Source organism: Myotis nattereri (assembly GCF_964212035.1).
Source record: "Myotis nattereri genome assembly, chromosome: 4".
In the NCBI taxonomy this organism is placed as follows: domain Eukaryota; kingdom Metazoa; phylum Chordata; class Mammalia; order Chiroptera; family Vespertilionidae; genus Myotis; species Myotis nattereri.
In genome coordinates, this window is record NC_138079.1 from 17,712,708 (window position 1) to 18,866,140 (window position 1,153,433).

The 1,153,433-nt window shown below is 36.8% G+C and overlaps 2 protein-coding genes and 2 pseudogenes across 5 annotated transcripts; 2 read left to right on the forward strand and 2 right to left on the reverse strand.

Annotated features, from left to right (window-relative positions):
• Window positions 1-61,589: 61,589 nt before the first annotated feature.
• LOC308518370 (F-box only protein 31-like) lies at window positions 61,590-63,127 on the reverse strand (the record flags this gene model as incomplete). The annotated part of the gene is made up of 1 exon (XM_081090081.1): window positions 61,590-63,127. The coding sequence occupies one exon, from the start codon at window positions 63,125-63,127 to the stop codon at window positions 61,661-61,663; it is 1,467 nt and encodes a 488-aa protein (XP_080946207.1). The 3' UTR covers window positions 61,590-61,660.
• A 329,995-nt stretch (window positions 63,128-393,122) lies between these two features.
• On the forward strand, window positions 393,123-393,911 carry LOC308518110 (RWD domain-containing protein 1-like; annotated as a pseudogene). Its single transcript has one exon. The product of its transcript is annotated as an RWD domain-containing protein 1-like (transcript).
• A 10,886-nt stretch (window positions 393,912-404,797) lies between these two features.
• Window positions 404,798-406,002, forward strand: LOC308518111 (large ribosomal subunit protein eL21-like; annotated as a pseudogene). Its single transcript has 2 exons — window positions 404,798-404,847; window positions 405,461-406,002. The product of its transcript is annotated as a large ribosomal subunit protein eL21-like (transcript).
• A 28,414-nt stretch (window positions 406,003-434,416) lies between these two features.
• CDH18 (cadherin 18) lies at window positions 434,417-952,217 on the reverse strand. Of its 2 annotated transcripts, none has more exons than XM_081089750.1 (12): window positions 779,731-779,892; window positions 654,648-655,131; window positions 613,252-613,546; window positions 596,844-596,963; window positions 520,296-520,463; window positions 506,873-507,060; window positions 496,453-496,706; window positions 480,786-480,922; window positions 469,168-469,289; window positions 461,843-461,960; window positions 448,311-448,562; window positions 434,417-435,634 (listed from the first exon to the last, which is right to left on the reverse strand). In XM_081089750.1, the coding sequence occupies exons 2-12, from the start codon at window positions 654,873-654,875 to the stop codon at window positions 435,144-435,146; spliced, it is 2,373 nt and encodes a 790-aa protein (XP_080945876.1). In that variant the 5' UTR covers window positions 654,876-655,131; window positions 779,731-779,892; the 3' UTR covers window positions 434,417-435,143. The 2 variants fall into 2 exon arrangements, with proteins under 2 accessions (XP_080945876.1, XP_080945877.1); XM_081089751.1 differs by lacking the exon at window positions 779,731-779,892 and adding an exon at window positions 952,192-952,217 and having other exon boundaries at window positions 434,726-435,634; window positions 448,311-448,453.
• Between the last annotated feature and the right edge of the window lie 201,216 nt (window positions 952,218-1,153,433).

Here is a 1,153,433-nt window from a genome sequence, read left to right on the forward strand (position 1 = left end):
CCTTTGTTGCTCAAAGTCATTTTAGCCTCATTGCTTGCTATTGGGGTCCAGTAGCTCTCATCCTTTCCAGTTGCCAGGCCTTTGAATAGTGAGTCTCTATTTCATTTGATCACTGTTTAAAGACTGGCTAGTTCTTATCCACGCTCATTCCTTTTTCATATTAGCTGGCTGAAGACAAACAACACACATTATTCTGGTTTCTTCCAGTCATACTTATTTAAATGGCTTCTTATCATCTATACAATTGAAATCATGTTTATTAATTCAAGATATTAACTGGTCTTAATCATTGGGATTAATTTAATAGGATTTTGTAAAATGATTTTAGTCACACAAAATCTACTGTATGTCTTTCTGTTTCATTCATTAAACTCAAACAAACATAACTATCTTAATTAAAACTTAAGACCCAAAAAGTGTAAATAAATAATTTTAATATAGTCATTTTCAGTGACTATAAACTGCTAATTATGTGATGAAGTTTTGAGAGAGAATATTCCATTTAAAAAATAAAATTTTATCCCTAAGTGAATACAATGAAGACATCTATAAAATGCTAAATGAATATTCACCACTGTTGAATTTTGGAGTGCAAACATTAGATATAATAATTAGTTATTAGATATAATGATAGTATATCTGGGATCAGGAAAAAAGGGGGAACAGAAATATTGGTGAGCCTAGAAATATCTGCCACAAAAATCAGTGTCAAGCTATGACACTAAAATTTTCTAATTTTGTTGTTTGCAAAATTTCTACCTCATTTTCCCTGACACTCAGTCCTAAGACTGTCCAGTGTGACATCTTTAAATAACATGCCAGTCATTTGCTTAAATCTTTAAATTGCTCCTCATTTCACACAGAATGAAAACCAAAGAAGTTGTCAAACTTAACAAGGCTAAACCCCATTCCTTCTCTGGCCAAATACCCACGAATCTCCTGGTCACCCACCCTGTTATAACCACATCTAACAAATGTGCTTATTCACCTCATGGCCAATACACTACTGTAAGACAAAACTTGTAACTGCTATTACTCAACCCCCATCATGCTCCTCCCCCTTTTCTTTCCCCTTCCCAATGCTCTTTTCTAATATATTCAAACTAGAGTCTGTGGGATCAGGCCAAAACCAGCTCTCCGATATCACCTGAGGGGTCCCGGATTGCGAGAGGGCACAGGCCAGGCCGAGGAACCCCACTGGTGCACAATCAGGGCCGGGGAGAGACGTGGGAGGTTGGCCAGGCGGAGAGGTACCAAGAGAAGGATCCAGGGCTCAGTCTCAATGGGCCTGACCCCAGCAGCAAGCTAACCTACCTGTGGGAGTGTCTGCCCCCAGGTGGTCATTGAACGCCATAGTGACTGATCCACCAGTTGACTATCTGCCCCTGGTGGTCAGTGCACATCATAGCCGCAGCCGCCACACCAGAGGGACTGGTCGACCAGTCAACTGTCTTCCCCCTGGTGGTCAGTGCACATCATAGCAGTTAGGTGGCTTTAGCATATCATTAGCATATTAAGCTTTGTTTGGTTGAATGACTGACCAGTCGAGCGAACACTTAGCATATTAGGCTTTTATTATATAGGATGACTCAGAGCTCAGGCCCTTCTAAATCTCTGACTTGCCTTTCCTCTCTTTCTTGCTTGTGGTGCTGCATTTGCGATGTTTCTGCAGCACACACAGCTTCTCTAGCTCTTGACTTTGAGGTTTGCCGTAGTGGCTACAACCTGGACAGCAGCTGCTCCTAATGCCCCTCTGGTGATTTTGAAGCAGAGTGAAACCAACCTTTGAATAGCCTTCTCTGGTACCACGGAGGGTAAATTTCCAGCAGGTTCTGCTGTCATGAACCACGACCACATCTCTGCCTGAATGTAAGCCTAGGGCACCTCTTCCTTGGGACTAGAATCGGTGCCTCTTCTATCCACTATCCCTATAATGTGAGAGTTTTCTTTACTTTTTACTACCAATCTCTTGTTATGCCAATCCTCTGTTACAGTTAATAGCTCTCTCAGAATTCTGTGTGGTTTCTGCCTTCTTATTGGAAGCAATAATAAATGCTGAATAGATGTTTATTTAATTAACAAATTGATTTCTTGCTTCCATTGTATTTTAAAGGATGTTGTTAGTTTTTAGTACTCTGCTAAAAGCAAAATAATTTAGTTTTATAAAGAAATTGAATAGAGTAAGCTTTTATGTCATTGTTATTGAAAACACATATTTTAAGTAGATGGTTTGAATTCTATTGTGCACACTTCTCATTCCATGTTTTTCTCTAATTAGGAAATACATAACTTTAAAATTCTGAGACTGAAGAGTATTCCAAGCATGCAAGAAGACATCAATTTGCTACTAAGACCAATACATTTTAGGACTATAAAATATTTATAAATTTTCAGGAAGAGTATTCTGGCTACAACTTTATTAATTTTATCCATCCTCACATTATTTGTCGTATCTACCAAAGATTTTATGATTACATTAATGAATGCACCAGGATTTATTATTTCTTTTCTTGTATAATTAATATCAGATCAATTCATATTTACCATGCATACCTACATTATCCCTATAGGTGTACCAGGGTCTCATATAATTAAGTGTGTACTTTAATATTTATGTTATTATTAAACTACTAGAGGCCTGGTACACGAAATTTGTGCATGGGGGAGTGGGATGTCCCTCAGCCCAGCCTGCACCCTCTCCAATCTGGGAACCCTTGAGGGATGTCCAACGGGCAGTTGGGCATCCCTCTCACAATCCAGGGCTGCTGACTCACAACCACTCGCTTGCCTGCTTGCCTGATTGCCCCTAACTGCTTCTGCCTGCCAGCCTATCACCCCCTAACCACTCCCCTGCCAGCCTGATTGACACCTAACTGCTCCCCTGCCAGTCTGATCAACCCCTAACCACACTCCTGCCAGCCTGATCGATGCCTAACTGCTCCCCTGCCAGCCCGATTGCCCCTAACTGCCCTCCCCTGCTTATCTGGTCACTCCTAACTGTCCTCCCCTGCAGGAGTGGTCATCCCCAACTGCCCTCCCCTGCTGGCTCGGTAACCCCTAACTGCCCTCTTTTGCCAGCCTGGTCGTCCCTAACTGGCCTGGTTGCCCCCAACTGCCTTCCCTTGCATGCCTGATTGCCCTTAACTGCCCTACCCTGCTGGCCTGGTCACCCCCAACTGTCCTCCCCTGAAGGCCTGGTTGCCCCAAACTGCCCTCACTTGCAGGCCTGGTCCCTTCCAACTGCCCTCCCCTGCTGGCCTGATTGCCCACAACTGCCCTCTTCTGCTGGCCATCTTGTGGTGGCCATCTTTGACCACATGGGGGAGGCCATCTTGTGTGTTGGAGTGATGGTCAATTTGCATATTACCTCTTTATTAGATAGTATTCTTCCATATCTATTTTAATTGAGTCCATAATAACCCACCTTACCATAATGAAGAAAATGTAAAATTATGATTCTGTACATATAAACACAACTTTGAATATGCTTAACATTTGTAAATGCAAACATTGTAAGAAATTATTTATAATCTGGTTAATATAGAAATTCTGTGCTGTATAATTTTGAGATATGTGTTTGCATAAGATGTTTCTCACATTGACAATTTTGTGAGGTAACATTTTTAAAAAATATATATTTTATTGGTTTTTTACAGAGAGGAAGGGAGAGGGATAGAGAGTTAGAAGCATCGATGAGAGAGAAACATTGATCAGCTGTCTCCTGCACATCTCCTACTGGGGATGTGCCCGCAACCCAGGTACATGCCCTTCACCAGAATCGAACCTGGGACCTTTCGGTCCACAGGCTGACACTCTATCCACTGAGCCAAACCAGTTAAGGCTGAGTTAACATTTTTTAAAAATATTTTTTATTGATTTCAGAGAGGAAGGGAGAGGGAGAGAGAAATAGAAACATCAATGATGAGAGAGAATCATTGATTAGCTGCCTCCTGCACACCCCACACTGGGGACCAAGCCCAAAACTCGAGCATGTGCCCTTGACTGGCATCGAACCCAAAATTCTCCAGTCCGCAGGCTGACACTCTGTCTACTGAGCCAAACTAGGGCTATGAGTTAACATTTTGTAGACTTTCAGGTATCTTGGAAGCTCTTTTTATTTATGTCTAGTGCAGTTTGACACCATGTGTGCCATGGTTCCATTTCTTGGAAAGGTTGACAATGTAAAAATTGTTGAAACCAAGAAATAGTGTATTTTGCTGTTACATTTTTTTCATGATTGACTTCCAGTGGCTCCTGGGATCAAGAGGCTGTGAAGGAGATCCTCATGAGAGGGGAGCTTACTCCCTTGACCCTGCAATACTGTGCGGAAATCAGCAAATATCTCTAGCTTACTCTTGAGCTTGCCATTCATGGAACAGATTGCTAGGAGAACTCTAGAGGCTTTGAGAACTAAATACTCTGTAAGTCAAGTTTGAAAAAACAATGTCCCTCAGAACAGTCTGGCCTATGTCCAGACTTTGGACAGCCCAAAAGGTAAGAATAGTCTTTTAAATTTTAAAGGGCTGTAAAACAAGTAAGCAAGCAATGAGAAACAAAGCAGAATATGTAATAGAGACCATATGTGGTCCACAAAACCTAACATGTTATTTATCCTTTATCAAGAAAAGTTGCTGATCCCTGGAACTGTCCAAATCCCAGGGAATCTCTCAATGGCACATGCACTGAGTGGCAAGAACAGCATAGCAAAGGCTATGGAAACCAAACTGATTCAGACACATTAGAGCTCAGACACATTAATTCAATTAACTTAACCAGGTTAATTGTGTGCAAAGATAGACAGACATATTTCAACATACATATTTTAAAATTACTTTAAAGGAATCAAGTGTCTCCAAAATAATATTGAAAATGTCCAAAGGCCAAGTCAAAGTTACTTGGCATAATAAAAACTGCAAAAGGTGACCAATAAACAGTGGCAAGCCCAAGTTGAGCTTTTTAACTATGTATTGTAACCTTGCTCCACATATGAAAATGCTTAAAGAGAAAGATATAATTCTTATCAGAGAAATAGAAACTATATATAAAAACAAAAAAATAAGTAGAAATGTTAGAACTGAAATACACAATACCAAAACTGAAAATTCACCATGAAGGCTTACTAGCAGCAGAATGTAGAAGATAGATGAAGGTGCCAAAGAACTTGATGGTATATCAACAGAACTTGTCCAATTAGAAGAACAGAGGAAAAAATATAAAAGAAAAAATAGAGCCTTAGAGGTTTGGGGGACAGTATCAAAAAAATCTAACATTTGCTACTTTGGTGTCCTTGAAGGAAAGCAGTAATGAGATTGGTTCAGAATAATAAAGAAGAAATAATGGTGAAAATTCCTCAAATTTGGTTAAAAAATCATGAACATATAGATTAAAGTTCAGCAAACTTTGGAAAGCATACCTCTTACCCAGGTACCTCATGATCAAAGACCTCAAATCAAAGATAAAAATATATGTAATTCTGAGTGCAGACAGCAAAAAAGGACACTTGGCTTAAGCAGGAGGATGGGGGGATAACAATTCAAATCACTGTGACTTTCTTCTGGAAAACATGGAATCTAGAGGACATTGGAAAGACATTGACATTTCTTGGGAGGAAGGGAGGGGGGACAAACTTTCCACCCAGAATTCTAAATCCTGTGCCAATATCCTTAAAGAATGAATAATAAATAAAGACATTTTCAAATGAAGGAAAATGAAAAGATTTGTGAACAATCTCACTCTAAAAAAGTTAGCCCTAGCTGGTTTGGCTCAGTGGATAGAGCATCGGCCTGTGGACTGAAGGGTCCCAGGTTTGATTCCAGTCAAGGGCACATGCCCGGGTTGCGTGCTCGATCCCTAGTAGGGGGTGTGCAGGAGGCAGCCGATCAATGATTCTCTCTTATCATAGATGTATCTATCTCTTTTCCCTTCCTCTCTGAAATCAATAAAAATATATTTAAAAAAAATAAAAAAAAATGTTAAAGAAAATTCTTTACACTTAAGAAAAATGATTATAGAGGCAATGTTTTTTTTTTGAATAATTTTTATTTATTTCAGAGAAGAAAGGAGAGAGAGAGATACAGAAACATCAATGATGAGAGTGAATCATCGATCAGCTGCCTCTCACACTCCCACCACTGTTGACCTAGCCAGCAAGGTAGCCCAGGCATGTGTCCTGACCAGGAATTGAACCATGACCACCTGGTTCATAGGTTGACACTCAACCACTGAGCCATGCCGGCGAGGCAAAGAGGCAGTCTTTAAACTGTAAGATGACAGTAAATGAAAAAGGTTAACATTTTGGTAAATGTGACTATTTTCTTATCTTGTTATTTTAAAAAATCATGAATGTTACAAGCAAAATTTATAAATCTTTCTAGTAGGTATTTCAATGTATATAGAGGTAATATATTTATAACAACCATAACATAAAGTGAGGGAGAAAAAGCCACTTATGTGGCTTTAAAAATAATCATTTTACTAGAACTGTTAAATGCTAACTTTAATTAGCATTTTAAATGATAGCTATGCCTTTAGTAATTGCTAGAGCCATCAATTAAAAAATAAAAACAGATACAGACAACACATCATTTTACACACAATCCATACACAACACAATAAAAATCTCAACAGAATTCATTTGTAGATTTTGAGAAGCTGTTTCTAAAATTTATATGGACATACAAAGGGAATACAATAAAAAATAATTTTGAAAGGGAAAAAAATACCTGTTATATACTGACTTAAAGCTACACTAATACTACAATTATCAAGTCATAGATAAATACAATAGAATAGAGAGTCTCAAAAGACAGTAAAAATATATAGTCAGTCTATTTTTGGCAAAGGTAAAAAGAAAATTCACCCAATGAGAAAGCATTCCTTTCAAAAAACAGTCTGGTATATACATGCATCTTCACCCTCAAAAGATGAAACTTTATATAGCAACCAGTTAAAAGTGAATCCTAGAGCAACATGTAGAATGTAAAAATGTAAAATTTTTAGGAGAAAACATTGATGAAAAATCTTGTAAAAATTTTTAGGCAAAGTTTTCTTAGGTATGATACCCAAAGCATGACCCAATAAAGAACATATGGGTAAATTGTGCTTCATCAGAATTAAAACTTTTGCCCTGCAAAAGACAATGCTAACAAAATGAAAAGGCAAATGCTGTATCCAAATATGAAAAGAACACTATAAAAATCAACCATTAGAATTAAATAACCTCATAAATATTGATCAAAAAATGTGAACACATATTACATCAAAGAAAATATACCGGTAACAAATAAGCACATAAAAATGTGATTAACACCATCCTATATAATAAAAGCCCAGCGACCATAACGACCAGAGTGACCACTCGCCCAGTTGCTATGAGATGCATTAACCACCTCTCAGTCCCTCCCCCAGTCCTGCAGGTTCTGATAGCTGGATGGTGAACGGGACACTGGGGTGGGTGGTGTGGTGGGGCAGGTCTCGGGACTGGAGAACAGGTGGAAGGCAGACCTCTTGGTCCCTCCCCCTGGCCCGCAGGCTCCAATCTATAGGTGGTGGCGGTGGGGCGGGACTGGAGACTGGTGAACAGGCAGAAGATGGCCCTGATCACAGGCTAGGCCTAGGGATCCTACCCACGCACGATTTCATGCACTGGGCCTCTAGTTAATAATAAAAGAAATACTAATAAAAACCACAATTAAATGCCACTATGAAACTATTGCACCAGCTAAATTATTTTTAAATATGATAATAGTAAGTACTGGCAAGGATATAGGGAAACTGAAGTCTCATATTTTTGTGTGGGAATGTAAAATACCTCCCAGACTTTGATAAAAGCTTTGGTAATTAATCATGGAGTTAGATACACCCTTATCACTTATCATATGAACACTTTATTCTATTCATAGGCAGGTGCCAAAAGAATTAAAACTTATGTTCACACAAAACCTGAATGAATTGTAACAACTTTATTCTCAGTCATCAAAAACTAAAAATAATCTTGTGGATGGATAAATAATGTGTGATACAGTTATCACATGTGTGATACAGTTATCACTGAGATCCTGCCTCATAATGAGAAGGACAATATGAATAGGCACAATAGCATCAAGAGACAGATCTCATATGCAAGTGTCCTAGGTAAAGCACATTAGATGCCAAAGGTTTCATAACACATAATTCCATTCATATGACAACCTGGAAAAGGGACAGCTGCAAGGGACTGAACAAACCAGTTGCTAACAGAAATAAAAGCTGGGTTTAGGAGTTGACTCTAAAGGGTCAGCAAGACAAATTTTAGAGGGCATGGAAACATTTGTATCTTGACTCTAGTGGCATTTATACAACCATTCATATTTTTCATAACTTATTGAACCAGTCATCAAAAGTGAACATTTTTCTCTACACTTAAATTTTACATTTTAAAGAATAAGGACAATAGTCATATCCTCACCACAAACCCAACCTGATCGTGCATATTCCATCATCCCCATTTCAGCAGTGAAAAAAGGGAAGCTGTCTCTCATTTGTGGCATTCATCCTTCCACTCCACGTCTGTTTCTCTGAATTAATTTAGCTTGTTTATTTTTAGAATAAACTTGTATTGATTTAGAAGTCTGTCCTCTTCTACCACAAAATACCATTTTCTACAGAAAAGTTCGAAAACAAACAAAACAAGAATTAGAAAAAAAAAGAAGTCTGCCAATTCTAACGTATATATGGAGAGAAAAGTTACAGAAGAGCAAAAGGAGTGACCAGGAATAATAGAGGTATTACTGTTCCTATTAGGGGAAGGGGGGGCCATTTTCAGCTTACAGCAGCCAATTTCAGGAACACGTGCCAATTTGGGTGGCAACACAGAACACATTGGTGGCAGTCAGGAAAATGGGAACCCTACTAATTCATAGATTCCTAGATGACATTGGTTGATTGCTATAGTAAAACGGTTGACTGAATGATGTGCCATTCTGTCAGAATATACCAGATCTAAAGATTGCAATAAAAATTCAACCATTAGAGTAATCATTTCTTGGGATGCCTTTCCTTTTAACCTGTCATTCACAAACTTTATTTGGTAGGGATAGCGTGAGCAAAGTGAAAGGCCGCTCACCATCCAGTCTTCTTGTACATTTTAGTCTCACTCTAAATACACGTATGACACACACATGCTTGTTCAAAAGGAAAAGAAACAACATTGAATTGATATCTCATATGACAAATATAATTCCCTCTTTGGGGATCAAACGAAGCACTTTTAGTGATGTAATTAGCTGAGTGGTATTTCCTCATTTTGTTTTGCTTTCTCCTGACTTGAACTGGAATCTCAAGAAAAAATCCTAACTACTAGCTGCAACCAGCAGAGGGCAGCAGAGGCTTCCTCAGCCTGAGCTGAAAGGAAGGGTTTCTAAGAAATAACCAGTCTTCTGGGAAGGTCAGAGAAGCAAGTAAAAAACCCCATGGAGAGCAGGGACATTGGCATCAGAAGGGGTGGAAGGCACTGAGGCAAGGGTACTTTGACATATGCAAGCACAAGCTAATTGTCACCGAGGGGGCTGGTTCAGTGCCATAAAGGACTTGATGGATTTATTCATTTGCTCCTCACCCAGTAATGTGTTGAGCACCTTCCGCTCTGGCTTCTGTTTCCTCATTCACTAAGTGGCCATAGTGCTAATAACGGCCTCATAAATCATATGAAAACTGCTTAGGGCTATTTGTGAAATATCGCTCCAGGCTTTTTTTAAACTCTAATATCTCTTAAGAAATAAGATATGCCTTTTTAATAGCAGCATTTTAGGAAAACAATTGGTACCAGTATAATAAAACAACTGCTTCTACAAATGCGCATACTGGCTGTAAATAGCATTCTGATTTCATACATCTAATATGTAAAAGAATGTTTGATAGAATTGGAGAAATGTTCTGGGGTTTCAACAGAACTAGAGATAGATCTGGGAGATTAAGTAAAGGGGGGGGGTCAGTGCTCAAGCATGTGGAGGTGGTGGGCATATCATCAAGATGGGGGGGCTAAGAGTGCCTTCTTGTGTGTTTCACCTGAGACTTGGAAGATGAATTATATAAAGTTAAGAGTTTAAGAGACAGGTGTAGGATAGAAGGTCATGCTGGGTAATGAAGAATTCTCAGACAAAGAAAACTACATATGCAAAAACTCTGATACAGGCAAACATGTGGCACACTCAAAAACAGAAAGCAATTCATTGGGGCTGCACTCAGTAGACAAGGTGATGGAGAGAGATTTATGGAATTGTTACCGGGAAACCCCGGTTGGTCTCGGGCTGCCTGTCGCTGTTTCCAATAATGAAGGCAGGGTTGAATCATACAAGGCATTTATTGAGAAGACTATCCAACCAAGAAGACAGGGCGCTTACAAGCATGCAAATCCTGTCTTCCAGCAAGGGGCAGGGGACAGGATTATGAAGTGGAATGGAATGGAAATGCAGCTACGTGCAGGCCTCGGGGTCCCCAGAAGTCAGCTATTGTCCTTAATCATCAGGCGATGAGATGATGCTGATAAGAAGATGTTTTGACTCCCAGTGGGTCGTCCTGACCATGCTTATCCGTTCTGCTTGCTGGAGTCACAGCTGAGTCACCTCCTCAATTGTTTCGCACAGGCCTTGAAAAGGAAAGTTAAGACACACTCAACGCCCCAATCACATAAGTATGTGTGTTCTAAGATTTAAAATAATATGATTATTTTTCAGATTAATTCAAGTGCTCTATCTATCAGATTATAGGTCCCCCTATCAGAATAAGACCAGAGAAATACATTCAGAAAGGCACATGCATGACCTGTAGGCCTTATTAAATACTTTGTTTATTATCATGTCATTTGAAAACTTGTAGAAAGAATTCAGTAGAGAAAAGAGGAAAATTAAACAACACAAAATTAGAGTAGCAGTGTGGGAAAGAAGAAAAAGCAAAGACTTGGGAGCCACCTCGATGGTCTGTGAATCTTGCTCTACTACTTAAACACCCTAAGGTCTGGGCCAACTGATGAATTGGATTTCTTCAATGCTAACATTTAACAAACTAGGTAGCCAAGAGAAGTCAGGATTCACACGCAGAGTACAGCCATGCAGTCACAAACACCAGGGCAATGTATCCGACAGCAATAGTGCTGTGGCTGCTTCACCTCAAGTGCAGTCCTTACCCACATAACTCTAAAGGGGCAGCTGCCACAGACCAGACTCAAGTGAGACTACCACTTACTAATAAAAGTGCAGTGATCCGCCGCCCCCCCCCCCCCCCCCGCCGCCCATCAAGACATAGCAATTATGGCTGAAAAAAAAATCACCATGGAATAACTTTGGTGTTAAACTTTTTATGAGCTGCGAGAATATAAAATACAGAGTAGGGGGCCTTGGATAAGTTTCTCTTTGAAAATAAGATTTAGTATGTTGTAAGACCCTTTATATTGATGTTAATATAAAATCAAGACAATGAGCAGGTCTGTAATAATGATAGAAGAAAAATGGAGAAGTGAGAACATAAACCCTACTTACCTACAGATTTTAATAACACCTTAGAAGATGTACTAACTAGAGCAGTGGTTCTCAACCTTCTGGCCCTTTAAATACAGTTCCTCATGTTGTGACCCAACCATAAAATTATTTTTGTTGCTACTTCATAACTGTAATGTTGCTACTGTTATGAATCATAATGTAAATATCTGATATACAGGATGGTCTTAGGCAACCAGTGTGAAAGGGTCATTTGACTGCCAAAGGGGTCGCAACCCACAGGTTGAGAACTGTTGAACTAGAGAGTCATGTATAAACAATTTCCACTGCCACCTGATAAAACCAACAACTAACTAGAAATTCACACATGCACACACAAGAATACAATTATTTGCACAATTTCAAATATGCCATGGCAGAATTTTACTACCATAATTATATTACTATACCATAAATATAAAATTCACCATAAGTCAATTATCACATTTACTGTATTGAAAAATAAAGTTCCTCTAATTGAAGTAAATAGCAAAATACAGTTTTATATTGAGTATTACAAGAGACAAAAAAGTTCAGAATAAAGAGATGAAGACATCTGTCAATTGCAATCCAAATACATTGTGTGTGTGTGCGCGAGTGTGTGCACATGTAGAAAGAGTAACAATGGTGGCTGTAGTTGCTATTAAAGTGTGGAAGTGGCAATAGTAGCAGCAGCAATTGGAAGGCACCATTAACAATGGTTAAATAGGAGAGAGAATCTAGAGATGGAAGGCACAGTTTAAATTGCTGCTTTAAATTTACCCACACCACATCGGCAACTGATAACATGTGATTAGGAACACATGTACTCAAGGCCATGTCCAAACAAAAGAAATGTCTGCTTGCCACTATGCGGCCCGTCTTCAGGCTCTTAACATGTTTTACTTTCTTGCTTGAACCCTGGGGGAAATAGCATAAGGCCCCTTATAAGCAGAAATGTCTGACCCCAAGTTCTCAGTCATGAGCCGACTTTAAGGTTACCCAACAATTAGAGTTTGGCCTACAGAAGGAGAGAAAAGGGCTAACTGATTTTCTGTATTTCCACAGGACATGCAACTGTCTTAACTCTTGTTTTCAATTATTATTTTATGGGATAAATACGCAGTTATGCTTCCAAAACAAAGGTACAAAATGGTGTGTGTCTTTTTTCACATGCTGTGTGGATGAAAGCGAACTGACATAGTTGCCAGATTATCAGGCACATTCAGCTGTGTAGCCTTCCCTGCGTTCAATAGGAACAGACACGTTGTTAATGATTTCTTGTTAAATAAATGTCACTCTCCTTGCTGTGACATTTTATTCATTCTTTAATTAGATAATACATGTAGCGACCGAGAGGGACAATTATTCCTCTATTAATTTGAATTAGTTTCATGCTAAAAGAGCTATCTAAAATCTCATGTTAGTGTGCCCTTTTCCAAGGTATGTAATAAAATTAATTACTCTTTTGGAAATGCAAGTAATATTTAGACTATACAGGAGTACTTCTGCTGTATCTTTTTTTTGTAAACATAAAAATTTAAATTTGTTTAAATATATAGGTAAATCATTCTGTGTATTGTTTGAAGTAATTAAAATATTCCCTGCCCTTAAGAAAGTGTGTGAAGGTTCATTAATTATTAGAGGCTTCATAGAGTGCATTTGCAATTAAAATCTTGCTTGGATATTGATGTATATGACATACACTTCATAATTATATGATGTTCTCAATTTCTGTGAGGATGTGTGGTAAATCTCACTGAGTGGAAAGTGTACACATATGTGCTATGAATGGTATGACTGAAATGAATATTTAAGTCGAACGCCTGTGGCTTATGAAAACCATGCTTCATTGCATTCCTCTTGTCTCTTAAAAGAGGTGAAGCATGATTAAATGGCTCCAGTTGATTCAAAAAATAGTATACAATGTTGTTTCCAAGATTTACTGTTTTAAATAGCATTGGACTCATGGTACTTGTCATATTCTCCCCTGGTTACTGCTAAGATACCAAAGGGAGGGGTATTAAACAGAAATTCACCACCTAATAACTAACAGTGACAGTTCATATCTCACAATTCCAGGACTTCCTCACACTATAAATCGTATGAAAGTGAAAAAGTACATTGATGACCTGTGAGTGACGATAGCTCCAATGAGCAGACAGACAAAATGTGAAGACTAATAAAGCCACTTTGAATTTGGGAAACATAGTTTCCGTACTGAGACGCAGTGCAGTGACATTTAGCTCTTTTCATGGTAGCCACCTCTTCTCGCTGCCTGAACACTCGGGTGTTGGAAGGGGAGGAACCGGTCGGTTCAGGAAAGCCTTGTGAGTTGTGCGGCAGCGCGTCTGAGAAAGGGAAGCGATCAACACCCAGTGCTCAGAGCAGCACCAAGAACAAGCTGGACATGTTCTCTTGGCATCTCTGGGTCTCAAAATGATCTCACTTTATTTGAAAAATATAAAGATATTAAAGTAAACAGGAGACTTTTGAGAACATACTGTTGAACAAATAAAAGGAGCATCTATTTAAAGATCCGGGAGAAAGAGGAAGTGAGAAAGGGTGCTGGAAGCAGCAATGGCTTAGCCACTTGGAGTTGTGTTGATAAGAAGCCTACATAGAAAAACAAATAAGATAAATCACAGAACTGACAGGAAGCTGGTCAGTGGTCACCTGGGACCGGGAAACGGATGCAGGCGCAGAAGGGAAGGAATATATCCTAGGGGCCTGGGGAAGCTTTTGGAGAAGATGGCTGGATCTATTACTCAATACTTTGTGCTGATTGATCTGCAACTGTACACGTTCACCAAAATTTATTACGTTGTGCACATTAAATAGGTACATATTGCAAGCCAATCATTCCACAGCGAGGAGGAGGAGAAGTAGAAAAAACAAATACATAAAGCAAGTATCCCTTGAGAAATTCAGATGAGAATCTGTTCTGAGGGGAGAGGTAGGTTTCTAGCAGAGCAAGACCCTGAAGGGGGTCTCCAGGGCAGAGAGAGGCCATTCTGAAGGGGATGTTGATGGAAAGAGTTCAGGAATTTGGCACTCAGTGTACCTGTGCTCTTTTCCCTCCTAGTGTTTATTATGAAATGAAAACATCACAAATGGCAAGATGATAGATTCAGGAAGGAACACATTTTTATTATCCATTTTACATATGCAATGAAAAATACTTATTAATTGATATTGGGGCATGGTGACATCTCTGATGGCTGAGCATGATTGCAAAGAAAAACATCATAGAGATGTAAAATTTCTCTAATGGAAACATTTATATTAATTGGGAATTGAAGTCAAATAGTTATCTATATATATAAAAGCCATTCGACTGGTAGCTATGATATGCACTCACTATCAGGGGGCAGATCCTCAATGCACAGGCATGGAAACATGGTACAGACTGATGAATCTCAGAGGAAAGGGAGATGGGGGAGAGTGACAAGAGAATAACCAAAGATCTTATATGCATTCTAGAGGCTCAGTGCACAGATTCATGCACCGGTGGGCTCCCTCAGCCTGGCCTGTAGGGATTGGGCTGAAACTGGCAGTCTGACATCCCCTGAGGGGTCCCAGATTGAGAGAGGGCGTACGCCAGGCCAAGGGACCACCGGTGTACGAATCCATGCACCGGGCCTCTAGTCTCAATATAATTGATTAATCTTTATAGTAGTGCTTATCCATATACATTTTTTAGAGGACAGTAAAGTTCCCAATGAAACAGATATTCAGTGTTTGAAGTTGATCAATTTGCAATTTTGATTTTAAAGTAAATGAAAATTTCATAATTGAAAACTACACAGTTTTTACTCAAAATACAAACTAATGTTCAACAGGAAGAAATCTGATGAGTTCAAGTCCAGAGGTCCAGGGGGATTTATTTCATGTAATGAATATATTACAGGCAGTTTTATTTTCTTTCAATGGCTTTATGGGAGATATTTCATTTTTCATGTCTCTCCATGTCAGGTATTCAGAAAGTCTTTAAATGAATATGTAATGATTTCTGATTAATATTTTAAAGTGCTAAATATTTTAACAATTCTGACAGAGCTATAAAACAACTTCTAATTAGGTTAACATATAAAAGAAGAGGGAAAGGAGGTAGACGAAGGAAAATCATACTCACCCAATTGTAGGTGTATAAATTTAATTTACAGTCATAAATTACTATGATAACATTACAATACACACTGAAAAATAACAGTCACTGGTAGACTATTACCAAAGAAACAGTGTGCAATCAATGTTATCCTGTTTCTGGTAATTAGATAGAAACGCTCAAGGGTTTTATTGGCATAGTAACAAATGCCACACAGTGTTCAATAAAAAAATATTTTCTGTGAATTTATCATTAAATTAAATACCTGTAAAATGTAGAATAGACAATAACCAAAGTTATTTTTATTTAAATTACAGCTTAATTAGGATTTACTAACAATGACTACTTCTCAGTACTGTTATGTACCCATGGGATTTGAGCTGTTAGGTAAAGTGCAATGACAAACAAAATAATATTTCTTGCACCATGAATCAGTGTAGCATAGTGGTTAAGATCACCAGCATTGAGCCGACTTCCAATATTCTAATTCTACTTCGGTGCATTCCAAGTTTGAAACAGGGACAAATTAACATTTTCTGTGCCTTCATTTCTTATAAATAATAATATAATAATAGTACTCACTTGATGGACCTGTTGGGAAGATGAAATGATGAGTTACATAAAAGAAAAAATTTAAATGAATGCTAAGCTCACATAAATGTTAACTACTTTTGTTGCAGTGGGGCTACCCCTCTGGGTTTTGGGCCAGATGAGGTGAATAGAGCAGCAGAGGGCTTGGGAAATGATGAACGACCTCCAAAGTCTTCCAGGGTGGGAAATAAACTGGAAAGTGAGCCGAGATGGACGGAATCTTGATCCTCTTCGTGTGAGGGCAGTGCGGCCACCAAGTCTGTCTACAATGGCTCAGTAGCAGCCAGTGATTTTATTCACATGATTCATGTAAGGGTTTAGTTTGTAGAAAATGAAATAATTAATTCACATGAATCCTTAAATAATGAATACTCTTGTTTCTCATAGGGAATGTTAAAAATTAAGCAAAGTTTTATTAACTCAGAGAATTATTAGTAGTATTAGTAGGAGTCTTAATTTATTTTACAGTGTTTTTGTGTCAGCTACATTTATAAATAAAGCATGAACAAATGTTCATCTTAGTTTAGCATGATAATTTAAACTGCGTTATGTAAATGTTTCCCTCAGAGGAGCAAATGTACTAAAATGCAAATTATAGACAGTTATAAAGCTGATTCGTGTGTTTTGGTTCTTCATTAGTTTGCTACATTTTCAGTAAACAACTGTATTGAAATAAATTTCAAATTATTACTGGTGATTTATGCATAATATGAAAAATATATTCTTAGAATAACTTTATTATTGTATAATTACTTCTTATATTTGTTGATGATTTATTTCTTTGCAAAAGTAAAAAAAAAAAAAAAAAAAACACAAAATAAAAAAAACAAACCCAGAAGATTTTTTCTAAGTATTAAAAGAACTAATAAAAACAGATTTTTCACTTAGAGATATAATTTTCATAATTTCAACACTACTAAAACAGTGATGTTCAGTGTAAAATATAATGTAAGCCATATATATATATAATATTGATAGTTTAATATCCACTCCAAAAGAAGGTAAACCAATTAACAATACAACATGCAGATGATGTGTTGTGGAATTGTGCACCTGAAACCTGTATACTTTTGTTTCCCAGTGTCAGCTGAATAAATTCAATAAAAAGGAAAAAACAAAACAAATAAAAGGCTTCTCCATACCCCCCAAACTCCCCCCAAAACAAAACAAAACAAAACACACCAAATAAATTTTAGTAATATAGTATATTAAATTCAGCATATCCAAAATGTTACCCCTTCAAGATGAAGTGTATGTTAAAATTATCAGTCTTAAGGACCAGGTAGAGTAAGTGAAGTGTCCTGAGTTGTTGTGTAGTAAGTAGTAGAAACATAATGAAAAAAAACAGTATGAATGCTGGTCCAGTGCCCTTACAAGTACATGTTCAAACTACTATTTCATTAATAACAATTCACTCACTCTCTGTTTTCCCCGATTGTTTGTCGTGTAATCATTTTGTCTCCTTAATGTGATTTTTAAGCTGCCTTGCAGATCATCCTGACATCTACCCCAGTGCTTAAACTTGGTAGCTGCTCAAAAACAATCCTTTCCTGGACCTCCAGAACTTCTGTGTATTTAAACCAAACATCTATAATCAATATATAGATTATTTAAATGTGTTTTGGTTGTATTTTTCTCTCATTTTAAAATTTTTTTTATTATCTTAAGTTTTACATATGTCTCCTTTTCCCCCACTTTACCTCCCCCCCTCGCCCAACCATTCCCACCCCAGGCAAGCCCCCACCACCCCAGTGCCTGTGTCCATTGGTTCTGCTAATATGCATGCATACAAGCCCTTTGGTTGCTCTTTAACCCCCCCCCCCCCCTCATTTCCCCTGCCATTTGTCTCTGGATCTATTTTTGTTCATCAAATTATGTTGATCATTATATCCCACATATGAGGGAGATCATGTGATATTTATCTTTCTCCGACTGGCTTATTTCGCTTAGCATAATGCTCTCCAGTTCCATCCATGCTGTTGCAATGGGTAAAAGTTCCTTCCTTTTTATAGTGGTGTGGTATCCATTGTGTAGATGTACCATAGTTTTTTAATCCACTCACCTGCTGATGGCCACTTAGGTTGTTTCCAAATCTTAGCTATTGTAAATTGTGCTGCTATGAACATAGGGGTGCATATATCCTTTCTGATTGGTGTTTCTGGTTTCTTGGGATATAATCCTAGAAGTATTACTGGGTCAAATGAGGACATATGAAGAGACATATGAAAACATATTCAAAGTCACTAATTATCCAAGAGATACAAATAAAAACAACAATGTGCTACCATCTCACACCTGTCAGAATGGCTATCATCAACAAGTCAACAAACAACAAGTGCTGGAGAGGATGTGGAGAAAAAGGAACCTCCTGCACTGCTGATGGGAATGCAGACTGATGCAGCCACTGTGGAGAACAGTATGGAGTTTCCTCAAAAAGTTAAAAGTAGAACTCCAATTTGACCCAGTAAAATGATATTTAATTGATTTTTAGAGAGAGAAGAAGGGAGAGGGAGAGAGAAACACATATGTGAAAGTGAGACATCCATCTGCTGCCTCCTGCATTCCCCCTACTGGGGATCTAGCCTGAAACCCCAGGATAGGCCCTAACCAGGAAATTCAAGGAGCGACCTTTTGCTGTAGGGGACCATGACCAACCAACTGAGCAACACTGGCCAGGGCTTAATCTAATATTTCTGAGCAAATATTTGTGGACTACTAACTGTTACTACTAAGATACTGTGACTTGGCATTCTTATGAATATACAATTGAGTGAGACATCTGTGGTCTACTAAAAGAAATTATTGTAATATAATAGAGAAAAATGTAAGAATTTAGCACGTTCATAAGTATATTACCTGAAAATTACAAGATTAAAGAGATTCTGTGAAAGTAAGGTTATCAGATTTAACATAAAAATAAAATCATCCAGTTAAATTTGAATTTCAGCTACAGAAAAAGTAATATTTTAAGTATAAGTATGTCCCATGCAATAGTGGAATAGCCTATCTAATAAAAGACAAAAAGGGTAATTAACCGTACCTCTGCTACGCTTCCCATTGGCTAATCAGGTCGATATGCAAATTAACTCACAACAAAGATGGCGGCCGGCAGCCATGCAGCTGAAGCAAGCAGGAGGCTTGCTTGCTCCAGTGATGGAGGAAGCCAAGGTTCCCCGCCTGCTGCCGCCCGGCTCTGAGCCTGAAAGCACCAATGTTTCATTATAGAAGCTAAACAAACCTCACATACCTGCTTTCAGCCTGCCGCGGCCTCAGAGCTGGGAGCACTAGTGATGGCAACAGTGTTTCAATTATAGAAGGTAAAATAAATCTCAGAATAAAAAGAAAGAAAGAAAGAAAAAAAAGGAGAGCCTGGGAGCTTCAGTCGCCAGCCAGCCTGAAAACGGCCCTCAGCCCCTCACCCAGACTGACCAGGCACCCCAGTGCGGACCCCCACCCTAAAAGGGGTGTGGCCAGCCTGAAAACAGCCATCAGCCCCTCACCCAGGCTGGCCAGGCACCCCAGTGGGACCCCCAACCAAATCCTGGACACCCTTCAGGGCAAACCTGCTGGCCCCCACCCGTCCACCAGGCCTCTACCCTATATAGTAAAAGGGTAATATGCAAACTGACCCTAAAAGCAGAAAGACTGGGAATGACTGGTCACTATGACACACACTGACCACCAGGGGGCAGACGCTCAATGCAGGAGCTGCCTTCTGGTAGTCAGTGCGCTCCCACACGGGGGAGCTCTGCTCAGCCACAAGCCAGGCTGATTGCTGCCAGTACAGCGGTGGTGGTGGGAGCCTCTCCTGCCTCCTCAGCAGCGCCAAGGATGTCTGATTGCAGCTTAGGCCTGCTCCCCGCTGGCAAGTGGACATCCCCCGAAGGCTGCCGGGCTGCCAGAGGGATGTCTGATTGCCATCTTAGGCCCAATCCCTTGGGGAGCGGGCCTAAGCCAGCAGGTGGTCATCCCCTGAGGGGTCCCAGACTGTGAGAGGGCACAGGCTGGGCTGAAGGACCCCCCACCCCCGAGTGCACAAATTTTTGTGCACCGGGCCTCTAGTACTCATATAAAAACTTTGTTGATCTAAAACTCAAATTCAACTGAATATATTATATTTGGTCTAGCAAACTTATGTGAAAGACACAGTTCTTTACAACAATAAAAACCACCCACTCAACTTTCAGCTCACTCCCTACTTTAATTTTCTACATTCTAGTTTTAATTCTTGATTTCTTGTTATTTTTATTCACATCATGTCAGAGAGGCTGCATAAGAGCAAGAAATGTTGATACTGATTTCTCTCTTGGTTGGAACATCATCTACTATATAATAAGCCTTCAAAGTATTTGTAGGAAAATGAATCAGTGTTGAATACATGAGTGAATTTCATGGCATATGCCTGTTAAAAGGTGAGAGACAGATGAGTACTGGTATGGAGTTGAGAATAAATAAATTCCTCATATGGAATGAGTAAAATTGAAGATAAATGACTGGAATACGGGAAAAACAAGGAAGAGTAAGGTAATGTGAGGGTATGGAGAATTTTGACCAACAGAATCATTTTGATTAGGATGAATGTGAAAGCATGCTCTTTTTTTTTTTTTTTTTTTTTTTTTTTTTTTTTTTTTGTCCTTACCACTGTTAGTGCTGATCTGAAGCAGTCTGCTAAACCCTGCAGGCTGGGAAATGGGAGAAAGTATTTGTGAAGGGAATTGGCTCATATTCCTGAGCAGTAATTCTGACAGCATCCTGCAGCTGATTAGGATAGATTCTTTAAATATGGAGGTATCTTCACATATCCCCACGGACAATTTAAGGGGCCAGATTAACAGGGGATTTAAAAAATGAGGAAAACTATTCTTCCATCTAGTAAGTTAATGTCACAATTTCTTTGTTATATAATGTTTTAAAATACATTGCATATTTCTAATTATAAACTACTATTATCTATCTTTTATGAAGTTTTGATCCTCTGAGAGGAGGCGAAAGAGTGGTAGACTTATCATCTGGTAAGCCATGAACTGTTCTAAACCTGCTGTCAGTACTTTTTTTTTTTTTTTTAATTCTGGGGTCTTTTTTATTTTAGAGGGATTTATGTGCATATTTGAATAATTTGTTAGATTTGAAATATTCATGAACTTTTGTAAGTGATCCAAGATTGAACTTTCACCTATAGTTAAGCCTTGATAGGAGAAAGGCAGATCCCCTTCTACCTGAGATAACAGAATGAATAGAGATAAAGGGAAGACCTGGGAATGACTCGTTCATTAAGATGTAGAAAGAGTTTTGGAGAAAGGAAATGAGCTTTTTGACGGAGTTGACAGGGAAGCTGGAATTTTGTTAAAGTCACAGTGTCTACAGGACATTGTAGGCTCAAACATAGTTTAGATGATAATTAAGTGATAAGCAAAGATGCCTGTGCCTTCAAAGTGAGGGCGTTAACTGCACTATGACTTTATGTATCACTTTGTCCATGATATGGAGATGTTCCAAGAAACATAAATATGAAAGACATATTGTTTTGAATCAGTTTAGAAAATACGTAGCTTGACTGAATATGGATAATTATTTTTTATAACCATACAGATCACAGAGAGAGAAACCGGAAAAATGCAAGTTTGTGGTTTAGGTCAGTGTCAGAGGAGCTCAAAGAATGTTACAATTGACTGTCTACCCCTGTGCCTGATAAGAATCAGGAAATTATGAAGGAAAGCAATCATGATGACCAAGTTATTAGATACCAACTCTAAATCTCCACTTTTATAAATTACTGTTAGTGTAAATTGATATGTACTTCCTGAAGGTTAGAATTGGCAATGTCTTAATGCTTAAAAAACATATCTACCTTTTGATGGAGCAACTCCATTTTAATGGAATAAACTCTTTATTTCAGTCTTCTATTAGAAATGTGAAAAATAGATTTATGAAATAATTTTATATATAAAGAATTGCTGATATTGTTTTTTGATCATTAAGATTATAGAATTAATACAAATTAAATTTCTCTCCATGTAAATTTGTGGATATATATATATATATATATATATATAATAGTAAAAAAGTAAAAATTAATGCAAGTGAATGCAAAATAAATGCAAGTGAAAATTAATAGAAAGGAAAGATAATAAAAGCCACTTTTTTAATTTAATTAATGAAAGAGAACAATATCTTGAATAAGGATGCCCAATACATTTATATTATCCCTTATTTCAAAAATATTTTTAAGAGACAGTAGATTGGTTCAATGCCAAGTATGATTTCCAATTTCAATGATTCTGAAGTATTATAAAAAGATCTTAAAGGCATCTATGAATCCAATTAGGACCATAATCCTGTAGATTTATATTACTTTTTCTCATTTTTTAATATTGTCTTGAAGATACCTAATTTAGTAGTTATTTTATTGACTACCTTTATAAATATTTACACAGCATTAAATTAATTTTTAGAAACAAAATTTAATTAGAATATGTATTGGCAATAAAATGTGTAATTTACATACACAGGTTGGGGAACAAACACAATTGATTCTTGGTAAGCACATAACTCATAAGAGAGAAAAAACATAGGTGTGCCAGAGGGAAAATCACTCATAGAGGAGCCCATTGTGTGCTCGAGAAGACATAGAGAGAATCAGTTAATCTGAGATTTGGTTAATTAAAGTAGGTAAGAAATTTTTCCACTGAAATTGCTGTTAATCAAAAATTACCATTAGCTTCTTTTGCCTCTGAAGATAAGAAGCAATATCATATAATTGAGGAAAAGACTTTCTATGCTGGTTAACTTTGTTACCTTGCTAAAGAGGCAAGATTACTAATACTAAGAAGCAAAATATTATAGTTGGCATTTGTTATGAGTAAAAGTTGTCCTTGCTTTTTTGAAAAATAATAGTAATAGGTATTTACAAACAAATTTCATTTGTTTTCCTTTCAAAGTTTCTCAAGATGGGATAATCATAAACTTTAAGATATTTCTTATACAGGTTTATTTATAAAAATATAGCATGAAAAAACTAAGAGGATTAAAATGAAAGAAATGTGCATCAATCTCTGTTCAACTACAGGAAAATTACTTAACCTTTTTGAACTTCTGTGAAAAATGGATAGCAAAAACTATTACATAGAGTGATCATTAAGATTAAGCATGGTATTATATGTAATAAATGGTTACAGTAATATGAGTTAAAAGACACTCAAAATGAGGAACGTATTATTGATTTTTGAGACTTCAACTATAAAATATATGCATGATAGAACTGAGAAGTAATGTTAAGTCACCTTAAAGAGATTAAATGTCTCAGGTCAGCAAAATCTTATTGTAATATGATTTAATATATTGAGAAAGCCAAGGTTTTAATATATCTACTGTGTGTATGTAATGTTTCTCACATTGCAGTAATAGATTAACCTTTTTAAAAACTCAAAATAAGCAAAATGAGTCACAGTTATTGAGCATTCATTTAAGTATTATTAAAACTATTTATACCTAGATTTAATGTAAACCAAATCTAGCTCATATAAAATAATACCCCCACGCAGCAAAAGCAATCAAACAAGCAAAATGAGAAAAAGTATCTGTGTGCAAATGATCTTTAAACAAAGCTACATTTGGTCCATGAAAGTTGGCATAGACTAGTCTCTCTCTCTCCATGCTCGTCTCTTCTATATATAAGTATTAGAGGCCTGGTGCACAAAATTCGTGCAAGGCTAGGGTCCCGAGGCCTGGCCAGCAATCAGGGCCAATCTGTGGGGTGGCTGGTGGGGCAATTGGGGGGCCCCCACTGGCACCCGACTTGGCTGGCCTGGGGTCTGCAAGCTGGGGACAGCTCCTGCATTGAGCATCTGCCCCTTGGTGGTCAGTGCACATCATAGCAACTGGTCGTTCTGCCATTCAGTCAATTATTTATTGTACTAGAGGCACGGTGCACAAAAATTTGTGCACTCGGGAAGGGAGGGTGTCCCTCAGCCTAGCCTGTGCCCTCTGGCAGTCTGGGACCCCGCGGGGCATGACCACCTGCTGGCTTAGGCCAGTTCCCAAGGGATTGGGCCTAAGATGGCAATCAGACATCCCTCTGGCAGCCCGGCAGCCCTCGGGGGAAGTCCACTTGCCAGGGAAGAGCAGGCCTAAGCTGCAGTCAGACATCCTTAGCACTGCTGAGGAGGCAGGAGAGGTCCCACCACCACCGCTGTACTGGCAGCCATCAGCCTGGCTTGTGAATGAGCAGAGCTCCCCAATGTGGGAGCGCACTGACCACCAGAGGGCAGCTCCTGCATTGAGCATCTACCCCCGGTGGTCAGTGTGTGTCATAGTGACCAGTCATTCCCAGTCTTTCTGCTGTTAGGGTCAGTTTGCATATTACCCTTTTACTATATAGGATAGAGGCCTGGTGCATGGGTGGGGGCTGGCTGGTTTGCCCTGAAGGATGTCCCGGATTAGGGTGGAAGTCCCACTGGGGTGCCTGGCCAGCCTGGATGAGGGACTGATGGCTGTTTTCAGGCTGCCCACACCCCCTTTAGGGTGGGGGTCCCCACTAGGGTGCCTGGCCAGCCTTGGTGAGGAGCTGAGGGCCATTTTCAGGCTGTCCGGTGACTGAAGCTCCCAGCCTCTCCTTTCTTTCTTTCTTTCTTTTTTTTTATTCTGGGATTTATTTACCTTCTATAATTGAAACTTCATTGCTGTCACTGGAGCTGAGAGCTGGCTCCAGCTCTGAGGCCACGGCCTGCTGAAAGCAGGTATCTGGGGTTTGTTTAGCTTCTATAATTGAAACTTCGTTGCTTTCGGAGCTTAGAGCCCGGCCACAGCAAGTGGGGAACCTTGGCTTCCTCCATCACTGGAGCAAGCAAGCCTCCTGCTTGCTTCAGCTGCATGGCTCTTGGCAGCCATCTTGGTTGGCGGTTAATTTGCATATCACCCTGATTAGCCAATGGGAAGCATAGCAAAGGTATGGTCAATTACCCTTTTTGTCTTTTATTAGATAGGATAGGACTAGAGGCCCAGTGCATGAAATTTGTGCACTGGTCGCGTCCCTAGCGGCTCCCAGCTGCCAGCTGGTTACTCCCTCCCTTCCTCCTGCCAGCCCTGCCCCTGGTTGAACACCTAGACAACTCCTAATTGAGGGGACAATTTGCATACTACATTTGTACTATATAGGATAATACCTGTAAATAATGCAAAAAGCAACTAAATGAGAACTCTGAAAAAATGGAAAGATGCTAGCAACTTGATTAGGGACCCAAAGACTGAAGGAATAACATGTTGGAAAAGCATTTTAAAAATTGTTTCTACATTCTGAAGGTTAGTATGAAAAATTGGAGAAAAAGACACAGGCCTGGCATTTCTGCCACCCAACCTAGCAACAGAATATGGCCCTGATAGACTCTTTTGTCTGCTGGACTGAGCAGTTGTCCTGACGACAATACCAGGCATGTCTGGCAGAATGAGCACGGACTGCTTAGACACTGCTGACAATAAATAGCCAAGAGAAGTGCTCTTCTCCATCACACCCCAGGCTCCCGTCTTATGCCCAGTGACAACCAGGGCACTGGCAAGTGTTATCCAACCTCCACAAGTGCTCAGCTCATAAAGAGCTCTTTGTCCCCTACAGGCAGAGGGGTATTCTGCCACAATGACACCTGGTAGGAAAGCACTTTCACTTTTGAGGTTGGAGACTCTTACCCCCCGTATAGGCAACAGTTAATGTAGTTTGGAGAAACTTCTTCCACCATCAAGCAGCATGAACAAGAATCAACTGCAGGAGATAAACCAACCAGAACACAATTATGCCATGAAGACTCTGAAACTAGTCATTGTCACAACAGCTCACAAAAGTAGGCCTGACCCGCATGATAAAAGTTGACGGAACGAATGTCTGCTAAAATTAAAAACTAATAATAATAAAATAAATAGGACCCAAACCTCTCAAATACCAACTAAAATGTCTGGAATATAATTAAAACCACTAATTCTGCCAAAAACTAGGGGGATCAGAATCTCAATTTAAATACTTTCAACAATAAAGAATTTTTAAAAATTAAAAAGAAAACAATAAAAAAGAAAAGATAATCAACTGCTGCCAACATTGGGATGAACCAGATGTTGACATTATCTGATCAGGTTGTTAAAGCAGCTATCATAAAAATAGTTCAAACATAAGTTATAAATTCTCTTGAAAAAATAAAGAAAATAATACACAAAAGCACCTAGGAAATCCAGGAAAGAAATAAAGGTGATAAAAATTATAGAACTGGGAACTGCAATAACAGAAATGTTTTAAAAAATAAAAATAAATAGAGCCTCATGAACCCGTGGGACAATAAAGAGAGCTAACATTTGTTCCAATGGAGTTCCACAGATACCTTGGACTTCCCGGCCTCCATAACAGTGAAAAATAAATGTTTGTTGTTTAAGCCACCTAGCCTATGGTAGGTAATTTGTTGTAGACAAATATCCAGAGCAACCATTGAAAAAATTCTACCAAGAGATTCATTCAAAAACACTAGAAAATAAATCAGGGAGTCCTAAAAAATATTTATATAACACAGAGGAAAGCAAGAAAAGAGAAACAGAGAAATAGAAGCAGCAAACACATGGTCAATAGCAATAATTAAACCCTCATAGCAATGATTACCTTAAGTGTAAATGGTGTAAACATACTACGTAAAGAACAGAGATGGCAGAATGGATTTATAAAATATATAACCAGAGGCATGAAAACATGGAACAGACTGAGGAATCTCAGAGGGAAGGCAGGTGGGGATGGGACAGGAAGAGATTAATCAAATAATTTATATGCATGGATGCATTGCCCATGGACACAGACGATAGAGTGGTGAAGGACCGGGGCAGGGCAGGAACCAGCTGAAGGGGGACAACAGGGGAAAAAGTGGGGGGACATCTGTAATATTCTCAACAATAAAGATAATAATAATAAAAAAAAACAAGAACATAGATGATATAAAAAACTTACTTTAAATTTAGTAATATGCATAGTCTGAAAGTAAGAATTAATTTACCCAAAAGTAACAGTATATTAATATCAAATAAAATTATAAAGCCAATAAAATAAATAAAAAAATTTCAAATAAATAGATGGTATTATCTAGCAATACTAATTTGCTTTTAGTGCAGCATGCTTTAAATCAAGTGTGGTATATAAATCAGGTGTTTCAAAAATTTATTTTATTTTACAGAAGGAATATCATTCCAAATGTCTATAGCAGCAATTTTCAACCTGTGTGCTATGGAAGGCACACTGGTGTGCAGCAAGAATTTTTAAAACATGTAACACCTGACTATTTAGTCAGGGGCACTGACCTCTTCTTCCTGAGATTGTCAAATAAAATAATGGCAACAGCCAACACAACAAGAACCATCTGAATTAGTTTATGTGTGCCATGAGGTGAAAAAAGGTTGAAACTTGCTGATCTATAGGATAAATCAATGAAGCCATCTAAAGATAACTGAAGACACTTAACCATATAAATGAAGCAACCAAATCTCAGTTCCAGCACATTATTTCCAAGTGGTAACAAGGGACCAGTGTTGCCAAATAGATTACATTTGTCAAGGCACACCAGAAGTTTAGATTTTTTTCCTTGAAATTCCTTACATTTATATGTATACAATTATTGCTCATTGGTTAATCCTGTGAGAGTAAAACTAGACAGATTTATAAGCTACATATCTGCCATTTCTGCTGGACTTAACCTAGTGTTAATTAGTCTTTAAACTGTTCATCCTTCATTGTAAATAATGTTTGCTGTATTGAATAAGTTCACCTTTATTTCTCATTATCTACAAGAAATTAAAATAATAGTACATGGTATGAATACAAAGGAAGTTGCAAATGTTTATTTAAAAGCTTTTAGGTCATAGTCTAGGCTTGAAAAGGACTGTATATGTTTTGGTGATAAGTGAGTTTAGGTGATTAGATTAGCATCAAAATTAGAATGCAAATGTAAATACATCCATAGAGAACTGACATATTTGAGAAATGTATCCCTTTGTGGCTCTCGGTGAAAGTTTACTCTGAAATATTTAGGTACTTAGGCAACAAATTTGTCAGTCGGAAATTTTGGCATGAATGCTGAGTAATAGAAACACAAAAGAGGAAAGTGTGATTTAAAAAAAGATGATTGTAGAAATTCAGTGAATCAGTCTCCTTTTCAGGTTATGTTTATATAAATCTAAATGTTTTATTTTAATTCCATGCTAACAACTGAGCACCTGGTGGGGGTTTGGACCCCTGAGGGAGTTTCCTGAGGGAGTAAGAATGCATGACTTACACCCATCCTGATGTGTGCACTGTGTGAGTTATCACTGTAAAACTCTATGGAAAATAATATATATATATATATATATATATATATATATATATATATATATATGTAAAAGGCTAATATATTAAGTGTCCGACCATCCGACCAGTTTCTATGATGCACACTGACCACCACGGGTAGATGCTCAACACAGGAGCTTCTGTGATGTGCACTGGCACCATGGACCACTCAGCTTTCCCCAAGTGGGACACAGGCCCCCACCACCACCTTGGAGTGACAGCCCACCAAATATCAGCCAGCAATGCCAAGACCCCATGGCGCAAAATGCAGCCCACAGCCCAGCCCAGCCCAGAAGCAGTCACTATGGGTGCCAGGTAATGACATGACATAGCAAAGCCCTGCTTCCTTTCTCTAGCAACTAGCCTCCTTGCAGTTTCTTCATCCCAGGAACATGACTTACTTTATAGCCAGGTGCAAACATTTTACATTTTAATCAAATGTCTGTGAAGTATTTTCCCATGTCTCATCTCATTTGATCCTCACAGAAGTCCTGGAGCAGGTAGATAGGAGACTTGGTAGAATCCTATTTTCTTTTCATTAGCCAGAAAATGGAGATTTAAAAAGTTTAGAAACTGGACCCAATTGAAAAGAAATAAGATTTGGTGGACCTTGAAAATGACTTCAGGTTTTCTCACTGCACAGAATATTTTATCCTTTGTTCTTCCTGCATGATCTACAATAATAATCTGCTTCGTGTTGACATTTACTGCTGTTTTGCTGACAATTACCTGAAAGAGAAGTTTTACTGGGCTGGAAAAAGTTTAGCTAAATCAGAAAGCAGGTCTAATTAAGCAAGTTTATTTTATATATATAAAAGGCTAAGTTGATTCCTGCATGCTCGATACATATAAAGCTCTCACTCGTGCCAATTGCATGCTTGTGTTTCAATCTGTCATTGTAGATTGTGACTTTTTTTGACACTTCTATTATAAAGAAAGGACGAATAGCGATATTAAAATATTTCTTCTAATTAATTTCCTTTCAGTGTGCACAAATCCGTGCACTGGGCCTCTACTTCATTATAAAACTTTATGTTTATTTCAAGTGTCTACCTGTTCCATAAAAATATGCCAGCCCCAACTACAATAATCCTAGCAATTTTACTTTTTTTTACTTCTAATAACCATTATAGTATAGTTTGAAAGTAAAAAATGTAAATTAATACAAAGAATTACTCAATAGAATATTATTGAGTGAAAGAATGAATGAATAAAATACTCTGGGCTTTAACTTCACATTATTTAGTATATCTGAAATTTTCTCTACCTCATTATCATGATGTTACTATTCTCGTGAGAACCACCATCATATTGTTATTGGAGGACTGCACAGTGGGATTTCTCCAATGCTAGTGGGAGTGGAGTTCTTATGTTATCTTGAGAAAAAGAATTTTCTAAGACTTGCACGGTAGAATGAGATGTGATAGAAAGGTTTATTCAAGTGTAATTATATCCCTTGGTTCCCATTTCCCTTAAACTAGTCCTGGAAAATATGCAGCTGGGGCTTCAGTAGAGCTAGAAGCCAAGTCAATGTCCAAAGTTTCCATTCCATAGGGGAATTGAGTCTGGTCTAGCATCAGACTAGTCCCACTCTACCAGTCCATTGTGTGGGCAGTCAATGTGGCCATGAGCCATTTGGGCCAGTGCAGAGCATGAGAGCACACCCCCACAAGAGTCCCAAGAGAGCAAGAGAGCCAAAAGCACTGTGTTTAGGGGTTAAGTGTTTCAGATTCCACACCCTTGTAGTGGCCACGCCTATTCTGGCTAATGACTCATTCCCCAGTGTGCTTGACAAGCAAGCTCTTTCCCAAGTCACCCAAACCTTACTGGGCATGTGTCCATTGTCCAATCCCTTCTCCCATCAATTTGCAGAGAACACACCTAAAGAATGTTAAACTGTAACTTCCTGGCATGAATGGCATGCCAATATTATCTGGCTTTCCCTTTACTCCTTTTTTACTCCTTTCCTGTTATTAATTAATAGCCAGTTTATTACAGCAGTATCAATATCTGTTTATTTACTCAAGAAGTTAAATTGTCTTTTTTGACTGAAAGTAAGGCTCTAAATCCCATTACATTTGAATAGCTATTCCAGTAAACATAATTATATGGAGACTAGTTAAATTGGGTACAAAACAACTCAGAAGCAAATTATAGTACTAAAAGGATTCTTCCCATTACTATTAATATATAATCATTATTCCAATCTTCTTTCAAGTTGAGTGAGTCTCCTGGGGTTAGTGAGAGAAATGTACATATTTGTCTTTTATGTTAATCTCTGGAGGTAAACTCTACAAAGGCTATTAGAAAATGAAAAAAATCTCCTGATTAATTGTTTCTGATGTGGAACAATTAGTAGAAACCAATCATTTGCATTTTAATAACATTGTAACCATCTGTTAAATGAATGCATTAATCTTGATTAGCTTGGTTTCAGACACTTGCAGTTGGGTTTACTGATGTGTACACTGATAAGGATATTTTAAAAGTCATGTACAGCTTTAATTTCCACCGTGAAAAGTAACTGAAGAGAATAATGCAAGCTTAACTAATGTGCTGATGGAGCATAGAAAAGAAAAACAGAAAATGCTATTGAAGAAACAAGATATTTGGATATAAACCAGCTAATTCAAACTAGAAGAGACAATAATTTAATATTTTATATTCTATGTCACATAAACATTAATGTAAACCACTCCATGATATTTGGCCAACTACTAATGACACAATAGTGTTTGTTTTTTTACCCAATATGAACTATACCCAATATAAACTATACACTGTAGCCAAAATATTGCCCATAAGCCATAGGAGAAGAAAAGTAAATGTGTTCCATTAATAGAGAAGTATGTACTCTATGAGATCATTAAAATGAAGATTAAAGGGGCCATTTATAAGGTCCCAACATACAGATTTCAGTCCTTTCAAATGGTTACTTGGTGGTTTTTCTCTTTTAACAACAATCTTCATTTTCTTTCTGCCAATCTAGTAAGATGGGCTACTAGTGGCCTCTGAATCATACTTAGTCACTAGAGATATGCAGGCTTATAATTGTGTGTAATTTCTCTCTTAAAAATTTTAAAAAAAATCTAGGTTTCCAAACAATAACAACAAAACCACCCCATAATATATAATACTGAACATATCAAATAATCTCAAAAAAGGAATAAAGGTAAGGACTCATAATTAATCTCCTTATTTCTAGTGAAAATCTTACTCAAGATCTTAGCTGTTCTATTAAGAAAAAATCGCTGAAACCCGTTTGGCTCAGTGGATAGAGCATCGGCCTGCGGACTGAAGGGTCCCAGGTTCGATTCCGGTCAAGGTCATGTACCTGGGTTGCGGGCACATCCCCAGTGGGAGATGTGCGGGAGGCAGCGGATCAATGTTTCTCTCTCATCGATGTTTCTAGCTCTCTCTCTCCCTTCCTCTCTGTAAAAAAATCAATAAAATATATTTAAAAAAAGAAAAAGAAAAAATGTAGTGTGCTTAAAGGTTACAATCAAAGAGGTACAGTACTCTCTGTTTATAGATGGCATTATCATTTATGTAGAAAATTTAAGAATTCTACCAAAAAAGCACTACAACTAACAACTGATATTGTCAATGCCATTGGTTATCAGATTAAATTCTGACTACAAACAGTTCCGCCCTTATGCACTCAAAGTAATTTTTAGAAAGGCACCAATGCTATGGAGAAAAAAAAAAAAAAAAGGATTTTCAAGTGGTACTCAAACAATATGGCTATCCACATTTAAAGAAAAATGAATCTTGGCCTTTTCCTGACATTATACACAAAAAAATTATTTCCAGTGGTGCGTAGACATGAATAGTAAAGCTAAAAACCATAAAGATGTTAGATGCAAATATAGGAGAATATCTTTGGTATTTGGGAGCCAGCAAGTAATTTTTAGACAAGAAACAAAGTCAATAGCTTTAAGTTAAAAATTAAAAATTTAACTTTATCAACGTTAAGTTTAACGTTTATTCGTTAAACTGTAATGTTAAAAAAGAAAAACAAATCATGAAGTAACATATTAGGTGAAGATTTTAAACAAAGAATTTGACAAAGACTGCTATTTTGGTTTATCAAGAACTTTATAATTCAATACCTCTCTACCTCATTCTGACCAGAAATAGTTCCGCTCTTTTTTGTTATTTGTTTATTTCCTTGATGTTGGCATTTTTACTTCTCTATATTTTTTAGCATTTTTAAAAAAGATTTTCCCTGACTTTACTATTTCCTTCAGCCTATGGACTGTTTGCTGAATTGACTTTCTAAATGACTATTTGTTTTCTTAAGTCATTTCATTTTGCTATTTGTTCTCTTTTACTTTTTCTTCTTAAAAATTTTTGACTATCACAATCACCAACAAAAATTATATTTGTACTAGGGGCCCAGTGCATGAATTTGTGCACCAGTGGGTTCCCTCAGCCTGGCCTGTGGGATCAGGCCAAAACTGTCTCTCTGACATCCTCCAAGGGGTCCCGGATTGTAACAAGGCAAAGGCTAGGCCAAGGGACCCCACTGGGGCATAATTGAGGCCAGAGAGAGATGTGGGACTTTGGCCAGCCGAAAAGGGACTGTGGGAGGGCCCTGGGTGTGTCTAGCCTGTCTCGCTCAGTCTCAATCAGCCGGACCCCAGGAGCAAGCTAACCTATGGTCGGAGCATCTTCCCCCTGGTGGTCAGTGTACATCAGAGCGACTGGTCAACCAGTCAACTGTCTGCCCCCTGGTGGTCAGTGAACATCATAAGGAGATGTTGAGCAGCCTTAGCATATCATTAGCATATTGTGCTTTGATTGGTTGAACAGCCGACTGGATGACCGGACACTTAGCATACTATGCTTTTATTATATAGAATTTATTATTTGTACATGAACACATATGTGTGTTTTTATGAGATATTTTTATATCAGTTTGTTATTCTAGCACACACATACACATAATTTATTATTTCTATCTTTAGTTACCAATATCCTCCCTTGAATTGCTGGTTATGGTGTCCAATTTTATTTCTTTACCTTTATTCCATGATTTCTAATTTATGTCACAGATAACTTCTCTTTGTAATAAAAGGTATACTTCAAGGTATTTGAATAATGTATACTTTCAATTGTCTGAAAATCTGTTTTTCCTCACTGTATGCTTAAATTTTTCTGGTAATGTATACTGAAGACTATGCTAAGTCCCAGGTTCTACCTTATGTCCATTTTATTCACTATAAGGAGGTGCATGGAGATGATGTAGCTTAGGAGAGAACTCCTCATGCACACTGGTTGCATATAGAATACTCCCTTTACTAACTATTGACCATGTTTCCCATACTCTAGTGAGAAAGAAGAGGTGTCCTATCAAATTTATGTATATGATAGTACCATCTAAATGTATACACACTCTGTAATATTTCATCTAGAATTATATAGCATTCTGTTTGTTCCTTGATCCTGTTGAAGAGACATCACCATAACCATAGAGAGAAAAATAGTAATTTTTTTTGTCTATTGTGCAAATGTTGGAGTTACTTGGTATTTGTAAAACATTAGCATTTGAGATCATTACCTAATTGATAAATATAAAGCAGGTAGCAGATGTTGAGTGCAAATTATTGTTTGAGAATATTTTTTTTTCTTTTAAGAAAAAAATCATTTGCCCTAGGTTAAGGTTAGACATTGTCTATATATATATATCAGATGTAACTTGGAACCAATCAAAGAAACCAGAGTGGAAGAGGTTTGGTTTACTAAAATAGTAATTCTAAGTATGATAGAGTAGATTAGTTATTAAGCAATTAACCATCAAGTGAGAAGGGTACTTAGAAAATAACACCCTCTCCTCCTATTTATATATATAAAAGCCCAGCAACCAGAATGGTAGAACGACCAGAACAACCAGAACGACCAGTGGCTTTGACGGGCACTGTGGCAGTCAATTGGCCTGATCTGGGCCCCGATTGCCCTTCTAGTCCCCAGATGGCCTGGCCCCTGACCGGCCCCCAACACCATGATCAGGGGTAGGGCCAGCTGGCCAACCTCTCGTAGCTCCTCTGCCCCACCAGCCAGGCCTATGGGCCCCCATCAGGGTGGGCCGGCCAGACCCCACCTGTGCACAACTTCGTGCACCAGGCCTCTAGTTTACTTATTACAGACTGGAGAAGAGGGGCTAGTGTGCTGAACAAGCTTCTGATCCAATGAAGGGAACCTGGGAGGGCATCATAAAAAGCTCTGCATCAGATTCATACATGGATGCTAAGGTGCTAAAGATGCAGCAACCTTGTTAGAAAGTCAATCTTAGAAATAAACCCACTAAAGGTAGCATAGAATAAAAATCTGGAAAATCCCTTCGGAAAGACTTCTTGTTTAAAAGAATTCATCAGCTTTATGTTTGCTAGAAGGCAAATCCTTCATGGACAATAAGTGCCTATTCTACAAAAAGTGGTCCTTTTGAAATAGAGGTGGTCAATGAGCCACCTGGGCTATGGTGACACCTATTTTGTTTTAAAATGCTAAGAAATAACTGCCTTTTCAATTTTTGTAACTACTTATAAGAAGCATTTAACTTGGTAAATTTAGTTATAACATATAGTTTTTCTATAAAAATAATGAAAATGTATATACATAACCATTGTCTCAATCAAGAGAGTGGACATTTCTTTAAACCCCTAATTTTCCTCATGCTTCCTTATGACCCCTCCTTCCTGTTTCTCCCTTAAACACCATTAATCTGTTTTCTGTCATCATAGATTCATTTGAGTTTCTAAAATTTTATGTAAATGTAGTTAAAAAGTATGCTCTATTTTTTTGTTGGGTTTCTTTCACTCAACATAATTATAATAACATTTATCCATCTTGCAGTGTGCCTCAATAGACAATTTATTTTTATTGCTATGTCATATTCCATTGTATGGGCATGACACAATTTGTTCACGCATTCTTATGTTGATTGACATTTGCATTATTCCCACTTTTTGTCTATTGCAAATGAAGCTATTATGAATATTCATGTAACACTCTTTGTATGGATATATACAAAAATCTCCCAAGGCAATAAGCTGGGGCAATTTTAGGGCCCACCATGTTTTCTTGTCTCCTCTCAGGGATTTTTGTACTTCATTTCTTCATCTAGATCGTGAAAGAACATTCATATATCTTGTTGTTTTATCAAATGGGAGAATAAATGTGCTCTTTTCTATCTGATTTTTAAAAAATAAAGTCCCCAAAAGTATTTCTTGTTTTCAAATGATTTCTATTTAAGGAGGCAATTGGCAGGGACACTAGTGATTTTCACTGAGATTCTCCTATTGGCTTTTGTCATAAATGCTGATAGCATCATATCCTTCTACACATATCACAGTTATAATAGAATCTGCCAGGTTATATGGCTCAAAAGGCAGTGTGCTTGTACTTCAGCCTGGACCCGCTATCCCTCCTGTCTCACTAAAAGCTGACAGCCTTCTTTGTCACTTAGTAATTGGGTTGGAGCAATATTTCTAGGTATGTGACAAGTTGCTGCCACTACCTGAAGAGACCTATCAATAATTTTCCGCCCTAGTCAGTTTGGTTCAGTGGATAGAATGTTGGCTTGCAGACTGAAAAGTCCCAGGTTTGATTTTGGTCAAGGGCACATGCCTGGGTTTCGGTCTCAATCCCCAGTGGGAGGCATGGAGGAGGCAGCCAATCAATGATTCGCTCTCATCATTGATGTTTCTATCTCTCTCTCTATCCCTTTCCCTTCCTCTCTGAAATCAATACAAATATATTTTAAAAAATAATTTTCCTTTCTTCTTAGTGGAGGAAAATTTAAGACACAATAATTTGGCTTTTATTTGAAGGAAAATTTTCAACATTCCCAAAATGGTGACCTCTCTAAAACTTCATTGATCTTATTCTGAATTTTCTTAGGGTTTATCTTCCAATATTTGGAGCACATATATGTCACCAATATATTTATTATACATAATTATTGATAATTTTGTTCAAATAATACACTAAGATCAAAGTGGACCTCTATATTATTTTGTGGAACAAACATGTAGTTCAGTTCACTTTGAACTAAATGTCTACACAGCTGTTAGAGTTAATATATTTCTGAGGCTTACTTGAGTTTGTACTGTATCCTGTAATCTTCCAGATCCATTTGGTTAAAAGAGGCTGAAAGCATGAATTAAATGGATATGCAGTGGGATACACCATAACTGAATCATGTGGGTCTTTGAGGTTAGTAATATACAGAGTCATTTTACATGGTACCTCCCTCACTGCATTAGCTCTTTATTCACAGGCCAAGAAAATTACATGGTAGTTCTGACAACTGTAAAGGGTGCCCATTCCAATTCCATAGAGGAAAATGGCCACTCATGGTTCTGTGGACCCACTGGACTCCCCATAAGGCCAGACATGGTTCTCAATTTGTTATTAGTGCAACATGTCACCCCTTTGGAGTGGGCAGAATAAAGACGCCCTAAAGATGTGCATGGACTAATCACTGGAACCTGTAAATATCTTATGCTACAGGGTAATAAGGAATTAATGTCAGATGAAATTAAGGTTGCTCATAAACTGACCTGGAGATGGGGCAATTATCCTGGGTTAGCTGGGTAAGCCCAGTGTAGCTGCATGTACCTTTAAAGTAAAAGAGAAGCAGAGGGACAGAGTCAGAAAAGGAGATGCGACAGTGAAATGAAAACAAGGTCAGATAATTATTATGTGTGAATTCAGCCATGGGCTGCAGGCTTTGAAGATGGAAGAAGAGGGTCATGGTCCAGGGAATGTGCGGGGCCTCTAGAAGATGAACGGGCCAAGAAATGGATTCTCTCCTAAAGCCTTCAGAAAGGACACAGCCTTGGTAATAACCTTGATGTCAGCACAGTGAGACTGATTTCATACTCCTGACCTATAGAACTGTAAGATAATCCATTTGTTTTGCGTTAAGCCACCAAGATTTTAATAATTTGTTACAGGAGCCACAGGATGTTAATATATCTCTTCATTGGGAGATCATGCTATTTCATTTCCTGTGTAGTAATGTCAACTTAAGTCCTCTATTCACAGTCCTTAAAAATGTCTGAGCATTTACCGTTGCCCAGTTCACTCTTCTTGTAAAGGCAGTATTTCTCTTTTGGAAAGAATCAGTTGGATGATTACCATATTCATTTGCTATGTCATTGCAGCATCCTTTCTCCTGAGCATTTGGACACTCCTTCAGTCACTGGGTTCTAAATCTGAAAGTTGCCTCGAAGAAAACAATTTGGACAAGTTATTGGGATTGCTTTTAATTGGCTCAGCTGCATTCCACCTTCTGACCCTCCATCCTGATTTCTTCCTGTAGATGGAGCACTGCTTTTGTTGAAAACACATCATTCTTGTCCTAGAGTAGCTCTGTGTTTTTTTAAACCATCCTCAAAACTCTTGGCAGGTCAGGCACTCCTGGATGTCAATCAGATGCTGCTACTCATTAAAATAATTCTGCTCATCTTACTTCTGATGAGTAATCACCACTTCCTGACCGCTATGATTTCAGACCTCTATTTTCTCATTGCTATCAGGCAATCCGAGTCAGCAAGTGCATCTCATCAGTCAGCCCTTACAGAGCAGAGCCACTAACGAGCTTGTCGGTGACACTGGTGCCCCTCTCAGTTGTGTTTTACTAATTATTATGGTAGATGCGTTGTCCTCCGGGCCCTACCACCAAACATAGTTAACTGATGGCTTTCCTGGTCTTATACAGTGTCCGCTTTCTTTTGAACACTTTTTCTGCACTCCACCATAGGGGTTGTGACATTTCTCTTTCACTTAATGTGGGTCATCATTTCTTTCAAGCGTTCCTGAGATTTTGTCATAATATTAAGTTCTGTATCACAGGGAAGTACTTTCATCCTGTTAAACTCTCTTTTACATCCAACTTTATATTTTATTGTCTCCCTTGTTCTGGCCAACTCAGAATCCAGTCCCATGCATACTCTGTTAGATGCTGCTTGTCAATATTGACTAGGTCTTCTGGCATCTCATGGCATAGTTATTTTCTCCTCAGCTGGTCCAGGATTTCTAAAGCAGGGTTCTGTTGCAATTTAACCTTAGTTAGTCTGGTGGTCAGCAGGAGAGGTGAAGGCAAGGGGGACACATTATCTTGAAATGCAGTCGTTTCAGCATTATCTTCCAGCAAAAGGGGAGCCATTCACTTTAATAAGGTGTGAACCACATTTCTTTATAAGGAGTGAACCCTGGAGACCCAGAGGGTACAGGAAGTACGGGGATTCAATAATTTCAAATGCACAACCTAGTTGTTGCTAACCCAAATTTCAGAATCTCACTTCACATTAGAATCCTAAGATTTTCATAGTTAACCTACTTGTTCTGATAATCTAACCTTCTCAGCTCTGGTAACTCTATTTTTTTGCCCTGGACCTGATCCTCATTTTTGTTTGTTTGTTTGCTTGTTTGTATTTATGAGCTGCGAAGAAAGCCCTATGTTTTTCAAATTTTGCTTTCAGATTTTGATTAATTCCCCCCTAACCATCCATTGCTTTCCACTGTTTTTCTTTAATGCCTCCACAGCTCCTACTAGAGTCATCTGATTCTTTAGTCTTTGCAAATAACACTGTTAACAATTGCTCAAACACCTGAGGTATCACACCCATTAGGTATTCTATTTTCACTTCAATCAATGGAATTTACCAGTAGTGAAAGTTTTAATAGTTGCCCCACTACAACATAATTGGAGCTATCATAGTGTTCTGCCTTCAACTGGAGATGAGATCTTCACTTCCAGTGGGCTTGCAAGTGCTCTAGTTCCACAGACACATGTTATGGTCCTCTTCCTAGGACCACACTTGGATCTATCTCTTAGGTATGGTTCCCTGGAAAACAGATTCTGAGGTAGAGACTTGCATGTAGTCCTGTTAGTTCAATGCTATCTGAACTAAGAAAGAGGAGTTTTAAGACACAAAATAAGTCAAAAGAATTTTGACTGATGCAATTAAAACAGAATCTCCAGCTGCTAACATGTGGAGCTCTGAGCTATATCTCAGAGACCTCCAAATGAAGTCGCTGTGGTGGTCCTTCATATCCCTATATCAAGCAGTCATTGGAGGAGCTCTCTTGGGGAAGTTTTGTAACCTTGGGTGAGGGAGCTCCCTAGGGTATGGAGATAATAGCAACAATCTAGCCTGTGGTGTCAGCAGTCAACAACTCCGACAGTCATGCCATGAGTATTTCTGTCTTGGGAGGAGAGAGCTGGAATTTGCCTATAGCACCCACTATAGATATAAATAGCACTCTTCCCTTATTTAGTTTCTGATAGTGATGATTGATATGCTATGCTATTTTATGTCTGTTAAATTGGTTTGAGAAATTTAAATCCACTATTAAAGAACCGCTGCAGTTTTGCCTCAGTCTACATTCTTATCATTCAGTAATTTTCTTAAAATAAGCATTATTCTCCAGCTGAATTGAGCTACATCCAATTTTCCCATCACTGTCTCCATACTTCTATTTCTACTGGAGTTATTTCTCTGGAGTAATCTTATTTTTAAAATTTATATATGTTTAAGACATCTAACTGTAGTTTACAGCTGACGCGCTAGCAATGGATCTTATTTCTGAACAATAGAAACTTGAATTATTAAGCCACTGAGGTGATCAATTATGAAGAGTAAAATAAACCAAACAAGCACAATATTTTTGAAACAAAAAAATATTGACATAATTAATTGTGAGATGCAGTCTTTCAGTGACAATTTCTATCAGGAAGAAAGATAATAGATTAAACTATGCAGAATACACTTGAGTAGCTAGTTTGTTTTCTAAGCTGTGTAAATGATAGTGGTAGCAAGGGTTTGGGATGTTAGGATATTTAATTAAATTTGCAAGAGATCATTAGTCATCCTCAATGGTATAGTGAAGATAATGTAAACTCTACTGGATATTTTAACAGAATAAATTTTATATAGGGATTCGTAATGCCAGAACTGGAGAGATGGAAAATACACAAAGAAAACTCTGAGGTGCCCCACCAGCATGGCTCAGTGGTTGAACATTGACCTGTGAATCAGAAGGTCATGGCTCCATTCAAAATCAGGGCACATGCCCAGGTTGTAGGCTCCACCCCTAGTAGGGGGCATACAAGAGGCAGCCAATCAATGATTCTCTCTCATCACTGATGTTTTAACCACTTATGAGCTAGAGAGTTCACTGGGGACATTTGGCAGTGAGAGGGCAGCCTCAGGTCCTTGATCCCAGCTTCTCTCTCTCTCTCCCTCTCCCTTACTCTCTAAAATAATATATATACATGCATAAGTATATAAAGAAAACACTGAGGTAAACTAGAAATAACTATACAGAGCAGCTTCTATCCTCAGGACTGAGGAAACAAAGGGCAGGTTTGGGTATTATCAAAATCTAGAGGTTCAGCAGAGGTTACCCATGGAAGTTAGAGTCTGACCTCACAGAGAGCAGAAAAACAGACTTGCTGCTAGTACCTCTTGTCGGACACGATGAGGCTAGTTTGGGGAGTACTGCTGTGGTGAAGCACTGCTGAGGTATGACAGGAACACCAGGCGTACACTCAGTCAGAAGTCATTTCTGCTCCTCCTGCCTTCCAGGGTCCCTCTGTGCCACCTCTTAGCACAGAGGAGCCAAGAGTCTGCTGGAAAGAGCTGAAATTTGCAAAGTCGCAGCCCTAGTACCATAAAGCAAGGTATAAAGCGATAGGCTTAGAGCAGACAGAAAGTAGCTCCTCATCAGTCCAGTGTTTACATGAGGTGTGCCAGATCCGATGACGTGTGCACTATGTCTCTGTCATATTCAAGGCTTTGTTCCCATGAACGTCACCATTCATTTGGGACGTTACTGAATTGTGAGCCCCCTGAGTACACTGAACTTATATCTTCTTGTAGGGCTTGTTCTCTTACAACCACTTCAGGCCAGGCTTTTCCAGTAACTTTAAGGGTACATCACTTGGCTTTATTGTTACTTTTGCTATAAAATAAAGTATGGCTTCATGATTCCTAAGAGGTTAACTTCTTTTAGTGTCTGTAGTTTCTTTTCAATGTCTTCAGTGCACTCGTTGTATTCCTGACTGTTCCACTCTACTTACAACTAATTTGTAAAAACACTTTTTGAGAATTTGGGCATGTATTGCTTAAAAGTGACAGACATTAATGCCTGTTATATATTATTCTTAAATCTAGCAAAATATGAGTTTTATGAATACATATATCACCTATCCTATTAAAAACATATTTTGTCCAAGGAGAAACATTTCAAATAGAGTATATATTTATGGAGAAAATAATTTCTCCCAAACATTTTTGAACTTCTCATCATAGAATGTAGAAATCCTTAAAAGCCATGTATTCTACAGAACTCGCATTTATCAATAAAAAAGTTCACAATCATGTACAACAATCAAATTCATTTCATAAAATATGCAATATATTGAGGTCTGAAAAGGAGTAATCTCATTCAGAAATATTTCTTAAATTAAACATTGTAAAACAATGGTCCTCCTAGAGAGATCCTGAGAATTTTCTGTATTAACTTGCTAGCATTTTCCCTCAAATCTCTAGTACAAGTTCTGAAGGCTTAATGGATCTGTGCAATTTTAATTTTATATATATGAAATTATAGTAAATTCAAATTGCCTTTGCAACAGAGAAACCTTTTGTTTTGGAAATCGCCAGTCTTTAAGAATTAAAAAGACAAAATTGAAAGTTCAGAACAGACATGTGGATGCATAGGAAAAAAGCTGATCAATGTGAAGACCTAAATTGGTGACCTGGAAAAATCAAATGGAAAATATCTCAAAATTCGAAGCAAAATCACACAGACTTGGAAATCATAGAGGGGAAAAAAAAAAAAAGAATCCAGAGGTCCATTAGGTAGGGCCACCACTCATGCAATCCCATGGGAGTTATTCATGTAGCATACAATCCCCAGACATGTCATGTGGTGAGCCCAGAACCAGGAAAATGCTCATGGGAATAATAGTTCAAAGAATAAAAAGAACAGAGCAACTGAGGAGGTGAGATTATAAGAAAAGAAATAAGAGTAGAAAATTACCCTGCATTAAAGAATCAGCAAATTGAAAAGGCCCTTGGAGTTGCAGGAAGCTTGGTAAGAAAGTACACATCTAGACATATCTTGCTGCAGCTGCAGAATGCCAAGGACACAGGGAAAATGTTACAAGTTCCTAGGCAGAACAATAAAAATAATATGTGCTTTGCAGAAATTGGAGAGCTGACCCTCACCTTGCTGGACAGGTTAGTGGCCAGGGACTATTTTGGATAATAACATTTTTGGACTGCAGAAAGCTGACCAAAAGCACTTACCGCCTGGGTCAGGGACAAAATGACAGCTGGCCAGCCGAGGCACCGACCTCTGATGTCTCATTTTGGGCTGTTAGAATGAAGGTCAGCGCTGCATTGAGAGACGAACTAGAGTAGGGCTGCTTTTTCACTAAGCCACAGCTGAAGTCCGGTTATTACTTTTTAAAGCATTGTTTTCATATATGAATCTCTCATTTCTCTGAGGGTGCAAAGCAATTGAGTCAGAATAAAATAAATATGCATTTTTACTTAAGCATGTTAGTGAAATAAAATTTGTAACTGTTTTATGATCAACATTAACAAAACTTCTGAGTCTATCTTGTGATCACAAAAGTCTGCCCCATCTCAGACATTCTTCTTATGGGGAAGTTTGGGCAAGTAGTCTATATAAAACAGGTGTTCTCTGCAAAGGAAAGGGGCGTTCAGAAGTCAGGTGGTTTGGTACCTGTGCTTCATTTGAGAGAGCATGAGATACCCAGATAACTTGGGAAGTTTTAGAACAGATAAGACGCAGGCAGATTGAGCAGGATATTTTCCCAGTTACTTTATGTTCACTCCATGAAGTTGAATTTTATCTATCTGTTCAATAAATTAAATTTTAGTCATTCTCTTTTTAAAAATATATTTTTCTTGAGTTCAGAGAAGAAGGGAGAGGGAGAAAGACATAGAAACATCAATGAGAGAGAATCATTGATTGGCTGCCTCCTGCATGCCCCACACTGGGGATCGAGCCCTCAACCCGGGCATGTGCCCTGACCCGGAATCAAACCATAACCTGGTTCACAGGTCACCACTCAATCACTGAGCCATGATGGCTGGGCAGTCACTATCTTTTGATAAGTACATAAATTGTTTTGAAATTTTCCTGGATTAATAGTACTGATCAATTTTGTTTTTTAAATGCTATGACACCAGTCCACCAATGGTTGAAAGACTCCCTTCTGATATTTATTTTTGGCAATGCAAAGTTTATTTGCTTGGGACATTTTCAAAAACAAAAAATAATGTCTAGTGTCAGTTTTACTAATTTTACTTAAGATATACATATTTGCTTTCACATGTTTTTCGACTACAAGAGATTGTGATTAGCAATTTCCCCGCATTATATCTCTGAATTCAGAGAGAATTCTGGAGAACCAGGCAAATTAGGGTTCTTAAAACACTTTAGTTGAGCAGTTAGAAGGCACAGTGAAAAAAATATGCAAAAACAATAAATCTTATTAATATTCAAATACACCAAATAAAAGTATAATGCAATATTATTTTTATTTAATAGAATACCAAATACTGTGTTTTTGTGTGTGTGCTTTTTTAATGGATTTTATTGATTTTTTACAGAGAGGAAGGGAGAGGGATAGAGAGTTAGAAACATCGATGAGCTGCCTCCTGCACAACCCCTACTGGGGATGTGCCCACAACCAAGGTACATGCCCTTTATTGGAATCAAACCTGGGACCCTTCAGTCTGCAGGCCAATGCTCTATCCACTGAGCCAAACCGGTTGGGGCCCAAATACTGTTTTTAATAGTAATATTGGGCTTTGGCTATCATTTGGAAAAGTGGATGGTTCTATGTTGCAATTTGTGGTATAATTCAGCATAACATTTTGAGAGTTATCTAGTAAAATATTTGCAATATTTGAACAGTGCCAACTTCTTACTGAGATGTTCCAATGTTATAAATTAATCCTAGGTAATCCATCAATAAAATGAACACTGGATTAAAAATATATTTTTTAGGGAAGTTTGATATTTAACACCTCCAAAAGGGAACCAGACACCCTCAACTAGGCTCAGATAACCCAGTCCTGTGCCCAATGAAAACAATTACAACCTTCACCCTCTTCACCAGCACTCCCATGCCAGGCTATCACTGAGCTCCTACAACTAGAGACTGAGCTCACTGTGCCTTAACTGCACCATAAATCCAAACCCTGGCCCTAGACCTAACCCTAGTCTAGTCCTAACTCTAGCCCTACACTTAACACTAACCCTAGCCCTAGACTTAACCCTAACCTCAACTTTAGTCCTAGCGCTAACCCTAACACCAGACCTAACCCAAGCACCAGACCTAGCTTTAAACCTAACTCTAACTCTAACCCTAGCTGTAGCCCTATCCCTAACTTTCTACCTAACACTAACCTTAGCCCTAGCCTTAACCCTAACCCTAACCCTAACCCTAAACCTAAACCTAAACCTAAACCTAACCCTAGCATTAGCCCTTACCCTCTCCATCTGCTCCAGCCTTCCAGAGCACCCTTGTTTTCAATGACTCCTTGTGACCTGCTCCTTATCTACCTCAGAACCACATGGGTAGGTGTTTAAAATGTACTTGCAAGGTCACCACACCCGATCTTCTAGAGGTCAGTATGAAGCCAATCCACCAAATGGGGACCAGATCCCTCAGTCGAGGCTCAGCTAAACCCAGTCCTTCACCCCCTCAAAATAGTTACAGCCTTTACCCACTTCACCAGATGGCTCCATGCAAGGCCATCTCTGAGGTCCTTTGCCAAGAGGCTGATCTCTGTATACCTTAAACATGCTCCTTATCCTAAAGCTAACACTAGCCCTAACCCTAGCCCTAACCCTAACCCTATACCCAACCCTAACCCCAATCCTAGACATAGCCCTAACCCTAACTCTAAACCTAACACTTGTCCTAACCCTAACCCTAACCATAACCCTAAACCTACTCTGACAACTAACCCTAGCCCTAAGCCTATCCCTAGCCTAAACCCTACCATAGCCGTAACCCTTGCCCTAAACCCAACTCTAACCTTGACTCTAGCCCTGCCCTAGCCCTAGTCCTAATCCTAACCCTAACCCTAACCCTAACCCTAACCCTAACCCTAACAGTAATTCTAACCCTAGCCCTAAACCTAATCCTAACCCTTACTCTAGCCCTAGCCCTAGCCCTCACCCTAAGCCTACTCCTAGCCCTAACCCTAAACATAATCCTGACCCTAACTCTATCCCTAACCCTAACACTAGCCCTAAACCCAACCCTAACCCTTACCATGTTTTTCTGAATTATTAAAATTATCAAATGTTAATACATCTTTTCCTGCCTTATTGAAGGATTGCAAATAAAAATTATATACCTTTAAGGTGTGCAATGTTCATATATATTGTAGAATGATTATCACAGTCAAACTAATAAACACATCCATCACCTAAGATACTTGCTGTATGGTGTGTGTGTGTGTGTGTGTGTGTGTGTGTGTGTGGTGAGGACACTTAATATCTATTTAATTTCAAGTATACAATGCAGCATTATTGACTATGGTCACCTTACTGTATGGTATATTAGATCTCCAGGACATACCCACCTTATCACTAAAAGTGTTTTCCCTGGTTAACACCTCCCCATTTTCCGCACAACCTCAGCTTGTGGTGACCACCACTCTACTCTCTTTTTCCATGAGTTGGACTTTTTTTAGATTTAACATATAAGTGATACCATGCAGTATTTGTCTTTCTCTGTGTGGCTTATTTTACTTAGCATAATGCCCTATACTGTTTTAGTATACTAAAACAAAGGACTATTAGCCCAAATTGCAGGCTATCTTTCTTTTTCATGGCTTCATAACTACATATATATAGCATATATGTATATTATATATGTATCTATAATAATAATCTGTAGCAATAAAAGGGTAATATGCTAATTGACCAGACATCCTTCCAGATGTCATTCTGGACATCCTTCCAGACAAATCCTGAGCTGGAGGGAAACCCCGATCCCGGGTGCCAGAAGGAAGCCGGTGCTGGCAGCAGGGGAAGGAAGGCCTACTCTTTCATGAATTTTGTGCATCGGGCCTCTAGTATATATGTAATTTTCTTTAGCCATTTATGTTAACAAACATCTAATTCATGTCTATTTTAAATTTATACCTAAAACTCAATGCAAAATTTAAATTTTAAGTGACATTTAGCTATGTAGAATAATGTGCCCAGTTTCATGGCATAATCAATTTAGACATTTTTCCCCCCACTGGGATTATCAGAGGAAGGGCTTAATTGAATTACTCTTTTACTGTGCTTAATGCTATTTTTAACGTATACTTTTTATATGTCAGGAATTTTGAGATGCCTATTCAGAGCAATAAAGAAAGTAAGAAACAGATACACTGCTTGAGGCAGATGGTGCAATGTTAGTAGATGACACATAAAACAGACCCAACCAACAAGTTTCTCTCCTATTAACCTTCAAGGGTAGGTCAATTTCATTTAAATTTATGGAGTTTATCAAGAACATTTAAATTTATGGATAAGAGGAAAACATAGTGACAGGGAATGTTGTGGCTTTGAATGAATTTGTTTCCAGACTCAGTGAATTATGAGCCAAAACAAACAAAGCAAAAATATAAAAAAATAAATAAAAATAAAAAATACAATCATTATTTAAAATATTTTGTCAATAATCTGGGATAAATCACTACAAATCCTTGGAAATGAAGTCATGCCTCAGTCACATGAACTTGTTATGCTCTGAAGCTAGTTCTAATACAACCAGAGGCCCGATGAATGAAATTCGTGCAAGGGGCTTGGCCCCTGCTGCCACAGCAGCTGCCTCAGCCCCCGCCTGCCATGGCAGCCACCTCTGCCTCAGGCCTCACGGCCCCAGCTTCATCCAGAAGGTCATCTGGAAGGACATCTGGTCTAATTAGCATATTACACTTTTATTATATAGGATGACAGGTAGCATAATGTTGTAGTTGGAAGTACTATTCAAATGTACTTTTTATTCTTCCATAATTAACAAGATATCTAAATTTGATCAAAATATCATTTGTGATTTTCAATATTATTGTCTGTAAATGTAAAATTGAATTTGATTTTTTCTTAACATTAATGTGATGGGAAAATTAAATAATTCAACATAACCCAAAATAGAATAGAATAAATAGAATAGAATAAATAGAATAGTATAAAATATGATTTTTTGGATTTGAACCTGATTTAATTCTCCCTCAATGACTTACTAAATAAATTGGTCCTTGATTGAGCTGCTTAATCTTATTAGAGATTTCATTCATTCATTCACTTTTAATCTACTCACAGAGGTGTGGAAATTAAGAAAATAACCAAAGTAGAGCACATAACTAAGTATCTGGGATGGTCATCTTATAATAGATAGATAAGAGCATAAAAATTTATCTCTGCTTTGCTTCATCCATTCTAATATTTAAGCATTTTATCACTGAGTTAACATAGAAGCATATCTAATACAGTTCATGAATACACATCTAGAAAGAATAGCTAAAATATTGGTTGTCAGAATCAAAATATAATTATTGGTAATGCAAGAGGATGGTCTCCACTAATTAGATTTAAAATGGGAAAATAATGTAAGCTCTGGCTTTATGTTCAAAGACTCAATTGCACAAAGCCCGGTCGTGGGAATCCTGATTTAACAGTAAATCCTGATGAAAATATCTACTGGAATTAATTGCCTGCTTGCTCGATATTAACTGCGTCTTATGGAAAGCAGTACATAGTTGTTAAAAATCAAGAATAAAGTTGCTTAATTAATACAACTGTAATATTGAATTATAGGGATGCTACAGTCCACTATTAATCAGAGCTCACCTGGAGCATTCAGTGTTAACATTGGCTTTTTATAGTGAATTATAGACCTGGTGAAGGTAATCATTTAAAACTCTAGCCTACAGTCTGTTTTCAGGCTTTCATCCAGTCGGAGAACACTCATCCTAATCCACTATCTCCAAAAACTGGCACTCAGATTTTCTTTATATTTTCTGTTGAGCCGATTTTTCAGATGTTTTACACAATTCTAAATCTAGCACCTCTGAGTTCAAAACCATGCTAGTCTCACCTCTAGCATTTGCCCTGGCTAAGCCCAATGCTCCCTCCTTCATTCATCCCTGAAAGCTGGGGTAAGATATTGAGGGAAAGCCACTATTGGGAGTGTGGGACACTATAAGATTGACATTTGCAAAATAGCTATGTTAAAAAATGGAGTGTTCTATGTTGTCAAGTAGACACCTCTGTGAAGTTATTCAAACAGAGGTTATGTGACTTTCAGCAACCTTGGTATGATGTTGATTGGGTCACTTTTGAGGTATTTTTCAATTGAAAAAACATTCATCAAGATCATAGCCAATACATGTAAGTAGATAAATTTAAGAACATTCATTATGAATGGGTAATGGTTTAAAGATAACTTATAAAATTTTAACTGATAATGAAATTCAAGTAGCATTTATTGAGCCCATGTTATTTAAAAATATTCCATAAACATTTGTTGAGAACAATTTATGTCAGACACTTGAGATGCACTAGTGAGAAAAATGAACAAAAATATCTGCCCTCATAAAATTTTACATTGTAGTGGGAGAAGAGAAAAAAGAAAATAAATATAATGAACATGTAAATTATATATCAGGTTAAAAGAGATCAGGCTATGAAGTAAACAAACATAATGTGAGAGAGCTCATAAGTGCTGGAGTCAGGGTGGGATGAGAGGAAAAAACACACTGTGCTGAGTTTTAACATGCTTAAATTTAACGAGATTTTTGACTTTCTAATAAAATAATCCATTACGACTGAAAGATCACAGATAAAAGATTTCAAATAACCAGCAGGTTTTATCTTTAAAAGGGCAGGATCTATATATAAATTAATAAGCACCAGGTAAAAAATAGTTTTATGTTTTTTTTAAGTTGTCACTTTATTATTAACTTCAAAAAGATTGCTATCTTGGGAAGACATGCAGGAAAGAAGCTGAATATGGTATGCATATGGTATCCTACATATTCCAATTTGAAACCTATTTTACACTGTCATATAAGTACCATGTGGCTAAGGGATATGGGACTGGAGCGAAGCCTATTTCAGATGTTTCTGGAGTACTCTTTAAGATTGGTTCATATTATACCCTAGAATACAAACAAAACAAAAATTATCATCTCCAGAGCCCAACTTCTTGAACTATATTTGAAATTTTTTTTCTAGGTCTTTGGAATAGGATTGTCCTAGGAGAGCATGAAAGAAAGAAAGAAAGAAAGAAAGAAAGAAAGAAAGAAAGAAAGAAAGAAAGGAAGGAAGGAAGGAAGGAAGGAAGGAAGGAAGGAAGGAAGGAAGGAAGGAAGGAAGGAAGGAAGGAAGGAAGAAAGAGAGAAGGGAGGGAGGGAGGGAGGGAAGGAGGAAGGAAGGGAGAAAGGAAGGAAGGAAGGAAGAAAGAAATGCTGTGCTAGATAGATCCTAATGTCCACTAAGGATTTGCTTGACATTTTATATACATGAATTTAAATGCAGTTAGAATAGATACCACCTTGCTATACGTCTCTATACACAATTGTTTAACATTAGCTAAGTAGAATTTTTCTATTGCATGTTTAAAACATGCAAATTATTAAGTTATATATTAAATCATAGACATTTTAAATGTTATAAACTGGCACATTTCTGTTTCAGCAATAAATAATTGAAAAGTGTACTGTCCCTATGTTTGAAGACCTCAACCAGGGGGGTGCTTTGCAATATAAAATAATGTAGAGTATTATTGTGGGAATATAATTAAAAACAAAATCTGCCAACACAGAAAACCTCACCACAAAGGTAGAAGAAAAAAAATAGCTTTATTATTGAGTAAAGTTAAAACCAGGGTGTAATAGGAAATTACAGGCAGTTCACTAAAAAGATGACAAAATTAGAAAGAAATCTCACTCTTTTATGTGGCCAAGTTGATACACCAATAGAAAAATAAAATAGTTTGTCTGCAGTAATCTCTACCACACAAGATATAACAAGGGGAACTTGAACATGGGAAAAATTAGATGAAATGTAGAGTAAAATTAGTGTAAAAAATAGGTACCACTAGGTGTTGGCAAGAGTAACAAAATGCCTTAGGCTTCTTACTAAAAAATACAAAAGAGATATACATTTAAAATGTATTAATTTTCTTTAAAAAGGGAAGCTAATATATTTATTTAATATATTTTATTGATTTTTTTTACAGAGAGGAAGGGAGAGAGAGAGAGAGTTAGAAACACCGATGAGAGAGAAACATCGATCAGCTGCCTTTTGCACACCCCTTACTGGGGATGTGCCCACAACTGGAATCGAACCTGGGACCCTTGAGTCTGCAGGCTGACGCTCTATCCACTGAGCCAAACCGGCTAGGGCGCTAATATATTTTTTTATATTCCTGAGATTTAAATGAATTTTCTCACATATGACTTTAAAATAGAAAATTCTTTTTGGTTAAAGGAAATGTTATTGCTTCTATTACCAATAAGCTATTTCTTCCTTAAAATATTCTCCTTTGGAGTTAATAAAGAATGCCAAAGCACAAAATTATTCCCTGATGAGTCAGAATAATGTAAGTTTTATGTATTATAGTTTTTTCAGTCAGTCTTAAAATCAAGTAAGAAATCATATATATATGCACAATATCTATGTGTGTGTATGTGTATTCGTTTAGGTGTGTGTGTTTGTGTTTGTGCATGCACGATATGCATATTCTTGTTTGATCACCGAGATATTGATGGAAACCAGTAACAATAATGAATTAAATTCCTTAGGAATTAGCACACCAAGTTCATATAAGTAGTTCTTCAATGAGATTTTTTTATTCCTATATATGTAGAGAAGAGGATAAAACATTTACTTTATATGGAACAATGCAAAAAAATTGATTCCGTTCCATATTGCTTTGTTTAATAAACAGAAAAAATAATCTATATGCACAATCATTAGTTCCACAAATGTGGAACTCATACCATTTGACCAAAATAACCTTCATGCAGGTCATTAGGAAATTTGTATTCTATTAGTTCAACAGGCCTGTGAGGCTGCTCAGAGGTTTAAGTTGTTGTTCAGGATAATTCCAAGCTTGTTAACATTTTATTATCAAAAATGCCCCAACTAGTTGAGTTATACAGGAAGATTCTTTAGTTCAAACTTTTTTTCTCAAGTACATTTTGTAATTATTTTAAAAATCTGATTTTTTGAGTTATACTTTGAAGTTTTATATTCTTTAATTTGAGTTAATTTAATGTAAGTTAGAGTTCTACCTCTTGCTATTTTGCCATTTCATCTTTGACTTTCAGAGCACCATTATAAAAAGAGAATCTGTCAACAGTATGCATTTTTATCAAGACTCTAGTTTGAGGAAAGCTATAGTAAAATACATATTTTTAAAGACTGAATTAATTTATGATGTTAAGATGGATGCACTATGCAAATATGCTTATGACTTTTTGAAAATGTGCCTAATATAAATGGAACGGAAACAATACAAATGCCTACATAAGGTAGCAAGAAATGTGGAGAAAAAACTCTGAGGGTCTTTTAAGAAAAAAGATGTGCTCTTCTACTCAGAATGTTCCCGAGGTAATTCTATTTAGGTTTATTTTTAGAATGATGACTCTAGAATTCCATTTAGGAGGACTCACATTCAAATGCAGAAAAGAAGCCTAAAGCGAAGGTATACGTGACTCACTGACATAAATAGATTGTAGAATAGTTAGGTGAATCATGCATAATGATCTTGAGTGTATAAAAAGGGCTAGTTGAGCCAAAACCGGTTTGGCTCAGTGGATGGAGCGTCGGCCTGCGGACTGAAGGGTCCCAGGTTCGATTCCGGTCAAGGGCATGTGCCTGGGTTGCGGGCACATCCCCAGTGGGGGATGTGCAGGAGGCAGCTGATCGATGTTTCTCTCTCATCGATGTTTCTGACTCTCTATCTCTCTCCTTTCCTCTCTGTGAAAAATCAATAAAATATATTTAAAAAAAAAAGGGCTAGTTGAAAAAACTAAAGTACATAAAGATAAAACGTCTAGCTGTAACCGGTTTGGCTCAGTGGATAGAGCGATGGCCTGTGGACTGAAGGGTCCCAGGTTCGATTCTGGTCAAGGGCATGTACCTTGGCTGCAGGCACATCCCCCAGTGGCGGGTGTGCAAGAGGCAGCTGATCGATGTTTCTCGCTCATTGATGTTTCTAGCTCTCAATCCCTCTCCCTACCTCTCTGTAAAAAAATCAATAAAATATATTTTAAAAAAAGATAAAACGTCTATATCCAGATTACATATGTCTATCTATACTAAGTAGGTTAAAATGCATTGAAATGAAGGAAGAATTAATGGTAGTACTTTTGAAAAAGAAAGAGCAAATTATACAATGTTTTCCAGGAAGAAAAACAGCAGATACAGCCAGCAATTTGTAAATTTAACATATATACACACAAATAAACCATTTATAGAAATATTTAAAAGATTAAGGTTTGTTCTAAGAATCTCATGCTTGGGTTCTCTTAAGATATTTAAACAATCCCCTATTTTTCAGCTTTAAATCCTGTAATATTACTTTTATTCAACACTGAAAATTGAAATGGTTAATTTATAATTCAATACTATCTCAAATAGAGTCTTTTTTTAATGTTCAATATAGTCTTCATTCTATTATGCTCTCTGTGCAGGAAAAATGTTCACAACACATTGTATTTGAGTCCTAGTCATTATTTCTTGAAAATGAGCGCTACCTTTCACAAAATAGCATCATTTATTTCATTCACATAAGCATTTTATTAACCAAAAGTGTTTAATAATAAAAATTAAGTCTTTTGAGGGCTCCATTGATCTTATGATGCCCATTGATTTTCATGAACAATTCATAAACTTCCACTGACGAACTGGCAATGTCACAATTTATCCAGACTCTGCTGCTCTTTGATTACCTATCCAAGGAATAGTTATGTCAGTTCTAACAATAAATAGAAGATAATTTTCAAGGAATTCAGGAATGTCTTAAAACACCTTTGTTATTTTTATCATAACAACTTCTCAATCATGTTTCATGAAAATGATAGTGAAATGTGAATATCTTGTAATATCTGGAATATAAATGAACATCATACATTTTGAAAGATATGATGCTTCAAATTTAAGGAATGAAGAACTCTGGAAAGAGATTAAAATGATCTTGGCCTTGGGTAGCTCACTAATTCTACACAGATCTAGTCTCTCATATGGCCTTCAAGAACATATTTGAAATCTCCTAGCTTAAGATCTTCCAATTTTTTTGGAATAATATGTCATGGGAAAAACATTAGTCCTGTATTCTCAAAACTGCTATCCAATATGTCCCCAAACTGACTAGTATCAAAAAATGAAAGGTAAAATTTATATGCATTAAGTTGTATCATCTGTTTAGCTCATTCAGTGGAAAAGGAAATAGGCAGGAGGAAGTAACATATTTAAAAAACAATTTACAACAGTACATTTTTCCCCTCATCATCTCATTATCCAATGTTAGATCCAAGTTCATCATAGTACTAATGCATAAATTACTGCCTATATACACAGATAACTCAAATATTTGAATATCATAATTTCTTATATGCTTTGTGAGAACACGCATATTTTTAGAAATTATATAATATAATGGCTATAGAAAAAATTCAATTAATATTTAGAACATTTTAGTGTTAAGCCCAGATTTCAGGATCCCCAAAAGACCACCAGGGAGTGCCGAGTCCGATGCAAAAGCAGAGAGTCTTTATTCAAGCTAGCTTGAGCTCCCCCCACACTCGCTGACGCAGCGGCTGGGGCAGAGAGAGGGCTAGCTCTGTGGGAAGAGGGGTTTTATAGGGGGGTTGGAGTAAGGGGAGGAGAGAGGACTGTGGGCCCTGCTGATTGGCCAGGTGCAAGTCGGGGTCTTGTTATACAGGATGTGGTTGTGTCTATGGCGCGCACTTCCCTTGATCATCATTGGTTAGTTTAAAGAGCAGAGGCTTGGGCTTCCAGGAAGAAGCTCCTTGCCGAGCACATGGCTAATGGCTGCTGCCTAAATATGGAGGATCCGGGTTAAGATGGAGGGCATAGCCCTCGCCCTCTCATTTAATAGCCTTTAAATATGTACAAAATAATCACATGGTATGAAATATTTGTTCATAATTAGTTTTAAAGTATAGATCTGAATTAACCATTTTTCTCTAAATCTCAGATTTATCTATACAATTTAATGCTCATCAGAAAATATGTGATTAATATTTGCAAAATCACCACATATTACAGCTTATAAAAATAAAATATATCTATTTGACTTGTGTTCCTATAAAGAAAAAGCTCCTTTGCTTTCTCCATCACTTAAACCTCCTTGAACATCTCACAAAGATTATTAAATACGTTGGTCAAAAGGTCTCCTGTTTTCACCTAATACACTATTTCCTATCTGGAAACCAGAGTAACCTTATTGAATTAGAAATCAAAACACATCCCATTCTGCTAAAATCCTTTCAGTGACTTCCATTTTAAATGTATTAGATAAATCCTTCAAAAGAAAAAGACAACTCAGCAATAATTAGTGACTTGAAAAGCTTTATATACCCTATGGAAATTTAGTCATGGTTTAGAATAATGTTTTCTTAAAGAAAACTCTAGGTCCACAGACCTTCACTTATTAATTCTACTAAACATTTGAGGAAGAAAAAGTGTATATCCTCTCATACTCTTCTAGAAAATGAAATGGGAAAAACTACTACTCAATTCACTTTTTAAAAATAATTCTTTATTGCTTAAAGTATTACATGAGTCTCCTTTTCCCCCCATTGACCTCTCCCCTGCCACCCCCTCCCTCAAGCACAAGCCCTTACTCTCCGACCCTCTCCCCCGCCCCCTCCACTGTCTGTGTCCATTGGTTTTGCTCATATGCATGCATACAAGTCCTTTGGTTGATCTCTTACCCTCTCACTCTCTGCCTTCCCTCATATGTTGGACTGTCTGTTCAATGCTTCTATGACTCTGGTTCTATTTTTGTTCATCAGTTTATGTTGTTCATTTTATTCCACAAGTGAGTGAGATATGTGATATTTATCTTTCTCTGAATGGCTAATTTAACTTAGCATAATGCTCTCTAGTTCCATCCATGCTGTTGCAAATGGTAAGAATTCCTTCTTTTTTACAGCAGCATAGAATTCCATTCTGTAGATGTACCACAGTTTTCTAATCCACTCATCTGCTGATGGGCACTTAGGCTTTTTCCAAATCTTAGCTATGGTGAATTATGCTGCTATGAACATAGGGGTGCATACATCCTTTGTGATTGGTGTTTCTGTTTTCTTGGGATACAAAATGGAAGAATATACCATGTTCATGGATTGGTAGAATCAACATCATTAAAATGTCCATACTACCAAAAGCAATCTATAGATTCAATGCAATACCCATTAAAATACTAATGGCATATTTCAAAGACCTAGAACAAACTCTCCAAAAATTCATCTGGAGTAAAAAATGACCCCGATAGCTGCAGCAATATTGAGAAAGAAGAACAATGTTGGAGGAATCACAATACCAGCTATCAAGCTATATTACAAAGCCACTGTTCTCAAAACTGCCTGGTACTGGCACAAGAACAAAAACATAGACCAATGGAACAGAACAGAGAACCCAGAGATCTACCAAAGCCATTATGCTCAATTAATATTTGACAAAGGAGGAAAGAGCATACAATGGAGTTGAGAGTCTCTTCAATAAATGGTGTTGGGAAAATTGGACAGATACTTGCAAAAAAATTAAACTAGAACACCAATTTACACCATACACAAAAATAAATCAAAATAAATAAATGACTTAAACGTAAGACAGTAAACCATAAAGATCTTAGAAGACTCCATAGGCAGCAAAATACCAGACATATGTCGTAGCAATATCTTTACTGATACAGCTCCTAGGGCAATGGAAACTAAGGGTAAAATAAACAAATGGGACTACATCAAAATAAAAACTTCTGCACAGCAAAAGAAACCCTCAACAAAACAATAAGAAAGCCCACTGCATGGGAGAACATATTTGCCAATGTTATCTCCAATAAGGGTTTAATCTCCAACATTTACAGGGGACTCATACAACTTAAAAAAAGGAAGATAAATGATCCAATCAAAAATGGGCAAAGGACCTAAATAGGCACTTTTTGAAAGAGGACATACAGAAGGCCAAGAGATGTGAAAACATGCTCAAAGTCACTAATCATCTGAGAGATGCAAATCAAAAGAACAGTGAGGTACCATCTCACACCTGTCAATTCACTTTTTAAAGGCCAGCATAACCCTATGCTAAATACACACAAAGGCTTTGTGAGGAAGAGAAGGAGGAGAAGGAGAGGGGAGGAGGAGAGAAAGAAAGAGGAAGGAGAAGGGAAGAAAAAAACAACTACAGACCAAATTCTTACATGCATATAAATAGCAATGTTTTCAATAAAATGTTAGCAATTTGAATTTAGCATTATATTAAAAAAAGCAATCTTGACAAAATCCCAGCAGGTTTTATTTTGTAAACTAGTGGCCCGTTGTATGAAGATCCATGCAATAGGCCTTCCTGCCCCTTGCTACCGGCACTGGTTTTCCTCCGGCACCTGGGACCCAGGCCTTTGGTCTGGCTGCAGCAGCGAGGCTTGGCTTCTCTACTCCAGCTGCTCCTAGCCCCTACTTTTTTTTTTTTTTTCCAGCTCCTCCAGTGGAGCCCAGGGCGGGCTGGAAGCCTGGGTCCCCCACCGTCAACCCAGGCCCCCAGCCACTCCTTGAGCAGAGTATAGGGCCGGCGGGAAGCTTGGCTTCCTCCGTCGCTGGGAGCAACCCAAGCCTCCTGCTCGCTCCCGCTCTGTGGCCACCACCATCTTCAGTTGTCTTCAGTCTTCGCTCCATGCCTGCATATGCAAATTAACTGACATTTTTGTTGAGTTAATTTGCATAGTTGCTCTGATTAGCTGGTGGGTGTAGCAGAGTGGAGGAGTGATGGAGTGATGGTTAATTTGCATGTTTCTCTTTTATTAGTGTAAATGGACAAGCTGATTCTAAAATTTACTTGGAAAAGTAAAGGACGTTTTTATGATAGCCAAAACTACTTTGAAAACAATGAAGTTGACAGACTCACACAATCTGATATCAAGACTTACACACATATATAATCAATTAATTTCAGCAAATGTGCCAATGTAATTAATGGAAAAATAACAGGCTAGAACAACATAACATCCATATGTTAAAATAATAAACATTGACTCTTTTGTCACATTGCATATGGTTTCAAAGTAGATCATAAATATTATATAACAAAACCTTTAAAATTGGAAAAAGAAACATGAAATAATTATTATTCTCTCTCCTCTCTCTCTCTCTCTCTCTCTCTCTCTCTCTCTCTCTCTCTTTCTCTCTCTGGATGTACATACATCCAAATATACATGCATATATAATATATACATATAAATATAATTTTCATGCAAACATGCATACTTTTAAAATGATTACCACGATCTGGTTAATTAACATGGGAATGTTAAAAATTTACTGTCATAGCAAATTTCAAATATAGTATCATTAACTATAGTAAGCATGCTGTACTGTAAGATTCCTAGAGCTTATTCACTTTATAACTGACAGCTTGTATCCTTTTATCAGCATTTCCCATCTCTCCACAAACCCACTATTCTACTGTATGTTCCTATGAGAATGCAGAGAATTTTTTTTATTTTTTGTTACATTCCTACTTCTAACTCCTATTTAATTGACTCTATTGGTAAAACATATTCTAGTGAACTTAATTGGGAATATAACTTAAACATAATTCTTCAGAGTGAGAATAATGAATGTGAGAGGTGGTGGTTGCATCTGTTCTGCACATATGGTTTGCTTTAGTCTGAGCGATGTCCTGAAATTAATCCTTTAATTGACCACAACATTTGCCACTCCCCATTTTGTTGCAGAAGACTGATTCAATTATTTATCCTGGAAACATTTGACTTTATTTCTCTGGTTAAGAGTGAGAAAATGTACCTGAAAATATTACAAGGAGAAATTTTAGTATGCAAGAGCATTATCCTTAATCCACTCAGATTAATTCCATAGACTTTTGAATTTATTCAAGGGAAGAAAATATAACATCTATAGAGTTCTTCAAAAGTTACTTGTGTCTTTTAAGTGAATACACAGACATACTCTTCTTTACTTCCATTGTCTTTATTGAAGCTCAGTTTCCCTTTGGTAATAATTCCAGACAGTAGTTATACTTTTCTTTGTTCATTCAGAGGCATGAGGAACCAAAGTGGCCAAGCAACAGTCATAACTTCCTATTCATTGGCGTCATTGCTTTAACTCCTAGAGGAAGCAAAAAGTTTACTAGTGGAGCACTAGAGTAGCAGTGGGTGGTGCCACTTATACAGATAAGGTAATTATAGTATACTGTCCATATAGTTCATTCTCAGGGATACCATGCTCAATTAGCAAATGCTATAGGTCTCTTCAGGTTTGACTATCCTGATGATTGCTTTGGCTCCACTGTCCACTATGGTAACCACATCCACTAAGTCTTTGCTAATTAAGGGACACTACATGGGCCATGCAACCCTGGGTTTCCATTATCTCCACTGTATTTAAAGGTCTAGTTTAATGGTAGAATTTTTCCTGTAATATCCAACTCTTTAAGAATGCAGATGTTCCCTCAAAAATGTACTTGTCAAAGTCACGGTGAAATTGTGTTGTATACTCTGTAACTTCCCAGGATTAGTGAGAAGATCTTACATGGAAAATGCTCTAGCAATCTAATTTACCTAAGCCTTTGGATAGCTTTCTTTATACAATACCAAGGCAGTTTTTGGCCTTTCAGCTTCATTTAAAGATAGACTGCTTTGTGTCAATGTTTTTGCCAACCAATTAAACATCCAGAATCTCTGCTTATGGGACCAATCAATAATTGTGGCCTGACTCAACTTTATATTCCTATCATCATAGTCCCACACCCTTAGTAACCATTTATCCAGATTTTTTTCTGCATATGGTGGAAAAACTAAATAGTTTTTATGATACGCATCAACCTCTGCATAAATTACCCTTTTTTGTTGTTAATCCTCACCTGAGGATATTTTTCCATTGATTTTTAGAGAGAGTGGAAAGGAGGGGGAGAGACACAGAGAAAGAAACATCAATGTGAGAGGGACACACTGATTAGTTGCCTCCCGCACACACCCGGACTGGGGCCCAGGGATTGAGCCTGCAACCAAGCTACATGCCCTTGACCCGAATCAAACCTGGGATCCTTCAGTCCAAGGGCTGACAGTCTATCCACTGAGCCAAACTGGCTAGGGCTAAATTACCCTTTGCATCTTATTCACTCTTTTAGGACTGACATTCTTTCAGCCTATTTATGGGACTAGAAGCAAAGAAGAGTAGTGGGATATGGCCTGAAGAGAATCAGCAGTGCCTCGAAAGGAAAATGCTTCGGGGGAAGCCATCACATATGTTTTAGACAAAGATGGGCTAACTCTGCAGGTAGGGGAGGAAGGACTGCTTCTATTCATGAGCAGACCCATCAGAATGTAAAGGCTCCATGTCTCCAACTTCATTAGTATCTGAAGCAACATCCTGACTTTAACAGAACACACTCAGTATAGCTGGGAATTCAATTCCTGTTATGATTCAGTCACTCATAGGATAAGACTGATTTTATTTTGTTTGTTTTTAAAAGAAACCAGCCCCTCTAGCTTTCAGGGCAGTAATAGAAGCGTTAGGTGATTTATCCATAGCTTGCACCAAAAATTTAAAGCCTGGAGATCATTATTTTTTTCTCCACATTCTGCAGCACAGTTAGGACAATCAGCCAATACCATTCTATTTCTTAATTTGGCTAAAATGCTCTTAGGTAGAAAATTCAGACACAGAACCTACACAGGACCTAGAGACAGAACTTCGCTGGAGAGAACATGGCAAAAGATCGTGGACAGAAACTGGAGACAGAACCTAGAGACAGAACCTAGAGAGAGAACAGGGCAAAAGATCCTGGACAGAAACTGGCAACAGAACCTAGAGACAGAACCTAGCGAGAGAACCTGGCTGAAGAACCTAGAGACAGAACCTGGCTACAGAACCTGGATAGAACATGGCAAGAGAACCTGACTAGAACCTGGTGACTGAACCTGGCTGGAGAACCTGGAGAACCTGGCTGGAGAACCTAGCAAGAGAACATGGACACAGAACCTGGCTGGAGATCCTACCCAGAACTTTGCTGGAGATCCTGAACAGAACTTGGCTGGAGATCCAGACCAGAACTTGGCTGGAGATCCTGGCTAGAGATCCTGGCTAGGCTGCTGATCAACTGAACACTGTCTCCGTGTCATTCCCTCTTTGCTGACTCCGTCCACACCTTTGGAGACCCCTGGACCTGCTGGGGTTGGACCCCAGGATCTGGCGCCCGAACAGGGACCCCTAGACTCAGGGACTCCTTTGTGGTGACTGTCAAGGTCATGTTGACCTGAGGGCAGAGATGTGGTTCTAGCTTGAATGCCACCTCTAATCATTTAGTAGAAGCTCCCTGGAGGCACTAGCCAGGGTTGGAGTATGCAGATAAAAGTAGTGATGTCTGCCTTGAGCACTGGAATGAAGAGTGGAAAGAAGGGAAGAAGGGATGGAGGGGGAGAAAGAAAGGGAGAGAAACATCGATGTGAGAGAGATCCATTGACTGGTTGCCTCCAGAACATGCCTGATGGGGGCTGGGAGTGAACCCACAACCCAGATATGTGCCCTTGACCAGGAATTTGATCCTTCAACCCTTAGGTTCGCAGGCTGGCACTCCAACCATTGATTCATACTGGCCAGGGCACAGAACAGAGATAAATCAACAGTAGTTTATTTATATAATAAGTTAATTATACTTCAATCCAGCTGTTTGAAAAGATTTTGTTTTAATTGTATAAGCAATGGGGAACCACTTAAGATTTATAAATGAAGAAAAACTATTGAAAAAATTGCCAGTAAAGAATTATTAAAAAACAAAAACGAAAAAGAATTATTCAGATTAAAATATAAAACTAGACTGAATGTCCTTGAGCATCTCCAGGAAGGCCTGTGGGGATGGCGCCTCCACATTCTGGAAGGTGTCCTGGACTCTGTCGTACCAGAAGAAGTATTTCTCCTCCAGCCAGATGAACCCGAAGTGGTCCTCATCGAACAGGATGAAGACTCCGGGGCAGCAGTGCCTGGGGTAGGCGAAGGACTCAATGTCCACGCCGTAGAAACACATCCTGCAGGTTCGGGGGTAGTTCTGGTCACTTGAGCGCACGCCCACAGGCAGAACAAACGGGACAGGCTGCTCCTCCGAAGCTGAAGCTGCAGCCCCGGACTCCCCGACGCTGGGCTGGGCAGGGCTCTGCCAGCCATGGCCCTGGCTTTCCTCGGTCCCGTCTTCTTGCTGCTGCTGCTCCCGGGTCACCTGCTCGTCAATCTCCCGGACCACGCGGGAGAGCTCCTCGAAGCTGCGGAAGATCTCGCCGTCTCGCAGCTGGATGCGGCGCAGGAGGTGGATCTCGAGCGCCTTCGAGCCGATCCCCATGAGCCTCGTGACCCTGGCGTACTTCCCGTGGAAGCTGAGCATGACGGTCGTGGGGCCGAAGGCGTTGTATTTGACGTAGAAGAGGCCTGGCCGGATGAGGTCATCGGGGTGGCGCGGCGGGAGGTAGAGGCGGCGGTAGGTCAGGCAGTCATACCGCTGTCCGTCCTCCCGCCCCCGCCCCCGCTCTCCCCTACGCCGCGTTGGTGAATCCGTTCGGTGGTCGGTCCTCTTGCACTGGATGGTGAGCCTGTCCCCCTGGATCTGCATGTGGCCGCTGTGGGGCCTGCAGAGGAGGCCTTCCAGGCACTCCACCGCGGCCGATGTCCCCTCCGTCAGGCGAATTCGGAACGAGGGCTCGAAACGTATTGGGCCGCGCACATGGGGGTTAAGGGGAGGCCTGTACCTGCCGCCAGTGATGCCTAAGCCGTCCACCGCGACGTTCAGCAGTGTGCTACAGCTGTAATTCAGCTGCCACAACCCCAAAGTGTGTCTGTATGGGAACAGCCTCGCATAGAATTCCCGGTAAGACATACCCATCATCTCCGGGTTCTGCAGGTTTTCACGAAGGCCGAACTCCTCGCGGCAGCGCCGTCGCCAGATGCTGTCGGTGTGCAGGATGCGGTGGAATGTGGTGCAGGCCTGGGCCAGGCTGCGCAGATCGGGGCCGGGGAGCGAGGCGAAGATCGCCACCAGGATCTCCACCGGCAGGTCCTGCAGCGAGCAGTGCGGGGGCGGCGGGGGCGGGGGCGGCGCGGGGCTCGCGAGTCCTCCCCTCCCCGCACAGCACCGCGCTGCCTCGTCCACCTCGACCTGCTTTTCTGCCGGGGACGGCTTGCTGTGGGCCGCTGCCGTCTCAGCGGGGCGCTGGCGCTTCTGAGGACACCGATGTCCCTGCGAAGAGCCCACGCCGCAGAGGCCAGCGCACTCCTCCATGCCCCCACGTGTAACCGCCACTACAGCCGGGGCTTTAAACTGGCTCAATCCGCCCTAGAGTCCAGCCACGCCCCCAGGGCCTAGCCACGCCCCCAGGGCCTAGCCACGCCCCCTCAGAGAGGCGCCAACTGTAGGACTTCTTTTTTGGCCAACTATGCTGAGAACCATTTATTTAGATGCTGTCCTTTGATCCCCCCCCTTTTTTTATTGTTTTATTGCTTAAAGTATTACAAAGAGTAAAAAAAAAAATGCAGAATCTCACATTTTATAAGAATTTGGTTAGAAGTATCCACTGAAAATATTTTATGTATCTCTGTTGCCACATCATGACACGGGCTACCAGTGCCCTCTTTACCAGTGGCATTAGAAACTGTAGTATCTATAAATCTAACCAATTTTTTTTCCCAAAAATTACCTAGAAAACCTGAACCAAGTCAGGAAACTCATATTTAAGATTCTATTTCTATAGAATCCCTTCTGGTGCTCAAATCTATTTCAGTCAGGGTTCAACCTGAGGAGAAGAATCAGAAAGAGACATATATTCAGGGGTTTGTTGCAAGGAATTTGCTTACACAGCTGTGACGGCTGGGTAGGCAATCCCGGGTCCCTAAAGCACACCATCAGGGAGCTCCCCGGTTTCTGCTGAGGTTTCTGTCCATAGATTAAAAGTGTTTTTTTTCTTCTTCTCAGTGAAGTGTCAGCTCTGTTCTTGAGGACTTTCACTTGATGAAATCAGACCCCACCCAGATTGCCTGGGGTACTATTCTTAAAATCACCTGCTAATAAACTTTAATAAAATATGCAAAATGTCTTTACAGCAACACTTAATAGTATTTAAATGGATAACTGGAGACTAGAGCTTAGCAAAGTTAATGAATGAAAAGACCAGCAGCATGGCCTGCATGGGTCAGTGTTTGAACATCGACTTATGAACCAGGAGGTCTCAGTTCAATTCCAGTCGGGGGACATGCCCGGGTTGAGGGCTCGATCCCTAGTGTGGGCCATGTGGAAAGCAGCCAATTGATGATTCTCTCATCATTGATGTTTCTGTCTCTCTCTCCCTCTCCCTTCCTCCCTGAAATCAATACTATATATACACTGAGTGGCCAGATTATTATGACTATCTGACATTTGTAGGCAAATTAGCTATAATTTCATGCTAGAGGGCCAGATCATTATAAATAGGGAAGCAGGTTGTTTACCACGACAGTAGAAGTGATTTTTTTCTGGAGATATGGGTAAACAACGCAATTTAACAGCCTTTGAACGTCAGATGTATTTGAATGTGAGTGGCCAGATTATTATGACCACCCCATCAGTACTTTGTTGGGCCACCTTTTGCCTTCAATACTGTGGTGATTCTTCTTGGCATTGACTTCACGAGATGTTGAAAGGTGATGCGAGGAATCTGACATCATGCCTGATGAATAGCACTGTCCAGTTTTGTGAAATCTGATGGTTGTGGAACCAGCTGCCTGATGGCTCTTTTAACTTCGTCTCACAAATGCTCAATTGGATTGTGATCTGGTGATCGTGGGGGCCATCTAAGCAAGGTAAAGTCTCCCTCATGTTCTTGAAACAACTTTTGCACAATACGAGCACCGTGGCATGGCGCATTGTCTTGTTGGAAGAAGCCATCTCCATTGGGATATGTCATCAACATGATAGGATGAACCTGATCAGCAACGATACTTAGGTATGTTGTGCTATTTAGACGTTGTTCCACACGAATTAAAGGGCCCAAATCATGTCAGGAAAACATGCCCCAAAACATAACACTGCCCCCACCAGCTTGAACTCATTCATGCATGTGGGGTACATGCTTTCATGCTGTTTCCGCCAAATTCTCAGTCTGCCATCTGCATGATGTAACTAGAAACATGATTCATCAGACCACATGACTTTTTTCCAATGTTCGACTGTCCAATCCTTGTGTTCCTGTGTGAATTGGAGACATTTTACCTTGGTAACTGCAGACAGCAAAGGTGTTCGAACAGGCCTTTGGCTTCCATATCCCATACGATGCAGTGTACGGCTAATTTGCCTATAAACTTTAGGTGATCATAATAATCTGGCCACTCAGTGTATATTAGAGTCCCAGTGCATGAAATTCGTGCAAGAATAGGCCTTCCTTCCCCAGCTGCAGGCACCAGCTTCCCTCTGGCACCCAGGACCCGGAAGGATGCCCAGTCTAATCAGCGTATTTTGCTTTTATTATTATCCTATATAAAAAGGAGGTAATATGCAAATTGACCATCATTCCAACACACAAAATGGCCGCCCCCATGTGGACACAAGATGGTCAGCAGGGGAGGGCAGTTGGGGGGAACCAGGCAAGAAGGGGAGGGCAGGTGGGAGGGACCAGGTCTACTAGGGAGGGCAGTTGAGGGGACCAGGCCTGCAGGGGAGAATATTTGGGGGTGACTAGACCTGCAGGGGAGGAAAGTTGAGGGCGACCAGGCCTGCAGGGGAGGGCAGCTGTGGGTGACTGGGTCAGCAGGTGAGGGCAGTTGGGGGTGATTGGACTGGCAGGAGATGGCAGTTAGGGACAATTGGGCCTGCAGGGCAGCAGTTAGGTGTCGATCAGGCTGGCAGGGGAGTGGTTAGGGGTGATCAGGCAGGCAGGCAGGCAGGCAAGTGGTTAGGAGCCAGCAGTCCTTGATTGTGACAGGGCAGTCAGACATCCCTCGAGGGGTCCCAGATTGGAGAGGCTGAAGGCTGGGCTGAGGGACACCCCCCGCTCCCATACACGAATTTCATGCACTGGGCCTCTAATATATATATGAAGCCTGTTGCATGGAGATTCGCGCAATAGGCCTTCCTTCCCCTGGCTGCCGGCACCAGTTTTCCTCTGGCACCCGGGACCCAGGCCTTTGGTCCCGCCGCAGCGGCCACAGCAAAGCTTGGCTTCTCCGCCAAGCCTCTTCAGTCTTCAGTCTTCAGTCTTCAGTCTTCAGTCTTCAGTTTTCAGTCTTCGCTCCGTGCCTGTGTATGCAAATTAACCTCCATCTTTGTTGGGTCAATTTGCATAGTCACGCTGATTGGCTGGAGGGCATAGCAGAGTGGCACCAATTTGCATGTTTCTCTTTTATTAGTATATATATATATGTAAAACCATCACAGTTACCAGTTATTATGGGCCCCATAGGGTTGTTATGAGAATAAATTATCTCTGCATATAAGAAAACCTATTTAACTCTGTCTAGCACATAGAAAATGCCACAAAACATGTTAACTATTATTTTGGCAATTTTGTGTTGGATGTCTACATCTTGAAGCAAAATGTCCCTAAGTCTTTGTCATAACTAGTGAGGAAACAGAAAACCTCTCACTGGCTGTAAAATGATTTGGAGTTTGGTTCCACCATGTGTTTATCATTCTGACAACTCTGAGCATGATGATTGGTCTAGCCTGTACATGTATTGTTTCTTATGTTAAGGGAAGCAGGAATGCTGCCAAATAAAGATGAGAAAGAGTTAGGCAATGGCCATAGTTTTCAACTTTCCGACTGAACAACCAACACACACATATATACACATATCCCTTAAACACACCTTTTAATACACTTGAATACAATTCTAAACTTTTCCCTATCTGATACTGAGCTAGCATTCCACATACAACTCAAGAACACTCACAAAAAGAAGTCCCTAAGTCAAGTCCAGCTCTTTCATTCACATGCAAGTCCAGGTGCCTACATTCTCTGCAATTCTTTTTAGTCAGGGCTAGATTTTTTTCTACATCACCATGAAATGGATTATATGATACATTTCACTGCCTTTTATACAGCCAATACTTAATAACAGATGGAAAGTTGGGGCACACTAAAAACAGCATTTGACTAGTAGCATCCATAGGTAAGGAATGTGCCTCTGTGAATGCCATTCTTCTATTTATCAAAAGGCAAATGTCTTCAAAGGGGTTAAACAGGTTCCTGCTTTCTTTCCTTTAGTGTGATTGTCCGTCTGGTTAGGGGATGCCTAACCAGCAGAGGAATGGATCCAAGGCCCGCTGTTTTATTGCCCTTCTCCTCAGCCCCAATGGCCCTCTCGGGTGAGCATAAAGCAAGAAAGAAGGGGAATGTTTTCATTTGGCAGAATTTGGCGCAGTTTAGGAAAGATCTTTCATTCATTCTATTCCATTCCCTTGAGGAGTACGTGCTTCAGTTTCTATTATATCTGGCCTGGAGGAGAGTGGGAGCTGGATGATGATAGTTATGTGATACTTTTACTTCTAGTCTTTTCTGGATGGCTGATTTTTTGTCCAGCCGCAGCAGCCACAGCAAAGCTTGGCTCCTCTGCCTAGCCTCTTCAGTCTTCAGTCTTCAGTTTTCTTATATCAGCTCCTTATATCAGCTCAGGGAACATTGTTATATTAGAGCTGGCAAACTTTGACTCTCCTGTTTTGACTGAGTGGTTAAAGGCACTGGGATTTTTATTACTGTTGAGGAACTCCAAGGTATTTTTCTAGCAATTCAGGAACCTTAAAATATTTAGTTGACTGAATGCCAACTTTAATCTGGTCAAGGGCATCTACCTGGGTTGCAGGCTCAATCCCCAGGCAATCAATTAATGTGTCTTTCTCACATCAATGCTTCTCTCTCTGTCTTTCCCCCTCCCTTCAACTCTCTAAGAATCAATGGAAATATATCCTCAGGTGAGGATTAACAAATAAAATGTGTTAAAAAAATAAAATAATTACAGGTGTCCAAGCAATGCAGAGGCCAGAAAATCTCTAAAGTCAACAACTTCAAATAAGATCCTACCCAGGATTTGTAGATGCTGATGTTGATAACTGGCAAGTCTCTTCCATTCCTCCTGAGCTCAGCATATCACAGAGAAATGACCAGCCTTAACAATGCTATAGATCTGCTTTGCTGTGTCTTCTTTCTTTCTAGACAATCCACATTTTACGTTTACTTGTTTCAAACTTGCAGCACTTTTTACTCAAACAGAAAGAAGTGAGCAATCTCCTTTTTTTTTTTTTTTATTTACCAAGTCAACTAAAGAGACAGAGCCCATACAATGTCAGAGTAGCCAGATATCATAGAGGTATTTTAATAGCTGTTACTGCCTCTGGACTTGGATTATTACCATCTGCATTTGTTTTTCAGGGCTGCCAAACAAAATACCACAAACTGTGGCTTAAACAATAGAAACAATGCCTCCCAGGTCTGGAGGCTAGAAGTCTGGAATCCAGGTGTCAGCAGGGTTTATTTCTCTTCAGGGCTACGATGAAGGATCTGTTCCAGGCCTCTCTCCGGGGCTTGTGGATGGCCTTTTTCTCCCTGTGTCTCCTTACATCATCTCTCTTCTATGTGTGTCTATGTCCAAATTTCCCCTTCTTATACTGCATTAGGGGCCACTCAAATAAACTCAGATTATGCTAAAAAAACAACTTAATAATACATTTGAAATGACCATATTTCCACAGAAGCTCATATTATAAAATTGTGGGGAGTTAAGACTTCAATATAACAATTTTTGGAAAGACACAGTTGATCCCATAACAGCCTCTCAGCTTGTGAGAGTGGTGCCCTATTTCCTGTCCCCTTGAGTCAGCCAATTCCCCATTTATGGTCTAACATGGCCAAGACTTCCTCTTCCTGCTTGTATTACACAAGTTTCTGATGGACAGAAACTTTATACACTAATTTAAGGAATGTTGAGATTTGTATTTATTTCTGCTGTTGAATTATGGAGAGGATGAATCTGACTTTGAGGGTCATAAAAGTTGAATATTGTCAAGACTTTCTCTTTCTTGTGTGTGTGTTTCTTTCTGCCTGTTGGCTGGATTCTCCCAGCCCAGCTGCTCAAGCAGGAATGACTCTTTAGCTACAGATATTCTAGGCTCATGTCCATGGAGCCTCAGGCGTCCAAGAAATGAAGCAGGCATTTCACTGCCAAGTTCTGTAAAATAAATCTAAGGAAGGATTTTTGTTTTCCTTGCTTTACTGATATCTCTGGACCAATCGCTGATTAAAGATGGGTGGATTTTATAATTATTTACCTGTTTACACCTAGTGCCAAACATGGGCTTTCTACCAGACCACATATTTTTGAATACCACTTATTTCTCTAAATTTGTTCTAATACCTCTCATACTAATTAACAAACAATATTATAGAAATTTTGATAATGCTGTTCAAAGTGCTCAAGAGACCAGATTTGGAGCGTGCTTTGCTGATTGAGTTGCTTCAAAAACTAACCATTCTCCTCTACATAGTGCCATGAGATTGGGGTCTTTAATTAGGGGTAAGGTGGTTGGAAATAAAAACATACACAGACTTTTATTCTGCTAACACATTTTTCATTACAACATCTTAAAAAAAGGATGTTTAATCTCTTATATCAGAACTTTTACTCAATGAAAAAGTGCAAAGCAGATGATATTTATAAGATGCTTAAGTTCCTTTTAGCAATTATTTTGTCATTTACCTTGCTCCTAATCACCTTCTTTTGTGCTATGTTTTGTATTTTGTCTTTTACGTTTCAGAATATGCTCCTCAAAGCCCACCATTGTGTGTGTGTGTCTCTGTGTGTATGTGGAAGTTTGATTGTATGTTTCTTTAATTCTAAAAGAAAACCCTACAAAACTGTGGTTGAATTACTCTTTCCTTTCTCTCATTGCACAATTGATAGGAAACAAAATTCTCTTTAAGGGTATGTGTTATGAACTTGAGAAAACTTAATTATTTAACATTCATTGGAATCTCATTAATTATTAATATCTTCAAAAATTGGCAGAAGGTAAGGGAGTGATATAGATTAATTTCACTGTTAGGTTATATGTTCCCATAATAGTCTTTTTAGACTAAATTTTGAAAAATAAATACAATGAGTTGGAAAGGTAGAGTAAAATTCAAAAAAAACATTTATTTCTAGACTCACTAAAATCTTACTCTTTCTTTAAAGAAACTACAAAAAATACCTTACATGAAAGGCAATTCCAATACAGTCTTAATAGCATACCAGCTAATAGTTGAACTGGATCAGCAGACAGAGGTCACAGATACCAAAGTGCTCTGTGTTGAGAGTATGAATTCAAAAGCAGTAGTTACTGAGCTTGCTAGATATTTTTCTCTCTTTCATTCATGGGCTTTCTACCAGACCACAATTTTGAATACCACTTATTTCTCTAAATTTGTTCTAAGACCTCTCATACTAATTAACAAACACTATGATGGAAATTTTGGTAATGCTGTTCAAAGTGATTAAGAGACCAGGCTTGGAGCATGCTTTGCTGGTTGAGTTGCTTCAAAAACTAACCATTCTCTACTACATTGTTGATTAGAATCCATTTATGCACACTTGCATAAATCTGTTCACACTGAAGGATGTCAACAATAAGTTCTTACACAGACAATATAACACTATGTTAGATGAATGAATTATGCAAACATATATTTCCAGCTCAAGGTCAAGGCATCCTGGGTGAGATTCTGAGAGATTAAGAAATTAAAACTGTATTAATATTTACTCTGGATTAGTTAAAAGGAGTAACAACAACAACTCTGCTAGAAACTAGCTTTCTACATAATTTTTTATTTTCATTCCGTCCTTTTCAGGTACCAATATGGCTAGGCTTGACAGCTTTTTGTTTCAATAACCCAGTGGGTCAAGAATGTCAATTGCTGCTTTAATGAGGCCTGCTATTGGAAAATTTGGTGGAAAATTCCACAGTCTTAAAATGGTTTGGTTTGGAGTGGTTACACTTTTTTTTTTTTTTAAGAAAGAAGGTCACATGTGTTTAGAAAGGCTAAGTCATTCTGAGATTTTTAAATGTCTTGCTTGATTCCTGAGCTGCCATGTTTGTTTGCGGTACTAGAAACCACAGGATTGGGGGACTTCTTTCAGGTTCTCCTCCTCTTATCCATGCCCACTGATCCACTCTCACAGGACTGAGAACTGATCCTGCACCCTTCTCCAGACTTCCCTCATGCACTAACTCTACAGAAATCCATCTAGTTTCTGCAACATAGTGATGTCTTTTCCCACATGCATATCATTTTGGTAATTTCAGTTGCTAACTAAGACAAGAAAATAGGAATTGTCCATTTGGTCTCACTACATCACGTTTCTTAGAAGTCTTCTTAATAATCCTTTCATTGTTGTTTCTGACTTTCTAGTTTTGTTCAGAATATAATATTTTCTCAGGCTCAGGATACATCTTATAAGTGTGGAGCTTATGTATGTCCTTAGATATTCATAATATATATGTTAGGATTGTTTTATTTGGAAAACTGTGACTGGATATAAAATATTATTAGGTATTAACAATATTAGCTTTTCCATTAGAGAAAGAATATGGTACTTTTTCTAGAGAAAGTGTTTCAGTTGCATATTTTAAGTAATTAGTTCCATAGACATTAATTTTTTTTCATGTCAGAATATAGATGGATGGGTATTTTATTTATTTATTTATTTATTTATTTATTTATTTGGATGGGTATTTTAAATACAGATAAGATCAGAGACAAAGAGGTCTGGGTTAAAACCATGTGCATAAATGGGGGAAAGTAGAAAGTGTAAATATATATGTATCATATATAATGATACATGGATTTCCACCAGAAGTCCTCCATCCAATGGAAAGGCATTGAATAACCAACTAGACAAAAATGACTGTCAGTCAATGTCTTCCTGCTTTTGTCTTCACCATTCCAGAGTGGTATGATAGGCACATGAATGCAATGGCCACAGTTGTAGTCTGGCTACTATACATGGGTCCAAGAGCATGGACTCCAAATGTCAAGGTCAATCCAGCTATCATCTATCTCCAATCTGTCAGCAATAGAAATCAGCTAAGAGCTACCATTTGGACACTATTTCCAAAAAGTGCCCAACTAGCCCTCCTGGGGTTCTTCTCCCCTTGGAGGTCCATTACATTGTTCCTATAAGAGTAAGACAATTATTATGAATATGGTTTACCTTTTCTGTTCATAGATCATCAGCCAGCACCAGCATTCAAGGTACTGAAGTGCTTAACTGAAAAATATAAAATACCACACAAAATAATATCCTACTTAAGAACACGCTTTATTGCAAAGGATATACAAGTGTGGGCCCATGGCAATGTGACCCATTGGTTTTATCTCATAATGCTCCGATCAGATGCAGCTGGCTTGACAGAACATTGGAATGGCTTAAAGGCACAACTGAGGCACAAGCATGGAGCCAAACGTTTGTGAAAACAGGGGTGCCACTTTCTAGGATTCAGTGTAAGCACTAAATCAGAGACCTAAGTGTGGAACTGTGTTCCTAAGAGGAAGGACACAGGAGACTGGTAACGAATGGTCGTTGGTAGCAGGAGTGGCCTTACTTATTGTCATTCACATGTCAGGGCTAGAGGCCCTGGTCCTTATGGCTTGTGCATGCTTCCCAGAGGACATAGCAAGAGTTAAAAGAAATGACAAGCTAGTGTTGCCAATTGGGCACTCTGCACCCCGTGTGTTCAGGGATCTAGGGAAGTGGAGGAGCACCTTCTTGGTGGGATAATTGATCCTGATCACCTGAAGGAGGTAGAGCTAGTGTTATTCATTCAGGGCAGGAGGAAAATGTGGGACTCAGGTTATTCCCTGGTAGGCTTCTTGTTACTCAATTACTCAGTTGCAACTATGAGTGGAAAAGTATAGCAAAAATAGCCTGAGAAAGGTATGTTTATCAGAGGCTAAACTCCTCAGGAAAGAGAGTTTGGATCTCATCACCAAGGAAGCTAGTGGCACAGTTAAGGAGATAGTTAAGGTCAACAAATTTAGAATGGATAGTGTCAAGGCAGGTAAAGAGCACCAGTTGCGAGAACAAGAAAACTGTGGAAGTTGAGGCTGAATTTATGCTATTAATCTCACTCTTGTACATTTTATTAAAAGAAAAAAAAGAAGCCTGCTAGAATTCTGCAGGAATGGCTCCTTCAACACATTTGTAGAAGTAGGTCCAGATGGTCCAGGAGTAAAACTCTGGCAACCATGAGATGATGTACCATTTAGGTCTTCATCAAAGTTGTGCAGATAGCTGACAGCCCCAACCTCAGTGTCTTAAGGATCTTCCTTTACTTTTGAAAAGGAACCACACTTTTTTTGATAGCCTGAGCCAATAAATGGAAATGATAAGTATACTACAGATTGGCTATTTCTGTCCAATGCCTGACTCATCTGGCAGGAAATCTTTGTCTGGAGTGTTCCACTGAAATGACTTTGTCAGATCGAGATTGAAGTCTGTTAGTATAGCTGCCCAATCTTTCTTGCTTAATCCTTTCTCATGTGTCAGATATGAACCTGGGTTTGATGATTTCCTTGTCTGATTCTTCTTCCTCCTCCTTTTATCTCTCACTGATGTTATCTTCTAATAAATTGTGTGGACTCCATTTCAGTGTCTGCTTCCTAGAAGATCCAGTTGACACATACTTCCACCAAACTCATAATGTACAGCAAATAAAGATCACAATCCATGACAACAAATTATTAAAGCATTAATACATCTTTCCCATTATAATCCTTTCCTATCAAGAAGTGAGAAGAGTAAAAGAAGTACATATATCAAAATAAATCTCCCAAAATACAGTTCTGAGTTATACTCTAAGTAATGTCAAGAAACACATGAAAGAACATTTTCTACTTGGATAAACATTGAACAAAATGGAATTTAATTGCTATCTTCCACTATTTTACAAACCATCAAAGCCATTCTTGGTCTTAATGAAACATGAAAAAAATAATAGCCAAACACTCAATTATTTGTATGTGAAAATCCTGACCTCCAATGTAAACGTGTTTGCAAATGGGGCCTTTGGAAGGTAAGTAAGGTTAGATAAGGCCACAAGGTCGGTGCTTGGTTTGATTGGATTAGTGCCCTTCTAAAAAGAGATACCAGAGAGCCTGACAAACCCCCAAGCAAACAAGAAGAGGTTGTGTGATCATAAAGATGGCTGCTGCCTTCAAGGCAAGAGAAGAGGACTCAGAATAAAACCTATATTGCCAGTACCTTGATGTTGACTTCCCAGCCTTTAGAACTCTGAGAAGTTCTGTTCTTTCATCTACCCAGTCTATGGTATTTTGTTAAAGCGACCCAAGCAGGCCAGTACACTTTATTATAATTACAAACATATTGTAAGCTTTCTCTGGTAATCAGGGCTACGTTCTCACAAATCATATGAATTATAATTCTCCAATTTACACCACCTCTCCTGTTTGTTTTCCTCTCTTTCTGTCACACAGTATGAAACATGAATGCATCATACACAGAAAAGAATGTATTCTATGATTGCAAGGGTATTGAGAGAATAGAAGTAGAATGAAAGATAGAAGGGAGCTCTTGTATGAATGTGTGTCAGAATACTATTTCTGAAATGAGTAATCTAAACACATTTTAGAGACAGAGATATAAGAGAGTAATTGAGAGAGTTACTCTGTCATTAACCTTTATTCCTGCCCAACTTCTATCTCAAGTAACACTAAGTTATGAGTAAGTATCTTTCAAATAAATATCATGGCTTTAATACTTTAAAGTCAAACTGATTCATCTTTGCTCAGAGTGCACAAACTTTCCCAGAAAAATAATTTTTAAAATGGGACTTTTAGTAAGAAGATAAATGAAAATCTGCAAACTTCCTATTCTGAGTAGAAATATTTCACTCTTTTTACTTTCCTCTATTTTTAGAAACTGGACATAATCTATAATGGAAGAATGTTTTGCACCGAAAACTTATTCAAATGAGGTAAAACAAAGTTATGGGAAGAAAATCAAGATAGTAAACACATTCTTTCTTTATATCCAACTTGCCCTCCTGCTATGACATGACGTTTTTGAATCTATAATGATTTAAAATAAAAAAATATATTTACGTGCAAAAACAATGCTATGGAAAATGCTGGAAGGAGAAGGCTTTCTTAGCTGCCTTAAATATAGTGGCATTTACTTTGGCAACAATCTACAATATAGCTCTATTTCTGTGCTCTTATGACAGCAAAATCTTTAAAGGAGTCATTATTAAATGCATATATAGAGATTTGCATTTTCTCCTAGGGATGAGTGAAAACCAGTGTCCTGATTAGCATAAACACAGGCTTTCTGAGGAAGCGCTATCAGAAACTATAATATTGTAGAACAACACTAGTCTTACCTAAGAGGAATGAGGACGGTGTATTTCCAAGAGAACTAGTTGTGCTCAGATATGAAGTGAAATGGTTTATAGTAAAGAAGGCCTGTTGATTTCCCAGCTGAAAGCCGTTTAACTTTTTGGCAAATTACTGTAGAAACAAACCAAGAGAGGACAGCAATCTAAGTAGAACCGGACTTATACCATGCTCAGGTGGCTCAGTCATTCCATCCCTGTTTTGAAGACTACCCTCCAATATATTAAATATGAAAGTTAATCTGATTTGAAAATTGTTGTTTTTTTTCAGACTGAAAGACAACTTGGCAAGGTACATGAAATAGAATGGGTAAACTTTCTGTTAGAACTTCCTGAAATGATACTGGCAGAGAAGAAAGGGAAAATAAGACCAACGGAACAAAAACGTTTATTTTAATTTTTAAATATTACCAATAAGAAAATTTGGATAAAAGCTATTTTCTATAATTTCTTCTAGTGCAAATTATGTAACCGGAAGCATCCTACTCATTATAAATATAGATTTTGTTATGTGGACTTATGATACTAGTGCCACGTTTATATATTAGTAGAAAAGGAGGCATAAAAAATAGACCTTTCTCTGTCAATTAGCTTTTGACAGGTGCTGAATTAGGGTTTTGAATACTTTTAATCAAATATAGTATAGTCTTCTGTTAACTATATACAAATAAGACATAAATGCATTAGATAACAAGCTCTATAAAATACTTATTCTTTGAGATTGATCCTTTTGTTTCAATGTTTTCTATATTAAAACAAGTTTCTGAATGTTGGTGATAAAACAGAGAACTCAACAAAGTCTGCTCTTGTGGAATTTACAGTATAGTGAGGAGGGTTGCTAAATTTAAGAGAAAATAAGTGATAAATATATAATAGCCCACATAACTATCACAATGGAGAATGGGACAGCAGTCAGAGCAGTCTCCCTGAGGTGGCAGATGTAATGTTCCAGGGAAACAAACAAACATATACACATACACATACCAACAGAATCTCCCGCTGTGAAAAATATTTGGAAACTGCTAGATTAAACAACACTAAATTGGTTTCTTTACTATAGGATCTCATAACTATTGGTATTCTAACATATGTTATAACTCCCAATACGAAGGGAGGCCTGGCTTATGGCACTTATTTCATCATGAGCAGTTGAATTCCCTGAGCATTTTACAAGGCTCTTAAGAAAGGCAACTTTTCTTAGGAGGAGCAGCTGCCTCATGGCCCTCAGGTGGTAATTACTTTCTCATGCAAAGCAATGGCGGTGAATGAACTTCTCATGCAGAGGACAACAAGAGCTGATCACAAAATGCAAGTGAAATTAGTCGGGACTGATTTTAGGGAACAGGGTGTATGGTAGAAAGCAATTAAAACAGGAAAAAGAGAAAACCAGATTTACTAACCTTGGTCTCATAGCACTGGATAAGAGGCTAAACTAATTAATGCATGTTATATGGGGAGTGGGGCAAATTCAACAACAATAGAAAATAAAGAAAACTCCCAACTTGTTAGGCCATTTGTACCAGGAGTTCTAGATTGATAAAAATCATATCGTTATATCACTTCTTCCCCTTTTGTGTGCAGAACTAACTGAGAGATGAGTCACAGATGTCAGAATGTTACAGAGAAAATGCCGACTGGACTGCCTCCTGAAGGCTGGATCGCAGTGTACTGTCACAACAGGCAGACGCGACAGGCTCCCCGTTACTTTGTCCAGAATCAGTACACTCACCCGCTGTCGACGTACGAATGTCCAAACCCGTAGAGAATTTTTTTACAAGAGTTCATTTGAGCCAAACTCACAACATATGCCAAGGAGCAAGACCTCCAATGCTCTGGAAAAATAATAGTTTTGTAGCTTCTATAAGAAAGATCGCATGAGGGTGAAAGCAAGGCTAGGATTGTATTACAGGGTAGTTAACAAGATTATGTACTTTCTTAAGAGTCGTTATGCCTTTCAGGGGTATTCTTTCTGACATCTCAAAGATGTGGTAAGCTAGATGAGCAAGAGCAATAGACAGGGCTTAAAAGACTTTCACTAAAAAAGCTGTAGGCCTGGGGCATGACTACTCACTAGGTCCTGCCCAGTTAGGAATCCATGATCAGATTAGCCTGTGAGGTTGCTTTCCATAGACCACTTTTTTTCTTCCACACCAATCATAGAAAAAGCTGGGGACATATAGACCTCATCTCAAGGAGCAAATACTGCCTATGAAATGGCAGCACACAGCTGAGAACAGAAAAAAAAAAAATCAGGACAAAACAACAAAACACTTTCTCTGCTGGCAGCAAGATTTAAAGGAGCTCCAGAAGCAGCAGGCTGAGCTTGCTTTTGTTCTTTCTCTTGAAATCATTGATGAGATAAAGTGACTTTTCCTCCTTTTGTGATTGTGAGTGAGCAAAGCAGAGACAAGTCAAGAAGAGCCAGAATGCCCCTCCCTACCGGTCACTTCTCAATTGATCACTGCCAGGTACAAACACTTCCCACCAGGCAGTCCACTCAGCAAATCCCTGCCCTGGCAGAGGCAGGCACTCAAAGGGCAAGAGGGCTCTTTGGTAGTATCTCCTCCCAACTCCCCCATCAGAGAGTTCAAAGACACGGAAGGGAGAAGATATCTACTGCCCTGGGGAGTGAAAGTTCCCCGTTCCTATGGTTACTTGGGCAGGCAGTGGGGGAGAAGGATTTGTGTTTAGCCTTAGAAATCGGGTATTGAGCAGAATAAAAAGGCTTTTCATAAAGCTGGCTTGTAACATAGATGGACAGAAAGCTAAAAGTTATGAAATATTTCAGAGAGTTTCTTCAAAATATAAACTTTCAAAAAATGTTAAAATTCAACTCATGTTTATATAGACTAAATATGTGCCCAGAATGTATCTAACTTATAAATAAGAGAATCAGGAGGATTAAGCTACATCCAAGAGCATGCGAAGGCTAGAGATTTATATGGTGCCTTGTGTTATAATCTGCACTGCATCCCCTCAAAATTCATAGGTTGAAGTCCTAACTCCTTAAGTCTCAGAATGTCACCTTATTTGGAAATGAGGTCCTTGCTAAGGTTGTTAAAATGGGCCCTGATCCAATATCATTGGTGTCTTTCTGTGAAGAAGAATTTTGGACACAGAAATAGACGTGCTTAAAGGACGATGATATAAAGATCCAGGGAAAAGTCACCCATCCCAGACCAAGGAGAGAGTCCTGAAACAGAACTTCTGCTCATGTGTACTCTAAGAACCAAGGTCAGAAGTGTTAGATACAATTCTTAATCACCTCAAAGATATTTGGCCTATTTTGTAGACCAAAAGGTATAGCCATGTGATTAAAAAAAAATCAGGAGAATTATTTTCCTCTAGATTTTATTTACTTATTCATTTTATTGAATTTATTGGGGTTCCATTGGTTAATAAAATTATATAGGTTTAAGTGGTACAATGCTATAATACATTATCTGTATACTATATTGATATACTTTCAAGGTTAACCAATTGTTAACCATAAGAATAAGCATCATAAGCGTCTTTAGATGCAAGCGATGGGCCTTTTTAAATTAAATTCAAAATATCATGGCACTTAACTGGTTAAAACACTTAGTCTTGCTTTAGTTCTATTTTTAACCCCTCACAACACACCCAAAGCAAAGTTGGTTCAGGGAATATAGCATATGTGATTGTAGATAGAACTCTCAGAAGACTGCATCATTGGGTCAATATTAGACTTAGACAAAATTAATTGCACATCTATCTTCCTCACATGGGAAGATAACGGGCCTGATGAATTTTAGTCATGAGGTTTCTATATCCACAGAGTTCCTCTGCTTAGGATTTTAGTAGGTCTCTGCCAGCAATATGTACTTCAGAAACTAAGCTAGAGAAAAGCAGATTTTTCCCATCTGTGTAAGGAAGCGATACTCCTTAACATGACTATTTGTCTCAAAATATAAAAGTTTTATAGCAGATTGTGGAGTCTTGACATGACCTTTTCCAGTGTTACAGTCAGATATCTGATATACAAGGTATACGAAGTGTTTTCTAAAGAAGAGTGAGTGGGGAGCAAGCCAAGAGTGCATGAGGAGCAGGGACATGCATGGGTAGCAACTGAGTAGCTAAGAGATACAATCTTAAGACTTAGCCCTTAAGCTTCTCCTTAGCCCTGTAGTAGAGCACAACAGTCAAGTTTGGCCATAGCTCCCGCGCCAGAGCCCGCGATGCAAACACTGCCATGACGTGACCCACCAACAGGCAAACAACTGAGGCTCAGTCAGCATGTTGTAGCAGTTGAACATGCTTTCAGATGTCTATCAAGGTTTTATTAATTTTTTTTAAATCTTCACCTTAGGATATGTGTACCGATTTTAAAGAGATAGAGGAAGAGACACAGAGAGAAACATCAATGTGAGAGAGAAATATCGAGCAGGTGCCCTCCTCATGCGAATCAAACCTGCAAACTTGGTTGTACGGATGACAATCCAACCAACTGAGCCACTCGGCCAGGGCAAGGCACCAATATTTTTAAAGGAATTTAAAGTTTGTCAAACTTGTTAATTTGTAAACACACACACACACACACACACACACAGTAGTTGTGCTCAAATATAAGAATGTATGTAGAAAAAAAACATGTTTTATTTTAAGTCTCACTATTTTTACCTGTAAAGATGATTATAAATCTATTTTGTAAGCACTGAGTTATGAATCCAGGTGTCTATCTATTTCTCCTAACAACCCCTCTTTAAAATGTATGCAAATTTTGTAGGCATTGCTATCAAATTCTATGGTTTAAAATTTATAAAAAAACCACCTAGAGAGAGCTTTAAGTTACTGATGGCCAAGCTGTACCACAGAAAAATAAATTTAGAATCTTAGATGGTAATATACAGATATCAGTTATGTTTAAAACCCAAGTAGTCTAATATATTAGCAAATTTGAGAGAATTTGCTACTGAGAAATGCCTATATTGTGTATGCATTTTGGACATTGTGGCCTGCATACTAACTAAAAATATGACTAAAAGCGCTTTAATTTTTCTTTTCTCAATGTATTGATTTTTGTTAGACATAATATTGTTTCCACATTGCTAAAGTCCCTAAATATATGCTATACTCTGCAGAACTAATACAAATAGATGCTAAGGGCTTTCAGTGATTCTTAGTCTTGGCTGCAGTATAGAATTCTCTAGGGAGGTTTTAAAAACTCAGATACCCAGGTGACTCTGATGCATGGAAAGATGGAAAACCCTTTCTTAGAGCTGGATGAAGGCTCAACACTTGTGCTTTGTCATCATTTTAACCATTCAAAAGAAACAATCTTTTTTATCACTTCATTGACTGAATTTAATCTCCAAGCAAATTTTTTTGCAAAGAAAAATCAATGATTGTATAGTTATCAATTGCACAACACTGAATGTTGCATTGTACAATATTTAGCCACTTTTTTTTAACACTGAATAAGTTTTAGGTGTACAACGTGTTGTTTTGATACCCTTATATACTACAATATGATTATCACCATAGCATTACTTAACATCTCCATTATGTCCCATAATTCTGATTTCATTTTTGTGTTGAGGACATTTTAGATCTAGTTTCTCAGCAACTTTAAGTATATAATACAGGTTTTTTTATGTATAATCACTATGCTGTGAATTAAATTCCCGGAATTTATTCATCTTTTAGCTCCATGTTTGCACATTTTGAGCAACATCTCCCCAGTTCCCACTACCCCGTGCACCCCGTAACCACCATACTCTCTGGTTTTACAAGTTTGTCTTTTTTAGATTCCACATATAAGTAATATTGTACAGTATTTGTCTTTCTCTGACTTATCTCACTTTGCATAATGCCCTCATGAGAGGTTACTATTTCCTCAACAGGGTTCTAAAGGTCTACATCTTGGAAAGGGTTCTATACTTGAGATGCCGACTCCAGACTTGTATCACCTCTGGGCTTTGCCCTATAATTGATTACATATTTCTCAAAGTGTGCTTTCTGGGCCAGCAGGAATTTGTCAAACATGCACATTTTCATGTCCCATTCTGATATGTTAGGGGAGGAGGCCCACCAATCCGTAATTTAGCAAGCTCTTCAGTAAGTATGCTAAAGTTTGAGAACCACTCCCGTGGTCAGCAAACCGCGGCTCGCGAGCCACATGCGGCTCTTTGGCCCCTTGAGTGTGGCTCTTCCACAAAATACCACGTGTGGGCGGGAACATACAGTGCGGTTGAAACTTCGTGGCCCATGCGCAGAAGTCGGTATTTTGTGGAAGAGCCGGTATTTTGTGGAAGAGTCACACTGAAGGGGCCAAAGAGCCGCATGTGGCTCGCGAGCCATGGTTTGCTGAGCCACAGTTTGCCAACCACTGGTCTAGACCATATTGCCCAAATATCCTGTGGTCTCAATAATTTTTAAGAGTTTATTAATGTTCATTAGTTTTGCATATTTAATCTTCTTTGAGATATACAGGTAAATAATGTATTAAATTAATTTAAATAGATTCTATGTAAGTAATCACATTCTATGGTAATTGGTATTTTTCTTTACGGATCAACATTCCATATAAACAGCCAAATGCTTTTTAATACTTCTAATTATAAAGAAAAATAGTGCTCGATAGTAACTTTTGTATATTCTTATCCACTGGCCTTGCAAAAGTTAAGAGACTAGGCAAAAATAATAATGAGAATGAATAGTTAGTGCTAAATAAAGGATGAAAGCCTACATTTCATAATTGCCATTATACTTATGAATTCTTTAAGAACAATAGCATTCACAGCCTCCAAAATAAGTATGGCTGAAAATAGTTGGCTCTAGGAAGGCTTTTTTTTTTTTTTTTCTATCTCTTGCTTTCAGCTCTATTCATAGAAATGGGAGCTGTGCCTCGCCAATAATGATGTTTAAGTATTTGTTAAATGAAAAATGAATAAGTGAAGCAATAAGCACAATTCAAGAGGCACTTATGTAAAATAAAAGTACACATATGAAATCTGTACTGTCCAGTTCTTCTTTCACTCCCCCAAAGGACATTTATTTCATTTTGTCATTTGAATGAAAGGCTTCTTAGAAGATGAAAGAAGAAACTCAGTACTAGTGAGTGACACAGAGTTGGGCACTAGTCTCTAAAATGTGCGCCCGAGCCCGGCCGGAGTGGCTCACTGGTTGAGCATCGCCCTATGGGATGAACCAGGAGGTCAGGGTTTGATTCTTGGTCAGGGCACATGCCCAGGTTGCGGGCTTGATCCCCAACTGGGGACGTGCAGGAAGCAGCAGATCAATGATTCTCTCTCATCATTGATGTTGCCGTCTCTCTCTCCCTCTCCTTTCCTCTCTGCAATCAATAAAAATCTATTACAAATAAAATGCGCACACAGTCCTAGGTCACCTGATGAAAAGCATAATCAGCCTTACTTACTGACCGTTACACCCTGCCAGGCATTCAGTAACTTACAGATAAAGGGACATGACTGTTTTTGTATCTTTCTGAAGGACACATGTCACTACCTGAATTGGAAGTAATCAGAAGGCTGGTTGGCAACCTACATTTTGAGGCTACAAAAGAACATTTTTCTGGACTTCAAAGTCCCTTTTCATTCCCTCTGGTTAACTCCATCAGAAAAATGCATGTTCCCCAGAGCAACTGACTTCCCTCACATTAACCCTGGCCTCTCTTTGTTCTTTTCTTATATAATCGAATGCTTGTGTATTACACAGTTATGAGTCTGAAAGGATTTCTGTGAAGTGGAAATTCTCTTAAGTGGATGAAAATGCTAAATTTTATTCATTTGCTAAATCAATAGAATTGATAATACAAACAAGATTATTGCACATTAATTGTAACCCTCTGGATACTTACAAAACATACGACACTTTGAGTTGTAAATGATGTTTTGCCCACTTGCCTCCCATGACTGCCCCCTTCCAACAAAAAAAAAACTGAACTAGTCATAGATTGATAGCCCAATTATTGCTGAAATTTTAAAGAAAATTTTCAAGAAACCTGAAAACCCCTGGATTAGAGTAGAGAGGATGCTTGTCAGATAGTGTTGGCAATGCTTTGATATTGAAGTTTAATTGCAACTTAGAAAAATAACTTCCTTGAATTTTAGGGGACTCATTGAAATTATTCCTCCTTCAATATAGACTCCTTTGAAACTATTGTCATTTTCTTCCCTGGTTAAAGAGAAAATAGGTTAAGCCATTATTTTCCTCCTCCATACACCAAGATAGAAATATCACCTGCACTGCCCTGAGAATGTATTTATGGTGAAAAAATTTAGATCACAGGCAAAAAAGGTGCTTCTAGCTTTAAAAAATTCTCATGGAATCATTTTCACTTCCCTATTTGAGGAAATTACTGCTTGACATTTTTTTCCAGGACAATTCAGGCTGAGATTTAAAATTATACTTTAAGTCTTAAACAGAAGGTACATGATACTGACTGGTTTAAAAAAAAAACCAAACCAAACAAAAATGGATTCACATGCTCTGATTTTGGAAAATGACTTGAATATGTGACCTTTACAGCAGAAGATTCTCAGTGCTGCACAAACAGGGAGCCTTTGAGTATATTCCCAAAGCTTTGCCCTTTATTAAATTTCATTTTCCATAATTTAATACATGAAATGGAAGGAATTCCAGTAAGTGTATAAAACCAAGGTTTCTGTAGAAATAAAATCCTGAGTCTTATTGTGGCCACACATATAATAATTCATACGACTGACCACAGGTCTTAGTTTGCTCATTTTTAAAATGAGGTCTAGGGACACTCGTTCAGATATTGGGGAGGGGGTGGGTCTAGCAAGACGGTATCTCATCGTCAAATCCACCAACATGATGCTTGGCTAGCCCTGGCCTCTAACAGCTCCGCATTTCAGATGCTCTCGCATTTAAATATATAGTTAAAATAAATTAAAATGGAATATTAATTTGAAATTAAATAGAATAGTTTGGAAATCTAATCGAGCTAAATGCATGCAGTGCACTTAGCATGCCGTATGTTCAAACTAAACTATCATTGATACATTACTAAAATATTCAAAGAATCAAGTTATAGTTGGCAGGGTTATTTCATTCACAAGTAATTTAAATCCAACCAAGAGTACTTTAACAAGCAATAATGCATACCATTTTTTAATTTATAGGTTTGGTGAATAAGATGGGATTTTAGGAGCTCAAATCATGTCACCAGGGTTCTTCTACGCTCTCCACCTCTAAGCTGGACCTTCCGCTTTGTGGGTTTTGTTCTCTGTAGGGCTGTCTCTGTCTTACAGCGAGCTTTCTGATGGTTCAGGCTTACATAGTTCTTGGAGTCTGGAGCACAGGCTTCCCCCACAGCTACAGCAAAATGCTAAGGGCTTTGGTTGGTCTACCTTGAGTCACATCCCAAACCTAAACCATCGCGGTGGTCAGGATTCAGCTGTCCCCTGATTTGCTATGTTGGGCCAAGTGCTTCATTTTGTTTCAGGAGAATATGAGGTCAGTCTATTTACTCAACAGGCTAGAATTTCTGTTACAAAAATGGGATAGTTAAGAATGTAGGGAAGAGAAAAAATCTTCCTTCTTTCTTTCTTTTAAATTAAATTTATTGGGGTGACATTGATTAATAACATGTAAGTTTCAAGTGTATAATTCTAAGTGTAGAATTCTATAATTCTGTATATTGTGTTGTGTGTTTATCACCCAAAGTCAAATATCTCTCTCTTCCTCTCTCTTTCTTTCCTTCATCTATCTATTATCTATCTATCTATCTATCTATCTATCTATCTATCTATCTATTATCTATCTATCTATCTATCTATCTATCATCTATCTATCTATCATCTATCATTTCCCTCTGTCAATCTAGCAATCACAGTCTTCTATCCCAGTTGTTCTCAATCATTTTAAAAGTATAAAAAAGGGTACTGAGAACAAAATTGATGCTAGATTGTTAGCTAGATACTATAACATATTGAAACAGAACATTTTAAAACACAGAAAATATTAAACTACATATTCCAATACCTGCCAGAGTGATCATGTCAACACATGTAATGTAAGCCCAACTGCTAATATGAGTCCAAAGATCAGCACCTGAAATGAGTTTTGACCCCAGAGTTCCTAACAGTGTTGAGAGGACTTTCAGGGATCTTCAGGCCACACTTTAGAGCTCCTACTCTACCCTGTCATCTTACCTCAAATGAGAAACCCACAAGAAGTCTGTTTCTCCCTTCTTTTCATACACACAGGTACTGCTCTAGAGCTCCCCCCCTCGACTGTAGCCAGTCATCGCAATGCTAATTGTTACACTGCCCCCAGGAAGGTCTTTCTAGTACTCAATCCTTAAAGCAATAAACTTGTTTAGCATACTTAAAAACTTTCTGTTTTTGCCTTTAAAGGGAGAAAAATCTACTATACGACACAGAGATTCTTCATGATCCGGACCTTACCTGCTCTTTCATCTCTTCTTCGTCGTATTGCACACTTGAACGACAGAAGAGCATACTTTCAAGATCCTTTGCTTGGGACAATGCTCTGGCATCTCCTGGAATTCATTCCACCATCCCTCAACTGTGAAGATTACCCTAACAAAACTTGCCAGTGTTTGGTGTTCTATTTGCTTCCCAGAGATAGTTTTAATCACAGTTTCTGTATGCACCTTGATACATTATTCAACATGGATTCAAACTTCTAATTAAGCTTGAAAACCACTAGGGAGAAGTGAACTCAAAAGGTACTTGTCTTAAAAGATTGCACTAGAGCTCAGCAAATGACTATTCAATTTGTAGAGTGAGATCATTAATTAAGCATGAAATCCTTGGATGGCTATTTGGAGAATCGGGATGGCAACTGTAGAATAGCACCTGTAAGTTCAATTCAGTATAGATTTGTATTTCTTTTCTTTTCCCATTAGGAGAAATAATTCTATTTTTATATCTGTGTCACAATACTTTAATTACTAAATTTTAGTGTAAGTTTTTATGATTATTTGAGTCTGCACACACAAAAATTTGATGAGCTCCTAACTTGAGTATATGATGAAAAATTTCATCTATGTGTAAAAATTTACATCATGTCTCATATAGCCAAAGTGCTTTGTAATAAATTATATGACAGTGTCTTAAATTGTACATAATTGGATATATTTTTAGAAATATGTATTTGAAAGTTTTCCTTGTAAAATCAATGCCTGTGAGAAAGCAAAAACGAGACTTAATTTATAAATAGCTATAAAATAATTTATTTATATATGTATAGTATTTATATAATATTTATATATAGTATTTATATATAGTATTTATATAATAAATATAGTATTTATATAATAAATAAATAATTTATTTATATATGTATAGTATTTAGCATAGTGCTTCAAACATAAGTAGTGTATGTATTAGCTATTATTATCATTAAACTAAATATTGGAGTGATTTTAAGATTCCTAATTATTTGAAAAAAATAATAAAATATACTATATTTTACTTTAAATTTGATGCAATATTATCAATCTCAATTCAAACTACTACTAAGTTGAGATAATACGTAACATAGCTAATAAGGCATACAAAGATTAAAAGGCACATATCAAAAAATGTATTAGTTAGGGTCATTTAAAGAGATTTTTAAAGCCTCTACTTCAGAATTTGAAATTCTATAGAATAAAAAATAATTTTCTTGAAGGGGTCCTGGTAGTTCCTATAATCTGCACAAATTGTGTGTTCAGGGATACTTATTGAGAAAATGGGAGATTATGCCTTGGAAGGAAAAGATACCTTTTCTTCTACAGGGCCTACGAACGCCATGCCTGGTGTTGGCAGATGGTGTGGTCATAACAGCAGAACTGAGGATCCCTAAGATATTGTTAACAAACCCGAAGAGTCTGAAATGTTTCCCTACGTGCAAACTAGCATGCTAGCCTGACACAGTTTTATGGATGCTCACAGGAGACACGAGACTTCTGGGTCAGACATAAAAGACCATACCACTCATAGCGACAGCAGCAGCCGTAATATCAGTGTGATCTTCACAGTTCACAGAGCCTCAGTTCCTGGAAAGTCAGGTGAGAGGACTATGGGGCAGCCTCATGCACAGTGGGCTACTTGGGAACAGGTACTTTTATAGTGGGCAGTGACGTGCAGATCCATTGCACAAGGAGACACTCTATATTCCAAAGCTATTGACTCTACAAATATCAGTGAATAGAGAGGCTGGGGGAAAAGGTGGTCAGTGTCTCTGCTTGCAAGTCATACCTGAGACACCCGTGAGGAACTGCTTAACAAATGACAGCTGATAATATCCACATTAGCAATATTAAATGTCACATTGTAGACCATAATACCTTACAATTATATTTAACCCAGAATTCAAATATTCTGACAAAAACTAAAAGCTAGTGTGAAAGCAGAATAAAGGAATTGCATGATGTCATTGCACAGAATATCATGTAAGAGTAATATGCTATGTAGTTACTTAAGAAATTGCATGATAATATGCTCCATCAAAACTAGATGTTAAACAAAAGAAGGCATAGAATCCAGAAAACAATGTGGATAACTCAGCAAAAAGTCAAAGTTAGGACCATGAGCACAGCCATGCAGCAGCCCAGATCTGAGAAAGGTATGTGTATTCTCTTCAGAAGGAATAAAAAAAATAGAGAAAAGAATTGCAAAAGAGCACTGACTATGATAAAATCATGTGAAAACCTTAGAGTATTTCAAGAAGGAAAAATGCCGGCATTAACTGAATTCTATAAAAAATTCAGTTATCCCACAGCCAGCATGACTCAGTGGTTGAATGTTGACTTATGAATCAGGAGGGTACAGTTCAATTCCCGGTCAGGGCACATTCCTGGCTTGAGGGCTCGATCTCCAGTAAGGGGCATTGCAGGAGGCAGCTGATCAATGATTCTATCTCATCATTGATGTTTCTATCTCTCTCTCCCTCTCCCTTCCTCTCTGAAATCAATAAAAATATATTAAAAAGAAAAGGATGAAGTTATGGAAAAAGAAAATATTATAACATGCGTTTGGATTAAAGAATGTTCATACAATCATAATTATATGATCATACAATCATAATTATAATGTTCAGAGTTGATTATTTAGCTAAATAATTACATATTTAGCTAAATATGTAATGTAAATTGTCCATGTAAATGTAAACATGGACAAGAATGTGGACACGAATGTGTATTGGTATACAAACATACATGTGTATACATGACAGTGCCAGTTTTCAATTTTGCAAGTTGAAATTGGCATTTTTTTCAATGCTATGTATTTTCTTCAGAAAAGGAACTCATTTCTTGCAATGTTTTATATGATTTACTTATGTTTTGATTTTCTATCTTCTGCCAAATTTGTTTCAGGTGAATCTGATACATGTTGTTTTGTCTGTATCACTAATAGAAAATATAAACATTAATTGTTGTCATGAAGAAGTCATCCTTAATGGAACATAATATTTGAATAGCAAGACAAGGGCAACACCAAAGAAGAAAAAGGGAAAATAATGTTATTACTTGGGAATTAAAATTTCTGTTATTTTGAAACAGAAAAAAGTTGTGAGACACTAATGACTGGTTAAAAACATCTTAGGCTTCAGCATAGGTATTCTTGAAAGGTCTTCTTCCTGTAGGGGCAATGTTTCATTACGCTGAAAGAATACAAGGTAATAATAAACCCTCCTAAGATGTGATGGCACAGACATTCATTAATGAGCTGGGGAAAATTCTGCTTATGACAGTGCTCAGGACGGTGATCATAAATGAATGTCATCAAGTGACACCTAATTAGTGTGATTAACCAACTTCAGTACTACTCACCAGAGAATTCATTGAATCAATACACTTTCTATTCTACATGGGAAATATGTTACATTTGAGATCAATGCCTTGAATTTAAAGCACCTGTTAATCAAGCTCTTTTCTTGTTTTTCACTCTCATATATCCTAGTGGTCTGTTATCAGGCAGCATGTCTGTTAGATAAGCATGGATGACCTTGAAATAATGAGGTGCACTGTGAAGAATTTGATAGGACTCTTCATAGTAAATTTGATGAAACTGAGTATCAGAAATTCTAGTACAGGATTTGAAACTCAAGCCTTATCTACTTTTCCTTAGAAAGTCTTAAACAAATTAAATGAATTTGATGATCTAGGTAATTTGTAAGAGTGAATGCAAATGCTATATCTCTAGAAAAATTTCTGTGTGGAAGAAGTCCACATGACAAATAAGATAATATCAATTGTATATAAAGACAGGATAAATAGTCATTAATAGGGACACGAACATTTTGAATCACATTATATAGTTCTATGTTAGCATTTACAGAAGCAATTTTGCATTATAGATTGGGATAATTTATATGAATCGCATTTCATAAAATTTCATGATAATATTCTGAATATTATAGAGATATACAGTCATATGTTTTTCTGGAGCTTATCTTAAGTACAATATCAAACATTTATGCATCCAAATTTTAGATACTTATGTACCTAAATTTTTTAAAAAAAATAAATCTCTTAATCTCACGATCCTCACACAACAAACATATTTCTCCTGAAAAGTTACTACATTACTTATCTAACAAAGAAGTGTGATTTTTAAAAATAATTGAAGAATTAAAATAAAATCTGTAAATATTAGCACAAGTTGAGTCTAGATAAAGGGAAAGAGAGAAATCACTCACTGCCAAGGCTTACTTTCGTCATCTAGAAAATCAGAATCTAAGTCCTTTCTTCAGAGTTATTGTGAGAATCAGTTCAGGCATGGACACACTATTTTTTGTGAACTATAATACATTTCTTTGTCCTGTGAGATTTAAAAAATAAATTTTAATGTCGGTACTATACTGAGCTAATGTTGGGTATGAAGCTAAATTGCATGTAGTTTCTACTCTTGGTGTAATTCTTATTTGTTTTCTCAACTTAAATTTTATTTTTTTCCAGGCTTTATTTAGATTATAGAAGATTGAGACTTTGTTCTCTCAAATTTTGAAAATATTTTCCCCCAGAGAGACAGCATATCTGAATGGAGAGAGCCAGAGAATTAGAGTAAAGCAGTGAATTGACAACTTGCTTGCTGTATACAACATAACACTAACTTCCTCAATGCATACATTGGAGATAATAATGCCTACACCTAAAATTTCCTTTTATATATTGGAAATATCAACAATTAAATATATAATTCATTAAATGTCTATAAATCATAGATCATTTATAAAATGTATTCACTTAAAATATAATTAGGAAATCAAATGGGAATAAGAGCTAAAGTTATTCTTCTTAAGAAACTAGATGCTACTATTTTATTCCAGTGTGAGGTAACCTGAAATAAAAATCAAATTGGTCCATTCATTTAGTAGACTTCATACCACCCATTTAAACACAAATTTCAAATTACTTTAAGGATCATGTTATGATCACCGTACCTATTTAATATAGTTCACTAAATTTGTCCTCAACATTTGTCTGGGTCAATTCTCCTTGTAAGATAAACTTCAAGATATAGTTCCCCTAACAACTAGAAAATCTGGCTGAGGCATGTGTACCAGACTAAGCACTGAGAGTTCATGCTCAGGACTGTTTATTGAGTTAATAGCAACCAGCATTGGATTCAGGCGAAACAGGAGAATGAATATTTGTCATGTTTGTCTGAAGGCCTAGGTATAAAACTATTACTTCTCAGGTTTGAGGTTTTCCTCAAACATTCAGCCTAGTCCCTGATGTCTATACAGGTGCCAAGTGCTTAATTATTTAGATATAGATGCTATACCTATAGTGTTGTAGACACTATGGTGTCTTGTTCTGAAATCTTTTTTTTTTTTTAACTAAATGACCTTTATTACTTATACACTCAGGATGCCTATGGTATGTGATGAGTTTGATTGTCATCTGAAGCCAACATCATGGACCACTAATTCTACTTAGAAAAGAGTGGGCATTTGTAGTGCTCTCCTTGGTATGGGGTTTTATTTTTCACACTTTTCAATATTGTAAGAAAAAATTCTTGACTCCTAAAACATATAGAAATAATGACTATTTTGCATTATCTAAGTCTAGACTGATAAAATTCTTCAAATACATGACCTTAAAAAGTGTCATTTGTTCTTCCTTCCAGGGTCTGTATAGTTCCTGGTCTCCTTGTCAACATGGTACAGTTCCTTATTTATAGAGTACTCCCCCCACTCTCCCAATTTTCATCTCTAGTCAATTCATCTGAAGTAATTCTTTAAGATTGCTAAAGTCTTGCTTCATTTTGGAAGGCTTCGACTATTCATTGCATTATATTATTTTACAATTATATTTAGCTATCTACTTTAATAACTGCATTTTCTTTAAAGTATCAATTTCTACTTACCCACATCTTAAAGAACACTGCTTAACCCCATGTGGGTATTTGGAAACCTTGATGAACTGGACTGTCACCCTGGTACATATATACAGTTCAGCACTTTCTCATTGATGTGGCCAAGACACATTTCAAGGTCAACAGTACACAGAATAGAGGTCATTTGGACCATGGTGACTTTTCATTCAACATTCCTGTCTTCAATGTGTGTAGACTTGAGTAGGGAGAAGTATTTCTGAGGTAATTTGAAGACACAGGATTGAATCAGAAGTTGTATTGTTAAAATTTTTACCATCATTTCATTATCATTATATAGCAACAGAGTCTGTGTAAATAGGTCACTTAAGGTTTAGAGTCTCATTAAAATCTATCATACTGGGAGGAAAAATCGTTGATTTGCTTTATGTTTTAAATATAACTTTTGAGTTTTGCAAATACTTTTTTCTACAGAAAAAAGGTATAACTCTGATAATTATGCTGCTTTTCACAAATTATCAGAAATGTAAAATGTATTTATTGACATTAACAAGTTATTTTTTGGCATCATTATTTGCTAATGAGCTACTTTTGGAATGTTTGCAAGCTTATGTAACAGGATGACATTTTATTCTGTGAATAAGGTCAGCTCTGTTACTTAATCTATGAGAGAGAAAAAAAAAGTTTTCTCTTTGAAAGGTGAAGCTATTAAATACATTTGACCTAAAGATTGTTTTAATATTAAGAAATGGCACCTTAAAGTCATGTAGTGCTCTAACCTGTGAGGTGGAGTCTCAGCAATTATCAGGCGATGTCAGGAGGGAGATTGAGGTTGGGGATCACCTACGTTAAAGGTTATGTTCAAGTTAATTTTTGAATGGCACAGTGAGCATTAGGGAGAGGCATCCAGATACATAAGTGGAAATGTAAAGGCTGCACTGTCTTCCTTGTGGTCCCCCTGCCTTCATCATACATGCCATTACAGATATCTGGGTTGCTATGAGCAAGGGATCTAACAAACAATCACACACTATTTTCAGTTGTTTCAAGATGCCAAAAAAGAGGATTTTGGTCTTTAGGAAATGAGCAGGCTGCCCTAGTTGGTTTGGCTCATTGGATAGAGCATTGGCCTGTGGACCAAAGGGTCCCGGGTTTGATTCCAGTCAAGGGCACATGCCGAGGGTTGCAGGCTCGATCCTCAGTAGGGGGCATGCAGGGGGCAGCCAATCAATGATTCGCTCTCATCATTGATGTTTCTATCTCTCTCTCCCTCTCTGAAATCAATAAAAATATATTTAAGAAAAGAAATGAGCAGGCTTGGGAGTGTTTGAATAAATCTCTGAAATACAAGTTGTATTTTTATTTTTTACTAATGTTAACCTTGTGGCTGTAGAAAAAAATTGAAATGCAATAATGCATTTAAAAAGAAGCCATCTCAGTGAAAAGGAAATTTGAGAGTCCTGGATTATGAAGGCAGGCAGTCCTTTCTGCCAAATGCATTAGTGTTATTATAATCAATTGCAGATTGATTAAGCTGATAATTACGACACTATATTAGTGGTATCATAATCACTATAATACAATTTAGTATGTGAAAGGAAGTACCTTATTTTTAACTAGTGATTCTAGAAAAGGATTGTGGAGTAAGGATATTATGTAAGCATTGTCCGATAAGATAAGCAGTATTTTGAGGGAAGTGTGGAGTGCTGTGTTTTATCTCTCAGCAATTGGAAGATCCCAGTTGTAGTCTTTCTTGACTCCCTTACATGCTCTGAAACTAGTGAGCACTCAGGGAAAGTAAAATTTATCCCCACATATTTTTGATTTCTTTATCAAGTCAACACCTATTTACTGCATGTTTTTTTACATGTTTTCTGTACGTCAATAATATATTAGCCCAGCTGGCATGGCTCAGTGGTTGAGCATTGGCCTATGAACCAGGAGGTCATGGTTCAGTTCCTGGTTAGGGTACCTGCCCAGGTTCCCGGGTTGATCCCCAGTGTGGGGTGTGCAGGAGGCAGCTGATCAATGATTCTCTCTCATCATTGATGTTTCTCTTTCTCTCTCCCTCTCCTTTCCTCTCTGAAATCAATAAAAATATATAGAAAAAGAAAAAATGATATATTAGACGGACAAATGTCAAGATCTCTCTATATAAAAAACTAATATGCAAAGTTTCCCCTTGGGAGTTCGACGGGAGACTAGGAGTTTGATCACTCACTATGATGTGCACTGACCATCAGGGGGCGGCACAGACTGAAGGAAGGCCCCAGCCAGCAGTTGGAAGGCCCCAATCAGCCCTGATCACCAGCCAGGCATAGGGACCTTACCTGTGCATGACTTTCATGCACCGGGCCTCTAGTATAATATAATAGACAAAAGGAGATATAGCCTCTCTGCAAGTGCGATTAATTACCTCAGACCAGCTTCCATTCTCTTTTCAGTGACATGTATGGATTAGAACCTGGTTAGGGTGACATGAGATGCAAGCCTAGAGAGAGAGAACAATAGGAAGAAACCAGGAGGGGGAGTTGGTGGGGATACAGCCTGCTTAAGCATACATGGAACATTGCTAGGAGAAATACTGGATTTAGGGACATGGACTGTCAAACTTCAGACTTCCCAAGCTCAGTCATTTAATCCTTTGTTCATGTAGCCTTGATTCTCATTCCAGGGATAAATAACATTGCTGTGTGTATAATCTTTTTGATGTATTGTATTTGGTTTGCTAGTATCTTATTGAGGAATTTTGCATCTGTTTTCATCAGAGATTTTGGCCTATACTTGTGATGTCTTTGTCTGGTTTTAGTAACAAGGTGATGCTGGCCTCATAGAATGAGTTTAGAAGCATTCCTTCTTTTTGCAAGAGTTCAAGATCATCTTAAAACTGTTAAAGCTTTTTTGGTGACCTAACATGAACTATCTTGGAGAATATTCTATGTGAGCTTGAGAATGTTGCTAATTTCAATGTAGTAAGAATAACATTGCACTTACTCATATAGTTTCAGAAGCTGTTCTAATATTTTGCTTTTATGCAAAATCTTATTTTAATTCTTATCACAATGTCATATGGTAGGTGCTGTTCATTAACCTTTTTAAAGATAGTGCTACATTTTACAGTGATTTTATGAACTTTATTTTTTAGAGATGTTTTAAGTTTACAGCAACATTAAGAGGAGAGAACAGAGCTTTCTCATATGCCCACTGCTCCAACACATGCGCAGCCTCCGCCATTATCAACATTCCCCACTAGAGAGGCACATTTGTTAAAATTGTTGAATCTACATTGACACATCAGTATCACCCGAGGTTCACAGTTTACATTAGGGTTCAGTCTTGGTGCTCACCTTCCACAGGTTTGGACAAAGGTAAAACGACATGTATCCATAATTATAGTATTGTACAAAGTATTTTCACTGCTCTAAAAAATTCTCTGAGTTCCACCTATTCGTAACCCACCAACCCCTGGAAAATTTATTTACTGTTTACAATTTACAGATGGTTATGCTGAGACCCAGAGCTGTTAAACAACCATCTTAGGTGACATTGTTAGTAGAAGGCAGAACAATACTCACATCCAAACTGACTTTGGAATCCACTGAAACTGTTACATGTGCGTGTCAGTGACGGCATAGAAATGAACCGCAGATTATATAGCTCAACAGGGAAACTGCTTAACAATGTGGCAATTACTATCAACATTTTAAGTATCTTCTCACTATGTTTTAATTTTGTATTGTATCTATATATATAAAAAAGGCTAAGCGACCATCTGACCATCCAACCGCGGTAGTTATGATGCACACTGACCACCAGGGGGCAGATGCTCAATGCAGGAGCTGCCTTGCTGCAGTGACTTGGCGATGGTGGTTTTCTGGTGATGCACCCTGGAACCAGAGAGGAGGAAGCCCGATTCTTTGCGGGGCCATGAGATTCCACCAGGCCGTGGGACCCCACCTGCCAGAGGGACCCTGCTCACTTCACAGATGCCCTTCAAGCCATGGCGCTGCCCCAGGTGTGGCTGGCTCCAGAGTATGTCTGGCCTTTCTCACCCAGTCCCGCCCTGCTGGCCACCTTCTAATTAATTTCCTTTCAATGTGGACGAATCCGTGCACCGGGTCACTAGTTTCAATATAAAATTGGTCTATACAATTCTTAACGATAACACAAATAGCCTAAGTTTTGTTAGGCACGCATGAGATATAAATGGCCTCTAAAAGGTGAAAGAGAGAGAGAGAGAGAGAGAGAGAGAGAGAGAGAGAGAGAGAGAGAGAAGGAAATGGGAAATGAGGGAGAATTTTAAAATTTTAAAGAAGCTTCTCATTTATTACAGAATGAAAGACAAATATGGGTTCACTGTTGTATAACGAACAACCCATAGGTTTCTTCTCTGCAACACTGTGACTGGTTTTGCAAAATATATCTTTGATCATATTATCTCAGATTTATTTCAAAATTGCTATACATAGAATAGAGATCCTGAGCCATAAGCTTGTAATAAGTGCATTGGTTTGGAGTGAATTCTATATTGTTTAAAGTCAATGACATTTTTTAAATGGAAATATTTTGGGTAGTTTAAGGATCAACAGATCACCAAGCTTATTATATTTAGTATTACTATCACCTCTTAGCTGGTATGCTAAAATTTCTTCCATTGCATACAATGGAATGAGGTGTTCAGACCACTTATGGTATTTAAGCTAAATAAATAGCGTGTTTATTAATGATGATATTTTTAAATGTTGTTCCTCTAATTTCAACAATATGGAGTGAAAATTTTTTGTTCATTTCAGTAATAGTTTTTAATAATATTTCTCTTATACTCACAATATTTTGAGAGAAAAACTGAAATATTCATGTACAGATAAATGAAAAGGTATATTTTTAATAAGTTAATTGATTAACAACTTGACTCATTCATAAACCCCAAATATTTGCAGCAAATATCAATTAGTGTGTTTTTTAATTGCCTGCTATATTTCAATACCATAAATTAGAGATCATGTGAATCTCTTTGACAATCACCAATGTTTTAAAAGTGTTATTATTACCAATACAAATTCTGAAACTTTTATCTACCTTATAGTAAATATTACTGTATATTAAAACTATTTTATTCTTTAAACATAGGAGCTAAGTGGTGTCACATTTACAAGCTCATTTACTCATTATGTTTTTTTTTTTTTTAAATATATTTTATTGAGTTTTTACAGAGAGGAAGGGAGAGAGATAGAGAGTTAGAAACATCGATGAGAGAGAAACATCGACCAGCTGCCTCCTGCACACTCCCCACCGGGGATGCGCCCGCAACCAAGGTACATGCCCTTGACCAGAATCGAACCTGGGACCCTTCAGTCCGCAGGCCGACGCTCTATCCACTGAGCCAAACCGGTTTCGGCTACTCATTATGTTAATATGGTCATTTTAACAAGAGTTGTATACTCATTCTAAGTAAATATATATTTTCTCACTATATGATCAAAAGCATTCTCAGTGATAATCTAGTTACATATGCTTACTTGTCACTTTAGTTGTACTGGTTACAGATTTATCTCTTTAAAATCAGCTTGCTGGACTAATTAATACCTACTACCTTTCAAATCCTGAAACTTTTCTGCTGAAGACAAGGTGATGATTGTTCTTCTTTATGTGTGAATTTTGCATTGTTTGGTGATAAATATTGTCTCTTAGTGGAGAGCTACAGATTCAAAGGGAGGAAAACAACAGATGGATATAAAATGAGCACATGACAATCAAGAAAATGATTACCTTTGAGGATAAGGGGAATCTGACACATCCTTTCTCTTATTTATCTTTCTACTACAAAGCTTAGCATAATGACACACATATAATGGGAGTTCAGTAGCTGGTGGTTGAGTGAAGAAATATGCTACTTAAAATAATGACTAACTAATGCACTTGCTGAGATAATTTTTATATTCTCAATATTCATCCTAAAATAGTGTTGTTCCTTAGTTTTTTCAATATATATATATATATATATATATATATATATATATATATATATTAGAAAGAGAGGAAGGGAGAGATAGAAAGACATGTGCATGTGAGAAAGAAACATTGATAGGTTGCCTCCCTTATGCACCCCAACAGGGGATTGAACCCCACAACCTTTTTGATTTATAGGATGATATTCCAACCAACTGAGCCACCTGGTATTCCATGGGGCTATTTTTAATTTTTAATCAAATTAGTAAGTGCACATATTATAAACATTAAATGGTATTAAAATTTATAAAAAATAATTTTATCTTATCAAGCCAAAATCGGTTTGGCTCAGGGGATAGAGCATCGGCCTGCGGACTGAGGGGCCCCAGGTTCGATTCTGGTCAAGGGCATGTACCTGGGTTGCGGGCACATCCCCAGTGGGGGATGTGCAGGAGGCGGCTGATCGATGTTTCTCTCTCATCGATGTTTCTGACTCTCTATCTCTCTCCCTCTCTGTAAAAAATCAATAAAATATATTAAAAAAAAAGATATCTGTCTTTTTCATTAAAAAAAAATAAATAATTTTATCTTAACTGAGAATATTTTAATGCCCAGTGCTGTTTCTCTGAAGCAATCACTCCCATATATTTTTTCATTTTCCTCTGGTATTTACGCCATTTTTCTAAATGTATGATTTAGAACCATTTCATAAGTTATCAATTTGGAGCATTATCAATTGACTTACTGTGATAATAAATATTTTACTCTTTAATAAGCTCCCTCTATTTCCTCCTTTTATTGGAATAGTATTATAAGCTGTTTTTTTTTTTATTAAGTCAGCACACAATGACACCATTATTGTGAATATGTAAATATTGTTTACTGCTAGTCCAGAAAGTTTTCTTTCTTTCTTCTTTTTTTTTTTTTTAACCATCACATGAGGGTATACTTATTGATTTTTTTTTAGAGAGAGGGTAAGAGAGAGAGAAACATTGATGTGAGAGAGAACATTGATTGGTTGCCTTCTATACATGACCCTACCAGGGATCAACCCTCAACTAGGTATGTGCCCTGGAATGGAACCCTCAACCTTTAGGTATATGGCCAATGCTCCAACCAACTGAGCCATACCAGCCAGGGCCAGCAAGTTTTCTTTTTTATGCAATTTAAAAAAACTTTTCCTGGAGTTTATAATATCCTTTTCCACCAGTTTCTTTATTATGATTCTAATTTTAAATTTATTAAATCTTCCAATGATATAGAAACACCAAGATGGTTTTTAAGAGCTCAAGAAGCCTGGGTATGAAATTAGTACCATTTATTTTCATGAAGATCTAGTCTCTCCCTAGGCCTGTGCTATAAGGGCACATAAGGACTTGCCATTACTTCTATTTCTGAAGGTTTCTATTTTCTATTTCCAAAATCTCATATCTTCTTTTGTTGTTCCTTCCTTCCAAGACCTTCCTTAAAAAGAAAGGGAGGTACAAGTGAAAGTGCCTTATTTTCAAAATCAGTATTAGATGGATAGCTTCCCATATACTTTGGGAAGCTTATGGTGAACATGCTCCATCTCAAGATACTTGTGAACGCTGGTTTCAATGCTTTATAAGTGATGATTTTGATGTGAAAAACAAAGAACATCCAGGTCAACCAAAAAAGTTTGAAGACTAACAATGACAAGCATTATTGGATGAAGATGTCTGCCAAACTCAACAACAACTTGCAGAAAGGTTAAACGTTACTCAGCAAACAATTTCTGATTGTTTAAAAGCAATGGGAAAGATTTTAAAGGAAGGAAAATGGTGCAACATCAACTGAATGAAAGACAAATGGAAAACCGAAAAGTCATCAGTAAAATGTTGCTTCAACGGCACGAAAGAAAGTCTTTTTTGCATCGAATTGTGAATGACGATGAAAAGTGGATTTATTTTTGAGAATCCCAAACACAAAATCATGGATTGATCCAAGTCAACCATCAACATCGACAGCAAGGTCAAATGGCTTCAGAAAGAAGGCAATGCTCTGCATTTGGTGGGATCAGGAAGGTGTGGTGTCTATGAGCTTCCAAAACCAGGTGAAACTGTTAATACTGATTGCTACTGACAACAAATAATCAATTTGAACCACACTTTGATCGTAAAATGACCAGAATGTTCCAGAAGACACGGCAAAGTAATTTTGCTTCATGATAACGCACCATCACACACTTCAAAACCAGTTAAAGACACGTTAAAAGATCTTGCCTGGGAAGATGAACCCACCTGCCATATTCACCAGACCTTGCTCCTTCAGATTACCACGTGTTCCAATGGATGGCACACACACTTTCTGAGCAGTATTTCAAAACATAATGAAGAAGTGGAAAATTGGATCTCTGAATGGTTTGCCTCAAAACAAGGAAAGTTCTATTGGGACAGTCTCCACAAATTACCTGAAAGATGGGGAAAATGTGTAGCTAGCGATGGACATTACTTTGAATAAAAAAGCACTTTTGATGTTTCTCTTGAAAAAAAAAAAAAAAAAAAAGGCCTGGTACACGGATTCGTGCGAGCGGGGGTGGTTCCTCGACCTGGCTGATGATTGGGGCCGTTCGGGGCCATGAGAGGTTGGCTGGTCCAGGGGAGAGACCATGGGAGGTTGGCTGTGGGAGCACACTGACCACCAGGGGGCACTCCTGCATTGATAAGCTGCCCCCTGGTGGTCAGTGTGCATCATAGCAGCCAGTCAACTGTCATTCAGTTGTTCAGTCGCTTAGGCTTTTATATATATAGATATATTGGAAATCTGCTTACTTAGGAAGTTTGAAGGTCCTGAGCCCAAAATGAAATTACAACCCTTATCGAATACCCTGGTTTCCCTCTGGTGAGACCTCCAAGAGAGAATGCAGCTAACCAATGCCTAGAATCTAAACTCTTGGAAGCCCTGTTAATATATTTATAATGTTTTAAACTTCTAAGTATGTGGCAATTTTGTTCAGCAGCAATAGAATACAGATACATGACTATAGATAGCTTTAATTCTATATCAATGCTTCCTATGTAAAGTATTCTTAAAAATAACTAATTATCCCGATCTAAATTATTTATGTAGTCAAAAATATATGTTTTTCACAAATAATAAGCTTTCTTAATACCCAGATTGCAGATAACACCTTTAAATAAATATAAAATATCTGCCAACTCATTAATTGTAGAAGTTAAAAGCCCTTGCTCTCTATGACACTATTGCCTCTGATTTGCAAGCACAATCTGCCAGTTTCCCAACCCATCAGTAGCATTGAAACATTTACCTTTCATGTAAAAGTGCCTGATGGCAAATATAGAACTAAAAACTCTGTGCATTGTATTCCCCTGAAAGTTATACTTTATGGTATGCATACACTTATGTACACCTACACATTAATATACACTCTCTGAATATAGTTTGTATAAATACAAATTCTTTGAGGCTTTATTCTCTGGCCTGACTTTTAACTAAACACCACCCACTATGAAAGTTATAACAGTGTGATAGAAAGCTAACATTCTATTGAAGTAAAAAGCACTGAAATTGACCACTTTCAGAGCTTCCTTGTTGCATTATAAGACTGGAAATGTTTTTTGGAAATTTGAATTTTCCCCCCTTTACATGTAGCTACATGTAATAGTAACTACAACTTTCTTGAAGAAAAAAAAGAAAAAGAAAATACTGAATTTGAATGCATGTGATGATAACAGCTATTTGTTTTGTTGTGTTTTTGTTTTTTGTTTTTTTTGGTGGGGGGAGGAGTTAAAGTATTTTGGCAAGGGAGAAATAATAAATTCTTAAGGCAAACAATGAAAGAGGAAACTAATAAAAATTGTTAAGACCAGGGAAATAAAGAAGAGAAAGGAGATAGGCAAAATGTTAGGGTAATTTTAAACATTTATCTAAACATATGTGGTTTTAGAAAATATTTATTTAATATTTACCAAAATGCTATCACATCTGAAAAAGAAAGACCTGTAATGGTTACTTTTTTTACTGTTGTTCTTTATTAATTGCATCCTGGTACTACATGTACTTTTCCAGTTATCCTGAACACAGAGTATCTGTAGAATTCAATAGTGAATGGTGAGATGTTGCAATGTGCTTTTATATATGTATAACTTTTTTATTCTAATTTATCATGAAAAAGTTTAGACATACAGAAAATTTGAAAGAATTATACAATACAGCCCAATTTCCTGTTCACCTGTTGTTAATATATTTCTTTATTTGCCCTTCCCTTGATGCACACATACATATATATGGAAGTTTTATTCTCTAATTGATTCACAGTTAAGTTTCAATCATCATGACCCCTTACTTCCAAATACTTCGGTGTTCAATTCCAATGGCATTATGCTTCATTACCACAACACCATTACTATAACTCAAGTATGGTTGATATGGTAATATTTTTCAATTTATAATCCATAATAAAATTATCCTAATGGTCCTCAAAATGTACTTCATAGATTGTTTAAAGAATCAAGAATCATATATTGCAGTGGGGTTTTCATGTTTCTTTAATCAGAGCAATTTCCTCCCCTTGTTTTGTTTTAGATCATTGACACATTTGAATAATCTGGACTAATTGTTTACTAGCATCTTCCACTACTGGGATTTGTTTAATGGCTTCCACTTGATTTGATAACACTTCAACTTTTTTTAGTCGAGAATACAATAGAGCTTGTGTTGTTTAATTTGTATTGCATAATTACATGGGTAAACATTGCCGTTTTCCCCAACTGAATCACTTGGTTTGGATGGTTTCCATGAACACTCTCCATTCCATTAAAAAAGTGTCTCTTTACTTTGACAAATAAGCAGTGATAGCTGGTATGAAAGCTCCAGACCTCCAGACCTCTAGCCTCTTTCCAAGCAGCCTTTCACCAATTATTTTAGCGTGAATTGAGGATCCTTGTCAGAGTCAATTATGTCATTGAGAATTCATAATCATTATTGTTATCCTATCTTTTCCCCTACATTTGAGAATCATTCTGCTGTAAAAGATATTTTTTACATGCATTCTCTCTTCCTTACTCTCTGCCTTTCCCTCTCTCATTCTCTCTCCTTCTTTCTTAACCATTTTAGAAAGTCCATTAATGTAATTCACCATATTAATTGATATAAAAAACAAGTAACATGAATATTCCTGAAGCTGGTGAAAATACCTTCTAACAAAATTCAATACCTATTACCTAATAAGATGAGAATGAATACTTCCTCAAAATAAAAACAAATAAAGTAGAAGGAACTTATAATATTGCACTTAAGAGGTCTGGCTTTCAAGTCAGGAGGCTCTGAATCTGCTCCAGTTCCAAAATTACTTGTTCTGTGATCTTTCTCAGTAAAACCTCTGTGCCTCAATTATTTCATCAGTGAGATGAGTTCATAAATCTTTAGAGTTTGTCCTAGTACAATGTATAGAGATAATATTCAATAAATATTAGCTAATACCATTACTATTATAGCTACTAGAGGCCCAGTGCGTGAAATTCATGCACTCTGGGGGGTGGTCCCTCAGCCCAGCTTGCATCCTCTCAGTCCAGGAGCCCTCGGGGGATGTCTGGAAGTGGGCCTCAGCCAGCAGTCAGACATCCTTAGTGCTGCAGCAGCGGTGGGAGAGGTTCCTACCATCACCACTGTGCTCACCAGCCATGAGCCCAGCTTCTGGCTGAGCAGTGCTCCCCCAGTGGGAGGATGCTGACCACCAGGGGGTAGCTCCTGTGTTGAGCATCTGCACCCTGGTGATCAGTGCACATCATGGCGACCGGTCGATTTGCATATTATCCTTTTATTATATAGGATTATTATAATTACTATTATTGTTTCTTCAGGTATTATCTCAAAACAAGGATGATTAAGAGTGATTAATTAAATTAGGTATATTTTTATCAAAACTATTTGAACCAAAGACAATGAAATTTTTTATGATGCATCAAGAGTTTTTAAACTCCCTCCCCCCGAACCTCCTTGAACACTAAAGACCTGGCTTTTCTTTGAAAACCAGAAATTGGGAAGACACTAGCCAAACCTGAGTGCTGGAGCTGCTGCAGCTGAGGTCAGAGGCCCACTGCCAGGATGCAGCCTGGAGACCTGAGCCTACTCCTCCCGCTCCCCTGGAATGGTAAAGTGGGGAAACAAAGACTGCAGGGGGCTCAGGAGGAGAAATTGATGCCATGGTGGTGCTATGTGGAACACACATGTAATTATGGAGGTAAGTGTTCTAGAAGCTATGAGAATCCTCTACCTCATGACAAAAATTGAGGTGGTGCAAGAGGATTGCTGTTGGGATGGGGACAATTTCTATATTTTTCCTTTTTGATGACTCATTCAGACAAGGAGACTCCCTCCCTCTCTTCCTTCCTTCCTTCCTTCCTTCCTTCCTTCCTTCCTTCCTTCCTTCCTTCCTTCCTTCCTCCCTCTTTCTCTCACTCCTTCTCTCCCTCCCTCTCAACCTTCCTCTCTCTCTCTCTCTCTCTCTCTCTCTCTCTCTCTCTCTCTCTCTCTTTCTTTCCTCACCCGAGGATATTTTCCCATTGATTTTTAGAGAGAGTGGAAAGAAGGGGGAGAGAGAGAAAGAAACATCAATGTGAGAGAGACATATGATTGTTTGCCTCTGGCTCCCACCCCTACTGAAAATGCATCATTCACACACACACACAAAATGCTTGTAGGGATGTATTACAAGACTGGCAAATGACCATGTTATGAGGTATTATATAACCTAATGACCTTTATTAGAATAGAATTTTATCTGTAATTTATTGAAGGGTCACTTGCTACCTGGGTGAGCAATTTCAGTCCTTCAAATTGTGTACTTCATTCTAAATCTATGCCTATTTAGTTGAGGGCAGAGCAATTCTTGTTGAAGTCCAAAAATAACACCCAGCTGAATGCACATGATCTGGATGAACTATATGTGGTATAACTGGCAGAGATTTAGAAGAATCAATTGCTCTGATGTTACCACTCAGTAAATGGACCCAAGCTGATGGTCTAAATTGAAAGTAATAGTTGAAATGTTCTACAATGGCTCTGCTCCAGAGCATGTCTGGCAACTTGACTGGATAAGGCACTTGACAATTACAGCTCAAAACTCAGTTAATACCTTCCTGGAGTATCTACACACTTTATATAACACATTTTCACACCATAAATGAATTGAGTCACACTTTGTATAGCAAATTGTGGCATTGTTATTGGTATATTGTCAAAAATGCCATAATGATAGGAAAAAATGCTTCTTGCTAAAACAACTGCACTAATTTCAGCCTAGTATAAAAGTAACCACTTCCATTTCAAATTTCATGTTTTTACTGCAAATTGTTGTATGTGTTCATCATTTTAATGGGAGTTGACTTACATCAACAAATGAGGAAACAGTAAGAAAACTTTTTAGAATAGTTTTATTTTATATATAGTTACTAATACAGTATGTTTAGTGTAACCATGTTTCTATTTAACTTATTTAATAAGATAGAAGTGAAATGACCTGTGATTTATCTTTATTAAGCATTTCTCTTTCGATTTACATGTGAATTTAGTCATATTGAATTGCTCATAGAGTTGTTTTTTCTTATATCAATCATATTATGGGGACTATTTTTAGTATGGCTTATATGAATGATACATAACTAATTCCCCAAATTTAACAAAATAAAGTGCTTTTTTCACTTTAGTGTTCTGAAAGATGTATTTTACAAACAGTGTGCATATATAAGTGATTGCTTGTTTGCACACATCTATAATTAAGTTGACTATAAAATTCATTAATAGTATTTTAGAATTAAGAAATCATAATACGCCGAAACCGGTTTGGCTCAGTGGATAGAGCGTCGGCCTGCGGACTCAAGGGTCCCAGGTTCGATTCTGGTCAAGGGCATGTACCTGGGTTGCGGGCACATCCCCAGTGGGAGATGTGCAGGAGGCGGCTGATCGATGTTTCTCTCTCATCGATGTTTCTAACTCTCTATCCCTCTCCCTTCCTCTCTGTAAAAAATCAATAAAATATATTTAAAAAAAAAAAAGAAATCATAATACATTGAACTGAGTATAAAAAAAATCCATGTGACAGGTATAATATTTTTCTTGTTTTTTGCTGTATAGCAAGTGCTTCTTCCATGTCCAGTATGTCAAAAGCATCCAATAGACATTTATTTATTTATTTAAAATATATTTTATTGATTTCTTACAGAGAGAAAGGGAGAGGGATAGAGAGTTAGAAACATCGATAAGTGAGAAACATCGATCAGCTGCCTCCTGCACACCCCCTAACTGGGGATGTGCCCGCAACCAAGGTCCATGCCCTTGACCGGAATCAAAACTGGGACCCTTCATTCTACAGGCCGACGCTCTATCTACTGAGCCAAACTGGTTAGGGTCCAATAGATATTTATTGAGTGCAGAATAATGATGAAGAAAATATTTTTTCTAGCATTTTAAAGACAAAAAAAAAGTCTATTCAGAAATTCCAGAGGGCAAGATTACCCTGATTTAGTTAAGTAAAATCTTTAGTTACCTAATGTGTGGCAGATTCTTTGCTTGGATGAGAGGCTGCAAAGATGACTATAACAAGTCACTGAACTAAGGTGTCTTTAATTTAATGGTCAAGAGAAGTATTTATAAAAATAATGATGAAAATATTTCAGTAGATTTATAATATTCTAGCTGCTATTGCCAAACATTCCTAGAAGAAGATGATATTAAAATTCTCTTTCAACTTATTTCCAGTTTTATCATTCCTTTAAATATCTGAATTAGCTTTTCGAAATGTATGCAACAATTTTTCCAACACCATTTATTGAATAAAATGGATGAAGACCCATTGTATGTTCTTGCTTCCTTCATCAAATATCAATGACTATAAAGGCATTGGATTATTTCTGGGCTCTTTATTCTGTCTCATTGACTATATGTCTGTTTTTATAGCAGTACTGTGCTGTTTTTATTACTATAGTCTTGTATTATGGTTTGATATCAGGTAACATGATACTTACAACTTTGTTCTTTTTTCTCAAGATTGCAGAGGCTACTCGGTAATGTTTTCTTATGAGTCAAATCCTTTTTTAGGAGTCAGTCTTCCAGACAAAAAAACTACATTTTGTAATATCTGATGACTCAAAATGCTTGTAATAAAGTAAACTGTGACCAAATTAGAGAGTTAAATATATTGCAATATTTATAGTAAGGGTATATCATGATGTTTAGCTTTAGCATTCAATAACTTATCCTTTGAATTTAAGATGTTTGTGATTTCCTGGTCAAAGTGATATAAATAATAAATGTACATTTTTCATAACATATTGTCTAACACCTATTTGGATTCACATTAATCAATATTAACCATGCAATATATATTTTATTTGAATTAAAGCCATATTAAGTTATATATTTTGAGAAATATAGGTTTAAATAATAAAAATTTTTATGAATTAGAACTCCCCAAAGTAGCAGAGATGATTTGACAGCAGCAAATGAAGCAGATTATGAAGGTGAATGTGGCTCATCTAAGATGAAGTAAAATGATTCAGCTGTTTGTCACAGAGCAGTTGCTAGACAGGCAACTGGAGTACTTTCCCCAGGCTAGTACTTAATAAGAGTTGTGCAAATGAATTGATTCAATTTGTGTTCTGCATGCAACTGCAAAGTGTGTAGGCAGAAGCTATAAAACATCAACATTAATGAGAAGCCCCAAAAGCTATATTCTCAGTAAGAATAGGCATAATACAAGTTTTCCTTTTAGCATCATGAAGTAGAAAGAAGTTCTTTATCCCCAGGGAACAGGCATTGTGGAACTTTATACATATAATCTTTATATTTAAAGTTCCACAATGCATACACACACACACACACACACACACACGTATATATGTATAAATATATAAAGGTTCTTAATTATAAACAAATAACTGTTTAATAAAAATGTAGAAATACATTCACATATTGTTATGAGTTTTAAAAAATACCATCTGACCTCACTAAAACTGTTTGGACACTATTGCAGAAATAAAACTATATACTGCATGATCAAAGTTGGGCCCCACTGAGGCAGTAGAGGTTTCTAAGTTAATAGTGAAAATCAACTGGATTAATATCAGAGAATATTGTCCAGTTTCTGAAGCATTTCCTTTAAGCATGGTGTATTCCAAGATTTATCAAAGTGGATTTGAAAGAAACAGGCCATACTAGCTTTTAACAGAGGAGAGAGAGAGAGAGAGAGAGAGAGAGAGAGAGAGAGAGAGAGAGAGAGAGAGAGAATCAGATAAGTTTGAGAAATCACAAATTCAACTAATTCAACATTTCTCCCTTCCTCCTGTATTTCTCACTACCTGAAATATAAAAGCAGCTCTTTGTATTAGCGAAGAGGAATTGGAGTTTGCAGAACTGTTATAATTGTGGTTCTCGGAACATTGCTGTGATTCATGTTCTGAAGACCTTGGTTTGGGAAATGATAGGGTGGGGGGTGTGAGTACTAGTTAAAACCAATGAAGTTCATATGATATAAAATATGGGGTGGGGAAAATTACTTACTATTTCCAGATAATAGTTTTGTCATCTGTCAGAATGTTGAGACCAGAGATGATGACTTCATGCTCTGTAACCTTGGTCTTTATATAACATTATTACTATGACAATGCCTACTGATAATAAAGTGTTTACACATAATATATAACTTGTAAGTCAACGTGAGATACTAATTCCAGAGCAGTTAGTAGATTGATCATTTATTTTAGCAAAAAAAAATTGTGTTGTTTTGAATATTACCTTTTCCTTCCAAATTTCATTTTTAAACATATTCTACATGATGTGAATTATCATTTCCCAAGTGACTAGATCATTCAAGGAAAGGGAACAATCAAAGATAGCTTTGCTTCAGGCTATTTGCAGTTGATGTCCCTTGAATTTAAACCACAAAGACATTTCAAAGAGAAAACATTTTCATCTCATCTGTAACCCAGGAGACAGGAAATCCTGGCGTCCTGAGAAACACCTTTCAGTTATGTCAACTTGGCAACTTGCATCTGCTTTTGAAATAAGCAAACAGACAAAAAATTTTAATATAACAGTCTCTGAATCATGTTTCCTTAAACATTTTACCTTCAATACTGCATAAATGAAACACCCAACACTTAAAACAGTGACTAAAGACATCACCATTAGCTTCTCACAATCATGTTGGCAAGGTGAAAACAAAATGCATTTGGCTTCTGGATCTAAGACTCTTGCTCAAATCCTCAATTATGTAAGTTAAAAACCATTCTGAGAATGCTCTCTATTCCCATTGATTCACATCTACCTTCCACTCTGAATATCAGAAAAAATACAGCAAGATCAGTAAGTTCATGGCAAAGAAGTTAACTAAAAACTACTGCTAATACTTAAAGCAAGAACTCACATATTTACCAAGTCACACTTCCCATTCTCATTGGCATGTATCCTATCTAATAAAAGATTAATATGCAAATTAACCATCACTCCATGATAAAGATGGCAGCGCCCATAGCAGCAGGGGTGGGGGGGGGGATGTTGGTGGTGTTGCCCTGGTGACTCAAGCCCAGCGTCCTACACCCCGGCTGCGTGGAGGGAGGGGCCTCTCGCCAGAGACAAGGGCGTTGGATGCTGGCATCATTCAGGCCAGGCTGAGGGACCCCCGCCCCCCATGCACAAATTTTGTGCACTGGGCTTCTAGTGTCTGTATTAAAAGGCATTTATAAAATTAACGTACTTTTAAAAAAATATATCTATTTTGAAGTCTCTTCCAATAAATTTTCTGGTAATCATTCTGTTCTTATGTAACCTAAAGCATATTGTACTCATTCTATCACTTTCATTGTTTAAAAAAATTGGAATAATTACCATATGCCTTTGGAATACTTAAAGAAAAGGAAAAAAAAGAGTACAGAAATAGGATAAGACTTGGCACTCACCTTCAAGGAAGTAACATCCTGGTGGGGATGGGAAAATTCAAATATAAGTAAAATAAGTCTATCGAGGAACTCATTTCTGAGGAATTAGCTAAGGGTTTATGTAGGCAAAATTATTTTTGGTAGAACCTAAAAGATTATTATTATTTTGTTGGGAAGACAATACTGAATTAAATTTGTTATGTGTGTGGAAGAGATCTTACAAACTGTGAGAGATACAAAAGCACAGAGATACAAATCAGCATATTTTTAAGGTGGAAGTAAAAATTTAGAGCTGAATTAGGAGATAAAGTACCTAACATGTGGAACTATTTGTGGAGCATGGGCACTTTGCTATCAGAGACAACACTCAGTATCACAGAGACCTAATATGCTTACCAATCTGGGGAAATCTGGGGACCAGGTTTCCATAGCCCCTTCAGATAAGGTCTGTGGGTCACCCTGAGCTCCTTGATTGGGTGCCAGGCACCAGAAATAAACAAATCTTCTGAAGAAAAGGAGGAGTTTACATCTATTGCTTAGCAAGAGATGATAAGAAGGCACGGCTTTCAGACATGTTTAGGAGTAGATAAACACTAAGAGAGATTTCTGATGCAGAAGTGGAGGCTAGTAACATATTGGAGGCCTAACTTCCAGGAGTAAGGCAGTTGTTTGGCTTGAAGATGATGTGATGATCAGTGAACAGTATCCACTATCGTTCAGGTCAGAGCATGGCCAGGTAAAGCATGTGGCATGGGCCCAATGGGACCAGAACAAGAGAAACCTGTAAAGTGGTGTTATACGTATTTATTTTAAAATATTGATAATTACTTTCAACAAGAATAGCCACTTATTAAAACCTTATTAAATGTGCTAAGTAGAACTGGGATTCAAAATCACATCAAACATTGAAGTACAAGTTCTTTAAACACTGACCACTGGTTAGTGCTACATTTATTCAAATATTGCTCTTTACTTACCTACCAAGGCCATAAGTTGGTAAATGATGTTGATATACTAATTTTCAAATGCTTTTCAAGTATTATGAAATAAATTATTGTATTTAAACTTTACCAACTAAAAAACATAGGTAATTATTACTTTTATCTACAATAACATCATCCTTTTTAAAGTATTACTATCAGGCTGAGGAAGAGGCTTACTTCTAAAAAGCAGGCCTCAGCATATAAGTAATGCCAAACACAGGATTATTTGTCAAATGTACCTTAGTTCTTCTAAATGTGAACATGTGTTTCATACATATATTTTAATCAGAATTTAAGCTATGTAGCTTTTAAAAACTTTCTCTGGGTTAGCCAGCAGGAAAACAAAGCAAAGTATATGCCATATTTTCTTTCCAGTAACCATGGTTATTCAATCACTGCCCAGTCTTTGTTTTAGTGTCAAGATTGTCTTATTGTTTATAATAACAATAGTTATTAAAAAATTTAGTACTTATCAATCTAATAGTCTGACCACTAAACTGTGTAAGCAGCTACACCTGCTAAGTTACCAGAATTTTTTTCAATGCTAATCTTTAAAATTCATATTCAAATACTAAGTACACTTTATCCCTATTAAAATATGTTCATTTCAAATAATTTCATTTGGATACACAAAAAGTCATTACATACAATGTGGGGGTGTAATCGAAAAACACACACACAATACAGTCAAGTAAGAAATATAATCATTTACACATATTAAGCAGTTGATATGTTAATGGCAGTTTTCAAACTATTTATATGTATTAATTCATTTAATCTTTACAGAAATTATTAGAGCAAGTAAATAGACCCAGTTGTTCTGGTTCTGCACATGATGATCTTAACTATTATGCAATCATTCCAAATATTATCATTTCACTAGCAAATGACAAATGTGTTTCTTTGAAGAAGTTACAACATAACTATGCCCTTGGGTTCCTCATCTGTCATATGTATATGATTACTGTATATATGACATTGAATAAGGAAGAGATGAGTTAATAAATGGAATGTCTTAGTATTTGTAAACCAAGAATGTAAAAGGGACATACATGTTGAGGAGAAAAAGAAAGGGAAAAAGAAGAAAAGAGCCTTTTCTTTTCAGGCCCATCTTTATATATATAAAAGCCTAAGTGACTGTTATGGTGTAACAGCCAGAACAACCAGTTGCTATGACGCCCACTGAGCTGGCAGGCAGATGAGCAGTTAGGGGTGAGCAGGAAGGCAGGCGAGTGGTTAGGGATGAGCGGTTCCAGATTGTAAGAGGAATGTCTGACTGCTGGATGTCTGACTGCAGGGATTGGGTCCAAACCAGCAGTCGGACATCCCCTAAGGGGTCCCAGATTATGAGAGGGCACAGGCTGGGCTGAAGGATCCCCTCCTCCCCCCATTACATGAATTTTGTGCACCTGGTCTCTAGTCCTATATAATAAAAGCCTAATATGCTAAGTGTCCAGTCGTCCAATCATCCATTCAACCAATTTGAAGCATAATATGCTAATAATATGCTAAGGCCACTCAACCACTTGCTATGACGTGCACTGACCACCAGGGGGCAGATGCTCTGACTGGTGGGTTAACTTGCTGCTGGGGTCTGGCCGATCAGGACTGAGTGAGATGGGACAGATACGCCCTGGAGACCTACTGCAGTCGCTCCCCAGCTGGCCAACCTCCCATGTCCCTCCCCAGCCCAGATCGTGCACCAGTGGGGTCCCTTGGCCTGGCCTGCATCCTCTCACAATCTGAGACCCCTTGGGGGAAGTTGGAGAACCGGTTTCAGCCTGATCCCGTAGGCCAGGCCGAGGGACCCCACTGATGCATGAATTAATGCACCAGGCCTCTAGTTAAATAGAAAATATTTTTAAAATTTAACTTATACATACATATATTTGTAAGGTAGGAAGGTAGGTGTGTACACTGAAAATTAAGTGTCCCTAATTGGAAATGTTAGGAATGGTAGATTGTTTTCCTTATTCAGAGAATTGCAATATATATTTATTAAAATATGTTTTTATTTATTTCAGAGAGGAAGGGAGAGGGAGAGAGAGATAGAAATATCAATGATGACAGTGAATCATTGATCAGCTGCCTCCTGCATGCCCCCTACTGGGTATCAAGCCCACAATCCAGGCATATCCCCTTGACCAGAATCAAATCTGGGACCATTAAGTCTACAGGACATTGCTCTATTCACTGAACAAACCCGGCTAAGGCATGAAATATACTTTAATTACTTACTTAAGAACACTGTCAAGAAACCATTTTTAGTTATTATAATGGAAATAACAAAAGAGAAATAATCACTCAACTCTCACAAGCAGTTTTAAAACTATTTCATTTGATTATCAGTATGTAAATATGTGCTTTAAAAGGGTACATCTCTGATTAACAGTACAAAGGAAAAGCTTGATAATTAACAAAAATACTCCATCAACATTTTTTTCTTGCTCTCTCTCTCTCTCTCTCTCTCTCTCTCTCTCTCTCTCTCTCTTTTTGCAGGTCAGACTTTTGCAAGTGCTGGAAAATTAGTGTTTACTCAAGAATTAATGCCACTGTCAATCTTGCTTCTTTAACTAGAAAAGGCAAATCTGATTTACATTAACCTGAACATCTTAATAACTAATTAAAATCTCAGCCTTCTGGCAAAGTTCTAAGACATTTATTCTATTTAACTTAGCAACAAAATATTGTTAGTCACTTTCTTCTGAGAACGGCGGCTCTAATTTATTGGCACTATTAGGACCTTTTATATCTGCAACCTAATCAGCCTTAACAAAAGATTTTGTACTTGGCATGGTTCAAATATTTTGCTCAATGACCTATTGAGAGATATAGCTTTCCATTCATTGCTTTTCTGCCCCAATTTACTGCAGTGATTTTGAATTTGCACATATTTGTCCAGTTCATATGTTTTCAATTGAAAAGTATAAAAGAGAATTCATATGTATTTTAATACAAATCCCCCATAATTGCTTTCCTATGTTAGACTATAAACTAGGTTAAAGGTGAATATTATTTCTAAATTTAAATGGATTAACAGATATATGAACTGGAGTTGCATCATACTGTTATATATTATTCTCGTTATACACATGAACTGAGCCGATGACTGACAGCATGAAGGATTTATAAAGGACATAGGTCAGGTGTGCAATGTAATTTCTTAAACTATGATTGGAAAACCTGTCAATAGAAAGACTGAAATTCTGTCAACCAAATTCAATTTCTACTGGATTTGGGAAATTTCTAATGCCTGTGATAATATTAAAGTTTTTAAATTATCACTCATTGTGTTTAATGCATTATTTTTCACACCTCTCCCCAGATTTGCAAAGTTAATAGAACTTTCTTAAGAAAGTAGTAAGTATCCAGAAAGTACACAAGCAATTGGTATCCTCCCGCTTTAGTTAATCTACTTTTCCATGTAATTATTTCTAAGTCACAAAAATCAAAAGAAAAGACAGTTTCAACAAAAAGGACATATGGAAATTCATATTAAATGCTGCTGAGAAAACCAGGATTACTATGACTAATTTTTTATATTATGCTCTTAGAAATCAAGTTTTGAATTCTTGGGTAGTTAATGTGAACAATATGGTTGAGATTTGTGATCAATCATGACAACAAACAATATATAGCATTGTACCTTGGAGTCAGAAACACCAGAAAGTAATAAACCAAGATAAAGAATTTAGAGAATAATAGATTGAAAGACAGGGATATTTTTTCTAGGATTGTAATTGTTTTGAACTCAGAACTTTTCTAATATAAAGGTTTGATATTATATAGCAATACAAGGTTTTGCAAAAGTAAGGTTTATAGTTGTTAGTATATGAAACTCAGTTTATTCTTATAGTATTATTTATCAATTATTATATTATCTTCCATAGAAATAGCTGTAAACCTATATTTGCCACAACCTGTATATATCCACATCTAAACTGAGTTTTAATCAAAGTGAACATGTAATAATATGTATTGCTGCATCAAATAATATAACTATATTTTCTTTAATTAAAAATATTACTTTAGTTTTTTTCTAGAGTTGATATTTGCCTCATATTTTATTTGATTTAATGTACTAAGACATACAGTCAATCTTTCCATCCCTTGTATACATGTATACAACCCTCTAAAAAATCAGTGGTTCTCAATCTTCTTAATGCCGTGACCTTTTAATACAGTTCTTCGTGTTGTGGTGACCCCCAATTTCATTGTTACAAATTGAACATAATTAAAGCATAATGATTAATCACAAAAACGATATGTAATTATATATATGTTTTCCGATGGTCTTAGGCCCCTGTGAAAGGGTCGTTCAACCCCCAAAGGGGTCTCGACCCACAGGTTGAGAACCGCTGCTCTAAATCCTATCTTCTTACATGCCCAAGCAGAATTTGTATCTTTTTCAAAGAGGCAGCCTTTTGAGAGCCTTCCCTTACCTTAATCTAATCAGAACTCTACTCCAGTGACTTTTGATAAATTTGATAATCCTGAGTTGTACACTGCCCCTCTCCTTTGCCTTTTTTTCTCACTTATTCCTTTAAGTTGTTGGAGTATTTGTTTGAATAATTTCATCAGAAAAGAAATACGTACACAAAAAATATTTTAGATATTCCAAGCTGATGCTATCAAAGCTATCAACTGGATAACCAGTTGATTCAGGAGCTTTGTTGATGGTGTTCCAAAAAAAGAACAGCCTTTCTTTGGGTAAGTGTACCTTTGTATGTTAATCATGTTATTGTAGTTCTATTCCTGGACCTTCTGATTTATCCCATTGATCTATTTATGTCTTTACTTTAAAATTTCACATTGTCTGTAGAATGTCTTAAAACATATATTTGTAAGCCTTTCTTGTGTGTACTTCCTTTAAAAGATTGTTTTGTTATTATGGGTCCTGTTCCCACATACATTTTAGAATTGGCTTGTCAATTTATATAAGAACAATCCTGCTGGAATTATGATTGGAATAGCGCTGAGGATAGGTCAAGTTGGGGAGCTCCAAAAAAAAAAAAAAAAAAAAATTCCCAGGCTAAAACTTAATCCAGGAATGCTTAAGATTAATTGTGGTGGATTTCAGAACTTCTATGGAAATATTATGAATATGTTTGCATTTTTCCCTTTTTGAGCTAGAATTTCTGTAGAAGTTAGGTTAGCAACTCCTTTCATTGGAGGTTGGGTGTAAGTGGGGCAGATAATTTTTTTAAAAGCTCACAGACCTAAAATTGGAGAAGAATGCATTCAAGAAAGTTCCCCAGAGTATCCTCATCCAATCTAACCCCAATGATTCATGTCTCTCCCGCTTGCAAGATAGTTTCCCCTTATCCATGGGAATATAGTTCAGATTCCCAGTGGATGCCTGAAACCATGATATGGATAGTACCAAACCCTACATATACAATATTTTGTTCTATACATACATACTGGTGATAAAGTTAATTTATAATTATCTATCTATACTAATAAAAGGATAATACGCTAATTAGACTGGACATCTTCCTGACGACCTTCCAGACATGCTTCTGGACAAAGCCATGGTGGCAGGGCTGAGGCAGAGGCAGTTAGGGGTGATCAGGCCGGCAGGGGAGAGCAGTTAGGAGGATCAGACCAGCAGGGGAGAGCAGTTAGGGGGATCAGGCTGGCACGGGTTGATGCTCAACCACTGAGCCACTGCAGCTGGGCTTCATTCAACATTATTTAATCAAAAGCGTTAATTCTTTAGAAAGGTAGATCTAGGTCCATGGTCAGCAAACTGCGGCTCGCGAGCCATATGCGGCTTTTGGCCCCTTGAGTGTGGCTCTTCCTAAGCCTTAGGAGTGCCCTAATTAAGTTAATAACAATGGACCTACCTATATAGTTTAAGTTTAAAAAATTTGGCTCTCAAAAGAAATTTCAGTGGTTGTCCTGTTAATATTTGGCTCTGTTGACTCATGAGTTTGCCGGCCACTGGCCTAGGTTACAAGACCGCTGGAAGGGCTTGGCTTTACCTTCATTGAGTCAGTCTCTCCATCAGTATATTTGAAAATAAATATTGAAATAATTGTTTATACTTTTTGAATGTATGCATGTTTTTGCTATCTTATGACAATATGTTTTGGCCAAATTTTTAATGCAGATTATACTCTGTGTTCTCTATGATGTCTTTAAACTATTAAAATGGCATTTTCTTACTGATGTCAAAATGTGGAATGGAAATAAATAGTTTAAGTAAATCCAATTAAAGCCCTTTTTAGGAATATACTATGAGACTAGAGTGAAGGGTTTCATAATAGTTATACTCATTGTTATTCTCGTATAGTCAAAGTTTTTCTCTATCTCATTTCACATAAAAAAATCACAATTTGTTTTTAATGTTTGTTGCAATGAAATGCTTACAACTTTTGAATTAATGCATAAATTAAAAGAATAATGCCTATGTACTTAAGAAAACAGTATGGTTCATAGTATATTTATACAATTGGTATTGGAGAGCAAACACATATGAATGAACAATATAAAGATATATTAACATATTGGGACAACTTTAATTTTTATTTTAAATAATTAAACTTACTGGTTATCAAATAAAAATGCAAATTAAAAGTTACCTTTGAAATTGAGAAGCTCTTCTTTCCAATATTAAATTTATATTGAGAAAACTGACCTTGTATATTTTAATGAAACAATATTGGATTTTTAAATATTCATTCTGAAGAAACTGAAAAGAAGAAACTTATTTGGCTATTAACTTGCCTGAGGATAAATTCTTGATTTTCCTCTTATTATTTTAAAAATAATCTATTTTGTATTTATCTTTAGAGTTCCAAAAACAATTTCAAAATTAAGTTTATGTTTTTCTGCTCCAGGCTTGTGAAAAGCAATGAAAACACTGGCTGTTTTATGAAGAAGAGATTTAAGAGTTAGGAAGCTGCAGGCCAGTTAAAACACTTCATTTAAATATTTAGAAAATTCTCAGTTGAAATAGCTCTAATACTACATGAAGTTCTTTTTTGAACTTACCAGTTTGGAATGAAAAAGTGGGAAAAAATCACAAGGGAAATAACTTTAATGGAAAAAAGGTACCTTCCTCCAAAGGTTTAGAAAAGCTTCTACAACTCACTCCCCAGGCTTTCTTAGGGCAAATTTCCTCCAAAATGAAAAGAAGATTCAAGTCCTTCTTATAGTATTACACAGGGGACAAAACTCTAATCTAAAAAATTCAGACCCCAAAGTGAACCTTATACGTAGAATTTTCCATTTTAACACATAAAGCTATATATGGTCTTAATTTGGCTTGCCTAACTATTGCTTATATTGTGCTTTTTCCCTCATCCGTACCCTATGACTCAGTCATACCTAATGCATTTTGGTCTCAGTATATTACCTATTATGTCATAAAAAATGAAGAGCTACATTGTTTCCATGTTTTCCCTATAAAATTCCAAAATTTTAATTTGGGTTGTAAGGATATAGAATGCCTATAAGTTTCTTAAAATTACATATATAAATTTTGAATATATTCATATAAATGTTCTTCTCAAGAAAGTTTTCTCAAGCTTTTTTAAATTGCTAAAGTGGTCCAAATACAGAAAATGATCACTCCCTTTTAGTTGTTCATTCAGTTCTAATTTCTGTACAATGTGGATTAAGCACTTTTTAGATTAGTAAAAATATATTTTTTTCTTTACCATGTTCCTCCCAGAGTTAGTATATCACGTGATACATGAAAATGTTTAAGAATTTGGTGAAGGTTTGAATAAACCAAAAACCCGTGAAGTGACATTACAAATTTGGAGGCTGAAACAAATAGGGGTTCACTCAATTGCTCAGGGTCACTTAGCCGGTATGTGCCAGTTGAGAGACACAAAGGCCAGAAGTGTGTCTGATAGTATCTTCAAGTAGAAGTGAGGAGGTCAAATATATGGAAGAAGATTTGACTTGGGAGGCGGGCACACAATGCAATATACAGATAATGTATGGTATAACTGTACCCTCGAAATGTATATAATCTTAACCAATAGCATCCCAATAAATTTAACAAAAACATGTTCCTAAAGTTTCAAGGACACATTTCAACTACTCCAAAGGATGATAAATTATTCTATTTTAAAAATCTATAACCTTCTCAAAAAAAAGTTCCAAACTTAGTAAAAGCCATACTTACGATTTCAAGGTGTCTATTGTGTTGCTTCTGTAAAGAAATATTCTCTGACACCTACCTCTTCAGCTGCCTGTTAGCTCTTTCTCACAGTGCACATCATTATATATTGTAATTTGCAGTGATGTGCTGGCAACTCACCTCTGCAAAGACTTAGCTTCCTATGCATAAATACTCCTTCCCAGGCTGATTTTACAGCTACCTAAATGATGTCATGGGACACAGAATTCAGAAAAAAGAATGAACATGATTGCTTCGCTCCTGCTGATAGTAGCTGGCCACAGCACGTAAGTGTGGGCCTCATCATGTCCACCAAGAAACTGGCATGGCTTTATTCTTCTGTGGGTTAGTACTTTATTTAGTACAAAGCAGATATTCCTTACTTGGGTGAGAATATAAAGCAGGTAAATCTGATACACGTTTATCAGAGTTCAAGCAAGAACAAATAGGAAGGCATGTAAGAATACTTAGTCTTTAAAGATGGGGATTGTGTGGGTGGGTAGGCTTAATTCTAAAGTCATCCCAGGGTTCAAAACTCCTGGCTATTCAATCAAATACAACTCCAGGTACTGCTGTGAAGGGATTTTAAAGAAGAAAAGAGGGGATTAGTGTTCCTAATCAGCTGACATTAAAAAAAGGAGATTATCTTGGATTATCCAGATAGACCCAAAGAAATCACGGGGGCCTGTAAGAGCAGAAAAGGAAATAAGAATCGGTCAGAAAGATAAAAAGTATCAGAAGGAATTGACCAGCCATGGATGGTCTTGAATAGCAGGGGAATGCAGGTGACCTCCAGAAGTGAAGCATGGCCTCCTTCCAAAGGCCAGCAAGGAAATGGGACCTCAGTTCTACCTCCTGAAACTAAACTCTGCTAACTGCCCCAAGGAGCCTAAAGCGAATTCTACCCCAGAGGCCCCAGCAGAACCAGCATGACTGACCCCAGACTTCTGACCCGCAAAACTGTGGGCGGGTAAGTAAGCATTGCTGTAAGCCTCCAAATGCGTGGTAACTGACTGCAGCAGTAATGGAAAAGGAATCCGGCGGGTATGGAGACATACGGCTTAGTGCAATGCCTTTGAAAGTAGTTTAGAGACATGAAGGAGAAGCTTAAGGAGCACACACCTGGGGTTTGTTAGGGTGGCAATCCAGGGCTGCAGTAGCAGGAGGAGCAGCACCACAGAAAAAGAGATTTCCCTCTCCCTGGGGGTAGCAGCCAGAGCCATTCACAGGCAAGGTGAAGGTAGGTGTGTGGCTCCTAAAAAAAAGTCTTTCGCTTCTGCCAACTTCACCTCGCATATTGTACCTCCTCAGCAAGTAATTTTATTCTTCAGAAAAAAAATATTTAAAATCTGAGTTCAGGTTTCATTTGCAAATCTACTTGCCTTCCTACCAGGTCTGTTTAAGGGAATGACTGTTAAGATTTGTACTGAATCCGTTGTTCATAGACCGTAGATAAATAAGTATATCATAAATATACATGGGCACAATCAGTAAGCTTGAAGATGATTATCTTAAAATGTGGGATGGGAAAGTGTTTATCTTCTGGTCTGATGTTTAAAATATATGCTTAATTCAATTTTTCAATGACAAATAGGAGTCTTGTGTTTTGATACAGGTAACTATAGGTAAGAATTGCTTATGTAAGGACACAAACATTTTCAACTGTTAAAAGATGAGGGGAATAGCTTATATTCCTTAAAATGTCTTACCTACATGGTACCTGCAATTACATTGCGGTGAATAAAACTTTTGCATTTCAGTTAGGATTGTTAAAATGTAATTATAACCAGGAGATTGCACACTAAGTTATAGACCCATCTTTTTTTCAAAAAGCAAATTCATGAAGGGGATTGGAGATAGACCATCATAGAAGCAGAATACTAGACATTTCTATTAAGTAATGTTCTACCATCTTGGAACGTTTATTCATAAATATATTTTGAATAATCAATTAACAAGTTGTTGTTAATAGGATTTCTGCACATGCTGGCTACTGAGAAAAAAAAAGTATTAAAAAAGAAGTATTAGATTTAGTCTCTATTCTCAAAATGTTGCAGTTTAATTAAAGAGGGATGACTAATGCACAGGAGATAATTAGCAAATAATGAAAAACAGCATGAATTTATGTGATAAATGTGGAACCAACTTTTAGCTTTAGTATTCAGTTCCGCTCTTTCTTCATCTGAAGCACTAGTATAAATCTCCTCTGAAGACAACAAAACAAACTGAAAAAACACCAAGTGACCGAAAGGGAGTGTGTGTGTGTAATTATAACAATGATAAGTAAAATGGGCCCTGATCATCAGTTCTTCTTACTGTGTTTAAGAAACAAAATATCTTTCATTAGAACTGACTTCACAGTAATTACTATTTTTCTTCTCTGTACCATCTCATTCTGATTGTTCATACGGAATTTTAGGCTTCTGTTTATATAACATTTTATTCTCTCTGAGAAAAGAGAGGTTTCATTACTGAAAAGAAAATGTGTAATCATTAGGTTCTCAAAATAAAGACTGTTCAACCTTGTTCCTGTATTTTCAACCAATTAATCCGTTTCCACTCGCAGAGAGAAGGTTTCATCATTCACGTATTAGTAGAGCAGGTAGAATTATAATGTGACTCTGGAAAGAAACCCACACTTATGTTTCAGATTTGAGGAAATATAAAGCAGGTTCTGATGCTTATTTTGATGAATCGAAGATCTCTCGAGAATCTTTCTTATTTTAATTTTTGGTTCATAAAATCCTGAATGGCTAATAGGTAACATCACCTTCATTTTGATATAACAGGGATAAAAACATCTATAACTATATTGAAGAATTCTAAAAATATGACTCATAACTGCCACCCCCACTTCCTGGTTTTTCTCCCATCCAGCTTCTTTTTGATTTACACAAAGACTATACCCATCAAAAGGCACTTATCCCTATTTTGGTTTGATTACCCCCCTGTTCCCAGTTCACCATGAAATCCGTGGGTTGTAAGTTGGTCTCTCATTTAGTATTCTCTCTATAGAGAACATTCTTACCAGCAAAAGTACATATTCAGTCCTGTTGAAATACGTTTCTTATTAAAATGCCCCCAATTAACTTTCTGGCACACAAGTTATTCTATCATGAATTGGATTTATGCAAAATATTACTGCCAAGATTATTCAACCTTGAAAACTGGAGTAATTATATTTTTTTTATTTTGTAAATGTTAGAAGTATTTGAATGTAATAAATTAAAAATTTAATTTTCCTTTTGACAGATGGAAAGATGACTTTCTTTTAATGGCACCCCATTTCCTTGAAGTCACATTTTAAACAAAAGTTGAACTTTTGTTTCATTCCCTAAATCTGCACCTCCTTAAATCTTTATTTCACAAATATTAGCACAGTTTTGCTTAGACACTTAAGGTAGACTTAAGGTCAACTTGATTCTTTTATTTTTAAATTTAAACCAATATATTAGTGAATTCTCTCAATTATAACTTCATAATTTAGCATTAATTTGCCCATCTACATTCATCTGTAGTGCCATGTATTAATTCAGGACATAAACATCTCTTCACTGAAGATTGTAGCTTCTGTTTTTGCACATACCCACTTGAATTCTTTTTTTTTTTCTTTATTGTTTAAAGTATTACATATGTCTCCTTTTTCTCCCATTGACCTCTCCTGGCCGTTCCCACCCCCCACTTGCATTCTTTATATGGTTCTAAAATGTTATCTTAAAATATAAAAGCTAAAATGGAACACTCCCAGGTAAATATTGCCAATGGTATCCAATGGGAGTTAGACTAAAACCCATCCTTCTCAGTGTATCCTACAAGAATGCCTGCCTAACTTTCTAAATACATCTTCTCCTTGCTAATTTATATCAGTTCCACAAGAAATTTCATGTCTTAAATTGCCAAATATTCTTCTATCTCAAAGTCTTTGTAATATTCCATCTGCCTGGAACACATTTTCCTACAATATTTATCTCTGTAGTTCAAATAAATAAAATGTAATTTGTGCTTTCATATGGCTTACAACTAGCAGACATCAGAAATATCCAATAATTAAATGAAATAATAAAGTTAGAGGAGTACAAAGTTATAGAAATTCAGTGTTACATATGCTATACAATATGGAAAAGATATCTTAAATCACAATTTTACTAGTAGAAATAGTTCATGTATTTTGAGAATAGTATGTTAAAGTCTGTGCTGAGGATTAGATCTTTTCCTCCAATATACATATCTGAGTAGTTAATTCCAGTCCTGGGAAGCTGGTTAAAAGACCCAGATGCAAATGTGTTATCCTATCTAATAAAAGAGAAACATGGTAATTAGTCATACCTCCGCTACCCTTCCCATTGGCTAATCAGGGAAATATGCAAATTAACTGCCAGCCAAGATGGCAGCCAGCAGACAGGCAGCTTGAAGCTAACATGAGGCTTGCTTGCTTCAGTCACGGAGGACCCCAATGTTCCCCACCTGCTGCAGCCGGCCTCTGAGCTTGCAGTTTGAAACATTGTTACAAATATAGAAGCTAAGCAAAACCCCAGAAACTTGCTTTCAGCCAGCCATGATCTCAGAGCTGGAGTTGAAACAGTGTTTTGATTATAGAACCCAAACAAACCAGTTACCTGCTTTAAGCAGCGGAGGCCTAAGAGCTGGAGCCAAGCCTCAGAGCTAAAGCTGGCCCAGAATAAAAAAAAAAGAAAGAAAAAAAGGAGCTGTTGGGAGCTTCAGTCACCCGCCAGCCTGAAAACAGCCCTCAGCCCCTCACCCAGGCTGGCCAGGCACCCCAGTGGGAACCCCCACCCTGAATGGGGTGCGGACAGCCTAAAAACAGCCATCAGCCCCTCACCCAGGCTGGCCAGGCACCCAAGCGGGACCCCCACCCTGATCCAGGACACCCTTCAGGACAAACCAGCCGGCCCCCACCCGTGCACCAGGCCTCTATCATATATAGTAAAAGGGTAATATGCCTCCCAGCACCGGGATCAGCAGAGCCGCGAAGCCTCCCGGCACCGGGATCAGCATGATAGGGGGCAGCGCCCAAACCCCCTGATCGCCCTGCAGCTCTGTGTGTGACAGGGGCGGGGCCACAACCTCCCTATCTGCCCTGCTCTGTTCGTGACAGGGGAAGACGCCCCAACCCCCTGATCAGCCCTGCTCTGTGCCTGATAGGGGGGAGCTCCCCAAACCCCTGATAGCCCTGCAGCTCTGTGTGTGACAGGATGCGGTGCCCCAACCCCCTGATGGGCCCTGCTCTGTGCGTGACAGGGGACAGCGCCCCAACCCCCTGATTGGCCCTGCTCTGTGCATGACAGGGGGTGGCGCCGCAACCTCCCCATAGACCCTGCCTTGAGTGTGACAGGGGCGGTGCCCCAACCCCCCAATCGGCCCTACCCTGAGCGTGACTGAGGGTGGCATTGCAACCTCCCGATCCACCCTGCTCTGTGCATGACAGGGGGCGGAGCCCCAACTCCCCAATCAGCCCTGCTCTGAGCCAGACCAGGGGCTGCACCAAGCGATTGGTCCTTACCTCTGCCACCCGGGAGCAGGCCTAAGCCAGCAGGTCGTTATCTCCCGAGGGGTCCCAGACTGCGAGAGGGCACAGGCCAGGCTGAGGGACCTCCCCTCCCCCCTGAGTGCACAAATTTTTCTGCACTGGGCCTCTAGTCTATCTAATAATAGAGAAATATGCAAATTGTCCAGGATACTGTCACAGTCATGACCAATCAGCAGGCTGCGTGAGCAGCATGCCCCAGTAAGGCTGCTGAGGCTTTCATCTGTCCAGTTCTACACCAAAGAGGACAGGGTTCAAGGAGGAAGGGCTCCAGTTTCGTTTTCTCAGCACCCAGCTAGGAGGCCTCCCTGGGGCGGCTCTCCCCTGTGCAGGACGAGTGTTCCGGCCCAGGAGTCCCAAGGGGAGGTGGAGCAAAATGCTTTTCCTCCAGGATCCTGTTCTCCCTGGGAGTCCGGAGGGCGCTCTCCCTGGGAACCTGGAAATCCGCCTCCCGGGGTGACTGTGCAGCAGCTGGGCCGGGCAAGCCGTGGAAAGGTCGACATACCCATGCAGATCTGTACACTGGCGGAGGCCACTCAGCTGCCATAGTTGAAGTCGTCCTCGATGGAGGAGCAGGGGTAGCAGGGATTGGAGTCGGCTAGGTCGGCATGGAACCCCCGCTGCCCGCCGAATGATGTAGAGCACTTGGACCTCACAGTCCTCGGTCACTTCCTGAGCAGCAGTCAGCCCTGACCCGGGATCAAACCTGAAACCCAAGTTGGTGCCCTGACAGAATGGAACCCAAACCTTTGTTGTAGCAGAGGGCTCTGGCCCACAGCAGGGGCCAGGGCGCCCAGAGGGATTTTGTTGAGGACCCTGACAGGCAGCCCACAGCGCAGTGGGTTAAAACCTCCTCCTGATACAGCAAGGTTACAGGTCGGATCCTTGGTCAGGGCACAGACAAGAAGCAATCAAAGAGTGCGTAATAAGTGGAACAACATACTGGTGTTTCTCTTGCTCCCTTCCTCTCTCTAAAATAATCAATTAATTAAAATAAAAAATAAACCCTCTGGCTTGCAGAGTTGCTAAAACTGTTAGAAAGCGAAGTCCCATCCCTTCCTGTTCATTCAACAAATACTTCATATACTCCTTCAATAATCACACTGGGGATGGGTGTTTGTTTTGGTTAATCCTCACCTGAGGTCATTTTTCCGTTGATTTTTTTTTTTGAGTGGAAGGGAGGGAGAAAGACAGAAACTAATGTGAGAGACATCAGTTGGTTGCCTCTTGCCGAATCCCTGATCAGGGCCCCGGATTGAGCCTCCAACTCATGTATGTGCCCTTGATCAGAATCCAACCCGGTACCCTTCAATCTGCCTACAGAAGCACTATCCACTGAACGAAACCAGCATTTTTTTTTTCTTTTTAAGTCCTCCTCTAAGGATATGGTGTTTTTTTATTGATTCTAGAGAGAGAGGAAGGTAGAGGGAAAGAGAGAGAGAAACATCAATCAGTTGCCCAAGCAATCTGACAGAGATGGAACCCATAACCTGTATATGTGCCCTCACCTGGAATTGAACCCATGACCCTTTGGTACATGGGAGGGCACTCTAACTACTGATCCACACCGACCAGGGCCTGGAGATACATTTAACAATTTTTTTTTCAGATCTGCCCTGGCCAGGTAGCTCAATTGGTTGGAGTCTCCTGTACACCAAAGGATTCCCTGTTGGGTTCCAGGTTAGGGCACATACTTAGGTTTAGGTTAGATCCTGGTGGGTCAGCAGGTTCAGAGGCAACCAAACGGTATTTCTCTGTTACATGGACGTTTCTCTCTCTAAAAATCAATTTTAAAAACATCCTCAGGTGAAAATTTTATATATATATATATATATATATATATATATATATATATATATATATATTCTAAAACATTTTCAGATCTAAAATTTTATTTGGTTCTTTTTTAAATTTTATTTTTCATTTACAGTTCAAATTCAATATCCTATCCTATATAATAAAACCCTAATATGCAAATTGAATGAACAGTGGAATGACTGGTCACTAACTGACCACCAGGGGCAGACACTCAATGCAGGAGTTGCCCCCTGGTGGTCAGTGTGCTCCCACAGCGGGAGTGCTGCTCAGACAGAAGCCGGGGTCGCAGCTGGCGAGTGCAGTGGCAGTGGCAGGAGCCTCTGCGGCAGCATTAAGGAGCAGCGATCTGAGCGGTAGGGAGCAGCAAGCAGGCGGGCTGTAAGGAGTGAGGGGTACTGGATGTGAGAGGGATGTCTGCCTAAGCCGGCAGGTGGACATCCCCTGAGGGGTCCCGGACTGTGAGAGGGCACAGGCTGGGCTGAGGAACCCCCCTCCAGCCCCCTCTCCCCTTTGCCCCTTGTGTGAATTTCATGCACCTGGCCTCTGGTGTAGTAATGTAATTAGGAATAACTCTGTCCTACTTAAGGAAATTGGAAAATGTGGAGAGATGACAATATGAGCTAAGCAGAACTCTGTAGAGGTAATTTTGAAATTAATATAATATTTAGAAGGACCCAATATAAAAATTAATGTATTGTCACAAAGTGTGATCCAGAAGTAGTTGACTATGTTGGAGATATTCAAGACACTTGGAAATGAGCTCAGTAGCTTGTTAGTGTTCTTGGCTTTTTAAAAGGGAACAACAAGTGTTATATTTCTGGTCAACTAAAATGGAAGAAGGTAGAAAAAAGCTAAGTTATACCATGATAAATTAGAAAAAATTACTTTGATTTGCATTTCCTTGATGATTAACATATTAAATACCAGATATTAGATATTTTCTCCTAGTATTCTAAATATTTTCTTCTTTTTAAAAAATTATCTTTATTGTTTCAAGTATTACAGATGTCTCCTTTTTTCCCATTGACCCCCCCCTCCTTCCTACTCCTGTCCCCTCCCTAGGCCTTCACCCCACTATTGTCTGTGTCCATGGGTTATGCATATATGCATGTAAGTTCTTTCGTTGTCTTCTACTTCATGGGTATGATGAAATGGCTTATAGAAATACAGTCTTTTAAAGAAAATTTTAGAGTGTTTTTAGTTTTTTAATAAAATTATAAGGAATGTGCAGAGATTTTCCATATACCCCCTACTACTGGCCAGTATCTACTGCATCATCAGAAATATATGTTTGTTTGTTTTTTAAAACCAAGGATGAACCTGCATTGACACACAAAAATCACCCAAACTCCATAGTTTACCCAAAAGTTCAATTTGGTTCCATTTATCTGGTTAATACAGATGTATAGTGAGGTATATCAATCATTGTAATATCTTTCATAATATTTTCACTACCCTAAAAATCCTCTGTGCTCTGCCTACTCACTTCCCATTTTGAGTTAGATTTTGTGGAGGGTCTAAGGTCTGTGTTTAGACTCATTCGTTTTGCATGTTCCAGTTGATCAGCACTCTGTTGAAGAAACTATCTTTGTCCCATTTCATTGCCTTTGCTCTTTTGTCAACAATAAATAGACTGTATTCATGGAAGTCTATTCCTGGGCTCTTATGGGTTCCATTGATTCACTTGTTTATTCCTTTGCTAGTACTACATTGTCTTGATTACTGAAGATATATAGTCACTCTTAAACCTCATTTATGTTTATTTTCTTTTATCACTTTCTTTTTTATTGATTTCAGAGAGAAAGGGAGAGGGAGAGAAAGATAGAAACATCAGTGATAATAGAGAATCATTGATTGGCTGCCTCCTACAAGCCATCTACTGGGGAGCCCGCAACCCAGGCATGTGCCCTTGATTGGAATCAACTCTTCACTCCACAGGCCAACGCTCTATCCACTGAGCCAAACCGGCTAGGGCTATCACTTTCTATTGAAGAAAACAAAAAATAGGGTACTGATTTCTACAAATCCATGGAAATTTATACACAGCAGAGTATGTGTCCCCCCAAAATGTATATACACTTTGAATAATTATTCATTCTAATGGATTAAATCTGAAAAGAAAGAAATATCAATTGAAATATCAGAAAAAAATGTGTTACAATTTTGGGGACAACCTGTATATCTGCAAATACACATTAAATGCCTTCAGATCCAATAAAGTCTCACTGGAATATTCATTCACATATAATTCTTTACATCAGAAAAGCCATACAAAATGTATTGGAAAATAACCCACAAGGGCTCCAGCTTCATTATTAATAACTATAGTTACAGCACATGCTCTGGCTGTGCATAAATTTCCATGAATTTGTGGAAATCAGTACCCTATTTTTTGTTTTCTTCAATAGAAAGTGATAAAAGGAAATAAACATAAATGGATTATTTGTCATAAACTCATCAATTCAAATGCATGTGTGAGGTAGCATTCTCAAGTTCAGATATTTACAGATATGTAGGAGAATCACTCTGTAAAAAATCAGAATATGATATGTGGTGTCTTGAGATATCTCTTACAAAATGTTTAGGGATCTTAAAATGCTTTTGTAATAATTTCAAGTAGAATCTACATTGAATGTATGCTTTCTGCCATGAGGTACTAATTCTAAAAATAGTTTTGATAAATTCAAAGGGAACAGGGGAAGTGTATGTGCAAGATAAAGACTGTGAAGTTATTAATATTTACAGGAGGCACTCTATCACTTTGGCCGAGCTAAAGCAATGCCATATTTTGTTGTTGTAATATAAATGTTCCATGAAATAGAGCTATATCACTGTGAGCCAGGATGTTCTAGCTGACTTCAACAGTCATTGACCTCTATGCTTAAAAACTTCTTCCTCCCTGATCATCACACATTTTATCTGAAGGTAATCTAGAATCAGCTATCCAAACTAAAACAATAAATAATAGATAAATAAATGCCATGTAAGAGAGGAGCTTAGTGAAATGAAATTAAAATCAAAGCACAAAATTACTGTTCATAAGATATTCAAAACTAATGCAGAATGAGTATCAAGGCTGTGGTCATACATCTTCTGTTTGTCTTCTTTGACTCAATGCATTTTCATATGCATTTGCCTGTAATACATTTATATTGCTTGCAAATGCATAATATTTGGATTAGTCCTTTAGATTACTACTAGTAAAATATCTTATTCTATTTCATCTAGTTATTTCTATAAAGGGTTATTTAATGCTCATAAAGAATATTAAGACCAGTTGAGAAACTGCCATTGAGATGACAAATAAAATAGTCATTTATATATATTTTTATAAAATTACTAGTGGCCTAGTACATGAAATTCGTGCATGGGGAGTGGGGTCTTCCTCAGCCCGGCCTGCACCCTCTCTAATCTGGGAACCCTCAGGGGATGTCCAATTGCTGGTTTAGGCCTGATCCAGCCTGCTTGCCCCCAACTGCTCCCCCTGCTGGCCTGCTCACCCCAACTGCTCCCCCTGCTGGCCTGCTCACCCCAACTGCTCCTCCTGCTGACCTGCTCACCCCTAACTGCCACCCCTTCCAGCCTGATTGCCCCCAACTGCCCCCCACTGCTGGCCTGCTCGCCCCCAACTGCCCTCCCCTCCTGGCCTGATCACCCCTAACGACCTCTGCCTTGGCCCCGTCACCATGGCTTTGCCCGGAAGGATGTCTGGAAGGTCTCCTGGAAGGTCTCCTGGTCTAATTAGCATATTACCCTTTTATTAGTATAGATGTAACACTTGCTTTGATACGTATTTGTGATATATAATCTTCCACCCTGTTCTATGCCTCCTTCCAACATCCAAAATTTTACTGCCAATAACATCTAAGTCAGCATTAGTATATTGCAAATGAAGTCTTTTTTTGTTTTAAAGTTTAATTTTATAACTTAAAAGCCAATTCATGCCTCCAAATTATAATGTGACACATTAAACAGGAATGTAAGCAGATGATAGAGTGCAGTAATTTTTTATTTTCTTGTTATTATTTTGTTTTTAAATTTTAGATGCTTATGAAAGATTTTGATTGATTTTGGTAGTCACCACAGTTATAAAACTATATTACATTTTAAAAACATGAAAAAGATTCTCCAAATGTAGTTCCTTAGTGGAAAATGCTTACAAATATTTCAGAAAATATACTCTGAACAGCATAATACACATCCTCAGATGTATGAAGATAAGTTGAACATACAAGATGACTCATAAAAGTGGAATAAACTCCTGGATTATGAGGGAGACCCTGGTTCACAGTCTTAGAAAAGAGAGTGAGGTTCAAGACCCTGAGCTTGTGTCACCCAATGCCCTAAGGATCCAGAGCCACAGCACCTCAAAATATTAGAATAAAGACTGGTCCTGAAGCAGTGCCGCGTCTTTTGTTAGAGCCAGAATGTTTGTGTCCTGAAATTCATGTGTTGAAGCCCTCCCCCCAGTGTGGCTGTACTTGGAGATGGGGCCTGTAAGGAAGTAATGAAGATTGAGATAGTAAGGGTGGAGCCCTGGCCTGGTAGGAGTAATGTTCTTATATAAAGAGATACTCCAAATCCTGCCTTCTCTTAGTGCACCACAGAGGAAAGGCCTTGGGAGCACACAGCTGTAAGAGCCATTGGCAAGCCAGGAAGGGAGCTCTTAGAAGAACTGACTCAGCAGGCACTTTGATCTGGGAATTCTGGCCTCAGGACTGTGAGTAAATACATTTCTGTTGATTAAGACACTAGTCTATGATATTTTGTACAGTAGCGCTGGCAGACTAATATATCTTCCAAGAGAATTTCAGACTAGGGAGGGAACTGAAAGCCAGATAAAATAGGGAGTGATAAAGAATGTTCCCTGGCTGGCGTGGCTCAGTGGTTGAGTGTAGACCTATGAACAAGGAGGTCACAGTTCTCTTCCTGATCAGGGCTTATTCACAGGTTGTGGGCTTGATCCCCAGTGTGGGGCATGCAGGAGGCAGCTGATCAATGATTATCTCTCATCATTGATGTTTTGATCTGTCTATCCCTCTCCCTTCCTCTCTGAGATCAATGACTATATAGATAGTGTATTCATGTGCATGGGAAATCACAGGCATAGAGAAAGCAGTAAGGTGGAGTTAACACAACAGAAATTTATCATGTCAACTGCAAAAGGATAAGGGGAAGGAGAGGTAACTGGAACCTGGAAGGAACAGTTTATGTAGAAAGGGCTGCACTGAGAGAAACAGTGACTTTCCGCCCAGGGATACTACCAGGCCACATTGACCTTGCAGAGGGAGCAAGGTCAATAATCAGCTCAATCTGCTCCCCTCTGGACTCCTTGTGAGAGCTTTGCATTTACCAGCCCAAGCAGGTATCAGAAGCAGGGCCGCCCATTCATGTCGTTCTCCGTATGTTAGCTTCCAAAAGGAGGTGATGTGTGACTGAAAAGAAAATATTTATAAAGAACAATCCTTAGAAGCTAAATTATGACCAATCAGATAGTAAAAGAACTTAGAGATGTTTTTACTCTCCAGAGGTGTATGTTGGCCTTCAAGGGGCTATGAAAGGGATATAAGTAATAAGAAAAATGACATACATCTCATTATTACAGATACATAATGGTGAAACGTAAATGTAATAGTTTTATATTTAAGGGGAAATTAAAAATGTTTGTACACTTAAAGTTTTCTCTTTAATAAAACAATGAAGTCCAAATTAATGGCTGTTACTTTGTTGGGAGTTAATTTTCTTCCCTTTACATTTGAAGGTAACATCTTGTAACCTAAATTACTCAGTGGAAAAGTAAATTGATGGCATGAAATTAATTTCCACCTTTTTTTTTTTAAATCTACATGGATATAAATCAATGCAACTTGGGGGAGGTTGAAAAATGACTGTATTAACAAAACTTCATGTTAAATAGACAAATAAACATCCTCAAAAATCAAATCACTGTTGCATATTTACCCATCATTAGCCATAATCTACTTCATATGATGATGATAAATGAACCAAGAAACTGGATCCCTGAACAATACCTATTTAATTATAACAAACTACCAAAGACCCAAAGACTCTCCTACCCTGAAATTGGTATTTAGCCCAATGGGGACATAGTTGCTGTCTCCTCTCACATCTCAGTTTTCCTCTATTATCAGGAGTCCTTTTCCCATAATCTCACAGCTTCATTCCCATGTTAATTCTGATCCTTTCATGAATGCTGTTGATGTTGATACACAATGATAAACTCCTCAAGATAAACTCAATTAACTTTGATATTTAGATAGATAGATAAATAGATAGATAGACCATAAGAAAATGATTAATATATGTGAGTATTTTTTTTCATACAAAACTAGCCATTTGCCTATTTTGAAGGTGTTATAAAGGCATTAAATGTGCATCCTTCAGACTTCTAAATTGTAGCTATAAGATTGAGCTTTAACATTTTCATGTTTATTTCTATGACCAACAAGGCTAGGTTCCTGAAAAAGAAGTACCCTTTGCTTTGTGCCTTTCGTAAGTACAGGTTATACTAGTTTGTAGTTATGAGACCTGACTACATGGAGTGCCTTAAATTGCATTTACAGTTTTTCATGGTCACACTTTTTCACCCTTTCTGTCTGTGGGCACAAAATATTTCACCAACAAGAAACTCTTTATTCTCCTGCCTTCTGATTTTGTTGAATGTGTTGATTAACTTTCTGGCCTGTTTTTGAGATCTTGTCCCACCTCCCTGAAGCAATCTTTTCTCTGGATGTTGATTATATTGTCATTATTGCCATACATTGTTTCACCAACTCTGTCTTTAAGAAGGATCCTTCTTTTTCTATACTTTATCAAGAATTCATCACTATCCCTTAATCATATGTTAGGTAAAACAAATAAACAAACACAAAAGATAAAGGACATTTATTCTCTTTTTATACCTGAATTTAGAGGAAGCTTCTCTCTATGAGATTTTTCTAAGACATCTCTGTATATTATAATTAAAGATGCAGCTCAATATTTTTTTTACAGCTGATTTAAAAATATTTTAAAATAAGCCGAAATAACTAAGGTAAAAAGGGAACTTCAAAAACAAGATTTATCCAGGAAAATAAATTCAAAAAACAAATGATAAACTTACGTCAGAGACAAAATTCTAATAGCCCTAGGGCAGATGCTCTATCCACTGAGCCAAACCAGCTAGGGCTCTCACTGAAAATGTTATAACTCATTGTTATATACAATTCAAGTAAATAATGATTACTTCCCTATTATAAGTTGACTAAGACAAAGATTACTACATACAAACAATATGTATTTTTGTTTGCTTGTTGTAAGTGTGGATAATATCTTTACTATTTCATATTTATTTAAATATAGTAATTTATATGACACTATTCTTTATAAAGCTTTCTACCTTCAATTTTTAGTTCTTCAAAGAAAATTTTCTGTGAACAGATCATTAGGAAATAACAAGTCTTGGTCAGATAAAGAGGAAATGTGTGAGGCAGCCTAAGAACGATTGACTTATATTTGGGGATTAAGAAAACTATGTATGAAGAGACCACAATAGAAGAAAGCATACTTATCAAAGGCAGAACAATTGATCTTGCTACAGAGAAACTTTGGCAAACTTTGGAAACTTTGGCTTTTACATTCATTATGCATCTAATTAATACTGTGCATGGATTTGTTTAAATTAGTCTACCGGGGAGTTGGATCTCATATGGAAAATAATAAAGCCAAGTAGAGATTCTGACACCAGGTCAGTAAGCAGGTAATCAAATAGGCATTAAGCCATTAATTTTCTTTTAGACTTGGAAATAAATGAGCATAGATAAAAAGCAAATAGAATTTAATTAAACAACAATATTAAATGAACTTGTATAATTTGATTGTTTGCCAAAAAAGTTGCTTTTTTTTGCTTCCAAAATTATAAAAGTATCTTAGTATTTTTTGTAGGACTTAATACCATTACAAATGTCAGTAAAATATTACAAATTAGCCCTAGCCAGTTTGGTTCAGTGTATAGAGCATCAGCCTGTGGACTCAAGGGTCCCGAGTTCGATTCCGTTCAAGGTACATGCCTGGGTTATGGGCTCAGTCCCCAATAGCGGGCGTGCAGGAGGCAGCCAATCAATGATTCCCACACATCATTGATGTTTCTATTTCTCTCTTCTTCTCCCTTCCTCTCTAAAATTAATAAAAATATTACAAATTACATATTCAAAAAGGGTGAAAAATTCAATTTTCTAATGAATGAGTATTTTTATAATGTTTTATAGTAACATTCATATACATTTACATACTTCAATTTGTTTTATAAGTTGATTAGCTTAAATTGAGGAAGAAGCGCAGCCAGCATGGCTTAGTGGTTGAGCATTGATCTATGATCCAGGAGGTCATGGTTTGATTTCTGGTCAGGGTACATGCCTGTGTTGTGGGCTCAACCCCCAGTAGGTGGGTGTGCAGGAGGCAGCTGATTAATAATTCACTCTCATCATTGATATTTTTTTTTCTCTCTCTCTCCCTCTCCCTTCCTCTCTGAAATCAATATAAATATTTTTTAAAATAAAATAAAAGAAATTGAGGAAGCAGTACACCCAGCAGGACTGCCTGGGTTCAAATGTCATTGCATATCATCTTGATTACATAATTTCAATTATTTTACTTGGTTCATTTCCTAATTGGTAAAATGAAGGTTGTGAGATAATTTATGTAATTAATATAGGGAAATCCCATGAAGAATATAAGTTACAGAGCATGTTTTAAATGTGTTGTTTGTATCATCATTATCATCATCACCATCATTTCATTCAGTAAATCAGACTGAACTATTATCTAAGCTAACCATTCTTTAAATGGGAATGAAAGTATTAATTAATATTCTCCTGTTTTTTAGATAGGATCTTGTGTAGATTGGAAATAATAGCTAAATAGTAACAATGTAAAAATGAGAGATAAAATTGTCATTTATTCTAGTTAGCATAAATTTGAAAACTATATGTAAAATTTTTAATTTGCTAAAAAGTCAATATATCTTTATATTAATGACATGAGTTTGATATTGAAGTTTGAGACAAATTCATTTAAACAATGTAGGCATGACTTAGTGGGAAATTTTATATCATGGATCTTCAACTAGAATGCCTCAAGGACATATCAGATACAAGTTAGTGAATCCAAAATATCAGTTGTCATCAATCATGGATTGACAGAGTTCTTGGGAGTTGGCAGATTCGTCAGTAAGCTGGATATTCATACTGACTCCTGGCTCTAAACTTTTATGTTCTGAGGTAAAAACGCACCTCCGTGATTCTGTGTGTGTTTGTGTATGTGTGCCTTGCACTTGCATTTATTTTGTTTAATATTGGTCTTTGGCGTTAAGTTCGGTATACTGTTAGCTATTCCTGGAACAGATGTGCAGAAAAAAAGAAAACTATTTTCTCCATGACTTAATAGAACTAGGGATAAAATTTTCAAAATAGTTTACTCAGTCCTTAGAGATGAAAGTGAAGAGGCTGCAAAATTGCTAAATGCATCTCAGAAACAAACATACAACTATGGCAAAAGTAGCAAAACCTATGGAGAGTTAGTTGTTCTCCTTTTACTTTATTATTTCTAAAACACTTTTAAAAAATACTTTTACTAATGCTACAAAACAAAGCCAGTATAAACTGTTTCTCTTAACTAATGGAATGAACTAGAATTCAAAATAAGTATAGTTGGTTTATTATTTTCATTTGAGAGTACTGCATTATGGGCATGATCCAAAAAATTGGAAAGCCATTTTTCAAAGAGGAACATGTTGGATGTATTTTGTTTCCCTGGAAAAGAATAAGGATTCTTCCATGGTAAATGAAACCTTTTATACCCAGTTTAACCTAGTTCCTTCTTCCACAAGATTTGAATTATTAGGTATAATCACATGACCAAAAGACTGAACAGGGTCCATGTGCCTCTTCTGACATGAGAATAAAGATGAAAGGTATCCTGCCCCAGTTGCTCTTCCCCTTGAACAGGGCGGGACTGGATCCCAGTGTGGCAGTGAATCAGCTTTGACCTGGCTGGTGAGTGGCAGGTCTTCATCTCCTCCTTGAGGAGCCATTGTTGCCATAGTAAGTCTGCTTTGCAGAGGTTTTCACTTAACTATGTAACCAACCTTCCTGCAGAGTTTCAGAATTCCCCAAATATCTTGAGGGGGGAAATTTTCACTTTGTGTATTTGAGTTGTATCCAGAGCTTATTGGTGCCATTAATAAATTACCCTTAGCTTTTCTAGATGTTCCAAGGGTAAGCTGGGAAATGATACAAAATACTATTTAGTATTTGAAATACATCTCTTTTTTTGAGTTACACATTCAATTACTTTGCCCAATTTCATGAAATGGTGTGTTTTCTTATGACTTGGGAAATTGTGTATAAATATTAATATTTTTATAGTATATACATTATGCCTATTTTATCCTTATATGCCACTTTTTCTTAAATCTTGTTAATTTTGCTTTTTATCTTATAAAAGTTTACATTTTAATTTAATCCAAATAGCAATTAATTTCTTGCCTTTGTTTTTCATGTCTAGTTTAAAATGATAATTTCTATCCCAATTTTAAAAGCATATCTCTTAAATTCCCTTTTATTACCTTTTTCAATTATATGTTAGTTGTATATCTTTATTAATGCATTTGGAGGAGAAGAAAATGTGCCTCACAGAATCCAGGTATGTGCTCTGAATTCCATCACCATGTTTTCATGGAGACCAGGCTTTCCACTGGCTGTTTGTAGCCAATGATGGCATGTACAGAAGCTTGTCTAAGGAATTGGAATAGAGCCTTAATTTAGTGCCTCTCTAAGACTTGTAAGGGCTCTTGCTCTGAAATATTAAGATAGCTGGAAGGCAAAGTCCCCTTTGGTTATCATTATAAATATTGCTTTAGTTATTTTTTCATATGTCCTTAACAATAAGCTATTCAGGAAATATATTCCAAGTTTCATGAACAATCTACTATGGCTCCAGTTATAATTATGTTGAATTTAAGGATTCATTCCATTTCTCCAAAAGTATATTCTCTTATCTTTTGCTATGTTCTGTAGTCAAGTGGCACATTTTTCTCAGTATTGGTCACACACACTTCTTTTTACTTGCAGTCACATGTTTTAAGGATTCTTGAAATTTGAGTTTAGCCAGTGGATGTCAATAATTACAGCTGCTATTCATCAACGCAAATTCTGTAAGGAAGGAGAAAATATAACTTTATGAATATAGGCATGGAATAAAGCAAATCTCTTTTTATGTAGTTGAATATGGTTTAAAAGTAATAAAGTGTCTGATAAATGCATAATACCAATAGCATTTTTTATGGGTTAAGATAAAACACCTTATTGGTTTCTAAGATAAAAAATTCTCTCCAAGTACCATCTGATTCTCAACTGCCTACTATTTGAACTCCAGAATGGAGGGTAAGGCTTTAGAGTGCTGTATCTTCTTGGCATAATATTTACAAAGACTAACTAGACATATGAAGCCTAGCCCTGCCTGCTTCCTTTTGGGAACAAATCTGTTCACCAGGGGAATCAGTTTCATTGTCTCCATCACATCTACTGGCTCACCTGGTTAGACCTGTCTTTCATCTGGGGAAGCTCGTCTGTGACGCCCAGAATTATGACTGAATTGGTAAATCTCAATCTGGGATTCGGACAGAAATTCCATTTGCACATCATACAGGTTATGTCCTCCAACCTCCACTCCATCATAATAACATGGATATTTCACCTTGCGTCATTATGTGTGTTTGGGATGGGATGGGAATAATTAGGTAGGAAGCATTCTGCACAAAATTTAAATATGAACTCTAAAGTACACATTATTCTAGCCAGGGAACAAAATCCATCTCAAAATATTTTGTCCTTAGGGATAATTTAGAGTCTGTGTCCCAAGCAGGTAGAGGGAAAGAAAAAAACCAAAGGGGAAAACCCTAGATTTACTACTCTAAGGTACCCACATAATCTCCTTCATGCACCCTCTTTTTAGACAGTACAGCTGTCGCACAAGAACCTCTCTGGCACCTATGCAGGTGAGCTCTGGGGTTCCCATTTTACAGTAGAGAAATGGTTATGAGTGAATTTGGGGAAATCAATCTAAAGTACCTGTCACAAAGTTCTTAGAGAAATTTAGTGAAAGAGTAAATTCACGTGGGTGGGCCCTCTGAATATTTAGAGTAGTGACTTAAAAGAAAGTTTTGCTTTCTCTAACCTAGTTTTAATAGTGTCTTCTTTTTTTCCCCCTGAAAATTTCAAATATGAAACCTTGCCGGGGTCCAACCCCAACAGGTCCAGGGGTCCCCAAAGGTGTGGACGGAGTCGGCGAAGAAGGAATGACACGGAGACAGCGTTCAGTTGATCAGCAGCCTAGCCAGGTTCCTCTAGCCAGGATCTCCTGCCAAGTTCTGGTCAGGATCTCCAGAGAGGTTCTTCTTAGGATCTCCAGCCAGATTCTGTGTCCATTTCTCTTGCTAGGTTCTCCAGCCAGGTTCTGTCCAGGTTCTAGGCAGGTTCTCTTGCCATGTTCTATCCAGGTTCTGTAGCCAGGTTCTGTCTCTAGGATCTTCAGCCAGGTTCTCTCGCTAGATTCTGTCTCTAGGTTCTGTGGCCAGTTTCTGTCCAGGATCTTTTGCCATGTTCTCTCCAGCGAAGTTCTTCTGTCTCTAGGTTCTGTGTAGGTTCTGTCTTCTAAGTTCTGTCTTCTAAGTTCTGTGTTCTTACATCTGTATTTATACCAGTTGATTCCAATCTTATCAATCTCTATTCCAAAGGTTAAGGCGTTTCTTATCTCCATTCCAGGGAGTAAAGATTATGTAGCTTAAGCATGATTGTTCGTAGTTAAAGTGATTAATTACCCGCCTGGCACTTAGTTAAGAGGTTTTATTCCCTCCCTAACTTCAGGGGAAAATCCCTACCTGGGGAAACAACCTTTCTCAAAGACCGTGGTTAAAACACATAGTGCCAAGAAGGTGAGCAAACATATTAAGAACAGTATGCCATATATGCCAGGTCCCTTGAAACAGCAAGCATGGACTGGCTCCCGGCAAATTCCCCCTTTTTTATTTTTTAAATGATAGCGCATGCAAATCAGTGGCCACCTCTCAGATTGGGCCGTTTAAAACTCGGAAGAAGACTGGCAAGCAATGACAGTGAGCATAACTATAAACATAGTGAATGGAGTGCACAAGGAGCCCCACTCCTGAAGAAGGTTGCCGGCCTCTTCAGTCAAGGGATTACAGCTGTCCTCAAGTTGTTGGTTTGATTGTCTTTGTTGGTCTGGCTAGCGGGCGGCATCACTGACGATGGACTTCCCGAAGCGTCAGCGAATTGAAGGGCTGCATCAAAGGGTCCATCAGGGCCGTGGTTGATGGTGGTGTCGATGTCCGAGGAGGAGTAAGCTGTGCCCTCTGGGTCAGCTGATATAGAAGATGGGGGGTAGTAGAGAGAAAAAGAAGAGAAAGCAAAAGAACTATAAGGCATGGAAGTGTTTAGAAAAAAGAGGGAGAAGAAAGGGAAGAAGGCAGCATCCTTACACAGCCCTTTCCTTCAGCTGACCCTTTCCCCATGGTCCAAGGTAGAAATGGGAAACAAATCCTGTTGCAGTGAGAGGGCAGCTGCTGTCAGCCAGTCTCTGTCTTTACCTGGGTCACGATCTGAGCTGGGCTTGGGAAGCGGGAAGCAGCCATGGGGACAGGAGACCTACCTCAGAAGGGGCGAGTGTTCAAGCCCCTGAACCATTCGGGGGGTGAGGATCTGTGCCCCACCTCTGTTGAACCCCAAGTTCTCTCCTACTGGCCCCTGACTGTGCCTGTCTTAGGTTGCCCCACCCTGTGGGGTCTTACCCGTCTTTGACTACCAGCCATCGCTGGGCCAAGTAGGGTGATGTGAGGTTCAGTTCTGTCTCCTTGGTAGCCTATGTCCCTCTGGCCTCCATGCCCAGCAACTGCCTTGGGATCCCCTTGCCTGCTGTTGGGGCCCCGGCATTGATCACATATCTTGGGGAACCCAGGTTTCTTCTCCAGGGAGGGCCCAGCTCACGCTATTGGGTGAGAGACAGATCCATGGTACCAGCCATCATGAGGCTTCAACCTCAGCATGAACAGAGAGCTCAGGCAATAGCTATGGGCAATTGGATTGTAAGAAGAGTGTCCCTCTTGGCACAAGGGTAAGAGGGGCCAATACAGGACAAAGGAGAGTCCCGGAACAGGGCTTTCTCAGCCCAGGATGTCAGGCTCTTGGCACAAGACAACTCCATGTATGGGGCATATACCAAGCATCCCTAGTCACGGCATAAAAGGGAGGTGCCGGGGACCCCTGGACCTGTTGGGGTTGGACCCCGGCAAAACCTGGTATTGTGAGAATGAAAAAACAAAACAAAACACACACCACACATCTAATGTAAAAACAGGCTGAATGCTTCCAGCACCTAGGGTAGAAATCAGGTCATTAACAGGGAAAAGAACCTGATTTTAGGGAATTCATAGAAGTAATATTCTGCAATGTGTTCTGCAATATATAAGACATTGTGAAATTCTCTGAGAAGGTGTAAAAATTTAAAATCCGGATTTAAATTCTAACACATGCAAATTTAGACCTTTGCAAATGAGATTATTAGATTAGTGTTAAAAATTATAAAATTTCTATTTAACACTATAAATCCTATTAAGATAAAGGTTTGGAGCAATACCTGTTATTTGTTGTTACCTCTGAGAACAACATGCTTAAAATACAAGGTTGGCTTGCGGGCATGTGTTACAGGAACTTGTGAAGGAGGTGGTTTGATACTCTTTGTTACTATCATATATTGCTTTTTTCTCTTCTTTTTTGATATGTATATTTTTATTCTTTAAAGTAGTACATATAGTATTACATATGTTTCCTTTTTCCCCCATTGACCTCTCCCTGGCCACCCCCCACTCTCCCTCAGCACATGCCCTCTCCCCCTAGTGTCTGTGTCCATTGGATATGCTTAAATGCATGCATACAAGTCTTTTAGTTGATCTCTTACCCGTGGCCTCACCTGGCTTCCCTTTGAAGTTTGACAGTCTGTTTGATGTTTCTCTGTCTCTGGATCTATTTTTGATCATCAGTTTATGTTGTTCATTATATTCCACAAATGAGTGAGATCATGTGATATTTATCTTTCTCTGACTGGCTTATTTCACTTAGCTTAATGCTCTCCAAGTCCATCCATGCTGTTGCAAATGGTAAGGGTTCTTTCTTTTTACAGCAGCATAGTATTCCATGGTGTAGATGTACTATGGTTTTTTAATCCACTCATCTGCTGATGGGCACTTAGGCTGTTTCCAAATCTTAGCCATAGTAAATTGTGCTGCTATGAACATATAAGGCTTTTATTATGTTGAGGTATGATCCTTCTATTCCCACTTTGCTGAAAGTTTTTATCAATAAAGGGTGTTGGATTTTATCAAGTGCTTTTCTGCATCAATTGATATGAGTATGTGTTTTTTTAATATATTTTATTGATTTTTTTTTACAGAGCGGGAGAGGGATAGAGAGTTAGAAACATCGATGAGAGGGAAACATCGATCAGCTGCCTCCTGCACAGCCCCCACTGTGGATGTGCCTGCAATCAAGACACATGCCCTTGACTGGAATCAAACCTGGGACCTTTCAGTCCGCAGGCCAACGCTTTATCCACTGAGCCAAACTGGTCAGGGCTGATTATGTGATTTTTACCTCTCACTTTGTTTATGTCTACCATTTGTCAGTTTCCCAACAGTCTTAGTGCCAACACTGTCCTATTCTTTTTTTTTTTAATATATTTTATTGATTTTTTACAGAGAGAGGAAGGGAGAGAGATAGAGAGTTAGAAACATCAATGAGAGAGAAACATCGATCAGCCGCCTCCTGCACATCTCCTACTGGGGATGTGCCCGCAACCCAGGTACATGCCCTTAACCGGAATCGAACTCGGGACCCTTCAGTCCACAGGCTGACGCTCTATCCACTGAGCCAAACCGGTTTCGGCAACACTGTCCTATTCTTGAAAATAAATGCTAAAACTAATTTGCACTGGGTTAACAATTAGCAGTTGGGATGACCTTGACAGCAAATAAAACTGGACTCAAACTTGCTTGTAATACAAAGATGAGTACTATGTGATGAATTAGGATGCCTGGATATGAGGCAGACTCCAAACATCTTTGGGTTCAATCTCTTATTTATTGTTTCTTCCTGTGGTCTTCCAAATTGTAGCTTTAAAACATAACAAATAACTTTTTTTCTCCCAATTCTTTACAGATTTTGTATTCAGACCAAATCATATACAAAGAAGGAAGAGGGTTGTTTTTTTTAAATTCTTGGATATGTTTTATAGGACAAGATCAAGGACATATTTCCTAGAAAACACACACACACACACACACACACACACACAGAAGGCTTTTCCGTATATCTCATCTCATTAGTCATAATCAGTCACCCGTGCTTTCACATTCAACAAATTATAATAAAAATGAGAGTTTCATGATGGTCTTAGACTAGTCAGGGGTGGACAACAGAATAAAATCGGCATGTATTGGAAAGAATAAGACAGTCAATTGCTATTGAGTTGGCAGCCATGAGGCAGGTATATAACAGAATAGAAAACTTGTGTTTCTTTTTAAAGGACAGCAAAATAGTTGTGCAAATTAATAAAGGTCTGAATTTTTCTATTAATTAGAAATAGACATAGGAGTCAATTTTGGATAGATTTTATAGAATAATTTATATTACACTATGAAGGAAATCTTATATCTTTAAGTAAAGTATTTCTTTTTATGTAAAATATGAATTGCTACTTTATTAAATGCAAACACAGTAGACAATTATATTTAAATAAATAAAGTTCGCATTTTTAATGATCCTTCTAAACAATTCATTGTGCTTAAAAAAGAAAATATTGACATGGATTAACATAGATTGTGTGGATTATCTACATCTTATATGCTAGACTTATTGTATTTTTGATAACTTATGAAAGTGTTTTGTTCTAATTTTTGTATACTATGGACTTTTGTTCAGTAAATCAATTGTTAGATACTACTAGAAAAATGGTTCCTATGTGGATTTGTTTGTTTGTTAATAGTATTAACTACTCAGAGTATGACAGTGACTATTCCATAACAAGAACTAAAATATTATTTCAGGAATGTGTGAATGAACAATACCATTTACTGACAACTTCCTATATGTTGAAAACTAAATTATCATTTAATACTACAACATTGCAGGATTGAAATTATTGTCCCCATTTGACACCCGAGAGAAAACAATAGTAGCTGACAGCCCCCCCCCCCTTTTTTTTTTCTGGAATGGTTCTATTTGGGTTGACAACTGGCATTTAAAGAAAAAAGCTTATGTTTTCATCAGTGACATCGTCAGTGAAATGATTATTGGAAAAAAATGCTTGAAAGAATGGTTATTTGCCGTTAAACAGAGTTTTGCTCAGCAGCGAGATATGTTTCTTAATTAGTCCTCACAATGGCGATATATTCCATAGCTTGAGTAAGGAAAAGTGTCATAACTTTTTATATTAACATGATAAGTCTTTTAATATGACTAATAATATATGAAGCCTGTGAATATGACCGAAGCAATGACTTCACTTCAACCATCACAGAATTTAAACCAGTCTAAGCTATCCTTCTGATACATAGTTAATTTTTTTACACTACCTAATAAAACTAGGGCATGTCTTACATATTTTATATAAAAGTTTATAGTACTGCATGCTGTATACTATTTTAGTTGCAATCTGAAGTGAAATGCACTGGAAACAACTTTTCTTTTTTTCTCAAAGTTGCCTGTGATCTATAAAAGGCAAGAAATCTCATTTGAATTAAGTAAGAAGATTACTTATTACTCATGCATACAAAAAATTTTTAAGGATTCAGCTGTGCCTGTGATAGATGGATAGACCGCTGGGAAACCATTTGAGATTTCTCTGATTAGCTAGACAGGTCCCAATTCTTGTTAGCGAGCGCTGCCTTATTCTGTTACAGAGCGGAGGAAGCCGTCTTCTTCAGTTTCACCCTGGCGCTGCCTGTTTTAACTCAGCCGGTATCATTTTCAACAAGCAAACCAGGAAGGACTTTGCAGACAGATGGCGGAGCTGCCTGTGCGTTCTCATTTACATGCAACCTTCGCTCCTGACTGTACTTGAGGGCCATATACAGGGGTTTTGCATTCCCCTTGGGTTGGTTTTAAGTGCGAGGCAGACAAGTCAAATCTAACTTGTTCCAGATTTTCCTAATGTGATTTAATTTAATGGAACTCTACAAAGTGTTTCTCAAAAAATTGTCTTAAACTAAAATCTTGGCCGAGTGCAAAAAATTGAGACCAACCTAGCTTGTGAGGAGAGTGCCCCAGGACACTTACTCATGTAGAAGATGAAGAATAGCCTATGCAATCGATAAACTACACTGGAAATATAAACAAACCCTCTCCTTGAATGGCCTGAGCCTAATGTTGGTCTATAAGGTGCCTGTTAATACTATTTAATCATAAACGCACTTAGTCAAATTATGTATTTTCTGTTGTTTGATGACCTGAGACAAGGAGTAGGGACAAATGTACAAACATTCTAACTCTTGCTTTTAACTTTACATATGCTTTTAATAATATACCAAATACATAACAAACCAAATTTGTTCAGGTTTTTTGTTTGTTACAATAAGCAGTAATTTATTTGTAAGCCATCAGGATATGTAATAACTCGTAAGAACAATCAATAAGTATAAATTATATTGCATTTAAAATAAAGTTTGTGAGTGCGGAAGAGGGCAGGGATATATATGAGATGGATAGGAAGTACTATACTCATTTAAAAGGTGCAGTCACTCTTCATTATTCGTCAAAAGTAGCCATGCAGAACATTACTTTATTTTTTTAATTGAGTAAACCAGCACACACACACACCCTTCAATCAGCCAGATGCTAATTATGAAATATCAATTTCCCAATTTGTGATCACTGCTACAGAACAATCCTCTCCCTTCTATTAATTGTTCAATAATTTTTCAATGCTCACACTTACCTCCTACAAAAAGAATGAGCTATTCGGATGACAAATGCCCCAATGCACCTGGGTTTTTGGCTCTTGCTTCTATTCTACAAATAAAAAGGGACACCATATATTAATATACATAGTAAAATCGTATTTTCGAAATATGTTTTAATAAACACTGCCAAAAATGCCAAGAACCTGTTATGAACTTTATATACATGGTGGGACAAAAATAGGTTTACAGTTATTTATGTGGGAAATAATTCAATAATTAATAAATACAACTGTCATTCTAATTTTGCCCCACCCTGCATTTCTTTTTACTCAGGTGACAATTATATCTCTTTTATACCCATATTGCAATATTGTCTCCATTATAGTGTTGAGAAAAATCAGGCATGTAAAAGGTAAGTGAAGTGTTCAAAATCCCTACAATGTTCTGTATTGGTTTACTTTTGCTGCCCTAAAATTTTTTCTACAATTTTAGCAGTTTAAAACAACATCCATTTATTCATTCATATTCTTTTTTCTTTTAGTTTAAAATTTTTTTTAAAAGATTTATTTATACCAAAACAATTCAACATGATTATATGAGCAATACTGACAGGTTCATTTAAAATATACATGCACAACATATATTACACATATATTATTCATAATATTTGATTTGGTTTATATAGGAAGAAGCAACTATTCCTATATCCAAAAGCTATTTTGCTTTTTAGAGAATTGAAAACAAAAATGATTCTTTCATGATGGCCACTTAATAAGTAAATTTAGCAAAGATCTGGTATGTTTGATGAGTATTTACTTTGTACAATTATGTTCCCCGTCGTAATGCATTCCCTAGTAAACATTTATTTTAGAAGAGTTTTAGGCCTACAAATCTAAAGAAAAACTGCAAAGATGGTAAAAATGTGAACTTTTGAACCATCATCCATTTTTTCTTAGAATGCAGAAACGATATGGTATGATGATAGACCCGGAAGACATCAATATGCCACTGTGAACCAAAAATGAATTGGACTGTTTTGTTTTGTGATTTGAAGTCTCACAAATAAAATCCTTTGGTTTCCTTTAATCTGTCTGTAGAGGATATAGACTGTGTTGTGATGTGTAGCTCATTCTAAATTTAGATACCCACTGGCAAGTTGTTTGCTCTAATTAAGACCAAACGAATACAAATCTCTTACACACAAGCCTTTGATGGTGGGAAATGTACTTTAATGTTTCTAAAGCTGCCTCAGCAGTTAAAATGCCTCTCATTCTTATAACTATGCTATCCATAGCCACCTAAACTGATTGTCAAAGGATCCTGGCACACCAAAATCATTTCACACTTGTGTTCTGTTTTTGTTGTTGTTTGTTTTTTTGTGTGTGTGTTTTTTTTAATAGTTGGGAATCTTGGGACCTTTAATCCCAAACATTCCACTGTCTTCTAAATAATTGTCAGAAGAAATTATGCAAAAACATTTTTGACTAAAAATGTAAGTTTAATTATCATGAATTATTCAAAAAAACCCTCTTAATTAGAAATGCACTTAATTTGACAATTTATTTTGAAGATAAATATTCAACTATTTGCCTTTGACTTAGCAACTTTACTTCTAAGTGATCAAGTCAATGGAAAACTTATGTTGACATAAAATCTTACATATGTTTATAGCTTTCTAATCATCATCACAAACACCTGAAAACTCAAAAGATTTATTTCTACTCATGAATGGATAAACTGTGATACACTCATTCAATGGAATAGCAATTCCTAAGAAGCCATTATATTAAGCACAAATAAAAGGAAAAATTATTAAAGTCCAATGGCATAGCACAGGGTTTCCAAAGAGTCAGCGTATAAGTCCAGTGCTGGAGTGGAATGGGATCACACCACCAGGAATTAAAGCTAGTCTCTAGTATAGGATGGCTTCTCTCTTACCCGGAAATGGCAGGAATACGGAAGGAAGTTGGAATGCTGCAGAGGAGACAGGAGTCATAAAACAATGTGGGAAGCTTCTCAAGTAATGAAGCAAGCAGTAGCAATGTCTTCAAATTATGGAAAAGTGACAGGAATTCCTATATCTAAAATTAGTTGCTGCTGGGACTCTGGTAATTGCATAAATTAATTGTGTACAATTTTAATGGAAGTCATCCATCTGTAGTTAACGGACAGCTGCTGTTACATATGTGCAGTGTTTAGTAAGTTGTCAGCATTTAAGCTTTAGGAGATTCCAATTAAGACCCTATGCGGGATTGTAGGCTTCTGCTGCCCCCTCCAGGCCCACTCAGGCCCCCCTGTGCTTCAAAGTCCTAATGGTCGGGTCACTTATTCATTCACTGACACCCTCAAAGAGTTTGGATCCAGATCATCACTTTTTCTAAAAGAATAAAACAGTAGCACTTACCCAAAAGGGAGTTTTGCTATTTATTATGTATTAGAGAAAATTTGAACTTTAAACAATAAAGTGACATGGGACAGAGGTCCAATGTACTAGGTCTGTTGATATCAGAGTCCATGAGCTCATTGCTACTTTTCCACAAACGTTCCCTACTATTATCCATATATGGCCTATTACTCGTGAATTCCTTGTTGTATTGTTAGTTGCATATGTATTGTCATTGTACTTTCTTCCCACCTAAAGTGGCTACATTAGAAAGTATAGCTCAGCTATTGTTTTCATTGAATGTCAAAATATAATAGTTTGTCTACCTGAGTAATGTTTAGCAATATGCACTGTTACTGCTTGCTATACATATAAATAGAAGTTCTTTCCATTTAACTATTCTTTAACACCAAAGTTCATAAGCAAGCACATAGTACTTGCTTTTCTTTATAGCTTAGGAAAAAGTAGTGAGTGCATATTTTTTCCTAAGTCACATTGTTGCATATCTTCATTTAAATTCTCGTTTGACTGCATAGTTTATTTTTAAAAATGCAGTTGTGGCTAGAATCCACTAACTTTTTAGAATTTTGCTTCAAAAAGGATTAGGAATGGGATTAAAAGAATTGCAACCAAATTGGAAGCCCAAATCATGTACTGTGGAAAACACCACAAGGAGAAGCATGTTAGACCACTTAATCCTAAGCATGAGTGTAGAAATGCATGCATGTATAAATGAAAACAACTGTGAGTCACAATTCCTAGGAATTATCCTAGATAATAAAAGCCTAAGTGTCTGGTCATCTAGCCGGCCCTTCAACCGATCAAAGCATAATATGCTAATAATATGCTAAGGCCACTCAACTGCTCGCTATGACGTGCACTGACCACCAGGAAGCAGACGTTCCAACCAGTCCGGCCGATCAGGACTGAGAGAGATGGGCCGGACATACCCTGGAGCCCTCCCATGGTCCCGCCCTGGCTGGCCAACTTCCTATGTCCTTCCCTGGCCCCAATAGTGCACCAGTGGGGTCCCTCGGCCTGGCCTGCACCTTCTCGCAATCCGGGTCCTTTTGGGGGATGTTGGAGAGCCGGTTTAGGCCCAATGGCAGAATGACTGGTTGCTGTGATGCGCACTAAACACCAGGGGGCAGACGCTCAATGCAGGACCCTGGTGGTCAGTGCACTCCCACAGGGGGGAGCACACTCAGCCAGAAGCCAGGCTGATGGGCCCCCCTCCCCCGCCCCCAAGTGCACGAATTTCATGCACCGGGCCTCTAGTAGATTAATAAATGTGTGAGATAATCTAGCATGTCCTCTGGATACCAGGAGCCTACCGGTGTATAATTATAGTTGCATAGTATGTAGATTGCATAGTATATTCAACAACATTTGAAAATGAGATATAAACTGTGCCATAAAATGGAATTACATACCTGGTTAATCATAAATAGTTCTGGATAATACTCATACATACTTACCCTCTTGTATTTTCTCTGTACAATTTAGAACAGGGATTTTCAACTTTTTATTTTTTAATCTCATGGCACACATAAACTAATTACTAAAATTCTGCAGCACACCAAAAAACATATTTTGCCAATTGGACACAAAATAGGTATAGTTTTAATTGATTCACAAAATAATAATAATAGTAATTACTTATCTCTTTTGCTCCAAAGTAACTTTTAAAAAATATCAGGTGCCTATATTGCATAAAAGGATTTCTGGTGCCAAGATTAACCCTCAGATGCAATCTTACTATGCAACTTGACCAAGAAGAGGCAACTCCATTATATGACCTATATATTTTAGTTCAAGACAGGGCTTTCACACTGGATGGCTATTGTTGTATTGGCTGTTGCCATTTTTTAATTTGCTAATCTAAGGGAAAAGATGTCAGTGCCCCTGACTAAATAGTCAGGTATTGCATGTTTTTAAAATTCTTGCTGCACACCAGTGTGTTGTGCCACACGGGTTGAAAAACAATTGATTTAGAATAACACAAAATAACAGAACTATTCTTAAATTTATCCTGAATAATGGCAAATTTAATTATTTAATAATAGGCACATGTTATTTCCATAGTTTTTTGACATCCTATCTATGTTAAAAGTCATTGTGATGATGTTTTACAAAATCCTCTAATCCTATATACTAAAAGCTTAATATGCTAAGTGTCCAGTCATCCAGTCATCCATTCAACCAATCAAAGCGTAATATGCTAAGTCCACTCAATTGCTTGCTATGATGTGCACTGTCCACCAGGGGGCAGACAGTCTACCAGTCAACCAGTCGCTATGATGTGCACTGACCACCAGGTGGCAGATGCTCTGACTGGTAAGTTAGCTTGCTGCTGGGGTCTGGCTGATCGAGACTGAGCAAGATGGGCCAGACAAGCCATGGAGCCCTCCTGTGGTCCCTCCTCAGCTGGCTAACCTCCTGCATCCCACCCCGGACCCGATCATGGGTGGGTGGGTAGGAGGTAATCAAAGAACATCCTATAGAATAAAAGGCTAATATGCAAATCGACCAAATGGCAGATTGACCGGTTGCTATGATGTGTACTGACTGCCAGGTGGCAGATGCTCAATGCATGATCTGCCCCCTGGTGGTCAGTGTGCTTGCTCAGGGGGAGAGCTGCTCAGCTGGAAGCCCAGCTCATGACTGGAGAGAACAGCCACAATGGCAGGAGCTTCTCCCACCTCCGCAGCAATGCCAAGGATGTCCGACTGATGGCTTAGGCCCGCTCCCCATGGAACATCCCCAGAGGGCTCCCGGACTGCAAGAGGGACTGAGGGACCCCACCCCCGCAAGTGCACAAATTTTGTGCACTGAGCCTCTAGTTTAATATAATCCTAATTATGTGAAAATATTTTTAAATATACATAGAAAAGCACTCTGCAAGGGAATACACTATCTTACTAGTAATAGTTATATTTGTCACAATATATTATCATATTGTGTGCCCTTACTTTTTTTTGCCCTTACATTTTTTATGTTTTTAGGTCTTCTAACTCATCTGCATTAAAATTCTATTACTTTTGAAGTAGGAAAAAAGAAGGAATTATAACATTCTCAATATTTTATAAATAATGCTAGCCAATACCAATACTTCAGCCATTTATATACAATGTTAATAATTTATAAAGCTACTCCTGGGTATGAACTTGCCATGTAGCTAAATTAATGTGATTTTGATAATAAATGAAAGTACCTTTTTTTTGTTTTCTCAACAAACCTACATTTTAAAGCAGTGCCCTACAAGGTTAAAACTTTCTCCAATTTGTCAGCCATGTGTTGGGAAATACTAACACTTGGCAGTTATAGAATTTTTAACAATTCAACCAGGCAGCTGGAGGTCATTCCGGACAGATGGTAATACCATACTGTATATATTTGATATCTTTCAAAAAATAGGCATGATTTTATAATTTACACATGTGAAAACCTATCCTTGAGTTTATTAAGTCCCTTTACCTTCTGCTTTCATTGCTACTTAAAGACATTACATGATATGCAAATGTTTTAGTCCACCAATGTGTTTTACTTCAGAAATATCTACATTATGAGGAAGCTCAAATATTCACAGAATCAGAATATCTTCATAAAATTACTTCAGAACCTAAAGAATATTACATGGAGCCAGCTGGCATAGCTCAGTGGTTGAGCATCGACCTGGAACCAGGCGGTCACTTTTTGATTCCCAGTCAGGGCACATGCCTGGGTTGTAGGCTCAATCCCTAGTGTGGGGCATGCAGGAGGCAACCAATCAATGATTCTCATCATTCATGTTTTTATCTCTCTCTCCCTCTCCTTTCCTCTCTGAAATCAATAAAAATATATTTAAAAAATATTATATGTCACCAAGTAAGACTCACTTTTAATGTAGGTGAATGTTGAATACTATATACTGTCTCCTGAAAATATTTCTTCCTATATGGTAGAGTTTTATGAAAACACCAGTGTTTTCAAAGTTTGTATTTCACATTTTAAAATACATAGTTATTGGCATAAGATAAATATTCTTGGATTTAAAGTCATATTTTCTAAGATTCAATTCTGGCTCTTCAAATTAACTTCTTAGGACTGAATCTCTCTCATCTTAAGGAAAACTGAGTTATGAAAGTAAAGTTTCACTAATGAGAGGATCAAATTATTTATTAAAAGTAGTATGGCATGAAATTTTTATTCACATTCATTGATAATTGTTTACAGGAAGGTATATGAGATGTGTGTATGACTTTTGAAGTACATGCATGTGTGTGTGTGTGTGTGTGTGTGTGTGTGTGTGTGTGTGTTCTAAGGTTCATACATCTATTTTACCTGTCCAGATTTTACATGGCACATTTGAGCTTGCTTTAATATCATGTAAATAATTTAAATTATGTGTAAATATGTGTGTGCACATGTATTATGTTAAATATACATTGCACAATATTTTAAAACAATGAAAATGAATTTATAATATTATTTGGACTAATAACGATAGCAAACTTTTAATCAGCAAATCAATTAAAATGTTTGTTTTCACATTTTTTCATGAAAGCTATCTGGGTTTTTAACTGTCCAACCTAAATTTTATTTAATTCGACCTTTAATGTTTTCCCTTGAGGAATTTTGCATAGGGTATTTTTGGCGTTCTTTCATTTGTTCTAGCTTTCATATAATCCAACAACCAGACAGTTATGCACCACATACTAACTACATTCACTGAATTCAGCATTGGGACCAATGTAATGTCAGATTGTACAATTGCAGTGATTTAAAGATCGTGACCATCTCAGAACCTACTTTTAGGCATGAATGGCGTCTCTTTCAATCAATATCTATTTTCTTAACAAACTGCAATGGATGGATGGTTTCTCTTAACATGCTCCTAATTTTACAATGTCAGGGTCATATCTGGTTTCTTAGATATGAGAGTAATATAGTCACACAAGGCTCAGAAGGGCAACATGCTTGGGGTTTAAGTTTCTACAGTCATTTTCATTAAATTATTAGTAGTTACATATTTGAATTTGTACTTTTCCTCTTTTATTAAAATTGAATTTGTACTTTCTAAATGGTGTTACCTGAGACAATGGGGTATGTTCCAGTGACGTAGAGCTTTAACAAAACCATTGTCATGCCGCTCTGTTAGCGCTTCATCTACTTGGACAGGCTGTCCATCTAATCCCTCTCTCCTTAGTGAACTGATCCTGCCTATCTTCCTCGTCCTTGCCCTGTACCCCACCCCCACCCCCCAGCGACCTCTGCTATCTTCTACTCTCAGTGTGTGGGAAAGACCTGAATTAGGTGGTTGGAATATTCATGAAGATTGTCCAGCCACAGTGGGTTGCTGAAGAGGGTCTGTGAATAAAGGAGATGATTGTGCTCATCTGTTCATCCATTGGTGTCTTCTGTGTTAAACAGATAATTTTTATGGAAAATTAATTCATTTTTTGTCTCTTATAATTTATTTTTCATTAATTTTATTAATGATTGCCCTTGTGGTTTCAATTAACACCTTAACAAAAAGCAATTAAGTTTGAATTTATGACTACTTAATCTCTACAGAATGCAAAGATTTTGCTCCAGTAGAATGGGACCTTTCACTCCTCCCTCCATTGTAATAAAAATTTATTTAAATTACATTTCATAGATAAGAAGTCCATCAACAAGATTTATTATTATGCTTTATGCAATTGTTTTTAAGTCAGATTTACAAGTAAAGATCCAGGTATACTTACTTTATATTGACCATTTATGATATTCCTTAATTTGGGAATAAACTAATATTGAGTGTTCTTTCATTTCATTATGAACAATTTCCTTTAGTATTTCTCATAGGGAAGATCTGAAAACAACAAGTGGTCCCAGTGTTTTTTTTTTTTTCTTGCAATGCTTATTTTATACTTTGTTTTGAAAAATATTTTAATTTATCAATTAAATTAAATTCTTTGTTGACAGCTTTTTAAAATAAATTTAATTTAGTCCTCTGAATATGACATCCTATGCTTTCTGGCCATTATGGTTTCTGGTAAGATACCAGCTACTAATCATACTGAAGGTCCCTTGTACATGATGGATGAGTCTCCTTTTCCTATTGCTTTTAAGATTTTCTCATTGTCTTTATTTTTGGCAGTTTGACTATATAACAAGCCTAGGTGTGAAGTTCTTTGAGCTTTTCCTAATTTTAGGTAATTGAGCTTCATATATATATATATATATATATATATATATATATATGTTATTGTTTTTCATTAAATACGGAAAACTTTAGCCATGAATTAAAAAAGAGTTCTTCATGACTTTTTCTCTTCTTTACTATAGAGATTCCCTGTATGTGTACATTGATCTACTTGGTAATGTGCCATGAGTATCAAAGGCTTCCTTTACTTTTCTTTGAGTTCCTCAGACTAGATGATTTCAATCAAAATGTCTTCAAGTTTGGCCCTAGTGAGTTTTGCTGGGTTTGATACCCTTCAAAGCCCGGGTTATGGACTCGATCCCTAGTAGAGGGTGTGCAGGAGGCAGCCAATCAATAATTCTCTCTCATCACTGATATTTCTATCTCTCTCTCCCTCTGTCATACTCTCTGAAATCAATAAAAATATATTTTTTAAAATGTCTTCAAGTTTGTGAATTACCATTTTTTTTTTTTTTGGTTAGTTCAAATTGGTAGTTGAGACTATATATTGAATTTTCCATTTGTTATTGTGTTTTTGAACTCCAAAATATCTATTTGGTTATTTTTATACGTTTGGATCTTTACTGATATTCCTCATTTGGTGAAACATTTTTCTCATTCTTTGGATCTGATTTTGTTTACTTATTTGAACATATTTATAATTGCTGTTTTAATGTCCTCACAGAATTATTTCATAATCTTGGCTTCCTCAGGGATAATTTCTACTGATTGCTATTTTTTTCCCTGAGTATGGATCATATTTTTCTGTCTATTCATGTTTTTCTCTCTCTCTGATGGAAAAACAAGTCTTATAAATAATATACTATGGGAACTAGGGAATAAATTCCTCCCTAATGTTGGTTGTTTTGATATTTTTTGTTTAGTGATTTTATCAAATGAATTCTCTAAAATCTGTAATTTTGACATTTATGGACCCTGTCTATGTTCAGCTTACAGTTCTATAGTGGATTGAACAGAGATTTCCTTAAATGCTTTGAACTCAGCCTTTTCAAAGGCACTCTATATATTTATTGAGTCAGGCCTTAATGCTCTGGAGTTTGCACTTTTCTCTTAACCTTCTTGTTCACAAACAGCCTCAAAGCCACATACAATCTTCTAAAGTCTTTCCTGCTCAATTGATTGCACTCATGCATGTGTCTGGCCTTTCCAATTTCCATCAATGTGTTGGAACTTTACATGCCCACCCATAGCTATCTCATTCCCTACATTATCTTTTAAAAAAATTTATGTCTATCCTGTTTTATTTTGTATCACCACCTGTAACAGGTTGATGAATTTCCTGCCATTGTTTTCAACCACTGCCTTTGGAACAGGGCTCTTCCACGGAATATGCTCTAAATGTAAGGAAATGAAGACAAGCCAGCCCTCCCTGTAAATGGTGCTTTTCCAGGGAACCATCACAGGTCAAATATCAAAGCCCTTGAGGATGAGAATTTTAGGGAGCTTTAACTTCCTGCTCTACTGCCTCCAGTGGTTGCTAGGCTACTGTTTTACACAGCTACCCTGATTTTAAGGCTGCTGTTTTCAAGGGTACTGTGGAGCTGGGGAGAGAGGAATGGGATAGGATAAATTAAAACACTACACATCTCACTCCTAAATTCTCACTCATTTTAAAAATGCATGCTCATTTTTTTTTATTTTACAAGATTTTGGTTAATTTTTATAATTCTGAAAAAGTTGATTTTGACAAATTTTGCCAATAATATCCTTGCTTTGAGGGATGAATGTATTTTCAGAAGTCCGTATACTGCCACTACAGAATTGCCTCTGGACTTATTTTTCCCTAATACTGACAGGGGATTTTGTTCACTTTGGGAACATGACTTCATGCCATCCAACTTAAATATTCCTCTTCTTCCAAGACTGAGCTCATTTTTTCTCATTTTTTCCTGAAAATTGAAAAAAATATAGATAATACTCTAAATTGGTTTGCATGTTGGTTTGCATTTTTTACCATTGAACCAAAGCTGTTACTGGAAAACCACAAAATTTGATTGATGTGAATGGAACGTATGAATTTCTGTATCAGGTAATTCAGAGATGGGCAAGCCATACCAGATTCTGGTGACTGGAGACTGTACTGAAAAGAAAATGAAGAGGGAAATAGAATAAAATAAGAGATTTCCATTATATTGTATTTCTTGTCAAATCACATACATAGGGTTTTCAATCTATATAAAAAAAACTGTGATAAGTTTAATTACACCCCTAAAAGAATATTCTTTTATTTTTTGTTTATTTTTATTTTTAAACACTTTAAATAACAGTTGACTGCCAAAATTATTTTATATTAAGTTCATATGTACAACATAGTGGTTAGACATTGATATAATTTTTGAAGTAATCCCTCCAATAAGTCTTTTACCCACCTGGCATTATTCAGTCATTCAATATTATTGACTATCTAACAATTTGTACTTGTTAATCCCTTCATACTGTATACCTGTGACTATGACTCTACCTGGAAATGCTATCATTGCAGAGATAATCAAGGTAAGAGGATTAATTTGGGGTGAGCCCTCATCCAATAACTGGTGTCCTTAAAGGGGACAATAGGCATTAAAGACACAGAGACACATTGACAGAGAGAGGAAACATCTGAAGAATGTAATAGAGATTGAGGTAACATGTCTACAAGCCAAAGAATGCCAGGGATTGCTGGCAACTGCCAGAAGCTAGCAAGAGGTAAGAAATGATCCTCTCCTAAAGCCCTTGAAAAGAGAGAGGATTCTGCCCACACCTTGATTTCCTATTTCTAGCCTCTAGTATTATGAGACAATATATTTTTCTTATTTTAAGTTAGCTTGTGGTAGTTTGTTATGGCAGCCCTAGGAAACTAGTACAAAATCCACAATTGTTGCACCTAAAGCAAGTCTTTCTCATAAACTCCCTGAAGGAAGAAAAGAACAATCATGTGCATTCCTGACACTCAGCTCTAAATGCAGGCTGATTTCTTTCCTCCATTATCAAGGATGCTGCTGCCATTGGTATTGCACCTGACAAGCCCTAAATGAAAACTAAACTGCCCCAAGGTATAGACAATATGTAATGGAGAAATAAAAATGTGGATAATAAAATTTTAAAATTTCGTAAGTAGAAAGAAAAAAATGATCACACAACATAAAATAACACAAATACAGAAGATACGTTACAGTGTGTCTTTCCTTAGAAGGGCAATCTGATTACCTTGGTTCTGGGATTTTAGATTCCAAACCATGATTTCAGTTGGAATTTTGACCTCCTTTTATTCTCTTCTGTAGCAACATTTTATAGAGGTCTACTAAGTGATGCCTGTTTTTAACATCATTTACTTTTAGTTAAACATGTCCTTATTGTTGCAGGCCTGTGACCAGAAGATCATGTTAAGGGTTGACCAAGCACAGCCTATTTTTTGCCCTCCTTTATGGTTCTCTGGCTCCGGAACTGTTTTAAAGCTCTGGGTAGCTACTGGTTGGTTTGATTTCTGTGAATCCCATCAGGTTCTATCACCTCACTGTTAAAGAAAAATGTTCTTAAATTTATAGTGCATAGGAATTCATGGTGAGTGACTCCAGGCCTGCTAGAATTTTACATGATTTATCACAGGCACTTTTGAACCAGAATAATATAAAATCTGTAATTAAACACGTAGCAAATAAGTCCTCATGCTTCCATTAAACTATACCTTAATTTCACAGCTTTACTTTTTGACGAAGAGCAGCTAGACATACTAGGCAGTGATAATGAGAAGAACTAATCTACACTCATGTTTTAGACCTTTCTCTAGGATGATTTAATACTTTTACCAGGCTAGTAAAGCAAAGCAAAGGTTTGTGAGTAAGGGCTAGGCACACACAATTTTTTATTTTTCTGCCTTGTCCATAGTATTCTACTTATTTCCTGCTGTGTTTCACAGCTCTGGCCTTTCCATTTGTGAAGTGTAAAACATTGCTTAGGCGATAAATATATGGTACAGCAGGGGGAAAAACAAAGTTTGAGAATTAAAAATAAAATTAAACCTGTAAATTCAAGTGAAACTCTCCAAAAAAGGGGGAAAAACAAACAAACAAAAAAAACATGAGGAAAGGGGAGGGGAAGTTTTGGAGGAGAAAAGAAAAATCTCCCTACCTCTCTTCCCTCTCTCTAAAACTAATAACAACAATAAATGTTATCAAGATTATGGTGAGAATCAGATAAAGTAGAACTAAGTATCAGGTCAAAACTGTACTGCAAATATTCTACTTCCTGTTGCTATGGCAATGGGATGTTTTCCTCATGGTAACAGCATTTTAAGAAAAAGCCATATGCCAAAAAGTAAATGTTCACAGGGATGGAGGTGGGAGGATCAAAGTGGTATTTTTAGCTCTACATGAGTGATAACAGGGAGAAACATTTAGAAGGAATTTTGTCCCTGAGAAAATTATAAAGAAAAAAGGATTTTCCATATATGTATCTACTATAGTATATAAATATTTATCATGCTATTATATACCAACTAGAGGCCTGATGCACAAAATTCGTGCAAGAATAGGCCTTCCTTCCCCTGGCTGCCAGACCAGCTTCCCTCTGGCACCCGGGACCTGGGCTTCTCTCCGGCCACAGGCAGGCACCGAAGATCCAGGCTTCCCTCACAGCCCCAGCTTCGTCTGGAAGGTCGTCCAGAAGGACATTGGAAGGACGTCTTGTCTAATTAGCATATTATGCTTTTATATTATTGATATCGATGTTAAATTTCGTCTATATTCGAGAGGTGCCAGGGCTAACCAGCGGACCCTGAGCAACGGATGAATGATTACTCCGACACACGTTTCTGTGAAAGAGAGGGCTAAGTGACTGCCTGGCTAAAGAAACCAAACAGCCCCCTTCAGGTGCCTCCTTAGGCTTTTATTGTAGCAACAGCTTGAACTAAAATTAACTTCCAGATACTATCAGCAGAGTAAGTATCCTTGAGAAGACACATGCATCTGCAGTGTCCTTTAAGTCAGGACGTTTAAGACTAAACATAAAGATTCCAGTAAAACACCCTGGGGCTCAGACTTACTTAGAAAAGTCAAGGCAGGGGCTGCTGCCTTCAGCCAGCTCCCCCTAGAGGCCCCCACCTTTAGGAGATTCTTCCTTTCAAACTTCCCAACCAAGTCCCATGCTTCCCCACGTCCAGGGGAAAGAGAGATGTCCTTTTGCATCTCTTGCTGGCTCCAGTGAGATTCAACGTTCATCATAATTCATGTGACTATATGTAAGTGCTGGGTTTTGTTTGTTATTTTTGCTTTGTCCACTCGTTTGTCTTGTGCTTGGAAAGAATCCCTAGAAATGAGGTAAAGAAAATGTGTCTGCTCATGCTGTGATGTGCCGCTGATTCCCTGTGCTTCCCATCACCCAGGGCATCATCTGCGAACTTTCTAAATAATAACAATCTGGGAAACTTAACTAGGACCTTCCCGGTCACCGAAGAACTTGTTAATTAGGACTTGCCACACACACTCAGGTGATCCTCCAGATGGGATCTCAGAATTGATATATTTAATGAGCCACCGAGATTCAACATGACATTTTTCTTCAAGGAAATGTACAAAATCTTATGCAACACAGAATCACAAGGACATGTTTTTGTCTATACTTTCTACCTCAGTTACAAAATAATTCTTGTTATAGATACTTCCATTTTTAATCAGTAAGAAAGCAGTCAGTTTTCATAAGAAGTGATTATTATTAGTGTGCATTTAAGAAAACTTTGGGGAAAACTCATTGATCGCACCATATTTGCATTCTTCCCTCACTCCCTCTCCCTCTCTTTCATCAGAACTACAAATATATAATTAAATATTTTTTAATAAAATAATCCCATAAATAATAACTTAAAATAATTTAGAATTTAATGGGTGATTTTCAAAATGAAGCATATGCACAATCTATAGCGGAAACAGCTATTTGAAATGTTAACTTTAATTTTGAATAGTATTTCTTTTTGCTTTTCCTCATAGTTACAAAAAGACACAAAGTTTTTCTGAAAGTATAAATGTAGCATAATAAAATTTTAGAAGTTTAGTTCCATTTCAGACACTCATGACTGGGGAAGTCACATTAACGCATTGTGTCATGCTTCAAACATTCTTTTTTATTTTGTTATTATGTAAATTGAGACAGTGATGTCTGACCTCTCTCCTTCATTGGGTTTTAGTGAGGATAAATGAGAGTATGTCTGGAATACATTTTGTAAACCATGAGAAAAACCATATAGCCATAAACAGTTTTTATGATCTGACAAAATAAAGCACACAATGAATCAGAAAGCACAAATTTTGCCCCGAAACTTAACTCAGAGCAACATTAAAGAGATTGTGAGTCTCATGTAATGGCCTTGGATAACGTTCTCAGTATTATCCTTAAATTTAGTTCTTAAATTGACACAAATATACTGTTAAAAAATGAATGACTCTTGTATGGATTCGATAATGGCCGAGGAAACAAAGTTAAACTGAAACCCAGTGAAGACCTTTCTTTTGGAGAATGAGATTATTTGTGCAGGTGCTTTTCCATCAGATGATCTAAAACAGAGATTTAATGCCTGCGGATGCTAAGAGAATGGGGAGCTGATCTGTCCTTTAGACAGTCATTCTCAGATATTAGATAGAATCATCAGGCCTTTGGCAGCTGCTCAATTACAGTCAATAATTGGGCTTATATAACACTTGAACATCACCGCACATCCTCACGAGTTCTGCCTCTGTGATTAAATTCCCTAACGATCTGCTGGCAGCAACAGTTAACATGTCAGATGGTTCTTCACACGTGTTTACTGGCTAGAATATACGTACTTGCAAAATAGCTCAGTGCTATACTGAGGATATGGCATTGAGCCTTTTGATTTTTATGTCTATAAAAATATTTTCCACAAAGCATAAATTAGCTCCTTAATTAATAGCCTGAGACAAAAGGTCTATTGCTGTGACAGTCTGGTTATTAACAAAATAATAATATCTACCACCTTCTTAAGAGGAACAACTTGAGTTAATGGATTATGACAGAAGTAATATTGTTTACAAAATAATTAGGTAATAAAATAGATTAATTATTGGACTGTCATGCCATCAACTGTTCTGTGATATGAAAGGCTGCAGCTTATTGTCTTCTCATCTGAAATACACATTTCATGTAGAATCATAAATTATATCTTCTTAGGCAGAACGTCTGAAATGTTTGTATGAGAACAACACAGCACAAAATTAGCTCAACAGCTGCAAACATATCTGGGTCCTTTCACATGGAATATCTCTATTATTTTAATTAACCAATTTATCTCTAGAAAACAATTTGTAAACTGTCAATTGCACAGTTATAGATAGACAACAAAATGATATTTACAGTAGTGTAAATATGTCACTAATTTAAATGTAAAATGATAAAATGGTTAAATTTATTTATTGAAATATAAGAACATGAAACACTTTAAAAATTATTATGAAGAGAATACATTAACAATGTATTTTTAACTTCTAAAGGGCCTTTCAGATAAAGCATATTTAGTATGAGACAAATACCAAAAGAAAAAAAAAATACCAGTAGTTATCTTTATATTAAGTGTTTTACATTCTTCTATATAATTCTCTATCTCTCAGCTTTACCAATTAACATGTTACCTTTAAAATCAAAGTTAGAAAATATTACTTTGAAATATTTTTTTAAAATTTAATATCTTTAAATGCTCAAACAGTTTCTATATATATTTTAAACCACTAAAAATATGTGTAAGCTTACTGATGCAATTTTACTATTTTAGATATTTTCTTAAAATATAATTGAATACTTCCCTTTGTTCAGAATTTTTTAAGAAAAATCTTTCAATGTTAATTTCTTCCTTATTAGTTCTCAGATGTACATATTATGCCTATTGGAGAAGTGCATAATATTTGTTACTGTTTGGGAGCATATATTGCATCTTTTTGGACAGCACCCAAACTTACAAAATATTAACTCCAGTTTTCTAGAGGCGATTTTCTATGCCTTAAAAGCTACTGCTTCTCTATGATGTAGTACACAATAAGTTCAATGGATCCCATGAGCATTTTCCCATTGAATTAGTCATTTCCCTCTAAAAGATATTCTGTGAACAGAAAAATGTATCAAATACTATCATTGGTTATAATAGAAAAGGTTGATATAAGATACTCATATATGGTTTGTGGTAGAGGGATGAGAGACAGAAACAACAGATCCAAAACCAGAAAAACAAAACATCTATGGTAGTAGTCAAATTCAAGGGCACTGCAATGACTGCTAATTAGGCCAAATATGAGTTAAACAATGAAGACCAGAGCTTATATGCAAGCCTCAAGAAAGCTGCTCCCCCCAAAACATACCAAAAGCAATGGTTTGATTTAGGCTGCTCAGATAAATATATGGCAAGTGCAATTACTGTAGGCTGTGCTAAAGTAATTTAGCACTATATATTAAAATTATAGATACAGATATGATTTGCTTAACAAATACAGTTTTGAAAACACCCTCAAAGTACATGTAGTATAAAATCTATAGATCCAAACATGGATGCTACAGCATTGCTTGGAATTATCAGTAATTTGGAACAAACAATAAATTTATTTTTTTGTTTGCAGAATTCTATGAGCTATACAGTAGCTGCTGACATTGATTCTTATCTATGGACTTTGAGAAAAATTATCCCAAGTAAAATAAGCCAGACAAGACTGATACTACATGGTATCACTTAAATGTGGAAACAAATATCTATATCTATAGCTACATCTAATCCATAGGTAAAAGGATATAAGCTTCCAGTTATTAGATGAATACGGTCTATGGGTCTAAGGTATAATATGGTGACTACAGTTAATAACACTGTATTTTGTAAGGTAAATATGTGATGTGATGGATGTGTTAATTCAATGGGAGGAGACTTTTATAGTTTTATAATCTTGCATACTTTAACTGTCTTACAATTTTATTTGTCAGTTATAAATCAAGAGCTAAAAACAGTCTCCCCTGATTTTCTGTACCAGGTTTATGGATGCTTGATCCTGGCCATAGTTTCCAGGGTTCTATTTCTTCTTTAATTTATGTTTCCCCCTTTCACTCCTTTGTCACCTGACAAATCGGGAAAGCATGGAACTGAAATTATCACTCTTGATTGTCTTGAACATGAACCTGAAACTCTAGGGCTCTATTTATGTAAAATGGAAGTTGCTGCTTTGTGACACAGCAAACTGGGAAACATTTGCCCCTTGTAAACATGCCCTATGAATCATTAATGTCATGGGGGAGATCTCCTGCTAAGAAAATAAATGATCTGCTTTCTGCTGAGTGGGAAGCCCTGACACTGGTCCAGGCAAGGTGAGAAAATCAGGCATCAAATAAGATCATTTGAAAATAGGAGCCTGTTGAGAATTTCCAGGAAGAAGATTTATTTTGCTTTATTTTTTCAGTACTTTCAAAAGGTCAATGTCAGGAGTGCTACCAAAATGTGCAAACATTAACAAGTATTGCTTCAGTCCAACACCTAATTTGAGGAAACTTGAAGATCAAAGAAGCATTTTTAAAATTTATTGTTTCAACCTAACCAATAATACAACACCCTCAAATTTTACTGAAAATGAACTAGATAGAATACCATATTAATTAAAGACATCATGATGATATATGAAACACTTTGGGAAAACTCTCTTGGTATGTGATGAAACCAGCCCAATCAGTCTCTGTCCAACATTTTGCTGCTACCCCACAACATTTTACCAGTAACTCCAAAGATTTTACTGGTACTCCAAACCCTCTATGTGCACTTTAAAATCCATGTGCTCTAAATATTCTAAAGGACATGGTTATAATGTAAACTGCTTTTCTACTTCTATATACCATTTTAAAATTTAGATTTCCTTTTATTTTATGGATATTTGGAGAAAATGCATCAAAATTATTTATCCTTTAATGAATTATTTTTTGCCAATTCTTACAACCCTTTAAATATGGTGCCGAAACCGGTTTGGCTCAGTGGATAGAGCGTCAGCCTGCGGACTGAAAGGTCCCGGGTTCGATTCCGGTCAGGGGCATGTACCTGGGTTGCGGGCATATCCCCGGTAGGAGATGTGCAGGAGGCGGCTGATCGATGTTTCTCTCTCATCGATGTTTCTAACTCTCTATCTCTCTTCCTTCTTCTCTGTAAAAAATCAATAAAATATATTTTAAAAAAATAAAAAATAAATAAATATGGAACTTTTGCATATATAACTCAAAATGTTTTTTATAATTTCAGGTTTCTATTAATTTATTCTGATTTCTGTTTAATCCATGAGACATACATTTGCTGTTTAGTTTCTACATGCCTAACCATTTTTCAGTATTTTAAATCAAGTTTTAATGTCTGAATTTTAAATCGATAGACATTTACCTCTTCTTTTTTTTTCTAATTTCTTTTCATTTTGGAATTTTCATGCTAGGGACACATTTAGTTCTTGATTCAACTGGCTGAGACTTGGTTTGATTTCTCACTTTCATTTCAGAAAAATTAAATAACTTCTGCTCAGAAGAGGAAGAAAGGAAGAAAGAGGAAGAAAGAGGGATAGAGAGATTGAAACATCAATGATTAGAGAGAATCATGGATCAGTTGCTTCCTGCACGCCCTCTACTAGGGAATCGAGCCCACAAACCTAGGCAGGTTCCCTGACCAGGAATCAAACCCTGACCTCCTGATTGTCTTGGTTCATAGGTCAATGCTCAACCACTGGGCCATGGCACCAGGGCGACTTCTACTATATATATATATATATATATATATATATATATATATATATATATATATAGTCATATTACTAAAAATTTCTAAAAATACATTACTTTAAGGAAAAAAATGTCAAATTTCTGTTGGTGAATATTTACTACGACTGTCTCTGTATGAGAACATACATCAGATAGCCTCACCATGGTTTAAAAATCTGGAACCTTAACCGGGAGAAGTTGATAAATGCATAACCTGAAAGTAATATTTTTAGAGCAAATAAGAGATGAAAAAAATTTAGAAAGAAAAAAATACAAATAAAATAGCTGTGTGTCGAATCATTATATATCAAGTCAGCCAATGTTAAACTTTCTTAGATGATGAAAATGAGACCCAAGGCATAAAAATGAATAACACATGTTTACATATACTTCATATATAGACATATAATTACACGTGACAACTGTAATTTCTGTAATTGTGTGCCTGGGTGGCTAGACTTCCATAAATTCAGTAAGTAGACAGTGAGCCCCAGTGGATCTAGCTTATACCTCAGTAAATTGCAGGCCACATGAGCTTCACATTGACCCCCAAGTTCTACGGGAGTGACACAGAGGGGCTCAGATGAGTGCTGCATATACAGAGGTTTGTGTTACAGTTGAGGAATGCTGACCTTAGGAAACCTCAGGTTTATAGAGGGTCTGCTAGCAAGTCTGCCTATGTTCTTCTCCAGAAAGACATTACTCTGGACTGTAAGCAGGTCTCCTTTGGGGAGAGGATAGAGACTTTAGTATCCGGGAATGCTTCTGAGGAGGGAAGTCAGAAAAGAAATCTGCTCTCAGTGGAGGGGGGAATGCACTCTCTCTGACTCCCAAGGCTATTTGCTATGCAACCTTTCTCTGAAAGATAACCTGAGGTAGTCAAGACACCAAGAGAATTGCTTCCCAACAAAATATAATGAGCAGCTTTCTGAGTTGAAAATTGTTAATTCTGAATGTTAGATACAAGTTTTATACTGCATTGTTTTTGCAGTGTTCTGGGTTATATACACTAATAAAAGACAAACATGCAAATTGACCGTACCTTTGCTATGCCTTAAGCCACACCCACCAGTCAATCAGAGCAAATATATGCAAATTAACCCAACCAAGATGGCAGCCGGCAGCCACGGAGCTGAAGCAAGCCGGAGGCGTGGTTGCTCCAGTGATGGAGAAAGCCAAGCTTCCTGGCCAGCTCTAAGCTCCACTGAAGGTAACAAAGTTTCAATTATAGAAGCTAAATAAACCCCAGATACCTGCTTTCAGCCAGCCGTGGCCACGAAGCTGGAGCGAGGAGGAGACAGCTCTGAGCTCCATGAAGGAAACAAAGTTTCAATTATAGAAGGTAAATAAATCCCAGAATAAAAAGAAAAAGAAAAAAAGGAGAGGCTGGGAGCTTCCGTTGCCGGGGGCTTGGCCAGCCTGAAAACAGCCGTCAGCCCCTTGCCCAGACTGGCCAGGAACTCCAGTGGGGACCTCCCACCCTAAAGGGGGTGTGACCAGTCTGAAAACAGCCATCAGCCCCTCACCCAGGCTGGCCAGGCACCCTAGCAGGACCCCCACCTTCCTCCGGAACACCCTTCAGGGCAAACCAGCTGGCCCCCACCCGTGCACCAGGCCTCTATCCTATATAATAAAAGGGTAATATGAAAACTGACCCTAACAGCAGAAAGACTGGGAATGACTGGTCACTATGACAAACACTCACCACCAGGGGCAGACGCTCAATGCAGGAGCTGCCCCTTGGTGATCAGTGCGCTCCCACAGGGGGAGCTCTGCTCAGCCACAAGCCAGGCTGACGGCTGCCAGTACAGCGGTGTTGGTAGGAGCCTCTCCCACCTCCTCAGCAGCGCTAAGGATGTCCAACTGCAGTTTAGGCCTGCTCCCTGCTGGCAAGTGGACATCCCCCGAGGGCTGCCGGGCTGCCAGAGTGATGTCTGACTGCCAGCTTAGCTCCAATTCCCCAGGGAGCGGGCCTTAACCAGCAGGTGGTCATCCCCCAAGGGGTCCCAGACTGCAAGAGGGCACAAGCCAGACTGAGGGACCCCTCTCCCCCCAAGTGCACAACTTTTTGTGCTCCAGGCCTCTAGTTTTTAAATAAAAAGTAAAGCCATATATTCAGTAGGTAGAGTAATTGTGAGGTTAATAAATCATTGACAATTATTTGTTTTGGAGCAAAAGGTTTGCCTTGATTTCCAATGGAACATGGTACTTAATCTTGTCTTCAACTCAAGCTGATTGCTGAGGGTCAACTAGAGATTAACCAAACCTCAGGATTATTGGAGAAATCTAGGTAAACAGCTAATGAGCTTTAACTTGGTCTGTGTTTGTCCTGCAAAGCGTGATGTTGAATCAGTTCAGCTTTGATTTAAAGGTATTTAGCAGCTATGGTTCTCTCAGAAGAGAAATCACACAGCAGGATTTTATAGAGCAAAGTGGTTTCACAGGAACTGGAAACCAGAAGAGCCGACAGGGAAAGCTGAGCTCAGCCAGAGACAATAATGGATGCAAACAGAGGTGGCTGGAGACAGAGGTGGGAAAGGCAGAGGAAGGCAGGAATCCTACCTGGAGCACCTTGTGTGGCTCTGGAGGAGACATATACCGGTTGGCTGTTGTTGGTGCTGACAGTGAAGGGTGATGAGGCTCATAGAGGAACTGGCAAAGGCAGCAGGAGCTGGAGCCAACTCTTTTTTGAACCAATGCTGAGTTGCGAGGAGAAAGTTAAAGAGAAACAAATAAGAAATAAAATGAACAGGAGGCAGTTTTTTCTTCACTCTTCTCTCCAGTGTCTCCAATCGGCATTGGCATGGGAGTAAAGACTGAGAAGTACAGTTTCAGAGTCAGAGTACCAGCATCTCAGAGCAGAGTACACAGGATGGATTAGAAGCTGAAAGACAGTGGGCAACTGACTAGCAAAATTACTAACTACACAGTAATTTCAAGGGATTTTAATCCATTATTTTATGTGGAATATCTACAGAGGCTTCTAGGTTTCTTTCTGAAAGCTAATTAACTTCAAAGTCATGTTGCCAAATATTTTTTTTCTAATGGGAATAGTCATATAAATTAATGTTTTCTCAGAAATGATCTTTTTTCAGAATTTGTTATTAGTGTAGAATTCATACTTTTTAATGGAGTAACGATTTCATTCCATTTCTTTAAATTGGAAACATCTAATATCAGTGTTACAATCTTTGAAATAGGTGCTTTGACATTTCTGTATCCATTCCCCCTATGTTGTCAGTAAAATACATAGCTTTTCTCATTTCACCATCTACTTTATGTTAAGTATGAGCTGTGGAATGAATAAATAAGGTAGTCTTAAATGAAAAATTTCCTCTTGTGTAGTCTGCTCTTAACATTTTGTTTCAGTGTACATGTGATTAATGTTGTTGATATTTTAACATCTAGCAAGAAGCATGGTCTTATAAATGTCTTTTAGTCATGAAAAGAAAAAAAAGAAAAGAAAAAGAAAGAACGCCTTACATCCCCTTATCCTGAATCTATCATCATTGTTCAGTGTTCATTTGTATAATGCAAGGCATTCTTAATGTTCAGGGACACTTGGAAACTTTCAATATATCTGCTTAAAAATATACATATTTTTTAAAAAATATATTTTTTATTGATTTCAGAGAGGAAGAGAAGGGAGAGAGAAATAGAAACATCAATGATGAGAGAGAATCATTGATTGGCTGCCTCCTGCATGACCCCAACTGGGGGACCAAACCCGCAATGTAGGCATATGCCCTTGACTGGTATTAAACCCGGGACCCTTCAGTCCCCAGGCTGCAGCTATATCCACTGAGCCAAACTTTCTATGGCTTAAAAGATATTTTTAACAAACATTTAAAGGAATGTTTTCAATTTTGGATGGTGTATTTGATTCATTGGCAAAAACCAACATGTAAAATGAACATACACATGTGAAAGTCAAACTAATTTTTCTCTGAAGCTTTTGTTACAAAGTTTGTGAAGACTCGGGTAACATTCTACACTTTGAAAATTTTCTGCAAAGCAAAGTGCTAATAATTTTTTGTCTGCAGTTCTAAACTTGTGTCAATCATTTTCATTGATGTTACTTGTAAGATAATCTCTTTGTTGAGCAAAGTGGTGGAGGAAAGAAAATATATTAACCTGAAATATTCTCATTATACTTAGACTAGAGGCCTGGTGTACAAATTCGTGCACCAGTGGGGTCCCTCAGCCTGGCCTGTGGAATCGGGCCGAAACTGGCTCTATGACATCCCCAGAGGGTTTCTGGATTGTGAGAGGGCACAGGACAGGCCGAGGGACCCCACCCAGGCACAATCAGGGCTGGGGAGGGATGCAGGAGGTTGGCCAGCTGGGGAGGGACCACAGGAGGGCACCAAGGCATGTCTGGTCCGATCTACCTGACCCCAGCAGCAAGCTAACCTACTGGTTGGAGTGTCTTCCCCCTGGTGGTCAGTGCATGTCATAGCAACTGGTCAACTGGTTGACGGTTTGCCCCCTGGTGATCAGTGCATATCATAGGGAGTGGTTGATTGACCTTAGCATATTATTAGCATATTATGCTTTGAATGGTTGAACAGATAACTGGACACTTAGCATATTAGACTTCTACTATTTAGGATAATTATATTGCATTGAATTCCATGAGTATTTACTGTGCATTAAAGAAAACCTATACTTTGTTGTTCTTTCTCAACTAAAGGACTGGATATAACAGGTATCCTGCTTTCCCTATCCTGGTGCTTAATACATGTGTTCTAATTTTACTTTCTTGTGTAATGCTCAGCAGATAGATGCTTCAAGAGAAATATATATTCAGCTTAACTTTGAATTAACGTAGAGGCTTAACGCAATATTAACATGAAGCAGCCAAAAATATGTATTTTTTATTAACTACAAAGTAATAAAATGGTTTATTTGGAGATTCAGCTATACTTGGGCACTTTTGATGTTACAAGAAAATACAAGTTTGCTATGCTATTATATTATTTAAATAAGAACAAAGCAATCTTTGAAATTATTTTACTCTTGTTTAAAAATAAAATTTTGTTATGCACATTTACATAGCTGTCCCTTTTAAGGAATTAGTTGTAATTATTATAGACTGATTTTTAAAAATTTTATACAACTAAGTAAACGCAACTATTATTTTTGGTAATGTCTCCAATCCTTTGTAAAGAAAAACACTTCATCTTTATAAAAGTTAGATAAAACAGCATATTGTGGCCCAGCCGGTTTGGCTCAATGGTTAAGCATTGACCCAGGCACCAAGAGGTCACCAGTTCAATTCTAGGGTGACTAGGGATTGATCCAGTAGGTGGTGTGCCAGAGGCAGCTGATCAATGTTTCTCTCATAGATGTTTCTATCTCTCCTTCTCCCTGCCTCTCTCACTCTATAAAAAAATAAATAAATAAAATCTGTAAAAACATATTTAAAAAACAAAAACAACCACATATTCTGCTGAGCATGTTATTTCCTGTTCCTCTTTGAGCTCTTGTAATGAGAATCTTTAGCTTAGTAAATAGATACATTTTTATCCAAGTATGAGGCAAACTACTTATTTTGTATATCTGTGGCACAGTCTTCTTGCTATCAACAAAGCGTTCATATGCAAAAATGGGCATTTTTACATAGTTGCAAATAAAAGTAATTTGTAAAGAAAGCAGGCTATTTTGTAACACATGAGACAGCAGCAGCTAGCTTTTGTATCTATATTTTGTTCAAGTGATTTAGAAGATGAACTGGAGTCCTGGAGCATGAAATTCATGCGTGGGTATGGTCCCTAGGCCTGGCCTGCAATCATGGCCAACTTCTCCAGCTGCCTGCAGCTGGCACCACCCCCTGCTGCCACCCACCCCCAGTTCCCCATTCGCCATCGGGTGATCAGTGCCTAATGGCCTGGAGAAGGGACCGAGAGGTTGGTTGTTCCCTCCTGCTCACTGGCCCCGCCCCTGCCGCAGGTGGCCATCAAGTGATCAGAGTCTGCTGGCTGGGGAAAGGGACCAACAGGTGGTCAATGTGCCGCATAGTGACTGGTCCAGCGGTCGTTCTGCCCTTAGGGTCAATTTGCATATTACCCTTTTATTATATAGGATAGTTTAGATGCTGAAGATAGTCAGTAACTTCATGATCTCACTCTATCCACATTTGTTTCACTGTTTTCTTATACTTCTTTGACTTTATTTTTTCATCCTCTTCTTCCTTTCCTGTTTGTCTCATTACATATCACATATTTATTTGTTTATCATTGAGATGGCAACAAAAATACATATTTTATTAACTACAATGCAACAAAATGGTTTATTTGAATCAAGTAAAGCTGAAGAATCACTTATCTATTTTAACCAGTATCATCTGTCTTCGCATTTCTGCATGTGTGAGCCATTAAGCATAAAGGTACAAAGGAACTACAAAGTAATAAAAAAGAGAATGCTTTGGATGTGGTGTATATGTTTATGGCATACATCACTGTGATGTTTTCAAAGATGTATACTTATCTCCAAACTTACTATGTAGAGCTTTCCCTATGTCCATCACATCTCAACAAATTTCTTAAGTAAAGAAGTATAGAGCTAAACACATCATAGATGAATTGTTTGAAAACAAAGAGAGAACCCTGAAAGCAGAAACAGAAAAAGGACTTATTGTGAATAGATTTTTATCTCAATGAATATGTTATCAAAATAAGAATGAATTGTACAAGATAATTTAAAAATAGAAAATGCCAAAAAAGAGAATTACATGTAAGAATTACAAATGTAAGTGACAGTTTTAAGTTGCTCAGAATGCTGCTTTCTATGGGTAGATTGATCAAAAATGAAAGAAACAATACTCAATTTAACTTACAATGAATAATTCTGAATTTACCTCAGTTTACTTTGTGAAGATATTTACTCACTTCCTCTTGAGTGATATTTTACTTAATTAGGGTCTTTCATTAGTTATTTGCAGACTACTCAGAAGGAGAAAAAAATAAATGAAAAAACAAGTAACTTACATATTTAGAAATACATGGAAAAATGTATTTCTTTTAGAAAAATTTTCTACTGGGCTAAATATAGAATAATGCATTGAGATTTAAGGATTTTTCCTATCACCTTACAGTATGCTATTTTTCTTGGTAAAAAGGTTTGGAATGGGCTATAATATTGTAAGCAGCAAGAAACATTCTTTGAAAAATACCTGAGAGCTTTTCAACATGGAAATGGAGACTAAACATAATATTTAGAAAATAGTTGCTTGCTTCCAAATGGAACCAAAGTACATCTATCTTTTAAAGACATACTGCATTTGGAAGCTCCCACATTTTAGTTTGAAAAAATCCCCTTTTACAACTATATATTCTAGTAGCCTTGAGGCACAAAAATGAGAGACTATTCTACAGATTGAATAAATAACCAATTCTTAAGCCATTTTTGACAATTCAGTGGACATTCACAATGAAAACTGCACCTTAAATCGTTTTTTAGGACAAGTTCATTTCTATGAAAAATAGAAAGCCGTTATACTTTTGTTCAGTGTTCTTATTGTGAACAATAAAATCTTAAGAATGGAGGCTGCAATAATATACTAGAAGTTAAAGACTGGGACTCAAGATTAGAATTTAATATTATACCACAATGACTCTAAAAACCCATGGAATTAGAGTAAAATGATAAATATATGAAATATATATATATATATATATACACACACATATATATATATATATATATATATATATATATATATATATATATATAATATCAGAGTCTCTGTAGCAAAGAGAGTTGGCAATTAAGCCCTCTTGTTTCCAGAAGAGTAAATTGAGTTGAAATCTCATCTTTGTTTGTAGACTAGAAAAGTTATTACTTCTACCAATTGTTGATTTTTCACCTTCAGAAGATTATGTTCAAAGCACTCTACTGTGAACTTTTGTCCCTCTACACATTTAAGAATATGTAGAGGGGCATATTCTAAAAGAAAGAAGTTTTAGGACCAGCGAAACCTGCTGTGATCGCTCTTAGACAAAGAATGATGGCATAGTAGGGAAAAGTGCCAAAGGAAATACAAATTTCTCCTTAATCACAATATTTCGGCTTAAGCTACTGTTCTTGAGCCAATTCATAATTAAAGAGTCTCCTGAAAGTCACGAGCATAAATTATAGAACCGTTTATTCAGGTAACATTTTTATGGTGCTTATCTAAAAACATGTTGAAATTTTATTTATTTATTAGCATTGTTTTACTCTAATATTTGTAAAAATTCTAATTTGGAATGCAGTTCTTATTATAACTGTCACTGGTAGGAAGGTATTAATAGAAAATAAGAGATCAAGGTTTAAATTCTTAGCTAGTCTCCATGTGAATTATGTTCTCATGATTATGACAAATGGGACAAGCCAGAAAGAGGCCACAGATTTGCTAATGATCAAAATTCATTTTCATCATTGATGTATGGGATCTTTCTAAATAAGGAAATGAAAGCATGTAGGTCTATGTTCCGGATTGCTGGGGTCCTGCCCCAGCGGGTCCAGGGGTCCCCAAAGGTGTGGACGGAGTCAGCAAAGAAGGAATGACACGGAGACAGCGTTCAGTTGATCAGCAGCCTAGCCAGGATCTCTAGCCAAGTTCTGGTCAGGATCTCCAGCGAAGTTCTGGTTACGATCTCCAGCCAGGTACTGTGTCCATGTTCTCTTGCTAGGTTCTCCAGGTTCTCCAGCCAGGTTCAGTCACCAGGTTCTAGTCAGGTTCTCTTGCCAATTTCTGTAGTCAGGTTCAGTCCAGGATCTTTTGCCATGTTCTCTCGCTAGGTTCTGTCTCTAGGTTCTGTTGCCAGTTTCTGCCCAGGATCTTTTGCCATGTTCTCTCCAGCGAAGTTCTTCTGTCTCTAGGTTCTGTGTAGGTTCTGTCTTCTAAGTTCTGTCTTGTTACATCTGTATTTATACCAGTTGATTCCAATCCTATCAATCTCTATTCCAAAGGTTAGGGTGTTTCTTATCTCCATTCCAAGGAGTAAAGATTATGTAGCTTAAGCATGATTGTTCATAGTTAAAGTGATTAATTACCCACCTGGCACTTAGTTAAGAGGTTTTATTCCCTCCCTAACTTCAGGGGAAAATCCCTACCTGGGGAAACAATCTTTCTCAGAGAGGAGACCTTGGTTAAAACACATAGTGCCAAGAAGGTGAGCAAACATATTAAGAACAGTATGCCATATATGCCAGGTCCCTTGAAACAGCAAGGATGGACCGGCTCCCGGCACTGGATGATAGCATTTGAGTCTTGGTAAAGGCCTAAGATGGGGGTGGGGGGGGCGTGGGGGCAGGCTTCAAGAGGTCAGTGGAGTGAAATAGGGGACATATGTAACACTTTCAACAATAGAGATTTAAAAAAAGAACTTGGTAGGCAACCTGTGAGCTATTTACAACACTAATGTTACCTCAGTGTAAAAAACAAGTTTTGCATTTGATTGATAGCTTGCAAATGTCCAAATGTTTTACATTAATATTTCATCATTAAGCAAAAACAAAAATTCTTTACAAACAAAATAATATGCTTCAACATTTAAATTATTCATAAAGAAGGAAAAACAATAGCCCATGATTAGCACATTTTTTTTTTTACTTTGAAAACTAAAGAGCTTGTTTTTCAAGCAAAAAAAATTTCTTGTATGTGTTACAGTTTTATTATATATATTTTAAGTGCATTAATTTGTAAGTTATATAATTATAGGTCTGCTAGAAAACACCTATTATTTAGTTGTTATAATTTTATATAATTATTTTTATATAATTTATAGACACAATTATTTAATTTATTATTTTAATCAATTTATTATTAGTTGCAAACTGTTTCCTGTCACATATGTTGGAGGTAATATCCTTTCCTAGAAAGAGTTTATTTTACTCCTTCCCCTTGTTCATGTCAAAAATAAGTAATGAAACTTAGTATTTTTTTTAATATATATATTGTTATTTTAGAGAGAGAAAGGAGGGGGAGGGAGAGAGAGATAGAAACATTGATGGGAGAGAAATATCAACGTGGATCAGCTGCCTCCTGCACACCCCCTGACTGGGGATCAAGCCCAAATGAATCCCAGGCATGTGCCCTGATCAATAATTGAACCAGTGACCTCTAGGTGAAAGGATCGATGCTCAATCACTGAGCCACACTGGCTGGGTAATCTTTCTTTTCCTACCTCCCTCTCTCCCTCCTTCTCTTCCTTTTTTCCTTCCTTCCTTCTTTCCTTCCTTCCTTCCTTCCTTCCTTCCTTCCTTCCTTCCTTCCTTCCTTCCTTCCTTCCCCTCCCTTCCTCTCTCTCTCTCTCTCTCTCTCTCTCTCTCTCTCTCTCTCTCTCCTCTTCCTTCCTTCTTTCCTGAGAATGACAGGGGGTGGATAAAAAGTCAAAAAAGTGGCCGAACCGGTTTGGCTCAGTGGATAGAGCGTCGGCCTGCGGACTAAAGGGTCCCGGGTTTGATTCCGGTCAAGGGCATGTACCTGGGTTGCGGGCACATCCCCAGTAGGAGATGTGCAGGAGGCAGCTGATCGATGTCTCTCTCATCGATGTTTCTAACTCTCTATCTCTCTCCCTTCCTCTCTGTGAAAAATCAATAAAATATATTTAAAAAAAAAAAAAAGTCAAAAAAGTGAAACACAATTAAGTACAAGAGATATGTTGTGCAAGTCTGTGTCTGTTAAAGGGGGAAATGACTCTAAACCAAACAAAACTCCTCATCACTATGTTTTCAAATAATTCCATTTAAAGTCAGTGCATTAGCAAATAAAAAAGGGAATTGCTAAGGACATCAATTAAGCACTAGAGAATATTATAGTTAAAGATAAAATAAGCTATGTGTTGTAGTAAATGTGTATTACTGCTAGCAACATAACTCTACACTACTTTTTAAAAAGTTAATTTATAAGCACAGTCCATTCATACAGAAAAATAATAGACCCTAAAGGTTTCTTCTTTGCTATTCAACTGAATTCACCATAAAATAATAGCCGATATTAAGCCTTAAAAATGCTAATAAGCCTGGACTAGAACATGAACCTCTGACTAGCATGAATCACAGCTATATGAAGCCTGATATTTGCACTAAAAAAAACACAATACTGGTGCAGAATCAACCAAACATGTTCTAGCATATGCTGCATATTTTGAGTAAGCTTGTGTTTTTGTAGAAAACTATATGCCTCTTATTACATTTTTATAATAATTTTATTTATATACATATTGAAAGCCTAATTTTATTTTATGTCAAAGGTATTTTCACATGCCAAAAGAGAATATTAGTGTTGCTACATAATCGATTTTTAGTAAATTATCATGGCAATAAAGTTATATGCGTAGAAGTGTGACATTAAATAGACTCGTAGTTGAGGCTCTACCTAGATTGCATTTCAAAACTATCTTCCTTTTATTTTGGCATGAATAGGATATATTCTGTTTTCACACTTTTATTTTTTGTTAGCATACTTCTGGCTATAATCTGAATTTTATTTGCATTTTTATGTTTTGGAAAAGACATAACACTGGAAAAAAGTAACATGACATATTGGATACTCATGTATTCCAAAGATTCAAAAGTAATAATAGCACACTTTTAAGATTTGAATGTAACTACTCAGCTAAGTTAAAAACTGTTTGCCTTAAAACAATCTAAACTACAGTGGATTGAAGGCATTTTAAAATATCACATTTAATGTTTATAATTTATTCTATTACCTGCAAACTCACAATTATTGTGCAATGGGATGCACATTTTTTCAAAATGATTTTTAGCAGCTATAGCATTTATAAAATATTTATGCTGAAAACCAGGCTACTAACATATGTGGTAAATTAGGACTTTGAATAGCACTAAAAATCAGTACATGTAAAAATAGTAAAAGGTCTTTGTATAATTAATGATAACAGCTCTCACACTAATTTAATTATAATGAATCTATTTTACATATTTGTGATGTCATATAATCTCCAGCCTTTCAAATTCTGGTAAAGAAATCTTACCTATTATGGATGGATGGATCAGAACAAAATATCTCATATTTCATGAATCTTCAAGTTAGGTGAAATAAAGAAAAAGTTTAAAAATATCAATTATGTTGTGGAAATACAGAGTTAAGTAGACCTAGACAGGTGTCCAAAATTATCCAAGATTTCTTAGTTACTTGATTTTACTAATGTTTATTTAAAATCTCTTAGAGGGATTTGCATGCATTGTGTTCCAAAATAATTTGATAATGTAGACAGTTATAGTTTGATACCTTTAAGAGAAGAGATGCATTGAATGCATCACTTTTGTAACCATTTAAATGTTCACAGAAGAAACTATCAATATTGAGACCTGCTGGCCTGAATTTCATGAAATCATTTATTTATATATTTATTTATCTTGCTCTTATAGTTTAAAGATAATGCTATACAACTCAGGCCTTTTCAAGAAAACAATCTCAATTTTCACTCTAAATGCTAAACAATTCATTTCATTTCTAAGGTCGAAGACACTGTTTGGCCTTTACCATCCTCTTTGAAAGTTTTTTCTTCAATGACACACAGTATGGTTAGTCCTAAGTAATTGAGCTACCTAACAATAAGAGTTTTTGTTAAGACTACTAAAACTACTGCTTTTTAAAAGGAAAATATGTTACCTAACTTCAGCAACTCCATTTTGGTGGCTTTTCAATCATTTGGTCAATTTCTAAAAAGTTTCCTTCAATTTCTAGCCCAACAATAATGTATTACACATCCATTAGCATAATTAACTCATACCAAAATCATAAGTGAAACACTTTTCATTGAGGGTTTACTTTACTGTTTATTATTTTTTATTACTAGTGAGTATTTTTGTATTTTCTTTCTTCTTTGTCTGTTATTTGTATGTGGGTGTCTTCTGCCCACACTTTTTATTACAGTACATGTCTTTTCTTATTGATTTGAAAGAGTTTATGTATTATTATTCTTTTTAATCTTACATTGTGAGCTGGTTTTATTTAGCTTCTGGTTACAATTCAAAGATTATGTTATATTTGTTTTAATAAATCCAGTGTTATTCCAAAACAGTAACTTCAAATAGAGTCTGGGTATTTTCTTTTGTTGTTTGAGTGGCAAATAATAATTTTGATAAGTCACTGAAATAAAGCTGTTGCTTAATATGTGATTTTAGAATATTAGATATTAGTATGAAATATATCAATAAAAGGTGACAACATATAGATATATTTCTTTAATTAATCATGTCTTTTTTTCTGATTCTGTATCCTGGGTGTTTTTGCTACTTTCAGTCAATAGCTAGATTTATTGAGTAAAATTTAGGGATTATTATGTACTTTTATATAGAGAGAAGGGAGAACTTTTAAGTCGAATCATGAGCTTACCGGTATGCAGAGATATGGTGTTAACCTAAGGCCTTAATTTCCCTCTGCTGTACTCCCATATACTAGGTGGTATTCATGAAAAAAAATTATATAGTTACTGGAATGATCAAATTTTCTTCATAGTCTAGAAAAGCTGTGACTTCTACCTGTTATAGATGAATTAACCTTGTAAATGATTTGTATATTACCTTTTACTCATAAAAACATTCTTTTTAGTATAATAACTTTGACGTAATTCCAATATATGCTAAAATGTTATAAAATTATAATGAGTTTAATAGGGAATGTGGTAAGCTTATAGCTTGTGGAGTGACTTCATCAGATTTATTCCTTAGATAGATAGATTCCTATGATTATATAGTGAATAATGGATTAGACATAGCTTGCCTAAGGACCAAAAACAATCCTCAAGAAGAAGCTAGTAAAACCATCTCTAACAAAATATCTGAGGGTTGTCTATACTACAACTAAGGAGAAAGAGAAACAGATTTAAATGGTATCAAAGAATAGGAAATTAACTTTTTGGGGGGCGGATTTGAGGGGATGAGTTAAAGAGAATAATCAAAGATCACTACCAGCTTCTACCAAGAGTAAATAGAATAAGAGCCAAAACAAAGGCAACAGCAGTTATGGCAGACAAAGATACATTGTGCACAAGCTCATTTAAATACCTTTGAAATGTGAAAGTAGAAAAAGCAGAAGGCTGTTTTGATTCTGGAACTCAAAAAAGAGATCTGACTGGTTGAAATAAATGAAGTAGAATCTAAGAGAAATGATAAAAACCAAGGGAGAATTTGTAAGGTGAAAGAATTTGTAAGGAAAGCTATGGGGTGATTAATGGTGCATACCAATTTATAATGAAGGCTCTGGTCCATTGACTATTTTTAGTATCAAAGTGGTCCATTGTGATCTCAGAGGCATTGTTTTTATTGAGGTGTGAAAGCCAGATTTCCATGGTTTTAAAATCAAATGTCAGATCAGAAAGTAAGGCAAATGAGTGCACAAAATTCATACTAAATTTTCAACAAGGTACAATATCCATAAATTTCCATGTCCTAATTGTAAGAATAGGAAAGTAGACAAATTTGTATTAATGTTTATGGATTTTTATTATGCTTATTTGACTGAAAAAGAAGGCTGTGGTAGAATTGCAAGGAAGATTCTTTTCTTGTTTTATCTTTATTTTAGTTAATCTTCATCTGAGGATCTTTTTCCATTGATTCTTAGAGAGAGTGGAAGGGAGAGGTAGAGACAGGGAGAGAGAAACATCAATGTGAGAGAGACACATTGATTGGTTGCTTCCACATGTGCTCCCCAAGCAGGGCTGGGCATCAAGCCTATAATTAGGGCACATATGAATCAAACGGTGAACCCTTCAGTCCACAGGCCAATGCTGTAACCACTGAGCAAACCAGCTAGGGCTCTTTCTTATTTTTTTAAATAAGTATTTTATTTTTATAAAGAAGAATTTTGAATACTTAAAATTCTGAATTTAAATCTTGAATTTTAAGTGCATATTTTACTAAACTAAGACCATAAACCATTGATGTTTCTGCCACAATTTCGTATGAATACTCTAGTAAATACCTCTTAAAAAAACAAAACAGGGAAGATTCTTTTGAGGAACAGCTCTTTATTTCCTACTAGAGGCCCAGTGCACGAATTCATGCACGGGTGGGGTCTCACGGGGGGTTTGGGGGGACGGGACACGATCAGCCCTCTGGGCGAGTGGTGGGACTCCCCTGCCTGCTCAGGATCCGGATTGTTTCCACTGACGTTCATGCCAGTTGTCGGGAGCACCTGGCAGCCGCTTTTATATCCTTTCTTCCTTATGGAGAGTCTAGGGAGGGGAAGCAGCTGTGGTGCCTGAGGCCAACTTTCAGGAGGCCACCGGCGCTGTAGGGATCATGCCTGCGGCGCTGGTCCGTCAGTGCCTGGCCCATTCTCCAGAGACTGAACTTGCAGGACCACTGAGGGAGTGAGTGGCTGCCACAGGGCTAGTGGGCTGCCAGGACAGGTCTATCAGCTGAGTGGCACTCCTGCTGTAGGAGTACACTGACCACTGGGGGGCAGCTCCTCCATTGAGCAGCTGCCCCTGGTGCTCAGTGAGCGTCATAGCAACTGGTCGACTGGTCGTTTCGGTCATTCAGTTATAACAGTTGCTTGGGTTTTTATATACGTAGACTAGAGGCCCAGTGCATGAATTCATGCACAGGTGAGGCCTAACTGGCCCGCCCACCCCATGGGGCCGATTGGGCCAGATAGGCTGGGGAGGGACCATGGGCGACTGGCAGGCCAGCCCTGCCCCCTGGTCGAACTCCTGGTCGAACTCCTGGTGGAGGGGATAATTTGCATATTAGACTTTTATTATATAGGATTATTTTCTAATAGAGACCAAATATATAACACTGGGGTTTCAAATGATCACAAGCTCAGATTGTCCATTATAAACTAGAGGGCTATCTAGCCCACTTAGCCATAGTTTGACCTGTGCACCAGTACTCGTTCGCAGTAAAAGTGATGTATGAGCTTGATCTTCAGTACTATGTCCTTAAACGCAAGTCAGGTACCTGAGCAAGTGGCACTTAACTATGACTCATTGCTTCCTCTTCCATCCATCTACTTTTGGCCTTGTTAGAATTCTTAGGACCAGAAGAAGAAAGCCAGCATGCCTGGTATGTAAATAACTTGTCATATACTTTGGCACCACCTATATGTGGAAAGATGATAACATTACAACCTCACTCAGTGTTGTCTCTGGTGGAAATTGTTGAAAGAAAATTCTCCCAAATGGACAATACTTTGAGTAGTGTATCTGGTTGTTTAATTTTTTTGTGAAAGAAGGATGATAGAGCTGCATCTCTGTACCTATTTGTTATCAGAATTTGGGATGAAATAAGATTGGAATCCTCCGATATCAGGGCAGGAGATATATGGATGACCTATATGCATGGGCTGAATATGATGATATTTGTATAACCTGAAACTTCACAAAGTTAATCACTTAAGATACCATACTTCTAATTAGTCTGCCTCCAGCTTCACCATCCCAGCCATCAAACATCAAAGCCTTCCAGTCTCTTGACTGGTTTTGAATATCTGCAAAACACAGTGATGATGGCTGACACCATTGCCATAGAAGTTCTGAGTGAATAGCCTCTACTTGTTTTCATTTGGATTGTCTTTGTTTTCTTGGAGGCTGCACCGAGACACGATATGCACTGCCTCTCACCATGAACCCCAGACTGTTACCTGATGCTTTACCCATAGAGGTGCCTCATGGATCACCGCTAATGGCTTGATAAGTTTGTGCTCGTAGCAAAATTGGAGAGCAAGGGACATGCTTAAGTAATACTTCTGAGATATTACCTAACGCCAATGAATTAAAGATATCCATAATGGTTTGTGTCAACAGATCCTTATCAAGTAGGGAATGTAAGAATAACAACAGATTATGGGAATTTAAGATAAAAACTTAATGTTAAAGGCTTATAGGTGTTAACCAATGGATCAGGGCTTAAATAAGGGGTGAAAAACGATCTGAAAAGAGATTTAAGAGTCAACACTGTACCAGCTTGCAACTAAAGACATGGAAGTAGATAAAGTCATTCAGATAATATCAGCCTGGAAATGTGTAGATGTAAAAGCAGCATAGGTCTGAGAGATAACTTGAAGATCAACCTATACAACATAGATGGTTGGAGAAGATTTTGTTAAGTAAAAGGAGAAAGAATATCCACAGAAGAAAGCAGAGTAAGAATAGTGTCACCAAAGTCATGGATTAAACAACTTTGAGAGGATGAAAAGGTTAAACTCTGCCAAATGCCACAGAAAGGATTAAGTAAGATAACAATTTAGCAGGAGAATTCACTGATAATGCTAGTGAGCTCAGACTCATTGGAGACACAGGAATGAATGGTGAATTATAATTACCCTAATTACTAGAAGGTTGTCTATACCACAACTAAGCAGAAGCAGAAATGGCAACTCATTCCAAAAAGAGACAGGACAAAACTTTAAACAGACTGTAGACCACAAAAATATAATTTTTAATAATTAACTTCTGACATACCAATAAAATGGTATGTTACACAATTTCAAAAACTCATGCTGTACTAGAATATGTACTCATATGGGTTATGTTAAAATATATTAATAAGGAAAAAACAAATGAATAACAATAGATATGAACTATTTTCAACTGCAAAAGACAAAAAAAAAAGAATCTCTGTAATTGTATTTACCAAAAAATGTTATTAAGCAATATTCTCCCTATGATGAAAAATTCTTTTTAGCCCTGGCCAGTGTGGCTCAATTTATTGGGCATTGTCCTGTGTACCCAGAGGTCATTGGTTAGATTCCTGTTCAGGACACATGACTGGGGTGAGGGCTTGATCCCCAGTAGGGGGTGTGCAGGAGGCAGAAGATAGATATTTTTCTCTCTCATTAATGTTTCTCTTCCTCTCCTCTTCTCTCTCTCAAATCAGTAAAAACATATTAAAAAGTTTTTTTTATATTTTATATAATGAATTTTGCTTATTTTCAGAACTATTTTATGATGAACATGTGCTAATTTATAAAATGGTAATAAAACAAAAAAACAACAACACATGGGACATTTAATTAGGGGGGTAATTATAATATTCTGCTGTTTTTAATAGATAATATAGTGCTATTGAAGTAACTTACATAATGTTTCATTTTGAAATTTTATGACAGCTGTGCATACCACCTCAAACAGGATACAGATATATGCATTATCTGGGAAATTTCCTTCTCCTGCTATCTAGTATAATCCCCCATCCAACCAGATATAACCACTCTCTTATTCCTAATCCATAGATTAATTTTGTACTTTTTTTACTTCATATAAATGGAAGAACAGATTATATATTATTTTGTGTCTGTTTTCTTTAATTCAAGAAAATGTTTTTGAGATTCACCCATGATGTTATGTGGAAATGTAGTTCATTTCTTTGTATTGGGGAGCAATATTTCATTGTATGAAATCCACTCACATATTGAAGGACATCTGGTTGGTTTTCAATGTTTGGCTAACATGAGCTGGGCAGCTATGAATATTATTATACAATTATTTTATACAAGACAATTTTCAAAGTTTATGCACAACTTTATACTCCAATCAGAAATGTCCTACTATGTACCATTTTTATTCAACAATTATTTCCTCATTCATGTAGGTCTTCTTTAAGTTGTACCTAAGTATTGTTTTATAGTTTTAGACTTCTTGCTCACTTTACAGTAGATTTATTCCTAGGTATTGGTTGTTTTTGATATTTTAAAATATTGTGTGCATACATAAATTACATATACAAGTTCTAGGTATATAATTCATATATTACCTATGGATTATAAATGTAACTAATAGATATAATGTATGTTACAATCATTGATATAATATTTATGTGTGCACATTATATATATAGTGTAATGTATATGAAATTATTTTATATTATACACAATGGTTTACTAACAGTTATACTTATACCTACAATGAACAACATAAAAAGTAACATCTAGGAGAAGAATAAGTGAACAGAAAACAACAGCAATAGAGTTGTCTACAGGAAGCAAGAAACTATATCAGCCAAGGAGAGGCCCTAGAGTAGACCAAATGCTTACATATCTCTGTCAAACGGAATGCATGAGTATTTAGCTGTTTATTTTTAAGTTCCTGCTGTGTGTAAGATATTTCAAAAAAAATCTGTATTAACCTGCAACATGAACTTTGGTCTGTAGCCATGTCTGATAAACGCGATCTGACATCTAGGACTTCATTCTGGCAGGATTTGATTTATAGCAACTGTCTTTTCTACTTGATGAGCATCCATTTTTCCCAGACCAAACTTCTTAGCAGATACCAGTGTCAGCAAAATTTTCCACCCATTGTTTTCTAGCTCACAGTTTTTCCTCTCCTTATTGTTAAAATACGAAATAAAACTAACAAGTTGTGAACATTTATAGACAATTATAAAGAAAAAATTTCCTTTTCTCCACTTTTTACATATAGCATTCTCAATGATCTCTGCAATAGAGATTCTATATTTGTTTCATGTTGTCTGTAACTTTTTATTTCTCGGTGATAATTATACATATGTGTGTGTGTGTGTGTGTGTGTGTATTATAACTTATTTTCATTGTTTATTTATTCTCAGATATATCCCAGTAGCTGTTATAACCAGAAAAATAATGTTGCAATAGTAATAGACACACTCCCCACACAAACACACAAGTATACCCATACACATACACTACATTCAATTACCTTTTACCCATCAGAATATTTTACATTAGGATAAGGGAAATAAGTCCACAAAGAAAATTTGTGTGCATTTAATTTTTAAAAATGGTATTTAAATTTTTTAAAGTGAGGGGTGTTTTGAGTACTAAGTACTGAAAATTCTAGGTATGAGTTTCTGAAAACTTTATTTTTTATGTGGTTACATTATAAATATCTTCAGAGAATCTAGTGCTATTCATTAAAAAAGAAATTATGCTACAAAAATAGGTGTGGAAAATATTTCTTCATCAGTGAAATATATATATATATATAATAGTAGACTTTTTAAAAATATCATATCATGTTTGGGACAAATGTCAAATGTCTCAGAAATGTTTTTTAAAATGTTATAATGGCCCTAACTGGTTTTGCTCAGTGGATAGAGCATTGGCCTGCGGACTGAAAGGTCCCAGGTTCGATTCCGGTCAAGGGCATGTACCTTGGTTGCGGGCACATCTCCAGTAGGAGGTGTGCAGGAGGCAGCTGATCAATGTTTCTCTATCATAGATGTTTCTAACTCTCTATCCCTCTCCCTTTCTCTCTGTAAAAAATCAATAAAATATACTTTAAAAAGTAAAATAAAATGTTAGAATGTGTAGACAAAAATAGGACTATTGCTCATTTTTTTGCTTTCCCATCCCACAACCTCTCACCATAGTGAATATTTCCTTACCTCATATTTCTTTTACATTTATTTGCAATTTATCTTTTAACGTTTTCTGCAACCCCCCCCCCACAATTCATTAATACATAAACAACAACCAGATTTCATCAGATTTCAGCTGATGCAAAATATGTTCATCATAACCATTTCTATTCAAATCTTTTGATATAAGCTCCTTAACTCAGCTTTTCTTTTTCTCTCATCAGTATTTATTTGACACATCTTATATTATGGAAGGGATTTAATTGAGTGTCTAATGCAGGGGTGGGCAAACTTTGACTTGAGGGCCACAATGGGTTCTTAAACTGGACTGGAGGGCCGGAACAAAAGCATGGATGGAGTGTTTGTGTGAACTAATATAAATTCAAAGTGAACATCATTACATAAAAGGGTATGGTCTTTTTTTTTAGTTTTATTCATTTCAAACGGGCCGGATCCGGCCCGTGGGCCGTAGTTTGCCCACGGCTGGTAATGTTTTAAGGCTAAGTTTATGCCCATTTCTGGCCAATTTGGTTTCTGCCACATGAAAAGTTATAAATCAGCCTTATTAAATATTTTTCTCACCTGGTTTTCATTGAATTATATTTATAAACCTAAAGACCTCCCCCCCTTTTTTTACAGTATGTAGTGATGGCATTAGAAAGATTTCTAAGAGTAGGACAAGTTAATTTTATGTTATTTCCCTTCTACTTTTGTAGATGTCAACAGAGCTATTCAAAATACCAATCAGTTTCCTTTTATTTGATATTCTATGCTTATTGACTTAGCAAATTCTCCAAGATATAGCTGTTACCTCCACATCCATTGGTCAGATTCATTCTTTTAGTTGCTTCAAGATTTTTACTCTTCATTCAAAAGATACATAGAGAGCTTCACAGGGGAAAAAATAATTCTTGCCATTTCCTCCCTATTATCTCCCTTTTTAAAAATTAAAATCTGCCTTATGCACTGTGATGCATAGTTCTAAATTACAATTCTGTTGCTAACAAATGTCAATACAAGAGGCTGAATTGCTCAGATAGAGTATACAAATCATAGATGTTACCCAACCCCAAATTTTCTTAATGATATAAAAGATAGTGCAACATGCAAAACACAGGCAAAATACTGTTTTCTTTGAGAAGTGTGAAACCTGTGAGAACTACCAAATTCATCTCTTTTCTTCTGCATCAGGATACATCTTAGTTTTAGGGTAACAGTGATGTATATGGGACATTGTTCACAAAGGGGACCTTCTCATTTTGGGAACATCTATGTTTTACATCCCTTAAATCACCCCGGTTAGCCAACCATACCATGTAAATTCATAAATGTTATGTTTATTTATAACCTGAAGATATCAGATATATTCTGATAAAGTAATTATGTAGATTGAGAAATCCCATTATCAAATACCAGTAGTGTATTTGCTAGGAGATCTGATCTAAATCATTAAAATATTTACCTGAAGGCCTTTGATAGGTTTTTTTTTCCCTCCTGGTTTCCCCATCAGGGAGAGAATAGCCTAGTTCTTGGTCTGTCTCTCATTCATCATATGCCAAATAGGAACTTAAGCTTCATAGAAGGTATATTATATACTCATTAGGACATGAACTCTGTAGTCATATGCTCTGGATTTGAATCCTGACTCTGACACTGACTTCTTATACAAATTTTGGCAATTTCTTTAATGCCTTAGATTTTAGTTCCCTCATCAGTCTGTTGAGGATATTAACCCTACATAATTCTTAAGGTCAATGTGAATATTAACTGAGTCAATGCAAATACAGTCCTTAGGAGATATATGATTCATTTTAACTACTCAATAAATGTTAGCTCTCATTAGCTGTTAAATCCTGGTGACCTTGGCCACCTTGTGCTTCAGTTTAAATAACTGCACACAATTCTTGTGCCCTCTCCATTTCTAAGACATTCATTTGTTCTCAATCTTTTATCTTGGTAACTATTATAGTATGTTTCTGCTTTATTCTCCATTTCTATTTTTTCTGAGAGCTGTAGGTATAGTCTTAAATTTATATCCTTTTGGAACCAACTAAATTCCTTTAATGACATCACCAAACAAAACCTTAAGCTAAAATTGAAGCAGCAGGTTTAATTTAATCATTGGATAAAGTTATTCTAAGCTACTAGTAGAGATTTTATGCATTCCTTAACAATAGATTTGTATTTCTCCTTGTATTGCTAAGGAGAGATAGCAAGCTGTTCAGTTTTACATTTAGAAGCTAGACTCCTTTCAACTTACATAATTATTTTGGAAGATTGCCAATCTATATTGCAGATAGGCACTAAATTAATTCATTTGGGTCTTGATTCAGCTGTGTTTGCTCAGGCAAAAATTTGGCCTGAAGTTCCATTGACTCTGAGGTCAATAAAATCTTTGCATATATAAATCCTGATGAGTCAGGTCTTGAATAAGTATCTTGCAATTTCTCTCAATGTAAATCCTTTGTTGAATAGCCAAATGGTATTTTATGAAAGGTTTCAATTGACTTTTTGTAGACAGAAATAATCTATTGAACAGAACTCTTGAAATTAAATAAAAGATAAATATAATATCTTTTCAAAACACTTTTTTTTCAATTACTAACTTATAAAAATAGGTAAACTTAGTTAAGAACACTTTAGATGTGCATGCTGCCACTAACAATATTTATATTTTAAACACCTTAAGTGTATAATGTAATAAGGAATCACTATTAGTATCTGTGTTGAATAAAAGGTAGTAAATTGGTTCATTTACTTTTTGTCTTTAAAAAATAACATGCAATACTATTGACTTATGATGTGCTATAAAATTCGTGATAGGTATATTGTTCCTTTACAAACATAGAAAAATAAGAAAGATGAGACACGGTGTTTTCTAATGAGGATAATTGGAGTCTTTTCCAGTCTTCTTCATGGCACCAAGAATTAAGCCCTATCTATAAGGTCAGTGCTATCAATATACTCAAATTCATTCAGACTCAGAGAATATACTCAAAGTTATCTGATGTACAAAATTAGAATATTAAGTAGTGAACCTGAAATAAGTAAAAATATTCCTGCCTACTAGCTAGGAAAGTAAGTAAAGAGTAATTGTATCGCCCTAACCGGTTTGGCTCAGTGGATAGAGCGTCGGCCTGCGGACTCAAGGGTCCCAGGTTCGATTCTGATCAAGGGCATGTACCTTGGTTGCGGGCACATCCCCAGTAGGGAGTGTGCAGGAGGCAGCTGATCGATGTTTCTCTCGCATCAATGTTTCTAACTCTCTATCCCTCTTCCTTCCTCTCTGTAAGAAGTCAATAAAATATATTTAAAATAATTTTTTTTTTAAAAGAGTAATTGTATCTTGAAAAATCATACTAACAATGAGAAACTTTTATGGGTAAAAGGAGATGAGTAGTGTTGAGAAATTCAGTGAGCCCTTTGAATTTTTGAGATATATCTTAAACATTTTACCAATCACTCATCTATCAATCAGGAAACAGGAGGGAATTGACGTTGCACTAAAATATCATCTGACGAGGAATTAACTAACAGAATCTTTACAAAGGGGTGGGTGCTGGGTAGTTCTGGTTTTAGCTAGTCTCACTCATTCTTCTGCATTTACTTGCTGGGACTCAGCAGGTGGTCGGCCAGTATAGGATGCCTCAGCAGGACTCTGCTCTGCTCCAGGCGTCCTCTCATTCCCTAGTAGGCAAGCCTAAGCATGCTCCATGTGTTTAGACAAGGCTACCAGGCTCACGGCAGAAGCATGTAAGGTCTCTTGAGAACTGAACTCAGAACTGGCCCGTTGTCACTTCAATTTATTTTGCACAAAGCATTAAAAAAATTCATCACCACAGAGACACTTCATTGAAGCTGCAGTGAATCAAGATATTTTTCAGTCTTAACAATTAACAGATTATCAAGGAGTAACAGATAACTGAGAAAACCCTGGGGGGAGGGGACAGAAAAAAGAAGGAATAAGTTAATATGATTAGAAATTATTGCAATTAAAAGGAAGTAATAGACATAGTGACATAAGAAAAAAACTCAGATTAAAAATACAGTTGTCAAAGACAGACAATATGAAAAAAATAAAACGGTTTTGCAGCTTATAGTGGGTAAATTTCCCAAAACATAGGATCAAATGACAAAGATTAAAAGTGCTGGAAAACTATGAGAGGCATAGATAATCCATCAATGTTGACATTTCAACACTGTATGAAATGTATTTTAGAAAGAGAAAAACATGAGACTTGAAGAGAAGAAACTCACTGCAGAAATTCTACTGTATTTTATAGAATTATATTTTTTTTCAGGTGAAAAGGGCTGTGATTGCCTAGCAGAGTGAGTTATAAAGATACTTTCTCAAAATTCTGTAATTACAAGGATAAATAATAGATTTTAGAAACTTTCAGTAATAAGCCATGATAAGAGCAAGCAAACAAATAAAGGCCATCTTGAAAACAATGAGAATTAGACTGTTAGACTTGGTAACATGCTTCACAATTAATGAATATCTGTGCTCTCTCTTGTTAGCTATTTGGGGTTCGCAGTTTTGGATTGTTTGACCGCTCTTTTCAAAATGGTTCACACTGTTTCTAAAACAATATTTGCCATTAGTAAATATTTCATAAAAATATGTTATGTTTGAAATGGACTTTGAAGTAGGCATGCAGTTGAGGTGCAAAAATAATTTTAAACAGTATGTATTAAAGGTTGTGCTTTTTAAAATGAGGGCACCTCTAATTCCCATCCTTCATGCTCTTTCATATAATAATGTTACTATGCCTTTACTAAGTGTTGGAATCTATCTTTCCACTGTGTTGAAACTGTGCAGGCTCTGAGAGTGCTTTGACCAATGGAATACAGGACAATGTCAGGTCCAGACATAGTCCTTAACTAATCTGGAGTTTCTGCATTCTACCTCTAAAAACCCAGGAACCACACAGTGATAGCCCATACCCTTTACAAGGCTATATGTGGCTTCTGCAATCGAAAGCCTCCAGTAAGCTCACTGAAAGAACCAGCCATGTGAATGAGCCACCTTGAAAATTGCTGTGATGGTGCCATACAAATAATCTAAACAATCTGGCAATGACTTTGGCACCAAGCAATTAGCAGAAGCAAGAATGACCCCAAGGAGAATGATAGAAGCGAAAAGGACACTGAGATGGGAGGCTGGAGAGATGGTAATGTGCGTCTGTGGTGGCAGAAATGGCATCAAAACTATTTCCTGCAATAACACGGAAAAAATGAACTTTATAAGCTTGTGAATTGATCTAAAGAGATTGATTAGGCCAACTGGTTTGTTGTAACAGTACCTCAAAAGATGCAGGTAGCGATAAACTAAATATAGAAACTTTCAATAGTTCCGTATATTTTAGAGGACATATAAGAGGACTAGTAGAGTCTTTCTCTTCACCTACATGTCTCTAAGGTAAAACATGTTCTCAGGTAAAAAACTTAAATCCAGGGCCTGTGAATAAAATGGCCTCAGAGTAACTTTAAGGTCAAGTGTGCAGCTGTGAAATCCTTGGCTAAGCATATAAGGTAATTCTTTGTAACTCTTTACTAGACAAATTTTCATTTAAGAATTGTTAAGTTAATGCATGCTTCCTGTGCATTATCTGATAGATAAAGTGGCTTTTAAATAATCTTGAAGGCATGCATAATGTACACATCAGAATTTACAAAGTGGTTTCTAGAAATCTTTAGAAGCACCATGGTTCACAGCCCAATGTAGAAAGGGACCATGTTATAAAGATTGGCAGGGGGAGAGAGGATGACATTCTGTTTAATGGATTCAACTACCAGAAGATCCATAGGAAATCCATGGTTTGTAAGAAAATTGTGCTAACAGAAGCACCGTAGTATGGAATGAAAAATACAAAGGGTGGTCAAAATCGAAAGCAAACTTGGGATGCTCAGCATTCTGCAAGTAAGAAGAGGGCTAAGAAAGATACTCTGTGACAAATATAGGCCATTTCTTAATGAAAGCCAGAGCGATTCAGAGTGCAGAATAAGAACTCAAAGAACAAAATCTAGAACCATGAAGAAAACTCACACAGAGCAGGACTGGGTCCTAATCAAGAGTTTAGCAATATACGCTGAGCTAGATTTCAGAATTTCTATGGAAGGTTGACTACCATGTTTCTTTCATTCCTCCTCTTTTTTTAAAATTTATTTTTATTTTTTGTTAATCCTCACTCAGGAATATACAGTGGAAGGGAGATGGGGGTGTGGGGGTGGGGAGAGAGAGAGAGAGAGAGAGAGAGAGAGAGAGAGAGAGAGAGAGAGAGAGAGAGAGAGAGAGAGAGAGAGAGAGAGAGAGAGAGAGAGAGAGAGAGAGAGAGAGAGAGAGAGAGAGAGAGAGAGAGAGAGAGAGAGAGAGAGAGAGAGAGAGAGAGAGAGAGAGAGAGAGAGAGAGAGAGAGAGAGAGAGAGAGAGAGAGAGAGAGAGAGAGAGAGAGAGAGAGAGAGAGAGAGAGAGAGGAGAGAAAGAGAGAGAGAGAGAGAGACCAATATGAGAAAGACACATAGTGCGGTTGCCTCCTGCACTCACCTGACTGGGGTGGGGAACAAACCTACAACCCAGGTACTTGTCCTTGACAAGGAATTGAACCAGTGACCCTTGGTGCACAGGCCAACACTCTAACCGCTGAGAGGGCCATTTCTCCTTTTTTTTTTAAAAAGAGAGCCTTTCCCTGTGCTACCATAATGCTGCAGGTGCAGAGGACAGCTTTATTGCTTGTCCCTTTTGTTCACAAATCTTTAGATTGGAAGGAACTGCATTTGAGTGAAGCGCTACTCTTAACAAGATCTGATTTAAATTTCAAGATTCTGGAATTTGAGTTGATGCCATCATAAGCCTCTTAATCTGTTTGAGCTGGTATAATAAAATCATAGATGGATGGCTTATAAACAACAAATATTTAACTTGCTCAGCGTTTTGGAGGCTGGGAAGCCTAGCAAATTTGGTGTCTGCTAATGTTTTCTCCCAGTCTGTGACTTATCTTTTCATTCTGTGGACAGTATCTTTTTTAGAGCAAGTTTCGTTAATTTTAATGAAGTCCAGCTCCTCAGTTCCTACTTTATAGATATTGCTTTGGTGTTGTATCTAACAAAAGACAGTACTATATTCAATGTCATTTAGATTTTCGCCTATGTTATCTTCTAGGGATTTTATTTATGATTATTTTGGGTTGATTTTATGGAAGGTGTAAAATCTCTATCTAGATTTGTTTTCATTTGTACAGTGATGTTCAGTTGTTCCAGAACCATTTGTTGAATCGACTATCTTTTCTCCACTGCAATGCCTTTGCTCCTTTGTCAAAGGCCTAATTCTGCGCTCTCTGGTCGGTTCCAATGATCTATCTGACTATTCTTTCACCGGTGCTACATTTTCTTGACTACTGTAGCTGCATAGCAAATCTTGTAGTCGAGTAGTGTTAGCCCTCTGACCAGTTTTCTCCTTCAATATCTTGTTGGCTACTCTGGATTTTTGCTTGAGAAAAATTAATAATCAGTTTATCAATATCCACAGAATAACTTGCTGGGATTTTGACTGGAATTGAATTGGATCTGTAGATCAAATTGAGAAGAACTGACATCTTGACAAATTTATTTTTAAGGATGAAACTTAGAATAATTTCAACTTCCCCTGCCTCCCATTCGAACCTAAAATGTAGCCATGCACACCTATATGCTATTTTGAGAAGGATTTACCGTTTTTTAGTTTAACTATTCAAAATCTCCGCTGTCTTGTAGTCTATCCCAAAACTCTCTTGCTTCTAAAGTAAACTTTGTCATTGTATTAACACACAAGGTATTACATTCACGTTACTTTTCTATCAAGGTAACTATGATATTATTTTAGGTATTGACAAGTACTTTATACATTGTTCAGTTCTTTATGCATTTTAAATGGTATGTAGAATACAGGAACATTTACTTCTGAAAATGTTTAAAAACCATATGTGAAATATCCTGTGTCCTGAATCTGTAGATATTTTTCTGTAATCACTTTCTGTTTGTTTGTTTTATGCACTGCATCCTGTATTTGGAGTCCCAGACATATTTAGACGAACAAGTGGATCACAGTAAGAAATTAGCTCATGCTCGGCTCCCCAGGCATACCCGGTATCAACAGGGTGAGCAGAAGAGGTTGCCTGTGTCCAGATCTAGCTGTGTCTCCTCCAGGTAACTTGCTTCCTCCCAGGCTCTGCTGCTCCGCTCACTGCAAACAGTGCTGTCCAGAAGCCCGCCTCTCACCAACAAGCACTTTGCAGAACCATGAAACCTTACTTGTATGTGAGTGCCCTACACTCTCCAGTGGTGCTTCCAGTTTCCTACAAAACAGAAATCTACTAATGTTTTGGGGTTTCAGTAAAAGACCCTGTGGTGTTGTTATCAAATATTATGTCCAAAGCCAGTTGCTTTGCTTTTGTACCCAAAGTTTGCTATTTATTTATTAGGGGACCTTGGAAAGCTTACTATATATTTTTGTGTCTTAGTTTCCCCATCTGTAAAATGGGGTATAAATGCATTAATAAATGTAGATCACTTAATACAATCTCTGACAGCTAACAGTCAGTATAAGCATTTATTATTACTTTTATTATTAATAATAATATAATTTCTCTGGTTGAGCCAACCCGACACATAATTTACTGAATAACAAAAGGACATGCCAGGGGAAGTAAGCATACAAAATGATCTTTCATAGGAAAATTATATGAAATGGAAACTCTCCCACTTGCTCAGTTTTCATAAAAAAGTCAATATATATAAAACTCTATGATAATCTTGGATCAATAATTCTATTTATTTCATTCTAACAATATATATATATATATATATATATATATATATATATTAGAAATATTCACAACAGTAATTATAAAATAAGACCTTTTCAAACAATAGAGAAATAGTTAAACTAATTATTGCATATCTATAAGTTGATATATTAGTCCACATTTAGAAATTTTATGTTAAATATATAAAAACAAAATTATAATGTTTAAGGTATAAATTACAATAATTTCAAATTATATGTACCTTTAAATCCCATTAAATATTAATAAATGTGGATAGGTATGTAAAGAAAAAAGTGGTGAAAGTTTTTTCAGAAAACCTCTTTTTCATGAGGAAGCTTCTCATTCACAACACATTTAATGACTTTTCCATGTTCTTCAAAAAAGATGGAACTAAGACATCATGATTGCTGCTCATTATTGTTTTTGGAAAGTCTCAGCAACATCCAAGTGTACCTTTCTCTAATACATGAATTTGTAATTATTGTAATAAATTGAGCATGGCATGCTTTCATTGTTCTTTGAGAAATCACTATATAAAAATTGTGCCAGCCCTGGCCATTATGGCTCAGTATGTTAAGTGTCATCCAGAGCACCAAAAGTCACCAGTTCAATTCCCTGTGTGTACACATAGCCAGGTTGCAGGTTCGATCCCCGTTTGGGGTGTTTATGGGAGGCAACTGATCAATGCTTCTCTCACATCAATGTTTCCTCTCTCTTTCCCTTCCTACCTTTCAAAAATCAATAAAGAAAAAGAAAACTGCGCCAACTTGCTGTTGAATGCTGATTCTAAATAACACAGAAGGCCCTACCATTTAATCTTCTGCAAATGGGTAAGGGGGTTTTGATTGATTCTGGTCACTGTCAATCTCTTTTCCTTTAGAGAGGTTGTCAGGCCATTGGGATACATACAAATCTGGTGATTAATGAGTGGTTACCAGCAAATGCTTTGTATTTACCCCATAACTGTTGAGAGAGAGGTCTACTTCTGATTAGAGGAAAAATAAAACAATTTCAAAAAGATGATAGAAATCATAGGCAAAGGCCTGAAACCACTGAGGCACTGTCCTAATGTAATGATAGGGTATTCCGTATAAGAATAATTAGTAGAATAACCATAAATGTTCTCAGTGTATATTGAAATTTCTAACTCAGCCTTTAACTTATTTTTTTTAACTTTACTTTTATTGCTGACACAACCTTTATTTTAAATTAACCAAAATTAGTCCTATCCTAGAGAAGGCAGGTAAAAACAGTTTGAAATAGTTTAGTTTAATAAGTTAGATTTCAGTGATTTGATTGTCATCATCTTTATTTCCTACTCTACAAGGTCCTTCTTTATTTTTTCTACCAGTGATTAGTGCTTAATCACTACAAATTGGTGAATCAAATGAAAAATTATGTGCATCAGTTGCAGAAGTTTGAGGTTTGTTCTTGACTCTGTCATTAAAATGACCAGCACTCTCTCCTGAATTCTCACCATGTACTTGTAGAGATTTTAGCTTCCAAATTCCAGCATGCCACAAATATTTCCTATCTTTACGGTTTCTAACCATCTTTAATAATAAAAGGGCAATATGCTAATTTGACCAGATGCCCTTCCAGATGTCATTCCAGATGAAGCCAGGGCTGGAGCAAAGCTGCCTGGGTCCCGGTGCCGGAGGGAAGTCAGTGCCAGCAGCCGGTGGGAGGAAGGCCTACTCTTGCATGAATTTTCATGCACTGGGCCTCTAGTTTATAATATAAGAAGCTTTTCAGCATATTTTCCTGACTGCCTTAAATGCAAATCTTCAGACACCGAGGGACAGTTGCCCGCTGTTCTTGATAGAAGGCCGTGGGCTAGGACAAGTATTCACTTCTGTTCTTTGGCAGGGACAGGACTACACTTTTTCATGAGTCCAAACACAAGTACATCATCCTTATTTTCATTCCCTGTATCTCCATTCACTTTTTTATTTAGTGTATATTTTTCTGAGAACTGGATAATAAATTACCTTTCTACTACGTCAGTGTTAAGAAAGATAGTTTTCCATTGCAATTTTCTAGTTGTGTAGTGAATGTAGAAAAGTCCTCATCACAGCACATTATTACACAGTTACTATTGCAAACTAGAGAAAGATCATAAAAAAAATATATAATTTGGCAATGAACTCAAATGCTGCCAAAACCTGGCTAAATACATTTCACCAAGGTTTAAAATATTATGCCTAAAAATACCAGGCAATTAAAAAAAATAAACTGTACAAACTAGAAAGTACTTTAACCATAGAAAGCAAAAATATTTAGAAAATAAGGTCAGAAAAAATATAAAGGGCACATATTTTAACTGGCAACATGCAGTTAGATCAGGTAGGTGTCTCACATTCGGCTGTAGTTAGTATTTGGAATGTAATCAGAAGTTGATAACAAATAGTTTATGTTGGCAATTTGTGTCCAATACTAGGAAATTAAAGACAGGATAAATACAGGATGTTAGAGATGTGACAAATGGTTTTCTCTATCAAAATATTACTGGCTTGATGAAGGTTGTATAAAAGGAATAAAATAATTTACATAGTGTTAGATTTCTGATTAGATATATTTCTTTTCCAGGATTAACTTTCACACATATCACATTATAGAGGGAAAAACAGGTATGGTCTATGAATATTAAATTAAAGTAAAATATAACTAATAACCAGTGAATTTATATTAATTGCTGAATAATTACCTAAACACAAGACCTAAAAGATTTTTATAGACATAGTTTTATATATATTTATAAGACAGGTACTTTGTATACTATCTATAGCACCTTTTTTTTAAGTGTTATAATACTTTTAACTGTCTCTAGTGATTTATTGTGATCATATCAAAGTGAAATATAACTTTTCAAAATGGGAGGCTTAAAAAATAATCAAGAACTATCCACTTTTTTTGAGAAAGCATTTGTTTCTGTAATGCCTTCTTCACCACACAATTATTATTCAGCAACAGAGGACTCCTACAGAATAGCAATTCTCCTATATGACCTTGCAATGTTCAAGCTCATTAGCCTTTAAAATACAGACATTTTCTGTTTTAAAACAGAAATACTTAGCTGAAGTGTCTGATTTCCAATAGAATACCCAAACACAAACTAATTGACATTTTTTAACCTCAGAAATTGTTAAATTTACTGAACTACTTAAACAAAAGTGCAATGTTTAGAATCAATATATTAGGAGGATGTGTATTTCTTTCAACTCTTCATGTCAGGTAGACTGTAGACCTTAAGCCATTATGTAATTACTGGAGGCCCGATGCACAAAATTCCAGCAAAGGGCTTGGCCCTCGCAGCCCCGGCTGCCTCGGCTTTGTCAGAAAGGCAGTCTGGAGTTTGGAAGATCATTCTGCTGTTCGGTCTAATTAGCATATTAGCTCTTTATTATATAGGATGTTTCTTATATCTAGGTGTGTGCATGCATATGTGTGTGAGTGTTGTGTATATATGTGTATGTACATATGCCTAAGGATGGACTTCCCTAGAGCTGGTACTGGGACAGTAATTTTAACGTTAGTAATTTATTTGGGATGCAATCCCAGAGGCATTAGTAAGGTAGAGTGGGAGAGAGGGCGATGAGGAAAATGAGTCAATGGGAGAGATTTTATTGAGTAAGTGACCCCTGAAGGCATCTTGGGCTACACCGTGCTGGGGACCTCTGGGAGATGGTTCAGAGCATGCCCCACAGTCACTCAGTTCTATTGTAGGTGGAAGGCTGCTTCTAGAGCATTAACTTCCCAGCACTTAACATGCCCTTCAAGCAGCCCAGAGGAAAGAACCTTGGGTAGAGGCCCACATGTTTGCAGTAAGAAAACATAGCAGCAAAGCATACGCAGGTCCTCGAGGCAGGACTTTCATAGCATATGGTGGAATATACACTTGTTTAATTATGTAAGCTGATTTTATTTACTTATTATTTTTTCTAGAAAAATGAATCACTTTAAAATGTATAAGAAAATATTCTATTTCTCCTTTTATGTATTCCAAAAGTATATCTATTCATTGTCGTTGGGTGTAGTTTTTTTTTTTTTTTTTTTTTTTTTGAGATAGTGATTTCACTTTCTTCAGATAAATGCCTAAAGTGGAATTGCTGGATCATATGGCAGTTCTAATTTTAACTTTCTAATGGACTCAATATTGTTTTCTATAGTGACTGCACCAATTTATATTCCCACTGACAGTGCACAAGGGTTTTATTTTCTCTACATCCTCACCAATACTTGTTATATCTTCTGTTGTTTTGTTTTCAATAATAGCCATTCTATAAGGTATGAGGTGATGTTCTATTGTGTTTTTTTATTTACATTTCCCTGCTGAGTAGTCATGCTGAGCACCTTTTCATGCGCTTGTTGGTGATTTGCATGTCTTCTTTAGAAAAATGTCTATTTGGTTCCTCTGCCCATTTATTTATTGGATGAGTTTTTCAATAGCTTTTTATGAGATTAACTTGGTTTAGTTGGTAACAGTGGTAGCCTTATATTCAAATATTCAACTACCTATTCACAAAACACCACCTATTCACTGAAATTCTATTAAAAGAAAGTCATAAATGCAACATTTCAAGCATATGTACTTTCATTGCAACTGAAACATTATAATCAAATTAGTCTGTTTATAATTAAAGTCCTACACGCTTCAATTAGTTTAGTAGGTTGTTTGTTGACCAAGAAACAAATATTTCATTACAAAAAGACAGAAAAATAATGGCCCAGATCATTAAAACTGGATTTTCCTGGGAATATTACCCACACAAGTACTTGAATGTGTTTAATGTATTGTCATTTTATGACCACGAATATCTTTTCAATAATATTCCTTAATATATTATTGATGAATAAATATACTATTAAAATATTTCATAATAATTTTATGGTCCATAAGTTATTATTTTATTTTTCACTAGAAAATTGCATATATCTTATGAATATTTCAAAGGGAATTGTCTAAGCAAGTGACATTCTTTAATTCAAACCAGAAAGCTTCCTCATTTTGCCAACAACTAACTAAACTAAAGTTTTAATACATAGAAAGGCATCTTGAGATTATTTCTTCCTTTTAGAATTATTGCAAAATGATATTTAAAGGTAAATAATTTTTGTCTAAATAATTGGATTTTGATACTAATTTTGGTTTTATTATACTATAAGTTATATATTTTTTTAATTAAATCTTTATTGTTCAGATTATTACAATTGTTCCTTTTTCCCCCCATAGCTCTCCTCCACCCAGTTTCCACCCGCCCCTGCCCTTATCCCTCCCACTGTCCTCATCCATAAGTGTACGATTTTTGACCAGTCTTTTCCTGCACCCCCACACCCCTTTCCCCCCAAGAATTGTCAGTCCACTCCCTTTCCAAGCCCCTGGTTCTATTATAATCACCAGTTTACTCTGTTCATCAGATTTTTTATTCACTTGAAATTTAGATTCACTTGTTGATAGTCATGTATTTGCTGTTCATAATTTTTATCTTTACCTTTTTCTTCTTCCTCCTCTTATAGAATACCTTTCAGCATTTCATATAATGCTGGTTTGGTAGTGATGAACTCCTTTAGCTTTTCCTTATCTGTGAAGTTCTTTATCTGACCTTCAATTCTGAATGATAGCTTTTCTGGGTAAAGTAATCTTGGTTGTAGGTACTTGCTATTCATCACTTTAAATATTTCTTGCCACTCTCTTCTGGCCTGCATAGTTTCTGTTGAGAAATCAGCTGACAGTTGTATGGGTACTCCCTTGTAGGTAACTGACTTTTTTTCTCTTGCTGCTTTTAAGATTCTCTCTTTGTCTTTTGCTCTTGGCATTTTAATTATGATGTGTCTTGGTGTGGTCCTCTTTGGATTCCTTTTATTTGGGGTTCTCTGTGCTTCCTGGACTTGTAAGTCTCTTTCTTTCACCAGGTAGGGGAAGTTTTCTCTCATTATTTCTTCAAATAGGTTTTCTCTCTTCTTCTGGGGCCTCTATAATTCGGATGTCAGTACGCTTGAAGTTGTCCCAAAGGCTCCTTACACCATCTTCATATTTTTGGATTCTTTTTTCTTTTTGCTTTTCTGGTTGGGTATTTTTTGTTTCGTCGTATTTCAAATCTTTGACTTGATTCTTAGGATCCTCTTGTATGCTGTTGGATCTCTGTATATTATTCTTTATTTCAGTCAGTGTATGCTTAATTTCTAGTTGGTCTTTTTTCATATCCTCCAGGGTCTCACTAAATTTATTGGCAGTTTCCATAAAATTCTTGAAAAACCTTATAATCATGGTTTTGAACTATATATCCAGTCATTTGCTTTCCTCCATTTCTGTCATTTGTGACCTGTTTCTTTGTCTCCACATTTTTTATGCTTCCCTGTGTTGACAGAGTGGCTTTCTGTGCTAGGTGACCTATAGGGCCCAGTGGCTCAGCCTCCCCAATTACCTGAGGTAGACACTCCTGGTGCATCCCTTTGTGGGCTTTGTGCACAGTCTTGTTGTAGTTAAGCGTTGATTGTTGTAGGTATCACTGGGAGGAATTGACCTCCAGGCCAATTGGCTGTGAGAATCAGCTGTATCTACAGTGGGAGAACTTCTGTGCTGGAGACACCCTTCTGGGGCAAGACTTGCTTCAGTGGGGCTTTGGTGCTCCCTGAGACTGCCCCCTGAGTGTGTCCCTTATGGATCTGAGGAGTTGTAATCTGGATGGTCCCACTCTGACCACTGGGTACACTGGCTCTTGGAGCTAAGCAGGTGCTAATTTAGTCTCTTCCTGAGGCTACCCAGCAGGAGCTATGAAGAGATCTGCAGAATCCCCTTCCTTTTTGGGGGTTTGGAGGTGCCCAGATGAGGCCCAGCTGTGAAGCAATACAAGCTGCTGTGGGTCCTTGGGCCTTCTCTTGGAAGTTCTGGGTCTCTCTGGCCCAGCTGCAATTTGTTAGGTAATTTTCAGATTGCAAAGGGCCAGGACATTCATATGCAAAAGCCTCTGCAGCAGCCTGGGTGGGGCAGGTCTCAGGGAATCAACAGGGTGGAGCAAGCAGCTGTGGCTGCTTCTCAGTCCTGACCAAAGGGGCCCCGTGTCTCAGTGTCCTGGTAATCACTGCAATCACCTCTGAGGGAAAACCGCCCTCAAGTTCTGAGGTCTGCCTGCTGCCAGACAGTCCAGTTTCTCCCTGTATGAGTCCTGGGTCCCCAGAGACTTCCCAGAACTGGAGTTCAGAGCAGTTGGGAGCTTGTGACTCCTTCCCGATTCAAAAAGACAGCTGCGTCCTCAGGTGCCATCCCCTGTCCACACGCTAGAGCCTCCATACCTCTGCACTTTACTTCCGCATCCCCTCTGAGTCTCAGTTGCTCTTTCCTTCTAGTTGTAGAATTTCCACTCAGCCAGCCTTCCTGTAGTTCTGGATGATGTCTGTTTTGTCTTTTTGTTGTATTTTTGAAGTTGTTGTGGGAGGCAGCAATTTCCCGTGTTTACCTATGCCGCCATCTTGGTTTCTCCTATAAGTTATATATTTTATATTTTGAGGATTTACTTATTTCAGAGTAATAATGAGACTTTTAAAAGAGGCAGAACTTTTATTTTTTATAATAAATTTTGACCTTCTACAATAGGAAGAATTATAAAAAAATCATATTAAACTTGTTATCAAATCTGTAGATTGAATAATTATGTTAAGATTAATGTGTTGGCACAGATGGAAAATAGTTTAAGGTGGATGTTAAAGTGCTAGATATAATTTAGAACACTTCATTTGTCAACTATTTAAATTATCCTATCATAATTTTATTTTAATTTGCAGCAATTGTTATAAATTGTATTTTCAATACATAGTGATATAATCCAAGATCATTACATAATTGGCAACGTTTTTGTATATAGAATACAAATCCTTTGTATTTTGATGGTCACATTAATATATATCAATGACAAACTTTATTTTTAAATGTATGTTTCAAATACACTGAAAATATTTCTGATTCAAAGATTCCATTTGATGTATCCTTCTACCCCACATAGATTATGTTTATAATTTTCAATTTCTTTAATACTACTTTTCTAGTCCTTTTGTGGCCCTAGAAGTACCTTTCAAATTGTGGTCTCTAGAATGATGCAGAATTGTTTTAAAGGCAAGTTGAGGAGCCGAAACCGGTTTGGCTCAGTAGATAGAGCGTTGGCCTGCGGACTGAAAGGTCCCAGGTTTGATTCCGGTCAAGGGCATGTACCTGGGTTGTGGGCATATCCCCAGTAGGAGATGTGCAGGAGGCAGCTGATCGATGTTTCTCTCTCATTGATGTTTCTAACTCTCTATCTCTCTCCCTTCCTCTCTGTAAAAAATCAATAAAATATATTAAAAAAAATAAATAAAGGCAAGTTGAGGAGACAGAAGAGAAAGACCTTCCTTACCAATGGAGTGGAGTGTGTGGTTTGGTTTATCTTTTGAAGGTATGGCCATTCCCCAACCTCTAACTTGATGTACTCCATCTAAAAAAATACCCAAATAAACAAATTAAAATATGTGTATGAATATGTACCTGTAGATACATACAGATATGTATGTGTCTATACCTATATAAATAGTTATGAATATATGTAATTTTTTATTAATAGGAAAATTCATATTGTAATATTTTAGTGACTAGGTAGTCCACATTTCATTCCCCAGAGAAGCTCCATTAATTTCTAATATTTTATCAATAAAGAGATGAGTAACCTGGGATTCAGATGCTATAGTCAATCTATTGTTAACAAATTTTATTATTTTGTGACCAAAAGAGTGTGTAATAGTATATGTATAATTTATCTGTTTGCTGTTCACAAGCTATAATTCCATTGATATTCATCCTAATAAGCATTTTTCCACCCTACATTACAGTTCACAATATAATGACCTGAATAAACCTCTGTCCTATAGCACGACACTTCATAGTGATGAATGTATCAAAATCTGGTGACCAGGTCTTTTTGTATATGCATTACCAAAGTGCCAAGAGCTGATTCATACCCTGTACATAATTGGTTTCATCCAAGTGTAAAGTAAAAAAAAGCTACAGCCAGACAAATATCATAGTAGTTGGGTGATGATCAACATGTTGTCTGATAAAAGAGTTTTGCCAACAGCTCATACTGCTTTTTCTCAGTGCCTGAGATTTGTCATAACATTTGCCACAATTTTTTATAAGCTTTAGAGCAAGTGTAATATATTTTTTTCCTAAACTAAGGGGTGCAACTTTCCATTATGCCTCAGTATTTATCATCTCTTCTTTGCATTTAGAAATAAAATTCAACAATTTAAAATTTGCAAATGTTCTTTTATGCTTATTCTGTATGACACTACAATTTTTTTCTTAGAGAACAGCAAGCAATGCTGTTCTGAAAAAGGACATGAAATTTTCGTGCCTTCCTCTCACTATTTATATGGTTGCCAAGAAAATGTGCTCAGAAGTGGAGCAAATGAATCTCCAGATCAATTAAGGTTTTTTATCCATATTTTCATAATTAGGTCTATGCTCACATTTTTGAGGGGACTTTGCAAATTTCTGAAGCCATAAACTTCTTTATTTCAGCAGATCCCAAAGTTCTGTTTGACCATTTTATTTTTATGGTCTTATTTTCTGTTACAGATTCCCCATCAGTGATTTTATACCATAGTGAAATGTTTCCAAACCCTGGTCAACCTTGGTGAGTCAGAATTATAATGTATATAATAGTAATAAAAAAAACAACTCTAACAAATATAAACATTTGTGCAAATTATACTAGTCTAAGTTTAATTAAACAGTATAGTTATTTTAGAACATGAGCAACCTTTCAGGATATAATATAATCATTATAAGATTTCTGTGAAGATTATTTGTTTTATTGAAAATGGTTGAAATTTAGATAAAAATGTAATAATTACAAGTCCCTTTTATACCATACCATGGGGCATTAAATGCCACTAGCAGTTCACGGACAACATTTTGAGTTCATACAGAGTACAGCCTGATTTCAGCATTGAATGAAAAGTCTATGATTAGTCTACCATGCAATGGAAGTAGGAAGTAGAAAGTGGTTAGACATTTTACAACCAAAAGGGACTCACTTTTTTTAGAAATTGAGGTCTATATGTAGAAGGGGATATTAACATTCCGTTTATATGTTTCTTTTCATCATACTCACCAGTGAGTTTGTGTCCTTTAGACACAATTGGAAATAATAATGACAGGGCTGACCAGCAGACCCTGAGCGATGGATGAATGATTACTCTGACACAAAGTTTGCTGTGAAACAGAGGGCTAAGGGACTGCCTGGCTAAAGGAACCATACAGCCTCGATTGCCTGCCTTGTTAGGCTTTTATTGTAGCAGCAGTTTGAGATTAAGTTCATCTTTTAGATACAATCAGTAGGGTAAGTAATATTGGGAGGACACATGTGTTTGTAGTGTCCTTTAAGCAAGGACACCCAAAGATTAAGAATAAGGATTCCAGTAAACATCCGGGGGTCTGCACGTGTGCAGACTTGTTTAGAAAGGTCAAGAAATAATTAGGGGTGCCGCCTTTGTCACTCCCCTTTGATAAACAGGGTGTGCGGCCTTCCACACACTTCCCTTTTCTCAGAATGTCTTCCTTACAAACTTTCCAACCAAGTCTCATGTGCTCCCCAACATAATGACAGTTCTGGCAGGAGACAAAGGAAATCAAAATAACTGTTTACCCAATATAACCTGGTGGGCACATAGATGATCTATGTTTACGTTGCTGCTGCAATATGTATTGTAACAAAAATAGCTAACCAGAAACTCTGAGATTGTCATTAAAAGGATTGTTTAGCCAGACTGTAAATGTATATCTGAAATGACTAACCTGAGCCATCAGTTAGCTACATAAAGTGTAAGTTTCTAGTATTCCAAAGAAATTAAACGTGTATATTCAAAAAATTAGCTTCAAAACCTGTTTTCTCTCATTAGTGAATTACCGCCTACCCAGTTTGAGATTGATGTGATCATTATCAAACGTTAAAAGATTAGAAATCCCCAACAAGCAAATCTAAAAATTATATTTCAGTGATGTCTTTCATTTTATATATATATATATATATATATCACAAAACTAAAAATTGTTTTCAGTGATATCTTTTGTAAAATATTAAATATTACCAAATATTTTGCATATCCTATTTAGATAAAGAATCCAAATGTTTTCCTTTCCTTTTTATTTTGAAGTGTGTAAAGTACAATATTAGAAAAGGCCATGTATTTTTTTCATGGGCAATTGGGCAAATGTTAATGAAGTTTAAACTATATTAAAATTATTTTGGATAAATGATATACAAATATTGGACATACTTTTCCTAAAACAACATTGTAAAAATAGTATGCCTGCTCCTACACATGCATACATGCACAAAACCCACAGAAGAATTGTGAAATTATATGTTTTCTTAAAAGTATATTTTTATTTATTTCAGATAAAGAGGAAGAGGGAGAGAGAGATAGAAACATCAATGATGAGAGAGAATCATTAATCGGCTGCTTCTTGTACACCCCACACTGGGAATCAAGCTCACAACCTGAGCATGTGCCCTCATTGGGAATTGATATGTGACCTCCTGGTTCATAGGTTGATGCTTACCCACAGAGCCATGTGTGCTTTTAATGGCCTTTTGTGATGGCTTAGCATCTGTTCAGCTACATAGGAGATATTATTAGTTACACACAAACAATCATTTTTTTCTTTTATTTTAAATATATTTTATTGATTTTTACAGAGAGGAAGGGAGAGGGATAGAGAGTCAGAAACATCGATGAGAGAGAAACATCAATCAGTTGCTCCTGCACACCCCCTATTGGGGATGTGCCCGCAACCAAGGTACATGCCCTTGAGGAATCAAACCTGGGGCTCTTCAGTCCACAGGCCAAAGCTCTATCCACTGAGCCAAACCAGTCAGGGCCATTTTTTTCTTTGATTATTGTATTTCTCCCGTGAGTAATTAAATAAAAAGTGCAGGGTGGGACAAAAGTAGGTTTACAGTTATTCATATGGAAAATAATACAATACTTCATAAAAAATAATATAAGAATAAACACTGTGTCTTGTTTACTCACAACTGCATGCCTACTTTTGCCCCACCCTGTGTATAATTAGAAACAATAGAGAGGCCAGTTCAATTATTGAATACTTATTTTTATCCTTCTAATGGCAGTAGTTTATGGTGATTGAAGGGTAAAAACTGGCAATATTTTCTGATTATCATTCCAAAATCAAAATCATTCCAATGGTGTTGAGAACTGAAGAACATAAATGCTTATAATTGTGATTTTTACATATGGCTGTTGACTTTTAATCGTTTCAAGTGAAAAGAGCATATGTCAATTTATTAAATATTCTTGATGGTGTCTAACAAGAGATTCCAGGCAGTTCTCTAGATTGTGAGCAAGAAATTATTTTCCATTTTCACTGTGCCACCTCATATGATTGAAACAGCACCACACAGACTAAATTTATTGTAATTAGATTTATGTATTCCAGTCTATGCCCAAAGATGAGTTCATCTGTTTTTGGTAATGTCTTCTAACTTCCATGTAAATATTAATGAATAAGTAAAAATAAAATGTTTTACAATGAAGTTATTTTTATAAAATTGAGTGTGCATTCCATAGCATTAGACCATTTTGTAATTAAAACACATCCGAAAACGCCACTTACCATGTGTAACAGCTAATGAATAAAATTAGTGATATTTGAGATGGTATTTAGATTTGTAGCAAGACTTTTTAACCCTGTGCTCAAAGATATAATCAGGCCCCTCTCCAAGCTTCTGGTAGCCATAGTCATTCCTTGATTGTAGATGGCCATCTTAACCCTTGCTCTTCACATGAAATTCTCTTTGTGTGTGGATGTCTGCCTATCTATACGTAAATTTCCCCTTTTTATAAGGACACCTGTCATATTACACTAGGGCCCAACCTAATGACCTTATCCTTTTTTTTCCAAATTAAGATCACATTCACAGGTACTGAGGGTTAGGGTTTACAATATATATATATATTAGGAGGACACAACTCAGTTTATAATACTCAGGAGTCATACATATGTGTGGCATGCACAAATCTTCAGCTAAAGACCTGAATGGTATCAGATTTGCTAGAGGAATTAGAAAGACAGCAGCAGGGCTCTGATGGTGTTGAGAGTGGAAGGATGAGTGAACTGAACAGTTATTGCTGGGAAGCAGGTGACACAATCTAAGCACAATGATGAAAACTGACAAAATTTTTTGCAAGTTCCAATTTATTGGTGTTGTAAGTGGAACCTCTGGAAAAAGCAGATACTGGCCAGGGAATGTGAATTCTTGAAACTAGCAAATATAAGCTGCCTTTGAGGATAGACTTCTGCCTTGAAGAAATATTGTTAGGCATATAATCTAAATTAGGCGGGACAGAGACAATGGGGGAAAGAAGAGAGATATAGCAGATAAGAAGTGTGAGAGTAAATCAGAGCAGCCAAAACAGCAGAAAGTGCTAAGATAGATTTTTTAGCACTTCTTAAAAACAATTGAAAAGGGAACTCGCAGTCCCTGAAGCCAGGAAAGCAATTCTATTCTCCAGCCTGTGCTGAAAGTGCAAAGCAATTCATAACACCTAAACACAAGAAACAGAAAAGGTTGCATGCGCATCCTATATAAAGTTATTGTAAGAAAAAATAAAGACCGAGATGCCGAAGATCCCTGCAAACAAAGAGGGATGATGACACAAATATGCTCACAAAGCAACACCACAACCTGTCAAAACCCAAAATGACCAGGACTTAGATCTCAGGTGGGCAGCAAAAGAACGTGCAAATACAAACTTTCTGAAATGAATGCTCTAAAAACACAGAGAGAAGGGACCACAGTGGATTCTGTGAGAGCCGATGAGAGGGAGGTCAGGGACCTTGGGAGAGGAAGAAGCCTGGTTCAGGCTTACTCGGGCTGAGGGAAATGTCAAAGCCCTCCAGGTCAAACCTAATATTGGGTGGACGCTGGCTGCCATTTCTTACTGAGGGGGAAAGAAGGGGCTGTCCGCCTGGGCTTCCTGACCCTGAGTCTAGAAGAACTGAACCTCCTATCCTTCTGGTCACTTTCTCCGCTGGAAGACCGTCTCCACACCCTCAGGACTGTCACTCCAACAGCTCTGCAGACTGTGAAGGCACAGTCAGGCCCCCTGATGCTCCCTCTCACAGAATGTGGAGTCTGGGCCTTAAACCACTTCCAACTGAGTGGAAGGGGCTCAGGCATCACAACTCTGAAGGGAGATAGAAGAGATAGTCACACCTTGGCCAAGACCCTCCTTTACATCTGTGTCTCCACCCCCTTGGGCTATCTGCATGCACACTACCCCACCCCAGAAATTTCCCCCGGACTTCTGCCCTGGTCTACTCCACACACTTCTTTAGCTTAAGGATTCTCTCTCAGGCTTTCTAACTACACCACACATTCACATCTGGGGCTTCAGCCATTTCAGTGGGTACTATGGCAGGGCTGCTCACAGGGCCTGCTCACTTTCCACACATACACCAGGCTGTCCTTACCTTTCCCTGCTCACAGAACTGCTTGTAGACATTCACACAGCCCATCTTTAGGATCGTCAACCATGTGTATTGCAACAGCACCGGGTCAAGGCAGGTAGATGGATGAATGGAAGGAGGGAGGGAGAGATCACAGAGCATAGATAATTTATATATATAAAAACCCAGCAACCATTAGGGCAGAATGACTAGAACAACCGGAACGACCAGTGGCTATGACATGCACTGTAGCAGCCAACCAGCCTGCTCTGGGCCGGATCGCCACCAACACCCCAATCAGGGTGGGGCCAGCCAGTCAACCCCCTTGGCTGGCAGAAATTTGGGGTTGGGGACCTTGGAGGTGCTCGGCCTTGGGCAGCTGCACAGGCAAAGCTCTCCTTTGGCTGAAGTGGACCCGGGATCAGGGCACTGGAGTGGGGGATGGGGTAAGGAAGCTTTCCTGGTATCCACAGTAGCCCCTGCAGGCCGTGCACAGCACCCCGGCATCTGTCCCTGGTTGGGGCAGTGGCAGGAATAGGGGCCGCAGGGAGCAGGGGGCTGCGACACACAGGAGTTTGCCCGTGGGATAAATTGACTTTGGATATAAGGCAATGGCAAATAAGGCATTTCAAATTGATGAAGACTGATGGCAATGGACATACTTTACTTTATAATCGTATTTGAGGTACATAGATAAAACAGGCACAGAATTAATGTGCCTAAGATTTAAAAATATCTTATATATTTGATTTTTATAGCCATTTTTAAGGTTTTCTGTGATCTGATGTGCTCAATAATTATTGTACTTCTTGAGAACAACAAACAGAACTCTCATAACAAGTAGACTTGAAAAATGTATTTTCCTAATCAACCAGTTTATCCCAGATGGTCAATTATTGTTCCTCTAGTTTGTTTGGTAATGGAGACTAATGTGTACTTTGTGTTTTCATTATTGGGTTTTTTTCACTGTTGTCCTTGATAAAGTATGTGTAGGAAAGTATTTTAAGTCATTATAGCATTAATCTGGATCTATATTATATTTTAAATATAAATGTTACTAATTTTATATGATAGTTTGATAGTGAACTTTAAGGGTTAATGACAGTGAAGAATATAACCAAATATAATTCATTCTCAGAGTAATATAAAAAATACCATTAAGTCACGATTAAAAAACATCCTTGTTCATTTGATTTGAAAAAAAAAATGATGATAAAACCTTAGGGGAAACTAGACTGCCTCCATTGCGAGCAGTTCTATGGAAACAAATTTGAAATATATACACTTTGTTCTCCTGGGCTTTGGATAACTCAACTGAATATTTCAGAAGCCACAATTGTGTTAAGAAGGGAACCTAATGCATGGTAGAAGCCAGACTAATCAGGAAAACAATGCTACAGCATATGTTGTTTTCACTGTGGAAAAATCCAAATGGGACATTCTGATGACTGAGGCTGAAATTAATTTTATAGGCATTAACATTGGTGGGTGTTTCACACATGCAAGTACAGAACATTTCCCTTGATGGTAAAACAAAATGTGGGCATCAGGAGGGACATAAAAGAAACTCATGGCTCCTTACAACCAATTGAGTTTTACATAAGCATTGTTTTGATTATTATATAGTTTTCCCTCTACCAACACATGATTGCTAAAATAATATCAGATATTTTTAAACAAATGGATACTCTTTTGATATTGTTCAGCAATTTCTTTAACTTCAAGAAGCATTAGTATACTGATACATATTTGCTTTTCATTCTTCCCATTTTTGTTCTGTTTTGCAAAAGCAAAATATGTACCTATGGTAAAAATTATTCCAGCTCTGGCTGAATGGCTCTGTTGGTTGGAACATCTTCTTGTACACCAAAAGGCTGTGGGTTCAATTCCTAGTCTGGGCACACCTAGGTTGTGGGTTCAATTGCCAGTCAGTGCACTTACAAGAGGCAAACAATTCCTTCTTACTCAAGTTTGAGGACCCTTAGTTAGTTTGACATTCCCACACAAAAGTAGTGGTTTTAAGATACTGATTTTATTACCAATATATTACTACTCATGTATTTATGAGCTTTTATTTATTTGTTGGTTCCACATGTTTATAACCATACTCAGAGTTCTTTCCTTGGCATCATTACTAAAATTGATTTCTTTGCATATTGCTTTTTCAAAGCCTCATATTCTTATATTAATGGGAGCTTTATTGGAGGCCTGAAAAAGTAAGATAGGATGGAAAGGTAGCAGCTTTAGTCTGAAACTTGGGCAGTTTATATTTGAGAATTCTGAATAGACTTGTTCAGAGGATTTTTTTCAGAATCTTATCTCAGACTTTTGGGATCTACAAGACTTTTGGTTTTTCAAACCTTTAATTTTCAAGCTTTGATATTCTTTCTACTTCATTTCAATGCTCATGAGTAAGACAATAATTTTTTAGTTTTGTTGTCTTGCACAAGTATTTTTGCTATAATGCAACATAAAATATATTCCTAAAAATATTTTCCAAATTTAGATGAAAGATGAATGAACTTTGACAGAAAAGGCAGTTCAATCAAACTCTAAATGCAGGAATAATGATAATTTTGAAAATCCTTAGAAAACAACATCAATTTAAAGAAATAGAAAATGCAAACAGAGACATATATTAACTTTGGTAAATATAGAAGTTATTTTTTCGTCTTTTGGTAAATGTAGCCTGATGGAAATGCTACAAGTAAATATTGAGTAAGGTGATTGTGACAAATATACAAAGATCTCCTATACTCTCTGACTAGCACTTTTAATATAGACCATGGGGCCAAACTCAGTGAGGAGGAAGAAAGTAGGCTGAAGGGGGAAGATGAACAATTTTGCATTTCTGCTGTGTTCAGCATTGTTAATATACTGCACAGTCAGTGGCTACCACAAGGTGGTTTGAAATATTAACATGCTAGAAAATCAAAAATTATTACTCAATATGTTGTCTATGTGTATTGGCATCATTCCCTTATTCATCATTTATGTATGACTTTGCATAAGAGAAACACATGTATTAACAGATCAGGATGCAAACACATTGGAATCTAGTAAGTAACTATCAGCACTCTATTAACTTTGAGATTTCAATGTTTCCCATAGCTATAGGCACCATGAAAGCTAGATCTGTCTTCTGCATTATTACTAGAAACAGTTTTAGCAAATGCACGAGGTTATTCATCTCCAAGCCTTTGATCAATATTTCTTTGCCACTTGCTGTGAGAAGTGGTGAACACTTCTGGTGACATTGTCTATATTAGGAAGGATGGTACCTGCAATTGTAACACACTCCAAACTTTCAGTGGCTTAATACATATAATTTTATTTCTTATGCTCTTGCAAGTTCAAAAGAGAAGTTTTGGGCCAATTTGAGGGCAAATTATTTCTCCTTTTCAAATTCATGTAGGAACCCATATGCAGGTTGCAATGCCATGGTTGTACATGACTTTCAAAGTCAATTGGAATTTATATTCAGCTCCGAGAAGGACAAAACAGAAAAGGCAGTTATTGTTAATCACTTTAGCCTTGAAGTGAGTCATTCTTTTTTTTTTTATTGATTAAGGTATTACATATATCTCCTTTTCCCCCTATTGCCCCCCTCCCGAGCTCATGCCCTCAACCCCCTGGTTTCTGTGTCCATTGGTTATGCTTATATGCATGCATACAAGCCCTTTGGTTGATCTGGACTCTTTACCCCCACCATCCCCTGCCTTCACTCTGAGGTTTGATGGTCTGATCGATGCTTCTCTGTCTCTGGATATATTTTTTTCATCAGTTTATGTTGTTCATTATATTCCACAAATGACTGAGATCATGTGATATTTATCTTTCTCTGACTGGCTTATTTTGCTTAGCATAATGCTCTCCAGGTCTGTCCATGCTGTTGCGAATAGTAGGAGTTCCTTCTTTTTTAAAGCAGCATTGTATTCCATTGTGTAGATGTAACACAGTTTTCTAATCCACTCATCTGCTGATGAGCACTCAGGCTGCTTCCAATTCTTAGCTATTGTAAATTGTGCTGCTATGAACGTAGGGGTGCCTATGTCCTTTCTGATTGGTGTTTCTGATTTCTTGGGATATATTCCTACAAGTGGGATTACTGGGTAAAATGGGAGTTCCATTTTTAGCTTTTTAAAAAATATATATACTTTATTGACTTTTTTACAGAGAGGAAAGGAGAGGGATAGAGAGTTAGAAACATCGATGAGAGAGAAACATCGATCAGCTGCCTTATGCACACTCCCTACTAGGGATGTGCCCGCAACTAAGGTACATGCCCTTGACTGGAATCAAACCTGGGACCCCTCAGTCTGCAGGCCGACGCTCTATCCACTGAGGCAAACCGGTTAGGGCCCATTTTTAGCTTTTTGAGGAAACTCCATACTGTTCTCCACAGTGGCTGCACCAGTCTGCATTCCCACCAGCAGTGCAGGAGGGTTCCTTTATCTCCACATCCTCGCCAGCACTTGTCCTTTGTTGAATACCCACATTACATTGGCAAGAACTAGTCATATGTCTCCATCTGCATTCAAATAGGGCTACGAAGTGTAGATTCTTGGAGCACATTTATATACTGTGGAATGGGGGAATTTTTTTTTTTTTTAACAAAATCCTTTAAGACTTTCATGGTCATGCTTGAGGATTATCATGCATTAAGGCAAACTACAATAGCTAAGAACATAGACTGTGAAAGCAGACTGCTTTGATTGCAATCCTCACTGTACTACTTTCAAGTTCACTCATTCTTCAACATTACCATAAAGAAAAATTTCCAGCCCTAACTGGTTCAGTGGATAGAGCATCGGCCTGCAGACTGAAGGGTCCCAGGTTCGATTCCAGTCAAGGGCATGTACCTTGGTTGCGGACACATCCCCAGTAGGGGGTGTGCAGGAGCAGTTGATCGATGTTTCTCTCTCATCAATGTTTCTAACTCTCTATCCTTCTCCCTTACTCTCAGTAAAAAATCAAATATATATATATATATATATATATATATATATATATCCTATTTAATAAAAGAGAAACATGGTAATTGGCATACGACCGCTACCCTTCCCATTGGCTAATCAGGGAGATATGCAAATTAACTGCCAGCGAAGATGGTGGCCGGCAGCCAGGCAGCTTGAAACTAACATGAGGCTTGCTTGCTTCAGTGACGGAGGACTCCAACGTTCCCCGCCTGCCGCTGCAGGCCTCTGAGCTGCAATTCTAAGCAACTATGTAACAGATATAGAAGCTAAACAAAACCCCAGAAACCTGCTTTAGTCCGCTGCCGGGAGCCGGTCCATGCTTGCTGTTTCAAGGGACCTGGCATATATGGCATACTGTTCTTAATATGTTTGCTCACCTTCTAGGCACTATGTGTTTTAACCAAGGTCTCTGAGAAAGGTTGTTTCCCCAGGTAGGGATTTTCCCCTGAAGATAGGGAGGGAATAAAACCTCTTAACTAAGTGCCAGGTGGGTAATTAATCACTTTAACTACGAACAATCATGCTTAAGCTACATAATCCTTACTCCCTGGAATGGAGATAAGAAACGCCCTAACCTTTGAAATAGAGATTGATAGGATTGGAATCAACTGGTATAAATACAGATGTAAGAAGACAGAACTTAGGAGAGAGAGAGAGAGAGAGAGAGAGAGAGAGAGAGAGAGAGAGAGAGAGAGAGAGAGAGAGAATGGAGAGAAGACAGAACCTACACACAGAACTTAGAAGACAGAACCTACACAGAGCCTTCTTAGAGACAGAAGAACTTCGCTGGAGAGAACATGGCAAAAGATCCTGGACTGAACCTGACTACAGAAATTGGCAAGAGAACCTGACTAGAACCTGGTGACTGAACCTGGCTGGAGAACCTGGGCAGAACCTGGCTGGAGAACCTAGCGAGGGAACATGGCTACAGAACCTGGCTGGAGAACCTGGAGAACCTAGCAAGAGAACATGGACACAGAACCTGGCTGGAGAACCTAGCGAGGGAACATGGCTACAGAACCTGACTGGAGAACCTGGAGAACCTAGCGAGGGAACATGGCTACAGAACCTGGCTGGAGAACCTGGAGAACCTAGCTAGGGAACATGGACACAGAACCTGGCTGGAGATCCTAACCAGAACTTCGCTGGAGATCCAGAGCAGAACCTCTCTGGAGATCCAGACCAGAACTTGGCTGGAGATCCTGGTTAGAGATCCTGGCTAGGCTATTGATCAACTGAACTCCGTCCCCATGTCATTCCTTCTTCGCCGACTCCGTCCACACCTTTGGGGACCCCTGGACCCGCTGGGGTTGGACCCCGGCAGTCCGCCGAGCTTCAGCCAGGCTTAAGCCAGCAGGATCACAACATTGTAAGCAAAGGCCAGAAACCTACTTTCAGCAGTGGAGGCCTAAGAGCTAGAGCCAAGCCTCAAAGCTAAAGCTGGCCCAGAATAAAAAAAGAAAAAAAGAAAAAATGGTGCAGTTGGGAGCTTCAGTCACCCCCAGCCTGAAAACAGCCCTCAGCCCCTCACCCAGACTGGCCAGGCACCCCAGTGTGGACCCCCACCCTGAAGGGTGTGTGACCAGCTGCAAACAGCCATGATCCCCTCACCCAGGCTGGCCAGGCACCCCAGTGGGGACCCCTACCCTGATCCAGGACACCCATCAGGGCAAACCAGCCGGCACCCACCTGTGCACCAGGTCTCTACCCTATATAGTAAAAGGGTAATATGCCTCCCAGCACTGGGATCAGCGGAGCTGAGAGGCCTCTTGGCACCGGGATCAGCGTGACAGGGGGCAGCGCCCCAAACCCCCTGATCACCCTGTGGCTCTGTGTGTGACAGGGGGCGGGGCCACAACCTCCCCATCCATCCTGCTCTATTCGTGACAGGGGAAGACTCCCCAACCCCCTGATCAGCCCTGCTCTGTGCCTGATAGTGGGGAGCTCCCTAAACCCCTGATAGCCCTGCGGCTCTGTTACAGTGTGCGGCGCCCCAACCCCCTGATCAGCCCTGTTCTGTGTGTGACAGAGTGTGGCCCCCCAACCCCCCCCCCCCCCAACGGGCCCTGCTCTGTGTGTGACAGGGTAGAGACATAGCCTCCCCATCGGCCCTGCCCTGAGTGTGAGAGTGGCCGCGCCCCAACCCCCTGATCGGCCCTGCTCTGTGGGTGATAGAGGGCGGCGCCCCAACCCCCTGGTGGGGCCTGCTCTGTGCATGACAGGGGGCAGCGCCCCAACCCCCTGATTGGCCCTGCTCTGTGCGTGACAGGGTACAGAGCCCCAACCCCCTTGATGGGCCCTGCTCTGTGCGTGACAGGGAGTGGCACCGCAACCTCCCCATTGACCCTGCCTTGAGTGTGACAGGGGACGGTGCTCCAACCCCCCAATCGGCCCTACCCTGAGTGTGACTGAGGGTGGCATCACAACCTCCAGATCGCCCTGCTCTGTGCATGACAGGGGGCGGCGCCCCAACTCCCCAATCGGCCCTGCTCTGAGCCCGACCAGGGGCTGCACCTAGGGATTGGGCCTGCTCTCTGCCACTCGGGAGCAGGCCTAAGCCAGCAGGTCGTTATCTCCCGAGGGGTCCCAGACTGCGAGAGGGCACAGGCCGGGCTGAGGGACCCCCTTCCCCCCCCACCGAGTGCACAAATTTTTGTGCATCGGGCCTCTAGTAAGTATATAAAGAAAGAAAGATTTCTTTTGCACTTTGGGGTAATGGACTGGTAATGGTTTGCTGTTGATAACCAGTAGAAGTTGAAAATGTACCAGAGTTTTGTTGGTATGCTGGAGATTCATGAAGAATAAATGCTTGTTCCCAGGTCATCAGCAGTAGTTGAATTGATGCTTTGGGTGGCCACCATTGCCAATTACCTTTTCATGATTAGAGAAAGCTGGATGCACAGGTAATCTACTCTTGTTGAATTTCTAAAAAATATTTTCACTTGATTTCAATTTGTTTTCCCTCAAAAGGCATCTATTAACAAATTATATCTTTTTCTTTAAAATTATGGTCACAGAGGATATAATTCACATGCAGTAAAATTAATATTTTTTAAAATATGTAATTTTGACAAATATATAAAGTTGTGTAAATGCCACCATAATCAACATAAAGAATATTTGAATCACCACAAGGTTGTTTGTATTACTTTTTATTGTTTCCTTCTTCCACACCTACCCTGAAACCACTAACCTGATAACTCTTCTTATAGTTTTGCCTTTCTTTATGTCACATAAATGGAATCAGACAGTATCTAAATTAAATTATATTTGCATTCCCATTCTCTTCTGGACTTCCATTTTCTGAGTGGATTTGCATTTCATTCATTTAGAATGCATTGTTTTTTAAATTATATTTGCATTTCAATTTTCTTTTGGACTTTTGCATTCTTAGTGGATTTAGAATTCTCTGATTTAATTTTATTGAAAAATATATATTGTGTGTATGTAAACTTATACATATATGTGTATATAGATAATAATGAATACATATATATATATATATATATATATATATATATTGAAAAAATTGACATATTACAAGTGTTTTTATATTGTTGTGGTGATATTTGCTTTTTTCATGAGTAATTTATCTATGTATCTATCTATCTATCTTTCTATCTATCTATCATCTATCTATCATCTACCTATACAGAGACAGCATATGTAAGGTGATGAAAATACTGACATTTTCCAAATGGTTTCATATTGCTGTGGTGATGTTTGCCTTTTGTGATTGGTAGTGGATCACTTTGCACATGATCTAATTGTTTTAGCAATCAATGACTAACATATTTGAAGGGGAGATCTTAGTGCAACAAGTGTGATATTTTTATATCTTTCTTACTCATTATAAAAAAGGCAAAATAAAACTAAGCAATCTCCTCTACCCCCAATAGAGAAACTCTTCACAGTGATTTTCTATTTCACTATAAGCATTCTCCCCATGGTTTTTTCCCCCCTCTCTTTGATCAACAATGGCACTTGCTTATCTCATAACCAATCATTTGCCAGTTATTAAATACTAGAGGCCCAATGCAGGAAAATTCATGCACTGGAGGGGGGGTCCCTTAGCCCAGCCTTCCCTCTCTCACAGTTCGTGAGCCCTCAGGGGTGGGAGGTGACCCAGCCATCAAAGGCAAGCGACACCCCCATCACACCTCTGCTTCTGCCACTGTGGGCAGTGCAAGTCTCAGCCAGCCTGGTTACCTGAGCCCAGACAGCCCTGGGCGGCTAGGCAGCTGCCATCCGAGGCTTGCCTGTGCCTTGGTCCGGCCCTGGGCATCTCGGGGACTAAGGGCGGGTCTGGCCATACCGCGTGTCTGCCACCCTTAGCAAGGCTGAAAGGATTGGGGGACTCCGGCAGGGCTGAGGGGACTGGGCGCTGCCATCTTGTGGCTATGGGAGCCACCAGCTTTGTGACCATGTGATGGTCAATTTGCATATTCCATCTTTATTCAATAAGATTTGTTTGCCCATTGTATTTTTTAAGAAATAAAAAAAATCTAGATTTCAAAAGAAAGGCATTCATCAGTTCTCTACAGACAACAATTCACTTGTTCTTTCAGACTATGGGCATGTAATAAAACTGCATTTTTTTGAATCTGTCCTTTCCTGCTTAATGAACTTGCTTAGCAAATCAATGAGAAAAAATTAAATTATATATCAGTGTTCAAATTACAAAGTGCCATTTCCTCTGCTGCTGTTTTATCTCTCCCTGTCTACTGAAAGTTTCTAGACTGGTTAATTCTACTAATCCTCCCGTGCTCCAAATTCAGCCCTTGCCCACCTCTTAGTTTTATCTTTTAAAAACACAGTTCTAATCCTATTATTGCCCTGCAAAAATTTTCCTCATGGTTTCTGACCACTGACCTAACTAAACACAGATTCCTTTTTCTACCACTTAAAATCTTCTGTAAGGCTAGAGATCCAGTGCATGAAATGTGTGCAAGAGTAGGCCCTTCTTCCCCCAGCTGCCGGCACTGGCTTCCCTCTGGCCCCCGGGACCAGGGCTTCCCTTGCAGCCCCGGCTTCGTCGGAAAGGACATCCAGTCTAATTGGCATATTATGCTTTTATTATTATAGATGGTTCCAGAAAACAATTTATCTTTCCATTACATCCCTAAATACCCTTATGCTCTCATTATATTGCATTTTGTACTATTTTTGAAACAAGCCCAAATTAAGGTTTCCCTCACTTGGAAGGTCCTGGAACACTTGTAGTGCAAAGTAAATATTACTTCCTTTCATTTAACCAGGGAGAGAAGTAGCAATACCCTATTATGGCCTTAGTAATCCTCAAACCTGAGGTCTATTGGAATCAAATGTGAAGATTTAAATGATGGGAATCATTAGGCTCCATTCCAGTGAATTAAATTAGAGTTTCTGATGATGTGCCAGGCTATAGCATTTTCCATATTGATCAAGGAATTCTAACATACACCCAGGGTCAAAACCCACTTTCTTCAATAGAAAAAGCACATGAAGATCTGTGTAATGTAACTTACCTGTCCTCATTAGTCTCAGGTTTGCTTTTGTTGATTTTTCTGCCTCTCTAGAATTTAAAAACGACTTATCCAAAGCAAATTATCCACTTTGAAGAAAAATAGCACAAAGCCTGGTATATTTAAAGAATGAATTATATATTTGGTGGATAAATAGCAAAGGACTATCATTTAACTTACAGGAAGGTATTGGCATGTAGTACAAGCTAATAGAATAGATAATAAGAGGATGAATAAGAGATAGAGGAAATAAAAATTATTTAAATGTGCATTCTAATATTGCACACACACAATGTAAGGTAAAATCAAAATTATTAAATGATTAATTACTTGCTTTAACTGGTGAGGACAATGCAATTTGCGAGTTTAAACACATTGTTGGTTTTTTTGTCGGTTTGGTTTGGTTTTGTATCAGAAAGATTTATTGGAAAATTCGCGCCCTGAGGGTATAGCCTGTGATGCGGGTACTGCCACTCACTGAAACGGAGTAAAGAGAAGACGCTAGTTTCCAAAGTGGTCCTTCTGCAAAACGTATGAAGAGCGGCTTCTGTGTGCCTTGTGCTCTGCCTTCCTGTCCTCAGACATTCCAAGGCATCCCCCCAAGTGGCTATGTGCTTTTCAGATCTTGCAACTAATAAACGCCAGAGGGGTATTCGAATTAAAGTCTTTCCTATTGCAAAGCCTATGGGTCATGATGCTCAAACAAGCCACTCATTAACCTCACGTGTATTAGAAATTATTTCCTGGTTTTACATACTCTACTGCCCTGTTTCTATCAGTAGGTGCAATTTTATGGAGAAAAAGCAATTTTACTCCGCCACTGTCGACTTTATAGTCTTAATGAAATGATGTGTTTGGAGTGTGGATTTAAAAGTCTGAGTTCATAAAAGCAAAGCAGAAGACATAAATTTTTAATATTTCAGAAAATACAGCATTTTATATTTTCTGAAAATATTACATTTTATGTTTCAGGAAGTATAGTATGTTATATTTCAGAACATATAACAGGGAAATAAAAGCAACTGTAAAATCATTGACAGGTTGATATTTAGTTTCAAGGAGATATTACTGCAGAATTTATAAATTCAAATTATACACAAACTGGACGAAATGGAATCTCAATGTGAATAAGTGCAGTGGGTGGTAATTATTTTGCCTGTATAAGCACCCTATCTGCTTTAATCTACCTGATGAATACTTGGATTTGGGTATATCTCTTTATTGTGCTTATATAACCAGGTCCTTAAATATCCTTACTTCACAATAAACAGGATAGGAACATTGTAAGTTCATATTACCAGAGTTTGGAAAAGATTCTGAAGCGATTTTGCCCAGTATGTTGTAGCTTTTAGCTTCTGATGCATGAGAATAGGATGCTAAGTAATTTGCAGGATAACAGGTAGCCTCAAATCTGAAATATCTTCTGTTGACAGTAGTAAATATACAGGCTTGTTTGGAGGAGTAATTATATACTGAAGTGTCTAGCAAAATAACTGGAAAATAGTAAGCACTCCATACATGAAAGTCATTTGGAATATTTAAAATTGCATCCATTATATGATATTTTAACACTTTTAAGGTATTAATTTTGTCATATAATGTACACATTATATAGCATCAATGGGAAGCTGAAAATTGTATTAAGACACCTGAATGTGACTGGTCAATGTAAAGAAGACATCAGAATAAGGCAAAATTTGCATTGATTCATGTGTTATTTTCCCAATTCACTAATGTTTACACATGAAATATATCAAGTGGGTGTAGAGTTCATTAAACAACTAAGTGCAACAAGCAGTAGCAGAATCTGATCATTATCTCTCCATCAACCTTGTTTTCCTTCTGTTGTGCCACATTGGTCTTTGAGCTTTGTCTTAGAAGTAGTTAGGTCATGAGGTATTCCTATGGTATATGATGCATCATATGGCCAAAGTTACATTCTGCCTGCACCTGGATTGCATCCTACTTCAAATATACAGACATTCGTGTCACCTGATGAAAGGGTCTGGGACCATTTCTAAGTGTAGTATATACTGTCTCCAAACTGCAGAAGCTGATATGTCTGTGCTTATTTTTTTGGTAAGGAGTTTAACAACTGGTACTTTATCTTAGAGGAGATGTTCTAGTGTGCCAAGAATGTTGGAATGCTAAAATGTTCACCAATAATTCAAGTCTTTGAACTTGTTCCAATTTGAGGCAAGGATGTCCAGAATGTTCTTTCCAATTCACAGTATATTATTGGCTAAGGCCTGAGGGGGTGAAGATTATAATTCCCAGGAAACTCTGGACAGTGTGGTTTGTATTGCCCAAGGGAAATCCTTCAGAAAAGTGTGCAAGTTTTATCCATAAAAGTCTGCTGTCTGCTGCAGCATTAAAATAAATATTTAGGATAATCTAAAATTATTTTTCTTCCCAATTAAGCTTATTAGAAATTCATAAATTTTATACATAATTTTCTATACTTAATGTTCATGTTCATGATTTTTAGCGCGCGCGCACACACACACACACACACACACACACACACACACACTAAGGAAATCTTCCAATTTTTCTTTTTGTGAATAAGCTGTCTTTCCCACAATTTGACTTTGCAATTAGTACCTAAGAGTAAGAACTGGTCTTATAGGTCTAGAGAAAATGAGATATTAGGGGCAGGCAAAATGATGTTATGTGAATTCTCCTTGCATGTTAGCTGCCGTGGGTGTGATGAGTTCAGCATTCTAAAGCAATGCAGAAATGTCTGCATCAAATGGTTAGAAGCATAAATGCCCAGAACTGCTTTGGCTGGCAAAATACAATCAGTGGGGTTCCTAGGTTTGAATCCAATGAATCTTCTGACCTCTTTACAAGGGTTAAGTCTCATCTTGACTGATAACTGACTTAACTTCCATGTAGTAAATTCAATGAGACTGGGAATTAAACTGACCTAATATGGAGGCCCAAAGGAGCAAATCCTTAATGTAAAATTTGGCTGTATGAGCACTATTTCTGAAAGAAGTAAGATTCTTTCAGGAGAGAGTGTCTTTGCCTTTGACTTTGTTTTGAGCTGGGAATTCAGGACTTGTCTTTCAATTTTCCTAAACTTCTCTGTACTTTTGTAAACACCCGGCTTAATTCTTTAGTTTTTGAATTATGTATGCCCTTGATAATATTCCTTATCAGTTGCTATCTAATTTCCCAAAGCCTTGCCTTCATTTTGCACATCTTTCAAAATGACAAATGTGATAGTTTAACTGCTTCACTCGGCTTGAGATAGGTCCACAATGTCCTCTTCTGTGATTAAAACACAGGTTTTATTGCCACGACAGTCAAGCAGGTCTAATAACCAATTATCCATTCCCCTTTTCTGTGAAAACCTTTTACCTGCAGTTTCTTGGTACTAAGGTATTTATCAGTCTCGGTTCTTTACTGAAAACAATATAATTTACTCTATGAAAGATAAACAAAAAGTATTTATTGAAAAATGTCTGTATTTACTGAATGTCTGGGTTGTCCTAAAAGTCAAAATGGTGCACTAGAGAGTTAAAAAAAATACACGTCCCAAATTACACTCTGAGATTTCTGCTGGTGACACATGTCTGTTTTCAGGGGGCATGAACATTCAAACTCCATTACTGATGCTGGACTCTGGGCCCTGACACTAATATTGCTGTTACTGCCGAATCTGAAAGCTGAATATCCCTGCTGCTACTCCATCAGGAGAGAATCTCTATGTGGGCTAATTTGTTGGGTTCACTAACTTCTGAATTATCCTAATTTGATTAGCATAGTTATGCAATAGACTGGAAAAAGTAAATGATAGGTCCCAGTCTTGCCAAATATGTGCTTATAACTTGAAATTTCCCAAAATATGGGGAAGGGATTCCAAAACACTCATTGACCAAATAGGATGTCAAGTGGTCAATATGTTGAAAAGTATAATCGGCATTTGGAAGTATTTAAAAGATGAATCTATCAAATGAAATTCTCATAAGTGGCATGAAAGAGCGGATAAGGAAAAAGGAATAGTTTGCAAGAAGAGACAAAATGAAAGTAAGTCAGCAAAAATATTGAGGTGTAAGCATATAGTTAATGTGAGGCAGGTTGGAGGAAAGTCCTGAGAGCAAAGGACCAAACTGGATAAGCAAGCAGTGGCCTCATCAGGCAAGGCTTTTTGAGCCTTGTGAAGGCATAGATTCCAAGCAGTGGCCACTATCGAGAACTATGACATGTCTAAGATAATACCCTGCTTTCAAATTGTCAAGTTTTCATGGATGCTAATAGGAAACACGGGATTTCTGGAACAGGCATAAAGGTCTGTTTAATGATCACAGCAATGATAGTAGTTAGAGTTATGATGACTTCTGTGCTCATTTCCTAAGATTGAATCCACACTGAACTGTGTGAGGAAGCCCTAATGACACCTGCCCATGTAGTGAACTACAAGAGAGAAATGAATTTAGGGGCCAAAATGTTTTCTATTGTGTGGTAAGCTAGCCTGCTTTTGTTGTGGAGGAAGAATTATCTTTATTTTACTAGGTTGACCCTGCCTGCCCTTTGGTCCAAAAGGAAAAATCTCTGCCTACTAAGGATATTCAATATACAGATATTTGTTAAAATAGTGCAAAGCAAAAGGCAATCCATGTGTATACTTGAATGACATAAATGGGAGATCCAGGGAGAATCATTAAATATTTCCAGAATGCTCTCCTTAGTCTTCTCAGACCAGTACTTTTGTAGCTCCTCTGGGTTCTTCTGAGCCAGCTCCTCAGACTGGGCCCAGATGTCCACCATGATCTTGCTGAGATCCTGAGATTTGGGGCATCAGATTCCATGGTCAAACCAGAGTGGGCAATCTGGTTTTGTAGGAGTCCAATAAAAACTTCAGAGATCAATGAACAGTTAAAAAATATATTTTTTGAGCATCAAGATACTCAATCAATAAATCTTCTTCTCTTTCTTCATATTTTTCTAAATTAACTGTAGAGTATAAAGAATAATTTGAGGATATCTTTCTTTAGAAATATAATGGGGATTCTAGATAACAAATGTAAAGAGAGCAGATGGGAGAGTTGTATATTGGGTCAAGAAAGGAAGTACACTACCATATAGAAATGAGAATATGAATAAAATTAACCTAATATTTCATTTATGATCGTGTATATGTAATTTCATAAAATAATATTTCTTTATCACATATACGCTATCTATCTATATATAAAAGCTTAAGCGACCATTCCACCACTTGACTGGCCGACTGATCAACCAGTAGCTATGACGCGCACTGATCACCAGGGGCAGATACTCAATGCAGGAGCTGCCCCCTGGTGGTCAGTATGCTCCCACAGCGTGAGTGCCACTCAGCTGACCAAGAGGTGCCAGATGCAGGGTTCACGGCTGGCCACCACAATCTGGAGACCACAGGGGAGCAGCAACGAGCCTACCAAGCAGTGGTAGCAGGCGCAGCGGGGCCAGGATGAGCAGGAGCAGCAGGCGGCATTGGACTGCCAGTTTTGGCCTGATCCCTGCAGGTCATGTCAAGGGTCCCCACTGGTGCACAAATTTGTGCACCAGGCCTCTAGTATACAGATATTAGTAGGTACTAATACTACAAAATGTAAAAACAGTTTTTATCAGGCTGAAAAGTAATCAATACACACACATTGACACATACATAGCACAGAAACTGTAAGTGCAAACAACACTGTTTTTATATATGTGTGTATATGTATATGTATTTTTGCAATTCTATTTATTAGGTGAAAGTTGATTCTAAATGAGAAGTTAAATTTAGCTACTATTGAGTTAAATATGGTACAAAGAAAATTTCACTGTGAATGCAGTTTTCAAGCAAATCATGTATACTCCTCAATTATCCAACTCTTCTCTCCTAGACATAGCGAATATTTCTAAGAAGATATTATGAAACCCAAATGGTAGACATTCAATGAACTTTTTTTCTGTATAATAATACTTTGGTGGGATAATTGCAATGGTAAATTGCTACCAAGTTTATTTACTTGATGGACCAAGAAATATAGATAAAGGAAATGTGTGTTATTCAGAACTTTGAATTGAGCCAGGGTTTCAAATCTAGTCCTTTCTTTTCTAGTCCCCTCTGTGGTCACAGCCTGAAGCTCTGGCTACCCCTGCTTCTGTCAGATTTATCTCTACTAGTCTCTTCACTTTCTATATTTTTATATTATTCATGTTCCCCTCTCTCTTGGATTTCTCTAAAGATGTTATCTTTTGTGTTAAAAAATGTAAGTCTTTTTCAGGCCACACAGGCAAGCTGAAAATATAATAGTCACATGTATGTGCATAAATCCAGGTATTCCATCCTTCTCAAAAGTTTGGAGGGTCAAAAGTGCATTAAGAAACACCCCTCAAAAAGGTTTTCTTGTTGTTGTTTCTACTTCTCCCTTATTGTTTAATTTACTAATGAAGGATACATCATACTAGAATAGCAATTTTCAACCTTTTTCATCTCATGGCACACATAAACTGATTACTAAAATTCTACTGCACACCAAAAAGTATACATTTTTTGCCACTCTGACTAACAAAGTAGCTGTAATTTTTTTATTGATTTCAGAGAGGAAGGTAGAGGGAGAAAGTGATAGAAACATCAGTGATGAGAGAGAACCATTGATTGTCTACTTCCTGCACCCCCCTTGGGGATTGAGCCTAAAACCGGGGCATGTGCCCTGACCAGGAATTGAACCATGACTCTTGGTTCATAGCTCAATGCTCAACCACTGAGCCATACTGGCCAGGCAAAATAGGTGCTATTTTGATTCACTGAATATTTAAAAAAATTTTGCAGCACACCAGTGTGCCTGCCATGGTACATGGGTTGAAAATTGTTGTACTAGAACTATGAATGCTACAAAATACTAACCCTTGTGTAAATCCAGGGTAATAAAATTATATTTAAACTAGAGGTTGGGTGCACAGATTCATGCACATTGGAAGGAAATTAATTAGAAGATGGCCAGTGGGGTGGGACTGGGCGGGACTGGGCGGGACCAGCCAGACACACCCTGGAGCCAACCTCCCACGGTCCCTCCCTGGCCGGTTGCACCTGGGTTGGTGCCAGGGCTCAAAGGGCGTCTGGAGAGTGAGCGGGGGTCCCTCCGGCAGGTGGGGTCCCTCCTCCTGGTCTGTGGAGTTTGGGCCAATATTGGCACTGTGGGGTCCCGGAGTGCGAGAGGGCCCTCTGCAAAGTTGCTGTTGCTTGGCAGCTCCTGCGTTGAGCATCTGCCCCCTAGTGGTCATTGTGCGTTATAGCTACCAGCCAGTTGGCTGGTCACTTAGGCTTTTATATATATAGACATTTCCTATTTTCTAATATGACATCAGAATTCATGCAGATATTTTTAAAAATAAACTTATTGAGTAACATTTATTCATAAAATTATATGTTTGATGTGTATAATATGTCATTTGTATATTGCATTGTATGTCACCACACAAAGTCCAGTTTCCTTCCATGACCATATATTTGACCCCTTTCCCTCTCTTCCTCTTCCCATTCTCTTCCCCTGTGGTAACCATATACCATTGCCTGTGTCTATGAGTATCTTTTATTTGCTTTTTGTTGCTTTTTAAAAATTTCCCACATATGAGTGAAATCATATGGTTCTTGAACTTTTCTGTCTGACTTATTAAATTAGCATGGTATTCTGAAGATCCATCTGATGTTTCAAATGGTAATATTTTACCCTTTATTATGGCTGAGAATTATTGCATTGTATATATGTATCACAATGTATTTATCCAATCATCGGTTGAAGGACAGTTAGGTTATTTCTATGCCCTGGCTATTGTAAGTAATGCTGAAATGAACATAGGGATACATCTATCTTTATAAATAAGTGTTCTTCAAATTTTCGGCATAGATACCCAGAAGAGGGATTGCTAGGTCTTATGGTAGCTTTATTCTTAATTTATTTAGGAACCTCCATACTGTGTTGGAGAGGATGTGGAGAAAAGGGAACACTCTTATACTGCTAGTGGAGTATAAATTTGTGCAGACTCTATGGAGTACAGTATGGAGGTTCCTCATATAAATATTTAAAACCTTCCTTTAAATTCTTTTGCTTATTATGTGTCCACTAATAGTAAGTAGAATACTTTATTCATAATACATGTAAGTTTCTAAATGGAAGCTGTGTTCTCATTAAATAGCACATTGTCCTTAATTTTATTTTGACAATATAAATTCATTATATTTAAATTTATTTGAATCTTATTTCTATTTGCTTGGTGACATACCATGATACCACTTGCATAATTTAGTTTACTTTTAGAAATAATGTGATATTTTGCAAATATTGTATTTAAAAAAAACACTCATTTGTTTTATATGTTTGGTTTAGCACCAAAAATAAGAACTTCAAAAATTAATATCCTCAATGGTAATCCTATATAATAAAAGGCTAATATGCAAATTGTCCCTTTGGGAGTTCGACTGACCAGGAGTTCTACCGCTCACTATGACAGGCGCTGACCACCAGGGAGTGGCGTAAAACAAAGGAAGGCCCTGGCCAACAGCCAGAAGGCCCCAATAGGCCCTGATCATTGGCCAGGCCTCGGGACCCTACCCATTGACAAATTTCATGCACCGGGCCTCTAGTATTTGAATAAGATGAAATATAGAGGATCTTACAATTAATGTTTTAAGGCAGAAAATATGAAAAAGTTGTAAATGTTAATTAGCGTTCCAGAAAGTTTTATTTAAAATATTCAAAGATTAAAATGTATAAGCCCAGGGTGCATATTTTTAATTTAGATATTTCTTTTTGATAGTAACAAGAAGAAGTAAATGTTTTGTTCAACACACCACCTTCAGCTATTCTAGTATTTTCAAACTGTAAGTTCACTGGAATTGTGTTTTGCTGATGCCTTTTACCTGGGCAGGAAGGAACATCTGAGTGAACTTGATCCCTTAAGCGATGGGCTGACACACAAAGTTAGCTGTTAGGTTCCAGAATTTAATTGGACGTGACTCTGCTTGTCTGAGTTGCTTCTTTTTCCTAAAGCTTGCCTCCCCCACCTTTCTTTTCACCTCATTTTTGTATTAAAACTGGCATACACTTAAGTTACCTCAGAAACAATACATCCAATCAGAGGCCTTATTTATTTCTCTTAAATGTACATATTTTGCTTTTTACATCAAGCCTTAGGCAAAATGGTGATACTATATTTTTCTTTTTCATTCCCAACCTGGTATCTGCAGCCCAGTCCCTCTTATTATAGTCTAGCTATCTATCAGTCTTGGAAGCTTGTCACTCCTTAGATGTTAGTTCATATTAAAGTCTTCAGACTTGTAGAAAATTAGTCAGATTGAATGGAACACTAGAGATACACAAAATTCTAAAGATCCAAAGAAAGAAATCCCTAATGGTATATAATCAGAGACAATGACAAATAGTAGCACTACTTAGCGTGAGCCCTCTTATTTGGGACTAATAATCAGCAATGTAACAAAAAGTTATTTACAATGAAATAGAAAATTAAAATAATATGCAGATACTTTAAGCATTTTATTTAAGCTTTAAACTGATAAATGTACATTAATTCAGTCATAATTTGACATGGAGTCAAAGCCTTTTTTTCTGGATAATATTGTAAAAATTAAATTAAATAATTGAAATAAAAAGTGCAACAGACATGAACAAGTGTGAGAATAACACAACTGACTCTTGGTAAGCACATAACTGAATTGGTGAAAGCAAACGTATGCAGACTGCCACAGAAAGTAGGCTACCAGCCATGTGTCCATTGTACCATGGGCATCTGAATATTTTTATTTCTTTTATTTTAATTTTACTAAGAACAGTTAAGGTGAGATATACCCTCTTAAATTTTAAGTGCACAATATAATATTGTTAACTATAAGCACAGTGTTGTATAACAGAAATCTAGTATTAGTCATCTTGCATAACAGAAACTTTATACCTATTGAACAGAAATTGCTATTCCTCACCGCTCCCCAGACCCTGGCAAGCATCATTTTACTCTCTGGACCTGTGACTTTTACTATTGTACATATTTTACATAAATGAAATCATGAATATTTGTCCTTCGTGACTGACTTACTCCACTTAGCACAATGTCTTTCAGGTTCATCCATATTTTCACATAGGGAGGGTTTCTTTTTTTCCCCTTTAAGGCTGAATAATATTACATGGTATGTATATACCTCATTTTCTTTTTCCATCCATCCACTGACCAGCGCTTAAGTTGTTTCTGCATTTGGTTGTTGTGAATAATGCTGCAATGGAAATAAGAATCTTGAAGTACCTGTACTCCCATATGAGTGTTTTTCAAAGAGAGAATGAAAGACAATTAATCCCAATTGGTTAAGAGCTTAAAAAGTAAACCAAATTCTTTACAATGCAGTATTTAGTGCCACTGTGACAATTTTTCAAATTATTATAATAGTCTGCTCTACACAGCACTGTCATGCATGTTACTTCTGTAGCTTTAAAATAAATTAAGTAAACAGCAGGAACTACACTTTGAGAGGTTAATAAAAGACCAACTTTTGATTTAAGAATGAGTTATTCAGTTTTAATTAATACCCAACAACACTATATAAAATGTGAGAGATATAAGTAGTTTAATCAACACTATTTGGTTTACATAACTGTATTTTAGTGCTGCCCGGCCGCCTTGCTGATGTACCCAGTTCCTATCACCTTCCCCTGCTCACACGTGCTGTGACTACATGGTCTCTAGGCTATTGTTTACACAACAAAGACACCTTTCCTCTTATTTTTCTCGTAGCTAGATTGCCCACGGCACCCACTCACTATATGACTCCATTTTCACTGTGCATTTGGTCCTTGTTCTAGTGTCTTAACCCTGTAATGTACCTTCTTACTGTTTTATACATAAAGATAGCCGATACCACCTAGCATTTTGCAGGGTGTAGGTGCCTTCCCTTTATTGTTTCTTACTGCTAGACATTGAGCTCCATTACAGCAGTGGAGCTGACTTTCTAGTGTTGTGAACAAAACTCGACATACAATACACCATCAATAAATGTTACTTGAAAGAGTGATGGCCGACTAGTTTTCCTACTGTAGCCATGATTCTGAATGAATTTTTAATTGAGTATGCCAATCTGATTTCTTTGAAATGTTATATTTATATTTTCATCTTTATAACATTAAAAATAGAGAATGTGTATATAAGAGCAACCGTTCGACCAGTCGACTGTTCAACTGTTTGACCAGTCGCTATGATGCGCACTGACCACTAGGGGGCTGATGCTCAATGCAAGAGCTGCCCCCTGGTGGTCAGTGCACTCCCACAGTGGGAGAGCTGCTCATCTGATCAATGGGCGCCAGATGCCCGGCTCACGGCTGGCGAGCGCAGCTGCAGCAGCATGAGCCTCTCCTGCTTCCATGGCAGCACTACAGGTGTGGCGGGGCCAGGATGAGCAGGAGCAGTGAGGTGCCCACCCGGGTTTCGGCTCCTCCCCGGCTGCCTGCCGCATCGCACGCTACTAATTCCCCCTAGGGGGTCCTGATTGCGAGAGGGCACAGGCCAGGCTGAAGGATGCACTGGGCCTCTAGTAATGATTATAATGATTATTATTCAAGTTTAAAATGATTATAGAAAGAGTTAATAAAGATGATCTGTTGCATTAAGTGTTTCAATAGCTAAGTATGTGAAAGTGGAGATAAAGTTCAGGACTGTTCCGTGAACTGCATACATTTCATAGAAAGGGAACAATAAGAAGGGACAACTATAGATTCAAATTATATTTCTCATGATGACTTTAGAAGTCTTCATTTAAAATTATTGTTTTCCTATTGGAACTCAGCTCATCAAAGGTAAAAAGGCACCACATGAGGACACAATTCAGGTTTCTGGTACTTGAGTGACTTTCTAGGGAGCTACATGTTAGTATCCCCAAAGACTTCAACAGTGTTAAAGTATAAGCAGTTGGCTCTATCCCCACTAAACGAATAAGGAGAGTCCATAGATAATTACGCTCTTTAGCCTTTAGAGGAAGCATTTTCCCCACCAGGGGACCCTATTACAGTGCCTATCTAAACATTTGGCAAACTTAAATGAGGTTGCCTGTAATTAGAAGTTTTGAACATAGTTTAAGCAACCAGAAAGCAACTGCTAAATTTAGGATGCTTTCTCCTTCAGGTGCTGTGGAGTCACAGGTATCTAAATATCAAGAGTGAAATTTTGCACAATAAGGTTCTGCTGGTAATTTCTGGTTTCTGGGCTTTGGACTAAGACATTTTGCAGGTGCTAAATGGTGCACACGCACAGTTAGAAGCCATTCTAGATCATGACTGACAACTGGTGCACACAGACTATCTCAACAAAGGCCACACCCCTGTACAACGTGTCATGTATATCCTGCAATGGAATCAATTTTTTCCAAGTTGTGAAAAGACCCAGAAAATTCTATTGTGAAGTGGAAATAGATATTCTTTTAAAAAATATATATTTTTATTGATTTCAGAGAGGGATGGGAGAGAGAGAGAGATGGAAACATCAATGATGAGAGAGAATTATTGACTGGCTGCCTCCTGCAGGCCCCATACTGAGGATCCAGCCCATAACCTTTGCATGTGCCCTGACCAAGAATCGAACTGTGACCTCCTGGTTTACAGGTGATCACTCAACCACTGAACTATGCTGGCCAGGTGGAAATAGGAATTCTAATCAGTGAAAGCACTGTCCTTAAGACTTTAACTAACTTCACCTACACCACTGGCTCAATTTTGTCCCACTTATGTGATTTGTTGTCTAGTAATGATGCCATAGATTACTTATGGCATAGGCATCCTCCAAAATGACAATAATTGTAGGGAGCTTATGCTGCTGGAACTCAGGGTCATAGGTTGAAGAATCCAGGTATTGTTTTTATAGAGAGACAAATTTATCTTAAATTGACTGAAATTTATCTTTACATAGGTTCATGGACTGTTGCTAAGAGCTTAATTTTATAGGAAGTGTTTTGTATTGACAATACTAGAATATTAAAGATGCAATATGGGAAAACCTCCTATGGAAAAAAATACAGTAACTTTATTACACATTCAACCTTGATATATAATCTTCAATTAAAAAGAGCCACACGGAGGAAATTATCTGGAGTTAAATAGATAAGCAAGCATGCTTTACCATCATTTTTTTCTCTAGTGTGGTGGATACATACTTGAATCCACCTTGAAAATGAAAAGCTCAGAAGAGAATGGGGCTCAAATATGTGTTTTATAGATTTGTCCAAGTGCAAGGGCCACGAGAACTGAATTTCCATCCTGCACCGCCTCACAAGTTTTTGGTGTACAGCTCACTTACTGAAGATTTTGAGTTATGGGAGTGTGGTTATAGTACACTTCTAGAAATTCATTGGCCATTTTCTACAACCAGATAGTGCTTCCTGCCTATTTAGCATTGTAATGTTCAAAATTGCTGTAGTTTTTGCTGTTGTTGTTTTGTTTTATTTTTTTATCTTTTTTTTGGTTGATTTTCTCTTGATCATCCTCTCTCTCTAGGTTCTCTTCCTATATGTATAGACGTTATCAGTGGGAATCACTTCATTTTTATTTAATGTATTGTGTTTTTTGTTTTGTTTTTCCAAATAAAGAAGCAGTTACATCCTCAGGATAATTATTTAAAATTTGTTTACAATACTCTTCTCTTGAAATTTATATTCCAGAAAACAAATAGAAAATTACAGGTATGGAGAGTCATAATAGTAAATTGTTGATTCACAAAGAAGCTGAACAATCCTCTTTTAAATCTATGTCAAAGATCTTGACTACAAGTTCTGACTTAAACAACAAATTGGTGGGTTGTTTTAAGAATACAGAAATAGCTCACATTTCCTATTAGTAAAATTATTTTTAATGAAGTTGCTTAATATGGGCAGATTCCTTAAAATGGTAGACAGTTACTTAGAGGTTTATGAATGCTTAGCTATTCTGTGAGTGCAAGGGAAAATGCCAGACTTTTCATCAGTGACCTGATTAGATAGGTCCTAAAATGCTCGCAATTATGTTTAGAAAACATCAGCATGTTTTCTTTTGTGACAAATGTTGTCAATATGCATTTTCTGCGTATTGACAACATTGTGAGTTCCCAGAATGGTAGTAGTAAATAAGAAAGCTTCTTTTAAAGTTGAATTTCATTGGATTGTGGTTTTCCAGGTTTACGGTAAATTAAGAACAAGGATCTGAGAAAAAGATATGTGCCTCATAGTTTCTTTATAAGTGTCTTTAAAACTATATGAGAAGTTGATTTTACTCATTTGTTATTTCATTCTTTTATCCTCCCTTTCTTATCCTTTATCCTTATATCTAGAGGGGCAGTTAGATAATACAAGGAAAGTTATTGTTAGTAAAGGAAAAGAGACAGGCATTTTAGTACTAAGCTCTGGGACACAAATACTCATAATCATTGAGATAACTGAGCTGAAAATATACATTTTTATTTATTTAAAATTCTAGTTTATGTTTCTTTTTGTCACTCATCCTGTAAATTCATTTAAAAACAGTTAAGGACAAAATATGTCAGTTTACACAACCAGTTTAAGAATAATTTAATCCATCAAGAACATTTAATCAAGGTGGCATTTTTTTAACATTATGTGAAATGTATCAGAAATAAAACACCGTGCCCCAAATCTTTTTTTTTTATGAATTAATAAACCCAGACAAAATCAGTTTGCTTTGTTACAGGTCTTGTGAAAATTGCTATTACCCTAGCAGAATAAACACATTTAAAGTAATAACCCTTCATCAAATGAAATATTTTTGCTTGAGAAGCATAGTTAGCATTCTAACTGCCTGTTTGTTTTGCTACAGTAAAGACTTTTTTGTTACTGCCAAATATCGACCGGGAGAAAACATCTGAGAGCAGAGTTAACTATGGAAATTTGATTGACCGTGGTCATGGAAATGCTGCAGCCTGATAACAGAATGTACGCTGCTTTGTGGCCCTGACTAATGACGCAGCCCGCTCTCTCCATTATCAACAGCTGCAGTCAGACAGGTCAGGCTCCCAGCTCTGGGACCACTGGCCGCCAGAGTTTCAGGGGTCTGTTTGCCATTGGTAAGGTGCATTGATTTGCAGACTGGCCTTGGCCTTGCTTTGTCTTTCTACGTCTTGTTAATACTTTGTCTCAATCTTGGACAAACTAGCATGCTTAATTCTGCACTTACTGTGGCTTTCCCTGTTATTTGCTGTAGTCTAGGTGAACTTTTGACTTTTCAAAATCTTCTTTAAGCAGTTTGCCCCCAACCCAAGGCCAAAGCCACAAATGCATCTCATGCAGCGTCGCTGTTGCCAGAACCCCCATGTCAGGTGGCGCTTTGTTCCTGGGCCTCTCTTCCTTTCTGAACTTCTCCTATGTTTACATCTGGTGACTGTTTGCCTGATTTCACACTTCAAAGAGTCTTTATTTGGGCTGTTTTAATTGCACATTTTTTTGTTTGTTTTTAACGTTGGATAACGATGATTCAGATCTTTCTCTTCATACTGGCCAAAACCAATCTTGACTCATTTTCCACACTCAATCCAGACAGGCTCCCGTGGATCTAGCTTGTCCTTCAGGCAATGTCCTGGGCCAGGAGACATTGCCTGAAATAATCCGGAGAGTTCTCATCATGATCCCAGCCCCCACTTACCTGTGCAACTGAATGGGGTGCTTATCTCCAGCTGATGAACTCTGACTCCTGCTTCTCAGAGACCCAGTCCCTGATAATAGGCTTATAGAGATCCTACTGGTTTTTAGAATTTATTTATTGAAATGAAATTTACATACTATGCAATTCATCCATTTAAGGTGTAAATTCAGTAGTTTTTTTTTATATATCCATAGAGTTGTATAATCATTACCAAAATCTTTTTTAAAACATTTTCATCACTATCCCCACCACAAAATGGCCTCATCCCATTATATGTCACTCCCAAATTTCTCCCAACCCCACCACACAGCCAACCACTAATCTACTTGCTGTTTCTACAAATTTGTTTATTTTACAACTTTCATATAAATGGAACTTTACAATACATGCGAAGTCATCACTAGCTTCTTTAGTATGTTTTCTAGATTCATCTATGCTGTAGTATGTGTCATACTTTCTTTCTTTGTACTGTGGAATAACATTCCATTGCATAGCTGTACAACATTTTATTTATCCATTCATCAGTCCATGGGCATTTTGATTGTTTCCATTTTTATCTATTTTGAACAATGCTGCCATGAATCTTTGTGTACAGTTTTTGTGTGGACATGGGTTTCTATTTCTCATGGGTCGTATGGTAACTGTTCAAGCTTTGGGAAACTGATAAGCGGCTCCTCCATTTTATATTCCCATCAGCAGGGCATGAGGGTTCAAATTTCCCACATCCTTACCAACACTTATGATCTGTCTCTTTTATTATAACTAATCTAATGAGTGTGCAGTGAGAACTCATGTGTTTGTCTAATGACTAATGATGTTGAGAAATTTTTCGGTGCATGTTGGCTACTTGTATATATTATTTGGAGACATGGCTATTCAAATTCCTTGTCTATTTTTAAATGGAATTATTTTTATTATTAAATTGTGTTCTTGTGTATTCTAGATATGTCTCTTATCACACACATGATTGCATATATATTTTTTCACATTCTTTGAGTTGTCTCTTCACTTTGTTATGGTATTTTTAAGGTACAAAAGTTGAAATTTTGGTTAAATAAAATTGTCATTTTTTTTCCTTTTTCTTGTTCTGTTGGTGCTCATATTGGCTCTTGATGAAGATTGATGAGTTTCATTCAGCTCTTCCTTGCCTCAATATTAACCTCCAATAAAAATGATCCTAAAACAGTTGCAATAAATAAAAGTCTAAGTTCAGTGCTCAGTGTCTCATTTTCATGTTTTGTTGTTTTTTTTTTCTCTGGGGTAGTGGTGGTAGGGGGAAGTCTATAATCTTGCACATTTTTGTTTGGGAGCATTAGCTTTACTTGAAATATAGAGCCAAATTTAAAATTAGTTAAAACAGGGTTAATAATGCAAGACATCTGTGAATTATTTCTATGCTTTTTATACCAGAGGTAAACAATTATGTTCTCTATCAAGCATCATGCACACCATGGCAGCCTAATCTCCTTCGTGCCACTGTTGGATCATTTTGTGGTATTTTTGATTTCTTCCCACAATATTTTTACTTGTTAGTATAGTCTAGTTTCTTATTTTTAAGGGACACAGCAGGTACTGTCTTTCTAACCTTGCTTTATAAAAAAGATCAATACTCTGGCCCCTCTTCTCCATTATGGCTTACTTTGCTTTGAGTTGCTCAATCTGCATCATTAGATATGGGTCATTGAAAGATCAGAAAATGAGGAATCCACTGCTCTCAGGAACCAACCATCATCAACAGAAATTTGAGGGCATGTGCACTAAATTGTGGGAAGCTGAACTTTTTCTGCACTTTTTCCAGTGGCTATTTTTTTTCCACGTTCATATTTTTGAAAGAGTAGGAATGCTCCATATAATATTTGTAAAATACTTATACAAAATACATTTCACTGACAGACTTCTAACACCTCCATTTCATACTGAACTCTAACACTGGCTTTTAGAATAATTATTCTTTGGCCTAATTAGGGGTGCTTCTTCCTCAAAATTGAAGCAATAAAACATTTTATAATTTATATTTCTAGCGGCTTTCTCCTCACCCCAAATCCAATGGTTATAGTGCTAATGGGCACTGTTAATGGACACCCTAGCTATAGAGAACAGTTATTATTAGAGATGGTATAATTTTGTCCATTTCTTCTATTTATAATTATATGACCAAATCACTATAGAGGCCCAGTGCACGAAATTTGTGCACGGGGGGGGGGGGGAAGGAGGAGGGTCCCTCAGCTCGACCTGCACCCTCTCCAATGCGGAAGCCCTCAGGTGATGTACTACTGATGGCTTAGGCCTGCTTCCCATGGTTCTCTGCTGTCTGTGGGGCCCGCTTGGCTGCTCCAGGGTTGCTGCCAGTGTTGGCCAAGCAGGCCCTGCTGTGCGCTGTCTGTGGGGCTGCTTGGCTGCTCCCAGGTTGCCATAGGCAATGGCTAAGCAGGCCCTTCTCTCAGCTGCGCCCCCCCCCCCCCCCCCCTGGACTGGAGGACTGGGCACCACTATCGTGTGGCTATGGGCGCCGCCATCTTTTTTGTCAGAGTGATGGTTAATTTGCATATTACTCTTTTATTAGATAGGATATATTTTTTTGTTGTGTTCTCTATGTCTTAATCCAAGTCCCACTGAATTTACTACTTTGTGTAATGAAACATTTCCCACCACCTGCTACAATGTGAGCCTTGAATAAATGTTTAGTTTATGTGGGGGGTTATGAGCAAAGCATTTTTTTCCATAGTGCATAAGTCTCAGTTATTGCTTAATATGGGAGTATGAGAGTTCTCTATGTGAGAACTCACCTTGCTTGAAATACATAGTTTAGAATCATGCTAGTGCACATTTGGATCCATAGCCTATGACAGAAGTGACATGAGCTAGGAAAAATTATTTTATCTAAAATATGAAATTAGATTTCTACCTCACACTCTATATACAAATAGGTGCCATCTGGAGTATGACTTAAATCTTAAAAAATTAAAATGTATACTTATTTCTAAAAAATATGTTCAGATTTTTTTATAATCTTGGAAAAGGACAGAACACAAATAGTTATTAAGTATAAATAAAATTATGAGTAAAATTTGCCTGTTTAAATTTGAAATGTTGGTTATCAAACCATAGTTTAAAGTAAATGAAAGAAAAGCTATCATGTGGGAGAATATATTTATTATACAAAAAAAACAACAAAAATGTATAAGACATAAAGAACTAAATTTTCATAAAAACCTAAAACTGAATTAGGAGATTTTCAAGTCTGATTGTTCTTAGGCTCTGAAGAAGCTGGGGATTAGGATTAGAGTTGTCAGATTTTGAAAATAAAAATATTCAATTAAATGTATATTTCATATAAATGGTTACTATGTTTTTTGCATAAGTATTTTACAAATATTATATGGAGCATCCCTACTCTTTTAAAAAAAAATCTTTGATTTCCCAGCTGGCGTGGCTCAGTGAGTGGTTGAGCACCGATCTATGAACCAAGAGGTCATGGTTTGATTCCTCGTCAGGGCATATGTCTGGGTTGCAGGCTCAATTCCTAGTGTGGGGTGTGCAGAAGGAAGCTGATCAATGATTCTCTATCATTATTGATGTTTCCATCGCTCTGCCTCTCCCTTCCTCTCTGAAATCAATAAAATGTACTTTTTTTAAATCATTGATTATCTGAAATTTGAATTTAACTGGGTGTCCTGTGCTATAACTGGAAATTTTACTTTCCAGATTTATATTGAGAATAGACAGCCCACCCAAAGGGGAATCTCTTCTCATTGCCCAGGAAAACTGACACATTGCTTGATGAAATGTGCTTTATTGTTGAGTGTACTGCTATGTAAAGTTATAATTACATAAAAATATATATTATTCATCAAAATATATCACCATGGGTGGCTATCTGAATGGCCTTGAGAAGGTTAATAAACTCTTACAGAAATCTCAATATTCCCACTTCTTAAATGAAAGGATTATATTATGTTATTATAAGAGCTCACCTATCTTTAAAAGTGTGATTTTATGAAGCTCCACTCTTGCTGATTGAAATTAAACCTGGGGACGAATAGAGTACACCATATATGATTACTAACCTACAGAGCGATATAACAGTTTCATTTCACATCTCTTGGCTCCCCATTTTAAAGCAGTGCCCTATGAATTCGAGCCGGAACTATATTAATGCTTTTGTGGTAGCCCTTTTTCATTAAAATGGTGACATATTAAAATTTATTTTAGATTAGATTCTTGTCATATAAAATACCAAATCCAAGAAGTAACATAAAATAGGATAGCTGAATTATTCCTGGTGCTGAGTTAAAGCATTCTGCATTCTAATAAAATGGGAAAGAATGACAAGTGACCTGTCAGAGAATAGACCTCCTTTTAGAGTTTGCAAATGAAGCAGAAGAATATGAGAATGTACCTCATCAGCAAGGTAGCGACCACTTTGCTATTATCATTGCTCTTCGTATTTCAGTTGGAATTTCAAAACAATAAATAGAATTAAATTCAACTGACTAAAGGTACAATCTTCAAATGCATATTTTCTAGACCATACTTCATTCCAGTGTTTTATTTGTATTCAGGCAGATTAAAATGGAAATGATGTGAGGCAAAAAATTCATCATTTACTTCAGTTTCAGTGACTCAGCCATTTATCCTGAAACTCACCTGCAGTGCCACTTCCTTATTGTTCTTTCCCTTTAATTCTACACAGTTCTTCTTTGTTGTAGCATGGAGAAATGGACTGGACCATTCCAGCTGGCTTCTAGGCGACTTTTATTTTTGCCAAAGGAGTCATATACGAATGTACAGTACATGCATGGTTGCGGGTATCAAGAAAAACAGCTCTGTTTTTTTTTTTTTCCTAATCAGTTTTAAACACAAAACAATATAAGACACCTTAAATGAAAGGGTCTAAATTAAATTTATGATAAACCTGTATTGTATCCATGAGAAAGGAGTATATATTGAGTCAGGGAAGGCACTATAATTAAGTTAAATTTTTTAACTTTTTATACAGTATTTAAAGTGTTGTAAAAGCAGCCAGGAAATATAAAATGCCTTAAACTAAAACATGGAACAATTTTGGTAACTTACATAAAGTTTGTTTAAGGCAATTAGATAATTAGTACCACTAATTTTTAAAATGCTTAAATTATTAACTTTTCCTCTCCAGATATTGTGATAAAATCACAATTAAGAGGTTATTAAAGAATAGCAAACAGATAAAACTATATCGATTGTCTCAAAAGCTTATGTTTCATAATATTCTACTTATTTTATATGTGCATTTAAATATATTTTAGCATTAAATGAATATAGCTATACACCCGTCACTTAGCCATTGTTTATATTAATTATTCTCTTGTTTTATATATTAATACACACATATATATGTAAAAAGTATACATAGAAAGCTATAGCCCTTTTTGCCAGCTTTTCTTGCTTTATTTCATTTCTATGTTCTCCAGGGCCAAGAAACAGAATTATTGTTTTTAAATGTGCAATCATTTATGTATACTTATGAAACATATACTAGTATAGTATTTATACATGAGAGTTTACATTTCTGTTAGTGTTATTACCCATATACTTATTTTTTCTGTAGTATTCAATATTATGTGCTTGAGTTATACCCATGTTAATGTAGATACAGATACATTGATAATAGATAGATGATAGATAGATAGATAGATAGATAGATAGATAGATGATAGATAGAATAGATAGATAGATAGGGATGTAGACATATGTGTAGACGTATGGAAACATGTTTTCTTTAATGTGCCCAGGTTTATGGGATATATTTAAGATACATATTAAATTCATTCATTGCCTTCTCAATTTACAGTTGTATTAATTCTGATAATTTGTCTATAAGACAATTATTTCCTGGTACAGACATACTTGTATAATCCGTGGGTCATGGGGAGGGACCATAAGGCAGTGATTAAGGACATGAGCTTTTGATCACAGTGAGAGTTCTCTAAATCCTTGTTTATAAATATAAATGCAAAAATCTGAAGCAGATAAAAAATTGACACATCTTAATTGTTAGATATATCAGAAATGTAAGTTTTCATCACTAATAGAATATCTTTCAGTGCATATTAATATGAGATAAAATATTATCTTCCATAAATAAAAGTGAAATTCAATAACCATTCATGATAATAACGCTTAAGCTTAAAATAGGATACAAAATTAAAATTGTTACATTTATCCCAACCACCATGGCTCAGTGGTTGAGCATCCACATATGAACCAGGAGGTCACAGTTCAATTCCTGGTCAGAGCAGCTGCCTGGGCTCTATCCCTGTGGGAGCGGGGGAGGTGCAGGAGGCAGCCAATCAATGGTGTTTCTATCTCTTTCTCCTTCTCCCTCTCCCTTTCTCTCTGAAATCAATAAAAATATATATTTTACAAATTTTATATTTACCAGAACTTATATCAAAAATAAATTATGAAGGTGAAATGTTAAAAGGATGTTCTTTAAATTGGAAAACATGTCAGGACAGTCTGCTCTCATTACTTCAGTACAATATTATAATGGAAATACATGCCAATGCAAAAATTAGTAAGTAAATACATAAAAGAAAAACTATTGGAAAGGAAGAAATTAAACTTCATCATTTGGAAATGATTTGATTGACAATTATCTATATGGCAAACCTAATAAGAGAGATTTTAGAGTTAACAAATAAATATTTAAAAATTAACAAAAAATACTTATCAAAGGTAAATAAGATTAATATATAACATCCCATTGCATTTTTTTAATCTATCTACCAACAGATAGAAAACAGAGTCACTAAGACTACATCTAACAAAAGTTCAGTCCTTTATGTCATAAAAGTATAAAACTTTAGTGAGAAGCATGCAAGAATACAACTTACGGAATGCATTCCATGTTCTTGGACAGGAAAACTCAAGTCGTCTTTAATAATCCTCTAATGACATATAATTACCACCCGATGACGATAAGGAGAGTGTATTCTATTCAAATATCCCACTCTCAGCTGTCAGGGACACGTAATGATGAGGCCCTTCCAAGTGTCTGAGTTTGCAAGAGAACAAAAGTGAATAGCTACAATTTACACTAATGAAAGATATGTAGACAGTCTTTTTATCTAAGAGCCCATCAGCTCCCATTAAATATAGACATTAGCTTTTTTTGTTTTTAATAGACAGTAACATTATAGATATATATATATGTATGTGTATAGTTATTATCTTTCTATATTGAGAAAAATTTGAAAAGCAGCTTCATAGGCTTCTAGTTGAAAAAGTAAAATATTTTAAAATTAACATAACAATGATGTACTCTGAATATATTCATCAAGTTCAATTACCTTGAGATTCATCTTTTTTGTCTGCATTTCACCACCATCATAACATATTTCTGAACATCACTATTTTAAGTTATTAATTACACTTAAACATGATACATTTGACAAGGATGAGCCACCTTTGTCTGAGTTAATTATTTTTCCTCAGTGTTTACTTCTTTGATATCAGATTAATGGTGAGTCCTAGCCATGACAGTACCGACTGAATGCATCCTTATTCATTCACTCAGAAAATGACACTAGATTGAGCTCTGGAAACATTAAGGTAATGTGGGAATTTGTTATTTGTTTTCAGTTTCTGGTCTGACTAAATACAGTGTTTTTGTTAGTTTGTTTTAAGTGACATCTATAAATCAAGTCACCCGATTAATTCATTTATTTCCGTAGATATTAGAGGCCATGTCTTGTAACATTGCTGCACAGTTTACTCTCCCTCCTGACGTTAGCACCCCAGATTCATGTATAAACTGCCATTTAGAACAAACACAAAAATTAGAAATGTGTGAAAAAAGCTAGTAGGTATTGTACATTTTATTTATTTTTATTTTTTTAATATATTTTATTGATTTTTTACGGAGAGAAAGGGAAAGGGATAAAGAGTTAGAAACATCGATGAGAGAGAAACATTGATCAGCTGCCTCCTGCACAACCCCCACTGGGGATGTGCCCACAACCAAGGTACATGCCCTTGACTGGAATCGAACCTGGAACCCTTCAGTCTGCAGTCCAATGGTCTATCCACTGAGCCAAACTGGTCAGGGTGGTATTGTACATTTTAGACTTAGAACAATTGACTAAAATGTGAGTAGACAAATCAATTTCATATTCTCATACTGGGTGACACTGTCTAAAGAGGTGGCATCAGGATGACTACCAGACCGCTCATGAATTTTAGGATTGTCAAAAGGAGACTCCATAAATGAATCCAACACCAATCAGACCAATATGTCAAAAATAAATACACTGACAGGAAAGCAGAGGAACAGATCATAGAAACAGAAGCAGTTCAAGGGCCAAATATTGATGCTGAACATTAATGATGGGAAGAACAAGAAAACAAAGGCAAGATTGCACAGTGGTTCCTGGAATGCTATGATACACAGCCTGAAGGAGGTGGATGTCCTAGCCACGTGATGTGCTGCCGTTGCTCACATTTCCTCTAGTGACCAGGAAGCCATCCTGGAAAGAACTGCATAGCTGGCAATCAGGGGGGCCAACCCAAAGCCAGGCTGTGAAGCACAGAGAACCAAGAGTTGGCTTTATTTGCACATCTTATGTCTGTTAAATTAAACAACATTTCTCCTGTCTCTAAGTCTTCATTTTCAGTCTTTTAGCACTTTGACAACTCCTTCTGGATGTGGTCCTGATCTGTAACTCTTCTGTAGAATCATCAGTATAGAAACTATCTGGAAGGTTATTTGATCCAATCTGCTATGTCAAGGTGTCCATCCGGCCTCCTCAAGTGCTTAGGCATTCAGGGTTAGCTCTGGGGGAAGAAGGAAAGGAAAAAAGCTTAGGCTGTGCTATTAGTCAAAACTAGGCTCTGTGTGTGAATTTTATCAGTCTCAGCCTTGCAACTCTAGGAAAATAATAATTTCCAGATGTATTTTCTTTATCTGTAAAGTGGTACATCGGTTACACTTTGTAGTAGTTACAGAGGTTTAAATGAGACAATGATGATTTCCTCTTCATTATTTCTTAGGATTTTTATGGTAAAGTAAAATATTATTCAATTAGCTTTTACCATTTATTTTATGTTTCTCCTTCAAGGAAATGTAGAATGGAAAGGTACACAAATAAATTCTTCTTGAAGAAAGCTGCCTGGTCTTCCCTAGGTTAAACTCCACTCTGATTTGTTAAGCTGAAATTTTCATACTACAGGATGATTAACTGTTTATAAGATTGTTTTGAATGGCTCATGGACATGAAACTAAGTATCACTTTAATGATTGGGTTAATTTCTGTTTATTACCTACTACTATGTTAACCAGTGATTTAGAATACTTTTTCTTTGCAAAAGCATCTAATATATTTCATATATGTAGGTATGGAAATAATCATCAATAGGGCACCCTCGTAACAAATTTTGGAAGCATTGCTTATACAATGTTTTCTGACCACTAGCCTAGTCTATCTCTTACCAAAAACCAATTTTCTCATAATCAACAGAGGTGTTGTTTCAAACGCGCACACACCTATATAATAATCTACTCTGATGTGAAAGATTTTAAAATTACCAAGAATCACACCTAGGATTTATTTCCTTCCCAAAGGAGCTGAAGCAGAAGAAAAATAGACCTAACATGGTACCAGTAATATGTGGTTTTAGCAGCTAGAAAAAAGGAAAAATAAATGTGAAGAAAAAAATTGTAGCACTGTGCCAGCCAAGGGAAGAAAAAGTTCAAGTCCCAGGACATGGCCCCTTTTAACGTGTTTTTTTCTTGACTTCACTACTGCAGGAATATATTCTTTCTCTATCTATCCCACACATCCATCAAATGTAATTCCTTTTCTGAATTGAAAGTCTGACAGTAGTTTTCCCAGCAATAGAGCAAGATCCTAAGTAATATTATTTTTATTTTTATATTTTATTGTTTTCAGAGAGGAAGGAAGGGACAGAGAGAGATAGAAACATAAGTGATGATAGAGAATCATTGATTGGCTGTCTTCTTCACACTGGGGATCAAGCCTGCAACCTGGGCATGTGCCCTGACTGGAAATCAATCTGTGACCTCCTGGTTCCCTGGATCATAGGTCTCCTAGTTCATAGGTTGACACTCAACCACTGAACCAGACTGGCGGGGCAGTAATATTATTTTTATATGTAATTTTATAATTAATAGAGGATAACACAGTTTTCATAACTGATTTAATGTATTAGTTTGTTGATATGGCATTTAATTTTTCACTAGTTCTTTAAAAGGAAGAGCTGTGGGTTTCAACACAATATTCTGTATCCACCATTAATTGCAGGTCTTACATCTTTTTCTTCATAGTCTCCGTTCAAGTTCATTTGGAGTGAGATGTCTCAAAACCTATGCTGATTCCCTCAGGTCCATAAAATCTTATTTGTATCCTCATATTTTGGAAACAGCGTTCTTCCATTTTTCATGTTTGGTTGTCATTGTTATATTTTTTTTAGAAAAAATTATGGTTAGTATATTTCTTTTTTGTTTGTTTGTTTTTTTCTGTTTGGTTTGCTAAATATTAGGGGGTGGTATATGCTGTGCGAATTGATCCCAGAACTGAGTGTTCTCTCATTTTGAAATGAGTTTTCAGAGCAAATTCGGCAGTGACAAGGCTAAATTGTTTCTGAAGACTTGTATTGGTTTAAAACGCACCAACATGTTTTACAACTTTGAATCTATGACAACCTTGATAAAAAATAAATAAACTAGACCACCATAGAAAACCTGCATTCATTTTCTAAATGTAGCTATCACTCCAGATATGCTTTATTCTCTTGAGCATGCTTCATGTGTTTTCATCCTTGTGAAAGCTTGTCAGACATGTAATTTATTCACATATTCTATCCCCAATTGATGGGCTTTCACGTGCTGTTAAATTTGGCCATCAAGTTAAATCCAATGTGGAACTTATTCTGCCAGCTATCAACTTGTCAATCTATATTTTGTGAAATAAATTGAATTAAGAGGACGGTTTACAAGCTTAATTTAAATATTAAAAATTACATTTCAAAATACCTCCAAATTTTATTCTTAATAAGATATAATCTAATTTTAGCTTTCTTTTTTTGCTATTATCAGAAGAAAAATATTAATAAAGCAAGGATGTTTCAAAAATATGAGAAAGATAATGTGTTGCCATTGTTTCCATTTGTGTGGCTGATATTCATCTACCAAATAGAATTTTATTAAAATAGTCTCCAGCCCTGGTGGTTTGAGCATTGCCCTGTACACCCAAAGGTTGCAGTTTTGAATCCTGGTCAGGGTGTGTATGGAAGGCAACCAATCGATGTTTTCTCTTTCTCTCATATTGAAGATTCTTTCTCTCTCTCCTTCCCCACCTCCTCTCTCTAAAATCAGAAAGCATAGCCTCAGGTGAGCATTAAAAAGAAAATAGTCTCCAAATAAAAACATGACATTATGCTTTTACTTATTCACAAGTTTCTCATATTTGGCCACAATTTGACTTTATTAGTGAGTAGATATAAATTATAAGATGGCATTTGTGTGTTCATTTTCAGTTATCAGTTTCTAGATATTAACATTTTATGTCCATTTATAAGTATAAATCAGAAATATCTCAAGTAAAGGTAGGTTTTGTGTTCTTTTCCTCAAAATTCTTCCAGTTTTATTACCATATCATCCCGTACATAGACTCTTCTCAGCATGTTATCTCAGGTAGGAGTAACAATCAGTGTCAATTTAGAATGCATGGCTTTCCTGGTTATCTTGTTTAATCCAAAAATAAAATGGACTTAACCTGGATTGGTTGAATATTAACATAATTTATTTATTGGAAAAGTAATTCAAAATATGAACCATCATACAAGCAAGTAAGGCATTCTACATCAGGGCATTTCAAGAGTATAAATTCATTAGCAAAATATTAGTAATCATCATAGAATGTTATATATTTGAACAGGATCTAATCCACTGGTGAGCAATGCTTCTATTTGAGTATACACATGGAATGAAAGGCATACGATTTCTTCCATTACTTATTGGTAAGATATTTTGTTTATTTATCCTTCTTTATTGTGTTTGGGTTTTTCTGTCTGAAAGACATTGTTGAAAAAAGGATGCAAATGGGTAGAACTAGGTGGAGCCCATTAATTTTTTAAAAAGTTATGCAAATGTTTAAGTATAAATAGGTGCCAGGAAATAAAGACCTCTAAAAGTGTGTGTGTGTGTGTGTGTGTGTGTGTGTGTGTGTGTGTGTGTGTGTGTGATGGGGCGGGAAGAAGGGGTGGGGGGCAGGGGGAGGGGGTGGGGGGGGTGGCGCGTCTAAGAAACCTCTGCAAATATATTGGACCAAGGCCTAAGATCATTCCAAGCATGAGTCCCTGGAAATAACCACATTCAATTAATTAACCCAAGAAAGACAGAGCTCAAAGCCAAGTAAACCTGTGAATCACTGACTCTTTTGAGGAAAAGCATTAACAGATATAAACTCAATGTCAGGAAGTATGGATGTAGTACAGCTTATTTTATGTTCATTGGTGTTCCCACAACTCCGATCTGAAAGATGAGCTCCAAAGATTAAATGTGTAAGGTATGGACAAAAATGTACTGACAACATAATTGAAGATAAATTTTAAAATATTGACTGATAAAGTAACCAATACATTTGCAGCTATAAAAGAAAGAAAACTAATTAATGTTGTGAGCACGAAAGATATTTTTACACACAAAACAGCATCCTATATGAATGCATGAATTTAATTTGTACATAATATATTCCTATTTGGGCTGGGGAAAATGACAAGCTGATTCTGAAGATATTACGGAAACACAAATAAACTAAAAATAATGAGGGGAAGTAATAACAGTTATAACAAAGAGAAGAAGGAGAATAAGTAGGAGAAGAATGAGAATAAGTAGAAGAAGAATACCATGAGGATAATGCCCTGGTATAAAATGTTCATCATATGCAGGCTCTTGGAGAGAAATAAGAAAAATCAACATTTGAGATAATTACAGAAAGAGATTTATACCTCTTCATTTTTTAAAGTCTTAGCACCATCACTCTTCTATTTGATTATGTATTTTTACATAATCCCCAATGATACTTGCTAACTGATAAGTTCCTTAAGTACCAGATCCATATTCAACCAGTTTTTTTTGTTTTATGTGACATATATTCTTATTACTATTATGTTTCATGGATGAATATATACATACATATGTATAGTATAAATATATATGCATGGATATATATATATATTAATATATATACATATATATGTAAAAAGAATAAACATTTTTCTGATAATGTATTCATTTTATAAATATGGATTTTTATAGTGATGTAAGAAAAATAACAAAGTGCTTTTCCTTGTGAATTTGTGTGAATATCTAATCTAATTTATTAATCATTGTATCTCATGATAACAAGTTGATACATATATGCATATATTTTAATTTGGAAAATATGCCCACTTGCACAATGCACATTAAGAAAATATGTATTAGTTAATCATTTAGAAACTGCACATATTACAGATCAATACATATTCATCAAAACTGGTTTATAATGACAAGTCAGTGAATACTAAATTGTTTCAGGGGAAAATATGTTTCAACCACCACTCTATAGCATAGTTCTTGCCAGTTTGGATTGTTTTGGCTGCTTATGTCTCAATATATTCAGTATGGTCTTTGCCCTTAAATGGTGCATTTATCTGTCCCTGGAGTAATAGTTCAAGACAATCTTTTTCATAAATGGGTTAGCAAAATTTCCCAATGCTATAATGTTATATAAGAAATAAGACAAATGTAGCTGTGATGTCGGATGCTCTGGACAGGAATTAAGATCAAAGTCACCTCCAAAGAATGTTCAGGCTGTGCAAGAGCTGACTAAGTACTTTTTGAAATTCTGATGTATTTTTATCTCTATAGTGATCTTGGCATAGCCATAAATCTATCACTACTATTCCGTGACCTGTCCTAAAAATGAAATATTGCTTTGTATTATATAAAATATCAATTTCACATTTGAATGTCCAAGTGAAGCAGGAAAGGAGTCATACATTGTTTACTGAAATTGAAATTCTAGGGTAATGGTTTTACTGTTTTCTTATTTTATCAGCTTCATTTCTTGTAGGTTATCTGTGTATATGGAAACCTACAAAATTATACCAGTACTAGAGGCTCAGTACATGAAATGCATGCACTCATCAGGGAGGGGTCCCTCAGCCTGGTCTGCGCCCTCTTGCAGTCCAGGAGCCCTTGGGGGATGTCCGACTGCCACGAAGGCGGGATAGGTTTCTGCCACCTCAACTGCACTCGCCAGCTGTAAGCCAGGCTCAGGGCTTTTGGCTGAGCTGCACTCCTCCTGTGGGAGTGCACTGACCACCAGGCGGCAGCTCCTGTGTTGAGCGTCTCCCCCCTGGTGGTCAGTGCACATCATAGCAACTGGTTGTTCTGCCGTTTGGTCAATTTGCATATTAGCCTTCTATTATATAGGATGTCATATGTACAGATACTATAGCAGATTGATAAAGAGAATAGAGATAAACCAACTGACTCTACTTATCCTAAACAAACGATAACACTTATATGATCCTTGACATTGAAAGTTGAAAGTTATATCTGATGTTAACTTTGTAATCTCTAGGTCATACATGTGTATATTTATTCAAATAAAACCCATATAACTGGCTATACTGGACTATCATTTAACTAAGTTTTCTTCATGAAAGTTTATATTCATTATTTATTTCTAAAAACCTATTATATTGTCATAACACTTTTTCTTTTCTTTTTTTAATATATTTTATTGATTTTTTACAGAGTTAGAAACATCAATGAGAGAGAAACATTAATCAGCTGCCTCCTGCACACTCCTCACTGGGGATGTGCCTGCAACCAAGTTACATGCCCTTGACTGGAATCGAACCTGGGACCCTTGAGTCCACAGGCCGATGCTCTATCTACCGAGCCAAACTGGTTAGGGCTTGACAGCTTTTTATGCAAATACATTTACAGTATGGTGTTAATCCTTAATAATTGTGAATAATTACTTGTCTTAGCCATTTTAGTGAATAAGTTTTATTTAAATAATGTGTACAATGAACTCTGTTTCCTTATAGCAATGTCACTGATTATAGTTTTTTGTGTGTGTATGTGTGTGTGTGTGTGTATTTGTGTGTTTAGTCATTCCCTGCACCCTTGGAAAGGACTATAATTTTTGGAATAAAAAAATAATACCATATAATTTGCAACAACAACAAAAAAACCACCAAAAAACATGCACTATCAATTTTTATAATGAAAATATAAGATATTGTGAATACTGACATTCATCTCAGCCTTAATTGGGTCCAGTTCAGAAGTTCCTTTATCTCTTCTCTTCACACAATCCACGCTGTCAGGCCAACACCAGTTATAATTGTAATGACAAATAAGATATCCATTTTTGGAGTAATTAACAACAATTAGAATAGAAAACCAATTACCCTGAAGAAAATGTAATAGAACAGTATTTTAAATTTTATTAAACCACTAGAGGCCCAGTGCATAACATCCCTAGTGGCTGCCGGCTGATCCTCCCTTCTCCGGCTTCCGGCTGCTGGCTGGCCGGGGTCTTCCTTTGTTCCGTGCCACCCCCTGGTGGTCAGCGCATTCATAGCGAGTGATCGAACTCCTGGTTGGTCAAACTCCCAAGGGGACACTTTGCATAGTAGGCTTTTATATATAGATTTCTCTTTTCCTACTATCAGGACTGTCAGAGACAGACAGAGCACTGAACAGCACTGCTGCCCTGAGTCCATATATTCTTCTGAATTCTTTCCGACTATGCCAGAGTAGGTTCCTTCTCAAGCCATACTAGCTACACTAACTTTGGGAACTTAGTCCAACTTCCTCCTTTTTCTTCTGCTCACTAGTTACAGGTGTCGGGCTCAAGCCCCTCTACCTGGGGCTGGACATCCTAGGATGGCAGGTCTTAGATGAAGAAGCCATGAGAAGTTGTGGGTATATAAGAATGAGTCTTTATTGCAGCAGTGGCCATATAGCCATCAGATAAAACAGTCCTTCACAGCAATCCCCTATAGGCAGCCACACACTGGCTGGTAAATACATATCTTTCCCACAGAGTAGTAGCAGTACCTGTATCCACAGTTATTATATGAGCAACTGCACACTGCCCCCTAGACTCACTGCCTCACAGAGTAGTAGCACCTGCGCTCTCTCTTAATGCTACAGCCTCAGTAGCCTCCCCGGCCTCTCTGGCTCAGCAGCTTCTCCTGTCTTCCCCAGTCCAGCACACCGGTTGGTTAACATGGCAGCTCTATCTGAGCTCTCTATGAGCTCTTAACCGTACATTGTAGCAGTACCAGCTCTCAGCTCTGTCTGAGCTCTCTACTTTGTCCCCCCTCTCTCTCACTTCTCCAACATACTCTAGCTGGACAGTACCACGTATTATACTCCTTAGACAAAGAAGGTCTCGTGCCAACAATGACATCAATCATTTGGCTACAGAAGGGCAGAGCACACCTTCAGATCACTGTGGCCTTGCAGCTATGTTCAGAGTGGCCTTAGACATTCCGACATATTGTCAACAAGGCTTCCACATTCTATTTAGCCTGGACTATCTGGCGCTGGCGTGGTTCCCACAAGGACAAAAAAGGTAATTCTTTTCATCTCAATAGTTGAAACTGAGTTTCTTTGAATTTGAAAGCTTGACACTTGCTGAGAAACACTATGTGTTGGGGACATAAAATAGGGAGGGAGGGGCTCCACATCTGTTTTAGCAAGCCATCCAGGGAACAGGGATTCACAATAACGATAGAAAACCACTTCTTCATGACATCATTTTAGGTTAGGCTTTCTACAAAGGAGCTAACATAGTGTAGACTGTAGACCATGGACCCTAAGAGTCGACATCAACGCAGAGCTACTTAGCAGTGCAAATTCTCAGGTCTCCTTTCAGACCTGCTGAATCGGAATCTCTGGGAGTGGGGCCCAGTGACCTGTGTTTAACAATCTTTGGGTTATTTTCATTCTCTAAAACTATACCCTGGCATAAGGGTCCTGGTGCAAGTATTATTTAAAGGAAGTTCCACCTGCGGAAATTAATCAGGGAGTATGGAAAACAGAGGAAGAGGAAGATATGGGCAAGAGTATAGTCTCAGGTGAAGTCTCAGCCTTAGCTTGGTCCTGGAGAGACCTGGAGAAGGAATTACTGTTTATTGTTAGTCTCGCTAGGCTGTCTTGCAAGGTGTAGCGCTCCACCCCTGCCCACTCATTCTCAACTCTTGGGAATCTTAGTGAAGCAACTCCAGTAGCCCAGGACAGCCCTCTAAAAGGATGCAGAATCAAACTGCTGAAAGCAAAGCTCCCCAAACTGGAGGCATGATTGTGAAGAACTGGTGGTAGAAATCCAAGGAGACTATGGTGCAAAGATAGATGTGCTTGACTTGGACATATAGAGCTTTGATTCAAATCCTCAGCATGCCTTATTGCATGCTTTTAGTATTGAATAAATTGTGTAAGTATATGAGCCTGACCTCCAGTTTTACTCATGTAAATAGGTTAAGCATAGCTAGTAATTTTTAAAACTTAAATAAGATAATTCATAGGCAAGTACTAGGATAGACTCATGCATTGTACGTATGTATGAAATAGTAGAAGTGAAATAGTTAAAATAATTTTGTTCCCTTTATAGGTATCTAAAGGATTTATATCTATTAATTCAACATAAGAACAGCACTGTGAAGTAAGTTGGCAATACTTTTTCAAATATCACAGAGCCTAATCTAGCCCATTTTTAATTGAAAACAATCTGTAATGATCAATTATGTGAATCTCCATATATTTATTTATATTAATAATGTATTTTATTATTTTTCTATGGTCAACTAGTAATCTTTCTAATATGATTAAAGGCAGTTGTGGGGTATATAGATATATTCTACTCAAAATTTGCATTTTAGGGGAAACCATTATGAATAACAGCTCGACATTACAGTTTGTTTTCTTCTTGATCTTCATAGAGTATTTTTTGTTGTTATCCACATGAGAGAACATAGTGAGATATGAGTAATAAAGTCAATGTTTCATGAAAATAAATGCATTTTAGTGCCATCAAAGATAATTCTACTCCTTTGAGTATGCAAGAAAAATTGCATGTCTTGAAATGACTGTTATGTAGTTACAATTCTATAGTTTTCACAGAAAGATGTTTTCTCTTACTCATAGATTATAAAAATGCATTGTGTTTTTAGATTTGCTGGAAATCATAACATTTTATGATACATGAAATAACATGTCAGTTTTGAAGTTGTTTGATGGCTTTAAACACATTATATTATGATAGAAGTCTTTAAAAATAAAGCAAGAGAAAAGAAAAATCACCAAGAAAAATCTAGTCATAATCTTTCTCTCTTCTTCTGCAAAATGAAAATCTTAACATAGCCTATTTAATCAAAGTTAATGTATAACTTTTCTCAATATAACACAGTAAAAAATAATCCATACACCTTATGCAAATAAGGTACTGTCAATAATAATCAATATGTTGTTTTTTATCAAATATCCATATAAGATTCAACATACTACTAATAATACTATTAACAATAAGTTAAAAGAAGCAAGATTATTTTTTCATTTAGTCTAAAATATGTTATACATTGATTCATTTCTAAGTGTAATTGACCAATACCACATTACAACTAGATTTTTGAAATAGTAGGCAAGAGTGGTTTTTAAATAAAATATTCACATATGTATATAGGCATCTGTGGTGTCATTATCAATTTTATGCTTCTAAGGATCCATTACAAACATCAATTTAGGATTTGTATACACATTAATGTGGCCACTTTCGAAAATTGTTCTTTCTTGATATTGTAATAAACAGCGTTAAGTAGAGCAATATTTTAAGTCTAGAGATGAACTGGTGGATGCTGAATCTGTCCCATACATTATTTAGCACTTATCACAGTGCATAAAGTCAGCATGCCGAAAGCAAAGGAATAGAACTTGAAATTGTCCTTTTAAAAGCGTAGATATAAGGACACATAAATAAATTGTGTTATTTTTTAGTACACACATATATATCCTGTTATTCATTGATACCAATGTTTTAAGTTCAGGTCTTCAAAGTCAGGATGACATAGATTTTATACCAAAGAAGTCTAGTACAAGATAAATGACTAATGCAAGGTCTCATTGATTTTTTTAATTTAAATTCTTTATTGTTTAAAGTGTTACATCTGTCTCCATTTCCCCCCATTGACTCTCCCCAGCCACTCCCACCCCACAGCATGTACCCTCATCCCCCTACTGTCTGTGTCCATTGGTTTTGCTTATATGTATGCATCCAAGTCCTTAGGTTGATCTCTTATACACCCCTCCCACCTTTCCCTGCCTTCCTTCTGAGGTTTGACAGTCTGTTCAATGCTTCTATGTCTCTGGATCTGTTTTTGTTCATTATATTCCACAAATGAACAAGATCATGTCATATTTATTTTTCTCTGATTGGCTTATTTCTCTTTAGCATAATGCTCTCTAGGTCCATCCATGCTGTAGCAAATAGTAAGAGTTTTTTCTTTTTTATAGCAGCATAGTATTCCATTGTATAGATGCACCACTGTTCTTTAATCTACTCATCTGCTGATGGGCACTTAGGCTGTTTCCAAATCCTAGCTATTGTAAATTGTGCTTCTATGAACATAGAGGTGAATTAGTCTTTCTGATTGGTGTTTCTGATTTCTTGGGATATATTCCTAGAAGTGGGATCACTGAGTCAAATGGGAGTTCCATTTTTATTTTTTTGAGGAAACTCCATACTGTTCTCCACAGTGGCTGCACCAGTCTGCCTTTCCACCAACAGTGCACAAGGGTTCCTTTTTCTCCACATCCTCTCCAGCACTTGTTGTTTGTTGATTTGTTGATGATAGCCATTCTGACAGGTGTGAGATGGAACCTCATTGTCATTTTGATTTGCATCTCTTGGATGATTAGTGACTTTGAACATATTTTCATGTGTCTCTTGGTCTTCTGTATGTCCTCTTTCAAAAAGCATCTATTTAGGTCCTTTGCCCATTTTTTGATTGGGTTGTTTATCTTCCTTTTGTTAAGTTGTATGAGTTCCCTATAAATTTTGGAGATTAACCTGATTTTCTTACACATTGCTTTGTTTTTATTTGTTGTGCTAATTTTATTTGTGAATTTTATAAAGACTGTGTTATTTTACTTTGATAGTTCTTGTGATTTAAAAAAATCATAAAAATCAAAATTTTATGTACCTAATCTTGTGCCAAGTCAAATTATATTTTGGGGATTTTTATTATTATGCATAAATTATTATTTATAAGATAATATTTTTTAAACTACTGGTCCTCATCTTTTATTAAGAGATCTGTCTTTCCTTAATAGATTCTATTTTTGAGGCCATATTTCAACAAAATTTCCCTTTAATTTGAGCAGTACTGAAAGTGTAATATGTTGGTTTACCTCTGACTTTATTACAGTTGAAAAGTCACTTCTGATTTGTGATTATTTATAAAAAACCAGATATCATTGCTGACATTATGAATTTTAATATCAAGGTAATTATATGATTTAAATTTACCATAGTGAGGATTGGCAAGAGGACTATAGTCATCTTGATGCTATAGGACTTGATCTGGCCAATAGAATATGATCATAAGTGATGTATGCTACTTTCCATCCTAGATTCTCCTGTAAAACACTTGGTTCAGTCTGAGTTATTTTTATTTTTTATTTTATTTTATTTTTTTAGGGATATTGTTATTTCCTATAACTAACCCATGCTGATGAATGAGCTGGTAGATGTTTGGGCTGTGTGCCTGCATTTTGTGTGACCTCTGGAGCTAGATTCAGTTGGGTACAGTTTTCTGCACTTAACTAATGTTTCTCTTGTGTGTCTTGCAGATGAAATTGCACATGAGCAAACATGAAATTTACATTATGTTCAATTTTGCCCTAAGGTATCAATTACTCTAAAAAAACCCCACATGTTTTCAAAACAAGCATTATAGCAGAAGTGTCAGTCTGAGCTGTTAAATTGGTCAGCTGAATACAGAATCTAGTATAAAATTTTGAGTAAACCCTTGAGCTACCATTTGGAAAAGACCCGGTTTCCTTAATTGCCATATGGATGACTACTCATTAAACACCATCAGGCACAAGAACAAAAACTAAACCTTAATTCATTTTATTTTTAAAATATATTTTTATTGATTCCAGAGAGGAAAGGAGAGAGAGAGAGAGAGAGAGAGAGAGAGAGAGAGAGAGAGAGAGAGAAACATTAATGATGAGATAGAATCATTGATCACTGCCTCCTGCACTCCCCACACCAGGCATTGAGCCTGCAAACTGGTTGATAAGTTGATGCACAACCACTGAGTTATGTCAGCTGGGCTAAATCTTAATTTCTTAAACTTCTAACATTTTGGTGGTGTTTTTTGGTGGGGGCAGGATCAAAGAAGGTGAAGAGATTAGACTAAGAACATATATGCATAACCCATGGACACAGACAACAGTGTGGTGATGGCCAGAGGGAGCCGAGTGGAGGGTTGGGTGGAGGTGATATAAGGGGGGATGAGAGACATCTGTAATAGTGTCAACAATAAAAAAGAACATCTCCTTTCTACAGGGCAAACTAATGCTGATTTTATAATGTAAAATAAGATATATTGAATAAATTAGCTTTTAAAATATAATCAAATCCTGAAATAATTATTAAACCAGACTTGTAGTTATTTTAGTGATTTTTAAAAGTTTAAAGTAATTTCTATTATAACATTTTTGTGTATCTGCTCTTTTAATTGATCTCTTTGGAATTGCACTTATATTATTTTATATGAACTGTGCAGGCACAGCTATCATTAGCTAAATGGGGCTGTTGCTCTCACTTTGCATAGTTACATATTTTTTAGTGAGAAAAGTTAGTCATGTATTTTGCAGGAGCTTGAGGAGCTATTGCCCAGTTTTTACACATCTTTCTTTGACTTGAAGATGAATAAACGGCCTTTATTCTCATGAACATTTTATAAGATGAACAGCTATGAGTACATTATTTAGTTACTTTTTCCTGCCCTGTTATACACAATATGAATATTATATTTCCTAATGGATTTCAGGCCTACTTTTCTGTTAGGGTATGCATGGAACTAAGTCCCCAAACTATTCTACAGTAAAAATTAACATGATACTTTTTCTCAAAATACTATAGAAATCTATCCAAGACATTCTCTACACATGAGGAATCCAAGATGCAGAGAGATTGAGGGATACATTTGCTCCAGACCAGACTGCCATGGTCATGTTTATACCAGAGCTCAGTGATCCTGCCTTGGGAATTTCCCCACTCTACTCTACCGTCTAAAGATAACTAAATAATTTTCACCTAAGAAAAACATGTAGTAATTTTCTTAGAAAGAGAAAACCAAACAGAAAACATGAGCATTGTTATGTAGTGTGACTTGTAGAATGTACTAATATATGTGATAATGTTAATGATGATAACATTGTCATTACACAGACCATTTTATAGAGAGGTTGTAAATATATAAAAGTTTTGAAGAGACCAAGCATAGTTCCATTTAAATTCCAAAGAGAATGTATATTATTCTATGGCAAGAAATATTTAAAATAAATTAAATGTTATTATTTTAAGAGTATTTACAAAGATCAAATTCTATGAATCAACAGATGTTTTCCAATGATTTATAATTTATTAAAGATGACGTTCTTTGCCTCTTAGTCAATTCTTGCAGCCATCTTACATAGTGTTTACTGTTAATACTATTTCATAGAAGAATAAACGAAGATTCCTGGGAAGCATTGTGAATTACGTTAACTTGTCAGGGAAATTGAACAAGAACTTCATCAGCTTGAAACTGCAAAAACAGTATGAAACAAATTCATGGCAAAAATTCACCATGAGGAAAATAATTCTTTGCAAGCCACTGAAATTTAGGGATCCATGAAGCCTGATCGCGGCTAGTTTATTAGCTTATGCTAACAGGGACACTGGTTAATATATTAATTATTTATTTTCATGTTGATTTTATTCTATTCTCACTCTGATTTTCTCTCTCTCTCTCTCTCTCTCTCTCTCTCTCAGTATATTTACTTTTATAATCTATACACTCCATATTAGAATGTTTTATAATAATATAAATTATCATATATGTGATAAAATAAAACTAATGATATTGGATATGTAACTATTAAAACATAAACATATTTATGATATATATGTACATACATATACACACAAACACTCATTTTTGTTCTGAAAATGTGGAATAGTAAGATTTAATGGTAGGTCTAATAATTGCTCTAATTTTCATGTAATGACATCTGCAATATTAGCGAAATATTTGTCTTTCTTGTTGATGACAGAGCCACGGGTTCTGTTAATATTACTAAAGACTTTTTCTAGGTTTTTTTTGAAACAAAAATGCTACTTCTCATGTAGAGGTCAGTAAAATTAAGAAAATGCATTTTTTGCATCCACAGTTGACGGAACCTTCTGTGCTGTCCATAGACAACCAAGCGGACCTATGGGCTGCAAATAAAGAACCCGCGTGACAATGGAGATTAGACTAACAAGGAAAATACAGTGTAGAGGCGCTCATCATAACCCTGAAGTCATTTCTTAAGCAGGACATCAAAAGCACTGGGTTTGACTTATTTTTATTTATAAATATGTATAAAATAAACACATGTCCATTATGTAAAACCATTCTTACAATAATGCTAAAAAGAATAATGAATATCTTTAAAAGCTCTCTTAAAACTGTCATTAAAATAATTTCTTCAGAGCTTTTGAAACATTGCTAAATTAAGAGGATAACCTAAGTTTCACATTTAAAATACTAAAAAAGTAAAGAAAATAGGAAATAAACACGACAGTAACTTTAAAACAATGGGCTTATGTTTCTGAGATAGATTCAGTGCTGAGTTACTGTCTGTCTCACAGCAGCACATTCCTCATCAACTCAGGAAAGCCCTGGCCCTGCCATAGACCCATCACTTCTAATATGTCAAGAATATTGAACTGAATCTCTATTCAGCTTGGAAGCATTCAGGTACACACGTGTGTCACAGTAAGTGATGTGCAGGCCATTCTTTCATAGCACTCTCTTCTACTATGTGTACTGAGCCAACAATTAAATTGAACTCATCTTTACCTTCATATAAATGTGAAACTACAAAGCTTACGTTTACAACACATTGAAGTGGATCAGCCTTTGATGAACTCCCTGAATAAAACGGTGAGCGAGTACATACAGTACCTAGGAAAGAGTACACTTTTGTATAGAAGATTCTGGTGAAATGACTATCTGCTAGGGGTCTGTCCAAATTCAAAATGTGTGCTGTACTCTGGTTCTTCAAAAGTAAGGTTCCAGCACTCCTGACTGAGTTTAATGAACTACATGGTAGTTTAAAAGAAAGGGCCAGCACATACTTGTTAAGATAATTTTAGACTATGAGGATTCAGCACCAGTTACAGTTTAAACCTCTTTTCTTTATGATGCTGGTCTCTGGAAATCCCTTTCTGCAAGTAGTAAGCATGGGCTAAGTTTTTGCTCTCATTGGAGCAGACACAGGAAAGACATCAATAGTGCTAATGCATCTTGCACTAGAACACTTTGGGGAAATAGTCATGCTTGCCACCTGTCCATTTTTTAAATGTGTACTCGTGAGATTGCTGTTTGGCTATATGGGAGTTATTAGGGCTATTTGTAGTATGTTTGTGTTCATAAAGAAGAATGCTACAGCTACATTTTCCTAGAGTTAACATCAAGCAATCAATCCTGAGTATAGTGCAGGCAGCATGTCCGGCACACACAACCTGCACAGTAGGCCTGTGTTACCATTGTATAGTGTACCTGCTGGAAGACTAAAACATAATTTAAGTTCACTGAGAAATCTACCACTGTCTGATTTCCCTTTATTCTTGGGATGGAGCTAAAACAGTTGATTCACAGAGTTTTATTATTTTTTTGGTCAGTCCTAATCTCAATAAGTCAAATATGTGTTCAGGCATTACAAGTAATAGTTATGTGTGTAAAGTAAATAAAATATGCCTTCAGAAACACAACTCTTTAAATAGTGCACCTGGACTGTCATGTTAAATATTTATCCTTAAAGGGTTTGAGATGTACATCTTTTATTTCATATTTTTCATGTGATATGCCATGTGCAGAATTAAGTGCCAAAGTAACACTGGCCCCACAGTCTTATTTAACCAGGGGTCCTAACCACTAACATTGTGACTTTGGTTCCAGACCTTTTCGATCCTGAGTAATGAGGTTCTATAAAGCCAACGGACAAAGACGCATTACATGTGTTGGGCTGATACCACCATCCAGTTGTTTTATTTGCAATTTGAGCCATTTAAAGACCAATAAACATCCAAAAAAAAAAAAAAGAGCCCCAGCCAGTGTGGCAAAATTGGTTAGAGTTTTATCCTGTACACTAGGGGGTAGAGGCTTTGATTCCAGTCAGGGTACGTGCAAGAAGCAGCTGGTCAATGTTTCTCTCTCACATCAATGTTTCTCTGTCTATACCTCTTTCTCCAAGCTTGTCCTCGGGTGAGGATTTAAAAGAAAATAAAACTAAGCATTAAGATAAAATTGTTAGAAATAAAACCACTAAATAAATCTAAATGGAAAATGAGATTAAATAAAATATCTAAATTTATTTGAAAATGTAGAACTGAACAAAACAAGATCTTGATTTCAAATATATGTAAATATACATCCTATATAATAAAGAGGTAATATTCAAATTGACCATCACACCCTTGCACAAGATGGCCACCCCCATTTGGTCACAAGATGGCTGCCACAAGATGGCCGGCAGGAAAGGGCAGTTTGGGGTGATCAGGCCAGCAGGGGAGGGCAGTTGGGGGCAATCGGGCCAGCAGGGGAGCAGTTAGGTGTTGATCAGGCTGGCAGGGGAGTGGTTAGGGGCAATCAGGCAGGCAGGCAGGTGAGAGGTTAGGAGCCAGTGGTCCCTGATTGCGAGATGGATGTCCCACAGGGATTAGGCCTAAACCAGCAGTCAGACATCCTCCAAAGTGTCCCAGATTGGAGAAGGTGAAGGCTGGGCTGAGGGATACCTCCCCCCAGTTCACAAATTTTGTGCACCAGGCCTCTAGTACATATATCTATATCTATATCTATATCTATATCTATATCTATATCTATATCTATATCTATATCTATATCTATATCTATCTATATCTATATCTATATCTATATCTATATCTATATCTATATCTATATATTTATAGCTATATCTATATTTATATCTATAGCTAGATAGATAGATATCAAAATAAAAAAGCTCTTGTAGTATAAATTTTAAATTATTTTAAAAATAATAATATGAATAGAGCTGCAACAGTAGATACAAAAGAAGTGAAAGTAATGATAAGGAAATACCTTTCTCAACCAACCACCTGGAAAAAAAATTCGACCACCTCTACAAGTTGGCTAAAATTTGAGAAAAAAAAAGGTAATCTTATCTAATAAAAGAGAAACATGGTAATTAGCGTAGGACTGCTACCCTTCCCATTGGCTAATCAGGGCAATATGCAAATTAACTGCCAGCCAAGATGGCAGCCGCCAGCTTAAAGCAAACATGAGGCTTGCTTGCTTCAGTGACGGAGGACTCCAACGTTCCCTACCTGCAGCTGCAGGCTTCTGAGCTGCAACTCTAAGCAACTATGTTACAAATATAGAAGCTAAACAAAAGCCCAGAAACTTGCTTTAGTCGGCAGGGCTTGAGCCAGCAGAATCGCAACATTGTTTCAAATACAAAGGTAAGCAAAGGCCAGAAACCTGCTTTCAGCAGCGGAGGCCTAAGAGCTGGAGCCAAGCCTCCAAGCTAAAGCTGGCCCAGAATTAAAAAAAGAAGAAGAAAAGGAGCGGTTGGGAGCTTCAGTCACCCACCAGCTTGAAAACAGCCCTCAGCCCCTCACCCAGACTGGCCAGGCACCCCAGTGTGGACTCCCACCCTGAAGGGTGTGTGACCAGCTGCAAACAGCCATCATCCCCTCACCCAGGCTGGCCAGGCACCCCAGTGGGGAACCCCAACCTGAAAGGTGTGTGACCAGCTGCAAACAGCCATCATCCCCTCACCCAGGCTGGCCAGGCACCCCAGTGGGGACCCCCACCGTGATCCAGGACACCCTTTAGAGCAAACCAGCCGGCCTCCACCCATGCACCAGGCCTCTATCCTATATAGTAAAAGGGTAATATGCCGTGCAGCTCCAGGATCAGAGGAGCCGTGAGGCCTCCTGGCAGCGGGATCAGCATGGCAGGGGGCAGCGCCCAAACTCCCTGATCACCCTGCGGCTCTATGTGTGACAACCTCCGTATCCACCCTGCTCTGTTCATGACAGGGGAAGGTGCCCCAACCCCTGATCAGCCTTGCTCTGTGCCTGATATGGGGGAGCTCCCCAAACTCCTGATTGCCCTGCGGCTCTGTGTGTAACAGGCTGCGGTGCCCCATCCCCCTGATAGGCCCTGCTCTGTGTGTGAAGGGTGCGGCGCCCCAACCCCCCCCACCCCCATGGGCCCTGCTCTGTGTGTGACGGGGGGGGGGGTAGAGCCATAACCTCCCCATTGGCCCTGCCCTGAGTGTGACAGGGTGCAGCGCCCCAACCCCCTGATCCACCCTGCTCTGTATGTGACAGGGGTGGTGCCCTACCCCCTGATCGACCCTGCTCTGTGTGTGACAGGGTATGGAGCCCCAACCCCCTGATGGACCTGCTCTATGAGTGACAGGGGGGAGCTCCCCAACCCCCTGATTGGCCCTGCTCTGTGCGTGACAGGGGGTGGCGCCGCAACCTGCCCATCGACCCTGCCTTGAGTGTGACAGGGGAGGTGCCCTAACCCCCCAATTGGCCCTACCCTGAGCGTGACTGAGGGTGGCATCACAATGTCCCGATCTACCCTGCTCTGTGCATGACAGGGGCGACGCCCCAACTCCCCAATCGGCCTGCTCTGGGCCCGACCAGGGGCTGCACCTAGGGATTGGGCCTGCCCTCTGCCACCCAGGAGCAGGCCTAAGCCAGCAGGTCGTTATCTCCCGAGGGGTCCCAGACTGCGAGAAGGCACAGGCCGGTCTGAGGGATCCCCCCCTTCCCCCGAGTGCACAAATTTTTGTGCACCGGGCCTCTAGTTTTATATAATAAAAGGCTAATATGCAAATTGACAGAACAGCAGAATGACTGGTCACTATGACTTGCATTGACCACCAGGGGGCAGACACTCAATGCAGGAGCTGCCCCCTGGTGGTCAGTGCAATCCCATATTGGGAGCGCTGCTCAGCCAGAAGCCGGGCTTATGGCTGGGGAGTGCAGCGGCGGTAGCAGAAACCTCTCCTGCCTCTGCGGCAGCACTAAGGATGTCTGACTACCATTTGTGGGACATGCCCAAGGGCTCCCAGACTGTGAGAAGGCACAGGCCGGGCTGAGGCCCCTGAGTGCATGAATTTCATGCACCGGGCCTCTAGTTTAATAATAAGAATTGTTGTTCAAGATCACTGCATAGATACAGGTAATTGGTATTCTATACTGCCAAAAAGGTACCAGCCTGAGTTCCTTAATGTCTGCTATGGAGGGTTCCACACCTACAGTAAAAAAAAGGGTTATTTTCTAACTTGCAAAGGAGTGATTAGCGATCTAGCTTCCCCCTAGAAGAGTTACAAAGTTGGAATAAGTTAATTGCTGTAGAATAAAGGTAAAATAACATTGAAGGATAAGCAGGTAGGGCAGTAACAGCCAAAATTCTAATAGATTTTGAAACTTAGAAATCTTGAAAATGCTATGCTATCTGCACAATTTAAACCTTAGAAAATCATAAATGTATACTACATACAATCAATTTTAACTGCTGATATGTTGAAATCTTATCAGTTTAATAATAGAAATATAATAAATTGAAAATGTAAATGCAACAATTTTCAAAAACATTTCAGAACACAGTAAACGAAGCTATGATAAAAGTAGCTGTGCATGAATTCATCAGAAATTTGGGTAAAAGCATGTTCATAGATTTCTGTACCTCTCTAGGTTAGGGATCAGAAACTCCTTTCTTTTGAAAGAACTAGATGGTAAATAATTTTGTCTTTGTGGGTCATCTGGTCTTTTGCAACTACTTGCTTTGCATGAAAACATCCACAGAAGATGAACAGCAAACAAGTGAGCAGGGTTGTATTCTAATATAGACTATTTGAAAAAGGAGACAGTGAGTTAGGTAAGAGTTCTCTGCATAGTTTTCTGAACTCTGGCTGAAATCATCTATACAAGGCTGTAGGAGAATATGGTGCTGACAGCAAAAGAACTAGAATCCACAAAATGTATTGAATTAGCAAAAGTCACTCAAGAATATTGTTGGTTTCTTTTATATTTAATTCTATTAATTCTCAATAACATTTCAAGATTTATATTATAAGATGGAAAAGCATTCCATTCCATTTTACAAAGATCCTTAGCTCATCAAATGCAGAAACTTACACAGGACACAGAGCTGTACTAGTAAATGATAGGAAGTCTGTATATGATATTAGATTGAGTCCACTATAGAGGGTTAATAATGCCACTGTTAAAATCATTGTTAAAACCATTGTTCAGCCCACCTGGCCTGGATTAGTGGTTCAGTGTGGACCTATGAAACCAGGAGGTCATGGTGGTTGAGGCACATGCCCAGGTTGCAGGCTCGATCCCCATTTAGGGGCGTGTGGGAGGCAGCCGGTTGATCGCTGATTCTCTCATCATTGGTGTTTCTATCTCTCTCACTCCTTTCCTCTCTGAAATCAATGGAGGTATATTTGAAAACAAACAAGCAAACATTGTTCACGATACTAGTTTATGCAGGTCAATTTCAAAAGTGAAAAGGAAATACCTGCATTTCAAAATATGTATCATTATTTAAACCCAAATATTTATTAAAGCAAAACTGTTCATCTTAGAATATTCACTTGATAAGATTATTTGAGAGAAAGAAGTTCATTTTTCCAGCCAAGATGTAAAAAATAATTTTTATGTTTGTTAAACTCCTTTAGGATTTGAGCACTTAAGAAGCATCAAATATTAGACTACCATTGACATAATCTGGAGTTTACACAGCTTTTCTTTCTGTAGAAATATATTTATAAATGCATATGAAATAATTAAATTTATTCATGATTATTTTAAAATGAAGCAATATTCAATAAATTAAGGATAAATAGTCTCTTTATTTGCTCCATAATGAAACTTTAGTCAATGCCCATGGAACAATGTTGATTGTTCTTGAGTTAGAATTCCCTTGTAGTTGTAATATGTTATTAAATATTTATAAACTTTTAAAATATTAATTGCTATTGCTTACCTTGCTTTAGGCTAGCATAATTAAGATCTACATTTTATTTCTACTTAAAATATATGTCCTAAACATTATTTGATGATGCTCATTTAGCCTATGTGTTTTAAAACTGTGCCATGTATAACTTAATTAAATAGCAGTTCAAGAAGTCAGTAGTTTTTTTATGAAAAAGGGCAGCCTGCACAATATGATTTACAAGATGTGCATGGTAAGGCAAAGAAGAGGTCAGAGCACTGGGTGCCTTAGGCCTGTGGATACTTGTAATGCTGAAAATAAAATAACTTTGTTTTAAATTGGTCTTAAAGCTTCTCTATTTGAACAACTCAAGTGACTAGTAATTTTTTAAAGGTTTTCTAAATATGCATTCAGGCTATACTAGTAAATATCTAGCAAAATAAAACCATTTCCTTATGATGTCATCTTCAGACAGATCTCATTATTACAAAATTTTCCTCATTTTGAGCTGCCTTTATCTTCTAGAAAAATTTTAACTTGTTGTCATGTTTATCAATTAAAACATTTACTACGTATGTTATATGCTTACTAATTTCCCCTAAATCTTGGGGAAAATCTTGGTTTCTTATTGTTAATTTGCAGGTTCTTTAGCTGCTCCCCATGTAGCATATAAATTTCCCTTAGAAAACTGTAGGTTTTCCTTTTTACTTTTTATTTCTTTTATTTTTAAAATTTATTGATTGATTTTTACAGAGAGAAAAAGGGAGAGAGAAACATTGATTTGTTGTTCCACTTTTTTATGAATTCATTGGTTGATTCTTCTATGTGCCCTGACTGGGGAGCTACCCAGCTACCTTGCCAGGGTCTATAGTTGTTATTTTTGTTTGTTTTTTCTTTTAAATAAACTGTTTAATTTGAATAACCCCTACTCATTTGACTGCATTAAATAGTGCCAAAGCAATACAAATGACTTCTCATCTCCCTCCAAAATTTACAAAAACTGATCACCTTTTCAACTTATAAAGTTTTTCTACCATTTCTTAATATATATATATTATCATTACTTTATACACACACACACACACATACACACATATATATACATATATATACTAATAAAAGGGTAATATGCTAATTAGACGAGATAGACCAACATCTTCTGGACATCCTTTTGGACGTCCTTCCTGGACAAAGCCACAGTGGCTGCGAGGGCCGTGGGCCGGCGTTGTGGGAGAGGTGGTGGCGCAGGCCGGTCCAGCACCACAGCCCCTTCCACACAGGCAGCCACAGAGGCAGTGGATGAAGGGACTGCATGGTCCTGGTCCTAGTGCTGCCCCTTCCGCACAGGCAGCCACAGAGGCAGTAGCATGGGCCCTGTCCTGGCACCACATCTTCACAAAGGCTGGAGGGGGTGCGACCTGCTGTGACTCAACCTCCCACAGCCCTTCCCTGAGCCAGCCTGGCCTCAGATTGCCCCTCACCCACAAGTGGGAGGTGGGGGCCAGTGCTAAGAAGCGAGGGCCAAGGGCCGGCTGCTGCAGCGGGTGATGGGGGCAGCATCTTCCCCTGATCCCCCTGGTCATCTCCTGCAGAGGAGGCCAGAGAGAGCAGCAGCGGCGGGGTGATGGGGGTGGTGCCTTCACCTGGTCACCTCCCTTAGAGGGAGGCCAGACTGCGGCTTAGGCCTGCTCCCTGTTAGTAGGACATCCCCTGAGGGCTCCCGGACTGTGAGAGGGGCAGGGCATCTCCTGAGGGCTCCTGGACTGTGAGAGGGGGCTGAGGGACACCCCCCCAGTGCACAAATTTTTATATTTTTATATATATATAAATTTCTCAATACTTAGTGATATGCTTTAGTGCATTTCTCTTATTAAATCTTGCTTTTAAATTTCAGTTTACTAACTTATCTTTGCACATCTTTGAGAGTTTCTAGTTGTACAACTTTGTATAAGCCACTTTCCTACTCACAGACACAGCTAGAGCATAATGATAGCCTAATAACTTCTCATTTTTAGCATGTCTAGCATTATAAGCAGTGAGCCTGGAGTGAACCAGTGGGATGCTGACTTTTCATAAGAGACTCTTTTTCAGAAGTAAAATATATGAGAAATTGTTTAGAAAGCACTGATGGGCCAATGTCTGCCTATGTGGGGAATTCTACTTTACTTTGGAAATTCTAAAATGAAAGAATAGAGCAAAATGATGGTATAAGAATTTCTGGCACCCATTGCTTCCTAGAAACATCAATTTAAGCAATCATCCATGCATGGAAACAGCTTCACAAGATCTAAGGATTCCAGGTGAGAGATGACAGTACCTGGGTGATGCACATGAATAAGAAAAGATGCTTTAAGGAGGGTAGGAAAGATAGATTCAAATTATTCCCATAATTCCAACCAGGATGAAGCAGCCAAGTACAGAAAGACACCCTCCCTGTGGGAGAAGGAAAGTGAAGGGAACATCCTACTTCATTAGCACCAGGCCTTTGCCCCCAGCCTAGCTGGCTCTTGGAGGGCTCCCATGAGCCCAGGACCCCAGCACACCCAGGTGCCTGCCACCTCCCCCAGTTCCAGGAAGCTCTTGTGACACTAGGCTTCTGGTTGACTCCAAGAAAGCCAGATCTGGTGGTACCTGGTACATTCCAGCACTGGCAAGGCTCCAGCTGATTCCTGTAACCCCGGACTCGTAGCTGATGACAAAGTGAAGATCATCGGCCTTGGGGACAGCGCTGTGGGCAAGTCCAAACTCATGGAGAGATTTCTCATGGATGGATTTCAGCCCCAGCTGCTTTTCACATATGCCCTGACCCAGTACAAGCACACAGACACAGTGGATGGCAAGATTATGCTTGTGAACTTTTAGGATGCCGCAGGTCAGAAGCAGTTCCAGAGCCTGCATGCCTCCTACTGCCACAAGACCCACACCTGCATCATGGTGTTTGATGTGCAGAGGAAAGTCACCTAGAAGAACCTGGGCTCCTGGTATAGAGAGCTTGGGGAGGTCGGGCCATAGATCCCATGTGTCGTGGTGGCCAGTGAAATAGATGCCGATAAAAAGGTGACCCAAAAAAGTTTCAATGCAAACCCAGGCATCCAGCTAGGCCAGCACAAGGCTGACAACCTCAGAACCAGGCTTTCCAACCACCCCATCAGAAGGCTGGCTCCCACAGGCCCAGGCCCCCAGCACACTACAACACCAGGGCGGTCCCTGTGGCCCCAGATTTCTAGGGCTCCTCAAGGTCATACTCAATGCTCTGGTTAACCCCTGAGTCTCCAGGTTATAGTCAGCTCACATAGACTCCCCGCAGTGGGAGCCGCTCTATGGCCCCAGCTTCTAGGTGGTCTCATGAAACGGGGTTTCAGCCCATGCTAGTTATGGATCAATCCACACAGACCCCAAAAGGAGGCCCACCCAGGTTATGTACTTAATAACTTTTACTATGGATGTGATTTACTATGAATTTGTATTAATGGTAATATTTTATATATGTAGAAAACTAAATATTGATTGCTATTCAAAGGAAAGAAGAAAACTAGCAATATTTGGTTTTTCGCTTCAGTTTCTTTTAAAAAAAATCTTTGTATTTAATCCATATAATTAAAATATTTTATTTAGTATTATGGTTAAGTTTCACACCTTGACTTTAATTCCTAAAACCACAGATTCCTCAAAACTCAGAATAAGTTTCAAAGTAGTTGTAGTAAATTTCATGTTTGCATAAGATATAGCCCCAAAAGATATGTCCATGTTTTTATTCCTGGAGGCTATGAATGTGATCATATTTAGATAAAAGCCTTTTTGCAGATATAATTAAATTGAGGACCTTGAGATGAGTTCATCCTGCATTATCCGGGTGGGTGCTATTTTTTAAATACATTTTTATTGATTTCAGGGAGGACAGGAGAGGGAGAGGGAGATGGAAACATCAATGATAAGAGAGAATCATTGAACTGCTGCCTCCTTCATGCCCCACACTGAAGATCGAGCCCACAACCCGGGTATGTGCCCTCACCAAGCACATAACTGTGACCACGCTCAACCACTCAGCAATGCCAACCAAGGCCAGGTGAGTGCTATTTTTAATGGCAAATAGCCTCATGGTAGACAGAAAAGGAAAATGCATACACATGGAGGAAGATGGAGGCAGAAACTTGGCATCTACAACCAAGGAATGAGGAACCTCTGGATGCTGGGAGAGGCAAGGAAGATTTCTCTTCAAGCTTTTGGAGGAGACATGGTCCTTCTAAGTAGATTTCAAACCACTGGTCTCTATAACTTTCATAGAAAACTTTTCTCTTGTTTCATTTTCTGCAAATTTTTACACCATCCCAAGGACACCAATTCCATAATGGAAAGAGAACATTATTCATTCTGTGTCTTTTATATCTTGTCCTTGATTAAAAATTACCTCATATTTTTACTTATAGTAATGGTGGATTAGGTAATGGAAAAGAACAAATCTTCTGAGAACAACTTGAAAAGCACAGATGAATTATGGACCAAGATCCCTTCAGAGAAGGAATTAAAAAGAAATTAGCCTAATATTCTGGGTGGTTTCTCAGGGAGCAAGGGCAGATTAGAGGAGGAAGTAGCTGAGAGATTAAATGGATGACTAGAGATTTGAGGGTGTCATATCTAGGGACACAAACTGTGGAGCTCGGATACTGCTGTATAAGTGGATTCCTAGTAAATATCATATATTTTCAAATTGAGGTTCTAAACAGTATCCTTCAGGATAAGGATAATTGCAAATAGTAAAGCCTTCACAGGGACTAAAACCAAGATTCAAAACATCTCAATTGCTACAATTACTAGTAGATTGAAGTCACCAGGGATTTCAAACGTCTCTTCTACACTAATAAAAGAGAAAAATGGCTCTACCGTTTTCATTGGCTAATCAGGGCTATATGCAAATTAACTGCCAACTAAGATTGGCAGTTAACTGCCAACAAGATGGCAGTTAATTTGCATATGTAGGCACAATGCAGGGAGGCGAAAGGGAAAGCAGGAAGAAGCCCCCTGCCACTGACAGTGATCAGAAACCCAGGGGGGAGCTAAGAGCTGGGGGGCAGGGCAAAGGCGGCCCTGGGGCCGCCTTTGCCCTGCCCCCCAGCCATGATCAGAGAATCAGGCGCCTTTGCTGCCCTGGCCAGTGATAGCAGGAAGTAGGGGTGGAGCCAGCGATGGGAGCTGGGCAGGGTCGAAGCTGGCAGTCGCGGGAGCTAGGGGTTCCTTGCCTGGGCCTAAAGTGGAGCCCACGATCGCGGGGCCGCTGCAGCTGCGGGTCCCCGCTGCCCGGGCCGGACGCCCAGGCCAGAGGCGTTAGGACTGGGCAGGGGCGGAGCCTGCAATCGCGGGAGCTGGGGGGGCGGAGCCAGGGATTGGGGGGATATGATGGTCTCCTTGCCCAGGCCTGAAGCCTGGGTCAGAGGCATCAGGCTTGGGCGGGGGGTGGAGCAAGCGATCAGAGGGAGTTGGAGGGTCCCCTGCCCAGGCATGATTCCTGGGCCAGAGGCCTCAGGCCTGGGCGGGGGTCAGAGCCAGTGATTGGGGGGAGATGGGGGTCCCCTGTCCAAGCCTGACACCTCTGGCGGAGGCGTCAGGCCTGGGCAAGGGGCTGATCAGGCGATCGGAGGGTGATGGGGGTCTAAGCCTCTGGCCGAGACATCAGGCCTGGGCAAGGGGCAGAGCCAGCAATCGGAGTGGTCTGGGGGTCCCCTGCCCAGGCCTGACACCTGGGCCAGAGGCATCAGGCCTGGGCAGGGGGCAGAACCAGTGATGGGGGAGAATGAGGGTCCCCTGCTCAGGCCTGACGCCTCTGTCAGAGGCGTCAGGCCTGGGCAAGGGGCCGATCCTGCGATTGGAGTGTGATGGGGGTCAATGCCTGAGGGCTCCCAGTATGTGAGAGGGGGCAGGCTGGGCTGAGGGACACTCCCCCCCCCCCCACACACACACACACACACACAGTGCACGAATTTCGTGCACCAGGCCCCTAGTATATCCTATAAGAAGCAATCTTAAATGTTTTCTAGAGAAAGATAGCATGCTCCCAGCCTCTGAATTTTTCTTTTATTTTTAAATGTAATCATTAAACAGTCAAATATAATCAGGAATATGAAAACACCACATAATAGAACAGAAAAACAAAAGGAAGAGTAAGGGCATTTCTTCTCATCTATTTTTTTCTCTTTAATTTATACACTTTGGAATCAATCTGACATAAAAAATATTCATAAATAATTTAATAATATATTTAAAGTGTATCTTAATTATTTGTAAATATAACTCATGAACATAAATTTAAAAAGTTAAAGAAGTTACATGCCTCTAAGAAAAAAAACAATCTTCTATACCTTCTAGGCCTGCTACTTAAAACAGCTTTAAACATTTTTTTGGCTTTCTAATATCAATATCTTTTCTTATACACTTTTAAACTTACTAATATTGATTATTTATTGATTAATTCCAGGATTTTAAGGAATAATCTATTGATTATTAGTATGATTAAAGATGTACACATGAAATCTATATGATATTATTAACCAAGATCACCTCAGTAAATTTAATAAAAATTAATTAAATATTTAGATCTGAAAGTTCCTCGATAAACAAACATATGCTTTTATCTCACCTTTTCTGTATGAGTTATTTTATCAATTTACTTAATATAGTAGGTATCATTACCAAAAAACAGAAAACAACAGGGCAAAGCACTATTCTAAGCATGTTATTTCTATGAAGGCACTTAATGATAAAGGAACTATTAATGTACATGTAAAGAAACAAAAGTGCAGATAATAAGGCTATGGTCACACAGCCTGTAGAGGCAACATTGACATTCAATTCCAAGCCATCTAGTTTCATTGCTTGTGATATTCTCCCTCCATGTAAACATTTGTTCACTGCTGAGTCAAGTGTTATTAACTCTGTTACTAACTTACCTTCCTCTTCTACTCTTTTATTTGGCTAAAATTAATAGTTGCCTTGTATTTTCCATTTTGTTACTTATCTGGATGCCCATTTCTATATTAATTTTCACATTGTGCCTTAATAGATTCATTCAAAATTAACTGAACATGATTTTTGTTTTCTTGCAAGCTTCTTTATCCGAACTCTTGACTCTCTGATTGAATGCAAATTTAACTTCACAGTATTTTTCATATTACTCTGCTGGCTAAATTTCTTTATCCTCTTAACATTTTCACCTCTTCTTTTGTAGATTCATCATTTTGTGGGCACACATCCTTCTATGCCCTTTCAAACTAAAAATACTATCCAGGATTATGAACTATTAATTTGCTTTATACATATGACTTTGTGGGATTTGTTTTACAGATCTCTTATGTATATTTTCATATGTGCCATACCTCTGTTCCTTGATTATTTTTATTTCCTGCTTTTATTTATTGAAAACATATATGCATAATATATATAGCTAATGTTCTTCACCAAATATCTAGCAATGAACATAATTGCCTACAAAAAAAGTAGATTTGAAATGTTATCTAGATGTTTTTCTGCTGAAAGTTTAAGAATTAAGGTGTCAGAAGAAAGTAGAAGATACTTTATTGTGTGCTTTTCTTTTATTTGGATTTCTACACATCTATTGATTTGTCATTTGTTTTGTGACAAAGGCATCATGGAATCAAAGAGAAATGAGGAATTACTTAATTCACTTCAGGTGCTTTGTAAGAGACATTAAGCCAATGGTGAAATGGAGCCATGTGAAGGTCAGAACAAACATTCTTCAATTTGATCACCTATTAATACTTATAGTGCTGGAAGAAACCATCAAATAAAGATATAAAAATTCTTGAAAATGCCATCTGGTTCAGATGAAATTGAACTGATATATACTCTCAAATGATACATGGACTCCTCTTCAAAGGTATTTATGAGAGAGTTGTGAAATGTCATTATTTGCACACAAAGTGTTGTGCAGTCTTTCAAGTATTCAACTTTTCCAATGACTCCACATCTTGGGTGGCAGTATTTGATGTTTTACAGTTTTCTAACTCATTTATTAGTTGATTGAGTATATCTATCTACATATAAAACTATTCTTTGGCTTACTTTTATCTTAATTTCACACTATTCAGTCAGTGATAGTCTAGGGGAACAGCATTTGTGAAATAGGTCTTCTTGGAACTTTATAAAATGACTAGTAGCCCATCGCATGATATTGTGCGCTGCTTCTGCGGGACCTGGCGGGAACCGCAGTGCACCTCCGGGAATCCATGTGGCTTCTGCAGGAGGTGGAAGCGAGCTGCAGCACCCACAGGAGCCGGAAGAGAGCTAGGCCACTTCCACGGGAGGCAGGAGGGACCTGCATTCATTCCACTGGAGGCAGGAGGGAGCCACGCTGCTTCCACGGTATCCAGAAGGAACCCGTGGAAATTCTGCAGGAGGCAGAGGGACCCGTGCTGCTCCTGTGGGAGGCAGACCTGCTGTCTCATCTTCAGGCCTGCATTTGGCCGCGGAAGCTGCAAGCAGGCCCCCCGTTACTGTCCGTGTCCACTCCAGCTCTGGGGGGCCAGCCCGAGCTAGGCGCAGCAATGAAGCAAGCATTCCACCTGGCAGCTCACACTGCCCTCTCTCAGTGGCCACCCCTCCCCCACCCAGGACTGGGGGACTCTGGCGGGGCTGAGAGGACTGGGCGCTGCCATCTTGTGGCTATGGGCACCTCCATCTTTGTGACAGAGAGATGGTTAATTTGCATATTGCTCTTTTATTAGATAGGATATGTGGTCAGTATAGACATTGATTTTGACCAATTAGTTTTTTATAAAATATAAAGTATGAAATGTATTGAATGTCATTAAGTCAGTTTTCATGGAAGATTCATCTTTCCCTCAATAATCTATAAAAATAATATTTTAATGTCTTCCTTGGTCAAAGGGCTTTATAAATATTATGTTATTTAATCTTCACAACCCCTGAAAATATGTATTATTGCCACCATTAAAAAAAAATAAAAACAGTGACATTCAGAAAGGATAAGTCCTTTACCAAAATCAAACACTTGGAAAATCAGGGAGGGAAAATTTTAATAACTGTCTCTCTAAATCTAACACTGTTTTTACAAATCTACATCATGATAACAATATGTGTTTTGTATGTCTTAACAGATTTTATTTTTAGTATTTAACACAATACAGTGACAGTCTTACTAAACACACACAAATTGAATGTCTGTATTAAAAAGCAAACTTTATGAGATCTGACGTGATTAACAATTTTCAGTACTTACTATAAGTCAATTATTGTTATTTAATCCTTATTATATTTAATTTCTATATCAACACTTAAAAGTTAGACTTCATTATATCTCATTTTACATTGGAATGAAGGGAACGCTGGAAATTTTTTAGAAGTTTAATATATTAAATGTTCAATATGTTTTATATAGTGCTAAGATACAGGGATGTACATGCTTGAAAAAATGGGACAACTAGTAACAGCATTATTTTTTAATGAATTCTCTCTTACTAATTTGACTCTAGCTTCACAGTTCTCTCTTTCTCTCTCTCTCTCTCTCTCTCTCTCTCTCTCTCTCTCTCTCTCTTAAGACCTCAGAACTTTTGTGTCTCTGATATTTTGAATTTCCTCCTCTGCTTCCTGAAATATTTACCTTAAGAGTCTTCAGATATCTAGCTCCATTTTACCTGTCAGGTCTTACTTGAAATGCTCACCTAGACAGACAATCCTTCCTTCACTCTTGTATCCAACCTTTGCCTCCCCCACTGTTTTTAATATTATATTTAATGTTCATGTGCTTTCACAAACTTAGCACAATTTAAAGTCATTTTATTTGGTTAGAAAACATTTTATCCTGTGATGAAAAAAATTATTCTGACACTTTCTTAAAATAGATTGAAAAATTTTGTTCAAGACCATTATGTGAGACTCTTATAAGAAGAAATCAAATACATTCTCTCTGTCTGAAGAAACTAACTAGGGAGAACAAAAAAACAAAACACAAAACTCCCGCCTGTGGAGGAATCAAAAGTTGGGATAACCTCAAGGAACTGATAGCATCCCTGGCTCTCTTTAGATATGAAGCAACCAAGGTCTCCAGTTCTACAAATGCAATAACTAAATTCTGTCAATAACCTGAATGATCTTGGACGGAGGTCTTAAGCTTCAGATGAGGATTAACAGCCAAGCTGGTGTGTTGTTTTAGTCTTGTAATATCTAAGTAGTAAGATAAAGAATGCACTGAAGCTGTCCCCAGACTTATAATCTATTGAAACTGTAAAAAAATAAATGGGTGCTTTAAAATATATATATTGATTTTAGAGAGAGAGGAAGGGAGAGGGATAGAGAGATAGAAACATTGAGAAACATTGATCTGCCACCTCCTGCACACCCCTCACTGGGGATGGAGCCAGCAACCGGGCATGTGACCTGCCTAGGAATTAAACCAGTGATTTCTTGGTTGATGGGTAGATGATCAACTACTGAGCATCACTGGCTTGCCTAATGGTTTCCTCTAAGTAATTGAAAATGCCTTATGCAGCAATAGTAAACTATTACAAACACAAAACCATCACATTTATTTTCTTCTATCATTATAATTGAAATGATTTTGATAATTTTTATAGAATTCAATGCAAAGCTAAATCTTTGTTTTCACATTGTAAACCTTGTTTCTTTGCATCAATATATTTGTAATTCTTTCTGTTCATTTCCATTCAATTTCTTTGCAATATACAGTGAATTTGACAGATGCACAATCATCATTTTTTTTGTAGATAAAAATGGATAGGAGTATTCAGACAGAAAATTAAAGATGTTTTTACATCTACCACACAATTTATTTATAGGAAGATATGCTGTGCCAGCCACTGCAAGCTTCTCATCATCAGATTGACATACTTTGGATAACTAGTGTGAGGTCTGGATTGCATGCGGCATTTCTTATAGATGTTTAGTGTGAGTCGGATTCTCATATTCAAGGTCATGAGGGAATGCATCATGTGGTCATTTGATAAAGAGCATTTCAAGCAAAGGGCACATTAAAGGCAGGTATCCATCTTCTGACTAGTGAGTCAGGTAGAGACTGGTGGGAGATAACAGGAAGCAGATTCCATAGGCTTTTACAGGCCACAGAAAGCTCACAGGCATTTTACTAAGTCCAAGTGGAAGTCATGAAATGGTTTTCATGGCAGAAATGAAGGCAGAGTTCACAGGCACAGATGTAGCTCCTTGAATGGATGGGACAATGGGAGACTGTAGAAGTTCTTCCCTAATGGTTCAGTTTACTCACTGAAATAAAATAAAGAGAATTTCTGGATTTGAGTTTGGAGAGGAAAGTGTTGATACTTGGAGGGAAGGTAATAGACTAACTGTAGTAGTGATGGCTTAAAGATAAATTATTGTTCAAATGATACCAGTTCCTGTGGTTGTGTTTTTCACCAGGTAGGCCCCACTGTATTAAGGAAAGGTCCTGAGAGATAAACTTACCTAAGATTGAGCTTTTGCTGGATGATGACACTGAAATGAGCATGAAACAAATGCACTGGAAGTTTACACACTTTTTAAAAATATATTTTCATTGATTTCAGAGAGGAAGGGAGAGATAGAAACATCAATGATGAGAGAGAATTATTGATTGGTTGTGAGCCCAAAACCTGGGGATGTGCCCTTGGCTGGAATAGAACCTGGGACCCTTCAGTCTGCAGGCTGATGCTCTATCCACTGAGCAAAACCGTCTAGGGCCATTTTATAATTTAAAAAAAAGTGACATTGAAATTAGGCTGGTTAATCATCATGTGAGATAGGCAATTGACACCTGATAGAGGAGGGGATTCTTGACCAGTTCCACAATCTTACATAGTGTGCATTAAGAAGAAAGGCTTTCTTGAAGGTTCATGCAAGTCAGGAGTCAGGCCATAGACTCTCATTACAATCAGAAAGACATGAGCCAGGGTCAGGCTGTGCTGATGGATATACAGCATGTGTGTGCATCCTAGAAAAGAGAACCCAGACTCTGGTTCCTTTCTCTTCTAAATGTTCAAAAGGATAGTGACTTAGGATGAACAAATATACTAATGAGGTAAGTTAAATATTACTTCATGCCCTGCTTCTGGGAACCCAGGAGCCTGTTGGGAGTTGGATTTAGGTGCATGCGATGGAGAGAATTATTCGTCAGGTAATAATTTGTGGGTAACCCCTTTTGCTGGGAGAACTGAAATACTCCCTGGGAGCTTACTGTCTAAGTAGCCAGATAAATTTCCAGTCATATTTGTGAGGTCATGCTTGCCCCAGTACACTAAATAGTGAGGTGAGACCATGACATATAAAAAAGATATGAACTAAAAGGTCAACACAGTTCAATGAGAATCCATTAGGAACAAAATCTGTGCTTCACATTTAACCATTCCGTCTAAGATTGTTCCAAAGACATTTAATATAAACAGAACATACATAATTATAAGTAAACTGATCCTTTAATGCCCTAATAAGTAATATAAGCACTAAAGCTATTCATTATTTAGATAAATATGAATAAAAAGTTATCAATGCACATGAAAAAAACTGGCAATATTGTCAATGAAAACAATGTATCATTTTACTCAAAGAAAACTTACTGAGAATGAAAATATGAAAACATGTCTGGTGGAACACAGAAGAAAATAGGATTAGCAGTATTTAAAAACCAAGGGTAAATGAGAACATAAATGGAATTAAATTTTCAAAGGCTACTGTAATTTTACAGTAAATGAAATGCTAAACTATAAAGCAGGAGATTTGCACGAAAAAATCCTTTTCATTGATCTATTCCACTTTAATTTCAGGAAGAACCTTTTTGATCCTTTCTTATACTCCTCTCTTTAAAATATTTAACTGTGCCCTGGGATGTGAAGCTGATGTTCCAGAGGAGTAAGAATGAAGCACCCTCTGTAAAAGAAATAGCAAAGCACACTTGTGTTTGCTCTCTTGGGTTAGGACTTTCTTCCCCTCCCTCTTTTGTTCTGTTCTTCCTCTCAACCTTCCAACTTTACCTTTAAAATATTCTACTAAGTCTTGCCCTTATTTTTCTAGGTATGCAGACATATCATGTGTTTCCTTTTTGGTTGCGGCAGTTAATTGGCGACTGAATGGTAAGGTAACCTTTTATATTCAATAAAACTACCGAAGAAAGTAACTTCAATTACATCAGTTTAAGGATAACTGATTTAACAAAGTAAGTATAGTTATTTGAATTGTAAAAAAAAATGTGCAAGAAAAAGAAAAGACCAGAAAAAAGATATAAGTAATTGATTCAGTAAAGATCATAATTTATTTGGAATTCTGTAGGCTTTTACTTTTGTGTACTCTATAGTCAAACATCTAAAGAAATAAATTGGACAATGGCTTTATAAAATGGACTAGAGGCCCAGTGCACAAAAATTTGTGCATTCGGGGGGGGGGGGTCCCTCAGCCCGGCCTGTGCCCTCTCGCAGTCTGGGACCCCTCAGGGGATGACCACCTGCTGGCTTAGGCCCGCTCCCCAGGGGATTGGGCCTAACATGGCAATCAGACATCCCTCTGGCAGCCTGGCAGCCCTCGGGGCATGTCCACTTGCCAGCGGGGAGCAGGCCTAAACTGCAGTCGGCCATCCTTAGCGCTGCTGAGGAGGCAGGAGAGGCTCCCACTACCACCGCTGTACTGGCAGCCATCAGCCTGGCTTGTGGCTGAGCAGAGCTCCCCCATGTGAGAGCGCCCTGACCACCAGAGGGCAGCTCCTGCATTGAGCTCTGCCCCCTGGTGGTCAGTGTGTGTCATAGTGACCAGTCATTCCCAGTCCTTCTGCTGTTAGGGTCAGTTTGCATATTACCCTTTTACTATATAGGATAGTGGCCTGGTGCACAGGTGGGGGCCAGCTGGTTTGTCCTGAAGGGTGTCCCGGATAAGGGTGGGGGTCCCGCTTGGGTGCCTGGCCAGCCTGGATGAGGGGATGATGGCTGTTTGCAGCTGGTCACACCCCCTTCAGTGTATAGTTCCCCACTGGGGTGCCTGGCCAGTCTGGGTGAGGGGGCTAAGTGCCATTTTCAGGCTGGTGGGTGACTAAAGTTCCCAACCTCTCCTTTTTTTCTATTTTTTTTTTTATTCTGGGATTTATTTACCTTCTATGGCTGTCACTGGAGATGAGAGCTGGCTTTAGCTCTGAGGCTCAGCTCCAGCTCTGAGACCTCGGCTGCTGAAAGCAGGTATATGGGCTTTGTTTAGCTTCTATAATTGAAACACTGTTGCAACTCCAGCTCTGAGGCCCGACTGGCTGAAAGCAGGTTTCTGGGGTTTGTTTAGCTTCTATAATTGCAACATATTTGCTTAGACTGCAGCTCAGAGGCTGGCAGTGGCAGGCGGGGAACCTTGGCTTCCTCCATCACTGGAGCAAGCAAGCCTCTTGTTTGCTTCAGCTGCCTGGCTTCCGGCCGCCATCTTGCTTGACAGTTAATTTGCATATCACCCTGATTAGCCAATGGGAATCGTGTCAGAGGTATGGTTAATTACCATATTTGTCTATTATTAGATAGGATAATATCATCTGTTTCATGGAAAGTGCTTTTTATTTTTAAACTCAGTGATAGCCATGTAATATAATCTATATATATATATACCTAATAAATTGACTCTTATGTCATGTGATTAAAAATGAAATCACCATCATTAGTTCTGTAAAGATGAGAAATAATATATACTGATTTATTTAAATATTTTTCTACATAATAATAACATAGGATTCAGATATGTCTCACATCAATATATCCAAATGTCTACCTATTTAACTTGTTGTTACACTCTTCTGACTTTTTCCCTGTTCAGTAAGTAATATCCTTATCTTTTCATAAAGTAGGATATTATTCTTAATTTTCTCTTTCCCTCACATGCCACATCTGATAAAAAAAAAATGCTGATAAATTTTTCTCAGAATATGTCCAAACCCAATGCAATTCACTTAGTCTCCATTGCCCCAGCATACTCCAAGTCACCCACTCAATTAATCTGCACAGGTAAAATCTTCTCATTTTCCATCCTAATCATATACAATTTACTCTCTATTTATTCTCTATTTTTAACATGTATGAACTTTTAAAATTGATTAGTCACTCAATCTATATTTTTCTGAAGATATTTTGATTGTTCATCTAAAAACCAAAGTCCTTAAGATGGGTACTACTTGTTCTTTCTTCTGCTTAACTCTCCAGGATGACCCTAGTTATTCTTTGCACAGCTCCCAATACCTGGTTAAAGGTTGACAGTACCACAAAAATGTGAGAGACTACAACATTAATGCAAATTGTTGACCTGGAGTTACAGTCAGCATCTCTAAATGCCCAAATCAATACACTCATTTTTAAATTTTTGCTCTTTCTTTCAAAGATGAAGTAATGTTGACTGACAGTTTCTTACACACCATGCCGTCAGGAACAAACAAAAATAAAACAGGAGACCATTTGTCAAAGAAGATATACACATGGTCAAAAATATATTAAATTATTCTCAATCATCTTAAACAGTAAAATTCAAGTTGATTTATAGAGAAAGCTCCTAAAGTGAAAACACTGGAAAAATTCTTAAAAAGCAGTTGGAATGTGCTGTTGGGAAGACAGTGAAGGATTAGAAGTATCCCTCATTGCTGAGCAGATTATATATTAATCGCAGTTTTGAAAAACAATTGACTAGTATTTCTTAAATATTAAATGTGTCTTTTTAATGCTCAGTAACTTCCCTTAGAAATATTTATTTTATATAGACTAGAGCATGAGATCTATAGTGTAAATATAGTCAATGCAACATTTTTTACAATAGCTAATCTGTGCAAAAATCTCATGTGTTATTCAGAAGAGGAATGATTACATAAATCTTATCATAGCCACACAATTGAATGTTAGGCAGCCATTGGAATAAAACAAGGCAATTTATGTCTATTAAACTAAAAAGATCTATGATGAATTTGGGGAGAGATAAGGCAAAGTAGCAACAATATAAATAATGAAATCAACATTTTGGCAAAAAGAATACATAGAACTTCTTGTGAAATGTGATTCATATTTTGCACAGAAGCTATTCCTTTACAAAGGAATGTGTGACTTGATAGATAAATAAGCATGGGAGTGAGTCAGGGAGAGTGGCTATTAACAGCAGGTGGCAATTTACTCTGCACAGTACATTGGAAAGGTTGCTATATTTTCTTTCTTTTAGCATTTTTGATCTATATTCTTATAAAAAATATTGGAAAGATAACAGATGACAATATCCCAAGAACTTAAAATTTTTGATTTTCAGTGAGAAGGAATGAGTATAGACCCTGTCCAGAACACATTTCTTACCCAAAGAGCCCATCTTCAAACACAATTAGTAAAAGGAAAATATTGTAACTGCAGTCTCGAGGCTCACTAACTTCTCCTCTTAGTGTTTGTGCAGGTCTGAAGTGCCCAGATAGGTCTTGTCCCCAATGTCTGGGCCATGGTTAGAATGTCTAGAATGCAGAGTTCATTTACAGTCTACAGGTGGCACATGAACTTAGGTAAGTGTGGTACTATAGCATGATGTTCTCCACAAAATCTCTGCTAAGAACCCTTAATGACAAATGGAGACTAATTTGCATCCTTTTGAACTTTGGCTGAACTTAGTGACTTGATTGAATATGAGACAACACTTGTATAGTGTCTCACGGAATATTTGTATCCATATTTTGTCATAGTAAATAGATGATTATCTGGGAAGTTCTTAGAAATCTTGAAACTAACCAACTAAGGTTTTAATCTAATTTTCTTCTCCTGACATTTTTCCTAACAATATTGTTAATAACTAAACTAGAGGCCCGGTGCATGAAATTCATGCATGGAAAGGGTCCTCTCAGCCCAGCCTGCACCCTCTCCTAGGACTGGGCCTAAACCAGCAGTTGGACATCTTTCTCACAATCCGGGACTACTGGCTCCTAACTGCTCACCTGTCTGCCTTCCTGTTCATCCCCAACTGCACCCCTGCTGACCTGGTCGCCCCAAGCAGCTTGCTGTTCAGTCATTTGGTCATCCCTTACTAACACCCCTGCCGGCCTGGTCGCCCCATGCAGCCTGCTGTTTGGTTGTTACTGTTACTGTGATGGCATCTCAGACAATTTGCATATTCCTCTATTATTATTATTATTATTATTATTATTATTATTATTATAAATATTCCAATCTATCTGTCCCTTTAAAAATTATCCTGTGAAAACTTTCTAAATTCAGAGTTCTGTCTCATTTGTGAAATTCTAGACCGCTCTAACAAAATAACAGCACTAATTACCTTATCCCTTGGTGTAATTTCCCTTCAGATTCTGTCATTGATGAACTAATCCTCTGCTTTACTTTCCCACTTTCCCAAATCACAGATTGATTTCTACTAAATAAATTAAGTCTGTACTCTTAGGAGTGAGTATTACAGTAATAGTGGTATCGCTTACACTTGAAGGCCACATGTTAACAGATTACATTGTTTTGTAAATCCTGATGGTATTTCTTAACATATTTTATTTGATGACAATATCATTCTGGAATTATGAAGGGAGATTTGGAGGAGAAAATGACCAAGCATGTTATGTCTGAGTCCAAATACCAGATCCGCAATGGAAGTCAAGGAATAATCTGCTGGCCAATGAACAATGGGATTTGTTTGAACAAACCATGTATGAACTCTGACAATTTTTCCATCTCAACCAAACTGCAAACCTTTCAACCCTAAATAACATAGCATGAACCCTCATTCTCCTGCTCTCTGCGAATTTCTTTATTAGTGTGTGTTTCCTTGCATGACAATGAACTAAAGACATGAATTTTTCTATTAATTTACATAAAAATTTATTCATGTTTAGTTTCTGTGGTTATTTATGCACAACCACATAAACATATTTCAAAGGTAGTACTAACAGGATTTTTTTTTAATGAAATTCTATGTGGAATGGGAGGAGGTGCAATAAGAACTAAAGGTGAGACCAAACTGCTTAAAACAAAAGCATATGATACTAATTTTAAAAATATATTTCAAGAGGACAGCTAACACATAAGGATTTAGGAATATAATTTAACCAAAAACAGATATAACTCTAACAAATTAAGTACACTTCAAACAAATGAATATAAATCCTTATTGACCAATTGAGTCCACTGATAGTGCAAACAATACTGTGTTCCTATGTATGAATTCATCACTTTATTCCCATCTATTCACAGTTTTCCATGTGGAATAATAAAGTAGCTGAAGTTGTAGGCTTAGGAAGAGCCTTTGGCTTATAACAGAGCAAATAAGTCACTATTGGAGCTGGGGTGGGGGAAAGTCAAGTATAACTCAGATTTTTTTACATAGATATTGGGCATAATATTATTAACTGGGACTTATTCAAGATATAATTTTTAAAAATGCAAAAACAAACAAATAAATAAACCTTGTAGGCAGCTTAATTCCTGGCACTGTTGAGCATCTATATAATCGATGACATTAAAACTAATACAGCTACCAGCATCTATAACATTAAAACTAATATGACTTTTAGGCCTTCTTAGTTTTAGAGGTAACGTGTTTCTCTTTACAAAATTTACTTAAGTCCAATCATGCTGCTAATTGCAAGTAACTCTGCTACAAATGGATCCAGATCTGTCCAAATTTCTGTACTGAGAGGAGTTAGAAACTTAGAAAGACAGGGCAAGGGGTGAAAGGAAGGAGGAAATATGGATGTGACCTTTGGAGCCAGCTACAACCGTTACAGGATTCCAGGGCAGGAGGAATAAGGAAACTGAGACAGGAAAGTTAAAACAAGGCCAAACAGTGTGGGCGATTTGCAGCCAGCTTGAAACTAACAAACCAGTCATCTGCCCCAAGGACACCGGAACAAATGGTTAAAAAACAAAACCAAACAAAACCCAAAAAAATAAATAAATAAACAAAAACAAAAACCTCCCTGATGAAAGAATACAGAAAGGGAGGGGAGGGGGAAAGGAGAAAAGGGCTCTTGTGCTCCCGAAGCAGAGAAGCCAGTAGTCTCGAGGCTTGGCAAGATAAAGTTGCCAGGTGCTTTTCATGAATCCTGGGAAAGCCACAACAAAGTAAAAAGGGACCTTGAGCATGAATCTGTACCAAAATAGTCAGCAGAGGAATTTTGAAGCCTATGGACAGGAGGGTGTATGATGCCTCGGACCCCACCCAGTCTGCTCCTTGGATTGGCTGGGGCCCATCTGTACTTCAGAAGCCAGATGTATAGGTTTGCTTGCTTTGCTTTTGTTTTTTCAGTAAAGACGTATGCTTTCTTTGCTTTCACAAATTGGCTTTTCACAACCCAGTCAGGGTCTCTCCTATAAATTCATTTATATGAGGAGATACGGATGGACGTTGGGGACAGCCCAATCCCACTGGCTCAGGGGGCTGTCCTGTCCCGTAACACCTAGTGGTGTCCAGGAGAGGTGCCGGTAACAAAACCACAGAAATGCTGGTCTTGCAGAAAAGCAGAATGCCACAAGAATGCTTATCTTACACATGCAAAAAGTTGTAAGAGATAGGGGAGGGAGAGGGAAAGAGGAGAGGGAGCACCAGGTGGATTTTAAAATTGTTGCTGGACAAAGGAGATAGAGGAAACCAATCAGAAAGTGACCCAGGGTAGATAAAGAACAGGCTTTGGGTAAATATAAAACCCCTAGACCAGTGAGCCTGAGTGTCAACCCATTATTGGAACCCTGCCCCATGCAGGAAGCTTGTATCCGCTTTTAATAAGTTTCCACGCTTTTGCTTAAATCTTCTGGTCTGCCATTTTTATTCTTCAATTTCGTGAGAAACGATCCCAGAAGAACATCAGCTCACGGTTCAGATATCAATACCACAGACACTCTCATTAATGTTCCCAGAGACTTCTTCACTGTACAAGTTTTAGGAACTTCCTCTCATGCCTTCAGAAGTTTTCTGACCATCCATGATGGCAACAAGTTGCTCAAGACTTCTATTCAAAAACACTACCCTCCTTAGTCTCAGGTTGCATGGCTTAAGAGTGACAGTTGTTCTCATATTGTACTCTCCTGGAATAGAGGCTCTCCCAGGCCTTAAAACCTGAAACCTCTATACTCAACTTTCCTTTATGCTTTGGGATATGAACTGAGTGCCACGCAAGCTAACATAGCCATCAGTGCCTCCTTGCTAAAATGTAAATTATGACAGCAGCGTGGAGCCACCCTGGGCACTTGACATATTCCACTTCCAATATCTTTCCTGGTCTCACTTCTGAGGAGATGCCATGGTGTTGGAGGAGGTTCCTCCTCTCCTAGACCCCTTTGTCATCCTTTGTAATCAACTGAATGAATAGCAACTGAAATTTTAATACTTAATGAACAGCAGTACCACAATTACATGTGATGGTGAAACAGGAATTTTTGGGGTAAAATAGGACAGGTTTATGAAACATTAGAAATTTTGGAAATTAGGGGGACCATGGAGGAAGCACAGGGCTGCAGAGCAGCAGGAGGTATATTTCCATAGAATGGGGGAGCTGAAAAGCTGCAACAGGTACATCTCCATAGAATGAGGGAGCTGGGAACAGCAAAAGGTCTAAATTTACAAAATAAAGAGAAGGAAGCCCTTCATCCAGAAGAAGAAGAAAGCCCAAAGGGAATAGGAAAACAATAAGGAAGGAGGGGGGAGAACTTCACATGTCCCATGTGAGGTTCAACCTGTGAGCCCAGGAGTTACTATAGTAACCAGTCTAAGGGAATAGTGACCAATCAGAGGGGATATCAAGGCACCAGGATCTGTAGCCTTTATAAGCCACAGGGAAAGGGAACTCAGTGGGACCCTTTTCCCCCTCCCCATGTGGGAGTCCATTCTATGTGGCTCTTTCCCTCTCCCCATGTGGGAGTCTGTATTTATTCCTCAATAAATCTCCACCTTTGCTATACCACTTTCTGTCCGTGGATTCATTCTTTGATTCCGGGGGACAAAGAATCCGGGTTCCAGTCCAAAAATTCCGTTTCAATGGAGCCTGCTAAACAACTGCTGATTTCATCCCTTAACCAGATATGTCCCTGATAAGTGATAAGAAACACTGGTCAGCACAATTCCACCAAAGTCAGGCAGTCATCTTAGTACCAGATGCTCTGGCAAAAAAATAAAATAAAAAATCAGACTTGCAAATTTCTACACACTCTTAAAACCTTTCATGTGGTCTGGCTATGTCATTATCATTAATGCCTTATCCAAGGTTCCTACTTCTGGCTAAAGATTCTGGGATCTGCTTCCTTTACAGATAATAGAAATAAAAGTCCAGACCACACAAGTCTCTATATATACTATTCACACTATACAAGTCCTTATCAAGATATTACACATCCCTTTTGGAGTTCTAGACATTTTGATAGCTACCAAGTCACTCATTTAACTTATTATACCAGAGGCTGGGCTTTTAAATAAGACGTTCAATGGAAATTTACCTCCCTTACCACATTGCTGTAGCTTCAGGCTATAGGCTTCATAGAGCTCCATAATGGCTTAATTAAACAAATTCAGTCAATTAAATGGAACATGGCACATTTAAATCTTCAGTCAAACATCAGGGGTTGATTTTATAAATTGTCTGACTCTTTTTTTTGAGGTTGGACTATTTACAGTTTTTAAGATCCGTCACAGGTCTTCCCTTCTGCCCCTGAGCAGCTGATAAGCAAACCTGGGGGCTTCTTTTGGTTCTTTTGGAAAGTTTCACCCACAGAAGCCATGGCCCATATGAGGGAACCCTTACTCCATCCCCACCCCATACAAAACATAACATCCTAAGCCAGGCTCTCAAGCTATTTTCAGACTGCTTGGGGGCCTTCCCTGCTCTCCCAGAAAGCTCCATCATGTGAGCAGTAAATCTTTTCTTATCCTGTTAATGTGTGTGTGGCATCATTAGTCTTGGAACCTGAACCAAATAATGGGGTGAGGGGGTGATTGCCTCTGCAGGATGACCAATTAACTTCTGCAGGGTGACCAATAGTCTCCTAATATCATATGCGAAGGAAGGAAATCTTTAAGGTTATGGTCCATTTCTGGTTCCAATTCTAAACTTCTATGGACCATGTGAGAATGGGAGCTTACATCATGCTCTAAAAATCCACATACAACCCTCTAAAGCAGTGATGGCGAACCTTTTGAGCTCGGCGTGTCAGCATTTTGAAAAACCCTAACTTAACTCTGGTGCCGTGTCACATATAGAAATTTTTTGATATTTGCAACCATAGTAAAAAAAAGACTTATATTTTTGACATTTATTTTATATATTTAAATGCCATTTAACAAAGAAAAATCAACCAAAAAAACGAGTTTGCGTGTCACCGCTGACATGCGTGTCATAGGTTCGCCATCACTGCTCTAAAGTAAGGTAGGAGATAGTATTCTAACTTTAGGAATTAAGGCTGATTTGCCCAGATCTAATGGTAGTATGTGGTAGGTCCAGGTTTAATATCAAGTTCTTCTAAATACAACTGAAGTATACTTTTGAGGGGGCTACCCTGTATAGATTTACTTATGCAGAGAATTGAGCTGAAATATTTGTGGGAATCTACGTAAAGAAAGTTATAATGATCCCTCAGCCTCTCCCACAATACCACAGTGCCCAAAAAAGTGTGAAGTACAAATACAGAAGCAGGGTAAAATTAAAGCAACAAAAGCATTTTAGAATGTGCAGGGATAATTTTGTTTTTAAGGGAAATCAGGATTAATTCTATGACTTAAATGATGCAAAATAAAAATTTTAAAGGGCTTTGCTAGCAATAGTGAAGTTTTCCACTGAGCAGTTAGAAACTATGATGCATTGATCAAAATTATGCATTCATTTATCCAGATGAGAGATAAACATCAATTGGCTGCCTTCTGTACATCCTCTACTGGGGATCAAGCCCACAACCAGTTTGAGGTTCTTGCAAAATGGGTCCTGCTATGAAGACACAGATAGCAGCAGAGCCTAGAAAACCAAAACAATTATTTGTCACCATGACATCATGCCATGAATTCTCACATAAACAATACTTAAGTCAGGATTCCAATTACTTGCGAAGAGATAAATTTACCATCTTGATAAGCTATGCTTTTGCAGATTTTCTTTTAATCAGACAAAGCAGATTTTGTAGAGAAGAAATATTTTATGTCTTTACTGTACACAATCTTGTTTACAATTTCATCTGCAATATACTAATTCTTTATTTCATTTTATTGCACTCTATAAATAAGGCCTTAAATATTTAAGTGCAACAATAGCTAGAAATGTAGTTAATATTCACCATATGGGTGCCAACTCATTCCTCTTCTTGTCAGCATTGGATTAAACACCAAAGTAATGTATTATTTATAGCCTGAGGGAAAATCTTGTATGTACTGCTGTACTTTTAGCAATGTTTCTATTAACCAACTAGGTTCTCTGTGGGATGATATTGCATACAAATGCAACACCATCACACCTCCCCTGACACCACCTTTTAAAATAAATTGAGACCATATGAAAGAAAGAAAACAAATATGTTCTAGGGAAAACTTTACAGTTTTTTCAAGAGCCTAGGGATTGATTTCACTGTGTCTAGCATTAATTCAGAGATCATTCAATAAAAAGCTTTTTGTTTCTAGGAATTTTCAGTTATATAGAGTTAATTTACAGTAAATCCTTTTAACTCATTATTACTAAGACTAGTAAATGCACAATATATGATTTATATTAACCCTCCAAGTTAGTACGAGAAGTATATGATTTGTGGGTTAATAAAAGCATACCCACTGATGTTCAATGTCTTTGCATACTTCCAGAAATAATTACAAGCATAGGAACCAAATAGTGCCTTATAATTTCTAGGGACCTAAGGACCCATCACCATGAACAGCTTCCAGGAAACCCTGTGAACAATGAAGGATTCTGCATCACATTGCTAAGCAGCTGTCAGAAGTGCTCCTGGTGACTGGAGAGCCATCAGCAAATTCGCAAAGCTCCTTCTAGTTTTTCTTCTGCTCTTCAGTTCTGTACTCTTTATGACCTGGACTTCCTATTTTTGTCCCTAATTTCTCCTCTCTACATTCCATTCCTCCGCCCCTCCCCCCCAGGCTACTCTATGAACATTTCCAGTCTAGCATGCCACACCAAGTTTATTTCTATCCATACCACTACTGGTTTGATCAAATTCACTTTTCTATAAATGTGCTGTATTACTACCGTAATTATACAAAGCTGTATTGGGTATCTATCTACTCCCAGGTGCTAAATACTCTGCCTGGTGCAAATCTACAAACAAAGAATCAGACAAATCACACAGTTTAAGAGCTGATCAATGTTATTAAACAAATAACTGAACAAATGTTCTTGCTTATTTGCTGTTTTCATACATTCATAATGGAGATGTCAGGCCCCTATGCACAGAAATAAAGGAGTTAGGTTATTTTATTGAATTAATTCACCCAAATGAAATTTTGTCAAACTAAATAAATCTTTGATGAAATAGGCAGTGTCTTTAAAATTTAATATTTTTGTTCAGTTATCCACTTACATATTTATTAAGTTCACCATGGTCAACACTGTAGTTCCTTTACGAACACTTACTAATGAGGAAACTGCTTTGTATTCTATAATAAAAATGCTAACGGTGTGAGTTTGTTTTACTTTCATAGGCATGTTACTTTAAAATTTTATTTATCCAAAGCAATGGTTTCTCAATAAATATATTTTGCTTTAAAACTTCCCAAAGTGTTTTTTCCCAGTACAGATACCCAATACAATCCTGACAAAAATGAAAAAAACACATCTATTTCTGATAGACATTTCAAATAATGATTATTTTTTCTGTTAAATAATATCTGGTCCACTATCACTAAATTATAACTTACAATTATTTTCTAGTTTGGTTGAGAAGATGATGACATTGCATGAAATTTCCCTCACGTGGTCTCCTTTATCACATACTAATTTGTTAGATTTGGGTTCACTCTAGGTATATTCTCTGCTTATGAATCCATGGCAACAATACTAGTTGAAAGTATAATGAAACCAGAAACACTAATATAAAAGAGTTATAATAAAATTCAAAAGTATTCTGAATTTGGAATATAAAGTTGCTGAAGTATTTGTTTTCATGTGCTTTTTAGGTGTTAAGAGCACAGTGTGTTCTATAGACAGCCTTGAATATACAGCATTTTCTTCTGATGAGTGAAATAAAACTACTTGTTTTTCCAGGAGTCTTCCAGTTAACTAAAAATAAGATTTGATGTATTCAGTCCTACAAGGAATATTTATTTGTGTACCCACTAGCACTAGAAACTGTTCTAGGTTTAGGGGAATATACCTGTGAATGAAACAGGGAAAACATCTACTTGCCTGCAACATTTATTTCTAGGATGGAAAAAGGACATAAAATATTTAATCTAAATATTATGTAATCCACTTAGTGGCAGGTGCTATGAGAACATGACACAGAAAAAGGGAGATAGATAGTATCTGGGGGAAGGTTTTCAATTTTTAAATAGAATTTTCAGGCAAAATCTTATAAGCAAAGAAGTAGGAGGTGAGACACCCAGTGGGTATGGGATGAGAATACAGTAAAATTAGATTGAATCAGGATCTGCATCTGTCATGCTTATTCATAGATTTATACAATTCAGCACAGATCCTGAAATATGTTACACACATATTCAAAAATATTTACTGAATTACAAATTAAAGAATGCATGAAAGATGAAAGAAGCAAAATGTCAATAGCACATTTAATATAAACTTATATACCTAAAATACATTTTAATTAAATTTTTGGGATAGCAATCTATAATAATAAAAGCGTAATATGCAAATTAGACCAGACAGCCAAATGACCTTTCGAATGAAGTTGGAGCTGTGAGGACCAAGGCCAGCTGCTGCAGCTGCAAGGCCCAAGCCCGATGCATGAAATTCATGCATCGGGCCTCTAGTTGTTTATAAGACTATATAGGCTTCAAGTGCACATTTCTATGATACATCATCTGTATATTGCATTGTGTGCCCACCACCCAAGTCAAATCTTCTGTCACCATATATACCCATTTACACTTCACTACATTTTAATCTAATATATACCTAATATAATTTAAAACCTTTAATATATAGTATATAACTTATACCACACGTACCTAATATACATTTAATAAACCTAAAATACATTTTCACCATCCAAGTTTCTTGTTTGCAAGCCACAGAAATCAACTGAGTATTTTGTCTCATGACACCTGCATGGATTATATAATCCATGTCTGCTTAAAATACCTAGAGTAGTTTGCTTTTTCTTACAGGACACTGACTGGTATACTGGTACTGAAAGGCCAATCAATGCATAGGGGTGTCCACATAAGCCTTGGGGATAAATGGGGATTGAAGGAGACTTGACTTGGGGTGGTGGACACAATACTGATGAGGTATTATAGAACTGAACACATGAAACCTATATACTTTTATTAACCAATTTCACCCCCAATAAATTCAATAAAAAAGAAAATATTTTTGTAATAAAGAATAGGTTATTATTGTTATTACCAAAGAGGATATGGAATTTATCCAAAAACATAGGCATCAGTGCTGTAAATACTCCATCACAGATTAGCACAAACTGTGGACTTCATACAGCATAGCGATTTTACCCACACAAATTTAGTGGAACTGGACCCAGTTGGTTATAAGGGCCAAGTGACCAAGTTCTCTGACTTGCACCTTGTGCCATTTAAATAATTGTTTTCTATTCTGGAATTCATTCAAAGCCTTAAGTAGGTCAGACCTTTACAACCAAACATTGCAGACATTCCCCTTGAATTCAATGAGATTCTTGAATAATTGTTTCTATCTTCTTAAAAATAAATTATTCTTTTAAATTTTCACCCAAGGATATTTTTCCATTGATTTTTAGAGAGAGTGAAAGGGAGGAGGAGAGACAGAGAGAGACAGAGAGGGACAGAGAGAGAGAGAGAGATACATGGATTGGTTGCCTCCTGCATGCACTAGGGCCAAAATGGAGCCTGAGGTACAAGCCCTTGACTGGAATTGAACCTGGGACCCTTCAGTCTGTGGGGTGACGCTTTATCCACTGAGCCAAAACTGCCAGGGCTGTTTCTCCTTTTTTGTAGTAGGGTAGTCAGAGTAAAAAATGTAGAACTGTGGTTTTTACCTTGATTGGGCAATCAATGTAGTCTCCAATTTGTAGCAGGCTGAAGAATTTTCTTGGGGTGTATCTCCATGATCTGTCATGTATGTGCCCAACCACGGCAGCTGAAATGCTTCATAGTTTTTGTCTGTCAGGGCCCATAAACAAGATGTCATTTACGAAGGGGAGTCTGTGATATCCTGGTAAGGCAAGCAATATCTCTCCCTATTAACACATGGAGGGTGATATAAACTCACAGGGCAAATGAGTGCTGTGACCTATGTTTGATTGCTTTCCGTGTTCTCTGTTTATTGGTGTAGAGAAAACACTTGCCAAAACAAGTAGCACATCGAGTATCAGAAACCACGTTTAGTTGTTTCAGTAACGAGATAACAAGAAATTTTCTAATACGAGGTAGTTGCAAGGTTTGAGATCTCAACTTCAGTTGGGAATTGAACATTTTGCTTTGCTTTCTTAATTGTCCATCGGTATCACACCCACCAGTGTTTGACATGTCCATGTGCCATAGGTGTGGCATAGTCATGATTACACTGATTCAATAAGACTTGCCTTTTATCAGAACGTTATTTCAGTTGACATTTATTAAATGCTTAAAAACTGCCTGCCAGATTTTTCAAAATTAGCTGAATTTTCAGTATTTGCTTTCTGCATCAACCCTAGCTCTTCTAGTACAAATCCTAAACTGGTCACAAGTCTTGCTTCCAGGTGATTATAATGAAACTCTAGTGAACTTAATCATAAGTGAAATTTATTGATAGAGAATTTGATTGCTCCAAATATGGAAATGATTGTGAAAAAGTGCCAATTAGCCACCCCAGAACACTGCTGTTGTCCAACTTGACCCTCCCTACCTGCTTCCCTGGGAAAGCTATGTCTGGACCTGTTCCACTCTCCTGCTGGGTTTCATTTCACTTGGACATTCATACGAGGCCACTAGGCTCCCCACTCCGTTAATTCTGATATCAAAAAATATCCAAATGTCATAGAGCTTTTGCTTTATTTACTCAAGATTCAAAGTCTTCAGGGGTGGGAGGGAGGGAGATGTGACTGGTGAACTGAGATTTCATGCTGCCAAAGGGAAGCAGAAGGGATTACCTACTTTTCCACCTTCCACAGCAGATGGCTTTGCTGGCTTCGCCCTATCTTGAGATTTCCCCAAATCAAAGGAGTTGCCAAAATGTTCATTGAACTTTCTAAATCAAATGTGAAAAATATATGAGGTAACAAAATCCAGGTAGAAAAGACTATTAGCAAGAGCTCAAATCTTGAGAGCCAATGTTATCATTTTAATGTATTTTATGATTTTATTTTCTTTAGTTTTTATATGACAGTTATTCAAGTTTACTCTTTTTAATGGCATGGGCCCACACATTTAAAAACTTTTTGAACAAAAGTTATATTTTTCTTGAAATTTGAGAAATGTGTAGTTTATATAAATATGGCCTTAAAAATAACCAAGTAGCCCTGATTGGTTTGGCTTAGAGGATAGAGCGTCGGCCTGCGGACTGAAGGATCCCAGGTTCAAATCCGATCAAGGGCATATACCTTGGTTGCGGGCACATCCCCAGTAGGAGGTGTGCAGGAGGCAGCTGATCGATGTTTCTCTCATTGATGTTTCTAACTCTCTATGCCTCTCCCTCTCTGTAAAAAATCAATAAGATATATTTTTTAAAAAACCCACAAAAAATGAAAAAATAACTAAGTGGAAGAAAACCTAGATTATTGCCTATAGTATCCAATAAGGCCTTTGTGTAACCAATACTGTATATCTGATAACAGACAATGCCAACAGCAAAATGAGCTAATGACAATATTTAATATAAACTGAGTTCTTATATATGCAGTACAGGCAGTGTCTCATACATTATGCCTATAGTCCTCTCTAGACCTCCACAAGGAGTGATGTTGCAATTTTTACTTTCTTATTATGTTTCAAAAAGCAAAAAACTAAACATTAATGATAAATATTTTAGCACAAAGGAAATTATTTTATATCTCTTAAGTGTTGTGATAAGATCTGCATATCCAGTTGAAAAAAAAAACGTTTACCATGTTTGCCTTTAATTTCTCTAATTTTGCTCAACATAATAAAATTCATCTGAAACACAGGAATAATTTTGCAAAAGATTAAAAAAAAACTATGTATGTCTGGTGTTTGGAGCATTCTCCATACACAAAATTATCATAATAATCAGAGGAACATTAAAACCTAAATATTGTTTTTTATAATGGCATTCTTAAAAATGTTTTGAATGATGAGATAAAAATCAAACTTGTTTCTCATAAATATATCAATCATAATATTAGTACAGCCATCAAGTTAGCTTAACAGAATTTTTTAAATATATTTTATTGATTTTTTACAGAGAGGGAGGGAGAGGGGTAGAGAGTTAGAAACATTGATGAGAGAGAAACATCGATCAGCTTCCTCCTGCACACTCCCTACTGGGATGTGCCTGCAACCAAGGTACATGCCCTTGACCAGAATTGAACCTGGGACCCTTGAGTCTGCAGGCTGACGCTCTATCCACTGAGCCAAACCAGTTAGGGCAGTTTAACAGAATTTTGATTCAACATGAACACGATACTTTACAAAATGACCAAAATCAACTAAAAATTCAAATAACTCTTAGAACAGACATCTAGAAAAAAGAAAAGAATGATGGTTTATAAATATGCATGAGCAAAAGATTAGTTATCTAGACATTCATCAAAATATTTCTTGAGTGCTTATTTTCTGTGAGACACTAATATGTGTACTGGAGTTGAGGAGCTAAAATTCAGGCAGAGATAATCTCTGACCTCAGAGAGTTTATAATGTTTGGCAGAGAAAATAAAAGACTTGAGTAAACAAAGTTATAAAAAAAAATTTCACCATGTTATAAATACCAGGACATAAATTAAAACTGGATAGAGCAAGGAAAGCAATGTAAGAAAATATGTGATGAGAAGTAGCCAGCCATGAGAAGATTTAGGCATAAGGGATTGCATTCTAGGAAATGGAAATGAGGTGACTTACAGGTGTGAACTTTCTTCTCATACTAAGCATAGAAAGATGACCAGTATGGCTGGATGTCATGAATGAGGGAGAACACTAGAAGACATCAATTGTTATGATGTTATCACATTTTGCTTACCTTACATACCCCCCAAGAATCTGGAAATGATTACCTATTGGATGGAAATTTCAAATACTTTCATCTGCATGTTGACAAAGAATATCTAATTAATATCTACACTAATAAAAGGGTAATATTCTAATTAGGGGGGACATCTTCCGGACATCCATCTGGACAAAGCCACCGTGGCTGTGAGGCTTGGGGCTCAGGCCTCGCAAGCCACTGCAACTGTCAGTGGCAGCAGCAGCGGGGTGATGGGGGCAGTGCCTTCCCCAATCAGCCCAGTCACTCCCTGCAGAGGACATCACCTGAGAGCTCTCGGAGTGTGAGAGGAGGCAGGCGGTACTGAGGGACCCCCTAGTACACAAATTTTCATGCACTGGGCCTCTAGTGATAAAATAATAAACATTTCTCAAGCTTCAAAGTACATGATAATTGAACATTCTACAATACTGAAATCTCTGAGCAAACACAATGGCCCTTAGTATCAAGGTGTTCCTTGAAGTTTTTGCCTAGACCAGTGGTCGGCAAACTGCGGCTCAGCAAACCGTGGCTCGCAAGCCACATGCAGCTCTTTGGCCCCTTGAGTGTGGCTCTTCCACAAAATACCGACTTCTGCGCATGGGCCACGTAGTTTCAATCGCACTGTACGTGCGCGCCCGCAAGTGGTATTTTGTGGAAGAGCCACACTCAAAGGGCCAAAGAGCCGCATGTGGCTCTTGAGCCATGATTTGATGACCATGGGCCTAGACAAATATTGAGAACAATCCTCTTTAACTAGATCAAGCCATAGATCCTTTATAAAATGGCCTCTCTGTCTTCATTGTGGGAAATGGAGTATTTATTCCAACTATGCCCTCTCTTATTCTCCCTCCTATATCACATCTATGTGAGAAATAAATTTCAGTTTAAGGAGATGAGAAAAGGAAAGATGTTTATCCCATCTGCACACTGTGCTAAGGAATGCAAATGTCTTTTAATTCAGGAAAGTTATTTCACTCGAAAATTCCTCACACAATAGAAAATATATTTTATTGAAATCTTCTACTCAGTAATATGTGTGCTCTTTCTACTTTTTTAAAATAATATTTTAAACATGGCAGAAATATAAAAGCTAATTATACAAAAAGAAAAGAATTTGATCCTTTTAAAGGCACAGGTAACTATGAAAAGAAAAACAAAGCTTTTAAAGGTCAGGAAGACAGCCATCTGCTTAACACCCTGGCCATCTGTGAAAGATAATTCAAGGCCAGTTAAAAGCTCAGAAGGCCCCAACTACCACCAACGAGGTGTCATTTATGTTAGTCTGTACCTGAACTTAAGGTATAAGGCACAGACTGCATGAATATTAATATCACTCATTTCTATGTTTAAATCAATTTAAATTTGACTTGTTAATTATAGATAGTACCCAGTTTCTCATAATTAAATTACTATAGAGACCTTAAAGTTAACTGGAAAAAGTACATTATATTTGCACATTCATTATGATTGGAAAACAATGTTCTACTCTCTCATATTTTTTTTTATGAAACTGGATGTTTACAAGAGTATACATTCTAGTTTCATGTAGTACTATATTTAAATTTTTATTTTTAAAAATGTACAAGATATATTAAAAATCTTTTAAAAGGAAAATTGAGTCAATTAACCAGCCAAATAATAAAGTAAATCCCTCCCCCCCCCAAATTATTCCCTCTTAGTATAGTTTCCCTGGAAAAATTAAAATAACTATATAAGAGGGTATGGGGGGATAAATGGTGATGAAGGAGACTTGACTTGGGGTAGTGAACACATTATACGATATACAGAAGGTATATTTCTTTCATTTTAAAAAGCAACTTTAGGCATTATCTTATTTCAATGAGTAAAAGTACAGTTTACTGGTGAAATGTTTGTCATACGTATTTCATGAAGTAGAGCATATATATTTGTGTAATGTGTACACACACATACACATACAAATTTGTATATCTACACATACACACATACATTTATAATATGGAAAATGAGAAATAAAGCAATGTCTTTGTAAGGAAAGGTATTAAGAAAATAAAGCTATTGTCCTTGGAGTATGAAGAAGTAGTGAAGTTGCTATTTGCGAGAAAGTTTATGTTAAGTAGAAAAATGAGATGCATCTGTGAATGCACAGGCCTATATTTATTTATATTTTTGCATTATTCCAAAAGCTTTATGAGTTTGATGAAAAAATATAGTATAGGCATACTGTGAATTATGACATCTAAGATCTTTGGAAAAAAATAAATAAGAGCTGACAAAGCATGTTTATGACCTAGAAAAGACACTGCCACAGGTGATTAAGACTTGCAAGTAAGACCAGCTCCTGCCTGTAATTTGAAACTTGCTTGAGCATCAGATACCTTTTATGTGTGTAGAATAACCAGGGAAGTAATTGGGTCTACTTATAGCAAAAGCAAGGTCAGCATTTTGAGAGTATTTTTTTTCCCCTTTCCCTAACTGATGTACATTTTGTCTCTACTCAGCTGAGACAAATGCAAAAGAAGCAAGGGTTTGACTCAGCATTTGTGCTCAGATTCATTAGTGCTATGTACTGAAGAGGGGCGGGGGGGGGGGGATCCAAACCCTTTTCCCTCTACTCTCTACTTAAATATGCAAATGATGTAACCCCAAAACATTTCCAAAATATGTTAAAGTAAACCAAAAAGATGTGGCATTTATTAAGTTAAATGCTTCCTGACACTGATGCAGTGCTTTATATAACAAGATGTTTTATTTCTCTTACTATGCAGGTAATATTTGGGGGAATTTTGGATTACCGAGGGAGCATTTTAGAAAATACTACGCCTGGATGTGCCCTCTGAGATTAGTTTTTAATTGGCCTGTTATAGAGACTGGCATTGAAATTTCCAGGAGCTGCCAATGCATTTACAATGGGTAGCCAAGGATGAGAACCGCTGTTTTAACATATCGCCCCAGTGCTCTGATTTAATTTTGGAAGTTATTAATTTCCTTAAGCCACTAGGGCATTTGAGTCAGCTGCAGATTACCTAAACCCACAGGCCTAATCTCTGATAATGAATAAGTAAAAGATTATTTGCTTTTGGATTTTGAATTTGAGCTTCCTATTCAAACAGACACACTAAAGAGCCCTGGGTAAAAGCAATCATAGGATCGATTTAACTTCCATTCTTGATATAGCCCTACTGTCAGCAGTTTAAAACCCAATTTGGTGACAAAGAGAGATAGGAAACTATGGATCATCTATAGAAGTGTTATTGGGCAAGCCTGAGTTAGCATACTTAGTACCTGTTGGGTGCCACTTTCCTCCCCAATTATGGGTAAAAGGAAACTAGGGGAGAAGAATCACAATTTTACCCCCTATGCAGAGGTACAATTCCTCTCTCTATTTCCCCTATATACCTCAGTCTGAGAACTGGCTCCAAAGAAAGTCTTTCAAAGAACCTCAAATTCTGGGAATTATACAAGTCAAAATAGTATCCATAGCATGCACTGAGAGACGGCTAAAATGACCATGGTTTTTACTTTTAAAAGATGAGAAAGGCTTAGAAAACAAAGATGAGAATATCTTTCTCTAAACATAACGCAAATGATTACAATGGTTAACATTTAAAAATATTTCTATTTGTATTAACAAACAAATACAATGCAGAGAACACACACATCTACATGTAAGGAGCTGTTTCTCCCTTCCTCCCCGGCCAGTGTTTCACTGTGGACAGCCAGTCATAACAATATGACAGTACTCTGGCCACCATGTGCTCAGAATTTCCTCTGTGGGTTGATAGCGAGCGGTGAGGCATGTGTTAGCAGGCTATTGCTTTATTCCAGACATTGCTAATTCTGAGGTCCCCTCTTGCCTATTTTTCAAGTTTCTTTACTAGGTAATAAGGTCTCTCTCTCTCTCTCTCTTTTTTTTTTTTTAAGAAAAATTACCTTTATTGTTGAAAGTATTACAGATGCCCCCCCTTTTTTAGCCCATTGATCCCCTCTGGTAGGCACTCCCCCAGGCCTTCACCTCCCTATTGTTTGTGTCAATGGGTTATGCATATATGCATATAAATTCTTTGGTTAATCTCTGACCACTACCTACTCCCTGTGTTCCCTCTGAGATTGGTCACTCTGCTCCATGCTTCTATGACTCTGGATCTATTTTGTTCATCAGTTTATTTTTGTTCATTAAATTCCACATATGAATGAGATCATGTAATACTTGTCTTTCTCTGATGGCCTATTTCACTTAGCATAATACTCTCCATGTCCCTCCATGCTGTCCCAAAGGGTAAGAGATTCTTCTTGTTACAGCCACATAGTATTTCACTGTGCATATGTACCACAGCCTTTTTATACACTCATCTACTGATGGACACTTGCATTTCCAGATCTTAGCTATTGTAAATAGCACTGCTGTGAACATAGGGGTATAAATATTCTTTCTGATTGGTGTTTTTGGATTCTTAAGATATATTCCTAGTAGTGGGGTCACTGGGTCAAATGGCAGCTCCATTTTAAATATTTTTGGGAAACTCCATACTATTTTCCATAGTGGCACCAGAAGTGTATTAGGGTTCCCTTTTCTACACATCCTCCCCAGCACTTGTCATTTGTTGATTTGTTGATGGTAGCCATTCTGGCAGGTGTGAGGTGATACCTCATTGTCATGTTAGTCATTCTCCTATGCCAATTATATAGCTGGGATTTTATTTGCAGCCCATAGGTTCCTGATCACTATAGTATTATAAATGCATCATGACATTTAATACTGTATTTGTAAGAATGATATAGAATATAAGAAAGAAGATCATGGCTTTGTCACTTAACTAGCTGTAATCCTTTTAAGCAAGACATTTAATTATTTCCAAATCTCTCAAATAGGAACTATATCAGCACTTACCTCGTGGTGTTATTATGAGAGTTGATGGAATTCTGCACATAATGCATAAGGATTGCAATAAAAAGATATAAAAACATTAGTAATTTTATTATTCACAGATCTAGTAGTTCAGTAATATATTCTTGATTTCACACATGAGGAAACAAGCTCAGAGATGTTAAAATAGCACCTGATATTATAATAATGTAAACGTGTTTAGAAATTGAGAACTTACTTGGCGAGTACAAGTCCTAAGTCTGTACTTTTTGGTTTGCTTGTTTATAATGTGAAGTAAAGTGTGAATGCAGATACACAGACATAACCACATATAAAGTACAAATTATATGTACAGTCATTTACCCAGATAAGTATACACCAACAACTCCTCAAGGTAGCATGAACACACCCATACAACCTCTTCCTATAGACAGAATGTTTCTAGGACCCCAAAATAGTCCTTATGTAGCTCCTGTAACAAAAACTCCCTTGGCATAAACTCCATTCCTGAGTCATTCTTGTTGTTGAACTTTACATATAAAATGGAAATCATAGAGTATTTATTGTTGTTTATCAAAACATTTTACAAGATATAAAAATAAATATGGTATTTTTCTGACCCATATAATGGTTCTTTACATTTTATAATTTTAAAATTGAAATATGTCTTAGAATGGATTGTTTGCCAAAATTTAAGTTATAAACTTACTTCACTGTTTCTTAATAATAAATAAAACAATGGCACAGCTTAAAATCAGTTGTGAAGGCAACTTGGGCTAGCAGCCTGAGTCCTTGCCCCCTCAACCTGCATTCTGATGCATATGCTAATCTATAATTAAGCCCAAACCTCCTTCCAGCTTGTGCCCTAGCCTTGCAAAACCTGTTTCCCTGAATGCTTATTTTACAGGGGCCATAAACCATGCACAGCCACCACAGGGGGTTTGACTGCTGGAGCCAGCCGGGCCATTGGTCATAATCTCACTTCCCCCTTACAACCATCATAGGGGCTGCAAAGCCTGGGAAGAAGAAGACACAGAACTTGGTACCCTTTATAAGAGAGAGCACCGCTTCATTCAACACTCAGCTTTGGGAACCTATTCCCCTGAGCCATTCAGCACAGGTGCTCCTGCAATAAAGTGCATTTTCTGAATCCTCTGAGTGCCTGGTTGTATGTCTTCCCAACGCCTGGAAATTTTACTGTAACACAGTGGCAACCTAGTTTTGATGAAATGTAATGCATGCATGAAATGTGCTTTATAGATAGTAAATACATGCATGAATATACATGTATACATACACATATACTTACATATGTTTGAGTCTTTATGGTATACATTTAACTGAAAGGATTCACACACATTGATAACAGACAACAGAGGCATCTTCTTCTGAATTTATCAGAAGTCCTATTTTACAAGTGTGCTAACATGATTAGGGTCAGATTTTTGGTGGAGTGATAGCATTTGTTTTTACTCCAGGAAATGTTTTCACAAGAGTTATGCACATACAGAACATTGGGCAACATTTTGATTTTGAGCAAGAAGGAAAGGCTCATCTTTCTATTACTGTAAATTTTTTTCATGTACAGAGAGATGCCCATTAAATATTTGAGCCCAAATATAGTTTTTTGAGGTGGGAGGGTAATGTAATAACAAAAAAAAAACAAACACATAGAAAAGAAGACTAAATAGTGAATAATAAACATTTAAAGAACAGGAAGAGTTAGCCAATGAGAAGAGCTAGTTGTAGTGTTTGAAGGAGAAGAAAGCTGTGTAATTCAAAAACAAAAGAAGAAAGAGGAGATTCTAATGAGGAATGTTAGTGACATGTTACATTTAACTGAAATTATTCTTAAATGATCTCTTCAATGAAAAATCCAATATAAATAATCAATATTTTTTTTTAAATTAGGCACATGTCTATGATAGACTTCTACAAGTTATTTCTTTAAGAAAACAGAACCAATGTGCAGAATATGTAAAATCTATGCTAATAGCACTGACTCTTGAACACTGTAGTTTTCTGGAACTAAAATTGACAGGTTGAAAAAGAAACATCAGCTTCAAGTTTCTCAAATATGTCATTTACTGTAGGGAGTAAAAGTAACCCCCAAATGCTTTAGACAAAAATCTTTAATACAGTAAAAGTTTAAATATGTCATTTATCTATTAGGCTGTCATACAACACTCCCACACACAATGAAATGTCTGCTATTTGACAGCTGGAGATGTGTGGGAAGATCGTTGCACTGTGAAGGCTAAAATAAATGCTCAAATATATTGCAGAGAGGGCATTTTAAGTTAGAGTAAGTAATATGGAATTCATGTAAACAAACTACACATCTGACATTGTTTAGGAAGAACAATAATAGTATAGTCACTCTTAAGCAGTTTATTTGTTAGTGAAAGAAAAAACTAAGTCAGGATTAGAAAATAGCAACACAGTAGAAATTAATACAAATTAATATGTCCATAGCTAAAATTAAAATAAAAAAATACGATTTATTATTGGCAGAAGGATTATTTGATTTAGAAGCAAACAATTTAATTTGATATACATAAATATATATATATTGATTTTATTCATAATAAAACACAAATTGTTTTCCCTGTGAATCATGTGTAATTCATTTCTAGCACAATTTTACAAGACGGTCTTACTGAGAAAGTAAGAATGCTGATTATAGAGAGATTTAACCATTTCAAATTGTAGCCTCTTTGTTCAAAGTAGCAGTGAAAACCAATAGTGACACCATCATCTCAGTAACACCATTGAGAAGCGACACTTACTTAAGTTTGTAGTGACATGTGTCCACTACTAGGTATTTCCTATCCAGACTTGATAAATCCTGCCACAATTTTCAAGGAAAATTCTGTTATTGTCATTGAACATATTGTAAAACTGAAACTCAAAATATTTAAATGATCTTCCCAAGGTCTCATAGTTGTAAAAAAGATGATTATGGAGTTTTGAGCCAGATATATCTCATGCATAGCCTACTGCCTTTCCACTTAAAATACTTATTTTTTTCTGTTTAATGCATGTGTAAAGTGGTACAGATTTTGAACTGAAAATTTGTTTTAGGCCTAGCCATGAAATAATTTAGCCTTAAATATTTTGCCAATTTTCTTCAGGCCCGAGTTTGGGTTTTTTTGCTTAAAAAATAACAAAGTTGATATAAGTTTCCCTCACTTGAATTTATCTTACCCTTTGCTATAAGCCCTACATTTGACAAAATTTGCATTCTTTCAGTCAATAATTGTTTGCAATATCATGTGTGCTTTTTTTATTGTTGTAGGTATTAAGATTTGTAGTTGAAAAGAAGATCAAAAGCATGGAATTTTGGAGTCATTTTATTATTAACTAGAGGTCTGGTGCACGAAATTCATGGGGGGGGGGGTGTCTCTCAGCCCTGCCTGCACCTTCTGCAATTTGGGACCCCTACACCTTTTTCTTATCGATCTAACCTGTTCACATTTTAAAAAATTAACTGAAATACCACCTACTCTAGGAAATCCTCTTGGAAAAAATCTCTTTACAATCTGTATTAAGTATTTTCATAGTATGCCATTCTTTTTCTTTAGCAGCAACATAGAATGGATGCAATCTGCTTCTCATTCTTGCGTCTGAATTTTTTCTTGTTGCTCTTGTAATAGCGAAACTTATGCAATTTACACTTGCCCTTCAAGGGCTTATATTTGATTCTGTTTCTAGTTGGCTCCCTGCTTTTTTTTTAAGCAATAAATTTGGGTTGTGATAGTAAGTCTCACTTGTAATCAAGCCTGCAGGTCTCCCTATCTGAATATTTCTATAATACCTATCACTTTAGCATACCAGAGATTGTGTTCATTTGTAGAAAATAACAATAAATGTCACCTGATCATTTGATCTTCTAGTAATATTTTATAGCAAGATGTATTATTCTAGTAATTTAACTGTTACAAAACTGAGGCGTACAGAAATAAATCACATTGAACTATAAAGAATGACTCAAATATCAAAGCATAGTACACTTAGGGCCTCCCTTGTCCCGTGCCTCAAATATCATAGCATAGTACACTGTTCACATGGAACTCAGCCTCCTTTAAAATAGGAAGGGATCCCACACTCATGAAGCACATATTTCCACACATACTTTTTTTATTTAATTCACAGCACATACTCTTTGTACTAATTATTGGAAAATCACCCTAGTACTTGCCTCTCTTCCACTCGGTATTGTTCCCTTACATTCTGATGTCATTACTGCGCTTTTATCATCTACTCGCTCTAATAAGATTGTAAATTTTTTTTTAACGGGCAGATATCATAACTTGAGCTTGGTGCCTAGATAAATACTCAAATGCCATCCAGTCAAAATGACTGTGATGAGAGAGCCCCACCGTTGCTGAAGACCTCTGATTTTTATTTAAAGGGCATCACTTGTTCTGCACATTTACAGAGGGGTGGGTAGGGGCTGAGGGAATTTGGGGAAACACAGACAGAATTATCCTCCTGCAAGATTTTGCTAAGCTGGCACCCGGGACTGCCAGGTGGCTTCTTCGTGGGACCACCGGGCATTTGTCCAGTTAAAAGCTGGACACACAGAAATAACAAAGGCACTGGTCTCCTACTGTGAATGCATGGGGATCAAACCCCAGCCTGCAGGAACTCACCCCCGCAGTCAGGACTGGGCCAATGGGTGGACCTAGGCTGGTACTCCTAACTCTGGGGAGAAGGAGACTTCCCGTGGCTGCAGGGTAGGGGCCCTAGACTCCGTGCCACGCACTTGAACAGGTCCATAGTGCAGCCTGGTCGGGGGAGCAGCTTCTTCACCTGGGACCATGGTTGGTTTGTCCTCTTCACCCCAGGACTGCCAGACGGCTTGGCTTGGCCTGGCCCCAACAGCCCAGCGCCGTGGCCACAGGGGTGCTGGGGGCTGGCCCCCCTGTGGATATGTGTCTCCACTCCAGCCCCACTTCCTGTTGTTCTCTCCGGTTCTGGGGCTGGGCGCGGGCGGCCCTGTCTCTTGTTCTCTCAGGCTCCAGGCCTGCACCTGGCCCCTCCTCCTGAGCTGGTCATGACTGTTATGGAGTCCCGGCCTAATTTGCATATTGCCTCTCTCTCTCTCTCTCTCTCTCTCTCTCTCTCTCTCTATATATATATATATATATATATATATATATATATAGATGGTATGAAATAATTACATTATATAATATATTCATTGTATATGCATACACACATGTATGATATGCACATATAACATTTACCATATATGTGAGCTAAAATAAAATCAGGCTGTGAAATAGATTATGACTGAGTGGAATATTTAAAAATATATTAAGATGGCTTCTGTGAGGTGGTATTTGAATAGACTAATTAAATCAGGTGATGCCCTGCAAAAGAACTGGGGAATGTCCTCAAAGACCAGGGAACTGTTATGCCCAGATTTCAAGATCCCCAACAGACCACGCGAGGGAGCCAGCCGAGTCCGATGCAAAAGCAAAGAGTCCTTTATTTAAAACTCGAGTCTGGCTCCCCTACCCTCCTTACTGACACAGCAGCAGGTGGCAGAGAGAGACCTAGCCCAATGGGAAGAGGAGTTTTGTAGGGGGGTGGAGTAAGGGCAGAAGAGGGAACTGTGGGCCCCGCTGACTGGCCAGGCGCAAGTCGGTGTCTCATTACACAGGATGTGGTCATATTGATGGTGTGCACTTCCCTTGATTATCATTGGTTAGTCCAGAGAAATCCTGGGTGTGGCTAGCAGAGGCTTGGGCTTCCAGAAAGAAGCCTTGCTGAGCACATGGCTCTGCCCAAAAATGGAGGACCCAGGGTAAGATGGAGGGTGTAGTCCTTGCCCTTTCAGGAACAACAAATGGAAATACCCTAAGTCAAGAGCTAGCTCCTCCTTTTGAGGATTAGCATGAAAAGCTGCTTGGACGGATTGGCATGAACATCTGGAAGAGTATCCACTTCTCATCTGCTGCAATCACCTATGACTGTACCAATATTTTGTTTCATTTTGAAATTTTAAAAACCTCCTCCAGGTCTTCCTGCTTCCACTAGTGTTCTAATTCAATCAGCCCTCTATGGCCTACAATACATATTTGGTTAACAATCAAATCTATTTCATAATTCAGAAAATTCCAATGGATCATAATCATATTCAGAATAAAATAAAGACTGCTTAAATTGATCTAAAACCCTCTCCATATCTACCTCTTATAGGGTTTGCTGATGAGTAGGTAATAAAGTGTAAGAAAAAGATGAGTTATGGAAGGCTCCAGATTTTGACCTAGGTAGGAAAATGATGAGCTCATCAATTGAGATGTTGAGATCAAGAGAAATGACTTAGAGAAGAGTTTTAGGTATATAAGATAATATGTTGGACCAATTATGTAAGAATGGCTAGTTATAATTCAAGTGTATAAGAGTAATGATGAAGAGAAAGACAGTAAATCATGAAAAAAATATTTTATGAAATGGAAGAATTCCCTAGGAAGATCATAGATTATCTCTCAACAATAAGAGATAGTATGAATATCATCTAAAATATAGTCTTAAAGATAGTGATATTTTTAAAGATGAATCATGCTTGAGAGGAAGCAATGCATTGTAAGGAATTTACATATGTCAACTTCAGGCACATGGAGTATGAAAATACATATATTCAGTTCACACATACACACGGAGGTCACACTTTTAGGGAATAACTAGATTTCAATTAAATTAAAAGTTGAAAGGAGATTTATAAAAGAAATGGATATCAGTATAAGAATTTAACTTATAACAAACAATATTTTATGAACTGGAGAAGAGTATGGAGATGGAGGATGGTGTTAGACTGGGTCAAACGAAGATATAAAAGCTCTACAACGGTGGTTCTCAACCTGTGGGTCGCCAACCTGTGGGTCGTGACCCCTTTGGGGGTCGAACGACCCTTTCACAGGGGTCACCTAAGACCATCAGAAAACACATATATAATTACATATTGTTTTTGTGATTAACCACTATGCTTTAATTATGTTCAATTTGTAACAATGAAAATATATCCTGCATATCAGATATTTACAGTAAGTTTCATAACAGCAGCAAAATTACAGTTGTGAAGTAGCAACGAAAATAATTTTATGGTTGGGGGTCACCACAACAGGAGGAACTGTATGAAAGGGCCGCGGCGTGAGGAAGGTTGAGAACCACTGCTCTATAAAGAAGGGAGACTTGGAAATCTGGTGAGAACTGTAGTAAATGAGCATAACTGTCTTCGTGGGCTGAGCGCTCAGGAACATATTACAGGATGTAGATTACTTAGGGAGTTGTGTGGGTGTGAGGAGGGTGGATAAGTGGGGGCACTCGGGAAGCATATGAAGACTTAAATGCATGTCTAAACATTGTTTTTTGTTTTCACTTTTCTCTATTTCCCTTTCATGATAGAAAATGTGGATAGCTTCGCTTCAATTATCTCTCAAGTACCAATGATATATGGGCTTTTAAGACAAATTAACTAGAAAATGTTGGAGATGAGAATTAAAATCGAGTCCAACATGGCATTAGAGTTATAAATAGAATGAATTTATCTTTCAGCATAAATTGAATGCTACATTTCTGTGCTTCTTTCTTTTATGTATTTTTGGTTACTATAGAAACTTCCTCCATGGCACTATATATCTATTTTAGTCTTGTCAAGCCTTTGCTAAGGTAAAACTTATCAACAACTGAAAGAGAGTCGATGGGAAAATTTTAGAGTTACAAAGAAAGTCTTATTGAAGCAGGTACTCTGTGGCCCTGTTTTCAGGTTATCCTATGCAACTGCTATTTGGAAGCAAACTGAGCACTCAAGGTTTCCATATGTGAAATGAGTTTGGTGGCATTCTTTCCTTTCTCTGGATTGTTCATAACATGAAATTTTAAAAAGTTAGTGTCATCTAGTCACTGACTTTGCACAACAAAACTCAGCATATGTATTTGGAGTCAGATAACGAAGCACATTAGAGTCTGATATAGCTTAACAGTGACAGTGGAGCCTGCCAGAATCAGATCTCTTTGACTTGACGACAGTGGGGACACACCCTTTATTCAATCTCTTTTTGCCACAATTTATTCAATAATAAAATGTGGAGAGCTGTAATACTCACCTCACAGGCTTAGTGTGACAGTTAACAAATACTAAAACTTCATGATGAATAATAAGTACTCATTAACTTCTAACAGTTAAATAAAATATTTGCTGTTTATTATATTTGTTCATTAAATATTGGTTATTATTGAAAATATTAAGGCACTTAATATTTTAATAAATAAAAGCACTGTGATGACAGGTAGATGGGTTTTTTCGAAAATATATTATATTTTTAAACCAGTTTTTCAAATTTTCAATGGGGTAAAAATAATCCCATTTTAAGAATATAGGACAGCACACAAAAAGCTGGAGGAAACCAAAAATACATGTCATTGAATCATGTTCTGAATGAAGAGATGAGGAGTGTGCAGCAGACCACTTATTTTAAAAATGTCAAATGACACTAAATTGAATATTCTTGGAAATACCTGGGAAGACATATCACCGTTAAGAAACATCTAGAAATTAGTGGTGAGCTGTCAAAGGCAGAAGGGAATTCTGAAGAAACCATTTTTAAAGTAATGCTTTCTGATAGAAAGTAACATAAAGAAAATAAAAGGAAGAAAAAATAGCTGCCAAGAGCTTATAAATAACCACAAAATGATAGTGAAACTTCAAGTAGAGATATTAGACTAAGGCAAGGTGATTCATCCACATTTCTCAGGATTTTTCAAAAGTAATAGGCTACAGATTGAACACCAAATTTATAGCTGTCCTGTTACTTAACAAGCCTTCATGACACTTGATCATTTTACAGTCTAGGCTTGGGGAATAGATAAGAATGGGAAGGTTCATGTGACAACAAATACTACTAACAACCATATAACTCACTGGCTGGTATGTTGCAAGTTAGATATGTCCATATGGGAAATGCTTTTACTGCCAGGGTGGATCTTTGATTTCTTTGTTTGGGCCTTCTACAGCCATTTGCCACAGGCTCACCTTTATTGCACTTCCCTTTATTGAGTTTTGCAGATATTGTGCTTTTTAAAAATTGAAGGTTTGTGGCAAGTATCCACTAAGAATGTGGACTGTCAACTACCACCATTAATGACTGAAGAAGTGCATTATCATAAAGTATAAATGCTACATTACAAATTAGAAAGCAGAGACATTTCATAGAGACAAAGCACTGCTGCTTCAGATAAGCCTGGTAAATGCATATTCATGTAAGCGCATATTTGACTATTCTCTTTAATAACAGGGAAGAACTCAAAAAGAAGGCAGAGGTAGAGCCAGACAGGGATGGTGGGGAAAAGCAATGCCCAGAGCATGACTGGAATAGAATTAATTGTTCCAAAGAAGCTAAGATTAAGAACTCCACGACTACATGAATGTAAATGAGTACATAAGTACATATTTTATGATAAAATAACAGCTCAATTTGAACTGTAGAAAGAATAATTTAAATAGGACCATAAAACAATTAGATTTCCTCAGCTATTTAAAAGTGCTCTCTGAGTCACCAGGCAATTCTTGGAGGTAATTCTTAGAGGACAGAGCTTATGCTTGATAGAGCATCTTTTATTCATGAAAGAGTTGGCAAAGCTAATATTCCAGTTTCAGAAAAATGGAGACCAAAGATAGTCTACCAAAGTAGGTGAGTAGATGGAGCCACCTACTCAGTAATTCATTGGTCCCATTTAGTTCATTGATTCTTTTTTCCCACAGTAGAGAGAGGGAAACATAGAATTGAGGCCAAAATACCTTCTTTTTAATATCAAAAGCAAACTATACATAAAGTGGGTAATGCATATTAAATGACACATTTCTATGGCTTTTAGTTTTACGACTACTTTTCTTTTGCTCTATTTGACCTTACATCTCATAGTCATAGCATTGCCTTGACTAGCAAATGGTCCTTTTTTTTTATTGCTATTATCATGGAAGCTATCCCATATGCTTTCTAATGAATGAACATGAAAAAACAGTAAAACTAATCATTTAAATTAGTTTCAGGGATACTGGTCTTGGCATAGAATAGACTTCATGAATCTTTTGCAGCTATTTAAACTCACAATGTACCAGCTTTTGTAGATTTAACTCTCAACCTATATTTTCTTGACCTTGAGCACTTATTAACATTTTATTGTTCTGGAATAGTCCTTACTCCATAATAGTCATGCTCTTTTACAATCTATTATAATAATAGATTACAGTTATTTAATAGGACAATACGTTAAAATCCTCTTATTTTTAAAAATCCTTTCAGCAAAATGTGAATAGTTGTAACAAGGTAAAAGAAATGACCTAGTCACATTTGCTTAAACATTAGCCTATCTCAACAAAAGGGATACCTGACTCAGCAAAATCTATCACCAAGTTTAAAGACTCTCCTCTCCAGCCCACAAATAACTATCTTCTATCTTCAGGCTGATAATGGGAATTAGTGTCTCTATTTCCACACTGAAACCTTTTTCTCCCATCTCTAGCCTAATGGTTAAAGCACCGATGTAACACAAGTATTAAATTTTCATTATTTTAAATATAAAATGTGTCTCAAAACAAACACCAAAACCTCATAACTATACTTAGCTCTTTTATATTATACTGGAGGCCTAGTGCACAAATTCGTGCATGGGTGAGGTCCAGCCAGCTGAGGGGAGGGCATGAGGGAAGTAGGCTGACAACTCCCGCCCCCATCAGGCTGGTTGGCCTGCCACAGTGCACATCATAGTGACCAGTGATTCTGGTCGCTTGATATAGATATACTAGAGGCCTGGTGCCTGAAATTCGTGCACTGGGGGGTGGGGTTCTCTCAGCCCAGCCTGCCCCTCAGTCCGGGAGCCCTCAGTGGATGTCCTACTGACGGCCACAGTCTGGCAGCAGAAGTTCGAAGCAGGCGTCGTGTGTGTGTGTGTGTGTGTGTGTGTGTGTGTGTGTGTGTCTGCTGGGTCCTGCCCCCAGCCACACCATGGAGGCTTGGAGCAGGCGCCCCCTCTGTTGATCTCTCAGGCTCCTGGCCTCCACTGCGTGTTGTACTCTCCCTTGAGCTGTGGTCAGGGTGGGGTGCTGCCTGCAGGCTGCACTTTCCTGATCACTGTGGCGACCCAGGAGCAGGCCTTGCTGGGTGCTGCCTACAGGCCGCCCTCTCTTGCTCACCGATCGCCATGGGGTCCCGGCTGGGGGCAGAGCTTAGGTGGCGTGATATCGCCACCTAAACCCCGCTGCCCAGGGCTTCACACAGGCCCCGGATGGAGGCTCGCACTGTCCCGCCCTGCCTGCAGTATGCAAATTAGCCGCCATCTTTGTTGGCGGCTAAATTGCATATCTTGCTGATTAGCCAATGGGAAGTGTAGCGAAGGTATGGTCAATTACCATCTTTGTCTATTATTAGATAAGATATATATATGTGTGTGTGTGTGTGTATCTATATATATATATATATATATATATATATAGAGAGAGAGAGAGAGAGAGAGAGAGAGAGAGAGAGAGAGATGTATATATAGATACTGCCACTAATATTGAATTTCAATAGTCCCTATGAAATGAGCATAAATCTTAGAAGTCAGATAAAATTCTGGCTTCATGGTTTGGTTTCAGGAGAGTAAAATGAAGTAGATTTGAAACCATCTCTGGAGAAAACAGAGCAATAACGCTGTTAATCATGTTTGTGGCAAGCAGAAATGCAAAGCCTCTAAAATTATTGGAAGACTTACATCTAAATGAGCATAAAGATGGGATAGAGGTGCATAAAATATTTCAGGGGCTTTTTGCTACGATGTTCATTAGAGTTCCAGCTTAATGCATGCTTTATTGCCCAGAAATTCATTTCATTTGCATTTTAACTGAGTTTTAGTCAAGTTAATCCTTCTTTCCTTGCTAAGAAACTATTCAGCAACTACAGGAAAATACTGAAAGAAAGACATTGAAAGAGCCTACTTATACTAAAACTAAAGAAAAGAGGTACCTATACCAAGTTTACTATATCACATTATTTTAACATAACAAGTGTCTTCTTTATTAGAGTGTAAGGTGTATTAGATGACAAGCAATTTTATTCATTTATGTTAAAGATTTAAAATCAAGGGAGAATTAGTAAAACTCAACATCTCATTTTGACAGGAGGGACTATCATAACTATAACAATCACACTGTTATAGGCACCTCTCACAGACATCAAAGAGGCGTTACCAGACAGCAAAGAGGCGTTACCAGAAAGGACAGTCCCCGGAGCCAGTGGGAGAGGGCAGTCCCCGACCAATGAATTTATAGGAGAGACCCTGGCTGCGTTGTGAAAAGCCAATTTGTGAAAGCAATGAAAGCATGCATCTCTATTGAAAAAAAGCAAAAGCAAGCGAACCTGTACATCTAGTTTATGAAGCACAGAAGGGCTCTCGGCTAATCTGAAGAGACATTGGGTGGAGGTCTGAGGTGTTATATACCCTCCTGTCCATAGGCTTCAAAATTCCTCCGCTGACTATTTGGATACAGATTCATGCTCAAGGTCCCTTTTTTACTTTGTTGTGGCTTTCCTGAGGTTCACGAACAGCACCTGGCAACTTTATCTTGCCAAGCTTGCAACTGCTGGCTTCTCTGCTTTGGTGGTTAAATGGCCCTTTTATTCTTTTCCCCTTTCCCCCTCCCTTTCTGTTTCTTCTCATTAGGGAAGTTTTTTAACCATTTGCTGGTGTCCGTGGCTGGGGAAGATAATGCTTTTTAATTACAAGCTGGCTGCAAATGACCCACACTGTTTGGCCTTGTTTTAACTTCCCTGTCTCAGTTTCCCTATTCCTCCTGCCCTGGAATCCTGTAACAACACTTAGAAACGTGCAGTTAATTTCCACAAGGAACTCCAAAGTGTAATAACATGCATCATAAAGAGATGAATAGATAGGTAGATAGATTTAAAAAAACATTCAAAATGTAATCTATTTGAAGTTCATGGTAATATAGTCTCAGGCTGTTTTCAATCAGAATTTTAGAACAATTATCTTAATAATGCACTTTACTGACAAAGACAATTACGGATATTTTACATGGAACTCAATCCTATATCATAAAAACAGCAAAGGTAAATTAATGTTTTTTTTTAATTAATTCTATCATTAATCAATGAACAACTAGTTCATCCTTTCATAATTCAATTTGAGGTAGTTGTTTTAGGCAAATTGATGTTTCCACCAACTTCTCAGTATGAATACAGCTAGAATTATTGTGTTTTACCTAATGACAAGGAAGATGCTTAAAATAAATTAGGTCATAAAGGTCATATAACTCTTAGAGGATTAGTTTTTGTTTTGTTTGTTTTCTTTTAAACTTTTCTCTAGATTTAATCAGCAGGAGTGAAGATAGATGAAAAACATGACTTCTGTTTAACTTCGGATAATTATTCAAAGTCATTCCACCCAGTTTTCTAAAGACAACATGAAGCACCAAACTACCTTTATTGATGAATATTGAAATGATTGACAGCTCAAAATCTTTTCTTAAAAGTGTAGTAATTAATAGCAGCAAAACTTCCAAACAGACTACCTTTTGTCAACAAATATCATAAGAAGTCATCCCAAACCTGAAATGATAGTTTAAGATTAGGTAAGTAATCTGGAGTGAGCAAGTCACTTATCTCTCAGATCTTAGAGAGAAAATAAACTTTCAGATTTCCTTGAGAAATAGCACAAACTTCAAAAAAAATGTGTTTAAAAAAACTTAGAGATGGTTTTCAACAGATATGGGATGGTTATTCTCAAACTACTATGTTTTATCTTACAAGTATATGTGTTAAATATTTTTAAATAAATAATGAAGAAACTTTCCTTTTGTCTGAAGACTTTATTTGTCCCCATTTTTTGGCTTTTTTTTTTTTAATTCTTACCTTTCTTTCAATCTTTGGGATTTACTAAAATGTCTGTTTGCCTGAAGGTGCTAGTTTACTGAGGTGCTATTATGAGTTTGTTTTTTAATTAACTATTACAGGGAAAGAAAAAAGATATATTATTGACCTTGCAGTCATGAGGATTTAGGAAATAAGTATATTTTTACAATTAAGAAAAAAGCATTCTCTCTCCATTGGGTCTAGGTATTAATGAACCGAATGCTTACATTTTCAAAATACAACTTAAATTGTTCTTGTATTTGCACAAGTGTTTAAATAAGCAATTTCAACCTTTTCATCTCATGGCACACATAAAATAATTAGTAAAATTCTGCAGCAAACAAAAAATATATTGTATTTTTTGTCCATTTGACAAAAAAAATAGGTATAGTTTGATTTGTTCATACCAGATGGGTATTGTTGTGTTGGCTGTCATTTTTCAATTTGACATCTAAGGTAAAATAGCTCACTCCCCTTACTAAAAAGTCAGATATTGTATGTTTTAAAAATTCTTGCTGCACATCCATTGAAAATCTCTGATTTATAAGGTTAACAATTTATATGAAATTTGCACCCATATTTTATTCTCAAATTGCTTGGCCCTTTATCCCATTGTCTCACAAATTTCAATAAAATAAATATGTTTTGGCTAATATTATCCTTACATATTTTCGAATACGGAAAATGTAAGGTAAGCATAGATCTTACGAGATTAGAGACAGTGACAGAGACAAATATTAGAAGCAAGAAAGAACAAAACATGTAAGAATGTGCTGGATCATGTGGAATATAATTATTCCAGCTCCAAAATTTACTTAGCAAAATATAATTATAATGGAACATATTTCATTTAAAATTTCACTCAATTAGAAGAATCGCTTACAATATTGATGAAACAAGGGCACCATTCAATGTATTATGGCATGTTTTAGTAGCAAAATTTTACACATCACATTAAAAAACTTTCCTTGGAAATAGAAATAGCTCTAAATTAATATTTAATAATCATTGAAAAGTAAAGGCATTAGTCAGTTTTCAAATCCTAAAAAAAAATAAACTTAAAATGTTATAAACTATAATTAAATTGCAATAAATTTTTGTGTTTTGAACTATTTAAATTTATTTATTTTTATTATTTTATTTTTATTGATTTCTGAGAGGAAGGGAGAGGAAGAGAGAGATAGAAACATCAATGATGAGAGAGAATCATTGATTGGCTGCTTCCTGCACACCTCCTATTGAGGATGGAGCCTGCAACCCTGTCATGTGCCTTTGACCAGAATGGAACCCAGAACCCTTCAGTGCTCAGGCTGGTGATCTATCCACTGAATCAAACTGCCTAGGCCTAAATACATTTAACCTTAACATTATAGTCATGAACTAAAGAAAAAAATAATTACACATTATATAATTTCCCCCCCTCCCAAGAATCGTATGGAATTAAAAAACCCATGTAGATTCTTGATATTAGATACTATAAAGGTATTCAATTTAAGAAGAATGAAAGTTATATGTCCCTTGATGGGATAAATATGTGCTAAATCTTTTCTATTTTATGTCTAGAGAGTGATGCTAACCAGGAAAAAAGAAATTTAGCTCAGGCATTTGCATATCTGTCCTCACAGAGTCCATAGTGAATGCATGACACTGAGTGCTGTGGAGTTGCTGATTTTTTGCAGCCTATTTTAGAGGTGGTGTGAGGAGACCAAAATATACTTCAGAGAGAAATTAGAGTTGCTTTCTACAAGTTCTCAATTTTGTCCATCACTGACTCTTTATTACATGCCTAATTCTTCCCCAGCTCTGTGCATCACATTGGTGGGAAGAAAACAGTGTAGAAATATGGGTTCTGTAGAAATCAAACAGAAGATGACTTGCCATCTAGATAGTATTTTGTACAATCATATGTAATCTTATGATTTTCTTGTAAAGGTAAATTAATTTCTCTAAACATGGTAACTAATAATTCAATGAATATTTCAATCAGGCAATAGTCCAGTCCCTAACAGGATTGTCTAAGAAGTGTTTTATGATACAAAATAAAATGTAAAAACATGATAGCAGAAGTAACAATCAATATCATATTACCAACAAAACCTCGCTTAGAAAACCATTTCAAATATCTCTCCAGAGGTGCTGCGGTATTTCTGGTCCACAGTTTTCTTACACCTGCGTGACTCACATTTCCCAGCCCCCTTCTAGTTAATGGGGCACTTGCCCAGTACTCACAATGGGCTGTAGCTAAAGACCTGTGCCAATTTTAGGATGAAGCATTTAAGAAAAAGTGTGAGAACCCCATGTTCTCTCTCAGGAGTCTGTGGTGTCCACGAGTCCATATTTTGATATGGAGGAGCAATACAGTAGAAGCACCTGAATTACTGAGGCACCACATGGAAGACAGATATCCAAAAAGTTATGGAACATAAGACTGTATCTGGCATGAGCAAGAAATACACCTCTGTTGAATGAAGCCGTTGATATTTGCTTTTGCGATATAACCTGGTCTATGTTGACTAATCAGATAGGTCGATGCCAGGAGATTTATTTTAGTCTTACAATTTGTTTTGCACACCCTTTGTCCCTCAATTTGTTGAGGTTTAATATATTGCAACAAGCATTAATCTTGTTACTGAATGTATATTGCATGCAGCATAGCCATCACAAAGGACAATGTGTATGATGGAACATCCAGAACAAATTATGGTCATGACACCCACTTGTTTTCTGGTCTGTGGCCACTCCAGTACTTACTGAGCTATAATATATTCCACAACCTTGAATGGAATATCCTCCTCTATTCTTATATTTATTGGGCTTGTTTCAGATCATTAATCATCAAAGTTTCTATAATAGCAGCAGACTAATAGGGTGATTTTAGTGATCCATAGTACAGAAACGCCATGGAATGTTCAATAGATAAACTATCTAAAGCATCTGTCTGTTATGGGTTCTGTATCTATCAATCTCCTCTCGTGTTATTCGCTCAGCTTGAAATATTGTCATCCATTACTTGTAGAATATCTGCTTTCATAGTACGGAGCATTTCTATTCCAGGGACTCATTGTTCAGTCTCTAAAGCACGGGGCCCTGATTTTTAGCTATTAGTGTAAAAACACACAAATCCAACTTGACAGTAACAAGTATGCCTCTGGTGAGGCTATTTTCTCTCTGAAAAAATCAATGTGTGATAAAGAATTTAGACAGTGACTAAATTGTGGAAATATTTGGTGGTGAGAGCATTTCCCGATTTTCTGTGTAAAATATACAGAGATTCTATGGAAGCAGAACTAGCATTGAACAAATATGCCTTTTTATAGGAAAGCTAAGAACTTGGCCTGGACCCTTACTGTTATGGTTTTACTTATTTAAGAGTGAGTGTGGTGAGGGAGAGAGAGGAGAGAGACTGATTTTAGATTTTTAGAAAAGTATTTCCTGTCATCTTTTTGTCCTCAGTTATGGTAAAAACAAAACAAAAACAGTGAGAAAAAGATGGGCCCTGTTACTTGATAGATAATGTGACCCCTTAACCACACAAATAAGTAAATGTTCCTTGCCCATCTTGCATGAAAATACTGGCCCTTTGTTTCAAAACAGAAATTTTGTACAATTAAGATAAATTCAATGTTTTCTCATTCTCCCCAGAGGAAGCAGAACAAAGAAGTGACTGTCATAATTCTGTGGGCTTGCTGTCACCTCAGTAGCGTAACCCAATGGAGAGGAAAAGTCCATTAAAACAGGCCACTATGGGGCTAATGGCACTAATCCATTATTAATCCAATCTGTATTTTGGGGGTCCAATGAACACAAGACAACCAATTGTTTTTGGACAGGGCAAAAGAACCTTTCTAAATAGGGAGTATTGGAAGGGGTTCACCTTTGCTTCTCCAGCCCTTGCAGGGGATTTAAGCTATCATGGTTCTCAGGTCTTAGGACTTGAACTGAATCACATCAGGGGCTTTCCTGGGTCTCCAGGAGCAGCAGCTCACGGGATTTTCTACACCTGTAATTGCATGAGCCAATTCCTCTTAGTAAATCTCCTTTTATATTTTTTTGGTTCTGTTTCTCTAGGGAAACCTAATTCAGGTAGTAAGAAGAATGGACTAGAGAAATTGGAACCTACATACATTGCAGGTAGAAAGGTAAATTAGTGCAGCTACTTTGGAAAATTTTTTGACAATTTAAAAAGAAAGTTGACATGTATTCTAGCAATTCCACTCTTAAACATTCACCCAAGAGACAAGTTCTATGTCCACACAAGAACATGTTTTATAAATGTCTACAGTAACATTATTTCTAATAGCTAAAATACGTAAAACCACCCAAATATCCATTAACTGTTAAACAAAATGTGTATATCTTTCCATTGGAATATAATTTGGCAATAGAATGAGCGCAGTATGGATAACGCTACAGTAAGGATTAACATTATGCTAAGGCATTGATTTTCAACCAATGTGCTACGAGAATTTTTGAAAACTTGCAATACCAGACTATTTAGTCAGGGATAGTGACCTCTTTTCCCTTAGATTTCCAAACAAAAAAAATGAAAACAGCCAGCATAACAATAGCTGTCTGGTGTGAATGCCCTGTTTGAACCCTAAATATATCCTATATAATAAAAGGCCAGCGACAATAATGGCATAATGACCAGAACGACCAATCGACCAGTAGCTATGAGGTACATTGACCACCTCTCGGTCCCTCCCCCAAGCCCGCAGGTTCCAATCACTGGATGGCCAATGGGGAACTATGGGGGAACTGGGGTGGGCGGCGGTGGGGCAGGACTGGGGACTGGCCAGCAGGCAGAAGATAGCCCTGATCACAAGCTAGGCCTAGGGACCCTACCTGTGCACAATTTTGTGCACTGGGCCTCTAGTAGGTTATATAATGAAGTTGCATCTTCCTGGTTACGTCCAAAATATGGTTGTATTTGATTGGTTAATTCTTGGTATCAGAAATCCTTATATACAAGTACAGACAGCTGATTTTTTTTAAAGTCACTTTGGAGCAAAAGGAGTAGGTAATTACTATTACTATTATTATTATTTATACTAATACTATCATAATAAATCAATCAAAATTGTACCTAGTTTTTGTCAGATTGGCAAAAATATATTTTTGGTGTGCTGCAGAATTTTAGTAATTAGTTTTTGTGTACCATAAGGTGAAAAAGATTGAAAATCACTGTGCTAATTGAAAGAAGCTAGTCACAAAAGATGACATTGCATGATTATATATTTGAAATATTCAAGAGAAGAAAATATATCTGGAAGAAAGTAAATCAGTGACTCCATGTGGCTGGTGAAGGCTAAGGTGCTGGGGAGACAGGCAGCAGGGGATGTATTGGAAAAGTTTTGCTAAATTATGGTGGTGGTTGCATCAATGGTAAATAGACATAAAATCAGTGAATTGCACACCTCAGCAGGTGAATTTTATCACGTGTTTGTATCAATGATGATGTTGAAAACAAGCAATTGTAACTATTTCCCTTTGAATAAAAATCCAACTGAACTAATGAATACCATGAAACCAATAAACACTAACACACTGTCACGTTCTCCATTTCTCCAAGAGTTCCTAAGATTAAACCTTCTGCAGAAATTGAGTCTGACTCTTCAAGTGGGATGTGCTTCACAGAATCATCTCTTAGTGTATCTTTTACCACTAATGAGAGGGGGGATAAGCAAACCCCAACAGTAACTGTTAAGTACTATACTCAAAGAAATAATCGTCACACCCTGTCAACCATCTTTTTTCCACATTGTTGCAGCATATGAAATGTTAAAAACTTGCTAAGTTCCCTTGAGAATCCTCTGTTCAAAAATGGTTCAAGCCCTAGCTGGTTTGGCTCAGTGGATAGAGTGTAGGCCTTTAGACTGTAGCGTCCAGGGTTTGATTTTGGTTAAAGGGCATGTACCTCCCTGCAGGCTACTCCCCAGCCTGGGGCCTGGTCTGGGCACGTAGAGCAGGCAACCAATCAATGCATTTATCTCACATGGATATTTCTGTCTTCCCCTCTCTCTTTCACTCTCTCTAAAAATCAATGGAAAAATATCCTCTGGTGAGGATTAAAAAAAAAAAAAAAAGGTTCTAGCCTTTTGTGTAATGTGATTGTTGGAGACGAATCTGTCTGGAGGGAGGGAATGCATCCATGACTGCATGTCCTACTGCTAACTGTACCTTCTCAAAGACACAATATAAAACATCCCCTGCCTCCACTGGAAAACAGGTAATTACAAGAAAAATACTCTGCGGCACTCTCCACACACAAAAAAAGTTGGGATAGATTCAAAGGTACATCATAGCAAAAGGTGCTATTTTAAGAAAAAAAACAAAAAACTACAAAATTATGCAAATAACTATATAGTTAAAATGAGAGAAGAAAACACATTAAGATTTTAAAAGACTCACAAATTCAAGAGCTAGGAAAAATAGCATATATTTATTAACTGCCAGACATGCTTTTATATTTTTCTGTAATATTTTTGGCTTCATATATTGTGATCATCCTCTAATATTTAAAAGTTTTATATTTTTTAAAGGAATGAGGAAAATGTTTCAATATTTCCCATAGTATATGTGATCTATTTTTATTATTGTTATTACTAGTTGGTTAAAAACTATTTTAAGATCTCATGAATGAGTTTTACATATTGTCATATGACTTTTAGAATTATTGTTAGATTTTGAGTTATTTCTATCAAATATATTTGATACATGACCTATAAAATTTCATGGTGCTTCACTGTTTCTTTTTCAGTGACTATCTTAAGTACCATTTATTAAGGTTGTTGTCTTTAATATGTTTATGGAAATGACATTTTATTAGTTTTGTCTTACCTCCATTGATACTGGTGTTTTATGTCAAATGACAGTACATTTAAATTTTTGGTATATGTTATTATTGTTATTTCTTTTATATAAAAAGAAATCCACAAAATCCAATCTAATTCATTAATTACTTTTGAAATGAATATCTTCTTAATGAATTGCTATATTTAATATCACCTACATTTTGTTACAATTTCATTTCTGATGCCAAAATATTTTCTATTTATGATACCACATTCCACTTATTCTTTAATCTAGTTTTTTTCTCAACTTTTCAATAAATAAATGTTAATCCAACAAAAGGAATACCTCCCATAAGTGTTCCATTCAGGTATCTGTTATTTCTCATGTGTTTATTAAAGCATTCCAACATGTCTTTTAGAATTGCAGTTGAATGATATATTTGAGCCATATCAACTTTTTAAATAAACTTCAGCATATTGTGTTTGGGTTTCACTTTTCAGGTTTTAAAAATATGTTTAGAATGCTTAAAATGGTTTTATTCTTATATTACAAAACCAGAGCAGCTTTGTAGTTGGCTGATGATCTCACTACACTTTAAAAAATCAAATTGGCAACTAAATGAACTTGAGATAAAAATACATAAAAAATTACAAGGTACCAAGAAAAGCCAACAAATTTAGATACTGAGAAGGCAACTTTTCCTCTGATTAGAATAAAAGAATGCATAGTATAGCACATTTTAGACAAATCCTTGGTTTCACACCATTATATTAGTCAAAAGTTCAGGCCATAGAAATATTTCTGGAAGATATCAGGAAAGTTGGCAATAACTTTAAAATATATGAAAATTACTCTAAATATAAATGTTAACAGGCTAAGTTATAACTAACTTGGTGCCAAATCACCTTCTAATAGCTGGATTCCCAATCTAACTGTAGCCATCCAAATTTATCCACCAGAGGGGGACTGTGTAGAATGAAGGCCAAAGGTTAAAGAGGCAGGAATCTTAAACAAGTGTGGTTAAACCCTTTACTCTTGTATATTTTATACTAATGTGTTCAGGTGAACGCATTACCTTCTGAGTAAATCAGCTTCAGGGAATGAAAGGTCAAGAGTAATAACATAAAAAAAGGGACAAATCTTATAAGCAAGAAATTGAAATGAAAGTGGTCAGATATGAATATATTTAGATAGTATTTTGACCAGAGATTAATAGTATTAGAGTAATGCTTGAATAAGATGCTTTGAATTCTGAAAAAAATTATTGCAGTCTTTAATCAAAAAGAATTCCACATTAGCTGAAATCCAGAGGAGACTGCATCTGACTGTAGCAGCCAAAAGTATGTGTATTAGAATTCTATTGTTGCTCTGTATTAGTTTTCTAAAGCTTCATAACAAGTTGATTAAAAAAAAGAAGAAAAAAAAAACTTAGTGAGCCCTAACCGGTTTGGCTCAGTGGACAGAGTGTCAGCCAGCAGACAGAAGGGTCCCAGGTTCCATTCTGGTCAAGGCATGTACCTGGCCCTGGCTCCGGTTGGGGCGCATGCAGGAGACAACCAAGCGATGTGTTTTTTTCACATTGATATTTTCTCTCTGTTTTTCCCCCTCTCTTCCACTCTCTCTAAAAATCAATGGAGAAGTATCCTCGGGTGAGGATTAAAAATGGAAAAAATGAAAAAACAAAAAGTGACCTAAAACAATACACATACATCACCACACAACATACTAGATAGATATACAGTTCCAAGTATGCAAAACAGAGTTTATTTTTGTATTACTACTTGTCAATTTTTGTATTATTTTCCATATGAACAACTGTGAACCTACTTTTGCCCCACTCTGTATGTGGGTAAGAATTCCAGGCATGGCCGAGCTGTCCCTCCCCCCACCTCCTTCCTCAGGGTCACACAGTTGCAGCAAAGTTGCCTGCTAAGCTGCATTCTTATCTTCAGGTTCAACTGGGAAATAATCTGTTTCCAAGTTCACTGATGTTGACAAAATTCCCTGTGCCTCTGAGAAGGTGGTCTCAGCATCTACTACAGCGGTTCTCAACCTGTGGGTCGCGACCCCTTTGGGGGTCGAACGACCCTTTCACAGGGGTCGCCTAAGACCATCGGAAAACACATATATAATTACATGTTGTTTTTGTGATTAATCATTATGCTTTAATTATGTTCAATTTGTAACAATGAAATTGGGGGTCACCACAACATGAGGCACTGTATTAAAGGGTCGCGGCATTAGGAAGGTTGAGAACCACTGATCTACTAGTAAAGATTGACTACAGTCATTACTAGCATGGAGAGTTACTTCTTCAAAGCCAGCAAGAGATCCTTCCTGTGTCTATTCTGCTAACATAGAGCCGTGTGCAGTGTAAGACTTCACCATGAACATGATAACCCATCACTTTGCCATATTCTGCTGTTAGAAGCATCACGGTTTCCACCCACACTTAAGAGAATTATATAGTGTGTACCACCCGGGGAAGAAAATTCTAGGGGGCATCTTAGAGCTCTCCCGACTACAATATGGACATTATTGATTCATAATAATTGTGTGATATTCTTTTATGAACTAATAATAAGCACTATGCATCTAGCCAGTGATGTCAGCAAAAAGTCTGAATAAGTTTGAGGGGAGAAAAAGCAATTTTGTGGAACATTAGATATTTGTTAGTGAAAACAGACAATCTTTATGAGCAGAGTATGGTACCTCATATTTTCTCATTTTACTTTTCACTTTAGTGGAGAAAAACATTTTTATTGATTGATTCCTCTTTTATAAGACAGCAATAAGAATGAAGTGTTCTTCTGAACAACTTGACCAAGGCAAGTTGATATCTGAAAAAAAAATAAAATTCTTCCATAAAGAAAGAAAACCTGCGAATAATATTAAGTGCAAGGATCTGCAAATACTAGTCATTTTCCTTAAATAAACAAAAATTTAATCAGAGTCTAGAGTTTATATAAGAGATGCGAAGGTTCTTGTGGAAACAAAGCAGATGGAACAGCTAATTCTGCTCCTACATGTCCTGGCAGTTTGCAAAAGGAGGTGAAATTTAGACTGAACTGTTAGAAGTAGATAAATAGGGAAGAGGGCGTGGGAAGTGCCACAGAAAAAGGAATCAGCATGTGCGAAGGCTGGGGTAGATGGAAAGGAAATGTCTCCCTTGAAGTATATTGAAGAGTTAATCATGGCTGGTGGAATCAGAGAGAAGTAATAGATTTAATCGTCAAGCTTGATTTGGGGCCATTTAGAAAAAAGCATCCATTTTCTGCTACAGTGTAGAACTTTATCCTTTAGGCAATGGAACTTGTTTTAAGTAGTGTCTTGATAATATATTTGTACTAAAAGACAATTAATTAGCATGAGAGATATCATAAAGAGGATGAATGTGTGGATTGGGAGAAAATAAAACATAGTAGGTATTTATAATTTTGTGTAGAGAGAGTTGATTAACTAAAAGAAAATTGGTTGCCATTTCCTAATATCTGAGGAATTCCTGAATGATGTTAGAGACGTACTGGATAATGCAAATGACTGGAAAAAAACACACACCAAAAACAGACTCTGAAGTTATAACCAGAAAGATAGAAAGGAATAATGGGGGGAAAAAATTTTTCTTGCATGCAAGGAATACAGAATCTAATGAATATATAGTTGATCTCAGCCACGTCTAATAAATGAATATTGTAATTTACATTAGTTAACATTTAAAAATTTCAGGCAAGTTTCCATGAATTTCTGTGTTGCATCTACATTGATGACCAGAAATAATATACACGTCAAGAATTCAGGTCACAGCCTGGCCAGTGTGCTCAGTGGTGGAGGCTCCACCTATGAACCAGGAGGTCACAGTTTGATTCCAGTCAGGGCACATGCCCAGGTTGTGGGTTTGATCCCCCATGAGGGGCGTGCAGGAGGCAGCCGATCAATGATTCTCTCTCATCATTGATGTTTCTCTCTCTCTCTCCCTCTCTATTCCTCTCTGAAATCAATAAAATATATTTTTTAAAAAGAATTCAATAGAATTCAGAGAATGTAGGATTAAATAAAAGTCAATAGCAGTTTGGATGAAGAAGGACAATAACAAGGCATCAGATTCAGTTGAAATATAACCTGCCTGTGTGGAGTGAGATGAAAAGATTGAGGATGACCCTTATGTTTGTAGCTTGAGCAAATCAGAGGTGGGGGTGTCATTAACAGAGATAGCATATAAAAGAGGACACGCAAATGTAGCAGCACCTACTGCTGATATTCAGGAAAAAGAATCTGGAACATTTGAATCAAGAGAGGAGTCTTGATTGAAAATTGTTTGGAGAATGAGATTCAGAATTATAGTTTAAAACAAATAAGTTATATTAACAAGTTATTTTTTCTGATTTAAACTTAAAAATGTCCTTTGCCAGTATAAAAGCATTTTTAACTTGTAAAATACTTTATATTTTTTATTTCTTTATTGGGTTAAATCAGGATAAAAGTGGGAGTGATTGTATCAAAATGAATGAGAATACTGAACCGTCTATGAAAACTCAGTTTAGATCTTGAAGTGAATATACATAGATGTGTTTGTGCTGTTGTATCTCTGGGAAGATATGTGTGCCTACTAAAAAACCTAAATGTCACAGAGAGGGTATCAATATGTTTCTTATCATGATTCGGTGAAGAGACATTTAGTGACTTGCAAATGAACCAATGAGCCTGCCACAGTTTCAAAAATGCTGGCAGAAGATTCAGGATTCCTGGGTCAGAGAAAAAGGACCGTTCTCCATGTACCTCTAATCCACAGACTCGGTGAAAGGGGCCCTAGATCGATCCTGCAAGGGTTGTGATTTGCATGAGAGCTGAGTAACCCTAAACTTAGGAAATACTACACTTTTATAAAAAAGATGACAGCAAATCCTACCAAACTTTGCCGAGAGGGTAGACATTATCTTTATTAAACTTTAAAACACCTGTCTTCTGCCTTGGACAAAGCCACTATCTCTATCTTATAAAGCTATTTGTTAAATAAACATCCAAACATCCATCAAAATGCAGTCAATCAAAATGGCTCACAGTGTCTCTGGTCACATGATGTGCCAAAATGAAAGAAGTCCATAGAGAATTCTCTCCCCAAATAGATTATTGTTCTCTTATTTTCAGTTTAAACATGAAGCATACATAATTATGCACATAAATACATAATATAATAATTTAATTTTCTAAAAAGCATGAGGATTTGTTGAAAAGCAATAACAGTATAACTTCTGTATTTAAAAACAACCATAGACTATTGGACTTTTCACATTAAATTAATATGCTTAGCTTCATTACCATAAAAATGTAATTTTGGAAAACTACCTGTACTACCTGTATCTAAAGTCACTATTATTTTTGTGTCCCTTATCAGTAGAATAGCTTTAAAATTCAATGGAATTTTTGTTGCACATGGTGGGGTCATGAGTTGGTAGTATGTTGACTCTGAATATTTGATTTAAAATATTCTGAGGGAAATAAGATTGCTAAAAATAACAAAATAGATCATAATTTATGGGCAATTATACCTAACTAGCCACATAAACTAATTGAACTATTGATTAGTGAGTAAATATATCATTTTATTATAGTTTGTTTTAATATACCTGTGTAAAATGTGATTGAGCAAAAAGAAAATTAATGAAGATCCTGGAGACTATTTATGTGATTCTATGTCTTTTAAAATTAGTGCAATCATATAACTTGTCATCTAAACCAAATCACCTTGAGAACATGAAAGGATGCCATTAATTATTATACCATGATAACAGATATACATCTAAGTTCTATTAGACAGTTTGTAAAGCCAATTTATTTATAATCCCCAAATTATATCACCAAATTATAAAACCAAGTTAGACTTGGTTTTTACTAAAAAGAATCCCACACAGACATTTTTCTATCAATGGGTATCTAGTTCTTATTAGAAAAACTGAAAATAACATTTTAAAGGAGATGTCCCATCTTCAATATATATAGGAGGATTACGCAGAGTCAACAGTTTCTTATTTCTTCCTACCCAAGATCAATTCTGTTTTAAAACTCATTGAATAAATCCCAAAGTTCTATATGCATTATTCATTTTTCTGTGCCAAGCACTGTGCTGTGAACTTCTCAACAATTATTTTATTTAATTCTCACTCCATGGTCTCAGAGTTTCTATTATTCTCATAACTTTATAGGGTAGAAACTAAACTTAAGGGGATGAAGTGATATGTGCCAAGTCCGATGGTCCATAAGGGGGGATGCCAGTCAGTTTGATTCTACAATCAATGTCTTTAACTACGTACTGTTTGTGATGTATATATTGTCTTAGTATCATCAGGTCAATGTTGCTACTCAGCCATGTATTTGATTGGATATGGATAGTCACCAAGGAAAAGAACTAACAATTTTAGTGTGCAATAGCTAGATGGTGGGCCAATAGTTAGCTATTCAAACTTGTTCATTTTACACAAAAGAGATAGTGACAAAGATGACCTCAACCATGGATATTGACGAGCCAAAATGAGTTGGAATATGTTGTTTGATTCCTTTACTTTAAACTACACAGAGTTTCCCTGGATTCTGAAATACGAATCTTATTACTTAGGTTTACCAGCTGAACATATTTTCATAGTAAATGTAGAAAATTTAGCCAGTGATGAATGGTTAAATTCTACCATTGGGAAAGATAAAAGTGAAATCCTCTTGAAATCACCCATCAGCTTCCTGGCCTCCTCTTATGCTGATTTATACTTTTACCTGCTAGAAGAGATTATAAAATGAAGATGCGAAATTACAAAACTGACTCAGCTAAAGGAAAATTGTATATATATATATATATATATATATATATATATATATATATATACTGATATATCCATACTCATTAGGTAAATGTCTAGAGAGGTAGTCTTTCATTCAGCTTTCACACACTTGAGAAGAAATTGCAATAGGCTAATGGTCTATGATAAGAATACTGACATAGTTACCGATAGAAAAAAATCATAAGGACATCCTACCAGGGGGATGAGGGGTAAGTGAAACATTATTTTTCTTTTACTTTTTTAAATCCTCACCCAAAGATATTTTTCCATTGATTTTTAGACAGAGTGGAAGAGAGAGGGAAAGACAAGGAGAAATATCGATGTAAGAGAATCACATTGATTGGTTGCCTCCTGTATGTTCCCCAACCAGGGCCCAGGCCAGGGAGGAACCCGCATGGAGGTACATGCCCTTAACTGGAACTGAACCCTGGTCCCTTCAGTCTTCAGGATGCTGCTCTATCTACTGAGCAAAATTGGGGTGAAATTCTTTTTCTTTATGGTCTCAAATTAAGGTCTGTTCTAATTAAGTCTATTCAAAACACATGCTGCTCCATTGGGTCATAATAAGGTCAGATATCTAATTTGAACATGCAGAATGCTCAATTTCGTCAGGCTAAGAGAGTGATAAAAGAAAAGATAGACGCTGCCTCTCCTGCAAAAGGTAAATGATACTCTCAGCTACAAATCTGGGCGTCTTTGTAGAAATCAAGATTGAATCCTAAAATTAAAGTATTATGATTCTGGTAAAAAGAGACACAAAAGAGACTTAAAATAACTAACTCTAACCAAAAAGCAAGTAAATCCACTGGGACCTATCTCACTTCTGAGTACAAACACATCTGCACTAGAGTAGAATCAGAATAAACATAATTATGGTATAGCTAGCTTGTACTCAGTCTTATCAAAGACACTTCTGTTACTATTATCCATTGAACCAGACACACACTTTTCACATTTTGTAATAGTACCAGGTATATAGAAATATAGCATTTAAAAATGATTTAATCTTGCCTATTATTTTTGTAAAATGTCTCATTTGAGACCAGAATGGAGTTTGCACATATAAAACTGATGTTAACATAGTCTCCACAGTGAAGGCGATTGTGGCCTTGTATGGAAAAATAGCTGAGCAATTATAATTTTGCTTATTAAGTTCTGTAATAATGGTTTGGATGGAGTTGAGGGAACAGATGTGGAGGGTTTCCCATGATATATAACGTTTCATCTGGGTTTGAAGGTGGCATTTGGTTATCCATATACAATTGGGGTAACTACATTTTATTGAAAGGCTCTAATCTATGTAAGATATGAATGCATGATACTAGAATGCAAACTTTATATAACATACTATGGTTCCCTTATTTACTGACATATCTCAAGAGTAGGAAATTGCCTGGCATGATATAGGCATTTGATTAATATTTATTGAGTGATTAATAGAATGTGGTGAATTTGTTTAACTGTAATTAAATTGAAGTTGCTGAATAAGAGATATCCTGGGTAAAGCTGTTTCTGCTGTGTTTGGGCAGCAGTACAATAATAGGAGGCAGAAAGCAATGGTGTGTAGAAAGGGCCGGTAAATGTCCAGGATTGTGTTTTGTTAGGACCACTGCTCCTGAATCGGCAAGTGAACTTGGCTGTGCAGAATAGAGGTGAAAAGTTAAATACAAAGGAAATAAGAAAAAACATCCTTTGCTCAATGATGCCTCAAATCTGGGTACTTTTCAGGGTCCTTAATCCCCAAGGAAGTTGTTCAAGTCCAGAGGAATCTTTTAGGAAGCCATGCCACTTCCATAATTCTAATCATGCTATTTTCTCTGCCTTATCTTTGTTTGGGTTAGGGTGGGAAATGGAGCTGTAGGGCTCATTATTTAAATAAGTATGTTCTAATTAAAGCAATGGTCAAATGTGCCATAGTGAGATATTAGAACAGTCTTCTTAAATTGATGGAGGGCCATAGAATTAGTTTAGGCAGAGGACTGGTATGTTCAATTTTATAAACTACAGAGTGAAGGAGAAATGGAGGGGAAGCTACATAGAAGAAATAGAAGCACATTCGTGCATTCATTAGCTCATTCTTGAAAAAAGCTGCAATGAGCACTGATCATCTGTGACCATCTGTGCTAGCCATAGGGATACAGGGGAGAAGAAGGCATACTCAATCTCTGCCCTTGTGAGGCTTGTCATCTAGAAGGTCAGAGAAAGACTGAACCAGTGAGATTGTTTGATGAATGCTTAAGAACAACCAGAAATAGGCCAGCTGGCATGGCTCAGTAGTTGCGTGTTGACCAAGGAACCAGAAGGTCACATCCCCAGTATGGGGTATGCAGGAGGCAGCTGATCAACGATTCTCTCTCATTATTGATGTTTTGATCTCTATCTCTTCTCTGAAATCAATAAAAACATATTTAAAATAAGAACAACCAGAAATAAAGAATACAATTAGAGTTTGACATAACAACCTAAAGACTTACCTGAAGATATGAAGTAAGTGCACAGTGATATATAAATTCCAGTAGAATTTAACCTAGTGGCAGAATAAATAGAATAGTGTCCCAGGCAAAGGAAGCCCCTGCCATCATCAAGACTGTAGATGGGAAATGCTACAAACAACAACAATAAAAACACACACACAACAACTACAAGGTAATAAGTATACATTGTTTGAAGCTAATAAGTTTGTGGTGTTTTTGTTATGGGAGCAATAGAAAACTAATATATTCTGTTTATTTTTATGAACAACATGGTATGCTTATGATATGCTAAATGTTAGAGGTAGGAAAAATATTGATTAAAATACAAATTGGACACACAGTCACTCCTATCTTGCTGATACTATGTGTGACAATAAAAAACACATGATAATGCAAAACTTTCTGAGAACAATTCACATTTAATATTATTTTATAACATAATGCTGTTTGTTTAAAAGTTTTAGAGGACACACAAAACTACAGTCTTCATAATGAGGTAGCACAGTCATTTCCGGTGTATAGTTTATCAAGTCTGAAAACTCTCACTGCAATAAAATGGTGCAGTCAATTCCATTTCCTGGCAATAATAAGTTTATGTTTTACCCCCAGGGTCTTGGGTAAACTCACCCAAGTGTAGATTGAAATGAACTTCAGGTCCTTAGATTCTTAAACCTATGATACAAAACTCATTTTTTATATATAATATGTTGGCCTGTTTTCTTTTTCCCCCCATTTTCTGTACTTTATATAATTTATATCATACTTGTTCAAAATAGAAAATACTGGTTACTTTTTATTAGGAAAATAAATCATTGCTGAGAAGAACTTGGTGTGCAGAATATTTAGCTCATTTTAGTCCATGTCTGGAATTATACTGTGACACTGAACTGTGAGAAGACAGATTAGTTGAAGTTGGTCTTCATCGCAACATTAATAGGACAAGAAATGGCACCAAATGTTAATATTTAAGACTTCAGTGTGTTTCCACTGCAGGCTATGATGTCAACATGATTTAGTTTTCACTTTATTTTTAAAACCTCTAAGAACTTCACAACATTTAAAAAGAGGCTTTGTTGCTTGTTTGTGGAAACAATGGACCTATTGTTTCTATTTTTTATAAATTCTATTTTCAATATTTCTCTGTTTGGACTTATACTTTGAATGATTCATTCTTTCTAGGCAGAAGGAAAAAAAGAGCTATCAAAACAATCCTGTCTTCTTCTTCAGTTAATTTGTATAAATCAAGACATGAGAACCTAATTTATTTAGAAGGTTAAATATGATCTGCCTGACTCACTAACACAAAGTCAAATAAAATTCTGGCTTTCTACAGTAGGCATAGTCATTTTCTTTTTACTTCTTCCATAATTTTTCTAACACTACCAAACATAGCATTATTGGATCTTTTGTTTGGAGGTGGTTTATGAATAATTTAGGGACCTGTTATGTTTTCTGAAGTTATAATGAAGATTTTAGGATATGACTTCTCTCTCAAATAATTTGTCATCAGAATAAAATGAAAAGAGAAATTATAAAATACATTTATAATTTTAGATGAAATATTGTCACAGATTTTAAGTTATATTTTATTAGAAAGAAGGACCTATTGTAGCCAAGAATTTATCATGGTTTTTAAATCCAGGCCAAGAAAATTAAATAAAGTACAAGCAGGAAACCATTGGATTTTTTTCAGCAGTTTCTATCTTGAACTATCCCTAAATTGATGCTCTGGTAATACCCAAGCAAACCTTTACTGAAGCTCTTATCAGATGCCATTGAAAGGTGACTCCAGATGCCTATCTTTCCCTTGTGGCTTCTCTGTCACATTGCATTTCCCCCCTTTGGGTCCCTGGTATTTAGTAGTAAACTAACTTTCTATTATGTTCTCAATATACATTTTTGCAAAGCCTATACTAGCCCGGGCTAATGATTAGGATGGAATCTGAACCACAGATTTAATGGCATCTTGGGGTTGCTTTGTGAGCCTAGAGGTTATGAGCACGTTGATGTACAATCACAGACAGACAGACACACACACACACACACACACACACACACACACACACACACACATAGATTGGTCCCTTCATGGCTTCATTGTCTGGGATTTATGTATCTCCTTAGGTCAAGTGCTAATTGGGAATTGTGTAATTCTGATCACTGTCAATCCTCAGAGGGAAGGTAGGGGAGGGTGGGGGTAAGAAGGAGGACCAGGAAGAGATTAACCAAAGAATTTATATGCATATATGTATAACCCATGGGCACAGACAACAGTGTGGTCAAGGCCTGGGGCAGGGCAAGAACTGGGTGAAGATGGGCAATGGGAGGGAAAAAGGCAATACATCTGTAATACTCTTAATAATAAAGATGCATTTAAAAAATAGGCCCATGTATGCAGATTGACTTATTAGTAACAATAGAAAATCAGAAGGAGTAAGAACATCTTAAACTAAGATAAGAGATAAGGAGGATAAAGGGATAAATACCAATAATACTGTGCCTAGGTAGCAATCCTTCATATTGTTTTCCTTTAAACAAATTCTGGAACATAGACATGTCAGTTTCTTTAATCATATATAACTGATTTATAAAATATACATAGATGCTTTCAATATGAATTGATGAGAAAGAAATATGCCAAACTTTCAATTATCTGTAATATCAAGTAGGTGCAGATTATTCAAGTTCCCACAAAAAAAAGAAAAGAACGTTCAAACTCTTCACATGTAACAGGCCCTCTTTTAAGCTGGGGATAATTATATGTCCTTCCTCATACATTGATAACTTGCAATGGAGAGAATTAGGGTCTATTTTACCAGAATCTCTCTTCATAAAATAGAGATGATATTCTTATAAATTGCCATTTGTGAAGTCTCACCATATTCCTGCCTTGGGCATTGTTTCAACCACAGTGTGTGACCAAAATTTACAATTGTTGAATTGGAAACAAACAGTGCTTTCCGTTCAGTGAAAGTAAGTTCCAGTTTTAATGCCTTGGGTACTATTTTTCCAAATTTTGGCTTTTGGGCATTAACTGATTTTCTTGGATGATAAGTCTATGTTTTGAAAGCAAGTGTGTAATTTTCAAATCCAGGAAAGGCAAACTGTCTTTTTGGTTATATGATTTACAATTTTACTGTATTTAGAGAATTTCTATAAAAGGGAAGCAATAAGGGAGATGATTTAAGGGGATTAATAATTTTCAAATGCCAGAGGCCAAATTATAATCAAGTTTTTATACGTTTAGTTAATTAACACTTGGAAACAGGTGTAATTTATATGGAACTTAGAACACTTTTAATAGGTTAGACATGTGTAATTGCCTCTACTACCTATAATCTCCTTGATGCATAATTTGCCTGGAGGAGAATGAAGATAAATGATATGAAAAGCATTCTAATTCCAAAAATCTTGCTACATGTTTATACCAACGTTCAAGTCTCTTGAAGAGCGCTCCAACCTGTTACTTCATTTTTTAAGAACCTTGTAACTATTTACCAATAAGATGAAGTAAACTTGGTATAATTGATGTCAACACTGCATCAACTAGCAGTAATCTACTTGTTATTTATAGAAACCATGACAGAGATAAAAATAAATTGCCTTTTAGAAAAGTTTAATGAGGCCCTATTATGTTCAATAAACTGCGGAAGAAATATAAAGCTCAATTGTTGCTCTTAAAAAGTGTGCATGTAGTTGGTAACATGAGGTTTGTTTAACAGTATATAAAAAGTGCATGAAATCAATGAGATATTGTCTAGAAAACAGGTGAGCATAAAGAAATATTAACTCCTTTGTTACTTTCTGGGAGAGTTATATACTTGTAGTGTTTGTTTTGATCTCCAATTTTGATGTCACAGATGTAAGTCAATATATTATCTAATTTAGAGGTTAACCAGAGATGGTATGGTAACTGGAATAAATTCTAGAAGCCACATTAAAAAAAAAAAGAAAAATAAAGAACTAATATATTCAATGCCCCTTCTTTCGCACTTCAATGAGTGAAATTCCCTTCATATTCTGTCATTTTTCTAATTCTTCTTTCTCTTTGTTATTTTAATATGAACCAAGAAAGATTTTAAGAAATATCTAACCTGTTTCTATCTTTCTTCATTGACCTTATAAACCATGTTGTTTTAAACCCTCTTTAAAGAATAATTTTATTCCAGTTAAAACTTCTACACTTTCTAGTCTTCATCTTGAAATTATTGGAGCTGGACCCCACTTTTTATCTCCCCTCACAACTTTTTTTCCCCATTTTTAACAAGCAGTACAATATTGAACTGATCTGCTTTTGGACTCTTGCTTCTTCACTTCCCAAAATATTTCTACCCACTCATTCCGTCTTCTCCAGGATTAGATAGAATCTGGTGCCACACTATATTATGGCAATAAAAACCTGACCAAATGTACAACCATGTTTTCAGTTAGTTACCTTGTGTCGGAGAACAACAAAAGAAACAGACAATAGAACAAAAAGAGGATTCAGGCAGAGATCACACTGTTAGCTCCTTTCTATATGTAGACTTCCACCACAAACCATGACTTTTGTTTAAAATGTTAAAACTGTAATCTTTATATCTCAAGAATTTAGCATGGCCTGATTATCATTTGGCGCTAACCGCAGGAATAGCAGGAAGAATTTTAGGGTGAAATCACAATATAAAGTCACCAGGGTTCTCTGTCTGAAGTTCTGTTTCTCCAAATTTTTTTCCCTTTTGAATGGAGCTGCTATGGCTTGTCTCTCAGCCAGACCTGGAGTCAGCCCAGGAGGTTCTGACGTCTTCTGCAAGGATCAGAAACTGAGCCAGGCTGGCTTCTCTGCTCCCTGCTTTTGCCATTAATATTTTCTGTACAATTCTTGGTAAAGAAACTGATGTTATGTTTTTGTTTTATTTGTTTGTTTGTTTGTTTGTTTTTTGGCTAGAACTAGGTAATATAGATGTTTTGCTTTCCAAGAGTGAAGTACCACTCCTTACTCAATTTGCGTTCTGCTTTTAGGACCTGCTCTGTAAAAGAGGTTTTTCACAAAAATGGACATTTTTGTAAAATTGGTTTTTCCCTATTATTAGTATGTTACATGTGACACAAGTAGAGAACCAATATAAACACATTTTTATTTACTAAAGTCCATACTTCATTCATATTTTGTTTCTTTTGGCCTAATGTTCTTTTTCTCTCCCAGGATCTCATCCAGGATCCTACAGCACATGGGGTCATCATGTCCTCTTAGGCTCATCTTGGTTGTGATTGTTTCTCAGACTAACTTGTTTTTTTGATGATGTTGAGAATTTTGAGAAGTACCACTCAGTTATTGTATAGAATACCCCTCAAGTGGGATTTGTTTGATGTTCTTTTCATGATTACACTATGATTATGACATTTTGGAGAGGAAGACCACAATGGAAAAATGCTATTCTCATATCCTAAGTGTGTATTATCAACATGAATTGTCACTGCTTATATTCACATTATCACCTTTCTGAGGTCATGTTGTCATGTTTCTCCCCTGTAGAGTTATGTCTTTTTTCCCCATAATGTACTTTTCTAAAGTCACTCACCATGTACAGCCCACACTTCAAAAGAGGAGGATCATGGTGCATTTCTCTGAGGAAGATGTGTCTATATGAATGGATAGGAATTTCCTGCATGAGTACTTTATTCTCCTCTGTTATTTGTTTACTTATTCAACCATTTTTAATAATATGGACTTTGGGAATTTATTTTATATTTTGGGGTTAATCCAATATGATTTTCTCAATTATAATGTTCAATTTACTCATTTTTGGCCCTAGGGAACTCTCTCAGTTGGTACTTGTATCTCTCTGACATATCCCATCAGTGTATGTGTGCGTGTGTCTGTGTGTTTGTGTGTGTGTTCATATGCTTTCTTATTTATTGTCATTACAAGATATTCTAGACTCATCTTGTGTATTTCCTGCCCTGGTCTTAGAGAATCAGTTTTATTTTTCAAGAAGCGCTAATTCCTTTAATTGAAGAATGGTAGTACAAACCAAAACTTGGGCATGAGGCGTGCTTATTGTTACTGAGAACAGCATTCATTTTTTTTTAAGTTTGATTATATTATTGAGACTAATAAAATAATTATGTGGTGGTCTTAGAATAATATAGTCAGATATCTTCTTTGAATAAAATAGCTATTTTTTATGAGTGCATACTTGGTGATGATGTGTAATGTGACTGATTTTTAATATTTTACTTTCCATAGTAACTAGACAATGAGATATCTTTCTTGACCTCTCTTTTTTAGTTTTAAATAACAAAACACTAACAGCCTAAAAGACAATTGTTGTTGTTTTCGTTATTATACCCCAATGCACACTCTATGCTCCGACATATATTAATGAGACCAAAATATTCAGCACTTGTGCCATTATTGAAAATATATATTTTATAATTATGTATATACATATATATGTTTATATTTATATTCATAAAAATACACACATACATACACATGCACATACTATCACTTTAAACTTTAAATTTCCACAAAAGTTTCAATAATCTAATAAGAGAGATCAACCAAAGGACTTGTATGCATGGATATAGGTCTAACCAATGGACACAGACAATATGGGGGTGAGGGCATGCGTAGAGGGGTGGGGAGCAATGAGACAAAAAGGACACATATGTAATACCTTAATCAATAAAGAAAAACACATTATAAAAAAAGACTATTCCTTGTTATACAATAGACCATAACAAAATGCTATTTACTTGTTACCAGTATTTTTTCCCTATTTTTCAGCTGATAGTGCAGGATATTCTAGGACAGAAAGTTCATCTTGACATTTTCCAAGAAAAGCACTCAATAAGATGTTGTAATTTTAATAAAGAGTAGGCAAACTGTATCAGAGAATATTGAATCAAAAATGTTACTAAAACGTAAAACATCTCAGGTTAAAAATAAAATGCATATGAAAATATACAAATGTGCAATCATATATTAATATTTCAAATCTAATTCTATCAATATCACTGACTACTTAATATAACATTGTTATTACACATTTTTAAATTAAGAGATACAAAATTAAAAAAAAACACTTTAATAATAATAATATGCCTATAATTTAGAGTATTTTGTCTGAAGAATAGCAAAATTGAGAGTGTATATACACTTCAGAGTATCTTTGGGTCAGTTCAAGTGTCCTACTCAGGATGCTGAGTGAGCTACCCACTGTATGTGAGACTTAAAGGAGACAGGCTAGTAACCATGAAAGCATAGTATCTGATTACCAACCCATCACCGTAGTCTTAATGGAAAGGACATGATCAATGTGTAGTGGTAATTCCTCTGTAGACAGTGACTTGACTAAGAAAATGGGAGAAAGTGAATTGCTGACATATTCATTTTCTAGAAATGCCATAAAAAAGTAAAGAGTAGCTTAAACAATAAAATTTTACTGACACACTTTTGGAAGCTACAAGTCAAAGATTAAGGTTTCAGCAAGGGTGGTTTCTTCTGAGTGCTGAATCACATGCCTCTCCTAGCTTCTCGCGATGTGCTGCTAATCTTTGGCATTGTTTGACTTACCAATGCATTTCTCCCATTTCTGCCTTTATGTTCACATGAGGCCTGGTGCATAAAATGTGTGCAGGGTAGGGTCCCTAGGCCTGGCCTCCCAGCCTCCCTGCCTCCTCCTTACCTCGCTCCCTCAGCACCCCACCGCTGCCGCTGGTCGCCCGCCATGTTCGGCACTGCCCCCTGGTGGTCAGCACATGTCATAGTGAGCAATGGAACGCTTGCTCTCCCAGTCGAACTCCTGAGTGGAAAATTTGCATATTAGCTTTTTATATATAAAGATGACATTGTCTCAGTATGGGATTCTGTATGAGCATCTGTGTCTAAAATTCCTTTTTTTTTTCAAGAACACTCTTCATATTGGATTAGGGGCCCATGCTATTCCAGTATGACCTTATCTTAAATGACTACATTGGCACTGATCCTATTTCCAAACAAGGTCACATTCTGTCACTAGAGGTTAGGACTCTAACATTTGAATTCAGAGATACACAGTTCAAACTGTAACAGATGGTTAATCCCAAAATTAGATATCCCTTTAGTATTTCTGAGTTCCTAATACAGTCATCCCAATAACCTGTTTTTATAACATGATGGGTTAAACAAATTAGTGGAATATTAAAACTGCTTGGCAACATAAATTGATTCTTTCTTTAAATAAATGAGAATTTGTCTTCTTAGTTCATTACCTTAACTCTGGCACTTTTATTTCTGTGTTGTTATTTTTAACAACTTAGATTGCTAATTAAGTTAGGGATATTCATATGAACACAATGTTAATAGACTAATATATTTTCTGTAGCCAGGTAAGATTTTAGTGTTCAGTTTATATCTAAAGAATTTTTGAGCTAAGAAATAGGATTTTTTCCATTTCATTAGCCATCTGTAAATAGCCCTTGTCTTTAATAAAGGTCATTTTAACTTTTACTTAGTTTTAATTTCAATATTTCCCTCCACATAACCAAAGCATCAACTAGTCTAATATCTTGTATATACAAAAAAGCTCTATCTAGAAGTTGTAATATATATTGAAAGTCTAACATAGGATGCCTTAGAATATTGCAAAAGCTCTCACAAGTGATTCTATTTTTTAAAAGAAAAAGACTGGGTTTGTTGTATTAAAAATAATTAATTTTTCTAGCATTATGATTTTTCTAAATTTATTAACTATTCTGTGTTTATTTCAAAATGAATCTCAGCTGCTTTGTGATAATGTGTAATACTTATTAATGTCAAGTTAATTAAATTTTGAGCAATGTAAAAATTTTGAAAAAAGAAATTTTAATGAAAGCTGAACTTTATTCCTTTGGTCTAGGGAGGGAACTAGCCGGTGGTCATCACACAAGAAAAAAAAAATTAAAAAGGAAAGTAAACAAGGAAGATGTTTCAATGGTCCATTGATAAGGTGAATGCAATCATATATTATTCATGAATCAAATGTTGAACTCTGATATTCCAACTTAAAATAGAAAATTTTATTAGACAAATATTCACGCCAACTGTGTAAAGAAACTAATCTTGGTAAAAAAAAAATTCAGAAACAAATTTGATCTTTGGACCTTCAATGTTATCTTCAAAAATATCTTTAGATTTGACAATGTTGACATTATAGAACTATTCATTCGCCAAGTCCAACTATGTATTAACCATCAAGTTTGTAGTATATGAGAAACACTGCTTGAGAGCTGATTCCCAGGAAGAACAGATCAACAAAGGTCCTTATTTAAAGAAGCTAACATCACTTAGCAGCACAAATAGAAGAGTCAATTGGGAAGCAAAGTTTTACTCAAGAAATGCAGCAGAAAGCACGTGGGAGGGGTCATATTTTAGCCTGGAGGAACTGGAGAAAACTTCCCAAAATAAACCCTTTCACAACCCGGGTGTGTTATCCTTAATGGTAAAAACACGCCATCATCTCTTACCCCAACACAATCTCATGCAAATAAAATGCTCCTTTAAATAAATGGGAATTGAAGAGACTTCTCAACTTTTGTCTGGTCTTCAAACCTGCTTTTGACCAGCAACTTGTATGCATCCACTCTTTCATTCTTTCCAAATTGATAATTTATTGTAGTTGTCTTTTAACTGCTCTAACCATTCTCTGCTGTGTGAGTGTGTGTGTGTGTGTGTGTGTGTGTGTGTGTGTGTGTGTGAAACAAACCATAGCTTATTCTCCCAGTTTACAGATATTGGATCAAGTAAAACTGCATCCTGACTTGATGCAGATCTGGAGGTCCTAAACTTTAAGTCTGATAGAATAATTGGATGAGCCGATTGGAATCTTTCAGCGGAGGCAGGTTTAATCGCTTTAAGTGAAAACAAATATTTTTGACCAGCGGAGTGGCTGTGGTAGAAAGTACAAATTGTTCCTGGTTTTTGTTTGTTTGTTTGTTTTGTTTTGTTTTGTTTTTTTATTTATCTCCTCATCCTCATCATGCTTTTCTGAAGGCTGAGTATATTTTGTCAAACTTCAATGCACTGTGTGATTTAGTTCTGTTTCATTCTGTTCCTGCACTGGACCATGAGAACAGCACATCCCAGATGCAGGCAGTTCTTTTGGCCTGAGTTCAAGAATAATAACTCCTTAGAGAAAAGCAGAACGCAGGAAAACCATCACTTATCTTCAATCTAAAAAAAAAAAGAAAGAAAACCCACACTAGTTGTGTTGTTATAACAATAATTTTAAGGTGGTACTTCAACAAAAGGAGATTAAAACAGATAAATCATCCACATAGTCATTCAAGCACAAATACAAGATGATATGTTATTTAGGTAGAAAGGAAGTCACTTTACAAAGTCTAAGGAAATGAATATTAGTGACCAAGAGATCATAAAATCTGGTCAAACATGAGTACTTGAATTTTGGAATATAACCAGATGTCATAAATAAAGGGAAAAAGTGAGCTTTGTGTTTTGAAAGAGGCTAAAGTACACATGGAAACTCAGTGTGACTTTGGGCTGTGGGAGAGCAGACAGCCTCTCCTCCTGAGATCACAATAGGTAACGCACGGTTCCCAGGTAAGAGCCGCGGTTTCTGTGGCTTCTTTACAACTCCCTCTTTATATCAGCTGTTAGGGTTAAATGCAGAACAGCAATTACACTTCCAAGAGCAAGTGTCTGATTCCGGGACTTGAGGTCTCCTTAAAAATCTACCATTCCATCTAACCACAGACTGTATCGTGATTATTTTTAAATAAAAATAACATCATGAGAAAACAATATCTTATGAATTCTGAAAGTATCATTATTTTGTGTGATGTTCTCTTACCTGTGACTATTGCTATACTGGTTCTCGGTTAATCACTGTCTATGCATCAACCTTTCACTGCTCACAGAATTAACTCTTAAGCTACCAGTACTCCTATCCCATCCCCTCACCAACCCAGTGATGTATCTGAAACATTAAAATGAACCCACATGCTCAGTCTGAAAAGAGAGGAGGAAATGTCTTTCTTTTGCCTTGGTTTTCCACTACCTTCAACACATTGAGTTTTCAGTTTCACAGAAAAAAAAAGTTGAAAAATAATTTAAATGTTTGGGTTTGATTTTTATGTTATAGCCCATTCTATATTAAAATGTATATCCCTATAAATTTTGATTACCCTCAGCCAAAGGGTAATCATAACGAGAGTCAACATTTTGCCACAGAATCCCTTTTCTTGAAAAGTCAGATACTATTATGGGATCAGCTTTCTGTGTAGATGCTGTTGAAAGTAAACTTTCTTATGAAGTTCTTTGGTTATGACAACCTGGGAGACCTATATACCATGTTTTTCAGCCATTAGTAATCCTGGTGTGACAATAATTATCTATAAAGTACATTTTAAATAAAAAAAAAGATGAACAGTTGGAGTTATAAACTGAAAGAAGTGGTTGTGTGGGGGATAAATAGTAGAAGGAATGTCCATGAACACAAATCATTTGGTTGTATAGAAATAAAAATAAGGGAGACATTAGCTTGACTCTGTTAATATCATTTTTGGAGGGAAAACTCTCTTTCTTGGTTAGAAACCTACAAGACCAGAGTGACACAGTGCACTCAGTGTGCAAATAATGTAGCTGGCAAGCTGAGCTAGTGTCCGTGAAACTGAGCTTTCCTCCACAGCTGACATTTAGAACTAGCTGTAGCCAAAAACAATGACCTCAGGAGGTGAAGTATGTCAGAGACGCTTCCAGAGATGATGTTAAGATGTCTCCAGTTAAAACTGAAAAGCTCTAGTCTTTAAGAGGCCTAATAAGTTGTGATTATGCATGTATCCATAAACTTTAGTGAACAAAACCAGCTTACCATAGGATAATGAGTAAAACAATAATAAAGAGTAAAAACTTGCTAAAGAAATGTGGTTGGATACAAATTCCTTTAGCATGTAACAACAAATAACATTTTTTGGTAACCTATTATATTTCTTTGAATTTTATTAGTTTATTTTAATATTTACTCAAAGGAAGCAAAAGCCTACTTAGTAACTACCTTATTGTATATTAAAGTGAAATAGCAAACACATATATTAATAGAAATATTTAAATAAAATATAAAGCTTTTAAACTTGTATATATTTTAAGTTAGTTATAAGTTTTTATTTCTATTGCTTTTGCTTTAATAAATATTTGTAAGGATAGATCAATGAAATATTAAACCTGGAATATTTTAGTATAAACATATCTAAGCAAATGACTTACTGTTACATTAATTTTCAAGAATTTTGTTAAAATATAAAACAATTTTACTACTTAGTATATTAAGCCCCTTTAATCTTTAAGAGATATATATATAATTAAACAACTTTATTGAGATATAATTTACATAATATGAAATTCACCTGTTTTAAGTATATAATTCTTTTTTTTTGTATATTTACAGAGTAGCACAACCACTAACACAATCTAATTTAGAACATTTCCATCATGCCAAAAATAAATCTCATGGTCATTATCAGTCAACTCCTTCTCTCCTCACAAACTCCCAATCCCTGGCAACCATGGCTTTATATTCTGTCTCTACAGATTTGTCAATTTTATATGAGTAATGTTCAAAAGCTTTATGTAAGTAAAATAACACAGTATGTATTCTTGTATGACTGGCTCCTTTCACATGGCAAAATGCAGCATGTATCTGTTACTCCATTTCTTACTAGTGTTAAATAATATTCTCTTGTATGTCTATATCACATTTAATTTGTGCATTTATCAGTTCACGGATATTTGGGTTGTTTTGATTTCTTGACAATTATAATAATTCATTTGTGTACAAGTTTTACATAGACACATGTTTTTATGTTTCTTGAGTAAATATCTATGAGTGGAATGTCTGACTCATATCTAATACAGAAATTTATTTTAATGAGTGAATTTTCTTTCTGTAAAAGTTGCAGAAAAAAGAAACCATTACCCCCTAAAATATGTAGAATTATTTTTTCCAAGAAACTTTATAGAACATTTCAATCATTCATAGCAATCATGACCTATATTTGAAATTAAAATAATAAAATCAATTTAGAAAAATATGAGTTTCAAATCTAAGATGGTGGCTTTTTCCAAACACACATTTTTGTCAAAATTACATTTGTACTTTCTGCAGGTTCTTTGAAAACCTAAATGACAAAAATGATCATGTAAGGTAGTAATTTTGTAATTTTTTGACTGAGTAGCTCTGGTTCTGTTGGCACCCAACCATGAGGAGAATTATTTATAAATAGCCACATTACATGCTATACCAAAGTTCTGCATTGCGACCAACTCTAAAAGTATTGCAAATGTGTTGTGACAAAAATTTTACATTCTTGATCAATTTTTAACAAACTCAATTTAAAGGTTAAGTTTTTTCTAATAATCTCAATCTCACTATATTACATACTACTATATTTTTGCACATTAATACTGATTTCTTGAAGAATCTCTTGAAGTGATTATATATATATATATATATATATATATATATATATATATATATATATCTGTGTGTGTGTGTGTGTGTGTGTGTGTATGTGTGTATGTGTACCAGGAGTACCTAATGATATTTTTCAGTACTTATAAATGTAAAGCAGAATCAAGCCAGTATCATGAAAATATACATACAGATGTTAGGAAGGGCACTTGAAGAATCCCATTCTTCATTAAATCATCAAAATAGTACTATCTATCACAAAAACAATGACTGTTTATCTTCAAACTCTTCAAGACATATACATTAACTATCTATGATCTTTACTCAATAAATTAATTTAATATTTTTAAAAACCACAGCAAAGTTTTAAATATATTATTTATAAAGTAAATTTTATTTAGTCCCTTAAAAAATTGCCTAGAGAGTACTAAAAACTTTCCCAAATGCTTCCTGCCTTCTTCTTCTCACTCATAGTTTATTCACCTTTGCTGCCTGTGTTCTCTCTCTTCTAAATATTTACCTACTTCAAGTCTCTTTGCTTCAACATTCAATGTCATGTTTGAACACGTCTACCAACATTTATGATTTATCCTAGAATCTAAAGCAGCAACATTTCAATGACTTCAAATAGAAATTTTCACAGAAATAGGTGTAATATTATGTGAACATAAATTGTGTAACATATGTCATGTAGATGGTTCATAATGTTGTTTGTTTTACATTTCTGAGAGTTGTGCATGAATCATTTCCATTTGTTTCAAGGTTTTCAATTAATCAATGTTTTTTACCTTTGGCTTCAAATGCCATTAGAAAATTTTAATGTGGAATAGATTAATGATTATTACAGATCTTAGGCTATTTTTTACTCTTATCATGTTTTTCCCCTTCTTTGTTATTTTTCTTAATATGAACACCTCCCCACAAAAAAGAACACAAATAAAAACTAAACTCTAGAAAAGATGATTTAAGCTTAGATACTTGAGAACAGGATGTGAGAATAAATGGATGCCATAAAATTATTTGCTGAATATGTATTATATATTTTTTAAAAAGGCTCATAAAATTTCCAAAGGGACTTGTGACCCAACCCTCTGATTCTACTTTAAAGAAATGCCAGAAACGGCTCTGGTTATTTATTCACTCATTTATATACTTAATTATTTATAGGGTAAATACTCCAACTGTGTTTAAACATCTTCAGATCATAAAGTAGTGTACTACAAAATTCTTAAATATTTTTAAGAAAAGAAATGAAGGCTTCCGCTTTAGTGAATACTAAATTATTCCAACTTGCTTTTTCTCCTTTGTTCTCTGTTGGAATCTGGCAGTTCTACTAGACTGTCATAGAGACTGCACCAATTAAATCTTCTTTTATTGTAGAACAAAGGTTCCAAGTGTGGGGTTCATTCCACATGGGGCAGGATTAAGAGATGACAGTTATAATTTCATTCTGGTTAGGTCAAAAGGCTTCAAAGCTATCAGTTTAAAATATTCATAAAATATAATACAATGTATGCATGTTTTCAATTTAATTGAGTTTCACTTAGTCATGGAACACTGTGGCAATCTCCCACTGCCACATATGGCACCACGGGCTATAGTTTGACAAGTCAATATTCATTCCATGATTACAATCTGAGGGGTTTTATTTGTATACATAGCAATAATTATTGTTTTCTTTTTATTACAATACTGAGAGTGGCTGATTAAAAACAGCGGGGAAAATATCTTTCTGCACTACTGTCTTATTTCCAGACAACAAGCACTCTGAGAGCCTATTTACACAACCACATTCTCTGAATAGATTCCTGTTAGCCTTAAATATACACAGAACATTTCTAAAAACCTACAGTGTTTGCCTTTCACTACTCAACTTTCTAAATCAGAGAAAAGTCAATAATTAATTTTGGACAATACCAGATTCACTTCAAATAGGCTCTTTGTATGATGAGCCTTCACAAATGATTGATTTCCATTCTCAAACAAAAATAATAGCAACTGCTTTGAAATAAATTATTCTTAACTTAAATAACTTCATGAAATTCAATTTGGTGATTAGGATTGGTAAAATAATTGAATTGACTTTACAATTTTCTGGTTATTTCAGTCTTAACCACTGAATCGGGTCCCATCTATACTGACACAATCAATTTGTGACAAGTGGCTATTACTCTAGCTAAAGAACAATGCTGTGTCTTTTAGTAAGGGTTGCCTTTACCATTCTACAAAAGTTTTAGTGAAGCAGTAATAGGTTAGGGTACTTGTTTATATGATAGAAATTTAAAATAAAATAAATTTGAATATCATTGATTTTGACAGTAATTAAGAAAGCATTGTTGCCTTGGCTGGGAAGCTCAGTTGGTTAGAGTTTCATCCCTATAAGTCAAGGTCATGAATTCAATCCCCAGTCAGGGCATATACAAGAATGAATCAATGAATGCATAAATAGGTCTCTCTCTCTCTCTCTCTCTCTCTCTCTCTCTCTCTCTCTCTCTCTCCTCTCTCTCTCTCTCTCTCCCCCCAATAAATAAAAATGGAAGAAGAAAGAAGAAAGAAAGAAAGAAAGAAAGAAAGAAAGAAAGAAAGAAAGAAAGAAAGAAAGAAAGGAAGGAAGGAAGGAAGGAAGGAAGGAAGGAAGGAAGGAAGGAAGGAAGGAAGAAAGGAAGGAAGGAAGGAAGGAAGGAAGGAAGGAAGAAAGAAAGGAAGAAAGGAAGGAAGAAAGAAAGAAAGGAAGAAAGGAAGAAAGAATTACTTGGAAAGCATTCTACAATACCCTCCCTTTCCATCTCTCTCTTTCCCACAGATTTTATCATTCTCCCACGTATATTGTAATATTGTATATTAATTTTTTAGACATTCATTGGCTTGTATATGCCCTACATTTATCCTCATTATTAATAGTACTCTGGTAAGTTATGAGAGAGACTCTCATTCAATTTGTGAATGGGTAATTCCTGGTTTCCATCTCACTGTGGCATGAGGAGGGACTAATAGGTGTGTTGGTAGAGAGGTGTAAAACCTTCTTCTACATACTCCCTGGGAATAGTTTGAGTCACAGGCTGTGATGTATATTAACTAACTTTCACCAATAACCTCCTTCACCACCCCCACTATCACCACCAACATGCACATACATGCAACATCTTTTGAGAACTACTCTTCCAGGGTTGAGGACACCCACAATATTTTAGTTTTCACTGATAATGTTAATTTCTCTCATTGATTAATTTCTCAAAACAGTTAAAGCTATTTATATGTTCAGTCTTTAGCAGCTTCAGGTTCTTAGAATACATATTATTGATGCTGACAATTAAATGTTGTTTTGAAATTTTACATATATGTTCTCTCTTTTTCCATTTGTATCTACTTTTTTTTCAATTTTATTTTTACTCTTTAAATTTTGTTTTATTGCTTAAAGTATTTCAAAGAGTATTACATATGTCTCCTTTCCCCCCCCTTGACCTTCCCCCAGCCTCCCCTACCCCCCAGTGTCTTGTGTCCATTGGTTATGCTTATATGCATGCATACAAGTCCTTTGGCTGATCCCTTATTCCCCCCTAACCGCCCCGCCCCCCCGACCCTCCCCGGCCTTCCCGCTGTAGTTTGACAGTCTGTTTGATGCTGCTTTGCCTCTGTATCTATTTTTGTTCATCAGTTTATAATGGTCTTTATTATCCATAAATGAGTGAGATCATGTAGTATTTTTCTTTCATTGACTGGCTTATTTCACTTAGCATAATGCTCTCCAGTTCCATCCATGTTGTTGCAAATGGTAAGAGATCCTTTTTTATGGGAGCATAGTATTCCATTGTGTAGATGTACCACAGTTTTCTAATCCTTTCATCCACTGATGGGCACTTAGGCTGTTTCCAAATTTTAGCTATGGTGAATTGTGCTGCTATGAACATAGGGATGCTTATATCTTTTCTGATTGGTGTTTCTGTTTTCTTGGGATATATTCCTAGAAGTGGGATCACTGGGTCAAATGGGAGTTCCATTTTTAACTTTTTGAGGAAACTCCATACTGACTTCTACAGTGGCTGCACCAGTCTGCATTCCCACCAGCAGTGAAGAAGGGTTCCTTTTTCTCTGCATCCTCTCCAGCACTTGTCATTTCTTGATTTGTTGATGATAGCCATTCTGACAGGTGTGAGATGGTAGCTCATTGTTCTTTTGATTTGCATCTCTTGGTGCATTCTTATTCTCATACTCCAAAGTGCCTCTGAAATCTGAAAGCAGTCCCTACTTTTATACTTAGTTTTCTTACCTTCTCAAAGACTCTGCTTTTTGCTGTCAGCTACTAAATCAAGTTCTTCCTTCCTAATATATCTTGCCTACTTCCCAGCCAAAAATATAGATTCATTCTAGGACATTATCATTAAAATAAAACAAGAATAACAAGAATAAATATAATTCTCTCTCTTGACACTGACATGATTTCTATCTTCTATCTCATTTCCTTAGTTCCCTTTCTTCATTGGCCTACTTTTTTTGAGTATTGCCACCAACATTCTTTCAACTTCTGAATCTGCCATTTACTTATCTGTTCACCACTGGCTGGATTCATATATATATTCATATATCAAAATATACCATATATATTTTTTCAGTATCGTATTGGTCAAATCAATTGGCAAATTCTCTCACCTCATTTTATTAAATGTTTCAACAGAAATTGATATAGTCAGCCACTCACTTTTGTAACATTCTCTCATGCATTTCTGAACACAGTGTGTTTCAGTTTTCTATTTGCATGTGTAGTTCATTTTCCTTTACCACACCCTTTTCTTCATTTCTACATCTAATTCCAAGATCACACCTGTGATCATTGTTTTCATCTATTACACTCTTTCCTTAGGTTGAAATAAGCATTATTTTGCTTTAATCAATATGCTATGGAGATGTTTATCAATTTTACCTCTTTTGCTAGACGTTTCCTCTGGGTTTCAGTCTCTTATCTAAATCACCTCTTTATAGCTCCGTGTGGATGTTTCTAATGCATTGTAAACATCATATAAGCAGAAATCCTGACTTCTCTCCCCAAATCTCCCCCTCCTTGAACCAACCATATATCAGTAAACTGTGCCAGAATTTATCCAATGATTTAAGCAAGAAAAATTAGAGCCATTTTGCAACCCTTTTTCTATTTGTTGGGGGAAAGCCCCAAACGTCTAAATTCAGGATTGATTTCGAAGAACTAAAATGTAGCCTTATGCAAACTCATAAGAGTTTTAATAGGAGATACTTACATACCTGGGAAAAGCAGCTATTCCCAGTGGTGGGCAGCCAGGAATAAATCCACACACTCCCAGGACAGTATTCCTCTTTGATGGGGGGTTAATATTAAAACCATATGGTGGGTAGTTACATAGACTACTAGAGAGAACAGTGCATTGCTAAGTTAACAGATAACATCAAGCAATTATCCACATGTTGTACATTCATTAACCTCCTTCCTGGGGGCTTGATGTTTACATCACTTCGTGGTAGTCACCAGCCTGAGGGTACAAAAAGTTAAGCACAGAGGTTAATATTTCCCAGAAACCTTTGCTGCTGGAGCCATACTGCATCTTTAAGTGAGTTATCCTAGACTCTTTCAGTCATTACATTGAGTCAATACTTCTGTATCTATACTAATAAAAAGGTAATATGCTAATTAGATCTGGTAACCTGACATCTTCTGGATGTATACTTCCTTCCAGACAAAGCCACGGTGGTCAGGGCCAAGGGAGAGGTGGTTAGGGGCTATCAGGCTGGCAGGGGAGCAGTTAGGCGGTGATCAAGCTGGTAGGCAGGCAAGTGGTTAGGAGCCAGCAGTCCTGGATTGTGAGAGGGATCCCGGATTGGAGAGGGTGCAGGCCGGGCTGAGGGACCTCCCACTCCATGTACAAATTTAATGTACTAGGCCTCTAGTTTAAAAATAATCCTATCTGATAAAAGACAAAAAGGGTAATTAACTGTACCTCCCATTGGCTTCCCATTGGCTTCCCATTGGCTAATCAGCGACATACGCAAATTAACTGCCAACCAAGATGGCAGCCGTCAGCCACACAGCTGAAGCGAGCAGGAGGCTTGCTTGCTCCAGTGATGGAGGAAGCCAAGGTTCCCCACCTGCCACGGCCTGCTCTAAGCTCCGAAAGCAACAAATTTTCAATTATAGAAGCTAAACAAACCCCAGATACCTGCTTTCAGCCAGCTGTGGCCTCAGAGCTGGGAGAGCCAGTGACGGCAACAAAGTTTCAATTATAGAAGGTAAATAAATCCCAGAATAAAAAAAGAAGAAATAAAAAAAGGAGAAGCTGGGAGCTTCAGTTGCTGGCCAGCCTGAAAACGGCCATCAGCCCCTCACCCAGACTGGCCAGGCACCCCAGTGGGTACCCCCATCCTGAAGGGGGTGTGACCAGCTGCAAACAGCCATCAGCCCCTCACCCAGGCTGGCCAGGCACCCAAGCAGGACCCCCACCCTGATCCGGGACACCCTTCAGGGCAAACCAGCCGGCCCCCACCCATGCACCAGGCCTCTATCCTATATAGTAAAAGGGTAATATACAAACTGACCCTAACAGCAGAAAGACTGGGAATAACTGGTCACTATGACACACACTGACTACCAGGGGGCAGATGCTCAATGCAGGAGCTGCCCTCTGGTGGTCAGTGCGCTCCCACAGGGGGAGCTCTGCTCAGCCACAAGCCAGGCTGATGGCTGCCAGTATAGCAGTGGTGTATGGGAGCCTCTCCTGCCTCCTCAGCAGCGCTAAGGATGTCTGACCGCAGCTTAGGTCTGCTCCCCACTGGCAAGTGGACATGCCCTGAGGGCTGCCAGGCTGCCAGAGGGATGTCTGATTGCCAGCTTAGGCCCAATCCCCCGGGGAGCAGGCCTAAGCCAGCAAGTGGTCATCCCCCGAGGGGTCACAGACTGCGAGAGGGCACAGGCCGAGCTGAGCGATGCCCCCCCCCTCGCCCCCCCGCCACGAGTGCACAAATTTTTGTGCACCAGCCCTCTAGTTATCTATAAAGTTTGTTCATTTTTTTCTGATATCCTTTATCATCATCCTGGTCATAGGGGTTCTTGCAATAGCCTTCTAACTCAGAACTCAATGCGTGTCTTGATTCTTCCAATCCATTCTCCACAGTGTAGCCAGAATAATGCTTTTACATTAAGAATCAGATAATATCATTTTCAACTTAAATGCTTTCCTATTGCATTTAGAAGAAAATGTGAACTTCACCTTAGGCTAGTAAGACCTGCTTAATCTTGTCTCATTTACCACCTGGATCCCACCTCAATAGCAGTCTCTCCAATTCTGTTACAGTCTAGTCAGTCTTAAGTTAAAACCACATATTAAATTTTTCCTAATTATTTTACATTTTTCTCTGCCTGGTACAATCTTCTCCTATTCTTTGTTTAGTGTGACTATGCTTCCTGTCTTTTTTCTTTCTGGATATGATACCAATCTAATTATTAAGAGTATTTTCTTTTCCCTCAGAAAAAGCTTAGTTTGGACAAATTCCATAGTAAACCTGTTTTTGCAAAGCAAATTACTTTTATTTTTTAAATCTCAAAATAAATGTCACTTCATCAGAAACCTTGCCTAACAACCTTTTGCAAATCCCCCCTAAGTCTTATCACTTATCTTGCTTTTCTAAGCAGAGGCTTTCATTACCACATATTTTGTTAGGTTTATGTCTGATGGAAAGGTCCAGAAGTATTTTATACACTGGTAGGAAATATACGTATTGCTTTTTTGTTACGTATCATTTTCAGTTTAGGCTTTCAAAAAGAATGCTTTGAATACAGTCAACATTTATCCACTCATGCCCTTAAAACGAAGTAATCATAAGCAAAATAAATTGGTGAAGGTATCCCTAAACCTTTCTTAAATTCACAGTTCATCTTTTCCAACTCATATTTGATTTACAGTCAATTTTATTTATTTATGTTTTCCATGCAATATCACTTTTTATGCTATTACATGGCAATAGCAAAAGGCATGCAGATAAATGCCGAGAAAGGAAAAGACATATTTTCTGCAATGTTGCTTTACCATTGTTTCCTGAATTTTAAACTGAACCACTGCAACACATTTTGCAAGTCTTGGGGTTGGCACTTTTTTAATTTCAGTAGAAGTTATCAATAACGCTCTTACTCCTTCTTTAAATAATCCTGAACTATTTTGTGTACAATGGGTGGGGGTAGCTTTCTGGAATCACCACCAGCAGTAACAACTAGACATGTTTTCACCTGAGTTTATTCTTTACTTGTACACATCTGAGTCAACACCAAATAGGTAGGGCTGCCTCAGCACTTTTACTTTCTATGAGATTTAGCTAGCTTGTCCTCAAACATTTCTCTCTTCCCCTGAGCCCTGCAGACATCTCTTCTCCTCATTGGGAAGGTGAAGGAACATTTATGTTAATTAATTAATTGAACAGGTTTATGCATTAATTAGATTTACTGCTATGGTTGTGATTTCCTTTCTCCTAAGAGCTCTAAGACAATTTGTCAAATAGGATATTTGACTCCACTGATAATAATGACATGTGAACAGCCCACTGAATGTGCCCATAGGCAGACAATGGCAATAACATCTGCTTCTACTACCAAAAGGGCCCCCTGGATCACCACAGCAGAAGAAAGGTACTATTAGTTAGACAATAAATGCTAGCTCAAGATATTAAAATGCAAAATATGTTCAATTTAGGATTCGGAAAATAAAAGATATCTTGTGTTGACATTCCTCATTGTCCAACTCTCTCTCTGGACTGAAAGCTACATGAGGCTGTGTCCGCTTTGTTCATCACTTGAACCACAGGCCTCTAAGGCAGTGCCTGCTGCACAGTAACTGTGCCATACACATGTGCTAAGTGAAGGTGTTAATGAAGCCACAGAGTGGAAAACTCTATAAGTCCTTGCTGTAGTTTGTGTAATGAACTTACCAAAGGCACTAATTAAAATGAAACCATTTCCATCATAGAACTTCTGATTTTCTTAGATAAAATTTAATTTTTAGTGATAAGGTTTTAATGCGAAAATCAAGTAGTTTCAGTTCTCTCTCACATTCTTCCTCTATGTATTTTATTATTAAATATTGCCAAATAGTCAAATATTTTATATAATAGCGTGATATGCATATATATCGCTAACACATACATTTATACATAAATATTTATGTATATATAAATTATAGATATAAAACTCATTTCCATGTTTGCCTTAAAATATACTAAAGTATTTAGATGTATAGCTAAATAGGTTTAAAGATAAATACATATGTAATTTTATCAATCTTTACCACATGGCTTTCAATAAAAATATGGAAGTTTCATGGCTCCCGTTTAATGTTATAAAAATATTTTTACCTTATCAAACTTCTGTAGAGACACCTCTAAATTCTGCTCTTTAACATAACTGTCTTTGTAAACTGGAACAATCTAGTCATATATAAGGGAATCAAAAACAGTACGGAGATATTTTTTTCCCAGAGAAGTTTTTTGAATGATCTGTAATTTCAATACAGTGCCTTCCATGTGAAATTCTAATGCGTGTAGGCTTTGTTTGAAAAATTGGCAATTATAATTTTACAGCTGGGGAGGACTGGTGAAGGCTCGCACAGGATGTGTTTTGTTGTGTGCTTAGTGATGTATCTTCTCTCACCTCACAGAAGAGAAGCGTCAGGGTTTTACCCTGACAATGTCACAGCTGTTTCACATCCCTTTCCTTCCCAGCTTTTATAGCCTGCGCAGCTGTCAGCAGCAATGGCTTTTTCTTTGTTAGACAAGGGAAAGTCTAAACTTATAATTAGACCCCAGTTATGGAAATCTAACTAGTTAATCATGGCTTTCATCACAGCTTTTTCAATTCCAAAGGGATCTGAATGTAGCCAAGAATGGTAGAGAAGACCAAACAAAGTGTACTTGAATTATCTTACAATTTCCTTTCTACTTCACAGGAAAATGTGCATCTTTGCCATATGGCCCATAATTAGCATAGAAACTAATATTTTATATAATTAAATTATCTGAATTGTTTACATTGCCTGTAAAATCTTTGTTCGAACTTAACCCCCATTTTTAGTTAAATTACTTATATACATCACTGAGATATATATATATAAGCAAAATAGTAGTAACATTTTTAACCATATAACATCAGAACATTGTCATATTAAAGTATATAATCATTACTACACAAACGATAAAAATAGTAGCTTGTAAGTTAAATTATGATTTAATATGATGGCTTATTCTAAGAAAAATCTTTAAGTTCGATTATTTAAAGTTAATTAAGCCTATTCTAACGTATAGTTTTTCACTTCTTTTCTTTAGTGAAATGTTTGTGGAATTTTCATTTGGGTGGCATGACCTTGTACCAGTTGTATCTCACTCATTGCAAAAACTTCATTCATGAATGAAGTCTTATGTGTTTTTCTTTCTGTTAGCATGTCTATTTGAAGGTGCCAACATATGCATAAGTAAATATAAATAAATACATATCAAACAATATAAAGATAGATTGGGAGTATTTGGTTAAAATATGATTACTAAATCCTGTAAAATATACTCAAATTGATTTTTAAATCATTCTCCAATTAAAAATAAATTAGCTTGGCTGGTGTGGCTCAGTGGTTGAACATCAACTCATGAAATAGGAGGTCACTGTTTGATTCCTGGTCAGGGCACATGCCCTGGTTGCAGTCAGATTTATTTTTTAATCTGGCAGCAACAGGATTCCAAGCAAACTTCTGATGGCATTTGAGGATATAGAGAAACACAGGTGTGATACTCTCAAGCCCTTTGAGTTCCTAACCTCATAGAAACTTCATCTCTTTAATATGACATTTTCTACTTTCTTTCCTTTTGATTCAAACTTGCTGAGTCCAGCACTGCCTTCCTACTTCCATGCACGTCCACTCCCTTAATCCCTCAGGATAATTATATTCTGGTCAGCACCAAAGAGTTTAGGTACAAAGTCTCAGGTCTGTTGATCGTGGAAACATAATTTTAGTCAAACTAAAGATAATAACTAATACTCAGTTGTGTGTTTGCTCCAGACCCAAAGAAGCAGATCAACTCCACTAACCACAGCCTTTAAAATATATCTATATCTATATCTATATCTATATCTATATCTATATCTATATCTATATCTATATCTATCGACATAGATATACATATACATATATACATATATATGTGTATGTGTGTATATAAAATATATATATATTTTATATATATATATATATATATATATATATATATATATATATATATAATTTCAGAGAGGAAAAGAGAGGGAGAGAGAGATAGAAACATCAATGATGAGGAAGAATCATTGATTGGCTGCCTTCTGCATGCCCCCAACTGGGGATCTAGCCCACAACGCAGGGCATGCACCCTAAACAGGAATTGAACCATGACCTCCTGGTTCATAGGTTGACGCTCAACCACTGAGCTACACGGGCTGGGCAACCAGTCTTTTGAAACCAGACAGCAATGCCATGGTTGAGATTAGGACCAGATACAATGATCAATTACTCCCTACTCTAGTGTGGACCAATCAATAGAAACCACAACCCTACCTCCCTTAGTCACCATGATTAATGATTTTCCTCTTATATAAATCAACTCTTAGAAGCCATCATGAGCCAGGTCTTAGAGAAATAGTTCACCTCTGGATCTGGGTTAGATGCCATTTTCTAAAATAAACCTTGACCTTTTTTGCTGCAAACTCCTGTTCGTGTTTTATTGGGCAGGCAAATGAACCCCTTTTAGTTTGTAACAGGTTCATGGTCTTTTTCACCATTTCCCAGCACCACTTGGTTTTGAACTCTACTCTCTGCCTTGAACTCCTGATCTAATTGGTTTTCTAGTCAGTTCCATGTTGGGATCTGCTGCTAGTTCAGGTTATAATTTTTGTTAATTGGTGGAAACCCCAAGTTCTTGATTAGATCCCAGGAAGCACATGGTAACTTGCATATTAGTGGCAGTTCTCCACCTATGTGGAGCCCACGATCTGCAATTCCCTTTTGTTGAAGTCAGCTGGTTTAATCTTTTCCGCAGTCCAGGGTCCCATGGTGAGAACTGTTGTTGATGGGCACAGGGCCTTCTCTGGAACAGGACGCAGCAACATCTCTTGGTTCTTGCTGATACAGTAAAGTGCACATACTTGTCTATCTTGTATAAATAAAGGCTACTGCTATTGGGAATCTCAGAAGCAACCACAAAATTGGTGGTGACAGTCAAGCTTTAAGAGCTGTTACGGCTCTTGCCACCTAACTAAGTTGGTCACAGAAATATTTAAATTGACACTAAGTCACCTGAAAACCTGAAGAAAATTTCTGAGGTTCACTGTGAATATTGCACAGTCACCAAACTAGTGGCAGTTTTAAATGGCAGGGGATTTGGTCAAATTACGTGAAGGCAAAAGCCTACTTATATATAGAGCTACAGTCTAAAAGATGAACTTCTATAGGGAGGCTTCTTTATTCATTTGTTCATTTGTTTCTTCCCTGAGTGCGCCTGCCCACTGAACCTGACTATGGTAATTGCAGACAAAGGCTTTCATTAATTAATTTGTTTGCATGTTTGGGAAAATATTTGAATGCTACCAAATAATTCAAAGGACAATTTTATGAGAAGAAAATAGGTGGCAAGGCAATGAAAGGAACCACGGAGATGGTATATATATATATATATATATATATATATATATATATATATATATATATATTTAATTAATATCACCTGGTAGGGCTATTATTCAAACACTATAAATAATAGGAGGAGGAGTTGATAGTTAAATGACGTCTAACAACTCCTCAAATTGTCACCAGGTGATTGAGGTGTGTGTGCGTGTGTGCGTGTGTGTGTGTGTGTGTGTGTGTGTGGAGAGAGAGAGAGAGAGAGAGAGAGAGAGAGAGAGAGAGAGAGAGAGAAAGAGAGAAAGAAAGGGAAAAAAATTTAAGCATCACTTTTGGATCAATGTAGCATGAATTGTGGATATTACACTTGGGATTGCTGGCAATTCATAATGGGTTAATTGCTGAAAATCAATCACCATTCTTTTTCAGTGCTCTATAGAGTGGCTGAGTGCTTCAGCTAATCTGGTCTGGTCTGGTCCCAGCGAGGCTAGCCATTATTTTTGGATAGTGGGTTTGCTGGGAGCTGACAGTTCATGCTTATTTTTGGCTGATGACTCATCTCTTCTTGTGTCTCTAATATCTTTCAGCTGGCTGGTCTGGGCTGACTTTCAAAGTGAAGGCAGAGGGGTAAAGTAGAGAATGAAAGTGCGCAATGACTCTTGAGACCTAATCTCAGAATGGGCACAGAGTAACTTCTACCATATGTTCTTGCTCAAAGCAGGTGAATTCCAGCTGTTGAGAAATTAATACCCTTTCTCATGAGAGAAACTGAAAAATTGTATTTAAAAGGCAAGGAAATAATAGGATTATTTTCAATGAAATACAACCTGGATTAGGAATTTTATCTATTGTTATTATTAACTGAGCTGATACAGAAAGTGCTATGGCGTGTTTGGCTCTTCCTGTTGATGCTTCAAGATGGTTTCACTCCACATGCGTTAACAGAAACACAGTGGTGGAATTACTAATGTCAAAGAAATAATCAAATGCTCTATGTACATCAGGGCTTTTTAAATTTATTTTTTGTTTGTTTGATGTTAAGTACTTGCCAGCATAGTATTGGGTTCATTCGTTATTAAAAACCTAAAATATGTATATGGCATAGAATTTGGGAGATGAAGACAAAAATTGAACATACATATTATTAGACATATATTGAGAGAGAAAGAAACTGTAGGTTTGTAGTAGGAAGGAAGTTGAAGAAGAAATGGTAAAACTGAGGCCTCCAGATAGTGCAGTGATTTAAAACACTGAAAATAATAGTGTTCAGTGACTATTAGCGGTTATTACAAGATAAAGATGAGCACAGATCAGAATTGGCTAGTCTTTGGGCAAAAATTGAAGAAAATAGTTTCCAAAATTGAAAGGCTTTATGAGACTAAAATCATTGCTTGTCTCAATCCATTAAAGAGTATGAGATAAGATTGAATATTTTTTTTAGGGTCAAAGATCCAGTAAAACTTCCCAATCTGAAGAATTGGCTTAGCTCTGCAGCTCCCACAAGTTATCATGAGTGAAGTCAAAGCACTTTTTCATAACATCCAATAGTTTCTTCTTTCTTTTCTGGCATTATTTTTCCCCCTTTGACTTAACTATAGTTATTTGACACTGCTTTAAGCAAAGTGATCATTTATCACTTCTGAGCCTTTGGACTAATAATCTTTCTCTTTAGAATGTTGCCCTTTCAAGCCCTAACATGCTAAAACATCATTATTCTGAGGTCGTCACTATTTGTCTTCTCCAAACTTTTTTTTCTGGTCATCCATGAATGGTTTAGATAACTTTATATCATTATATTATACTTGAGGCCTGATGCACGGAATTTGTGCAAGAGGCTCTGCTGGGCAGACGCGGATGCCTCAGCTCTCACAATCCAGGCTGCCTTTGCCTTCGCTTCATCCAGAAGGTCGTCCAGACTGTGGTTCTGCTGTTCAGTCTAATTAGCATGTTAGCTCTTTATTATATAGGATTGTATATTTATGTTGATAATTTCTCCCACCAGCTCCAAAGTTCTATAAAGGCTGGACCTAAGCCCAATTTATTGATAACGAAAGTGCAGAATATACAGTATGTTGGATATTCAGAAAATATCTGCTGACTTAAATAATTAAAGATTCGTGTGGTAGGTGTCAGACATAAGCAGATCAAGGAGGACGGGCCAGGTGCAGAAGGTCACCAGGGTGGAAAGTCCTAGCTGCCTAGTGATGAACAATTATAGGGTAGAAGCCCGCCCCCAGGGCGACTCTTCCTCCCCTAGCACATCTCTGGTCATGCGATTTGGGCTCCCTAACCTTTCCTCCCTACAGATAACATCTAGGCCTAGATTGTATTTCAGTTCCAGGCCCAGAAAAGCAATAAAACCAGACCAGAAACCCCAGGGTTGCTCTCAGGACCAGCTGCATTGAATAATGACCCCTTGCTCAGATGCTGACCAATCAGCCAACAGAGAACACAACCCTGAATGGACACCTGGAAAGCTGCTGGACATTCTATGAAGGCCTTGCCTTGAGACCTCCCCTAAAATGTCTATCCTTAAAATCATTAGGATGAGGTCCCAGGGCACTATCCCTTTCCCGAGACTGCCCATGCCTTTCCCTTCTCCTTCCCCCTCTCCTTCCTGTACCCTGCACCCAGATGTGTTACCATTAGCTTCCTCACTCCCAAGCTCCAAGAACCCTTCCTTAACCTCTATAACTTGTTTTCTAAGCCCATTTCTTCTAGGAGTTACTTTTTCTACCTTTGTGGTTTTATAAATAAATGCAATCTTATAGTTTAGGTCTTGGCTCTGAATTCTTTCCTAGCCAGAACTCAAGTACCAAAGTGGCTGAACCCAAGTCCAGTGCGACCCACCAGTCCCACCCCCCACCAGTCCAACACCCAGTGTCCTCCGTCACCTGTTTTCAAATATGTTATTAGTATTTTATAAGTATTAAAAAACATACTACTACTATTAGTTGTATTCTACCATTATTCGATAATAAGAAGGGAAAAAAGAAATACCAAAAAGTAATAGTAATAATAGCAGTTGATTACAAGGAGATTGAGATTTCAGAAATGTAAAAAAAAACCACAATAAACTTGTTTTAGAACTAGGTATTATTAATGTCATATTGATTGCCCCTAACCAAAGAGAATGAGTTTATTCAACAAATATAGAATCTAATTTTATACACTATCTTTTCAAATAAAAGCAGTTCACATTATTAGAAACCATAAATACTTATAGCAACATTGATATGAAATTCTTCAAATCAGAAGCATATCAAATATAGAGGTGTGCTATATCTGTAATCATGTACACATATGTATACAAAAACAGCTAATGTATATTACACACATTCAAATAATCTAAAGTAAATGTTCACATTTCAGTGCCACTTTAACAATGAGCAGCTTGAATGTTTAAAATCATATATAAGGCACTGCTTAAATTTGAATAGAGAACAATTAACACGTCTTTTAAATTGGCATTATCAGGTCTTAGTATATATTTTTTCCTAAGTGAAGGAATGTCTTTCACTGTGTTATCATAATTGAGGTGAGCAGAGAAGAAATGTTTTGCAGAAATGCAAGTTCCCAATGAGTAGTAGTAATTGAGCAGCCGCTGGGAACCTTCCAGAGCAGATAACAATCTGATTCCAAAACGTTAAGCAATGTTTGCTGTGATTTTCACAAAAAATCCTTGCAATTCCCAGCTGCTACTTTTTATTTAATTGTATAATTTGTTTCATTATGAGGTTTTGTTTCATTTTCCACAAAATTCTAAAAGCAGTGCTCTGAGGTCCCAGCCTGAGTGCAATCCCATTAGCTTTCAGGCTTTCCTTCGCCACACAGATTTCAAGTCAGGGAAAGAAAAACTGCTTGCATAGTGGGATAGCAATTCCAAATGATTCTGAGAAAATTATTAAAATTTGACATATTCCAAGGACAAAAAATTTCAGGGTAGAATACTGGCATTATTTTGTTCATTTATAAGAGTTACTTGAAAAGAATAAGTGGTTAATTTTGAAATATTTTTTACAAAGGGACCTTAAAGTACAAAGATTTTATTTTTGAGCATTTTAACATTAATTTTTGAGCAATATTTTATTTTTGATCATTACATGTATGTTTGTTATAGTATTGAATATGTATCTCCTTTTCTGGTATCTATTTCAAGTAATTCTAATACACACAGAGACAAAAATGTGCAAACAGACAAACAGGTTCATAGACCCAAATGACATACAAACACAGGTATATGTACATCTACAAATACACAATATATAAAAAATAATGCTCTTAATAATGTAGAGATGTGAATTTTACTTCTAAAAGTAACCATGAATGTTACAAATAGTCTAAAAGCCACAGATGTATAGAAAAAAAATATACTCAGGGAAACATTTATTAATATACTTAAATTTTCATGTTTTTAATATTTTCCAGATATAAATTTTGTGATATAAGTTACTTTCTTCAAATTTCTTATTTATTTAAGTATCTTTGAGTAAAAGCTATTAGCAATTTCTATATATTTTAATCTCAAGTGTAAATGTATTAGTAGCACTTTGTTAAATTAACTATAGGTATTAGAGTATGACATGATCTTTTTAACAAAGATGGTGTTAAAATGTTAAGGAGACAGGTCATACTGGCTAGTTTCCAATATTTCTAGAGTTGTGATTGCATAATATACTAGAGGCCCGATGCATGAAATTCAAACACGGAGTCGGGGGAGGGATTGCCTCAGCCTGGCCTGTGCCCTCTTACAGTCTGGGAACCCTTGATCCTTACCGGCTGCCTGCTCGCTGCTCCTTACCACTCTGCTCACTGCTCCTTAGCACTGCCGCGGAGTCAGGAGAGGCTCCCACCACCACCACTGTGCTTGCCATCTGTGAGCCCAGCTTCTGGCTGAGCGGCACTCGGCCTGTGGCAGTGCATCGACCATCAGGGGGCAGCTCCTGTGTTGAGCATCTGCCCTCTGGTGGTCAGTGTGAATCACAATGACCTGTTGTTCTGGTCATTCTGCTGTTTAGGCTTTTATTATATAGACTAGTGGCCCAGTGCACGAAATTCCTTCACAGGGGGGCGGTTCCCTCAGCCCAGCCTGCACCCTCTCCAATCTGGGACCACTCGGGGAATGTCCGACTGCCACAGGGATCGGGCCTAAACCGGCAGTCGGACATCCCTCTCGCAATCTGGGACCACTGGCTCCTAACCACTCACCTGCCTGCCTGATCACCCTTAAATCTCTGCCTGCCTGCCTAATCACCCCTAACTGCCTCTGCCTGCCTGATCGCCCCCAACTGCCCTCCCCTGCCAGCCTGATCTCACCCTTAACTGCCCTCCCCTGCCAGCCTGATCCTGCCCCCTACCGCCCCCCCCGCCCCTCAGGCCTGATATCGCCCCCAATTGCCCTCTCTGCCTCGGCCCCCACCACAGGGCTTTGTCCAGAAGGAAGTCAGATGTTCGACTACTTAACCTTTTATTAGTATAGATAGATTATAAAGTATAGGATTGCTTATATGGGGTGGGGGGATCCTTTTTTAGCAGGAGGAGATGCTCTTGGCAGACAAAAATACATAATCCCTATATCTGGACTGATAGCCAGCCGTAAGCACTATACTGCCAAACCAGTCATTAAAAAAATCGAACCACTTTCTTACACCTTACACCAAACAGCTGTTGCCCTTAAAACCCCTCCTCAGCCTGCACCTTAGGTTCTGTCTTCCCAGTTCACCCAGATTAGGTTCTGATTGGTCGGTTTCTATGCCAGTCAACATCTCTGGGCCTATCTCCAGGCCTGATCAGAGAGGTGGGGCTGATCAGCAGCCCCTGCGGAAGCCCAGAGAGAAACAGAAGTGTGGCTGCTGGCGAAGCCTTGATAGAAAGAGAGAGGCAAAGGCTGCCACGGAGGCTGTGGATCAGACCCTGCCTCTCTCTTTGGGCCTTTCTCCAGGCCTGATCCTCAGCCCCTTGGCAGTCAGTGCTGGGTCACCATGCCCGCAGCAGCAGCAGTCAGTGCTGGGTCGCCACGACAACCCAACACTGACTGCAGAACTGACTTCTGGTTGGTCCAGCCTTCAGTTGTTATGGAGCCTGGGTTTTTATATACTAGGATGGAACTGTGTTTTTAGGTAAAATTGCTCTATCTGTAAAGCAACCCTTCAGTCTAGGGTAGAGAGGTTTAACACAGGACAGAATACTATGTCAAATTCTATGTGCTGCCTTGCCTACCATGCTGCCTAAAGTCATTGGTGTCTGTTTATTGTTTATTCATTTTTTATTTTTTTTAAAATTTATTTCAAAGGAAGGAGGAGGGAGAAAGAGATAGAAACATCAATGATGAGAGAGAATCATTGATTGGCTACTTCCTTCATGCCTCCCACCCGGGATCAAGTCTGCAACCTGGGCATGTGCAGACTTGGGCCCTGGGAATCTAACCTTGACCTCCTGGTTCATAGGTTGACAAGGAGCCACTGAGCCACACAGGCCAGGCCAGTTTCCTGTTTGAATTGGAATAGAGCAATGCATTATCAAGCAAGGAGGAATTCTTTATTGAATCTTAATTGATATTCTTAAGACCTCTGATTAAGTTTTAGCAAAGAGTGAGACTATGTGAAAATATGCATAGTTTAAGGATGTAGAGGAGATAAGAAATACCCAATAGCAATGAATATTGATTAGAATGCAGAGCGTGCAAAAGCCTACTTAAGATAAACAACTGAAAATAGAAAATTCAAAATAGATAACATGACTGCATTTTTGATGATCAAGGTTGCTTACAGAATAGTTTTTATTCAAGTCTATTTTTTCAAATAGATTAATAAAGCAGGGTTGTGATAAACTCAACAAATCTCACAATCTATATCTATGTATATGGAAATATTTTCACATTAGGCTTGAATAATCAAGAAAAGTGTAAATAAATATAGATGATTGGGAGCAACATTTCAATATTTAATACATAAAGAATTCAAACAAATATATATTCTATTTATCAAAACACATTTTTAATATTTAGTAAGATTATATGGAATATTTTACTGTATTGCATATGAATTTTTAAATATCTTTCCTGCAACCTGGAAAGAAATGTCTTAATTTAAAATAGTCAAGTTCAACTGACAATCTACCAATTTATGTTACTGTGCAAATCCCTATAGGATGTATTAAGCTTGTTATTTTTCATACAAAATCGCATCTTTATTTTATTCGAATAAAAGAAAATTTTATTAAAAGGAAACTCAACAAAAGTCTAACACAATGGAGATTGTAAAAAGTTATTATGGTCTGGATTCTCAAGGTATTCTCTCAGGACACTTGCCCGGAACAACCCGCTGATAAACCAAAACAATGTAAATTATGTGGTCATTTGTCTAAAGCTTTCCAGAAAGATGTATGCAAATGAAGTCAGGAACTTATTTATTAGAATCAGAAAAACTGATACTGAAGAGTGATACCTGATGTAGATAACCCAATGCTGGGCCAAAATTAAAAAAAAAAAGAAAGAAAAAAAAAAAGAAAAAGATATTTGATTGGGCCCTCAGAACAGCAGTTTCCTTCTCATAATACTCCACCCAAGGGAAGCAACATTTTGCCTAGCAACAGAATGGATCAGAGAAAAGAGAATTACTTTTCTTCCCTTCTTTAATACCAACCCACAGATCCCAACAAAAAAGAAAGTTTGAACTCTGTATCTGACCCTTTCCCTCACTTTTTCTCTTTTAGAAGAGCTTATTAATCCTTATTATCCAAGGAACACAGGTAATTGTAAGAGTTACTAATTTAGCAACATTATAGGTGAAACTCTTCCTTGTAAAGTGAGAACAGAGAAATAATGTCTATATTTCTTCTTTGGGGTTATTGCCTTACTGAATAGCAGTAACCATTGTGGAAATTCTCATAAGAGAGTCTTATTTTCAGTCATCTAAAGTTGTCTATAGAAATAGAAATGATGTACAGAATGGACCAAGTGCAGAACAATATGGAAAACATTTAGTTTTCTTTAATCACTCCCTTATAATATGCCATGTGCCTTACTCATTCTCTGCCTTTGAACATATCTAGGGCAGATTCTGAATTGTGTGGTCATTTTCACATTTTTTAGCTATCTAAATTAATCTATCTAACCTATCTAAAAATTTTACTTCACATCCAGTTAAAAATAGCTACCAACTCTCTAAACTCAAGGACCAGATGGGGAATTTTGTAAATAGTAAATAGAATTGTGATAGATTTTATGTATATGTATAAAGATAGAGTCTTTAAATATGGAGCCATATATATACATATGAAGGCTCCATTATGCCTTAATAATCTGCCCAAAATTATTTACACAAAGTCAATAGGCTTTCAAAAAATATTGTAAGGGAATATCATTTATCAACAAAATGATATTTGATATACTGCAGATTAGCATCTATGATGTTGCTATTCTATAATACTGTAGAAAGGGCATTGATATATATATATATATATATATATATATATATATATATATATATATATATATGTCTTAAAATCTGAGCTTTGGTTTTACCATTTAAAAAACGGAACATTTGGACATTTTTTTTGTAATTTTGAAAATTCCTTAAAAGGAATTGCTTTTTAATTAATCTCTTATTATGGCCTTCACTTTGATGTCTATTTTGTCAGATATAAGTATTGCTACCCCAGATTATTTTTCATTTCCAGTTGCCTGAAACAGTAGTGAAAGCCTGAGGCAGGGTGTGAGTGTGGGCTAGAAGGGGTCAATGGGGAAAAAAAGGGGGACATTTGTAATACTTTCAACAATAAGGATAAATTTAAAAAGAAAAAAAAACAGAAAAGGAATTGCTTTTTAAATGATACATATTTATTTCTATTAGACTGCATTTAAATAATCAGTTTTCTACCATCTGCTGAATTTATTTTTTATATTACTATATTTCAAAATGTTGCCTGTATTTAACAGGCAGTTGAGAACACCGCCCTTTGTTTTTAATATATTTTTATTGATTTCAGAGAGGGAGGAAGGAAAAAGGAGAGAGAGATAGAAACATCAATGATAAAAGAGTATCATTAATCAGCTGCTTCCTACATGCCCCCCCATGGGGACTGAGCCTGCAACACCTGCATGTGCCCTGAACTAGAATGGAATCATGACCTCCTGGTTTATAAGTCAATACTCAACCATTGAGCCAGGCTGGCTGGCCACTGTGTTTAGTTTCAATAATCTCTGATTATTATTTTACTTTTTTTCCCCCTGAGTTTGAGTTAAAGCGACTAATGAAATGACAAAATAATCAAATGTTTTCAACCCCAAGAATTTCTTGAAATGTCTTCCCACAATCAGTAATCCCCAGGTTTCTGTCCTGTTCAGAGTGATATTGACTGAGCCCCTCCCACGACCTGACTCCACCTTCTGACTCCCAGAAATGCAATATTAGAGATGCAGGTTTATTTTCCTCCAAAGGTGTTCCTGACAATGAATGTCAACTTAATTGAAAATGCTAATGCAGTCACTTACTTTAAACTGGGAAATAAAGTAACTGACAATGATCACCCTTTAGCTAATATTTAACATCTAGTGACAAATTTGAGGGGAATCAATGTAAGCATGGGGCAGGAGGTTTTGCCTGAATTCCAATGAGGGTTTTATTTCAATTTTTCAGATCTTTGCATCAGCACAAGGCTCATAGTGTACTGATCTAGGAGTAAGAGTTTTATCATATGAGAAACGTTCTCTGTATGTATTAAAAAATGAACCTACCAGTTACTTCTGGTAATACATAACCAAAATAAATGAAGTCTATTGCCATTTTCAACTCAGCACACCATTAATTTAAAACAGAAAGTGAACAATAAATGTCTATTATCAAGATGAAACTAGAGAATAAGAATCATTATTCTTGGTTGATAGTTTTTGCTTTTCTATTTTTAATTTAATGAGATCTAAAATATGAACTCACCTTTAGAATAGGTGAGATAAAAATGGATTTGCCTAACCAAGTCATGACAAATAGGAAAATGACACGCATTCCTGATCATTTTAAAATTCAAACTACATAGAATGTACTGTAATTTAAAAATGTAGGATAATGGGTTTTATATTATAGCTACTGCAACTAAAATGAAAGACAAAATACATCTAGTGGTTGCATATCCTTACTGAACTTGAACATTAGTTTCTAATTAACAGGATGCAATAGACAAGTTTTAAGTCAAAATTTGAACACTTTGTGTGCAGTAATACAGCGCATTTGCGAACTTCTGATAGGCAGGATTAGAAATAAGGCTGAGGTCAATGAAGCTGCAGTTGATGTCATTCTCTCCTTAAATATTATCTCTGCTATGTATCTAAAGTATTCCCACAACTCTAGCAGGTGGGGTACCCTAAGGGGTGTGATACGCCATCTGTGGAGATTGTTCCGTGTGCCGTTAGATTCCTCGTTCAATAATAACTCCTGTTCAGGCAAAGAAAGTAATTCACTTCTCACTTCAAAAACCCCTATTTCCACCCTTGCATACACTGCTCTCCATAAGTAAGTACATTAATAATTGAGGAAGAAAAAATATAAGAAGGCATATAAAGGCCTAAGACATTTAATCCTCATGACCGTATACAAAAGCATACAACACAGTCTCTGCCAGTTTGAGGCATACAATTGAAATATTTCTCAGGGATTTATTTCATGATTAAATATCAAATCTTTACTTGGTTGTCAATATCTTAATAAACATTCTTTAAAATCATTATTTTAAAGAAAACATTACACCCCACATTTATCATGGTAGGAAATTTCCTCTGAGTACTATCAACTTTGTTATCAATAAAAAGGGTTTACTTTTGCTAAATTTTATCTTACATTCCCCTTCCAAAAATCTCTATTCTTGAATAGAGAGTTTTGAAAACAGTCACCTTAAAAAGTTACGAAGTGTAAGTTCTTAGGTACAAATTTGGTAAATCTTTGTCTGGACGAAGGAGATCAAGACAACTGGGTGCATGTAATTCATCTCCCAGTGCTTTTATTACATTTTTTGAGAATAACATAAAGCACATTTCCACATAGGAGATTACTGACATCCAGAAGAGGGAGTCAGTACCATGGTAAGAGGTCTAGACTAGAGGCATTTTTCATATAAAAAGTTAGCACCAACTGACAATACCAAAGAAAGTAACTGGGAAATAAGCACTACATAACTACATATTAAGTGTGATAGCACTACAAAAACGTCACCTGCAGTTGTTGAGGGGTCGGAGGTGATGGCTGGATGGGGAGGTGTGGAGGGATTGAGCCAAAAAGAAAAAGAAAAATAGAAAGAACTCATGGACACAGAAAATAGTGTGGTGATATCAAGGGGAGAGTAAGTAGAGGAGGATGTAAGGGGTAAATTATGATGGACGGATACCTGAGTTGGAGTGATAAACACACAATACAAAGTACAGATGATGTATTATAGAATGTGCACCTGAAACATATAATTATGTATATATAATCCTATATAATAAAAGGCCAGTGACCATAACTGTGTCACGAACAGAACGACCGATCGACCAGTCGCTATGAGGTGCATTGACCACCTCTCAGTCCCTTCCCCTAGCCTGGAGGCTCTGATTCCTGGATGGCAAATAGGAAACCACAGGGAACCGGGATGGGCGGGACTGGGGACTGCCGAGTGGGTGGAACAGTCAATCTCTTGGTCCCTCCCCCAGCCCGCAGGCTCCGATAGATCACCAGATGACAAATAGGGACCTGGGGTGGGTGCTGATGGTGGGGTGGGACTGGAGACTGGCGAATGGGCAGAAGATGGCCCTGATAGCCCGCTAGGCCTGGGGACCCTACCCATGCACGATTTCGTGTGCTAGGCCTCTAGTCTATAATAATAAAAGTGTAATATGCTAATTAGACTGGACATCTTTCCAGATGCCCTTCTGGATGAACTTCTGGATGAAGCCAGGGCTGCCAGGGAAGCCCAGGTCCCAGATGCCTGCCAGTGGCTGGAGGGAAGCCTGGGTCCTGGGTGCCTTCTGGTGGCCAGAGGGTAGCCCAGGTCCCAGGTGCCAGAGGGAAGCCGGTGCCGGCAGCCGGGGGAAGGAAGGCCTACTCTGTATGAATTTTGTGCATCGGGCCTCTAGTATATATATAAAACAACACATAATTTTGTCAACGAGTGTCACCCCAATAAAATTCAAAAAAAAGAAAAAGAATGTCACCTGGCTTCATGGGCACACTGACTCTGACTCCTAACCTCACCTGGGGTGTCTCTGGCTTTAGTGCTCTCGTCCTTCCAACAGGCAGTGGCAGCAGCCTTTTTCTCAAAAGACTACTGGACCCACATTCAAGAACAGCAAAAAGTGCCAGGGAATTACATTCCAGAATGTGGCCCTTAAGTCGTCACTGACCGGTGCCACTGTGTGATCCCCTGCTCCCCTGTCTTGAGGAGGAACAGCTGAGTCTTAATTCATGCTTCAAAAGGGTCAAGTTTATGGTCATCTGGCCTGACTTTTCCCCTCCTCCTGCTTCTCCTGCCCTTTCCTAGTTTCTCTTGGAAGCACATTTTTAATACAACACTTGCACACAAATTGTTATCTTACATACTGCTTCCCATAAGCTCAAACAAAGACATTGTAAATGTATATTGAACTGACATAAATAGTATTCCCCCCCCCCCACTAAATAAACTTTACACTTTCTCATTGCACAGATTAAAGATTTAAATTCATCACTCTTGCCTATGATTCTTAGTTGATCTGGCCATAGCTTTCATTTCCCCTTCACCTTTTGCCTTTCCCTCTCCCTGTTAATACATTTTGGCAGTACTGGTATTTTATGGGAGAGTTAGACACATAAAACCCTTTCTAAACCCAAAGCTTGTGAATATGTTATTTTCTATGCCTCTAGAATCCACACATCTAATAACATCTAATCTTCAGTACTATTGCATTATTGGTCCCAATTGTTGTCTTTCTCCCTGTAACAATATTATTCATTTCCATTCTTGTCATGCCTCCTGCAAGGTAGACTATATTTCTACACCCATATTAGTGTTTACCATGTTATTTGTCTTATCTAGTGATTTGATGCACTCCTTTCCCATGAGGAAACTTTAAATGGGTTTGAATAATATGGTTCGAGTTCTTGTTCCTATCTTCTGTCATGAGAAAAGGTCTAATCCCTCAGCCTGGTGACAGAATCAAAAAGCATGTGCACACATCCTAAGTGCAGCAAAGCCCAACAGAGCCTTTCAAAGTCTTAAGAGTCACCAGCAAAAGCTAAATGAGAAACCCATTTTCATTTCATTGTGGCTCTTACCCAGAATTATAATTATTTATTCATTTCTACATTGCTTGTTTTAAATGCACTAGCCTACATTTTTAATGAAGACATGGGCTGCTCTTATTATGATCCAAAGGCTAGAACAGTTAGGAAGCAGATGTGCAAAAATATGTGTTTAAGTAATGTATATTGAAAGAATTCTCTTTTTCACAATGATGGCTCTTATATATAAATATGTATTATTAATATATACCACTCAAGTGGAAGTAAGCAGTGCATTAAAACAACTTCAATGTTAGTCTTGCATTTTTTTTTTCCAATTTGGATGTTTAAACCTTATCCCCATATACAGAGTTCAAGACTTTAATGGCAGTGGCCATGTCTTATAATCTAACTAGAAGCCCGTTGCACGGAGATTCGTGCAATAGGCCTTCCTTCCCCTGGCTGCCAGCACTGGTTTCCTCTGGCACCCGGGACCCAGACCTTTGGTCCGGCTGCAGCAGAGAAGCCAAGCCTCTTCAGTCTTCAGTCTTCAGTCTTCAGTCTACACTCCGGCCAGAGCCTTCAGTCTTCGCTCCACACCTGCGTATGAAAATTAACTGCCATCTTTGTTGGATTAGTTTCATAGTCACTCTGATTGGCTGGTGGGCATAGCAGAGTGACACCAATTTGCATGTTTCTCTTTTATTAGTGTAGATATTATTTGTATTCCCACACCCAGAGAACATTTTAACAATTAAAAAATTTCTTTATGATTTTTACTCTGAAAATAAAGTTGCCTCATCTCTCTGATCCTCTATACTTGAAAATGTTTTTACAGAATTTCTTTTGTTTTTTCTAGTTGTCACCCTTAGAATTTCCACTGGTATGAAAGTGATGCATCTCACTGAAGTGATTATCAACTGACATGAAGAAATATTACATCTATTTGCTGAAGTACTTTCTTCATTGCTTCAGTTGCTTCTTTGTTTTTTATCATTCAGTGCTACTCTGAGTCTTTTGGGCTTCCAATCATTTCATTATGGAATTCAGAATACTTCTTTCACCAGGATTTTAGCCCATATAGAGAAACAAGCTGATAGAATAATGTCTGGTTATGCTTTTCTCTATATCAAACAATCATTTATGGACCATGCTATGTCAGCATTACAGGCCAAACAAACTTTCCCCCCGAATATATATTTCAGCTAGGGGAGGATATATAATTTTTTAATTAGACTCTGTTAAGTAGCCTCAAGTTTCTCAAGTTAAATGGTCTTGTTCTTAGATAAGGACAGATATATATGATCTGAATGGTAAAATATCCCACCATCTCTGAAATTTGTAATATTATTTTAAGATAAGAAAACCAAGGATTACAGGTTTTAAGCCATTTCTAAAATTATGCAATATATATATATAGCACAGTGTTATATATACATATATAAAATAAAATTTTTAAGCTACTAAATTTGGAAATTTATTTATTATTATAGCATAACTCAGACAATCAAGCTAACAGAACATTTTTGGAACATCAGGATAAATGTGTGGTCATCAAAATAAATAAATATATAAAATTTATGATTCAAATTAGAGTTATATATGAAATTCAATAATCTCTTTATAAGTCCACTTTGCAGTACAATTCACATTCTTTACTATAGGTAAATATTTGTGGAAATCATTATACTAACTATTTTAGTAGTGGGGAAAGAAAAGCTTACCATTTTAATTAAATAGAATAATTTTAAACATTTTCTGAAGTAATTTATCTTGGATAGACTATATTTCTTTCTACTAAAATGCTACTCGATGTTCCTCTGCTAGAGAAATTTATTCCTAACAAGTTGATCATGTGTTTTGAGTTAGTCAATGAAATACATATGGCTGTAAAATATACCAGTTCCAGGTAGCAGCATTGTGAGCCACTCACCAGGTGGATCGTGAGTGCTCTGTGATCATGGAAACCTGTGTTTAGATTGAGTCCTATTACCCTTGACTCTTAATGATTTCAAAAAGCTGAGTACCTGGTTGGTCTGTGAGAAGCATGCAGAATATGTGCCATTAAACTTGTCTTAAGCTACTAAATTTGGATATTCCTTTATTATTATTTTAGTACTAGAGGCCCAAGGCACCAAATTCATGCAAAGGGCTCAGGCCTCGCAGCCCCAGCTTTGTCTGGATGGTTATTCTGCTGGTCAGTATAATTAGCATATTAGCACTTCATTATATAGGATAACTCAGCCAATCAAGCTAACAGAGAACATTTTTGAAAAATTGAGATAAACGTGTAAAATCTGTGGTCTTTAGAATAAATTCTCTAAATCTCAATGACTATATCGTAAAGCTGGGTGTGTTAACGGGCTTTCGCCCATATTGCAGAGTTCTTTTTTAAGCATGATATCATATGCTGCAGTTGTTGGCATATAAAACATTAAAAATTAATTTACTATTTAAATTATTTACTAGTAGATTAAATATAACCAAGTATGCTATTGTAATGTCTACTGTTTCAAACACGTGTGTGTCAAACTTTAGAAAATGGGTATGAATCTCATGAATAGTAACAATAGATTTAAAAGTATATTGATTTATAAAATAACCAAGTCACATATGCTTCTTTATACATTCTGAATGCATTTCTGTAAATGTATTTTCTAACTTGTAGTTTGTAAACTTGAAAAAATTCTACATCCATATATTGGTCAAATACATAATTATACTTTGCCTTAAACACATATATACAAACATATTTGAGATAAAATTTATCCCAAAATATAAAATGCTTCAACTTAGACTCAAAATGTCTATTCACATGAGAATGTTATAAAATTTGGATACATAAATTAGTTTTAAGGCTTTAATAACTTATTTTTAATGAAGAACATATTAATACCATTCAAAAAAAATAAAAAAGTGTTTTTTTCTAAATCTCCAACGTGTTCTATAAAATATTTGTACCTTCTGTTTGTAAAATACATCAAGATGTTTTCTACATAAAAAAGTAATCATGTTTGCCAGACTTTATGTTTTTAAATTTTCCCAATTGAGGTTAGTCAATAGAGAAATAATGAGTTATGTATTTACAGATAACTCATATTGATAAAATCTATGTTGCTATTTAATAGTCTTCAATGAAAATTGCTGCAACAGAAGATACTAGAAATTGTATCGCCTATGGTGCCCCTGATCATTAACCCGTGGATATTAGAAACAAATCAACATGATAGACGTGGACTTTTTGACAGGCGGCTAGAGAATTCTGAAGATACAAACATCATTATTAAGTTATGCTTCAATATGAGCATAGAACTAAATATTAACGAGCCTTTTGTGAATAAGAGATTAATTTACTGTCAAATATGTGTTTCATTTGTAGGAAAAAGGCATATTTATAGAAATAAAAACCTGCACCATTAAATTAAATTTGTATTGAACATAGCAGTATTAACTTCAGAGGAGTCTGGAGTCATTTTGTTAGTACTTGTGAGATGAGCTGTTTGCTAGTTTCCATCTTGGTCTGTATGTTTCCCAGAAAGCATTGTCTCTGATAAGCACATAAGACTTCTGAGTTTGCTCTTTGAGGCTAATGCAATTCCTTATGTCAGTTCCTGCTGCCTGTAATGTTGGATTATGCTTTTTTAATCTTTTCATAACAAAGTATGAAAATTTGATGAAAGATCGTATCCTTTCCCCAGGTGAATGGACATACGTACACACACTTGTACAGGTATTTTCACCAGTTCAGCAAAACGCATGAAGTTCATGCATGTATGATTACATGATCCTGGATTTAGGGGTTTCAGCTGGTCTTGAAACCTGTTTAGGTACATGGCTAATTGTTGGTCTGAGCGTAACCCCCAGGCCCAGGGTGCTTGGGATGGCCCTTGGCTTTCACCTGTACCATTGAGGTTCAGAATAAAATGAGCTGAATAAAATACGCCATTAGTAACTGTCAGTTTTTACCTGGTTTTCAGAATTTTTCCCTTGGACACTCCTGACTGAGGAGATGCACTTTCACTGGCAGGTATGGTCTTGGCATATGTGCCCAGAGAGGCCACGTGAAAAACATGGCACATGAAGAAATCTAGAATGGAGGGGTGAGTTCCCTGCGCCGAAGTGGCCTGCAACTGCTTCAATCTCTTCTCTTTTTTACAGGAGGAGGAACCAGTCAGGTGAAGGGCCTGGGAAACTATTCTTGACATGTTGTGGGACATCCCATAACAACTCTTTTTCTCTGAGTTGCTTTGTCACCTTTATCTTCTCTCAAGCTAACTAAACTGGTGTGTGAAACATACATCCTCAATGAACTTTCCGTCAATTCTAAACGTCGGTCCACTGATATGGAGTTAATGGTCTTATAGAAACTTTTAAATACAGGAAGGCATGCTCTCTCCAATATGTCCCTTTTGAAGCTCCATAGACATATTTTTAAATTCTTAAAAACATTTAAGACCATGGTAATAGTATTTTTGATACATTTTTTGTTTCTATTGCTCACATGCTTAAAATTATGCTGCAGTATTGTTTTAGGAACATATCTACTAGTTCCCAGACCTACATTCCATGCAAAGGAAAACTGTTCAGTTCAGAAATAGGCTGCAATATTAAAAAGTGGCAGAATTGGTTGAAGGCCTGGATTAATCTTGTTCTCTTTTTTTCTTTCTTTTTAGATATCTGAACTACAAATAAAGGGAGCATTTCCTGGCAGAGAGGGATAGAATAGAGCGATCTTGATAGCACAAAAGGCCAGAGCTGCCATTACGCATTTGGCAAGCTCTGGTTGGGAAGAAGCACAGACTATGACTACCCAGAGGATAAGTAAAGGGAGGACAATTAAATGGGAGTGCAGGGAGAAATTGCAATTTGAGTAGAAAAATTTTGAAACTCATAAAAGTGAAAAGGTAAGAAAAAAGGGGAATAAAAGAACAAGAAGAACAAGAAAAATGCTCATCTGTTTTCTAGAGAATCCTACTTCTCAGTAGGCTTTCCAGTTTCCTTCTATAGATGCCCTTATCATAAAACATCTTTCCTTAACACTTCCTAATTCTATCTGTTTCTTGAAAAAAAAATGATAACAACAAAATAATAAAACAAAAGCTTACTAGAAGAAAAAGTCATCTTATGAAATATTTTGTGCTTTATGTTGTCTTGCTTAGAAATAATTTTAATAAGGCATCATTTATTAAGTTGTTTCTTAAAAAACTATAAATGCAAGAATGGTTAAAACTATGCTAATAGCTACAACTTTTTTATTTTTGACTTAGTAAAGAAACATCTTTAAAAAATTTTTTTTTTGCTTTAAATTGAATCATTTGCTTCATTTCATATGTAAAATTATAGAACTGGTTATACTTAATTATATTTATTTCTTTACATGCAATACTATAATTATTTGGTTATTTTTTATCCTTGTATATGGAGCGTACGTTGCTCACAAATGGGATGGTATCATTTATTTTGGTATGTGCAGACCTAGCACAGGGCTTAGCAAATACAAGGTGCTTCTTTAATATTTATTGAATGAATGAATGGCTTCTATTTGTAAATTCAGAACCACATTTTTATACACTCTTTAGGGAATTATTTTCAAAATATAACTTTTTTACCCAAATGGGAAAAAAAATAGTTTACTATCCACAGCAACATGGGTGTGAAGAAAAGAAATAAAGAAAACAGGTACCAGGAAAATATTTTTATTATCCACCCATGAGGGAACATTGGCACTCTCCTTACATTTCTTTCTCTACAAGGGAATATATATTTATTTTCCTTGTCTTCCTCCTTGTAGTTCAACAAACAGTGGAGTTTGTGTACGTCATTTCTTAGTTGGAGGCCTTTTGAATCAATGCATTATCAATATTTTCATAAATAAAGAATCACTCTAGTTTGACTACTAGATATGTATATCTTAAGAAGAAATCTAAATAACTCAACCCTTCTTTTAATTTTTTTAAATTTATCCTGTTGTTGAAAGTATTACAGATGTCCCATTTTTGCCCCCATTGGCCCTCTCTACAAGTTGCTCCTGCTCCATTTAAGTATTGGGATATATAATATGAAAACATGTTTGTTTGTTTTTCAATTACTAAATAGAGGAAATTGTAAACAAGCATTGAAGAGGGAGGACTTTTCATAAAGCAATAAGAAATTCACTTTTTATTCTTGAATTTGTATAATTCCCGTTTCTTCCACTGTGTTGTTAGGTGATCTTTTTAGGTTCTAAAGACATGAAAATCACTTGACATTTGAGTGATGCATAAACCCTTTTCTCCTTTAAGGAAAAAAATAAGTGCTCCTTTTTGCAACATATAAACAACTAACTCCGATTTTGTATATTGTTGAAATATTTGATAATTTGTCATCTGATGTTGATTTGTGACTATAAGGGAACATTGAAGCTTGGTCCTTTTAGACATACAGTATAATATTTTTTAAATGTACTCATATTTAATTCATTGAACACTATTTTAATCATTTAGAACCAATGAAATGTGCATTAAAACTAGGTTTCTATGTAATATAAATTATTTCAAATTAGATATGAAATTATAAGATCCAGAGGTGAGCCAAAAATCTGCAGTCACTAAGTCTGGCATTAAGGTACATTTTGGAAAATGAGTATTTGAATAGTATTCTTTTTCATTTTTATAAAAACAATAGTCAACATTTTTACTTTTACTTAAATTCCCAAGTACATATTTCAAATATACTTTCTGACATCCTCCACTTCTTCAGAAATGTTTACTGTCTATGATTTCTAGAGTCAAGCATGCAAGCAGCAAAATCTGCACTTTTTATTCTGTAAACTTTTTACAACTTTGTTGTTTTTTAGAAGGTTTAGTATGCTAGGTATGAGATGTACATAAATAAATATTCACAATGATATTGAGTGTGTTCTAAATTAGAGGTAAATATCCTGTGGAAACATACAATAAAAAGCAATAAAGTAACAGTAATAATGTCACAGAAAACCACAGGAGGAAAAACATAGAAGGTAGAATTGTGCATTGTTACAAGAAATTGCAAGAAAAATAAGTTTCATGAGGGTGCCCTGCAAAGGGAGGAGCAAGGAGGAATAAGTACCACAATATTAGGAATGTCTGTAAATTATATTATATTAAATAAATGTTATGTTTTTAAATTATTTATGTCAACATATTATAAAGATTAAATCAAATAGCATAAAATATTTCTTTTGTTTTAGATTGGGTTGGCCCAGAAGCAGATCTTGAGACAAAGATTCAAATGCAAGTAGTATATTTGGAGGTTATCCCAAGAAACTCAGATTAAAGGTAGAGGATTGGTGAAGGGAAAGTGAAAAGGGAGGTATAAACAGCCAAAAACACTGTGTTATCAAGGAAATTACTACTGTGATAACTATGGCTTAATCCTGCCAGAAAACAATGACAGAAATTTTATAATAAGTGCCATGAAGTTTGCCCAATCAATAGGTAAGGAAAGTAGGATATTTTTCCATTAATATTAGATTGAAGGATGCTCATGAAAAATGTCATTGTCCGGCATTCCTGACTTCTATGCCATTTTTAAAACAGATTTCTGCCAACAAAGAAAACCTTCAGGCAAAGAAATGCAAATGTTAGCATTTGAAAGTCAGTGCAATGAAATGCTATGGAACAATAGCTGGCCTATGAACAAAGCTGGCTACATGCACCTTTTATTGGATAAACATTTATAGGTATTTCCTACCAAAAAAAACCCTATTTTAAAAATGGGAAAAAACTGCAGATAAAAATAATATAGCAAAACATATATATATTTTTCAAATAGCTAGAACAAGTATTCATAAAGTCTTATGGAACCACAAAAGATTGAATAACTACAGCAATCTTGAGAAAGAAGAACAAATTTGGAGGTTTCACACTTCCTAATATCAAATTATACTACAAGGTTATAGTAATCAAAATAGCATGGTACTTGCATAGATCAATGGAGTAGAATAGAATGTCCAGAAATATAACAAAGGAAGAAAGAACATACATGGGATAAAAGATAATCTATTCAATAAATGGTATTGGGAAAATTGGACAGATACATGCGATGTAGCCCAACCACTTTCTTACACCAAATACAAGAGTAAACTCAAAATGTATTAAATACTTAAATGTAAGATTTGAAACTATAAAACTCTTAGAACAAAATATAGACAGTAAAATCTCTGACATTTCTTTTAGCAACATTTTTTTCTGATATATCTCCTCAAGCAAGGGAAAAGCATAAACCAATAGGACTATATCAAGCTTAAACACTTTTTTACAGCAAAGAAAACCATCAACAAGATGAAAAGCAAACCTATTGAATGGGAGAAAATATTTGCCAATGATACCTCTGATAAGGCGTTAATATTCAAAATTTATAAAAAACTCATATGACTAAACACCAAAACACACACACACACACACACACACACACACACACACACACACACCAAACAATCCAATTAAAAATTGGCAGAAAACCTGAATAAAAACTTCTCTGAAGAGGACATACAGATGGCCAAAATGTGTTCAATGTCAGTAATCATCAGAGAAATGCAAGTTAAAATCACTAGGATATATTATCTTACAACTGTCAGAATGGCTAACATCAATAAATCAACAAATAACAAGTGTAGGTGAGAATGTGGAGAAAAGGGAACCTTTGTGCAGTGTTGGTGAGAATGCAGATTGGTGTAGCCACTGTGGGAAAAAGAATAAAGTTTCCTCAAAAAGTTAAAAATGGAACTGCCTTTGACCCAGCAATTCCACTTTTGTATATATCTGAAGGGACCAAAAAAACATTTATTCAACACCATATATGTACCCCCACGTTCATTGCAGTAATATTTACAATAGCCAACATATGGAAACAACCTAAGTGCCATCAATAGGTGAGTAGATGTGGTACATTTACACAATGGCATATTACTCAGACATCCTAATAATAAGTATTTAGCTGTCCAGTTGTGCATTCAATCCATCAAAGCATAATATTCTAATGATATGCTAAGGCCACTCAACTGCTCGCTATGATGTGCACTGACCACCAAGGGGCAGACGCTCTGACCAGTATGTTAGCCTGGTGCTGGGGTCTAGCTGATTGGGACTGAGCGAGATGGGCTGGACATGCCCTGGAGCCCTCCTGTGGTCCGTTCCCAGCTAGCCAACCTCCTGTGTCCCTCCCCGGCCCTGATCATGCACCTGTTGGGTCCCTCGGCCTGGCCTGCGCCCTCTCACAATATGAGACCCCTCAGAGGATGTTGGAGATCTGGTTTCAGCCTAAACCTACAGGCCAGGCTGAGTGACCCCACTGGTGCACGAATTTGTGCACCAGGCCTCTAGTAAAAACATAAAAGCTAACCATTTGTGATAACTTGGATAGACCTAGAGGGCATCAGGCAAAATAAAATAAGCCAGACAGAGAAAGACAAATACTGTATGCATTCACTTATATGTGGAATCTAAAAAACAAAATAAATGAGGAGACAAAACAGAAAACAGACAGAGATACAGAGAACAAACTGAGGGTTTTCAGATGAGTGGGTTGTGTGGGGCAGCTGGATGAAAAAGGTGAGGGGATTAAGAAGTACAAATTGGTAGTTACAGAATAGTCATAGGGAGGTAAAATACATATAGGGAATCCTATATAACAAAAGGCTAATATGCAAATCGACCAAACAGTGGAAGGACAAGTCACTATGACAAGCACTGACCACCAAGGGGCAGACACTCAACACAGGAGCTTCCCTCTGGTGGTCAGTGTGCTCATACAGGGGGAGCACCACTCAGCCAGAAGCCCTGAGCCAGGCTTACAGCTGGTGAGCGCAGCAGCGATGGCAGGAGCCTCTCCCACCTCCAAGGCAGGGCTAAGGATGTCTGACTAATGGCTAAGCTGTCAGTTGGACATCCCCTGAGGACTCCTGGACTGTGAGAGGGCGCAGGCCGGGCTGAGGGACCCCTCCCCCAAGTGCACGAATTTTGTGTACCGGGCCTCTAGTATAGTCAATAATATTGTAATGATCATATATGGTGCCAGATTGTATGATAATTATCAGGGGGATCACTTTGTAAATTATATAATTGTCTCACCACAAAATAATATTGAATGTCGAAAAAGAGTACATTCTGAGGTCATGGTTGGATTCCTGATCAGGGCCTATGTCTGGGTTGCAGGCTCAGACCCCAGTGAGTGGCATTCAAGAGGCAGTCAATCAATGATTCTCTCTCAAAATTGATGTTTCTGTCTCTTTCTCCCTCTCATTTCCTCTCTGAAATCAATACAAAAATATATTTTTTAAAAAGAGTACATTTTGTGGCCATTCAATAAAATTTTGTTGTACATGGGGAAAAAAAAATCTTTAAGTTGAGGTTTTTTTTTGTTTGTTTTTTACCATAACTATTTATTTAAAGACATTTTGGTAGACTTTGTTATCTATTAAAATATGTCTAATTTGTATAATAACACTGAAATTTTACTTGTATTGATCTTCTGTTCACAGATGGCAAAAATTAATTATAGTGATTGTGTCTATGATTCTGTCATGGTATTGGGAGTTAGAATACTAAACTTCTGGCTTTTCATTGGCATGGAAAAATAATTAATACCACATATATTATAAATTATGTGTATTGCATGAAGAAAAGCAAGTAGCTCATGAAAGTCTTCTACCATGGGAACTGGGAGAAGAAGTTGTGGGATTAAGAATGAGAGAATTAAATCTTGGGCTTTTGTTACCTCTTCTGTTTTCCCATTACTCATATACACAGTGAAGAAAAAAAATAAGTTTCTTTTTAAATTACCCACTTAAAAAATGGTTAAATTGAAACATGGGGATATTCATACAAATCTTATTTTGTTCTTCAGGGCAAACTATGGTAAATTATGAACATTATATTTTATTCCCTTGTATCCAGAACCATTATAATGTTATGGTACAGATCCTCAATTCAAGAGTTGCACCCTTTAAGCCTGCATGTGACTTGTTTTGATCAAGCAGAGGTTTGGAAAGCACTGTATATTGGTCATTCTCTTTTCTCGCTCTGGGAAACTGTTGCTGACATGTGACAATCTCTGAGCTACCCTGGTGGAACATGAAAGACACATAGCTTAGTTGTACCTGTCACCTCAGCCACCAACCAGACAATCTCTGGAAGCAGAATTGCTTCATTAACCATCAGCTGGACACAAACACATGAGTAAACCTAGCTTACCCACAAACTGATTCTGGACCTTTTTGCCAACACAGGACATAATGGGCAAAATACTTAGTTGGTGTTTAGAACAACTAGATCTTCTGAAGGTTTGTTATGTGGCAAATACTTACTGTAACAGTCTGTTATGGGTTGAGTTGTGTCCCCACAAAATTCATATGTTGAAGTGCTAACCACTTGGACCTTAAAATATGACCTTACTTTGAAATAAGGTTGTTGCAGATGTCACAATTTAAGATGAGGTCATAGTAGTGGAGGCTGGGTCCCCAATTCAGTATGACTGCTATTCATACAAAAAGGAAAAAAAAAATGACTTGTAAACGGAGAGAATCCCATCCCATGTGAAAATGAAGGCAGGGAGCAAACTGATGCTTCTACAAGCCAAGGAGCACAAAAGGTTGCTAGCAAACCACCAGAAGCCAGGGGAGGGTGATGGGATTGGTTATTTGTCACAGCTCTTGGAAGGAAACAAACCTATCAACACTTTGTTCCCAGACTTCTAGCCTCAAATGAATCTGTATTATTTAAGCTAGCAATTTGTGGAACTTTATTAATGCAGTTCTAGCAAACTAATATACAACTCAACTAATTTTTTAACTTGAAATCTTTGTAGGTTCTATTTCCTCTGCCTGGAGATGAATTTTCTCACTTTCTCTTTCATTTAAATTCTAGCTATAGTGTTGACTCATTGATTACATAATTGCAAGATATCCTTTCTCCAGTCACCCTCTATCAACTAGTTTTATTTTGTCCATTACACTTATCTCTCTCTGCGGACACTTAAAATCTTTGTTTATTGATTTCTAAATCTTCTCTACTAAAAAAATAAGCTCCATGGAAATAGAACCCTTTATTATTTTATCGCTTTATCCACAAGGCTTAGCATATACCAGGTCCTTAAATATTAATTAGATAAAATAATACATAAATAAGCCAGATAATATTTTTTAAAAATATATTTTTATTTATTTCAGAGAGGAAGGGAGAGGGAGAGGTAGAAACATTGAAAATGTAAAAGAATCACTAATGCACACTCCCCACTGGATTGAGCCCACAACCCTGACATGTACCCTGACTGGAATCTGACTGTGACCTCCAGGTTCATAGATCGACACTCAACCACTGAGCCATGCCAGCCAGGCTAGCCAAAGAGCATTTAAATAGGTTATATCATAATTAAAATGTTAACGTATATAAGATATTTTCCTTCAAACAAACTGCTAAATAACTGCCATTTACATGAAGTATGATTGTTTACTTAGAAATCCATGGTGCGGGGGGAGGGGGGAGGGAGAGGAGAGAGAGAGAGAGAGAGAGAGAGAGAGAGAGAGAGAGAGAGAGAGAGAACTGATGTGAAAGAGAAGCATTTATCAATTAGGTGCTCTGACTGGAGATAAAACCCACAATCTAGGTCTGTGTCCTGACCAAAAATCAAACTGGCAAACCTCTGGTGCACGAATCAATGTTCCAACCAACTGAGCCCCTCAGCTAGAGCCTGAAAGAAATATTGTGATTGAAACCAGAAATTAAACATACGGGCTATATTATTTTTTTAGTACTCTCTAAAATGAAGTTCTCTTACCATATGCTGACACGAAGGCACTAAAGGTTAAGTGTAATATTCAACATCATGTAACTAGAGTATCACTCTAACTCCGGTGGTATGAATCCAGAAGACATTTATTTCCAAAGCTCTGTTACCTTCCTGTGGCATAAAATTAAGTTGGTTTTGCAGGACTAAACCTTATAGATATAGTCTCCATGTTTATGTTTGAAAAATACTGGTTAACAGAGCCTAGAAAACACATAATAACAATGGAAAGGGTTATTCATCTCTACTTTGATAATATTTTTTTTCAAAACCTGGTTAAGCATGCAAAGGCAAATAAGAATCATCTTCCAGTTTTTCTACTTTCAAAATATTCTGAGTGTTTCTTTATTTCAGCCACCAGGCTAAAAGTCAGAGGACAAGGATGAACAAATATACACAGGCTCAGGAGAATGAAAGATACTAGTAAAGTAATTTTTAAATTGAATTATAAATGTGGTCAGTACTGTATAAAATATGAGGCAACATAATGAATCAGCTAGCTTGGATGAATTCTAGGAGATACTGTAATAGGGAATACTCAATCTTGACACATTTGGGGTGAAAATACTAAATATGAATTTATAGACTGTCTATTAGAAAGAAGAATAAAAATGACATTGATTAATAGTGTCCCTGGGACTTTGTTAATAATGTAGGAATTTTAGGACACATCCAGCTTCGTTAGCATGAAATGCAGAGAATATACATGGAGGGCAAGAGATGATAAAACCTGTCTTGTCATGTTAAGTTCAGAAACGTATTGCCACCCACCAGTTATAGCTTGAAAGAGACTATGAATAATAAACTACTTTTCTGAAACTGAAGAAAGGAATGATGAAAGGCTAAAGGTCAGGGCATCATGAATAAACATGTGGATGGAGTTTCTCTTGAGTAAGGTCAGCACCATGAATTTTTTAAAAGAGGTTTAAGCCATGAGTTATCAATAGAAAAGAATGTTATTATTAGTTCACAGGGGGTATTGTGTTTGTTGTCTTAAATTGGGGCCCTGTAAAAAAAAAGTGTTAGAAGTGATGTAGCAGCAACAACAAAAAAGCAACATAGATGTAAGCCCACTTATAAAGGGAATACAGTAAGCCAATTTGAATAGGAAAGTGAGAATATGAAATAGTTCTTGATGATTTTCTTTTCAATGAAAATACTTCTGGAAAGGAAAATTATTGGTATTAACACAGTGGTGTGATGGTGTCACAGACAGGAAAGAGAAAATGCAATGAGAAAGAAGGGAGCTATATAATTTCAGCACAGTCATTATCTTTAGTTAGAAATTTGCAGAGGTGGGTTTTAAGGAAAAGGAAATTGGCCATGAAAGAATGGTGTAAATGATTGAATGTCTAAACAAATCTTTCCCAAAGAAATCTCACAGATTTCAAAGGAACAAATATTATCTTAAACAGAGAATGATTTCATTAAAAAAATTTTTTACCAAATATTATATTCTCTTGCTTCTTTCTTCTTGTTCTTTATTTCCAAAGTCTGTTACCTTCCTGTGGCATAAAATTAAGTTGGTTTTGCATATGTTCTCTTTTTCACACCACACCCATACACCCCAACATCCTCACACCCACAGATACACACAAATTCAAAATTCAAATGTAATTTTTCATAATACAGTTGATTCTTGAACCACACAGAAGTTAGGGGAATCCTCCTCTCTGTAGTCAAAAATCCAATATAACTTAAGTTGGCCCTCCACTGATAGATTCCCAGTAATGGAGCCCCCCCACCCCTTCTTTTGTAAGGTGAGTTTGAATTGTACAGGTGAAATGACTTGCCTGGGTCAATTCAACTGCTGTCATCTGAAAAATAAAAATAAATCTGTATCTAAGTGAACCATCTAGTTCAGGGGTGGGCAACACCTTGTATGCGTGCCAAACATGGCACACCAGTAACTTTTGCTGGCACGTGAAACCCTCTCTTATAATCTTCCATTTATAATTTTTATTCTTAATATAGACTTTTTTATTTTTCAGATTGATTCAGTGTAGGTGCATCTTAGATAAATAAATAATTTTACATAACAAGTTATCTTAAAGACCATAGACATGGATTGACGAGAGATGGGAAGAGCAATTTCTATGCCTCTGCCTTAACTCCCCCTGCCTTCCCAGATCCTACCAGTGTTTTGGTTTCATCCACATACGCTTGTGAATCTTTGTTCTCAGTGATGAATTTTGTTAAGTCTCATAATAGGAGTAGCCTGACGGATGAAAGTAGTAGCTCGTGCATATCCAAGGTCACTAAATATAAACCTGATGTAAAATCTCTGTCATCAGTGATGCAGCAGCAAAAGTCCCACTGATAATATCAAACGGAGTCATAAAGTTTTCTGTTGGACTATCATTGTACATGTATACATTAAAAAATTAATGTATTTTTCATCATCATATACTGTGTTTTTGCCGCTCGAATGAATTTTATTATTTCTTCAAGGTTCTTCACATATGTACACCTTAAGAGATATCAAGTAGGCATAACATGTTCTCAAAAAATTAGGGTTGGCATGCAGAAGAATTTTGAGTCAGAGATTTTGCTGGTTTTGGCACGCACTCACAAAAAGGTTGCCCACCCTTGATCTAGTTCAAAGCCATGTTATCAAAGAGTCAGCTGTAATCTAATATTTCCTCAGCATCATCTTTCCTTAAGGAGCATTTTAAAAGACATATTTCATGTGTTTTTAAGTCATCATTATTTTAACATCTGTATTTTTAATAATATAAAACAGTATGGATAAATGCATATTTTCACTAAATGATAATATTTGACTAATTTAAAGTTATCTTAAATTATGGTAGGCAGAATAACAATATGGTAGGCAGAATCACAATCACAGCCCCACATGCCCATGTCCTAATCCCCAGACCTATGACCATTTCTGGTTGCAAGATGAAGGGGTAGTAGATCACCTGATTTCAAAATAGGAAGATTAGGTGGTCTGGGATTTGGGATGTGCAAAGTAATGTCAAGAAGGTGGATGGGAAGGGTATGTTGGAATCCTTCCCAAAGCTACCGTCCCTCATCTGCCATAGGCATCGGCAGAGCTGCCGGGCCAGAACTGACCGGGGGACTGGAGCAGCAGGAGCTGGGCTTCCAGATGCAGAGAGCTGGCCTCAAAGAGAGTGAGCTGGCCTTGTGCAGAGTTGGGGGAGGTGGGCAGTGACAGCGCTATAGGCTACTGGTGCTGCCAGAGGATGGAATTGTTGCCTTTGGGGTAGGATGCCAGGAGGTGAGGATAGCGAGGGTGGCTAAAGGTTATTTTTATCCATGTAAGAGTAGGCTATACAGTAATGCACTTTTAAAAGAAGCCCCTGCCACAGAAGAGGCAGCTGATGCTCCTCATGTGGGGACTATATGGCTCTCGGGAAGGGTGAAGAGCTGGGAACTGGTTGATTCAGGACTGCTCTGTTCAAGTGGATAGAGAGCAAAAGCCCAGGAAGTGAAAAGAGAAACTCAAAGCAACAAGGCTGGTGCGGGGAGAGAACTGGCTAAGGGAGCCTGAGGGAGTGGTGAAAACAGGAAGCCTGGGCCTCCCCAGAACACAGAACTCAGACCTGGATCTTGGAGGCAGGGTCAGGAGCCTGGTCTCCTGCTGCCCCTGTTTCTGGGTTGCAGAAAATTGATTCACTGTGTCTGTGCCTAGACTTTCTCTGCTGTCCATTCCTCTCCATCTGATCCCATAGTCGTTTAGGTTCAAATAACCTGGATTCAAATCCTGCATCTACCACTTCGTAACCTTAACACCTTTGACAAATTAGTGAATCTCTTATTTTAAATGGGGTGTTGATAATACCTACCTAAGAATTTGGAGAAGTTAATCGGTTAAATTATACACAGGGGTCAGGGTTGCATGGGCAGAGTTCATATTAACTGTTAATACTCAGTTTTGACACACTGTCGCTCCCCTCCCTCACAGCAGCTCACTCAGCCCAGGTGTATCTTGTAGGTGAAGCAACTAGAAAGAAGAGCCGAAGGCTTTGCAGGCCTTGCCTCGCCTGGGGACCTGAGGGCGTGTTGGACCCTCCTGATGAAGAGTTTAGGTTCAGTTTCTTTTAGACTCTCCACCCACCTTGGTACTATGCTCCCCATCCCCCATCCCTCCCAGGTGATGCAGAGCCCTTCTAGGAATGCCCTGTCAGGCAGATGTGGGTTGGTCTGTCCCTGGCTGGTCAGTGACTCAGGTGCCAAGGCCACAGGGCATATATGAGACCAGCTTATGGGGTACTAACTGTCATACAAGCACAAGACCCCATTTGTAGGTTTTCAGATGAAATGTCCCTCCTGCCAGAAGTGGAGGGTTCGTTTTAAAAAGCTTCTAAATAAACTGAAGTGAGTGTTCAGCATGTTGGAGAAAGAATTTTTGGTCAGTCAGTAGTTAAAAAGGATTCGTGGGGAAGCTACACAATCATAGGTTCATAGGTTGTTGCTCACATTCGAAAGGATGCCCTGTTCTTTGTGTCGTTTTTTGTTGTTGTTGTTTTTTGTCACATTATCCTAATAAAACCCTATTTTTTATTAGAAAAATAAAATAGGGAGCTTATCATGGGTTATTCTGCTGGGCCTAATATAATTACAACAGTTTTTAATAGTGTAGAGGAGGCAGAAGTATTAGCGTAGGATAAGATGTAATGACAGACATAGAGGCTAGTGTGATGTCAGGAAAGCAGGTCTCCACCCTCCCTGTTGACTTTGGAGCTGGAAGAAGATGGCCGTTAGACCTGGGCTGGAGGCCAGCTATAAAAGCTTGAAAAGGCAAGGAGAGGGCTTCCCTCCAAGAAACTCCAGAAAGAAGAAAGCCCTGCTGACATCTGGATTTAGCCAGTGAGATTTATAACCTACAGAACAGTAAGATGCCAATGAGTTGGTGCTCATTTACTATAGCAGCGACCTTGTTCTGAGTTTCTTATTATATCCACAATTGAGGATAAGCAAAAGGTAGACCAAGACATATTTAGTATTTTAGTCATTTATTTAAAATGGTAAAAAGTCTGTCATGATCTTTGTTATCCAAATATATAAACTTTAATGACTAATTAGATAATCTGCCTGCAATTCTTTGCAATCATTATAATTTTAGATATAAAGCTCCATGCATGTAATGTATGTAATGCTTGGAGTGCCGACTCAGGGGTGCCAAAGGCTCATGGTGAAAACATAAAACAAAACATACAAATGGATAAAACTTAAAATTCACACTGTGCCTGAAACCCAATAGTCTCATGCAAAAGTTAACCTCAGTCATTATGAGGGTGTGTTTATTTATATCTCAATTTTATGTAAATATCTTGGAGATTTGAGTTAGATTAGCTGTTATAGTTGATATGACCATTGTTCAGAGGCCCAGGGACAAAGTCTAGATTCAAGATGCATTCATGCTGTCTATAGTCATGTTACCATTTCTGCTCTTGAGAGTTTGTTATATACCTTTTCCACTTATTTATTTTATCATTTTATTACATTTGACTTATGATCCTATAAATCTTATCATGCATATATCTTGTATATCCTTTGTATTGAAAATAGAGCACTAAACTACACTATTTTTTCAAAGTTTTTGTGTGGACTTTCATTGAAAATTAAAAGTTACTACCAAACAGCTTCAGCTATGTGCTTTAGTTTCTTTCTGAGAATTGGAGGTGGGTGGGGAGTTGGTGAAAATAACTCAAATGAATATCCAAACAAGTACTCTACCAGAGTGAAATCCATATCACAATAAGGAAATCAAATCCTTTTAGTAATACAAGTATACCTTGGTAAATAGCTGATATTTGTTAGGAATAATAAAATTTCCTCAGCCTTTCAGAGATCAGAGTTGTTAAAAATAAAGACATGATAGGAATGATTTATGCTATAGTGTTTGCCTACTACATGTGAAACTTTATGAGCTAAAATAAACCTTAAAGTTTGTTTTTCTGTTACAAGAACATCATGACGCTTTTTGATCAGATAAGGCTACAAAAAAATCAATTCTATTACGTATGAAAACATGTGAATGGGCCATAGATTTCAGAGATAAATTCTTATCATGAAATAATTTATCATTGTAAGCAATCTCTACCAGGACCCCAAATGATTCCTGTCCTGGACTCCTGTCCTAATGTATTATTCATCCCTTGAATATGGGCTGGACTTCTTTGACTAGCTTTTAAAGACTAGAACACTACAGAAATGATGGAATGCCATTTCTGAAATCAGATTAAAACAAAAAAAGTCTGTGGCTTTATCATTGGAAACTCTTATTTATATGGAAAATGGGAAGAGAAAGTGGGCAAGAGGGACTATTCAAAGGCGTAAATGGTGGATAATTTTCTAGATTTGTAAACAGAGATGAAAAATACACTCATATCTAGACACATTTAAAGATATATAATTTGTGGGAAGATAAATAGAATATTTACTTTTTAAAAATATTTTTTTTACTGATTTCAGAGAGAAAGGGAGAGGGAGAAAGAGATAGAAACATCAATGATGAGAGAGGATCATTGATTGGCTGCCTCCTGCATGCTCCACATTGGGTATCAAGCACACAAACTGGGCGTATGTCCTAACTGGGAATCAAACTATGACCTCCTGGATCATAGGTCAATTCTCAACCACTGAGCCATGCCGGCTGGACTAGAATGTTTACTTTTGGGGGACAAAAAAGGAAATTGGATCAACTTAAAAAAAGGGGGGAAGATAAAAAACAAAATTGGTAAATGCAAAATTAAAAGATAAAAAAATAATTATATCAATCAACACAACAAATGCAATGTAATTTACTTTATATACATTATACATCAGCCGTGGGCAAACTACGGCCCTTGGGCCAGATCTGGCCCGTTCAGCTGTTCTATCCGGCCCGCAGAGCCGAAAGAGCGGAGGGTTCTCTTGCTCTCCCCTCCGCTCCTTCACCAGCAGCAGTGTTAACATGTATTAGTTCACACAAACACTCCATCCATGCTTTTGTTCCGGCCCTCCAGTCCAGTTTAAGAACCCATTGTGGCCCTCGAGTCAAAAAGTTTGCCCACCCCTGCATTAGATGAATGTGTGTTTGTGTGTGTGTCTTTACTTTGTCCATTATAGATAGAGAAGCTCATATCAAAATGACATCATTCTACTGAATAATTCTCTTGGACTTTAAAATCATAGTTGAGTATCTTAAAAAAAAAAAGATAGTAATTCAAAATATTTTATATACTAGCAAATCTTAAGCTTAAAACAACAGAGATAGAGCACTACAAATTTAGAAAAATAAAGAGATAAATAAAACTGTGAAATATATATGCAAAATTCTACATAGAATAATAGTCGGTTTTACAGAACTGTTTAAAAGAATTATAACCCATATTGAAATATTTTACTTATATTGAGAATGTGTTTATCATACAGCTAATAAAAATTTCCAACAACAAAATGAATGCTGAAGCATATTAAATAAAATCCACAGCTATAAACAACAAACAAGTGAATTAATAACAAACTAATAATAATAGAAGCCACTTCCTTAATCTGGGAAAATTTAATTGCCACAAACTAACAGCAAATACTCCTCATGTAGTGAAATGCTGGCAGAATTACTTCTGAAATTGAGAACAAATGAACTTGCTCACTGTCGTGACTTTTAGTTTCTTTTATTAAGTTTACCTAATGTAAGGAGCATTATATAAAAGTAGGATCCATGAAAAGTTTTGTATAAGAAACTAGTTTTCATATATATCAGAAAACACAGTTAGAAGACATAATGGACAAAAATATTTCCTTAAAAGCAGCAACTGAAAACAATAACTACCTTAACATATCTAGATGTAATCAAAATAAGAAATGTTAGGAATTCTTATGAAGGCAACTAGGGTTCCTCAGTATAAGAATAATCATGGTGTGTGTGTGTGTGTGTGTGTGTGTGTGTGTGTGTGTGTGTAAGTCAGAGCGAGAGAACAATAACAAATGAGGATGAGATAGAAAATGAAAGAGTGTCCAAGAAAGAAGCAGATTGTAGGGAAAAATATATGTAAACGAGGAAAAGTGAAACAGAAAGAGAAAATGAAAGAAAGAGGGAGAGTGGGAAAAGAGGGAGTAGGCAGTCTTAAAGAGAAAATCACAGGAAGTTCACCATTGGACGTATTGTGATAAACGATGTATGGTATGATACAAGAAGAGTTGTGCACTTTATCCTCAAAAAGATAATTTGCAAATTGTGTAATAAGTGTACATCAATTTTGCAATTCAACAATTAAAAATAAGTTTTAAAATAGAAAACAATTTGCAAATTTTGTCAAATGCTTAGAAGAATCATTATGTAGTCAAAAAATGGAGTGGCTTGAAAACCTGAGTTACAAGATTTACATTAGCACGTACATGACAGGAAATGAGAAGATTGTAGGAATTTATAAGATGCAGTGTTTACTTAGCTAAACATTCCCAGATAAGCTTGCAAACCCTCTTTACATAATTAATGTACAGGAGGAGGCAGAGGTGGAAATGACTTTGCCCAGGTGGGCGTTACCACCCAAAGCTGAAGACATTATTAGGCATAAACACATCCACACAGCTTCTCATTTGGAGCATCAGTTTGGGTTAATTTGTTCTGTGACTGTGCTGTAGAGAAATGACAGTCTTCAAATAGAGATTAGATGCACTGTAATAAGTTCTTTACTGTAATTTAATACTTTCTAGGAGAATTTTGATTTCCCATTTGGTTCATCTGCAGGTTCTGTTTATCATGTTGTATGCAAATTTTTGGTAGACAAGTAATTGCTACCCCTGCTGAATGAACTTCCAAGGAGATATTTACAGGAATATTTATAAGTACATAAATGCTATAAAGGAGAGGGCATCCTCTCTTCTCTGCAACTTCTCACAAAATGATCTCACATTGAAATACATATTAATAGTCCTACAGGTACATTTCAGGAAGAATTCCAAAGTTAAAAAATATATGAAACTGAGGTTACTATTGGACAGAAGTATTCAATACTGAATTTAAAATAGGAGGAATATTATCAGCTGTGTTATATTTCAAAACATTTGCTGTCCATGAATAACCTCTAAATGAGAAAGCCCTGGGTGGGGGGATCTTGGCTTTGTCTCCATCACACCTCCTCTTTTATATCCACTTGTGAAATTTATTTAGCCTGTGCTGTACATTCTTTAAAGTAGTCATGTTGATCCTAGTGAGTTGATGTAGCTGTCTGCCTTCATAAAAAATTAATGCTTTACAAAATACCCATAACAACTTTTGACAGAGCAAGAAAATAAACTTAGACAATAATGACCACTGAATGAGCTTTAAAAATACATAGGAAAAAAATGAAAAAGATGAAGGGATGATGACCAGTAGGAGTCATTTTAGAAATGTTATACTTGAAATACCCATAGGAAATTGCATGTGGAAACATGGAGACAAGAGAGGTCTGTGCCTCAGTAGAGAAATGGGCTTGGAGTTCAGGACTTAAAGTCAACACATATTTGTTATTATTTTTTACTTTATTGATTAGGTTCAAAATAAGGGAACGCAACATATTGTGGGCTTATTATAAGAAATGATTAAAATGTTTTACATTTGGAAAATTAAAGCAACTTCTAATTAAACATCTACTGAAAATGGGCCCATTGTATACTATAAAGGGATTGTTCCTTTAAAAATGCAAGACCTAAGGAAGAGAAAATTACTATCAACATTCTCTATTCTGGTATTTTTCCTATAATTTAGAAAATCATCCTTCAATTTATTAAGGAGAAACAGCATTTTTAAAAATAATATCTGTGCTCTGCGTTTTAAAATACTGGGTTCTGCATTCTTTGAAATGCTGCTCTTCTGCAATTATCTACACTCAAAATGAATTATACCCTCTTTTTAATTTCTGTTCCCTTAGAAAACTGTTATGGGGAGAGGGAGAGAAAAGTCCTAGGAGTACTGAGCGTCAAAGAAGCTTAATAAGGAAGCATAGAGGGTGGGGAGAAATAGAACTAAGATGGGAGAATAGGCAAAATTTCCCCACTGCTCTTTGCCTTGCTTGGACAAATCTTGCTAATTTGTCCTGTGACTAAACAACTGACAATGCATTTGACATGGAACCCAGGTGTTTTACCACATATATTCTTTTTTTTAAAAAAAAAACATTATTTTTTAATTCATATTTATTGTTGAAAGTATTACAGTTGTCCCCCCTTTTTCCCCCATTGCCTCTCTGTAGCCACTATTAAAAGTGATGAAGAGAAATTTGTAAACCTCCCCTTAGGAAAATTTTTCTAGATATTTATTACACTTTGAGAACTGAAAATAATGACAATATCAATAAATTGTAGCATATAAGTGAAAATAAGCCTATAGTTGGTCTTATGTGGATACTAAAATGCAAAACTAACTCTATGATTGATACATATAGACAGTTGACAGAAAGTGAACTTACTCAAGTCTAATTTGGTCCACCATTGAAAAAATTCAGTATAGGTCCCAAGTGTACAGCTCTATGATGCATCATCTATACACTTGAAATCTAAATAATATATTTAACCAATGTCACCTCAATAAATTTAATTAAAAATTAGTAATTAGCAAAATGATATTCTACATATAGAGAAGTAAATGCAATATAGATGATAGAACCACAGGTTACAGCATTCTCCTGTGTATTTGTGTGTGAGTGTCTGTGTGCAGTTAACTTCTCTTAGAATGGAAGCAATAACATGGTTTAACTGCATGGTCCCTTAACTTTTGGGCATTGCATGAAAGTGTTCCCTAAAGGGACCAGGTTGTTGACTTGGAAGTCAACCTTCTAATATTTCCTTCCCTATAACCATTTTGGTTATTATTAAATTGTAGCTCTGATCTTCAATAATTTTTAGTAAATGAAGGGAAAAACAAATTTTCCATCATTAGGCAAAAAATAAAAGCAATTCAGAAAATCATATTTTAGGAATTACTGTTGCAAAAAAGGAATTATTATTGAAAGAGGATAGTAGACTTGTGAAAACCCTTTGATTTGTCCCTATCTCTTGGTGTCCTGATTTCAATCCCAATATAATCATAAGTACTCAAGTATGTTCTGTTCCAGAAAAAAAAAGTAGGCACTCCAAAGTCTGAGAGATATTGTAATAGAGATTGAAAGCGGGAAGAACTATTGATGATTTCTGAGTAAGCACTGGAAATGAAAAAGCAACACAAAGTAGAGAAAGGCAAAACTAAGCCAAAATCTTTGATTTAATGAGTGAAAGTTTGATGAGAGTGGAAAAATATTGAAATGGATGTTTTATAGTTGTTTTTGAGTCTTTCCAATAAATTAGATAATGCTTAAAAATTATGTTGGCCCCTATTCCAGGAATTTTGCAAAATTAACCAAATATTCTTTTAAAAGACAAAAGATATTGCATATATTGATTTTAGTAGCCACTTGAAAAAAATCTTTGTTTCTCTTTATGGAGAGAATAGATAAAAAAAAAATATGTGTTGACTGATTATGAAGCTAGGAAGAACTACACATAGGTGTATCCCTGGGGATGGACTGCAGCGTGCTGCCTGGTGTCTGTGAGCTCCATGGGCAGCAGCGAGAGCCCTGATTGATTGATGACAGATTATAGAGAGGTGCAGCGCATCCAGCTGGAGGCTCTGGAGTCTACCTACCCCAACTCCTTTATAGCATCATCAGAAAATGCTCTCAGCGTCACCATTATTGTGCCATCTGAGGCTGGAGAAAATGATGAAATTATCCAGATGATCATCAACTTTACATACAGTGAAAAAAAAAAAACCTAAAGGAAGCCCGTCTTTATGAAATATTATCCCAGGGAAATCTAGAAGATAATACTGTCTCAGGCATTTTAAAATTGTTAGCATTGCAGGCAGAAGAAAACTTTGGTATGGTGATGATCTTTATTTCAGTGACAGCTGTGCAAAAAACATTAGATGAGTTGATCAAATAAAACCTAGAAGAGGAGGGAAAGCAACAAAAGGAAAAAGAAGCAGAAGCTGAAAGCAATTACTTCATGGCCCTACTGTTACAATTGAGAATTTCTTATGTTGGAAACCCAAGTTTGATGCAGAACTCTTGGAAATTAAGAAGAAAGGAATGAAAGAAGAAAAAGCAGGAAAAAAAAACATTAAGTGGGAAATAGTTATTTGAAACATTATAATCTTGGCATATCTGATATCTAGTTCTTGGAGGATGCTGGAAACAATGTGGGGATAGCTGAGTCTGTGTTCCAGGAAATACATGAACTGGAGCTGGAGGACTGTGAGGATGACCCAGACTACAGTCCTACTGACCCAGAAATGCCCTTGACCAACAATGGACTATCCCCATCTAAAGAGAGGTGTGACTGCCACAGCATCTGTGACTATGCTGAAAGGGAGTAGGTTTCTCTCTCTCTCTCTCTCTCTCTCTCTCTCTCTCTCTCTCTCTCTCTCTCTCCTAAAAAACAAATAATAACTTTCAGGAGGATATTCTCCTGATAGTTTTAGTCCTTAGACTTAATAAACTGACCTTAAAGTTAAAAAAGATTAAAGAAGAAATGTTAGTGGGATAGGTATGTACACAAGGGAAAGAGGAATTTAGAAGAGAAGAAACTCAGAAATAATAAAATATATAATATTTGACTGTACAAAGTTTTATACTTTTTAATTTAAAATTATACCATTACACAGCTTCAAAACAATGCTATTAACATGTTTACAGAGATAAAATTTTGCTATTTATACTGTCCAAACACCTGCTACTTATTAAGAAAAAGATCCAGTGTTATAAAAAAGAAAATTGGCAAAAGATATCCCAAGAGAATCTTCAAGCTGCCAATAGACTGAAGGAAAGATGCTGAGTCTTAGAGATTGTCAAGGAAATTGAACAAATATAATAATGAACTTGACATCTTATGATTAGGATGAATAAATAACACCAAGTGCTTGCAGAAATATAAAGAATGTGCTGTTCTCATACATTGCTATTAGAAATGGGTATTGGTAGTTTTTTCAAAACAATCTGATAATAAAAATTAAAATTAGAATATACATCCTTCAGTCAAAAATTGTACTTTATACAAGAACTAGAGGCCCGATGCATGAAATTCATACAAGAGTGGGTCTTCCTTCCCCCGGCTGCCGGCATTGGCTTCCCTCTGGCACCCGGGAACCGGGCTTCCCTCGCAGCACCAGCTTCGTCTGAAAAGTTGTCCAGAAGGATGTTTGGTCTAATTAGCATACTATGCTTTTATTATTATAGATATTTAGAGATTAAAGCATCAGTATATAAAATTATACAGTGATTACTTTGGCATCTTTTATAGAAAGCTGGGAACTTCTGGAATATCCATCAATAGGAATGGGTAAGTAAAAAATAGTACATTTTAATGGGGACTATTATTCAGCTATTAAACATTAATATATAGTTTATACATGCATGTGTAATATATGTATATATTTACCAAAAGGCTTGGAAGCATTTTTATGATATTTTATTAAGTGAGAAATAAAATGTAAGAGAAGATCATACAGAATTATATCATGCTTACTCCAAAATCTTCATATACATAGAAAGAGAAGTGTTGACATTATTTACTAAAAATGTAATGGCTTGAGTGGAGGGGAGTGTAGAGTATCATAGATAAGGAAGGGGAAAAGGGACTATAGAGTCATGAGTTATCACATTATTATGAAGTCTAAATAAATATTATATATGCAATAATTTTATTAACATATTGTAAATATATAGAAAAGAATTGTGTATGCGATAAAGACTAAAAATTAGAACTGCAATGGAAGAAGAGGAAAACAGAACCAGCGACAGAAGGTGTTATGCCACTGTGTCATGGGCTGAATTATGTGTGCCATGCCCCCAATTCATATGTTGAAGCTCTAACCCCTAATCATTTCAGAGTATAATGTATTTGGTCATAAGGCCATTAAGAGGTAAAATAAGTTAAAATGGGATCATTAGGGTGGGCCCCAATCCAATAGGTTGATATCCTTATAAGAGGAGAGATGAGAATGCAGGAAGGGAGATATTAGGCACACGGAGACAGGCAGGTGCAGACACAGCAAGAAGGCAGCCATACATCCATGAGGAGAGAGGCCGCCAAGGAAACCATACTTGCCAACACCTTGATCTTGGGCTTTAGCCTTCTGTTTGAGAGCAAATTATTTTTGATATTTCAGTCAGCCAGTCTGTGGTATTTTTTTAAAAAACATATTTTTATTGATTTCAGAGAGGAAGGAAGAGAAAGCAAGAGATAGAAACATCAATGATGGTAGAGAATCATTGACCTGCTGCCTCCTGAATGCCTCACCCTGGGGATCAAGCCCACAACATGGTATGTGCCTTGACCAGGAATTGAACTGTGACCTCCTGGTTCACAGGTTGACACTCAATCACTGAGCCACACTGGCCAGGTTCATGTTTAGGTCAACCAGACTGTGGTATTTTGTAACATCAGCCCTTGCAAGCTAATACATAATGGCTTTGAAGGTAGAGACAGGTGCCGTGAACCAAGGAATAAAAGGAATATAACTTGGCATGCTGGAAAAAGAGAAGGGATACCCAAACCTGGCCAAAACCTTGATTTCTGCTAGGTGATACTACAGAACTGTGAGAGAATAAGTCTCTGCTCTCTTAAGTCAGCATGTTTGTGGTGATTGGTTACAGCAGCCACTGAAAAAGAACGCAGGTAATTCATTAGAAATAGGTTTGACTCAGAGACACAAATTGGCCTGAAACAATGCTTTCCCATGTAAGATAGCCCAAAATTCCAGTATCAATACTGTCAATAGAACATCTTATCATTAGCTTCTATTCATATAATTATTCATTTTATCACTCATAGAAAATACTAAATTTCATAGACATATTTTTCTGTTTTCAATCACATTTCACTAAATGGAATTACAGAGAAAAATGAAAAAAAAATTCATTGAATATGGGTATAGTTTTAAAATATTTTTATAGAGGTCTTAGAGGCTAAAAGAGAAACTTTGGAAACATCTTATTGAAATCATTAGCATCGTGCCTTTTAAAATGACTCACATCTACTCACTTTCTTTAATGAAACAAAATATTAGCCTTGCTCTGAGTATCTTTTATTTATTTATTTATTTTGTTAATCCTCGCCTGAAGATATTTTTCCATTGATTTTTAGAGAGAGTGGAAGGGAAGGGGAGAGGCAAAGAGAATGAGACATCGATGTAAGAGAAACACACCAATTCATTGCCTCCTACACAGGCTCCATCCAGAGATAGAGCCTGCAACCCAGGTACATGCTCTAAACTGAAATTGAACCTGGCCCACACTCAGTACGTAGGCCCACACTTTGAGCAAAACAGGCTAGGGATGAGTATCTTGCTTTTAGTTTAAGATAATGGTTTTGTGAAGTTGCTATTTATTTTATGTGTTATATCATAAAAACATCAAAATAAATAAGCTATGATTTTCACATCTTTCTCTTCCCTTTGTGGTCTCTGTCTATCTGTTGCTGTTCTCTCTTTATACACACACACAACATATAAACACAGACATAAATACAGTACTCACACATAAATTGATAGAGATCAGTTCCTATATTTGGTCAAATAAAAGGGACTTATAGGAGAACCATCTCCATCTTGGTCACTATATGACAAAAATGTATTACCTAGGGCATAGAACAGGAAAAAAAGAAGAAGAAGTTAGGAAGAAGCAAAGGATAGAAATAAGGGAGACATAATTAGAGGTAGGAAGAACATGTTTGAATTCAACAAACTAGAACTGAAAAAAAGCAGGATTGAAAGAAGACAGGTTGAGTGTGTTCAGCAGGACTTTATTTGACACACACTTATGTACTCTTTCAAGGTACTTCACTACTTTCTTCAAGGTTATTCAACTGTAGTTAGATCCAAATTACACAGCCTGTTAAATGACTTTAAAGCCTCAAGACTTATGTTTCTGGGAACTTGCTATAGTGTGGCAAATTGGATTTTACAAATAATTTAATCCTTTTTTATTCAGTCACATTCAAACAAGTTTTGAATCTAGTGAAATTAGAGAAAAGTCACCCTATCAAATTTTACCCTCAAGTTCAAGTACTCAATGCAAAGAAAAACAAATAAAAATGAAGGCCAAATATTAAAAATCCTGCACAATTTCTGGATTCAGTAATCATCATGATTCATTTTTTAAACTTACAAATAAAACTGTTAATATCTTCAGCTTCTGGGTAGCATACATAATATACTTGAATAAGTAAATGAGAATATAAAGTAATGTACATTGAATAAAAATGCACTTGAAGAAATATATATATATATATATATATATATATATATATATATATATATACTAGAGGCCTCGTGAATGAAATTCATACAGCCTGCACCCTCTCCAATCTCAGACCCCTCGGGGGGTGTCTGACTGCCAGACATCTCTCTCACCATCCGGAACTGCTGGCTCCCAACCGCTCGCCTGCCTGCCTGATTGCCCCTAACTGCTTCTGCCTGCCAGCCTTATCACCCCCTATCTGCTCCCCTGCTGGCCCGATAACCCCCAACTTCCCTCCCCTGCCAGCTTGGTCATTCCCAACTGCCCTCCCCTGCTGGCCTAATCTTGCCCCCAACTGCCCGCCTCTGCCAGCCAATTGGGTTCTGATTGGTCAGTTTCTATGCCAATCAGTCTCAAAAGCTCCACCTCTTAGGCAGCCATTTGCTCCTCACAATTCACCCAGATTTGGTTCTGATTGGTCGGTTTCTATGCCAGTCAGCATCTCTGGGCCTATCAACAGGGCCTGATCAGAAAGGTGGGGCTGATCAGCAGCTTCAGTGGAGACCTGGAGAGAAATGGAGGGACAGCTGCTGGCCAGACCCAGAGAGAAAGAGAGAGGAAAGTGCTGATCAACAGTTGACACAGAGGCTACAGATCAGACCTTGCTTCTCTCTTCAGGCCTCTCTCCAGGCCTGATTCTCAGGCCCTTCAGCAGTCAGTGCTGGGTCACTGTGCCTGCAGCCATAGCAGCCATAGCAGTCAGCGCTGGGTCATCACAGCAACCCAGCGCTGACTGCAGGACTGACTTTTGGTTAGTGAGTCTCCCATGGTGACGGACCAAGGGTTTTTATATATTAGGATAATACTAAACACCTAACAATTTAAAGAAACCAAATGTATTTTTGCGTTGGTGTTTTTTTTTTTTAATATCATAAAAATATTTTAGAAATTCAAGAAGAAATAATTCTTCAGTATATATGATATCCTCTTGAACTAAAATTAATACATGAGCAAAGACTTACACACTTTATGTACTCAAGTACAGACTGCAATCACTATGTAAAAGCAATTGCCATGATCATACAAAATAGCTATATACAAAAGAATATTGACTTTTATAACAACATAATGGGAATTTCAAGAGTAACATGGGATATCAAAAGCAACATTGTATTTTTTTGTAGAAGTAATTTCTGATTCTCATTAATTAAAGTATATTACAAATTTCAACATTTAATTTATGTCATACATTCTGTGCTTCTAAGTTACTTTGTAATTTCTCTAACTAAATGAAATATGTATTTAAAAATTCTAATGTTATAAAATAAAATAATCAAGTGTAAGCCTAAAAATTTATATCTTAACCTTTTAATTCAAATTTGTATTCATCAGAGAACAAAAATGATGATTTACTAATTTTTACTGAGGATAGCCTGCTATTCATATTGCTATTCAACATGTTTTTCATTTAAAATTATAGTTACATAGGTTGCTTCCTTATTCCTTTTTAGAAATGCCAAATGTCAGTGTTACAAGTCTTCCTTGTCTTAATGCTTTGTGGTTTGCATCCACATGGCTAATATGAAATTTGTTATTTCTTCTTTTATATCAACAGCTTTTCATATAATTTTGCCTATACTGCATATATTTTGTCATGCTTTCATTTTTAATTATTTTAAAATTCAGTGTGATTTAGGTATATCCCCTTTAGAGGACAAAAATTACAAATTTGTCATTCTGAACTGAAATTTAACAGGTTAAGTTAAATGCACTTAAATGTATTGATATGGCAATATATTTGACCCTAGCTCCCTTTAAACTTTTATGCTATGTTTTCTATTTTTACAGGTTTTTTTTTTTAACTTTTCTTTGTGACATGTTTCTAGTGGTTAACTTTGTAATTACATATTTATATCATACTTTCATCTATTTGGATTAAGTGCTTTATATTAGTTCCCTAATGTGAGCAGGGAAAAAAAGTTTCAACATTTTAAAAAGCATGATGACTGAAAGCAATACAGGTTGCCTAAGTACATGGAGGTGATAGATATGCCTTTTAAAAATTATTGGGATTGCCGAAACCGGTTTGGCTCAGTGGATAGAGCGTCAGCCTGCGGACTGAAAGGTCCCAGGTTCGATTCCGGTCAAGGGCATGTACCTGGGTTGCGGGCATATCCCCAGTTGGAGATGTGCAGGAGGCAGCTGATCGATGTTTCTCCCTCATCGATGTTTCTAACTCTCTATCTCTCTCTCCCTTCCTCTCTGTAAAAAATCAATAAAATATATAAAAAAAAATTATTGTGATCATAATTTCATTTGCAATATTATGTCAAAAGTTAATTTTTAAGTTTTAAATATGTATAGTTTGTTGTATGTCATTTATGCCTCAATAATGATGTGTTTTAAATGAACACTTACATAAAGACCTTCTCAGATAAAACAAAGTTTAGAAAGTCAAGAGTATTCATTATCAGGAGACCAACACTACAGTACAAAAATATTACAGATAATTCTTCTGAAAGAAAGTGATACCAGATGGACATATGAGCTATGCTAAAAAGTCAGTAGTCCTAAGAATGGTTTTTAGAGGTGAATAAACATAGGATACATAGTTTCTTATTTTAAGTCTATAAAAATAATTGACTGTCTAAACTTAAAAACTAGTAATGAATTGTGAGGCATATAACATATGTAGAAACAAACATAAGAGTGCAAATATGCAAAAGAAGGAAATGGAAGTTCGCAAGTAAACTCAAACTAAATGTGGATGTTATGTAATACGAAGTTATACTGTGATGAGTAAGGGAGATCACAATCCACAAAAAACAAAAACATTGAGTATGAATAGAGTAGAACAAAAATAAATAATAAGGATGGCAAGAAATTAAAAAAAAATGAGCAGTAATAACAAATAAAGAAGCATGTCAAATGCTGCAAAATTAATTAATATGTGGAATAAAAGTTGGCATTAAGATTTAGCAATGAGGAAGTTATTGGTAACTTAGGGTAGACTTATTTCACACAGTGGTGGAGAAGATTTTCAACTGGAGTGATCTGAGGAATTAATGTGTGGTGAGTACATGACACCTTTTCAAGAAACTTCACATTAATAAAATGGAGACTGGCAATCCATAGTGAAATGCATTAGAATAAACTAAAGTTTAATTATTTTTTTATGTTTGAAAATATTGAATGCTGGGGTCCAACCCCAGCAGGTCCAGGGGTCCCCAAAGGTGTGGACGGACTCGGCGAAGAAGGAATGACACGGAGACAGCGTTCAGTTGATCAGCAGCCTAGCCAGGATCTCTAGCCAGGATCTCCAGCCAAGTTCTGGTCTGGATCTCCAGCCAAGTTCTGGTTAGGATCTCCAGCCAGGTTCTGTGTCCATGTTCCCTCGCTAGGTTCTCCAGCCAGGTTCACCCTCTCACAATCCGGGACTGCTGGCTCCCAACCGATCACCTACCTGCCTGCCTGATTGCCCCTAACCACTCCCCTGCCAGCCTGATCACCCCCTAACCACTTTTCTGCCAGCCTGATCGACGCCTAACTGCTCTCTTACTGGCCTGATTGGCCCCAACTGCCCTCCCCTGAAGGCCTGGTCACCCCCAACTGCCCTCCCCTGCTTGCCTGGTCACCCCCAACTGCCCTCCCCTGGTGGCCATCTTGTGTCCACATGGGGACAGCCATCTTTGACCACATGGGGGAGGCCATCTTGTGTGTTGGAGTGATGGTCAATTGCATATTACTCTTTTATTAGATAGGATTGGGGTGACAGTGACATAGGTAGATTTTAAAATAATAAATAATGTAAGATACAATTTGAAACTCAATTTTTCCAGTCTCAACATTTTGCTTAATTTATAAATATAAAAGCCTAAGTGACCTTTGTGACCCATTGCTATGATGCGCACTGACCACCAGGAGCAGATGCTCAATGTAGGAGCTGCCTCCTGGTAGTCAGTGCACTCCCACAGCCAACCTCTCCTGGCCAGCTCCGATCATCCCAGATCGGCCCTGATTGCCAGCCAGGCCGAGGAACCCAACCCGTGCACGAATTTGTGCACCAGAACTCTAGTTTGTTATAATTCTTTGGCATGGCACATAGTTTACAGATGAATCCATTAATTAAAAATGAAGCTTTCACTAGAAAAAAGAGCAAACAAGCTTAACACTAAACTTAAGCAATGGACAGTCTTCTACGGCAACCAATGCTATCTCTCTGTTGTATACTGCATACTGTAAGTAATAATTAAGGGAAGAGATTGAACTCTCAGCTCTACTAATTATTATTTTTGTTATAAATAAATTACTTAAAATTCTTTTTTTGGTTAATCCTCACTTGAAGATATTTTTCCATTGATTTTTAGAGAGTGTGCAAGGGAGGACGAGTGACAGAGTGAAAGAGAAACATCAATGTGAGAGAGGCATATTGATTCATTGCCTCCCGCACGTGCCTGACCAGGGCCTGGGATTGAGCCTGCAACCGAGGTTCATGCCATGAATCAAACCGGATCCATCAGTCCCAGGGCGGGCCGATGCTCTATCCACTGATACAAACCAGTCATAGCAAATTTCTTCTTTTTTAAAAAAAACACACAAAATAAATCAAAATCCTCTGTGCATCCCTAACGTTCCATTTAAAGTAAATGTGCACCATTTCAGAAATTCATTTACTGCTTAAATACCACACTCTAATACCCACTTTTTTGAATTGATTAGAGCTATTTAAATTGCCTACTGATTGCCAGGTCAGTGAATTTCCTTAATGTTTATCCTGGGACTCCTGCCTCAGCTTTTGTTCTGTCTAGCAATATCATTAATGGATGTCATGACAAGATTCCTGGCACAGAGTGAGACAATGAGGAGTGCTGCAAACACTCAGATGGTTCTAGCAATTCAAAAATCAACAAATTATTCCCAAGTACCTGTTCCTTGAATTTGGCAGTACAGAACATCTGACTTATCACAAGAGTATATCATTTTAGATGTCGTATTTAAAGCAAGTTTTCTCAGAAACAAGTTTCCTTCTAGATATTCCTATTTTAATAAAAGGAAAAAAGAGTCCCCTTCACTTATAAACTGTTTTATAATCTTTTAGTCTAATTTTAGGTAATTTAACTATTTAATTATATAGAATTTAATCTATGCAGGAGACAAAACCTGTATTTAACTAACTGTACAATAAAGATATCACTTAAACTAACAACCTTTCTATGAACTAAATCATAAAATGGTAATATTCAACTATTAATGTTATTATAATTAAATATAAAAAGTCTTAATAAAAATTTGAAACTATTAGAATATTTGTACTTGTTGTCAATAGCAACATTATTAATAATGCAGTAATATTATACTTACTAAGGTGCATGTAGAATAAATAAAGCATGTCTCTAAAGCAAAATATAGGAATTCAACCAGCCAGCTAAAGGATATCAGAGCTAACCAATTAACAGCAGGTAATAAATCCAACAAAAACCTTGATATATATTAAGGTAGCTTATAATGAACATAGTGTTCAAGGAGGTGTTAGATTTTATGGTACAAGGTTGTCAGAATGAGGGACCAAAGTGAAGGTGAGAACAGCTGCAAAACAGAATATGAAGAACTGCCTTCCTGTGATAAATTTTACATTTTCCCATTTCTCTGAAAAGAGAGGTGAACTTAATGACGAAAGTGGGGCATAAGTGGGCTTTATCTGTGTGGGGATAGAAAAATATGTAGATAGATACTCAAGAAAATACTCATGTTTACAAAACATATTATCTTAATATTAAAAATAGATATTTGATTACTAATTGCTAATTTTTGTTTCTATTGAATAATATCATAGGATGATAGTACAGGAAATCCTTAATAAGAAAAGTTTGGCCTGGCCAATGTGGCTCAGTGGTTGAGTATTACCCTATGAACCAAGAGGTCATGGTTCAATTCTGGGTCAGGGCACATGCCCCAGTTGTGGGGCATCAGGAGGCAGCCAGTCAATGATTCTCTCTCATCACTGTGTTTCTATCTCCCTCTCCCTCTCCCTTCCTCTCTGAAATAAATTTTTTTTAAAAAAAGAAAGAAATGTTTGCATGCATCACTTTGAATGAACACTAACAATGTGGTAAGGTCATGGTCCCCTTGAGGAAGAACTCATGAATACTAATTCCCTTGTTTATAATATTGTTTTTAATAAAATATAGATTCTACTGAGAGATAAATATTTCTGAGTACTTTGTGATTAAAAAATTAAAAGTCTACTCTGATAAAATGACTCTAGGATGGCTACCACTAATCCCCACCTCCTGATAGCATAGCCTTGTCTACTCTCTTCCTCTTCCTTGAGTGTGGCCAGGACTAATGACTCACTTTGAACCATGGCACAAATGATGCCATGCCATTCTTGAGATTAAGCTATAAAAAATTCTATGGTTTTCATCTTGGTTTACCTTTCTCATTCTCTCCTGCCTTGTTTACCCTGGTAAAAGTCAACTGTCTTATTATAGAATAGCTAGATGCCATGTCATAAAACAGCCCTGTGCTGATGATATACAGGTAATAAGAGATTGAAGCCAGCGAACAATCACAATTTTCCCCACTTGAGCTTTTAGATATGTCCACAGCCCCTGCCAACAGCATCATTATAAAACCATAGGAGACCTTCACCCAGAAGGAACTGACTGACACCTGGATTTCTGACAGTCAGAAACTGTGAGAAAATGTTTGCTGCATTAGCTGTCAAATTGTGAGATATTTTTAATGTACCAATCGATACCTAATACAACCATTAATTAAAACAGAGATTTTAAATATATATACATATAGTTTTCATTTATTTCAGAGAGGACAGGAGAGGGAGAGAGACAGAAACACCAGTGATGGAAGATTATCATTGATTGGCTCCTCCTGCACTCCTCCTCACCAGGATTGAAATATGACTTCTTGGTTCATAGGTCGATTCTCAAGCACTGAGCCAGACTGGCTGGGTTAAAACAGAGATATTGTTGATGTATCGATCCACTGTTGCAAAGGGGAAACTATGCTGGTTGTGCTTCTTGGTGTTCTTAGTGTTCACTTTCTAGCCCTCTGGTAAGTAGCAAGTAGTGACTATGAGAACTATGCTGCACTGATCTGACATAATTTATTACTAGAGCCTCAGTGCATGAATTCATGCATGGGTGGGGTCCAGCCGATCCGCCCTGATCAGGGCCGATCAGGCCTGGCCGGCCAGGGGGAGAGGCTATGGGAGGTGGGCTGACCGGCCCTGCCCCCTGGTTGAATTCCCCGTTGAATTCCTCGTAGAACTGCTGGTCAAGAGGAAAATTTGCATATTAGCCTTTTATTATATAGGATAGCACCAGGAGCTGTGTGAGATAAAAGTGATGATGCAGAGATGAGCAGGAGTCAACTTTTAACAGAGAGGTGGGAGAATTATGCCACCAGAGGATATAAGGCAGACCTCACTCTTACAAATCCACTCTTCTTTAGGCTTATAGTCTTAAATAATATTACCCACCAAAATTGAAAACTCACTGTTAAAAAATTTTTCACTCCTTCATAAGTTTAATTTTCTTTTGGTGACTTAAATAAAATTGACTGAAATGTGACTATGTCATTGTAATCTTAGTGTCATTCAAAGATACCAATCCCAGTGAAAACAGTGAATTAATTTAACCTTGTGGCCTAAACTGCCATACTTCAGTGATTCACCATTGACTCACCAAAACGACCCACATAAGGGTAAGAGGAGAGGAACCCAGCTGTATGTTATCTAGGACTTTTAGAAAACATGGAGTTATTCATTTGGCCACATAGATGTGAACCCACAAGAAAGGTGATATTGTAAACATCAAGGGAATGGGCACTGTTCAAAATAAAATTGCCCTCAAATGTTCCCATGGAAAAACTGGAAGAGTCTGCAATGTCACCCAGCATGCAGTTGGCATTGCTATAAACAAACATGTGAAGGGCAAGATTCTTGCCTAAAGAATTAATGTTCAAATGGAGTGTATTGGCACTCTAAGTGCCAAGATAGCTTGCTGAAATTTGTGCAGGAAATGATCAGCAAAAGAAGGAAGCCAAAGAGAAAGTTGCCTGGGCTCAAATGAAGTGCCAGCCTGCTCCACCCAGAGAAGCACATTTGTGAGAACCAATGGAAACAAGCCTGAGTTGCTGGAACCCATTCCCTATGAATTCATGGCAATCTATATGTATAAAACCCTAAGTGACCAGTCAACTATTTGACTGGTTGACTGTTTGATCGGTGCCTATGACATTCACTGACCACCAGGGCGCAGACGCTCAATGCAGGAGCTGCTCTCTGGTAGTCAGTGTGCTCCTACAGTGGGAGAGCTGCTTAGTGAGCTTACAGAGCACTGGTGGTGGCAGGCGCAGTGGGGCCAAGATGAGTGTGAGCACCGCAGTGCCTGGCCCTGGCTGGGGCTCCTCCCTGGCCGACTGCTACTTCGCACACTACTACATCCCTCAGGGGATGTCAGACTGCCGGTTTCAGCCCAATCCCTGCAGTCAGACATCTCCCAAGGGATCCTGGATTGGGAGAGGGTGCAGGCCAGGCTGAGGGACCTCACCAGTGCATAAATTTATGCACCAGGCCTTTAGTATGGGGATAAAAAAATTTAAAGTGTTCTGTACTGTTGAAACCATTTTTCATAACTGAAATAAATGTTTAAAGAAAACTTTTTTAAAAGTAAATTAATTGAATAATCTGATGTTAATATACTCCTCTGACCAATGACTAATTTTACTTCATATTATATCCATTGAAATAAAAAAAACAGTAAGAGAGAGGGAATTTTAGAAATCTACAGGTTAACTGTCACAGAATCACAGAATATCGGTGCTGGACAGGAATTTTCACATGCCCCTGCTGGCAAGAAATAGTCATGAGATGTCGGGGAGCAATACTTTAGCATATACTCTGCTGATGATAATCTGTAAGAAAGTAATCCATTCCATCATTATAATGATAAGCTTTTTCTCTCCATTTGAATAGTCTTCATAGTTTTTAGTTGGAAACTCCTTTTGTATAACTTCCTTATTTTCCTCTAGTGTAATTCACATTAAGCCTACTCCTGGCTTCAAATACGTTATTTATTTATTTATTTATTTATTTATTTTTAATTTTATTTTTTAGTTACAGTTTATATTCAATATCATTTTGTATTAGTTTCAGGTGTGCAATACTGGTAGATAATCATACATTTTACGAAGTGTTTTCCCCTCATATTTCAAGTACCCAGCAGGCATCATACATAGTTATTACAATATTGTTGACTATCTTTCCAATGTTTAGCTATTTTCCTTTGACAATTTAGTAACTTCCAATCAGTACTTCTTAATCCCTTCATCTTTTTCACCCAGCCCACCAACGCCCTTCCAGCTGGTTTGTTTTCTGTATCGATGAGTCTGTTTTTATTTTGTTCTTTAGGTTCCATATATGAATGCTATCATATAGTTAACACTTGTTCTGAATACTTCTTCTTCAAGTAAAGTTGAAATACTAGGCACTGAGAGAAATATTTTTCCCTGAGTTGGAGATTTACCAAAGATTATCATTTTCTTTTCTCAGCACATGATGCTCTCAATGATGGTGTGTAAGTTTCAATTAGATATACTGTGTTTCTCAACACATTGTTGGCTCATATTGTTCCTGTCAAGTAAATGACCCAGGTCTGCCTTACATAAATCACTATTGAGATAGCTTATGGTGTTCTTGAGCATGGCAGTTTGTTTTAAAAAATTAACATATACACCTAATAAATAACACTGTCATAAATACACATAAAAATTGATGTTATCTGAAATTTGAAATTGTGTCAATATGTATTTAGTTAAGCCCAGGATACATCTCTCAAAGTCTTCAACCATCAATATTGTTCTTCAAATTATCGTTTAAAATTTTGGGTGATATATACGCAATGTGCATTTCAGAGAATCTTAATTCAAAATGAATTATTTTTTCTCATAATTTAAGTCTACAATATGTTCAAGTTTGAATTTGTTCTTAATCTAGTTTACTTTTCCATTTAAGGCCTTGGATTTATATCCTGCAAGCATATCAGAGATTCATTTTTAGGTAACTTTTATTGAATCTCTTTCTTCATATGGAAACAAAACTAGAAGTTAGGCAGAATGAAAATAGAGTCACCAGCATGTAGTCTTGAAATAAAAATTATAAAGTTCTAAAAGCATATTAAAAGAAGGAAGCCAGCTTGAGAATCAGTGGGATTACTATATAAAGAGGGTGTAAATGAAGTTCTTTTAGATAAAAGGGAAATTGCAAAGAGACTAAGTAGATTTTTCTCAATTGCTTTGCCTGAGGAAAATGTCAAGGAAATTTCTACAGTTGGGTCTTCCTTGAAATGGGCAATTAGCAATATTATACTGACTAGTGATATGCTTTTGTCAGTGATTTATATTTTAAAATGGATTAATATTTTATGTACTATGTATGTCCAAATGATCCTATGAAACCATCAACTCCTTTGTGAAAATGTGTAATTCATATTATCTGGTACTTGCTATCATATTTTACAAATAGAAGACATTCATTTAGATTATTTTTGCCCACCTCTTGGAGGGGAAATATCATAGAAGATGTGGTTTTATTTCGAGATAAAAATATAGTCTAGGAGAAATGGTAAATGTCATTTTATTTAGAAATTACAAAATGCCATCCTCTGTCATGAATCATGTGATTTTCTCTCTCTCATTTAATTCATGTGAGGTTATCAAGTTGTTAAACACAAATATTAAAATCTAAGTTCTCAAAATATTCCATTATAGGAACTGCATGAATGTTTATGCTTTCCAGATAAAAATGCGTATATGATTTGCAATAAAAATAATGAATGTTATTAGTAGGCAGAAATGTGTAGTAAATACTCATGTGGAGAGACAGTCCTCAATGGATCTCTTACATTTCTGATAATCTTGTGAAGCATTGACAGTTTGTGTCTCAGGTTATTTCAAGGATGTCTGTGTAGCAAATAGCCTTGGAACATAGAGTATCCCATTCTGGGGTAGAAAGCACATTTTGTTTTCAGATCAGGTTCATAAAAATAATGCCATTCTCCAGGGAAGTGTTGGGCAGGTTTGCTGAGAGCTCCTTCCTGGGTATAGCTTTCAATCGGGGTACTCTCCATTGCCTCAAGAGAATTGGGGACAGGGCAAGGGGAACTGATATAAACAGGAAATTCATGCTGCTCTCTCAGAATAACAACATTCTTAGGCTCTGACCCAGGGGTTGTGTGCTTTCTATCAGAATCTTTGAAAATGGGAAGCTACCTTGTTAGCTTGCAAATAGGTTAGAGCTTCAAACCTTTCATAGTTTTTGACAACCCCTCTAGTTAAGACCTGTGCAGTATAACATTTCCTTTTGTCTCCAAACTATACTTTCTGAACCACATTCTATTGCAGTAAGAACATGGGTTCAGTTTTCTATTTTTCACCATAATATCAAGAGTGCTCTATTCATCACCAAATGGTTGCATTTACTGAGATGTCAAGCTTTTCATCTTTCTGAAACATGTCATTTTGTTATACTGAAAGCTGTAAAGTGCTATAAAGCTGGAAAGTAGTGTTATATAAATTATCTAATTTAATCTCCCCAAACATGAGAAATATTATTGCAAGCAAGTTTCTGATAAGAAAACAATGAGACTCAACAACATAGCCAGGGATATACAGTTAATGAATGCTAATGTCTGCCTGGCCAGCATGGCAGTGTTTGAGCATTGACCTATGGACCAGGAGGTCATGGTTCAATTCCTGGTCAGGGTATATGCCTAGGTTGCGGACTCAATCCCCACTGTGGTGTGTGCAGGAGGCAGCAGATCAATGATTCTCATCATTGCTGTTTCTCTCTCTCTCTCCTTCTCCCTCTTTGAAATCAATAAAAATACTAAAAAAAAAAAAAAGAATGGTAACTTTTGACACTATGCCTTGGCTTTCCTGCATATCACCCTTCTGTTTTTTGTGTTGTTTGTTTTTTTTAACTGTAAGGAGAGAGAAACTGAATTTGGTTCTTTGAAATGATTAATAATATTTTTAAAACCTCAAGACAAGTTAAAAAATAAAGTACAGCTGAAATACATAATGTTGGGAACATAAAATAGGACTAGAAATTGAATAGATATTAAGTAGAAGTACCTCTTGAGAGTAAATTAAAAAGAGATAAAAGGATAAATTCCAGGAATGTATATATGTCAAAAACTTCCTCAATAGACATATGTAATCTGAAGTTCCTTACCAATACTCACAATATTAAAAGCAATTTAAATAAGTCAGTGAAAATCCATATACTCAATTTTATGAAATGATCAAGAAAAAGATAATTCTAGTCCTAAAAAATATATATTCTATTATATATAAAAGAGAAGAAAAAACTTGGCAGCTCACCTTTTGGTGCTAGTATAATCTTTACCTCATATTCTCTAGGAGATGATTGCTAATGACTAGTAACCATATTCAAGGTAAAAGTTAAGGGGACGTGGGAATTGAAAAGATGCTTCAAATTGCATGTATCCTCTTTGATCACAAATTGAAAGGTTTCCCACAGACTCCAATGCACATTTCTCCTGAGGACTCAATGGTCAGCATGAAATTAAAATAATGTCAGGGACTGTATCCAATTCAGTTTGGAAATATATATATTTTAAAGATCCTCCTCTACATGCTTCCAGGTAGGAGAAGACTGTGTAAGGAGTCTGGACTCACAAAATGTTGCCACAAATTAAATGATTTCATTTCTCCTCTTTCTGTGTCTTAATATGAGTACCATAGTAGAAATTCCAGGCATAGAAGTGTAAGGGCAATTGGTGTTTGGTTTTTAAACAAATATTTAAATCAAAGTTTTTGCCTCACAGCCAAAATTTTGGGCCTAACACTAATATGAGTATTAGCAGTGGGATTCACACCTGTTACTGGTTGCTGTCTTATAGCATTCAAGTCCCTCTGTGGGTGAATACTTTATTAGTCTAATGGAACTAAAAAAAAAGAATTATCTCTCCTATCCACTTATAAACCATTCATGCATATCTTCCTACATTCACTGATGACTTCTGATATCCCATCTTGGGATATGTCCTATTTTTTTTTATTATTATACACAGGCCAAAGTAGCTGGGTTTTTATGCTTATGCTATAGGCTTCCTATTTGTCTCTAAAATGATCTTTTAAGACTTCCTGTTAAAACTTGTCATTACCTAGGGAGCTTTCCATGTCCTTTCATTTACATTATTCATGCAATTTACCTTAATCTCCCTATATTTTGTATTTTAAGAATAGAGTTAAAATAAAACTTTTGCTATTCACATCTGGTAATTTCATTCATTTTTAAAGATGCATTTTCTTTAAGAACTGAGATTTCACTTGGTCCACCTATATATTTACAGAAATTTGTATTTTTCCATAGAGTAGCTAATCTTTCTTGCTCCCATAACTCATTTTAAAGACCTTACTCTATGCTGAAAACTCGCTTAGATTTGCTTTGGCCTGGACTATGACTAGTAATATTCATACTAATATGAAGAGCTCTTATATGTTGAAAAGCCAGATCTTAAGACACCAAGGATTGCATATAGCCCCTAAAACTCACAAAAAAGCCTATAAGTAAATTATTTGCCTCCATTTTCTATATAAGAAAACTGAGCTTCCAAGAAGTGAAATAATATGACCAAGTTAAATTACTTCTAAATACAAATGATAATTGTATTCAGATATGCCTGACTTTCAATCTTATGCTTACTTACAACAATCCCCACTAACTTCTTTAGTCTTATCTTCATCCATAAACCATGAACAATTAAATATATCTTGTGTTATCATTTTTTGTATATGTAAAGATTCTACAGTCTTGTCAATTATTTTTCAGATATGTTTGAGTATTTTTCATACAAATATTTATTTACATACTATTGGCCTACACAAATTTAAAATTCTTTTCAAATTAATATGGAAACCAGATCGTCTGATAATTTTCATTGACAGTAAACTACTTGATCTGGACAGTTGTTGAAAGCATTAGGAAACTACTCAAAATCAGATAAAATACATGTCTAATATTCTCATTACTCTACTAGTTTAATTGAGAAGCAGATGAGATTTAAGCATGTCTATCCACCCCTGACCTTTTTAATTTTTTTATTATGACCTAAAATACAATTAAAATAATATTACCCTCAGTATTTATTGTGTGTTTTCTTTCTGTCTCAAGGAACAGGCATTCAGTACTAAAAATTCAGCATAGATTCCTTATAGACATTTATTTAAAATAAAATTATGAATTGAAATAATCAGAAATGGTCCCTTAACAAATCAGAAAATTATATAACAAGTATAATAAGGGATTGGTTTTATTCCCTATAGATGCATTCCTGAGTTTTGTGCTATCATCACTCACCCTAATTTCAAGATTTTTTTCTAGCCCACAATTGCAGATCAAATTAGTACTCTTATTACTCCTTTTCTATTATAATAGTGCAACTGTAGACTCTGAATATGTGAATTGCTTTTCCATTTTTAGCTTAGCAATTGTGCCAAAGTGGGGTGCATTCATATTTTTCTTTCTGAATGTGGTAACAGCAGTGATTTAACATGTACCTCTTGATGATTTGCCAGACTAAGTCCAATCACTATTATACCTTCTGAAAAGACAGATGAATAAAAAGTTTGCCTAAAGTCATCTTCTAAAAGATTAAAAGAAGGTACTTTGCAGAAATTTTCCTTCCATTGTGGCTTTCATTTCTCAATATTTCTTTCTGCTTCATGGATCAATGACGGATATAGAGAAACAAAAGCTTGAAAATAGGATTCTGGTATTCTCTTTAATTTGGGAATTTAGAGGCTCGATACAATATATATTTTTTTCAGATCTGACCCATAATATTTGCTTAGAATATCTTTTGGATCTGCTGATAATTACTCCCTTGGTCCTCTTCTGTAATATGGTTGAATAGCAGTCTACTCAAGGAGAAGTAATAGCTACACCCTTCAACTCTCATAAGAGAATTCAATCATTCATGCAAGAAATACTTATTGAGTGCCAACCATATGCCAAACATACCATTTAGGTTGCTGGATTATATCAGTGAATAAAAAGATAAAAATATTTGTCCTTGAAGCATATCAGTAGTGTTGCCGAAAGTTAAAACAATATACTGCGTCTGCAATTACTGTGCAACACAGAACACTCATCTCCAGGTATTTCTTAAAGAATATATCCTCAAAAAGACTTCAAAACATTTTTATCAGAAGCATGATAGAGAGAAATAATGTTTGTATTTGTTTGCTAGGATGTTGTAACAAATCGGGTGGCTTACATAACAGAAATGTATTGTCTCATAGTTTTGAAGACTACCAGTACAAGATCAAGGTGTCAGCAGGGTTGGTTTCTTGGCTGGCAGAAATATCACCACATTTGCCTTTATCATCGCATGCTGTTCTCCCTCAGATTGTCTACTCTCCATGTGTATCTGTCTCTGGGACAAAATTTTCCCTTTGGGGGATAAGGGTCGCATTGGTTTACCTCCCACCAAAGTATCACTTTAACTTGACTAATTATATAAGCAATGACCTATTTTATTTCTATAATAATAAAAGAGTAATATGCTAATTAGACCAGACAGCCAACCTACATTTTGGACATCATTCCGGACAATTCCGGGGCAGCAGGGGCCAAGGCAGAGGTGGTTGGGGCAATCAGGCGGACAGGCAGGCAAGCAGTTATGGGAGATCAGGCAGGCAGGCAAGTGATTAGGTGTAATCAGGCAGGCAGGCAGGTGAGTGGTTAGGAGCCAGCAGTCCTGGATTGAGAGAGGGATATCTGACTCCTGGCAGTCAGACAGGCAGTCAGACATCCCCTGAGGGGTCCCAAATTGTGAGAGGGTGCAGGCCAGGCTGAGGGACATCCCCTCCCCATGTATAAATTTTGTGCACCAGGCCTCTAGTCAATATAATAAAAGCCTAAGCAACCATTACAGCAGAACGACCAGAAAGACCAGTCACTATGATGCGCACTGACCACCACGGGGCAGATGATCAATGCAGGAGTTGCCCCCTCATGGTCAGTTTACTCCCACAGGGGGAGTGCTGCTCACCCAGAAGCTGGGCTCATGACTGGCAAGCACAGCGGCGGTGGCAGGAGCCTCTCCCACCTCTGTGGCAGCACTAAGGAGCAGTGGGCCAATCAGTAAGGAGCCAGCGGGCAGTAGGTAAAGAGTGAGGGATCCCAGACTGCGAGAGGGATGTCCATCTGTTGGCTTAGGCCCGATCACCAAGTGTTTCTTTACTCCGTTCAGCCTGCAGGGATTGGGCCTAAGCTGGCAGTTGGACATCCCCCGAGGAGTCCCAGACTGTGAGAGGGCACACACCGGGCTGAGGGCCCCCCGCACCAGTGCACACATTTTGTGCACCAGGCCTCTAGTTTTAAAATAAATTCACATTCTGACATACTCAGGATTAGGATTTCAAAATATGAATTAATTTTTATACATGGCATCAAACTGTAGTTTAGTTTTATTCTTTTGCATGTGTCTTTCCAATTTCAGCACTACTTATTGAAGAGGCTTTCTTTTCTCCATTGTATGTTTTTGGCTCCTTAGTAAAAAATTATTTGCCCCAATACATATGGTTTTATTTATGGGCTCTCAGTTCTGTTCGATTGGTCTGTATGTCTGTTTTTCTGCAAATACTATGCTGTTTTGATTATCATTGCTTTGTTGTATAATTTGAAATAAGGTAATATAATATCTCCAGCTTTGTTCTTTTTTCTGAGGATTGTTTTGCCAATTCGGGGTCTTTTGTGGTTCTATGCAAATCTCTGACTTTTTGTTATATTTCTTTTAAATATGTCATTGGAATTTTGATGGGGATATAAAACTGAAATTCATAGACACAGACAACAGTATGGTGGGTACCAGAGGGAAGTGCGTGTAGGGGTATAGTAAGGGTAAAGAGGGTCAAATATATGGTGATTTGATTTTGTGTAGTGGGCACACAATACAATATACAGATCATATATCATGGAAATGTATACTTGAAATTTCATTAACCAATGCCATGCTAATAAATTTAATTAAAACAATAAAAGTCAGTCTAAGAAAATACTGCAACTAAAGGAAAATGGTGATGTGTGATATAATATCAAGTAAAATGTAAAATGCTGCTTGAGACAACTCATTTAAAATATGAGAAGACTGTGGGACTATGCCTTTGGCTTGAAGAATCACTTAAGGAAAAATGTGGTGATAAAAAACAAAACAAAACAAAAAAACAACAAAAAAGCTGTTCTTTGCTTCTGTGGTTCTTTCTTCAAGGAAGGCTCACAGTTCAAAACTGAAGCAAAGTTGGTTTTATCACAGGTAAAGTCAAGGAGCATGTCACAGGCACTTAGATGCAGTCCCCTGTTCTCACCATTTTTTTTTTCCAGTTAAAGTCTTTTATAGATGACACGGATCTGAGGCGAGGAGGCTGGGGAACACTATATCAAAAGGCTTCAAAAATCAACACATTTTCTCTTAAAACTCCAAATCTTCCCCACTGCAGATGCAACCTCAGAAGACTACAATAAACTATATGAATAAGAATGAATAAAACATAATTTTTATGTAGGCATGCTGCTATTTCTATTTATTAATAACTACTAGTATAAACATAAAACCATTCATATTGATATTCTCAGAGGGAAGGTAGAAGTGGGTGGGTAGGTACAAAGAGATCCCTCAAAGAACTTGTATGCATATATGCATAACTCAAGGACACAGACAATAGGGTGGTGAAGGCCTGGGCTAGAGGGGGAAGGTGGAAGATGGCTAGAAGGGGTCAATGGGGAAGAAAAGGGACACATATGCAGTACTTTCAACAATAAAAATTAAAAAAATATATATATAATATATATAACTAATTAAACACCAAATTCAAGTGGTATTATAGTTTGACAAATGATTTTTTAACATGGATAAAGATTGAAATTGTGAATTGTGGAGTGCAAGTTGTTAGTTGAAAATTTGCAGGAGGGAGTGCTGATGTCTAAGCAGGAAGTTAAGTTTTTATTTTTAATTTTTAAGTCAGATCATACTCATCTAATAAATGCATTGTTTCCTACCAAAGAAGCAATTCCATTATTCCACAATTTAGGAATACTGAAAAAAATTTGGAGAGTGAGGGGAAGGAGTTTAAGAGGAGAGCTACAGAAAAAAGGAATTTTCACACAAAAGAGGAAACTTGCATTCAACAGAGACGAGTTTCTTAAATGCCAGTGTGATGTGTGCTGTAGAAAGTGTTAATAACAATTCACTGCTTGAGCAAGTAGGGATTACAAATTTTCTCTGACTGAGATCTAAAACCATGACATTAAATGGACAAACTTAACAGAAGTTGATTGAGACCGCATAAAATGACTAAAAAACAACAACAAAAAAATACATATAAAGCCAGTACATATTGCTTTTAAAATGATGTTTGCTAAATCTCTGGATAGAAGGTTTGGCAGTTAAAATTAAAACTACATTATATATAACTGATATGTACTTACTGTGTGTGTGTGTGTGTGTGTGTGTGTGTGTGTGTTAATCTCTCATTTTTATTCTTATTTTATGATATAATTTCACTAGTTATTTTTTCTTCATTATAAAGCTATTTATCTGTTCTACAAATAGTTATTGAGCACTTATTATCTATTTGGAAGCCAGAACCATGCTAAGTTCTGTAGCAAATAGACCCTATGTCATCGGTCATCATTTTTGTTAAGTTTCTAATGCAAAGAATGGGAAAAGAACCTGAACAGTTTCCTTGTGAAGATGTTGCTTCAAAACATCTTATTTCTGTCATGGAGGGTAATATATTTATAGTACCAGAAAAATCTAATTTTTAAAGGTAAAAGGAAGACTTTCTCTCAATTTAGATACTCAAGAATTTAACTAAATTCCAGAAGCATGCACGGTAAAATCCATGAGCGACTTCTTAATACATTTTAAATTCCTAAATAAATGCTTGGCAATGGATGCTGCGTAGTCATTTTAACAACAAATGACTCTAATGCCTTTGACTGTTGTCTCGATGCTGAAATGCCAAATAGAAGCAAAATATTGCCAGAAGCATAATGGGAGAAAAACACTGCCTTCTTAACTAGCTCTGTGGTTGTAAAATGAGGAAAAACATATTATTTTCTAACATGCAATTTGCCATTTTTTTTCTCACTTTGTGCAGCAAGAAAAGTAGCTGGGTTTAAGAATGCTTGGTTCCTTTCGCCTATACTGTGCAGGAGATTTACTAAGACACAGTACTACTTATTAGAATAGAGGAGAAATTAAAAACAAGGTATTGCTGTCTAAGCCAAAATCAGTTAAGCTATGGTTAAACAAGGATACCAAACTCAAAAGAGATAAAACAGAGGAACCATAGTGTTAGAAAAGAAAGACCAGAAATAAAAGGAAAGCTTAATGGAATCAAATTATGGGTAGTAGGTGGTATGGGAGTGGGGAAGAGATGGTGAATAAAACGTAGATACATTTTATTTATTAGAGACTAGGTGTAGCATGGCCAACTCTTGGATCCTGCACTTTTATTGATTTCATACTTTTCTATGTGGCTTTCTGCATATCAGCTACAACAGTTCAAGTTGTGAAAATGATTGACCACTAATGGATATATTTTCAAATGGGTCTATTAAAAGAGAAGCTATTTTTACCCCAAAATAGCATCCAACTAAAACATCTAGTAAAAGTAATTGATCATGGACCAGCCACAATCATTTCTGCTTAAAACATAGTAATTTGATATACTCATAAGTGAGAGTGTGGTTAATGGATATGTCTGAAATGCATCATGTGATCACCTTGGAAATATTTCTGTCATCTAAGAACTACAAATCCTAATTGATTTGTTCACTTTGGAATGACAAAACCATACCGTACCTTTTGCTTTTAAATTAAGCTTCTATAATCCCTCTCTCACATGCTTTTTTCTTACTAGATCAATGAAATAAAAGTAATTCTGAAGCAAATGCACCCTACAGACCATCTCTAAGGAATTCCAAATAGGTCCATTGGAAAATGTAGTTAAAATTCAATAGGTTGTTGGTAGAACAATTGATTTGGAATTCAACATTTTAAATATGAACTATTTATGATTCTGATTAGAATTTTTTTCACATAATAGTTCCTCCATTTGAATAAGATCATTTTCAAGGTACTATAAAACTGACTGAGCATTATTTTGAAAGTCTTGAACATGTATTTTCTCTCCCTTTAAATTTGGTTGTGCCATTTTAAGTTTTACACTTGATATTCTGCAAAATGAAATTAGAACATCTTTAACCATCTGGTAATTTTGTGGATAATTTAGCCTATAACAACATGTGGCAGTTTATTTCAAAGTAGTTCACATTAAATTCTGACCTTTAAGTATTGGGACTCCATTTTTTAAATATAAAAGTGTTGTAATTACATATTTCTAGTTGTCCTAAGGCTTTAACTATAATTGAGGTAACTACTCAATAAAAAATATAATTTAGGCTCTTTATTATTGTGGAACTGCTGTTGCCTACATGTGGTAGGTCAAATGGTTAACCAATTGATGAACCAGGGGGTATCTGTGAGGAATACACACAGATGGTTTTTCACAGATTTTATTCAATTTATATTTGCTTTTTCACTGGAAAAGACCTTGCAGCCTTTATAAACTTTTATAGCCCCTTGGTAATTCTGATACAGTGTGGGCCCTCAGAATATATCCAGAAAGCTAATGAGGTCATTTATAATGGGTAGACAGCAAATTTTCCATGATATATTTACTTACATCTACTGTAAAGACATTTAAAAATAATGATAAAGGAAAAAAGAAAAAAAGAAACAAACGTGCAATATTAAATGAGAAATTTCAGGAGAATGTTATTTTTCTTTAATTAATATAGAGGGAAAGATTCAAGGAAATGATCGTTTCAGCTTGAATTGCTCTAGCAGTCGAGCACAGGGAAGAGCAGAACATAAAGAATGACTTCAAACAAGGTTGCAATAATTACTCAAGTGTTGCTGGGAATAGGAGAAGTCCATGCAGGAGCATGAACATAGACTTGATTTCAGAGTCATACTACATATACTTAGTAGTTAAGATAGCTATGCAAAATGTAAGGTATTAATACATTTTACTATTTTTTTAATTGATATCAGAGAGAAAGGGAGATGGAGAGTGAAATAGAAACATCAATGATGAGAGAGAATCATTGATAGACAGCCTCCTGCATGCCCACACTGGGGATTGAACCCTCAACCAAGGAATATGCCCTGACCAGGAATTAAATGAAACATGACCTCCTAGCTCATAGGTCAGTGCTTAACCCCTGAGCCATGCCAGCCAGGCTATACTTTTACTGTTAATAAGATAATGGAAAGCAGTGTTTAATGGGGAGAGGGAGGCAGTCATTTAAATGTATAACTATCATATTCTCTCATTTTTAGCTTAGAAATTCTAAATAATAAAAGCCTAATATGCAAATTGACCAAACGGCGGAACAACCGGTTGCTATGACACGTACTGACCACACTCAACACAGGAGCTGCCCCAGCTTGCAGGCCCCAGGCCAGCCAAGATGGGTGACAGCGGGGGCTCCCCCGGTCACTCCGCTGGTCGCCCTGCAGAGGAAGGTGATGGGGGCAGTGGTGTGTGTGTGTGTGGGGGGGGGGGGGGCTGGTGAGAGGGTGGTGCCAGGCCAGCCAAGGCGGGTGCCAGTGAGGGTCTCCCAATTGCCCCACTGGTTGCCCCACAGATTGGCCCTAATTGCCGGCCAGGCCTAGTGCACCTGTGCATGAATTTCGAGCACCAGGCTTCTAGTTATATATATAAAACTACAGTTGGAACAAGATTCAAAGCATCTTGGTGGAAAGGTCTGTGATACAGCTTGAACAATATGCAAAGAACAATGGTACTCAAGTTAGCAGTAGAATTAGAACATCATGGTTTCATATGGCTGGTATTTTTATATCTTTTCTGGAAAAGCAAATATATACATACATACATACATACATACATACATACAAACATACATACTTACATACATAAATCTAAGATAAACCTTACCAGAATAATTCTTTCATCTACAAGTTCTTTTATTTAAAAATACCAATTATTAGAGAAACAAGTAAATGCTTTCTTGAATAGGCAGAAGTTAATTCATAAATTCTTTGATTGTTTTTCTTTCCTGATAATGTTCTGTAGCATGTCACTATGACATATATGCAAAAATATATACACAGTTTGTATTTGTACATAAATATTCACTTGTATATATTTTATTACACTAAATCTTTAACCACAACTATATATTGCTACCTTCAAAAGGAAAATGTCATCATGGTAATGATTAGTATTTGTGTATGAGTATAACCAAGAGAATTATGTGACCAAATTACTTCCACAATTCATACTATGAAGATATTTTTATGACTCATTCACATTTAATTCTGAGTGCCAGACTCTGTTTTCAGGATTTATTTTTCTTCTGCTGTACTCTATTAAATAATGGGAGTACACATATTGAGCCACCTATCTGAAAACATCTACATTAATAAAAGAGAAACATGCAAATTTGTGTCACTCCACTACGCCTACCAGCCAATCAGGATGAGTTTGTAAATTAACTCGGCAAAGATGGCATTTAATTTGCATATGAAGGCACAGAGCGAAGACTGAAGACAATTGAAGACGGAAAAGGGTTGGCTTCTCGGCTGCAGCCAGAGCGGAGAAGCCTAACCTCACTGCTTTGGGCAGAGTGGAGAAGCCAAGCCTCGAGGCTTGGCTTCTCCACTGCAGCTGGACCAAAGGCCTGGGTCCTGGGTGCCAGAGGAAAACCAGTGCCGGCAGCCAGGGGAAGGAAGGTTGATTGTGCGAATCTTCGTGCGACAGGCCTCTAGTCAAAGTATAACAATGTATATATTTTGCTTATGGTTAAATTTAATAAAAAAATATTAAGCCGAAACCGGTTTGGCTCAGTGGATAGAGCGTCGGCCTGTGGACTGAAAGGTCCCAGGTTCGATTCCGGTCAAGGGCATGTACCTGGGTTGCGGGCACATCCCCAGTAGGAGGTGTGCAGGAGGCAGCTGATCGATGTTTCTCTCTCATCAATGTTTCTGACTCTCTATCTCTCTCCCTTCCTCTCTGTAAAAAATCAATAAAAAATATATTTAAAAAATATTAAAATTCATCCCTGTTCTACAGGCAGGATGCTAATTTAATAGTCAATTATGTGTTTGGTAATTTCCATTCTGAGGTCCAACATAGGAGTTGAAAAGTTTCTCATTACAGCAAATAATTGCCTGCATTTTTAAAATGTCAAGGTCTGGGAATAATTTCTATTAAATAATAGAACATGACAAAAATTATTTGACCTGACCAGGTAGCTCATTTGGTTGGATCATAGTGCCCATATGGCAAGGTTGCAGGTTGGATTCCCTGTCAGGGCACATACAAGAATCAACAAATAAATTCATAAATAAGTGGAACAACAAATCTCTCTCTCTCTCTTTCTGAAATAAATAAAAAAAAAATTGAATAATGATGAGGTATAATCACTATTCTGTATTTTCACAAAGGAAATACAGACTAATGGTAAGAGATGTGGTCTTAATATTTCAGAGTTTTGTATTTTTATTATGATCAGAATTAGAGTTTTTCTCTAGCCCAATACTGTTCTATAGCTTTTGAATTTTTCATTCCTGACATTACATTTCCTCTCTTGTGCCTAACAACATTACTAATCTCTGTTCATTCTTAATAAGTTGGTTCTAGATTTTCTCAGATCAAATGTTTCCAAATAAAGGCATTTTTTCCCCTGCAATTTTTGTCATTAAAATCTTTTTTTTTCTAATTATATCTTCTATATACAGAGTTAGCATGAAAGACTGCTGAACTTAATCAAATTCTCCTATTTTGAGGTCATCTTTTTGTGGCTTGGCCTTGAGGGACCCAAGACATTGGGCTTCTGTCATAATCTCTATTATCTCTGGCCTCAAAAAGCTGAAGAGAGAGTAAATGAATCAGCTAAGGCCTCCCTTGTCCTAATACTGGTATCCTGCAAGGAGAAAAATCTGCATTCCAATCTCTGTATGTTATAAGAATCAAAAATAACCAGAGAAGTTATCTAATAACAACACATTAAAGTGGCTAAGTACTAGAACTGAATTGTCCAATATAGTGGCCACTAGATATAGAAAGCTTTTAAGCATTTAAAATTTGGTTACTGTGATTGAGACTACATTTTATTTTATTTGATGAACATTTGGTGACTTAATTGCAATGTGCTTTAAGGATAATACATACAGTTAGTTTAAATAACATAACATAAAATAAGGTATCTTCATTTTTATGTTGACTGCATATTAACATGATGCTTTTTAATATAATCTAAGATTTGGCTGGCATGGTTTGTGTAGCCTTTATAGAATTGTTCTTAAATGAGAGTTTTAAAATAAGAGTGTAGAAATGAGAAGTACTTGTCTTTCTGTCAACAAGGGAATATGATATCTTAGGGGTGGAGGTGTGTCTTTGTGCAAAGCACTTCTAATATTTGATAAAATACAAAGTCACACTTTTAAAAGGCACTGTTGAGCAGATAATTACATAAAGGAAATCTTCACAGGTTCCAAAGAATAAAAAAAAAAAAAGCAGAAATTCAGAGAGGCAAACAAGCCCTCTAGACATTAAATACATAGACTATCATTGAATGCCAAGCTTTGCATTCCTGGATTAGGAGCCATAAAACACTAGCAGGGACACTTAAATGGTAATTTTGACAAACTGCTAGAGGCTGATTGTGGGCTAGCATGAGAAATCTCGGGGCCTTCATCTTGGGGAATCTACAATTTTGTGAGTTTTACTTCTAGGAACTCCAACAGGCTCCTGCATTGAAGAACCACGAAAGATTTCTTCCTGGATCTGGCAAGGTGCTGGAAAAATCAACCATTGAGAAATAAACACAAGGCATCCCTTCTAACATGAGAAATGGGAAAAAAGTCTTTATCAGAGCATTAATTCACCTAGGGGAAGAGCTTTTACCTGACTCCATTTATCTCTAGGCTAAAGCTAAGGGAGGGCATAAGCTAAGAAGCACTTGTTATAAAACATCACAACCCAAGGACACAGGATAACTAAAATGCACCAATGTAATCACTAGATTATAGCGAGGAGACAGAAGAAAGCTAGGTACATAGGGGTGGGACCACGGGAAGGGAAAGTAAAACCCAAGAACCTAACTAGATGGAGTTACTAAGACACCCCAACTGGGTGGGAAGAAAGGGCACACAAGTCAGAGGCATGAATTTTAAAATGTATGGGTATTGGTAAGACAAGCAGCATGCAGATAACCAATCACAAGGCAGTAAGGCATGTAAACCAACCCCAAGGATATTGCAAACAGAATTCTCTGGGAATTAGGGGATTGTAAAATGGTACTCACCCCCAAAATTAAAAGGTGTGTGCTTCCTCTCAAGTTCTTTCTCTTCTCCCAGAACACAATGGATTCCTGACGTTTACTCTTGTGGCAGGGGAGCACATCCCCACATCCAAGGGGCTTATGGCCATGTGGGCCTCCACACATGGACTATTAGGCTTTAATTAGCTTGGATACTAAACTACTCCTGACTGTAATATGGAAAGGAAGCTCCGGACACTGGCCTGCTTCGGGAGCCTAAGTTGCTCCTTTTCTAGGACTGTCTTCTCCCAATAAACTTTGGTTCTATTAATTGTTTTTGTCCACGACTTCATTCTTTGATTTTTGTGACACAAGAACTCAGACTCAAACACCACCCACATTTTTGGGTATCAGTAGTATAAATAACTAAACCACTAAAATCTTTGCTTGTTATCATTATCAAGTATTATGTACTGGATATTACTATAAATATTATACTTTGATATGAATGCCAGCTCAAAGGTATTACCACAAACATGTGAGTAATGCTTTGCTTGACCTTACGATGGCCACAGCATAACTAGATGAAAGGAATTTTTCAGCTCCATTATAATCTTGTGGGACCACATCACTGACCAAAACATCATCATGTTGTGCACGACTATATATACATACAGATACTTCTTACCGGTTCTGTTTCTCTAGAGAACCCTGACAGATATACTCATTTATGATACAAATCCTTGGCAAACTAGGAATAGCTGAGAACTCAATATGATCAAGAACATCTAAAAAAAAAACAAACCACGAAATCTAACATGCATATGGTGCTAAATTGGACACTTTCTCCCTCAAAACAAGGCAAATATGCAGAAAAGAATTAACAGAGTAAACCTAAGACTGCTTCCCTTACAAAGGCCTGCTTGCAATTTGGCCCTTGCCTGGCATCTGAGAACTTAGATTTTGAGAGACTTCCCCCTTCTCCCTATCTGAAGCCTAAGCTCGTTTGTGGTACCTAAATTGTGCAAAAGATATGGTTTATTCTGAACATCTCTTACCTCTGGGAATCGGGAATTTTGATGTGCATAGGAAGAGAGTGCATACATGACCAGGCCCCAGTGAATACCCTGGGCATTGAACTTTAACAAGCTGATATCCAGTAATATTTCATACCTTTTATTGCATCTGGATGGGCCATGGTACCGTCTCTCACCAAATAGGATGTGAATGGATCAGTCTGTCTATTTTATGCAGGCAACTGGTTGTAGAGGGTCCAGCATTTGACTTCAAGACCTAGGGGATATCAGAGAGATAAATGGAAGGAGACTAGATTTATGAATCACTGCTTAGGGGAGATCCTTATACAAATCTGGAACACTTGAACTTTACCAAAGAAGAAATAAACCCTGTTTTTTGAACCACTGAAACTCTTTCCTGTTACAGTAAACAGCATTGCCCTAATAAATACAGATGCAATAGTTATAAGAGGTGTGGGAGAGATTTGTATATTGGAAGGCTAATATTTGAAAATAAGAAAAATCTTTATTTAAATGAGTTAACTTTCAAACTTAAAATGTTCAATAAAAACTAATTACTAAAGCAGAAGGAATTTTAAAGATATGAAGCTAATAGAAACTAGGACCCTAAAATATGCTATAGAAAGAAATGAAAATTGAATATTACTCATTAAAAAGTGATAATATTGGCAAAATTATTTCAAGTTTGAAAAAAGAGCAAAAGGAGAGATGGAAAAATGTTTTAGGGTTAAAAGTAAATAAATGTTGATGCAATAGATATTAAAAAGATAGTAAGATAGCATAACTATCTTCTGCTGAAAATTTAAAAACATTTTAAATGATAAATATCTAGAAAATTCTAGTTTTATAAAAATTGACACAAGAAGAATTAAAAAACTCTTAATATTCCTAAAAGTATTAAACAATTGAGTCAAGAATTAAAAGCCTCACTTGTCTCCACTGTCCCCCAATGTAGGCCCAGATAATTTTACAGAGTTCAATCAGGTTTTCAAAGAATGGATTTTTCCAGTCTTATCTAAAATATTCTAATAATAAAAATATGTTAAAGGTCCCTAATTTTTATTTTATACTGAATAAGATTGACACCATAATTTTAAAAAGCAAAATAAAAAATTAAAGCAGCCCAGCCAGTGTGGTTCAGCGGTTGAGCGTCGACCTATGAACCAGGAAGTTATGGTTCGATTCCTGGTCACGGCACATGCCCAGGTAGTGGGTTTGATCCTAGTATTTTTGTGCTTGCTATAAAATCTTTCCTATTGCAAGTTGTGACATGGACTTGAGACCTACTGTAAACTGTGTGTATTCAAAATTATCACTGTTCCTCCTTTAATAATTTGATTTTGATTCTTAAAATTTCTCCATCCATATAATATCAGGGTAGCTTTATTTCTCCTTCCAATTTCTATCTGAAAATTCTAGTCTTTAGGAAACCCATAATGAGTACTGTTTCCTATTACCAAGAATTTGCTTTCTAAATGTCATACAAAAGTGACTAACATTAGCCATCTGTCCTGATTATGCTAAAGTCTTTTGTTGTAATAATTTGGATAACATGAGGCATTTTTATTGCTCAAAGATTTGGTGTTTTTTTGTGCCTTTTTTTCAATTTGATTTCCCAAACTCACTTTTGCCAGCACCAGTGCATGTGGTAGAGAAGTGTTTTTATTAAAAAACTAGAGGCCCGATGCATGAAATTCGTGCAAGGGGCTCGGCCCTCGCAGCCCAGCTTCGTCCAGAAGGTCATCTGGAAGGATGTCCAGAAGGTCATTTGGCTGTCTGGTCTAATTAGCATATTATGTTTTTATGATTATAAATATGACTGACAAGCCTTAGCAGGTTTTGCTCAGTGGATAGAGCATCAGCCTGTGGACCAAAGTTAATCCGATCAAGGGCACATACCTTGGTTGCAGGCTCCTCCCCGGCTCAGGTCCTGGTCAGGGCTAGCGCAGGAGGTAACCAATCGATGTGGTTCTCTTACATGGATATTTCTCTCTGTTCTTCTCTCTTCCACTCTCTCTAAAATCAATGGAAATATATCCTTGGGTGAGGATATATGTATATATCCTCACTCAAGGGTTCTTACTTTCCCTATGGCCATCTTAAAAAAATAAATAAATCTCCAAACTTCTCATATTCTAACCCCTTCTTGTCTATTCCTGGCTTTAACTTTCTTGACATGGCCACTAGCACTTTATAACACAATGTTTTTGTTTATTTCACATTCCCAATATGTTCTGTTCTATAGTAAATTATATTATCAAAACCTTTATTTGTGAATTAAAAATTCAATGCCCTCATTATTTAATTTTTCTCAAAACAATTAAGTGTAATCTAGTTAGATTGCTGGTTGGTCCTCTTTAAGAAACCATTGGCAAAAAACAGTGTTTAAATGATCCTGAGGTAGAGGGTAAGTGGAAACTTAAGGAACTATTCTTTAACAGACAAGGAAATAGCTACCAAAGATGACCTCAAAGGGAGAGTCTTAGATATCAAATTTGTTGAGACATAATAAGATTTAGAAAAGTCAAAAGAAAATGTGTGAAATTCTGTTTTTTTTTATTAGGAATTTCTACCTTTTCAGCAAACAAGAGTAGGCTGTCCTTTAACAGAGAGAGACTGGTGTGTGACTGGGCTATAGCAAAAAGCAGAAATGTCCTCCAAATCAACTCTTATTTCCAAGAAGAGCTGCCTTAATATTATTGAGTCACTATGTGCTAGTAAAATGCACTCCTGTTAACTCCCACAATGGGAAGCTATATTTTATGAAAACAAATGTTTATTTTCCTATTTGTGGAACATGAAGTTTTATTTTCAGTGAGATGAAGAAGTAGACTCTAAATAAATCATTTTATTTTGTCCAATACCTCCTAAAATAGGAGCATTCTTCTTTCATTGAAATTGGATAACAGACTCTCTACTATATTAGAGATAAAACTCTATCACAATTAATAATGTATAAATAAAAAATGATAATCTGGTATCTCTAGATTTTGGGTAGAAGGGAGGGGTGAATTGATTTTGAAGTAGATGCCAGGTTTTCTGGCAGATCCTGCATTATGTCTATTCTAAGAATTTACAAGTACTGGATGGTAACTGAGCATTTATTATAATTGAGCACTTATTACTTATTATATAATAGCCAGATATTATTATACATGATAAGTCCCTGTAATTCCCCCCATAGAAGTGTTGCCTTTATCATACAAAATATACCTTATGAATATGTTATTGACTTTTGTTTCTTTTGAATTTTGAGAGTTTCATAAACCTCTAAATATTCTTACTCTAAACACTTCATTTACATATTTTTTAAAAACTAGAATTAATTTTCATTTAAAAAATAATTATATTAACAATATAAACTGATATTTATAAAAAGATTCTGAAACAGAGAGAAATAAAGAATAAGTATAATTCATAAAATTATACTAATTTATTAGACTAAACTTATATGTAGATTTTTAGGTACTGAAGTTATTAAAGATAATCCACTACACACAGTGAAATAGAGATTATAAGGTCCTTTGTCTTCTGCATGGTGAAGTGAAGGACTGAATGAGCTAATACTATATTTTTGCCTGCCTGGATGGAAAATACATATCCTTGCTTAGTCTGTGTTGAGACTTTGCAAAGCTTTGATACCTGTAATATATAACCCAGGTCACTTTTTTGAGTCCAGAGGTTGGGGAGTTTGAGATTGAAAAATGAAACCATAATACTACTACTTATTTTGCTAAGAACTTTACTAATTTCAGTGTTTTGCACAAAAAATCACAACTGGTATTCATAACAACTCTGTGAGATAAAGATATTGTTATTTCTATCTAAGACTCAAGGGAGAATTTGAACAATGTTTAAATTGACATTTAAACTTTGACAAGTAGTTGTCACAGATTCATGATATGTTCTGAATCCTGTGCTCTTAAACCTAAGATAATCCGGCTCCCAGCTATTAATCTAGGCCTAAATATTTCTGTTAATATTTTAAAGGTTCATATTTTAATTTAAGGCATTAATTAAGAATCAAGGAAGCTGAGTTGTGATTTTTCCTCAAGACTATTTGTCCCAATAAAGCATTTCACGTTCTTATATCACTTACTTTCTCAAACTGAAACTGAAATTTATGTGCAATTGGAAAAGAAACACAGGTGATGAAATCTGGGAGACTTCTTCAATGTTGGTTGTTCTTGAAAAAATTTCTAACTTTTCTTTTAAGTGAAGGAAAGGGTATCAATAAAATAATACTTATTTTTTGAAAATTATACTTTAACTTTTAAAACATGATATTAAAAATGCTTTGTAAAAAGTAAAACACTTTTAATATCACTTCTGATGTTAATGTCTTATGAAATGGATCATCAAAGCCTTTTGAAATAAATTTAACATGAACAACAATGGCTTCTCCTGCCAGCTGTCTTTGGAAGAATGAAGACAGGATGGATTATAGGAGATTGGAAACCCACAGTGTTGCAAGAGCTACAAAACCAAATCACATCATGGAATGAAACCTCAAGCTCACAGGAAAGTGACTTTCACAGAGTATTTTTCTGAATGCAATTTTCTTTTATTATTTTTTGTGAAGAAGAGCATGATTAGTGACAAAGGGGGAGGAAATGCATTGAAAACAAAACCCTGAAAACAACATGATAACTACTTTCTATTTCTGAAAAACATTTTTCTTAAATTTGTTCTGAAAAATACATGAAATATAGAAATTGCTCTTATATAGCTTTTCATTGTAAAAAAAATGAGGCAAGTAAATGTCAAAAAAGAAAAAGTGAGAAACAGAAGATATAAAAGTAGGGATTTCAGGCTAAATCTACTTGTGATATTAACAGTCATTGAATCTTCATGCTGTATGATAGCCACTTTTGGAAATAAATTCATGTGTAATTTTATATAATGAAACATGAAAACATGTGCCATCTTTTGTGTAGAGTATTAAAATAATATATATTAAAAATAAATGGTATAGTTTTAATAAGGCATCAATTTGTTCTTTGGTATTTGAATATTATTTCTTTTTACTTCCAAAATATTTTATACTTAAAAATATAATTCTAGAAATTAAACACATTTATATAGTTAAGAATAAATTTTATTCTTAAAAGCATGTTTCTTGCCTTCATTTTAATTTATTTTTATTAGGATAAAAATGATAAAATTAAGTGTTCCATGCCTGAAATATATATTACTGATGACATTTTTCGTAAACCTTCTCCAGATGGACTCCTAAAATAAGTAATTATCTTTTGAAAATAATTAAAACAGCCAAATATTACTTATTTTTTGTAGGTACACAAAATTCTGGAATCTGTCTTTACCAAATGATAGATATTAATGAAAGATTCAGATTTCTAAAAGAGAAGTCTGGACATGCCCACTTTTCTGCTTTTGGGGAAAATAATCTCAATGATATTCAGACTGGTTAAAGACTAAGTTCCATTCAGTCATCTTCAATCTAAATTCAACTTTCTTAACAACTTACATGATTTACCAGCAATAAATTATCTATTTGACATAGAATAATCACCCTTTGGACATTTGCTGAAACTTCTTGCTCTGCTTCTACTTCCTTTGGATGTGTCTCATTCTCCCTGTGGTAGATACTAAAAGTGTTGCATGGCCTTAAGGTGCTCTTGGATCTCTCCTAGCATTTTTATCCCAACATATTGTAGAACACATTCCACTTTTGCTTTCTTTTATATACCTTATAGGCTTATAGTTCTTACATGTAGGTCTTAATTCTCAAGTGAGACTCTAATAGTTTCATTGAGGATAGAGTCGCCAAGACTTTTTTTCCATCTCTCTCAGGACTTGGAATAGTATCTTAAATATGGTGCACATTTAGAGGGCCTTAGTCAATTCATAAGTGTTAGAATACATTAAATTTTTTGGAAATTAAGGCATCCAAAATAGCACTTTGAAAATGCCAGTAGATGATTTAGATTAAGAACACAGTATTTTTACATAAGAAAAATTGCTTGTTAAAATTATTAAGGTGGCACTAACTATTGTGGACCAATTTTCTTATTTCCAAAGCTAATATTGCTGGGCAATAAGACTAAACCATGCAATCCTGTCAGTATTGCTCAGTGATTGAGCGTCAACCCATGAACCAGAAGATCACATCGTTTGATATTAGTCAGGGCACATGCAAACCATCCAATGAACTCATTTTAAATTATAAACTGCATACCTTCCTCATAGGATATAATTTCAAGAATCCTTGAGTGACTATTTTCTCCATTTAATTTCACCCAAGACTTCAAAAAATGGATCATTACTAAAATATGTTTGATGTCTCTGTAGTATTGAAGGGCAAAAGTCCTTTATTTCCATAAACTCAGAGAAGTGAAAAGGTATAATTCTTACTCGCTAACTTAAAAGCATTTTTTGGAACTTCTTGAAAAAATGATCTATTTTTTTCTCTCATCTCTTCCTTTATTAAAAAAACTACATATTTCATTGATATAAATCAAAGCAAGAACACTTATTTCCAAATGTTAAAATCATTGGTACTGATATTTTTATATTTAAATTATGTATTTGGAATACTTGAAAAAGTGAGTGGGTTCTGTGCTGGTTATGCTAGTCAAATGCTTGTGAACTACTTCAGATTATATAGTTTGTGAGATTCCTAATCCTATAGAACAAAAAGATTTACCTTGTGCAGGTGAGGTAGAAAATAAAAGTTGAAATGGTCTTGTTTCCTTCAAATAATATTTAAATTGTCTTTCTCCCTAAAGGGTCAAAAAAAGGAAATTTGAATTTGAGTCAGATCTCTCAACAACTGTTCTGGGTTTATTCTATTAAAATTGAAAGCCAAGTAAGTTAATTCAATGTTACCAAGTCTTGAAACTAAGTACAATTTAAGTTTGAAACTTAGGATTCTTCCCTCTTTCCAGAATATGTAGCTTTAGAGTTCTGATTTGTTGAAAAGCTGATCAAGTACTATCCATACTAATAAGCAGATGAAAAGTTATTCCAAAAAGGCATTGGATCTATTCACATCCTTCTATACTTATTACCATGCTCAGTTAATTGCTGATTTTTGATGGTTGCTGAAATGAATAGTCTACCTACATTTCTGCTTGTTTTCCCTATATATTCAGCTAAACCAGACAAAAAGAAAACAAGCTACACTCATCAGTGCAGGTCTATACAAACAAAACAATGAGCAGTGGTATATTTAATCTTTCCATATTGCTACTAAGAATGTTGGACCCAATATGATTCTCTCCTTCTACCCAGAGTTTTGACTACATTGAATTGCGCTAAGCATATAAGTCAAAGAGCGTGTTAGTATTTAATAGCTGCACTGTGACCATTAAATCACTTCTAAAATAATGATTTATTACTGCTTGATAATTTTGTTCTGTGTAACCACCTCTGTGAATCAGCTTCAATCTTTGACAGCACTGAAAGTTAGGCTGAGGCTGGATACAAAATGAAGTCAAAAACTGTCCATTAAATTCTACCTGAATCTTCCACGTGCTGTATACTAAAGGTTTGTATACTTCTTGTATTTGGGTCATATCAATATCGAAGTCACTATTATAAATATTCCGTTCTTCTCCAATATTCTCCAAGAAGAGTTATGTGTGTGTGTGTGTGCACATATATGCGTGTTTATGTCAATGCAATTTCTCCCAAAATATTTTCCTTCTTGTACCACATTTTAGGAAAGTCACAATTTAACTTTGTATAGAGCCTTTACTTAGGGAAAATTTCCTCTTCTCATCTTTAAATCTGTATTTTGTACAGATTTGTCATAGAAATAATTCCTGATGGTAGATGTTTAGTAATTTCTGCAAGATCTATTAATGTGTTACTGTTTTCACAAAGAATATTGGAATTTATAAATTAGCATAAGAAAATCTTGGATAATAATTTATTATAACAATTTCTATTTCCTCTACTTAGCAGTCACCATTTAGTGTTGCCTCTGTGGGTAAAAAAAATTATCTTATTAGAAAGAAGTAAATTTATTTCAAAGTTATATTTTATTTAGATCTATGAATATAATTATGACATACAAAATATGCTGAGCACATTAGTGATTCCATAGCTGATTCCATATGAAATCATATATGGTTCCAGAGTTTATTATCCATGGTTAGTGAATGCTCAGAGTTGATGTGTCAACTCTTTGCTCACTAAACATTTTGAGAATTTTCTCCTAACATTGATAAACTTGAGTTTTTAAAGCAAGGTATTGAATTTTGAATGATTTCAGTGCATTTGCAAAGCATTTATACATCATTATTGTGTGTGTGTGTGTGTGTGTTTTACTAAGAGTAGCAGAATAAAAAATGAGACCCAATCCATACTTATGATAATAATATAATTGCCTAGTTTCATATAAAAATAATGTTTGTAATGCTTTCATTAATAAAATTCTAAAAGAAATCAACATAGAAACAATATTTCAATACTACAGTAGCTCCATTTTGCCTCCATATTAGATTTTATATCAGGGACTTAGAAGCAATCCGTTATCATTAGCATGTGCAATTAAAAATTGGATGGATCTGGCTGTTTTTTTTTCTACAAAAGCAGGGAAATATTTTAGAAAGAGACCCTTGGCTTTTATGTAAATGTTTATACGTACAGATACAGTTTCATCGTTCAAATCCTCATTTGTAAAGTTACTGGGTGAATAGCAGACACAAACGAGCAAAACAATATAAAACAAAACAAAAGCTGTGGATGGTTTATCAAGTCTAAATCCAAAAGCCTACTGGACTCCTGAAACCTGGCCTTCCTGGTCCTCTTTGCATAGGAAAATCAAAATACCAGGATTCATAAAATTCTCCCCAAGGTTGACCCTTCCTTCGGGATGAGTGTGGCCCAACATTTCCATAATCAGAGTAGGTACCGCCAGAGGTTATTCCCCAAAGCCCCTGAGTGTCTCTTTTGATTTAGATTTTTGCCAGAACGCACTGTTGTGGTATAAAAAAGCGATAAAGTAGTATCTGGAAAGTTAAAATGTTATAAAAAATTAAATTACATTTTATTCCTCAGGCTTAAAACACAAATTGAGAATTATTCAAATTAAACTTACTTCCCATACCTCAAAACTGAAATATGATAGCACAGGGCGGTTACGAACAGAGGCAAATATTCAAAGGTTTGCACATAAGTAGAATCAGGCAGAAAGTGTCATATAGCTTTTGAGGACACTAGAATATGATAAATTTGAAGAGCAAATGAACACCCCCTTGAAATTATTCTTCGTTGTGTATTTCAATTAATACATTAATGTGGTCATTTTTGGCTAATAGGACCCTATGCTATGAATTGTTATTTCAAGATCAATAGCAACAACCATAAATATTATCTAAACAATTTGGGTGCAAAACACCAAAGAAATTCTAAGAAAATTAGTTGATTTGGAAAAATATTAAAATAACTAAACCTGTTTATTATATGTGTAGTTAGTAGTTGCTTCACTGTTGAAGGTTTATGCAATTCTCCCAGAATACATTTTATTCAAAACGTATGCAACTATACATTTATATGCCAATGGAATTAGAAAATTAGATGGTGTCTGCAAGCCTTTATGTAACAAAACAGTTTATCGTGGGCAAAGCATTTTTGCAGATACTTATGGATCCTCACACAAGCCTGTGAGGTAGGGAGGAAAGCCATCTTTACAGTTCGAACCCTAAAGCTCAGAAACTTTGGGGACATCTCCAAGAATAATACGTGTGAATCTCCTTTGTTGTTGTTTGCTCCTAGTCTTACATATTTTCCTGCAGATCCCAAGCATATCAGGGCTAATCAGTCAGTGAGATGGGACAAGTCTGAACCTAGGTAAGGAATAAAAGTCAATTTTAAGTCTATAAGGTATTGGGGATAATCTTTTTGGACTACATTCTTATCTGGCGACGTATATATTTTCAATGACTGCCCATGCCATAAGTAAGCCAACTGTACTGAAGTATAAACAAATTACAAAATTTCTGACAACTAATTTTAGTTACAGGAATGATGAAATCTGCTAATTTAAACATACTAAAACCAATGGGGCCCGGGAGGGAGGGAGAAATAGAGTTCCCCAAAGGTTTGAACAGGGTGAGGTTTATAGCTACTTTTTAGATTAAATCTTTCCCTGATATTTCAGATTATCTGAGTCTTCCGTAAACCATTCATTTTATCAATTTAATAAAAAGTGTTGTTTTTTTTTTCTTTTAAGATAAAAGGGAGCCGGTGGGACAGAGACAACTGTCTCTGTGCTTCAGAGCGGTGCACAGTCAGTGCACAGAAATTGCATACATTATAGTGCAAGCAGCAAATCCCCATGCTCCATCCATTCCGTATGGAGAAAAGAAGTGGGGAGGGCAAAGAAAAATGGCCCATACAAGTCTGTGACAGAGTGGCCTAGTAGACTGGGTATCTCTCACGTCACTTAAACATAAGACGAAGCTAATGAACTCTGTCACAATAACAGAACGTGGGTCTCAAAAGTCCACCCAGAAAAGTGGACAAGGAGGTCTTGATTACCTTCTCAAGTTTTATTCTGCAGAGAACCACCCCTAGAAATCAGTTATAAGTGAGTTTGAACCTTTCTACTTCGTTTTGTTTTGGGGAAAAAAAAATCACAAGGTATTGAAACGAATATCATTGTTTGGTTGAATCCAGGTATTCTTAAGTAAACAGTACCACAGACTTTATTGAGCAATTGAAAATATACACAAGGTACAATAGCTTTTTCTCTGTTTGTGTTGTTTTGTTTAATTTGACTTTCTTCTGATTAAATAACCCAGTTTTGATCATGAGAAGGGCACTTGTTTCTACAGTGGCTGTGTACAGCTTGCTCAGTTCCCAGTACTGTTCCCACTCTTCTTCCTTGTCATGGCTGAGGTTATGTCTTCCCTTGCTCAGGCAGCAAATTCTAGAATGTTGAAAGAATGGCCCCCCTAAGTTGTTCTTTCAGATTCCATTTCTCCATAGAGTTCAGCCAACTTTTTAAACTCTGGTCCCCAGTCCCCCAAGTACTGATAATCCTGGTCTGACTGTGTAGTGGCTGAGTCCAGGGAGCTGATAGAACCAGCTTCTGATCTCTGACCCTCGTAGGCATAAGTCTGAAGAGAGTCATAAGGAGGGACACTGGGGTCTAGGTCAGCTTCTGCCAGTCTCTGTTTGATGAATTCCTGGACATCTATACTCTCCAGGGTGGACGATATCTGGTGTCTGGGCGTGAGTTGCACTTCAGGTCTGATATCTCTCCGGTACTTGAGCTCCTCAGCTGCAGACGGGTTCCTCAAGGCTGTGATGTCAAAGGCCTCAGTGTCTTCCTCCCCGCCCCCTTCGTCATCATAGGTGACCACATTCTCCCGCACATCCTCCTCTGAAATGATCAGGGGCTCTTTTTTGCTGCGTCTCAGGGTGATAAAAAGTACTACAATCGCTGAGGAAAAGGGAAAGAGAAGGAAGAATTAGAGAAACAAAAAGAGGGAATTGGTGGGGATTTGACATCAGCAATTCCCAACCCTTGTCATCAACTACATCCCATTCAGGCTTGCATTGTAACACAACCCTGATCTTTGCACTCTCTGAATAACAACTCAAGGTTTGTCTTTCGTTTTTTTTTGTTTGTTTGTTTGTTTTTTAATATCACAAATTAAAAAAATAGTTACCCTTATAAAACATTAGGAATTTATGATATTTTCTAGAATGCCACAGTGTTCTCATTTGTCAGGCTTATGCATTTGGGATTGCTATATAGCCATTCAGTGTTTACACAGAGAGAAACTGATGATGGAAATGAAATATGAAATTTTGACTAGAAAAATGATGGTGTGTGGATATACCTACAGATACTTAGTTTTTCTAGGGAGATACACTGAAGACAGGCTATTTTTAAATCCTTTTTTTAAACAAAAATACATATTTCTTTTGATTTCAGAAAGGATGGGAGAAAGTCAGAGAGATAGAAACATCAATGTTGAGAGAAAATCCTCCATCCACTGCCTCCTGCACGCTTCCTATTGGGGATTGAGGCTGCAACCCAAGCATGTGCCCTGACTGAGAATTGAGCCTCTATTTCCTGGTTCATAGGTTGATGTTCAACCATTGAGCCACACTGGCCGGGCAACAGGATATTTTAAGTTTCTGTAAAATAGGAAGGGGTTTCTGCCATAAATCCTGTACTTTTGATGCTTTGTTGGAAACCAAAGCAGGGATATTTTACATGGTTGATCTCTTTTGTCCATTTTCCTTTAGAAAAATAGCATCATGCATTAATAATTGCATTTTCTATCAAGCTGCAAAGGTGTTATTTTATCTGTATACAATTTAGATTTTCTAGGAATTTTTCAGTTGGCACATTGATCTTTACATGATGTCTTTACTTAACTTCACAACAGAGCTGGGGCTTTGCTCATTTTAAACATGAGAAAACTGAGACTTAAGAGTGCTCACACGAATTTCTACAATCTAAGCCTAAGATCGCACAAGTGGCAGGGGGGAAAGCTTGGACCAGAATCTATGACTTCTCACAGAAAAGGTCATGATGTTCCCATTACCACATTCTGCTTCATTATTTAAAAAATATATTTTAACCTGAAATTCATATTTTTATGCTGCATTTTGTTTATTTTTAAAAATTTGATATACTTTATTTTATTTGGAAATCCTAATTATATGTGCTTTAAGTGGTTGTAAAACAAACACTGGGTTAGGTAATCTGTAATTAAGACCATACCCGGTACCTTAGAAACTTTCCTTTTACCCCTTATTTCTAAAAAGTAATGGGAAGAGATTAACCAAAGAACTTCTGCACAACCCATGGCCACAGACAACAGTGTGGTGAAGGCCTGGGCGGTGTGTGTGTGTGTGTTGGGGGTGGGGTGGTTAGAAGGGGTCAATGGGGAAAAAGAGGGACCTTTGTAATACTTTCAACAATAAAAAATTAAGAAATTTAAAAAAGAAAGCTTACTGAATCTACTACTAGTTGATCTTAATGTTATTTTGATGATGAAAATGGAGATCACATGACTTTATGGAACTCTAGGACCCCAATTGTGATTGGCTTAGATGTTCATAGATCTACTGAGTAGATTCCTTCCTTCTCCAAACTGGGCTGATGTGGAGATTGGAACAGAAATTGAAAGTATTGTTCTGATAAATAAAAAGCAACTTCTAGTCTTACTTTTATTGTTATTGTCTCCTTGCTTCTCTTTAATGTTTAACCCTTTTAGTGTATGCCCCTAAGCAATGCAGATCACCTTTGTCTATATTTGAAATAGATATCATAATGTACATGTGCTTAATACTTCAAAATATGGAGAGTAAGAGGAATAGATTTTCAAGCCGTAAGTGGAAAGGATAATTATGAGACAGAAATATACTACTATACATGTAAAAAGAGATGGTCACAGTACAATGGGAGGAATCTGATTTTACAAAAAAAAGGCACATTGGAGGCTATGAGGATGATGAAAGAGAGGACAACACATTTTGAGATAGAATCAAAGAATTATCTCAAGAAGTATGGAATAAAAGGATCCTGACAATGTAATGGGAAAATGTAATCGGGGAAACTGTAGCAGGCACAGGGAAGCTTTGGGTCACTGTGTTTGAAAGGAGTCATTACAGCAAACTGACAATGAAATGCTGATGCTATGCCGGCCTTCTTCACAAAAACTATCCTACAGAATGAAACAGTTTCCCATCCACATTGCTTCTACTTCAAAGACATTTTCTAACACAGCACTTTTTTTAAAAAAAGGAGATTTGCACCGAATGTAGTCAATATACATTTAATACTTCACTGTTTACATTAGTATAAATCCAGCCTAGAGCTTTCTAATTCAATGGCCTAAGCAGCATCCTCAAGGAGCCGTCTGCATTGTATTCAGAGGTTTAGATTTATCATCCACTATATATTTCTGCACTTCTTTATGATTAAGTGATGAGGCTGTTCTAGATTAAAATATCTATTGCTACACACTGCCTAATTTATTGTATCAAAATTTCTATCGTCTGTCAATAAATCAAGTTATTTTCCTTTATGTTGAAATAATCGGTGGTTGATGTCAAGGGGATTTATGTGTATATATAGCAGAAAGAACTCAATCAATGCTATTGTCAAAGTATGGAGGTAATTTTCATGTCACCAATATTAGTATCATATTTGCCTAATGAACATAGGGAATAATGCTGGGTTTATTATTATGATAGCCTATGCTTGCTTATTCCCCCAAAGCTAAGAAAATAATCCTGATATATTTTGATCCAAAATGTAGATACTAGTTAAGTTTGAATTTTGAGAATTTACATCTATTTCTTTCCAGGATAGTTATTTTCCAGTGACCAATATTCCTGGATTTGTTACCTGTGGATTTGATATGGGGATCAACATATAACTAATCATACAATCTGAGACACTTTTAAGAGTGAAAGGAATGTTGTTTATAAGGATATCAGGACAAATATGAACACATGGTCCTCTAGTCAAAGGCAATTTCAAATCAAATCAGAGAAGCCCGGTCAGTGTCGCTCAGTGGTTGAGCATTGACTTATGAATGAGGAGGTCACAGTTCAATTTCTGGGCAGAGCACATGCCCAGGTTATGGTCTTGATCCCCAGTATGCGGCATGCAAGGGCAACCAATCAATGATTCTCTCTCATCACTAATGTTTTTATCTCTCTCTCCCTCTCCCTCTCTGAAATCAATAAAAACATATAAAAAATATTGGAGAAGAATGTGAAAACATAGATGAGATGTGCTTTTGAAGACTTTTAACACACATCGTTGTGGTTAAGTAGGTGTTTCTAGAGCAGAAAGCACACAGCAGATATCCCATAAACAATTCTCAAGTGGCTGACAAAGAATCACCTGTGTAAAACTGGCTATGTGGCACTGTATAAGTGAAACTTCATGCATAGTAATAGTCTCAGTGAGAAAATAATTTTAAAATATAGTTTAAATCAGCTTATGGTTACTAATGATACCAAATACATAATTTCACTTGAAAACATTTTTTTAATATTTGAAAATCAAACTAAATGTTTTCTAAAAATTTCAAGAGCAGATATATTAAAGGAGAATGAGTTAAGATAATAATTATACACATAGATTTGAGAGTTAAATCTTTATTTAAAAACTGGCAATGAAATGAATATATTGAAATGACTCCCTTCCCTCCCACCAGTCTATCAAACCATACATAGAAGGCATGGTATCTCTTCCTACAGTGGGTCATCTGGAAAAACAGAATATGATAAAGCCATTGGATTGAAGAGAAACAGAAACTGTTTTTCTTTTTTTTAAAAAAAATATATTTTTATTGATTTCAGAGAGGAAGGGAGAGGGAGAGAGAGATAGAAACATCAATGATGAGAGAGACTCATTGATCGGCTGCCTCCTGCACGCCCCCCACTGGAGATAGAGCCGGTAACCTGGGCATCTGCCCTTGACTGGAATCGAACCCGGGATGCTTCAGTCCGCAGGCCAATTCTCTGTCCACTGAGCCAAACTGACCAGGTCAGAAATTGTTTTTCTTCTTTAAATTATAAATAATTTATGATATTATGAAGTTTGGTTAGATGATCTGGACTGAAATATGAGTATACTGTATTATTTTGAGAAGTCTTTATTTTAATGAATATTTTATTCTTTGTTAATGTTTCTTTTTTTATTTTTATTGACTGAGGTATTACATATGTGTCCTTTCTTTTTCTTCACTTATTTTCTTTTTGAGTTTGGCCAGAATTTTAAAGCCAATTGATTTTTTTAAAGAAAATTAAAATAAATTTATTAAGTATCATAATTTTATTTTATTGAAAAGGGGATTGAACTTTGAAAAAACATTTTCCTATTTGTTTTCTTATTTGTTTGTTTGTTTATATCATCATTCCAGTGATTGGAGTTCTAAAGGTTTTTGAGTTTTCTTAACGTAAACTGTCATACACCTTGCATTTGAATACCTTATATACTAACTCCCAACATACTTCCCTCAAATACTTTTTTTTTATATTTTTTTATTGATTAAGATATTACATATGTGTACCCTCTACCCCCCCCCCCCCGCTCATCCCCTCACCCCCCTGTTGTCCGTGTCCATTGGTTAGGCCTATATGCTTGCATATAAGTCCTTTGGTTGATCCTTCCCCCTTGCCCCCACCCTCCCCTACCTTCCCTCCAAGGCCCGACAGTCCAATCAAAGCCTCTCCGTCTCTGGATCAGTCCTTGTTCATCAGTTTATGTTGTTCATTATATTCCACAAATAAGTGAGATGTTGTGGTATTTATCCGCTCTCCAGTTCCATCGATGCTGTGGCAAATGGTAAGAGTTCCTTTTTCTTCTTCCTCTTCTTAAAGAATACCTTTCAGCATTTCATATAATGCTGGTTTGGTGGTGATGAACTCCTTTAGCTTTTTCTTATCCGTGAAGCTCTTTATCTGACCTTCCATTCTGAATGATAGCTTTGCTGGATAAAGTAATCTTGGTTGCAGGTTCTTGCTATTCATCTCTTTGAATATTTCTTGCCACTCTCTTCTGGCCTGCATGGTTTCTGTTGAGAAATCAGCTGACAGTCGGATGGGTACTCCCTTGTAGGTAACTGACTGTCTTTCTCTTGCTGCTTTTAAGATTCTCTCTTTATCTTTTGCTCTTGGCATTTTAATTATGATGTGTCTTGGTGTGGTCCTCTTTGGATTCCTTTTGTTTGGGGTTCTCTGCGCTTCCTGGACTTGTAGGTCCATTTCTTTCACCAGGTGGGGGAAGTTTTCTGTCATTATTTCTTCAAAAAGGTTTTCAATATCTTGCCCTCTCTCTCCTTCTGGTACCCCTATAATTCTGATCTTAGTACGCTTGAAGTTGTCCCAGAGGTTCCTTACACTATCTTCATATTTTTTTAATCTCTTTTCTTTTTTCTTTTTCGGTTGGGTATTTTTTGTTTCTTTGTATTTCAAATCTTTGACTTGATTCTTGGGATCCTCTTGTCTGCTGTTGGATCTCTGTAAATTATTCTTTATTTCAGTCAGTGTATGCTTAATTTCTAGTTGGTCCTTTTTCATGTCCTCCATGGTCTCACTATACTCCTTGAGGGATTCATTAAATTTATCGGCGGTTTCCATAAAATTCTTGACAAACCTTATAAACGTGGCCTTGAACTCTATATCCAGTCGTCTGCCCTCCTCCGCCAATTGTGACCTGTTTCTTTGTCTCCGCATTTTGGCTGCTTCCCTGTGTTGATAGAGTGGCCCTGCGCGCCAGGTGTCCTGTAGGGCCCAGTGGCTCAGCCTCCCCAGTTACCTGGGGTGGACACTCTTGGTGCACTCTTGGTGCCTTGGTTGATGTAGGATCACTGGGAGGAATTGACCTCCAGGCCAATTGGCTGTGGGAAGCAGCTGTGTCTGAAGTGGGAGAATGGTCCTCCTCTGACCACTGGGTACAGTGGCTCCTGGATCTAAGGAGGTGCTAATTCAGCCCCTGCCTGAGGCCTCACAGCCTGGGCCACGAAGAGGCTCAGCTGTGAAGCAATGCAAGCCGCTGAGGGGCCTTGGGCCTTCTCTTGGAGGTTCCGGGTCTGCTTGGCTGGGCTATAGTTAGGTACATTCACATGCAAAAGCCTCTGCTGCAGCCTGGGTGGGGCGGGGTCTCAGGGAGTCAAAAGGGCGGAGAAAGAAGCAATGGCTGATTCTCCGCACCCAGAGTTGCACGTCTCAGTGTCCCGGTAACGGCTGCAAGCACCTCTGAGGGAAATCCGCCCTCAAGTTCGCCCGCTGCTGCCTGACAGAGCAGCCTCTCCCCGTATGAGTCCTGAGTCCCCAGAGACTTCCCAGAACCGGAGATCAGAGCAGTCGGGAGCTTGTGATTCAAAAAGACAGCCGCGTCCTCAGGTGCCACCCCTTTCCACGCGCGCGCTGCTGCAGTACCTCTGCACTCAGCCTCCGCAGCTCCTCTGGCTCTCAGCGTGCTTTTCTTTTCTTCTAGTTGTAGAAATTACACTCAGCCAGCCTTCCTGTTTTTCTGGACGATGTTTGCTCCGTCCTTTGGGATAATTTTCAATTGCTGTGGGAGGCGACTATTTCCCGGTGTTTATCTATGCCGCCATCTTAGTTTCTCCTCCCCTCAAATACTTTTAATAGCAGGTTTTTTTACTCCAAAATAATCACTGAATTATTTTTTATATGATCACATCGTAATACTAAATTTTACAGAATGAGATGACCCCAGTCCGGGAGATTATTTTTATTAGCTTCTTCAATCTGTCTATTTATACCTCATATTGACACTTCTCAGTGAAACTTCTTTTTTCAAACCAAGGGATACCTACAAAGTCATCTAAGATAGCTCTGGTGACAAATGGGTTGACACTTATCTCCTTATCAATCCCACCTTTGTCTCCTTGTTCCTTTCTTTCAAATCCACTCTGATCTCCATTTCTCAAGAAACTGACATCCCAGCGTAGGAACAAGCTAGCTGATGTACCCATCCAAGCCACCTGCTTATGTGTGATGTGCGGACTGCAAGGGTTGGACTCAGATCCTGTGTTGGTGATTTCTTGTGCTGTGTGATTAAGGTTTGCTTTGCCAGCTGCCCGGTGCTCAGGCAAGTGGTGGGGTGAGGATGGGAAACAAATGTCAACTCCAACGAGGGGAAGGGGACTGTAGCTACCCTTCCTCTAGCACCAAATGTTGCTTGCACCATGAAGGCTCACTCCTTATTCGCTCCCATCCACCCCATAAAATAGATCTGAAAAAGGTAATTCTAACAGGACAATGCCCTACTCACAATCTGCACATCCACCATTTACATTTAGGCCCTTTGATTTTCAAGCACCATTTTTTGTGGTAATCAATATATACATAGATGGAGTCTGAACATACTGTAAAATAATGAATCGTGATATGTATATAGCAATATGTGTTATTATAATAAAACAAAAATAAGCACCACAAAATTCTACAGATCGCTCTAGGTCCTTCCAGTGGAAACTGTATTTTCACAGAATCAGAAATATCGTAGAAAGAGCCTGAATGGGTCCCTAAGGTCACGCCATTAGTTAATGGCAAAACTAGGTCTAGGTTTATACAATTAAGGTCATTTCACAAACAAATGGCTACTAGTTAAGACATATTTCTAAAATATTAATTTCATGATATATTTAGCTCTTAGGATTAAATGTCACTTCAGAATTACAAGGCCTATCATGAAGATTTGTTACCTCTGTTGTTGCTAATATTTCCTTAGAAATTATAAACTCACACCTTAACAAACATTGTTTTAAAATGACAAATGACTATATTCTGAGTCTGTTGGTTCATATATTCTGAAAAACAATAATTACACCCAAAATCTCATAAAATATAAATTATATTATAAGGGATTGCTTAAACCCAAGCTTAAGAAATTATTAGGCAACCTTTGGGTAAAACTATAAGAACACATTTGAGTTCCAATAAAAATAGCATCTTGGCTTCCTTAGTGCTTAGGGATAGCATAAAATTTAGAAATGGTCTCTTATTTATCCCAAAGAGAAAATCAAATTTTATAAAATAAGTTAAATGAGAATATTGTTTCATGAAATAATAAAATGTTATTTTACATAATACACCTTCAATTGACCTGAATATTAACATTTTCAATTGCTTTTTAAGGTCATATCTTAGTAAAGGAAAATAGTTTTATGAAGATAAATGATAACAAAAGCCAAAGGTAACATGCCTCTCCCAACTGAACAATCTGTCAGAATAAAGACTCTGGAAGAACTTATATTAAAGTCATTAAGTTCTATACTTTGTAGTTTTAAGTGAAAAACCCTAAAGGGATCAATGTTTGTAGGTGTTTCATTTTCTGTTTTTTGGTTTGTTTACGAGGTTGTTGTTTTTTTTGTGTGTGTTTTGTTTTGTTTTTTAATTTCCAAAGACAAAAAATGTAATGTGTTACTATCTAAAGAAAACAGTATTGTGACCAATCAATATATACATTAAAACAAACAAACAAAACAACTCCAGTCCGACAGATGTGGCTCAGTGATGAGGGTTGACCCATGAACCAGGGGGTCACGTTTGGATTCCAGGTCAGGGCACGTGCCCGGTTTCAGGCTCCATCCCCCGTAGGAGGCCTGCAGGAGGCAACCAATCAATGGTTTTTTTCTCATCATTGATGTTTCTATCTTTCTCTCCCTCTCACTTCCTCTCTCTGAAATAATAAAAAACAAACCAACAACAATAACAACAATACTCCAGAAAGTCTGATTTTCCTGATTTCCTTCTCCACCATGCATGTGTAAAAGAGTATACTGCAATAATATAGTTCTTGTTATGGTGCACCAAACCTCCATACCCACGTTGCTAAGTGCAATTGATACTTTTTGGTAATCAATTTATCTAACCTCTGAGCAGCTTTTGACATTGAGGAATGGTCTTCTCCCTTTATACATTTTCTTCCTTTGACTTTTATGACATTATACTTTACTAAGATTCTTTTTTTGCTGACTTTTCCTTTGGTCTCTGCTCTCTCATTCTTCTTGACTTAATGATCACATTGGAATTTATCACAGATCAGTCCTAGTCTGTTATCACTTTATATTCTCCAGCTGCAGGGGCTTCAACTAAGTGTGCTTCTGAAGTCCACCAGCTCAGGGAAGATCAGGATCACATTCAGCCAGAGATAAAAGGTGGCATTTGATACTGTTCTAACTTAGCCACGTATCAAATTTATCCAACATCACTTCTTATCAGCTATTTTATTTTTTGACTGTGGAATGTTGTTTCAAAAAAGGACACTATGTCACAGACATTAATTTCTCTTCACAGAAATGAAATTATTAACATTGCACTTTTTCTAATGGAATCTCAGGGGCTTCAGTTAAAATTTGTTTTAAGTATATTTTTATTGATTTCAGAGAGGAAGGGAGAGGGAGAGAGAGATAGAAACATCAATGATGAGGGAGAATCTTTGATCGGCTGCTTTCTGCACGTCCCCTACTAGGGATCTAGCCCGCAACCCAGTACATGCCCTTGACCAGAATCCAACCTGGGACCCTTTGGTCAGCAGGCCAATGCTCTGTCCACTGAGCAAAACTAGTTAGGCCTTTAGTTAAAATTTTGATAAATATTTTCATCAGGGAACCTGCACCATATTATCCAAGATAGCTTCTGATTTCACCTAAAAATCCTGACATTAGCCACCTTTTTGCCATTTCCCTCAAAGTAAGCTGATCCAAACACTGCTATGTCTGAATGAGATGCTTCATTTCCTTCCCAGTCACTTTGCCTGGGGCTCTTTTGCCTTTGTGAGATCTGTTCTCTGCTTCATTCAGTCATTTTTTTTTTTTCCAAAATGCAAACTTCATGATGAGATTTCATTACTTTAAATCTCTATTTATACTCCTGGAACAAATCCCACCACATTTACCATCTCCAAGAAGCCCTTGCCTGCGTCAACCCTGCCTGAATCTGTATTCTACTTTTCAGCCTGATCCCACCTTGCTCTCCACTCCTTCTGTACAGGTAACTTGGCTTCCACCCCAGAAACAAAACAGGAAACATATCTTGCAAGAATATATCTGTTTCACCAAAGCATATAGCTTTTGCTTTTTAGTTTTGTTTTGTTTTTTTGTATGGATAGTACAAAGAAAAGAACAAAACTTAAGGCTACCAAGAGAAAGATAGGAGGGAGAGAACACACTGGAAAAACAAATATATTTCTACTTTGAACTATAAAGCAAAAATGCCCTTTACATCATTTTTTCTTGTTTAAAAAATCTAGATTTGCTGCTTTATATTAAATAGCAATTCTAAAAAGTTTGTAGCAATAACAGCCACAAATGAGGTTGTTGTAAAAGTTAGCCTTTTACAATAATAATACAAAATTAGAGAAAGTATTTTGCTTTTAAACAAATAAAAGTCCTATTTGTTGTATTTTAATAAATTTTAATATCTCTAAGGCCCATGTTATTTAGACTAACTAACTTTAGAATTCAGCTAACATAGAAAATTAAGTACTATTTTAGACTAGTAGACGTTTCTACAAGAAAGCAATTTTTTAAATTTGGTGTTGAGATTAATTTTAGAAGGATGCCACTTTTGCTCTTTGAAATCCTATCTAATAAAAGAGAAACATGGTAATTAGCCATACCTCTGCTACCCTTCCCATTGGCTAATCAGGGCTATATGCAAATTAACTGTCAGCCAAGATGGCGGCTGGCAGCCAGGCAGCTGGAAGCAAACATGAGGCTTGCTTGCTTCAGTGACGGAGGACTCCAATGTTCCCCGCCTGCCGCTGCCGGCCTCTGAGCTTGCAGTTTGAAACACTGTTACAAATATAGAATCTAAAAAAACTCCAGAAACCTGCTTTCAGCCAGCCGGGATCTCAGAGCTGGAGTTGAAACAGTGTTTCCATTACAGAACCAAAACAAACCAGATACCTGCTTTCAGCAGCAGAGGCCTCAGAGCTGGAGCCAAGCCTCAGAGCTAAAGCTGGCCCAGAATAAAAAAAAAGAAAAAAAGGAGCAGTTGGGAGCTTCAGTCACCCACCAGCCTGAAAATAGCCCTCAGCCCCTCACCCAGACTGGCCAGGCACCCCAGTGGGGACCCCCGCCCTGAAGGGGGTGTGACTAGTTGCAAGCAGCCATCAGCCCCTCACCCAGGCTGGCCAGGCACCCAAGCGGGACCCCCACCCTGATCCAGGACACCCTTCAGGGCAAACCAGCCGGCCGCCACCCGTGCACCAGGCCTCTATCCTATATAGTAAAAGGGTAATATGCCTCCCAGCACTGGGATCAGCGGAGCCAAGAGGATCAGTGTGACAGGGGGCAGCGCCCAAACCCCCTGATTGCCCTGCGGCTCTGTGTGTGACAGGGGGCGGGGCCACAACCTCCCTATCTGCCCTGTTCTGTTTGTGACAGGGGAAGGCGCCCCAACCCCTTGATCAGCCCTGCTCTGTGCCTGATAGGGGGGAGCTCCCCAACCCCCTGATCGCCCTGCAGCTCTGTGTGTGACAGAGTGCAGCTCCCCAACCCTCAGATCAGCCCTGCTCTGTATGTTACAGGGTACTGCACCCCAACCCCACCCCCCCACGGGCCCTGCTCTGTGTGTGATGGGGTAGAGCCATAACCTCCCCATCGGCCTTGCCCTGAGTGTGACAGGGTGTGGCACCCCAATCCCCTGATCCACCCCGCTCTGTGTGTGACAGGGGGCAGTGCCCTAACTCCCCTACCGGCCCTACTCTGTGAGTGACAGGGGGGAGCTTCTCAACCCCCTGATCGGCCCTGCTCTGTGCATGACAGGGGGGAGCTCCCCAACCCCCCTGATCGACCCTGCTCTGTGCGTGACAGGGTACAGAGCCCCTATCCCTCTGATGGGCCCTGCTCTGTGAGTGACAGGGGGCAGCACCCCAACCCCCTGATTGGACCTGCTCTGTGCGTGACGGGGGTGGCGCCGCAACCTCCCCATTGGCCCTGCCTTGAGTATGACAGGGGGTGGTGTCCCAACCCCCCAATCGGCCCTACCCTGAGCATGACTGAGGGTGGCATCGCAACCTCCCATTCCGCCCTGCTCTGTGCATGACAGGGGGCGGCGCCCCAACTCCCCAATCAGCCCTGCTCTGAGCATGACCAGGGGCTGCACCTAGGGATTGGGCCTGCCTTCTGCCACCCGGGAGCAGGCCTAAGCCAGCAGGTCATTATCTCCCGAGGGGTCCCAGACTGCGAGAGGGCACAGGCCGGGCTGAGGGACCACCCCTCATCCCCCTGAGTGCACAAATTTTTGTGCACCCGGCCTCTAGTTAATTATAAAAGCCTGTTCAATATGGGATTTAGACTATCAATTATTTCTAAAATAGATTCCAAAATGATTTCTCTCATATTTCATTTCTTTTTCCTGCTCTTTCAACTCTTTTGTCACAACTGAATCAAATTATGTCTAGATTAACAGTAATCTTGAGAAAGTAAATTGAAATGAAATCTGTGCAGCCACATTTTGCTATTCACCTTATACATTTTTTTTTCTTTATTTTGTCAAAATCCCTCTCTTCTCTCCATCTTTCTCTCTTGTCCAGTGCACTCCTGGCCATTGTAGAGTTCACTCACAATTGCCATCATACACCATTAGGATTTAGAAGGACTTACCTAGGAGAATGACAACACACAGAAGAATAGCGATTAAGGCTCCTGTACTCAAACCAGTGGCGGACAGGAAGGCTTCGGGGTGGCAGGTCCGCACGCGCCCATCTCTCTCGCATGCACAAACCCTGACGGTGAGGGTGCTGCTGCTGCTGAGAGAGGGGATTCCACCATCAGAGATCGTAATGGGGAGATAATACACATCCTGAACAGTTCGACTAAATCTCCTCCGCCTGGTCAGAATGCTGGCTGTGTTATCTATGGCAGACACAAGCAGAACAAAATGTACTTAGTAAAGCGCCATTAAAGATTCACATTGACTTTAGTGAATAAAATGGGTATGTGTCATCTGGGTTTTAGTTTATGAAATGGAAAAGGGAACATAAAGGGGCAGTTACTAAAGAGTAACTATAATTGGTTCTCACACTGAGAAACCTATTTGAAAAATTAATAAAGTCCAAGCTAAAGGAGAGGGGAAACCATGGAAGGCAGAGGGGGGAGAAAGCGATAGATACTGAACTTTAGGGTGAGTCAGTGGTCCCAAACTCAAACCTGGTGACTCTGAATATAAGTGAGAGGCATGGGCATCTACATATTTAGCAAATATTTAGATGACATTCATGTACAAAAAGGTTTAAGGTCCACTGGTATAGACAATATATTTATGGGGGAAACAGATCCTTTGATAAACTTTTTTAGACTTAGCTGTGATTTGAAGCACTCTTCTTATAGCAAACACATCATGGGAAAGTCAACAAAGAAAAAAATAGTAATTGTATTTTTATGTACTTTTTAAATGCTATTCACTACAGTAAATGCTTGCATGATAATCCGCACACCTTAAAACGGAGAGGATGTTAAACTCTAGTGAACAAAATAGATCCAGAGACATAGAACACACTGACAAATCTCAAAAGGAAGGGGCATGGGGCAGGAAGCGCTTAACCAAAGGACTTGTATGCATATATGCATAACCCATGGGCACAGATAATGGTGTGGTGAAGGCCTAGGAGGATGTGAGGGGAAGAAGGTGGTCACGGGGGAAAAGAAAGGAGACTTCTGTAAGACTTTCAACAATAGAGATTCATTTTTTACAAAGGGACAGGATATTAAATTCCTTATATTTTAAAGGATATCATTTTTACTATATATAATAATTTGATAATAAAGAAACTGAGTCCCAGAGGCTAAACTGGCTGAAATCACAGAGCTAGTGAGTGATCAGGATACAATCCCATTACATAGCCCTCAAAGCCACAATGTCATACTGCCTCTTCTCCACCAATCCCCTACCTGCTGATATTGATGGCCTCTGGTGCACAGGGTGCGGGGTTATTTTTGCATTGTTATTCCTCATTTTATGTCTGCTAGTTTAATGATCTTCCTGGTGCACGCTATTAAAATAATATTTCCAAATCCATCAGAACAGGAGAAATGACTGAGATTCTTATTGGACTTAAGAAAATGTATATACCAGTATGTCCGAGGAGAAAGTTGGAAATAGAACCTTAACTTCTACTAGTCAGATAAATATTCATGGCTTCATATTGCTTTCATTTTTTCCTGTTTTTTTTTTTTGTTTGTTTGTTTGTTTTTTTTCAGAAGCAGTAAGATCCATTCATAATTTAACTGTTATCAAGCCCATGCATGAAGCAATGCTTTTTGGCTTTCCTGCCAAGCTCTTTTCACATAATAGGTACTTGATACATAATGATGTGAACTACACTCAGCAGGAATTTGTATTTTGTTACGGTGTCTTTATTATGTTGACACGTATTAAGAAATTAAAACAGAAATGAACTAATATATCTTGTAATAACTCAGCAGCACCATCTCCTCATGTTCTCCACTGAAGGTGTATTCTTTCTCTCATGTTACCTGACGTCCCCTTCTTTTAATCTTGGAATTTGCCTAATCTCAGTTTTTAGACTCTTGATTCTGCTGCTCATTTAAGTTTGTAAGTATTCTCCCGGCTTCGCTTGTGTTTCTGCCAAACAACAAATGTACGATTCAATATGTCATTAAGTTCTTATTTGCACCCTGGAATGTCATTCCTTTGACCATCTGCCACATTCCTTCTTGATAAATTTTAAAGCCCAGACAAACAAAACCATCCATTGTGTTAGGTTTCTGCTTTTAGATTCAGAAATAATATGGGTATAACAATTATAACCAACTCTATCAATTCCACCAAGCATGAAGAGACATTTAGATTATGCTCTCAGAGGGGATTAATAAGCAATCTATTACTATCCATTTTTACCCATTGCCATAAAGTAGTTTGATTCTGCATTTCCTTTTGAGACATATTCCCCCACTCACAGCAGGAAAATATCTGGTTATGTAAGGAAGCTACATCTATTATTGACATTTTAAAAACAGAGTTGAAACTGCCCAGTCCTTCTTTGATATTAATTATGTCTACCTGTGTAAACATGACTCTGTATATTAGAGAATTTTAAAAAATGAATATAAATACATATGAAACAAAAATATATATCTTGAAGAATATCAGCAAATCTGTTCATGAATAACATATAAATTTGCATAAGAGTGTTAATTTAGGCAGAGAAGGTGATAGAGAATTTAAAAAAGAACATTTTAAAATAGAAATCCAACCCCAAATTCAAAATGATTCATAAATATAACACAATAATATAATTTTTAAATTAGAGATAAAAACAACAGTTTAGCTTGGCTGGGGTGGCTCAGTGGTTGAGTGTTGATCTATGAACCAGGTCAGGGTTTGATTCCCTGGCAGGGCACATGCCCAGGTTGCAGACTTGATCCCCACGTAGGGTGTGCCGGAGGCAGCTGATCAATGATTCTCTCTCATCATTGATGTTTCTATCTCTCTTTCCCTCTCCCTCTCCCTTCTTCTTTTGAATATAAATATCAATATATATAATATATATTTTTAAAAAAACGGCAGTTTACAAAAAAAAAAAAAAGTTAAACCCTCTACTTATTATTTTTTACCTTTAACAAATGCTATTATTTTTAGTAGGGAATGGAGCAGCCAAAGTAGAAAAAATTCTGTTTGAGTCACTAAATTTATAAACACTGCAGGAAAGTATAAGGATAAATCCTCCAAGAGCTTTGCTTTAAGGTCCCCTGCCTGAAGGCACAGGGTGGAGTAGGTGATTCCCGTGGCATTTTCATTACCTGGTTCCAAGCAAGGAAGGAATTAGGCAAAAGTGCATATTAAGAAGGAAAGCAAAATGAAGTGGCAAAAAATGGTAAAATTGGCCATACTTTAATTCTGTTTTTACTTTTTTGTTTAGTGAGTATGAGTCAGCTGTCCTTTTATTGTCACTGTGAGTAGTATAGAATAAGGATGTGAGAGGAAGTATGAGCTGACAAACCCATTTGCAAATGATATATAAAAGTAAAAAAAAAAAAAATCAGCAGAGGTTAAAATAAATAAGGAGACAAGAAAAGCACATATGTATTTAGCCAAAGCATCAGGCCCACTAAAACAAATCAAATCACTACCTCTGTAAATCACACTTCCCCATTTCAGGGTCAAGATTGCACATGGACTGTCTGCCTCTCCTTAGTCAAGCATTGGGGTCCACCTTGCATAGAGAATAGCATGATTCTATCAGGTGTGACTGGATAAAGGCTGTGAGTGAAGATTGAGTGAGGCTGGACTGAGAGGAGAAAGAGATTCATGGCAGAGCAAAATCAGCCTCATCGCCGCTACCAGGTGAGTGACTCAGCAGGCACAGCTGCCCCACATGCATCAGGGGATATCTGAGGCTTCCTTGGCAGCCTTATTCTCAGGACAGGCTATGGCACTCTTTAACTTAGGAATGAAGGAACTGCTAAGTGCTCTTTTGAAGCCCTGTGGTTAAAAACAGAACTGTAAGTGGTTATGCTCTGTAGAGAAATTACACCACCAGCTGTGAGCTCTGGTTTGAAGGACAGAAATAAACTGGGAATACTGACTGCTACAAATCTGACAATGCTAAAGAAGCATGAAATAAACTTAAAATTCCCCATGGGTTCCAGAATATATAAAACTAAATGACCGCATTTCACTACAAATGAACTGACATTTGAAAGAAAAGACACCTTTTTATTAGCGACATGGTCAAAGTTTAAAGTATTCCTTATCTTAAACTCAAGGCAATGTACTAGTAAACTTGAAGTTAGATATTCTTTCACTAAACCCATATTCCATAAGGAAAAGCAGTATTTCCCTACTTAAGTATTTTTTTTAAAAAATCATTAAAGATTTATAAATAACATGACCTCATTTTTTGAACTAGAAATAAATATTGCAAAAAAATAATAAAAAGTAATAAAAATTAAATAAAAAGTAATAAAATTAAATAAAAAACAATATCTTCAAAATGAAAAGAACAGTCTACAAAAGCTTGGTTCCATTTTTGTTTAAAATGGAAATTTTTAGTGCAGTTCTTTACTTTTAAAAGAATGTATTATTTGGACTCATTTATTTTTTTTTAAAATGCTAGTGTCTATAAAAGTGGGAAATGCATATGAGAAGAAGGAAACAGGTAAATATAAGTAAGAGATGTCCTTGATAGCAAATTATCAGCAAAATTATAAGGATTTTCAAATTTGAAAGGCACATTAAATGCTATCTAGGACCCTGAAAACTGAGAAACAAGTGTATAAGAGTTATAAATTACTTTTCCCCCTACTAAAATGTGTAAGATTTGTAAATACACTTGACAATTGGTATTAGGCCTAGGAATTAGGCGAGCGAAACGCCTTGCCTCAAGTAAAACGTAGTCTCAAGAGGCAGCATAAAAGATCCTGAAGCAGACAGACTTACTCTGTAGACTAATGGCAATTTTATATTGGGGGATGAGGTTATCCTTTTATAATACAAAACAAATGAACACAGTAATTGTATGCACAGACTCCTGTTGTAAGCCTCTATTCACAGACTTGTGGCATGGCTATAGCACATCTGCTTTAGGCGTTTGGTTAATCAAAATTATAAAATTGGTTTTTTGGATGCTAACATTAAAAACTTACTTATCATGATTTAAAGAGTAAGTGACAGCAGGAAACACTAAATTTTAATCAGAAAACATTTTATGCGTTTTTATTGTTTTAGAGCAATAACAGTTTAAAAATGCTGGAACTTGAAAATCCTCTGAACCTGATTTTTAAATAAAATTGTTTCATTATCAACATATTAGTTCATGATAAAAAGGTCATTATCAAACATAGAATACAATATTCACTTCGCTATATATGTTGTAAAAAGAAAGTAATTCCTTCACTTGATTATTTTCCAAATCAAAGTCTTTAGAATTTAATAAGTAAGGGTTCATAACTTTTAAGTTAACTGCTGAATATTTCTGTTTATTACAGTTGTTTTCTATCTACCACAGTTTGTTAGAGTCTGTAAAGTATTCATGGCAGAATATCGTATTCATTTTTGGAGCAGAGAATATAGCACATGTTTATTACTTAATGTTATTAATAGTGAATTATAATGCCTGCTTTGCCACATCTCCCTTGTTAGAGCCTTCTGACCGATTTAACTGATGCTGCATTGTGTCATCTCTCTGCCGTCTTCATTTCCCACCTCACTGAAAAGATTTCTCTGATTGCCTCTACCTAGTGAAGCACGCTATCCTTTAAGTCAGTTATGGCGAACCTTTTGTGCTCGGCGTGTCAGCATTTTGAGAAACCCTAACTTAACTCTGGTGCCGTGTCACATATAGAAATTTTTTGATATTTGCAGCCATAGTAAAACAAAGATTTATATTTTTGATATTTATTTTATATATTTGAATGCCATTTAACAAAGAAAAATCAACCCAAAAAATGAGTTCGCATGTCACCTCTGACATGCGTGTCATAGGTTCGCCATCACTGCTTTAAGTCAAACCCTGTTCTTCCTCTTTCAACAATATGACTTTTAGTGATCTCTCTAAAGTAACTCACATTACACTGCCCCTAATTGTCAGTTACACTGAATATCACCTTTATTTCCCTAATTAGATGGCAAGTTTCTCCTACATTTTGGGGTGGGTGTTTCAATGCCTTACATTCTGGCCAGCTCAGATAACTGCCTTGTAGACAGAGGATAGTGCTTATCACCTAAAAGATTAAGTGGCGGGAGAAAAACAATGTTTAGTTAAGAGCTGACTACAGAAATTCTTTTAGAGAAAAAAAAAAACATTCTAAGAAGGGAAAGGAAATAGTAATATAGCTTGAAGCTGGAGTAGAATGTGCTGGACAGCCATTGTAAAATGTCAGTCTAGTAAACAGAGCTCAGTAGTGTGTGTGTGTGTGTGTGTGTGTGTGTGTGTGTGTGCGCATACAATTTTTGGAGGGTATCTTGGTTTTGATCAGTACATAGGATGGGGTCCTGTACCAATTTAATTAAATTTCAAAGGACAGATATCTGTTTCAAATCAGCAAATATCTAGGCAGCCAGCATCTCCAGGTTAGATTATTATTGAACAGTGTCCTTTCTTCCAAGCCCAGTTTTTTACCCCAACTCTTGAATGAGACTGTTCCCACACGACTCTTGCTTTATAAAATGTAGGCCTGAGTATAACAGTTTTTGACTGACCAATACTCCCACTGATAACAAAGAGAAAGGCCCGAATCTTTCAAGAAATTCTGTTTAATGGCATGAGACAGCTGCTAAAGCGAGATAACTAGAGGGATTAGATTCCAGAGGTCAAAAGTGTGGAGAGGTGAACTGTTGATTACAATGTAGCTGCTTATTATACTAGGAACTGACAAGAGGCTGAAATTCTAACCCTGGGACAGGGAAACTAGGAGGATTTTTATAGAGGTCTTTAGGGCCTGCAATTAATTTGGAAATTGAGCGGTCTCAACCACAAAAATGATATTCCCTAAAGACGGTTGTTAAATTGAAAGTTGAAATTGGAAGTTTAGGAGGAGGAAGCTAAAATTCTAAGCTGAAAAGCCCTGAAATACAAAGCAGAGGTTTTGTTGTTGTTGTTTGTTTGTTTTGCCACCTCTTGTTGTTGCACAATGATTAGAGTTAGGGACCAGGGTGAGTGGCCCTGGTGCAGAAACAGGCTCTCCACTGGATGCCCTAGGCAGTGGTTCTCAACCTTTCTAATGCCGCGACCCTTTAATAACAGTTCCTCATATTGTGGTGACCCCCAATTTCATTGTTACAAATTGAACATAATTAAAGCACAGTGATTAATCACAAGAACAATATGTAATTATATATGTGTTTTCTGATGGTCTTAGGCAGACCCCTGTGAAAGGATTGTTCCACCCCCAAAGGGGCTGCGACCCACAGGTTGAGAACCGCTTGCCTAGAGGGCCATGCTAGAAACACTGACAAACCTGAGATAGACGGAACCTAAAGGAAACTGAAAATTGGCCTTGGTTTAGCTCAACTCTGATTTGATTACCGTAATAATCTCCCTCTTTCATTGCTCATCATAGAAAATGGTGACTATTTTCTAAAGAAATACATTATCATTTGAGACTCTTCTAGGTTTACAGACTACCTGACATCCAGCTAAAAATTACTAGACTAACAACAAATAGGACATTAGTCCCAGTCTTGCCTCTCTGGTACCCCTCTGAAAATCAAACACAAAAACCTGTCACCTTATTGAGATATTAAAATTCACTAAGAATGATTATAAAATCAGTAAGATTAACATGTTTAAGAAAATAGAGGAAAATATTAAAAAAAACACAAATGTTAAAAAGACAGAAAATTTCGCCAGAGATTGCCATCTCTATAAAAAGGTAGAAATGGCTGTCAACTAAAGCAGTCAGTATTTGGACTATGTTTTCTTTGGATGGACATATTTTCTTTGATAGGACTCTTGCTTCCTTGAAGCAGAATGTAAGTTGCATGCTGGTGTTTTCTAACAATATATTCCCAGCATATGTCACAGTGAATTATAAAAAAACATACAGGCCCCAAGTAAAAGACTTTTTATATAAATAGGATGGAACACTAAAAATGACATCTGTTCTCCCATGTTCAGATAAATTAGGAAATTCCAAATTAATGAGAGAATAAAAAAATATGACAGAAAATATCTACTGACGATAGTAAAGATCTAGGAAAACATGGAATATGGTTTAAATTTAATTATTTAGTAAGCAGATGTGGGTAGTAAATAGGAGAATCTCCTCAGAGTATCAATGGACGAAGACCTTATGTGGCATGAAGATATGAGCTAGCTTGCATGATTCCAGGCAGAAACGCTATCAAGGCATCTGTCACTGGGATAAGCTAAGCATACATATAGAAACAATTTATCATTAAAAAAACAGATTTTTTTACAATTGTTTTTACTAGGAGTTAACCCAATGAAGTGTCAAGAAATATAATTGAGATTTTATCGTAGTCATGTGCTAACAAGTTAGCCTGCTCTACTTTTATGGATGCTAGCAGAAGACACCAGGCTCCTGGGTCCCCCCTGAAGGACTTGGTTACTAATGTCATAGCACACAGCACGAGCTCTCATTCAGAACAGTCTTAGCAAGAGAGAGAGCGTGTCTCCTCCCAGAATGGAAGACAGGTTTGTTGTCACCCAATACATTTAATGATTACCTCGGGACAAAGGCCAACCTGATTTTCTGGCAATCCATTGTAGAATATTAGGATATCCTAATCCCAAATTCCTCTGCATGTACCTGGGCCACTTCAAGTCACTGTCTTGAGACTTTGGGGTAAGGGAAATCAGAGAAAACATGAAGCTCATCTTGCTTCCCATATCGTGAGAAATCAAGTCATTTATCTCTGACCCAGGAGTGTGGAGCCTTCTGCCCTGACCCAGGAGGGTGGAGCCTTCTGCAAGGCATTCATAACGTTGTATCCAGACTAATTACCTATCATGCAAGTAGGGTATAATCTCAATAGCAAGGTGTGAATGCTACCAGTACACATCTTCAAAATGTGGTTATTGAACCACTGACATTCCCAGATTTATTTATATTTTTATATTTGGCTAAGGATTACATGTGACATTTTATTATTTTTCCATTTTTATGTTTAAGATCACTAATGGTTTTGAACAATTGTTCATATGTTGATTTACTATTTTGGCATCACTCTGTTAATTACTTATTCTTTCTTGACCTTTAACTGTTTTATTTTCTCTTTGAAATGTTTATTTTTTTTTTGGTGGGATGTTTTGAATATATTCATGGTATCAATCCTTACTCACTTGTATGTAATGCTATATCTTACACCAGGTTATGACCTGCTTTTCAAGTTTTGTTTGGAAATAATTTGATACAGAAATAAAATAATTTTAATATTATCACATTTATCAATATTTTATGAATATGATATTTATGTCTTTTATAAAAAATCCCTCCCACCCCAATTACAAACTGTAGTCCACTTCAGTTTCCTCTAAAGCTCTTAAATTTTTTATTTGTATAAATAATTGTTTAATTGATGTGTAATTTATTTGTGTATATATGCACAAGGAATTATAATTTTAGTTTCTCTAGATATATAGTCAGTTGGTCTCTTTAAATGTACTTTTTGAATTTTCCTTCCCACAATGGTTAAAAATACTACCTTGGCCTTCTGTGAAGTTCATACATTTATACATAGACTTAGACATCCAAGTATTTATTTTAGACCTCTAAATTTGCTCTCATTTACCTATCTATACCTGTACTAGTACCATACTTAAGGAGCACCTTGTTGTGTGCTCCTTATCTCACACTATGAATAACCTCTGTTGTGGCTGGACCAGCCCTTGTGGTTCTTATTATGATTGCAAGATGGCCTCAGCAATAACCACCAGAAAACTTTGGAAGAAGGTTTGTTGCTTACATGTCTGGGAAACTACATGGTATAACTGGGGCCAACGAGGTTGCAGGTAGAGAATGAGTGTGTGCATATGGATCTTGGGGTTCTGCTTTCAGTGGGGTTGAAGGTAGGGACCTAGATTTTTGTGGGCTTTACATGAATGTGAAACATAAAAGTGGGGATTTAAAATGTGGGCAGAGAAAAGGAAAAAATAAAGCAGCCCAAATGATCAATTATTGAAATTAGTCAACACCTCTAAAACAAAGGGGATGGGGTGGAGGGAGGCAGCCTGTGGCTGGTAATGGTTGATTACAGATAACTATCTTTGAGACAGATGCCTTAACAAATAAAGATTAAGTCAGACACATGTATTACAAAAGAAAACAAAATATTAGCAAACCAGATTCAGCAATACATTAAAAAGATAATACACCAGGATTAAGGAATTTATTCCTGGAAAGCAAGGTGTACAACACCTACAAATTGCTAAACTTGATACACAACATTTAAAAAAATGGATAAAAAACACATGATTATATCAATCAATGCAGAAAAAGCATTTTAGAAAACTGGTACCCATTTATGATAAACACTTTCAACAAAGTGTGAATAGAGGGAACATACCTCAATATAATAAAGGCAACATATGACAAACTCATAGCCCACATCATACTTAATGGGCAAAAACTAAAAGTGTTTCCCTTAAGATCAGAAATAAGACAGGGATGTCCACTTTTACCAACCTTACTCAACATAGTATTTCAAGTCCTAGTGACAGCAATCAGACAAGGAAAATAAATAAAAGTCATTCAAATTTGAAAGAAAGAAGTACAACTGTCATTATTTGCAGGTGACACAATACTGTATATATACTGCAAATGCTAAATAGTCCACCAGAAAATTACTAGAACTAACTAATGAATTCAGTAACGTAGCAGTATACAAAATAAATATCCAGAAATTATTTGCATTTTATACACCAATAATGAACTATCAGAAAGGGAAACTATGAAAACAATCTCATTCACAATTGCTTTAAAAAGAATAAAATGCCTAGGAATAAATTAACTGAGGATGTAAAAGTAAAAGACCTGTACTCAGAAAATTATAAGACACTGAAGAATGAAATTGAAGAAGCTACAAATAAGTGGAAATATATACCATGTTCATGGATAGGAAGAATTAATACCATATTACCCCCAAGCAATCCAGAGATTCAACACAATTCCTACCAAGATACCAATGAGGTATTTCACAAAGCTAGAACAAATATTCTAAAAATTTATATGGAACTACAAAAGAACCCGAATAGCCACAGCAATTTTGAGAAAGAAAAACAAAGATGGAGAAACCACACTTCCTGATATTAAACTATACTATAAGGCCATAGTAATCAAAATGGCATGGTATTGGCATAAAAACATATATATCAATGGAACAGAATAGAGAACCCAGAAATAAATCCACACCTTGTGGTCAATTAATCTTTGACAAAGGAGACAAAAACATACAATGGGGGAAAGATAGTCTATTCAATAAATGGCATTGGCAAAATTGGGCCAATACGTGTAACAAATGAAAGTAGACCACCTTCTTACACCACACACAAGAAAAAAGTCAAAATAGAGTAAAGACTTAACTGGTAGATTATAAAAGCCATACAAATTCTTGAAGAAAACAATAGGCAGTAAAATCTTGGACATTTCTTGTAGCAATACTTTTTCTAATATATCTCCTCCAACAAGGGAAACAAAAGGAAAAATAAACAAATGGGACTACATCAAACTAAAATGTTTTGCACAGCAAAAGAAACCATCAACAAAATAAAAAGACAACCCACTGAGTGGGAGAACATATACACAGATAGTGGTTCAAATATACTATAGATGTAATCAGATGAAATATCAGGCTTAAAGATATCTCATTATATTTTTAAATATACTCTTACCAAATGATTAAATAAGAACTCTGAAATTTTTATCTTAGTCTAGAACCCTAATATAATGTTAGTCATAAAATGAATTTAATAATCTGCCAATAAATGATAATTGTAAAGGATCAAGAAAATCAAGAATGTGTTGAAAAAAAGATCAAAGAGGTGTATAGTTAGAGGAAAAAGAAAAGAGTCATATCTTAACAGGAATCAATATGTCATAAGGATTTACATAGTGTAATCCCTGATAATTTTAAAACAGGTTATTTTTTCTATCTCAAATATATTATTTGTTATTTATAATATTATGTATTAACAACATTTAAATAAAGTCTTACAAATATTCAAACATCTTTTTTAAAAATATATTTTTTATTGATTTCACAGAGGAAGGGAGAGGGAGATAGAGAAACATCAATGATGAGAGAGAATCATTGATCCACTGCCTCCTGCACACCCCATACTGGGGATTGAGCCCACACGTTGAGCATGTGACTTGACTGGGAATCAAACCATGATCTCTTGGTTCATAGGTCAATGCTCAACCATTGAGCCACACCAGCAGGGCAAATTCAAACATCTTTACTCCTACACAACTATCCATAGCTCTCTCATACTTGAGATTGTGTAGCTGATTCAAGCATTTATATGTATGATTAAAATAAATGTTAAAAGATTTGCATCAGTATTATAAATACATTTCTAAATGTTTCTATATGAGTTTCTAGCACTGAAAATGTGGTCAAGTCACTGTAGTAAGACCTTTTGAATATATTCATTAAATTCACAAATTCCAGATATTCTAATCTAGTAGAAAAGACTTTACACATTAGTCACTAATGTGCGCTTCAACAACAGTTCCCACTGAAATATAAATATGGGTATCTAGACATGATTTCAATCTCCTAGGACAGAAAGTTGAATGCTACCCAAATCATGAAATTATTTACAATATGGGGAAATACTAATTGATTTACATATTTAGTATGGTTAATTCCACTAAGTATATTTGGAATTGTAGAATGGGATTTCAAATGTAAATATGGTACAATAGTCAATTAAATACAATTTGTCATACACACGATGGCATATACCATTATTTCTTTTTTGTTATTCAGAGTCAAGTGTTAAATCCTAAATAACAGCATTTCAGATAAAAGATAACCTTGGGGACAAGAAACATGATGCTAATCAGAAACTGTACATATTGAATGACTTGATGTTTTCCTTATGTATGAAAGAATGACTTTTATGCAACCTGGAGGAATCTATCAAATAGGGATCTAAACCGCAATAAATCTTCTCTGATTAAATTGTGGTGTTCAAAAAATCCATAGTACTCTGTAGTTATGCATATTTACCTACCCATGTTTTGAAAAATATTCATAACAACAAGAGGAAATATAATTCGTACAGCACATCTTGGCAATCTTGCTAATGCAAGGTGATTCAAACATTGCCTTTCTTTTCTTAACTGTCCCTAGGATATATTTTTCATTTTTCCTAATTTAAAATTTTTCCACCCCTAGCAGTTCCAGCAATTCTCATAAACATGTTTGTCAGCTAAGATTTCTCTTAAAAATTTCCCAAGAGCACATTACATGTACATTTCTTGTTTAAAGGGATGCTTCTGAATAAATTCAATGAAAGTTATTTGTACATATGTCTCAATTTTAAATATAAGCTATTCAGAGATCATAACATATTAACATCAAACTGACTCTAGAAGCTGATTTGCAAGCTGTCCATGGATATAAAAGAATATAGAAAAACTATTCAGGCCTATTCCACATCAAGTCAAAACTGATAAAAAAAAATATATGTACTTATGTTCACCTTCATTGTCCTTCAGGGTGAAGTTTGGATTTATAGACAGGTGTTCATCAAGAAAGAAGTTAAACCTTGGTCCATTGGCAAAATCATCTTTATCGGTGGCACTGATGGTATGAATAACCTAAAGAGAAAAACAAACACTGAATAGTAAATTTAACTTGGCTTATTCCCTTGATTTTAATTATATTACAACATTTTCAGTTGTTAACACAAAAGAATTTTTAAAAGACCTCTTGTACCATCCTGAGTGCTTTCGTATTCATCTAGTAAAAGTACCAATGAACTTGCTCTCATCTGCATTGATTTCAGGAAACATATTATGGTACAATTTATAAGTATTCACATTTTATTTTCTAGCATGGCACAAACATTAGTTTTTGTTTTGTTTTGTTTTTTCCTTTATCACCCACAGTACCTTGGGGCCAATTAGTTTTAAGATTTTGTTTGAACATCTGTTTGGGGAGACATGAGATATTGTTTGTAGAAATATAAATATCCCAGTGTTGATATAGAATGATCTTAGAGTATATGTTAGTCTCAACCAGTAAATGCAAAAGCAGGGGAGTCTTATTTGTATTTTTGTTATTTTTTTAATGTTTCAGGAAACCTTTCTGATCATGGTGCATCCTGTATTTTAAGGATGGGGAACTTGAGTCCCCTAAGGAGTGTGATGTGCCTGAAATCTGAATAGTAAAATAATGGCACAGGAAAAACCACATCACTCAGAGCTTTATGGGACATTTTTCATCTCTAGTGAGAGAAAACAATCCCAAAATTTGGATTCTTTGCACATTAAGAAGCAGAGAATATTGGCATATGTAAATAACATATTTCGGATGGCCTAAAAACTGAATATAAATTTCAATGTCAATAGCTATAGCCATTATTAGTATACTCTTAAATATAGATATCCAAACAAATTAGCAAGATAATATTTTCCTCTTTTCAAAATTAAAGGGATACTTCTGAATAAATACAATGAACATTATTTCAACATGCCTCAATGTTAAATACAAGCTATTCACCTAATGCTTAGGTATCCTCTTTACAGCCTTTCCTATTTTTCACATGCAGGAAAAATAAAAACAAAGAGAGAGAGATAGAGAGAGAGGGAGAGAGAGAGAGAAAAAAAAAAGAGAGAGAGAGAGAGAGGGCAAAAAGAGCCATAAAAATCTCATTTCCTGTATGTGAAATATTGTACATCCATTACAGAAATTGAGATTTTGAAGAATATTTTACTCAATATTAACCAAGTGAAATAATCACCAAAAGGTACCATAGTTAAAACCGAAATTCCTCTCCATGTACTAAGCCCATGATGATGTCAGGGTCATGAGGAGGAAGATAAAAGCACTGAGAAGGTGTGGTCAGTGAGAGTTGGACAAGACAAGCATGTGTTTTCATGAAGTGAACGTGAAGATAGTGTGGTCCATTTCCTCCATATATTCACATGGCCCACTCCTTTATGTACTTTCTATCACTACTCAAAATGTACTGTTTTAGCAAGGGATCTAGGTGAAAGCCCATCCCTCTTATGTCCCCCAAGCATTCTTCATCCTGCTTTCACATATTTGTTCATTTTTGGTTTCCTTTTAATTTAAAGCACTAGTGCTCCGGTGCACAGATTCATACACATTGAAAGGAACTTAATTAGAAGGTGGCCAGTGGGGTGGGACTGGACAAGACAGGCCGGACATGCTCTGGGGCCAACCTCCCCCGGTCCCTCCCTGGCCGGCCACACCTGGGGCAGTGTCAGGGCTCGAAGGGCATCTGCAGAGTGAGCGGGGTCCCTCCGGCAGGAGGAGTCCCTCATCCTGGCCTGAGGGGATCAGGCCGAAACCAACTCTCTGACACCCCCTGAGGGGTCCCGGGTTGCAAGAGGGCAGTTCTTGAGTGATGAACCCCAGAATGGGGCTCCCTCCTCTCTGGTTCTTGGGTGCATCACCCTGTATTGAGCATCTGCCCCCTGGTGGTCATTGCATGGCATAGCTACCGGTTGGACAGTCAGATGGTCGCTTAACCTTTTATATATCAGGATAGCTAGTCTCTGTTTAGATAGTTTTCTTCCTTGTTCTTGTCTCTTGGCTATGATTATTGACTAATTGATGAATAATCAGAAGTCATCTAAAATATTTTTCTCAAGTATATGTACTCTCTATGGAGAGTACAGTGTGTGCATATGACAAACATAGCTACATGCTCTACATGTCAGTTACTTACTAAAAAACAAATAAAAAAGACAAATTTCAAGGTTGTATTCAGGATTAAATAAGATAAATATGCTTTTCTTTTGGAAAATAAATGTCCTCTTACCCCTACTCTTCATTCATTGTGATTCTCCAATTTGCAATTTTATTTTGGCAATGATCCCTTATAACATACTGCCACATTTAAAGTTCATTTCTTATTCTAGAAAGCAATTTTGGAGGGGATTGGTGGAGAACAGGTAACTTAAATCAAAGACTATTTTGTTTCTTGTTATTACTTCTTTGGGGCAATTATATTCTCATTTCCAAATTAGTTTATATGTTATTTTAAATTTTCTTAATATTTTTATAAACATGAGCTTACTCTTTTTGTAAATCTCTGATATAATTCATATTATGTTGTATTTCCTGGTTTCCTGTTGCCTTTAGTAAAATATATTTCCATGTTTATCAAGGTAATTTTAAATCTGAATTCATTTGGCAAATATGTCTTGATGAGAGGGTTCTTGGTCTCATCTACATAGAAAATACAATGATGAGGTGATTATCATGAGTTTTGTTTCAGGGTGAACCATTCATCTTCAACTGTTGTAGAATTGTGAATCACACATCTATATTTAATTTTTTCCATAACATTTCTGAGAAATGCTTCCAAAAACCTAGAATGTTGTTCCATTTTTATCTAGAAGTCAGATAATTTTTGGATATGAGATGGGATATTTCAACTTTCCTGTTTTACTAATCACCTTTTCTCTTTCATTAGCAAATAGGATTTCCATGTATTGTCTCCTCAGACTTTTACTAGGAGACATACTTAAGAAATTAATGTTTATAATTTCCAAAAGATTTCAACTTCTGCTAGATAGACCTGTAATTGACATGTTTCTGTCATCAGTATTTTCTACTCTCTCAGAGTTATGATTTATCTACACTGATTTTTAGAAACACAGTCACAGATTTAATCAACCAAAGGAGAAAAAAAATAAAAAAATAGAGTTGGTATTTATAAATAATTGCTAGAATAATTCTTTATAATACCAATGAATAAATATTTACTTTTGGCAAAAACTAATTAGAACCAATTTTGATTTCTTTTATCAAATAAATGTATCCTCTTGTTTAAATGTGTTTTCCAAAGTCTATTATTTCTGGAGAATTTTTTAGGAAAAAAATATAGTGTCACAGATTTATAAAAATAACAATCTTCTATTAGGTAAATGATCTAGCCCTAACTAAACACTTACATTAAAAAGAGCATTCTATACCAGATAGGTATGGCTCAGTGGTTGAACATCATCTCATGCCCCAAAAGGTCTCTGGTTGGATTCCTGGTCAGGCCCAAGCCTGGGTTTTGGGCTCAATCCCCAGTAGGAGGCATGTAGGAGACAGCTAATCACTGTTTCTCTCTCATTAATGTTTCTCCCTCTCTCTCTCTGAAGTCAATAAAAATATATATATTTTTTAAAAGAGCATTCTATGGACAACATCACATCTTCTTTAATCAACAAGTTTGCTTAATTTTTTTTCTTTATTTGATTAAGGTATTACATATGTGTCCTTATCCCCTACCATTTCCTCCTACCACCCCCCCACACACTCATGCTCTCACCTGCCTGGTGTCTGTGGGATTATGAATATATTTGCTAATATAATTATAATGACTTTGTTAGTTAAATGAGCTTGATCCTTGACACAGTGTAAAATCTCTACTGATCTAACTTTACTTTTTTCCCAAAGATGTATTGTTAATTGGATGCGATGAGGCAGAGACTTGTGTTAGTTAATAAAATATTTTATTTTATATATTCTATTTCCTAAGTTTAATTCCACACACACACACACACACACACACACACACACACACACACACACGAGGAAGAGAGAGATTAAAAGCATTCCTTCATTTATTTTCTTCTTTAAAATAAATCTTTGCTGTTGAAAGTATTACATATGTCCCTTCCCCACCTAAAACCTCTCCCTCCCTTCATTTATTTTCAAATTTTCTAGGTTAGGTACATCTTAATTATTTTGAATTTACTCTATTTTGGGAACTGACATCAAATTTTATGCATGCATGATTTTCTTTTTAAAAATGTATTTCTTTTCTTTATAATTCTTTATTGTTGAAACTATTACATATGTCTCCTTTTCCCCTCATTGACACCCTCCAGGCTACTGCCCCCTCCCCGCCCCCGCCTTAACCCCAGGACCTTGTGGCCTCATTGTCTGTGTCCATGGGTCATGCATATATGCATACCCATTCCTTGGTTGATTGCCTCCCACCTACCCACCCTCCCTGCTGCTTTCATAAAAGACCAGTCTCTTTGCCACAGTCACATGCTATTATATTTAGATGCACAACATCTATATCAGAAATATCTTTAATTCTAAAATTAAGTGTCATAGAGCTGAACCATGTAAATATGCTTCAGAAAGCCTATTTTACAAATCAGTTAAATAGAGTTCTCCATTCCAAATCTGCATCAAATTACACAAAGTTTCTTCAGAAATGCTACAAACATAAGGTTTAATAATCTCAGGACTGAAAAATTACATAACCAATTATTTTCCACTGTAAGCAGGGTTCATTTTACAACTGACTACACAGATTGGCAATGAATAGTTTAAATACAAGTGCAATAAGCAATACTTTAAAAATGATGTTTTTATTCCCTCACTGACAAATCTAAATTCACTTTGGTGAAAGAGTTGGAAACAAATTTTGAGCAACATAAAGAACCCAATTATCTTATACTGACAGCTAAAGTCATACGACATTAAAACACAGCAATGATGCTCAATATAAATACAGTTTTTAAAGGGTAAAATGAAGTAATCACATAAGTTAATCAAATTTTATTAGAATTTAGGGCTGCTAAGTCTAGTAATTAGTTTCTGAAAACAGTAACTGCTATGTGAATAAGAGAGCAATACTATATAAATTGAATAAATTATATGGTAGACCTGCAAGTAGCATGTCTTTCATAATTGTATTGATACTTCCTTTTCATCTTTTTGATATTTTATTCTAATCTATTTTTCAATTCACTTATTTTCTCTTCAGCTAAGTCTAATTTACTCTTTTTTTTAAAAATATATTTTATTGATTTTTTTTTACAGAGAGGAAGGGAGAAAGATAGAGAGTTAGAAACATCGATGAGAGAGAAACATCGATCAGCTGCCTCCTGCATATCTCCTACTGGGGATATGCCCACAACCCAGGTACATGCCCTTGACCGGAATCGAACCTGGGACCTTTCAGTCCGCAGGCCGACGCTCTATCCACTGAGCCAAACCGGTTTTGGCTCTAATTTACTCTTACTACCAAGAACTGAAATTCTATATTCAGTTGCTATATATTTTAAATCTGTATTTATATTTTAAATTTTAAAGATTTTTCTCATCAATTATACCTTTATAATGTATGTTAAGAAAATAATATTTTGGATTTATGCATACATTTCTGACACATTAAAAATGGGATTTGGTAAGTAAATCACTGTATATCTGTACCATAAAATTATTTATTGCTTTTAAAATGGTGATGTAGGAAAATTCTTAAGTTTCAGAGGTGATAATCTTAATATATTAATAAGAGACTAAGACATATAACTTGTACTTTAAAATATTATAATTTTCATCAACTTTGTCCTTATTCATGTTTTCTAATTTTTTTGTGGACAATAAATATGAAAAAAATTATGTAAAAAAGAATTCTCCGTTTATATATAAAATACCCCTCTTGGGCGTACTTAAAACACATAAGCAATGATTACTCTAGCAAGCCACTATTGATTGTTCCTCATACACGAATATATAAGACAATGTTTCTCAGGATTATAATTTCATCAGAAGCTTCTAAATAATTTGAAGTTATTTTGGATGATATCTTCATTCTGATTTACCAATGACAATAAAAGGAACTATTGGACTTATACCATTGGACCTATAACATTTTTACATCTCTAGATTCATCTATGACAGAGAGACTTTCAGGTGATTCCTACGCAATGCATGGCGATGTAATCTCTTCCTTTTAAGTGTGGTGTAAACTGTGTCTTGCTGCTGACCAATACAATATGGCAAAAACGTCGATACATCAATCATCTGATTACATTACCCTAGATAAAGCTGTTTGCTAGCATTGTCTCACCAGAAATACAGTCCTTACTTGTATGGTGAAGTAAGTGTCCTTACTGGGAAAATCCTGACGTTCTCGGGTCTGCAGCTGAAAGGGACTCAATGTAGCTAGCAACCTTGTAAGCTTGAAAGAGGTCTCCAAGCCCCGGGTAAAAGCACAGCCCTGATTGATACCTTGATTATGGTCTTGGGTCTGCAAAGACCCAGCTAAGCTATGAGCACATATCTGACTTCTGGAAACAACGAGACGCTCAAGAAGAGAAGAGAAATAAATGCACTTCGCCTTCAAAGTCCCCCACTTGTTTTATGTGCGTCAGCCACCCTGGCCTTCCTTCAGAATCGCCATTCTCTTTTAACTAGGTGCCACATACACCCAGACTCATTTCCTATTTTCAAGCTCTTCTTTCCTGCTTTTGCTCTCCCACCTCCTTAATACATACACACTCTTCACATTGTTAAAACCATATCATCTCTTTGTACCAGTATCACACAATGGTTACCCGTGTCACTCACTTGGGCCCTCTAAAATGGATAAACCAGTACATTCCTCCAATCTAGTCTCAAAGCTTCATTAGCACAGAAGGGTTCACGGTTTCCTTCTCATTTACTGTGGGGCGACACACAAAGCATTCAATATCATTTTATAGGTATAATGAATGCAAGCATGGATGAGTTAGTTTTTGAATTACAGTTGGGATTTGGAGAAAATTTATTTCCTATGATTCTAAAAAAAATCTACCTGGTACTTAAAATAAAGCTTTGTAAAATTATTTTCACTGGGCACAAAAATAGCATTTTGAGACTTGGGGTGGTGAACACACAATACAATATACAGATGATGCATTATAGAATTTTACACCTGAAACCTACATAGTTTTATTAATGAACAAATTCAATAAAATGAAAAAAAAAAGAATAATAGAAATAGAGCTGCTTTTTCTTTTTTCCATTCAAATGACAGGAAGAGAACAATTAACTTACCTGGCCAGGCTTAGAATTTTCACAGACAACAATATCATATTCCCTGGCAAGTTCAGGTGGATTGTCATTGACGTCCAGAACTCTAATACCCACTGTGACATGGCTGAGCAAACCAGGATTGTCTGCAAAACACACAGGGATGTATTTAGTATTTCCATGCACACTTTAACGGTTTGGTTTTAAACAAATCTCCTTAATAGTGTAGCTTGTCACTAGCTCCATATGCTACAGCAGGACTTTTGGCAAAAGACAACTTTATGATGGCACTCCTTGCTAAACTCATTAACTTACAGGAAAATGAAAAATGAACACCAAGGCATGCCATGAATACTAAAATGGTATTTTTTGTCATATCAAGGAAATTATATGTTATTCAGAACTGGAGTGGGAGAAAGTTGTCAGACTTCATTGTATGCTGTCAGAGTCTAAGGGATGAACAATCAGTTTCATCATTAAACTAAGAAAAGCACAGCAGTTGGTTAAAAAAAAGTCACACAATCTTTAAAAAGTTCAAGGTTTCAAATCTAAATAAACTTGGAGAAAATAGAAAGCTCTTTACACAAAGAATCATTCCCTTCCTATGGGAGAACATACACAGTGTGTGATGTCAAGTTCCACTTGGGGAAAATAAAGAGAAATTTAAATAGAACTTAGCATGAATTCTCATAGAACTCCGGTAGATAATAAAATATTATAGTTAATACAAAGATTATGCATACTTGCTTTACCATTTATCAAGTCTTATTATAGAGAATTAGAACTTAAGACAATGTGATAGTGTCAAAGTATACAGACAAAGAGAAACAGAAAAGAACCAACCACAAATCCATTATATATGGACATTTAATATATGGTAAGGATGCTATTGCAGATTGGTGGGGAAAGTAAGATTGATCAAGAAATGTTTGTAGCCTGGCTGGTGTTGAGTGTCAACCTATGAACCTGGAGGCTATGGTTCAATTCCCAGTAAGGGTGCATGCCAGAATTATAGGCTGGATCCCCAGTAAGGGGTGTGCAGGAAGCAGCTGATCAATGATTCTTTCTCAACATTGATGTTTCTTTCTCCCTTCCTCTCTGAATCAATAAAAATATTTTAAAAAAAGAAATGGTTACAGTAAAATTTGTTATCTACATCATTATCATTATAAGGGCTGCAATTACACTATACAAAAAAGTTATCTACAATAATAAAAGACAAACATGCAAATTGACCATACCTTCGCTACACTTTAAGCCATGCCCACCAGCCAATCAGAGTGGCTATATGCAAATTAACCCAACCAGATGGCGGCCAGCAGCCATGGAGCTGGAGCGAGCAGGAGGCTTAGGTTGCCCCGGGTGATGGAAGAAGCCAAGCTTCCTGCCCCACCCTGGCCAGCTCTGAGCTCCACTCTAGGCTACAAAGTTTCAATTATAGAAGGTAAATAAATCCCAGAATTAAATGAAGAAAAGAAATAAAGGAGAGACTGGGAGCTGCCATCACTGGGTGGAGGGGGAGGTTTGGACAGCCTGAAAATGGCCCTCAGCCCCTCACCCAGACTGGCCAGGCAACCAAGTGGGGACACCCCACCCTAAACGGAGTGTGGCCAGCCTGAAAACAGCCATCAGCCCCTCACCCAGGCTGGCCAAACCTCCATGGTGTGAGGGTCCCTACGGGGGCGGGGGGGGAGCTTGACCAGCCTGCAAACAGCCATCAGCTCCTTACCCAGGCTGGCCAGGCACCGCAGTGGGGCCCCCACCTTGAAGGGGGTGTGACCAGCTGCAGAAAGGCATCAGCCCCTCACCCAGGCTGGCCAGGAACCCCAGTGGGGACTCCCACCCTGATCCGGGACACCCTTCAGGGCAAACCAGTTGGCCCCACCCATGCACCAGGCCTCTACCCTATAGAGTAAAAGGGTAATATGCCTCCCGGCACCGGGATCAGCATGACAGGGGGCAGCGCCCAAACCCCCTGATCGCCCTGTGGCTCTGTGTGTGACAGAGGGCGGGGCCACAACCTCCCTATCCACCCTGCTCTGTTCGTGACAGGGGAAGGTGCCCCAACCCCCTGATCAGTCCTGCTCTGTGCCTGATACGGGGGAGCCCCCCAACCTCTGATCACCCTGCGGCTCTGTGGGTGACAGGGTGCAGCGCCCCATCCCCCTGATCGGCCCTGCTCTGTGCCTGATATGGGGGAGCTCCCCAACCCTCCCCACCATGGGCCCTGCTCTGTGTGTGACGGGGTAGAGCCATAACCTCCCCATCGGACCTGCCCTGAGTGTGAGAGTGGCGGTGCCCCAACCCCCTGATCGGCCCTGTTCTGTGGGTGATAGAGGGCGGTGCCCCACCCCCTGATTGGACCTGCTCTGTGAGTGACAGGGGGCAGTGCCCCAACCCCCTGATCGGCCCTGCTCTGTGCGTGACAGGGGGTGGCGCCGCAACCTCCCCATCGACCCTGCCTTGAGTGTGACAGGGGATGGTGCCCCAACCCCTTAATCGACCCTACCCTGATCGTGACTGAGGGTGGCATCACAACCTCCCAATCTCCCTGCTCTGTGCATGACAGAGGGCGGCGCCTCAACTCCCCAATGGGCCCTGCTCTGAGCCCGACCAGGGGCTGCACCTAGGGATTGGGTCTGCCCTCTGCCACCCAGGAGCAGGCCTAAGCCAGCAGGTCGTTATCTCCCGAGGGGTCCCAAACTGCGAGAGGGCACAGGCCGGGCTGAGGGGATCCCCCCCCCACCCGAGTGCACAAATTTTTGTGCACTGGGCCTCTAGTATATATATAATACAATGTATTAAATTGATAATTAAAAAAAGGGGCCAGCATAATATAAAAATTGGTAAAATTAATGACAAACATTTAACAGAATAGGTAATATAAATGCCAAATAAACACATAAAGTACTTTCAACATTAAAGAAATGAAGTTAATCAAAATAAGTTACCATTTAACACCAACCAGACTGATATAATATTAAAAAGTTTGACAAGATTTCTCCAAATGCTGGCTATAAACCAATGGGAATGCTTATAAATTAAAGTAACCCTCATTGAAATCCTTTGTTAAAAATAATTTAATACACGGTGTCCCCCAAAAAATGTATACACACTTTTTTCTGCTAGTTCAATTGATGTTTCTTTCTTTCTTTTCATAGTTAACCCATTTAAACTACTAATTATTGAAATGTGTATACATTTTTGGAACACCCTATATGTTAAGTGACTTGCCCAAGTTCCAACTGCCTGTTATAAAGGGAAACAGAATTTAAAAAGAGACAGTCTTACTTCAGATACAGTGTCCTTGAATATTATGCATCACTGCCTAATAAAATAATGAAAGGATGGTAATGATAATACAGTAATAAGTAATGAGCTGTAAATCAATAACCTTTATGAACACAGAAGCAAAACTGGAGACGTATATATAATGAACACAATACAAAAGCCAGAACAGTCTATATTCATTTAAAAAAAAAATCTCTAAAATGTGCTCAGATTCATACACAAGAACTAAAGCAAAAACCAGATATGCCTCACCTTTACTCTTTGTTTGGCGGGATATATGTGTAAAACTTGGAAAACCCATTATGAGTGTCCTGCTTTGTGACCTTAATTTACTTGTGAGTATTTTCTCTTATTAAAAGAGACTGCACTGGCATTCCTTATGATTTTAAAGAAACATTCTGGCAGTTCTCTGGGTGACAGGTTAAAGGAGGATATTTAGGAAGCGACAGGAAATACTTTGGTGGAGGTGGTCCTTGCTTGGACAGGGGTTGGAGTGATGGAAATAGTATAAAGTGGTTGCTTTATGAATATTTTTTAAAGCATAGCTGACAGAGGTTTCTGAAAAATTGGATGTGGAACAAAAGAAAAAGTGGAGCCCTAACCGATTTGGCTCAGTGGATAGAGCGTCGGCCTGTGGACTGAAAGGTCGCAGGTTCAATTCCGGTCAAGGGCATGTACCTTGGTTGCGGGCACATCCCCAGTAGGAGGTGTGCAGGAGGCAGCTGATGGATATTTCTCTCTCATCGATGTTTCTAACTCTCTATCCCTCTCCCTTCCTCTCTGTAAAAAAATCAATAAAATATATTTTAAAAAAAAGAAAAAGTGGAGCTGAATATGACTCTGAGTGATTTACGTGAGGAATTTGGAGACTATAGCCATCATTCCTAACATGGATAATACCTCTGGAGGAGCAGATTTAGAGGAAAAATTGGATTTTGAGGGAAAAATTTACTTGTGCGATTGTCATAATTTAAAAAATAGGAAAAGAGATCAAAGGAGAGGGCAGACATTATAAGCCTGGTCATCTGGGCAACTTCACCAGGAAGCTGCTAGCCCATACTCCCCAGGGAACCACCAGGCCATTCCCTGCAGATCACTGGAGGAAAGGATCAAACAAAGGGAAGTCGTGCACATGCACAGTAGAGTCGGGGTGCCCTAGGGAAGATGCTTGCCTGTCAGTCTAACCTGGGAACAAAGATAACTGTCTAGGTGGGCAGAGCCACTGATCCCACAAAATCCTGAGGGACTCATTGGTTAAGCTCCTGGTTATAACTCCAGACAGAGTTCTCTGGCTCTCGCCTCTTCCTTTGCTCCTGCTCCCTAGCACTCCCTTGTTCTGTGACTGGCACTTGCCCATGTTCTAGCCTGCCAAGTGGCCTTGGCAGCTGCATGACCCGTGGCCATACAGACCTCACGTACAATGGGCTGCAGCTGGGAAAACGTTGAGGTAGCCAGATGCTAGAAAATCTAGAGAATAGTGTGTCCTTAAATCAAAGAAAGAACCTCTTTCTTGAAGGAGTTGTCACTTTTGCTAAATGCTGTTGCTTTGTTGAGCAGACGGTGAAATTAAAGTGAGACTTTAGATTTTACAATATGGAGGACAAAAGTAATTCTGGCAAAGCAATGAACACAAGATTGTTTTTACAGTGGATTTTAAAGAGCATGGTGATAGAGAGTGCAGACTGTGAATACAGTCACGCACTACATGGCAACGTTTTGTTCAAAGAGGAGTGCATATGTGATAGTGATTCCATTAAGTTCATTACGGAGCTGAAAATGTCCTGTTGCCTAGAGACTTCATAGTTGCCCTAACGTAGCACGATGTATAACAAACACCACTGTGTTCAATTGCCTACAGTGTTCAGTACGCTAAAATGTTGTGTACGGATTTGTAGCCCAGAAGCTGTAGGGGAACACAATTTTTTCACCTGAAAGTATGTCTATTTGGCATAAAAATATTTTTTGGTGGGTAAATTTTAAGCACTAGCAGACATGGGAGAAGATCTAAAAACCAAGTAGATTACCTTTTGTAAAAGACATTAACACACGTAAGGGGAATCTCCATTTGCATGAGTATCTCCCTTGCTATACCAGGAGGAACTGTGAGGGATGATGACCTGAGCCAGGGGTGGGCAAACTTTTTGACTCGAGGGCCACAGTGGGTTCTTAAACTGGACCGGAGGGCCGGAACAAAAGCATGGATGGAGTGTTTGTGTGAACTAATATAAATTCAAAGTAAACATCATTACATAAAAGGGTACGGTCTTTTTTTTTTTTTTTTTTTTTTTTTAGTTTTAATCCGGCCCGTGGGCCATAGTTTGCCCATGGCTAACCTTATCTCTAGGGACCCTTAAGGAAGCTGAAGACAACTACTGAAATCTGCATCAGTCTTACCCTCCTTACTGTGCTTCTCCTTGTAACCTCCCAGAACTGACTCCTACCAACCCCAGCATCTTTTATCTTCAGCTGAAACCTGGCTTCAATCATTTTTGTGAGGTACTCAGTTTTCCTGGGTATCTTCTCTTCCTTGTAGACAGGCTATTAAATATCTGTTTGTTTTTCTCCTATTAATCTTTTATTACAGGGATGTCCAAGCCAAGAACATAGAAGTGTAGAGAAAAAAAAAATATTTTTCCTCTACTACAGAGCCATGGGCTATGCCATATAGCCTAGGTTGTGTAGCAGCCTATACCATCCATGTCTATGGACTTGCACACAAAGACAAAATTGCCTAAGGACAATTTATAGAATTTATCCCCATCAGTAAGCTGTGCAGAACTGTATAAGTAACTCCTCCAAGGAGTTTTTGGTAAAGGGAATGCAGGAATAGAGTTGTATCAGGAGAGAAGCACTGAAGGTAGGTGTTCAGGTTTTGTTTGTGAGAGTTAATTTTATTTTCAGAAAGGAATTAAAGACTATTTATGAGGACAGAGAATTGTGTATCAGACAGGGGAAATGAAGGGGCAGGGGAGAGGAAAATGATTGACAGTGCAATGTCTCTGAGCGGGCAAGGGAGGACTCAGGGCACACCTAGAGAGGCGGTCACACACATGGTGTGGAGAATTTACTCTCAGGAACTTGAAGGAAGACAGATTTGTGCAGATTAAAGCACATTGTGCTAATCAGGTTGATAGACGTGATGGCAGAAAACTGTCGAAACCCTTTCCTGACTTTCCTTATTTTATTTCTTTAGAGAAGCAAGGTTATTTTTTGTATATCAGGAACAAATTATGTTGAAAGAGGTATTGAAAATTTAAGGAGAAAGGAAAACTCTAAAATAAATATCTCACAGCACTATATATAATTGCTTCAGTTATTCAAGTTTTTATCTTTAATGCACACTTTTGCTCTAATTCTTCCAGAATTTTTAAAAATATTATTTATGTTTTTATGTATTTCAGAGAGAGGGAGAGAGAGATAGAAACATCAGTGATGAGAGGGAATCATCTATTGGCTGCCTCCTGCACAGCTCAACCAGGGATTGAGCCCACAACCTGGGTATGGGTTCTGAATGAGAATATAACCTTGACCTCCTGGTTTATGAGATGAAGCTCAACCACTGAGCAAAACCAGCCGAGTTCTTCCAGAATTTTATACTGAGATTGGCATAGTGCAATTAGTAAGCCCTTAAATGCATCAACATATCTATATAATAAAAAGCATAATATGCTAATGAGACAGGAGAGCCGAACAACCTTCCGGAAGTCCTTCCAGACCACCTTCCAGATGAAGTCAGGACTGCGAGGGCTGAGCCCCTTGTACCAATTTCGTGCATCAGGCCTCTAGTTATGTAAATAACTAAATAACAACAAAAATAGAATGAGTAAGTATTATAATTGCCTCACCAAACTTCTCTCTACGTGTAGAACCCACAAAGTTTGAATGTAATTGAGGACACGTGAAGATAAAATATGGGCCTTGATTATCTTGAGCCAATATGATGAACACATACCTTTTGCCAGAGTAATTAGTCCAATTATATGCACATTTCATGAATAAAATACAACTTTTAAAAACAGTGAATGAAAACTTAAAAATGACCTAATTGGAGTATCATTTTTAATGGTTATTCAAAATGACAATTTCTCTCCCCGATCTAAGGTGGCATTCATTGTGATAGGGTGCATTCATCCTGTTAATATATATAAGTTAACACAGTATTTGTTGCTTGTTACTATAATATAGCGACCCTAAGGCAAAAGACGAGATAAAAAGAAATGTATAAAAGGAAATATCACAGAGAAATGAAAATAGAGACCTGATCAAAGTACAGTAAGCCTAAATCCTAACTCACATGTGCACTTTATTGTTTGTAATATGGGCCAATAAATTTATTTTACCTTAGAACAAATTGAATTGTTTTTGGCTCTTTCCTAGTAATCTGTTATATGAAAATAGGTAACTAATTCACTGAGGCATCCATGTATAGACAGATATGTCAGAAGAGAACTTTATTATTTTTGATCATGCTTAAAGTGATACCGATTTCTTTGTGTGCTAAGGAAAAAGTGCCAATAAGAAATTCTTTTCTTGCTAAGGGAAATTGCAAATATGAACAAGTTTGTGAAAGTTAAATTTCATATAACAAAATAAGCACATTGACAATAGCATGCATATGGGCAGAGAGTATATGGGAAATTTCTGTACCTTCCTCTCAACTGTGCCGTGAACCTAAACGGTTCTAACATATAATGGCTTTCAAAAATTCAATCTGAAAAAATGTATCAATTGCATTTCCACAACAGAATAAACTAGAAAAGACATGAATAATGTGGCTGGTGTTGAGGTTAACACTTACAAACAACTGTACATGAAAGAGCCTCCAATATTTAACTGGCACTTAGGCTAAGTAATCAGGGCATCAGAGTGCAGTTTTCTAAACAGTCTCGCCATACGGCTATAAAGTATTATCTGTTGCTCATTCTACATACATGTTTAGGATTAGGATTAAATTACATTTTAGTATTTCTCATTGGGTTGTCTTTTAGGCTTTTTTATTAGCATCTATAAAATTCAGGGTACTGCAATTTACTATACTGTTTTACTAAGCAGATATGTATGAACTCATTACCCATTTAAAGTACAGGCAAATAGTTTTTTTAAAAAAGTAAGTATATATTTTAGGCATTAATTCAGTGAAAATGGGCCTCTCCTTTGGTAATGATTGCACATAATACAATTTTCATGATATATATAAACTCATGTATAGTCATAAATTAGTTTCTACTTGATACAAATATTATTTGGACTGAGGTAAGATTTAGAGCAACCTAAAGTATGATTTTTGATCAAAACACCACTAGAGTTGGACTTGATTTTATTATAAAATAAGTTCCTATTGGTTCTGACAAACACAGTCATCCTTTTCAAAAAATTGTCCCTTCCATATTCTACACAGGGAGCCAGTTCCAAAAGAACTGCATAATCTTTTATGGATCTTTATAATATTTTCATCACCTCTTTCTGGATTAAACCACTTATTCCTTTATTTTATCAACTAATTTTTAATGAGCCCTTAGCATTTAACAGTCATGAAATTTTCCTCAGGTGACAAAGAACATGCAATTCTACACCTATTGTGATTATTTTGAAAAAGAAGATTAACTAAAATGATCACAAATGAACCCACTCATCTATTCTTTATAACACTCATTTAAAAGTAATTAGTGAATGCTTATTTTCAAAGAGAATATGATGTTGAAAAAAATCTAAATGGAAGCTACTTGAGCAAATGTTATAGATGCAAAACACGTAGAATATTCATAAAAGGTAAAATAAAAAGTCTAACATAGTATACTTATTGACTTGTCTCAAAGGACATTATAAAATTGCATAAGCCACAATCACCCACACCCATAGGATGATTATAATAAAAAAGATACATAATAATAAATATTGGTAACAATATAGAGAAATTGAACTCCTATACTGCTGATGGGAATGTAAAATGTGACCACTTTGGAAAACAGACTGGCAGTTAAGTTCTTCTGATTTTAAATATAATTTCCATATCTCAATCCCAGATATATACCCAAAATAAGTTAAGACATGGCTATACACAAACTTTCTCATTAATAGTCAAAACATTATTCATACTGGCAAAAAGTAGAAACAACCCAAATGTCTATCAAGTGATGAGTCCTATATAATAAAAGCCTAATATGCTAAGTGTCCAGTTGTCCGGTAGTCCCTTCAACCAATCAAAGTGTAATATGCAAATGATATGCTAAGGCTGCTCAACTGCTCCCTATGACATGCACTGACCACCAGGGGGCAGACAGTCGACCGGTCGGCCAGTTGCTATGACATGCACTGACTACCAGTAGGCAGGTTAACTTGCTGCTGGGGTCTGGCTGATCAGGACTGAGCAAGATGGGCTGGACACCCCTGGAGCCCTTCTGCGGTCTCTTCCGGCTGGCCAACCTCCTGCATTCCTCCCCAGCCACAATCATTCACCGATGGGGTCCCTCGGACTGGCCTGCACCCTCTCACAATCCGGGATCCCTCCAGGGATGTTGGAGAGCTGATTTTGGCCCGATTCCGCAGGCCAGGCCGAGGGACCACACTGGTGCACGAATTCATGCACTGGGCCTCTAGTGGATAGATAAAATGTGGTATATCTATACAATGGGATATTTTTTTTAGCAATAAGAGAGAATAAGTTAATGATATGCCATGATGTGGATGAACTTTGAAAACATTATCCTAAGAGAAGTAAGCCAGTAATAAAGGACCACAGATTACACGATTCTTTTATATGAAGTGCCAATAATAGGTAAATGTATTGCTATAGACTGAATGCAAAATTCATATGTTGAAACCTAACACCCAATTGATGGTATTAGGAAGTGGGGTCTTTGGAAAGTGATTAGGCAATAAGGGTGGAGGCCTCATCATTAAGATTAGTGTTCTTACAGTAGAGACCTCCAAAACTTCCTTGCCCTTCTGCCTTGTGGGGACACCACTAGGCAGAAGCCATGGATGAAACAGGAAGCTGGTCCTCACCAGATAGGGAATGTGCCAGCATCTTGATCTTGGCCTTCCCAGCCTCCAGGACTGTGACAAATAAGTTTATTATTTAAAGCACCTACCAGCCTGAACAGACTAAAACAACTAGGCAGTGATTTTCAACCAGTGTGCCACAAGAATTTTTAAAACATGCACTACCTAATTATTTAGTCAGGGGCACTGACCTCTTTTCCCTTAGAAGGGCAAATGTAAAAATGACGACAGTCAACACAACAGTCATCCTGTGTGAGTGAATAAAAATTATACCTTTTTTTTTGTCAGATCGGCATAAAATATACTATAGTTTGGTGTGCTACAGAATTTTAATAATTATTTTATGTGTGCCATGAGATGAAAAGGTTGAAAATCACTGATTTAGAGAAATAGAATCTAGATTAGTGGCTTCCTAGAACGGAGAACATAGAGGAGGCATAACCTCTGAGGGCAAAAAAAAACCCCAAAACCGAGCATAATTTCATGTTCTATAGCACTATTTTTTAATGTGAAGTTGATTATATATGTGTGTGTGTATTTCTAATGAATATATATATATATATATATATATATATATATATATCATAGAAATCTTTTCTAAATGCCTATATAATTTCTGCAAACATAAATTCTAGACCTGGGGTAATTTAGACTTTGGTTTATCACTTAATATGTAAAGAAAGAATTCATTGTTATGACAAATCCATTTTCTTAGTTTTATTCTAATTTCATTTGAACACAGTCTTCTACAACTTTTTAAACTCACAAATAATTATTGACATTTATGCTTGTGCTTTTCTGAACTTAGATATTAACCATAGTGCATTATTCTGTATCTCCTATATTTCTCTCAAAGAGGGCGTAGTCCTGCCTATTGAAATTCCAAGTTATTACTTTACAATAAGTTTTCTAAATGCTAACTGAAGCCTGAGGAGGGGTGTTATAATGATGAAATTATTCAAGAGCAATGATCAGTTTTCATTTCCTTTTCTCCTAAACTGAAATGTGTGAAGAACTGTTCTTCTATCTAGCCTTTTGATGACTTACTTACAAGTATGATATAAGCACAGTTAGAAGGAGAGCCAAATGCTTTGACTCAAACATGAGGGCTAAGTGTCCACAATGCAATTTTTCACCACTATGCCAGGATTAAGGTAAAGGAGAATAGATATGCTGTATTCACTGTGTCTGACAACGTGTGAAATTGTATCTAATACATTCTGTGCACTCTCTTAGATCCTGGCGTCAAAAATAAAAATGGTAAGAGACCTGCTTATGAGGAAATCTCAGAATAAATCTTCCTGTACGGTGACATATTTTCCTATCGTACATAAAGTCAAGTCATTTACCATTTTCTGAAGCAGCCACTGTGATGTTGTACCACGGAGTTTCTTCTCTATCAAGAACCTTTGTAGTCTTAATAGATCCAGTATTGGCATCAATATTGAAAAACCTGTCATCTTCAGCATTGTAGTCAATGAAGTATCTAGATAAGAAAATAGATAAGTATTTTTTCTTGCTGTTATAATAAAAAATATAAAACTGAAGCAAGTGAGATACTCAAATATTTAAACACATATATTTAACTTTTATGTCTGGCTCTTAAGATTTGACTGGCAACTTTACATTTGCATAGACTGACATCAATTATTTTTTTATCTCAGTTTGTCTTTAATGATATGCTTGGTTTAATTACTAATTAAAAAATAGCTACCAAATTCCATGAATAGAGTAGTAGACAGTAGAAATGTAATAATTAATAAAGTAGAGAAAAAAATCACCTCTGGGAAGTCAATAGTATATTGGAAAAAAAATCAAATGTGTAATGAAATTTCTCATTGTTACATGTACAAACATTTTAGGATAGAAGGAGATGTCAGAGACTAATTTATATTAGAGTTTCATTGTAGCTGAGGTTTGATCATAAATATAAAATGAAAAAAAAACACATTTCATTGTTATCATATGTCCATAGTCAATGAATGAGAAATGAAATAAATGGAAGGTGGGTTGCATTACTGACCACAACTCTTCCTTCTCCAATTCATACACTTCGGCAGGGCCCTCTCACAGTAGGAGTGGCCTCCAGCTTACTTTGGCAATAGAATGATTTGAAAGCAGTGGTGTCCTACCTAGACCATATTTGTGTTTAGGTTTCATGAGTCTTTGCATGTTTCCTCTTGTGCTTGGCCACTGCCATGAGAAGTACATGCCAGAGCTAGTGCACTGGCCCCAGAGGAAGATGGAGATGCAAGGGCAGAGTTGTCCCAGTTCAGGATGCCCAGCCTCAGGCAGAACCTCCTAGTAAATGAACAGGCGCAGGATGGAACGCACTGGAGATAAACAGAGCCAGCAAACAAAAGCCAGCTCAGTTCAGCTGATCCTCAGCTAACTCACAGTGGCATACACTTTGGGTTTAAATTACTTTTTTCTTTACCCCCAAGTTTTGGGATTTCACATTATTCAGAATAGATAATGCACATAAGTATGAATAAATAATATAATAAACAATCATGTGTTCTAAAAATGTTCCAAACCATCAGGAGAGAAGAAAAGGCTTCTCTCCTAAACCTCTAATACTTCGTCCCTTTGCATTAGTCTCAGTTTAAGTAACATTTTATCTTAGACCTGAATAAAAAGTGAGCTATTATACGGAAAGTGCCAAGGGAAGAATACTTGAATATGATAAACCAACATGCAAAGATCCAACTTCAGGAAAAAGTTTGACTTGCTTTAGAAACAAATGTATCTTTCCATGTAGCCAGCAGAATGAAGGAGTTTGATGGACAAGCCCTGCAGCACATGGTAAGGAATTTCTGCTTTTTTAAAAAAGCAATGGTTTTCCCATACACGATTTATTTTATGAAAAAAAATCACAGTGACTACTTTAAATCTTGGATTGTAGAAATGCAAAAACAATTCAGAATATAAATTACGCTATTTTGGACAAAGGTGGGGGAAAAAGAAGGGAATGGAAACAACTGTACAAAATAATGGTATATATCAGACACAACCTATGGAACTTTTTGCTGAAGTGGCATTAGTAAAGGGTAGCGATCACAGTAACTTGTGTGTGTGTGTGTGTGTGTGTGTGTGTGTGTGTGTGTGTGATCTACCATGTAATGGATAGGCCCACTTACTGATCTGGATAAAGAGGTAAGGGAGGCCGGCCGGTGTGGTTCAGTGTTTGAGCATTGACTTATGAACCAGGAAGTCACAGATTGTGGGCTCTATCCCCAATGTGGGGCGTGCAGGTGGCAGCTGATCAATGATCTCTCTCATCATTGATGTTTCTAGCTCTCTCTCCCTTCCTCCCTGAAATCAATAAAAATATTTTTAAAGAAGAGCTAAGGAAAATACTCTCTTTGGGAGGAAATCAATTTGAGAGGAATCAACCACCTTAAGGCTTAACCCATTATGCCTTCGATGTCAATTAATTAGATAAGCATGTGTAATAAAAAGCAGAGAGTTAGGTGTGGGTGTGAAATTTGTGTTTTCTGAACAGGAAATATAAATTTGAGATATATCAGCCTAAATTTAAGGTAATGGGAATGGTACAAACTCCTTTAGGAGAGAATTGTAAGAATAAAGGAAATACAAGATTTGGGCACTACAGCACTCAACCTTTTGAGTCTAAAGCAGCCCAGAATCTGGGTAAAGAAAGTGCTAGCAAAAGGAGAGAAACAGCTGAAAGGAAGAGAAAAAGTGGGAGGGCGAGGCGATAGAGAAACCAAGAAAGAATTGATATAAATGGGCAGCCCTGGTGAATTCTGTTAAGCTAAGTGAGGTTAGTAAAGGTTGATTGGATTTGGCAGGATGGACACGACTGGTTAACTTGAGAATAAAGTTTCAATAAAATATGAAATGATGGGATTGTTATTGTAGTGGATTCAAGAATATATTGAATGTGAGAATATGAAGCCCATGAGTTATGACATTTTGCTTGCCATCGTTACCTGAAAAAGAGATCAGAAAAAAATGAAGGCTTATGTCATCAGAGAAGTGAGTTTCAACAAATTATTATTTTTTCTGTGAAGGGAAATATTAAGCATTGTCTTTCTTAAAGGAAGTTATCATTTTGAAAGAGTGAAATACCTAAAAAGGTGAGTAGGATTGGGCTCCAATGCACAGATAGAAGACTTTCCATTGAAAGTAACAGAAACCCTTCTTCATGAGGAAAATCTCAGAAGTTTGGGCAAATATATTGACTAGGTAATTGTACGGCAATATCACAGAATTCATCTTCCTTTCTAGAACAGAGTATAATTGGAAAACAACCCATGTCTCTGATAGGCAGATATTAACAAGCCATTTAGAATATATTGCTAAAGTGTGAAACCTTATAACAACTCGTGTATACATACACATGCCAAAACATTGCAGAAATTAATAATACCATGCAGATTGACTATAGAGCATCTCACTAAAATGTAGGAGCTCGCTTAGTGAAAATAACACATATAAAGGGACAAAAGGTATCACTTGTAACTGTGTGACCAAAAATAAGACATTGTTGTGAACTCTTGCTCTAATATTAATTACATGTTAATTGAAGGAAGTGCAACATAAAAAAGCAATTTAAACAAGAAGTATAAGGCAAATCTGTTTCAAAGAAGAGACACCAGATTCTTACACTACAGAATAGTGGGAAAGAGCTATGTCATTGAGCTCTCCAAACCATTAGGCCATGGCACACTGAAACTGTTTTAGTTTTTTCTTTTACTTGAATTCATATCACACACAAAAAACCTTCCCCGAATATGACTAACCTAGAGGCCCGATGCTCAACTGCTTAGGAGGCGTGAGAAGATTTGATGAGCGAAAAAGATAGCATCCCTTAAAATATAATCAATTAGCATTCTGATTTTTATACAGGAGTGGGCAAAAGTAATTTAATAATGATAAGTAATGCAATAATAAGTAAATAATAAAATAATGAATTCTGAGTTTTGTGTACTCACAAATGTAAACCTACTTTTGCCCTCCCATGTATTATCTAAAGTTAGTTACTATGAACCTGTCTTCAAGAAACTTTGCATTTGGGGGTACTCTCTAGAGAACAACAGTTCCTGCATCTGAAAATGGGACCCAAAATCGAATCATTATTCAACCTGAAAGTTTCCTGTTTCAATACAAAAGTCCAGATTATGTTTCTATCAATACAGCCCTATGAAATATGGAAGAATATGCCCCATTTTAGAAATCTGATCACTTCAGAACCATCAGTCTGAAAGAAAATGGTTTTTTTTTTTTCTGTTTGTAGGCAAAATAAAGAATCTGAAATGTGTAATTTCTTTATCAGAATAATCCCCTCTCTTTTACACACTTTACGCAGAGCTTTCTAATGTAAGGGCTAGTATGAGTTATTAAACGCTTTTAGAATAAATATAGTTTTATTTGAATTTGAAGAATAAAAACCTGTATTTAAATATGTTTGAAAATGGTAGGTATAATGCTAGAGCTGTGTCCTTTGACTCTTATTATTTAAATTTTAATTTTCTTTGCAACCTAACACCCTTGAGATATCTGCAACATAAGGGCTAAATATCAGCTATGCTTGGGTCCCAAGAGTCTTATTTGTGGAGTTGCAATTGAATTTCAACTCAAGAAGAACTAAATAGTTCTGCTTAACTAACCTTGAATTTCTGCCTAGCCATACAAATAAGAAGGGTAAAGAGAAATATTAGAAAAAAGAAACTATTCAAAACTATATTCAGAGACTAAATATAGAATAATGTAATGCTAACTATTTAAAACTTAAAAAGTGGCATGGCTCCATTAAGCTGCTCATCAAACAATAAAAAATAGATGTCAATATTCTTAGTAGGTAACTATCAAATAATCTATAATAATTAAAGCATAATATGCTAATTAGACCAGACATCCTTCTGGATGTCCTTCTGGGACGACCTTTCTGATGAAGCCAGGGCTGTGAGGGAAGCCCGGGTCCTAGGTGCCTGCTGGTCAGAGGGAAGCCCAGGTCCCAGGTGCCAGAGGGAAGCCAGTGCCTGCAGCCAGGGGAAGAAAGAAGGCCTACTCTTATATAAATTTCATGCATTGGGCCTCTATTTTTTTTTAATAAAATCCATTTATTTCCTTTTACAAACCTTCAAAAGGCAAACATGGCATCTTAATACTTTATGAACTTACATACATAGGTGGGTTTTTTATGCAAATGATAATATTAATTTAATATTTTGTAAAACATCCAGCAAGTATAATATCTGGTAACCATTTGCCTAAATGATATAGGTTCTAAATTGGGATTAATGGTAAAACCTAAAAAAATAATTAGAATTTTGAGAATTTTTTATATTCCAGTTCACAGTTTTCAACAGTAAGCCAGTGTAAACCGACGCTAGAGTATACGTAACTGGACAAGACATTTAAAAATATTCTTCAAATTCTACTCTCCTCCATAATAAAGACTATATAGGGGTGATATGTGAGACTGCAAGAAAACTGATATACATACAAAAGCAATCTGTAACAGGTAATATAAGCTAACATTTATTGAGCAATTAAAATGTACTGCTTTGTGCTTGAAGTGTTTTCTAAATACTAGTTCATTACATATTCAAAACAACTGCATGAGATTACTATTATTTATAGGCTATTTTTACAGAGGAGAAAATTGAGGCACAGAGTGATGGAAATGTTATCAAGGAGCTCTTAGTGCAAGAGATTAAAATATAATCTAGGTCTGTTACATAATATTTATAAGCTCCTTTTCTAAAGAGAAGACAATATTGGAGGCTTTCTATATTCATTCTAAAATATTTATTTGAGGGAGTACAGGAAATAAAAATATTAAAGAAGAAGAATCAGCAAACCCTGAAAATTATTTAGATATTGATTTAGTTAGGGAAATGAGTAAGTAAAAAAAGAAAAATAAAGTATTTCAAACTAATATGATTGGTGGCCAGAGAATAAATATGTTTACATTAATTCTATGACAAAATTGAAAATAAAATGCATTATATTGAAATAAGATGAAAATTCATTATTCAAATTAGAATAAATAGGCCAACAAAGAGGCAAACAAGTTATAATGATAGGAAACAGTCACTTTCAGTAGCAATTACCTTTATTCCCATATTTTTATTTTCTTCAAGAGAAGCTATTTTAAACCAATTACCCAGTTCATCATCTGGCACTCAATTCCCCTATGATTATGTAGGTATAGACTCAAGAAAATTATAGTCATATTGAAGTGCATTGGAAGAGTTATTTTTCATTTCAATAACAAAATTTCACTCCTCAGAAACATTTACTATTTTGATTACAGTTTGTCCATTTCACCATAATAAACTAATTGAAAATGTATGCACTGAAAATCTTACAGTGATTTACTTGGAGAAACATCAGTTGGCTTGAAGTCTAGGAGACTTCTCTCACATGTCACACTTTAGATACTTGCAGACACAGAACGTGAGTGGTAAAGCAGATTTATTTGAGATTTTTGCCTCCCAATCAGCTGTATTTGTAAGTTTGACTGACCTTGACTAATAGATGGGATCGAGTTTAATCCATATACACCCTGTGGGATACTTCAGCAGCTTGGCCTTGTCTTTAACCAAACAAACAAACAATCAAACAGCTGTGGCATAGCTCAGATTCATTAAAAAAGATAAGGTTCCCTTTGTTCATTTTTGGGATACAATTTATCCCACAAGCCATGCATCCAGAAAATAATCTTTCCAAAACATACGGATCTTGTCACTTGATAAAGAGCACCGTGTGCTTCATAAAAGGGGTGGCACACAGAGCACAGAGCTATTTTGGAAGGGTTTTGAATTTTCTGAACCAAAGGGATCCAATGAAACAAAAGCATCTAACTCAGCGGTTCTCAAGCTGTGGGTCGCGACCCCTTTGGCAGTCGAACGACCCTTTCACAGGGGTCGCCTAAGACCATCCTGCATATCAGATATTTACATTACGATTCATAACAGTAGCAACATTACAGTTATGAAGTAGCAATGAAAATAATTTTATAGTTGGGTCACAACATGAGGAACTGTATTTAAAGGGCCAGAAGATTGAGAACCACTGATCTAACTGAAGTAAAACTCTGGCATAAGAAATCGTGTTTCCCCATCTGTTATTTACTCCTCTAAGTTACTAAGATATCATACATTCTAATAATCCTGAGTTTTAGAAATGCTGTGGAACCATTTAAAACTTTTTAAATTTATTTGAAATAGTCACCTAAAAGCTATTAGGCGGTTTAGTCTCCAGTCAGTAGTCTAATAAAACAGTGACCCTAAGCCAGGATTTAGCTATTCATTCCGGGGCTAAATGAAACCAGACCACCCAGAAACTATGCTCTCTTCCTGAGTCAGGGCTGTGATTTGGGGAGGTCACTACTATAGGCCAGGCTGTTAGATGAATTTGAACCAAAAAATGGGAAAAAGTTTACAGGTGTTCTGTACCTTTATTAAAGCATGGAAATGACCATATTCTGATTGAATCTCTATGATGGCTTAACTGTGTTATCTGGAGCCAGTCAGTTGGTCCTCAGTTTACAGATATCTTCTTCCATATAAGAACACGTTTTTCTCAATCACTTTTAGGTCTCCTTACATTCTCAAATGTCATAGTTACATGACATTTAGCAGTAAAGTTCTTAGTCAATGTAAATATGCTAACTTGGCTATATGAAATGTGATACATTTGTAAAATGCCAGTTACAGACAAAGACTTCTGGCTTTAAGTAGGAGACTGCTTTCTCTCTATCTTTACTTGATTGGTATTCAACATCCTTAAAGAGTTATCTCCCTTGTATTAGAAGACCCAGTGATTCCACTTCTTGGAATTTATCCAATGAAACCTGAAACACTAATTCAAAAGGCATATGTGCCTCTATGTTCATTGCAGTGTTATTTACAATAGCCAAGATTTGGCAACAGTCCAAGTGTCCATTAGTAAGTGTCTAAGTGTCCATTAGATAAGAGAATAAAACAGTTATGTACATTTATACAATGAAATACTACTCAGCCATAAAAAAGAAAATTTTACCCTTTGAGACAGCATAGATGGACCTGGAGAATATTATGCTAAGTGAAATAAGCCAGTCAGAGAAAGACAAGTACAATATGATTTTACTCAGATGTGGAATTTAGTGAACAATCTGAACTAATAGGTAAATTAGGAAAGAATCATAGATAGAGAGCAGGCTGACAGCTGAGGTAGGGGGGATAAGGGGGGGAGAGAGATTGAGCAAAAAAGAAAAAAAAAGAGAAAAAAATTCATTCATGGACATGGATAACTATGTGGTGATTATGGGGGGGAGTAGGTTGGTAGGTGCAAGTGGAGGAGGATATAGGGCAGTGATGGCAAACCTATGACATGCGCGTCAGAGGTGACACGCAAACTCATTTTTTTGGTTGATTTTTCTTTGCTAAATGGCATTTAAATATATAAAATAAATATCAAAAATATAAGTCTTTGTTTTACTATGGTTGCAAATATCAAAAAATTTCTATATGTGACACGGCACCAGAGTTGTTAGGGTTTTTCAAAATGCTGACATGCCGAGCTCAAAAGGTTCGCCATCACTGATATAGGGGGAATAAATGGTAATGGAAAAAATAAAAATAAATCAAGAGAAAGAACAACAACCCTACATAATAAAATTGCCCCCTCAGGGGCAATTTGTCCCCTCAGGAGTTCGACTGACCAGGGGTTCAACTGCCCACTATGATGTACGCTGACCACCAGGGGGAGGTGCGGAACGAAGGAAGGCCAGAGACAGCAGCTGGCAGCCAGGGAAGGAAGGTTCTGATCAGCCCTAATCGCCAGCCAGGCCTAGGGACCCTACCCATGCACGCATTTCGTGCACTGGGCCTCTAGTAATTAAATAAAAAAGATGGCTATGACAGTTTTGATCAGGGTATATTAAGCTTGCCATTCTAATTAAACTGTACTAGATTTTCAATAAACTAAACTTTTATAAGCAAATTTGGTCTATAAACATATATCAGATGATATCTTTAACATGAATATATTTTGAAACAATTTCTAGTTATTCTTTGTCTTTCTTTTCAAAAGTTTGAATCCTATATTCAAACCTTAATTATGATATTTTTTACTGTTGAACTTTGCAATATAACCTTATTATTATGAAATATCTCTTAATTTTGCTGTTTTAACATTTAATATTAATGTGGTATTTCTAATTCCCATCTCATCATGAGCTATGTGAAAATTTCAGAGAAACATAAAATAATATAACAACAAAATCTCAACAATAAACACACCAAAAATAATGCAGTCAAAAAAGAAAAAAATATAGAGAACCCAAGGACATGGACAACAGTGTGGTGATTGTGGGCTAGACGGGGTGGGTGGAAGTGAAAGAGGGCACAGAGAGGATAATGGTGATGGAAAAAATAAAATAAAATAGAAAACAAGAATAAAGAACACGGTGATTATACTGGGACACTTGCTCATTGAGGCTACAAGTAAACTCAAAATAGGCAGAGTAAACACTTCTAATTCTCTGCAACACTTGTTTTTTTTTTTAAAGATAATTTAGAATTTTTTTTAAAAAATTTGGCATATATTTTCAACTCTAATCACAATTTTATTCCTAAAGTTAGCATATAAATGGGCTATTGCTTCCTAACTAGGGTCATGTTGAAATTTGAAACAATTAAACACAATATTTGTTATTTCCTTCTGATTGCTGTAAAGTTATACAAAGAAACCATAAAAAAAGTTATCAACAATAAGTAAATATATAGATAAATACAGATATTAATTCAGAGTGGAAAGAAGTTAGGATGGTAGAATGTATATATAGATTCAGAATGTATATAGAGATTACACTAAAGCTCTTCCTCTTATGAGAAATTGTTAATTGAGGTCTTCAATAATTTCTTTGTGTTGTACTAAATCAAGTATTATACGTTTTAGTAGTATTACATTTACCACCATATGTTGTACTATAAAAAGAGGCTTGACTCTTTTCATCATCTCATTTATCCAATGTATGAAGTGCATCCAAATAGTAGACCTGAGGTCTTGGCTTTACTCAATGGCTTTCTGACCATGTAAAACATCAGTCTGTTTCTTACTTTATGACCTTTGACTTCTACAAATGCAATTGTTTATGACTAGTATTATTAATAGAAGTTGTTGTTTAAATATATAAGAGGCCTGGTTAAAAAAAATAGGCCTGGTATTCTGGCTTTAAAAACAAAGAAACAAGGTTTTGGGGGTAAAACAAAACTGGATTTAAATTCTGGATCTGCCACTTTATCACTATGTAAACTTGGCCAAATTACTTAACATTTTGAGCTTTCGTTTCTTCATCTGTAGACTCCTCAGAATTCTTACACAGGTTTTTGGAATGCTATATAAAGCCCCTAGCTTACAGATAACAAGCCATAAATGGTCACTATTTTTAATAGTCACAAGATCACATTTCCAGAAAGCTCTCTAGCTCCTCTTGTACAACCAAAGATTGTTCATCTCGCCCTGGCCAGATGGCTCAGTTTGCTGGCACATTGTCCTGTACACCAACAGGTTGCTGGTTCTATTCCCAGTCAAGGCACATACCCAGGTTGTGGATTTCATCCCCTGTTGGGTCCTGTATGGAGACAACCAATCAATGTTTCTCTCCCAAATCGATGTTTCTCCCCCTCTCTCTCTCCACCCTCCTCTCTCTCTAAAAAAGAAATCAATAAAGACATATCCTCAGGTGAAGATTAAAATATATAAATATATTGTTCATTTCTCCACAGCTATGGGGGAGTTTCTGATTTCCACTTGCAGCATGCCAGCAATTGAGTGCAGTCTGTTTAAATTGAGGGTGTCTTCATTGCAGGTAAATAGCCTGGCTCTGATTTTACTCTTTTTAAAGGTGGTGATTATATTGCTGCCAATTGCACATTCTTGTTGTGAGTTGAAAGAGACAAAAGCTAGACATGGTATGCTCTTAGAAGTCTGAAGAGTCTTACTAATAATTTAGAAAATTGAAATACAAAAGACTGAAGTCAGGAAGCTTTTCACAAATGCCTGTTAAGACTCAAACTCCCTTTCATTATCAATTCTACAGACTTGGAGTTAATTGCATTTCAGGGCACATGGCAAGGTACATCTTTTCACTGTGCTTTTCCTTAATTAGTACAAATGTTTAGTCCCTAAGAAAGGTGGAAGTATAAGGTTTGCTTTTGTGTTTGTTAATGTTTTCTGTTTTTTATTCACTGTTTGCAGCTAGAGGCCCATATGAATGACATACTTTTATTGAAATCAAGAATAAATATTATGCAAATTATACCTTGCAAAAGCAGCTAAGGAATCTAATTATTTTAAGGTAGCTTTAGAAGGATTTATTTTGGTTGTCTAACCAAAACAAAGCAGAAAGAATAATGCATATGCTAATAGACTTGTGCTTCTCAATATTAGCATTTGGAGTCAATACACGAATCATCTTTGCATCCGAACAAGTGGGATGTTCAATTAACATGGCAGTGTTCGATTAATGCTCCTAATAGTACAGAGCAATTACTGAGGCAATTAATAATATCATGGGACAATTCATTATACATAAATTATTTATTTTATTTAAAAATGTATAGGTTGAAATATTACATGGCTGTGAATGTATTTGAAACATACTCACTGGTATACATTTCTCAAAAATCTCTTCTTTTTTTAAATTTTTTAATTTTAATTTTAAAATCTTTATTGTTGAAAGTATTACATATGTCCCCTTTTTCCCCCATTGGCCCCTTCTAGCCCACCCCCGCCCCCACCGCAGGCCTTCACCACCTTATTGTCTGTGTCCATGAGTAATGCATATATCCATATAAATTGTTCCAAACAAATATTAAAATAGCCCATAATATATTTCCCAAGTAAAAGGCTAGATTTTATTTTAACCACTGTTTTTTTAAAAGTAATTCCAAAAGATGTGCTTGTTCTGTTATGATTGTTTCCAATGAATGATTTTAATTTTTTTTTTTTTTTGTAATTGTGATAGCCCTCCAAAAGTCAACAGTGGTTTCTATGGAACCCATATTTTAGAACTACAAATAGTACATATTGAAATTGAGTGTGTTGTTTGGAAAATTATTAGAAAATTTATGATATCTCTTGAGATAAATAAAATCATAGGGTTTGAAACCAGTGAAAACAAGCAAAACTATAATTGGAGGAAGAAATGTGCATTATGCTGGAAGTAAAAAGGAGGATGGGTTGAAACCTAATTTTATGTCATTATCTCTATTGTACTTATTTATTTGACTATTTATTATCTCTATAGTTCATTTTTTGTTTTTTTTTTAATTTCTTTTTTGATTAAGTTATTACATATGTTTCCTTATCCCCATATTACTTCGCATGCCCCCCTCCCTCATGCCCTCACCCCCCTGTTATCTGTGTCCATTGGTTAGGCCTATATGCTTGCATATAAGTCCTTATGTTGATCTCCCCCCTTACCCCTACCCTTCCATACCTTCCCTCTGTGGTTTGATGGTCTGATCAATGCTTCTCTGTCTCTGGATCTGTTTTTGTTTATCAGTTTATGTTGTTCATTATATTCCATAAATGAGTGAGATCATGTGATATTTATCTTTCTCTGACTGGCTTATTTCGCTTAGCATAATGCTCTCTAGTTCCATCCATGCTGTTGCAAATGGTAAGAGTTCCTTCTTTTTTACCGCGGCATAGTATTCCATTGTGTAGATGTACCACAGTTTTTTAATCCATTCATCTATTGATGGGCACTTAGGCTGTTTCCAAATCTTAGCTATGGTGAATTGTGCTGCTTTGAACATAGGGGTGCATGTATCCTTTCTAATTGGTATCCCAAGAAACTAGAAACACCAAAAATCTCTTTTCAAAAACTCTTTCCAAGAGTATAATTAGCACTCCAGTTTTACCAATGGACAAACCAGTTTAGTTTCTTCTGTATCAAGGTTTTTCAACCTCAGACTACTGTCATTTTGGACCAGATAATTCTTGTTTGTGAGCATTATCCCTGGTCTCTACTCAGAGGTAACTAGCATTCCTCACCCAGTTGTGACAACCAAACATGTCTTTAAACATTGTCAAATGTCCTCTAGTGGGGAAACTGCATGAGAGTCACTGTGCCATGTGGAATAGGTGCTTTGGGATATGTTGGCATCTACAGAGCAACAGTGAAAGAAGTTTGTCTCTGACCTCAATGTTTCTTCCTCTGACCTACCCTTTGGGCACAGAGATGCCACTCTTCATAGCATTTAAAAAATTCATTATTATTTATTTTGAATTGCAAAGCTCCCACCATTGCTTTGATTATAATGGCTCATACTTTGTCTTTTCTTCTCTCCCCCTTTGATATTGCTGCCGGATAAATTTCAAAGATGTCAGCACAAAGCCTTATCATGGTCTCTGCCTCGCTTCTTTCTACAATCTCAGCACTTGCCCTTCACACACAGGTAACCTATGCTCCTCATATACACAAAACTACATAGATTTTCTCTATTCTTCATCTGTCTCATCCTTAACCTGAGTTTTGAACCTTACAATCTTCAACTCATTATGTCTATAAGATTTTGTGCGCGCTTTCTTTCCATGCACACCTTCATACCTTTATCTCCCTATCAAAGAATGCAATTTTTTCCAGTTTATCTCTCCACTGGACTTCAAACTGTAGCTGCTGTGTGTGCATGCACTAATTTCTTTATTATAAGGACTATTGTAATAACCAAATAAGGTGCTTTAAATATCTCTTTTAAAACTGAATGTACCTCACACCTCTTTTAATTAAAAGGTATAGACTACATTATTAGCATCTTAATATTTTAAAAAAAAGGCTTACTAAAGTTTATCAAATACTTTATGTGAAACTAATAGCATGAAATATTTTTATTCTCAAAGGTGTTGGCTCCTTTTGTAATAAATGGGCCACATTTGCAAATATCATTTATTTTGCTATAGTTTTTAATATAGTTGAACAAATTATACTTACTGTTAAGTATCAGAAATGTCATTTAAATGTTAGAGACACAGAGCATGGATTCATGCACTTGTGGGGTCCCTCGGCATAGCCTACAGGGATCAGGCCAAAACCGGCAGCCTAACACCACCTGCCACTCCTGCTCATCCTGACCCCACTGCACCTGCCGTTGCCACTGCTCAGTAGGCTCGCTGCAGCTCCACGGAGGCCTCCAGGCTGCAGTGGACAGCCGTGAGCCCTGCGTCTGGCACCCATGGGTCAGCTGAGCAGCTCTCCTGCTGTGGGAGCACACTGACCACCAGGGGGCAGCTCCTGCATTGAGCATCTTCCCCCCGGAGGTCAGTACATGTTATAGCAACTGGTCGACCATTTGTTTGGTCACTGTGGCTTTTATATATGTAGATGGCATTCTATGTAATGCTGGAGCATAGCAGGCTTTTCTCTGGTTGGAAAACTAATTATGTTGTCTCCTACTTCTATTCCTTACATATCGATTTCTATAACTGGGCTAATGCATACTATTTTGTGTACTTGTCCGTCCTGCTTCTTCAAGCAGTGTCCAGCTCTTGCTCTCAGTGTGAGAGAGGGTACCAGTTGACAGGGTACTCCTACACTCACAGATGAAGCAGGATTGTTGAATACACACATTTGTGCACATAACATTGGTTCTCTCCATGCAGGGTTACTGTGGACTTCTTTTTTTTAAGCTGAAACAATCATGCTTACATAAAAGGAAATTGAGAGCCTTTACAAACCTTATGTAGATACCAATGGAAATGATTACTCTATTAGCTTTTGTTAAAATAGATGAGAACTCTCTCTGCCAGGTGTGGTTCAATGGTTGAGCATCAACCCAGAAACCAGGAGGTTGCAGGTTTGATTCCTGGCCAGGGCACATGCCTGGGTTGTGGCCTTGATCCCCAGTAGGGGGCATGCAGGAGGCAGCCGACTGATGATGTGATTGATGATGTTCCTCTCTCACCAGTGTTTCTATCTCTCTATCCCCCTCCTTTCCTCTCTCTTTAAAAATCAATAAAAAAAAAAACCATTAAAAACAATTTAAAAAATAGATGAGAACTCAGGGAATCAGAATAAATATGGGGGAAAGCTGACATATTTATTAAGACTTTCCAACTTCCTAAGGCCTTAGGATTAGTCAAGGGTATAAATCCAGGGTAACTTAAGACTCTCCTACATGTATACAGTCTTTGATTTTATTATAATTGAGACCAAAAAAAAATCTTTCTGATTATACAATAACATTTTAATAATCTCCACGGCATGACATACTAACATAATAAAATATTTACTGAGCACTTACTGACTGTGCCAATTACTTTGTATCAACCTAATCTAATTATATCAGCATATTTATGCAGTATTATTATTCCTTGTTCGTATATTTGGAATTTACATTCCAAGGTTGAATAACTATATCAGATCACACAACTAGTCCATCAAGACTCCAGAATTCCCATATGCTGTCCTATAGTGACAGCGTCTAGTCTCTAAGTGAGCACTCTAGGCAGCTTTGGACATTTAGTAAGTGACTACTAGGTGCAGGCCACTCTGCTTAGCACTTTATACACAATGCTTAATTCTTTCCCCTAATACCTGAGAGATAGAGAGTCGTTTTCTTCTTTTACAGGTAAGGGTGGATGATTCCTAAAGGAACACAGCTATTGTGTCAGAACCTGGAGGCAGATAAGCCTTATTCCCAACCCTCTCCCCTTTTGTACTGCATCTATATTTCCTATCGCTAAGAGATCAAGGTTTCTCAACTTCATTTCTATAAATGTTTCCAGTCAGTTATATTCATATCTATTAAGTCAAGTGGAAAATCTAATCTGTGTGGTCAAAAATATACTCATGGATATAGCTACATATATTCTTCATTTGACAGAAACTCATCTACTGCATGACTCAGATAAAATATCAGTAATATAATTTAATTGTAATAATAGAACAATAACATAGATATCACATATTTAAGTATTATTTTATAAATTTTAAATTACTATGACACAATCAAAATACGTAGATGTCTAAAATTTTGAAGCATACCTTACCTTACTAAGCTATTAGCACTGTCAGGATCTTGTGCCAAAACTGTGCCAACAACAGTTCCAACCTTGGCATTTTCATAGACTTCCATGATGTAGGAGGGCATGGAAAATAGAGGTGGTTCATCCACATCCCCGACAATGATCTTCAGCATGGTGGCATCTTTAAAAGGACCCAAGTGAGAGAAGCGAAAATCAAGGTGTGTATTTGCTCCTTCTATGTTGAGAGTGTAGGACTTCTTTTTCTCATAGTTCAGTGGCTGCAGGGAAAAAAAAAATGAGATCCAAATTATGACAGTTATCACTTTCAAACAAGCATTTTTTTCTATTTTTGAATAGATGTAAATCCATCTATTTTCCCTTAAAAACAAAACTGTAAAGTTTGTATTAGTAATGGTACCTAAAGAAGAAATCAGGGAAACTCAAGTCTGAAATCAACTGTTACTTTTCACAACCATAAATACGATGATAACTAAGTGCAAAAAATATTCCCCACTGGCAAAAAAATGTTGCTTTTGGAGACTCTGATTTGTAGTCTCTTCAAGTAAATTTTCTCTATCTCTTTGACAATTTAACTTATTAAGTATTAATTTTTTTTTATATTTTTACTGATTTCAGAGAGGAAGGGAGAGGGATATAGAGAGAGAAACATCAATGATGAGAGAGAATCACCGACCGGCTGCCTCCTGCACACCCCCCACTGTGGGGGATAGAGCCCACAACCCCGGCATGTGCCCTCGGCCGGAACTGAACCTGGGACCCCTCAGTCTGCAGACAGACGCTCTATCCACTGAACAAACCAGCCAGGGCTTAAGTATTAATTTTAAAAGGAATTATCTATAATACTACCAACAGTACAAAGATAAACTTAAAAATTGCTACTAATTTGTTAAATTTGAAATATATATATATATATATATATATATATATATATATTTCCATTTTGCATTTAAATAATATACTGTATCTCATATCATTGATTTGCATCTACCATATCTTATTTTTTCACCTTGCTGGTTTTAAACTTTTATCATATTTTAGAATCTGATAAACTTTTAAAAATGTATTTTTATTGATTTCAGAGAGGAAGGGAGAGGGAGAGAGAGAGAGAGAAACATTAATGATGAGAGAGAATCATTGATCAGCTGCCTCCTGCATGCCCCATACTGGGGATTGAGGCTACAACCTGGGTATATGCCCTGACCAGAAATCAAACCATGGCCTCCTGGTTCATTGGTCGATGCTCAACCACTGAGCCATGCTGGCTGGACTAAACTTTTAAGTGTTCAATTCAAAATATTTTATTGGAATTTTAGCAATAAATTTGATACAGACTTTTGAATTTCATTTTTGTTGTTTTGTTTTTCATTTATTTTCTCTTTTACTAGTAATAGCATTCCATGTATTTGTTTATTTTTTTATACTGTATTATTGTGTAATCAACTTTGTGCTGTATAGTTTTTTTGTATGTTTCTTTTATTTTTTTAGCTTTCAGTTTTGCCTAATCTTATAATCTTTTTAGTGTACTCTCCTTTTTAAAATTGTCCAACCAATGTTTATTTTCTCTATTAATTACATATATCATCCATAATTAATTTGACTTAGCATATAATAATGAGTAAGGTCAGTATGGCATTTTGTCCCAAGGAATATATGGTCTATTGTAGCATATAAAATAAAATAGTAAACAGACATTTACAGCACTGTGTATTTAGTGCTAGAAGACTGGGTACTATGGAAATTAATAATAAGGATACAAACCTCGGTGCATGTAAGCAGCTAGGTCCTGTTTCTATGAGGAGGTACCTTTGCAGATAAGTAGCGAATGTTTGGGAAGTGTTTAGCATGATGCACACAATAGGCTCTGCAACCTAAAGTGAGCTCCGATTTGTGAGCTTAGAAAACGGAGTTTAATGTCAAAAATCTCCATGGTGATGTTAGTGCAGCTGATGCAGAGACCAGGCTTTTAATGTGAGCCTGGGGAAGCAGCCACTGATGCTGAACTTCCTTTGTAATAGCTATGAGAAGAGGAAGAGGTTTTTTTTATCCTTTATTTCTGTCACTAATTTTGCACTAGCATGCTTTAATCTTGGAACTTTTTCTCTTGGCATTTTCAGAGAATGTTCATTCCCTATGGAGAAACTCAGCTATTTTCCTTTATCCTGAGGGACAAGCAGAAGCTGATTAGAATGAGTATCTTTATGGAATTTTATAAATAGGAAGATCAGTCTTAATGATGTTTATTTTCCTTACCTCTTCTGAATTGCCTAGGATAATTGGCCTTCCCAGAGATTGATGATTGCATAGAAGGAAAAATAACCATTTAATTTCAAAACTTGATATGAAGAGACTAAAACCTAGAAAACTTCTCAGGTCATAGGGACATGGATGAGACTGGGCTACCACAATATTTTATCAGTTTTTAATAAATAAAATATTTTTTTTGATCTGAATATCTCAAATTTTCTAAGGTGGATCGTATATACAATATACACGCATTTATATATGACAAAATTATGTATTTTAGATGTATATATTTTAAAGAAATGTTAATTGATTCTTCAGTTTGTGACGTACCAATTGGGAATCATATTCTTCTGAGGGAGTTTAAACGAGAAATGAATTGCCAAAGAAACTAACATTCCTCTTGGTTGGGAGTTGCATAACTCTGAGCTGGACTCACAGATTGCTAGGGTTTTTTGTTGGCTCCTCTCTCCTCAACCATTTGTACACCAGAAGCATCTATAGACGCAAGCGGTGCACCTTTTTTAATTAAATTCAAAATATCGTGTCAGTTAACTAGTTAACATTAGTGAATGAGAACATCTCTTTGAGTAATTCAACAAATCTCATCCCAATTTAAACAACCTGTTCTGCAAATGGTACAAGTTTGCTTCCATTCAGGAATTGGGTGGGTGGGTATGGTAGCTCTTGGCTCAGAGGAACATGGACTGTCAGAATCTGGGCACGTTGCTCTTGGAATGCAGCATCCTTGATAAGTTTACCATTGTTTAAAATCAATGTATTGTTTTTTAGAGCCAACCTGCTGCATCTGGTAAACCTTATAATGACTAAGGTTCTTCTTTCTAAAGGTGAATATTTGAGACCCTAAAACTAAAACACAAAACAACAAAGCAAAACAACTAGGATTTGTTTACTTTACTAGGGACAGTTACTATTCCTTTCTCATGTGATAACACAGAATTTTAAATCACACATCTCCACTTATTTATTGGTGCTGGCATTCTTATCTTCTGACTCTCAGTGAAATTGTGGAGATAATTTGGCCACTTCTACCCCCCAGATAGTACTATCAAGCTGTACATCAGTTTAACAGGTATCTCTTTTTCCACTTTTTAGCAGGTCCCTTTGCAAATTAGATATTATTTGTCTTAACACTAAACTACCTAGTGATAAGAAGCTGGCTGTTTATTTGGTCACATAATTGTATTTTTATAATAGCTAATATATATTTAACTACCTCAGGGCAGGGATAATCATTTTGCGGAACTTCTTTGCCAGGACAGGCAGATGAGTGGCTAGAAATCCAGTTGAAGTCTCTAAGGAATAAGAGGAATATTTCAGATAGGGACAGTAATTTAGAAGCAGGTAAATTAACGCAAATGGAAATATTTTAACAACCTCATTTAATTCAACAGTGCTAAATTGCAATTTTAGAAAAAGTGAGAAATTATTATATCCATTTATTTATTCTCAGTGATTGCAGGATTATGTATACAATATAAAATATGTTAATTCTTTTATTTGCATTATAACTACAATAGTATACAAAGATTGAATTAGGATTATAATTAGTTTTTATGTTACTATAAGTCTAGCAAAGCTATCCAAGTACTTTTTACTCATCATCCACACATTTTAAATAGATCTTTTAGTAATTTTCTAGTAATCATTTGTTCCTGGGAAATTGAGAAATCTGTGGATTTTACTTTCTTTAGTTACTGGAAGACTTTTATTTATTTATTTAGAATACAATCTACCAGGATCAGGGAAACCTATTCATGTAATATCTCATTTTGCTGCAAAGATGTTACAAGGGGAAATTTTGGGGAAAAGGTTACCCAGGCTATGCTGGTGCCACAGAAAACAATAACATGAAATGTGTGGCTGAGAGTTTATAAAATGCAAAATAAGCATTCTTTTCAGCCTGAAAAAAAGAGAAAGAAAATAAATTCATAAAATAAGTCATAGTGTGAACTTAATAGCATAGTGTAGAACCTGGAAATTTTCATGAGTATAAGAAAGACCTTGTCCAACTCTACATTAAAATGCCAACTTTCCATGCTCTTAGATCTTTCTGGCTAGATTCTGATAATAATCATTCACACTGAATGATGACTAAAACACTCAAGCTAAAGAAATACTTGGGGGTAATTCTTCCTTTTAGAACTACTTTAAGACTCTTTAAAAGAGTAGGGTCCAGTCTTTGATAATCTGTTCAGCATTATTTACTACTACGATATAAATTTTGCCTTCAAGATATTTCGTGTAGGGATGGGAGTTGATAATGTGAATATAGTGTATACCATTTAACAACATTTCAGAACTATGAACTTCTTGGAAAACTGCAAGTTGGGATTATCAACAATTCTAACATTTTCACAGAGATTGGAGTGATGTGGCCACAAACCAAGAAATGCCTGGGGCCATCAGAGGCTGGAAAAAGCAAGGAATGTATTATCCTCTAGAGCAGCGGTTCTCAACCTGTCAGTCGCAAACACTTTGGGGGTTGAATGACCCTTTCACAGGGGTTGCCTAAAACCATAGAAAAACACATATATAATTACATATATTTTTTTGTGATTAATCACTATGCTTTAATTATGTTCAATTTGTAACAATGAAAATACATCCTGCATATCAGGTATTTACATTACGATTCATAACAGTAGCAAAATTACAGTTATGAAGTAGCAACGAAAATAATTTTATGGTTGGGGGTCACCACAACATGAGGAACTGCATTAAAGGCTCGCGGCATTAGGAAGGTTGAGAACCACTGGTCTAGATTTTATGGAGGAATTGCATCCTAGCCAAAAATTAAGCTTTATTTCAAACTCCGGGCCTTCAAAACTGCGAGAGAATGTTTTAAGCCACACAGTTTGTTGTAATTTCTTACAGGAGCCCTACAGACAAATATAGATTTATTTGCCTCATATATAAACACAGTGAGTTTTTTTTTTTTAAATTTCATTATTGATTAAGGTATTACATATGTGTCCTTATTCCTCCAAACCCCCCAAGCCCCCCTCCCCGCTAATGCCCTCACCCCCCTGTTGTCTGTGTCCATTGGTTAGCTTATATGCATGCATACAAGTCCTTTGGTTGATCTCTCCCCCTTACCTTCACCCTCCCCTAACTTCCCTCTGAGGTTTGACGGTCTGATCGATGCTTCTCTCTCTGGATCTGTTTTTGTTTATCAGTTTATGTTGTTCATTATATTCCATAAATGAGTGAGATCATGTGATATTTATCTTTCTCTGACTGGCTTATTTCGCTTAGCATAATGCTCTCCAGTTCCATCCATGCTCTTGCAAATGTTAAGAATTCCTTCTTTTTTTATCGCAGTGTAGTATTCCATGTGTAGATGTACCACAGTTTTTTAATCCACTCATCTGCTGATGGGCACTTAGGCTGTTTCCAAATCTTAGCTATGGTAAATTGTGCTGCTATGAACATAGGGTGTGCCTATATCCTTTCTGATTGGTGTGTCCGGTTTCTTGGGACATAGTCCTAGAAGTGGAATTACGAGGTCAAATGGGAGTTCCATTTTTAGTTTTTTGAGGAAACTCCATACTGTTCTCCACAGTGGCTGCACCAGTTTGCATTCCCACCAGCAGTGCACGAGTGTTCCTTTTTCTCTGCATCCACTCCAGCACTTGTCGTTTGTTGATTTGTTGATGATAGCCATTCTGACAAGTGTGAGATGGTATCTCATTGTCATTTTGATTTGCATCTCTCAGATAATTAGTGATTTTGAGCATGTTTTCATATGTCTCTTGGCTTTCCTTCTGTCTTCTTTCGGAAAGTATCTATTTAGGTCAGTTGCTCATTTTTTGATGGGTTGTTTATCTTCCTTTTTTTTTTAATGTGCTGAAAGGTTTAAATATCTTTGGAATCAATTGCTCTTTAAGGTTTCATAGAATTTCTTTGTGTATGATTGGATCTGAAGAATTTGGAGGGGTAGTTCTTTCACAAGTTTCTCATTATCTTATATGAAATTAGTTTATGTGTATTTTTTATGTCTTTGAAGTTGCTTTTTAGAAACTTTTACAAAAATATTCTTTACATGAAATTTATTTGTGTAAAATTAAGAAAGTATTATGACACACTTTCTATTTTTTAATAGCTATTTATTTTCTATTATTCCTTCCATTATTTTTATTAAGATTAGTTAAAGTTTATTTATTTTTTTATGTTTTGCTTTCTTTCCAAAATCTAACGTTTTTGTATATAATATGTTTCTGATTTCTAACCTCATTGATGTCTTTATTTATTTTTTTCTTTTATTCTTCCTATTTTTAGTGATAGCTTCTATTTATTTAATTTTATTATTTTACTTCTGTCTTTAATATATTTAGGATTATGAATATACTCTCAGAAGTACTTATTATGTATCTCATAGTTTCCATATACCTTTCTTTGCTAGAAATTTTGCAATTTTGTAGTACATTTTTCTTTTATTTACATTTTATTAAAGAAAAGTTTGCTATTGTCTGTTGTTGTGGTTAAGTTTCTAGGTTGAGGGATTTTGTTGTTTTCTGGGTCATTTTCATGAATTTTTAGTTATATTGTATCTGGAGGAGAGCATTTTTGTCTATACTATTTTGGCACTTCTCTGTCAGAAGTTATTACAAACACAGTAATAGATTTCACTGAATTGAAATGGACTCATCTCTCTTCAGCATCAGGCTGAGCAGGAGTATTGCTTTCTAGATATTAGAACTTATTAAGAATAAAAATATCATGTTGGCTGAGGTTTTTAATAGTAACATCCCTAAAGAATAATCAGTTTTTGTAAATAGTTCATTAGAATTAGAAAACTATTTTTTTTCTTACAAAGTATGCTCATGGATTTGCCTATATGTATATTTACAATGTGTTGGGATGCCTTGCTTATTGCTCTTTGTAATTCATGGCCTCAAAACTTTACAATCCATGGCAAAAAATACATTCTGATTCTTAGTCTGTCATGTAATGCCAGGCAAAGTAATGATGTCAAAAAATAAAATAAACACAATCCACTAAAAAAGTGGTTATTTGGAATAGATATAGTATCGCTATAGTGAAACCCATCTTACTTTTCTCTTAAGATTAACTTGAGATTTTACAATATAAGTTTAAAATTTACCATGTTTACTCATTGTCCATTTCAATGGATCATTTATTAAATGAAATGATATAATATAGAATATAATTTTTATGTAATATAGAGTATAAAAATACAAGTACCTGGTTATAAAAATATTTAATAGCTATTATAGACAGGAATACATTTGTAGCATATATTCATGGAAATACTAGGGAATTCACAGTAAATTAACCAGAATAAGGTCTTCCTACTCCTCAGACCTAGCAAATTTAAGAAAGAGATGGAATTGCCCTCTTTTATACCGTAAGAAATAAGTGAAAAATAGAAAAGATAATCCAAAGAAGGATATTTGTGGCTGAAATATATCTGAAAATGTTGCACTACAAAGACAATACTTAAATTGAACTCTGAAAAACAAAATATTTTTTTAACAAAGGAGGAAGGGGAAGTAGACTACCAAGACAAATGAATGACAGCATGTTCTTGTGGTACAATATAATACCACAGGATGCTTCATTCTTTGTGTGCATCCAGGTGAATTGGACAACATGCAACAAAGGAGGGCAGCTATATAACGGCATGATGTGTCTGGAAACTATATTTAAAGACTTGGTGCAAATGCAGGAAGAAAGGACGACAAGTAAAAAAAGTAGGTATTGAGGTATTATTGTAATTATTAGCCAGGCCAAACTTCAAGTGTATTTTGACCATATTTTATCTATGTTTACTAAACACCTTGTAAAGTGCTTAAATAAGAAAACTGAAGGTTAAAAGACTTGATATAATGTCATCTACTGCTTTAATGATAGGGCCAAGTTTATATTTCATCTGACAGTAAGAACATGTTTTCCATCACCCTTCATTGATATGGAGACACATTCAAGATTTTTTGGTTTAAATCAATAAGCATCTATATGCAATTAAATAGGTTTAAAAGGAAAAGTGATACTACAAACGATATTGTTGATATTCATTAAGAGCAAATAGGGTTGGAACCTTGAATTGAAAAAAAAAATGGAACAATTTTATAATGAGTGCAAATTGGTATAAAAAGCCCAAGAAGAGATTTGGAGACAGACTGCTAAGAAGAAGCACATCCCTAGCTAGAGGTTGATGTCAGAGGAAAAAGTGCATCAACTTGCATTCATCCTTATCAATTTTCCCCCTTCCGCCCAGTCAGGCTCCATTAAACAATGAATGAAAGTTATCAAACTGTATTTACAAGGTGCCATACCATGGACTGGTGAATTTAACTTGGCAATTTTATGATGAAGAAATGATATGGACAGGAATGTGCAGAGCTCCTGCAAGCTGATTTAGAGAGCACAGCTGATTTTGATCTTTGGGAAGATTAGCTGCTCTGCCTTGCTGGCTAACGTGAGCTGCTTTAGAGATTAAATAAGGAACAGACTTTGACAGACTTGTATCCATTTCTTGCCATCTGAATCAGTACCTCTTAAAGGTTAAAACCCACTGAGTTAAATAGTTTAGGTCTTAAATCTCTATGCTTTACAACATAAAACATAGCAATAAAGTAACTCTGAGATTGATAATGCTAATCCGAAAGATATGATTATTTTACACAGACCAGTGATGACTACTGTTTTATAGGCACTTACACACTTTATATTCTACTTTGTAGACCCCTGTGTAGCATTCAGAAAAAAACAAACAAAAAAAACCCTTAATCTTGAATTTTAAATCAATATAAAATTGTGATTACTAGAAAAATTAATGAGATTTTATATAGAGCAAATAGAAAAGTATACACAAAACAAAAACAGATAGACAGATATTGATAGATGGATGATAGATAGATAGATAATTAAATTCACATTAATATTTACAATAGCACATGAGGGTAAAATTTCTCAGCCTGTGTTCTGAACATATTCTACTGCAGAATAACCTGGAGTGTTTGTCAAAAAGGTCAATTCCACCTTGGTCAGTACATAGCTCAGTTGGTTGGAGCATTGCCCTGTACACCAAAAGATTGCAGGTTTGATTTCTGATCAGGGCACATACCCAGGCTTTAGGTGCATATGTGAGGAAACTGATCAATGTTTTTCTCTCCTCCTCTCCCTTCTTTCTCTCTAAAATCAATGAAAGAATATGTCCTCCAGTGAGGATTAAAAAAAAATTTAAAAAGCCAATTCCTTGGCCCCACCCACTACAGTCTTTCTGAATCAAAATATGCAATAATTAGAGTCCAGAGATCTGAACAAGTAGATTTTTAAGCTGAAGTCATTAAACATTTAAAGACTGAGATACACTTCACTAGGTGTTACATTTAAATTGATTTCTGTAATTTTATTAGTTCCACTTCTTTTTTATAAGGACATGAGCCTTATGTACTATTAATAGCAAAAAGCAATTGATTCAATCCAATGACAATTCTTAAGAATAAAAAAGAATGGGAAATAAGGTTAATGGTTTCACCGAAGCTGTTTTGATGGCTCCATGATCATCAAGTATAAACTTATAGCCTAAGGAGTGCTGGATAATGTGGTAAAGATTTTTACATTACTGTAGTTTAGGAAAGTCTCTTAGTTACAACATAGAGTAATGATATTAATACAACTGACATTGATGAGAAATCTGTTATCATAGAACAGTGGTTCTCAACCTTGGCTGCACATTAGAATCACCTGGGAATCTTTTCAAAATCCTGATTTCTGGGCCTCATCCTCCGGAAATTCTGTTTCTTTGTTATGGGGTGAGGCCACAACATTAGTAACAAAGAAACAGAATTTCTGGAGGATGAGGCCCAGAAATCAGGATTTTAAAAAAAGATTCCCAGGTGATTCTAATGTGCAGCCAAGGCTGAGAACCACTGTCTTAGAACAAAGATGAGGGGGGACATTCGTGGTGTATTCAACATAATGTTTTCTCAACATACAAGATATAATCTCTAAAAGAGTATCCAAAGAGCCAATCACAATGTTGCATAACTAAAATGTAATTACATTTTCAAGAGGAAATACTTTATCATCTTAATGACCTGACAATATGGATGATTCATACCCCTGCTAAATTTTCATTCATGGAAAAATGAGCCAGTTGCATAAATCACTGACATGGTATTCATTTTACCTTCTTTAAGGAAAGGATCCCTTCTCTGGTCTCTTTGTCAGTAGAGATGGAGAATATCCCGATACCGTCACCGTTAATGATGGAGTACGTCATGTCAGCGTTTGAGCCAGTGTCTGCATCATTTGCCTTGATTTTCCCAACGGCTGAACCAACTTGAGCTGACTCAGGAACATACAGCTGATAGTGCTCTGAAAAATATTTTATATTAAACATTTCAATGATAATAAATTTATTTTACAAGAAAATGCATTAAAATATTAAGAAAAATATTTAAATGGACATAAAATTAAGTTGTTTTCAAGTTTTAAATTTCAGTATACCACTTAGTAATGAAATACTAGACTTACATATATGCAAAGTAGCCTACATATGAAGAATTTGTAGATATCTGAATTAAAATATTTTATCAACTCTACACCCATAAACAACAGAAAAATAAATGAGGGAGGTCAAGTTTGCATTTTTATGTTGAGCAAAACTGTAGTGCAATCTCCATTTTTGCTCCAGATAATATGTGAAATTTAAAGTGAAAACAGAAAAAAGAATATAGCCTACATGTAAATGTGATTTTTACTTTGATCAATCAACTTAAGTTGGTGAAAACTATGGCAAATAAATACAGTGTTTTTATACATTTATTTACCACGTATTTTTGGTCAGCTTCTAAAAATAATTTAAAGTAATTTTATAATAAAGTAAAAATAAAAAAGGAAATTGAATAGGGAGACCAGAAGTAAATCCCTACATATAAAGCCAACTGATCTTTGATGAGGGTGCCAACAGACAACAATGTAGAAAGAATAATTTCTTCATCAAATGGTATTGGAAAAAATAAGATATTCACATATAAAAAATAAAATTGGACCTTTGCCTTACATTATATGCAAAAATCATCTCAAAATGAATTAACAGCTGAAAATGTAAATTCCTAGAAGAAAACATAGGGGGAAATCTTCTTGACATTGGTTGTAGCAACAATTTTTTGGCTATGACATCAAAAGCACAGGAAAACAAAAGCAAAAATAGATCAGAAGGACTACACCAAACTAAAATACTTCTGCACAGCAAAGGAGAGAATCAGCAAAATTAAAAATACAACCTAACGATGGAACAAATATTTTAAAATCATTAATATAATACCAGCTTAATATCCAGAAATTAAGGAACTTATACAATTCAACACTAAAAGAACAATTTGATCAAAAATGGGGAGAGGAACTGAATAGACATTTTTCAAAAGAAGACATGAAAATATGTTCACCATCACTAATCATCAGAAAAATGCAAATCAAAATAACAATAAGATATCATCTCACATCTGCCAGAATGGTTATTACTAAAAAAGACAAATATAAATAAAAAATATTGGCGAGATCTGAAGAAAAGGAAATCCTTGTGCATTGTTTGTGAACCATGTAAGTTGGTTCAGCCACAATGCAAAACAGTATGGAGGTTTCTCAAAAATGTAAAAATAGAACTACCATATAATCAGTAATCTCACTTTTGAGTATATCTGAAAGAACTGATATTAAGACCTCACAGAGAAGTTGGTATTCCCATGTTCATTGCAGCAGCATTCACACTGGCCAAGATATAGAAATAACCCATACCCTCAATAGATAAAGGAATAAAGATAATGAAAAAGATTCTCTCTAATAAGATAAAAAAAATACAAAAATTTTGTAAAATACAGCCTCTGAGTACTTATTATATAAGTCATAAAGGTAATATTCTAGCTAGGGAATTACAGGATTAATAGAAGTGGAAATTGAAAACAGAGACATTATGATAAATGTAAATGAACTCAATGAGTTTAAGATGTCTCTGATAACAAAGATTATTAAAATGTAAAAATAGAACCTGCTAGGGAAGAAAGCATATTCTAAAGAGCTTAGCATGCGTTTAATGCTTAAACATTTGTGTTTAACATAGATATAATACCTTTGTAACCCTAAACACCAATATAATTCATTTATGCCCTAACACATTTTAGTATACTGTGCTTAACAATGGAAGAAAACACATAAAATTATCCTAAAATAACAATTTATATCTAACTTACTCTACATACTAATTCTAACAAAAACAATGTGCCAGTACTAACCGTGAAGGTATATAAATACTGTATACAGTTACCCTTAAAAATTCTGACACCTGAGAAACAACAGTCCACAAATAATTAGGTATTACGATCTTTGAATTATAATGGTGATACATAAACTTTCATTTACCTGTTAATTTATGAGAATTGGAATTTTCTATGGGAGTGAAAAACACAGGGGAGAAACTTTATAGAGTATAATCAAAATGAATTTAGAAATCTTTGACTAAAAGCCTGAAGTTTTGCCATTGCCATTAATTCATTCACATAGAAAAAGTCAGCTTGCTATTCAGGAAAAAAAAATGCGCTTTTATCTAAACAAGATTAGTAAAGGTCATAAATCATAGAATATTAATATAGATGTTGAATAATCTTTTGCTTTTTCCATAATATATTTACTCATAATTACTCTCTGGGAAAAACAAACACACAGACAAAAAACAACACCCATCTGAATAATTTTATGCTACAGTTCAGTGAGCATTTCTACTGTTGCCAAAAGAATCCTCAGAGTACGCTGAGTTCACAAGAAGGTTATGTAGCCTGGCCCATGGTGCAGCTCAGTGGTTGAGCATCGACCCATGTACCATAAGGTTGCTGGTTCAATTTCCCATAGGGCACATGTCCGGGCTGCAGGTTTGGAGTGGACAAGAGGTGCAATGGATGTTGATGTTTCTCTCTCATCAGTGTTCCTGTCTCTCCCTCTCCCTTCCTCTCACTCTAAAATCAATAGAAAAATATATTTTTAAAAGGTTATATACTGTGCTATACCACCTTCAAGAGGGTTAACGTGAATTTAAAAAAGCACATAGACAGATGGCAATTTCACACACACACAAACATATACACTCACGCATATTGTTTATACAAGCATATATTATAAGTGTGTACTATATAGTATCTCCACTTATTTATTAGCTTGAGATGGAGAAAAAGAGAAGTAGGCAAATAGAGAGACAAAGAGATCGTTCATTCAATTTTCAGAAATACATCTATAATTGGGTGTGTGAAAAAAATTCTTAATTCTCCCTCTTGAAATTAATGATTGAGGTTTTCTTGTTCCCTCCCTTAAAGCATTTACTAGAGAAAAGAGTTATTATTTTAACAGTTATCAATAATGGAAAGATATTATGAAGCAGTGAAGAATCACTGGAAAAGATCCTTTATAGTAAAATACATTGTTCTTTTGTTGAAGGCTGAAATAGATAACGATTTGATGTCAATTTAATGATACAAAGACTCCTCCCAAACCAACCAAAGTGCCCACATGTGCATCACTGTGTATTGTGAGATGGGTATATATTTTTTCAGAGAAGAAAAGTACAATTAGCCAGCCGATTTGCTCCTTTTTCTGCATCCATAGTTAAGGTGTATTTTGGTGTTTATAATAAACAAAAATCATCAGATGTGTTTAGTTTTAGATGGTGTTTTCATATTGAAATATAGAGTGATAACTTAGTCTGAGTTCTGAATCCTTTTTTTTCAGTCATAAAAGTTCTCTTTCAGAATTTTTATTTTATTTTTTGTTTATAAAGGAAAGTTTACATTTCAGTTTTCTTCTCTGATCACTCCACCTATAATATACTAACTTGCTTATTATATAGAGATTTTTCTCTACTTTCATTGTTTCTATATTATTATTCATTCTTTTGTTGTTTATTGTTTTCATGACTTATATTATTTTCAGTTTTCTAGAACTCCTAATTTATTTCTATATAGTCTTTTCACATCATTATGTCTTTTAAAAAAATCATTTCAACACAAATGTATGTATGGCAGAAACTTCAATCTTTCTCTTTAATTTCTTTCCACCACCATATTCCATTGGTCAAACAAAGTCATTGGTCAAGCCCAAAGTTAAAGTAGCAGGGACATACACACCACCTACAGAAAAGCATGATAAGAAAGTGAAAGGACAAACACTCCTGAATAAATGATACAGTTTGTTCACCGTCTACTTTCCTGTCACAAATGTGTGTCTGCTTCTCACAGGTAAAATCCACTACATGATGAGTGACACCCCAAATATCTTTAAACCATGGCATCAGACTTGTATGGGTGTACTCACACCACGACAGCCATAGGGAGCCATGGAGTCTATTGGAAGACTTGATGTCAGTAGCAAGTACACATGCTCCCCTCAACTCTTGTTCCCCTGGATGCCACTTGTTCTTCACGGGGCTCCACAACAGGCTCCCACGGGAGGAATGTACTCAACGTTCTCAGGGCCAGGGAGACAGGAGCAGGTCTCCTGAATGAGGTGCCTGTCATACCAAATGTTTACTACATCGCCTGCAGCATTTTGATACCTTAAATCATTGTAAAGGTAGAATTTTTATCTTATCTCGAAAAGTTGAATGTATTAGAACAATTGTGATTTAAATGCCTTAAAGCAGTGGTCGGCAAACTGTGGCTCTTGAGCCACATGCGGCTCTTTGGCCCCTTGAGTGTGGCTCTTCCACAAAATACCACGTGTGGGCGCGCATGTACAGTGCGATTGAAACTTTGTGGCCCATGCACAGAAGTCGGTATTTTGTGGAAGAGCCACACTTAAGGGGCCAAAGAGCCGCATGTGGCTCGTGAGCCGCAGTTTGCTGGCCACTGCTAAAGTAATGATATGACTGACATCAGCCAAATGGCAAGTTAGGAAGCTCCAAGCCTCGATTCCCCGTGGAAACATGGAAAACACCAGAAACTGGCTGGACAAAGTTATATGAGCTCTGGAAAAGCCAAAAGTTCGTAGCCACCAAGCAAATGCTCCATTAAGAAAAAGTACTTTCCAAACTGTAAGGATCTGTGGTGTTTTACTTGCTCTTGCTCCACCCTCTCCTGTAAACAGAACTCTTGGTCGGCAGCAAGTACCAGATTAATTCTCAATTCTCTCTATGCAATGATAAACAAAAATGACAAACCTTTAACCAACTGACTGTGAATAAAATGAGAGACAAGTCAAATTACTAAAATCAGAACAACCTTGAGCCAGAACCGCATATTTTGTAGAAAGAAAAAAAATTGTAAGAAAATAGTAAAAAATTTACATATATTTATACAATACTGACAAATTATTAGAAACACACGAACTATAAAAACTGAAATTAGAATAGCTATTACTTTTACAAAAGCAAAAGAAAATAAGTATTAACGAGCATGTAGAAAAATTGGAACACTTAATGCATTGCCATTGGGAATGTAAAATAGTACATTTTCTATGAAACAGTATAGTGGTTCCTCAAAAAGTTAAACATAAAATTATCATAGGATCCAGCAATCCTACTTCTGGCTATACACACAAAAGCATTGAGCACAGTGACTTAAACATATATGTGTACACCAATATTCATAGTAGCATTGATGACAATATCCAAAAGACAGAATCATCCCAAATGGCCTTAATAACAAATGGTTAAAGAAAATGCAATATAATATCCAACAGAATATTAAAAAGCTTTTAAAATGAATTAAATTCTAATATACAGTATGAATAAAGCTGAAAAACATGCTAAATGAAGTAAGAAAGGGCAAATACTTTATGATTCTACTAATATGAAATAGAATAGTAAAATTCAGAGACAGAAAGTTGATAGCAGTTGCCAGTTACTGAGGGGAGGGGAAAATGCAGAGTTAGTGCTTAATGGGTACAAAGTTTCAGTTTTGCAAATGCAAAGAGTTCTAAAGATGGAAGGTATTGACGACCGCACAGCATTGTAAAATTGTGAATCCCACTGAACTGAACAGTTAATGATGGTTAAGGTGGTAAATTTTATGTTCTTTACAGTTTATCACAGTAAAAGTTAAGTAAAATCAAGATGTGAGCAACTGGTATTTGAATCTTTACTCAGCATGGAAAAAATCGGGATAGCACAAATGCTGGGAATCCATAATGCTGGGGAGAATCTAATAAAAATGAGAAATATATTTTACAAAAATATATAAATTGTCTTCAATATGTTAACTTTGCTCTGATTCTCTGAATGGAAAACTAAAATATGAAGGTGAAATGGCTATTATTTAATTTTAAACAAATTATTTGTAGTATATTAGTATTTTTCCTTTAGTTTGAATATACATGAATGATTTCTGTTATAGTTTACCTCATTAGGAAGTTTTAAAGATATCTTCAAATAGTGCTAAAATTACCTGTTTTGGTTTTATACTATGTAATTGTACACGCATAAAGATACAAATACAATTATTTCATATTTTTGTTTCTGACTGTGCTATAATTTTATTTTCTAGATGTGATCCTTTTCCCATAATTTCTTAGAAGGCATCATAAAATGTTAATGATTAGGTGAAGTACATTAAAGAAAGGAAGACTTGGTGGGAATAATAAAAGGGCATTTTGCTCAATGAAGCTTGTCCCTTTTAAGACACATTTTCCCCAGGATAGAATTGATTCTAATTGCTTTTTAAAAGACCTGTATCCTTGCTTCAGTGACTTTGCCAGGTAAGCAAATAAATTATTCCCTAAGATTAACCCAAGCCACAGCCTTCAACACCTTTAATTAATCTGATCATCACATTCATTGTGACTAATTAGTATTTTTCTTACATGAATAGTATTTATATGAGAAAGTGACCAGTTGAATATAAAATATGTATTTATAGATGATTCTGGGAGAAAATTGATTGGCATATAAGTGGTTAGATACCATAATATCTGAATTATCTAGGTTGCCTGACATTAACAAGATTACCCGGAAGGTTTCTAAGTCTCTTTTAAATTGTTTTATGCAGATAGTTTACAGTGGAAATGCTGCTTTCAACTTAGGAAAAGGACACACAAGCAATAAGGAATTTCCCTGCATCTAAGAAACTTCTATTGAATTTTAATCATTAAGCATTACATTAAGGTCTGCCTGCAATGTTTTAATACATGAATAAAGCATATTACTAATACTATAGCTATTTGAATGCCACACATTAAAAACACAATTGTCCAGTATGAGAATCTTCACTGCACTCTGAAATACTACATTTAAAATTCTTTAACCTAACACATTTTGTGTTATGATGTGTCAATCATAGCAAAGCTGATTATCCTATGAAAAGTTATTGTTCTCTTCAAAGTGAAGATACAGTGTGTCACTTTTGAACATTCTCTCACTTTAAATATTTTTTACTGATTTCAGAGAGGAAGTGAGAGGGTGAAAGAGATAGAAACATTATTGATGAGAAAGAATCACTGATGGGGTGCCTCCTGTATGTTCCCTACTGGGCACTGAGTCCACAACCTGGAAATCATCAAACCATGACCTCCTGGTTCATAGATTGACACTCAACCACTGAGCCGCACTAGCTGGACAAATAGTCTCTCACTTTTAATGATATGCATGACTCATAAAAAGCTAAAAGATGGTAAATTTATAAATTCTAATTGAAAATAATTCCTATTTTTTTCAACATTCTGTGAAAAATTGATTCATAAAACCTAACTAGAAACAAAGCACTTCAAATAAATTTCTGCTTATGACCCTAAACATAAATAACTATACAAAAGAGAGTAAATAAAGGAAAAAAATGATAATTCTGCCATAGCATACAGCCAAATAAATTTTAAACAAAGAGTAAAATGGTTGACATGTTATGACTGGTAAGTTTCTATACAGGCAACCTGAATTGATTTAACAAATATTTAACTTTAATATCAGAAGCATGTTTCTTCAGACCAAGTGGGAACCAAACACAAAATAAAAAGGCAACTTATTGAACCGGAGAAAGTATTGGCAAGTCATAGATTTGATAAGGGGTTAATCACCAAACGTATAAAGAACTCATACAACTCAAATACAATAAAAAAATCCGAAACAATTTCTTAACCCTTTGAGTGCCAACCAATATCCTAGGAACTATGCTAAAATTGCCAAGGCATTTTGAGTTAAGGTTTTTAATTTTTTTTTCCCCCTCATAAAGAGTGAACTACTAGCATCTAACAGTGACACTGCAGGAGGAGCGTGATAGCACTCCCGGCACTCTAGGAGTTAAAAAAAATGGGCAGAAGACCTGAATAGACATTTTTTTCTGAGAGAATACTATTCAAACATAAAAAATAATGAAATCTTGCCACTTGCAATTACCTAGATAGACCTGGAAGGTATTATGCTAAGTGAAATACGTCAAAAAGAGAAAGACAAATGCTGTATACTCTCTCTTATATGTGAAATCTAAAACAAAAACAACCTCATAGATACAGAGAAGAAACTGGTATTTGCCAGAGATGAGATGGGAGAAGAGTAGATAAATGAGTGAAGGAGGTAAAAGATAACACAATTTTATAACTTGAAATAAAAAATTACAATATTTTAAAAATCATCAATTATGACATCCGGCTATGGATTAGCACTTATGTATATTTTGCTCCCTATGTTTTTAACTTCCTCATTATTCCAGGTCATTCTCTTCACTGATGCCAATGTGCTTTCTCTAAAATATTCCTTCACATTCAAAAACCCTGGTAAAAATTGTAACCTGAGATTATAATAGAAGAAAACAACAACAAACACAAAGTGGCTTAAAGAAACTTTTAAAAATAAGAACAATATAGTTTGAAAGTAAAATGATGGGAACACCCAATATTAACTGGGGAAAAAGAGTAAATAACCTGGTATCGCTATATTAATATCAGAAAAATTGGACTTTCAAGAATGAACCATTATTAAAGTTAAAGAGAAAGGTTTCACACTGAAAAATTTTCAATCTGTGAAAGATATCATTTACTAATTCTGTGTGTATGAGGATAAATAGAAAATTCTAGTATTATAGTGGGAAACATTAACATATATCTCTCAGTTGCTGACAAACAAAAATAATGTGTGGATATAGAAAATTGGAATAGCATATGAATGAGCTGGAACTAATTTACAGACATAGAAAAGTAACCATGCAGCTGAAGAATGTGCTTTTTTTAAAGTATATAGAGACAATTATCTAAATAAAGCACATGCTGATGTTAAAGAAATCCTTACAAGTTTCAAAATAATATGCCTGTAGCTATAATAAAATCAACTGTATGTCATTTTTAAAAGCACATTACAGATCAAAAAAGCTTTTTTTGTGTTTCTTTGAATACCTCCTTTAAGTAAAATACTGTTGTTTAATGTATTATATACATTTAGATTTGTTTTTATGAAAATGTATATAGTAAAACTATGGTTCTTCCTCTGAAATATTTGCTATCACAATATCACAAAAATGTCAATATCTTCATCAATTATATTTTCTTTTTCAGGAACATTAAAACTGACCTAAATCAGTTAGACATCTGTAATTTTTAGTATTATGGGAAATACTGCCATCTATTGAACTTTCAGGACTTGATCCTCCCACTATTACATTGCACTATATTAACTCCAGGCCTAAGTGGGCTTCAGTTGTTGGATGACTTATAGTTTTGCAATCATTTCCAGTTATTGGGAAGTTTTGTCAGATAATCAAGTCTCATTGTGATTATTTGACATGTGTTATTCTTCTTTCCCCAACTTATTTATTTACTCTTCAAGGGCAAGTCTCAGAAACACATATCCTTCCAATTATGGTACAGAAAGTTCGCTTTATAAACTTTTGTGTAAGGTAATGACTTTTACATGCATATTTAGTTTATACAGATTAATAGTTGTCAGTGATTACTTTTTTGGCCTAATAGTAAATTAAGCAACAACTACAATATAATTCTAACATAGCTAAAACCAGAAAGGAAACAAGAATCTTAAGGAGTAGAATAGATTTCTTTCAATAAAAGGACCAATATTGAGGAATTTTACATCACAAGGTATTCTTCTCTGAGGAGAACTGGGCATCCATTTGTACTTTTTAAGGATTCAAGCCATAGACGGTCTGGTTTCTTCTCATTCACTGAGTCTTACAAGCTGCTACCTTTTCTAACACTCTCCTGCCCACAAGTAGGCATTACGTAGGATTGAGCAGTGGCTGATCGCTTAGGTGAGCATGGCTTTTCTCCCTCCTGGACCTTTGCTCACCTTGTATCCTAGGACACTGAGTTTGCAACTCTGTAGAATTAACTTAGCTATTAGTCTAATTCATTCTTGCTCTCAAACACTTACTCAAAGCCTATCGACTAGAAATGAAAATATAGCGCCAGTGGCTCAATGGATTAGAGTGTTGGCCTGCACATCAAAAAGTTGCAGGTTTGATTCCCAGTCAAGAGCACATAGGTGGGTGACAGGTTGGATCCTGACCCTGGTAGGGACGCATGCAGGAGGCAACCAATCAATGCAATCGATGTATCTTTCTTCTCTCTCTCTCTCTCTCTCTCTCTCTCTCTCTCTCTCTCTCTCTCTCTCTCTCTCTTCAGTTCCCTCACTCCCCTCCATTCTCTCTTTGAAAAATAAATGGAAAAAATATCCTTGTGTGAGAATTAACAAAAAATAAAATACAGAGCTAGCTTTAAATTAATACAAGATAGAACAAGCTGACTCACCTTCTCAGGCTATGGCAGGTCAGCAAATGAAAGATAAAGAATAAAAACACAGTAAGGTAATATTTTTGCAGTTCTGTATGCTGGTTGTTTATACTAGAACTGATCACATAATGGTGTAAGAAAGACGGCTCTCTCAGATAGGAAAAGAGAGAAGGAAGTTAAGAGAACTAAAAATTTCATGTTTTAAGAAAAGCAATGAGACCATTGGATCCATTTGATAACTGGATGTGATCTTTATATAAATTGAAATGTAAATGGATTTGTGTTTTGTGGTGCTTCATGAATATCAGTCCTCATATACATCATTTCTTTCTCCCAAGAGTTTACAAAGTTTCCCATATGTAAGCAGCCATTTGATGAGTTTAATGCAATGGGTAAATAAAAAATAGTTTACTGCAAGCTACTCTTGTCAGGGGGACACTAAATCATTCTGAAAGCAGCAGTATGTTCGAGCAACATGAGTGCAAAATAAAATATCTTTTAAACAAGTCAGCGTAGGTACTGGCTCTGTTTCAAAACTAAGTGCATCTTGCAGTGTGGCAAGGGTGACATCTGTCAGTCATTCTGCACAGGCTGTTACCAAGGACAGGTAGGTCCCATTACATATAATGAGTTCACTCAGAGAGTACGCATTTATTTTCTCCTTGTCAGGTAAAATTATTGTTTTCACCATAAATGGATGCTTCCAACAACAAAACTGTTATTAATCTATCATAAGCCCATAAATAGTTTTCTATGTCATCACTATTACAATTTTTCTGAATTCTAAAATCAATTTTAATGGACTTGTAAATTTAAAAAAAAAGATTATAGAGAGAAATGGAGATGCTATATGTATTTTGACCAAGCATTTATTGATGTCCTATTGTGTAGAACTGGATTTATTTTATTTCACTTATTATTATTTTTTATTGTATAAAGTTTTACATATGTCTCCTTTTCCCTGCTTGACCCCCTCCCCCAGCCATTTCCGCCCCAGATTTTTTCTCTTGATTAAAATCTATGATATTAATATACATCTTAACAATAGTCATGGTATAATCTGCCTGAAAATAAGGTATACAAGTTAGAATTGTGAATTATATTAAATTTTGTATTTAGTTGAGTTTAGCATTATTACTCATTATCTTTTAAAAATATTTGAAATTAAGTTTTCTAATCCTGTGAAATAATAGCACTTGTGTGAAAGTGATGTATGTGTATATGCATATTACATGGACTAAATGATAAACTAAATATAAAAGTACACTGTACTTTGTAAAATGATTTAAATTTAATTATATGTTATATTTAATGTAATATCACCCTACCTATGATTTATAATTTTCTTTCAGACATACTTTCTTCACAGGGCAAAGGCCAGTGAACCAGGTCACATAATCTTAACTCTAGAACCAATATTTTAAAGTGGTTTTGCCTAACCGTGAACTTGAGTTATATATATTCTAACAATGGTAGTTTGACAGAGTATTTAAATTTGACCCAGTCACTCAGTAGTAATCATTTTTCAAGGGCTGGGCACTGACCTGAACATTTAAGTTTACAAAGACAATTCAAGCATTATTCTTACTTAGATGCATACTAGACAAGGAGATATGCACCTATGGAAATAAAGATAACATGAAAGGACATGGGGAAGTGCTCTGTAATAGGAAATTAAGAATATAAACTCTGTTGATTCTGCAACAGGGTTAGCTGTGCAGGGCTTTTAAACAAAGAAATGTGAGTGTGGAGAACTGTGAGTTGAATTAAGGGTATGCTAAGTATTAGGATGTTTTAGGAAAGATCAGTATTCCACCTGGCTGAGGCTGAGGCTGAGGTGTACTGAGACCAACATTAAGAGATGAAGCTGGGGAGCCCTGGCTGGTGTTGCTCACTTGGTTGGTCACCAGTTTGATTCCGGGTCAGGGCACTTGTTCAGGTTGTAGGTTCGGTACCAGTTGGGGTACAGGAGGCAACTGATCGATGTTTCTAAGTCACATCAATATTTATCCCTCTCTCCCTCTCCCTTCCTCTCTCTCTAAAATCAATAAAAAAGTATTTTTAAAAAAAAAAGAGATAAAGTTGGGGAAGGAATTTAGCACTAACTTGTGAAGATTCATTACTGACATACCACACTGTCTATTTTATTACAGTTTTGAAACATCATGTGGAAGAAGAACATAAGGGAAAGATCCCTTACAGGACTTTTATAATTAAAAATCATCCTATAAAATGTCATCTAAAGTTCTGCCACATCAAAAATATTCAAATATAGTGATTTATTGTCCCTTCTGATAGCATAAATATCACTTCCTTTCAAGCACACAGAACTGATACTTCTCCCTGAATTGCCTGCTACTTTATGCTCTCCATTCTCAAGACTCATATTCTACTCCAAAATCCTACCTTATTATATTAATTGTACCCTGATGTTGGATTGTTGGATGGTGTGTGTGTGTGAGTGTGTATGTGAAGAGCATTCATTCCTAATATGAAGGATTTTCTTTTAAGTTTTAGTAAAAAAAGCTACCCATGCAATTATTTTGCCTCAGAATGCCCATATCAAAGAGTATTTTGAATATCTCTATGAATACCTTGGTAACCCATAAATACTTTAGCCAATGAAAGATATCATCATCCGGTATGACTACATCATTTTAAATGTTTCACTGCGATACCAACTGAAACACACACCTTTAACACAGTGACAATTATCTATCAGGTTCAGGAAACAATAGGTAGGATGAAATCTTTAGTCTTGTTTATAGAAGGGAGATCGTATGGCACAGAAACAGAACATTCCATTTAAGATGACAGTAACATGGCGCTATAGAAGCAAGTATTTCATTTGCTTTATATAAATAATTAGTATTACATTCAAATCAGAAGAAACAGGTACATACTCTGAGGAAACCGTGGGGGGTTGTCGTTGACGTCGGTCAGGGTGATGTTGACCGTTGTCGATCCTGAAAGCCCTCCGACTTGCCCAGCCATGTCTTTGGCTTGAATGACCACCGAGTAGTGCTCTCTGGCTTCTCTGTCCATGTTATGTAAGGCAGTTCTAATAACTCCTGTAACACATATTTTAAAGCCCAGAATGGGTTATTCAATAAATGAGAAATGACATAGAAATATTTATCCTTTTTTTCTGTTTTAAGAAATGTATTTTTAATGAAATAGGTTTGAAAGAAAAGCCAGGCTTCTGAGGCTAAGCGTACCTTATCAATGTTACTAAACTGTCCAATTAAAACATTTATGTCAAGCACACATCCCAAACCATCCTATCCATGGGAAATGTAAGATGCCCATCTTGGCATTCCCTGGGGTGGGCAGCTACTGGAGGGCAGATTTCAACCTGAGCTTGTTCATTCTTCTGGTTTCTCAATTTGGGCTTCTCAGTTGTGATGATCTGAGGTTACTTTTTCTCTTTGCAGAGAATTTACATAGTTTCTTGACAGTGATGTCAAAGTTGGATGAAGGAAAATGGGGAAGTGTGGACACTTGAATGAAGATGATAGGTGGGGAGCATTTTAACATATATCAAGATTAAGAAACTCACTATTTTTGGCAAGAAATAAAAACAATAAGAACTAGATCTAAGTATATATGAAAAATAAAGTTATGAGACTGAGTCAAATAATCACATTTTTTTTATTTTTATAGGGACAAAGGATACATTTCATGGACTTTCTCATGAATTAATACTTGAATCCAACAGAGATTAAAAAGATTATATACCTATTTCTAATTATGTGTAAGTAAACACACAGATATGGACAAATTAGATAGCCTTGTTAAGAGAGGCCTACATTTAAAAATTAAACAAATTTTTGAGAGAGCTAAGTTTACCCAAATACTATTAAGCCATAAAATAAGAAAAACTGTCCTCATGTAGATGATCTATCTTATAAATAAATATATAAATCTATACGTATATAAGCTTTATGTGGATGAAAATATATAATATAAATATAGTTGCCACCCCAAACATTTGTCTAAATTTAACAACCACCTATTTACTTTTATTAAAAAAAATATCTGGACCACGCCACTTTTGAGAATGACACCAATGGCTTCAATCACACACTTGATTAGTTAGCAGTGCAATTCACAGCATGATGCCAATTATAATAACTGCTAACTATAGTGTTGAACTCGTTTGCAAACAATATCTTGATATAATGAGAGAAAATTGATTGTATATTTAAGCAAAAAATAGTCTTTTAAAAATGGAACAAATAGTCAATCGGTTGTTTTGAATAAAAAACACCGAACTTCTGGAATTTCTTACTGAATTGATTTACTGGATGTGTAATGACTTTGAGAGGAGAGCCTTGGGCACCAGAAAAAGAGATCCCACAAATTTCAAAATTTGTGAATATATAATTGAGGAGTTCATAAAAACTTTCCTGAAGCTAAATATGAAATGAAAATTATTCTTATCAAAAATTATAATTATATGATAATAAGTGATTCATCTAACTCATGCATATAAAAAAGCCTCAAGCATTCTTATTAAAAAGAACAATGTATTATAACATGTAATAATTATATAAGAAGGGATTGAGTTGATGCAGAGGGGATGAAGTAAGAATTAATATATTTTATAAAATAAATACGTATGTTCTAGTATTTGAAACAAAATAAAGATGCTATTCTTAAAAGAATACATCATAAGAGGGACTAACCTCTGGTGGGAAGAAGTATAAGATTATTGTCCAGGAAAATGCTTTACAGTGAAATAATTAAAGTAATATTCTGTATACTATAAATATATAAGTAAAACATTGATCATTACAAAGTGAAGGATAGATACATGCAAAAAAATAAAAACTGTACCATTCAAACAATATTTAAAAAAAATGCTTTAAGGACTAAAATGTAAATCCTAAATCATAAAACTGGAAGAAAATAGACAAAGTAAACTATCTGACATTAGTCTGACTAACATCTTGGTGGACACGTCCCCTTGAGCAAGGGAAACAAAAGAAAAAATAAACAAATGGGAATATATCAATCTAAATGCTTCAGTACATCGAAGGAAAACTTCAACAAAACAAAAGCAACTTACTGACTGGTAGAATATATTCACTAATGATATTTCTGATACAGGATTGATGCCCTTTTTTAATTGGATTATTTTTTCCTTATTGAGTTTTAACAGTTCTTTGTATATTTTAGAACAGTCCTTTATCAAACATCTATTTTCCAAATATTCTCTCCCAGGTTATGGCTTGTCTTCTTATCCTCTTGACGATGCAGTGTCTTTCACAATGCAGAAGTTTTTAAGTTTTTTTGAAGTTCAGCTTTTCAATTACTTCTTTCATGGATCATGATTTTTGAGTTGTATCTAAGAAGTCATTGCTAAACTCAAAGTCATGGAAACTCTCTCCTATGTCACCTTTTAGGAGTTTTATATTTTTGCACTTTACATTTAGGCCTGTGATTCATTTTGAGCTCCCTTTTTTAAGAGTGTAATGTGATCTAAGGGTGTCATGTTTTTGCACGTGGATGTTTATTTGTTTCAGCACAATTTATTGAAATATTATCTTTTCTCCATCGGGTGACCAAAGACTAGTAGAGCTCCAAACCCACATGCACAAATCTTTAGAGTTCATATAGTGACCTGGATTCAGTCGCATACACCACCTCAGCCACACATTGCTTCTCAAAACTGTGCCCTTGAAAACAGTGCCTGTCATGGGAACCATAGGCATAAGTAATATTCCAAAGGCAGAGGTTGGGTGAGGAGCTCCATATTGCTCCAGTCCAGCTGGAGGATAAATTTGGTCTTGTTGACTTCCCCTAACATCTATAACAAATACCACAGCTGACTGTAATGCAAGAGGGCCAAGATCACTCTTTAAAAAGCCATAGAAAGATGAAGTTTTGCCAGTATGTATTTATACTTTTGTTTACTTTTAATCTCCATCATGCCATGCCAAAAAATGCATATATGTATGGAAACACACACACATAGACAAAAATAATGTGCAATGGTATTATATATTTTCAAAACTGTGAAGCCTAAACTCATGTACCAGATTAAACTATATTTACATAATGCAAGTAAAAAATGAAGTCTTATTTGTTTGTTTGGGTTTTTCTGCCATATATCCATGTACACAGTATTGTAATCTACTTTACTTTTGTCTTCCAAATAAACCTAATAAGGACATAAACATGGCCTTTCCATGAAGTAACCTTGTAAAGAAAAAATATGAAGCAGCTGTGGCTCAACAGTTGAATGTCAGGAGGTCACAATTGGATTCCTGATCTGGGCACATCCCCTGGTTGCATACTCGATCCCCAGTGGGGGGGCATGTGAAAGACAGCTGACTGGTGATTCTCTCTCATCATCGATATTTCTACCTCTCTCTCCCTCTCCTTTCCGCTCTGAAATAAATAAAATAAATAAATTAATTAAAAAATAAAAACATATTATATGAAGTAGCTAAAGTAATTACCATAAATTATTGCATTGCTCATTTGTTTGAAACAAAGAAAATTCTTCTATTTACAATACATGGTAGGTAACTGGTACTGGCATATTGTGGATGTTTGCAGGACATGCCTCACTAGCAATGTTTACTTCCAAATTGTTAACAGGAATTGTTGCCTTTTATTCTCCTGTGATGCTGGGTTGAATCAACAGGATGTGATTACCATTGTATTATGTTGTTTTGTTTCTTATTACTTTCCTGGTAAATGATTGCAGGTGCCCCACTGCCTGCAAATTACCTATTGACTACTGCTTCCCAATCACCTTGATATGTAGGGGCTTGTAACGGAATTACTCTCTGCTGAATACAAGTTCATAACATTGAAAACTCATCTGTGGATATAAACATTGCTTGTTGAATCCAACTCACAGGCCTACCATATGTGTATGTTCCCTGAATGATGAGATTCATATGCAGCAATAGATTCTCCAAAATGTTTACTTGCATTTTTACTCACTAAAAAGGATCTAAGATTGAAATGTAAAAATTCAGATCATTAGATATTGCCACAGAAGACTGCAAAATAGAATCCCTAAAAGTCTAGAACAAATGAATAAGAATGCACATTCAAATTCCTACAGAAATCTCCAAGGTACATGTGCACATTCATAAAAGAAACTGGTAAGATTTCTTCAATGTCTAAACTATAATATACACTTTAGCTTAAGTGCTTATTTTACTTCCTTATTTGCCTAACTGTTCATTCACTCAATGTCTAATATGTTATTATGTAATGTCTGTTAAAATGTGCTGGTCTTCCAATGTTTTTCTAATGGGGCATGAGGGCCACTTGATAACAAAATCATGTGAAATGTCAATTATCATGCAACTTCAAGAATGTCACCTCAGACCTACTGACCAGAACCTGGGGGAGTGGGCCTGAGCATCAGTACTGGGGACAAACTCCTTTCCCCAATCTCATGAATGGTCAAATTTGATATATCAATCTCAGTGATATATATATCATTGAGAACACATGATATCTGGCCTTACGGTGCTCATATATCATTGAAGGATCTTTTTGTTTAAATTAATATGAATGCTGAGAGGTTGAATAATGTTCATAAGTTCCACTAACTATTTTCTACATGATGACACTTATCATCTTGTCAGCAATAATTCATACTTCCAGCTGCCTCACTGTGGTGAGTTAGGAACCTGGGAGGTTCTTTGTGTTAGCTATTCACTTGCTATTTAGTTTAACATTTAATATATTATATGGTATGTTTGCTCAGTATACATTCGGAAATTTCCATACTGATTATAAAGATCATGCGGCTTCCATAAGTTCTCGTTTACAATGAAAGCAAAATGATTTAGACATTGAATCTCTATGTATCCATCGGCAACACAGTTCCAGAAATCTCTTTTTTCATTCATCACCAATTTAATGTATGCTGAATATTTTTATGACTTACAGGCAGAGCTTATGACATTAGAATGTTACGATCTGAGTGTTTACTGATGGAGAAATTGATATGCAAATCTGGAAAGTTAAATAATACAAAAAATATCATTTCTTAAACGGCAAACAAAACCCAGACTTCAGACTTTTGATAACCCATTGTTATCAAAATGGACAAGCATGAACAAAGAGTACTTGATGGGAGAATGGTATGCTTACAAACTATGGAAGGATGATGGACAAGCATGGTATCCATGAAAATTTGATCTGACATAAGTAAAGGTGTGCATCTGGGATGTGCATGACTGCATGGACAAAATTATATCATTGGAAAATGATCGTAGGAGAACAGTAAAGATCAGGTTCTCAGTAAGTGTTAAAACACTCTCTAAATATTTGTTTTGTTCCTCAGGTGACAAAAGGTTTGAATAGTTGTCTTGCTGTCCTTGTGGACAGCCAATACTGACTAAACTTCACTACCTGTCAGTTGGTACTGGATGAAGCTGAGCAAAGCCACGGTTGTTTCTACAGTCATATTCAGCATATTCCAGACTCTAAAGTTCCAGTGGGTAATGGAATAACTTCAGATTTGTATTTAGATTTTTCTGTACATTTTATTTTAAATAAAAACACAGAATATATAAAAAAGCCTAAGCAACCATTATGACCGAATGACTGGAATAATTGGTCACTATGAGTCACACTGACCCCTGCGGGGGCAGACGCTCAACACAGCCAACCCCCCCTGCACCAGCTGGCACAGATTGCGATCGGGGCCTGCAGGCCAACCTCTCACGGTCCCTCCCCCCCACCTCCATGCACGAATTCATGCACTGGGCCTCTAGTATTATATGACACTGGCATCCCGGAATTTGAAAACAAACAAAGCAAGGAATTCAACATATTTAGCTTCAAGTTATGACTCATGGAATTAATAATCATAGATTCATGAAGGCAGACATTTTTATGCTTTAGTAAGTAGATTCAATTTTTTCTTATTTATAATTTTCTCTTCCTATGATTAGAATTGATATTGCTTCAATATCAATTTTTATTTCTACTGAGCAGAAAAGAAAAGAGATTCACATGTTTTGAATATGGAATGTGACTGCAGGTATATATCTCATATATATTTTTTCCAATGAATTTCATGGGAAGGCAAACTCAAAGTTTAAGTAACTCTCCCCAGATCATAAATCTGCAAAACCAGAAATGTAACCCAGGTCTGCCTGATAAAAAATCCAAATGCCACAGTGGCATTTTAGATAGGAACATCATCATCATGAAAGTAAGAATTATCTTCTTTATAGATTTGGGACATAAATCAGACATATTCAAGGAGAATGTAGTTGTGTTGATGCGTCAGTAAAGATTCGTCTGACTTAGAAAGTTTTATTTCTCTTTTATCATTTCATTTATTTTTATATCTGTTGTTAGTGTTTTAATGGGATCTATACTTTCAAAAGATCAGTTACTAGTATCCTTAATACTCATACCAATAAAAACACAGGGCTTCCAGGCCATTTGTGAAGGCCAAATATTCCACAGAATTTCAGACTTTTAGCATACCTATTCTATTCAGCAAGTATGTACTTAGGCAGCACTATATGGAGAAATATCAACTATAAATTTTGAAAAAGCCTTATCTTGGAGTAAATTCCAATAGTGATGATGATGATGATAATGGAAGTGCTGCCCCTTATTAAGTATTTATTAAGCACCAGAAGCCCAATGCATGAAATTTGTGCAGGAGTAGGCCTTCCGTCCCCCAGCTGCCGGCACCAGCTTCCCTCTGGCACGCGGGACCTGGGCTTTCCTTTGGCCTTGTGGCAGGCAGGGCGGGTGTGTTTATGAGGCCCTATGCAGAAACACCACCTCTGAGTGTCCACTGCCTGTCATCACCAAGGTGAATACCTCTAGGGCTAGGGCCCCCCAGCAGGAGGGGAGGGACCCCAGCCTGAGCCCAGCCCAGCGCATCGCCCAGCCTGCCTAAGCCACTGGGTCAGCCCGGCTCTGCCGATTTCAGATCCACTCAGGACCTGGGCTTTCCTCGCAACTTTCGTCTGGAAGGACTTCTGGAAGGAGGTCTGGTCTAATTAGCATATTATGCTTTTATTACTATAGATTATGAAGAATGCTTTATTTTGATCATCACACTAAATCCTGACATCAACTGCCTTTGAAAGTTATTCATATTACCCTCCTTTTTGTTTTTATCAAAGAGAGATTTCAAGTACAGAAAGGTTAAGGAAAATTGCCCAAGGACAGATAGGTACCATAGAGCCAGTATTCATTCCATACATCACTACCCTCTGAGTTTCTGATTCCTTGTGAAGGAATTGAGGAAAATACTGCAACCGAGCCTGAAACAGATTTTGGAAGGATGTCTACATTTTGACAATGTGGTTTCAGACATGATCCTGGTTCTCTTTGTCAGGTTGGGTTCAATTAGCATTGGAATCACAGTTCTAATTATGATCAATAAGATGTCCGAAAGGTGGTAAATAGCCTGGGCTAACTGAAAGATTTGACTAAAAACTGAGGATTCAGTCTTTTGTACAACAGAAGAAAGAGCAAAAACCCAAAGAACTAAATATCCATCTTGCTCCAAGTGGCCATCACCAGTTTCTGGTCTGACTTATTCAAGAAACTGAATACTCACACCACTAGCCTGGGCTGGCCTATGCCTGTTTTGGCCAATACAGTGCAGTGGAAGTGAAATTATGGCAATTTCTGCCCTGGACTTAGGAGAACTAGAAGCTTCTACCTTGATCTACATAAGCCCTGAGCTTTCATGTAAGCAGTCAAGCTACTCTTCTCTCTAGAGTCCACATGTAAATAGTTAAGCTACTCTGCTCTCTAGAGAGGCCCTGAGATGGAACAGGCCTGGGATCTATCTGAACCCAGTTCCATAGCTCTTTCCACTGACAAACCAGGTATATTGAGTGGACTCATCTGTGAACCTCTACAGAAATCCAAATATCATCTGAATGCTAGCAAGTAACCAAGTCAATGCCATATGAATCAAGAAATTGCCCAGAGAGTCCCTGCTCAATTTCTTCACTTCCAAAACCACAGTTGTTTTGAAAGTTTCAAGTTTTGGGGTAGCTTGCTACACTGCAATGGCATTTCAATTCAAAATATACATGTAAACACATACATACCCATATATGGACACAAACACACATTTATTCCTAATGCTTGATGGTTGGCTTTCTATGTCTCTCTCTCTAACACCTCTTCCCTCTCTCTCTTTTTGTCTTCTACCCTATCCTTCTCTCCAGAACTGAAATACATGTACACTTATATATACAGAAACATATACCTCATATATTTCATCTATGGCACATGTAAACATATTCTATGAGTCCAGGTAAAAAATAGTATTTGGAGGATAAAGAGAAGAGGAAATATGAAACTGACCTCCATAAAATTGATGTATAATGAACACATGGAATACAACTTCTGTAAATAATGAAATATTAAGATTCTTATTATCTGGAAATTTGTACTCTATGGAAAGTAACAAGATTGTAATTGATCTTTTTGATCAAGAGAATTCATAATATAATCTCATGTTTAAAATAGCAAATAAAATATTTTTATCAGATAGTGAGTGTTTGCAGAAATATTCGATTTAAGTAGAAATGTATTTTCCTGGAAAATAATAATGAAATCTATAAATCTAGAACTAAAGTATTATTTTCCCCAAATAGCTGTTCATGTAGTTTATAAAAAATTCATGGACTCAAAATGCAGAAACAAATAATAAATATTAAGTTAATCATATAGATATATTATGCCTTGTTTTAACATTGCCATGTTTTTCCATTATTCTGCTTTTTATTTTTTTATGTAATTTATTTTTTCCCCTATAGTTTTATGTATGATGGTTAAAATCAATTTAAAAAGGTTAAATATTTTTATATAAGTTTTTATAATCCTCACTCAAGCATACAATTTTACTGAGAAGTTGAGAAAGGGGAAGGGAGAGAGAGAGAGAGAGAGAGACAGGGAGAGAGAGAGAGAGAGAGAGAGAGAGATTAATTGCCTCCTGTAAGTACCCCAGTTGGGAATTAAACCCACAACTTTTCAACGTATAGGACGATGCTCAAATAACTGAGCTATCCAGCCTGGGTTATATAGGTTTTTATAAAAAGTCAAAATTATTATTTAAGAAAGTATACTTAATATAAATATCTCAAAAACATTTGAAACATTTGTTGTTGAGACAACTACAGTAATTTTCCATATATAAGACGCTTATTTTTTTCTAAAATCTTTAGACTGGAAAATTTTAGGGTGTCTTTTTAAAAATATATTTTATTGATTTTTTTACAGAGAGGAAGGGAGAGGGATAGAGAGTCAGAAACATCAATGAGAGAGAAACATCAATCAGGTGCCTCCTGCACACTCCCCACTGGGGACATGCCCGCAACCAAGGTACATGCCCTTGACCGGAATCGAACCTGGGACCCTTAAGTCCGCAGGCCAACACTCTATCCACTGAGCCAAACCAGTTAGGCTATGGGTGTCTTATACATGGAATTCAGCCAAGAGCAAATTGGGGGGGGGGGGGGGCGGGGAACAAGTACAAAAATATCTACATTATATATAGCTGATTAGGTGGTGTTAATTGCTGGGGGGGAAATGAACATTTGGTGTGGGCTAATAGTTTGAACTAGGATTAGAATAATGGGGTGCTAGAGTTACCTAGTACTATTCAAAAGAGTTGATTGTTAAAATTTCAAAAACTTGGAGAGCTGGTTTGTAAATATGGCCATTGTTAAAATTTAAAGTATACAAATGTAAAAGTCAACATCATAGTAACAAAATAATAAATACTGGAAACTCATCACTTTCTAATTGAATTAATATATTTTACTATTGTTTATGTTCTTGTTGCTATTTATGTCTATTTTTTTTATATATTTTATTGATTTTTTACAGAGAGGAAGGGAGAGAGATAGAGAGTTAGAAACATCGATGAGAGAGAAACATCAATCAGCTGCCTCCTGCACATCTCCCACTGGGGATGTGCCCGCAACCCAGGTACATGCCCTTGACCGGAATCGAACCTGGGACCTTTCAGTCCGCAGGCCGACGCTCTATCCACTGAGCCAAACCGGTTTCGGCTATTTATGTCTATTTTACCTCATGGTGGAAATATAATAGAATGCTGTAGTGCATCCTAAAAAAATTATAGAATCTATATATATAAAAGCCTAAGGGACCGGATGACCAGACAATAGAGAACTGGGTGGTAGCTATGATGTGCACTGACCACCAGGGGGCAGACGCTCAACGCAGGAGCTGCCCCCTCATGGTCAGTGTGCTCCCACAGGGGCGCCTGACACCTGGCTGAGGGCTGGCAAGTGCAGCTGAGGTCACAGAGCCTCTCCTGCAAACCCTCCCCCTGCACGCCCAAGCAATGGGACTGGGATGAGTGGGAGCAGCTTGGTGCCCAGCCCAGGCTCGGGCTCCTCCCCTGCCGCCTGTTGCTTCAGGCACTACTTCATGCTGTGTGAGATCAATGCGAACAGCAGGCTGGAGCCCCAGGAGCTGGTGGGTAAGACCGGGCTACAGTGGTGCAGAGGTCCACTGATCCCCGCAGGCCACGCTGTGGGACCTCACCAGTGCATGAACCCATGAACCAGGTCTCCAGTGCATTCTATAAAATATTAGAGAATGCTATTGCTCATTCTTTCCAACTCCATGTTCGGTGGTGTCACTTGTGTTAACTTGTCACTTAAAAATCATTGACGGTGGGGGTATTTTTATTGTGCAAGTCAGCAGATGATACTAAATCAAGGCTTAAGTTACTATTATTTTTATTTTCTACATTTGCAAAAGTAAAGGAGAAAGCATAAATACAGCATATTAAAGGTAAATAAGCCATTACATGGGGAATAATAAAAAAAAGTTGAAGAATACTATTGTAACTAATAAAAACTATTATTCAACTTAGCAGAAAAAAAAGTGGCTCATACTAATAGAGTTGATAAAAAAAAGTGAAGTTTGTATAAACTCTTTTATTTATGCTAATGTAAACAAAAATATCAACAGACACACCAGCCAGAAATAAACATGTTCATCAATGATCCCAACAACAACTTTGCTGATTAAGATAGTAATCAAGCACTTATTTGCAGTAGGATTTTGTTAATATTCATTGAATTGTAACAATAGTTTGCATGTGGATGCAAACATCAGTGCAAGCATTCTGTAAGAATCAATACTATGTGGACTTTACAATAAAGAGTAAATTATAATTATTTATAAATTGGGTGTTACATATCTTATATCAGTAAAATGTACAATAACAATATATACACAGTGACAAAAGTTGGTTTACAGTTGTTCATATGGCAAATAATTAGTAAATAATAATACTGTACAAAAACAATCTCTGTTTTGCATGCTGACACTGTAAACCTACTTGTGCCCACCCCTGTACTTATACACAGGCATACATATTCATGCATGTTAAATATTTATGAACATGACACTGACTGCTAGGGACAAATAGACTTGAAAGAAGTGAGAAAAAAAAGTTCCAGAAAAAAAGAGAGAGCAAGAGAATAATAAGTACAAGTGTTCTAATGTGGATGCTTTCTAGCTTCTTTGAGAAAAATTTGTGAGGGCAGCATCTCTGAAACAAAAAGAACAAGAAGAGGAGATGATACCAGAATGACATGCTGGGCCAGATCACTTACAGCATGTACATTACGGTATTGTAATGCTTCTTACTTTAGCCACAAATGGAACAGGAAGCCATTGCTATGCTTTTGAGCAAAGGAGTGACATGATCTGATATAATTTAACATGGCTGCTTTGGCTGCTGTTTTGGGAACAAACTATGTGGAACAGGGAGGAATTAAGGAGATAGCTTAAGAGATAATTAACATAAAGTTAGTTAAAATGGAAATGAGCAGATGTGGTCAAATACTGGGTATGTCTTGAAGGTAGTACTTGCTGATGGAATAGATATGAGCTGTGAAAGAAAAACAGAAATAGAGTAAGTTTGGGGGCTGAGGTCGAGAAGACTGTGAGAACTGTTTTGGGGGAGGTGGTTGGATTCTAGCAATTTGATTTTGAACATACTCTGTGATATGCATACTAGACACCCAGGCAGATATGTTCAGGTGGCATACAGTACTGTTACGTATGTTGGTGTTTAGAGGAGCAGTTCAGAGAAGGAAGATAAATGTGGTTATCACTAAGACAATATTTAAAACCTTTCAGCTTGATGATATTAGCAAATGAATAATTTGTGCAAAAGGCTCAATCACTGTGAACACTGCCATATGTCAGCAAATTTGGAAGAAAAGTTGGAAGCAAAATATAACCAGTGATTGTTGAGAAAGGAAAAAAAAAACATACTGGAAAAGTATTTCAAATAAGAGAAGCTGAGAGAAGCTGATTTGGTTGACAAATGCAGTTGCTAAATCAAGTATGATACCACCTAAAAAGTCTACAAAATGAATTGGATTCAGTGATATCATAATGTGACATGTGACAGCCACATATATACACTTACCAGAAGATATGAAATGAAGAAAAGGATATGTGAGGCATGTTGGAGTGCCTTTTTAAGGGCAAGACACTGATTGAAAGTGGGGTATGAGGGAAAAGGAGATATTCAAATGACAGTCAGTCATTTGGCTTAAGGACTTGGGTCAGTAGGGTGCCCCTTTACAAGATTAGAAGTATAAGATAAAGATCAGTGAAGAGAGTGTTAATTCATGATTATATTGACTTTTATGAGCTTATGAGCTATCAATGTGAAAAGACTGATGGGTAGTTGAACACATGGTGTTCAGTAGAAAGGTTTGACGAGTCAGGATAATGATAGTTATAAAGAAGAGCTGGATGTCATAAACTCATCCTTGCCCAACATAATGAAGAAAGTGCCATGGACTACAATTAATTGCTCTCTATTCAGTCTTCATTCCTTGCATTGTATACTAAAATCTAGCAATCAGGACTGAAAATTTTTATTTTATATAAAGGAAAAGTGAGACAAAAAACAATGTATCGAATCTTAATGAGTATAAAACAATAAAATATTATTTTGACTTAACTTAACATATTTTTCCTTCTATATATATGACTATTGGAAGGACAGAATTAGCTGAATTACTCTTTTATGTTGACAAGGTTAAATCAAGTTTCATCAAAAACAGCCTGACTACATTGAATTTTCCTCAACTAGGTTTTAACAACTGTTTTGCACAATATAGGTCAGTGGTTCTCAACCTTGGCTGCACATTAGTCTCACCTAGGAATCTTTTTAAAATCCTGATTTCTGGGCCTCATCCTCCAGAAATTCTGTTCCTTTGTTATGGGGTGGGGCCATAACATTAATAAAAAAGAAAAAGAATTTCTGGAGGATGAGGCCCAGGAATGAGGATTTTAAAAAGATTCCCAGGTGATGCTAATGTGCAGCCAAGGTTGAGAACCACTGATATAGGTTAATTTAGTGATAGTGAGTAGACATCTGAAGAAAAAAACAAAACAAAACTAATTTATGCCCAGCAGATGTTGCTCAGTGGTTGAGCATCAGCCCAAGAACCAGAAGGTCATAGGTTCTATTCCAGGTCAGGGCATGCCTGGGTTGCAGGCTTGATCCCCAGTTGGGGGCTTGCAGGAGGCAGCCATTCATTGATTCTCTCTCATCACTATTTTCCTCTCTGCAATTTCTCTCTCTCTCTCTCTCTCTCTCTCTCTCTCTCTCTCTCTCTCTCAATATATATATATAATATTTTAAGAAATAATTTTTATATATATTTTATTGATTTTTTACAGAGAGGAAGGGAGAGGGATAGAGAGTCAGAAACATCGATGAGAGAGAAACATCAATCAGCTGCCTCCTGCAGACCTCCTACTGAGGATGTGCCCGCAAGTAAGGCACATGCCCTTGACCGGAATCGAACCTGGGACCCTTGATTCCGCAGGCCAACGTTCTATCCACTGAGCCAAACCAGTCAGGGCAAGAAATAATTTTTTAAACTTCTTCAGTTATTGATTTAGACTGCCCATCCATGGCCCCCTTCTGCCACTCATTAATTAGTTATCAATGTGGCCCTTCTTTGTCAAGCTATATCCTGCTCTATCAGCTAACTGGAGATAATATAGTATATAAACACTTCCCTATAGTATCTTTGCATTTTTAATGTTGTTTCTACATTCATATGGGATGAGTAGGAATCCATTGTTTTTTGTTTGTTTGTTTTGGTCCGTGTGTATGTGCTCTGTTTTGTTTCTGCAGCTATGAATGCTTGCATTTTGTAAGAGAACTGGGATCCTGGAATTAGGAAGTGGCTGCTTTCTAATTCTCATATCAAGTTCTTTCTTCAGCTGCTCCTTTGCCATTCAATACCTTTTCATTTTGTCTCTTAGTAGAGGAATCATGGAGAAACAGAACTAGACACCTAAGGCAGACTATGAAGTGAGTAGGAAAACTATTGCAATAACGAATGTATTGCAGACTGAATATAAATATCTGGGTCCCTGGAAATATTTGAAGATTCTTTGTATACAGTATTTCAAATTTGAAGAATGAGTTATATTAGTGAACAAGAGACTAATCAGGCAGGAGTGTGGAACAGGATTGAACTACAAAGGGAATTGCTATGGCAAATAATGGCAAGGAAGGAAGAATAAATGAGACATTGATTTAGTTATTTAGAGGCTTTTTCTATTAAAATAAACCCAGAAATCATATAGCTTTTGTTGATTTAGCACCTTTCACTACCTATTTTAATGCTGTTCACTCTTAGATTTTGAGATAGCGTATAAATGTCTTTCTACTGATTCAAGCCCCATTTATCAAAGTTATTACGTAAGTTCACTAGGCAAGAGTTTGGTTATCTAACACTGTGGTATTTCCTTTCAGAAATATTTCAAAAACAAATTAATTAAAGAGAGAGCATCAATTGTTAGTGTAACTTAAAATATTTCATGCCTATGGATAATTGAGGTGTATCAAGTGGGGTTTTTACATAGTCCCACTTAATTTAGAAGCAGAAGAACACTATACATGAATGTCACTCTTTTCAAATTTACTTCTTTGTATGCCATTTGAGATCCCAACTGACTTTCAATTTGTCAATTTTTTCTTTGCCTTGTAACAGAATTTTGTTTACTCAAATTTTTATTATAAAAATATATATGCTTTATTTCTTAATCTCTCCTTTGTAGGGACTTCAGCAAGGTCACTGGATCAACCATTATTCAAGCTCTGAGGCTAATTTTCAAGTGATAGGCTAGGTCATGGTACTACCTAACTCAAAATATCTGACTATCATTTAATACTTTAAAGGATTCAACTCTTTTTCTATTTTAATTCCACGTTTTGGTCATCAGTTGCATGCATTAGCCTTTGGGGTTCTCTCTTAGCTACATTTATACATTAACTTGCAAAAATAAAAGTACTTTGTCCATATGGTATGATTGAGGGAGGGTCTAGAGCTCTAAGTCAGTTACCTATATTCAAACCTGGATTCCACCATTTCCTTGCCTAACTTTCCTTAACTGTAAAATGGAAACACCAATAATACATATTTTATTCAATGAATATGAAATCATATTAGTTAATTCATGAAATCATTTAGACAGTACATATCCCATATTAAGTGCTCAATATAATTATCATCTGCTTAAAAAAAGGTGCATTTGTTTTCCAGTTTTGTTTAAAATAAAAATTTTTTTCCCCTCCAAAGCACATATTCAAATTGGAAACCTCACAATTCCTGCACTGTTCTCTGGTTTGTATATTTCCCCTAGAGAATTTAGAATGGTGAGCTATTTGTTTTGTTGGCCTCAGCATTGGCAATATTTCAAACTGTAGTTCTAGTGGTTTGCATTGTTTCATTTCCATTCCAATTAGAAATGCATTTCTAACTCTGAACTTTTCTTACCGAAATGTACAATTCTTTTCCCTTCATTCTTTCTGATGTCCTTCCTCCTGATTCTAAAACCTTTGTGCTACTCCCTCTTTTCTTTAAAGAGTTTCCTGCCATCCCAACTATATTAGCAAGCCTTTATTATATACCATCATGTTTCCCAAGCATCTCTATGTATGTGTGTATATACATAATTCAGGATACCTTCCACATGCCAGGCATGCTATTTCGCATAATCACCTTGTGATACAGATTCTTAATTATCAAAGCTTATAAAAGTCTATTGTTTTCTCTATATCTTGTCTGTAATGCAGGCACCACTGTTTAGGTGAAGATGATGAACTCACTGTCTGTACCCACCCGCCTTGTGTTGTGTAGGTGCCTGCCCTCCTTTAAAGCTTTGCATTCAGGCCTTCTCTGCTTCACAGCAGGCTGAAAAGATTGCTCTGGCTGTTGGAGGCTGTTAAATACAGGGCACACTGTGATGTGATAAGTAGTGGCCAGTGTAGTATATTCATTCACACTAGATTAATTGGCCTCCAGTGGACTAACCTAGCTTCTCTCTGTAAATAAAATGAACAATAAAATTACTATATATTCTGGTTCTTGTGATATCTCATTCCTCTATAGTATATTTATTATACTCAGATTTTACTGTGCAGCCCTACCATCAAACCCAATTAACAAAAAACAAAGATAGCCCTAGCTGGTTTGGCTTGGTGGGTAGAGCATCAGCCTGTGGACTGAAGGGTCCCGGGTTCAGTTCCAATCAAGGTCACATGCTCAAGTTGCAAGCTCAATCCCCAGTAGGGGGTATGCAAGAGGCAGCCAACCAATGATTCTCTCTCATCATTGATGTTTCTATATCTCTCTCCCTCTCCTTTCCTCTCTGAAATCAATAAAAATATATTTAAAAAGAAAAACATAGACAGTCTAATATCTACAGATATTAAATACAGCCTATAGACTCCCATGGCATTATGCATGTTTTAAAATTCTAAAAAATTAGAAGTAACCAAAATAATTCTATAAGTTCCCAGAATACAAAGGAGTATAGAAATCAGTTCCAAAACTAACATGCACATAGGTTAAATAGCATGATTTTTTAAAAATATTACATATTTAAGTTAGTTCAATCTGAATTATTTCAGATAATTTTTAAGGGAATGAAGTGTTAGGGTGTAGGATGTTTCCTAATTAATATTTAAATTCTTATATGGCTACCCAATCATGTAGGCTCTGGTAGAAATGAGTGAGCAGTCCCTAGGTGTAATAACAATGCTTCAGTAACTTGTATTTAGGAAACATTAATAAAATGCAAGACAAGTCCCTTTACCTTGCATTATTCTTTTTTTAATTATTTTTTTTTTTCTTTTTAGAGAAAGAGAGAGGAAGGGAGAGGGAAAGAGAGATCTGTTGCCACCTTATAGGAGTGCCTCACACTGGAGATTGAGCTTGCAACCTGGGCATGTGACCCTGATTGGAACTGAACCCGGAACTCTACAGTCCACAGGCTGACGCTCTACCCGCCAAGCCAAACCAGCTAGGGCTATCTTTGTTTTTTGTTAATTGGGTTTGATGGTAGGGCTGCACAGTAAAATCTGAGTATAATAAATATACTATGGAGGAATGAGATATCACAAGAACCAGAATATATAGTAATTTTATTGTTCATTTTATACACAGAGAGAAGCTAGATTAGTCCACTGGAGGCCAATTAATCTAGTGCCCCAACTGGGGATTGAAACCACAACCTGGGTATGTGCCCTGATCGGGACTCAAACCCACAACCTTTCGGTGTATGGAATGATTCTCCAAACAACTGACTCACACTAGCCAGGGCATCCTGCAATATTCTTGTAATGGCATGTAGGAATTTATGTTAAAGGAAAAGCTTTATTTTTCCTCATTTAAGATCATAATAAGCTATTGCTACAGAACTATTTATAATGTGTGAAAGAAAAAGCTTACAGCCGAAACTGGTTTGGCTCAGTGGATAGAGCGTCGGCCTGCGGACTGAAAGGTCCCAGGTTCGATTCCGGTCAAGGGCATGTACCTGGGTTGCGGGCATATCCCCAGTAGGAGATGTGCAGGAGGCAGCTGATCGATGTTTCTCTCTCATCGATGTTTCTAACTCTCTATCTCTCTCTCTCTTCCTCTCTGTAAAAAATCAATAAAATATATATTTTTAAAAAGAAAAAAAAAAGCTTACAAATCATTATAATATAAATAACTATAATTTGATATACAACAATACTGACATTTAATAAAGAAATATATGATGTTTTCTTTTCTTTCTATTCCACACTAGTAATCAAGGCCACATTGGAAATAGTGTATCAATTAAAAACATGAGTTCTGTAGCAGACTGATGGAGTCCAATTCCTTTTCTCACTGAGTAACACTGTTGTATTAAGGAAATCTGTTCTCTGTAACTCAGTTTCCTCTTTTAGAAAATGTGGGTCATAAGTTCTCACCTTATAATTAAACTATTATAATGATTAAATAAAAGAACATGTAGAAAGCGCTTAGCCACTACCTAGAAAAACACAGCAAAATCATAAGCAAAATACAGCAGTGCTCGATTGTTCTCATATATCATTATGTGTCAGGATGACCAGATAATACAACCAACTTTGCGGGAATATTCTTCCCAAACAAAGAAGATGACACATTTTTATAGTATTTCAAAGTAATATACAAATTTTGTAGCATAAATAATCTAATTTTCAACTAAAAATGTTCTGATGAGGTGACAGGGCAGAATGTTTGTACATTATTTCAAATTTATCCATGAGGACAAGGGCACAAAATATCAAATAATTCTTCTAGATCAGCTAATAAGTGTTTAGTGATTTTCTATAGACCATTGATACCAAGTTTGTTTTTTCAGAGTTATTGAATAAATGTAGCATAGTATTTCCATAGATTAGTAGGCCTGTCTAACCAGAGTTGCCTATGGGAGTACTTTATCTTTTACTTTTTTGACATAGTATATCAGATAGCCTTACTGATGTTTGATTCTTAGGTGATTCATCTTAATTACATGAAAACAAAATTTGCATATGCAAATATAAGGTGTCCCCCCAAAATGTATACACTTTGGATAATTATTAATTCCAATGGGTTAAATCTGAATAAAAAAAGAAACAATTGAGATATCAGCTGTTAAAGTATTAATATATGTTAGGGGGACACCCTCTACATATGGGGACTTTAAAAATTGTCTTCTCTCCATGTAATTCTCATGTCAAAGATGTTGCAATTGTGCTACTATTTCAGAACCACTCTAGGAAGACCAGAAGAAATGAGATCTGATTGTCTTTTAAACCACTGGTAATGAAGTTCTTTATCTTTGGAGTTGCATTTGATGGTTGGAAATATATAAAAGAAAAATTGAAGGAAGCTAAATTCAATTAGTAAGTGATGATTATGATGTGTTTGTGCCAAAAAAAGAGTATAAATTCTTAGAAAGCAAACTATGTGTGTATATGTATGTGAATCTATCACATCTCTCTCTCTCTCTCTCTCTCTCTCTCTCTCTCTCTCTCTCTCTCTCTCATCTTTCTATTTTACTTTTTTTTGTTTTGCATTACAAACTCTCTTTATGGTTTTGAAAGGAAAGGGTTAAATGATATGTTTAACAAGCTTAACATGATTGTACAAAATATAATTCTCCAAAGAAATTGCTTTGAAGACTTAACAATTATTTTTACATACTTTGGCAGAGGAAAAATAGACATTCTCATTAAATGTTAGTCAAAATGTATATTTATTATAGGTAATGTCAGCAAAGGAAGGTTTTCTAAAGGTAAAGAGGAATTTTTCTCTTAGTTAAGTGGCAATGAATTGTGAAATATCACCCATAAAACCACTATTTGCTGAAATACACCTGACTCAATCAATGATTTTCAATTACCAAGTCAAAAAGACCTCCCCTGATTTTTATATAGTCTGATTCACTTATGGCAATAAAAACTACATAAAAGATTATAAACTGTGGGTTTATAAGTTCACCTACTTCTAGAGCTTAACTAATAAATATCAATCACCTTCCTCATTAACAGTTCAAGAACCATGCATAAAATTTCCCAACAAAAAATGCATGGTATTTTTAATCAATGATCTTGTGATGAAAGTTTTATTTTCTTTATTTTGTAAATGTTCAGTTCACATGATGTATCTTGTGTGTATGAAGAAATTTATTTTCAATTAGAATTTTAATTATTCACCTTTAAAAAGTTTGACTAGCAATTTTCATATGTACTGCTATCTCTAAACTCCAAGATGTTTTATCATATAAATTATAAAATTATTTTCATTTATAAAAAATAAAATTTTATACAAAATGATGCAATTATCATAATTACTGAAAATAACTTTTTGTGTATTCTGTCTTTTATTTTTTGACGGAATTTATTCATGCCATGTTCCTGGTTACTCACAAGTTAGTAAAACATATTTGAATAGCAAAGCAAAGAATAAAAACGGCTGAAATCATGATGTAATCAGATTCTTAGCCAAATCTCTACTTCTATTGGCATTTTGCAAACATAAGTTATATTTTGTAAGTTATTTGCATAACTATGGATTTTATAAGCAATGTGATTTTACTCTTTCAGCCAGACATTACAAAATAAATACCATCTCCTCTCAAGCAAAACTGAGAGAAAATATTCAATAACAGTCTGTACCTCTTTAATAGAGTTTTGCTCTTTGGGAGAAAATTAATGTAGAACTTATGGCAATCTTCAAGTTTTAGGTAGATTATTTCTATTCCTGCTCTGATTGGACATTCTATATCACTGCCGATATACCAACCCCCACACATTTTATTTAATATCAAACCTTGTTTTAAACTAGTTTCCACACACCTGACCTTTTCTATAACTTGTCTTAATTTCATTTTATACCATAGCAATTGCCCCTTCTAACATTCCACATAATTTTATTTATATTATGTTTTTATTGTTTATTGTCTTCTCTTCACCATGGCCCACGAAGTAAAATGTAAGTCAGGCCTTCATGGATATGGGTTTGTTTTGTTTGCTGATATATTCCAAACACCTCAGTCAGACAAGTGCTGGACATATACCAAGTTGTTAGTAAATACCTGTTCAATGAAAGAATAACTGATAAGAAAAAAAATGACAAGATGATCGTTAATGCTGAATATAGCCTAATAACAAAGCATTATAGTTTCTCTTGGGATTCTTAGACCTTTGACATTCATAGTGTGGTCCCTGGAATGACAGCATCAGCCTCTCCTTAGAACTTGCTGAAAATGCAAATCTAGACCGGCCAACTCTGAATCTACGTTTTCAGAAAACCCTCCTCCCTTAACTGCATGGCATCTGACAGAAGCCACAGTGCCTCCTGTTATGCAGCAGATACAGGTCATTTGTAGTTTTTTTTTTTTTTTCTCTGTTGTCAGGTTTTATAGGAAAGCATTCTTTCCCATTCTCTCTCATCAATATGACAGTAAGTGGATAAGTGCATGTAGATCAAACATTTCAGTGCATTTATGTATTTACTAGATATTTTGCATGAACTATGTAAGTTAAAATAGTGCTTAATTTGGCTTATAAAAGACAATTGATCAAGTTATACACAGCTTCTTTCTTTAGGTCCAAATTTTATTCTGAGTAAGTGATTACTGTCTGTGGCTTTTAAGGGGAAAAAAAAAGATAAAATTGAGAAAACCACTTACTTAGTACCCAGATCAATTGACCAAAGAAATGTGCTAACAGGGGAAAATATACTCAACACTCTAAAAGTATGATCCAAGAGATGCAAGCTTCCAGCGATCAATCTTTCATGCAGTTAAAAAACCAAGTGATAGGAAAATTCCTAGGGATGAAGCATAAAATTTTTTCTAATAATGTGGCATGTGTCACAGGAAACACATAAACAAAATCTGTTTCTTGTGCTGTGTATCTAAATCATTCCAAATCACTTATGTCTGGAAGCCTAGAGCTGGCAAAGCAGTAATAATCAGATGACTCATTAGAGTTGCTTTTCCTTCTCCCTGGACAGTGAAGTTCAAGGTTTTTGCCTGACATTGCATCCCAATAGCTAGGAAGAAGTTTTGATATAATGACCCCGTGAAAGTTGTGATAAACCAGATACTGAAATGCAGATCATCTAAATGTGGGTTTTTCAAAATAATTACAAAAATTAAAAAATAGGAGGGAAAAAAACAGGAAAAAATAAACAAGAGATAAGTTCCCTTTGCTGGGGTTTGCTATGGCCCCAAGCATCTTCTTGTTCTAAGGCCACTGAAATAGTAATGACAGGTTACATCAAACCAGCTTTCACATTCTGATCTTGGCAGGCGACTTCAGCAGCTTTTAGATGAATATTGTGCAGTCCCAAGGAGACTTCATGCATATACCTGAGACAATTCCAGGCTGGCTTAGCACACCGCCTAAGAGCTTGTTCTTAAAAATAAGAATGCCCAGGTTCATCTCAGGCTTGTTCACTTAATCTTTTGTGAATTTGGTTAAATTACTTACCTACTTATCCTTCAGTTTCCTGATCTATAAAATAAAATAACAGCAGTGCCCTCTTTGCAGTATTATTGAGAGGATACAAGGAAATGAACCCTAGAAAACTCTTAGAACTGTGCTTGCATGTGTAAATACCCATATATGTTCTCTACGATTACTTCTGTATTGAAAGATATAAGCAATAATTTGTATGAAGATGAGTAAAGCAGAGTATGAGGCAAAAGGTGACTCAGTTTGAATATTACATAGAGTGGCTAGTAAAGACCTTTAAGAAAGGTGATATTTGATCTGTGAATGAAGAGAGAGAATGATTCCTGTGCTTGTCTAAAGATGAGTCTTGCAGGCAGATGTGAAAGTAAACGCAAACTACCCAAAGCTAGAGGAAGCTGAAGGAGTCCAAGAACTTTGTGAATCAATGTGCCTGCAACAGAATGTATAGAGGAACCAGGCCAGTGTGGCTCAGTGGTTGAACTTCAACCCTTGAACCAGGAGGTCACAGTTCAGTTCCCAACCAGAGCATATGCCTGTGTTGTGGGCTCGATCCCCAGTAGGGGGTGTGCAGGAGGCAGCCGATCAATGATTTTCTCTCATTATTGATATTTCTATCTCTCTCTACCTTTCCCTTCCTCACTGAAATCAATAAAAAAAAAAGTATAGAGGAAAAGTAAAACAAGAATGAAGGATAGAGATGACTATCTCATGGAAGGCACTGAAGGCTCTCAAAGAATATTGGCTTCCATTTTGTAGAATTACTGGGTGTTTTCTAGTAGAAAGTAAAGAAGGTCTTAGCCAGGATAGGCTGAGCTCCAGCCTAAGGAGTTGCACATGTTGCACATCCATCCATGGACACAGGTCAGTTGTACCTCTACTACATTTCTTTTTATTCTGGGACTCATGTTGAAAGACCATGCCCTAAGGCAGAAGTGAAGATGGAGAGGTGTACTTCTGCTGGGAACTGGCTCATGTAACTTCCATTCACATCTCATTAGCCTACAAGTCATCATGCCAAGCCTCTTGAAAAGGTCAGGATGTGTATATTCTTTGTCCTGAGAATCTCAAAGTAGCAGGGGTGGAAGTATAATATACCATAGAAAAGAGAAGGAGCAGATGAATGTAAGCAATAATATCATCTATTAAAGTTAACATGATTGTGTGAGTTTTTAAATGATCCTTCAATTTTTTTTGTGGAGAATGCAATATATGGAAGAATAGAGTCAGAGAGATGAAATAGATGATATTAAAATCTTCTAAGGAAAGTGGTAATGTCTCTCATATATTGGAAAGAGAAATGAAATGAAATGATTAGACTGAGGATGTATATTGAAGGGAGAGTTTATGAGATTTGCTGGTGGATTGGATGTAAGGTATGAAAGAAGGAAAACTCAGAATGACTTTTTGTGTATCTTGATCTGAACAACTAGAAGGGACTTGTGATTTGCTGAGATGGGAAAGATTGAAATATAAATGAAAACAATGCATATTTGAGGAAAATGCATGTTAAAAAACACAAAGTTCTTTAGTTTATTTTAAAATTTACAAGCAATAAACTACTGCATCAACAATGAAAAATTCAAATAAACTTAAGTAATATAGAAAAGATGTTGAAACATTCTCATAGAAAACAGTGAAAAAATAGCAGAGAATAAAAGGAAAGTGATGCAAGGGACAGACTTCAGTATTTTATTAATGACAACAAAGTCTTTAAAATGATAAAAATATATGCAATGTTCAAGAATAGAAGAAGGGAGGGGGAGGGCGAGCAGGAGCAGTATAAAATGAAGGTGAAAACTTTCTCACTGGAAGATAATGGATTTTCAGATTAAAAATTCTTTTAGCTGAGAGTGAGAACTACAATAAAAGAGTTAGCATTGAAAGACATTAATGCAAGGTGTGTTTTTTTTTGTTTTATTTTATTTATTTGTGTGTGTGTGTGTGTATGTGTGTGTTTAATTGCACATTTTTTTTATATTTACAACCCATCTCCCTGGGAAAGAAGTGTGGGCACATGTGATAAGATTAGAGGAGTTAGGGTTCTCACCGACATTCCTAAAGTGAAGCCAAAAAAAGCAAAAATGTTAATCCCTTTGGCTAATACAGATTGTTGCAATTTAAGGATGGCTTTTGTAGTTGGTCCCAGAGGCCCACCCAAGCAGGCAGAGGCAATTTAGAAGCAGCAATCTCCTCTCTGCAGCGGCACTTACACAGGGAACTGGTCCAGGAAACCGGAGGGTTGGTGTGCCTGAAACCTCAGTTAACTCAGCCAAGCCACAGATGGATCACTTATTACTGGCCTTTGGCTTTGCTGCTGCATTCTCTTTGACTGGTTTTACAGTGATGGAGATATGCCATAGATGAGACGGGGGGATGTGAGTGGGGGGTGGGGGAGAGGTCCTTCCGTCATTTTTGAAAATGCTAGTTTCACTTGTCAGTATGAAATAATTGAGAAAATCAGTAAACTATTCTTATTAGAGGGATTAGAAGTGCATTTGTAATTGAAACTATGTGAAATCCAGAAATACTCGAAAAGGAAGCTATGCAAACAGAAGATAATGAAATGGGTTTGTTTCATTTTTTAATTGTTTTATTGCTTAAAGTATTACAAAGAGTATTATATATGTCTCCTTTTTTTTTCTCCCCTTGACCTAGCCCGAGCCTCCCATACCCCCCAGTGTCTTGTGTCCATTGATTATGCTTATATGCATGCATACAGGTCCTTCAGATGATCTCTTGCCCACCCCCCCCAAACCTCCCCAGCCTTCCAACTGTAGTTTGACAATCTGTTTGATGTTGCTCTGCCTCTGTATCTATTTTTGTTCATCAGTTTATCAAGGTCTTAATTATCCATAAATGAGTGAGATCATGTGGTATTTTTCTTTCATTGACTGGCTTATTTCACTTAGCATAATGCTCTCCAGTTCCATCCATGTTCTTGCAAATGGTAAGAATTCCTTTTTTTTACAGCAGCATAGTATTCCATCATGTAGATGTACCACAGTTTTCTAATCCATTCCACTGCTGATGGGCACTTAGGCTGTTTGCAAATCTTAGCTATGGTAAATTGTGCTGCTATGAACATAGGGGTGCATATGAATAATAGGGGTGCCAGAACAACAGGAAGAAGAACAAGGCTTAGAAAACCTATTTGAAGAAATAATGTCAGAAAACTTCCCTGAGGTGAAGAAGAAAAAAGTCACACAAACACAGAGAGTCCCAAACAAGATGAACCCGAAAAGACCCACACCAAGACACATCATAATTACCTTGGCAAATGTTCAGGAAAAAGAGATTCTTAAAGGCTGCAAGAGAGAGACGGAAAGTTACATACAAGGGATCTCCCATTAGATTATCAAATGATTTCTCAACAGAAACACATCAGGGTAGAAAAGAATGGACGGAAATTTACAAAGTGATGCAAAGCAAGGGACTGAAGCCAAGAATACTCTATCCAGCAAGTATATCATTCAAAATTGAAGGGGAAATAAGAAGCTTCACAGACAAAAAAAGGCTAAGGTAGTTTATCATCACCAAGCCAGCAATGCAAGAAATGCTAAAGGGACTGGTGTAAAAGGAAGAAATAAAAAGCTAAGAAAGAAAACAGGCACAAAAAATAGAAATGGCTACAAACAAGTACCTTTCAATAACTTTAAACGTAAATGGACTAAATGCTCTAATCAAAAGACATCGAGTGGCTGAATGGATAAAAAAACATGACCCATATATTTGCTGTCTACAAGAGACCCACCTCAGAATAAGGGACTCACACAGACTGAAAGTGAAGGGATGGAAAAATACCTTTCAGGCAAATGGAAATGAAAAAAAAGCTGGGATAACAATACTTATATCGGACAAAATGGACCTCAAAGTGAAGGCCATAACAAGAGATAAGGAAGGCCACTTCATAATACTAAAGGGATCGATACAACAAGAGGATATAACCCTGATAAACATATATGCACTCAATGCAGGAGCACTCAAATACATAAAAAAAACTCCTGGAAGATATCAAGGGAGAGATTGACAACAATACAATCATAGTATGGGACTTTAATACACCACTGACATCGCTGGATAAGTCCTGTAGACAAAAAATCAGCAAAGATACAGCAATCCTAAATGATTTACTAGATCAGATGGACTTAACTGACATCTTCAGAACATTTCACCCCAAAGCCATGGAATATACGTTCTCCTCAAGTGCACATGGGACATTTTCAAAAATAGACCGCATATTGTTTCACAAGCAAAGTCTCCCCAAATTCAAGAAGATTGAAATCATACCAAGCATCTTCTCAGACCACAATGGCATAATATTAGAAATAAACTACAATAAAAACAACCCAAAACACTCAAACACCTGGAAGCTGAATAGCATGTTATTAAATATTGATTGGGTTACCAATGAGATCAAAGAAGAAATTAAAAACATCCTGGAAACTAATGACAATGAAAACACAACAATCCAAAACCTATGGGACACAATGAAAGCAGTCCTGAAAGGGAAGTTTATAGCTCTACAGGCCTATCTCAAAAAACAAGAAAAAGTGGTAGTAAATCATCTAACTCTACAACTCAAAGAATTAGAAAGAGCAACAAGAAAACCCCAGAGTGAGCAGAAGGAAGGAGCTAATAAAGATTACAGCAGAAATAAATGACATAGAGACCAAAAAAACAATACAGAAAATCAATGAAATTAAGAGCTGGTTCTTTGAAAGGATAAACAAGATTGACAAACCTCTAGCCAGACTGACCAAGAAGCAAAGAGAGAGGACCCAAATAAACAAAATCAGAAATGATAGAGGCGAAATAACAACAGACCCCACAGAAATACAAATGATTGTTAAAAAATACTATGGACAGCTCTACTCCAACATGACAACATGGAGGAAATGGACAAATTCCTAGAAAAATACAACATTCCAAAACTCAATCAGGAAGAATCTAAAAAATCTCAACAGGCCAATAACTATGGAAGAAATTGAAGCAGTCATCAAAAAGCTTCCATCAAACAAAAGTCCAGGACCAGACGGCTTCACAGGGGAGTTTTACCAAACATTCAAGGAAGAACTAAAACCTATCCTCCTCAGACTACTACAAAAAATTCAAGAGGAAGGAACACTTCCAAGCTCATTCTATGAAGCCAGCATCACCCTAATACCAAAACCAGGTAAAGACAACACAATGAAAGAGAATTACAGGCCAATATCCCTCATGAACATAGATGCCAAAATCCTCAACAAAATCTTAGCAAATCGGATCCAGCAGTACATCAGAAAGGTCATACACCACGACCAAGTAGGATTTATCCCAGGGATGCAAGGATGGTACAATATCCCCAAATCAATAAACGTGATACATCACATAAACAAATTGAAAGAAAAAAAAAACACATAGTCCTATCAATTGATGCAGAAAAAGCATTTGACAAAATCCAACACCCATTTTTGATAAAAACTCTCAGCAAGGTGGGAATAGAAGGATCATATCTCAACATAATAAAAGCCATATATGACAGGCCCACAGCCAACATCATACTCAATGGGCAAAAACTAAAACCATTTCCCCTAAGAATAGGAACAAGACAGGGATGCCCACTCTTACCACTCCTGTTCGACATAGTACTGGAAGTATTAGCTATTGCAATTAGACAAGAAGAAGAAATAAAAGGCTTCCAAATTGGAAAAGAAGCAGTAAAACTGTCCTTATTCTCAGATGACATGATATTGTACATAAAAAACCCTAAAGACTCCAACAAAAAACTATTGGGCTTAATAAATGAATTCAGCAATGTAGCAGGATACAAAATTAATGCCAAGAAATCTATGGTATTAATATAACACCAATAGTGAACTTACAGAAAGAGAGACTAAAAAAGCAATCCCATTTACCATCGTACCAAAAAAATTAAGATACCTAGGAATAAACTTAACTAAAAAAAGTAAAAGACCTCTACTCAGAAAACTACAGGACGTTGAAAAAAGAGATAGAAGAAGACATAAACATATGGAAGAACATACCATGTTCACAGATTGGTGGAATCAACATCATTAAAATGTCCATGCTACCCAAAGCAATCTGTAAATTCAATGCACTTCCCATTAAAATACCAACGTCATATTTCACAGACCTAGAACGAACTCTCCAAAAATTCATCTGGAATAAAAAAAGACCCCGAATAGCTGCAGCAATCCTGAAAAAAGAACAAAGTAGGTGGGATTTCAATACCAGATATCAAGATGTATTACAAAGCCACTGTTCTCAAAACTGCCTGGTACTGGCACAAGAACAGACATATAAATCAATGGAATAGAATAGAGAGCCCAGAAATCGACCCAAACCAATATGCTCAATTAATATTTGACAAAGGAGGCAAGAACATACAATGGAGTCAAGACAGCTCTTCAATAAATGGTGTTGGGAAAGTTGGACAGATACATGCAAAAAAATGAAAATAGACCACCAACTTACACCATACACAAAAATAAACTCAAAATGGATAAAGGACTTAAACGTAAGACGGGAAACCATAAAAATACTAGAGGAATCCAAAGGCAACAAAATCTCAGACATATGCCGAAGCAATTTCTTCACCGATACAGCTCCTAGGGCATTGGAAACTAAAGAGAAAATAAACAAATGGGACTACATCAAAATAAAAAGCTTCTGCACAGCAAAAGAAACCATAAACAAAACAACAAGAACGCCCACTGCATGGGAGAACATATTTGCCAATGTTATCACCGATAAGAGTTTAATCTCCAAAATTTATAGGGAACTCATACAACTTAACAAAAGGAAGATAAACAATCCAATCAAAAAATGGGCAAAGGACCTAAATAGACACTTTTCAAAAGAGGACATTCAGAAAGCCAAGAGACATATGAAAACATGCTCAAAGTCACTAATCATCAGAGAGATGCAAATCAAAACAACAATGCAGTACCATCTCATACCTGTCAGATTGGCTATCATCAACAAATCAACAAATGAAGAGTGCTGGAGAGGGTGTGGAGAAAAAGGAACACTCGTGCACTGCTGGTGGGAATGCAGACTGGTGCAGCCACTATGGAAGATAGTATGGAGCTTCCTCAAAAAGTTAAAAATGGAACTGCCATTTGGCCCAGTGATCCCAATTCTAGGGATATATCCCAAGAAAACAGAAACACCGATGTAAAGGGTTTTAAAGCTAAGAGAGGACAGAACTATCAAATGGTCTCTAATGGAGTCTTGAATTTTAGAACCAGATCTAGACACACGTCTGCTACCCTGTGCTTTTTGCTAATGGCTCAGTTATAGAGGGAAGGAGTCGGATTTGACATCCTGTAATGTCTCTTAAGTAACTAAATAGTACTCATTGATTTTCACATTTTGTTTGTTTTGCTGCTTGTTTTCAAATTCAGCTTTTGAACCAAATTCCAGGCTCTGCCTAATTACATCTTTCTCTTCTGTCTTTCACCCCTTAGCTATTTCATTGATATTCACTTCATTTTGTAGATGAAATCTCTTTCTTTTGATGATGACTTATATGATAATCAGTGTCAGTTTTCTTGCAGTCATTTTAATAACAATTAAAAAAATTAGTTTTGGACTAACATTATAACACTTTATGTTTTATGATTCCAACTATCCTTCTCTCTCTCATTCTTCACAATAAACTAAATTATGTACATGGAAGATTTATTATTAAATTTAAGTTTGAAAAAATATATATGTATATATATTTGTTTAACTGTAATAAAAATGTTTGCCTTTTTGTAAACCTAGTTATGGATTCTTGAGGTGTTTGCATATTTTATTTACTTTTCCAGCAGGAATACATTTAAGGTAGAAGCTGAAACAAGAATTCATAGTGAATTACTTCCCACGCCCAGATATTTTCTTAATCTATGTATTCCCTGAAGAGTTTTAAGTGAATGCAAGAACAAACAACAAATGGCATGAAAATCTATCAACCACTTGTTTTGACCCATGCATTGAAAATATGCCACATAACAAATACTAATATGAAACTGGCTTCTTAGAAACCTTTGGATACACACACACACACAAAAAAAAAAAAAAAAAAAAAACACCCACAAACAACAACAACAAAAACCATTCAGCTTAAGAGTAACTAAAAATCAACACTAGTAAATACTGTAACCAATGTTTTTCCTTTATCTTTATAGTATACTCTTCCTAAATTAATGGGGGAAGAATGGATCAATGAGTAAAATATTTCCCAGAAAGTATTGTTAGGAATAAAGTTGCCAGAAAATATCTCTGGATATTTAAAAAACAACAACACAAAAAACAAAAACGGGTTCCACCAGAATTGCTTGTCAGAGACATTTCCCCATAGCTCTTCTTAGGTAATTTGAAACAGAGGCGCCACCATGACCATTCAGAGGTCAGGCACCCCATCGGTAGCTGCAGCACAATAACTCAAGTTCTGTCAAAGAAGGTGCTAAGAAAGAGGAAGAAACTTTTAACTGGTGACAGGGTTTCATCTAGAAGATTCTCCAAAAAGGCAATTTTGTGTGAGTCTCATAAAAATTATAAGATAAAACTTTCCCCAGCTCTTCTAACCTAACATGAGGAGCCCCTTAAACACACATAGGAACTAAGCTAAAAGTGTCAACCTACACTTCTGTTTATATTTGAAGGGAGAAGAGTTTGTGAAATAAGAAATAACAAATAATAACAAATAATAAAATCAAGGATTGTGGGTCATGAGGATCATTTCATGAAACCCAAAAGTTAACTGCAAAGACTTTAGGATCAGGCCTTCACTGGGTTAGAACTCAGTCTTGCTGTTTTGTTAGCTCTGAATTTACTTCACTTCTCAGAACAGCAGCTTCCACACTTAGAGGGAGGAAAAATAAAATATGCGAATTGTTAAGGTTTGATTAAATTAACTTTTTACCCGGCTGTGGTGGCTCAGTGGGTTGAGCATCGTCCCATGGACCAAGAGGTCCTGGGTTCGATTCCCAGTCAGGGCACATGCCTGGGTTGCAGGCTTAATCCCCAGTGGGGGTGTGCAGGAGGCAGCCGATCAGTGAGTCTCTCTCAACATTGATGTTTCTATCTCTTTCTCTCTCTCCCTTCCTCTCTGAAATCAATAAAAATATTTTTTTAAAAAAATTAACTTTTTTAGAAGTTTTTGTAAAGTTATAAAAGTTATCAGGAATTCAGAAGCACTTCATAAATTATAGCTGTCAATGCTATTCATGTTCCTATTAAAATTTTATATAATTTTCATACAGTAAAATATGCCAGCCATTTATTTGGTAGTTACAATTTACCGTTAATTTTATTACTTAAATTTTATTTCATCTTTTAAACATTTGTATCATATTCACATTAGGTGAAACCAAATGATTAAACTATGATTTTATTGAGACGTTTTATTTTACTGGAAATTTTTATATTATTAGCTGTGTCTATTTAATTTATTGCTTCTTTATGGCAGACCTGGTCTGACAGAAATTTGTCAAAGGTTAACATAGCAGAGTAGGTAGATTTAGCTCAGAGTGATGGTTGGGAAATCTTACTGAAGGCCCTCAAGGAAGTCACCAGTAGATGTGCCCCTGAGACCAATTTTGATGCAAAAGTAGACATTAGCAGGTAAGAAACTGGGCAAGGAATCAGGCAGTGGAACTTCCCTTTTTAAAAGAGAGTACAGGCAACCTTTTTTTGAGAAAAGATTGCAGCAATAAATAGTTTATATAGGGATGGGAAGCATGCTCCCCAGAAGGTAACTAGACTATAAAAAGGTCTGATATGTGCTGTGAAAAAGTTTGGCTTCTTTTCTGATGATGTTGGGAGGGAAAGGAGAAGATTAAAGCTTATAAAGAAAAATTGAAATGATTGCTTTCTGAGTGTTTGAAATACCAGGCTGGAGAGAGTGTGGAGTACAGATTGAGAATTCTGAGACCACAAGTAAAAAAGCCATTCGGAAGGATAAAGGAGATGCGATGGTATGAGCTAAGGAGATATCAGGACTGGAAAATTATGTTCAAAATTAAGATAGGAAATAAATGTATTTTTAACTTACAATAATGCATTTCTTTTCAAGAAGGGTTGCTAAACAGTGAAATGGCTTCATATTTCAGGTTAAAGACTTTGGGGCATTCAGTTGGATATTTTAATGACCTAGATTTAGATTCTGTCTTGTAACCAGAAATCAAACTACTTTTACTTCCATCATCCCTTTCCATCAGTTTTGTGAGCTAAACCTTTTGATACTCCTGGTTAGAACCTCAGAAAGTCCCAGAGTGTTTCAGGTACTCTCTATAATATATACTATAAAACGTTTTTGTTTAGGCATTAAAAATTCCAGACCAAATTATTCATTACATAACAATAGTCTGATCCAGAACAGTGGACCCAAAGTTTGGATCTACTCAAACTGGAAGCGTCCATGGGACATGAACTAGTTGGTTTATTTTTGCTATATTATTTTAGCTGTCCAAGAATTTGTCCCAGATGAAGGGAAGGGTTTGCTGAAAGCAACACAGTCACACAGGTGAGAGTTGACTATAATATTGGGTTGGTGCTTCCCAATCATTGATGCTCTCGTGCTTGATATTTTCCAGGGACCATTTCTGCAGACTCTGACATTACCCATTAGGGACCTGCAATGGCAGTCACCTTAATATAGACAATCTCCAAAACTTTTCTGGCACTTCACTTAGCATTTCTATTTCATCCTTTGGATCAAGGGAGCCTAGCACTTTTCTGATTAAAGGTTAACCTTTTAGAGTGTCCTCCTGAGCGGGATCCCCGATGTCCTTTTATTTTCTGGTAGGCAGAGCACATTTCATCTTGCTGGAAATAAAGACTTGGCTACTTTAGCCTATGTTCTGTAGCCTTTGCTACCAGCTCATTGGTCCTCAAGCTCCGGTGAATAGATGACATACCCTTACTGTGACTGCCATGGAACCTTCTTTATTGGGCTAAGGTGAAGGGAAACATTCCCTGCCTTGGTCCAAGAATGGATTGGAAGCAGAGGTCAATGGGCCGTATGCTGCCAATTTTCTATAATAAGATCCTCTCTTCCAATATTTTCAACCATCACCTCTCTTAGAGGAGGCAGGTGACTAATGAATGTTCCTCAAAGGACACTTGAGTAATTTCTCTGAGAGGTAATGTGCAAACATTTTTTACTTCTCACTAGAGGAAGGTGAAACAGCACTGCTGTTGTTTTTCTCAGCCTTCCTTTAGAGTCCTTTGCAGAAACTTTGAGACAATTGAATGAGGATAATTTACAACCTGTTAAAGAGGTCTTTAGCTATAGAATATGTGCATTTTGATTCCTGTGAATTTAGGTAGGGTATCAGAACCCTGATGGGGAGGAAAAAAGAAGTGGGAAAACATCTATAATATTCTTTTTGTCTTATATTTTGCAGCTACAAAAAATGTCCTGTCTATATCATATGTTTTTGAAAGAAGTTTAAAATATGTAAACTATATGTGAGTATATAAAATAGGTTACATGCATGTGTGAATATATAAATGCATGTGAACATATATGCATAGACATATAGGATTAAATGTATATTAATTAATTTACATATACAGATATATATATATCATATATATGTACATCATACTGTGCATATGTGTATATGTATATGCCCATACATCTATGCACACAAATCCATAAAGGTGATGGGGCATAAATACTATTTACCCAAGAAAAATTTCACTTAGAACAATCTTTCAAAATCAACTATATTTGATAATTATATGATTTGTATATTATAGGTGTCAAACATGATGAATAAGGAAAAACACATATATAAATAAGAGATGATTTCTTTCTAAATTATATCTTTCTTAAAGTTGGTTTTAGTTAGTATTTGTGGACCTAAATACATTATTTTGTTCATTAATGTGTTTGCCAATGTTTAAATGCTGTTGTTATATTAAATTCAACATTTCCTTTCTCACATATTTAGTCAACTATTGCTCTCCATTATTACCTGTGTACAGATAAAGTCAGTGGATACCTCGTACTAATTAAGTGCCAAATTGGATGTCTTCTCTCAAATGGTCCTCCCACATGTTTGATATAAACCTTTCAAACTGCAAGGAAAAGTGACAGCACACTGCAGAGCTGCACTAGGGGCTGAGAGAATCTGTTATCGTGGTGTCACTGGAAGCACGACCAATTCATCTGCTCTGTCATCCTTACAAAGTCTTCTCTCATGGGCTGTCAGCAATATATTTTACAGGATTTCCCCAAAGTCAATTGCTCCTTCTATTTGGAATTAAGATGAAAGCAAATTGATTCTTCCCATACACAGAGGAAGCCCAAGAGAAGAGATACTTTTAGTATACTCACTTCATTTTTTTTTTTTTACTGACAGATTTCTCCTGGCTCGCTAATGTAAGGTTCTTAGTAATTGAAATTCTGGCTGTGAAATATATTCAGGCATAACCAACATGAGTGCTATTTCCCTTCAAGCTACCGTCCGTGCAAGTAAGCAGGGAATTTACTTCTGAGCTGCTTAGTTCTGAGCACATTAAAAAAAGAAGAAGAAAGAAGAAGCAACACTTTCCAACATTTTAATTGGAATTACCATTACTACCGGGATGTCATATTAAATATAATTTTACATTATCTTCCAAAATCTACTGATAATCTCATTTTTATCTTTTTCTTTAATTGAATTGAAAAAATTCAGAATCAGCATTTAAAATAGTTTAATAAACTTTTTCTTAAAATATGAATTCTTAGTAGAGAACATATTATAAAGCCAAACAAAACCACTTGCAAACAACCACCGGTGGGTTATGTGGCCATTTAAACAAGATCTACTGAAGTTTTCTATAAGGAAAGTGAGGTCATAGGACTGCAGTTTCTTCCTCCTTTTGAGCAGCACTGACATGTAGATGAATTTAAGAGAATTATTTAAACTAAATTAGAATTTACTAAAGGTACATAACTACATAAAATGCCAGGTGGAAGTGACGAAACATTACTAAAGAAGAAAAAAAACAAAAACAAAAAGCGGTCAAACAAAAATAGTAACTAATAGAATATAAAAAAACACTAAATTTCTATTAAATATGTACATGCATGCTGAACACTTTTTTAAAAATACATATGTTTTATTGATTTTTACAGAGAGGAAGGGAGAGGGATAGAGAGTTAGAAACATCGATGAGAGAGAAACATTGATCAGCTGCCTCCTGCACACTCCCTACTGGGATGGGCCTGCAACCAAGATACATGCCCTTGACTGGAATTGAACCCAGGACTCTTGAGACCGCAGGCAGAAATTCTATCCACCAAGCCAAACCTGTTAGGGCTGACTGCTGGAAGCCGGTCCATCCTTCCTGCTTGACACAGTCGCTGCAGGATAGAAACATCTGCACAGCATATGTTTCAAGGGACCTGGCGTATATAGCATACTGGTCTTAATATGTTTGCTCCCCTTAGCGCTGTGTGTTTTAACCAAGGTCACCTCTCCGAGAAAGGTTGTTTCCCCAGGTAGGAACTTTTCCCTGAAGTCAGGGAAGGGATGCCTCTCCTAGAAAGGTTGTTTCCCCAGGTAGGAATTTTTCCCTGAAGTTAGGGAGGGGATGAAACTCCTTAACTAAGTGCCAGGCGGGTAGTTAATCACTACAAACAATCATGCTTAAGCTACATAATCTTTACTCCCTGGAATGGAGATAAGAAACACCCTAACCTTTGTAATAGAAATTGACAGGATTAAAATCAACTGGGATAAATAAGGATGTAACAAAACAATAAACAGCAGAACCTCTCTGGAGATCGAGACCAGAACTTGGCTGGAGATCCTGGCTAGGCTGCTGATCAACTGAACGCAGTCTCCGTGTCCTTCCTTCTTCGCCAACTCCGTCTACACCTTTGGGGACCCCTGGACCCGCTGGGGTTGGACCCCGGCAGCTGACCACTCTTTTGAGTTTGTAAATACAATTATATACAGTGCTTAATACTGTTTGTCACCATGGCTCCTAAGGGTACAAAACCTACAATTAATGCTTTAAGCAAGAGGCCACAACAAATGATTGACCAGGAAAGCAAATTAAAAGTGATTAAGAACTACAAAGGCAGAAAATCAGTGATGGTTACTGCTTGCCATTCAAGCATTCCCCATTCCACCACAGCCACGATCTTAAAGAACAAGACCAAAGTGATGGAAATTGTCGAAAGATCTGCTCATTGAAAGTAAGGAGATTAACAAAAAATTGAGAAGGACCAGTATCCAACCTGGAAAAACATCTAAGGACCTGGAGTGCAGACTAGACACCGAAATGTCAACACCATGACCATCATGCCCAAAGCAAAAAGTCTGTGATGTTGCATTTTCAGTAGGAGTCTCCTCTTGCCATCTTCACTGACTGACTTCTGGAGAGAAACACCTCCTGTCAACCCTGCCACGAACTCTGTGGTTCCTCAGACCTTCTGTAGAAATGCCTGCTTCATGCTTCTCACATGTTCTTGTGGCAGAAATCATAAATTTGTATGCCTTCTCTGGATCCTGCAATATACCAGGCCAAGTGCCACAGCAACCCTTAGGCTTTCTCAAAGGCAGTCAATCTGACATCCCAGACAGCCTCTGAGTGACAATGGTGGGAGCATAGACAATCAGATAAGCTGGACAAAGGGACAATTCGCATCCCAGGCAGGATGGAGTGAGATGATGTGAGGTTTCATCACTCTACACAGAATGGTGTGTAATTTATTGAAAACTTAGGAGTTGTATATTCCGGGGTTTTCTAATATATATTTTGAACTGGCATTGACTGTGGGTATCTGAAACCTGAGCTGCATTTAAAGGGAGACTACTATATTTGCAAATCACATATTTGATAAGAGAGTAGCATTCAAAATATTTTTAAAAATTGATGCAACTCAATAGTAAAAAACAAACAAACAAACAAAACCACAACAAAACAAAACAACAACAACAATTAATCCTATTCAAAAATGGCTGGAGGAACTGAATAAACATTTTTCTGAAGAAAACATACAATGGCTTCAGGTACATGGAAAGATGCTCAATATCACTGATCATCAGAAATGCAAATCAAAACCAAAATGAAAAATCACTTCCCCTCTTTAGAAGAGCTGTTACCAAAAAGAAAGGGATTAGTGGTAAGAATGTGGAGAGAAAACCCATGTTTGCTGTTGATGGTAATGAATACCAGGATAGCAACTGTGGAAAACAGTATGGAAGTTCCTCAAAAAGTTAAAAGTAGGACTAATACTTGATACAGAAATCTCATGTTTGGTTATATATCCAAAGGAAATAAAATCAAATAACCAAAGGAAATTAAATCAGGACTCAGAGAGTTATCTGTAGTCCCAAGTCCATCACAGTATTATTTACAATAGCTACAGTATGGAAACAAACTAAGTGTCTATGTATGAATGAATGGTTATATCACCTTTACATGGAATTTGAAAGAGCTACATTCATAGGAACAGAGAGTAAAATACTGGTGGCCAGAGATGGGTGGTGGGAGAAATGGAGAGATGTTGTAAAGGGTACAAATTCTAGTTACAAGCTCAATAACTCTTGGAACCTACTATAAAGCATAATGACTACTGTTAACAATACTGTTTTATATACTTAAATGTTGACGAGAGAGTAGATCTTGAATATTTTAATCACATACAGAAAAAAAAAATCACATACAGAGAAAAAATCTCCATGATTATTGGAGATTATGGAGGTATTAACTCTACTATGGTAATGAATTCTTACCATATTTGTGCATCAAATCATCACACTGTACATGCGCATTGGAAAAAAAATTTCACAATGTTATATAGCAAATATATTTCAATAAAGATGGAAAAGATAAATGCCAATTTAGCTTGTGTATGTGTGTGTTGGTAAAGAGTAACTATTTATATAACTGCCTAGTAAAAAGTAAGGCTAAGCTGATTACAATAATAAAAATAACAATAGCATAGTGTAGGAATGAACAGGTAGGACAATTAAATACATTTGGAAGTTTCGCATTGGTCTTTGGTCTAGAACAGTGGTTCTCAAACTTCTGGCCCTTTAAATACAGTTCCTCATGTTGTGACCCAACCATAAAATTATTTTTGTTGCTACTTTATAACTATAATGTTGCTACTGTTATGAATCGTAATGTAAATATCTGATATGCAGGATAGTCTTAGGCGAACCCTGTGAAAGGATCCTTTGACCGCCAAAGGGGTCGCGACCCACAGGTTGAGAACTGCTGGTCTAGAAGGATATGTAACATATTAAAAGCCAAGGTTAGAATAGCAATAATCACTTTTGTGTATGAAAAGTATAAATGCTATATCAGAATTTCGTTAAATAAACCTGTATTCTCCTGTGCCATTAATATTCAGTTTACTACCTACCTAGGTCAAAATCTATCTGTATATGAGCTTTTAACTTGGGAGAGAATGTATCAAACTGGAAAAATGATAACTTGTAATTAGAAATAATCATTTAACATCATATGTTTAAAAATTAATCTGTATAATATGTAGAAGATGCCAGTTTTCCAATAACATAACTCTCCACATAAAACTTTAAAAAATAAATCTCATAATCAAGAGTTGGTATTGTCAATGCCTTCATACAAGCCTTATGAGAAATATATGCTCTTAGAAAATACTGTTGTGTTCAAAGTATTATATGAAATACATTTTGTAACACAATACAACTATTTTTCAATTAGTTTGAAAAAATTTGTTTAGATAGCTGATGCTAATGGTAATCATGGTCTCCAAAGAAATTGCAATACCATTTATTTTAAATATTGTGTATTTGGAAATAATTTGTCTAGAAAGTATACTTTTAGTTTTGTTGAATCAGCTTTAAATGCATTTTCTGACTGAAAAACAGTATAATTAATTTCAATAAAAAAATTGGCTTCTCTATCATCAAGGGAGTTATACCTTGAAACAACTTGAAAACCATTACTTATTTTCATCACTCTTGGAAGCTCATGTTTCTTAGACCAGGTGAGGAATAGCAATTTATCCTGCAGACATTTGAGAAGAAATAACACCTATTCTTCTCAGACTATTCCAAAAAACTCAAGAGGAAGGCACACTTCCAAGCTCTTTCTATGAAGCCAGCATTACCCTAATTCCAAAACCAGATAAAGACACCACAAGAAATAGAACTACAGGCCAATATCCCTGATGGACATAGATGCTAAAATCTTCAACAAAATTCTAGCAAACCGGATCCAGCATTACATTAGAAAGATCATACACCATGACCAAGTGGGATTAATTCCAGGGATGCAAGGATGGTACAATATCCCAAAATCAATAAACGTGATATATCACATAAACAAGCTGAGAGGCAAAAATCACATAGTCATATCAATTGATGCAGAAAAAGCATTTGACAAAATCCAACACCCATTTCTGATAAAAACTCTCAGCAAGGTAGGAATAGAAGGATCACACCTCAACATAATAAAAGCCATGTATGACAAACCCACAGCCAACATCATACTCAATGGACAAAAACTAAAACCATTTCCGTTAAGAACAGGAACAAGGAAGGGATGCCCACTTTCACCACTCCTGTTTCACATAGTACTGGAAGTGCTAGCCACAGTGATCAGACAAGAAGAAGAAATAAAAGGCATCCAAATTGGAAAAGAAGTAAAATTGTCATTATTCGCAGATGACATAATATTGTACACAGAAAACCCTAAAGACTCCATCAAAAAGCTACTAGAATTAATAAATGAATTGGGCAATATAGCAGGATACAAAATTAACACCCAGAATTCCTTTCTAATTCTTAACAGAAAGTTCACAGTTTGCCCAAAGGGACTGTGGGCTAGCCAGCTGAGGTTTTGAGTGTAGGGCCTCTTCCCATGTACAACTCTTATCTCTTATCACTTCTGTAAGAGCCCTACCCAGGGACAAATTGCACTACAGGGAATTGAGGATGCTTTGTATCTAAAATTAGTCTTCTGATAACTAGAACATTTCTTTTATTCAAAACCGAAGCTACTATTGCAAATATTTCTAAACTCACATATTATTATTCTCCTGAATCACTGTTATTTCTTAGCAGTTACTTTAATTATCTTCTTATACTAAAATTTTGTACTTGCATTTTTATGTATAGCATCTATGTTTGCATTTTTGTATTCATTTTTATATCTAATCATAAAATATTATGTTCTTCCTAGCAAGAAATGACAGCATGTGCATGTCATGTCTACACATGACATGTTCTGTATTACACATCATGGCTTGTCAAGGTGACTTATTGCAACATTGGCTCTTGAATAAACATAGCAAAAACTGTATTGGACTTGTTACCTATATGATTCATCAAGTTTATTTATTTCCTTTTTTAATATATACAGATCAACTTTATTTTTCATCACGATTTATCCCCTCTTCCACCTCTACTCCCTCCACCATGTCCTCACCACACTACTGTCCATATCCATGAGTTCTCTCCGTTTTTTGCCCAACCCCTCCACTCCTCTGACATCCCACCCCTCTCACCAGTGCTGTCTGCCTGCTCTCTATCTAATAGTCTGTCTCCATTTTGCTTGGTAGTTTAATTTGTTCATAAAATTCCACATATAACTAAAATTATATGGTGCTGTTTCATCAAGTTTCTTACTAAAACCATTTAATAAACTCTAAAAGTAATACAGTATGTTCTTTCCAATATTATTTATATAATGTATGCAAACTGTCTATGAATCTATTTTGAATATAAAAGGCACCCAGGGTAGGTAGTTATATTATTTCTTTTAATTATACAATTGCTGATAATAACAAGTACCAAGTTTGAGTAAATTTATTTTGCTCAGTGCATTTATTTGATAATTATGAGCTCCTAAAATATTTAATATTTGTTTTTTATAAAATTGTGCTGAGCTGAGGGTGATCCCTGTTTATAGCCAGCAAGAAAACATGGACCTGGGTCATACAACTGCTTGGACCTGGATTCTGCCAACAGCCTGAGCAAGCTCCTCCCCAGAGCCTTTTTGACAAGAACCCAGCCAGCTGACATGTTGATTTCAGCTTTGTGAAACTAAGCAGAAAACCCAGTGCAGTCCCCCTGGAATTCTGGTCTTCAGAGCCATGAGATAATACATTGTTACTGTCTCAAGCATCTTAGTGTGTGTAGTGTGTGGTATTTAGCTAAGCATCAATAGAAAAAAGAAAAAAAAAACAAATATATATATATATATATAGGCTAATATGCTAAATGTCCGAACATCTGACTGGTCACTATGATGCTCACTGACCATCGGGGGCAGACACTCAACCCAGGAGCTGCTGCTCTTCAGTGACTTGGCAGCCGCAGTTCTCGGGTGACGCACCCTAAAACCAGAGTGGAGGGAGCCCGATTCCTCGCAAGGCAGGTTCCATCTTGGGCCCTTCATTGCCCTACTTTTTCTTTATTCAAAGAAAATACATTAAGCCATCACTGTGTTAATTCACTTTTACTCGTATAATAATACTAGTGGCCTGATGTATTAATCTGTGCACACTGAAAGAAAATTAATTAGAAGAAATATTTTAATATCACTATTCGCCTTTCTCTATTATAGAAGTGTAAACCAAATTCATGATCGACAATGAGAGATCGAAACACAAGCGTGCAATTGGCGCCAGCGAGAGCTTTATATGTATCGCGCATGTGCGAGTCAATTTAGCCTTTTATAGATTTGGAATAAACTAGCTTAATTAGACCTGCTTTCTGATGTAGCTAATTTTTTTCCAGCCCAGTGAAGCACCCCAACTTCTATTTCAGGTAATTGTCAGCAACACAGCAGTAAATATCAATACAAAGCAGATTATTATTGTAGATCACACAGAGAGAAAAAGGGTAAAATATTTAACTGTCGCAGTGTTTGACTATATTCTGCACAGTGAGAAAACCTGAAGTCATTTTCAAGGTCCACCATTTCTTACTTCTTTTCAGTTGGGTCAAGTTGCTAACCTTTCTAAATCTCCATTTTTCAGCTAATGAAAAGAAAATAGGATTCCACCGAGTCTCCTATCTACCTACTCCAGGACTTCTGTGAGGATCAAATGAGATGAGGCACAGAAAAATGCTTCACAGACATTTGGTTAAAGTGTGAAATGTTTCCACCTGGCTATAAAGCAAGTTGTGTTCCTGGGCTGAAGAAACTGCAAGGAGGCTAGTCAGTTGGGAGAGGAAGCCAAGCCGGGCGTTGTTACGTGACATCATTACCAGGTGCCCACAGCAACCATTTCTGGGTTGGGCTGGGCTGTGGGCTGCATTTTGTGCCATGGGGTCTCAGCAGTGTCTGCTGCATTTGGTGGGACATTGCTCCTGGGTGGTGGCCAGGCCCGTGTCCTACTTGGAGAAAGCCGAGTGTTGCTTTGTGGGCACCAGGTCCGTGGTGCCAGTGCACATCACGGCAGCTCCTGCATTGAGCGTCTGCCCCCTGGTGGTCAGTGTGCATCATAGCAACCGGTCAGATGGTTGGACACTTAGCATATTAGCATATAGATAGATAGATGATAGATAGATAGATAGATAGATAGATAGATAGATAGATAGATAGATAGATAGACAGATAAGATAGATAGATAGATAGATAGATGATAGATAGATAGATAGATAGATAGATAGATAGATAGATAGATGATAGATAGATAGATGATAGATAGATGATAGATATTTACACACAGGATATAAGTTCTTTTTAAAAATTTATCACCCTTTTACACATAAAAATATAAGCACTTGCCCAGACAGTCCAAGATGCTGACTATTCTTATGCCTTTTAAATTTGTCTAAATAATCTGGCTTTTATTTCAAGCTATCATATGTTACCCATATGAACAATGGTGTGGTACTGATGAAATTCCACAGATATTTTAAGGGGGAAAAAAGAACAATGGGCCATCTAGTCTTTTAGAATGCTGCTTTTCACTATGCAGAATAGAGGTAAATATCACCATACACGAATTCTTACTGCAAATTTATACTTCAATGTCATAGATATATGGTTTATCGCTTGAAAGGTACATAATTGCATGGTTTGTATCATGTGCACATTTCAGTTCTAGATGCTTAGGATCCCCTAACCTGTTTGATAAAATACTTACAATCTCTTTTCTATTAACTACCTATTATAGCTTTCCTATTCAGTTTATAACAGCGTGATGAACTATAAATCACATACCACTCTATCTGCCCTATTTTTCTCTATGCATGAATTAATTTTGAGTTGTGTTTTACCCATGACATGTATAGTGTATAAATTAATGCAAAACTGTGCAGAATAAAACAATGTATAGCTGTCTTTAAAATTATAGCATGCTGCTCCTATACTTTCATTGCTATAACAAGCAAAATACTATCTATGTGAGAATAATATTGCTTATTTTGCTGGTATAATTTTAGAAAGAATGCAAAATGAACAAAGAGAACTTCGGGAAAATAGTAAAAAAAATTGGGAATGAATGTGCTCTCATTCTCTATTTTGTGAAACATAGATGAGGAAAGGTCATCTAAAATTCTGAGAAGCTGTAAATTACACTAAAGTACTCATCTAGCAGGACTGTTTTTCTGGATGGTTAATTATTATAATAATGCAACTGTATATTAAAGCTAACAATACACTCTCAAAAACATTTCCTTTATGTTGCAAACAGTCATTTGGACATTTTTGGAACCTTTCAAACAATGACAATTTTATAAGAGGAAAATGCCTTAGTGAAGCAATATAATGGTTCTATTTCCCTGTAACTTTATAACTTACAGTTTTATTTTTTATTTTTGCAATCTTTACAATATGCAAAATATATATTGATGCTAGCTTATATTTATAAATATGAACCTGATTATCTCCTATGTCTGCAAGTTTTGTAAGTATGACTAAAGTACATGAAAACTGATTGATGGGATCAATTTTGAATGCTTCTATACCTGCTTCTTAAATTATTAGCCTGCAAGAGTGAGTATGGAAGAAATTATAAATTAATACTCTTAAACCAGAATTTTAGAAATGAATTTTGGCGAAAACAAATCCTAAAAGATCATCTCTGAAAAAAAGGAGATGAGAATATTGTTTGATGAGTAATTTACAATGAGCAAGAAAATGAAAGACAATTTCACTTTGCATTATGTGCTAAAGGCACTGATATCCTGCACTGAATAAATCTGTTTAATTTTGTTTAACCCTGATTCTCAATTTATTTGACAAGTGACAATGGTTTTTATTTTATCTATTTTAATTAATTTATTAACATTTCACATGAAATGTTTTCAGAATTGGCAATTCATATTACAGAATGATATACTTAGGAAGATCTTTAGCCTTTAATAAGAGGAACTTACACAAAAAAGCTAAATACTCTCATACCTTAACTTTTGCATATAGTTTATGGATTTGTAATGAAAAAATACATTATAAATTTTAAAATAATATTTATATTGAGTACATTGACTAGTTTAGCTCCTTAGGTTGATCCTATAAAATGAATGATGACCACTCAGCCAGCATGGCTCAGTGGCTAAACGTCAACCTGTGAAACAGGAAGTCACAGTTCGATTCCCAGTCAGGAGACATGCCTGGGTTGTGGATGTGTCTCATCATTGATGTTTCTATCTCTCTCTCCCTCTCTGAAATCAATAAAAAATATATATTAAAAAAATGAATGGTGAACATGACATCGGTCTACATAACACAGTGGAATAAACTATTAAAGTAACAGTGTGCAACAATTTTGAAGAAGTGAAATGATCTCTGTGAAGGTACTTACATTAGCAACAAGTGAAGGTATGTTAATATAATTCAATATACAATAGAATCTTAAAAGTTATACTGACCTTGATTTTAATAATTCATTTGACATTATTACTTATAACAGCCTTTTTAAAAATAGAGATATGTGTTCCAGAGAAAACAATATTTAGTGACACCTAAAAGAATATTGCACCGATCTTCTGTGATCAAATTTTATGGGGAAATTAGTGTGAAACTCAAGATAAATTCAGAGAAACATTTAAAAGGGCTTTAGAAGATTAATTAGTCCTATCAATATTATCATTGTACTTGCAATTAATATACTGAAATAGGTAGAAAGCTGATCACATATGTATATGAGGCAAAAATGAAAGAAATGCAGGCTCATGAAATCAAAATCTAATCTTGGTAGACATATGGACTGTGTCTGAAAAAAATAATGTGAAATTTCAAGTGTAGTTATGAAGAAATCATCTACTTATATTACAAAATGGCCCCAAGACATGTGCAAAGACATTTTAAATATTTGATTAGACATTTGTTCAAAGTGAGTCTCCTCTACAACCTACCATCAAAAATATCAATGCTATCTCAGGTTGCAATGAAATCGGCTGTTATTAAATGTTGTGATGCATGAGAACAATTCATTGCCCTTCACTACATTACATGAGTTAATTCTCAAGTCAAACCTCATGTTGAAACCATTATCCCTATTTTAGAGTTATTGAAACTAAGCCATGGAGAATTTCTATAATTTCCCTAGAGGGAAATGGCCATTTCAGTTTTACTTTGCAATGTATATCTATATGTAGAATGATTGACATAATGTTGGGTATTCACAAATATTTCTGAAAGAATGCATGGATGAAAAAATATTGGCACAAGCAAGAAGACCTCCACAAGATAGACAACAATTATGATATTGTAATTAATAATTGGTAGAAGATTTTTATAAAATAATTTTCAACATATGTATAAGAATAAACATTTAAACATGCACCTTAGAACTGCATTATCAACTATAAGGGATGCTGTAGAAAGTGTTTAAGATTATTTTCTTATAGTATATTTTATTTTATGAAGTAATGAATAATACATTAGAAAAATATATAAACTATTTGAAAATAAATGAAACATTTTCTAGATTCCTTTGTTAGATTCATTTGTTTTTTTGTCTTCTGGGGTAAAATTATTTTCTCTATAAGTTATAAGCTGGGAAATAAATAGTTAAATAAATGTATATTTATACTTTATTGCCTAAAAAGATTTAACTTTAAAATAGTTTATTGATAGCCCTAGCCAGTTTGGCTCAGAGAATAGAGCGTCAGACTGAGGACCAAAGGGTCCTGGAATTGATTCTAGTCAAGGGCACATTCCTTGATTGCAGGCTCCTCCATGGCCCAGGCCATGCTCTGGGCTCATGCAGGAGGCAACCAATCGGTGTGTTTCCCTCGCATTAATGTTTCTCTCTGCCTTTCCCTCTCACTTCCACTCTCCTTAAAAATCAATGGAAAAATATCCTTGGGTGAGTGTTAACCAAAAAAAAAAAAAAAGTTTATTAATATTCATATAGTGTCTATGTGTTCAATACTTTTTTCACAATGGAACACTAAAAAATACCTGGTAGTTTAATAAATGTTTATTCCTATTGGCAATTTTTAATTATGTTACTTAGGCAACAGTGGCATACATGAACAGAATTCTGTGCTACCGATTAAGTCTTTGGAGGTTTTCACTAAAAAAGGAAACTTATTTTTATCTTCAAATTTTCTAAGCTTAGGAAATATTGAAATTATGAGTGGAAATGGAGGAAGACAGGAGATTTATATGAAAAAGATATTTTTTTAACAATAGAAATCATTTGCTCATGGGTAAGGAAACAGTGAAAAAGTTGACCAAAGAGAAAAGTGTAATTATACAATGGGGGAAAAATCATTATGGTAGTGAGCGTTTAAGAAAAGACTGTATAATATAAAATTTTAAATTTTATTAAAAATGGAACTCCCATTTGACCCAGTGATCCCACTTCTAGGAATATATCCCAAGAAATCAGAAACACGAATCAGAAAGAATATATGCATCCTTATGTTCATAGCAGCACAATTTATAATAGCTAAGATTTGGAAACAGCCTAAGTGCTCATCAGCAGATGAGTGGATTAATAAAACTCTGGTATATCTACACAATGGAATACTATGCTGCTATAAAAGAAGGAACTCTTACCATTCACAACAGCATGGATGCAACTAGAGAGCATTATGCTAAGTGAAATAAGCCAGTCAGAGAAAGATAAATATCACAAACGATCTCACTCATTTGTGGAATATAATGAACTTAAACTGATGAACAAAAACAGATCCAGAGACAGAGAAGCATCAAACAGACCATCCAACCTATGAGGAAGGCAGGGGAGCTGTGGGAAGGGAGGGTAAGAGAGCAACCAAAGGACTTGTATGCATGAATATAAGCATAACAAATAGACGCAGGCACTAGCGGGGTGAGGGCATGTGCTGGGGGCAGGAGTGGGCAAGGAGAGGTCAATAGGGGAAAAAGGAGGCATGTAATACTTTCAACAATAATTTAAATTAGAAAAAAGGCATTGCTTGAAAATTTGTATAGAATGTACAGTCAACAAACAAGATTCTATGCGAATTTTCTGCTTTAGGCACCTTTTGGAGGTAAAAGACAAAGTACTGTTTTGGATGTTGTACTGTTTAAGTTTATAAAAGCATATTTGAGCCCTAACCGGTTTGGCTCAGTGGATAAAGCATCGGCCTGCGGACTGAAGGGTCCCAGGTTCAATTCCAGTCAAGGGCATGTACCTTGGTTGCAGGCACATCCCCAGTGGGGAGTGTGCAGGAGGCAGTTGAATCAATGTTTCTCTCTCATCGATGTTTCTAACTCTCTATCCCTCTCCCTTCCTCTCTGTAAAGAAATCAATAAAATATATTTTTTAAAAATGTATATGTGAGACATAAATTTAAAATATAGATGTGAAAAAATACATAAAAATAAACATAAATAAAATTTTAAATTTAAGATATTGTGACACAGTATATGATACATAGGACAATGATTAGTATGTAAAACATTGCATTGTTATATAGGATGAACTGAGTAAAAAGAGTCAAAATTTAATTTCATCTTATTTAGATGATTGAGAAAAACTAAGGAAGATGTAATAATGAACTTGAGCAGGTGTTAATATCTATCCCATATTTTATACAAGAAAAATTAGTTTTGATGACTCATCTTAGATGAGAAATAAAAAGAAATAATCAAATATATCTCCCAGTGTCTGCTCAGCTCCAATAGGTAAAAGATTACAACACCAGCCAATGAAAAACATGATTCCAAAGTATTTAAAGAGGAAGTTCTGGCTGTTGTAGGCACTGGTAAAACATTTAAGAAAGTTGTTTTATAAGCAGATAAGACAGCTCTAGGTCATTTCTCCAAAAATAAATTTGATTCAAACTGATCCCCCAAAAGCAACTTGATTTTTGCCAAAATGTCTGCATCCAAAGAGAACTAGAATAGATCAATGCCACAAACACTGTAATGTGGATGAGGTAAGATATACAAGAAGTAAGTGCACAAAGCTGGAAAAGTGGGAGGAGATTCAGCGTGTATAGAGGCCATTCCATTTAAAGAAAGAGTTATTTATGCCCTAGCTTTAAGTTTCTGTTGGAGGATGGGGCTGTGACATAAGGGAAAGATACATGTAAAAAATAATCAGTCTCAAAAAATCATTAATTCAAATTACGGTATAAATTGGCATACGGATTTTTTTTATTAAATAGAAATGTTTTCTTTGTAAAGAACAAGATAAATGAATGAACAAAATTGAAACAGACTCAGACACAGAGAACAGACTGATGGTTGTCAGAAGGGAGGGGGTTGGAAGACTAGATGAAAGGGTTAAGAAGTACAAATTGGCAGTTACCATATAGTTATCGGATTGTAAAGTACAGCATAGGGAATGTCATTAATAATGTAGTAATAGCTATATATGGTGCCTGGTGGGTACTAGAAATATCAGGGAGAATATTTTGTAAAGTATATGATTATCTAACCACTTTGCTGTATAACTAGAACTAATACAAAATTATATTGAATGTAAGCTGTGATTGAAAATAAAATATAAGAAAAAAATCATGCCCTCACACCCCTGGTGTCTGTGTCCATTGATTAGGTTTATATGCGTGTATACAAGCCCTTTGGTGGATCTCTTCCCCTTCCCCCCACCGTTTCCTACCCTCCCCCGGAGGTTTGACAGTCTGATCGATGCTTCTCTGTCTCTGGATCTGTTTTTGTTCATCAGTTTATGTTGTTCATTATATTCCACAAATGAGTGGGGAGGGGGGCGCAAATAGGGGGATAAGGACACAAATGTAATACCTTAATCAATAAAGAAAAAAATAAAAGAAAAAATATTTTTAAAAAAGAAAAAAAATCATCAATTTAATTATAGTTCTAAATTAAATCCCTCTTCCTTAATCTTTTACATTTGGATAACATATGCTTCCAGTTTTATTTTTTACTATTATTTTTTACATACTCACCCAATGATATGCTTCTACTGATTTTTAGAAAGAGTGAAAGAGAGAGGGAAAGACTGAGAGAAATATCAATGTGAGAGAAACACATCGATTGGTTGCCTCCTGCATGTGCCAGGGCCAGTCTGGGGAGGAGCCTGCAACCAAGGTACCTGCCCTTGACTGGAATCAAACCCTGGACCCTTTGTTCCACAGTCTGACACTCTATCCACTAAGTCAAACAGGCTAGGGGTACTTTCATTATTAAATTAGCAATAAAGATTTTGCTGAAAAAATAATTTCCCCCAAATTAAATTAATAAGTGATAAAAATAAACACAATTGAATTGTGCATGCCTCTTACTGGGGATCAAGCCTGAAACCAGAGCATGTGCCCTGACCAGTGATCTCCTGGCTCATGGGTAGATGCTCAACTACTGAGTCACACCGGTCAGGCAACAACATATATTTAAAATCATTTCAGTATTTCACAATATTTTATCTGTAAAACATAAGTAAAACTGTCTTACTATCTGAAATAACAGTTCAATAAATTAAACATTCAGTACTTTATTGTCAAAATTATTTTCTTTTTGTAAATAAATACACTTAATATTTACTCAGCTAATTGTTAAGATAAATTTTCATTGTTCATATGCTAAAATCATATGACCTCTTTCAGGATTTCAAAATCTAATATTTTTTATAGTTTTTCACATCATCTTTAATTGAATTTATTGTGAAATTGGATAATAAAATTATATATATTTCAGATGTACAATTCTATAAAACAGCATCTGTATATTGTATTGTGTGTTTGTCACTCCAAGTCGTCTTCTTCCATTACCATTTACCCCCTTACATTCTTCTATCTTTCCCCATCCCTTCCTCTCTCTGGCCATACTGTTGTCTATTCATGAGACTGATAACTATAATATATATAATATATATATATATATTTATAATATGCACACATATATACATAAACAAGTTTGCTAATCTTTATTGACACAAATACAGGAATGATATTCAACATAATTAAATCAACTATTTAAATATTAATTTTTATGCATAATTTATATATTATTTGACAACTTAAATAGCAGACAAATATATGCATGTACTTACATTATTTTATTAAAAGATCCACATGTATTTGTACTAATGTATTCTGTTCTACAAAGTTTTATATATTTGAATATCCAAAAATTGATTATTTTAACCTTATATTAAAAATCCCATTAAAAATAGTTCTCTTGCTAATGTGGCTAGTAGTCCAAACAGGCACCCTTATACATGCCATCTGCAATAGAAACTCCCCATGCTAGATCACCATTTCAGTTGCATTTCTTATTCTCTAATTAACATATACAATAATAAAAGATTAGTTTAAACATATTTTTGGATATTCAGTTTTATCAATAACAACACAGCTAATAAAAATTACAAAAAGCTTTTTCCTTTTCTCTCAAAATTAAAGTTGTTTTATTGATTTATTTAGGATAGTGACAAGGACTTTGTTCATTTAAAAATATATCCTATCTAATAAGAGGATAATATGCAAATTGACCATCACTCCAACACACAAGATGGCCGGCAGGGGAGGGCAATTGTGGGCAATCAAGCCAGCAGGGGAGGGCAGTTGGGAGGGACCAGGCCTGAAAGGGAGGGTATTTGGGAGCAATCAAGCCTGCAGGGCAGGGCAGTTAGGGGTGACCAGGCCTGCAGGGGAGGGCAGTTAGAGGTGACCAGGCCTGTAGGGGAGGGCAGTTAGAGGTGACCAGGCCTGCAGGGGAGGGCAGTTAGGGGTTACCAGGCCTGCAGGGGAGGGCAGTTGGGGGGGTACCAGGCCTGCAGGGGAGGGCTGGTAGGGGCGACCAGGCTGGCAAGGGAGGGCAGGGAGTGGCGACTGGGCTGGCAAGTGAGGGAAGTTAGGGGTGACCGTGCCTGCAGGGGAGGACAGTTGTGGGCAATCAGGCCTGCAGGGGAGCAGTTAGGCATTGATCACACTAGCAGGGGAGTGGTTAGGGGGTGAACAGGCTGGCAGGGGAGTGGTTAGGGTGTGATCAGGCTGACAGGGGAGTGGATAGGGGGTTCAGGCTGGCAGGCAGAAGCAGTTAGGGGCAATCAGACAGGCAGGCAGGTGAGCAGTTGGGAGCCAGCAGTCTGGATTGTGAGAGGAATGTCCGACTGCCCATTTAAGCCCAATACCACTGGGATTGGGCTGAAATGGGCAGTCAGACATCCCTCGAGGTGTCCCAGATTGGAGAGGGTGCAGGCTGGGATGAGGGACACACCCTCCCTGTGCACAAATTTCATGCACCGGGCCTCTATTATTTAAATACATGAGATGAGACAAATTATAAGAAATGAATGCCTGGGTAGTTACAAATTAGAAACCTTTATATGCAATATGTTTCATTTTTACAGTGAGCTTTGAATGAGATAATTCTGGGATATTCTCTATGAGTCTGTGCCTGTGCGGTCTTTGTATGAACTTGTGAAAGCCAGTGAATAAGTATTGTAAGAATAATTTCACCCAGACTTTTAAATTGACACAAATTCTGGTTACTATTCTATTTATTTCTATGATTCTCATTAGCATTGAAGAAACATATAAGATAATAATGATTTTCCACTTATTTTAAATGTTTCTGTATTCTTCTAGGGCATTAGACCACTATCATCAAAAGACCTGTTAGAGTAATTTAAAGTGTAAATGCTATCTATTTAATTAATAAGAGATAACTATAACTGGCTCTCAGGAATGGCTGCAGAGAATTATAGTCAGTACTATATAAAATAATAAAAGACATCAGCTTAGCTCAGTTTTTAATAAAAAAAAAATGAAAGTCAAAGAGGTCAGTGTGGTTTAAATGATGTGTGAATGAAAGGGATTCTTTAATAATTAAAAATGGTCTTATAATGAATGTTTCTAATTAATTGTCAAAAATATGCAATAAAGGTGGCTATAAGGCTCAGTATCATTATGTCCCTGACTGGATGACATCTCAGCCATGAACAATTCATACCAATGCGAACATTTGTTTCCTGTGTTAGAACCGGCACCTATATAAACACATATTTTAGTAATACAGATCAGTTTCAAACTAGTCTATTTTGCTATATTTAACCATGTTTGGTTTTGAGGCTATATTTAAATAAGAAATTAAGTAACATCCAAATCTGAAATACTAAGTATAATTTCCTTTTGTACTCAGCTATTTTTTCACTCGCTGTTTGTATAGGCATTCATAGAGTAAAACATCTAAATTATCCAGACAGAATATTACATTAAGCTTGGCTTGTGCAATCTTTTGTAATGGTTACTTTATCTGGCGGGGGGGCGGGGGAATTTGTATTGCTGAAAAATTCAGTGTATCTCAATAATGTGATATGTGTGTATGTGATACACACATATGATAAAGAAAAAAGAAATGATGTCACCTATGTGTTCATTATTCAGAAAAAATTTACAGAGTTCCTACTCTATGCCAGGCCTTGTACAAGTACAGCAAATATGTCAGTTAATAACAACTCTAAGGGAAAAACAAACAAACAAAAAATCCAAATGAATTTTTATATCCTAGATCTTAGTGTCTAGGTCTATGTGGGGGTTCTGAGCGGGGCTTGAGAATTTGCATATCTAGCAATTTCCAGGAATGCTGATGCTGCTGGTCCAGGGTCCAGCAATTTGGGAAATACTGACAGGGGAACCTGGGCACATGGGAAAGTCACATCTGGGAGGAGGTCTGAAAAATGAACAGGAGTAAACTAGGTAAAGAGGGTGTGCCGGGATCCAACCCCAGCAGGTCCAGGGGTTCCCAAAGGCGTAGACGGAGTCAGCGAAGAAGGAAGGACACGGAGACAGTGTTCAGTTGATCAGCAGCCTAGCCAGGATCTCCAGCCAGGATCTCCAGCCAAGTTCTGGTCTGGATCTCCAGAGAGGTTCTACTTAGGATCTCCAGCCAGGTTCTGTAGCCATGTTCTCTCGCTAGGTTCTCCAGCCAGGTTCTGTCCAGGTTCTCCAGCCAGGTTCAGTCACCAGGTTCTAGTCAGGTTCTCTTGCCAATTTCTGTAGTCAGGTTCAGTCCAGGATCTTTTTCCATGTTCTCTCCAGCGAAGTTCTTCTGTCTCTGGAGAACGTTCTGTGTAGGTTCTGTGCCAATTTCTGTCTCTCTTCGTTCTGTCTTCTTACATCTGTATTTATACCAGTTGATTCCAATCCTATCAATCTCTATTTCAAAGGTTAGGGCGTTTCTTATCTCCATTCCAGGGAGTAAAGATTATGTAGCTTAAGCATGATTGTTTGTACTTAAAGTGATTAATTACCCACCTGGCACTTAGTTAAGAGGTTTTATTTCCTCCCTAACTTCAGGGGAAAATCCCTACCTGAGGAAACATCCTTTCTCAGAGACCTTGGTTAAAACACATAGTGCCAAGAAGGTGAGCAAACATATTAAGAACAGTGTGCCATATATGCCAGGTCCCTTGAAACAGCAAGCATGGACCGGCTCCTGGCAAATTCCCCCTTTTTTATTTTTTAAAAGCGGGAATTAAAAAGAAAACCCCGAAATGCTCTCTTGTATCCATTTTAAGAGTAGGATTGGCGCTTTCCGCTATTACCTGAGTCCTGATCTATCACCCCAGGGAGAGCTTGCCAATCCTGCACTTTCCTGGGGTGGGAAGGCTGCAGTGGGGTTAAGGATAAGGCTCCTTGGGCCTACCTCCTCCCATGCCTTTACATTTACCTTTCCTTCCTCAGAAAAGCATGGACATACTTCTTGTATAAAACGTTCTGTCTGACTGGGAATAACCTTAATTCCTCTGCTAGCAAGCATACGTGTTAAAAGATCAATACAGAGTCTTATTTCTTTAGACTCAGTATGGTACATCTTAATCTAAAGATCAATACAGAGTCTTCTTTCTTTGGACTCAGTATGGCACATCTTCTCAATCTAAGTTCTGTACTATCCACCTTCTTACCCTACTTATCCTCTATAGGGGGGTTTGCAGCACCCTGGTGGAGTCCTATCCGTCCAGAATGTGGGGGTTCTCAACCGGGGGGGGGGGGAAGGGGGCTTACCTAGGGGAATCCTGTTCCAGGAGTTCCCAAAGGTGTGGACGGAGTCGGCGAAGACTATCCACCCTCTTCCTATGGTGGAGTCCGATCCGTCCCGATTGTGGGGCAAAGACTATCCACCCTCTTCCTATGGTGGAGTCCTATCCGTCCCGAGTGTGGGGCGCTTACCTAGGGGTCCCTGTTAGGGCGCCAGATGCCGGGGTCCAACCCCAGCAGGTCCAGGGATCCCCAAAGGTGAGGACGGAGTCGGCGAAGAAGGAATGACACGGAGACAGCGTTCAGTTGATCAGCAGCCTAGCCAGGATCTCCAGCCAAGTTCTGTTCAGGATCTCCAGCGAAGTTCTGTTCAGGATCTCCAGCGAAGTTCTGGTTAGGATCTCCAGCCAGGTTCTGTGTCCATGTTCTCTCGCTAGGTTCTCCAGCCAGGTTCGGTCGCCAGGTTCTGTAGCCGGGTTCTTCAGCCAGGTTCTGTCTAGGTTCTCCAACCAAGTTCTGTAGCCAGGTTCAGTCACCAGGTTCTAGTCAGGTTCTCTTGCCAATTTCTGTAGTCAGGTTCAGTCCAGGATCTTTTTCCATGTTCTCTCCAGCGAAGTTCCTCTGTCTCTAGAGAACGTTCTGTGTAGGTTCTGTGCCAATTTCTGTCTCTCTTCGTTCTGTCTTCTTACATCTATATTTATACCAGTTGATTCCAATCCTATCAATCTCTATTCCAAAGGTTAGGGCTTTTCTTATCTCCATTCCAGGGAGTAAAGATTATGTAGCTTAAGCATGATTGTTCGTAGTTAAAGTGATTAATTACCCACCTGGCACTTAGTTAAGAGGTTTTATTTCCTCCCTAACTTCAGGGGAAAATCCCTACTTGGGGAAACAACCTTTCTCAGAGACCTTGGTTAAAACACATAGTGCCAAGAAGGTGAGCAAACATATTAAGAACAGTGTGCCATATATGCCAGGTCCCTTGAAACAGCAAGCATGGACCGGCTCCCGGCAAGGGTGGGTAGATTTCCCTAGATGCAGTGGTCGGCAAACTGCAGTTCGCGAGCCACATGTGGCTCTTTGATTGTGGCTCTTCCACAAAATACCATGTGCGGGTGCTCATGTACAGTACAATTGAAACTTTGTGGCCCTTGCGCAGTAGTCGGTATTTTGTGGAAGAGCCACACTCAAGGGGCCAAAAAGCCGCATGTGGCTTGCGAGCCGCAGTTTGCCGACCACTGCAGAGGTTTGGGGAACATTAGTCATAGAGAGAATTCTGTACAAAGGATTAGCAGTGAGAGACAAAAAAGATAAAGTTGGTTAACTTCATGAAGATAAATGCCTTTCATTAAAAATTACTATAAGCTGTTTTCCAATAAAATATGAAAATGATTCAATGGCTTGAAGACACGAAATAAATACTGAAAATGTGTTATGCTTTCAACACAGAAATTTAAATAATGGTTTTTAGTGAGAAGATAAAGTATATTAAATAACCAGTATATTGTCATGGATTTTAAACCATAAGGGAGGGCATATAATGGAATCCAACAGTTAGTGTAACTGCATTCAAGGATGGTTAAATGTGTGCTTAGAGACTGAAGCAAATATGTGGATGTAAAAAGGCCCTCCTTAGCATTTAGGGCAAATTCAACTTTCATCTCTCAGGACTGGGAAATACTGAAGAATTGTAAGTAAGTACATAACATGATATAATATATATTAATAAGGTCATTCTAGCTCTGTATAAATATGAAGAAGTCTATGTTTGTGGGTGGAAATACCAATTTTTCCAAAAGCATTTGGAGATTTATATACCTTTTGAAACCCATTCTAGGACCAATGCTCAACAAGCATGAGGAAATCCAGTAGAATTTATATATTTTATTGAGATGATTATATTTTAGACATGTTGTGGTTCTGGTTTGTATTCAGAATTTTTGTGATTTAAGCTTTTTTTTTTAATTACATTTATTGGGCTGACATTGGTTGATAAGATTGCATAGGTTTAAAGTGAAGATTTCTATAATACATGATCTGTATATGGCATTGTGTGCCCACCACTCAAAGTCAAATCATCTTCTATCACCACATATTTGGAAAAATGGAAAATCTTGCCAATTTCAATTAATCAAAGACAATCACCTAAGAAGAAAGACATGATTCAGTATCCACAAAAGTAGTCTTAAAAATTATTTTAAATATAATTTGGGTAATGGAAGAGAATGTACCAAACTATTGAAGGAGGAGTTCATTATATGACCTTAAGTATTGTAAACTATCTAGACTTCTGAGCTTCAGAGAACTTGTTTCACTATTATGTAAAATTATTTTAAAATACAAAGAACACTCAGAAAAAACAGAGAGCACTGTAAAATATCATTTAAATCATCTCTGAAGTTTAGAGTGTTTATAAACACTTTTAAAATTAAGATTCAAAATATATAATTACTACAATTCTCTTACTGTGTGTTACATTCTTGTTACTTCTTACTCCACTTTTAGAATTAATAAAGATAACTATAGTTTTCAATTTCAAGCAATTACTATTTCCTAAAGTTGAGTAAAAGAGTTGAAATGAACTTAATGTTTTAAAAAGTTTTTTTAAAAAAGTAGATTAAAACCATCTAAAATAACTAAAGTGTATCTTTCCTGGGAAATTTTGATTGGGCAGGATTTCATTATCTATAATCCTATCTAATAAAAGAGTAATATGCAAATTAACTGTCATTCCGCGACAAAGATGACTGAGCCCATAGTGGCTGGGCAGGACGCTGGCGGCATCACCCTGGCAACGTGAGTCCAGCAGGCAAGGGGGGGCCGCAGGAAGCACCCAACATGGCCTGTTGGGCACAGGTGGTGGGGACCGTGGAGCAGGCAAGCGGGACTGCAGGCAGCACCCAGCAGGGCCTACTTGCCCATCCCTGTGGTGTGGAGCAGGCAGGCCCCGCAGAGAGCAAAGAACCATGGGGAGTGGGCCCAAGCCGTCAGTAGCACATCCCCTGAGGGCTCCCAAATTGGAGAGGGTGCAGGTTGGGCTGAGGGACTTCCTCACCTGACCCCCCCCCACCCCCCATGCATGAATTTCATGCACTGGGCCTCTAGTAATCTATAATAATAAAAGCATAATATGCTAATTAGACCACACAGCCAAACGACCTTCTGGACATCCTTCCAGACAACCTTCCAGACAAAGCCAGGGCTGCGAGGGCCAAGGCAAGCTGCCACGGCTGTGAGGGCCAAGCCCCTTGCATGAAGTTTGTGCATCAGGCCTCTAGTTTCCATATAATTAGTAAGATGTGCCCCTTTCCACAACCATTCCTGAAAAATCTTGGTATCTCACTTGGGACATGTATTTAAATCTTTCTCAAAATGGACTTATATTTTGCATAGAAAATAAAGATTGTAAGTAAATACAAATAAAATTGAATGATGCCTCTAAGAAATATTACCAGGAAAGTTGAAGCTGAGCAAACTGGGTCAAGTTCCATTCCAAATGTTATCTAATCCATCACAGCTTGAGAACACTTTTCCACATCGCTGTTGTGCACACTTTACATACCTAAGCATGTGCATTTACATACATGTACAAAACATTCACACTAACACAATCCCAGCCTCCAGGTATAAGAAAGAATTTCTACAACATCAATTGGTCTAGTCTTCTCAATGGTTAATGAACAAAAGAGCATATTTAAGTTTTCCAGGCTTTTATTCTCAAGCTGCATATTCTCACCACAACTGGCCACTGTTTTAAAGTCTGTTCTGAGTAATAGTGACTGAAAAATAAAGAGGAGGTAATGAAAAGCCTACTTAGCAAACTTAAAAGCCTACTTAGGAAACTGAATAAAATATTTTAATGAACATTAATGATGTATTTTTTCCATATCCCCATATATTTTGGATTGTATATTATCTGACAAGAAAATAAGGCAATTAATTTGTACATATTTTAAAGCCAACATAGAAAATCTTAAAGCTAAAATATAATATTTGATAGATATTAAAAGATATTTAGTATTTTTGAGTCCATATTTCTCTAGTTTAGCAATTATCTTGCTGCTTTCCCTAGCGCATGGTTTCTCAAGCTAACTCATAATTAAGTTCCGTGTGTGTGTGTGTGTGTGTGCAGTAATTTTTTCTCTTTTATCTCTATAGTCTACTAGAGTCTCTGGCCCTGTGTAAGAGATGAATGCTAATGAATGTTTATTGAATGTTAATGAATATTTGCTGAATGCAGGAATGACAAGGTCAACTATGTATGATGGATGACATAATGTAATAAGATTAGGCTCAGGTGAAGGATGCCTAGGAGAAAAATGATGTTAAGACGAAAAGAGATCTTGATGTAGCTTCAAAACAGTGCGAGGCAACACCTAGAACAGTGCCTGAGTCAGAGTGGGGCTCAGATAATTAGTGTGAAAGTGTTGTCCTTTTATTCCTCTTGATAGCCCATGGGGCAAAACAATACCTTTCTCGTGGTGTGTGACTATGTGCACACATTCGTGCATGCATGAGTGAAAGGGCTAGGGAGCAGTATTATAGCTCCAGGTCTGTGTGTGTGCTTAAAAAAAAAAAAACATGCAGCAATCGACTGGAAGGATACAGCTATAATTATTATTTTTTTCTGCATTGACCTTCTGTCTTCAAACTAATGATTTGTTTATTGAACAAGTACACATTAAGGGCGTAATTTGTGGTTGTGTTGTATCTTTGCTACAAAGGGTAATATTTAAATATCACTTCAGTATTAAATCTAAGGATGCAGGGTTCTTTAATATTAAATAGCACCTTGCCAACCAGAAAAAGACCAAATGAATGATTAGTGTATCCGCTTATACAACAGAAATAGCTCTTCTATATTCTACTTCATGTAAAATTTAGGAAAATTTAAAAGTCTAAAAATGCATGAGGCTGTGTGTGTGTGTGTGTGTGTGTGTGTGTTTGCGTGATATACAGTCAGTTATAAAAATAGCCACAAAATTGCAATTATTGTTCAGAAGTTCACTGACAATAGCTCATGGGCTTGTCCCTTACCCAGGGTTCAGCACTGCAATCAGCATCCTGGGGGCTGCAATCAGGAACTGGCTAGTGCTCTCCCAGTTGACACTTCAAATAACTTCAATTCTAAGAATCTAAGTCAGAATTTACTGCAAGCACTGGGTAAGGCAACCTTTGCAACTACAACCAAAGTGAAGTAGTATCCTTATGTGTGTGAGGAGCCTAAAGAACTTCTAGAAATTAGTCCATCTTTAATATCAGCAAACAAAAGCTGGAATATAGCCTCAAACTTGGAAGTCAAAATAGGATGGACTATACTGTGCTTGCTCTATTGATTTACTGTAAAATAAGATTAAATATTTGGACATTTACTCTTAATATGCATTGGAATATGGCTTTACTGCAATTAAACTATGTCATCATAAGAATTCATTCATATGTAAAGAGATTTATATGAGTGTGTCTTTGATAGAGTGTGTATACATTTTTTTAATGTTCATAACTGACAGGGAATTAGGGCAGATATTGTTATTCCCATTTTATGGGGGAGAAAACAAGTTCAGGGTCCTGTGTTGGTGAAATTGGACCAAATGAGAAGTATATGGTAGAGCAGAAATACATCTTTATCATCTAAATTGGGTTTCAGTACTCTCCCCTTTATAAACTCCTGCTTCCAGGAGCTCACCATCATTTATATGTTTTCTAGATGAGGTCTGGACTTCAAAGAAAATGCTAGCATTACATTTTGTTCTTGTAACTGTCCTTTAAATTGGATCCCAATAAGCAAATTTGAGCCTTATTGGAATTTGAGGGAGTTTTGTTAACTCCTGTAGTATTATATATCTTCAATAAAAATACTTTTAATCACTGAAAGCACATCAATTGCTCTATTTCATAGACTTCAAAAATTAGATAACTATCAACCATTCATAAATGTTTCAGTTAATCATAATAAATTACTCAATCTTGATGTAATTCCATTCCTTGTACCATATAAACCAGTCTCATTACTTTGTTCTGATCTAAAAATGGTTTAATAGGCTATGGTAGTCATAATTTTATGGATTTTAATCAATTTTTAATTCATAGCATTAGCTTAAGTGTATATTTTTATTGTTTCTCTAAAGCTTTCATGTAAATAAACTAAAAACTTGTTTTTAAAACTTGTATTCTCATTTGGAGGTTAAAAAAAATACATTTATGAGTAACCTAGAATCAATTGTGTCAGCATATAAGGATGTATCATAACCAACATAAGCTTTAGTGGCACAGAAGGCTACATTTGTTTAAATACTGTCTCCACTGATAGGATTTTTAAGGTTGAATCCTGTTTTAAATAACATCGCAGGGCCAGTGTTTATCAGTGGTTAAGCATTGACCCATGAACCAGGAGATCATAGTTCCATTCCTGGTCAGGCAGGGTACATGCCTGGAATGTGGGGTTGATCCCCAGTAGGGGGCATGCGGGAGGCAGCTAGTCAATGATTCTCTCTCATCATTGATGTTTCTATCTCTCTCTCCCTCTCCCTTCCTCTCTCTGAAATCTATAAAAACATATTTTAAAATAAATAAAATGACATAATCTATAGAAATATCACAGGATCCAGTTTTAATAATACTAAGTACATTTATTATTTACAAAAGTTGTTTCAAATAACATCAAACATCATCTGAGTTTACTGAGAAAATATGATTTACCTTGTTCATTTGAATAATTGTGAGGGCTGGATTGGAAATTTTGTTTTTGTGTCCTGGTAATTTTTTTTTAATCCAAGAAGTAAGACTGTCAGAAATTTACACCCTAATTTTCTTCCATTAACTGAACAAAATTTAGCATTTCACATAGTCTTGCACACACGGGGCAAACAATAAATACTGACAATGAATGAATCAGTTGAAGTGAGTTTTACAATGAGCAATTTTGCTTTCATATGAGTTATAGAAATAAGTGGAAGCTCCAGGTGAAACACATAATGTAATGCCTATTAAAAAACAAATTAACTTTGCAGGGAAGTAGAAAATAACATGCTTTATGTACTGAAAATATGACCCCTCCTCCCAGATATATCCCAATACTTAACAGTTGCTTCAGGTGATTTTCTGACTTTTCAAGTATAAAGTGAATTTAGCCTCATGGTTTATTTGGATGAGAACAATTAGTGATAGATCGATATCAGTTACATATTTCACATAATTCATGTTACTCGAACTACATTAAGACTGATGCATTTTTTAAATTACTTGTAAATGCAAAATTATGTATTAAATGTATATTCATTTTTACTGCATGCATACCAGTTATCATAAAGGGTTTATGTTTTAATTCCTAATGTATGATTTAAATAATTCCATTTTATTAATCAGGGCACTAGCAAACCATAAAGCGTAGATAATTCTATTCAAGGTTTATCCATAAATCTGACAATATCTTCTCATAATACTACAGAAAATCATCTGAAGAAAATTAGACACAGTGGTTTAATTGAATACTCTTAGAAAAAGGCCCCAGCTTTTTAAGAAAGGAAGAAAATATACAGAGAAAAGTTAAATATTTCTAGAATAGGAGAATAAAATTATTTTCTGGCCACAAATTGAATAATTTCACTCTAATAACCCCCATGATGGGACTGGTAATAAAAAGGCTTTATGAAGATTAGTGTATGATGATGGAAAAAGATTTGACTTTGTTTCACACGATGCAATATATAGATGATGTTTTCTAGAATTGTACACTTGAAACCCAGGTAGTCTTATTAAACAATTTTACCACAATAACTTATTAAAAATAAAATTTAATAAAAGATTAGAAAGCCATACAAAGGTCATGTAGACAGCCAGCCTTGAGTGTATTTAATGTGTTCCCAGGGAGAGAAAGTAGTCAATCCATCTAAATCTTTAGAGTATTTCTTTGGTGAACCACCTCTACCTTCCTCAGATGAACATGGGCCCTGACTAGGGAAGCACCTTTTAGGCTTTCCTGCTCCAGGTCCCTTAGTCAAGGGTGCCTCACTGTAACCTACACGGAATCTTCTTCTGTGAACATTTTTAAATAATATAAATGCTGCGCCTTCTCAATCTCACATAAGTTCTATTGCCTGTTCATATACGCCTGTCCCTATTTTTTTTTCTAACTGAGGGACTATTTCATCAGTTCTGCCAAGAGCAGTACTCATTTGGGAACCAGACACTCTAGCCTATATTGCAGAATAGGTCACAGTCTTGATGCTGAGATTACCTTGGTGAATAATTGATGCAGACTTACACGTTGAAAATATGGATGTCCTCTGAAAAAACGTCTTTCCATTTATTTTTTCTAAGAACATTATTTTCACTTTTTAATTTTGCCACATTGATTTTTTTTTATAGCCCAATGTGTTCTAATGCCGTAGAAATATAGAAAAAAAAATCTATGATGGTAGTTACTGGAATTAAAGAGTCAGAGAGCCCAGGGTATTAATATTATTGACTGTATTTACATATAACCATCAAGTGCTTTAAACAAAAGACTCTTCCTATGGATTTGCCACCCCATCAATCAGCTACATCGTGTAGTCTATCAAGCAGTCACCTGGAGAGAGCAGCTCACCAGTGCTTAGAGGGTGAGGGTATGTGAGCAACAATGAAGCATTTGAAAAGCATAATGCTATTGCTTTACTTGTTTTCAAGTGATGATAGAGGGAGCTGAGCATTTTGAGTGTAATGAAGCTATCAGTATAACCATAAATGCTCAGCTAACAGGAAATACCACATACAAGGCATCATAAATATTTATTTACATAATGAATGCATTGCTATATGTTTTAAGAATATGGAACAAATGTCAATTATGGGTCATAACTGTATAGGAAGCTAATCTATATATGCATGTAATGAAATACAAATAATACAAATATAATTTATACTTTAATTATAAATAAGCTTTTCAAAGTGGTTTATACGACATATTTGCATGTACTTTAATTTTCTGAGGTTTTCATACACAAATTCTGCACAGGGAAAGGACTGGGACCATAAAGCCCTTGTCTCTTAATACTGAAATTACTCCTGCTACGGATGAATGCTTCACAAACTGAAAATGACAGTCTCCTGTGGGTCTTTTGCAAGCACAGATGTGCCAGTGGCAAAGCCTGCCTGTCAGTACATTCTGGTGCACTCCCGGGCTTGTGCACGGCTGCATACACCTGAACTTTCCCCATAGGGAGGGCTTTTATTTTTTCTCACAAAAATAGCCCACGGGCCTGTTGCTATCATAACAGTTTCTTTACAAGTCTCATTCGTGAAACTTTTTAGTCATCCTCCAATTCACAGGAAAACTCAGGAAGTTTTGTTTTTGTATTTATTTTTTAAGCAAAGCGTAAGAAATTTGAATGACGAAAGTGGAGAAAAGCAAGAGAAATAAAAAGGAGAAACAGAAGACAAGCCTGGCTGGTGTTTCTCAGTGGTTGATCATCGACCTATGAAACAGGAGGTCACAGTTTGATTCCTGGTCAGGTCAGGGCACAAATCCAGGTGGTGGACTCAATCCCCAGAAGGGGGTGAGCAGGAGGAAGCCAATCAATGATTCTCTCTCATCAGTAACGTTTCTATCTCTCTTTCTCTCCCTCTCTTAAATCAATCCAAACATATTTTTTAAAAAACCCACACATTTAATTTTAAAAAGCAGAAGGTAAGAAAAATAAGCAAGAGTCAAGAAATGCAAAGAAAACAAGTGATTGTGGTGAGCAGATTATTATAAACGAAAATGGTAACTAGTTGTAGAACTAGAGGAAAGGATGAGAAATACAGTAGAATATTAAAATGTTTAAGCTGTGCATATTTGGGGAAATATTTACTTAGCAAAGTGGGAAATGTATGTGGGTTAAAAGGCTGCCAGGCATTTCTGTGAAGGAAGGACTCAGTAGCTCCATGTCGCCTGGGAAAGTTGACACTCCTTCCCTTCCACGCGCCAGGTGAGCCAACGGGACACAAAAGAAGGCCCATGTTTCTCTGCATGATAACAATAGGGGTTCTATGGAACATTCTGGAAGATGTTAGAAAGATAGAAACAAGAAAACGTTCCCCAGAGAGTGAGGAGAGCAGACCCCTTTGAAATAAAATGGCACTTTAACTCTCCTATCACACAGATTGATGAAACATTTGAAATATTTAATTTTCAGTTTCAAGTTGATTCCTTTCGCGTGTATCATAAGTCTCCACTACAATTCCTCAACCTTCAGAATATTCTGGTTCCCCCAGAACCCTGTGTTAGCAGCGTTTAGGGGCATGAAGAGACACTCTGTTGTTCAGCAGAATCAGAGAGAGGACAGTAGCCCTGAGACCTACAACTGGGAGGTAGGACCTGGCAAGTAGAGGAGAAGCTGCTTCCCCACTTTCTTCCACATTAGGAACCTGCAAAATATTGGAGGGGGGGTGAGGAGGGCATTTTCTTTCCATACTTGATGGGATGGGAACATGAGCCATTTACTGGTATTTGGATTTTAAAGGGAAGACTTATCCCAAAAGTTGGGAGAGGCAGGCACTTTAGACCAAGAAAAAAGAAAAAAAATATATGAGAGATAAAACGATTAAACAAATATTTTTTTATTTTATATTTCTTTATTCTTTTCTGGTTCAGATATTCAACATGTCTAAATTTAATATGAGATAAAAATTCTAGAAGAATCCAAAGGCAACAAAATCTCAGACATATGCCGAAGCAATTTCTTCACTGATACAGCTCCTAGGGCACTTGAAACTATAGAGAAAATGAACAAATGGGACTACATCAAAATAAAAAGCTTCTGCACAGCAAAAGAAACCATCAACAAAACAACGAGAAAACCCACTGTGTGGGAAAACATATTTGCCAATGTCATATCAGATAAGGGCCTAATCTCCAAAATCTATAGGGAACTCATACAACTTAACAAAAGGAAGATACACAATCCAATCAAAAAATGGGCAAAGGACCTAAATAGACACCTTTCAAAAGAGGACATTCAGAAAGCCAAGAGACATATGAAAACATGCTCAAAGTCACTAATCATCCGAGAGATGCAAATCAAAACAACAATGAGGTACCATCTCACACCTGTCAGACTGGCTATCATCAACAAATCAACAAACGTCAAGTGCTGGAGAGGATGTGGAGAAAAAGGAACACTTGTGCACTGCTGGTGGGAATGCAGACTGGTGCAGCCACTATGGAAGACAGTATGGAGTTTCCTTAAAAAACTGAAAATGGAACTCCCATTTGACCCTGTGATCCCACTTCTAGGAATATATCCCAAGAAACCAGAAACACCAATCAGAAAGGATATATGCACCCCTATGTTCATAGCAGCACAATTCACCATAGCTAAGATCTGGAAACAGCCTAAGTGTCCATCAGTAGATGAATGGATTAGAAAACTGTGGTACATCTACACGATGGAATACTATGCTGCTCTAAAAAGGAAGGGACTCTTACCATTTGCAACGTCATGGATGGAACTGGAGAGCATTATGCTAAGTGAAATAAGCCAGTCAATGAAGGAAACATACCACATGATCTCACTCATTCATGGATAATAGAGACCATTATAAACTTTTGAACAATAATAGATACAGAGGCAGAGCTGCCTCAAACAGATTGTCAAACTGCAGCGGGAAGGCCGGGGAGGGTTGGGGGGCAGGAGGTAGGGGGGTAAGAGATCAACTAAAGGACTTGTATGCATGCATATAAGCATAACCAATGGACATAAGACACTGGGGGATAGGGGAGGCTGGGGGACTGTCTAGGGTGGGGGGATAAAATGGACACATATGTAATACCCTTTGTAATACTTTAAGCAATAAAAAAAAATACTAAAAATAAAAATAAAAAAAAACAAAAAAAATTAAAAAATAAAAAAATAAAATAAAAAAATAAAATGCAAAAAAAAAAATAAATTTAATATGAGAAAGAATTTTTTTTTGAAAAATGAAACAATTATGGTAATAACAAAAAGAGATTTAATATTAGGATCAGGTATTATTTGAAAACAACTCTCCACAAATCATATTTTATCCCTATAAATGACTAGTGTTGTCTTCTACATGTCATATTAGTCATTTTGAAAGACACAGAAATGAATAATGGAAGGTCTCAAAAGTTTCGTGTTCTAGACATGTCTTGTTCCTCAGGAAAAGTTTGTGACCTTAAAACTCACTAACAATTTTTTTTAATTATGATATCCCAAATACTTAGTATTCTAACAGCAGTTATATACTAATGTTATGGCAATCATTTGAGAAAGATCCTAAGTTAGATTACATGATTGACAGAAATAGAAAGATTTTTTAAATGTTTATAAAAGACAAAACATGAGGCTTGTTATGCAGCGTAGTAAAAAATAATACTAATTACAATCAATATTAAAATCTGCAATTAACATAAGCCATTTATTTATATTGAACTTTTACAAAATCAATGTTATACATTTTGATAATATATCCCTTTAGTAAAGATAATTAGGAACATGACTTCATGTGTAAGGCACTGTACAGGACCTGGTACAGAGCACAACGGAAATATGGTCATGTTATGCCCTAAAGGAGTCTCATGTGAGCGAAAGAAGTACTTGTTATGTGTTGTGAGGTATACAAAAAATGAGCTCAAAGATCAGAGGGATTAGTTCTGACTAAAGAGTGCTGGGAACCATCCATATGTGTAGAAGTTGGCCTGGGATGGACATGCCAGAGTAGAGTAACAGCCTAAGTAGAAAAATAATGCCCAAGTCATGCTTGGCTGAAATACAGAAGTTGGTGGAAGATTAGATGGGTAGATAGATAATACTAATGAATATTATCCTAAGGCAATCGAGATTCAGTTTAAATATCTAAGCTATTTGATTAGGGAAAAATCAAAGGCTGTCAATGGGATTGAAATACATCTGTCCTTGGACCAGAGAAACAATAGCCTCTCAGAAAAAAATTAAAGGACAGGGGGAACATTTGAATTGCTTAGTGGTTACACTCCATAGATGATCCTTAGTCCGGTTTAAATTTGTAATCTTTCATGTTATACAGCTCTTCAATATCTGACAATCATCATTCACCTAATATATTTATCAGACTATTAGCTAAAGATTAGAGACACCAATATATCAATTCCTGGAAATTTCCTCAACAGCAACTGTTTAGGTGTAGGATACATGGACTAAAGTTACAAAAGAAAAAGCTAAGTCTATATTTCCCCAGGAAGAAATAGTATAAAACTCATTACAATTAACCAACATTGATTTCTACCATGTCCTGTAACTCCTATTTTATAGACCACGAGATTAATTGTTTCCTTCCAAATAATAGCTGGTCAATTTTGTTGCAAGAAGTTAATATTTATTTAAAAACATATTCAATTTGGTTCATCTATTTGTTTGCTTAACAGTTTATTTATATTTAATTTACATGCCATAAAATTCATTAAGTGCCAAATTCAAGTTAATTCAATTGCATGGATCCCTCTAAGACAGCAACAAATAGTTTAACTGACTTATATAGAACACTAATCTATAATTTTGTTCCATTAGAACTATACCCATAGCAGTTAAGTCCAATAGATATTATTAATTCTATTCATGTCAATATGACGTGATGATTTCCTTGCTACCAATTCAGAGAGTTATCTGATATCTATAGTGCCTATAAAGGACATTGCTGCTACTTTGGCAGCAAGTAGCAGCAAAGTAATTTTTTATTTTTTTTTTAGAAATGCATTCTCAATGGAGTATCAGAATAAAATGCCTTTGGTTCCATTCTCTCATCCTCCAAATATCAACAATTAACATAACTGTTGATATCTGATTTAAGTTATTGTAAACAATCTCCTTTTCTGGTTTAGTGCTGGCACTAGAAGTATGAAGTGGCTACTCATACACAGACAGCTGTATGCTCTCTCTAGAAGGTGGCTTTGGGGTTGAGAGGAATAAAAGTGGTCTCAGGGATTCTGTGCCACACCTGCCTGGGCAGTGCATTGTACTTTGAAGTTGATTTATTGGTCTGGAAAGCGCATTTCACAAAGATCCAGGTATCAGCACTTTATGTGTCTGCGTGTAAAAATAACCCAACCGGATCCTTTATATCTCACTGGCCGAACTACACCACAGTAGCTACAGGGAGGCTTGAAATCTAGCTTTTCAAGTGAGTCTGTTACTATAATGAACAAAATAAGAGTTCTAATCGGATGAGCAAAATGAGAAATTGATATTGAATGGACAACCACTAGTGTCTACTATATTTCATTGAATCTTAATTTCTTAAATGAAATATATAAAAGACTTTTCCATTAAGTTATTAAATCCCATACACATGACTGCAGTTCAGGAACTATTTAGATTCTTTCTAAAATAGATAACATATGACGATTTTTAAAGTAAATTAATAATATGACATAGTTTTGAATTAATGCATTCCACTTTTCCATCGGGGAAGCAAATGTTTTAGCAACGAGTTTAACAATTAACTATTTTTGTTTCCTATGCAGTTGAGTGAATGAAAATGTATCTATAATTATTTGTGCCTGCACTTATTATTATTGTTATTATATCAACTGGGGATGGGCTATGAAAAAGAAAAATTGACAAACCATATTCTACTGTGGAATATTCTACCTTCTGCAGATCTTGTGGACCCTACTTTAAATATATTAACTTCTTGTGTGCGTTTTGTGCCATTGAGTCAGCGCCTACTCCTTGCAACCCTTTGAATGAGTGATGCCCACGATGTCCTATCCTCAGCAGCCCTGCTCAGCTCCAGTAGACTCATGCCTACGGCTTCTTTTTGGAGTCATTTCATCTCTTACGTGGCCTTCTTTGGTTCCTCCCGCCTTCTATTTTCCCAGACCCCCTGCCTTTATATGATGTGACAGAAGTAAACAGTTTCAGTTTTCTCATTTTGGCCTCCAGGAATGTTTCAGGCTTAATCTGCTCTAGGATCCACATTTTCTGGTGGTTCAGGGTATCTATAGAGCCCTCCTCTGACACCATATTTCAAACGAATCAATTTTTCCTATCAGTGTTATTCTATGCTCTTAACTTCTTAGCTATTAATAAATATGAAGCATTGCTTTGGGGGAAAGAAAACTATTTTCAGGTAGGTTTTCATATTACTCAACTGTAAACAAGAAGGAAATCTTACCTTTTGCAACAGCATGGATGGATCTGGAGAGTATTACGCTAAGTGAAATTAGCCAGTCAGAGAAATACACATACCATATGATTTCACTCAGATATAGAATCTAATGAACAAAATTTACTAACAAGATAAAAACAGGCTCAGATACAGAGCACAGACTGACAGCTGTCAGAGGGAAGGGGCTGGGTAGAAAAGGTAAAGGGCCCTGGCTGGCATAGCTCAATGGTTGAGCATCAACCTAAGAAGAACCAGGAGGTCATGATTTGATACCTAGTGAGGGCACATGCCCTGGTTGTGGGCTTGATCCCCAATGAGGAGTGTGCAGGAAGCATCCAATCAATGATTCTCTCTCATCATTGATGTTTCTCTCTCTTTTTCTCCCTCTCCTTCCTCTATGAAATCAATAAAAATATATTTTTTTTAAAAAAAGGTAAAGGTATAATAAAAAAACAAAAATAAGAAAAACCTAATAGACAGACAATGGTATGGTGATTGCCTGAGGGAAAGGGGGGGGGGTAAGGAGAAGTAGGAGAGGGTAAAGAGGAGATAAATGGTGATGGAAGAAGACAAGTGTGTGGCTAAAAATAACTATGATTATTTTTTAATATATTTTCTTGATTTTTTTACAGAGAGGAAGGGAGAGGGATAGAGAGTTAGAAACATTGATGAGAGAGAAATATCGATCAGCTGCCTCCTGCACACCCCCTACTGTGTATATAACCACAACCAAGGTACATGCCCTTGACTGGAATTGAGCCTGGGACCCTTGAGTCCGCAGGCTGACGCTCTATCCACTGAACTAAACCCGCTAGGGCCTCACTTATTGTTTCATATTATGGTCGAAATATCTGATCTTCACCATTGTCAGATTGTAAAAATTGTAAATAAAGCTTAACTAGAATTTTGTAAACCAGTATATTCTTCTGTTTTCCCTGACATTAGGTTTTTATCCCGAATTTAGGTTTCCAGAATGGACCATCAGGAAGATTTAACCTGTGTAACATAAGCACAGACTTGACATCTCTGCACTAACTAAAATCACAGAGTTATTCATAAACTGTTGACACAAAACAGCTAGTGTAGAGAATCATCAGATGGCTATAAATGACATGACCCTAAACAGACTTGCATTCTCAATTTAAAACTGCACAACCTCTCAGCAGGCATAGCTCAGTGGTTGAGCTTGAGCAGAGACCTATGAATCAGGAGGTCACCATTGGATTCCAGGTTAGGGCACATGCCCAGGTTGCGGGCTTGATCCCTGAGGTGGGGGGGGGGGGGCGCATACAGGAGGCAGCCAATCAATGATTCTCTCTCATCATTGATATTTATCTCTCCTTCCCTCCCTCCCTGAAATCAATAAAAATATAATTTTTAAAAATAATAAATAAAAACTGCACAACTGCTCCTTGTGAATATCCCATTTTGTTTCTAAGACCCTGGAAAGACAGAGTACATTTCTGTTTTTGTCTTTGTCCTAAGACAGGAAAAGTACTTCCTTTTTGTAGCACTTCAATCATTCAGCTTCTGCTGTTGCTACCTAAGAGAAATTGCATAGTTTATAAAGAGGCATAGGAACTTTGAACATATTAATTCATATTTAATGAAGTTACCACTATATTAACTGGAGTAGGACTAAGATTTGAGTTGTAATAATAAACAACTATCAGCCCAGATTTCTCTTGACTTTGGTTCCCTAACCTGTTCATACATATGACTTCTGCACTCGGCTGCCTTCCTCAAAATGCCTTGTTTAGGGTTAGCACTGTTCATAAACATGAAAATGGTTTCTTTCATTGATAACTCTGATGTGTTTTCTAGCTGAATTAAAATCAATATATTCAAACAAAATTAACCTCATCAATTTTACATTAACATGATTTTACTTAAATCTGGGCAGCAATGATGTATGTCTTTTATATTCCATTGTCATCTGCTATAATTTATCCTTTCATTGTCTTCTGCACCTTAAAAATGGTAATGTAAGATATCATTACTTTCATTGTTATACACAAAGCAAATGGCATAAAAGAGTTACCTGGACAAAGATTATTCAAAACAATAAATTATTCACAAGATTTGTTTCATATTGATTAATGGGATTTCAGTGTCAAACATTCCAGGACTTATTAATGGTCACACTCAAGGGTCCAATAATTCAAATGTATGGATGCAGTGATTCTTAGATTGTTATAAAATAGGAAACAAGGCCTCAAAGGCAGCTCAGCATTAGAAAGTCATTGTGAGTACCAAAATGTCCCTTTTAATATAATAAAATAATATAACCCAAAGTCCTGATCTTAACCATAAGCGCTCACAGCACTATATGAGCACAAAAGTTCTGCTTTATGATATTTGGTATTCATTGAAAGTAATTGGAAACGTGTTGAAATATAATCATGCCCAATAAGAGGATAGAATGCAAGTGTTACTATTAAAATGTACATTTATAAGTAACTACTATGCCAACATTTCTTATATAACATCCCTTCCATAGCAGCTGATTAAGTTTTTAGTATGTTTATTTGTACTTTATTCCAGACATTTTAAGCACAACTTCCACTAAATTCATTACTTCTGAGGGTGTATAATGACATGGTAATAGATCTTTTTAAGTTTAAATTACCAAAAAATTCTTAGCTTTATAGACAATAATGAGCATTCTATGTTATAATACCTATCACCACAGACAACTAAGACATTGCACATTTAAAGAATCTTTATAGTAGTACATATATCCATAGTTTCCCATGATGCTTCAGCTACTATAATATTGAAATTAAAACATCAACATGTGGGCATACATTTCACACAATGAATTATTTTGCTTAAAGAAAAGAGCAAAAAAAATTTAAGAGCCAAAATAATTTCATAGAGCAGTATGTGAGCAGAGCCTATTTTAAGTTATAAATAATATTTTTGTTTAATGAAGTACTTAATTAACCTACAAATATGTATAACCGACTGCAATATTTATTTAAAGATTGTGTTACAGATACATTTGCTGCACTAATGCACAAATTACAGCAGAGTACAGCCCTAGACAAATCTTGTTCTCAGAATCCTGCTGTAACCAAAGCATATACACGCACACACCCAACATGTGCAAACATTCAGATAGACATTTAGACACACATACACACACAGAATTAGCATTTGCTTTCTAACAAGTTAAAACAGCACATAGAAAATTTTCAAAATACATATAGGATATTTATACCATTAATTATTATTTTAAGTAACTGTAACGTTTTTAAAAAATAAACATTTGGCTATGTATAGGATGGTTAATGGGCTAAAGCAGTGATTTTTTTACCCTTTTCACCTCCTGGCCTACAAAAACTAATTACTAAAATTCTGTGGCACACCAAAACATATATTTTTTCCTGATCTGAGAAAAAATAGGTATAGTTTTGATTCATTCACACTAGGCAGCTATTGTTGTGTTGGCTGTTGTCATTTTTCTATTGGACAATCTTAGGGAAAAGAGGTCAGTGTCCCTTACTAAATAGTCAGGTATTGCATGTTTTAAAAATTTTTACAGATGGCACACTGGTTGAAAATCACTGGGCTAAAGTCCATGTGTGTGTTTGCATATTTATGCATGTGTGTGCCTGCATGTAAGTGTGTGTGTGTGTGTGTGTGTGCGCAATACTAACCAAGGTAATTGAAACACAGTCTTCTTGTTTCCTTCCTTTAGGGTGAAGCATATTTAAAGTGAGAAATATATCTTTTTCATATGTAAAACAACCATGATTATTGGGAAAATAGAACAAAAGGAGCAACAATAATATCAAATAATGAGATGACTTAAGATTTTCTATCACTACAATGGCAATCCTATTACAACATAGAAATAATCAAATCTATGTCAAACACCTTAAATTTACAGTGTTATAGTGTAAATATATTTTAATAAAAAATATATTCAACTAATTCCAAACCTCCCTATCAGATTAAAAATGTTTACTCATATGTATACATATTTTTGTCCCAAAATTCTGATTGCCAGATAAATAAATATTTTATTTATAAATATTTAGTAATATCTTGGTACTAAAAACTTATATATCACACTCATTTTAGGTAATATTGCATTACTTATTTTTATAATCTCCTAATTTCTATTTTTACTTAATTTAATTACATATTATAATTTATTCTGTAATTAAAATGCATATAATATATGTATACACTGAGTGGCCAGATTATTATGACCACCTGACATTTGTAGGCAAATTAGCCATACACTGCATCATATGGGATACGGAAGCCGAAGGACTGTTCCAACACCTTTGCTGTCTGCAGTTACCAAGATAAAATGTCTCCAACTCGTACAGGAACACAAGGATTGGACAGTTGAGCATTGGAAAAAAATCATGTGGTCCAATGAATCACATTTCCAGTTGCATCATGCAGATGGTAAGAGTGAGAATTTGGTGGAAACAGCATGCACCCCATATGCATGAGTACAACCCTTCAAGCTGGTGGGGGCAGTGTTATGCTTTGGGGCATGTTTTCCTGGCATGATTTGGGCCCTTTAATTCATGTGGAACAATGTCTGAATAGCACAACATACCTAAGTATCTTTGCTGATTAAGTTCATCCTATCATGTTTATGGCATATTCCAATGGAGATGGCTTCTTCCAACAAGACAATGTGCCATGCCACGGTACTCGTATTGTGCAGGAGTGGTTTCAAGAACATGAGGGAGACTTTGCCTTGCTTAGGTGGCCCCCACAATCACCAGATCTCACAATCCAATAGAGCATTTGTGGGACGAAGTTAAAAGAGCCATCAGGCAGCTGGTTCCACAACCATCAAATCTCACAGAACTGGACAGTGCTATTCATCAGGCATGGTGTCAGATTCCTCACATCACCTTTCAACATCTCGTGGAGTCAATGCCAAGAAGAATCGCCACAGTATTGAAGGCAAAAGGTGGCCCAAAGAAGTATTGATGGGGTGGTCATAATAATCTGGCCACTCAGTGTATATATGTGTGTATATTTTTCATTTACATGAACATATCCACATATATTCTTCATTATTTTATTCATAAGTTATGAGAATTACGGAGCTAAACAGTAAGCCTGATATCTATTCTTCACTTCTGTGTTGGAGCATAACAAGGACGAGAGAACAAGTAACTTAGTTGAATCTCTTTGTAAATATGATGGTGATAATACTCTTAGCAATCTAATGGTATTAATCATTGAAAGTGTTATTGTCTATAATATCTCTTCAGTTAGATGTACCTCATTGTCTAAGATAATGGTAAACAAACCTGGAGTCTACAGACTTGTGGAGCAAGGTTCCAGAAAAATTATCTTGTTTATTATGTATATGAATATAAGGGGGTAGTTAGGACCAAAGGTGGCTCTCTACACTAGTTCTGTGATAGTGCCCTTTGCTTGAAGACCCCACTTGTTAACCTTACTCAGAAGGCATCAAATGTGACTTAGGAACATCCTGGATCTCTCTCCTCACTTCATCTATGTCTCATGATTATGTATATCTTTGAAATTATTAGTAAATTTGAGACTTATTGGTACTGTACAGCTGGCTAGATTAAAAAATGAGTTTTATATTTAGCCAAGTTTTTATTAACAAATTGTCAATGAGGCCAGAGCTTTCAGTGGTTTTTAGAGTATGCTGTTGTAACATAACCCTATAATGCATTATTGAATATCCTTCACTTCCATTTTGGCATCACATCAAATGATATAATAGCATATGATTGTTTTGGCCAGAAAAATAGAGAGGAAAAAGGGCAGATTCATGTTTTCCTGAAAAAAAATGTTGATATGTATTTGGATTTATTCTCAGTTAATTTCTCATAATTAAAACAATATATAAGGGCTGAAAATTATTTCTCATTAGGAAAAAATGGCAGTTCAATACAATTCTCCAATGTAATATACAACAACTTGTGTGACAAATTCAAATAAAATATAAAATAATAAAACTAAGTCATTTACCTTCTTTTGCAAAGAATTAAAACTAATATGTAAATAAAGCATACAATAAACTTGAAAATCTCATTTCCCATAATGCCCCATGTTTGTTTTAAGGAAAAATATTTCACTAAGTGTTTCAGGAATAAACTAATATTAGGAGCTTTTACTGGTGTAGGTATGAATATTGGATGATCAAAGTCCTGAAGAAAGCTGTTAATTTATCTTTAATTATCCAATCACATTGTTTTATAAAAGTGAGGTCATTTTCAAGTGTGCTACAATAACAATGTCAGATATAGAAGAGTACACAGAAATACAGCTGACTCTTGATCAATGCAAGGGTTAGAGGTGCTGATCCCCCCTGCAAACACTATAAACATATGTGATAACTCTTGACTCCCTCAAAACTTAACTGCTAATAGCCTACTGTTGACCGGAAGTCTTACTGATAATATAAACAGTTGATTGGCACATATTTTGTATGTTATATGTATTATATTCTGTATTCTTATATGAAGTATGTTAGAGACAAGAAAGTGTCATTAAGAAAGTAAGAAATTAAATACATTTATAGTACTGTATGTAATCATTGGAAAAAACACACACATCTAAGTGAACCAGCATAATTCCAACTCATGTTGTTCAATGGTCAATTATTAAAACACTGTTTTCTTTCCTGTACATGCACCTGCACACAAGTTATAGAGAAATGCACTAACCTGTTTTCGGATCTACGGAGAAGTAGGGCTGTCCCTGGAGAATGCTGTAAACCACCCGGGCACTGTTTCCATAGGTAGGGTCATCTGCATCGGTAGCTGTTACCTGCAGAACAGAGGTACCTGTGCATTCAGGAAAACAAATTTTAGTATGTTATGACATTCAGCATGTGAGTAACTTATACACAGAAGGAGTTATATTGAGATATCTATAGAGAACCATAATGGATTTGTCCCACTAAATTTAATTCTTGGATTTATAGGCCAAACCTATTCCTTACTTTCTTTGCCTGAGTCCAAAATAGAATATGATATGACTCTCTATGCTAATAACACTCATATAATTAGGTTTGGGTTGGATTGATGCTTAAAAGTCAAATCGGTGTTAATTGTGGGGCAAAGTCAAAGTTGTGATGAGAGTGTATATTGCCTGCTACGTGACTGTTCAGAAAACCAGGGGTGGAATGGTTTGGGAAGGTGATTGAGTTGACAAATTATTATTAATACCATCAAAACAGCCCATTCAAATCATTTCCGTCATTCATGATCTTTTTATTTCATACACGGAGAGTTAATGAGACTCCTAACGGGTTCCCATGGTTCAGTTAGCATTCTTTTAGTCTCTTTTACACAGTACCAATATAATTATCTTAACACAATGGGTATCAGAATTTTCCTACCACACTAACTTTTTGGTGATTAAAATGCATTTTAAAGTAATTTATAAGCTTTAAAATATATCGTGATACTAATTTTTTGGATCTATTATGCTAGTTTATTTATGTTTACACCTTTTAAACATTATTTGAATGGTTAGACAAATCAATCTAATATCCAGTTATTCCCAAATAAAACTGATCTAAGTGTAACATGACAACTATCTATTAAGGGCAATACAACTTCACTGTAGAATTAGTGGTTAAGAGCTCTCATTTATTTATAACATGTATTTGATGAGTCATCTACAAGTGCAGACTTGATATTTAATTTGCCACACTAGAAAATTCTACCTATTAGCACAGGTTTTATATCAAACAAAAATATTTCCACAACCAAGTAAGCCTCTATAAAATTTTGCATTCATTTTGGTACTTGACTATGGAAGTACTGACAATTGTCAGTCTTTAATTTTAGTAATTACTTCAAATATGTAGGTATGACACACCTATTATGAGTCTAAATTCCAACAGAACTTTAAACAAAGCTTGTCCTTTGCCTACAAGGGATCCTAGAGAACTTAAAAGAATTAGTATGAGAAGTGCAATTGAAAATTCTTATTAGCAGACCAAAAATGTATGACTTTTAGTAATACGCTATGATTCTGGGCTAAATAGTATTGTTACATTGATATTCCAAGCAGAAATATAATTAGTAATTAGGCATACCCAGAAAAGGAGGACTGACTGTGTTATTTCTAAAAGAAATCTCTAATTATGGGTAATAAAATACAATTGAAACACCAAATGCTGGTGAGAATGCTGAGAAACTAGGTCACCCTTATACTGCTGGAAATGTAAGTTTAGCAGATTCTTGTAAAACTGAACATACATTTACCATATAACCCAGCAAGTTGTACTCTTGGGCATTCATATTAAAGTAATAAAAATATATGTTCACATAAAAACCTGTTTACAAATATTCAGTTACATCATTCATAGTAGCTCTCAGATTAACACAACCCAGATAGCCTTCAATGGGGCAATGATTAAACAAACTATGGTACATTCATACTATCAAAAACTACTTAGCAATCAAAATAAACAGACTATTGATATTTGTGACAACTGAAATGAATCTTCAGAGAATTATACCCAGTGAAAAAATCCAGAGATGGGACCTTGGAAACTGAGGGGTTTAATTCCACAGAAATAAAACTTTCAAGAATACCTCATCCTCCCGTGGGGGCCTCCGGAAATTCTTATTCCAGCAGCACCCAGGACACCCACTTCTACAGGCAGCCATGGGGACACAGAGGACATCCACTAATAATATAATTTTATAGTTTAGCAATATGTTACCATTGGGAAAAAACTGTGTAAAGGATATAGGCATAAGGAATCTCTCCATATCATTTCTCATGACTGCATGTGAATCTATGATCTCAAAATTAAAAGTAAAATAAGTCTTTTGCCTCAGTACTAGTCCATTCTTAGAAAGCCTTATTTGTGTGTACCATGAATTTTCAGATTCTAGCACTACATGTTCTGGCTTTATTGTACTTACCAGAGCTAATCATATGTAAACTATCTCTCCCACTACTAAGTATGATTAGTACTATTATAGAATATTAATGACACATGCTCCAATATTCATCTCTCCAACTTGTTTAGAGAATGCCAGTAGGTAGATATTTACAGAGAAATGTTGATTTAGGAGACATTTTCATTGGTACCTCACTGAAACTAATTAAAATCTGTAGTAATTTCCCTGGTCAGGCTATAACAGTGGAAAACTATTATAAAATATTACCAGTAAAATCTTTGACCTGATAGGAAAAATGCTAATAATACCTGGCTTATAGATATGACTAAGATTCAAAAAAGAGAAAACAGGATAGAATGTTGTAAAATAATGGCCATTAAGAAGCCACACTTACACAATCCCAAGCTTTTGAAACTTGCTCTGGTTTTGCAATAGTGATTTAAGTCTAAATCGTTTTTAACATCTTAAAATAGTCCCCAAGCAACCATTCCTGGAGAAAGCTGAGAAAAAGAAACAGTACAAGATCACACCTCATTGATGGCGATGGGCTGGATCACCGCATGAAGGAGAAAGCGTGCTCTGCTTGGCTTGAGGTGTCTATAAAACCCAACCTTGTTAAGTGAAAGCTGAGAAGCAGAATGCAGTGACAAATGGACGAGAAAGAACAAGGTAGGAAAGGAGATAGAAAAGAAAGAAAGGTAGACTGGAGGTATTGGCTAAGTGATGGTTAAAGTAGAAGAGTTAAGTAAACAGCAGGAAAGGGTTTTAGGGGAAGAAAAGAAAATATGATAGCCCTCTACTCGGGTCACAAACTACAGTCCTTAACACATCTCTGTGCTGCAGACCACATGGGTAGCGGGCGGTTCTATTTGTGTGTGAAACAAGGAACAGCAAATTGTCTCTCTCACTGTACTTTGGTGGCATCTGAAGGTATCAGGCTGCCACTTTGAGTAACGGATAGCTGGCTGAAGGGAGCAGAGGTATATGCATAGCACAGAGCAAGGCAAAGTCAGCTTGCCCCAGGAGACAGCAGCAAGAGTGATGGAAAATAAATCTCTTACTCAGGTGTTCAAGGATTTCTTACCAAAGAGAATTAATAAGGAAGTTTCAGGCCAAACGAAAATTACCTACACTCTAATTAATTTAAAGTTCAGATGGGAAAATTATAAGAACCACTGGTGCTTTGGGAAGTATTTAAATTAGAAAAAAAAATGCTTTCTTTTTCATTTAAAACATATAAGTAATCAAAAAATAAGAATGCTTAAAGTATGTGCTATGAGTTGGACTATTTCCCCTGGAATTTTATATGTTGGAGTTTTAAATTCCAGTACAATGACCTGGAAATAAGGTCACTGTCGATGTAACTGGTTTAGATGAGATCATTCTGGAATAGAGTGGGCCCCTAATCCAACAGGACTGGTATCCTTATAGAAATGGGAAATTCGAACACACACACACACACACACACACACACACACGGTGAAGTATATATGAACATGGAGGCAGAGCTTGGGGTGATACTTCCACAAGCCAAGGGAAGTCAAGCATGTCCAGCAAACCACTAGAAGCCAGAGGAGAGGCTTGGAACATACCCTTCCCCAGTGATTTAGGAGGGAGCATGGCCTGCTCTCACCTGGACCTCAGACTTCTAGCTTCAGGAACATGACACGATAAACTTCTGCTGTTTTAGCCACCCACTTGGTAGTACTTTGGTACAGCGGCCCTAGCAAACTAACACTGTGTGTGACAATTGCAGTGGGAAGAATGACATTTATCCTCAGAATTCACGGTTGTTCCTTTAACAGATTCTGAGCAAGAGTCTGAGGTTACAAGTCAAGGAAAAATGAGGCATAATTTCCTGTACTATTTGATACCAGATACACCATAAATGAGGTGAAATTAGAAGTTAATCTCACAAGAGAAAAATTAAAGTAAGCAAAAAATAATGATTTTTTTTATTTTTATTTATTTATTTATTTATTTTTATGTCAGAGAGGAAGGGAGAGGGAGAGATGGATGGATGATAGATAGATAGATGATAGATAGATAGATAGATAGATAGATAGATAGATAGATAGATGATAGATAGAAACATCAATGATGAGAAAGAATCATTGATTGGATGACTTCTAAACACCCCACACTGGGGACTGAGCCCACAATCCAGGCATGTGACCTTGGACAGAATTGAACCCAGGACCCTTCAATCTGCAGGCTGACTCTATCCACTGAGCCAAACCACCTAAGGCAATAGTATTTGATTTTTAAAACATTAGGCACTATTTGTAATATAGCCTGTTGGCACTTTTAAATAAATTAATGAGTTATGTTGGTCATTTTAATGAATTTTTATAAGTTTAATGAAAAAAATCATCAATATTTATATATCTATGTCTATGTAAAGTGTCCTATATTGGACCATTCATTTATTCATGCTTTGTGCCCTAATTGCATACATAGTAAAAAAGAAATAATTATTATCCTCTCCTGTGCTAGATTTGCAAATGAAAATATATAAAGTGATAACTATAAGATCATTATTCCACCAGAATATTAAAATAATAATTCCATTTTTTATGAAAATTATTATATGGATTTGGTCAAGAGATACTAAATCAACAGTCCCTTCCCTACATATTTAGTTTTCATTTAAAAAAAAAACACAAACGTAAAAGTGCTACATGTTTCTTAACTTTCACAACAGTTTCCACTAAAAACAATATAGAAGCATTGCATTTCAAAGTTTCATTAGTTACTTAGTGTGTAATCTTTTTTTGGTAAATATTTTCTATGGTGCACTTTTAACTGTTCTCATGCTACGGATCAGCGTCCCTCAGCTGATGTCTTATACAAATCTGAAAATGATTTAAGTACATAAAAAAGCTTTCAAGATATCTTTTCTACAATAAAACTGAAATCCTGTTTCCTTTGCGGATTGCCCTGTGTCATTCTTTTGATTCAGTTTTTTTTTTGTACTACAGCTTTATAAATTGCACACATTTTATAAAGTTACATGTCAATGAGAAGCAGAAAGAGTGGACTTTCTTGAACGTCTCTGAAGACCAATTTGAAATATTTAATAAGCCATTTTAATACCAAGCAAATATTCTCTGAGATCGCAAATCGTTATGCATGACTTGTCAGGGTTCACAGCTTTGATAAAATCTCAAGTGACTCAATGTGGGGCCAGAAAATTGGGTAAAAATAAGCTGAGGACTTAGGAAGCCTGTGAGTACCTCTCCAAAGAAATCTCTTAAGGCTTAATTCTCAGAAGATTATCCCAGAGAAAGTGAAAAAGCAATAGTCATCAAGCTATAGTTTAAGTGTCATTCTACACAGGAGGGCTGTAATTTCACCAAAGAGAGCGATAGCACAGGGTTCTAGTCATCGTGCCATTCTATAATGCTTTGAGTATTCACCCAAGAATCATTTGATTAAAGAAAAATCCTTTTCAACAACACTTATGAAACAACTAGGTACCAAAACAAAAGTTACTCTTCTATTTTAAATCTTGGCTAGTGTTAATCTCTGTGTATCTTCAATTATATCCTTTTATTTTTTATAAGAATGCCTAATGCTAAATTTCATATTACTCAAGTAAATTTTATATTATATTTCTTGAATAAGAAAACAATTAAAAAATTAAATGTATTGAATGGCAATGATAAGGAAAGCCCTCTGCTCTATGCCATTTATTTGAATGAGATTAAGCTATTGAAAAAAATACATTTCAAACCATTTTACAGATGTAGGCACTGAGGTTTCAAAGGTTCTACAGTTGACAATTGTGAAAGGCAGCATTCGAGCTTGGGCCTGTCTATTATGCTATATGCCATTCTTTCTCATATACTCTTTTGCTCCACTCATTCATGATTTGTTGAATCCTATTTAATAGTCACATTATCTCCTGCCTTTTTCTTGTTTTCTCCCTTGGCAGTATGTCAGGGCAGTCCAGATGCATCTGCATGGGAGTGTTCATTGTACATCTAATTTTTAGAATGGAATTTGGGAAGCATAAACTCTAATGCAGTGATTTGTGAATTGGGTTCAACTTATGGTGAAACTATTTATTCCAATAAAGTAATTTATGTTATAAATTAATCAGTTATTTTGGGGAGTCCCAAATCAAGTCTACTTTCATAAAAGTTAATGGAGAAACTTAGGAATCAGAAGTATCATAAAATATAACCTGGTAGATCAATCAACCATTAAACAAAAGTGTCATTAAAATATACGTATTCTTCTAGGAGTTTTAGTTTCAGGTCTTACACCCAACTCTCTAATCCACTTTGAGTTTATTTTTGTGTGTGGTATAAGATAGGGGTCCAGTGTTATTTTTTTGCATATGGCTGTCCAATTTTCCCAGCACCATTTGACAAAGAGTCTATTCTTTCCCCACTATATATTCTTGGCTCTTTGTCAGCGATTACCTGAGTAGATATACACATAGGTTTCTTTCTGGTCTCTCTTAGCATGTCCTATTGACCTACATATTTGTTTTAATGCTGATACCATACTGTTTTTATTAACATAGCTATGTAATATAGTTTGCAATATGGAAATGTGATGTCTCCATCTTTGTTACTTCTTAAGATTTCTTCCACTTTGGGTCTTTAGGGGTTCCATACAAATTTTATATTGATTTTTCTACTTCTTTGGAAAAATGCCACTGGGATATTGACAGGAATTAGCCTGAATCTACAGATTGCTTTGTGTAGTATAGACAGTTTACCAATATTATTTCTTCTAATCCATGAGCATGAAATATCTTTCCATTTGTGTGTATTTTCATTTTCTTGCAGACATGTATTATAGTTTTCATTGTGCAGATTTTTGCCTCCTGATTAGATTTATTCCTAAGTATTTTATAGTTCTTAATGGATTTGTAAGTGAGATTGTTTTCCTAATTTGTTTTTCTGACAGTCTGCTCTAAATGATTTTTTGAGCCACTAAGTTGTATGTTGGTTTGTTACACAATAGCTAACTGACATAGACAAAAAGATGTAGGATAGAAAACGAGAAGAAAAAAGTATGAACCTTAGACATTTTTGTACAACTTATGATTTATCAGTTGGCTTGTGTTAGGACTCAAATGCACTCTAAGTTACCATGTACAAGTACAGAAATGGCCTCATTTGGAAGATTATGCCCCAGGGTAGTGATTTAAAAACGTCTACTAGAATCTTGGAAGAGATCCAGGGTGAAGCTCCCTAGATGTCTGGGCAGAACTAAATCAGTCCCCCTACAAACAGTGCAATAAAGTAAGCACAGCTGGTGTCCCTACTTGTTGCTGTGCAACACAAAACACAGCTGCAAATAGAAATGAGCCTGTGGGTGTGAGATCAGAGAGGGGAACAAAGACGACAGGAAAATGATTAGGGATGTTTCAGTACATCTCCAAATAATGAACCTCACAGAACTTAAGGTTCATATAGTAGAAATTTTACTATATGAAATTTATATCTTTTTTTATATATCCCAAACTAAGTTTCAGTAATTAATGGAACTTAAAGTTTTTAAATAATGCATGCAATTTTCATATAACGTAATATGTTGATCTCTCTAGTAAATTAAAAACATTATTTATATCATATGTTATCATGTCTAAAGAGCTTTTACATAATGTTCAATTATAGGTATATTTATTAATATACAGAAGAGAACAGGTAGAGATTTATATATTTTCTTATAAATATGTTTCAGTGAAAAACAAAGAAGATATGACATTTATTTTCAGGCAAATTGTATTGTGATTTGGTATGGTTTCCTTTGAAACAACTTTAGATATAAAGCATTTTTAAAAAATTTAAAGTGACTGCAATGCAACCATATTTAAATTTATACTAAACACTCCTGATTCCTGGTGAAAGCAAGACTATTGTTGCAGAAATCTAGGTATATGTACATACAAATAAAAGGGAACTTTTTAAATAATAATATGTCCTTGGAACATCACTAAATGTGTTAAGACATATACCACCCTTTTCATCTGAGAATGGGATACTGCTGGCATATACAACTTCATTCCTTCTGTCTTCATTCCTAAACTGCCACACAAGAGCTTAAATGCTGACTCCAAAAGCAGGAATAATTTTAACTCATGGTAATGTTCCTCTTTGCTCCATATGACAATATTATTGACTTTTCAATTCCTAGTCTCATTTCTGAAAAATTAGACATTTAGTAAAATTATGTAAAACCAAATTTAAAAAGCATTTCTATACAATAATTTATAGAAGATAGTAAAGTCATCACAGTTGGGACGATCATGGACTGTATGTCACAGGAGAAAATGTCAAATGTGCATCAGTACAATGTGGGCCAGTCTCTTTGTGGTCTACGCAGATTACACTGGCCCTTCATATCATCACACTGTCATTCTGTCCATACTAGTATATGTTCACTTTGTTTAATCTGATTCCATCCTATCCAATAAAGAGGTAATATGCAAACTGACCATCACTCCAATACACAAGATGACTGCCCCCATGTGGTCAAAGATGGCCATCACAAGATGGCCAGCAGCGGAGAGCCATTGTGGGTGATCAGGCCTGCATGGTAGGGCAGTTAGGGGCAATCAGGCCAGCAGGGAGCAGTTAGGTGTTGATCAGGCTGGCAGGAGAGTGGTTAGGAGGTGATCAGGTTGGCAGGGGAGTGGTTAGGGGGTGATCAGGCTGGCAGGCAGAAGCAGCTAGGGGCAATCAGGCAGTCTGGCAGGCAAGTGGTTGGGAGCCAGAAGTCCTGGATTATGAGAGGGATATCCAACTGCCCATTTAGGCAAAATCCCACTGGGCAGTTGGACATCCCTTGAAGGGTCCAAGATTGGAGAGGGTGCAGGCTGGACTGAGGAACACACACGCACATGCATGCAGACACTCACACACACACACACACACACACACACACACACACACACACACCCCATGCATGAATTCCATGCACTGGGCCTCTAGTTTCTAGATAAGTAATGAAAAAAGCAATACGACAGCCAATAGCTTGCTAGACACTGACCGTGATTCAAATGATCCTTTTCTCAATTAATGTTTTAAAAAGGTAAGTGTAATTATTTTTAATAAGATCTGTGCTATTAAAGTAGCCATGTGACTGTTCTTTCAGCACAGAAAACTTATGCAAATGTTTTTGCTGCTATTGTCATCACATTGTGCATTTGAATGTGGCAATTAATATTTCAACATAAAAAATACTTACCTGGGCAGACAGGATGGTTTTTGTTCATAAAATATATAACATGAACATTCTAACATTATGGCATTCTTTTTGGAAGTGACTATAAATGTGAAAAATATCATATTCTTCAATTCATGATTCTACTGCAAAATGTTTTCCTTCTTTTCTCATGTATGTTCCCTAGGACAGATGTTCTCAACTGAGAGCAGTTTTGCCCCCCAGAGAGCATTTGGCAATGCCTGAACACATCATGATATGGCAGCAGTGGGAAGGATGCTATGGCCATTTAGTGGGCAGAGACCAGGGATGCTGCTAAAATCCTACAATACACAAGCCAGCTCCCAAGACAAAGAATCATCCAGTCCAAAGTGTCTGGATGAAAAAACCCTGCCCTCAGGGATGTGATTCCCTAGATAGTGGTTGAAATTACATGATGTAAATCAGAGAGATAAAGAAAAACTTTATTAAAACATGCATTGAAAACCACTACAGTTTATTTTCTATCTTTCTTTATTAAACCATCCAGAATCCCAGAGACTTTGCCTGCTTATATTACCCACTGACAAGAAATATGTAAGCACATTAGGCTTTTTCCCTGGCAGTACAGCACACAGCAATTACTTGGAGGGCTCCATGACCATTACTTAGCACTACAGATACACAAGAAATAATAATCTGATAAAAAACTGTGCACCCTGAGAGTCTCCGGTGCTATCTTCTCTGTATTCTCATAGCATATTTTGCTAAGCTATGAAGGGAATTCATCATTTGCATGATGATCCTGCTTATCCACCTTTAAATACACCACACACACACACACACACACACACACACTCCCTTCAACTCACAGGGGAGGGAGGACTATTTCTCATCATTGTATTCTCTAGGAGAAATGCCCTTTTTTTCTAGTCCAACTGACAAACCCCTATTTATTATGTTAGATTCACAGAGGACGTCTTCTCTTATCTGCCAGCTAGACTCTGCCCACTCTAGAGTTCCCCTATATTTTGCTTATCAAACACTACATTAAAATTTTCTGTTTTTATGTCTGCAAGCTGCTCAAACTTAGGGTTATTGTTTTATTTACCATTTTATTACTGGCCACTATCAGCATTTCTCAGTAGATTACATGCTTTCAATCTTTCTCCCTCTCTCCAGAGAGAACTGGAGAGATATAAGGAGAGAAAACAATGACAACAACAACATTTTTTTAAAAATTAGTAGCTAATTCAAGACTCAGTTAATGAGATTATGATAAGCACAGTGATTTCATAAAGCACCATATACTGGGGAAAATTTTGTTGTCACCTATCTATACTGTTGGCCTTTATTAGTATTAAAAACTGACATTTTTAAATTAAGTATTCATGTCAACCACACATATTCTGCAATACACACATTTTCTCAAACTGAAGGCTATTCCAAATGCATTTCTGAAAACTCTTTTCTTACAAAAATAATAGAGATCTCTGTGTTTCAGCATATACATACAAATCCATTTATTTTAAGGTTGCATGGGGTATCTGTGTATGTTTGAAGAAGCATTTATTTGAAAACTTCCTTATCCATACTTTAAGCATGTTTCCAATTTTGGAATATTATGAATGATACTGCAGTGGGCACTCTTTTTACCATATCCATTATGGTGTACCTATAGAGTAGTTATCTATGATAGAGATTTTCCAACAAATTAGTATGTTTGTTTTTAAATATTAATATATATTGCCAAATTCCTATCAAAACCTAAGGGAATTTACTCTTCTACTAATAGCTCTGTACATTAACAATTCTGTGATTATCAAACCTGCATACTTGGTAGGTAAACATTAGTATTTCCTTCTCCTTTGTGGTTTCTTAAATTACTAGTAAAATTTGAGATTTTGGAGGGGATAATTACAGTGTGTTTATTTTTTCTATGAATCTCCTTGAATATAATTTCTGCCATTTTAATTGGAGTGATTATATATATATATATCCCCATATAGAAGTTGGTGGGATTATAAGTTGTTACAGCCAGTATGGAAAACAATGAGGAATTTCCTCAAAAAATAAAATAATAAAACTACCTTATGATCCCGCAATCCCCACCATAGCCTGTTTGACTCAGTGGGTAGAGCATCGGCCTGCGATTGAAGGGTCCCAGGTTCAATTCTGGTCAAGGGCACGTACCTCAGTTGCAGGTTCCTGGCCCTGGTCAGGGGCTTGTGAGAGGAAACCAATTGATGTGTCTCTCTCACATCAGTGTTTCTCTTGGTCTCTCCCTCTCCATTCCACTCTCTTGAAACACAAATGGAAAAAACTGTCCTCAGATGAGGATTTTAAAAAATAAATAAATAAATGATCCAGCAATCCTACTTTGGGATATTTATCAGAAGAATATAAAAACACTAATTCAGAAAGATACATGTACCCTTTGTTAATTGTAGCTTACTTACATAGCCTAGATATGGAAACAATCTAAGCGCCCATCAATAGATGAGTGGATCAAGAAGATATGATATATAAATACAATGAACTACTACTCATTCTTAAAAAGATAAAATATTGCCATTTGTGACAACAGAGATGGATATTGAGGGTATTATGCTAAGTGAAATGTCAGATGGAACTGGCCAAAAAAATGTATGATTTCACACATACATATGTGGAATTGAAAACAAACAAAAACATAAACTAAGAAAACAAAATTAGAACAAACTCATAGATACAGACAACAGAACGGTGGTAACGAAAGGGTTATGGGAGTGGTTGGAAGGGGGAAATATATGATGATGAATGGAAACTAGATTTTGCTGGTGATACAGATACCAAATTATAATGTTGGACACCTGAAACTTATATAATGTTATTAACCAATGGCACCTCAATAAACAACAGACAAAGACACAGAAAGGCCCTTAAGTAATAAAAATTAGTCCTCTGTCTGCCATCCATGATGTTTACACATATGTATTTATCTTTTATTGTATTAGCTTTAGTATTATTATGTGACATCTGTATTTTCAAATGCTAATTCACTTAAATTCATGTCATTTCTTATTGGTTATTGGATTCATAGCTTATATTAAAGTATTTTATCAGCAGTGTTTGTTTTGTTGTTTAGTGGTTATGTTTTTATTAGCAGATTGAAAGTTTCTGTTTTTATTGCTTAATCATTTACTTTGTTCTTTTAAAAATATTTTCATTGATTTCAGAGAGAAAGGAAGATGGAGGAAGAGATAGAAACATTAATGATGAGAGAGAATCATTGTTCAGTTGCCTCCTGCATGCCTCATACTGGGGTTCTAGCCCACAACCCAGGCATGTGCCATGATGGGATATCAAACTGTGACTTCCTGGTTCATAGGTCAATGCTCAGCCCGTGATCCACACAGGCCAGGCTACTTTGTTCTTAAGCATGGAGAAAAATACACTCTTTCACACTGTCCCAATATCTTGAGCATGCTTGGTCCTCCATCTGAACTCCACTCCTTAGCTGAGTTAATGAGGCTACTTTCTACTCCAGAAAATGGCCCTGAACTACTCCACACCATACATGTTACAAAGGTTTCTCAGCTTTGGGTAAAAATGCCTACCTAGAACTGGTCCATTATCTTTATCCACACTATGCCTAATGTACATAATTTTAAGATTTTCAGATGATTTCTTTTCAAAAGCATGTACTTGTTGGTCTCCTTAGGGATTCGATTCTAGAATAAATAAATGGCTATTCCCATTATTCTAGGCAATCATGAAGAATTTTTCTTTTCATAGTATTTGGCCATCCCCAAATCCTATCTTTTAAACAAAAGGAACATTATAATAACATCCAATCTAATCTACTGGGTCAAAAATAAGACTCCCCACTGCTGGTTTAGTAAACAAATGGCTTCTGGAACACCTACTATTTTGTTGTAATGACTCAAAAAATATATTGATCCAGATTTTAGTACTTTTTAGTACTATATTAAAAAAAAGGAAACTCAAAAGGTAAAGCTCTGCCTAGCTTAGAAATATTTTCCAATTGCACTTCTCACTAAACATGCAATCTTGGGCAAATTACTTAATTCTATATATCTGTTTCATCCTCTGTAAAACAAAGATCATTTTAATGCTGCCTTCATGATTATTTAAGCATGAAATTATTGCAAACAGCATGCCAAGCCTGACACATGCTAAGTGCTCAATAAATATTCCCTGGAGCTATTTCAGTCATCATTATCACAACTGCTGTGGCAACTTGTAGTCACAGACTCTGACAAAACTAACTTGCTTTGTGGGGATCAATTTTAGATTTTCTGTAGAACTCCAAGTCTAAATGCAAAATGTCCAATCTCCTTTTATCCACTGATCAGAACTTGTACAGATGGAATTGATTCCACAGTTGATGGCAAGCAAGATTTAGGTCTTTGAAAACACTTAGCAACACCACAGCCAGAAAGAAACATTGCTCTCATAGCAAAATGAACTAGCATCCTAATTACACAGTGAAAGGAGAAAGGAGTGAGGACTTCCTGTATTATTTGCAAACCAAAGCACTTCATGGAAAATGGCATGGCTGTTTCTTACCTGATGCGGAAACCTCGCTCCCTGTTCCTTTAGATTCAGTATTAGGTCCTACTTTTTGCTTATTAGGTCCATGTAGAAACCTAGAAGTTGGCCAAGTACCAATTCAGGTTCAATGTACCTTCATGTATCTGAGATTGAATGGAAGAGCTTAAATAGAAAGAGGTTTATTTTCAGAAGGAAGGTTTGGGGAAGGGCAGGCCAGGACTGGAGCATCTGTTCCAGGCCCTTTTCTCTCTCTGCTCCATCTCACTTAGCAAGGCCTTTGCTCCTGTGGTTGCTAGCAGCTGCTGCAGTTCCACACCACACCTGCATTATAGGCAGCAAGAAAGGAACATGGCAGTGGTGTCATATGTGTGTCAGCTACGGCTTTTAGTCCACGGACTTACATCTTTCCTGGAAGATCCCTCTTTGGACTCCAATTACATCGTGCCAGCTAGAATTAAGTCACATGGCCACTCCTAGATGAAAAGGAGTGATGGGAGATGAACATTTGACTCTGCAAAGTGCCACCCTGAACAAAACTGAGTTCTGTTAGTAACACAGAAGGTAAGGCTGAGTATTAGATCACTGACAGTACCTGTGTGAAGGGAATAAGCATGATCCTATTATTTGTAACAAGTGCCGTATTTCTGCGTAGATGCGTATTCAGCAAGGCCGGCAGAACACGGACTGCCTTAAATCAACAGATGCCGGGTCTATTACCAGGACTACACCACCATCCTCACATTAATCCCCCCTACCTCTGGCCTCGTTTCCTGAAAGCCCTTACAGTGGAGGTTGGCAAACTTTTCTGTCTTTTACAACACAGGCAGTGTTTTAGGCTCTGTGAGTCAGTCTTGACTGCAACTACTCAACTCTGCCGCAGCAGTACCCAGACTACCGCAGGCACAGCGTAGATGAATGGCTATGACTGTGTTCCAGTAAAACATTACTTCCAAAATCAAACAGCAGGCTGGCTTTGTCTCCCTGCCATTGTTTGCTGGTCCTGATCTACAGCATTGCTAGCTTTTTATTTCTAAAACTAGAGGCCTAGTGCACAAAATTCGTGCAAGAATAGGCCTTCCTTCCTCCGGGTCCCAGCACTGGCTTTCCTCTGGCAACCAGGACCTGGGCTTCCCTCACAGCCCCGGCTTCATCCGGAAGGTCATCTGGAAGGACATCCGGTCCAATTAGCATATTATGCTTTTATTAATATGGATGAGAGTTGATGTATTCTTAGGCTCCCAATGTAATGTGAGTTTCTCCTTCCACTTTCACATGATCTCCCATACATTCATATTCTAATGCCTCTAATGTACACACATGGAAAATAATCTTTATTCAAATCATATATTTTAAATCTAAGCTGTAAGTCACAGGAATGATCAAAATTATTATTATTATTATAGATGAACTTTAATTACATTTGGGAAATTAATCACATGAGATAAAGATAAAATAAAATAGTTGGACCGCAGACATCTGTGAGTGGTGGGGAAATTGCCAGATCATCAGGTGACTGGAGGCCTCGACTATAAGTTATTAACTGCTGTGTAAGCTTTGCATTCAGAAGACGCTGGAGTTGATTTTTTGGGGGGCCCATTTCTAGACATGAGAATTTAGACAAGTTACTTAAGTACTCTATGCCATTTTGTACATTATTATTATTATTTTTTACCCCCTCCACCAACTCCAGGCTTTCCCCACACTACTGTCTTTATCCATAGGTTATGCATATATGTTCCTGTCCCCTCCCACCCACCACCCCCACTGAGATCTGTTATTCTGTTCCATGCATCATACCTCTTGATCTATTTTGTTTGTCAGGTTACTTTGTTCATTAGATTTCACAACTAAGTGCAATCATGTAATATTTGTCTCTCGTTAACTGGCTTATGTCACTCATACATTTTAAAAGTGGTATTCAAAATACTTCACAGGATTATTGTATATTTAAAAATGTATGTTATATAAATGTTTAAGAGTATGTGTAAAGTTTTACTGATTAATGTAGCTATTATTTGTACTATTAATACTATTTTAATTGGTTCATAAACTATAAGCTTAAAAGACATATCAAAAGACTTATGATGTTATATTGTCTTTTCTTTTCTATGCAAATTGTCGCTTTGAATGTGTTGCTATGTTCTTAACAATATACTAGAAAAATTTACATGGCCAGAAAAACCTGTCAGTTAATCAAGAATTGCTATTTTTTTCCAAGTTATGATAGTGTTTTCCTCAGATCAAACCATTACTTACATATACAGTATACTCAGAAGTTTAATTTTACTAAATATAATAATAACTAGAACAAATATTCCTTAATACTTTAGGCCACGGGAAAGTATTAAACTATTTTAGAACTTCTTCAATTTTCTACACACACACTCGTACACACACACACACACACACACATTAAAACATGTGTTCAAAATATATTTGTAGATCCTCAAAAATATATTAAGTCAAAGTATAAAATGATTTTTCTTACCCATATCTGACATTTCAGGCACGGTAACGATATATGGTCCATCTGTGAACTTTGGAGCATTGTCATTGATGTCTTGCACTTTGATGATGAACTCGGACTCGGGTTCAAGAGGCTTGTTTGTCCGTCTGTCAATAGCCTGGGCATGGAGCACATAGTGGGTCTTCTGCTCTCTGTCCAGGCTTTTCGTTGAGTGGATGTCACCTGTGGTATCATCAATGATAAATATGGTCCCAGCACCTTCTCCAGTAAGGATGTACTTGACAGACCCATCACCTTTGTCAGAATTGGAGTGCAGCTATAAGATACAAATGGAATAATTTAACATACAATTATATTCCAACCTTACTTGCTATTCTGATACCTAACTATCAGTGATTTAATACTTACTTTGAAAATGAATTTTTCCCACAGTGTCTTGTGAGTTACTACAATCATTTATTTTTCTGACATTTTGCTCCTCATGCAATTAATACGGATATTTTCCAAGATGTGTAAAAGACATCCACTGATTGATTTAAGAGAAATTAATAATACTTATAAAAGAAAAACAATAACCCTTGCTGTTACTCTACCAAATCAATATTTTACTACCTACATAGAATAGGGAAAATAAATGACCAGCAAATCCCTGGGAAGAATACTGTTTCCATACTTGTAGAAAAATGTTGTATTGTTTTTTATTTTGTTTTATATTTGTCTGACATTGTATTTTATAGTTAAAACTCGGTAAAATATGTTAGAAAATTTCAGATTAAAGTTATTAAAATTACCACAAGAGATACATGTTTGTTACAGAGACAATAATTTTAAATTAAATATATTTTCTAGATAAATTATTCAATTTGAATGATAAAAACTTCATGGTAGAATGTTTTCTCTCTTTCAAAATTATAAAATTTCACTCAAAATTTAAATAGTATTAAAGATTTAACCAATAAGTAGGCCCCAATTTTAATTAATTGAGGTGTACTCCTTAAGCCTCACTTATTAAAATTAAAATGACAGAATATTCTTTGAGCAGATATTAATTAGAAAAGTAATATTTCAGGAGAAAGGAGGTTTTCAATAAGAATGACAAATAGCATTAAGACAATTTTACCCTACATTTTGTCACTCACATATTAGTAATAGTTTTTAAATTGTGTATAGTTCATATTTAATATTCTATTACAACTCATAATATCAAAGCTCAGTTAAAAAATTCAGAGAATGCCACCGCTATATTTTTGGCTGGGAACAACTTCAGTATTTTATCAAATCAAAACCATATATTTAAAGAATTGTTTCTCCCTAGAGCTCGGAACAGTTATCCTTTATATGAAACCTTTTGGTCACATAACCTCCACTACTTACCTTTTGTTCATTTCTGACACTTGGGGACATTGAAAAATATAACCTGTTCACATAGCATTTTGGTTTCTTGCCATAGTAAAGTGAAAATCTTCAAGGTTTATTTTAAAGTCTCTGAACTTTTAGATGACTTTTAAAAAAAGATAAAATGTAGAAAAAAAGGCTATACAGCATGAGGAAAGGAGAGTTTTTTAGGGAAATGAAGTCAACTGAAACAAATTATAGAACATCAGGAATTATTTTACTGCTTTTTTGAAAATAAGACATAACTAGGGACAAACTTCTGATGAGAAGCACTCAGCAAGATTGAACAAATAAAATTATTTCATAACTGCTTTTATATAAAGAATTAAAACTACGTTAGAAAAATATGAAACATAGTTTTCAAAGAGTCACACTTCATTAGTCAATTAACTACTAAGAGAAGAATGCAGAATGAGTTGCATGAAGACAGTTGTGTGCATGTATAAAACTGTACTTGTTTCTCTATGTCTCTTGACATCATTTTAGTACCTAGAAGAAAAGATCAATCATTTCATCAACAGGCAGCCTATTTCATATTCTCTGATTTGCATCAGTTTCTGACTAGAAAATAGCAAAGTAAAGCAACAAATTCACTGCACAAATATTTTTAGAACCTTTTCTGAGATATTCTTGTTAATAAATTAAATAAGAGGTGAGATAGCAATATTAGCTATTGTTATGATATATATATATATATATATATATATATATATATATATATATATATATATATAAATTATAAGCCTGTGTAAAACAAAAATAAGTAATTAAACATGCTTTTGGGGAAAAGTGGTATGCCTTTTATCAACTAATTTCATAAAGAAATAACAATGGTTACAATTGACTTATCTTCAGGATATATTTGTGTGCTCTTCTATGTTTTTTAGTGAAGTTGACATGATATGATTTAGTTTTGGATTAAAAGTTGATATAATAAAATCATAATAATAGCCGAAACCGGTTTGGCTCAGTGGATAGAGCATCGGCCTGCGGACTGAAAGGTCCCAGGTTCGATTCCGGTCAAGGGCATGTACCTGGGTTGCGGGCACATCCCCAGTGGGAGATGTGCAGGAGGCAGCTGATCGATGTTTCTCTCTCATCGATGTTTCTAACTCTCTATCTCTCTCCCTTCCTCTCTGTGAAAAATCAATAAAATATATTTTAAAAAAAAATCATAATAATAAAAGGGTAATATGCAAATTGATCCTAACAGTGGAACGACCAGAATGACTACTCGACCATTCACTATAAGGTGCACTAAGCACCTCTTGGTCCCTTCCCCTCATCCCGCCGGCAGGCTCCCATTGGGAAACCAGGGGTGGGTGGCGGGGGATATGGGTGGTGACAGGCCAAAGCCCCACCAGTCACCCCACAGACAGAGGGTGGCCTGTGGCGGGGGCAGGGCCGGCAAACAGGCAGGAATGGCCGACCTCTTGGTCCCTCCCCCGGGCCAGCAGGCTCCAATCGCCCCATGGCAAATGGACAACTGGGGTGGTTGGCAGCGGGGGGCAGGGCCAGCTGCTGGCAGCCAGGGAAGATGACCCTGATTGCAGGTCAGGCCTAGGGACTGTACCCATGCACAAATTTCGTGCACCAGACCTCTAGTATATTTATATTTAAAAGAGAAAGGGCTTACCTATGTTGACCAGCAACAGTAGTTAAAATAAATGGTTAAGTTGTCAATCTAAAGTGTTAAAAATATTATATACTCTATGCTTTATATACATCTGGTAGGTAATTCTAATACAAATTAGAATTCTAATAAGAGGAAAATTCTAGTAATTTATATGCTTTAGCCTTTAAGATTTGGATCTGTTTCCATAAAGTTTTTAGAATAAATAAACCACTTAGTTGAAATGTTTCAGAAATTATGTCTAATTTGAAAATATATGTGAATTGTAATTTAAAAGTATTTATATTGTTGCCTAACATAGTAAAAGCTACATTAAAATACTATAAAATGTATTTGGAATATGGAAGGTGTTGTTAATACTCATTTTAAATATTTATATAATCAGTTAAGTGATTTTTAGATGATCATTTTATGAATGGATTATTTAAACTCTCAGCTGGTCTGGTTAAATCTTGAAATAATTAGTTTCATGTAACACCAATGGGGAACCACCACGGGAACATTTAGTCAATTGATTAATAGTTCATATGAGTATGATAATAACCATTTGTGAAGCAACAAAGTGATGCACTCTCAAGATTACCTCGTCTCTACCATACCTGTTCTCAAATATTCAGTTCTTTTTGCAACACACAGTCTGCAACATAGGTAAAGCCTGAGAAAAACACTGGCTAGTATATTGTCTTGTTTGGCTTAATAAGTGGATTTTAAGATCCTGGAAAAGCACACGTTCTGTATTAGATTTTGTAAGGCAAGAAATTATGACTAAAAGTGAATGAATAAATTCATTCATTCATTCATTCATTCAGTGAGTGAGCAATAGTGGCGATAGTACAGGTAAAAATTTTAAAACATGCAGAGAAAGCCTTTACACACAGGTAATCAGGAAATACAGATAATCAGACACAAATCTTTAAGTTGGACAGCCATGAGACACCAAATGAAAGGGATTAGAAGGAAGGCATGAGAAGTAGAATTATTCTGTGTACACACAGGGTACTGATTTACTAACCAGTAAAATATTACATTGTAAGTCTAACTAGCTACTATATTATTTGAGAAATTTTCATTATTTTTACATTGAATTATGGGAAAATATTTAAAAGATAAAGCTGATTTTTAGTCATATATAATGAGTCCTTTTTAGCAATTTTGAAGAGCTAGTGAGAAAGCAGTAGCAGAATCTGATCATAGCACACAGTGGTGGGAATATACTCTTAGAGTCCTAAGATTTTGCAACATGAGTGATATTTTTGTGCTGAAGGACAGATGTTATACTGCTCTAAAGCAAGAATAGGTAATCCTTGTGTATCTGATCACATATTAACAAAGGTTAATGAGCTGCTGCTCTTTAGAGAACAGAAAAAGTGAGAGAATGAAGAAAATTTAGTCACTCAAGTAAAGCAACATGAACCTTTCTCTGGAATTGCGTTAATACACTGACTGCTAACTAGTAACCTATGGCACTTAGAAAGCTAATGTAACTTACCTAGAAAACTATTCACCCTGGACCATGTTAGGATCAGTGCCTAAAAATGTATAGCTTTCAGTCTAATGCAGAATTCCTTGCCAAGATAATATTCTATCCTTTTGGGGGACAATAACTTCAAAAGGTTAAGAAGATGGTGGTAGTTGCTTTTAGCTAGGATTTCAAGGTATGCTAAAAAGATAGGTCACTGATTTAAAATTGTATTTTGGACTACATAATTTATGTACATTTTTTGAGCAAGAACTTATGTTGACCATATTCCAGTGGAAGCCAGAAATAAATTCAGAAATATTATATAGTAATCCCACTATTACCATTTTCTCCAACACATAAAAGACTAATGATGCAAGGTGAGAGGAATGATCCTAAGATGGTATCTTTAAAATGTATGTGTTCTTCATTCCAGAATGTGATATATTATAGATAAACCATAAGCATGTGGAATAAAACTCGATTGAATTATTAATAAATGATTGATGTGAAGGAAAAAAAAACATAAGTAATAGCAGTCACTTGGTCACTAATACATCAGTCACTTGCTACTAAAAAGAAAAAAAATACATAACCATCAGCTTTAAATTTGCATCAATTAATATGTAAAATGGTATGGTGTCCTTAAAGCACTTTGTTCAACCACAAAACTAATGCTAACAATGAAAAGATTAGGAAAAATACATAAGGGTAAGAAAATAAGTAATGCAATTATTTCACTAGAAAATCAGAGGTTTTCACAGACATGCGATGGCCTGTTGAATTTCAGTGTTTAGCTTTTAACTTTTTTATGAGTATTCTTAGAGAATCTTGTAAATGAAGAGGAGGAGGGGAAAAGGAGCAAGAGGTATCACCTGTTTGACCATGACATCCCCTGAATCCCAGATTAGGGATATGAATATGTGTGTATCTGTTACATGCCGTTGAGTTGGCTTCAACTCATGGCAGCCCTGAAAATGAGTGATGTGCCCACTGTCCAATGTCCTGTTTTCAACAGCCCTGCTCAGCTCCTGTAGACTCATGCCTATTAGGGAGTCAACCATCTCTTATTTGGGCTTCCTATTTTCCTGCAGATTTCAATTTTCACAGTCTTTACAAAGAACCCTGCCTTCTCACCATATGCCCAAAGTTGAACAGCTTCAGCTTTGTCATGTTTGCCTCCAGGGATGTTTCAGTGTTTCAGGCTTTATTTTCTTTAGGACTCACTTGTCTTTCTGGTCATCTAGGGTAGAGCTCTTCTCCTACACCATATTTCAAAGGAATCTTTGTGTTTCCCTATCAGCTTTCTTCATTGTCCAACATTTTTGCATGTGCACATAGTAATTGGGAATACAAAGATGTGGATGATCTTAGCCTTGGCCTGTAATGATGTAAGGTGGAAAATTGTAAAATATCTGTTAGATTTGAAGATTGCATAATTCCATACCCATCAGCTTTACTTTTGAGAGCTCCATGAGGTGTGCCAAATATTTGGGCACTGAAGGAGTCAATCAATAGTTGAGAATTTCACTGCTAAAAGAGAGCAATCGGTTGGAATTGGAGTGAGATAAATAAGGAACAAGAATACCTACCTCTATAAAAATTAATGTCTGTTCTTATCTCCCAAGCAGGGCCTAATTGACAAAAAGGTACCTCTGGCAGCTACTTTTAAAAAAGAAAAATCTCAAGAGTATACTAAACAGTACTACAATTCCAGAAAAACAATGGCTCAAACCATTTCCCACATATTAAAGTGGGTTGTGATTTCATCCCCATTAAAACTCTGCCATTACTGTTTATTTTAGCCTCTTTTTTTTTCTAAATAAGAAAGCAGTAACTGCATATAGGGGGAGAGGGAAGGAAGATGATGAAAGTGTGAATGGCTTTAACCCTTTGGGAAATTCATCATACAATAAAATGTTACATTATTGTTTTATCTCACAATCACTTATAGGAGTCTACTCATCCAATACATATTTTTGGAGCATATGCCAGTCATGGAGCTCAATATGGGTACATGTCAAAGAGCAAGCATGCAGGGGTCCCTGCCCTGCTACAGCCTACATGTATCCCAGTCAGGAGAAGCAGACAGTAAACAGATGACAACAATGAAAAAGAACAAATTAGGAAGACTGTATATTCTAGATGTCAAAACTTACTATAAAGCTACAGTAATCAAGACCATGTGCTTTTGCAGTAAAGATTACTGGAATAGAAAAAAAAAATTCAAAAATAAACCCATGCCTTCATTGTGGTTTTCAATAGATTCCAAGATAATTTGATGGAGGAAGAAATAAACCTTTTAATAAATTTTGAAACTACAACAGGGTATTCATATGCAAAAGAAAAAAATTGCATCTCAAGCTGACTTCATATACAAAACTAATTCACAATGGTGGATCAGCAGAAATTAGCTTCTATACATGACAAGTTAGGAAGGTAAATGAGCTGAAGAGGGAACTGATTACAAATTTCTGCCAGTTAAAAAATAATAATAACAACAATCTGCTGCCTAATTTTCAATACATAACTGTAGTTGTTATTTTTTAACCATTTGTTGAAGTTACCCATATCTTCAAGCACCACTTCCATTTTCATAAATACAGAAGGTGCTCATCATTTAACTGGGTAAACCAAACTCAACTGCTCTATTAGGTCTTGAGCTTAATTGTATAAAAAGAATATCTATGTGTTTTCTTGTCAATAAAAAGTAATAAGGAATCCTTCTTATGCCAGTATTTTTCCTAACATTTTCCCATTTCTTGTAAATAAATAGAGTATCTCATTTTCACAAGCTAATTTTTACTCTGATTTTATCACTATATTAAATTACATCACTATCATCCACATTATTTTTCACAAAATACTTAAATACATCTTATTAGTTTAAGAGTTTAAATAAAGTTAAAAAAAAACCCACAACTTTATCTTGGCAATCCTTTACCCTGCTTCTAGACATGTTTTTCCCTTGGTTATCTAATTTACCAAACAGCAGAACATCACAGCCTGGTTCACGTGGACTTCCATTTCTGCTTCAATAACTTCCCTGAAGAGTAAAATGATTTTCCATCACTAGCTGCAAATTCACTGTAGGCAACATTCACTTATTTTTCTAGCTTTACTGTAATCTCTTTCCTTGATGATTTCTATATGGTAATTTTTTTTAGATTGTTAATAATGTTTCCTAAATTAAAATACAGTTTATAGTTACTCTCAAGTCACATTTTACTGGCCTTGGACAAAAGTTTGCTCATGGAAATTGTTATGGCATGATTGAAGGAATGTATATTTCTTGTCAGATAATATTGCTAAAGTGATCACATCCGGCTTCCTGAGTGTTTTTCTTATTGGATTATCAAAAATAAATTGGAAAAGTCGTTATGTAAAATGCCTTTAGAAGAAAAAAAATTCACAATAATGTGTTATTACAAGTCACATATAAGAAAAAAAATATTTAGCCCTAGCTGGTTTGGCTCAGTGGATAGAGCATCTGCCTTCGGACTGAAGGGTCCCAGGTTTGATTCCAGCCAAGGGCACATGCCCAGGTTGCGGGCCCTACTCCCACCGCAGGAGACAACTGATCGACGATTCTCTCTCATCATTGATGTTTCTATCTCTCTCCCTCTCCTTCCTCTCTGAAATCAATAAAAATATATTTAAAAAGAAAAAAAAATATTTAAAATTTATATATGACAGCAAAAAAATAGGTACATTAACTGTAAAGGTGATATTAGAAAATAGAAATATATGTATGCCCTAGAACCTTCTTGAATAATTAATTATGATCACCATAAATGACAAAATAACAAAAAGACAAATAGTGTAAGCAATAGCAAAGTTCTCTCCGTGTCTAAAGGATTGATGTAAGACATTTAAAAATTGTTACATTATTTACCTTCTATTTATATAAAATATGGTTTTACCGAAACCACTTTAAGAGAAGCTGCATTACATAATGAAGAATGATTGCTAAAGATTTGATATCTGCCATAGTTTTTTTCTTTCTCAACATCAGTTTCTAACATACGAATTAAACACTCAACATAGATGAGTTCCAGAGAGAACTGTAGGTGAAAAGAGAAAATGTGATGGGAACAGAGGAGAAAAGAATGCTGGCAATGCCTCATTTGAAATGAAAAGCAAGAGGCAGCATTGTTTTGCACATCTGTGATGTTTTGCTACTTTCTGCATTTCTTTGCTGCATCTAAGGCATCCTTCATTACCATACAAAGATGCTATATCTCTCCTAGAATACATATTTACTGATGTTTAAAGTCATTTAAACTCTTCTCTGCAAAGGAAATATATAGTCTGATTTTAAAATCTATTTTAAACTCAAACATTAGATTGGCATGGGACATATTAATGCAAAAGTAACGTGGGGATAAGGACTCATATGTAATAACTTAATCAATAATAAAAAAGTGAAAGAGCACATCTTTCCATGGCACTGAGGGAGGACAAAATGGACTTTCATGCAGTACAGTCTAAGTTAGTGGGTTGTGATAAAGAGAGAAGCAAATCCAGATTTATGGAAGAAAAAGCCATGTCCTTGAGGATATATCACACGACAGCGGAGTGTAGAGGCAGTCAGCAGTCTCGTTCTGGAATTTTCATGAGCAGCCTTATGCTTACTTGCCTTGGGAGCTGAATCAGTTACTTTATTTAACTTCCTTGGGACTCAGTTTCCTCCACTGTAAAATGAGGATGATCACATTATCCCTAACTTACAAGTGTTGCTGGGTTCAAACCTCATTTTTAATGACAGAAATAATTCGTATTCTAGTTCTAAAAAAGCTCTGCATGGAAATGTCACTCTAAACCTGGCTAATCCTTCAGACCTTTCTCAATTTAGCAGGACAGCTTTTGAAGGACAGGATCTTTTCACTTTGTGTTGCCTATATAGCAATAATTGTTGATTTAAATATTTTAATTTCACTAAATGCCTTTGTGTTCTTGACAGTGGTTTAAAATTTTGTGTAGTCTAAGACATTTAAATGTGACATCTGGTTTACAGATGCAAAATGTATTTGAATGAATGTTCTTTGCTGCTCTAAGCTGCATTAACTTTGCTTCTGCCTAATTAATAGGGACAGATCCTGATAAAACCCTTTTGAGAGCTTTTGCGGGTCTATGCACCAGAATAATAAATTCATCCGCTGTGTGCCCATATGCAACATGAAGGCTGGATGCAGCAGTGGAAAGAACATGACATTGAGTCTGACAGGCTTCTGTTCACATCCTGCTCCCACCATGTATTCAGAAGGCACACTGAGATAAGTCTCTTAACCTCCCTGGGTGAGTGCCATACAGAGTGATGGGTGTGGAAAGAATGGATCAGACATAATAAAACCATGAAAGACATAAATTAACATTCTAAAACATATATCTACATATTAATATATTAGGTGTTTTCAACTTTCAGAGCAGCAAGAGTGAAGGAAAAAGAAACACACGACTAGATTTTAAATAATCATCTCTCACTGGAACCCGCGAGATGTTGCTCTTACATTCCCAACTTAATACCCTTTCAACTAGGAATTCTTAGGTTGACAATGCTAAACAGGTGTTCAGCCAGCGAAAGCTCATTCACCAGGTGGGGCTGCAGGCAAGCCTGTCATTGCTGCTCCCCTCTCTCTGCCACTCTCACAGGTTGTTAGGGATCCTTCTGTTTCATTTGTTAGAGCCCGTTATGAATTGTGTACTCTTTCCACATGTATCATGATTGCCTTGGCACAGGAATAAAATGTCATATCATTGAGTACAAACAATGACATCCCATTTGACTCTTATAAGACAAGGAAACACTTACTAGGGGAATTTCAGAAAAACAGTACGTTTGTGCACTGCTGATGGGAAGGCAGACTGGTGCAGCCACTGTGGAGAACAGTATGGAGTTTCCTCAAAAAACTAAAAATGGAACTCCCATTTGACCCAGTGATTCCACTTCTAGGAATATATCCCAAGAAATGAGAAACAACAATCAGAAAGGATATATACACCCCTATGTTCATAGCAGCACAATTCACCATAGTTAAGATTTGGAAACAGCCTAAGTGCCCATCAGCAGATGAGTGGATTAGAAAACTGTGGTACATCCACACAATGAAATACTACACTGCGGTAAAAAAGGAAGGAATTCCTATCATTCCCAACAGCATGGATGGAACTGGAGAGCATTATGCTAAGTGAAATAAGTCAGTCAGAGAAAGATGAATATCATGATCTCACTCATTTGTGGAATATAGTGAACAACATAAATCAATGAACAAAAACAGACCCAGAAACAGAGAAGCATCCATCAGACTGTCAAACCTCAGAGGAAAGAGAGGGGAGGGTTGGGGGGAAGGGGGAGAGATCAACCAAAGGACTTGTATGTGTGCATATAAGCCTAACCAATGGACACAGACACTAGGGGGTGAGGGCATGAGAGGGTGGGGGAGCAATGGCAGGATAAGGACACATATGTAATACCTTAATCAATAAAGGAAAAAACAATAAAATAAAGAGTACTCTGTAGTAATATGCTTTTCATGCATTTTAAACTATACAATGCTAACGTTAAAATGCTCTGTGCTATTTATTGAGTGCGTACTTTTTGCCAGGCACAATATTATATACAAAAAATCATACAGGTAGCCATTATTTTCTTCAGGTTATACATGACTAAAAACATTATATTTCTAACTTTTGTACTTCAACATTTCATTTATTTATTCATTCAGCAGTCATTTGTAAATTTTAATTATGTACCAGGTGTATAATATTATACATTGTTTTGAGCAAATTTATGTTTTTTAAAAAGGTACAGGCTGTGTTTTATAAACATAACTAGAGGCCCAGTGCATGAAATTCATGCACAGATAGGGTCTCTAGTAGCTGCCGGCTGCTGGCCAGGGTCTTCCTTCATTTCATACCGCCCCCTGGTGGTCAGCACATGTCATAGCGAGTGATGGAACTCCAGGTCAGTCAAACTCCTGAGGGGACACTTTGCATATTAGGCTTTTATATAGATAGATATGCTGAACTGGAGAAATATCTACATAAAAACTAAACTTAATAAAATGCAAAATTAGGAAAACATAATACTTCCAAAATTCACAGTGCAGATATTAGTAGGTAAGATCGAAAAAGTTGTTTTCTTTCTCTGGAAACCAAGAATTCACCTTTCAATGATCTGACCAGTGAATTCACGTGAGCCCACATAGATGTGCAATAAAAATTCAAATACTACTTGGGAAGTTAGCAGTGATCTCTATCAGTGCTGGCCAACTGAAAAATCATCCAAGCCACATATGCAATTTAAAATTTTCCACCAGCTACATTCAAAACATTTTAAAAATAGCAAGTAAACATCATTTTAATAATATATTAATTTAACCTATTATATCTAAAATATTATCATTATTCTTATAATCAAAATTAAAAAATATGAGATACATTATTAATTTCATTTTGTCTTTAAAATCTAATACAATTTTATTATTTATTTATCTATTTATCCTCATCCAAGGATATGTTTTTATTGATTTTATAAAGAGAGAGAGGAAGACGAGAGAGAGAGAGAGAGAGAGAGAGAGAGAGAGATGAGAGAGAAACATCAATCAGTTGCCTCTTATACACTCCCGGACCAGGGATCTAACCCACAACCTTTTTTGGCTTATGGGATAATGTTCCAATCAACTGAACCAGGCCTGATGCACCTTTTACACTACAGAAAATCTTAATCTGAACTAGCAACACTTCAAATGTTCAGAAGACACTTGCTAGAGTATTGAACAAATGCATCTCTACTCGTTGGTCAAGGGGGTGGTTACGTGGATGCAAACATCCGTAAACATTCATTGACCTGAATTTTTAAATGTGTGAGAATTATTCAATATTAACCATGTATTAAACATTAATAGTGGATAAAATACTGTGATGTTTGATATTAAAAAAAAACTAGAAGGAAAATTATCTCATGGAATAAAGATTTATATACAATGACATAGATAAATACTAATTTATTATACTGTATGCTATGCATAGCTCTTGAGCCAGTAATTTTAATTTTACAAAATCATTTACAAAATTGTTGAACAAAAGCATACTTGCCTCCATGCCCTTGTCTTTTCTTGTCATTTTGAAAATAATCATATATATTTCCAAATTCCCCCTTCACTATAGATCTTACAACGGGTTCCTGAACTAACTGGAAGCCCCAGTCTGTTGTGTAGCTGATGTCTTAGGTTTCTACATGGTGTCTTATCGACAGTTTCAACTGCCGCAGGCATTGTCCTTCTACCATACCATATTCATTCTTACCACTCTTTCTTTCACTTCATTCATTTCAAAAAGAGCACTAACTACACTTCCTATGAAAATGGTTAATGCTTTGCCAAAGGTGAAATAGCTAGTAAGCAGTTCATGTTTAGGAGACCTGACTTTTCAATCTGCACTAATTAAAGTCATTGACACCTGACTCAGGTCATAATACAATTCTTGATATATTGAAAGTGTCAAATGCAAAATTAAAATAAAATCAAAGTTGGATTACAATGTCGGGTGTATGATAAGATTTATTGCATTATTCTATATAATAACGAGTCATTGAAAACAAATAAAATGTTAAATAATAGATAAATAGACAAATTATGGAATATTTTAAAATGAAATGTTGTCTAGCAACTTAGAATGCTATTGTATCCATATGTTTAGTAATTAAAAGATAATTATACAAGTTTTTAAAAGTAAAAAAATTCTAGAAATTATTTGGGTAGAAATTATCCTATTGTTCAATGTAAATATACATAGAAAGCTCTACAATGGCATAAAAATGTTAATAAAATATTTTTTAAATATACTACAAATAATGAGTTTTAAATTCTTCTTTAATTTTTTCTGCATTTTTCAATATTCCTACAATGAATACATTCATTACTTGTGAAATTTAAAAAAGAAACTAAAGTGCATCTATAATTAATATATCGTAACATGCCACAACTAACATAATCCTGACATATAAACTGTGATTTTCAGTAAAGTTCAGGAACTCAGCCATAATGAATGTGTTCCTGAACTTTACTTAATTCATTTTTTATATTTCAAAAAGCAGTGTGAAACACTTGGCACATTAATAAGAGAGAACTGCTCTTGTAAACATTCAGAACTAGAATGAATTTAGAAAAGAAACTTTTACAACTTTCATAAACAGTCAAAATAGTGTTCTTCTATTTTTTAAGTAATTACCACAACAAAATGATAAGAAAAAAATCCTTTAGGTTTCAGCTTTTTCTCCATGGTCCACTTTTAAGACTGTATTAGATTAGATAATCAATTAAGAAAAGCATAAGGAAAAAAAGTCAATAGCGCATGCTAAAAATAAAAGCCTACGATTCTTTCTAAATTAAGATGACCCTGGTGTGTTGACACTGATATAAATATGTCAATAGGCCAGACTACTTTATTATATGCACTAAGTATTTTTTTTTTTGCAGTCCCCATATTGCTACGCACATTTGTTAACTTTGATTTTAGCAAAATAGAGCAACTGTTTCACATACATGTTTTAAAATATCTTTTTTATTGATTTTAGAGAGGAAGGAAGAGGGAGAGAGAGAGAAACATCAATGGTGACAGAGTCATTGATTGATTAGCTGCCTCCTGCACACCCCACACTCTTCGCAACCTGGGCACGTCCCCTGACCAGGAATTGAACCATGACCTCTTGGTTCATAGGTCAATGCTCAACCACTGAGACACACTAGCTGTGCTGCTTCACCTACATTTTAAAAAGCAAATTTATTAAAATGAAAGTAACATGTTATAGTTTGACCTGTATAGCTACAATCAACCTCCTTGAATATATGGGACTTTAACCCTACCTAAAAATGGAAAAATAAAATAACCTTAAATGAAAGAAAGGTGAAGAGAAGAAAATAGCATGCTATAGGCTCCTGTCAATTCTAAAATAACTTCCTTAATTCTCCTGATATATATTTGAACTCTAAGTCCACTATGTCTTCATTGCAATCCACACACACTTATCCACTTAACCATACACTGCACATTGGGTATTATACTAGATAAAATTTCAATATGTATTATTGTCAGAGAATTGAAATAAAATCACATTTAATGAACTATAATTTCAAAATCATTGATGCAATAAATTTAATATTTTTTAAGCACTAAAATAATTCATATAAAAAACTTGGCACATTTAAGAAAATATCTTGTATGCCTTCCAAAATGATATCATCAACCATTATTTTATTACAGTTGAAAATAAAAACAATGTATTACTGGTATCAATAACTTTCATCATATTATGAACATTTAAAAGTAAAAATATATGCCTTCTGTGACATTGTACATTAGCACTAGATTCTGTTTCTTCAGAATTCTTTAGCAGTAAACTTTCTGCTCTTCTTGTGCTTACTACTTAAAGTAGCTTTTCACAAATTGCTAACAGTGTGAAAAGGGCCTATTCTTCCCTGTTGCTAGAGGGAGTGGAATTCTTGCTATTTCCCTAGAAAAGGAATTTCCTGAAACTCACATGGGAGGATGCAATATTGTGGAAAGCTTTATTTCCGTGGAATTAAATCCCTGAGTTTCCAAAGTCCCATTTCCCTTAGTCCAGTCATAGAGGAAGTGTAGCTGGAGCTTTAGTAGAGCTAAAATAAGAGCCAGTATACAGAACTTCCTTTCCATGTCTGCACAGTCCAAAACAGCATCAGGCTAGTTTAATTTGTTTCCCCACTGTAGTCCATCAGTCAATTGCATGCGGGGTCCACAGGCCCACATGGCGATGGAGGAAATAAGAGCGAATGCAAGGAAGCCAAGAGTACAAGAGAGATAATTTCTTTGTTTAGGAGATAAAGTATTCCTAAATTTTCAAGTGCTTGCAGTGGCCATGCCCATTCTCGCCAATAATTTCAGTTCCCAGTTGTGATTGACAGACAGATGCCTTCCCTATGTCACCCTGACTGTACCAGGCATGCCTCTATCTTCCCTTTGTTGGCCCCTTCCTCCAGTGTTTTGCAGGGAATAGTATGCTGGTTCCCTGGGAAGTGCAAGTTACAGCTTCCTAGTGGAGCTACCCAAATGACATGCCTATAAAGTTTGGCTCACTTTCTATCTACACTAATAAAAGAGAAACATGGTAATTGGCGTACGACCGCTACCCTTTTCATTGGCTAATCAGGGAGATATGCAAATTAACTGTCAGCCAAGATGGCAGCCTGCAGCCAGGCAGCTTGAAACTAACATGAGGCTTGGTTGCCTCAGTGACAGAGGATGTTGGAGGAAACCAACGTTCCCCGCCTGTGGCTGCAGGCCTCTGAGCGGGCAGTTTAAGAAACATTGTAACAAATACTGTCAGACTTCAGCCAGCAGAATTGCAACATTGTATGCAAAGGCCAGAAACCTACTTTCAGCAGCGGAGGCTAAGAGCTGGAGCCAAGCCTCAAGGTAAAGCTGGCCCAGAATTTAAAAAAAAAAAAAAAAAAAAGGAAAAAAGGAGTGGTTGGAAGCTTCAGTCACCTCCAGCCTGAATACAGCCCTCAGCCCCTCACCCAGACTGGCCAGGCACCCCAGTGGGGACCCCCACCCTGAAGGGTGTGTGACTAGCTACAAACAGTCATCATCCCCTCACCCAGGATGGCCAGGCACCCCAGTGGCGACCCCCACCCTGATCCAGGACACCCTTCAGGGCAAACCAGCTGGCCCCCACCCATGCATCAGGCCTCTATCCTATATAGTAAAAGGGTAATATGCCTCCCAGCACTGGGATCAGTGGAGCCGAGAGGCCTCCCGGCAACGGGATCAGCGTGACAGGGGGCAGCGCCCAAACCCCCTGATCGCCCTGCGGCTCTGTGTGTGACAGGGGGCAGGGCCACAACCCCACCCCCCCAACGGGCCCTGCTCTGTGTGTGATGGGGTAGAGTCATAACCTCCCCATCGGCCCTGCCCTGAGTGTGAGAGTGGCGGCGCCCCAACCCCCTGATCGGCCCTGCTCTGTGGGTGATAGAGGGCAGCGCCCCAACCCCCTGATCCGCCCTACTCTGTGAGTGACAGGGGTGAGCTCCTTAACCCCCTGATGGGCCCTGCTCTGTGCATGACAGGGTACAGATCCCCAACCCCCTGATGGGCCCTGCTCTGTGCGTGACGGGGGTGGCGCCGAAACCTCCCCATCGACCCTGCCTTGAGTGTGACAGGGGGCGGTGCCCCAACACCCCAATCGGCCCTACCCTGAGCGTGACTGAGGGTGGCATCGTAACCTCCCAATCTGCCCTGCTCTGTGCATGACAGGGGGCAGCGCCCCAACTCCCCAATCGGCCCTGCTCTGAGCCCGACCAGGATCTGCACCTAGGGATTGGGCCTGCCCTCTGCCACCCGGGAGTAGGCCTAAGCCAGCAGGTCGTTATCTCCCGAGGGGTCCCAGACTGCGAGAGGGCACAGGCCGGGCTGAGGGACCCCCCCTCCCCCCCGAGTGCACAAATTTTTGTGCACCGGGCGTCTAGTTATTAATAACTAGCTAATTACAATGGTATCAAAATGACCTTATGATGCCACCTCTGTAGCTGGGCAATGTCTCCAAGAGTGGAATGAAGTTAAGAGAAGTCAAAGAAAGCAAATGAAGACTAAATTAATGTGTACCAAGCTTGGATTTACATATTCTCTCTCTCTAGAGAGAGAGAGAGAGAAAATATAGAATATGCAAATTAGGTCAGGACGCCCTAATGAGTCACGGCCAGACAGAAGGAGGCTGTGCGGGCTGGTGAGGCCCAGAGTGGAGATGGAGACAAAGACAGGGGGCTGGCAAGCCACCGTGCCCCAGCTCTGGTGGCCCCGCCTCTGAGGAGGTAGCTTGGCCCCCCACCCCCACCCCACCCCACCCCCGCCACGCCCCCCGGGGAATTGGCGCAGGTCCCTCCTAGCTCCCGTGGAAGCAGTATGGCTCCCAGCTGCGCGCTGTGGCTCCCACCAGCTCCCGGGGAAGCCGGGCGGCCTATTGCGCCATATCGCGCGATGGGCTCTTAGTGCTATATAACAAAGCAGGAAAGTTAAAAGTTAAAAGACCTAAAAAAAATCTAGTGAGAAAAGAGAGAAGAGAAAGAGAAAGTAAAATAGTGAGTGACAGACAAAAATTCAAGGTAGGTGACAAAAATCAGATCAATTTAAAGACACCTTCTGTAACAAATGCCCAAAGAATTTTTTAGAAAATATTTTAAAAACCAACATAAAATAATTGTGTCAGAAGTTTTGTCAGGCAAGTAATAATTATTTTAATTAGATAAAGCACTCATTAATATTCACCAGTTTGTGGAATCCCTCCAAATCTCTTAATATCTACTGTTCATTGCCTACAATTAACCAATGCTCATGGACAATCCTGTTAGACTGTGCTTACTATTTTGTTTATAATCAGGTAGAGAGCAAGCAGTGGGAAAAAGTGAACCTCTGGTATTTTCAGATCCTCAAATATCCTGTTACTCTAGGTGCTGACATGAGTAACCAAGCAACTGCAGCTGAGGTTGCAATTTGTTTACTCTGGAGATATATAGATACATTTTTTAAGAAGGCCATAGTGAGATGACGAGATAAAATTCATTTTTGCAAAAGATTTGGTGAAATTTGTCAGGTAATTCATTTATATCATTACATTATGATAAAAATAAACTTTTAATTTCAAGTGTTTACTGAGAAAAAATAAGTATATATATATATATATATATATATATATATATAGTTGAATATGGTTTTATAACATTTTTATCTAAGCATATATTCTGGGGATAGTTTTTAAATTTGACTAGGAAATGGGTGCTGCTAATTTACTTTATATCCATTCAAATTTATACTTAGCATCTACATTCATGGGATCCATCTCCCCAACTGCATGGGCTTTATAGTAAAATGAGCTTCTTACCAGATTATACATTAATGCTTTGTCATTGATAAGGTTGATGTTAAGTACTAAAGTGATATAAAATACATAATCTTTTATAATTTAAATATCAAAACAATAATGGAATGAATAAAGGATCATGTGCCCACTTTGCAACAATGACTCTAACTTCCAATATATTTTAGTCACGATCTGAAATAGTGACTTACTCTTAATGGAGAAGTTTGAATTCTTTGGAATTTTGAACTTTTTGGAATTGACTTTAAAAATGTATGTATATCTCATCATTTACCAAAGCCTTTCCTGCTTGTTTCCACAACCTGAGCTTTTAGCCGCTTTTAGCTAATGATAGGGACTAGTTAGTTATGAGAGTGTCAATACATTTTCAGTAAATGGTAAGAGACTGGCTTTGGGGGGAAGGGCAAGCTTCTGAATCACGTTTGTCATTTCTCCCCCTTTCTGGGTTCTGAATGAGTTCAAGCATCTATGGAAGCAGTCTTCACTGCTCTAAAATTAAAATGAATGTTCTTTCCCCCTAACTGTCATAAGGAGATTCCTTTAAAATACTAATTTCTCATGGTTCTGAAGCCAGACTACATCTGAAAATTCTGACTGTTCCATTTGCGGGTGGTATGTTCTTAGGCAAGTTTCTTATCCTCACTGGGTTTCAGTTATTTTATCTGTAAAGTGAAAATAATAGCACTACCTCCCACAAAGTGTTGCAATGAAGTAGATATGAATTCATGCATGTAAAGCATTTAAAATAGTTCAAAGCATGAAGAATCACTTCATAAATACTGGACATTGTAATTGCAGTGATTATTAATAATAATACATTTGTAATTCCAGTTTATGTATGTCAGTAGTCAATTATGAGGTCAACTAGAAAGTACTCAACACAGGAGTCAATTAGAAAGCCAATTCCAAGGAGCAATAAAAAATTCAAAAGAACTTTCCTACATCATATATGCAAAACATATATCCGGATTCTGAATAGTTGCTCTCATATTTTTACTGTTATCAATTAGATGTTGCTCATGTGGTTTGATCTTTTTAGTATGCTACTGAGTTTTGTTGGCTAATATTATGTTGAGGATTTTTGCATCCATGTTCATCAGGGATATTGGCCAGTAACTTTTGTTGGGGGGTGTCTTTGTCTGGTATTCGTATCAGGTTGACGCTGGCCTCATAAAGAGTTTGGGATACAAGGATGGTTCAATATATACAAATCAGTCAATGTGATGCAGTGCACTACAGGATGAAGGATAAAAAACACATGGCGATCTCAGATGCAGACAAAGTATTGGACACAACTATATATAATTGCATTATTATTATTATTATTATTATTATTATTATCCTTCATGCAATATATACATAAATGTCAATCTTACCAGACACATTGAGCTGTTTTTTATTTCAACTATATTTCAGGCTTTTGCATGGGATAAATATATGGTCAGAATATCCCCGCTATCCCTTGAGTCTTCTTTACTCCCCTCGCTAAACATTCCTGATTTTTTAAAAATCTGACCTTAAGCTTTTTAAATCAATATAATATATGAAACCAGAAACCATGGAAACCAGGAGGTCAGTGCTTAATTTCTGGTTCTACCTTTTACTATGTATGTAAATTATGAGATTTTTTCTTCCTTCCTTCTATTCTTTATTCAATGACTATAGATTATATATTATGTGCCAGTACTTGGCTATCTGCTGACTATCCAGAGGCACACGATGAATAAAAGATAGAGCATGCCTGCATTGAAGAAGTTTAGAATCCAGTGAGGATTCCAGCTGTTGATACACAGACCATTGAGACATTCTAATTTGGAAGGTTTAGAGGAATGACAGATGTTGTTCTGAGATGAGATAAAAAGCCAGGGGAGCTGAGAGAGCTAAAAGGACTGGAAGCAAAAGAGGCTTGGAATCATCCAGAGGTGACCATGCCATTTAGCCTGTGTATACAGAACTGGGATTTAATCTCAATGCACTTGGTAGCCACAGAAGGATTTCAAGCCCCAGAATGATGGGGCCAGAATTCTATTTATAAAGGATCAGGCTGGCCCCCAGATCGGAAAGATTCTAAATAGTTCAAGAGAAGTGGGATATCAATTAGGAAGCTTGTGCAGTATTTAGGGTGGGGGATAATGACAGAATAAGTTAGGGTGGGGAGGTTTGAAATGAAGAGGACTAGGCAGATATGAGATACATTTTAGATGAGGAGCTGACAGCACTCACTCACAGACTGGGTTTACTGAGAGGTAAGTGTGAAGAGGTGTCAAGAATGATTACCAGGTATGTTGCTTGAACACTTGAGTGGATGGAGGTGTGATTACTGCTAAGAGGATTCTTCAGGGAAACCAGGTATGACCTCTGTGAGGATAAAGACTTAGAGGTCAGTTTCATCCAGGTTGATTTGAGGTGGAAACAAAGCCTCCAAGCGTGTAATTGACATTTAAAATACCTATAGGAGTCTCATGCTCAGAAGAGAGGTTTTGGTTAGAAATATAAATCTCTAAATCATCACCAAACAGACCATGCATAAAAGTTAGTTCTCTCAATTGAAAATTAGGGTGGCACTGTTTGTGGTAGTAAACACTGAAATGTACCAAATGCCAAGCACTAACAATGGGCACAGACATTAGATATGAGATTGATGTTTCTAGAACACACACACACACACACACACACACACTATTAACATGTATTATGTATTTAATAGGAGAGGAAGAAAAATATTTCTTTAATTGCCCTGCCCGAGTTGGTTGGAGCATTGTCCCACACACCAAAAAAAATGTTGCAAGTTTGATTTCAGGTCAGGCACATACCTAGCTTGCCTGTTTGATCTCAGGCAGGGGCGCATACAGGAGTTCACCAATTGACGTCTCTCTCACATGGATGTGGGTTGTTTTTTTGTTTTGTTTTTTTGTCTCTCTCTCTTCCCGTCTCTCTCCTCCCCTTCCTCTCTCTCTCTAAAAATCAATAAACAGATCCTTGGGTGAGGCTAAAAAAATACATTTTTTAAAAAGTTATATATTTTCTATATTCAAAATAAATGAGTATATGAAATGCAGTTTATTCTTGTATTATTATTTATTAATTATTGTATTATTGTCCATACAAACAACTGTAAACCAACTTGTAGCCCACCCTTCATAATATTCGTTCTATGTGAACTTTCTAGCTTTCTCTTTCCCTTAACAGCTTTCCCATTACTTGTAACTGGACAGACTAGTCACTCACGCTCACTAAGCAGAAAGGTAACTTCTAGCAGAATCAGTCAAACCCGTAGCTGCACATGACAGAACTGCTGTTTCTCAGGAGCAGAAACACAGTTCCAATCCCAATTGGCTTTCAGTTACAGAATTTGAAAGTAATTATCTGACACAGCAGAAGCCAAACAGAGCTCTATTTTTATTTTCCATTTCAAACTCCAAATGTGAATTAGATTCTCACAGGCAATGCGACAGAAACAGGAGGAAAAGAAATAGATTTCCTTATTCATTTACACTAGCTGAAGCCGGGTCAATACTCTGAAAAATTCAGCAAGACATTCCCCCCATTTTCACAGCTCTTGTTCCATCTTCACTTTATTTATTTTGTGGTGTTCCACAACAGACTCTTTTGGAGAAATATTACGGAACTTAAAATTAACATAATTTTGACACCACATATGATGGGTAGAGTTATATGGCAGGAATTATTTGGTGTCTGGATTTCAGTTGATTAAAACTAAAAATAGTTTTGTCACAGTTTTTTTTAGAAATAGTTACACCAAGTCAAGCTGGATCATAAGTGCATGATAAAGTATAACATTAAAAAAGATTTACTAAAAATATGACAATAGATGGTAGAATATAAACTTAGATCTAGCATACAACAAACTGTGCCTTAATGTGAATAAATAAATTCTATATTCTTTCATAGATATGGAATAAATATGGTAGAAAGTTTACTTCTACTTCAATAGAAGGATAAGTCCTTTAGACACCTATGCAGAGACACACTTATAAATGTATCAGATTACAAGCACAATCATTATAACTTCATTGATGTTTTAATCGCCTTCATCGCATGGCATTTAGAATAAAACCATTTTATAGAGCCTGGTGCAGGACAATCAACAAGTGATAATTATTTACTATTTCTACAACTACTATTGTTCTATTTACTATGAAAGAAAATTTAAGGTTTGAAGGACAAGAGAGTGGACACCATTTGTTTGCAATTTAGCCATAGGAAAGAGAGAGAGCAGCCCAGCTGGTGGCTCAGTGGTTGAGCATCAACCTATGAACCAGAGTTTACGGTTCAATTCCAGTCAAGGGCACATGCCAGGGTTGTGGGCTCACTCCCCAGTAGGAGGTGTGTAAGAGTTTTCCAATCAATGATTATCTCTCATCATTGATCCTTATATCTCCCTCTCCATCTCCCTTTATCCATGAAATAAAAAAAATATATTTTTTTAAAAGAGAAAGAGCAAAACATATTAAAACGAGGGTCTTGCTACTGCATTCTTGAGAAGCATGGCTTCAACATATTCTGGAAGAAGATAATGCACCATTGTAGTGCATTTTGGAGACATTTTATGGAGAGACCCTACCCCAGATGGTCTGATCCAGGAAGCTCTTTGACTTTATTGTCTTGAGGTTCTCTATCCCTGTCCAAGGACATCAAAGACATTGGAAGCACCAGAGAGGTGAGATTCAAACTCCATAAAACAAAAGCTGACAGAGTTAAAGTGAGAACCTGACAAATTCACCAATTCAGTTGGGAACTTCTATACCTGCTCTCATCAACTTATAGAACTAAAGGCAGAAAGTCAGCAAGGATTCAAATATGAACAACAGGAAACTCCAAAAGAATTTAATTGATATAGATAGGATAATCTATTTAATAAAAATATTACATACATAGTATATGTATATTTATCCAAGTACCCATGAAACATTCATCAAGATAGACCATAAAGCAAAACACAAAAATTTTAAAAATATTGAAATCATACAGAATGTGTTATCTGACTTAAATAGAATCAAACTAGAAATGAACAGCAGAAAGATAACAGAACAAATTCTCTAAATATCTGAAAATTTAAAAAGGCATCTATAAATTATTCATAGGTAAGACCAAAAGGAAATAAAAACATTTGAACCTAAGTGAAAAAAAAAATACTGTATATCAAAATATGTGGGATCCACCAAAAGCAGTGCTGAGAAGGAAATTTATAGCTAAATTTATAGTTAAATTTATAGCTTCCATTAGAAAACTGATATCAATAACTTTAGTTCCTACCTTAAGAACTAGAAAAAGAATAAAACAAGCTCAAGTAAATAGAAGGAAATAAGCAATAAAGATAAAAGCAGAAATCAATAAAAATTAAACACAAGAAAAACTATTAAAAATAAATGAAACAAATTTCTGATTCTTTAAATAGCTTAAACTGATAAACACACGTAGAAAGATTAAAAATATTTTTAAAGGGAGAATTCAAAAATCACTAATTCAGAATAAAATATGGGGTAATACTATAGATACCCAGGCCTTTAAAAAGATAATAGAAGTATACTATGAAAAATGAATGTTAATATATTTGAAAACTTCAGAGAAATGGGCCATTTCCTCAAAAAAAGCACAAACTACCACAGTGAAACAAGTGATCCAAATTGCCTATAACCATCAAAGAAATTGTATTCATAACTAAAAATTCAAGGTGGTAGCTCTACATTGGATGGTATCACTGAATAATTTCACTAAATATTTAAAGACCTAGTAATATCAATTTTATAAAATATCCTTCAGAATATATAAAAAGAGAGAACATTTTCCAAGTAATTTAATAAGCCAATATTACCTTGATACCAAAAGAAAAGACAATACAAAAACAAAACAAAAATAACTCTACCCACTGATATCTCTCATAAAATTAAATGTAATAATCCTCAACACATTTTAACAAACTGAATCATCCTAATATATAAAAACCCAGGGTTTTTAATGACCGACCAAAGGCTTGACGGAACACCAGAAGTCAGTCCTGCAGTCAGTCCCAGCACTGACTGCTGCCACTGCAGGCACAGCAAACCAGCACTGATTGCCAAGGGGGCTGTGGATCAGGCCCAGAGAGAGAGGCAGGATCTGATCCGCAGCCTCCATGGCAGCTGTTGATCAGCTGTTGCCTTTCTCTTTCTCTCCTGGATTTGCCAGCAGCCGCGCCTATTTCTCTCCAGCCTCCACAAGGGCTGCTGATCAGACCTGCCTCTCTGATCAGGCCGGGAGATAGGCCCAGAGATGCTGACTGGCATCAAAACCAACCAATCAAAACCAAATCTGAGTGACGTGTGAGGAGCCAATAGCTGCCTTGGAGGCAGAGCATTTGACACTGACTGGCATAGAGACCGACCAATCAGAACCAAATTCGGGTGAATGTGAGGAGCCAATGGCTGCCTAAGAGGCAGGCAGAGCTTTTAACACTAACTGGCATAGGAATCAACTAATCAGAACCAAATCCAGGTGAACTATGAGGAGACAATGGCTGCCTAAGAGGTAGAGCTTTTGATGCTGACTGGCATAGAAACTGACCAATCAGAACCAAATTGGCTGGCAGGGCAGGGCAGCTGGGGGCAAGATCAGGCCAGCAGGGGAGGGCAGTTAGGGGCAACCAGGCCGGCAGGGGAGGGCAGTTGGGGGTGAGATCATGCCAGCAAGGGAGGGCAATTGGGAGCGAGATCAAGCCAGCATGGGAGGGCATTTGGGAGCAACCAGGCCAGTAGGGGAGGGTATTTGGGGGAAAGAGCAGGCTGGCAAGGGAGGGCAGTTGGGGGCAACCAGGCTGGTGGGGTGGACAGTTGGGGGTGAGATAAGGCTGGCAGGGGAGAGCAGTTAGGAGCAATCAGGCAGGCAGGCAGAGGCAGCTAGGGGCGATCAGGCTGGCAGGTAGGTGAGTAGTTAGAAGCCAGCAGTCCCAGATTAGGAGAGGGATGTCTGACTGCCGGTTTAGGCCTGATACCTGTGTGGATCGGGCCTAAACCGGCAGTCGGACATTCCCCAAAAGGGTCCCTGATTGGAGAGGGTGCAGGCTGGGCTGAGGGAACCCCCACCTCCATGCAGGAATTTTGTGCACTGGGCCACTAGTCCTATATAATAAAAGAGAGACATGCAAATTAACCATCACTCAGTCACTCTGCCACTCTGCTACACCCACCAGCCAATCAGAGCGACCATGCAAATTAACCCAACAAAGATGGAAGTTAATTTGCATACACAGGCACAGAGTGAAGACTGAAGATGACTGAAGATGGCGGCGGACATGGAGATGGAGCGAGCAGGAGGCTTGGGTTGCTCCAGCGATGGAGGAAGCCAAGTTTCCAGCCCGCCCTGGGCTTTGCTCAAAGAGGGGCTAGGGGCTGGGTCACCAGGGTCGACCCAGGCTTCCAGCCAGCCCTGGCCTCCGCTCAAGGAGCTGGGGGGAAAAAAAGGCGGGGCTGGAAGCAGCCAGACAGGAGAAGCCAAGCCTCGCTGCTGCGGCCGGACCAAAGGCCTAGGTCCCGGGTGCCAGACGAAAACCAGTGCCAGCAGCCAGAGGAAGGAAGGCCTATTGCGCGAATCATCATGAAACAGGCCACTTGTCTATATATATAAAAGCCAAGCGACTGGAATGCTGGAACAACCTGAACAACTGGAACAACCAGTTGCTATGGTGCTCACTGCGGCCGGCCAACTGGCCTGATCTGGGGGCGGCCCCTCCCCCTGGCCGGCCCATGCCAGATCAGTGGCGGGACTGGCTGGCCAATGGCCTGCGGCCCCTACTTCCCACCAGCCTGGCCAATCGTCCCCCACCCATGCACAAATTTGTGCACCAGGCCTCTAGTCAGTGTATAAAAAGATGAAGTGAAATTTTGTCCATGTATGAAAGGCTTGGGTTTGGCTTTTAAAAAATCAATCAATGTAATCCACTCTATCAATAAAATAAGGAAGAAAAAACACATGGTCATACCAATCAATGCAGAAAGCTTCTGGCAAACCCCAACATCTATTCATTATAAAAACTCTCAGCAAGTTTGAAATAGAGAGGAATTGACTCAACTTGATAAAAAATTATCTAAAATAAACCTGAATGTAACATTGTACCTAATAGCGAAGAACTGAATATCCTCCCCCTAAGATTAGGAACATGGCAATAATGTCATCTCTCATCACTCTTATTCAACATAGTATTGTCTATCCTATATAATAAAAGCCTAATATGCAAATCGATCAAAAGACAGAAAAACTGTCAGAGTGACCAGGGGTCATATGCTCAATGCAGGAGCTTCCCCCAGCCCACAGGCCCCAGGCTAGCCAAGGCAGGTGCCAGTGGGGACCTCCCAATAGTTCCACCAGTCACCCCGTAGAGGGAGGTGACCGGTGGCAGGGACCAGGGCTAGTGAACAGGTGGCACCATGCCAGTCAAGGCGGGTGCCAGTGGGGTCCCCCTGATCACCCCACAGATTGGCCCTGATCACCAGCCAGACCTAGGGACCCTACCTTTGAGTGAATTTTGTGCACCAGGCCTCTAGTGTTCTAATAAGTGCAGCAAAAAGGCAAAAACAGAAAATAAAAATGCATACAGGTCAAGGGGTAGGATTAAAATTCACCATTATCAATGTAGAAAACCTACAAAACAAACAGGAAACAAGAACCCTTACAACTAATAATTGAATTAGGAAGTTTGCAGTTTAGAAAATGAAGAAACACAAATCAATAGTAATAATGAACATACAGAAACTAAAGATAAAACACAATCACTCCAAAGAAACCATACACTTCATAAATAGCATGATAATAAAACATGCACAGGATGTTTGCTGTGCTATACAATGAAAATTAAAAATGCTAATGAAAGAAATTAAAGACCAAATAAATAAAGATATCATGTTCATGAATTGGAGAACTCAACACTGTAAAATGTCAGTTCTTCCCAAGTTGATCTATAGGTTTACTGAAATGCCTATCAAAATCCCAGAAATATGTTTTATAGACATATCCAAAATTTCTATGTGAAGAGACAGGCCTTACCGTAGTTAAAAAAATCTTGACAAAGAAAAATTATATTTTTTATATTAATGATGATTCTACAGCTACAGTAACCAAGAAGGCGTGGTACTGGTTGAGAAAGATCTATATCCAGATCATTAGAATAGAAAAATGACCCAGAAATAGACCCTCACAAATACACTCTACTGAATTTTAACAAAGGTACAAAACCAATTCAGAGGAAGGATAGTCTTTACAATATATTATGCTGGTTCTACCTATTTTGACTTCTATAGGCAACATTTTTTATTTTATTTTATTTTTTAATATATTTTATTGATTTTTTACAGAGAAGAAGGGAGAGGGATAGATAGTTAGAAACATCAATGAGAAACATCGATCAGCTGCCTCTTGCACACCCCCTACTGGGGATGTGCCCGCAACCAAGGTACATGCCCTTGACTGGAATGGAACCTGGGACTCTTCAGTCCACAGGCCGACACTACCCACTGAGCCAAACCGGTTAGGGCATGTTAGGCAACATTTTTTTTTTAAATTGACGTTTGCATAAACACCTACTGTGTTTAAAATGTTAAATCAAACTGCATTTTAGACATAAATGTAAAACCTACAACTATTCAATTTTGGGATAGCAAGGGGAAAAGAAGAGAAAATGTTGGTACCTAGTACTAGGAGAAAAAATCTTAGATTTGGCATCAAAAGCATCATGCATAAAAGATAAACTGGAGCTAATTGAAATTTTTAAAAAATTTTCTTTATAAAACCTATGTGAAGAAATTAAAAAGATAATTGCTCCCTAGAGACTGGGAACAAGAATTTGCAAATGGAATATCCAACAAATGGTGCTTATCATATTTAAGAACTCCCAAGACTTATCAGTTAAAAAAAATTGAAAGTGAATAAAGGACCTGGAAAGATAGTTAATCCAAGATATGCATTGCAAAGAAGAATGTGGAAAGGTGTTAAATATCATTGGGCATTAGGTAAAAGATAAATTAGAATCCTATGAGCTATCACAACTCACTTACCAGAATAGCTGAAATAAAAAACAGCAACAACATTAAATACTGGGGAAGATGTAAAGCATTAGATCACTGAGATATTGCTGGTGAGGATGTAAAATATTACAACCACTCTAGAAAATTTGACACTTCCTTACAAAGAGTAAATATGCTATTACTATTCAACTCAGCAATTGTATACCCTAACATTTATCCTGAAGAAAAGAAACTGTGTTCACACAAACACCTGTAAATAACTGTTCAGAGCTTTATTTGTACCAGGTAATAGCCCCAAAATGAAATCAGCCCAGATGTCCTTCAGCAGACGAGTAATTAAGCAATCTGTGGCACATTTCTATCCTAGAGCAAAAGATTGATACATACAACAACAACTTGAGTAAATCTCCAGACTTATCCTGAATGAACAGCAGCCAATCCCAAATGGTTACAAGTTATATATTTCTACAATACATGAAATGACAAAATTGTAGAAAAGAACACATTAATTTTTGTTAGGGTTAGTGATATTGGGGGATGGAGTGGTGGCAGGAGGGAAAATTGGTGTGGTTACCAGAGGAAAATGAGGAATCCTTGTGGTGTTGGAATTGTTCAGTATGGCACATGTAGGCCTATGCAGATGATAACTGTTTTTATAGAACTTAAAGCTCACAGAGAGACATAAATCAGTACAAGAAGATTTTTGGAAATCTGAATAAAAGCAGCAGATTGTATCAATGTCAATATCCTGGTTGTGATAATAATGGAAAAATTATAGAAAAAAACACTTGATTTCTCCAAGAAGAAAACCAGTCATCAACCTCTCCCCAAAATAGTTCATATTCTTAGGAAAAAATGTAATGTAACTTAAGATGCCTAGGAGAAGTAACCAAGGGTACTAGTGATGAAGGTAGACTAAATTCCTGTCATCTATATCAATGCCTAATGCTTCTGTAGTCAATGTTAGGGCTTCCTTTATTCTTATCCCCAAAAGTAGAAGTGACTGTGCCTATCTATAATTAAATGGGGAAGAAATGAACATGTCAATAATTTACATATGTTAAGAAGACAACCAATGGAAGAACTATACAGTTAATGATAAAATTATATGGAAAGAACAAAAAAAAGAGATAGGATATGTAAACCAGTAGATCTCATATACCAAAGTAGGAAATCAAGATAAAATCTAGTCATGTTAAAATAAAAGAACTAAAATATTACAAAGTGACTTTTATTTTTAAAGAAGGGCTGTGAGAAGGGAATGCTAGTCAAGAAGAATACTGATTTTGTTATGTGCTTTTGTGCTAATTTGTATTCCCCCCATGTACATGTATAATATCAATAAAAATTAAAATAAACATAAAATAATAAAGATAACATAAAGACATGTATGTAGGGGAAAAATGCTCAGTCTTATTAACAATACATTTTTAAAGGGGGAGAATTCTTTTATTTAGAAGTTTCAGCATTATTCAGGATCATGCAAAAAGATTAAGCTCATATATGTTCCATTAAGATAATCATTATTTTTCAGGTGCCATTATTAAGAGATTGTATAGCTATTTTCAAGACCAACGAAGATTCTTCTCATTTTACTCAAGGTATCCTTATGTATCATTATTAAACTGAGCCTAAAAACTAGTGGTTCTGAAAAACACTCATTTAGGACAGTGTTGCTTACTTTAAAACTGCTGATATTGGCTTCTGTTTTCAGATTTCCTGAATTAATTGATCCAATGTACAGTTTGAATTTGAGGGTTTTTATGAACTCCCTTCCCACCTAATCCTAACATCCAAGAAAGGTTGAAAACTACAGCTATGCCCCTCATCAATGTTTGTGCCAGAGTAAAATATCCCAGATCAAAGATTTGTTTTTAATACATTAACTTCATGTACCATACACTTATCTCCTTGCTATTTTCAACTTTTCTTATAGACACAAAGATAAATTCAGCCTCAAAGCATAGAAGAAACTACTTACATGCAAATTAACCGCTCTCCAGAAAGTCTGTCTTGCACAGCTGCACTGCCTTTGATGCTCCTCCCCCAGAAATATAAATATTTACTTAACGTTTGTGCCGATGATTGATGATAATTAGATATTATTTTATCCTTCTGCATCTAAATGTTTATAAAAATAGTAATAAAAATCAAACCTCTTCATGGCCAATTTAATTCAATGGGACAATAATAACAGGGTTCAAAGAACAAGACTAACAATGGCAATGCCAGAAGAAGAAACACAACATAAACTCATAATACAGGTCATGGAAGAGCAGAATGTAATTCCAAGTAAAAAAAATATATATACGTCTCTCTTACCGCATCTCCTTCCTGTTTAGTGCACTCTCATTTTAATTAAAAGTAGTTTATATTGCTTTGAATTCTACAGACGCATTTAATACTTCTCATAATTTTGATATAACAATAGAAAGAACTCATGCATGCAAAGCAGCTAATGAACTGAACAAGCAATTACCAAGCAGCCAAGGTATTTCAGAACAACTTTATGAATCATTATAAACATACATTATAAAATATATATAGTGATAATCCCTTTCTTAAAAAAATTGGTAGTCACTGAAGAGAATTCAAAAAGGAAAGATAGTGACCTCTAATTAGTCTGAGTTATATTTCTTTAAAAATAGGATGTATTTTAAAATGGAATGTACTGACTGTATCTTGGTGACACAATCAATAAAATAAGATAATGAAGTAAAATAAAATTCAAATATATTAAACTTTCCCATATAGACTGGGAATTATTTTAAACTATATACTGTGTGTGTGTGTGTGTGCATGGGTGTGTGCACACGTGCGCATGCACATGCATGTATTTTAAGTGTCTTTTGTGCACTCCACATCTGACTTGGGAAAAATCAGTACCCCATTGTGAGACTTGACAGAAGAGAGAGCTTTGTCTCAATTATGGAACCTCAAGAGCCAGACTGCATCTTCCCTGCATCTTCCTCCTGGGAGCAGCCAAGCCACAGGCATATGACTTAGGTGAGGCCAACACATGCTCCCGTCTGGAGCTTTGAAACTGTTGGTCAGTGACAAAGACCAACGGACAAAGTAGATATTATTTATGTCCATGTTTTCAACAACACAATGGCGACAGCAGTGCAAGTCCAGAGGCAGAGGTGTCTGTGGCAATGTTCTGACATTTTTCCTTGGGTAGCATCTTCTTCCCTGGGTCCCTGCATTATTTCCACACTGATGCAATGGCTTTTCTGCCAATTCTATGGGCTACCTAACATCCATTTGGAAAGTTATTTGTGCAATTTAAAATAGAATTTCATCAAATTTCTCATTATCAAAATCAGAGTCCAGAATAAAACAATAATGAAAAACTGATCTTAGAATCCTACACACAAAAAATAATGATTCAATTAAAAAAAGAAAGAAAGCGTTTACTATCCACAGTTTGAATTAAAAAACAAAAACAGCCCAGCCAGTGTGACTTAGCGGTTGAGGATGGACCTATGAACCAGGAGGTAGAGGTTCAATCCCTGGTCAGGGCACATGCCTGGGTTGCAGGCTCAATCCCCAGTGTGGGGCGTGGAGGAGGCCGCTGATCAATGATTCTCTCTCATCATTGATGTTTCTATCTCTCTTTCCCTCTCCCTTCCTCTCTGAAATCAATAAAAATATATTTAAAATTAATGAATTAATTTTTAAAAAAAGAGAGTAAAGGTTGTATATAGGCCAGTGATGGTGAACCTTTTGAGCTCAGCGTGTCAGCATTTTGAAAAACCGTAACTTAACTCTGGTGCCGTGTCACATATAGAAATTTTTTGATATTTGCAACCATAGTAAAACAAAGACTTATATTTTTGATTTTATTTTATATATTTATATGCCATTTAACAAAGAAAAATCAACCAAAAGAATGAGTTCGCGTGTCATAGGTTCACCATCACTGGCATAGGCAATGAAAAAATCAAACCCAGAGAAAGAACAAAGGTAGGAGCAATGAGGAACAAATATGTTGATAAATGTGGGTAAATTTCAGAAAAAAAATGTTGAAATGGTTTTAATAATAATGAAAAATCAAGAAGGTACTTTAAAAAAATGAGAAAGATACTAGATAAATTTGACATAAAAAAGAAGTGATTAATGTTTAAACACCCTATGATAGTTGTATTGTTTAGGATAACTTTAATAGAATAAAGTTATCAACTTTAAAGTTTATAAAGTACCCATTAAAAGGAAATAGGGCATCCTCATCTTTCAGAAAGCAGTAAACTGAACCCAAAAAGTTTAACATAGAATCAAACAGGAGTTAAATGCTGTTAAGTATGTTAGGCATATAAATAAGTATACACTTAATACAATACTACTACTAAGAAGAAAAACAGTAAGTTATAGCTTAAAAACAATTTGGCATAGTAGGCATGTAAAACTAGAAAACACATTAAGTGATAAATTTTGACCATTTTATGTTCTTATTATTCAGGACGAAGGTAGAGATATGAAGTTTTGACCACTGAGGTAAAAAATGCATGCAAAAAATTACAAACAAACACAAATATAAAAAACATACAATATAAAAATTCCAAACTGGTAGAGTGAAATCCCAATAGACATCATTATGGGAGAATAAAAACAGAAAAAAAATAACAACAACAAACAAGACAAACACATAGTGCACATACAATACAAAATAAATTGTCAGTAATAAGCCAATGTATATTGGAATTCACATTAAACAATGGAATGAAATTATACCTTAGAAAAATAAATTTTCAGGATGTATAAAAAGCTAAAAGTTAAAACTAATCTGTATGTGTATTATAAAAGAAGCATGTAAAATATCCTTCTAGTGATATAATAGCATGGACAAAATATTCTAAAACACTTTGACGAAGAAAAACACATTATGAGGATGTCAATTTCAGGTAAACACTGATACTTATTGCCATTTTGGGCTGGATAATTATTTGCTGGGCAGGGGAGAGGGATGCTGTCTAGATGTTACAGAATGTGTAGCAGTATCCCTGGCCTCTAATAACTAACTGCCAATAAAACCACATCCCTGCTTGTCACATTAGAACTTTCAACAATTGGCCCTTTTGACTTTTTGGCCGTGTTTTTTAATTAAAATAATAAATTCTATTTATAGGTTTATTAATATGAAGACTAATATAATGTATACTGGATTATATTTACTTTCATATTTTATTCTTTTTTTTCTTTTTTTCTTTTTCTTGTTAATCCTCACCTGAGAATATTTTTCCATTGATCTTTCAGAGAGAATGGAAGAGAAAGGGAAAGACGGAGTGAGAGAAGCATCGATATGAAAGAAACACATTGATTGGTTGCCTCTTCTTGTATATGCCCTGACCAGGGCCCAGGCCAGGGAGGAGCTTGCAGCCAAGGTAGGTGCCGTTGACCAGAATCAAACCCAGGACACTTTGGTCCACAGGCCCATGCTCTATCCATTGAGCCAAACTGTCTAGGGCTCAAATTTTATTCTTATTTAAAAATGCATTAAAGATTTTTCCTTTAAGTATTTTTGATCTTAGTTATTATGCCAACTGTAACTAATAGATAATTTAGTGGAGCTGCAAAAAAAGTATCCAGATATTGACAAATGCCCCCAGGGGTCAAAGTCACCTCTAGTTTAGCAATATTCGCACAGACACACACACAGGTGGGTACAATTATATAGCAGTATAATATGAATAAGTACATATGATGTACCCATAATATATTTATTGCTTTGCATTGATGACCTTTTAAAAATTGTCAGTGTAGTCCTAACTGGTTTGGCTCAGTGGATAGAGCATCGGCCTGTAGACTGAAGGGTCCCAGGTTTGATTCTGGTCAAGGGCATGTGCCTTGGTTGCGGGCACATTCCCAGTGGAGGGTGGGCAGGAGGCAGCTGATCGATGTTTGCCTCTCATCAATGTTTCTAACTCTCTATCCCTCTCTCTTCCTCTCTGTAAAAAATCAATAAAAATATATTAAAAAATAAATAAAATTAAAAAATAAAATTGTCAGTGTAGCGTTAAGGAAGGCTATATAATGAATGCTACAGCTGTTTAATCACTTAAACATTTTTAAATTATGCAAATAAAATACCATTTATTCTCTAAAAATATGACTAAATTATAAAGCATTACAAATTCAATGAAATATAAGCCAAACCATGTTTCTTTTTAATGCTTTCAAGTTCCTATAGGATGGATCTAAATAGTTAAATTTCTATTACAACTATTGAGAAAGTTATATCCATATAAAACTGAGTACCATAATTAATTTCACATGCCATCATGTCATCACACTGTCATTTGTATAAAATTTAAATGTCATGTTTTGATACAGAAAGTTTTCCATTTTAAGAAAGTTATGATAAAAAAGTGTTCATAAAATTATCATCTTGACAATATTAAATGACAATTGGGACCATTTCTTGCTGTGCATTTAATTTAAATTCAGAGTTCATGATGACATTAAAGCTAACATATTTTTTTTTTCCGAAAAGCTTAAACCTTTTCATTCATTTTTACATAATGTAGTCTCTTTTTAACCTCAAAACCATCCTTTAATTTAAAACTACAGTACTCCATATTCAAAGATATTTGAAGGTTCTCTTTTAAAGAAAGAAAAAATATAGGATAATGACAGTAATAGTGATGATGAAAGGGGGATTTCATGCACTATTACTAGAAATTAATTTTCACTAAAGACTCAGATGTGTTGTGATTTCTCCTTTGGCAGTGCCGTAACTAATCCCTCTTCCCACGAAGAGGTCACTTAACTGTTTCAAGCATCACTGGTTTTTATTGCTTGAGGGACTTGGCAAGATGATTTCTTAGTTCCATTATATTGCCAGAATTCCTTGCTTACCCTCCATATGTTTGCTGTTTTTCCATAAAACAAATTGTGAATAATTCCATAGACTCTATACTCCTCTACACACAAATGTAAGATGTTGGTAGGGAGGTGAGGGAGACTGGTAGAATTTTAGAACTAACCTCTTAACAGATATAAGCAATATCTTCTACATATTATGGTTTATATCTAAAAAATTCTAAGTTATAAGCAGATACACCAAAAATGCTGGAAAGTAAATATGAAGAATGTAATTCATATGTTTATCCTGAAAATTTTTAAGTTTTTATAAGCTTTTATTATAAACTATATGTTAATATCAATGTACCCCTAAACCTAGCATAATATTGTTAATAGTGAGTTAAGTAGGAATACAAATTTTGGTATCTTACCTCTTGTTTATTATGTCAATTCCCTTCTCTTTTATATATCAAACTAGAGGCCCGGTGCATGAATTTGTGCACGGGTGGGGTCCCTTGGTCTGCCCAGCAATCGACGCCTATCTGGGAGCCCACCAACAGGAGGGAGGAGACACAGAGTTTGGTTGGTGGGGGGTAGGGGCTGTGCCAGCTAGGGGGATGGTCCACAGGAGGTTGGCTGTGGAAGCACACTGACCACCAGGGGGATTGAACATCTACCCCCTGGTGGTTAGTGTGTGTTATAGTGGCTGGTCGACTGGTTTTTCTGGTTGTTCTGGTAGTTCGGTCATAATGGTCGCTTAGGCTTTTATATATATAGATAATGCAATGTGGACAATATCTGCTTTGAGATATTCTGAATAAACACAGAATTTCCTTTATTTCTTATATAAGAATGTTTTGCCAGTTAAAGAAGTCATTTATAATGTTATTAAAATGGAAATAATATGTACTTATGGAGCACAACATTTAGCTAATCACATTTACTACTTGAAGTATAGAAAGCTTATTACCAGTAGTTGTGTGTTGATAGAAATACTTCTAGTGTGTACACTTGGTTAAATTTTACCAGTTAGATATGATTAAATATTTCTAATGTACATCAGTAAGGAATACTACTTTTTGCAACTACAACCTGAATATCAAGGATATATTTTTTTTAGCAAATATGAGATACATGCAATACAGCCAATGGATAGTGCTAAAAATAAGGATTCAAATGTATTCAAAATAATACTTTCTGCTATGTAACATAACATTCCATTTTTGAACCATTCTTTTTTTAATTGGTAATATGTTCTAATATATGAGATAAACTGTAGATATTAAGTTTTAAAAAATGCATTTTTATCTAATGTCTTTAACTGAATCAATATTCTAAAATTTCAGAAGTATCCAAATTAAATAAAAATACAGTTTTAGTCAAAATAATGCTAAGAATTACTATGTTGAAATAATAAACTCTTTTAAAGTAAAAATCATAAATTCAAAAACAAATGGTAACTGTGAAAAATTATGGGTAACATATTACTGGCAAATAATAATTGTACTATTATGTACAACAGTACTAATTGGTACGTTAAAGAGACTAACTAAAAAAATATAAGATGAAAAATATATATATATATATATATATATATAAAATGAAGGGCCATGAAGTGATAGTAAAAATATTCATAGCCCCAAAAATATGAAAAACATGATCAATTTTATTCATAATAAGAGAAATGGATGTCAACATTACAAGAAGATGTAATTTTTCACTGATATATTTACAAAATTCCAACTTTTACAGTCCTATTTGTGGGTATTGCTTAGATATACAATCCCTCTTATACATCACTGAGAGTTCTGCAAATACTACAATACCTATAGAGAGAGATCAAGTAATTTCTACCAAAATTAAAGATTCATTGATCTTTGAATCAGAATCTCACTTCTAGAAATCTCTCTGTAGATATACCTATATATATATGCTAAAGTGTATGTGTACCAGGACATTTGCTATACTCTTGCATGTAATGAAACAAAACAACAATAAAAACATTACATCAGAGTTAATGAACATTCATTAGAATAAATATGGGGAAGTAGTATGCCAGCAAAACTGATGAAGTAAAGACCTCCAAAAAATTATCTCTCCCATAAAAGCAGTGATTAGTGAGATATTTTTTGTATCAATAATTATCACAATCTAACATGACTACAAATGGTTACAGTTCATGGAGTACTTCCCAGTGAATTACCACATTTGCTCATTATAATGGGAACTGAGAATGGTACTGTGTGAACAAAGATGAAATAGTCCCAACACCGGCTTTTAAAGTATTCACAGTAGCGTAGGTAAGACAGACATTTTAACCGGAAGCTCACAAACATGTCCTGTAAATTATCATTAGTCAATATTGTAGACTTTGCAGGCCTTATTCTTTCTTGCAACTACTCAGTTCTACCACTGAAGCTTAAAAATAGCCACATGCAAAACATAAATGCTGAGTGTAGCTGTATGCTAATAAAACATTATTTATGCAAACTGAAATTGGATTTCATATTAATTTTGAGTCTCACAAAATATTATTTTAAAAACTTAAAAGCTGTTTTTACCAATCCAAAAATAAAACAAAACTTCTTTAGTAAGCAAGTAAAACCAAAAATGCAACTGGCTGAATTAGGCATATAGGCTGTAGTTTAAATTACCTATGATCTAAACAATAAACCAAACTCTCTAATATACTTGAATTAGTAATTGAAATGTCAAACAGTATTTCCCGATTTTACATGTAAGGGAATAGAAATGCAGGAAAATAAATAGACTTGCCAGTTTTAATACAGATAATAAGCAGAGAAGCTGTAACTCAAACCCAGCTCTTTGCTCCCTAATCATTATTATCTCATGAAGGCAATGAGTCTACTCAACAATAGGTGTGATGTATGGTAGCCCTTTTAGGTTATGTGTGACATCTTAAATAAAATTATATTCTTGTTTTAATGGGATTTACGCCACACAGTTCAACTTTTGAAAAACTAAAAAATAGACTACATGGTCTATGGTGTTTTAAAATGATTTTCAAAAAGAGAGAACCCTGCCTGGCTGGTTTTGCTTAGTGGTTGAGCATCAACCTCTGAACCAGGTCACGGTTTGATTCCTGGTAAGGGTACATGTCCAGGTTGTGGGCTCAATCCCTAGTGTGGTGCATGCAAGAGGCAGCTGATCAATGATTCTTTCTCATCACTGAATTTTCTTTCTCCCTTCCTCTCCCTTCCTCTCTAAAATCAATAAAAATAAATAAATTTTAAAAAAAGAGAACCCTTTTGTTTAGAAACTATAATGATATTACCATATAATTTGTTCCAGGAGTGAAGAGTTTACTCTCTAATAAATATGCTATTATATCTTCAGTATACTAAATATTCAATTATTTAAAAATATCTTTAACAAGTCTATGAGTTTAAATTAATAAGATATAGACACATGCTAGTTTTGGTATTGGATTTCTCATGACCATTTCATTCTGGAAAAAATTATGGAGCATCAAATATACATACATATAAAATATATATAATTTGTATATATGGTATATTTTTTGTATATATACAAAAATAGTATAAAATATATACAATATATACAAAAATAGTATAAAATATATATACTATTTACCATTAGAAATGGCCTTATGATCATGGCCTTAGCCATATATAAATGTCTGAGTAGTGAATAACATATATTGACAGATGTCAACAAAATAAATTCCCTCATTATAAATCCAATCATTGACTAAAAAATTATCATAAAAATATGAGAAGTTGACATGTATCAAAAATACTCAGGTTTGAGTTTTTATCAAAAGTCCAGTGTTATCTATACTAATAAAAGGGTAATATGGTAATTAGACCGGGAGACCAGCTGGGAGGCCAGTTGGGGGCCATGAGGCCTGCAGGGGAGGGCAGTTGGAGGCCATGAGGCTTGCTGGGGAAGGAAGTTGGGGGCAATTAGGCCTGTGGTGGGGAAGTTGGGGGAGATCAGCCTGACGGGGGAGGGGGGGAGTTTGGGGAGATCAGTCCAGCAGGGGGGGTAGTTGGGGGTGAGCAGGCTGGCAGGGGTGAGCAGTTGGGAGTGATTAGGCCGGCAGGGGGTAGCAGTTGGGAGTGAGCAGGCAAGTGGGGGGGGGGCAGTGGGGGGTAAGCAGGTTGGAAGGGGTGGCAGTTGGGGGTTATTGGGTTGGCAGGGGGGGCAGTTGGGGGTGAGTAGGCCGGTGGTGGGGGCAGTTGGGGGCAAGATCAGGCTGGTGGGGGGGGCAGTTGGGGGTGATAAGGCCAGCAGAGGTGGGGCAGTTAACAGTGATCAGGCCAGAAGGGGGGCAGTTGGGGGCAATCAGGCTGGCAGGCAGAGTTGTTAGGAGCTGCCAGGCAGGCAGGAAGGTGAGTGGTTAGGAGCCAGCAGTTCTGGATTGCGAGAGGGATGTCTGACTGCCAGTTTAAGCCCGATCCCCACAGGGATCCCAGGTTGAAGAGGGTGCAGGCTTGATTGAAGGACACCCTCCTCATGCACGAATTTCGTGTACTGGGCCACTAGTCTATAATAATAAAAGAGTAATATGCTAATTGGACCCAACATCTTCCGGATGTCATTCTGGGCATCCTTCCTGACGAAGTCGGGGCCAGAGGGAAGCCAGCCTGGGTCCTGGGTGCCTGCAGGCAGCCCGAGGGAAGCCAGTCTGGGTCCTGGGTGTCTGTGGGCAGACTGAGGGAAGCCAGCCCGGGTTCCAGGTGCTGGAGGGAAGCCAGTGCCGGAGGGAAGCTGGTGCCGGCAGCAGGGAGATTGAAGGGCTACTCTTGCACGAATTTTCATGCATTGGGCTTCTAGTTTGCTTCATAATGTGAAATATAACTATGCATAAAAAATTAAAATGAAGAACTTAAGGATACTCCTGATGGAAAATTTTTTGTTTTTTTTTTTCCTCTCCTTTTTAAAGATTATAGTAAAGGGACTATGAAGTTCATATCAAAAATAATTTTCTAATAATTCAATATGCTATGCTTTTATTTTATACATGTTTTCCCATTTACTTCATGGAATACTTTGTAGGAAAAACAATATATGGGATGAAAATAAGTTTTTTGGTCTCGTTTTCATATGCATATGAGGATGATGGAATTGTTTGAAATCTTTTTTTGTGTGTTCCATATTGTGACTCCACAGCTCCTGCCTTGTATGGAAAATACAGCTGCAACCCAGCCCCTGTAGGACGAAGAGGGGAACAGATGGCTTGTGATCTTGTACTGCCTACACATTAAGGCAGCACCATGGCTTGGATGAAGTACTTTTTTTTTTTTTGGTACTGGCAATGGTAAAGTGAAAATAAATAGTCAAGCAGGGAGATGGAGCCAGCAGCCATGGAGATTCAACCGCTGTGCTTGCTGTTTCTCTCATAGGTACAGAGCTAACCTAAGTGGGGCTGCTTCCTAGATCGATGAGTAATTCATCAGAAGACCTCTGCACTTCCCACTCAATTGTTCTCCCTAGAGCCCGGATGACACATGCTTAAACTGTCCCATTTACTGAGCACACAATTTCCTATAGGGTTTGGTAAGCCATTAAGTTGTTTTGTCTGGTATGAGAGAAAGGAAAGTTGGCCTGAATTTACTGATCATTTTATCAACTTCATTTAACCAAACCTGTTCATGTAGTGTATATTTAATTTATTTAAAATATATCAGCAATTTTATGGAATATAATTTGGGGGGTTAGAAAAAAATCCATGTGCTTATAAAGGCTGACAAATTCAAATACAATCTCTGTAATAGAACTATACTTATTAATATAGTGATGATATAACATCTTCTTTTTTAGCCTCATGAGTATTTGAAATAAATTTTAAAAATGCAAATATTAATGTACTGATAAATGACATTGTGAATATACCTGCCTGGTAATAAAGATACAATTACTTAATTGTGCATTCAATTAAGTGTTTTCATTTTATATATGAGAACAGAAAGAGTAATATGTTGGTAAAGAACATTCAGTGTAGAATGCATGGACCAATGTTTAGAGAGATGTGACTTGATTGGTAAAGTTCATTTTTTGCAATCTTTATTTTAAACTGTTTAGTTTAACTTGTAGCATTCCATAACATAATTCACTTACCACTCCATATCTCTTCAAATCCAACTCACATTTAACCCTAATAACACCTCGAAATTTCCCCAAGGAGGAAAAACAAACCAAACATCAAAAACTCACCTTTCCAACATATTGTGGATCGGGTCCCATATGTTCTTCTAAAACAAAGAACTGATTCCAAACCCATCCCCTTTTGGGACGATGGTGGACTTCGGTCTCTCCTTCGATGTGCTTGGTTTGATTTCTGGTCACCTTGACGGAGCTGTGGTGAGCAGTTCCATAACACCTCTGCACAAAACAGAGACACACGAGGACTGGACAGATGCAAGATGTGCTCGTAATTTTCATTGTAAGGTAACTTTCCAGTTCACAGTTTTCTTTCTTTTCCTTGTTGGCTACAAATGCTTAATGAGCATTCAGGAGAGAAGCCAAAGCATCCTTTGGAAGGACAGTCCAAAGTAAAGTGTTTAGCGTGTCCATGATTTAACCGTCCACCAGGGAAAGGTCAGATGGCATTTACATCCTGAAACACTTCAGAGATTCAAAACTGCAGTGGTCTGATTTTTGTCTTCACAGTAGGTGAACACAGGCAACCATTTTCCACCTGATGGAAAGAGAGAAAATTATATACAGAACAAAACTTGATAGGTTTAAGTATTTGCTCTGAATGCAAAATATACTATTATGCAGTGTGATGCTAATAGGAAAGAACATGTGCAGATTATTTTATAGACATCCATAAGCCTGTACACTGCACATGTTTTTCATGGACCTTCCTATCTTTACTACTAATCTTCATATACATTTAGACTAAACGTATATTTAGGATATTTATATGTTTCTTGAAGCAACAAAAATGCAGCCCTAGGGAGTGTTTAAATGCTCAAAAACTGATGATGAGTGTGTGCACATGCCTGAGTGTTGTATGATTGTTTACAATACATGATCTATTAGGGACTCCATGCTAAGTGCAAATGTTTTGCTTGTTTATTTTTATTCAGTTTTGTTGGATGTGATAAAACTGTACTGGACATTAATTGTCTACTACATGTGACTCACTGAACTTCAACAAAATATACCATAGAGTTGAAAAATTGTCACAGACCTTCACAGCAATACAGCAGGCACTTAAGCTGCTTAGTAAGTAAAGTAAAACAAAAAAGGACGATGGCTGAAAAAATGAAACTGAAAGTTGCTCCATCCTCAGACAGCAGATTGGCACAATCGGTTGTAAGTAAGAATATCAACTGGCTCGGTCATGGCTTGCATGGATTTTGATAGGCCCGCAGATAACTACTCTATGGCGCAGTCTTAACATATAGGTGAGGCATATATTAAAGCATGGGAAAAACACTACACATAATTGTAGTGTTATTAATTGTATATTTATAGCCTTCCAAGGTAAGTTGTAAGGAAAAAAAGAGGGTGGCAAAAAGAACGTAAAGGAAAAAGGTTTTGTTTTTCAAATGAAATGTTGCTGACTTGGACTTAGGTTTTAGTACAATTGGACAATAAAGTAAAACTTGAGAACGATTTATGGAAGATAAGAAATTAGTTGGTAGAGAAAATGGTGACTGATATTATTAGCTTATTGAAAAATAAAACTGTGTAGCAAGTTCTACTGCCTTTGTGTATGTGTGTATTTCAGTATGTGTTTAGAAAAATTATCCTGATTCAAGATTATAGCTATTCCATCTTGCAAAAATATTAGATGAATCACTTTCTCAGTCTATTAAATTCAACCCTATAAATCAGCACAAACTGAAATTTGGATCTAAATGAATCACAAAATGTTTGACATGACAATATAAATTATTTCAAAAATTGAGCATAAATAATCAGTCATTATATACCTCTTTTATACAGTTGGTAAAAATGTTTAAAACGAGTAGGAAATGAATAAAAAAATCACATGAGCCTGGCCAGCGTGGATCAGTGGCTGAGCATCAACCTATGAAACAGGAGGTCACAGTTCAATTGCCTGTCAGGACACTTGCTCAAGTTGTGGGCTCGATCTCCAGTGTGGGACATGCAGGAGGCAGCCTGTCAATGTTTCTTTCTCATCATTGATGTTTTTATCTCTCTCCTTCTTCCTTCTTCTCTGAAATTAATAAAAAATGATACTTTTTTTTCTTTTTAAATCACATGAGGCCCAGAGCAAGGTGCTTTCCCTACCAGTATATTTGTCCACAAATTAGGGTTAACAGTAATGTTGACTTCACAGTTGTGCAAGTATTGTATTGGACAAGAACTGGGAATTCATTTTAATCATCTGGCAAATAAAATTAAATTTTGTGATACTTTTGAAAGTAAAGAACATTTTTTCACTCAATGAGAAAAATAAAAGGACATATGTAATACTTTCATCAATAAAGATTAAAAAATAAAAAGACTTAAAAAGAGAAATGCAATTCTAGTTCCAACATAGTAAGAGCATAGAAAAGCCAGAAAATATAGGTTTTCTTCCTCTTTTTGACAATTTACTTACTATACGTACTTATATGAATCATATAATTTCTTCAAGTCTCAATTTTCTCATTGTGGTGTAAGTAATTTTAATATCCTTTCTAGTTTATCTAATAAATTGGACGATTTTATATTGAAGTTTTCTTTCTTCTTTTAAATAACAAATTTCAAAATAAGAAACTTTAACTAGCCTTTCTTCTTTGAAGTAAAGTTGATGAATATACAGAAGGTTTTATCTTAATACTTTCACACCACTTGGTGTGATTGTTAAATGAAATTAACATCGTTTCTTTTTATGCTAAGTTGTTTTACAAAGCATAATTCATGAGTAAAGGGTGAAAAAGTGGCTTTTGTAATGCATTACTGATATATTGAATGAGATTTTTAAAAAATAATGATCTTGCCCTAACCGGTTTGGCTCAGCGGATAGAGCGTCGGCCTGTGCACTCAAGGGTCCCAGGTTCGATTCCGGTCAAGGGCATGTACCTTGGTTGCAGGCACATTCCCAGTGGGGAGTGTGCAGGAGGCAGCTGATCAATGTTTCTCTCTCATCGATGTTTCTAACTCTCTACCCCTCTCCCTTTCTCTCTGTAAAAAATCAATAAAATATATTTTTTAAAAAATAAAAAATAATGATCTTATGTGCCATTCTAAAAGTATATAAATACAATCTATATATTCATGACATGCTTGTGAATATCTATTACAACAGTTATAAAAAGTGGTGAATAAGTATATGTGGAATGAAAGAACTACTGTACTTGTGATACTAATTTTATTTTATATATCATGAGAGGACAGACTCCAAATATGAAAATGTTCTGCTCTACTTCTGGAAATCAACCCTTGCATAGGTGAGAAAGAATAAAAATAGTCTTTAATACCCTTTGTAATACTTTAAGCAATAAAAAAATAAAAATAAAAAAAATAATAAAAAAATAAAAAATAAATTAAGAATAAAAATAAAAATAATAAAACCAATGAATGAGAATACCGCAATAGAAATACACTGTAGACTCTTGTCATTTTTTTTTTTACTAAGCAGCATTTAAATACCCATCCTCTTTTCATGGAATATTCCAAAATGGGAATTCTGATGACAGAGCCTTAACTTTCACCTCGAAACACCTAGGAACCAGACACGTTCTTCTAACTTTTTTTTTTTCAATATATTTTCATTGATTTCAGAGAGGAGGAGAGAGGAAGAGAGAGATAGAAACGTCAAGAATGAGAGAGAATCATTGATTGGCTTCCTCCTGCACGCCCCACACTGGGGATTGAGCCCACAACCCAGGCATATGCCCTGACCGGGAATCCAATTGTGACATTCAGAGGTCAACACTCAACCACTGAGCCACACCAATCAGGCTCATCTTCTAACTTTTTAATCAGAAATTGCATTTGTGACATACAAGTTGGTCACACACTCCAACAACCTGGAACAGATGATAGATGTATGTAGTGAACATTAAGAAACGTTTCACAGCAGGGTAAGGGTCTCAACAGCCAGATGTAGTGGTGGCCAGTCTGGCAGCTATGATGGATAAAGTCAGTGACAGCTGTACAGATTAAGAGTCATTCTACACAGTTTCAGTGGCAAGTACTTAATATTGCTTCTTACTGCCTCATTTCTATTGGTATTTACTCTTTGATAAACCTAATTCTTAAGGCTCCTCATCAGTTTTGATGGCTATACAATATGCTTCCAATAAATGTATTTGCGGCTGTCCACAGCCAAGTTGACTTTTACTGTTTGAAAACAAGAACCTTCTCTGTAAAAAGCATTATTTTCATAAAACAAAAAAGTATTTCCAAATAATGCATTACTTGTAATAGTGTGTAATGCAGGCCTCTCTCCTCTGTTCAGCACTTAATCTCAGTGATGCAACTTTGCTGCAAGAGACTAGTCCTCTTGCTTCTGTGGCTATTCCCTCTATGGCAGTAGAATTGGTAACACTGTACTTAGTCAAGAACATGACCTCAAATGTCCATTTTATAGAAAACTATCACATTTATGTGAGCATTTTACTCTCTGAGCTTCGCAGTTCTCATTTATGAAGAAAGATTTGTATTTGAATTATCTTTAAGAATGTTCAGCTATCTAATTCTTTGACTTTCTGATTTAATAACCATGCTTCATTTACAAACGACTTTTCTTACTTACAGAGTTACTCACATTGCCCAAGGTTAAATATCAGCCGTTTATAACTCTTCAATATAGTCATTCTGCCAGAGAGCACTGAAGAAACACTATTTTCAACAAAATAATTCTCACATTTACCCCAAAAGTAACTGCTTGTAACTTGGTCTTTTGACTGACTTTTCTTACCAATATGTTCTTGGATTATAAATTTGAGATTCCAAAGAGGTGTAGAGAATGTCTTAGGTTTTCTCTCTCTTGTTTTATAAGAAACTTTCTTTGCTTCTGTTCTTGTTTTGAAAATGTCTTTTTTAAAAAATACTTTGTCAATTTTATTTCATGAATCTGCCGTTTCATTCTCCATAAGTGTGGGGTGATATATTATTTTACATATTCAAAAAGCCTAGAGTTATAATTGCCACCATTTTCCCAACTATGGCATTATACATTATTGGTAGGAATGTGTCTGACTTTGCAGAGAGCAAGCTTAGTTTAAATAGAAAATGTCAAAGGAAGATAGAGTATGATGGAAAGTCCATATATTTTGGAACTGCTTTCACTGTGAGATGTATAGAATATCCTGTATGGAGAAGCACATGTCAATGGGAACATGTTGCTTAATGCACATTTGTCAGACTGCAAATCCATCAGATGATAAGGCTGTTCCTCATGAGAAGATGACTCATTTTGAAAAGAATGAAACTTAACTCTCCCATGATGAATTATTAAAATCCATCACACTGTCAGGCAGATTTAAGTATAAGGAAACTTAAATTAGGTTTGAATTCTGATGTACTTATATAAGATGAAAGTTATAAGTCCTTAACAGAAGCCAATGTTTTACTTTAAGAAATAAATTTTTAATATATGTTTGTATATATGTATGTATGTATTTACTTACTTATGTTCAGGATGTGTGTTCTAAAACTTTCAGTTATTTTTTGAGTTAGTGATAACAAGCCCAACATCCACTGCTTGCAAGGTGCAGTCTCAGATATTTGTCTGACCCTGAATCTACGGTTTCCATCATTTCAGATCCAATGATCAACAATATCAGTATCACTCTCCTGTCCTAAGTCTAGCTCTTGTTCAATTTCCATTGATATTGACTTCTGAATTTTTGTTTCACCTTCTTGTCCTTTACTCGTTATATTTAACATTTTCTCCACAACTCTGGACTTTTTCCTTCTCAATTGATAATTTATGTTTAATAATTAATCATACTCTTCTCCATCAGTGTCAATTGGATTAAATAGCTCCTGCTTAGTCAAAATCCAATACTGATAAACCACATGGAAGTGTAGAAGGCTCCACCTAAATTTGTTGCAATTTTATTCCCCAATTGTCTCTCAAATAGATATTTTCACTTGTAATCTGACCATTTCAAAATATTCTCATAGCACCAAGATTTGGACATAATAAATTGCATTTGCTTGAAGTATACATACATATATGTACATATGTATTAAAATGTGACTCTAAAATATGATGAAAAATGTAAATGACAAATAAATTAGGAAGCATTAACTTTTACATATTGTGTTTTTATGTTGGAAATATTCACTTAAACTTCATAGAGATGGTGATGAAAACATTAAATTTGTGATTACAGATATTGCTCCCTGAATGGCTCATTCAATTCTGATTTTTTTCTTTTTTTAAATATATTTTTATTGATTTCAGAGATGAGGGGAGTGGGAGAGACATAGAAACATCAATGATGAGAAAATCAGTGACTGGTTGCCTCCTGCACACCCCCCTACTGGGGATCCAACCTGCAACCCAGGCATGTCCCCTGACTGGGAATCAAACTGTGACCTCCTGGTTCATTGATCTATGCTCAACCACTGAGCTATGCTGGCCAGGCTCAATTCTAATTTTCTTAAGAGCCTTACTGTCCAAACTCTATTTAGTAAACCTTATCCTCTGAGACCTAGACTAAAGGGTATTTCTCCACAAAGACGTCTATGTTTTAGAGACAATTCTCTCTGGGTCTTTTGCATTCTTCACATCTGAGAAAGGTAGTCAGAGGTTCCTTTCATGCTCTCTTCTCAAGGATATATGTGTACAAACAGCCTTGGAAGAAAGCTGGAACTGTTCTTCCAGGCAGAGGGCAAATTTGTTTTTTGACAGGGCATGATCTTCTTCTAGGTTGGAGAAATGTGCTAGCAGACCCCATACAAAACTGGGAATTTATCATTCAGGATTCCTCAACTGTGTGTGTGTGGCCTGTACCTGGGCTTCTCTGAGTTGCCCCAGCGGATATGAGGAGCAAAGAAAACTTAAGGTACCTTCTGCACTATGGGTAAGATAGTCTTGTTTCTGATGCAGTCTCATATTCTCTGCCAGCACCTATTAATCTTTTGTAGCATAACTTATTAGCTTGAAAGTAAGGCAAGATCTCAAATCCTTCATTTAAAATTCTGGCTATCATAGTTCAATGTAACTGCTCTTTCTCAATATTGCAGACCAGCACCCTAAGTATTTATATAGGAACCATTTAATGTGTTCTTTGTGTCATATTTTGTAGGGCTTTCATGCCATGTCTATGCAATTTCCATCTCCAGTATTGGCTAGTGAAGTCCCTTTCATATTGTCACTGTTAAATAAACATTTGTTGAATGTAGTAATAAATAAATGGAAAATAGACAAATTAATTCAGGGTTTGTACAACACGAGTGGTGTTAAAATGCCAAGTTTCAATTGAAAGTAATTAATTGTAAGAACATGTTACAGAAAAACTTTTAGAAAGCACTCTTTGATTTGGTTAACATTATACTTTGATTTTCACTTAAAAGCCTGTCACAATCAAAGAAACAAAAGTACTGGAAAACAAACAGTTACATTTTATCAACAAAAACCTGCTTTTTCTCTCAGGTTCTTTTAACATAGAGAAAATTAGAAATTAAGGAAGTCACTCAAATATTGAGTCAAATGTGCATTAATAAACTTTGCAATGGCTCGTATTCTGTAGCATTATCAGTCACATCTTATTCATTACGTGGTGCAAAATACGTGCATGAAATATTTCTACTATGTTGACTAAAACACTATGAAAATAGCCCTGGCAGGTATGGGTTTGTTGGTTGGGCTTAGTCCCGTACACCAAAAGTTTGCTGGTTCGATTCCTGGTTAGGGAACATGCCCTGGTTGCTGGCTCAATCTCCAGTGGGGGGCATGCAGGGAAGCAGCCAATCAATGATTCTATCTCATCATTAACATCTATCTCTCTTTCTTTCTCCCTTCCTCTCTGAAATCAATGTATATTTAAAAAGTAAACTTTAAATAGTTATTTAGTTTGATATTATAAATAAAAAATACTAAAGGAATCCTACTGGTGCAGATTCCTAGTGTCCTCACTCTCTGGTTTCTGTCACTGAATATCCTATGCATCTTGCCAAACAAAAGTGCCTATACTCCACTTTCCCAGTACAAAGACTACATTTCCTAGCCTCACTTGTAGTTGAATATTGTTCAATTACTAAGTTCTAGCCCATGGCATACAACCAGAAGTACTGTCTGTTAACTTTCCAGAAAACTTCCTCAGAAGACTATTGACATTCATTTTATGTTCTCTTTCCCCTCCTTCTATTTTGCCACATGAATCCTGGGTGTGTGACTAGAATGAGTATCATAGCCTGGAGAGAGAAGAACCAAGTAACTCGATCCCAGAGGACCCTCCAGAGCAGCTGAGCTCTGGGCTGCCTTCCTCTGAGTTAAGAGAAAAAAAAAACGTCAGCCTTTTTAAAGCCACAGTCAGCCTGGCCAGCATTGCTCAGTGGTTGAGCATAGACCAATGAACCAGGAGGTCATGGTTCCATTTACGGTCAGGGCATATGCCTGGGTTGTGGGCTTGATCCCCAGTGGGGGGTGTGCAAGAGGCAGCCAATCAGTGACTCTCTCTCATCATTGATGTTTCTTTCTCTCTTGCCGGGGTCCAACCCCAGCAGATCCAGGGGTCCCCAAAGGTGTGGACGGAGTCGGCGAAGAAGGAAGGACACGGAGACAGTGTTCAGTTGATCAGCAGCCTAGCCAGGATCTCCAGCCAGGATCTCCAGCCAAGTTCTGGTCTGGATCTCCAGAGAGGTTCTGCTGTTTATTGTCTTGTTACATCCGTATTTATACCAGTTGATTTTAATCCTGTCAATTTCTATTACAATGGTTAGGGCGTTTCTTATCTCCATTCCAGGGAGTAAATATTAGGTAACTTAAGCATGATTGTTTGTAGTTAAATTGATTAACTACCCGCCTGGCACTTAGTTAAGGAGTTTCATCCCCTCCCTAACTTCAGGGAAACAACCTTTCTCGGAGAGGTGACCTTGGTTAAAACACACAGCGCTAAGGGGAGCAAACATATTAAGAACAGTATGCTATATACGCCAGGTCCCTTGAAACATATTCTGTGCAGATGTTTCTTTCCTGCAGTGACTGTGTCAAGCAGCAAGGATGGACCGGCTTCCGGCACTCTCTCTCCCTCTCTTTTCCTCTCTGAAATCAAATATATATATATATAATTTTTTTTAAATAAAGCCACAATCATTTTGTGTTCCTATTTCTCAGAGCTGAACTTAATGCTACTTTAACAACCACTGAGCTGAGGCAGGATATTCTCCATGGTTTTGTATTTGGGGTAGGGTTTGGGGAATAAAGAACAGGGGAAGGAAAGAAAGGAAAGAAAAATCGGAATGAAAAACATGGGAAGACAATGGATGGCACTCTATTATAAATTCCAGAGAATTTATTTTCGGTGAGAGTCTGCTCTGCAATTTTCATCACAGATATTAAAATATGCAGATCTTGCTTTCCTGTCTTCTTCCTCTGAAGTCAGAAGTCCTACTTTATGCTATATCTGTGTCATCGGCAGCATAGATATGCAATGCAAATGGCAGGGGTGACACTTGTCCAAAGGTCTCCTCTAATGCCTTTCCCATTGATATATTTCCTCTAGCTACATATAACACCCTCCCTGCTTAAAAATTCTTCTATGTTGACATCACTTCCAGAATAACTAAAAAAAACTTTCTTATGAAATTCATAGCTTTTCAATATTTGGTACCTTTCCCCATCTCTTATCCAGGAAATCACATGACCTGCTCACATTTTAATACGCTCCCTGTCTCTTGGCTATACTGTGCTCTTGCTAGCCTTGATGCCTCTGTATAAGCTTTTCTTCTAAATAAAAAGCCCATTTCTCTGTTTTAATTATAAAAAAAAAGTCAGTCTCCCAAGCAAGACCTTAGATCCCAGCCACTCTGTTCCCAAAGTCCCTTGTTCTCTAATTCTCATGAAGGAATTCAGAATATGCCACTTTAGAACAGGCCACTTTGGCATATATATTATTTTAAGTTAAAGGCACTTGTAAAATGCCAGATACAAAAAAGGAACTCTGACTTCCTAAAATTAAGAAATAAAACTCCCATACAGAACATGTTCTCCTTATACAAGAAGGAAAGAAACATTCTTTCACCAAGAATGGTCAAGGCCAACAGAAATCTGTATGAGTAAACATTGCTAAATAAACTCTTATCCTTCTAGTCACTTCTTTAACCAATTAACTAACTTATGACCTGTCACTTTTTTTTTTTTAAATCCTCACCTGATAATATTTTTTCCCCATTAATTTTTATAGAGAATGGAAGAGAGGGAACGATTGAGAGAAATATCAATGTGAGAGAAACACATTGATTGGTTGCCCCCAGGTGAAGGCCCGGGCTGGGGAGGAGCCTGCAACCAAGGTACATGCCTTTGACTGGAATTGAACCCAGGACCTGTATCCACTGAGCCAAACCGAGTAGGGATGCTCTGTCGCTTTTCTACAATTTACTCCTCTCTTTGTCTAACTCATAAGTGCCCAGCTTAAACTGCTTCTCTGGGTCTTCATTTCCTAATGAGGGCCCCATGTCATGTATAAATTACATTAACTATGGTAATATGCTTTTGTCTTGTTAATCTTTCTTATTACAGGAACCCCAGTAAAGAACCTAAAAGGTAAAATGATTTTTTTTCCTCCCTTACAGTCATATTTATCACATGACATACACATCTTTGTATGTCTTCCAAACTAGAAGGTAACCACCTACCAGAATTAAACTTTGATCTCTGTTATCTTAATGATAACACAATCTTGTACAAATAGTCAAGGCTCAGTTAAATGAGTAAAACCAAATTTGTGCTTGCATCAGTTCTGAGCATCGCATGTACTAGTCATGTGACCTTAGCCAAATTTCTTATATATAGAATAGGACTAATAACCTCATGGCATCTTTATGAGAATTAGTTAGTGTTATGGACACCATCAAGGGAACCTGGATGATTCCGTCAAAATTGCTGGGAAAATAAAAATAAATATATGGCTCTTAAAAGTAAGAACAGCATTCTCTTTACAGGAAATATTGTGTTATATGCATCATGTCAATGTATTAGAATTATTTCCCATGATCTGAATATAAGAATATATTTTAATTATAATCTGGATTTTACATACCCTGAAAAGAAATTAAAGCTAAACATTAAGAAACAGTATTTGCATAATGTCTTGATAATGACTGTGTAATACTGTGTGTCTTTTCTTAGAGCTCTGGTTTTCTATTCTTGTAATGTATAATATATGCAGAATTTAAAAATGTCTCCCATATGTTTTGAAAAGGTTTTTGAAAACATACATTTTAGAAAGTAAAAACATAAATGCCCCAAAGTGATTCATACCCAAAAAGATACTTCATGGTAGGAATAATATGTGTACAATGAAACTGAAAATTGTAAGCTTTTCTGTAGTATATTTCCTTCAACCACTTCTAGAGCAAACAGGTTTATCTTCTCATATGAAAAATAGGAATATAATTCTTCCCTCCTGGGGTATTTTAGTTTCTTTAATGTATACAGAAACTTGTTGGTTTAACTAAAATATATCTCATCTTAATTCTTATTTGTAGAAAAGTATGTGTAAAACAATTTATCATGCTATTTATATGCCAAAGTTTCATGTAAAGTATGGAGCCAAACATACTTTGAATTTTAAATGGTGTTATAGTTTTCTACAGAAAATATAAGTCTATGGAAGCCTTAACATTGTTTAACTCTGAATATTGTACTTCTAAAATCTAATTAATGAGAAAATGTGATAAAGTATCCCAAATGAAAAGGCATGCATGGTGCCTTTTATAAATATTTTTAAATGATGTGATGTTTGATAGAATTTTATACTTCTACTTAGGTTCAAATTCACCTTCAACCATTACAATCATATGCTTGCCATTATAGTCAACTCTTACATAAGCTTGTAAGCCTATTATATCTACCTGGTAACACTTTCACCCTGACACTATTCCCTTATATGCTATCACACGATGAAGACAGTCAAACAGATCTGTGCACTGATGTCACCACATGAGAATTAGTGTGATACTGACAGAAATTAAAGACATAGAGTAATAAAGGCATGTGAGAAGAGACTAAAGCAGAGAAGGGTGTAGGTCATGGGACTGAGTACTAGACATTCATTAGCATTAGAAGCAGAGGATTTGCAAGAGCATGGATGGACCTCCACAGTATTCTGCTAAGTGAAATAAGCCAGAAGACAAATATCATACGATTTTACTTGTATGTAGAATCTAATGAACAAAATAAACAAATGAAATAGAAATAGACTCATAGATACAGAGTACAGACTGACAGCTGTCAGATGGGAGAGGGGGTGGGGAAAGGTGAAGGGATTAACTAAAAAACAAACAAAAAACTCATAGACACAGACAACAATATGGTGACTACCAGTGGGAAAAGGAGGTGGGAGCAAGTAGAAGGTAAAGGGAGGATAAATGGTGATGTTAGGATACTTGATCTTGGGTGGCAAACGCACAACACAATATACAGATGACGTGTCATAGAATTGTGCAATTGAAACCTATATATATATTTTTTAACCAATGTCACCCCAATAAATTCAATAAATTTTTTAAAAAGAATTTAAAAAAGTATGCAGTTTGGTGCTGTGGGTGAGGGTAGGTGGGGTGCCATAAAAACCTAGAGAACAAAGTGTTTTAGGGGAAAAATAATAATACCACTAATTAAATCGGTGTCTTTATACAACAGCCAGATACCATAACCTATCTTTTAGATTGGATTTAATTTATATGTATTTATAGAGGTAACAGAAATCAGCCTTTTAAATATACATACTAAATGCCATGTAATGGGCTATATGCTTAAGGCAATTATCTTATTTCAATTTTTTATGATCATTTTCTACTTAAAGTTACTAAAATGCATAGCATTGAACTAGCTTGCCTGAGAGATGAGATTTTAAACCCAGTTCTATTTGAGTTCAATCTTTTTCTCTACCCTTGGATTTAATTACACATAGGTTTGAATCATTATGCTTCTGTCTCCTTGCCATGGATCCTTGAGATTAAGCTATTTGAGCCCAGCCAGGTGTGGCTCAGTGGTTGAATGTTGACCCAGGAACCAAGAGGTCACTAGTTCGATTCCTGGTCAGGGGATATCTCCAGGTTGCGGGCTTGATCCCTAGTAAGGGGTGTCACAATCTATGATTTTCTCTCATCGTTGATGTTTCTAGCTCTTTCTCCTTCTCCCTTCTTCTCTAAAATCAATAAAAATACATTTTTTACAAAACAAAAACAATAAAAAACTATTTGACATCTCAAAGTTTCAGTTTCCTGGATGGTAATAGTACTTACCCTAGAAATTGTAGTTAGTATTATACGAGAAAAAAATAATCAGAACTCTTTTTTTTATTCATATGCTCTTAATATGAGTTAATAAGTAATTTTATTTTGTTATATAGATATCACATTTCAGCAATTGACTCATTTATTTTTGTTACCTTTTTTTCTATCCACAAAATTTAAAGATAAAAATAAGGAATGCTTTGTCTTTATTATATCCAGTGTACTATCCTAAAATTCAAAAGTGAGATTATACATTATGATAATCAACTATACAAATGCTTAGAATAAATGTCATTTTTCTCCCACATTACCATTATCTATGTTTCTACCACCTTAGAAAACTGGAAGTCATACATATTTAAATGTCTTCAAATAGGTTCAATCAGACAAAGAGCTTAAGGCCTAAATGAATCTGATTCTCCTGTCCTTATAAAGTAGGATAAACTCTAGGAACTACTTCAACATAAGTGGGTTATTTAAATAGGAGAGTTTTTCCTTTTAGATGTTGGTTTATGGTAAATAATAAGGCTATAGAGAAATTGTAGAGGAACTTCATCAACTATTTTGTTAACAGTCTATCAGACCTATATAAAAAATTTAACCCTAATATTTTTCAGACATTACTAAATTTTGACATATTAATAGAATGAGACATTCAATACCTAACTTTTTAAAACTATATATATATATATATATATATATATATATATATATATATATATATCTTTACTGATTTCAGAGAGGAAGGGAGAGGGAGAAAGAGAGAGAAAAACATCAATGATGAGAGAGAATCATTGATCGGCTGCCTCCTGCACACCCCCTATTGGGGATCGGACCCATAACCCAGGCATGTGCAATGACCAGGAATGGAACCGTGACCTCTGGATTCATAGGTCGATGCTCAATCAATGGGCCAAGCTGGGCTCCATATCTAACTTTTAAAGGAGCTAAAATATAAAAGGATTTACTTTTACTGTCAGAAAACTCATTGAATTTTTATTTGCAATTTGATATTCATATTTCCAGTTATTGCATTATCTTGTTTATGCTATTTTATAGCTCTTAGCAATTAGAAAATAAAACAGGTAATATGTTCACATAATGAAATTATTTTAAAAATCTGAATATAAGGAGAGTTCTCCTGATTGTAATCAAGTCCCTGTGGACAGTTAACTCTTGTTGGCTACTAAAGTATCACTTTGTTGAATCATGGTGAAAATAAAACAACAAAACTGTGTAATGGCCTACAGTGTATTATTAGATAATGTGAATATATTTACCAGGGAATTTGCCACATTTATTAATATTATCACTACTTTGTGGTACTACGAAAATAAAGGGTTTCCAGCTGGCATATCATTATAGGGAATATTTAGTAGGTGTTTATATCCCCTTTCCTTTCCAAATTATTAAATGCATATTCCCTTGGTCTAGCTTTTTATCCTGAAAACATTATTATGATTTTATTATTTGTTCTTATTATAAAAATGTTACCTGTTCATAATTAGAAAATAAAGAAATAAAAACAATAGAACTGGGATAAAGGGGAAAAAGTTAGGAAACAAAACAAAACAAAGATCCTCCTTTTCTTCCCTGGATTCTAAGTTCTTCTTCCCATAGATAAAAATTAATATGCATATATATCCCAGAATATTAAAAATAACAATTGACAGCTACACCAAACAAATAGAGATGAAGGAAGAAAACGAAGAAATCTGTGTTGATATTTTATTATACTAACCAGACTTTTCGGTTGACTATAGACCTAACATTATTTCCAACTAATATATATCACATAATTTTTAAAATGTACAATAATTTAAATACTCAATATCTTCCCCATGAACATTGTATCCTCAGAAAGCATTTACTCTTTCAAATCAGTAGACAACAAGCCTCTTTTGTCTCAAAAGATTAATTTAAAACCTGCACATTTAAACCCAAGAGAAAACCAGGGTTTTTCATTATTAGCTGCTAGAATATTCTGTTACATTCTTTTTTTAAAGCAATTAATTTGTGCATGGTGTTTGGCTTAGCATTTTTACATGGTTTTGGAACTAAGCTCATTTTAAATGTGGTTAAATAGAAAAAGAATTGTTTACACTATTTCACCTATATTGCGTTAACTTTGTAAGTTATCAAATTAGAGAGAAAACTCTTTATTGTATAGCTTGTCCTTTTTGAAGAGACTATCTGGACTGGCCAGGTGGTGGAGTTGAAAAGCAGGACTTTGGAGTCAGTCTGATCTGAGTTTGAATTTTGGCTCTGCCACTCGTCATTAGTAAACTGTGTTAACTAGGCAAGCTACATATCTGCTGGACTCTGAGTTCACATGCCTGAAATAAGACTAATAACAACTGTTCAGTATGGATGATAAAATTATTATGTAAGATAATATCTCCAACTGCCTGGCCTGTATAAATTTCTCAAGTGTAATTAGAATTGTGTCGATTTGAGTGAGGCAACCAAACAGTTGTAAAACATCTCCCTGTTGGACTAGACCATGTGAATTTACTTGCGAGCACTTGCATCCAAATAGGACGGTCATGAGATCCTAAAGTTCTTTTGATTCACATCTGCTCTAATAGCTATATTAAAACTCATATATTCTCCCTTCCCCATTACCTATCTTAGGAGTCAACCTTTTTGTATTTCTTGATTCATGAAAATGAGGAGAGAGGGAGAAAGTGAGAAGGAACAGCTCTCTGGTGTCTCTTTTTGTCTCTGTTTATAAAGACAGCAATCCTATCTGATCACTATCCTTATGGCCTCATTTAACCTTATTACTTCCTTAGAGGTCCCATCTCCCAATACAGCCACCCTGGAAGTTGAGGTTTCAACATAGAATTTGGGGGAACATTAATATTCTGTCCCTGACAACATTTAATCTCTAGAATCTAAATGATATGTGCTCAGCCAGTATGGGTCAGTGGTTGAGCATTGACCTATGAACCAGAAGGTCATGGTTCAATTCCCAGCCAGGGCTCATGCCCAGGTTCTAGGCCCAGTCCCCAGTAGGGGACATGCAGGAGACAGCTGATCAATCATTATCTCTTATCATTGATGCTTCTATCTCTTTCTCCCTCTCCCTTTAAAAAAATAACATGAGATTTTTCAAAAACTTTTGGAATGAACCAAAGTGATTTCCATGTGTTACATGAAGGACATGGAGGTAAGGAACCATTGAAGGAGATCTCAGGAGCAAGTGGAGTCATTAGTAGTGAATTTCAGCAAAAAGTAAACTTCCTGAGGGTGAAGGTGCAATGGGACATTGTATGGGAGAAAGGTGTCAGGTTGGCAAAACACCCTCTGGGACCCAGTCCAGTGTGGTTCAGCAAGGCTGATCAGGTAAGCCTGCACGCCCTGATCACACAAACAGCAAATTTCCTGAAAGCAACCTGTCTCTAGCAAGAAATGATGAGCTACATAAATAAGCCAACTAATCTGGATAACTATAGTGCTAGCCACAAACTGTATTCAGCTATAATATGGGAGACCTTTGTGTGTGTGTGTGTGTATGAGTGTGTTTTATTACTTATGAAATAATAAAATAAAAGATTGTTAAAATCAGTTTATAAAAACTGAAAATGTCTACATGGCATGAAGCTGAAAAGCAGAGCAGGCAAAGGGCTCAGTAACCTCACTCCTCCAAATTGGGCAATGTGTACAATGGGCAATTCACAGGGAAGAAAACATTAAAAAGCTTTTAAACATACTAAGAAAATCATCAATTTCACTCATCATAAGAGACATGTAAATTAAAACTACACTGTCATCCAATTTCTCACTCACCAGTTTGTTAGAAATCCAAATGCTAACTCATTTGGCAAGGCAGTGGGAGGAGGTGCACATGGCTGGCAATTATGTAAAATAGGCCATTCCATGGGAGGATCATTTGCCAACTTCTACAAAAATATAAAGCATATATTATAAGCAAATAAATTCTAATAAATTCTACTCTAGCAATTTCTTCTACAGATTGTTAAACCAGGCCATTTAAAATTGAAAAGAAGAATAAAGGTGGTTAGCATATTCTTTTCATTTCATATGAGAGACATTTTAAGACTTAATCACATAAATAGGAAATTATCTATGTGGAATTTATTTTGTGCTAACACCACGTTCAATGGAATCATTCTGTTACAGCATAAGTTTACCTGTTAACATTTACCTGCTTATGCCTGGCTACAGAGGACTAGGTGAAGAGATGACCGGTCCATTTGCAATGGACCACTAGGTAGCCCCTCATGTATGGGTATGGAAAGATCACCAAGATATCTATATCCATATCTATATCTATATCCATATCTATATCTATATCTATATCTATATCTATATATCTATATCTATATCTATCTATATCTATCTATATATATATTGTTAAAAGAAAATAGTTCAAAATACCATATATACTGTGCTAAATGGTGTTTGAAAGCAGGGCAATCAATGCATTTGTATGTACTTGTTCATGCAAAAAAATCTTTAAAGTAATATGTGATAAATGAACAGTATCTCCTATTTGGAAAGAAGTGGAAACCAGATGAAATGGACTGGATAAGAAGACATTTTCCTGTGTATATTTTCTTGCTTTATATTATTTTAAGCCATTTCCATGTATTATCTACAAAATTCAACACATTTTGTGATAATAAGAATGCCTGGTGCCTCCCCACCCTTCTGTTCTCCCATCCATGTGTGTAAATAATTCTAAACAAATGACAGCAAATGGAACATCTGGTGCTTGAGGTAGTATGCAGAGCCCAGCTGTGCTGGGTCCTCAAAACACAATATGTTTTCCACTAGTAATGTTTTAATAATTACTATTCTTTTTAGCTGCAAAGGATACAATTGCATGATGATTCAACTCCACTAAAGCAAAGAAAAGTTTACCCACTAATATGTAGATTAAGAAGTTACTGTATTTGGGAACCCAAATTATATATTTTAAAAATCCCTTTCAAACTGATAATTCATTTAAGACATTTTCAAGGTAGCTTTTAGACAAAGAGAAGGATTTAGAGGTAATGGGAGAGAAAGCAAAGATATTCTTGTCTTTATTGAGATGAACTGCATTTGCTTAGTTAAAGCCAAAGGCATGTTACAGCAAAAGATTTTTCCTAATAATTGTCTGAAGCTTTCACTTTGTTTCAATAAAGGTGCTCAATGAATTCATGAAGTGGCCAAGAAAAAGTAATAAAAAAATAACTTGACCCAGTGTCCCTGACTTAAATCGTGCTACTAAAATATGCTCTATACACAAGCAGCATCAGCTTCAACCAGGAAGCGATTAGAAATGCAAATTCCCAGGTCCCACTCCAGGGCCAGGAGTCTGTGTCTCAACAAGGGATCCTGATACTCACTAACATTTAAGAAGTCCTGACCGAAAATATTTTACGTGACAGTGTATCCTATTTATGACCTTGAAAATTGTGAGCCATCTTCCTATAAGAAAATATAACACTGGGCACATGTGTAAATTGCACTATTATGACTAATGATGATACATATCTTCCAATACTAGATATCTCTGAATTACACTGACACGAAGAAAAAAGTGAGCCTCATTGCATAATTCAAAATGCACATCTAAATATCCCTTAATAACGTTAATGCACTTCTAAATATCTCTTAATAGCCTTAGTGCAATATGATTGAAAAAATAAATTATTTTCCAAAATATGTGTTTCTCTTTTCTTAGTTCATAATTTTCTTTTTAAGTACCTCTCAGGTTAGGCAGAAGTGTGGATGAAAATCTAAAGCTTATTCCATCTGACTTTATTTTATATTTCATCAATATGTGGGTAGAAGTAACTAAAATAATAAAACTATAATTTCATTATTTTGAAAAGAAATGAAGATACATTATTCTACAGATTATTAAATTATTTCCACAGAGAGAACCTAGATTCTTATCAACCGAGGGTCTCAGTGTCTCCTACACCTCTCAGTAAACTTGGAGGCGGTAGCGAGAAATTGTGGACATAAATTAACAATCGAGCTTCCGTTTCCCTTTTGGCATCAATCTAGGAGCTGCAGGAGGTGAGTGATTGTGGTGGGGATACTGAGGGAGGAGAATCAGGGCAGGATGAGCCTTGACTCTGAGATTTGTTTCCAAGAGCAGTGAGGTAGCAGGGGGTGGGACAATCAGAAAGGAGATACAGTCCGAGAAGTAAGGGAGGGGCAGATCACGTAAGGATCCCAGGAAGAAGTTGGCTTTGAATCTGAATACTAGGTGGAGTAAAGCCAAGGAGGGGCATGGCTTGCTTTAAACTCAGTAAATCTGCTGCTGCTCCATTGAGAACTGACCACAGAGGGCAAAGGCAGAAATATGGCAACAAGTGGCCAAGGGAGAGAGAGGTAAGGGAACTTTGGACTTGAGAGAGTGAGAAGGCCACATTTTAGATATATTTTGAAGGTCAAGTCAAAAGAATTGGTTGATAAGTTAAATATGGAGAGGGGAAATATATATATCAACTCCAATACAATTTGAGCTAAGCAACTGGGAAAAGTGTGTTCCCATGTACTAAATGTTCCTAGTTACTGGAAAATTTTTAAGGACACATCATTTTATGGTATGTCAGAGAGAAAATTGTGCTACCTATTTATTTGATCAGCTATTGAAAATGACAAGTGTGCAGAAAGATATTCAAGCCCAGTTCAGATAGAGTGCTATCATTTATATTATACTGACCCTAGAGCAGCCGTTCTCAACCTGTGGGTTGAGACCACTTTGGGGGTCGAATGACCCTTTCACAGGGGTCGCCTAAGACCATTGGAAAATACACCTATAATTACATATTGTTTTTATGATTAATCACTATGCTTTAATTATGTTCAATTTGTAACAATGAAAATACATCCTGCATATCAGATATTTACATTACGATTCATAACAGTCCCAAAATTACAGTTATGAAGTAGCAACAAAAATAATTTTATGGTTGGGAATCACCACAACATGAGGAACTGTATTAAAGGGTCGCGGCATTAGGAAGGTTGAGAACCACTGCCTAGAGCATTTTGGTATGTAATGGACAGAACTTGTTTCCCTAGGATCCATGTAGGAAACAGGGTGAGCCCCCTCTGCCTTTGAATCTCCAAGTTTCTCTTCCTGTTTCAGCTGCATTTCCTAGTCCATGTTCAGGGATAACAGGGAATATGACGGTTTTTCAGAGATGCCACCGTGTCTAACTTTACACTTTTCCTTTGCTCTTCTCCCCTCCACAGCCATTGGAATCTTTGTCAAACCCTGGTGTGTGGAGAAAACAAAACCAAACACAGAAAACTCGCTGTTTAAGACATACACTTGTGGATAGAGTTCTCCAGTACGGCTCTTAAAGCAAAAAGCCAAGTCTTTTAACATGCATAAAGCATTTCTGTCTACAAAACTAACTATGCCTTGAGGCGTTTCTATAATAAAACTCCGAGAGCAATCAGCCCGGAATGGGGATTGTGCTTGAAGAACACATAATCAGTATAATCAAATTATTATCCTGTCAAGAAGGAAATGCGTCCTCACAAAACTCAGCCTCTGGGAAAAGCCAGCAGGTATTTAGTGACTGCTCAATTTAGCCTGGGTGCAGAAGAAAGGCGGCTTGGGTAGGAGGGCACAGGGAGGGGACCTGTCACTTAGGGAAAGAGGAGGGCACTCAACTATGTTTTGTCCAATAAAGAAGGAAAGCAGGAGAGCGCACCAGGTGCAAAGACAGGATGAGTAAAGCACAGATGTGTGGAGAATCCTACCTGCTATCAAGTAGGGCAGCATTTAAGGTGCCAAGAGGCAGGTTAGAGAAGAATGTGCTATTCTGGGGGCAGGATTTCTCTGTATGGTAAGCACATCCCAGTTTGCTGGGGACAGTCTCGTTTTACCCTTGTAGTCCTGACATGGTGATTAACATCTTCCCTTTCCACTCTTAAAAGTGTCTGGGTTTTGGCAATAAATTATACTCATTCTACTTAATAGGCAATCCAAGCATATACTTAGCACATGAAAAATGCACTCTTAGCCAACACCATCAATCGCTTCAAAGAAAACATGTCCATGACATAATTTCATACTTAATAATTTCAAGAGTATTGAAATTGATATCATTGAAAAAATTAGATTCTTATTTTACTTCATGTCATCACTTGACAGTTTTTATTTTATTTTTTTTAATAATCTGAGGGACTAGTTAGACAGAACTAAATAATCTTACCTTCATAATCTGACCATGCCAGGAATATATATGATGCATAATTTTATAGAAGTGAACAGAATTAAATATACAGATATAAAATAATTAGAAAGCAAAGGGATACAAAATGAAGTGAAAAGAAAAAGATTTAATATCTATAATATATTAATATCCATATATTTAACATCTATAATATATTAATATTAATATATAAATATCTATTTACCTATCTACTTTTTAAAAATATTTTTGGAAGCCTTACAGAATATGTGGCATTTACAAAGTACCACAAAGTTTTGGCTAAAGCAAAAACTTGGAATACAAGCTTTCTATGATGGCGGGCTTGCTGATTTTATGACTGGCATGTTGCTCTATAGTTTTCTGAGTACAGGTCTTTTATCTTCTTGGTTAAGTTTATTCCTGGGTACCTTTTTTAAATTTTTATTTTATGTTATTGCAATAGCAAACGGGATTTTTTTTTCAGTTTCTCTTTGGTAGTTCATTATTGGTTTATAAAAATGCCAGTGACTTCTGGGTATTAATTTTGTATCCTGCTACTGTGCTGAATTTATTCATTAGATGTGGTAGTCTTTTTTGTGGAGTCTTTAGGGCTTTCTCTTGCCTTTTTAATAATCCTATGAGATGAGTACTAATATTTCATCCACAGACTTGCAAGGTGAAGTAACATACCGCATCTCTGAAATCTGTCGGTGGAGGAACTGATTTTTTTAAAAAAAGGTCAACATTGCTGAGAAGAGTGTCACCTTACAGCAGTGGTTCTCCACCTTCCTAATGCCGTGACCCTTTAATAAAGGTCCTCATGTTGTGGTGACCCCCAATTTCATTGTTAAAAATTGAACATAAAGCATAGTGATTAATAACAAAAACAATATGTAATTATATATGTGTTTTCCGATGGTCTTAAGCAACCCCTGTGAAAGGGTCGTTCGACCCCCAAAGGGGCCGCAACCCTCAGGTTGAGAACCACTGCTCTAAGGTCTATGTTGATCTGTTCATGAAATTATCACATCAGTATTTATAATACCTTGAATCAGAACATCTTCAGTTTCTTCACCACAAAAGACAAAAGGGTACAAGGAAATAAAATTTAGCATAATGTCTGGAGGTAGACTCTAGAAAAGCCTGGATTCCAAACTCCTTCCTAGGACATATTATTATATTCCTAAACATTTACTTGCTTTGTAACCTCCTAGCCCTTACTAATATGAGAAATTACTTTATTGGGCTCAGTAAAAGTAAAATGAGATAGGACATATGTTCGAGAAATCTTGCTTCACATTGCAAAAACCGTTGAGCCAAGTCATTTGTGTTAATGAAAACTGTTTTATACATATTTTCTTAGAATTTATATTTGAGTAATGCATTATTTATTTAAGCATCTGTCATGTGTTCAAATGTCATATTCAAATATAAATAAAACAATATAACAAAGTTAAAGAGCCTGCTACTAAGATCCTATTGGCCGATGAAGTAGGTCATTGCCTGTACTAAACATATTCCGGGAGAGCTCAGAAGCTCCCTGTGGCAGACATACCCTAGGGCAGCGATTTTCCATCCTTTTCCCACAGGCACACTAGTATGCTGTGTGCATTTTTAAAACATGCAATACCTGACTGTTTAGTGAGGGGCAATGACCTCTTTTTCCTTGGATTGTTGAATAAAAATATGACAAGAGCCAACACAAGAGCCGTCTGGTGTGAATGAATCAAAATTACACCTTTTTTTTTGTCAAGTCGGCAAAAAATATAACATATTTTTTGGTGAGCCACAGAATTTTAGTAACTAGTTTATGTGTGCCATGAGATGAAAAAGTTGAAAATCGCTGCCCTAGGGTAACCCCAATGAGTCATTTATAATATTTCCTTAAGTACAGACATGTCTTGCTTTTAGTCAGAAAAGTAGAGCAAAGGTTTGTTCATATGATAAAAGTTAAAGTATTTTGCAGATTTAACTGAGGTCCCAAATAGGTTGACTTGAGGTAATCAAAAGGGAGATTATTCTCAGTGGGCCTATCTTAATCTAGTAAAAGGAGAGATAAGGACACTCCATATAGTCCTTCTGGCCTTGAAGAAGCAAGCTACTATGAGGCCAGTAACTGGGAGAAAATGAAATGAGCTTGAAATCAGTTTCTCCCTCACTCAAGCTGTCAGATGAGAATGCAGTCACACTGGCGACTTGATTGCAGCCTTATGGGAACCTGAGAAGAGCCCCAGTAAAGTAGTGCCTGACTTCCAGTGCACAAAACTTAAAAAAATAATAAATGGGTTTAGTTTCAAGTATGATGATTAGTTATACAGGAATAGGAAACTAATATATGCCCCATCCCTCAAGTACATAGTCCCTGAATAACTCTCTGGAAACAAGAATCTAAATCTTTGTACTTTAGCTTTCCTCTGCCATCAACCTGTTGGCTTCCAAAGAAACAAGAACAAATTCAAAAGAACTCAATGATGTGATCAAATGGGAATTTTATAAAAAACAGGAAAAAACAACAACAACAAAACAAACAACAACTATAAAACATAATGGGGGGCATCCATTTTGGAGACTAAATTTGAAAACTAATTTTTTATGTTGCTGGAAAGAAGTGATCATTCAGGTTATAAATTATGGCAAATTTTGATTATCAACCCAGGTGCCATGGTACTCTACTGGAATTTGGGGGAGAAAGCCCATGTGTATTAATGCAGAGTACTTTGCTTTTGGAATTCAAGCAGTCATGTTGTGGGGACAAGGGGGGGGGGCAGTCTAATTAAGCTTGGTTCAGAGATAAGGAAAATATTTCCCCTTACCATAAGTACCATCATTGTCCTGATCTACAAATCTCACTGAAAGACTACATTGAGCCTGTATACTTGATAGCTCATCAGTGGTGGCAGCAGCAAAGGGAATTAAGACACTACAGTGTGCAGGCATGGTCAGTGAGGGATAGAGTACTTTGGGAACACTAAACATTTCTACAGAGCTTTAAGGGACACAAGCTACCTTGGCATTACTGTTTCAAATTTCCTTCACCTCATGCAATAGTATGATTATGCTCTAGGTATTATGCTCTAGGTAATAGAGCCTCATGGATGCAGCTCTCTGGCATCTGCCATTGCGGAATATAGGCTGATATTGCAGACTAAGAAATCTGAGCAATATTTTATGGGCACAATCCCTCCAGAGTCTGAACTTCCTGTTTAAACTATAGATAGAGCCTCTGTAATTGGTGCTTGTATATAAGTGCAATCACACGTGTACTTACCAATTTGAGAGTCCAAAAGAATTGAGTTAACATACCATAAAATATAATGAAATTAGAATGCAATAATCAAGAAAAGAAGGCATAGAAAAAGTTGGAAACAAAAACTTCCATAAAATACAATCCTATATAACCAACATATTTCCTAGTAGTTAACCAAAAATTGAAGACAAAGAAACAAGAAATGAAATAATTTAGAAATTATACCAGGAAAAAGCCCAAGCTATCACAACCAGAGCCTTAGCTGTATCAGGCACTCAAATATGTTAAATAAATTTTTATTTAAATTAGGTTTCCAAATGACAAGTACCAACCACACATATTGAGGTGGATGCAAATTGAGTAATTTTAAACAAGAAGAAACATTTTCAGAGGCCCTAAAATGAAGAGTAATTAAACTCATTTAGGTATCCATCAAATCTATAGAATTTAGCATTCTAGTGAATTAAACATTGAAGAAGGATAGATTTGTTTGACAGTTTGCTGAAGAGCACCTTTGAGTTGCAATATATTTGGTTGATATGCATGTGTACAAGATCAACTATTTTGAAAATGAAGTGCTATGAAAAATGTCAAGAGATCAATTTGGTATAATCATTGCTCTGGACTTAAGCACTGTACCATGTAATACAGTAAATTATTGAAGTGTCTCATTTTGAAGGGCACATTAAATAGCATTTAATTATATCTGTTCAAAACATGAAGAAAATGTTAATGCAATATCCAAAATGTCTAAAATTAGAATGAAAAATCTGTTTGAAGCATTTGTTTGCTCACAGAGAAACACTAAGAATGTCAGAAAGTTACAAATAAAGATTCCATTAACTCTCAAAAGGAATATTTCACATTTAGTGACCCCTCATCTATTGATAATCTTACCACTAAATTCATATTGACTGTGTGTGTTCCAGTTGTTGACATCTCAAACAATTTATATTTACTCTTACTTAGCATGATGCCTATAGCCCTGCAGGGAGCCCTTTTTAAATTCACACAGTTAATTACTTCCTTCTCCCTGGGGAAATGTTATTCTGTCAAAAGAAGAGGGGAAAGAATTTATGAAATGGTGACACAAACTAAACAGTAATAATAGAGAAGGGAGGTGCATAAAACAAGAAGCCAGAAGAAATATTGTTATTAAAAAATTACTAAAATTTGGGAAAAGGACAATGGAAATATAATAGGTTTTTCAATGCCATATTTTAACAGAGCTCAAAGATTATCTAAGTATCTAGAACAGTGATGGCGAACCTTTTGAGCTCGGCGTGTCAGCATTTAGAAAAACCCTAACTTAACTCTGGTGCCGTGTCACATATAGAAATTTTTTGATATTTGAAACCATAGTAAAACAAAGACTTATATTTTTGATATCTATTTTATATATTTAAATGCCATTTAACAAAGAAAAATCAACCCAAAAAATGAGTTCTCGTGTCACCTCTGACACACGTGTCATAGGTTCGCCATCACTGATCTAGAAGAATATTACTTTGTCTTATGTGTTATCTACTATTGATTAAAGATCAATACTCTGTAAAATTACTTAATTACATGTAGTTTTTGGCAGGTTAAGTGCAAATAGTTGTCTATTAGAAAATATAACACCAAAGGTTATGGCTTTATTGTCCTGAAAGACATTGATCAGTTAGATCTCTAAGTAACCTTATTTTAATTTAACATTCATTTAAATAGTGATAAATACTCAGATCTTCAAGAGCTGTTTGAAATACTTTTATTATTCTGTTGTATCCCTCACTGATAAGTCTATTCAAAGTCTGTAAATGCGCATTATATATTATTTGATCACCATGGTGGAATGTACCTGGTAAGGAGATAAAGGGGACTACATTTTTTATATTTTTGAACCTAAACTTCATGTGTACTGATACTGTTATAATAACCTGGTTATTATTCAACAGGAAAGGAGCAAAGGAGAGACTAAATAATACAGGCATGGCATTTATACAGCTTTGCCAGGAAGCTGCAGTTAACATTTTCCAAGTCTGAACCCTGCAGATCTCTGGGGGAAGATTCTGGACAATATATGCATGCCCAGTAAGATCTGGGTGATATGAGAATATGCTTATCTGTCAGTCACAGCTAGAAGAGTGTCAGTGGTCAGAATAGGCATGGCCACTGCAAGGCAATGAAATCTGAGATATTTAACGCCTAAACAAAGAAAGTTCTCTGTTGGGGAGCACAGGAGACTTGGGTGGAAAATTTGTAAGGAGGATATTCCGAGAAACAGAAAGTGTGCTGAAGGCAGCCTGCCCTGTTTATCGGAATTCCAACTTAGGGGAGTACCGAAGGCAGTGCCCCTAATTATTCCTTGATCTTTCCAAACAAATCTGTGCACAAGCAGATCCCAGGCATTTACTGGAATCCTTATGCTTAATCTTTGGGTGTCCTTCTTTAAGGACACTACAAACACATGTGTCCTCCCAAAATTACTTACCCTACTGATTGTATCTAAAATATAAACTTTATCTCAAACTGCTGTTACAATAAAAGCCTAACAAGGCAGGCGATCGAGGCTGTCTGGTTCCTTTAGCCAGGCAGTCCCTTAGCCCTCTCACTGCAAACATTGTGTCAGAGTAATCATTCATCTGTCACTCTGGGTCTGCTGGTCAGCTACGGCAATTCTCTCACTTGGCTCTTGGGCTCTGGGCCCTCTTGCTCTCTTGGGACTCTTTTGCAGGGGGTGTACTTCCCTACATTCACCCTCATTGCTCACAGCCATGTGAGACTCCACACAATGGACTTTCACCTGATGCTACAGCAGACCCCGCTCCACCATGAAATGGAAACTCTGTATACTGGCCCTGCTTTTAGCTCTACTGAATCCACTGCTGCACCTTTTCCAAGACTGGATTAAGGGACACGGGGCTTTGAAAACCAAGCAATATAATTCCACAAAAATAAAAACCATTCATTCTCCCATGAGAGTCTCAGAAAATTCCTTTTCTGAAGACATCACAAGGACCCCACTCCCACTAGCAATGGAGAAATTCCACCCACCCAATCCTCTGGCAACTGTATCTTTACTATTTTGTAATACATTGTGAATATCTGAATTTAGGAAAAACCATTTCCAAATGTTAATAGAGTTGGCAATTTGACAGTCATGTGCAGACAGTCACAATAAGCGAGGTACAAATGTCACCAGGACAGAAAGGCTAGGGCCTCACCCTAGGGCAATGTGGTTTACACCCTGACCTTTCCTCCACTAGCATGTCACTAGTCATGCAGTTTAGACCCCTCAGAGGAGAAAGAAGGGGCTGGAGAAAAGCCTCATACAAGGACAGGAGAAAAACTTTTCATTTTCTATACCTCAGCAGAGTTCCTTTCTCTTTGCTAGATGGGGTGCTGCCCAATCCATGAATCAGTGAATACAGTCAATTTGATCTTTAAATCTACTCCGTTAATTTTTTTTTATTAAACAGATTTGTTGGCAGCTGCAGAACCAAAGGAAACTTCTGGGGCTTTTAGGACAATGAGAAACACAGGCTTAGTATCAGTGTTTTTTTGTGTGTTTTTTTTTTTTTTTGAGCTCACTGTTTTTCTCACCATTTATGAGGGATTTGCATAAGTTTTTCCCTGTTCTGAGCTCCTTCCTCTTTGCATTGAGCTCTTGATCTGATTGGCTTTCCCTTAGCTAAGGAATGCTTCAATTCTATTAGTAAAGAGTTAAGTGCACCACCTTGCAGCACACCTGCTTCTTTTATATCTAAAAACTAAGGTCTTCAAAGTTTAAATATCTAAAAAAAATGGCCAAATCCTACTATAAACAACTCAGAATTACAATGTCCATTATTAGGAACACTCCAATTAGAGAAGATCATTTAAGAAGTACTCCTAAAAGTGAGGGTTCCAGAATTAAACGAACAGAATGGGATCGCTATTTTAATTGGTATGCACACACTTCTGAAAGTCTTCAAAGATTCCAAAGTAACTTCATTAAAAGATTCATAACAGAAGGCTAATGAAAAATTAAACACACAAGAGATACTTAAAAGACAATAGGACCGGCGTGACTCCTTCCATTCCTCACTATTCTCCTTTATAGGACAACTTGCATATTCTACTAGTTTTTTTGTGTTTTTTTTTTTTTGTATAAACCATCTTTATACTCTAAAATGACTATTAACAGTTACCTTTTAAAATAAAACTATGCTTACAGGTGATCCTCCTCAGATATCTTTCATTTCTTGGCCAAAGAGTGAAGTAAGGGTCATAATTAATTTTTTTAAAAAAACCAGAGTTAGATCCTCAAAAGATTTTTGAAGAGTTTAGAATCTTTATCAGGTCCTATAACCCTGGGCTACCATATAGTCATCAGCTTGTGCATATATTGGTAGGATCTAGGGAAGCCCAAAAGAAGAGGAAAGAAGTAGAAGAAAGTAATCTATAGGATAATATTCCAGATCTCTGATATGGACATTTGGACAATTTCATACTCCCCAGGGAGCCACCACCCAGTCCCTGTAAAACACTGATGGAAGGGGTCCAGTGAAGTTGGGGTGACATAGGGAAGGTACTTGCCTGTCAGTCAAACCTGGGAACAGTGATCATTGGCCAGAGTAGGCAGGGCCTCCACAAATCCATGAGAATTTGGGAATATGTAAGAATACGCACGCAATCCTCCAAACAAAGGAATTCTTTCTTTCTTTCTTTCTTTCTTTCTTTCTTTCTTTCTTTCTTTCTTTCTTTCTTTCTTTCTTTCTTCTTTCTTTCTCTTTCTCTCTCTCTCTCTCTCTCTCTCTCTCTCTCTCTCTCTCTCTCTCTCTCTCTTCTCGGCTGGCTTTTGGCTCTCTGGTTTATTTGGTTTTGCTCCTGCTTCCTTGCATTCACCCAACACGTGTTCCCTAATGGCCATGTCTCCATGTGGACCCCACCCACAATGGACTAATGGACTGTAGTTGGGAACACAACTAGTCTGGTGCTGGATTAGACTGCGCCCCCGCATGGAACAGAAACTCTGGACACTGGTTTTGATTTTAGCTCTGCTGAAATTTTCTAAGGTGGGACTGAGAGAAATGGGACCTTGTAAACTCAGGGATTTCATTCCACGTCAATAAAGCTTTCTACAATGTCCCATCCTACCAGGTAAGTCTCAGAAAATTCCTTTTCTCAGGATATCACAAGACGCCCACTCCCACAAGCCACAGGTGGGGATGAGGACCTCTCCCCACCAATATCATACTGATTGGTCTATTATTAAAACATGTAAACAAAAAGGCAGAAGAATTTGTGGCAGACTTTAAAGCTCATCTGGAAGCACTCTTCCTCTGGCCTTCTGGAGTCCACATGATAAGCTATGTCACCCAACCTGCTATAGCTGCTCAATTTGTAAATAGATTATCTGTTAAGACAAGTGGATTAATAAAAAGGCAAAAAAAAAAAAATCACACAAACAAAACCACAAAACAAAACAGGATGGGAGGACACCAATTTGACTGAACTCATGACCATGGCTGAGTACTTTGAAATAACAAGATCACAAACAAAGATAAAACAAAATATTGGCCTTAGGGTTACAATAAATCCAAGGTCAGGGCCTAGAATAACACTTGGGCCTCCCACATAGAACCCTGTTAGGGGGCCATCATCAAAAGGTTGGCCCAAGCGATGTCTCATTTATAATCAACTCAGTCACTTGAGAAAAAAATGTCCTCAAAGATCCTATGACAATTCCAAAAATCCTCAAAGGGGAGCTCCCACATGTCCCCTCCACAAACTGATAGGACTCTTAGGGACCTCCTGATAAACTACTACTAGCAATACCCTTAGACAGCTGAGGGGAAAGTAAGATTAAAATTAATGCAAAACTGCTGAATTCTAGTAGATACCAGGCTATGCTTTCCACTTTAAGCCCCAGGCTCATAGGAAAACAAACCCTCAAAGTGAAAAAAAATAAAGTTTTCATAGTGAGGATATCTAATACAGTTTAAGGAGAATTTCTTTCTCAACCATTACAGATAACTTTCAGACCTTTTATTGAAAAACATTCCTTTTTGCTACATTATACACTCTAGGTCAATCTATTAGGTAGGAATCTCCTTTCTAAATTGAAAGGCCTAATACATTTTGCATACAATGGAGACTTCACCTTAGAATTTCCTGACCAACCTGAGCCAGATCTTTTATGTTCTTTACAATATGTCCTTGTTACAGTAGAGAAAGAAAGTATTTCCCCAAAGGCCCTCCACTTTAACAAAGCTGCCTAAAGCCTGTGCATTACTTCTCATACTGACCTTGGGAGAATAAAAAGTGCAGAGTGTATAAAAACCTGAATAGACATCATAAAACCCCTTCCCAAGTTGGCTCAATATCCATTCAAGCCTGAGGCCATACTGGGCATTACACCCACAGTAGAAGACCTAATTGCCTAGGGCAGCGGTTCTCAACCTGTGGGTCGCAAAGCCTTTGGGGGTCGAATGACCCTTTCACAGGGGTCGCTTAAGACCATCGGAAAACACATATATAATTACATATTGTTTTTGTGATTAATTACTATGCTTTAATTATGTTCAATTTGTAACAATGAAAATACATCCTGCATATCAGATATTTACATTACGATTTATAACAGTAGCAAAATTACAGTTATGAAGTAGCAACGAAATAATTTTATGGTTGAGGGTCACCACAACATGAGGAACTGTATTAAAGGGTCACAGCATTGGGAAGGTTTAGAACCACTGGCCTAGGAGTTGATCATTCCTTGCACCAGTCCCTTTAACCTGTGGATTTTGCCATTCAGAGACCTAACAGGTAGAGATGATGATTTTGTACAGGACTTGAGAGCTATTAACAAGATAGTTATTCATCCTTTCCCTATTGTTGCAAACTTGAACACCTTTGGAGGAGAGATTATTTTATGAGTGAAAGTACTCTACCCTGTAAGCTGGACCCAGGCTAGAACAGAGGTTGTTTTCTGCAATTCACGCCCTACCCCCACACCTGCTGCAGAGACTTTCTGATCCTAATTATCGTAATTCATGTTCATTCTGTGATTAATCAGAACCCTTCCATTGCTGTGTGCTGGTTGCTGAGATAGGCTGTTGTCCTAACCTGGACAAGAATGTAATTCCTCTACCTGGTAGCATTCACATACTAGTTCCTGTGACTGTTCCCCTCCTTTGCTCTATATAATTTTTTAGCACCTGCCAAGTGGCACAGGAGTCAGTTTCAGCTAGCAGCTGCCCAAGACATGCCTCGTATATAATTTTTCTTTGAAAAGCTCTATTAATTATGAAACTTGAGTGGCCACCCTCTTTGTTTGGTCTTTCCCTGTCCTCTTCTTACAGAGTAGATGTTCAGTCGTGGAGCTTTTCCTTAGGGTCTGCATGTACTAACCACACCCTTTGTCACAAGTTCCACCTGACTTAAAATAGTTTACTGTCTTAGACCTTTTTTTAGTCCTTTTAAGTATTCCTGTAAACCCTAACAGCCAAAAACTATTTGGCTATGCTTGGAATAATCAACCAATCAACTGCACACACAAACACACACGCACACACACATACACCAGAACAGTTATGCCCCAAGGGTTCACCAAGTCCCTTTATTATTTCTTTCAAGTGCTCCATCAAGATTTAGGTATGCTCCAGTTCCCCAGGAAAACTTGCTATGCTCAGTTACCAAACCAAAGAAGAATCCACAAATAATTCTATGTATTTGTCATAACAATTAGATAAAAAGTACATTAAGGATTCCATTTGTTACATTTATTATTATTATTACACTAGAGACCCAGTGAACAAAAATTTGTGCACTCAGGGGCGTTCTTCAGCCCGGCCTGTGCCCTCTTGCAGTCTGGGACCCCTCGAGGGATGTCCACCTGCTGACTTAGGCCCACTCCCCAGGGGATCGGGTCTAAGCTGGCAGTCAGACATCCCTCTGGCAGCCCGACAGCCCTCAGGGGATGTCCACTTGCCAGTGGGGAGCAGACCTAAGTTGCAGTCGGAAATCCTTAGCATTGCTGAGGAGGTGGGAGAGGCTCCTGCCATCACTGCTGTGCTGGCAGCCATCAGCCTGGCTTGAGGCTGAGCAGAGCTCCCCCTGTGGGAGTGCACTGATCACCAGGGGGCAGCTCCTGCATTGAGCGTCTGCCCCCTGGTGGTCAGTGTGTGTCATAGTGACCAGTCATTCCCAGTCGTTCTGCTGTTAGGGTCAATTTGCATATTACCCTTTTATTATATGCCTGGTTCATGGGTGGGGGCTGGCTGCTTTGCCCTGAAGGGTGTCCCGGATCAGGGTGTGTGTCCCGCTGGGGTGCCTGGCCAGCCTAGGTGAGGGGCTGATGGCTGTTTGCAGGCTGCCAAGCCCCCCCAGCGGGACCTTCACCACAGGAGGGTGTGGCTAGCCTGGGTGAGGGGCTGATGGCTGTTTTCAGGCTGGCCACGGTCCTCAGTCACACAAGCTCCCAGTGGAGCTGGCTGGAAGCAGGTATCTGGGATTTATTTGTCTTCTATAATTGAAACTTTGTTGCCTTTAGCGGAGGCCACAGCAGGCCAGGGCAGGAGGGAAGCTTGGCTTCCTCCATCGCTGGGGCAACCAAGCCTCCTGCTTGCTCCAGCTCCATGGCTGCCGGCTGCCATCTTGGTTGGGTTAATTTGCATATAGTCACTCTGATTGGCTGATGGGTGTGGTTTGGGGGGTGTGGCGAAGGTACGGTCAATTTGCATGTTTCTCTTTTATTAGATTGGATATTATTCCATTTATTACAACAATTTGATAAAAACAGACATAAAGTCTCTAAGGAGAAATTACCAGTATATCTAAACATTGTTAATTACATAATAATTTAAGCACTGGAAGAATCCAGCTATCTCTAAAAAGAATTAATCCAAGAATGTCCTAAAACCACAACTAAATTGCAAATTTGTGGATTACTAGGCCTCGCTGGCTTCTGCAGGATATGGTTTCCTAATTTGTCTCTACTGACTTCCCCATTCTAAGAACTTACTAAAATTTCAGTCCCTGAACCCTTTTTTCGGGAAGATAAACATAAGCAGGGCTTTATAAGACTAAAACAAGAGCTGTCTGCCCTAGTACTACCTAGCTATACAATACTTCCCACCTTATTTGTACATGAAAGTAATAAACCAAGCTCTGAGAATGCTCATGCAAGAAAACTGCAATAAACATAGGTCTATTGCCTATTATGGCGTACAACTTGATTTGGTTTCCCATGCCTATCCCCACTGCCTTAAGGCTATATCTGCTGCTGCTGCTGCTGCTGCTAAGTTAGTAGAAGCCTGGTCGGGTTTAATCTTAGACAATGGCATTTATTTACAAACTCCACATGTTGTCCAAATCTTCTTAGCTATGAATACAGTGGGGCCTTGACTTACGAGTTTAATTTGTTCCGAGACCGAGCTCGTTAAGGAGCTCATTAAGGAGCTCATTAACTCAAATTACTCTGTCAACTCAATGCAAAAAATCGCCCGAGAGACAGCTGGTATCTCAAAAAACTCGTTAGTCGGGACACTCGTAAGTCAAGGCCCCACTGTAGTTATCTATAAGCAGACTAATCTCCTATGAGATCCTTCTAGTCCCACCGCCTAATCTGCATCTTAAACGTTGTTGCAACACTCTTCATCCTGCTGTTATTATCCAAAGTTGAAGAAGGGGTTGGTAATAATGTCTTAGGAGGTAGCAATGTCCCACTTCATGACACTGTGTCCTGATATGAGACATCCCCTTTGACTCTTCCTGATCTCATTTTGTGTGTTGATGGATCATGTTGTAAAACTGAGATAGAAAAATTTTAAGCTGGCTATATGCTATTGCCACCAAGTATGTACTACATGAGAGAAAAAATCTCCCACAAGCTAAATTGGCCAAATGAGCAGACTTCAGTGCCCTTACCAGAGCATGCCAGTTAGCAAAAGTGAAGATTGTTAATATTTATGTTGATAGCTGATATGCCTTTGGGGTCATCCATGATTTGTGGATATTATGAAAAGAGGTGATTTCTTATGTTCCCTGTGATCCCAACTAGCCCTAGCAGGTTTGGCTCAGTGGATAGGGTGTCAGTCCATGGACTGAAAGGTCTGGGTTTTGATTCTGGTCCAGGGCATGTACCTCAGTTGCAGGCTTGAACCCTGGTCCTGGTCAGGACAGATGTGGAAGGCAGCCCATTGATATGTCTCTCTCACATCTATGTTTCTTTCTCTCTCTGTCTTTACCCCTCTCTTCTACTTTCTCTAAAAAATCTATGGAAAAATATCCTCAGGTGAGGATTAACAACAACAACAAAATGGACAAGTAAATGACCTTTTTACTACTATTCTCTCCTCTTCTGAAATTTTTGTCATCAAAATTGAGGAGCACAATAAAAAGACTAAACCTGGGTATCAGGGAAATGTGCTAGCTGGCTGTAATGCAAAGGCAGCAGCTACAGAATCTGAACAGGCTGTGGCACATTCTGCTTCTACAAAAAATAAAAGTGACACTCCTGTTACCACACTTTTGCCCTCATGAAGTCCTTAGAGCATGTCAACAGCCTGCTACTGAATCAGAGACATGAAGATGGGAAAACAATGGTTGTAAATTAAACAGAGTCAGGGCTATGGGATTCCCAAGATGACCACTTGACTCTTCGAAGCTCCCTGGCAAACTCCAATTTTCAGGTTTTGCATACCTTCACCCATCATGGTACGTTTAAGATGACTTAAAGTATGATTAGACATTGGTGGGGTTGGGGAGACTTCTATAAAATCATCAAAATGGTTTATCATCAATATCTGTCTTGTAAGGGCCATAATCCTGGGGAAAAAATGAGTTTTTGCTTCCATAGGCATCAAATCTCCTCCCATTGAGCATCTACAGCTGGACTTCATTCAGTTGCCATTAGTATAGGTTATCAATAATGTTCTTGTTGAATGTATGTTTTCTGGATGGGCTGAAGCCTTCCAGCCTTCCCTGCCACAAAGCTAATCTTCACTTGAGGTATACCTTCTATTATCTCCAGTGATCAAGGTACCCACTTCACTAGGAAAATCATGTAAGCTATGAAAATCTTTTGGAATTAGCACAGTCACTATCACCCTCAATTATCAGGCAAGGTTGAAAACACTAATGGGATCCTCAAATTTAAAATCTTTAATATGCTGAAACTACTGGACTCCCTTAGCCTAAAGTGTTACCCCTGGCCTTACTGATATTCACAGTGTCCCCTTTAGGAAACAAACTCATTCCACATGAGGTAGTCACTGGTAGACCAATGTATGATGCTATACAACTTACTGTGGATCCCTTGTTGACTCATGCTAGTATGACCAGCTACTCTAAGTCTAATGTCTTATGCTAAAGTCTATCATAAAGAAGTTAAAGATGCTCTCCCAAATCCAAATTCATAAAATCTTGTTGGTCACCATTTAGAACCTGGTGACTGGGTATTGGTATTCTGGAAATGTCATCAGGGAAAAACAGCTCTTTAGCCCTATTGGAAAGGGCCTTACCGAATGCTCTTGACCACTGACTCTGCTGGAAAACTAAAAGGCATTGAGCTAAAGAAGATCAATGCTAAGGAAGGTTCCATCTGTCATCTGGTCCAGTCCAATGTTGGACACAACAAAATTAAATGGAGGGGAAGAAAAGCAGCTGGTATTAGGGTAGACTGCTTTCACCCAAGACACTAAACACAAAACCCTTTCTTCTTCGTTCTTTTACTCTGGATTGCCCTGGAGAGATAACATTTTCAGAACACTTTCAGTCTGCTGAATTTAGCCATTAAAGACTGTGATCCATACATGATGCTGAAGTCACCCTGGTCCTCCCTGTGACCAATTTCTCTTCTATTTCCAATGTCATCACAAATTATCATTAACCTCCTTAGACGTCTTTTATAGAGTTTCACTTTTATGACTGGAACATCCTGTGCCTCATTTTTACCTTTCTCTGATTAAAACTGTATGTAGCCAATTACACACAAATCCGTCTGTAAATCTTAGAACACTTGCACCCCCACATCCTCATGATTATCTAGAATAGATCTGCCCAGACCCACCAAGAAATTTCACTTCTTTACAGGGTATTTAGAACAACTCTTCATTTCAGGCGAGCAGATTTTCTTCATCTATGACCTAAAAACCTGACCCCCAGCTTGAACTTGTACACATTGCAAACCCTACAAATAAATCCATTAACAGTAGTTCCCTAACAGAATGCTTTGTGCTTCACAGTGTTTTCCTTTGTCTGTGGTGGATATCACTTTCCTTGGACGTATGAATGTCTAGCTAGCTGGAGCTTAGCGGGGCAATGCCTCTTAGGTTATCCAACTGTGTCCCTAAATTTCCAAAAATGATGTGAGATACCTGATTAGTCAAAACCCATGGGTTTACATCATTGTATTAGAATGACCCTCCAGGAGGCATTTATGATTTATGATTTGCTTCCCTTGTCCAGGCCATACTTTTGTGGTTAGAAGTAAATGTAAATAAATCTATGATCAGAACTCCCTCCTTAACACTTGAAAATATTGTAGAATCATTGCTAATACAATTACTGTTTAACATAGATCCTTAGATTCTGGCCAAAGTTTTCCTTGATAATAGGGGAGCCTTGATGATCTTTTAGCTAAGCAAGGAGATGGCCATGCTGTGGCCAACCACCTGCTGCAGCTGGGTTAACACTTCTGGAGATGTTGAAACTCAGTTATATAAGATCACTGAGCAAGCCATTTTGCTTAAAAGACGATTCCTTCAGAGGGGTTTTTCTTTGAATTATTTGACTTCGATTGTTCTGGGTTTTGGGGACCATCGCTTCAAAGTGCATTCCAAACATTAGGAATTATGCTGCTTATAATTATCATAAGCTTTAGATGCATTGTATTCTCTCAAAAGCTTTAAATGTGTGTTTGCAGCCTCTAACCACTAATCAAATGTTCTCCCTGAGACTTGAATGTCAGAAAAAGAAAGAGAATGATCGACTTAAGAAATATGAATCTGAAACCATGACCTTTGAATATCATAGGCATTAAAACAGCAACAACAAAACTTCATGACCTATGGATACAACAGAAAGAGTCAACAAAATTTATAAAGCTGGGAGACTAGCGTGCTAGCTGAGAGTGCCACTACGTCTTACATTTTTAGCACATCTCTCCGTTAAGCTGAGAGTCATGATTGTTAAAAAGAGACAACAGTCACAAAATGAAGTCACTTATGCCGAGCCCCATGTAAGCGGGCCAAGATTTTATACTTAACCTATTGCAGTTTCAGTTTCCCAGAATGTAACCTTTAACCGGTCAACCTGGAAATTACCTGGTCAGCACTAGAGAGATAATCCACCAAGAATACCCCTTCTTTTCCCCTTAGGAGGGCAACCTTTCCAGAAACAATGCATTCTTTGCTAATAATTTCATTTTCCCCGTCCCTTTATGACTTTAAAACTTTTGTTTTCTACAGCTGGACAGAGCAACTTTCTTTTCTTAATATATATTTTCATTGATTTCAGAGAAGAAAAGGAAGAGAGAGAGAGAGAAAGAGAGAGAGAGAGAGAGAGAGAGAGAGAGAGAGAGAGAGAGAGAGAGTAGTGATTAGAGAGAATCATTGATCGGCTGCCTCCTGAATGTCCCCTACTAGGGATCTAGCCTGCAATCCTGGCATGTACCCTAACTGGGAATCTGGAATCAAACCATGACCTCCTGGTTCATAGGTCAGGTCTCAATCACTGAGCCATGCCATCCAGGCCAAAGCAATTTTCTTTTTGCTAGTTGGGATGCTGCCTGATTCCTGCATCTTTTAATAGAGCAAATTGATCTTTAAATGTACCCAATTTAATTTTTGATATTTAACAGCATAAACCATTAGGATAGATCAGTGGTTCTCAACCTTCCTAATGCCGTGACCCTTTAATAGAGTTCCTCATGTTGTGGTGAACCCCAATTTTCATTGTTACAAATTGAACATAATTAAAGCACAGTGATTGATCACAAAAACAATATGTAATTATACATGTGTTTTCCGATGGTCTTAGGCGACTCCTGTGAAAGGGTCGTTTGACCCCCAAAGGGGTCGCGACCCACAGGTTGAGAACTGCTGGGATAGATGTACATTTAGTAATAAATATATGTTTATTATAAAAAATACATGCATGATGTATAAACCAACTTGTCTTCTGGATGTGTTATCTCCAAAGTTACATCAAAAAGTTTTTCTGAGGCCCAGCCACAGTAGTGGTTCAGTGGTTGAGCGTCAACCTATGAACCAAGAGGTCACAGTTCAATTCCTAGTCAGGGCACATGCTCAGGTTGCAGGCTTGATCATCGATTGTACAGGAAGCATCCAACCAACAATTCTCTCTCATCATTGTTTCTATTTCTCTCTCTCTTTCCCTTCCTATCTGAAATCAATAAAGATATACATATTTTTAAAGTTTTTCTTAGGATAATTGAAGTAAATTGTGTAAGATAAATTTATATACATTTTTAAAAATTATAAATATTTTAAGTACTTTGTGAACTAGGATAATAGGTTGAATTATAGCTATAAATGGTGGAAGTAAAAATTGAAAATACAAAACACAAAGATTCTTTTCACTGTTTCACTTTGGTTTCAAAATAGTTTGCATCTATAATCTCTGACGAATTAATACTGTGACTGCATGGCTTTAATGTATACTCATTGTGATATGAGTGAAGATATCGAAACTTGGAAAAAAGGCAACAATTTTTTTCATTAATATGTGATCTCTACCATCTTAAAAGTAATGCTCTAGGTCAATACCAAAACAGAAGACACAAATGCATGATCAGGAGTTGATTTTTCTGTATATAAGCCTTCCCTAATAAATAAAAGGATAAATGTGAAATTCAACTGTATTTTATCAGTTACAAGGTATCATTGGATGCATTTTATCTTTATAAAATTATAATCATATTTAGTAGTATATGCCCAGAGTGTTTGCAAATTGATCATGGGAGTAACAGGCTACTGAATACATTAAATCCCATAAAAGAAAATGTATGCTTTTGCTTTTCAAGGTAGTTTAACCCAAACAAATAATAACCTGCAAATATACCCAGCTTACTAAATGCTTCAGATAGCACAAGATGTAGATTCTAGAGCCCCAACCTAGACTTAAAGAATCACAATTTTGGGGCATTGTCCTAAGCAATTTATAGTTTAAAACCATGCCATGGACTTTTTGTACTCCACAAAAAGACTACCAATCATTTACTATGTCAAAAATGTCCTTAAATTGTTTTCTCTTTAGATATATGTGACTTGTCTTTTAAGCATGAATTTTGCTCTTATATTATTTCTAATGATTTAAAAAGTCATAATTGCTTCATCCATTATATTTTCAAATTTATTTGTTTCTTCTTTCAAAATTGCAAAAGTTTATTTTAATAACTCTAACAAGAGGCATAGTTTGAAATTTCTATGTTACCATTTTATTTGAATTATTGTTTGGGATTATTCATTTTGTTTGTTTCACAAATTTGTATATAGTTCCTTTAAAGTAATTACATTATATATATTCAATGTCGTGTATTATATAAAGATTGAATTTTGAACATTAAGTAGAGTTTATAATGATCATAAACTGGAATCTGAAAAATAAGGGTTTTAATGTTCATTTTTAAGGCCAAATATGGATAGTAGCTGAGTTTTTACTTCTAAATGCAAAAAACAAATCTTTACTTATAAATATACAAGAGTAGATCTGATGGTTTACTGAAAAAAAAATATGCTTACTCTTTAAAATGTTAAAATAATTCTATTGTTTACTATTAAGCTACCTCACTATAATATATAATATTGAACTGTTATTCATGTCATCTTTATTTAAATTTCATTTGGCTTTAGAAACATGCTTAAGGAATACAATTTATTTCATTTGGTTTATGGTCCATAAATTGTTTATTTCTTTTCAATGTCTGATTATTTTTATGTGCAGTAAAGCATGAGTTGTCAGCTGAATATGTTGAAATGTATGATCTTTAAAACTTTTATAAAGAACTCTGCAAATAGCACATCTTTTTCTATATAGTTTCAACTAACAGTCAATGGGAAGTTAAAATTACTGCTACAGTTGGAGCCCATGTTTTATTAAAAAGTGTGAAAATAACTTCCGCAGCAAGCTTGCCTGCTTCAGATTATCCCTTGATTTAAAAGACTATTCACAAAATTGTTTTCACTAAACCTTTGATGATTTTGGCAGCTGAGACTGTGAGGTAAACTTAAGATCTTCTAATGGAATAGAGTGAGAACCTGGGAGGAGAACTAAATAGTCCTTCAAGACATTAGAAATGTGGAAAAGTTATTACCTACTGTCTAACATAGCCACTATTTATTTTTTCTTGAGGCTAGTTCCTATTTTAACTTGGCATCTATCATTTTGTTTCTCACTAATAGGAATTCCTATAGAAAATATTAAAATCATAAAAATAGAAACAAGCCATGCAAAGAGGAATAAGTATACTGCACATCAATTCTCTTATTATATAAACAATAATTATATGTAAAATTAAAAAAGCGATATGGGAAATAATATAAATACGCTAAACTACTCATGTGATTTGAAAAGACTTTAACAACTCTGTGTTTAATAAAATAGTATCTGTGTGGGTTACCTTGTGATGAGGAAGGAAGCAGCTATTTGAGTTGCTGTCTAAGTATTTTACAGTGTGACCACCTGCTCACACCCAGAGTCAGGATGGACATTTATGTAAGGACTTGAGTTTAGGATTTCTGCCATTCTGGTCATCAGTTCCTGCTTTGCTTTTCCCAGAGCACCTTTTGAAATAACCACTTGGCCTGGCCAGTATGGCTCAGTGGTTGAGTATTGACCTATGAACCAGGAGGCCATGGTTCCATTTCCACTCAAGGCACATGTCCAGGTTGTGGGCTCCATCCCCAGTAGGGAACATGCAGGAGGCAGCTGATTTATGATTCTCTCTCATCATTGATGTTTCTATCTCTTTCTCCTTCTTCTTTCCCCTCAGAAAGCAATAAAAATATATATTTAAAAAAGAAAAAACACTTGCAGTTAGCCCAAGAATGGTGAATGGCCTCCGCCCAACTGGCTGTTCAGTAACTAGTGCTTGCTACCCTGCTCGCCATCTCCTGCCTGCCTGTGGTCTGGATGGAGGACTGGACTGCCCTTCCCCTGGCTGGCTGTGTCCCCCATTCTGGGATCTGTAAGGAACAAATCTTGCGACTTGACTTCTTGGGTGTGAGTGCATTGAAACTGTACCTTCAGTCAAAATGACCCTGGAGGTTTTGCTTCCCTAAGTAGGAGCTCGGATGCTGAGGAAGTTATGCCCACCCTGTGTAGGTGGCTTGTGCCTCCTCACTCAGAATTCGTGCATTTTTAATTTAATACACCAGCTATGGGCCTCCCAACACAGACCTCCTCTGTTATTGAATCATTTCATTGTCAATGGAAAGAAAAGGATTATTCCTAGAAATGTTCTGTAAGGAATTTCAATTTTTTTTTCCTCTGTCTCTCTCTCTTTCTCTCTCTCTCTCCCTCCCTCCCGCTTCCTCCCACTCACTGAATTTTTACCACTAAAGCAGTTTAATATAAACAAACATAGCACAACAAAAACAACATTATCAAATATCACCACTTATGAATAACCAATCAATGAAAGTAAACTGGTGAAAGGGATACTTTGCAATTAATACTCCACATTATCAGACATTATATATTTCTGATGTATAATTTTGGTGTTTTGAGATAGCAGTTCAAATAAAATAGTAAGCTATTACTAAAATGCTATAGATTTAGATCGCAGTTCTGTCTCCTACTCTGTACAATATTATAGGTAAATAAAGAAGATTTAGAAGTTATACCAATTCCCTCTGCACTTGTAAAATGTACACAAAATAACATGTACTTGAGAAGGTTGCTGTGATCATTAAATTATAATGGTGTCCAGCTTATCTTAAACACTGCTGAAGTATTAGTTATTATCAAGCAAATCACTTGCATTTGGCATGAGGCCTAACAAGGGACAGTAAATCTGTAGCGATGTGCTTTCACATGAGTCCAAACACAAGTGAAAATTGGAATCATTACTGAACTTAACTAAATTAGATACAATAAGAATACCTTTTAGGTTTTATATAAGTATGTCATTAAAGACAATGCACTATTTTTTTGTTTTGTTTTGTTTACATCTTAATTCCTCCCAAAATTAGCATATCATAGCTAAGAACAAGAGCTCTGGCATTAGAATACCTGAGTTCATACCCTATTCTTTTACTGACTTGCTGTGTTATCTTAAGCACCTAATGTTTTTGTCTCAGTTTCTCTATCTATAAAATGGAAGTCAAGACCTAATCTCACAGGCCTGTCACAATTTAATTCATGAAAAACAAATACAACAAAGCCTGAGGTGTTGTGAAGGTTCAATGGAAGAAAAACTATTAATGTTAATGTTCTGAGTGGTGCTGTATAATTTCTTCTTCTATCACATGCCATGTTGAGAATTATCTCTCAATAATTCCTTGATGTATTAACAGAACCACTTCAGTGATGAGAAAAACATGGTTCAGAGAGACAAATTATAGTTGATTCATCTAGAATTTGAACTCAAGTCAATTTGGCCCCAGAAATACCCTCCCTCCATTACATCAGCAGATTGTGGGGTTGTCCAGGGAATCATGGGAGTGCTTGAAGGGGTCTGACAGATCAAAACTAGTTGTATAACTCTACTAAGATGTTAGATTCATTTTCCATTCTCATTCCCTCATGATTTCTCCAGAGGTCATGAGAAATGTGCTATTGCAACAGATTGAAAGTACAGAGAGAAATATCCATGAGTTGCCTTCTATTATGTCAGACATTAAAAAGATCTGAAAATGTAAAATAACATCACTCTTCTTACTATATTTTGTTCCAGGAAATATAGTTACTTTTCAAAAACGGGTGACAAACTAATGTACAAGAGATTATTGTTATTTTACATAATTAAAATAAATATTTTAAAAATTCCTTACTTTTGATTTCTTATATGGAAAATATTGATAGATATAATCCACATAAACAAAAGCTGTATATGTTTAAGAATGTCTGAGAACATAAGTCTTCAGAATCAATACACTATGCCATTTTATTTCAATCAGCCACACAGATGGTGAGTACAACAGGTATTTCAATGGATTCTTCCCAACCATATGTTGTTGTTTTTTTTTTAAGAAAAACAACACCAAAACCGCTTAACTCACATCCTTGGTTAAGGTATTCCTAATTATTAGACTATTCAGTTTTCCTCACCTAAGACTGGGCCCAACCTAGGCATCTGAACTGAGCTAGACTCTCCCCTGGGAATCTAGATTCTGATGGATAAAGTAATTAAATGACTGTGAGAACTTAAAATGAAAACTCACCTAATATATGATCCAGCCTCGGCGACCTGGTGAGCCATAGTCACAGGTCACATGCAAGCTCCAAAATTACACGGGAGTGGAGACAGCGTGAGTAAGCAAAGTTTGCAAAAATAATCAAAATCCTGGAGAGGTACAGTGAAAATCCTGACAGTTGGCTTTTCTTTTTGTAATGCAAGTGCTTGACTTCATCTTTGATTGCCAAGGCATTCACTTCAAAAAGACATCAGCTTCAAAGATGGCTATTTCAAGATAAAGAGCCATTGAAGCTCCTTTGTTTCAAGAGATCTTGATTGATTTTGATAACTGACCATTTGGGTTACTTTTCTCTTTTTTCCTTCTTCCAAGCTCTAAATTCCCTCCCTTATGTTTTAAATTCACCAATAATAAGTGGCCTACAAAACTCTAGCCCCCACAACCCTGGACCCTAATAAAAGCAGAACACAAGGCCCATGGGCTCTCCCCCATCCTCCAGTGACCCTGCTATGCCCCCCTCCACCTCACCAGGGGCTTTGTTTACTTCAGGAGCAGTAAGTAGTAAACTTTTTTTTCCTTCAAAGTTTCCTGATAGATACTGCATTCATAATAAGAATCACAAGCCCTAGCCGGTTTGGCTCAGTGGATAGAGAGTTGGCCTTTGGACTGAAGGGTCTTGGGTTCCATTCTGGTCAAGGGCAGGTACCTAGGTTGCAGGGTAAATCCAGGCCCTGATCAGGGCGCATGGGGGGGGGCAACCCAATCATTGTCTCTCTCTCACATTGATGTTTCTCCCTCTGTCTCGCCCTCTTCCTTCCCCTCTCTCTAAAAAAAATCAATGGAAAAATATCTTCTGGTAAGGATCAACAACAACAACAACAAAAAGAACCACAAGAATTGGTTCAGCCCTTACAATGCTCTGGTAAGGGGGGTGTCTATGAGAAGATGACTAGGGGCCTAGGTGAATGACCATGGAGAGAGAAACAGAGGCAATCATTTCTCTGCCAAGTCAGAAAAAGCAAACTTGATTAACAACATCCAGACCCAGTCTCTCTGGGCTTGGCTAAATTTTAATTCCTGACTTAGGATGTTCCTAAATTGGCTGTGTTTCTTTCCAATCGATCTTTCTCTATTGGATATATATCACATTGAGAATGTATCTTTCTATAATACATTTATTTTCATTGAAATGTAATACACATAGGAGGGCATACAGATTTTAATATATACAATAATGATGTTTCCAAAGCAAAAGCATTTGTGTAGTCACTGTCTCTAGCTCCAAAATTAAAACATCACTAGCATTCTAGATGCCTTGCACATTCCTTCTTTAAGTCACTTGTTCCCCTACCAAAGAAAGCCTTTACTTTAACTCTTAATCTCTAACGATTATCTCCTGCCGTAACCGGTTTGGCTCAGTGGATAGAGCGTCGGCCTGCAGACTGAAAGGTCCCGGGTTCGATTCCGATCAAGGGCATGTACCTTGGTTGCGGGCACATCTCCAGTAGGGAATGTGCAGGAGGCAGCTGATCGATGTTTCTCTCTCATCGATGTTTCTAACTCTCTATCTCTCTCCCTTCCTCTCTGTAAAAAATCAATAAAATATATTTTAAATAAATAAATAAATAAATAAATAAATAAATAAATAAAGATTACCTCTGTTATACAGAACCTGAAATAATTAAATGATATGAGATGTTATCTCTGTGAGTGGCTTCTTCTACATAACATTGTGTATATGAGATTTACCTATGCCATAATATAGAGCAGTAATTGAATCTTTCCAATGCTGTACAATATTGCATTGGGTCTATATATTAACATTTGTTGATGAGCATTGCAATGTTTCTGGTTGGGAGCTATAATGAGTAATGGCACTATAAACATCCATGTTCTCATCTTTGGATGCAGATATGTATATGAGTTATTTCTATAATACATACACGTATATCTAGGAGTAGAATGCCTGAAAATATTCCCAGTTTTGCAATGTCTCTCTTTTTTTATTGGACTGTAGGACTCTACAGATTCTGATATGATCACTTTGCCATAATTACAGTTATGTGTGTGTGTGTGTGTGAGTATATATATATGTATATATATATATATATAATTTCCTGTGATTTGCTTTTTCCGTTCTTCATGTTTTGATGAACAGAATTATTAACTTAAAAACACTTCAGTTTAATACTGTTTTCTTGAACCGTGACTTCTGTGTCCATTCCAAAACACATCAATATTCTCCTATATGTATTTTTCCAAAGCTGTGTTGTTTTAACATACACTTTTAGATCTGCAGTCCACTCAGATAGGGTTTATTTTGAATATGGAATTAAATGAGAGTCAAGGTCTACTTTTTTGTGAAATGTATGTTTAGTTGATGAAGAACCATTTGTTAAAAAGATCAAGTTTATAACATTGCATGGCATGGCCACACTGACATTGGATTAGTCAGATAGCTGTATATGTGGGAAATGATTGTGGTCTCAGTTTTATTCCATTATTCTATTGGCTTGTTCTTGAATCTATATCACACTATTCCCTCTCTTACTATGTAGCATTCTACACTTGATCTTAGCCAAAGGCCGAGAAGCGATACTATGTAGCATTCTAATTACTTTGGATATCAAACATCGTTAGCCCTCCAACCATATTTTCCTTCAGGATTGTCTTGACTATCCTTGAATATTTGCATTTCCACATAAATATTACATTCAGATTGTAAATTTACACAAACATACAAGTGTATATACGCTGCTGAATTATTTTAAATGGGGATTCTACCGAATCTACAAATCTATTTGGAAAGAACTCTCATATTCACTGTTTTATAACCCTTGATTATAGCATGTATTTCCTCTTATTCATTTTGTTTGTTTTCTCCGCACAATATTTTGAGGGCTTCTGTGTTTAGAAGTCTTACATACCTTACATTAAATATATTCCTAAGTATTTAATGTTATCCAATGTATATATAAATAGTATGTTTAATTTCTAATTTTTAGCTGATATGTAAAAATATATAAAATTAGTATTTATATTTTGGCATTTTATCAGCAAATCTGCTTAACTTATCAATTTTAATTCTATATCTGTAGATCTATTAAATTGCTTATGTACATAGTCCTCTTACCTTCAATAACACTTTTATTTTTTCTTTGCCATTTCTTACATTCCTATTTCATTTTCTTTCTACTGATAGGAACTTCTTATATAATGTTAACTGGAAGTGTTGATGAGTCATTCTTTTTTTTTTTTTTTTTTTTTATGAATCATTCTTGAGTTGCCCTTGATTTCTAGAGGATATATAATGGGTTATTCCTCAACATGACTGATAAAATAAAACATTATTTATGGGTGGCTATGAGGGTGTTTCTGTAAAGGGATGAGAATTTCTTTCAGTAGATTAAGTAAAGATCTGCCCTGACCAATGTAAGCATGCCTCATCCAATCCATTGAAGGCCTGGGTAGAACAAAAAGGTGAGGCATGAGAAAATTAGCTCACTTTCTTCTTGAATTGGGGAATACAGTCTCCTGCCTGCAGCCATAGCAGCTCCTGGTCTTCCAGCATTTGAACTCCAAGACTTACACCAGTAATTCCCCTGGGTGATACCACCGGCTTTCACTGAGTGATACCACGGGCTTTCTGGGTTCTCCAGTTGCAGGTATTATATTGTGGTATAGCTTGTCCTCCACAATTGCATGAACCAATTCCCATAATCTCATTTATATTATCTCTATCTCTCCACATGTCTATCTTATTAGTTTTGTGTTTTGGGAAACCCTGACTAATAAATACAGGGATATTTCTACTATTTTACCAATAAATATAAATGTTTAGTTTAAATACTGTATCTGCTAAAGAAATTGCGCTTATCTATCTAGTTGGCTTTACATTTTATTATGAATTGTGTTAAATTTTATCTGATATTGTTTCCTATGTATTGAGAAAATAATGAAAGAAATCTCTTATAGTCTATACAATTTTTTGAAATTTATTGTATTTCAAACTTAAACCAACCATGCATTTTCTGAAGCAGACTCAATTTTATTATTTTTATATGTTGCTTGATTCATTGTGCTGCTATTTTTAGGATTTTTGCATTTATGTTTACAGGAAAAACTGAATCCTGTTTTTTGTGTTTTTGTAATATCATTACTTGGCCCTGATAAATCATTCTTATTTTTCCTATTTTCTAGGAAAATTTTTCTAAAAATGCTGTTGTTTCAAATTTAAATATTTGAAAGTATTTGTAGCGAATTCTGGAAGGCTTAGGTTTTTTCTTTAGGGAAATATTTTAGTGGTATCTGACTTTTTAAGTCAAAAGATCTCTAAGTATAAAGAGATACAGCAATTTATGTTAAATTTTATAATGCCTTACCAGATCATGTGGCCACCTCCAATGCAGTTGTGATGTTAAAATGCAAATATACACTGTAGAAGCTAATAAAAAAGAATGTGAGATGTCAGACTGTGTCTAACATTTTGGGTTTATTTCAGAAAATAATTATGTGTGGTACCAGGTATATATGTAGACATTTAGAAAGAAAAAAAAATTGTAAGATGGAGTTGTTAACAAGAAAAAGGCCAATTGAGTACCATCTAAAAGTTGTCAAAAGATGAATTGTTGTATTAGTTTCTAATTGCTGCTATAACAAGTTACCACAGAGCTGGTGGCTTAAAGCAACACAAATTTATTGCTTGCAGTTCTGGAGGTCAAAAGTCCATAATGAGTTTTACAGGCTGAAATCTATTAATTGGCAGAGCTGTGTTCCTCCTGGAGACTGCAAAGAATCTGTTTCCTTGCTGTTTTTAGCGATTAGAAACTACCTACATTCCCTGGCCTGTAGCTCCTTTCTCCATCTCAAAACTTATTGCTCCAGCCTTTGCTTCTACTGTCACATAACCTTGTCTCTAACTTTGATCTGGCTACGCCCCTAGTAAATGGACCCTCATGATTATATTAGGCCCATCTGAATAATCCTCCTACTTTTAAGATCCTTAAACACATTTGTAAAATCCTTTCTGCTGTATAAATTAATGTATTTACACACCCTGAGGACTGGGGCACCTGGGGGGCATCATCATTCAGCCTGCCACCATGAATGTGTTAAATGTATAGAAATATTCAATGGCTAAGCTCAGTCCAAAGAATGGTGGCTTTCTGAGAAATAATATAATGTTGATGTCACACAGAAAATGCAACCCTACTAATGTTAATCTGGCACAGGGTAGTCTTAGTCCAGAACACCAATTTATGTACCTAAAATATCAGACTGCAATACTTTTTCCAAAATAAGCAGAAAACCCATTCCTTAGAGATGGAACTACATAGAATGCCAATTAAAAAATGATAGGTTCTGCCGGTCAGTGTGGGTCAATGGCTGTGCATCAACCTATGAACCAGGAGATCACAGTTCAATTTCTGGTCGGGGCACATACTCTGGTTGCAGGCTCCACCCCCAGGGGGCATGCAGGAGGCAGCTAATCAATGATTCTCTCTCATCATTGATGCTTCTCTCTCTCCCTCTCCCTTCCTCTCTGAAATCAATAAAATAATATCTATTTTAAAAATGATAGGTTCTGAGTATGCAATCAGAAAAAGATTTAGTTACATAATAAAATGCTTTACTGCTAATGAAAAAACATATAATAAAATATCCACATCTATAACAGTAGATGACATCACTAAAAAGTCACAATACTCATAATTCATTGCTGAAGATTCTTTCTTCCTTGTGAATTTATAACATTGCCATAATAAACTTTGGTTCTGGGTCTGTTCTCTGTATCATTCCATTTTACCAATCCTTCTTCTAAAGAAAAGATAGTCTCCAATATGCCTGTACTTACTAGCCTGAGCATACTTCTACCTCATTAAAATCTCAGTATATCTTCACTATGAAATGTGCTGGCTTTAGAGTTTTAATTTCTAATAGCAATATTTCATTTATTTCTGGAGCAGCAGAGAAATGGGGTGGGGATGAAGTGCAAGCAGGAATCACATCTGAGTCAAAGGTTCATGACCATGAGCATGGCCCTGACTCCTCATGAAAAACAGTGTGGAAAGCAGAGATATTACATCTGCATGGGCACTCATTTATGATATGCTTTACACATAAATGAAAAAAGATCACACTGAAAAACAGTCTAATTTTTGAGTCAGTAAAAGGAAGAACTCACAGAACAACTTATTCTAGCCCCAAATTGACCAAGCTTTCTTCAGGATATAATTGAGTCCCCTGTTACTAAAAGACCTCAAACATTAACTGAATTATCTTTGGCAGAGAAGTTTCTAGCTTCAGATTCATGTGAGGTCCCTATAACCTTTGTATTTCTCCCAAAGCTGAGATGTTCTGTTTTTAGAATAGAAATATCAGCTTTAGAAAAGATACAAACTCCAGCCTAGGCAGAGCTGATCTCTGTGTTATATTTAAACTCGCCTTCTAACTGAGTCACACATTCGCCAAGAGAATGGAATATAATTACACATTTTATTTGTAAAAGCATTTTGAGCAAAGTAGAAGAGAGGGAGTCTTAATAAAAGGGAAGAAAGATAACTTGAATAGTTATCACATATGAAATGCCTTAAAGGGCATTGCCTGGCCAATATTTCAATTGGCTGTGTTTTTAGCTAACGTCTCTCTTCTCTTAGTCCTAGTACTTAGTGAGATGTGAGATGTGAGTGTCAGTAGTAAATGCAGAATTTTCTGCTACCAGAAAGAATAAGGAAGCAAAATTAAAACTAGATGTACTTTGCACATTAGATACAATAATTAATATTAGAAACAATAAGTGATTAACTCTATTCAAAACAAAAGTTCAGTTACAGTGTCTGATAGCTAAAATAACTATACAACTAGAATTCTAATTGCTTAGTAGACAAAGTACAATGCTACCTTTAAAGTCTTTTAGTTAATAGGAGTTTAGTAGAAAAAATAATGCTGTGATATATACTACCCATTACTTTCTGACATATAAATATAATAATAAAATTTAATTTTACTTTTTCAGGGTGAAGAATGGGTTGGAAACAAACATTTATGTAGGGCACAGTTGAATATTCTTTGAATGAGAATTAGGCATTTGAGTGAAGATAAAGTCACCAGTTATCTGTGACCCCCAAAAGTCTTGCCTCCTACATGCTTGTGTAGTCTCTTCTGACATTGATTAGGGTCAACCTGTACAACCAATAAGAATATTATAGAAATTATGGAGTGTGACTTTTATGAAGGTTTCTACCTGTGTTCTCTTGGATTGTTTGCTCTAGAGAAAATCAACTTCCACATCATGTGGAAGCTCAAGTAGAAGCCCAAATGGAAAAAAGCTGAAGCCTCCTGCCAACCACCAGCAACAGATAGGTAAGTGTCTTTCACACCCAGTTAAAATTTCAGAAGATGGAAGCTCCTGCCAACACTTCTTATATGTGACTTTATAAGAAAACCTGGGCCAAAGCTACCCAATTTGGCTGTTCCTGATTTCTTGACATACACAGAGAAAGAGAGATATTAAGTACTATTATTATTTAAGTTGGTGAGTTTTGTTATGCAGCAATAACTACCTGATACCATGTAAAATATACTATTTGTATAAATAGCAAATATTTGTGTAAATTATGTTCATCAGTTCACTGAAGCCGTGCCATAGTTACTTAATCTCCTCTACAAAGTTAGTACAAGATTCAGAATTAGCTTATAGAGCAGCGGTTCTCAACCTGTGGGTCGCGACCCCTTTGGCTGTCGAATGACCCTTTCACAGGGGTCGCCTAAGACCATCCTGCATATCAGATATTTACATTATGATTCATAACAGTTGCAACATTACAGTGATGAAGTAGCAACGAAAATAATTTTATGATTGGGTCACAACATCAGGAACTGTATTTAAAGGACCAGAAGGTTGAGAACCACTGTTAGAGTCTTGTGAAGATGAACCAAGTTATTGCATGCAAACTATTTAGAGGCTACCTGGAACATGAGCAAGAGGGATTGATGTCGCCGAAACCGGTTTGGCTCAGTGGACAGAGCGTCGGTTTGCGGACTGAAAGGTCCCAAGTTCGATTCCGGTCAAGGGCATGTTCCTGGGTTGCGGGCACATCCCCAGTAGGAGATGTGCAGGAGGCAGCTGATCGATGTTTCTCTCTCATCGATGTTTCTAGCTATCTATCTCTCTCCCTTCCTCTCTGTAAAAAGTCAATAAATATATATATATATATATATATATATATATATATATATATATGTATATATATATATATATGAGGGATTGATGTCCTTATAAAAGCCATATATCAGAGATAGAATAGAGACAGGTAGAACCATAGATCATAGAGATCAAATATTTCTTCAAGGAAAAGGAAAGATTTATTTCCTGACCAGAGTAATAAAGATAATGTCTCCTCCTGTGGAAAGATTGAGTTTGTTGGGTAGCAGCTGGCTTTAAAAGACCATGAAAAGTATTGCTCAGATGTTTTTCTTAATTTTACATGTATAGCAATCACCATTGTATTGTAAAATAAACATTTCAGTTTATCACATTTTCTAATTGGCTAATAAAAATGTGTAGAAAATATCTTCCAAATTCCAAAATGCTGTCTATAAAAAATAATCATGGATGTGTAAACACTTAGAACTTTATGGAGATTCATCCCAGTGAAAAATTTTTTACTGCCGAAACCGGTTTGGCTCAGTGGATAGAGCATCGGCCTGCGGACTGAAGGGTCCCAGGTTCGATTCCGGTCAAGGGCATGTACCTGGGTTGCAGGCATATCCCCGGTGGGAGATGTGCAGGAGGCTGCTGATCGATGTTTCTCTCTCATCGATGTTTCTAACTCTCTATCTCTCTCCCTTCCTCTCTGTAAAAAATCAATAAAATATATTTTTAAAAAAAGAAAAAAAAAAGAAAAATTTTTTACTAATAAAATATTGCTTAAATAAAATGGATACAAGCATGTAAAGGAATAATGAGTCAGTAAAAATGACATGATGTGGCTAGCCAGCATGGCTCAGTGGCTGAGTGTTGAATTATGAATCAGGAGGTCACTGTTCAATTCCCAGTCAAGGCGCAGGCCTGGGCTGTGGGCTCGGTCCCCCGTGTGGGGGCCTGCAGGAGTCAGCCAATCAATGATTCTTTTTGAAATCAATAAAAAATATTTTAAAAATGAGGGAAATATTAAAAAATAACATGGTGTATGAGCACCTAATTATGTGGAAAATGAGGACAAATCATTGCTAAGTGGAACAATTTTGCCAAAGTATCATCTGAATCCATTTAAAAATCCATAAGTAAAAAAAAATCTGAATGGATACATACTAGTACTTACTATTGACAATGGTAAAATATTCATCAAGCCTTTGTATAAGAGGAGCCTTCCAAAAATGTCATCTGAGTAAGAGGCAGAATCAAAACCAGACTGAAATCAAGCAGATGAAATTCAAATCCTAGTTTGGCTCTTATTTGTACATTGGGGAATTTATTTACTAGTAACTTTTGTGACCCTTTATATGCTCCTCTCTAAAATTTGAAAACAAATAAAGTAATCACATAAGATTTGGTCAGTGTATTATTGTCTGGTATTAAATAAACTATAGCTTATATTATTATTATTGTCATTATTATTAATATACTGGAGAAGCCTTTAGAAATTATATTTTAATACATTAATGACCACCTTCTCTAAGTACAAATAAACACATTATACATCTAAGTAGATATTTTACTTCACTCTGACATAATACTTTGAAATGCCCTGTATTATTGAAGAAAGAAGAAACTAAATAATTTTTAAATTTAATAGTTATCACAGATAAGTATATATAATCATGCATTTCCATTTTTATTACTTCATTATCTTTTTTGTTCACTCTTTCCAAAAAATCCTTCTTCATCTTAAAATGAGCCAAACTAATTATCCTTCAATTTATCTACTTACATTTGAATCCCTTAAATTAATTGCATTGGAAACAAAATAAACTGTGGAGAATAAGCCTTACATTTGCTATGGATAATTGCAAGTTTTAGAAGGTCTGGATTTCTCACTGAATTTGAAACAAGTTTTGGGTATGAAGTGGTATATGTTTGAAATATACTTACTATTACTTAGAAAATAAATGTTCACATAAAAAGTATAAAATATCTTTAAATTATAAACTCAGATTATACTGTTAGATAAAATTGGAACTATTAGACACAAACACTTTATAAATAAAATGAAGATGATGAATATTTTACCATTACCAAGAAGAAAGTTAACACTGACATTTTCTGTGGTAAATATGGCATTTTGTGAAATAAACAATAACTGGCCATTATCACTCAATCACTGAATACATATTTTTTTCACATTCAAAATGATTGAGGTCTACATTCCAGTATCTAAATCAAAAGCCAAATAAATAGCATGTGAATTTTAACATAAAGGAATAATTAATGTTTCAGAATTACATCATGGTACCCTAAATAAGTATTCATCACAAATACCATTGCCTTTCATAGCCCTACTTTTTCTTTATTCAAAGAAAATGCATTAAGCCATCACTGTGTTAATTCACATTTACTCTTATAATAATACTAGTGGTCCAGTACATAAATCTTTCTCTATAATAGAAGTGTCCATCAAATTTACAATTGACAGTGACAGATAGAAACATACATGTGTGATTGACGCTAGTGAGAGCTTTATATGTATCTCCCATGTGCAAATCAACATATATATATATATATATATTAAACTTGCTTAACTAGACCTGCAGCAGTGTTTGACTATATTCTGAGCAGTGAGAAAACCTGAAGCCATTTTTGAGGTCAACTATTTACTTCTTTTCAGTTGGGTCAAGTTTCTCAGCTTTCTAAATCTCCATTTTTCGGCTAATGAAAAGAAAATAGAATTCCACCGAGTCTCCTATCTACCTACTCCAGGACTTCTGTGAGGATCAAATGAGATGAGGCGTGGGAAAACTCTTCACAGACATTTGGTTAAAGTGTGAAATGTTTCTACCTGGCTGTAAAGCAAGTCATGTTCCTGGACTGAAGAAACTGCAAGGAGGCTAGTTGCTAGGGAAAGGAAGCTGGGCGTTGCTACGTGATATCATTACCCATCACCCGGCACTGAAAGCAACCATTTCTAGGCTGGGCTGGGCTGTGGGCTGCATACTGCACCATGGGGTCTCAACAGCATCTGCTGTGATTTGGTGGGCTGTCACTCCAGGGTGGTGGTGGGGCCTGTGTTCCACTTGTTGGAAGCCAAGTGTTGCTTTATCAGTGCCAAGTTCACGATGTTGTTTCTCTGTAAATGGCCAGTGTGTGTCACAGCAGCTCCTGCATCGAGCATCTGCCCCCTGGTGGTCAGTGTGTGTCATAGCAACCAGTCGGACAGGCAGAGGGACACTTACCATATTAGCCTTTTATATATATATACTAGAGGCCCGGTGCACAAAAATTTGTGCACTGGCAAAGTGGGGGGGAGGGGTGTCCCTCAGCCCCACTTGTGCCCTCTCACAGTTTGGGACCCCTCGGGAGATAACTACCTGCTGACTTAGGCCCGCTTCCTGGGTGGCAGTTGGCAGGCCCTATCCCTCGGTGCCTGCCCCACCTCCCCGGGTCATGCACACGGCAGGGCCGATCTGGGGGTTGGGGCAATGCCCCGGGTTGGGTCGTACACGGGACGCCCGGGTGGGCCGGCCGATCACTGCTGCCTCGCCCGGCCGCCCTGGGTCAGGTTGCACATGGACGCCCGCCGCCCTGGGTTGCAGATAGCAGGCTTGGATGGCGGCAGGGCAGGCAGGATGGCATTGTCTCGCCCCACTGCCCGGGGTCACAAATTTTAGGCCCAGATGGCGGTGGGGCAGGCGGGATTGCGCTGTCCCACCCTGTCTACAGTATGCAAATTAGCCACCATCTTTGTTGGCGGTTAATTTGCATATCGCTCTGATTAGCCAATGGGAGGCATAGCGAATGTACAGTCAATTACCATGTTTGTCTATTATTAGATAGGAGTAGAGGCCTGATGCATGGAATTCGTGCAAGGGGCTTGGTCCTCACAGCCCCAGTTGCTTGGGCCCTTGCAGCCCCAGCTTCGTCCAGAAGGTCATCCAGACAGTCATCCAGAAGGTCATCTGGATGGTCGTTCTGCTGTTTAGTCTAATTAGCATATTAGCTCTTTATTTTATAGGATAGATGAGGGCAATATTAACTTCTGTTTTAAATATGACAATTTATATGTGACAAAACATATATGGAAGCATTCTATAAGAGTAGTGCGTGATCTTGAAAATTAAACTATACACTTTCTAATCCTACCCTGTGAGTGTGTGCTAGACTCAGTGGCTGATTTCTAATAACAATATAGCAGAACTGAGGGCATATCCCTTCTAAAATTATTACAAGAAGTCTGCAGTGTTCATCTTGTGTGTCTTTCTCTTTCTTCCTCCCTCCCTCTTAGATCAATCATTCTTAGAGAAGTCAGCTACTGCCTTACAGAGAAGCACACCCAAGTGTTGAAGAGCTAGGAACCTAAGTCCAATAACCAGGGAGGAACTGAAGCCTATAGACAACTATGACTGAGGCTGGAAGTGGATTTTCCAGTCTTAACTAAGCCTCAGGATGAATGCAGGCAACTGAGCTGTTATGAGAGGCCCAGAGTACGAACCACACAACTAAGCCACTCCTAGACTCCAAATCTTCAGAAATTGTGTGAGATAATAAATAATGTTTTAAGCCATCAAGTTTGGCAAAACTGATGCAGGTAGGAAAAAATAGAATTTGTTAATATAACTTTGGATGCCCAAGTGCTATGGTATATGTCACTTTACCTTTTAGAACTTTGTTCCCCATTTTCAAAAACAAGTCTTATTTATCTATATCTTGCAGAGTAATTCTGATGTTTAAATATTCTCAAGTATCCAATATTTTATCAAGCAAATGGGCGTGTAAAAAGAAATCAGTAAGTGGTATATATTATAATTTGATAAATATTATGGAGTGGTATATATTACGATTTATTGAGTATGAGTAGCCTGGTGCACGGATTCATACACCAATGGGGTCCCTCAGTCTGGCCTGCACCCTCTCACAATCCAGGACCCCTTGGAGGATGTCAGACTGCTGGTTTCAGCCCAATCTCTGCAGGCCAGGCCAAGGGCCCCCACCAGTGCACAAATGTGTGCACTGGGTCTCTAGTATGCATATAAGACCTTTGGTTAATCTCATCCCCCATCCCCCTTCTCTCTAAGATTCATCAGTGTGTTCCATGTTTTGTTTTGTTTTGTTTTTTATATTTTTTATTGATTTTTTACAGAGAGGAAGAGAGAGGGATAGAGAGTTAGAAACATCGATGAGAGAGAAACATCGAGCAGCTGCCTCCTGCATAGCCCCTTCTGGGGATGTGCCTGCAATCAAGGTACATGCCTTTGACTGGAATTGAACTTGGGACTTTTAGTCTTCAGGCCAATGCTCTATCCACTGAGCCAAACTAGTCAGGGCGTTTTCATGTCTTTGTGTTGAGCATCTGCCCCAAGTGGTCAGTGCATGTCATAGCCACCGGTCAAATGGTTGGGTGGTTGCTAGGGCTTTTATATACATAGATTATTCCAAACATTTTATTTTTATGTTAAATTATTCAAAACAGAAGAATAAAAATAAAGTAGTTCCATGATATCTCTACCCAACAGTGTTTCATAACTACGGTTTAGCTTGGATAATTTTCATATATGTTCCAAACCTATAAAAAATTTAGATAAGCTAAGAAAGAACTATAATATCACCACAAAATATAAACCATCTCAATATCATAAGAAAGCATTAGACATTGTTAAGTGGAGAATTAAAAAGAAAAGTGTCATCTTAACCTTTTATGCTTTGGGATTTCTAATAGCAGAGGGTTAGAACTTCGTTTTTGTAGGTGATTGACCTTACCGCTAGGAAGAGCACCCGATCTCCTCTCCTTCCCAAACAATGCTGAGAAGAGAGTGTGCTTTGTTATCTTCTAGCTTCTAAGTGGTTTAGAAAAGGTAGGTGAAAAAAGGAGTTAAGTGTCTTTTTATAAACAGAGCAACATCTACCCAGTAACACTATTTTGACAGTTACCACTCAAAATAACGACACATTAGGAAAATGTTTAAAGATGTAATCATGACTTCAGCTCTCATTCTAGTTTTTCTGTAATGCAAACAAAGTTGATTTTGTTTTGTTGATTAATTTTCCGAGGGGCTGTGCATTTAAGTCAAATGAACAGAATTTTGCAATATGCGCACAGAATTTAGACAGGTATCTGAAGAAGATTCTGCTCATCTCTAAGAGAGAAACAATGTCCCCATTCCTCCCACTACTTCAGAGGACACAGCCAGCGGGTTTCTTCCAGGTGAATGCTCATCACCAAAAGGGCTGTACTCTAGGAAGTCACAAGCTTCCTAACAATCTCTTTTGTCATTTGCTGATATGACAACTGAAGTGCATGATACTTGGCACATTTATGGGCTAGATAATTTAATGGTTCTATTTTATAAGAGGATGCATCCCATAAAGGACATAATCTAATAGCATATATGAAAGAAGAGGGATTTATACGTGTGACCACAAGTTGTCAGAACTTGTTAGCATTGGGAATCTGGGGAAGCACTTGAGAATATAAGATAAATATATACTATGGACTTTTGGACAATATACAGTCAGGTCCACACACAGGCATTTTTTTTTTTCAATAAATACATGTACAGTTTTATTTTGTAATATATTATATTGATTTTTTGCAGAGAGGAAAGGAGAGGGATAGAGAGTTAGAAACATTGATGAGAAACATCAATCAGCTGCCTCCTGCATACCCCTTACTGGGGATGTGCCTGGAACCAAGGTACATGTTCTTGACTGAAATCAAAACTGGGACCCTTCAGTCTGCAGGCTGATGCTCTATCCATTGAGCCAAACCAGTTAGGGCTGTACTTATTTTTTTAGCCAAGGTTAGGAGTCCATAAATACAGAAGAATGACTATATGCATTGGTATATACAATACTATCTAATAAAAGAGAAACATGGTAATTAGCGTACGACTGCTACCCTTCCCATTGGCTAATCAGCGAGATATGCAAATTAACTGCCAGCCAAGATGGCGGCCGGCAGCCAGGCATCTTGAAACTACCATGAGGCTTGCTTGCTTCAGTGACGGAGGAAACCAACGTTCCCGCCTGCCTTGCTGGCCTCTGAGCCTGCAGTTTGAAACATTGTAACAAATATAGAAGCTAAACAAAACCCCAGAAACCAGCTTTCAGCTGGCTGGGATCTCAGAGCTGGAGTTGATACAGAGTTTCGATTATAGAACCTAAACAAACCAGATACCTACTTTCAGCAGCTGAGGCCTCAGAGCTGGAGCCAGAGCTAAAGCTGGCCCAGAATAAAAAAAAAGAAAAGAAAAAAAGGAGCAGTTGGGAGCTTCAGTCCCAGCCTGAAAACAGCCCTCAGCCCCTCACCCTGACTGGCCAGGGACCCCAGTGGGGACCCCCACCCTGAAGGGTGTGTGACCAGCTGCAAAAAGCCATCATCCCCTCAACCGGGCTGGCCAGGCACCCCAGTGGGGACCCCCACCCTGAAGGGTGTGTGACCAGCTGCAAACAGCCATCATCCCCTCACCCAGGCTGGCCAGGTACCCCAGTGGGGACCCCCACCCTGATCCAGGACACCCTCAGGGCAAACCAGCCAGCCCCCACCCATACACCAGGCCTCTATTCTATATAGTAAAAGGGTAATATGCCTCCCAGCACCGGGATCAGCAGAGCCACGAGGCCTCCCGGCACCGGGATCAGCGTGACAGGGGGCAGCGCCCAAACCCCCTGATCGCCTTGTGGCTCTGTGTGTGACAGGGGGCGGGGCCACAACCTCTCTATCAGCCCTGCTCTGTTCCTGACAGGGGAAGGTGCCCCAACCCCCTGATGGGCCCTGCTCTGTGACTGATAGGGGGAACTCCCCAACCCCCTGATCACCCTGCAGCTCTGTGTGTGACAGGGTGCAGTGCCCCAACCCCCCCACCCCCACCCCACATGCCCTGCTCTGTGACGGGGTAGAGCCATAACCTCCCCATCGGTCCTGTCCTGGGTATGACAGTGGCAGCACCCCAACCCCCTGATCCGCCCTGCTCTGTGTGTGACAGGGGGCGGTGCCCCAACTCCCCTATCGGCCCTACTCTATGAGTGACATGGGGGAGCTCCTGAACCCCCTGATGGGCCCTGCTCTGTGCATGACAGGGGGGAGCTCCCCAACCCCCTGATGAGCCCTGCTCTGTGCATGACAGGGTTCGGAGCCCCAACTCCCCTTATGGGCCCTGCTCTGTGTGTGACAGGGGACAGCGCCCCAACCCCCTGATTGGCCCTGCTCTGTGCGCGACAGGGGGTGGCGCCGCAACCTCCCCATCGACCCTGCCTTGAGTGTGACAGGGGGCGGTGCCCCAACCCCACAATCGGCCCTACCCTGAGCGTGACTGAGGGTGGCATCGCAACCTCCCAATCCGCCCTGCTCTGTGCATGACAGGGGGCGGCGCCCCAACTCCCCAACCAACCCTGCTCTGAGCCCGACCAGGGGCTGCACCTAGGGATTGGGCCTGCCCTCTGCCACCCGGGAGCAGGCCTAAGCCAGCAGGTCGTTATCTCCCGAGGGGTCCCAGACTGCAAGAGGGCACAGGCCGGGCTGAGGGGACACCCCCCCCCCCCCCGCGCCAAGTGCAAATTTTTGTGCACCGGGCCTCTAGTCTATAATAAAAATGTAATATGCTAATTAGGCTGGACATCCTACCAGACATCCTTCCATCCTTCCAGACGAAGCTGGGGCTGCGAGGGAAGCCCAGGTCCCAGGTGCCTACCGGCAGCTGCAGGGAAGCCTGGGTCCTGCGTGCCAGAGGGAAGCTGGTGCCGGCAGCCAGGGGAAGGAAGGCCTACTCTTGCATGATTTTCATGCTTCAGGCCTCTCGTCTATATATATTAAAGGCTAATATGCAAAACGTTCCTGCAGGAGTTTGACTGGGAGACCGAGAGTTCTATCACTTGCTATGATCTGCACTGACCACCAGAGGGCAGCGTAGATTGAAGGAAGGTCCGGGCCAGAAGGCCCCGATAGGCCCTGATCACAGGCCAGGCCTAGGGTCCAGACCCGTGCATGAATTTCATGCACCGGGCCTCTAGTGTTATATAAAGGACTTAAGCATCCACACATATTGGCATCCACAGGAGTCCTGGAACTAATCTCCCACAGATTCTGAGGGACAACTTAAGTTTTGGGAGAATGAAGTGTTGTATGTGGATTTTCAACTGTATAGGGGAGTGAAGGGGTGTCAGTGCCCCTGAACTCTATGTTATTCAAAGGCCAAGTGAATATAGAAAAATATTACCAGAGGAAAGGAAACACACATATTTTATACATATATATTCATATAATATGATATAACATCACTGCTCTGTGTTTGAACGCAGCTGTGTAAATTAGCTATGTGTACATATGCGTGGTTAAATGAGTACCGCCTTTGGCTTTAGCTTTTGTCATCTCAAAGGTAAGTGTTGAAACATCTTCCTATGATAAATTATGTTGTATAGTGATACAGATTTAATTTGACTATGATGTAGTTATGATATGTATTAGTTTCCTGCACTTATAAAAGTGTAAAATATAATGGCAATTGTGGATCTACTTTCCTCCAAAATGTAGATATGAAAAAATGATCACAAAACAGAATATAGTCTTAAAGGCAAGAGTGAAAGATAACCATAGGATTTATGAAGACCTTGTAACTTCAAATGGTTTCTTGCCAAGAGATGCTTTCTCCATACTGATAAAGTACCTCAATTTATATTATCAAAGTGGGAGCTTCTGAAATTTGAGGCTGAAGAAAGGGAAGGGAAAGTCTGCAAACAATTGGAGATACAGAGCAGAAAGATGAAGTTCAAGTGTTCCAATTTTAAAATTGGAAACTGCTTCTCAAAGAAGAGCTGGATAAATAATGGCCAGGTTCTATAATAATACTGGTGTTACATTTTAATTACATTTTGATTTAGATAGAATCTTTCAGGTTGGCTTTGTGTTCTAGCCACATTCATCACTCAGGCTTTATGGGGACATAGGTTTCAAGTTCTAACAGTGGCTTACAAATGAACTTGCAGAGTACAAGCTGTTTGCAATTTGAGAATGACTAGCAATTCTTTATTTTTTAGTAGTTCATTAAAAATACTAGGAAGGAAAAAGTAATATATATATATATATATATATATATATATATATATATATATACACACACACACACACACACACACACACACACACACACACATATATACCTATAGCATATACTTGTTTTTAACCCTTTAGAAAAGTCTAACAGGTGATGGGAAGTGTGAGTTGGGGGAGCTTAATACAGACCCATTAGGCCTCGGGTTATAAAAAGAGCTGCATTAAAATCAGCAGTACTTGTGAATTATTAAAAACAAAGACTGGCAGAGAATCCAGAAAGAAACTGAGAAGTAGCAGTTAGATTTGTATAATGTTTACTACAATTGGTATTATTTTTACAAAGTTTCTTATAGGGAAAATATAGATGTAAGCACTAAGACTAGTCATCCTTAATAACACCACTTGTATTTTTTTAAAAGATTATTTGGCTTGGGGTGGTGGAAACTCAATGTAATATACAGGTCATGTATCATAGAAATGTACAGTTGAAACATATAATCTTATTAAGCAATGTCACCCCAATAAATTCAATAAAAATTACATTATGAAGTGAGTACACTTACTTATAAGAATTAACAAACTATATTTTCTTCCTCTAGCCATTAACATACTCCTCAACAATGTGTGTTTTCAGAAATTAAACTTCACTATAATAGTCCCTAAAGATAGTAGGAAAAAAAATACTTCATTAATTAATGAACGGAAAATCATCTGAAAAATGAAAACCAGTTATCAGTAGTTTTCATATCTAATAAAAGACTTAAAACTAATTAATGAAACTTGGTAAAAATTATATGACGGCAGAAATTTCATAGGATTAATGTAATCCATATGCATTGACTATAATTTCCTAATAATTAAAAAAACCTTCAAATAAACATTGTGTACCATTGATCTTTCCCATTAAGTTGAAATGTGCAACATCTTTATAAAGTGTTATGCAAAATACCTAATGGAAATTTGCAACTTATTAAATTGTATATATCTATATCTGTGTCTATATAGAAAATATACAAAATAATAATTGACCATAATAAAATATTTTCCATTAACCTAAGCAGAATATTACCAGTGAGATCTATATCTTGACAACATATTCACTGCAACTTTTAATCCTACATTTCTTTTTATTGTAAATTTAGTATCAAAATAGACTGCTCACAATATCCAAGATTCCAAGACTTTGAACCATAGAGTTCTGATTTTTACTCAAACTCATTTGAAGAAGCATACAATTATTTAAAAAAGCAACCCGTCTCATTCACCTATTCAATGTAGCATGGATACTACGTAAATAGAAAATAAGGTAAACTCTTCATCATTCTAATATCAATTATTAAAGACTGAGTGCTTGAGAATATATAATTATTACCATGATTGGACCAAGGAATGACAAATAAACCGATAACCAATCAATATGATTAATAATCATCTGCCCAGTCTGTCTTTCTCTCTGTTATTATATATATCAGATGTCAGAAGTTGGTAACTACAACACAGTAATAGATAACTTAATGGATAAAGGTCAGTGAGAAATGTTTAGTGACTCATGATAAAAATTACAGTGGTTTGTACATCATAAGATGCCTAAAATTTAAAGAGAACATAATAATTGCTCAAAATTGGCCCTAACCGGTTTGGCTCAGTGGATAGAGTGTCGGCCTACGGACTGAAGGGTCCCAGGTTCGATTCTGGTCAAGGGCATGTACCTTGGTGTGGGCACATCCCCAGTAGGGGGTGTGCAGGAGGCAGCTGATCAGTGTTTCTCTCTCATTGATGTTTCTAGCTCTCTATCCCTCTCCCTTCCTCTCTGTAAAAAATCATAAAAATATATTAAAAAAATAATAATTGCTCAAAATTGTCAACAAATTCAAAAGAAAGTTTTTTATTCTATGTATGCCTTTGTGACATTTCCCTTAATAGGCTCTTACAAATACGATTGTAGCAAGATATCTTTATTTAAGAAAATCTATGGTTATGTATGTATGTTTGAGAAAGGCTGCCTGCTAAAACCACTTTTGTGGATTGACAGACAAGGTATTTTGTATTTGGTTAGAAATATAGCATTATAAATATTTAAATAACTATATACTAAAAGCTAAAGAAAGTATGATGATAGATACATTTTTATAAACTTTTCCCTCCTGCAATTTCTGATCATTCTTTTGTGTGTCTTTACCACAAAAAGCTGATCTAAAAAATTAGAAACAACATATTTATAAAATTAATCAATATAAAAGTATATCACTGTATTCTGCCTCACTTAATTTACTTAGAGAATTTGCCAAGTTCAAGGATTATATTACTTTCTTGAACTATCATATTTTTTTTAACCAATTACTCATTCAATATTTAGGAGCAATTTTTAAATTTTTTAACTCAAAATAAAATAACATCTTATAATTAGCAACCTAAAATGTAAGCTTTAAAATTTTTGATTGCAGATAAGGAAGCACTAATCAGACTAATATATAATTTCCCCTTATTATTTCTCAAGGATGTATCTCAGCAACAATGAAAGGCTAGTCTCTACTTTGCTTTCTGCTCTAGTTGGTAAGGAAATAAAAACCTTGTCTTAGAAGGCTTACTTACTATCATTATGAAAATTGTCAGAAATACCTAATCATTCATTTAACATTTCTTTTTGATGGGAAAAAAGGCCAACAGAACTAATGTGATTAAATGTCTGATATAAAGGGGAATCCAACTACTCATGTGTTTCAAAGCAAGATTGTTTTGATGAATTCCAATATTGATAATGACCATGTTTCTTATTAAGACATACTAGAGGGCTGGTGCATGAAAATTCATGCACTCAGGGGGAGTCCCTCAGCCTGACCTGCGCTTTCTCACAGAGCAGGAACACTCGGGGGATGTCCGACTGATTGGCTCTGTGGGAGGCGATCTGCGGGCCAATCAGGGGACAGCGCTGGCTGGCGAGCAGATGACCCCATCCCCCATCGCCTTGCTGCCACAAGTGGCCTCCCTCTGTGGGAGGCGACCGGTGGGGCAATCGGGGGACAGCACCAGCTGGTGAGTGGCCAGCCTACCCCCTGATCACCCCCTGTCACTGCTGTCCCCCCATTGCCGTCCCCTCCCTCTGCCCACTGGCACCTCCTTGGCTGGCCTGGCACTGCCCACTCACTGGTCCCACCCCCCGCCAACCAGTCATTCTGCTGTTTGGTCAATTTGCATATTAGGCTTTTATAATATAGGCTACATGGAAACTTTAATCTCATTTAATTAAAAATGTTCTATTTTATGGTATGCATATCTAGCACAATCCTAGCCTAAAATTATAGATGTATAATGAGAAGTCAGAAGAAAAAATTATATATATGTGTATATATATATATATATATATATCAAATAATAACTATAAATAAAAATTTAGTTATGCTTGATTCTAAAACAGTTAAAAATAAAATTAATATTTGCTACAATAAAATTTTATTCTTCTAAAAGAATTTGTGTAATTTTACAAACTCTGCTTTCTGACAGGTGGAGGGTATTAAAAAGTTAAAACAAAAATTCTAGAATTTAGTCACATCTTTCCAGGTTGTTGACAGCCCTTCCTGAGAGTGCTGTAAATGCCAAAGACATTGGCTACCAGTGGCCAGTCCCATGATCAATGTTCATCTGAGCTGAGATTTCCAGTTCTTCTAAGTAAGCAGTCGTATAAGGACTATTGTTTACAGGGGTAAATTTAACTACTATAGTTTATCAGGCCAGAATGCTAACACAAAATCTAATAATTAAATCTGCTTGCTAGAGAGCTGGTTTCCCTAAATACCAAATGGAATAAAAAGATTAATGTCTGGTCCTGGTCATTAGTTTGAACATTTATGCTAAAAGTCAGATCAGGACAGTGGGTAAGAGCAGAGTCGGTTGGTCAGACTTAGATCCATAGCCTGACTCAGCCGCCTATTAGCTCCGTGTTGTTATTTTGGGCATGTCTCCTCACCTCAGAAACGTCAGCTTTATTGACTACAAAATGAGAATCTTGGTGGTGCAGGGAAGAGATCTGTGTTTGGTACATTTATTGAGAAAATACAACACACAATGACATCTATCCTAGTGAACTGGAACCTAAATTAGTCAGCAACTTCACAAGCTTTTCTTAATGTGTCTCAGCCACGGAATAACAATAACTCTGCAGAGTGGTTGTGAGGTTAAATGAAACGATGCAAGTAAAGTGGTTTCCTACATTTCCGTTCAGTTGGAACTCATTGGTGAAAGTTCTTATTGTTGTACTGATTATTATTGCATTAGAAATTTGATGCCAAAGATGGCGTTCCTCTCCTGTTACAACGATCAGTAGGGGAAATGGGAAAAAAAAATACACATGTGAATATCGGCATGTAGTTATTCTTATCTTGCATCATCATTTACTTCAAGTTTGCAGGAGATGTTATCAATTAAAAAAAAAGTAAACCTTTTTAGTGTGTGTTTTGAATTTGCCTTCACTTAAATCAGTGGTTCTCAACCTGTGGGTTGTGACCCCTTTAGGGGTCGCCTAAGACCATCGGAAAACACATATATAATTACATATTGCTTTTGTGATTAATTACTATGCTTTATGTTCAATTTGTAACAATGAAATTGGGGGTCACCACAACATGAGGAACTGTATTAAAGGGTCGCGGCATTAGGAAGGTTGAGAACCAATGACTTAAATGATCATTGCAAAAGGAGAGGAACACCATCTCCAACTATTCTCACTATATACAACTTCTAGCAGATACACATGTCCTCTCCCCAAATATCATGTGATAGTAAATATATAATGGACTTAGTAATCTTAGTAAAATAAGTATAGTGTGAGGATGCTACTGCCTGCTTTTGTTTTTCTTTCAGGAATAATTACCACAGTTTAAAACTCAGAATATGTGTGCTGAATGGTATGCCATTTCTCTCTTCTCTTTCCTACAGAGACGAACTTTGTTTCTGTCTGCGCGTTCATCCTTGCTGTGGCAAACATCCTGTAGGGGTCCATTAAATAGATTTTCTCTTCAGCTAATGTATCAGTTAACCTCCAAATCGAGGATAGTTTATTTTCTTCTCAGAAAATAAATCAGTCCCAGTGCTGCTCAATAACTGTGGCCAAAGTGGGATATAATAAGGAGGAAATGTAAAAAGTGCTGCTTGCAAATTGGTATTATTTACATTTATTGAGGGAATACAATATATTATGAAATATATCCTAATGAACTGGAACCCAAATTAGTCAGCAACACCACAATCACTCTTTTAAAGAATCTCAGCTACCTAATAAAAACAACTCTATACAGGTTTAGATTCCTCCAGAGTGCAAACAAGCATAATTTCCTTAAGGATGCAACAGCAGTAGCCTGTGCTGCATTAATCTCTAGTATTATGAACTGAATTTGTGGGGATTTATTTGCTTTTTTCCCTGTCTTCAGAATTTGTCTATCACAGTTGCGTTCATATCTAAATTCGCTTATTATGGCTTCACAAATGGATTTGGTCAAAGATATTTCTGGGCAATCAATCAATATTCCTTTACTTATATTAATAATTAATAAATTTTATAGGCATGATGGGAAGGAAACTTGGAGACAAAGTATGTATTCTAAGAATGGATTGTACTTCAAAAGTCAAATAAAAATACAAGCATATCTAAAGGCAATAGACTCACCTAGTCAGAAGTATCTAAGTAAGGCCAATGATGTGTCCCAGGAAATGGAGGTAAAAGGTAAGCCAACTAGAAAAAGACCCTATTCTTTTGGATCTTATGGTCTGTGTGGAGGTGAAGACAGATATTAAGGTAATAACCATGTAAACAATTATCATTTTAAAATATTTCAAACTGTTGGGAAGAAATATCTAGTGACACATATAAAGGGGGATTTATCTATCCATGAGCAGAAGTGACAGCTGAGCTGATGTGTTAAAGATAAGTTGGTACTTAACTAAGTAATCAGATTAGAAGCAGGGAGAAAATTCCAGGCAGAGAACAGAGCATTTTCAAATGTCTTCAAATATTAAGGAACTGAAAAAAAAAAAAAAAAAGCTGTTGTGTCTGCCTCATGATAGAGCAAAAGATTGGCGGGTGGGAGAATCAGGTGTGAACAGAAGCTGAGATCTAAGTGAGTGCCAGCTCCAGGCGATCTTTTAGGTTATGCTCAGGTTATGCTCACACAGTGAGAAGCCATGGAAACCTATTGGTATCTCAGTGTCATGATTAGATTCATATTCTTACTGAAACGTCTGTTTTCTTGTAGCAAGGGAGGGGAAGGAGGATTGAGTCTAGATAAAATAGGATAGTGATATAAAAAAGAGTGCTGATGGTGAAGATGGAGAGAAGGGGTCAGATCCCAGAGATCATTAGACGATAAGATCTCTCATAGACTGAATGTTGTGTGCGCCCCCCCCCACCCACCCAATTCATATATTGAAGCATTAACCTCTAATATGATAATATTTAGAAGTAGGACCTTTGGGAGATAATGAGGACTTTTGGGAGATCATAAGGATGGGGCCCCCACAATGAGATTAGCTTCCTTATAAATAAAAAGGAATATCAGTGCTCACTCTATGGGCCATGTGAAGACCCTTAAGGTGGTCTTCCCGGGCTTCAGAACTATGAGAAATAAATGTCTGTTCTGGAAGCCACCTAACCTATAATATTTTGTTACAGCAATGAACTCATTGAACACTACCATAGAAGAAATAAACTGAATATAGAAGTAAGGAGTGAGTTGCTGAGGGTTATTTTTTGGATAAATGGCTTGAGCAATAAAAACCATAGAGAAAAGGAGCCATGGGACAGCCTACATTGAGGTTGGTGGCTGAGGGGAGATAGGCACACATTTAGATGTGGTGGAACCGGAGCTGCCCTTGTGATTTTAAGATGTGAGGGACCAGCTAACCAGCTAGCACAGCGGTTCTCAACCTGTGGGTCGAGACTCCTTTGGGGGTCAAACGACCCTTTCACAGGGGTCACCTAAGACCATCGGAAAACACATATATAATTACATATTGTTTTTATGATTAATCACTATGCTTTAATTATGTTCAATTTGTAACAATGAAAATACATCCTGCATATCAGATATGTACATTATGATTCATAACAGTAGCAAAATCACAGTTATGAAGTAGCAACGAAAATAATTTTATGGTTGGGGGTCACCACAACAGGAGGAACTGTATTAAAGGGTCGTGGCATTAGGAAGGTTGAGAACCACTGAGCTAGCAGCTCTGGAAAGTGAGAGACTGTGTCTGGGTTACAGATACCCTTTGGGAGTCATCAGTTCGAGATAATAATTAAAGCCATGAGATCGAGGGTTGTCTATTAACAACCTACAGCATTAAAAGGCTTTGTAGGAGCAAAGCTGATTAAAAGAGCAGCTGCAGAGGAAGAGGCAGAGGAGGAGGTGTATCCAATGACTTCACTGGAAGTGATCATGAATAAGGCAGACAAATCAGTGTCTGGGCCTCTAAGAGATTAAGGGGGATGAAAACTGTGAGAGCCCATGGATTTAGTCACCAGGGGAACATGGCCACCTTGTGCGGAATCATTAGCATGAAGCAATGAGGCTACATACTAGGTTGGGAATAGTGTCCCACTTAGAGAATAAAATCAAACAACTTTGTCAGGGAAACTAATTTTAGAGATCATCTCATCGTATCTTCATGTCAATGTTTCCCTGCTTCCCAGCAATGTTGCATTTGTGAGTAAGGAAAGAAGAGTTGAATTAGTTTGCTAACAACCTGTTCTGTGTTGTGAATTCATAGGTGGCACATGCTGTGGGAAGGGTAATGTGTGCATGGAAGAATGATGAAAAGCGGCATAATGACAGAGATGAGTTGGAGCTTAGCCGAAGAATGAATGGCACCATGGAAAACGCAGTGGGTGAGAGGAAATGCTAGAGCGCTCAGGGGCTAAAGTCCCAGTGGAGTGGAAGTTTCTATCAGTGAGAAGATACTGGGCCATGAGGGTACCTCAAAGGGAAGATTGGACCCTGAGGCTGAGGAAGTTGCTGCATCTCCACAATTCTCAAGAAGCTTGAGAGCCAGCCACAGGGTTTTAGGCCTTCTTAGAGATCGTGAGCCACCTTTGAAACATTTGGTCAGGAAAGTGGTAGGAAGAATATGAGTATTTTGAAGAAAATCAATTCCTTTGTCCATCACTGTGGAAAGATCAAGTAACAAGACAGAAGGTAGTGACATTTTAAAAGCAGAATTTGGTGCACTAAGTATGTATACAAGACTCTATATTTATATTTTGTATTAGAAAAAAAGGGCTGTCATCATATTAGCCTTATTATAAGAGTATCTAAAATTATGAATAATTTAAGTCAGATAATAAATTAAAGAACATGAAAATGCTTGTCATACTCCTTGTCTTATGAAATTTCTGATTCTAGAAAGAGAAAACATACAAATGCATCCACTGAAATCATAGTTATTCCTTAAGCTTTTTAGAAGGAATCAAGAGAGAAAGGGACGGAGTGAGAAATATTGAACTTATAAGAGGAAAGAATTAGAAAGAGATTTATATTGAAAATGCAAATGAATTCTAGATTCTGGATTTTCACTGACCTTGACTTTGCCTAGATAATTGATCAGTAAAACAAAGAAATATTTTTTCTTTCATGGTTGCAACCTGGGTCTAAAATTAGAGGACTGGTATGTGTCAATGGCAGTGCAAGAAGCTACGAGGATGTTATGACTATGCGCTTGTAAGGTCAGAAAGTGACTCTTCAGAATCATCATCTATAATAAAAGCTTAATAAGCAAATTGTTCAACTGGGAGTTTGACCACTTGCTATGACGTGCGCTGATCACCAGGGGGTGGCACGGAACATGGTGGGCATTGGTGGCAGCAGTGGAGATACTGCCAGCCCCGATGGGCCCTGACGAGAGTGGGACCCCGAAGGGATGGTGGAGCAGATGAGCAGGCAGCGCCAGGCCACAGTGGGGTGCCAGGCAGGGCTGCGAGGCTGGGGGCCCAAGCTGGGGCCCGATCCCCACAGGCCACCTTGAGGGACCCCACCCGTGAACACATTCATGAGCCAGGTCTCTGGTTTATACATAATTAGATTAAAAATGATGTCCCATCTAAAAAAAAAAAAAAAAAGGAAAGAAATGTTATGATACATTTGTTATGTTAGAAACAAAATCCGATAGTGTCCTGCAAAAAATACCATGACCTCCTGTATCTTTTACTATAGGAAAGAAGAAAATCATCCTATTATATCAGTTTTACAGCAATGTAAAAAGTCTGGGCCCAAATCAATTATATAGAGGTATATACTCTACCCAATCTTGTAAGCGCCACCCCCACACCGCCCCCCGACCCCATGCTCCCTGTCAGAACATGCACTTAGCAAGACATTGATAGGTTAAGAAATCAAATACTTGCTTATTTTAATATCTGGATCTATCCATCCACCTGAATATATCTACACACATGCTGGGAAATATTTTAGCTTTTTGTGTGTGATTGATGTTGGCAAAAGTGGTTACAAATGTGAATGGATATCTAGTAAGACAATAAAGAATGTAAAAAATAAAAGCCTAGCGACTTTGGTGAACTGGGTATTTTATATACATGATTTCAACAGAATTTGCTACTAAGAATTTATGTTTCTTACAGGCGAGGCCAAGGATAGTAGTGCAACATGAACATGTTAACCAAGATGGCACTGTCACTAGAAGCACTTTTTTATTCTATTAAAATAGTATGCACATTAGTAATCAGTGCAATCCTCATTTCGTAAAAGTTTTCCCAAACTATTTTGAGGAAATGTGTCAGCTGTATGACATATGTCACATATAACATGCCTACATTTTAACTTTATTTTACTCATTCCACAATACCATTTTCCCCAGTTTGACATAACTGCACATGATGACATCCAAAAATGTTCATTTCCTGTTATAAGTGTTCACAAATTATCTGTGAATTTAAAAAATACATTGACATACAGTGATCAGAATTTACTTTTTTAAAAATATTTTATTGATTTTTTACAGAGAGGAAGGGAGAGGGATAGAGAGTTAGAAACATCGATGAGAGAGACACATTGATCAGCTGCCTCCTGCACACCTCCTACTGGGGATGTGCCCACAACCAAGGTACATGCTCTTGACCGGAATCGAACCTGGGACCTTTCAGTCCGCAGGCCGATGCTCTATCCACTGAACCAAACCGGTTAGGGACAGAATTTACTTTTTATGTGCTTTAAAAATGGGAAATGCTTTGTATCAAATATATTCTAGGCCTTTTTATTCTTCCGTATTTCTCATGGGGGGGGGTAGTAGTGAGGATTTAAAAATAATATTTGCGTGTTCTTTTAGAATCATGGTCCTTATGACTTAAGCTACTTTAAGCAGCTGAAGGGCTCAGCTTCCCAGCTGTGAGCTAGTTTAGAATACTAGGAAAGACTTTAGGTTAAGATTTTAAAAGCCTGGTTTTACATCCATGTGTCCCCAGTTAATGGTCCTGAGATCTGGATAATATCTCTGAGGTTCAATGTCTTCTTCTATATAAAGGCAACAAGAAATATTCATTCAGCATACCTCACATGAATCAACAAGAACTAATGGATGCTGATGCACATTAATACACATCATAGTAAAGCAAGACCTTACATTGTAAGCTCTTTGAAGAAAGAGCACTACATTATTTATTGTCACATTTCCTCAAAACCTGAAAGAGTATACATGTTGATACTCTAATGATGTGTGCTGAACGATAATGCTTTACACAATGGGGGACAAAAAATCCATTTGTATTATTTAGCTTTTTGATGCAGCTCAACAAATTTGAATAAAGCCTTTATATAGGCAAGTACCAATAGGTGTTAATCCTTAGATAGTGAAAGAGAGAAGGGAGTTGAGGAAGAAAGCAACAGTATGGGGAATCTTGTCTCCAGAAGCTCATAATTCTGTAGGGAAGTGAGTAGTGTTACAATTCTTCAAAATGCTATCTGCCTAAATGTTTTAGTATCATTTTTTAAAAATAAAGAGCATTTTATGTACTTATGAAAACTTGCACATTTACTAGGGCACAGGTATACTGTCAAAATATGTCAATGTCAGCCTAAATCTCTTATTTAAAATGGGATGATTTCAGAAAATGAATAATTTCCAATATAAAAGTTTAACTGTAGAACATTTATACACTCTAAGATAATATTAATCCACATTAAAAATTAGCATTTACTGATTTGATTTTATTGCACTCATCATCAGAATTTTCATACATGAGAAATGAGGCTTTAAAATTTCTCTGTTAGTGAACATAATCCATAATGGTATGTGCTTAGGTATTGTCCTAATGTACCAAGACTCATAGACATAGATTAACACAAAGATTATATTTTTTGTTTGTCTGGTAGTACACTAATAGCTGCACTATCCATGTCCTCCACAAAAATCAACTACAAAAGATTATAGTAGAAAAATCTTATAATTAAATAAATAAGGTGAGAGGTTATATTTTGTACAATGACTTTATCAAAATTAGAATATCCCTTGAAAAAATATAAAAAGATCTCAAAATCACCATGTAAATAAAGTTAAAATTGAGGTTTTTCAGGTGGCGGGCCAGTTATTGTACTTAAATTTTTACAGATGTCAAATGTTTTCATGGAAGAAAGAATATTCATTTCTCTTTTGAATATCTGATTGGATTTCTGATCTAATGTTAGCAAAAAATGGTGGTATGAATACAAAGATGAGGATGTGATTACAAAGTATGGATTACAAAGGCTTTCTGGGTTATGTTTTCTGTACACAAATGGAGACAAAAAAAAGTGAAAGAAGAAATAGGCCTATAAAAACCAAGCATATTGAAGTGTCTGTATGCTGATTCTCTTCCTTTTTACATTACAACGAAGAATAGTTATTTCTATACTATAAGGGTACAACGGGGCCTAATAAGTGGCAAGTTCTGCACTAGTAAATCACTTTACAGTTTTAGTTTATCTCTCAAAACCCATTTTAAAGTAATTGCAGACACACATTAGAAAATATTAGTTTCTATGATATAACTAGAAACCCAGTGCATGAAATCCGTGCATGGGTAGGGTCCCTAGGGCTGGGCAGTGATCAGGGCTGATCAGGTTTCCTGCCTCCCTGCCTCCTCCTTCTCTCACTCTCTCAGCGCCCTGCCACAGCTGCTGGTCATCCGCCATATTCCGCGCCACCCCCTGGTGGTCAGTGCATGTCATAGCAAGCAATCAATTTCCCGGTCTCCTGGTCAAACTCCCAAGGGGACACTCTGCATATTAGCCTTTTATATATATAGATATTTACAGTACCATAACAAAACTTTGGTTAAAATCTTGCTATTTTTGAAACTTCAAATCTGTAATTCATGAAATCTTATAGAAAATCCTATTTTGCCTTTGAATTTCATTACACAATTAATATAAAAAATTATAAGCAAATTAATAATTTAATTTCAACCATTTTGAATAAATAATAATAAAAGAGATGAAAATTTATTGTGTATAGTACGCTGAACAGGTACAATTTGTAGATTGGATAGTAAGAGGTACCAGTTTGGTCCCAGATATACAATTATATCACTGCTGTTGCTACCACTGCCTCATCTAAAATCACCATTTGTCAACAGTATATTCACATGACTTTCTTTTTATCAAATAATACACATTAAACTATATATGTATAAAACCTTACTTCATTCTACTCTGAAATTACAGGACAGAGAACAAAGTAGGCAAACACATTCACACACACAACCACCGGGGGATTTAGTGAGAGAATATCATTTAAAAGCAATGGGAAAAATAAATTATTTCTAATTAGCAATTGGTTAGTCATCTATAAAAAATAAAATTTGATTACTACCTCAAATATAATTCAAAACTAAATTCTGGAGATACCAAAAACTTAGACATAAATAAAAACTGCACTAATAGAACCATTAGAAGAAACTTTTTTACATGAAGTCAAAAGAACATTGTAATTATAAACTAGAAAACACAAGTGAAAATACTGATATATATACAAAAATATATCAATGCCCACAGAAAGCAAGAATAATGACATAAAGTAAAAAACAAACTAGATAAACATTTTCAATTAATCTCATGAATAAACTTAATTTCTTGAAATATATAAGTTCCTGAAAAAGTAAAGAAAAATTGAAACCTTAATATGTAATTGTGCATTTATAAGTTTTATCACAAAAACTAAATTTTATAAAGAGACATACAACCTCAGTATAATTAGCAAAACTTAAATAGTGTGGTGAAGGCCTGGGGTGGGCAGAAATTGGGTGGAGGGAGATAATGGGGGGAAAATGAGGGGCATCTATAATACTCTCAACAATAAAGATTTTATAAAAACTGCTGATATTTTTTACTTTTTAAACTGGCAAAAATAGTTATTTAAAAACTATGTTGGTAGTAAAATATGAAGAGAGAAATTATAAGAATTCTTGTTCAAATTTTAATATAATAAACTAGTGGCCCAGTGCACGAAATTCATGCATTGGCGCGGGGGGGGGGGGGGGGGGGGGAGGGTCCCTCAGCCTGGCCTGTGCCCTGTCACAGTACAGGAGCCTTGTGATCCATTGCCTCAATAGGTAGGCCCTACCCATCCATCTGGGGCTCCTCAATGGATTGCCCCGAAGAGGTAGGCCGGAGCCAGGGGAGGCCTGTGGACCCCCTGGCGCAGGCACGCAGAGAGGCCTCCACCGTCGCCCCACCACAGTCCCCAACACTGCAAGTTCCCACCCACCCTCACCTGCTGTGAACGAAGCCTTCTGATCGGTTGTTACCCATGAGGGTGTCCTGACCAATTTGCCTATTACCCTATTATTAGTATAGATAAAATAGATAAATCCCATATAAAAAATGGCTCCTTAGGGTCTTCTGTAATTTTTAAAAGTATTAAAAGGTACTGAAAACAAAATGTTTAAAGACCACGGCGTGTAAAGGTCCATCACATTAATCTCTGCCTCTTGTTGCGGAGAAAGATAACAACAACATCAGGTCATTCTAGGAATGTGAGGTTGAAAGGCTGGAAGATGGAGAATATTTCTAACTTAACACTGTTTTACAGATGAACTATTTTTCTCTCAGTGAATTATCACAACTAGTAATCTCAGTTTGCAAGTAGAGAGTAATTTTTTTTTCTTCATTCAGAGTAATTAATTCCATCCCTCTGACATAAAATAAACTGTCAATAGAAGTAGTTGATAGAGGACTGTAAACCAAAACAATTCTCGTTCTACTCATGTTTCACAGGTAATCTGCTTTAGTCAGTCACCTGAAGCAGTATTAATACCTCTCTCCAGGTTGTGAGTTGGTTAAATGAGCTTGAAATTACTACAAAATGGTGCTTTAAAAAAAACCACTGAAATGTCCACAAATGCTAAATATAGAAGCATCAAACTTTCTTCAGTTAAAGAGTTTTGTGGATATTACCTATAAGCATCAAATGATATCATGCAGCTTAATATTATACTTTTATCCTATCAGATCTGTTTTTGACATAAAAATGAAGCCAAGCCTCCTCCCCTATCCTGTTGTTAACCATACCCTGTGGACTTGTTACAGAAAAATGAAAAGAAAAAAAAAAGAAAACTCACTGGGATGTCATGCAATTTAGTGAATTTACTTTTAATCTTACTTCTCTACCTGGGAATTGCTCTTTCATCCTTGGAAATTTGTTTAAACTCCCTGTGTTTAATTTGACTAGCCTTTGGAACACTTATCTTGCCATGATTCTGCTGAAGAATATATGCATAAGTAAAAACGAATTAAAAAATTGAAACAAAAGTTATTATACACCTTCTTGTACCATTAAAAATGACCAAGATGCTCCCACTTTATAAGATATTTTGGAGGAAAAGGAAAAACATTGATTTATCCTCTAATTATATATTTCAATATTCTTAAGCGATTGATAAGATATCCCTTCTCTCTTTTTTTTTTTTTTTTAAAAAAAATTAGATTAGGTTACACTTTTAATATGAACTCTGTAACAGTCCTCCAACAGTAAAGTGGCACCTCCGTACCTCCTTTTGGATCAGGGCAGACTTGTGGTTGCACTGAGCAATAGCCTAAGCAGAAGTGACTCCTGTGACTTGCAAGGCTGGGCCTCAGAAGGCACTACAACTTCCTCTCAGCAATTTGAGCCCTGAGCCACCATCCTTAGGATGCCATATTGCAAGGAAGCCCAAGTCGCATGAAGAGGCTATGTATTGGCACTCCAACTGACAGGACCATAAGAGCCCAGCCTTCAAGTTGTCTCAACCTCAACCCCAGATACATGAGCGAAGAAGCCTTCCAATATCAGCAGCCAAGTAGTTAGGTACTAACCTCAAGGCTTTCAAGTATTTGCTTATGAGGTTCCAGAAACAAACATAGCAGGGACACGTCATGCCCTTTCTGCATGTCTGATTTCCTGATCCACAGACACTGTGAGCAAAAACAAAGGTCGTTGCCCTACAGCAGTAAGTATGGGTCATTTTGTTACACATAGATAGATATCTGGAAGACATTATTTCTCTTAAATATTTTGTCACTATGGATAAGTTGAATTTGTGTTCCCTTCGTTACTGTATCTTTAACATCATGCATACAGCAGAAAAATTCAAGCCTATGATTCTAGACTTTGGATTCTATTAAGAATATAAAAATGCATCCTCAAAAAGTAAGTTCTGAAAAAGTCAGCTAGTCTCAGCTTCCAATACTTCTTATCACCATATCTCTACTTCAAGCCAAAGAACTGATAGTATATTGTATAGTATCCTATATAATAAAAGCCTAATATGCAAATCAACTGAACAGCTGAATGACTGGTTGCTATGACACGCACTGACCACCAAGGGGCAGACGCTCAATGCAGGAGCTGTCCACTGGAGGTCAGTGCACTCCCACAGGAGGAGCCCCGCTCACCCAAAAGCCAGGCTCATGGCTGGCAAGCACAGCAGCTGTGGTGGGAGCCTCTCCTGCCTCTGCTGCAGGCAGGCGGTAAGGAGCGAGGGGTCCCGGACTGTGAGGGGGTGTCTGACTGCCAGCTTAGGCCTGATCTCTGGGCGGGTTCTGGACTACGAGAGGGCACAGGCTGGGCTGAGGAATCCCCCCCTCCCCTGTGCATGACTCTCGTGCACGGGGTCTCTAGTATTAAATATGAATATACTAGATAGTATCTTAAACCAACAATGCAGTTATTTATAAAACCTAAAGATCATGCTCAAAACCCTTTAAAAATCTGAAACCATATTTAAAGGATGTCCCATTATATCATAACATACTCTTCTCAAATGGATAGCTTCCGAAAGATTCATGCTTAGACTGGAGGAATCCTGCAGCCACCTAAAGCAGTTGGTTGTTCTCCTCTTATGGAAAAGAGGCTACCAAGCTAGTGTCACACCATCCCCCAGTGAGACAAGGTCTGAGTTGTGCCAAGTGATGAACAGGCAAGAAGCGTGTGTTGTATAGTGAAGCTGTAACATAATGATTTTCAAGGGGCCATTGCATTAACATTTTATATCATGCAATGCAACTGACATACACTGAGAAAAGCTATAAATATAATGGTTTTTCAATCATTACTTTAAAACAAACACTTATTAACAGAAAAACTATTGTCTTTACTTGATAAGAGGAACAACAATAGGAGAGATAAACTTCCAGAGTTATGCTTTTTTGACACTGGATTCTTTTTCCTAGATCAACCATCCAGCATATATATTCCTTCTTCTCCCCCCACTCAGATTCATTCTCTATTTTAGAAATATCTCCTTGTATTGTTTTCTATTTTTCTTTGCCCCTGTTTTCAAATTCCTAAAATTACAGCACTTTAAATTTGGATTTAAGTAGGATATTAGGAATCATCTAATACCAGGCTAAAGTTCGGGTAAGTATAGGAAGCAAAGCAGTTATCAGATGAAGGCAGCTGGGTGAGCATAAGAGCACAGGGAGGAGATGACTGAAGAGAACAGGAGCCTGTGAAGAAAATCACACATGCAAGTCAAACATCTCCTACAGTGAATACAGTCTGAATACTGCCTGTACACTACCTATTTGGCACAGTGGCTTTTAATCTTATTTTTATTTTTAAAAATATATTTTTATTCATTTCAGAGAGGAAGGGAGAAGGAGAGAAGCATCAATGATGAGAGAGAATCATTGATTGTCTGCCTCCTGCACGCCCCCTACTGGTTTTGAGCCCAAAAGCAAGCTGGGCATGTGCCCTGAATGGAATCAAACCCTGTCCTCCTGGTTTACAGTTCAACACTCAAGCCCTGAGCCAAGCAAGGCCCAGTGGCACAGTGGCTTTTAAAAATATTCTGCTGAAATTTGGAGAAGCTTTAGAAATTCAATCTTTGCTCCTAATTTCATTTGTAAGATAATTTTACCGTACAAAATAATTTAAAAATAGTTTTAGAATAATTTTTGAAAATATAATGAAAATAAAATAAATATCTTTGAACATACAGGGACACATAAGTTCACTGTACATTAATTCCAGCTAATTCACTTTTGTGCTGACCTCAGAATAAGGCTACTTCAACTATCCCTGCTTAACTGAAGAGTATCCTGAGTTTGCTGACTGTGGTCTTAAAACACTGACTACATGTAATTACTTATCTGGTAATCAAGATTTTTCTCAATTTTACAAATGCAAAAAATAAAAAAAAGCAAAAGGATGCTTTGAAGACTAAAATTAATATAAAGTTCCTATTTTTATTCATAAGCCCTAGTTTCCAACTTTTATATCAAAGAGTATCATTTTAATTAAGTGACTCTATACCAAATATAGGTAATAAACTTGACTCTTAAAGTATGATTTTAATGTTCTGTTTTGTTTTCTAGGTAAAGAGTCTACAAAATATTTGGTATAACATTAGGTTTCCTTTTGTTACCAAAATACAAATCAGTGACCCAATTTCCAAACTGTATTTACTGTTGCTTGTTTTGGGTTTTTTTTGTGTGTGTTTTATTTTGTTTTATTTTCTTAGGAAAAGTATGCCTGGGGATTTCAGATTTTCATGGCTAGAAAGCAAATCAACAAAATCTTTAGAAAGTAATATAATAATTTTTATTTTCAATACTGAAAACATTTGCACAGGAAAGGCATTATTTAAAGGAAGAAACAAAATAACTAGACCATAGTCTTATTAACCGAAACAAATTGTCATTCATTAAAAAAAAAGAACAAGGAAAACCAAAATTAAATGGATTGTTGCAGGACTGTTTCAGTCAGTTGGCACACTGTTGGTCATTATGCTTTGGGAAATTTAACACTAAGTACTTCTTATGTTATGATCTCCTTATATAATAAACACTGCTACTAATTATTATTATAACTAACGATTATTGAGTGCTTTACATGTAATCAATGACTGTGAAGGGTTTAAGATTTTACTCACTTATATTCTAAGTTAACCTGCTTACCGGTTTTATAAATGATGGCATACAACATGGGTTTCTTAACTCATAGCTAAAGAACATCACTACTCAGGACACGGCAGGAAACGTGGGCTGAATGTTCACATTAGTTATCCTTGCCTCACAAGTGTCACGGAACCATGTGAAACAGCTCGTGTGTATACTGTATAAGCATATACATATACATATTAAGGAACCCTAAGATTATAAAACCCTGATCTTTTCAAGCTAGCTCCTAGCTGCAAGCTCAATCTTTCCACAGAAGGAGACATCATCTTTATTACACTGGTGAGAAAATAAATCTTTCCTTTTCCTTGAAGAAATATTTGATCACTATGATCTATGGTTCTACCTATCTCTATTCTACCTCTGGTCTATGGTTTATATAAGGATGCTAATCCCTTTTGCTCAGAAGATGTGCAGAAACACAGGAGACTTGTTATAGAACTAGAAGCCCGGTGCACAAATTCGTGCACCAGTGGGGTCCCGTCGCCTGGCCTGCAGTATTGGGCTTAAACTGGCTCTCCGACATCCCTCGAGGGGTCCTGATTTGCAAGAGGGCTCAGGCCAGGCCAAAGGCTCCCACCAGTGCATGATTGTGGCTGAGGAGGGATATGGGAGGATGGCCAGCTGGGGAGGGACCATAGGAGAGCTCCAGGGCATGTCCAGTCCATCTCGCTCAGTCCTGATTGGCCAGACCCCAGAAGCAAGCTAACTTACCAGTTGGTGCATCTGTCCCCTGTGGTTAGTGCCCATCATAGTGAGCGGTTGAGGGGCCTTAGCATATCATTAGCATATTACGCTTTGATTGGTTGAATGGCCGACCAGTCAACCAGACACTTAGCATATTAAGCTTTTATTATAGAGGATTAGTTCCCCAAACATGTTCCAGGTAGCCTGCTAACTAGTTTGTATGCAATAACTTGATTCATCCTCACAAGACTCTATGAGATAGTTTTGAATCTTGTACTAAGTTTGTAGAGGAGATTAAGTAACTTGCCCAAGTCAAAATGTTGTACAGTGGTTGAGTCTTTACCTGATCTCAGAAATTCTAATTATGGATACTAGACTCTTAAACATTACACTGCATTGACTCTTTAAAGTATCCAGCAAACTAGCAGTAATAATAATAACTTTAAAAATGTCCTTTAATATTAAAGATACATAGTTCTGAAAAAATATGAACACATTAAAAATTATTGTGATATATATGGTTTTAGTGAAATTATATTTTGATGAAGTGTAGCTTAAATACCTTCTGATGAAGGAATGCGATGTTGTCAACACAATGTATGAAAAAGTTCTTTTTATGGAAAAAAAAATTACAAATTTGACATGGGCAAGAAAATGTTTGAGAATGTCAGTTTCAATTTATCCCTAGCATACAGAACAATTTATATGATGCACACATTTATCTACTGAGCATGTAAATAAATTGCAAGTCTCTACTCTGTCTGCGACCCAGGAGTCAGCATGCCTTCTCCAAATTCTGCTTTATTGTAATTCTGAGCCTTTAAACAGAGAATTTGGCCACTGAGCCTACAAGAGATTTTGTGTCTACGAAATTCATTCTATTTTGCTGTGTTTATTTGAGATAAATCTATTTATTTACACAGCTTCTTCTTTGATCACACAGAGCTCCTAAAAACACAGCACGCCAGGCCCTATGCTGCATGATTAATTGCCATGGAGAAGCCCAGTAAATCCCAAACTCTGCAAGGAGGACAAAAGCTTCCCCGGATCACATGTGAGCACCCTCATGGCTCTCAATGGCTGCAGTCCAAAGATACTTAAACCAGATTAAACTGCACGCAGATACTTAGTATGAATACTATTGAAGCAGGGTTTTATTAAATATGCTACTCACCGATGTGTTATTGTTTTTTCAGTGTTAGAAACTCTGAATATAAATAAATTAATGTCTGTATACACTTAGAACATTGCTTGGCATAGAGATCTTGATGTAAAAACTATATGATTTGGTTAAACAAAATAAAAGATGAGGAATCCAGATACATTCAAGGCTATTTAGTTTTGTATTTGGTTTAGAAATCGCCAAATATTATATAAATGCCACATGGGAAAAATAAAGGATTTTCCTAAATGCCCTATAAAACATATAATGCAGTATGCCCAGATTCATGATACTTGCATGCAAGCAACAGCACATGTTTAAAGAAGGAAATAAACAATGACGAAGAGTAGAAAGAGAGGGCAAAGTACTAGGAAGAGATGCAAGACCGGCCCTGGGAAGATAAGAGTCTAAAAATGGTACTACAATGAATCATCTCTCAGCTGAATGCAAACCTTAAACCTCAATATCTGTTAATAAACTTATTAACTACTTACTCAGTGTCAGGCTCTGCTAAGCTCTTTTCATATGTTCCCTTGTTTAATCTTCACCACCCATTTTACAGCTGAAGAAATGTAGTCAGAGAAAATTCCAGAAACTGGGTTGAAAGAAACATATAGCATTTTCCTTCTATTGTTTTCAGGTTTCAGCCTCACAAACAAATGGTTTCTATGCCTCGTTGTGTAGTAGAAGTAATCTTCCATAAAATTCCTTGGAACATTTAGTACTACAAAAAATGTTTTCTAACATTTTAATCGGTGGGATTCATCAAGCCTGCCATGTACACATCTGTTTATGTTTTCTATGATCAATGAAAAGAAAAAGTCCCTGACCCATCTTTGGGACAAACACTGTCATTATGATGAGTCACCAATTGTTCCTTCTCATCAGTACTAGATAACTAAAAATACATTAAAAAATAGGACATTTAAATCAAGAAAGATCCTGATATATCAAAGCTTTACATCTTGGTGTGTTACTGTGACCACTGTAAGCCGAGTTTTGTACCCTAGGCCTTACTTCTTTTTTTTTTTTTTTTTAAAAATATATTTTATTGATTTTTTTACAGAGAGGAAGGGAGAGGGACAGAGAGTTAGAAACATCGATGAGAGAGAAACATCCATCAGCTGCCTCCTGCACACCTCCTACTGGGGATGTGCCCACAACCAAGGTACATGCCCTTGACCGGAATCGAATGTGGGACCTTTCAGTCCGCAGGCTGATGCTCTATCCACTGAGCCAAACTGGTTAGGGCGGCCTTACTTCTTATTGCACTGCTTCTTTAAGTTTGGAATCATTAAAATTTATTTATATAGGTTGAATTTTCATATTATAACCATAAATGTTCATCTCAGCATGCCCATATTTCCAGTGACTTACTGGAAATAAAAGCACAACGGCTTTCTATGGCAGGGTTATTGTTGGTTAGGATCTGCATTCACAGTGAATAGTGGCTGAAATAGAAACTTAAATGGGACAAGTAGTTTCAAATGCATAATGAGAGGGCAGAGTACAAGACAAGAATGGTGACTAACACCCACTTCGAAGAGGCTGATAGCGCATGCAGGCAATGTTCAAAGATCTTTCAAGGATTAGTTCATTTGGTCTTAAAAGAGCCTTAAGGGCCACATCCTAAATGGACACCAAGAATGGATCACAGAGAAGCTAAGTAATTTAACAAGGTCACGCACACACACTCCTAATAATGAGTAATTCTGGGATTCCAACTCAGGGAACCTGGTGCTAAAGTGTACATTCTTAATGACTGTCAAATATCACCGATGGGATGTGTTAAGAAGCTAAATGTAGATCAAGATAGAAGATGCCAGGCCAGGGAGGTTCAATGGTTGAGCATCAACCCATGAACCAAGAGGTCACGGGTTCAATTCCAGGTGAAGGCACATACCCAGGTCGCAGCTTGATCCCCAGTAGAGGGCATGCAGGAGGCAGACAATTGATGTTTCTCTCTCAGGGATGTTTCTATCTCTCTATCCCTCTTCCTTCCTCTCTCTCTAAAAATCCATGAAAACATATTGGGGGGAAAAAAAGGAGAAACACACATGTATATACACTGAAGAAGCATAGTCACAACATAGGAGTAAAGACAAGATGAAAAGAGAAAGAAAAGTTGGGAGTGAGAGATAACCCATATTGAAAAAAAAGAAATCCCCCCATCCTTTGAAAACTGAAACATGATACAGAAGTTCCTCCTACATTTTCTGTAGCAATTTGTTTTCTATGACCTATCAATCAAGGAGGAAATATTGATCATGTGGTTACCATCTAAGAGGCTCCATAAAGCTCCAAGGGATACAGGTACGTGAGAAGACATAAAAAGGTAAGACAGTCAGTGCAAAGACTTCAGAGTGGTTCAATAACAAGACGCCTAGCGTGCTGCTAAGGGAACCAGCTGGATGCGAGCCAACAATAAATCTACAGCTCAGCTTATAAAACAGGCCTTGCTTGTATCACATAAGATCCCTCATATATTTAAAGGAGATCTGGGACATCATTGCTTACAAAGTAAGAAAATTCAAAATTAAAACAAATTTTAAAAATCTATATCCTATGATATTTCTGAACATTAATACAGGAAAATACAAAAGGGGGGGGGGAATCTGAGAAGGAAATTAAATCTAAGAATAAAAAATAAACCTGAAAATGGAAAGGTGATCAAGTCTTTGTCATGTATGACATCTTGAGAGATATAATTTATTTTTTAATTTTTTATTGAATTTATTGGGGTGACATAGGTTAATAAAATTATATAGGTTTCAGGTGTACAAATCTATAATAAATCATCTGTAGATTGTAATGTGTGTTCACTACCCCAAGCCCAATCTCCCATGACCCTTTATCACCTATACCTTCTTCTATGTCCCTCACATCCCCTTTCCCTCTGACAATCACCATATTGCTGTCTGTGTCTATGAGTTTTTGTGTTTTTGTGTTTTTTTTTTTGTTTTTTTTTATAAATTCCTTCACCTTTTTCATCCAGCCCTGTAAACCCCTTTCTTTTTGACAGTGTCAGTTTGTTCTCTATGAGTCTGTTTCTGTTTTGTTTGTTAATTTTGTTCATATAGTACTCGTCTTCCTCTGACTGGCTCATTTCACTTAATATAATGCTCCGTAGCTCCATCCATGATGTTGCAAAGGGTAAGATTTCCTTCATTTTTGTGGCCAAGTAGTATTCCATTGTGTAAATGTACTAAAATTGTTTTATCCACTCATTTACTGATGGACACTGGGCTGCTTACAAATCTTGGCTATTGTAAATAATGCTGCAGTGAACATAGGGGTAAATAAAGTCTTTTTAAAATTGTATTTCAAGTTTTTTTGGATATATTCCCAGAAGTGGAATCACTGGGTCATAAGGCAGTTTCTTTTTTAATTTTTTGAGGTAACTTCATGATGCTTTCCACAATGGCTGCACCAATCTGCATTCCACACATAATGCATGAGTGTTCCCTTTTTTCAACATCATCACCAATACCTGTTTTTTTTAAAATATATTTTTAGTTATTTAAGAAAGGAAGGGAGAAGAGGGAGAGAGATAGAAACATCAATGATGAGAGAGAATCATTGATTGGTTGCCTCCTGCACGTCCCCCATTGGGGATCGAGCCCAGACCTGGACTTGTGTCTTAACTGGGAAACAAAACATGACTTCTTGGTTCATAGGTCGATGCTCAACTACTGAGCCATGCAGGCCGGGCACCAACACCTAATTTTTATTGATTTATTGATGATAGCCATTATGACACATGTGAGGTGATATCTCATTGTTTAATTTCCATGTATCTGATGATTACAGACATTGACCATTCTTTCTTATGTCTATTGGTCATCTGTATGTCCTCTTTGGAGAAGTGTCTATTCAGGTCCTTTGTCCATTTTTTTAAATTGGGTGACTTGCTTTTGTGTGTGTTGAGTTTTGCAAGTTCTTTATTTGGACATCAACCCCTTATCAGATGTACCCTTGCCAAATATGCTACTCCATTTAATGGGCTATCTTTTCATTTCATTGATGGTTTCCTTGAAGTTTTTTCTTGTTTCCCTTGTCTGAGGTAATATATCAAAAAAAACTACTGCTAGGAGAAATGGCTAAGATTTTACTGCCTTTGGTTTCTTTGAGAATTTTTATGCTTTTGAGTCTAACATTTAAAAGTCTTAAGTCTATTTTGAGTTTCTTCTTGTGTATGGTATAAGAAGATGGTCTAGTTTCAGTTTTTTTTGCATGCACCTGTCTAATTTTCTCAACACCTCTTATTATCAAGACTACTCTAATTACACACTGCAGTCATGTGTTGCTTCACTGTGTACACACATACGTTTGACATGTTAGAAAACTAGTATCATGTATACAATGCCAATGAACTCACACGAGGTACAGCATTTAGGTAAACTGCTTTGCTAATTTCGTCATATCTTATTATTTAAGAACATCATAATCCTTCTCATATATGATGATGAAAATCATTCCTCTTAGTTTCTTAGTTCTGATACAGGATTCTGCAATGATAATTGTTTGTCTTCCCAATCTAACATCAGTTGTGATTTCATCTATTAAAATAACTTCAACTTAGTTAAAATGCTAACACATATCTACAGCTAAATTTTCTCTCTGTTTTATAGTCTTAAATAGAAGAGAAAAAAACTTGATTTTGAAAAAAATTCTATTTTCCTCTGAAATTAACATGTGCAGTAAAAATTGTGATGAATATTCTTCCCATAAATGTGACTAAACTTGAGACCTAGATATGAGGGCTATCGTTGTTACTCCCTAATAACAATATTTCTACTTTAAATATAGTCCTGGCTCCTTTAAGTTTTGAGGAACTAAGCATTTTAAAGTAAAAAAGTCTAAAATATGTTAATGATGTAAAAGTCATCTTTTTAATATTTGTTTTTGAGGCAAGTGCCTAAGAATTGGTAAACTTTCCAGGCATGGAAATGGGAAAACGCTGCATGACTAATATATATTATTTAACACAGAATAAAATAAGAAAATTTTGTTCACTCAAGCACTTTTCTTTCTTTTTTCATTTGCTTCAACCAATCATGACCCTTAAAAAATCTGCACTTATTGGTCTATGGATCTAGAACAGTGGTTCTCAACCTTCCTAATGCCATGACCCTTTAATACAGTTCCTCATGTTGTGGTGACCCCCAATTTCATTGTTACAAATTGAACATAATTAAAGCATATCGATTAATCACAAAAACAATATGTAATTATATATGTGTTTTCCAATGGTCTTAGGCGACCCCTGTGAAAGGTTCGTTCGACCCCCAAAGGGGTCATGACCCACAGGTTGAGAACTGCTGATCTAGAACATTCTTTCGCTAGTTCCTTCTCACTTTTCATGGTGCCCTGCAACAGCATCACCCCAAAGAGGGATTCTCTAACCACCCTGCTTAAAATGAGGTCCCTCACTCAGTATATGTTCTCTAAGCACCTATTTATTTTTTTCATAGCATTTACCAACAAAGATAAAAACTATTCACCCATTATCTTGTTTGTTTGCTTATTTACTCAAAATGGAAAGTTCTAGAATGTGGGGGCTATATTTTTCTTGTCTACTTTCACATTTCCAATTGCAAGAATCAATACAATCTCCTCTATCATCCTCATAATAAAAAGAGGGTATAAAAAAGGTTGAGGGAAGGTAATGCACTTGACAAAGGTCACACAGTAAGAATCTGGTTGAGACAGGATTGAACACAGGTGGTCTTGCTTCACTGCCCAGGACCTGAATATCTGCTATAGACCATCCCCTTTTATATTTAACAACTTCCTCAAACATCCTGTCTAACTCCTCATTTTGCAAGTGAGAAAGGAAGATGCATCATTGACACTTTTGCCTAAGAACATGTACCAAGCTTGCTGAGAACCTGACCTAGGTGAATGACCAGTCTTCCCCTTCCTGCTCATTTCATTTCACTCTGTTTCCTTTCAAGCCACTCCTGGAGTTTCATGTGAGCCAAGGGATGGCAGTTGAGTTTAAGCCGAGGGCGTGAGGACATGATCAGCAAAGTGGATTTCAAATAGGCACTGATACAAAGAAGGCAGTTAAATAATGACTCAGCACCCAGAAGTATATTAAGCCGGGGATTGAAATTATGATGATCTGTGCTTCCTTATTCAAACAGCACTGAACTTTCAGGAGCATACAGAACCCATTTTGGATGAAGAATTTGCAGCCTTTACTTAGGCCATTTTTCCTGACTTGAGTCAGACATGATTTCTCTTCAAGAGATTCTCGCCTACCTAGAGTAAGCTAAATCTGCCTCGAACTGCTTACAGCCTTGGCCCTTGAAACTAAGTGCAATTTACTTCAGCCACTGAATCACTGACAGCCAAATAAAGAGCCTTGCCATGGAGAAGTGACTCTCTGGCCCTGGGTTCATATACACATATAAAACCCATCTTTATTTTAACAGGGGAGCAATGTTTCCATAAAGTATTGAATTTAAAGAGGAAAAAGTGTCCATTCTGAAATACTCTACAGTGTTATTTGATCCTTGACCTCGGGATTCAATTTGCCACTTTACTAATATTTTCATAAAGTAAGTCAACCCACAGGCTGAATCCTTTTCCAAATGGATCCCAAAAGGCTGGCAGATGTCACATTCCTTGCCCCCTTTTGACCTTCCCCATTGAATGTTTATGGGAAACAGATTAAGTTATGAGAAAAGTCTATCAGGCCAAAAGCCAGAGGAAGGTCTGAGAACAAAATAGAAGTCAAGGCAGAAGCAGGTGGCAAACCTCAGTGCACAGCCAGCACCATGCAAAGCCCTGGCCCTCAGAGAAAAGCAGTCTAGCAAGTCATAGGACTTGATTACTGGCACCCACCAAAGTGAGGATTTGGAGATGGGACTGGGTGACCCATGGCAAAGATGGTAAGACTGCCTTCTGACATACTCTCTGCTAGCTGACCCTTACGCCTAAAGAAGGCACGCTGCCTCTTGAAGCTTAATTTTATAAAACCATGACTTTGTTGTAAAGAGACTATTGTAGAAACCATAGTAATAACACAATAATTTATACAGTGTGTTTACATCATCTCATTTCATCTCGATCCTCATAACAAGACCTCAAAGTACAAAGGGCAGAAATACCTGTAATCCTTATTTTTCAGTAAGGAATGTAAGAAGCAGAGAGGCTAAAAGCTTTTGGCAAGAGCATGCGGTTGCTATGTGGTTAAGTTGGAATTCACATGTGGTCTCCTGAATGCCAATGCCATTTTCATTCCACTATCCCATATTAGTCTAAGTAATTCAGTTCTCCAAGTGAATTGAAAGGAAACATGAAGCTAAATGCAATATTTCAAAGAGAGATAGAATGAAACCAAACATATGAATCCTGAGATAGAGCTCAGGTTGTAAATAACCAATCTTGTCAAGATATGAAAGCCATTCCAAGCTCTAAACTGAGATGTAATTTAAATGTCATATTTGAATAACAGTCCTCTGATCCATCATCTGTCATACATTTGAAGATCTCATTTTACAGAAAATGAAAACAAACAAGTTAACCCTTTTTCATGCCAACATATAAATTTTCTGTAATAGCCTATGAACCTTTAAGAATCAAGAACCTGGTCCCAGTTAGTACTTTTTAAGACATGTCCATTTCCTGATTCCTTACCACTTAGAGAATTACAGTGTTCTATTTTTAATTAATTACTAACAGAAAAAAAAAACTAGTAAAGTATTTAAACATTTTCCTTAAAGAAAAACATCCAATGCTGTGCTACTTCTAGACATATTTTTCATTGATTCATAAAAAAGAAATTGCAAGAAGTGAAATATAAGCAGGGTTTTCTTTTCTCAATAATCATTTTGTATTGCTAACAAAAGCAGTAATTACTTGTATCCATTCTGACTGCAGATATTCCAAACACCACTATCACAAACACCAAGTTAATTATTTCAACCAGTAAAACAAAATAATATTTACTTATAACTTAAAGATCTATATGAGTTGAAGATGTGGGGATGAAAGTACCTCTTGACATCTTTTTTTCCCTTTTCCACTTTAACATATGTCTTATACTCTCCAGATGACTGTTCTGGTCTCACATTAAACCTCCTAATAAGTAATTTTCAATACCTTTGCTATCAAGCTTTTGATTTATTTATAACTAAATATCTAACTGTCCTATGTCTTTTAAGAGCATGATATTTTATGAGAAATAAAAAAAGCAAAAGTCCACCTATTCAACATTAATTTAGGATTAGGTAAAAAATAAAATAAAACAAAATCCTATGCTTAATAGACAATATATCAATCACAGGAAAACTGGTATCACTAAATCCTGCATATAATTTGATAATGGCACTAGATTTATCATTTCTCCTACTAAAATTTGGCTTTTAGTGGTGACTATTTGTTAAGATGGATTTAAAGATAGGAACATATGAATCCCCAAGTCCTTTCAATTTTGTACACACCTGGGGAATGCATTGTACTTTGTGATGGTAGCCTCCATTTGTGGAGTTCATCTTTCTGTTCTCTCCCCATTTCATTCAATATCTTTGTTGAAAATTAACTACCTACTTAATTGACAGCTGCATATGAAGTTAGTATATTTACTGATGTGGATAAACACATGCTATATCTGTTTCTTCAATAAGTATTACATATACCCAGATGAGATTATGTAGATTCAGTTTTTTCCACCTATATTTTCATTCTAAATACAACTAAACACCCTGGAAATAATCCAGAAGACAACTATAAAAAGGCTCTGAAAGCTGGACAAAGGGTGACTGGCTAAGGACTTCAAGACTGAAGGGAGAGCATCATAGTGAATTGCCTGGGCTTACTTTTTATTTACCATTAATCTTGGCTCAAGCAACAGAGAAACCTACAACCAGCAACCAATCATAACAAACCATTAGGAGCCTGCCTCTCTGGCCAAATGACCAGAATAAAAGCCCAACAGACACCATGTAGGAGACCCCCCTCCTCCGATCCACATCCAGGGTGGTGATGGGCTGTTCCTTTCACAGTGGGAGCAGAGCCTGGTGTCTCCAGACTTCCACCTGTGGCATGAGGAGACCCAGTCCCACATCAGCCAGCACCCCATCAGTGAAAGGGAATAAAGGAAGCCAGGTGGCTTTTCCCCACATGGACTCTGCCCCACCATCCGTGATCAAGACAGAGACCCAGGAGTACCAGTAGAAATGCAGATAAGAAAACATCACAAAGTTTCTGAAAATTAATTTGGAACCATAGCCCACAAAGAAAGCCAGAACATACACCATAAGCTTAAAAGGTTCACTGCTGAAATAGCAGATTTAAACAGGATGGAGTCTCCTAGCATACTATTCAAATATCCAGGATAAAATAAAAAATCTCTAGTCATAACAAGAATGAAAACATTCACTATCTGATGAGAAAAGACTATTTGACTAACACCAACACAGACATGAATCAGATCTTGGAATTACATGACAAGAATTTGAAATCCTTTAAAATTTAATAATCAAAAATGAAAAATAACACCTTTTGATGGGTAAATGATTAAACAAACTTGAGTTATTCATACCATGGAATACTACCCACAATAAAGGAGAATGCTATATTGATAAATGCAACAACTTTGAAAGACCTCAAGGGAATTATATAACCTCCTAGAAGTAAAGTAATTATAGAGCTGGAGAACATATTAGTGGTTGCCATGTGCATGGGTTTAAATTTGGGAAGGGCTATAAAGGGTAGCAGTAGGGAGCCTGGATGAAAGAACAGTTCTGCATTTTGATTGCCGTTGTATTTACATAAACTATACATGTGACAAAATTGCAAAGACTATGCATACAGACATACACCAATGAATGCATATACAATTGTTGGAATTGGAATTGGCTTTGTGGATTGTACAGATATGAATTCTATATTTATGCAAGGTGTTAATGTTGGGGTAGAAAGGATAAAGAGTGCACGGGATTTCCTTCTACATTTTTAAAAAAATATATTTTTATTTATTTCAGAGAGTAAGGGAAAGGGAACGAAATTGAAACTTCAAGGATGAGAGAGAATCATTGATTGGCTGCCTACTGCATGCCCCGTACTGGGGGTTGAGCCCCCAACCTGGCTCATAGTTCCATGCTCAACCACTGAGCTATGCTGGCTGGGCTCCTTCTACATTTTAAAACTTTCTGTGAATCTATAATAATTTCAAAATAAATGTGGCCCAGCTGGCATGGCTCAGTGGCTGAGCATCAATCTACGAATTAGGTCAAGGTTCGATTCTCGGGCAGGGCACATGCCTGGGTTCTGGGCTCAATGCTCGGGGTTGGGCATGCAGGAGGCAGCTGATTGATGATTCTTTCTCATCATTGATGTTTGTATATCTCTCTCCCTCTCCCTTCTTCTCTGAAATCAATAAAAATATATGTTTAAAAAATAAATTCGTAAGAAAAATGCATTACATGTGCCCAAAGACTGCTCAAGAACTCAAGCATGTAAAAGAAAACTAGCAAACTATTGAAAGTTTAATGTGTATCAAAGTGGTCAAGACTGCTCTTCTCCATAATACTTATAATTAAGCTATACATCAATTCAAGATTTCCTTCTTTACATATGACTGAAATTTTAACCTACTTCATAATCATAAGAAAGATATGTTTTACAAATAAAGGTAAAACAGCTAAACATATGGAATCAAATATTACATTAGCTATAATCACCAAATTGTATTTCCTCAGGCCCTTTCTTCCCTAGGCACAAACGAAATAACACTAAGTCTATTTTTAATATTTCCCCGAAGACTCTACCTCAAAATGAATTTTCCTTAGGCTCACAATGAGATCTGAGTCTTGTACTTAGAAAAAGGAAAAAAAAAAGTGTTGAGGTGTGTGAATTTTTCCCCGTTCAAGGCTTCATGAGAGAAACCCATCAAAGTGTTTGACAGATTGGACTTCACAGCCACTTCCTACTTCCTGGCATAGTCTTTGACATAGAGGCATATAGATGGGATATCTCACTCCTGTTTAAAGAGCTTAACAGTATATAGGCTAGATCTGCACTCTCAGGGCCATCTCCTCCTTTTAGAAACCATATGTAAGTTTTGAATTTAAATAATATCCCCTCCAGATTCAAAAGAGAATATAAAGCAAATCAATGTATCCTTCTTTTTAGAATTTAGGCTGGGAAGAAAATATTTTAAACTACTACATTATTCTTTTTCAAATTGAATTCCTTTGTTGCAATTTTGCTGGAAAGTAAATTTTGGCCAAACCAGAATGTATCTACTTTGCTTAGTTAAAATATGGTTACACATTATTTGGTCACTTTTGGTCTACCAAAGGCCTCCAGTTAAAAAAAAAATCTTGGTTTATAATATTTTTCAAAAAGTTACCATGAAGATAACTCAGTTTCATGACATGGAAAATATTAAATACAACCATGAAAATATTTTGTGACCAAAACTTTTCTTCTTACCAATAATCTCTGTTAATCACTGGAATTTAAGTTAACAGATAAATTATACAAATTTGATTTCAAGAAACAATTCAGTGCATTAAACCATAAATCAAGAACCCAAGTGCAGCCCTAGCCGGTTTGGCTCAGTGGATAGAGAGTCGGCCTGCGGACTGAATGAAGGGTCCCAGGTTCGATTCCAGTCAAGGTCACTTGCCCAGGTTGTGGACTTGATCCCCAGTGGGGGTTGTGCAGGAGGCAGCTGATTAATGATTCTCTCTCATTGTTGGTGTTTCTGCCTCTCTCTCCCTCTCCCTTCCTCTCTGAAATCAATAAAAAAAATAAAAAGAACTCTACTGCAAATAGTTATTGAAAATAACAAATATTTAATGCATTGTGTTATATTGCACATAAATATTAATTTAAAGTAAATGTTACTTTTACTATAAGGTTTAAAAATACTTACCAAGTTTGTCAGCTTACAGAAATATTTGTAACTAACACATTCCTCTACTAAAATCACATTACAATGTACTAAATAAAATGAGCAGGGTAACTTTCCTTCACTTGGATTAGTTATTGGTTGATTTGGTTCAGTGACAGTGATTGGCTACTTTAAGAATGAATGATCATTAGAATTGAGGTGAATAGGTTTCAGCTTCACTGTCTGCTCTATTCAATTGGCTGTGGCAGCCTTGAGTGCAATTTTGAGAAGAAATCCAAGGTTCATTAGAGAAGATTAGAGATGTATTCCAAGTATGAGACCATGCCTGTCCTGGCATACTAGCTAGTATTTTTTTTCTGATTGGTGAGACATTTAAATACCATAAATATAAATGGGGATGGAAGCTTGTATATCTGTGACAAAACAAACTTCCTTTTATGTAACAGAAATCTTAAACTGAATGAAATAAAATATTTTAAAGGATTATGAATCCACAAGCTTTTGTGTTTGTTTTTTCTCTGGTATTTATTCATAGTTTTTTTTTTTATTTCTTAAGAAGATATTAGTAATTGACAACACATATTATTTGACATGGTGTACTTTATTTTTAAAGTTATCCTCAAGAATATAGTAAGTGTGGGGAATGTAGTCGAATTTGGAGCCTGCTTATGTTGTACCTAAGAAACCTAAACAGACTTAATTGGGGATCTGATGTCATAAAACTGAGTTAATTATGGTACACTATATTATGATGCATATAATTCTGAAGTAATACATATATGTCTTCTAAAAGTGCTGAAATTATTGCATTGTAAGGACATTTTAACACTTTGCATAAGAATACACACTTGTATCTTTGGATACTCACTGTTTTTCAATTATATAGTGAGGGTGGGGGAGTGTGAGGCAAGGTTGTAGTTGTTTGTTATCATTTTCCTACTTTGCTTTTGACTTCTCACCATTCAGAGGTATCCAGATGGTTATAAATATTTAGGAATCGGAAGCATTTCAGTCATGGAATCTGTTGATTCTAAATACAAATGCAACTCAGTAATTCTCAACTCATTTATTTGAAAATCAAGATGAGGGGTAGAGGGATTGAGCAAAAATAAAATAAAAATAAGAGAAAAACTCATGGACACTGACAACAGTGTGGTGATTTCTGGGGGGAAAGCTAGGGGAAGGTGGAGGAGGAGAGTAAAGAGGGGATAAATGGTGATGAAAGGAGACTTAACTTGGGGTAGTGAACACACAATACAGTGTACAGATGATGTGGGACTGTGCACCTGAAACCTATATAATTTCGTTAACCAGTGTCACCATAATAAATTCAATAAAAAGCTAAAAAAAAAAAAAACCCACAGAAGCAATATACAGGGTGTCCCAAAAATATGCATTCTTGAACAACCGATAGCTGTTAAATAAAAATAAAATATATTTTTATAAGCACTGCCTTTATAATTATTCAAAGTTTGTGTATACATTTTTGGGATTATATATATATATATATATATATATATATATATATATATGAACAGGGTAACTTTCCTTCACATACACACACATACATACACACACAAACACACACACACATATACTTCAGGTTTCATATATATGAAAGGTATAAGTAAATATATATTATATACACACATATATTTATGAATCCAAAAGGATTTTTGTTATTCTGTATGATCATCCTGATTATTCTATTCCAATTTCAAGCTACAACAGAGGCTGAACTGTAACCTAATGGCTCTACTTCCAGAATCAGTGTTCCAAGACTTCTGACTTACTTATCTGTTTCTGTGTCTCCACTACCTTCGAGAACCTGAAGCCACAATACATTCCGTCATTCATTACTAGCACATGCAATCTCTTTGGTTTGTTTCATAGAATAAGCAAACATTTATGTGCTTCAAAATAAAAAGGAGTATTTTACTGAAATAACTTGTGAAACTGCATTTCAATATAGTGTATTTCACTTTTAAGCTGTCAGCATTTTTACAATACATACAATTGGCCATTACATAGCAATGTTAGCAATTCCATAGCTCCAAATATTCAATATGTGTTCAAACTCCATTAATATATTTATCTATATGGGAATAATATGGAGGAGAGTTCTGTCATAGAAAAACAAAATTTTATTCCAACCATAAAATTTAATTTTAAGGTTGTTCAACTGCTTGAAAATAGAAGCTCTAAAACAGAATATAAATTTATAAAAACTTTACCATTTAAATTGAATCACAAATATTTATTTTATGTAAAGATCCAAGGCAGAAATATTTGCACAATACTCACAGATTACTTTGAAAGAACATAAAATCTCAGCAGTATCCTAAAATCCTAGAATATTTACTAATAAACGCATATTCACAAATATCCTATAAATTATTTATAGAGTAGAGTTAAAAATAAAAATACATGAAGTCTGTGTTCAGAAGCAATACTGAGTATGTTAAGGCCAAAAAATAGATGAGTTTAATACCCACAAAAGGAAAAACTCAATGAATGAATTAATTGGCATACAGTTTATAGTTTTGTGATTGGTTTACATTAATTTGACTCAATGCAATGAATGGTAACAATAAGTAATCCTTAGAATTTCTCTGGTTTATTAATTATACTTGTTAATATTTTTTTAGTTTGTTGATAGGCCCTATTAATAGGGACAATAGTTCCATTCAAATAAAAATATCAAATGATTAGAGTTTTAAAAACAGACACCATAACTAATGAATAACATGTGTATTCTTCACTGACAGAAAAACTAAATTCATTTGCTGTTCATCTTTAGCTTTGATATAGTGATACATAGTTTGTTTCTTGAAGTAGATTGAATGGTGTAGATTATTTTGCAGACTAGAAAACAGCACAGAAAACTAGGATGTTGCTTTATATCATCCTGACATAGCTTTTGTCTCCACATCAAAGCAGAGTTGGAGTATTAGAGTCTTGTCAAAATATGGGAAAGTTTGACTGCCTCAGTCTGTGTGTAACGAGTATCTGGTTGAGAGGGCCGGGAAATTAAAAGAAAAAATAATTTAATCAATTTAGTTGCTTCTAGGAAAAGGTAAATATTTTAAACAAAATAGTTGAAAAGGATTTTTAAATGAAAGACATTAAAGCCATAGCTATCACTTAAGTATCTATTTTCAGGAAACCGTACTCAATAAATTTATGAAGTTTGATTCTACCATGTCTTTGTATTCATTTCAGACTCTATTATGTTATCTGTACTTAGTAATTACACTAAAAATTCCAACTAAATCTAGCACTTGGATCATTTATAATTTTGAACTGATATCCACAAATAAATGTTGCTTTTCAAAGAGCTACTATTAACTGCATGCTGACATTTGTTAATATGACAAATTTAACTTTAGAAAAAAATAGGTAAAAAAGTTGGAAACAGCATTGATTTTATTTTATTTTGTTTTGTTTTATAGATGTATACATTAATCCGGTGACAAGAAGCAGCAATTAAGCTTTACAGCCTATAAATGTATATTCACTATTAAAATTGAGAAAAAATCTAGACATATCAATCTACTAGAGGCCCAATGCACAAAATTTGTGCAAGAGTAGGCCTTCCTTTCCCTGGATGCCAGCACCAGGTTCTCTCCAGCACCCAGGACCCCGGCTTCCCTCTGGTAGTCCCAGCTTCTTCAGGAAGGTCGTTGTCTGGTCTAATTAGCATATTATGCTTTTATTATTGTAGATATCTGAACTATGACAAAGTTTTTATTTAGTACAATGAAAACGATGCCACATTGGGCTGTCATATTTGGGAATCAGCCCAGCACAACTATAGATATAACCCTATGGAGGTTATAGTAAACATGTCCTTAATTGATAAATATGTTGGAACAATAAAAATCTCCACACATCTATAGAAAACACACAGCAGGAAGAAGAGATCAAGATGATCAATCTGAACAGAGTTCTAGAAATCAAACAGAATTTACATATCCTATCTAATAATAGGCAAACATGGTAATTAACCGTACCTCTGACATGCATCCCATTGGCTAATCAGGGTGATATGCAAATTAACTGCCAACCAAGATGGCGGCCGGCAGCCAGGCGGCTGAAGCGAATAGGAGGCTTGCTTGCTCCAGCGATGGAGGAAGCCAAGGTTCCCCGCCTGCTGCTGCTGGCCTCTGAGCTGCACTCTAAGAAACAATGTTGCAATTATAGAAGCTAAACCAGCAGTGGGCAAACTACCGCCCGCGGGCCAGATCCGGCCCATTTGAAATGAATAAAACTATTGAAAAAAAGACCGTACCCTTTTATGTAATGATGTTTACTTTGAATTTATATTAGTTCACACAAACACTCCATCCATGCTTTTGTTCCGGCCCTCCGGTCCAGTTTAAGAACCCATTGTGACCCTCGAGTCAAAAAGTTTGCCCACCCCTGAGCTAAACAAACCCCAAAAACCTGCTTTCAGCCAGCCGGGCCTCAGAGCTGGAGTTGCAACAGTGTTTCAATTATAAAAGCCAAACAAACCCAGATACCTGCTTTCAGCAGCGGAGGCCTCAAGCTGGAGCCGAGTCTCAGAGCTAAAGCCGGCTCTCAGCTCCAGTGACAAATATAATACCAGAAATGGTTAAACACACAGCATCATACATGTGTTTACATCTTGTTATTCCCAGTGTCCCTAAACTTAAACAAACTGGCTAGGGAACACTCTATTTAGAGTTGAAAGGATGCTTGTCTTTTACCTGGGGATTTTTAGGATCATCCTTCCAAGCTTGAAGTATGTTACAGCGACTATTTAATTTGCACTTTTTTACATTTTTGTTTTTTATGTATTGGCAGTTCTGCCAATACTGCTTGGTGCCTACTGAATTTTTGGCATGTGATAAGCACAAAGGGCACAAGAGTAAGATTCAAGACCTAATCCCCGGCCTCAGATAGACTACAGTCTCTCTTTAAAAGATGGCAGCTTGTTGGCCCATCCTATTTCATTTCCAGTGCAATAGAGATCAGCACTGACAAGCTATCAGGCCACTTTTTCATACGCCTGCTATATTTTGAAATGAAACACATTTGTCATTAAATATCATAAAGTTTCATAACCTTAACAAATATGATAAATATTGATGTAGAGTAGAGAATCATATGCAGCTTTATCCTTAGACTATTCATGGGTGTTAATCCCTCTCACAGATTTTCACACTTCACCACTTCTTGTTTCAATTGTCATACATAATTCATAGACGAATCTCAAGAGCACAAAACTGTAAACTAAGAATACTTTAGTAAACTCTCAAGTAGTAAAGGTAAATATAAATCTGATTTATAAAATAAAAATATTTAAAAATCAATATCAATATAAATATATATTAAGATTGCTCCTTTTAATTAGGTTTTCACTATTTCTGCCCTAATAAAGGGAAATTATGGGGAAAGAAAATCTATTCCTTTTTGGTTAAGTGTTGAGAAGTCTCTTTTGATGATTCTCATGCCATAGATATTGATTATCTCTGATCCCTTCACTGATCATTTTAAAGAGATAGCAATCCTGAGGAATCTGTATTTAATTGGATGAAGCATGGGCAAGAGAACCATTGAGAATCATTTTTACATGTGTAGTGATTTCACACCTCTGGAAATATGTATGTATATTAGAAACATATATGTAATATATGTGGAAATATTTTATTTATTTTTTATTTATTCCAGAGAGGAAGGGATGATGTGTGTAATGCATGTAATTAAAAAAATATTTTCTTGCCCTAGCCAGTTTGGCTCAGTGGACAGAGCTTTGACTGAAGGGTCCCAGGTTTTGTTAAACAGTTAGATTATTTCCATTGTTTCGTTATTATAAAAGCAAGTGCCTTAAACATATATTTTTCATACTTAAGGCTGTTGCTTGGAGATGAGTTTCTGAAAGTGGAAAGAGTGAGCAAAAGTATTTAGGCATTGTATTGCTTTCAATATCAGTTGTTGAATTGCCTTCCAAGTGCTAAAAACAGTGTGTCCTGGGCAATGTAGGAGGGTGGTCACTTCAAGACAATGTCACTAGCCCTGTACTTTCTATTTGTTTCAAAGTTAAACTTGGAAAAATAATATCTTGACATAATGTTCCTGGTATTGATTATATATAAGGCTGGAGTTCATAGTGATTATATTCTTTGTGATTGCATTATTTTATTTTGTTTGTTGCCTATTTTTATTTTCACATTTATATGTATTAGTTATATAACAATGTTACTTTATAATTAAGACTATGGATCATGAGGTTTCCAAATTTTTATTATTATCACATAATAAAATTTTTGGTCCTTTATCAAGATTGCAGTAAGTATATTAGCCGCATAAAGTTTATTCTTTAGAGTTTTAAGACATATATTTTTAAACATAACCAAGTTTCATCTGCAACATTTTTTTTTCCCTAAAAGTTTTAAGTGTATGCTAACCTTCCCTCCCACAGGTATTATACGTATTCCATCATAATTACTTCTGGTTTTCTATGATCTTACAGTTTATAATCAATTCCCAGTACATCAGTACTTTTTTTTGAAACGTTAAGATTTTAATTGGTTTCTCCAATATTGTCATACTTTATTGTACGATTTCTTTTTAACTTTGAGTGTGGCATCTCCATGATTGCCTGATAAAGGCTTATGTGTAAAATTATTTATTTAGAGAATATTGTTATCTTGATTTGTCTCTTCTGTCCTACTTACATTAGTGTCAGTTTCTAGTTTATAATGATTAAAATATATATTTGCAAGTCATATTTATTATTTATAAACATGTAATAAGTTAATTTGAAAATATAAATAATATGGAGCCAGTAATAAATCCATATTTAATGAATTTATCATTATCTGTAAGTAATGATAAATTCACAAAGTGATAAATCCATAAGATAAAAGAATCAAGAGATTCATTTCCTTTCTGATTATGTGACATATTTAGGTCTGGTATCAAACTTCATGTCAGATGGTATTATCCTGTACTTTGCAAAAAAAAAAAAATTGGAGAGATTTTGTATAATCCTTTAGTCTCAGAAAATACTATTTAAAGTATTCATTATACATAATCCATTTAAAATTATATGACTTTCCATGTAATTCACCAAGGCAGAAAAGGTATTATTGAACTTATTATCATCTCTCTTTATGACTCACTGACACTATGTAATGACAAAGGAAGTGATTGTATTTCCTTGGATATTAGATTTTTAAAATTTATTTTTTATGTCAAGTTTAAAATTGGACCAGATTATTGCTTTTAAGAGATCTGAAGGAAAAACAGAAACAGCAACAACATAGCTAATAAGCATATGTCACATGGACTGTTCATTCATTAAAATCACATAATTCCTCTTATAAAATTATAAGTTTACATAATTCCTATTTATCAGTCTTGATAAAACTTTTAGAAACTTTATTTTTTGAGTTTCCACAATATATTTTCATGCATTATTTTATGTATTTTCCAAAGATTTCTGTAAAGGATGAAAATTATTAAGTGATTTTCATTCCAATCTATTTTTTCATTTGAATGTATAGAACTAAGATGCTGTTAAAAAGTAATAAAGGTAGTGTGAAAGACAAAGACACAAAGAAATGCCCTCAATTTTTAAATGTTTTAAAGTATTATATGGAACTATACATTTAGAATCTAAAAAATATTCATGTCTTGGGTAATTCCACTATAAGAACTAAGCTAAGAAAAATAATTAGAAATGCAAAAATATATATGAACAAAAATAATGCAAGAATGTTGGCAGTAGCAACAGAAATAAACTAAAGAGACAGACATAATGGTTTAGATTAATGCATTTTGATATATCCATTCAATGGATAAAAACATTAAATTAAATTATATCGAAATATTTAAGGCTATTGGAACATTCAACTGTGCATTATTTGGCACAAAAGTATTTAAAAGCTGTATATATAACATAATAAATTGATTATTCTATCCTATATAATAAATGCAAATTGTCCCCTCGACCAGGAGTTCGACCAGGGTGTGGGGCCAATTGCCTGCAGCTCCTCCCCTCAGCTGGCCCCATCTCCAATAGGGCCCCCCAACCCCAATCGTGGATTGAGCCGACTGGCCAACCCTCCGCGGTCCCTCCCCCAGCTGACCCTGCCCCCGATCAACCCCTTACCCCAATCAGGGCAGGGCCAGCCAGCCAACTGCCCATGGCTCCTCCCCCCAGCCAGCCAGGCCCAACCCATGCACAAATTCATGCACCAGGCCTCTAGTATTTATATGTGCTTTGAAGAATATTCACAATTTCAAAGATTATCTTTAAGAAGTGAGCTTATAGGGGGTCTTTATTTTGTACTTTATGCATTTTCTATACTTGACTTTTAAAAATAAATCTGTATTACTTTACATAGAGCTAAATAAAAATAAACAATGCAACCACATCTTAGTGCTATAATCTATTCTATAAAAATTAAAACTCTAATCTTCTGGAAATTTATAATACATAATAAGTCCTATCCTATATAATAAAAGGATAATATGCAAATTGACCAAACAGCAGAACGGCCGGTCACTATGACATGCACTGACCACCAAGGGGCAGATGCTCAATGCAGGAACTGCCCCCTGGTGGTCAGTGTGCTCCCACAGGGGGAGCGCTGCTTAGCCAGAAGTCGGGCTCACAGCTAGCAAGTGCAGCAGTGATGGTGGGAGCCCCTCCCACATCCATGGCAGCGCTAAGGATGTCTGACTGCCGGCTTAGGCTCGCTCCCTATGGGGGGAGCGAGCCTAAGCCGGCAGTTGGACATCCCCCAAGGACTCCTGGACTGCAAGAGGGCACAGGCTGGGCTGAGGGACCCCCCACAAGTGCACGAATTTCACGCACCAGGCCTCTAGTTTGAATATAAGTGAATAAGTATAATATTATGTGGGAATATACAGGGAGGGACACAACAAAATAGAGTTTCTCCACAATTCTGAAAAGCAACGGAAACTATTAAGAAATAACAAATGTCTCAGGTAAACAACCTAAGTTTACAACTCAAAGAACTAGAAGAAGAACAAATTAAGCACATCAGTAGAAGGTAGGAAATAATACAGATCAGAGTAGATATTAATGAAATAAAAACCAGAAAAACAATAGAAAGGATCAACAAAACTAAGCTGAATTTTTAAATAAATAAAATTGACAAACCTTTAACTATGCTAAGATATAAAGAGAGAAGACTCAAATAAAATTAGAAGTGAAAGAGATGACATTACAGCTGATTGCACAGAAAATACATAGGATAAGAAAGTAATATAAACAAATATATACCAACAAAATGGTACATGGTAGAAAAAATGGATACAGTTCTAGACATGGAATCTTCCAAGACTGAGAAAGGAAGAAATAGAAAATCTGACTGACGATTAATGGGTAAAGGGATTGAATCAGTAATCAAAAACCCCCAACAGAAAATCCCAGGACCAATTTGCTTCACTGGAAAATTCTATCAAACATTTGAGAAACTCTAAAATGAATGATGTGTAAATAAAATTAATTAAAAATTTTGAAGCAAATTGTCTTGATAAAGATGAACACCAACAAAATAATTTTAATGAGTAGATAAAGAAATAGCAATATATATTGGCAAAGTACCTGTTAAAGTTGAATCCATGAGCTAGAATTATGGGATTACACCATATATATATATATATATATATATATATATATATATATATATACACATATATATTTTATTTATTTATTTTTTTTACTCTGCTAATTAGTGAGGGGCACTACAAAAACTGTATAGGATATCACCACTTTCACTGTCCTGCAGTTTGTATTTTCCCATGTGGTAAGGTTAAAGGAGAGAGGGAAAAAAGAATAAGACTAGAAAAAGAGAGGGTTGTTACATTGTTGGGAAGAGAGAGTTTGACCAGACAGAGAACAGAACTGCAATGGCAATAAACAGCTCTATCAATCTCAGCTATGCTTCCACAGTGGAGAAGGTGCGATGTAGTACAATGGAACACGCATTTCTGTTTTCTTTTCTTCTTTTTTTAAAAATATATTTTATTGATTTTTTACAGAGAGGAAGGGAGAGGGATAGTTAGAAACATCGATTAGAGAGAAACATCATCAGCTGCCTCCTTCACACTCCCTACTGGGTATGTGACCGCAACCAAGGTACATGCCCTTGACTGGAATCGAACCTGGGACCCTTGAGTCCGCAGGCCGACACTGTATCCACTGAGCCAAACCAGTTAGGGCTCTGTTTTCTTTTACTACAATGACAATAATCTATTATAAATACTGAACAGATGGTAGGTGTCTATCATAAAAAAAGCAATGTGTTTCAGGAAGTAAAAAATATATATATTGTGAGTTTGAACTGACTGCTATACATTCTAATTTGATTTATGTGAAAAAGAAAGACAATAGAAAGAACACTTGAAACTTGGTACATAAGTAAAAGTTACTGGTCATTAAAATATAATGCATGCTTAAATCTGGGCAACTGTTCTATTTAGATTATTTAATTCAATTATGATGATGCACAAATGACAAATTTGATGATGCTCTTGCTCAGAACTAAAAGGACACTATTTTATGGATATTAGTTGGACTTCTAATCTTTAATAACTAAAAACATGGAAGTCTGAGAAAAGATTAAGAGCTCACAAGTCTGGAAAAGAAAGGAAAAGTGGCCCAGCTGACATGGCTCAGTGGTTGAGTAATGACCTATGAACCAGGAGGTAATGGTTGGATTCCCAGTCAGGGCACCTGCGTAGAGCATGCAGGAGGCAGCCGATCAATGATTTTCTCTCATCATTGATGCGTGTCTGTCTGTCTGTCTCTCTCTCTCTCTCTCTCTCTCTCTCTCTCTCTCTCTCTCTCTCCCTCTCCCTCCCTCCCCCTTCCTCTCTGAAATCAATAAAATGTATTTTAAAAAAGAAAGGGAAAAGTGTATCAACTTGTAATATTACATTAGCTATACAAATAACTTTTTATTCTAATCAGGTACTATAGATTTATTATTTGGCTCTCTATATTATACCAGAAAAAGGTAAATGATATATTGAGTGAATCCATATTAAATAAAAAGTTTTAAAAAGTAGCAAAACTGTTACATCATTAAATAGAAAAAAACAACTCTTTTTTAAATAAAAAGATTCTAATTGCTGAGCATTTTACTCATTGAAATGAAATCTAATAGTGACTTGCTTTTTATGGATAAACTTCTATTTCCATTAGCAAACTAAACATTATTTTCAAAAGTATTATGCATACTTTTTTATGTAATAAATAATGAAGAAATGAATAAAAGCAATGCATTTAATACATGGTCTGGTGAGATATTCAAAGTCATTTCAGAATATTTTCATACTTTGAGAGGATTTAAAAATAAAAAAACTATAAAAGATATTTAGGTAACCAAAAGATAGAATTATGTTCAGCATGCATCAGACCTAAATGTGGAAACAGAATTAGATGTACTAATTCCAAGTCAACCAATTAAAGTGCATATCATCCACATAATATAGTCACTATCAGGGCAGCATGACACACAAGAGAAATTAATGTGATATTTGCCTTCAAGAAGTTTGCAAAACACTTAAGTTGTAAAAAAAATAATTAGCTTAGAAAAACCAATAATATTAAAGAAAAAATGAACAAATGCAATGCTGTAAACCAAAAAGGAACGATTAAGGATAATGACCAGTGATAGTCATTGAAGTAAAGAAAATTTGGTTATGTACAAGATACTTTGATGACACAATGACAGAATTGGAAACAGATCAGAGAAGGAATATTCAACTATTATTTTAGACTTTTGACTTTAGTGGAATCATGGTGCTGCCAATGATATAAGTAGGAAAATCAGAAGATTAATTACATTGGAAGAGAAATGATGAAGAGCCATGTTCACTGACCACCTTCCTTCCCACTGCTTGACACTGTGCTCTGAGCAATCAACATAACATTTCCATACTTTCAGTTAGTGTAAATAGAAAATTAAACAATGTGCCTGTGGTGATACACATATTAATATAATCAAGCTTCAAAAATGTTTGACTGAACCTTACTTAGCTGGTTTGGCTCAGTTGATAGAGTGTTGGCCTGAGGACTGAAGGGTACCGAGTTCGGTTCTGGTCAAGGGCACATGTCCAGATTGCCGGTAAATGCCCAGTGGGGAGGGGGTGTGAAAGAGGCAGCCAATCAATGATGTTCCTCTCTCATCAATGTTTCTTTCTCTCTATCCCTCTCCTTTCCTCTCTGAAATCAATAAAAATATATTTTTTTAAAAATTTCTGATTGATTATAAGCTTACTCTTTCTATACTACATCCTGTTGGTCTCAGAAAAATCAAGGGAGGTCGAGCACCTTTTTCTTACAAACACTCTTTACTTACATCCCTATTAATCAATCATAAATTGTAAATATCATATGTCAAAAAAGCATTTAATATATCTAAACTACCAAACATCATAGCTTAGCTTAGCCTACCTTAAATGTGCTCAGAACACTTACATTAACCTAGTTTGGCACAATCGTCTAACACAATGGATATACTGTAGAATTTCAGATTTTTACCCTAATGATAGTGTAGCTAACAGAAGTTTAGCCTGCTTCCACTTCCCAGAATAATCAGAGTATCATACTACATATCACCAGGCTGAGAAAAGATCAAAATCTGAAGTATAGTATCTGCTGAATGTGTATCACTTTCACAGCACTCTAACGTAAAAGAAAAAAAAAATCATAAGTCAAACTACTATAAGTTGGGGACCATCTACATATTTATTTATTTATTTAATATATTTTATTGATTTTTTACAGAGAGGAAGGAAGATGGATAGAGAGTTAGAAACATCAGTGGGAGAGAAACATCGATCAGCTGCCTCCTGCACACCGCCTACTGGGGATGTGCTCGCAACCAAGGTACATGCCCTTGACTGGAGTTGAACCTGGGCCCCTTCAGTCCACAAGCCAGCGCTCTATCCATTGAGACAAACCAGTTAGGGCCCATCTACATATTTAAAGAGATGTGGTCCATTTACACAATGGAATACTAAAAAAGAAGGAACTCTTACCCTTTGTGACAGCATGGATGACCTGAAGATTATTGTGTTAAATGAAATAAGCCAGAGAAAGATAAATACCATGTGATCTCACTTATGTGTGCATCTAATGAACAAAATCAAATGATGAACAAAATAGGACCAGAGGCATGGATACATGGAACAGACTGACAGTTGTCTGAGAAGAGGGGTTTTGGGGGATGGGAAAAGATTAACCAAAGAATTTATATGCATATGTTGATAGCACATGGACACAGACAACATTGTGATGAAGACAAGAAAGAAAGGAGGCTATATAGTTTGTGAATAAAATGATGCCAACTGTAAAAGATCTAACAGTAAAAATTGAATTGCTAAGATTACTACTTCATTGAATATATAGATATCCAAGAGAGATATGAAAAATGCTCAAAGTCACTAACCATCAGAGAGATGCAAATTAAAATGACACTAAGGTACCACCTCATACCTATCAAATGGTTACCTTAAAAAAATCAATAAATGACAAGTGCTGGTGAGGTTGTGGAAAAAAGGGGAACCCTAGCACATAGCTGGTGGGAATGCAGACTGATGCAGCCATTATGGAAAACAGCATGGAGATTCCTCAAATAATTAAAAATGAAATTTCCATTTGAGCCAGTGATCCCACTTCTATGAATATATCCTAAAAATCCTATATGTGCCCCTATGCTCATAGCAGCACTATTTATAATAGCTAAGATCTGGAAACAGCCCAAGTGCCCATCAGTAGATAAGTGGATTAAAAAAACCCAAAAAACATGGTACATTTACATACTGGAATAATATGCAGCTATAAAAAAGAAAGATCTCTTACTATTTGAGACAGCATGGAGGGACTTGTAGAGTATTATGCTAAGTAAAATGAACTAGTCGGAGAAAGACAAATATCACATGATCTCACTCATATATGGAACCTAGTGAACAAAATAAACTGATGAACAAAATAGATAGAGGGACATAGAAGCATGGAACAGACTGATGAATCTCAGAGGGAAGGTAGTGGGTGGGAAGAGATTAAGCAAATAACATATATGCATATATGCATGGCCCATGTTCACAGACAATGGTGTGGTGAAGGCCTGTGGGGGAGTGGGTGCAGAGTGGAGCGGGTCAATGAGGACAAAAAAAAGGGGGGGGAGGCATCTGTAATACTTTCAATAATAAAGATAAATATATTTTTTTAAAAGGACAGAACGTAGGAGGGACAAGAGTAAGATAAAGAGCCAGGAACTGGACCCATTCGGGACAATGGAACCTCGCTTGCGGTTCATTTGAATGTCTCTCAGATGTACATTCACTTCTATATAAAACTTTGCCTCTTGCTACAATATTCTGTCTCTCGTGTTGAAGTCTTTCCTCCAAGAGGCAAGAACCTCGTCTTGATGATCACCAGTGCCACTGACACAACTATCTGGTTGTCCCATTATGCCAGTAAACATTACAAAAAAGAGAAAATATGTGTTTTTAAAAAATGCAAACATTTGCTTCCTGAAGTCCCTACTACTATTTTTTGGTGTTTAATAACTACCTTTGTATTATTTAACGAGGGATTATATAAAAAAAAGCGGTATTCTTTTTTTGTCCCTAGGGTGGCATATTCTCCAAATGGTATTTCAAGCCTGATTCAGGTTTTAAATATGATGCACAAAATGAATCAGCTTGTTTCTTTTTAGCACGCCTTTGTTTTTTCTCATTTATATGTTATCCTCACAAGTTGCAAAGCATAATATGCTTCTCTAGTATCTGAAATAAATATACTTAGTACAGTGTAATTATATTGCATCTTACCATGCTACTTGAAAAACTGTCAAAGTAAATCAAGAAAATGTTCAATAAATGTCAAAATTGCCCAATCTCTAAATTCAGAAAGTCTTTCAGTTTCCAATCATTGAAAGTCGGTATCTAATGTCTAAAAATTGTTGGCAATATTCAGAAAAATAAATATGGTTACTTATCACTAAGGTAAAAAAATTGCAAAAAAGGCACATGATAAATCCAGTTGCAGGACACAAATGTTAATGCATTATTAGTGTAATTATACCGTAGCTTTGAAGATTAAAAGTCAGTTTGGGGAGGAACTCAATGAAGTACTGTGTTCTGATTAAAAGAACAAGATTGAAAATAATAACAATGATGCTCATATGAGGATGTGAGAATTTATATTAGTACAGCAATTTTGGAAAGCATTTGGATACATCTATTAATGTTGAACATATGCATACCCTATAACACAGCATTCCACCCCAGTAGATACCCAATAACATGGCACACATTATGTTCTCCAGAATTTAAGCACAAGTATGTGCTTTATTTTTTATAATAGTTAATAACTGAAACAGCCCAGATGTCTTTCAACAATAAAATAAATAACTTTAATATATTCATACAATAGAATAATTAAGAGCAGTAAACTGATTAAGCTATTGATTCACTCAACAAAATGAATGAATTTTATAAAAGTAATATTGAGAAGATACCCAATTAAAAAATACTATACATGTATGACTCTACTATATAAACTACAACATAAAAAATCTATTTATATTGTAAGAAGTCAGGAAAAACACAATATCTAAAGAAGAGGAAGGAATTGTGGACACACAGGCAAAAGTCTATGGGAATGAAGGTAATATTTTATTTTATATAAGTGGTAGATACCTGGGTATGTTCTGTCTGTGGTAGTTATTTGATTTGTGCACTATGATTTGTGCACTATGTTTATGTGTGGTATTCTTCAATTAAAATTTTTGAAAACTACCCTTTATAAAGCCTGATGTTTATAGCCTGTAGTCTATAAATATATTTGTCTTATATTTTTTCTGGAATATATTCTGGGCTACCTGCCAGACAATAACACTGGGGATCCAAAGATAAATGAACTTACAAGAACCTGGCTCAAGTAGGGTTTACATTGTGCTTGGAGGTGAGAAATACAGAAGTGAATAAACTAATAAATAAAAAAGTATCATTGAAGAGCATGAGAAAATAAGCTAGAATGATAAATAGTTACTTTAGGGAAGAGGGCATTATTTTTCAAAGGATTAGATTAAGCATGGAAGATAAAGAGCTAGCCTTAGAAAAAATACGAAGGAAGGATATTTCAGACAGAAGAACAGCAAGTTAGTTCAAATGCCCCAAGGCAGGCTTGACATGTTTGAGGAGGAGAAAGCATGTAAGTATTGCTTAGTGGGTATAATCAGAGGTCAAGTTGGAGAGGAATGCTGGGTGAGTTCATATAGGGCTTTAGAGGCCATAGCAAAAATGTTACCTTTTATTATCCATAAAAATAGGGGTTTACTTAAGGGCTTGTATTGACATAGAATGATTTATATTTTTAAGAGGATTCTGCTGGCAGTATATGGTAAACAATTTAAAGGACATTCGCTGGTACAAGCAGACTAGAAGAAACCGTGGTAGGAAAGGTCACGGTGATGTGAACTAGTGAGGTGGCAGCAGAAATGAAAGTAGTGCATATATATTAAATAAAGTTTAGGGATAGAATATTTAGGACTTGATAATTATGTGAGGAACTGCCGGGGTCCAACCCCAGCGGGTCCAGGGGTCCCCAAAGGTGTGGACGGAGTCGGCGAAGAAGGAATGACAAGGAGACAGCGTTCAGTTGATCAGCAGCCTAGCCAGGATCTCCAGCCAAGTTCTGGTCTCTCTCCAGAGAGGTTCTGCTGTTTATTGTTTTGTTACATCTGTATTTATACCAGTTGATTTTAATCCTGTCAATTTCTATTACAAAGGTTAGGGCGCTTCTTATCTCCATTCCAGGGAGTAAAGATTATGTAGCTTAAGCATGATTGTTTGTAGTTGAAGTGATTAACTACCCGCCTGGCACTTAGTTAAGGAGTTTCATCCCCTCCCTAACTTCAGGGAAAAATTCCTACCTGGGGAAACAACCTTTCTCGGAGAGGCATCCCCTCCCTGACTTCAGGGAAAAGTTCCTACCTGGGGAAACAACCTTTCTCGGAGAGGTGACCTTGGTTAAAACACACAGCGCTAAGGGGAGCAAACATATTAAGAACAGTATGCTATATACGCCAGGTCCCTTGAAACATATGCTGTGCAGATGTTTCTTTCCTGCAGCGACTGTGTCAAGCAGCAAGGATGGACCGGCTTCCGGCAAGGAACGAGGATGAGAAAGGCATAAAGGAGATCTCTTACTTTTCTGATTTGTGCCAATGGTGCATCGTTTGCTGAGATGACTGAACTATGTTAAATCAGGGCAAAGTAAATGAGTGTTGGGGGTCCTGAGATGTTTTTTTTGAAGATGGAGTTATCCAAGCACACTTAGGGAATGGTCCATTAAAGAGGGATACTTCGATGATGCAGTCAATTAAGGGGAGGATTTAGGGAGGGTCTGGAGAGGGAACCCTGAGAACAGGGTGTGGCTATTAGGAGAGATCTTCCTTTACTATAATTTGAGCAGAGACAAGGGATGGAAGTATAGGTACCACTGCATGTACAGATTTGGTGGAGGTGGCAGGAGACAGTAACTGTCCTATTGGTTTTAGAAATTTTATAACGGTAACGTGAGGCAGGCCATCAGCTGAGAACCAGTGTCAAGGGTTCAGGAGGCTGGGTGTTTAAGGGACATGAAGATAGAATAGGCAGGGCCAGCTCCATTCTGATTCAGTTACTAGGAAGCGTGCTCCTCTGAGCAAGTCTATGCTTCTAACTTCTATGGCTTTAGTTTACTCTTACACTAAATGAAGTTAATAATACCTGCCCCACTCCAGAGGTTCCAGAAAGGACTTCCAGTTAACAAGGCTAACTATACAATAAGTTAGATAAAATCTGAGTTCAAAGTACAATTTGATAATTTGCCTAAAATGTTTTCAGTATATAAAGTTTCTATACTCTATAAAAATGATACCTAGCCCTAGCCAGTTTGGCCTAGTGGATAGAGTGCCCCCTCATAGACTGAAGGGTTGTGAGTTTGATTATGGTCAGTGGCGCGTACTTCAGTTGCAGGCATGATCCCTAGCCCTAATCAATGTTCTCTCTCACATCCATGTTTCTCTCTCTCTGCCTCTATCTCTCCCTTCTACTCTCTAAAAATCAATAGAAAAATATTTTCTGGTGAGGATTAACAACAACAACAAAATTACACCTAAATTCATCATTTGTGTCCACTGAAACATGTTTTACCCAAATGTTCAACTTTTATATTTCATAAATGTGTTATTTTATTTTTTATGCAGCAAACTGAATGAAATAAGCTGGATAAAATGTAATGGTATTACATGTAAACTTAATACACACAAAAGTGAACGGCGGAGTTCCTTAGAAAAATGTGTACTTTGATAAAGATCTGAAGGGCAGACTTTGAGTTGAACATTTAGCTACAGCAGAAAGATCAATAACAATTAAACACAATCTGATTGGAAGCAATTGTTATTTTAAATATTTTATATCTCTTAGAGAATCAAATTTTTTACAAAGAATGCTTTTTGTTGTTAATACATTGGAGACATAAACACATATTAGCTAAGAATAAACTATTCTTGTTGAGTTTATTGATTAGGGCAATCTAGCCTTTTCATTGAGCTAATGTGTTGCTTTTTCATTCTAAACGTTTGGCATTTCCCTTAGTGAAAGAATAAGTATCATTTCCAGGATGCTGACAGAGTGTCCTCTTTACTTCTCTCTGAAAGCCACAATTTTACACTTCTAAGAGTCAGCATTTCCAGCATGCTAATACTTAATTTGTGTTAAAAATACTTTTTTGCATACACATGAAATCTTCTTAGCCCTGAACTGGGAAGGAGTGGGATGCCTAATCAGAGAAACAAGCTCTTCTTCACTGTTACATATCTCCTGAGTCACACAAGAGCTGCCTTTGAAGTTGGTGAGAGCATCTCATCTGAAAAGGTGATTCATGCCTTGGCAGTTTCAAACCACTGATATTCATATGCTACCAATCCTAGTCATTTCAGGAGTTTTTCCTTTTATTACTCAACTGAGTGCTAAATGCTCAAAGTAAAATTTCCTTAATGAAAGTACCAGAAATTCTGTTTAAAAACTCTCAGACAATAATTCTGAACTTTATTTTGCACAATACATCCAATAAACCTGGGGGGGGGGGCATGTAGATATATAGGGTGTCCCAAAACTCACACAAGAAGTAATTTTGATAGAAAACACAGGTTTATAATTAACAATTGTAATTTTTTTTATTGATTCATAAAGTATACAGTATAAGGTTATTTATGGAATAGCACATCGGGTAAATGGCCTCCATGGCTTTGCTGGCACATATGCAAAGGTGTGGTCTTCATTGGTCTTCATTGTCCCTGCTCCTGGGCCATAATTGGTACTTGGTAGTGCTTATCAAATTGAAGAGATTGAAATCAAAGGGCAACAGATATTAGAATCTGATTCAATAAACCAAGTAAAATTAGGCTTTTATTTTTTGTTGTTGTTGTTAATGCTCACGCAAAATTCAAATCTTGAGTGAATTTTGGGACACACTATAGTTGACAGCACAAAGTACCACAGATTTTGGCAATCTACTATATAATTTTATACAGGAAAAAGAGTTGAATATGCATCACTTTACAGTATAGAGTGAGTACAGTAGTTAAGAGTTCATGACCTTTCAACTGTATTGAAGAATGACCTACCTGATGAATTTTACTTGAAACAGTACAGGGAAGGAGTGTGGACTAGTCTTTACAATGGAAAGGTTTCAGAAGAATAGCTGACTATAACTAATATCTAGGCATATTCTTTAGGAGTCACACAGGGTGACTTTGGAGACAGAAGTGAATGAGGACTGGAGTTGACTGAAGAGGTTAGAATGCTTGGTACAATAAAAAATGGCAGCAGGAGAAATACGATGTTTAGAAATAATAATAATAATTGAAAATAGGGAATATTCCTATGGTGACACTCTACCCCCCAATGTGATAGTACTTTGTGATGGGCCTTAGTAAGGTAATTTGGTTTATATGGGCCCCTCGTGATGGGATTAGTGCCCTTATTAGAATAGACACCAGAGTGTTTGATCTCTGCCTTTCTGCTGTGTGAGGACACAGCAAGGAGGGGCCATCTATAAGCTAGGAAGAGAGCTCTCACAATGGGACCAAATTGGCTGGCATCTTAATCTTGAGCTTTCCAAACTCTAGAACTGTGAAAAATCAATTCCTGTTGTTTAAGCCACCCAGTCTATGGTGTTTTATTGTTTGTTTGTTTTTGTTTTTGTTTTTTTTATTGCTGCCTGAGCTAATACAGGAACACGAAATTTAGGAGGATATGATGTGGTGTGGAAGGACATAAAGACAGAAACAAGGCTGAAAAAAGGGTGAGGATTATTTAAAAATGTTGAAAAAGTCTATATGGACATTTTCTATCTATATGTATGCAAATAAACATATACTAGAGACCCAGCACATGACATTTGTGCACTGATAGGGCTGCTAGAGGCTGCAGGTTGCCTGCCAGGGCTTCCCTCCCTTTCCCTGGCTGGCCCACCCCCTGGTCAATCTCCTGGAAGACCTCTCTGTTGAGGGGACAATTGGCATACTACGCTTTTATTATATAGCATATGTTTACACATACATGTTTTATAGGTGTATAGAGAAAGGCATAGTTGTATAAAAATTATCATTTTTAAAGATTTCAGCTGAGACTGGATTGAAGAGAAACAGAGACTATTCTCATTATTTGACTTGTTATACTGCACATCTACCACTTAAGAAATTAATGGAATGAATACAACAAATCAGAAAAGCCATGCACTTAAGAGGAAATAAAATAATCCTTGATCATGTACCAGGGTTGAACATGTGACTCATAGTTGGTCTGCCTCTGGGTGACTACTTGGGCCTTTGGAAGCAGACCACCACACTCACCAAGAACACAAAGCCGAGATGGGGAATTTGTCCGAGTGCCTCTAACATCACCGACCTGCCTGAGTGGGGAAGACTGGTCTGCATTACTATTTTGGGTTCTACCTCCTGTCATAGGCTAGCTCATCTGCAGGTGGTCAGGATATACTGCCACTGTTAGGACCACGTGTTAAAAAAGGGTTTTGTCACCAGTTGTGAGCAAACAATATCCATGGGACATTTTAAAGATTGAATTAAAAGTGTAAGCAGCCAAACATTCCTAGATAATTTGCCTTACTGCATTCTTTTATTTTTTGTATACACCTAAATTGTGCACAACATTTTTCTCATAAATGGTATGCTTTAAGCATGAGAAAAAGCCATTCAAGCTAGGAGAATAAATAACCTTTTCCCTATTTAAGAATTTTGAGGTTAAGCAGTATCTCAGGCACTTACTTAAAAAGTAGTTACATCACAAAAAGAACACAGATTTCTACATCCTCATTTTAAATCCATCTTTATTAATCACACTGGGTTATATCTTTTGTACTTTGCCAGCTATAGCATGTTCTATGGTATTTAGCTTTGCTTTTATAAAAATGAAATTGTTCAAATTTGAATAAATATGTCCTACACTGCTAGCATGTAACAAGGAGAGGGTTATTCGTTTATTATGTTGTACATTCTATATTTTACTTTATTTGTGTGTCAACATTTTTATTGTAATATAAATAATCTTTCTAAAATAGCTGTATAAAATAATTCAATATGTTTTAAACCACAGTTGGACATAGGAACCAGAAATTCAGTAAAATCACATAAATAACAGTGCAATATACTTATTGAGGACAAGAGAGTACAGATTAGGTAGGAATCATCATTTTCTTTCATTAGGAAAAATGTACTTTATATTCTTTTTTATTGATTGATTGATTTTAGAGTGAAAAAGGTAGAAAAATAGACAGAGAGAAAGAGAGAGGAACATTGATTTTTTGTTCCACTTTTGATGCATTCATTAGTTGACTCTTGTATGTGCCCTGTCTGTGGTCTGAACCCACCACCTTGAGACAATGCTCTGTCCAACTGACCTACCCATCGAGGGCACTTATAATTTCTCTTAGGAAACATCCTTCAGGTTCTATAGAATAAATTTTTCATCAATTTAATAACAAATAATATAACATCAGGTTAATGGTATAATTGTTATATCTTCATTCTCAGAACACTCACATGATGTGTTGCTTATTAAAAAGACAGAACTTAATATACCTCCTTATGCTAGCTATATTAGTTTCCTATTGCTACTATAACACAGTACCACAAACTTAGTGGCTTCCAACATTACAATGTTATTATCTTACAGTTCCTGAGGTCAGAAGTTCGACAAGCATCAGGTCAGAATCTGAAATGAGTCACACCGACTAAAATCAAGGTATCAGCATGGCTGCATTTCCCTCTGGAGGTTTAGGGCAGAATCCATTTCCATGTCTTTTCCAGTTGCTAGAGGCTGCCCAAAGCATGAGGTGCTTGACACTCTTCATACATATTCCAATCCCACAAAGTCAGTTGGAGTCCTTGTCACATGTCTTCACACTGACCTCCTGCCTGCCCCTATCTTCCATCTCCCTGTTTAGGTCAACTGATTAGCAACCTTAATTCCTTCTTCATTCTTAATTCTCCTTTGCCATGGAATATAACATGTTTACAGCTTCCAGGAATTAGGATTTGGGTATCTTTGAGGGCCATTGTTTTGCCTACCCCATTAGTTTTCAATACAGTCATATAAAGCACTTACATATTGAAATTGTTCAAAGTATTGTGACTCCTTTCATAAAACTGAGCTTCAGAAGTAACATCTCTTAATATATCAGAGAATATAAATATTTTCAGGGAAGCTTGATTGATAAGGCATTAGTTAATAAAATTGATTATTGTCTGTTTAGATTAAGAGGTTTCTCTCTCTTTTTCTGTGTGTGTGTGTGTCTGTGTATGGGTTGAAAGGACAGAACAGGACTGATAGTTGTGTCCTTAACCCCTCTTCCAAGAAAAAGCCGCAGAATGTATCAGTTACTCAGCCTGCCCTTATCTCGGCCAATGGGAAAGTGGGGGAAACTAGCCCAAGGCCAAAAGTATGCTAGCCACCCCCCTGTCTTTGTGTAACCAGACCCTAGCTGCACCCTGCCCTTGTGTCACGAGCCCCCGGCCCTCACTCAACCAACCGGAATCAGCCAAATCAGTGGTCAGAGAGTGCCCCCACCCCTCCGACCCCAAGCCCTATAAATTCTTTGTTCTCTTCGAACTCCAGGCTCTCTCTCTCGCACCCTATTGCTGCGTCGGTAGGGGAGGCAGAGGGACCAAGCCCTGGGCTTGAATAAAGACTCTATGCTTTTGCATCGGACTAGGTGCTCCCCAGTGATGTCCTTTGGGGGATCTTGAAATCTGGGCATAACAGGGTGTGTGTATTAGAATACTTGTATGAAAAGAACACTTCAATTGATGCGAGAATCACTGAAATAAAATGTGTTTATAAATCAGTTTCACAACAACATAGTCATCTCATAACTGTAGCTGAAACTATAGATTTATATCTGTTTTCAATGTTTTTCTCCCCACTTCAAAGGCTGGACATAGTTCACTTGTAGGACAGTGGAGTCAAATATACAGTCCCTTAATTTTAATATTGGTTACAGCAAAGTTTTCATATCTACTCTTATTTTATTACAATTATTTGTAGTATAATTTTGAGTTGGCAAGAAACAATATTTTCAGAGTTATCAATAAAGAAAATATATTTTTGTTAATTTCAGAAGTGAAAAGCAATAATTATAACATCAAATCTTATATACAGTCAATAAAAACATTAGCAGATAAGATCTATATTAATGCATAAAATCCATAATAATTATGCCAATAACTTTGTGTCAATATTTGCTTTTATGACATCAAGAAACTTTCCAGTTGCTTCTAATGTCAGGCTCATATCGACTTGAAAATGATAACTATAAATAGAGAGATAAGTCTTAAAAAACTAAGCAGCCATACTAAATAAAGTCCTTTGAAGGTGAATTTTTTTAAAAACACCATTAAGTGAAATTTTTATACAGAAAATGAAAATGTCCAGAATGTTTATTTGGAAGTTTCATTTCAATAACAGCGTCTTCCTTGAAATCCATCTTCTCTGGCTTTTATTTTTAATATATTTTTATTGATTTCAGAGAAGAAGGGAGAGGGAAAGAGATGAAACATCAATGAGGAGAGAGAATCATTGATGGGCTGCCTCCTGCGTGTGTCCCCTACTGGGGATCGAGCCTGAATTCCTGGCATGTGCCCTTGACTGGAACTGAACCCGGGACTCTTCAGTCGGCAGAACTACACTCTATCCACTGAGCCAAGCCAGCGAGGGCTCCCTGTCTTTCAAGATACTTCACTTGTGGGGTTCCCTGCTTCCTCTCCAGATACTGCTTCTTAACTGTTTGTGCTGTTTTGTCTTAATTTTCCCAACTGATAGGTGTCTGGTTGCTGCAGATTCTGTCCCTCTTGTTTTTTCATCTTCCATTCCCATTCAGTCCTTGTACTTTAAAATGCAGTCTATGTGTGATGACTTGATTTCCTAAATCCAACAGATAGCTGTCCTCTGAACTCCCCACTTATGTATTCAACTAACTCCATTCCATCCCCACTTGGACACCTATATCTAAAAATGTACAAAACCAAGTTCTTCCTATCTACTGCTATACTTCCTTCTCCCCAATCATTTCCCTTCATGGGGCCTAGGAGCTCTATCCTACATAAAACAAAATGTGTCCTTTACCCTCACTTTCCCCCACCATCTCTATGTCCTATACAACATCAAGACAACTTTATCACAAGAGTTATAAAATCCAGAGTCTAAAAACCCTGTATAAATAAACCTTTGCCACTGTATTACTCAAGTCCAAACATTGCTTTGACTTCTTTCTACTGAGAACACTCTTTGTACTATCAATTTCTCACAAAGTTATTGTTTCTTTGTCTAAACAATATAAAAAGGTGCCTAGTTTCATCATTATTTGAGCCACATTTTATGATCTGAGCATCATATTGTTTCTCCCATGCACACCCATTAAATTGCTTTTTCCTCCATTAATCCAGTCTCATGTCAATTTTATTAGCCCAGTTGTAAGAACTAAAGAATGGTAAAAGGGGGGAATTCTCACCCTTCCCAACAGTAGAATTTCAATCACCAGAACTGAAAATCTTACTGAATAGTCTTTTGGCACTGGTTTACTGTACAATCAATAACACAAAGCTTTCTCATCTATTACTAAGTTAAATTGAATCAGCCAACAAGCAGGCTCTCCATAAAGCATGAAAATTGCATACCACTAAAATAATTTTTGTTTATATTTTCATGACTCATTTACATCATATTGCACATTAGAGCTACAAGGTACTAATTACATATTTAAAATATACAGATAATGTGCATATAGAGAAATTGGGGAGGATACACATTCCTGTCCCAATACATTATCAAACTAAATGGAATTCTTTGAAATCACAGTACATATAAATTTCTGTATCAGGTTTAACATGTTAGACTACATTTCCATAAATATCATTATTTATGTTGATTCATATTCTTAAATAAATCTTAACTTTTGAGGGATTTCTTCATTTTTTATATTTTGGATTACTTCCTAGTGATTCATTCCCAGAAGTTGCATGAAAGTGAATTTGCCTTTTCCTGTCTCTGGCAGTGGATTGCAAATTGTTTTTCATACCTGGTATACTAATTTTCATTTCCATCTGAAGTAACTGTAAATAAGAGTTTTTTCACACTTTTGCTAATGCCAATATTGGTTTCAAAAATTCTTAGTCATATGATGACTCAATAAATTATCATTGAATAGGCTCAATGACATCCTGTCTTCATTTAAATCCCACTGGTAACTGTGAGTTGAACCCAAATAGAAATATTTTATTTTAAAAACTTTTGGTAGCAGTTATAATAAGCAAAAATAATGGGATTAAGTGAAACTGCCAGTCACATCACATTGTGCATTGTTATATGTAAATCACATATGTTGGCCCTAAAGGCCTAAAAATAATGACAATTAATATTTATTTTAAGATACTTATGGTCACTTAAAGATAAAATGAAATGGAAATGGTAACTCAATTCCTCTTTTCAGTGAAGGTAACTGTGATACCCAAATTAATTTTACTGACTATTCATCTATCATATCCACACGGTGCAAGTAAAATACTGAATAAGACATAGTTCTTCAGAGCTCAGATAAGTGAAATATGTCCTTTATTCATATATTTCACTCAAATACATTTAGGGATCATACTTTGTTAATTTTATTCTCAGCTTACCAAAATGTTTCCTAAATTGATGTAGCTCATCAATGTAGAAGTTTGCATATCAGAATTTCTGGTATCTACAGAAACATCAGGGCACATCAGGGTACTCTAAAGCAAATGACCCTCTTGCATCTGCTCCTACATCCCCCACTGTCCATTTATTTCCCTGGAACTCATACCGCACTTAAAAGTCAAAACACTGTCAGCAATAATAGATTCTAAATTATTTAATTTGTGTCGGCTTTCTCTTACTCTTAATTTAATAATAAAATATATAGATTAAGTAAATGAATGATAGTATATCTATAAAACTATATGTCCAATCTAAAATTTCCCTGACCTAATGAGCAGAAAAAGTTGTAAACAAAAGTGTGTCCCTAACACTGAACCAGAGTTCAATATCGGTTCTGTGCATAAAGGCGTACTGGATTCTTCTTAAACATCCATGAATTCTCGATATAGTTCCATGTTTACATGGAAGAGTAAACATGCTATAAAATTAGTTGGGCGTCATATCAAATTATGTTTATTTTATCTAAATATATGTTTGTTTACATATGCTATTTGAATGAATATATCGCTATACAATTTTAACTTTAAATCTATATTCTTTTCAGACTTATATGTAGCTGCCCATATTAAAAAATCATTTAAAAATATACCAAATTGGTAATAGTGGCTTTTCTTGAAGAGTATATTACAAGGCACATTCCATATTTTACATTTCTATATTTTAAACAAATTATAAATGTGCATACTATGAGAAAGGAGGGAAATATGTGAGTAAATTGAGGTTTATCCATAATTTAAATCACATTATTTCCAAATGAAGATGTATTACTTCACCAATGAAAAAAGCATTTCAGAGTTAATATTACCATTTATTGGAGATGATTTTACCTTCCCTACCCCAGAATAGATGGAAGATTTATCATGTTAAGTCAATTCTCATAATATAAGCCACGTAAGACATTGAATTTGTGATTGGTATAGATCTTTATAAATTACAACCCATTACAACACTTTCTGTTATTTGGTTCCCATGCCTATTCTTATTTCCTTTTGCAGATGCGGAAAAATGGCTTATATGTACAAGTGACATGTGATACAAGTAATCCATGGCAGGATCTAAGTTCTGCCATGTTTGAAAATCATTAAGCTTGGTATTTTATTCCATTATGCTTAACATCACTACCAGTTATGAACTGGGCTTTTGAAACCAAAATATTTTATTTCTAGAGTCTTTGAACATCATAAACTATTCCAAGCTCATAGGATAACCAGAGTGAAGATTTCTTCTGAGACCCTACACATATACATACTTAAAAAAAGAGAAACAAACGAAAACAATCAGAGTAGAGAGAATCAGTGTCTTCCATTTATCATTAATAATACTCATCTGAAATAATAAATACAAGTGAAATTTGTCTTCAGACTCAACATCTCTACACTTTCCTTTTCCCAGTTTTTATTTCCTTTTGTTCCCATAAAAGTTAGTATATGATAATATACTATATTATATATATATATATATATATATATATATATATATATATATATTATAATATAAAGCTATATGGTATTTGATAATATATATACACATCTCACAGCTTACAGGAAAATAATATATAGATAAGCTCTTCCACACTTTTTTATTTGTGACCTAATGAACCACCTTAAAGTAGAAATTCATTCAAAGCAAGAGAAGAAGGATTATCATAGAACACCCAAGCTGTATATATAGTCAGTTGCTGACTCAGTTTGTTGCATGCAAATTGTTTTTGTCCTAGAGCAGTAGTTTCCAATAGAAGAGGGGCACAATTTTGCCCCCCTCCATAGGGAATAGTTAATAATGTCTAAAAATATTTGGGGTTGCTACAATTTGGGGGTGTTGCTATTGTTATCTAGTAGTTAGAAAAAGGACTCTGCTAGGCATCCTACAAAGCACAGCACAGTCATCCTAGCATGAGAATTATACAACCCAAAATGTCAATGGTACCAAAGTCTAGCAGCTCTAATATAGAATACAGTTTTATGGCATGTCTAATTATATACTATAAGGAAGGTATATCATTAATGAAATCAAAGATTTTGAAGTCCTTAGTAAGAAAAGCAAAAGAACATGTTTCACCCTTGCTATCTTTAATTTCTCAATCACTTTCTCTTACTTTTCACTGGACTCCACTACAACTGATGTATTCATTCAGGAAAAGTAAATTATTCCAGGTCAGTAAATTAAATATGCTTTATCCTTGACCTGTTGAAGTGCACATGCTTGTGTAGATTCCAAAGGACAATTGTATCAGGCTGCAAATATATATGGAATACTGCATTGTTCTAACCACCAACAAGTCACATACAGGAGAAGTGGGACACACACACTTTTAAACCTGTGGTCTGTATTCAATAGACCACAAAAATAAAAATAAAAAGAAGTGTAAGACTGCTATTTATATGAGCCAAATGGAAAAGGCACTTTATATTTACTTTATATAGCATCCTTCATAGAAAGAATTTATAACCTTAGACTAAATGACTCATTCATTCTCATGATTCCACTATACCATCTGAAACAGGTCATCAGGAGGAATAATAACTTCCAATTTGCTCAATGTATAGCCTTTATTCAAGTATTGGTTGCTATTCACCAAGCTTGCAACCACTATAACTAATTATATCCAACAATCACTGGAAAGAGATTTAAAGCTAGAGTTTCTTGTCATTTATCTTCATTCTACTGTTATTTCCCTTATTGCTATTGGGTTATCTGCATTTGGACATTTCTGTTGAATCTGAAATAGGAAATCCTCATTTTCTACCTCCCACTGTGGTCAGGGTAGGAGCTCCAACTTGGCCATTAGTATACATTTGTTGCCATCTCCCCTTAAGTTGGCTAACTCTGTGAAAAAGCATCAGCACTGTGGTTTATAAAACACTTATTACCAAGGCCCATCGAATGAAGTGAATAAATGGCTTGCCCTACACTAGGTTCATTTATAATCAGGAAATCCAAAATTGCATAGATAACAGGAGGCTTGAAAGAAACTGAAATGATGACTGGTGCTTGGACCAGAGTGCTAAGACTACAGAACTAATTCCTACTAGTATCAACTCTTCCTCCTTTCTCCTCTCACAGACAGCAAGGTTCATATGAGATCTAGTCTGTACTTCAAACTCTTGATTTAGAAATAAATCTTTCTCTGATAAGACAAGTCCACTAAAACAGAGCAGAGCAATTACTGCAGAAGGAAAGGCCCCTGCTTTGAAAAATCTGTGGGTGATACTAAAGTGGAAAATAAAGGTTCCAAAAACACAGTCAGAGCCTGCAGATTTTGTTTTTTGGTGTGTGTGTTTTTTATGTTATGTGTTGTTTTTTTTTGTGGGGGGGTGAGGTGGCTGCATAATAAAACCTTTCTCTGATCTGTCTCTCTTGGCTCAAAGCACTGATGCTATCACCTGAGCAAACGGAAGACCATAATAATTTTAGCTAAGATTTTTATTTTAGTATTTCTTAACTTCCAGCAGGGAAATAGCAAGGAGCATTTGCTATTGATTAACCTAAAAGTGCATTAAATACAGTAGGTATTAATATAAGGTAATACTTTAATAACTAGCTAATAAAATTCTATTTTTTCACCTGTTACATAGGATAGCTTTTCCCAGTTCTGCATCTGTACGCACAACACACACACACACACACACACACACACACACACACACGACATATAAGCATGCATAGAGCATAATTGTACCTTGTTTGTAAGACATGAAAATGAAGACAAAATAATTGTTATTCCCAGACCCTAACAAATCAGGTTGAATAAGTTAAGAAAAGGGAATGAATCAGAGTTAACATACATAAGTACATGTACTAAATATATATAAAGTATGTTACAGATCACAGGAGCCTACCTAATTCCTTTTCATGCATCATTTATAGTGCCCTTTAAAAGAAGTAAAAGTTTCACCTTAAGCTTTAATAAGCATTTATGAAAGTGATTTGTGCAAAAAAGAATGAAAAGAAAAGAGAAAATGAGCCTTCCTTTGCTGCAGCTCCGGTGCTCAGATAGCATGTAATTTTAGAGGATACTGGAAAGGCAATAATTAAAGAGCACTATCAAAATTTCAATTTCAGCTTCTCCGTTTCTATTCTGACCATGATTTCCCTCACTCGCACAGACAGACATGACAGCTGATTCTGATGCCATCACTATTCAGATGTGCCTTGCAGAGTCTCCTTCCAACTTCTTCAGGGGCAGGGCACCACCACAGACAAACATAAACAGAGACCAGCTGGGTTATTAGGCTCTCATTCCATAGGCTCTATAGCAACATTCCTGGGTAAGCAAAATTTAAAAATATATATATATATGTATGCTAGCTCTAAGGCTTAGGGAACATCAGCTACAACTTTCCCACTGGCACCAGATCCTGTGAAACCAATCCCAGAGGAAGATCTCCCCAAATATATCAGCTATATATTTTTTGACTCAGAACTGCATCGGCAGCCCCGTTGTACAATATTAATGTCACTACATAGCAAAGTGGCATTTACTGAAGCCTTACCTGGCGGACTTGCCCTAACTGGTGCAAAGGAACTTAATGTACGAGAAGCGGAGGGGACTTTCCCAGGGCTCCGGCTCAGCGGCGGCAGCTCCGTCCTCCGAGAGCCCCGGACTGGGCTCCCCGCTCCTGCGAGCCGCTCGCGGCTCCGGCTCCTGCAGCTCCGAGCGCGCCTCTGATTGGCTGGCGCAGCCTGTCCGCCTGATCCTCTCCTCTCAGCCTCTCCTCCTTCCTCTCCTCCCTTCTCTCAGGTCCTGTCGTTCCCACTGCCTCTTTTTATTTTCCTTCTCCCCCACATCGTACATATTTGAGGGCTGCACAAATTCTATAGTATGCAGATCGGACACCCTTTAGCCCCTTGAGCAAGGTCATGGGGAAAGCAATGCCATCAATAATAATAACAAAAGAATAAAATAAAATAAATACCCTGGACCCAGAGCATCCTCTTTAGTACCAAGGCTCTTGAAATATGAAGACCAGGACTCCGTGACAGTTTACTGTCAGTTTCCTGCGGGGGAGGGAGGGGGAACTGGGGAGCCAGAAAGGTTTTGACTGTCAGAGGGAGTGGGAGTAGACATGGGGGGGTGGGGGGGCGTGGGGGGAGACCGGAGTAAAAGCAGGCAGGGCAGGCACGGATGTGGCAGGCTGGTAATACATTTTTTCTGTTTCCCTGCGAAGTCGTCACAGCCTGCTAAACATTTAACTGCCGGCTCATTCCTCAGTGATCCACAGTCCGAGGGTAGCCGTGAGATTGAACTTGAGGGATGCCCTTTCATGCCTCACCCCAAAGTACTCAAGGCATGGAGGGTTTCTGTGAGATAGGGCTTCGCCTTGCAGGTCAGCATTGCATTTGTGAAGATGAATAGGAACTGCAGTGCCTCTCCTACCCATCTTGGCTTGTGCCAGGAAAATTGTAACATGTACACATCTCTCCCTCTTACCACTCCAGAATAAACTAAAACAATCTGTACTGTACATAGCTTTGGAAACAGGGATTCCGGGACTGAGTGGCTGTATTCAAAATTGATGTGAACAGTTGAAATAACTTCAGCACTTTCTCCCAACACAAAGTCACCCCCCATTCGCTCATTAACTGCATCGTGGCGCAGCCCCGTTTAAAGCAGTGTAGTAAACATGTGTAGGAGTTAATGCCAATGGGATGGCTATTGCAGGGATCACTGGCAGATATATTTAGAATTATGTGGGACCCTAAGTCATTGCAACCAGTGAGAGAGCAGCATTATTCGCTCTGGTGAGTTGGTACTAAAAATGCTCATGTCCAGAGGTTCAAAGGAGCAGGAAGATTGACGCTTAACAGGTCTGGTGCTATGCGAGAGGGGACAAGTTCTCTTAGGCCAGGAGTCATGGATGCGAATCCTCGCTGGGACTTCCCTTTCCCTGAACCCATGTAAGCTGTGTCACTTCTCTGAGCCTCAGGAGGCTTCTCTTTAAAATTGAGGAGGTAATCCTCACTTAAGAAGGTTTCTGTGATTAATAACAAAAATCGGTGCAGCTGTAGCAAACTTAATAAACGTTAGTTTATTTCTAATCATCCTTCCCTCTTCTCTTCACCTGCCTCAAGAAAGGTCAAAGAGATCGAGAGGACAGAACCCTCAGCAACCTGAGTCAAAAGGTATGTCTATTTCAAAAAAAAAACAAAACCCTTAAAGGGCCTAGGAGGGAATGTTTTGAATACAATGGGGCTATATTTGACTACCTTTATTTAGCTTGAGTGATGCAAAATGTGGAGGGATTTAATTGGTTTGGGGTTTTGGTATGATTAAACAAACCAACAGAAACAATGAAAGAAGCACTTTACTGGATTGCTTTTAGGTTGTGTTTTTTTTTTAAGTGTGAAGGAATGCGCAGTTAAATGCGTAGTTACTCCTAAACAAGTTGTTAGAAGTCAATTAGAATTTGGAAGTCTCCAAAAAATCTAAAGTCTCATTGAAAAGCAGAGCAGAAACAATAGCATCAGAATAATGAGCCAATGTTGTATTATATTTTTTATATTCTCCCTCATGACCTTCTGATTTAAATGAGATTTTCCTTGCATAGTATCCAGGAATAAGTTCTTATTCATTTTTGGTGATTGAAAAGAAATAATTTTGAATCTTTCTGTGTTGATGAAGCCCTGGGAATTCAAAGGAAGGATAAGTTATGAGGGGGGGGAAGGATATAAAGAAGAACTTTTGATATATCAGTGGTCATGTAATTTAATTTTAAAACTTCACATTATGGCATTTCCTAGAGAAGACTGTTTATTTGGCTTCCTCTAGCTGAATGAAATGAAACAAAATAAACCTGAAGCTTTTGCTGAGACACCAGCAATGAGAATCCTAGGGACAAACCTGAAAGCAAAATGTGTTTCTGCTGGCCTTCTTGGGGACTGTCCCTGGATAAGACCACAGTAAGCACGTCCAGCGGACACTCACAATGAACTCAACAGGCAACGTGCTCCTTACTTGGATGACACGCAGAGGGATTTGTCAGCATCACCAAGCAATACAATCCATTTCTAGAAAAAGAATCCATTCACCAAAGGGGATTTTGTGTCTATGAGACTGTACTGAGATTAAGGGGCTCTAGATTCTCCACAAAACCAATGATGCAATGTACACTGGTTTTAAACGGCTTCTGAAGTTTGCTATTCTGAAACCACGCCAACTTCCTCTAGCCACACAAAGGTGAAGCTGTCATCCACTTAGTGTGTCTCTGTGTTTGCAGGTTCAAAAGAAGGAAGTAAGTGAGCCAACACAGAACACGCTGCTTGGGGAAAGCCAGGCAGTAGGCAGGTGGTTTTTGGTTTTGTTTTGTGCTTTTCTCTTTATGTCAAAGATGGCTTCAGCAAACTGAACAATGTATCAGTCAGCAGAATTTATTACAGAGGTAATCTCTGAAACTGAAAGCTTGGACACTTCTGATCCTGAGTCCCCTCTTATGTTACCCTGGAAGAGTTATAAGGATCATTTTCGCTGGTGACAGAGAAGCATCCAACATACGATTGATGCTGGTCAGGCTATAGAAACTAGGAAGATAAAAATGTAATGCTAGACTCTGATAGTTCTCTCAGAGACAGACTCAGCAAATTCCCTCTGTAGATGACATCTCATGCTGAATTTGACCCTGGAAATTCAGGAGGCTATGCAATGTTTTCAAATCTAAATAAAGAAAAAAATGTATAACATATATGTAATATATTTTATTTAATCTTTCTCCCCGCACTACACATTAATGATGTGTGTAAGATTTTGATATAAATAATGCTTGTATGAACATCTGTTTATAAATCTTTTCCTGAATCACTATTGCATTTGGATAGACTGTTGGAAGCGGAATTACTAAGCAAAATATATGAACATTTTTCAAAACACATGATAACCCTATTGTTCCTCAACGCCATTAAAGAAAAGATGAATTGACCCCTCACTGCTCCTGAGCAAAAGGATATTTTTCAATTTGCTTATTCAATAGCTGAAAATTAATATCTCATTTTAATTTCTATTCATGTGATTACTGAAATATTTATTGACTGTGTCCTTGTTTTTCTCTCCTAATTTTCTGTCCATATTCATTTCCCTAACATGTTCTTGCTAATTGAGAAATATAACAGAACTTAAATTGTTTTAATGCTCAATGGAAGACATTTAGAAAATTAAGTTGAACAAAAGTTTCTACACTTTTTTCATATTTAGCAAAAAATATTGTGTATATATATATATATATATGCTTTAACTTTATACATTTTTACAACTTTATATATGTTTACATGTATATGTAATGTTTTAGTATGCATGTGTGCATGAATAGATGTATTCAGAAAATACATAGCACTATATTGAAAACTGATAAAGTTTCCATTGAGGAATAAAAAGAAAAGTAAGGCAGATTCTCTAGCTTTAAGATGTGAATAAACAAAATACTAAAATGCAATGCAACACTATAAATTCTATCTATAATAATAGCATAATATGCTAATTAGACCAGACGTCCTTCCAGGTGTCCTTCCTGATGACCTTCTGGACAAAGCTGGGGCTACAAAGGAAGCCCAAGTCCCGGGTGCCTGCCAGCAGCCAGAGGGAAGTCTGGGTCCCGGTGCCAGAGGGAAGCTGGTGACGGCAGCCGGAGAAAGGAAGGCCTACTCTTGCACGAATTTCATGCATTGGGCCTCTAGTATCTTTATAGAGACAAAGTTTTTCACATAGTAAGAAGTTACTTTTAATAACACCTTGTTTGAGATGAGGTGGGAGAATGGAGTTGATTAAGCATACACACACACACACACACACACACACACACACACACACACACACAATGGTCTACACAAAATCCTGGCATTAGCCTTGATACTTTTCTTGCCATTGATAGCAGGACCAGTTGTACAATTGGATCAAGAGTGAAAAATGAAACATGGGGACTCTTGTACAAAAATTGTCATGGGTTTTAAGATGGCCACAGCAAGCATTAAACAAAGCATGGGACCTTCCTGAATGTGAGGCCTTGTGAGACTATGCATGTTGCATACTCATGAACCAGCTCTACTCTCCACTACATTAATTCCAATAAACCTGATACAACTCACCTTTCTTTATTGATAATCCTGAAATCATTCATTGAGTTCTATTTCAATGTTCCTATCTTCATACAGTCTACCACATTCCAACATTAGTACTTAGCTAAATATTTGCTAATTAGTCAGGTAGGATGACTGTCAATTAACATGAGTGCTTAACTTCATGCCATTGTGATGCTACCAAACCATGTAGTGAGGGGTAAAAAGTACGAGGAAAACATTTTTAGTGGTTTTTGAACTTTAGATATAAGAGTGGAAAAATCAGAACAAGAGCCCTGTGTAATAAAGAGAACACTGTCCACGCTTTCTAAGACTTAATAGAATAACCAAAATACATTGATTGAATACATGATAGTTGATTATCACTTTGCATGCTGAACTGTGGGATGAAAACGCTGCGGCAAATTTATAGTTAAACTCTGGAAAGATCTAATGAATGCCTTTAACTTAGCACAAAAACAGAAAGAAAGGAAAGGTACATTTACCGTAGTTATTTAGAGAAATAATAAACCATAACATAATGGAACGAAGAATGGGTCAGAGTTTTTAAGTGTGGTCCAGGAAAAAGATGATACTGTCACTAGTAGAAAGAGGGAAAGAAATAGTAATATCTGGTTAGGAAATATAATAGATTCAGATTGGAATATGTTGATGTTGAGGTTTTAGGTAGACATTACCAGGTATTACATGCGAGTCACCTGACAATATGAGACTGCAGCTTGGGAAATAGTTTTGAGTGGGAGACATACTTGTATGAGTCATCCACAAATAATAATACTAATGAGAAAATATGTTATAGCCCCTAAAGGACAGAATAAAATTTTCTATTGGATGAATGATAAAGACATGCTAGATGACAAAAGAGAAAAGGAAAGAGAGAAGAGATATGGAATGAAAGGAGAGAGATTATAATTAAAAGTCAGAATATATCCTGACTGGTTTGGCTCAGTGGATAGAGCGTCGGCCTGCAGACTGAGGGGTCCTGGGTTTGATTCCAGTCAAGGGCATGTACCTTGGTTGCGGGAACATCCCTAGTAGGGAGTGTGCAGGAAGCAGCTGATCGATGTTTCTCTCTCATCGATGTTTCTAACTCTCTATCCCTCTCCCTTCTTCTCTGTAAAAAAATAAAAAATATATATTTAAAAAAAATAAAAGTCAGAAGATATGAACAGAACATGCTAGAAAAATCTTGTTGATATTATTTAAAAAAGTCATTTTAGTAATATGAACTTGATATTACTGATTAGTAAACAGAACTTATATCTCATATCTGCAAAAGTTGGCAACATAAAAATGTGGCAACTCAATAAAAAGTTCTATCACTATGGAAAATAATGTCTAACTAAAAATAGATCAAATTAAGTCTTACTATGGGAAAGATTTGCATCTATAGCTTACAAAATTGACAAATGAAATCTATACTTTCTTTTTATGTTAATGCATGAAAAGCTTGATCTTTAAGAAGGTGTTGTTAGCTATGCTTGACAATTTCCTAGCTTATTCAGAGTTGCTTAATAAAATGATTTCCCAGTTATAAGGATATATAATTACTCATAAAATAAATGAAAGGCTGTATTTAAAGCAAGAAATTGAAATGTGAACACAATCACTTTCTATTATCCTGAAAGTATAGATGTATATGTGTTTGAATGCACAATAGTAAGCACAGCTCTTCTATATAAAAGGTTATTTATATTGATATATTAAAAGAAAACTTGGATTATCACATAAAGCCTGGTTACATTTAAACTGAGAGAAAATTTTATAGAGGCCATCCACCCCTTAAAGAACACAGAAAGCTAGAAATAGAACAGTGTCTCAAGTATTGTCTAGAAAGTGCATTCAAACTAGATTTCATATTGCCAATGGTAATTTGGGAGTCTGGGATGATTGGTGAAATCTAAAGTTATTTTAAATAACTATATCCTTGGATGCCTTAGGTTATTATTCTCTTCCTTTTTTACTGCACGTCAAGTGCATGTGTTGTGCTAAAATAATTTCTCTGTTGGGCTCGTATGGTGTGTAAGCCCATCTTTTGGTCACTATAAGCTGGAAGAATTTCATAATGGACTCAGGAGACCAGTAAAAATTCAGACTGTTCATTCATTACCCTGCTCAATAGCTGGCGCTGAGAGTGGCAACATAGACTGTAGATAGGGTTAGGTTATTCCCAGAATATTGCAATCCTACTGAAACACGTATGTAGTATTGAAATCATTGCCAAGAAAAGAGCTGTCATTGCCCTTCTATGCTGATTTAAAGATTCCTCAAGCTTCTAGTATTCATATATCACAGTTTAACACATATTGTCAGTAACCATATGTTCTGCCCATCATTACTAACTACTCATTACTGGCATTGATGATTTTCTCATTACATTCTCCAAGCCAGAATCTTTTCTTTCTAAAGTTCCATAAATCTTTCTAGTACATTTCTACTGTTTTGAATTTTACTTCTTACATATCAGGAATCCAATAGAATGACTTTCATATTCAAAGTGTTGAGCCCATTTAGTTACTGATTTCTGAATTTTCATTAGAAATGTACTGAATATATTGTATAATGCAGGTCTTTACTGTAAAATCGTTATGTCATTTCCCTTCTCTCCCCTCCCCCCCTCCCCCCCCACCTCCCCCCCCCCCCGGATATTGGAAACAAATGTTTAGACTTTGGCTAGAAACCCCTTTGGGTCTAATACTGGCATTGCCACTTATTTGGTGTGTTGCTATTGATGAGCAATGGCTCTCCGCTTGCTCATCTTTGGTAGTATAATTGTACATTTCCGGAGGAGAGGTTGTGGTGATTGCAAATAATGAAGGAGATAATTTATATAATTCACTCTCACAGTATCTGGTTCACAATATACACTCAGCAAACAGCAGTGATAAAAATAGTCACGACCTCTCAAGTTACAATTATGATTTTCTGAAAATAGATTCACATAAATGGCCTCTTCCTAGATGTTACTAAGTGAAAAGTGAGTGCACAAAAGGAGAGAACACATTACAGGAGAAAAGCGGGCGCTGATCTGGGGCGATAGCGACACGGTTCATTTGTTGACACTTGTGCTCTTGTGATTACCAACTTCTCTGAAAAGTGAAAGGCAGAACTTAAGAAGGGGTCTGCTGCCATGCACACTCTGTTCAGGGAAGATACAGGTTTCCTCTCCTTCAGAGTTCCAGAGGACAAAAATCAGAGCTCAGAGATAAAGAGGATTGGTTTGCCAATCACAGAAACTACAGAGCACAACAGTGCGTGAGTAAGTGAAACGGAGAAAAAGTCAGAAAAGGAACCTGAGCAAAAAGAAATGACTCACCTGTTGGATGAATTTCCTGCAAAGTTGTTGCTATTTACATTTAAATTCATTACCATGAACTTAATTATTTTAGGACATTATCATTGTTGCTTCTACCAAATTTTGTCTGATTTTGCATCAAATCAGAAAACTATGCATTAGGATGTGGAAAGAAAGACAATTGTGCTTTAACACCATTTTAAAGGAGTCAAACAAGCAATGTTTCTCCATTTTTAGAAAGTTGAAAAGGTGCTGAAAAGACCACAAAAGTCATGTATTTAAACTTTTCAGAAAATGACAACACATAAATATCTGTGTATGTATGTGTATGTGTGTGTGTCTATGTGTGTGAGAGAGAGAGAGGGGAGGGGTATGAGATTTGTAGATGGAAGATAAAAATAAATACTTCTATTAAAGATTTAAGTTGCTAGAGAAATATCACAATACTCTATAAGTTATTGTCTTTGAATTTAAAACACAGATTGCAAATGATGAATTTTTCCTAGTAATTGCACTGTAGGGTAAGCCAAAGTAGGTTTCCAGGTGTTCGGATGGAAAATAATGCAATAATAAATAAATAGTAAAATTTATTACAAGAATAAATTCTTATTTCATGTACTCACAACTAGAAACCTACTTTTGCCACACCCTGTGTATTTCCCAACTAAATTTCCCAACTAAATTTTCCAGAATGATCACTTCTCAACTTCTTTTCTCTATCCTACAATTTTATTTCTCTTCTCACTGTCAGTTAGTGACCTTATATCAATTCCATTGACAAAATAGAAATGACTACAAAATAACTACTGCCTGGCCCATGGACTCAGTAATTGATCATATGCCCATGAAACAGGAGGTCAGGGTTCAATTACCAGTCAGGGCACATACCCGGGATTGTGGGCTCAATCCCCAGTAGGAGGTATGCAGGAGGCAGCCAATCAATGATTCTCTGTCATCATTGATGTTTCTATCTCTCTTTCCCTCTTTCCTCATCTCTGAAATTATGAATAAATAAGTAAATAAATAAATATGTCCTTCTTGTCAGAAAATCTAGAAAACTATTTGCATCTAATATATTATACTCATATTCTTAATCTTGTCATTTTACAATCATAGGTCTACTTTAGCTAACCTCAACTGCTTACTTTTGCTCTTGATCCAATGTGTTAGTTATTGTTCTAGATATCTCACTTTTAATCTTCTAATATACCAGAAGTCCTCAACGTGTTCTGAATTTGGCCGGACTGCTCCCCACTATCTTCCCTGGCCCAAGCCACTATCCTGTCTCTCCAGAACTCCAGCAACAGCTTCCTAAGGTATCTCCCATTTCTCATGCAGAAAGAAGAGTGACAATTACATCAGAATAAAATTCTGTATTGTGGCAATTGAGCATGTTCCTGACCTTGTTTTCTGTACATGAAATGTAAAGGGAGATCTAAATACCTATCTTCTTTAAATTATATAATTACTGAGAGCAGCCCTATCTTTGAAGTGAGAGGTAGATTGGAGAGAATGCTTTGCCCAATTGTATGGTAACCTAATGTTTTCTATATTCATTAACCAACTTTATTTTCCATAAATATGAATCGAGGATCAGGGAGCATTTGAGGAAAACTAAAAACAGAAATGAGAAATCCAAGATGTGAAAGAGTAGTAAACTTAGAAGTAAATAGATACCACTCTGGAATAGAAAGCACTTATAAATTTAAAAAACAAATCAATACATAGGCTAGGAAATAGAATGGCCATACAAAACAATACATTGTTCATCCAGAAGAAAAAAATGAGAAATTTATTAAATATAAGAATGTAATATGAAGAGACAAACCATATGAGTAAGAAGATAAACAGGTAGTGTATTAAATTCAGCTATCTAACTAAAAAATTAAAAAATACAAGGAAATTAATAATAAATTTGAAGGGTAAATAAAATACAAATTCCCTAGATTCAGCGATAATATAAATCTTTAAGTTGAACTAGACCAGTGGTCAGCAAACTCAGTAGTCAACAGAGCCAAATATCAACAGTACAACGATTGAAATTTCTTTTGAGAGCCAAATTTTTTAAACTTAAACTATATAGGTAGGTACATTGTTATTAACTTAATTAGGGTGATCCTAAGCTGGCCTTTGCTAAAAACATCCTCAAACTGATTGAGGTACGTTCGCTGAGGTTGACCCCTTCCAACTCTCCCATCCACACTCATCTAGCGTACTTGTTTCGTCTATCTCCTTTCCGAAAACTGACTTCTGCGCATGGGCCATGAAGTTTCAATTGCACTGTACATGCACGCCCACACGTGGTATTTTGTGGAAGAGCCACACTCAAGGGGCCAAAAAGCCTCATGTAGCTCCCGAGCCGCGGTTTGCTGACTACTGAACTAGACTATGAAATTGTAAATGAAAATAATGAAAAAATATACACATGGTAGCTGCACCAATTTGCATTCCTATCAATAGTGCACAATGGTTCCCTTTTCTCCAAATCTTCACCAACACTTGTCTTTGTAGATTTATTGATAGCCATTCTTATAGGTGTGAAGAGAGAGATAACTCATTATGACCCAGCAAATCTACCTCTGGGTATTTATTTGAAGAAATCCAAAACACGAATTCAAAATAGTATACGCACTCTTATGTTCATTGCATTGTTATTCACAATAGCCAAGATATGGAAGCAACCCAAGGGTCCAGCAATCAATGAGTGGATAAGAAAACTGTGGTACATATATTCTATAGAATATTACTCAACCACAAAAAAGAATGAAGTCTTGTCTATTTGCAACAGCATGGATGCATCTTGAGGGTATAATGCTAACTGAAATAAGTCAGAGAAAGACAAATAATATATGAATTCACTTATATGTGAAATCTACAGAACAAAATAAATGAACAAAAAGAATTGTAACAGACCTATTGACAGAGAATGGACTCGTGATTGCCAAACTGGAGTGAGGTTGGAGGACTGGATGAAAGTGGTGAAGGGATTGAGAGGTACAGATGGGGATATAAAGTACAGCATAGGGAACATAGTCAATAACATTGTGATAACTGTGCATGGTGCCAGGTGGGTATTAGAAATGTTGGGAGGAACACTTTGTATAAATATTTCCTTCTTGTCAGAAAATCTAGAAACCTATGGTTTCCTAGTGCCTATGCTGCACACCTGAGACCAATGCAAAATAATATTGAAAGTAAACTGTAATTGGGGGGGGGGGAAAGAAAAATGAAAAAAAAAATTCTGGTGAAATTTTAAAATACCAGAACTAGATAGAAAAAGCTATATTCAGATAGAACAAAATAAAGTAGATGGTCTACTAGGAAATAAAAGGAAACTGACTGACATTAGCGTTTATAACTTTAAAAAAGTATTTTATTTATAAGAAAACAAACAACATTTTTGGAGAACTTGAAAGAAAGATATGTTTTCTTTCTTTTGTTGAAAAATTAAGTATGCCAATTTTCAGGTAAATATTTTAAGAGCTTTATACAAGCAACATTTGAATGAAATGTTTTTTTACTTGAAAGATGATTTCAAGATTAATTCACTGGAGGTACCAAGACAATTTTGAAAAGGAAGTCATATGGACTTGACCAATAAACTTCAAATATACACTGAAATTCTTAAATATAAATTATACATAAGTAAAGAAATGATTCAATGCAATCAAAATCAATTCAGAAATAGATACCAGATGATAGCAAAATGCCAAATAAAATTAGAAAACTGAAGGATGGATTATTCAATTAACTATAGAGGGTCAACTGAATAACCATTTGGAACAAAAAACAAATCCTAGTTCTGATCTGACACAAATGACAACACATTCCAGGAACAAATACTTAAAAATGAGAGTGTTAACTTAGATACATTTCCATAAAAACAAAGTATTGAGCTGATTTACGCATGACTAATTTGTTGAATAATGAATGATTTCATGAAAAAATTAACACATAAAAATGCTGAGGAAAAGTTTGTTAAATGTCTATAAAATAGGTGAATGTGGAAGGAATTTTTAAGCATGACTGAAAATATAGAAACAACAGAGTAAGTGTTCCTGGAATCAGAAAACACACACACACACCAAAGTAAACTAGAACAAACAGAATGAGCAAAGCAGAGAATAGCAGGAACTGAAATCATAGATGTTTATTTAATAGCCTGAAGTAGAATAGTGGTATTTTTGTGTGTGGATGCAAGGGCCTTGGCCTACAAGAGGATGATGGTGATTGTAGACCATACATCTGCAAAGACTTATGAGAATATTAGGTCTGCCACCTGTTTTTGTACAGAATGTAGGCTAAGAATGGGTTTTTACATTTTTTAAATGGTTAAAAATAAAAGTAATAAGACTAACTAAATGAGATTATATGAAATTTAAATTTCAGTGTCCATAAATAAAGACTGATTGGAACACAGTCATGCCCATGTGATTATAGTTTGTGGCTGCTTTCATGTTACAATAACAGAATAAAGTAGTTTTGACAGAGACCATATGGCCCACAAAGCTGAAAACATTTACTATCTGGCCCTTTACAAAAAAATAAAAATAAAAAATGGGCTGAAATCTAGTGTAGACATATCTTTTGTGGGTTTCTCAATCCATACAACATCCTGTCAACTTGATAAGCAAAACTTGATAAATGTTCATATGTAAATATTACTTTAAACTTTATATGAATTCTGGAAATACAACTTTTTTGTGATAACATTGCAGTTATTTGGAGGATCATGCAATATATAAGTAATTATATTTGAGTATTAGAAAAATATATGTGTGTAAAAAATCAGTGTACATGCTATTGAGATACATAATCACTCACATTTGCTATACTTTGGGCTCTACTGAATTTCTGAGAAACACGGCTTTATTTTCCATTTTAATTAAACTGCACATTTAATTACATTTCCAGTATTCTGTCAGCAGAAACAAATCTATAAATGTGGAGTGAAAAATTATGAGAGCTGGTCTTTAATATCTCATCACAAACAGAGCATGTTATGGGCAATCTGTTCTTTGAGGGTACATAACCACCATCCCTCATAAGAATGTTAATTCCGCTAAAGCATTCAACTTTTTCATGTTTAATTATTATCTATCAGTTAAAGCCCAAGATCTCAAAAACATGTCATATTCACAATAATACCCTGCTCTCAGGGTTTTAATTTCCAGTTCAGGAGCATTCAATAAGTAAATTAATAATATGTATCAAATACAGAGTTTGTGACCAAGAAAATAATGTCTTCCCTATGCTCAAGTCATAACAATAAAATTATACAAACACTTAAAATTTCTATGTTATTTTCAGTAGTCAATATGTATAGAACAATTTGCTAGGTGCTATGGAAAAATGAATGGTATCTGCCCACAAAGTACTTGTAACAATACATGAGATATAGACTTGTAAACATAAAAATGGAAATAGGAAAATTTTGTATCTGATGACAGATATAAAGCAGAATATGCATAAAATAGTTTTCTACCATCAATTCACCTGGAGGCCTAAACCGTGGTATCTTAACCAGATTTTAGTATCCGTCCTTAGGACTGTATACTCAGAAATCTGATTGGGCTAAGACTAAGTTCACTGCTCAAGAACAAACTGCCATTAACCAAGCTCAAAAGCCTGATACATAAAATCAAAATGGTGAGGGGTTAATCTATGTAGATACCTATAGCAGCTAAAGAGACCAAAGTAGCAAGTTCTTATATTAGTACTAGAGACCTGGTGCACGAAATTTGTGCACAGGTAGAGTCCCTAGGCCTGGTCTGCAATCAGAGCGAATCGGGGCATTTCAGCTTCCAACTGGGGCCTTCTTTGTTCCATGCTGCCCCCTGGTGGTCATTGCGCATCATAGCCAGTGATAGAACTCCTGGTTGACCTCCTATGGGGACACTTTGTATATTAGCTATAGCCATATATATGTATATATATTCTCTGTTGAAAAAGAAAGAAGTCAATATTATCTAAAGATAATTTTGTGATAACAGAAGGAAAGCAAAGGACATTAATAATACCATTCAAATATTCAATGGTATCAAACTAAGACAACCTAATTTATGTTTCTTCAAAAGATAAGTAAATTAATAATATGTATCAAATCAAATACAGAGTTTGTGACCAAGCAAATAATGTCTTCCTGGCCATGGTGAGCCCTTCATTGGTGGATAATGTTAATATTTGGTTCTTATTCTCTGTTTCTGTGGTTGGTAAATGCCCTGTTCTTAAAGATACAAATACAACCTTTATTTTTAAAATTTAACTAATTTAATATGGTTGCATTTATATTTCACTGGACTGAGTGTTATTCTATCCTCTTCTTGGAATACACGTCAGTAAAACCTCCATGTGTTTACATAAATAAACTAGAGGCCTGGTGCATGAAATACGTGCACTTGGGGGGGGGGTCCCCTCAGTCCAGCCTGCACCTTCTCGCAGTCCTGGAGCCCTTGGGGGATGTCCGATTGATAGCTTAGGCCCGTTGCCCAAGGGGAGCAGGCCTAAGCCATCAGCTGGATAGCCTTAGTGCTGCCACTGAGTGGAGAGAGACTTCTGCCACCACCACTGCACTCACCAGCCGTGAGCCCGGCTTCTGGCTGAGCAGCGCTTGCCCTGTGGGATTGGGCTGAAACCAGCTCTTCAACATCCCCAAAGGAGTCCCGGATTGCAAGAGGGTGCAGGCCAGGCCGGAGGACCCTACCAATGCACAATCAGGGTCTGGGAGAGACACAGGAGGTTGGCCAGTCGGGGGGGGACCATGGGAGGGCCCCAGGGTGTTTCCAGCCCCTCTTTCTCAGTCCCAATTGGCTGGACCCCAGCAGCAAGCTAACCTACTGGTTGGAGCGTCTTCCCCCTAGTGGTCAGTGCATGTCATAGCGATCGGTTGAGCAGCCTTAGCATATCATTAGCATATTACGCTTTAATTGTTGAAAGGCCAACCAGTGGACCAAACACTTAGCATATTAGGCTTTTATTATATAGGATAATGGATCTTTTAACCACACATTCTGGAAAGTGGTGATACTTTTTTTAAACTTTCTTTCTTTTCTTTAGATTATTCTTATTTCATTTTTGCTACTCTTCTTTCACCCAATGAATTTCTTACAAAGATTTATATACCATTCATTCCAATGGACATACTTAGTCTCTTTCTTACTTTAATTTGCAGTAACACTGACCATACCAAAAACAAAAAAACCCACCAAACTTTTATTTAACAAAAAAGCTTTTTTTTCTTCTTAAGTTTTGAAACAAAGTACATTTATTTCAATTTCTAATCCCATTTCTCTAGTTGCATCTTCCCAAACTTCTTTGTAGACCCACTTTTGTCCTATGTTTAAATGTTGGAATTCTTCATGTCTCCCTCCGTTTCTTACTCAGTACTCAAATCTAGGCAATCTTGTTGAGACAGGGATTGACTCAATTTCTTTGCCAATAATTCTCACATGTGTAATGCTAGCCAGTGCCTTTGCTCAGACTTGTATATCCAACAGCTTACTTGAATTTCTCCTTAGATATCTCTAAGGCACCAAACATTTAGCATTTTAGGACTAAAATAATGATCTCCTTAATCCCTAACACTGGCCTTCCCCCTGTAATTTCCTATTTTAATGAATGGCATAATTGTTGATCTAGTCACACATTTTAAGGACCTAGGAATCAACTTTTATTTCTCTCTTGGTGCACTCCCCTCAAACATCTAATGTATCATCATACACAATCATTTTAGCCTCTAAAGCAGTGGTTCTCAAACTTGATTGCACATTAGAATCACCTGAGAATCTTGTTAAAATCCTGATTTCTGGGCCTCATCCTCCGGAAATTCTGTTTCTTTGTTACTAATGATGAGGCCCAGAAATCAGGATTTTAACAAGATTCCCAGGTGATTCTAATGTGTAGCCAAGGTTGAGAACCACTGCCCTAAAGTAACATTTCAATTCCATCCACTGCCTTCCATTTCAACAGACATCTTTCTGTTTATCACCAGCTTTCCACTAAATTACAGAAATAGTTTCCTAACTAGTTTGCTTAGGAAGGATAAGGAGATATTTGTTATGACAAGAACTTGGAGAGGACATTTTAGTCCAAGGAGGAACATGAACAAAAGTAGTTAGCATTGCAAAATATTTTATTTGGACTAGGAGGGATCAAAATTGTGCATGACACCAGAAGAGTCGCATTTGTAGGGTTCTTATCTAAATGTTTTCATGCTTGTCACCAAAGCACTCTCCCTGAAGTAAGTTCTTTTTGCTGCTTTGTAAAGATATAACAAAACTTCTCTACTGAGATCCCAGAAAAAATTGGCAAAAATATAAAACAACAAAAACAGCAGTACTTCATTGTCTTATTTAGAGGAAAAATCAAGAAGATTCTCAAGAGGAGTCAAATCAATTCCTAATTTTCAATTTGTTTACTCTCAAGTAAGAATATTTAAATAACTCGTATGGTCCTGACTAGTTTGGCTCAGTGGGTAGAGCGTCGGCCTGCAGACTGAAGGGTCCCAGGTTCTATTCTGGTCAAGGACACATGTCTGGTTGCAGGCTCAATTCCCAGTAGGGGGCGTGCAGGAGGCAGCCAATCAATGATTCTCTCTTATCACTGATGTTTCTCTTACTCTCTCCCTCTCCCTTCCTCTCTGAAATCAACAAAAATATAATAAAAAATAAAATCTTATGTAATATTACAGTAGATAAAAATACTTGAGTAAATACTAAGACAATGTCAAAATCACTATTAAGTGTTTGTGGTAGTTGTAACACATATCCTACAATCAAGAAATATATTTGTGCTACCGTAAGTACACTCTACATTCTTGCCAATATCAGTGAAGTAATATACTCAGCAAAAAAATAATTGTGATTCCTATGAAGTCTGCACATGTGTGTAAGACACATTGAAATTTCAATGTTTAAGGCACCATCCATATGTGAAGAAAAAAATGATTGGAAAGAGATTTTTAGTTTTTTCAGATTCTGCTTTTTTTATTTTTAGAAGTTAAGGCTTGACTTCCCTAAATAGATACAATGAATATTGGAACTCATTCTGAGTTACTTAAAAATCTGGAGATAATAAACATTTAAAATAAAGTCACTGGAACTACTGTTATTTAAAAATTCTAACGCATGAGCACCTTTGACAAAGATATACTATGAGTTGTATGTTTTCCAATGTGTCTGTGTATTTTTTATTTTTTGTAAGTCCTTTATAAGAAGTTGAGATGTATTATTTGGGGCAATAAACATTACTGAAGAATCACCAAGATTACCCTTATTATTTCAAACAATGTCTACATAAGTTTAGTTATTTTGTTTTTAATTGACAATGTCATTAATATTTTTCCCATAAAGATTTTTTATGAACTGAATGTTTTTCATAACTAGCAAATGGTAATCATCTGGAACTACTTCCATAGTACTCAGAGCTTTTTTACATTTTTTTTTATCTGAACAACAAGATTTCAGATGCAAAATAGGCTTTTGAAAAAAAAGTTTGATGATCACAATAATCTGGAATGATGCTAGAATATTATTAATACTTTCAAATAATAAGAAATCATAGTTTTAATAAATGCATCTAAAAATAGAAAACTTTAATAATTTGTCAACTTTCACATGTTGGATTCTTCCCTAAAAGCATTTATATTGTATATACGTGAATGTGTCCTTTGTAAAATATAATAGTGTTGCTATTGTAAAAACAATCAACATGGAGGGGCATTTGCAATTCAAATGCAGAAGAATAATGTCAAGAGGGTCCCTGTTTCAATATGCGGAATGCCATCACTGGGCCCACATCTCATTGGGTTCCTCTCTCCGTGGGTCCCTTTCTGACTGGGCCCTCTCTATAGTTCCAAGGACAGTCTGTATTAATGGGAAGACCATTACGACCCTGGTTGGCCACCTTTTGCCTCTGCATTGCAGCTCAAAACTATGTTAATTTATTAGATTGAAGACAAATTAATTTAGAATGCTTTTGAACCATTTTTGTCTAGGACATTAAGGAAAGGAAAGATTATTTTCAATTCCTCTTAGTATCTGACTCTATTTATATATTTAGATTGATTGGCTAATATTTTGTTGAATTTTATTCTTAGTTACCAATAGTTAAGGATTCTATTTCATCATTTCCTCTATTTACACTTACACATTTTAACACAGATGTTACAAACAAGCTTCAGGGTACAACAGGGATACTTAAATTCACAACTATTGAGTTATTTTTACATACTAAACCTTAAGGGAACCAAAAATTCTTTTGTAGATACATGATTATAACTGTATTTTGAGACCTAAAATTAGACTGTCACTTTGTTTTATGCAGCCAAGTGTATTTCTGATGTGCTTTCCCCAAATGCTATTAACAGTAAGGAAAGTTGTTTATGGTGAGGTCTAAAATATTTTTAGATTACTTATTTAAGTCAATAGATACCCTGCTGCTTAATGTGCCATTTTAGAGAACGTACAAGACTGCAGTGGTGCAAAAATGCCAATGGCAGAATATTCACAACATTGTTCTAATATTTAGAGAGCATAAGGATAGAGGTTCTCCAAATACGACAGAGAGAGGCAGAGAGCTACCACATTTCATTTCAAATGTTTACAAGGGAAGGCTCGGTGCGAAGTCCTGCTTCTAATTTTAGGATACAAGAAAGAAAAACCCAGTTTCTGCTTGCAAGCCACCTACAGTTCATTGAACAGAGAGAAACCCAAACATATGCTGGCCCATTTGATAAGTATTACTATGAAGGGATAATATTAGGATGAAAACGCTTTCCCAAAAGGCATTTAATCCAGTCTGAGAGGAATGGAAACATCTTCCCAGAGAAGATGTCTTATGCTGATACCGGAAGCGCATACAAGAGATAATCATGTAATGAGGGCATGAGACAGCCAGGACCTTCCAAGACAAGCAGCTTCCTCTAAGGTTTCAGCTGTGTAAATAAGAAAGCAAAAGATACAAATACTTGTGTATGTAGTTTAAAAGCAAAAGGCTAAACAAAAGAAAGATTCAGTCATCTTTTTACAGTCATTTTTTCTCTAACAGCAGACAAGATTAAAAAGGTTATAGATGGGGAAGTGAAGTGGAAGCAGGAGTGTGAATCCAGGAAGTTGGAGCCTCATCCCAGGAAGCACCACTAAGAAATAGTGCCACTGAGTTACAGGCAGGCATGTGTGTAGGCATAACAATGTCTGTTTTCTTGCCAACTGGACAAGTATTTGATGGTAGTAAACTGTTCAACTGTTGATAATTTGGTCAGGATAAAAATTTTGTCTGACCTCAGACGTCACCTTTCATATAGAAATTATCCCTCAACAACCCAGGGCACATACACTGAGTGGCCAGATTATTATGACCACCCCATCAGTAGTTCATTGGGCCACCCTTTGCCTTCAATACTGTGGCGATTCTTCTTGGCATTGACTCCACGAGACGTTGAAAGATGATGTGAGGAATCTGACACCATGCCTGATGAATAGCACTGTCCAGTTCTGTGAGATTTGATGGTCGTGGAACCAGCTGCCTGATGGCTCTTTTAACTTCGTCCCACAAATGCTCAAGTGGATTGAGATCTGGTGATTGTGGGGGCCACCTAAGCAAGGTAAAGTCTCCCTCATGTTCTTGAAACCACTCCTGCACAACACCAGCACCGTGGCATGGCGCATTGTCTTGTTGGAAGAAGCCATCTCCATTGGGATACTCCATCAACATGAAAGGATGAATTTGATCAGCAACAATACTTAGGTATGTTGTGCTATTCAGACATTGCTCCACATGAATTAAAGGGCCCAAATCATGCCAGGAAAACATGCCCCAAAGCATAACACTGCCCCCACCAGCTTGAAGGGTTGTATTCATGCATGTGGGGTGCATGCGTTCATGCTGTTTCCACCAAATTCTCACTCTGCCATCTGCATGATGCAACTGGAAACGTGATTCATTGGACCACATGACTTTTTTCCAATGCTTGACTGTCCAATCCTTGTGTTCCTGTGTGAATTGGAGACGTTTTATCTTGGTCACTGCAGACAGCAAAGGTGTTTGAACAGGCCTTTGGCCTTCATATCCCATATGATGCAATGTACGGCTAATTTGCCAACAAACGTCAGGTGGTCATAATAATCTGGCCACTGAGATTATTACTCTAAAGTGGTGGGAGGAGCTCTGGAGTTCTCTAGAGTTGGAGATGAGATGAAAGGAAAAAATACATATATTCTGGATCAAAAAAGTCTATATCAATAAGGATAGAATCTTGCAGAGTGGGGATAATAGAATTAAGCAGTTTTTGATGGAATTTCCAGGGATTTTCATGAATGGTAGAATTGCACTTCATGTTGATTATACACTCAGGCTCAGAAATGGAGATGGTGCGTATTAAACCATAAGACCATGGACTGCCTTCGTTGGGTCAAGTTTCCCAGAGTTTCCAAATTGATAAAAAGGGTGCCTTGACCTAGACAAATAAGAGAGAAAGAGAGCTTGACATGTCTCCCGGAAGGCAAAACTGATGAGCATAGACCGCCAGCTGAAGGATGTAGTACAAACAGCACATACGAAGGTTCAAGAGCGTAGAACACCTACATCTCATAGAAGTAGTCATATATGAGAGTCAAAGCAGAACTGAATCAACTATAAGGGTACTTGATCTATGACAATATGGGATGATTAATACCATATTTACACATGTGGCAAATAATGTAAATTTAGAGTGAAATTAATGTGAACATTTACTATTCTATGCTGACTGAATTGTATTTGATAAATTTATATGTCAGTTACCACTCTGTTATAGCAAACATAATAGAGAGCTGAATGGATAATGAAACAACTAAATAGAATAATTATGAAAGGTTTCCAGGGATTATTGAGTGTGCCCAGTCTCAACTGGAGAGAATAAGTTTGTATTTCATCAGAAGAATGGTAAAGAGTTTGGGTAATCAACGTGTTGTCCATTTGGTGTGGTAAAAGACAAGAGAGCAAAGAATTTTGCTTTGCTAAGATGTAATGGGATTATAGATAAATGAGGTCTTCACTCTGTTGGGAGGGAATGATTTAAGAGGGGAAACATTTAAATCCAGGGATTGAAGGTTTGGGGATGAAGGAAAATGTGTAGGAGCAACCAGTGTAGAAGTAAAACAAGAAGATACTGCCCTGGCTGGTTTGGCTCAGTTGATTGGGTGTTGACCCATGCATCTGGAGGGTTGCTGGGTTGATTCCCGGTGGGGGCCTGGACTTCCAGCACGATTCCTGATGGGGAACATGCAGGAGGCAGCCCAGTGATGTTTCCCTCTCACATTAATGTTGCTCTCTCTCTCTCTCCGTCTTCCTCCTCTCTCTCTAAAAAGCAATAAAAATATATATATTTTTAGAAAAGATACTGAACACTACCTTTTCAGTTGTGGTTTTTCAAAAAAAATGGACATTCTTTACATCAACAGAAACTCAATGCTTACAGTGGCAGTCAGAGTGCTGGTTGTGAAAGAGGTATGAAAAGAGGTAGAGAGGCAGATTTTATTTTCCAGCTTTAAGAATACAGTATAGTATTTAGCCTTTGTTCCAGAAGGAATATATAAAAACATTTTTATCTTTCACTTTTTATAAATCTCTAGGCAGGGATTGCAGGCTTCTCCTTTAATTCATAAGCTCTACTGGTGCATAAATGCAGGTCTGCCTCTCTAGACCACAGCCCTGGGGCCAGTTGTTTGTAGTTTCCAAGTTATATTACAATTGCCTACTGGTAAAGAGAAAACAACAATTAATAATTTATGTGTATTATAAATGTACATTTTTAATACTAATGCCTTTCATTTGGTTACATCATGCCTGCTTGTTCTTTCTTTTTTTAAAGTAAATGGCATTATCAATAGAAGACTGTCTACATTGTAAAAATATCCTTAAATGCAAAATTCCTGAAGGAAAGATATTGAAGATTTTTAAAAATAAAGTTCTGCCTTAAAATAACAAATCATTTTCAACAAGTATGTTCAGTATATTTACTTATAAGGGAAATATATAGGTACTGGAAAACCCTTCAATACTTAAGAAAGTCTTTTTCTTAGAAAATTGGCTTTGACTAATTGAGAGGCATCTTCTTTCTGAAATTCACGTCTTTATATGCCAGTCTGGGATGAAAATAAAAGTCCTCTCCAAATTCTTTTTATAAGAACATTTTCAAATCCAGAAAAAAGAAAAAGTCAAATCTGCCATTTTTTTAGATATCCTGTTTCCCCTCCTTTTGTCCTTTGAGGAAAGAAATGTTACTTTTCATACAAAATCATTAAAAGCTGACCATTTCATGGTAGAAAGAAAAAAATATTGCAAAAAAACTAACATTGGCAAAACACTAAAATGTCCTTTGAAATTAAAAAAAAAAAATCACTAAACTTCCCATATCACATACATTTTTGAGTGGCTTAATTTTTTAAAATTCATCTGACAACTGTAGAGAGAACTCTGCTGTCAAACCAGTTGCCAACAATTGGTACAGCATATGGAAGAACTAGTTCCTTTTTTAGAAAACATTGGTGAAGATACCATACTTAAGAAATATAGTTTGGACTACTACTAAATATAAGCATAACCGATGGACATAAGACACTGGGTGCCGGGGGTCCAACCCCAGCAGGTCCAGGGGTCCCCAAAGGTGTGGATGGAGTTGGCGAAGAAGGAATGACACATAGACAGGGTTCAGTTGATCAGCAGCCTAGCCAGGATCTCTAACCAGGATCTCCAGCCAAGTTCTGGTCTGGATCTCCAGCTAAGTTCTGTGTCCATGTTCTCTTGCTAGGTTCTCCAGCCAGGTTCTCCAGCCAAGTTCTGGTCTGTATCTCCAAAGAGGTTCTGCTCTGCATCTCCAGCGAAGTTCTGGTTAGGATCTCCAGCCAGGTTCTATAGCCATGTTCCCTCGCTAGGTTCTCCAGCCAGGTTCTGTCCAGGTTCTCCAGCAAGGTTCAGTCACCAGGTTCTAGTCAGGTTCTCTTGCCAATTTCTGTAGTCAGGTTCAGTCCAGGATCTTTTGCCATGTTCTCTCGCTAGGTTCTGTCTCTAGGTTCTGAGGCCAGTTTCTGTCCAGGATCTTTTGCCATGTTCTCTCCAGCGAAGTTCTTCTGTCTCTAGAGAACGTTCTGTGTAGGTTCTGTGCCTAGGTTCTGTCTCTTTACATCTGTATTTATACCAGTTGATTCCAATCCTATCAATCTCTATTCCAAAGGTTAGGGCATTTCTTATCTCCATTCCAGGGAGTAAAGATTATGTAGCTTAAGCATGATTGTTCATAGTTAAAGTGATTAATTATCCGCCTGGCACTTAGTTAAGAGGTTTTATTTCCTCCCTAACTTCAGGGGAAAATCCCTACCTGGGGAAACATCCTTTCTCAGAGACCTTGGTTAAAGCACATAGTGCCAAGAAGGTAAGGAAACATATTAAGAACAAGTATGCCATATATGCCAGGTACCTTGAAACAGCAATGATGGACTGGCTCCCGGCAAATTCCCCCTTTTTTATTTTTTAAAAGCAGGCATTAAAAAGAAAAACCCCAAATGCTCTCTTGTATCCATTTTAAGAGTAGGATTGGCGCTTTCCGCTATTACCTGAGTCCTGAACTATCACCCCAGGGAGAGCTTGCCAATCCTGCACTTTCCCGGGGTGGAAAGGCTGCAGTGGGGTTAAGGATAAGGCTCCTTGGGCCAACCTTCTCCCATGCCTTTACATTTACCTTTCCTTCCTCAGAAAAGCATGGACATACTTGTATAAAACGTTCTGTCTGACTGGGAGTAACCTTAATTCCTCTGCTAGCAAGCATATGTGTTAAAAGATCAATACAGAGTCTTTTTCTTTAGACTCAGTATGGTACATCTTCTTAATCTAAAGATCAATACAGAGTCTTCTTTCTTTGGATTCAGTATGGCACATCTTCTCAATCTAAGTTCTGTACTATCCACCTTCTTACCCTACTTATCCTCTATAGGGGGGTCTGAAATACCTGGTGGAGTCCTATCCATCCCGAGAGTGGGGCTTACCTAGGGGTCCCTGTTCAAGCGCCAGATGCTGGGGTCCAACCTCAGCAGGTCCAGGGGTCCCCAAAGGCGTGGACGGAGTTGGCGAAGAAGGAATAACATGGAGACAGTGTTCAGTTGATCAGCAGCCTAGCCAGGATCTCCAGCCAAGTTCTGGTCTGGATCTCCAGCAAAGTTCTGGTTCGGATCTCCAGCCAGGTTCTGTTCCCTCGCTAGGTTCTCCAGCCAGGTTCTGTCCAGGTTCTCCAGCCAGGTTCAGTCACCAGGTTCTAGTCAGGTTCTCTTGCCAATTTCTGTAGTCAGGTTCAGTTCAGGATCTTTTGCCATGTTCTCTCCAGCGAAGTTCTTCTGTCTGTAGGTTCTGTGTAGGTTCTGTCTTCTTCCTTCTGTCTTCTGAGTTCTGTCTTGTTACATCTGTATTTATACCAGTTGATTCCAATCCTATCAATCTCTATTCCAAAGGTTAGGGCGTTTCTTATCTCCATTCCAGGGAGTAAAGATTATGTAGCTTAAGCATGATTGTTTGTAGTTAAAGTGATTAATTACCCGCCTGGCACTTAGTTAAGAGGTTTTATTCCCTTCCTAACTTCAGGGGAAAATCCCTACCTGGGGAAACATCCTTTCTCAGAGACCTTGGTTAAAACACATATTGCCAAGAAGGTGAGCAAACATATTAAGAACAGTATGCCATATATGCCAGGTCCCTCGAAACAGCAAGGATGGACTGGCTCCCGGCAACTGGGGGGGTAGGGGAGGCTAGGGGACTGTCAAGGGTGGGGGGGAAAAAGGACACATATGTAATACCCTTTGTAATACTTTAAGCAATAAAAATAAATAAATAGATAAATAAAATAAGAACAACAACAACGAAAAAGAAATATAGTTTGGAGAAAGTGTATAAGCAAAAACAAAACAAACAAAAAACAAGGCATAAGATTCTTGAGTCTTGAGGAAAGAAGTGGGCATCTCTCAGTAGCCTTAGAATGTAAACAAGAAAAAAAATATATATAGCAGAATAGGATACCTAGTGGATTAAAACTTTTTCTTAGCCACACAATAACCACTTCCCAAAGTGAATCCAAACTGGGTTCCATGCCTTATGCTTTAAGATTAGTTATATAAAAGTACATATATTAAATGAATGTATAGGTTACTATACACTGTATGAGTTCTACATTCTCAATGAGATTAAAAAAATATTTTTATTGATTTCTGAGAGGAAGGGAGAAGGTGAGAGAGGTAGAAACATCAATGTTGAGAGAGCCATTGATCGGCCAGCAACTGCATGCCCCACACTGGGGATGGAGCCTGCAACCCGGGCATGTTCCCTGACCAGGAATCAAACTGTGACTTCCTAGTTCATAGATCAACACTCAACTGCTGAGCCACTCCAGCCGGGCTCAATGAGATTTTGACACAAGGATTCATTCTAAGGCAGGAGAGAAGGAGAAAAAATTGGGACATTGGGAGTAAGAAAGAAAGAATAGGTAATAGATGTGCGTGTGTGTGTGTGTGTGTGTGTGTGTGTGTGTATTCAATCTATGTCAGAATATACCTAAACACTTTAGAGTATTTATCATTTGATTTTAATAACATTGATAGGAAAATTACTATTATTCTCTATTTTATGGCTGTAACTGAGGCGCTAAGAGGTTAAATAACTTGCCAATGCCATATAGAGGTGGACCTGGGAGGCCAATTCAGGCATCCTAGATCCAGAGTCTAGTTACATAAATACTCTCCTATTTGGTCCATATTAAAATGAAACAGGTAGAGATCATTTTAGGTATGTCTGGAGCTACCAGGATCCAAGGCATGATTTTTTGAAACAAGATTTTGTTGTCCAGAATAAAATACACATACAAAGCGTTATCATTTGGATAATTTTTCAATATTGAGCTTTGCTTATGAGTAAGTATAATACAGAGTTTATGTACATAAAGTAAACCATTTTGCATCAAAAAGGTTATTTACTATTTGGGTGCAAAGAATTTTAAGAAAATAAAAGAGAGAGGGGATATTTGTGGTATATTATGTTTTCTATAGGTTTCCTAAAGCTATATTATAAGGTAATATCTACAATTAATAAAACAATGAAAGTGAGGAGATCCAAGAGTTTTCTCCAATGGAATGAAAATGATTAACTAGAACATTCAGATGGGGCAAAAGCAAAGTTTGGCATGTTAGATACAAGACCATTAATGGAGTCATCTCAGAATAGGCACTGTTAATGAACTTAAGGAGGTGAGCAATGCCTTGTTATTTTCATGGTATTAAGCACCAAGAAAATATCACTAAACAAGGAGCGATTACTGTATTGTTTATATCTAGACAATAAAATGAGAATGATTATGCCATTTGAAGCAGAAAATAGAGTAGCTAAAGTTAAGAAATGTTGGCTTAAAAGTGACATACTACTAACTAAACAAGTTTACATACTTTTTTACCAATGATATGTAGAAATATAGTCATTATAAAATGGCACATGATCACTATAAAATTTTATTTGATATTTTTCCCATAAGCATTTTAATTAAATGAGAACAGTAGAGAATAGCATACTATTACTCACAGACATTTGGGACCACTTTTTTTTTTTTCTTCTCTCAACAAGCAGAAGCCATAAACGCAGCAGTTGATAAATACTTACTTAATAAAAATAGTGTGGTTAAGGGGATTTTCTCCCCAGAAAACAACCATTTTAAGGGTATCACAAAGCAACTGACTTTCAACAGATCACACAGAGATTCTGTTTTATATAGATTCTTTTTTCTAATTTTTATTATTTATGTCCTCCTCTGCTCTGGTCTAGTAGTAATTCACTAAAAACCCATTTTTATAACTTAACCACAAAACACCCTGGATATTGACAATTCCATTGATTTTTTTTATTTAGTAAGGACCTCTTGTTTCATTGTTGCTATTTGCTTTTCTTGAGCTGGTTTTAGTGAAATGACTTAATGAAAATAATAAGAAGGAAGTAGTTAGTAAGAATTGGGAGATGATTTGACAGTATAGGGGTTATACAATGCATTGATTCTATAAAATCTAATAAAATTGATTCTGTTTCTACTCTGAAGTTTAGATGAATAATACCACTATCTGTTCTTGAGGGGACCCTAGGAATAATATATTTAAAAAGCATTTAATCAATGCCTTAAGTAAATATACAAGGTTTGGCAATAAACATGGGACAGATACAAAAAGACATTTTTTGCTACATATTTTAAACAGATCCACACCTTTAATATAAAGGGTCAATTAGCTAGCTGACCCCCTCTAAATATTTTTCTTAATTGTTCATTTTGAGAAGATTTTAACAATTTAAGCAACCCCCCCCTCCCCCGCCACACACAAAAAAATAGGTTGAGATATGAAAATTAGAATAAAAATCAAAGGACTCCATAGTTTTTTTGTTTTTTTTTTTTCAAACTTGACTTTTTTTAAAAATTTATTTCTGAGAGAGGAAAAGAGAAGAACAGAGAGTTAGAAACATCAATGGTGAGAGAGAATCAAAGATCAGCTGTCTCCTACAGGGGATGGAGCCTGCAACCGGGCATGTGCCCTGACCCAGAATCAAATCGTGACCTCCTGGCTCATGGGTTGATGCTCAACCACTACCCAACAGTGGCTCCGCAGGACTCCAAAGTTTATACCAGAGTTGATTTATGTTTCATATAATTTTATGAAATTAGAAAGGGAAAAAAATACCATGCATATATAATTGACTTGATTTTCCACTGGTCTATACTTCAACCGAGGTCTATAAACTGCTACATTTTAGCGTCTTTTATAGAACTTTCAATGTAGTAAAATTTGTAGTTTACAAGTTTATATCAGATAGGTAAAGGATCAGTTTCAAGGTCTGTAAAAATATTCATATTTTCTTCCACAGAATCTATCTTTAATATCTGCTACTCATTTCTTGATATATATATATATATATATATATATATATATATATATATATATATCTCCAAACTAATAGAGTTCCTTTTTTCCCCAAATATCTGCTCCCCCTTGTAATTCCTTTCTATCTATAATAATAAAAGTGTAATATGCTAATTATAACAGACATCCTTCCAGACGTCCTTCCAGACAACCTTCTGGATGAAACTGGGGCTGTGAGGGAAGCCTGGGTCCCAGGGTGCCTGCTGGCAGCCGGAGGGAAGCCACAGGGAAGCCTAGGTCCTGGGTTCAAGAGGGAAGCTGGTGCCAGCAGCCAGGGGAAGGATGGCCTACTCTTGCAGGAATTTTGTGCATCCGATCTCTAGTATTAATGATATTCTGATATCACATCTTTTTTCCTCCCAGTGCCCTTCTAGATCAGAAGTCAGAATATTATGCCCTCAACCAAAAGCAGCAACACTACCCCCTTTCTCTATTTCTACAGGTCAAGAGCTAAGAATAGGTTTTACATTTACATAGGTAACTAGAGGCCCGATGCACGAAAATTCATGCAAGAGTAGGCCTTTCTTCCCACAGGCTGCCAGCACCGGCTTCCCTCTGGCACCCGGGACCCAGGCTGCTTCCCTCCTCTGGCCGCCCTTGGGCAACCGGGACCTGGGCCGGCTTCCCTCCTGCCCTGGCTTCACCAGGAAGGACATTCAGAATGATGTCTGGAAGAACTTCCGGTCTAATTAGCATATTACACTTTTATTATTATAAATAGTTGCAACAGAGATCATATATAGATCTTTATAGTAAAATTTTGCTAACCTCTGTTAAAGATCATTTCTTCTCCAGTCAATTAATTTGTAACCTGTATATCTATTTCAGAGATGCCTCTCAAATTATATCCCGGAATTCAGTATCCACAGGCCTCAGCTTTCCTTTTGTAAGGCACTCATTATGTCTCAACTGTTGCAACTGTACCTGCTGTCTCCTTTCTTCACTACTCTTATTAAATTGTTTACATGCTTCATCAGCCAGGGTTCCTAGTTATAGAAAAAATAATCTATTCTTGCTAAAGGAAAAGAGATTTATTAAGTATAGATAGCTCACATAATCTTTAATGGAGCTAAAAAAAAATAGATTGTAGGCTACACTTCTAGGAAAATTTTCCAAAATTTCATCACAGAAGTGGGGCCACTAAATGAGCAACTTTAGCCATGATCATGATAGTAAAGTACTCCAGAATAATACTGCCAATGATCTAATCTAAGACAACAAATCACTCTGTCTCTCTCCCAAACCAATAACAGATCTTCACAGCCTCCCTCCCATTAGTGTACTGATTAGAGAAACTGAAATTCCACCTGGATCTCTTGTTGCAGTGGATCCTGGGAAATGCAGTATTTTGCTTTACCAGTCAAGGCAGTACAAAGAGGGGATACTAGAAGGAGTAAGTATTGAAAAGTGAATTCACAATAGTCATCACATTGTAAACAAGATTATATTGCTAAAAACCAAATCTCATTGTGAAACTACTATTCTTCTGACAAAATGTCTTAATTAACCATTGCCTACAGTTTAAAATCCAAACATTCTTATGAATATTTCTTTATATAACCATTTATTTGCTCAAAAACTTTCTATAGATTCTACTTTTGCTTAGTATTTTTCTATACTCTTATTCTATGAAATAAGATATGTTTCCCTACTATCAAAGAATTTAGACTGTAGGTAGGGTTCTATGTAAAATAAGTAAAAAGCAACAGAAAAAGCTGGGATGATATAATAAAGTTACATAAATTGTCCTATGAGACCTAAAATGGGCAATCTGAGCTTTAAAAAGGCAGAGGTGAAGAAACTATTCAAAGAGCCAGTGGTATTCCAGCAAGTTTTTGAACCATAAACATGTGTTGGCCTGTTTGTCTTTTAACACAGTGTAGAGAGACAGAGAAAAGCAGAATTTACAGACTTTTGTAAAGATACAAAAATGTGGAAAAGTCAAAGAAGTAAGTCCTTGTGTATGTGTGTTCCATGCTGTTGATTCAGCCCCAAATCCTGGTGACTGAATGATGTCCACGAAGTCTTGTCCTCAACAGCCTTGCTCAGCTTCTCTTATGGAGTTACTCCATCTAATCTTTGGTCGTACTCTTCTCCATTTTTCTTCTATTTTTTTCCAGCATTATTGTCTTTGTAAAGAACCTACATGTTTATGATGTGTCTGAAGTAGAAAACTTCAGTTTTACCATTTTTTTTTTACTTAGTGATATTTTAGGCTTAATTTGTTCCAGAACCCACTTGTTTGTCTTTCTGGCAATTCAGACTATCCATAGAGCACCTTCAACACTGTATTTTAAGTGAACCAGTGTTTTGTTTTTCCTATCAGCCTTCTCTAATTTTTGCAGCTGCATACAATAAATGGGAATACGAGGGTATAGATAATTTAGCCTTAGTCTCTAGTGATACATCTTTACTCTTTTCATATATATATATATATATTGATTTCAGAGAGGAAGGGGGAGAGAGAGAGGAACATCAATGATGAGAGAGAATTTTTGATTGGCTGCCTCCTGCACGCCCCCTACTAGGGATCAAGCTGGCAGCCCAGGCATGTTCCTTTAACCCAAACTGAACCCAGGACCTTTCAGTACACAGGCTGAAGCTCTATCCACTGAGCCAAACCAGCTAGGGTGATACATCTTTGCCCTTAATGATCTTAGAAATGACTAAATATTTGGTTTTATATGTTGACATGATGAGGCTCTAAGCAGATGAAGAAAAATTCATCTCCTCTATAAAAGGGTGTCTTGTAAGTGGATGAGCACCACTGAAGGGAATTAAACAAAGGGATGAATGTGAAGTTCTTTCTATGAGTACTAGGAACACAGACTGAAAAGTGGTGAGGCTAAAATCATGTAGTACTCCTAGAAGCAATTATTCTAAGGTTAAATTCAAATTCACACTGTGGTTTTGATTATTGGAGGAAGCCAATTCATTATAAACAAATGAGGATATAGTAATATCATCTATTTGGATGGTCTTCAATATGGTGGTGTATTTACTGATAATTTCCCATATCCCTCTCCAGTGATTCTGAATTAATCTGCTTTTGGGGCCATAGCATTTGTTTCATGTCTCTGTACCTTCCTTTCTCTCTGCCTGGAATAACCTATCGCTCTTCTCTGCTCAGTTTTCTAACAAGATGCAGCTCAAAGGGCTTTGCTTTGTAAATCTTTCTTCACACTCTGACGCAGTGATGGACGTTCCCTCTTCAGTGCATGAAGGAGTCTGTCTTTTTTCCTAAGTAAAACTACAGATCTTATTCACTGTAAGAATTCGTGTGTGGTCTACATTCCCGCTTGGCTATGAGTTTCGGAGGGGTGAAGGTTATGTCTTAACTTGTAGAATGTAGGAGATTTGGGGAAAAAACACAGAAAATGTATATAAATTAATGAAAAGTGTACAAATTTTTCTGGGATACAAAGGGAAGCCTACGAAAAATACCAAGATAATTAACATGTCAGAATGTTTTCAACTTCTCCATTCTCTTTTTATACTTAATTAGACATATTTCCCATTAGGGGATATTACAAACATATAAAATAAATTCAAATACTTTCAAGCTAGTGAACCACAGTTTATCATTTGGTTAATTAGCAAAGGCCAATCAACATTGTATTTCAGTCTTTGGCCAAACATGACCAGTTTAATTTCCAAAATATGGTTTTCTTTTATTTTAACAGAATAATGTGTGGTGAAGGCCATGTCATTATTAAGTACTAAAATTTCCTCTTAATCAGTCGTTCTGTCCTAAGCCTCATTTTCCTGTAATCAGTACAGACATTCCCCATTTTTAATACAAATTCAAAATTATAATGTTCAAATCTATTTTCTCAGATAGCCACTCAACAAATTCTTCTCATATCACAACTTTCTTTACATACTCCTTCCATTACATTGTGGTATAAACAATATGTTGTATTAGTGAATATTACTATTTATGCAAAGCGATTATTGCAAAGCCTTCTTCATGGTCAGAAGCAAGTAGATGCCTACAGAATAGCCTACCCTTAACACTAGATTGCCCAAGGAAGTCATTTTGACTGCTTTTTAATTTCAATTAGAAAAACAATTATGTATATAAGGACACAATGTCTTAGAATTTTGTGACTTTTTGTACAACATATAAATGTGTTTATTAATAATTATAGTTACATCCCCCTCCTTCGTTTCCGGTATATATATATATATATATATATATATATATATATTGCCCAAAAGCAGTCATTTTGACTGCTTGGGGAAATTTTAGACTCTTATTATTGAATTGAGTAAATTTCTTATATGACCAGTTCGGCTCTGTATTGAAATAACAGTTTTCATTTTTTTTTTTATTACCGTCACATGATAACATACAAGTACATGATAAATTGTCGATACTTGATAAGTTGCAGTTGCTTAATAAGCTAAACTAGTACTTGTTATTCGAATCTTTATGCAGTGATACTTGTTCTAATAAGTTGTTTATTTTGTTTCTTTTGCGCCCTAAATTCATGAAAGAAATGTCGAATAGAAGTGAGTTATTGGAAAAGCTAAGGAACATAAGTGAAGAGTGCTCCGATATTATTCTTTCACAATGCAGTCATTTTGACTGCTTTTGGGCAATATAGGTATATACTAAATTTCAGTATTTCTAGTGTTAAAGAAGTAGGCTCAGAAATGTTATGCTATGTCATATTATGAATTGAATATCTGTGCATTTTGATAATTTCACAAATAAATCTTTCTGTTACACTCTTATTAGAACATATAAAATGCTTGGTCATCTTTCTGGAAAAAGTCATTTACCTTATTTGGACATAACGTAAATGAAAAATAGTTTCTTGCAAAGTTTACAGAAAAGTTATTGAATTTCTACTATCAAGTTGTGAATAAGAATGTTTCCATCTGGTTGTGAGATTATCAGTGCTAATTATTTATGGAAAAATGGCTAATTTTTAAAATTCTTTCTCTATGACACAAAATAGTGAATTATACAATTTATTTTTGGAGAGTTCATTTTTTTTCTAATCATTTCCAACGCATGAAATAATATAGCTATATTAATTTATATTGTTACATAATGAGTTACCACAAACTAAGGGTTATAAAACAATATGGTTCTGTAGGTAAGAAGCAAACTGATGGCATTACTGAGTTCTCTGTTCAAGGTATCACAAGGCTGAAATCAAGGTATATGCTAGTCCAAGTTCTCACCTGGAGGAGTGGGGAAAAAATCTGCTCCAACTTCATTCTAGTCATTGTCAGAATTGAGTGCCCTGTAGTTACAGTATTGAGGTCTCTTTATTTATCCTTGAGATTGGTTTATTGGGGGCCACTCTTAACTCTAAAAAGCTGCCTCCATTTTTTGCTACATGGCTTTGTCTATATTCAAGCCAGCAATGGTACTTTGAATCCTTCTGCTTGCTTCAAATCTAAGACTTCCTCTCTGTTTCCAGCCTAAGAAAACTCTTTACTCTTGTTTTTGGTGTGTGTGTGTGTTTTTTTTGTTTTGTTTTGTTTTGTTTTTTTTTGTGTGTGTGTTTTTCCCAAGGGCTCATGTAATTAGGTCATGTCCACCTGGATTACTTCCCTATCTTAAGGTCAACTGTGCCTTATAAAGTAACCTATTCATGGGAATAAAATCCATCATTTCTACAGCCTTGGGTATCGCATTGTACCAGTACAACAAAGGGATAGAAATCTTAAAGGCATCTTAGAATTCTAACACTGAGAGTGAGTCATGGAGCTTCTAGGGTTCTCAAATTCTATAGCTGCTCAAAAATGATCTTTGTAATGATGCCATTGCAAAGATAAATAGTAGTGTGAATCATTCATTAAGATGTATCCATTTTAGAACTCTTGACATTTCAAATGGAGATAATATGTTTATATCTACTTATAGCTTTATGTGAATTTTTAATCACCATGCAAAAGAAGCAGATAATTAAAAATAACAAAACAAAAAAAAACAAAAAGTGTGCCTTTGTTTTGTCTTATAACTGAGTGTTTGAGTAAAATTAAAACACACAAAAACTAATAATTTTTTCTTCTTTTTCAGTCTGGTAGATTTTTTTCTCCCCTAAGAGTTTATGAGAGTCTAGAAATAAATGAATAAAATATGGATTTTGTACTGGTTTCTTTAAACAATTATTGATTAATTTTCCTTTTTAAAAAAATATATAATTTATTGATATTTTACAGAGAAGAAGGGAGAGGAATAGAGAGTTAGAAACATTGATGAGCTGCCTCCTGCACACCTCCTACTGGGGATGTGCCTACAACCAAGGTACATGCCCTTGACCGGAATCAAACCTGGGACCCTTCAGTCCCCAGGCCGACGCTCTATCCACTGAGACAAACCGGTTAGGGCAATTGATTTTCCTTTTACTTTAAAATTCCATTTATTCTCTAACTCAATAAGCCCTTACTCTAGCAGGGTCCATTGCCGGGAGCCGGTCCATCCTTGCTGTTTCAAGGGACCTGGCATATATGGCATACTGTTCTTAATATGTTTGCTCACCTTCTAGGCACTATGTGTTTTAACCAAGGTCTCTGAGAAAGGATGTTTCCCCAGGTAGGGATTTTCCCCTGAAGTTAGGGAGGGAATAAAACCTCTTAACTAAGTGCCAGGTGGGTAATTAATCACTTTACCTACGAACAATCATGCTTAAGCTACATAATCCTTACTCCCTGGAATGGAGATAAGAAACGCCCTAACCTTTGTAATAGAGATTGATAGGATTGGAATCAACTGGTATAAATACAGATGTAACAAGACAGCAAGAAACAGAGAGAGAGACAGAAATTGGCACAGAACCTACACAGAACGTTCTCTAGAGACAGAAGAACTTCGCTGGAGAGAACATGGCAAAAGATCCTGGACAGAAACTGGCCTCAAAACCTAGAGACAGAACCTAGCGAGGGAACATGGCTACTGAACCTGGCTGGAGAACCTGGAGAACCTGGCTGGAGAACCTAGCAAGAGATGATGGACACAGAACCTGGCTGGAGATCCTAAGCAGAACTTCGCTGGAGATCCAGACCAGAACTTGGCTGGAGATCCTGGCTAGGCTGCTGATCAACTGAACGCTGTCTCCGTGTCATTCCTTCTTCGCCGACTCCGTCCACACCTTTGGGGACCCCTGGACCTGCTGGGGTTGGACCCCGTCATCTGGTGCCCGAACAGGGACCCCTAGGGAAGCGCCCCGCACTCGGGACAGATCAGACTCCACCGTACGAAGAGGGTGGATAGTCTTCGCCGACTCTGTCCACACCTTTGGGGACCCCTGGACCTGCTGGGGTCAGACCCTGGCAGTCCATGATAAACTTTTGGGTCAAGATCTTCCACATGAACCAAGAGCTTCAGGCAAAAGTGGCCACTAAAGTCTTGTGTTAGGCAAAAATGTCTAGGCCCTGTATAAGTATCTTGTTCTGTTGTTAGCAGAGGGGCATTCAAGAAGGGTATCAAAAGATGTGATGGACTCTTTAGTTATGAATGGCCAGAGGCTGTCAGCGAACCCTACCCCCTGAAAAGAGGTCTGAGAGGACATCTCAGTATGTGCTATATGTGTAGAAGAAAGACTCTCACATCCATGTAGTGTTTACCCTAAGGCTATCTCCATAGAAGCACATGGACAAAAATGTTATGTCTGTCAAGATGCTGACATGATCATAAGTATATATACATATGATTACTGTAGATTTTCTAGTATATACCAATACATATTTGCTTCAGGATCAACTGAAAATCATCATTGCTATTTATGAAAAAAGCTGCAATGATTGGCCATGCTACATTTTCAAGAAAGTAAAAAGTAGTACTGGATCAAAAAAAAAAGAAGAAGAAAAAAGTGGTTGAGTTATATTGATGTGGGTAATAAATATTGGTTAAGGATGTAAAGAATTTGGAAATACTGAGATGTAATTGGGCCAATAGAAGAGATAATTATTCACATCCCAATGAAAGTTGTCTAATCAGGAATTAGTAAGTAGCCCTCACAAAGGATCCTAAATAATCTGAACAAATTTAACTTTTATGTACTAGCTACACCTGCATAAACACAAGGAAAAGTAGAATTATGAAAAAGTTGTACAGCCCAGCTAGGGTTGCTCAGTGGTTGAGCGTCAACCTATGAACCTGGAGGTCACAGTTCGATTCCCGGTCAAGGTACATGCCCGGGTTACTGGCTCAATCTCCAGCAGGGGACAAGCAAGAGGCAGCCAATCAATGATTCTCTCTCATCATTGATGTTTCTATCTCTTTCTCCTTCTTCCATCTCCTCTCTGAAATCAATATATATATCAATATATATTGAATATATATATTGATATATTATATAATATATCAATATATATTGAATATATATATTGATATATTATATAATATATCAATATATATTGAATATATATATTGATATATTATATAATATATCAATATATCAATATTGATATATATATAATATATCAATATATCAATATAATTCAATATATATTAAAATCAATATATATATATATATATAAAAGGTTGTATAAATACTGTTAAATGATGGGGCTGATCTAATATAATCATATTTGCTCTGTCAGAAGGAGTTTTGCTAGCAGTCAGAAGAAATAGCTAGTTAAATAGTCCATCTCCTTATTGCAGACGACCTAGAAGTCCAAGAAAGTCATGAAATACCTTGATTCTATCATTATTGATACTGTGCATGAAAAAGACTTATGGATGGAATAGTTCTACAATTCTGTAAGCTGCTCTGATCGTATTCATTCATGTTTATGTTAGACTTAATTTTATCTGTTAAAGAAAGGTTGCTATGGCTGAATTACTATGATGATGATCACCAGAAAGACCTGGGACTCCTTAACCTATATATAATAGAAAGAGAAGAAGGGCTTGGAAAATTAATGGTTTAAAATGCTGGTGTATTAGCAAGCTTTAGATGGGACTGGTGTCATCACAGGTGTCTGGGTACGGTATCGGGTGTAACAGATGAACAAATCTAAATTGGCAGGTAACAAAGGTAAGAGTTCCCCAGTGACCTCATGCAATTTCTCAAGAGCACTAGGGAGTTGGCTAACTACTTCACTTACACCCCTTAAAGGGAGACCTCAGTTTCACCCCTGCTGATTCTTCCGCTCCTGTTTCTATTTTCTTTAATTGGGAAGTCAAGTAGTGACACTGATTGTGAAGGAAATCCAAGATGCTCATGCATAAGCTACTTTGAGTTCTTGAGAATCTGTAACCTTTGCTTGATGTTTGTGAAGAAACAGGATTAGGATACTTATTTAAGATAATAGATAATAGATATTTCAAATACCACAATTTATAAATATCCTTGCAGAGAATTGATGGATGCAAGGGTGTGCTATGGAAGCATATGTTAAGACACTATAAAAGAGAGATGGAGTAAATTCACTTTTCACCAATAAATAGAGAGGAAGAGTTCATCTATTTCATAGCAAATTGAAGGTCCAACATCTGTAATAAGAAAATATGGCATCTTTGGAGTGTGGGTGGTTGTTATTAAGAGATAGAAAGACACACGATGACAAGACCAACCTATCATTTCATGCAGTAGAAGCCATTTTCCTAAGTACTAGCCTGAGAATATGGCCCTTTCCCTCTTTTGAAGATGTTTTTGAGATGACTGTCACATCTGGATTTTTAAGGAAGAAAATGTGAATGTGGTGCCTAATAAAATATAATAAATCAAAATTGGTTTAGATATATACATACAAAGTTCAGAGTACAGAGGATACCAATGAATGACTCAGATAATAGGATCTATTAAGATCTCAAAACAGCAATATCTTTTGCAGTAGGAATGAGCAAGATTTATGTTACAGAGAAGGTAGGTATAAAACTAGCCTTTTAGAGAGAATAGAAAACTCCAACAAGCAGAGATTGAAGAAATTATTAGTGTGGTGAACAGAAGAATGATGATCTCCCCAGAATATCCATGTCCTAATCTCCCTGTTATAATTCAAATGTTTATGTAGAGTGTAGTACTGTCATCATTTGCTTAGATATGTGATAGCTTACCTCCACATCTAGATGAAAATAGTAGATACAGAATCAAGGTTTGGACAGTTTATTATCTTATAAGGGTCTAAGTCAATATTTAAACCTAAGTGTGTGTCTTCAATCTTAATATTTTGCTGTCTTATTGCCTTCAACTGAATGTGCCAGGCCCTGGATTAGATATTTGAATGATCTTGGCTGTTTAGAGTTATATAATTTCCAGCAACATGTGATTCATTTGCTGTCAGAGGCTGTTTTCCCTGTGAGAGAATTCCACTCTTCAATTTGACAATCTAATTTGATATATAAGATGTGGATGATGGTCCTTTCTCTGAAAAGTGATTTTGCTCTTTTCACTGGAATCTTAAGACATCTGTGTTTTAAAAGGTTTAAAAATTAGGGTATAACAATTTTTCCTTTATCAGATGAGAGCTAGATCAATGTGCCCCAGGTCAAGTGACAAATTAGTAGTATATTTGTAAAAGACCCAGGGCTCCCAACTCATCCTTTGGTTGTCTCTTAATTTTGTGGTGTCAGTATGCTGAGATCTATTACATAAAGTTAAGTCTCTGAAAGTACCAAGGTTGAAAGGTTGGAAAGCAAAGGGAACATAAACGACATTTTCCCTTGATCTTTTCCATGCATAAGATATTGTAGAACAAACCTGTCACCTTTCCACAGCTCTAAAGCAGTCTTCATTTAAATGCAATGCATGCTCAGTAAGATGTTAAGAAAGAAGAAGCTATTAATGATACTTCTGTTAGTGACAGAAGCTGCATCTGTCTGTTTTATAAAAATGTTTCCTCTTCTACAAAGCAATGAGGTCATGCTAGGTAATTTCTAAAACTTTTTGTCATCTAAAATGCCTTTGTATTGTGCACCACAACTATCAGAGAACATTGAAACATCTGAAGGGCAGGTGTGTCTCTGATCAAACAGACTGGGCATAACAACTGTGTTTAGCTGGCCAAAATATCCAGGTCACTACAAAACAGATGTAGGAGGATCAAATGAGATGGAATGGACGGCTCACCAGGAAGAAAGCAGACTGTCTGAAATTCATAATCCCAGTGTTTCACCCTTTGGAATAAAATGACTTCAACACTTAGATTCTAGAGTTGTTTATTCCTAATGTGGCTATAAGTATTTATTTCTTCTGTTTGATTTGAAAAGTTTAATTTCTTATTTGGAATGGTGGAACCAGTTATCAAGCCAAAAAGCAAAACTTTTATTTTTTCAATATATCTGTTTCTACCAACAATGAGGTTCTTTATATTCTGCTATGCCATTGGCAAACCATGTATGAGCATTCCAGTTCACATAAAGACTAATCTATTCCATTAATGTTAATAATGTTTAGATAACAAAAATGTAGTTGTGTGTAGTTTGTCCTTGGTTTATAGAAATTGCTTTCTCTGAGCGAGCATCAATTATTGGCTATGAAATTCTAAGCACATCATGGTGATTAAATGTTATTCTAATGAAAATATAAGCACATAAATGCAACATAAAATTTTATGCATGTTTATTTAAAATCCTCTGATCCTAAAGTGGCACACTATAAAAGAGGAACCTCACACAAGAATGACACAATTCTCAGAAATAACATAATATTGAAAAGAAGAACTTACATTAAAACAGATGGCTACAGAAGCAGCTGTGTGGTATAATTTCTGAAGTGTGTTAGACACATATGCAGATAGGATTATGGAGTGTGTAGGGGGAAGAACTGTGACTGTACATAAAAATAAGAAATTGATAGAGTCCAGGCCTCTCTACCATGAGATTAAAACACAAGGATCCTGTTCATTTACATTAAGTAATTTCCTAACAACAAAAAGGGAAGGTTCTTCTTATGTAAATGAGTTTTAAAATTCACAGTAACTTTCCTTTTCCTATTTATTTAAAATCATTTGATTGTCTGGATTATTTTTCTGAAAATTCTCACAGATATTTCAAATCTACAGTCTTTTGGATTCACAGTTCGTGATGGTTAATTTTATGTGTTAAACTTGACAGGGCCACGGGGTGCCCAGATATTGGCTTACGGTATCATTTCTCGATGTGCCTGTGAGGATGATAACATGATGAGGTTAACACTTGAATTGGCAGACTGAGTAAGGCAGACTGACCTCCCCAATGTGGGAGGGCTGTCCACCCCACTGAAGGCCTGAATAGAACAGACCGAGGAAGGAAGAATGTTTCCTTCTCTCTGCCTAATCTCTTTGAGCTCGGATATTGGCCTCCTGCTGCCTTCAGACCAGGCTGTTTGCTGAAACTAGATCACCAGCTCTCCTGGGTCTGGACTTCTCTGTCTTCATAATCATGTGATCTAGTTTCATACAATGAATTGTTTTACACACACATGTGAATATATGTGTACACACAGACATCCTATTGGCTCTGTTTCTCTGGAGAACCCCGACGAATACACAGTTCAACAAGCATTCCTGTCCTTCTCCTCCCTCCATGGACTGCTTAGTAAATCACGCAAAGCATATAAGATTTGAATGGCCAGTGACTGTAAGTGTACTAATCGCATCCACATGGAAACTTTAAAAGTCATCGTATGATTGGCCATAGTTCCTTTCTTTTTTCTGTGTCAGCAATGGGGCAAGGATGTCGGAAGAACCTCTGTCATCCTGGATTTGTCAATGATTCCAATGAGTAAAATCCCCTGTCATTGCACATTAGACACACGCGGTTAGTTAGACATAAACTTGCATAGCATCAGCCACCGAATTTGGGAGCTCTGTTACCATTGCAGAGACTAGCCTATGCCGACTGTTAAATTCCTACCATGCTTGTGCAATCTACCATGTGCTGAATTTTAGCATTGCTTATTTTATTTTATTTTATTTTTTATTTATTTTATTTTATTTTTAAATATATTTTATTGATTTTTTTACAGAGAGGAAGGGAGAGGGACAGAGAGTCAGAAACATCGATGAGAGAGAAACATTGGTCAGCTGCCTCCTGCACACCTCCTACTGGGGATGTGCCTACAACCAAGGCACATGCCCTTGGCCGGAATCGAACCTGGGACCCTTCAGTCCGCAGGCTGACGCTCTATCCACTGAGCAAACCGGCTAGGGCAGCATTTCTTATTTTAATAATAATGTGCCAGGTACTGTATTTCTAGTAGTTTTGCAGACTATAGAACACATACAATAATTTTTTAAGCAAATGAATCTTCAAAATATTAAATAACTGGTTGAAGGTAAAAAGCCTGACACCGAAGTCAGGTGTGTCTAATGTCCTTCCTAATTTGCCCTAGTAACTACTGTGTGCTGTTTTTGTTCTTGCTTCTGGTTTCACTTTATAACAGGAAAGACACAGGCTTGTGGTTGAATATTTTATTGTTCTGATTGCAGTTATTTTTTGTTGAGGTTTGAGAGGTGAATAATATTTAGTCACTTGTGCCCCTCAGGAAAGGATATTGAAAAGTCATTAAGATATTTGGCAAGTCATTCATAAAATTGTGATGAATACAGTGGCTAAAATATAGACTAAAAAAGTGCAATAGTCTAAATGGCATGGTTCAGTGGTTGAGTGTTGACCTATGAATGAGGAGGTCATAGTTTGATTTCCAGTCAGGGCACATGCCTGGAGGCGGTGGAGGGGCGTGGGGGGGGGGCGGGGGGGGGGAGGGAGCTTGCAGGAATGCAGGAAGCAGCCAATCAATGTTTCTCTCTCCTCTTGATGTTTCTATCTCTTTCCCCCTCTCCCTTCCTCTCTGAAATCAGTAAAAATATATATTTTTAAAAGTAAAATAAACTATATGCACAACTGTTTACAAACGTATGTCCCAAAGTTGCTTGTCCACAATTTCCTCCCTGTTGAAGTTCCTGAGCTTCAATGTCAAACAGACTGGAACTGAGAAAGTGACAACCTGTTTGTGTATCAGTCTTTTTTTTTTATTGTTTGAACAATAATAGTAACATCCTTGTCTACTGGTTGTAAGAATTAAATAAAATAATGTAGTTAAATTATTCAGTCTGGCAAATAATACACCCTCAATAATGTTTTTTGGTTTTTTTTTTTACAAGATAACAAGAATGAAAAAGAAGGAGAAGGAGGAAGAGAAAAAGATGAAACAGGAGGAAGAGGCACCAAAACTCAGTCTTCAGGGCTGCCTTATTCAAAGCTTGTTAATGACTAGAGAGAACCCTGAAGGTGTGACACACTGATTTTGGATGATTCACAAATATGCACATGTGGAATATTCCACAGCCATAAACAAGAAGGAAATCTCACTGTTTGTGACAGCATGGATGGACCTGAAGATTATTGTGCTAAGTGAAATAAACCAGTCAGAGAAAGACAAACACCATGTGATCTCACTATTTATATTTGGAAACTAATAAACAAAATAAACTGATGAACAAAATAAACAGAAGCATGAATACATGGAAACAATCTGACAGCTGTCAGATGGGAGGAACAGGCGGGGGACAGGGGGAAGGGCGCGGTAGATGAAAGAAGGTGAAGGGATTGGCCAAAGAATATACATGCACAACACACAGACACAGACAACAGTGTGGTGGTGGCCAGAGGGAAGGTGGGGTCCAGGGCTGGGTGGAGACAGGCAAAGGTGGGGGGGGGGAGGGGGAAATCCATAATAGTGTCTACAATAACAATAAAAAATAAAAATAAATGAAATAAACAAAGTCTTTAGGTATTCTGTTTAACATGGCTCAAATAGGGGGATGTGGCTCAGATAAACAAACAAAACCAAATTATAACAAAATCAAATGAAAACAACAATTAAATAAATGCAGGTTGAAAAGCACTGAATATCCCCAAAGGCTAAACAACAAAAGGCACTTATACTGGGCTTCAAACAAACAACAAAACCACTGTGTCTATTGAAGCATGTTGTGTTTGAAGACGGCTTTGAATCTGAAAGCAAGCCAGGTACATAGCATTTTGGAATTTGTCATGAAAAGGAAACCAGAAATGTTTCATTTCAAAATAAAGACAAGCTTCCGAGTGGGCATGAGTGTCGGCTTCCAGTAAATGAAAAGGATCCCGAAGAAAAGGCCCTGTTTTCGGCTTCAATAAACAAACAATTTAGAGAGTGGTATTTATTGCTCATTCAAAGAAAACATTTCTTAAATGTTAGAGTTATCTAAATAGGATCCTAGGAACTAGTCATCATGACATATGTGTTTTCTGGAGTAGTAAATCCTTTGTCAAAGACAGGTCAGCAGTTGCTATTCTGCCCTCTTGTGAGAGCCAAAGGAGAGAACAGCATTCATGGGGAGAATGCCCAGTTGATCTTAAAGGATCCTTCACACTATGAAATAAGATTACCCTTCTATATCTCTGTTCAGTGTTACTCAGAGATTCCTCAAGTATTTATTCAGCGCTTACTACGGCTATGGCACTATGAGCTGGTGATACACATTCATCACTTCATTTAACTTATGAGAAAGGTAACATTATCTTAAACAAAACAAAACAAACAACAACACATGAGGCCTGTGAAGTATAAAGACGTTAGTGTGTGCACCATCACAAGCTACTAAATGGTAAAAGAAGCTGAGCAAAAGGATTCTAAAATTTGGATTATCCAATTCTTTTCCTTCTAAACTGTAAACAGTGTTTCTCATGAAGCTGTGCCTTATTTGTAGAATCATAATACAATGATACTGCATAGCATGAGGACATACTACACATCCTTGATTCAGTGTAGCTTAGTTCCTATTTTATTGTCTTTCTTTTCGTCTTTATGAACTTCAGTATGGAAAACTGATTTAGAAATCAGGCCTAGGGTTTAGGACACTTTCTTTTAAATGTTGTTAGTTGTGTTTCACAGACTGCTAACATCTCAGACCTCACTTGTCTCCTCTAATTAAATGACCTGACAATATAAAATGAGGTTTTCTTTCCCCTTATGTTTAAGCTGCTTGGCTTATGTGATAAAACAATGTAGTGATATTCACATGGAAAGGAATAAAGTGGAAGTGAGAGTGATGGCCAGGTAGTTCCAGTGATGGTCTTGGCACTTTCGTACTGTCCAAAGGTGCTTTTAAATGTTTGGAAGAATGAATTATTTTGTTTTAAACAGCAAATCTCTCTTAACTGCCAGCATAATGCCTTCATATCCTTTGTGATGAGTTATCAATTGCAATGCCAGTGTATTAAACAGCATTTTGCAGACAAAAAGAGTCAGAATAATAATTCTGTTGAACATAACCAAGTAAACAATACCCAGTAACAGATCATTCATATTATTTAGAATTGAGGATTGTAAAACGGTAATACCATACACCTTTGCTATTTAAAAAGCAAGAAGTATACTATGCTTTATGGAAATACAAGCACAGATACTTAGAACTACTTGGAGTTCCCATTTACGGGTACATCACCTGTGTTTACAAGTGAGTGTAGTTGTGAGCAGTGTCACCCAAAGTTCAAGACACAGAAACACTTCTCACACTTCCCTGTTCTAAAGCAAAACGATGCTTTCTCCAGCCAAGATTTCGCTTAATGATACAGGATGAGGAGTACACTTTTGCTGTGAATAAAATCTGGAATCAAACTGAATGAATTAAACTTATTTCCCACATAATTTCTATTTTAGCATTTATTGTGTGTTTTTAGCTGAGACTGAGTATCTTCGCAGAGCATCCTCCGACTTCCATATTTTAAACTTCAGTAAAGAGTTTCCAGTAACAATTCTATATAAAAATGAATGGATCAAGATAGCAAGCGGAAGTTCTCCTGAGATTTAGAGTTCTTATTTGCACAGCAATCTTAGAAAGTGGCATACTTCAAAACAGACAAAATCTGTTACTTTTTGAGAAAGAAAAAAGTTTGGAACCCGGAGACCTGTGCTTTATTGCCGTTGTTGGTTGTTTTTATTATTATTATTATTATTATTATTATTATTAATTATTATTTTGCTTTCACATAAAAGCATTACATGGCAGCTAATTGAACAGCATAAAACAATGGCTAAATAACAAAATATTTAATTTTAAGGAAAAATAATATGTCAAACAAACTTTGATAGTGCCAATAGCCTTTCAGAAAACCTTTATTTCTTCTTATCACTGAACTCTCATTATAACACTGTGTATGGTCATTTAGAGCAGTGGTTCTCAACCTTCCTAACGCTATGACCCTTTAATACAGTTCCTCATGTTGTGGTGACCCCCAACCATAAAATTATTTTCATTGCCACTTCATAACTGTAATTTTGCTACTGTTATGAGTTGCAATGTAAATATCTGATATGCAGGATGTATTTTCATTGTTACAAATTGAACATAATTAAAGCATACTGATTAATCACAAAAACAATATGTAATTACATATGTGTTGTCCGATGGTCTTAGGCAAACCCTGTGAAATGGTCATTCGATCCCCAAAGGGGTCTCAACCCACAGGTTGAGAACCGCTGATTTAGAGTATGGTTTCTCAACCTCAGTGCTATTAGCATTTTGGATTTGTTAATTATTTGATATGACAAGTGCTCTGTCCATTCTGGGAGTTTTAGCTGCACGTTGGGCCTTTACTCTGACCCAGTTTGATTAGTATATATATATATACTAGAGGCCTGGGGAATGAAATTCTTGCTCTTGGGGAAGGTCCCTCAGCCAGGCCTGCACCCTCTGGCATCTGGGAGCCCTCAGGGGATGTCTGACTGCCTCAGAGGCTGGAGAGGCTCCTGCCACTGCCACTGCCCTCGTCAGCCATGAGCCCGACTTCTGGCTGAGTAGTGCTCCCCCTGTGGGAGTGCACTGACCACCAGGGGACAGCTCCTGCGTTGAGCGAGATTGGGCCGAAACTGGCTCTCCACCATTTCCCAAGGGATCCCTGATTGTGAGAGGGCACAGGCCAGACCAGCCGTGGGTAAACTACGGCCCGCAAGCCAGATCGGCCTGTTTTAAATGAATAAAACTAAAAAAAAAAAAGACCGTACCCTTTTATGTAATGATGTTTACTTTGAATTTATATTAGTTCACACAAACACTCCATCCATGCTTTTGTTCCGGCCCTCCGGTCCAGTTTAAGAACCCATTGTGTATCTTGAGTCAAAAAGTTTGCCCACCCCTGGGCCAGACCGAGGGACCCCACCAGTGCACGATGGGGTCGAGGAGGGACTTAGGAGGTTGGCTAGCCAGGGAGGGACTGCGGGAGGGCTCCTGGGCATGTCAGGCCCATCTCACTCAGTCCCGATTGGCCAAACCCCAGCAGCAAGCTAACCTACCAGTCTGAGCATCTGCCCCCTGGTGGTCAGTACACATCATAGGAAGCAGTTGAGCAGCCTTAGCATATTGTTAGCATATTACATTTGATTGGTTGAACAGATGACAAGACACTTAGCATATTAGGCTTTTATTATATAGGATATAATAATGGCACCCTGGCTGGGTTTCTCAGTTGGTTGGAGTGTAATTCCTGTGTGCCAAGGCTGTGGATTGGATACCTGGTCAGGCCACATGCAGGAATCAACCAGTGAATGTGTGGATGGGTGGAACAACAAGTCAATGCTTGCGCTCTCAAATAAATAAATTTTAAAATATTTAAATCAAAATGTCTCAGTTTATCTATGCCAGTTTGTCAATGCCCCAGAACTTATATTTACAAAAGTTCCTTATAGTTATCTCATGCTTATTCTTCACATATGAAAGGATATTTTCCTTTAGAGACATGAAATTTGAAAAATAATATGACAGCAAGTGAACAGAGTAATATATACACTGCTATTCCCTGTAAACACTAAGTATTAGTTAATTAATATATAAATAGATGCATGATTATTGACTTCATACTTTTACAATCATTTGTATTTCAAAGAGGTGATTTTTATAACCTAAGATTCTGCCTCACTGTCTTCAAAAACAGAAACAACAACACAGAGTAACACATTAAGTAGGGGGGGTGAAAGGGGAAGAGGGAGAGATCAACGAAAGGACTTGTATGCATGCATATAAGCATAACGAATGGACACAGACACCAGGGGGATGAGGGCATGAGCAGGTGGTAGGGAGGCAATGGGGGAATAAGGACACATATGTAATCCCTTAATTAATAAAGAAGAAAAAAAGGATCTATTTGATTATTTAAAAAAAAAAGAGCCTACTTGCATAAAAGTCAATATACCAGGTGTGGTAATGACCACACAGGTGATCAAGACATGATTCATGTCCTTTGGAGTTTTTTTAATTTAATATATTTTTTATTGATTTTAGAGAGGAAGGGAAAGGAAGAGAGAGATAGAAACATAAATGATGAGAGAGAATCATCAATCAGCTGCCTCCTGCATGCCTCCTACTGGGGATTGAGCCCACAACCTGGGCATGTGCCCTGACGAGTAATCAAACCATTAACTCCTAGTTCATAGGTGGACATTCAACCTCTGGCAATGCTGGCCAGGCCCTTAAGGGTTTTTAAATCTGGAGGAGGATTGAGAGAAATAACTCTAGGAATAAAATAGGTTGGAGAAGGTTCTTTATTAAGATATACCCTGTGAATAATTGCAAAAGGCATGAATAGTTATGTATATCTTTTTCACCTCCTATAGATATTGTAAGTGTGACTGACCTAATTATGTACTGTTCACCCACATATTTAGTTATAATATGTAATTATGCAAAAGCAGAATTGAGAAGATTAATTTAACCAAAGAGCAATGAAGCATTTAATCATTACTTTCACTTGTTAACCCTTTCTAAAATTATAAAAAGTCTTCTAGGCATTATGTTATGGTGAAGACGTCATGTTATCTCTGCCTTGAAAACTCTCATGATTGAGTCAGAAGAAAACTTTCTATTGGATTTATGTCTCTATCCCTGTAACTCAACACTATCGGATGTCTTTTATTTTCTTTTCTATAATTTTTGCAGGAAATATAATAGAATCAAGTTTCTTTTTACTGAAATGTTCAGAAATTGGTGAACTCACCAAATCCTGGCACTTTCTTTAACATTAAGAAAAATGTAGCCCGTCCAGCATGGCTCAGTGGTTGAATGTCAACCTATGAACAGGAGGTCACAGTTGGATTCCCAGTCAGGGCACACGCCCAGGTTATGGGCACGATCCTCAGTGTGGGGAGTGCAGGAGGCAGGCAATCAACGATTCTCTCTCATTGATGTTTCTCTCTCTCTCTCCCTCTCCCTTCCTCTCTGAAATAAATAAAAAAATATTAAAAAAAGAAAAGAAAAATTTATTTGCCTAGGCAGGTTTATCCCTTTATTTTTATAAAAAGAGTATATGGCCCTAACTGGTTTGGCTCAGTGGATAGAGCATTGGCCTGAGGACTGAAAGGTCCCAGGTTCGATTCTGGTCAAGGGCATGTACCTTGGTTGCGGGCACATCCCCAGTAGGGGGCGTGCAGGAGGCAGCTGGTCGATGTTTCTCATTGATGTTTCTAACTCTCTATCCCTCTCCCTTCCTCTCTGTTAAAGGTCAGTAAAATATTTAACAAAAAAAGAGTGTATAGTACAGGTTGCCAGATTGCCTATTATCTCCTCATAAGTACACCCCACCCAATGTCTTTTTCTTTTACTTCTTTATCAGCTAAATAGATGGCTCCTAAGAATACAGATATTTCCCATTCTCCCTTTAAACTAGATGTAACCATAAGAACATTACTGGACAATGATTTCTAAGTGTAAATAAAGAGAGGCTAAGGAAATAGAGAGCGAGAAATCTAGCTAAGAATAGAGATTTTTAGATAGTGTTGTCAAGATCATCTCACCCGGGAAAAGAGATTTGAACACAGAGCTATAAAAAAAGCGAGGGAGCCAACTATGGGGGAAAGAACGATTAAGCCACAGTAAAGATAATGTAAGGCCCTGAGCTAGAGACACCCTTGGAAACTCAACGGAAAATTAAGGGAGCCAGTGTGGCAGGGGTAGGATACCCAGAGCAGTGAGAGTACAAGACAGAAGGCAGGTGGTAGGCCACTGCAAGCTATTTACAGACACTGGATTTGATGTGTGTATAGTAGGCCATTTAGGAGAGAAAATGGAAAAAGAAGAAAGGATGCTATTTTAAAGATCCATGGTAGAAAGTATAGTAACTTGAACTTAGAGGATAGCTGTGATGATAGTAAAAATCAGTCAAATCTGAAAATATTTGGAAGATACAGCCCATGGGACTTACCAATAGATTAATGTGAGGGTTGAAAGAAATACAGAAGTTCATGATTACACCACATGTTTTTGTCTTTAGTAACTGGAAAAGATGGAGTTTTCTCTATAAAAACCATCATGCCCACTGCTATAAAGATTCTCAACATCATGCTTCAATGTTATTCTAAGTGCATAGCATTATAAACCTACCACATTTACTGAGATGAGGAACAACAGAAGAGAAGCCTATCAGGCAGGGGTGCATAAAAAGAATTAAGTTTTGGATGTATTAATTTTGAATTCCCAGTGGAGATCTCTAAGATGATTGGTGCATGTGAGCCTAGCAGAAGTATTTGGGTCAAAAATAAACATCACGGTTTATTTGGACACCAAACATTTATACAGATGATTTTCAAGGAAGATATGTAAAAGAGACGGAGAGAATTAGCCAGTGATGTGAGTGGAGAATGTCCCAGAGGACAAACAAACAAACAAACAAACAAAAGTAAACGATGCGGAAGCAACACAAAGGCCAAATGCCATGAATAGGTCAAGCTAGGGCTGATGAACACTTGACCAGTGAATTTCACAATGCTCTTCAAGGGTAGTTTTGGTATATTTCTGGGAAAGAAAACCTGAGTGTTGTTTGTTCAAAAAGGAGTAGATACAGATAGATGACAATGAGAAGCAACTCTTTCCAGGTAGAGAAAGGTGACAATGAGGAGCAACTCTTTCAAGGAATTTTGCGATGAGGAAGGATAGGAGGAAAAGGGAATCCAAAGTGGAGTGGATTCTGAAAAAAAAGCAAGTTTTAAAATGGTAGATACGACAGCATGTTCACATGTTGATGAGAATAATATACTATACCAGCAAAGATGAAAAAGCAAGAAAGACCAAAGTTAGAAGGGCTTGGGATTAGATAGAATTGTGTTCAACTAATGTAACAAACAGAAAACATCAGAGGGCATATTGGCAGATGTGTTTATGCTGGTAGATTTTGTGGTAAAAATTATCAGGTGAATGTCTATAGTCCCGAAGGAAAAACAGTTCTTCAGAAATGTATGTTTTTCATAGAGATAGATAGATAGCCAATGGATATTACCTGTACACTTTTATTTAAACTGTAAAGCACCTTAGTGCTATTTTCATTTTTTAAATACAAGAATAAGAAATACTATAACAGAGAGAGTTCGGAAATCCTTGAAAGAGGTGAGGGAAATATTACCCTTTTAAATTGCTGCTAACTGCAACATGCTGGAAACAAAGGTTTGCAGTCTTATTAACCCAATTTCAAAGTAACTTAAAATAGAACCATAGCACTCCAGTGAGCAAATGTTTGCTTTTAGATAGTCTGTTATTAAGGTTTGAAAAGTGCAATCTCTTCAAACTGCTTTTGAGTCTGCTACTCGATACAGAAAAGCAATTGGGAAGCAGAGTATTAGCAATTATCACTCAGAAAATAAATATTTACCGTCAACCTTGCCGATGTGAAAAGTCCCATTTCTATATACAGTTCTAATTAGATTTAAATGGCTTTCTAAGTATTCTATTAAATCTTTGATATTCTTTGAACAAACTGCAGTGCCATATTATTTCTTTTAGCTTTAAAAATCATCAATATGCAGTTGAGGGCACTAATTATGTAAAACTAATAGGATGTTTAGGAAACCTTGTTCCTGGGTCCCTTGCAGTATTGATTTCAATGCATAATTTATGAAACACGTTTCAACACTGTGGACAGCCCGAGCTTACCTGTGTATAGTATGATTTTTACTATTAGTAAAAGGAATTTCATATAATTTTAATGTGTTTAGTCACTATTGAGATTTAATCAGAAGTTTTATTAAATTTTTACTTTTTAAGTAGGCTGATAAAATTGGGTGTGACAAAATAAATAAGAAGGTATAAATTTATATTCTTTTTAGCATTTGGAACTATGCTATATTTTTAGTACATTAGTTGATGAAGAAGGAACCAGTCAAATGAATTAACGCTCTCTTTCTTTCTCTCTCTTCACTCAAAACGCTTACACATGAATGAGTGTGTCATAAAACCAGTCTGAGGAACACTGCCTCATAAAATGCCTACTTTAAAAAAAAAATGTTTGGTACAATGGTAGAAGATAGACACCATCCTCTTTAGGTAATAACAGTATTCAACATAAATTGTGAGTTCCAGCCCTGGCTGGTTTTGCTCAGTGGATAGAGCATCAGCATGCAGACCCACGGGTCCCAGGTTTGATTCTGGGCAAGGGCACGTACCTTGGTTGCAGGCTCCTCCCGGACTGGGTCCTGGTCTGGGTTCCTTCAGGAGGCAACCAATCCATGTGGTTTCTCTCTGTCTTTCCCTATCTCTTCCACTCTAAAATTCAATGGAAAAATATCCGTAGGTGAAGATTTAAAAAAATATATTCTTTTGAGTTCCAACTATGCACCTATCCTTTTATTTGACCATTTATGCCTTATCACATTTAGATTTCAATATAAGCTAAAGTATAGGCATTCTTACACCCATGTTTATAAGTGTAACCTGAACACAGAGAGTTTATGAAGTAATCTGGCAAGAACTTCCAGGCAGTAATTAAATGACTGAGGATCTGAACTGCAGTTGGCTCATCTTTTTACAAAAGTTCCACTAGTTACTCAGAGGTGATTGGTTGGTAAGGACTATACAGAATTACACATTTCCAGTCCCTATCATTGGTCAGTCTATAAAAGCTAAGTAATATTTCTGATTTATTATTATAAAATACTTAGCAGTCCCTTCTACATAAATGGTGGCATGTTTGTGTTCCCACAAGTTCTTTATTACAGCTGTAAATATTTAGTTTTCCTTTTTCACCAGTTCCTGTTAAATACAGCACAGTTACCACTAGGACAAAATTTCAAAGCAGAATTGATTTCAAAATAAAATATTGCCTGAAATATCTGTATTTTTAGTGCAAGGTATTCATATTGTTTTAAAGAAAATATAAGTCATACCATTTGTTTGCTAGTAAAGTGTGAAGTACTCAATGCATTACTGAAAAGTATATTTATTATTTCATTGTAGTGGTCCTATGAGTTGATAATTATCAACTACATTTATTTACTAAGTGATATATCACATTTTGAATCAAAAATGGGTCAAATCAAATCATATTATAGAGATAGCTAAAAGGCAGTCACAGAATAGCATGGAGCAGAGAGTTCCTAAAATGCCTGCTGGAAACCAGGGCATCAAAAGGTAATGACGGTTAACGTTGCCCTGGAATCTCAACAAGACAATACTATCTAATAAAAGAGAAACATGGTAATTGGCGTACGACCACTACCCTTCCCATTGGCTAATCAGGGCAATGTGCAAATTAACTTCCAGCCAAGATGGCGGCCGGCAGCCAGGCAGCTTGAAACTAACATGAGGCTTGCTTGCTTCAGTGATGGAGGACTCCAACGTTCCCCGCCTGCCGCTGCCGGCCTCTGAGCTGGAACTCTAAGCAACTATGTAACAAATATAGAAGCTAAACAAAACCCCAGAAACCTGCTTTAGTCCGCCGGGCTTCAGCCAGCAGGATCACAACATTGTAAGCAAAGGCCAGAAACCTACTTTCAGCAACGGAGGCCTAAGAGCTGGAGCCAAGCCTCAAAGCTAAAGCTGGCCCAGAATAAAAAAAACAAAAAAGAAAAAAAGGAGCGGTTGGGAGCTTCAGTCACCCCCAGCCTGAAAACAGCCCTCAGCTCCTCACCCAGACTGGCCAGGCACCCCACTGGGGACCCCCACCCTGAAGGATGTGTGACCAGCTCCAAACAGCCATCATACCCTCACCCAGGCTGGCCAGGCACCCCAGTGGGGACGCCCACCCTGATCCAGGACACCCTTCAGGGCAAACCAGCCAGTACCCACCTGTGCACCAGGCCTCTACCCTATATAGTAAAAGGGTAATATGCCTCCCGGCACTGGGGTCAGCGTGACAGGGGGCAACGCCCAAACCCCCTGATTGCCCTGCGGCTCTGTGTGTGACAGGGGGCAAGGCCACAACCTCCATATCAGCCCTGCTCTGTTCCTGACAGGGGAAGGAGCCCCAACCCCTTGATCAGCCCTGCTCTGTGCCTGATGGGGGGAGTTCCCCAACCCCTTGATCGCCCTGCGGCTCTGTGTGTGACAGGGTGCGGTGCCCCAACCCCCTGATCAGCCCTGCTCTGTGTGTGACAGGGTGCAGCGCCCCAACCCCCCCCCCCCCCCCGCAACAGGCCCTGCTCTGTGTGTGATGGGGTAGAGCCATAACCTCCCTATCGGCCCTGCCCTGAGTGTGAGAGTGGCGGTGTCCCAACCCCCTGATGGGCCCTGCTCTGTGCATGAAAGGGGGCAGTGCCCCAACCCCCTGATTGGCCCTGCTCTGTGCGTGACAGGGTACAGAGCCCCAACCCCCCTGATAGGCCCTGCTCTGTGAGTGACAGGGAGAAGTGCCCCAACCCCCCAATCGGCTGTACCCTGAGCGTGACTGAGGGTGGCATCACAACCTCCCGATCGCCCTGCTCTGTGCATGGCAGGGGGCGGTGCCCCAACTCCCCAATCGGCCCTGCTCTGAGCCCGACCAGGGGCTGTACCTAGGGATTGGGCCTGCCCTCTGCCACCCGGGAGCAGGCCTAAGCCAGCAGGTCGTTATCTCCTGAGGGGTCCCAGACTGCTAGAGGGCACAGGCCGGGCTGAGGGACCCCCCCCCCCCCCCCCCACTGAGTGCACAAATTTTTGTGCACCGGGCCTCTAGTAAAGTAATAAGAACTGATGAGAACCACCAAAAAGCCTTGCAAAAAAATGATTCAAACATAAGAAGTAAAGAAATGCTAAAACATATCAAATATTAGAGTGATGAATTTTAAAAAATAACACATTCCATGTTGACCTAAGAGGAATCTCCTTTGAGCAGCACATGTCTACTTTTTGGCTCCTTGTGATATTTTTATAGTCATACTAACTGACCTAAATAGATTTTAACCAAACCTCTATAAATCATGCATGAAACTTAATTCGGGGAAAATGGCCATGTTATCAACCTTACATTGTAATAGGTAAGCAATGGCTTGTAAGGTTACTAAAAGCCAGAGGGAAAGAACAGAATTGGAAAGAAAATCAGGAGCACTGACTCACATGCTCAAATGGCATCAAGAGTTGAAACATTAGAAATGAGATAAATAAATTTAATTATATTTATTAAAGTTGAAAATAAAACTGAGAAAAGACCAAAAAATGTTGTCACAACAATTAAAACTATGAAATTGAGGAAAAGTGAATAAGGAGTATAAGCCAAAGCCTTTCCTCTAAAAATAGGAACTAAATAAATAATGAGTAAAGTGGATCAGCAAGAAATGGTATCATGGCTCAGCAATTGAGTGTTGACCAAGGAACCAAGAGGTCACCAGGTCGATTCCCAGTCAGGGCACATGCCCAGGGTGGCAGGCTTAATCCCTAGTGGGGGATGAGCATGAGGCAGCTGATCACTGATTCTCTCTCATCATTGATGTTTCTATCTCTCTTTCCCTCTCTCTCTTCCTCTATGATATCAATAAAAATATATTTAAAGAAAAATAAATAAAAAATAGTATCATAAAATGTCTTATTCATGGATGGAAAGGTATCCCAACCCTAACCCTCATGATAGACAGACACATTAGTAGTTTTAACTCTGGGCAACTTGCTGCTAGAGGACCTCTTTCTTGTAAGAGTTTCTGTTTGTATTTAACATTTATTATTTTGACTTTTAATGCTAAATGGTTATTCTGTTGCATCACTCCTGGTCTCATTATGCTAAAGCTAAACAGCTGTGGCACTTGTGGCCACTAGAACATGAAGAGCATGGACACCACAGGAGGGAGGCGGAATATTAGCGGCAGTTTTCTCCCAACTGTACACATGCCCTGTGTTTCTGATCAGAGGACTCTAGTCAGCCTGTGTTAGGATAGGATAAAAACTCATTGATTAACAAATATTTTAGTTCATATTGTATTTCTGAAATGTAAATGGGTAAATTTAGTGCTTTCAATGAATCTTTAAAGACATTTATAAATCTTAATGAGCTAAATATGTTAAAACACAAATATCGCTTAATTTGACAGAATAATAATTTTTTTGCACAGACATAATAAGGTACTTCAAGCTTCTTCATATTACTATATTTTTCTGCTGAGGTCATGAGAAGGGTAATGCTTAGCCATAGTCAGTTTAAGTATGGGTGAAATGTCAGTTAAGCAGAATAATGACAGCCCTTAGTAACCAAAAGAACACAATATAATGACTGATTCTAACCAAGGTTTTAACCTGTGAATGTCAGGACACAGTCTGGCATTTAGCTCTTTGGAAACTGTGCCTTTGTTTTTCTTTTTTTGGTAGCAGTATCACGGGTGAGGCTTTTGCTCTCTACAGCTCACTCTCTTGCAATTTACAGTGATCTATATAATTTTAAAAGAGCTTGATTCAGAAAAAGGCAACAGAGTTCTGCAATAAAAATGCACTTTCACTTTACCACACTTGCTTATTATCCAGAAAAGAAAGATAGGATCAAAATGTAGTACATGTCTTCTATTAATTGTGACAAGTGTGATTTATAATTAATTACAGAAGGGTAAACATTTTCTTATGCAATAGGGAATAAAATGGGTTTCCTATTTGAGGGCTTAAGGCAAAAGTGTTTTAGTAATGAAGGTTGTGTGTACACTGAAAACTCAAAATCTGAAATTCATATGCATTCTTACCTATTTTTCTACAATATGTTCTTCACTGTAATTCTGATGAGAGCAGAGTCAGTTTGTGTGATGTTTCTTCTACAGTAATTCTACCACTGTAATTTTTCCTAATATTTTTCTAGATAATTGTAAATGCCTTGAGTTATAATTGTACTATGTTAAAATAAAGATAATATTTCTAAGGAAAAATTAATTCTGAAGTGTTTTTAAGGTTGATTTTATTCCTTTAAAATATTTTAATGTTTTAATAATAAAAATGCTTTGTGACCGACATGAAGTTTATGACACAAACAAATAAATGGATGTGCAGTTGTGCGAGTTCACAACACAGACCAGGTTTGCGGAGAGGGGAATTATGATAGGAAGCCTATGAGGTATACTAATACAGATATAGATAGAGCAGAGAATACCTGGGAATTTGTATGGGTTAAAATAATTAGTATTGGAGAAATAGGAATAATCAACAGCTTTGGAAATTATTCTTTTATCACAGGAGGGGAAAGTGTGGACCTGGTTTGTTTCTAACAGAGGATGTGTTGGGTGAGAAACATCACTCCAATGCAGAGGAAACCACAAGTAAATGGCTGAAGAGAGATTCCAGATATCACTGTTTAGGCTCCTTGGTTTACCATGGTCTCACTCAGCTCTTACTCTTAGATTTTCAGTTGGGTGGGCCACTAACAAAAAGAATGTTTCTGTTGACTGTACACATAACTACAAGGTCCCAGGTTTAAATTGATTAAATTATGAAGTACCTTAGTCCAAAAGGCCATGCCATAGTTTCTGAGAGGTTGACACAAGGACAGAGCTAAATAGGCTTGCATTTGGAAAAGTGACTGAATTCTACAGGGATTAAAACATTAAAGAAGACTTGCTTAGCTTCCAAATTTTACCTGCAACTATAGAGAAATGGTATGTCAGGGCTGCAGTGCAACATGAGACATAGTGTCCATCAAGGACTAAATGATGTTATTTCTACAATTCAGTCTTATTGTGACCCCTACACTGTAGGTCAGTGCCAAAATATATGACATTAGCGATATCCATAGGATGTTGCTTGGGTGTATCCAGGAGTCTTCGTTCAATGTTTCATATATCATAACATTTATGTTAAACATAAATAATGATAGCAACATAGGTGTCTGTATTCCTGTACTGAGTGTGTTAAGTTTCTTTATTTCTAAAGCCCTAACAAAATTCATTATTGGTAATTAGGGGAGGGGTTTATTACTATCCAAACCATAGCAAAAACTATTGAGGTGATCATATATAAAGCTCTTAATATCTCTTGCCTGATGACTTTCATTGTAAGTCAACAGTATCTCTTATTGAATGTGTAACATTTATAAAGATAATATTAAAAAAAGAAAAGTTTCTCGTCTGAAGGGGACACTCTAGCTAATATTTTTGGGGGTGGTGGGTGGAGGAGGAGGAAACACATATAATCTATGAATGGATTTACCAATAAGACATGATGTTTTTTGTGTTTTTAAAAAAATATATTTTATTGATTTTTTACAGAGAGGAAGGGAGAGAGATAGAGAGTTAGAAACGTTGATGAGAGAGAAACATCGATCAGCTGCCTCCTGCACATCTCCTACTGGGGATATGCCCGCAACCCAGGTACATGCCCTTGACCGGAATCGAACCTGGGACCTTTCAGTCTGCAGGCCGACGCTCTATCCACTGAGCCAAACCGGTTTCGGTGACCTGATGTTTTGTCCTTAAGAAGAGTGCCTTATATATGGGGTTTCTAAATCTGTATATTGCAGGCTCCCATTGTGAAAATAGTAAGGTGATTTGGCCAGCCAGAAAAGGATTTAAGGCCACATGGTAACTTTTAAACAGCTACTTTCAAGTTTCTGAAACATTTTTAAAATGGGAAAAAAAATCTGTATTTCTCATTGATCACTCTTGAGGCTCTTTCTCTGATCACGCCTCCCCGCCCCCCACATTATTCCATAATTCCTTGGTGAGGTCATTCAATCTGATGATTGAAATACCATCTACAGGAAAATCAACCTCATCTTCATCCCCTCTCTGTCTTCGTTAATGCTGATTGCATAGTTCCAGTTGATAATTGAATTTCTTAGAGGCATCCTTGATGCCTTTCTTTTTCTTTTTTCTCACAAATACTAAATGAATCTCATCACCTGTACTTCAGAATACTTACACATTTTGACCACTTTGTACTAACTTCAAAGGAATAGATCTAGTTCAAGACACCATCAAATCTCATCCAATCTCACCAACAACTCTCATCAATTCTTATTGTCCTAAAGGTCTTTTGTTTTTACTCTTCACTAGAACTTCATCCTCACCTATTTCATTCTCTATACTATAGCAAAGTGATGCTATTAAAATAGATTAAACCATTTCACTCTGCTGCTCAAAAAACTACAATGATCTTATTCAGTCTACATTTCTATTATAGACAGTTCTTCCATAACCTACAGATCCCAAAAGAATAGCCCCAGATTTCATCTTGAATTCATCTCCTAATACTCGACCTTTATCTTATTCTAGCCAAACTGCATCGACATGGCTTGAACATGTCAGGTGTGTATATGCTTCATCTGTCCCTTCTGCATGAAACTCTCTCCCTCTAGCCGTCCATATAACAATCTCATCTGATTGAACTCTTCGCTCAACATCTCTTATTCTCTTCTCAATATTTAAATTGCAAATAACCTCCCAATAATCTGGATTCCTCTTACCCAAATCTATTTTGATAGCACCTGTCAGGTTTCAATGTACTGTATTGGATTCTATGACACGGTATCCAGAACCCCCTGCAGGATTCATTCCCTGGCTCCTGGGGCTGTCAATAGCCCTCTGATGAGTTCTTTTCCAGAAACAGTCTTGAGCTGAAGAGAATATTCGTGCCCAAGATCATTCTTCCTCCCAGGAGGCAGCCTATATTCTATGGATGGCCATGAACTGAGTGAGGAAATAAAAATTTGGGCACTTGCTTCAGGTGGAACAATGTATAAGAGACAGTCAACCCCAAAGCTCCTGTGAGACTGGTGCAATTCACCTCCTCTATTTGCCCAATCCTACTTTCATCATTTCTCCATGGGTTTTGAGCCCATGGGAACATCCAAATAAACTTTCAGTAGATAACTTTTCAGATTAGAAACTGTCCCCCAGAAAACTGAAATTAAGATATTTACAATATACTTTATGTGTTCAATATGTTGATAGCTTATTATGCATCATGCACCCCTAAAAAATCTGCTCCATAAGGGCAGGAGTTTACATCCCCAAATAATTGAAACATAGTAGATGCTCAATAAATGTATATCACATAGGAGTGCTCAAAATATGAGCTAAATAAAATAATGAAAATATTTGACAAAAAGGATTAAATTAAATAAAAGATTCAAGTGTTCAACAAAAAAAAATGGCTAGTAGGTGGCATTTACTATATAGTAATGTCTTTCTTTTTTTATATATAACTTGTGTGTGTGTGTGTGTGTGTGTGTGTGTGTGTGTGTGTGTGTTAAAAACATAACCAGTTGTATGGCCAGGCTGGTCTCAGATGCCTGAAAATTATATTAGGCCAAGGAAACTTTATTTCCTTGTGAGAAACTTCTGTTAGGACTGTGTATATTTATGTGCTTAGGATCTTTATCTTTTTATCTTACCAATTAAACAACTTTTTCTTCTACTTCCTACCTCTCCTCGCCCATATAATTATTGCTGCCTCGTAGCTTCTGTACCCCCTTATGTGCATATTGCATACACACATAACATGGCTTCTCCATGGTTGTTCATAAACCCCCTCTGACGGTGTACATACTTTGAAATACAGCATTTACTATGTCCAGGTTGTCTCAATTCATGTATTTCTCAGATTCCTTAGGGAAAAAAGTTCACCTGTTTGTTTGTTTTTCATATTTTATTAATTAGCAATGGATTGACTGCTTTGAGACATTTACTTAGTGGAGTCTAATCAATCTTGGCCATAGGGAGCAAAGTCAGATAATAAAACAGACTAAGTCTGCATCTGAAGTCAGAGCTTCAGAAAAGACAGAATCCCTACAAAAAGGCTGCAAGCATAGCAGCCCTGGCAATGGACATGCGTAATATTTTTATTTCAGAAGTACAAGTGCCACAACTCAAATGCCACACCGTCATCTATATTTTGTGAAAGACAACCAACATAGATAAGAGTATGCTTTTTTTCTGTCTTAATTTCCCCTGTAACATAACAAAATTATGATTTTGTTTTATGTAACGGAATATTTTTTAAATCTGAGGTAATAAAATTTTTACAAACATTTAAGATCTGTTTCTAACTATTATCAATGGAAAATATGCAGCCCCCTTTGGAATCAGTTCAAGGCCATTGACACATAAAATCAAACGCAAAGCATTCTTTATTTGTGAAATATCCTCATGTTCAAGTTTGGCAGCCACATAAACTGAGTTCTAAACTCTCAAATACTGAATTCCAAAAACACCTATTTTTTCAGATGATTTTTTTCTTTTAAATTGTGGAGTCAGCTTATGAGTATAAGCCAAGTAGAGAGAGTGTTTGAAATGGATGGGTTTGTCAATAGGCAAGTGTGATAAATTCTGCAAAGTGCTTAGAAATATTCCACATCAGGAAAGCATCCTATATAATAAAAGCCTAATATGCAAATTGTCCCCTCGGGAGTTCGACCAGGAGTTTGACCACTCGCTATGATGTGTGCTGACCACTAGGAGGCAGCACAAAAGATGGCAGGTGTCAACAACACGGTGCTGCCAGCCCAGATGGGCCCTGATGAGAGCGGGTGGCGCCAGGCCAAAGCAGGTGTGAGCGGGGGCCTGATTGCCCTTCCAATTGCCCTGCAGATGGTGACCAGCAGCAGCGGTTGGGGTGGGACTGCTGCCCGGTTCCCAGACACTGAGGGAGCCAGGTGGAGGGCCCGACCCCTATCACTCGCCCCAAAGGTGGGATAGTGGAGCAGGTGAGGGGGCAGAACCAGGTCACAGTGGGATGTCAGGCAGGACTGTGGGGCTGCAAGCTGGGGGCGTGAGCTGGGGTCCCAATCCCAGCAGGACACCCCGAGGGACCCCACCGGTGCAGCCTCTATATGGCCTAATTTTCTTGGTCTGAGTCTTTATATTCTTCACCCATACTCAGGGAGTCAGACACAGTGTGCATTTATAAAATAAGTAAATAAAATAGTCCAACAACTGGCTTTCAGGAAAGCCTGCTTTGCTTCATTTACTGCTGTTTCAGAGATGAAGCTCCTCTGTCTGAAGGAAATGAACGAAGTGAACAGATAGAACAGTGTGGAATCTTCTCCTCATGAGTTTAACATACAGGTGCCTTTTGGAAGGAATCTGGGGGTACTGGAATCAATTTTTAGACTCTCATTTTTATTATCTGACTTGAGTTAGGATGTCCTTTGTACTAATGACAGAAATGTATAAGCGCCTGCTTCTAAGGTCATTATGAGCAATAGCCACGGCTGTCTGTGGAAGAAAGCGACTGGCTCCTGGCCAGCATTAAATATGACTTGCACATTCGGCTTGTTACTAAATGTAGAGTCCAAAAGGTTTCTGTATGTTCTAAATTTATAAGCATGCCCTTTCATATGCAGGAATGGATGGGGTGCTTCTTAAAAAATAAATCTTTACCCTCTATATAAATTTCCACTTTATTTTTCTTTGTGTTATGAGTCCCCGTTCGTTTTGTCTCAGTAAATGCAGTGTCAGATTGTAATCCCATACAGGTAGTCTTCTTTTGGCTTTGAAGGAAGTTAAGAAAAAAATATGCTCTCCCCAGAATTGCTGAGACAAACCAGGCAGATGTTAGTTGAACTCTACGTTCTCAAACAAAAAAGGTAGTGTCTACGATTGCGTTCCTTGTTTCTTCATGTAGACCTAAGGGTCATCCCTGAGTAAATGATAGCCACTGGACTAACACGTCGACTTCATGAAGACAAAAGCACAGATTGCTTATTCATGGCTATCTCCCCAGCATTTAGCACAGATTACATCAGGCAGCAAAAGCAACAAAACATTTGTTCAGCATGTGAATTAAATTATAACTTATGACTATACCCTTTATCAATTCCTATCATGAACACTTGGCCCACATACAATCTTAATAACTAAAACGGGAAGATTATGAATATATTTCAATGTTTGAAAAGAGCCTACATCTTTTCTTCATATACTTTTGAATTGCCTATTAGGAATAATTACAGGCAATTCTATAATTTAGATAGATTTCTTCTTTTAACCTACTGCAACAAAATTATGAATTTATATAAGAATCAATATACACCCTCTTTAATTATGTATTAACTTATTCACCCATCACTCATTTAAAAATGTATTTATTAAATTAACAATATATTTGTTCTAGACACTGTGCCAGATACTGTTCTAGGCACTGGGGTTACAAAACCCTGGACAAAGACAGCTCTCATGAAATTGAGCACCTATAACTTCACTATATTTTAAAGTATTTGTCATTTTAAATTACTTTTTAATAACATGGCTTTTGTTTATATATGGGTGACATCTTAAGTTATATAAAGAAACAGAGAGGTCAACTATATCTATTCTTCTATTCTTTGAGAATATGGAACTGAATTCTATATTCCTGATTTGTTTCAGCAATTCTGAGTAGAAGATATTCTTTCCTTAGCTTTCTTTAAATGATAAAGACTTGCATGTTCAGAACGTGACATGCTGAAACCATGTTTACTTCCATAATATATATATCATTGTTAAAGACCCTCCCAACATTGCATAAAAATGAAATGGTCTCATCCATCAATGAAAATAGATCCTTTTTCAAGTAAGTATATTGCTAAAAATGAAGTGATCATAGAGTTAAAAGAAAAAGGCATTCTTCAATATATGCTTATGACAATTATAGCAGCATAATAATTATTAAAATACTTAGAGAATATATATATGTATATGTATATATATATATATGTATATATATATATATGAATTCTATGATATAAGAAACAGATTGAAAGGTTATTATTACTCTGGCCTACACTTTGTTAAGATAAAAAATGTGTATCTTTTAACAAAACCTTACCTAAATTAAAAAGCTGTTGACCATAATGCTAATTCATCTCTCTCTTTTTAAAGTTAATTCCTAAGTATTTTATTTTTTATATTTTTATTTATTGATTTGAGAGAGAGAGAGAGAGAGAGAGAGAGAGAGAAACATTGGTTTATTGTTCTACTTATTTATGCATTCGTTGGTTGATTCTTGTATGTGCATGACTGGGGATCAAAACAGCAACCCTGGCATATCCAGGTGATGCTCTAACCAATGCAGCTACCTGGCCAGGGCCTAAGTATTTTTTTTAATTTATTTAAATATTTTATTGTTGAAAGTACTACATATGTCTCCTCCCCCCCCCCCCATTGGCCTCTCCCTGGCCACTCCTACACCCAGCACATCCCTACTGTCTCTGTCTATTGGTTATGCTTAAAAGCTATTGACCATAACGCTAATTTCTCTTAACTAAAGTGTGTAATACTCTTGCATTGGTTATCACTCAAATGTCAGAGATTGTTGTCTCAAATGAATATGAATATCAAATGATAACTAGTTATATTAGAACAGGTTCTTCTCACAACCAAGTTAATAAACAAATATGTGAAATAAACATTATACTTTTGCTAATAGAATTTTTAAGCCATATCTTAAAGGAAACAAATTATTATACAAGTTTGATCTTTCTAAGTTTACAACTCAGGTTATGTTACCTTCAATATGATTAAATGGTATAAGCTAACTCATGAGCACCTTAGTAAAAAAAAAAAATGTCTTCAAGTTTCAGATCTATATAAGGGCTTCATAATAAAACAGAAAAGTTCGTATTATTCTCAGGAGTAATTATTACACTTTACTTCATATGTCATATGATTTCAGGCAGCATTCAGGAAAAGTAGAAATTAAGTCTTTTTTCTCACTGTAATAACATTCTATAATATTATAGTCAAGTTTCTTATCTTAACCTACAAATTCAGCATAAAAGCAAAATTCTCATAAAAATTAAAATCAAATATACTTGTAGATAATATATTGTAAAGGAATGGAAAGTAGATCTTTAATGAGTGTATCAACATTATTTATATTAACTGAAAAATATGATGTAGCAAACCCTGGTTCACAAGTTCACAGTTAATATATTACAAAGGGCTGTGTTAGTTGTAATTATTTAACTGGCCTAGTTTTACCTTGCTAAGTTGTTATGACTCATATCAACAACTCAAAAATCACAATTAAAATAACATGAATAAAGTTAGCAGTTGATATTCTTACTAATAACTTTTTAGTTGCACAAATATACCAGTATATGTCATACTATCCTTTATATTAACTATAAAATTCTGAAAAAAATATGAAATGCATGGTGGAAATATGAACTCAGTCTAGGGACACATGCATTATTTAGCAAAATAAATTCGTTTTAAAGCATAAAATGCTACTTTTGAAAATCTAATTAACTGTCTTATATAATAAAGAGCTAATATGCTAATTAGACCAGACAGTGGAATGACCTTCTGGAATGATCTTCCAGAACGACCTTCTGGAATGAGTAGTGGGTGGGGGGAGTGGGGCCACAGGACTGCAAGGCAGTCGGGGCCACCAGGGCCTACTCTTACACAAATTTTATGCATCAGGCCTCTGGTTTTTATATAAAAAAGATATGGTGGTAGTCTATTTAAATTAAACTTACATAATTTAATAGGAAATTATGTACTACCCTCTGTGCTTAATTCTACATAAGTTAAAGTCACTCAAGTAATATTCATTATACCATTTAAAGTATATAATAAATGGCTCTGAAAGAAAATATAAAAACTGTAAAGATAGATGCATTATGGTATGATTGGCAAATATAATGGTTTTCTAAAATTAAATTTTGTTCTAGTAAAACAGCATAGAAAAAACAATGTATATGCCTTGATCAGGAATTGAACTGTGATCTCCTGGTTTATAGGTTGATGCTCACTGAGCCACATCAGCCAGACTATAAAGTCAGTCTTTCTTAAATGAACTTCAGCACATATTTGGATGTATGTAGCAAAATATTTTGAAATCTATTTGCCAAACATTACCAGTCTTAATATTTGATGAATAGGAATCATTGGATTGCTTCTACATTATTAAAATTTGTTTAAAAATATGTAGTAAAATTATATTTAAATCAAAATAATGAGAATATAAGTAAAATATTAGCATGTGATTAAAATACTAAAATGACTTATCTATATCCATTTCATAAAAGTGGTAAATTAGATATAGTATTGCTTTGGTAAGCACTCAGCTGCTAATCAGGCTTCCTTTAAAATTTGAATGCCATTTACTCTTTTATTTCAGTTTGATGTGCACTAACAAATAGCATGAGAGGTCATTTCATGAATTAGATCTGAAGTGGTTGAGAAACAATGACAATCACTACACTTTCATGGTACTCATTGGATGCCAGTTACTGTTTTAAATCCATCCTATAAAATAAAGAGGTAATATGCAAATTGACCATCACACCCTCTTATAAGATGGCCACCCCATGTGGTCAAAGATGGCCACCACAAGATGGCTGGCAGGGGAGGGCAGTTAGGGGTGACCAGGCCAGCAGGGGAAGTCAGTTGGGAGCGACCAGTCCAGCAGGGGAGGGAGGGCAGTTGGGGCCGACCAGCTGGCAGGGGAGGGCAGCTGGGGGCAATCAGGCCAGCAGGGGAGCAGTTAGGCATCGATCAGGCTGGCAGGGGAGTGATTAGGGGGTGATCAGGAAGGCAGGCAGAAGAGGTTAGGGGCAATCAGGCAGGCAGGCAGGCGAGCAGTTGGGAGCCAGCAGTCCCAGATTAGGAGAGGGATCAGGCCTAAAGCAGCAGCTGGACATCCCCTGAGGGGTCCCAGATTGGAGAGGGTGCAAGCTGGGCTGAGGGACACTCCCCGCAACCCCCCAGTTCTCATGCACTGGACCTCTAGTTAGTTATGTTCACTAGTTTAATCCTCACAAAAACAATGATGAAGGCACTGTTATTTTCCCTCCCACACACAAGAGGAAACTGAGGCTCAGAGAGTCTAAATAAATTCCCTGATACCATACAGCTCAAAGGAAGCAACGCCAGCATAAGAACACAGAAGTGAAGCTTAGACTCAGCTTTCTTACTTACCAGCAAACACAAATGCAGCAGCAACCTGGCTGATCCCTTTGAAACCTCTCTGAGACAGCACAGTGTTAATCCTCAACCACAGCACACACAGGTTGGTAATGAAGGTATTTTATTACATAAAATAATCAACATATGAGAAAATGTCGCTATCTTTCTGGCTTGTAAGCTAATGAAAAGAGCCTTGATTTGTTTTTAGATTTCGCCAAATGAGCCTTCAATGCCATGGGAACACTGTCAAGAGGGAGACAGAACTGTGCTCCTTTTCTCTTAAAAATATTTATTACAAAACTATGCACATATACACATTCCAAATCCTCTCAAATACATTAAAATTAGACAAAAGGCTCAAATCAAACCCTTCAAACAACAGACAAACCGCTAAGCAAAATATTATTTTGCAAAAGATAAGACACAATTGATCAATGTTCTCAATTTATTATTTTAAATCCTTCTTCATGTAAATCTCATTCTAAATTGGTGTTTTTTAGTATAATGCGCATTGAATTTGATCTAGTACTGCATCAAATGAGAACTTTTTATTTACAATCCTTTTCCAAACATTATTGATCAGCTTAGGAACACTGTGGATCAATATTTTCATTAAATGTTTATACAATTATATCAGAAAATATTATTCACTTATAAAAATAAAAACAGGAGCCACAGTACTTTATTTTTTATAATCATTTTCACCTTATTAAATGATTCTGCAAATCCTTTATTGTCTTTTCAACAATAATAAATTTCATGAGCTCCACATGCCAGGAATTAGCTATGGTGTTGACAGATTGTAAGCAGGCCTTTGTGGAATAAGCAGCAATTCTCTGCATCTCCAATTATTTGTTACTATTACATACAATAATAGGAATTCCAAAGAGCCAGAATTCTAATGTGAGCCACAGAGAAGAAAACATTTGATTGAGCTACATGGACAATGACAAATACCACATTTTGGTAGTGAATTTTAATAACTAGTCTAATGTCCTACTTAACTGAAAAGTCACTTTGGCTATTGTTTGATATGTCTTTCAAATAATGTAATTGCATTGGCTAATTCTGTGTACACTGTGTAGAGGCTACATACTAAGCAAGATACTAAATCTCCCTTTCTCTACAAGAATTAGACAATCTGCCTCCTAAATATCTTTAGTTATAAATGCATCACATATTTCCCCTGATATATTCCATATAGATATATAGATATAGATATAGATATAGATATATAGATATTCCTCAACTAGCACAAAGCCATCCCCAAGTCAGCACTGAATACATATTACATCTTACCTGTACACTTGTCTGTCTCTAAAACTAGACTTGGTGCTCTTCATGGGTAAGTACAGTACTTAGCATAAAATTCAGTGTCCAGAATAAAAATAATTTAAAATAACATAAAGCTTAAGCATAACTTTATTTTGTTTTGTGAAAAAAATCACTATTTGTCATCAGTTAAACCTTTGTCTATAGCCTCAGAACCACAATGCACTAAGGGTGTCAGTGACAATTTCTTGACTTTATAAATTGAAAACACATGATTGAAAGTTAGCTATTGGGTTTAGAATATAACACAAAAACCTGATGATCATTTTCCCTCCATTTCATATATGGACAAACTGAAGAGCAAAAGATGAATTGACAAATAAAATGACAATTTATCAAGAAAAGTTGACAAATAAAATGCTTCAGCACTACTATTTATTTTGATTCTTGTGTTGTTCTTAATTGGGGGCTGTTGTTTTAAAGGGTAAGCTTTCACTTCTATATGAAATTACATGTCTACAACTCAACTTCTATTTGTCATGATTAGAAAATAAATGTTATCTTCTTTTAAATTTCTGTGTGATTTTATCTTTGTATTTATAGATGCAGTTTACTTGAGAAATTTTTTAAATTATCATTTCCATTCGTTGATTTTTCAGATAACTATAGGCAACATAGTATTTAACCAAAGACCCTGCTTCTTTTGCTGACTGAGGCTTACAGACATGTGACCTTACAAAAGCCATTTAAACTCTGATCATAGGTTTTGGCAGAGCTTGTGTAAAGACATTTCATCTGCTCTGCTTAATATATACGACTGTTGTGAGGATCAAATGAGATAATTCCTATGAAAACATCTTTGTAAATTTATAAAATCTTCTGCCCACATAAGGTAAAAAAACACAAAATAAATCCCCCATAAATATATTTTTAATTATTAGTAATTTTTTTGAGATGGAGGAAAGGAATGAGAGAGAGAGAGAGAGAGAGAGAGAGAGAGAGAGAGAGAGAGAGAGAGAAAGAAGAAGAAGAAGAAGAAGAAGAAGAAGAAGAAGAAGAAGAAGAAGAAGAAGAAGAAGAAGACACATTGATCACTTGCCTCCAGTATGCACCCATACCTGGGATCAAACTGCAACCTAGGTGTGTGCCCCAATCAGGAATCAAACCCGTGACCTTACAGTGCACATAAACCCCCTTATAAATACAATGCACAGTTTTTTATATTATATGTTTGTGTAACTAGGTTGGGTACATATTAAATTTATGACCAGGAGTAAGATTTTCATGTAACAGTTGTGTACTTGTTGGTCCTTGTAATTAAAGTTTCCCCAAAGGCCTTGGAATAAGGCTCTGCAGATTAATAACCTAGTTTGCTCTCCCATGTTGAGGCCATGTCCCTGCATTGTGACCCATCCAAATTGCCTTGTCTTGCTTCAATACACGGAATGTTATCAAGGAAATGACATAGTTTATTGTCCTAGCTTTCCTATGATATTCTCTTCCTGAAGGTTTATAATTTCCACGTTTTTATCAAAATATTGGGGAAACTTACACTCTTCAATGTTTGAGTTGATTTCACATTTGTTTTTGTGTGTGTTTTTTTCTACTAAGGTAAAAATGAGTTTTTAAAAAGATTCATATATAATAAAATTTTACCTGGGGGATATAATTTGTCAGGTTTCTCATTTCTATTTATGTTAAACAGATACAATTGATTTGGTCTATAAATTTTAGTATAAAATCAAGAATAAGATTGTAAATAATTTAGCAATGTAATTTAAAAATAGTTTTCTGATAACTTCCTTTAACTAAGTTTATTATAATAAATAAGCCAAATAACTTGCACAGTAGATTAGATACTTAAAATTTTATTTTATGACAATAATGAAGAATATTAGAAAATTATTATAATATTATATTTTCTTCAGATTAAAAAAAAAAGCTTACATTTAATATAATGGCAATTCTTGCAGTACTTAACATGAATTTAGTTATTTTTCAAAATATATTCAAATTACATGAAATTCACTGGCAGCAACTTTAAAATGGAGCTTTTTTTACTGATTGCACTTTCAAAGTAGTTTTATGTATTATTATAAAATATGTAATAATGAAAATGATAAATACGGGAAAACCAATATTACAAAACTGTTCAGGATAGATCTAGTAACAAAATCTGCATCAATTGAGAATTAACTCTGAAAGGCCAAACTAAAATATGAATTATGATATTGTTTGAGTCCTGAGTCAAGAATAAGATTGTAAATAATTTAGTGATGTAATTTAAAAATAGTTTTCTGGCAATTTCCTTAAACTAAATATATTATAATTAATAAGCCAAATACCTTGCACAGTAGATTAGATACTTAAAATGTTATTTTATGACAATGTAGAAGGATATTATAAACTTATTATAATACTAGAGGCCCAGTGCACAAAATTCGTGCACTGGGGGATGGGGGTTCCCTCAGCCAAGCCTGCCCCTATCACAGTCTGGGAGCCCTCAGTGGATGTCCTATTGATGGCCACAGTCTGGCAGCAGAGGCTCAGAGCAGGCGTCCCGTGTGTGTGTGTGTGTGTGTGTGTGTGTGTGTGTGTGTGTGTCTGCTGGGGCCTGCCCCCAGCTGTGCCACATAGGCTCAAAACAGTTGCCGTCTGTGTATGCGTGTGTGTGTGTGTCCCCACTGGGGGTCTGCCCCCAGCCACATTGGAGGCTCAGAGCAGGCACTGTGTGTCTGCTGGGGGCCTGCCCCCAGCCACACCATGGAGGCTTGGAGCAAGAGCCCCTCTGTGTTGATCTCTCAGGCTCCTGGCCTCCACTGCATGTTGTACTCTCCCTTGAGCTATGGCCAGGATGGGGGTGCTGCTTGCAAGCTGGGCTTTCCTGCTCCAGGATCGCCATGGCAACGGGGGAGCAGGCCCAGCTGGGGGCTGCCCGCAGGCCAGGCTTTCCTGCTCTTGGATCAGGCCCAGCTTGGGGCTGCCCTCAGGCCACACTTTCTACTTACCAATGGCCGGTTCACCACAGCGACCCAGGACCTAGTGGCACTTTCCTGCTCTCCAATAGTCATAGGGTCCCGGCTGGGGGCGGGGCTTAGCAATGCGGGGCTTACGCAGCATGGGTGTCCTGGCTGGGGGCTCAGGTGGCACATAGGGGTCCCGGCTGGGGGCGGGGTTTATGCCCTGCTGCCCAGGGCTGCACATGGGGCCAGGATGGCAGCTCACACTGTCCCACCCTGCCTGTAGTATAGGATAGAGGCCTGTGCACGGGTGGGGGCTGGCTGGTTTGTCCTGAAGGGTGTCCCAGATCAGGGTAGAGGTCCCGCTTGGGTGTCTGGCCAGCCTGGATGATGGGATGATGGCTGTTTTTAGGCTGCCCGCACCCCCTTTAGGGTGGGGGTCCCCACTGGGGTGACTGGCCAGTCTGGATGAGGGGCTGAGGGCCGTTTTTAGGCTGGCGGGTGACTGAAGTTCCCAGCCTCTCCTTTTTTTCTTTCTTTTTTTTTTTTTATTCTGGGATTTATTTACTTTCTATGGCTGTCACTGGAGCTGAGAGCCGGCTTTAGCTCTGAGGCCAGCTCCAGCTTGAGGCCTCGGCTGCTGAAAGCAGATATCTGGGCTTTGTTTAGCTTCTATAATTGAAACTCTGTTGCCATCACTACCACTCTAAGCTCTGAGCTCACTGCTGGCTGAAAGAAGCTATCTGGAGCTTGTTTAGCTACTATAATTGCAACATTGATGCATCTGGAACTCAGAGCTGGGCTGCCGCAGGCTGGGAACCTTGGCTTCCTTCTTCACTGGAGCAAGCAAGCCTCCTGTTTGCTTCAGCTGCCTGGCTGCAGGCCGCCATCTTGGTTGGCAGTTAATTTGCATATCCTGCTGATTAGCCAATGGGAAGCATTCGGGGGTATGGTCAATTTGCATGTTTCTCTTTTATTAGATAGGATTTTCTTCATATTTAAAAAGCTGATATTTAATAATATCAGCATAAATTTTTCTGGCTACCTTTAATCTGAGGCACATAAAGAAATTTTTTTGGAATGTGGAGTCTCAGGATCTCTGCTTTCTCAGATCTGACAGAGATTTGGAATATGAGGATCTCTAGCTCTTTCTTTCTCTCTCTCCCTTTCATTTCTTTTCTATCCTCTCTCTCCTATCCCCAGTGATTATAATGTGCAGCCTCATTTGATAACTACTCATCTAGACACCAGATAAAATATTAAGCTTTAGAACAGTATATTTACTTTAATTATGTAACTGATATGTAACTTTCAATTTAGTTGTTATTTTGTATAATGCTGGGTTACCACTCATGTCTCAGAATCGATGAGGGATGAGATAAACCCAAAGTATATCCATCCAGGCAAGGTTACAGTCAAAGGTCTCTCATTAAGGTTGCTGGTGAAATTTAGTCTCCATGGAATAACATAAAATACCCTCAATTAAGTGTAAATTTAATCTAAAATAGCTAATTTTGTGGGGGTTTTTTCCAGCAATATTGATTGTGACTAAAACATGATATTATATTTACCTTTCTTTAAAAGCCAACAGCAAAAAGAAAAAAAAATAAAATGAATAAACAGACCTAGAGAATGAGGAAAGGAAGAATAATTATTGAGATTCTCAGACGTTTCCTGATTTTACAGGTATAAAAATTATGACAATTTTAATTGTTGACACACCCAAATTAAATTTAACAGTTTATACTAACATTGTCTATCAGAAAAAATGGGCTCACTTTACATGTAAGTGTGCACTAATATGTTCAGAAGCATTTTTAGCTATAGTGAAATAGCAATAGTATTTTGAACATGATATTTAATTAAATATTTGAACATTATTTTTAATGTGATATCTAATTAAATCAAACTTTCTGAATTTATATTACAAATTCTTTGGGCACTTTAGATTTCCCCAATAGTTATTTAGATTTTGTTTGTTTGTTTACTGACCTAGAGTATTTTGAAGGTATCATTAAAAACAATTACAACAAAAATAAAAGGAAAAATCTCACCATAAAAAACAATTCTTGCCCAAGGAGATATAACAAAATATTGTTAAGAGAAATGTCAGAGAGTTTACTACCAATATTTTCTTCTAGGAATTTTATAGTTTCAGGTCTAACTTCTCACTCTTTAATCCATTTTGAGTTTAGTTTTTTAATATTGTATACAAAAGTGGTCTAGTTTCAGTTCTTTTGGCATGTATCAGTCCAATTTCCCCAACACCATTTGTTGACTAGACTGTCTATACACGACTGTATGTTCTTGCCTTCTTTGTCATATATTAATTGACCATATAGATGTGGGTTAATTTCTGGGTTCTCTAATCTGGTGGATTGACCTATGTGTCTCTTTTTATGCCAGTACCGTGCTGTTTTGATTACTATAGCCTTGTAGTATAGTTTGAGAAAAGGAAACTTTTGGTGGCAATGCACATTGGTGCAGCCATTACGGAAAACAGTATGGAGGTTCCTTAAAAAATTAAAAATGGAATGGCCTTATGAGTCGACATTCCCATTTCTGGGTATAATCTGAAAGAAAACCCAAACACTATTTTGGATAGATATATGCACCCCTTTCTTAATTGCTATGTTATTTACAAAAGCCAAGACAGGGAATCAACCCATCAATAGACAAGTAGATAAAAAAGTTGTGGTACAGAAATACAATGGAATATTACTTGGCCATGAAAAAGAATAGAGTTTTATCATTTGCAACAGCATGAATGAATCTAGAGGATATTATGGTAAGTGGAATAAGTCAGACAGAGAAAGACAAATACAATATGATTTCACATATATGTGGAATCTAAAAAACAAAGCAAACAAAGCAGAAACAGACTCCTAGATACAAAATATAAACTAATAATTGCCAAAGGGGAGGAGGGTTTGGGGGATGGGTGAAAAAGTGAAGGGATTAAGAAGTACAAATTGGAAGTTGCTATATAGTCACAGAGTATAAAGTGCAACATAGGGAATATAGTCAATAAGGTTGTAATAGATATGAATGGTGCCGAGTGGGTACTTGAAATATCACAGGAATCATTTGGTAAGTTATATGATTGTCTAACCCAGTGATTCCCAACCTTCCTAATGCCACAACCCTTTAATACAGTTCTTCATGTTGTGGTGATCCCCAATTTCATTGTTACAAATTGAACATAATTAAAGCATAGTGATTAATCACAAAAACAATATGTAATTATATATGTGTTTTCCGATGGTCTTAAGCGACCCCCATGAAAGGGTCGTTCGACCCCCAAAGGGGTCGCGACCCACAGGTTGAGAACCGCTGGTCTAACCACTGTGCTGTACACCTGAAACTAATATAAAATAATATTGAATTTCAACTGTAATTTAAAATTAACATTAAAAATTATAACCACTATCAAAAAATTCTTAACACTATCCCTGTGGCATAATAGAATAAATATACTTATCTGTGGCCTTTGTTGTAAGACTCAGCTAATCACAGATAAACCACACTTAAACAAACCTGTTACTATATTGATAGTTTATACTTATTTTCAGCATCCAACTAATTATGAATTCAGACTTGCAGTGTACTACAGCATTGCTCCTCAGGCCATTAGTGATTTTAATTATATGAAGGTCTTCCAGCGTCCAAGGGCTAATTAATTTTTAACCCAACTATAAATTAAAGAAAGTTGCTCATTAATGATTAATATTCCCATATTTTATCATTATATAGACACTCATGTATATTATGCATTTTGTTTCTAAGTAAATAAGAAATGAATCAGAAATGTTACCTGCTCTTCCGGCAAGTTTTTTTTTTTTTCTTTTCTTTTCTGATAATTTTGTCTTTTTTGCTATCATTCAAGACCGAATAAATTAAACTGTGGGTTTATTTCTAGGATTGCACTGTGACTCTATCAAAATAAGAGCGTTGTCCCTCTCATTTTGTTTATCTGGTTTGAAAACCTTGTACTATAACATAAACCCCCGCCATATAGATTTTAAGTTCAGTTCTCGCTGCATTCTCTTAGAAAATTTATTGATAAAAGTAAGGTAAGCAAGAAAAGCTGCCACCGCATGAAAGTAGTGCTTTCTTTTCCCAACACTGTTTTAGGTACAACACTAGTACACGTAACATTTCACACTTCAACTGCTTTTAAGAGTAGTGTTCAGTGGTACTAAATACATGCATATCATTGTGCTACCGTTACCATCATCCATCTTCAGAACTTTTATTCAACTTATGAAATTGAAACTCTATGCCCATTAAAAAACTTACTTTCCTTTCATTCTTTCTCTCCAGCTCTTGAATCTACCATTATACTTTCTGCCCCTATCGTTTTGACTGGTCTATGTAACTTATATAAGTGGAGTCATACAGTATTTATCTTTTAGTGACTGGCTTTTTCCACATAGCATAATGTCTTAACATTACATCCATGTTGTAATATGTCAAAATTTCCAAACATGCCAAGCTTGGCCCCACCTCAGGACCTTTGTACATGCTATGCTTCTATCTAAGATTCCTTTCCTGAGACTCTATCTATGATTGGATAGCGCTTTCTAGCATCTGATTTTTAATTGTGACTTTCTCAGAAAGACCTCTTGCTTACTCACACTCTACCCATTATCTTGTTTCATTATCTTCATGGCATTTCTTATTTTAAATTAAGTGTATATTTATGTGTGTTGTAACTTACACCTCCCTTGTTAGAAATTAAAATCAATAGAAGGAAGCTTATCTTCTTTTGTTTCCAAATGTATTTCAGCATTCTAGAACTAAGTATGAGATACAGAAGTTGTTAAAGAATAAAATCTATTCAGTGAAGTAAAGGCTGCTAACCTCAAGCAATGTTTTTAGAATAGAAGAAATACAGCAAAAAAATAAAAATAAAAAAGGAAAAGAGAAAGAAGGTAAGTTTGATAAACTCAACAAAAAATAATTATTTAATCAATTCTTGGCCTAGTAGTTGTTAGTACTAACTTGTAATAAAACATCATTCATCAGCTCATATAATGGTATTAAAGCAGTGATTTTCATCCAGTGTGCGGAGAGAATTTTATAAACATGACATACCTGGCTACTTAAGGGCACTGACCTTTTTCCCTTAAGTTGTCAAATAAAAAAAAAAAATGACAACTGCCTATACAATAGTCATCTTATGTGAATCAAAATTATACCTATTTTTTGTCAGATAGGCAAAAAATATATTTTTGGTGTGTCACAACATTTCAGTACATAAGTAGTTGATATGTCCCATGAGATGAAAAATTTTTAAAACTGATGTATTGAAGAGATCTTTTATCCCATTTTCCTACAATCTTAGTGAATACATTTAACCCTTTGCGGTCCAATGTTATTTTTGAAATTCAAAGAGTTTGTTCCAAATTAATTGATGGGATTGAATGTTGAACTTTTTAATGTTCTTATTGCTCGACATTGGACCTGCTCCTAGCGCCTGGTCTGTCGAGTCAGCCTCCAGGTTGGACCAAAAAGGGTTAATGGACTCATTCATCCTGATTTGTCTAGAGAATAAAGGTATTATAATTTTGTGAGGCTATGTAAACACATGCAAATGAAATTGAGGTTTGAAATTAACGTGCAAATAACTGGTCTCAGTCATTTGAATATATCTGATGAAATGTGATGGAATGAGGAGTTACAGACAAATCAGAATTTCAGATCTGTAAAATATCTTTAAGCTTCATGTAGTAGATTATCTTTTCTTCTCTGTTGCTACTGAAATAATATTTAAAATCCTGTTAAGATTTAGTTAAAGATTTAAATCCCTAGAAACATTGCTCTGTAGCCTTCCTTAGGGTGGTTGAGCGTGTTATAATTTCCCCTAAATTAGCAAAAGGAATATTAAAATGACATAGGCTAAACGAAAGGTACCAAGACAAAATCTATCACTCAGTTTTTAATATTTTGATACAACTCTCCAAAATGATTGTATTTGGGGCACCCCACCACATTTTTAAATCACCATGATTTAGGGCACGAAAAATTTGTAAACAGCCACCTGATTTATTAAATATAAGGTGATAACTACATGATTGAATTGCTATTTTTCCTTTAATTATTAACAAACACAGGGTATACAACAAAGTAAAATATATTACCCTTTTCTAATATTTCAATATTAAATTAGAACTCTAAGTGCCTGATAACTATTAATATGTAAACTGCAAGAGAATGAAATATACTGCCCTGTTCCTGTACTCTTCAATAATTATTTGGAAAATAATCAGTGTTATAAACTGATTTTGTAAGTTGAACACATAGGCCATACATTCCTTTGAAGTCTTTTTCTCTCATACACAACCACATTTTCAAGTTTCACGTGCTGTTTTCTGCATCGTACTTCTAAGATTCTCAGGTCTGCCTTTCACCCTCCCAGAAATTAGACGCTTTTCTTCCTATTGTAAGTTAAAGAGAAGTCAATTGCCAACTTGAGGACCACACCTTAGCTGAGAGTAGCCTTAGAAAATAAAGTGCCATCTTATGTCTCCTTAATGAATTGGTATTTTTCACAAAACTAATGCAGGATACCTAACTTGGGACATAACAGGTTTCACAATTCTCACAACTGTTCTTTCTCTCAATTTTACCTCAAGTACTTGATCCCGTCTTAGATCTTAACATGAACAGCATGATGAAGCAACAAGAAGGTCTGCGAGGAAAACCATACAGTCACTGAAAGCTGAGTTGAGACATGGACAATAGGAAGCCTGAGGCACGTTACGTGATCCACCCCGTGAATTTCTCCTCCTGTGTTGTTTTTTCCCCAGTTTAAAGGGAATTATTGTACTCCACCATGTATGCGAGGTTTAAATTGCTTGATACATTCAATTATGTTGACAGTAACTGCATGGAACTTTTAATAGAGTGGAAGATTAAACATTCACACCTTTTAGATGCTCCTTGGGACTACTCTAATTGTGGAGAAAAATAAAATGGATTTTACAAGAGCACAGAGGTCTCAGAACATGTAGAAAAGGAGAGAGAGTGGTGTGATTATAGAGAAGTGATACTTTAACACAAATCAATGATCTTTAACCAAAAGAAAACACCCCTCACAAATTCTCCCATGAAGATCCAGTGCGTGTCCTATGGTGTCAGTTCCTAATTGTTTTGAAAACATCTGGAGCTCCAGAGAATTCAAAATATTTTAAAAATTTAAACAGTATCATTTCTTATGGCAAATGGGAAATTTGGCAAATTGATCCATGGTTAATAACATTAATATATTTTAGTATTTTGACTGAAATACATATTTCCATGAAATTTTGGTAGAACGGGTTTAAAATATTTTCATATATCTGTAGACATTTATGGCTGAGAGATCATTAGAAATCATCTGGATGCTTGTTTTACAGATGATGGATCAGGAAATGATGTTTACACTTTTGTTAATATGAGGATGACAGAAATTGGGTCATTAGTTCTTAAGCATATGTTTTTAATGTTTTTCTCATTATTGAGGCTATTTGGGAAAAATGTACATCAAAAGTCTTTAGAATCATTAGATATCAACTTCAGGATGCTCTAAAAATTAAGAACAACTAGCAAATTTATTATCTGAATTAAAAATTTTCAGATAGAACTTGATCCAAATGTCAATGTTTACTAACCCGTGACCTATATAGTAGTTCTGCTGTGGGTTCTGGCACTTTTGCATACATGTAATTTCATTCCAATGCAGTTGCACTTGCAGTGTGTCCTCATTTTGAAATGTCAGTTGAAACTTTTCTTAAACCTATGCTAGCATCAAATTTACACTCACAGCCATCTGAAATTTGAGAAAAATATTCTGAGATGCAAGCAACATTTTTAAAATTTTGCTGATTGCAACACAAATTTTGTGACCTGACCTAATATTTCACTTTCATGTCTCTGAAAATAATTTTTTTCTTTGTCCCATTTTTTTAGTGGGGGCAGGAATGCAGTACCATACCCAACTCTGCATACCAAAAAAGTCATCATATAAATTTTATTTTACATATAGTTCCCCCTTAGTGACAATTCTGTGTATTTCCCAATGCAAACTTTAACTGCATCTTGAAGCAAAATTCATTTTTTTTTAAATAAATGAAATTTCCTTATGTTTCTGAGCCATAGGAATCATGCTTAGTATTGGTTATTTAATATTTGTTGATTAAATATAAGATTTAGAAATGTTCAGAATAGGAGAGAGAAGCCAATAGCATCGGTTCTCAACCTGTGGGCCGCGACCCCTGAAAATACATCCTGCATATCAGATATTTACATTACGATTTATAACAGTAGCAAAATTACAGTTATGAAGTAGCAACGAAAATAATTTTATGGTTGGGGGTCACCACAACGTGAGGAACTGTATGAAAGGGTGGCATTAGGAAGGTGGAGAACCACTGTAAGAGCTACATTTACCACAGAAACCCTTGCATCAGAGTAACCAGATTTCTAACACACATCTGTTGCAAACAGAAAAATAAGGAAATTCAAAAAGAACGAGGTAACAAAAATGAAAGGATGTTGAGAAAAAATAATAGTATCGATGTATTTTCTTGTCTCAATATTTTCAGCGAATACTTAGGCAATCCTATCATTTACACTGAAAAAGTATCACCTCATGTAAAGCCAATTTCTTTACTTTAGTAGGGACATACTTTTGAAGAATATATTTCCTGTATTGACCAGTTATGTTGGGCTGAATTTGCCTTTAAGAAATTAGAGATGCTCAGACACATAAATTCTGCCTCATATACTACAGCCTTTTTAGGTTTGAGCAAATTATATTAAAACTAGAGGCCCAGTGCACAAAATCATGCACCAGTGGGGTCCCTAGGCCTGGCCTGCAACATCCCCAGAGGGGTCCCAGATTGCGAGAAGGCACAGGTCAGGCCGAGGGACCCCACTAGTGAAAAATAAGGTCCAGGAGGGACACAGGAGGTTAGTTAGCCAGGGAGGAACTACGGGAGGGCTCCAGGGCGTGTCCGGCCCATTTCACTCAGTCCTGATTGGCCAGACCCCAGCAGCAAGCTAACCTACCATTCAGAGCATCTGCCCCCTGGTGGTCAGTGCACATCATAGCGACTGGTTGACCAGTTGACTCTCTGTACCCTGGTGGTCAGTGCACACCATAGCGAGTGATTCAGCAGCCTTAGCATATCATTAGCATAGTATGCTTTGATTGGTTGAACGGACGACTGGATGACCGGGCACTTAGCATATTAGACTTTTATTATATAGGATAGTCAAAATCTCATAATTGTCTATAAGCTTATCAGGTCAAGTAAACTTTTTTTCAAGTAATGACAAATATAGTGATAATAATAATGGCAGTTATTCATGTATATACACACATACAGATGGGAATATAGGTCACACATTTGGATGTCTCTGCTACCGTAATATCTACCATGTGCACAATTATCAAATGTTCTCTATTTTGCATTTACTTGTGAGTGCTTTTACTTTTATTCTTCTAATGACTAAGCATAGCTCTTATGCACAAGATAGGTTTAAAATTGACTGTTGACCCACTAATAACTATCTCTTGAAATAATGTCTTGTGTATAGATTTGAAAATAATTGCTTTGGGCTTTGAGAACAAAATAGCTAAATAAAATGTCTAAATACTCCTTGAAAAAAAGTTAGTCAAATAATGAAGTAATATTCCAAATTAACAGTTATAAAATAACATATTTGCATTTAGATGACAGAAGAGACCTGCAGAATAAGAACCAATAAAGATGCATATTCTTATTTCACTTTGGATAATAAATGGTGATTATATTTGTGCTTTCAAAATTAGGTAGGAATAAGAATGACCCTACAATCAGAATAGGCAATGCACACCACTACATGAGAGTGGCTTAATGGCTTTTAATGCAATGCTTTTGCATCTATAAGGTTGTTAATTTCTTATTATTTTTAAGTGCAGTTTCTGCAGTGTAATAGTCTGAAGGTTATGGTTGCCTCAACATTGAAATAATAGAGCTATACTAGTACATGTTTTATATGTAACAATAGTTGTCTGTACTTATTTTCATTATTAGTAAAGCAATATGTTGATTTTAAATTTCACCTATTCATACAGAATATCCTGAACGTGTGTAGACTGGTATCTCTTGGGATGGAAAATCAAAGGACAGAGAATGGGCTGGTGAACTAAATCATCATGATAGCCTTTATAGTATGCACACCACTGTTTTTTTTTTTCCTTTTTTTAGGCGTCTTGATCATGACTAGAATTTTGTGGGTCAAGCCAAGAAAGATCACATATGACAAATTTCCCATTAATTTCTTGGGTCCTTGGACCTCATTGAATGAAAATGACATTAAACCCTGGAGAGTGCTATACCTCTGTAATAACAGAGTCTGGCCATGAGATTAGGCCTTAACATTTAGGTCTGAATAGAAATTTAAAACTAAAAGAACATTATAATGCAACTTTCAATATTTTCATCTTCACATGAAGAGAAGGCTAAGAAGTTTGCACAAAATTCAAGGTGGGGAAGCAGAACCCTGTCCTATATCTGTATCTGAAGTCTGTGATTTTCTAATGTAAAATTTCCCTTTGTTGATGACAATTTGGATGAGATCACAATAGAAAAATCTACTATTAATTTTATATTAAAACTAGGGGCCCAGTGCACAAAGATTCGTGCACTGGGGCGTGGGGGGGGGATGGAGGGGGGTCCCCCAGCCTGACCTGCACCCTCTCCAATGTGGGAGCCCTCAGGGGAGCCCTCTCCAATCCGCGAGTTTCTGTCTGTCTTTGCAATCATATGAGTGAATTGTCTGAGACCCCAACCCAGTTTGGTTTGTTGCTCACAGAATAATAGAGGCTTTTTTTTTTTTCTTTCCTCCACTGGTGGATATTTTCTGGAAGTTTTAGGATATCTTCCCTTTCATTCTTCCTAGACACTGATTTTACTTATGTCTCTCACCTTTGCTTTCCCTCCATCCCCAAGCACAACAGTAACTTGATCCAGGCTCACTTTGCTAGTGTCTAGGACAGTGGTCGGCAAACTGTGGCTCGCGAGCCACATGTGGCTCTTTAGCCCCTTGAGTGTGGCTCTTCCACAAAATACCACGAGGGGCGTGCACATACAGTGCGATTGAAACTTCGTGGCCCATGCACAGAAGTCAGTTTTTGGCCTGGGCGAGTCTATTTTTAAAGAAGTGGTGTTAGAAGAAGTGGGGGGTGTCGGTCAGTCGGGCAATGGGAGACACCGGCGCAGGTGGGCCGTGGGATACGCAGCACGGGGGAGGTATATTGTTTTGAGGTATGTTCGCTGAGGTCGAGCCCTTCCAACTCTCCCATCCACACTCATCTATCTGAAACAAGAATACAAGACAAGTGTGGATGGGAGAGTTGGAAGGGGTCGACCTCAGCGAATGTACCTCAATCAGATTGAGGACGTTTTTAGCAAAGGCCAGCTTAGAAGTACCCTAATTAAGTTAATAACAATATACCTACCTATATAGTTTAAGTTTAAAAAATTTGGCTCTCAAAAGAAATTTCAATCATTGTACTGTTCCTATTTTGCTCTGTTGACTAATGAGTTTGCCGACCACTGGTCTAGGAGATCCATCTGCCACCAGAACTATGATTCCCAGCATTCCTGGTGCTCCCTGCACTCTGGGCTTCTGCTTCTGGTCCTGGGGCTGCCACCAAAACTACTATTCCCAGAATTCCTGGCGCTCCCCATGCTCTGGGTTTTCCCCAACTGAGGGAGCCACATCCTGCCAAGCCTCCAGCTCTCCTGCTCTGCTCTCTGTCTGGTGACCAAGGGAGCCATGTTCCCCCAAGGGAGCAACCAACGGAGCGACCGAAGGAGCCATGTCCCTCCAAGCTGCCAGCTCTCTCACTCTGCTCTGTGTATGCAAATTACCTGCCATCTTTGTCAGGTTAGTTTGCATACTCACTCCTCATTGGCTGGTGGGTGTGGCTTGTGGGCATGGCTTGAGTATAGTTGAGGGACGATTAATTTGCATGTTTCTCTTTTATTATATAGGATTTTAACCTTTTATATAATGTGTCATTAAAATTACATTAGTAGGCAATAAAATAAATTAATATCTTTAAATAGACCCCCCCCCCGCCCCCAAATGAACAGGACCAAGTTATAAAAGCAAGTACAATGACTAAGTACTGTGATTAATTAAAGATAAGTAATATATATGAACATGAGTTTCAGGCTTCCTCAACTACATGAGTATTTGATTTCCCAATATATTTAATGAATCTCTTAAATTTGCATTGATGTTCTCTACATACCTTCTGAAAGAGGTAAATGTTTTAATATTTTAAAACTAGAGGTCTGATACACAAAATTTGTGCAAGAGTAGGCCTTCCTTCCCCCGGCTACTGGCACTGGCTTCCCTCCGGCACCTGGGACCTGGGCTTCCTTTGCAGAGGGAGGCCCTGCCCATCCGTTGCAGCCCACTGGTTGGTGGCCTCGGCCTCTCTCTTTGAGGTGATCATGGAGCCCCCGTATTGATCACCCTGCTGGCCAGTGGCCTGGGCCTTCCTTTGTGGGGCAACCATGGGGCAATGGCTGGGCCTCAACCAATTACACCGCACCACACTTGGCTGGCCTGGTGCCAGTGGCTGTCACAGTGTGGTCCCAGATAGTGATCCGGATGGTAGTTCTGCTGTTCAGATGTTTGGTCAATTTGCATATTACACTTTTATTATATAGGATATTTACATATTGAAAGTTTAGAATGAAAATACTGACGCTTTATCAACTTTTCCATTATCAACTTATTTTGTGAGAATTGACAAATTTTTATTTTCTGGATAGTATAAGTAGATTATAAGAATAACAAAAAATATGGATTAGCAGTCTTTCAGCATATTCTCACCCTCAATTAAAAAAAAAAAATTCTACACATCTTTGTAAATCATTTGTACTGTTTAGCAAAGAATGTCAAATACATGATAATCCAATTGGTTTGAATTTTCATGGGTCTTTACTACTAAGAATAATGGAACCATATTCCTGTGCCTTTGACATTGAGGTTGATATCAAAACTCTCTTGCACCACCTAGTCCAGTACAATAATATTAGATGATCTTATAAAAGATATAATGTAGTCAACTGCTATGGCTCAGGTTGCATCCCTGAAACCTGAAGTATATAAACTTGGACTTCAAAATCTCTATAGAACAGAAGCAGAAGTCTCCTTTACAAAGCAATTCTTGAGTTTAAGGTTTGTTTTACACTTATATAAACCTTGGCATGTTGCATTTGTCAGAAAACTTCATAACCTAATAGTAACCTTTTGCTATCATTTATGTGGTACAATCCTGACAAATTGTTGTGCTGTTCAGCTGAACAAGATTGATGACACAGCAAACTGCCAATGTAGAGTTTAGGAGAATACACCCCATCAATGAACTTGGGGTCAATCTAAATCAGTTCCCTGGGCTGGAATGGCAGTAGTCCCTCAAGGATTTTGATTTATAGGCTGTGAAATACCAAAGACAAAGCAAACATGAAAGAGTGTGTTGGGAAAATAATAACAAAAAACTTTTCTTCCAAATTTAGTTTATGTGATTACTGGTTGGTGAGAAGGGCAGGTTGTTTTTAAAAATTTGGAAGAATAAATTAAACTATGACAGCTTTTTCAATGTACAAAAATAATTTTTTTGTTTGCAAAAGCTCTTATGAACTGGGAATGCATTTGATTTGGGTCATTTAATTAATAATGTTACATTTTATCATCATATTCCAAGTGTAGAATTTCATTTAAAGAAGATAAATGAATATAGTAGTTTCTAATGTTATTTTTCTCAATTTTAAGGCTACTTGTTTTTATGCATTTTTTCATAAACCTATGCTGAGAGATAATATACAAAAAGTCAATTTCAGCAGTTCTTCAATTTTTTTGATCCTTTGATTTAAAAAATTTCCCCTATTTTGAGTTGAATTCTTTCTATAAAATAAAGTTATATTTGTGGAGAGGAAGTGATAAATAGGAAGAGGGTTTGTATAGCAGTGAAAATATTTTGTAAGATACTATAATGGTGACAATATCATTTGCCCAAATTTGTCCAAATCCATAGGATGTGCATCATCAAGGCAGACCTGCAAAGTAACTATGGATTTGGGGTAATAAGTCAATAATATAGGTTCATCAATTTTAGAAAATGTACCACTCTGGAGGGGGCAATCTATGCATGTTGGGGCAATCTATTGCTAATGGGGCAATCTATGCATGTTGGGAAAAGCAGTGTATGGAAAATCTCTGTACCTTCTGCTCAATTTTGCTGTGAACCTAAACAAAAACTGGTTCTTGAAAAAAACTCTATATAGATACAGAGAACAAATTGATAATTTCCAGATGAGAGCAGAGTTATGGGGAGGGTAAAAGGTGAAAGAGATTAAAGCAAAACAAATTTCCAGTTATTAAAATAGTCATGAGCTTGGGAAGTACAGCATAGGGAATATAGGCAATAATATTGTAATAACTATGTATGTATTCTAGACTTATGAGAGTGATCATTTCATAAAGTAAATAAATGTCTAATCACTATGTTGTATACATGAAAATAATATTGTATGTAAATCATAATTGAAAAATACATTTAAAAAACTATTTTAAAAAGATATAGTATTGAATCTAAACCCCATATCTCATAATGTGATGTTATTTAGAAATAGGGTTTTTACAGAGGTAATTCAGTTAAAATGAGGTCATGAGGGATATTCCTAGTACAATATGGTTAATGTCTTTATAAAATAAAATAAAATGATAAATGAATGCAAAGAAAGATTCATACTGAGGAAAGACAATGTACAGACACAGGGGAAACACCATCTTGTCATCCTGGGAAGGCCTGAAGCTACCAGAAGATAGGAGAAAATCATAGAACAAATTTTTCTTCCCAGCCCTCAGAAGGAACTAACCCTGCCCTGGCTGGATTTTTTATCAGTCCATGCACCGAAGGGTCACTGGTTTGATTCCTGCCCCAGTTGGTGTGAGTGTGAGATGCATGCAGGGGGCAACCAATCAATGTCTCTCTCACATCAATGTTTCTCTCTCCCTCAATCTCAATCTCTCTCAATCTCTCTCTCTCTCTCTCTCTCTCTCTCTCTCTCTCTCTCTCTCTCTCTCTCTCTCTCTCTCTCCTCTCCATCCCTTTCACTCCCTCAGGAAAAAAAAAATGGAAAATTCATTTTTGTTAATCCTGAAATGAGTATTAACAAAAACAAAATAAAAAAATAAAAAAAAAGAACTAACCCTGCCAAAACCTTGATTTTGGACTTATAGCCTCCAGAAATGTGGGACAATAAATTCATGTCGTTTTAGGCACCCAACTTTTGGTACTTCATGCAGCATTTCTAGGAAACTTATAGACCTCATTTCTCAGGATTTGGTAAATAAGTCAATTGCTTTTAATCTAATTTCCAACAAATAGAATTATAAAGCAATTAATGAACCAAAAAGGTCATTGCACACAATATTTAAACAAGGATTTAAAGTGGGTGCCCAATGAGCACTTAGAAATGGAATTGTCCAATTAGAGGCTGCTCCAGTTTTAGGTGGGAATTTAAGGGAAAGAACATACTTACTGAGAGGGGAAAGCAATAATGTATATAAGAGTTAATTAGGCTTAACTTAGAGAGTAAAGCCCTTATTGGTCATGAATATCTTAGAGTGAAGAACAGACTCCTGTGACCAGGATACTGGTCCCTTTCATTAAAGTTCATAGACTTAAGGTGTCCTAAATATAATTATGATAAATAAAGAGTATAGATGTCGTAGAGATAGAGATAGAGCTAGAGATGATAGAGATTTAATCTGCCACAATAATGCAATGAGCCTGGCATTCGGCAGTTACAAATATCACAACTAGATTGTTTTAACATATGGGCAAGAAAATAAATACGACTAAAAGAGAATAAAAGTTTATAAATAACAACCCAGCGATTTGATGAAAAATACAGATCAATGAATATTGAATAGACACCATGACCATGACTATTCTCATTCCTAGTGGTACAGGATAGGAGAGGGGCCAATCTCCACTGGTTGCAAGTGGAAGTGGGGTCCTTGGGGTACTGATGGAATGAGGATTTTTGGAGATCCCTAGGGGAGGATGAGGTAGAGTAGAAAGCTTTATTTCCATGCAATTATATTCCTTGGTTTCCAAAGTCCCATTTCTCTTAGTCCAGTCAGAGAAGAAATGTAGCTGGGGCCTCAGTAGAGCTAAAATTAGAGCCAATGTCCAGAGTTTCCTTTCCATGTGGGAGCTGGGCCCAGTCCAGCATCAGGCTAGCTCCGCTTGTGTTTCCTGCTGCTATCAATTAGTCCATTGCATTGCTAGAGATTTCTTAAAATATTCAGGGTGTCCCCCAAAAATGTATACACACACTTTGAATAACTATAAAGGCAGTGCTTATTAAAATACATTTCATTTTCAAAATTGAGCTATCAGCTGTTAAAGTGTGTATACATTTTGGGAAACACCCTGTACTTTCTTAATCTTAAAAAGAAAACCCAGAGAAATACGTATTATTTCCTTCCTGCTAATGTGATGATGGAAACATTTGGTCCTGAAGGTTTCTGGACGGGAACTTCTGTCCATGAGTGAAGCCAGATGGAGAGACATGGCCAGCATATGGAAGAACATGCAGACAGGACAGTAGGAGAGAAACAGGATCGGAACACAGATAGGCTCTGACCAAGAAGTAGCCCTAAACTCCCTCCTTTATGGGTTAATAAAGTTCTTTACTGTTAAAGCTTTATTCCGTGGCGTTTCTATAACTTGCCCCTGAAAGCATGTTAACAAATAGAACTATTTCAATTTTACGCAGGAGCAAAGCAAATTCAAATGGTGAGTTCATGATCATAATGCTAAAGTCGGTCTATTGTCTTTAATTCCAATCTCCATGGCTCACTACATACTCTTCATTCCTTTCTAAAAAGATCTAAAAGGTGTCTTGAATTTAACACTGAGACATTTAGATTTATTATGATTTGGTGCCCCCATGGCTTTTGAGTAAAACAATGCTTGACAAAATCAGCTTATTTTGTTGTCTTTTCTGGAAACCTGGTAATATAAGAACAGAGAAGAGAGAGAAACTACCATATATTTCTGAAGAGTATAGAGATATTTTGATAAAAAGAAAAAGCCCCAGCCTATTATGATTTTTTTTAAAACTTCAATTTTGCTACCATGAATTAATGAAGAATATAACTGAGTAATCACTTGCTTTTGAATATACCAGGTAAAACAAACCCAACATGAAGTTTTTAAAAAAGCTAGTGTAAAATACAATATGGTACCGTGGTTTAATAGAACATTTGAATTTTCTTTGTAGACTTTCCTGAATTTCTTTATCTTATTTTTTAAACTACACATTAACCACATGATCTAATGGCAAATAGAAAAATTATTTAGACTATTTGTGGAAGTAAATCTTGAAAAATGATCTCACACATTTTCTTCTCAGTTTGGTTCTTATCCCAGTTATTGAAATAAACCTATATAAGTGTTTCTTCTATCTTAACCTACATATTAATAGTTGCTCTTTTTCTAATATTAATAACTAGCTTCTTCATATAATTGTTTCTAGTGTTTTCAAGATCAACAAATCAAATGCCAAGAAAATTAATGCATTGTAGTTTTCAATTGTTGCATTTCGATTCAAAGTAAATCTTTCATGCTAACATTTGGGATAAGTGATATTTACATAGAAAAGTGTTAAAGTGAAAACCCCAGAGGAGTATCTCATTTCAATCTGCTTCTTCTTTTTAAAATTATCAAGAATTTGGCACAAGCAATACAGAGAATTACCACTTTGTCTGCCATTATATTACTGTATGGCAATATTATTGTTATTATAAAACTTCCCTAGAGCAGAGCAGTGGCCAAATATCCATAGTTGGATCCTAAGTACTTGGTATAATAAAACTTTGCTTCCTGTAAAATATTTTATTTTATTATCATTTTAAAAAGTTAGTTCAGCCCAGCGTGGCTCAGCAGTTGAGCATCAACCCTGGAACTAGGAGGTCACTGGTTCGATTCCTGGTCAGGGCACATGCCTGGTTATTGGCTCAAGCCCCTGTAGGGGGCATGAGGGGGCAACTGCTTGATTATCTTCTCTCATCATTGATGTTTTTATCTCTCTCCCTTTCCCTTCCTCTCTCTGAAATTAATAAAAACATATTTTTAAAAAGTTAGTTCAGTTTTGCCACACTACTTGCTACTAGTTTCATCATGACTTGCAGTAGTTAATAATCAGCAAAATACATTATTTTTCTAATGTTCCTTTGAATATTTAGACAAAATGACCTTGATAGTATCAAAGTTTTTATAACTTGCCCTGACCGGTTTGGCTCTGTGAATAGAGCATCGGCCTGTGGACTGAAAGGTCCCAGGTTCGATTCCAGACAAGGGCATGTACCTTGGTTGCGGGTACATCCCCAGTGGGAGGTGTGCAGGAGGGAGCTGATTGATGTTTCTCTCTCATCGATGTTTCTAACTCTCTATCCCTCTCCCTTCCTCTCTGTAAAAAATCAATAAAATATATATTTTTAAAAAAGTTTTTAAACCTGATGAATAATAATCCTTTAAAATATATACTTAAAATATTTGTATTGTCAATAGATTAAATGCAATCCTTAGATACAATTATACCTGTTGGTGAAATTAGGTGATTGTGGCAACTTGTAAAGGTCTACAAATTAAAACAGGAAATAAAAAAACAATTAATCGTTCTGTAATAAAAAGGTACAAACATGTTGACTTCATTTAGATCTCCAAAGATGCATGCAGACCAAAAATGAATGAATTTCTCTTTCAAACTCATGAACCTGTGCTATGGTGCCAATTCTAAAATGGAAAACTGAAAGATATTCATGACCTTCAATAATTCAGGAATCATAATATAAATGCAAAGGTGAAGGTAAAATGACTTTTTAAAAGTTAGATTATAATATGCAAAAAGCATGTAAAGTAAGAACTTCAATATGACTATTTAAAATAATACAGCTTAACTAATAATCTCTGAGAGATTTTTTCCCCTTAATTCTGGATCTCCTGAGTTTTTGTAGTTACTAATTTACTTGAGATACTAGACTACCAGTGACTTCTTTATTCATTTATTAAGTGTTTCATTAGATTCATCTTATAAGTCAGTAACAATCCCCTATTTTGTAGTTTGTATGGCTTATACATTGTTTTTGCTTAAAATGAAGACAGAAGGTGATTCTTTTTTTAAAAAAGTAAAACTGTTCAATAGAAATAACATTCAAGTATCACAGTACCTTCAGATTAGGCATAGCCAGAGCTGAAGTTTCAATGATTATAGGAAAGGATACTTCAAATCAAGGGGCTTTGTTTTGCTGCCAAACCATGCAATTTTAGAACTATAGTTAAAGAAGGATATTGATTCTTTCTGCTACTACACTTGATTGAAATACTGTTAAGGGATTTCATTATTAAGCTGGTGGCATTTTTCAGCACATTTCTGCAAGGTGCTGCATCCATGTAAAATAACACAGAAAGATGTCATCAGGGCATAAAGAATATAGCAATGTTCAGATCACTGAAAAATATGTTGCCCATCTTCCCTTGTATTGTAGATTGTTACTCTCCATGACTCCACTGGATGCAAAATAAGCTTTCCCCCATAGTGGAAAAAATAATGATCCATTGGAAACTGACACACAATTATTTTCCTTGTCGTTTTACAGACTTTGGAATTTGTATTTTGCTGAACCAGGAAAATATACCAAAAGGCATTATCATTGCAGAATAAATGAAGGGAAAAGTCTTACAACATTTTAGCTGAGATTGTGAGTTGGCAAAAATGGCCTATAAAGAAAACATTTTGAATTTTGAAAAGTTTATATATTTCAAAATATATGTTTATATGCTTTTAATATATCTCTAAGTATGTTTTTAAATGTTTGAGCATGTAATAAATGATTTACATATTTCCACACCATTATTGAAGGTAAACGGTGCTCTCTTTTTAAAACTTTGAATAAGCATGGAAGCATTTATGTTTTCTTTCCAGGTCCATCTTATCTCCGACCTCCTCCACAGATACTTTCTTTCAATTCTTTATAATAAATTATTTTTATTTTGCTTTCTGTATTAGGCAAATAGCATATAACTTAAATTATTCGTGGCCCTCCTCAATGCATCAGATAGCATTTTTTATATGAGCCCAAATGTGTGAAAGAAAAAATTAATAATTATGACATTGAAATGGAAAGAATGACTAATGTAATATGTTCACATATGCTAAATATAATTGAGATTGCATTCACTGTGGGAAAATTTTTAAATGAGATTCAATATTAATATATAAATAATATCATTTTAAATTTAATTTATTGACTACCAACTTAAACCTGTAAATTTTTTATTGTGATAAAAAATACATAATATACATAATACTATGCTCCCCCTTGAAACTGACAAAACAATACTATTTTCCCATGAAGTTCTAAGTAGTAACCCAGTAAATGTTTCATGCTCTCATTTGAGACTGAGAGATCTTTAGACTAGCAGTAAGCAGGCTGAGATGTAAATTGAGTATTATAAGAACTATAACCCAGTGTGGAATCTGTTTAGTCAGTACCAGATTGTGTAATGTGTCTCCAGTTTAGCTACAAGAAAGGACAAGTTGGTAAATATTCACCAGAAGGAAGTAATTTTTATGACTTATACTGTATTTATTTTTAAAATGCCAGAACAGGAGAATATAAAGACAATAGGATCAGATCTACACAGAACTATAATATTAAAGTTATCAGTAATAAGCTTTAATTAACTTTGCCTAATATGTTGAAAAATCATTAAAAGAATGTAGAAGTTTACCACAAAACTATAATCTATTCAAAGAAACTAAATGGAATTCTTGAACTAAAAAAATAAAGTAATCCAAATTGAGAGAACTGATTATTTAATGGACTGGGGGGGAAAAGGAGAGAAACAATAAACTGGGAAAATAGATCAATTGAAAATATATAGGGTGATCAAGAAAATGTCATCAATGAGTGATAAATAATACTCCTGATATGCTTCTTTTTAAGTTTTCTGGATTGCTTTTAAATAACTATCATTTATTATATATTTAATATTATTGTGTCTAAATATAAAAATTACTGTTTTAATTTTATTGAAAATGAATTTATCTTATACTATATTAAATTGGGGAAATAGGCTTTTATGACAGTAAGTTTTATATTTCTTGATATTGTGGAGTTACTTTTCACTTATTCTGATAAAATTTTATATTCTACCATTAAATAATATAATTTCTTTACATGGATTATCTTCCAACTTGTTATTTATAACTCCATTTTATTTATTTCTACACTAGAGGCCCAGTGCATGAAAATTTGTGCACTAGGGGGGCGGGCGGGGCTTAGCCCGGCCTGCATCCTCTCACAATCTGGGACCCCTCAGATCGGGTCCCTAGGCCTGGCCTGAGATCAGGGCCTATGGGGGCTTTCCTTCCCCAGGCTGCAGGCAGCTGGCCCCACCCCTGCCACTGCCACTGCTTGCCATCTGTGCAGCTCTGCTCCCCCTCCCCTGCCACCGGTGGCCTCCCTCTGCAGGCGACAGGCTGGGGTGCGACGGCTTGGCTGGCCTGGGCCTCCCTCTTTCTTTGCTGGGGGGCAGGGCCAGCCCTGTGAGGGGCCCTCTGCCTACCTGATTGCCCCTAACTGCTGGCCTGCCTACCTGATCACCCCTCACCACTCTGCCTAACTGCCTGATTGCCCCTAACTGCTTGCTTGGGGGTGAAGCCAGCCCAGCGAGGGGCCATCTTCCTACCTAATCTCCCCTAACTGCTGGCCTGCCTACCTGATCGCCCCTAAACACTTACCTGCCTACCTGATCACCCCTCACCACTCTGCCTGCCTGCCTGATTGCCCCTAACTGCTTGCTTGGGGGTGAAGCCAGCTCAGCAAGGGGCCATCTTCCTACCTGATCTCCCCTAACTGCTGGTCTGCCTACCTGATCACCCCTCACCACTCTGCCTGCCTGCCTGATTGCCCCTAACTGCTTGCTTGGCGTGGGGCAAGCCCATGAGGGGCCGTGGTGGTCTGGTTTCTGGTTGCTTTGGTCATGGTTACAAGGTTACAAAAGTGTTTTAGTGGATCTGCATAATAAATATCTTCAGCAAAATATAACATTTTGAATAATTTTAAAATTTTTATTAAGTAATTTATTTTATGATTCCAATCAGGGAACTCTGAAGAATGTGCTACCCAGTAATGAGACTAACAGGTAATCCCTTGTACAGTTTCTCATTTTAATTTTAATAATTTTAGAGTGTAAAGCTGTTTAATTGAGAGAAAATTAAATACCATTTATTGCATAAGGCAGAGGTACTTGTTATACTATAAAAACTACTAATGATTTATAAAAGTACATTTTTAATTCTTAAAATTATTAAGCACGAATTTTAATGTTGGCTAACCTTATTTTAATTTTTTCCAAGTCTAAAATTCCTTACTATATTTATTGTTTCCCTTCAAAAGATACACTATTCTAGCTTTGGAATGCTGGAGTCAAAAATAACTTCAAAGATAAAGGGCAACATAATATATATTTTGTAGCTAGAACTATAGTTTACCAAACATTTACAGTGAAACATAAAATGCAATCAACATTGACACACTTGGAAAGATGTTAATATTTTGCTAAATTTTTCGGTCTTATCCAGATGTGTGGCAGCTCTAAAGAAAACAAAATACTCTATGAATAAACATAATCTCAATTACACCAAAATGACATTTTTCCTCTGATTTTCAATTTTTTAAAGAGAGAGTATAATCACTGGTTGGATGATAATAGTGATTAACAATCCTGATTTCTAAGAACAAACTATGACAGTGTATTTATTAGTCATTTCAGTGCCCATGCCATTTTAACAAAGTCTGAATTAGGTGATAGCAAAGTTTTAACAGTGTGCCTCTTGCTATAATAATTTTGACATGACCCAAAATAAGGATAACAATCTATGTCGGGCTTTTGCACTTCTGATAAGAAGGTACTCTTTTAAAATTAATTTTAAGTTATTTTCAGGAAGGAATTATTACCAACCATTTTTATTTTCCTATCCACATAAATCGTATATCTACTTGGAAGTACTATTAACCTTGTTTAAACAACATTTTTCTAATATCAGGGAAAATTATAGTTCATAGGAAATTAAAATACATCAATAGAGCCAGCTGGATATCTATTTTAATCTCCTTTCCCAACACCTGTATAACTGTGTTTACAAAAGAATTTCCTCCTGGGAGTTTATTGTTTGTCACCATTGTGTATACTGATTTTAGTAAACACTGTTTTCTCACATGTTACATGCTGAGTTTTACTTAGGTGTTTATGTCAGAACATAATTTTATAGCATTTAAAATTAGCCCTCGGTTCTGTACACCTGGCCTGCATTTTCAGATCCCCTTTTCCAAGTGTTTTCAAAGATACTTAATATACTAATGTGCACCGTATTCCCCTCATACCACTACAAATAGTTACATTGAGCAAAAAAAAACCGTGTGTGCCTATCTGTCCCTTACTTGTTATTATGGATTTTATGCTGTGCTTTAATATATTTAGAAATAATCACTTACTTAATTATAATTCTAATCAAGTGAGTAAATATAAATAATCATAATAAATAATAATAAATAATAAATCATAATAATCATATAAATTATGACTATTTATATAAATCTGAGTATTTTTCTGTCTGTAATATGGTTTGTGTCATTAAAGAATAAAATTCCAGATATCTACAGCCATTAAGAATTGTTGACAAGGCGATTCAGGAAGGACTCAGAGATAATCATTTTGGGTAACGGGAAAGACACTCTCATTTAGTAAACCTGCTGGTAGTTGACAAACCTTCCGGGGCACCAGCAGATTAAAATTTTAAAAATAAATAAATCTACCAGCAGATCCAGGCTCCTGCCACAAACCAACTAGAAATGAGCATATGAGACCCAGCTCATTTCCACTGTTGTTAGGACCCATAAAGCATCAAACTAGGAAAATCATAAACTAAAACCATGGAAATACAGATCATAATGACTGTTATGAGTGTGGAATTTTAATCAATGAAAACAAGACTGAGAAATTCCTGCAGTTCATGAACCAGTGGCCCGACAGACAAAACAGCAAAGCTGGTTGCAATTTAAGACACAAATGAGGATCACAGAAGGATAGACGATGAGCCAATATGACGAGATTACCAACAAAGCTGAGCCTTCATTTTGTACTGATAACATTTTACATCAGTCTCTTAAATTGAAAGACCTACGTAGAAGTTAGTAAAATAGAAAACAAACACAGCAGCCTTAAAATTCCGGTAGCACACAAAACCAGTCTAGTCATGCAACCACAGCTCAATTGAGCTTATTTTGCAAGATAACTTGACCTGGGTTAATTCTTGTTTATGCCTCTGGAAATCATTAAAGAAAATTAAGTTGCTTCCCAGAAGTGGTTTGAAGTAACTACTAACCAATTCCCCATGATTTAAGAAAATACTAAAATTATAACCAATTACTATGAAGAATAAACTCTCACTGCCTTCTCATAAGCTGATTTAGAACAACACACTCCTGCACATCAGCCCAGGTTTTGGTTTGAGTGCTCCTGGTGTTGGCATGTGCACGATAGAAGTTCACTCATTACTACGCGGGTGATTCATTGGATTGACTTTTGTCATTTCCAAATGTTTGACGAAGTAAACGTGATAACTATGCTGGAATAATAACTTAAGACACTGAATATTTGCTCTGCTTAATCTTGAAGCCCCTGTACTGTGATCCCCAAGGCCTTACCTTCTTCCCTGACTTCTAAGGGGCTTTTCAGCAAAATCAATGGACTGGAGGCTTCAGCAGAGCGTGTGGTGTCGTCACTCGCTGGGGTTCAGCAAAAGGAAATTCGGTGTCTTCCGTGCGTTGGATGGTGATGTGCTGAGCTGCGGGCCTGGGGGCCAGAAGACCCGTAAGTTAAAACATGTGTGGGACTCATGCAGAAACAGGACTACCTAGCGCAGTGGTTCTCAACCTTGGCTGCACATTAGAATCACCTGGGAATCTTTTTTTAAAATCCTGATTTCTGGGCCTCATCTCCGGAAATTCTGTTTCTTTGTTATGGGGTAGAGCCACAACATGAGTAACAAAGAAAGAGAATTTCTGGAGGATGAGGCCCAGAAGTCAGGATTTTAAAAAAGATTCCCAGGTGATTCTAATGTGCAGCCAAGGTTGAGAACCACTGATCTAACGTATGGGTCAGCTGCAACTGCCCCGAACCTGGATCTCATTGGGGCTGAGAATGCATCTCGCATTTCTCTTGATAATCAATTTAATTGGACTCTACAGACACAAATTTGATGGATTTTCAGAAACCAGTAGAATCAAAACTAGAACAAAGGAGGATGGAAGGCAGGGCCCTTGGGAAAGCAGTGAAAATGGGAAACGGTTTGTGAAGAATTTCACAAACCATTGAAATTAGCAGAAAGGAGAGATAATATTATAAACCACCTGTGACTAGAAAAATAGGCAGAGGAAAAGTTAAGAACGCCTTCCTACAAAAAGCACCAGTTCTTTGCTCCTGAACTAGTACGATCTTTTGATCTTACAGGTTGTGGAATAGAACACACATCAGCACAGAAACAAAATCCTGCACGTGTCTAAAAACTGTCTCAACTAACTGTTCCAAAGTAATAGCTTCAGTCCAAAGTCTAGAACCCAGACTGAGCATCCCAGAAACGCAAAGCCTTAGGAAATGCCTTTTGAAACTAATTATATTTCTGTGTTGCTGTGCCATGTGTCCATTCAGTACAGACAAGAATTCTTGTAAAGCCATTGTCAAATTGTTTTTTAAGAAATGTACTGAAACGTGGATCTTTTTAGTCTGCTCTGCTTTTGCAGTAGTTGATTGCAGTGCTCTTCAAAACTGACAATTTGCCTGAAATACTTTCAAATATCCTCTTGAAAAGTAATTCAGACTCACATATCATTGGCCTAAAGGATTTATAAAAGCAACATTTGTGACTGCATTTTGAAAGGAGAACACACACATACACACAGGAAGTAGATGAAGGATCACGCCTTCAACTGAGATATTTATTTCCCATACCTTAATAAAGAAATTAATGTGGCAACTTTGTACAGATGAGCCCAAAAAAGAACACTTAGACAAAGAAACATTTATTTTATTTGGAGACTGAACTTTAAGTTGTATACAGCTATCTCTGTTTTGGTTCCCAAAGCCTCAGCCCATGGCCAAATTTATTCTTCTCTCTTTTTTCTCCCAAGTGAGTTTTTATCAACCCTGGGGGCAAATCAGAATGATCTAATACAGGGGTCCTCAAACTTTTTAAACAGGGGGCCAGTTCACTGTCCCTCAGACCCTTGGAGGGCCGGACTGTAGTTTAAAAAAAACCCCATGAACAAATTCTTATGCACACTGCACATATCTTATTTTGAAGTAAAAAAACAAAAACGGGAACAAATACAATATTTGTATTTGCATGTGGCCTGCGGGCCGTAGTTTGAGAACCCCTGACTAACAGATAGATTCTAATTCATCTTGAAACAGACAATCCTCAGATCCCACTCTTAGGTAATATTCATATATATATATATATATATATATATATATGCATATACAGGTAAGTTTGTAAGTATAATACACACAGATATATATACCAATATGGTGTTAATTAATATTTTATATTAAATAATTCTCCTAATATTCTCTATATACATATTTATAATTTGTTTATATATACAAATATATATCTATATAAAATATGCATGCCCACAGTATGTGTATGTGTATTACATACATACATGTGCACACACATATATGGCGGACTCATACTGCTAGGGTTCAAAACCCCTCACTACATATTAAACTTCAGGAAAGTTACTCAAACTCTCTATGCCTTGGTTTTCCCATTTGTAAAGGGAATTAACCTCAAATGTGAGGAGAGGCAGAGTTTGACACCCTAGTGTATTTGGGGGTAGTGGGGAGTAGTGGTTATTTTAAGGGGGTTATTTTAAAAGAAATCAGTCCCAGCAAGAAACTTTGACCTTCTCACAACTGCTTACAATAATTTAGGCAAAGAACATGCTCCAAGAAAGGAGCTATATAGTTTAATATCAACTGGTGTGACAGCCTGGGAGAAACCTAGTGATGCTTGTGTGACCAAAGTCCTCTCCATGTCCCAGTGTTAAAGATGGCCTAGGAAGCATTTATTTAAAAACATCTGGTTTCCTGTCTCCAAGTGAACTGCTTTTGTGGGGGAGAAACAAACCTTCCTCTCCACCCTCAAGGCTTTTCTGGCTGGTCTAATAATCATGAGGCAGATTAGCAAGAAAAAGTAATTAAATTTAGATCATACGTACGTATGGGAACCCTGCATACAGGAGAGAGTCAGAGACTCCATGGCTGGAGAGGTTCAGAGGTAGAAAGGGGGATGGAATGTATAAGACATCAGAGTTAGGGGTGGGGTATGTGCCTCAGGGGGCTTCAAAGAGTCACTGCAGGGTGATAAGAACAGACCTTTAGTAAACAGAAGTTTGTCCTGCCCTAGAGATAAGTCAAAAAGGTCATGTCTGATAATCTCTTTATTATGCAGGAGGCCCCTAACTTAATTTTTTTTAGGTAAAGAGAGGGGCAGAGGTTTCTCTTGAACCTGAAGCTAACATTGCCTATAGTTCAAAGTAATCTGCATACCGCCAAGGCGCATCCTGGGGTGTCTCCTTCTGAACGCCCACACATTTCTGCCCTTTGAGTTTTCAACCATCACCTCTGTCCTTAGGTCAAGATGAGGGCATGAAAGCCTTAACTGTCTGATCTGTGCTCAGGCCCCGTGTTCTTATGGACTCCCCTACGTAAATACATAGTAAATTTGGGCATTTTCTCCTGTTTATCTCTCATGTTTATTTGATTATTAGTCTAGCCAGTAGACTTTAAAAGTGGTAGGAGGAAAATATTTTTTTTATTTTTGTAGGCAGTGAAACTTAAATTATATAAACCATATTAAATTACTTAGAACTGTGTCTGACACTTAGTAAGTTGTGAACAAGTGTTAACTCATTTAATCTTCCATCTACCCCCATGAACTATGACCTTCATAAAGTCCAGAAGCAAGTTTGCTGTGCTAGCTGTTAGATCCCTAACGCCCTGTGCAGGGCTTACATGCAATATGTTTCCCATATATATGGTTGCATTGAATAATGACAAAGACATAGAACAGTCTGGCCTTTTATAATTGGACTGTAAATACTAATTGAGATTAGTCCTGAAAATAATTTTGAAGAAAGCGTTCAGGGTTGCAGGTTAGAAGTAGACATCTTCTACAGAGAAATGCTCTGGGGGTCAAACATAGCAACTATATTTAAAAAACCAAATCAAACCAAAAAACAACATGTTTTTTATTTTCAATCCAGCTCCAGTAGACACACTGGCAAAAACAGCAAAGACTTAAGTAGAAAAAAAAAAGAACTGAATTAATAAAGGAAAGGCTATGCATTTAAAACAAACACTGCAGTCCTAACCGGTTTGGCTCAGTGGATAGAGCATCGGCCTGCAGACTGAAAGGTCCCAGGTTCGATTCCGGCCAAGGGCATGTACCTTGGTTGCGGGCACATCCCCAGTAGGGAGTGTGCAGGAGGCAGCTGATCGATGTTTCTCTCTTATCGATGTTTCTAACTCTCTATCCCTCTCTCTTCCTCTCTGTAAAAAATCAATAAAATATATTTAAAAACAAACAAACGCTGCAATGTGCACATTGTATGCACAAAAGCAGTAAGGTCGGGATGAAGGAAGGGTATGACTGGTGGTGCTGAGCCAGCAGCCCAAAGCAGCTGGCAGACTTGGCAAATGCCTACTTAACTAGTAGCTTCCCTACTGACCCCCTCAAGGCAAGTTCCTTCTAAGTCCTTCAATACTGTTTTTGAAGGCTAGGATGTAAAACCATTTTGAGTTTCTTTTATTATTTTTAAAGTTATTTTTAGAGAGAGACAGGGAGGAATAGAGAGATAGAAACATCCTTGAGAGAGAAAAATCATTGATCAACTGCCTACTGCACACCCCCTCTACATAGAGATTGAGCCTGCCATCCAGGCATTTGCCCTGACCAGGAATTGAACCCATGACCTCATGGTTCATCTGTGGATGCTCAACCACTGAGCAACACTGGCCAGGCTCTTTTTTTTTTTCTTAGTATAATGATTTAGGGGGTAGTTACTTTAGCGTTTTGTTTCATTTTTTTGCAACAACAGAAGATTTTCTTGAATATTTGATTTTCTCCCTACTGCTTGTTCCTTTCCAACTTCAAAAGATTTTTGAATAATAAAGAAACATTTTTGGAGTAAAAAAAGAAAGACATATGGTTAAGTTGGTTTCTTTAGAAATACAGAAATACAAAGTAAGTTAAGTCCCTTGAAAGTAGATACTTGTGTTAGAAGGTGCAGCAACATTTTTGTATGTTTTTAAAAGGGACCAAAACTTACCACTCCAAAATATGCCTCTTTAGCAGAGGCTCTGAAAACTTAAGTAGAAGTTACCTTTTCGTAAGAGAAATTTACATTGATAAGAGCAAACTCCATTTGTTAGGATGTGTGCCTCTCTATACCAAGAAGAGAGAGATGAGTACATAAATCACTTGAGACTTTTATTAATGGAGAAGTCAACTGACTTAATTTTTTATAGCAGTCGTATTCTGTCTGCTGTTCTTTTCCTGATATCCTTCTATAACTGGCTCCCACACCCTACATCATCTTTCTCTTTAGCTGGAGATGGTATTTAAATTGATTCCTTCCAACATTTCAGTGAGTTATTCAGTTTCCTGGAGATCTCCCATGTGTGTAGGAGGTATACATGTTATTAAGCTTCTGTGGATTTTTTTCCCTCTTAATCTGCCTTTTACTACACGGGAGTCTCAGTCAAGAACCTAGAATGGTAATGGGAAATTATTTTTCCTCCCCTATAGCTCTTAATGTTATTATATAATCTAGAGAGAGAGGGAGGTAGAGATCATGACAAGAAGCATTCATGTTACCTATCAGCATTCACACTTTCTCCATCTGGGGTTGCCATGTAGAAACATAAAGGAAATCATGTACTTGGAAAACATACAGAAAATAATGTATTCCCCAGCACTGAAGTTGATAGCTGCCAGGTCTTCCCCTCCATGAACCCCCATTTGAATATCTGTCTACCAAAGTATATAATGCACTAAAATTAATACTCGCTTTGTTGTTGTTAACCTTGGATCACCTATAGATATTTTACCAGTGGGTGGGAAGAGGTTCTAATCCACACTTGTTCATAGGAGTGGTCTTGGGCTATCCTGAGAAAAATAATTTTCTGAGACTTGCACAGGAGGGTGAGATATTGTAGAAAGCTTTATTTCTGTGGAATTACACCCTGAATGCCCAACGTTCCACTTCCCTTTGTACACCCTCCAGGAAGAAGTGTGGCTGTGACTTCAATAGGACTAGCATCAAAGCCAGTGTCCAGAGCTTCTGGTCCATTTTGGAGCAATCCAATCCGGCATCCAGCTAGCTTAGTTTGTGTTCCTAGCTACAGCCCATCAGTCCATTGCATCTGGGGTCCTCATGGCTATGGGCCATGTGGCTATGGAGGAATATGGGCAAGAGCAAAGCCAAAATAATGGGAGAGCCAACAGTGAACCAAGAACCAAGAGAGAGAGAGAGATAATTCCTCTGTTTGGGGATTATATATCCACAAATTTTGTGGGCTTGCAGTGGCCCTGCCTACCAATGATCTTTGTTCCAAGGTTTGATTGACTACAAGCACCTTCCCTATGTCACCCCAACTTCACCGCACACGTGTCTATCTCTTCTTTGTTGGACCCTTTACACACAATGATTCTGCAGGGAATGGGTCAGTGGTTCTCTGGGGAAATTGCAGCTTCCCAATGAAGCTGCCCAAATGACATCCCTAGAATGTCTGGCTTCCCATTTACACCTGTCCTATTATTAATAGCTAGCTAATTAGAATGGTAAAAGCTAGTTTAATCAGAGCTTCCAGTTAAGAAAATCTACCAAATCATAGAATGTGTGCTTTTAACTACTCGGCTCATGCTTTCATGATTATTCCATTTTACACTTTGAAAACATCCAATATTTTTCAAACATTACTTCAAAGACCCTTACGATTTTGTGTATGGAATATGAAGAACCATTACCTTCCCTAATATTTATATCAACTTCTCATCCAAGGTAATAGTGGAATAACAAAAAAAGTGTTGAAAACCTGGACTGCTGAAAATGTATTTGTACTTTTCTCTAATAAAATCTATTATTCATACCAGAACAAACAAACAAACAAAAATGTTTAAAGAAAATGAATAAAAGCCTTGGAATAAAAGCCTCAATTGCATGCAGATTAGTCCTCTGATTGTCTTAGTACTTTGATGTTGATGGAGTGCTGGGCAGGCCACACAAGATGTGACACTGGCATATTAATTATTTTGTATTAAAGTTACTTGGGAAACAGCTTGTGCCAGGAGCATCCTCTGACCCTCCTTTCTGTCCCCCTGAAGGCAGGAAATAAAACTTTCACGTGAAAGGTAACCTCCCCAAACTCAGAGGCAGTGAGACACCCTTGTCGCCAGAGATAGGGAATTCCGGGCAGACAGGCTGGGTCTACAAGCGCTGCCTAGTTCCTTCGCTAATTAGTCACCATGACTAAGTTTCTTTGTCTTGTCAGTTCTTCACAATGTATTGTTCTTTGTCTAACATGTATAAAAGCTGTCTGCTCTTGTCACTTTCACGTCTCATATTTCTATGGGCTTCTACACATACAAAATTAACATTTGTTTTCTCCTGTTAATCTGTCTTATGTCAATTTAATGACTAGAATATCCAAAAGAATGAAGAGGGATAAGTGGAAATTTTCCCCTACCTGACAGTGCCTCATAATTAAGGAGAAAAGCCCTGACTGGTTTGGCTCAGTGGATAGAGCATCAGCCTGCGGACTGGAGGGTCCCAAGTTCAATTCCGGTCAAGGGCATGTACCTTGGTTGTGGGCACATCCCCAGTGGGGAGTGTGCAGGAGGCAGCTGATCAATGTTTCTCTCTCATTGATGTTTCTGGCTCTCTATCCCTTTCCCTTCCTCTCTGTAAAAAATCAATAAAATATATTTTTTTAAAAAAGAAAAGATCTTTAAAATAATAATAATAATAATTAAGGATAAAAGATTCCTGTTTATATTAATTAGCCATTAGCAATTGGATTCGGTAAGCCTTTTTTTTTTTTTTTTAATCTTTTTTTTGGTCAGTGCTTTTAACTGCTCAAAATCCAGGAAAAAAGGTTAATTTTTGAGTGAGAATATAACTACACAAGTATCTATATTAATAAAAGGGTAATATGCTAATTAGGCCAGAAATCCATCTGGACAAAGCCACCGTGGCAGGGACCGAGGCAGAGGAGGTTAGGGGTGACCAGGCCGACTGGGGAGAGCAGTTAGAGGTGACCAGGCCAGCAGGCAGAGGTGGTTAGGGGTGATTAGGCAGGCAGGCAGGTGAGCGGTTAGGAGCCAGCAGTCCTGGATTGTGAGAGGGATGTCTGACTGCCTGTTTATCGGGCTTAAACCGGCAGTCAGGCATCCCCTGAGGGGGTCCCAGACTGGAGAGGATGCAGGACAAGCTGAGGGCACCCCCCCCCCCCCACACCCGGTGCACAAATTTCGTGCAAAAGGACTCTAGGAGTTTTTATAATAGTGATTTTTAAAAATTCCCTCTCTTGTATTAATCCCTAAATACCATCTTCCCTTCTTTAAGAAAGGGAGGGGTCCATCAAAGTAGAACAAATGTGTTACCTTTGCATATAAGATTTTTTTTCTCCTCCTAAGTTCTCTTTCTGCCTGAGTTAAAGGTTGAGAGGAACTCCTATTATATATATGCATTTTATATAGAAACAGGCTTGGTAGAAAGAATCATTCACCTGCCAACATTTTTTTTCTTTTACTTGGATGGAACTAGGCAGATGTGTTTCAGTCTAGTTTCCTTTCCTCAAGAGCATAGAAAACGTATATTTGCAAGCCCCTTTTGCAGTTAGGGTGGGACTGGTCAAAGTGATGTGAGCAGAAGAGATACAAAGTTCCTCTAAGCCTGACCCTTAGTATTACTTTGTGCATTCTGTGTCTACTCAAATGCTGAAAGCCAAGAAAAAAAAACTGACCCACAGAAGAAGCCTGGATGTCTGAGTCACCCCTTGGAGAAGGGCTGTCTGGAAGAAAGGTTTATGTACACTACCATAAAAGGTGAGTAAGGAACACATTTACAATGGACTAAGCCACGGAGATATGGGGATTTATTTATTTTTTTAAATATAGTGAGAATATATATATTTAAAAAAAAATTAGTGAGAATTCGTCTAACTAATAAGGCACCTGGTAAGGGCCAGCCACCTTTTAAAGAACTTTATATCCACACATGGCAAAAACTATAATTGCCAAGTGTACAGAAATAGAAATCTAATATCTGAACCTGAATTATATAGTGCCCCTTGCTTTAAAAAGTGCAGCCATTATAAATAATTAGCAGATTCATAAGGCAGGATTCTGTTTCTCTGTTACCATTAGCTGTAGAGATCATAGTAAAGTAACATAGATAACAGTATCAAGTCAGAAATGATTACTTGGGGTTTCACAAAAAGTTATTAACTAATACTGAGTTCTTGCTCTGACAACTGAGGATTTCACATATACATTAGGGTCACAGAAATCATCTTAGCTAAGGATATATATTTTATGTGAAATGTATACTTAAAATTTTAATAGATATGCAAACTTTACAACCTTTCATAGTTGTTTTGATTTTTACCTAAGGGCATTTTCTCTTAAGGCCTAACACTATTCATTGACATAGTAGTATGCCATCAAACACTGTCATATAATTAGTCAAATGTATGAAGAATTTCGCTTTACTGACAAGTATAACTATGGTAATTGGTAAATAAATATGTGTAATTTAATTAGATTGTTAATTAACACTAAAACAATATAATCACTCTTCATGATGCAAATGATTCATGTATACTCTGTTCAAACATATATATAACCACGTATATCCCTTGTCATTGACTGAAATTTTAAAAATGTAAAATTATATTTGTGGGGGAATTTTTAACTTAATTGTGGAGCTGATACTGCAAATATTATTTTTAGCACAATTTGAAATTTTGCTCTGAGACTGAGATCCTAATGTGAGTAGAATATTTCTACTGATTTTTAAAAAATTAACATTTTCATAAAATTCAGGCTGTTTTGGCTTAACATAAGACACAACATAATCAGTAGGGACCTGTTTCTTCCCTGTACTTGGCGAACCCACTCTTTTGTTCTGACGCAAAGGTGAACACAAATGTTTCTAATATGATAATGATATCTTAACAAATTCTTCACGTTAGCACATAGTCATATTTTTCAAAGGTTTTCATTCTGAGAAATACTGAGTCAAAATTCACCATATTGGAACATTTAGAAGATAAATTTCTGGCATCTGCTTTTAGGGGTAGAATGCCACAATGTTCCCAATTATTGAAAGACGAATTACATGCATTTTTCCACACTGGGACGCTCTTATTCGAAGTCAACATTTGGGTCCTTAGTATTTTTCTTCTTGTTCTCCGTCTAAGGAAGCTATACTTTCAGTTTGCAACTTTATTTAAAGCATTTTGTATTCAAAACATGCATTACCTCTCTCCTGGCCCAAACAAAAACAACAAGCCACTTCACAATTCCGTCTCTGGCAGACTGATTGCATTCTGATTGATGCCAAGAGTCTGATTTCAGAATTTAGCTGTGATATAAAGGCAAGGTGATAAAGTAATGAAACTGGTTTTCTAACGTAGCTCTTGATCAGAGTATTTCAATAAGTGTGGCATTTCAAAAGTGTTATTAGCAATGGCAACTTCATGGGTTAGCTAGAAAGTAATAAGGTCAATGCAAAAGTTTTCCTGAAGGTTTATTATCTCAGAGGTAAGGCAATGCTGAGAGAGGTGGGTGGATTAGAAGAGATTAACCAAGAACTTGTATGCATATATGCATAACCCATGGATGGGGGATGGGAGGACTAAAGGGGCCAATGAGGGGAAAAGGGGGACATATGTAATACTTTCAACAATAAAGATAAAAATAAATAAATTTAAAGGAACTGAAAAAAAATAGTAAGAGAGGAAAGAACTTAAGTAAAAATGTCAACAATCATAACATCAATTTTGAGGGAAATATTGCAGAGAGTAGACTAGAACAGTCACTCCAGAGAGAAGCTGAGAACATGTAGAGAAAGGAGATACAGGGAAGCATGAAGATGATGGAGAACAGGGTTAATGAAAACTTTCAGAAAAAAAGAGGTCTTTTTAAAAAGGGTTTTCTGAAAATTTTCCTATTTTGTGTGTGTGTGTCTTCAAGACCTATATTATCATTATTAATATCTGCTTGGAATTGAATTGTTTCATTTGAATTGTTATTGTTTGATTTTTGTTGTTTTTAATTGTTTCAGAGGCATTCATGTGTTGTTCTTATCTGTCAGTGGATGGCTCTTGCCTCAAAATGACCAAGGCATATTCAAGCTAATCAACTAACTTATTAAATCAAGGGGAACAGAAGTTGCAGCAGCCACTGTGACTCATAATCTCAACCTAAAAGTAACCTGGAAGTATTTTTAGAAATAAGAAATGCATCCTAATTTGCAACTTCAGCCCAGTAATATTTCTGTCTTGGTATGAACCAATCTTTTGTCTCCCGGCTCTTACCCTCATCTACTATCCAAATATAATTGGAAGAACAAAGAGAAACCCTTAGAAGATCACTGCAAAATATTTGTGTAATTAGAGGTTTAGACAAAGATAAAGCCATTTAAAATCAACATTAAGAACAAAGATCCTTGCCCAGCCGGTGTAGCTTAGCAGTTGAGCATTGACCCAGGAAACAAGAGGCCCCTGGTTTGATTACTGGTCAGGGTACATGCCCAGGATGTGGGTTCAATCCCACATGGGGGGCATGCAGGGGCAGCCCATTGATGATGTTTTTCTCTCATTGATTGATAAAAACATTAAAAAAAAGAACAAAGATTCTTAAGTGCTTGATTTGGCACACAACACAACAGACCAAGTTTTATTTTCATGGAACTTGCCTCCCAGTTAGTGAAATTCTAAAGAATAAACACATGCACAGATAAATATCTTAAAAGTTGGAAGATACTATAGTGCAAATACATTAGATATTGGGCAAGGAGTGAAAGTGGAGTTAGTTGTGAATTTCAGAGAATTGGAAAAAATGAGGAAGGAAGCCATGATGGCATATAATTCATTTCAGGCAGAAGTAATAACAAGAGGTTTGCGTTTTCTAAGAGAACGAAGGTAGGCCCCTGCAAGGTGAGGAAAGTGAGGCGGATCAGAGAGACCAGGCTCTTGCACAGCAGACTCAGAACTTGCACACTGAGTGACCTTTGGGGTTTCAGAGCAAAGTGAAATGAATTGGGTTAAAGCTTAGAAAGATCATTGTGACTACAACAGTCTGGGTGAGTACAAGGTGGGAAAAAGAGATGAGGTAGCTATTGCAGGGTCAACTTGAGGGATGAGGGTGGTTAAGACTAGTTAAAGAGATAGTATATATTTAGGTTGTAGAGTCTTCAGCATTTGCTGGTGGATTGGCCAAGAAAGTGTGACAGGAAGAGATGACTCACTCATGACAATAGGCTTTTCAGTGTAAGTAATGGGAATGAAGCCACTGCCATTTTCTGAGAAGAAAAAACACCTGAAAGAAGCAAGTTCATGCGCTTAGAGTGGAGAGAGAGAGAGAGAGAGAGAGAGAGAGAGAGAGAGAGAGAGAGAGAGAGAGAGATGTGTGTGTGTGTGTGTGTGTGTGTATTTGTGCAGGGCAGTCAGTTTACATCTGACATTCCAATCAGACACCAAATTAGAGATGCTCACTGAGATGTTACATGAGTCAGTTTTGCAAAGATAATCTGATATTTATCAGCACAAAGAAGGCATATAAACCTATCTATATGAGGTCACTAAAAAGGTGAGAGATTAAAACAAATTCAGAATCCTGACCTTGACCTATAATGTTCACATTTGAGAAAATGAGAAAAAATATTACTAGAAGTGATTGAGAAGAAACTACTGGTGTAACCAAGAAGACCAAGGAGGGAGTTATGTTTTAGAAGCATGGGAAGGTCCAGAAAGATGAAGCAACTATTATCTTTTTCAGGAACATAAGACATTTTTAAATGCCATGGATTTTTTTTAATACTATTCAATAATCCCTTTTGCTGGAAATGGGAGAAAAAAATCATGTTAACTGGTAAAATATTGTTTCTTATGTGAGCATATTCTAAGTTATACAAAAGCAAATTTGTATCCCAGATGGCAGGCTGTGCCAGTCCTTAGGGAATTTAAGAGTAAACCATCAGTCATCACTGGGAAGAAGAACTGGGATCCAGCAGCTTCCATAGCCCACTTTTCTTCCTCTCTCTACACATGGAGTACCAGGATCCTCCCCCAACCTTAGGACCTGCTGTAACCTAAAAATATGAAAACCCATTAAGGTTTGTTAAGGGACAAATTTGAAGCAGAGGAGGGCAGAGCTATGTTGCATACTGGGAGAGGGAGGGGTCTCTAGATAAGGGGGTTATAGAATACAAAGTGAAAGGAAATGAGGAGTATTAGAGGGTCAAAGAGTGAAGGAATCATTCTTGTGTTATGCAATGTACAACGATGTAAATGTTTAGTCTGTATTCTTATAAATCTCCATTGATCCTTATGTTGGTCTAGAAAAGAAAAACAAACAAAAAAAACCCATGATGCTGCTGAATTAAGTGATTGAATCATATTCATATCATGGCCCAAACCTCTTATTCCCTGTTAGATTCTTTAGGAGGAGATAAGAGGTGGGTTTGGAAGTCTCTGGGGAAATTTTTCTATCCTTTCCATCTTCTCTCAGTGCTGAATCCAACAGGTAGTATATTCTCTCTGTCCTTCAGAAAATGATGCTGGATTCTGCATCAAAGATTACTACAGATTCAGTTTTATAAATTTTGGGCAGCCCTAAGTGTAGGCATTATTTTTAACACACCCACTCAGTTATTTCAGAAATTTCAGGATGTACAGTATACCCTGGTGCGTATGACAGAAGTCCTCATCTCCCACATCTGTATGCATCACAGTTAAACTGTTAATAGTATTATTTTTTTAAATTCTCACCTGAGGATATTTTTTCCATTGATTTTTAGAGAGAGTGGAAGAGAGAGGGAAAGACAGAGAGAAATACTGAAGTGAGAGGAACACATTGATTCGTTGCCTCCTGTATGAGCCCTGATCAGGGCCCATACTTGGGAAGAGCCTGCAACCTAGGTATGTGCCCTTGACCAGAATTGAACCTGGGACCCTTCACTCTATAGGTGGATGGTCTATCCACTGAGCAAAACTGGCTAGGGCTAAACTGTTATTTTTTAATAGAATTAAGATATTTGCCGGGGTCCAACCCCAGCAGGTCCAGGGGTTCCCAAAGGCGTAGATGGAGTCGGCGAAGAAGAAATGACACGGAGACAGCGTTCAGTTGATCAGCAGCCTAGCCAGGATCTCCAGCCAGGATCTCCAGCGAAGTGCTGGTCTGGATCTCCAGAGAGGTTCTGCTTAGGATCTCCAGCCAGGTTCTGTGTCCATGTTCTCTTGCTAGGTTCTCCAGGTTCTCCAGCCAGGTTCTGTAGCCATGTTCCCTCGCTAGGTTCTCCAGCCAGGTTCTGTCCAGGTTCAGTCACCAGGTTCTAGTCAGGTTCTCTTGCCAATTTCTGTAGTCAGGTTCAGTCCAGGATCTTTTGCCATGTTCTCTCCAGGGAAGTTCTTCTGTCTGTAGGTTCTGTGTAGGTTCTGTCTTCTTCCTTCTGTCTTCTGAGTTCTGTCTTGTTACATCTGTATTTATACCAGTTGATTCCAATCCTATCAATCTCTAGTCCAAAGATTAGGGCGTTTCTTATCTCCATTCCAGGGAGTAAAGATTATGTAGCTTAAGCATGATTGTTTGTAGTTAAAGTGATTAATTACCCGCCTGGCACTTAGTTAAGAGGTTTTATTCCCTCCCTAACTTCAGGGGAAAATCCCTACCTGGGGAAACAACCTTTCTCAGAGACCTTGGTTAAAACACATAGTGCCAAGAAGGTGAGCAAACATATTAAGAACAGTATGCCATATATGCCAGGTCCCTTGAAACAGCAAGCATGGACCGGCTCCCGGCAGATATTAAAACCTCCAAGGAACCAAAACACTTTAAATTTTGCTAATAACAGCACAATTCACTAATTTTATCTTTTGAAATTACCTCTCTAATGTCCCAGGAAATTAATGATTGCCTAAAACTTAGCAGAAAAGTAGCAGAACAAGGAAGTATACATTCATCATGACATGACACATCAGAGAAGATACAATGATGTCTGCAGTTTTGTGAAGGCCACAGATAGCAACAGGAATTTAATAGAGGGAATAAGCTATTTTTGCTGTAGATACGAAAAACCATATTTGGCAGAGCAATCAACTTTTCCAGAAGGAAAGTTATACCTGTGTATAAAAGTACAAAATGGAAAACTATGTTTAACCACTATTAAATTGTACCTGAAAATAAAACTTTTTAAACATATCTAGATTTTACTAGAATATTTTCACTTGAAAAAAAAATAGTGACCAGTTTCTTAACATGGTACTGATGAAGGGTATTTGATTTGATTTCAAGTTTATCATCTAATCAAATGTGTTTTGCACTTAGTGTATATGTTCAATATTTAACCATAACTAACAACTCTTTTCTACTCATATCTACCTCTAGCCACTGGTTCATAGTTCTTCTATATAGGCTTTAAATTAAAAGCACATAAACATATACATATGCTAGACTTCAAGGAAAAAACGGTAATCTAATTTGACCTCATTCTAAACAGATTATTTTGCATTAATAAATAACGCATACCAATGAAAAATGACTAATTACTGTACAATTATTTCTGAAGAGCAACTTCACTGAGGGTGGAAAAAATGCTTCCCCTTAATGAGATTTTATCAAGATTACTTGTTTACTTGTGTCAGTCAGGTCTAAATTTTATAATAAAGTATTTGTTTAAATGCAGTGGAGAAAAATTGAGTGCACTGATTCTAAATTGAAGATCTATTAAGCAATAAGTAGGATGTAGTTTTATAATCACATTCAGGTTATAAACAACATTTACCACAAGATCAAAACATGTTGACTTAGAAGAAGAAAATGCAAATTAAAATGAGAGAAATTTTAGAAATGCAATGAACAGAATTAAAAGATATGATACTATTAAGAATTTTTAAATATTTCTAATTCTTTTTGAATAACAGGTGATTATGCTCTGGAATACATATCCAACAACAATTTTAGACATTTCATTAAATATATTAAGGGATTTTTGGTTTAACAGATAAAAATATTTAAGACACAGGTATTATAATTTCTTTAAAAAATAACTAGAGCACTCACCATTTTTTCCCTGCTGGTGTGTGTTTGTGGGGGTATGTTAATAACACTGCTCCTGATTCCTCTGTAATCCTACTTCATTATCTTATGCAAATAATTCCCAGAATGGATCAACTTATTAAGAAGAATTCTAAAAAAAAATGAATGCCACCTATATAGAGTTGAAAAAATACACTACATTAAAAAGAAAGTCATAGGAAAGTTTTCAAGTTCTTTGTTGTTTTTATTTAGTTGTAAACTATATTTTTAGAAAAATAATGGTAAGACACTAAAGTGATTATCTGATGGTATTCAGATTCTTGATTTGAGATACTATGAACAGAGGTGTTCATATCAAGCACTATATAAGGATCTATTTATAATTGTTCTTCAAGTAGCTTTCCTTGTACTGTTCATTACAAATTGTAAAGAAAAACAATGATTATAGAAATATTATTTTTTGGACACAACAATCTCAATTTAAAAAATAGTTGCTCTGCTGCTTTGAAATATTTACTAAATATACCTGTTATAATAATATAATTTTAACTATATTTGGGAAACCTAAAGTAAGTCCATATCAACTTTAGAATATTATCTAAACTATTTGGTATGTCATCCAAGGGCTTTGTGCATCTTTACAGACTTCCATAATTTGCAAGTAGTACCAACGTATTGATTAGGTATGCTTTAAACATATAAAGCTAAAAAGGAAAATCTATCTTTAAACAAGTGTTTTCCCCTGACCTCCCCTCGGCCACCACTTTGCCAATGTCCCAGATTGCCTATTGTCCATCTTTCAATACTGAAAGCAAATATTTCTATAGCAACCTAGTTAGAATTAATTATTCTCTACATTATATCACCTTGATCTGAGTAAATGTAGCAGACACATCAGTACATTGACAATTATTTGTGTTATAATAATAGTAATAACAATTTTCCCCATTCACATGCTAAAAACGTCATGCATATTTATTGAATGAACAAGTTACTCAACAAATTATCAGAAGAGGTCTTTAAAATATTCCATATGAATATTTCTCACCGCTATGTTCTACAAAATGGTCTCAAATTGAGTTAAAGAGGATTGAATTCATCCACCTTCATTTATTGCATGTGGCCTCCCAATTCTGATCCTGTAAAATTTCTGGCCAAGTCCATGAAAACCTGAAGCACTGCCTTATATTGTTGAACCAATTTAATTATCAGGCAGAACTTTCATTTGTTCAAATCATTTTTCTTTTGACTCTACTTCCCTCTGGAAAAAAATGAGAGACAAGTTTTTGCATCGTGTTCCACTGCATTCTTCAACACATATCTATCGTTTTTATATAAATCTAGGCCCTTCGTAAACACACCTTAAGTATGTTTGTGATAGGTTTTCCTACAAGGTGTCCTTCCACAGTATAAGTATCTGATTATGTGTCTTGTCTGTCTAACTTGAGTTTGGGCTCTTTCAAAGCCCATAGAAATATTCCATAAATTTATCTACATATTTATCTAATCTATCTATTATCTATCTATCTATCTATCTATCTATCTATCTATCTATCTATCATCTACCTATCTATCTACCTATCTGTCATCTATCATATCTATCACCTATATACCACTTACCTTTCTTTCTTGAAAGAACCAAGGAATACATGAATGAATGAGTAAATAATAAAGGGATAGAAAATCAGAGAAAAAATATAAAGTAATTGTTAAGTGCAGAAGGATATATATTAACATTTCTAGGGCAACACATGTTAATACAAATGGTTTGTCTGCAAACTTAATATAACTTATAGTAAGCCAAGGAATGCACGTTAAGTGCACTTTTCATCCTTTTCACTAAATACTTATTTCACAACTTACTACTATGTCTGGCAATGAGCTAGATTCTGGAAATAAAGCAGGAAAAAAGCTCATATAATATGAGAAAATACCATTATTGATCATGAAATTACACATGTGATATGTAGCTAGTAATTTTCATATGTCTTTTATTACTACACAATACATGCAGGTCCTCTTGGGCAGGATCTATTGTGGGTATTTTTTTTTTTGTAATTATTACACACAAGGGAGAATAGTCTGAATGGTATTCATGGGTCCTAAATTTTTCTTGAAAACAGTTAGATATATAGACTTTGCAATTGAAGATAGCAATTTCATTCAACAACTTTGCAATATTTGTTTTCTGGAGATTTCACTATTAATTTTTAAATGATCACCTTTTACCTGCTATATTCATTGTCCTTCTGAATTGCCATTCATATAACAAATTTGGATTTTCATATAAAAAGATGACAAGTATTTTGAATTACTGTAAGTTGTCACTGCCCATCAAACGAGGTAGTTAATATGTTATCAGAAGATTTATCTGAATAGTAATGTTTGTGCATTCATGAATGTAAATCCAGAAATACTCTCCCACCACCTCCACAACCTCATTTAGTAATATGCCAGGTCAAGTGGGAATTTTAATGTTTCATTTGTGCAAAGCACATTGTACATACAATAGGGGAAATGCTTTATTTGTGAGACTTTGCATTTTTCTCCCAGGTGTTTAAATAATGTTTCCAAAAGTATTTATTTGCAAGAAAATTATTTGTTTAAATATACTATACTTTGCTTATAGATTTGAACTTCAGATGCTTTGTAATCAAAGCCTGCTTTCGTTGAAAACAATGTGAGCCACAATGTTTGCTACTATTTGTATTCACACAGTAGATATTAATCACTCTTGTAAGAAACAGCGAAAAATGTTCCTACTCCAAGAGAAAGATGAGAATGGGGGAGTAAAGCAGGTGCGAGATACAACCAGATGGAAATTATTACCCGTTAGCTTGCAATCAGCATCCTAGAAGAAAAGAGTCTAAAAACATAAACAGCTACAGTTTTTCCTTCCTGCTACACGAAGCTAATATTGCACTTTTGCACTTAAAAACACATCTCAGCAGGTCTCCAGCTCTGAGAGGAAAATTCCGATGATCACACAGAAAACGGAATCATTGAAAAGTTCAAGCTGAAGAGCAAGGCTGAATTTCCGCTTGTTTTCTATTAGTAAGCTGCTGCGGAACGTTCTTGAAAGTGGAATTCAAAATAAAACAACAAAACTGAAGGTTCAAAATATTTTGCTAAGATCAGTATTATCATGGTATACACTAAAAACCCCAAATACAAGCTAAAAATTGGCTCTTCAGGCATTACTGTAACTGCGCTGTTACCAGAAAGTGTAGAAATAGCATCGTTTATCCCTCACCCCTCCTACTGGAAAGCATGTAGAGAAGGAGATTTCATTAGAAAAAAAGCAAAAGAGGAAAGAGTAAAATAATTTCTTGTATTTTTCTCCATATTGTATATGAATCTCAAAGCAATTCTCCTCCACGGGTTCCTGGTTTCATAGCTTCAGGGAACACTACCCATAAATATGCAGTTTGTCACCTGCAAATATAACACCTACACTCTGCTGGTTTCAACAGAGTCATTAGATGTATGCCTTTGAAAGTTTAAGAAATCACTTTTCTTTAGCCTGCCTTGCTGTTTCTCTGCTGCTCTTTGTGAAGAATTTGGAGAATAATGCGTGAATGCAATTCATGGAAAAATAGAAATTCTTTAGTAATGGTCTCGATTAGAAAAAGTCAGATATCAGTGAATATCATCAGGTAGCCAATAAAAAATGAAACAGGGACTTCACCTAAATGTAAAGAAACTATTAATTCCTAAAAGTCAACAGAATTTTTGAGTTTCAGATATGTGTTTATTTGATGGTCATCATTTCACTATGTGGCTGATTAATATTGAATTGCTATTTGCTTAATGATTGTTATTAAACTAGTATCCTGGTGCATGGATTTGTGCACATTGAAAGGAAATTAATTAGAAGAAATCCTATATAATAAAAGGATAATATGCAAATAAACCAAATGGCAGAACAATTGAATAACCAAAGTGTAATATGCTAATGATATGCTAAGGCTGCTCAACTGCTCACTATGACATGCACTGACCACCAGGGGCAGACAGTCGACCGATCAACCAGTCGCTATGATGTGCACTGACCACTAGGAGGCAGATGCTCCAACCAGTAGGTTAGCTTGCTGCTAGGGTCCGGCCGATTGGGACTGAGATGGGCCAGACATGCCCTGGAACCCTCCTGTGGTCCCTCCGATGCTCAATCGTGCACTGGTGGGGTCCCTTAGCCTGGCCTGTGCCTCTCACAATCCAGGACCCCTCGGCGGATGATGGAGAGTCAGTTTCACCCTGATCCCGCAGGCCACTCCCCTTGGGAGAGTGCCAGACGTAGGGCTCATGGCTGGCGAGCACAGTTGCAGCAGCGCGAGCCTCACCTAATCGGGACTGATTGGGTGTGAGCCTGCAGCAGGCACAGTGGGGCCAGAATGAATGGGAGTGACAGGTAGGAGCTACAGATGGCATTGGACTGCGGGTTTTGGTCCAATCCCTGCAGGCCACCAAGAGGAACCCCACCTGTTCATGAATTCATGCACTGGGCCTCTAGTATTTTAATATTGCTATTTTCCCTTTCTCTATAATAGATGTGTCAACCAAATTCATGATCGACAATGACAGATCAAAACACATACGTGTGATTGGTGCCAGCGAGAGCTTTATAGGTATCATGCATGGGTGAGTCAACTTAGCAATATATATATATATATATATATATATATATATATATATATATATAATTAAATTGCTTAATTAGACCTGCTTTCTGATTTAGCTAAATTTTCTCCAGCCCAGAGAAGCACTCCAACTTCTCTTTCAGATAATTGTAAACAACACAGGATTAAATATCAACATGAAGCAGATTATTATTGTAGATCACACAGGGAGAATAAAGGGTAAAATATTTAACTGCAGCAGTGTTTGACTATATTCTGCACAGTGAGAAAACATGAAGTCATTTTCAAGGTCCACCATTTCTTACTTCTTTTCAGTCGGGTCAAGTTTCTAAACTTTCTAAATCTCTGTTTTCTGGCTAATGAAAAGAAAATAGGATTCCACTGAGTCTTCTACCTACCTATACGAGGACTTCTGTGAGGATCAAATGAGATGAGGCACGGGAAAACGCTTCACAGACATTTGGTTAAAATGTAAAATGTTTTCACCTGGCTATAAATCAAGGTGTGTTCCTGGGCTGAGGAAACTGCAAGGAGGCTAGTCATTAGGGAGAGGAAGCCGGACGTTGCTATCTCACATCATTACCTGGCATCCACAGCAACCATTTCTGATCTGGGCTAGGCTGTGGGCTGCATTTTGTGCCATAGGGTCTTGGCAGCATTGGCTGTGATTTGATGGGGTGTCATTCTGGGTGGTGGCAGGGCCTGTGTCCCACTTGGGAGAAGCCTGGTGTTGGTTTTTTGGTGCCAGGTCCATGGTGCTGTTTCTTTTTCAATGGCCAGTACACGTCATGGCAGCTCCTGTGTTGAGCGTCTGCCTCTGGTGGTCAGTGTGTGTCATAGCTACTGGTCGGATGGTTGGACAGACACTTAGGCTTTTATATATACAGATGCCTTAATTTATACTGAATTTCACTAAATTAATTCCCTATTACTATTAGGATTGTTTTAGGTGATTCTACTGAAAATATCAAATAATACCACATACAAAGTGTATACTAAATACAAATCTTAGGCTATTATTAAATCACAATATGCCTTGTGAGTATTTCAAAATATTTCCCTAATCCTACATAAATAAAAGGTACTTATAACTGAAAGAAATTTATTCCCATACCATAAAGTATTTATTGTGGAAATTATTAAATATGCTACTCTCTAATCATTATAGAGCATTTCATATTCTTCTTTAATATTTTATAATTATGAACTATTATCATTTAACTGTAAATTTGTATCTATATATGTATTTATATAATCAGATATATAAATTATATTTGTATTCATAGTTATATATGCATAGGATTTGAATATTTTTCTACAAAATACGTGTAACAACAGCCTATTTTACTGTCACAAAATAGGTAAGTGTATTGAAAGCACATGGAGTACATGTATATAAGATGTGCAAACATACACAGTATAGGGTTACATACTGTCACAGATCTTGCATCCGTCTGGACAAGTGTCGCCCAGATGTCCTACTGTGAGGAATGTAATGGACCACAGCCCAGCTGCTGCACTCTGAGACTCACCCCATAACTATGCTGGAGAACGGATTTCCTTGGTCCACTTCCAGCAATTCTTGGGGACGGCCCAGGTACTGAGACATACTGCTATGAGGGAAACTCTGGCTTCCTGACAACCTCCTTGAAATTTAGAGTTGATGACCTTCCTTCCCTCACTTTCACAAGGTTCAGTCTGTGTCCTAGACTGATGACTCTCCCATACACCTCCACTGATATGCAGATTTTATTCAGTAAATACGGTGAATGTATTTTATCTTCCTTATGATTTTGCTAAAAATATTTTCTTTTCTCTAGCTTATGTTATTGTAAGAATACAGTGTAGTGGATATAAAACAAAATATGTGTTAGTTGACTATATTATAGGTAAGGCTTCTGATAAACAGTAGGCTATTAGTAGTGTTTCCATACACACAACATAAATAAACAAGAATCCCCCTCACACACACACATATGCCAATACGTAATACACCTGTGTACAATATAGGAGTGTGCCAGATCGTTTTTTTTATTGCTATGAAGGGGAAATTTTTTGTTCAGGAAAAACTCTAAGATTAAATATAACTGAAAATGAAGTCTTGGCTCACATCTACAACTCCTCTGTATATGTGTGTGTAGATATAGCTTTCTTAATTGTGTTAACATTTTTTTTGAAGTTGTCTAGGCGATTTTCTATTTTCTACATTATTTTTTATTTAAAATAAATGTTTATACACTATAATATATTCATATTATATAGAGAGAATTTATGTTTGAGTGAGTTTTTGCTTGTTCTTTTCACAATTTAAATTTTATATACTCACATTATATTTAGAGGGAAAATAAAAAATAAGTTCTCATATCTTACACCTGTTTTATCCTGTAATTACTTAGTGTTTTCACTCACAATTTCTATACAGCCTTTTCTTTAGATGAGAGAGATTGCTGCATGAACACAAATGCCACAGATAGAAGCTGGTTAAAATCTACAAAAATTTTGTTGTTGTTGGGCCAGGAACTTCTCATTGAGCATTGTACTGGATTTGCTTCACAAAGACCAGTCCAGTTAATCACATTCATCTTCTCCAGTCCCCAAGACTCCTGCACCATGTCTATGGCCCAGGTCAGCTGTCACATTGCCACCCTGTCCCAAAATTGATTTATGGGTATTTAGTCTTCTCCTGGGAAGAAGAGATTTCCCTCATCTACCCAGGCAATCATGGCCTCCAACAGATCACAGTTTTCTTAACGATTCACTGTATTCTCCTCAAGGGGCATCCCTAGAGATACATTTCAGCATCACTCCATTTACTCAGTAAAAGTCTTCTTTGAGTAAAGACACTTCTAAGTCTGTCACTAAACAGACTTTCATCTTTCTGAGCCTCAAAGTCCTTCATCTGTAATAATAATAACTCTCTTATCTGTCTAACAAAGATAATGTGAAAATAAAAAAAAAAAGATAATTTGAAGACAAGTTCTTTGAAGACTATATAAAGTAGTGGTGTTATTATTTTCAAGAAAATCTAGCCACAATGTCTCTGAACTATAAAGGAATTCTTTCATCAGAAATAAGATATGCAGGATAAAAGTTTAAAATAGAGTCTTTCTGTGATATGTAAAATACTTCACCTAAATCTGGGCTATTACTGAGCTTAGTTTTAGAGTGCTACAGTGTTCTGATATGTATCTTTGATATAAATCAATGTACAGACCATCATATATTGATGAATCATGTCTTTTCACACACCTAAAGGGGAACTTCACTGCCATCCATGTCTATTCCTAATGTGAATAAAAATGCTCTACTTAAAAAAATGCTGAGTTTGTTAGCTTATCACCTTACTAACATGCAAGAACAAAATGTGAGCTTGCAACTAGTAACTCTACAAAAACAGTATTATGAAGTTTTCTTAGTGATTGCTAGTACATTTATTGTATTGACTTAAAGAAAATCCAAGGAAAGTAAGAAATCTCAGAAAATAAACATAAAGACTTTTTAAGAGATTTGTGGGAAACAGCAGCATTTACTTGGGAGCACCATAATCAGTAACAACGTAGTAGACACTTTTCAGGATGCCTGTCCAACTTATGACCATTAACTCCTTTTCAGAATTAGCTTTCTATAAGGAAAACAGTCTAGCAGTCATGTTCAGAAATAATAACCTGGTCAAAGTTGATTAGACTAAGAGTGGACTCTTGAGAAATGCTAAAACAGTAAGATCTTTGGTCCTAAAAATCTGAATATATGAATTTGGGATTTAGAAATTATTCTACATGTGTCTTAAAGCAGTATTCATATGAATATGAAAGAACTGTTATCCAATATTGCTCCAATATATGAATGAATAAAGGAGTAGAAATCAGTGTTTGGGGGGGAATAGAAAGAGAATTGTTTTTAAATGTTTTTATTGATTTTAGAAAAAGATAAAAGGAGAAGGATAGAGAGATAAAACCATTGATAAGAGAGAAACATCATTGATCAGCTGTCTTCTGCATGCCCCCTAGTAGAATTCAAGCCCAAAATCAGGCATGTGCCCTGACCTGGAATTGAAAAAGTGACCTCCTGGTTCATGGGTGGATGCTTAACCACTGAGCCACACCAGCAGAGAAAGATAGTTTATTTTAAAGAATTGCCTCATGTAATTGTGAGGATGGCAAGTTTGAAATCTTCGGGGAGGGCTGTAAAGACACAGATATTTTTCTTGCATTTTGCCAAGTGAAGAGCTTTCCATGACTTCCTTAAAAATGCAGTCACACTTTTTATTTACTTGTTTGTTTGTTTGTTTGTTTGTTTGTTTATTCATTTATTTATTTATTTTTATTGATTTCAGAAAAAGGAAGGGAGAGAAAAAGAGATAGAACCATCAATGATGAGAGAGAATCATTGGTCAGCTGCGTCCTGCATGCCTCCTCCTGGTGATTGAGCCTGCAACCCTGGCACGTGCCCTGACCAGGCATCGCACCATGACCTCCTGGCTCATAGGTCGACACTCAACTACTGAGCCACACCAGCCAGGCTCAATTCAGCCGCTCTTGATCTACTCCCCTACCTGGAATTTGTGCTGTTTTATCAGTTACAAACATGTGTCACTTAACAATGGGGACATGTTCTGAGAAATGTGTTGTGTGGTGATTTCATCACCGTGTGAACATCACAGAGTGTACACACACTCACCTGGATGCTATAGCCTCCTGCACACCCAGGCTACACGGTAGAGCCTATGACTCCTAGGCTGCCAGCTGTGCAGCATGTTACTGTACTGAATAATGTTACTGCCCTGAATACCATTTGTGTCTCTAACATATTTAAATAAAAGGTACAGTAAAAATACAGTATAAAGCCTTTAAAAAAGCCCTGGACAGTTTGGCTCAGTGGATAGAGCGTCGGCCTGCGGACTCAAGGGTCCCAGGTTCGATTCCGGTCAAGGGCATGTACCTTGGTTGCGGGCACAACCCTAGTGGGGGATGTGCAGGAGGCAGCTGATCGATGTTTCTCTCTCATTGATGTTTCTGGCTCTCAATCACTCTCCCTTCCTCTCTGTAAAAAATCAATAAAATATATTTTTTAAAAAAACCTTTAAAAAATGGTGCACGTGTATAGGACACTTACTATGGATGGAGCTTGCAGGGCTGGCAGGTCCTTTGCATGAGGCAGTTAGTGAGTGGTGAGTGAGTGTGAAGGCCTAGGACAGTGATGGTGAACCTTTTGAGCTCGGCGTGCCAGCATTTTGAAAACCCAACTTAACTCTGGTGCCATGTCACATATAGAAACTTTTTGATATTTGCAACCATAGTAAAACAAAGACTTATATTTTTGATATTTATTTTATATATTTAAATGCCATTTAACAAAGAAAACTCAACCAAAAAAATGAGTTCGTGTGTCACCTCTGACACACGTGTCATAGGTTCACCATCACTGGCCTAGGACATTACATATACTACAGTAGACTTTATAAGTATTGTGCCACGAGCCCTCCCCCTGTCACCTTCCAACAGGGTCAGAAACAGAACACTAAAACTGCCCATGCTGCTCCGTGAACAGAAATGTGGGCTGGATTGATTGGAAATATTAAGAAGAAAGTAGCTAGATAAGGCATAGATCACTCTAACAGTGACTTCAGCAGGGAGTAAAAGGTGGCCTGAGGATCAGCAGGAATAAGAAATCAAGATGAAATGATAAAGGAACACAGGGTTTTGCCTTAGTAATGCGGTTTTGGCTATTGCACGTTGGAGCAGTGATCAGATTTAAAAACTCTATGGTATTCATTTTAGAAAAAGTGTTTAACATGGAGAGGGTGTAGAACTGAGAACTCAATATTTTGACTTTGAAAATTTATTTTTGGTCCCATTGACACTGTGTGACAAAAACATGCACTCTCTGGCATTGAGTTGATGGAAGAAATAAAACTTATCTATACTTTATATCATTGAAACATGAAAACATTTCCAAAGTGTAGGGACAGACTGGCTCCAAACCACATATAGCTTTTCCTAAAGTGGCAGTGGCACTTGACATGTAGTAAGGTAACTCCTGTGGACCCATGTCCTTGTAAAGGGTCTTGAATCCTCATCAAGGAACTTACAGCGATGTACTCTGAAGACCATCAGGCTGTATCTGGGAGGGCTGATGTGCCCTCTGAATGTGTAGAAAGGTGGTGGTGGTGGGGGCGGGGGGTGAGGGTTCCTCTGTGTGTGCTGAGACAGCTCAGAGGCTGACTGACTGATATAATCTGTGCACTCAAAATTGAAGTGCTGTGAGAGAGAGAGAGCATCTATTGCCAAGCCCCATAGATATTGCTCCTGTCAGAAAAAAAGAACAAAATTCCTCCTGAATCATGTATTCTTCCACATCTTACAGGAAAGTCAACTCCATTATAATCTTCTGGGATCACCTTCCAATACGTGGTCGTCATTGACTGAAACATCAGTATGTGGCACCTGACAGTTGTTAGCATTAGAAGTCTATGAAGACAAAGGCTTCTTCAAACATATTCTGTTCTCTATCTGCAATATTTTAAATAGCGCTTAAAATATTATGTGAGTAGTAAAAATTCTGTTGAACAAATACATAAATGGATGCCTCTATTAGAAATGAAAAAAATTAATACAGTCAAATAAAATTGTTTTATTTACCACACTTTGTAAAGCTAAAATTTAAACAATATGTATAGGAAGTTTTAGTACATGGTAGAAATAAAATGGTAAGCTACTTAGACTATAGTTAATTAAATATGTATTAACTAACAGTACCATATTCTGAAGGCAGTTTTCTTTTTAATAATTTATTTCAAATAAGTAATAATGTACCGTTGAAAATAGTATAGTTAGGAGCAATGATTTTTATAAACTTTTGATATAGATTGACTCATATCTATATCTTAGGCATTATTTACTACTAACTCATATTTATTATTACTGTTCTTGACCTTTTTGAGGAAACGACGAAAAGTAACAGCCTATTGTTTCATTTATTCATGCATTTATATATTTAGTTCTAAAGTATGCACACATTTCTAAAAGTTACCTGTAAGAGGCATTCATTGTGAGGTTTGTTAAAGTTTAAAGAATTTGCAGATAAAAAGAAAACCCACACAAAAACATGATTTTGGAAGCATTGCCAAAGGGAGAATTCCTCTGACTCATTTTTAAGATATAGAAATGATTACATTATAGTTGCAAATTCTTATTGTTTGGGTTTAATTTGCATATGTTTTTTATTTAATAAGGATGATTGAAAGGAATAGTACATACGGATTTGGAATTACAAAGATTGCTTATTTTCTGCTTAGAATTTGTAATGTAAGTATACAAATAATTATAAGCAATGTTTATACCAAGGCTCTGTAATAGTTATTAAGCAGAAATAAATTGATTGCATTTTTATGCCCTCCAGCTCAGGCTGTAGTATTAAATTGCAGTGTTAAAGATAGATTTATTCATAAAAAGAAGAAAACATGGATTAAGAGATAATCTAAAAATTGCAAAACTCTTTAATCTCTGAAAATCTTTTTTTTCTGTCCTTTCATGTCTATCATGTAGCCTAAAGTTAGAAATAATCCAGTTATAATAAAAAAACATAAATTTCAATACAAATTTTGAATTTTGATAAATTTTAGCAATGTATAAATTTCAAAAACATGTTTTTTTAAAAGTTTGCTTTTCTTTGTTATTGTTTTCATTTTCTCCTCCCTTTATATAGACCATTTTTCTGCATTTTGCCCCAGAGTAAAAACTACTTTTGTCATTTACTCTTAGAACATTCTTCTCTACTTGGAACAAAGTCCAGAAGACTTTTCCAACAAATATGTGTAACTAGATATTAAAATGAGGAATCTACATTTGCTTTTGCTATTGTCGCCAAAGGCTAAAAACAAACAAATCGGAGGCCCAAACCCCCAACTTGCCTAATATTTTGTTGTTTTCATCATTTTGTGGTTTTTCACTCCATCCAAACTCTAAATCTATATAATCCATGTAGTCCCTTTCTTTATGGTAATTCTACCATAAAATAATCATACGGGACTGATTACTGTTACTATAAATTTACTAATTTCAACTCTGTTCCAAGTAAAGTCTGAAGATCTCTTCAACTTCAACAACAATTTCAACCCTCCAACCTCCTCAATATCTTCTCCCTTTAAAAAACCACCCTCACATACTAATTAACAGAGAAAATAATAATAATATTTTTTAAAAAGCTGGGAAAGTTTGTTTTTTGCTATTTCTAAACACAGATATCCATCTGAATTTTCATTTTCTCCTAGTTTCTCCAGTTTCAATAATGTAAATTTCCCCATTCCTCACTTTTACAAAGATCCTTCTACAATCAATGATCTCTTCTCTACCTTCAAATGATTATTTGCTACATAATAATAATTAAAAAAATATATCTGAACAGGATTAAATACTTCTCAGTGTAGCTATAGCAAGGATTGCAACAAAACAATAAAAAATTATCAGCAAATCTATTCTTTATCCAGCATTACTGTTTGTTCCTTCATCTTCAGAGAAAACATTTAAAAATACTTGTCTACATTAAAATGTCTAATAATGCTTTTATCCCCCACACACTGATGCATCATTCTAAGGTGGTTACTGCCCTCATCGATATATGAATACAGCTCTTGATGAGGGCATCCATAATGTCCATGTTAACAAAACCAATAGAATTTTGCATCTTTTTGTTTGATTTTTCAGCAGCATTTGAAACTGCCATTGTTCTTTTAGAAACACTCTGGATACTCATTTTGTTTGACACTATACTCGGACGGTTTTGTGTATTTTCCTTATCTGACTGACCCTGAGAAGGGATACTGGATGAGGAGGGTAGATGTGCACCTAAGTGACAGATGGTATGACTGATTCTGCATCAATTGTTAGTCACTTCTCTTCCAAGCAAAGTAATGTCTAGAAATAAGGATGAAAAACAAAGGGAGAGTTATCTATTCATAACATTTCAATCTCAGTCTACACGGAATCCTTCAAGAAAGCCATATTTCCCTTATTGAGTACTTGGTGAGAAAGACACTTTTTTGATGGATATTCATTAATGAGTTGGAGAAAGTGGGAGAATTATCCTTTCTATGTCAAACAATCTATTCTGCAAACTTGAACCAAGAAAATGTCATCTGAGCCATTCACATTTTCATAGTTATTTCTTTGTCATCTAGGACACTTAGTCTGTTAACTACTGTAAAAATAAAAGAATGGAAAAAGAACGGTTAGAAAATATCATTAGGAAAAAAATAAGCTTAAGTTCCTAAATAGATTTTCTGTTCATCACTGCTCTCTAATATAGTTCAGAGTTGCCTACCCATAGTGTTTTAGAAGAAATGAGACTGTAACTACCTGGGAAACAGGCTAAAAAAAGATGATGACTGAACCCTTAGAGTTTTTTTATTCAATGGTTTTGAAATAAGGTCTAAAAATAGATATTTTTAATGAGTTCTGTGGGTGATTTTCATGACAATGATTTGGGGACTAATTTGAGAAGAACTGATTAAAATTATATGTTTAATCTACAGAAAAAGATTATTGGAACACTTAATAAATACAAGATAATTTTACAGATATTCGTACTAAATTGAGATCACCATGATGCTTCAGTTAACTCAGTTGGAGAATGTCATTTGTGAGGCTAAGATCATACACAGTTTTAGTTCTCCAAGGACTAATTAATTTTTCTTAGAGAAAAGTTGTTTCCTGTTAACTGACTTCCATATAGACAACAGTTGCACAAAATGTTGCAAACAACAGGGGAAACTTTTTTATAGATTTATATAAATCCCTCAATTAGAGTTGTCTGTTATAGTTTATTTTTGATCTAAGTTGTGGTTACAAAGATAACCATTTTTATTTTTTTCCTTTAAAATATTATTTTCATTTTATGTGTGTTTTATGTCATTGTGTGAATATTAAAAACATTTTTAAAGACTGAATGATCAACCATTGGTAAGAGCTACAGTAGAGGGATCTATGACTTATCTCGAAGGAAACATCTAACAGGAATGTTGTCCTACTGATATTCAAAATGCATACTTAAAGCTTTGCGGTTTGGCTGCTTTTTCCAAATTGTAATATATTTAAAATAACTATATTGTCTAAAGATACAAGACCCCAATACATTGTAATCTGATTGTGCTTTTAGTTCTGGTGAGGCTGTAATTTTTTAATTTTATTTTTCTACATGTAAATTAATTTTTTTATTACTGCATCCTATATTCAAAGAGGTCCTAATAAGGAAGATATAGATAAGTTTCCTCATTCTTTTGATACTTTATGACTATATGAATGAAGATATTAATACTTTATATAAGACATCAACATTATAAACCAATAAGGAGATGGTCTTAGCAGAATCATCACAGGAAATACAAGGTTACATGTGAATTCAATATCAATAGTAGATACTTTCATATATGTAAGCAATTAGAAATTTTATTAATAGCCATTGACTCTACGAGACATATTCAGACTAGTAATTAAATTATATTTACTCTTAGAAATTTATTCATAAAATGTTAGAAGTGTGTGGAAATAGAAGTTAGGGGAGATTAGAATCAAATGAATGTTAGTGTTAAGGACTCCTTTGAGTAAGTGAGAAGCTTCAAGAGCAAATTAAGACACTATGAACAGATAAATTCCTCTAAGACATTTTATTCTCAATTTGGTATTCATTGGACATCTTTACTGTCTGTATTACAGTGAACATTTGTTTACAGAGTCTAATATCAGAAATAAAGTCAACTGTGTCGAGTCTGGAGCACTTCCCTTATAGACTTAAGGATTAAATTTCTCTCTTATGGCTGCACAGTGAGTATTGCATTTTCAGCTGGTTAATCCTTATAATCTATTGCCCCATCTCAATTCCCACAAAAAATAAAAAGCTTGTTAAAAGAAGATAGAAGTTATCTCCTCGCTGAGGGCTAATTCTAAGTTTCTGGAAAAAATATTACTCTATTGAAATTAAATGTAAAAATGCACTTAATAAATACAAGATAATTTTACAGATATTCGTACTAAATTGAGATCACCATGATGCTTCAGTTAACTCAGTTGGAGAATGTCATTTGTGAGGCTAAGATCATACACAGTTTTAGTTCTCCAAGGACTAATTAATTTTTCTTAGAGAAAAGTTGTTTCCTGTTAACTGACTTCCATATAGACAACAGTTGCACAAAATGTTGCAAACAACAGGGGAAACTTTTTTATAGATTTATATAAATCCCTCAATTTTAAATATTTTGGGATTATAGGTGTCAAATTATGATCTGGTAAGTGCTGTGGTCCTCTGCCTAAAACAATAACATATTAAATAATGCATGCAATTTCACAAAAGCCATAAATTCTAGAGTCCATCTATAGGCTGTCTGCAGTTTAAGCTTCACAGTAAAATAGCCCCCCAAAAAACACTCAATAGAGAAAACAAAGATTAAAAACAAAAAAAAATTAGAAGATCTATTCTATTAAGTTTGTAGTAGTTTTATTTTTATGTATAGAAAAGGGCAAGTCAATTCATATTATTTATTTTAAAAATATCACAAGGGTTATTGAAGAGGTACAGCACATTCTTGTAGATCAATTGAAAAGTTACCTGGGGTGGTAATGTATCAGTTTGATTTATTTAATTAAAAAATTCCCTTAGGGTTGAACACACGAACAGATTTTAATAAGAAGGCATTCTCAAAAAAAAAGGAAGGCATTCTTTTGAAGTTAAACAATAGAAAATCAAGGATGTGATTTGAATTCCTCATGTATTCTCACAAAGAGCAACATGCTGACCTACCTGTTGCCTATCTCATGTGAATATTTAGTAGCTACATTAGGAGCATTATCCCATATAATAAAAGCCTAATATGCTAAGTGTCCGGTTGACTGGTCATCCTTTCAACCAATCAAAGTGTAATATGCTAATGATAAGCTAAGGCCGCTCAAATGCTTGCTAGGACATGCACTGACCAACAGGGGGCAGACACTCCAACAGGTAGGTTAGCTTGCTGCTGGGGTCCAGACGATAGGGACTGAGCAAGACAGTCTGGACGCGCCCTAGAGCCCTCCAACAGTCCCTCTCAAGCTGGCCAACCTCCTGTGTCCCTTTCCAGCCCCGATCATGCACTGGGGGTGTCCCTCAAACTGGCCTGCACCCTCTAGCAATCCAAGACCCCTCAGGGGATGTTGGAGAGCCAGTTTTGGCTCAATCCCACAGGCCAGGCCAAGGGACCCCACTGGTGCACAAATTCATGCACGGGGCCTCTAGTTACTAATAACCTGTCTGCAATTTCTTCTGTTACCCAGTAGAACAGTGGTTCTCCACCTTGGCTGCACATTAGAATCATCTGGGAATCTTTTTAAAATCCTGATTTCTGGGCCCCATCCTCTGGAAATTCTGTTTCTTTGTTACTAATGTTGTGGCCCTACCCCATAACAAAGAAACAGAATTTCCAGAGGATGGGGCCCAGAAATCAGGATTTTAAAAAGATTCCCAGGTGGTTCTAATGTGCAGCCAAGGTTGGCCAAGGTTGAGAACCACTGCAGTAGAGGAAACTAAAACTGAGGGAAGAGCATGAAGTGAGTATGAAGACAAAGTAGAAAACAATGACAAAAAACTAAAGTGCTCTCAGCTATAAAGATTGCTGTGCAAACATACAATACACTATGAAATAAATGTATATTTTCATATAAAAAATTCTAATCATCTTTGAAAATTACCTTTTCATAACTAATCGTGAAGCATTGGTATTGGTTCATTTATCTGTACTATTTATAAAAGGCTTATTCAATGCATAATATACTTCATACTGATGATGATAGAAGTCATCATAGTCACCATTTATTAAAAAGTATTAACAGATTCACACACATTGATTAGTAATCCAACAATGTAATAATTATTTTCTCCATATTGAGGTCCAAAATGTTAATGAATATATAGATAGTTACACAAGTTATTGAGTGGTAGACATAGCATTTAAACCCTGACTGGATTGCGGTGTGTATGTCTTTACTACTTGTTGAGGATCATGTTCTTTACTTTACAGAAGCATTCCAATTTTAAAATATATACCAATGATCCCTTGCAATATAGAACAGCTATTTTTCTTATTTCTAAAAAGAGCTAATTTCCAAAACCTTTTTTTCTAATTTACCCAATGTTTATTAAATGGTTCCTGAAGTTAAGTGTTTTTCATCTTCTGATATCAATTCTGCATTCTTGCTGATAAAATAGTAAGATTTTGAGTAAGATCTAGTAAGATTTGAGTAAGTTAGCCTGAGAGCCGAATTATTCTTTGAGTACAGAGAAACTACAGAACAATGTTTATTTAGATGTGATTCTTCAATAACACTAAATGTAATTATCTCACAAAGAAATGAGGCCAAATTTTTAACTAGTTACATTTAAAAGTTTTATTCCTAATGGAAAAAATAAAAATCTTGTTCTTCATATATTTCGTTGTTACATTTATGACCACAACATAAGCTTTGTGTGTTCCATTCTTTAATCTGTAGTTGCATTTCTTCCACCTGATTTTTTCCCAGTGTGTGGGTAAAGGAAAATGGAATACAATAATGATGGCTTATAGTATTACTGCCTATGTATCCTTTGAACCTCTTTCCAAATTTGAGCAATAGAGTTTTTATTTTTACTACATTTTTATTGACTAGAGAGAGAGGAAGTGAGAGAGAGAGAGAGAGAAAGACCGATGAGAGGGAAACAACTGTTATCTGCCTACTGAAGATCAAGCCTGCGACCTGGGCATGTGCCCTAAACAGGAATCCAACTGTGACCTCCTTCCTGGTTCATAGGTTGATGCTCAGCCACTGAGCCATACTGGCTGGGCAGGAATTGAGTTTTTGACAAGTAATTTATATCCATACTATATAAAAGAGAGACAGTCAGAGAGAAAGCAATTGATTGATTAGTGACTTACATCTTTGACAATTTTATCCAGAAAGAGGGGTAAACCTTAAAATAACATTTGAATAAGAAAGGCACTGTTTAGAGGAAGGCAAGCCACAGTAAGACTTCCTTTAAAAAAGATAAATGTCTTTTAAGATAAATTTGTCAGACAAAATTACAATTAAGTGGCACTACCATTTCAAGTATAATATAATACACTAGAGGCCCAGTGCACAAAATTTGTGCACTTGGGGGGAGGGTCCCTCAACCTGGTCTGGACCGTCTCACAGTTCAGGATACCTCTTGCAGTCTGGGACCCTTTGCTCCATACCACCCACCTGCTTGCTGCTCCTTAGCGCTACTGGAAGTGGGAGAGACTCCTGCTACCACCACTGGGCTTGCCAGCCATGAGCCTGGCTTCTGGTTGAGCAGCACTCCCCCTCTGAGTTGCACTGACCATCAAGGGGCAATTCCTGCATTGAGCGTCTGCCCTCTGGTAATCAGTGTGCATCATAGTGACCGGTGGTTCTGCCATTTGGTCAATTTGCATATTAGCCTTTTATTTTATAGGATTATATTACATACAAATATGTATATATGTTATCCTATATAATAAAAGCCTAATATGCAAATTGACCAAACAGTGGAATGACCTGCAGAACAACTGGTCGCTATGATGCACACTGACCACCAGGGAACACATGCTCAATGCAGCAGCTGCAACCAGCCCACAGGCTCCAGGCCAGCCAAGGCAGGTATGAGTGGGGGGGGGGGCCCAATCACTCTGCCAGTCATTTCACATAGGGAGGCAACCAGTGGCGGTGGTAGCGGGAGATGGGGCCAGCGAGTGGGCGGTGCCAGGCCAGGCAACACGGGTTCCAGCAGAGGCCCCCCTGATCGCCCTGTTGGTAGCCCCACAGATCAGCCCTAATTGCTGGCCAAGCCTAGGAACCCTACCCATACACAAATTTCGTGCACCAGGCCTCTAGTATTCTATCCTATATAATAAAAGCCTAATATGTTAAGTGCCCAGTCGTTTGGTCAACCATTCAACCAATCAAAGTGTAATATGCTAATGACATGCTAAGGCTACTCAACTGCTTGCTATGACATGGACTGACTGGTCGACCAGTCACTATGATGTGAACTGGCCACTAGGGGGCAGATGCTCCGACCAGTACGTTAGCTTGCTGCTGTGGTCTGGCCCATCAGGACTGAGCGAGATGGGTCGCACATGCCCTGGAGCCCTCCCGCAGTCCCTTCCTGGCCCCAGTCATGCACCAGTGGGGTCCCTTGGCCTGGCCTGTGCCCTTTCACAATCCGTGACCACTTGGGTGATGTCGGAGAGCCAGTTTCAGTCCAACAGCAGAACAACCAGTCACTATGATGCTCACTGAACACCAGGGGGCAGACACTCAATGTAGGAGTTGCCCCCTGGTGGTCAGTGTGCTCCCACAGGAGGAGTGCTGCCCAGCCAGAAGCCTACAGTGCTAAGGATGTCGACTGAGGGCTTAGGCCCGCTCCCTAGGGGGAGCGGGCCTAAGCCCTCAGTCGGACATCCTTTGAGGTCTCCTAACTGCGAGAGGGCACAGGCCGGGCTGAGGGACCCCCTCACCCTGAGTACACAAATTTCGTACAATGGGCCTCTAGTATAGTATAACATAAATTCGTGCATGGGAGGCGGGGGTGTGTGTGTCCCTTATCCCAGCCTGCACCCTCTCCAATCTGGGACCTCTCGAGGGATGTCCGACTGCCCAGTGGGATCAGGACTAAATGGGAAAGTGGACATCCCTCTCACAATCCAGGACTGCTGGCTCCCAACCACTTGCCTGCCTGCCTGCTTCCTGACTGCCCCTAAACACTTCTGCCTGCCAGCCTGATCACAACATAACCACTACCCTGCCAGCCTGATTGATGCCTAACTGCTCCAGTGCTAGCCCAATTGCCCCTAACTGCCCTCCCTTGCCAGCCTGGTCGCCCCCAACTGCCCTCCCCTGCTGGCCTGGTCACCCCTAACTGCTCTCCCTGCAGGCCTGGTCATCCCCAACTGCCATCTCTTGTAGACCTGGTCCCCTCCAACTTCCCTCCCCTGCAGGCCTGGTCACACCCAACTGCCCTTCCTTGCAGACCTGGTCCCTCCCAACTGCCCTCCACTGCTGGCCATCTTGTGGCGGCCATCTTGTGTGTTGGAGTGATGGTCAATTTGCATATAACCTCTTTATTATATAGAATAGCATATTATACAGGGTGGGGTGAAAGTAGTTTTACATCTGTTCATATGAAAAAATATGATAATTAATAAATAATTATATAAAAATAAACTCTGTGTACTTACATCAGTAAACCTACTTTTACTCTACCCTGTATATATACTTTTTTAAAAGAAAGTCTCTATGCTATTTCATTCTTTTTTTTTTCAATTTTCTTGACTGATGAGGTTCTTCACATGCTGTTTCATGATAATAGTAAAATTGATTCACAAAGCAAGAATCTTTATCATGGCAACACTAATTAGAGATCATTTTAGGGATGCTAATCAATGACCAATGTGATTTCCAAAATTAAAAATCAATGATGTATTTTTCAAAATTTTTATAAAAGTTTAGTAATTTGTTTATGCTGGGCTTGATAATATTTCTTACTTGCTGATGCATAGCCTACTTTAATATATAGCCAATTAGAATCATAATTCAACAAGGCTCAAAATGAACCAATCAAGGAAAGAAATGTTTACTTGTGAATTAATGTGAAATAAAAAATTAATCATTGTTGAGAATGATACAAGATTCTCAAATTTTGCCTTTGGATAAATAGTTTCATCTATTTTTGAGAGGCAGATATCACTGGATGAATTCAATGCACATGATCAAACACCTGCGGAAGATGATATTTTAAGTTATAGAATCTACTGTGCAAATAGGATATTACACTATACATACAACGGAGTGGCTCTGGTATATGTCTGTCCACACTTTGCTTTCAAGGATAAGGATATTCAGTCTACTTTTAAATGACACAAGTACTAAATAAGATGTATAGTTGGATTGTATTTTTTACTCCTTAGAATATGTTTTTATTGATTTCAGAGAGGAGAGGAGAGGAGAGGAGAGGAGAGGAGAGGAGAGGAGAGGAGAGGAGAGGAGAGGAGAGGAGAGGAGAGGAGAGAGATAGAAACATCCATGAAGAGGGAGAATCATTGCTAGACTGCCTCCTGCACGCCCCCTAGAGGGGACTGGCCAGTAACCTTGGAATGTGCTCAAGCACTATGCTACCCCTGCTGGCCAAAGTTCCTTTTTCAATGGTCCTTTAGGGTTACAATAAAACTGTGAATTTGCACCTTTTGAGTCTTTCAGTAAATTCTACACAAATTTTTCACCTTTAATTTAATGGAAGTAGGGTAAAAATACTGTTAAAAGTACTTGGAAGACATTTAAATACAGTCTATGCAGTATATAAATTTATAAGATGGATGTGGCCTATCTTGTTCCATGTGGATATTTTAATTCAGTGATTAAAATGGTGACTTGAAAGTTCTTTAGTTTCAAAGGACTTTATCTCTGCTATCTAAAAATCAGCTTGCCTTATTTTTTTTAAAGGAAATTAACATTTCAGCTTAAAAGGTGCTGGTAATTTGCAATGAGTTGGCAGTGCTCCAGAAAAATATCAATGCACTGCTCCAGAAAAAATATCAATTTATAATAAAAATAAAACAGAAATGTTTTATTCTCCTATCCTAATAAGAATCATTCCAAGTAAGTCATTTTAGAATACATTTATTTTGGTATTTCACTTTTGAATTTTGAGTTTTCTCTCCATTTCTTTTTTAAATAAAGAAACACATTGAAAATTAAAAGAAAAAAACATGATAATATTGGACTTATGAAAAGCATCAAATAGTTTAACATGAATTTGGTCTGCTGTATGATTTTATTTGCTTAAAAATATAATAGTGTCAGTTTCAGAATTCTATTAATATTGACACAATTTTCCTACAGAGAGTAGCACCAGCAGAAATACAGTGGCCACATTAATAGGTAAAGGAGAAATACCTATGGCACAACTGCTATATATTTGTAATACATAGAAATACATATCACAGTCCTTCTATCACAGAGTCCCAGAAACAGAATGCTGGAAATCAGAGAAGAACCAGAAAATTTGGTTTGTAACTTCGGGTTATTATCCCATTCTTTCCTACATAAATCCAATTTAGAACAAATTATTAACTTGAAAATATTAGAGTCTAATATTATATGTAAACCACTGCAATTTCTCTGACTGCTTTTTCCTTTATTTCCTCACCAGTTGTGATGGTTCATTTTATGTTTCAACTTGCCCTGGCCATGGCATGCCCAGATATTGTATTGAACATGTTTTGGGTATATCTGTGAGGATGTTTTTGGATGATATTAACATTTGAGTGGTTAGAATGAGTAAAGCAGAGTGTCTTCTCCAGTGGGGGAAGCCCTTACCCAATCAATTGAAACCTAAATAGAAAAGGCCGGGGGAGGGGGTGGCCCTTCCCCAAATAGAGGGGAACTCCTCCTGCCTGACTATGGAGCTAGAACTGTGCTTTACATTGCCTTTTTAAAAAATAAGACTTTATTTTTTAGACAAAAGTTTTAGGTTCTGAGCATAATTGAGGAAAAGGTAGAAAGGTTTCCTATATACCCTGCCCCACATATGCATAGACTCCTACATCATCAATACCTTCCACCAGAATGGCACATTTGCTACAACTGATGAACCTACACTGACACATTAAAATCACTTGACATTACATTTCACTCTTCATGTTGTACATTCAGTGGGTTCAGAAAAATATATAAATTTATCACTATGGTGCCAAACAGTATTTTCATTTCCCAAAAGTTCTTAGACGCTCAATCTAATCATCCCCCACGTCGTCCCACCGGCAAATACTGACAACCACTGATTTTCCTACTGTCTCAAGATTTTTGCCTATTTCAGAATGTCATGTAGTTAAAACCATATCGTATGTGGAATTTTGGTTCGGCTTCTTTCACCTAGTAATGTGAATTTAAGGTTCTTGCACATATTTTTATGGCTTTATTGTTATACATCAATATTATGTTAGCTATACTGGCTCCTTTGCCTCTCCAAATACACTCTAGAAATAGCCTGTTGCTATTCACCAAATAACTTACTAGGATTTGGGCTAGGCTGGCACTACATTTATAGATCAACTTGAGAAGAACTGATAGCTTAACGATATGTATTCCTATCCATGAACATGGAATATCCCTTATTTATTTCTTTGATTTTGTTCATCAGAGTTTTTAGTTCTCTTCATATAGATCTTGAACACACTTTCTTAGATTAATACCTAAGTATGTCATGTTTTTTGTTTGTTTGTTCGTTTTGTTTTTGTGTGCCAGTGTAATGATATTGTACTGAGAACAAGTGTTTCTGCTTTTTTCTCTCCCTTAGGTGGGGCAGGATGACTAGAGCTAGCAAGAGCTAGGCAGCTTCCTTCGCCAGGTCAGTTAGATTCTAATAATACCCTCAGAAATTACGATCCTGTTAATTAGTATCTCCTGAGGGCAGGCCCTATTAAGAAGTACAGAGTGCTCTGACTTAACAGTAGACTCCCCTCCCACCCCCATGCCTACTTATCCACAGGGGATATGTTCTAAGACTCCCAGTAATGCCTGAAAGCTAGGATATTACGGAATCCCATACACACAATATTTTTTTTGTTATCGATATGTAGTTTTTCACTTAAAGGAAACACCTTGTGCCTTCTCTTTGGTACATCAGAATTGTCAGCATCCCTACTCTCACACTCTGAGACAATTATTTAGTAAAAAAGGGGGTTACTTCAACACAAACACTGATACAGAACCAATCTATTTGATAACTGAGATGGCTCCTAAGTTACTAACAGGCGGGTAGCATATATAGTGTGAAAATCTTAGACAAAGGGGTGATTTCTGTCCCAGACGAGACAGAGCAGGATCGTGTAAGATTTCACCATGCTACCCAAAAGAGCATGTAAAATGTATGAATTGTTTATTTCTGGAATGTACCATTTTATATTTTTTGGATTGTGGTTGACTATACAGGTAACTAAAACCACAGAAAGCAAGACTGCAGATAAGTGAGGACTCCTGTATTTAAAAAAAAAAAAAAAAAAGTTCTCCCCTATTGGAAGCATAAGGGGATTTTTCTTCATTATTTACTGTGTGGACCTGGTATATCTCACAATATTGTGTGGATCCCTTATGAGTTGGTACCTCAAAGTTTTAATTCTCAAACTTGTCCAGATTGAGGCTCCAGCACTTTGTCAATTATAGTTTATGTTTTTGACTCTGGCACTGGTTCCCGTGGCATTTTCCATTGGTGAGTATCTGATTTATTTGTCTGTCCTTCCAATATTGGGGGCATCTTCTTACAAATCCAAGAGGAGTTGTCGATTTTCAGTCTGTTCAGTTTTTTACTTGTTTGTTAAGACAGTATGGCAAATTCCAGCTCCCTTACCGTGGAACTGGAAACAGAAGTCTGGGATAATTTTGCTCCTGCCTTCAGATCCAATCTGAAAAATTGGCTCTTCTTGGGTCTCAAGCCTATAGACTTTCAGACTGTAATGCCACTATCAGCTCTCCTAGATCTCCTGGTTCTTAGTCTTCAGGCTTGGAATAGAACTATGCCATCTGCCCTGGTTCTGAGTCTTTGGACTTGGACTAGAACTATACCATCTGCAGCTCTTGGATCTCCAGCTTATCTACTACAAATCTTAGGACTACTTAGCCTCCATTATTATATGATCCAACCCCTTAATATATATATATATTTCATTGTTTCTGTTTCACCAGAGAACCCTGACTAATACAACAGTCTTTCCATTTTCTTTGCCTCTGTTAGCTAATTGAAGATAAATAAAGTAGTTACTTTTTAAGTTCAACTTACAAAGACAAAATCATGAAACACCTAGAGCAGATGTGAGAGTAAGCCTTTCTTCAATAATTACTGTAAACAGAGTCTCTCTCTCTCTCTCTCTCTCTCTCTCTCTCTCTCTCTCTCTCTCTCTCTCTTCTAAAGAAATATGTTCCACCTTTTTCACATACCAGGTGGCAGATTGTGAAAAATATTTAAAAACAGCAGGAGTGTGCAGGCAATAATAATAATAACACCTTCCCCTGCATGGTAATTCGTAGTTCTTAAAGCATTTCCACATAGATTTGAATAACACAAATCATACAAAAAACTAGAGAGTGGGAGTGTAGATATTTTTATCTTTTACGGATGAGAGAATGGAGGCATTGAAGAGGAAAAGTAAGTGGCAGAACTAAATTTTCCACCTGGGTCTTCTGACAATAAATCAAGTGTTTTTACAATGGAATGACTCTGCTTGTGGACAGAGCTACATTAATTATATCTTTCAAGAAGGAGTTGACAGTCAATCCACAAAGAGAAAGGACAAATAAGACCTAGTGGATTCTGCTCCAAAAGGCAAGAATGATGCTATAACTTAGAGAAACTAATAGCTGCATAAAAAATGGATGGCTGGGTGAGTTGTATGTCATGCAAAGAGGCCCTTAATTGCATGTACTCTAAAGGAAAGGGAATTTCAAAATGTATATTAATGAAAAAATAATAATATTAACAACTGTGATAGCAAGAGCCTAAATTTACTGAACACATGCTAACTCAGAGGAATCTTCCAGGAATTTTTGCTAGTTCTAAAAATTATTTGGCAACAAATATACCATTACTGCATTTTAACATAGATGACAACACTGAGAGATTAAATAACCTCTCCAACGTATGTGACATCAAGAGTATGTTAACTAAAAATCAGGAAGCATTCCTAAAGTGAAAATCCAAGAAAACAGCAAACTTTTGGGGGAAGTTTGAAATTTTAAATAAATTGCAAAGTACTTAGCTTATTTTCTCAGTGTTATAAATGTTATACAGAGAGCTTGCAAATTAAAAATAGGAACTAATAAAATGTAATATATTTTTAAAAAATATATTTTATTGATTTTTTTAGAGTGAGGAAGGGAGAGGGATAGAGAGTCAGAAACATCGTTGAGAGAGAAACATCGATCAGCTGCCTCCTACACACCTCCCACTGGGGATGTGCCTGCAACCAAGGTACATGCCCTCGACTGAAATTGAACCTGAGACCCTTCAGTCTGCAGGCTGGCAGATCAGTTAGGGCAAAAATTTCACATATTGAAGTAACTGAATTATCTATAATATTAAATTTTATGAAGTCATGTGCTGCTTGATAACAGAGATACATCCTGAGAAATGCATCGAGTGATCTTATCATTGTGTGAAGAACATCATTGAGTGCATTTATACGAACCTAGATGGCACAGCCTACTACACACCTATGCTATATACCATAACCTATGGTTCTAGATTATAAATTTGTACAGCATTTTACTGAACAAGACAACGTGAGATTACATCAAGCACAAGAGAAAATGATGCAATTGTGTGATGCAGTAAACAGCTGGTGCCAAGGTAACACAGCATACTTCTTTACAGAAAAGTTTTGTGTCAGTAGAAAAAGTACACTTATAATAACATAAAGTATATATAGTAACTCATAAACCAGTAACATAGTCATTTTATAGTATTAGATACTATATTAATATTCATAGTATTAAATACTGTACATCATTATATGTGCTATACTTTTGTGTGACTGTGTAATAGGTTTGTTCTCACACCTGCATCACCACAAACGCTTGAGTAATACGTTGAACTACATTAAGGCCACTACAATGCCACTAGGCAATAGGAAATATTTGGCTCCATTATAATCTTACTCGGAGCCCAGCACGCGACATCACGCAGCACCGCCCATCCACCTGCAGCCCTGCCTTGACACTTGAACCTGTCCACATAGAGCTCCAGTGCGTCTGGCCCAGCCCCCAAACCCTCTGGCATTCTCTGGCCACTTCAAGCCCTGCCCTCAGTCCCTCAAGTAGCCTTGGGCTGGTCCTTCCATCTCTGGGCGCCTCCACACTTCCACCCTGTCTCTGGAGCAACACCCCAGCTAATATGCTAATGACCGGGCTGTTACCTGTTACAGCATATCAACCATTAGCATATTAGCTCTTTGTTAGTAGAGATGGGACCAGCATCATACACACAGTTTATCATTAACTGAATGTTATTCGTTATGCAGTGCATGACTTTTTTGTACATTGTCATGCCTATTATGACTTTATTTTGAAAAAGGTCCAATTAATTAAATATTATAGTTATCTTGCCAAGGTAATGAATTAAGAACCCCCAGGTGAAAGCCACAGAGAGCCAATGTGGTTCAGAAGATGGAGACATGTGACTGGTATTTAGATGTTAGAGTGACATCCACATTTTAAAGAGCTTACTTCCCTGAGCACACCCAATTATTTGTGTTAATCATTCTCACTCCCGATCTACATTCTCTCTAGTCACATTGGCACCATGGTTAACCATTTCAATTTCTTAACCATCAGTATTTTCATCATCATCATCATCATCATTTTCTTCTTCGTCCTTTTCAAAATGAACCATTTACTATGCGTCAAGTACTGTACTAAGTACTTTATATACTCATATGAGAAAAAAATTAACATTTCCTTTTTACTGTGACAGAGAGCTTAAATACCTTGTTTGAAATTAGGCAGATGGTAAATAGTGGGACTGATGCTTTAAATCCAGTTCTCACTGATTTATTATAATGTTCCCCTTAGAAACTTCCATTCATTCATTTCCTTGCTTACGGATCTGACCCAAGTACAGAACCAATTTACAACCTAGGCTATTGAAGCCATTTTATTCCTCTGCTTTTCTTCTTATTTGACACCAATTTTTAAAAAGTCTAGATGCCCAGCTGGTGTATCTCAGTGGTTGAGTATTGACACATAAACAAGGAGGTCAGGGTTCCATTCTCAGTCAAGGCACACACCCAGGTTGTGGGTTCGATTCCCAATGGGGTGCGTGCAGGAGGCAACCAATCAATGATTCTCTCTTATCATTGATGTTTCTATCTTTCTCCCTCTCCAGTCCTCTCTGAAATCAATAACAATGTTTTTTTTAAAGCCTCGACTTATTTTCTTTCTATGCTAAACACATCCCAATGTCCTTATAGTACATGTACTTGCAACTTTGAAAAGCTAATCTCTCCAAGTGAGTTCTTAGTCACTTCCTTTCCACCTCCTTGGGTAATTGCTTCATTGACTCCATTCCTGCGTTCTCAGCTGCTTGCTTTTCACTAGTGTGTTTCTTAATTCCTGAGAAGGTCCAGTCTCCTGAGTGATATCTCACTGCCAGAATTTCTCGTTCAGCCAATTGCTAACACTTTCCTCTCTATCCCCCTTATAGAGTTTTACAAAAATATCATAAACAATTTCCTATTTGAAGGCACTATGGCTATTTTTGAATTGTCATATCACTATCCTTGATCATTGAAATTTAATAATCACTCTCTTCTTAACATATACTTCTGATTTCCCTCAATACAATCACCTTTAATTTTCCTTATATTTAATAATACATTTCTTCTTTTACACCAACAGTTTAACTGTTGGTGGACAGTGTGACCTTCCATTCATTATCTGCATGCCCTATATGGACTTATCATCCATTCTCAAAGCTTTGAAAATCCTTTACTAGTATATTGCTTCCATTCAGCTGATAACAAAGTTAAGTAAATGAGAGATCTAGGGCATAGAGAGAATAAGTTATTGGTGTAATGTCAAACACTAGTTAGAGGTAGAACCAAGGGGAGTTATAAACTGAATAAAACAAACCCAAACAAACAAAGATTATCTTTTTCTAAGCCCAATTTCTGCCACTCTCCTTCACCTTAAATCAGCCATTCTAAGACTATAAACTCACATTTACCTCAGTGCTTTGCTTTATCCTGAAATGCCAAGTCCACTTATTTATTTGTTGCCTCTCAGCTCCACTCATACCCTCTGTTACTTGTCTTGGTGGCTGGGACTGGGTCTCTGCACAAGGAACTTCTTACACTCCTTTATCCTCTGATGTTTTGTTAGGTTTGGCCACATGGAAGCACTGAGTGTGGATGCAATGTGTTAGATGGGGAGAAGAGGCTTCTTTCAGAGTCCATGTTGGCATCACTTCAATGTAGGTAAGAGTAGATTCAGCCTTTACCTTCTTCAGGCACTCTCTGTATTAGATTTTCTAAACCCCCTCAGAAAGACCTGGGACAAACAGGGGAGGATGGGTGACTCCTAGAGTTCCAAGTGAAAATAAAGCTGAAATCTGTCCTAAAAAACTGAATACCAGCCTTGTAATGCTTATCCTCAAAATCCTCAGGTCTGATTATTCTACTCTTCAACCACTGAGGTGAAAAATGCTCTCTGCAGGTATTCATTCCTGAATTACTTCATTGTACTCTTTTTACTTTTATAGCCTATAGACCTGAATTATCAGTGGTCAGCCTCAATTTCTCTTGGCTTGAAATATTTAGTAGGTTTTCTGGTTTCCTAACTAAACCCTGACTGGTAGCCAAACAGTGGCATAGCCTCAGGCTCTTCCTCATTCTTACTGTCCCCTCAGTATATCAACCAGGTGCCATCAACTAAACCTGATGGTATCTCTTCAATAGTCCCACCCTCTAATCTTGGTCAGTGCCTCAGGTCATTTTATTTATTTATTTTTTTATCAATTCCCTAGCTTGTATAAAACTCCTAACTGAAGATTTCCTAACCACTATCCTCACCTTACTTAAGAATACGCTTCACATTTATTTCCATATTGCTAAACAATAAATAAAAATTGATGAAGCCATAATTACCATTGACTCCTCCTGATCCACAACATCAAATTTAATCATCTTAATAGGGATTGGAGGTCTTTTGCCACCAGCTACATCTGCTATCTTTATGCCCTGATATATGTGCCATCTATGCTAGTATTCTCTAAAATTTCCTTTTATTTTTGGTTAGTCTATACAGTAATCCTTGAAGATCTAGGAGAAATGTTCCACCAAAAGAGTAATTTGCAGGATTCTCTCTGCTTCTAGGCATTGCACATGTACCTTTGCATTTATTACCTTTGCATCTTTCAACCCAATTTCACTACTATACATGGCAGGGGTAGCTCACATTTTGTAAGCCTGAAACTTCATTGTACATTTTAAGTACTGAAGTGTGTTTATTGAATGCTTTTGAATGTTTTCTTAAATTAGTTAATCATAGATAAAAAGAATCTATAATAATAAAAGTGCAACATGCTAATTAGACTGGACGTCCTTCCAGACAACCTTCTGGATGAAGTTGGGGCTGCGAGGGAAGCCCCGGTCCCAGGTGCCAGAGGGAAGCCGGGTCATGGGTGCCAGAGGGAAGCCGGTGCTGGCAGCCAGAGGAAGGAAGTCCTACTCTTGCACAAATTTTGTGCATCGGGCTTCTAGTGAAGAATAAAATGAGAACATCTGTGATGCACTGGCTTGGTTTATGTACTCTGAAGTTCATCTATTCCTATTAAAAACTTTCTCAAAAATGAGCAACCAGTGGTTCCTGGAAAATGTTAAAATGGTATCCTGTCCAGTATTTTCCACTTCGTAACTCAGGACTTTTAGACACATGACCTACAGGCCCTTTGCACCAATAAAATAAAATAAAATGTCTTGCTTACATGATATTTACCTCATCTTTATGTCTTTTCAGAAATTGTTATCTCTGCCTTGAACTGAATTGACTTAACCCAATAGTTAAAATTACCAAAATGATACTATAGGCATAAAATGTCATAGGGAATTAAATCTTTAAGAAAGCACCATTTAAACTTACTTGTGAAAATCTAAAGTTGTTGAAGGAACAGTTAGTTGTCTAAGGAGTCAGAGATTCTGAAATGACACAGAGCATTAAAAATCTTAGTGGGCTGAGGGCCAGAAGAGTGAGTGTGCAAAACTGTGAATGGAACCTATTACCTTTCCCATTTTGTAAGATTTTCCATCTGTACCCTATACCATTCTGAAACTCTGATCCTCTTAGATGCAAGTTCTGCAGCACTTCACACCTCCCTGATCCCTAGTGGTGATGCAGCTCATTTGAGTTGCTAGGAGGGAATTTTCTTCCTCCCTCATCACCCCTACCTGGATTTGTTCTCCTAAGAGACCAAAAGGCAATTTCAGATTTGCATTTCATCACCATAACTTTAAGCCTGATTTAATTATTTCCCTCTAGGTTTGTTATCCTTACTTAAGATTGTCAGATTCAGTTTTAACTTTTTATTTTTGTCATGCTGGTTTCAAAGTCTGTAGTTGGTATGGTTAATAAATTTAATAGTTGTGAATGTAAACTACTATATTAAAATGGAAAATAGAGGGATCCAAAAGTATAACTACAATGCCAAAAGGAAAGTCTGAAGTAAGTAATGCACAGAAGCCTACAGATGCCCACACCTAACTCAAGAACAGCAAGTTTTATGTGTACACAATTATTATATCCTGAGCATTGTATTTCATAAACAACCTAACATTCGGTGAACCACAAAATTCAGTACTCGCTATTGCATACTGTTTACTCTTATTCTACAAAAGGAGTTTTAGTATTTTACAGCACATAAATTTGTGCATTATTTGAATGCATTTATAGTATCTATATTTATTCACATCATATCTCTATGACATCTATAACCACCTAGTAAAAACACTATTTCTTTCTTCTCCTCAATGATGACTATCATTGCAGAGTAATTGATTATATCATGTGCTAACATTTTATTAAATATAAAAATCTAAAAGAAGTTATTTGTAAGATTAAACATTATATCCCCAGGGAGCAAAATTTGTGAAATAAAATCAGTGTCAGCAAAATAATTATATAAAATCATGATAAGGGCCAAATTCCTTGACTGAATAGGTAGTCTCCTTATAATCACTGGTTGAGTACATTGAAATATATTAGTATATTTTAGTCAGTAAATAAATATATTATCTTCAAGAAAATTTTCTCCAAAGTAATTTAAGAATAACAAAATATCAAAATTTACATGCTTTTAAATTCTGATGAAATTTATATAGAAACTTGACAAGTTAAATAAGACATATTCTCAAGGGGTTCATTTCATATATAGGTTTTATCCTTGGATATTTAATTTATAATTAATAATTGTGACTGTAGATATTGAATCACTCTTATTTAACCATTTAAAGGGAGACTTGAATATTCCTGAAACTAAAAAATATAGGAGATTCTACACTTCCAATAAATTTACAAAATCAAAAGCAGTTTGAAACCAAATGATTAGAAATATGTTGAAACAGTATATAATACACGTTTAACCACGTGGAACAGAATGGAAATTTAATTTCCTTCAAGGAAGATATGTACTATTGTTTATCTTCTAAGTCGATGAATGAAAGATGAATATAAGTGCTTGCATACAAAGTGAAAGTCTGATAAGCAGTTTCTGAGGTTTATTTTGTTTATTATAATTTTCTTTTCTGATATTTAGTTCAACATTATTTTGATAGATTCCAGAATATATTTTCACAATAGGCCATAGTTACAGTGCTAACTAATCTGTCCCACAATTTCAGTATTTTTACATGCATTAAGCTCTTTATCACAAGTAATTATTAGATAGCTATTGTCCTTATCCCTGTTTAAAAAACAAAACAAAACAAAAAAACGGAGGCACAGATATGTGAAGTTATTGCCCAAGATTATTCAACATATCTAAGGGAAATCCAGAAATTGAATGCAGGTAATCTGATTCTGGAATCTCTGCCCTCCAAACATTACATGGCTCTGTCTCTCAACGAATGCTAACTGTGCAATCCCGGAAAATTTAAGTCAATTATTTAAATCCAATTTTACATACCGAAAAATAACAATATACCAATAACTTGGTTTCAACGTTCTATTTTTGTATGCCTCAATTCATATTAAATAGATCTGAACAGAAGACAATATTTTTATAAGAACATTTCCAATGGGAAATGTACTTTCTCAGCATGTAAACACAGGTAGTTGGAATCGCATTCTTTCATGATCTGAATGTGGTTAATTGTTTAATTAGTTCACAGGGAAGTCACCCACAAATCCTCTTAGATGCAAGTTCTATACTTGTATAGTCATCTGAAGAATTGCATGCAGCCACAGAGGAGCCCTGGAGCACCCACTTTGTGTATTTGAAGTGAGCAGTGTTGGTGCAGGGAGAGGATGGTTTAACAGCACAAACTGAATCGATAAGGCACAAGTTTCATGTCTTCCCTTTGCACTTCTCCTGTATTGCATAACCTTTTTAATATCTAAAATCCAAATAAATGAATACAACTTTCTAGACAATAAATCAAACTATCGCAAGGAAATAACTATATTTCTAAATAGAAAATAATAAATTTCCATTCGTTTAAATTTTGTGATAAACGAATACTCATAAGTAGTTCACCCTTCCTAGATACCCTTGGCATAAAAATTAATAGACTCAAGAAATTGTATTGGGGAGACAGAAAATTCCTTTGCACAAAAACCATCACAGTGGCAATGGCCATGATTTTGACCGAGGGCATCTAGCCACTCTTGCTATTTGCTATAGCTGCATCCTAAAATTTTGGTGTACATTTACTCTTGGCAAATATTAAAGCTAGGAAGTGGTATGACTACTGTACTTAGAAAGCAAAATGTTTAGGTGTGATATAAACGTATAAAGGGGATGTTGTAAAGTAAGATTCGAAATTCAGCACCAGGATTCTAGGACTGATGACTTATTCATATATTCTAATAAAAAAATTCCTTCTTTTTATAAACATGATACTAAATATTTCATTCAATCAGAAAATTTTTTCAGACACACAGACCTTCTTGAATACAGTTAAACACGTTATCTTTTGACCTGTTTTAAATGGATAGGAATGAAGAAGATGAAATATATCCTTAGTAAACTGTATTCAGTTTTTGAGGCATAGTAGATCAAATATCAAGCTTTGAATCAGCAATCAGAATATAATCGCTGGCTCTTTTGCTTATAAATTAAGAGTTTCTGAAAGAATAAGTAGCCTGTATCTGTGATGGGATATTAAAATTTCCACAGGGCTATGCTCACATACCAAAGCCTATGATAATACTTGCTGCATGTGACATGCCATGTAATATTCAGCATCTCAGAAAACATGGAAATTGAAAGTGCTTTGTAAACTAATAAGTGCTATACAGAATCAGGTGATTATTTGTATTCAGTGTCAAAAAAGAAAATCACCCGTATTTCCAAGGGCCCCATCCTCTATAATAAAAGCCTAATATGCAAATTGTCCCCTCGACCAGGAGCTCGACCAGAAGTTCAACCAAGGGATGGGGCTGGCAGCAGTGGTGATGGCAGGCAGCTGGGGAAAGGGAGGTGTCCCCAGCCAGCAGTAGATAGGGACCCTACCTGTGCACTAATTTTGTGCACTGAGCCTCTAGTTAAAGTTTAAAAGCACTCTTTTTTTTTCTCAAGCTTTGAAATGTAGTGCATTTATTTTCATTGTTTACCTCTATCTTAATTGTATTAGTTTTCCAGGGCTGCCACAAAATGCCACAAACTGGGAGGTTTACTTAACACAGAAATTTATTGTTTTACGATTTTGGAGACTAGAAATCTGAAATCAAGATATCAGCAGATCCATACTCCCTCCTTCTGGCGTCTGATGCTTGTCTGCAATCCTTGGTGCCCCTTGGTTTGCAGGTGCATCACCACAGACTCCCCCACCATCATCACATGGCCATCTTTTTCCTATGTGCCTCTCTCCTCTCATAGTGTTTTATTCCTCTTCTTATAAAGAAACCAGTCATATTGGATTAGGACCCAGTCTAATGACCTCATCTTAATGTGATTATATCTGCAAAGACCCTATTTCTAAATATGGTCACATTCAGTTACAGGGGTTAAGACGTCAATAAACTTTTTGCTAAACTCAATTCAATCTTTAACACTAGTGAATTCAAAATAGGCTTGTACATGCATATGGGCTAACTCTGTACATACAACATTACTTTTAAATAAGTATTATATAATTTAAAAAGAAATATATCATACATTGATATGTGTGTGTGTGTGTGTTTTCTATTACCAAGAATAAATAACAGAATGGGTCAAGTACAACTAGACTTTGACATTCGATTTGCTATAATTTTACTAGGAAGAACACACAGAGAAGAACATTTTGTGAGAGAGGAAAAGTGCAGATAATAAAATAAAGTGTTTCAGGGAAAATTACGGTGCTAGCCTGACTCATAAGTAGATATTTAAAAAATAAGCATCAGAAATACATTAGGTAGGTTAGAGGCAATACAATGAAACAGGAAAAAATTTAATTCGATTCCGGAAGCACTTGAGAAACCATTATAGATATTACTGCAGGACAGTAGCATGACTCACAGATATTTGTGAGGGCACTGGATGTAATCATAGATCAGAAGTTAAAACTCAAGGACAGAAAGTGCAGTGAGGGGGCTATTGCATTAATGCCGTTCTACAGGATTCTGGTGATAGCATATGCCATCACACTGTGCACTGAGGTGTGTGAGGCACTGCAGATATTTTCAAGATAAGAACAGGGACATGTGTTAGGAACCCAACGGTCTACTACTCTTTGGATGTTCAGACCCATTTCTTTTTTTTTAAATATATTTTATTGATTTTTTTACAGAGAGGAAGGGAGAGAGACAGAGAGTTAGAAACATCGATGAGAGAGAAACATCGATCAGCCGCCTCCTGCACATCTCCCACTGGGGATGTGCCCGCAACCGAGGTACATGCCCTTGACAGGAATTGAACCTGGGACCTTTCAGTCGCAGGCCGATGCTCTATCCACTGAGCCAAACCGGTTTCGGCCAGACCCATTTCTTTAATCAACAAAACTGTTAGGTTTTTGGCCTAGGACTGATTTTATAAAGTATTGAAACACTAACGTACCTACCCATGGACCAAAACAGTTCAAGAATCTGTAGCATATTAACTAATCTAAAGAATTAGTTTTACTTTTTGATATGCAGCTCCTATAATTTTATACGCTCCTCAATATTTTCCTTATCTTCTTTATTTGAGTTATGCTTAATTAAAAACCCACATTTTTTATGTTACATTGGTCTGTCACAAGTCAAACCCCTTGTTTTGTTTTTTTTTTCCCCCAGCTGTGTCTGGCTGCAAAAACTAGGGAAAGTGCATTCTGTCCAAAATGCAGTCAGATCTAGTTCTTCTTTAATAAACTTTATGCTCCTGCCTTCAGGTATTTTTGTTTTGTTTTGTATTTGCTCTTTGCAGAGACCATTTCCAATACTAGTTATGTTACATTTAGCTCTCAATTTTCTTATTATACATATTACATGTGGCTATCTGATTTAATTGACTCCTGGGTCAATACTAACGCACAGACCCATGTTAATAATGAAAGTACATATGATAAATGGAAGTTTATTTATAAACTTCCTCTTGCCATCACAGGAAACAACCATAACAGCAGAATCATTAACAGTAATAAAAATGATAACAGATAGCCATAGTTTTATTGTAATCTTGTCCTACCATGCCTACTAGCATTTTCCACATATCCTACCATATAGGGAGCTCAAACTAAAATAAAATCAAGTATTTATCCTTTCTGGCACATGCCTGCATTCATTCACTTCCCTTTACACTGCTCACTATTTCCTCCCTGTCCCTCTTGTAGTCAATGCTCAGCCTAAGCCACCTTCACCAGGGCGAGCCTTGTACCTGGGCAACAGGAGCACTGCCCTGAACTCACTAATTTTCCAGGGACCAGCTGGCCCTCTGTGGGGCAGCACGACTCAAGGATAACAGATCCATGAAGGTAAAGAGATGTGGTCTACATCTAGATCATACACATGCTAACAGGACAATAGAAAGGATGACAATAAACTCAAGTCCAATGTTTTCGCTAAAGAGAAGATCACTAAACTCTGTTTAAACACAAATTCTGATTACATTCCACAAGGGGAAATTATTAGATAACAAATATTATTGCACTGTCTATATAAACACATTCAATCCTCACAACACCTTTATGCTTTAGGCACAAGGATTATCTTCATTGTACAGAAAAGATGGAAAACCCAAAGTTTTGCCCCGCTGTTGTGTCTCAGTGGTTGAACATTGACCTATGTCTCAGTTTGATTTGTGGTCAGGGCACATTCCTGGTTTGTGGGCTTGATCCCCAGTGAAGATTGTGCAGGAGGCAGCCAATCAATTATTCTCTTTCATCATTGGTGTTTCTATTTCTCTCTCCCTCTCCCTGCCTCTCTGAAATCAATAAAAATATTTTTAAAAATAAAGAAAACACAATGTCTTATAAAAACATGACAAAGTCAACAGGGTGGGGGAAAAGTAAGTTTGCAGTTGTGAGTACACAAAACACAGTTTCTTCTTCTATTATTATTTGTTATTATTTATTAATTATTGTATCATATTCCATACTTTTCCCACATCCTGTACATGTTGTGTGTACAGCAGAATTTGAATTTTCACCCAGGCAATATGGTCTCTAGAAATAAGACTTAGAAAGACAAAAATGGAGATCTCTGTTTCTTTACTTAGCTGGAGCGTACAGTAGCAGGATAATGTAAGGAAAATAAATGAGATCATGATAAGGGAACGAGTACAAACACAACATTTTCTAGAACTAAGATTAAACCTGCCTATTTTGGTTTCTAAGAATCAGGCAGTCTTTTTGAAACAATGTTCTTGCCTCCTATACAATTAAGACTATGGTTGAAGAAAACAAAAAAGACATTGCCTCCAGGTTTATTTCTTTAATGATGTGACCTCGAAGTAATTAGCATTGTACATTTTCCTGACATCTCTTTCAGCAGTCTGATTTCCTTATAATTATCTATTCTCGTTTGACCTTTATAAAATCTCACAGGTAAAATAAAATTACATAAAAGTAACTGAAATATATCATGGAAGCTTTCCACTGTTGTCAAAATAATAATAATCCTATATAATAAAAGCCTAATATGCTAATTGCCTGGCCGTCTGCTCAGTCGTTCAACCAATCAAAGCTAATGATATGCTAAGGCTGCTCAGCCGCTTGCTATGATTGGCACCAACCACCAGGGGGCAGCCACTCTGACCAGTAGCCTGCTGCTGGGTTCTGGCCAATTGGAACTGAGACAGGCCAGACACGCCCTGGAGCCCTCCCCAGCTGGCCAACCTCCTGCATCCCTCTCCAACCCTGATTGTCAACCGGTGGGGGTCCCTTGGCCTGGCCTGTGTCCTCTCACAATCTGGGACCCCTGAGGGAATGTCAGAGAACCGGTTTTGGCCCAACAGTGAAACAACGAGTTGCTATGACGTTCACTGACCACCAGGGGGCAGACACTCAACACAAGAGCTGCCCCCTGGTGGTCAGTGTGCTCCCACAGGTGGAGCGCAGCTGTGGTGGCGGGACCCTCTCCTGCCTCTGCAGCAGCACTAAGGATGTCCAACTGCCGGCTTAGGCCTGCTCCCCATCAGTTGGACATCTACCATGGGGCCCTGGACTACAAGAGGGCACGGGCCGGGCTGAGGGACCCCCCTGAGTGCATGAATTTCATGCACTGGGCCTCTAGTAATAATAATAATAATAATAATAATAATAATAATAATAAATATTTCCTCTCTGATTTATCCTGGTTATCTAAATAATTCATCTGAACAAACTTAAGCTTTAATCAAACTCATTTGATTGCCTTTTAATTAAGGCTGCATGTTGTATATTACAAATCTTTTTCTTGTGATTCCTCAATGAGAAAGTTAGAGAATTAGCCACACTTTTATTTGAATAATACAAATCATTATTCCAGAGATGGGTTTGTTTCTCCCTTCATATTAAGTGTTTCTAACACAATGCACATTTTCCATACCTGCTTCGGTTTCAAAATTGCAGGAGTTTCACTGTCATAGGAGATAAATGGAGGTATCTGTTAAGTAGGCCCTTATGACTTTTAGATTCTCTAAAATCTAGTTCTGAGTTTGAACACATAACATTTCTTGGCAGATTGTTGCCCCAATCTTGTTTTTAGAAATATAGGTCAAGTATTTAATCATCAAACAACCACGGGTCTTTAACAGATTCACATTTTTCATGATAATAGAAAACCCTAGGGTTATTTTGTAGTAGAGAAGGTTATATTATTTCTAGTTCAAAAAATTGTGAAATGCTATTTTATTTAAATTATTGTTGGGGAGGGGGCCCTTATGTCTGAATACCTTTACTGTTATTTATTTTTTATATTTTAAATCACATTCATAACATGAATATATTGTTAATGGTTATATGAGCATGTACCTTAAGCTTTTCCCTTTTTATTTCAAGCTTTTATTTACAACAAAATCAATTTGTACTGTATAAGCTGTCATTAATATTGATTTGCTATTGTGTACTAAATATATTCTATATGCATGCCTTTTGGTTAAAACTTTGCTGACATAATGAAATGCATTCTTCTTAATTAAAGAACAAACAATGTTTCTCTTTTTCCTGATTTGATGAATGCTTCAAATTATGTTATAAAAGCTTGCCAAACATTTTCCATTGTAAGTTTATTTTTTCTAATTTGCAAGAGGTTGTTTCAAAATGATTATACAGCATTTACTGAAAAGAGGCAATGTTTTGAATATGCAATTGTGTCACAAGCATTCACTCTTAATATAAGCATATACTCATATATATTCTGTCCCTCTCTGATTTCATACCCTCTCACTCTTCCCCTTGCTTCCTGCCCTCACTCCACAATGTTCTTCTAGCAGCTTCTTAAGCATGCAAAATAAAGCTTTTATATTAAGAAGAAACCACTTTATATTCATAAAAAATATCCTATTTGGATAGCTCCATCCCTTACTTCCTGAGGTAATTGTTTAAATGTCACCCCATCAGTGAAATCACCCCTGAAAATACTATGAAGTCACTGTCTATCTTCTCACCTTATGCTATTTTTCATCAACAACTTATGTCACCACCTCTGACTTAATTGTTTTCCACAACTAGAACATCTTTATTGAAGAAGAACAATATCGACTCTGGTTTGTTCATTGGTATATACCCATGCCAAGGAAAGATGTCTGGGATACAGTAAGTAAATGCTTAAAAAATATCTGTTGAGTAAATAAGTGAATGAGTGAATAATCTCCTTTATATATCTAGAAAATACTAGATAAAAAGTTAAGATTAACATATTATCTCAGCTATAGTTTTTAAATATGACCAACACAACCACCCCAACCATCATCACATACTCCCTAAACACACACACACACACACACACACACACACACACACACACACATTGAGTATTTGCTGAATTGTAGAGACTTGTACATTCATTACAGTATCTAACACTGGAGAACACAAGATACTGGAAAGGGCTTGGCATGGGTTTTCCATAAAGAATGGTGAGCAAGATAGAAATTTGAAGTTGATGGCTTACAAGAACTCTGAAGGCAGTAGGGATTCAATTGAGTTGCTGTGATATGAGTACCATAAAAGTTGTGGCTATAGTACAGCATGTGTTTGTTGTGGAAAGAATGAAGTTCCTGTGAGCAAACTAGATGCCTACAGAAGGTGAGTTGGCCTAAAACACCTTGAAAAAAAAATTGTGCAACAGGAAAGAGTCTGAATTAGATGGGAAATGAATTGTTTTAAATTGGAGTCAAGTGCTCTTGGAAATATCCGAAAGTAAGCTGTTATTGCCATACAGAAAATTCTAATTGTGAATGAAGTTATGGGATCTGTCCATGGTTCTGCCTAGGGAAGCATCAATGATATCACAGAAAATATTGCAGAAAGTGATGAGAGAAAAATAAAGGCATTGAGGTCTTCCAGATTGAACACATTCTTATATGTTTGCTATATATATTGCATAAAAACATTTGAGTCTGAAATTTGTTTTTAAAAAGGCAAGACTAAGAAAATGTTTAAGAAAACAAGAAGATCCACTTATACACACACAAACACAATGGCCTTCAAAAAGCAAAAATCTGATCTTTAAGAGAATACTTTTAAATTTATTCATGCTGCTAACTAAACTACTTTAAGTGAAAGTGTATAGAAACAGCAGTTGAAATTAACTGTCACTGTCATGAATAAGAACCAAATTATATTTGACAATCCAAGTTTCAGTTGTAAAGTGATATTTGGTGATTACTATAATTAAAAGCAAATGAACAGTATGTTAACTTCACTAATATACTGTTTGTTCAAATAAGTTACTTCTATATTGATGTGACTTACACCACAGATACACTGCAATTATACCATTTAATTCTGGATACAGTTGATGGAAGACTTTTCAACCATGAAGTCATTATTATTTTAAAGAAAATTGTCAGTTTAAAATCATAGAAAAAATAAAGCCAACACTTCTGTAAAAATATCAGATATTTTCTCATTGCTTAAACTAGACTGTAATAAGCTAAGAAATTAACATCAAACATAAAGATATCTATAGCACCTTAAATAACTATAGCAAACCATTTATTATAAATTGAAAGAATTATTTACTACCATATCCTAAAAATAGACTCAAGCTACTGAACATATCTAAATGAATATGGTATGTCAGTAGAAAAGACAAATTTTAAATATGAGTTTCATAAAACTATGGTTATAGAATTGGTTAATTATGTTCTTCTTTTAGAATATATTAAGAATGTGTTGAAATACATTTATTAAAAGTTTAATGATTAGAAAATGATCTCTGTTAATATGTATCCCTACCTATATTTACATTTTTTCATACATTTTATAATGAGTTTTAGGAAATTATACTTCTATAGATAGAAATAAAAATGTAAAAGCATCATATAATTTATAATGTTAGATATTACTCATAAAGTGATTATTTAAATAAAAAACCAACATAGTGAATATGTTTTTATTTTTAATATCTATCATTTTATTTCCATACTCAATTCACAGAGTTAAATTTATCAAGTAACTATGCTTAATTAATGTTTATTTTCTGATACTAAATTAATCTAGACAATATTTATAACTATTTAAAGGCACTGTAATACATACTTTTGATATTACACAATTTTTAACTCATTCTGAAATGTTTCCCCAACAACCTTGCAATATTATTGGAGAGGCAAATTATTCATGTCTCTATTTGAAAAAAAAAAATAATACAAATGATTACATATGAAAATGTTTAAAGTTCCAAAAGTAAAGTAATAATAGTATATTTGTGAATACACTTTATGAAAAAAGTGCAGATATTTACAACCTAGTAAATGATGTCTTTGACCTTGAGACTTACTTAGAAGACTACTTTCTCCGTTAGATGCCACTCTTTCTCCTGAGATCCTTCTGGTCACCATTCTTTACTATCTTGTCCAACCATTTATATAATCTCTCTTCTAACCAACTTTCTTCATCACTAACAATTTAATTGGAGAGTCTGAGACTCTCCATACCAAAATCTATATACATAAAAGCCTAAGCAACCAAACACCCGAACAACCATATGACTTAACACTGGTCAACTGCTCACTATGACATGCACTGACCACTAGGGGTCAGACATTCAATGCAGAAGCTGCCCCCTGGTGATCAGTGCACTCCCAAAGCCAACCTCCCGCAGCCTGTCAAATTCCTGCTGTCCCTCCCTTGGCTGGCCAGGCCCAATCAGCCCTGATCTCCACCCATCATGAATTTGTGCACCAGACCTCTAGTAAATAAATAAAACAAATTATTTCTTCATTCTGAACTCTCTCTAGCCACTATAATCTATCTTGTCTTTTCTTCTCAAGGAGTATTTTACATATAACTATTATAACTCTCCATTTACTATTTTACTATGCTGGTTCCTGTCTTAGAACCCACAGAAATTGTTCTATATAAATTTTCTACTTACATCATCTACCTGGCACTTTAAAACTCGATGTCCTCATATTCTCTTCTACTTTAATTCATTATTCTTCAATGTTCTCTGATTCATCCACTCTCAGTAACTCTGCTGATTTACCTGAATTACCTCTACCACACACACGAATACACTATTTTCATTAACCTCCTCTAAGACCTTTAAACTAGTATATGCAAATCACCGGCTAGACATAACAATTGTCAAGGTCTTGCACACTCTGCTCCTGACAGTGCAATTGTTTTCTTGCTCATTTCCTAATCTCTTGACCCAAATCTTTTCTCCATTTATGCAAACTCTCCTTTTTCCAAATCATAAACTATAATTAGTGCGATCCAAACTCACTCTTGCCAATGTCATAAACATATTGGTTCCATTTTGTACTTCCCTTTCTTTGCATGACACTTGATATGATAAAAATTTTATTTACATAGCTCCTACATATCTTTCTATCATAATTTATAAAAGCCACACAAATTTGGGTCCATTTAATAATTATGTTTTCTAATATCAACTTGGCTTACAAAACTGTATTGAAACCTGTTTTTCTAGACAGCTTTCTGACAAAGTTTTCTCAATATTTATTTCAGGATTATTTTCTCCACAAATGTCTGAATCTGGCATGCACTCACACATGACCAGCATATGACTAAGTTCCTATTTTGTAAGGATGTTAGAAGCCATTAGGTGCCATGAACCAACCCTTGCCCAACAATGTTTATCATCATCTTTGTTTCCTCCACTCCATATCCTCTCTACTATAATTTGAATCATTTTTATTTACATCTCAGATCTGTGTGTGTTTTTTAATTTAAATTATTTATTGTTCAAAGTATTACATAGGTCTCCTTTTCCCCCATTAACCTCTCCTTGGCTGCTCCAGCCCCTCTCAGAAAAGAGCAATTATTTTCTTCCTTTTCTATGGGTCCTCCTACACTAGCTCCTTCCTCTCAGTCTATTAACATATTCAGATCTTTTTTTCATCTAACCTACAAGCAAACAGAAAATAGCCAGTCATATTTTTATCTGCACAGCATCACTCTTCCATTCCACTTCCCACATCAGCACACTACAGGCTGACTAAATTTCTCATCATCCAGCTGATATTGCTTTTCTAAGATCAATTAATTTCCCACATTAAATCCAATTTGTTAGGGTGACAATGGTTAACGAAATTATACAGATGCACAATTACACAACACATCATGTGTTCACTGTATTGTGTATTCACCACCCCAAGTCAACTTCCTGTCCTTCACCATTTATGCTCCTATACTTTCCTCTATCCCTCTTCATCTTCCCTTCCCCCAGCAATCTCCACACTGTTGTCCATGAGGTTTTACTATTTTCTTATTATTTTTTGCTCCATCTCAACCCCCAGCTGTCAACCGGCTGTCTATGAGTCTGTGACTATTTTGGATGTTACTTCATTTTACTCATTAAATTCCACATATAAGTGAAATAATATCTCAGTTTTCTACAATTATTGACAGGAGACATTATCTTCTGGTTGGAAATCATCAATCCTTGGCTTTAATATCAATAGTTGTGTTTTATTTGGTCATTTCTTATTGACGTTTTGTATTCGTCTTTTTGCTAATTTTGTTTTTAGTTGTCATAATGTAACACCACCTGGCCCATTCTCCCAGAATATTTATTTTGGCTAGAAAATTTATCTCAAAATAGAAGAGGGCAAGACCGGTTTGGCTCAGTGGATGGAGCGTCGGCCTGCAGACTGAAGGGTCCCAGGTTCGATTCCGGTCAAGGCCATGTACCTTGGTTGCGGGCATATCCCCAGTGGGAGATGTGCAGGAGGCGGCTGGTCGATGTTTCTCTCTCATCGATGTTTCTAACTCTCTATCCCTCTCCCTTCCTCTCTGTAAAAAATCAATAAAATATATTTTACAAAAAAAATAGAAGAGAAACACTGTGTAGCTAGCAATGAGTTTAATGGCTTTGGTTGCTTCCTGACAGTAGAAGAATGGACATCCATCTTTCTCATCAGCTGTACAGTCACAGTTTTTGATAAAGGACATGTACTTAGGTAGCTTCATAGAGGTCAATTCATATACAGTAGGGTTCCAATCATACATTGATAAATTATCTGATTGACAGTTCATCAATATTCATTGTTTAAAAATACAGAGGCCTTTGTCATTTCATTTTATTTTCCATATGAGGATGGTCTATGGGAGAAAATAAACCTGGGACATATTAAAAGGCTGGTAAGACCCTGGCACTTTGATTTTCATGTAGATAGAATCAGATTACTGGTTAAAAAGCCCAGATTTTAGAATCACAAGTTGTTTGCTGAAGTCAGAGAAAGATTGTTATTATTGGATTGGAGATATCACACAAACCTTATCTAGGTGATGTAATATTCTCTCTCACTCAATATTCCTAGTGTCCACAAAGCCCTGCAAGCCTAAAGCTATGCACTAATTAGGATTAGCACATTGAGGAGACGTGCTTCCCAGGCTGGGCTTTTCCATTTAAGACCAGGGGTAATTTCAGATAGAAGATGAAGCTAAAGCCTCAACAATGTTTTCTCCATTATTGTTACTTTTGGTGCCATTAAAAAAAAATCTTTACTTTGGTCATTTAATAGATTTTCTTAAAAATATCATTTATCATTAAATAGTTACTTTTTTCTATTTTAATAGCTGTATCTTATTTCCTATCAATAATATAGACAATTGTTAGTAAATCTGGTGGGATCATTATAATCATCAATAATTACAATGATAGCATTTTCATTTTTCATTCTGTACATTTTTTTTGTCTTTTCTTTTTTTGTCTCCAACTGTCTTTTTTTGGACTAATTTGTTTTCTCTCTTAGTTATCTGTTTTTGTGTGAGTGTGGTTGTGTTTCTGGGCAAGAAGCCCAGACTGATATAATTTTTGTTTGTTCCTCATACAGTGTCCCAGATTCCGCTTTGAGAGAATTACTGTAAATTAATAATATGATTATAGTGTTACCTCCATTATTTATTTTCTGTAGAACCCAGCACATTAAGCTATATTATTCATAGTACTTAGCTGTGAATAAGGATATAGTTTTGTTAGTTTTCAGACATTGCACTTACAAGCATTTATTTATTTTCTTTAGTACATTAGAAATATAAAATTATCTCTTTTAGAAATATAAAATAGAACTGGTGAGTTTTTCTAGATTCATTAGGCAGTGAAGTTCTTTATGCTCCAGGTTGTATGACATCCCATCCATTTGAAATAATACTTCCCATTTACTAGTACATCTTTGCTAATAATTGTATGTGCATAAGAGAAAGCCTTGTGGATCAGTGTAGGACACCAAGAGGTCCACTATACTATGAATTGGGGTATCGGAGACACAGCTCTGCATTATCGTTAAGGTACTGAAGGACTTAGAGAAATTGCATCAAGGAGGCTGGGTCTATAAATTACTGGCAACATTTTAAAATCATTCTCAAAATCAAAGTTCCCTATTCTTTTGACATTCAACCCCCAAATGATCTGCTCTTTTTATTTCAGGGCCTAGGGAAACTGAGCTTCCTGATATAGAAATTTATTACTGTCTGAATCATCTTATTGGTTATAAACAAAAGTAAACTCTAGTTTTCCATTGATAATTGATGACCATCTTGTTATACCCAATAATCAACTTAGCTTTACTAGAAATTTTTGGTATGCTCACATCCTACATATGCCTTCATTTCATATATGAATGAATTATTATTATTATCACTTTATTTGTTATATTATATTTTAATTGTGTTTTACCTGATTCTTCAGGTTTACTCAATTTTATATATTGATTTTGATCTTTCCAAGTCTTTTGGGATTGGTTGCCTTATTTTATATTATATACTGTTGATCTAGAATCTAGCAGAGCAGTTTTTTTAAAATATTTTATTGATTTTTTACAGAGAGGAAGAGAGAGATATAGAGAGGTAGACACATCGATGAGAGAGAAACATTGATCAGCTGTCTCCTGCACACCTCCTACTGGCGATGTGCCCACAACCAAGGTACACGCCCTTACCGGAATCGAACCTGGGACCTTTCAGTCTGCAGGCCAACGCTCTACCCATCGAGCCAAACCAGTTAGGGCAGCAGTTTTTGTTTTGTTTTGTTTGTTTGTTTTTTATTCATCTTGTTCCTCTCATGAAATAGAGGAAAAATATCATTAGAAAGTCTTGATAGCCTAAAGCATCATGGGAAAAATTATCCTGAAGATACAAGTGTGATAAAAAAGTACACAGACAAGAAAAAAGGAGATAAGAAAAAGTATGGGTATTAAAACTCTGTCACTGGTGAAATGATTGTTCAATACACGTAGCAGGAGATCCATAACAGAGGGCCCAGCAAGTAATTAGGGTTTGTATTCATTATTTCTTGGCATTGGTAGGTGGGATAGTGAGCCTCACTCCTTCATGGCCACTGCAGTCACTTGTTGAAGTATTTTTATAGATAAAATCTCACCTGTATACAAAACCTAAAATCAAAATTGTGTAATTGTGTAATGTGATTTTTAAATGATATAACAAATATATGGAACTTTAGGAGGTTTAGTTCCCCCTAGTGGTAACCAATAAAAAATTCAATGAAATTCATTAAATGGGCTCTATAAAAGTAGTTTCAAGCTACTTAGAAATACTTGATAATCCCATCAATTTACAAATTTTGACACTAGGCCTAGAGGCATTATGAAAAGATTAAAAAGCTGCATAATAGCAAAGAAAGATGTTATGATTTCCAGATAAATAAATTAAAATATATTGGTTTCTTTGTTTACTTCAGATTAAGACAAAAACCATTTTCAATGTCCTAACTTTAATATATTTATGAGTATATAATAAAAACTTAAGTTATAGTAGTAGTAGTAATTTTTAAGCCCGTATCAGTAGATGTCTACTGTTATGAAAGAATGGGTACCAAAATGTAAAGTCTAAAATAATAATGTTAATTTAATAAAAAACAACACTAACTCTTCTAAGAATTTTTGTCAAACATGAACACAAGAAATTCACTGTCATTAAGACTAGATAGTAAAACAAACAAAGCAGTTCTAAAATGATTTTATTAAAATACTTGAAAGGGTCATCTCTCTCTTTTTTTAATAAAGACATTTGTATTGGTGCCCTTTGCTTGCAGGCTGAGCCTAGAATAAGAAGGCAATTTGAGGACTGAATTTGATAATTTTCCTTACTGTCACAAATGATCTATATGTTTCATTAGTTTATAAACCTAACTCCTTAGGCAATCGATTCTTGAAGATAGTATAAATTAAATCTTCATATATGAAATAAACATAACTATATTACAGATGTAAGTATGATATGTTAAAAATGAAACAAAATCAGTGTCTAGTTAACTTTAAATCATAGTTACTGGGTTTTGTTAGAATGTCATTAAACTTCTTTTCTGTTAGTTCAGAATGTGTGCCCAAATTTATTTTGAAATTTTGTATACATTAACCAATTTCAATAGTTATGAACCCATTGCAGTTTTTACCATCAAGACTCTATTTTTCCCTTTATAATAGTCACCTTGACAAATATAATATAATTTGCCTTTTACCTGTTTATAAGAGCTATATTGAGACAAAGACACATCTCATTGGTATAGTTTATAAGGATATAAAGACTAATATTTTTAAGAAAAGTTAGCAAAACTAAAACCATTATTTCAATACATTTTATTTTATTTATGTAATTGAAAAGTGCTTTTCAGCAACATATGCTGACTATATAAAGCATTCAGTCTGAGGACAACAAAATACTTTGAATGGGGAATATGAGATAACTATAGTTTTGTCTTTGATAAAGAGTACTGTATTTTAATTGAGGAAGGTCATATTTTACAGGTAATCGATAGTCAAACAGTTCCTTCAGTAAAAATAAATGTATATCTTGTAGATAACAATAAAAAAGAAAACCAATTGAAATCAAGTTAGTCAAATTGACTTTAAAAAATCAAAGTTCATCAATATCTCCACCCTCTCTAAGATACAGAACATTTACCTTAAATCATCCTTACTAATGGCTATGAACTGAATCGTTGCCGGGAGCCGGTCTATGCTTGCTGTTTCAAGGGACCTGGCATATATGGCATACTGTTCTTAATATGTTTGCTCACCTTCTTGGCACTATGTGTTTTAACCAAGGTCTCTGAGAAAGGTTGTTTCCCCAGGTAGGGATTTTCCCCTGAAGTTAGGGAGGGAATAAAACCCCTTAACTAAGTGCCAGGCGGGTAATTAATCACTTTAACTATGAACAATCATGCTTAAGCTACATAATCTTTACTCCCTGGAATGGAGATAAGAAACGCCCTAACCTTTGGAATAGAGATTGATAGGATTGGAATCAACTGGTATAAATACAGATGTAAGAACACAGAACTTAGAAGACAGAACTTAGAAGACATAACCTACACAGAACCTAGAGACAGAAGAACTTCGCTCGAGAGAACATGGAAAAAGATCCTGGACAGAAACTGGCCACAGAACCTAGAGACAGAACCTAGCGAGAGAACCTGGCTGAAGAACCTAGAGACATAACCTGGCTACAGAACCTGGATAGAACATGGCAAGAGAACCTGACTAGAACCTGGTGACTGAACCTGGCTGGAGAATCTGGACAGAACCTGGCTGGAGAACCTAGTGAGGGAACATGGCTACAGAACCTGGCTGGAGATCCTGAGCAGAACCTCTCTGGAGATCCAGACCAGAACTTGGCTGGAGATCCTGGCTAGGCTGCTGATCAACTGAACACTGTCTCCGTGTCCTTCCTTCTTCGCCGACTCCGTCTACACCTTTGGGAACCCCTGGACCTGTTGGGGTTGGACCCCGGCAAATCATATTTTCTCAAAATTCATATGTAGAAGCCCCAACCCACAATGTGATAGTAGTATTGGAAACAGGGTCTTTGGAAGGTAGTTACATTTAGAGGAGGTAAAGAAGGTGGGACCCATAGGATGAGATCAGTGCCCTGTGAAAAGAGACATCAGAGCATGCCCTCTCTTTCTTCTTGCCCTGTGAGAACACAGAAAGAAGGTGGCCATCTGAAAGCCAATAAGAGAGCCTTCCCCAGAAACTAACCATAGAAGCATCTTGATCTTGGACTTCTAGCCTTTAGAACTGTGACAAAGTAAATTTCTGTTTTTTAAGTTACTTAGTCAATGATAGTTTGTTTTGAAAGGCCAAGCTAAGACATTAGTCCTTCAAATCATGATGAATAATATTTCAGTTCTGTCTAGTTTCTTTATCCATGTGTGTATCCGGTGCACAGATTTGTGCATGGGTGGGGTCCCTCTGGGTGGCCTGCAGGGATTGGGCTGAAACCTGCAGTCCAACGCTGCCTGCAGCTCCTACCTGCTGCTCCTACTCATCCCAGCCTCACTGTGCCTGCTGTTGGCTCACTCCCAATCAGTCCCCATCATGAGAGGCTTGTGCTGCAGCAGCAGTGTTCACTAGCCATGAGCCCTACATCTGGCATCCTCCCAAGGGGAGTGGCCTGCAGGATCAGGATGAAACAGGCTCTCCAACATCCCTTGAGGGGTCCCGGATTGTGAGAGGGCACAGGCCAGGCTGAGGGACCCCACCAGTGCACGATCTAGCAGGAGAGGGACCTCAGTAGGGCTCCAGGGCAGGTCTGGCCCATTTCCCTAAGTCCTGATTGGCCAGACCCCAGCAGCAAGCTAACCTACTTGTCGGAGCATCTGCCCCCTGGTGATCAGTGCAGGTCATAGGGAGTGGTTGAGCATCCTTAGCATGTCATTAGCATATTGCACTTTGATTGGTTATTTGGTTGTCCTGCCATTTGGTCTATTTACATATTACCCTTTTATTATATAGGATAATAGGATATTATTAGTTTATATATGCGATATATGTGATAGTAGTATACATTTATTATATATTAGTGAAACATGTCTATATGTATAATAATTTTATAATCTATGCCTATTCACAGGTTTACTAGATTAATGCCTTTGTATGTTGTATTGCTTTTGTTCTATTTCAGTTTTTCTGTAGTTTTTTTTAGTAAGTATACACAGCAAAATACTATCTTTGAACTTTTATTTCTCTCTTTTAATGATTGTTTAACTAGTTAGATATTCTATATTGACAGATATTGCCCATAAAAACAGTAAATACCCTTCTATTATCTTGTTTTCTCTTTTTTTTTTTTCTGATCAGAAATGCATTGTTAGTTGTATGCAATGCTTTTATTTTCTGATTGTTTTAAATAACTTGTTTGGTATTTGGTATAGTTTCATGATATAAATCTAGGAATGGGTTTGTTTTTCTTATTCTAAACACGCCTGATATTATTCTACAATTTTGGTATGATGGTTTTCTTCATTTTTGTTTTTTCTACTATCATAAAAATTTTAGTGGTAGATAGATTGTAAACTTAATTCTCATTCATCCCTGAATCCTTATTATTACAATGTAATTTTGTCATTTTCCCTATAAAGTTTAATGTCTACTTTTTTATCCGTTTAAATCAGATCTGGTGTAGAGAGTCTTTTGGTCCATAGAATATGGTAGAAGTGATGCCATTTCAGACTTGACCTTGACATCAAAAGCCTTTGAGCACTTCAGTCTCTCTTCCTGCCTCTCTCTCCATAAGAATAAGACTGCCATACTACAGGGGAATTTAAAAAATGGGAAAAAAATGAGTCTTAGGTCGGCCAATTTATAACAGCCAACCCTCTGCTGACCCATCAATTGATCACAGATGGATGAATGGGCCCAGATTAAATAAGGTGATCCAGGCTCAGGTTTACAAGAACATCCAAGCACTCATAAATACCTGCTAAATCCTTATTCATTTTCTCTTTGAGTATATTTTCCACTACATTTTCTCTAATTCTTCCTTTGGCATTCCTATTCATTATAATCTACACCTATTTCTCCAAATTTTCCATTTATCTTAATTAGTTTTTCACACTGTAATTTTGTCTCTAAATGATACTTTCTGGGTAATTTACTGTGCCTATATTTTTGATCATGAGTTCCCATGTAAGGCATGTTTAATGAAAATTTCTTTACATCATTCCTATTATTCGCATTTGAAATTCAAAACTATCAAAGAAAAGAAAGAAAAATAAGGAGAAAATGATGAACCCTATATTGGCACAACCTAAGTCATAGGATAAAAGACAAGAAACTAAGGATGTTTTCTGAATATGAATCTCTAGTTATATATGAACTTGATATAAAATGCACATTATTTTAAATTAGCCACCAGAAGAGAAATTCACTCTTCTAATACCTACATTTTAAGGTATTCCTTGAATTTTGACAATGTTTTCTTCAAACCTCTAATAAATAGAAAACCACTTTAAAAATTCTAAAAGGGTTAACTTTTGAAAGTTTATTTTCCAGGATTTAAAATCCAGGAAAAATAGTGACTTGATTTTCCTTCCACTTTGAAACAACCAAAAATACAGGAAAAAATATGAAGCAATCATTTTCAAAATATTAGACATCACCAGTCAACCACAGTGATCCCTCACATAATGGCAATAAACAAGGTAAGTACAGAAATGGTCTTGGGAGAATTCCAAAGCAACAGCTCAAGGAGTTCAAGGCGTTCAAGGAGAGGGAAAGCGGGAGAAGCCCAGGAAATTCTCTGAAAGAAGAACATAGATTTAAGAAATCACAGAGAACAAAGTGGCTAGACATTGAAGACCAGCATAGTGTTGAGGAGAGAGCTACACAAAAGCCCTACCTCAGAAATCTGCAGCAGGTAGCCCTGGGGAAATTAGTTGAACATCAGTAAACGCATTCATGTTGCCTGGCCTGCATGCCTCAGTGGTTGAGCATCAAACTATGAACCAGGATGTCACAGTTGTGTTCCTGGTCAGGACACATGTCCTGGTTGTGGGCTCGGTCCCTAGTGTGGGGAATGCAGGAGGCAGCTGATCAATGATTCTCTCTCATCATTGATGTTTCTATTTCTTTCTCTCCCTTTCTCTCTGAAATCAATAAAATATACTTAAAAAATTAAAAAAACACATTCCTGTAAGGAAACTATCAGCAGGCAGAAATAGAAGCAGCAGTTAGGACTTTCACACAGGCCCAAGCACAGTGCCTTATCACCCACATTGGAATTCTCATGATTCACGTACCATGAGCCAAAACCTTAGAAGGATGTTGCCTCATCAGTAGGAAATAATAGCTTTAGACTAAATGCCACTATAGACTCACATAACAAATCTTGAAATCAAGACAAAAAATAATGAAACAATTTCTATGTCACTTAACTGCATCACATTAAAAGCTCAAGAATATTTATAAAAATACAAAAATATCAAACACCAACAAGGAAAAATCCCCAATCCTTGGAATCCAATTAAAGAATTACTAGGAATGAAGAGAGACAGGAAAATATAATCCATAAAAACTGACGCAAGACTCATAAGTGAGTATGCCATATATGCCAGGTCCCTTGAAACAGCAAGGATGGACTGGCTCCCGGCATAGAAGAACAGACATTGTTTTAATATTTTTAATATGATTTGACCATGAAAAGTAAAAATAGACAAAAATAATAATTGTTCACACTAAAAGAAAAAAAAACAAAAGAAGATTATTCAGTGTGGATTTAATTTGTTAGGTTTTTTTAGGACAAAACTATATGTTTCAATTTTACCATGAAAACTAAAAAAATCAGCAAACTTAAAATGTAAAAACATAAGTTGGCAATGATAAAAAATGGCTCTTAACATGATTTTTTATTGAAACTATGTGTAAGAATTAATTGAAGCATGCTGTCTTACATTTGTAGGGGCTCTACTGTGAGGGATGAATATTTGTAATCCATTAAGGACTCAGTAAACTAATGTTTTCGTCTGAATTCTGATCTCTATTTTAATCTGCTTGTTTGTAAAAGAAAGACCTATTTCATATTATCTTAGGAATAGAAAAGTATTTTGGGAAAGTTTAATAATATGGAAAAAAAATCCAAAGCTCAAAGAACTAAATAAAGACATATGTACATGTTAAATTAGTTAGGTTGAAAATTATTAGGACTTCTCTCTTTTTCCCTTCATGTTAAATACATTGCTACCAAATTAGAGCAATTTTTAAATTTTTATTTATACTTTTCTTTGAAATCTGAAAAAACACACATGATAATATCATATTTGTACTCTACCTTTGGGTAACAGGTGATGGTAAAAAATGTTAGAAAGAAATATCTTTAAAGAGATATTTATGTGCCAAGTATTATATTATTATCTTCTCAAAACAAACACTGTTTTGTTGAAGTGTGTTGTTTTTTTTCTGTTTGTCTTTGTAGATGACATAATTCAGATATACTTTAAAAATACATATTTTATTGATTTCAGAAAGGAAGAGAGAGGGAGAAAGAGATAGAAACATCAGTGATGAGAGAGAATAATAGATTGGCTGTCTTCTGCATGTCTCCCACTAGGGATCAAGCTCGCAAACCGGCATTTGCCCTGACCTGGGATGGAACCGTGACCGCCTGGTTCATGGATTGAAGCTCATGACAGCTGGGCCACACTTTTCTTAACTTTAGTAGCTAATAAGTGCCAGGACAGAGATCTAAACCCAGATCTCATGTCACTCTGACACCAAAGCCCATATTGAAGCATATCATTTTTGCATTATATTTGTCCTAAAAGCTGATGAGATGCTTGATGGAGTGTCTGCTCATGGTGTGAGTATATGTGTTACACGCTTATTATCCTGGCTGAGCGATAATTTAGGGATGAAGCCTTATAGATGCTTTGATGGCAAAAATGAGGTCTTAACCTCCATAAGAGTATCATTCCTAGCTCTCCAGAGACAAGTTTTCACATTTTAAACTATATAAATTCTGCCCTAGCTGGTTTTTCTCAGTGGATAGAGCATTGGCCTGCGGACGGGGGCACATGCCTAGATCGTGGGCTCGATCCCCAGTGAGGGTCGTGCAGGAGGCAGCCGATCAATGATTCTCTCATCATTGATGTTTCTGTCTCTCTCTCCTTCTCCCTTCCTCTCTGAAATAAATAAATAAATGTGTATATATATATATATATATATATATATATATATATCCTGTGTTTTTAAAGGCACCATTGAAATTCTCAATAAATTTTTGTTACCTAAATCTGATTTCTAAAAAATTAGTCATCAAGAAGTTGGGATGATGAAAGGTACAGCTTTACTCATGGGCATACATAGGATACATTGGATATGCTAGACTCTGTCTCAGTGCAATCCCTGACTGCAAAGGTGTCAACTATGTATAGTCCCTGTTTGGGCCCATTTTCAGCATTAAAACTTCATTAAGGAACATCGGTGTAAAATCCATAATTCAGATTCATTTTGGCATATATATATATATATATATATATATATATATATATTAACTACATATTTTGATAAACACTTTAATAGAAAATCCCAAGTATGATGAAATTCCCCCACTAAATAGTTTAGCATAAACCTCTAAAAAGTAAAGATATTTTCTTACAAGTATCAATGATTAGTCATTCTTTACCATCTAGCACTCTAAATAGAAATATGTCTCTAAATATATTTTTACATTTTTGTTACTTCAATCAGAATCCAGAGTCCCTGAATTGAACTTGATTGAGACGGTCTCTTAAACTTTAAGAAAATACAATTTAATATTAAACCCTAATAAGGTGAAATTCTTAAATGAAATAAATATATCATTGTACTATACCTAATGATTATGCTTAGCACTGTAACCTGGACCAGTGAAACTTTGTAAAGAAATGGCCCAATCCAAGGATTGGCATTTGGGAACCTCCACTCCACCCCACCAATAATTATCAAATAACTAGAGGCCTGGTGCATGAAATTTTTGCATGGCACGGGGTCCCTCAGCCTGGCCTGCACCCTCTCCAATACGGGACCCCTTGAGGGATGTCCGACCGGCAGTCGGACATCCCTCTCACAATCTGGGACTGCTGGCTCCTAACCCCTTACCTGCCTGCCTGCCCGATCACCCCTAACCACTCTGCCTGTTGGCCTGATCGCCCCTAACTGCTCTCCCCTCCTGGCCTGATCGCCCCTAACCACGTCTGCCTCAGCCCCTGCTACCGTGGCTTTGTCCAGAAGGACATCCGGAAGGGTGTCCTGAAGACGTCCATTCTATCCAGTCTAATTAGCATATGACCCTTTTATTAGTAAAGATGAGCCTGAGGACAGACAGGGTGTGTTAGTTACTCAAGACCACACTGCTAAAAAGAGTCAGTAGAAAGAGTGGGCAGAAATGCTGTCAGTAGGGCCAGTCTTTAAAACAGTGAGCATTATGTAGTGTTTAGGTGTTTTGTTCAGGATATAAATACTTTTTCAAATATTACAATTTCACATATGATTGACAAAAGCAAGTAAATATAATTTACCATAAATTACCAGCTACAAAATATCTCATAAACTCTATGGAGGGGGACTGAATCTTAGGTTTGAAATTTCATTTTATATTATCTAACCTAATATAACAATGGAGTTTTCAGAATCAAACCGTCAATCAAAGTGATGAACATAGGCATACACTAAATATTTTTCTGTTCAAAAAAGAATCTCCAATATGATAATGAGTACTGCTGGGTGCCTATCAGATTTGTCATTTACAAGCGATGTACTGGCTGCAAATACACATATGGTATCATCTTCATGATTTTAAGAGTGCAAAATAACCAGAAGACATTCATATAAATTGCCTACTTCTACTACAACAAGCAAATCTCTATTTTTGATAGTCTTAAAGATTCAAGAAATTAATATAAGTATATGAAATTGAAATCAATTCATGATTTGTACTGGGTAAAAATAAACATAATAAAATTTGCTTATGATAAATAGATGCAAATGTTATATGTTTCTTGATACTTTATGGTTTTCAAAACTTCTGAAATAAGGAAAGTTAATTGAATTTAGTTGAATTGACATGGTATTACAATGTTATCAAGTACATTTTGCCATCCAACTTTGAAAATCAAATACCAGTAGGATAAATGCAGCATCTAGGTAATCTCCCAAATGAAGGCTCATCCAAGAGAAAAAAGTCATCTTCTATTTCTTTAATGTATTCAGCCTTTAAGCAACAGATGTAATGTCTAACTGCGTAAAGCAACAGTTTGACAGGAAACATCAAAACTTAAAGATCTTATGTCCTGTCTCAGTGTCTCACTGGTGCTTATGATTGACATCAAACCAGAACTAAATAGCCGTTTATTAGCAGACCTGTCTTCAGCTCCGCACAAAGGCTTTTGTTGTCCTTGCACAGCAAGCAGGCTTAATAAATAAAACTTGCACCCATGCTAAAATTGGCCCCAGAATTTATCTTACCATTTTACAAAACAATATGGATACACCATTTCTGCAATAAAGTTGCAGTAGAGAACATTATGTTGCATTATATTCTAGTTTAAAATACGGGAAGCTGTATCAAAAGAGGTCCCAAATGTTTTTATGTCCACATAAATATGTCTGTATTTGAATCTCGAAAGAAATGTGACTAAAAAACAACTTATTTTTCTGGGATAAAATAGAAAGCACAGCAATGGGGAAAGAAAGTAAAAAGAATAGGTTCTAAACAGGACCAGTGGCGATGTAAGAGGAAGTTCTAATATTATAGCCAGAAAACCTAAGTGCAAATGCCCACTTGATCTAGATTGAATTGTTCAATAAGTTCTTCAATGAAGAAATGAGGATATTAATATCTACCTTATTAATTATGGCGAACATTCAGAGAGATAACTAACCTACACCGCAGTGTCTGTCACAGTGCATGACTTAATTATGCAATAACCCATAAGGTTGAATAATGTGACGAGATAAGCCACAGCCCTTCTTTAAAAATTCCAAACCACACACACACAAACACATACACATATAAAACACAATAAAAACATCTCAGGCCTGTTGTAGAAGATAAGTTCTTAGCATTTGAGTCATTTCTTGGCAATTACGCTTAGAGAGCTCTGAATCTTCACTTGCAACACAGAATTAAATTTCAGAAGGCAGTAACAGATCGCTAACATAGCAATAGCGAATGTTATAACCATTTGGCTTCACTGAAACAAGACCTTAAGAAAAGAGGACATGGCAATATTGAGTTTCTGTGATGGGCCGGGATGTGTGGCTGAGTGGTGAGCTGGAGGATAACTGTCAAAATGTTGGGAAGTTTAAGGTTGGGCAGCAGTATATGGAATTATGAAAATATCCATAGATTCATAACAGTGAATACAAAAGGTGGTTATTTCCATACTACAGATGCTTACTATAGTTTGGCTTTGAGTTAATTGTATAAAATATATAATTAAACACATAACATGTAAGACAGAAGATGGATTATGCTTTTATAACACTGCCATAAAAATTCCCTCTCAGATTTTACAAACTTGATTTGGGTGACTATTCATTATTGTGCATATCAATGACTGCATACTGTAATTAGGAAACCACCTACAATTGCAGATGTGTTTTCCTACTGATCTATATAGGAGTGTGATTTTTTAATATCTTTTTGTTGTTTTTATTTACATAAAGCCCTTTTTAGTCACAGATCTATTGAAAATTTCATGAAAGGCATGCAAACTCTAGGCATAAAAAATGCATAAAGGAACACAATTTTGCTCATATTCTGAAGGGATTTACTATTAAAGTTCTAGGATTTTACTTGAAAGAAAGCAGGAAGCAAAGACCTGGAGAGCATTATGCTATGTGAAATAAGCCAGTCAAGGAAAGACAAGCACCATACGAGTTCCCTCATCTGTGGAATCTAATGAACAAAATAAACTAATAAACAAAATAGAAACAAACTCACAGATACAGAGAATAGGCTGACAGCTGTCAGAGTGGAACGGTTGGGGAGCTGGGTGAAAAAGGTGAAGAGTTTAAGCAACAAAACCACAACTCATAAACAGACATTGGTATTGGGATTATCAGAGAGAAGGGGTTTAGATAGAGAGGATAAAAGAGGGATATATGGTGATATAAGGAGACTTGACTTGGGGTGGTGAACACACAATACAATAAACAGATGATGCATTATAGAATTGCATACCTGAAACCTATATAATTTTATTAACCAACTAGAGGCCCAGTGCATGAAATTCGTGCATGTGATAGGGTGGGTCCCTCAACCCAGCCTGCATCCCTCTCACAATCTGGAACTCCTAACCACTCACCTGCCTGCCTGCCTGATCGCCCCAAACCGCTCTCCCCTGCTGACCTGGTTGCCCTGAACTGCCTTCCCCTGCCGGCCTGATCGTCCCTAACCACCTCTGCTTTGGCTCTCACCACGGTGGCTTTGTCCAGAAAGATGTCTGGATGGATGTCTGGAAGATGTCTGGTTTAATTAGCATATTACTCTTTTATTAGTATAGACTATCTTCCGACTATATTCAATATTTTGTAAAATATGAAGAAGATAATAATGAATTCAGAATTAGAAAAAAAACACTGATTCTAAATACCAGAGTGCCTTGATGATGCTATATATCTGCATGAATAAATTATATATATCCCAATATTGCTGATGGTTAATAGAAAAGAGTTTGTGCTAGAAGCACTCACAATCTAGGTTTAGCTGCCTCATCAATAAAATGAAGAAAATAAAATTGGGTTATTCTGAATATTAAATGAAATTGTATCTCAGTCATTTAGTATCTGGCTTAGAGTAGATATCAAATAATTTATATGCATAAAGTGAAAGTATCCAGCATTTGGAAACTTTTTTTTAATTAAGCAAATATCATATAGTAGGCTAACCAGCTACTTGACACCTGAAAACTCAGCTCTGCTTCAGGAGCTCAGGTCAGCCTCCCCTGACATCCTTCTGGTACTCTCCCTATCCTCTCATCCAGTGAAGCCATGTCAATCAAAGTTCATTCCTTCACAGTCAATGCCTTCCCAACCATCTGGCCTCACAATTTGTTAATCTAATAAGCTAGTTTGTGCTCATGAGTCAAAAGTCAAGATGTTTCTTCCTCAGCTATCACCAAACCTCTGCTCTTTGAGACTTCTTTGTGCCTTTGAGGAGGCATCTTCTATTAAAAGAGCTCTTTGCCACGTTCATCCCTTAGTTCAATTCAATAAACATCAACTAACCTGTTTTATGACTAGTATTTAATGTGCTTTACTCAGACTGGAGGCAGAAAGGAGAAATATAAACACAAATACCTTAAGGCCACTCTCCTGAATACAATCAGTTAACTATAGTTCTGAACATAAAAGACTTGGTAATAAGGGTTTATAAGAGGTGAGTCAAATAAGTTTTTTTGGTGTTTTTTTTTGGAAAAGAAAACTTCTGGTAATTTAGGTTACAGTGTCAATCTATATATATATATAAAAGGCTTATATGCAAAGTGTCTCCTTGGGAGTTCTACACAGAGACTGGGGGTTCGATCACTCGCTATGACATGTGCTGACCACCAGGGTGCGCGTGGAATGAAGGAAGGCCCCAGCCGTCAGCTGGAATCGCCTGATTGGCCCTGATTGCTGGCCAGGCCTACGGACCCTACCCATGCATGAATTTCATGCACTGGGCCTCTAGGAATTACACAAACAAAAATTAATTAAAATGGAAAGTAGAATATTTAGAAAAGGAAAAGTTTAAGATAATGTACAGTTAAAGAAGGCATTATGCTTCAAGAGATTCACTCATTTTTGAAATAATTCTTTATTTTATTCCCCCCAAAAGTATAATTATGTATTTATAAGTATACACTAAATGCTTTTCTTGGATTTATATAAATTAAATGTCAAGTGTATGATCACTAAATTGAAAATCTGTCTTTTGAGGTTATTTTTTTAAGAAGTTGAAGCATTTGGTGAGATGACATATTAAAGTGATAGCTTTAATGCAGACTGGAAGAAAGCTTCTTTCTTTCAATAAGATGTTTTAGTTAATGACACTATTGAGGGAGCAATAGGGGTAAACATTTAACTTTAAGCAACATGAATAATGCTGTTTATCAACAAAGTGAAAGAAACTTCAAAGTACATAATCACATTCTTCCTCATAAACTGCCAGCTTGATTCTGTCTCCCAGAGGAGAGAAAGTGCTCAGAAGTCTATGAAGGCTATGTGACAAGAGAAAAAATTCATCCTAGAGACATTGCACAAACTTTCCTTGCCATGGACGCTAACTTCCTAACAAATGGCAGCAGATGCAATGAGAAAGTTGAGGTCCCTTTTCTCTTTAATGAGGGATCCAAACCTTTTCTTGAGCTTTCTTCTTCTTCTTTCTAAAGAAAATTTAGAAACAACTACAAAAACCAGCTTAATATAAATGTACCTTTGCTAGTTCTAGGACATATGAATAGCATGCCTATAAGAAAGAACTCCAATTCGTATTAGGGAAAATAATGGGATAGTGATATTAAAAAAAACAAAGATTTCAAAATACAGAAGAAGATTAATCTGCCAAATCTCAAAATATCTCAGTAAAGCTATAAAAAATTTTAAGAGAAACCAGGTGACCATGACATATAATATATATTTAACATATAGTAAGACATTTTAATATAAAAATTGCACAGAAAATTGTACCTTATAATTTGCTTTTTGATTGGTGATCTATTTTCTTTTTATAAATTGCTGACATTGGATTCTGAAGCAGAAAAAATATGAAAAAAGTTATCACTCATCATATAAATATATGCATAGTTATAAATAATATAAAACATAGTTAATATAAATTTCTCTATATCACTCAAGAATCCTATTCATAAAAACATAGTGGAAGATGAATAGCAAATACACTTTCTGAAGAGGAAAATACTGAGTGGCTTGAACTCAATATTTTTATTTTAGGGCATTGTCTTTTGAAACAGAAGCGCCAATGGAATCTCAACTCTTCTAGTTGTTACTGTATGATTTTAGACAACTTAGTTATGTTCACTGAACTATTGGTACTTCAACTGACTAAGAAATATAATATGCCCTTGATATACTGGGTCTGAGTACTGAGTGTTATAATCCATTTAAAGCATTTAGCATTGAGCCTAATACACAGTTAATATTAAAATATAAAGTATTAGTAATAATTTTAAATGGAAATAAAATATTTCAATTAAGAAGTATATAGTCCTAGAATTTTGACAATTTGGATATTTGAGTAAACTAACAACATTTTTATATTTTACAATGTGAACACCATAACTTCAGCCGTATTGAAGATTTAACATTGAAAAGACAATATTGAAAGAAGCCAAATAAAAGATAAATGTGTGATCTCAGAGTGTAATGAAGGATTTTCAGAACCTAAAAGCAAATGGCATAAGTTTTATTCTTATACTTAGTTAAAATCAGCTGAACAAATCCTTAGCTGACAATTTCTAAAATTGACAGCTATATGGTCAATGACATTTATATGGTCCACACAGATGTCTCAAATATGTTAGCAAGAGAACAGAGATAAGGTATTCACTCAGCAATTATGTGCTGAGTACCTATTATGTGCTCATCTATTATTTGTCCTGGGGATACAGCAGAGGACAAAAGAGATGAAAGCACCTGCCCTCTGGTGCTTACATTTTGGAGGATCAGAGGGATGGACAGACAAAAATAAATGCCCAAATGCATAAGTATGTATTGTATGTCCTCATAAATTCTATAAAAATAAAGACAGAAAATGATTGATAATTTTATATTTATCCAAGATGTTGTGACATATCAAGATAGATGTCAATGTCATCCAGGAGAAAAACGAGAATATTTGGCAATGTACAGTGAGTCTGGAAATGATCAACTATGGATGGGGTATAAAAAAGTGAAAGTTGCCCTAACCGGTTTGGCTCAGTGGACAGAGCGTCGGCCTGCAGGCTGAAAGGTCCTGGGTTCGATTCCAGTCAAGGGCATGTACCTTGGTTGTGGGCACATCCCCAGTGGAGGGTGTGCAGGAGGCAGTTGATGGATGTTTCTCTCTCATAGATGTTTCTAACTCTCTATCCCTCTCCCTTCCTCTCTGTAAAAAAATCAATAAAATATATATTTTTTTAAAAAGTGAAAGTTAAGAAGTAAACCTTTTAAGATCAGGAGTGTGAGAATGAGAAATTATTGAGAAAGGAAAACTAGGAATATGTGGTGTGATGTTTCTGGAAGCACTGTGAAGAAAAAGAGATGATGTAGTTTGGAGATCTCAATTTCTATCTATCATCTATCTATCTATCTATCTATCTATCTATCTATCTATCTATTTAAACAGGAACTTTTGGGGGTAAAAAAGACAGGTTTTAGGAAATTTTAGAAATTTTGGAAATTAAGGGGACCATGGGGGAAGCACAGGGCTGCAGAGCAACAGAAAGTATATTTCCATAGAACGGGGGAGCTGGAAAGCTGCAACAGGTACATTTCCATAGAATGAAGGAGCTGAGAACAGCCAAGGGTCTATATTTATAAAATAAAGAGAAGGAAGCCCTTCATCCAGAAGGAGAAGAAGAAAGTCCAAAAGGGAATAGGAACACATTAAGGAAGGAAGTAGGAAGAACCTCACATTCCCATGTGAGGTCCCACCTTTGAGCCCAGGAGTTACTATAGTAACCAGTCCAAGGGAATAGTGACCAATCAGAGGGGATATCAAGGCACCAGGATCTGCAGCCTTTATAAGCCATAGGGAAAAGGAACCCAGTGGAACTCTTTCCCCCTCTCCACATGGGAGTCTGTACTTGTTCTTTCATAAATTTCCACCTTTGCCATACCACCTTCTGTTTGTGGATTCATTCTTTGACTCCAGCGGACAAAGAATATGGGTTCCAGTTGAGGGGAACACCGCGTGTTCCATTCCAAAAATTCCATATCACTATCATCCATCTATCGTCTATCTATCTCAGCAATAATCTCAGATTTCTTTAGAATTCATATTACTCAGAAGCTCAGGCTCCCTAGGCTGCCTACATGAGTGTTTTCTCATGGTTATTTTTGAAATTATGACCTTTTCAATATGGCTTTTTCTAAAATAAGAGGTAAACAGAACCTCATGTAACCAATTTCTACATTTGATTTTAGGAACTAGTGGTGGTAGGGTGTTTAGGTGTCCTGTTATAGGAACTAGAATGACTCATTTCTGTGCATGATGCATGTGACTCCTGCTACTCATTTGCATGATTTGAGCTGAGGAGAAGCAAGGAGTTCCATGGGGTAATTCTTAAGAGTTGGGTAATTTGAATATTCTGCTACTGCACATATAGTGTCTGAAGTCAGATCACTTGCATAAGAATTCAACTTATGCACATACTAGTTGAATGACTGTCAGCAAATTAGCTACCTTCTCTGTTTTGGTAAACCCTGATTCTTTTTTTAATCATCATCTAAGGATATTTTAGCATTGATTTTTAGAGAGTGGAAGAGAGAGGGAGAGAGAAATATCAATGTGAGAAAAACACATCGATTAGTTGCTTCCTGCACGAGGTGCCCTGACCAGAGAGGAGCCTGCAACCAAATGGCAGTGTGTGCCCTTGACCGGAATTGAACCTGGGACACTTCGGCCCCAAGGCTGATGCTCTATCCACTGAGCCATCCGGTTAGGGTGGTAAACCCTGATTCTTTGACCCAGAGTCTACATTGAATGACCTTAAACTAATCAACTACATGAACCTGTTGAGTCATGGACATAAGTAAAAATGTGAAACATTGATATGTTCTGGTGTTAATTAATGAGGGAATTCCCACAGTAATAATTTGAAATTCAGGCAAAGATTTACCCACAGAAAAATTTATCACAGAAATATCCATTAGAGAATATTTTGTGATAAAGAGAAAATTTAAAAATATATAAAATGCTCAAAATTAAAGCATGGTCATATGTAGCCAATAAAATTATATCTGTGAAAATTTTTGAGGACATGGGGGAAATATGTCTGATATAATATGAAGCAAGTATACATAAATATTACATAGTTAATCCCTACAAATATATATTATTTATAAAAGGAAGAAAATGCTCCCAAAATGTCAGGGGGAAAAATAGATGAAGCATCAAAGAAAAGAGAAATGGGAAATAATATTGGAACACGGCAAAGTGAAAAGAGGATTGTTTTTTAATATAAAGCCAGGTCCCTAATTTAAGATTCATTTTTCTGAAAGATTTTATTTCATCATTTGTTTTCTAGTTTAAATTATTGTTATAGCTCTTAGGACCTAATTACATGTATGAATAATTTAAAAACAGTATTATCTCTCTGATCAAATAATTTAGTTCAGGGGTAAAATATTCTGATGTATTAAATTACCAAGTATATATAAATATCAATGGGAAGGTGACACATGGTATGGATATGAACGAAGAGGGAGCAGGAAGAGTTGGAAAAAATCATTACTATATGTATCATTATTACTATAAATGGAAGAACAAATGGCTATGCTAATTATGGTGATAGCAATCAATACTTTGCAGAAAGGAGGAATAGGTATCACTTTGTTAACAAAGGTTCTCTATTACATACTTGTTTGTTAGGCAAGGAAGACTGAAATGGAAAAAAAAATTAATTCCATGCAATAAAGCAGTTCGTTAGTTAGAAAGGAGAATTGGAAATACAATGTAGGTGTGTGTGTGTGTGTGTGTGTGTACAGAGACAGACACAGACAGAGAAACATTAATATTTTTCAAGACAAAAATATCTCTATGCAGACATATAAAGAGAACTAGTACATTGGTAGGTGTTGACATAGGTGTAAATATAGAGCTGCATCAAATTAAAAATAATAAGACAGCCATAGAAATGGGTGAAAGTCTGAGAGAGTAAGAACAGAGGTTAGTAACATTTTCTTAAGTGAAATTCCCCTTTAAAGGGAGGCAGAAGATACAATGGTAAATCTGAGAATAAAATAAGCACATTTATCTCTAGGAAAGCAAACCTGAGAGTCAAAGTAACTAGTCCATTTGAGAACTCAAGCAGGTCAGATCCTGCCCTAGATTTATAGCACCCTGTACTTTATCAATACACTGAATGCTAAACATTAAAAATTATTTACTTGTATATATTTTAGTTCATTCATATGTATGCTCAATAAATATTTATGGCCGATCTAATATGTACCAGCCATGATGACTTGACCTGTATATACAAGGAAGTCAAGATAGCATTCTTCTTCAAGGGTATCACAATGTCATGGTGATAAAGCAGCAAACCACAAAGTACAATGTATAAATTGCTGGAGGAAGAAATGTTAGGGAATACTTCATAGACCTGTTTCCCCTAGAAAGGCAACTTATGAGATGGGTGAGAAGTTTTCATAATACAAAAGCACATATACAAGAGCAATATTTTTCATCTATATTTTTTTCAACAGAGGAGAAAAAGATAGCGGTAAAACTATTTCCTCATTAATTACTCTCTCATTTCATTGAGAACCATCTCCTTTGGTTTCAGCCAGCATTTCAATAACTGTTTAAATAGCAGAATGGGCAAATCTACCAAGTGGAAAGTTGTGTTTGTAATGTTGAAACTGCACCTAAACGTGAATAACTTAAGGCTCTATTTAACCTCTAAATGAATAATTCAAATATTATGTTGAATCTGCAATAATCCACTAAGCAATTCATAAACAAATTAATTGTGATAATCATGGTTATAGTAGATTTTAATTATATTTCAATGCATACTCAGGCTCTTTGATGTGAATGTTGGTTATTATTATTATCATACTTATGCCCAATATCATAACTATTAGACAGAAAGAGAGCCCTAAATACTAGAATATCCAAGAGATGGCTGTTGGCTGGTTTGGGGTCTAAAGGTTTCAGAAAAAGCTTGCATTAGTCATCAAAGTAAACTCCAGGTATTTTGATCCTGAGATCAAGCCCCAGTTGAAACCTTGATGTTAACTAGGGAAATCTGGGAGGAGCCTGCAATCAAACCTCAGTCAAGGGTGCATGCCTTTGCCTGGAATGTGTCCTGGGACCCTTTGGTCCTCAGGTCCTCAGCATGGTATTCCATGGTTGCCTGACCAGAGAATCCAGTCAAACTATGCCCAGAAACTGATCCATGAAGCTTTGCGATAATTTATTGCAAATAATAAACAAATAGAGATTTGATACTTGGAAATGAGGTGCTACTGCAACAACAAAAATTACTTGAGAAAAAAATGTGTGAGTGGCTTTGAAACTAGGAAATTAGTGGAGAATAAAATAATTTTAAGAAATACGAGAAAGAAAGCCTAAATCCCCATGAACAAACTGTTAGATATCCGGATTTGGAAGATGCCACCATGAAGGATTCAGAAGAAAGTGAGGAACATATTACTAAAAACTAGATAGCAGGAGGTCCCTCTTACACGGTGACATAGCCAAACTTATTATGTGTTTACACATGAGGGTTCTATAAGACTATGAGACAAACTGCAAATCAGGTAGCTGGGTATGTTATGTATCTTTCTGGACTAAGGAGAGAGAGGCAGAAGTATAGGACTTCAAAGAAAAAGTCGACAATTTAGAGGAGAAAGAGCAAACATGTGGTAAAGAACTTCTTGCAGTGACAGCCAGAAACAGTGGAGAGTCTAACTTAGAGATTTTGCTAGGTTCCCTTCTGTCTCCCACACATAGTTCTTATTATACTAAGGCAGCAGTTCTCAACCTGTGGGTCGCGACCCCTTTGGCAGTCGAAGGACCCTTTCACAGGGGTCGCCTAAGACCATCCTGCATAACAGATATTTACATTACGATTCATAACAGTAGCAACATTACAGTTATGAAGTAGCAATGAAAATAATTTTATGGTTGGGTCACAGCATGAGGAACTGGATTTAAAGGGCCAGAAGGTTGAGAACCATTGTAAGGCGGTAGCTCTCTATCCCAAGCAGGCTTTTCTATCCACATTCCTTCAGGAAGGTAAAAGGACCTGCTTTAGTTTTTCTTCTTAAAAACAGCCAGCTTAAAAGAATTAATATCCCCAAAAGGCGTACTTTGTTGTCAAACTGTTCTCACCATGTTTCGTAAGAACATGAGTATCACCTTTAGAAATCAAGGAAGATACCTGGGTGACAACCAGCAAGAAGATGGAAATTCCAGTCCTACAATTTCAAGGAACTAAATTCTAAAAAAAAAGGTGGGGAGGGCGCTTAGAAGACCCTGTGATTCAGATGGGAGCATAGTCCCCACCAACTCATTGTTCAGCCTTTTGAGAGCCAGAGAGCCCAGGCCTGGGCCCCTGATACACTGAAACTGTGAGATAACAAGTAGATAGTTTAATCTACTAAGTCTGTGGTAATTTGTTACACAGCAATAGAAAACTGATAAACCACTCTCGAAGTGATATTAGGAATCAGTCAATTTCTGATTCAGCTTTTTGATTTATATTGCTAAGTGTAAATGTGTTTATTTCACCAACCTCAAAAGGTCTTTTTTCTTTCTGTATTATCCTTTGTAGAATGTTAATAACTATCAGTAGAACTGTTTTTTGTTTTGTTTCTTGTTTTTTTAAGTTCAGGTATCTTAAATGTTTCATTAAAACAGTACACAGGAAAATTGAAGGTTTAGAGAAGCATAACAAGAAGTTTGAACAAATAAAGCATTTGAATTTAAAATAAGATCATATTGCTTATAGAACACTATTTGCATTGATGATTAGAATTCATCCTTTAACACTTAGAATTTACTAGTAGAATTCAACTTTATTTCATAACTAAGGATTGCTAAGAGAAAATAGCCATACTCTGTGTGGCTTGGCTTTGCACTTGTAACATAATAATGTTTAGAAAGAACATTCTTACTCACATTGGAAAGTCATCAGCAACAGAACCTCACTACATAATAAACTTACTGGTGAAATGAATACATAATCCTTTGCTCCTTGATACAAGGTGCCACTTGTTCATTAGCATAAGGGTCATTTGTCAGCCAATTTTGTTATTACCCTGAAAGAACATTGTTGTTAAATTTTGATAAAGGGGAAACCATAAATTGGGACTTTTAATGGTCATTATCTTCATTAGCTAATGAGATGTGCTAATTATATTCTTAAATGACAATGATTTAGTAGCCTTGGCATAAGGGCTCACCAAGCAATAACTAGGCTGGTTCCCTTCAATGTGTTTTTGCAGTGTTGGAAGAGACATAATTACTGAGAGTAATAATTATGTATAATATTATTCATTAAAATGTCTGTCTATGTTATGCCAAATTTATGTTGTTTTTCCATATGATGTATTTGCCTAGAATTTAGGGTATTGAGAATGCGAAAAAACAATTTCATAAAGACTGTACTTTTTTTTCTTTTTGTTAATCCTCACCCAAGGATATTTTTCCATTGATTTTTAAAGAGAGTGGAAGGGAGGGGGAGAGACAGAGAGAAACATCAATGCGAGAGAGACATCCATTGGTTGCCCCCTGCACAAGCCTGGACCAGGGGCCAGGGATTGACCCTACAACTGAGATACATGCCCTTGACCAGAATCGAACCTGGGACCCTTCAGTCCTCGGTCTGAGACTCTACCCACTGAGCCAAACCAGCTAAGGCAAGACATACTTCTTTAAGTGTGGTTACTAGACTCCTGGAAAAACCCTGGGATCCTATCAGGAGGTTTGTGAGGTCAAAACTCTTTTCATAGTAATTAAATGTTACACTTACTGTTTTCAGTGGCATTGATAGTAAAATAATAATAATAATAATAATGGTAGGTAAAAAGACCCCTACAAGTCCACCAATAGAAAAAGAACAGGATTCAGTTGGTTAGAAACCACACAAATATTCATACTATGGAATATAATTTTAATGTGGCAGAATTATGCAATATAATCTATAAAGCAGTGAAAGTTCAAGAAATATTGCTACATATGTCAACTCTAATAATATCAGCATAAGTTCATAAAGAAAATATGTATAAAAGATAAAAATGTATAAGTTTCCTATATAGTTTTGTAAACCTACAGGGAATAGCACATACATTTTAAAAATATGTTTTTATTGATTTCAGAGAGAGGAAGGGAGAGGGAGACAAGGATAAAAACATCACTGCTGAGAGAGAATCATTGATCAGCTGTTTCCTGCATGCCCCTACTGGGGATCAAGCCTTTAACCCAGGCGTGTGCCCTGACCAGGAATCAAACCATGATCTCCTAGTTCATGAGTTGGTGCTCAACCACTGAACACCACCAGCTGGGCTCAAAGACATTTTGACACATAATTCAGCTTACTGATTAGTCTACTGAAGAGAAATGGGAATGAAATCGGAGAGTGACCTATAGAGATTCAGCAGCTCAGTGGATAAAGAAATTATCCACTTCTTTCTTCATTACAGCTTTTAAAGTATTCATTTTAGGTATTAAATATTTTATTTAAAAGTTAATAAAGGAGTGAATAAATGATGTGGTTTAAATATGGACCCGCATGTTCTGCATCAATAATGTCTAATGATGCTACACGTGATACACTGGCCGCTCTCTTGCTATGGGTATGAGATGCCGTAGAAATGATAACAAGGCATCACAGAGTGTAATGGGCCACTGTTCTTCATCTCCAGAATTGCATGTCCTTTCCTTAGCAGAGAACACTGTGTAGGTTCTATTTTCTATCTGGAAGAAAAGTGCAGCCAATAGTTTTTCTTTTGCTTTTTTCTTTCTTATTGAGTTTCTATAACCTATAAAGGTAATATTCTGTCTAAAAGTAAAAATAAACAATGAAGTAATGCTTTAAAATTACATTGTTCAAAAAGAATGACATAAGTATGTACAGAATCAGTTCACAATGTTCTCCATGTAAATTTCCCCAGCTCTTAAAACTTATTTTAATTCCAAATTATTTCAGTCAAACTGAATTTCATTTTTAGGTGGAGAGATAAGGTAATCTTGATAATGAATTTTAAAGCTGGGAAAATAAGAAAACTTTTATACCATTAGGTAGAAAATACATTTGTAATGTTCACAAAAGTCACTTTTAAATTCATTTTTTGACTTTCTGTGTGAGTCTTAAGTGAAGGACACAGAAAGACGTTAAAAGTATTCTCCATTAAATTTCTCCTTTTCTGTCACATTTAAGCATTACTTACATTTTTTTTTTTTCACCGAAATTCAGACAATAAGACCTTATGCATGAAAACTATAGTCCCAGAAAAAAAAGACTTCAAAGAATAAAATTTATGCATTTGTTTTCTTGGTCTTGCCAAAAAAATGTTTCCCAAATTAATAATTTTTTAAAAAAAGAAACAAGTACTCCTTATTTCCTTAGTTACTTCCTCTTATTTTCTCAGTTATTTTGTAAATATACCAGTTATATTTGGAATTTAATCCCAGTGTTACTACAAATGTTACTCATATTTTTTTCTGGATATTTCTCATGTTTCTACTGGATCAAAAACCATCCATCTGTTTGTCCATATGCTGGAGAATGAGATTTGATAATTTTCGTCACATTTGAGTTATTTTACTGTCTCCTACTGCCCGAGGAAAAGGTCATGATTCATTTAATTTTCTTTACTTAATTATAAAAATATAAACATATATCATATGTAGAATCAATTGTATATTAATCCTACTGCTTCAAAAGCAAGTCATTATAACATGCCTTTTTAAATGTAAATATTTTAAAACAATAATAGCAAAGCAAAATGCTCAAAAGGCAACCATTAAACTAATGCTTTATAAAAGACTAATTATTATTTTAATTTAATATAATATTTTGCCTGGGCTAGTTAATGCTAATTGCAGATGTGATAATCCTCAAGATTAAATGCTACAACCAAATCATCAACAAACATTCAGTGAAATAATGAATATTGCCAATGATGATACTGATTTCCTTTTTTTCTAGTTTACAGATTGAGTCCTTAATCAAAAAGTGCTTTAAATTACCTCAAGGAGTAAAAATTGTAATTATTAACATAATTATGATACAACCAGTTCAGCAGGTAAATTTTAGTTGTGACTGTTAGTATCTAAAAAGAAATGTAAATATTAATTAACTATGAAAGTATTTAATAGTGTATGTATCACTATAATATCAAAATTATTACCACCTTTTATTATGCTTATTCTCAAAGAAAGACCTTGATCTCTCTTAAATCACTTAAATTTGGTAATTAATAACATGCCTATTTTATTTGTCTCTGTAATATATTAAAAATTAGACATAAGAACAAGAAATTTGATAAAATAGGGAAATCTTGTTAGCTAGATAACATTTTCTGAGTGACCAGATTGAGTATTCAACAATGAATTATTCTAAAAAACTCATACGTAATAGTGTAAGTCTCATATTTTAAAAATTTAAAATATTTGGCATTAAAAATGTGTGGCTTTACAATGACACATGACATGTGCATCTTTGACAGGCAGAAGGCTATTTCTATGCACAGCCTGAATGTGAGTTGAGATATTCATCAGGCAGAGTCTAAATTCTTCATTTCACTGATTGACAAATCTATTGGGATGTCTAGTTCTCCTAAGAATGATTTCCTAGTGATAAGGAGAAAGATATGAATGAAGGAAGATTCATATCAGGATATATTAAGTCAAGAGAAAAAGGTCCAAGGAAAATAGAAGAAATTCCTTCTTCCCTTCCTTTTGGAATGGTAATTGTGTTTTGCCTTTTGTGAGAGGAAAAACCAAACACCCTTGAGAAAAATATATCTTTAAGAACAGCTGTGGAGTTTTGTAATTAACTGGATATATCCTATTTCTATTTGTCAGAGAAACATTGAGAATGAAAATACCAGTTTAAAATGGCCACGGAAATAAAGTATAGGAGGAATGCAAGAGATTGTAGAAAGGAAAAAAAAAATATGGACTTAATTCAAAATTGAGTGGGAGAGTGTCAAAACTTTTGTAAATTTATAGAATATTTTTAAAGTTTTTAAGAAAGTTAAGATTACATTTATATTATATCTATGCATTAAAAATTAATAAAACTTAAAAGAAGAAAATAAGTATACTGGTAGATAATTTGGACAATGGATGAAAAGGTATTATTGTTATAAAGTGGCAGAGAACTTGATTAAATTGTGTTTATGTCCTAGTGTTTTGTGAGAGATACATCTTGTGAGTCATGAATTTGGATATTTGGCTGAGGAAATATCTAAGCAAAGCATTAAAAGTGTGGTTGGATTCTCCTGAAAGCTTTTTTAAAATGACAGAAAAGATAAAAGTTTTAAAAATGGAATTGTTAATCAAAAGGTAAGCAGAATTTTAAAATTTGGAATATAAGAGAAAGTATATCAGAAAGAGAATTCTAGGGGTGTGGCCAAGTGAACATTTGATAAAGATATTGATTTGGGTGTGAACATAAAACTTAATCAGACATTCAGCAGAAAAATAACCACTTTGAGTTAAAGGGGAAGGAGACAGAAATGTTTCACTTAGATTTTGCAGGAAGGAACCACAAAGTTTCTTGGCAGCAAATGTGTACTATTTTTCAAGACAAGGTAAGAAGGACCCCAAAGATGATTCAGTGATCATCAGGGCTGTCTCCTCAGTTTCAAAAGTTTCTACAGAGCAAAATAATAAAAATAAAAAGGCAACCAATGGAATGGGAGAAGATATTTGCATGTCATATATCTGGCAAGGGGTTAATATAAAATCTATAAAGAACTGATACAACTCAATAGCATATACCAAACAATTTGATTCAAACAGACATTTTTTTCCCAAAGAAAACATACTAATAGCCAATACATACAGAAAAAAGTGCTCAACACCATTAATCATCAGGGAAATGTTAATAAAAACTACAGGGAAATATCACCTCACACATGTCAGAAAAGCTATTGTCAAAAAGACAAGAGATAAGTGTTAGGGAGGATGATGAGAAAAGAGAATTCTTGCACACCATTTTGGGGAATGTAAATCGGTATTGCCACAATGGAAAACAATATGGAGGCTCCTCAAAAACTTAAAAATGCAACTACTATATTGAGGAGACAGAGGAAAGCTAGATAGACAGGGACTGGGACATGGGGGTGGGGAATAGAGCCAGGAACCCAACGAGGTGGAGTTCCTAAGGTATCCCAACTGGGTAGGGAAGGAAGGGCACAGACAAGAGGCATGAGCTTTAAAATGTATTAATGTTGCTAAGAGAGGCAGCCTGCAGCTAAACAATCACAAGGTAGTAAAACATATAAACCAATCCCAAGGATGTTGCTAAGGCAATATTCTTTGAAAGGACCAATCAAGAACTAAAGAGCATATATACAAAAGAAGTGTGCCCACTTCCCCTTCTCTCACCCCAGCATGCTAGATTCTTGGGTTGATGGCAGGAGATGCACTCCCCTGTGCCCACATGGCTTATGGCCATGTGGGCCTCCACACATAGACTATTAGATCTTAATTCGCTTGGATACTAAACTATTCCCAACTGCAACATGGAAAGGAAGCTCTGGACACTGGCCTGCTCCTGGAACCCCAGCTGCACCTTTTCCAGGACTGGCTTGTCTTAATAAATTTCACCTCTGTTTACAGTTTTTGTCTGACTTCATTCTTTGATTTCTCGAGGCAAAGAAACCAGACTCAAACCCCACATTTTGGTTTCAATATGACCCATAAACCCCACTGCTGGTTATATAGGCAAAGTAAATGAATACAGATTCTGGAAGAGTTATGTAGAACCCATGTTCAGTGCAGTATTATTTGCAATAATCAAGATATGGTAACAACCTAAGTGTCCATCAAGGAATGAATAGATAAAAAAGATAAGGTCCATATATACATACAATGGAATATTACTCGGCCATAAGAAATAAATCAACCCTGCCATTTGGGACAGAATGGATGAAACCTGAGGGAAGAAATGTCAGAGAAAAACAAATACTGTGTGATATCAGTTATATGTGGAATTTTTATAAGCTGAACTCCTAGAAATAGAGAATAAGTGGTAGGTATCAGGGACTAGGGGATGGAGGAAATGAGGAAATGTTGGTAAAAGAGTACACACTTCCAGTTATAAGATGAATAAGTTCTGGGAGTTTAATACACAGTATGGTGATTATCTACACTAATAAAAGAGAAAAATGGTAATTGGCGTACGGTGATACCTTTTTCATTGGCTAATCAGGGCTATATGCAAATTAACTGCCAACTAAGATTGGCAGTTAACTGCCAACTAAGATTGGCAGTTAACTGCCAACAAGATGGCGGCTAATTTGCATATGTAGGTACAATGCAGGGAGTTGAAAGGGAAAGCAGGAAGAAGCCCCCTGCCACTGACAGTGATCGGAAACCCAGGGGGGAGCTAAGAGTTGGGGGGCAGGGCATAGGTGGCCCTGGGCCGCCTTTGCCCTGCCCCCCAGCCATGATGGGAGAATCAGGTGCCTTTTCCGCCCTGGCCAGTGATAGCAGGAAGTAGGGGTGGAGCCAGCGATGGGAGCTGGGCACGGTCAAAGCTGGCAGTCCCAGGAGGTAGGGGTCCCTTGCCTGGGCCTAAAGCGAAGCCCACGATCGCGGGGCCACGGCCACTGCGGGTCCCCGCTGCCCGGGCCGGACGCCTAGGCCAGAGGCGTTAGGCCTGGGCAGGGGCAGAGCGGGAGATCGCGGGGAGCTGGGAGTCCCCTGCCCAGGCCTAATGCCTCGGCCAGAGGCGTTAAGCCTGGGCAGGGGCGGAGCCTGCAACCGCGGGGAACTGGCGGTCCCCTGCCCAGGCCTGACACCTCTGCCGGAGGCCTCAGGCCTGGTCAAGGGGCCGATCCGGTGATTGGTGATCGGAGGGTGATGAGGGTCAACTCCTCTGGCTGAGGCATCAGGCCTGGGTGGGTGGCGGAGCCGGGGATTGGGGGGATATAATGGACCCCTTGCCCAGGCCTGAAGACTGGGTTAGAGGCGTCAGGCTTGGGCGGGGGTTGGAGCAAGCGATTAGAGGGAGATGGGGGTCCCCTGCCCAGGCATGATTCCTGGGCCAGAGGCCTCAGGCCTGGGCAGGGGCCAGAGCCAGTGATTCGGGGGAGATGGGGGTCCCCTGTCCAAGCCTGACACCTCTGGTGGAGGCGTCAGGCCTGGGCAAGGGGCCAATCAGGCGATCGGAGGGTCATGGGGGTCTACGCCTCTGGCCGAGGCATCAGGCCTGGGCAAGGGGCAGAGCCAGCAATCGGAGGGGTCTGGGGGTCCCCTGCCCAGGCCTGACGTGCCTGATGCCTCTGTCAGATGCGTCAGGCCTGGGCAAGGGGCCAATCCTGCGATTGGAGGGTGATGGGGGTCAACGTCTGAGGGCTCCCAGTATGTGAGAGGGGGCAGGCTGGGCTGAGGGACACTCCCCCCCCAACACACACACCCAGTGCATGAATTTCATGCACCGGGTCCCTAGTAGTTTATAATACTTTGTTATAACTTGAAAGTTGCTAAGAGACTTTACTTATATGTCCTCAGTACAAAAAGGAAATAATTATGAGATGTGATGAAAGTGTTAGCTAATGCTATGGTGGTAATCATTGTGCAATGTATAAATGTATCCAATCAATACCTTATATACCCCTTAAGTTAAACAATGCGCTATGTGAATTACGTCTAAATAAAACTCTTAGAAAGGGGGTTGGGACCTGTACTTGGCTGTGGACAGGCCAGATAATTTGTGTCCAAAACCTACTGAAACTGACCTTTCCCCAACTGAGATGCCTGGGGCATGGTTACTTCCACTTTGATTTCTAAGGATGGACCATTGGGAACTGCAGGCATAAGAACCAAGCAAAGGGCTGACTTGAGGGCCAGCCACTGCAGAGAGCCTTCGCTAGGAAAATGTCTAGTGGAAGAATGGGGGTGGGGGCGCTCCTTGACCCAGACCAGTAGAAACACCTGTGTATAATTCCACCTTGTTCCAGCTGCTGTATGGGCTGTCCCCACCGAAGCCATGGGAGTGGTGATTCTCCAGTTTGTCCAGAAAGAGGGACCTCTGCTCCAGTGGACCTTAAGTTTTTTAACTTTCTCAGAACCTGTTCTTTCTTTCTTCTTTTTTCATTTCTTTTGGAATAGGAGTTCATTTTTTAAAAAAAAATCTTATGCCTGTCCCAATATTACATATTGGAAGCATGTAACTTGTTTAACTTCACTGGTTTACTGTTAGAGAACAATTTGTCTCAGATGAGTCATCTCACCCACATCTGATTTAGATTATATTAAGGCAAACTTTTTAACTCAAGAATGAGTTCAGACTTTTGAGCCTATTTGGTTGGAATGAATGTATTTTGCATGCAACAGGCAGGTGAATTTGGAGTGTCCAGGGGCATAATGCTATGATCTGAATGTTTGTGTCTTTCCAAAATGCATTTGGTTGAAAACCAAATGCTCAAGGTGATGATATTAGCAGGTGGGCCTTTGAGAAGTTATTAGGTCATGAGGACTGAGATTTCATGCATAAAAATAGTGAGTTTACAAAAGAGATCCAGAGACATTTCTTTCCCCTTCTGCCATAGGAGAATGCAGGAGAAGTCTGCAACCTGGATGAGGGCCCTAACCAGGCCACATTGGGGACCCTGATTTTGGACTCTCAGCCTCCAGAACAGTGAGAAATACATTGCTACTGTTTATAAGCTACCAAGCCTCCAATACTTTATTATAGCAGCAGGAATGGGATAAGATAATGACTAACGTTTTTGTTTGTTTGCTTTGTATCTAATAGGATGGCTTTGCTTTGAAGGGATGGTTTTAACATAATATCTAGATGCAGTAGATATAGTTTTCAAAATTTTTTTTTTGATGAGACAGGAAAACATTACATATACTTCAAGGAAATAGTGTAGAACAATGGGATGAAAGTAGAGAAGAAAGAAAGTAGAGCAGCAAAGTCCTGTTGGTTGGAGTAGAATCAAATGGAATACTACAATAATAATAAAAAGCCTATAATATCGTTTCCTTTATAGAGAAGATAAAAGAAGCTGAAATGTAAAGTAATGCTATTAAGGCAACATGCTAGAAAATAGTACTCGGTCTGTCTTATTCCAAAGCCCTTCTCTTTTTTCCACTGCACCATTCTACCTCTGCATATCCTGTACCCTACATAAAACATTAAACAGTTTATAGGAAGTAAACAACAATCAAAGTAAATATAATAATTTAACTGCAGTCAATACGGCAAAAATTTCCAAGAAATTATGAATGGCCATTATTATGTTTTGTCATAAACATTTTTGTTCAAAGTACCTGATGTCAAATTATTTTAATGTGATAGCTAAATTCTACTGAAAATGCAAGAGAGTGAATATACCTAGACAAACACCAAGAATAAACTAATGAATGGATGTAACCATTTGGATTGAAACAATTTGCTATACACAGATAACCATTTAGGATTGTGCAAGAGTACAACTGGAAAGCAACTATTAGATTAAAATGAAAATCAGCATCTCTATTATTATATTTCAACGGTTCTCTATCAATTAAGGTAGGGCTTGTTAATTACAATGTGAGGCAATACAACTTAATTATTTATTTATGAGTAAATAAAGATATTACCAATCAACAAACAGTTATCAGACTCTATGGTAGTCAACATGTTATTTATAAAGATTAATATAACATGACTTTTCTGATGCAGAGCCTGTGGCCCTTGTGGGTTTCTGATGTTTAAATAGCTCACAGGCTAATACACTCTAGGATAAAGAGCACATGGGCCTATGATGTTGAGGTAGGTAATATGGGGAAACGAAGTGGATTTGTTTTAAGAAGCAATACAAATAAATAGAAAAAATAGTGATTTGGAGACCAAATTACTGACTGCATGTGTCAGTCACCACTACTTTGAATTGATGTATGTAATGAGGTATAGGTATTTCATGCTTTGCAAAAGTTTGCTTTGCGCCATTTCACTTTTACCAAAGACCTACATCAGTTCCTGTTATTGCTATAACCAAAAGAAATTTGATGATTTGCACTTTTACAAAAATGGCTAAAAGAGAAAATAGCATTCGGTGTTTGTTTTGCAGCAATCCATTTAGAGGCAGCATGCACTCTGAGCAGGGAGAGCGGCCTGCCAAGCTCCTTCCCCGGAAACTACACTCAGCATCTCAGCATCAATCCACCATAGCTTTGAACTGTGTCTGTGAGCATCTGTGTTTTATCTTGAATTATTTTGTGCATCTGTTAGCAAAATATGTCCTTAGGTAATTGCCTTTTTGCTTTACACCACTCCTATGAAAAGACTTCATTGAAATGCTCCACTTGCAGATAGCAGGGAAAACCTGTAATAAAGAACCACTATTGCCTGGCTGGTGTGGTCCAGTGGTTGAGCCTCGACCCATGAAACAGGAGAACATGGTTTGATACCTGGTCAGGGCACATACCTAGGTTATGGGCTCAATTCCTTGTAGGGGGCGTGCAAGAGGCAGCTGGTTAATGATTCTCATCACTGATGTTTCTGTCTCTCCCTCTCTCTTCCTCTCAGAAATCAATAAAAAAATTTAAAAAATTTAAAAAAAAACAAAGAACCACTATTGCCCATTCATTGATATTTCAAATTTAATGTGACAACTAGTTTTATATGTAAAATCTAGAGGCCCAGTGCAGGAAATTTGTGCACTAGTAAGGGTCCCTAGCGGCTGCTGGCTGCTGGCCAGGTACTCCTTCCCTTCTCCGGGCCAGCCCACCTCCTGGTCAAACTTCTGGACAAACTCCCAGTCCAGGGGACAATTTGCATACTACACTTTTATTATATAAGATTATGAATTATTAAACCTTGACAAAAATTAAAACTTAAAAAAGTCACCATGTAAGTTCAATGAAATACATATTTTATCGTTCTTACAAATAGTTAGTGTTATCTGTTTGTTAGCTTATCTATTTGAGGTGTCAGTTGTCTATCAGTAGCTGTCAGTAATAGGTCACTGCCATGATGGACTGTAAAAAATGAAAATAGTGCTAACCTCAAAGTTATACCAGGACATTACATATAAAATGGATTAAATTAGCCATCTGCAGAAGTAGGTTATTATAACTTGAACTATGTCTTAAAAACATATGTTGAAATCCTGACACCAGGTACCTGCAAATGTAACCTTCTCTGGAAATAGGATCTTTGAAGATTTAACCAAATTATGATGAACTTGTTAGTTTAGGTTCTAGTCCAATATAACTGATGTCTTTAAAAGAGAGAGAGAGTCAAAGATGTAGACCCACATCAGTAACACCATGTGACTAGACTAAGGAGGCAGGCTTTTTAGTGATGTGTCTATCATTGTAGGCAACCCTGGAAGCTAAAGGAAAAAAATCATGAGACTACTTCTTCCCTAGAGCCTTCAGAGGGAGAAGAGCCCTGCTGCTACCTTGATTTTGAACTTCGAGCTTTCAGAACTGTGCTATTTTTCTAAGCTTCTGAGTTTGTGGTACTTTATTATGAAAGAGCTAGGAAATTAGTATGCCTATTTCCAATCCAGAACACTTTATGTGTACATTTGGGATAAGAATAATAGAAATGAATATCTATATCCCAACATAGTAAAACACTGAATGCCTTCCCATTCATTAAAATTACGTGCAAGAGATGGATGTCTGCACTTATCACTTTTATTCAACATGGCCTATAATAGTTAATAGAATAAGGTAATAATTTTTTTAAAAAAATAATACATTCAGGAAAGGAAGAAACAGGATTGTTTTTTACTTGCAAATGGCATGATTTTCTATGTAGAAAAATGACAGAGTGCTATAAAAACTAATAGAGTTTAGCAAGGCTTCACATAAGATCAACATACAAAAATCAATCATATTGGTATACACTAACTGTGAACAAATGAAAATCAAAATAAAACATCACAGTACCATTACATATAGCAATAAATGTGAAATACTTAGGGAAAATATGACAAACATGTGAATGATCTTTAAAATAAAAACTACATTGCTGTGAGAAATTAAAACCTTAAACAAATGGAGATACAATGTTTATGTGGCAGAATATTCAAAATTTTAAAGATATCAACTTTTTCAAATTGATTATAGATTTAACTCCAATAAAAAGTTCAGTAGACCTTTTTTATTTTTGGTAGGAATTGACAAAATATTCTAAAACTTGTTGAAAATGCAAAGGACCACAAGTAGCAAACAACGTTAAAAAATAACACATTTGGAATATGAACACTATCTGTTTCAAGTGTTATAAAGCTACAGCAGGCAAGACACTATGGTATTTATGTAGGAAAGCCAAGTAGATCTTTATAATGAATGGAGTACAGAAATATGATTTCACTCATATGTGGAATCTAATGAACAAACTGAAGTAGCAAGCCAAATAGAGACAGACTCATAGATAGAGAGCAGGCTGGCCGTTCTTGGGGAAGGTGGCTGGGGGGTGAAGGGGTTGAGCAAAAAAAAAAAAAAAAAAAAAAGAAAAGAGAAAAACTCATGGACATGGACAACACTGTTGATTGCAGGGGGTAGGGAGGGTGAGGTGGAGGAGGACATAGGGGATATAAATTGTTATAAAATTTTAAAAATTAAATTAATTTAATTTAAAAGTAAAAATTATAATTCAAAATAATAAAAAATAGTGAAAACATATTCTAAAACATTGTGATAGTTTCTTAGAAAGTGTACCATTCTTGCACAGTATGATTCAAAAATTCGACTCCTAGGCATTAATCCAAGAGAACGAAAGCATATGTCTACACAAAGACATAAACAAATGTCCAAGAATTTTATTTGTAATATAGCCCAACACTAGAACAACCAACCAAACATATGGCCACAAGCAAATGAATGCACAATCTATGGTATATCTATATGTACCGTGGAATACAACCTAGCAATGAAAACAAATAAACAGCATGGTCGAATCTCAGAATAATTATAGTGAATGAAATAATCAGAGCCTCTGCTCCACCAAAACAGCAGCAGCAGCAGCAGCAGCAATAGCAACAAAATCAAACGACTGCAAGATTCAATTTATATACTTTTTTAGAAGTCCATCTAATGCATAGCGACAGAAATCTGACCAGTGTTTTCCTAGGTCAGAAGGTAGAGATTACAAAGGGGCACACAGACAGCTTTTGGAGGTGATGGATATGTTCATTATCCTGATTGTGATCATGGTTTCTTGGATGTGTACAAATCACAAAAATTACCAAGCTGAAACACTTAAATACATGCAGTTTGTATGTTGCTTACACTTAACAAAACTATTACCAAGCAAAAACAAATGTGTTTATTTGCTATATAAAAGCTAACTTGATAAGAACATGGATATTTTAATACATGCAAAGGCAAAAAAAAAAAAAAAAGCTTCAGTGACTTACATTAACTCTATTCTAGGAGTAAAATCATTGCACTGCAGGATGTTACCATGTGTCCTGGGAGCAACTGTTCCACACTTTATAGAAGAATGTTTGGAAACACCTTATTAAATAACATTAAATGTTATGTTTTCTGTTTGTTTTTTAAAATGCAAGGCTGAATATTGCATTGCTATTCTCAAAGAAGAGTGTACAGATTGAAGTAATTTTAATTCAAACCTTTTGACCATAAATTATATTTTCTTGCCATGTTTATTGTCATTTTCCCATACAGTATTCTAAGGAACACAATTTGAAGACACCAATATATTTATTAATGTTAGAATATCTAAAGAAAACTGTGTTTACTAATAGGTAGTAGACCGTATGAAGCCTGATCAAAAAAAATCTGAAGATGATTTTTTAAAAGTTAGTTTTCCACAAAATTCCTGAGAAGAAATGATGTTCAAACCTCAGAATGTATATCCCATTTATGGAATTTTCCATTAACATCATTCTATTAATTTTCTCATTCTCTGCCAATTAAGAATCATTAAGACAGCCTTGGCCAGGTGACTCATTTGGTTGGAGTGTCATTCTATGCACCTCAATATTGTGGGTTTGATTCCTAGTCTAGGCACATGCCTAGGTAGTGGGCTCCATCTAAGTAGGGGCACATATGGGGGGCAACAATCAATGTTCTCCTCTCAAATCAATGTTTTTATCTATCGATCTATCGATCATCTATCTATCTATCTATCTATCTATCTATCTATCTATCATCTCTCCCTTCCTCTCTGTCTAAAATTCAATTTAAAAAAAAGAATCATTAAGACTATAATTTGGGTTTATCATAATAGATTTCTAAGAGTCAGAAAACATGCTGATTAATCAACATGCGGTGCATGGTCCTGTTGTGAGTTATTTATTCCGCCCACTGAAACCTCAGGAAGGATTGACATTTGTGTTGGGCTTTACTATCCTTTTGAGTTATGCCGATCACTCCCTTAAGACCAATTAACTTACGTTCTGTGGCAAAAACTAAATTTTGTCCTGCACTTACAACACTTGGTCCCAGTCTACAAATCAACTTGACCCCATTGACTAATGACTTTCTCGGAGACCCTGCTGATCTAAACAGGGAGTTCTCTTTTTTAACTAACATTTTTAACTAACACCTTTATGACATCAATTATCAGAGACTAATTATTATAGAATCTCACAGAGCAATGTAAGAATTAGAAGTCAGGTTGCATTTGGGGCCAGTGAACTGCATTCTGTTTGTTAGTCATCATGTACAAAGTTAATTCTTAAGGATACCACATGGTTTGTAATGTTGTACTAGAATTCAATTTTATGAATTACTTAAAAAATTCATACAGAAAAAAGCATGCATACTGGTATATTTTATTTTAAATTTGAGAGCCAATTCATCATAGAGGCTGTTCTTTCTAGGCAAAGTGTTTCTGCATTTTGTGCAGTTATAATATAGCCAGACCTCATAGAGAAAGCACTTTTGCATACGTTTAGATTTCTAGTGGTAGTTACTGCACAAATAAAATACAGTATGGATATTCTGCTATAATTAATGTGCACCAATGTCAATGATAACCTAGACCCTTCAATTACACACTTTATCTAGAGAATTGAATTTCCTGAAGATTAAGTTAGGTCATTAAGATAAAGAAAACGCATTTTGTCTTTTAATTCTGCAATTGAGTCAGCACACTTAATGGTATTGCTTTTAATAATATATGAAATTATATTAATACTAGAGGCCTGGTGTAAGAAATTTGTGTAAAGAGGGGCGGGAATCCCTCATCCTGGCCTACACCCTCTCGCAATCTGGGACCCTTGTGGGATTGGGCCTATACTGGCAGTCGGATATCCCTCTTGCAATATGGGACTGCTGGCTCCTAACCGCTCACCTACCTGCCTTCCTGATCGGCCCTAACCACTCACCTGCCTGCCTGATCACCCCTTACCACTCGCCTGCCTGCCTGATTACTTCTAACCATTCTACCTGCCTGCCTGATTGCCCCTAACTGCTCGCCTGCCTGCCTGATTTCCCCTAACTGCCTTTGCCTTGGCCCCTTACAAAGCAGCTTCGTCTGGAAGGATGTCCAGAATGATGTCCGAAAGGTCGTTTGGCTGTCTGGTCTAATTAGCATATTATGCTTTTATTATGATATTTATTTCATTTCCCCTTGTACAGAGATTTTTGACATATATATTTACTTTTTATTACCTACTAGAGGCTTGGTGCACAAAAATTTCTGCACTCAGGGGTTCCCTCAGCCTGGTCTGTGCCCTCTCGCAATCTAGGACCCCCAGGGGATGACCACCTGCTGGCTTAGGCCTGCTCCCTGGGGGATTGGGCCTAAGCTGGCAGTCAGACATCCCTCTGGCAGTCTGGGAGCCCTTGGGGGATGTCCACTTGCCAGTGGGGAGCAGGCCTAAGCTGCCGTCAGATATCCTTAGCGCTGCTGAGGAGGTGGGAGAGGCTCCCACCACCACCGCTGTACTGGCAGCCTGGCTTGTGGCTGAGACGAGCTCCCCCCTGTGAGAGCGCACTGACCACCAGAGGGCAGCTCCTGCATTGAGCGTCTGCCCCCTGGTGGTCAGTGTGTGTCACAGTGACCAGTCATTCCCAGTCGTTCTGCTGTTAGGGTCAATTTGCATATTACCCTTTTATTATATAGGAGTGCCTGGCCAGCCTGGGTGAGGGGCTGATGGCTGTTTGCAGGCTGGTCACAGCCCCTTCAGGGTAGGGGTCCCCCATGGGGTGCCTGGCCAGTCTGGGTGAGGGGCTGAGTGCCATTTTCAGGCTGGCTAAGACCCCCAGTGGGGACCCTCAACCCATGAGGGTGTGGCCAGCCTGGGTGAGGAGCTGATGGCTGTTTGCAACCTCCAGCCACCCAAGCTCCCAGCGAGGCTGGCTGGAAGCAGGTATCTGGGATTTATTTAGCTTCTATAATTGAAACTTTGTTGCAATGAGCGAAGGCCACCCACCGCAGGCTCAGGGCTGGTGGGAAGCTTGGCTTCCTTCATCGTCTGGGCAACCAAGCCTCCTGCTTACTCCAGCTCCGTGGCTACCAGGCGCCATCTTGGTTGGGTTAATTTGCATATAGTCACTCTGATTGGCTTGTGGGCGTGGCATGGCTTAGGGGGTAGCGAAGGTATGGTCAATTAGCATCTTTGTCTTTTATTAGTGTACATTATATACCACATATTGAATGTAATGTTAAAGATACAGATATTTCCCAGGTGATGTGGCTCAGTGGTTGAGCATTGAGCCATGAATCAAGAGTTCACTAATTGATTAAGGCACAGTTATAAGTTGTGGACTCAATGCCCAGTAGGGAGCATGCAGGAAGCAGCTGATTAATGATGTTTCTCATGTATGTTTCTATCCCTTTATGCTGCTCCATTCTTCTCTCTTTAAAATCAATAAAAACTATATTTAAAAATAAAGATATTAATTATATGTCATCTTTGTACTAGGGAGCCCAAAGTCTAATGAAAAACAGATAAGTGATCAAACAATTATAAGCAACGTATATACTAGTAGTTCTGTCATAAAATATAAATATGGTTTTTGGGTGATGTTTTTAAACTGTGTTTACTTCACCACTATTATCAATGAAGTATTTTAAAAATTAAAATAATATTAATGGAGGCAGCTCAGCATTTAACTAGATAATCTGAAACATATACAAGTAGTTTTCAATAAGATAAATAAATCTTTTAGCTGCCATTACAATAATAGCTAAATGCTAGTAACTATTGGTATACTTGTGCTAAATAGAAAATAATGGTTTCTATACCAATAGAAAATAATTGGTATACTATGTGCTAAATAGAAAATATGCAAAGATGCTGGTACTCTAAATTATCATACTATATATTGTGATTGCAAAAAGCACATGTACGATTTAAATGAGAAAAACTGATACATAAAATATAAACCTTGCTATTGTTTGGTAGAAAAATTATAGATATTTTCTTGGGGATGAATAGTTGGGATAATATTCAAAATCTTGGTGTGCATTAACCATTCCCCAATGGTGGTGTGTTAATATAATTGTATAGATCTATGGCATTTTCTTCTAAATATCAATGACTGCCATGGGATCCCTGAGGGTAAAGTGACTCAGCAGAGCAGCTTGCACAATATTTCTTTATCTCCTGCCTTCATCTCTGGTGACCAAGTTCATGGTCCAGTTCATTAAAACTGTTAAGGGAATATTGGGTATTCCCTAAACACATACCGCAGTGGCTGAGCACTGAGGATGCTGATTGGATGAAATCAAAGCCATTCACCTGCACCGCCGTGTTCATCAAAAGCTGCAGTCTGCATTAATTCTTCAGCGATTCTACAGGCTAGACCAGCAAGTTTCAACCTGCGTGCTGCAAGAAATTTAAAAACATGCAATACATGATTATTTAGTCAGGGCTACTGACCTCTTTTCCCTTAGGTTGTCAAATTTAAAAAAATGATAACTGCCAACACAACATAGCTATCCAGTGTGAATGAATCAAAATGATACCTATTTTTTTTTTTTTACCTGATTGGAAAAATATGTATAAATATATAATTTTGGTGTGCTTCAGAATTTTGGTAATTCGTTTACGTGTGCCATGAGATGAAAAAGGTTGAAAATCACTGGACTAGACAATTGCTTTTGATATTTTTTTTCTACACTTAAGTTGAATATATCCCTTTGAAAATTAAATGAGAAAAATCCCTTCCTGATATTTTATTGCAACTATGGACTACATTTTCACCATGTTTTCTTTTCTGAACTGTATTAGCAAAAATCATGCACGTAGAGATGTAATTTTTTTTTAATTTTAGTAAATTTTACTAACTCTGAAATAATACTTTAAAATAAAGTGCAACTTACTTTATTTATGATCTATCATCACCAGATCAAAATTGATTAGTCTTTGAGTCACACATTTTAGAATGCTAGGCATATTGAAAGATCTAAAAAATATTTACTCAAATTTAAATTGAAGAATAAAACTCCTTCTCCACAGGTGTCTCTGATGCTAACATATGATTGCTTTTGTTTATTGTAAGTTTCAAAAATAAATTAAAACTCTTCTGCTTCTGTTAGAATCTAAATATTTTCTCAACATAACTAATGCAAATATAACAAACCTATGCAAATATTAAAAGCTCACAGCCTCAGAATTTTGCTGCAAGGTTTACATTGTTCAGATACTTGGATTTTCAATCCACATAGTATACCATTAGCAAACACACATACTCAAACACAGACTCATGCACATATATTGAATTACAATACACAAGTAATAATAGACACAGTATTCTATAACTCTGATTGGAAATGTTAAATGATTTGATTGCTGGAAGGTATTTTTCTTAACACTATATGACAAGAAGCACTCACATGAAACAAATCAGTGTTATGACTTCTCTGTACCACGTGTAAATCAGAAGAAAATGCATCATGCATTTCTCATGTCATGGAATAACAAAAGAAAAATGGCACTTGTGAAACTGACCTGAATATTTGTTTTCAGAAATATATCCTTGTGCAAGCAGCTGAGCCCTCATAGCATTTTGTGTATGTGATGTATAAAGCATTGCATAAGCAAGAAAGCATTTCACAAGGTCAGAAATAAAACACATCTGAACCTGCTGTTAACATTCAGCTAAATATGCTGCTGATTTCCTGTAGCCATTTCTTTCTGTCACTACGGATCAAATGCCATGCAACCCACACAGAAAATGATGGCATGAATTCCCTTTCTGCAAGAACATACTTTGCAATATAAAAGGAATGAACTGTACCAATTCAGATGCAGAATCCCACTGCATTGCATCTTCTCAGACAACAGAAATCTTTAACGCTAATAAAAATCATTCATAAGGATTTGTGTCTGTGAAAGTAAATGTACAAGGTTAAAATACTGTATAGTGAAGATTCAGTTGAAATAAAACTCCGTAATAAATACAAGCATTTTTTTCTAACTCCAGAGTAAAAATAATGTGACAAGTGATGCGAAATAATTGCACTGGGCCATTTCCCCCTTCTCCTGATCAGAACTTTTGTTATTTTTATGCTAAGCACAGCATAACCACATCCTAATTTCATGGCACATAAGTTGGTATATCTTGACATCAAAATAATATGGCTGTCAAGAATGAGAGACCTAAACATATAAAATACAAACAAGCAAAGGATAGTAAGACGGGCAACTTAATTTTGATTCTTCACATTTCTAAACTCAATTTTACTTGTCTAGATGTTAACCATCCTATATAATAAAAGCTGAATATGCTAAGTGTCCAGTTGTCCGGTGGTCTGGTCAACCAATCAAAGTGTAATATGCTAATGCCACTCAACTGCTCACTATGATGTGCACTGACCACCCGGGGCAAACACTCTGACCAGTAGGTTAGCTTGCTGCTGGTGTCTGGGCCAATTGGGACTGAGATAAACCGGGCACACCCTGAAGCCCTCCCATAGTCCCTCCCCGGCTGGCCAACCTCCCACATCCCTTCCTGACCCCGATTGTGCACCAGTGGTGTCCCTTGGCTTGGCCTGCATCCTCTTGCAATCTGGGCTGGAGGACATGACCCCTCCTCCCCCCCCCCACCCCCCCGCCACACACACACACATTTCGTGCACTGGGCCTCTAGTGTTCTATATTCAAGTAGTCCTGTTTTTTCAATTGATACTACTTGCAGGGATGTTGTAAACATTTCATTGTGTATCTGTTCATGATACCTGTATCTTTTCAAACTTTTCCCACATTCTATCTTACTGTGGCATCAGATGCTGGCCTCAAGTAATCATTCTCCTTACTACTCAGAATTACCCATTTTTTGGCTAATCTGCCCAAAAGCTGCATCCCACAATATCTATATAGTAATTAATATTCACAACAGACCTTGTTTTCATTTTACAAGTGATTGTTATGATATAATAATCATTAGATACTTATGAGATGTTAACTCACTCTTCTAATGACATACAGTTAGTAGTAATTTGTTGAGCTATCACCTGAGTTGTCAAAGTCTAGCTATAAAAGCCCTCTTCTCCACAACTAGAAATATTGCCACCTCAGGTGTCGGTGTCCACCTGAGCTGTGGCCACTGTGATCTACATAAATGTTCGTGAACACCCATTATGTCTGATAGTGGGACTTCAAAGCTGTGGACTACACTAGGCAACAGTCTGCTAATTTAGTACCAACTTCCAGACTTTCTAACCCCAGGCCCGCAGTCAGCATCTTTGCCTCTATGCAGCTCAATTCCCTCATTTGTGAAATAAGCATAAAAATGTCAAATTTGTTAAACTTACTAGTGTGTGGTAACATCAAATGAGAGCTAGAAGAAAGGCATTTCTAAAAATGCATTTTAAAATGCATTCAAATTTAATATTGTAGTGGCAGTAAAACAAAAGACAACACAGTAGACTAGATACACATTAACCTATAGGCTCATTGAAGATCTATCAATAAGTAGAAACAGCTGAAGGGAAAAAATGTAATGCATTTTAAAAGGTATACGCAAAGGAAAGCCTAAAGAAAAAAAAAATATGGATATATTTTTCTATTTTCATATCCTCATCACCCAATCCTGATGCTAATATCACCACTATACCCATAAGATTATTGGAATAAATATATCGCATTCTGGCATTTCAAAAATGACAAAAATTAACATAATTGCATAAAAAGGACTTCAGATGTCCTGCTTGGCAGTTCCCCAAAGGAAAATAACTTCTTCCTTCCCTCTCAATGTACTCTATACCAGTGGTTCTCAGAGTTACACTGCTCCCACCAGAAGCAGAAGCTCCTTATGAGCACGTTGGGACTGCATGGGCCCCATCTCAACCTGTTGAATTCAAAGCTCAGGGGAAAAGTCCAAGTTCACTGCATTAACAAGGTCTCTAGGTGACTCCTCTACACACTAACATTTCAGAATCACTGCTCAACACACAGACCTGACATCAAAGAAACCCGGCTTGCTGTGTGGTACAATAAGAAATATACCCATAGTGCCTACGTAGCTCTTCAGTCAGATACCCATATGAAGGTCTGAGGTGAGGAAGAGCAGAGATGGCCTTTGTTATTCAATGAATATTTAAATGTCTGCTCTGGGCTTGCCCCTGAGCTGAGTGCTGAGGTCACAAAAGTGAATAAAGCCTAAGCCTTGCCTTTGCATATCTCAAGTAATTAACTGTAATGATGCAGGTTCTCAAATCAAGATACCTCATCAAACCAAGAGGGAGTCATCATTCCCAGGAAGGTGATATTTGAGCAGCGTCTTGACAAGCACTGCAGCATCTTGTCATACTTTAAGAGATTACCTAGAGAAGAATGTTTCATGGGAAAGCCAGCCCCAGCAGTGGTAACATGTTCAAAACCATGGCAGCTGGAGGAAGTTTGCCTATGTTGGAAAACTGACAGTAGTGGTCCAATAGCCAAAAGCTAAAAAGCAGATGTGAAAATTGCAAGATTGGAATTGGAGATGTGGAACCGGGTCAGGAGAGTTCTAAACTGCATGTCATCCTAAGAAACCAAACTTGATTCTCTGCTGCTTATGAGAGTCACTGAAAAATTTCAAGACAGTGACAATCTGATAAAAGTCTAGTTTTAGGAGGAGAATGTAGGAGAAACTTAAGGCAAGACTAGACGCAAAGAGGATATTGAACTAGATATGATAAATCAAAACGTGGTAAAGTGGTGATAAGAATGAAGAAGAAAGTATGATTTCCAGAGGTATTTATTTGTGCCATGAATAAAATTGGTAATATAAGAAAACAGAGTATTGTTTTTGCCAAATCCAATTAGTTCTTAACATCTGACTCATCCTAGATTTATGTAATGGGCTAACATTCAATAAGACTCCTCTTTATGAAAATGAATTATTTTAAGTGAGTGAATTTATTTCAAAACATGTCTTTATCTCCATCTCAGGCAGAGAGCTACTGAAACAATTTATGCTTCCATGGAATCTGTAGAACGAGTAAAATGTGAAACCCCTACAAGGTTAATGTGAGCACACACCTTTCATTTTAACAAAGAAAACTGAAGGAGTTACACTAGAAAAAAACATTTTTAGGAGTGAACAAAAAGAGGTGGGAAACACAGAAATGGGTTATTAGAGAAGTTGATGTAGTTCTGACAGTCTGATGGTGGACTTTCTGTTATATGGTGTCTCCTTCCATGAACATCTATTGAGGAAGCACAATACTTCTTTACAAGGTAAGGGCAGAGTCATCGGACAGACAGGTTTCCAATTTGGGTTGAACACAATAGGGAATGCTATAATTTCCCACTGGTATGCCTGCAAATATATTAGAACTTTAACATATTCATTTCAATTCACCTTTTAAAATTTTCCAGTTTGGCCTATGATATTAATTTGAATAATGTGTTAGTATAGCTGTATATATGCATAATTTATCATTACAAAATATACGTATTTGGGGGAAGATGTTCAGTCTCTTGCTGATTAAAGGAGTCTGAATGCAATCAAGAAGTTTTGGAGACCACTACTCGGAGCCTTGTTTTCTGAAAGTCTATCGCCAGTGGTCGGCAAACTCATTAGTCAACAGAGCCAACTATCAACAGTACAACGATTGAAAATTCTTTTGAGAGCCAAATTTTTAAACTTAAACTATATAGGTAAGTACACTGTTATTAACTTAATTAGGGTACTCCTAAGGCTGAGGAAGAGCCACACTCAAGGGGCCAAAGAGCCGCATGTGGCTCACGAGCCGCAGTTTTCCGACCACGGATCTAAACAAATGGTAATTCTGGCTCCAGTTTTCCATGGTCCATGGGGAACAAAAATAAAGGAAAAATGCAGAACATGCTTCAGTTTAAAGAACTCTTTTTAATTTGAATTTGTTACTTTAAAACTCCTGGGATTTAAAATGTTCAGACTTATGAGATCGTTGTCATATTTTATTGCAAATTATTTTAGTTGCATACTTATAATTCCTCCTCTAGTAAAATAATTGTTTGTATCCTTATTCTGATGAGTAGAAGTGGTAGTATTATAATGGCTAAAACTGTTCCTTAGAAATTATTTGACCTGCAAAATTTCAAAGGCCAGGAACCTTTGGCATACAGACAATTTTGCTAGTTCTATTATTCTACTCTACCTTCCTTCCATGTACCCTTGGCTTTTGATACTGTGCTGATATGATTTATCTCATCTAATTGCTATATATGTTAGAGACTATGCACTTTAGCCCAACACTAAATTAGTTTCCGACTAGAATGACTTGAAATGTCAGGGCGCAGCATCTTTCTAGTAAATCAAATACGATGTCTGTATTGAGAGAAATTCCGATTGGGGAGACAGTTAAACCATGCGTCCCTCACATTTTCTAGTTTGACAGATTTTCTAGAACACGCCTAAAAGGAGTGAGGGGAACCACAGAGGTGTGTGTTTAATAGGAGGTGGAAGACTGTCTTAAACCTCTTCTGATTAATGTGCTTATTTTCCCCTGAATATAGTGCATAAAGTTCAAGGTTTTATGTGTTACTGTTTACATTTCAAAGTACCTACCAAGATTTGGTCTAGTCAAATTGGTTGAAAAACTACCAAAATGAGAATTGTTGGAGGATCATCATCATTCACGTCAGACTCCTTTACGTATGATGGCTCTGTCGGAACAACAGTGTAACATTTCCATGCATTGGGATAGAAGTGGCAGTGTATCTCTGCCATCTCTCTTTGTTCTTCAAAGAAAAACATGGATGTGCATGAGTATTCTAAGGTCTAAGTATGCCAGGTGTCTAGAGAATCCTGGAATTGTGACCTTGCTACCTTTACAATGTGCAGGTCTAGGAGAGGCTATGTAAGCACTAAGTGAACAGTATAAGAACAAATATTCCTTATGACACAGTCAAGTCCAAGTTTCCCTGCTTATTTGAGGCAATATAAAGCTTCAGGGATCACACAGGGCTACAGGCACTAAACATGTACAGGACTTGTTACAGAAGTAGGAGCCACCTGGCTTTGACCCATGCCTCTTCTCAGACTTCCATCTGAGAATTGGGGATAAAATGTGCTCCGGCACACAACAGTGATACAGTTTTAATAAAGTGAGGTCAACTGTGTTCACCACTGTCCAAGCCCACCCCAGGCAGAGGAGGCAGGGATTTAAAAGAACATGACACTCACAACTGCATTTTGGTCATGGACTCTGAGGTTGTTATGTTTCCATGTCTAAAATATACTTATTACAGCTCTTTAAAAAGACAATTATTAAATTGAATTGCAAATGTAATTTATAGCTGAACATGCTGAATTATTTAGTTTCTACGTGATTGCTAAATTTTAAAATTCACAAATCATGTGCCTAATATGCCCCCACCCATCCAGTTGGAGCTTCCTCTTCCCAACATGTTATGTTTTTTACATTAGCTGATTGACCTTCTCTAAAAGTCTAAGCAAGTCCTGAAATTGCTACCTTTAGAGTGTGCTGGTCTAGGAGAGGCTATGAAAGCACTATTTTGTTGCAATTTTTTTTTTTTTTTTACTTTCATACTTACAATCCCTCCTCTAGTGAAATAACTGTTTGTATCCTTATTCTGATGAGTAGAAGTGGTAGTATTATAATGGCTAAGACTGTTTCTTAGAAATTATTTGACCTGAAAAATTTCAAAGGCCAGGAACCTTTGGCATATAGACAATTTTGCTAGTTCTATTATTCTACTCTACGTTCCTTCCATGTACCCTCCCTCCATTCCTCTGAGAATCACTTAGCTTTTTTAAAAGACCAAATAAAATAATAGCTATATATAAAAGCAAAATTCATAAAATATGTTTTTGAAAAAAGTTGTAGAAATTTAATCTCCAAGAGATACATTCTTCATAAATCTAAATAGAAATATAGAACATAGGATTAATGATATGCACATATGTCAAATTTATTAATTTAAGAAACATTCCTTTATTGTTGGTCTGTAAATTTGCTTGACACGGGGGATAAAAGAATGAGAAAAAATAAAGTGGTTACCCTCATTGAGATTACATTCTAACTGTAGCAAATGAATGACTCAAGTCATCCGCCCACTATGTATCTACCAATTTTTATTGTTATGAGGAAAATACAAGATGTGTTGAAAACATGTAAGAGGGAGTCTAATTCTAGTGTTTGGGATTACAAAAATTCCCTAAAAAGTAAAATAATCATACAATATAATGAATTCTAAAAATAGGAGGTGCGTGACATCTTAAAAAAAATCAAAAAGAAGTAAGCCAGTGTGGCTGAAGGGCAAGTTTAAGGAAAGTAGAAAATGATGTGAAGTCTTTTATCCAAAGAGCAATGGAAAATCCATAGCAGAGATTTGGGTAGGAGAGTGGTATCAAGAGGTTTCTGTTTAAAATATTCAGGTATTTAGTATTGAGAATAGTTCTGAAGGGACAGAGAGAGGGTGGGGAGATATCTCTTAGTCTCCTATTGAGTAGTTTATAAAATATACTAGAGGCCTGGTGCATGGATTTGTGCACCGATGGGGTCCCTCAGCCTGGCCTGCACCCTTTTGCAATCTGGGACCCCTTAGGGGATATCAGACTGACGGTTTCGGCCCGATCCCTGCAGGCAGGACTGGCCTGCGAGGATCGGGCCAAAACCGGCAGTCTAACATCCTCCAAGGAATGTAGTAGTATGTGAAGTGGCAGGCAACCAGGGAGGAACTTGAGCCAGGGCCTGACACCACACTGCTCCTGCTCTTCCTGGCCCCACTGTGCCTGCCGCTTCTGCTGCTGCTGAAGCAGTAGAAGCTTATGCCACCGCTGTGCTCACCAGCCATGAGCCCGGTGTCTGGCGCCCGTTGGTCAGCTGGGCTGTACTCCCACTGTGGGAGCGCACTGACCACCAGGGGACAGCTCCTTCATTGAGCGTCTGCCTCCTGGTGGTCAGTGCACATCATAGCAACTGGTCAAACAGTTGAGCGGCGTTCGAACTGTCGAACAGTCAAACGGTCGAATGGCCGAACATGGACCAGTCACTTAGGGTTTTATATATATATAGATAATAATAGCCTGTCTGGCCTCACATAATTTCTCAATGAGAGACATCCAGCATGGAAAATATTTTTTATAGATTTTTCTCTCAAAGAAAACAAGACCCTAAACAGTCATACAAATTAAAGATAGAACAGCATTAGGTGGGACATTATATAATTCCCACATATTTAAGGTAAAAAGCAGTAGTTCCTTAAGAGATTAAGGCAAAATATTTGCATTCTATTTCATTTACACACACTGCCTACCAGTTGAAGAATAAAAATTGAGAAATGGAAGCCAAAAAGGAACTAAACAACATTTCCTTTCCCTTGATGTTTATTGTTACATTAGCAACAGATATCTCAAGCTATAATGAAGCAACAGGATAGAATGTGATCATTATTCAAAACCTTCCCTAATATTCACTAAATACCCCTCACAATGTTAATCTTCCGTAATGTGGTCAAACATTATCTGATCATCATTTTTCACAATGATCAGTTTCAATTTTACATTAACCTTAAATATTCATATTTTTCACACATATAAAGATCAATAGAAAAGTCAGGTTTACTTAATTTGGAGGTAAAAACAGTTTTTATTGCCTTTTGTTAAATTGGAGTTTTTTTTTAGATGAAAACTGCATATTAGGATGAAAAGACTTGTTTTTCCTTTAAAACCAGTATACATTACACATGCCTAGAGTTATTTATATTTAGATCTTTGAAGACTGCTGCTTTTGTTGACTGATTTTCAAACTAAATTTCACAGCAAGTTGTTTACAGAGTTTAAATCTGTTAAATTTGAAAGATTGAAAAGTCAAAATGAGAGTGTCTGTTCTATTTCTAAAGTATGCGTATGTATAAAAATGAAAACAGGGAGGGAAACTAGTTGCACTTACCTAATAAGCTTTTAAAATGCCAAGAATAAAAATATGATCAAAGAAAACAAATAAATAACCATTAGAAAGTGGCAAAACCCTAGCCAGTTTGGCTCAGTGGATAGAGTGTAGGCCTGCAGACTGAAGGGCCCCAGGTTTGATTCTGGACAAGGACACATACCTAGGTTGCAGGCTTGTTCCCTGGTCAGAGCATGTGTGGGAGGTAACCAATCAAAGTGTCTCTCTCACATTGATGTCTCTCTTTCTCTGTCTCTCCCCATCCCTTCCACTCTCTAAAAATAAATGGAAAAATAGCCTTGGGTGAGGATTAAAAAAAAGAAGAAAGTAACAAAGAAGTTGCCAAGAAAGTTGTATTTTTTCTAAATCAACTCTATAAGAATTTACTGTACTAAATCACTTTGCCTTGAATAGTTAGCACTGTTGTACTTCACCCATAGGAAACCACAGTCAATGGTACTCAGATATAGACAATTACATACATTTCTCTCTATGATCTAGCATTTGGTTGTATATAATATTCTGGGATCACAGTGGCCACAGGTAACCCTTCAATTGTATGAGGTTATTATGACATTCATACATAGGAACAATAAAGTTGGGGTGATATTTTAATTTGTTGACATTGGAGAGAGAGCTCTAATCTAAAGTTCTTAGTTAAATGAAAGGGAATGCTATACATTCATAATAAAATTAAACATACATGTACAAGCACACACAGTAACTGCTCAGGACAAAACCTCTTCAAGTAAAAACTGTAATGACAGGTTGAATTGCTTGATGATGTTCTAGTTCATGCAACTTGGAAAATGTCTTAAGTGTTGTAAGAGGAAAGGAGCAGGAAAGGGCATGTGGGATCTGGCATTGGACAAAGCGATGCCCTCATTTCTGCACCTCATCCTTATACAAGCCTAGGTCAGAGTACTAACTGTCTAAATAGGCAAGAAACACTTATGCCCTATTTCTACAGTGTACCATCAATTAAAACGTTTGCTAAGAATCAGAAAATTAAATTTGTGTTCTTGATACTAACAAAAAATATGAATTTTAAAAATATTAAAATTATACATAATATCAAACCTTCCATTTGTCTTGGTATTTCAATTTTAATGAGTATTCCTGAAAAAAATATATATATATAATTTTTTCCTATAGAACAATAACTGAAGACAGTAATATCGCTGACCAAATTTAGTATAAAAAAATTAACTTGTCACCACATATGTGATTTGACAGACTAAAGCACAGCAGAAATGCCTTCTCCCATTTCTTGATAGTAATTTTACTCAACTTACATTGAGGTTTCCCCATATACTTTGCAAAATCAAAGCTAGGTTGCAATTGTTTAGAAATGTATGGTGTTTGTTTTGCTATTAATTTGGCTTGCCTCTCACATACTATTATTACCATTTTTAGTATATCACCAGTCCCATAATTTTGGTGTTATTTCTTTCAGTTTCAGAAAAAAATGAAAATATTATTTCATTGCATTGAATTCTAGTATTTCTATCTACTTCTTTAATTCTCTACTAGAGGCCCGATGCATGAAATTCTTGCAAGAATAGGCCTTCCTTCCCCAGGCTGCCAGCACTGGCTTCCCTCTGACACCCAGGACCTGGGCTTCCCTGGCAGCCCGGGCTTAGTCCAAAAGGTTGTCTGGGGGACATATGGTCTAATTAGCATATTATACTTTTATTATTATAGATTAGACACATGCATGTATTCATTCTAATATGGCTATATATATGTATATGTGTATACATATATATAGTCATATTATAATATAGTTATGTAGTCATATATATAAAGACAGCTACCATAACAACCAGAACACCACGGCCCCTCGCCCCAGGGAGGGGTTAGGGGCGCCCCTAGGCAATGTGATAGGGTGCAAGTTTGATGGGGGAAAGTCTAAGAAATAGGGGGAAGGTCTTAAGGGTCTGCAGGGTTGGGGTGGTCGGCCCGGAGTAGGTTTGGAGTGTGCTGGGGAAGGAAGAGGAAGATCCGAGTGGAAAACGGCTCGGCACAGTACCTTTCTCATTGCGACCAGGACGACGCCAGCTGTGGCCTGAATGGGCGGCTGTTTCACGAGTGCGCTTGGGACCCACATGTTCATGGCAGCGGCAGTTCTCCCGAAACTTCACTGATTCCAAGTAGTAAACAGCTATCAACCTCAAAGAACAGAAAAATCCTCTCCAGCTAGAGGCTCTGAACTTGCAAGGTGACTGAAGGAAACACCATTTAAGGAGGAGCTACCAGCCGTGGGCAAACTACTGCCCGAGGGCCGGATTCTCCCCTTTGAAATGAAAAAAACTAAAAAAAAAAAAAAAAAAAAAAGACCGTACCCTTTTATGTAATGATGTTTACTTTGAATTTATATTAGTTCACACAAACACTCCATCCATGCTTTGTTCCGGCCCCCCGGTCCAGTTTAAGAACCCATTGTGGCCCTCGAGTCAAAAAGTTTGCCCACCCCCCCCTGATAGGCTCTAGCTGGAAGTGTGCGACCAGAGGATTGTGGGATTGGGGAGGCCACCTGGGCGCCTGTGGCTAGAAAGTGAGCCTGTTATTGCGCATGTACGTAGTCAGCCCAAAGGCCTCAGTCTCGGAGTATCTGGATGTGACTTCTGGCGGGAAGTTATTTCTGTGAGGTTTGCTGTTCCCTTGCGGCGAGGAAGATCAGAATGAAAGGCGGCGTTTGTTGCCTTGGTTTGAAGCGGGGGACAAGAGCCGCGAGGACGACCAGCTCCACGAGGCGCACACACGCACCTCCCCGGAGCTGCAGGTGAAGCCACCGCAATCCAAGCCCGCAATGAATCCGTCAGGATCTTGGAAGAGCAGGGCCAGACTCCAGAGAAGTGCGCCCGGGGGTATCTGGAGCGCTTCGGGCGAGCGGGCAATGAAGACGAGATGCAGAGGATCCTGCTGAGCTCAGAATGGCTCAAGTCTGGCATCCCCAGGTCCCCGAGAGCCGCCTGAAGCTGGAACAGGAGCTGCGGACACAGGCCTTGGACAACCCGGAGATCGATAAGCCCATGAACAGCCTGAAGCCAGACCTCATGCAGCTGCGCAGGATCCAGGACCAGTACCTGGTATGGTCACCCAGAAAGGCGCCCGGCAGAAGAAAATCAACCAGTGGTTGGGAATCACAAATGAGACGAATGAGACTGAAGACCAGTATGCACCGATGGAGGATGAGGATGACCTCCCCCACCTTGAGGAACGAACCTGGTATGTGGGCAAGATCCACCGCCCGCAGGCTGAGGAAATGCTGAAGGGCAAGCGGGATGGTACAGTTCTCATCCGTGAGAGCAGCCAGCGGGGCTGCTGTGCCTGCTTGTGGCGGTGGACGGTGATACCAAGCACCATGTCACCTAGCGCACGGCCACTGGCTTGGGCTCTGCGGAGCCCTACGACCTGTACGGGTCTCTGGAGGAGCTGGTGCTGCATGACCAGCACACCTCCCTCCTGCAACACAACGACGCACTTACCGTCACACTGGCATATCCTGTGCAAGACCTGCCCCGCCCCCCCTCCGGCCCCACCCCGACTCATACAGAGCAGGACTCCATCTTTCTGTCTGTCTGTCTCTCTTCTTGGTGAATCTTTCTCTGTCTCAATCTCTCACTTGCTTTCTCTGAGTCTCTTCCTGTCACTCTTTCTATCCCCATTTCTGTCTTCTCTGTCTCCCTTAGTCTCTGTACCTCTAAGTCTGTTAGAGGAGCATACCTCCTCCACCCCATGCCCCCTTTCCCCATGGGCACTGCCCTCCCCTGGCTCTGGCTGCCCCACACCAGTTCCTACAGTTCCCCCAAGCTCCCCCTGCCTGTCCCTGCCATGTTTACAAAGGCCCCTGGGGTGCTCAGCCCCAGCCTGGTGCCCTGATTTTTAAGCCATAGACCTGGGGTCAAGGCAGGAAGAAAGCAGGAAGGAACTTGTTGGGCCACTTCCAAGAACCTCAGCTGTGACATTTGGGGCCGGGCGGGTCCCAGCACCACACAGACCCAACTTTCCCTCTGCTGGGGTCCAACCCCAGCAGGTCCAGGGGTCCCCAAAGGTGTAGACGGAGTCGGCGAAGAAGGAATGACACGGAGGCAGCATTCAGTTGATCAGCAGCCTAGCCAGGATCTCTAGCCAGGATCTCCAGCGAAGTTCTGGTTAGGATCTCCAGGGAAGTTCTGTGTCCATGTTCTCTTGCTAGGTTCTCCAGCCAGGTTCTCCAGGTTCTCCAGCCAGGTTCTGTAGCCATGTTCCCTCGCTAGGTTCTTCAGCCAGGTTCTGTCCAGGTTCTCCAGCCAGGTTCAGTCACCAGGTTCTAGTCAGGTTCTCTTGCCAATTTCTGTAGTCAGGTTCAGTCCAGGATCTTTTGCCATGTTCTCTCCAGCGAAGTTCTTCTGTCTGTAGGTTCTGTGTAGGTTCTGTGTTCTAAGTTCTGTGTTCTAAGTTCTGTCTCTTGCTGTCTTGTTACATCTGTATTTATACCAGTTGATTCCAATCCTATCAATCTCTATTACAAAGGCTAGGGCATTTCTTATCTCCATTCCAGGGAGTAAAGATTATGTAGCTTAAGCATGATTGTTCATAGTTAAAGTGATTAATTACCCGCCTGGCACTTAGTTAAGAGGTTTTATTCCCTCCCTAACTTCAGGGGAAAATCCCTACCTGGGGAAACAACCTTTCTCAGAGAGGTGACCTTGGTTAAAACACATAGTGCCAAGAAGGTGAGCAAACATATTAAGAACAGTATGCCATATATGCCAGGTCCCTTGAAACAGCAAGCATGGACCGGCTCCCGGCATCCCTCCAAACCCTGAAGTAAAACCCACACCGGTTACCCCCACATGGAGCTGCTTCCCAGAAGCCCTCCTCCCCCAAAAGCTAAATTATTAAAAATAACCTCAGGAGCTGGGCCTTCTCTGCCCCAGGCTTCCCAGGAACCGAGGCTGCTGCAGGTACTGCTGGGCCAGCCGAGATGCACTGCTGCCCACAGCACCTCTGCTCCATGCAGTTTCAAGGCTTCTTGATCGTGTTGGGTTCTGATTTTGTTCCCTTGACTGTAAACCCATTTTCTCCTCTTTTGGGACAAGAACCCCAGTTTTCTATGCTGCCATGGACCCCCCCCCCCCCACCTCCTGCCTGCCCAGCTAGGCTGGTAGGTGGGTTTTGTATGGTATGTTGATACTGATGTGGATATAAAACATTGAACTCCAAAAAAAAAAAAAAAAAGGAAAATGGGATAGTGACGAATAAGAAACTTTGGAGACAGTGAAGGGCAGTTTGTCCAGACTGTTGAGAGCTAAGAATTAGAGTTTATTTGGTATAAAAATCCTGCTAATAGCACCTGATGCCTGAAATCTGAGCACTCTACTTTTAAGTTTTCCAGTTCACGTTTTTGGAGACTGCTTATTAAACATTCCTGCTTGGGAAGTGTTTGTATAGAAGCCCATAAGTATTAAGTATTTGCTGTGTTTATCATGCTTAGCTCTCTGTAAGGAATATGGAATAATGTTAAATGCCTCATGTTCTCAAGAAGTTTGACTTTTAAAATAAAAAATAAAGAAGAAATACAAATATTTTTAAAAAAGAAGAAGCTTGAGTTTTAGGTGTGAAATCAGGCAGCCAGGTGAGCTGTCAGGGGTGATCAGTTAGGGGCAGATCGGGCCTAAACCGGCAGTTGGACATCCCCTGAAAGGTCCCAGATTGCGAGAGGGTGTAGGCTAGGCTGAGGGACCTCCCCTCCGGGCACGAATTTTGTGCCCTGGCCTCTAGTATATGTATATATAAAAGTCAAAGGAATACAAATGTGAAATGTGATTGATTACTCTGTAAATTTAGGAAGATATCTAATATTTCAATGATTGAATACGGAAATGCATATAAATTATTAAGTACATTACAAATAATGGGTGTTCTGTAAAGTTTAACTCAATTTTCTCTTTTATTTTTTGTTAATTGTGTTTAGGTATCTTCTTTTCTAAAAGTAGACCTAGTCAAAAAACAAACAAACAAACAAACAAGCTCAACCTTATCTTACCATAACCTCCATTGAATAACAAAATTTCTCTGTGGCCTTTCATCTTTAAACTCCTCAGGCACATAGACTATACTTGCTATTTCCATGCCTCATTTACCATTATTACTAGTTTGTAATCCAGCCTTTACTCCTCAGCTTTATTTTTTTAAATGCCTAGCAAGCAACAGTAGGATATAAATAATTGATTCAAGAGAAAAACGCAATTCTGAATCTGGAATGCGCAGTTAAAATCCTATTTGTGCAATTTACTGGTCATGGTGCCCTGAGCTCCCCCCCCCCCCTTTCTTATTCATTGTACCTTATTTGTCATAAAGAGTTTTAAAATGAGATGAGTTCATACAGTCTGGGACAGAGTAATTGTTATTGCATGTTAGTTATTATTTAACCTTGTTGAGTCTAATGTCATTTTCTCCTTTGTCTTATTTCATCTTCAGTATTTGACATTTTGACACCTGCTTCTTTTTTTTTTTAATGTATTTCTTTATTGATTTCAGAGAGGAAGGAAGAGGGAGAGAGAGATAGAAACATCGATGAGAGAGAATCATTGATCAGCTGCCTCCTGCATGCCCCCCACTGGGGATGGAGCCTGCAACCTGGGCATGTGCCCTTGGCCGGAATCGAACCTGGGACACTTCAGTCTGCAGGCTGACGCTCTATCCACTGAGCCAAACCGGTTAGAGCACATATCTGCTTCTTCTTGAAAATCTTATTTTAATTACAATACATTGAATGCATTGTCCATTTATTTTGTCTACTCTTTCTCCTCTTTTGTCTATTGGCATTCCTCTACCTCATTCCCTCAGTATTGGTCATTGACAATCTGTCCTTGACTTTTCTTGGTCTCTCTGGGTGCTCATGACTTTAGTAAATTACCATTTTGTAACTAAAATTTATAAAATATATTCAATGACAACCGCATATGCACCTCAGTCCCTTCATAACTCCCTAATTTACATATGAATAAAAACATTAAATGATCCTTTGCAAACACTTTAAGACAGTTGCTAAATTCATTAGACATCAAAGTTAATATTTTATATATTCCTGCACCCTGGAAATTATAAAATACTTCCATCTGTCCTATTTCTTCCAAAGAGTCTTCTCTATTATATTGTAGAAACCTAGAAAATATTGTCAGCTCTTTGTTTACTGAGCACATGGTAAAACTATACTTCCCCACTCCCTTGTGTATGGGTACAACCATGCAAATAGTTATGTCCCTTGAGTTTTGAGTAGATGTGACATGTTATACTTAATTGTCAGCTTTCTCCTTCCCTCTGCTACTGCAACTGTCAACATACAAGGTGATGGCTATGTCATTAGCTTGGGTAACAACAGAACACAGGGATTAAATTATCAGCTAATACAATAGACATTCGATAGGCAACATGCATATAAACATTTCTTGTAATAAACCATTGACATTTTGAGGTTGTTTGATTCTGTGGCATAACCTAGCTTACTCTGACCCTATCTTGACTTTCATTCTACTCTGATGGTTAGCTTCTAGAATTAAATTGGCAAGATGCCACATTATTTCTTATCTTTATTTTTTTTTAAGTGAAAAGTAAAAGCCAACAGAGAATAGAGACAAATTGCACATGAATTAGCATTTGACTCTGAATTTTTACTAATTATTAGGTTCTTGGTATTTTGATGAAGAAATGATAACTTGCTCACTTGTTCATTCAAGCAGCAGCCAATCAGCACTTGATAATTTATACGCTCTAATTTTACTCTCCCTAATGCTGTTCCACTTTCATACCACTTATTAGCCCTTCCTCAGAAAATTTTCAGGTCTCTCTAAAGTCCGCCATGTCAAGGTCAAAGTCCTTTCCCTGTGGCTGTTAATCCTTTAATGATCCAATGGAAATTCATATCATTTGACTCCCCAAGTCATAATTTCTATTACAGTGGGAAAAATGGCTTAGATGACCCTGAGAAACCACATTTTCATCTTAAAAAATGTCTCATGCTGTTTCCCAAATCTGAGAGTTATTCACATTTTTCTATATTTCTAAATTTGAGCTATCCTTCATGTCATTTTTATCTCTTTTATTTTTTATAAATTCTTTATTTCTTCAATGGAAAGGTGTGATTTCACCAATTACAGCAAGGGTAATTACAATCTCCAGTGCCAGAGCAATGTCTTATACACAGCAGGCACTTAAAACACTGTTGAAGAAAGAAATGAATCTTGCCCATGCTTTAGGAGATAATATATGCAGTATTATATTGACATTCTTGTTCAATAATTTTGTTTTGATTAAACAATGTCCTGTTTAACTTCAACAGCATGATCAAGTTTTCAATTTAAACACTTAGAGTGTAAGTTATATAATTAATACAGTTATCAGATACCTAAGAGCTTTAATTGGGTATGAAAAAGGTTGTCTATTAAATTTATTAATTCATTTAATCCAAACATGTTGCCTTAATGAACAAAAGAGCTTTCTTCTTCCACAAGATAGTTCTCACTTGGCCATCTCCCTTTTAACTAGTCCCCTCCCCTTTACTCTAACACTAATGCCTGGAGTATGATAGAAACCTATTAATCTGTCATTTTATTAGTCTGAAGGAAATTTGACATTTATATCTTTTCTGAAATTAATAAATATTAGTTTATACATGTTTTTCTTCAATCAGCACATATCTATCTGGTGGTACTGAATTGTATTAAAATTATATTGGTGCTAAAATTGTTTATTACATAAAACAGAGCTTGCTTAATGTTTTCAGAAAAATGGTGTGAAACTGCCCCAAAGAATATTCTTAAAAAAAGTTTTTAGCAGGAAGTTTTTATCTGAGTGCCTCTTCCTAAGAGATGAAGGGAGAAATAGTACAAAGGTTTAGAACATGCTTTATTACTTCTGTTTTTCTGGTTTGTGTGTAATACATGCGTATGCATATATATATATGAATATATGTGTAACATAGATATATACGTATACATTAAACACATAGATATGTAAACACATATAGATATATAGATATAACATCTACATATTCATATACCTACAAGAGGCCTGATGCATGAAGATTCATGCAAGAATAGGCCTTCCTTCCCCTGGCTGCCAGGCACCGGCTTTCTTCCAGCACCCAGGACCCAGGCCTACGCTCTGGCCACCGCCTTCCACCTTCCACTGGGCTGGAGCTGCTTTCCATCTTCGCTCCAGCCTTGTCACCCTCCTATAGCTCCCTCCCCCCCTCCCCCCCCCCACTCATAGCAAGGGTCCTGCCCCGCCCCACCCCGGCCGCTCTGCGCCTGCACCCACGCTGCCCAGGAGCCTGGAGCGGGACAGGGTGGAATGCCTGCATTGTCGCTATGGCGACAACACAAGCATCCCAGCCCATCTGCTACCATCTTTGTCACATCAATTTGCATATTCCCTCCTTATTGATTGTGGGCGCCACCATCTTTGTTGTGAAGTGATAGTCAATTTGCATTTCCGACTTTATTAGGTAGGATATGTGTATATATGAATATTTGTATAATATATACATATATTATACACACATATATATCTATAGATATATGCACATATATAACTATATGTATGTACATACAGATATATGCAGATATAGACAGAAATATGTACAATTATCTTTCAAATTTCTTTAGATAATAGTAAGTATTCCAAGAAGGCTACCCCTGTATACTGCCAAAATATGAGTTATGCATCTACCATTTTTTTTTCATTAAGATAATAATTGTTTACTTGGTGTAATGGCTACATTTGACAATATGATGAAATATGTGAATTCTCTTCAAAACATATGTATAAACTTTCACAAATAATTCATGGAATTTCTTGATACTCTAACTCAACCATTAGTGTAATATATAGAACTCCTATTAGTTACTGATCTAAAATGTATTTATTTAGCAATTATTTCATTTTTAGAATTTGGAATTCCACAATTCCATGTTAGATCTGCTACTAAGAATGTATATGGTCTTAGGTTCTTATGTCTTAGTTTTTTTTATCTAAAAATGCAATGATCAGAATGCACTACATAAACTTCAGTAGAAAGTTCCTATTATAGCTATGAGTTATCTACTATTTTTCGTAAAAGTGAATTAAAGCATTGCCAACTTTGGGATATCGATATGTGTCTATCTGTGTTGTTGATAAATGTTCTGTGCTTTTGCGTTTCATCAGAACTACCAACATTAATCTCATTTTTTCAAAATGTATTTGTATTGATTTCAGAGTGGAAAGGCGGGGGGGAGAGAGAAATAGAAACATCAATGATGAGAGAGATTCATTGATTGGCTGCTTCCTGCACGCCCCCTACTGGGGATTGAGCCTGCAACCTGGGCATGTGTCCTTGACCAGAATCCAAACCTGGACCCTTCAGTCAGATGCTCTATCCACTGAGAAAAACCTGCTAGGGTTTCCCCCCCACACACACTTTTTGTTTATAGTGCAGCACTCATTTCTACAGAGATTAAGCTTTTAGGATAGATGGGAATATTAAGAAATACATGCTAATTCTCTTTAACATTATATCTGAATATATTAAGTTGAATTCTATAAACTAATACACACATGCACACAGCAGTCAGAAACTATTTAATAATTTCTAGGTGAAGTTATAGAAAAACATTGAGAAATTTATTTTTAAAATAACAGTAACTTACAATGATGTTCTTCATGAGCTATGTTTATTCTCTTCAAAAACTAACATTAATCATAGAACGTTTTCTATAATAATAAAAGCATAATATTCTAATTAGACCAGACAGCTGGACGACCTTCCTGTCAAACCTGGGGCTGTGAGAGAAGCCCACATTCTGGGTGCCTGCTGGCAGCAGGAGGGAAGCCTGGGTCTTGGGTGCCAGAGAGAAGCATCAGGCCTCTAGTTTTCCCATAAAGTAGCCAGTTTGTTAATGAAATTATATTTTAAAAATGTGGCAGTAACCATATTATTATGCATATTCATAATTATTTTAATACTATATAAAAAACAAAATTAAAAAATAAAATTTGTTTCAGCTTCTGTTTTAGCCTTACTTACATATTCCCCCTCCAACTCTATTAAATACACTATAAAGTGACTAAAAATGTTAGAAATGATGAAATTAAGAAACAGCTGAAATAGTAATTTTACTTCTCTTATTACATTATAGCTAAGTAATAATGATAATGACATTGTGGTTATCTATCCTATATAATAAAAGGCAAATATGCAAATTGACCAAAGGGTGGAATGACCAGTTGCTATGATGCACACTGACCACCAGAGGGCAGACTCCCAACACAGGAGCTGCACCCTAGTGGTCAGTGTGCTCCCACAGTTGGAGCGCTGCTCAGCTGACCAACGGGCAAGATGCAGGGCTCACGACTGGCCAGTGCTGCTGTGGTGGCGGGAGCTTCTCTGGATTGGAGCTGACTGGGTGCGAACCTGAGGCAGGCGCAGCAGTGCCAGGATGAGTGGGAGCAGCAAGCAGGAGCTGCAGGGGGCACTGGACTGCAGGTTTTGGCCTGATCCCCGCAGGCCATGCCGAGGAACTCTACCTGTGCACAAATCCATGCACCGGACCTCTAGTAATTAAATAAATATTGTAATATCATAGTATTAAAATTATTCCAATGCTAGCTACTGTTATCTCCTTAGAGATAAAAACAACTTTATTTTGTACAACACACATAATTACTTAAATTTAATGAAATAACATTGTGGCAATATGAGGCAGTTCTTTCTGCAAATAGAAGCTGTTAAGTTTATTAAATTTGAATTAACTTGAAAATTCTTTGGCTTTGTAATCAGATAAGGCATTAATTGAACCCTATATATAAATTTGGGAATTTACATCTATTTTGAGTTTGTAAAGGAAATAAGAGAAATGAGATGGTAGAAGAGAAATATGATAACAAATAGAGGCAGGGAGAAAGAAGAACAAAGGAGAGAGAAGCATGGCTAGCATTTTATTTGTATGTATTTTTTTTTTTTTTTTTTTAGCATTTTAGTTTGTGTACTTCTGGTTTGCCTTAAAGAGAACATTTAAAGTGTATGCTATTCCATATTTCCATTGCTGGATATCTGTGTATTGATTACTAATCTCAGTAACAATTTTGAGGAACTCTTTTCTTTGTGAATGGTAGAAAGTTTTAAAGATATAAATATCTTATAAGAAACATCAGAATACAGCCTCACGTTTAATAAAAAGAAAATCAAACCAATGTCTAGACAGCAAAATTAACTTTCTATTAATAGTAGAAAATAATAAATTATTAGCCTGCTATTTTTGTCTGAGATATGCTATCATAAATAAATTAAATTGTTTTGCTTAGAAAATTTTATCCTCTTTTTCAGAGACATGTAATCACCAATAAATTTCTGTGCACCACTTTAAATTTCAGCAAATGTTAGAGCAGAATAAATTCTAAATGAAGCATAAGTCTTTGCTCACAGTTGTGTAAATAAGCATTTATTTAAATGTAGTTCCATATCCCTTGTCTTGGAGGCAGAATTCAGATTATTCCAAAATAAGGATACCTCTATTTAAAATTTTATATTAGAGGATAATACTTTTTGTTTGTTGCTCCATCTTTAAAAGACATGTTATTTCTATGTTTTGACTCTCAAAAAGGAAGAATTTGATATAATACATTTACTAATTACATCTCAAGTATTATGCTTTACTATGACAAATATCTATCGGGGCAAAATGACCTTCATTGTTTTATATAAACACTTTCCCAATTGAAATAGCATGGGCTTCAAGTAACAAGGCTCATTGAACTTAAAAAAAATAAGTGGAATCTATGCTTATGTGAATACTAGAAGCCTGGTACATGAATTCGTGCATGGGTGGGGTCCCTAGGCCTAGCCGGCGATCAGGGCTGAATAGGGACTGGCCAATTGGGACCTGCCAGCTGGGGGGTAGGAACAGAGGGAGGGACTGCAGGCCGATCAGGGCCTGCTGGCCAGGGGGGAGGGAAGGGCACAGCAGGTTGGCCGCCGACCCCAAGGAGGGAGCTGGCCCTTGGCCCCCCTTGGGAAAGGGGTTGTGTCTGCCCCCACCCATTCCTGATTCCCCATCCCAGCCCAGGGCCCGAAGGTCCCAGAGGAGTTGGGAGAGAAGGCGATGGTTGCTGGACTGGAGGCAGAAGGGTCAGATGCTAGACGTTGACACCACCGGCCAGCCATGGGAGGTTGGCTGTTGGAGCACACTGACCACCAGGGGGCAACTCTTCATTGAGTGTCAGCCCCCTGGTGGTCAGTGCGCATCATAGCGACTGGTCAACTTGTCATTCTGGTTGTTTGGTCATTATGGTCACTTTGGCTTTTATCTAAATAGACTAGAGGCCCAGTGCACAAAATTCGTGCATGGGGGTGTGTGTCCCTTTGCCCAGCCTGCACCCTTTCCAATCTGGGACATCCCTCTCACAATCCAGGACTGCTGGCTCCCAACCGCTTGCCTGCATGCCTGCCTGATTGCCCCTAATAGCTTCTGCCTGCGAGCCTGATCACCCCCTAACCACTCCCTTGCCAGCCTGATTGACACCTAACTGCTCCCCTGCTGACTCTATTACCCCTAAATACCCTCCCCTGCTGGCCTGGCCACCCCTAACTTCCCTCCCTTGCCATCCCAGTCACCCCTAACTGCCCTTCCCTGCAGGCCTGCTCACCCCAACTGCCCTCCCCTGCCGGCCATCATGTGGCAGCCATCTTGTGTCCACATGGGGCCGGCCATCTTATGTGTTGGAGTGATGGTCAATTTGCATATTACTCTTTTATTAGATAGGATATCAAAAAGATAATCTTGGATGGTGACAACAACATACTTCAATTACAATAAACTATTAGGTGGACCATGTGCCCATTCTGAATTTTCTAGTTCATAAGTATTTTGTTATTTACATAAGTCAGCATATTCTTATAAGAAAGATGAAAATGGCAGTGTTTCTATTATAGCATTTCAGAATATGTTCTGAGAATTCCTAACCCCATTCAATGTTCTATTTAAAAATTAAAAAAATATATTTATGTTCATGTAATTTTGGAAAATGTAGCATGATGTATTCTGGGCTTGGACCTTAAAATGCAAAACTAGTTTATTAAAGGCATTGCAAGTACTGTAAAAATGGAAACTATTTTACTTTAAACCCCTGATTTTTATAATTTTACTAGAGGCCTGGTGCACAAAATTTGTGCACTCAGAGGGGGGATCCTTCAGCCTGGCCTGCACCCTCTCCTAGTCAGAGAGCCCTCGGGGAATGTTCGACTGCTGGCTGAGGCCTGCTCCCCGTGTGGCTTCTGGCTGAGCAGCGCTCCCCTTGTAGAAGCACACTGACCACCAGGGGGCAGCTCCTGGGTTGAGTGTCTGCCCCCTAGTTGTCATTGCATGTCATAGAGACCAGTCATTCCTCCGTTTGGTCGATTTGCATATTAGCTTTTTATTATATAGTATTGATCAGTGTAGTGCTATAATATTGTAGTTATTATGTTTGATTTGTTTTATTTTGTAACATTGATTAGTTTCTGGTAATAGTTGCAGAATTCTGGGAAATGCTGGTCTAGCTTTAAGTGAGAAAATGGAAAATTTAAGCTTACCAAGCACAAAAGAGGGCAACATTAGAAAGAGAAGTTGCAAGGTCTTTATTTCCTTCTCATTTTTTTTTTCACTTTCCCAAAACAGGAATTTATTTATAAACTCTCCACACAATCACTGGCACATATTCATACAAGTCTGTATGAAACAGTCCAAGTGTCCCAGACTAGAATGTAAAATAGTAAAATGTATTGAAAGTGCTTTTCCACCATCAGATTTTCTGCTTTTTTCCTTCAAGATTTCTGCTCCACACACAGCCCAGTGTGTGGAAATTCTCTCTTATGCTAGAGACTGCCTTGCTTGGAATAACATTGCACATTCTAGATCCTTCTGTACCTGTTCATCTCATGAAAACTAACCTGCTCTGTTTTACCACTTTCTTTTGATACTGCTATATTTTTTTTCTGATTCTAGTGATCTTTTTTTTACTTCATCCTTTGTTATGCCATTCCTCTACAAGAGATGCGTCAACTATTCCCATCTAACCAGATGAAATGTACATGCCTTAACTTGACACATGAAGCTCTCCAACACTCAAGTATTTGATCTTTGGTTATCTATGATAAAGTTAACCCAAAGTAAAACTCTTTTCTAAACCAAAGAATAAGACCATTTCTGCATTTTCACACAGAAAGTACTAGGTTGTGTATTGCTGAGGTGAGCCAAAAAGAAATGGCTGTGTCTAAATGTAACAGATGAATTGCACAGTAAAAAAAAACCACAGAAAATGTGAAACCAAAAACTGTATTTCCCTAACAGAAGCTAAGTTTGTTTTTGGAAACCATTTCCATTTGGTAGAGGAAAATTTAATATTGTTATTATAAGGTATTCTAGTCACTCCCATTATTTAAAACAGCTTCAGTTAGAAAAAAAAAAATCAGTCAACTTCAAATATCTTCATCCACTCACTGTCCACAATTTCTTCCTGAGATTCATCCACCTCTCCAGGGTCCTTTGTGTCTAAGATGTTTGCTGGAGAGCAGAGGGGGAGCCGTGTCCCATTCTTCCTCTCAGGCTGTGTCCACTGATCCCATGATCCCATGATCCCATGATCCTGGAGGGGACCACAGTTTGGCCACCCTAAAACTGCCTTTGGGGATATTGATTCCAAGTAGGTTATTAAGAAACAATCGAGCCCTAACTTGTTTGGCTTGGTGAATAGAGCATCAGCCTGTGGACTGAAAGGTCCCAGGTTTGATTCTGGTCAAGGGCACATCCCCCAGTGGGGGGTGTGCAGGAGGTAGCTGATTGATGTTTCTCTCTCATCGATGTTTCTAGCTCTCTCTCCCTCTCCCTTCCTCTCTGTTAAAAAAACACAATAAAATATATTTTTTAAAAAGAAACAAAGGGCTCGGGAAGAATGTTTGATCCTCCCCGTTTCCTGCCCAAGAGCTTCAGCATATTCACCTTAGTGTGGTGAACAGCAAGGCTCTAAGCAGGGACCTGTTAACTAGATCACCCTTGGTAACCCTTTGTTTCTGGGTTGCCCAGCAAGAATGTGCCTGCCAGTGTGTTCTGCTCTTCTTCAACTACCCATCCATTTATTACCTATGTCCCTTGAAATATCAGACTCCCTACAATCCCCCCACTTTTTTCTACTTCCATAATGGCTCATAAACCTCAAGCGCCCGATATTTTTTTGTTTGGGGGGGCGGGCCTCATTTTTATTTGGCATCCCAAATGTGCATTCTACATTTCTCCTGTTAATCTGTCTCTGCTAATTGGTTATTAGCCCAGCTAGAACTTCAAAGTTTGGAGAAAAATTATCCCCTCCCCCCAATCTAATGATACCAGGGGGAACAATGATGAACTTTGTTCATCAGTCTGCAGCTGGCTCCATATTGCCATGGAAGAGAACCTTTTTGGCCTCTGAGAAGCCTCAAGAAGCTGCTTGGGGATGCATGAGAAGCCACCTGTGGCTTTCTTGCAAACCATGAAACGCAGTGATTTTCGGTGCATATTTCATAGAAGTCCAGGCTGGTATTTTCTCTTTTTCCATCACCCGCCCTCTCCCCTTGGCTTTGTCTTTTTGCCCTGGAAATGTCAAACCTATTCTCCAGGTTCTATAGCTAAGCATAGTCAACAAATAGTTGTTAAATTTCTTGTGCATAGAAGCACATTTAATGTTAAAGCAAATTTTTCCTGGAACTTTCTCCAGCTTGAAAAGAAAGATGGAGGGAACTGTCCTTCTAAAGCACTGGTCTCCAGACTTCCCACTTATCCAGACTCCAAATCTCTTTGATCCTTTGCCTTGTCTGCTTCCTTTGCAACTAACTCTACTTGGAATTCACTTGTCTGATTCCAAGGACAAGATGAAACTTGGGATTTGCTTTCCTTGTCCTTAGCTGTAAACTGCCTCCCACTCCCTTTTAGCTTGGGGCAAACGGGAGGGGGGGCAGGGAAAGCTAAGCAGAAACTCTTAGATGAGAAAAGTATCCCATTGTTATTGGCATAATTAGCTAGTTATTCATATTAATAACAGAAAGAGAGAAAAGGTGAAGGCCAACATTATAAGCATGCTCATCTGGGCAGCTTAGCCCGGAAGCTACAGCTTCATGTTCCCCAAGGAACCACCTGTCCATTCCCTCAGATCACTGGGGAAAAGCAGGGGGAAACCATGGATTGGCTAGGTCGTGATCCCCATCAGAAATGTGCTAAGTCTTGGAAGGTTCAAATCCTCAGACAAAGAGTTCCCTCTCTCTTGTTCCCTTGCTGGCGCTTGTTGGTTCTTGCACTCCCTTGTGCCTTGACCTGCACTCACATGTGTACTCACCTGTTCCCTCTCCATAGCCATGTGGCCTTAAGCAGCAGCATGGCCCATGGCAGGTGTGCCCCACTAGCAATGGACTATAGCTGGGAACACAAGCTAAGCTTGCCAGATGCTGGGCTGATCAGCACTTTAACATGGAACAGAAATTCTGGGAAGGGGCCTTAACTGTGGCCCAGATAAAGACAAGATTGGACTTCTTCCACGGCAAGATGGATGGAGATGGAACCTTGGAGTGGAACCCCCTTAATTTTACAGCGTCGATAAAGCTTTTCACAAACCCCATCCTCCCGTGGAGGCCTAAGGAAATTATGTTCCTTTATGCAGCCCCAAAACTTCACTTCTACTCATAACACCCTCAGATGGAAATGCCATTTCAAATTTAAAAAGACCTTTGTTTTTATATAAAAAGTACAGTCCTCCCTCATTCCTCCCCTTGTGTGATTTTAAAAATTTACATTTTTGCCGAAACCGGTTTGGCTCAGTGGATAGAGCGTCGGCCTGCGGACTGAAAGGTCCCAGGTTCGATTCTGGTCAAGGGCATGTACCTGGGTTGCGGGCATATCCCCAGTAGGAGATGTGCAGGAGGCAGCTGATCGATGTTTCTCTCTCATCGATGTTTCTAACTCTCTATCTCTCTCCATTCCTTTCTGTAAAAAATCAATAAAATATATTTTTTTTAAAAAATTTACATTTTAATGTTCCTTTTTCCAGTAAAACCATGTTTTTTTTTCTTTTTTCCTTTAACACCCCTCTTGCTTCTCTCCTCGATTCATTTTTCATTTTCTTTCTTTTCTATTTGTCCCCTTTAGGTATGTTATTGAAAGTATCATAGCCATGCTCTCCTATCCATTAAATGAAAGCAAAGAAAAGAATGAAGATGGTTGTACTCAAAATCATTAATAAAGACTTAATAAAGGCCAAAAGATTATTTACTTATCATCAAGCAACACCAATTTTCAACCCTTTTCCCATCTCCTCAAATGGCACAAATAAGTTCATTTTCACAAATTTATCCTAAGCTTATGAATTCCATACATTTATCTTTTAAGACTAAATATTTTTTTGACTCCGCATAAAGATGTGTGATTTATGAGGAACTCTGCAGGATTATACACTTTAACTGCAAAGTGTGTACAAAAGTTCTCATGGCTGAATATTTTCCGGAGAAAACAAGTACATTTTGAAAAATAGATACTATCTTCCTACTGTAAACATAGAAGAATCTGAGAAAACCATGCTACATCTTGTACCACTAAATAGGGACCATTTATTTCAGCCCACATGAAAAGTCTCAATGCACTCAAAACACTGATTATTGTAGAAATAATAATTACTGTTATAACTACTGCTGCCCACAATAGAAAAACATACTAAAATCCAAGTTCCTCAGAAAGTAAGTGTAAATTGTTCCTACCTTGTTGTACATAAATTAATATATTGAAATCATTGCTTTCTGTAAAGAGGGGCATAAGGTTCAACTTCATAATTATATGTATGACATTGGGAAATGTCCTTAAATCTCAAAATTTCAATTTCTTCCTCCTCCATGTCCATGTTAACAGTCTATCATAGTGTCATGGTCAGGATTAAAGGGAATTGCTTATTTGAAGTGCTAAGCCATGCCCTACACAATTATGTTCCATCAATTTCAACTATTTTAAACAGGACTCCCTTGTAAAAGTAAAGCTAAGTTATTAATTTGAGATTCTAAACTGAGACAGAGCCAAAAATAAGCCTTCAAAAAACAAAAGATGTTGACAAAGAGTAGCCTGACAGAGTAATTCTAACTGCTTTGTTTGGGTTTTCATAGTGACACTTTGAAATAATAGTCTTCATAAGGAAATGTTTTATGCTAACTATTTAAAGTAAATAGAATAATCAATACAAATTTGTGAGACATTTGCCCATAACTTTTATTCCTCTGTAACATGCATGTCAAAACACTCCAAGTAAATCTTGATTTTAATTAACATAAAAATCTAATTAGAATATCGTTTTGGTGCAACAAGGAGTATGCCATTAATGGACTAGGTCAACAGCAAAGCAGGCTGAAGTTAGCCATGACACAGAAAGTCTTTGTCAGACAGTCTGTATTCATTCTCAGATGTGCATAAGCACTTAAAGGTAATTCACCTGGTGAACGAAAAGGATCAGGCCCTTGCAAACAAGCCCAGCTTGGAGAAATGAACATATTTTAAGACTAGCTGTAATCACTAAGATGACATATCTCAAATCCGAGCTCACTTGTTGAAATAAAACCTAGCTGTGCGGCAGGCAGAGCATTGTGCTAATGTTAAATGGGCCTCTGTTTGTAAACCTAATAGGTACGTGGGAGTGTGCTATTTGTGAGGGCAATTTCAAGATTTTTTCTTTGCTCCTTAAATTGGGTCCTTCTTTTATAATGACAGAGCATCCACCTTTAAGGAAAATATTATACACTTTTAAGAACAAACGATGCCATTCTGATTCATGAGAATGCACTTGGCATTAAACAGTGTATGGGCTGCTTTTACCAAGAGTAGTGTTGTGTTTATTTTATGTGCTTGAAATTCAGTATGGTACAGAGATAATATGTTTTCCAGCTTAGTTTAAATTAAAAAAATTATAACTAATTTGTCACATTCTCATCCTTTGACTTTTTGGTGCACATAAAATGCAGAGAGAAATCCTTCTCCTCAAAATCCAGTGAATACTATGGTAATTAGATCCTTTGTATCTATGTGTTTGAAATGTCTCCTATATTTTTCTCTAAGCACTATAGCAAGCAATTGCTGTTCTAAACACTTTTTTTTTGCTGTAATTATTTGCAAGCATTTGAGATTCGATAGAAAATGTAATACAGATATAAAAATTTATTTTTCTTTCACAATATCTACAATTTTAGCGCTCAATATCTTAATTCATTTATCCAAGGCATAAAGCTCTATATACTAGAAATGCATATATAGCTAACCTCATGGAAAGTAGGTCAATTAGAGCCCTTCAAGCAATATGCTAATGAAATAAGGTTGAAGCATTGATCCTGCTTTAGCACTATTGGCTTTGCCATTGCCAAAATAATATGGTTTAGAAGTTTGGATGTTTAAAACTAACTACTTCTGTTTAAAATATATCATATTAATTTAAATGGAGAAACCAAACCCATCACCCCTCAATGCATAAAAGAGCAGATTAAATTATCTTACAATGCAAACACTTTTTTTATAGATTCAAAACACATTTTCATATGCTCTGTACATGAGTATTGGGACAATGGATGAGTAAATATAATATAACCCATATTTACAACACTAGATCAAGTAGGTGAGAAACTCAGTTATATGAATGAATTATATTTGCAGATGCATAGTTTTAGTTACATTATAAATTAAAATTCAGAGTTATTACCATGCTTTATTTTTTGGAAAATATAGGTCATATTAAACAAATTCTATAGCTATCAAAAATTAACAATATTAGTTCTTTCCTCTAACCTCTAAATCAAGTTTAACCTTACAACTATAAACCACTTCAATAACCACCCCAGCCCTCTAACGTAGGCTCTACTAGCCAGGAAACTTCCCAAAAGGTTTCAGTGAGGACTTGCAAATGCAGGGTGTCTTAACGCATATCAGAGGCAGTGAAAGCAGAGGGTTTTATGTCAGAAACTAAGTGGATGAACAAAGGCACACAAATAACAGGTCATTATTGATCGATTCCTTTTCAAGTCATATTGAATTTTAGGTAGTTCCAATATCTGCATTTTAAAACTTTCAGCTTATGAAAGTTTCTGTTTGATCAAACTACATATGTGTCTAAAGTACAGAGAGCACTAAAAGAAACAAGTGATACTGAACTAAAAAATATTGTCTTACACATTCTGCTAAATAATCTCTAGGAAAATATTGACAAAGAATAAGCCTTGAGTTTCAGTCTGCTTATATGCTCTCATGTTTCCAGAGAAGTAGGGAAGTTAATGGCACTTCGTAATGTTAATATATACATGTTTCAGATAGCACATGCCATTGACACTAAACTAGATTCTGGATATTTTAGTGCAGTAATATTTGCTAAGATCAATATCATTTCTCATAAATAGAAAACTTGCAACTAAAATTCAGTTAAAATAATGAAAAAGTAGCTTTCTCTTAGCAACCCCACAATATAAAAAATTAAATAAAGCAATAAATAGATCTTTGTCATAAAAGAAATTTATGTATTATACTACATCAGAATTTTATTACCTCTATATAAATAAAGTTATAAATTTAATGATTGCTTACATTAATTATCAGAATTTTCCAATGAAGACTTATGGCTGAAGTAATTGTTTTGGATAGTACAGTTAAATAATCAAAAGGTAAACTTTTGAGGCTTGTCGGTATATTATAGAAGTAGAATTGGGCAATAAATTCATAAGTAAAATATTAGCTCCCTACGGAGTTCTCCACAGGGTGTTTTATGAAAAGGTATTATTAATATTGGCATGTCATAAAGCTTAAATTCTATAAAGTATACTTTGAAAAATTCTGGCCCAGGGATACAAAAGTTTGGGCTAAAGCCAAGAATAAAGATAAGGTAAAAATTAAATCTGGAAAGTATTTTCCTTTAACATTTATCTTCTCTCTGGGAAATTCAGGCATAGAAGAACAAGATTTGGATTTCTAGAATTTGTCTAAGTCACCTGTTTATTTGTCTTTTTATATATAACTAGAGGTCCAGTGCATGAAATTCATGCATGGTGGTGGTGGTGGTGGGGGGGGGGGGTTGTCCCTCAGCCCAGCCTGCACCCTCTCCAATCTGGGACCCCTCGAGGGATGTCCAACTGCCTGTTTAGCCAGATCGGGGCTAAACGGGCAGTCAGACATCCCCCTCACAAGCCAGGACTGCTGGCTCACAATTGCCCGCCTGCCTGCCTGCCTGATTGCCCCTAACTGCTTCTGCCTGTCAGCCTGATCACCCTATAACCACTTCCCTGCCAGCCTGATCGACATCTAACTGCTCCCCTGCTGGCCCGATTGCCCCTAACTGCCCTCTCCTGCTGGTCTGTTCAACCCTAACTGCCCTCCCGTGCAGGCCTGTTTCCCCCCAATTACCTTCCCCTACAGGCCTGGGACCCCCCAACTTCCCTCCCTGCAGGCCTGGTGCTCCCCAACTGCCCTCTCCTGCATGCCTTGTCTCCCCCAACTGCCTTCCCCTGTAGGCCTGGTCACTCCCAACTACCCTCCCCTGAAGGCCTGGTCCCCCGCAACTGCCCTTCCCTGCAGGTCTGATCTTCCCCAACTGCCCTTCCCTGTAGGCCTGGTCCCTCCCAACTGCCCTTCCCTGCAGGCTTGATCACCTACAACTGCCCTCCCTTGCTAGCCATCTTGCGTCCACATGGGGGCGGCCATCTTGTGTGTTGGAGTGATGGTCAATTTGCTTATTACCTCTTTATTATATAGGATTAAAACAGAAGAGTGATGGGGACCAAAGTTTTGCCACCCATAGAACTGCATTTTTGGATATTGATTTTAAGCTGGTTACTAAGAAACAAAAGACACAGAAAGAACACCTAATCTTAAGAGATTCAGCTGGAAAGACCAGCTCTGGGAAGGGAATCTTAGCATATTCACCTTAATATATTAGACAGCAAGGCTCCAAGCAGGGGCCTGTTAACTAGGTCACCCCTGTGTCCCACCCGATTCTTGGTTGTCTAGAAGGGATTTGCATGCCATATGTGTTTGGTTGTTGCTCAGCTACTTGTAATTTGCCAATTCCTTTTAGAATTTCAGACCATTACCCTTTTTTCCTTTTTTTCACAATGGCACATAAACCCCAACTGCTCAATGCATTTCGGGTCTCATTTTTATGATACCTCCAGTATGTACATCCATAATAAACTTTATACATTTTCTCCTGTTATCCATATATATTGATTTGATTAGCCCAGCTAGAAGAACTTAGAAAGTGGGAGGAAAAGTATTTTTTAGCCCCCACAGTACGTATATGGTGAGCAACTTTTGTTATTTTTTTATTATTAAATGTATTGGGGTAGCATTGGTTAATAAGAATATATAGGTTTCAAGTGTACATTTTTGATACACTATCTACAGATTGCATTGTGTGCCCACCACCCAAAGTCAAATCATTTTCTGTCACTATATATTTGATTCCCTTTTACCCTTTATTATCACTGATAACACCCTTCCCTCTGGTAATCACCATGCTGTTGTCTGTGTCTATGAACTTTTGTTTTATTTTTTTATATATATTTTTATTGATTTCAAAGAAGAAGGGAGAGGAAAAGGGAAATAGATAAAGCAATGATGAGAGAGAATCATTGATCAGCTTCCTTCTGCTTGCCCCATGTTGGGGATCAAGCCCACACCTGGGAATGTGCCCTGATTGGAAATCAAACTGTGACCTCCTGGTTCATAGGTCAATGCTTAACCACTGAGCAACACTGGCTGGGCTTTTGGTTTGTTTGTTTATTTGTTTGTTTGTTCATTTGTTGCTTTTAGTTTCACATCCCTCATATGAGTAAAGTCATATAGTTCTTAACTTTTTCTGTCTGACTTATTTTGCTTAGCATGATATTCTTAAGGTCCATTAATGTTGTCACAAATGGCAGTATTTCATCTTTTCTTATGACTTTGTGTATATGTACTACATCTTCTTTATCCAATTATCTATCAAAGGACACTTGGTTGTTTCCATGTCTTGGCCACTGTGAATAATGCTGCAGTGAACATAGGGGTGCTTATATCTTTGCAAATAAATGTTTTCAAATTTTTGGGGTAGATTCCAGGAAGAAGTGTTGCTGGGTCACATGGTAACCTCCATACTGTTTTCCATAGTGGCTGTGCCAATTTACATTCCCACCAGCAGTGAATGAGGGTTTATTTTTCTTCACAACCTCTCCAAAATGTGTGTTTAATTTTCTTGTTGATAATAGCAATTTTAATAGGTTTATGGTGGTATCTCATTTTAATTTTGATTTGCATTTCCCTAATAGCTAGTTTTTTATTCCTTTTCCTTCCACCTCATCACTCTCTCTCTTTTATAGTATAACTAGTGTCCCAGTGCACGGATTCTTGCACATTGAAAGCAAATTAATTAGAACTATTTTAATATCGCTATTAGCCCTTTGTCTATAATAGAAGTGTCAACAAATTCATGATTGACAATGACAGATTGAAACACATTCGTGCAATTGCTGCAAGAGCTTTATATATATCACACATGCACGAATCAACTTAGCCTTTTATATATATAGATGAAAAGTAATTTGACTTCTTGCCAATGTTCTGACTATGATTTGATCACCGAATGACTATTTGCTAGCTTTTTTACCTGTTTGGGCCAATAAAGATGTGAGATATCTATCTATCTATATATATATATATATATATATATATATATATATATATATATATAGAGAGAGAGAGAGAGAGAGAGAGAGAGAGAGAGAGATAGATGATATAGATATAGATATAGATATAGATATAGATATAGATATAGATATACATATAGATATAGATATTTTTTTTGAAGGGCCTAATGTAGATTCAACATTCCATCACACTGATGTTTTTCTACTTTATCTTGGAGCATGGTCATGATATCAAGCCACAACTTTGACTCTGGCATTTTTCAGGGCACTTAGTAGATAGACAAGCTGGTTGTCCAGAATGACTCCACGTGTATTTTCCCGACAATGTGATCATTGAGACTGGGGGCTCTCCCTCCCTGCTACTGGAGGGACTGCAGCTGAGCCCACCTCCCCCCAGTCTCAAGGCCCTATGCATCTGGTAACCACCATAACACATTTAAGTATTTGATACCCCGGCTCTGGTTATTTGATGCCTCAATTCGTAATATTTTGATGGACTGCTAAGAACACTCTGAAATTGTCTCATACAAAGAGATAAAATGGGAAAAGTCTCTCTGCTGAAGCATGCACCTCCGAGGGATCTCGGGAATGAGGATGGCAGGCATCTGCAAGCCCTACTGCCCACAGGGTCTAGTCTGCAATGGGTAACGTTTGCTTTTGTTTAATCAAACCCTCGGGTGACATTCTTATTATCTGAGTTTATCTAGAAACATGATTATATATTTGACTTTTGTCCAATAAATTTGATCTCAATCATTTCTAGAACTATATTATTTTTAAGTTAGAATATATAACTTTGAATTTTGCTCAAAGGTTATATACTTCCTGTTTGGTCCTAGTGACATTTCAAACTACAGGGCAGTTGACATTTTTACTCTCAGAATAACATAGTCTTTCCATCTTCCCCAACTGCCCCAACTGTACTACCTGATTTGTCTTTTCACCATCCCTAAATGGGTTTATTGATTTTTACTCTTTTTAGACTCTGTCATGATAAGAATAGACATTTAAAATAATTCTTGTAATAAAAGTTTGTGCTTGGCAAACACTTAGGTCCATGCTTCCCTTTGACCATGAGGCCTATTACCTAAGAAAAATAAATCAGCACCAAAATTGGTTAGACCTCTATATGGTAGGTATGAGAATATGTTGTTAGCCATAACAACACTTATAGAAAATGTATTGTTTTATGAATATAAATACAGGTAGATGAGATCAAAATACCTTTTACATTTTAAAGGTAATATTGTCTTATTTATATTATATACAATATCATTTATTCAAGTCAAATGGGACAAGTGAGATTAAAAGACAAAGGATTCAATATTTTAAGAATTCATTTGGCATCAATTTCATTGGCCCTATGCATCTTATCATCTCGTAACACATTTGAATATTTAAATGCACTTAAATATTTAAATATGTTATATTTAAGGGCCTGTAAGGGCCACTAGCTACTACAATGTTGTGCAGTAATTTGTACATCTTGGCCCTAAAGGATCCATCTCTACCATAAAGTTTCTGACCAAGCAGGAACTTCTCTGAAACAATTACTTTGTATGAAGGATAAAATTTAAAACTCATGGACATAAGTAGACAATATCTTTAAGGAGAGAGAATTAGAATTACATCGTGAATAAAAAAGAGTCGGGTAAAATGAATATAGATGGAAGAGTAAGGATGATGTTGGCCATTTCTGTGATAAGGTACAATTCAACTTAAAGAATTTTAATTTGTGATGAGCAAGAATATCAAATAAATTTAAAAGACTCATCTCTTGGGGTCCAATTCTTGTATACTTGTACATTGAGTTCCAGGACAGAACATGGGTAGGGAAAAAGAAGAAAAGTCTTTGTGCTTCTTTGGGAGGAATAGTGAGAAGAATAGTGGGAGGAATCACTACTGCATTTCAAAAGGGTTAATATTGACTTTGGTGCTTTAAGAGGCACTGGATAGAGCAATGATGAGAAAGAAAGAGATGAACAGGAGGCTATTTTAATAACTCAGGCAAGAAAGATTACAAAGTAAGGTCAGTAAAAAATAGGAAGGAGGCATGGGTTTCAGAGAGCTAAGTGTAGAATCAAAAGCCCTGACAATCCAATGTTTTATAAGGAAAAGAAAGAACAGAATAGATTTCAGATTTTTATATCTAATAATTAGATTAAAGTTATTATTAAAAGAAACTCTACCAATTCCCCTCCCCCAGGACACACACACCACCACCATCACACACACATGCATGCACACACATACAAATAGCTTCTATCTATTTATATAAAACCCTAATATGCAAATAGACTGGACGGTTGAACAACCAAACAACTGGTCTCTATGATGTGCACTGACCACCAGGGAACATGTATGGAATATAGCGGGTGTCAGCAGCAGGTGCAGAGCGTGGAACATGGTGGGCATCGGTTGTGGCAGGATGGTGGAGCAGATGGGAAGGGGCACCAGGCTAAGGAGGAGTAGCCGTTGCTGTTATCTGGGTGAGCCTCAGGTGGTTATTGAAAATTCTTTGCACCCATGTGCTGTGGTCCTACTGGGCACTCACACCCACTGTTGGTGTCCAGCGCCAGCCCTTATCACTCAGCGCTGTCAGCAGGTGCAAGTAGCAGCTGCTGGCCCTGATTGCACCTGAGGGCTTCGCCACCTACCGCTGCTCCTGAGTAGCAATCGGGGCAGCAGCAGCCACGCACACCCACTGAGAGCGCCACCACTTACACCCACTCCTGGCGCCGGCCCCAATCACTCCGTGCCATCAGCAGGTGCGAGCAGGGCTGGCACCATCAGTGTGTGGGAGCGGTGGTGGCGGGAGCAGGGCTGCCTGTAGACAGGGGACTGGGGGCCTGTGGTGGGAGGGGCCAGGCGAGGGTGCAGAGAATGGGCCGAGACTACCCCTGTGCCCACCAAAGCTTTGTGGCCCTCGTGGCCAAAAGTTCCTTTCAAGGTGCATGAATTCATGCACTGGGCCCCTAGTAACTCAACAATGGGCCACTCCATTCTTCCTTTTTTTCAGATCTAAAGACCTACAGGTATTCTAGGCTCCTCTATTCCCCTCACCAACATTAAATGTAGCAACACATATTGTCATCTCTATCTTCAAAACACATTGACAATCAGCCTTTCTCATTGACTCAACTCACATTTTGGTCCATACCATCATTCCTTCTCAATGGCCAATGGGTGGCAGCTTCCAAACTGATACCCTTGATTCCTCTCTGTTCTTCTTTGGTTTCTTCTTATTAGAAATGAAAAGCTTTCACTGCCCTATCAGTCTCTAAGCCTCATAGCTCCCTTATTTTTATTTATTTCTCTTATCATCTGATAAAGACACACTTCAATTTAGTCTTCAAATTATTGTTCTGAGTTTTTACCACTGGAGTGAAACATAGAGGAATATCAGTAAATAATTGTTCAGCAAACAAATGATAATTAAAATGCATAACCAAGCTATTAAAACACAAGTAGGAAAAAGGTTAAAAGAGATTTACCAAAACGAAATATGAAATGAACATCAGTTTTCCTTTCTGCATTATTTTATATTATGAATGAATATTAAAAAAGTGATTATATGTACTTTTAACAAATCCCCATCTTAGAAATGAGAAAGCTGAGGCATGGTGCTTATAAAGATCTGAATTAGGCATGGGAGCTTTTTAGAGCCAAAAAAAAAAATAGATATAACATAATGAAGAGCGTAATGAATAAACACATGCATTACCAACTGATTCTTTGAATAAGATTGTATTGCTGCTATGTGACAAAAAGATCTCCCTCTTCATTCAAACTAGATGTACTAATAAATGTGTAACAATGGGTACCATGTTTTTTACATCTAACCTCAGCTCTCAAACACATCTTATATAATAAAAGGGTAATATGCAAATTGACCCTAACAGCAGAATGACTGGGAATTACTGGTCACTATGACACACACTGACCACCAGGGGGCAGACGCTCAATGCAGGAGATGCCCCCTGATGGTCAGTGCGCTCCCACAGGGGGAGCTCTGCTCAGCCACAAGCCAGGCTGACAGCTGCCAGCACAGTGGTGGTGGCGGGAGCCTCTCCCACCTTCTCAGCAGCGCTAAGGATGTCCGACTGCAGCTTAGGCCTGCTCCCTGTTGGCTAGTGTACATCCCCTGAGGGCTCCCGGGCTGCCAGAGGCATGTCTGACTTCCAGCTTAGGCCCGATCCCCCAGGGAGCACAGGCCGGGCTGAGGGACCCCCCCGAGTGCACAAATTTTTGTGCACCGGGCCTCTAGTTTGAATATGAAGTGAGATAACATGGAGCAAAAACCTTATCAAGGACAAAACATCAATTAATTATTTAATTGTAAAACTCGATAAACATGTAGGAAAATATTTGCCTTGTACACAATTACAATGTAAGAGAAAATAATGATGCAAAATATAGATTGGCAAGAAGACATGGACATAAAATAATCAAACTAATTAATACAAGATCACCGAAGTCTTGGTGCCCATGAGCAGCAAGGTAAAATTTATTTTCTTTATCCGTTTATGTTGGTTGTTAGGAGTGAGATTGCTGGCTGGATATGTGTGTGAGGAGACCATTTTTGCTATGGTAAATAAAGGATAAGCCGGACATAAAATGAGCCCAGGAAGAAACTGAACAGATGATTGAAGTGTAATGGATGAAATGAAACCTGTACCATCCAGAAAAAGCTGCTTTAAAAAAGGTAAGAATTCACAGTGAAATATGAAATACAAGACAACACAAAGTGGGTGGAACCAGTACATACAGAGACAGGACATTGCTACATTTTAGACATAAGTACATTTTAGAGGACGTTAAATGGGACATACTTTTCAGGCCCTTTTTTCTCAGGAGGCAGAAAACATAGAAGCCATCCTTCCTGGCTCTTCATCCCCAGAAAACAAACAGAAACAACACAAAAACTCACCACTGACACATACCCTGGAACTTTTACTATTTTACTGACAGAATGTCTAGAAACCATATATATTTTTCTGCAAATGAATGGATTTTTTTTTTCTAGAAGATATTTCATCCATACTAATATTAGATTCTATTTTGGCGATTTAAATAAAAACCTTAGTGACTAAAATTAGCTATCATGCAGTAATCAAAAATTTTAAAAAATTAAAAATTGATATTTTTATATACTATGATTTTATACTTAGTGTCATATATAAAAGAATAGAAGGGTTTAATGGTGTCATAAGGAGCAAAAATAACTTCTAAAGGTCATCTTCGATTTATCTTCTTCAATATTATCATCGAAATTTTACACTAATCATCACTACCTTGGTGATAAGTATTTTCATATGCTACTCTGCCTTTCTCAAGACAAAAGATCAAATTTTAGTGTGATGGGCTTCAAACTCATATGCAATATACACCCTGATAAATATGCAGCACTCATTGAATGCTCTGGGGTATCTGCTTTTTTTTTTCTTTTGCCTCTAATCTTCTGAATATACTAGTTTGTTTTTTTTAGATTGAGAATAATACGTGAAAAATCTTTTCATCTTATTGATGAAAAAAGTGTTTGATCCAGCAGGCATTAGAGACAAGATAAAACAGATCACTGCAGAGAAGTTCTTGGACTATGTATTCATAGTAAGCAAAGACATGAAAAGGATGTAATATCAGTATATCAAGCTTCAGGAATTCACAAAGATGACAAGATACAATGTTTTAGCTGCTTATCTATAAATTTAATAGGTGTTATTTTTTTCACAGGTAACACTCTATTGCAGATGTCTAATTTTCCAAAGATAATTCAGAATTCATTGTATCAAAGCTCTGAAACCAAATTAGAGAAATATTAACATAGAACAACTAGTGCAGGGATGGCGAACCTTTTGAGCTCGGCGTGTCAGCATTTTGAAAAACCCTAACTTAACTCTGGTGCCATGTCACATAGAGAAATTTTTTGATATTTGAAACCATAGTAAAACAAAGACTTATATTTTTGATATTTATTTTATATATTTAAATGCCATTTAACAAAGAAAAATCAACCAAAAAAATGAGTTCGCGTGTCACCTCTGACACGAGTGTCATAGGTTTGCCATCACTGAACTAGTTTATGCACCATATTTTCAACTCAATATTGGATCATTTATGAATAAATGAACTAAAGCCAATATCATAAAGCTTGAAATGTGAAAGAGAAAATTCTATTCTCACATTTTCACATATAGCGTCATGCATAGCAGTTCAAGCAAGCCAGCCTGATATATCCTTCTGATATACTTCATCCAGCCCAGGAGAAGAATTAGTGAAGTCTAGCTCCAAATAAAAAATTGAGCTCTTACGTTGAGTTCTTACATTTAAATAAGTGGTTTCTAAAGGTAAGACAAGGCCCCATAAAGGGATCTCCTTGTTAACTGACCTTTTCAAATGTTTATTTTTATATTAGAAAACAATGTATTTTAAAGCTAAAAAATATCTCATAATAATACCTTATACTGGTTACAAATTAAAGACACCTGAATTTTTATTGGCATACCCAGTGAAAAATAAAAATTAGTGATTTTAATGCATACAATTTCTGATATGTTTCATTTAATTTCATCCAGAGAAATCAAAATCCCCAATATTTTTATTTCCAAAAATATCATTGTTAGTAAATAATAGAACCAGAAAAATTACATTTCCCTATTTAGACTATATTCTACTCTCTGATTATCAATGCCAATAACATTATTATCTACTAGGCCTGGTGCACAAAATTCGTGCATGGGCGTGTCCCCTCAACCCAGCCTGCACTCTCTCCAATCTGGGACCCCTTGGGGGATGTCCCACTGCCGGTTTAGGCCTGATACCAGGGATCAGGCCTACACTGGCAGTCGGACATCCCTCTCACAATCCTGGACCACTGGCTCCTAATCACTCACCTGCTTGCCTGCCTGATCACCCCTAACTGCTCCCCCATGCCGGCCTGGTCTCCCCTAACTGGCCCCTGCTGCCGGCCAGGTTGCCCCCAACTGTCCCCTCCCTGCCAGCCTGGACACTCCTAACTGTCCCCCCCCCCACTGGCCTGGTCACCTCTTACTTTACCCCCTGCCGGCCTGGTCACCCCCAACTGCCCCCCTCTGCCTGCTTGGCTGCCCCTAACTGGCCCCCACTGCTGGCCTGGTTGCCCCCAACTGTCCCCTTCCTACCAGCCTGGTTGCTCCTAACTGTCCCCCCCTCTGGCCTGGTCATCCCCAACTGCCCCCCCTGCCAGCCTGGTCACCCCTCATGGGTCCCTCCACCGGCCTGGTCACCCGACATAGCCTGTTTGTTAAGTCATTTTATTGCCCCTCACTAACCCCCTGCTGGCCTGGTCTACCCACACAGCCTGATCGCTTAGTCACTTGGTCACCCCTCACTAACCCCCCTGCCGGCCTGGGTGTAGGCAGCCATCTTGTGAGGTTGTGAGGGTTAATTTGCATATCACCTCTTTCTTATATAAGATAATATCACTTCACTAATATTTTGTTAACATATCATCCCTAGCTTGCCAATATATATAAAACCAATCATGGTCAATTGTCTTGTGCAGGCTTTCATACCATGGGTATTCTTCATGCACTGATGACTTGGCATTGCCAAATTTCTTGACTTTTGTGGATTTACCTATGTGAGATCACTATAAGAATCTGTATTATTATTCATGGATCTTGTGGAAGCAGAAATTTTAAACTCTGACAGAAGAATAATATGTCAGGAGGTATCTTAGAATTTGGGGGGGAGCAGCTGATATGTGAAAATTCAATGACAGCAAATGAAAGATAAGGCTTAGTAGTATCAACATATAATGGTGATGACTTGAAAGTCCTGTGTGAAACATGGGGCTCAGTGACTGGGCTGCCATTTCGCTTTGGCCATTAGTGAGATAATATATTAATTTTGGTGTCAGTTTGCTATGATATCCCAAACATTTTTATGCAGCACTGGAAAGCATGGAACCCAGCAAGTTCTCTGAATGGATCTTTTCTAAAGAAGTTACACTTGCAGTGAGAGCGAAGCAAGGAAAACTCCTCACCTCTTTTATGAAGCCGAAGCTCAAAACTTAACTAGAGAGTGACTTTAAAAGAAGCTTATGAAGTGGCACTTAATCTCCTTCAGCAATAGAGAGGAAAGCAATTATTGGATAATTACTACATGACTGCTGATGTCTTTCTTCAGAAGCCAACATCGACATCTTGCTCCCATTTTTACAATAATGTTATCATTATCTTCATTGCATAGATGGGGAAATAGAATCCTAGAGAACCAGAGTTTTGACAGGATCCAGAAAGTGAATAGACATTAAAAAAAAAATTTCACAACCATATCAATGTCACTTCAACAACCATGTCCTTCTCACCATATTCCACTGCATTGTTACCAAAAATATGAAGTCAAAATTGACATTAACCATGCATTTATTATGTATAAATACATAATTATCTTAATATTATATTTTATATATACATAGGCACCTAATGTTCTAACTTAAATCAATGTCATTAATGTAACTTATACATTTATACTATTCAGGTATTTTTCTGGTTGAATATCTTCTTGCTATAATAAGCTGGAATTTACAAATTTGGATAAAGAAAATTAATTCTACTTATAAGCAATAATGGGGAGGAAAATTCTTATAAGCCTTCACAGCTTTTTCTTTAAATACACCACAAATAGTAATGAGGTAAATTTTCTCTTCAATTCATTTACTTTTACCCTAATCATTGAAAAATATTATACACAGAAGGCATGTGATTTATCTAGGCCTTAAATGTCTGCACTGGAATGTATACTTCTGTCCCTCATATATGACTTAGACAAGCTAGTTTCTCTATAAAACAATTTCAATTTTATTTTTCTCCTTTTCTTTTGACATCTCTCCTATAAGTGCCCAATTGTGTGTGTTCAAGACAACAGTTTGCAAACACGTGCTTGTTAGTAGCATGAGCCTTTTCAGAGATTGTTTTTCAGTAAGTCAGATATTTGAACTTATTATAATTTAAGTTATTAACAGGGTGTTGTGAACCATTTCTTGTGTTTTAATTAAAATATATAATAAATTAAGTACACTTAAAATTAATAAAAAGAAACTATAATCCCCCTAGAACAAGGTCATAAAGAAATACAAATATATATGCAGTGCATTAACTTTAAATTATATATATATATATATATATATATATATATATATATATATATATATATATAAAATTTACTTTAATCATAAAATAGTCTTTTATTAGAGTGTTCTCTTCTGACTCACCTGAAATTCAGCTGTCAGTCAGAAGTTGTCTTAATGCTTTGTTCCCAACCTTTAGCCTCTTAGTGACAAAGTCTCTCTGGAATTGCTTATTGCACAGCAGTCAGCCTTTACCACCTTGGCATGGGTGGTTCATTTCTGTGACTATTTCCCAGCTCTGCAAAGCTATAATTTGTCTTCTCTGGCACTTTGTATCAGCTGCACCTTGAGTCCTGAATCCTTTCATCCCTTCTCCCACGGGACTGAAGAATGAATGGAAACTAGCCAGGCTTCACTAGGCCAGAAGCCCAGCGTTCCCTGCTCACTATGATTACAACTCACCAGCTCTTAAGTGTTTCTTGGTCAATTTACTTAAATATATTATTTTTCAGGAGAAACATGCTTAGTGTTCTGATTCCTTGAGCTACAAAGTTGAATCTTTCAAAATATCTAAAATCTAAAAACTCCTCAACTGCCCAACAATTTAAGAGTATGTAAACCCAATTTGGTAGATGTGGAAAATGGAATATGATTCAGCACTAAAAATAATGAATTACTTATACACATGACAAAAGGAATAAATCTCAAAATCATTTTACTCAGTGAAAGAAACTTGATAGAATAGAGCACGCACTGTGTGTGTATGCATGTGTATGTATGTGTGTGATTGTGTGCATGTGCATGAGTGTGTGCATATGTGTGTAAGAATGTGTGCATGTGTGAATGTATGTGTGTGTGAGTTATTCATGTGTATGTATGCATCTGTGTGAGTGCATGTATGTGAGCATGTGTGCATATGTATATGTGTCTGCATGTGTGTGTGAGAGTGTGTGTGTGTGTGTGTGTGTGTCTGTGTCTGTGCGCTATATAATTTTTTTTTATCAGAAGTTAAAGTAACTCATCTACTTTGGACACAGAGCTTTCAAAATTGCTTTTACAATTGTTTAAAATCCCCAATAAAACAAAACATTCTGAATAATTCAGTAAAATAAGCTTTTAAAATTTTAGCATAAAAGCGGTTGGTTAATGGCACTTTACTAACTAGTTACATAAAGAGCTTTTACTTTTATTTTATTTTTTAAAATATATTTTTATTGATTTTAGAGAGGAAGGGAGAGGGAGAGAGAGGTAGAAACATCAATGATGAGAAAGAATCATTGACTGGCTGCATTTTGCACGCCCCCCACTAGGGATTGAGCCTGAACTCAGGCATATGCCCTGACAGGAAATCAAACAGGTGACCTCTTGGTTCTTGGATGGTCACTCAACCACTGAGCACAACTCGGCTGGGCAAAGCATTTACTTTTAAATTTCACATTAACTGATTTAAATGGGGGGAATCATCCTTACTTGGAATGCATTTTAAACACATTTATGTTAAAATTATTCAAAACATATATTATCCAAACTACCTATTACATTATCCACACTGTGGACAGGCTCTAGTCATATAACATCATGTATTCATTCTCACTTTAATCTCTTTAATTGACCCTTCAGTAAAGAATCAGAAATTATTCATAGAAGAAATGTAGTGGTGGTATCATAATTGGAAGGACAAAAGCAGTGTGTGAAATGAGATGGTTGCCATGACAATTCACCCATCAGATTTCCTACATCCATGACCAGTTTCAGTTGCTGATCTGTGAGATCTGAACCCATCCACATGGACAATACGTTCCCCACAGCTGCTCCTAGGTAATGACTAATCATGACTGGTATACTAAAGATGGGCCATTCCCCCAAAACTGACTGAGAGTATTGCTGGAATGCTCTAAGAACCACACTGCACTTCCTCTGTTTTTTTCTTTAAGGGTCCAATCTTCACCATGGTCTAAAATATCTTCCAGCCAAAGCCGGTTTGGCTCAGGGGATAGAGCGTCGGCCTGCGGACTGAAAGGTCCCAGGTTCGATTCCGGTCAAGGGCATGTACCTGGGTTGCAGGCACTTCCCCAGTGGGGGATGTGCAGGAGGCAGCTGATCGATGTTTCTCTCTCATCGATGTTTCTAACTCTCTATATCTCTCCCTTCCTCTCTGTAAAAAATCAATAAAATATATTTAAAAAAATAAATAAATAAAAAATAAAATATCTTTCAGACTTCTCCAGTTCTTTCCCTCTTCCTTGCAGATCGAATTCCCTACTGAGGTCTGCATCTTAGACAATCCAGACTAATATAAGTGACAGATTTTGCAGTTGTGTTAATGTGGCACCTCATAAAAGACTGAGGAGCTGTCATTTGTCTGTGTTAAAATGTGTGTGCGTGGGGGGTGGGGGGTGGGGAGTGGTCTGGCTCTCTCCACAACACACTTCTGGCAACTCCAGTGACATCCCTATGAAAGCAGCTATGTTCACGCCTTTGATCATTTCATGTTTGTTCTCTGGGCTTTTCCAAACTTGACCTATCTTCCTCAAAATGTCACACTCACTTGCAGGCAGCATTTCATGTGTGAATTCAGCATGCCCTATACATAAATGGGAGGTTATTTTCTCTTTCAATTACAATACCCTTGCCTGAAAGGTATGTATTACTCCAAAGTAGAAAGAAACAGATTGGGCTATTTAACAGTGGATATTAAAAATATAATTAGAAGGAGAAGGAAGGAAAGAGGCCGGCAAAATTCTATAAACACACACACACACACACACACACACACACACACACACACACACACACATGCTCGCACATGCACAAGCACCAAATATTTTGATAGAAAATTATACAAAGAACAGAAATGATAATTCAAAATATATTAAAATTATTAACTTACACAAAATAGTTGAAGGTAAGTGCCTCCTATGTCACAGAAATTGTTTTAGATACTGCTGATAAAAATTGAACAAACTAACAAACTTTCTAACAAACTAATAAACCTTGAATCTTACACTCAAATAAGAAATTCACATAAGACAAATTTGCAATCAAATCTAGGCCAAGTAACTCAAAGTCATCTATTATCACAAAAAAAATAAAATTGTAAATGGCATTTTACTGTTTCTTATGGGATGATAAATGATAACATTTTCTGATGATCATGTTTTGGTTTGTGGAGGAACTCTTCATCAAGCATTGTTGTTGTGAGTTTTCATTAGAGGAAACGTTCTAGAGGGAAATTCAAAATACTGAGAGAAATGCATAACATCTGGACACCAAATGCCACTTGCAGGGTCAGAAACTAAGAAAACCTTCAGACATACTCCAAGCTATATATTAAAGAGGTCACAAAGTTTTTTTTTTTTTTTAAATGTATTTTTATTGATTTCAGAGAGGTAGGGAGAGGGAGAGAGAGAAACATCAATGATGAGAGGAAATCATTGATCGGCTGCCTCCTGCACACCCCCTACTAGGGATTGAGCCCACAACCCAGGCATGTGCCCTGAGTGGGAATAGAACCTGGGACCCTTCAGTCTGCAGGCCGATGCTCTATCCACTGAGCCAAACCAGCTAGGGCACAAAATTTTTGTTTGTTTGTTTGTTTGTTTATTTATTTGTTTGTTTTAAAGGAACATAACTGCAAGTAACCTAAATGTCTTGAAATATGCTGTTTATTTGACATTTATGCAACAGATGGGTATTTTTAATTAAAAGGTGGTACCAATGTATTGTAATTTTTAAAGAAAACTTCTTTCAATACTAAACATCTAGTGTGATCTCATTTTAATGCACACACATACACAAATATGCACAAAATATTTGTCTTATTTAAGGCAAATGCTAGAGTTGAAGTAATGTATTAGTCTTTTTTCCTTTGTGAATATTTATGTTATCTACCATTCTATAATTAGCATATCTTGCTTATTTAATGTAATAATAATATGCTTTTATATGAATTATATCTTATGTTGGGGTAATCTAGTAAAAGAATCTAGAGATTAGAATTTCACTTTCATATAGAATATGAACCCTTTGGAAATGTTATTTTTATAACATTTTGCCATTTGATAGTTCTTGTTGTTCCCACATGGAAACAGCTAAATGAATGGTCTTCCTCTTTTTTGTATATTTTCTTTGTGAACTGTGACCTTTAAATATATTTACCCAGTGGAAAACTACATGGCTGTAAAAAGAAGAAACTTTTAAACTTTGAGACAGCAATGGATTGACCTGGAGAGCATTATGCTAAGCAAAATAAGCCAGTCAGAGAAAGACAAATACAATATGAGCTCACTCATATGTGGAATCTAGAGAACAAAATAAACTGACAAACAGAATAAAACTGTAAGCATGGACACATGGCGGGTTCCCAAGGGGAGAGAGCGGGGGTAACTGAACAAAGAAGATGAAGGAAATAGCTAAGGGACATACCCCATGAACACAGACAATACTTTGGTAAAGGCCAAGGGAGGTGGGAGATAGGGGTGGGTGGACATGGGCAGTGGGGGAGGGGAAAGGGGAACACCTGCAATTATGTCAACATTAAACATTTTTATAAATAGATAAATAAATACTGAGCAATCTTTGAAATGTGCCCCTGTCATTTGCTGACTTACATGAAGAGAATAGTAAATGTCTGTTTTAACTACCTTTGTGAGTGAGGCTCAATTTCAGCAGGTTTTAATATACATCCATGAAACTTCTAATAGGAATACATATCAGTCCATTTTAGCAAACACAGTACCTGTCCAATAGTTTTTTCTAAAACATGTCCTAGTTACATGTTTTTAAAAAGTTCAAATCTTTTAAGAACCACAGTACTAAGTCTCTCTATAAAATATTTGCAACCTGTCCCATTCATGCTTTTTTCATCAATAATCATCTATGAATAAAATGACCCAATGAAACATTAATTTTCACTTTCTTGTAAAGGTCAAATGTTTGTTAGAAATTATACCCATGCTTACAACTTTGGGTGAATATTGGTTGAATACTTAGGGAATTCCTAATCCCTTCCTTTACAAGTTAGTCCTATATGTTATGCCACCTTATTACTGATGAACAATAGTCTAGCATGAAGGCAATTAATACCAAATTTTGGGTTCATGGCATTAAATTATTGTAACCATAATACACCACAAGATAATCAGCAGAGTAAGAATTGAGCAATTGCCTGGCTGGCATAGCTCAGTGGTTGAGCATTGACCTATAAACCAGAAGATCATGGTTTGATTCCTGGTCAGGGCACATTCCTAGTCAGGGGCGTACAGGAGGCAGCCAATCAATGATTTTCTCTCATCATTGATGTTTTTCTCTTTCTCTCCTTCTCTGAAATCAACAAAATATATTTTAAAAAATGAACTGAGCAATTAAAGGCATAAAGTATAAGCTAGTCTTTTGCCAACTTAAAAAGATAACAGACCTTTGTGGCTAATTTGCATCTCTAAATATAAATTCAAGGTTATTCCTAATTCTGGGTGGATTAAAGATGGGGAAGCCTCTTTATGTTGGTACAGTTTTTCTGAACTTATTTAAAGATTTATCACCAGGAATCCTGCCCTAGGTAAACACATTTGATATGTGAACACGGACTCATGGCTTTGGCACCTTCCGCTCATCTGTTAGGTTGGCATCATTCCTACTTACAATTTGCTTGGAATTCTGCCTCAGGGCTTAGGTGCCAAATGGCAAGATATTAAATAAGACAATGTGCATAATGTATCCCTGCTCTGGGTGAAATATCTGTTATAATAGAATCAAAACAATAACATAAAGCCTGCTTTTTTTTCCCCCCTCATCACAACAGTTGGGTATGTATTCAAGATGACACAATTAGCAGATTAAATATGCTATCAAATTTCTATTTGTCAAAGTCTGCCACTTTTATAGATGATTGCTTCAAAATTTATATTATTATTGTTATTGCCATTGTTATTATTTTATATAGCTAGAAATTGTATAGACCTTTGTAGGACTTTTTGAAAATTAGGAAATATACAGCAGAAACCACAAAAATAGTAGTTGCCCTGCCACCCACATGGATTGCAAATCTATCATACACATTCAAAGACATACTTTTCAACCCTAATAGAGTATCTAATTATAAATAAATGTATTTTACTACATTAGCACACAACAAAACACTAAGAAACTTTAAATTTCACATATAGGAAGAAGTCAGTACTAATAAGAGACAGTAGAGAAATCACATCAAATTTTAGTTCTGCAATTCTCTTCACCAGTATAACTTAGATTGCAAATTGTTCATTCATTTATTTAGTAAAAAATTGAAGGACTTACTCCAAAAGTGTTTTGTGCTAGTATAAGATAGAAAACATTGTGTTTTATGTTATCAAACTCTAGACTAAAAAATCAGTATATTAATTACTAAAGAGCAGCCTATTAATAAGAAGTCATTCTAAGTCAAAAGAAGATATTAGGCCGAAATCGGTTTGGCTCAGTGGATAGAGCGTCGGCCTGTGGACTGAAAGGTCCCAGGTTCGATTCCGGTCAAGGGCATGTACCTGGGTTGTGGGCACAACCCCAGTGGGAGATGTGCAGGAGGCAGCTGATCGATGTTTCTAACTCTCTATCTCTTTCCCTTCCTCTCTGTGAAAAATCAATAAAATATATTTTTTAAAAAAGATATTAGCATATACATGTTGCATGAAAAATTAAATGAAAAATTTAATGTCCTCAAGTAGATTACTGTTGTAACTTCTTGATAAGATATTGAGCTATTTGTTTATAGATTTTATATATGTTCTTATTCAAACCATGAAAACAATAAATAAATACACTGAAGGTGCCTATCCTTGGTAAAAATGCTGTTTAGTTTGGGAATATTTTATCTTTAATACAGAGAAAAGATAATTAAATCACCTTGATTGTATATTACCCTCATAAAACTAGCTAGTTGGAAAAGGAAATATATTGAAAAAATTATCTAAATTGATACATTTTGGTTTTCAATACAAATGTAGATTTTCTAATTTATTCTTAACATTACCAGTATATAGTTTTTTAAATCTAACCAAGCCTGTTTCAAATCATTTTAAAGTGTATTACTTTAGGTTATTTACAGTGGATAAAGTAGTTTAAATTTAAAAATATAAATATAACTTATAGTATACACTCAATAAATATTATGAAGCATGAATAAACTAGAAAAATAAAAAGTACCAGCAACTCATTTAATACAAATGTAGCTCAAAGATAATCATAAATGATTGTAGACCGATAATATGAGAGAAATAAATTACTATTTGCATTCATGCCAATGCGAATTATAGATACTTGGTAATCTAATAAACAGGGAACTATAACTATGTATTCTTTTCAAAAGGTATATTAGCAAAAAATTTAAAAATCAAGGAATGTAATTAACTTATATAGAAATAATGAACATTTATTTTACCTTAAATTTTCTTGTTCAGAGACAATTCCCTTTTCAGAGCTATCCATACAACTTGTAACATTCACTATACTTATAGAAAGACACAAGCACAAACACACAAAAATAGAATACATAGCAATTGTAGTACCATTTCTAATGTTAAATGGGATTGGGAATAAAGAAAAGGAGCTTGTAGATGAGAAATAATATAAGGAAAGAATACTCAATCATACATTAATATACTGCCAGGAGAGCATTTGAAGTAAATACTCAAATACAAAATTATAGTCCCCTTCCTTCCTCTTACTCAAGCTTCCCCAAATAGCAAAAAGTTGACATTTCCTCTTATTTTAACAGAGCCATCAAATTACAATTGAAAGTTATATGTTGAATATGATGGTGTTGTCTTCAATTTGGGTGGATGAATACATTGTTGATAAGTAATAAAGGAGAAAATTTTTCTTGGGAGAAATGATAATGATTTTCTTTTTAGGTACATGGCAATGGTGATTTCTGGAAAGAAATTATAAATATAGATCTAATGAAGAAATCTAGATCTGGAGAAGATTATTTTCCCCTTGCTAATGGTTAAATTGAGTATTGTACATCTTTATCTTTAGTCCAAAAATTTCCCTTAGCCCAGCCTGCACCCTCCCCAATTCGGGACCCCTCAGGGGATGACCGACATCCCTCTCACAATCCAGGACCACTAGCTCCTAACTGCTCATCTGCCTGCCTGCCTGATCATCCCTAACTGTCCACCCTGCTGGCCTTGTTGCACCCAAATGCTCCCCTGCTGGCCTGGTTGCCCCTCACTGCCCCCCTCTGCCAGCCTGGTTGCCCCTCACTGCCCCCCTCTGCCAGCCAGGTTGCCCCTCACTGACCCCTTCTGCCGGCCTGGTCGCCAATCACTGACCCTCCTGCCAGCCTGATCGCCCCACACAACCTGCTATTCGGTCATTTGGCTGCCCCTCATTGCCCACCCCTAACGGCCGGATTGCCTCACACATCCTGATTGTTCAGTCATTTTGTCGTCCCTCACTAACCCCCCTTCCAGCTTTGTCGCCCCACTCAGCCTGTTTGGTCATCTGTTCAGTTGTTTCAGGTGTGACGACCCCTGGCTCTTTATACATTAGACTAGAGGCCTGGTGCACAAAAATTTGTGCACTCAGGGGGGAGAGGGGTTCACTCAGCCCGGCCTGTGCCCTCTCACAGTCTGGGACCCCTCGGGAGATAACGACCTGCTGGCTTAGGCCTGCTCCCGGGTGGCAGAGAGCAGGCCCAATCCCTAGGTGCAGCCCCTGGTTGGGCTCAGAGCAGGGCTGATTGGGGAGTTGTGGCCCCACCCCCTGTCACACACAGAGCAGCAGGGCGATCAGGGGGTTTGGGCGCTGCCCCCTGTCACACTGATCCTGGTGCCAGGAGGCCTCACGGCTCCGCTGATCCCGGTGCTGGGAGGCATGTTACCCTTTTACTATTTAGGATAGAGGCCTGGTGCATGGGTGGGGGCCGGCTGGCTTGCCCTAAAGGGTGTCCTGGATCAGGGTGGGGGTCCCCACTGGGTTGCCTGGCCAGTCTGGGTGAGGGGATGATGGCTGTTTGCAGCTGGTCACACACCCTTCAGGGTGGGGGTCCCCACTGGAGTGCCTGGCTAGTCTGGGTTAGGGGCTGAGAGCTGTTTTCAGGCTGGCGAGTGACTGAAGCTCCCAACTGCTCCTGTTTTTCTTTTTCTTTTTTTTTATTCTGGGCCAGCTTTAGCTCTGAGGCTTGGCTCCAGCTCTTAGGCCTTGGCTGCTGAAAGCAGGTATCTGGTTTGTTTGCGTTCTATAATCAAAACACTTTTTCAACTTCAGCTCTGAGTTTCTGGCTGGCTGAAAGTAGGTTTCTGGGGTTTTGTTTAGCTTCTATATTTGTAACAATGTTTCAAACTGCAAGCTCAGAGGCCGGCAGCGGCAGGCGGGGAACGTTGGAGTCCTCCATCACTGAAGCAAGCAAGCCTCATGTTCGCTTCAAGCTGCCTGGCTGCTAGCCGCCATCTTGGCTGGCAGTTAATTTACATATCACCCTGATTAGCCAATGGGAAGGGTAGCAGATGTATGGCTAATTACCATGTTTCTCTTTTATTAGATAGGATGCTGTCCCCATGGTTTAGGTCCACAATCTCTCTGGCCTGGATTATTTCAATTGCCTTCTATTTCAACACTTCTACTTTGTCTAAGTGACTGTGAAAATAATTTCAAATGCATTCAGAGGAAGTCACTGCCCTGCTTAAAAGTCTGCATTGTGTCTCTTATCTTATAGAGCAACACTACAACTTTACCTTTCCTGGTATCACCCGTGTTCTTTCCATGGTCCCTGCTTCCCAACCTCTCCTACTGCTGTATATCCTGATGCCAGGCAGCCATCTCTGCATAACAAGTCACCATTCCTTTGTATGCCTAACTCTGACTAATGCAAGACAGATCCTTCTTCATCTTAGTCAGAAATAAATGCTTCCCTTTTCAGTTTATGAAGCACTGGTTATGTACCTACATCCCTTCATTCATCACTCTGTGCCATGACCATTTTTTAACATGATGGTGAACAGGGCTGAGTTACTGCTTTGTGCCAGCTGCTGGGCCTGGCACCTGAAAAAAATCTCTGATAGAATATTGAGTTAGGCATGTAGAGTTTGCAGATAAGGACACTAAAATTCTAAAAAACAAACAAACAAATAAAAAAACACACACCTAAATAATTTTATAAAGGTGATGCAGCTCATATTTGATAGGGCTGAGGGAGAACCCTGTTTTAGCCATCCTTTCCAAGATCCCACCCTCTTGTTTCTTCTGTAATGAAGGGTAGGTACCATTGGCATCAGGATATACTTTCATCGTTTTTAGTATTTTTCATAATGCACAAATTAATATCATTATCATTTGTGACCTCAATAAATAATTATTGAAATTACCAACTCATGGTAGGAAAGTAAACAAACACCAGGCTTATAAGAGTATGTGTGCACACACAGACACATAGAAATTTAAAAAAAAGTAGGCCTAGAAAGGTTTCTATAGCTCAGCCAGTTCAACTATTTTACTTTTAAATATATTTTTTAAAATATGCAAGGATATATACTTCATATGTGGAGGTATATATTTGAGAGAACTGTTGAGCAACTTCAGTATTAATATGGACTTAGCTTGTACAGGAATTGAAAATAAAGAAGAGGAAGTTGTTTTCCCTAAGGGACTTAAAATTGAGGGTCCAGACACTACAACACATGTTTTCAGATTCTCAACTCAATGTCTTTTAAATACTAAATATTGGACAATGATTATGCATCAACATCCTATATCTGAATATATACCATATTAAAACCAATTTATCTAGATCTTATTCCTGTAGTATAAATGCTACCCATAATGTATACTATTTGTAAAGATAATTTTGAGGAAAGTAGAAAAGGATAAAAGAGGCATAAATGGTAAAAAAAAACAAACTTGAGTTGGGGTGGTGATCACACAATATAATATACAGATAAAGTACTGCAGAATAATACACCTGAAACCTACATAATTTCATTAACCATTGCACCTCAATAAACCTAATAAATAAAAAGAAAGCAAGATTAAGTAAATCAATAAAAATAAATAGAATGCTGGCCTAACTAGTTTGGCTCAGTGGATAGAACGTCGGCCTGCAGACTCAAGGGTCCCAGGTTCGGTTCCGGTCAAGGTCATGTACCTTGGTTGTGGGCACATCCCCCGTAGGAGGTGTGCAGGAGGCAGCTGATCGATGTTTCTCTCTCATCGATGTTTCTAACTCTCTATCCCTCTCCCTTCTGCTCTGTAAAAAAGCAATACAATATATTAAAAATAAATAAATAAATAAATAAATAAATAAATAAATAAATAAATAAAATGCAATGTCTATTCTTGTCTGTTGGGATCACTGACGTTAGGATTACCCTTTACTTGGTTGTGCTTCCTCAATGCAGCCTCGCTTTGCTTTCACAAGGACAAAGGATAGACCTTTGCATACAAGAGTGTTCCCCACTCCAACTGTACATTAGAATCAACTGTGAGCTGTAGAGAGCAGTCATGTCTAAGCACTGCCTTCAGAGATTCTGATTGAATCCGTCTGGGGTGGGCTGGGGTACTTTTTACATGGTTCCTTAGATGGTTCTATGGTGATAGCGCAGCAGAGGAATGAGAAATGCTGACACAAAGTTTAGAACTTCAGAAATGTCATTCGGGAGCACTTTATAAGTATTCCTTATTATAGAGACTATTTTACGATTTTATGGTCTTTTATACTATTCGCATGACATGCCAATATATCAGAGCTTCAGTATAATAAAATGAAAAAAAAAATAATTGTATGCCCACACGAAAAAATGAAATAGTGAGGCTGTGGCTTACAACAGAACCACATTTAAAAAAAATGTCTGTAGACTATTTTATCAAAAATGGTCACCTTAACTTATTTGAAAGACTTATTATTTGTGTTATAGCAGTTTTTAAGATCAGGGAATGTGACTAATGTCTAGGGCATAGGAATAAATATATATCTAAATCTAAAAGCCAGAAGAAATTGGCGCAAGCACGTATGACCTGCTGAAAAACCAAAACAGAGAGAAAAAAGCTTTCTAGCATCTTGCAAATGAGCTCATTGACAGGAAAATATCTCATACCTAAGTTTGTCAAGGAGAGTGAATTTGTTTTAATGTGGCAGTCCTTTTTAAATTGAAGGGAAAAACATGTACCTTTCTTATACCATTATCATTTGGCTTTGGAGAGCAGTGCTAACACTTGATAAATTTTAGCTTTCAAATCTGAGCATCTAACTTTGGCACCAAAAGCAGAGTGTGAGCATGCAGTTCTGGCATCCGAGCAAACAAAGCCTCAGTTCCTGCGCCAAGAGCAAGTGCACACTTCAAGCCCAATGCTGGGAGCTGGCACGCGCCTTCATGAATTCACTGTCCTCCATCTGTGTATTGCCGCTCAGCTCCCTAGTCAAGCCATAGGTAGAGCTTCAATGACACAGATGATGTCCTCGGTTCTCTTATAATTTATTACTCTTTGAGTTTCCAGAACAAAGGTTATAGTCAGCATGGATCTACAGGAGTTTGCTTTCTTTTACTTTCCCTTTCGCTCATTATGCTTGGCTTTTTCTTTTATCTTGGGACTCAGCTTTCGCTAGAGTTGGAAATAAATCTTTTTTTTTCTCTCTCTCTCTCCTTCTCAGCTTGCCCTTGACTGCTATGGAAACCAAAAAGGAGCTATAGAAATCCAGGAAAATTGATTTTTTTTTCTCTTGGAGGGAGGTTGGAGGGAGTTACTGAAGGTCTTTTAAACTCTAATGTAGGCTTAAATGGCTAAAAAAAATAAGGAAATGTAGTCTCTATTGAATTGAATCCCAATTGTTTTGGCTGTTACATGCAGGGGAAAAAGAAAGATTAGCTGACAACATTTGTCTCTCAAATGCCACTATATATATCCTACACTAATTGCAGACAGCAACAAGAAAGAAATAAAATTTAGAGAGATGTTATTCCAATAAAATGGAAAAGGGCAATTCACTTAACATCTTTGCAGAGGTAAATTGTTGTTCTTTTCTCAGAAAATGCTAGTTTCCAATGTCAGGCACCAGTTTTTTCATTTGCTTCACTTATTGTGAAATGGTATGCTACACAGGCATCTTTTCTGATGGAAAATACCACTCACTCCAAGTGTGCCCTATTCCACTGGGAAAAGAAGGCCAATGCAGAGATATGAGGAGGCGAGATAGGAAATCAAATAAAATGCTTGCTTCTGTGTTGATAGTATCTCATCCGATGCCACACTTGGTCACTCCCTGCCTTGCATGAGTAGCAGAGACCTTGTACTGCCTACCTATCTGGCTATTAATAAACCAGGTGGTCATCACTAATTTGGAAATAATTTGGTGTTAGAAGTAAGAAGGAAATAAATGCCCTAGAACAATAAATAAAAAAGTAAAATATCTTTTTAATGTGGAAATTCTGGTTTTTATTAATGGTTTTATTTATGGAGATATAGATGATTAAAATATTTTCTCAGTAGGTAGTTGATGCTGTCTCTGCTTAAAACAACATGGATAACGGTTTTTTTAAAAATATATTTTATTGATTTTTTTTACAGAGAGGAAGGGTGAGGGATAGAGCGTTAGAAACATCAATGAGAGAGAAACATCAATCAGCTGCCTCCTGCACACCCCTTACTGGGGATGTGCCCACAACCAAGGTACATGACCTTGACCAGAATCAAACCACAGGCCTGAAGACCCTCTATCCACTGAGCCAAACCGGTCAGGGCAAAAGTTTTATCTCCAGATAAATTGGTTGATCATCAGCATCATCAGCACCATTGCCATCATCATATGTAAAAAGCATCATTCTAATGGATTTGTCTGTTTAATTAATTATTTTAATTATTCTATCAACCTTTGCCATAGTTACTGTTATTACCTTAGAACAGTGATTTCCAGCTGTTGTGCTACAAGAATTTGTAAAACATGCAATACCTGACTCTTTAGTCAAGGGCATTGACCTCTTTTCCCTTAGATTGTCAAATTCAAAACAAAACAAAACACACACACACAAAAAAAAACAACGACCAACACAACAATAGCTGTCTGGTGTGAATGAATAAAATTTATTCTTTGTTTTGTCAGATCAATAAAAAAATATAATATGTTTTTGGTGTCCTGCAGAATTTTAGTATTTACTTTATATGTGTCATTGAAAAAGGTTGAAAATTGCTACCTTTGAGATAAGGAAACTGAAGCCCAGGTAACTAAATTGACTAGTAATTTTTTGCAAGATTACAGGACTGGATATCTTGAAAGTGTCTACGGTTAGTCTTTGCTCTTACTAATTAAGCTAAATGGTTTCCTAGAAACCATTTAGTGGGAAGAGCAAAGTTATGGGTTTTGTAACCTTTTTCTTTTGCTGTTCATTAATTTATGCACTGAGACAATGGTATTTCTTGTTAAACTTGCATTCACGTACTTTATGGGAGGATGTCAGAATTAATCTTACGTTGTTTGGCAAGCAGAGTTGCGACATGCAATAAGACTGGCACCAATAGTAGTAAGCTAAAGGATTTCTATACTTTCATTATTCTTCTAGACTAGCATTACTTATAAAGTGAAAGAAAAATTGCAATGTATTAGACTACAAAAGCTCAGGAATAGTTTATCAAAGTGTTTCCCAATGCTTTGATCTATGCATGTATGTGAACATTCTTTAAAAACAGAATCACCTTGGCCTTCACTAGAGACTATGTCCTTCATATCAATTCCCTGAGATTAAAAAAAAAAAAAAAGACAAACAAGAGAACAACACAATAACAATAGTGCTTGTTAATTTTTTGGTCCACAGATCATAATTTCATTCCTGCTGGATATAAATTAAGATAATTCTTTTTTTTTGAACCAGTCTAGATATTTTTAGATTTCAGTGCAGACACACCCCGTGAGAAAGTGTTCTGCCGTGAGCTGTAGGTTCCCTGTTCTGTGGTGGGAAGACAGGGAGGGAACTATGCTGGTCTCAGTGTCATGTCAGAATACCAATGTCTATATATGAGAAAACAATTTTTGCAATGTTCATTAATTTCTGCAAAGCCATAAAACACTTGGAATTAAGTGTGTGTGCAATTTCAAAACTTTCTGAAATTAATAACACGAGAACTCATATGCGATATAATCTCACAGTGAGGTCTTCTCTGCAGTTCACTGCCCTGTAATCCCACAGCCATCATGGGAGTTAGACTAGCCCACTGCAGATCTGCAGGAAGAAACCACACTGCTCACTGCTCTCAGTGTCTAGGTGTCTCATTTACCCTGAGGTTGTCCTTGTAAAAATTCAATCAATAAGGAATTGAGATGACTTTGTTAAACATATAAAAGCAATAGAAAAGTTGTCGCAACTTAATTTTCTTACAGCATCCAGAAATATTATCCTACTAAGAACTTTCCAGATAGGACTCTGTAAACACTACAATTTGGCTGATTGTCAGCAATGGTTCATTTAGACAAATTATAATGCACTGATGTAGACTGCCCAAAGTTGTGGAGTGGGGGGTATAACAGTGGGCAGCAGTCTACATCAGTGCATTATAATTAAATGCTATTAACATGGGTCAAGCCTAGTGATTTTGTTTGAAAAATATTCAATGTTGATTTATTGAATAAAAGCTAAAAAACTATAAAAATAAAACATCTTACAATATAGGATAATAAAAAAAAACTTTTTTGTGGGTTGTGTGTGTGTGTGTGTGTGTGTGTGTGTGTTAAATTGATCTTAGAGAGAGGAACGGAGAGAGAAATATTGATCAGTTGCCTCCTACACATGCCCAGACCTGGGATCTAACCCATATCCTGGATATGTGCCTGATCTGGAACTGAACCTGACACCTTGTGGTATACAGGAAAATGCTCCAACCAACTGAGACATACTGGCCAGGGAAACTTAGTTTTATTATACTACTAGAGGCCTGGTACATGAAATTTGTGCACTGCGGGGGGGGGGGGTTGTCCCTCACCCCAGCCTACACCCTCTCCAATCTGGGACCCCTTGAGGGATGTCTGACTGCCCGTTTAGGCCCGATCCCACTCAAGCCTAAACGGGCAGTTGGACATGCCTTTCACAATCCAGGATTGCTGGCTCCCAACCGCTCGCCTGACTGCCTGCCTGCCTGATTGCCCCTAACCACTTCTTTCTGCCAGCCTGATCACCCCCTAATACTCCCCTGCCAGCCTGATCAACACCTAACTATTCCCCTGCTGGCCCAATCGCCCCCAACTGCCCTCCACTTCTGGCCCAGTCTCCCCTAACTGCCCTCTCCTGCAGGCCTGGTCGTCACCAACTGCCCTCCCCTGCCAGCCTGGTTGCCCCCAACTGCCCTCCTCTGTAGGCCTGGTCATCCCCAACTGCCCTCCCCTGCCGGCCATCTTGTGGTTGCCATCTTGTGACCACATGGGGGTGGCGATCTTTGACCACATGGGGGCGGTCATCTTGTGTGTTTGAGTGATGGTAATTTTCATACTGGTCATAACTAATTAGCATATCAGAGCTAATTAGCATAGCACTCTCTTATTATTGTGTGGTGTGATGGTCAATTTGCATACTGCTCAGATGCATATCTGGGCTAATTAGCATATACCTTTCTTATTTTAGGTAATGCTAGACAATAGAACTTAGATACTAAGACACTCATAAACACTAAAGATATATGCAGCAAATATGTGAGAAAATATATTCAATTTACTTGTAATTGGAAATTTTAAAAAATTATTAATATCACATATACTTATGTCTTTGGAAAGATTATATTTTAATGTATCTTTAAAATTACTTACATGCCTGCACATGGGATTTTACTTTAAAGAACAATTTCCTATATCAGTGGTTGGCAAACTGCGGCTCGTGAGCCACATGTGGCTCTTTGGCCCCTTGAGTGTGGCCACGAAGTTTCATTTGCACTGTACGGGCATGCCCGCACATGGTTTTTTGTGGAAGAGCCACACTCAAGGGGCCGCAGTTTGCCAACCACTGTCCTATATATAGCCATTGGATATCATTGAGTAAAAATGTACAAGTTACATTTCTAATAGTATTTATACAAATACAGAAAATCAATACTAAATTAAACCTCACTTTGGAAGAATTGGTATGAAAAAGTAGAAAGAAAAAGACAGGGAGAACTAGCCAGTCCTAGGTGATGACCCCAATCACCAGAGCAAAATTGGCCTCCTGGATGGATCCTGAAAAGAGCAAGGTAATACGATGGTGCAATTGCAAAATGTTCCAATATGTGAATTCCATAAAGTATCTCAAGGGTTTTATTGTTTTCTTTCTGTGAAAGATAGATTGTGTCTTCTAATGATTGATGGCTAAAGGCACAAAGTGGATATCATTGCAAAATGAGGGAAGAAATAACACAAAGAAAATAGCTGAATCTAAAAGGTAACATCTCTTAAGAATATATTTTTCAATTTAGTAACATTTTGATGGATGAATCAAAATTGTGTTAGACATTAATCTTTGAACTCATTGCTGCAGCACAGCTAAGTATTGAGACTCTAAAGGAAGAATCACCTGAGTTTAAATTTATTTCCAAGAATCTAAAGTTTTGAGATTTAGGGAGGTATTAAAAAACCGTACACTTCACTTCCATCATCTGTAAACTACAATAATAATACATATGTCACTGCATTGCTTGATAATAAAATGACTCATCATTTTCACCAAAAGCTTGAAAACAACCTTAAAGGAAGAAACCATAGTGAGTTAATTGTGTGTACTCAGTACATAGTCACTAATTAGCTATGAAGTTAAGGTATCTGTTTAAAAATAACAGTGTTTATATTTTGTAAATACAAAAAATTTCTAGTCCTCCCTCTAATTATAGGTTCTTGAACAAATCCATCCACAATGTAACATAACAGAAATGAACTGTTTTAAACAAAACTCACAATGGAATAAAAAGACAACAGTTTAGCTCAAACAGGCAAAGGGATTATGTTAATATTTATGTAAATAATTGACTCAGGCCAATTATTCTATCCTAGACAAGTAAATTCTTTATGACTGACTGCTCACTGAAAGGACCTGTTATAGATGGAACTGTGTCTTGCTGAAAGTCCTATGTTTTAGCCCTAACCCATAGAGCACCTCAAGGAGTGACTGCATTTCCCCCAGTCGGCATGGCTCAGTGATTGAGCGCTGATCTATGAACCAGGCGGTCAAGGTTCTATTCCTGGTCAGGGCACAAGCCCAGGTTGCGGGCTCAATCCCCAATGTGGGGTATGGAAGAGACAGCCAATCAATGATTATCTCACATCATTGATGTTTCTATATCTCTCTCCCTCTCCCTCTCCCTTCCTCTCTGAAATCAATAACTATATATATATATATATATATATATATATATATATATATATATACTTCTTAAAGTGACTGAATTTGGGTACAGGGCCTTTTAAAAGATGATTGAGTTAAAACGAGGTTATTAGTGTGGATCCTAATCCAATCTGACTGGTGTTCTGAGAAAAAGCAAAAACTTAGACACACAAAAGGACACCGGGAATATGCACACACAGAGGAAAGACCATTTGAGGACAGTGAGAGAGTGACTATCTTCAAGCCAAGCAGAGAGGCTTCAGGAGAAACTCAACATGCCCACACCTTGATCTTGGATTTCAAGCCTCCAAAAACATAAGGAAATGAAATGTTATTGTTTAAGCCACCCAGACTGTGGCATTTCCCTATGGTGTGACAAGCAAACTAATACACAACCAAATGCTACCAGAAGATCAGGATAAGGAGATGGGAGGTGGTGGGACAGAAATTGTGTTTTGGGGAAGAACAGGAATACAGTGAGGTGGAGGAGATGTGAGTATAGGGTCTAAAGAAGGAAGGGTCATTGAATCAACCTATGAAAAGTGTACCTCTCCTGTCTCCCAATCCTCCACTCCCTGTGGTAGCTTTTTCACATCATTAACCACATACCACATAAAGGGTTTATTTGTATTTCCATTGTATCCACACCCACCAATAATAAGAGTAGTTTGGATGTTAAGTTTTCTTTCCTGCCTAACTTGCTTTCAATGCTATATGTTCAGTCCTTAGAATAGTTCCATGGCAAACTGGCATGCAATTGAAGATTTTTTAAAAAAGAAAGAATAAATGTGAGGGCCCAGAGACAATAGACAACTACAGGGGTGACCATGAAAGTAAAAACAATTGAATGTGCCGTATAGTTTGGGAGAGAACTTTCCCATTCAACTAAGGTAGAATCAACAGCAACTATAACAAAGAATGGCTTGTACTGAAGTAAAGACTTATTTTGAAAAATATTTCTACTGATCAGCTAGCAGAAAGAAATTTAACTCTTATTTTTCCAGTGCTAAGGATTTATAAAGGAGTTTATATTAAAATAATTTTAAAAATAAGAGATAAAATACAATGCAATAAAAATATGTCAATTGAAATAATTATGTTAATGTTTGCATCTATGCATTTAAGCTATGCAAGGAAAAAATATTATGCATCCCCTAAATTTAATCTAGTTCAGACAAAAAATAGGAAACATGAAGTCACTGGAGCCATGTAATCAGCCAATTAGTAGATGATGTAGAACTGTCAGTAGGCAATTTAAATTTCAGAAATTGCCTCATCAGAGGAGGGAGAATTATTATTATTTTTTTTTACACTAGCAAAGATGAGGATGTCCTGGACAGATGGAGTGAAAGGGTTGGAGAAGAGGGGTACAAAATGCTGAAAAGTAACTGACCAATTCATGAAAGACACAAGTTTCACTGTACAGAGTAGTTATCATTGTAGAATATTATTTAAGGGATGCCAATCTTTGTAACGCATTTATAGGAAGACCAACATAGTAGTATTGTGCAATATGAATAATTAGTACAGAGGAGATATGTAATAAAAGGAATCATCTTCATATAAAAGTGAATGGGAGGAACTGAGTATAAGGGGTGAGATCAGGAGGGGCTTCTGAGTGAATACAATCAAGATCAGAGAATAAAGATAAACCACTACATCTGTTTTTTAACCCTTTGCGGTCGTTTGTCTACTCTCAGCCACCAAAGCTTTTTTACCGTTCCGGTCATAGGTCTGCTCTCAGCCACCACAGCAAGGAACCGTATGAATCTTAACTCTATTCATTCATGTATCAGTTCATAATTTCTCTGAAAGCTCTTAAGTGTCTAAGCGACCTTGTCACGAACCAAAACATTGCCCCGACAAATCGGAGATATCGAAACTCAATATAAACAAACGCGGTCGTTCCACACTCGCCATGCCAAACACCGTGGCGAGTCAGTCGCCTTTAGAGAGTGAAGAAATCAACAACCTTCGGAGATACTTCGCAGAATTTCAAATAAAGCTTTACAAATTATGTTTAACTGTAATTAGGCATTCTCGCTTGTTAAGATATTTCAAAATAATACTCCAAAATGGCAAAAAGAAAGTTACCGAAAGAAGTGTACTGCAAATCTGAAAGTAACGATGAAGAGTTTTATTTTGGCACCTTGAATACTGACTCTGATGTAGAAAGTGATAACGTTTGTAGTGATTCTACTAGTAGTGACGTAGTTCCAAAAAAGAATTAATAAATCTTGCTTATCCTTCATAATCTTGCATGTTATGTATCACTGCTCTTTCAATGGAAATTAATTCTGACCAGTACGACACCCATGTCCAAATTTAATACGACTGCAAAGGGTTAAGTCAAACGCCAGTCATATGTTCATGACTCTGTTCTAACTACACTCTAGTCTGTATTTTCCAGATTACTATCAACCCACTAGCAGTTTCCCATCACTTCCCATTCTCCTACAAGACATTCAATTCCTTCGCAATCAATGCTACTGTGACCATTTAATTTTCATCCAGAGATACTACTGATAATAATTATATTGGAACAGCAGGTATAAACTCGACTATTCCAGAAAAACTAGGAGGTGTGTTTGTCCTACCTTTCATTCTAGATGAGCTAGCATTTGTCTGCCTCTTAAAAATTCTTTTAAAACACCCAAATATTATTAACTTTAGGATTTCCCTTTCTACATTTAGTTGCATTCACCCTTCTCTATATTATAGCCAATATTCTAAGGTAGATTTGTGTTTTAAAAGTTGAGTAATGATAGAAAATATTTTTTACCGGTGATAGTTTTATGTTTGGTTGCTTAAGTTAGCACTGTTGAGTCCATTTAGAAGACAAAATGTTCAAACCAAAATGATATCTAAACATCAGTCATTGAAGTACTTTAAAAATTAAAGCTTAACCTGATTTGTAACTGCCCATACATATGTGGAAACACCCTGGGTGTACTTCAAAGAATCAATTTTTTCAGATTTTTTTTCAGAGCTTTCAAAGGCTGACAATCCTGCTTCACTTGGAAATGGTTGGAGATCCCCTGGAACTACTGAAATGTGGAACACGGAGCATGTGTGCTACTTTTTTGTTTTAGCTGAATTTTCCAGATGCCTTTGGTCTCTGCATGGCTGGAGCATGGATTCTAGGTGATCAACTGGTGTCATAGGCTTTCTTAATTTACTATTTTATTGCAATGCTCTTTTGAATATATTGTTTTCCTAGAGACCAATGAAAAGTACAAGGTATTGAAAATATGTTGACAAGCCACATAATTGCAGAATGTAATTTGTAATAACAGATATGCACTTGTGAGCATAGTGGAGAGCATGACAATGTTTAACTACTGTGTAGAAAGGGTAATGAGTTTTCATGATCAGACAGGGTAAGAATAGTGCCATCATTATCAACAGAATGATGTCACAGAAATCAGTATGTAGGTGACAGAGGGCATCACCATCTAGAGACACACCGACCTATGAGATAACAGACTTAAATTTTAAATGAAATTTTGTTGAACATTTAAGTAACAGTTACCTGGGAGAGACAGTCTTTAATTGAAAATGTTTAACAATATATATATATTTTTAATTTTAAAATTATTTAAAGTTAAAAACTACTTTTATGAAAAGAACTGTTAGAAGCTGCACATATTTTTATATTACCTCTTTTACCATATTAAATGGCATTATTCTTGATTACATGTAATTTAATATTTTTTTTTTCCATTAGGTCTTTTTCAGATTGTATTGAATCAAGAAATTCAGAAAACACCAAAGGTTCCATATTATATGCTATTAACATTTATAGACTAAAAATTCCCATAGATGTGTATGTAATAAGCAAACCTGATAGAAGGAACAAATGCAACAACACTTGTTAAAAATCTAAGAGCCTACCCTTGCTTGTTCTGAATAATTGTGATCTAAGGGTTTTCAGCTCTAGTACCACCTCTCTCTCTCTCCCAAAAGACTAAGGTCAATGATTTCCAAAACCTTCATAATAAGCACTGTGCTAGCATGAGGATCCTGGGAACTCTTTAGGCTAAGCTGACAAGCGTTTGAGAATCCTATTGCTAACTAGGATCTTGGGCTTTGCAGAGTGAGCAACAGAATGATTCATGTTTCCACTCATGTCGGTAATACAGATGGGAAAATTCTGTGGCTTGCAGGGCTTTGCAAACTTTTGTCCTCCAGACAATCACCTGATCAAACTAGTGGCATCTGAAAATATAAAGAGTTGGATGTTTTAGAAAGGGGAGAAAATAATCATTTTTTCTCCCACTTTTTCTGATACATATATGTGTGTATACACAAACTATTTCCCATAGTATAAAAGAAGTTATGTAAACTTTACAAAAATATAATTATAGAAATATAGCAGAAACTGGAACTATAAGTATATCTTGTATACACAATCTGTGAAATATATATTTTCCAAGGTGGAAGTTGTGTTTTATTTTTAATTATAAAAATAACAAATTTTTATCATTTAAAAATATACTGAATTTTCGGCTTAGCCACTTGGGCTCAGTGGATAGATCCTTGGACTGTGGACTGAAGGGTCCTGGGTTCATTTCTGGACAAGGGCACATACCATGGTTGCAGGCTCGATCCCCAGCAGGGGGCATGCAGGAGGCAGCAGATCAATGATTCTCTCTCATCATTGATGTTTCTATATCTCTCTTCCTCTCCCTCACTGAAATCCATTATGTATATAAAATACACTAAATTTTCAACGCTTAAAGTGAAATGAGGTCCAAGCAAAACAATACAGTTGTATTAACAGAAAAAAATTATGTTACTTCAGTTAATACATTAAATTTTTAATTAATCTAAATTAAATAAAGGTAAAAATTCAGCATATAGTTGCACTAACCACATTTCCATTATGTGCCTACTACTGTGCTATGCATTACTATATTGGACAGTACAGCTTTAATTAAAGTAACTTAAAAATATGTGAGTCTATTTCTTAAATAATGTATAATTTGTAATAAAATACAATCATAGATACAATATTTGTAAGTTTAGGAAGATCTTTTTACAATGTTAGTTCCTGAAACGCATCAATATTCACTACAAACCTGAATGGTTCTCTTGTGATAACACCATAGCCATTCATTCTTTCTTAAAATATATGCAGACACATAATTTTCATTTTTAAGTGACTAATTCAATGATCTCTGAAATAATTTAGTTTAAATTATATTAATAAAATACTATTCAGAGATTCAATCTATAAAATGTTCACGTTCAATTAACAAGAAAATGCATTTCAATACTGGTATGCGACAGAAGCAGAGAACATTACTGAGGGCTTCGCTTTGTCTACGATAAGATTAGCAGGTTCTCAGAAGGGAAAAGCATGGCAGTTAGCATAGAAAGCAATTAAACAAAACACACAAAACTCACTGATCACAGCTTCCCCTTTCCACCCAAACAGTACAGTCATCTGATATGAACTCTGTGCTAGAAGGAAGAACTAATGAAAAGATCAAGGAAACAAAATTAAGAATTAAATAAATGAATATTAAAACATTTCTGTTTGCCCTTCTATTATTGTTTTTCTGAATTCACTATAAGTTCTTGTCAAAGGACATAAAAATGAAGCTAAATATGAAATCAATTTAATTCCATATAGAGAAAGAAAGAAAGAAAGAAAACACTAGCAAGAGAGAAGTTGGAAACAGCAGTGCAAGAGAACAAAGAATAATTTACTGGAACAAGTAGTGGGACTGGATTACTCAAGCCAAACTTAAAATTAATAAAAATGTGAAACAATATGCTACTTTCAGGAAATTAAATTGCATGAAGGAAAAAACAATTATTTGATTCAAATCAAATGACTTGAATGTTACTTAACATAGCTACTGAAAGTCACACAGTCTCTCTGACCCTCGATTTCCTCTTCTGTAAAATGGGATTAGTTGAAGGTTAGTATGTTGGGGATAGAAATAACATAGGGCAGAACATTTAGAGCCATTAAATAAATAGTAGGTCTGTTTAACAATACATTAGGTCTAATAATTGAGCTCTGAATATATATTCCTAATTAAGTGTTTTCAATACTTATCAATACTTACTAATTAGTTAAGAGGCAAAATTAGTCTGAGAATAAGATTTTTCTGAACAGGAAAAGATTTACACGTACCAAAAAAGTTACCACAGAAGTACTGCTACAAATGTAAGTATATATTGTAATTATAACACTCAGTACTGAGGGGATATTTTTTACTTGATATGTTCAAATAGGGTAACAGATTCATAAATAACTTATATTAATGGTTTGTTAACGGTGTAAAATTTTGTATTTAATGTTGTAGTTGAAATCAACATTCCATATATAGCAAAGCAAGGAACTTGCACTTGTAAGGTTTGGACAAGGGCATGTGAAAGTAATGAATGCTTGACAATCATGAGCATTTTGCTCAGTACTTAATAGTCACATGCAGTTTTCCACTATCTGATTCACACTATAGTAATTCCAATGACATGATGCCGGGGTCCAACCCCAGCAGGTCCAGGGGATCCCAAAGGTGTAGACGGAGTCAGCGAAGAAGGAAGGACACGGAGACAATGTTCAGTTGATCAGCAGCCTAGCCAGGATCTCCAGCCAGGATCTCCAGCCAAGTTCTGGTCTGGATCTCCACAGAGGTTCTGCTTAGGATCTCCAGACAGGTTCTGTGTCCATGTTCTCTTGCTAGGTTCTCCAGGTTCTCCAGCCAGGTTCTGTAGCCATGTTCCCTCGCTAGGTTCTCCAGCCAGGTTCTGTGTCCATGTTCTCTTGCTAGGTTCTCCAGGTTCTCCAGCCAGGTTCTGTAGCCATGTTCCCTCACTAGGTTCTCCAGCCAGGTTCTGTCCAGGTTCTCAAGCCAGGTTCAGTCACCAGGTTCTAGTCAGGTTCTCTTGCCAATTTCTGTAGTCAGGTTCAGTCCAGGATCTTTTGCCATGTTCTCTCCAGCGAAGTTCTTCTGTCTCTAGGTTCTGTGTAGGTTCTGTCTTCTAAGTTCTGTCTTCTTACATCTGTATTTATACCAGTTGATTCCAATCCTATCAATCTCTATTCCAAAGGTTAGGGCATTTCTTATCTCCATTCCAGGGAGTAAAGATTATGTAGCTTAAGCATGATTGTTCATAGTTAAAGTGATTAATTACCCGCCTGGCACTTAGTTAAGAGGTTTTATTCCCTCCCTAACTTCAGGGGAAAATCCCTACCTGGGGAAGCAACCTTTCTCAGAGAGGAGACCTTGGTTAAAACACATAGTGCCAAGAAGGTGAGCAAACATATTAAGAACAGTATGCCATATATGCCAGGTCCCTTGAAACAGCAAGCATGGACCGGCTCCCAGCAACATATGTCTTCTAAATATACTTCTAAGGGAAAGTTTTGTTTATTTGATTCTTTAAACCTCACCCAATATCTTAAAATGGTTTCTGGGTGATTTTAAATTTAACATTTGATAATATGCATAATTAAAAACTCTACACAATGACACAACATGTAAAAACAAGTAAGTTATGAATTTCAAAAAGTAAGTTATTAATTTCAAGGAGATAAAGTTCCAAATATGTAGAAAAAAATATAAGAACAAGAAACAATGCTGATATGTCATTATCAATATAGGAATCATGTTGTAAGACTGCCTATCATTGTATGTGTTTTTATGTATTTGTATTTCTACTTTCTGAAATAATACCACTTATCATTGATAATCCTCTATGATCTTGTAAAAGTAGATTGATGAGATTTTTAAAAATTAACAGTTCCCAAATCCATATATTCACACAAACACATACCCCTTGTAAAGTGACTTGAAATTCAATATATCCTTTCATTGAAATTTAGAGCTTGTGTTTAATAAAACTGCTATTATGACCCTGATTTTAAAATTTACAGTCAACATAGATAATTGTTTTATTTTTATAGCTCCTAAAATAAAATACCTGTAATTCACAAGGCTGCCCTCACCCATTCATAATTATAATATAGCCTGATATAAAATAAAGGCAATATGAAGATTAAAACAAGAAGTTTCCAGAGAGTTGTTTTGTAAATAACACATCACTAAAAGGAAAAGTTATGTTTTCAAAAAATAATGAAAAAAATAATCCATACGAAGAAGAAATAATCAACCAACAAAACAAAAAAGCCCTTAACACACCCAAAAATTAATCAGCATAAGTTCTAGAATAAAAATCAAGGAGCTTGTATTCTCCCTTGATTGATGTTGTCACAAATGAAATATGTCACTTATACTGGCAATTTAGAATTTCTAATTAAATATTTTGTTAAGTAGTTTCCTCAAAACTTCTATGACATTTAACCGAGAAAATATTTTTAATAAGTCAGAAGCAAAGTAGAAAAAGAAATAATGCAACAGGTATTTAAAAATAATAGGAACAATCAAGAATAAAAAAGACCCAGAGACATGGAAGCATGGAACAGACTAACAAGTCTCAGAGGGAAGCAGGGGTTTGGGGAGGATAGATTAACCAAAGAACGTATATGCATTTATGCATAACCCATGATGCAGACAATAGTGCAGTGGGCCTGGGGAGCGAGGGGGTGCTGGGTGCAGGGGTTCCATGGATGGAAAAACAGTACATCTGTAAAACTTTTTAAAATTTATCTTTATTATTCAACAACAAAGAAGGGTCTTTAACTTTTTTATTTATTATTGATTTTAGAGAGGAAGGGCGAGGGAAAGAGAGATAGAAACATCAATGATGAGAGAGATTCATTGATCAACTGCTTCCGGCACGCCTACTGGGGAAGGATTCCAAAACCTGGGCATGTGCCTTCACCGGGAATCAAACCATGACCTCCTGGTTCATAGGTCAATGACCAAACACTGAGCCATGCCAGCCGGGCGAGAGTTGATCTTATTGAAGTGAATAGTAACTTCTCCAAGAAAGTAGATCATAAAGTCATCATAAAAAGTGAATTTACAAATTCATAAGTGAATCTTAATTTGTCATTAAACTATTGAAAGACAATTCAGTCTAATCCATCTCTAGAGATAGATGAGTTTGTCAGATGGTGAACTAATTTTATGAATTTCACCTTCCTTCTAAGAAATCTTAATATTCTGAAATTTCAAAAATTTAATGAAAACACATGTTCTAATAATTAGGTTGGAAGAAAAGAGCAAATTGAAAAAGAAAGCATTTAAAATTAATAGGGTGTTCCTATATTCAGAAAGGTCATACCACATATAAAAATCAATCTGAGAGAATGAAAGAGGCATTAGGATTTTATTTAGATTGAATAAATTAAATAGAATAAAGTTAATTAATCACAGAGTTTGGTAGTATATTTAGTCACTAAATTATATAAAAAGAAAAAGGCTGTCTCAATGGAAATATATCCTAGAACAGGCACGTATAATAGCAGATCACATTGTACAAATATCCATGTATAAAAATTAGTATGAAAAATTCTGCACTTATTTGAGTCTTGTTATAAAAGAATATTACAATGTTCATGGCCTCTTCGTATATATTTGGTTAAGGGGGGGTTCTGTTAAACACATGCACATGTGTACAAATTTGGAAAACTTCATTTTTATGTAAATACACTGGAATATAGTTCTTTATTTCTTTATATAGAAATTTTGAGTAAAGTCTTTAGCTGAGTTTTCACTTGGTGCTTTTATTTATTTTTTTTTAATTTAGCCTGCAAAAACACAAGTGATTTATTCATTACAAACGAAGATTTCAACAATATATCACACACACAGCTAATAATAACTAATCATAACATTGAGTTAAGCTTGTGTATTGCATGTATACATACATGTGTATATATGTGTATATGTATATGCATATGTGCATATGTATATATGTTTTGTCATAGCCTATCCACTTTCATGAATTGTATTTTAAAATCACAATTTTAACCCCTTTTATTGTTTTTATTATATACTGATTGTCCAGGAAAAAAGGTACAAGTCTGCCTTCTTTCTTTTTTTTTAAAAAAAAAAATTGTTTTATTGCTTAAAGTATTACAAATGTCTCCTTTATTTTTTTCCCCCTCGACATTCCCCCGGCCTCCCTTACCCACTAGTGTCTTTTATCCATTGGTTATGCTTATATGCATGCATACAAGTCCTTCAGTTGATCTTTTACCGCCCCATCCCCCCACAACCCTCCCGGCCTTCCCACTGTAGTTTGACAGTCTGTTCAAGGCTGATCTGCCTCTGTATCTATTTTTGTTCATCTGTTTATAATGGTCTTTATTATCCATAAATGAATGAGATCCTGTGGTATTTTTCTTTCATTGACTGGCTTATTTCACTTAGCATAATGCTCTACAGTTCCTTCTTTCTAAAATGAGATAAATAAGAAATTTTCTTGTAATATGTTTTTGTTTAACCCCAAAGCAGCAATTACTGTCTCTTCACTTGCTTTCTTATGATTTTTGAGCACTCTTAGAATAATACTGAACATTATCCAAGACAGCAAATTATATCAGCTGGGAATTCTCACCTCCAATGGCTACCATTTGTTTAACCCTAGGAAAATGGTGGTTGAAATAAATCAGGGACTGTAACCTTACTTCTTTGAAGATGTTTTTGAATAGCCTTGGTTATTAAGACACCAAAGTTGCTGACCTGTCCCCTCAAGAAGCAAATGGTAACTAACATCTCAAAACTTTTTACACACTTGTGGCATTTGCTTTTGTGAAGGATAAATTCAAATACTAGATATGACAAGAGTTTAGGACTTATTCTTTATAAAATATTCATAGTTAATTCAAAAATAAACAGTGGTCAACCAGTGGAAAAATCAATGTATTACAACTTGATTTTGTTTATATTTAATTGATAGATGTTAGAGCACTAAAAATAAGACAATTTAAGTTTTTGTTTATCCTCAGGAACTGTTTTTGGAAAAAATATATTTCCTGATAAATACTCAGGAAATAGTTTTTAGATGCAATGATTCCTCAATAAAATATGCTAATTGTAGTAATACAGTTTTACAAAATATAAATATAATATCTTGTATTATGTCTTAGACATAAACTAAAATAAAAACTACTTTAAATTTCTTGTCTCATGTCATTTAAACAGTCTAAAAGACACTCTGGAATCTTTCCATATCTTGTAAAAAACTTGTTTCTTTGCAGAAAATATAAATAAAACAATAAAATTTATAGGGAAAATAATGATAACTTATGCTACAAGTTTAAACCTTTATATAGTCATGTAAATAAAAACCTTGACTATGTTTTAACCAAAAATTTATGAGTGGGATGTGGGAGTCAAAAGCATATGTGTTAAAATAGCCAATATCTCTGCCTACCACAAGAAGTTGACAAATGCTGTCTAAAATTGGCAAATCAATAGATATAGTAGTTTAAAAATTGTAGTAGTCGCTTTTAATATGCAGCAATCTGGAGATGGAGCACAAAACTGATTTTTGCTATTCATATTATAATTCTTAACACTTGGCTGCTGCATTTTACACGGTTTATTATTACATTACATTGATATAAAGAGAGATTGATGCAATCCATTATATTTAGCTTGAAATTTGGCTGTAACTACTAATATTTTATATTCTAAAGAAACAAGTGATTCATTTTTAAGTTCTATTTTTAAGTTGTTTGATAAAACAGATGGTTTTAGGCTGCTGTTTACAAGCACTCTCCTTCAAATAACATATTTTGTTGTGTATAGACTTCATGCCAAAGACATGAAAAATGAAATTGGATACAATCATAATTATAATAATTCTCTCTTTTGTATTGATTTTTGAAAAAAACATATAAATGTGCTACCCAATAATTTTAATCACATGTTAAACAAAGTACTTTATTGGTGATGAGCTTTGTTTGCTTTGAACTCAGGCTCTTGTATCAGATACCAGTGCCCTCACTTTCTATGTGACCTTAGCCAACTTACATGGCCTCTTTGAGCCTCACTTCTCTCATGTTTAATAATACAAAGTTAATAGACCTGAATCATAGTTTTTGTGGGAATGATATAAAACAATTCACATTAATAACTTAGAACTACACTTGGCAGCAGTAAGAGATTTATGATTATTAGCCATATTATTATCCTTCCCTGGACAAGGTATTTTGAGTGTGATAAAGAGATACTTGTGAAAATTGAAGTTATTACACTTTTTATCCTACTTACTGTTTTTCTGTTTTTTATCATTTTATATTTACTTACTTCTTCAATTCCTTCATAAATATCTATTAAGATTGTTAACAAAACAATGTTAATAATAAACAAAAGATGGCTTTCTTGAGCTCAAATGTTTAATCAATTGTAAATAATGTACTAAATATACACACATATTCATATATATATATATATATATATATATATGTATGTATTATTAGAGGTCTGGTACACAAAATTCATACACTTGGTGTCAGGGGAGGAGGGGGGCCCTCAGCCCTGATTGCGAGAGGGTGCAGGCCAGGCCGAGGGTGCAAGCCAGGCCGAGGGTGCATGGTCAGGGACAGGGAGACACTGTGGGAGGGCTCCAGGGAGTGTCCGGCCTGTCTCACTCAGTCCGAATTGTCTGGACCCCAGCAGCAAGCTAACCTACTGGTTGGAGTGTCTGACCCCTGGTGATCAGTGCATGCCATAGTGGCTGGTTTACTGGTTGACTGTCTGCCCCCTGGTGGTCAGTGCACATCATAGCAAGCGGTTGAGTGGCCTTAGCATATCATTAGTATATTACGCTTTGATTGGTTGAACATATGACCGGACAACTGGACACTTAGCATATTAGGCTTTCAATAAGGATAGGATTCATAGTAACTTAAAACCATGCAAATCAAAATCATCCTAAGTGTAGGTCACTCTGAAGGATTACTTAGTCAATTAAGTGAGTCTTGAGTACATTCCCGGGAAATGTATCAACTGCTATGCATGTTGCTTTCTAACTCCTGGTAGAATTTCCATCATTCTATCACTTCTGTTTTAAAGTGATATATATAGAATTTTATTGTAACACCTTCAAATAAAACCAAATACCAATATAGCTTTTTGTAAGTTCCTCACCTCTTATCTATATAAAGCCTAAACAACCGTCCGACAGTTCGGCCGTCTGACCATTAGCTATGATGTGCAATGACCACCAGGGAACAGATGCTCAATGCAGGAACTGCAGAGCTGTGGCGATTTGGCAGAGGCGGTTCTCTGGTGACACATCCAGAACCAGAGAGGAGGGAGCCCGATTCTGGGGTGCATCACCCAAGAACTGCCCTCTCGCAATCCAGGACCCCACAGGGGCTATCAGAGGGCCAGTTTTGGCCCAATCCCCACAGGCCAGGTTGAGGGACCCCACTGGTGCATGAATTTGTGCACTAGTCCTCTAGTAGAAAGATAGACTGGTAACAATTTACAGAGCTCCAAAGAGTGTGGGTGTTCATGGAAAAACTCCTAGGTCAGTGATCTCATGAAATTAGTTAGCTCTTTTAAAGTCTCATCTTCCTGATCTAGTCAATGGAGATTAGCGCATATTCTATCTCATTGAATTGCTACAGTAATTGAATGAGATAGTGATAAAACTGCTTAGAATAGTGCTCAGACAATATTAATTGCTCATTAACTGGTAGATTAAAGTATAGCCATCACAAAGCTATAGCAATGAAAACTCTGGGAAGGTTTTTAATTATTTTCATTTAATATTCAAGTTTATATTCAGCCAAGAAAAGCAGTTAAAAGTCATTTACAAATTCTATGGCACAATAACTAACACGATTCTAAATTTGTTCTATTTACACTAAATTCAAGAGGCTTAACTAAGAATTTAGAATAACTGCACAGTAGGGTAAAGTACCTCAAATAGTATCCCATTTTTTAATTTTACAAAGGCAAAAAATCTCATAAAACAGGCAGGACAATTAGAATCAACACAGCACATCATCTTGCAAAGTTTATTCTACACAAATAAATATTTGGGAAATAGGAAAGCATTTTATATGAAAACAAATATGATAGATTATATTGAACCTATAATCAAGAAAATGTTCAACTATTGAGAAGATTTAGAAACAGGGTTAGGCAGACAGGGTAAGGGGTGGGAGAAGAAAGCACAGGCATAACTGCAGGGCCCAGCAGGGCGGAGCTCCTGACCAACCGCAAGGACGTGTATCTTTGCAGGTGCAGAATGTTAACAGGATTCCGGGGCAGGAGGAACAGGGAAACTGAGACAGGAAAGCTAAAAGAAGGCCAAACAGTGCCAGTGGTTCTCAACCTTGACTGCACATTAGAATCACCTGGGAATCTTTTTAAAATCCTGATTTCCGGGCCTCATCCTCCGGACTGTAGACAATTTACAGCCAGTTTGTAACTACTAAGCCATTATCGGCCCCAGCTAAGGACAGAGTAAATGGTTAAAAAACACACAAAAATACCACATGATCTCACTCATTCATGGATAATAGAGACCATTATAAACTTTTGAACAATAATAGATTCAGAGGCAGAGCTGCCTCAAACATATTGTCAAACTGCAGTGGGAAGACCGGGGAGGGTTGGGGGGCAGGAGGGAGGGGGGTAAGAGATCAACTAAAGGACTTGTATGCATGCGTATAAGCATAACCAATGGACATAAGACACTGGGGGATAGGGGAGGCTGGGGGACTGTCTAGGGCGGGGGGATAAAATGGACACATATGTAATACCCTTTGTAATACTTTAAGCAATAAAAAAATTAAAAAAAAAAAAAAAAAAAAAAAAAAAAAAAAAAAAAAAACACACAAAAAACTCCCTGATGAGAGAATGCAGAAAGGGAGGGGGAAAGGAAAAGGGGAAAAAAAGGCCATTTTACCCCCTAAGCAGAGAAGCCAGCAGTCTCGAGGCTTGGCAAGATAAAGTTGGGAAGGCCACAACAAAGTAAAAGAAGGGACCTTGAGAATTGATCTGTACCTAAACAGTCAGCAGAGGAATTTTGAAGCCTATGGACAAGAGGGTATATAACCCTTAAACCCCCACCCAGACTGCTCTTCAGATTAGCTGAGAGCCCGTCTGTGCTTCATGAGCCAGGTGTATAGTTTTGCTTGCTTTTCTTTTTGCTTTTTTCAATAAAGATGAATGCTTTAATTGCTTTAATAAACGGGCTTTTCACAACGCAGTCAAGGTCTCTCGTATTGATTTATTTATATGAGAAGACAAGAATGGAGGCTGGGCAATGGACGCAGACAACAGAGGATGAGAGTGAAGGCAGGATTGGGGGGTGGGGGGCAATAGGGGGGAACCACACATTTGTAATACCTTAACCAATAAAAAAAAATTTAAGAAAAGAATGGAGATTGGGGACAGCCCTCTCCCACTGGCTCAGGGGGCTGTCCTGTCTGGTGACACCTCTCTGGTGTCAGTGAGAGGTGCCCATAATGCTCTGAATAAGAATTCTAGGACTTTCTTTCTTCTCTGGTGTTACACATATTCACTCTTTGATCACTGATACTTGGTATTTTTTTCTTAGAAGAACTGATACGAGTAATTGGTAAAAATGGTTATGCATTACTGATAGAATGTACATCATTCTAAATTCCAAGTCTGCAATTTTTTCCCCAGTAGTAGTTCCACTTTACTCTTTCTACTGAGTTCCTATGACTAAGTAAGAATAATTTATGCTCATTTCTTAGGTAAGCAAAGGCTGTGAACAGCACAAGATTTGCACATAGTTCTGGGTTCCTACTCTAAATGCAAATGATATTAAAAAAGGAACTGAACTCAATAATTGATTTAAAAATGTAAATAATTAAAATTAGTCTATGGCACCAACTAAGGGACAATGGAATTGCTAGTAGTTGAAGGACCTAAGTATAAGAACTACCATCTAGGTTTAAAAGATAGTTCAAAAGATGAATCTATTTCCGTGACATATTTAAGTGAATAAAAAAATATATAATATTTATTATATACTTATATTCTGATGCATATTATTTTCCTGGATTTTTTAGGAAAATTCATAAAATAGAATTGATTATATAATACAAGACATATTGTGGTAACTGCCTAAAATAAAGTATAAGTAATTTACAAAGTGACAAAAAGATAAATTCAGATTAATTTAATGGGAACAATATCCAGAGAAGAAATATAATTTAGATTGGGTTTAAAGCATTAATTTACATGTGGAATTAGGGTAGGGAAGGATGTCTTGAGCAAATATAAAGTTATAGCATTTAGAAATATGCATGACACATGTCAGAAAGAGTAAGTAGTACTATGCATCTCAGCTCTTTTGTTATATATATAAAACATTGAAAATTGTTTACAGAGATGGAATTGAAATGTTTATGACAGAATACCAAGGGTCTTAAGTGAGTGATGCTATTTTTCTTGTAATAAAACTGATAATTATAAATGTCAGTTGTGATAGAACAAATCTACCTTCAGGAGAAAGAGTACTTTTTGGATGAATGATTATGTTCACTCATCATGGGAATCAGGTCAGCCAATCCCAAGAATTACCAGCTGACTTATTTCCTGGCATTGATTTCTTTTTGAGGACAGAAAACTATGGAGGAAAAAGTAGGAGATTATTTTAAAAATGTATGATTATAGAGAGCCTGAGATTTTTCTATTGTGAAATTCTCTTTAATTTTCATATTGAAATTCAGCAAGAATTTGTCTTTAAAAATTAAATGATGGCATATCGCTTAGCAAAACTCTCCCTCAGTTGCACATATATTTCCTTCCATTTTCTTTTGACTATCTTGTTATGTAAGTTAAAAGTGTACTAAAATAAAAATTTCAAAAATTCTTTCTTTTGTTCTATTACTATTTACTAGTAATCCTCATTTTTGAACATCTACATAACAATAGACACACCAATTTTTCAAAGGTTATTTTTATTTAAAATATAAGTTTAACTGATTAACATTAAACAGAGGTCTTATTATATTTCTTTATTTTTAAAATTTCTCAAAAATCCCCAGCTAACTTTAAAATTATAAAACATTGGCCATATACCACTCAAACAGCCAGATAATACTATTCCATTATAAGAGAAGTAGGTTTATTTTGTCTAATATTTTATAACATTTTAAAATCCATACATGTTCGTTTTTGGCTATCTCCAATTTAGAAAAATAACCAACTCACAACATTTCTTGTAGATTTGAACACATGAACTTATCTCCATGTAACTCCAGGTAAGTGGAGTGAGGGTAGGACAAGACAAAATTAGAGAACGACTTGAAGATGACATTTTATTAAGTCCATAAAGTAAACCTTTGGAAATTTTGAACTGGAGAACTCATCCTGTCATATTACTAGTATATCTTTACTAGTGGCCCGATGCATGAAATTCGTGCAAGGGGCTTGGCCTTCGCAGATGCAGCGGTTCCCTCAGCCCTCACAGCCCCAGCATCATCTGGAAGGTCGTCTGGCTGTCTGGTCTAATTAGCATATTACACTTTTATTATTATAGATATGCCAGATGATGTTATAACTTCATATGGTTTAAATTCAAAATTCTCATTAGCTCTCTGTCAATTAGCTCTCTTCTATCTCTTCTTTTTATTGCTGCACCCCTCACATTACTGTCACTGAACCATTATTTTTTAAGAAGTAATAGAATATGAATAATTTTTAAGAAATGCTTAATGTTAGGTATACAAGGTCATGACTCAAAGCTAGTAACACTATTTAACCAATCCTAATCTTTCAGAAATAAAACTGTATACACAATGCAATAGTATTATTTTGGAGTTTTAAATCTATTAATTGAAAGTGGCCACTTTTTATAATTAGAAAACTATCAGACAGCGTTTTTTTTTGTTTTTGTTTTTTTTTTCAATACAGACCATATAAGTATAGTGGCGCCCAAATGTTATTAATTACTCAGTCATTGTTTTGCTGTTTTGCTTTTGCATTGTTTTTCAGATGTAGGGAAAAATAGAGCAAGAACAAGTAATAAAAAGGAATTTCCTTGAAAAGTGTAAGCATTAGTATTTTCCTCTCCATCCAGGTAACAGGCAATCCCTCAAAGGTAGCTGTACACATTTTTACTTAGTGGAGCTAGAATCTGTTATCGTTTCCCGAGGGAGAAGCCTATAAAATATTGATGCTCTAGAGGGGTGTGTAAAATAACACCAGTGCTCTTCCATCTCTTCACTGATGGCTCTGCTTCCTTGTCCTGAGTCTGTTCTCACCCAATATTTATCCTCAAGGGAGACTGATATTCCCCTCTGCAGTCTCTCACTCAGCACAGTTTTCATTCAAAATTCTTGTAGAAGCCTGCCTTTCTGCCAGGTGGGAGAGAGCTGTGCTTCCCAGTTCCTCTCCTACAGAGGGGGAGAAGGTGGATTAAAGAAGTCACTTCGCTCTTTAAATTATAGTTTAAGAAAATTAGTAATTAATCCCTGCTATGTTATAAAAGACTCAACTTATTGGGCACTTTTTATGTGGTAAATGTATCATTAAGCCCTATACCCACAATGACTGGTACAGTTTTCATGGCCTGAGCTGAGTGACATCACTGCCATTTACAAATGAACAAAGTGAATTTCAGATGGCTTAAGTGGACAAGCTGTGGTCAGGCAGCACTGGCTCTTTGATTCCAGATTCTATCACATGGCTGCCATCTCTAGACATGGGTTTCTAACAGAGAGAAGTGTGCTAAGACTGTGAGGCTGAAGGGAGATTACCCATGTGTCTTGGGGTGTTTCTCAGTTTACCCATTCTGTGGCCTTATGCAGTCGATTGTCATCTATGTACTTTAGGCTCCTCAAGTGTAAAATATCTCCCCATAACCCAGATTTAATCCATATCACAAGCCTGTGAAGAAGCAAGACACTATTTAATTCTTAATATAATTAGAATAAGTAACCTTTTATTAATTCAGGTTATTTAAAAAAAAGTTAAACAGATGGAGATCCCGAAGTGAATATAAAATTGGCAAATAGCACCAACACCCAAAATATAAATCGAGACCCTCTAAGCATAGGGGTTGAACTCCACAATGGCAGTCATGTCGAGTAATTATTTTTCTCTCTCTCTTAGTTTCTAAATATTTTGATAATTTTTAAATGTTCTATTTAATAATAACAAAATACTTTCATTTATGAGAAATACCATATGGTAAGTTTCTATAAATACAATATGAAGAAACACTAATTGTTACAAAAATGTTTGTTGACAATAAATTTCTGTGTTCATTTCTCTTGATACAGTTATAGTTTTTCATAAACCCTGTTCAAAGGAAAGACATGCCATTTGACCATTAATATATATGCTTACTTCTCATACTTTATAGCTAAATATACTTCTAACAATTCTTATTGAAAAATGTTTAAAACCAGTTTGGTGCAATTTAAAGAGAAAAGGGTGTCTGACAGAAAGCATCTCATGTACCAGTCACTGTGCTAGAAATTTCCACCAATTTGTTTTATTTAATTCGAATAACAGCCCTGTGAAATAATCATGTTTATTCAAAGGAAATGAATGCTTCCAAAGGTTAACTAAATAGCTCAATAACTTATAACCATTACATGATAGAGGCTAACTAAATCTAGACACATTGGATCAAAATTCTCTCTGTGACATTACCCTGTTTTAGAATACATTCCGTTTTCCTTAAGCACACATGACAGTCAGGGTGTTTACTGAACCACATTGAAAAAAAAGAAACAGATGGAAAGTTATAGAGATAATTAGTCAAGGCGTTAGTCCCTTAATTACCAACAATCAAATTTCCTAAACCACTCATTAATTTTCCAGAGTTTGATCTTAGTATTTGGACTCTAATACTGATTTGAATTTGAGACTAAGAGAGAATTTGGTAATCAGAGAGGAAAGTTAGAGCCCTTGGTGACGGCTTGGGATGGGAGCAAAGGGAAAACTAGTTAGTACAGATTGGATTTAGGTTAAAAAATTATAATGATCATTTGTTGAACTCATAGTAAGTAAATGTGACTATATCAGTTTGCTAGGGCTGCCGTCAAAGATACCATTGCCTGGGTGGCTTAAATAACAGAAATGTACTTTCTCACAGTTCTGGAGGTTAGAAGCCAGTGGGCAAGGTGTCCACAGGTTTCATTCTGAGGCCTGTCTCTTGGCTTGCAGTTGGACACTTTCTCCTTTTGTCTTCTGTGGATTTTCCTCTGTCTATATTGTCTGTGTCTTTATCACAGACACCATCATAATGATTGAGGCCCACCAAAAGGATTCAATTTTAACTTAATTACCTCTTTAAAGGCCCAATTTTCAAATACAGCCACATTCTAAGGGTACTGGGGTTTAGGGCTTCAACACATTAATTTGGGAGGACACAATTCAACTTATAACAGTCACTATGCTAAGTTCCATATTAAATACAAAGTTGAATAAGAATCTGTCTTCAAGAACTTTCTGGACTTGTAGGGGAATTACTGTCTCAAACAAGAGTCATATTTCCAAACCAGGCCATTCTATAGATGCCACAAATTGTATTTCTACAACAAAATCTAGTGTTGCTCCTCTCTCACTTAAATACCTCACTTAGGTATCTTCGGTTTGCTCCCGTCACTAAGAGGCGAAGTTCACACTCCACAGTACAAAATAAGGCATTGGTTCATCATGCCCATCCTCTCTCAGTATGGTAGCATCATCACCCATGGCACCTTCTCAGTCCCTGAATCTCTCCTCAATCAACAGCCATCTACTAAAATTCTAATAACACCAAACATGTTCTTATTTTTCTCCTGTGCTATGCTTTCTGCCTTCATTTGAACACCATTTTCTCTTCCTTGGAATGCCTTTTTTTCCATTTCCCAATGGGAGGCAAGCTGCTAGCTGTTCTCCACAGTTGTAATTCTTTTTTTATTTTTCAGACTATATTTACCAGCTTTTTTTCAATTACATGTGTACACATCATTGATTCTGGCCATGCCAATGGGAATACAAGTGATATGAGTGATTTCTGAATCAAGACTTTTTAAAGGAAATAGTTTGTCCTCTTCTGCAGTCCAATGCAGGCACGAGGACCTGAGTGGGGCACTGGTTTGCCCAGGGAGAAGTGTCACCTACTGAGCTGGGATGACCTACAAATGTGAAAGAACAGCATACTCCGTAGAGTTTGGGACATATATAAATTCATAATATCTGCATATGTATGTATATATACATAATATATGTATATATATACATATATATATATTCATTTTAGCTGACTAACCAAGCAACATATCCAACTACTGAATTATTTTTTTAATTGTTGACAGTATTAAAAATGTCCCCCATCCACCCCCAAATCTTGTTTGCATTAGATGACCAGCTCAAACATATTTTCCCTGTAATGTGGGACCACTCATAAAAAATACAAGGAAGAAACTCTATTATTCTATATACTCTGAAGTCAGTCACCTTACTCATACATAAGAACAGTAATTAGCCATAAATTATTTATCTATTAACTTTCTTAGAACATGAAATAATTACTAATAATTTCTCTGTGGTATAAAACAAATTGTATTATTAATATTTTTCTAAATTATATAATATATTTTAAAGAAAGATATTATCCTACTAAATTAAATCACATTTAGTAGTTACGAATTAATTATTTTTAGACTCTCAGCAGGTAGCTATGGGGATTACAAAATTGTATCAAATGCCAGACAATATAGTTTTCATATTAAATAAAGCTATCTGCATTTCCATCATATTTATCTCAAAGATTTCACTTGGTTCTTTTCTTTTTTCCTAAGAAATTTGCTACTACAATGTCCTGAGGTAGGACACACAAACTTGTAAACTTTCTGTTCATCTAGCAATTTGTTAGCAATGGGCTAAATATAGATTTTTTTTTTATCATCTAAGAATATATGTTGTGTGTGTGTGTGAGTGTGTGTGTGTGTGTGTGTGTGTGTGTGTGTGTTGGTTTTTTGCCTATTCTGTATTTAGGCTGATGTTCTATTTATATCATTATTGCATTAGAATTCAATAAAATTATTTTTAATTCAAAATTAAGTATTCCTTATATATAATAATACTTTGTTATGAATTACTGTAGAATACAGCCACCTCATTTAGTGACATAATTTTGGAGATATTTTATCCCTCAGTTTTTTATATCAAATCATTAGAAACCAACAAAGAAAAACAAACCAAAATAAGCCTCAGCATGTATTAGTTCTAAAATATAATCTTATGAATAAATGAATCTCCAATTATGAAAATCCCGTAAGTTCTTATATTGTGGTTACCTAGTGTCAATGATTGTTCTATCTGACTAGAAAAAAACAATCATGTCTATATGTTATGAAAAGTGACTCTCCTCCATTACAAGTATAGCAGTTAGAGTTCTGACTCAGTAAGAATCAGATGGCCTACTCAAATTTGTATAATTGGTGATAAATTTCATAAAAGAACTATTTACAAAGGTGTAAGGAAGAGTATAATAGTATCCTTGAACTAATAATAAGTGAGCTTTTACCATTCTAACTGTGTACTTGGAGCAGAAACAGTTACTGGGGCCAAGAATGTACATTTGGATTTAGAGATGGATAATTGCAAGGAGTAGTCACCTTCTGTTATGGGACATGGCTAGTAGTGACTTGGATGGGAAAAAAATTCCAGGCAATAAAAAATATGTCAACCTCATTTTCCTCCCTCCTTCTGATCTTTTGGAGTTTCTGAGTGGCCAAACCTAATTTTAAATAAAAGGAAGAGATATGGAGACTTCCAAGGGCAGATAAGAGAGAAGTGAGGAAAATGGCGAATCTGGAAGGGTACGTGGAAAATGTACAAAACAGAAGTCAGCAAAAGAAAGCAACCTTCAAAACTCCATAATTATACTTTACTTACTACTTCAAGGCAATGTTCCAAGTTAAAAAGATGATTAAACAAGTTTCATGTCAAGCTATATAAAATTTCCGATATCCAACAATTTTGACTTGCAAAGGAGATAATTTCAGGTTACATAAAATGATATTTATTACACACTTTCTATAAGCTGAGCACTCTTATCAGACCTTTACATGCTTCCAGTTATTTAATGTTCCCAAATGCCAAGAGTCTGGTCCTGATAGGGTCCCAATTTACAGATGAGAAAGGACACAAATAAGCTAAATAACTCACTCATGGCTACAACTTTGGAATATCAGGATGACATTCTAAGGACCTGAGCTATTTAACTGAGCACATAAATTCTTACTGTCGCTAATAGTTTCTTTTAAAATTAAATTTATTGAATGACATTGATTAATAAAATTATATAGGTTCCAAGTGTATAATTCTATGATACATCATCTGTATATTGTGTTGTGTGCCAACCACTCAAAGTCATATCTTCTGTCTCAATATATTTGACCCCCTTCATTTCCAGTTTAAAATACAGACATTTAGGAGCCAGTTTCCGCATTCTCTCTGGGTTAAAATGAATGCCTTGGGACTCTAAGTATTTCTGAGGGTCACTGGGGGATCAGCATGACCACCACCTGCTCTCTGTGGCTCCTGCTACATTTTGCAGTTAGGCTTAGCTTGGGGCATTTGACAGGCATGCCTTGCCACATTTGCACCATGTCTCACCATGGCATTCTGGTATGAGATTCATGTATGTTGCATTGTTGTCTTCCTGCTTACAGCTCAGAAGTTCTTTACTTCCTTTTGTCATCATGCAAAGATTTGCTTTCATTTCCCAGTGTCTCCATATCTATCCCTCTAGATATCTTCTTCAGCTTCAGCTACGCTCAAATCTAGTTGTCATGAAAGTCTAGTGCCATATGGGATGGAGAGGATCTCTAGAAAGATCTAATCTTCTGAGGCGATGTACTGAGATTCCCCCAACCTGTTTAAAGCTATCACTACTGTGGTTCATCTTTGGATAGAAGCAGGTGAAGACGGACGTTCAGGCTTCTTCTCTTACCCTGATGCTGTTCTTGTGCTTTCCAAGCCTTTCTTCAATTTTGCCGGATAAAATGTTGTTTAATTTTGGGTGAAAGGAAGGATATTAACTATAGTACATGATTATTCATTCTATGTCTACCTTTATGCTCAGACCTCTAAATTCCATTCTTTAAATTTAATTCTAGATTTTGCAATTCAGCATTTGCAAATCAATTAACCTTGGCTTTTAGAGTATTTCCCAAGAGTGAATATTAACAATCATAATAATAGTCACCAATTTTTGTGAATGCTTACTGTCTGTCACTGTTCAAGGGTCACGTTTGCATTTATTGATATTCAAAGTAATATTACGCATAATAAATTATTATAATCCTATTGGCTTGCAATCTTAGGAGTTTTTCTGGTGGTCTGACACTGGGCCCTATACATAAAAGATAAGGAGAGGTGAGAAAAAGAGGCAGGCTACTCTAGATTGGTAAGTAGCAGTTTTGATATACAAGAGAACTTACAACAAACAAGGTTTTGTTGAGGTTCCACAGAATAGATCTCTGCATTACCCTTTCAGAATCTTCATTGTTTATATAAAGGCCTTAATTGGGTTCAGTCATGTATACCATCCAGAAGGTCTCAACAACACATTGTTGTCTTAAGGCTGTAGCTCCCACTATAAGACCATTGGGCAGAATGTACATTACAAGGATAGGGTGGGGTGAGGAGCCTCTTATTGCCCGACTCCAGTTTGCAAGTCAACTGGTGGTCATATCCACTCAATGACCGTTTCCAGCAAATTCATATTGCACAGAAAAAACATGAGAAAGGATGGCAAGTGACTTGCATAAGTAAAATAATATAATCAAAATTTGAACTAAGTATTCTTAGAGAAGGGGGAGCATCAGGTGGATTTTAAAATTGTTGCTGGACAAAGAAGATAAAGGGAACCAATCAGAAAGCGACCCTGTGAGACAAAGAACAGTCTATGGGTAAATATAAAACCCCTAGACAAGTGAGCCTTAGTGGCAACCCATTATTGGAACCCTTCCCCATGCAGGGATTTTGCATCTACTTATAATAAACTAGAGACCCAGTGCACAAATTTGGGTACCAGTGGGGTCCCTTAGCCTGGCCTGTGGGATCAGGCCAAAACCTACTCTCTGACATCTCCAGGGGGGTCCCAGATTGCAAGAAGGTGCAGGCCAGGCCAAGGGACCCCACCGGTGCACAACTGGGGCCAGGGAGAGATGCAGGAGATTGGCCAGTCAGGGAGAGACCATGGGAGGGCTCCAGGGTGTGCCTGGCCCATCTTGCTCAGTCCCGATCAGCCAGACCCCAGCAGCAAGCGAACCTTCAGCTCAGAGCATCTGCCCTCTGGTGGTCGGTGCACATCATAGCGAGTGGTTGAGCAGCCTTAGCATATCATTAGAATATTACGCTTTGGTTGGTTGAATGGCCGGCCAGTCCACCAGATACTTAGCATATTAGGCTTTTATTATATAGGATTTTCATGTTTTCTGGTCTGCAATTTTTATTCTTCAAGCTTGTGAGACAGGATCCAGGAAGAATATCGGTTGCCATTTGGGTATCAAAATGACTACTTTCCAGGTCACAAATATGTTGTGGAACACATTATATAGCAAACAGAACAAAACAAAAACCTGGTTACATGAAGAATATCAACTAGGGGACAAACTGGTAGAGGAGGAGAACAAACGTGAGTAAAACTACACAAGCAAGGGGAAGGTTGGATAGCATACTCCTCTGTTGCAAACACCATGCCCTTTTCCAGAACTGTTTGGATTTATACAAATCAGGAGCGTTTTTGTAGTACTGAGCCCAGTCCAAGTTGTGTTTTGCCTTAACTTGCCATAGAGAATCCTAACTGATGAGCCTGAAATTGAAGAATGCCAAGTTTATGAGGAAAAACAGTATCCAACAGACCAAGTAGATATTAGCAAACCACAGGGAAAAGAAACAGAGCCAAATTTGCATGTGAGTGTGAATGAATTGCCTAGTGCCTTCTCTGTGATTTGATCATAGTGCAAACATTTTTGCAAATGAGTGGTGGTTGTGTTCAAAGACGTGCATGCTGATGGATAGAATGTTTGTTAGTGGAAGTGTGTGCAACATAATCAGTGAGGGACAATAAGTAGACAACGATATGTTCCTTTGAAACAGTAAGGTTCGGTGCATTGAGGATTTTTACCAAACCATCTGCTATGTCATTGTGTTTTATTTTCTTTAATGTGAGTATAAAAGATGCAAAAGGGCTAAATAAAAAAATGGGTGGTTTAATGGAAAAGTGAAAAAAGATGAAAAAGTCATGATGGAAATGCAGTCACTCAGAGAGCGGAGAATAGACATATAGGCGGATGATGGTAATGAGAATATATTGCATTCATTTAAAGTCCTTGTGGGACATCCATGTGCCAAATATTGATGGACAGTAATAAGGTTGCTTTATGATTCCAGGTAAGAGGAGACATATCTAAAGATGGTCAACATTCAGAAGACTGTTGAAACAGGATGGATGATTGAGAAAGTCTATGGAAAGTGAGGAGCAAAGAAGAGTGCTGGTAATAAAACATTGAAAAATAACTACATTGAACTTTAAAATGAACAAGTAAAACCTTTATAGAGAATAAAGACGGAGAGAGAGAGAGAGAGAGAGAGAGAGAGAGAGAGAGAGAGAGAGAGAGAGAGAGAGAAGAAAAGCTAGTAAACTCAGACAAGAAAGTCAGGTGTCAAATATTCTAAAGAATATAAGTGAGGTGAGAGTGGGAGAGAAGACAGTGGGTTTGTTAATTAGTTGGATGTTGGTGAACATTTGACAGCAGCTTCAATCCAGTGGTAAATGAGTAGTGCAATCTTAGATGTGCAAATAACAATGAGAAAATAGACCAAAAATGGTACGGAGTGCAATTATGCTTTCCAAAAGTCTGTGAAGGGACAAGATGATATAAACTAGTTCAGACAGTGAAAATGGGACAACATTTCACAGAAATAAGTTAAACCCAAAGGAGATACTTATAGGCATAAAGGGAAGAAACGGTGAAGGGAAGACAGAAGATAAAGAAGGGTCAATCAGTGCAATCCGGAGATGGGACAGGATTGCAATAAGAATTCAGAAGAAAGCAGAACAGCTGCTGATCATAACAATAGCATAATCAACATCCAGAATGTCATTTGAAAACCACCACCACCAAAAACAACAAAATTAGTCTCATGTTCCCTTTTCTTTTCCTTATGGAAGATTGCAACTATAGGTAATAATACAGAAATATTTTATTTTTGAATATTGTATTAGCACAGACTTCTGTTAAAAGAATTAAACTCAAATTTAAAATGTAAATGACATCTCTATAATGTCATTTTAAAAATTTATATTAACACTTGTTCTAATTATGAATAAAGCAATAAATCATTGCATTAATTAGTGTGATTTCTAGAAATAGTTTTACAGACTCTTACAACTAAATGAAATATTGTGAAGGGCTCTGTCATTACTTTAACTTTAATAAACATTTTAACATTGTTCTCCAAACCCGCATGCCAAATTATGGCTATTTTTATGATTATGCAATCTGAGAAAACGCACAGTTATTTTGATCATTAATTATTTTTTCTCTGAGAAATTATTATAAAGTTTTTAATGTCTTGAATCAAATTTTAATTCCAATGTTGCTTTCATGTAAATTCAAATACTGTCTGTACAAGTCTCTAAACTACAATAAAATGCAGAATACAATGTACTTGAGGAATTAAAGCTTGAATCAATAATTTGAAATACCAATTGTTAATTAAGGTGATAAACCGTGCAGGCCAGGTGATTTACTATTTTACTAGGCACTTTTAATTTTAAATCTGTAATTGTGGTTCCACATCTGCTAATAAAGATATGAGAAAGCAGTGGTTTCAGTCACACTTACAGGGGTATTAAATCACAGCCCTTGAGAGGTCTGATGTTCTGGCTTCTAATATACGTCAGTATTGATCGTCTTGAAGGCAAGGCAGCTTTCCCATTTTCTAATCATGCTTAGAAATCTATAAACATTTAAATATCTTCTAAATTAGGCACTATTGGTTTCCTTGGCATTTTCACTCTCAGTGACTAATGAATGTCAAGAATAGGGAGATCATTTCCAGGTAATTACTGAAAGTAAACTGATTTATTAGGCCATAACTTATAATACAGAAATGGAATGGGCAGTACATGATTCTACCATTCTATGAGTTTAGGAAGTTCTTTATCAGAAAATCAATAAAACCTTGCAGACCTGCAGTGCTATTTGAACCTGAGTTCTCTGTCACTATATATATGTTTAGAGCCAACAAATAATTTTACATAGTTTTTAATAAATACATACAGGCTAGGGATTAATCATTAGAATATACTTCAAAACTTTATTGTTTCTCCAATTACTAAAATCGCCTTTGTAATAAGCTCTTAGAGAGTATGAGTAACAGCCACATTCTACTTTTCTCTAGTCCTAGCTTTACACAGGCAATCTAGTTATCTTTTCCCTACAGGTAGCAATGCATCATCAATCACTCTAATCTTAATCAAATTATTTTCCTGGATTACATCCCATGTGAGGCATGGAGTTTTAATTTTTTAGGGGAATGTGCACCTTTGCTCTTTCATCATCTCTGTCCTCATAGGCAGATGATGAAACAGACTTATTATTTTAGCAAATTTGAAATCTGACAAGTTGTGAAGAGGGATGTTTTCTACTTTCCCAACTCTCATAAAATAATCCGTAAACTCCTTAATAAATATTCTGAAATGATGGTCGGTAAATTAAGGTAATTTTGTCTTGTTGCAAGAAAAAGAGAGTGTTAATATGAAATGGAAAATGTAAGAATTATAAATAGCCTGCCAAGCCAGCATAGCCACCAGGATGTATATATGTATTTTTTAAGAACACAATATTTTCACTTTTCCTCAACTTTTTTTTTTCTTCCATCAAAATCAAGCTAATTCCATGGTCAATTGTTTTAGTGACTCCCTTGTATATATTAACTACAACACTCTTCATTAATTTTGATATACAGCTTGGTTATACCCTAATCCTAGTTAGATAACTCTTCTAATTCAGTCCTGAATCCAAGCAGTGACATAATTCAAGAAAAATACATAACCATGCTACCTGATCTCATTTTAAATTCTCTCTAGACCTTAAAGAAAATTCATTTTTTGTATTTTTCCTGCTCCTTTAAGTGACTATTCTGTATCTTTCCTGCTCTTTACAAATGCTTTTCATCTCCCTCTCAGACTCACATTTAGCTGATGAACTGGCTTCTGAAATCGCTAAGAAATGAAGTCCAATCACCTGTCCTCACATCTATGTATCTATTAACATTTATGTTCAGCCTTCACTCCTGTTAGTTTGTCAAAGGCCAACCTCTCCACTAATGTACTGTTGCGAAACCCACTCACCAAGGTTGGTCTCTATATATTATGCTTATACACAGAAAAAGACTCCTCTTCCTGTGAGTGGATTCAGCCCTCTGGTGAGGGTATAATTATGACAATAAGTACAAACTAAATAACAGCATCCACTTGCCCACTGGACTCAGTGACTCTATGAACTACACATCTCTAAGAAGGGGCCCTGTCTCTCTTTAATATACAAATATAATGCAGTATGGAGAACCAAGTTTTACATGCTACTCTTACTATCTGCACTATCCTTTTTAAAAAAAATATTTTAATTGATTTTAGAGAGGAAGGGAGAAGGAGAGAGAGAGACAGAAACATCAACGATGAGAGAGAATCATTGATTGGCTGCCTCTTGCATGCTCCCTACTGGGGATTGAGCTCGCAACACGGGCATGCGCCCTTGACCAGAATCGAACCCAGGACCCTTCAGTCCATGGGCCAACACTCTATCCACTAGGCGAAATCAGCTAGGGCAACACCATTCTTATTTTAAGTAATGTAAATGGTATTTTTAAATTAGTAATATTATATATTTAGGATGTACTATATTATAGACATTGTAATCAGCATATGTTAATCCATGTAAGTCACACAATAATTCATACTAGTTATCAGAAGGCATTAATATTATAATTTTACAGTAAAGCAGGCATTAAATGACTCTGTATATGATGAGTTGTAAAGAAGAGATTCAAACATAAGACTAATGCCACAGAGACTCTGTGTTTTTAACATTTTGTTAGACCTAACACAACTGTATTGAAGTTATTTATTGAAAAAAACAAAGTCACTCATGCTCAATAAATCAAAAAACTGTTAACATTTCAATATATGTCTTTACAAATTTATGTTTGACTTCATAATTTATAATATTGTGATAAAACATATTATTTTGTAACAGGTCTTTATACTTAATTGAATATTTTCAATTTTTCAAACTGATTAGATATTTCTCTTGTTTGTTTTTTTTTATGTCATTCCATTGGATGAATGTGTGATAGGGTCAATAATTTCATGTTTTTGACTTTTTTTTTACTATAAGTATTATGATTAATAATTTCCTTGTACTTACAACTTTGTTCACTTGCATTTCTTATCATGTTACTGGAGTAACTCAGGCATGTGCCCTTTACCAGAATTGAACCCGGGACCCTTCAGTCCATGGGCCAACACTCTATCCACTGAGCCAAATAAGCTATGGCAACACCATTCTTATTTTAAGTAATGTAAATGTATTAAAATTATTTTATCAGTTCATGCATGTTTCTATAGCTTTCTAAATAAATTCCTAAAGTGTTACCTGAAATGTATTACTAGTTTAAACAACAGTATATGAATTCTTACTTTATGTATCTATGTAATACAAAACTACATATTATTATTTGCTTTGTGGAGTTGTCCTTATTTCTGCTTGGTAATAGAATCACAGTATCAGATCAGAAATGAGAGAAAATATCATCATAAGATTATATGCCATCTATGGGTTTTTTTGTGCTTTTTGAAATGTGCTACTTCTTCTTTTCTCCTATCCGCCTCAAACTTTCCCTTATTGATTTGTAAATGCTTCTTAACAGTAAGAATATTATCTTTTTACTTGACACATAATTTGTGAATATTTTTATCCTGTAAGTTTGTAAAAACACCATTGTGCTTTTACTTTCATCTATGTTGTTTTGTAAACTGGAGAATTTTATGTAGCCATATATTTTGATGTCTTATTTTTATGCCTAGAAAGATATTCTTAATTGTAAAACCAGATTGAAAGACTATATCATTCTAGTATTCTTATGAATTTTGCTTTTATTTCTCCAATCTAGCTAGAATTGCTTTACCTTTGAAGTATTAGACCAGGCACTGACATTTTGGTTCTAAGTAGGTCTAAGTAGTGCTTCCAGCTCCAATCATTAGTAATTTTTACCCCGACTAGGGATTCCAATCACGTTTTCTGACCTGACATCCTCCTCTTGCTTACTAATTATTTGGAGATTTAGTTCTCTTTGTCTTTCTGAGAGGGAAGGCACCATGCCACCTTGAACTTGGCTTATGATGGCTAATCAGGTCCCACTCCTGAAATTTAGGAATTGGCTCTTGGATATTGAGTCAACTTACTAAATGTTAGCCAAGGAAACCATAGGGCTGGGGAAACCATCTTTTACATGAAGTTGACCTACAGAGAACGAAAGAAACATAAATAATGCCTACAAAGAAGTGGCAATGAATTTCACGTCTCAGGAGAGAGAGCAAATGAGGGAAAGCACCTGATAGGGCTCCTTTGGACGCTCGGGACGTTTGCCATTTTTTGGGAGGAAGGCAGCAGTGTTTGCAGAGAGGCGGATGTTGTTATTCAGGGGTAAAGAGATGGACCGCACTACATGCCGTCTACTAGGTTTTGGCAAACTGTTGAATCCCTTCTGTGCTCACTTCAGTATCTCAGAAGCTGGAAAGCTAAACACCATCTTGCATGCAGATTCTGGTCCTAGAATTCTAGATAAGATGTGGTGGTTTTTGTGTAGGACATGCACTGACAGGGAAACTGCTCTGATGGAAAAGGGGGAAAGACGCTCTTCCTGGCAGGTTGTGTCTGAGGCCCAGGCTGCACACTTTCTCCGGAGGTTTCTGTTTCCGACACTGAATCTGGATTGATATAAATATTTTTAAGATATACTAGCATGTATATCAATAGGTTTAAAATTTTTCCTCTTTGTCAAGGAGAAATATTGGCATCATAAGCCTAGATAAATAACATTTTATAAGTGATAAGAAACAATTGTTTTTATAGGTGATAAGAAATATAATTGCTATTGATACATAAACATATATAATTAAATATGGATATGAATATAGATAAGAGTATGGACATAGATAAAGTGATAGATATAGATAGTTATACTCTCTCCATGGTCAGAAAATATCAGATTTCAGCATTTGAAAGTCTAAGCATCCTAATATCAGTATATAGTTACAGTATATCAAAAGGCTTATTTTATTTCAAAATGTGAAAATAAATATCCTAAGGAAAAATTTATAATGTGTTCATTACTTAACTCCCAATTATGCATTAGGTAGCATGAGCATAAAATTATTATATATATATATATATCCACATATGTACAAATTTTTAGGAAGTCATTACAATTTCCTAAATCACATGACAATGTTCCAGACAATATTCAATGACAATATTTCGGAATTTGATGACATAAAGCTGAATAAAACATCTTTAATTTTCATGGATTTCTTTAACCTCATTTCAAGATTCTAATGTCAAACCTAAACATGAGACATTGTAGCAGTTTACTCAAGCTGTCCAGTGGATTCGGAGTTGCATTTAGCAATGGCATATCTCTTGTGGGCTGATTGGCTGTCATTGCCATGGATGCCATTTCTTTTTCATATCTTGAACTTCTGAAAATGTCATATATTTTGTTTTTCAAAAAAAATGATATTTTTATCCTTTTCAAATTTCAACATGTTAGTTTAATTTTAAAAGACATATCTAGAGTTATAAAACATTTTAATGGGATTCTAAATGTTTGATAGTTATTAAAAATAACATGGATTTTTTTAAAAAGAAATACATTTTTATTGATTTGAGAGAGAGAGAGAGGAAGAGAGAGGAATAGAGAGATGGAAGCATTGATGAGAAAGAAACTGATTAGCCACATCCTGCATTTCCCCTACTGGGAAATATGTGGATTTATAAATACCTATGCATCACCTATAATTTTGAAGTTTATAATAGTATTTTAACCAGGTCTATATATACAGAGATACAATGATACAGTTATGTTAAAAATGCTTTGCTTCAAGAAGGAGCAATTAAAAAATTTTTATGTATAATTTTATTATATACTAGGGGCCCAATGCACGAATTTGTGCACCTTGAAAGGAACTGTGGGTCGCAAGGCTGTGGTGGGCTCAGGGGCAGGTCTCGGCCCATTTTCTGCTCCCCTGCCCAGCCCCTCCCGCCATGGCCCCTGGTCCCCTATCCGCCAGCAGCCCCATTCCTGCCGCTGCTGCTTCCACGCACTGAAGGTGGCGCCAGCCCCGCTCACACCCGCTGATGGCGCCGAGTGATCAGGACCAGCACCAGCAGCAGGTGTGAGCACCGGGCAGGACTTCTGCATGTGGGAGCAAAGAATTTTCAGTAACCACCAGAGGCTCGCCCTGATGAAAGTGACTGGCACCCCTCCTAGGTCTGACATCCTGTTCACCTACTCCATCATCCTGCCATGGCCAAAGCCTGCCATGTTCCACGCACGCCCCCTGGTAGTCAGTGCATGCCATAGTGACCTGTTTGCTTGTTCAGTTGTTCTGCCATTCAGTCTATTTTCACATTAGGGATATATATATATATATATATATATATATATATATATATATATATAGAATAGATTTCAGAGAGGAAGGGAGAGGGGAAGAGAGAAACATCAATGATGAAAGAGAATCACTGATCAGTTGCCTCCTGCACGCCCCACACTGGGGATCAAGCCCATAACCAGGGCATGTGCACTGACCAGAATCAAACCATGACTTCCTGGTCCATAGGTATATGCTCAACCACTGAGCCACCCTGCCAGGCTCATTTAAGACATTTCTTTTGACAAAGTGAGTCAGGCTTACACTATTTTATTCAGCATGTGTGACATGCAAAAGATTTGAATTTCACTTCATAATGGAAATATTCAAAATTTAGTGCAAAAGATGGTATTAAAACCATTGTAAGATAACTTTGTGATGGCTTTTCACACAAAGCTACATCTTCAAACTCCTTAAAACAGACAACATCTATGATGGATTCAGAACTTAAATACTTTTATTGTTGTTCTTTCTGTGATTGCTGTTTTGGTATGCAAATAATAGTAATACATATGTTGTGTATGTATGTGTGTGTTTAAATATATATGTATATACTATATGTAAATGCTTTATTAGCAAATTTAAATTACAACTTGAGAGATAATACAATTAGTTGTGCTTAAGTTCTAAATAAAATTTTTATTTATGCAAATTTAAGACATTAGAGGAAAAGAAAGATGTTGCCTAAAAATACACCTTCTCACAGAAAAGATTAGGTAGCAACTATTTGCCAAAGTAATGTAACAAAGAAAATGTGGTTTAAATTTTCATATATTAATTTTGGTGACAAACTGTGTTTTACATGTTTATATCTCAATATTACCTCTTGAATGGAGAAGTCAAATTACTGAGTACTGAATTCATATCTCCAAAATGTGGTTAATAAGTCCCCTCCCCCTTTTAGCTAATAGTATTGTGTGCCCACATTGCAATGGAAACAAATATTTCTAAAATAATATTGTATTTATTTTTAAAGATGATGAAATGACAGAGTTTAGTATATTGGCAATGAAAAGATGGCTAGTAGTGGGAATTTAATATTTTAATAGGCAATGTGAAAAACTTCCAAATGCTAACAGAAAAAAAATTCACTTAAATCTTTTAGATGAATAATTGTATCATCCGGAATGCTATCTTTGTAAAAATTTGATATCTTTCAAAATTTGGATTACTGAATATTCTGTGACCTCTTTGTTAACTAGTTTATGTAATTCACAAAAAGTTGGTAATACATCTATAATACTAATTATATCGTAGATCAAGATTAAAAAAATATTTTTCCAGCTCCTTCTGACTAGGATTCTTATTTTGTAAGTATGCCTTAGATTACACAAAAGAAAAAAAAACAGAGTTTTTCTCAAAATTAATTGAAATTATAGACTTCTGGGTTGAAATTTCATTGAAATTTGTTTTGAAAACAATGTGAAATTCTGTAGCTAATTAAAAAGCATGAAAGACAAAATAAACCATGATTAATGTGGAAATTGAAAATGTTAACTTTTATTTAGGCTTTTTAAAATGTGTATATCATTCATGTAATCTTTTCAACAAATAGATACAACTTTACTAAAATGTCTAAGAAGAACACTGGAATTAATGTTTTTAAATACAAACTAATAAGGTTTTTTTTCTATATGTTTCAACCAGTCTGTGAGAGCTTTGAATTATTCCTGATATAATAATTGTTAAAGACTGATATATCAATATTATTTTGATAGATAATAGTTTGAATTCCTCACATGCATATTCCCTCACAGATGATTTTTATGAAAGAAAATCAGATAAATTAATGGCAATCAGAATATATTACTTCTATAAATCATAGCACATAAACATAAAGTTATCACATTTTAGCTTGAAGATTTCAGTTTAGGTTCTCATGATTTATGTTATTAAACTATTTCAGTTCTAAGGTAAATCAACATTATTTCTACAGGTTATTAAAAACTCAAATTGGGTTTAATTGACTAAATTGATAATCATGGGTATCTTCTAAAATCTTTATTATTGTGAATATCTTTTTGTTGGTGGTGTTGTTGTTAATTATCACTTGAGGATATTTTTCCATTGATTTCTAGAGAGAGGGGGAAAGAAAGAGGGAACATTGATGTGAGAGAAACACATCAATTGGTTGCCTCCTGCAGGAGCCCTGACCAGGGCCTGGGCCAGGGAGGAGCCTGCAACCAAGGTACATGCCCTTGACCTGAACTAAACCCAGGACCCTTTGGTCCTCAGACTGAGACTCTAGCCAAACAGGATAGGGATATTGCGAATATCTTAAATGCCATACAAAAATTACATTTCTAAATATTTAATAAACTTTAAGACTTTAGACTAATATTAAATCAAATTAATTAAGTTATTTGGATTCCTGGACACTTTCAAAATTAGAAAATTAAAAAAAATCACTAACCATAGTTTATATTAAATTCCCATTTCTCCTTTTTATGTATAAAATGGCTATAACTTTACAGGAGGTATAAATGTTGGTAAATGTTTGGATCTGTGGGACTTTTTTACTGAACTTAAGGATGAGTTCAGTTTCTGAGTTTAATTGTGTACTCTAGGTTCTTGTGTAGGAGTGCATTTCAGACTCTTCATGATCCTTCAACCCGCTTGCTTCAAGAAAGAATAACTCCTCAAAGATGAGTTTGTGAACAAACTGAACAATATAAATGTCTATAAACCAGCAAGCTACCATCTCAAAGTACAGAGGTGGGCAAAAGTAGGTATAGAGTTGCAAGTACATGAAACACAGAGTTTATTCTTCATTATTTATTAATTATGGTATCATTTATTTATATTAAAACTGTAAACCTACAAAGTTAGATATAAATATGTATTTTCTAGAGTTATACTGGCCTTATACCATGTGTCGTAGCATAATCTTTATAAGAAATTTTAAAAAATTAATCAGTGACTTTTTTAGCAGATAAAAACATCCTATATAATAAAAGGCTAATATGCAAATCGACCTAACGGTGGAACAACCTGTTGCTATGATGTGCACTGACCACCAGAGGCATACACTCAATGCAAGAGCTGCCCCCTGGTGGTCAGTGCGCTCCCACAGGGGGAGCACCGCTCAGCCAGAAGCTGGGCTCACGGCTGGCTAGCACAGCAGTGGTGGCGGGAACCTCTCCTGCATCTGCGGCAGCACTAAGGATGTCTGATGGTACTAAGCCATCAGTCAGACATTCTCCGAGGGCTCCCAGACTGCGAGAGGGCACAGGTCGGGCTGAGGGACCCCTCCCCTTCCCCCTGAATGCACAAATTTCGTACACTGGGCCTCTAGTTTTAATATAAAAGGCTAGAAAATGCCTATAAATATTCTTTCCCACAGTGTTATCATCACTCAACTAAAATGCTGCTATTGTCTACAAAAGTGCATTTAAATAAATTTTAACAGTTTATATATTATTATTCCTATTGAACTGCATTAGCATTTTAGAAATTGTGGAGGCATCCATTATGCAGATTATGATATGAGTTTTAGGAAAATAGAAACTGCTTTTTGTAAAATAGATTATGATATGAGTTTTAGGAAAATAGAAACTGCTTTTAGCTCATATGTAAATGATTGGCTAACAATGGCTCAGCTCCTTTCAACTGCACATTCTCCTAACAAATGCTGAGCTTCAAGGAAACAAATTCTAATCTTTTATATACTAGATATCCCTGGACTATATCAGTAATTATAGGAGTAAATTGGGTAGAGGCACCTGGGGATTTGGGCAACTCATCGCTCCTCTAAATTACAGTGAACACCTGAGTGGGGAAATAGAGTGGCCTGCATCTGTTCTGCAGAGTGAACTTATGATTCATTAGCAAAGAACTGTGAGACTTAGATATGTTTTGAACATGTGCTGCTCCTGCAGAAGACATGCCCTATGGGATTTAAAGCATCATTAGGCAAATATTTTAGCACAGTTAGGAACACTGACTATACAGAAACAACTGCGATGAAATGGAAGGTCCTACTTCTAAGCAAATGTGTCAAAATACCAGTCCTGGTAAGATTATAAGAATAAATTTGAACATGATTCTAATGGCATCCATTTGACAAGTGCATAACATAGAAACTCAAATTATCATTATGGAGTTTAATCATATATAGCTTATATTAATCTTGATATTACAAAGTAATATTTAATATTTAATCCATTAGATCTAGGCTAAAAAATAACTTGTAGTTTTACTGTTTTTGTTTTAATTTAAGAAGAATGATGTTGTGGTCCAAATTTAATATCACTAAACTCAATTGTCACTGGGATAATTACTCAACCACAAGGAAACAAAAAATATTAAAGGCTTTGGGCAACTTGATTCAGTTTTTGTCAAATGTGGGTTGACATTATAGAGCACACTGAAATGTCAATCCTGCCAGTTACTAGCTAAGAAACCTTGAGTTCTTTCCCTAGTATCAATTTCCTTATATTTTTAAATATGGATTTATATATGATCTCAAAATACTCTCCAGCATGAAAATAAATGAAATTCTCAAATATAAAAAATCACAGAAGTGTGAAAAGAAAATCTTCATTTGTATTTATTTTATCTGCCATATTAATGGAAATCTGGGAACCTCTACAGATAGATACAGATCTATAGTTTTTTTCCTATATAGAACTAAATACTCAACTATTTCTATAATTTATCCTCAAATGTCACCAAAGCCTAAATATTTAAGAATTCATATGGATAGCCTGGCCAGTGTAGCTCAGTGGATGAGCATCAACTTATGAACTAAGAGGTCATAGTTCAATTCCCAGTCAGGGCACATGCCAGGGTTGTGGGTTTGATCCCCAGAGTGGGGCTTGCAGGAGGCAGCCAATCAATGATTGTCTGTCATCATTAATATATCTATCTCCTCTCCCTATCCTTTCCTCCCTGAAATCAATTAAAAATATATTTTTAAAAAGAATTCATATGGATAAATAACCCTTTAAAGATTAAGAATAGTCTAACATAGGCATAGTACTTATGCCTATTTACAAAGGATAAAAGAATACTCAAGTCAAATGTATATTGGATTAATCATTTATCATGAGGTTGAGCTTACTTTATAAAAAAATGTGTCTTTATATACATATATACATATCATTTCAAGAAACAACAAAAGACTGGATTCAATCATAACATTTGAAATTCAAATGAACTTGGCAAAGCAAAGAGAAAAAAGAGAGTATATAATGTCGGAAAAGTCTTTCTGACATTGTTGTTCAGAAATGTTTTGTTAGGTTGTCCTCAATAATACTAACTCTAGTGTCACATTAGACTACTTATCCCAAAAAGAGAGAATGTTTAAAAAATGAGAATCTGCTTTCTGTATTTCACATAATCCTATTCTGAGGATGACTAGTTTTATTATTCAGTAAAATACTTTTTCTAAATCAAGAAAATGGATGCTTTAGGTCAGTGATGGCGAACCTTTTGAGCTCGGCGTGTCAGCATTTTGAAAAACCCTAACTTAACTCTGGTGCCGTGTCACATATAGAAATTTTTTGATATTTGCAACCATAGTAAAACAAAGATTTATATTTTTGATATTTATTTTATATATTTAAATGCCATTTAACAAAGAAAAATCAACCAAAAAAATGAGTTCGCGTGTCACCTCTGACAAGCGTGTTATAGGTTCTCCATCACTGCTTTAGGTGAATACGCATGACACACTGAACCTGTAAAAATATCAGCAAAAGAAAGTATAACACACTGGCAGAGGTCAGGTTTATAATTAGCAATCAAAAGCAAACCCATTGTTTAACTTCTTAGTTACCCATTAGTTAACACCTAAAGAAAACCCAGTGCTGTCAAGGATGACAGAGTTGGAGTCATAGTCCATTATTCTTCAATGAGTTCATTTTAATGGGCAGATTAATGAAGTGGGGAAAGAATAATTATCAGGAAGGAATTGGTATAAATGCTTGATTCCTATGGACATCTTTTTTCAAAAAGCGTAGATCAGTGGTTCTCAACCTTCCTAATGCTGCAACCCTTTAATACAGTTCCTCATGTTGTGGTGACCCCCAATTTCATTATTACAAATTGAACATAATTAAAGCATAGTGATTAATCACAAAAACAATATGTAATTATATATGTGTTTTCCGATGGTCTTAGGCAACCCCTGTGAAAGGGTCGTTCGACCCCCCAAAGGGGTCGCGACCCACAGGTTGAGAACCGCTGGCATAGATGAACTTGTTTTGTGACTGTACACTCATTCAAACACTGGCTAACAAACAAATAATTGCGATGTGTCTGAATTTCAGTGATAAGTATGTCTATGCATTAGACCTTAGGATAAAAGGTATATGATAAGGCAAAAAGAACCTTGAAAAAATCTTGGAAAATGACTGAAGCAGGTTTTTGGAACAGGCTTCACAAATTATCTAAAAGAAATAGGAGAATCAGTCAGGCACAGTACATATATAAACTGAAATTGGGCATTCTGATGGGTTGACATTTTTCCATGACAAGTTCAGAACCTTAAGTAATCTTATAAATGTCAGAGAGGAGCTTAATAGGCACCTCAATAAAAACATTAACTACACAATTAAACTTAATGAGAATAAATTCTACTTTTATGAGAGAAAGGTCAATGCTAGCCTGATCTCAGAAAAGGGAAAAAAAGAATTCATACACAGGAAGAAAGCCAATTAGAGATCTAAAGTTAAAGTAGTGCTTCAAAAAGATAAGTTTTTATCAGCTTTCTCAACTCTTGCTTTTATATTAATCAAATCTGAGTGAGGAGGAAGTGCAATTTAGTAGTATCTATATTTGAAAGAGCAACAAGGAAGTAAGGAAGTTCAGGATTCTAAACATGTAATATCTTAGCCCTTCATATCATTTTTTTCACATTTTTTCCCATCAATGAATCAGTGACATTTTAACAAATTGATATTATATAAAAGTGGAATTCAAGCCCAAAACAAAGTGATTGAGGATCTTATATGTTTAAATCAATGCTTCCTCCATTATTCATTGACTTTCAAAATAATAATGATTAGAGCTATCATTTATTGAGCACCAATTATGGGATAAACTTAGAATTCTGACAGCAACATTGTTGGATATAGAAAATGATTATATCATTTTACTCACAGGGATATGCTAAGTCAAAAAACTAGTTCAGCCAAGTAGCAAAAAGCAAAACTAGAGTGGGTTTGTTACATGGAAATTTCACAAAAAAATAAATGTCTTTTGATTTCTTGTTCATTTCAGTGATTTTAAAAATCAGTTAAAAACCTGTCCTATGAAGCATATGGATATTATAAAGTGTGAGGCACTTTTCATAAAGTCATAGGTATATTTGTATACAATACAACATTGAATAACAGTTAACAATGGCTCTGTGATAAATAAGTAAAATTATGTTGAGTCCTTGCCTAGAGTAAGTTTTAAAATAGACTCAATTAGCCTGGCCAGCATGACTCGGTGGTTGAGCATCACCTATGAACCAGGAGGCCTCATTCAGTTCCCAGATAGGGCACATGCCTGAGTCACTGTGGGCTTGATTTCCAGTGGGGGACATGCAAAAAGTAGCTGATCCATGATTCTCTCTCTCTCTCATCATAGATGTTTCTATCTCTCTCTCCCTCTCCCTTCCGTTCTGAAATGAATAAAAATTAGGTTTTAAAAAATAAAATAGATTCAATTAAATAAATGTTTTTCTCACATGTAGCTTACAATCTAGAAATAGAGAAACTATATCACATGACACACAGCGTAATACAAAATATACTCGTATTTATATTTCTATTAGCCAAATAGTTTAGAGTAAAATTAAGACCCGGTAGAAATAGAGATCAAGGAGGGCGGGAAAATGGCGGAGGTATAAGCGGACGTGTCCTGTGCCTTGTCCTGGAGCAGATAAGGGTGAGCAGCTCAAACGGGTAACATTCAGCCCGAATAGGTAGAGGATTTTCAGCTGAGAGATTGTCTGCAGCTAGGAAAGACTGAGAACCCCCCAGGGGGAAAAAAGGACGGTTGGAAACTGCTGCTGAAGCCTCTCCTGGTGCGCCAGCTAAGCAGCGGAGACTGCGCCATCTTGGGTGGTTGTTGCCGGCATCCAGAGACCAGCTACTAACCTGGAAACAAGGGATCTCAAGCAGCGTGACTGCGTGAACTCAGACGAGCACTGCTTCTTCTCACGGAAAGGTTGGACATCCCCTAAAGGTGCGGTTTGCAGTTCGGGTTGGAGGGAGGACTGAGCTCGCGTGCGCGGGGCGGAATCTGCGCCCCACAGAGTCCGCAGCCGCTGGGATCAGCGTGACCCGTGAGTGGGGAAGGGGCCCCACAGGGCTGCTGGCAGAAGGGAACGCGAAAAATGAGCCCATAGCTGGACTGGATGTAAAGGAGCAGCCTTGGACTCTGCCAATCTGCTGGCTGCTTGGTGCCAGGGGCGAGTGGGCGCGCGGAGACTGCGCGCGCGGAGACTGTGCGCAGACCTGGAAGGTGGAGGCTTGCGAATTCGCACAACTATCAGGCTCTTGTTACAGTTCCCCTTAGATCCGTGCATTTGATTATTAAACCCAGCACATGGGATTCCCCAGTTGGGGTCATTCGCAGAGCCTGTAGGGGAAAGTTCTTTTTGGGGAGCCTGGGAAACAGCGGACAGTGGCAAGGAACCAGCTCTGGGCAGTGGTCTTTCCCGAATCAGTTCCAAATACCATAGAGGACAAAACCCTACTGATAGAGAGGACTTAGAGCCTCGGTGGTAAATCCAGACACACTGCCACCCAGAGGCAGAGCCACGAACTGTCTCTTTTGCGATCACAAATAAAGGCAGTCTGGTAAAAAAATACAACCTGCCGTAAAATCAGGTCTGTGGTTTACTGCACGGAGGGACAGTGTATCGCAGGGAAGTTCAACACTCCCCTGAATGCCTGGCAGGACTGAGGCATGCCAAAAAGAAGAGTGGAAGATCTGAAGCACCTTCACTTCCGAATATTTTTATATATATTTTTTTTAATTCTTTTTTCACCATTTCATTAAGAACCTATTTTATTTTATTTTTTATTTTTTTCATCACCTGATTTTACCTTTTTAATTACTACATTTTTTTAACCAGTATTATTGCTATCCTTTTACCATTTTTTCAAGTGTCATTTTATTTTTTATTATTTTTTTTAATTTTTCTTTATTTTATTTTGGGATTAGTGTTCTACACTCTATTTTCATCGTTCCTTTAGCATCATTTCTCTCTATCTCACATTTACCCTTAAGCCAAAACTCTCTTCCTCACTTTTCCCCTTTTGTTATCCTGTTTCTCTTACCCTATTCCTGCTTTGGATTTTACCTATTCCTTCTTTCTACCCACTGTCTAAATTTCACCCTACTTATATATCTAATTTCCAATCCCTCGCTCTCCCCATACCAATAGCCTCTTCCCCACCTCTATTTCATTCTCTTAATTTTTTTTTGTTTTTGTTGTTGGTGTTGTTTTTGTTTTTTTTTTTTGGTCTTTTTGTGTTTTTTTTTTTTTCCTCTCCCTTTTCCCAATCTCATTTCAGCACTCCTTTTTGTTTTTTATTTTTCTCTCTAATATTTTTCTCTTTTTTCTTATTTATCCCCTAATTCTTTTCGCTCGGGGGGGTCACCTTTATTTGGGGTTATTAATATTGTGAATGCATTTAGTTCGGTGCCTTGTACGTTGTGCCTTGTTGTGTTGTATTTTGTGCCTTTGAATCAGAGCAACAGAGAGAGATCTACATAACCAAACACCTTGAGAAGAGAAATCATGGTGAAACAAAGAACCAACCCAAATATGAAAGAAAAACAGGCATCATCAGAAAAGGAAGTAAACGAAATAGAGGCAATGGAGGCAAGCAACCTGTCAGATAAAGAATTCAGAGTAATGGTCATAAGGTGGATGAAAAGAATGGAAGACCAATTCAACAATATGTGTAGGAACCAAGAGGAAATGAAGAAGAACCAAGAGGAAATGAAGAGAAACCAAGAAGAAATGAAAAACGACATCACTGCCATAAAGAACTCAATAGAAAGCATCAACAGTAGACTAGAAGAAGCAGAGGACCGTATCAGCGAGCTAGAAGACAAGGTAGAAAAAAATACCCAAACAGAACAGCTTCTAGAAAAAAAAATTAAAAAGCAGGAAGAGAGCCTAAGAGAACTCTGGGACAATGCTAAACGAAACAACATCCAAATAATAGGGGTGCCTGAAGGAGAGGAAACTGAGCAAGGAATAGAAAACCTGTTTGAAAAAATAGTAACAGAAAATTTCCCTGCTATAGGGAGGAAAAAACTCACACAAATCCAGGAAGCTCACAGAGTCTCAAACAAAATGAACCCGAAAAGACCGACACCAAGGCACATAATAATTAAATTGGCAAACACCAACGACAAAGCAAGAATCTTAAAAGCAGCCAGAGAGAGACAGAAAGTTACCTACAAAGGATCCCCCATCAGACTAGCGACCGATTTCTCAACAGAAACACATCAGGCAAGAAGGGAATGGAATGAAATATACAAAGTCATGCAAAGGAAGGGTCTGAATCCAAGAATACTATACCCAGCGAGGCTATCAATCAAAATTGAGGGTCAAATCAGGAGCTTCACAGACAAAAATGGTCTACGGGAGTTTATTACAACCAAACCAGCAATGCAAGAAATGCTAAAGGGTCTGCTGTAAATAGAAAAAACAGGAAACAAAGAAGGAACGCAGCGGTAAAGAACAAAAATGGCGACTAACAAGTTTCTATCAATAATAACTTTAAATGTAAATGGATTAAATTCCCCAGTCAAAAGGCATAGGGTAAATGAGTGGATAAGAAAACATGACCCATATATCTGCTGTCTACAGGAAACCCACCTCAGAAAAAAAGACGCACACAGACTGATGGTGAAGGGATGGAAAAAGGTTTTTCAGGCCAATGGAAGTGAAAAAAAAGCTGGGGTAGCAATACTTATATCTGACAAATTAGATCTCAAAGTGAAGGACATAAAAAGAGATCAAGAAGGCCACTTCATAATACTAAAGGGAGCAGTCCAACAAGAAGAAATAACTCTGGTAAATATATATGCACCCAATATAGGAGCACCCAAATACGTAAGAAAGCTTCTGGAGAAGATCAAGGGAGAGATTGACAGCAATACAATCATAGTAGGGGACCTTAACACCCCATTATCGCCACTGGACAAATCCTCTAAACAGAAACTCAGCAAAGAAACATCAAACCTAAATGACTCACTAGATCAGATGGAATTAATTGACATCTTCAGAACATTTCACCCCAAAGCCACAGAATATACATTCTCCTCAGGTGCACATTTGTCATCTTCAAAGATAGACCATATATTGGTTCACAGACAAAGTCTCTTCAAATTCAAGAAAATTGAAATCATATCAAGTATCTTCTCAGACCACAAAGGCATAAAACTGGAAATCAACTACAACAAAAACAATCCAAAAAAATCAAACACATGGAGACTAAATAGCATGCTATTAAACAACGACTGGGTCACCAGTGAGATCAAAGAAGAAATAAAAAGCATCATGGCAACGAATGACAATGAAAACACAACAATCCAAAACCTATGGGACACAGCAAAAGCAGTCTTGAGAGGGAAGTTCATAGCTCTACAAGCCTACTGCAAGAAACAAGAAACAATGAGAATAAATGACCTAACTCTACAACTCGAAGAATTAGAAAGAGAGCAACAAAAAAAGCCCACTGTAAGCAGAAGGAAGGAAATAACAAAGATCAGAGCGGAGATAAACGACATAGAGACCAAAAAAACAATACAAAAGATCAACAAAACCAAGAGCTGGTTCTTTGAAAGGATAAACAAGATTGACACACCTCTAGCCAGGCTCACCAAGAAACAAAGAGAGAGGACCCAAATAAACAAAATCAGAAATGAAAGAGGAGAAATAACAACAGACCCCATAGAAATACAAAGGATTGTTAGAAAATACTATGAACAACTCTACTCCAACACACTAGACAACCTGGAGGAAATGGACATATTCCTAGATAAATACAACCTTCCAAAACTTAACCAGGAAGAATCTAAAAATCTCAATAGGCCAATAACTATGGAGGAAATCGAAGCAGTAATCAAAAAGCTTCCAGCAAACAAAAGCCCGGGGCCAGATGGCTTCACAGGGGAGTTTTACCAAACATTCAAGGAAGACCTAAAACCTATCCTCCTCAGACTATGTCGAAAGATCCAAGAGGAAGGAACACTTTCCAGCTCATTCTATGAAGCCAACATCACCCTAATCCCAAAACCAGATAAAGACAATACAATGAAAGAGAATTATAGGCCAATATCCCTCATGAACATAGATGCCAAAATCCTCAACAAAATCCTAGCAAATCCGATCCAGCAGTACATCAGAAAGATCATACACCATGACCAAGTAGGATTTATCCCAGGGATGCAAGGATGGTACAATATCCGCAAATCAATAAACGTGATACATCACATAAACAAATTGAGAGAAAAAAACCACATAGTCATATCAATTGATGCGGAAAAAGCATTTGACAAAATCCAACACCCTTTCTTGATAAAAACTCTCAGCAAGATAGGAATTGAGGGATCATACCTCAACATAATAAAAGCCATATATGACAAACCCACAGCCAACATCATAATCAATGGGCAAAAACTAAAACCATTCCCCCTAAAAACAGGAACAAGACAGGGATGCCCCCTCTCACCACTCCTGTTCAACATAGTACTGGAAGTACTAGCCATTGTGATCAGACACGAAGAAGAAATAAAAGGCATCCAGATTGGAAAAGAAGAAGTAAAACTGTCCTTATTTGCAGATGACATGATACTGTACATACAGAACCCTAAAGACTCCATCAAAAAATTATTAGACTTAATAAATGAATTCGGCAATGTAGCAGGATACAAAATTAATGCTAAGAAATCCATGGCATTTCTTTACACCAATAGTGAACTTACAGAAAGTGAAACTACAGAAGCAATCCCATTTACCATTGCACCAAAAAAATTAAAATACCTAGGAATAAACTTAACTAAGGAGGTAAAAGACTTATATGCTGAAAACTACAGGACACTGAAAAAAGAGATAGAGGAAGACATAAACAGATGGAAGAATATACCGTGTTCATGGATTGGTAGAATCAACATCATCAAAATGTCCATACTACCCAAAGCAATTTATAGATTCAATGCAATCCCCATTAAATTACCAACGGCATATTTCACAAATCTAGAACAAACGTCCCAAAAATTCATCTGGAATAAAAAAAGACCCCGAATAGCTGCAGCAATCCTGAGAAAACACAAAGTAGGTGGGATCTCAATACCAGATGTCAAACTGTATTACAAAGCCACTGTTCTTAAAACAGCTTGGTACTGGCACAAGAACAGACATATAGATCAATGGAATAGAATAGAGACCCCAGAAATCGACCCAAACCACTATGCCCAATTAATATTCGACAAAGGAGGCAAGAGCATACAATGGAGTCAAGACAGTCTTTTCAATAAATGGTGTTGGAAAAATTGGACAGATACATGCAAAAGGATGAAACTAGATCACCAACTCACACCATACACAAAAATAAACTCAAAATGGATAAAAGATTTAAACGTAAGACGGGAAACCATAAAAATACTAGAGGAATCCACAGGCAGCGAAATCGCAAACATATGCCGAAGAAATTTCTTCTCTGATAATGCTCCTAGGGCAATGGAAACTAAAGAGAAAATAAACAAATGGGACTACATCAAAATAAAAAGCTTTTGCACAGCAAAGGAAACCATCAAAAAAACAACAAGAAGACCCACTACATGGGAGAACATATTTACCAATGATACCACCGATAAGGGTTTAATTTCCAACATATACAGGGATCTTATGAAACTTAACAAAAGGAAGATAAACAATCCAATAAAAAAATGGGCAACGGACCTAGATAGACACTTTTCGAAAGAGGACATACAGAAGGCAGAAAGACATATGAAAACCTGCTCAAAGTCACTAATTATACGAGAGATGCAAATCAAAACGACAATGCGTTATCATCTCACACCTGTCAGAATGGCTATCATCAACAAATCAACAAACAACAAGTGTTGGAGAGGATGTGGAGAAAAAGGAACCCTTCTGCACTGCTGGTGGGAATGCAGACTGGTGCAGCCACTGTGGAGAACAGTATGGAGCTACCTCAGAAGACTAAAAATGGAACTCCCATTTGACCCTGTGATCCCACTCCTAGGAATATATCCCAAGAAACCAGAAACGCCAATTAGAAAGGATATATGCACCCCAATGTTCATAGCAGCACAATTCACCATAGCTAAGATTTGGAAACAGCCTAAGTGCCCATCAGCAGATGAGTGGATTAGAAAACTGTGGTACATATACACAATGGAATACTATGCTGCGGTAAAAAAAAAAGGAACTCTTGCCTTTTGCAACAGCATAGATGGAACTGGAGAGCATTATGCTAAGTGAAATAAGCCAGTCAGAGAAAGATAAATACCACATGATCTCACTCATTTGTGGATTATAGAGAACAACATAGACTGATGAAAAAGGACAGACCCAAAGACTGAGAAACAGCGATCAGGCTATCAATCCCCAGAAGGAAAGTAGGGGAGGGCGGGGGTAAGGGGAAGAGATCAACAGAAGGACTTGTATACATGTATATAAGCCAAACCAATGGACATGGACAACGGGGGGATGGGAGCATGAGTTTGTGTGTGGGGGGGAGGTTGGGGGTTAAAGGGGGGGATGAGGACACATTTGTAATACCTAAACTAATTAAAAAAAAGAAATAGAGATCAAAATAATTTTATGGGAAGCAAGAAGTCTTACTAGAAGAGGTGAATTTAAAGATGGAATCTTTGGCAGGTAGAAAATATGGACGGGAAAGCGGATTTTAAGCAAAGGCACCACCAAAAATATAAATCCAGAAAAAGGGGAAGTATCAGATTGCCTAGATGATAAGACCTGCAGATAAATAGTAGTATAATAGAGAGAAACTGTTTGCTAGAGAATGTAATGTGAAAATTCTAAATAGAAAAGTGATATGATTAGACTTGTTTTGGAATGCCCTTAAGACATACTGGAGAAATACTCAAAAAATTTGTGTAATGAACAATCATGAAAAAGTTAAAGATCACCACATTTTTCAATTTAATATTATTTTATATACCAAATTAAGGTATATAAATTAAGATGAGATATATGTCAGTAAAGGTGAGAAAGCATTCTTACCTTCTTGTGGCATTATTCTTCCAACACATTATAATTTCAAAAATTACATAATTTCAAACTGTCACAATATTATTTTCACTCATTTGGTATATTGCCCACCTTCTACATGTTATATTCACAACTTATTTAAAATTGATAATTTTCTTTTATACATGCACATATTTCATGAAGATAAGATACCAAAACATAATGAAGGAGTAGTTTTGAGACATATTTTAAATCTGAGGTTAGATACTAGTAGACCATAACACAGATCTGGCTTGAAGATGCATTTTCTATACATTGTTTCACAAATATTTCAAAAATTTTTATGAAAATAAAGTTCAGCTTATCCATCAACAACAACAAACATATTCTGGCAGCACCAAAGTCCTGTTTCTGAATGGAAGCAGTCATTGGATCCGTAGATTGCATCCTCTCTCCACACTGGAAATACACTCTCCCAAGAGAAACACCTCCCTTCCTGGTGACCTAGTACGTAACACTTTGGCCAACACACTCACATGTGTCCCCTGCCTGGCCTCTGTTGGCCTTTGAATTGCAACCTAAGATTTGGGAAAATAATCAACTGACTAGATAAGGAAAGTGAAAAAGAAGAGAAAGGAGAAAAAACTGATGCTATATTTTGGTTTATATTTTCATTTTAACCCAAGTAAAACAGGGTCACATGGCTTAGGAACTTGTTGAAATACTGGGATTCTTACCTAGATCTTACATGTTATGGAAGTACTCCTATGGTGACCCTGATGATCCCTGTGACATGGTGTTCATTCCTTTATGAAAGCCTCATACTGAGTGTGTGTGGGAACTGTGACTTAATTTTAGCACTAAGGATATAAAACAGTGGTGGGAAATATGTGATCATTAATTATGTGACTAAGGATATGAGACCTTAATGTTCACTTTGCTAGAGTGTTTTACCCCCTTCCTGACCTGAGGAAGCAAATGACCATGTTGAGGAACCTCAAGTGATGAGGACCTGCCAGTGGCCTCCAGGAGCTGAAGGCAGCCTCCTATGGACAGACAGCAAGACAAGGAATCTCTCAGTCAGACAACCACAAGAAATTGATTCCTGACAACCACGTGAGTGGGGATGCAGATCCTACTGCAGGTGAACCTCTGGATGACAACCCAGTCCTGGCTGATGTCTTGATCATTGCCTTGGAGACACTAAAGCGAGGACCCAGCTATGCCATTCCAAGTTTTTCTAGGGAAACTGTGAGCTACTAAATGCTTGTGGTTGCAAGTGCTAAGTTTCTGGTAATATTCTTACACAGAAAACAACTAATACACTACTTTTCATTTCTTACATTAAAAATATTTACTTGGAGTCTGCCCAGTGTGGCCCAGTGGTTGAATGTCGACCTGTAAACCAGGAAGTCGGGGTTCAATTCCAGGTCAGGGCAAAGCCCAGGTTTGGGGCTTGATTCCCAATGTAGGGCATGCAGGAGGCAGCTGATCAATGATTCTCTCTCATCACTGATGTTTCTATCTTTCTCTCCCTTCCTCTCTGAAATCAATAAAAATATATTTTAAAAATATATTTACTTGGAAATGTCTTTCATACTTCTAGAAATATTAGGGTCATCCTATTTTACACTCCTGCAGATACCAATGTTCCTCATTTACAGAAATCTTCAAACATGTAGAGATTTCTTTATCATTATTTATAATGATTTACTTGAATCTGCTTATAATTATTTGCAAGATCCCTATCTTCTCCATATGTCAAGAGAGGTGGATTAAAAATATCACAAAATTTTTGTTACTTTTTCCATCAAGAGGCGAGTTTTTCTTTTTTATTGTGTTTGTTTGTTTTCATACTGCCTGGAATACGGCTGCACCTGTAACTGCTTTTACTCGTAGAATAGGACTAAACGATACAAAGCGAAGTGTCTCACAAATGGAGAAAGACTGGGCCCCCACAACGGTTCTAGCTGAGCTCTTCCCCAATTAACCAGCAACAGCTTTGCCAGCCCACCCGACAGAGACAATGTGGGAATGGATTCTCCAATCCAGTGTTGGGCCAGCTCAGTTGACAACATTGAAAGCAGAGATGAGCTGTCCAAACGGCTGTGGCCAAATTACAAAACCAGAAACAAATGAAATTTTATTGATTTAAGCCCCTATATCTTGTAGTAGTTAGTTATACAAGTGTAATTGGCTGATAGTTCTATCTACATGTATTGAATGAATTAATGTTATATTTAATCTATTTTATTAATGGAGATTTACAAGATGTTGTTAAATATGAAGATCTGAAATTCATTTTTAAAAACTGTTGAATGAAGATATAGTTTTGGGTGTAGATTTTCATGAAAAAAATATTTGTAGCTGGAGATTCAGATTACCTCTGTAAAGAATAAAAATATTAAGTTGGAAAGGGACAGAGGGCATCACAAAATTCTGTAAAATTCCTATGTAGTTATTTTAATGTAGTTCACTTACACATATCTACATCTCAGTGAGGATACTAAATCTTTTCTCAGAACACACTGCTATTTTAATGAGTACAGGGCTCAGAAATTCAACACATGCTAGTTAGTTCAATTTGTGGGTCTTTCTCTAAATGTAGCATCAAAACTTTATATAGTTTTATAAGTATATCTATAATTATAATACCTGGAGAATATTTGCTATTTAAAGTATATTAGTGCATTATATGCTTTGGGAAGTTCTGCAGTAATGAACTGGTTTCACCTAGCATGCTCTAAATATTTTTACTACAGTGAACTTTTTTATTTGGAGGACAGTTATTAGCAAAATATGGAAATAATGTTCTGTGGTACACTTAGACACTATGTATGATGGTGAGGACAATACATAGATTATCCAAAGGGAACCAGATGGAAGTTTTTTTCATTTGAAAAATATTAATGTGACACAGCATACAATGAATCTGAAATGTTATATACTTCCCTAAAAGCAACAGAGCACCTTATTCTCCATCTCCAGAACCTTTTAGGACCAATAAATTAATGTTAAAAAAATCCCTCTCTGAACAGATATTCTTGGGTAAGTCAAAAATTTTTCATTAAGTGATTCCATTACAAATGTAATCCATGATTTAAAAGGATCTTATTTCTAATTTATGTGTACACACTTGTAACTATTTCATAAAGCATGTTTAGGAATAAAAATCAAATAACTCACAGCCACATAAATAATTCTGTTAAGTATGACTTCTAACTCAATAATTATTCATATGCAACCAATGAATCAAAGTTCTTTCATTTTGTCTTCTTTGATGTATCAATTTGCCTTTTTTTCATGCTAGACACGAAACCACAAGATGTAGACATTTAACTGAGAATGTTCTCAAAATTCCTCATTTTAATACACTCAAGTTCATTTCTCTGCACAGTCACTTAATGTGGTGCATCTTTGTGCAAGATAGAGTCACATTCTTTGCAATCTCATTTCAATCACTTTCCAAGTGATATGTTGCTGAAAACACCAATTTTTACTAATGTTAGAAAAATGTTTGCTGAAAGCAGGTTTGCTCATGCATTATTTTTACAAATGTCTTCTTATTCTTTGCCATCAGCTGAATTGACATTTCATGTTTTTTGTTGTGAAAATGACTTTTATTATGTCTTTTTTACATTTATAATTTTAATAAAAATGTTAATATTGACATTATTGCAGGCGTCCCCTCCTTTGCCCTTCACTCCCCCAACCTCACCACACTTTTGTCTGTGGGATATATATTAAAAAACAGATTATATATATATATATAATCTGTTTTTTAACTAATCCCTTCACCTTCTTTATCCAGTCACCTCTATTCCCCTCCCCTCTGGCACCGCCCCCTCCTAGTCTATTCCATGATTCTGGTTCCATTTTGTTTTTCAGTTTACTTTGTTCATTAGACTTTACATATTAATGCGATCATATGGTATTTGATTTTCTCCGAATTGATATTTTCATTGGTCTGAGAGTCTGTGAAGAAATGCTGGCTGAGAAATAAGCATGTTTTTAGTTACTTTTTCTCTGGTAATTGGCTGTGTGCTGACCCTCTGCAAGTTTGAGTTTAGCTGAATTCATGCTTGTATCCTTACATGAGAATTATTATAGTGGTAAATTGAAGCACAGTTTACTATTCAATATAATCTTAATGGGAAAATTAATTTATATAAAATAATTTCTCATTTGATAGAACATTATAATGGAAACATGAGATATAACTTTTAAATATTAAATATTCTGATATGTATTTTAATTATGAATAGGCTTATTGATGAAATTCTTAATATGCAAAATTATGAAATTTTGCTTATTTATGAACATTGCAAATTTATTATAACAATGTCAGAAATTTTGGAAAATATGAATATTCCTATTTTTTAAATGGTATTTACTTGTATATGAGAGAGACAGAGTAAGGGAGGAGAGAAAGGAAGAGAGAATATTTGTGTATGAACTGGATAAGTTGAGGTAAATGTATGTAGTATTAGTTAGAAATTCATCGTCTTTGTATTGAAGTTTTATAAATGATTAGCTATTGCACCTACATGAAATTAGCTTTTCTTATTTATGCAATCAATTTGAGAAAACTTGATTATAAAAAATGTTCCTCAGGCTCATATACAAGGCTCATAAAGAAATTCTGTTTAACACACTACTACTCACTACAGTACGGTAATGATGCCGAGCAAATTGCATTATTTGGCATTTAGATTTAAAAAAATATATCTTGGCTAAGAAAGAGTAGACCTGCCTGGCTAGTGTGATTCAATGGCTGAACTTAGATCCATGAATCAGGAGGTCAAGATTGGATTCCTGGTCAGGGCACATGCCTGGGTTGGGGGCTCGATTCCAAGCAGGGGCATGTAGGAGGGAGCTGATGAATGATTCTCTCTCATCATTGATGTTTCTATTTCTCTCTCCCTTTCTCTTTCTCTATGAAATTAATGAAAAATGTTTTGGAAAAGAAAGAGATATATCTTGTTAAAAATTTAATTATTTAGGAAATAAATTTGTTATAATCAGTTCTCTCAAATATAGGTCTAGCAGCAACCATTTTTCTAAACGTGTTAATAATTTTATTTAACTTTTACTAGTAATTTATATTAAAATCAATGAGTGTTTATGCAAATAATTTAAAAATCATGGAGACCAGTAGTTTCTAACTTGGAGAACATATTTCTTTACATATTTATCTCCAATTTACTTATAGCTACTTCTTTTTTTTAATTGATTTTTTATAGAGGGGGGGGGGATACAATTCTACAATACATCATCTGGATATTGTATTGTGTGTTTACCAACCCAGGTCTCATTCTACCATCATATATCCCTCCTTTTAACTTTTGCTACATTCTCTCCCCCTTCTCTCTAGCAATCACCATACTGTTGTCTGTATCCTTCCTTCCTTCCTTCCTTCCTTCCTTCCTTCCTTCCTTTCCTTTTTTTTCTTAATCCCTTCACCCTCCTCATCTAGCTCCAAGCCCCTCCCTCTGACAGGTGTCACTCTGTTCTCTGTATCCATGAGTCTGTCTGCATTTTGTTAGCTTATCTTGTTTATTGGATTCTACATATAAGTGAAATTATATGGTACTTATCTTTCTCTGAGTGGCTTATTTTACATAGCATGATACTCTCCAGGTCCATCCATTCTGTCATAAATGGTAAAATGGTAACTAACAGCTGTCATCAATAAATCAATAAACAAGTGTTGGTGAGGATGCGGAGAAAAGGGAATACTTGTGCACTGTTGGCGGGAATGCAGACTGGTGCAGCCACGGTGGAAAACAATATGGAGTTACCTCAAAATATTAAAAATGGCACTGATTTATGATCCAGAAATTCTACTTCTGGAAATATACTGAGTGGCCACATTATTACGACCACCTGACGTTTATAGGCAAATTAGCCGTACACTGCATCATATGGCATATGGAAGCTGAAGGCCTGTTTGAACACCTTTGCTGCCTGCAGTTACCAAGATAAAACGTCTCCAATTCGCACAGGAACACAAGGATTGGACAGTCGAGCATTGGAGTAAAGTCATGTGGTCTGATGAATCACGTTTCCAGTTGCATCACGCAGATGGCAGAGTGAGAATTTGGCGGAAACAGCATGAAAGCATGCACCCCACATGCATGAGTACAACCCTTCAAGCTGGTGGGGGCAGTGTTATGCTTTGGGGCATGTTTTCCTGGCATGATTTGGGCCCTTTAATTCATGTGGATCAACGTCTAAATAGCACAACATACCTAAGTATTGCTGCTGATCAGGTTCATCCTATCATGCTGATGGCATATCCCAATGGAGATGGCTTCTTCCAACAAGACAATACACCATGCCACGGTGCTCGTATTGTGCAGGAGTGGTTTCAAGAACATGAGGGAGACTTTACCTTGCTTAGGTGGCCCCCAAAATCACCCACCAGATCTCAATCCAATTGAGCATTTGTGGGATGAAGTTAAAAGAGCCATCAGGCAGCTGGTTCCACAGCCATCAAATCTCACAGAACTGGACAGTGCTATTCATCAGGGATGGTGTCAGATTTCTTGCATCACCTTTCAACATCTCCTGGAGTCAATGCCAAGAAGAATCGCTGCAGTATTGAAGGCAAAAGGTGGCCCAATGAATTACTGATGGGGTGGTCATAATAATCTGGCCACTCATGTTCAAATATATCCCACATTCAAAGGCTGTTAAATCGTTTTGTTTACCCATATCTTCAGAAAAAAAATCATTTCTGTTGTGGTAAACAACCTGCTTCCCTATTTATAATGGTCTGGCCCTCTAGCAACTTCAGTGCGAAATTATAGCTAATTTGCCTACAAACGTCAGGTGGTCATAATATATTCAAAGAAACTCAAAAGACTAATTCAAAAGAATGTATGTACAATCCTTGTAAGAGTTGATACAATAAAAAGAGTGATTCGAATCCCAGCAACAACACAGCGCCGGTAACTGACTATTATGCAGCCAGCTCTGGGCAGTGAACTTCCACTGGACAGAGAGGCCCTATAGCCTCAGAGGCCAACCCCAGAACACTGCCACCCAGAGGCTGACCCACAAACTGACTCTTTGCTAAACACAAAATAAGGTAGTCTGGGAAACAAATGCGGCCTGCTTTATAATAAGGACTGTGGTTTAAAACACAGAGGAACAGTGTATCGCAGGGAAACCCAACACTCTCCTGAATACCTGGCAGGTCTAAGGCGAGCCACACTGAAGAATAGAAGAACCGAAGGACCTTCACTACTGCAATTTTTTTTTTCTTTTTTCACCTTTTAACTAAGAAACCATTTTTTTTTCTTCTTCTTTTTTTCTCTTTTTTTCCCTTCTTTTTTCCATCACCTGATTTTACCCTTTTAATTACTACCTTCTTATTTTGAACCAGTATTATTACTGCTACCATTTTACCATTTTTTAAAGTGTCATTTTATTTTCTCTTTATTTTATTTTGGGATTAGTGTTCTCCATTCTATTTTCATCGCTATATTATTGGTTGTTCCTAGTTTGCATTCATCTCCAGGGAGCTGTTGCTGGAATTTGTTGGGATTAATGGCTGTTCTATAGGAGTATTCTCCTCATATAAAAAGTCTCTTCCCCTCTTCCACTTCATTCTCTCTTTTCGCTCTTTTTTTTTCTTTTTTCTCTTTCTTTTTTTTCTTTTCTTTTCTTTTCTTGTTTTTATTTCCCCCTCTCCTTTTTCCAAATTTCATTTTTGTACTCCTTTTTTTGGTCCCTACTTTTCTTTTCTTTTTTCTCTTTTATCTTTTTCCCTTCCTTCCTCCTTATCCCCTAATTCTCTTAATTCTGGTGGTCACCTTTATTTGGGGTTACTAATGTCATGAATATATTTGTGTATACTGCCTGGTACGTGGTGCCTTGTTGTGTTGTATTTTGTGCCTTTAAATCAACGCAGCAGATCCAAGCTACAGCAACCTCCAGAGCACCACACCCTCTGCTGAGGAACAGCAGCTGTACCTGAAACCTCGCCCCACCAGCCAGAAGAGCCACCACAGCTGTGAACAGCACCCACCAGAGGAGCTGCTGCCAACTGAAGAGCAGCTGCTACCACAACCCCCCGAAGAGCAACCACAGATCAAGGAGTCACTGCCACCAAGGGAGCAACCACTGAACAACTCAACGTCTAGATATGTCAGTGAGATCAAACATGGGTAGACAAAGAAACCCCCAAAGGAAAGAGAAGGAGGACTCTCCAGAGAAGCAGTTAAGTAATACAGAGGCATGCAACATGACAGAAAAAGAATTCAGAATAAGGGTCCTAGAGTGCATAAACCGGATGGTAGAAAAAATCGACAACTTCTGCAAGAAGCAAGAAGAAACAGATGAAAAAATCGATAACATATGGAAGAAGCTAGAAGAAACAGATGAAAAAATCAACAACTTAAGTAAGACCCAAGAAGAAATGAAGAGTGATATAGCTGCAATGAAAAACTCCATTGAAAGTATCAACAGTAGACTAGGAGAAGCGGAGGACCGAATTAGTGAATTAGAAGACAAGGAAGCAAAACACACCCAAAATGTACTGCAATTGGAGAAAAAAATTAAAAGACAGGAGGAGAGCCTAAGGGAGCTTTGGGACAACATGAAACGAAACAACATACGAATAATAGGGGTACCAGAACAACAGAAGGATGAACAAGGATTAGAAAACCTATTAGAAGAAATAATATCAGAAAAGTGTGTCCTTCCTAAATCCACTCATTAATTCTAACAGTTACTAACGATTCATTTGGATTTTATAGACACACTAGAGGACCAATGCATGAAATTCCTGCAAGAGGCTCAGCCCTCATAGCCGCAGCAGCTTGCCTTGGCCCTCGCAGCCCAGCTTTGTCCAGAAGGTCATCCGGAAGGACGTATGGAAGGTCATTTGACTGACGGTCTAATTAGCATATTATGCTTTGATTATTATAGATTATTATAGATAATCATGTAACTTTCAAATAATGAAAGATTTGTTTGTTTTCAATCCTCATACCTTTTATTTCTCTTATTGCCTTTTGCTCTGTCTGTGATTTCCAGGAAATGTTGAATAAAAGTGATATTACAGGGAAAAAAAAAAAAAAAAGAGTGATTCATGAATGGTCACCTTGTTTTATCTTAAAAGCCATCAATAGCAGGTCAAAGCCTATCATGTTTCAAATCTCTCCTGCTTCTTCCTCTGTTGCCATGCCTGAAGGATTGACTGGGGTGGGGGGAAGAAGGAGGCATTTTAGTCTGCCCATTATTTAAAGCCCTCCAATGCCCCATGTAACTGAGGCTTCTCCCTTCTGACCATGTGATTATAAACTATTCCCAACTTTTGAGGAATGCTTTGCCTATTGATTTCTGATGGTTCTTTCCTCACCCTCAGCCATTTCCTCTCAGACCAAAGTGAATATTTTTGCGAGTCTTTGTGCCTCATCTTCTTCCAGGTATCTGTCCCACAAGTTCAAGCCTTCTTTACTGTTTCACATTATAACCTCTGTCTCTTTAATTCATCCACAGGACTGTTCTGTGTTTTGCTTTTTACTTCCTATACTGTATCCTAGAAAAGACCTCACCTCATTTGTTTCCTGTGCTGCTTATCCTGTAATGTCTAAAGCCATTGTTTCATATATTTTGCATTTTTATCTACTTTTATTTATGTATGTATTTATATATTTTTTTCTACCACATGAGGATAATTCTAGTAGCAGTTAATCTTTATAAGCAGAAACAAAAGTCCTTCAATGTATGCTGATTAGTGTTTTTTTTTTTCTTATGGCTTTTTTCATACCACATCTTCTGTAATGTAATAACGAATTGATTAGTTGGAGAATGTAATTTATATTAGCCTGATTTTTTTTTATTGATTGCAAAATCTAAAGGATTGTGTAGTAGTTTAGGTGTAGAGGGCAGAAAATGAGGCTTGGGCAAAATTAGCTTCAAGTTTAAATGGCATTCTGCTGTTTTAATGAAAATATATGATGAGGGTGTCAATATTAAATATGTCAAAGATCTGAATTACAAGTAAGAAAAAATAAAAACCCATCACAATTTTGAATATGGGAAATATTTGCTCAAATGTTGTACAAATATTGGATTTATACAATAATGTTTAGGTTTTAAATTCTGAATTTGTAGTTTGAAAGATTATTATTTCTAGAGGCCCAGTGCACGAATTTGTGCACCTTGAAAGGAACTGTGGGCCACAAGGCTGTGGTGGGCACAGGGGTGGGTCTTGCTCAGCTCATCCTCCGTGACCCCTCCTGGCCCCTCCCGCTGCCAACCCTGCTCCTGCTGCTGCTGCTCCCACTCACTGACAGTGCCAAGCGATCGAGACCAGCACTGGGCGCTGGCAGAGGGTGCGAGTGGCGGCTCCGGTGTCAGCTGCAGGTATAAACAGGACTGGCACCTGCAGCAGGTGTGAGCACGGGGCAGGACCCCAGTGCACAAGAGCAAAGAATTTCCAGTAACCACCAGAGGCTCACCCTGATGACAGTGACTGGTGCCAGCTTTGGTTTGGCACCCCCACTGACCTGATCCATCAGACCACTGCAGCCAATGTCCACCATTTTCCACACGCACCCCCTGGTGGTCAGTACGCATCATAGTGATTGGTTGTTTGGCTGTTCTGCCGTTCAGTCTATTTGCATATTAGGGTAATATATATATATATATATATATATATATATATATATATATATATTTGTATTTTTAATTTTAAATATATTTTTATTGATTTTAGAAAGGAAGGAAGAGGGAGAGAGAGATAGAAACATCAATGATGAGAGATAATTATTGATTGTCTGCCTCCTGTATGCTCACTACTGGGGATGGAGCCCACACACGCGCATGTGCCCTGATCAGGAATTGAAATATGATCTCCTGGTTCAGTTTGATGCTCAAGCACTGAGCCATGCCCACTGGACTTGAAATATTATTTTTAATTGAAACTCTTTCAGGAAATAATATATATTGTGAGTTTGAAATTATCCAGTACAAAATCCCTAGGCATCCACTTTTTTTTTTTTTAAGTAGAAAATGTTTTCATTAAGAGCCATTTTGATTTTGCATGTTATTTCAGGAGAACTGTTATATTTTTATAAATTAAAAGGCTGCATTTAAAAAAAGATATAGCTGTCCTTTATCTAAATACATATATTTGATATATTGGGTAGATTCTGGATTAGCAGACATCAATATTCTTGATGGAGGATATAACTCAGCACTCATGTCCACATTTTTCTTAAGCACTAAATCATGGTGGGAATGTAAAAGATATTATTCAAAATTGGAGGAGTAAATTTAACCACCAATTTATTGTAGAGAGGTGGTTTTGTCTGTATCATTCACAAAGAGAGACCGCCTTACTCCTAACATAATGTTTTTCAACCCTGCTTGTGTATTAGAACTACATTCAACTCTTAAAGAAATACCGATACTTAATCTAATCAGAATAAACAATGTGAATAGATAAATGAAAACTTCTTGCATGATACTAATATTTGTTCAGTGTTATAAACCACTCCTTGAGTAGAAGAAAATTACAGTTAATCAAATATCCAAGTCAATCAGTATCTAAAACTGTCAATATCTATGAGTCTGATTTATTCACACAGTGACACCTTGAATTCATAAATATTGTGCCATTGTTTAAAGAATAAATTGATTTTTTCAGAGACCATGAATACTATCTGGATTTATTTTCTCCTATAATTTTATAATTTTATAAAATAGTACATGTCTGATATCCTTTGTAAGAGCATATGTTTATTATAATATACATGATTCTTTTAATTAAAAAGCTCAATAAGAACTCAGGGATGCCGTTAACAGTATGGTGATTGTGGAGGAAAGGGAGGTGGGTGGAGGTGGAGGAGGGCATGGGGGGGTAAATGCTGATGGGGAAAAAATAAAGGAAAAACACAATAATATTTAGTTTTTAGAATGACACACTTTTCATGAATACAGGTTTATACCAACTTCCTTTCAGCTCTAATTTTAGTGAGGAAAATGGACAAATAAATCACCCCCAAAAATTGTCAGATATTAAATTATATTTTTGACTGTAAAACATTTGGCAAATTTCTACCATTTCTTTCTGCCAGTAAAGATTAACTAAAACTCATCAGAAACCATTCTCAGAAAAAAACTCAGTGCCTCTGGTTCTCTGCCCTCCTTTAAATCTCACTGTTGTGTGCAAAATCCTTCCATCCACTTATTCAATATTTCATGAACCTACTCGCTGTTCTTGCAAAGAGTTCAGAATTCAGTGAATTCCAACAAGTGAACAGATAAATAATACAATGAGAGAAGTGTTGGGGAAGAATAAACTTTCCTGAGTTTCTGATGTGCAGTTTCTGCTTGGTACCTGGGAACTAGAACTGCTAGAGGAAGCAGTTAGGAAGCTATGAGCTGGGAAATATAATTGGGACCTATAGGGGATACATATGAGGTATAACAAACCAAAACTAGACAATGGTGGTCTCAGCCCTATGTGAGGAGAAAGCATTTAGAGCCCTCCTAGGATATAGTCTAACTGCTGGCATAACAACTGAGTAAACAAGCCTGATAGCTTAAAGAATTTTTCTTCTACTTCTTCTTCTTTTTTTTTTTTTTTTTTTTTTTAGAAATAAGGGAGAGGGAGACTTATTCATGGGCATTCCTGTCTAAGGGTATAAATATCCCAAACCCCACCTCAGCAGGGCCGTTGGTTTGATTCTGACTTGCTGAATTGCCCCCTTGGGCACTATCTGAGTGTACTCCTTTTCTGCAAATAAAGTATCACCTGTTTTGGCTACTACTTGTCTCTCGTTTGAATTCATTCCTACACGTCGACAAGGACTGAGGACGCAGAGTACTGTCTCTGGCCAGAGGCCACCCTACCCACCACTGGCAGTACCAGAGCTCCAAAGTGCTTCGTATGAGCAGGCAGGAAATGGTTAGAATGGGAGTTCAGGAGGGGTTTGGTAAAACTGAATTAGCCCACTGCAAGTTATGACAGCAGGCAACATGCTTTAGAGGAGGACTTCAGCCCAGAGAAAGTTGACAGGGCAGAACCCTCAAAGTGGTAAGAGAGTAACTTAGGTTGTTATAATTTAGGTCAGGCAATTCAAGGGGCTCTAGTGGTTCTGCCTTTATTCTGCTTCAACTGAAGATGGTCTTTCTGATTGTTCGTTATAGAAGCTACTGGGGAGGGACATAAAGATGGAAAAGCTTCCTCTGTATACAACAGGTAGTTGGAAACTTGAGTGATCTAAATGGCTCGAAATCTGCAAGGAACCACCTCTGAATTGGGAGAGCAGCTTACCTCTCCGTTCTCAACTGTCAGTCTACGTGGGAGGGTGGACTGTGGACTTGCTGACCTCCCTCTTGTCCTTTGCCTTGTCACTAGTCTCTCTCAGAACCTGCTGTACACCGGGCTTTAGCTCATCTCATGAATTTCTCTTTCTCCCACATAATCTTAGAGTAAACCATAACAGTATTGGCTATGTGTAAGTACAGTTTTGCTCAAAAATGTCTAATTGTAATCACTCAATTATCTTTAAAAAAGTTAAAATAAAAGAATATTAGTTTATATTTACCCACAAAATAATTGAGTGATTAAAATAATAATGATAATGTGGGATATATAACATATAGAGTATAATGTATGACAAAAATAGCAAAAAGGATACAATTGGTAAAATGAAAGTATAATGGACTGTAATATGTTCTCTATATTATGTGATGTGATATACGTGACATCATATACAAGATTAGATGATAATGTCAATGATGCTTATTGTAAGCCTAGAACAATCACTGAAAAGAAAACATATAGACAGACATAGTTAATATACTAATAGAATAAATAAAATACATTATTTCAAAAAAATGTCTAATTTGTTGCCACATACATTTTTGGAAGAGAACAAGATGGGGCAATGCTTCATTTTCCATCTCACTTCCTAACACAATGCATTAGAAGGCCTAGGTTGCTTTCTGCTGATTATGAGCTAATGACTCCCCACTAGCCTATTTTTATTGTCCTTGCCCTTTGCATCTACTACCCATGGAGCATTCATACTCTATCTTCCCCCATTTACCCAGCCACACACCATCTCACTCATGGTTGTGAACAGAATAGGTACAACCAACTCTTGAACTGCTAACAAACTAAAATTTATATTGGAAATAAATTAATAGTGGAGGAAAAAAAGAAGAAATTACATGAGATTTATCCATATCCTGATTCTTGGTCAGAAAATGGAGGGGGTTTAAACATGGGATAAAAATAAAAGGTTCCTACTTTAATCATAATTATATCTCCCTCCAATAGACAAAGGTTTACAACTGAATTGAAAAAAAATACACTAAGATGCTTCACTTTATAACTCAACTAGTATTTCACAGGAGACTAGCTATTGTCAAGTAACTAGTTCAGTTAGTTATGAAGTATAAATATTTCTTTAACATACCTAGCCTTTTGAATTACTTCTTTAGCTGTAATTTCTAATTTGTTTTACAGTGTGTACATGGGTATGTGTATATATACACACATAATTTACTGGGCAGCTATCAGTAAATATTTAATTAAAATGTTTAATAATATCCATTGATAAATATGGAATCAAGCCCTTATAACTTGAACACCAAAAAAAGGCCCATTCTGCAATCAATGTTTGCTTTCTATTTTTAATCAGCCCCATAGTGGCTCTATTACTGAGCTCAACTAGTTATGCTAAGATCTTTCCCACTATTGACCTCAGGCCAGTTTGAATTGCAAAGCCTTATGGAATTATTATTTCGATTATATTTGCCGCCAAGTCTATGATATTTGGAATAGCTTAGGAATTATACTGTAAAATCTTCCACAAATATTAAGACTGAAAGTTCTCAATAAATTTCAGTTTGACTTTTCACTCAAACTCTAAGCATTAATTCTGCCTCAGGATAAAAATAATGATTATATGCATCATTCAATCATTCTAGGTCTCAGTTCCTGCTTCTTTATTACCAGGAAATTTGGGAATAAAGTAATAGAGAGTCAAATAACACCTTATTTATATTTTCAAAAATTTGTGCATTTATATAAGTTGTAACAAAACATTTATGATTATAATATAATAATGTTATAGAACAGAGGTATATTTCTATAACTATAATATTAATTCCTTTAAAAAGTGATTTTTGAATTATAGAAAGCAATGAAATCTATAGATTTAAAAACTTATTTTTGTGAAAAGCATTGAAATCTATATATTATCTTCATTTTACAATAAAATGAAATCATATTGCTCTATAAAATTATCAGTACTTTGACAAATTTAAAAGTATTTGACAAAATATATGTTCCTATGAATTATGATTTTATAAAATCACACTATAAAGGGCAACTAAAGGAAATAGAAAAGATATTGATGCAATATTGAGGGTTAAGGTCTTAGGATGTAAAACATATTTTAGCTGCAAGTGATAAAAAAGTAAATGCCTTATAATTCAAATAATGACTGCCTAAAATTAAACTGGCACCAAGGCCAACAGGCAAAATAAAACAAAAGGCAAATATTCTTCTCAGTGTGTAGAAAAACTTTAGCAAAATATTTTTCTGAAGAATGAAAGCATATGAGAAAACTTGTTCAAAGTATTTGAAGTACTTGTATAGTCCTTTTGTCATCAACATCTGGCTATATTTAGCTATAGGAACTTAAAGTATAACCCCTACATTGAGCAATTAGAAGTGATATTTAATGAAAATCCATTAGGGGAATTTGGAAAAGTTTAGGAACAGGTTTATTTTAACTTTATAGGCATTTTCCAATATAACATGGAAATTAATCTTCTCTGTGTTTTAGAGAACTTAATTTGCAAACCCTCAACCATATATTCATCACATGGATATGCTGGAGGCTTTAAAAGGCAGTGTGTTTTTAAATCTTGACTTCAGCCTATTATTTTTCACCTTCAACTGCACTGCATAACCCAATATATCCAAGTTAACATTTTAATTATGTAATTGCAATGGTTTTTGCCAGCAGTGCACATGCCAGAATGAGGGAATATCAAGCTATTAAGCAGTTTGACCTTTGGTCTTGTTTGGCTTTGTGGCTGAAAGCATATGTGGCTCTAGGCGTGCCTCACACAGAATAATGACAGATTAACCACTGGGACATGAAACCATAACCTGTAGGGAGTTAATCATGACCAATAATCTCTGCCACATTCTTCTTTTTTTGAGGATGGAAGCAGTGACAGTTTAATTTTATTTACTGATTATAAATGAATCTCAACTCAGCTTTTAAGCTTCTTGGTCACAGTGGATAAGAAAACAATATTACATACTAGCTAATTTGAAATTACATATTGTGCGACATTGGTAATTACTTCTGTTGTGGAATATCTGATCTCTGTACTGTTTGATCTCATTCTAGGGCTCAGTGGATGCATGCCAAGATCTTATAATCAATGTTCTCAGCACTGATATCCAGGCAAAGTTTGTGAAAAATAAATGTTCCTGGTATCTACACTCATTTGAAATAAATTATTGTCATGAAAAATGTTTATGCCCTTATGCTGCCATTCCACTATTATTTCAACCAGGAGATTATTGCCTGTACCTATACTGAATTAATGTTAGCTTGCAGCTTCTAAGATGTCATTAATAATATTTTTTGCAAAGAGTCTAAAAGAGTTTGTATGTTGAAACTGGGAATCATAAGACCTTATGACAATGTGCTTTTATAGTAAAATAATAGAAAATTTGGTCTTACATTTGAATGTAATGAAGTTGATTGTTAGGGATTTTTGGCATTTGGGAAAGAGGCAGAAATACATTTAAAATCTCGCAAAGAGTTTGACTCTGTTGGTGTCTAATCAAAAGAGATGTTAGAAAAATAGTTTTTAAAAACTATGTAATATATATCACTCCCCATCACCATCACACACACACATTCACTCGAAAAAATAAACACAATGATGAAGCAATTTCTTGTAGAAAGAAAAGTGAAGTTAGCTTGGAATTTTTCTAATTGGAGAACCGACTTTGCCCCTTATAACTTATGTGACAGTAGGCAAGTTAATTAAACTACTTAAGCCTCAGTTTCCTTGTCTCAAATGTGAAAGATGTGAATTGGATATTTTAATGGCTAAACTGTCTAAATGATAATTTGTTTTAAAAAATAACAATCTAAATGTTTGATGTTTACATTTTAATGTCTAAACTAATTATGCTTATTTGTACTCCAAAATAGTATGAACAAATCCATGTGATTTCATAAAAGATTTAGTAATGTCCACATTGGTTTGAATGTATTAGGTGACAAACATATCAGAGAGTCTTTCAGAGATTTAAGGTTTATCTGAGAAAACACATATATAGACTTGTGTTCGAGGAATGCACGTATTTAAGTATTATTGTAACTATTGTTTTCCCTAACTTGTAAGTAATATCAAATAAACTCGTCAAATTCTAGATAGAACTAAGTCAAAGAAGAAATTTGAAAGTAAAGAAAGCCTTAAAAGAAAAAAAATAATTCAGAATAATCTTTAATACTCAGGAATCATAATTACTTGTCAAATAAGATTACAAATACCAAATAAGAGCCAACATAAAAATTGTCGTCGTCATCATCATCATCATCATAGCTATTTACTATTGAAAATTATGCACCGGGCACTGTTTTAAGAGAGATATATCACGCTATATATTATATCATACAATTCTATATTAGTCCAAGAATTTTGATATGTTTGTCACAATACTGTAATCACATTTTGAAATAATAATCTGTCCCCATTAAGTTGAATATTTGAGATCATTGAAGGAAGCATCCATTATTACTTATACTTCATAGAAAAGGAAGGCTCAGCCTGATACAAAAAAATCAGGTGAAACTATAATAAAAAGAAAAAAATGCCTGACACCATAGATAAAGCTTATGTGTGACTGCACAGAAGAGTAAACAACCTGCAGTGTGTTACATTCACGCTCGGCCTGACACACCAGGAGCACACCGCGGTGGCACAGCTCCCGCTCTCAGAACTGTAAGCATTGAGGATCACCAGCAAGAATCAACTGTGAAGTTCCTTCTTGCAGAAACTAAACCATGAAATCATTCAACCAAACTACAGAGCTCTATTCAGTCTAAGGATAACCTCAACCTAGGTCAAATACATTCCAATAAAAGCAATTGACGGTAGAAAATATGCCACTTGACTGTCTGAGTTATTGCCCATCAGAGAGATGCTCCTAATGAAATCATGAAAGTCATGAGTGGTGACAGAGTGAACTCACATGTTTTATTCCAACGTATAGCCATTTGGAGTGGGGCTATGTAGTATTAAAAGGCACATGATAATCCCTCTACTGAATTAAATACTTTTTTCCTATTAATTCAAAACCAGGAATGATGTCAGAACTAGGTAGAAAATTTATAAATATGACAGTGAAGACTTCAATGCTAATATCAAAGAATCTAAATTAATTTTACAGCTTTGTAGGTTCATTTGGGGCTGAAAGAACTTTTATATAATTAATGTATATCTTTTTAGTGAATTTATCTGCATATATCAAAATTGGCTAGTCACCAAGTTTGATGTTAAGAATACTTGACATAAAGTATTAGTTAAATAAGAAAATTTTAACTATCTAAATAAGATAAATAATATATGATAATTAAACCAACACATTTAAGTACCTCCTGTTACAGGATTCCAGGGCATGATAAATAGGGAAACTGTGATAGGAAAGTTAAAACAAGGCCAAACAGTGTGGGCAATTTGCAGCCAGCTTGTAACTAACAAACCATTATCTTCCCCAGCCATGGAAAAGGGAGGGAGAAAATGGTTAAAAACTTCCCTAAAGAGAGAATGCAGAGAGGAAGGGGGAAAGGGGAAAGGGAAAAAGAGCCCTTTTACTCCCCAAGCAGAGATGCCAGCAGTCTCAAGGCTTGGCAAGATAAAGTTGCCAGGTGCTTTTCATGAATCCTGGGAAGGCCAAAAAAAAGGGGGGGGAGACCCCTGATTGCCTTCTCCCACCCCATTTGAGGGCAGGGTGGCAGCCAAGCCCCCCCCTACCCGGCCCTCTCTCCACACTGGCCACACCCCTGATTGGCTGCCCCACAGCAATTGGCCCGTAGCCCCTCCCCCCAGCTGCCCCCCCTCTAATCATCCCCCCTTACCCCAATAGGGGGTGTGGCCAGCCAGCCAACCTCCTGCAGCCCCTCCCCCTGTCCAGCCCCGCCCCTGATGGGCACCCATTACCCCAATTGGCTAGCAGCCCCTCCCCCCAGCCAGCTCCACCCCTGATCAGTCCTCTCACTCCAATCAGGGGCAGGGCTGGCCAGCCAACCATCCATGGCCCCTCCCCCAGGCCACTGGCTCCCGACTCCCCCCACCCCATTTGGGGGCGGGGCCCACCAGCCAATCCCCTGCAGCCAACCTCCCGCCATCTCCTCCTCCTGACAGGCCAGGTCCCAATCCACTGATTGGGGCCAGGCCACTGCACCCTACCCATGCACGAATTCATGCACTGGGCCTCTACTTTTAAATATTTGCCATGATTCTACCATGAATAACTTGATTCTAGCAATATTTTTTAGAGGGAACTATTTTTGGAATAGGAAATCTAGTTTTTATTTTGATTTTTGTTATAAATACTCTAGGGATCTAGAGCATGGCTTCTTCTCTTTTAAATATCTATGACATGAGTTCTTAAATTTTTTCAGTAAAGATGCATTAATACTTCATTCTGAATAATTAAGAACCACCATACACAAGGCTTTTCCATTCACAGGTAATGGGTTTATTGCTGAACCTATTTCCCTGTTTGTCCTGCCAGGTTTGATAGTGGACAAACATGTTGCAAACACAGAGATACTAATTCAAAGAGACATTTACAAATTGGAGAAGTAATCGCAAGCACATGGCACAGTAGGAAAAGGTTATATATGAACAGGCTAAAAAAGCGAGCTAGAACTCACATACACAATAAGCTGTAGTTTTTAAAAAAAATGGTATTACAAGGGAAAAAGTAAAGATTTGCTAACAGCCTTTTCAAGCAAGCATATTGAGGAAACATTTTGCTGGTTTTAAGCTTCCATTCCTCTTGCAAGTAGAATACCCACTTGGCCAATACTAGGAGCTTGAAATTGATCAACCACTGGAAGAAAGCATTAGGTCTTGGCAGCTAGGATTTCACTATTATTTGCTTGTGTTTGATGGAGGACAGGGACTCTGATAATTACCTTTTGACCACGCTGTGCCTGTGCCTGCGCAAGATAGATACCAGCCAGCCTGTCTTGGTGATGAAGTCCTTGTCTTCAGAATCTTAAGTATACTGGAAGGAGGAGGTGAGGGAGAGCCAGATGGCAAAGCACAAGAAAATATGTCAGTTCTGCAGTGGTGTAAGATTGAGTGTTATGGAACATTGAATGAGAAAGCATTAGGAGAGTTTAGGAAAAGCTTAGTGGAGAAAAAATTGCAACTAAGATGTAATGATCACATGGAAGGAAAAGACATCTTGTTCTTGTATATAATGTATAATGGTTGTAGTAATATGAGAAAAGAGGAAAATTCAGGCAGAAAAAACAGTTTGTGCAAAATGCTTACAGTGATTCTGAAATATAGGTTCATCGCTTGCTCTAAGTCCATCCTAACGTTTGTGAATGTTCATATTGAAATATGAAAAATATAGGAAATAAAATATTTCATAAATGTAAATATATCCAAATGCTTTGTAAATGTTTGCATTTGTATAACACTTTAGTGTTAACTTATATTTACTATATGAAATAATTATATATATAAAACATCTACCAGCTCTATGTTTAGGAGAACTGCAAGGACTTCTGCACGCGTGGAACACTCAAGAGATATATTTGACAAAGATTAAAGATGGTAGGCTATAGAGGCATGAGCCAAATAACAGATAATCTTATGTATTTAAAATTGAGGAGTTTCTACTTTATTCTGAGCCTGTGGGGAAGCATTAAAGAATTTTAGCAAGAAAGTGAGAAGATTAAATGTCTTCTTTTGAAGTATCGTCTTAACTACTACATAAAGAAAGAAGTGTTATGGGCAAGAGTGGATGAGACATGAAAAGCAGTAAAATGGACTGTTGCAGTAATTCAGGCTACAGCTAAAATTGTTCTAATCTAAGACAGTAGCAGTGGGGATGAAAAGCTATAGTGATCTGATTGGGATCTGTGAGCACATAAAAATTGTGTAGAAAAGCCTTCTATGTTTAATACATATTTATTATACTCCAGCATCTTTATCATATGTGATGAAATTAGCAGCAATGCAAACATTTAGTCCATAACAAACACTTAATTTACATGGTAGTTCTAGCACTGAAGTTATCAGTCAGATGTTTTGGAATGTGGTCATATTAATCTACTTTAGGCCATCATTAACATAAATTAAAAAGTATATATCTTTTCACATGTATGGACTCAAGATTAAAGCAATCTTGCAAATATTTTGTGGATTTCAGAAATTTGCCTTATCTTACACCAGTGTTTCTAAAATTTATAGAAAAACAAGTCTCTTAGAAAGCTTCCTAAAATTTGATATTTCAATCTAACTCTAAATACTGACTGGCTCAAGTTATACATTTTAATGCGCATCCAGGTGATTTTGATGTAGAGGATTCACCAGTGAGGCTCTAGATAATATATTGATTTAAAAGTCTGCTTAAAATGTCTCAAATTATTAGTCAAAATATTGGGAAATCAGTGATTGAGTTAATTTAATTAAGATTTATTTATGGTTAGTGTTTTTTTACTAGATTAACACATTAACACAGAATCTTATGTAATATTCCTCAGAAATACAAACTTTATTATAAAATGCCAGGTTTTATATGCTTGCATGTCCAACACCTAGAATAACTTTCCAGATTCCTCTTGCCACCTTTTGCAACTCTGAGCTCATGCTTTTTGACTGGCAGTTTCTTCCGCTCCCTTTCAGGCTTTCGTTTCCTAAACTCCTACTCATCCTTTGGCCCCAGCTCAAAAAATCACTCCTGAGGAAGCTTTTCTGACATTTCAAATTAGGTAAGCTCCCTGGAAAAATTCTCTTTTAGCAACATGGACTTTCCCTCTTGAGTATTTATTTCATCTATTTAGTAAAAAATCATGGTGACCTGGTTCTCCTCCCAGGCACATAGTAGGACTGCATCTTCCCTGTCAAGTTGAAGCCAGGTGTAGATATATGACTTGGTTAACCAGTGAAAAGTGAGAAGAAGTGCAGGTATCACTTTAGATAGATGCTTTAAAAGCCAATATGCCATTCTCTACTCCCTCTTTCCCAACATGCTCACACGGTGCCTGTTATTTTGGTATAAACTTCAGAGTGAGAACTATGTAGAGCAGCCTTTAGTTGACCAAGCAGAATATGTAGCATGAGTAAAAACTAAAGTTGTCGCCGAAACCGGTTTGGCTCAGTGGATAGAGAGTCGGCTTGCGGACTGAAAAGGTCCCAGGTTCGATTCCAGTCAAGGGCATGTACCTGGGTTGCGGGCACATCCCCAGTAGGAGGTGTGCAGGAGGCAGTTGATCGATGTTTCTCTCTCATCGATGTTTCTAACTCTCTATCTCTCTCCCTTCCTCTCTGTAAAAAATCAATAAAATATATAAAAAAAAACTAAAGTTGTCATTTTGAACCCCTAATATTTGATGGTAGTTTATTGTGGCAAAAATATAATATATAGCCTTTTCCCTCTGACACATCATAGGTGTCATTTTATGTTATGTGACAGATTATTGATTATCTGCCTACCATACCTAATGATGATTTCAGGGACAATCTTAATTCCCATTGTCCATGATATCTTTGATACCTAGCAAAGCACCTGGTACAGGGACTTGTATTAAGCAGAACAATGGTTTCTCAAAGATGCCCACATCCAAATGTCTAGAATCTGTGACTGTACCTTAAGTAGAAATGGGTAATTTGCAGATGGGGGGAAAAAACAGTTACACACATTACAAGAAAGTGATTATAATGATGGGCTTACTTTAAATGCATGAGCTCTTAAAAGTTCAAGGGGAAGACAGAAGGGTGAGAGATGTGACAACAAAAGAAGGAAAATAGTCACAATTTGAAAAGATCATACTCCCTTTGCTGGCTTTGAAATAGAGTGAGGCTGCAATAGAGAAGGCATGTGGGCAGGCTAGAGCAGCGGTTCTCAACCTGTGTGTTGCGACCCCTTTGGAGGTCGAATGATCCTTTCACAGGGGTCGCCTAAGACCATCAGAAAACACATATATAATTACATATTGTTTTTGTGATTAATCACTATGCTTTAATTATGTTTAATTTGTAACAATGAAATTGGGGGTCACCACAACATGAGGAACTGTATTAAAGGGTCGCGGCGTTAGGAAGGTTGAGAACCACTGGGCTAGAGGATAGTAACTACTCTCAGAAGACAGACTGAAAAATACTGGGAGCTCCAGTCCTACAACCAGAAAGAACTGAATTCTGCCAAAAACCTGAATAAGCTACAAAACTAATAATCTCCCAGAGCCTCTTAAAAGGAATGCACCCTGCTCTCCCCTTGGTTTTAATCTAATGAGACCCATGTTGGAATTATAAACTAATGCATTTGTGGTGTTTTAAGATTCAGGGTTTCTGATAATTAGTTATAGCAGCAATAGAAACTAATACATGCATCAATAAATTTATGCTGAAAGAATAAATAAAAGAATGAAAGCAATACCAGTAACAAATTTAAACCTTTTCATACATGGAACTTTAGTGAGAGATAAATATCTAAATAATATTGTTCATGGAATTCTGTTTTATTTTAAACCCTTAAAGATGATATCTTTTATTTTTGTTCAATTAAGAGATTTTCGTTAGAAGAGAGCTTGTTCAGGAATACTCTTTGGTGCTTAACCAGCTCCTGACTTATAGGAAGTGTCAAATCTGCAAAGTCGGTTTTTATTCCTTTGAAGGAAAAGCCTTTAAGTGCTTCCCTATTCCATATCGTCTATTTCTGCCAGGGAAGAAATTGGTCTAATTACTCCAAGTTAAGGTTGTAATTGCTCTTCTATATTTTATGCCACGAGCCCTGTCTTATTTCCACTCACTGTTAATGAAAACAGAAAGAAAGAGGCACTTGCCCAACTTGGTTCACCAGCCCTAACATTCATCCTTGCCTCTGACCTGAAGTGCGTCTGCTATGGCATCACATGAACAGGCCACTCATTGTTTTCTCCTCAGCATCTTAGCCCTTGTATACGGCTGACTACCTTGTAATGGCCAAAGGTGACATCTTGCACACATCTCCAAACTTCCAGTTGTTTTCATTTACTGACTATGCTTAGTTTTGTGGGTTTTTTAAAGGTGGAAAAAAATGTACTATTCTATTCTAACCCTAATAAAAGCCAGCCCTAATAAAATTATCCTGCTTTCATATCTTTAAAAAAAAAAAGAAGTGTAAGTCTGTGAGTTAAATGGGAATTTTTCAAAATACCCTATTGAGTTTTCAAGAAACATCAGAAAATCATAAATATGTTTGTTGAAGATTTGCTAGCAAAATACGAATAAATGCAATCACACTAAGAGCTACTCACACACTTCCAAAAAAAAGAAAACAAAAACAATCAAATAAAAAAACTCTGCAAACATAATTCGTTTACTTTTTCTCCTCTGACTGAATGCTAAAACAAAAGAAAAGCATTCATAATTTCACATGTATTCAGTTTTAAAATCTCTCATAAAGAGACAGATAAAGGGTAAAGAGACATGGAATTAACCAAGAAAATATTCTTATGCCAAATACAAAGCTTTCTGCATAGAACTTACACAATCTGAATTTTTTTCTCAAAACAAAACCTTCGCATTGGTATTATTTTAGGATTTTTCTGTCCATCAAGACCTTTCATTTTCCTAGAGATGAAGTTTATTAATAGACTCTGTTATCTTTTAAATATGGTAGAGCCAAAAGCAAGGCCCAGTCCCCTGCCATAGGAGCCCCCAGTGGGTCCAGCAAGTGTGAGAGAGTAAAAACAGAAAGAAAGCTTTTCTGTTTTGACGTTTAAATATTCACGTTTCCAGGGCTTGCAGTATCCACACCCATCCTGCCACTGACTCCCTCCCAGGTATGACTGACATGCAAGCACCTTCCACATGGCTCAGCCCTTACTGGGCATGCCTGTAAACTGCCTTTGTCCAGTCCCTCTGGGGAACAGACTTCGAGGGTGTGACAAAACTGTATAAGAGGCATGCCTATATTATCTAGCCTTCCTTTTCTTCCTTTCCTCTTACATAATTACCAGGTTATTACAATGTCATCATTGGGGTTTATAAAACAACCATCTTTATTGTATGGAAATATGTTAATTTACCTGATGATTTTGAAAATATTCCTCAAAGTTAAATTAGGCATATCTTCTTTTCATTTAAAAGAAAGCTTTGTATATGTTAATAGTTATAATTATAGGTGCTCTACAGTCTTTCTTAACAGAATGCTATTTTTAGGATAATTCTTAATTGTATGTTAAGGACTGACCTAGGCACCTCAGGATGCTTGTTGTTCTTTGGCATTGTCACTAAATGTCATTAGCACTCTTAAATCTTCGTGGTAGAAACAAGCCACCCCACAAATTTTCAATCCTTATTTCCATGGGATGATACAGTCTCAGTTTGATAGCCCTGTAATAATATCTTGCGTCATTGCTGAAGACTGTTTTAATATGAGAAACAAAGCATAGAAGTATTTTTTCATGTTAATAATACTAAAATATAAAAGTATAATTTCCCATGTCTTTTAAGTCTAGAGGATACTTTTTCCAAATGATTTTTATTACTTTATGTCAGTTATTTTTATGCCTTGAACATGATTGAGATTTAGTTATTTGGAACATAAGTATCATTTCTAAGTAACTAATGGTATCTTGTACAGGAGTTTCATGTCAAAACTGTTGTGTCTGAATATATAGTCCTCAACATAATGTAACTTCAAAATCCTGTGTTTATCATGATCTTCACCATCTAAGAATTATCTTTTTCTCCACTCTTTAACCTTTCTTGTATATAAAATAAGACAAGCCATAAACATTATTGATTTGGAATATCACCAGTGCTTCCAATCTTTTCATTCCTGTTGAAAATCTTCTCATTCAAAATCCTCAGCTATCATACAACCTACCTGATATACAAGATATTTCCAAAATAAACAACAACATTGCCAAAACCGGTTTGGCTCAGTGGATAGAGAGTCGACCTGCGGACTGAAAGGTCCCAGGTTCGATTCCGGTCAAGGGCATATACCTTGGTTGCGGGCACATCCCCAGTGGGAGGTGTGCAGAGGCAGCTGATTGATGTTTCTCTCTCATCGATGTTTCTAACTCTCTATCTCTCTCCCTTCCTCTCTGTAAAAAATTAATAAAAATATATATATATATTAAAAACAAACAAACAAAATAAACAACAACAAAACCCCAGAAACAATGGCTAACAGTTATTGGGCATGGTATAGAGAAACAGATACACAGATCAATGGAACAGAATAGAAAGCCCAGCAATAAAATCACATGTATATGGACACGTAATTTTTGACAGAGGAGCCAGAAATGCACATTGGAGAAAAGAGAGTCTCATCAATAAATGGTGCTGGGAAAACTGGAAAGCCACATGCAAATGAATGAAACTGGATTGCAGTTTGTCCCCAAGTACACAAATTAATTCAAAATGTATCAAAGACTTAAACATAAGATCCAAAACTATAAGTCACATAGAAAAAAATGTAGGTACCAAACTTATGGACCTGGGTGGTAGAGAATATTTTATAGACCTGACCCCAAAGGTAAGGGAGGTAAAGGCAAAAATAAATGAATGGGATTATATCAAACTGAAGAGCTTCTGCCCAGCAAAAGAAATGGACAACAAAACAAACAGGCAGCCAAACAGATGGGAGATGACATTTGCAAATAGTAGCTCTGACAAAGGTTTAATTTCCAAAATATATAAAGAACTCATAAAACTCAACACCAAACAAATAAACAATCCAATCAAAAAGTGGGCCGAGGACCTGAAAATACATCTCTCCCAAGAAGACATACAAACAGTCAATAGATATATGAAAAGATGTTCAACCTCACTAGAAATCAGGGAAATGCAAATTAAAACTACAATGAGATACCACCTTACAACAGTTAGAGTGGCTGTTATCAATAAGACAAGCAACAAGTGCTGGAGCGGTAGTACAAAAAAGGGAATACTCATTCACTGCTGGTGGGAGTGTAGACTGATACAACCACTATAGAAAGCGGTCTGGCAATTCCTCAAACAAATTGAAAATAGAGCTACCATATGACCCAACAATCCCACTCCTCGATATATACCCAAAAAACTCAAAATCATTTATACCCCAAAGATACATTTACTAGTATACTGCAAAGATACATGCACCCCTATGTTCACTGCAGCATTATTCACGGTGGCCAAGAGTTGGAAACAAAGGGCCCTATGATAGAGGACTAGATAAAGAAGATGTGGTATATATACACAATGGAGTACTACACGGCCATAAGAAAGGATAAAATAGCATCATTAACAAACAACATGGATGGACCTTGAGAACATTATACAAAATGAAATAAGTCAAACAGAAAAAGCTAAGAATTATATGATTTAACTCATATGTGTAATATAAAGCTGAAACTTATGAACACAAACAGCATTGTGGTGGTTGCTAGAGGGAGGGGGGTGGGGGAAGAAAGGGGTCCTAATATGAGGGGACAGGAGATTTGACTTTTGGATGGTGGGCATATGGTCCTATATATAGATTTTGTAAATTAGTAATCCACACATGAAACCTATAAGTTTGTGTTGAGTAATGTCACACCAATAAAATTAAAAATTAAAATGTAAAAAAAATAAAATAAAATAAAAATAAATAAATAAATAAATAAATAAATAAATAAACAAACAAACTGAGAATATACTGTGAAAGCAAACCCTTCATATATTACAGATGAAGAATCTTGGTTCATCATGAGACACTTTGACCAGGACTATAAGAAGATGTATTACAGATTAAGTGTCCCAAGTAGCAACAGACTACTTACTGAAGTAAGGAGTCCACTAGGGGAACAAATTAAACTCGTATTTTTCAGGAAAACTCAGTAAGTTTTCAAGTTGCATATGTCGTAAGACTTAACTATAGTCTCCACTTACATTTAAAATGATAACATTACTTACACTGTCATAGGGACAGTAGGGTAATGACATAGCAACACTCTTATTTCAACACTATTATCTTCCTCTACATATACCTTTACTAGAAAAGGAATCTGAATCAGTAATTATTCTTTTGTCTTTCACTGTTAAAGCATGATTAATTTTTTTAGTTATGCTGTTGTCATTCATATATTATTTCAATAAATATTTTTTAGGAGAGTGACTAGTTGGTGAAGGTTTACATGAAGATAGTGCAAACAAATGAGGAAATCACATATGGAACTATTAGACATTTGCTACTTGGATACAGGGAACACTCTAAGGCTAAGGAATGGAAATTACAGACACACAGATTTTGGTTTGATATAAATAATTTTATAACAATCAGATGTACTTTATTCAGTATCAAATAACTTGAATTATTTAAAGAAAAGAAAGGATGACCACTTGGTGGAAGATTTGATAAATTTACAATTAAACTTAGAGAAATGAGAGGACAAAAGATAGGTGTTGTGTTAGAAAGATGATAGATGATGATAGATAGATAGATAGATGATAGATAGATAGATAGATAGATAGATGATAGATAGATAGATAGGTAGATAGATAGATAGATAGAGGAAAAGGTAGATACAGTGGGGCCTTGACTTACGAGTTTAATTCGTTCCGTGATGGAGCTCATAACTCAAATTACTCGTATGTCAAATCATTAAAGTGAACGAATGAGACACATGATGCTGGGCTGATGTTGTGGCATTCACTGTGACGTTCGCTGTGCCAACTAGCGGTGGGGTATCTGAAGCTGGCTCGTAACCCGAATTTTAGCTTGCAACTCAAAGCAAAAAATCGGCAGAGAGATGGCTCGTATCTTGAAAAACTCGTTAGTCGGGACACTCATAAGTCAAGGCCCCACTGTATATAAATGATACACAGTTATAAAACGCAAGTATCTTCCAAGAAGAATCTATTTGGTTTTATAGGAGATTTTCAGCCTTCTGAAAGACAGTGTAGGTCAGAACAGAGCTTGAAAGGAGGAGTAAGGAAGAGATGAATACCTCCAAACTACAAAGTGAAAAGAACATTAACACTCTTTTAAATAAGTTAGGAAGTAAGAAGTGAGAGAGAGGATTTATAGAGATAGAAATAAGAACAGCTTCTGAGCTGCCATACATCCAGGTACTGCATGTAATGAAGGGGCCAGAGTTAAATCACTGATAGTTGAAAACATTACAAACAGAAGTGTCTATGATTCAAGCTTAGTTTGCAGTGGTCAATCCCTTCTCCTATCTCTCCTCAAGTTTGGATTAAACATTGCTATCCATACAACATGACGTAAGAGAATGCTATTACATTTATATCTGTCAAGATTAGGTCCAAATCTATGCAATTCAGAAGGAAAAAGACTTGAGAGCCAGAGTGATTTTTCATGAACTGAGATGGCCTCTGGGAATTCATAGACTGCCCAGAGAAGACAACGGGTCTCTCATTGCTTGACACTGTGGAAAGTGGGCTGAATTTAAATAAAATCAACTTAATAGGAAATAGGAAACCTCAGTTGGCATCTGTTTTATATATAGTCGATCTATTTTGCCTGTTAAAGCCTTATTGGACCACATTAGCCCTAAGTGATTTCTCTCTTCTCTAAACTCAATTCACTTAACATGTATCATGCACTAATTTGGGTTGCACTTTGCTGTCTTGAACACTCATTGAATTAGAACTGTGTAATTTGCATTTACATGTGCCTATATCATGTCTTGGGGAAAATTTATAGACTGCAAAACAGCAGGATCCATTTTATAAAACATTTTGACTCTACGCAACACCAATTTCATACCTTGCCTAAGTAGGCACTGAACAAATACTTGAGTTGATGAAGCTCTATATGAAATTAGAAACATTGGTTATGGGCAGATTAGATTAATACCCACAAAGGACTCAAAACTCCCTCTTTCTAACTGTCTTAGAAGTCACTCACAATTGTGCCTAAATGCAAAATTATTTTGCAAGGTCAAATTTTTTACAAATCAGGACTGTATTAACAGGATTATCATGCAGAAAAACCATGTAATTCCAGCTATATTTTCTCTATTCAAACTTAAGAAGATTATTTGTAGCCAACAGCTCATTATAATTTGATAACACCCCATCCCAGTGTAATATAAGGATTAATTCAGATCACATATGTAAGCAGTTAGCTTGGTGTCACATTCTCTGAATTCTAAATATGTTAATGTTATTCAATAATAAATTCCATACCTGTGATTAAAGCATAACAAATTATTTAATGTACACATCAATTATGAAATATCATATTGAATATAATCTAGCAATCTTTTAAAACAGTTAAAATGCTAAAAAATTCAGAAATTATCCATTACTTTTATGAAAACCAGTATCTAAAAAAATTATGTCACTATTTGTTCATCATGTAATAATTAGAACATGGACTTTAACTCTGAGAGACTGATATTAAAGTTGTGTGTGTGTGTGTGTTTATTGATTTGAGAGAGAGAAAGGGAGAGAAAGAAACATTGACGTGAGAGAGAAACATCTACTGGTTGCCTCCCCCACATCCCCTGACCAGGATCAAACCTGAAACCAGAGTATATGCCCTGACTGGGAATCTAACCCGCCACTCCTTGCTGTATGGGATGACATTCCAACAGAGTCACACTGGCCAGGGCTATATTAAAGTTTTTAATTGACCCACCTATAAACTCTACAACTCTGAGAACATTATTAATCTTATTTATTTATTTTTAACCTTATTATCAACACAGCTTCAATAAATGTGAGTAAATACATTCTCTGATACCTGCTGGTGCAGCTCAGTGATTGAGGATCAACCTATGAATCAGGAGATTAAGGTTTGATTCTTGGTCAGGGCACATGCCCTGGTTGCAGCCTCAATCCCCAGTAAGGGACGTGCAGAAGGCTGCTGATTGATGATTCTCTCCCATCACTGATGTTTCAATCTCTCTCTACCTCTCCCTTCTTCTCTGAAATAAATAAAGAAATATATCTTACAAAAATATATTCTCTGCTTCACAGCTTCTTTTGAAGATTAAATGAGGTAGTATAAATACGGCACATGATTCATGGCACTTACTATGCACTAAAAAAAAAAAAGTTATGACTCTTTATTGAAATCTTAATAATGCCATTTTTAATACTAGTTACAAACAAATGAGATTTTCTTAGTTCAATATAACAGAAAATATCACATAGACCTGTGAAGGATATGAAAGGTAATACTGGAATCAAACCTAATAATATGCAAATCCAGAAATCACTGTCTAAATACTTCCAAGGTCAAGGTTTAAGGCTTTCTGCATAGTTTGCTATCTAACCACTAACATCCTTAATCAAGGAGAAAAACATTTAAAAGTTTGTTGCATGCTTTCTCCAAAGGTAGTAAAATTAATTAGGGAGATGTGAAAGTTGCTGATTCATTTAATTATATGTTACCAGCTAAAGTGCAAAACTCCCCTGGTAGGCCTATTGCCTAAAGGAGTTCTGGTTGATTCATCACCTCTTTCACTCAGAGTGAGATCGGTGATCGTTGTAAATGACTTTATTGACCCATGGCTTGGTTCAGCATCATATGCTCCAGTGAACCAAGCAATAAACAGCTGCTAAGTGCAGGTGAGAAGTCGTCATGGAAAATTCAAGGACTGAATCAGCGTTCCCTCTGCCATCAGGCTTCAGTGCTATCACCCGTTTCTGAATGTCTCGTTTGACAGGCATGATTTTTAAAGGGATGAGCCCTAAAAAATAGACCTTCCTATGGAGTTTCACGACTTTCAGCTAGTCATAGAGGGCACTCTATTTTTGAAATCTGTATTCCAAATTCCTGGATCCATAGGCATAGCTATACTGCATATTTAGTAGTTTATTAAATGTTAGTGGAAATCTCAAGCCAAATGCAACTTGATAAAATAACATCATATTTGAGGACTGAAATAACATTTTAGGAATCATCTGATGGTTTTAAACACTGCAAAGGAGAATAAATATATATTTTAAAAAGAATTAAAGGTAATTCAATAGTAGAGAGATCCAGAGTAGAGAGACCTCAGGTGCCACCAAATCTCCATAACAGGTCTGCACAGTTAGTAATAGCCTGATCTTTAGGAAGCTCTTCTTTTAAGAGCTGATTATTTTAAAAGAAAAACAAGTGTCTCCTCCATTAGACTAAGTTTGAGATGGATTGGGAATTAAGTTTTATTGTTGTCAAAGGTACATAATAAACGTTCGTCAAGTCAATAAATTAATCAAAAAGTAAATTCTAAAATTACATGTATTATCAAGAGAATAAAAAGAAACTCTTACAAAAGACATAGCTGAAAAAGAACTGTTACAAAATATACAAAGAATCCTTAAAGCTGAACAATTAGAAAGCAAACAATGTTTTTAAAAAAAGAACCCGACACTTAAACATACACCGTACTGAAAGAAAATATACAGATGGCAAATAATCATAGAAAAATGGTCCCCGTCGGCCCTTGCCGGGTAGTGCAAATGGTTAGAGCATTATCCCAATATGCCAAGGTTGTGGATTCAATCTCCAGTACAAGAAACAACCAATCAATAAAAGCATAAATAAGTGGAACTTCTCTTCCCCCCCCCCCAAATCAATAATTATTCTTCTAATGAGGCACCTCATATTTACTTAGGGAAATGCAAATTAAAACAATGAGATAGCATTGCACACTTATTCAAAAGGCCAAAATCTAGAACACTGAAAACACCAAACACTGTCAAGGATGTGGAGCACCAAGAACTCTAATTGATTGCTGGTAGAAATGCGGACGGGTACCACCATTTGAAGATAGTTTGGAGGTTTCTTACGAAACTAAACACTCTTACCATACAGCACAGCAAATGAATTGAAAACTTATATCTACATATAAACTTGCACATGGATGTTTATAGCAGCCTTATTTCTTAATTACCAAAACTTTGAAGCAACCAAGATATCCTTCAGTAGGTAAGGAATAAATAAATTGTGGTACATCCAGAAAATGAAATGTTTTACTGCTAAAAAGAATAAGCTAACGAACCATAAAGGCCATGGAAAAAATCCTAAATGGGAATTACTAGTGAAAGAAGACAGCCTGAATAGTCTAGCTACTGTATAATTCCAACTATAGGACATTCTTGAAAAGGCAATACTACGGAGACAGTAAAAAGATCAGTGGTTGCCAAGGTTTGGGGTGAGAGATGAGTGAGTGGGTGGAACAGAGAGGATTTAAAAGTAGAAGATGATTCCCATAATCCAAATAGTTGCAGGTTCACAGATGAACAGGTGAATATATGTGACCCTTTTACTCACTCTTATCTTGTGATATCTTTATTACTAACTTATTTTAGTTATCAAAAAGTCCATCAAATTCTCAAAAGGTTCAAAACAAAATGGCATTGCACTTGTATTTGAAAATGTGAATACTATGATATCATGCTAAGACCTCTACCATAAGCCTCAAATCAGAGTCTGCTGTGTACAAAAGATGAGACAATAGTTTTTATAACGATATTCAAAGTTTTGATGATAATAAAGTAGGATATCTATACTAATAAAAGGGTAATATGCTAATTAGACTGGATAGACCGGACGTCTTCTGGATGTCATTCTGAATGTCCTTCCTGACAAAGCCGGGGGCGTGGCTGGCCTGTAAACTGCCCATGGTCTCTTGTACAGGCCAGCCCCGCCCCCCAGCTGAGACCCCCCCCCCCACCTCAATTGGGGGTATGACCAACCTGCAAACCCTCAGTAACCCCAAGCCAAGACTGGCTCCACCCCCAGTGGGGGCCCCCACCTTGATCATGGGTGTGGGCAGCCTGCAAACCCTCAGCGGCCCCAAGCCCAGGCTGGCCTTGCCCCCCCAGTGGGGATCCCCTCACCCTGATGGGGGTGTGGCCAGCCTGCAAACCGCTGGCAGCCCCTCATCCAGGCCAGCCCCACCCCAGTGGGGACCCCCACCATGATCAGAGGTGTGGATGGCCCACAAACCCTGCGGCCTCATGCTCCGGCTGGCCCCACCACCCCAATGGGGACTCTATACCCTGATCCGGGGCCCCCTTCAGTGCAAGCCAGCCAGCCCCCACTCGTGCACCAGGCTTCTATTCCTATATAATAAAAGGGTAATATGCAAATTGACTCTAACAGCAGAATGACCAGAACTGCTTGACCAGTCACTATGAGGCCCACTGACCACCTCTTGGTCCCTTCTCCCAGCCCTCAGGCACCGATCACCCGATGGTGAACTGGGAACCAGGGATGGGTGGCAACAGAGAGCGAGGCTGACTGTGGGCAGCTGGGGAAGATGGCCCTTATTGCGGGCTAGGCCTAGGGACCATACCTGCGCATGAATTTCATATGCCAGGCCTCTAATGTTAATTATAAAATTCATAGATAAAAGACATTGTCATATAAAAACTAGAGATCTATAATAGAAAATAGGTGACCTACATTGAACATTCACAAATCCAAAGGGTAAAGAAATTTGGTGGGAATTGATTTTTTACTCAAAATAGTTAATACATATAATAGAGTCTTGAAGGGGAAATAGAAGTCAATACCAAGAATTTTAAAATTGCTTGGGGATGAGGAGCAGTATACATTATAGCTATACAAGAGAAACACTAGATATTATTTTTAATAACGTCTGAGGAAATTTCTTAGAATCAGTGTGAGGGAATCTTTGATGAAATACTTGAGAGCAGTCTTATATACCTCAATTATTAAACAAAATGTACAACAGGTTTATTAACTAACTTTTTAATTTTTTAAAAGATTTTTATTGATTTTTAGAGAGAGAGGGAGGGAGAAGGACAGAGAGAAACATCTATGTGAGAGTGAAACATCGACTGGCTGCCTCCTGCATGACCCTACCAGGATCCAGCCCAAAACCCAGGTATGTGTTCGGGAATCAAACCAGCAGCCTTTAGGTGCATGTGACAACATCCAACCCACTTAGAAACACTGTCCAGGGCTAATTAACATTTAAAAAAATTATTGTTCAATTACAGTTTACATTCAGTATTATTTTGCATTAGTTTCAGGTGTACAGCATAGTGGTTAGGCAACTAGATAATCTACCAAGTGATCCTTCCAATATTTCAAGTACCCACCAGGCACCATGCATAGTTATTACAATGACATCCTACATAATAAAAGGGTAATATGCAAATTGACCCTAATGGCGGAATGACCATCTAGTACTCCCCCCCCCCCCACAACACCTCTGATGATCTGTTCCATGTAGTTTTGCCTCAGTTTCTATTTTAATAATATGAAACATATAGAAACATGGTTACCAAAAATTAATTCAATTCAGAATACTTTATATAAAAATATTGACCAGTCACTATGAGGCGCACTGACCATTTCTTGCTCCCTTACCCCAGCCTGCAGTCTCTTGTCACCCAATGGCGAACGAGGAGAAACCGGGAGTGGGTGGCAGGGGATGCGGGCAGTGCCAGGTCAAGGCATCTGCCCCACCGGCAGCCCCCCACACAGAGGGTGACCTACGGCAGGGGCAGGGCCAGCAAGCAGGCAGGAACGGCTGACATCTGGGTCCCTCCCCATAGCCATCAGGCTCTGATCACCCAATGGTGAATGGGGAACCGAGGGTGGGTGGTGGCGGGGGAGGGGGGTGGGGCTGACTGTGGGCAGCTGGGAAAGATGTCCCTGTTCACAGGCCAGGCCTAGGGACCGTAACCGCATACAAATTTTGTGCACTGAGCCTCTAGTTGACTATATTCTCTATGCTGTACTTTATATCCCTGTGACTATTTTGTAAATACCAATTTATACTTATTTTTCTTAAACTGTATTTTATTAGTTCTCTTTATTTTTATTGTTGACACTATTACAGATATTTCCATCCCTCCCCCCTTTTCCAGCATCTACCCAGCCCCTGCCCGCTACCCCTTCCCTCTGAAGATTACTACTGTCTTGTCTGTGTCTATGGGTTATGCATATATGTTCTTTGGCTAATCCCTTTGATGCAGTTGTAATAACCTGGCTATTATTTACAGGAAAGGAGGAAAGGGAAGACTAGATATAGTCATGCCATTTATATGGCTTTGTCAAAAAGCTGCATTTAGCACTCCAAGTGTGTTCCCTGCTGATTGGTAGGGGAAAGGACTTGAGGAAGGCAATTTATTATTACTTTTTTATTATTTTATTTTATTTTTTTAATTTATTTATTAATTAAGGCATTACATATGTGTTCTTATCCCCCCATTACCCCTCCGAATCCCCCCCCCACTCATGCCCTCACCCCACTGTCATCTGTGTCCATTGGTTAGGCTCGTATACAATCAACATCAGCAAAATGTCCATACTACCCAAAGCAATCTATAGATTCAATGCACTCCCCATTAAAATACCATCAGCATGTTTCACAGACCTAGAACAAACTTTCCAAAAATTCATCTGGAATAAAAAAAGACACCGAATAGCTGCAGCAATCCTGAGAAAGAACAAAGTAGGAGGGATCTCAATGCCAGATATCAAGCTGTATTACAAAGCCACTGTTCTCAAAAAAGCCTGGTACTGGCACAAGAACAGACATATAGTTCAATGGAATGGAATAGAGAACCCAGAAATCGACCCAAACCACTATGCCCAATTTCTATTTGACAAAGGAGGCATGAACATACAATGGAGTCAAGACAGTCTCTTCAATAAATGGTGTTGGGAAAAATGGACAGAGGAAGGCAATTTAGAAGCATGCCCAATAAAAGTCTGAGTGACATGGGTAGGTGCCTACCTGTCTGCCAGTCATACCTGGGAACAAATTAGTGGCCAGGATGGGCGTGGCCACTGCAAGCATACAAAATCTAAATACATAAACTTCCAAACAAAGGAAGTTCCCTCTCTTCCATCTCTCTGGTGTGCCAGGTTCCTGGCTGCCCTGTTGCAGGGGCATGCTCCCCTATGCCCACAGGCTCATGGCCATATGGGGCTGCAAACATGCACTAATGGGCTCTAATTAGCTTGGATGATCAGCCACCTCGGCTGCAACAGGGAACAAAACCTGGACACTGGCCCTGTTTCCGGCTCTGCTAGACCCCCCTGCCTCTCTTCCAGGACTGGCTTAAGGGGCAGGGGACTTTGGAACCTGAGAAATATAACTTCACACAAATAAAGCCTTCTTCCACACCCCTTCCTCCAAAGGAGGCTTCTGAAAAATTTTATTTCCGACGCAGCCCAAGAATTTCACTCTCTCAATCAACAGGGGAGTTTAATTGTCCAGTAAAACCTTCACCTTCTTTTATCCAGTGCCCTCCCACACACACACACACACACACACACACAACCCCTTTGACAATCTGTTCCATGTAGTCTTGCCTCAGTTTCTATTTTAATAATATGAAACATATAAAGACATGGTTACCCAAAATTAATTCAAGTCAGAATACTTTATATAAACATATTGAAAGACATACTAGTACCATCTATACATTATGCACATAGGGTTAAATCACAGAATAACTGATTTTATTTAGTACTTTAATATGCTATGAATCTTCTGGAGATATTGTTAAAATGCAGATAGTAGTTCGTCGATTCTGGAGTATGTCTACTATGTCTAACAACCCCTAGTTAATGTCAATTCTATTGCACATGGGTCATGCGTTGAGTAGCACATTTTTACCATGCTATACTAGCCCCTGTAACCTAGAGCATTATTTCAACAACACGTGGAAAACCTAACTGCAAAAGTGGCAAGGTCTGACCACACGGAGTGGATCATTATTATAGGCCCATTATCATGAGAACAAAAATGCATGTGACTCTGCCACAAATAACAACTTTTTATGTTGCCAATACCATACTGCTGAAAAATAAGGGGCAGGTTCGAGTGGGTAATAACATATTGGTTTCAACTGGAAGTGCTTCATGAAGGTATCATAAACACATTAACAGACTAAAATTTACAAGTTACTAGTAAATTATAACGCATAGATTTTCCTTGTTTGGTGAGCATTTAGAGCACTGTTTTGATCTTTAACTGAATAGATATGTTCTTTTATACTTATTGTATATAACACCTAGGTCTAAAATGTGTCTTCAACCTTCTTCCATTTAATTATTGAGAATAAGTTCAACTTGTTTTTTTTATAAATAAAGTCAAAAGAGGAAACTACTTAAATGCTAGTGAATAGTTTTGTAATTAGTGTTCGCTGGGTTTGAAAATCTTCTGCTGATGCAGTTCAGATACCCAGTCACAAGTTTAAACTGAACAGCTGGTTGTGACAGACCTAAAGTGTGCTTAGTATGCATAAAATACTAACTGGTATGTTGAGGAAGTTCTATTGCTTTAGGCAACTCATTTATTTATATTAGATGCATACAGTAGTGGTCCCAGCAGAGCTCCTTAAACTCTTATTAGCCAAAACAAAATGAAAATCTGACCTAACTCAGGCTAAAATTGAAAATGAGAGAAGCCAGTAGGGAAGCCTATTTCTAATTATTTGTCCAACATTCCCCAATTATAGAAAGGGCCCAGAGCATGTGCATACCATTATAATTATCAATATTTAGGATAACTGCTTATACCTTAGAGCAAATCAGATCATTAACTCCATGGATTAAAAACACTTAAGGACTTATCCAAAAAGTCCATAGTCCATAGCATAATACATATATTCTGGTAATGTATTTACCTATTTTTCTAGGGATTATATTCCTCATAGAGACCCTACACCCAACCATACTGGTTTACATGCACTTTTGCCAACCCTCCATGGTCATTCTGAAAATCCTCCTTCTCCCCTCAATTCTTTTATGCGCACCTCTTATAATTTTAGAGACACCACAAATATCAAGTTCTCTAGGATCCCTTTTCAGCACCAAGGCTCTAGAAGGCTAACTTACTCTCTGCTCTCTCGCCATGGGTGCTGCACTTCCTGGGCGCAGCTGTGAAAGAGAGCCTAGTGCCTTTGTTAAGGTTCTTGATGTTCCCCTGGGCTTGGGAGAGAGCTGGCTTTCTTTAAACTACCCCCTCTCTGTCCTGGCTTTTCCCAGCTTGGATCTTTATCCTAGCCAATCATTTTCCCAGGTTTTCTCAGGTCTGTCTCCTCCCCTTTATGGTTGCCATCTTGGCTCCCACTTCCTATGTCCCCAGTGGAAAAACTTCCCTTGTGCTGCCTTCGCCCTTCCCCCTTTAGTGGGGCGGACTCCTAGGGTGACTGTAAATCTTAGTCAGGCTTACTCAGATATCTGCTTCTGATTGATTTGCTCCCTCCCTTTTGGTTAATATCTAACTAACTGCCTGCATTAATAAAACCTCCCCCAGACCCAACATTGGAATCACAGTCCTTTCAATTCTCTGGGTATCCACTTTAAGTACCAACTCTTTATACAGCCAGTACCGAGTCAGGAAAATAGAAGCCACGAGTTATTTCAACAGGAAGTTGAATATATACCTTAGAAGACTGAAAATGCAAGAAACAGACAGTGAAGTAGAAGAATGGAGGGAAAGACTGGAAGCAGTTATCACCCTCAAGGCTGGAAGAACAAAGACTTTCTTGGTTCTTTTTCTGTGAGCTTTCATATTCAAATACATGCTTTTAAAAACAGTGACATGAACAAAACTTTAATTTACACTCTCTGTCTTGAAGTATTTTTCCCACCTTTTTTTTTTTTCAAACAAAGGACTTTGAAATAGTTTGTTTTTTCAAGGACAGCTTCTTATTAATGATATGAGAACCTAAAAGATAGAGAAGGGGTCCCCTGGTGTGAGGGGAAAGGACACAGCTTGCCTCAGTACTATAAGCAGTGAGGGACACAGGAGGTCAGTTCTGTGAGGATCAGAAGTAGCTGAGAACAGGAAGCAAATGCTGCTTGAATCAAGTGCTGCTGAGGTGAAGAGCACTGTGAGGCAATGCTGACAAGAGCAGCAAACAAAAAAGGTGTTTTTTCATCATCCTGCCTTCTACCTCCCTTTTTTACTTCCTTGTCAGAACCTAACAGGAAGCAAGCTAGAGAAGGAGAAATGTTCTTTCCACAGCCTTCACCCAATGTTAGATGATGGAGGGGCATGTTTAGAGTTAAAAAACCATAGTTTAGTTACAGTCATGATTTTATGCCTTGTGCCCTAGTTTCAGAACCCCTAATCTTTTCTTTATTCATCTTTGGAGCCACTGGAATAGTTAAGAATACAATTTCATACGTGTTGGCTGCCCAGCAAAGTTTCTTGAATGATTGAAGAAATGATAGTAAGAGACATATGTTAGATCAGTTTTTTCAACATTGTGAATTCAGAAGCATTTAATGTAAGTGTAAATCCTGCTGTTGATAATGTCAGTCACTCTTCTAACTTTTTTCTTCCTTTCTTTTTTCCCTAGCTTCTAAACTTTTTACTATATGAGCTTATTGGACCTTTGGATCACCTCTTTAAGATAAATACCATTATTTTCCTTATAAAGTGTATGAAACTCAGGCTAACAGACTGCAAAACACACAAGAACAAAAATACACCACCATCATAAAAAACCAAAAACATAAACAAAACAAAATCTTCTCTAAGGTTTTAGAGGCAATATAACATAGTGCTGTTTTATTTGTTTTGTTTTTAAATCTTTATTGTTGGGAGTATTACGGATGTCTGCTTTTCCTCCCATTGACCTCTTCATAGTGTTTTTTAAAAAAATGTCCTTAAGAAACAGAGAGACAGAAAGACTTAAATTTGATATTCAACTCTCCATTCTCTTTTCTCCTCTATCAAATGAATTTTAAATTGGGGTTCAGAGATTTACTTTTGAAAACTTCTAATGTTTTCAGTGATAATTTTGCTGCTATGGGTCAAAGTGTTCTGTCCTCAGTGGATTTAAGAAAGGGTTTTTTTTTCAAGCATTATTCCTGGCAATGAATTGGTCAGTTCTCTAGTTCCAGCCAAGAAGTTAAAGTTATATTGATTTATGACAGAAGAATTCAATAACTAGACTGTATAAATTATACCCTGGGTACCTCTACCAGTCAACAACTAAACTTTATAAAAAGAATATTAAGAGCACATATAAATTATTAAATAAGTGTTGAGAAAGGGCATTTCAGAAAGGGCAGTCAGTTACAAGGAATAAACAAGCCAACACTCATACTGACACACAGAGAAGGGGACAGTGAGAAATAAGACAATGACATTTTTAAAACATTTCCTGTTATTTTGTTATGGTTACTTTTTTTAAAATATATTTTTATTGATTTCAGAGAGGAAGGGAGAGGGAGAGAGAGATAGAAACATCAATGATGAAAGAGAATCATTGATCAGCTGCCTCCTGCACACCCTCCAGCTGGGGATCAAGCCCGCAACCCGGGTATGTGCCCATGATTGGAATCAAACCTGGGACCCTTCAGTCCACAGGCTGACAATCTATCCACTAAGCCAAACCTGCTAGGGCTATCGGTTACTTCTTAACATCTTCAGAGACTGTTGGTATTATTTATGCATCAGGTACACCTTTAGCTGTGCATTGTTTCAAGGGACTTTCCAAATTTACTTTGCTTAGCAAAATAGTTCAATCTTTTGGCTCTTATTTCAGCCTATTTTAAATAAATGTCAGTGTCCTGATAGGGAGCATAAAAAATCTCTACCTGTACTTTCTGCCTTACAGTGCTTTCTTCCACCAAATACATTAAATTTTGTTTTTTAAAAGATATTTGATAATATATACTGCAAAATGGCCCTGTATTCATCCATAGCTCTTTCTACTTTAAGAGATGTATATATACATATTAGCTTACCTATCACAAGACAACTGAATGTCGTTCCATTGAGTAGACAGGAAAGCAGATGCAGAGCAGTTAAGTGCATAGGTACAAATTGTGTAAGTACCTACTTCGTGTAAGGAGTGGAACACAAGACCTTTCACCAACTCTACCACCACTCTTTTAAATGCAAAGAAAGAAGGGGTGGGGGAGCAGGGCGGGAGGAAATTGAAGTCATGAAAAAATTTATAAAATATATTTACATATTCTATTCTAATAAGAACCGATGTTTTCATTTATTCCTTTGACTAATAGGCTTTAATAAGTAGGATGAATATTGATTACACTTTGAGGACTCAAAAAATAAATGCAAAAAATGTATTTCCCTTTTTGGTTTATATGGTTCGAATACAAGGATGGAAGAGAGATATAGTAAATGTGCAGTTGATGCAGGGTCTTAGGTGATTAACAGTAGAAAAGGTCTCAATAGGGATTTGTGGAAATATTGGTAATTAGTAGAGATGATAAAGAAGACCAGTCAAATCAGGATGATTATCATAGGCAGAAACTGAATGCTAAAAGACAGCCCTTTGGGGATGGAGAAAATACAGCTTAACTTGAGCTAGGAATAATCAGCAATGTTGTCAGAAACTTTGATCAAGGCCAGATTATGAACACTCTCCATCTGCTTAAGGATTTCAGATATTCTCTTATAGGCAATATCATGCCAGATATTTCTAACCCCAGATAAATATGGCTAGAAAGTGCAATATGGAACTGAATATATTAAATTATGTCCCTTAATTCAATTATAGTGCTTAAAAATAGAAAATTATTAATATCCAATTATCAACAAATGTGGCATTGAATTATTTGATTGCTCTACTTTCATTCTGTCAGAGCCCTATATCATGAATAGCAAATGCATGTTACAAGTAATGGACTACAATTTCCCCTCTGTCCTTCCCTCCCACACACATCCTGTCCAGCAAAGGGGAAAAAACACATAATTTGGCAAGGAAGCATTGCCAATTGATTCTGGACAAGTTTCCTGAAGATCCATGATGTGCCTTAGAATTATTCTCAACATGGCACAAGCAGCTATTACCAATTAAAAATACATGCCAAAACCAAGTAATAACACATGCCTATTAGAATGACTGAGATTCAAAACACTGACAACACCAAATTCTGGCAAGGATGTGGAGCAACAGGAACTCATTCATTGCCGGTGGTGATGAAAGTTGGCACAGCCACTTTGGAAGACAGTTTGACAGTTTCTTATTAAACTAAATATGGATAAGCAATTCTGCTCATTGGTATTTGCCCAAATGAACTGAAAACTATGCCCAGGCAAAAACCTGCACACAGGTGACTGTGGAAGCTTTATTTGCAATTGCAACCAAGATTTCCTTCAGGAGTTAAACAAACTGTGGCTAATCTGTAAATAGAATACTATTCAGCAACAAAAAGAAATGAGCCAACAAGCCACAAAAAAGACAGGGAGGGACTTAGCATATTGCTAAGTGAATGAAGCCAATCAGAAATCACTGCATAACATATGATTCCAACTATATGAGATTCGTGTAAAGGCAAAATAATAGAGACAGTAAAAACAGAGACTCAAGGAGATGGAGGGAGGAGCAAAGGGGGATTTTAGGGCAGTGAAACTGTTCTGCATGTAACTATTATGGATATATGTCATATACAGTTGTCAAAACCCATAGAATATACAAGACACAGAGTGAGCCCTAATGTAAGCTATGGGTATTAGTTAAAAATAATTTATTGATACCAACTCATTCATCCTAACAAACATATCACACTAATGCAAGATATTAATAATTGGGGGAACTGGCAGGGTAGGGGAGATGGAAGTAAGGGGATATATGGTAATTCTATGTTTCTCTCTCTCATTTTTCAGTAAACCTAAAACTGATCTAAAAACTTATGCCTATTCATTTAAAAAATGTATATGTCATAGATGTGTGAAACCCATTTGCCATGCCTGCTCTAAAATGTAATTTGTTATACAATATGGTTCACTATGAATCTTCCACCTCCATTATTTTTGCCAAGCACAGCTGAGAGAGATAAGATGAGATGAGTAGCATTATATATCTACTAGTAGTAGGCAAGTATGAGCACTCATTCTTATTTCTATTTATACCATATTGAGTCTATGACTAATAAATTGTATATGTCCCCCTAATATATTATCTTCCATTAGTCTCAGTACCGTGTGCCACATTCCTCTCATTTACTAGAATTCAATAAACAACAAGATTTAAGGAGTCAGTTACATGACTCAAAACACAGTTCTAATGAACAGGAAGCAAGATTCATTCGAAGAAGCATAACATGACCCATCTCAGGTCAGATTCTAATATAAAGTAACTTGATATAATCATCATGTCTGTGTACATGTGTGTGTGTTGGTGGTAGGGGAGGAATTAGATACAGTGAGGATAATTTATTAAAGTAGGAACTTGAATATATAGAACACAGTAAAGGTGGCTTGTTATATTTTCATGCTATTCAAACTCTATAAAACAACTATGCCTATATTTAAACACACTCTCACCCAACCATACACAGACATAGTTTCACAAAGACCAACAGGCCTAGGAATAATTATTAGAGAATGCAATTCAGTTCATTGGTAATAGTGACAACAACAATAATAAAAACACATTTATGCTTTCCAATTATTAGCATCATCATTCTCGATCCATTTGATTACACTCAATAGGAATGAGCTATCTTGTTTCCTTTGAAAATCTGATATTAGCCCAATCATATTGGCAGTTACCCACAACAGTTACCAATTTTCTTACTTCCCACATCTCAATAGAGCTTTCTCCTCAAACCATGGAGGTATAGAAATGTTACTGCCAGTGGTATTTCCACTCTTTTATCATTATATGGAAAATATCAATATTTATCTTGCATTGTTATATTTACCTTTTGGTTCTGGGCAAAATTTTGCAACATAAAAAATTCATGTACAGTCACTGATTTTCATTTCTTTGTTTTATTTTCCATTTTAGCCCCTTTCTCCATCCCCAGTACCATGCTACTTTAACATAAAAAAAGATATCTCTTTAGAAGAATTTAGAGTTTGAAAAAATATTTTCATGCAGATTAAATCTAATATGCAGCATTTGTATTCCCACTCAAGTCTAATTATTCAATAATTCATATCACCAAAACCTAATTATGGGAGAAAGAATGCCAACGTGTACCAGGTAGATGTGGAATGATCCCCACACAATTGTATATTATACTACTTGCATTAAAAATTCAGTCCTATCAAGGCATGAAAATTTTCAAACAAAAAATAAAGCCCTTACATGTTTACTTTCAAAACACCAATAAAGAAAAAAAAATCATGTACCATTTCCATCTTCCCATTTTATGTAAGCAATTATTCTTCTACCCTGATAAGTTGAGCCACTCAATAAAGGATTGAAAGTCCATGATTCATTGCTCAGAATCTCTCCCCTTCTCTCACTTCACCAAATACATTTCTCTCAGAAGGTGTATGTCACTTCTTTATCATTTCATGGAGCTTGCATAATTTGATGAAAAGCCTAGAGCCACTAAATATTGTTTTTGCATTTGGACATTATTAAACGCTAACTAATCCCCCCAAAAGTCCTGTAGTCAGAAAACATTTTTATGAGTCTATTCTCTATGAGTATGTTTTTATTTTGTTAGTTTATTTTGTTCCACATATTCATAGAGAACAGACTGACACTGTCAAAGAAGAGGGAATTGGGGGGCTGGCGAAATAGGTGAAAGGATAAAAAAATTTAAAAAGCAAACAAAAACAACAACAACAACAAAAAAAACTCATAGATACAGATAACAGCATGGTGACTGCCAGACAGAAAGGGGAGAGAGGGGGTGCTAACGGGGGGATAAAAGGCAATGGAAGAAGATGACTTGAGATGGTGAATACATAGTACAGTATACAGATGATGTATGATATATTTATACCTCTGAAACCTACATAATTTTATTAACCAATATCACTCCAATAAATTTAATAAAAATAAAACAAGCAAGCATCATTAGCTACTGTGGAATTGGGAGAAATGTGTATCCATTTATTAAGAAAGTCTGTGGTCCTATTCAATATGTATGGCTTTTAAAGTGATATGGGAAAGACACTCCCCCCTAATTTACTCTTATATTACCTCTGTGTTTATTCTGAAGACTTCATATAGTGTGATGAAGAAAGAATTTTGGAATTTATTATATTTCCTACATGTGTATGGATAGTAAAAGTAACCTAACATTTTCAATCCTTCCATATCCATTTTTTTGCAAAACAAGTAATATTCTGTTTTGCCTGTCTGCTATTCTCTTCTGAAAGCAAACTGCATGAGTCACTCATTCTCTTTGTGCTGTTCACAGATATTTGCAGACAATTGTAAAAGAAGTTTTTTTCCCCTGCAGCTTTTTTCATTACTTTAACATTTCTTATGATGCTAGCTGCAAAACATATAACCTCTAAATTTGCCTAAAATCAGTCATTTTAATATTTCAATCTATTATTTTAAAAATATATACATAATAATTTTTAAATGGTAAATTTAGAAACCATAGCATACATGCACTTTTCTTGTATAAATAAATAATTCTTAGTGATATGAAATGTTTCCTTCTGTGGAAGTAGAGAAAGTTACTTCAAGCATCATTCACATCTTAAAAATACAGAAAATTCTTTAAGAGAGCTATATAACTGCTCTCAGTGGTTAGCTGAGTATAACACAGGAAGAAAGAGCCCCCTAATGGTTCAGATATCAATAAAAAACAGAGCAGATTGTATTTTTCTCAATTCTTGTTGGTTCACTGTGGTTAACATGAGCAATCAGGGCAGACATCTGATACCATGGAAGTAAATAGAAGGTTGAATAAAAGGTCAAATGGAGCCCTCTCTAAAATGCACGGAAAGGTGAGAATTCCTGAGCTGAAGTAAGCAAGCTGCTAAATTTCAGACTCTTACTAACACTTGTGCATGTGAGTGCTAGCATACCTGTTCTTCCTGAACCGTGTGCTGAAGACCCCTGATCTGGATGGAATGCAGGAGATGCGTTTATTACATAGTTTTTAAGTGTGAGGTGTTATTTAAAGAATCGTGGTTGTTTTTTTTTCAATCATGTGACCATTTTCTATTTAGAAAATGGAGATTTTCTTATTTCTATTATGAAAATAAGAAAATGTCATTTCCTTTATAGGAATAATTACAGAATTTCTAAGGTAACAAAAAAGAGAATCAAAGTAATAATGAAGGTAAGCTAAGAAGAATGATGTCTAAATGTCAGAGGCATGTAATTTCTGAAACTTGAAAAATATATATTTTTAAAGGAAAAACATATCTATAGATAGAAACAAAATTAAGAATGGATGTTTTCATCTATACATGCTAACATGTTGTCTCATAAAAAAAAAAACCACAATACAATTGAGAATTGGTTTTCTTTAATGTATATAACTTATATAACCCATAAATAATTGTGATAAGAAAACTGTGCTGTATAAATAGGTTAGACACCTAAAATTGTTGCAACAAAATTACAGGATTTCAAATAACTTTGTGTATTAAATGACTAGATAAATTAGTTATATCTTTCAATCAGAAATGTCAGATTTTTGTCATAAACAATAAAATGGAAGGATTAAAAGTACACTTTTTATAAGTTGCACAAAAGTTGTCATAATTAATATAGTATATGCAAATCAATAATTTGCAAAACAAGATTATAATATATTTCCATGTGTGAATTTCATATACTATTGCTACTATATACATAAATGTATGGTCTACAGTTCCACCACTTTCCTCATTTAATAGTTTAACATTAGTTTCTCAAACTAAATACTCAAAAGCAATGTACATAATTGTTTAAATGACTCAATGCAAAGACAAAATTTCAATATTCTCTAATGTACATTTATATTCCTTTAGAAAACCTATACTTTTAAAAAGTTATAACAATATAATTATTCCCTTTGATATGGTTATTATAAATAGAAATATCTAGGTAGCTATAATATGTATAAAATTATGGAGCATTAAACATTATTTTACATTTAGAAAAAAATGAATAACAAATTGTGTTCTTCAAATATGCAGTTATTTCATCCCAGACAAGGGAAAAACACACACAAATACAGCAACTCAGAATATCTGAAGTTTAGCCTACTTATCGCAGATGGCAGTTTGGTCTTTGATTAGAGGAGTGACTCAGGGAACTTCACTCAAATGACAACCAGAGAAGCTCTTAGAGTAAAATATCCCTCTTCATTGCTCCAAAAGCAAATAAATTGACATCAAACATGTCACAAATTGCTTCAGTTCCAGTAAAGATGAAATAAATCCTTTATGTCTGATATCACAATGGTGTCTCTTTAGCAAGTGACATCTGTGACCTATGAGCCTAAGGTAAATCAACTACATGATTTCTGCATTGCCCAGCTCATTCCCATCACATTCTATTCCCTTTCTTAAAAAAATTGTTCCTGGTAGAAAATTAATATGTGCAAAGTTTTTATATATTCACAGACACTTTACCAGCACCTACCATCAATGACACTTAAATAGTAATTGATGCAACTGCAGCTGTAGCTATAAACTCTGGAATTGCTTAACATCTCAAGTCTTCTTTGCCTTAGCTCAGTGCTTTCTTAAAAACCAAATGCTAGCCATCAATAACTTAGCCATAAGAGAATGGCAGTCTAATGTTTATCATTTAAGACGCATCATGTTTATATTGAAGAGTTAAGACTGCAATCAAAAGACAGATTTAGAAAAAAAAAAATTAATCCCGGACAAACACTTTAAAGTCCGCAGTAGCTTCTATGTCTGCATGAAAGATAATAGTAGGCAATTAACACAGTAATGGCCCTTTCATGTTATGGTATTATTTCTCAAAGTTGTTTAAGAGCTAAGAACAATATATGTAAACATATTTTAAGGTTGTCACCAAAAATGCTCTTTTAAGTATGGATTTTATTTCTCCTCTTCATACAGAGTATTTGCTACGTAAACTTATAATCAAGTAGTCTTATTAAAATATATATATATATATATATATATATATATATATACACACACATATATATTTATATAAACATTCATCACACATTTCTAAATAAAAATGCCTGTATATTGCGTTAAATTTAATACATCATTGCAAACTCAGTTTTTAAGCCATGCAAAGCTCTGCTGTATTTTACTACAAATGACTAAAAATGACTCCAGAAATAAAATTTTAATCTCCTTACCTGGAGCATGAAACTGCTTCTGTTCAATTCTGGAACAAAGTGAGACTGGAAGGAGGAAGGAGGACTTGATTTTTGTTTCTTTTCAAAATCCTCTTTAATGATGCAGGAGTGAGATGAACTATTCCAAGGTGAAGTCTGTTATTTCTGGCTGGGGCTCCGCGCTGACAGCCTCTTGTAAAAGAAAAGGCGCCTCAGTAAGTTGTTGACTGAGGGAGCCACGCAGGAAGCAAGACAATCAGCACCAGCAGTCCCGGTGATGCTCTGGAACGCACACCGCCCCCCTCCCCACCTGCGTTCCCCCCTGTCTGCTTCCACCCGGACGCTCGCTCAGCTCTGAGTCTCAGCTCCTGCGGCTGCTGTATAATCAATCTAGCCTGTCTGAAGATAATAGTCCTCTATTTAACCAGCCAATCAATAGCAAGGATTGCACTGTCAGTCCCAAGAGTCTTTTCCAAGAGAGGTACAAACAATGAGTTTTGCCAGCAGTTTAGCCAAGTATTTTTCCTTATTTTATCTCCCCTTGAGATAGGGCTTGAGAGAGCAGAGGTTCAAGGCAAGCTTAGTGTTACTGCAGATTTTTGTATTTTAAAGACGTAACCATTCTTATCCAGCTGCTATTAATTAATCATGACTCACCTGCACAACCTATCCATCATCGGTTAAAATTTCTACAGAGTTGTTTGTATGACAAAAATCTTTGTCAATCAAATATATAGCGAAAAATTCAGCAGCAAAATTACAAACACTGACAAAGCCTTTTGCTAGAAACAATGATGCCTTCAGTATCCTGTATGTCTTGGATCAATTAAAGAATATCCCATTATATTGATTGCTATTAAAAGTTATTCATTTTATTCTAGAAAAAAATAGTAATTTTTATTTGTGTTTCTCTGAAGAAAAAAAAAGGGTGATGTTTGTAGATATTTTTAAACTAGAGCCTGAGTTAGACTAGAGTGTATAAAATGTTTATTCCATTTTGTAGCATAAATCTACAAATGGATCTCTCTGAATGTATCCAATAAAGCATTTCCCACCTGATTCATCCCTTCAAGGTTAAGATTTTCTTCTTAATGTGACATGTTCACTATTCAACTGCTGTAATTGACCATAATTTTTTTTTTAAAGCATAAAACAGTATTGAAGACCAAACTAGTTTTTCATTTCTCACATGCTTCCCGGGGTGGGTGCATTTGGAGTCAACTTGGTGTTGGTTCTCTCAAACTGTCCCCCAACACAGAGGGCAAGGAGAGGTCCAAGAGGAGACCGTTCTAAATTGGCAGGCGGCTGGTTTAACAAGCAAGGGAACGAACTTCAGAGGTTTGTCTTGGGTGAGGCAAGATGGGTAGCTCTCCCTGCCACACACCCTCCAGAATCTTAACACATTGCGTACCGCATAGAAATCTCTAAGACATACGCCAGGGACCGCACATTTTTGGGCAAACTACACGTTATTTAAATCATCATAATGCACTTTAGGTGTTGTTTTTCAATAATTATAACATTTTTATTTACAAAAACAATTAAACAATTAAAGTCCCTAGTACTTTTTTAACGTATGGTACTGCGTAAAACATTTTCCTCTATGAAGAGGGACCAAACAAAATTTACATAAATATCTAGATTCGCTCCTTTTTCCATGGGCGTGAATAACGAGAACACTCGTGAGCGGTCCTTAACAGATGGCGCGCGAAACAAGAAAACTCCTGAGCATAGGAAATGTGTTAATAAGAATAGCGGTTCTCAACCTGTGGGTCGCGACCCCTTTGGCGGTTGAATGACCCTTTCACAGGGGTCGCCTAAGACCATCCTGCACATCAGATATTTACATTATGATTCATAACAGTAGCAACATTGCAGTTATGAAGTAGCAACGAAAATAATTTTATGGTTGGGTCACAACATGAGGAACTGTATTTAAAGGGCCAGAAGGTTGAGAACCACTGGGTTATGATGACATCTTAACTGGGTTCAGGCACAGGTACCATCCAGATGGTCCAGCAACACAATGCCCTCTCAAGGCTGCACTCTTGCAAAGGCTTCCACTGTGGAAAAAGTGGGCAGAATATACATTCCAAAGATGGGGGAGATGATGAAGGGCCTTGGTTTGCCCAGGTCCAGCTCCAGGGGTCAACCCGTATCCCCTTGAGGACCTCCTTCAACACTTAGCAAACGCTAGAAATGCAGTCTCTCTTAATTTCTAACTAGAAGATAGTTGCCAATTTCATGTTCGCACTTCTTGGTCAACCAACCTTTCAGTTCCTTTTTCTTTATAATACATTACTGCACTCATTAAAGTAAATTGTATAGCATTGTTTAATTACACCTCAATTTCAAGTTGAAATTAAATTCCAGCCAGTAGTCATTGTAGTTCCAGCTTCATCTAATACAAAGAAAAGTCTGTAGCATGTTTTAAAGTGTTTGGTAAATAAAGACAACGTGGGGGTTGGGATTAAAGGCCATAACATGTGTATGATCATGGAGTTACACTCAGTTAAAGTCCAAATTACACTTATTAGAGCCAAACTTCCATGATTTAATTGACTCTGTTCAGTAAATACATTTCTGAGCAATTCTTTGTATCAGGTCTTATACTCTCTGTAATAGAAAAGAAATTAAGAAGAGAAACAGGGCTTATTTGTGTTCTTGGTATTTTCAGTGTACTGCAGTAGCATTAGTCAATCTTTCAGGAGCTACACGCTGCTGGGTAGATAAGGAGTTCTTAAGAAAGCAAAATGCAAAGGAAAGTGATTAAAGTCTTTTTTTTTCCACCAGTAGATCAAAGAGCAACAAGTACTCAAAAGTGAGATCAAACCTCCTCTAGGACAACAGAAAGACCTTGTAAAAAAAAAAACATGACATTTGCTATGATTCTTATAAAAGAGAATAAAATAGATTTTACAGGCAGAGGAAAAGGCAGCAGAGGAGAGAGGGATAACAGATAACTAAGGGTAAAAGGAAGTGGGAGATGGGGAGAGGTGCTGGGCGATTAAAGTGGGATGAGGGCCAGATCACATAGGGACTGAAGGCATGCATGACTGAAAAGAAGGGAATAATATGGAGGACCTTGGATGCTAGGATGAGAGTAATCAGCTAATGGAGAGCCATAGATAGATAGATAGATAGATAGATAGATAGATAGATAGATAGATATAGATATATATAGATATACATAGATATATATAGATATATATATAGATATATAGATATATATTTATATTTAAATATATATATATATATATATATATATATATATATATATATATATTTAAACAGAGAAATAATGAACTTTGAACTGTGCTTTGAGACCATCAATCTAACAGGAAGTTGTAGGTTGTACTGAAACAGGACTCCGGTGAGAATCCGGATTGCTAGGGAGACCATTGCCAAGGTCTCCTCAGGACTAAGAAGAGAGAACCAGGTGCAGTGACAATGAGCTGAATTAACTAAAGTTGAGAAACCTTCCAAAGTAAAGTCTCTACATGACTTTGCAATGTACTAAGCAGAGGTACAGCTTAGGAAGACTTTAAATTTTCAACGAGGATAGGTGACTTAAGAAAATATAAATGGAATGCATTTCTTCTCTATTTTCTTTCTTGTTTCTCTTATAGAATCCATCATTCCTTAATTATGTATTATTTTTACATGCAATTCCTACAACAAGGCAAGCTCCATGAAGAAAAATGGATTTCTCCAACATTTCTTCCTAGTATTTCTCAGAATTTTGCCTGATGTATGTATATTAGCGATTCAATAAATGACAAGAAAATAATTTCCAGTTTGTAAGTGATTCAGTACTCAATACATGACACCTTCTAAACTAATAATTCTGCAAACATTATCTCATTTAATACTCTATGAATAGACATGAATCTATTTTACATCTAAACAAAGCGAAGCTTGAAGAATTTCATTGCTTTGTCCAATGAAACGCAACTAGTAACTGTCTCAAAGCCCATATTCTTGAGGGTGTTGTTTTCAGGAATCAGCAGGTAATATAATAGAAAATAATTATCCAGATACTCAATTGGTGGGTCATACAATTAGAACAGGTGGAGGAGGCAAAAATAAATTACATTTAAATTAAAGATTAAAGGGATGCATGTGAGAAATAGGGAGCTGAATTTTTCAAGTTTAATACCCACTCCAGCCATGTGCTGAGAGTGAGGAGGACTATAAGGAGGCACTGGGAAAGGAACAGTAAAAGGTCTTGTGAGATAAGAATAGCTGCTGAGGTGAATCACAGTGGACACCTTACTAAGTGGAAGGAGAAGGTTGGCTGAGCTGCTCTGAGTGCCCAGCTGAGCCTGCAAACCATACATTTCCAGTGCACCAACCTGTAAGATCGCACAAACTGCCTGAGCTGTGCTCAGCGGCTTGGGTGCCCCAGAGAATGAAAGGCTTAATAGAAAGAAAAGATTTGGTTCCTTTTACAAGAAATTTGGCAGGAATGGAAAAAGAGAGAGATGAGAAGGGGTGATTGCAACCGAGAAAAGTCGAATATCTTGGAGGGCTTGAGTTGTTTTAACAATTTGTGGTAGAGTATATTTTTGTATGTAAAGTAAAGAACTAGTTTATAGAGGCAACTTGAGAATGTGAGCGAGAGTCAGATGCTTAATTTATCAAGGTCACAAAGGAAACAAACGGAAAGGTGGGCCAAAAGCTGTCATGGCTGCAAGAGTGAAAAAAAAAAAAAAAAGGGACGGGTCAGTTGGTTAGAGTGTCATCCCAATACACCAAGGTTGTGGGTTCCATCCAATCAGGGTGCATACAAGGATCAAGAATGGCTGAAACCGGTTTGGCTCAGTGGATGGAGCATCGGCCTGCGGACTGAAAGGTCCCAGGTTCAATTCCGGTCAAGGGCATGTACCTGGGTTGCGGGCACATCCCCAGTGGGAGATGTGCAGGAGGCAGCTGATCGATGTTTCTCTCTCATCGATGTTTCTAACTCTCTATCTCTCTCCCTTCCTCTCTGTAAAAAATCAATAAAATATATTTTTTTTAAAAAAGAATCAAGAATGAATATATAAATAAGTGGAATAACATCTCTCTCTCTCTCTCTCTCTCTCTCTCTCTCTCTCTCTCTCTCTCTATCTCTCCCTTACCCTCTCTCCATATTCAATAAAAAAATAACAAAGAGTAAAAAGAAGCACTATATCAAATATTACTCTGGTGAAGTAATTTTTATTCCCAAGATAATAATAATAAAAAAAAACTATGAGAAGCTGAAAATTTAAATATACTAGTAGGATTTTTTTTTTTGGCTTTGAATTGACTCATGTAATGAAAATATAAATATTTGTAATTCTATACAACGTATATAATCATAATTATACATATAAATAAGTTCTGTAATAAAATTGTGTGCAAAGCACTAAAAATCATGGACATGGAAACGTCTAACAGTATTGGAAGTTGAGCTGGCAGACATGGTGAACAGAGGAAAATTTATGTCAGAAGATTTCAAAAAGAGAAGGAAAAAAATTTGCAATGGAAAATTTTAAAAAAAAGGATATTTGAACTTAGTTTGGGGTTATCAGGGTTTTAAAAACAGAAAATAGTGTGCTGAAGTATGCATGGACGGGTGGTTACAAAGGTGGGAAATGCCAATTAGGACTGGTTTTACATCCTATATTAAGAGATAGAAGGAGAGAAAACAGAGATTGTTCCTACTACATCAATAGTAAAATGGAAAACACAATTGAGTTTTGTGTTCCCAAGGCTGTCCTTCTATAAGAAATCGTTGGGAAAGTAAGAGAAGAGAGAGATATATGCTTACAAGGTGCTTGTTAAATGCTTCAGCACAGGGGACACAGCAATTTTCCCAAACCATAACTTGTAAGCTTTAGTTGTAAGAATGGGGAAAATAAGCCGTAAAATTTCTTTATACTAGGAACACCGTAACTCCTGACGATTGTAGGCACAGATAGAGAGCTGAGATCAAACAGGGCAATCAGAGAGGGATTTTTCTGCAAAATTGAGAACATTTTCAGAAGAATATAATCCAGGTGACCTTTCCCAATAATGACCTGACCTCTGCTTAGAACTTCTTTCTACAGAGCGAGAGTCGGGGTGTCAGAGGGGTGTGACCGACACCAAGAGGAAGGGCACAGGCAGCTGGGGTGCCTCCGGGGCTCAGAGCAGGTGCCCTTAGAGCAGCTGATCCCACAGAGGAGCCCCTGCACAGGCAGCGGCCGCACAGCTTCACTGGCAGCAGGAGCGCCTGCTCACTGGTTTGCCTGTGTTTTGCAGCGAGTCTGTGCCTTGCTCCTCTTCAATCCCTTCGCTTCTTCTTCTGCGGTCTGTGTTTTCATCAAACCACTTCAACACGCACAGCCCCTCCAGCTCTCCCTTTGGTCTCCCGGGAGAAAGAAACGTCTTGATGTTGAAATGGATTGATTTGTCGCATTGTCCACAGGTATTAGAAACATCACAGGTTTCAGTGAGAGTGTTAAATATCTATGGGAATGCCTATGGACAGTGTGTTATTATATAAAAAAGAGCAAATCATGTTGTTATTTTACAGAAAAAGTGGATAATTCCCCCCCAAAAAGGTTATGTTTACTCAGATATTTTATTTTAGTTGGCTTTCTGAAGAAGATTACAGTAATTCTGCTGGGAGAAGGTTTTTCTGCCAGAGGAAGTGTCCTGCATTGAACTAAATAATGGTGCTCCCATCCTACCTAATAAACAGTTATGAAATGTTATAGCACTTAGAGCTGATGGTACCATTACTATCAAATTCATTTTATTAAGAGTCCCCTCAAATACATTTTGAGAGTTCACTCCATATTCCAAATTTGTCTTGAATTATAGATAGGAAGGGGGTAAATCACAGCTTACAAGGTGAAAAGAGGAGAAAGTGAGGCTAGAAGTTCACTGTGGTGGCTGGAATTGTGTGAAAGAAAGTAAGGAGAAGCTTCAAGACTGTCATGGGAAAGAGAAAGCATCAGTGATATGAACAACAGTCTCATTAAACTAGAAAGGAAGCAAGATGCCCAGTGTGGATGTAGGGAAGACATACTTCAGGCTTCCTAGGGAAAGTGAGATAGAAGAGAGACAGGGGTTAGAGATGGGACCATGGGAGGAAAGAAAGAGAGGGAAGTCAGAGAATAACAGGGTACAGCTTGTGACTGGCTGTTATGGCAACTAGGCTGGGAGAAAACACAGGTCAGAAGGAGATGCTGGGGCACCCAACTGGGTAGAGAAGAACCAAGGCCCCTGGAAAGTAAGAGACCTTCTTCCCCCCTCACAGAGAGCTTCCTCCCCCCTCACAGAGAGCTCCCTCCCCCCTCACAGAGACCTTCCTCTCCCCTCACAGAGACCTTCCTCCCCTCACAGAGAGCTTCCTCCCCCCTCACAGAGAGCTCCCTCTCCCCTCACAGAGAGCTCCCTCTCCCCTCACAGAGATCTTCCTCCCCTCACAGAGAGCTTCCTCCCCTCACAGAGAGCTTCCTCTCCCCTCACAGAGAGCTTCCTCCCCTCACAGAGAGCTTCCTCTCCCCTCACAGAGAGCTTCCTCCCCCCTCACAGAGAGCTCCCTCTCCCCTCACAGAGAGCTCCCTCTCCCCTCACAGAGAGCTTCCTCCCCCCTCACAGAGAGCTTCCTCCCCTCACAGAGAGCTTCCTCTCCCCTCACAGAGAGCTTCCTCCCCCCTCACAGAGAGCTCCCTCCCAACTCACAGAGAGATTCCTCCCCTCACAGAGACCTTCCTCCCCTCACAGAGAGCTTCCTCTCCCCTCACAGAGACCTTCCTCCCCTCACAGAGAGCTTCCTCTCCCCTCACAGAGACCTTCCTCCCCCCTCACAGAGAGCTCCCTCCCCTCACAGAGACCTTCCTCCCCCCTCACAGAGAGCTCCCTCCCCTCACAGAGAGCTTCCTCCCCCCTCACAGAGAGCTCCCTCCCAACTCACAGAGAGATTCCTCACCCCTCACAGAGACCTTCCTCCCCTCACAGAGAGCTCCCTCCCCTCACAGAGAGCTCCCTCCCCTCACAGAGACCTTCCTCCCCTCACAGAGAGCTCCCTCCCAACTCACAGAGAGATTCCTCCCCCCTCACAGAGAGCTTCAGTGTAAGAACCAAGGAGAAACCAGCAGGGCATGTATCTACTCCTAGACAGAGAGCTCCCCCAGCAACCCACTTGGGTCTCTTCCCTCTAGAGGGATCCTCTATCTCAATAAATGTTGTTTTGCTTTTGCTTCACTTTGTCCATGAACTCTTTCTTGGATTTTGCCAAACAATGAACTCTGACCACAACTCCACATCCTGCTATCAAAGGGCCTGAGGAGAGAATGTGCTGAGAGAACATCGAAGCAAGTGTCTTAGGGCCTCATACCTAGGAAACAGATAAAAACAAAACAACAACAACAACAAAAAACCTCACATAAAATGTGTGATCCCACATAAAGTGTTGTATGCGTATATATATGTGTATAGACTCCTATGTATGTGTATGTAGATATATATGTATGCACCTATACCACAGAGAGAAATATAGTGATTTATGATAAGTTACTTTTTAAGGGGAAAAAAAAACAAGAATATAATTAAAAGTAGAAATATCACTCTTATCAGCTAAAAGCTACAGAGTTTGGTCTTAAAACCTATGAATAGTGGAAGAAAAGAACAATGGATACATACACCTAGCTATAACTAGTATTTATACCATGAAGAGATTTTTTTAAGGGGATGAAAGTGGCTAGTGTGGGAATTAATTCTAAAAGAGGTCAAAATGTTTTATCACTTTGGAGTTAAAGTTCATGGGCTAAGATTTTGCATGATGATGAATGCTTATTTTAAATTGTTCAACAAATTTAACATCTTAAAATAAAGGAAATAAAAAAAGAAAACTGCCTATGTCTAAGGAATGAAATAAACAAGTCAGCCAACTAACAGACAAAAGAGACCAAATAAATACATGGGTTGGGTTTACCATGCACAGGAGGCTTTGTAACTCTGCCCATAAGTTACAAGGAGAAGAAATTATTATGCACAAAAGAACAAATGCTGATTATATATCCAACATTATAGCAGGAAATCAAATAACATGTTTAAATTATTGAACAAGACAACTTCATAAATAGCACATTACCTTTTAAGCACAAGGGTGAATAAAAAAAAACACACACACATTCAGGTAATTAGAAAATTATCTATCAAATCTACTTTGAGTGGAATTAGGATTTCAATGCTGAAATAACACTTTAATATGTTATGGAATAGCCACTGTCACTCTGTAGAGATAGTATGTTTTCTTCTCTTTATATCCATAAATATGGTGAATTATGTAAATGGGTTTCTAATATTGAGCTAAATTTGCAGTTGTGCAATATGACCTGTGATACCAAGAGAAAGCAATGAAATAGATTATATAAGGGGGTTTAAATAACAATACCAAGTACAGAAGAATAAGATACCAGTGAAAAAACATATTCACAGCAGTCTGATATGATAAAATCATGATCAAATGCATTACAAAAGAACAAAGGAAAGGTGATTAGGAACCAAGTATTGTATATTTTGAAATCAATAAATGAAATACTACTATGACATAATAATAAAAGTACTTTTAAATAAGCAGTAACACAGTATAATGTCACAAAGAGACCTCAATATATTTTAAGAAGAAATACGCTATAATTTTAGTCATTCAACTGTATGTAATGGCATTAGAAATCAGAAAAAATGCAAAACTCAGCAAACACATACATACACATATGCACATCCCTCCCATTTTCAGAAGGAGCATATACCGAAATACTTATAAGTAACAGTTTAGCTAAATAATTCTTATGGAATTAAAACAATTAGAACCATACCTAAACATAAAATGTATGAGAGCAGCTATATCACTTAAAAAATAGATCAAGAGAATATGAAAACAAATGAGCACTTTCAATTAAACCTTAAACACATTTAGTTATAGTCACTCTTTCCTAACTCTTCACTAAAAAAAGGTGTATAAAACTACATTAACCGATAAGTACAAGGTACATAGAAGAGAATGCATCAGCAGGCAAGTGATAGTGACACCGTTTCAGAAACTGGAAAGAAGATAAATGAGGGTTAAATCATTTGGCAGAGCAGAGGGTGCTCATTGTGTGTGTGCCTGTGTGCATAACCGATCCACGCCTGCACACACGTGGGAATCTCCGTCCAGCGCTGAAAATCCAGATAGCGGCACCTTCCTTGTAGAAACATGGAAAACTAAAAGTTGGAGAAATCGTTTTAGACATTGTGTGAATTCAGAGACAACAGGCAAAATTGAATGTGGCTTACACATTAACCTGAAAGCAGGGAGATTAATTACAATTCTGAACCTCTATTCTCACTAAACCACCAATATTGGCAGCCGGGCTCAGCCAACACAGGTAGGAGATAAGAAGTTTACTTTCCAAGGAGCTGAACAACCCTGTGGTGGATAGCATATGATCTCCCAAAGATCCCATGCCCTAATTCCTAGAGCCTGTGAACATGTGTGACTACACCACAAAAGGGGTTTGCAGCTTAAATCATGGTAGGAAATTTAAAGTAAAGGGAGTTCCAGGGCCTGGGGTGACACTGCAGCAGGTGCCGAGGCTGCCAGGAGCCCCAGATGGCAGGTGTGGGTTAGGGTTAGGGTTAGGGTTAGGGCAGGGGTGGGCAAACTTTTTGACTCGAGGGCCACAATGGGTTCTTAAACTGGACCGGAGGGCCGGAACAAAAGCATGGATGGAGTGTTCGTGTGAACTAATATAAATTCAAAGTAAACATCATTACATAAAAGGGTACGGTCTTTTTTTTTTTTTTAGTTTTATTCATTTCAAGTGGGCCGGATCCAGCCCGCAGGCCGTAGTTTGCCCACGGCTGGGTTAGGGTTAGGGTTAGGGTTAGTGTTAGTGTTAGCATTAGGGTTACGGTTAGGGGGAAAAAAAAGGAAAGGGAATTTATTCTGGATTATCCCAGTGAACATAATCTAATCACAGAGACCTTAAAAACAAAACTTGCTCTGGCTGGAGAAAGACAGATAACACAAGGTGAAATCAGAAATTTTTAAAAATTCCATTAAATTCTGTAATTGGAAGAGGTCCAATTAAACAGAGGTTACAGAGTTATAATTTTACGGTGAGGCACAGTACTTAATTCCATCGGAAGCAGAAAGCTTTGATTCAAAGAGTTTATGTTTTTCTCTAGATTATTAATGAGCAGCTAAACAAATTTAGACATTTGAAGGACCCCTCTAAGTAAAAGCCAGAGATTAAAACTAACAAATGCAAAATAATTTCTTAGAGATCCCAGAGAAACATTGACTAGAATGAAAAATAAAAACCTACCAAAAAATCTCTATAATTATGTATGATGGCATTTGATTTCAGAAATAAGGCAAAGATGCTAGAAAATAGGGCCATTCCAATAATATTGGAAACTGGGAATATTACAGTAGAGATTAAAACAAATGAATATTAGATTATAAAAGACCAAAAAAGGAAGAAATATGAGCAACTAAAATAGTATAAGAGAATAAGAATTGGAGGCATAGAAATAATCAGAGAAATCATATTAACCAATCTTCAGAAATGAGGAAATGGATTTCTAGACTTAAAGGCTCACTATAAACATCACATAATCAGTGGTAACCAACTCTCATATATCTTCCTGGAATTTTAGAATGGTGGTGATAAACAAAAGAGTAAAAATGATCCATGGCTTGAAGATGAAGACAGGTTCGTGTAGGCATAATCTACATGGCCCCCATGATCTTCATTACCTGGTGGTGTACCCATGTTAGGTTACCTTTTATGGCCAGAGATGAATACCATGTCTTTCGTTAGGTTGTATTCCCAAAACAATCCATTTTAAATTAATCAAAAGGCAGATTATCGGCGTAAAATGGGTTAATCAGTTGGAAAGTGAGTATATACCTTCCATGAGGTCAGAGACTCTTTCCTGCTGGCCCGAAAGGACAAGCTGCCATGAGATCTGTAGACAGAGGACTCTACCAGCAACTTACTGTGATTGCAAGTGTACTCTTTCCCTATCAAGTCTCTAGATTAAACGGTAGTCAGGTCAACAAGTTGATTGTATCCCTGTGAAACGCTAAGCAGAGATCAAGCTAGCTTGGAAGTCAAGTTTAAAGGCATGCAATCATGAATCAGAAAAGCACTGGGTATTTCAACATAAACAATAAAAGGATCCTTCTTCTACTTTTACAAAGTCTGTGATGTCACTGGTCCCACCCAGACAGATACTCAGGATAATTTTCCTATTTTAAAATCAGCAAATTAGCAGCCTAATTACACCTGTAACCTTAATACTCCTTTATCATGTTCCTTATAATATTTACATATTTGGGGGGATTAGGGCATAGATGCCTCTGGGAGGCCATTATCTGGTCACGGACCCTATTCAGTCATTTCACCTTTTGTTAGTGTTGTTATGTAATAACAATATAGCACAACTTGAAATAATGGAATGGAGTACATGTGGGGCACTGCGAATGACATTCAGGACCTAAATTAATCAATAATCTCTCCACTATTCTAAGTTTACAACCTTTCTCTACTTATTTTACCACCTCAGGTCCATATCAATTCCACTTTTAATTTCATTGTATACTTATACTGAGAAAAGTGCATGAAACTCTCCATAATATCCCCAAATTTCTCTCAGGGGTGGGCAAACTTTTTGACTCGAGGGCCACAATGGGTTCTTAAACTGGACCGGAGGGCCGGAACAAAAGCATGGATGGAGTGTTCGTGTGAACTAATATAAATTCAAAGTAAACATCATTACATAAAAGGGTACAGTCTTTTTTTTAGTTTTATTCATTTCAAACAGGCCGGATCCGGCCCATCGGCCGTAGTTTGCCCACGGCTGCATTAGATAGTCAGCATAGGTCAGCATTACTGCAGAATAAAGAAACCCAGAACCCTAAAGTTTAACCCAGTAAAATTTATTTATTACTCATAAAAAGCCCTAAACTTCCTGGTAACATTTCAAATCCAGTCTTTTATTTCATGTGGAGCATTTTCCTTATATATTCTGTTCCTTGGTAGTCTATTCATATTTTAAATTCTCTATAGTGGTCAATAGGATCCAACTTCCATTTTCATTATGATATTCAACTACTTCCCTCCTTACCTTCCTCCAGTCATAGAAGCTTCCTTGCTTCTTTTTAAAAGTAGTCCATATACTCATCCTCGTTTCCTTTGCACTGCCTTTTCTCTCTGCTTGTAATTCTCTTCTCTCAGGTACCCACATGGCTAATTCCCTCACCTCATTAAAATCATTGCTTGATTTTCATCTTCTCAATGAGATCTCCCTTTGGACATTCTCAATAATATTATAAGTGACTAGGGGCCCGGTGCACGAAATTCGTGCACTGGGTGTGTGTGTCGGGGGGTGTCCCTCAGCCCAGCCTGCCCCCTCTCACATACTGGGAGCCCTCAGGCGTTGACCCCCATCACCCTCCGATCGCCTGATCGGCCCCTTGCCCAGGCCTGACGCCTCCGCCAGAGGTGTCAGGCTTGGACAGGGGACCCCCATCTCCCCCCGATCACTGGCTCTGGCCCCCGCCCAGGCCTGAGGCCTCTGGCCCAGGAATCATGCCTGGGCAGGGGACCCCCATCTCCCTCTGATCGCTTGCTCCAACCCCCGCCCAAGCCTGACGCCTCTGACCCAGGCTTCAGGCCTGGGCAAGGGGACCATCATATCCCCCCAATCCCCGGCTCCGCCCCCCGCCCAGGACTGATGCCTCGGCCAGAGGAGTTGACCCTCATCACCCTCCGATCACCAATCACCGGATTGGCCCCTTGACCAGGCCTGAGGCCTCCGGCAGAGGTGTCAGGCCTGGGCAGGGGACCCCCAGCTCCCCGCGGTTGCAGGCTCCGCCCCTGCCCAGGCCTAACGCCTCTGGCCTAGGCGTCCGGCCCAGGCAGCGGGGACCTGCAGTGGCAGCGGGGGGGCGCCACGATCGTGGGCTCCGCTTTAGGCCCAGGTAAGGGACCCCTAGCTCCTGGGACTGCCGGCTTCGACCGTGCCCAGCTCCCATCGCTGGCTCCACCCCTACTTCCTGCTATCACTGGCCAGGGCGGAAAAGGCGCCTGATTCTCCGATCATGGCTGGGGGGCCCCAGGGCCGCCTTTGCCCTACCCCCCAGCTCTTAGCTCCCCCCTGGGTTTCCGATCACTGTCAGTGGCAGGGGGCTTCTTCCTGCTTTCCCTTTCGCCTCCCTGCATTGTGCCTACATATGCAAATTAGCCGCCATCTTGTTGGCAGTTAACTGCCAATCTTAGTTGGCAGTTAACTGCCAATCTTAGTTGGCAGTTAACTGCCAATCTTAGTTGCCAGTTAATTTGCATATAGCCCTGATTAGCCAATGAAAAAGGTATCGCCGTACGCCAATTACCATTTTTCTCTTTTATTAGTGTAGATTCCTCTCTCCTCAATTCTCCTGACCCTTCTTAAACTACTCCGCATTTTTTCTGTGTTCATAGAACTTATTTCTAAGTAATTTTTATATTTTTATGTATAGTGTTTGTCAGTCTCTCCCAACCAAGATGTAAGTTCCAAAAGAGAGTGATCTTCTCTTCAATAATTACTAACAGAAATCATTCACTTAGGATAGGTACAGGACAATAATGAATATTAATTTATTCATTTTATGTTATGAATGAAGGAATATATGTAGTGTGGGTGAAGCACTTTGTATTTGGGTGCTGCTCATCACTTTGATGACTTCATGAAATGCTGAATGGAGTACACCCAAAGTTTAGTAGAAGGAGTTTACTCCTCACCATCTTTTAGGATTTCCAGAGAAGCATCCTCAGACTTCCTATGGGGAAGTGACAGTACCATAGCAGAAGCTGGAGTTGGGATATGGCGATTTCTAAATGTCCTGTGAGTTCCTTGGTATCGACCAGCATTTTCCTGAGTACCTAGCAATCTAACCAGTCACTTTCTACAGGTCTTTGTCTAGGAGTGCTCACCTAGTGTCCTTGACATGGATTCTGCGTTTATATGCTACACATGTCACTCCTGCTCATGACGCTATCTGGCTCTGTAGCATCATTCTCCTCTCCAGGTATGGGTGACAATAATTGCTCTTCTCTTCTGTTTTGGCCTCTGCACATTCTGAATGCAAAGCAGTGGTGTCTGCTAAGTTAGTGACCATGTGTCTGTGTTCTGTCTTTTATTGGGAGAAATGCCCTCTGCTGTCCTCTTGATCTGCACAAATCTGTACTTTTTATACACATTTACTTTCATGAGGTCTCAAGAGGGAGAAGAAATATATCTGAGAATTCAGTGTACCTGTCCAATTTGAATCTGGCTGTTATTATATTTTTACTAAATTTTTTAACTTGCCTAAGAAGTCTAATGTATCTGAAAGCTAGCTACCATTGTTATTATATTTCTTATTTACAATATCTTAACTCTACAAGATTTAATAATGTATTTTGTTTATGGAATATCCTTTCCAACTTAATCAAAACTCGTGTTAATGGCATTTGATTATCCACTTTTACTGAACTAAACATAATGTTTTGCAGAAACAATAGTAAAATGTTTTTTAATAAGTATTCATAAAAGGTACCTAAATTTAATGTGACCTATTAAAAAATCCCTTTTATATCTAGCTATATCATTTTAAATGAAATTATACAATTAACTGAGAGCTGCTGAACATACTTATTTTAATGCAGTATTAGATATATATATATTTTTTATTTTCCCTAGATAAAAAATTGAATGTAGGTTGTTTTGAAAGTAGTTATAAAATAAAAAAGAACTAGGACTATGAAGACAGTCTAATGATTATATTTGAAATAGAACTACCTTCTCTCAGGAAGCTGGTAAAGGTTGTTATTTAGAGGCATTATTTAGACTTTTTGTTTCAAACAAATATCTCTCTGAAAAGGAGCTAAAATTTCAAAATGACAGCCTAGTTTTGAAAGTATTTAAAATAAAATTCTATTTCATCCTTTTTAATACTGCTTCTAATCCTTCTCACACTTTTGGTTCAAAGGACCACATAAAGAATTACATGATAGCATCAGTCTATAATTATAATCACTCTTACTTTTCAATAATTTATTTGAAGGTGCTAGTTCCTCATTATGTAGTGTTATTTGGTTTCATTATCATAATGGTATTTCTATTTATAATGGTAATTCTTCATTCTTAACAGTAATCATTTTAATTTTAGGAGCAATGATTTTGTTAGAAATTAATTTAAAAAAGAAAATAGTCAAAACTGAGTAAGTTAGAAGTAGAATCTATTTATTTGGACTGAATTAATGTAACTCCTTAGTTTATTTGGTGATAGGACTATTTTGAAGCCAACAGCTCTCTGCTTGAGTTCCGCTTGACTTCCTGCAATGATTTATGTGTGTGCGAACACTAATTCATGTCCCAAAGTGACAGCTAGAAAGAGTGCAAATGTTGCTCAGGTGGCTGATTATCAGAAAAGTTACTGAGATACATGAAGTTAGGTATTTAGTGGGCAGTACTAGTTGGTCAAACACAACTTATCACACCTGATAAAAATGTCCTTGGCTAAATCTAGTTATATTTGTAACATCATTAAATGAGTTACATATTAAGATAGAAGACAGATTGAAGCAGGTGTTTCTCTGATTTTGACCTTGGCTATTTATGGTCCTGGTTTTCATTTGGTGGGCC

Coding starts and splice junctions, on each gene's coding strand:
- CDH18 (XM_081089750.1), bottom strand. CDS start 654,875: ATGAAAATTACGAGCACATCTTGCATCTGTCCAGTCCTCGTGTGTCTC. Junction 480,923..496,452: donor AGTGCTAATAGCTTAGTAAG/GTAAGGTATGCT, acceptor TTTCTTATCTAG/ATACTTCATTGACTACAATG. Junction 469,290..480,785: donor AGTGGCTGCTTCAGAAAATG/GTAAATGACTTG, acceptor TGTGTTTTGCAG/ACAATCCTGGTTTGCTCAGC.